The sequence below is a fragment of the Schistocerca gregaria genome, chromosome 9, assembly GCF_023897955.1.
Source record: "Schistocerca gregaria isolate iqSchGreg1 chromosome 9, iqSchGreg1.2, whole genome shotgun sequence".
In the NCBI taxonomy this organism is placed as follows: Eukaryota; Metazoa; Arthropoda; class Insecta; order Orthoptera; family Acrididae; genus Schistocerca; species Schistocerca gregaria.
The window spans coordinates 84670582-85824014 of NC_064928.1; the positions used below are offsets into that span (position 1 = coordinate 84670582).

General features: G+C 44.7%; 2 protein-coding genes and 1 non-coding gene across 3 annotated transcripts; 1 reads left to right on the top strand and 2 right to left on the bottom strand.

The window, feature by feature from the left end:
- Positions 1-34227: 34227 nt before the first annotated feature.
- LOC126291593 (neuroglobin-like) lies at positions 34228-838620 on the bottom strand. The gene is made up of 5 exons (XM_049985129.1): positions 838250-838620; positions 477993-478031; positions 253371-255316; positions 41574-41805; positions 34228-35659 (listed from the first exon to the last, which is right to left on the bottom strand). Exons 3-5 carry the CDS (start codon positions 253592-253594, stop codon positions 35486-35488), a joined length of 630 nt encoding a protein of 209 aa, XP_049841086.1. The 5' UTR covers positions 253595-255316; positions 477993-478031; positions 838250-838620; the 3' UTR covers positions 34228-35485.
- Trnap-ugg (transfer RNA proline (anticodon UGG)) lies at positions 163133-163206 on the bottom strand. The gene has a single exon. It is a non-coding gene; the product is annotated as a tRNA-Pro (tRNA).
- A 281268-nt stretch (positions 838621-1119888) lies between the features above and the next one.
- On the top strand, positions 1119889-1120572 carry LOC126291442 (uncharacterized). The gene has a single exon (XM_049984956.1). The coding sequence runs from the start codon at positions 1119889-1119891 to the stop codon at positions 1120570-1120572; it is 684 nt and encodes a 227-aa protein (XP_049840913.1).
- The last annotated feature ends 32861 nt before the right edge of the window (positions 1120573-1153433 follow it).

The window sequence follows — 1153433 nt, forward strand, 5'->3', positions numbered from 1 at the left end:
GAGAGCCAGTACAATGTGAGATATTAAAATGACTGTGTGCTGCAAGATCAAATAAATTTGTGTACACCTGAATTTTTCTTTGACTTTTCGTTTTATTAGAGAACCAAGGAGACTCAGCTGCAGGGGAGCAACAGAAAGAAATTAAGTTTACACTTTTTTTTACCTGAGTCACACCTATTCAACCAAGATTAATTTTTGTGACAAGATGTGAATAAACAATGTACCTTTTGTTTAAGAAGTGTCAATTATTATACCCCTGCATGTTCATTAACTTTTCATTACATTTTATTGTTGTATTAGCCTGACATAACTAATATCTCTGTAAAATGACCTGTGGATGAATAAACAAATAATTAAATGATACTGTTCCTCTGTAGTAATCATAGCAATACTTGCACCTGGGCTAAAAATGTGATTTTCATCACTGTGAAGTGTAACAAAACTGTTGACACTGACTCTCATAATCCTACCTCTTATGCAGTTGCAGGTAATATCAGATGTTATTACATTTAATAATTCAATATAATATGACAAAGTTTACAAATTTTGTGTTATCATGCAGTATGATTTTATAGTGTTTAAGTTTCATTTGCATAAAGACTGATTCTTATCTGTTGTTCAATTATTTTAGTGTGGGATGTGTGAGTGCCACATCCAACTAAAATTTGTCTGTCACAGGTTGTAAACTGACCACTGGAAAATCCAGGCTGGAATGTAACAATATGAGAGAAGGAATGTTGCTACTTACCATATAGTGGAGATGCTGAGCCATGGTAGGTACAAAATTTTTATTGTGCCTATCACGGCTCAGCATCTCCACTATATGGTGAGTAGAAACTTTCCTTCTCTCATATTGTTATAAACTGACCACTGTTACTCCTGCCATGCAGGACAAAGACTGTATGAAGGTAAATTTCAGGGTGTTGTGTAATGGCTGCTCTTTGTTACCAAACAATACTATCTGTTAATTCTGTTTCTCAAATTACACAATAAATTGCAGGAAACCATCCAAGGAGCAATAGTGCTATTCTTTATTACTTGATGATTAGTTTTGAGCCTAAGTTCATTATCAAATCATCTGCTAAACTATGCAACAAAATCAGTTACTACAGCCACATACCTTTACATTCCAGTTAAACACATCGAGTAAATTAGAGCAGCACTGAACTTCACGATGTTTTGAAAAAACCAGAGGCAACTTCGGCAGTAATATCCCAAGCATTTAACAGAGTAAGTCTTACTAAATTCTTTGGTATTTTAGATGATGTCCAGAAAAGTCACCTACATCCACCTCACAGGGTTTACAATGTAGAGGAAATCAAAGTTTTGACTGTACATGAAATTATTTAAAATTTTGCACTAAAAGATAGATTTGCATGTAGACTCACTAACATCTGCAGAGACGTCTTCCCTCTATGGATGTAATTTGTATGTTAACAGGAGGGTCTTTTATCCCTCCTTTTGTGATCTTCCCCAATCAGCAGATGAAAGTAGAACTTAAAGATGGCTCTCCACTTCGAAAAGTTTTTGCTTGTCACCTGTCAGGGTGGATATGAAATGAGATATTTACACAATGGTTTGACAGTTTTTTGAAGTATGCTAAATCAACAAAAGATGAGCCTGTATTATTAATGTTTGATGGACATGCTATGAACACGGGACACATTGACTTCATTAAAAAGGCCAGGAATAAGCAAACAACTGTATTTTGCATCCCCCCACACTGCAGCTGCTGGATATAACTTTTATGGGATATTTCAACACCTCTTACAGTCTATCTGTCAAGAGTTACTTGCAAAATATGCGCGGTAGGCAAGTAAATCAGTATCAGGTATCTTGCCTGCTTGGGGAGGCACTTTTAAGTGCAGCTACTCCTGTTGTTGCCATAAATCTTTTACAAAGATTTGGCATAGTACCAAACAACAAGGACTTGTTTACTGAAGCGGATTTTGCTACAGCTACAACTACAGAAGTTCCCAACACATATGCCTCTGCAAAATGCCCATCAGTTGTATATAATCAAACTCACAGGTCCTAGGACTAGACGAAACTTGTTCTGCTGAGACTGAATACGGATCTGCAAACCCTCAACCCCAGCAATGCACTTCCTGCACTTTCTGGAGATGGCAGTACAGCATTTACTGTAGGATCTGGAAACCCCAAGAATGAATTTGTTCTCTTCTATTGAGACTGAAGAAGTGCTAGCACCTCGTCTGTAGTTAATCCATCCATAAAGCTCGCTGTATCTAGTGAATGGAACAATTGGTTTTGGAAAACAATCAACTCACTCATTTGTAACTTTATACATATCTGTTGAATTATTCATTCATTCTTTTGAGTGAAATCACTCAACAGGAGAGCAAAAAGGAAACAATTGAATCAGCTGGATTATTACTCATTCGTTTCTTTCATGTGAAACCAGTCTCTGCGAGTAATCGAATGAAAACAATTGACAGAATCTGGTAGTGTTTTGCATACTGACTCAGTTATACATTCTTTCGTTTCAAGTGCAACCAGTCTTTACTTTTTCTGTCAGTTGAAGCATGTATTCATTCATTCATTAAATTGAAACCAATGTTTAGTGGTTTCCAGTCATTCTTCTGAGAAAAATCAGTCTGTAGTGCTTTCATTAGGTAAAGTCATACAGTGATACACAATTCAAACTGGAGTACACATACTTCCAGATAACAGCCCCATTCAGGACTGTGTGAAAACATCTCAGTGGGTATGCAGAAGTTAAAATCAGATGTATGAATTATGTGGAATACATGTACTTGAAATGCAAATTCAAAATGAAAAATACCAATCTTTTTTTTTAAATTTGTAATATTTTTTTTAAAAAAAGCACTTTGCATTTTATTCGAAATATTTGAGATATAGGCATTTTGTATTTGTAAAGTTCAAAATGCTTCTCTTGAATTTTTTGAAATTTATACATTGTAGTTTTCATTCAGTTAATGAACCATTTGCCTGAACAAAAATAGTTCCACAACAGATACAGATGGTGCAGTACGCACGAAAGTCAAGCGAATGTGACAATGGTGCTAAGGAAGGCAGTAAGACTTCTGTGCACATTATACCTTTATGTTTGTTTGTGTAATGTAAAGTGTATAGAAATCAGCTGATAATGCCTACTGATCTCAAAAGGAAGTAAAGGAAGGAGGGAGTGAAGTCAAAATTGCATTTTTGTGAGGTCATGAGTTTCCTCACAGCTATACCTTTGTAAACAATGTTTACACATGTGGAGAACTAGAAAGACTGATTTTTCATTTCATCTGTTAGACCAGGGCCGGCCGAACGCTGCACAGTGTGCAGACGTGCGGAAGTGTTGCACATGTGCGCACGTGTGCGACAGCGACATCTGTTATTACACATGTGTCCTAAATGAACGGCGGCGGCTACACTTCCCTGCGGTACAAACAAGAGCGCAACATACCCAGTCTCGTTTACACCTGGTAACCGTAACCTTAACAGAGAAATACTGAGAAATGGCAGTTACTGTGAAAAAGCAAAGAACGGAGATCTATGTTCTCAGTCGTTTAAAAATGACTGGGAACTGCAATTCTTTTTTTTTTTTGTAGCCGTTGGTGAAAACTCACAGTGTTTACTATGCCGCGTAATAATAGGCGGCCAGGGTAAGTTTTCAATTGAAAGACAGTACAATACATGTCACAAAGACGAGTGTAGTGTACTCAACAGTGAAGAACGGCAACCAAAATTAAATGTCCTTAAGAAAATGGATGAGACACATCAACTCCATTATCATTTCTCATGACCAGTGATAAACGTGTTTGGCTTTATTCCTTTCATAATTAAAAATTATTGTTTAATAACTGTGCATTAATGCCTCATTCTGCTCCATGTTACATTATTATCAGGAAATTTGGTCATTAAACCGATTGTTCCAATGTATACTTGCATTTAGGTTTTTTTTTAATGTGGGAGGGGTCACGCTCAGCTGAAGTCGATAAAACATAACATTCATCTAATTGTCGGTTATTATGCAGATTTCAGACGGAGCTGATGAAAGATGTAGCAATAATGGTATTGAAATAACAGGTGATCATCGAGAGGTCTGCGGTTATCATTCTGTTCAGAGGTCAGTGAGACAGAAATTAGGTGGGTGTAACTGAGGGCACCTAGAATTAGTTATAGGAAACCTTGCATTAGTTTAATGTTATTTGAAATCATGAATAAGGTTCGTTGGAAGTCGCTTAGTGTTCTCTTTCTTAAATACTAGATCAAAAACATTACTCGTATTTACGTGCCGTCAGTCAAGCTGCCTTAATAAAAACCCACTGTTGTTAACTGTATTACTTGTCTTACTGGGTTAAACTGTTAACATAAAAGTAGACGTCTCAATGAGTAGACTGTGACAGTATTTTAAATGTTTAATACGCGAAATACCTTCCCATGGTTGGCTTGCAAGCTGTGGAAGGAGCACTAGAATGCGTCGGTACAGAGTATCCCAGCAAGTGGGTAAAGCGACATCTGTGGGTAGAAACGTGCACTACATGAACGCTGACGGCTGCGGCGTGCACGCTGCGACCCGGAAGTTGCACATGTGCAGGAGCACCGCACGCGTGCAGAATTTCTGGCCGGCCCTGAGTTAGACTAATATCGATAATTTTTGAGTATCATCAACCTGTTAAACATAATAATTTCTAGTAATCTAACCCACTCGCTGTTACCAATCTCTGTTTGGTAACAAGTAAAATAGTATTCAAAACTTTTTAATTTATACTGGCTGGAGTACACGGCATTGCTTGTGAGTCTACATTTTATGAAGTTCATAATGTACCCCAAGTGTTTCTGGTGGTCATCATTGTAGTACTCTCAGGTATTGTATATCTACATGACAGAAAATCGTCTTGCTGCTTGGTTCTTTCATGTCATGTCAGTAGAATTCAGAACATTTCGTACAGGCTGTCTTTTGTTTCCAAGTTCTGTTCCTGCTGAATAACTATGATAATGAGGCCACGTTGGTAGAACATGGAAGATGAAATATTTGAACAATTTGTGGTGTTAAACTCAGTGAAATAAAGGATACATATAATGTTCCCTAGCCAGCGGTTTTTTATTTGAATAAAGAAAGATATTATGAAAATATGTATTTTTCATTTTGAATTTAAGTACTTTTAATGAACTATTTTACACATCCGTGGTTGAAATACACAGTATACATTATTATTCATTTAATTGCTTACTGAAGGAGTAATCCTTCTTTTCTCCATATAAAATTGATAAATAGATTGCTGTGCATTAATCATCCCTGTGCAGTTAACAACCTGTGCATCACGTCAGCGTCCTCCTGCTGCCAGGGGCCAGGGCTGCAGTTGCTGCAAGGAGGTGGCGCGATGGCTAGTCGCCGCTAGTGCGGGTAGCGGCTAGAGATGGGTCATTCACGAATTAACGGGTCCAAAGGAACAGTTCACCTAGATGAACGGAACGAGCGAGGAACGAATTCTAAGGAACTGTCTTTCATAGTACACTTTGGTCACAGCTTACTAACTATAGTTCCCGGGAACGGGAAACGGTCTTCCTCATTCCCGCAACAGTACGTTGGCCGGTCTCGTTCCAGGCTCAGTCCCATTCCGGTCTGTCTCAGTCTCGGTCTCACTCGGCCAGCCTCGTCACTCTTCGTGTGGCCACTCGTCGCAGTTCCACTGTTGACTGCTCATAGTTAGTTCAGTATCAAGTTGTTCATTTCGTTTGCTTCGCACACCCATTCCAGATCTGTTTCAAAGCTGTTTTGAACTGTGAACTTCCGGTTCTTTTCGTATTCTATTCAGTGTCCATGTGTTTTATAATTACGTAAATCACATAAAAATTACCTAGAATGTATTACACACAAAGAATTCATCTTTTCAGGTAACAAAACGGCGTATCAGCTTACTTCTCTATTTCGATAAGCAGCAGAAGAAATACTTGCAAAAGGGCAAGACTTTTTTGTTTTCACACATGCAAAGGACGTCGGCATGGCACACACGAGTTTCCATTTTCCATCTTTTTTTGGTCCAAGATAAAAGAGCATGGTCATTGTTGTGGAAGGCAGACTGACTTTCAACCAAATGAAGCCTGCGTTTCGTAGTCTAGTGTGTGTCAATTTTGTAAAGAGAATATGATAACTGCTACAATATTATTTCAGTGGTACAGGGTGGCGCACGAAAAATCGGCCCTGAGTACTAGACTACTCATTGTCGCCCAGAAATCGTCATCTATTGTTTCACTGCCTAATTATTACATGTTTATCTGTTCTACTCATAGCAGTCAACAAATCGTGTGTAATTGTACTCGGGGCCGGATTTTCGCGCGCCACCTTATATTATTTCACTGCGATCAGCCACATAACGCTACAGTTGGCTAAACGAGATGTTTTGCAGAATGACGAAAATTACAAGTGTGTGAGAATTCTGTTATGAGTAAAAACTCTGTAGTCCAGGGCGGAGGCAAGTGCCCCGTCTTGGTGCTTTCCATCTTCAGTCACCTATGCTACTGATTTTCAATTTTTCATTTTCGCTTGGCCCGATCACTGCGCCACCTAGTCGGGGCGGCTGTTCCCAAGCCCAGGTCCCAGCGGCCCTTAACTCGGAAAGGCCACTCCGCCACCTCCTCTGGGCGACTGTTCCCCTAGCCCAGGTCCCGGGAGCCCTTCGCTCGGACTGGCCACTGCGCCACCTCCTCAGGGCGGCTGTCAAATCAAGAGAGTGAATGAAGAAATTCGTGTAAATGATGACGATACTTGCATCAATCAGTTATCTCACATTAAGTGGAAACCACTCATACATGGAGAGCGACGTCGCCACAGACTAATTTCATTCGATTGTTGAATGAAAACACCAACTTAACGAAAAAACAATCGACTGACCAAGCGGTTGTTGAAAACAGTCGGTTGTTCCAACATTAACGGCACGTCCGCTGCAATCTCTACGTCCAGTATGCCAACCTCGTCCCAATCTTAATAGTAAACATTAACAAACGACAAAATAGTGAAAAAGGGCTCAGTACCAGTTTTTAGTTCAACCCCGTACATGACTGTTCCTGTAACAGGAAAGGAAGAAGTACGAAGATTGAAGAAAATTAAAATACAATTACAAAAGAAAAGGACAAAATTAGGAATTAATAAAGAAGAAAGAAGTTCAAGGAAAAAAGAAATCGAAAACGGCAAAACAAGCTTCGTTGCGAGACACTGATAGTGACGTTGTTGACACGGACTTTTAAGTCCAGAGAAAATGAACGACGGATCACGTGCCCAGACTGTCTAAACAGGACACACAAGGATTGTGCCAGGTTTATGGACGAAGGCAGTGAGTTCATCTGTGATTTGTGCAAATACAGGCAGTTGGCAAGAAAATGTTGCAAAGAAATATTGAAACGCCAGTTTTGATATATTGTTTAATTTTGCTTAGGACACAATTTTAAAATAGTTTTCTAATTTGTTAAAGCTTTGTATAACATGCCAAAGGTCTTATTATTTGAGAAAATTACACACTTCTAAAATGTAGTTAAATGTTATTTTTTATATCGAGTGCATAGTGGCCATTTTACCCTACTCAACAGTAACTCTTTTTTTTTTTTTTTTTTTTGACAGAAGTAACTGAAATACAGTAAAAGCGAAAATTTTCGCATAAACATAGAAGATTAAGCTAACTATTGCCCAATTTTACTTTGTCCCTGTCAGTTTTTACTTATGAAAACAGAAACATTTTTTCTTGGCGTGGCCACTTTCCCCATCCTTCCCCTACTCGGAAAACGTAGATGTTTCTTACAGCAAACCTCCGGAAGCTTCTGGCTAATTGCTTTGAAATTTTGACATAATGTTCTGTTCATCTAAGAGTGTGTTTTTATTCACCTGTTTTTTAAATATATGTAGTACATAAGTTTATATGAACATAATAACAGGGGACCCTGTTGCAAAAATCTCAAAAAGTTACGTATGAGGTATGTGCATTATATATCATATGTTAAAGAAATAGATACCTAAACACACGTCTGTATTAGAATGCAATGTAGTGTCATAATTTCAAAGCAACTGCTCAAGAACTTTCGGAGATATATGATTTTGAACAAACAAAGATTTATATTTTTATTTATATGAGTTTCTTACTGTTTGGGATGTCTCGATTAATGTCAGAAGACACTTTGACTCTTTTGTATTCCTTGCCATACAAGAGATATTAGTCAGATTCAGAGCAGTCTGATTCTGACTAACATGTATATTTGCCAAACACTTCAGAATTCAAACAACATTTAGGAAATTTTTATACCGAGTAAGGTTAATGGTTTGGAGCTTAGAACAGAAGCTCATGACATTGGAAATGTTTTCCAGTGTCATCCCAATGCATCTGCTTATTTGACGCTAAAAACAATTGCTTCCGCATCTCTCCCAGTGCTTAGATATAAAAAGAGATCATTTCTTACATTGAAATCCTTTCAGAGAAACTGGAAAAAAAGTCTAGGAAATCTAACAGCTCTGAAGATACTGGAACTGTGATTAGAAGAAATAAGACACTAGTAGAAGTGAAATATTGTGCGCTATGGCTGTGGTTGAGTTAAAGTAAAATAATGGGAGGGGTTGAGGAATTTGACCAGTTGCGAGGACGATATACTGTAGGGCACCATTCTTCGAAGTGGTGGAAGAGACTGTTTTCCTTCTTCTTTGTACATTTGGCAAATGTCAACTCTTACATAATGTGGAAGCTTGATAAAACCAGCAAAATTTTTGGTGACATCTAGCCAGGCAGTTCATATCTGGCTTCTCAAGTCGTAATCAAGAAGGAATGTCTGTGCATTTCCACACACCAAAAAGACGTTTATCTTTATGTTGACTGAAAAGTAATGCCTCCACCTTTGTAACTCTTCAACAGTTTGTATGCAGCAGGTACTGGCTTGTTCCGTATCCTCTTCTCTACAGCTCCAGTTGGCTTGAAGCCTTAGCATTGAACGGTTCTGTTGTTGCATTGTAAAGTATGGTAACCAGCACAGACGGCCGACCCCAAAGGAGATTCATCAGAGAATGAAAGCAGTTTATGGTGATTGTCCGTCGTTGGGTGACTGAGTTTAAAGACGTTGAGGCAGGACCATCTGACCTGCGTGGCAAACAAAGAGTTGGAAGTCCTTTGACAGCAACCAGAGAGTTTCACAAGCAAAATGTTGACAGATTGATTCAGGATGATCGTCGCATCACTCAAATACAAGCTCAATCAGCACTTCACAAGAACGTGTGGGTCACATTCTTGCTTTTTTCGGTTATCAGAAGAACTGTGCACACTTCACGCGCCACCACAGCATAACGTCAGAGACTGAATCTCATCACCGGACAACATCCTCCATACAGTCCAGATTTAGCACCGCCTGACTTCTATCTGTTCCCGATAATGAAAGACGATCTGCGGGGACATAATTATGCTTCTGATGAAGACGTTGAGAGAACTGTGAGACTGTGGTTGCGGAAACGGAGTGTCGACTTCTGCTCTGACAGTTTCAGATAAGTTTCCACAATGATATTTTCACTCTGCAGCGGAGTGTGCGCTGATATGACACTTCCTGGCAGATTAAAACAGATAACTTGTTCGTTGTTGGCAGAAATGTATCCAATTGGCTGGTGATTATGTGGGAAAGTGAATATTAAGAATTAAAGATCACATTCTAAGGATTATTTCTGCATTTGATTTATTAAAATATTTCGATCCAAATCCAATTAACGGAGGTGGAGGCATTACTTTTCATTCAGCCCTCGTATTTGCAGAATGCTCCATTACTATATTTGCAGTACTGCATGTATCTGTTGTATGTGTGTGTATGCTGTAATATTCATGCAGAGGTAGAGGGTAAAAAACTGTGCTGGCACATAGCCTACCCCTCGCGAATAGCACCAAGGGCGCCGATAAGCTTAACGTCCCCATCTGACAGACGGATTGCCAACAACAGAGTCACAAGCCATCACTTCATGAGACTCAACAGAGAGGTTTGAGTAATCCAAGACACTGGTGACCAGGAACTTCACACCACCACCTCTTCTCCCCTTGCCAGCCAAATGCCGCGAGTGAAAATTGTTTGCACCACTAGGATTTGGACCGGCTTATTCCTGAATCGAGAGCTCCCACACAAGTATGCGTTTGCCACCTCGGCTGAGGAGGTGGGTGCCAGAAAGATGTGAGTCTGCTATTCCACATGCAGTTTGTCTACTGCTAGTTTGAACTTATTTGTCTACAGAAGCTGCAGTGAAAAGATGGTGTCGTGAATGGAACACAAAAAGCCACAGGAAAAATGGTTCAAATGGCTCTGAGCACTATGGGACTCAACTTCTCAGGTCATCAGTCCCCTAGAACGTAGAACTACTTAACCCTAACTAACCTAAGGACATCATACACATCCATGCAAGAGGCAGGATTCAAACCTGCGACCGTAGCGGTCTCGCGGTTCCAGACTGTAGCGCCTAGAACCGCTCGTCCACTCCGGCCGGAGCCACAGGAAAGAGAGCAAACTAAATGTCCATCAGTTGTCCAGTTCGTGTGGGTATGCACTGCTAAATTCCATGGCACTTTAATTTAGGCTACAGTTTTATAAAAGGGAATACTTCCCAACATTGCATCAGACCTTATACTGTCATAAGTAGTGCAGCATCTCGACATGGCAGGGCTCAACAAATCGTTGGAAGTCCTCTGCAGAAATACTGGACCATGATGCGTCTGTAACAGTCCATAATTTAGAAAATGTTTCCGGGGCAGGATCTTATGCCGAAGTGACCACTCGTTTGTTGTTGTTGTTGTGGTCTTCAGTCCTGAGACTGGTTTCATGCAGCTCTCCATGCTACTCTTCTTCATCTCCCAGTACTTACTACAACCTACATCTTTCTGAATCTGCTTAGTGTATTCATCTCTTGGTCTCTCTCTACGATTTTTACCCTCCACGCTGCCCTCAAATACTAAATTGGTGATCCCTTGATGCCTCAGACCATGTCCTACCAACCGATGCCTTCTTCTAGTCAAGTTGTACCACGAACTTCTCTTCTCCCCAGTTCTACTCAACACCTCTTCATTAGTTATGTGATCTACCCATCAAATCTTCTGCATTTTTCTGTATCACCACATTTCGAAAGCTTCTATTCTCTTCTTGTCCAAACTATTTATGGTCCATGTTTCACTTCCACACATGGCTACACTCCATACAAATGCTTTCAGAAACGACTTCCTGACACTTAAGTCTATACTCGATGTTAACAAATTTCTCTTCTTTAGAAACGCTTTCCTTTCCATTGACAGTCTACATTTTATATCCTCCCTACTTCGATCATCATCAGTTATTTTGCTCTCCAAATAGCAAAACTCCTTTACTACTTTAAGCGCCTCATTTCCTAATCTAATTCCCTCAGCATCACCCGACTTAATTCGACTACATTCCATTATCCTCGTTTTGCTTTTGTTGATGTTCGTCTTATGTCCTCCTTTCAAAACAATGTCCACTCCGTTCAACTGCTCTTCCAAGTCTTTTGCTATCTCTGACAGAATTGCAATGTCATCGGCGAACCTCAAAGTTTTTATTTCTTCACCACTCCATTATGTTCCATAAATGTTCGATACGATTCGTGTCGGGTGATATTGGTGGCCAAATAATTCACTAAAATTGTCCAGAATGTTCTTCAAACTGATCGCAAACAATTACGTCCTGGTGACAGGGCGATTCATCCATCGTTGTTTGGGGACATGAAGTCCATGAACGGCTGCCAATGATCTCCAAGTATCCGAACATTACCATTTCTAGTTGTTGTACACAGTCAAGTCCATGTCAATACAAACCACACCAATATGGTGCCACAACCAGCTTGCACAGTGCCTTGTTGACATCTTGTGTCCATAGATTCATGCGGTCTGCGCCATACTCGAACCTTGCCATCTTCTCTTACCAACTGAAATCTCGACTGGTCTGATCAGACCACGCTTTTCTAATCGTCTAGAGTCCAAGCGATGTGGTCGCAAGTCCAGTAGAGGTGGTGCTGGCAAAGGCTTTCGTGTCGGTTGTCTGCTGCCATAGCCCATTAACGCCAAATATTGCCGTGCTGCCCTAGATAATAAGATCATCTTACACCTCACGCTGAGCTCTGCTATTATTTCACGCAGTGTTGCTTGTCTGCTAATACTGACAACCACAGGCCATTGCATTGTCTGTGATGAGAGGCACTGCCTGAAATTTGGTATTCTCAGCACACTCTTGACATTGTGGATCTCGGAATACTGAATTCATTAATGATGCTCAAAGTCTGTTAATTGTCGCCTTGTGGCCGTAATAACAGAGGAAAGCTTTTCACATGAATCTCCATATTACCCGCTTTACTCTTCTTCCAAATATTAATAGTTTTCCTGTTACATCTGCCACAGATGGCCCCTGCCATTCAGACAACACTCAAGACACCTCTGTGTACCATATAACATACACAGGCACTTGCAGGCACAACCAAGAGGAAAACAATTCTTCAAAACAAACAGGATGGGATACTGGAGAATACTCAGGATTGTAGAACACTCAGTAGAATGTCGTTTATTGAAACTGAACTACACTTCCCGAACAATCACTATACACACAAAACAAATAACTTGTAGACGCCCATTCATCAAGAGCGTCGGTGAGGTCTGTCGGAGCTGGTACTAGATTGGCGAGGAACTGGCTGTACTGCTTTTTTCCCCTTTATTGTTATTTTAATACCTATACAAACAGGTAGGCTGTCAGCGGCATGCTATGCGGCTCTTCAGCCATAGTGTTGACAATGACAGAACACAGGTTGGAGAAACAGAATTAACATAGTGACGGGCTAAAAACTAGTGGTCACAGATACACAAAAAAAACACGGAGCCGTTCACACTCGACGATAACGACACTGAAAACACGTTGACACGGCACACAGAACACTGATGAATCCGTGGCACAAGTGAACATAGAAGCGTGACGGCGGACACTAAAAACACAAAACGACGTCACACACACGAGACACAGATGGCGACGGTCTCCGGCGCGCGAAAGTCCACATAGCGTGTGCGAGTCTGGGGGCCAGCCAAGAGGGATAGAAAGGTGAGGGGGGAGAGGGTGGGGAGGAGAGAACAAAGATGCCAATGGCTGAGGAGGTGGGAGGAGGGGGAGAGGGACAGGGGAGGGGAAGCCCGGGGGAAGGGTGGGGAGAAGGGGAGGAGGGAACGAGGGTTCCCAAAGGAACAGACAGAGGAAGAGGGAGGGAGGATCAAAGTTCGTAGGAGGGGTATATGGAGGGGAGGAGAACATCATCAGGGAGGGAGAGCTGGCGGAAGCCACCTTGGGAGAGGGTTAGGAGGGTGGAGAGATGGAGACCGGGTGGGACGTGGGAATACAGGCACAGCAGCGGGCGGGGGTGGGAGAGGATGGACGAGACAAGCGGGTGGGGAGGGTCGAGTTTGCGGGAGGTGTACAGTATCTGTATCCTTTCGAGGAAAAGGAGGAGGTGGGGCAAGGGAATGAGATCGTACAGGATCCGCGTGGGGGAAGGGAGACGGATGCGATAGACGAGGTGGAGAGCATGGCGTTCAAGGATTTGAAGGGATTTATAAAAGGTAGGGGGGGGCGGAGATCCAAGCTGGATGGGCATAACAGAGGATAGGGCGGATAAGGGATTTATAGGCGTGGAGGATGGTAGAGGGGTGCAGACCCTACATACGGCCCGAAAGAAGCTTGAGGAGGCGAAGTCGGGAGTGTGCCTTGGCTTGGATTGTCCGGAGATGGGGGGTCCAGGAGAGGCGACGGTCGAGGGTGACGCCAAGGTACTTGAGGGTGGGACGGCCATAGATGGTGAGATAGAAATCAAGGAGGCAGAAGGAATGGGTGGTTTTGCCTACAACGATCGCCTGGGTATTGGAGGGATTGACCTTGAGCAACCACTGGTTGCACCAAGCAGTGAACCGGTCAAGATGGGATTGGAGAAGGTGTTGGGAGCGCTGCAGGGTGGGGGCAAGGGTAAGGAAGGCGGTGTCATCGGCAAACTGGAGAAGGTGGACAGGGGGTGACGGCGGCGGCATGTCCGCCATATACAAAAGGTACAGAAGGGGGGAGAGGACGGAGCCTTGGGGCACACCGGCGGAGGGAAAAAAGGTGTAGGAATCTGTGTTATGGATGGTGACGTAGGAAGGACGGTGGGAGAGAAAGGAGCCGATCAGAGTGACGTAGTTAATGGGAAGGGCGAAGGTTTGGAGCTTGAACAGGAGACCGGAATGCCATACACGGTCATAAGCTCGTTCGAGGTCCAGGGAGTGGAAGATAGTGGAGCGACGGGAATTAAGCTGGTCGGAAAGGAAATGAGTGAGGTGAAGGAGAAGGTCGTCAGAAGAGAAGGACGGCCGAAAGCCACACTGGGTAACTGGAAGGAGGCGGTGCTGGCAGAGATGCTGGTGGATGCAGCGGGTGAGGATAGATTTCAGGACCTTGATGAAGACCGAGGTAAGGCTGGTGGCATGGTAGGAAGAGACGGCGGACGGCGGATTGCCAGGTTTAAAGAACATCAGGATACGGGAGGTTTTCCACAGGTCGGGGTAGTAACCGGTGGACAGGACTACATTGTAGAGCCTGGCCAAGGTGGAGAGGAAAGAGGCAGGAGCTTCACGAAGGTGACGATAGGTGACACGATCGTGACCAGGAGCGGTGTTGCGTTTTGTGCGGAGGGTAGCAATGAGATCCTGTATAGTGATTGGGGCATTGAGTTCCGCGTATGTAATGTTGTCCAAGTACTGGAAACCAGGTGTGATGGGGAGGGACACAGGTGTCAGTTCGACCGCGGACATCCGGGAAGAGGGAGTAATCGAACTGGGGATCATTGGGGATGGAAAATACATCGGACAGGTAGGAGGCAAAGTGATTGGCCTTACTAAAGGTGTCAGGGAAGGGGTGATCATCATGGAGAAGAGGATAGTAGGGGGAGGGCTTAGTTCCAGTAAGGTGACAGAAGGTGGACCAGAACTTGGACGAGTTGATAGGCAGGATAGCATTTAAACGGGTGCATGTCTGTCGCCAGTTTCTTGGCCGTGCGCAAATGACGAATGTGTCGTTGGAGTTGCTGGTGGCATCGTAGTGTGTCCGGGTCACGCGTGTGAAGGAAGGCACGGTGGAGACGGCGGGATTCCCAGAGGAGGAGGACGGCCTGTGGGGGTAAGGTAGGACGGTGGGTGTGGATGGCGACAGTAGGGATGTGAGCCTCCATGGCCTCAGACAAGGTCTGCTGGAGAAAGGAGGCTGCATGTGTTACATCGTCAGGGTGATGGTAGGTGAAGGGGTGGCTATCGACCTGGGTGGAGAGGGTATCCCAGTAGGCATTCTAGTTGGCACGGGAATAGTCATGGGCGTACTTTGGGGGAGGGTCATGACGAGGGTCGGGGCGGGGGCGACGACCGTCTGAAACGGTGAGGAGGGCAGGGAGATGGTCGCTAGCAATAGGTTCCAGGACATCCACCGTTATGCGGCCAAGGAGGTTGGCGGAGGAAAGGACAACATCAGGAGTGGAGTTGGATTCGGGACGGGTGTGCTGGGGGATGGGGATGAGGTCGCCTTGAAGGGAGTAGAGGAACCGATGCCACCGCCGTAACTGGGCGGCGGAACGACTGTGGATGTTGAGGTCGGCGGCGATCACGAAGAGGAGAAGGTACGGTCAACGGCTGTACTGCTGCTGCGCTGGCCTTATAAAGCCGGCAGAGTACTTTGACTTTCCTTGTATCTGTGAGGCGACCTCTGCAGAAAAAGGTTTGCATTAGTCTCTAGCAAGTTCTGTTTGTTTTGAAGAATTGTTTTCCTCTTGGTTGCGCCTGCAAGTGCTTGTGTATGTTATATGGTACCCAGGGGTGTATTGAGTGTAGTCTGCCTGGTAGAGGCCGTCTGTGGCAGATGTAACATTTTCCTTTTCTCATTTAGCCATGCTCGAGGTTTCTGAACTGTACATGTGTGCTTGGCTTATAACTGTGTTATGCACTGACGGAAAAAATCACAACACCAAAAAATAATTAATGTAGAAGAAGGAAAGTTTGGAAATACATTTGTCTCGGTAATCTATTTAATTGATTAACATTGTAAGATCACAGGCTAATCTAAGAGCGAGATAAGCCAGTGCAGACGTGTAATGCTGGTACATTAATAACTGACATACGCTTCAGAATGTTGAATGCTAGCGTGGAAACGTGCTTGCATTGAGTTATACAGGTGCCAGAGGTTAGTTTGTGGGATGCCTGTTGTACTTCGTCAGTCGAAAATGGGACTGTTAATGCCGTTCGTGGATGACGATGGATGATGATGATTTATAGTGGAGGGCGCTAAACAGCTGGGTCATCAGCTGGAGTTCTCGTCCTACGATATGTCCCATATGTGCTCTATTGGAGACCCGTGCGCTAAATACACTGTTGAGCACTCATAACACCATGTCCATCCATCCATCCATTGGAGACCGACCTGGTGATCCAGCAGGCCAAGTCAACATGTCAACCCTCCGTAGAGCACGTTGGGTTACAAAAGCAGTATGTGGGCGAGCGTTATCCGACTGGAAAACAACCCCTGGTATGTTGTTCACGAATGGCCGTACACCAGGTCTAATCACTAGATTAACATGCAAATTTGCAGTCAGGGTGCGTGGAGAACATCGAGAGTGCGGCTGCTGTCATACGAAAACGTGCCCCAGACCTTAACTTCAGGTGTAGGTCCTGTGTGTCTAGGACACAGAAAGGGTGGTTGCAGGCTCTCAGCTGGACTCGTTCTTAACCAACATAGAGCTGTCGCTGGCACCACGGAAAAATCAGCTTCCATCAAAACACATAACAGACCTCCCACCCTTCCCTGCAGCTCTCGACCGACACCACTGAAGACGGAGACGGCGGTCAGTGGAATGCACTCTACAGGGCGTCTGGCCAACACCTCCTACACTACTGGCCTGCGCGCACACTTGTGACGTCACACACTGATGGCCGGGTCTGTATCGGAACGCTCCTGTTAAGCACTCTGCAGCTATACGAACTTTACGAGTTTTACAGCTGAGACCGCGTAGGGATTCTCGTGCTTTCCTCTTCTACATGGCCTTGTAATGAAAGTATGGAAATATCATTGCGTAAAGTAACTGAACAAAACTGCCCTATGTTATTTCAAGATGTAAAATTATTTTGACGATTTGCCTTAAATACGCGTTTCTAGGCTTGAATACAAAAACTGTAATTTTAAATTCTGTCGTTTACCTCAGGAGCTACGTTTTCTTGCAGTAAAAAATCGGCAATATGCAACAACAAGCAGACGTTTTCGGTTTTAAATAAAGCAGCTGGAGCTCCTACAGAATATAAGAATTTGTTTGCCCGGTTATTTTCGTAAATTTTCCTCTCCACTTCAAAATTTGCTGACCTCACACGAAACTCAGCTCATTCTACGAAATGGAGCACGTCCTGACATAATGTTTAATAAATCAAAAACCCGCAGAAATATTTTATTTCCCTTTTCTCCGGAACTTTAGAACCTTAAACATGAAAAGATTGTTTCTCCTATATCCTTAACTGAAATTCGTGTCACAGAGTGCTGTTAATTTAATCACAATGCGCTTACCTCGAAATCCTGCTTTATATGCTGCTTAATCTCTCGAACACTGAATTCATTAAAACAATTTTCTAAGGTAGTTTACTCAAATTGAAATTATTTCCGAATAGCTATATAAGTAAAACTAAACAAAATCATTCTATAGCTCTTCCAAATAAAAGTACTGGATACTCAATAATCTGGTAGGAATGATAAGGAATACTAAACATTTTCGAGCCACACTAATTAATATAACTATTCTGTATGACAATAGTTGCAAATATGAGAGATACTTCACAGCCAGCTTCGTATTAACCTCGCAGCAATGGTCCAGAATTAAGAAACAAATTATACTGGTACATGATACGTAACTGCTTTTAAAAACAATTGGCAAATGTGGTGCAATGGAAACAAATAACACACTATAAACTTTTTGTCATTTACTTACCCTTGAACGATGCGTAGACACAAATTCCTGTCTGGGAATAGCTGCAATCTAGAGATTTCTCAACTTCACACATCTGGCAAATAGAAACATGTGTACCTTCATGCCTTTTTGGGATTTATAATTTCCCTGGCAAAAGGGAACGCAACACTTGTATCCCATACTTCGAAGAACTGTAGGCGAATACTGTATGAAATCAATATCAGTTTCACGTGGCACATACTTCCAACACAACATACACGTCAACAGGACTGCCGACTAAAGATAAGATGGCCAACAGTTTGTGACGTCAAGTGCCAATATGGTCGCTGTGTGTAGGCCTTGTATCTGGAAGGCTTTGGTCTGGCTCGGAGCTGTCATTGAAGTAACCGATTTGTAACACAGTTGTGTGACTGTGGTGTCAACTGCTGCTCAAATTGCTGCTGCAGGTGCATAAAATAACAGATATTTTGATAGAATATTAACCGAGGACTTTTTTTATTTTTAAATGTTGCACTTATTCGCAGTAACAACCTAACCTAACCGTATTTCTAACAAAGGAAAATAGTGTATTATGAACTCACTTTCGAACCGGATGCATCCTGTGGTGATTCTTTAATAACACAATCACTAAATCCAGAGCTAAAACTGCTCAAAATGTTTAAAATAACAAATTATAGGTATAAATAAACCACCACTATAGATTTCTAATAACGTTCTCTGCTCGTGACTCCTATAATTTATTACATTGATATGCACTAGCCGGCCGTAGTGGCCGAGCGGTTCAAGGCACTACAGTCTGGAACCGCGCGACTGCTATAGTCGCAGGTTCTAATCCTGCCTCGGGCATAGATGTGTGTGATGTCCTTAGGTTAGTAAGGTTTAAGTAGTTCTAAGTTCTAGGGGACTGATGACCTCAGAAGTTAAGTCCCATAGTGCTCAGAGCCATTTGAACCATTTTGTATGCACTCTCAACTACACTATGTTATCAAAAGTATCCGGACACACCCAAAAACATACGTTTTTCATATTTGGTGCCTTGTGCTGCCAGCTACTGCCAAGTACTCCACATCAGCGACCTCAGTCATCAATAGATATCGTGAAGAGAACAGAATGGGGCGCTCTGCGGAACTCGTGGACTTAGAACGTGATCAGGTGATTGGGTGTCACTTGTGTCATACGTCCAATTTCCATACTCCTAAACATCCCTGTTTTGATGTGGTAATGAAGTGGAAACGTGAAGCGACGCGTACAGCACAAAAGCGTACAGGCCGACCTCGTCTGTTGACTGACAGAGACTGCCGACAGTTGAAGAGGTTCATAATGTGTACCAGGCAGACATCTATCCAGACCGTCACACAGGAATTCCAAACTGCCTCAGGATCCACTGCAAGTACTATGATGATGAGAAAATTCGGATTTCATTGTTGAGTGGATGCTCATAAGCCACACATCATACGGATATATGCCAAACGACGCTTCGCTTGGTGTAAGGAGCGAAAACATTCGACGACCGAACAGTGGAAAAACGTGGTGGTGAGTGACGAATCACGGTACACGATGTGGCGATCCGATGGCAGGGTGTGGGTGTGGCGAATGCCCAGTGAACGTCATCTGCCAGCATATGTAGCGCGAGCAGTAGAATTCGGGGGTAGTGGTGTTATGGTGTGGTCGTGTTTACCGTGGCGGAGGCTTGCACCCCTTGTTGGCACTATCACAGCACTGGCCTATACTGATGTTTTAAGACCCTTCTTCCTTCCCACTGTTGAAGAGCAATTCTGGGATGGCGATTGCATCTTGCAACACGATCGAGCTCTTGCTAATAATGCACGGCCTGTGGCACAGAGGTTACACGGCAATAACATCCCTGTAATGGACTAGCCTGCACAGAGTCCTGACATGAATCCTATAGAATAGCTTTGGGATGTTGGGATGTTCTGGAACGCCGACTTCGTGCCAGGCCTCACCGACCGACATCGATACCTTCCCTCAGTGCAGCATCCAGTGAAGAATGTGATGCAGTTCCCCAAGAAACCATCCAAACATCTGACGGGAAATATGCCTGCGAGAGTGGAAGCTGTCATCAAGGCTAAGAGTGGGCCAACCCCATATTGAATTCCATCATTATCTATGGAGGGCGCTATGAACTTGTTAGTCATTTGCAGCCAGGTGTCCTGATACTTTTCATCACATAGTGTATGTGAGTTTAACTTTGGATGTAAATGAGATTGTACCTGTACCTTAGATTATGTATACGGTGCTGCTTTTATGTTTGTTTTAGTTTGATGCTTCGTTGATGGATCTGGAGATGTTCATCAGTGAAGGACGTTTATTGTCTGAGCATTTACAAAACTGAATAAAATAGTTCCAGTAAAATCAGTTTTTTAGTCTATTTATATTTATAGTCATAGATTATTGATACCTTAGGAAATGTAGGGAGAGGATATTCGCTACAAAATTTCAATTAGTGTCATAATTGTGTGCATTAAGGACCAAAGTGCCCTGATTTTTTCCCAGGAAATATAACAGTTATGTATTTTGGCAATTTTTAGATTGTGGTATGTTTTTTGCTAATGTGTACAAGAAGTGGGTTCCCTGTTAACATAAATAGTGGTTTCAACTGCATCACAGGTATGCAGAAAAACCATAAATAAAATACCTATATGTACCAGTAGTGTAGTAGGTTATTATATGGAAACCAACAATTTGGTCAGCTGAGAGTTTGACACAGCTTGCAGGCAGCTTATGGAGCAAGGGAACATTTTTCTTTGTAGTGTTGTAAATCAATATTTTTTTTTGTTATAATGGTGATGCAGAATTCAATTGCACTAAATTTTCTTTTCTGTGCAACAGATCAACAGGTATGGTTATTTCAAACACATTTATTGAGACCAAATGGAAGAATTATAATGTGAAGCAAGGGAGTTATATCATTACTGACCTCATGCTAATGGTTTTCCATTTAAGAATATTTATTTCCTTATAAGAGTTAGTCATTTATTGGTGAAGGTTATAGCCTACTTTTCTCATAAATGTATGTTGAGAAATTTGTTAAATACTAATTAAAATATTTTTTTCCTGTCCTCTGTATATCACATGTGCATTTATATTTTTTCTTGGAACCTATCTGTAGTAGATCTTCAGAAACAGATGAAATGACAGCTAATTAACAAATTCCCACATTATTTAACATATTTTAATATTTTTCTTGAGTGGATAACAAACTGTAGCAATGGCAAAACAAAATAAAATTAAATCCAGCAATAATCATTATTAGAAAATTATTCAACTTACACGAACTTTTTGTTTACACACACTTGGAGCATGGAGTTTGGTCACTACCTCAACAAACTGATTTCATTGGTAGGATAATACGAAAAGACAATCACCCTACAAAGAAGAGTGCTTTCGTAACACTCATGCAGCTCACTCTAGAATGTTGTTCAGATATGTGAGAGCCATACCATTCTGTACTGAAGAAGGCAGATTAGTTATGGATCATTGAGCTACACAGATACGGTGGCATATCTCAATCGCTAAACAAAGAGTATGAACTATGCAGACAGCTTACAATGATGGTGGTTGTGATGTTGATATTCAAGATGAACTTGTAGTAGGATTTGAAATCACTGAACAAGGATCTTTGATCACAATTTTTTAAATACTAGGTAAAATAGTTTCAATTATATTGAATGTCTTCCTTACCTTTACAGTCATAGATTACTGGTGCCCTAAAAATGTGTAAGAATTAAGTTTAAACAACATGAAGGCCCAGAACAGATTCAGCAAGCAAATGTTGAACAACTTTATTTAAATAACAACCAGAAAGTGTAGAAAAGGCTCCTTTAAGCAAAGTAAAATGGAACTTGTCTGAATATAAATATTATTGCATCTTAAGAGGAGAAATTTGCCAGATGTATGTTTGTATCTATTCTTTGAACTGATCTGTAGAAGAGCTTTGAAAAGCGTTGAAGTGGTAGCTAATAAAAAAAAAGTTATGTTGTTCATCCAGTCACATTTCAAAATTTTGATTGTGTGTATAATATAAAAAAGTGAGTGAATTTTTTTATCTTTGCACAGTCTACATGTCAAATTTACAAATAATATATGGTTTCTCGATGGAGCAATAGGTGTCAGGTAAGACTACAACAAATTTTTTGTTCTTAAGTTAAATGTGTCAATTTTGAACAAAACACAGTGTTGATTGGGTTTTCCCTCTCTTCTTTTTTAGAACAATAAAGGGCCATGGATATGACATTGTGTATTATGCTGTCAGTAAGTTACAAACTCTTGAAGAGAAAAATAATTACTTTTTTTGACAATGAACCCGCACTGTGCAGATATAAACATTTTCCAATTTTTTTATATTAAAGAGGAGTTTGTTAATACTTGTACTCATAACATTAAGGAATAATAAGTCATGGAGAAACACTGTGTATGCATGTTTATTAGTATAATTTCAACAGAAATGCCCACACATGTAATGAAATGTTTACACATAAACCACTCCCATTACGTGCAGGGCACACTATCTATCCTATTACATGACAACGATGCTTCGAACATATAGGTGACACAGACATTAATTACACATTTTTACACACATATTAATAATATTTTCCATAATTAGGATTAAACAACAACATACATATGTATATATCACTTCATATTTGCTGCCAACGATTGTGCTATATTGACTATTAACATGTGAACGTTGAGGTCATCGGTACATACAAATAGATAGTTACTAACACAGACGCCTACTGACATTCTTTCCAGCTGTCTGTCGTTTTATCAACAGTTGGCTGTGGAAGCCTTTCAAAGCGTTGCACGTCAAATAATTAACACTTGTAATATTCACAGAATGACGCTACATATCAACATTTTTATCAGTTAACACATTCAGTAGGAGTATGTCTGAATGTTCACAAACAAAACCGGTCGTTTCTGTATAAGACACAGAAAAAAGTTCGTAACTACATTTCAAGCAATAACTTTGCCTCTTCCTGGTAAAAAGCTGAAATAGAGGTCTCCTCGAAAACCTGTGGTAAATTTCCTCTTAAAATATCAAAACGTGTAGTGAAGGCAACTAGATCCACATTTTCTTTATGTCATTTCTCTAAATGGGGTACGTGAAATGGGAAAGTAGATTCAAGTAAAAATATAATATTTAGTTTTGTCTGATATTGAATTACTTATAGAAAAAGTACTATCTTTTTGAGTAACCTGGTGAAAAAGTTTGTTTTGGTGACGTCGTTAAGGGTGGTAAGGTTTTGTGCCCTTATTTTACCATGGAAAGAAAACTAATAGTGTGGACAGTTTTTTATAGGAACAATTATCCTTTTTTCCCCGAGAACTTCCAAGAACGTTGACAAAATACTACTTCTGGGAATGGGTAATGTTACGAAATTTGGGAATTCCACAGAATATCCTTGCGATTCAGTCCCTGAGCTTGTAAAACGTGCACCGTATTTACTTTTAAGTCAAAACTAGTCTGGTGTATCCGATACATATGACTCATCCAATACTCTCACTCCACGATTATGGAATGCGTCTTGATACGTTCTCCTGGGATATTGATACATGTGTGGGATTTCAAAATTGCAGATGGACATCTTTGACCAATTTCCACGGTGTTTCAGCTGATAGTCATCAGTTGGGTATCCCAAAGGAAGGTGTGAACTAGGACAGCTGATTGCCGCATTCAGATCTGCCATTATGCACAAAATTTGTTGTTTCTGTACGGTATACCACCGCCCCGAAACGGGCGTACAGATTTGCTTAGAGGTTTGCATTTCGATCCTACCTCTGTATAGACCTTCAAGGTGAATTTATACATTTACCTGTTATTTTCAAGCCATTTCATTAATTTGTACGTTTTACTCCCTGCGAGGAGCCCCTCTTTTACCTTATAATTTGTAATTCTGAAGTGATGCAGTACTGCTGCATATTGTATATAAAAATATTTTTGGGAGATGATACCAGACGGTTCTGTAGTGGGGATCAATCATGCTGTTTTCCGAAAAAGTCATATCTCTTCTGTCACCTATCATATCAAAGAAGTGAAAGTCGTCAAATTGTGAGATGTAGGGACAGAGCTGACACTATATAGCCAACACAGTTCTGATTTTTGGAATCTCAGTTTTAATAAACTGCTTTCTTTAAGGCGACTAAATATATTGAAAAATAAATTAGAGCTCAGATTTTATATGTGCATGTGTCAACTATATGTATCCTATATAAATTACCTTAATCATGGTTGTTCATGTTTGCAATTTTAAATATGGTGGTGTGCTATACACCCTTGTAATTTTTTGGTGCTGTGTATTTTGTGATGAAATACATTCAGTGTATATTGTCTCTGGATGAGTAAGCCATTACATCACTTGTGGAAGTAATTCACTCTCGAGGTATAGGTGATGTCATGTGTGTGACATGAAATGACAAAATTTTAATGCAGACTGACGCAAGAGAGTTGGAAGCAAGAACTGGTAATGATGCTGAGGACAAGAAACGCAGAAGTGCGTTGCACAAGTGCCAGTGACATTTGTACCCTGGGAATCAGTGGATATCTACCCCACATGAAGTGACAAATTAACTGGTCAATAAATAATCATTTGGAGTTCAACTGTTATAAGGAATTATATCTAACATCTGTAACACAGTTCCTCATACATTATATGCAAGCTACAATAGTAGGCAGTTCAACAGGAAAATGAAACATAATGATACCTTGAAGGGATGAGGTGAAGAATTCTGAACTGGAACAGACGAAAAAGGCCTAAAACTTCAAGACAATGATGATAACAATGATGGTGTCCAGAGATTTAAAGTTGATGGTTAAATTCCATTAATAATGTATATTTTCAGGACGTGCAGTATAGCAACAGTACAAGCCTCATCTACATCTATTAAATATTAATTAAAAGATGCGAGGCATTCCATGCGTTGGGTTCTCTTTGCAGTGGGTGGGGCAGAAGGACGTGTGGAACACTCGCCAGTGGAACTAACGCAGTTGAACTATGGACCTAACTGCAATAACCTCATCCACACAGTAGCTTGGCGAACCAGCCGGCATGTGTATGAAGGACTTATTATAAGCCAAAGACCTCGAATATATTCTTTCCACTGTAGCTCGCCCCCAGGAATCCAGTTTATTGACCCCAGTCAGCATCAAAGACTACCAAGGGCAGTTAGTGTTTCCTCTGGAGGTGGCTAGCAGAGAACGCTGGTCAGATACCGTTGCAGCAAATCGGGAAACGGACTGGAGTCATACACCAACAGTAAGAAAGAAATGCATGCAGCAACTTCGACCAGTAATCAAAATGTCCTGCATTTGATCTCAGCCAGTGCAATATGCTACATGACAATCTATGAAAGGTACATTTGTTAAAAGGAGACAAACTGCAGGAAACACTATATGAGAGCACAAGTAGTCAGTAAGGTCATATGGACACATGGCCAGAAACACGTTCCAAAGCAGGTACACTGACTTGAATGTGCATGTAAAAGATGTTTGACAGTTTTTGTTTCATTGATTAAAAGCACACATGAGAATACACCAAGCAAGTGGGAATATTATGTGTTTACTAGTATTGCAGTGGTATGGTAGCAGCAAACCAACAGTATTTATTCAGCCACAGTAGATGGGTGGGGATTATTGATGACTGTCTCACAGGTAATGTCTCAGAGATGAGGCATGTGTGCACTTTCTGTGTGTCACCCTGGCTGTCGTGGTGGAAGATGTACCTTTGGTGGTACATAGGGTGCTGTGGGTATCCCTCTTTTCAGTCTGCCCAGCACCCCTTCATATCTTCCACATACCTCATGCATCTCCCTTCTTCTCTTCCTGTCGATTTCCTCCTCCCCCCCCCCCCCACTCTACTCACTTCAGCCTGTCCTCAGTTATGCTCATTGGCACATTTAGTCCCTGCATCACAGTCCAATAAAGCATACCGATATTACTCCCACAACATTGCTGTAATGCAGGACAGACTAAAAATCAACGGCTTAAAAATCATTAATTTGCCCAGATGTACGGGCTGCCATACAAAGCATGTCGATGTAGCAGTCCAAACTAATCCAACACAGCGCACCTGTCTTGCAGATCAGCCTACATGTTTTGCCTAGGAAACCACTTCTTATACCTGACATGTAGGCTGGCCTGCAAAGCAAGTTGATTTTGGCAGTTTGATACTGTTCCCTGACACCATGTCTATGTACCTTGGATAAAAGAAAAAAGATTTTTGCCTTTATCTCCGCACCTGTTGAAGCTAGGAGGTTATACACCCCCACAGCACTGATATATGTGAGGTCTGCTGTTACTATGCTAAATTGAGTTGAAACTGATCTAGGAGTTTGGGAGAAGATCCTGAACATGATATATGTGAGGTCTGCTGTTACTGTACTAAATTGAGTTGAAACTGATCTAGGAGTTTGGGAGAAGATCCTGAACAGACATACATGCACTCTGCTTTACATGCCAATAACGTATAGTAATGAAATTTAGTCAGTCTTGTCATTGGTACCTCAGCACATGATTTTGAAAATTTCAGTTAATAGTGTTCAAAATTTTTTTCAAGGAGTGTCAGAAGTGGCTGAGTTGTGAGATGGAGTAAATTGAAGCTCGTAGTGGGACAAAGTTCCTGAATTTGATGTGTAGGAGAGACTGGGAAATCTATGGTGAGTTGTCGACGTTTTATGGAGATTATTTCCTGTCTTATGACACTATTGTGCGGTGGAAAAGGAATAGGAGAACGGCACTGATGGAAAAGCCTAGTGAAAAAGTCAGCTGGGTAGGTCATGCTTTGATTTTTTGAGACTGTCAGGGAGACATCCTAACAGATTACCTTAACAAGGGTGAAACTACCACTGGTAGACACTACAGCAACATTCTGGACAAGTTACGAGAAGCTCTGATTAAAAAAAAAAAGTCACTGTAAGCTCTCCAGAGGCGTTCATCTCATGGCTGACCATGTACTGGTTTGTTTGTTTCAAGTTATGGTTGACGAAACGAAATCATGTGGCTTTGCACTTTTGCAGCATCTTGCTTGTTTTCCTGGTCTCGCTCCAAACGAATTTTCTTATTCCCAGAAATGACGAATTTGTTGTGTAGTCGTCGACTTGTCAACATGTATGAAGTCATCAATGGTTTAAAAGAAAATCTGCAGATGTGTACATCAAGGAATTTTGAAGGTCTTGAAACGCTGGGAAAATGTATAAATTTGGATGGTGACTGAGTAAAGAAGACTTAACAACAACAAATCAACATAAAATCGTTATCATGTTTGTTGAGGGTGATAATTAGAACTGTACAATATGCCTATGTATAACCAAGGTGGATGACATTATCATATGTTTTCTCGACATTATATCAGAAATACCTCATCATTACTTATTTTTAATTTGGTTTTTAAATTCTAAAACTGTAGAACTTTTATGGATGCTGTCCTACCCCTTTATTTACAACTGACATGTCTTACTAAATTAAGGTATATTGAATGCAAGACAAAAGCAGCGTGACTTGGCCTCTATTGCTGCCAGACCCCTGCTGTTTACTGAATATTTCTGCTCACCACTTAACAGATGCCATTCGGTATTACCCTGACACCCACATCGCTGCTGCCTCAAATTTAAGGCTTTCAAGTATTTTTCCACTTTTTTGCTGTGTTATGCGAAAATTTACATCTTATGAACCCCATTTTGTCTTTAACAGGTGCCCATTGACTGGAGACACTAATAGCAGTAGGTAAAACGAGATTATTTACTAGCCTAACTGACTTTCAAAAACTCAGAGAAAAAAAAGCATTTGACATTCCAGATAGAGAGGGCCTGTCGAAAATTATGGAAAAGCGTGGTTGCCCAAATCACTTAAGAAACTGGATTGAGAGTCTGTGTAATGGAACTTGGACTATACAGACTGTAGAGGATGTCTCGAGGAACAAACTGGGGACAGGAGCCCATACTGGTAAACGCCATTCAGCAGTGTTACAATGGATCGAAGTTGTAGGCTCTGGCGCCTGTCATTGGGCTACCCACTCAGCATCAAACGTGACTTTGTACACTGATAGCCTGTAGGCAGAATGTCTCTCAATGGTGTTTGTTATTCAGTGATCGTGCCTGATGGACATGATCGTCAGTATCTGCTGCATAGACAGTCCTTGTCTCCTATGAATGCGATACTCTGTTGCCTTGGTGGACGATGGTTTCAGACATGTGTTTCCATCTGCAGTCTATTTTTTTCCTGTTCATTGAAAAGCATTGGAGGTTTCACAGGGTCTGAGGAGAAAAATAAACTCCATATTTAAACCCGTGTCTGAAACCTTCATCCACCTATGGAACAGATCGTTGCATGCGCAGGAGAAAAGGGCTGTTTAAGCAGCAGCTAGCACCATTTTCTCCACCAGCAATCGTGGCAATCAGTAACAAACAACATTGCTGGACGTTCCGACTACACTCAGTCAGCGCACAAAGTTGCTTTTGTTGCTGAAGGGGTGGATTAGTGGCTATTGTTGGCAACTATGACTTCGACGCTGTGTAGCATCGTTTTATTATGTATCCAGTCACAATGTTCCATCCTCGATTTGTTCATCAAGATACCCTAAACATCACCTCGAAGTTTGTCGCGTTTATGGGACTAACTGTATGGCTTTTAATGAATATAAGGACGTAGATATTAAATTACAGAGATATGAGAGTACATGTGTGCAGTATAAGCAGGGCATGAAAAGATACATAAAGAGACACAAAAATGAAATGGTGCTGGCTTTTGCTATACAGGAGTGAAACCTGTGTTATGAATAGATAAAATTCAATCCGTGTTGAGGTGGCTAATATCAATTTTTTACGAGCAGTCAAAGTTTTACAGGATTTATAAGGAAAACATTAGACAAGAATTGAGTATTTTATTTTTGCAGTAAATGACAAAACAGAAGAACGCAAATAAAACTGGAAGTAACATGTGAAACGAATGGTAGAAACAAGGATTCGTAAGACGTTTTTACAATACAAAGCCAAAGAAAGAGGTACATGGGACGACCAGTTAAAAGAGAGAACTGAAGGTAGAACAGGTCGATGGCCACATGTGTGGAAAGCAGACCGTCTTTATAAACAACTTTAGAGCGAATTGCAAAATAACCATGTAGAAGTTGAAATAGAGATGTGGGTAGAGAGAGAAAGAGAGAGAGAGAGAGAGAGAGAGAGAGAGTGACAGTTGAATCCCATGAGAAGCAGCTAGTTTGAAACAAAATTTTAATTGAAGATTAGATTGTAGCACAAGTTCAACACTTCAATTACTTAGGGCGCCAAACAGGGTGTCCCAGAAATATTGCAATAAGCTTTTAGGGATTGTGGAAGGTGTCTTGAAGAATAAATCGAGGACAGCAACCTGGGAGAGAGAGAGAGAGAGAGACACAGAGAGATAGAGAGAGATAGAGAGAGAGAGAGAGAGAGAGAGAGACAGTGGAGGGGGAGGGGTCGTCACTATTGACAGGCTGTGATGCACTGCTGTAGCGGGCACCGGTGCGTGTGGAGCACTGCGAGATTCACCCTCACTCCGTCCCGGGAAATTTAATGGCTCCGCCAGCCACGCCCCAATCCACAGCCTCCGCCCCCCCCCCCCCCCACCCTCTGACACTCCCGGTAATTCCGTAATGAAGTGGCCCGCCGTCCGCTAATGAGTCCGAAAACAGTCGACAGTCGGCACGCGCCGGCCATCAACGCTAATGGGATGACAGGATTCGGAGCCCAGTAAAGGGCCCGAGCGTGGGAATCTCTGGCGGCCCCTCTTTCGCTACTGCGTCGCGTCTCACGGCTTCGCGAAAAGAATCCATTACCATATTGCCAGCTAGCGTCCTTACGAGTACCCCTTCATGTACTGAGCTGCAATGCGCTACACACTGGTCAACATCGTGTGGACAATATATCATAAGAATTTAAAAGAGTACTTTTTGTCGAAAAATGACAGGCTGAGACAATGTGTAAATAAAATTTTTAATTCCTGTAGAAGGAAGGAAAAACAATAATAAGCCACTGTAAATAATTATACTTATTAACGACAAAAATCGTCGTTAGGGGTGAATAACTTAGTTGAAATATATGGAACACCCAGTTAATCAACTGCAAACAAATTACGCAGTTGTCCAAAGAAGAAAAATAAACACAGCAATCTGCACAGAATTTTGGTGATCGGTTTCGAGTGAACGTCTGGAAGAAAAAGAATGTACCACGAGCCAATTAGCGAAAAGCAATGAAAATTGGTACATTTGATGTACATGTACAGGCAAATAAATGATTAGAATTTCATAAAATTTGGATGTTTTATTCAAGGAATAGAAATTGGGCCAGTCAATAACGCGTTGGTCCACTTCTGGCCCTTATGAAAATAGTTATTTGACTTGGTATCGATTGACGGAGTTCTTGGATGTCCTCCTGAGGGATATCGTTGCCAATTCTGTCCGACTGGTGTGTTAGACTGTCATGAGGAGGTTGGAGTGCCCTGCCCAAAATAATCCAAAAAAAGTTTCGAGAGGGATTCGGTGATCTTACTGGCCAAGGTAGAGTCTGTCCAGCATTAAGATACCCAGAGAAACTCTGTGTGTGCAGGTGGGAATTATATTGCTGAGAAGTAGGCCCAGCGTAGCATGCCACGAAGGGCACCAAAACTGCGAGTGAAATATCGTCGACGTTCGGCTGCACTGTAAAGCTGCTGAGGATGACAACCAATGGGGTACTGCTACGAAATGAAATGGCTCTCCAGGACATCAATCCTGGTTGCAGTATGGTGGCCAACAGGCAGGCTGGTATCCCACCACTGCCTCGGGCGACCCCTGACGTCTTTTCGGGCCATGAGGGTCTGGAATCTCATGGAGTGGAATTGTCTAGTGATGAGTCCAGCTTCGATCTGAGCTCCAGTGGCCAGCGACGACGTCCCTGGAAATAATATGTCACCTTACCGCCCACCATATGGCTCGACAAGCGGAAGTGATGGTCTAGGTGCAGGACCCCTTTGGTTGCCACCTGTGGCGCCCTTACAGTTCAGTTCGTCGACGATATATATCGCCCCGTTTCGTTACACATCGTGATAAGTCACCTTGGGTTCACATTTCAGCAGATTGGATGCCCTTCCGCACACAGCGAGAATTTCTACTGCTGCCTTCGCGCTTGCCAAACCTACCTTGACCAGCAAAATCACTGGATCTCTACCAAATGAAAACATTTGGAGGACCATGGCCGTGGGCTTCCAACTGTCTTGCGATTTTCACGACCTAACGCGCCAGTTGGACGGAATTTGGCGCGATATCCCTCAGGACGACATCCAGCACTCACTGTCAAGCGGAGTAACTGCTTGCATAAGGGCCAAATTTGAACCATTGTGTTATTGACCTACTCAGTTTGTGAAGCTGCTTCTCTTTAATAAATCATTCAATTTTTCTGAAATTGTAATCATTTGCTTGTCTCTACACGTACGTCACATATCGGGTTTTCCATCCCATTCGGATAATTCCTGTGTGACGCGTCTTTTTTTTTTGTCTTAGGATGTAACGCAAGTATACTATCACTGACCTGCCCAGATAGCAGGGCGCGTTAGCAGGATTCGGAGAGAAGCGAGGCCGGAGGATAGAAACCGCTCGGCAAATAAACGACGAAGGCTGGTTTGCCAGCCAGCCTGGATATGATTTTTAAGCGGTTTCCCACATCTGGACTGGTGCCCACGGCCAGCCTCAGTTACACGATTCGCAAACATACTGGAAACGTTCTCACACTTTCACACGGGATAACACTAGATGTGGACAGTTGGAGTTTACAAATTGTGTCCCAGGGGGGAAGGAGTGGGTATGGGAAAGGACATCCAGCCATCGTCTACCACTGACATTGACATATCCAGATTAAGGTGCCGACCTCTTCAAAACAGGGGATAAGACAAGAAAAAGAACAAGAGGGAAAAGAAGAGCTCTAAAAGTGCGACAGATTATGAGACTAAACTGATAAGTGAAATATTATTGTAACTATATAAAATAAAATTATAAGGAAGCTAAAATAAAGTAAAATATGGAGCACAAAAACTTAAAAAAATCACTAATTAAACTGGATTACATGTGAATGAAGAAAAGACAGAGTAGTGGCTCATAAGAAAGAAAATCCAATGTGATGCACTTTTGACTCTAGGTGGAGTCATTATCATTGACTACTCCAGTACGTAGTGTGTTTTTTCAGTAACAGCAGTAGAACAGATGCAGAAATAGAAGCCCATCTAGCAGAAGTGAAAAAAGTCAATTTTCAGTTGTAGCAACATATTAAGGAAAAGATCACTTACTAACAACACAAAAATTCGATTGAGTCAATCAGCTGCTAGACCCATAACATTATAGAGGTGTCAAGCATTCATATTATGAACGAAGATGAAGAAAAACTGTTAATATTCGAGAGAAAAATACTAAGGAAAATTTTGAGACCTGTATGTGATCAAAATAACATGGAGTGAAGGGTAAGAAAGAATCAAGAACTACTAGATCTGTACGAATGCCTTAAGACTGTCGAAGTGCTGAAGAAGAAAAGGTTAAGCTGGGCTGGTCACATAGCATGAACGACGTAGACTGCGTAGAATATCATTCTGCAGTAGAATTGAGGGAACGAGAGGAAGAGAAAAATACCCGCATTAGGTGGAGAGATAAAATCCAAAAGGACACAGTTGTGATGAACATTAGGTTGAAATGGGCAAACAGTGCACACGATAGAAAGAAATGGGAGAGGCTGCTAGAGCAGGTGTACTGTTGGTGAGGTGCCGATAAGTAGCAGAGGTAATTTACAAAGTAGTCTGGCTGGGTTTATTTGCAGTGCCTTTACAGGTGGTAATACGACCCATGCTTAGCTTCAATTGCTGTGGTTTCACTGACCCTATAATTTAAATTTGTATATTTACAGTTATTTAACTTGCAGTTTACTCTCATCTTTGTCTCAGTTGTAATACACTTGTTTAAGACGGTATTATGTTGTTCAGTCATGCCCTTGAAACCTGTCACCCAAGTGTACTGTATTTTTTCTATTTATTATAATTCTATGAACAGTTCGTACAATTATTTATTTAGGTCATTAACTCAGTGTGTCATACATTTTATCTAAAGTAAATTGTTTTACTTCGCATTTTAATCGAAATGATTCTTCTAACTTTATTCTTATGTCTAACGTTAATAATTGTTATTTTTGCCAGCCTCTTGAGGAATTCTTTGGGTGCGCCAAGTTTAAAATCTCTGTTCTCTCAAATTTCACAGCCACAGACGCTAATCTCTGTGTCTGATGATGCCTTAATAGATGAAAAAAGTAAGTTAAATAATAAATATTGTACTGTATGATTTTCATTCATAATAGCCTTTATGTCCTTTAGAGAATTACAGAACCAATATTTCCCACTGATGTATACGATTTAGAACAATCTTTACCATTTAAGGCACTCCAGCGAGGACTATGTGTGGAAGGACATTTCACAATGTCGTCTAAATCCTGCTTTCCAACAGTCAAAATTTTGGGTGGCGTCTGGTATTTCCGCGCAATTAGTCGCGTCGTTGAAAGATGACGACAGATTGCCGCGCACCTCCTTGCAGCCATTGAAAAAGCAATGCCGGTCGCATTCGCTCTAATTCGAATAGGGATCTGTCTAGCCACTCGTAACTATTTACTTGTGAGAGAGAACACATTTGAGCATTCCCTTTTTCATTACTTGCATAGTATTTTCTGACATGTGAAGAATGGCAAATCCGTCGAGGGGACAGAAAACGTTACTGAAATGTCAGAACAGGATAAGTTACTTAGAATCGAGAAAAATTTGCTGCATTATAATAAGTTCGATATGAACCACAGTGGAATTACACTCGCAAAAATTCAGCCAGTTAACGGCCAGGCGAAGAAGCGAACAGCCGTTGAACGCTAGTAGCAAGAATTGTAGGGTTTGCTGCGAAAAGCAGAGGGGGTGAGGGTCGGGAGGTTAACTCCATCCTGGGAAGGTCTGGTGTCGTCCAAATTGCCTTTTTGTAAAAGCGAGTCTCTCCCAGTCACTTCAGTCGGTAGTTCTTTTTAAGATAGAGCTACCAGTACTGATATTTTGTCGCAAGGTGGATCTAGCTCCTGGTATTTTTTTTATAAAGTTTCATTAAAACTGTATACATTTATTAAAGCACCACCAACAACTAAAACCAGCACGGGTAGCTTCGAGGAAAATGTTTCTAACAACAAAGATTGTCCTAGATATTAAGCCACCAACAACTAAAACCAGCACGCGTAGCTTCGAGGAAAATGTTTCTAACAATAAAGATTGTCCTAGATATTAAGCTGTGGTCGCGTGTATTTCCTTGATAAGCCCAACGCTTCGCCCCTACCTGTGGAGAACATCTTCATGAAGATCATGACCTAGATTCACTGAAAAAATTGGTTCATTGCTGCCACTGTGGGTAGTGACTCGAAGCTACGAATATAGTGAGTATATCCTCTGCGTGTGGCAATGAAGTGATACGTTTCTGAAGAAGATCCATTCTGACCACTGCTTAAAAGCCAGAAAACTGTTTAATAATTGTACTCTTCTGGGCGTGTAAGCTTACATTTTACGGTCAAACCGTGTAAGCACGAGGGAAGATTTTACCGGAGGGCATATCTGAACTCTAGCGACTATAGACTTTATCTCTGTTGAGCTGTTTACGATAAACGTTCACACTGGATTTCTGTTACTGGTGGGCAGTATGAAGACCGCATCTGTACCACAGATATGCGATTCTATTTGGCAGAGACTAGGTTCATAAATTAAGTTCTTCATTCACCATGTTAATCCTGAGAATATTCCATGAAAGCTGTATCTCAACCATCGAAACTTTTGGAAAATATGTTCGCTCGAATGTGTGGTTTTCCACTACTACAGTTCCTATTGAATTTCTGTCACTGGTGGGGTCATCTCAAGAACACGCCTGTGCCACCGAAACAGGCCTTTATTTGGTGGAGCTGATGGTAAGGAACTTATTTATAAACCAAGGTCGTCCTCAACACTATTGTCAGCTATATCTAAACCATCGAACCTATACGGGCAACATGTTTGCGCAAATGAGTCTCTCTGTATTGATGTAGCTGCTTATAATTCTGTTAGCCTTTATGCACTTCTCCCAGAGAACATCTTTTGCTGGTGAGTAACCTTAAGGCCATGTAACAGACCCTAAGACCATTTTTCCTCAAAGAGGGGCTCATCATGAGTTCATTTCCTCGAGCTTCATCACGATTAGAACATCCCTATCTGCTAGTACGTCCATCACAGCTACCATGTGAATACTGCACTTGATATATAACGTGCCAGACAAATGTCAGACCCAGAACTGTGGCTGGCACAGGCAGTGGTCCACCATTGTAATGTCTGTGAACGTCCCTGGAAGGCTCCAGTGGGGCCGTCGGAAGTTCCAGCGCCACCGATACGGCTAGTGTTCGAGTTGGGAGCCTGGAGGGGCGCTGAGGACCCCAGGTTCGTCAGCTGGCGACTCCTCACGAGGACTGCTCCTTCTGCTGTGTCTGCGGGTTGTCCGGTGCGCTGTTGTATCCGTTGATGAGAGTTTCGATGATGAGTTTGATGGTCGCCCGGTAGAGCGTGTCCACGTTGTCCGTGTAGCGGTCGCCCAGCGTCGTCTTCACTGCCTCCAGGAAAGGCGTCTCGATTTTCTGAAACATACGAGAGACATTTTATAAATAATGCACTGGCTGGTATGACTGTGGATTGTTTGCTGCAAACAACAATGAAAATTACGTCAGCTATAGTTGGGAGGTTCGCCGATGACATTGTAATTCTGTCACAGACACCAAAGGACTTGGAAGAGCAGTTGAAAGAAATGGACAGCATCTTGAAAGGAGGGTATAGGATGAACATCAACAAAAGCAAAAGGAGGAAAATGGAATGTAGTCGAATTAAGTCGGGTGATGCTGAGGGAATTAGATAAGGAAATGAGCCACTTAAAGTAGTGAAGGGGTTTTGCTATTCGCGGAGCAAAATAACTGATGATGGTCGAAGTAGAGAGGATATAAAATGTAGACTGGCAATGGAAAGGAAAGTGTTTCTAAAGAAGAGAAATTTGTTAACATCGAGTACAGATTTAAGTGTTAGGAAGTCATTTCTGAAAGTATTTGTATGGAGTGTAGCCATGTATGGAAGTGAAACATGGACGACAACTAGTTTGGACATGAAGAGAATAGAAGCTTTCGAAATGTGGTGCTAGAGAAGAATGCTGAAGATTAGATGGGTAGATCACATAACTAATGAGGAGGTATTCAATAAGATTGGGGAGAAGAGAGGTTTGTGGTACAACTTGACTAGAAGTAGGTGTCGGTTGGTAGAACATGTTCTGATGCATCAAGGGATCACCAATTTAGTATTGGATTGCAGCGTGGAGGGTAAAAATCGTAGAAGGAGACCAAGAGATGAATAAACTAAACAGATTCAGAAGGATGTAGGTTGCAGTAGGTACTGGCAGATGAAGAAGCTTGCACAGGATAGAGTAGCATGGAGAGCTGCATCGAACCAGTCTCAGGACTGAAGACCACAACAACAACAACATAGTTGAGAGCTTGAGAAGCACGTGTTTTTTTTTTTTTTGCTGTGTATTCTAACATTGAATTGGTGATAGGTAGCAATGATTGGTTGGTTTAAAAGAGTTTGGAAGGGACCAAACAGCTACGTCATCGGTCCCTTGTTCCGAATAAAACAATGCCACAACGGTAGCAATAAAACAAGCAAGACTGATAACACAAAATGGAGAGAAAGGAAAACCGACAGAAAGGATGGAAGGACAACAGACACTTAAATGGAAAAAAGGGGAGAAGAAAACCTTAGATGCCGGCTGGTGTGACAGAGCGGTTCTAGGCGCTTGAGTCTGGAACCGCGCGACAGCTACGGTCGCAGGTTCGAATCCTGCCTCGGGCATGGATGTGTGTGATGTCCTCAGGTTAGTTAGCTTTAAGTAGTTCTAAGTTATAGGGGACTGATGACCTCAGATGTTAAGTCCCATAGTGCTCAGAGCCATTTAAACGATTTTGAAACCATAGATACGCAAGAAAGAGGTATAAGAGATTAAAACGGCAAAGCAGATTACCATGGCTGGCTCATCATGAGAATAAAAAGGAGAAGTCAGCCACTCTGCAAGCCATTAAAACCTCCACCCTAAAAACACTGTGGTGGAGGACACAGAGGGACAAAGGACATGCGCTAAAACTTCAGTCAAATGATAAAACCCACCCTCTCGAATAAAACGTAAAATTAAATTAACCGATGAGGCGTTGTCAAATAAAATTAGCGGTAACGAGTCCGGTAACCGAAGATTTCGTCGCAAGGCAGTTACAGTGGGACAGTGCACCAGAATGTGGGCCACTGTCAACCTGGCGCCGCATCGGCACTGAGGCGGGTCTTCACGGAGCAGGAGGAAGCCGTGGGTAGTCAAAACATGGTCAATGCAGAGCCAGCAGAGAACCAGAGTCCCTGCGAGAGGCCCACATGGAGGACTGTCACACATTCGCAGCCTCCTTAATGGTACGCAGTTTGTTGTGCGTACTGAGACTATGCCATTCAGTCTCCCAGTGCCGAAAAGCAGATAAATTATTGGAATGCCGATCTCCAGAATCGGTCTCCGTGTAGCCTGCTTGGCCAGCCTGTCAGCAAGTTCGTTGCCTGGGATTCCGACGTGTCCTGAGGTCCTCACAAACACCACTGAACGACCGGACACTTCCAGGTCAGTAGACGGCCACGTAAAGTGTATCCACAGGACATGTGGCCTGTAGTTGAAGAAGTGTCATGATGATATCTCCAATGGCAAAAGATTCCAGAATAGTCCCCCATTCGGATCTCCTGGAGGGGACTGCCAAGGGGGAGGTTACCATGAGAAACAGACTGAATAATCAACGAAAGGATAACGTTCTACGAGTCGGGACGTGGAATGTCAGAAGCTTGAACGTGGTAGGGAAACTAGAAAATCTGAAAAGGGAAATGAAAAGGCTCGATCTAGATATAGTAGAGGTCAGTGAAGTGAAGTGGAAGGAAGACAAGGATTTCTGGTTAGATGAGTATCGGGTAATATCAACAGCAGCAGAAAATGGTATAACAGGTGTAGGATTCGTTATGAATAGGAAGGGAGGGCAGAGGGTGTGTTACTGTGAACAGTTCAGTGACCGGGTTGTTCTAATCAGAATCGACAGCAGACCAACACCGACAAGGATAGTTCAGGTATACATGCCGACGTCGCAAGCTGGAGATGAACAGATAGAGAAAGTGTATGAGGATATTGAAAGGGTAATGCAGTATGTAAAGGGGGACGAAAATCTAATAGTCATGGGCGACTGGAATGCAGTTGTAGGGGAAGGAGTAGACAACCAGGAACGATATTTAGTGGCATTTCATTTCATAGCCGGATGCCTTTGGTTGTCGTGTGCTGCACCTTTACAGCATTACAGAACGGCAGTACGTCGACGATATTCTACGCCTCATTTTGTTGCACTTCATGGGAAGCCACCCTCGGGTTACATTTCACCAAGATAATGCCCTCCTTCACTCGGCAGTCTCTACCCATTATCTCCATTTTTGCCAAACCCCAGCTTCGCCAGTAAGGTCGCCAAACAGAGAAAGTTTGGAGTATTATTGGCACGACTCGCCAACCATGTCGGGATTTTCACAATCTAACGCGCCAGTTGGACAGAAATTGGCGCGGTATCCCTCATGAGTACAAGTCGAATAACTGGCTGCATAAGGGCCAGAGGTGTACGAAGGCGTCATTGGATTGCTCAGTTTGTGAAGCCCTTTCTTTAGAATAAGTGGTCCAATTTTTGGAAATCTGTTATCATTTAGATATAATTAAATTTTGACCAAGACATTTAAGTATCTCTAACATAGTGATGGAAGCTGAAAAAATGAATTAAAAATCTGTGCTATGGCTGGGACTCGAACGCCGGTCTCCTTGCTCGAACAGTCCAACGGTGTACTGCCGGTCCATAGTGTCCAATGGGCACAATATTTCGGCGATCGGACATGTAACCATCGTCAGGTGCGGTGACGAACTGAGCTCCTGAGGGCGGGCGGCCTCGCACGTGGAGGAGATTTAAGATGGCCACCCGTCCTCAGGAGCTCAGTTCGTCACCGCACCTGACGATGGTTACACGTCCGATCGCCGAAATATTGTGCCCATTGGACACTATGGACCGGCAGTACACCCGTGGACAGTTCGAGCATTAAATACGCCAGGAGAAACTGAAAAATCAAGGGTCTCCTTGCTGGTTGTTGTTGTTGTTGTGGTCTTCAGTCCTGAGACTGGTTTGATGCAGCTCTCCATGCTACCCTATCCTGTGCAAGCTTCTTCATCTCCCAGTACTTACTGCAACCTACATCCTTCTGAGTCTGCTTAGTGTATTCATCTTTCGGTCTCCCTCTACGATTTTTACCCTCACGCTGCCCTCCAATGCTAAATTTGTGATCCCTTGATGTGTCAGAACATGTCCTACCAACCGATCCCTTCTTCTTGTAAAGTTGTGCCACAAATTCCTCTTCTCTTCAGTTCTATTCAATATCTTCTCATTAGTAATGTTATCTACCCATCTAATCTTCAACATTCTTCTGTAGCTCCACATTTCGAAAGCTTCTATTCTCTTCTTGTCCAAAATATTTATCGTCCACGTTTCACTTCCATACATGGCTACACTCCATACAAATACTTTCAGAAACGACTTCCTGACACTTAAATCTATACTCGATGTTAACAAATTTCTCTTCTTCAGAAACGCTTTCCTTGCCATTGCTAGTCTACATTTTATATCTTCTCTACTTCGACCATCATCAGTTATTTTGCTCCCCAAATAGTAAAACTCTTTTACTACTTTAAGTGTCCCATTTCCTAATCTAATTCTCTCAGCATCACCCGAATTAATTCGACTACTTTCCATTATCTTCATTTTGCTTTTGTTGATTTTCATCTTACATCCTCTTTGCAAGAAACTATCCATTCCGTTCAACTGCTCTTCCATGTCCATTGCTGTATCTGACAGTATTACAATGTCATCGGCGAGCCTCAAAGTTTTTATTTCTTCTCCTTGGATTTTAATTCCTACTCTGAACTTTTCTTTTGTTTCCTTTACTGCTTGCTCAATATACAGATTGAATAGCATCGGGGAAAGGCTACAACCCTCTCTCATTCCCTTTCCAACCATTTATTTCTAAGCAGAAATGTTGACCATTACACCACCTTTGCGGTGCTATTCCAGTGGCAGAGAGTCCCTGCAATGGCGACAATTTAGGGGGTGGGGGGTGGGGGGGTTGGTGGGTGAGGGAAATAAGTCTAAGATACGAATTGAAGTTTGTATTGGGGAGGGCATAACGTGCTGCGGTGACGTAACGGTCATCATTTCTGCCTACTAAGCAAGGAGACCTTAGTTCGAGTCCCAGCTGTAGGACAAATTTTAATTCATTTCTTCAGCTCTCATCATTACTGTTATCATTTGCTTGACGGCACATGTGTCACATGTATCAATTTCCGTCCCATTTAGGTAATTCCTTCTTGGTACGCCGATTTCTTTTGTCTTACAGTGTATAACTATAATGTCAGCAGAAATAGTTGATAATGTATGTTAGAAGAAGCTTGTCGTGAACTTACGTAATCAACAAGAACAACTGGATAATGTACCGGGTGATCAAAAAGTCAGTATAAATTTGAAACTTGAATAAATCACGGAATAATGTAGATAGAGAGGTACAAATTGACACACATGCTTGGAATGGCATGGGGTTTTATTAGAACAAAAAAAGTTCAAAAAATGTCCTTCAGATGGCGCTTCATCTGATCAGAACAGCAATAATTAACATAACAAAGTAAGACAAAGCAAAGATGACGTTCTTTGCAGGAAATGCTCAATATGTCCACCATCATTTCTGAACAATAACTGTAGTCGAGGAATAATGTTGTGAACAGCACTGTAAGGCAGGTCCGGAGTTATGGTAAGGCATTGGCGTTGGATGTTGTCTTTCAGCATCCCTAGCGATGTCGGTCGATCACGATACACTTGCGTCTTCAGGTAACCCCAAAGCCAATAATCGCACGGACTGAGGTCTGGGGACCTGGGAGGCAAGCATGACAAAAGTGACGGCTGAGCACACAATCGTCACCAAACGACGCGCATTTGTCGCACATTTTGTGTGCTTTGTTCTTTTTGTTCTAATAAAACCCCATGTCATTCCAAGCATGTGTGTCAGTTTTTACCTCTCTAATTACATTATTGCGTGATTTGTTCAGTTTTCAAATTTATACTGTCTTTTTGATCATCCGGTATGTTTGAAGAAGCTTGTCGTGAACTTTCGTAATCAACAAGAACAATTTGGAGCTAGTTTTGTGAAAAGCATAGAGAAGATGTCATATTCTAACCAACTGGGAGAGGGTGGTTCTTTCGCTCCCTCTCAGGGCAGTAACTGTGCAAGAGTAGGAGTGATCTGAATGGAGTCGACACGGATCCATTATACGCGGTACCAGACCAACTATGTAACGTCTGCTGGTTCCAGCAGTTGCGGAGGGCCACTGGCACGGACGGAGAGCTGAGCAGAGCTGCGACTCACCCAGAAGAGCTCCGGCTGGAAGCCCGGGATGCGGCGGTGCGACGCGCCGACCTGCTCCACGAAAGTGAAGAAGGTGTCGGCGTCGTCAAGCGCGCGGATGGCCTCGTCCAGCGAGTTCATCACGGTGGTGGCGTGCTCGGCCAGCTCCATGCTGCTCGCCTGCTCCTCGCGCGTCTTCAGCGACCGGAAGCGCTCGAACAGCTCCAGCAGGTCGGCGTGCTCCTCGAACAGCCTGCAACCAGAGCGAGTGGTCCGTCACTGGGGATCCTCGGAGGTATTGGCGGTCAGCTGAGCCTGCACTACTAGCTGTATATACGAGGGCCGCCGAATAAGTAAGGCTACACGTTTTATTCTCGGCCAGTTTCGCTTGAAAAGATGAAACATTTGTTGCTGGTTAACGTTGAATATTCGCGCTTCAACCGCTGTAGTTTCATGAAGTTCCTATATGGGCGGCGCCGCTACACAAAGCCTTGAAAAATGGCGTATATAACGGTGGTGTGTTCTTTTCGCGGTAAATGAGGCTTTGCAGTTACTCATACGCGCTAGCAGAATGTGGACGGAGACAATGAACAAAAGCACGGTGAGTAGTTGGGCGAGGCATCTGTTTTCGTCGGCTCTTCTTCTCCATGAGGAAGCATGGCCTCACACGACTCCGCGCACGGAGAGGAGCTGACAAAACTTCGTTGGACTTCTTCCTAATCCAGCCTACAGCTCTGATGTGGCACCTTCCGACTTCCGTTCGTTTGGCCCAGTGAAGGATGCACTCCGCTGGAAGCGGTTCTACATCTACATCTACATCCATACTCCGCAAGCCACCTGACGGTGTGTGGCGGAGGGTACCTTGAGTACCTCTATCGGTTCTCCCTTCTATTCCAGTCTCGTATCGTTCCTTGAAAGAAGGAACGTTCATAACGGGTGGCAGGGACAAAGAATCCAGTGAAATATTTTTAAGTGCTTTATCTGAAAACTACCTTGAGCAGTTAAACAGAAAACCGACTCGTGGCGATAACTTATTAGACCTTCTGGTGACAAACAGACCCGAACTATTTGAATCAGTTAATGCAGAACAGGGAATCAGCGATCATAAAGCGGTTACTGCATCGATGATTTCAGCCGTAAATAGAAATATTAAAAAAGGTAGGAAGATTTTTCTGTTTAGCAGAAGTGACAAAAAGCAGATTACGGAGTACCTAACGGCTCAACATAAAAGTTTTGTCTCAAGTGCAGATAGTGTTGAGGATAAGTGGACAAAGTTCAAAACCATGGTAAAATATGCGTTAGATGAGTATGTGCCAAGCAAGATCGTAAGAGATGGGAAAGAGCCACCGTGGTACAACAACCGAGTTAGAAAACTGCTGCGGAAGCAAAGGGAACTTCACAGCAAACATAAACATAGCCAAAGCCTCGCAGACAAACAAAAATTATGCGAAGCGAAATGTAGTGTGAGGAGGGCTATGCGAGAGGCTTTCAATGAATTCGAAAGTAAAGTTCTATGTACTGACTTGGCAGAAAATCCTAAGAAATTTTGGTCCTATGTCAAAGCTGTAGGTGGATCAAAACAAAATGTCCAGACACTCTGTGACCAAAATGGTACTGAAACAGAGGATGACAGACTAAAGGCCGAAATACTAAATGTCTTCTTCCAAAGCTGTTTCACAGAGGAAGACTGCACTGTGCTTCCTTCTCTAGATTGTCGCACAGTTGACAAAATGGTAGATATCGAAGTAGACGACAGAGGGATAGAGAAACAATTAAAATCGCTCAAAAGAGGAAAGGCCGCTGGTCCTGATGGGATACCAGTTCGATTTTACACAGAGTACGCGAAGGAACTTGCCCCCCTTCTTGCAGCGGTGTACCGTAGATCTCTAGAAGAGCGAAGCGTTCCAAAGGATTGGAAAAGGGCACAGGTCATCCCCGTTTTCAAGAAGGGACGTCGAACAGATGTGCAGAACTATAGACCTATATCTCTAACGTCGATCAGTTGTAGAATTTTGGAACACGTATTATGTTCGAGTATAATGTCTTTTCTGGAGACTAGAAATCTACTCTGTAGGAATCAGCATGGGTTTCGAAAAAGACGGTCGTGTGAAACCCAGCTCGCGCTATTCGTCCACGAGTCTCAGAGGGCTTTAGACACGGGTTCACAGGTAGATGCCGTGTTTCTTGACTTCCGCAAGGCGTTTGACACAGTTCCCCACAGTCGTTTAATGAACAAAGTAAGAGCATACGGACTATCAGATCAATTGTGTGATTGGATTGAGGAGTTCCTAGATAACAGAACGCAGCATGTCATTCTCAATGGAGAGAAGTCTTCCGAAGTAAGAGTGAATTCAGGTGTGCCGCAGGGGTGTGTCATAGGACCGTTGCTATTCACAATATACATGAATGTCCTGGTGGATGACATCCGAAGTTCACTGAGGCTTTTTGCAGATGATGCTGTGGTGTATCGAGAGGTTGCAACAATGGAAAATTGTACTGAAATGCAGGAGGATCTGCAGCGAATTGACGCATGGTGCACGGAATGGCAATTGAATCTCAATGTAGACAAGTGTAATGTGATGCGAATACATAGAAAGATAGGTCCCTTATCATTTAGCTATAAAATAGCAGGTCAGCAACTGGAAGCAGTTAATTCCATAAATTATCTGGGAGTACGAATTAGGAGTGATTTAAAATTGGAATGATCATAAAAAGTTGATCGTCGGTAAAGCAGATGCCAGACTGAGATTCATTGGAAGAATCCTAAGGAAATGCAATCCGACAACACAGGAAGTAGGTTACAGTACGCTTATTCGCCCAATGCTTGAATACTGCTCAGCAGTGTGGGATCCGCACCAGGTAGGGTTGATAGAAGAGATAGAGAAGATCCAACGGAGAGCAGCGCGCTTCGTTACAGGAGCATTTAGTAATTGCGAAAGCGTTAGGGAGATCATAGATAAACTCCAGTGGAAGACTCTGCAGGAGAGACGCCAAGACCGTAGGATCCTACGCAGTGCCGTAGGGGACCGCACCGCCACTTCCCAGCAAATTAGGGACACTGTTGCTCCTGGGATATCGACGAGGACCATTCGCAACCGTCTCCATGAAGCTGGGCTACGGTCCCGCACACCGTTAGGCCGTCTTCCACTCATGCCCCAACATCGTGCAGCCCGCCTCCAGTGGTGTCGCGACAGGCGTGAATGGAGGGACGAATGGAGACGTGTCGTCTTCAGCGATGAGAGTCGCTTCTGCCTTGGTGCCAATGATGGTCGTAAGCGTGTTTGGCGCCGTGCAGGTGAGCGCCACAATCAGGACTGCATACGACCGAGGCACACAGGGCCAACACCCGGCATCAAGGTGTGGGGAGCGATCTACTACACTGGCCGTACACCTCTGGTGATCGTCGAGGGGACACTGAATAGTGCACGGTACATCCAAACCGTCATCGAACCCATCGTTCTACCATTCCTAGACCGGCAAGGGAACTTTCTGTTCCAACAGGACAATGCACGTCCGCATGTATCCCGTGCCACCCAACGTGCTCTAGAAAGTGTAAGTCAACTACCCTGGCCATCAAGATCTCCGGATCGGTCCCCCATTGAGCATGTTTGGGACTGGATGAAACGTCGTCTCACGCGGTCTGCACGTCCAGCACGAACGCTGGTCCAACTGAGGCGCCAGGTGGAAATGGGATGGCAAGCCGTTCCACAGGACTACATCCAGCATCTCTACGATCGTCTCCATGGGAGAATAGCAGCCTGCATTGCTGCGAAAGGTGGATATACACTGTACTAGTGCCGACATTGTGCATGCTCTGTTGCCTGTGTCTGTGTGCCTGTGGTTCTGTCAGTGTGATCATGTGATGTATCTGACCCCAGGAATGTGTCAATAAAGTTTCCCCTTCCTGGGACAATGAATTCACGGTGTTCTTATTTCTATTTCCAGGAGTGTACAAACAGGAAAAGAAATGGTGCAGATTACCTTTTATGGGGAAAACATCAAATAGCATAAGTAACATCATGAAGGCAAAGGGTTTCTCTGAGTTGTTTTATGTCCCTTAGACAATAGGTAGTTTCTTGTTCAATTCAAAATACAAACAACGGGCTATCACAGAAAGTGGGGTTCATAAAATCACATGCTGTGAGTGTCAGTCTTGCTACATTGGACAGACGGGGAGGTCAATCTGTACCAGGTTTAAGTAACACCACAGAAGTTGGAGATTGAAGAAGCCTGATTCAGTCTTTGCAGAACATTGCCTGAACAATAATCACACATACACAATAGATGTACAAGTCCTGGAGGAAAACGGGGCCAAATTCAACCAATTACAAATTTTAGAAGATGTGTATACTCCACTCCTATTATTGAACGAGCAAACCCAATTCAATTATTCACCTCTTTTAGATGACATCATAACCCCAGGATAGAAGCAAAACTTTGAACCCCAGTCGATCATAGTTAAAAATATCTTGACCGATGCATAAGTTTAGTTAGGTCATTGTAGTATTGGTGCATGTATAATAATGTACGTATTTTGTAAATTTTGATCGATACCCTAAGAAGTTGAGATGAATATCTTTGCCTTGTAATCATGTTTCTCTGTGCATTACAATCCTTGGGAATCAGTAATGTACTGGAAAATGAACTTACACCCGAAACCTTGGTTAAGCGATAACATTAATAATAAATTGTAAAACAAGGCTAAAACAGTGTTTGTTTAGTTAATTTACAATGTCTCACCAAGAACCCACAGTTGGTACAATTAAAAGTTTTCAAGATACTTAATTTTGAAATCAGGAACTGCTTACTGGACAGCCTGTAAATAAACAAACAAATGTTTTAATCAGGATTCCAGTGTTCCGGCTATAAAACCCTAGCCGGCCGGGGTGGTCTTGCGGTTCTGGCGCTGCAGTCCGGAACCGCGGGACTGCTACGGTCGCAGGTTCGAATCCTGCCTCGGGCATGGACGTGTGTGATGTCCTTAGGTTAGTTAGGTTTAAGTAGTTCTAAGTTCTAGGGGACTGATGACCTAAGATGTTAAGTCCCATAGTGCTCAGAGCCATTTGAACCATATAAAACCCTATTTTCTAGCATAATCTCCGTTGAGTGCGACGGCCATTTGGAGAGGGAAGGGGCTGTATGCCCGTGAGGTACAAGTTTACAAGTCGACGTCAGAGCCAAAGGCTGACTGCATCAATAACCTCCTCATCATCCAGGAGAGATTTCAGGTGTGCCGCAGGGGAGTGTCGTAGGACCGTTGCTGTTCACAATATACATAAATGACCTTGTGGATGACATCGGAAGCTCACTGAGGCTTTTTGCGGATGATGCTGTGGTATACCGAGAAGTTGTAACAATGGAAAATTGTACTGAAATGCAGGAGGATCTGCAGCGAATTGACGCATGGTGCAGGGAATGGCAACTGAATCTCAATGTAGACAAGTGTAATGTGCTGGCCGGCCGCGGTGGTCTCACGGTTCTAGGCGCGCAGTCCGAAACCGTGCGACTGCTACGGTCGCAGGTTCGAATCCTGCCTCGGGCATGGATATGTGTGATGTCCTTAGGTTAGTTAGGTTTAAGTAGTTCTAAGTTCTAGGGGACTAATGAGCACAGCAGTTGAGTCCCATAGTGCTCAGAGCCATTTGAACCATTTTTTGTAATGTGCTGCGAATACATAGAAAGATAGATCCCTTATCATTTAGCTACAATATAGCAGGTCAGCAACTGGAAGCAGTTAATTCCATAAATTATCTGGGAGTAGGCATAGGAGTGATTTAAAATGGAATAGTCATATAAAGTTGATCGTCGGTAAAGCAGATGCCAGACAGATTCATTGGAAGAATCCTAAGGAAATGCAATCCGAAAAAAAAGGAAGTATGTTACAGTACGCTTGTTCGCCCATTGCTTGAATACTGCTCAGCAGTGTGGGATCCGCACCAGATAGGGTTGATAGAAGAGATAGAGAAGATCCAACGGAGAGCAGCGCGCTTCGTTACAGGGTCATTTAGTAAACGCGAAAGCGTTACGGAGATGATAGATAAACTCCAGTGGAAGACTGTGCAGGAGAGACGCTCAGTAGCTCGGTACGGGCTTTTGTTGATGTTTCGAGAACTTACCTTCACCGAGGAGTCAAGCAGAATATTGCTCCCACCTACGTATATCTCGCGAAGAGACCATGAGGATAAAATCTGAGAGATTAGAGCCCACACAGAAGCATACCGACAATCCTTCTTTCCACGTACAATACGAGACTGGAATAGAAGGGAGAAACGATAGAGGTACTCAGGGTACCCTCCGCCACACACCGTCAGGTGGCTTGCGGAGTATGGATGTAGATGTAGATGTAGATTGTCGGTATGCCCCTGTGTGAGCTCTAATCTCTCTGTTTTGGCTTGGCTTGGCTTGCAGGAGAGACTGCTGTTTTTATTGTTTTATGTTCCTAGTGGAAGTCTTCTTGGCACGTAGGTATAGAAAGGAGACGGTGGTTCATGTGATGGAATGCTGCACGTCTGTAGGTTGTAGGCTGTTGGCAAGAAGTTTTGCTTCATCATGGAACTTGAAACGGTGATGTCTTAACAAATGTCCTATGATCCTGTCCTGCCTTCTTGTCAGTGTTTTCCTAACATTCTTTTCCTTGTCTAATCTCCGAAGAACTTAATCGTCCCTTACCTAATCAGTCCTCCTAATTTTGAAAATTCTTCTTTAACACCATACTTTAAATGACCCGATTCTCTTCTTTTCCGGTTTTCACGCAGTCCATATTTCCTACAATTCTGTGCGCAAAACGTACATTCCCAGAAATTTGTTCCTCGCATTAGGCCAATGTTTGATACTACCAGAGCTTCTGATGTCCTCCTTGTTCTATCCATCATGGGTTATTTTGCTGCCTAGGTAGCAGAATTCCTGAACTTCGTGTGCTTCGTGATCACCAATTATGATGCCAAGTATATCGCTGTTATTATTTCTTCTACTTCTCACAACTTTCATCTTCTTTCGATTTACTCTCAGTCCATATCTGTACACGTTGTGATTAGACTGTTCATTCCATTCAGCAGATCCTGTAATGCTTCTTCGTTTTCACTGATGATCTCAATCTCGTTAGCGAATCTTTTGACGACATTCCTTCACCCTGAATTTTGATTCCACTGTTGTGCCTTTCTTTTATTTCCGTGACTGCTTCTTCGATGTCTAGATTAAACAGTAGCGGTGAAAGACTGCATCTCTGTTTTACACCCATTTTACTTCGAGCACTACGTTCTTGGTCTTCCACTCTTATTGCTCCGTCTTGGCTCTTGCAGATATTGTATATTACCTTCATTTCCCTACATCTCACCTCTATTTTCCTCATAACTTCGACTATCTTGAAGCGTTTGACATTGTGGATCGGTTTGCCATGTCGACAAATCCAGCGAACATGTCTTGATTTTTCTTTAGTGTTTCTTTCATTACAGCAAGTGATAAGTCTTGTTTAAATATAGCAGGGTAGAAGTCCAGCAAGCTCCACTTCCGAAAGCCGTATCTGTTCCGACTGAACGTGAATACAGGGTGAAAAGTATTTAAACCGACAAACTCTGGGAGGTTGTAGGGGACATGAAAACAAATATTTTTCCCTAATGTCATTTTTTCCTCTAAGGATTATTTAATCCGGTGGAGGCTGTATTACGCTTTTCAGTTGTTAGAGGAAGTGTTACGCTCTTCAGTTGTAGGCAACCAGTGTAGTAGTGCATTGTCTCTGTTTACTAACGGAGCGTTACACCTGGAGTGAGTACACTGATATGTTTGGTGCGTACTACGTAGCGCACCACAGCGGACGATCTGCACAGCGGGTTTATCAACAACAATATCCTAATCGCCGTATCCCGCATCATATGACCTTTGCTGCTGTGTACCAACGTCTGCGTGAGACCGGGTCATTTAGCAGATTACCTGGACAGGGACGCCGTCGCACGGTAAGAACGCTGCAATTTGAGGAAGCTGTCTTGCAGCATGTGCAGTGAGATCCTTCAATCAGTACTCGCGCAATTGCACGTAACATAGGGACGAATCAGAGGAATGTAAGAACAGTCCTTTGAGAGCAATTGTTAAGTCCATTTCACTTACAGCGTGTCCACAACCTGGAACCAGTTGATTATCCACCCAGAGCACAGTTTTCGCAGTGGTACGTGGAATAATGTGAAATGTATCCTACATTTCTATCCTCTGTGTTGTTTACCGATGAAGCAACGTTCGGGCGTGATGGAGTCTTGAACACGCACAATTCACATGTTTGGAGTGAGGATAACCCACATGCCACAGTTACTAGGGCCCATCAAGTGCGGTTCTTCGTTAATGTGTGGCTCGGGGTTGTTGGGGACTGTTTAATTGGGCCGTATCTCCTACTTAGGCCATCAAATGGCAGGCACTATTACAATTTGTCGCCAGAGCTTTGCCAGAATTGTTGGAAGACATCCCGCTCCCTGCACGACAACGCATGTGGTTCCAACATGACGGGGCGCCGGCGCATTTCAGTCGTCGTGTGCGTCGATTCCTGGACCGACGGTTCCCAGAAACGTGGACTGGCAGAGGTGGTCCTGTATCATGGTCTGCTCGAGCCCCAGATATGTCCTCTCTGGACTTTTGTGTGTGGGGAGAGATGCGCAACCTTGTTTACAGAACTCCTGTTGCATCAGAAGAGGACCTGGTTGCCCGGATAGTAGCAGCAGCAGGAACAGTTCAGGATACTCCTGGGGTTTTTGCCCGTGTCAGACAGAACATGATCCGACGGTGTAACGTTTCTTTACGTGTCAATGGAGGCATTTTTGAAAATCTACTGTAATTGAAATAGGGGTTGTGTTAATGTGATGTCTCTTGGTCATAAACAAATGGAAAAGTGTTTGTTGGTTTAGTTAATTTGACGCCAGAGAAATCTTCTTCTGCCGGTTTAAGTACTCCTCACAGGAAAAAATGTTGTTGTTGTTGTGGTCTTCAGTCCTGAGACTGGTTTGACGCAGCTCTCCATGCTACCCTACGATGTGCAAGTTTCTTCATCTCCCAGTACCTACTGCAACCTACATCCTTCTGAATCTGCTTAGTGTATTCATCTCTTGGTCTCCCTCTACGATTTTTACCCTCCACACTGCCCTCCAATACTAAATTGGTGATCCCTTGATGTCTCAGAACATGTCCTACCAACCGATCCCTTCTTCTGGTCAAATTGTGCCACAAACTCCTCATCTCCACAATTCTATTCAACACCTACTCATTAGTTATGTGATCTACCCATCCAATCTTCAGCATTCTTCTGTAGCATCACATTTCGAAAGCTTCTCTCCTCTTCTTCTCTAAACTATTTATCGTCCACGTTTCACTTCCATACATGACTACACTCTATATAAATACTTTCACAAACGATTTCCTGACACTTAAATCTATACTCTATGTCAACAAATTTCTCTTCTTCAGAAACGCTTTCCTTGCCATTGCCAGTCTACATTTTATATCTCCTCCACTTCGACCATCATCAGTTAGTTTGCTCCCTAAATAGCAAAACTCCTTTACTACTTTAAGTGTCTCATTTCCTAATCTAATTCCCTCAGCACCACACGACTTAATTCGACTACATTCCATTATCCTCGTTTTGCTTTTGTTGATGTTCATCTTATATCCTTCTTTCAAGACACTGGCCATTCCATTCAACTGCTCTTCCAAGTACTTTGCTGTCTCTGACAGAAATACAATGTCATCAGTGAACTTCAAAGTGTTTATTTCTTCTCCATGGATTTTAATACCAACCCCGAATTTTTCTTTTATTTCCTTTACTGCTTGCTCAATATACAGATTGAATAACCTCGGGGAGAGGCTAGAACCCTGTCTCACTCCCTTCCCAACCACTGCTTCCCTTTCATGTCCCTGGACTCTTATAATTGCCATCTGGTTTCTGTACAAATTGTAAATAGCCTTCTGCTCCCTGTATTTTACCCCCGCCACCTTCAGAATTTGAAAGAGAGTATTCCAGTCAACACTGTCAAAAGTTTTCTCCAAGTCTACAAATGCTAGAAACGTAGGTTTGCCTTTCCTTAATCTTTCTTCTAAGATAAGCCGTAAGGTCAGTATTGCCTCACGTGTTCCAACATTTCCACGGAATCCAAACTGATCTTGCCCGAGGTGGGCTTCTGTCCGTTTTTCCATTCCTCTGTATGGAATTCGTGTTAGTATTTTGCAGCTGTGACTTATTAAACTGACAGTTCGGTAATTTTCACATCTGTCAACACCTGGTTTCTTTCGGATTGGAATTATTGTATTTTTATTGAAGTCTGAGGGTATTTCGCCTGTCTCATACATCTTCCTCACCCTACTGTAGAGTTTTGTCATGACTGGTTCTCCCGTCAGTAGTTCTAATGGAATGTTGTCTACTCCCGGGGCCTTGTTTCGACTCAGGTCTTTCAGTGCTCTGTCAAACTCTTCACGCAGTATCGTATCACCCATTTCATCTTCATCTACAAAGATGAAATGGGAAAAATTTACATTAGGGAAAAATATGTTTTTTGATGTCCCCTACAACCCCCCAGAGTTTGTCGGTTTAAATACTTTTCACCCTGTATACAGTATCCAGACATCATCGATGTAGAAAAACTGTGAGATTGGCTCCACACGTGGGTGAAGGAATCGTGGGACACGGCTCATGTGATAGATAGCGACTGGCTACTGGCTCCTGGCTACCCCAGCTGCGCGGCAGCTTCTGCGGTCTCGCAGAGCGTGGCGAGGCGGAACCAATCTACCGCGGAGCCCATCTTGCCGGCTGATAGGCTATTAGGAGCACACTGCCGTGACGTCACTGCGTCGTCCGTGGGGGGACGGCGAACCAACCCCACACCTCTGGCGCCTCACAGGGCGGCCGTGAGGGACAGCCAGGTCTGGCCGACGGAAGGGGGCTGCTCACTCAACGCGAGTCACGTGAGCCGGCCGCGGTGGCCGAGCGGTTCTAGGCGCTGCAGTCCGGAACCGCGCTGCTACTACGAGTCCTGCCTCGGGCATGGATGTGTGTGATGTCCTTAGGTTAGTTAGGTTTAAGTAGTTCTAGGGGACTGATGACCTCAGATGTTAAGTCCCATAGTGCACAGAGCCATTTGAACCATTTTTTTTGAAAACGCGTATGAAGTTATACAGCAGACTCGGTGTGAGATAATCCCGGACAGTTTCTGTACGCTGGTCGCAACTGGTTCGGATGTATGCAACGCGTTTTCCTAGCGCAACGCCTCTTCATAGCTCCATAGATGGTTACTGTTTTCGCCTACAGCCGTTTTCGCTTCGCTATTGAAAGCTGTCAAAAGCGCTGGCCAGTGTAGGCTATTTCCTAAAGTTGACTCAATTGTAGGAGTGTCTTAGTGGTAAAGAATGAATGTATCTGAACTTCATGCATGATGCGGCATTTTTTCTCGTATCTCATTGTTTTATGACATCATATCTCTTTAGCTGCATATGTGGATGGTGTCTGCGAAATTGATTGCGAATAGTTAGTAGCAAAGAAGCAATAAATCAAAAAACCATGCACAATGCGATAGTTTTTCACGCATCTGATTACTTACGACGTCATACTTCCCGAACTATGATACGTAGGTTGTTTTTACCCAAACAGCGATAGTTGCCCGACAGTAAGGCGTGTGTGTATCACGTTTGGTTAAAACGGTCCAATGGTTTAGTAAGAGACATGGTTTATACACACATACACATACACACACATCCATTTGTATAATAATTATGGATTTTGGCAGTAGAATTCTGTTTTTGGGTCCCTGTCTGATACGATATTAAAATTTGATAAAATGCATTTTAACCATCAGCTGCTTATTTGTCCCAACAAGACGTTCTTGTTTTTTTCCGGTAATGTCTGTCTATTTGACATGAGATATGATTACACAAAATATTTGATGAGGATTACAACAAAATCAATCATGTTTTCAGACTATCTGTTCCTCAACGAGCAGAAACAGAGCTGCACGTTACCGAAACTATGGTTCGGTAGTAAATAGGATTCTCGGTAGTATTGGTATCATAGGTAGGAAAAGAAACACAAATGAATATGTGATAGGGAAAGGGGGAACCAGCAATTTCCCTTTTTGTTGTTGTTTGTTTTCTCTTTTGCACATAGTTATAACTGCAAATCGTTCAGTGTTAATTAATAGGTTTTCTATATCCTTACGACGTATAAATTGGATTTTATAAGTAATAAAAATTAGCTGATCGTGAAACTTCTGCGCTTTTATGGAAGCAAAGTAGGTACTGTTCTTGAAACTACGGCTTACATGCACAAACATAGAAAAATGTGTATTGTTATTATTATGTTTTGTACTTAATAGAACTTCCTTCGTCGTGATCAAAGGCAAGAATTTCCTGTTATTACTGATGAGTACTATAGTTGTTAATGAATACCAGAAACATGTTTTATATAAGCTCGACAAAGTGTTGAAGCGGTCTTTGACATATTTTTGTTTAGTGGTATCTTTTGTTCTACCTTTTTGTTGAGGGAATTGGGTTTTCTAGCGCTATATGATAAATCTGTTTTTCTATATTTTAACTACAACATCTCTCTGCTTTACTACAACATCCCTCACGTTAAAAGACAACATTTTTCGAATAAAACCTGAATTAAATATTGACAATTTCAGCTTTGCTGTAAATATTGTTTGTTTTTAAATAACAGACAAGAGAATAACTATATCGAACAGATATGTTCCGCAGGTTACGCAGTCCTGTTTCTAGGCTGTTCACTGCTTCCTGTTTCTAGCAGAATCTAGTAAAACACTGATCGCACACGCAGACAAAGCGACAGAAACGAGATAAAGCTCGATAGGTACGTACTAGTAACGCAATTTCGATCTTGACTGATCAAAGCTACTACCGTAGTCCACGCTTACTCACTCTGGTCTACGGTAGCGTACGGTAGTTTTACAACTTTGCACAGAACCCATAGCTGACAATATGCCTCCAAGAAGCACATGTTTCACACTGGCATCCTTAAATGTCGGACAGAAAAGGAGATACCAATTTTGTAGCAGTCTCTAAATCGCTTCAGGCAAATGCAGGGATGGTCCCTTTGAAAAGGCAGGGCCGACTTTCCTCTCCATCCTTTCTTAATCCGATGGGGCTGGTGAACTCGCTATTTGGGCCCCTTTCCCCAAATCAACCAACCAACGTATTATATAAGGGTAAATAACGTTTATTGAAGGGTGCACTGCGCTTCAACGGGACACAGATCTATAACATAAGTTTATAACATAGTCACCAAGTCTCTGATAACAACAGTCGGAACAATCTGCCAATAATTCAGTTCTTCAACGATACAAAACCGGTCCTTGGTTATGGAGTAGCTGTGTGAATGTTTTCGCCGTTGGAAAATCTCTTCCCATCCCCACCCCCCGCCCACCCTCCGTCCCAGATATTATTTCAGTTCGTTGATTTCAGTAGCCTACGTCGATGGACTTTCTTCCTGGATAGCATCACCCATATCTGTAGGGCTTTGAACAAACTGTTGGCCTCATTTCAGCACACCTGGATGTGGCACTGATCCACTCCATATGTTGTCAGAATTTCACTTTAAATATGTGTGCAATGTAGACGTTTTGCTCAGGAGAATCGTACAGCCCAGCATGATTCCATTCTATAGTACATTTCCAGTTACCACACCATTTAATTCTCATCTTCTAAAGTACCTGTCATCTGTACTGCAGCAGAGCTGTGGTCGAGGGATACCCAGGAAATGTACTTTTGGCAGTGTAGCACTTTTGTTGTCCAATGGTCTTAGAGTGTGAACACCCTATGTATTTGTGCTGGTTCCAAGCAACTTCAGAAACAGGAGATTTTGAATGAGGATTGTATGCAACCGCTGTCAACATCTTAACAAAGAGTGCAAGTGCTGATAAATATGAAATCTATTGGAACTTCAGTCTGCTATCTCACGCCTGTAAACCATCTGGAATAATACACAGGTGAATAGAAACATAGAGGGTGATTCAGCTACCCCTAACGATGGGTTTTATGTAATCCACGCAACCTTCAAATATCACGCTTGACATTTTCATGTTATCGCTCTCGCTATGTACAAACTATTAGTCCTACAGAGCAAATGAGAAGGACGTTATTGTAGGAAATTTAATGTAGTTAAATTTTGTATTGGGATATTTTTTTGCTGGAGGCCACGGTTATTCCAGGAAAACCCGTTGGAAGTTCACTTTTGTACATGTTTTTTTGAATAATTCGAAAACTATGACTTCTAGGGAAAACGTATCTCAGTACAAAATTTAACTACATTAAATATCCTACAAAAGGATCGTGTTTATTTTTCTGCAGGACCAATACTTTGCACGTAGCGAGCAAGACAATATGAAAATATTGTGCGTGGTATCTGAAGCCAGGTAGGAGCAGATGAATTACCCTATGTATTGATCAGATACTGGATGAAGATCAGCTTTCTTTCAAGAAAGGAAGAAGAGCCCATGGACCTGACTGTGGAACTGTGTGTCTACAGAAGGCGCAGTACATATATAAAAAAAAGATTGTCTATATGCATTCGTATGCTTCGCGAAATCGCAGCCAAATCATCGCCTTCAACCAACAAGTAAGATTATGCTGAATGGCAACATTGACCAGGAGTTCGGCTGCCAAGTGCAAGTCTTTATTTTATTCGACGCCACACTGGGCGACTTGCGCGCCGTTGATGAGAATGAAATGATGGTAAGAACAACACAATACTCAGTCTCCGAGCGGAGAAAATCTCCAACCCCGCCAGGACCGCTTGCATGGGAGGCGAGCACGTTACCACCCACCTTTTTCTTTTATAATCTCATTTTGTTTGTTTTAGTTCGTTGCATCTGCTCGGGGTGGACGTCGCAAGACACCCGTTCCAGTTCGTTGTTGATCCACTAACTCAGTTTTTTTTATTACAGAGGGCTGCTAACCCTCCACGCTGAGCTACCGTGCCGGCTGAAGGAGACGGGGGGGGGGGGGGGCGGGGGGGCGGGGAGGGGGAGGGGTGGAAAGGGTGACGCCACTGGTCACAATAAAACAGCAGTACAGCAGTATCGCGATCTTCAACACATCCACCAAGTCCACTAGTCACAGATAGCACTAAACCTCTCCTTCTTCAGGCCACAAGTGAAATTTCATCATTTTTTCACTTACTATTGGCTGCATTTGTTGCTCTTTTCATATGTAAGAGAGATTTTTCGATGGATTTTGCTTTACGTCTATGGTCACGAACTTTACGTCAATAGATTACCGGTTTCGGTCTATAATGATCATCTTCAGATTTGTTTTATAAAACCAATGTGCTAATGTCCTAATGAGTCTGTTTTCAATAGTAGTGCTGTTGACAACATGACTCATGCATCTGCTGTTATTTATATACATTTCAGGATGCTGTTACTGATTTTGCATTTAACATTTGGCGATGCCACAATGGCTGCAGTACATTAGGACATTGTATGTATAAAGCAGATCTGAAGATGGTCATAATAGACCGAAACCGCTAATATGTTGACGAAAAGTTTGTAACCATAGATGTAAAGTAAAGGATAAAAGTATTCTATATACGGGTCATTGTTTTATTAGCGACAATGTCGCAGCTTGTGAAACATACTTAAAGGTGTATGAAACTCTAGAGTTTATTTGATTTATGAAAAAAAATGAATGAGCTGTTACATTTTCAACTTCATGTTTAGAAAAAAACTCAAATTTTATAGTTAATTATCTCAATTTTTACCACAGTTTTTAATAGATATGGAAAATTCTACAGTTTCATACACCTGTTAGTATGGTCGGTATGCTATGCAAAATTCATCGAAGAATCTCTGTTGCTTATGAAGAAAACTGTATCTATAGCAACAAATGCAGGCAATAGTAAGTGAAAAAATGATGAAAAATTATTTTGCTATGTTTTTGAACTTCTACTGCTATTGATGTGAATCCTGAATCCTTCCTGGTCATGTTAACAAAGTTTTATGAATTTATTTGTAAAAGTATAGACAGTGGAAACTAAAATGTACTGTTGTGCCTTCCCTGCTACAAGATGGCCCGTTTGACGTCCTAGCTCAAAATTATTGAACTATAGTAATTTATGAAAACAACTAATTGTGATGAACTATTAATAAAGATACGTAGTTACATAAAAAGTCAATCAAAGTGTGAGGATACGGAATTCACAATGAACTTGACATAAAATATTCTACGGACCTGTTCTACCCTTTCCACATGTATCACTAAGCATCCACTCGTAGGATCAAGCGATACCTCTGGTGAAGTGGTACACTACTGGCCATTAAAATTGCTACACCAAGAAGAAATGCAGATGATGAACGGGTATTCATTGGCCAAATGTAGTCTACTAGAACTGACATATGATTACATTTTCACTCAATTTGGATGCATAGATTCTGAGAAATCAGTACCCAGAATAACTACCTCTGGCCGTAATAACGGCCTTGGTACACCTGGGCATTGAGTCAAACAGAGCTTGGATGAAGTGTATAGGTACAGCTGCTCATGCAACTTCAACACGATACCACACTTCATCAAGAGTAGTGACTGGCGTATTGTGACGAACCAGTTGCTCGGCCATCATTAACCAGACGTTTTCAGTTGGTGAGAGATCTGGAGATTTTGCTGGCAATGGGCAGCAATCGAACATTTTCTGTATCCAGAAAGGCCCATACAGGACCTGCAACATGCGCTCGTGCATTATCCTGCTGAATTGTAGGGTTTCGCAGGGATCGAATGAAGGGTAAAACCACAGGTCGTAGCACATCTGAAATGTAACGTCCACTGTTCAAAGTGCCGTCAATGCGAACAAGAGGTGATCGAGACGTATAACCAATGGCACCCCATAGCATCACGCAGGGTGATACGCCAGTATGGCGATGACGAATACACGCTTCCAATGTGCGTTCACCGCGATGTCGCCAAACATGGATGAGACCATCATGATGCTGTAAACAGAACCTGGATTCATCCGAAAAAATGTTTTGCCATTCGTGCACCCAGGTTCGTCGTTGAGTACACCATCGCAGGCGCTCCTGTCTGTGATGCAGCGTCAGGGGTAACCGCAGCCACGGTCTCCGAGCTGGTAGTCCATGCTGCTGCAAACGTCGTCGAACTGTTCGTGTAGATGGTTGTTGTCTTGCAAACGTCCCCATATGTTGACCCAGGGATCGAGACGTGGCTGCACGATCCGTTACAGCCATGGGGATAAGATGCCTGTCATCTCGACTGCTAGTGATACGAGGCTGTTGGGATCCAGCACGGCGTTCCGTATTACCCTCCTGAACACACTGATTCCATATTCTGCTTACAGTCATTGGATCTCGACCAACGCTAGCAGCAATGTCACGATACGATAAACCGCAATCGCGATAGGCTACAATCCGACCTTTATCAAAGTCGGAAACGTGGTGGTACGCATTTCTCCTCCTTACACGAGGCATCACAGCAACGTTGCACAAGGCAACGCCGGTCAACTGCTGTTTGTGTATGAGAAATCGGTTGGAAACTTTCCTCGTGTTAGCACGTTATAGGTGTCGCCACTAGAGCCAACCTTGTGTGAATGCTCTGAAAAGCTAATCATTTGCATATCACATCATCATCTTCTTCTTGTTGGTTATATTTCGCGTCTGTAGCACGTCATCTTCGTGGTGTAGCAATTTTAATGGCCAGTAGTGTAATTTCGTTTACAGTTTACAGTGTAAAGTTATGATTCAAAATCAAAGAACAAGTTAAACATCTTCATCTATATCTAAACTCCACAAGCCACTTTCCGGTCTGTGACGGAGGGTGCTTTTGTTCCAGTCGCAGGTGGTTCACGAAAAGGATTGATCGTAAGCCTCTGTGTTGGCTCGAATTTCTCTAATTTTTCATGATGGCCTTTTTTCTAGTTATACTTACTAGGAAGCAACACACAGGTTGAGTCTTCTAGGACAGTACGCTCTTAAACTTTAATAACAATAGATCACTCCCTGATGCAGAACAACTCTCTCGCAATGTTTGCCACTGGAGTTTGCTGAGACTCCCCGTGACGCTTTTGCGCTTTCTAAATGTACCTGCCACGGAACATCTGTCCTTCTTCGGAAATTCTCTATTTTCTCTCTCTCTATGTGTTACTGATCCCTTATTGACCATCATTATTCAAGTACTGCTCGAACGAGTGTTTCCTTTGGTCGAGTACTACATTTCCTCAGGATTCTCCCAGTGAATATCAGTCAGGGATCGGCCTTTCCTGACAACAGTTTTATGTAGTCGTAACCAGGTCGCATAGCGTATCCTATCGCCACACAGGGAACGCGAGTGCAATGCTTTTGAGGCCCGTATCTCTAGAGGATAATAATTCCAATCCCAAAGAAAGCAGGTGTTGACAGATGTGAAAATTACCGAACTATCAGTTTAATAAGTCACAGCTGCAAAATACTAATGCATATTCTTTACAGACGAATGGAAAAACAGATCGAAGCCGACCTCGGGGAAGATCAGTTTGGATTCAGTAGAAATGTTGGAACACGTGAGGCAATACTGATCCTACGACTTATCTTAGAGAATAGATTAAGGAAAAGCAAACATATGTTTCTAGCATTTGTAGACTTAGAGAAAACTTTTGACAATGTTGATTGGAATACCCTCTTTCAAATTTTGAACGTTTTAGGGGTAAAATACAGTGAGCGAAAGGCTATTTACAATTTGTACAGAAAGCAGATGGCAGTTATAAGAGTCGAGGGGCATGAAAGGGAAGCAGTGGTTTGGAAGGGAGTGAGACAGGGTTCTAGCCTCTCCCCGATGTTATTCAATTTGTATATTGAGCAAGCAATAAAGGAAACAAAAGAAAAGTTCGGAGTAGGTACTAAAATCCATGGAGAAGAAATAAAAACTTTGAGGTTCGCCGATGACATTGTAATTCTGTCAGAGGCAGCAAAGGACTTGGAAGAGCAGTTGAACGGAATGGACAGTATCTTGAAAGGAGAACAAAAGGTGAACATCAACAAAAGAAAATCAAGGATAATGGAATGTAGTCGAATTAAATCAGGTGATGTTGAGCGAATCAGATTAGGAAACGACACACTTAAAAGTAGCAGCCATGATTTGCTATTTGGGCAGCAGAATAACTAATGGCGGCTAAAGTACACTCCTGGAAATTGAAATAAGAACACCGTGAATTCATTGTCCCAGGAAGGGGAAACTTTATTGACACATTCCTGGGGTCAGATACATCACATGATCACACTGACAGAACCACAGGCACATAGACACAGGCAACAGAGCATGCACAATGTCGGCACTAGTACAGTGTATATCCACCTTTCGCAGCAATGCAGGCTGCTATTCTCCCATGGAGACGATCGTAGAGATGCTGGATGTAGTCCTGTGGAACGGCTTGCCATCCCATTTCCACCTGGCGCCTCAGTTGGACCAGCGTTCGTGCTGGACGTGCAGACCGCGTGAGACGACGCTTCATCCAGTCCCAAACATGCTCAATGGGGGACAGATCCGGAGATCTTGCTGGCCAGGGTAGTTGACTTACACCTTCTAGAGCACGTTGGGTGGCACGGGATACATGCGGACGTGCATTGTCCTGTTGGAACAGCAAGTTCCCTTGCCGGTCTAGGAATGGTAAAACGATGGGTTCGTTGACGGTTTGGATGTACTGTGCACTATTCAGTGTCCCCTCGACGATCACAAGAGGTGTACGGCCAGTGTAGGACATCGCTCCCCACACCATGATGCCGGGTGTTGGCCCTGTGTGCCTCGGTCGTATGCAGTCCTGATTGTGGCGCTCACCTGCACGGCACCAAACACGCATACGACCATCATTGGCACCAAGGCAGAAGCGACTCTCATCGCTGAAGACGACACGTCTCCATTCGTCCCTCCATTCACGCATGTCGCGACACCACTGGAGGCGGGCTGCACGATGTTGGGGCGTGAGCGGAAGACGGCCTAACGGTGTGCGGGACCGTAGCCCAGCTCCATGGAGACGGTTGCGAATGGTCCTCGCCGATACCCCAGGAGCAACAGTGTCCCTAATTTGCTGGGAAGTGGCGGTGCGGTCCTCTACGGCACTGCGTAGGATCCTACGGTCTTGGCGTGCATCCGTGCGTCGCTGCGGTTCGGTCCCAGGTCGACGGGCACGTGCACCTCCCGCCGACCACTGGCGACAACATCGATGTACTGTGGAGACCTCACGCCCCACGTGTTGAGCAATTCGGCGGTACGTCCACCCGGCCTCCCGCATGCCCACTATACGCCCTCGCTCAAAGTCCGTCAACTGCACATACGGTTCACGTCCACGCTGTCGCGGCATGCTACCAGTGTTAAAGACTGCGATGGAGCTCCGTATGCCACGGCAAACTGGCTGACACTGACGGCGGCGGTGCACAAATGCTGCGCAGGTAGCGCCATTCGACGGCCAACACCGCGGTTCCTGGTGTGTCCGCTGTGCCGTGCGTGTGATCATTGCTTGTACAGCCCTCTCGCAGTGTCCGGAGCAAATATGGTGGGTCTGACACACCGGTGTCAATGTGTTCTTTTTTCCATTTCCAGGAGTGTAGATACGAGGTGCATTCAAGTTCTAAGGCCTCTGATTTTTTTTCTCCAGACTTGAAAGAGACAGAAACATGCGCATTGTTTTAAAATGATGCCGCGTTCATTGTCAATACGTCCCAGAGATGGCAGCACCGTACGGCAGATGGAATTTTACCACCAGCGGCGAGAATGAGAACTGTTTTAAATACTTAAAATGGCGACGTTTTCCTTACTTTAACAGTGTGCAATCATTCGTTTTCTGAATTTGCGTGGTGTGAAACCGATTGAAATTGTTCGACAGTTGAAGGAGACATGTGGTGATGGAGTTATGGATGTGTCGAAAGTGCGTTCGTGGGTGCGACAGTTTAATGAAGGCATAACATCGTGTGACAACAAACCGAAACAACCTCGGGCTCGCCAAGCCGGTCTGACGACACGATCGAGAAAGTGGAGAGAATTGTTTTGGAGGATCACCGAATGACTGTTGAACAGATCGCCTCCAGGGTTGGCATTTCTGTGGGTTCTGTGCACACAATCCTGTATGACGACCTGAAAATGCGAAAAGTGTCATCCAGGTGGGTGCCAAAATGCTGACGGACCACCACACGGCTGCCCGTGTAGCATGTTGCCAAGCAATGTTGACGTGCAACGACAGCACGAATGGGACTTTCTTTTCGTCGGTTGTGACAATCGATGAGACGTGGATGCCATTTTTTCAATCCAGAAACAAAGCGCCAGTCAGCTCAATGGAAGCACACAGATTCACCACCACCAACAAAATGTAGGGTAACTGCCAGTGTTGAAAAAATGATGGTGTCCATGTTCTGGGACAGCGAGGGCGTGACCCTTACCCATTGCGTTTCAAAGGGCACTACGGAAACAGGTGCATCCTACGAAAATGTTTTGAAGTACAAATTCCTTCCTGCACTGCAACAAAAACGTCCGGGAAGGGCTGCGCGTGTGCTGTTTCGCCAAGACAACGCACCCGCACATCGAGCTAACGTTACGCAACAGTTTCTTCGTAATAACAACTTTGAAGTGATTCCTCATGCTCCCTACTCACCTGACCTGGCTGCTAGTGACTTTTGACTTTTTCCAACAATGAAAGACACTCTCCGTGGCCGCACATTCACCAGCCGTACTGCTATTGCCTCAGCGATTTTCCAGGGGTCAAAACAGACTCCTAAAGAAGCCTTCGCCCCTGCCATGGAATCATGGCGTCAGCGTTCTGATAAATGTGTACGTCTGCAGGGCGATTACGTCGAGAAGTAACGCCAGTTTCATCGATTTCGGGTGAGTAGTTAAGTAGAAAAAAAAATCGGAGGCCTTAGAACTTGAATGCACCTCGTAAGATATAAAATATATACTGGCTACAGCATAAAAAGCATTTCTGAAGAAGAGAATTTTGTTAACATCGAATATAGACTGAAGTGTTAGGAAGTCTTTTCTGAAAGTATTTGTATAGAGTGTAGCAAGTGGTAGAAGTGAAATATGGACAATAAACAGTTTAGACACGAAGTGAGTACAAACTCTTTAAATGTGGTGCGACAGACAAATGCTGAAGATTAGATGGGTAAATCACGTAACCAATGAGGAGGTACTAAATGCATTTGTAGAAAAAGAAATTTATTTCACAACCTGACTAGGAGAAGGCATCGGTTGATAGGACACGTTCTGAAGGTTCAAGGGAACAAATGAGGTGATAAAAATTGTAGACAGAGACCAAGAGATGAATACAGTAAGCTGATTCAGAAGGATGTAGGTTGCAGTAGGTACTGGGAGATGAAGAAGCTCGCACAGGATAGAGTAGCATGGAGAGCTGCTTCAGACTATTCTATGACCACAATAGCTGCAAAGTATTGCCTAAGTGTGGACAGCGCCTAAAATGTGTGTAGGAGTGTGGTACACGCCGGAGGTTGTTCTGGGACGTTTTGGGAGTGTTTTTCGTACTACGGCTTGAGCTGACAAATTCATGCTATCGCTAACACGAACGAGGATTTTTATTATAACACAATTGGTGACCTAGACTTGCCCTTTGTTCTGAATCCTCGTGGTGAGTACGGTGCCATGATCACAGGGCTGTGCGGGGTAACCACGTGGTCGTGGCGCCTTGCCACGGTTCGCACGGTTGTCCCTGTCGGTGGTTCGAGTCCTCCCTCGGGTATGGGTGTGCGAGTTGTCTTTAGCGTAAGTTAGTTTACGTTAAATTAAGTAGTGTGTAAGCTTAGGGCCCGATACCTCAACAGTTTTGTCCCATAGGAGTTACCACAAATTTCCAATTTTCACAGGGCTGCACGCCTATGTTCCTGGTTCGGTGAACACTCAGGAAAACCAAAGCACTTTGACTGTCCTGTAAAATCATCCAGTCTCAACTGGACAGAAAAGGACTGGGACTAAATGGACTGGCCAGCAAAATCTCATAGCCTGATTCCCAGCCGGCCGGAGTGGCCGTGCGGTTCTAGGCGCTACAGTCTGGAGCCGAGCGACCGCTACGGTCGCAGGTTCCAATCCTGCCTCGGGTATGGATGTGTGAGATGCCCTTAGGTTAGTTAGGCTTAATTAGTTCTAAGTTATAGGGGACTGATGACCACAGCAGTTAAGTCCCATAGTGCTCAGAGCCATTTGAACCATTTCAACCTGATTCCCACACCGAATGTATGGGACTATTTTCGACAGCCCAGCAAAATCACCCTATCTCATTCCCACAGGGGATGTCTGGGACTATTTTTGACTGGCTGGTAAAATCACTGTGTCTGAATCCCACAGAGAATGTCTGGGACTGTTTTCGATTGGTCTGTGAAATCACCTCGTCCGAATGCCATAAAGAATGTCTGGGGCTATTTGAAATATTGGGAGGAACGTAGCCCTATAGGAACTTACACGATTGTCAACATTAGAGATGGTATTAGTATGATTTCTCTCTTTGAACGACCAATGTTTCGTCTGTCGTGCGTAATTTTTCTAAAAGCTTAAGTCTCAGTTTCCATTTTACACTCACTGAAAAAGAGAGAGAGAGAGAGAAATGAAGCGCCCATACCGGGAGGAGGGAACAAAATAAAACTTCGCGGCTTGAGATTTCATTCCAGTAATTAAAAAATAAAGTGAAATTTAGAAGGAACTTGACGGTACTGTAGCTATTTTCAGTAGAAGCTAAAATTTTCTTTATGTTACAAGGCCCTTTATACATCGTCACTCAGTTCCTCGACCGTTCACCGCTTCTGGTTTCTGGGGGAATATATGTAGTAACACACTGACCGAATACGCAAACAACTGATTCAACTGACTCTGAGCACTATGGGACTTAACTTCTGAGGTCATCAGTCCCCTAGAAAGTAGAACTACTTAAACCTAACTAACCTAAGGACATCACACACATCCATGCCCGAGGCAGGATTCGAACCTGCGACCGTAGCGGTCGCTCGGTTCCAGACTGTAGCGCCTAGAACCGCTCGGCCAATTCGCAAACAAAGCGATCTAAATAAAGTAACACCTGATAGTTACGCGACACACTTTACGTATAGGTAACGCAGTTGCGATGGTAATGACCAAGTCTGCTACGAAAGCTACGGTTGTTCAAGCTTGCTTACCATAGCCTACGGTTCAAAAATGTTCGAATGTGTGTGAAATCTTATAGGACTTAACTGCTAAGGTCATCAGTCCATAAGCTACACACTACTTAACCTAAATTATCCTAAGGACCAACACACACACCCATGCCCGAGGGAGAACTCGAACCTCCGCCGGGACCAGACGCACAGTCCATGACTGCAGTAGCCTACGGTAGCCTATGGCACAACTCAAGGTATATGATGTCATACAAAATCAAGTCGACTTTGCGAAGAACTTAATGGTATGAGCGCTGTTATTAATATGACATTTCAGGCCCCCTCTGACCGGGTGCATGCACTGATTCGGCTGGAAAGCTTGTCATAAGGCCTTTGTACCATCTACTGGCCTACAGTTGTTGTAACAGATCCTTGATAACCTGGGTACTGTCTCTGGGACAGTGTTGACATCCCAGCTGGTCCCTCACATATTCATAGGGAACCAATCTGAGGTTCTTGCTAACCACAGGAGTATCTCAGCATCAAACAGGCAGTACGTAGACCCACGTGCCATGTGTGAACGAACATTATCCTGTTGAAAAATGGCACCGTGGTAATGCCACAAGGACCCAGGACTTCCGTGTTGTACCTCTGAGGCGTCACAGTTGTCTCAGTCATTGCAGTCATGACCTGGAGTCATACCTAATGGCTCCTCACACTAGAGATGGCGGCTATAGCTGAAACAACCGGTTTTCGGTTATACCCGTCACCAGATTAACCTCACTGCTGAAACCACTCAAACACATCGGTTTCGGAAATAACCAACTTTCGGTCGTTTATTTGCTATTATTTTCAGTTATTGACGTAGACAATCGAACAAGGACTGAAAAATATTAATCAGGGTGAAAAAGGACGATATCTCGGTCTATATAGGGTTGAAGCTGTGGCAAAATTTGTGTCATTGTCTCCAGCCAAGATGGCAAAGGTGAAGGAATCGGGCGCTGGGACGGCGAGAGCAAAAGGGTCACAAGTTGATGACTTTTGCTGCAGCGTTACTTCTGGATGATAGCAATTTTTTATCTTGAAGCAACCGCAAAATGAAGTATATAAACTTCTGATATTGTAAGCTTGGGGGCGATCTTTAATATTATGAGCACTGAATAAATTCGCAACTGCCAATCAGTATAGATGACAGGCAACAGCAAATTTCTGTTGCCATATTCGGATCTATGTTTGCTTCATTACAGTGATCCGAAGGTGGCAACAGAGGTTTGCCATAAACGGTCATCTACATAAATAAATGGTTTTAGCGACACTGGAAGTTGAGAATTTATTCAGTTAATGTGTGACGTTTATAGGACATTAATAAAATTATAGATGTATCAATCAAATTTAGCTTCTCTCCCAAATAGCATTGGGTATGTTTTCTTCTTGTATGATGTCGCAGGTCTGTTGTGCCTCTTCTCATTTTTAATGTTTAAAGGTTGTGAGGCGTTGTACTTCGCTGCTTCTGTACTTTGTAACTTTCATACTAGGGACGTTACCATTCGGCAGCGTAGCCTTTGTCTGAGGACGACAGTGAGAAACTGCTGTATAGACCAGCACATACTTACCGTCTGATGCACCACACTATGTGCCAACGGGTACACCGTTGTGTCAGCAGTGTCGTGCTGGTTCTTTCGTAGTTTCCAACTGCCCTCAGTCTCATTGAAATTGGACTGATACATTCCACACTGAACTGCCAAAGAAACTGGTATAGGCATGCTTATTGAAATACAGAGATATAAAAACAGGCAGAATACGGCGCTGCGGTCGGCAACGCAACTGTCTGGCTCAACAGTTAGATCGGCTACTGCTGCTACAACGGCAGCTTATCAAGATTTAAGGAAGTTTGAAGGTGGTGTTGTAGTCGGCGCACCAGCTATGGAACACAGCATCTCCAAAGTAGCGACGAAGTGGGGATTTTCCCGTACGACCATTTCACGAGTGTACCGTGAATACCAGGAATCCGACAAAATTTGAAATCTCAGACATTGCTGAGGCCGGAAAATATCCTGCAAGAACGGGACCAAAGACGACTCAAGAGAATCGTTCAAGGTGACAAAAGTGCAACCCTTCCACAAATTGCTGCAGATCTCAGTGCTGCGGTATCAACAAGTGTCAGCGTGTGAACTCGAAGAAACGTCATCCATATGGGCTTTCGAAGCCGAAGGCCCATTCGTATACCCTCGATGACTACGCGACACAAAACCTTACGCCTCTTGACGTGTGTGTGTGTGTGTGTGTGTGTATGAATTCCTAAAGGACCAAACTGCTTATGTCATCGGTCCCTAGACTCACACACTTCCTAAACTAACTTATACTAAGAACAACACATACAGCCGTGCCCGAGGGAGGACTCGAACCTCTGGCAGGAGGGGGGCTCTTGATGGCTGGAAATATATTGCCTGGTAGGACGAGTCTCGTTTCAAATTCTGTCGAGGAGATGGACTTTTATGGGTATGTATGAATCCTTAGACCCTGCATGTATGTAGGGGACTGGTGCAACCTCTGTAATGGTGTGGGCCGTGTGCTGTTGAAGTGATATGGGACCCCTGACACGTCTAGATACGACTCTGACAGGTGATACGTACGTATCCTGTCTGATCACCTGCATCCATACATGTCCATTGTGCAATTCGACGGACTTGGGCAATTCCAGCAGGACAATGCGACACTCCATACGTCCAAAAATGCCACAGAGTGTCTTCAGGAACATTCTTATGAGTTTAAACACTTTCGCTGCCCACCAAACTCTCCAAACGTGAACACTTGAGTATATCTGGGATGCCTTGTAACGTGATGTTCAGGAGATATCTCCATACTCTTACGGATTTATGGACAGCCCTGCAGTATTCATGATGCGAATTCTCTCCAGCGCAACTTCAGACATTAGTTGAGTTCATGCCATGTCGTGTGCTCGTGGGGGCCCTACACGGTATTAGGCTGGTGTACAAATTTCTTTTATCCTTCAGTATAAAACCACACAGTATTTCAAAGCAATGGGATTTTTACGAATATTCATTACTATGTTTTCTAAAGAGCATCATTTAAAACCTAAGAAATCTAGCACTGCTGCTAAGCTAACTTGATATGCTAACTTTTTTACCCTGTGATAAGCAAGACCAAAGAAATACCGAAAACACAGGTTATATGGAACTAAAAGTTTGAACCGGTCCGTTTTTCCCGTCATTACGTCATACCATGACGCCACCGCTGTGCCTCTCCAGAGCTGTGGAAGAAAGGGTGCTCTCCCCTGATTGCTGTCATACTCTGAACAATGATTATCTGGATTAGTGCTGAATCCCATCAATCAGCAGTCTAGCCTTCCCGGTCATAGCAACATTCCAAATGGAACCATTTGTGTTGCGGTGTTAACGGCAGCCAACGCATGAGACGGTAATTGCCTAGTGTGGCTGCTACTGGATACTGACCGTTGGTGCTGGATGACACAAAATGTTGCTGTGACTCCATTTCTCAGACAGTAGGTGTAGATGTGATGATGGGGTGCACAATACGGCAATCCTCATCCGTGATGATCAGACGTTACCATTTAGTCCAACATCCAAATGCCTCAAAATTCTGGATATTACACAGTTCGACCAGTCGGCAAAATGGAGACAACTCTGTCAAATGTTGAAACATTGTCTCACACGAGTATGTCGCATCTCCACAGTGGTCACTCAACATCTGAGCTGTTGACGCCCATTATACACCCTACCAGGCGTTGACTTCCTCAGAAGAGGACTCAGAAGGCCGAACTGTACCGTCCGACAGCCGTCCCATCCTCACCGATAGGCGTCACCCAAAGCGGATATGGGGTGTCATGGGGACAGCACACCACAACCCTGACTCTTGTCAGTTTTCATGACTGGAGCTGCTACACTTCAATCAGGTTGCTTCTCAACTGACCTCACAAGGGTTGAGGGCAACCCGCTTGCCAACAGCACTCGGCAGACCCAGATGGTGAGCCATCCAAGTGCTAGCCAAGCCCGGCAGCCCTTAAGTTTGGTGATCTGAGAGGAACTACACTCATGCTCATAAATTAACGATAATTGCAGAATGTGGTGCCATCAAGAGGAAGGTGGGACCCAGAGCACCCCTGAAAAGCGGACATACTGGTGCAAAATGACTTCCTGATACACCTAACCTGTTACAGTTCCTCTGTCAAAGACATGCAGGGGTGTACGTGCACCAATTCTAATCCCACCCCACACCATCAAACCAAGACCTCCATACAGGTCCCCTTCAAGGACATTAAGGGGTTGGTATGGTTCCTGGTTCACGGCAGATGAAAACCCTGCGAGAATCCAGACTATAACTGGACTCGTCTGTGAACATAACTTGGGACCACTGTTCCAATGACCGTGTACTGAGTTCTTGACACCAGGCTTTACAGGCTCTCCTGTGACCAGGGGTCAGTGGAATGCACCTTTCCGGGCGAATAAACCATGTCTGTTCAGTCATCTGTAGATTGTGTGTCTGGAGACACTGCTCCAGTGGCTGCAATAAGGCCCCGAGCAAGGCTACCTGCAGTACTCCGTGGCCATCTGCAGGCACTGATGGTGAGATACCGGTCTTCTTGTGGTGTTGTACACTGTAGACGTCCTGTACCGTAGCGGATGGACACGTTTCCTGTTTGCTGGAATCGTTGCCATAATCTTGAGATCACACTTTGTGGCACACGGGAGAGCCCGTGCTACGACCTGCTGTGTTTGACCAGCCTCCAGTCACCCCATAATTCTACCCCTCATAACGTCACCAGTATGTATGTGTTCTGTCAGCCTATTTCAACACACAGTCACCATTAGCACGTCTGAAAACGTCTGTACACTTACTCGCTGCACTGTACTCTGACATGCACCAACACACCTCTGCGTATGTGGATTGCTGCCAGCGCCACCGTGCGACGACCGCAGGCCAAATGGTCATACCTCGAAGTGATTGAAACCCGCAAAACGCCCACCAGAGCGTTGTTTCACTATGTATCAGCAGCATCCTTAATTTATAAGCATGAGTGTAGTATTACTTATGTGGCAAGACTGTTTGTTAAGTAGGTTTGGCAATAACACCAAACATGTACAACACTAATGCAGTCTGTAGTCCGTCATGCCTGTCAAAATAACTTCAGTTCTAATCATTTACATACCCGCTGATGGTGTGACGATCTACCTGTAAGCATGTCTTCTAGGTGCTTCGCTTTTTTGTCAGGGAGCGCATTTAAATAAGAGAGACAGCCATAACATTTTGGTGTCGAAATCTTGGGTCCAGAAAGTGCATTTTATCTTCCTAGTCCCAACCTCTAGAGGTGTACAGGTCCATTTGTGGAAGGCTCTGTATACAGGAGAATAGCAAACATCAGTAATGAAGCACCGATAAAGTCTGTTACTGGAGAGACCTAATAGGTATTTGTAAATTTAATGAGATCGTCGGAGATACGCCGGCGCTGGGACAGGGGGCACAAAAGACAGAGACAGAGAGGGAGGGGGGAGGGGGGATGGAGATCGAGAAAAAACAAAAGAGAATCGAAGGCTGGGAAGTGGGCAACGGGAAGATGGAGTAGCATTGGCCGCTGCTCCGATGCAGCTGTTATCGGGAAATATGGGGGCGGAACGGCTTCCGCGTGATTGGCTGCCGGGGTAACGATGTGACGTCATTACGACCGGTCGGCCCGCCTGTTAAGGTTGAGCATCGCGCCCTCCCTCTCATCGCTTTCTGCGAAGAAAGACTTCACCATTCTCTCCTCTTGAGAAAGCGCTCTCGCCTTGAGTGGTAGCGAGAGGTGGAAGGGGCGATTTGCTACAAGCTGGTCCTCTCTCGTTATGTGCACGTTCTCTGGTAGACAATAACAACAATCGTTCCTGTTCGACTCTAATAACAGCTGCACCACACGTCAATTCCATTGTATTACCCTGAAAAGTAAAGTCTTGCCTTATTGCTTGTGACCTTCTTGGTAATTTCTACTACGTTTCTTTCAAACTAATTTCATTCGCGTTGACGTACATGCCATGCATATTTTACTAGCAGCATATACACTGGAGAACCAAAAGAAAAGGACTACGTACTTAGTAACATGTTGGGCCACCGGAAAGGAGTAGAATAACCGTTTCTCCATGACATAAATTCGACTAGTCCATGGCAGGTTTCGGGAAGTATGTCTCATCTAATGTCGATGCACGGGTCACGCAATTCGTATTTGCTTGTTTTTTGGGATTCGTCTTAAATGGTTAATTATGTCGTTTTTCCCTCGTGACTTGCAGTATAGAAATAAGCGGAACTGAAATTCAGATAATCTCAAAATCCATTAAAATGCTCCATTTGGGTCACGTGATGCTCGTGACGTCACCGGCTGGCATGTTGCTCCTACTGTCGTAAAGTTCATTGAACTGATATTTTGTTTTGGAACTTATGTTTCGGAAAATTGGTTACAAATGGTGTGTAGTACTATATTGTACAAGTGCATCTGTAAAAACACCCGAAGAATAGTTTCTCAGCCTTTCAAAGAATAAGATGCACAAAATGTTGTTGCAACTCGCTCGTAGAGATCAAAATCATATAGTGGCCACTAGATTTGTTTATTTATTTCTATGAGGATCATTTTGATGTAAGTAAACACTACACAAGAACACATTGCTTGTAGCATACGATGTAGTGTGCTAGACTCCTAACGCAATTCATGGAGGTATGTTCTGTCTACGCAAGTAAATCAAATGCGGTTTGTTTTTTACCATATGGGTTTCGCTGCTTTTTTTAAAGATCTTCAGTTGCCTGTAACACATATTTATTTTTATAACTATAGTAAATGTATAATGTTGTAGTTACAACGTGTTATTGTGTTTCATTTTGTCATGTTTTCCATTGCTTTCAATTCAGAAAAATTTTTTGTAGCACATATGTCGAGAGATTAAAATATCGATTTGTGTTACTTACGATTTCTAGTGTTGTTAATCCATATATGTGGTCCTGGAGATGTGTTCGTTCGGTTCTCATGCTCCAGTTTGCCGATTTCTAGTGTTTGTTCACCTGCATGTATCACATCTTTTGCGCTTTTCATTTTGTAATCAACATGTGTTTGTTTACAGTGTGTAGTGTTGCCAACTGTGGTTGAGTTTTTTTTCTTTCGTCTGTTGTTGGTGCTGTGCTATGGTCTAATATTCTTCATCTGCTTTGCGTGTGTTTGTGTGTATGTATATTTTGTTATGTGTGAATTCTGCCTCGGGCATGGATGTGTGTGATGTCCTTAGGTTAGTTAGGTTTAAGTAGTTCGAAGTTCTAGGGGACTGGTGACCTCAGCAGTTAAGTCCCATAGAGCTCAGAACCATTTGAACCATTTTTTTATGTGTGAATGTGTCGTTTCTTGAGAGTGTTGTTTGTGTTTGAGTGGTGTGTGTGTGTGTGTGTGTGTGTGTGTGTGTGTGTGTGTGTGTGTGCTTGTTTGAGAGAGAGAGAGAGAGAGAGAGAGAGAGAGAGAGAGACAGACAGACAGACAGAGAGAGGGAGAGAGCAGGGAGATGAGAGGAAGACATGATCAGTCAGTTATTGTTTATATTCATTTGGTCATTAATTACTTTCTTTGTAAGGGCATTTTGTGTGTGAAAGTTTTTTGTATTGTTGTGATTCTTCACTCTAATAACTTTCCTGTGTTGTTCTATGCTGGATGGTTTATGTTCATGTTTTATCAGTTATTTGCCAAAGGTAGAGTGGCTATTTTCATACTTCAGATTCTTATTTGTTCTTAATACGCAGCTTTTGAAATTTCTGCCTGCCATCGCCAGATATACTGATTCACGTTCTTGGCACTATAACTGATATGTTTCTGTTCGTTGGTATTTATCTAGTTTGTCTATTGTTGCTTGTAAATGTGATTGGCGTGTGTTTCTTGTTCTGTTTATTTAATATATTTACTGTCCTTTGTATAGATTTGTGTTTTTACGTTAAATTGTATCATTTCTTTGTGTTAGTCATGTCATGAGTGTTACTGTTTTCTGTTTCTGTCTGTGCTGTAGTGTCTGTGGAGTTTTTAGGTGTTTGTATTCTCCGCTTGTTTTTATTTTTTCTTCAGTTGTGTTTTGACTTTTTGGTTGAGTCTGTCTACTGTATAACTGTTGCAACAGTTTTTTGTGGCCATAAGCTGTATTGTTAAAATTCTTTTTTTGCAGTTTTCTTTGCTTAGTGGGATATTCTTTAATCTGTATAACATGTGTCGTTGGGCCGCTAATTTTTGATTTTGCGTGTGGTTGGATGAAGCATACATTGTTATATCTGTGGCTGTTGGCTTTCTCAAGATGTTAGGTAGTAGTTTTCCTTTTAATTTCTTAGTGGTGTTGTTTTGTGTTTGAAGTTTCTTGCTCTTTCTTTGACACGGTGATTATGTTGTTAATTTCTTTCTTCACTAGTTCTCGTGTTGGCCCCTTATTTACAGTGTTAATTTCTGGTTTCTCTTCCCCTGTCACGATGCGTTCTTTCCTATGTAGTGATCCCATACTGGCGTTCTGTTTGAGTCCTTTCTCTAACAGTTCTGTTCCATTAAGTCGATATCTGTGAGATTTATTAGCTTTGGGTGAAATTGTGGTGGTCTGTGTGTTGTAGTCATGTTTTCCTTTCTGGTTGTTTTTATTAATGGGTGTTCTAATATTTCGTTTGTGTTTGTTCTGTATATACTGAAGTGTTCCCGCTGTGATGCGTTCAGTTTCTTACCATGTTGATCATCACTGTTGAGCAGTTAATAAATCAAAATGTACATCACATAACTTTTATTAAGCATTGAGATCTTGGTATAAAGCGGTTGGATTTCATTTTCTTACCACGTCTTTCCTGCCAATGATGTCGTTCTTTGTGCTACCAACAAGTTGTTTCTGATCTTTACATTAACATCACTTGGAATTACATGATTTATTTCGTAAGCCTGAATGTATATGATGTGATGGATGGTCTTGTGGAGTCTCAGATGGAAATTCTTGAAACTGTTGTACAACTTGACTGGAAAACCGAGAAATGGATAGCCACAACCAATGTTTACAATACCTCTGTAGTACAAAGACTCAACCAAAAAATCAAAACACAGCTAAAGAAAAAATGAAAACAAGCGGAGAACACAAACAGCGAAAAACCCCGTAGATGATATGACGCACAGAAACGCAATACAGTAACAGTAACAGTAATGACCTAGTAGATGGTGTTGGAAGTTCCATGCGGCTTTTCGCGGATAATGCTATAGTATACAGAGAAGTTGCAGCATTAGAAAATTGCAGCGAAATGCAGGAAGATCTGCAGCGGATAGGCACTTGGTGCAGGGAGTGGCAACTGATCCTTAACATACACTAGTGTACTGTATTGCGAATACATAGAAAGAAGGATCATTGTATGATTATATGATAGCGGAACAAACACTGGTAGCAGTTACTTCTGTAAAATATCTGGGAGTATACGTGAGGAACGATTTGAAGTGGAGTGATCATATAAAATTAATTGTTGGTAAGGCGGGTGCCAGGTTGTTATTCATTGGGAGAGTCCTTAGAAAATGTAGTCCATCAACAAAGGAGGTGGCTTACAAAACACTCGTTTGACCTATGCCTGAGTATTGCTCAGTGTGGGATCCGTACCAGATCGGGTAGACGGAGGAGATAGAGAAGATCCAAAGAAGGGCAGCGCGTTTCGTCACAGGGTTATTTGGTAAACGTGATAGCGTTACGGAGATGTTTAGCAAACTCAAGTGACAGACTCTGCAAGAGAGGCGCTCTGCATCGCGGTGTAGCTTGCTGTCCAGGTTTCAAGAGGGCGCGTTTCTGGATGAGGTATCGAATATATTGCTTCCCCCTACTTATACCTCCCGAGGAGATCACGAATGTAAAATTAGAGAGATTAGAGCGCGCACGGATGCTTTCCGGCAGTCGTTGTTCCCGCGAACCATACGCGACTGGAACAGGAAACGGAGGCAATGACAGTGGCACGTAAAGTGCACTCTGCAATACACCGTTGGGTGGCTTGCGGAGTATAAATGTAGATGTAGATGGCACACCTAACACAAAGAAATGGTACACTTTAACAGAGAAACTTTCGTCGACTTACAGGGAGGCAAATACATTAAAGAAATAGGGATTGCACATTGCTTACAGAAAAAGAAACACATTCCAATCACATTTACAAACAACAATAGACTAACCAGATATATACCAAGGAGCAGCTGTATATCAGTTGGAGTGCCAAGAATGTGAGGATGACAGACACGAATTGCAGAACTGGGCATAAAGAATATATAAGAAGCTGGAAGTATCAGAAGAGCCACTCTACCTTTGCCAAACAGCTGATAAAAAATGGATATGAACGTCCAACATGGAACAAGGCATGAAAATTATGAGAGTGAAGAATCACAACATACTACTCCTGACGTTACAAATAAAACCTTCACGCAGAAAGAGACCTTGCAAGGTAAGTAATTAATGACCAAATGAATACAAGCAAAAACTTACTGATCATGTTAGCCACTAAAACAATAACAAACAGAAGTCTGAAAGAAAACCAGAGTAAATAATTAATGAATCGTCTTCACTTCCCCCTTCTCTCTCTCTCTCTCTCTCTCTCTCTCTCTCTGTGTGTGTTTGTCTCACACACACACACACACACACACACACACACACAAAACATTCTGACAAGAAACGACACATGCACACATAACAACAGACACATACAAGCAAACATACACAAAAATATCACACCTTACGCAAAACACAAACAAAAGATGAAAAAATAAACACTTAACAACAGTTGGCAATGCTACGCGCTGTAAACACACACAAGTGGATCACAAAATGAAAAACGCAAGTGATGTAATATATGTGGATGAAAAAATGCTGGAAATTGCTCAACTGAAGCAAGTGGCCAAAAGATACATCTCGAGGACCATAAATATGAACTAAAACCACTACAAATCATAAGTAAAACAAACGATGATTTAAAATCACAAAATCTAGTCTACAAAAGCTGTTACTAATCTTGAAAATAAGAGAAAAACGTTACAAAATGAAACATAGAAACAGATTGTAAGTACTACATAATATATTTGTTATACGTATAAAAATTAACATAAATTACAGGCTACTGAAGATGCTTCATAAATAAAAGATGGCCGGCCGTGGTGGTCTCGCGGTTCTAGGCGCGCAGTCCGGAACCGTGCGACTGCTACGGTCGCAGGTTCGAATCCTGCCTCGGGCATGGATGTGTGTGATGTCTTTAGGTTAGTTAGGTTTAAGTAGTTCTAAGTGCTAGGGGACTGATGACCTTAGCAGTTAAGTCCCATAAGATTTCACACACATTTGAACATTTGAATTTTTGGTCCTGTCGGTGCATGGTTGACTTTTTCCGCTTAATACTGCCGCCTTCTTATCTTTTCGTTATTCGATATCATATTACATTTTAATATCTATTTTCATTTATTGTCTTCATTTTACACCTCGTCAATTTTAAATGAATCACAAGGATGGTGTTTGGAAACTGTGTATGTTGCCTGATGTAACACTTATTCTGAAGAATCTAAGGAACTATTTAACGGTTTACGACCACATTATTCTTTCCCAACAAGTCGGTGAAAGCAATATGTGCCGCTTCCAAGTGTCTGCATTGAGTGTGTTGTAAAGCTGTATCTTTTGACAAAAATAACACTTGAACACTTGCTCGCAAAAGGGTCCCGAGTTCAAGTCTCGGTTTGGCAGACAGTTTTAATCTGACAGGAAGTTCAAAATTTGAACTTTTTTTGGAAACTACGAGGAAATGTAATAATACTAAGGTATCACGATAGAATGAAAGTTGGTCCTGCCTCAGCACTTTTAAATTGTGGTATTAAGTATGCAGTAGAACAACAGATACCATAAAATTTTGCTACGTCAACTGCATATTTTCTAGACATAATTTTTCATTGGTTTAAATTAATGATCTGGAGGAACAGAAAAACTGCAATGTGTAAAGCTGTTGATGGCAAACACGATTGTGCCCTTCTATTCCTCACAAGTATTATTACGCTGTTTAGGAATTTGAAAACTGAGGAAAGATATATCCGGAAAACAGTAGTAGTTTTGGCAACAATCACAGCAATTAATAATGAGAATTATCTTCCGAATCAAGAAATTTCCAATTTGCTTTATTGTACAAGCTTGCACGAGTTCTCTTGGAAAACGTTTACAGCACGATCTGAGCAAATAATCCAGACTCATTTTCCCTCAGTTTTAAGACAATTGTGCGAACTTTTGTTGTGTCACAGTGCTTCCGTAACAGTCGCCATGCAATGCAGTTTTCACGTTTCTTATTTCCGAAACGTAATTATCTGCAATGTTTTTGAAGAAATAAGGGATCATAAACGCACCAACTTTTGAAAGGTTCCAGCCATCAGCCTTAACAGAAATCCTTTCCATTGTTAGTAAAAGTTCTAAACGCATTTTCCAACTTTAAATAATTACACTGTTTGCGGAAAAATACTAGTTACTTCCGGTAACACTGCTGGAACACACGGATATTTCCTAGCTTGTGAGCCGGCCGCGGTGGTCTCGCAGTTCTAGGAACTGCGCGACTGCTACGGTCGCAGGTACGAATCCTGCCTCGGGCATGGATGTGTGTGATGTCCTTAGGTTAGTTAGGTTTAAGTAGTTCTAAGTTCTAGAGGACTGATGACCGCAGCTGTTAAGTCCTATAGTGCTGAGAGCCAACCTAGCTTGTGACGTCACCCGAGCTTCAGCCAATAACAAATTTTCGATCAGTGAGCAAACCTTGAGATTTAATGATTTTTTAAGCATTAGTTACATAAAAATAGATATTTTGGGAGAATTGAGGGAAGTCAATGCGTTATCGTCCTTAAACATGCTTAGTGAGGTAGTACGCTGTTTTCATCTTATTAACTCTTGCTTCGATGGCTGCTTTCTTCGAAATGTTCAATGACTTCTCCTAGATACATATATTTGTTAGCTCCTCCATTTTTTCCATATTTAGTTTTCCCTATCTTGGGATTTTCTATAAATTTGGTTTTTCGCCAAGGAGATTCGTGAGCCTGACTTTTCAGCTTGTTCTTTCAGCATCTCTGTCTGTCTAGTAGCTGTTTCCATCCTAGGCTGCCAATTTTTACCTTGTCCATATTGTAACCTCATCTAACTCCATCAATGATTTGGCTTTCTCTTAATGACGTTGGCCATACACTTCAGACATTTCCTAGAACACATCTAAAACTAGTGCGGAGAGACCTTCTACCTTTCTGACTCCAGTTTTAATCTCAAAACTTCTGCAAACTTCACCTCTACATTTCACATTGAAATGGGCTTTTGTAACTGTTTGCTTAAATGGCTCTGTGGTTTTACTATCTAAGTCAAGTTTGCTGAGAATTTTATTTTATTTTTGACACCACAGGAAGATCCTTGCCATATAGGTTGATCATAAATAATTTTATATTACTGGACGATGATTGGTTCATCGAAACGGGTACTGACTAAAGGACTGTTTCACCAACAGCAATTAGTGTTTGGCAAATACGGCTTTTTTCAGGTACTAGTGAGCTGTGAGGCACCATCAGCACAAAATATACCGACACTGAACAAATTAATAAAATCCAAAAATAAAAGTCAGTCACTTTAAAAATAAAAGGTCTCCACGCTTCATATTGATCTAGTGGTTCCTTTTTGTACCCCGTTATTACTGACGTAAAGCGCATCCAAAATTTGTTGAGAAAGAGAGAGGGAGAGAGAGAGAGAGAGAGAGAGAGAGAGAGAGAGAGAGAGAGACGGAGAGAAGAAGGAGATAGAGAGAGGAAATCAGGCAGCTATTGCGAGGCAGTGTGCCGGAATCCAACGCCCCGGCCAGCTGCGATTTTCCGTGCAAACCGTTGCCTCCGGGCCGCTTGCGTCATCACCCCCACCACCTGCCCGCTGCCTCCCCCACCCCCACCCCCCACCCCCGCGTTATGACAAACCACATGGCCCGACTTTCGCTCCACAGGTCGCCGCCAGGTGTCACACCAGTCGCGTCGCCCGCTCCGCTATCTGTTGCTGACGTCACAGTTTTCCAGATTTATGACGAATCACTGTCTGTCACTAACTGATGACTACTTTAATTCTGCACTCCCAGAGTCGGGTCTCATCCCGCCATCAGGAACGGCGCAATGCCCAAAGCACAGCTTCATCAAAGTCATCATCCGTCATTCGAAAACCGCTACTGGATGAATGTCTCCTCCTCTGGAGTTCCATCACACCAACCACTGGCTCCGAATCTCCACTACTTGGATAGCACATCACAAACAGAATTAAACACATATGTCACAGCACATGACATACAACAAGTACTTCACAAAAAACGGAACACTTCAACTGGTCAAGATGTATTACCTACTGGCACCTCAGAATGCCCCATTATCTATCTTGCCACCCTTGCAATGCTTTTATAACGCTATCCTCTCCACAGGTTATCATCCTGAGCTATGAAAAACCTTAGAAATCCCCCTTGTTTTCGAACCACCTCTTATCATCTCATTAGCACCCCCAGCATTTGAAAAGTTCTTTGAGTCCACCATCTCCCAACAGATCTAGCATCATCTGAACCAACATGACCTCCTCCATGATAGTGAGTACAGCTTCCATCCCAGTTTCTCCTCTGATAGCTGACTCCTTTACCTAGCTTATCTATCATACGAGCTCAGAACCGAAAAACTCGCCCTGGAGATAACAATGTAAGGCTTTCTGGTCTGGTTTTCAATATCCAAACTTATTCATGTCCAATTAATTAAGTCCACCTCATTGCATGGTTCGTATCTAATAGCTCATTCTTTGTCACTATTTACAGTATCATCTCACATACCCTCCATCTCACTGCAGCTGTGGCCCAGGGGTCTGTCCTCTCTCCACTCCTTTATCTCCTTAAGAAAGGCCGCTGAACATGGAAACGGTGTGTGAGGGCATGTTAGTTGCCCTAGACCAGGGGCGGGCAGGAATCCTGCACGTGTGCGGTGCACTTGTACGCGTGCAGACGGAGAACCACTGCGCAAGAGCATCGATATGTAGTCCTAATGGCTAAAAGCAACAGACATCTCACTCCTAGGCAGATCACTACAGACATGAAACTATTACCTACATCTAAATCCATACTCCGCAAGCCACCTGACGGTGTGTGGCGAAGGATACCTTCAGAACCTCTATCGGTTCTCGCTTCTATTCCAGTCTCGTATTGTTCGTGGAAAGAAGGATTGTCGGTATGCCTCTGTGTGGGCTCTAACCTCTCTAATTTTATCCTCATGGTCACTTCGCGAGATATACGTAGGAGGGAGCAATATACTGCTTGACTCCTCGGTGAACGTATGTTCTCGAAACTTCAACAAAAGCCCGTACTGAGCTACTGAGCGCCTCTCCTGCAGAGTCTTCCACTAGAGTTTATCTATCATCTCCGTAACGCTTTCGCGATTACTAAATGGTCCTGTGACGAAGCGCGATGCTCTACGTTGGATCTTCTCTGTCTCTTCTATCAGCCCTATCTGGTACGGATCTCACAGTGCTGAGCAGTATTCAAGCAGTGGGCGAACAAGTGTACTGTAACCTACTTCCTTTGTTTTCGGATTGCATTTCCTTAGGACTCTTCCAATGAATCTCATTCTGGCATCTGCTTTACCGAAAATCAACTTTATATGATCATTCCATTTTAAATCACTCCTAATACGTACTCCCATATAATTTATGGAATTAACTGCTTCCAGTTGCTATCCTGCTATATTGTAGCTAAATGATAAGGTACACATATTTCTCCCAGAACGATTTCATGGCGATTAAATCAGGCTGGCTTGTATGCTTAGAAGCCTGTTAAATGTATTCCACTTCAACCACGTCTTTGTCTAGAAGGAGTTCGTTGGTGTAGGGAGTAGGTTGGCTCGGGTCACCAACAGTGGTCTAGAGTTATGTTCTCCAACAATACTTATTCATTTCATCACTCCTCTGAACCACCTGCACTGGTCCACTTCCTTCCATATGCTGACATCGCTTTCCTCGTTCCAGAAATGCCAACGATCTCTGGAAATCTGTCTCCATCAGTTTACCTCCTGGTACTACCAATGGCATATAAAGGTGAGCCTCTCCAAAGCTCAGCCAATAATTAGAGGATGAACCACATGCAGCTTCCTCCTACAGGATGTCTACCTCACCATCTACAGCTATCCTGTCCAGTTAGCTAACACACTAAAACATCTTCTACCAACACTTGATCACCATCCCCTCGACAAATTTTTAGACAGAAAGCCCAGAATAAACTAAAACTACTAAACGGTCGCAACTTGGGGTTTTCACTTCTCCACTATTCTACACCTCTACAAAACCCTGATCCAGCCCATCCTCTGCTACGCAATAGCTGCATCCATGCAGCTCCACCAAATTTCTGTAAGTCCCTCCAAATCCTTGAACATCTTCCGCTCCATCCCGCTTTCCACATCCATTTACCTTCCCGCTTCTGCCCTCCTCACCCTCATTGGACACCTCCACATATTCTAAAGACCTCTGAACATTCCACGCTATTTGTGAAGTTGATTCCAACAACCCTATTGGTTCCCCTATTGTCACCAATTCTTGAGCACTTCGATTCCGTCTTCCCTTCCACATCCATGAACCTTCCCAACGCGGTTTCTCTGCTATCTCATCAAGTTCCCACGCCTAATCACCCACTCTGGACATCTCCATGTGTACTGCACTTCCTGTAGACTAGATTCCAACAACCCCACTGTACCAGTCATGGTACACAGCCACAGCATTATCAACGCAGCCCATCGTTCCTCCATTTATAGACACTACAGCTACAGAACTTCAGTTGATACACCTCATAGGTACTGAAATATGCCCCTATATCTATCCACCCTACCAACAACAACAATAATAATAATATGGCTTCACCTTCCTTGTTTCCTCTCCATCTCTCCATTCCCTCTCTCCCAAAATCCATGTTCTCCTAAATTCATGTCTTCCAGCATTTAGTGCAGTGCTGGTATTTACTGATTTTGCCATCAATTTCAAAGTATTATAAACAATTATTTGATTATCTTCCCTTTTTGGACTTTTCGATTTTAATCAAAGAACGAAGAAAATCAACAGTCCAGTTTTATGTACATAGCATCGACCAACAGTCATCTTACACATCCAGTCATGTAAATATGTCCACCTCCAACGTTCGACGTCAACAGACTGTAGGTGGCACTTCTAGCGGGGATGATGTATGTCGAGGGCTGCAGAAAACAGTGTAGTCGTTGTCCTAAAGCGGGAACGGAGCGCTTTATCTAACGTCTAAAAGGGCTTTCGGGCCAGTGGTAGAACAACTTCTAAAAGGCTAAGTTTGTAAACTGTTTCCTACTGTGACTAAAGTACACACAACAGAAAAAGTTTTACCTCACCCTAGTTCCCACAACTCCTGAAGATAGACGTTGACTGTGGACATTGTATCACAAAAAAAGGTTCAAATGGCTCTGAGCACTATGGGACTTAGCTTCTGAGGTCGTCAGTCCCCTAGAACTTAGAACTACTTAAACCTAACTAACCTAAGGACATCACACACATCCATGCCCGAGGCAGGATTCGAACCTGCGACCGTAGCGGTCGCGCGGTTCCAGGCTGTAGCGCCTAGAACCGCTCGGCCATCCGGCCGGCTATTGTATCACAGACACAATCCCTTTCATTGTTCAGAGATGTCAGTAAACGCGCCCAAAGATGTAAACAACCATGCATAAGTAGCTCCTATTAGACGGAGGGGATCCGACAGCCGATCAGTTCCAGATATTCCACCAGGAAGGAGGTGCACGGCTTGTGTTGTCTGTAGTCAACCATGCCTAGACGGTCAATACCGCGGTTCGATCGCGTCCGCTTTACTTTGTGCCAGGAAGGACTCTCAACAACAGAAATGCCCAGGCGTCTCGGACTGAACCAAAGCGACGTTGTTCGAACATGGAGGAGATACAGAAAGACAGGAACTGTCGATGACGTGCCTCGCCCAGGCCGCCCAAGGGCTACTACTGTAGTGGATGATCGCTATCTACGGATTATGGCTCGGAGGAACCCTAACAGCCACGCCACCGTGTTGAATAATGCTTTTCGTCCAGACACAGGACGTCGTGTTAGACTCAAACTGTGCGAAATAGGCTGTATGATGCGCAGCTTCACTCTCCAAGTCCATGGCGAGGTCCATCTTTCCAACCACGGCACCATGCAGCGCGGTACAGGTGCGCCCAACAACATGCCGAATGGGCCGCTCAGGATTGGCAGCATCACGTTCTCTTTAGACATGAACCCTATCGAACATTACAGGAATAGACTGAAAAGCGCTGTTTATGGACGACGTGGCCCATCAACAACTCTGAGGGATCTACGTCGAATCGCCGTTGAGGAGTGGGAGACGCTGGACCAACAATGCCTTGATGAACTTGTGGATAAAATGGTATGACGAATACAGGCATGCATCAGTGCAAGAGGACGTGCTACTGGCTATTAGAGGTACCAGTGTGTACAGCAATTTGAACCACCTCGTCTGAAGGTCTTGCTGTATGGTGGTACAACATGCAATGTGTTGTTTTGATGAGCAATAAAAAGGGCATAAATGATGTTGATCTCTATTCCAATTTTCTGTACAGGTTCCAGAATTCTGGGAACCCAGGTGATGAAAAACTTTTTTGATGTGTGTATATATTGTATGCCAAAATGGCGCTATCCAAAACTGCCCATGAAGCAACTGTGATGCACCACAGTGCATAGATTACAGGGTGAACAAAGGCTGTGGAGATGTTTTCGGGCGGAAAGATCTGCAACTGTGGAGCAGCAGACCACGCAGATAAACCAAGGGGCTACAAACAGTGACTGCGGAGGCTTTCCCAGCGTAATAAGTCTAGAAAGTCTCTTCGGGTTTGCTGTCGGATACTAAAATCAGCTGGATCCAATATTTCAGCGATTCAACTGTTCGCCATCTTCAGGAGAACGCTGCTTCTACCGCTGATAACTGATTTTTTTTCCTTTATTGTATTTTAATGCCCCATATGGGGCAGGCTGGCAGCAGCATAGGCGCCGCTCTTCAGACGAGAGACAGACAGTAAGTATAGAACATGGAGGTACCGAAAAAAAAGAGTAACAGAAAGGAAGAAATACCGCGAAACAGATATATAAAAGGGGAAACATAATGGACGACAGTATAAAAAAAAGGGGATGACTGTAAAATATTGATAAAAAGCTAAAAACTGTACACAAAAAACCGCACACTGTGACAATTAAGAGAAACAAAAGGTGAAGCATGGCTGGAGCATAAAAGTAGCGTTGGACGACGTAACACATAACAATCACTGAGAGTAATACAATGTACAAGAGCGGCACACAATGAAAATCACAGCTCGACATCACAGGAGAACAGCACCAAACACAACACTGATGTGGCACACTGATGATGGGGAGCAAACAGAAAGGATCCGTCAGGGGGATGGAGAAAGGGAAAAAGCGAGGGAGGGGGGAGGAGAGGGGGAGAAGGGGCGGGTGGGGGGGGTGCGCCTAAGGGTGCTGGGGAGGGGAGGGAAACGGACTGGGTGCAGAGACTCGCAGGGGGGGGAGGAGGAAAATTCCGCTCTGTGAGAAGGAGGGGAGAGGAAAAGGGAGGCTCTGGGGAGGTGGGAGGGGGGCAGGCTACAGTCCGTAGGAAGGGTAGATGTCATGGCGAAGTTCAACATCCAGGAGGTGGAGGTGCTGGAAATTTCCCTGATGGAGTGTCGAGGCTGCAAATCGACGTCCTGTATAGGTGTACACAGCGTATGCACTGTCCATCACAGTTGCTGCCCTCCAAGACTGAGCAGGTTGCGCCGCCCTCGGCATCTGTTCTCAGTGGAACTCACCAGCAAAAGCAGGGTTCTCCTGAAGATGGCGAAGAGCTGAATCGCCAAAATATTGGATCCAGTTGATTTTAGTATCCAGAAGGAAACCTAGAGAGACTTTTAAGGCTACCAACAGTGTCTCCTCAAAGACCACTCAGCTAACGTTGCTGTGGCAATACCTGGGCTATCTCGTTATTCTGGAAGGCATAGTAGATCAGCACGATTATGCATCTATCCTTGGAGACCATATCAAACTGTACATGTTGTTTATATTTTCTTGCCACAATGGCATCTACCAGAAGGACAATGCAACGTACCAAACAGCTACCAGTGTTAGTGTGCAGTTCGTAGAGCACCAGGATGTGTTTACCTTGTATTGTATTGTATGTTAACCTGGGACATAGAAATGACGGAGACTCCATCCTCACCACAGCAGCCACAGTGGGCCACAACCCGACGATGAGTACCGCAGTCCACTTCACCCCTCCACACTGAACCCAGGGTTATTATGCGGTTCGGCTCCCGGTGGACCCCCCCCCCCCCCCCAGGGAATGTCTCACACCAGGCGAGTGTAACCCCTATGTTTGCGTGGCAGAGTAATGGTGGTGTACGCGTACGTGGAGAACTTATTTGTACAGCAATCGCTGACATAGTGTAACTAAGGTGGAATATGGGGAACTAGCCTGCATTTGCTGAGGCAGATGGAAAACCGCCTAAAAACCATCCACAGACTGGCCAGTTCGCTGGACCTCGACACAAATCTGCCGGGCAGATTCTTGCCGGGGACCAGGCGCTCCTTCCCACCTGTAAAGCCGTCCATTAGACCGCACGGCCAGACAGGCGGGCTCATGAGTTTACCTTACTCTCCTGTCTCTGGATTTAACCCCAATCAAGAATTTGTGGGACCAACTTGATTAGGCTGTTCGTGCTATATATCCTCAACCGAGAAACCTAGCATTGCTGGGCACGTTACTGGAGTCGGCGTGACTCAACATCCATGCCAGTAGCTTAGAGAACCTCACTGACTATCTTCCTACTCCACTCTCCATAAAGTAGACATTCATGTTCTTGACAGGTAATCAAACTAATGATACTGGACAGTGTAGATTTTAAAAACTTCTGCAAATTTGCATCCTTCAATCTTGTTTATGATGTTTTAACTTATACGATCCATCTTTTGTCGAATTTATTATCGATATTTCTCATGCTAATTGTATCTGTGCGACCTCCATCATTTGCTTTACAGCGTGTGTATTCAGAGTAGCCTTCATGAATGCATTCGTTGTCTGACATGTACGGTGACTGTGGATCCGTAACTTTGCAGGCTCCATGCACTGTATTTCTGGGCGCAATATCGAATAGCAGCCGATCTTCCTCAGGATATCTACAAACAGCAGCAGCACTCCGTCATCAGGCCACAAGTGTCCTACCGGTGTCATCCGACCGTCGTGTCATCCTCAGCTGAGGACGCGGATAGGAGGTGCATGTGGTCAGCACACCGCTCTCCCGGTAGTTATGATGGTTTTCTTTGACTGGAGCCGCTACTATTCGGTCAAGTAGCTCCTCAATCGGCATTACAAGGCTGAGTGCAACCCGAATAATGGCAACAGCGCATGGCGGCCCGGACGGTCACCCATCCAAGTGCCGGCCACGCCTGACAGTGCTTAACTTCGGTGATCTGACGGGAACCGGATCTACACACAGGACATAATTAATTTGAGCTGAGCTTAATGTAATTTTGATGGGCGCCTCTCTTTTGAGATTAAATGGAATACGTCCAGCGCCAAGTTTCCCCATAACTACGATGCTTCACAAACAAATTCATGAATATGACTGCACTGTGGATCCAGGCACACTGATGCTAAACGTGAACGAAATGACAAGTCGAAATAAAATGTGTTGATTGCACGTGTTCCCACCATTCCCACCAACATCCAGTACTGAGACAACTTACTGACCGGTACAGTCGATTGACCACTCGATTGTTTTCTCGTTCAGTCGATTCTTTTCAGTCGAATGAAACGACCGAATGAAACTAACCTCTGCGGGCACGTGAGCTATATGGATGTGTTCACTATCCAGGATTCAGTGGTTTCACATAAGCTGAGGCAAGAGACAGAGAAAAGTATCCGTCAGTAACGACAGTGAAATAAATATTTTCTCTAGACCTCCGGGTTCGAGTGTTTTGATTTACATATTTTGTCAGTCATTAACAATGACTAGGTTTCTCAACTTTTACAGAGACAAATAAGGCATCTTATTTAGGAATAAAAAGTACATCCCTAAAAAGAAATTTTGAAAACAGTTCATCTATTTATTTAATTAAATAAGAATTTTTCGTAGTACTGAAATATGGACTTTTAGTTGGTTTCAGAAGCTTCATAACTGGTGCTACAATATACATGCATGTTTAAATAAACGAATACTTAGTTATACTTGTTTTGTAAATAAAACCGCCTTTTCCTACTGCCACTAAATTTATGTTTCCCAGACGCGTTTCGCCTTTTTCTTGTCCTGAAGCATCGTCAGTGGGATATATAACGATGCAGTTTTATTATTTTTAGATTATCAAACAGTTCACGTCGCGATTTTTTTATGTGAAAAAGTAATGAATTACCATTTACCGTGATCTATGTATCCTTTCGTCTGGTCTGGAGAATAGGAAACACAGATCACAGTAAATCGTAGGGAATTACTTTTTTACATAAAAAATCACGACTCTTTGAACTGATTGATAATCTAAAAATGACAAAAGTGTATCGTTATAGATGTCACCCATGATGCCTTAGAACAAGAAAAAGGCGAAGCGCGTGTGGGAAAAATAAATTAAGTGGCATCAGGAAAAGGCGGTTTTATTTACAAAACAAGTATTTCTGTACTTGCTGCGAAAGATGGCCACGCAAACAAACTTGGAACACCTAGTTTTTTACTCATTTTTGTTGAAGCTCTGCTTCATTATTTCCCCTAGTTTTGAACCATCTCTCGTAAATCGTTTACGACATATACTGACGTGACATCAACAGTAAGCAATAAGATACATTTTTTTTTCTTTGATGAATTAATCACTTGGTTTTTAGGCATGTATTGTCACTTGTCGGCAGTTCTTTTCCTCTCTTTTTTTTCTTTTTTCAGGAAATATTTTTCGTCATTCGCCAGTTATCTTTGAGTTTCTTTAACTTAGTTTCACAATGTAAATTATCCTTTCGAACACTGTGTATCGTATTGAATTTGTCTTGAGGATTACTTTTTATGCAGGCATGTGATTTCTCGTATTTACACGTATTACTCTGAGCCAGCCTCATAGCTCCCTATTAAGAGAACGCCAGTTCATCAACATGCATGAAAAACTCAACTAAAAGGTACTTACTAACACTCAATAGAAAACAAACATCGGAACGCCAATATTAGTGACGACAGGCGATTACAGAATCAACATTATTGATTTAACAATGTCAAAACGATTGAAAGTTGCCGCTCAGGTGTGAATGTGCCGTATTGCATCGACTGTTTTCATTCTATTGCTCCCATAGACTGGTTTGACTCGAAGGTATGAATGAAAAAACAAATACGTAGATCTGCAACCTAATCACTCAATTATTTTTCCAATAAGTGCCTGAATCGACCGTTTTAGATCGGCTGTTCCCATCGGTACCACGGACACGCCACTTGATTTTGAACGAGTGCTGTTCCCCGTTCGCCTTGCATTCTCAATGATCGCCAACAAGGCGCAAGGCGAACCACTCCAAGTGTGTGGATTAATCTGGAAAATCCATTCTTTCCACATAATCAGTAATCTGTTGCATGGTGACCTGTGTGACAGGATATTATGTAGGGATGTTGCAGAGGTTGTTAAGAAAAAACATTCGAGCAATTCTGGATGGCCGGACGGGGATCTGAACCGTTGTCCTTCCGTATGCGAGTCCAGTAAGCTAACCACAGCACCACCTCGCTCGGTTAGAGACTCACAAGGGTCACTAGAAGAAAGTGAGAAGGGTAGCATCAGTAAAACTGGGAATACCAAGGAAATCAGTAATGCGGCAAAACAACATCGAGTTTCCAACTCGGTAACCAAACCAACAGCCAGGTCATCTTCATCACACTCCGTAAGGCAGTATGGTGGAGGCTCCGTAACAGAGGCCTCCTCTACCCCTGTTCCATTTGGGAATGCTTCGTGGGAGGAATGTTTGCCGGTATTAGTTTTAATTCCCAAACTTCTCCGCGTGGGGCAGCCGCGTGGTCTATGGCGCATTGTCACGGTCCATGCGGCTCCACACGTCGGAATTCGAGTCCTCCCTCTGGCATCGGTATGTGTGTTGTCCACAGTGTAAGTTAGTGTAAGCTAGATTAAGTAGTGTGTAGGTTTAGGGACCGATGACCTCACCAGTTTGGTCCCATAACACCTTACCACAAATTTCCAAAAATTTCTCAAACTTCCTCGTCGTGGTGACATTTCGTGATGAATATAGGAGGAAGTAACATCGAAAGAGTTGCGTTGAAACTCTTTCATTATTGCTAAGTGTGCCTGTCGCACTAGGAGGCTCGCTGTTTGTGTATTTCTCGATTCGGTACTCTGAAAGTCCGGAGAAGAATGAGCGCCTGTCTCTTTTTATTTATTTCTATTCTGTCTCTATTTATTTACTGCTGTTCAGTCCTGTCTCTATTTATTTATTAGTGTTCTGTCCTTGCTCAGCACTACTTCCTTTCATCCACCTTGTATAACTGTGTCCTTCACTCAAATATGTGGTCCTTACTCTATCCCTTATCACGAAGGGATCACAATAAAATCATGGTGTGAGTTATAATAAGCACAACGTTAGGAAATGACATGTGAAACCTCGTATTTGTGATATACAAACCCTCTACCTCCATAGTCAGAGTGCAGGAACCGTGATATATAGGGTGTATCAAAAAGAACCATCCCATTTAAAAAAATCATAACTACACTCCTGGAAATGGAAAAAAGAACACATTGACACCGGTGTGTCAGACCCACCATACTTGCTCCGGACACTGCGAGAGGGCTGTACAAGCAATGATCACACGCACGGCACAGCGGACACACCAGGAACCGCGGTGTTGGCCGTCGAATGGCGCTAGCTGCGCAGCATTTGTGCACCGCCGCCGTCAGTGTCAGCCAGTTTGCCGTGGCATACGGAGCTCCATCGCAGTCTTTAACACTGGTAGCATGCCGCACCAGCGTGGACGTGAACCGTATGTGCAGTTGCCGGACTTTGGGCGAGGGCGTATAGTGTGCATGCGGGGGGCCGGGTGGACGTACCGCCGAATTGCTCAACACGTGGGGCGTGAGGTCTCCACAGTACATCGATGTTGTCGCCAGTGGTCGGCGGAAGGTGCACGTGCCCGTCGACCTGGGACCGGACCGCAGCGACGCACGGATGCACGCCAAGACCGTAGGATCCTACGCAGTGCCGTAGGGGACCGCACCGCCACTTCCCAGCAAATTAGGGACACTGTTGCTCCTGGGGTATCGGCCAGGACCATTCGCAACCGTCTCCATGAAGCTGGGCTACGGTCCCGCACACCGTTAGGCCGTCTTCCGCTCACGCCCCAACATCGTGCAGCCCGCCTCCAATGGTGTCGCGACAGGCGTGAATGGAGGGACGAATGGAGACGTGTCGTCTTCAGCGATGAGAGTCGCTTCTGCCTTGGTGCCAATGATGGTCGTATACGTGTTTGGCGCCGTGCAGGTGAGCGCCACAATCAGGACTGCATACGACCGAGGCACACAGGGCCAACACCCGGCATCATGGTGTGGGGAGCGATCTCCTACACTGGCCGTACACCTCTGGTGATCGTCGAGGGGACACTAAATAGTGCACGGTACATCCAAACCGTCATCGAACCCATCGTTCTACCATTCCTAGACCGACAAGGGAACTTGCTGTTCCAACAGGACAATGCACGTCCGCATGTATCCCGTGCCACCCAACGTGCTCTAGAAGGTGTAAGTCAACTACTCTGACCAGCAAGATCTCCGGATCTGTCCCCCATTGAGCATGTTTGGGACTGGATGAAGCGTCGTCTCACGCGGTCTGCACGTCCAGCACGAACGCTGGTCCAACTGAGGCGCCAGGTGGAAATGGCATGGCAAGCCGTTCCACAGGACTACATCCAGCATCTCTACGATCGTCTCCATGGGAGAATAGCAGCCTGCATTGCTGCGAAAGGTGGATATACACTGTACTAGTGTCGACATTGTACATGCTCTGTTGCCTGTGTCTATGTGGCTGTGGTTCTGTCAGTGTGATCATGTGATGTATCTGACCCCAGGAATGTGTCAATAAAGTTTCCCCTTCCTGGGACAATGAATTCACGGTGTTCTTATTTCAATTTCCAGGAGTGTATTTTGTTATTCGAGATATGTGCGTGAACAACGTACTGTTCGAAACAGCAAACTCTCAAGTTTTGTATGATTCCCGCTAGGTGGCAGCAGTGTGCGGCCTCTTTAGTTTCTAGTGAAAACAGAAAGCGGTTTGTGTTGTACGTTTTGTGCAGTGCGGGTCCTACAGCACAAATCATTAGACGATGGCATGAACAATTCCGAGAGACAGTTTCTTTGTGTAAAGGTAAATCGCCGGTCCGTCGCTGAGTGTCTTATACAGACGTCGAACGCATCCGCCATAGTTTCACAAGCAGTACGCAGAAATCCGTTCGCAGTACAGCTCAAGATGGAGGATGACAGTTTTCTTCCACGGTCACCAGACCTGACTGTTTGTGATTACTTCTTATGGAGGTTTATAAAAGAGAATGTGTCTTCGTTACTAAGAACAACGAAGTGAGACATAGCATAACAGCAGCTGTGGAAGTAGTTCACCAAAAGGCAAACTTCATTGTAGACGGCCAATTTCTCCATCTGCCCCAATCCACTTATGTTCTTTGAACCTCATGTTGATTGATCGTACAGTTATACGCTGCCCAACACTTCCCGGGAAGCTCTTTCTCGAAATTTCAGTAGCGAACCTCTCCGTGATGCACAACGCCTCTCTTGTAACGTCTACCAATGGTGTTTGTCGAGCACCTCCGTTAACGCTCTCGAGCCGACTAAACCATCTCTTGAGGAAACGCATCGCCCTGTGTTGGATCATCTCCATCTCTTGTATCAGTCCTACCCGGTAAGAATTCCATACTGATGAACAATATTCAAGAGTTCAGAATGAAATTTTCACTCTGCGGCGGAGATGGTAGAGCACTTGCCCGCGAAAGGCAAATGTCCCGAGTCTTAATCTGCCAGGAATTTTCATAACACTGCTCAATCCGCTGCAGAGTGAAAATTTCATTCTGGAAACATCCCCCAGGCTGTAGCTAATCCATCTCCGCAATATCCTTTCTTCCAGGAGTGCTAGTTCTGCAAGTTTCGTATGGGAGCTTCTGTGAAATTTGGAAGGTAGGGCACGAGGTGTTGGCGGAAGTAAAGCTGTGGTATATCGAGAGGCTGTAACAGTGGAAAATTGTACTGAAATGCAGAAGGATATGCAGCGAATTGACTCATGGTGCAGCGAATGGCAATTGAATCTCAATGTAGACAAGTGTAATGTGGTGCGAATACATAGAAAGAAAGATCCCTTATCATTTAGCTACAATATAGCAGGATAGCAACTGGAAGTAGTTAAGTCCATAAATTATCTGGGAGTAGGCATTAGGAGTGATTTAAAATGGAATGATCATATAAAGTTGATTTTCGGTAAAGCAGATGCCAGAATGAGATTCATTGGAAGAGTCCTAAGGAAATGCAATCCGAAAACAAAGGAAGTAGGTCACAGTACGCTTGTTCGCCCACTGCTTGAATACTGCTCAGCAGTGTGGGATCCGTACCAGATAGGGCTGATAGAAGAGACAGAGAAGATCCAACGTGGAGCATCGCGCTTCGTTACAGGACCATTTAGTAATCGCGAAAGCGTTACGGAGATGATAGATAAACTCTAGTGGAAGACTCTGCAGGAGAGACGCTCAGTAGCTCGGTACGGGCTTTTGTTGAAGTTTCGAGAACATACGTTCACCGAGGAGTCAAGCAGTATATTGCTCCCTCCTACGTATATCTCGCGAAGTGACCATGAGGATAAAATCAGAGAGATTTGAGCCCACACAGAGGCATACAGACAATCCTCCTTTCCACGAACAATACGAGACTGCAACAGAAAGGAGAACCGATAGAGTTACTCCAGGTACCCTCCGCCACACACCATGAGGTGTCTTTGCGGAGTATGGCTGTAGATGTAGATGTAGAAGTAAAGCTGTGAGGACGGGTTGTGAGTCATGCTTGGGTAGCTCAGATGACAGTGCACTTGCCCGCGAAAGACGAAGGTCCCGTGTTCGAGTCTCGGTCCGGCACACAGTTTTAATCAGCCAGGAAGTTTCAATACTGAAGAATTGGTCGAACGAGCGCCTTATAAGCCAGTTACGTCCTAGCCAAATTACATTTCCTTGAGCTTCTTCTTTCGAATTTCACCTGTTATTTGTTTTGTGTGACCATTGCAATTAACGTCGTTGTGGATAGTTACTCCTAGTATTTTGGCAGCAGATACTGTTTCAAGCCGTTTGTCATCAATAGCGTAGTCATACAGTAGTGGATTTCGTTTTTCGTTTATGCGCAGCATGTGACATTTTGTTTATGTTCAGGGTCAACTGATAGAGTCTGCACCATTCATTAATTCTCTGCAAGTCATTGCGTAAATCGATCCTGCCTTTTGGTGTTGCTACTTTCTTATAGACAACCTCATCTTCTGCGCATAGTCAAAGATCTTCCGACGCTTTCTACAAGAGCATCTACATGCACTGTAAACAGTAAGGGCCCCATCACACTTCCCTGGGGCACTCAGGAAATTCTCTTTGCATCTATAGATTTTTTTCCGTCAATAGCGACGGTTTAGTTCCATCTGCAACCAAGTCATGAATCCAGTCGCAAATCTGGTCAGGTACTCGTTCTCGTATTTTTTTCACTAAAAGGCAGTGCGGAACGGTGTCAAATGTCTTTCTGAAGTCAAGGAAAGCAGCGTCAGCCTGTGCGCCATTGTCTGCAGCGCTGTGGATCTCACGGAGGAAAAGACTCCCGCAAGATCTCTGTTTGCGGAATCCATGTTGATTTTTATATTGAGGAGATTTCAGTTCTACAACAGTGTAATAGTTCCTGAGCGTAAAGCGTATGCCACAATTCAACAGACTGACGCCTATCCTACGGCCATACTTGAAAACTGGAATGACCAGCGGTTTCTTCTCAGTTGGTAGGTAGCCTCCGTTGCTCCAGCGATCTACGATAAACTGCTGCTAGAAGTGGTACAAGTTTTTTCGCATAATCTTTGCAGAATCTTATAGATATTTCATCTGGTCCTTCCACTACTAAGCGAGTGTCGTTGCTTTTCTATTCCTCGATAGGTTATCTCAATATCTATCATTTCGACGCTCGTAACATGACTAGAAGCAGGCGGCGCGTTGCTATGTTCCGCCGTGGAACAGTTTTGGAAGAGAGAATTCAGCATTTCGGCCTTCTCTCTCTCTGTAAGGCAAAAGTAAAATGCGTTTTAGACAGGTACGTGTGGAGTAAAACTGGGAGGGACGGGAAAAACCCACCGTGGTTCAACAACATCTACATCTACATTTATACTCCGCAAGCCACCCAACGGTGTGTGGCGGAGGGCACTTTACGTGCCACTGTCATTAGCTCCCTTTCGTGTCCAAGTCGCGTATGGTTCGCGGGAAGAACGACTGCCGGAAAGCCTCCGTGGGCGCTCGAATCTCTCTAATTTTACGTTCGTGATCTCCTCGGGAGGTATAAGTAGGGGGAACAAAGTTAGAAAACTACTGCGAAAGCAAAGAGAGCTTCACTCCAAGTTTAAACGCAGCCAAAACCTCTCAGACAAACAGAAGCTAAACGATGTCAAAGTTAGCGTAAAGATGGCTATGCGTGCAGCGTTCAGTGAATTCGATAGTAAAATTCTGTCTACGGACTTGACAGAAAATCCTAGGAAGTTTTGGTCTTACGTTAAATCAGTAAGTGGCTCGAAACAGCATATCCAGACACTCCGGGATGATGATGGCATTGAAACAGAGGATGACAAGCGTATAGCTGAAATACTAAACACCGCCCGCATCTCGTGGTCGTGCGGTAGCGTTTCTCGCTTCCAACGCCCGGGTTCCCGGGTTCGATTCGCGGCGGGGTCAGGGATTTTCTCTGCCTCGTGATGGCTGGGTGTTGTGTGATGTCCTTAGGTTAGTTAGGTTTAAGTAGTTCTAAGTTCTAGGGGACAGCCGGCACGGTAGCTCAGCGTGTTCTGTCAGAGGGTTAGCTGCCCTCTGTAATAAAAAAAAACTGAGTGAATGGAGCAGTAACGAATTTCAATGGGCGTCAGGTGACGTCCGGAACGAACAATTGAAACGAACAATAACGAACAAAATGAGATTACAAAAAAAAAAAAAAAAAAAAAAAAAAGAAAAAAAGGGGACTGATGACCATCGATGTTAAGTCCCATAGTGCTTAGAGCCATTTGAACCAATTTTTTTTACTAAACACCTTTTTCCAAAGTTGTTTCACAGAGGAAGAGTGCACTGCAGTTCCTTCTATAAATGCTCGCACAAACGAAAAAATGGCTGACATCGAAATAAGTGTCCAAGGAATAGAAAAGCAACTGGAATCACTCAACAGAGGAAAGTCCACTGAACCTGACGGGATACCAAGTCGATTCTACACAGAGTACGCGAAAGAACTTGCCCCCCTTCTAACAGCCGTGTACCGCAAGTCTCTAGAGGAACGGAAGGTTCCAAATGAATGGAAAAGAGCACAGGTAGTTCCAGTTTTCAAGAAGGGTCGTCGAGCAGATGCGCAAAACTATAGGCCTATATCTCTGACATCGATCTGTTGTAGAATTTTAGAATATGTTTTTTTGCTCGCGTTTCATGTTATATCTGGAAACCCAGAATCTACTCTGTAGGAATCAACATGGATTCCGGAAACAGCGATCGTGTGAGACCCAACTCGCTTTATTTGTTCATGACACCCACAAAATATTGGATACAGGCTCCCAGGTAGATGCTATTTTCCTTGACTTCCGGAAGGCGTTCAATACAGTTCCGAACTGTCGCTTGATAAACAAAGTGAGAGCCTATGGAATATCAGACCAGCTGTGTGGCTGGATTGAAGAGTTTTTAGCAAACAGAACACAGCATGTTCTTATCAATGGGGAGACGTCTACAGACGTTAAAGTAACTTCTGGTGTGCCACAGGGGAGTGTTATGGGACCATTGCTTTTCACAATATATATAAATGACCTAGTAGATAGTAAGTAGTAGATAGTGTCGGAAGTTGCATGCGGCTTTTCGCGGATGATGCTGTAGTATACAGAGAAGTTGCAGCATTAGAAAATTGTAGCGAAATGCAGGAAGATCTGCAGCGGATAGGCACTTGGTGCAGGGAGTGGCAACTGACCCTTAACATAGACAAATGTAATGTATTGCGAATGCATAGAAAGAAGGATCCTTTATTGTATGATAATATGATAGCGGAACAAACACTGGTAGCAGTTACTTCTTTAAAATATCTGGGAGTATGCGTGAGGAACGATTTGAAGTGGAATGATCATATAAAATTAATTGTTGGTAAGGCGGATACCAGGTTAATATTCATTGGGAGAGTCCTTAGAAAATATAGTCCATTAACAACGGAGGTGGCTTAAAAAACACTCGTTCGACCTATACTTGAGTATTGCTCATCAGTGTGGGATCCGTACCAGATCGGGTTGACGGAGGAGATAGAGAAGATCCAAAGAAGAGCGGCGCGTTTCGTCACAGGTTTATTTGGTAACCGTGATAGCGTTACGGAGACGTTTAGCAAACTCAAGTGGCAGACTCTGCAAGAGAGGCGCTCTGCATCGCGGCGTAGCATGCTTTCCAGGTTTCGAGAGGGTGCGTTTCTGGATGAGGTATCGAATACATTGCTTCCTCGTACTTATACCTCCCGAGGAGATCACGAATGTAAAATTATAGAGATTCGAGTGCGCACGGCGTCTTTCAGACAGTCGTTCTTCCTGCGAACCATACGCGACTGGAACAGGAAAGGGAGGTAATGACAGTGGCATGTAAAGTGCCCTCCGCCACACACCGTTGGGTGGCTTGCGGAGTACAAATGTAGATGTAGATCTTCCGTATCGGTGTGGTGAACAGAGGGAATGAACAGAGGGTTTCGTAGAACCAGTTCAAATGGTTCAAATGGCCCTGAGCACTATGGGACTTAACATCTGACGTCATCAGTCCCTAGAACTTAGAGCTACGTAAACCTAACTAACCTAAGGACATCACACACATGTATGCCCGAGGCAGGATTCGAACCTGCGACCATAGCGGTCACGCGGTTCCAGAGTGAAGCGCCTAGAAACGCTCGGCCACACCGGACGGCGTACCACCAGCAAGCCTGCCTCGTGACCTCCGTATCGTACAGTCGCGGTACGACACATGTTATGGCCCTCTAGGCGCCGCCAAACGGTGCAGTTACTCTGGAGGGTTGCGAGTAGTGGGGGCGGTAAAGTCCTCCATCAAATAGTTATTACGGTTGACTGCCGTTCCAGCCTCAGTAACCGTAAACCTTCTTTATGTGTTCTGTTGTTATTAGGGCAACTGCACTCACAAACCGGCTAAATTGGATATCACCTTTTATTATGAAAATAATCGCAGTGTTTATTATTTACACGTGAAGTTCGGCAGGACCAACCTGAGGAGCAAATCTGCAAGGTCCTGGAACGTGTCGGTACATGACGTTACAACATAACAGATAAAAATATAATGTTTTTGAACCCGAAAAAAGTCAACCATAAGTTTAAGTAAACGCAATCAACAACACAACAAGAATCAGCTTAATTTTTCAAGGAACTCCTCCACAGAACAGAAGGCGTGACCCACGAGGAAACTCTTCAGTTTGGATTTGAAAGTGCGTGGATTACTGCCATGATTTTTTTAATTCTTGTGGTAGCTTCTTGAAAATGGATGCAGCAATACACTGCACACCTTACTGCTCAAGAGCTAAGGAAGTCCGATGCAAATGCACGTTTGATTTCTGCGAGTATTTACTGAGTGAAAGCTGCTTATTCTTGGGAATAAGCTAATATTGTTAACAAGAAATGAGTGTAAGGAATGTATATGTTGAGAGGCCAATGTCAAAATACCCAGTCTCTTCAACAGGGGTGGACAAGAGGTTTTGCGAACTCTCACCACTTATTGCTCGAACCGCACGTTCCTGAGCCAAAAATATTCTTTTAGAATGAGAAGATTTACCCCAAAATATAATACTATACGACACAAGAGAATGAAAATAAACAAAGCAGACTAATTTTCGTGTCGAACGATCACTTACTTCAGATACCGTTTGTATAGTAAAAATGACAGCATTAAGTTTTTCGACAACATCCTGAACGAGGGCTTTTCACAATTTACTATCTAACACCTAAAAATTTTAACTGTTTAGTTTCACTAGCCATATGCCAATTGTGTGAAACTGAAACGCCAGGTTTTGCTGAAGTGTGTGTTAGAAACTGTAAAAACTCGGTCTTACGGTGATTTAGCGTTAGTTTATTGTCTACAAGCCATGAAGTTATGTCATGAACTGCACTATTTGAAACAGAGCAAGTGTTGCACGCGACATCCTTTAGTACCAAACTAGTGTCATCAGCAAACAGAAATACTTTAGAGGGCCTATCATTTATACGGGGGTTGGAAATTTAATAGTGGCAACTATTTATTTACAGCTCGTACAAAATAGATACGTGTTTCAAAGTTTTACTGACCTTCAAATCAGTCACCAGCATTGTGTGTAACCCATTGAAAGCGATGTGGAAGTCGTAGGATACTCTTAGCAGTTCCAGTTGTGTTGACAGTTCGAACGGCGCGGTCTGTTGCCCGACGGATTTGAAGCAGTTCTGAAGCGCTTGGCGTGAAGTGTTTCCTTCAGTTTAGAAATCGCGTTGAACTTACGAGAGATTAAGTCAGGGGAGTGCAGTAGGTGGTATAGCGCTTATCAGCCCCATCAGTCAAACGAATCAGTAACAGCTTGCACTGTGCGTGCTTGAGCATTGCCCTGCAAAATTATTGTCAGCTCCAGCACAAAGTAGCATCACTTTTGTTTCTATGCTGTTCATTTTTGGAACACAACCTACGACTAGCTTAGAGACAGAACTGATGACACTTTGTACAGGACCTGACCATCATTTTGCAGGACAATGCTCAAGGACGTACAGTGGAAGCTGTAACTGGTTTGTTTGACTGATGGGGCTGCTAAGTGCTATACCACCTACACCACTCCCCTGACTTAATCTCCCGTAAGTTCAACTCGATTTCTTAACTGTAGGAACCACTTCACGGCACTCGCTTGAAAACTGCTACAAATTCGCCGGGTAATAGACCGCGCCGCTCGAACTGTCACCACAACTGGCACAGCTAAGAGTATCCTACGACTTCCACATCGCTGGCAATGGGTTACACACAATGCTGGTGACTGCTTTGAAGGTCAGTACAACTTTGAAACACGTATCTATTTTGTACGAGATGTAAATAAATAGTTGGCACTATTGAAGTTCCAACCCTCGTATATACACTCCTGGAAATGGAAAAAAGAACACATTGACACCGGTGTGTCAGACCCACCATACTTGCTCCGGACACTGCGAGAGGGCTGTACAAGCAATGATCACACGCACGGCACAGCGGACACACCAGGAACCGCGGTGTTGGCCGTCGAATGGCGCTAGCTGCGCAGCATTTGTGCACCGCCGCCGTCAGTGTCAGCCAGTTTGCCGTGGTATACGGAGCTCCATCGCAGTCTTTAACACTGGTAGCATGCCGCGACAGCGTGGACGTGAACCGTATGTGCACTTGACGGACTTTGAGCGAGGGCGTATAGTGGGCATGCGGGAGGCCGGGTGGACGTACCGCCGAATTGCTCAACACGTGGGGCGCGAGGTCTCCACAGTACATCGATGTTGTCGCCAGTGGTCGGCGGAAGGTGGACGTGCCCGTCGACCTGGGACCGGACCGCAGCGACGAACGGATGCACGCCAAGACCGTAGGGTCCTACTCTGTGGCGTAGGGGACTGCACCGCCACTTCCCAGCAAATTAGGGACACTGTTGCTCCTGGGGTATCGGCGAGGACCATTCGCAACCGTCTCCATGAAGCTGGGCTACGGTCCCGCACACCGTTAGGCCGTCTTCCGCTCACGCCCCAACATCGTGCAGACCCGCCTCCAGTGGTGTCGCGACAGGCGTGAATGGAGGGACGATTGGAGACGTGTCGTCTTCAGCGATGAGAGTCGCTTCTGCCTTGGTGCCAATGATGGTCGTATGCGTGTTTGGCGCCGTGCAGGTGAGCGCCACAATCAGGACTGTATACGACCGAGGCACACAGGGCCAACATCCGGCATCATGGTGTGGGGAGCGATCTCCTACACTGGCCGTACACCTCTGGTGATCGTCGAGGGGACACTGAATAGTGCACGGTATATCCAAACCGTCATCAAACCCATCGTTCTACCATTCCTAGACCGGCAAGGGAACTTGCTGTTCCAACAGGACAATGCACGTCCGCATGTATCCCGTGCCACCCAACGTGCTCTAGAAGGTGTAAGCCAACTACCCTGGCCAGCAAGATCTCCGGATCTGTCCCCCATTGAGCATGTTTGGGACTGGATGAAGCGTCGTCTCACGCGGTCTGCACGTCCAGCAAGAACGCTGGTCCAACTGAGGCGCCAGGTGGAAATGGCATGGCAAGCCGTTCCACAGGACTACATCCAGCATCTCTACGATCGTCTCCATGGGAGAATAGCAGCCTGCCTTGCTGCGAAAGGTGGATATACACTGTACTAGTGCCGACATTTTGCATGCTCTTTGTCTGTGTCTATGTGCCTGTGGTTCTGTCAGTGTGATCATGTGATGTATCTGACCCCAGGAATGTGTCAATAAAGTTTCCCCTTCATGGGACAATGAATTCACGGTGTTCTTATTTCAATTTCCAGGAGTGTATAAGGAAAAGGAGTGGCCCCAACACTGATCCCTGTGGCACCGCCCTCCTCCTCCTCCTCCCCCCCCCCCCCCTCGTCCCACTAGAATATACCCCACTCAGACCTCACACCACGGCCACTCTCAACATTGATGTCTGTTGCTAAAGTAAGGGGTGAACCATTTGTGAGCTACTCACCGTATTCTGTAATGGTCCAACTTCTGGAGAAATATTTTGTGGTCACCACGATCAAACGCCTTACTTAAATATTAAAAAATGCCTTGTGCAGTCGCGCTATCTGATTGTAAAACACCAAGAAATCTTTTTTACGATAGTCAGTTCTACGAAGTTAGCGTTACAAAATATGTACTAAATTACATGTATTTTCGAGTAAATAGTAAGTTCTAAGACTTTTACGCCAAAAAACTGACGGTAAAAGATATGACACTGGCTCGGAGTGAAACTTCCTGACCGGTTGAAACTCTATGCCGTACTGGGAACCAACCTGGGACCCTGCTTTTTGCGTTAAATGTTCTGTGTGAGTCCTGTCTCTCTCCCTCGGCCACTCCCACTCTCTCTCTCTCTCTCTCTCTCTCTCTCTCACTCACTCACTCACTCTCTCTGACGCTTTCTCTCCATCAACAAAAGTTTTGCATCTCTCCGATAAGCCGTGCAGGTATGTTGATATTGGCAATGCCCCTGTAATGATGAGGTCACTCCCGACGTTATTTGTTAACATACACATAGTAACTGTGAGCGCTACCTGTGGGTAGAACGCTACAGTCGAATGGATTACAACATTTCAGCTGAAGGTATAAAAACGGTAGAGACGTATTATACAGTCGTCTGTGGACCTTTGAAACAGTAGGGTGAACATCCATCACGTCACGAAAGAAAATCGCGACTAGAGAGTGGGTCCGCATCATCGGCTTACGCGCAGATGGCTTGTCAAGCAGGGAAGTTGCTCGAGGTGTGTATTCTTACACTCTTCATGGGAGCTTCTCCATTATTTCCACTCAAATAGGCGCTGTTCTGTTCTGAAACTTTGAGGTTTGTCAATGACTTCGTAATTCAGTCAGACAGCAAAGGACCTGGAAGAGAAGTTGAACAGAATGGACAGTGTCTTGAACGGAGGCTATAGGATGAACATCAACAAAAGCAAAACGAGGGTAAAGGAATGTAGTCGAATTAAATCAGGTGATGCTGAGGGAATTATATTAGGAAATGAGACACTTAAAGTATTAGATGAGTTTTGCTATTTGTGGGGCAAAATAACTGACGCTGGTCGAAGTAGAGAGGATATAAAATGTAGACTGGTTATGGCAAGGAAAGCGTTTCTGAAGAAGAGGTCTTTTCTGAAACTATGGAGTGTAGCCATGTATGGAAGTGAAACATAGACGATACAGTGTAGACAAGAAGAAAATTTCGAAATGGGGTGCTACAGAAGAATGCTGAATATTAGATGGGTAGATCACAAAACTAATGAGGAGGTAATGCATAGAATTGGGGAGAAGAGGAATTTGTGGCACAGCTTGACTAGAAGAAGGGATCGGTTGGTAGAACATGTTCTGAAACACCAAGGATCACCAGTTTGGTATTGGAGGCAGCATTGAGGGTAAAAATTGTGGAGGGTGACCAAGAGATGAATACATTAAGCAGATTCAGAAGTATGTAGCGTGCTGTAGTTATCCGGAAACGAAGAAGCTTGCACAGGATAGAGTAGCATGGAGAGCTGCATCAAACCAGTCTCTGGACTGAAGACCATAACACAACACAACAACATAAAAATAGACGTCACAAGCTGGAACAAAAGTACTTTTTGAAGGTACCACTTTAATTTCGTGTCTGTTACTTTCAATCAAACAGGCGCTGTTTTTTGCATGCTATATTAGATTTTTTTACCTTTCTATAAAAATAGACGTCAGAAGATGGAAGAAGAGTACTTTTGAGTACTTCAGTGTACATGTTGATGATATCTCGTCATCCCGAAATATTTCGCCATAAAATTTAGGCTCTGCTTGCCCTCCCCGAGAGGTAATTATTAATAGAAACTGTTCTTTTCCAGCACATGACTTTAATCGAGGGTATACAGTCCTGTCGCTAGGTTCCCAGATTTCGGAGATAATATTTTAGACAATTAACATTATTTAAAAGTTGTTATAACTGCAAAACATTTAAAAAACAAAATAACAACTTACCTGGATGCAGGATAGAACGCGCGTCGACCGCGTAGCAAGCTAACTGCTACAGGCACAGCCGTTTCGCTGCGCCCCCAGAGCATATAAACTGACCGGTACACAATGAACTGACAGAAGTCATGGAGTAGCGACATGTACATATACAGATGGCGACAGTACCGTGGACACAAGGTATAAAGGACAGTGCATTAGCGAAGCTGTTGTTTGTAATCAGGTGATAAAGTTTAAGACGTGATTACGGCCGCACGGCGGGAATCAACACACTCTGAACGCGGAATGGTTGTTGAAGCAAGACCCATTGGAAATACCATTTCGGAAATCGTTAGGGAATTCAATATTGCGAAATCCACAGTGCCAAGATTGTGCCGAGAAAACCAAATTCCAGGCATTACTTCTCGGAACGTGTAACGCAGTCGACGACGACCTTCACGTAGCAACCGAGAGCAACGGTGTTTGCTTGGAAGTGCTAAGAGACAAGCAACACTCTGCGACGAAATTTGCAGTTAATGAGCTATGGCAGCGGACGACCGAGGCGATTGCGTTTGCTAACAGCACGACACCGCCTGCAGCGCCTCTCCTGGGCTCGTGACCATATTGGCTGAAACCTAGACGAATGGAAAACCGTGGCCTGGTCAGATCAGTCCCGATTTCAGTTGGCAAGAGGTGATGGAAGGGTTCGAGTGTGACGCAGACCCCACGAAACACTTGACCCAAGTTGTCAACAAGACACTGTGCGAGCTGGTAGTGGCTAATAATGGCGGCTGTGTTTACATGGAATGGACTAAACCGATCACTGAATGGAAATGGTTATTTTCGGCTTCATGGGCACCATTTGCACCCATTCACGGACTTCGTTTTCCCAAACAACGTTACAGTTTTCGTCGGGCCACAATCGTTCGCGATTGGTCTGATGAACGTTCTGGACATTTCGAGCGAGTGATATGGCGACCCAGATCGCCCGACGTGAGTCCCATGGAAGATTTATTGGACATAACCTAAAGATGGCGCATAAAATCCTGCACCGGCAACACTTTAGCAATTATGGACGGCTATATAGGCAACACACAGCCTCATGATGCCAATTGAGGAGCTACTCGACCGAATACTAGCGCCTCCGGTCCAAGAAAACCATCGTAACGACCGGGAGAGCGGTGTGTTGCCCACACGACCCTCCTATCCGAATCTTCAGCTGAGGATGACACGGCGGACGGATGGTCCCCATGGGCCACTTGTCGCCTGAGTGCTATAGAGACAACATGGGTGAATATTTTTGCAGGGAAACTTCCAACGAATTTGTTGAGTCCGTGCCACGTTGCTGGACTAGCTTTTTAAAAGGAGGTCCGACACGGTTGTTGCTGTTGTTGTTGTTGTGGTCTTCAGTCCAGAGACTGGTTTGAGGCAGCTCTCCACGCTGCTCTATCCTGTGCAAGCTTCTTCATCTCCCGGTACCTACTGCAGCATACATCCTTCTGAATCTGCTTAGTGTACTCATCTCTTGGTCTCCCTCTACGATTTTTACCCTCCACGGTGCCCTCCAGTACTAAATTGGTGATCCCTTGATGCCTCAGAACATGTCCTACCAACCGATGCCTTCTTCTGGTCAAATTGTGCCACAAAGTCCTCTTCTCTCTAATACTATTCAATATCTCCTCAATAGTTATGTGATCTACGCATTTAATCTTCAGCATTCTTCTGTAGCACCACATTTCGAAAGCTTCTATTCTCTTCTTGTCCAAACTATTACTCGTCCATGTTTCACTTCCATACATGCCTAGTCTCGATACAAATACTTTCAGAAACAACTTCCTGACACTTAAACCTATTCTCGATGATAACAAATTTCTCTTCTTCAGAAATGCTTTCCTTGCCATTGCCACTCTACATTTGGTATCCTCTCTACTTCGACCGTCATCAGTTGTTTTGCTCCCCAAATAGCAAAACTCCTTTACTACTTTAAGTGTATCATATCCTAATCTAGTTCCCTCAGCATCACCCGTCTTAATTCGACTACATTCCATTATCCTCGTTTTCCTTTTGTTGATGCTCATCTTATACCCTCCTTTCAAGACACTGTCCATTCCATTGAACTGCTCTTCCAAGTCCTTTGCTGTCTCTGACAGAATAACAATGTCATCGGCGAACCTCAAAGTTTTTATTTCTTCTCCATGGATTTTAATACCTACTCCGAATTTTTCTTTTGTTTCCTTTACTGCTTGTTCAATATACAGATTGAATAGCATCAGGGAGAGGCTACAACCCTGTCTCACTCCCTTCCCAACCACTGCTTCCCTTTCATGTCCCTCGACTGCCATCTGGTTTCTGAATAAATTGTAAATAGCCTTTCGTTTTCTGTATTTTACCCCTGCCACGTTCAGAATTTGAAAGATAGTATTCCAGACAACATTGTCAAAAGCTTTCTGTAAGTCTACAAATGCTAGAAACGTAGGTTTGCCTTTCCTTAATCTTTCTTCTGAGATAAGTCGTAGGGGCAGTATTGCCTCACATGTTCCAACATTTCTACGGAATCGAAACTGATCTTCCCCGAGGTACCGACACGGTAGTAAGAGGTATTCCTTGCCTTGATTTTCCTCAGTACATGAGCCGGGCGTGAAACTTTAGAGCTCTTCTGATCGGATTTTCATGGCGGGTGCACTTTATGTCTTTTACGGTCGGACCACCAACCTGCGAGGCGTCATCCCGAACTGAATCAGAGTCTCACAACTACGGCCGCGGTAGACCGCCATACACCGGCCAGCGTGACTTGGCTCGGCGCGGCGTAGCGGTTCTTCAATCGATAGAGCCGCCCTCGCCGTCGGGAACCGTGTCTGGCTGCTGCCTGCCCCACTACCTTGCGGGCCGGCTGCGACGTCGGGCCCCCGGGACACGACACGAAGACCCGTCTGCACTGCTCGCGGCTGTGCTCGGGACTCTGCAAACACCAGCAGCCGCAGCTTTGCTCATTGCCGGCGACAGGACCCACAGGTGGTTGCAGCGGGGGTGGCGGGCGTCGCTTCAGTCGCGGTTATCCGCCAAACACCTGTTCGCTTAACTTCGAGCGCAGCACGGAGGCAGCATTTGGTGTTTCCCACGGTAGCGTGCTACTACTTCCAAAGCTATCCCTACTGTGTTGTCCGAATCTGCAGGGTGAAAAGTATTTAAACCGACAAACTCTGGGAGGTTGTAGAGGACATCAAAACAAATATTTTTCCCTAATGTCATTTTTTCGTATGAGGATTATTTAAGCCAGTGGAGGGCGTATTACGCTCTTCAGTTGTTAGAGGGAGTATTACGATCTTCAGTTGTTAGAGGGAGTATTACGCTGTTCAGTTGTAGGCAACTGCTGTCCTCCAGTGTAGTATGGCATTCTGTTTACTAATGGAGCGATACACCTGGAGTGAGTACACTGATATAGTTGGTGCGTGCTACAGGACTGGCCATTAAAATTACTACACCAAGAAGAAATACTGACGATGCGTATCATCTCGACTGCTAGTGACACGAGGCCGTTGGGATCCAGCACGGCGTTCCGTATTACCCTCCTGAACCCACCGATTCCATATTCTGGTAACAGTTATTGGACAAATATATTATACTAGAGCTGACATGTCATTACATTTTCACGCAATTTGGGTGCATAGATCCTGACAAATCAGTATCCAGAACAACCACCTCTGGCCGTGATAACGGCCTTGATACGCCTGGGCATTGAGTCAAACAGAGCTTGGATGACGTGTACAGGTACAGTTGCCCAAGCAGCTTCAACACGATACCACAGTTCATCAAGAGTGGTGGCTGGCGTATTGTGACGAGGCAGTTGCTCGGCCACCATTGACCAGGCATTTTAAATTGGTGAGAGATCTGGAGAATGTGCTGGCCGGGACAGCAGTCGAACATTTTCTGTATCCAGAAAGGCCCGTACAGGACCTGCAATATGCGGTCGAGCATTATCCGGCTGAAATGTAGGGTTTCGCAGCGATCGAATGAACGGTAGAGCCACAGGTCGTAACACATCTGAAATGTAACGTCCACTGTTCAAAGTGCCATCAATGTGAACAAGAGGTGACCGAGACGTGTAACCAATCGCACCCCATACCATCACGCCGGGTGATACGCCAGTATGGCGATGACGAATACACGCTTCCAATCTGCGTTCACCGCGATGTCGCCAAACACGGATGCGACCATCACGATGCTGTAAACAGAACCTGGATTCATCCGAAAAAATGATGTTTTGCCATTCGTGCAACCAGGTTCGTCGTTGAGCACACCATCGCAGGCGCTGCTGTCTGTGATGCAGCGTCAAGGACAACCGCAGCCACGGTCTCCGAGCTGATAGTACATGCTGCTGCAAACGTCGTCGAACTGTTCGTGCAGATGGTTGTTGTCTTGTAAACGTCCCCATCTGTTGACTCAGGGTCGAGACGTCTCTGCACGATCCGTTGCAGTCATGCGAATAAGATGCCTGTCATCTTGACTGCTAGTGACACGAGGCGTTGGGATCAAGCACGGCGTTCCGTAGTACCCTCCTGAACCCACCGATTCCAGATCAGCAATGTCGCGATACGACAAACCGCAATCGCGATAGGCTACAATCCGACCTTTATCAAAGTCGGAAACGTGATGGTACGCATTTCTCCTTGTTACACGAGGCATCACAACAACGTTTCACCAGGCAACGCTAGTCAACTGCTGTTTGTGTATGAGAAATCGGTTGGAAACATTCCTCATGTCAGCACGTTGTAGATGTCGCCAGCGGCGCCAACCTTGTGTGAATGCTCTGTAAAGGTAATCATTTGCATATCACAGCATCGCCTTCCTGTCGGTTAAATTTAGTTTCTGTAGCACGTCATCTTCGTGCTGTTGCAATTTTGAGGCCAGAAGTGAACGTAGCGTACCACCACGGACGAGCTGCACAGCGGGTTTATCAACATCAATATCCTAATCGCCGTATCCCGCATCATACGACCTTTGCTGCTGTGTACCAACGTCTGCGTGAGACCGGGTCATTTAGCACATTATCTGGACAGGGACGCCGTCGCACGGTAAGAACGCTGCAATTTGCGGAAGCTGTCTTGCAGCATGTGGAGCGGGATTCTTCAATCAGCACTCGCGCAATTGCACGTAACATGGGGACGAATCATATTATTGTAAGAACAGTCCTTCGAGAGCATTGTTACTGATTATCAACCCAGAGTACAGTTTTCGCAGTGGTACCTCGAACAGTGTGAAATGCATCCTACATTTCCATCCTCTGTGTTGTTTACCACTGAAGCAACGTTAGGGAGTGATGGAGTCTTCAACATGCACAATTCGCATGTTTGGAGTGAGGATAACCCACCTGCCACAGTTACTAGCGCTCATCAAGTGCGGTTCTTCGTTAATGTATGGTTCGGTGTTGTTGGGGACTGTTTAATTGGGCCGTATCTGCTACCTAGATCATTTAATGGCAGGCACTATTACAATTTTCTCGCCAGAGCATTTCCAGAATAGCTGGAAGACGTCCCGCTCCCTACAAGACAACGCACGTGGTTCCAACATGACGGGACGCCGGCACATTTCAGTCGTCGTGTGCGTCGAACCTGGACCGATGGTTCCCAGAAACGTGGATTGGCAGAGGTGGTCCTGTACCATGGCATGCTCGATCCCCAGACTTGACCACTCTGGACTTTTTAGTGTGGGGAGAGATGCGCAACCTTGTTTACGCAACTCCTGTTGCATCAGAAGAGGATCTGGTTGCCCAGATAGTAGCAGTAGCAGGAAGAATTCAGGATACTCTTAGGGTTTTTGCCTGTGTCAGACAAACCATGATCCGACGGTGTAACCTTTGTTTACGTGTTAATGGAGGCATTTTTGAAAATCTACTGTAATTGAAATCGGTTTGATTTAATGTGTCCTCTTGATCATAAAAAAATGGAAAAGTGTTTGTTGGTTTAATTAATTTGCCGTCCAGATAAAGTTTCCTCTACCGGTTTACATACTACTCATAGGAAAAAATGACATTAGGAAAAAATATTTGTTTTAATGTCCCCTATAACCTCGCAGAGTTTGTCGGTTTAAATACTTTTCACCCTGTATACGTTCAAGTTTATACAGGAGGCAGAGAACCTGGAAATACCATGTCGATTTTAATGTGATGATCTGATGTCCGCCTACTTAGCTGGGTAGTACCGTGCTCGTCTCCCATGCAAGCGTAAATTTTTGGAAATTTGTGGTAAGTTCCTATGGGGCCAAACTGCTAAGGTCATCGGTTCCTAGGCTTACACACTACTTAATCTAACTTACGCTAACAACACATACATACCCATGCCCGAGGGAGGACTCTAACCTCCGACGGGGGTAGCTGCGCGAGCCGTGGCAAGGCGCCATAGACCGCACGGCCTGTGCAAGCGGGCCCGGGTTCAGTTCCTGGCCGGGTTGGCGATTTTCTCTGCTCGGAGACTGGTTGTTGTCCACCTCATGGCTCAAATGGTTCTAATGGCTCTGAGCACTATGGGGCTTAGCATCTGAGGTCATCAGTCCCCTAGAACTTAGTACTTAAACCTAACTAACCTAAGGACATCACACACCTCCATGCCCGTGGCAGGATTCGAACCTGCGATCATAGCAGCAGCGCGGTTCCGGACTGATTCGCCTAGAACCGCTCGGCCAAAGCGGCTGGCTGTTATCATTGCATCCTCATCACCGGCACTCAAGTTGCCCAGTGTGGCGCAGACTCAAATGAAGATTTACAGTTGGCAGCCGAACTTCCCCAGTCGGGGCCTCCCCGCCAACGACGCCATACGTTCATTTCCGTTTTTTTTTTTTTTATCTGATGGTTTCAACGTCGTTCACGAACAGATAGCGTGGCCGCACAGACATCAGAGCGCCGTCTGTGTCTACCCTGAAGGCTCAGTGGGGTGCAAACGAGTGAAGCAAGCAGACGACCATGCCGCGGAGATGCACTTGTGCCAACTGAGCGAGTTTGAAATGGATCAAACTGTGGTAGGGTGCTTTCAGAGATCTGTGCAACGATGTTGGTATCACGTGGACATTCCCACAGTCGTAGAAGAGGTTACGGACGTCCACCCATCCTCCCAAACCGAATTAATACGAGCGTGAGTCAAATGAAAACCTTAAATTTGTAGTAACAAATCGAAATTTCGCGCCGTTGTCCTGTAAGTTGGTAAGCGCGCTACAAACAGCATGCAGAATGGCCTGTAGGTGGCAGCATAGTGCAGATGCACACATACCGTCGCAGTATCAGTATAAAGATGGCCGCCCCACTTGTGACTTGCACCAGAGAAGAACAGCGGTATGTTATTAGGTTTTTGCGTAGTGAAGGTGTGAAACTGTTGTAATTCATCGACGAATGAAGGTTCACTACGGTGACGCACGTTTTTCACGGCAGCAAGTCTACGAATGAAGTAGGAAGTTCGAAAAGGGTGTGGGTTCAGTGGAAAATGCTCCTCGTCGAGGTCAGATACAACGAGTTGTGACTGCACAGAACATTGCAGCAGTTGAGCCATAGTGAAGGAAAACCTCCGAGTGACACTGAATGACACTGCAACATGTTTACAGATTAGTCATCCGTCAGCACACCACATTGTGCATGTGTGCAGGATGAGTGTCACGGCAGCTGACTCCTGAAATGAGAGAACGACATGTTGATGCTTGTGACTAACTTCTTCGGCGCTTTGAACAGGAAGGTGATGGCTTCCTTGCAAGAATCGTTATTGGAGAGAAAACCTGGGTTGACTTCCACCAACCTGAAACGAAGTGAGCGAGCAATGAATGGCGCCATTCCTCATCACTCAAACCACAGAATTTTCAAACAGAACCATCACAGGGAAGGTTATGCTGACTTTCTTTTGGGACGAAAAAGGTGTCATTTTGGAGCATTGCATGCCTAGAAGAACAACTGTCACCAGTGCACCATACACTAACAAATCATCTGCGGCCTACAATCAAATCAAAGCGACGTGGATTGCTGTCAGCAGGTGTCCTTTTGCAACATGACAATGCAAGGCCCCACACTGCTCATACAACAGTTGCAACAATCATAGACCTGCATTTTGAGTGTCTTCCTCATCCACCATACTCACCAGACTTTACCCCAAGTGATTTCCATATGTTTGGATCACTCAAAGATGGGAGGAAAGAAGTTCCGTTCTGATGAAAAGGTACACCATGCGGTGCATGAGTGGTTGCGCGGACTATCAAAAGAATTTTTTCTAATGTAATTTATGCACTTTGTAAGCATTGGAGGACTTGCATTGAGCATGGGGGAGATTATGTTGAAAAGTGACACAGCTCTGTACGACTTCTGCACAGTAAATAATATTTTAAAAAATATTTACGATTTTCATTTGACTCACCCTCGTACATGCATCCAACCACAAGGGGTGAGAAATCGAACTGAAAAGCGGGTTCATACTGCCAAGTTCTTTGTAAATTTTATTCCGTTTTGCAATCACTGAATTAACATCAATTTTCTCAATGAATGAAGTTACGGCTACTATTTCTCTTCTCTGTCTGGCTTCTTCACTTTTTTGCAGGCAGTGTAACACATGTGTTTTTTAATATTTACTGATATAAGAGAGCTATTTGGATAGCATATACTGATCAGTTGTGAAACGGAAACTGTTACGTCTGCCACAGACGGCCCCTGCCAGCCAGACTACAGTCAAGACACCCCTGTGTACCATATAACATACACAAGCCCTTGCAGGCGCAACCAAGAGGAAAACAATTCTTCAAAACAAACAGAACTTGCTAGAGACTAATGCAAACCTTTTTCTGCAGAGGTCGCCTCCCAGATACAGGGAAAGTTGGAGTACTCGGCCGGCTCCCGCCGGCTTTATAAGGCCAGTGCAGCGGCAGTACAGCCAGATCCTCGCCGAGCTCTGACCAGCTCCTACGCACCTCACCAACGCTCTTGATGAATGGTCGTCTACAAGTTATTTGTTTTTGTGTGTATATAGCGATTGTTCGAAAAGTGTAGTTCAGTTTCAATAAACGACATTATACTGAGTGTTCTACAATACTGAGTATTCTGCAGTGGAACTTTCGCTGTATCTGTGAGGCGACCTCTGCAGAAAAAGGTTCGCATTAGTCTCTAGTAAGTTGTGTTTGTTTTGAAGAATTGTTTTCCTCTTAGTTGCGTCTGCAAGTGCTTGTGCATGTTATATGGTACACAGGGGTGTCTTGAGTGTAGTCTGCCTGGCAGGGGCCGTCTGTGCCATACATAACAGAAACCACTGTGAAAATCAAAAATGTTTTATTTGCAACAGTTAGCTACTTCTCTACATAGTCGTCGCTCCCACTTAGACATTTGCGATAGCATTAGCTAACTTTCCAATACTCTCATGGTAGAGGGCAGCCGCCTGTGCTTTCCGCCAATACTCGACACTGGCCTACAACTCCCTGATTGTGCCAAAATATTGGCTTCCAAGCCAGCTGTTGATGTGAGCAGAGATGAAAGTCAAGGGGCATCCAATTACAGGCTGTATCGTGTGCGATCAAACACTTCCCATCGTAAACTCTGCAGGAGCATCTTCATTGCCCCTGCAGAGTGCGGCCGAGAATTGTGAAGAAGGAATCACACGAAAGTTGTGTCATGTGGGCTGCATGACATCAGGCGAACTCTCTCACCAGGCTTCATACTTGTCACGAGACGCTATTCCCTACGCATCTTTACGTGCTCACAGTGCACTCAGAACTCAGAAGCGCAACATGACGCGATCGACATGAGTACTAGAGACACTGCCCAACACATCTGTGCAAAGCTTCATCGAATTTTCACAGTGGTCTCCATTTCCCGACCGATCGGAACTTACTTTCTGGACAACCCTCTTATAATTGCGTAGCAATTTGTCCATTATTGTCTAAATAAGTAAGAGAAAACTTTTTGGAGAGCAAGTTTCGTAAGGTCAAATCAACAACTGGTTCTACTTATGATCTTATGAGATGTTATCACGTATATTAGAATTATGTGTCGTTACGATTATCCAGTGCCAGTGTTGTTCAGAAGTATGATGTCATGTTCCTTAGGACACGCATGCAGGCATCTCTGAAGGTCAACACAAGCACTGGAGTATCGTATTTTTCCGACCTCACCAGGCAAGTGCCTTTCAGTAAAAATGTCTCTCTAGTGTGGGAATATACACAAAAAATGTACGAGAGCAGGATTTAGACACATTATTGACGACATATGGAGGTTTGGGTCTGGTTGTAAGTCATTCTCAGATAACCTGATAGCAAATTGATCATTCGCGATAAGCAGGAAACCAGTTTCGAGTCCCTGTCTGGCACAAATTTTCATTGACTTCACTCCATTATACAGGTCATGGCTGTCCACATTCGCTACTGCGAATACATTTCATATATTAAGTAAGTCTCGTTGTCCTTCATACACCGCGTGTACACCAATATGTCCTAGTTTCAGCGTTGATGGACACGTTTCCAGAAATTCTTCACAATTCCATAACTTTTATTTTTATTTTTTATAAACCACATGTGCTGCTTATGCGGTTTACCGTTTGTAATGTTGTCAACTGTTGCTGTGTGTTTTTCAGTCGTCTTTCGTTTCCGTCGTTGCTGTTTGTGTGTGTGTGTGTGTGTGTGTGTGTGTGTGTGTGTGTGAGTGAGAGAGAGACAGAGAGAGAGAGAGAGAGTGCTGCTGGATATTGATTTGTTTCTTATGTGGGCGCATGTGTTGTTGTTTGTAGTGAGGAACGCTCTGAGCAAATAGGCGAATCTTAATCGAGGGTATCGAATTGCTTTAACGAAAATATCTGTGGTTAGATGTTTTACGCTATTTTTCACCCGATTATGCAATTCATCTCGGTGTGTTATTGTTTTACTGGTCCACGTGATCAGTGATTTGCTATTTTTATTAATCTGTCCATTTGTTGTTCTCGTGTTCATTGAAAGGCGTCTCGCAGTAGTAGAGAAACCCTCTAAATGGGTTTGAAAATATGTGGTCCTTCACTAACAGCCTTCTGATTGTCCGGAAACTTATTGAAAATGTGTGTTACCGATCACTGCACATATCTGTGTCCCTGTTGCGCGTCCACAGCCTATGGATGATTGCCAGTAAAGCATTAGCATCTGCCACAACACAAGTCTATCCTTCTCGGATCAAGCAGACTGCCCTTTCATGTTGCGCTGCTTTAAGATGTCGCATTGCATGTGCTTGGTTGAATACAACGCCCACAAATGACAGCTGCCGTCCGTGTACATCACTAGAGAATGCTACGACAACGGCACTCACTTCCCTCTGAGAGGTCTCCCGACACTGTAGAGCGTAACATAGCCAACGGATGACGAATGACTGCAATTGTTGCCTACAGTGAAAACGAAGATCTCAAGGTATTCAAAAAACCACAGGTACTGCCTGTATGAAAATAGATTTCACATACCAGACTTTGACTGATGTGCCCCTCTAATTCATTTGAGCAATGTATTTGTTCGCAGGAGCAGAAAAAAGGCCTGTGAGATACCGGTGTGCTCCGCAGAAACTTTCGTACTGAAGAGTTGGAATAGGTGGTAAATTTGAAACGGCAAAGGAATAATGGTGTGTCCACACGATACCTTTTTTGTGTTCAATTTTGAGCATGGTTATTCATTTTCAATATCGCAACTACGCAAGCGTATTTGTTCACCAGCAAATTGAGGCCATGCGTAAAGTGTATTAGTACCCGCCTTCGGCGGGAACCTTCGTGCTTTTTAGCCGACAACAGGAGGAGCCTGGGCCGTGTGCGTTTTTTGAGGTCATGCTGTAATGCGATTTATGTTCAATAGTGTCTGTTGACTACAAAGGAAACACGCTTCAGTTTATAGGAGGTTATAGACAAGGAAAAAATGGTGTGGAACGCCACTTCTGAAAATTATTTGAGTAAAAACTCTAGATGTGTTGGCCTGAGCATCACATATTATATATAATGTCTCTGATTACACTTCTGCAGAGAATAAGATAGCTTAAGTTTCGACGTATGAAAACTCAGAATAATAAGCCAAAAGTTTGTGAAAAGTGAACATATATGAAAACTGTGGACGAATATTCATGCTGCGGCGACTTAGAAGCACAATAACTGAGCAGCCTGACGTCAGTGCTGTGGTATGTGTAGCTCCTCAACAAACTACTAAAAACAGAAATGCAGCATTTTGATGATGCAAAACAATACGATACTGAAAAGCACAACTACGTTCTAGTTGATTCTGACGTCTATGAAATTCCCACATTTGTTGAGTCTGAGGATGTTAATATACATATCACATTTCATGATTAAATACACGATAGCTCGCTCGATTAGCCGAGCGGTGTAACGCACGGCTTTCCGGAGTGGAAAGGAGCGCCTGGCCCCCGGCACGAATCCGCCTGCTGGACTTGTGTCGCGGTCCGGTCGATGGTTTTCAGGCGGTTTTCCATCTGCCTCGGAGAATGCTGGCTAGTTCCCCTTATTCTGCCACAGGTACACTATGTCGGCGATTGCTGCGCGAAGAAGTTCTCCACATACGCGTATACCACCATTACTCTACCACGCAAACATAGGAGTTACACTCGTCTTGTGTGATATGTTCCCTGGGCGTCCACCGGGGGCCGAACCTCACAATAACCCTGAAAGAGAGGTTCGGTGTGGGGCGGCGGAGGGGTGAAGTGGACTGCGGTAGTCGTCGTGGAGTTGTGGACCACTGCGGCTGCGGCGGGGACAGAGCCCCTCCGTCGTTTCTACGTCTCCAGTTAAAATACAACATACAAATACATGATACGGATTGAAAGTAAATTAACCTTCACGTAACGGTTGAGAACGTCCCTTAAATATTTTTAATTTTAAGGAATAATCTTTTTTTTATTTATTTATTTGTGTTCTGTTGATCCAGTATGCAAGAGGATTGCGTGGATATGGAACGTTTCGTACTTGTACACACGAGGACAGTACTTATAGATGCTAATATATACAAATTATAGTATTGCGTAGGAACAAAATATGATAATAATTTGAAACTTAGGAATTTCCTTCAGTGAAAAGAGCCATAATAAACTAGAATTATTCTACATTTCAAGCAACAAATTGGATAGAATTGAAATGTTTTGTTTTGGGATGACGAAGAAATAATTCAAACAAGTATATAGTTACCAGGTAACAAAATTTTATTGCCAACTTTGTCCCTGCAGTTTCCCGAGCAGAAAATCTAAAATTTCGTTGTGATCTCTTCCTGGAATTTGCAGACAAAACGTCGTATTCACTTTGTATTTCTCGTACTTCTCTTGTGTATATACTTCTTTACCTACAGTCCATTTTACGTTTTCTTTTCTTTGTCGCGTTTCGTCGCTATGCAGTGGCGCAGTGGTAACACCTGTTAACGTAAGATCATGGAAGTTAAGCGGTGTCGGGCTGGGCTAGCACTTGGATGGGTGACCATCCGGTCTGCCGAGCGCTGTTTTGGCAAGTGGGGTGCACTCAGCCCTTGTGAGACAAACTAAGGAACTACTTGACTCAAAAGTAGCCGCGCCGGTCTCGTAAACTGACATACGGCCGGGAGAGCGGTGTGCTGACCACGTACCCCTCCATATCCGCATCCAGTGACGCCTGCGGTCTTCACTGGCTGTTCGAGTGGAGTTTTTTAATTTAGTTTCCAGCACGATAAACGTAGCCGAAGTGCCCAAGCAAAGAAGGGGCTTCACGGCAGACTGCTTGCGCAATGAGGTAATATGTGGACGCGAGAGTGCTCCATGGTTACATGCGTTTCTTGCACAAATTTTTATGCATGCCATTTTATTCCTGTCGGTCTGCGGTTGCGCACAATGACAGAGGCATCGTGTGGACATACGTTAACAGAGAGCTTGTCGGGTGATAGAATAGTTCGCGCCACTTTTGAGGCGAGGGATGGTATGACGTGTTTGTGGGGATGCGGCACAACTGCGAAGGGAGCAAAATGGAAGGAGGGTTGAGAGAGTGTCTGGAGGGATGAGTGGGAAAGGGGGTGGAGTTAGAAATGGCAGTGACGTGACGACGCGGAAAGTGTCGACACGCAGGACATCTTTTATGGCCGCCAGCGACGCGACCAGCGAATTGAGCGGAATTGTGCGTGGGTGTACCCTCCTCGCAGCCGCGAGGATCAGGAGAGAGAGAGTGAGGCGGGGGCGGGGGGGGGGGGGGGGGGAGATTTGCGGCGTTGTGTGGTGGGACGGTGTGAGGCGGGACAGTTTTACTGGGGTCCAAGCGCAGCGTACCGGAAAACGCCGACGGCAGCCCGGCCAATGCGATGGATTGCTCGCCGAGTTATCTGCGCGGGCTTTCCGCTGCGAACCGCTGACTAATGTCCAGCAAGCACACCGCTAACGACGCGAGATACACGGCGCCCGCCTATGCTGCACTGTGCACTCATTACTGCAGCAGGCTCCGCATGTGCCTGTTGTGACTAAACAGTAAAAAGTGTCACGTTCCCCACATTGGTACTAAAATATTTCCTCTAATTTTCGGTTACGTGACAAATAACACAATTAAAGGTTGTAGATTCAACTAAATACGGCGGCTGAGACTTCCTGGCAGATTAAAACGATGTGCCGGACCGAGACTCGAACTCGGGACCTTTGCCTTCCGCGGGCAAGTGCTCGTCTAGGAGACGAGATACAGGAGGAATTAAAGATGTGAGGACGGGTCGTGAGTCGTGCTTGGGTAGCTCAGTTGGTAGAGGACTTGCCCGCGAAAGGCGAAGGTCCGAGTTTGAGTCTCGGTCCGGCACACCGTTTTAATCTGCCAGGAAGTTTCATATCAGCGCACACTCCGCTGCAGAGTGAAAATTTCATTGTAAATACGAGGGCTATTTGGAAAGTAAGGTCCGATCGGTCGCAAAATGGAAACCACTGTAAAAATGAAAAACGTTTTTAGAGTGAAATTTTCACTCTACAGTGTAGTGTGCGCTGATAACATGAGGAACGTCATATTTGATGTGCATCCTTCTGTTGTGAAAACAAACAATATGTCAAAAGTCTGAGATTAAAAATAGTTGTATTTTGGAAGTTAGTAAAATTCCATAAAAAACGTAATTGTTCAAAAGTCAAGAATTTAAATAAATACAGTGATGTAATAGTTCACCTTTAGTGACTATGTACGATGATCTTATAACACTTTCAGTGTCCATATATAAATTTGGAAAGTTTTTAGTTTCAGAAAACCTCTCTGACTTTTCTATAATAATAATTTCAAGAATTCTAAGTAAATATGTGTATTGTGTGTTAGGGTGTGTCTGAATGAGAATGCGTGCGTGACAGTACGTGGGACGTTCGGCATTATTAAAAATCATCCATGTAATTCTCTACAGGAACTGGCAAGTGTTCCAACTCTGCAACGTGGGAACGAATCCACTAGTGGTTCCCCTGCTAGTGAATGTCGGATGTCCAAGTATGTATGCTTATGTATAAGACAGCCAGAACGTCCGCGACTACATAATAAATTTCCAGATGTAGAGTAAAGCTTGTAGTTCATTTTGTTTTGTTTATTTAATTAGAGAGTTTCGTGTTACTGAATTTGATGAGTGAAGTGGTTGGTGCTTGCTAGATTTTGGCGGGAGCCGCGCTCAAGAAGTGAGTTCTCATTGGTCGTAAGTGCTGACAGCCAATGAGAAGCGAGACGGTTGGCCGCCAAGCGACGAGATATAGTTTTGAGTGTGGGAGAGTGAGAAGAGAGTCGCGAGCTAGCTTTCATTGGAGGCGGTTATACTGGATGTAACTTTTCGCATTATGTGTAACATGAAGTCTTGGGATGACTTCCGCGTTATGGTATCTGGTAGTGACTAGAAACTGTTTATGAAAACTTTAGAGTGTTGAGATAATTCGTTCGGACGAAAATCGGCAGTGAACTTTGAATTACATAGCGTGGCGGTACTGAGTATATTCTTACTGAGTATTTTATAGCGAGCATAAACTTTAACTAAAGACAACCACTGAATACCGTGTGCAGAAGTAACTGACCTGTCATTGACTGTGTTACAATTAATTGGTTTCGGAATTTGGGAAGGTAAAAGTTCTGGCTGTTTTATGTGAGCAGAAACTTTAGTAATTTTCGTAAATGTGGGCTGATGATCTTGCTTAACGGCAATAAAGATCTATTGAAGGTTTAAATTTGAACTTCATGTTTAAAGTACGAGTGACATCCCCTTTCCGAAACATTTCTTTAAAGTACATAGACAATTTTCAGCAAATTTTACTTATAGCGGCCTCCGGCGTGTAGCTATGAGGTTACGGTTTCCTCAACACTGCTTTTATGTGATCTCGTAAGTAGCTGCAGTCAGGAGTTTACGTGCGAAGATCTACAGCTGTAAAGGGGTAGGTGAACAAAAATTATAAAATAAATTGCATTGCAGCAGCAGCAGCAGCAATCCGTCGCACGTAAAAAAACCTGTCACAACTGCCCATCGAAAACGCTGCAGGAGCATCTTCATTGCCCCTGCAGCGTGCGGCCGACAATTGTCGTGTAGAACGAACCACATGACAGTTATGTTATGTGGATTGCATAGCTTCAGGCGAAATCTTTCGCGAGGCCCTCATACTTGGCGGGAGACTTCCTAGCAGTATTTACGTACTGTGAGCTCGTAACTGAAAAGAGCTATGTGATGCGATCGACGGGCATACTAGGTGCAGAGGCCAATGCATCTGTGAAAAGCTTCGTGAGATTTTTGCTGTGTTCTCTATTTCACTCTGGGTCACACCCTACTTTCGAAATAGCCCTCGCACCTAGCCATCACAGTTATGGAAAACGTAATTTGGACAACCACATATAATTTTTTATCTTCATCATAGTTTATGTCCGCCTCCGGTAGCCGAGTCGTCAGTGTGACAGAATGTCACTCCAAAGGGCCCGGGTTCGATTCTCGGCTAGGTCAGAGATTTTATCCGCTCAGGAACTGGGTGTTGTCCTAATCATCATCATTTCATCCCCATCGACGCACAAGCCGCCGAAGTGGCGTCAAATCGAAAGATCTGGCGAACTGTCTACCTATGGGAGGCCCTAGTCACATGACATTTATTTATCATAGTTTCTTATTTATTATTATGTATTAAGAAATAATAAAGGCAGAAAAACGGTTGCGAGTTTGCGCATGATTATAATCGCTAACCCATACAAACATGTTCTGTCTGGTATTTTAAACTTTATTTGAAACTATCAAACAGAAAACGTTGTGTGGGAAATTACTAATCCTATTACTTAAGGAAAATGTAACACTGCTATTTTTCCTTCAAACAACTATGGGTAAATTTGTCAAGTACAAAGGATGTGTTAGATGACGGCCAGTTTGGCGTTAGGAAAGGAAAAGGCACCAGAGAGACAATTCTGACGTACCGGCTGATAATCGAAGCAATTTCTAAAGGAAAGTCAAGACACGTTCATAGAATTTGTCGACTGGAAAAGCATTCGACAATGTAAAATGGTGCAAGGGGTTCAAAATTAGGAGAAAAATTGGTGTAAGCTATAGGAAGAGACAGGTAATATACGACATGTATAAAAGCCAAGAGGGATTATTAAGGGTGGAAGTGTTCAGATTAAAAAGTGTGTAAGACAGGGCTGTAATGTTTGACTCCTACTGTTCAGTCTGTATATAGAAGATGGAATGATGGTAATAAAAGAAAAGTTCAGGAGTGGGATGAAAGGATCTCAGTGATACAATTCGCTGATAACATTGTTATCCTGTGTGAAAGTGAAGAAGATTACATGATGAGCTGAATGGAATGAATATTTTAAAGAGTTCAGAATATCGATTGAGAGTAAATCGTAGAAAGACCAAAGTAATGGGAAGTAGCAGAAATGAGAATAGCGAGAAACTTAACATCAGTATTGATGATCACGAAGTAGATGAAGTTAAGGAATTCTCCTATCTAGGCAGCAAAATAACCAATGACAGACGGAGCACGGAGGACATCAAAAACAGAGTAGCAATGGCAAAAGGCCCCTTTATGACCAACAGAAGTCTACTAGTATCAAAGATAGGCCTTAATTTGAGAAAGAAATTTCTGAGAATGTACGTCTGAGGTACAGCATTGTATAGTAGTGAAACACGGACTGTGGGAAAACCAGACCAGAATAGAATCGTAGCATTTGAGATCAGGTGCTGGAGGCGAATGTTGAAAATAAGGTGGACTGATAAGGTAGGGAATGAGGAGGTTCTGCGCAGAATCGGAGATGAAAGGAATATGTGGGGAACACTGACAAGGAGAAGAGGTAAAATGGTAGGAAATCTGTTAAGACTTCAGGGAATGACTTCCACGGTGCTAGAGGGAGACGCAGAACACAAGAAGTGCAGATTGAGACAGAGACTGCAATACATCCAGCAAAAAGTTGAGGACTTACGTTGCAAGTGCTACACTGAGGTTGTGGCAGGAGAGGAGGAATTCGTGGCAGGCCGCATGAAACCAGTTAGATCACTGATGAATGAAAAAAAAAAAAAACAATCAGGTGTTGATGACTAAAGCATCATCTGGCGTTGTGGTAGTACACTGCCCAGTCACATTAATGCGACTTGCTTGTCCGTCCCCGGTAGCTCAATGGTCAGAGTGACGGACTGTCAATCCTCTGGTCACAGGTTCGAGTCCCAGCTGGTTCGAGGAATTTTCTCTGCCAAGGGACTGGGTGTTGTGCTGTCCTCATCCTATCATCCTCACCGACTGCAGGTCGCCGAATTGGCGTCAAATTGAAAGACCGGCACCCAGCCAGCGGTCTGCCCGATGGAGGACCCTAGCCATACGATTAAATTAAATTAAAATGCGACCAGCTGTCAGAAGCTTGAACAACCGCCTTTTGCAGTGTGGGGAGCTGCGAGACGCCTAGGAAGAGAGTCAACGACGTCCTGGAAGGTACGGACAGAGGTGTGGAGACGAGCCGATTTCAGTGTCGTGGCCAGCTGTGCCAGGTTCCTCAGCTGAGACTCTGTGGCGCGGTCAGCTAATCGAGGTGTCCCCACAGATTCTCGTTTGGGTTTAAATCTGGACAGTCTGTTAGCCGGGGGAGCACGGTAAACTCATTGTGGTGCTCTTGCGATCACAGACGTACACTGGGAGCTGTGTGCCACGTTGCCTGCTGATAAATACCTTTGTGCCTAGGAAAAAACAAATTGCATGAAGTGGTGGTCTGAAGTGTGGGGTTGATCTGTTATTCTGCACAACGGATTAATCTGAGATGTACCCTTTATCCTGTGGCTCCTGCAAGATGCAATTTCCACCCCCACACTACTACAGAAGTCAGACAGACGCTCCTAACGTTCTAAAGAGAAATGCCTGAAAAACTTTCAGCAATAAATATCTTCTGGAGTCGTCTGCTGTAAGGAAATGACACAAAAATTCACAAAATTTCTTACGTAACTAGTGGGATATTGGGTACTGGAGTTAGTGCTAGTTAGTGTAAGAAAATCATGCAACTAACGAAAGTTATTATTTATTTTGCAAAATTTCTGAGAAATGACAATGGCATTTTTAATTATGAATTGAACAAGTTATATCCTGGTTCATTTTGGAGTGTGAATTTACCTCTCAAGGATAGGATTCGCTAATGAGATTTCTATACAAAGTTTAAGATGGTTGTTGCCTTGGCAGAATGGCTGACAGGCGCGCCTACACAACTGGAATAATTATCCTTTAGAATGTTGCTAGGTACGATCGAGGATGTCGCGTGTGAAATGCGGTGAAGTGTACTGTTGTGGAGGAAATATGGGGCTCGCAAGAGCTGTAGCGCACAATACCGTAAGCTGCGATGACTTCTGTCTGCGCTGCTCGCTGCTGACAAATAAGATAACTCTTGTTCTATCTGGATTGACCTTCGCCAATCAAACTCTCCCTATGCCTTGATGAAGTCAAGGATTCCTTTTCGCCCCTAGTCTAACTTTTAGCGTGGTACACTGGTCAGATAACCAGTCCACTGCGATGCCACTCAAAATTCGCTCTCAGGCGTTTAACTATAACTCTGTCCGTTCACACCGCACAATAAGTGTGTCGGCGAACACAGTGAACAACGCTTAATCGCAAGGACTCAATATAGAGTAGCACGCGCTGCATCTCGTGGTCGTGCGGTAGCGTTCTCGCTTCCCACGCCCAGGTTCCCGGGTTCGATTCCCAGCAGGGTCAGGAATTTTCTCTGCCTCGTGATGGCTGGGTGTTGTGTGATGTCCTTAGGTTAGTTAGGTTTAAGTAGTTCTAAGTTCTAGGGGACTGATGACCTAAGATGTTAATTCCCATAGTGCTCAGAGCCATAGAGTAGCACTTCGATTTGCTCTCGACAGAGGTGCTCTCCCAGTGAAGTACTGAGGAGACACTTGTTCCTCGCTCCAAGAGCGACAACAGAACGGCGCCTCTCCACGCCAGACGTGAAGGGGTATATCTTTCGGTCTCTTCCATTATTCCTTCAGATCAAGGCTTCAGAAATATCGTCTGCCAATCAGCATTGCTCTTCTAAAACAGGAGAATGACGTTTCGTTTAAGGCGACCAATCCGGAAACCTGTAGCATTGGCGTTTGGCGTTTGCTGTCTCTCTGTGAAGATCTCTGAAACTGTGTGCTATGTGTAAAGGATGCGTAGGCTGGCCGCTCCCACACCATGTAGCGGGTTGTTGCCTCCTTTCACTCGGGCCCACACTGTCTGCTACACGGGCGGTCACAGGCCGACATAGGTTGGGTCGTCCTCTGAAGGGACCGGCACCCCATTGTGCGGTTTCTCTCCCGAACTAAAAGCTTCTGTGACCGTCGTGTCTGGAATGTACATGTGTACGCCAGCCTTGAGTATTTCAACCAGGGTGTGCTTACTTGTTAACTGCATATCATTTCATGAATTCATACGACATTGACTTTATCTTGGCAAGTTTGGGTTCCAATGAAGCGTCTTGATGTGCGGAATATGATAGTGAGGGCGGAATATGTAAGCAATGAATGTCAGGAGAACACGACGTCTTTCAGCGGATAGATGTATATGTTTGTGTCGATCCGCTGTACCTTCCAGAATGACGCGAACAACCAGAGAATGCCACGAAAATATTCCCCAGATCACAGCGCTCCTTCCTCTGGCCTGGACCCTTCCGATGGTTGTTGCAGAGTATCCGCTTTCAGTCCAATGGAGCACAAAAGTTGATTCATCTGAAAAGGCCACTTCTCGTCATTCGGTGGAAATCCAGTTGTGGTACTGGCGTGCAGAGTCCAGCCTTCGTCTTCGATAAACAGCAGTTAGTGAAACGTCCCCTTTGAAAAATTATACATGACTGATCTTAAACTGACACATATTATTTTTAGCGCAACGCAATCTGACTTTCAAAAATCCCTACAAAAGAATGGCCCTGAATAACATTAACCTATACCTTTCACAAATCACTTACCGCACCAAAAATCTTCGTTACTCGAACTACTGCAATACAGCGAGCGCCACTACTGCCAGCTAAATAAAAGATTCAAACTACGGAAGGCACTAACTACTGATAGGCACAGTTAACAAATGAAAGATTCTAATAGAGAACAAACAATGTATTTACCTTTATAATAATATATATATCAGTTCATGACACCAATTCTTACAAATCTCAAAACTCCGCCATCTCTCTCCCCACGTCCACCACTGCTGGCGGCTCACCTCCAACTGCGCAACGCTACGCGCTGTTCACATCCATCTGCCCAACGCTACAATGGCGAGTATTATAACAATGCCAACCAGCCAGTGACTGCACACAGCACAGCCAGTGATTTTTCATACAGAGCGCTACGTGGCGGCGGCGTTACTAGTAAAAAAAAAAAACCTAAACAGCCTACTTACATTAGTATGGGTGCATGAACCCGGCGTCTCCGGAGTAGGCTGACATACAGCCATGTCCGGTGAATGGTCGTTGAGGAGACTCTGTCGGTGGTCCATTGTTTCATCTGGGCGGTCTGTCGCTCAACCGTTCCATGTCTCCAGAACGAGGTTTTTACTCGGGTCCCGAGTTCGAGTCTCGGTCCGCCACACAGTTTTAATCTGCCACGAAGTTTCATACCAGCGTACACTCCGCTTCAGAGTGAAAATCTCATTCGGGAAACATCCCCCCAGGCTGTGGCTAAGCCATGAGTCCGCAATATCCTTTCTTTCAGGAGTGCTAGTTCTGCAAGGTTCGCAGAAGAGATTCTGCTCAGATGGTAGAGCACTTGCCCGTGAAAGGCAAGGGTCCCGAGTTCGAGTCTCGGCCCGTCACACAGTTTTAATCTGCCACGAAGTTTCATACCAGCGTACACTCCGCTTCAGAGTGAAAATCTCATTCGGGAAACATCCCCCCAGGCTGTGGCTAAGCCATGACTCCGCAATATCCTTTCTTTCAGGAGTGCTAGTTCTGCAAGGTTCGCAGAAGAGGTTCTGCTCAGATGGTAGAGCACTTGCCCGTGAAAGGCAAGGGTCCCGAGTTCGAGTCTCGGCCCGGCACACAGTTTTAATCTGCCAGGGGAGTTTCGTTCCATGTCTGTTCGCGGGCACATATCTCAGCAGCCGGCTTTCACCACAGTTGCGTCGGGGTCGGTTTTAGACAGCTCCGTTTTGTCGCACTCGGTATACTTTAATCACGGTGGCAAGAAAGCAGTTTATATATAAACTTAGCCGTTTCGTGAATGTTTGACGTAAAAGCTAATGATCACGCTCTTTTGGACTCAGATAAGCTCCATTTCTGCATGATGACAGCGAGTGACTGCACTGTTGCTCGGCTTCCCCACCCCTACTCGCTTTACATACCGTCCACAGCCAGTGCTGCAATCTACCGTCTGTGATTGATTATTGCACGTTGCCCTCGAACATAGGCGGTGGTCACATTTCTGGACAACATGGTTGTGGAGATGAAGCAGCAATTAGTATGATTAATCAATTATTCAAAAATAGTCTCAATCTCATTTATTATTGTTATAATACCGGCAACCGGTTTCAAGCCTACGTAGGGGTCATCTTCTGGGCGTTTACCCCATTGGTCGACTAGTGGTGGTGTCACTCCTGTCTACTGTCATAGTTTGCTGCTGTTATGTAGACAGGAGTGACACCACCAGTAGTCGACCAATGGGGTAAACGCCCAGAAGATGACCCCTACGTAGGCTTGAAACCGGTTGCCGGTATTATAACAATAATAAATGAGATTGAGACTATTTTTGAATAATTGGTGGTCACATTAATGTGACTGGGCCGTGTAATATTCTCAGAGGTTGATTGGCGACTCCATGGAGTGTTCTGTGCACCACGACCAGTTAATGGATATGCTTGGAAGGAGAAACAGCATTGGTCGTATTTTTTTGTTTTGTTTTATTATCCGCAAATTCGATTTTCGGTCACTTAGTGACCATCCTCAGAGCTCTAAGTTTGTTGATACCAGTGCCTACCAATTTTAATTGTATATTACAGCACTAAGGATGGTCACTAAGTGACCGAAAATCGAATTTGCGGATAATAAAAAAATAAAAAAAATACGACCAATGCTGCTTCTCCTTCCAGTTCTCAGAGGTGCATCACATGAAGTTAAATCGCAAATTATGGACGCAGACACGCTAGGTAATTTATCTAGGCGCTCTGCCAGCTATGCCACTGGACATTCAGGTGCGAATAAAAGGACAGCATGAAGTACGAATGTTGATATTTCTAAAAAATATAGGATCCCATATATCGAGATTGAAAGGTGTCGCCGTCGGCCAACGGTACACCGAAGAAAGTGTCTATACATTGACGGAAGAAATATCGATGTGCCGGCCTGTAAAAATATCGGATGGTCATTGTAAATATATTGCCGGTTTTAGAAATGTATATTTAAGTACCGATCAGATATTCTGTACGTCAACTAGCTAGCAGCCTGCTTGTACCCCTTAGAGCAGGAACTGAAAGGAAAACCATGTATGTTCAAGCCTCGGCGATAACCACTTTGCCAGTAATGGTAACTGTGGCACAATAAGAGATGTCCGATGGATCCGTCGTTCGGTTTATTCACATAACTAATTTGTTGAGAAAACTTCACGTCGACTCTCCTCTTCTTTTTCATTTCTGCCAAAGCCAGCGGCCTAGCAGCTGTAGTGTCAAAACTGCGTGGCGAAGCTAAACGTTGCAGTTTCTGTTGGTAGCGCCGATTACGTCAACAATTCTCAAGTCTCACCCCACCGCAAAGACCAGTCTTGTCATTTAAAGTTTTGTTCATTATTTTCAGCAACTGTTTTTGGAGAATGCCGAAGTGAATTGACAACACCACCCTCCGCCCCATTGCAGTCGGAATTTTTCTTTGTGTCACCGATACTTGCTTCACTACATGAGGAAGACTGGACGTGAGGAAAGTTTAAAAAGCAGTGCAAGTAAAATTACAAAGAGCGTTCAAAAAGTTTTGCACAGTCGTCTCTCTCTCTCTCTCTCTCTCTCTCTCTCTCTCGCTCCCTCGCTCTCTCTCTCTCTCTCTCTCTCTCTCTCTCTCTCTCTCTCTCTATATATATATATATATATATATATATATATATATATATATATATATATATTGCAGGATGAGGATGAAATTTTTTGTGAACATACCTGGAACATTTAGCTACAAGTTGGTGTATAAAAGTATTTTCTTTCATTTACAGGTGAGCCACAATGGACCGTGAAGTAAATGTCAGGTTGCGACAACGGTCGGTGATTGAGTTCCTCTTCAAGACCTCTCTGCCGCATCGATTCACAGGAAGTTGCTCCCTGTTTATGGGGAGGACACAGTGGATCGCAACAGTATCCAGTGTTGGACGCAGAGGTGTAAAGAAGGTGATTACTCCCCACTGGACAATCCAAGATGCGGTAGGCCATCGACGGCAGTGAGTGATGTGAATAAGGAGACCATTGGCCGAATCATCCACTTGACAGTGTGTGACGACGCGCATCGACGCGACAGCTTGCTGAAATGACTCGTTTGTCATTGGGTAGTGTAGTATCACTGGTACAGTCACTAGGGTACAGAGAAATCTGTGCGCTTTGGGTGCCTAGATTATTGACAAGAGAAATGAAAACGACGAGGAAGAATGTGTGCGAGGGTCTCATGAACACCTTTATTGAAGAGTGGAAACAGTGTTATGACGGCGTCATTGCCAAGGATGAAACATGGTTGTTTTTGTCCTATCCTGAGAGCGAAACCCAATCCATGGAGTGACGTCATCCAGGTTCCCCTCGGAAGGAAAAACCAAGACTTTCACGAAGAGCATTTTTTGGAACCTGGCTCTACAATTAACCGGGATCGTTACTGTTTGTCACTGGGGAAGCTGCGACGTGCCATCAAGGCCCACAGACCACAGAAGGATAACAATGCCAAACGCCATACAGCCCTTATGACGCAGGAGAAAATCAGGAAAATGGGTTGGAAAATTGTTCCTCATCCTCCCTACAGTCCGGACTTGGCTCCGTCTGATTGGGTAGTGTAGTATCACTGGTACAGTCACTAGGGTACAGAGAAATCTGTGCGCTTTGGGTGCCTAGATTCTTGACAAGAGAAATGAAAACGACGAGGAAGAATGTGTGCGAGGGTCTCATGAACACCTTTATTGAAGAGTGGAAACAGTGTTATGACGGCGTCATTGCCAAGGATGAAACATGGTTGTTTTTGTCCTATCCTGAGAGCGAAACCCAATCCATGGAGTGACGTCATCCAGGTTCCCCTCGGAAGGAAAAACCAAGACTTTCACGAAGAGCATTTTTTGGAACCTGGCTCTACAATTAACCGGGATCGTTACTGTTTGTCACTGGGAAGCTGCGACGTGCCATCAAGGCCCACAGACCACAGAAGGATAACAATGCCAAACGCCATACAGCCCTTATGACGCAGGAGAAAATCAGGAAAATGGGTTGGAAAATTGTTCCTCATCCTCCCTACAGTCCGGACTTGGCTCCGTCTGATTGGGTAGTGTAGTATCACTGGTACAGTCACTAGGGTACAGAGAAATCTGTGCGCTTTGGGTGCCTAGATTCTTGACAAGAGAAATGAAAACGACGAGGAAGAATGTGTGCGAGGGTCTCATGAACACCTTTATTGAAGAGTGGAAACAGTGTTATGACGGCGTCATTGCCAAGGATGAAACATGGTTGTTTTTGTCCTATCCTGAGAGCGAAACCCAATCCATGGAGTGACGTCATCCAGGTTCCCCTCGGAAGGAAAAACCAAGACTTTCACGAAGAGCATTTTTTGGAACCTGGCTCTACAATTAACCGGGATCGTTACTGTTTGTCACTGGGGAAGCTGCGACGTGCCATCAAGGCCCACAGACCACAGAAGGATAGCAATGCCAAACGCCATACAGCCCTTATGGCGCAGGAGAAAATCAGGAAAATGGGTTGGAAAATTGTTCCTCATCCTCCCTACAGTCCGGACCTGGCTCCGTCTGATTGGGTAGTGTAGTATCACTGGTACAGTCACTAGGGTACAGAGAAATCTGTGCGCTTTGGGTGCCTAGATTCTTGACAAGAGAAATGAAAACGACGAGGAAGAATGTGTGCGAGGGTCTCATGAACACCTTTATTGAAGAGTGGAAACAGTGTTATGACGGCGTCATTGCCAAGGATGAAACATGGTTGTTTTTGTCCTATCCTGAGAGCGAAACCCAATCCATGGAGTGACGTCATCCAGGTTCCCCTCGGAAGGAAAAACCAAGACTTTCACGAAGAGCATTTTTTGGAACCTGGCTCTACAATTAACCGGGATCGTTACTGTTTGTCACTGGGGAAGCTGCGACGTGCCATCAAGGCCCACAGACCACAGAAGGATAACAATGCCAAACGCCATACAGCCCTTATGACGCAGGAGAAAATCAGGAAAATGGGTTGGAAAATTGTTCCTCATCCTCCCTACAGTCCGGACTTGGCTCCGTCTGATTGGGTAGTGTAGTATCACTGGTACAGTCACTAGGGTACAGAGAAATCTGTGCGCTTTGGGTGCCTATATTCTTGACAAGAGAAATGAAAACGACGAGGAAGAATGTGTGCGAGGGTCTCATGAACACCTTTATTGAAGAGTGGAAACAGTGTTATGACGGCGTCATTGCCAAGGATGAAACATGGTTGTTTTTGTCCTATCCTGAGAGCGAAACCCAATCCATGGAGTGACGTCATCCAGGTTCCCCTCGGAAGGAAAAACCAAGACTTTCACGAAGAGCATTTTTTGGAACCTGGCTCTACAATTAACCGGGATCGTTACTGTTTGTCACTGGGGAAGCTGCGACGTGCCATCAAGGCCCACAGACCACAGAAGGATAGCAATGCCAAACGCCATACAGCCCTTATGGCGCAGGAGAAAATCAGGAAAATGGGTTGGAAAATTGTTCCTCATCCTCCCTACAGTCCGGACCTGGCTCCGTCTGATTGGGTAGTGTAGTATCACTGGTACAGTCACTAGGGTACAGAGAAATCTGTGCGCTTTGGGTGCCTAGATTCTTGACAAGAGAAATGAAAACGACGAGGAAGAATGTGTGCGAGGGTCTCATGAACACCTTTATTGAAGAGTGGAAACAGTGTTATGACGGCGTCATTGCCAAGGATGAAACATGGTTGTTTTTGTCCTATCCTGAGAGCGAAACCCAATCCATGGAGTGACGTCATCCAGGTTCCCCTCGGAAGGAAAAACCAAGACTTTCACGAAGAGCATTTTTTGGAACCTGGCTCTACAATTAACCGGGATCGTTACTGTTTGTCACTGGGGAAGCTGCGACGTGCCATCAAGGCCCACAGACCACAGAAGGATAACAATGCCAAACGCCATACAGCCCTTATGACGCAGGAGAAAATCAGGAAAATGGGTTGGAAAATTGTTCCTCATCCTCCCTACAGTCCGGACTTGGCTCCGTCTGATTGGGTAGTGTAGTATCACTGGTACAGTCACTAGGGTACAGAGAAATCTGTGCGCTTTGGGTGCCTAGATTATTGACAAGAGAAATGAAAACGACGAGGAAGAATGTGTGCGAGGGTCTCATGAACACCTTTATTGAAGAGTGGAAACAGTGTTATGACGGCTTCATTGCCAAGGATGAAACATGGTTGTTTTTGTCCTATCCTGAGAGCGAAACCCAATCCATGGAGTGACGTCATCCAGGTTCCCCTCGGAAGGAAAAACCAAGACTTTCACGAAGAGCATTTTTTGGAACCTGGCTCTACAATTAACCGGGATCGTTACTGTTTGTCACTGGGAAGCTGCGACGTGCCATCAAGGCCCACAGACCACAGAAGGATAACAATGCCAAACGCCATACAGCCCTTATGACGCAGGAGAAAATCAGGAAAATGGGTTGGAAAATTGTTCCTCATCCTCCCTACAGTCCGGACTTGGCTCCGTCTGATTGGGTAGTGTAGTATCACTGGTACAGTCACTAGGGTACAGAGAAATCTGTGCGCTTTGGGTGCCTAGATTCTTGACAAGAGAAATGAAAACGACGAGGAAGAATGTGTGCGAGGGTCTCATGAACACCTTTATTGAAGAGTGGAAACAGTGTTATGACGGCGTCATTGCCAAGGATGAAACATGGTTGTTTTTGTCCTATCCTGAGAGCGAAACCCAATCCATGGAGTGACGTCATCCAGGTTCCCCTCGGAAGGAAAAACCAAGACTTTCACGAAGAGCATTTTTTGGAACCTGGCTCTACAATTAACCGGGATCGTTACTGTTTGTCACTGGGGAAGCTGCGACGTGCCATCAAGGCCCACAGACCACAGAAGGATAGCAATGCCAAACGCCATACAGCCCTTATGGCGCAGGAGAAAATCAGGAAAATGGGTTGGAAAATTGTTCCTCATCCTCCCTACAGTCCGGACCTGGCTCCGTCTGATTGGGTAGTGTAGTATCACTGGTACAGTCACTAGGGTACAGAGAAATCTGTGCGCTTTGGGTGCCTAGATTCTTGACAAGAGAAATGAAAACGACGAGGAAGAATGTGTACGAGGGTCTCATGAACACCTTTATTGAAGAGTGGAAACAGTGTTATGACGGCGTCATTGCCAAGGATGAAACATGGTTGTTTTTGTCCTATCCTGAGAGCGAAACCCAATCCATGGAGTGACGTCATCCAGGTTCCCCTCGGAAGGAAAAACCAAGACTTTCACGAAGAGCATTTTTTGGAACCTGGCTCTACAATTAACCGGGATCGTTACTGTTTGTCACTGGGAAGCTGCGACGTGCCATCAAGGCCCACAGACCACAGAAGGATAACAATGCCAAACGCCATACAGCCCTTATGACGCAGGAGAAAATCAGGAAAATGGGTTGGAAAATTGTTCCTCATCCTCCCTACAGTCCGGACTTGGCTCCGTCTGATTGGGTAGTGTAGTATCACTGGTACAGTCACTAGGGTACAGAGAAATCTGTGCGCTTTGGGTGCCTAGATTCTTGACAAGAGAAATGAAAACGACGAGGAAGAATGTGTGCGAGGGTCTCATGAACACCTTTATTGAAGAGTGGAAACAGTGTTATGACGGCGTCATTGCCAAGGATGAAACATGGTTGTTTTTGTCCTATCCTGAGAGCGAAACCCAATCCATGGAGTGACGTCATCCAGGTTCCCCTCGGAAGGAAAAACCAAGACTTTCACGAAGAGCATTTTTTGGAACCTGGCTCTACAATTAACCGGGATCGTTACTGTTTGTCACTGGGGAAGCTGCGACGTGCCATCAAGGCCCACAGACCACAGAAGGATAGCAATGCCAAACGCCATACAGCCCTTATGGCGCAGGAGAAAATCAGGAAAATGGGTTGGAAAATTGTTCCTCATCCTCCCTACAGTCCGGACCTGGCTCCGTCTGATTGGGTAGTGTAGTATCACTGGTACAGTCACTAGGGTACAGAGAAATCTGTGCGCTTTGGGTGCCTAGATTCTTGACAAGAGAAATGAAAACGACGAGGAAGAATGTGTGCGAGGGTCTCATGAACACCTTTATTGAAGAGTGGAAACAGTGTTATGACGGCGTCATTGCCAAGGATGAAACATGGTTGTTTTTGTCCTATCCTGAGAGCGAAACCCAATCCATGGAGTGACGTCATCCAGGTTCCCCTCGGAAGGAAAAACCAAGACTTTCACGAAGAGCATTTTTTGGAACCTGGCTCTACAATTAACCGGGATCGTTACTGTTTGTCACTGGGGAAGCTGCGACGTGCCATCAAGGCCCACAGACCACAGAAGGATAACAATGCCAAACGCCATACAGCCCTTATGACGCAGGAGAAAATCAGGAAAATGGGTTGGAAAATTGTTCCTCATCCTCCCTACAGTCCGGACTTGGCTCCGTCTGATTGGGTAGTGTAGTATCACTGGTACAGTCACTAGGGTACAGAGAAATCTGTGCGCTTTGGGTGCCTATATTCTTGACAAGAGAAATGAAAACGACGAGGAAGAATGTGTGCGAGGGTCTCATGAACACCTTTATTGAAGAGTGGAAACAGTGTTATGACGGCGTCATTGCCAAGGATGAAACATGGTTGTTTTTGTCCTATCCTGAGAGCGAAACCCAATCCATGGAGTGACGTCATCCAGGTTCCCCTCGGAAGGAAAAACCAAGACTTTCACGAAGAGCATTTTTTGGAACCTGGCTCTACAATTAACCGGGATCGTTACTGTTTGTCACTGGGGAAGCTGCGACGTGCCATCAAGGCCCACAGACCACAGAAGGATAGCAATGCCAAACGCCATACAGCCCTTATGGCGCAGGAGAAAATCAGGAAAATGGGTTGGAAAATTGTTCCTCATCCTCCCTACAGTCCGGACCTGGCTCCGTCTGATTGGGTAGTGTAGTATCACTGGTACAGTCACTAGGGTACAGAGAAATCTGTGCGCTTTGGGTGCCTAGATTCTTGACAAGAGAAATGAAAACGACGAGGAAGAATGTGTGCGAGGGTCTCATGAACACCTTTATTGAAGAGTGGAAACAGTGTTATGACGGCGTCATTGCCAAGGATGAAACATGGTTGTTTTTGTCCTATCCTGAGAGCGAAACCCAATCCATGGAGTGACGTCATCCAGGTTCCCCTCGGAAGGAAAAACCAAGACTTTCACGAAGAGCATTTTTTGGAACCTGGCTCTACAATTAACCGGGATCGTTACTGTTTGTCACTGGGGAAGCTGCGACGTGCCATCAAGGCCCACAGACCACAGAAGGATAACAATGCCAAACGCCATACAGCCCTTATGACGCAGGAGAAAATCAGGAAAATGGGTTGGAAAATTGTTCCTCATCCTCCCTACAGTCCGGACTTGGCTCCGTCTGATTGGGTAGTGTAGTATCACTGGTACAGTCACTAGGGTACAGAGAAATCTGTGCGCTTTGGGTGCCTAGATTATTGACAAGAGAAATGAAAACGACGAGGAAGAATGTGTGCGAGGGTCTCATGAACACCTTTATTGAAGAGTGGAAACAGTGTTATGACGGCGTCATTGCCAAGGATGAAACATGGTTGTTTTTGTCCTATCCTGAGAGCGAAACCCAATCCATGGAGTGACGTCATCCAGGTTCCCCTCGGAAGGAAAAACCAAGACTTTCACGAAGAGCATTTTTTGGAACCTGGCTCTACAATTAACCGGGATCGTTACTGTTTGTCACTGGGGAAGCTGCGACGTGCCATCAAGGCCCACAGACCACAGAAGGATAGCAATGCCAAACGCCATACAGCCCTTATGGCGCAGGAGAAAATCAGGAAAATGGGTTGGAAAATTGTTCCTCATCCTCCCTACAGTCCGGACCTGGCTCCGTCTGATTGGGTAGTGTAGTATCACTGGTACAGTCACTAGGGTACAGAGAAATCTGTGCGCTTTGGGTGCCTAGATTCTTGACAAGAGAAATGAAAACGACGAGGAAGAATGTGTGCGAGGGTCTCATGAACACCTTTATTGAAGAGTGGAAACAGTGTTATGACGGCGTCATTGCCAAGGATGAAACATGGTTGTTTTTGTCCTATCCTGAGAGCGAAACCCAATCCATGGAGTGACGTCATCCAGGTTCCCCTCGGAAGGAAAAACCAAGACTTTCACGAAGAGCATTTTTTGGAACCTGGCTCTACAATTAACCGGGATCGTTACTGTTTGTCACTGGGGAAGCTGCGACGTGCCATCAAGGCCCACAGACCACAGAAGGATAACAATGCCAAACGCCATACAGCCCTTATGACGCAGGAGAAAATCAGGAAAATGGGTTGGAAAATTGTTCCTCATCCTCCCTACAGTCCGGACTTGGCTCCGTCTGATTGGGTAGTGTAGTATCACTGGTACAGTCACTAGGGTACAGAGAAATCTGTGCGCTTTGGGTGCCTAGATTCTTGACAAGAGAAATGAAAACGACGAGGAAGAATGTGTGCGAGGGTCTCATGAACACCTTTATTGAAGAGTGGAAACAGTGTTATGACGGCGTCATTGCCAAGGATGAAACATGGTTGTTTTTGTCCTATCCTGAGAGCGAAACCCAATCCATGGAGTGACGTCATCCAGGCTCCCCTCGGAAGGAAAAACCAAGACTTTCACGAAGAGCATTTTTTGGAACCTGGCTCTACAATTAACCGGGATCGTTACTGTTTGTCACTGGGGAAGCTGCGACGTGCCATCAAGGCTCACAGACCACAGAAGGATAACAATGCCAAACGCCATACAGCCCTTATGACGCAGGAGAAAATCAGGAAAATGGGTTGGAAAATTGTTCCTCATCCTCCCTACAGTCCGGACTTGGCTCCGTCTGATTGGGTAGTGTAGTATCACTGGTACAGTCACTAGGGTACAGAGAAATCTGTGCGCTTTGGGTGCCTAGATTCTTGACAAGAGAAATGAAAACGACGAGGAAGAATGTGTGCGAGGGTCTCATGAACACCTTTATTGAAGAGTGGAAACAGTGTTATGACGGCGTCATTGCCAAGGATGAAACATGGTTGTTTTTGTCCTATCCTGAGAGCGAAACCCAATCCATGGAGTGACGTCATCCAGGTTCCCCTCGGAAGGAAAAACCAAGACTTTCACGAAGAGCATTTTTTGGAACCTGGCTCTACAATTAACCGGGATCGTTACTGTTTGTCACTGGGGAAGCTGCGACGTGCCATCAAGGCCCACAGACCACAGAAGGATAACGATGCCAAACGCCATACAGCCCTTATGGCGCAGGAGAAAATCAGGAAAATGGGTTGGAAAATTGTTCCTCATCCTCCCTACAGTCCGGACCTGGCTCCGTCTGATTGGGTAGTGTAGTATCACTGGTACAGTCACTAGGGTACAGAGAAATCTGTGCGCTTTGGGTGCCTAGATTCTTGACAAGAGAAATGAAAACGACGAGGAAGAATGTGTGCGAGGGTCTCATGAACACCTTTATTGAAGAGTGGAAACAGTGTTATGACGGCGTCATTGCCAAGGATGAAACATGGTTGTTTTTGTCCTATCCTGAGAGCGAAACCCAATCCATGGAGTGACGTCATCCAGGTTCCCCTCGGAAGGAAAAACCAAGACTTTCACGAAGAGCATTTTTTGGAACCTGGCTCTACAATTAACCGGGATCGTTACTGTTTGTCACTGGGGAAGCTGCGACGTGCCATCAAGGCCCACAGACCACAGAAGGATAACAATGCCAAACGCCATACGGCCCTTATGACGCAGGAGAAAATCAGGAAAATGGGTTGGAAAATTGTTCCTCATCCTCCCTACAGTCCGGACTTGGCTCCGTCTGATTGGGTAGTGTAGTATCACTGGTACAGTCACTAGGGTACAGAGAAATCTGTGCGCTTTGGGTGCCTAGATTCTTGACAAGAGAAATGAAAACGACGAGGAAGAATGTGTGCGAGGGTCTCATGAACACCTTTATTGAAGAGTGGAAACAGTGTTATGACGGCGTCATTGCCAAGGATGAAACATGGTTGTTTTTGTCCTATCCTGAGAGCGAAACCCAATCCATGGAGTGACGTCATCCAGGTTCCCCTCGGAAGGAAAAACCAAGACTTTCACGAAGAGCATTTTTTGGAACCTGGCTCTACAATTAACCGGGATCGTTACTGTTTGTCACTGGGGAAGCTGCGACGTGCCATCAAGGCCCACAGACCACAGAAGGATAACGATGCCAAACGCCATACAGCCCTTATGGCGCAGGAGAAAATCAGGAAAATGGGTTGGAAAATTGTTCCTCATCCTCCCTACAGTCCGGACTTGGCTCCGTCTGATTGGGTAGTGTAGTATCACTGGTACAGTCACTAGGGTACAGAGAAATCTGTGCGCTTTGGGTGCCTAGATTCTTGACAAGAGAAATGAAAACGACGAGGAAGAATGTGTGCGACGGTCTCATGAACACCTTTATTGAAGAGTGGAAACAGTGTTATGACGGCGTCATTGCCAAGGATGAAACATGGTTGTTTTTGTCCTATCCTGAGAGCGAAACCCAATCCATGGAGTGACGTCATCCAGGTTCCCCTCGGAAGGAAAAACCAAGACTTTCACGAAGAGCATTTTTTGGAACCTGGCTCTACAATTAACCGGGATCGTTACTGTTTGTCACTGGGGAAGCTGCGACGTGCCATCAAGGCCCACAGACCACAGAAGGATAACAATGCCAAACGCCATACAGCCCTTATGACGCAGGAGAAAATCAGGAAAATGGGTTGGAAAATTGTTCCTCATCCTCCCTACAGTCCGGACTTGGCTCCGTCTGATTGGGTAGTGTAGTATCACTGGTACAGTCACTAGGGTACAGAGAAATCTGTGCGCTTTGGGTGCCTAGATTCTTGACAAGAGAAATGAAAACGACGAGGAAGAATGTGTGCGAGGGTCTCATGAACACCTTTATTGAAGAGTGGAAACAGTGTTATGACGGCGTCATTGCCAAGGATGAAACATGGTTGTTTTTGTCCTATCCTGAGAGCGAAACCCAATCCATGGAGTGACGTCATCCAGGTTCCCCTCGGAAGGAAAAACCAAGACTTTCACGAAGAGCATTTTTTGGAACCTGGCTCTACAATTAACCGGGATCGTTACTGTTTGTCACTGGGGAAGCTGCGACGTGCCATCAAGGCCCACAGACCACAGAAGGATAACAATGCCAAACGCCATACAGCCCTTATGACGCAGGAGAAAATCAGGAAAATGGGTTGGAAAATTGTTCCTCATCCTCCCTACAGTCCGGACCTGGCTCCATCTGATTGGGTAGTGTAGTATCACTGGTACAGTCACTAGGGTACAGAGAAATCTGTGCGCTTTGGGTGCCTAGATTCTTGACAAGAGAAATGAAAACGACGAGGAAGAATGTGTGCGAGGGTCTCATGAACACCTTTATTGAAGAGTGGAAACAGTGTTATGACGGCGTCATTGCCAAGGATGAAACATGGTTGTTTTTGTCCTATCCTGAGAGCGAAACCCAATCCATGGAGTGACGTCATCCAGGTTCCCCTCGGAAGGAAAAACCAAGACTTTCACGAAGAGCATTTTTTGGAACCTGGCTCTACAATTAACCGGGATCGTTACTGTTTGTCACTGGGGAAGCTGCGACGTGCCATCAAGGCCCACAGACCACAGAAGGATAACAATGCCAAACGCCATACAGCCCTTATGACGCAGGAGAAAATCAGGAAAATGGGTTGGAAAATTGTTCCTCATCCTCCCTACAGTCCGGACTTGGCTCCGTCTGATTGGGTAGTGTAGTATCACTGGTACAGTCACTAGGGTACAGAGAAATCTGTGCGCTTTGGGTGCCTAGATTCTTGACAAGAGAAATGAAAACGACGAGGAAGAATGTGTGCGAGGGTCTCATGAACACCTTTATTGAAGAGTGGAAACAGTGTTATGACGGCGTCATTGCCAAGGATGAAACATGGTTGTTTTTGTCCTATCCTGAGAGCGAAACCCAATCCATGGAGTGACGTCATCCAGGTTCCCCTCGGAAGGAAAAACCAAGACTTTCACGAAGAGCATTTTTTGGAACCTGGCTCTACAATTAACCGGGATCGTTACTGTTTGTCACTGGGGAAGCTGCGACGTGCCATCAAGGCCCACAGACCACAGAAGGATAACGATGCCAAACGCCATACAGCCCTTATGGCGCAGGAGAAAATCAGGAAAATGGGTTGGAAAATTGTTCCTCATCCTCCCTACAGTCCGGACCTGGCTCCGTCTGATTTTCACCTCTTTGGTCGTCTGAAGGCCCAGCTGAGTGGTAAAACATTTTATAGTGAGAAAGACCTTATTTGCTGTGTCAAGCGATGGTGTAAAACTCAGTCCCCAGAATTTTACCAAAGTTGATTTACATCGTGGAAAGTATGTTGGGCCAGATGCGTCACAGTTGATGGAGGCTACATTGAGCAGGCCCAATGTATAGAAAAATGCTCCAAGTATGTTACAAAAAATTTCATTCTCCTCCTGCAAAAAATAAGAAAAAATAGAGGCGACTGTGTAAAACATTTTGAACGCAATTTGTATGTTCTACCGCAATTCCAAAAGAATAATTTGAAATATTTACCGAAAATGGCGACAAAACGTAGTATAAAATAAAAAGATCACCACTCGATAACTGCCATTTAGATATCGATATATAGTGAAAAGAAATGCCGACATATATCGCTATTTCTTAAGAACAGTATTGATGTATTCGATGAAACAATATCTTATCAACAGCTCTAGGGGGAATGGAGACACAGTCCTAAAAAAAACAAAGAAAGTATTAAAACATGTTACTGTTGCAATTGTTATTTAAATCCTATGCATCTTGTAAGGGGTCCGTGGGCCGTTACTATAACTTTGCACTCGGCACAGGTCGATAGCGCGGACAATCGATTGTGACGTGTTGCGAGAGCGAGTGCCGAGATGCGCCAGAGTCGTTGGCGGGAATGGTGTGTGTGTGTGGAGGCCATTATTGAAATACACGGTCTTTAACCGACCCCTAAATAATAAATAGATACCGGGAAAGTGATGAAGTATCTTTATAAAGGTGATCAGTGACGTTACCAGTGCCGGTATTTAGTTTCGCGTCTACCGCGCCGGTCCAACCTTCGATTGCAGTGTTTGATGTAGTGATGGCTTAGCGTGTGACGATAATGGCAAGTGAAGAAAGCCTGTGCTGAGATTATCCGTAATTAGATAAGTATGACGAAGGCAGTGGCCGTCTCCTTTTTGTGTTTTGAAAAGAATATAAGTTCGTAATCAGTAAAACTGTGTTGGTGTTCCTTATTATCATACATTCAGTATCATAGTATTGAACAGGAAGAACTGGAAAGTAACAACTTCCGTAGCAGTCAATTCCGATTACCAGCCCCATTAGGTTCACGGTCAGGTTAATAATAAATATTGGGCTGCTATTCGATCAGATCAGGTCGGGATAAAAACGGAGGTGTTACAATCTGTGGGACGTTAAATGTAGGGGCGACAGCAAATTATATTTTGTTTGGGGGGGGGGGGGGGGGGGGAAGGTGGTGGAAGGGGCTGAGAGGAACAATGAAAAACTCCTGGCCGTGCTGTTCTAGGCGCTACAGTCTGGAACCGAGCTACCGCTACGGTCGCAGGTTCGAATCCTGCCTCGGGCATGGATGTGTGTGATGTCCTTAGGTTAGTTAGGTTTAAGTAGTTCTAAGTTCTAGGCGACTGATGACCTCAGAAGTTAAGTCGCATAGTGCTCAGAGCCATTTTTTCGAAAAACTCCGTCGCCACCTCCCCCTTCCCGCCCTTAAAACCGATTCCCGGATCAGGCCCTGAAGAGTGCTGTTCTCTCGTGTGTATTCGATCCGTTTTGTTTCTGCAGAACAGAGTTACAGATACATCGTTGTTCCCGTTTCCGCGCTCTGCTTCGCAATCAGTGCGGACAACTTCGGCAGAGTATTTCGTCTCCAGCTGGGCGCTACAGACCTCCTGTATCCGCGGCGAATTCCAGTAATTGCAGTCGTTAAGTGAGAGGACGGGCCGCTTAGTAGTTTGTGACACGAGACGCCGTTAACTAAACGACTTCAGCGAAACGGGCCGACCCACAGTGGCAGGACACCTAAGGCCGTAGCATTTCAGACCCGCTATCTCTGGTACAGCTGACCGTATTCGCTCGCTTACAAAGTGCAGTCACCTCTGCGACGGATAACCCTACTCCAGCGGCGACTCGCATGTCTCCCTGGCTCGCACTGGCTGCTGCATGGCTGTTCTTCGACTTTTACTGTCCCGTTAACGATCCATTTTCCTCATTCATATAACGATTTTTTTGGCAGAAACTTATGAATTCATCAATCTCAATCATTTGCACATTTCCTATTGATTCTTGGACGACCTTCTGTGATTTTTTTAAAGAAACTCAGTCATTAAGCCCCATCTGAGGAAATATGGCGTGCGGTTTTAGGGGCTGCAGTGTGGAGCCGTGCGACCGCTACGGTCGCAGGTTCGAACCCTGCCTCGGGCATGGATGTGTGTGATGTCCTTAGGTTATTTAGGTTTAAGTAGTTCTAAGTTCTAGGGGACTGATGACCTCAGCTGTTAAGTCCCGTAGTCCTCAGAGCCATTTGAACAATTTTTTAGAACATAAAGTTGCTTTGCCCAAAATGAGATGTATCGGTGACGGCAATTCTCCTGTCTGCAAGAAAGAAAATTAAGTTAATTATATATACAGGCAGTTCATTCATTCATCCAGGAAGGGAATCGAGGTTATCGACGATTTATGCCCGTCATCGACATTGATACTGGGGAGATATCGGTCCCAAGGGTTTCAACACTTCCGAGAATGTTTTAAAAAATGGTTCAAATGGCTCTGAGCACTATAGGACTTAACTTCTGAGGTCATCAGCCCCATAGAACTTAGAACTACTTAAACCAAAATAATCTAAGGACATCACACACATCCATGTCCGAGTCAGGATTCGAACCAGGGCCGTATTGGTCGCGCGGTTCCAGACTGAAGTGCCTAGAACCGCTCGGCCACTCCGGCCGGCCGAGAATGTTTTAACATCAAGTTCGAACTCGTATAACAACTGACAAAAGAAAATTTTTTTCGTGTGATTTTATTACAAATTAATATTTTTCCTGATTCTCTTCCTTTGCTTTTACTGTGAAAAGCTACTTCTTGCCAAATTTTATTTTACGTCAAGGGTAAGTACGCTATAGGTTTTAACGAGTGAGTTTGCGAGTATCAAAGTATATGACTGAAGCGCCAAAGAAACTGGTATAGGCATGGCTGTGCAAATACACAGATATTTAAACAAGCAGAATACGTTGATGCGGTTGGCAACACGTATGTAAGACGTGAGTATCTGGCGCAATTGTTATATTGGTTACTGCTGCTACAGTGGCAAGTTACCAAGATTTAAATGAGTTTCAACGTGGTGTTACAGTCGGTGCACGAGCGATGGGGCATCTCCGAGGTAGCGATGAAGTGGGGACTATCCCGTTCGACCGTTTCACTAGTGTACCAAGAATATCAGGAATCCGATAAAACATCAGAACTCCGACATTGCTTCAGCCGGAAAAAGATCCTACAAGAATAGGACCAACGAAGACTGGAGAGAATCGTTCGACCTGACAGAGAAATTGCTCCAGATTTCAATGCTGGGTCATCAGCAAGCGTCAGCGTGCGAACCATTCACCGAAATATCATCCATAAGGGTTTTCGGAGCCGGAGGCCCATACGTTTACACTTGATGACTGCACGACACAAAGCTTTACCCCTCGTCTGCGCCCGTCAACACCGACATCGGACTGTTGGTGACAGGAAAGACGTTGCCTGGTCGGAAGAATATCGTTTCCAGTTGTGTAGAGCAGATGGACGTGTACGGGTATCGGGACACTCTCATGAATCCATGGACCCTGCATGTCAGCAAGGGACTTTAATGATGTGAGGCGTGCACAGTTGGAGTGATATGGGAATACGACTCTCACGGCTGACACGCACGTGAGCATCGTGTCTGATCACCTGCATCCATTTATGCCCATTGTGCATTCCGACGGACTTGGGCAATTCCAGCAGGACAATGGGACACCCCACATGTCCAGAATTGCTACAGAGTGGCTGCTGGAACAATCTTCTGAGTTTAAACTCTTCCGCTGGCTACCAAACTCTTCAGACATGAAAATTATTGAGCACATCTGCAACGTGCTGTTCAAAAGGGATCTCTATCCCCTCGTACCCTTACGGATTAGGATTAGGATTCATGGTGTCAGTTCCCTCCAGCACTACTTCAGACATTAGTCGTATTCCTGCCACGTCGTGTGGAGCCACTTCCGCGTCTTCTCTGGGTCCCTACATGTTATTAGGCAGGTGTTCCGGTTTCTTTGGCTCTTAAGTGTGTATATCCGTATCTTTTGATTACATTGACCTACAAGCTTCACTATTTTACATCTCCAAGCGACCGTAGACCTCATTATGTGGCATAAATTTCTACTCCATACGCCGTCTTCAAGTTCCTTATATAAAGGATTTTTAATACTCGGACAGTCAGCCAGAAAGACGGACCACAATTTGTTGCTACTACATTTTTTCTTTTATTCCCACGAAACTATAAAAACAATCAATTTTCTTAATCTATAGGATATTTCGCAAGGAGAAATAGTACGATTATTTTAAATTTGAAAATAATAAAACGGTGGACGTTTAAATCAAAGATTTAGTTTCGTCCTGTGTTTTTTGGTCACGTTTTTTCTAATAACTTATGAATAAATTAAAATACAGTTTATTAGCCTATGATTCCTTGGGGACATAACTTAGCCAACATTCAGAAAAATATAGTTATCAGTGTGCCCGCAATCCAATCTATCAGTCTGAAATACACAGATATGAAAATTACCGAACAACCGGTTTAATAAGTCACGGCTGCTAGATACTAACGCGAATTCGCTACAGACGAATGGAAAAACCGGTAGAAGCCAACCTCGGGGAAGAACAGTTTGGATTCCATAAAAATATTGGAACACGTGAGGCAATACTGACCCTACGACTTATCTTAGAAGCTAGATTAAAGAAAGGCAAATCTACGCCAACCTCGGGGAAGAGCAGTTTGGATTCCATAAAAATATTGGAACACGTGAGGCAATACTGACCCTACGACTTATCTTAGAAGCTAGATTAAAGAAAGGCAAATCTACGTTTCTAGTATTTGTAAACTTAGAGGGAGCTTTTGACAAAGTCGGCTTGAATACTCTCTTTGAAATTCTGAAGGTGGCAGGGATAAAATACAGGGAGCGAAAAGCTATTTACAATTTGTACAGAAAGCAGATGGCAGTTATAAGAGTCGAGTGGCATGAAAGGAAAGCAGTGGTTGGGAAGGGAGTTGTACCCTCTCCCCAATGTCACTCAATCTGCAATCTGCAAGCAGTGAAGGAAACAAAAGAAAAGTTTGGAGTAGGTATTAAAATCCATGGAGAAGGAATAAAAACATTGTGGTTCGCCGATGACATTGTAATTCTGTCAGAGACAGCAAAGGACTTGGAAGAGCAGTTGAACGGAATGGATAGTGTTTTGAAAGGAGGATATAAGATGAACATCAACAAAAGCAAAACGATGATAATGGAATGTAGTCGAATTAAGTCGAGTGATGCTGACGGAATTAGATTGGGAAATGGGACAAAGTAGTAAAGGAGTTTTGCTATTTGGGGAGCAAAATAACTGATGATGCTCTAAGTAGAGAGGATATAAAATATAGACTGGCAACGGCAAGGAAAGCGTTTCTAAAGAAGAGAAATTTGTTAACATCGAGTATAGATTTAAGTGTCAGGAAGTCGTTTCTGAAAGTATTTGTATGGAGTGTAGCCATGTATGGAAGTGATATATGGACGGTAAATAGTTTGGACAAGAAGAGAATAGAAGCTTTCGAAATTTGGTGCTACAGAAGAATGCTGAAGATTAGATGGGTAGATCACATAACTAATGAGGAGCTATTGAATAGAATTGGAGAGAAGACAAGTTTGTGGCACAACTTGAATAGGAGAAGGGATCGGTTGGTAGGACATGTTCTGAGGCATCAAGAGATCACCAATTTAGTATTGGAGTGCAGCGTGGAGGGTGAAAATGGTAGAGGGAGACGTAGAGATGAATACACTAAGCTTATTCAGAGGGATGTAGGTTGCAGTAAGTACTGGGAGATGAAGAAGCTTGCACAGGACAGAGTAGCATGGAGAGATGCATCAAACCAGTCTCAGGACTGAAGACCACAACAACAACAGAGGGTACATTCCAGCAAACTGGGATTATGGAAAGAAAGATATTCATACGTACGAGTATTATGGAAATGTACGTGAAAATGTGTAAAGCTTGCACAGGATAAAGTAGCGTGGAGAGCTGTATGAAACCAGTCTCAGGACTGAGTACCACAACAACAGAGGGTACATTTCAGAAAACTCGGATTAACTCGGATTATGGAAAGAAAGATATTCATACATACATTATGGAAATGTACGTGAAAATGTATAAATGTGCGTACAGCAACTCCTGCGAAATCACTGGACCCATCTCAACCATATTTGGTACAGATTTCACGTACTGTGCGGAACTCGCTGGGTTGGCTGTAGCAAGCACAGATGCATCTCCTTCGCAAGGTTGCCAGTTTGCTTCACTTGTTTTCACGACACTGAGCCTTCTATCTGTGAGCATTCGCTATTAAAGGGTAAAAACAGATTGCGCTCTGATAGCTATGCCACTACACTATCTGTTGGCGGACAATACTGAAACCATTATCAGTCCATCCGTTATCCAAAAGGTGCTTATACCATCATCGAATCGAAACTGACATTGCCTTCCCAGGTGCATTTTTTTCGCAAGTGTAATTTGAAATCTTTTCGAAACTAATCTCACGAACACCGCTCCACCTCCGATCACAAAATAAAGAAAGCAAAGAAGTTTATTATGTACCATATCTTCGCTGTTCATGCAGTAAAACTGTGGCACCAGGCATCATGTTTCCATTTCTTGACTAATGGCTCGATTCTCAACACATTTTGAAAACAGTGTACATATATACCGCTGAATGTGCCTGGAACATTACATCATTGTATGACAAATAACTCAGGAGATATGACTCATTAACACTGAGAAGCGAAATGAGACGTTTTGAGCTGACTCTTTAAAGAATCGGCGCTGGAGTGGGAGATTACTGGTTGCAATGGTACTCTTCCACACTTCCTTTCTTCACGTTTTCTTTTTCTTCTTTTTTCGCGGAATTTACGCTTCAGGAATGGCATCAAACGTTGCTTGCATTTTCCAGATCTGCCTCTTCGTTCATAATCTATTCTTCTCATTCTACTTCCAATGCAGAAGTTTTCAAGGACCTGAAACTTCAGTTACATCGTGTATAAAAGTGTCAAAAAGTCGAATTTTAGAAAGCTGAGGGGTTTAATAAACAGTCATTCAAGCTGGCAAATTCATGCAAAAACTTGAGGGAGGAATTAACAATCGTTGTCTCACCCTTCGCCCAGTACATCTTACAAAGGAAAGGCCTTACACACGGACTACTGATTCGGCTCGTATTTGACAGATCATTTCTGTGCAACTATTTTGGCTTCAGACCCCTGCGTTTCTGAGAGACCACCAATACATTCATTGTAACGCTATAGATTCAGAATTCACGAGATTGACAGATAAATGAAAACTGAGCATTTTTCATCATCATACATGGGGACCGAAAAAGCATATTTCCTAGAAATCGAGTAAAGAAACTGTTACCAATGTCCCTTACGTACACATAAGGTACATGCTGGCGAACGATAGTGCTGCTGGCGTAGAAACCGACGCATATGGCTTGGAAGCTAGAAACCCGCGATCGATTATCAAACGAATACTCCATTTTTTTAAAAATTTGACCCTTTTTTTTGTACGTCGAAATTAGTAGTAATAGAAGAGTTAATAAGACAAGTAAATCAATAAGGAATAAAAATAAAATCGACAAATAAATATGTCCAATGACTTTGATAGGTGAATAATTAAAATATTAAGACTCGTTGTTCGCGAATAGTTACGAGTAAGAGTGCTGTGAATTTGTGACGAGGGACCAAGGTCTGACAATGGAGCGATACTTGTTTACAATCATACGCGGGACAGAGTTTTATTCTGAGGCCTCCAAATCGCAATGTTTTTTCTGGAAAGCCAGTGGGAATTGCTCAGCCAGGCGGATGCAATAAAGATTCAAAGCACCATAATTCATGATCAGATGTCAGCATCGGTTTTTCAGGCGATGTTATCATATGGCTGGTGCGCATCAAAATTAATTCCAGAAAAACAAATATATTAAATGTAAACCAAGTTTGTTTTCCGCCGAATTTTCAGAAGGAGCAATATACACTGACATAAAAAAATCGCAACATCCAAAAATAATTAACGTAGAGCAAGGGTTCGAACCAAATTTTTCTCGAGGACCCCCTCATCGGTACCTTGTCATATCACAGTATCAAGTACCTAAAAAGGTCAAATGAAGAGTCTTTTTATACGTTTTCTGTTTTTAGTACTGAGAAAAAACATTGACATATTCATTATTGAAAAAAATATTGAGCTTAAAACTTTTTCAATTCCGCCATCATTGTTATTGTTAAATTTTTGATTATTGCTCAAAATCTTTGTCTTCAAATCTGGGTGTTTAGTGTTCTTTCAAGTGTACTACACATGAGATTGCATTGAGTAGACATGTGTGAAAAATAAGAAAACACTTATTTCATACAAGGTATTATTTATTTGAGAAAATACAGTTACAACAGAGTACTCCATCAGTATACATTTAGTTTTAATTTTCAGTTCTTAATGAGATGAGTACAATCTGACCTTTGAGTCTATTATTTCTGAAATATTAGGTTCCATACTTGAAACTTTCACTCTGAAATCCGACCGCATGTCGAGCCGATTCCTATATTTGTTTTTCATGAAACACATGGAAGGATATGTGGTTGCAAATGGAAGGATCTTTTTCATTGCCTTGTCTCCAAGTTTCTTGTAGTCCTTGCATGCTGATGCCCATAAGTCTGTAATTTTATCACCGATGAAAGTGTCTATCATCGTACCACAGCTGGACAGATCCAAAAGTTGATCTTGCCCTTCTTCAGTGAGGCCTTGGATTTTGTCTATTTCTTCACAGCTGAAGAGATTTCGAATCCATCTGTCGTCAGGTTCAGAGAAATACTCTCTAAAAGTGGTGGGTGGCTAGGTTGCGTAGGTGCTCTTGATCTGGTCAGGCAAACTCTCCTCTGATGACTCCAAGAATTGTTTTAAAGTAGAAAAGTTAGTGACTCGTTTTCTATCCTTGACGCCCAGATCTGACACTTTTTGACCATAGCACTAATCTTATCCTCAACTTTGAACATGTCTATATTCTTTCCTTGTAAACTCAAGTTTAACACATTCAAGTGTTCAAACACATCAGCTAAGTACACAACTGAGCAAAGCCAAGAGAAGTTAGTGAGATAATCCACGTACATTGCGTCAGGAAGGAAGACACCAACCTCGTCTCTAAGTTAAAAATCTTGACAAGATCCTGCCGCGAGGAAGCCATCTTACTTCTGTATGAATAAGAAGTTGCTCACGCTCTCTACCGATCTCTTTACACAACGAATAAAATAATCTGGATTACATATGTAGAGTTTTAATGTAGCTGATGACTTGAACTACATCTTAAGTATCTTTTGCAGAGGCTCAGGCAATCTTTTGGCTACTAAGGCTTCACGATGGATACAACAGTGAGTCCATTTCACCTCAGGGCCTACTGCTTTGATACGAGCTAGAAATCCTTTTTTTTCCCAGCCATTGACTTTGCTTCATCCGTCGACAAGCCTACACATTTTTTCCATGCCACATCGTGTTCATTGAGATAATGATTTAACGCAGTGAAAATATAGTCTGCTGTTGTATGCAGTAGATCGCATGAAAAAAGAAAATCTTCGAACACTTGGGCCTCCCAAAAGAATCATGCGAAAACAAACATTATTGCTTTTTTTGATATGGCTGTGCTTTCATCCAATTGTGGAGCATACATGTCACTCATGCAAAGTCTAGCCAGCAACGTTTCTTCGATGTTAACTGCCATATCAGTAATTCGTCATTGAACAGTATTATTTGAGAGCGGGTCAGTTCCTATTACCTTATCAGCTGCATCACCTAACATTCTCTTGCAAAGTATTATTACTGATTGTGGTATAAGTTCCTCAGGTATTGTGTGGTTTTTCCCACATTTAGCAACAAGCTGAGCCACCTCGTACGACGCAAGGGTTCCATTTTCATTTACATTTGCACCACAGTGTTTGGTTATTGTTTTACGAGATGTATTCAACTCTCCTAATTTATTTTTGAAAAATCTAATGACTTACTTTTGTACTCTGGGTGCTTTGTTTCAAGATGGCGCTGGAGTTTTGCTGGTTTCATACATTCATTCGAAAGGCTTTCATAGCAAAGTACACATTGAAGTTTAGGCTGTTGCTCAGGTCCAGTGAAAGTAAAACCGATGTCCAAGTAATATTTTCTAATTTTTCCACTCAGCTTACCTCTGATCTTGGGAGATGGCAACGATTTAGGTTCAATGGACACTGACAACTTTGTTTCCAGAGTCACTGACTTACTTGCTTGAACATCAAATGCATTATCTTCCTCTTCATCTTAGGCCTTCCTCGTTTTAACGAACCACTTTTTAACCAACGGTCCATTTTTAACTACGCCAACTGTAGCTTCCGCGAAAAACGATGCTTTACAGCCACTACCGTTTTTATACATATTATGTAAGCAACACGGTCTGTGTAGAGTGACTGTCAGTTGTCAGCTGCAAAGAGGCAGCGCGCGCAGTCTAACGGCATACAGCAGAACTATTTGCCTCTATCTACTTCTAGTTTTGCGCTAGGGTGTGCTACTGTCAGTTGGCTCTAGGAAGACGCTAGACGCAGAAGTTAGCGTTCGCTAAAGCTCTGCTAATGCATTAAGCGGTCAAAACAAAAAAATCTGTTATCACACGAAATATATTTAATATGTTTTTTATTCTAATAGCATCTAGCAGACCCCTCTGGCATAACTCGTGGAGGCCTGGGGGTCCGCAGACCATCTGTTTGGAACCACTGACGTAGAGTAATGAATTTGTCTAGGTACATATTTCAGTGATAACATATAAGATCACAGATGAATGTAAGTGCGATATAAGTCATCGCAAATTTGAAATGCTGGGACGTTAATAACCGATGTAACCACCGGAATGTTGGACGCAAGCATGCAAATGGTATGGATTATATTGTACAGGAGCTGTATATGTGGGATGAAATTCCGTGCCTGTTGCACCTGGTCGGTCAATACAGGGACGGTTAATGCTGTTTGTGGGTACCGCTGGAGTTGTCGTCCGGTGATGACCCATACGTGCTCCACTGGAGTCAGATCTGGTGATCGAGCAAGCGAAGTTAACACACCGGCAGTGCATGTTGCGTTACAACTTCCGTGTGTGGGCGAGCGTTATCCTGTTGGAAAACATTCCCTGGAATGTTGTTCATGAATGGCAGCGCAACTGGTCGAATCACCAGAGGTACGGATTTGTATTCTTGGTGCGTGGGGTATCTACGAGATTCCTCCCGCTGTCACACGAAATAGCACCCCAGGCGATAATTCCGTGTGTAGATCCAGTACGTCTAGCATGTAGATAAGGTGGTTGCAGGCCCTCAACTGGCCTCGTACTAACCAACAAACAGCCATCACTGGCATCAAGACAGAACCGGCTTTCATCAGAAAACACAACAGACCTCCATCCTGCCCTGCAATGAGCTCTCGCGTGACACCACTGAAGTCGCAAATGGTGGAGGTTTGGAGTAAATGTAAATGTCGTGTGACTAGGGTCTCCTGTCTGGTAGACCGTTCGCCGGGTGCAAGACATTCGATTTGAGGCCACTTCGGCGACTTGTGCGTCGACGGGGATGAAATGACGGTGATTAGGACAACACAACACTCAATCCCTGAGCGGAGAAAATCTCCGGCCCAGACGGGAAACGAACCCGGGCCCTTGGGATTGACATTCTGTCACGCTGACCACTTTTAAAAAAAATATTTTGTTCGCTTTTGTTCGTTGCATCTGCTAGGAGCGGACGTCGATAGATACCCGTTTAAGTTCGTTGTTGATCGATTAACTCAGCTATTTTATTAAAGAGGACAGCTAACCCTTTGACCAAACACGCAGAGCTACCGTACCGGCACCACTCAGTTACCAGGGGGCGGAGGTTTGGGTTCAATGGAATGCATTGTACAGGGTGTCTCGGTCGGAGCTTCTAACAATACCACCACTTGCAAAGTAGGTTAGAAATCAGATTAATAATGTTGCTCACGCAGTATATGTTCGCTTTATCGGGCAAAAACAAAGTTATTGACGGTGGATGGTATCGTCAGAATGGAAATAATGAAATCACTGTAAAAAAGTCATTAATTTTGGCTCTTATCTTGAATGGATTCCCACGTAGATTTCGTCGAAGCTGTTATGGCTCATCTTGTTGATTCTAGGGCGATTCCACTTTGACTGCTAGAAGATCCAGATCTGTATTTTAGCAATATTTGAAGACCTAACAAATGCGTTTTTCAGGAAATTCTTAATGATCAAACAATCCCAGATCAGAAAAATGGCATGGTAGAAATAATTTTTCACTTGGTGCTCACGATCCACATTTTATTAAACTTCTTGTAAATTCACATATACTTCTTCTTAACTGTCACATCATCAACAAAACAGTTTTATATCAATCTTCATATATTTAATTTCCACTTTAACCAAACACAAGACTTGACTGTTCTTTTACAAAGCGAAATAACAACTTAACTTGTGCAAAGTGAAACAAAGACTGCTCTGTGAGCATTCGCGCCAAAACGGTTACAAGTAAGTCAAAGATTATGACAGTCTCACAGAACTGAATACACACCAGAACCAAATCACTGTCCGCATCTCGTGGTCGTGCGGTAGCGTTCTCGCTTCCCATGCCCGGGTTACCGGGTTCGATTCCCAGCGGGGTCAGGGATTTTCTCTGCCTCGTGATGACTGGGTGTTGTGTGATGTCCTTAGGTTAGTTAGGTTTAAGTAGTTCTAAGTTCTAGGGGACTGATGGCCATAGATGTTAAGTCCCATAGTGCTCAGAGCCATTTGAACCATATCACTGTAATATATCGATACATCGGAGTACCTATACATTAATAAAACCAAATGCGAATACTGTCACAAAAATATGCCTGTTACTTCGTAGAAAATTAGTACGATATTACTGGTAGAGAGAAGTGGGGTTGGAGTGCCGTAATGGTCACGTAAGTAAAGAATCATTACAAGCTGTCCTCGAGGTAAGCAATTTGTAACAGTCCGTTGTATCGCTGTGGAGCCAACTGCTGCTGAATTGGTTGCTGCGGATGCAGTTCGGTGCGCCAGAGATATACGTCCAACACTAACGTCTTCACTCTCTGTCGTGCCACAACGACGTCTAAACTCCTGTCTTCGTAAGACCGTACACCCTCGTGAGCAACGCTGCCAGCAATCATGTAGAGTGGCTACATTCCTACCAAGTCTTTGTTGAATTCGCAGAAAGAACATTCACCTTCTCATAGCCCTATTACACGACCTGGTTCAAACTCTGAGGTCTTGGTAAAGGTATCTTTGTCGCCTTGACGGCATTCTTGACTGATGTCAGCTTTCCACAACTCAAAGGTAACTAACACACACAATCGTTACAACGTGGATTGCGTCCTCTTAGTGAACATTCTTCGAGGTGTAGAACTACACAAACAAGCTTTCGTCTATGTCGCACAGCTTCTTCTTGGTACTGCGATTTCTTTTCCTGTCGGAGTAATTGCGAGAAGATGTATTCAGTAGATGGTTTTGATACCGCAAGTATACTTGCTTTGATTTTTTATAAGCCAAGTACCATCTGCGTAGCTGTTCAGAGAGAAGTGAGTACATGTTGTAACCTCCCAACAGTTTGTTTTAACCCCTAGCAATAAAAATGGTGACTAATCTCTCAACAAAATTGTGGCTAATATATAACCTTTCAATAATTAACTGACTGTGAATCTAAACTGGTAAATCTAGACGTGACCAGTGCTGCGTCATGGCCCTGAAAAGTCACTCTGAATAAACTGAAGATTCTTACTTCAATGCAGTCACTGGATAACGCGTATATACCTGAGCGTATAAGAAATTTGTTATGGCACATCTCAGTGCAATGCTGGTGTTGTGTACATAGTTCCGCGTAGTCAGAGCGTACACAACTTTCCCAATAGAGCGCGCCCCGCTAAGCACAACAGCGCAGGCGCAGCACTCGTCCGTCTCCGCACTACGAGATGGCGCTGCCATAGAGACGGACCACATTCTGCTTCCCCCGATCCACGTATTAATATGTAACGCAGCCAATGAGATTGCTGCTAACGTAGAACCTTTTCTCATCGCGCATCACACTCGTGCAGTGATACATGAACGTGCGAGGTATTATAACGAGTGCACAGACCTCCAATTAGTCTGTCTGCATTTGTCTGCAACAGTCTGTACGAGTTCTACATTTGTCTGTACCAGTATATAGTCAGGTTTCAGTCGGAACCCGATAATATTACCATATTCCTGTATATAGCCATGAAGATATGTGTATAGACACTTTTGTCAAGTATCAGAGATATATGTGAGAATAAGATTGACATACCAATACCAAAGGAACTTCAGATTCTCAATTGTAAATAGCATCCAGAACCAAGTTAAGTAATTTTTATGCTTGTTATTATATTAATAAATGTGTGTGAAAATTAATCAAATTCTGTTTAAAGTTTGTCACTGTCAATCTGCTACTCTAAGCGTGCAAGTGGCATGTCTATCGTCTGACCTAACGGCAGAAGATAAACAAGCCACTATAAGACCACGAGACATATTGCTGACACTCGCCTACTTCCTTAGAGCGACAAATCAAATAATCTGATGGTGTTTGCACTGAAGGTCTTACAGTACGCACACCACAGCTGGCCACTAGATTTTGTAATGTATGAAAAGCAACTGATATTATTTACGACAACTGGCATGACTATGGATAGGAGAAATTAGTAAAAACTTTAAATTCAGATGAATGACTGTCAAAACTTATCTTTATAAGAAAGATTATTATTGAAAAATTATTGAAAAATATTTAGATGTGACTTTGATGTAACAATAGTACAAAATGAGTGTTGCAAATTACATATGCGCTCGGCAATAAATAATAATAATTTTTGCTTTTACCTTATACTACATCGCTCACGCACCGCCATCGTTCTCCACGACCGACCTTGGTAATTCCATACAGGACACCAGTGCCCTCTGTGAGCTATACAACTTGACATGAACCACGCGACTTCTACGGTCGCAGGTTCGAATCCTGCCTCGGGCATGGATGTGTGTGATGTCCTTAGGTTATTTAGGTTTAAGTAGTTCTAAGTTCTAGGGAACTGATGACCACAGATGTCAAGTCCCATAGTGCTCAGAGCCATTTGAACCATTTGAACAACTTGACAACTGCTCTCTAAGAGCGACCTGCCCCAACCGCCCGACTGCGAGCGATCACTGCTACTGCAGTCAACACTGCTCTCTGGTCTGCGATTCTGTTGTAGCATACATATCGCAGGCAGCGCGTAAGCAATCCATCGAAGTTACATCTTCTCGAGTGCACTAGCAATACATTCCTCAATCACGGACCTCTTACAGTGTAGCAGATTAAGTGATGATGTGAGGTCCGAGTGAAGCACGGTTAAATGGGGGAGGGGGGGGGGGCGGGGGGTGCCCCAGGGATCAGTGTTGGGGCCGCTCCTGTTCCTTATTTATACAAATGATATACCCCTAGTATTACTGGTAACTAAAATATTTCTGTTTGCTGATGACACTAGCTTGCTAGTAAAGAATGTCGTGTGTGATGCAGGCACTGTTTTAGATAGAGCAGTTCAAGACATAAGCTCATGATTTGTAGAAAATAAACTCACGCTAAATCACTCTAAAACTCAGTTTTTGCAGTTTCTAACACACAATTCAACAGAACTTAACGTTCTCATTAGCTGAATGGGCATATGATTAGTGAGACTGGACAGTTCAAATTTCCAGGCGTTCAGGTAGCTAGTAAACTGTTGTGGAGAGCCCACGTTCAAGATCTTGTTCAAAGACTTAATGCTGCCATTTTTGCTATTTGAACGGTATCTGAAGTAAGCGATAGTTCGACACGAAAAGTAAGTCTACTTTGTTCATTTTCATTCGCTTATAATGTATGATATTATATTTTGCTGTAATTCTTCCCAACCACGCCTGGAAGAAAACTTGCCTTCCAGCCGGCCCCAAGCCCAGATGAAGTGGGAGGGTTAATCGTTGGGCTAGCCATCCAACATTGTAAAAAAACTGACGGGTTCCTATACACTCACAGCCAGCCTCGTATTGGAATGAATGTAACGGAAAACCACCCAACCTTATGAATAAAGGACTGCGAACAGGTACATGGAAAAAAAAACACTGTACGCTGCAGGACAGACAAAGATACTTAATGAAGAACTAACAGAGTATAATATAGATATGACAGCCCCGCAGGAGGTAATATGGCCTGGACAAAGAATGCACAGAGAGAAAAACTACACGGTCATACACAGCGGAAACAAGCATGTTTGGGACAGGATTTGCAGTTCATAATAAAATACTGGTCAATGTGATGACACTAGAAAATGTCAATGAAAGAAAATGCCACATCATAATTAAAGGCACACATAGAAATATCTCGTTAATAAATGTCCGTGCCCCAACTGAGAACAAAGAGGAAGACAATAAAGGCGAATTTATGACACCTTAGACCAGGTGTACTCGAGGCTACCACAGTGACATCAAAATTGTGCTGGGAGATTTAAATGCCAATATAGGACAAGAACAGCAATGGGAACCATATATAGGCATGTTCAGCATGCACACTGAATCAAATCATAATGGTATAAGGCTCATCAGCTTCGCCACGGCTTATCAACTTCGCCACAGCTTGAAAAATGAAAATAACATCATTCCCCCATAAAGACATACATAAAGCAACATGGACCTCACCGGATGGATTAACTGGGAACCAAATAGACCATGTTTTGAGAAAGAAAAAACATAGAAAGGCAATAACAGATGTTAGGACAATGAGAGGGCCTGAGATAGGACAATTCTGTTGTGCTAATAAAGATGAAACAATCATTATCGAAACCACCAAGTAAGAACAACAGTGGTAAAAGAATCCAAAGAGTAGACGTGAGTAGGCTGAAAGAGGAGGAGGTGAATACACAGTTCAATGGGACGAGGAATTCCGCCTTATGCAATACACCTTGTTTCTGTCCTCTATCTATTTTCGTAGTAAGCACGGACATAACAAGAAGAAATGCGACACCGCAAGATGATTAAAGTGTTTAAGCTTAAAAACAGATTCACTGAATTAGAGAATGACTACAGAAAAGAAGATGAAGATATCAAAACAAAATGGAAGAAGATGACAACAGATATGAGGGAGAGAGGGTATGAACTACTAGGGGATAATAATAATAGCAATATAAAGCGCAAATAACGGTTCAATGAAACATGTAGGAAAGCACTACGGGACAGGAAGAGAGCCAGGCAGACAATGATGAACAATAACTACCATAAAGCCAAACAACATATTGGAAAGCCACGAGAGAAATGAGAAGTATAATAAGGCGAGAGAAAAGAGCATTGATATACAAACAGACCGCGAAGGCTGAGGAGGACTATAACAATAGTAAACAGCTTTACAGGACAATGAATAACTATAGAAAAGAGTGCAGAGCTATGTCTGTGATAATGAAGGACGAGATTGGAAAACTGATCACTACGAATGAAAGAAATTTACAGAATTGGAGGAAATACTTCAAGGAACTGCTGAACAACCGGATAGACACGTACAACGATGACAACAAGGCAGAAAACCATCAGAACGTACAACCATTAGTCGAAGAACCAACTCTGGTGGAGGTGAAAGAGGCAATAAAAAGACTAAAAAACGGGAAGGCCCCTAACAAAGACATGACATCAGCAGAGTTCATCAAAGATGGAGGAGAGAAGATACATGAATGGTTAGCTGAATTGATAAAAGAGGTACGGAGAAAACAAGTAATGACGGAGGAATGGAAAACTGCTGCTGTGTGTCCTATAGACAAGAAAAGTGACAAAATGCTTACACAGAACTACAGACGGATATCCCTCCTACTCACATGTTATAAAGTAATATCAAGAATCATACTGAACAGGCTCAACCCATACACTGAGGAGCCGGCCAAGGTGGCCGAGCGGTTCTAGGCTCTTCAGTCCGGAACCGCGCGCCTGCTACTGTTGCAGGTTCGAATCCTGCCTCGGGCACGGATGTTTGTGATGTCCTTAGGTTAGTTAGGTTTAAGTAGTTCTAAATTCTAGGGGACTGATGACCACAGAAGTTAAGTTCTATAGTATGAGAGCATTTTGAACCATGTTGTTGTTGTTGTGATCTTCAGTCCTGAGACTGGTTTGATGCAGCTCTCCATGCTAATCTATCCTGTGCAAGCTCCTGCATCTCCCAGTACATACTTCTGAATCTGCTTAGTTTATTCATCTCTTAGTCTCCCTCTACGATTTTTACCCCCCCACGCTACCCTCCAATGCAAAATTTGTGATCCCTTGATGCCTCAGGACATGTCCTACCAGCCGATCCCTTCTTCTAGTCACGTTGTGCCACAAACTTCTCTTCTCCCCAATCCTATTCAATACTTCCTCATTAGTTATGTGATCTATCCATCTAATCTTCAGCATTCTTCTGTAGCACCACATTTCGAAAGCTTCTATTCTCTTCTTGTCCAAACTAGTTATCGCCCATGTTTTACTTCCATATATGGCATCACTCCATACAAATACTTTCAGAAACGACTTCCTGACACTTAAATCTATACTCGATGTTAACAAATTTCTCTTCTTCTGAAACGCCTTTCTTGCCATTGCCAGTCTACATTTTATATCCTCTCTACTTCGACCATCATCAGTTATTTTGCTCCCCATATAGAAAAACTCCTTTACTACTTTAAGCGCCTTATTTCCAGCATCACCCGACTTAATTCGACTACATCTCTTTATCCTCGTTTTGCTTTTGTTGATGTTCATCTTATATCCTCCTTTCAAGACACTGTTCATTCCATTCAACTGTTCTTCCAAGTCCTGTGCTGTCTCTGACAGAATTACAATGTCATCGGCGAACCTCAAAGTTTTTATTTTTTCTCCCTTGATATTAATATCTACTCCAAATTTTTCTTTTGTTTCCTTTACTCAATATACAGATTGAATAACATCGGGGAGAGGATACAACCCTGTCTCACTCCCTACCCAACCACTGCTTCCCTTTCATGCCCCTCGACTGTTATAACTGCCATCTGCTTTCTGTATTTTACCCCTGCCACCTTTAGAATTTAAAAGAGAGTATTCTAGTCAACACTGTCAAAAGCTTTCTCTAAGTCTACGAATGTTAGAAACGTAGGTTTGCCTTTCCTTAATATTTCTTCTAAGGTAAGTCTTAAGGTCAGTATTGCCTCACGTGTTCCAACATTTATGCGGAATTCAAATTGATCTTCCTCGAGGTCGGCTTCTATCAGTTTTTCCATTTACATGTAAATAGTTCGTGTTAGTATTTTTCAGCTGTGACTTATTAAACTGATAGTTCGGCAATTTTCACATCTGTCAACACCTGCTTTCTTTGGGATTGGAATTATTATATTCTTCTTCTAGTCTGAGGGAATTTCGCCTGTCTCATACATCTTGCTCACCAGATGGTAGAGTTTTGTCAGGACTGGCTCTCCCAAGGCCGTCAGTAGTTCTAATGGAATGCTGTCTACTCCTGGGGCCTTGTTTCGACTCACGTCTTTCAGTGCTCTGTCAAACTCTTCACGCAGTATCGTATCTCCCATTTCATCTTCATCTACATCCTCTTCCATTTCCATAATATTGTACGCAAGTACTCCTGCCACCTTTCTGCTTTCAATTCTTTATCTTAGAACTGGGTATTCATCTGAGCTCTTGATAATCATATAAGTCGTTCTCTTATCTCCAAAGGTCTCTTTAATTTTCCTGTAGGCTCTATCAATCTTACCCCTAGTGAGATAAACCTTCACATCCTTACATTTGTCCTCTAGCCATGCGTGCTTAGCCATTTTGCACTTCCTGTCGATCTCATTTTTGAGACGTTTGTATTGATTTTTTCTAGCTTCATTTACTGCATTTTTATATTTTCTCCTTTCATCAATTAAATTAAACATTCCTTCTGTTACCCAAGGATTTCTACTAGCTCTTGTCTTTTTACCTACTTTGCAGCAGAGCTGCCTTCACTACTTCATCCCTCATAGTTACCCATTCGTCTTCTACTGTATTTATTTTCCCCATTCCTGCCAATTGTTCCTTTATGCTCTCCCTGAAACTCTGTACAACCTCTGGTTTAATCAGTTTATCCAGGCCCCATCTCCTTAAATTCCCACCTTTTTGCAATTTCTTCAGTTTTAATCTACATTTGAACCATACATTGAGGAAATATTGAACACAGCGCAAGCAGGGTTCAGAAAAGGTAAATCAACAATCGACCAAATATTCACACTAAGACAAATATTAGTCAGGATCTGGGAGCACAATTGTGATACCTTTCACCTGTTTATAGATTTCAACAAAGCATGTGACAGCATAGTAAGAGAGGAAATGTGGAGGATAATGGTAGAGTGTGGGATACCTGAAAAGCTGATAAAGCTAAGTAAAATGTGTGTGTTGGAATTGAATTGTAGAGTGAAAGTACAGAAAGAGTTCTCAGAAGCATTTGAAGTAAAAACAGTAGTGAGACAGGGAGATATTATATTATCAACGCTGTTCACTTTGGCGCTCAACGACACCCTGAGGAGAGTAAGATGTGAAAGTGCAGGAGTCACCATAGGAAAAAAGATTAATGCCCTGACTTTTGCGGATTATATTGTGCTGATCGAAAATAATATAGAAGACCTGGAGAAAATGGGGACTGTGCCAACGGAAGAAGTTAAGAAAGAAGGTCTAAGTATAAATTAAAGTAAAACTAAGTTCATGGTAGCTAGTAGCAGAAATGAAATGAAAGGATCGTGTGGCATTGATGGCCGGGAGGGCACATAATCTAACAACACAGAAAACAGACACATTCACGTACCTCGGTATCAACATCAGCTAACAAAACCTTATAGAACAAGAGATAGTAACAAGACTTCAAGCTGGAGGAAGATGTCTAGGAGCTATGCACAACATCATAAGGTCGATGTTACTATGTAGGGAGGGAAGAATAAGGTTATGTCAGACCATCATCAAGCCAATAGTGTGCTGTGCGAGTGAGACATGGACCCTGGCAAAGAAAACACAGAAAAAACTCATCACTTTCGAAAATAAAGTACTCAGAAAAATATATGGACCAGTGAAAGAAAATGAACAGCGGAGAATAAGGAAAGGCAGAGGACTCTGACAATTATACACACTGCCCGACGTCGTAGCGAGTGTGAAAATTATGATGGTTGGGACATGTGGGGAGGAGAGGGAAGAACACGATAATAAAGGCTGTAATGGATGGAGAAGCTGAAGAAAAGACAGCACTGGGACGGCCGAGAATGAGATGGAAGGATAATACCGTGGGGGACATGCAGTTACTGGGTCTGGGGGATGAAGCTGCAGGTGACAGGAAAGTGTGGATGGCTGGAATGAGTGAGGCCGAGGACCGGATGCGATTTGGATGCCCAGTATAAGTCAGAATGTAAGTAATTCTTAACATTCCCAAAGGGTGTTTTTGGCTCAGAAACGGGTGGTTCGGGCAATAAGTGGTATAAGTTCGCGAACCTCTTGCCGACCCTTGTACATTAGTCTGGGTATTCTCAATATGTACGTTCTTTGCTGTCGTTTCTTCTTAACAATATCAGCTTATTTCCAACAATCAGCAGCTTCCACTCATTGAGTACTAGGAAGAAATCCAATGTGCATTTGAATCCAACTTCCTCGATTTCTGTGCAGAACGGCGTTCAGTACACTCCTGCATTCATTTGCAAGTGCAATTAAAAAGAAGAGAAACAGCAAAATTCGTTCGGAAACCGAACATGGGTTTTCCGCTCCCCAGCCAAATGCCTTGGCTGTTGCGCTAGCGCCGCTTTCGTTCAGCAGCCCCTAACTTATGGGCATGTAAGAGTCAGTCGTAACACTTCCTAATTCGATTTCTAGGAAAATATGGATTTGAGGAACCCCACATAGGTTGATAAAAAACGCTCAATTATTTATCGATCCCGTCAATTCTGAGTCGATCGTGTGTACTGAGGTTTAAGCGTGGTTTTCCTCAAAGACGGGAAGGTCTTTTATTTTAGGTTTCACACGAGCGACATGGCAAATATGAGCCGAATCAGTTGGCTATGTCTGAGGCCTTTCCGTTGTTAGCAGAAAACATTACACAAACAATCTTCGTTATTTGAATACGCCCATTGTTTTGTAGGGCAGATGTGGTCTCACACGAGCATGAGTGATATGTGTCGTAGAAACATGGATAACAATTATTTTCACGACATCGAGCACAGTGTATAAATGCTGCAATTTTATATGTGTCATCTTAACGCTGCTTTGTGAACCACGTAGAACTGACCTGGAGCCTAGTTAAGGGATCTGTCGAAAGAAATAACAAGACATGTAAGCTGCCAAACGTACTGAAACTAATGCACGAAGCGTTGTGGCACGTCACTGACGAACGATGGCGAAATGCAGAACAGCACGTCATAAAAGAGAAGGAAATGTGGACTTTTTGGTGGCTTGGGATTTTACCGCTCATCACCTCGTTATCAACGTAGCAGTACTGAAATGTATTGCTCGGAGTCCGAAATGCAAGGATTTCAAAGATTGCCAGATGATTGACTGTGATACCTCTGGTGGCTTCAGTATTTCACTACATCGGAAATCAGCAGTAAGTTTTTACGCCATACGTAGCTCAATGCAGAAACTTTCCCCTGGTTGAAGTCACAAATTTTCTTCACTCTTGTTTTTAAATACAATACTACTTTGGATAAGATCGAGGGCATCTTTTGTTTTCAGTCAGGTCACCTAAGAAGCCTACCGCCTAGGGTTTGTGATACATAATTTGCTTCTACTTGAAGATTAAATGACATTCAAAACTACATTGTTCTCTGTTCGTCTCTTTTCACGTCTTTACTCCAACTGTTCACACCACTGCAAGTTAGTTGGATCACTCTCTTGGCCAGGGCTGTCCAAGTCAAAAGCGCCAGTAAAGCTGTTGTCTCGTATCATCGCTGAGTTCATGTACGCCTAACGCACAGGATTAAACATATCCTCATTATCGTACTTGACTGTACTCGAGACGCTGCACGTGAAATGAAAGTCAATGACGTTCCAGCAAGCGCGGAAGAATACATACTGTAATGTTTACGTGAGGTTTATTCTTATAGTACACACAGTATATTTGCCCAGATTCCAGACTGTGTATCACTGGAAGAGTCTTCAGGAAATGTAGTTCATCAATGTATAGAAGTAGAATGAAATGAACACCCTTAGCTCCTTACAGGGGTTGACATAAATCAACGGGGACAGATGAAAAAGTGTGCCCCGACCGGGACTCGAACCCGGAATCTCCTGCTTCCATGGCAGACGCTCTATCCACCTGAGCCACCGAGGACACAGAGCATAGCGCGACTGCAGGGATTTATCTCTGGCACGCCTCCCGCGAAACCCACATTCTCAACGTATTGTCCCGTACCACATTCGTAGTGCCCCTGTCCATTATACTCATTACTCGCGGCGCGTTGCCGATTCTCGTAAGAGTTCGGGCACTGTTTGTGCATTCGCACAGAAGAAGAAGGTCAAGTGGCCGGTGAGCCTTAACTACACTCCTGGAAATGGAAAAAAGAACACATTGACACCGGTGTGTCAGACCCACCATACTTGCTCCGGACACTGCGAGAGGGCTGTACAAGCAATGATCACACGCACGGCACAGCGGACACACCAGGAACCGCGGTGTTGGTCGTCGAATGGCGCTAGCTGCGCAGCATTTGTGCACCGCCGCCGTCAGTGTCAGCCAGTTTGCAGTGGCATACGGAGCTCCATCGCAGTCTTTAACACTGGTAGCATGCCGCGACAGCGAGGACGTGAACCGTATGTGCAGTTGACGGACTTTGAGCGAGGGCGTATAGTGGGCATGCGGGAGGCCGGGTGGACGTACCGCCGAATTGCTCAACACGTGGGGCGTGAGGTGTCCACAGTACATCGATGTTGTCGCCAGTGGTCGGCGGAAGGTGCACGTGCCCGTCGACCTGGGACCGGACCGCAGCGACGCACGGATGCACGCCAAGACCGTAGGATCCTTCGCGATGCCGTAGGGGACCGCACCGCCACTTCCCAGCAAATTAGGGACACTGTTGCTCCTGGGGTATCGGCGAGGACCATTCGCAACCGTCTCCATGAAGCTGGGCTACGGTCCCGCACACCGTTTGGCCGTCTTCCGCTCACGCCCCAACATCGTGCAGCCCTCCTCCAGTGGTGTCGCGACAGGCGTGAATGGAGGGACGAATGGACACGTGTAGTCTTCAGCGATGAGAGTCGCTTCTGCCTTGGTCCCAATGATGGTCGTATGCGTGTTTGGTGCCGTGCAGGTGAGCGCCACAGTCAGGACTGCATACGACCGAGGCACACAGGGCCAACACCCGGCATCATGGTGTGGGGAGCGATCTCCTACACTCGCTGTACACCTCTGGTGATCGTCGAGGGGACACTGAATAGTGCACGGTGCATCTAAACAGTCATCGAACCCATCGTTCTACCATTCCTAGACCGGCAAGGGAACTTGCTGTTCCACCAGGACAATGCACGTCCGCATGTATCCCGTGCCACCCAACGTGCTCTAGAAGGTGTAAGTCAACTACCCTGGCCAGCAAGATCTCCGGATCTGTCCCCCATTGAGCATGTTTGGGACTGGATGAAGCGTCATCTCACGCGGTCTGCACGTCCAGCACGAACGCTGGTCCAACTGAGGCGCCAGGTGGAAATGGCATGGCAAGCCGTTCCACAGGACTACATCCAGCATCTCTACGATCGTCTCCATGGGAGAATAGCAGCCTGCATTGCTGCGAAAGGTGGATATACACTGTACTAGTGCCGACATTGTGCATGCTCTGTTGCCTGTGTCTATGTGCCTGTGGTTCTGTCAGTGTGATCATGTGATGTATCTGACCCCAGGAATGTGTCAATAAAGTTTCCCCTTCCTGGGACAATGAATTCACGGTGTTCTTATTTCAATTTCCAGGAGTACGTTAGACTAGTACTTGAATATTGCTTGTTTGTGTCGACACTTACAGAGGACAGCGCGGTTCATTGGTTCATTACAGTCTCATTTAGTCAGCACGAAAGTGCCGCAGAAATGATCGACGCTGCAAGAAGGTATTGTGCTTCATGGTGTGACTTATTCTTAAACTTCGAGAGTGTACGTTCCCAGAAGAGTCAACAAATATGTTGCTACCCAGTACGCGTATCTTGCGAGAAGACCGCGAAGATATATTTAGAGATACTAGAAATCTACCGGCAGTCGTTCTTCCCGCGAACTATTCGCGACTGGAGCAGGAAAGGGAGGAAATGGCAGTGGTACACGAAGTACCCTCCACCATACGCCGCAGACTGACTTAAGGGGTATAGGTGTAGGTGTAGAAAGACCTGCGACAGACATGGGTATCGCAAGTTGTTGACAAGCCCCTGTAGATTGTGTGCAATAGATACACTGAAGAACCAAAGCAACTACTCGTATAGCGACCCCGCGAGCAAGTAGACGTATCGCAAGACGACGTGGCATGGACTCGTCTAATGTCTGAAGTAGTGCTGGAGGGAACTGACACCGTGACTCCTGCAGCATGGCCATAAATCTGTAAGAGTACGAGGGGTGGAGATCTCTTCTTCTGAACAGCACGTTGCAAGGCATCCCAGATATGCTCAATAATGTTCATGTCTTGGGAGTTTGGTGGTCAGAGGAAATGTTCAAATTCAGAAGTAACTTCCTGGAGCCACTCTGTAGCGATTCTGGACGTACGGGTTGTCGTATTTTCCTGCTGGAATTGCCCAATGAATGCACAATGAACATGAATGGATGCAGATTATCAGACGGGATACTTACGTACGTGTCACCTGTCACAGTCGTATCTAGACGTATCTCGGTTCCCATTTCACTCCAAACTGCACTCGCCCCACACCATTATACAGTCTCCACCAGCTTGAACGGTCTATGGTTTCGTGAGATTGTCTCCATACCCGTACACGTCCATCCGCTCGATACAATTTGAAACGAGACCCGTCCGAACACTCAACATGTTTCCAGTCATCAATAATCCAATGTCGGTTTTGAAAGGCTCGGGGGAGCTGTAAAGCTTTGTGTCGTGCAGTCATCAAGGGTACACGAGTGGGCCTTCGGCTCCGAAAGCTCATATCGATGACCTTTCCTTGAATTGTTCGCACGCTGACACTTGTTGATGGCCCAGCACTGAAATCTGCATCAATGTGGGGAACAGTTCCACTTCTAGAGTGAGATTTTCACTCTGCAGCGGAGTGCGCGCTGATATGAAACTTCCTGGCAGATTAAAACTGTGTGCCCGACCGAGACTCGAACTCGGGACCTTTGCCTTTCGCGGGCAGATGCTCTACCATCTGAGCTACCGAAGCACGACTCACGCCCGGTACTCACAGCTTTACTTCTGCCAGTACCTCGTCTCCTACCTTCCAAACTTTACAGAAGCTCTCCTGCGAACCATGCAGAACTAGCACTCCTGAAAGAAAGGATATTGCGGAGACATGGCTTAGCCACAGCCTGGGGGATGTTTCCAGAACGAGATTTTCACTCTGCAGCGGAGTGTGCGCTGATATGAAACTTCCTGGCAGATTAAAACTGTGTGCCCGACCGAGACTACAGCTACAGTTTTAATCTTCCAGGAAGATTCATATCAGCGCACACTCCGCTGCAGAGTGAAAATCTCATTCTGGAAACATCCCCCAGGTTGTGGCTAAGCCATGTCTCCACAATATCCTTTCTTTCAGGAGTGCTAGTTCTGCAAGGTTCGCAGGAGAGCTTCTGTAAAGTTTGGAAGGTAGGAGACGAGGTACTGGCAGAAGTGAAGCTGTGAGTACCGGGCGTGAGTCGTGCTTCGGTAGCTCAGATGGTAGAGCACTTGCCCGCGAAAGGCAAAGGTCCCGAGTTCGAGTCCCGGTCGGGCACACAGTTTTAATCTGCCAGGAAGTTTCAGTTCCACTTCTGTCACGCTGAACGATTTTCTTTAGTCGTCGTTGGTGCAGTTCTTGAAGAGGCTTTTCCCGGCCGCAACGATGTCGAAGATGTGATGTTTTACCGGCCTCCTCACTCGTGAAGTGGTCGTATGGGCAATCCCAACCTCATCGCTACCTCGTAGACGCTGTGTCCCATCGCCCGTGCGTCGGCTATAACAAAATGTCTCTGAGCACTATGGGACTTAACATCTGAGGTCACCAGCCCCATAGACTTAGAACTACTTAAACCTAACTAGCCTAAGGACATCACAGACATCCATGCTCGAGGCAGGATTCGAACCTGCAACCGTAGCAGCAGCTCGTTTCCGGGATGAAGCGCTTAGAACCGCTAGGCTACAGCGGCCGGTGACTATAACACCACGTTCAGACTCACTTAAATCTTGATAACACACCGTTGTAGCAGCAGTAACTAACAACAGCGCCAGACACTTGTTGTCCTACATAGGCGTTTCCGACCGCAGCGCCTTATTCTGCCTGTTTACATATCTTTGTGTTTGAATACGCATGCGTGTACCAGTTTCTTAGGCGATTCAGTGCATAATGCCGATGTTTATTATACCTTTACAACTGGCGTGTATCCGTATTCCTATCCTTGGGCCGTGTACCATTTTAGAACTTCTTGCGCTTCGACCACTAATGAAATCTGACTCCATCGCCGTGTATAACAAGTGATTCAGCGTTTCCTGTGCCACCGCGGCGTAGATATTGGCTCTGACAACGTGATTAGCGCCGTGGGAGCTCAGAAAGCTAAGCAGGGGCTTTACAACTTCCTAACAAGGCTATTAACGGGATTTCAGCGCTGTAAACGATATCGGAGGGGGAGGGATATACGTTCACTGGAGGGTTTGTGAAGGAGACTGGAGGAAGTCGATTGAAATGATGGAGAAGATAAGACGGTGGACGTTGGAAGTCCCGAAAGTAACGCTGGACGGACGTTCTGTGCCTACATCCTCAGAGACCACTAGTATTAGCCACGTGGGTCAAGACCAAAAGTTGCGTCCCACCATTCGTGCAGATCGCCATGAGCCAAAGTGAGTCTTGGAAACCCAAATCAAATTTCTCGCATTTCTTACTGAGCAGTAGCGCATTTCGACTACATATCTGTCATTTTTTGATGCGATTTTCGTGAATTGCCACTCAAATCTCACCAACCGACGTATAATCCCCCCCCCTCCCCCCGTTAAGCTGTTCTTCTGCAATGTCGTTAGATTTACGAATTCACCATCTTTAACAATCTTTTATAAAATATCTATACTTAAGAATTTACACTCCTGGAAATGGAAAAAAGAACACATTGACACCGGTATGTCAGACCCACCATACTTGCTCCGGACACTGCGAGAGGGCTGTACAAGCAATGATCACACGCACGGCACAGTGGACACACCAGGAACCGAGGTGTTGGCCGTCGAATGGCGCTAGCTGCGCAGCATTTGTGCACCGCCGCCGTCAGTGTCAGCCAGTATGCCGTGGCATACGGAGCTCCATCGCAGTCTTTAACACTGGTAGCATGCCGCGACAGCGTGGATGTGAACCATATGTGCAGTTGACGGACTTTGAGCGAGGGCGTATAGTGGGCATGCGGGAGGCCGGGTGGACGTACCGCCGAATTGCTCAACACGTGGGGCGTGAGGTCTCCACAGTACATCGATGTTGTCGCCAGTGGTCGGCGGAAGGTGCACGTGCCCGTCGACCTGGGACCGGACCGCAGCGACGCACGGATGCACGCCAAGACCGTAGGATCCTACGCAGTGCCGTAGGGGACCGCACCACCACTTCCCAGCAAATTAGGGACACTGTTGCTCCTGGGTTATCGGCGAGGACCATTCGCAACCGTCTCCATGAAGCTGGGCTACGGTCCCTCACACCGTTAGGCCGTCTTCCGCTCACGCCCCAACATCGTGCAGCCCGCCTCCAGTGGTGTCGCGACAGGCGTGAATGGAGGGACGAATGGAGACCTGTCGTCTTCAGCGATGAGAGTCGCTTCTGGCTTGGTGCCAATGATGGTCGTATGCGTGTTTGGCGCCGTGCAGGTGAGCGCCACAATCAGGACTGGATACGACCGAGGCACACAGGGCCAACACCCGGCATCATGGTGTGGGGAGCGATCTCCTACACTGGCCGTACACCTCTGGTGATCGTCGAGGGGACACTGAATAGTGCACGGTACATCCAAACCGTCGTCGAACCCATCGTTCTACCATTCCTAGACCGGCAAGGGAACTTGCTGTTCCAACAGGACAATGCACGTCCGCATGTATCCCGTGCCACCCAACGTGCTCTAGAAGGTGTAAGTCAACTACCCTGGCCAGCAAGATCTCCGGATCTGTCCCCCATTGAGCATGTTTGGGACTGGATGAAGCGTCGTCTCACGCGGTCTGCACGTCCAGCACGAACGCTGGTCCAACTGAGGCGCCAGGTGGAAATGGCATGGCAAGCCGTTCCACAGGACTACATCCAGCATCTCTACGATCGTCTCCATGGGAGAATAGCAGCCTGCATTGCTGCGAAAGGTGGATATACACTGTACTAGTGCCGACATTGTGCATGCTCTGTTGCCTGTGTCTATGTGCCTGTGGTTCTGTCAGTGTGATCATGTGATGTATCTGACCCCAGGAATGTGTCAATAAAATTTCCCCTTGCTGGGACAATGAATTCACGGTGTTCTTATTTCAATTTCCAGGAGTGTATATTTATGAAGAGAACCAGAATTTCGCGTGCGGTATGTAAGTAGAAACTAGGAGGCCTGCATTTTTCTTGAAGTATGATTGTTAAATACGAGTTGATTAATATCTACTTGATAAATTACATATTTAAATGATCTAAGTATTCAAACCGAAAGAAATTATAGGGCATAATGAGGTCTACGCTGTCGCCCCATAGCGAACATAGCTACCATTCTACGTCACTACCGATTACGCTACACATGTAGCTTGAATATAAGCTCCTCGAAAAACGCCAGAGCTGATTTTTCTTTGTAAGCTTCTCGACATTAAAGGTGTTCCGCGAGCATGTTTCACGACTAAGCAGGAAGTGGCGTCATCCATTTTCACAGTACGTATGAAGAGAGAGGCAATCAGAGCTCAAGTACACTACGTGATCAAAAGTATCCAGACACCTGTCTGAAGAAGGCTTAAAAGTTCGTGGCACCCTCCACCGGTAATGCAGGAATTCAATATGGCGTTGCCCCCCCACCGTAGCCCTGATGGCAGCTTCCACTCTCGCAGGCATACGTTCAATGGGGTGCTGGAAGGGGTTTCATGGCGAATGGCAGCACGTTCTTCACGGAGTTCTGCACTGAGGAGAGGTACCGATGTCTGTCGGTGATGCCTGCACGATGTCGACGTTCGAAAACATCCCAAAGGTGTTCCCTAGGGGACTCTGCAGGTCAGTCCATTACACGGATGTTATTGTCGTGCAACAACTCTGCCACAGGCCGTGCATTATGAAAGAGGCAATCGCCATCCACGAACTGCTCTTAACGGTGGGAAGCAAGAAGATGCTTAAAATATCAATGTAGGCCTGTGCTGTGGTAGTGCCACGAGAACACGAGAAACAACAAGGGGTGCAAGCTCCCTCCACGAAAAACACGACTACACCGTAACACCACCGCCTCCGTCCGCCCCCGGTAGATTTTCTCCGCTCAGGTGTTGTGTTGTGTTTGATTCCCATCGACGCCCAAGTCGCCGAAGTGGCGTCCAATCGAAACACTTGCACCCGGCGAACGGTCTACTCGACGGGAGGCCCTAATCACACAACATTTACATTTTACAATCGCCTCCGAATTTTACTATTGGCACTACACACGCTGGCAGATGACGTTCACCGGGAATTCACCATACCCACACCTTGCCTTCGGCTCGCCACATTGTGTACCATGATTCGTCACTCTACACAACGTTTTTCTACAGTTCAGTCGTCCAATATTTACGCTCCTTACACCAAGCGAGATGTCGTTTGCTCTTTACCGGCGTGATGTGTGGTTTATGAATGCTCGCTCGACCATGAATACCAAGTTTTCTCACCTCCCGCCTAACTGCCATAGTACTTGCAGTGGATCCTGATGCAGTTTGGAATTCCTGAGTGATGGTCTGGATAGCTGTCTGCCTATTACACATTACGACCCTCTTCAACTATCGGTGGTCTCTGTGTCAACAGGCGAGGTCGGCCTGTACGCTTCTGTGCTGTATATGTCTCTTCACGTTTCCACTTCACTATCCAATTGCAAACAGTGGACCTAGGAATGTGTAGGTGTGTGGAAATCGCACGTACAGACGTATGACACAAATGACACCTAATCACCTGACCACGTTCGAAGTCCGTGAGTTCCGCGGAACGCCCGATTCTGCTCTCTTACGATGTCTAATGACTACTGAGGTCGTTGATATGGAGTACCTGGCAGTAGGTGGCAGCACAATGCACCTTGTATGAAAAACGTATGAATTTGGGGGTGTCCGGATACTTTTGATCACATAGCATACCTTTCACGGAGACGGTGACAGTACACGAGTTTTTGAAAAAAAAAAAACACCATTACGTAGCTAAAGTACTATTAAGAAGAACGTGGATGGCTGTTAATTCATCAGAATCTCTTATTGTTTCATTTACAGTGACATTGTAATATAATACACAGATCTGACCTACTTCCAAGAGGGAAACAACACGAGTCTATGAGAGTTACGGTTGTTGGCCATAGCGATTGTGTTTGTTTACATCAGATTTGTTCTTATGATGAACGGAGTATAATTTTATGTTGTCGTTCCATTTCAAATCGCTCCGTACACATACCCCTACATATTTTACTGCAGCAGTTGTGTAATCATACAAATATGGGTACGTATAAGCAATATGCTATATTTGTTTACGTTGACGGTCAATTGCCATTTCCTGCACGAAGGATCGATCTTCTGCGGGTCTTCCTGTGTTTCTCCAAAAATGTTGTAGCGTCGTGGATTATCTGTATACAACAACATCGTCGGCGGAAAGCTTCGTGGAACTAGCAGCGATATACTTTGTGAAAAGTGTGGCTGTGTAACACCTCGCTGGGGCAGGCCTGAAGTTTTACGTGTTAAGTCCTCTCTCCATTCAGAATGACATGCTCCGGCCGGTGTGAACGAGCGATTCTAGGCGCTTCAGTCCGGAACCGCGCGACTGCTACTATCGCAGGTTCGAATCCTGCCCCGGGCATGGATGTGTGTGATGTCCTTAGGTTAGTTAGGTTTAAGTAGTTCTATGTTCTAGGGGACTGATGACCTCAGATGTTAAGTCCCATAGCGCTCAGAGCCATTTGAACCATCTGAGCTGTGTTCTGTTCGCTAGACTCTCTTCAACCAGTTGATCTAATATTGTGTACCGTCGTATTTTATTCATGAATGATTATAAAGGATCCGCCTCGATTGCAAATAGAAACCGTATGTAGATCTAGGTTTCGGCGCGGATAACCACGCCTTATTCTTCGGAACACACTAAAACTACGAACTGTCTAAAGAGGCGCCCACAAGAGCAAAAGACTCGCATACAATGTAAAATAAACGTTACATGTGTAGCATGTCAATAGCTGTACTTGGCTCAAACGTCAGAAGCGTGCTTCCTCACCCCAGCCAACGGTCGGCGGGTTCTCAGGCAGTTTGTAGTTTTAGTGTGTTCCGAAGAAGGCGTGTTTATCCGTGCCGAAACCTAGATCTACATACGGTTTCTATTTGCAATCGAGGCGGATCCTTTATAATAATTAAGTAATTCACGATTGCTGACGCGCTGCAATGTTAAAAGTTCTTTTATTCATTAGGTAGCAGTGTGGAACTGTAGTAAATACCTTGCGGAAGTCAAGAAACGTGTCATTTACCTGGGCGTCTGTATGTTACTGCTTTCTTGTTCTCGTGGTCGAACAGGACGGGCTGGGTTTCACACTATCGTTGTTTTCGGAGCTCATGTTGGTTCCTATAGATATTTTCTGACACGGAAATTTCAGTGCGAGCGAGTATAAAACAAGTTCCAAAATTCTGCAAGAGACCGACGTCATAGATATAACCCTACAATTTTATGCGTTTGTACAACGACGCTTCTTGAAAATGGAAATGACATGCGCTTTTTCCAATTCTGAGGCACAATAGCTATGCTTCACTGCTGTTAAAAGAGGAGCAAGTTCTTTCACATACTGCACGTGTGACGGCGCATGTATGAATATCATTATCGATCAACCAGAATCGGTTTTCGTTCCATGAGTTGGCAATGCGTGTATTTACTGTGGACAGTCTGTCCAAAGGCTGACGCCTAAGTTACAATGAATTGTGTGTAATGGTATGCCACCTAGCGTCAATTGTACGAAACAAAGTAGAGTGACATCATGTGCCGAGAGGTTTACAATAGAGCGCTGTCAGTTAGCGACAAAAATATGAACATAATGCATTCTTTTCTGTGTTGTATATAAAATTTATTATTCGTTAAAATGTTTAACATTGAGAGTTTCCTATATGTAAAACAAAGAACTCAGTAATACTGCAAAAAGCATTAAGTACTTGAAGAGAGAAAAATGTCTATGACTTATTTGCTGTGACTTGCGTTAGGGGATGTACCATGGGACAAAGGACGCTATGCAACCCCATCTTTTAAAAGTTTTTATTGGTTTCTTTCATTTTTCTTTACAACGTTTAAGGTTAGTTGACCAAACCACTCCCAATCATTCGGTATCTATGTATAGAAGTATAGCAGTTGTTGTTGTTGTTGTTGTGGTCTTCAGTCCTCAGACTGCTTTGAAGCAGCTCTCCATGCTAATCTATCCTGTGCAAGCTCCTTCATCTCCCAGTACCTACTACAACCTACATCTTTCTGAATCTGCTTAGTGTATTCATCTCTTGGTCTCTCTATACGATTTTTACCCTCCACACTGCCCTCCAATGCTAAATTTGTGATCCCTTGATGCCTACGAACATGTCCTACCAACCGATCCCTTCTTCTAGTATAGCAGTAATTGTTGCAATTACTCCATGCATTGCACTATTTTTTAACTTTTAATTTACTATATTCAGAAAACTGATTATTTAAATGCTGACAAACTTTACCACAGTGTTTTAATTATTCCACCGAGTCTATACTCAATAAACACGTTTTTGGCCACAACAAAGTTACTAATATTACTGTGATTACGTAGGCTTTCCCGGCGTAATAAGTCTTGAAAGTCTCTTCGGGTTTGCTGCCGGATCCTAAAATCAACTTAGCCCGATATTTCGGCGATCCAACTGGTCGCCATCTTCAGGAAATGCTGCTTCCTCTGCTGAGTCCCGCTGAGAACTGACGCCAGGCTGCAAATCGACGTCCTATATAGGCCACCGTTCGATACTCGGCGCATGCACCGTCCGTCACGGTTGCTGCCCTCCAAGACAGGGAGGTGGCGCCGCCCTTAGTGGAATTTTAACATTAAGAGTGTGTTCCGTCCTCCTTCTAAGATTAGGGTACTGCTCGGCTCTGTGAAAGATGATTTGGGGCTTAGGAAACCCGGAGTGCACAAAATTCCGTTTCAATATGGGAAATCTTACATTTGCCGTTCGATTCGCACAGTGCATACGAGGCTACAACAACCGGAAAAATCGGCAGTAGCAGAACACTGCTTAACTGAGGGACACAGTATGAAATTTGATGAAACTATGGTAGTTGCCAACATTTCAGGTTTTTGGAACTGTGTCTATAAAGAGGTGATCGAAATTAGGTTGGCTGATAATTTAATCAACAGAGTCAATGGGTTTCCTCTTAGCAAGACGTGGAATCCTGTATTGTCTCGCATCAAAATTGATCGATCTTCGGTGCGGCCCTGAGTGCGATATGTCGTTGCCAGCAGTGTTCCACTAAGGGCGGCGCCACCTCCCTGTCTTGGAGGGCAGCAACCGTGATGGGCGGCGCATGCACTGTTACCGAACGATGGCCTATATAGGACGTCGATTTGCAGCCTGCCGTTCCCGGATGATGAGCTTCGCCCTGACATCTACCCTTGCTACCAACTCTAACCCCATCTTCCTGACTCCTCCTCAGGGCTCCCTGTCCTCCCCTCCCTCCTCCTGAGTGGCTTCCCCCTCCTACTCCCCCTCCCTATCTTGTTTCCCCTTTCAGTGTCTCTGCGCTCCCTCCTGCCCTGTCTTCCCTCTTCATCTCCCGCCCCACGTATCTCCTGCCTCTTCGTGTACCCACGGTTGCCCCTCTTCTCTTCATCCCGCCGCTTCCCCTGCTGCCCCTTGCTCTCCCCTCCTTTTCCATTCTCTCTCACCTTTTCCTCGGCAGGTTCCACCTGGCAGTTTTATTCTTCGTCGTGTGCGCTCCAAGTGGCTTTTAAGTGTGTTGTTCCGGAGTGTTTTTACTACTGTGGCCGACTTTTAACCTGTGCATGTCCATTCAGTGTCTTCTCTGAGTTTTGAAGAATCGCCAACTGCTTTTTTACTATCTGGTGACTTTTTTTAACTGTCCTCCATGAACGTCTCCGTGTTAGTCTATTTTTACCTCCATTTTCTCCCTTTACTCTGTTTTAAGTTCCTCTTTATCGCCTTATGTATGTAACATTTTATTCTTATTTTAAGTTGTCATGTCACTCGGCTGAAGAGCGGCGGATTGTGCCGCTGACAGCCCTCTCCTGCCCATAAGGGGCAGGGGAATGAAATCACAATAAAGAAAAAAAAAAGCCTGGCGTCAGTTCTCAGTGGGACTCATCAGCAGAAGCAGCATTTCCTGAAGATGACGACCAGTTGGTTCGCCGAAATATCGAATCAACTTGATTTTGGGATCTGACAGCAAACCCGAAGAGACTTTCAAGACTAATATTACTGTCACTGTATCCATACACAAATCTGACAAAATCCGTCCAGTGTACAAAGAACCATATTTACGTGCAGTGAGTAGGCATCTTACGAAGAAATCCTTAATTGATACCAAAGTCTCCTCCGGCGCTACTATCACGATCATGGCAGGCTGCGACCGCTCATATCGTGAGCTTCTCTCCAACGATGGCTGCGTCCAACCACTTCCGACTCCCCTCCATAACTGCTCGCTCGCTACTACTCGTGCTAATAATATCTCAGACTCAGAATTTGTATGTGCACACAGCAGAATCATAGATGTCCAACTTTCAATATTTTCTACATAGACGAATGTCCGCCCCTGGTATCTGGGTGGTCAGCGCAACAGAATGTCAATCTTAAGGGCCCAGCTTCGATTCCCAGCTGGGTCGGAGATTTTGTCCTCTAAGCGCAAGTCGGCAAATTGGCGTCAAATCCAAATCGAAAGACTTGCACCTGGTGAACGATCTACCCGACGGGACGCCCTACACACGACGTTTTTTGTTTACATAGACGAATTTGAGAGCTGCAGGTAAAACTTCTGTGCTTTCTGCCATTACATGGTACAACCTGTCCCCCTGCCCCCATCAACCCAATCAATATTACGAATCATCATATTTCCAAAATGTTTCACAAAACACTACTGGCCATTAAAATTGCTACACCAAGAAGAAATGCAGATGATAAACAGGTATTCATTGGACAAATATATTATACTAGAACTGACATGAGAATACATTTTCACGCAACTAGGGTACATAGATCTTGAGAAATCAGTACCCACAACAACCACCTGTGGCCGTAATAACCGCCTTGATACGCCTGGGCGTTGAGTCAAACAGAGCTTTGATGGCGTGTACAGATACAGATGCCCATGCAGTTTCAACACGATAGCACAGTTTCATCAAGAGTAGTCACTGGCGTATTCTGACGAGCCAGTTGCCCGGCCACCATTTACCAGACGTTTTAAATTGGTGAGAGATATAGAGGATGTGCTGGCCAGGGCAGCAGTTGCACATTTTCTGTATCCAGAAAGGCCCGTACAGGACCTGCAACATGCGGTCGTGCATTATCCTGCTGAAATGTAGGGTTTCGCAGAGATGGAATGAACGGTAGTGCCACGGGTCGTAACACATCTGAAATGTAACGTCCACTGTTCAAAGTGCCGTCAATATCAACAAGAGGTGACTGAGACGTGTAACCAATGTCACCCCATACCATCACGCCGGGTGATACGCCAGTATGGCGATGGCGAATACACGCATCCAATGTGCGTTCACCGCGATGTCACCAAACACGGATGCGACCGTCATGATGCTGTAAACAGAACCTGGATTCATTCGAAAAAACGACGTTTTGCCATTCGTGCACCCAGGTACGTCGTCGAGTACACCACCGCGGGCGCTCCTGTCTGTGATGCAGCGTCAAGGGTAACCGCAGCCACGGTCTCCGAGCTGATAGTCCATGCTGCTGCAAACGTCGTCGAACTGTTCGTGCAGATGGCTGTTGTCTTGCAAACGTCCCCATCTGTTGACTCAGGGATCGAGACGTGGCTGCACGATCCGTTACAGCCATGCGCATAAGATGCCTGTCACCTCGACTGCTAGTGATACGAGGCCGTTTGATCCAGCACGGCGTTCCGTATTATCCTGCTGAACCCACCGATTCCATATTCCGCTAACACTCATTGGATTACGACCAACGCGAGCAGCACTGTTGCGATACGATAAACCGCAATCGAGATAGGCTACGTCTGTAGCACGTCATATTCGTGGTGTAGCAATTTTAATGACCAGTAGTGTACTATGACTGATGTGGTGGAAGCGATCTAGTGTGGGACGGGGCTGTAATTGGGGGGGGGGGGGGGGGGGAGGGAGGGGATGGAAGGCCTATAAACTTAACCAGCAGAATTACACAGTCGTAGAAGTATAAAGCCGTAAACTTCGAGCACTCTCTCGCACATAATCGATTCCATGAATAAAACGGCAATAACGTAAGGACTCCCTTTCGCAGGCGCCGTATTTCTCAGCGTCTCAGAGCTCGCGTCTCGGCCTCCTATCGGGAAAAAAGAAGGCCGCCACCGGCATCGTAAAATACCTCTTTTAAATCCAGCTATATTTTTCACTGCTTTTTTCCCATCTGCACGGAAGATTTGCCTTGTTACTTCCAGAAAACCTAAAAAAATTATTTTAATTTGTATAAGTTGTTTTTCTGCAACTCAGACCGCTATTTTTCTCAGTCCCGGACAATAGTAAAAACAACATTGTACGAGAAACGCTGACATGACGATTCTGTAAATGCATCAAAAAATTAAAACTAGCGAAGGCGAACATTCTACTACAATGTTTAAAAAAATGTAGAAACGCTTTGTAAGTACCTCACTATATGTTTCTGTATGAAATTCAGTCGAACCTTACGGCCCACCCTGAAGTATGTACGCGCAAATTGTTATTCAACTTAAACTCGTATGCTAATCTTTGACTAACCAGACCGTAATTTGAAGTGAACTGTAACTGGTCTGAATACAACCTGTCTTTATATTAAATGTGCAACTGAAGTGAAGTAATAATCTGACCGTCATCAAATTTCCACTTACCTCGCGTCTTGACAAAATTGTTGCCAATTGCTCGAAGGCACAACAGTACACAGCAAGCAGGCACCGGCTAAGCTAGATTTCTGTTTTTAAATAAAATATCCGAAATGTTCAAAGTTCCAAATCATAAGGTGCAATGTGGTAATGCCTCATGACAGACCTTCTTTAAACAGTGGAATGATTTTCCAAGACAACGATTTTACGCTCATGCTCATAAATTAAGGATAATTGCAGAATGTGGTGCCACACAACTTAACACTGCACAAAATTGGCGCTAATAGAATAGGCACATAGGGAACACACACGACACAGATCTGTAAGTCCATGGTACTGATGATAAGTTGAGAGAAAATCGTCCCGAAACACATGTGCTACAAAACGCCACTGTTTCCTGCGAATGAATCCCGACACCAATATGGGATATGATCACCAAGCACACGTACACAGACCGCACAACGGATTGGCATACTCTGGATCAGGTGGTCGAGCAGCTGCTCGGGTATAGCCTCCCATTCTTGCACCAGTGTCTGTCGGAGCTCCTGAAGTGTCGTAGGGGTTTGAACATGCAGCGATACGTAGACCGAGAGCATCCCAGACGTGCTTGATGGGGTTTAGGTCTGGAGAACAGGCAGGCCACTCCATTTGCCTGATATTTTCTGTTTCAAGGTACTCCTCCACGATGGCAGCTCGGTGGGGCCGTGCGTTATCATCCATCAGGAGAAAGCTGGGACACACTGCACCCCTGAAAAGGCGGACATACTGGTGCAAAATGGTGTCCCGATACACATGGCCTGTTACAGTTCCTCTGTCAAAGACATTCAGGGGTGTACGTGCACCAATCATAATCCCACCACACACCATCAAACCACGACTCCATACAGGTTCCTTTGAAGGACATTAAGGGGTTGGTATCTGGTTCTTGGTTGACGCCAGATCAAGACCGGCGACAATCACTGTTCAGACTGTACCTGGACTCGTCCGTGAACGTAACCTGGGACCACTGTTCCAATGACCATGTACTGTGTTCTTGACACCAGGCCTTACGGGCTCTCCTGTGACCAGGGGTCAGTGGAATGCACCTTGCTGGTCTCCGGACGAATAAACCATGTCTGTTCAGTCGCCTGTAGACTGTGTGTCTGGTAACAACTGTTCCAGTGGCTGCAATACGGACGCGAGCAAGGCTACCTCCAGTACTCCGTGGCCGTCTGCAGGTACTGATGGTGAGATCTTGTGGTGTTGTACACTGTGGACGTTCCGTACTGTAGCGCCTGGGCACGTTTCCTGTCTGCTGGAATCGTTGTCATAATCTTGAGATCACACTTTGTGGCATACGGAGAGCCCGTGCTACGACCTCCTGTGTTTGACCAGCCTCCAGTCGCCCTAGTATTCTACCCCTCATGACGTCATCAATATGTGTTGAGCCATTTTCAACACACAGTCACCATTAGCACGCCTGAAAACGTCTGCACACTTACTGGCTGCACCGTACTCTGACGTGCACCAACACTCCTCTGCGTATGTGGACTGCTGCCGTCGCCACCGTGCGACGACCGCAGGTCAAATGCACCGCATGGTCATACCCCGAGGTGATTTAAACCCGCAAACCACCTACCAGAGTGTTGTTTCACCATGTATCAGCATTATCCTTCATTTATGAGCATGAGTGTAGAATGAAGTACGTGTTCAAAGAGACAGACTAAGACTTCACTTGATTTTCGCACGTAATACTGGTCTGAACAATACTTTGCCAAAGAAAGTGAACAATGTTTTAAAAAGGGTATAATCAGAAGAGGGAATTTCTATAAAAACCAAACAGCTTAGCCAGTTGATCGCCGGCCGCGGTGGCCGTGCGGTTCTGGCGCTGCAGTCCGGAACCGCGGGGCTGCTACGGTTGCAGGTTCGAATCCTGCCTCGGGCATGGGTTTGTGTGATGTACTTAGGTTAGTTAGATTTAAGTAGTTCTAGGGGACTTATGACCTAAGATGTTGAGTCCCATAGTGCTCAGAGCCATTTTTTTGAACCAGTTGATCTGTTAATATGTGACAGGGAAGTGGGGTGGTCTTTCTCTCAGCTCTGAGCAAGTGAATAAAGTTAACTAGCTAACAATAATCATCCAGAGAAAGTAGCTGCGCAGTGTTGCAGTGTTACCGCAAACTTATTCTTACAGTAAATCTTGCTTCATCTAACAGACGCAATGACTTGTCAACTCAGCACTGTTGAACACGTCCATCACCTACCAATATTTGACAAAGAATGTATCAGACTGGGCAGAGGCAAATACCGTGTGACAGTAGGACCAAAGATTGTTTAACATAACTTGCTCTCTCTCTCTCTCTGATGTACACTGCGATAACTTACACACATCAGAATGATATGCCTACCTTGCAACTTCTAACAGCATCCAATATGTTAAATCTGTTTTGATGCAGGCAGTACCTGTGGTCTTATTGCTTGTCTTGAGATCTTCGCTTTCACTGTAGGCAACATTTAAAATAATTCGCCAGATATTGGGTGTCTTATACATTACAGTGTCAGCTGACCCCTCAGAAGGAAGTGAGTGTCGGTATCCCAGTGCTTTCTAGTGAGGTACGCAGTTGGCAGTTCTCACTTGTGAACGTTTATGCAACGAGGCACTTGCTATGTGACATCTTGAATGCAGCGCCGACTATAACTGTACGTTTAAACTCACTTACACGTTGATAACCTGCCATTGTAGAAGTAGTGACTGATCTGAGAACTATACAGAAGTTGCCAACCGCAGCGCCGTATTCTGCCTGTTTACTTACTTCTGTATTTGAATGCGCATGCTTATATCAGTTTCCTTGGCGTTTCAGTATTTTGTCACAGATGTGCACAAAGAAAACAATCATTTATGTACGTAACCGTTAGGAGTGGTTAAAAGAAATAGATGCCTTCATATTCATAACTCTGATAATGGCTTCTCTATCACGCATTAAAATCTCCAATATGTGAACATCGAAAACCGAAGTGCTACCACGTTCTGCATGTGTACCGATTAGGTTATATCGTAGAAATGGCCCATGTTTCGTGAAATCGCATTCTAGGGACGTCCATATTTACATGGTTCATTTGCAGTAAAACACGAATACGGGACAGTTGCAACGCGACACCTACTAGGTTGATGATGTCAGCAGCGAAAATCAAAATGTCGTAGTAACTAAGTCTGTAACTGAAGTTATTTTGGCATCCTTATTTCTCTTACTTTTCTGAGTGAGTAATTTTGTGGTCATTTGCCGTCGTTACCAGAAGATTTGGAGTAGTTTCCTAATTTTTAATATCTTCATTTTGAATAACTACGACGTTTTACTTCCCTTATTATACGGAAACTATATTTGTTTTAGGCTATGCCTACAAGGAAACGCTAAAGGGCGGAGGTAAGAGACACAGAGCTAGACAGACACAATTTCTGCATAGAGAAAGTAAGAGGAATGTGGCCATTCATAATGATAACGGAACTGTTTTTTTAATGAATGGTATATTTAAATGTGCACTTAAGGTAATTCCACGTAATTTTGACAAGTTACAATTACGGTTTGATGAATTTACAATGATTTAGTAATGCAGCAAATTTCACATATAATGACACTGTTTTGTCCTAAGGAAAAAGTTAATTTGTCGGCGTTAACACAAAATTTATTTCTCAACGTACTTAAAATGATGCAAGAATTCGAGACAAATAAAAATTATTTCCATAAAATTCGTAGGTACAGTCCATCTGCTATGATCAATCCTGACGCTGATATTTCAGAGACAGTTTTACGTGGAGTAAACATATCCCATACTTTTTTTAATTATCGGTCCCGAAAGACTTCTGTGTATAGCGGTTCACCGTGTTACGTGCAGTTATATTTTGTTACATCGATCACAGGCGATACTAGTAGGCATGGTTAGTTTAACACTTTGAGCCAAGCATGCTCACTGCACGTAAGATATCTACGAGGCGGGTTACTTAGCGCTATAAATTTGTCACAAGTTAGTGTGATAACAGAATTCATTCAAACCTCCAATTTGTCGAGCTGCTATTTCGTTGCACAAAGTAAGCTATTGCAATCCTACAGTACGTTCCGCTCCTTTGATACGTTCACGCCGGGGTGAACAACCGGTGGCTCAAGCGCGACCCTAGCAATTATGCTACCAGCAATACACTAGCGTATGATATATTACCTATCGACCAGGGGCAACGAACAGCTCTGAATATGCACTGTCCATTCACATTGTGACACCGGCCTGTACCCTGCCGACGATTGTTGAAAGGCTACAGACCACACGTCGTCTGTCCACCGGAGAATAAATAGGGATTCATCTTAAGAGCCACACGCAGCAACGTTCGCTGAACGTTCGTTGAAGATGCACTGTTGGTAGCCCCTCTGTTTATCTGGCTGTGACACACACACATTGGTTACGGTTACTACAAGCCACACCAAAAGATAAGAAACGGGGCCAAATTTCTAGTAGTTTACTGTCGAGTTGAGATTTTCACAAATGTTTTATTCGTATCTTACAGAAAATAGCAGTAGGGCAATAAACAGTCTTTTAAACACGCCGCTAACGGCAATCAAGTAACTTATAGCAATACAAAAATTTAAAATTAAAAAGAAAAACACAGAAGCTAGCAGGACGGCAATAAACAACCTTTTAAAACACGCCGCCAACAGCAATCAAGTAATTTATAACAATACAACAGTTAAAAGTTTTTTTAAAAAACACAGAAGCTAGGAATACGGCAAATAACTACCTTTTAAAACACGCCACTAACGCCAATCAAAGTAATTTATAGCCATACAACAATTTAAAAAAATTTAAAAAACGTTAGTAAATAGGCTACTAAAGTAAATACAGAACTTTGTTAATAAAGTACGGTGAGGTAGTGAAGCTACCAACACCGCATTAAAAAAATTAAACAGCAGACACACGATTAATGGCAATGAAAGGAATTTAATTTTTTTTAAATCAAAAGTGTCCTGGAATACCATTAGAACATAACAGATATGACGGTCCCGTGTAAGGCGGCCACAAATCACCCACTCAGGGATGCTCGGGCTAGACAGAATACTGACCAATTTAAAAACGCCCCTAAACACAATTGCCACTCTCAGGCTGGTCACTGCACCGACTTATAGCCAGCGAAAACTTGTTATAAGATGGCTTAACTTGCAGACAGAATTAGAGCTAACCTCGTGCAAGGAAACATTACACCACACAGTCCTGAATGAGCGACCACATGATCAACCAACAAGAAGCACGAATTTACTCCTAACCCACGGCAGAATAGCGAAACAATTAAACTGCCAAAACTACACCTCCCATCGGGCAGTAACGAGAGGGGGAGGAAAGATCACTGTCTTTAATTACACCAGTGCCAGGGACATGAAACCCAGTCGCCGGTGGCCACAAGGCAGAAGAGACGCTGGTTACACAAAATTATTACTTAACGATTAAACCTTCCACGCACTTAACTTGCAATTATGCTCGAATAGGCAATACACGACCTCCGACGGCAAGGATCCACACATCCGACCGCGCACGCGTCGCCAGCGTACCCGACACGCCACGGTCACGCGACAACACGCTCTGTCACCGGAGGTCACGTCTTCTCTGCAACGTTGACGGGTAGTGACCGCTCCTTCATGTTAGGTGTCTCCCTTCAAACACCAGTGTTGAAACGGAGGATTTAAAGAATCTTGTTAACGTCCCACCAAGGCGAAATGAACAGCAACTACTTGTGGGGCGATTCTGTGTACAACCAACACGTGGGGAGCTCTTCCGTCAACTCGACCCGCTCGTTACACACGACCGACATACATCGCGTGGCGACTCCGTACAACCGACCACGCTGGAGAGCCACACTGCCCTCCCGTGTCCACCACACTCTCTGCGCGAACGCCCCTACTTACGCCCCACCACACGAGGTTACAACCGGTCAAAGATCTCACTTCCTCCATAGCAGTTTCCCGGAAGCAAAAACGCAGATATCGATAGCAGAGGGAAAAAGACAACCAAGCAGCCAGACTACATATCAAACAGACATGTCAGGGGAAGAAAAGGAAAACCAATGCAATCTAAAGACAAGGTGTAGCACTAGTCGATACACGGCTCGGGGTGGTTAATTGCCCGTACACTTGTCCTGTCATCTATGGCGTGTGGTGCACCAGGGATGAGTCGACGCCAGTTTAGGACAGCGCCATATTGCCATGTACAGTATACTTCAACAACGGCGGCATGCGAAAAGTTAACAAACAAAGCCGTTTTGCAAATTCTTCCAACCCTCCGCCAAAAGCAAATGATCAAGCCCTTTTGGACGTATTACGACAACGACTGCATAGATTTCCGCGTTCACCGGACACGCTTCATATACGCTCCACTGTCAGTTCTTCCACCTGCTGTCTGTGAGTAGCTATTGAACGTTGACGTGGAACGTAGGCGGTGGCGACATTAAAGTGACTGGACCATGTAATTGTGTGCAGATCGGATATCACATATGAAACTTCCTGGCAGATTAAAACTGTGTGCCGGACCGAGACTCGAAATCGGGACTTTCGCCTTTCTCGGGCAAGTGCTCTACCAACTGAGCTACCCAAGCACGACTCATTCCCCGTCCTCAGAGCTTTACTTCCTCCAGTCCTCGCCTCCTACCTTCCCAACTTTACAGAAGCTCTCCTGCGAACCTTGCAGAACTAGTACTCCTGAAAGAAAGGATATTGCGGAGACATGGCTTAGCCACAGCTACAGTTTTAATCCGCCAGGAAATTTCATATCAGCGCAGACTCCGCTGCAGAGTGAAAATCTCATAATGGAAACATCCCCCAGGCTGTGGCTCAGTGTGGTCTTGCGGTTCTAGGCGCTTTAGTCCGGTACCGCGGAACTGCTACGGTCGCAGGTTCGATTCGTGTCTCGGGCATGGATGTGTGTGATGTCTTTAGGTTAGTTAGGTTTAAGTAGTTCGACGGGACTGATGACATAAGGTGTTAAGTCCCATAGTGCTCAGAGCCATTTTGTGGCTAAGCCATGTCTCCGCAATAGTCTTTCTGTGGTGTCACCACCAGACACCACACTAGCTTGGTGGTAGCCTTTAAATCGGCCGCGGTCCGGTAGTATACGTCGGACACGCGTGGCGCCACTATCAGTGATTGCAGACCGAGCGCCGCCACACGGCAGGTCTAGAGAGACTTCCTAGCACTCGCCCCAGTTATACAGCCGACTTCGCTAGCGATGTTTCACTGACTTCTACGCTCTCATTTGCCGAGACGATAGTTAGCATAGCCTTCAGCTACGCTATTTGCTACGACCTAGCAAGGCGCCATTATCTGTTGCTATTGGTACTGTGAATCATGTAATGTCAAGAGCGACGTTCTTCATTAATGGATTAAAGTTAAGTATTCCACCAGCTACGTCCGTTTTTCTAAATTCTAATTCCCTTGTCATGTTCCAGACCTCACGCCAGCCTGCGTGAGTTAAAACGCGTGAATTTCGGCCTCCTCTAGTAAAACGCTGTTGGCTCTCCTGTCAACCACAACGCTTTCTATCTGGAGTGCTGGTTCTGCAAGATTCGCAGGAGATCTTGTGTAAAGTTTGGAATGTAGGAGACGAGGTACTGGCAGAAGTAAAGCTATGAGGACGGGGCGTGAGTCGTGCTTGGGTAGCTCACTTGGTAGAGCACTTGCCCACGAAAGGCAAAGGTACGGCATCAGTTTTAATGTGCCAGGAAGATTCATATCAGCGCACACTCCGCTGCAGAGTCAAAATCTCATTCAGGCGATATCACATAATTTGCGTTATTTGATGTCCTCACCACACGGTAAGGAACAGGAAATGTAGCGCCAGCAGATGATGGAAAGCGTGAATATGCGCCACCCCACAACGAGAAAGAAAGTTTTCAGCGCCGACATGTTAGAAGACTGTAGTCAAATAATTTTATTACACTACTGGCCATTAAAATTGCTACACCACGAAGATGACGTTCTACAGACGCGAAATTTAACCAACACGAAGAAGATGCAATGGTATGCAAATGATTAGCTTTTTAGAGTTTTCACACAAACTTAGCGACGGTGGCGACAACTACAACGTGCTGACATGAGGAAAGCTTCCAATTGATTTCTCATACACAAACAGCAGTTGACCGGCGTTGCCTGGTGAAACGTTGTTGTGATGCCTCGTGTAAGGAGGAGAAATTACCATCACGTTTCCGACTTTGATAAAGGTCGGATTGTAGCCTATCTCGATTGCGGTTTATCGTATCGCGACATTGCTGCTCGCGTTGGTCGAGATCCAATGACTGTTAGCGCAATAAGGAATCGGTGGGTTCAGGAGGGTAATACGGAACGCCGTGCTGGATCCCAACGGCCTCGTATCACTAGCAGTCGAGATGACAGGCGTCTTATCCGCATGGCTGTAACGGATCGTGCAGCCACGTTTCGACTCCTGAGTCAACAGATGGGGACGTTTGGAAGACAACAACCATCTGCACGAACAGTTCGACGACGTTTGCAGCAGCATGGATTATCTGCTCTGAGACCATGGCTGCGGTGACCCTTGACGCTGCATCACAGACAGGAGGGCCTGCGATGGTGTACTCAACGACGAACCTGGATGCACGAATTGCAAAACGTAATTGTTTCGGATGAATCCAGGTTCTGTTTACAGTATCATGATGGTCGCATCCGTGTTTGGCAATTTCACGGTGAACGCACATTGGAATCGTGTATTCGTCATCGCCATACTGGCGTATCACCCGGCGTGATGGTATGGGGTGCCATCGGTTACACGTCTCGGTCAGCTCTTGTTCACAGTGATGGCACTTTGAACAGTGGACGTTACATTTCAGATGTGTTACGACCAGTGGCTCTACCCTCAATTCGATCCCTGCGAAAAAAAAAAAAAAAAATGTTCAATGCTGCCCTGGCCAGGACATTCTCCAGATCTCTCACCAATTGAAAACGTCTGGTCAATGGTGGCCGAGCGACTGGCTCGTCACAATACGCCAGTCACTACTCTTTATGAACTGTGGTATCGTGTTGAAGCTGCATGGGCAGCTGTACCTGTACACGCCATTCGAGCTCTGTTTGACTCAATGCCCAGGCGTATCAAGCCGTTATTACGGCCAGAGGTAGTTGTTCTGGATACTGATTTCTCAGGATATATGCACCCAAATTGCGTGAAAATGTAATCACATGTCAGTTCTAGTATAGTATATTTGTCCAATGAATACCCATTTATCATCTGCATTTCTTCTTGGTGTAGTAGTTTTAATGGGCAGTAGTGTATTTCTTAGATGTCAATGTCACCGAGAAGATGGCATTATGTAGGGCATTTTCCAGGATGCAGAGTGCGTGTAATCCGAATTTAGCCGAAGGACAGGCTGGAGACGGGCTTCATGTCATATCAACCGACATCTTCGGTGCTCACAGAATTATTTTACCCTTTATGTAAACTGGTGTAACACGACATAGCTGTTGGCTGGCGATGGCCTAAGTACTTGAAAACTGTGTAGTTGTTGTTACGCGTACTTCTTTTCCTATTTTTCTGTATGTCAAAAAAGCAATTATGGAAATAAAAGGAACATTCGAGAGTGGAATTAAATTTTTAGGTGAAAGGATATCAGTGATAAGATTCGTTGATGACATTGCAGTCCTGAGTGAAAGTGAAGAAAAATTACAGGCCCTGCTGAATGGAATGGACAGTCTAGTCAGTACAGAATGTGTACTGAGAGTAAATCGAAGAAAGACGAAAGGAATGAGAAGTAGCAGAAATCAGAACAGCATGAAACGTAACACCAGTACCGACGGGAGCAACAAGGACACTAAAAGAAGACTGGCACTGGCGAAAGGGGCATTCCTGGACCTAGAGAAGTCTGCCAATATCAACAGGACTGTGGGAAACCCGGACCAGAAGAGAACTGATGCATCTGAGACGTGGTGCCACAGACATACACTCCTGGAAATTGAAATAAGAACACCGTGAATTCATTGTCCCAGGAAGGGGAAACTTTATTGACGCATTCCTGGGGTCAGATACATCACATGATCACACTGACAGAACCACAGGCACATAGACACAGGCAACAGAGCATGCACAATGTCGCCACTAGTACAGTGTATATCCACCTTTCGCAGCAATGCAGGCTGCTATTCTCCCATGGAGACGATCGTAGAGATGCTGGATGTAGTCCTGTGGAACGGCTTGCCATGCCATTTCCACCTGGCGCCTCAGTTGGACCAGCGTTCGTGCTGGACGTGCAGACCGCGTGATACGGCGCTTCATCCAGTCCCAAACATGCTCAATGGGGGACAGATCCGGAGATCTTGCTGGCCAGGGTAGTTGACTTACACCTCCTAGAGCACGTTGGGTGGCACGGGATACATGCGGACGTGCATTGTCCTGTTGGAACAGCAAGTTCCCTTGCCGGTCTAGGAATGGTAGAACGATGGGTTCGATGACGGTTTGGATGTACCGTGCACTATTCAGTGTCCCCTCAACGATCACCAGAGGTGTACGGCCAGTGTAGGAGATCGCTCCCCACACCATGATGCCGGGTGTTGGCCCTGTGTGCCTAGGTCGTATGCAGTCCTGATTGTGGCGCTCACCTGCACGGCGCCAAACACGCATACGACCATCATTGGCACCAAGGCAGAAGCGACTCTCATCGCTGAAGACGACACGTCTCCATTCGTGCCTCCATTCACGCCTGTAGCGACACCACTCCAGCCGGGCTGCACAATGATCGGAAGACGGCCTAACGGTGTGCGGGACCGTAGCCCAGCTTCATGGAGACGGTTGCGAATGGTCCTCGCCGATACCCCAGGAGCAACAGTGTCCCTAATTTGCTGGGAAGTGGCGGTGCGGTCCCCTACGGCACTGCGTAGGATCCTACGGTCTTGGCGTGCATCCGTGCGTCGCTGCGGTCCGGTCCCAGGTCGACGGGCACGTGCACCTTCCGCCGACCACTGGCGACAACATCGATGTACTGTGGAGACCTCACGCCCCACGTGTTGAGCAATTCGGCGGTACGTCCACCCGGCCTCCCGCATGCCCACTATACGCCCTCGCTCAAAGTCCGTTAACTGCACATACGGTTCACGTCCACGCTGTCGCGGCAAGCTACCAGTGTTAAAGACTGCGATGGAGCTCCGTATGCCACGGCAAACTGGCTGACACTGACGGCGGCGGTGCACAAATGCTGCTCAGCTAGCGCCATTCGACGGCCATCACCGCGGTTCCTGGTGTGTCCGCTGTGCCGTGTGTGTGATCATTGCTTGTACAGCCCTCTCGCAGTGTCCGGAGCAAGTATGGTGGGTCTGACACACCGGTGTCAATGTGTTCTTTTTTCCATTTCCAGGAGTGTATGTTAAAAATTAGGTGGGGTGATAAGGTAAGGAATGAAGATGTCCTGCGCAGAATCGGAAAGGAAAGGAATATGTGGAAAACACTGACAAGAAGAAGGGACAGCAGGATGACTGGACATCTGTTAAGACATTAGGGAATAAGTGTTTTGGTGCTAGAGGGAGCAGTACAGCGTAAAAGCTGTAGAGGAAGGTTGGAAGTGCTATTCTGAGATGAAGAGTTTGGCACAGGAGAGGAGAGGGATTCGTGGAGCGCCTCATCAAACCCGTCAGAAGCCTGAAAAAAAGAGAGAGACTCACCAAAAGGCGTGATCGGAACATTTAGTGATAAATGAGATCTCAAATGTGGTACTATTGGTACAATTTAGGCAACTTTCTCCGATGTCAGTATAAATATAGATATCATAAAAAATATTTTATTCTGACATAGTTACCAGCATTCCATTTATGTCAAGGGTTGCTTTCGGAATACTTTTGCAACAAAAGTTTTTCCTGTGTCATTGTGAAACTTTATAGTAACAGTATACTTAGTGAATACGCACACAGTTCTACGTCCGTGCGTCTGCACTGCGTGCGTGAGTGGAAAAAGTCGGAAATGGTTGGCAGCCGGTGTGCTGCCGGGCGGCGCATTTGGCTGATTGGAAAAGCGGCAAAAACAGGCCGGCGCCAAACAGCGGGGATCCTCTGCACTCCGGACCGCAGGGCGTCTCGCGGAACCGAAAGGGCCACCAGGTTTGCGTCACCAAACGTGTTGAAACATACGAACCGCGTAAAGCCGACTACGTTCTGCATATTGTTCTTCTCATAACAATAAGCTAGAGTTGTAAGACTACCGTAGGCTATCATACAGTGATCAGCCAGTACATTATGATCACCGATCTGTTATCGATATAAACCCGTCCAGGCGATAGCAGCGTCAACTGGCGAGGAATAACTTCTAGCCAGACACACGCACTGTGTGTGTACTAATATCAGTGACGGAGCTGCCCATGTGTAGAACGGGAAGGCGCTCGATGTGAGTTTGACCGAGGGCAGATTGTGATGGCCCGAAGGCACGGCACGGACATTTCGGAAATTTCAAGACTTGTAGGGTGGCCGGCCGTTGTGGCCGAGCGGTTCTAGGTGCGTCAGTCCCGAACCGCGCTGGTGCTGCGGTCGCAGGTTCGAATCCTGCCTCGGACATGGATGTCTGTGATGTCCTTAGGTTAGTTAGGTTTAAGTAGTTCTAAGTTCTAGGGGACTCATGACCTCATGTCCCATAGTGCTCAGAGCCATTTGTTTCATAAAAACAAAGTCCTAATGTACTGCAGCCGTAGTGGCATTACATTTGAGGATGCCACTATGGCTGGAGTACATTAGGACTTTGTTTTTATGAAACAGATCTGATGATCCAGAATGAGATTTTCACTCTGCAGCGGAGTGTGCGCTGATATGAAAACTCCTGGCAGATAAAAACTGTGTGCCCGACCGAGACTCGAACTCGGGACCCTTGCCTTTCGCGGGCAAGTGCTCTACCATCGTGCTTCGGTAGCTCAGATGGTAGAGCACTTGCCCGCGAAAGGCAAAGGTCCCGAGTTCGAGTCTCGGTCGGGCACACAGTTTTAATCTGCCAGGAAGTTTCAGATCTGATGATGGTCATTGAAGACCGAAACCGGTAATCTGTTATGAAACAGTCCGCGAACATAGACCTAAAGTAAAGGTAAGTTAGCTTTAAGTAGTTGTAAGTCTAGGGGACTGATGACATCAGATGTTGTTAAGTCCCGTAGTGCTTAGAGCCATTTGAACCATTTTTGAACTTCTAGGGTGTTCGAGGAGTGTTATGGTGAGTGTCTTCAGCACTTGTCGGAACCAAGGTGGCACCAGGTCGAGACGTGGGCTTGGGCGACCGTCGCTGGTCACAGATTTCGGACATCGTCGGCTGGATAGACTGATAACACCGGACAGGCGACGAACTGTAGGGGAACTGACATCAGAATTTAATGCTGGGCAGACTACAAGTGTATCTGAACGTAGAGTGCGCGGAACGCTCCCAGCCATGCGTGTGCCAATGTTAACCCCTTGAGATCGACGACTACGGCTGAAATCGGCACGTGACCATCGCCGCTGGACGTTGGAACAGTGGCAGAGCCTTGCAAGGTCTGATGAATCCCGATATAACATCTGAGGTAATCAGTGCCCTAGAACTTAGAACTACTTAAACCTAACTAACCTAAGGACATCACACACATCCATGCTCGAGGCAGGATTCGAACCTGCGATAGTAGCAGTCGCGCGGTTCCGGACTGAAGCGCCTAGAACCGCTCGGCCACCACGGACGGCTGTATAACCTCATTTCGCGACCGATCGGACCTTACTTTCCTAACAGCCCTCGTAGTTCAGATGAGCTATCTGCCACAGCAATCAAATAATCCTCAGGTATGGCCGCACAATTGTAGTTCCTTCTGGTCATAGCAACATGCAGTCGCACGAAGCTGCTATGGGATTCAAATAGCAGGTAGAGTTATGTGTTATTGAAAATGTGCGCTTGTCTGTATGAATCCATAGACTTCATTGTCTGCCTTCTAGAGAGCTCTTAAACGTATTTTTAAACGAAGCGCAGGTCATGAGTGTGACGTGGATTTAGTAAACAAAGTGAAAAATCAGATGGTTGGCGCTGAACGTCAAGAACAGACGAGATCTCTCTTTCCAATCATGTGCCGCAAAGGATGGATATTTTTATCTTCTTGATAAATATTCTTTCAGCTCCTTCACTGAGCATCACAAGACCAGTGTAAAAAAAAGGAACCTGCACAGAAACTGCTGTAGTGTGTCACAGCTCGCTGTGTACGGGCGATTATTAGCGAGTGCCACCTTATAGGACTTCAGGCAAAAGCGTGGACTCATTTTCCGACTGAGAGGAGAAACGTTAAAAAGATTTGTTGTGCACTACTCAGGATGAAAAAGAATGAAAGTGCACGGGAGTGAATAAGTGTCTTGCTTAAAAGACAATTTATAGGTCTCCCATACCCATCGTACTAGGTGATATGTAATAAATCTGATTTCGGACCAACTAGCAGTGTATTTAAATACAAATCCTTAAAACAATTCTTCCTAACAACCGAAACCCTTCTTTATGAACAGGCAGACTTCCAGCGCCAGACACCTACGTAACCTCACGCCCGTTAGTTACGTGCTGGAACAAAGCCGGTGCGGCGCGACAAAGGACTCGCCACCTAAAAATGGTGCGTGTCGTATCGGAGGGTCCAGAACGTCACACACTCATCGGCTAGGCGCGCTAACCAAAGAGAACCCAGACACTATTCTTACAATCTTCCCTTATTCCCTTCGCTTCCTTGATGGTCTGATAAGATGGTTCAGATGTCAGAACAAGGGTTTATCATATACAGTAGTACTACTGGTAGTGGTGTCCAAAGCCAGCTTCGGGTTCGGGACGGCGGTAGTGAAGTCAGAGAGGAGAGAAAACGTATTTTCGGAAGCGGAGCTGGAAAGTACACAAATGTAGAAGGCAGCCTCTAGCGGTCGCCAAAACATCTCCACCTGGTTGCGAGCTCTGCTGCGGAAGGCAGGAATAATTTCTCTCGGAGTGACGTGTGTTTGGACTGCGAGCCCCCCGGGCAGTGGAACGCGCAGAAAGCGAGGCAGTGTGGTGTGCACAGTGGGAGATTGAGTCGGAGGCCTGTGGGCGGACAAGTAGGGTGAGAGAGAAAGAGGTATGGAGGGAGGGAGGGGGAGAGAGAGGGGGAGAAGAGAGAGGAGGGACGGGAGGGAGAGAGTAGGGGGTGAGCTGAGCTCTGCGGCCGCACGGGCAATTTTTCCTCGTTGTTTACAACGGCGCTGCCCAGCCGGTGTAAACACGCCATTAACGCTGGGCAGAACGCCCGCTCAAGATGCACAGCTCTTTATTTTTTTTATTTTTTAGTACGCCATACTCTGGCCACACTCTCCCCTGTCCCAGTGACAGAGTGTATCTGTGCCTCTAATATAGGTTACCAGACTGTCTCCAATGTTTACACTGCACCGCTTGAAATTTGTCAGTACCAGGTTCCCTAATTTATAGTTGTGTATGTCCTCATCATCCTAACGGAAGGATGAATATGAGACGCCCTTCGGGGAACAGTGGACTATGCCTTGGGTGGGGTGTAGGGGGTGGAAGGGAGGCTGAGAATAAAGTTAAAATGGCTTTGTGATTATCTTTACTACGAAAATACTTTCGTAATCTAGACCCATGTCTATACTCCGATGTCCTCTGTGAAGCGCTTTGAAGACGGTACGTCCCACTGTACTTGTTATTAGGGCTTTTTAAAATGAAAAAAAATGTTCAAATGTTTGTGAAATCTTATGGGACTTAACTGCTAAGGTCATCAGTCCCTACGCTTACACACTACTTCACACTACTTAACCTAAATTATCCTAAGGACAAACACACACACCCATGCCCGAGGGAGGACTCGAACCTCCGCCGGGACCAGCCGCGCAATCCATGACTGCAGCGCCTGAGACCGCTTCATTAATCCCGCGCGGTAGCTCTTCTTTCCATTCCATACGCGTATGGAGTGTGCGAATAATCAGTGCTTAAATGTCGCTACGCACGCTGTAGTTAGCCTAATCTTGTCTTCGCGATCCCTATGGGAGCGATATATAGGTGGTTGTATATATTCTTAGCTTAAATACTTATTATTGGTTATAGAAATTTTCTAAGAACGTTTCACTAGGACAGTTTCCATCTATCTTCAAGCGTCTGCTAGAGCAGCTCTTTCAGCCTCTTTGTGATGCTCTTCCACAGGTCAAACTAATCTGTGACTATTCGAGATGACATTCTCTGCATATATTCATCGTCTCCTATTAGTCCTATTTGGATCGGGTTCCATACAGTTCAGGAATATTCCAGAATTTTGTAATAAATCCCCTTTTCAGACTGTATTTCCCTAGTATTCTACCAATGAACCAAAACGTACCAAACGACTTTCCTACGAATAAGCCTATGTGTTCGTTTCATTTGAAACCCCAATAAATTGTTACATCTAGGTATTTTTACATATTGATTCACTGCAGCTGTGACTCGATGATATTGTATTGTATTGTAGTGTATGTTAACCGGGGACCTAGAAACGACGGAGAGGCTCCGTCCCCGCCGCAGCCGCAGTGGTCCACAACCCCACGACGACTACCGCAGTCCACTTCACACCTCCGCCCCCCCCACACCGAACCCAGGGTTATTGTGCGATTCGGCCCCCGGTGGACCCCCCAGGGAACGTCTCACACCAGACGAGTGTAACCCCTATGTTTGGGTGGTAGAGTAATGGTGTTGTATGCTACGTGGAGAACGTGTTTGCGCAGCAAGCGCCGACATAGTGTAACTGAGGCGGAATAAGGGGAACCAGCCCGCATTCGCCGAAGCAGATGGAAAACCGCCTAAAAGCCATCCACAGACTGGCCGATTCACCGGACCTCCACACAAATCCGCCCGGAAAGTCGTGCGTTAGACCGCACGGCCAACCGGGCCGGCTGACTCGATGATATACTTGTCATAAAATCGTAGTTTTTTTCGTTTTGTGGTGCAAAACTTATATTCCTGTACAATGGAAGCAAGATGATTTTCACAACTTTGTTTAGACTCTGCTATTACATACGAGGTTTTTAATAAGTAATAGTCATATAGCTATTGCGCTTGATTCCATGGGAATTACTTTCACCTAGGTTACTCAATAGCGAAGTTTTTTTTTTCTAGTACGAGTACATTGTCGAACTGCGTACGTCAGTTGGTCACTGATTATGTTGCTGATTGGAATGTGACAAGCATGTACGTAGGTACGATTTACACTGTTACTACGGTGTTGCAATTTACTCGTTCTGAAAACATTGTATTGCTGTGTGGTAAAGCCGTACTGTTCACAGATTCTTCCTGAACCGTGTGAGATATCGTAATTCTGAACTATGTAAAATCCTCGCTAAATGATGTTGTACTGATTACTTCGCTTTTTGAAATGGACCTGAATATCTGATGCCAGTATCTTACTTCTGAAAGGGACAAATTGAATGTCGTTTCACTCATAAAAATCTTGTAAGTAGCTTCGGAGAAATTACAATAACCAGAACTTGAGGTTTTTTTATTTTTTTATTTTTTTTAATACGAAACCGATTTCAGACATTTTGTGGAAGTCCTATGTGATATCAATAAAATACGCTTTTTCCTCAGATTACTGATGAAGCTGCCGTCAAAAACGATTATTTGTAAGGAGAAACTTTTGATCAAATAAGCCATTGTCCTGATGTCGCAACAGAGTAGCAGCATTGTCCAGTCCCACTGGCTATTCCGCTGGTAAAGCACTATATGATATGGATGAAAGCTACACACGCATGGTGAAATCCTGACGGCAGCGGCATGAGGACACTGAAATAATTCAAAGGCAAAAAGAGAAAATCTGTGCCGGGCTGCGACTCGAACCAAAATTTCCCTGTCTCCACGAGCGGTTGTATTAACCACTCCAGCTATCCAAATTCCCAAAGTGTCACATAGTACTTTCATAGTGACCTCCCCCCCCCCTTCCCCACCCTCATTGCTCGTAGCATTTAACACGATTGCCGCAAGAGGTCGGAATTAGGGTGCATCCACACTGAAGACATTGTGAAATGCCATCAAGGGATATACGTGCTGATTCCGCTGCACCTATCGATACGTTTCGTGCAACCTGCAATACTTTCAAAAAACCATGCATAAGATTTTCATACATTCCTGGAAATGGAAAAAAGAACACATTGACACCGGTGTGTCAGACCCACCATACTTGCTCCGGACACTGCGAGAGGGCTGTACAAGCAATGATCACACGCAAGGCACAGCGGACACACCAGGAATCGCGGTGTTGGCCGTCGAATGGCGCTAGCTGCGCAGCATTTGTGCACCGCCGCCGTCAGTGTCAGCCAGTTTGCCGTGGCATACGGAGCTCCATCGCAGTCTTTAATACTGGTAGCATGCCGCGACAGTGTGGACGTGAACCGTATGTGCAGTTGACGGACTTTGAGCGAGGGCGTATAGTGGGCATGCGGGAAGCCGGGTGGACGTACCGCCGAATTGCTCAACACGTGGGGCGTGAGGTCTCCACAGTACATCGATGTTGTCGCCAGTGGTCGGCGGAAGGTGCACGTGCCCGTCGACCTGGGACCGAACCGCAGCGACGCACGGATGCACGCCAAGACCGTAGGATCCTACGCAGTGCCGTAGGGGACCGCACCGCCACTTCCCAGCAAATTAGGGACACTGTTGCTCCTGGGGTATCGGCGAGGACCATTCGCAACCATCTCCATGAAGCTGGGCTATGGTCCCGCACACCGTTAGGCCGTCTTCCGCTCACGCCCCAACATCGTGCAGCCCGCCTCCAGTGGTGTCGCGACAGGCGTGAATGGAGGGACGAATGGAGACGTGTCGTCTTCAGCGATGAGAGTCGTTCTGCCTTGGTGCCTATGATGGTCGTATGCGTGTTTGGCGCCGTGCAGGTGAGCGCCACAATCAGGACTGCATACGACCGAGGCACACAGGGCCAACACCCGGCATCATGGTGTGGGGAGCGATCTCCTACACTGGCCGTACACCTCTGGTGATCGTCGAGGGGACACTGAATAGTGCACGGTACATCCAAACCGTCATCGAACCCATCGTTCTACCATTCCTAGACCGGCAAGGGAACTTGCTGTTCCAACAGGACAATGCACGTCCGCATGTATCCCGTGCCACCCAACGTGCTCTAGAAGGTGTAAGTCAACTACCCTGGCCAGCAAGATCTCCGGATCTGTCCCCCATTGAGCATGTTTGGGACTGGATGAAGCGTCGTCTCACGCGGTCTGCACGTCCAGCTCGAACGCTGGTCCAACTGAGGCGCCAGGTGGAAATGGCATGGCAAGTCGTTCCACAGGACTACATCCAGCATCTCTACGATCGTCTCCATGGGAGAATAGCAGCGTGCATTGCTGCGAACAGTGGATATACACTGTACTAGTGCCGACATTGTGGGTGCTCTGTTGCCTGTGTCTATGTGCCTGTGGTTCTGTCAGTGTGATCATGTGATGTATCTGACCCCAGGAACGTGTCAATAAAGTTTCCCCTTCCTGGGACAATGAATTCACGGTGTTCTTATTTCAATTTCCAGGAGTGTATTTTCTTTGTCGCCACTAGTTTACTATTAGTCCTATAGAAAAAAATAACTAGATCTTTTCGTAGGAAATTTAACGACGTTAAATTTTGTACTCGGATACGCTTTCGCTGAAGGCCACGGTCTACATCTACATCTACATGGATACTCTGCAAATCACATTTAAGTGCCTGGCAGAGGTTTTATCGCACCACCTTCACAATTCTCTATTATTCCAATCTTATATAGCGCGCGGGAAGAACGAACACCTGGATCTTTCCGTACGAGATCTGGATTCCCTTCTTTATCGTGGTGATCGTTTCTCCCTATGTAGGTCGGTGTCAACAAAATACTTTCCAGTTCGGAGGAGAAAGTTGGTGATTGGAATTTCATGAGAAGATTCTGTCGCAACGAAAAACGCCTTTCTTTTCATGACGTCCAGCCCAAATCTTGTATCATTTCTGTGGCGTTCTCTCCCATATTTCGCGACGATACTAAACGTGCTGCCCTTCTTTGAACTTTTTCGATTTACTCCGTCAGTCCTATCTGGTAAGGATCCACACCGCGCAGCAGTATTCTAGAAGAGGACGGACAAGCGTAGTGTAGGCAGTCTCCTTAGTAGGTCTGTTACATTTTCCAAATGTCCTGCCAATAAAACGCAGTCTTTGATTAGTCTTCCTCACAACATTTTGTATGTGTTCCTTCCAATTTAAGTTGTTCGCAATTGTAATACCTAAGTATTGAGTTGAACTTACGGCTTTTAAAGTAGACTGATTTATCGTGTGACCGAAGGTTAACGAGTTCCTTTTAGCATTCATGCGGATGACCTGACACTTTTCGTTAGTTAGGGTCAACTGCCACTTTTCTCAGCTTTCAGATATCTTTTCTAAATCGTTTTGCAATTTGTTATGGTCTTCTGATGACTTAATTAGTCAATAAACGAGAGCGTCATCTGCAAACAACCTAAGACGGCTGGTCAGAGAGTCTCCCAAATCGTTTATATAGATAAGGAGCAGCAAAAGGCCTATAACTCTACCTTGGGGATCGCCAGAAATCACTTCTGTTGTACTCGACGACTTTCCGTCAATTACTACGAACTGTGACCTCTCTGACAGGGCTTCACAAATCGAGTCACATAACTGAGACGATATTCCATGTCACGCAATTTCACTACAAGCCGCTTGTGTGGTACAGTGTCAAAAACCTTCCGGAAATCCAGAAATACGGAATCGATCTGAAATCCCTTGTCAATAGCACTCAACACTTCACAGGAACGATGTTTCCTAAACCCATGTTGACTGTGTGTCAATAGACCGTTTTCTTCGAGGTAATTTATAATGTTCGAACACAATATATGTTCCAAAATCCTGCTGCATTTCGAAGTTAACGATATGGGCCTGTAATTTAGTGGATTACTCATTCCACCTTTCTTGAATATTTGTGTGACCTGTGCAACTTTCCAGTCTTTGAGTACGGATCTTTCGTCGAGAGAACGGCTGTATGTGATTGTTAAGTATGGAGCTAATGCATCAGCATACTCCGAAAGAAACCTTATTGGTATACATACTGGAGCAGAAGACTTGCTTTTATTGATTTAAGTTGCGTCACTACTACAAAGATTTACTTCTAAGTTACTCATGTTGGCAGGTGTTCTCGATTCGAATTCTGGAATACTTACCTCTTCTTCTTTTGTGAATGCATTTCGGAAGGTTGTGTTTAGTAACTCTGCTTTGGCAGCACTGTCTTCGATAGAATCTCCATAGCATTCGCGCAGAGTTATTCAAGAGAACCGTGTTTGAAGGTCATGTTTGTAGTTTTCCTTGTCTAATTTGAGAACTATGGCCTCTAGTGAAAACGTTTTCGCTTAAGGCCACGGTTTTTGAGTTATTCAAGAGAAACGTGTTTGAAGGTCAATTTCGTACATTGGTCTTGAATAATTCGGGAAGTATGGCCTCTACCGAAACCGTATTCCAGTACAAAATTTAACTTCATTAAATTTAATACAACAGAGTTTTGTTCAAAATTTATGTAGAACTAACAGTTCGTGCATAGGAAGTGAGAGGATCTGAAAATCTTGTGCGTGGTACTTGGAGACGTTGCGGGTTGCATAAAACACATCTGTAGGGACAGCTCTTTTATTACTAGTAGCCGTGTGGTGCTCGTTCTTTCTGAGATGGTCGTAAGAAGAGACTCCCCACATGTAATAGTAATGTATGCATGCTAAATGCGAACAACGCTAAATGGACTTATTACAGAGGCACGCGCAGGCTCTTTGCAGCTAACCCGAAGTTGACAATCATCGCTCGCCGAAAAATTTATTTCGCACGCTCTGCTCGTTGCAGACTTATTGCTTTTCCCTGTGCGTAATAGTCCAGTATCCTCTCAACAACAATTCTTCCCACACTCGGTAGACTGTTTTTGTTGTTGGACACAACCTCTCGCGATACCTATGTTCGCAGAACTCTGCTATTCTCATACTTTAGCAACTACAAGGCACGCTTTGTTCTTCTTAAAATTGCCTCCAAAAGTCGAGTGCTCCTTGTACTCGAAATTACAATAAAAATGTGCAGTGTTTGATTTAAAGTTCCTGACAGCCTTAAAAATACCCACATGTTCGATGCCACGGGAAATGTATCTCTATCTGGCAACATTGGATCCAGAAGCTTGCTAACACTGTCTCCCCCGCCATCATAAAACGAGAACATTTTCTATCGTATGATGATGCATCAATGCAGTCTACAGTGCCAGTGAACTTAACTGAAAGTGATTTGTGGTCTCGCTAAGAGTACAATATTTTGTTAGTAGCTAGTTTCGTAATGGAATAACACGAAAGGTACCCTACTGGCCATAAAATTGCTGCACCAAGAACAAATGCAGATGATAAACGGGTATTCATTGGACAAATATAATATACTAGAATTGACATGTGATTACATTTTCACGCAATTTGGGTGCATATATCCTGAGAAATCAGTACCCAGAACAACCGCCTGTGGCCGCAATAACCGCCTTGATACGCCTGGGCATTGAGTCAAACAGAGCTTGGATGGCGTGTACAGGTACAGCTGCCCATGCAGCTTCAACACGATACCACGGTTCATCACGAGTAGTGACTGGCGTATTGTGACGAGCCAGTTGCTCGGCCACCATTGACCAGACGTATTCAATTGGTGAGAGATCTGGAGAATGTGCTGGCCAAGGCAGCAGTCGAACATTTTCTGTATCCAGAAAGGCCCGTACAGGACCTGCAACACGCGGTCGTGCATTATCCTGCTGAAATGTAGGGTTTCGCAGGGATCGAATGAAGGATATAGCCACAGGTCATAACACATCTGAAATGTAACGTCCACTGTTCATTGCGAACAAGAGGTGACCGGGACGTGTAACCAATGGCACCCCGTACCTACACGCCGGGTGATAGGCCAGTATGGCAATGACGAATACACGCTTCCAATGTGCGTTCACCGCGATGTCGCCAAACACGTATGCGACCATCATGATGCTATAAACAGAAGCTGGATTCATCCGAAAAAATGACGTTTTGCCATTCGTGCACCCAGGTTCGTCGTTGAGTACGCCATCGCAGGCGCTCCTGTCTGTGATGCGGCGTCAAGGGTAACAGCAGCCATGGTGTCCGAGCTGATAGTCTATGCTGCTGCAAACGTCGTCGAACTGTTCGTGCAGATTGTTGTTGTCTTGCAAACGTCCCCATCTGTTGACTCAGGAGTCGAGACGTGGCTGCACGATCCGTTACAGCCATGCGGATAGGATGCCTGTCATCTCGACTGCTAGTGATATGAGTCCGTTGGGATCCAGCACGGCGTTCCGTATTACCCTCCTGAACCCACCGATTCCATATTCTGCTAACAGTCATTGGATCTCGACCGACGCGAGCAGCAATGTCGCGATACGATAAAGCGCAATCGCGATAGGCTACAATCCGACCTTTATCAAAGTCGGAAACGTGATGGTACGCATTTCTCCTCCTTACACGAGGTATCACAACAACGTATCACCAGGCAACGCCGGTCAACTGCTGTTTGTGTATGAGAAATCGGTTGGAAACTTCCCTCATGTCAGCACGTTGTAGGTGTCACCACCGGCACCAACCTTGTGTGAATGCTCTGAAAACTAATCGTTTGCATATCACAGCATCTTCTTCCTGTCGGTTAAATTTCGCGTCTGTAGCACGTCATCTTCGTGGTGTAGCAATTTTTATGTACAGTAGTGTATTATATGATGCGGGCTGTAAATTTAAAGCCATAGCATGCGCACAAGAACATGGACACAGAGCAGCCGAGCGGTATTTTTGGCCCTCCACAATCAGAAAAGATCGTTAGCGAGTTAGGGGCTAGCATAGAAGAACTAAAAAAAATGAGGAAGACTAAATGCGCAAATGGAGGACTGAATGCAAAAGGACCGAAACTAGAAGATGACGTATTGAAACGTATTCGACGACACTAACAAAATGACACTGGAATAAATACAAAAACCATTCAAGCACATGCTCGCAAGTTGGCGCTATAGTGGAGCTTAGCGGACTTCAAGAGTGGCGTTGGTTCGTGCTACAGCTTTGTGAACGGTGGTGGACTTAGCACGTGAGCCAAAAGCAAAATATCTCAGAAAGAGCCACAAGACTATGAAGAGAAAATTTTATTTTTCCATCTCTTTATTACTCAACACCGAAAGAAAACCAGTGTGGAACTAAGCTAAGTAGCGAATATGGGTGGAACTCCTCCTATATTTGATGTGCCGAGTAACGGAACTGTTATTACGAAAGGTGCTAAAACTGTGACTATAGAAACAAGTCGACAAGAAAAAAAAATGCACTAAACTGTTGTTCTTTCATGTTGTGCAGGTGACACTACACTTAATCCAGAGATCATTTTGAGAACAAAACAATGCCAAACTCTTCTGAAATACCACCAAATGGTGGCTGTTCGCATACATGACAAGGGTTAGATGGAAGGGGCTTTTATGAAATTACGGATTAAAAGAGTGTGGAAGAGAAAGAAAGGTGTTTTATTGAAGAAGAGTTCTCTTCTTGTGCTACATCAGTTCAATAGTCGTTTAAAAAATTCAGTGAGAGACAAATCGAGACAGAGAAATAAAGAGCTTACCTTTATTCCGGGAGGTCTTACTTAACAACTGCAACCTCATGACGTCTCGATAAGTAAACTATTTACAGCGTATATGAGAGAGAAATGGAGCAAATGGATGATTGATGAAACACAAAATGAATTCATGCCGAAGGGAGGTCTAAAACGATCGACTATCAAACATGCGTGTCAGTGGGTGAAACAGTCGAGGTCTAGAATGAGATAAGACATTATTGAGTTTATCAAGAACAGCAGCATATGTAGCGCTCTTGACTGTATATAGTAAGGGCATCATATGTATGGCGACGAAGAATAAGAACAAGAAGAAAGTTCAGGCGACGATTTTCAGGAAATTTGAAGGTTAATTTGGTTTTATAAACTACGATATTTCTAGTCTGGCTTTGTAGTCTAATAATAAAAATGGTAAAAATGTTATTTTAACAAAAATGCTTAAAAATTATGGTACATCTCATAGTCCGAAGCGTCTTGTAGTTCTTAAAATACGGTACTTCTGCGTTCACCGTAGACAAGTGCCGTATCTAGTTTATCTTGGTTGGTGAAAGATTTTTTTCCCAACTTAAGCAGCACTCGACACACAAGAATGACGCAGACTTTCGCTCTGCGCCTTTTGTGTCCTGTTATCGCGCCAGTGCATCAATCTACACTCCTGGAAATGGAAAAAAGAACACATTGACACCGGTGTGTCAGACCCACCATACTTGCTCCGGACACTGCGAGAGGGCTGTACAAGCAATGATCACACGCACGGCACAGCGGACACACCAGGAACCGCGGTGTTGGCCGTCGAATGGCGCTAGCTGCACAGCATTTGCGCACCGCCGCCGTCAGTGTCAGCCAGTTTGCCGTGGCATACGGAGCTCCATCGCAGTCTTTAACACTGGTAGCATGCCACGACAGCATGGACGTGAACCGTATGTGCAGTTGACGGACTTTGAGCGAGGGCGTATATTGGGCATGCGGGAGGCCGGGTGGACGTACCGCCGAATTGCTCAACACGTGGGGCGTGAGGTCTCCACAGTACATCGATGTTGTCGCCAGTGGTCGGCGGAAGGTGCACGTGCCCGTCGACCTGGGACCGGACCGCAGCGACGCACGGATGCACGCCAAGACCGTAGGATCCTACACAGTGCCGTAGGCGACCGCACCGCCACTTCCCAGCAAATTAGGGACACTGTTGCTCCTGGGGTATCGGCGAGGACCATTCGCAACCGTCTCCATGAAGCTGGGCTACGGTCCCGCACACCGTTAGGCCGTCTTCCGCTCGCGCCCAAACATCGTGCAGCCCGCCTCCAGTGCTGTCGCGACAGGCGTGAATGGAGGGACGAATGGAGACGTGTCGTCTTCAGCGATGAGAGTCGCTTCTGCCTTGGTGCTAATGATGGTCGTATGCGTGTTTGGCGCCGTGCAGGTGAGTGCCACAATCAGGACTGCATACGACCGAGGCACACAGGGCCAACACCCGGCATCATGGTGTGGGGAGCGATCTCCTACACTGGCCGTATACCTCTGGTGATCGTCGAGGGGACACTGAATAGTGCACGGTACATCCAAACCGTCATCGAACCCATCGTTCTACCATTCCTTGACCGGCAAGGGAACTTGCTGTTCCAACAGGACAATGCACGTCCGCATGTATCCCGTGCCACCCAACGTGCTCTAGGAGGTGTAAGTCAACTACCCTGGCCAGCAAGATCTCCGGATCTGTCCCCCATTGAGCATGTTTGGGACTGGATGAAGCGTCGTCTCACGCGGTCTGCACGTCCAGCACGAACGCTGGTCCAACTGAGGCGCCAGGTGGAAATGGCATGGCAAGCCGTTCCACAGGACTACATCCAGCATCTCTACGATCGTCTGCATGGGAGAATAGCAGCCTGCATTGCTGCGAAAGGTGGATATACACTGTACTAGTGCCGACATTGTGCATGCTCTGTTGCCTGTGTCTATGTGCCTGTGGTTCTGTCAGTGTGATCATGTGATGTATCTGACCCCAGGAATGTGTCAACAAAGTTTCCCCTTCCTGGGACAATGAATTCACGGTGTTCTTATTTCAATTTGCAGAAGTGTATGTTTTCCTCGTTCTCTGACCTGACGTACTTTGTTAATGTTGTTAAAATCTCGAACTTCCACACAAGACAGCAACCGATTTCATATGTAAAACAGACAAATTGTCAGTTACAAATACCGTTATTAGTCAAAAACTAGTAATAGTTCATCTCTTCTATAAGTATCGTACTAGAAACAGAAACTGAAATAGTCCCATGTGCAGAAGCGAAATTTGCAGCGATATATCTGTGATTACTGTAGCTAAGAAAAGTACACTTTACGACAATTTTTTCACAGGTCATTTGGATGAAAACTAAATTCCAGTATCTTAAACGGTTCTGGAAATCTGTCAGGTGCATAGCTTTGCTGAATTAGCGCTTTATTTCCAATGTTCGATGCCCCAGAATTGATGACGGATCTCTGCCGAAACACAACATGCAATGATAAGTAAAATTACTGAAGTTATGGTTGTACCTATTCTTGTATATGGTTCTGGAACACGGACAGTAAGAAAGATATACGAAAGAGGCTGTAATAAAATGGATAAAATACGGAATGAAATGAAAAGATCAGATTAAAAAATTATGTAGTTATTAACAAGACAGAAGACAATAGATTACAATGAATGGATTACGTCGATAGAATGACAGAAAATAGTTTGCCAAAGTGATAATGAATTATCAGCCGACTGGAAAGGAAGAACTAGTACACCTCTGGATAGATGGATGAAAGAGACCGGAACAGATGACTGCAACACCTAACTCTTGGGAGGAGATGATGATGATGATGATGATGACAATTAGGGCTTTGTTTCCTCAACCATGAACGTTTTACATTCTTCACGTTCTTAACGGCAAGTCACTAGAGGAACGGAAGGTTCCAAACGATTGGGAAAGAGCACAGGTAGTTCCAGTCTTCAAGAAGGGTCGTCGAGCAGATGCGCAAAACTATAGACCTATATCTCTGATGTCGATCTGTTGTAGAATTTTAGAACATGTTTCTTGATCGCGTATCATGTCGGTTATGGAAACCCATAATCGACTCAGTAGGAATCAACATTGATTCCGGAAACAGCGACCGTGTGAGACCCAACTCGCTTTATTTGTTCATGAGACCCAGAAAATATTAGATACAGGCTCCCAGGTAGCTGCCATTTCCCTTGACTTCCGGAAGGCATTTGATACAGTTCCGCAATGTCGCTTGATAAACAAAATAAGAGCCTACGGAATATCAGACCAGCTATGTGGCTGGATTGAAGAGTTTTTAGCAAACAGAACACAGCATGTTGTTCTCAATGGAGAGACGTCTACAGACGTTAAAGTACGCTCTGGCGTGCCACAGGGGAGTGTTATAGGTCCACTGCTTTTCACAATATATATGAATGACCTAGTAGATAGTGTCGAAAGTTCCATGCGGCTTTTCATGGATGATGCTGTAGTATACAGAGAAGTTGCAGCATTAGAAAATTGCAGCGAAATGCAGGAAGATCTGCAGCGGATAGGCACTTGGTGCAGGGAGTGGCAACTGACCCTTAACATACACAAGTGTACTGTATTGCGAATACATAGAAAGAAGGATCATTTATTGTATGATTATATGATAGCGGAACAAACACTGGTAGCAGTTATTCTGTAAAATATCTGGGAGTATGCGTGCGGAACGATTTGAAGTGGAATAATCATATAAAATTAATTGTTGGTAAGGCGGGTGCCAGGTTGAGATTCATTGGGAGAGTTCTTATAAAATGTAGCCCATCAACAAAGGAGGTGGCTTACAAAACACTCGTTCGACCTATACTTGAGCATTGCTCATCAGTGTGGGATCCGTATCAGGTCGGGTTGACGGAGGAGATAGAGAAGATCCAAAGAAGAGCTGCGCGTTTCGCCACAGCGTTAAATGGTAACCGTGCTAGCGTGACGGAGATGTTTAGTAAAGTGGCAGACTCTGCAAGAGAGGCGGTCTGCATCGCACTGTAGCTTACTGTCCAGGTTTCGAGAGGGTGAGTTTCTGGATAAGGTATCGAATATATTGCTTCCTCCTGCTTATACCTCCCGAAGATATCACGAATGTAAAATTAGAGAGATTCGAGCGCGCACGGAGACTTTATGGCAGTCGTTCTTCCCGCGAACCATACGCGACTGGAACAGCAAAGGGAGGTATTGACAAAAAATGGTTCAAATGGCTCTGAGCACTATGGGACTTAAACCTAACTAACCTAAGGACAACACACACATCCATGCTCGAGGCAGGATTCGAACCTGCGACCGTAGCGATCGCGCGGTTCCAGACTGTAGCGCCTAGAACCGCACGGCCACCCTGGCCGGCTTACATTCTTCACGTCCAATATTTTACACATTAACTCATTGATGATAAGATGTTTGAAACTGTTTTATTCTTTGAATATCCAAGGGTGCGTCTGGGGGGGGGGGGGGGGGGGGGAGGGGGAAGGGCGTTCGTGGTTAACCCGAATTGGTCAGAAACAGGAGATTGTTTAATTAAAAGCGTCGCAGCCTCGCAGAGTTACGGGCCGTGTGGAAGCATCCAGGCAGCAGCTGCGGTAAAGATCTGTGCTTGCGTCGAGCGTAATCCGATCCTCGCCTGTCGAGATCCCCGCCTCTAATCCGGACTACGGCGACGAGTGCTGGGCACAATTTGAGCCAGAGGCCGCCTGAAATACGACGCCCGACCTCTGTTCGCGCAAAGGTCGCGAGGGGGAGCACTCGTGACGTCATTGGTGTTTCGCGTACGCCACGTAAGAAGCGAATCGTGTAGGGGTTGGGGGAGGATTACTGTCGATAGTCAGTTGACGAACCCATCGCAACAGGAACGAGTTGGTGAGCGTGTTCACTCGCTAGACACTGTCTACAAGTTGTATAGGCGTACAGTAACCGATCTCTAAAACGAAGCCCTAAAGGCTGGAGAATAAGCAAAGATCAACGGCATGAGGGTGCAGAAAGCAATGGAAGACACGTAACGTGTATCCACAGGAGACACGGCCTGTAATTGAAAAAAGTGACATTGGTAAAAGATTGTAGAGCAATTCCCCATTCGGATCTCCCGGTGGAGACTGCAAAGGGGAAGGTGACCATGAGAAGAAGATCGAATAACCAATCAAAGGATAATGTTCTACGAGTCGTGGTGTGCAGTACCAGAAGTTTTAACGTCGCAGGGGAGCTAGAAAATCTTAAAAGGGAAGTGCAAAGGCTGAATCTAGATATAGTGGGGGTCAGTGAAGTGAAATGGAAAGAACGCAAGGATTTCTGGTCAGACGAGTATAGCGTAACATTAACAGCAGCAGAAAATGGTATAACGGAAGTAGGAATCGTTGTGAATGGGGAGGTAGGGCTGAGAGAGACTTTCTATGAACAGTTCAGTGATAGCGTTTATCTTATTAGAATCGACAGCAAACCAACACCGACAACTATAGTTGAGATACACTGCCGACGTTGCTGGACAAAGATGAAGAGATAGAGAAAGTATATGAGGTTATTGAAAGGGTAATGCATTACGTAAAAGGAAATAAAAATCTAACAGTCACAGAAGAGTGGAATGCGGTTATAGGGGAAGGAGTAGACGAAAGGGTTACGGAAGAATATGGATTTGGTACTAAGAATGCGAGAGGAGAAAGACTGTAAGTTCTACAATAAATTTCAACTACTAATAGGAAATAGCCTGTTCAAGAATCGCAAAAGGCGGAGGTATACTTGGAAAAGGCCGGTAGATGCGGGAAGGTTTCAGTTAGATTAGATCATGGACAGCAGAGATCCCGAAATCAAATACTGATTTGTAAAGCATACCCAGGAGTCGACGTAGACTCAGATCATAGTTCAGTAGTGATAAACAGTAGGCTGAAGCTTAAAAGATTAGTCAGGGAGAATTAGTGTCCAAAGAAAAGTGATTCGGAAGTTCTAAGGAGTCATCAGAGATACCTGAAGTTCTCTAAGGCTGTAGATAGAACAACAAAGAATAGCTCAGTAGGCAGTACAGATGAAGAGGAATGGACATTTCTAAAAATGGAAATCAAAGAAGTTACAAAGAAAAACATAACTACAAAAAAGGTAACTGCGAAGAAACCACGGGTAATAGAACAAATACGTCAGTGAATCAGTGAAAGAAGGAAGTACAAAAATGTTGAGGGAAATTCAAGAATACGGAAATACAGTGCTGAAAAATGAAGTAAATAGGAAGCGCAGCGATGCTAAGACGAAATGGCTGCATGAAACGTGTGAAGAAATCGGAAAATAAGTGATTGTCGGCAGAAACGACGTACAATATAGAAAAGTCAAAACAACCTCCAGTGAAATTAAATGCGATGGTGTCAACATTAAGTGTACAGTGGTAATTCCACTGTTAAATGCACAGGAGAGAGTCGACTCTTGGAAAGAGAACAGGGAAAGCTCCACGAGGGGAAGACTTGTCTGATATGATAGAAAAAAACAGAGTCGATATAGAAAAGAGAGGGTACCCAATATTAGGATCACAATTTCAAAGAACTTTGGAAGACTTAAAATCGAATAAGACAGAAGGGTCCGATAACATTCCATCAGAATTTCTAAAATCATTCGGGGAGTGGCAACGGCTATTCATGTTAGTGTGTAGAATGTATGAGTCTGACGGTATTCCACCTGATTTCCGGGAAAATATCTTCCACACAATTCCAAAGATTGCAAGGGCCGACAGTGCAAGAATTATCGCACAATCTGCTAGCATGAGTTTCTTAGAAGTAGATACCTTAGGGGTTGCAAAGCAACTCAAATCGCTTGATACGGGCAAGTCTTCAGGTCTAGATTGTACACCGATTAGGTTCCTTTCAGATTACGCTGATACTATAGCTCCCTACTTAGCACTCATATACAACCGCTCGCTCACCGATAGATCTGTACCTACAGATTGGAAAATTGCGCAGGTTGCACCAGTGTTCAAGAAGGGTAGTAGGAGTAATCCATTTAACTACAGACCTATATCATTGACGTCGGTTTGCAGTAGGGTTTTGGAGCAAATACTGTATTCAAACATTATGAATCACCTCGAAGGGAACGATCTATTGACACGTAATCAGCATGGCTTCAGAAAACATCGCTCTTGTGCAACGCAGCTAGCTCTTTATTCGCACGTAGTAATGGCCGCTATCGACAGGGGATCTCAAGTTGATTCCGTATTTCTAGATTTCCGGAAAGCTTTTGACACCGTTCCTCACAAGCGACTTCTAATCAAGCTGCGGAGCTATGGGGTATCGTCTCAGTTGTGCGACTGGATTCGTGATTTCCTGTCAGGAAGGCCGCAGTTCGTAGTAATAGACGGCAAATCACCGAGTAAAACTGAAGTCATATCAGGTGTTCCCCAGGGTAGCGTCCTGGGACCTCTGCTGTTCCTGATCTATATAAATGACCTGGGTGACAATCTGAGCAGTTCTCTTAGATTGTTCGCAGATGATGCTGTAATTTACCGTCTAGTAAGGTCATCCGAAGACCAGTATCAGTTGCAAAGCGATTTAGAAAAGATTGCTGTATGGTGTGTCAGGTGGCAGTTGACGCTAAATAACTAAAAGTGTGAGATGATCCACATGAGTTCCAAAAGAAATCCGTTGGAATTCGATTATTCGATAAATGGTACAATTCTCAAGGCTGTCACTTCAACTAAGTACCTGGGTGTTAAAATTACGAACAACTTCAGTTGGAAGGACCACATAGATAATATTGTCGGGAAGGACATCGAAAGGGTGCAAAAAAGGGCAGCTCGTTTTGTATTATCACGTTATAGGGGAGAGAGTGTGGCAGATATGATACACGAGTTGGGATGGAAGTCATTAAAGCAAAGACGTTTTTCGTCGGGGCGAGACCTTTTTACGAAATTTCAGTCACCAACTTTCTCTTCTGAATGCGAAAATATTTTGTTGAGCCCAACCTACATAGGTAGGAATGATCATCAAAATAAAATAAGAGAAATCAGAGCTCGAACAGAAAGGTTTAGGTGTTCGTTTTTCCCGCTCGCTGTTCGGGAGTGGAATAGTAGAGAGATAGTATGATTGTGGTTCGATGAACCCTCTGCCAAGCACTTAAATGTGAATTGCAGAGTAGTCATGTAGATGTAGATCCAAGTTGCTCGTCAGAATAACACATAGCAGAATGGAAAAGAAAATTGAGGGTTTTTTAAATGTCTGTCAATTTGGCTTTGGGAAAGGTAAAGACACTATAGAGGATGTTGTTACGGTTGATAATGGAAGCAAGACTAAAGAAAAATCAAGAAACGTTCATAAGATTTATTGACTTGGATATGGTGCGACAATGTCAAATGGTGGGAGATGTTCGAAATTCTGAGGGAAATTGGGATAGGCTGTAGGGAAAGACGGGTAATGTATGACATAAACAAAAGCCAAGAGGGGATAATGATAGTGAGAGATAAAGAACAAAGTGTTCGGATCAAAAAGGGTGTAAGACAGGGATGTAGTCTTTCGCACCTACTGTTCAGTCTACAGATCGAAGCAGCAATGATGGAAATAAAAGAAAGTTTCAAGAGTGGAACTGAAATCAAGGTGAAACAGTATCAGTGATAAGATTCGCTGATGACATTGCTCTCCTCAGTGAAAGTGAAGAAGAAAGATCTGCTGAACGGAATGAAGAATCTACTGAGTACAGAATATGGGCTCATAGTAAATCGACGAAAGACGAAAGTAATGAGAAGTAACAGAAACGATAAGAGCGAGGAATTTGACATTAGCATTGATGGTCAGGAAGTAGATGAAGTTAAGGAATTTTACAAAAATAATATCCGGCGTTCCATAAGGAGGTGTTATGGGCCCTCTATTGTTCCTGATCTATATTAACGACATGGAAGACGATCTGGGTAGCCTTCTTAGAATGTTTGCAGATGATGCTATCATTTGCCGTCGGTAAATTAATCAGATGACCAAAACGAATTGTAAAACGATTTTGATAAGATACCTATATGGTGCGAAAAGTGGCGATTGGCCCTGAATAGTGAAAAGTGTGAAGTTATTCACATGAGTAGTGAAAGAAATCCGCTAAATTTCGATTATGCGTTAAGCCACACAAACGTGAAGGCTGTAAATTCAACTAAATTGGAAGATCACATAGATAACGTTGTGGGTAGAGCAAACCAAAGACTGCGATTCATTGACAGAACACTTAGAAGATGCTGCTTACGCCACGTTTGTCCGCCCTATTCTGGAGTATTGCTGTGCGGTGTGGGATCCGCATCAGGTGGGACTGACGGATGACATCGAAAAAGTACAAAGAAGGGCAGGTCCTTTTGTACCATCGAGAAATAGAGGAGACAGTGATACAGACAAAATACATGAATTGGTGTGGCAATCATTAAAACAAAGGAGTTTTTCGTTGCGACGGGATCTTCTCATGAGATATCAAACACCACCTTCCTCCTCCGATTGCGAAACCATTCTGTTGGCATCCACCTACATAGGGAGAAATGATCATCACGATAAAATAATAGAAATCAGGGCTGGCAAAGAAAAAATTAAGTGCTCGTTTTTTCCTGCGCGCCGTTCGAGAGTGCAACGGTAGAGAGACAACTTGAAAGTGGTTCACAGAGACCTCTGCCAGGCACATAATTGTGAATAGCATAGCAACCACACAGAAGTAGGCATAGACAGTAAAATAAAACATGACGGACGGAGTGAGGAGGACATCAGATTAGAAACGGCAATAACATAGGCCTTAATTTGAGGAACAAGTTTCTGAGAATGCACGTTTGGAACTAAGAAAAAAAAAAAAAAAAGATTCAAATGGCTCTGAGCACTATGGGACCTAACATCTGAGGTAATCATTCCCCTAGAACTAAGAACTACTTAAACCTAACTAACCTAAGGATGACACACATCCAAGCTCGAGGCAGGATTCGAACCTGCGACCGCAGACTGAAGCGCCTAGATCAGCTCGGCCACTCCGGCCGGAACACAGGATTGTATAATAGCGAATATGAACTGTGGGAAACCCGGAACAGAAGAGAATCGAAGCATTTGAGATGTGGTGCTGCATACGAATGTTGAAAATCAAGTGGATTGATAAGGTAAGGAATGAGAAGATTGTGTGCAGAATTGGAGAGGAAAGGAATATATGGCAAACACTGACAAGGAGAAGAGACGGAATAATGGGACGTCTGTTAAGAGATCAGGGAATAACTTACATGGTGCTAGAGGGAGCTGTAGAGGTTAAGAACTGTTGAGGAAGACAGAGATTGGCATACATCCAGGAAATAATTGAGAACGTAAGTTGCAAGTGCTACGCAGATAAACAGAAAATGGGTAGTGGATACAGCCTGAGCCATGGGCATGCCACTGGCTACATGAAGTGACGAGCCAGAAGTAAGGTCATGGAATATAGTCCCTGAAGCCAGAGAAAAATCAGTTGTTACAACTTCTCTCGCCGAGTTGCGTCTGAAGAAGGGGGCAGCACTTGTTCCCGGTCGATACGAAATGCATACTGCAGGCGCTTCAGTCTGGAACCGTGCGACCGCTACGATCGGAGGTTCGAATCCTGCCTCGGGCATGGATGTGCGTGATGTCCTTAGGTTAGTTAGGTTTAACTAGTTCTAAGTTCTAGAGGGACTGATGACCTGCGATGTTAAGTCCCATAGTGCTCAGAGCCATTTCTTTTGACCGCAACTCCGGGCAGGACTCCAGTTGAGAAAATAAATTAGTACCAACAAATATCGTAACGAGCCACACGCACAGCAAAAAGTTCCAACAACACCGTCCCACATCAGAAAAGTTCAGAAACCGCTGCTGGAGCTTCCAGGGGAAAAGCTGAAGAGCCAACCGAGCCCACACCCTAACCTGGCAGACGATTCAAAAATTCAGCAACTAGTTGCCTCCGGGGCCCCACCGGACCTCCACATCGGACAGACATGCAGAACAAGTGCGCCGACTCCAATGAATCACCACCGCATGGCCAGCACAGCGGCGAGTCGCCTCCGCCCCAGATCACTCTGCTCGTATTGTGAGTCCTAAAACCATCCTCACTCAGGTTACCGACGAATTCCCCACAACAATACTTGCAGCTTTGTATCACAGCAGATGTCCTCTTTGGTCTGTCTTGGTGCTGCCTGTGAAGTATGTGGAACAATAGGGAAGAGTTTCTACACGGTTGCCCCTGGGCTGACAACGCGGCCCACATTTGTCGCCGCACGCTGTCCCCCTGCCCCACACACAAGCGCACCGCAGCACCTTTAATATCTGGCCAGCAGCGCGGCGCGCCCCGGCTGTTCTGCCACCGCGGCCTTTCTGGGGACAAACAAGTCGTCTGCAGCGGCCGCCGCCGCTATCTGGGGACGGCACGGCGCCGCCGCCCTTTGTCTCCGCGTCGCCCTCTTTTGTTTCAGCGGGCGGCCATTGTCCACGCACAGCGTCCGGCGCGGCGGCGTCCCCTCTGTTTGTCGCCACGGCCTTCCCCTCCCCCTGCCCCTCCCGCCTCCACTGCACCCAGCGCTCATCCACCCCCGACAGCCTCCCCGACTGTCTCAGCGTCTGTGGCGCGCTGCTGCGACAGCGGCCTGTCCCCTGTCACTGCACGCCCCTGCGGTGCTCTTGTGCTCCGGCTCAAAGGAGCCGAGGAATCTCTCGCACACAACCCAGCAGTCACTAATGCGGCCACTCCGCCATCTCCACCGACTGCGTACGAGCCTCACAATCGCGAAAGGGCACGCCTCTAACTTCATTCGTGACTTCATCACGAACTACGGTCTCAGGGCATGTCCATTATCCTTCCTGGGATTGCAAACAGCTTTGCATCATACTAACAACCTTTTTTTGTTTATCATCAGTCTTCTGACTGCTTCGATGTGCCCCGCTACGAACATCAACTATGCCAACCTCTTCATCTCAGAGTAGGAACCATCTCCTCCTAAAATAAGGAACACTTGTGGTAGGACATATTTGTTGCACAGTATCGAATACACAGGGTGGGCGAGAATTAACTTCGTACTCAAAATGGTTTATAACCTGTTACATAACTTAACTGATTTTCATGAAATAAAAACTTTTCGTTCTCTGCAGTCACAGGATTTATTACATTATAACTCGTTTACGTCGTTGCAACTGTCAGTCGCAGACCATGGCGCTGTGTCTAGCCCTGTGTGAGTGGTCTCAGCCACAGTCGAGGCGACCTGTGGTACAACTACAGGGGGACTGTGAAAGGACCCCGTGCCTCGGTAGCTGCAAAGACCGTAAGGAATTGCCACTCGCAGCTAACGGACAGATTGTGTGATGTTAGGACAAGCGGTCGATCCCCAACATGCAGCATGAGGGAAATATGCAAATGTTTCAGAAAATTTTCCTTGAACTCTTTAGAAATCTTAAAGACATGCATCTTGCGAAAGCGAATCAATGCGACACACAATCCGAACTGTTCTGAAGTGAGAACTGAATTTTCGTCCACGGAAACAACGTTACTGCCAGGGATCATCGGTTGGAATATGGGGAGGTGATGCTTCCTTGGTATGGAGACTGATCCGATATTTTCAGTAATATCCTGTGGTCAGAGGAAGCCGTGTTTCATGTTGGGGAGTTTGCAAACCTGCACGATTGGAATTATTGGACAACAGAGGATCCGTATGTGATTGTTGATCATCGCCGACATAAGGTGGTGTGGCATGACATCCAAGAAAATTATGCGACCATGTCTCGTTCAGGACACAATGAATGTAGAATGGTACCTTGATATGCTTGAAAATTTTGTTCACTGAATTGTATACAAACGGGACAGATATACACTCCTGGAAATTGAAATAAGAACAAAGTGAGTCATTGTTCCAGGAGGTGGAAACTTTATTGACACATTCCTGGGGTCAGATACATCACATGATCACACTGACAGAACCACAGGCACATAGACACAGGCAACAGAGCATGCACAATGTCGGCACTAGTACAGTGTATATCCACCTTTCGCAGCAATGCAGGCTGCTATTCTCCCATGGAGACGATCGTAGAGATGCTGGATGTAGTCCTGTTGAACGGCCTGCCATGCCATTTCCACCTGGCACCTCAGTTGGACCAGCGTTCGTGCTGGACGTGCAGACCGCGTGAGACGACGCTTCATACAGTCCCAAACATGCTCAATGGGGGACCGATCCGGAGATCTTGCTGGCCAGGGTAGTTGACTTACAACTTCTAGAGCACGTTGGGTGGCACGGGATACATGTGGACGTGCATTGTCCTGTTGGAACAGCAAGTTCCCTTGCCGGTCTAGGAATGGTAGAACGATGGGTTCGATGACGGTTTGGATGTACCGTGCACTATTCAGTGTGCCCTAACGATCACCAGAGGTGTATGGCCAGTGTAGGAGATGGCTCCCCACACCATGATGCCGGGTGTTGGCCCTGTGTGCCTCGGTCGTATGCAGTCCTGATTGTGGCGCTCACCAGCACGGCGCCAAACACGCATACGACCATCATTGGCACCAAGGCAGAAGCGACTCTCATCGCTGAAGACGACACGTCTCCATTCGTCCCTCCATTCACGCCTGTCGCGACAGCACTGGAGGCGAGCTGCACGATATTGGGGCGTGAGCGGAAGACGGCCTAATGGTGTGCGGGACCGTAGCCCAGCTTCATGGAGACGGTTGCGAATGGTCCTCGCCGATACCCCAGGAGCAACAGTGTCCCTAATTTGCTGGGAAGTGGCGGTGCGGTCCCCTACGGCACTGCGTACGATCCTACGGTCTTGGCGTGCATCTGTGCGTCGCTGCGGTCCGGTCCCAGGTCGACGGGCACGTGCACCTTCCGCCGACCACTGGCGACAACATCGATGTACTGTGGAGACATCACGCCCCAAATGTTGAGCAATTCCGCGGTACGTCCACCCGGCCTCCCGCATGCCCACTATACGCCCTCGCTCAAAGTCCGTCAACTGCACATACGGTTCACGTCCACGCTGTCGCGGCATGCTACCAGTGTTAAAGACTGCGATGGAGCTCCGTATGCCACGGCAAACTGGCTGACACTGACGGCGGCGGTGCACAAATGCTGCGCAGCTAGCGCCATGCGACGGCCAACAGCGCGGTTCCTGGTGTGTCCGCTGTGCCGTGCGTGTGATCATTGCTGGTACAGCCCTCTCGCAGTGTCCGGAGCAAGTATGGCGGGTCTGACACACCGGTGTCAATGTGTTCTTTCTTCCATTTCCAGGAGTGTAGTATAACATTTATGAGAGATTGGGCCACGAGTTACTTCACATGCCTTACTCACGCTAGGTCCGACACCCATTTTCCAGGACGCTGGTTGAGACGTCGTGTCATGCCCCCCCCCCCCCTCCCCCCGGTTGAATGGTCAGCAAGGACTCCCGACCTAAGGAGAAGTTCATCGCACAAAACCAAAAACTTCATGAATTCTTGGAAACAAACCGCTGTATTATGTGTACAAGTCTGTCGGAAACATCCATATCCGCTTAACAGTTCTATTATGTAAAAAACAAACTGTTTCTTGAAACTTCCTGTCAAATTAAAACTGTGTGCCCGACCGAGACTCGAACTAGGGACCTTCGCCTTTCGCGGGTAAGTGCTCTACCATCTGAGCTACCGAAGCACGACTCACGACCGCTACTCGCAGCTTTACTTCTGCCAGTACCTCGTCTCCTACCTTCCAAACTTTACAGAAGCTCTAATGCGAACCTTGAAAATATCATTCTGGAAACATGCCCCAGGCTGTGGCTAAGTCATCTCTCCGCAGTATCCTTTCTTTGAGGAGTGCTAGTTCTGCAAGGTTCGCAGGAGAGCTTCTGTAAAGTTTGGAAGGTAGGAGACGAGATACTGGCAGAAGTAAAGCTGTGAGTAGCGGGCGTGAGTCGTGCTTCGGCAGCTGCGAAAGGCAAAGGTCCCGAATTCGAGTTTCGGTCGGGACAAAGTTTTAATCTGCCAGGAAGTTTCATATCAGCGCACACTCCGCTGCAGAGTGAAAATATCATTCTGGAAACTGTTTCTTGTCTCATGAAAATTGGTTAAATATATAAAGCGCTATAGGAAATTTTTAATAGAGAGTAAGTTCTCGCCCACCCTGTATATCAAGGGTATAACGGTGGTAAGTGCAGATGTTGCCGTTGGTGACTGAGGACCGTGTACTGAACAACATTTACGTCAATTGCAGAGCTATAATTACAGCTACTACAAGACGTATATTTTTAGGTTGAGTAGTACCTCCGAATACATACGTCAAGAACAAGCTATTAACGCTTGTTTTTCCCTGCGCTGCAGGTCACCTGTTGAAGTGTGGACACGTCAACTCTAAATGATTAGTCTACACTTACAGAGGCAGTCCTTTCAGTGGTACATTACGGCCATGCAGAAAACATTAGGTCGTAAAGTTTGTGTCGTGTTTGTGGGAACACTGTTCAACTTAGAGGAAAAAGAAAAAAAAACTCAACGCAGTGATGTGTGTACAAATTAAGGTACGACATATAAATATATCCGTTACACTGTGTACATATTTATTGTTGCTGCGCTGGGTAACCGCACGGTCTATTGCGTCTAGCCACGGTTCGCGTGGCTCCCACCGTCGCTGGTTCGAGTCCTCCCTCGGGCATAGGTGTGTGTGTTGTCGCAAGCGTAAGATAGTTTAAGCTAGATTAACTAGTGCATAGGCTTAACCTAAATTTCCAAATTTATTGTTGTCGCCCCTATGCAGTCGCATTTAGGGGTTTGCAGTCCCCAGCACAAGCACGTTTGTGCACCCCTGCTGTAAACCGTCTTCTACCCAGACCCATGGAAGTCCTCAAAATTTGTCCCCTCCCAAAACCAAAAGAACGACCTAGCGAGGCCTCCTCCTGGCGACCCACCAGTCTTTTCAATGAATGAAGATTAGTTTAACGTTTCGTTGACAGGGTAACGGCCTTGCTGCACTGGATATATCGGTTACTATCAGCTCACCCAAGTTAAGTGCTGTCGGGCGTGGCCGGCACTTGGATGGGTAACCATCCGTGCCACCGTGCGCTATTGCTGTTTTCAGGGTGCACTCAGCCTCGTAATGCCAATCTGAGAAGCTACTCGACCGAATAGTAACGGATCCAGTCAACGAAATCCATCGTAACGGCTGGGAGAGCAGTCTGCTGACCACACGCCACTCCTATTCGCATTCTCCGCTGAGGACGACAAGGCTGTCGGTTGGTCCCGATGGACCACTTCTGGCCTGAAGACGGAGTGCTGAGTGCTCGACAGCTATGTCATTACAAACAGATCACAATCTCGTATTACAAACGATAAGGAAGGAAATCGGATGTGCTATTTTCAATGAAAAGGTCTCAGCATTTGCCTGGAGTGATTTACGGAAATCTCGGCTAACCTAAGTCAGGATGGCACCGAGATATGAGTCCGATATAGTAACCACTACGCCATCACGCTGCTTTGCACAAGGCCTTTATATCCACCCTTTCTAAATCCAAAGCCGTGGAATGTGGACAAATGATATTACATTGAATTCATGTTTAGGGAAGACCCTAGTTCAAAGCCATGCTGGGCCACAAATAGTTTAAATTTCGGAAAAGACTGACTGTTCTGTACCTGTTTCAGTCTGAGCTTGTGTTCCAAATCTGGCCCTCTCATCAGCAACACTTTATACCCTAATGTTCCTTACTGCCCGCTACAAATAACTGTTTCAACACCTTCGTATGGGTATCATCAAGTGTCCCCAGCCGAATAAATTTTCAAACATAAATGAAATGATCGTATGGTATTGTTGGCCGGGATTTCCCAGTCGTGTGTGATCACCTTGCAGATCTTATTCACTTCCTGTACCAACGAAATTACCACCGCTAAGCCTCCATCTTCCTCTGACCAGAAATTAAAAATTTCTACAGCCCCGTATTGCAAACTGCCTGACAGTTGGAACACCGCAGGTGTCAGCATCCTAAAAATTCATTATTTCTAAATAGCAATCCACGCAACTTACAACACACAACAACTACACCTGCTTCTTTCGCAAAACTGAAGGCATGCCCCACCAATCAATCCTTCAATTACTAATTTACACCCGAAATTCTCCGTCCTGTCTATCTACTGCAGTTCACGGACAATACTGCGCTCCACTCACTCCAAAGATCCCTCAACAATCTGAAAGTGTAACCAGCGCTACGTACCAATTACACTAACACAATTCGAGGCAACGAGTAAAAGAAAGGCCACCAGTGATTTCCCAAGACCTCATCCTAACATTTCATATCTATTAAGTTAACTCAACTGCAAGTCATACTGTCCAGTCACATTAATGCGACCACCTGTCAAAAGCCTGGGTAACGAATGTCTGTTGCGCCGGCCGCTGCGAAACGTTCAGTAAGAAAGTCAGTAAGGTTCTGGAAGGCACCAACGCGGGTGTGGAGATGTGCGGACTCCAGTGCTATGGTCAGCTGCCTTAGTTTCTGGGTTGAGCACACGTAGCACCATAAAACGGATCGACGTGGTCCTACAGTTTCTGGATTGGGTTTAGATGTGGAGACTTTGGTGGCCAGAGCATACTGGTAAACTCATCCTTGTAATCATACATGTACAAATGGATCAAATGGCTCTGAGCACTATGGGACTTACTTAACATTTGCGGTCGTCAGTCCCCTAGACTTACTTTATTTTTTCGTGTCCGGAAACTAACATTTGTTTGCCCAGTATTGGGCAATGTCCAATCCTGCTTCTTTAGCCAGCCATAGATCGTCAAGGGTGCATCTGTGGGGGCAGGCAGAGCTTTGTGGAAGATGTTCCATGTCCTGCCGAGTGCCGCAGTCGCATTTGTCGTCATTTTCGTCCAACAAACCCCATTTGATCAGATTAGATTTCACAGGAGCCACCTCAGTTCTGATGCGGTTAAGCATTCTCCAGGTTTTCCAGTCACCAGAAACGCCGCTTGGTGGGTCCTCTCTTACTGGATAGTAGCTGGGGGGACTCATCTACAACTTAGGAAACGGCGTCTGGATTTGAGTCTGCTGGGGCCACACTCTAGGACAAATATTGAGTGACGGGCATCAAAGGTTTGTTTTAGCTTCTCGGTATGTTCATGGGCTTTCCTACGTGAGTCAGGGTTTGTGAAACCTGCGGCCCTGTGAAGGTTTCCTATGGGGGTTAGCTCCATGCAGCCTGTCACTATCCTGCATGTTTTATTCAAGCTAATATCTACCTTTTTTGCGTGGGCGGATCTGCACCATACCGGGCAGGCATATTCGGTAGTTGAGAAGCACAAAGCTTGGGCTGAAGTACTGACCACGATAGGTTTGGCACCCCGTTTGCTATTGGACAGCTTTCGTATTAGATAATTTCGTGCTTCTACTTTTTTGCGTGTTTTTTCGCAATGCCATTTGTATGTCAAAGTCCCCTAGAACTTAGAACTACTTAAACCTAACTCCTAACTCACCTAAGGGCATCACACGCATCCATGCCCGATGCAGGATTCGAACCTGCGACCGTAGCGGTCGCGCTATTCCAGACTGAAGCGCCTAGAACCGTTCGGCCACAACGGCCGGTCATACATTTACACTGCGTGCTCTGTGTGACACGTTGCATTGTCCTGCTGGTAGATGCCATCATGCCGAGGAAAACAAAAGGTGCGTTTGTGGTGGTCGTGGGGATTTGATGCATACTTGTGTTGAACCATTGTGCCTTCCAGACCCCAGGGAATGTTACGAAAACAGCCCAGACCATGAAACTCTTCAGGCTTTCCCGGCGAGATCGTGACATGTGGAATAATCGGGTCTACTGCCGGATGTTTGTGTCACGCTGGCACAAATTTCGGCCACGTAACTCGTTGCCTTCTTCAGGTGCTACTGTTACGAGTTACGTGGCCGAAATATTGTGCCAGAGCGACACAAACATCCGACAGTAGACCCGATTATTCCACATGTCATCCCAGAGCATAATGCACCCTCCTGTGGCCTAGACGCTTCCGATGATTATTGCAGTGTGTTTTGAATTCAGTCTGATGAGCATAAAACGTGATTCATCTTCACTGGTCACCTGTCGCTAGTCGGTGGATGTCGAATTGTGGTACTGGCGTGTATATTTCAGCGTTTGTAGCCGATAAACAGTACTTAGCATGTGTGCATCAAACAGGCACCTGCTGTAGTGGCCCACATGCAGGAACATTCGTTGAACAGTCGTTGGTAGTCACTTGGTTAATCGCGATGGTCAGTCGTTCAACAGCTGCACATCTATTCACCTACATATACCGGATGACCAAAAAGTCAGTATAAATTTGAAAACTTAATAAACCACGGAATAATGTAGTTAGAGAGGTACAAATTGACACACATGCTTGGATTGACATAGGGGTTTTATTAGAAAAAAAAAGTATTGCTAGACGCGTGAAAGACCTCAGTCCGTGCGATCATTGGCTTTGGGGTTACCTGAAGTCGCAAGTGTATCGTGATCGACCGACATCGCTAGGGATGCTGAAAGACAACATCCGACGCCAATGCCTCACCATAACTCCGGACATGCTGTACAGTGCTGTTCTCAACATTATTCCTCGACTACAGCTATTGTTGACGAATGATGGTGGACATATTGAGCATTTCCCGTAAAGAACATCATATTTGCTTTGTCTTACTTTGTTATGATAATTATTGCTATTCTGATCAGATGAAGCGCCATCTGTCGGACATTTTTTCGACTTTTGTATTTTTTTGGTTCTAATACAACCCCATGTCATTCCAAGCACGTGTTTCAATTTGTACCTCTCTATCTACATTTTTCCGTGATTTATTCAGTTTTCAAATTTATACTGGCTTTTTGATCACGCGGTATTTCCGTAGCCATCTTTCACATCTGTCATCTATGGCTCGCGGTGCACTACAGTTGCCTCGGTGCCGGTTTTCAATAGCGCTATTTCTCCAGGCCTGGTGTACTTTAAGCACAGTGGCACGGGAACAGTTTACAGACGGCCGTTTTGGAACTGCTTCCACCCTTCACCCGAAAGCAAATATGACTTTCTGACATCTGGTAAAGCGTTCTTTTTTCTGTATTACTACAACGACTTCACTGTTATCCGCTTCCCCTGACACGCTTTATTACCCTCCACTTCTGCTGCTGCCATCTGACGTCTATTAGTGGTTAGTGCAAGTTGACGTCCAACATAGACGGTGAAGTAAATGTGAATCTACCTCGTGTAATACCTAGCACTAACACTCGTTCAAAAATCAACCTTGAATCCCAACCTGCTAATCAACGTTAGGAAATCCCACCAGATAATTAAACTGCCCGAATTTGGAGACAACACCTTCTGTCTGTTAACCATACAAAAACGACCTTCATCAATCCCATTATCACATATGCAACATGAACTGTTCGTTGCTGAATTTTGACACTCCATCTGCTGTACTGAGTAAACGTAAAATATTGTAGGATCTCTGAGTTCAGCACATAGAGTAAACCTTGACCGATATCGGATACGATATTTGACGAAATAACTGTATCGAAGTCCTAATCAGACTACGCGACCACGGACTTCTAAGTCCATTTGACAATATCGTACTAGCTAGAAGGGCATCAGCGCCGGAAATGGACCCACTCTTGAGTTACAGTTGACTTCATTCTACTGTCGTTGGCCCATAGAAACCCCTAAATACCGGTACTGCAAGATTAAAGCGCTATGGTCTCAGTCAACCGCTTTCACTGGCGAAGCAAAATGTTGCACTCCGGACCGGAACTATAGTGTCTTCCCGGAACGTACGCCTTAAGTGCAGGCAAACCTTCTGACGCTGCTGGACTGCGTGCAGCGTCTACGATCCGTGTACCCAGCAACTTCGACATAATAAATGAAAAGCACCAGTTTGCTCTTGTTCTACAATATTACTTTCATGTTGTAACCTACTATAAAAGACAAATAATTGTACTGTTGTGGCACATTTTATCATATTAACAGAACCTTCCGTCTTTTCTTGGTAGAAGAACATTATAATAAATGAAAAGCACCAGTTTGCTTTAGTTCTACAATGTGCCACAACAGCACAATTATCCGTGTTTTATAGTACACTCCTGAAAATGGAAAAAAGAACACATTGACACCTGTGTGTCAGACCCGCCATACTTGCTCCGGACACTGCGAGAGGGCTGTACAAGCAATGATCACACGCACGGCACAGCGGACACACCAGGAACCGCGGATTTGGCCGTCGAATGGCGCTAGCTGCGCAGCATTTGTGCACCGCCGCCGTCAGTGTCAGCCACTTTGCCGTGGCATACGGAGCTCCATCGCAGTCTTTAACACTGGTAGCATGCCGCGACAACGTGGACGTGAACCGTATGTGCAGTTGACGGACTTTGAGCGAGGGCGTATAGTGGGCATGCGGGAGGCCGGGTGGACGTACCGCCGAATTGCTCAACACGTGGGACGTGAGGTCTCCACAGTACATCGATGTTTTCGTCAGTGGTCGGCGGAAGGTGCACGTGCCCGTCGACCTGGGACCGGACCGCAGCGACGCACGGATGCACGCCAAGACCGTAGGATTCTACGCAGTGCCGTAGGGGACCGCACCGCCACTTCCCAGCAAATTAGGGACACTGTTGCTCCTGGGGTATCGGCGAGGACCATTCGCAACCGTCTCCATGAAGCTGGGCTACGGTCCCGCACACCGTTAGGCCGTCTTCCGCTCACGCCCAAACATCGTGCAGCCCTCCTCCAGTGGTGTCGCGACAGGCGTGAATGGAGGGACGAATGGAGACGTGTCGTCTTCAGCGATGAGAGTCGCTTCTGCCTTGGTGCCAATGATGGTCGTATGCGTGTTTGGCGCCGTGCAGGTGAGCGCCACAATCAGGACTGCATACGACCGAGGCACACAGGGCCAACACCCGGCATCATGGTGTGGGGAGCGATCTCCTACACTGGCCGTATACCTCTGGTGATCGTCGAGGGGACACTGAATAGTGCACGGTACATCCAAACCGTCATCGAACCCATCGTTCTACCATTCCTTGACTGGCAAGGGAACTTGCTGTTCCAACATGACAATGCACGTCCGCATGTATCCCGTGCCACCCAACGTGCTCTAGAAGGTGTAAGTCAACTACCCTGGCCAGGAAGATCTCCGGATCTGTCCCTCATTGAGCATGTTTGGGACTGGATGAAGCGTCGTCTCACGCGGTCTGCACGTCCAACACGAACGCTGGTCCAACTGAGGCGCCAGGTGGAAATGGCATGGCAAGCCGTTCCACAGGACTACATCCAGCATCTCTACGATCGTCTCTATGGCAGAATAGCAGCCTGCATTGCTGCGAAAGGTGGATATTCACTGTACTAGTGCAGACATTGTGCATGCTCTGTTGCCTGTGTCTATGTGCCTGTGGTTCTGTCAGTGTGATCATGTGATGTATCTGACCCCAGAAATGTGTCAATAAAGTTTTCCCTTCCTGGGACAATGAATTCACGGTGTACTTATTACAATTTCCAGGAGTGTATCATCGATATGGGCTTTCGGAGCCGAAAGCCCGCTCGTGTACTCGTGACACTGCACGACACAAAGCTTTACGACTCGCCTGGGCTCGGAAACACCGACAGGAAACATGTTGCCTGCTCGGACGAGTCTCGTTTCAAGTTGTGTCGAGCGGATGGACGTGTGCGGGTATGGAGGTAACCTCATGAATCCATGGACCCTGCATGCCGGCAGAGGACTGTTCAAGCTCGTGGTGACTCTGTAATGGAGTGAGGCTAGTGCTGCATCCATTCATGTCCATTGTGCATTCCGACGGACTTGGGAACTTCCAGCAGTACAACATCCATCAGGTCCAGAATTGCTACAGAGTGCTCCAAGAACACTCTTCTGATTTTAAACACTTCCGCTGGTCTCCAAAATTCCTAGACATACTGTAATTGAACATATCTGGGATGCCTTGCAACGTGCTGTTCAGAGCAGATCTCCACCGACTCGTACGGATTTACGGACAGCTCTGCAGCATTCGTGGTGTCAGTTCCCTCCAGCGCTACTTCAGACGAGTCCATGCCACGTCGTGTTGCGGCACTTCTGCGTGCTCGCGGCGGCCATACATGATATTAGAAACGTCTATCAGTTTAAATTTTTCTTTAAATTACGTCTATGGTCACAATCTTTTCTGTTTAACAGATTACCGGTTTCGCTCTTTAATGACCATCATCAGATCTGTCTCAAAAAACAAAGTCCTAATGCACTGCAGCCATAGGACTTTGTTTTTTGAGACAGAGCTGATGATGGTCATTAAAGAGCGAGACCGGTAATGCGTTAAACAGAAAAGATTGTGACCACAGACGTAAATTAAAGGCAACTTGTAACATATACGGGTCACTGTGGTTTTTCACGACGATGTCGCAGCTTGTCAGTCTATCAGTTTCCTTGGCTCTTCAGTATGTAGTAGGCTGTTTAGGTCCTTTTATTGGTGACGCCGCCGCCACGTAGCGCTCTGTACGAAAATCACTGGCTGTGCCGTGTGCAGTCTGTGGCTGGTTTGCATTGTTGTCTGCCATTGTAGTGTTGGGCAGCGGCAGCTGGATGCTAACAGCGCGTAGCGTTGTGCAGTTGGAGGTGAGCCGCCAGCAGTGGTGGACGTGGGTAGAGAGATGGCGGAGTTTTGAAATTTGTAAGAATTGGTGTCATGAAGTGATATATATATTATGACTACTAAGGTAAATACATTGTTTGTTCTCTATTAAAATCTTTCATTTGCTAACTATACCTATCAGTAGTTAGTGCCTTCCGTAGTTTGAATCTTTTATTTAGCTGGCAGTAGTGGCGCTCGCTGTATTGCAGTAGCTTGAGTAACGAAGATTTTTGTGAGGTAAGTGATTTGTGAAACGTATAGGTTAATGTTAGTCAGGGCCATTCTTTCGTAGGGACTTTTGGAAGTCAGATTGCGTTGCGCTAAAAATATTGTGTGTCAGTTTAAGCACAGTCTTGTAATAATTTTTCAAAGGGGACGTTTCAGGGTCACTGTGGTTTTTCGCGACAATGTCGCAGCTTGTGAGTCTATCAGTTTCCTTCGCTCTTCAGTGTCTCTAGGAGTAAGTATCCAGAGCAGCCTTCTAAGGAATGGCCACGTAAAATAAACAGTAGTGCTTTACAAAACACTTATTCGATCAGTTCTTGAGCACTGCTGAGCACTCTGAGACCCATACCAGGAAGGACTGATAGAAGAGACAGACAAGATCCCGTGAAGGTCGGCGCGCCTCGTTACCGAATAGATTAGTCGGCGCGAGAGATGCTCAGCAAACCCCAGTGACGGACGCTGCAAAAGAGGCGTTGTGCATCACGGAGAGGTTTATTACGGAAGAGTTGTAGTGCATGTTACATCCCATCCTCCCGCGCACAGCTTTGCGACATTTCGGGAAATTAGGCCTGATAAAGGGTTACCGGCAACCATTCGCCCCACGCGCCATTTCGGAATGGAATAGGGAAGAGCAAGTCAGACAGTGATACCTGAAGGAGCCTCCGACAGAGTGTCGATGTAGACGTGGAATTCGATGAATGGCCCTCCGCATAGCAGCCAGACAGAACCGTGAACCCTTGATACTGAGAAGCAGACTACACGACAATCAGATTGTCTCTTTGTCCATATAACTATTGGGAAAGTCCTGAATAGACGCGGTCTTCAGAGAGTGGGTTGATGCAGCTCTCCATGCTGCCGTATCCTCTGCAAGACGCTTCATCTCGCACTACCTGCTGCAACCCCCATTCTTCTGAACCTGCTTAGTGTATTCACCTCTTAGCCTCCCTGTACGATTTATACCCTCCACGCTGCCCTCCAATGCAAAATTTGTGATCCCTTGATGCCTCACATGTCTCTACCAACCAGTCCCTACTTCTAGTCATGTTGTGCCACAAATTCATCTTCTCCCCAATTCTATTCAATACCTCCTCATTAGTTACGTGATCTACCCATCTAATCTTCAGCATTCTTCTGGAGGACCACATTTCGAAAGCTTCTATTCTCTTCTTGTCTAAACCGATTTATCATCCATATTTCACTTCCATACATTGCTACAGTCCACACAAATACTCTCAGAAACGACTTCCTGACACTTAAATCTATACTCGATGTTAACAAATTTCTCTTCTTCAGAAACGCTTTCCTTGCCATTGCCAGTCTACATTTTATATCCTCACCAATCATCATCAATTATCTTGCTCCCCAAATAGCAAAATTCCTTTACTAGTTTAAGTCTCTCATTCCCGAATGTAATTCCCTCAGCATCACCCGACTTAATTCGACTATATTCCATTATCCTTGTTTTGCTTTTGCTGATTGTTGTGTACATAATTCCGCGTAGTCAGCGCGTGCGCAACTTTCGCACTAGAGCGCCCCCCCGCTAAGCACAACAGCGCAGGCGCAGCGCTCATCTGTCTCCGCACTAAGAGTTGGCACTGCCATAGAGACGGACCAAATTCTGCTTCCGCCGATCCGCGTATTAATATGTAACGAAGCCAATGAGGCTGCTGCTAACGTAGAACCTTTTCTCCTCGTGGCTCACACTCGCGCAGTGATACATGAACACGCGAGGTATTATAACGAGTGTACAGACCTCCGATTAGTCAGTCTGCATTTGTCTGTACCAGTCTGTATGAGTACTACATTTGTCTGTACCAGTCTATAGTCAAGTTTCAGTCTGCACTTAATAAGATTATTGTATTGCTGTAGATAGCCATGAAGATAAATGTATAGACACTTTTGTCAAGTATCACAGATATATGTTAGAATAAGATTAAGATACCAATACCAAAGGAACTTCAAATTGTCAATTGTAAATAGCATCCAGAACCAATTTAAGTAATTTTTATGCTTGTTATTATTTTAATAAATGTGTGTGAAAATTAATCAACTGCTTCTTAAAGCTGGTCACTGTCAATCTGCTACTCTAAGCGTGCAAGTGCATTTCTATCGTCTGACCTAATGGCAGAAGATAGACACGCCACGAGACATATTGCTGACACTCGCCTACTTCGTTAGAGCGACAAGTCAAATAATCTGATGGTGTGTGTACCGAAGGTCTTACAGTGCGCACACCACATTGATGTTCATCTTATATCCTCCTTTCAAGACACTATCTATTCCGTTCCACTGCTCTTCCAAGTCCTTAGCTGTCTCTGACAGAATTGCAATGTCATCGGCAAACATTAATACAAAAAACCCCATTGCCTTGTGAGCTACGGTAGTGAGCGCATAGTAGGAGGAAGTCACTCGTTCAATTATTCATGAGTGTACATTGTTAGGTGCGCGCGGTCTGCATTGCATGTAGCAGGTGGTCCTGATGGTGCAGTAGGACGACAATAACTTTGGTAGTTTGCTGGCGGCGGAAGTGCGCGGTGTGGTGGGATGTGGACCGGGCTGCTGGGACGGAGGCGAGGCGAGGCGAGGCGAGGCGAGGTGTGACTGCATTAACCGCGGCGCATGCGGGGCGCCTAGTGGGGCCGTGCTCCAGCCGCCCCCGCCTTTGTGCGGCGCCTCCCGGCGGCCTCTCGAGCACGCTTGCCGGCGGTGCTCCAGCTGCCCCCACCCCCAGGCTCCGCCTCCCGCGGCCCCACAACCTCGCAGGCCGACCCGCTCCGCCGGTAGGCCGCCTCTGCTTCCGCAACCACCCCCGCAACGCCCCCATCCGGGCTGCCACTCCAGTCAAGACGGATGGGCAGTCTCCGTCACGGCGGTTGACTGACAGCCATTTACCAGGGCGGCGATCCCGGCCGGACCTAACGGGCCAGAAGACGGCAGCCCGACCCACATATCCTGACCCCCGGGCCAGACAGCCAACCAATCTTCGTAGCCGCTCGTGCGACACATTCGTCTTTCACCGATCCTCATCAAGTGTACTGTGAGCCGTTATTGGCCGTGTAGCACTGCGCTCCGTAGATCCGAACGGCAAGCGGCTCATGTGCAGAAGTCACCCTATAGCAGGGCATCCCAACCTTTTCAGCTGGTGGACCCATTCTTCAGTCGAAAATCCATGGCGGATCGCTAGTCAGTCAAGGGCACAGTAACTTCAAATTTCAGAGCGAAACCCATGGGAACTGAAAGCTTCTTAATGTAAGTTCCATGTTCTCAATCACTCCCCGACTCCCCTCCCCCTCCCCCCCCCCCACCAGAAGTAATTATAGTCTTTGGTTTAGAGATGAATGAAAACACTTCCTGGCAGATTAAAACTGTGTGCCCGGCCGAGACTCGAACTCGGGACCTTTGCCTTTCGTGGGAAAGTGCTCTACTATTCTGGTCCAGCGCCAAAAAGTTTCATAACAGCGCACACTCAGCTGCGGAGTGAAAATTTCATTCTGGAAACATCCCCCAGGTTGTGGTTAAGCCATGTCTCCGCAATATCCTTTCTTCCAGGAGCACTAGTTTTGAAAGGTTCGCAGGAGAGCTTCTGTAAAGTTTGGAAGGTAGGGGGACGAGCTACTGGCGAAAGTATAGCTGTGAGTACCGGGCCTGAGTCGTGCTTCGGTAGCTCAGATGGTAGAGCGCTTGCCCGCGAAAGGCAAAGATCCCGAGTTCGAGTCTCGGTCGGGTACACAGTTTTAATCTGCCAGGAAATTTCATAGCAGCGCACACTCCGCTGCAGAGTGAAAATCTCATTCTGGAAACATCCCCCAGGTTGTGGTTAAGCCATGTCTCCGCAATATCCTTTCTTCCAGGAGCACTAGTTTTGAAAGGTTCGCAGGAGAGCTTCTGTAAAGTTTGGAAGGTAGGGGACGAGCTACTGGCGAAAGTATAGCTGTGAGTAACCGGGCCTGAGTCGTGCTTCGGTAGCTCTGCTGGTAGAGCGCTTGCCCGCGAAAGGCAAAGATCCCGAGTTCGAGTCTCGGTCGGGCACACAGTTTTAATCTGCCGGGAAATTTCATAACAGCGCACACTCAGTTGCACAGTGAAAATTTCATTCTGGAAACATCCCCCAGGCTGTGGCTGAGCCATGTCTCCGCAATATCGTTTCTTCCAGGAGCACTAGTTTTGCAAGGTTCGCAGGAGAACTTCTGTGAAGTTTGGAAGGTAGGGGACGAGCTACTGGCGAAAGTATAGCTGTGAGTACCGGGCCTGAGTCGTGCTTCGGTAGCTCAGATGGTAGAGCGCTTGCCCACGAAAGGCAAAGATCCCGAGTTCGAGTCTCGGTCGGGTACACAGTTTTAATCTGCCGGGAAGTTTCATAACAGCACACACTCCGCTGCGGAGTGAAAATCTCGTTATGAATGAAAACAACTTGAAGGTCAAAAATGAAATAGGTAGTGCAGTGACAAAGCAAGTTTAACGTTTAATTATGCCTGGGGCCGCATACCTGCCAGCGAGCGCTGTGATTGGTCGACAAAGCTCGCTCCGCGCATGCGTGAAAGGTTTCAGCGCATCTAGCGCCGTGAGCCGGCGCACAAACGACCCCCGTATTGTTGCTAAACAGTCGATCAGAGAAGCCGCATTCTCCGGCGCTAAACTGTGTGTGCGTTCTCACTGAGGAACCGCAAAGGCTGCTTCGGAATACGACCTGAAGTACGAAAAAAAGATTGTGGTGAATTTGATTTTCACATTTTTATTCAATAATTTTACTCATTGTTTTACACGATTTGGTGAAGGGCGACCGAGGCCCCTACAAAGAGGCGGCGGACCCCTAAGGGGTCCGCTGACCACAGGTTGGGGAGCCCTGCCCTATAGTGTACCTGGTGAGCCGAAACATCACGAACACCTGCTTAAGGGGGGGAGGACGTCAAACGGGCCGACTTGGAGCAGGAGAGGCACCACAGGACATTTCAATTTCCAGTGTCTATACTTTTACAAATAAATTCATAAAACTTTGTCAGCATCACCAGGAAGGATTTACGAATCACACTCATTACAGCGGAAGTTCGAAAATTCATCATTTTTCCACTTACTAATGGCTGCATTTGTTGCTATAGGTACACTTTTCTTCATCAATTAGAGAGATTCGTTGATGGATTTGGCACAGCATACACACCATACTTACAGGTGCATGAAACTCTAGAATTCATTTAATTTATGAAAAAACGAATGAGCTGTTGTATTTTAAACTTCATGTTTAGAAAAAACACAAATTTTGTAGTACCTCAATTTTTACCACAGTTTTTAATAGATTTGGAAAATTCTAGAGTTTCATACACCTTTAAGTATGTTTTGCATGCTGTGCAAAATTCATAAAGAAATGTATACCTATAGCAACAAATGCTGCCATTAGTAAGTGAAAAAAAAAGATGAAACTTCACATCCAAAAAAAAAGTTATTTCGTTATGTTTTACAACTTCCACTGCTAAAAGTGTGAATTCGGAATCCTTCTTGGTCATGCTGACAAAGTTTTTTAAATTTATTTGTAAAAGTATAGACAGTGGACATTGAAATGTCCTGTCATGCCTCTCCTGCTCCAAGTCGGCCCGTTTGACGTCCTACCCCCCTTGACATCTTGTTTGTCCGTCTTACATAACTGCATCAAGGATCCGACAGTTTATTTGGTAGGTTTGTGGAGGTACCCTATGTGATGAGAAGTACCCGGACACCTGCCATAAAATGACATACAAGTTCGTGGCGCCCTAAATCCGTAATTCTGGAATTCAGTATGGTGTTGGCCCACCTTAGTCTTGTCGACAGCTTGCACTCTCCCAGGCGTACGTTCACCTAGATGTTGGAACGTTTCTTGGGGAATTGCAGCCGATTCTTCACGAAGTGCTGCACTGAGGAGAGGAATCGGATGTCGGTCGGTGAGTCCTGGCAGGAACTCGGCGTTCCAAAACATCCCAAAGGTGTTGTATAGCATTCAGGTCGGGACACTGTGGAAGGCAGTCCATTGTAGGGATGTTATTGTCGTATAATCACTCTGCCACAGACCTGTGCATTATCAAGTGCTGCTCGATCGTGGTGGAAGATGCAATTGCCATCCCCGAATTGCTCTTCAACAGTGGGAAGCAAGGAGGCGCCTCGAACATCAATGTAGGTCTGTGATGCGATGGTGCCACGCAAAACGACAAGGGGTGTTAGCCTACTGCACGAAAAACACGACCACACCATAACACCACCGTCTCTGAATTTTACTGATGGTTCTACGCACGGTGGTAGATGATGTTCACAGGGCATTCACCATACGCACACTCAGCCATTGGATCGGCAAATTCTGTACCGTGATTCGTCACTCCATACAATGTTTTTCCACTGTTCATTCGTTCAATGTTTACGCTCCTTACGCCAAGCCAGACGTCGTTTGTCATTACCGGCGTGTGTGGCTTATGAGCAGCCGCTCGACCGTGAAATCCAAGATTTCTCATCTCCCGCCTAACTGTCATAATACTTGCACTGGATCCTGATGCAGTTTGGGATTCCTGTGTGATGGTCTGGATAGATGCCTGCCTCTTCAGCTGTCGGCGGTCTCTGTCAGTGAACAGACGAGGTAGGCCTGTAGGCTTTTGTGCAGTATGTCTCCCATCACGTTTCCACTTCTCTATCACATCGGAAACAGTGGACCTAGGGATGTTTAGGAATGTGGAAATCTCGCGTATAGACATATGGCACTAATGACACCCAGTCACCTGACCAAGTTCGATGATGATGATGTTTGATTTTTGGGGTGCTCAGCTGTGTGTTCATCAGCGCCTGTACAAAGTCCCGATTTCTTACACCAACTACCCACTGTCACGAATGACGATGATGACAATGAAATGATGAGGACAACATAAACACCCAGTCCCCGGGCAGAGAAAAAAATCCGCAGTCCGGCGGGGAATCGAACCCGGGACCTCGTGCTCCAGAGGCAGCAACGCTAGCCACTTTACCACGAGCTGCGGACACCACGTTCGAATTTCGTGAGTTCCACTGAGCACCCAGTTCTGCTTTCTCGCTGATATGAAGTAGATCTAGCCGGCAGTAAGCGGCAGCACAATGCATCTAATATGAGAGAGGTAGGTTTTTCGGGGTGTCCGGGTATTTTTGATCACATGGTAATGTGGCATTAGATGTCTAAGCACAGGTCATGTAATTCGCGACTCAGCTAGGTTCCGCTGGATTTACATCAGCGTTGTCTGGTTGCCGAGCGGCCGGCTTAACAGTTTTCGGTTTGTTGCTATAATTCTAGAAAATACAATTAGTCTATAAAGATAAATCACTCGAGGGACCCATCCTAGAATATTGCTGAAGTGAGTGGGACCGGCACGAAAGAGGACTGACAGGGGATAGTGAACACGTACAGAGAAATGATGACTCTAGGAGTATACTACAAACCCTGTCATAGGGGCTGTGAGGATAAGATCAGATTGATTACAGCATGCAGAGAGACATTCAAACAATAATTTTTTCCGCGTTCCATTCGTGAATGGAACGGGAAGAAGGCCTAACAACCGGTACACTAGGGCACACCCTCTGCTATGCACTTCACAGTGATTCGCAGCGTATAGGTGTAGAGGTAGACATTACTGGCTTTTATTTCTCGTAGGCCTGTTGCGTTGTGTATGTCTTGTAAGGACATTATATATTGAAAAACCAGTTACGTTGCTATAATGTTTTTATTGACCTCTTCTGACCGCTGTGAGCTCATTTAGAACCCCAGGATAATTTTCGAGCTATCTGCAAAAAAGTCAACCTTGACTAAAACGTTTCCCTGCATTTTTATTTTCTACAAATTACGTAACGATTTTGAATTACTTACATCCTTAGCACGTCGTTATTGCCGTTGCTGTCGAAATGTTAATATAGGTGGAGATGTATTACACTTTAGTTTATGCAGGTTTGCACACTATTTATGAGATGGTCTAATTATAATTGTATTCGAAAGCTTCTTTTGACTGCTTTTAACAATTTATTATCGTCACATCTCTGTATTGTTGTTCTATGCGTTTGTGAGATGTTGTTTTCTAGAATTATCATTAGGTGACTGCTTTATTTTGTGGGTTTCCGAGTAGATATATTCTTCGTTCTGTTTATTGGTACTATAGTTGCGTATCAGTTATTAATCTGTGGATTTGTAAGAATATTTTAATCTTTGTTTAGTTTACTGGTGGTGTTATCTGTGCCTAATTTATTTACCCATGATCCATTTAGATGATTTCAATAAAGTTGTCGACTTAGTTTCTGCGTTTTAATTCAGTTTGCTTATTTAAGATAATGTTGGGATATTTGCGCATATCAGTGTAAACTTCTATTTCTTCCGGAAGATTTAGTTTCGGGCCCTTCGGTGTTATGTGCGAGATTTCTATAGCGTGTTACAACTGGTTTAGGTGGTGATTCTCTGTTCTAATGTGATGACACAAATTGCATCGGTTCGTGGCGCTATGTCTTATGTGTTCTTCATATCGTATTTTGAAATTTCTGCCCGTTCGGCCTATACAAAATTTTCACATGAACCGCCTGAGTACAAATGATAGCTCCACCAACGCGCTGCCCTCTTCTACTTTGTGTATGCGGTGCTACCGCCATCTTTAAATCACATCGCTGTTCCATGGCTTTTGTCACCTCGCAGTATGTGAAAATGATATTCCAGCACTGGCGACGAAGAATGCAGTGAAAGTTTTACATTTGGTAACCAATTCTCCTGCTCTAAACATTCGTACTGAAGCAAACCTCTGTGAAATTCTCTACAGTGGCTAGCACATATTTTTTTCCAGTGCCCACGTAATAACACGACGGAAAGAAGTTTAATTTCTTTAATTAAGCAATTGAGGAGCTGTTTATTCATATTTAAATTTGTCAGCTGGGCTTTCCTAATTTCTCACTGGCTTTAAATCCCGATTTCTGATCTAATAACGCAAATAAGAACTGAAAGAAAATTCTACGAATTAAACTAGCACTTTTTATATGACGACCCTACACAGTTAAAACAGATGCAGTTGTCAGGAAGAGTGCCAGGGGCACGATTTATGTAGCTGACCCTGCCAGAATATAATATTTCCTTTATTACAGTCGTTTTACATGTACTGACGAAAGTAATGACGAAGATCGCTTTTTACCGTGCTCGAAACACCAGAGACCCTTCCGTTTGCGCGTTCGGAAGAGCCATTACCGATAATTTATTCCGGGCACAGATAACACTACTTGTCACAGCTGGAACTGTGCCACGCTTATGCAGGCCATAAAGTCTAAATCTTCCGGACGCTGGGCAAACATTGCTCGTCCGTTCTCCTCTTTTTGGAGCGCACTCATTTGTACTGGGCACGGTTCCGTGTCACAGACAGGGACACATTACTGTTTAAACAAACCCATGTTTGCGTTAATTCCGTGCCTTAAAGGGGCACCATCTCTTCGCACTTGCCATTGCCGCCACTAAACCACGACACAGGCTGCGAAACACTGTCTCTGTCACAGTGTGTCGGATGTTTTATTTAAACTGAAGAGCCAAAGAAACTAGTCTTTCTTCTTTATCGTCGCCTTGTCCCACGTCACGAAGGGTCGGCTTTGCTCTTCTGGATCCTTCTCCTCCGTAGTTCTCTATCCGTTGCCTCTTCCTTCTTCCATCCTTTCTCCCTTAGGCCCCCGGATATCTTATCCTTCCACCTCATCTTCGGTCTTCCTCTCCTTCTCACTCCTTCAATCTTTATATCTTCAACTCTGTTTCCGATATACTCTTCCCCTTTTCTCTGTAAGTGTCCGTACCACCTTAGTCTGATCTCTTGTATCTTTTTCCCCATGGGTCCCACTTTCACAGCTCCTCTAACAAATTCATTTCTTCTCCTGTTCTTCCTTGTTACCCCACACATCCACCTCAGCATCCTCATATCCGCCACTTCCATTTTCCTTTCCTGGGCTACTGTGATTGGCCATGTCTCTGCCCCGTATACCATAGCTGGCCTTACCACCGACTTGTACACTTTCCCTTTCAACCCAATGCTCACCTTCTTGTCACACAACACTCCACTCATTTTCCTCCAGTTGTTCCAACTGCAATTTATTCGGTGTTGTATCTCGCTTTCCAGTCTCCATCCCTCTGTATGTACGATCCCAGGTATTTAAATTTGCAGACCGATTTCAGCTCATCATCCTGGATCTTGCAAGATCTCATCTGCACATCCTTCAGTGCTAAATATTCTGACTTTGCTCTGCTAATTTTCATCTCTCTTTCTTCTACTGCCTTCCTCCAATCCTCCAACTTTTCCTCAAGTCTGTCAATTGCTCAGAAAGAACCACATCATCCGCAAACATCATATTCCACGGTGCTTCCTTCTTCACATCTTTCACCAGCACATCCATAATCAGATCAAAGATGTAGGGACTAAGTGCAGACCCTTGATGTAACCCTATTTTTACTGGAAACTCCTTTGTCATGCCCACACAACTTCTCACCTGTGTCATTGCTCCTCTGTACATTTTCTTCGAAACTAGTACAGCCAAAGAAACTAGTACACTTGCCTCCCGCCCTCCCCACCCCCACCCCCCCCAGGAGCACGCAGAAGTACCGCAACTCGGCCTGGCATGGACTCCATTAATGTCTGAAAGAGTGCTGGAGGAAACTGACACCATGAATCCTGTAGAGCTGTCCATAAATCCGTGATAGTAAGAGGGGATAGAGATCTGTTCTGAACAGCACGTTGCAAGACACTCAAATGGTTCAAATGGCTCTGAGCACTTTGGGACTCAACTTCTGTGGTCATTAGTCCCCTAGAACTTAGAATTAGTTAAACCTAACTAACCTAAGGACATCACACACATCCATGCCCGAGGCAGGATTCGAACCTGCGACCGTAGCGGTCTCGCGGATCCAGACTGCAGCGCCAGAACCGCACGGCCACTTCGGCCGGCTTGCAAGACACTCCAGACATGCTCAATAATGGTCATGTCTACAGAGTTTGGTGGCGAGAGGAAGTGTTTGAACTCTGAAGAGTATTCCTGGGGACATTCTGTAGCAAGTCTGAACGTGTGCGGTGTCGCATTGTCCTGCTGGAATTGCTCAAGTCCGTCGGAATGTACAATGGACATGAATGGATGCAGGTGATCAGACAGGATCCTTACGTACGTGTCACCTGTCAGAGCCTATCTAGACGTATCAGGGGTCCCATATCACTCCAACTGCACACGCTCCACAACATTACAGAGTCTCCACCAGCTTGAACAGTCCACTGCTGACATGCACGGCCCATGTTTTCATGAGGCTGTCTCCGTACCCGTACACCTCCATCCACTCGATACAATTTGAAACGAGACTCGTGTGACCAGGTAATATCTTTCCAGTCATCGACAGTCCAATGACGGTGTTGACGGGCCCAGGTGAGGCGTAAAGCTTTGTGCCGTGCAGTCATCAAGAGTACACGAATGGGCCTTCGGCTCCGAAAGACAATATCGATGATTTTGGGCCAGCATTGAAATCTGCAGCAATTTGCGGAAGGGCTGCACTTCTTCAGTTGTCGTCGCAGGAGCTTCTTCCTGCCACAGCGATGTCAGAGATTTGATATTGTACCGGATTCCTCATATTTGAGGGTACGAGCATAATGGGGCGCACCGCGGAACTCACGGACTTGGAAAGTGGATTATTGGGTGTCACTTGTGTCATACGTCTGTACGCGAGATTTCCACACTCCTACACATCCCTAAGGCCTCTGTTTCCGATGTGATAGTGAAGTGGAAATGTGAAGGGAAACGTGCAGCACTAAAGCATTCCTTGACAGAGACCGCCGACAATTGAATAGGATCGTAATGCCTATTCAGACCATCACCCGCGAATTCAAAACTGCATCAGGATCCACTGCAAGTACTATGGCAGTTGGGCGGGATGTAAGAAACTTGGATTTCATGATCGAGCGGCTGCTCATAACCCACACATAACGCGGGTTAACGCCAAGCGACGACTCACCTGGTGTTAGGAGCGTAACCGATGGAACGTATGCATGCGAGAGTGGAAGCTGTCATGAAGGCTAAGGGTGGGCCAACACCATGTTGAATACCAGAATTACCGATGGAGGGCGCCAAGAACTTAATAAGTTATTTGCAACCAGGTGTCCGGATACTTTTGATCACATAGCGTACTGAAGCTGATCGACGGAAGAATGAAGTACAACAATGAAGCCGGCCACTGTGGCCGAGCGGTTCTAGGCGCTTCAGTCTGGAACCGCGCAACCGCTACGTTCGCAGGTTCGAATCCTGCCTCGGGCATGGATGTGTGTGATGTCCTTACGTTAATTAGGTTTAAGTAGTTCCAAGTTCTAGGGGACTGACTACCTCATAAGTTAATGCTCAGAGCCATTTGTGGCACACAAAAATGAAATGTACAAAATAAAGTGCAAAAATTATCAGTGAATCTCATGGATATAGAAATACAAGGCTCTTAGGAATGAAATAAGTAGGAACTGCGGGGAAGTTAAGTCGAAATGGCTGCATGAAAAATGTGAAGATATCGACAAAGGAAGGGTTGACGCAGCATATAGAAATGTCAAAACAACCGTCAGTGTAATTATATGCGAAAGAGGTAAGATTAGGTGTGCAATGGTAATTCTACTGTTAAATGCAGAGGAGAGAGCGGATAGGTCAGAAGAGTACACCGAGGATCTCTATGAGCGGGAGACTTTGTGTGATGACGGGATGAAGGAAGAAACTGAAGTCGATAGAGGAGAGACAGGGGATCCAGTATTAGAATTTAAAAGTGTTTTCGGAGACTCGGAGTTTAAGACAGAAAGGACAGGTAACATTCAATTAGGACTTCTTCAATCATTAGGGGAAGTGTCAAGAAAACGGCTGTTCCATTTGGTACGTATAATTTATGCGTCTGACTTCCAGAAGAACATCTCTCACACAAATGCCGCGATTGTAAGAATAGGCAGGTGCGAGAATTATCATGTAATCATTTAACAGCTCATACGAGTTACTGACGAAACTAGCACGCAGAAGAGTGAAATGAAAACTGAGTATGTATTACATGACTATCGCTTTCGCTATAGGAAACGTGAAGGCACCAGAGAGACAGTACTGAGGTTGCGGTTGATAATGGAAACAAGAGTGAAGAAAAATGAAGACATATTCATACGATTTCTCGACCTGGAAAAGCGTTCGACAATACCAAATGGTGCAAGATCTTCGAAATTCTGAGAAAAATTGAGGTGAGATATAGTGGAAGACGAGTAAGAAGCTTTATGTACGAGAGCCAAGAGTGAACAATAAGAGTGGAAGACCAAGAACGTGCTCTGATTAAAAAGACTGAAAGACAGGGATGTAGTCTTCACCCCTCCTGCTCAATCCATACATCGAAGAAGCAATGGTGGAAGTAAACGTAAGGTTTATGAGTAGAACTGAAATTCAAGGTGAAAGGATATCAATGATAAGATTCGGTGATGACATTGCTATCCAGAATTACAGCGATGAAGAATTACATGATATGCTGAATGGAATGAACAATATAATGAGTACAGAATATGGATTGAGAGTAAATCGAACAAAGACGAAAGTAATGAGAAGTAGCAGAAATGACATAGCGAGAAACGTAACGTCAGGATTGATGGTCACAAAGTTAAGGAATTCTGTTACCTAAGCAGCAAAATAACCAATGAGGGACGGAGCAAGGAGGATATCAAAATCAGGCTAGCCCTGACAAAAAGAGCATTCCCGGCCAAGAGAAGTGTGCTAGCATCAGTCATATTTCTTAATTTAGCCGTCGCCGAGCGGCTCTACGCGCTTCAGTCTGGAAGCGAGCGACAGCAACGGTCGCAGATTCGAATCGTGCCTCGGGCATGGATGTGTGTGATGTCCTTATGTTAGTTATGTTTACGTAGTTCTGAGTTCTAGGGGACTGATTACCTCAGATGTTAAGTCTCATAGTGCTCAGAGCCATTTGTCTGAATTTGAGGAAGAAATTTCTGAGTATGTACTTTCGGAGCACAGTGTTGTATGGTAGATAAACATGAACTATGGGAAATTCGGAAAAGAAGAGAATCGAAGCATTTGAGATGTAGCACTACAGAAAAATGTTGAAAATTAGGTGAACTGACAAGCTAAGGATGTTCAGATGTGTGTGAAATCTTATGGGACTTAACTGCTAAGGTCATCAGTCCCTAAGCTTACACACTACTTAACCTAAATTATCCTAATACCCATGCCCGAGGGAGGACTCGAACCTCCGCCGGGACCAGCCGTACAGTCCATGACTGCAGCGCCCCGGACCGCTCGGCTAATCCCGCCCGGCAGATAACTTAAGGAATGAGGAGGTTCTCCGCTGGAGAATAAATGGAAAACACTACCAAGAAGAAGGGACATGATGATATGACATTTGCTAAAACATCAGGGAATAACTGCCATGATACTAAACGCTGCTATACAAGGTAAAAGTTGGAGTGGCAGTCAGAGGTAATTAATGACGTAGGTTGCAAGCGCTACTGTGAGATGTAGAGGTTGGTGAAAAATACATAAAAATTAAAAAAACACGGCATTGAGATAGACTATCTGTGTTGACATGTAATTAGGAACAGTTACGCGATTTCTTTCCGCAGGCCCGATTGAAAAATACCTCAAGTCGGGTCCCACCCACAGGCTTTCGGTTGCACACCTCATGCGCTGAACTTGTTTCTGACCCACTGACATTTTAAGTAATAAGTAGTACACGTCATTTTACTTCTAGTGTTATAGGCATGGACATCGCTATTGTTCTCAATTTGTGATGGATTGTTCATCACGAATTTCACCAGCGAATACATATATTGTGAGTCAAGAGTTAAAATGTCAAATTCTTTGAAGAGCCATCTACGAGACGAAAATGGGTGAACATCAGAAATGACTTCTTACTGCTCGCTGTCGTGCAATCAAAACCGTTTCCTAAGTAATGGGTTGTCGCAGAAAGTTATTCCATTAGACAATATTAAACGAAAACATGCAAAAAACGTTAGGCGGTTGTTTCTTTTGTTTACACAACTGGCCATTATACGAAAAGCGAAACTAGCTGAACTTTATTGTTTGAGAAGTTCAGTAATAAGTTTCTTATAGTTCAATTTTTCATTGGTATGTACTCTAGATATTACTGTACGCTTGTTCATGTGCTACGTCAGCTGTTGGTATTCCCCTGTTTGTAGTACAGAACTGAATATAATGTGTTCTCTCCAAATTTCGTTCTCAGAGAAACTCAGAATAAATCTTTGAGGAACATCATTAACAATTTCTACTATTGGCTTCTCTCTCATGGGGTTTATTGTAACGCTAGTGCTGTGAACAAAAGCTGCTGATTTTTCTTGATGACTGTCATGTGGCATGTCATTCAGTTCTACAGGGTGGTCCAGCTTCCGCTACTGGTGGGTTATAAGCAGACAGTAGTGCCTTCGAATACCACTGCCAAGATTTTCATCTTCTCTCACTCTCCCCATGCAAACTCTTAGTCTTACGGAAAAAAAATGAACAGGACATCTTTGTAAGAAATTAGTTATATTGTACCCGTACCCGTGGTCTAGCGGTCAGTGCGGCCCTCGCAGCCGAGCTAAGCGGACGTGCGGTGTGTGCTCTCCGCTGGCAGAGAGGGCCCTAGCGCCCCTTGTTTACTTTCTTCGGCCGACACTAACGTGACGCCGTAGCGCTCCAAGACCATGGCAAACCAGTACAGAAGATCAGCCTTGAAATTCACATTTCGGAACGACTTTACCCGACCAAAGGCGCTCGAAGTAGAACGTTTTTTAAAAGAGGAAGCCAAGATCGCGGCTGCCGACATTGTCGGCATTCACTTTTCGATCGTCAGTAGCACGGTCTATGTAAAGCTCATAAACGAAACTACTTGCGACAAGGTGCTTCGAGAGATGAAACAAGAACTCCGCTTCTGCCACGCAGATGGCAATGTTGGCTACGTCGAGGTCGGCCATGCCGCAATGGGACTGCGGACTATACGCATCTTCGAACTTCCATTTGAACTCCCGGCGGCGGAAGTTGTAGCGGTGCTCCGCCCCTACGGCACGGTACACGAACATGTGGCTGAAAAATGGACCCAGTTTAAGACGTATCCAGTACTCAATGGAGTACGCCAAGAGCGCATAGATCTACAACGACACGTGCCATCCTATCTACAGATAGGTGGATGCCGGGCCATAGTTATTTATGACGGCCAACCGAAGACGTGCTCCGGATGCGGTAAGGAAGGTCACCTTCGTTCCGAGTGCCTCCAGCGTCGGATCACACAACTCCCACCGAAGGACGTTGCACCACCAGCGGCGAAGACTATTCTACCCGTTACTTACGCGGCGGCGCTCACGACGTTCTCCACACAACAGACACGGCCGACCGCTTCAGCGGTACAAGAATCACTTTCCACGGACAAAGACCTGGATGATCCGCCGACCTGGCCAGTGGTGGAAAATAGCACTACGACTCTGGAGCTACCGAACGCGACAGACATTGACGCCAGTAAGATGGCAATTGATTCCCTTATTGTACCGACCGAAGCGTTTGTTCCGGCGGAGCGTGAGGCAGTGCCGTCTTCTGACAATGAAGGCCACGTACGGAAACAGCGATCACCGAAACGCCGAAAGCGGCGTCGTCGGACCGTGTCGGAACACAGCGGTTCGCATTCGGCCGGGGAAGAAGCCAGCCGCGAAGCTGAAGCTGTTTCCACTGACTCCAACCTTGCAGAACAGACAGAAAAACGTGCAGCTTTCGACCATCAGTCCATTGACAGAAACAGTGAGCAGCTGGAAGGTACGAGTGCAGGCAGCGAAGTCGCCCGGTCCCTTACTATCAAACATTCCGAGGCTATGGACCATGAACAGACATCCGCGCCCGCTTCGTGGGCCGAGGACGTCGAGACACAAGATCCCGACCCGCGGCCACCTGAGGCGGCGCCGGATCATGCAGCGTAAGCAGCACAAGGAGGACCGCGTTCGGCGGGGGGTGACATCACTTCCGATGTTCGCTTATCTCCACCTTCACCATGGATAACCTCGCCCAAACAACTCGTTGCCAGGCTTACCGCCTGGCGACAATGAATATGAACATGATGAGTTCTCCTGTCAAGATCCAACTTTTGAAAGAAACCATACGAGCCATGGGGGTTGACTTTGCTTTCCTACAAGAAGTGAAAACGACTGTACTCCCGCACTTTTACGGGTACACCACACATGTGACGCCCGGTAGCCCTGCAGATACCGGAGTGGCAATTATTAGTGCGTGAAGGTATTGAAGTTACCGACGTCACGTTTCTTCCCTCCGCTCGAGGAATAGCATTTACGGCACTCAACACCCGATTCATTAATGTTTACGCGCCGTCGGGTACCACAAGACGTCACGACCGCGCCAGATTCTACTCCACAGATGTCGCTCCCCTTTTCCTAGGACGATACGACCACAGCGTCTTCGCCGGCGATTTTAATTGCGTACTTCACCCCAAGGACCCAATCCCACATTACACGCCTTGTCCGGAACTGGGCGCGATGATCCAAGAACTTCACTTGTGCGACACGTGGGAAAAAGTCCACGGTAACCGCTCTGGCCACACTCATCTCACCAGTCATTCGGCCAGCCGACTCGACCGCGTATATGTGTCACAAGATCTCACAGAAGGTGTAGTGGACGCCGAACTATCGCCTCAAGCCTATTCTGATCACAGTGCCTATATCTGCACTATACACCTACGCCCCCAACAAGTCTGGCGCAGCAATGGCTTTTGGAAGCTCAACATAACTCATCTCCAGGACCTGGATTGCCGTCGGCAAGTTGCAGCAACGTGGACTGACTGTGAACGCCGCCACCCTCGATACGCCTCGACCCTGGAGTGGTGGCTCCTCTGTGCCAAACCAGCAATCCGTAGGACACTTATGCGATATGGCAAGGACGTGACTGCGTGGCATCGACAGACCCTCGATTTTTACTATGCGGCACTCAGGGACCTCGACGCCTTACCCCCTTCCCCGGAGAGACAACATGATCAAAGCAGAATCAAGGCTCACATACTATCGTTGACGAAGCGCCGACTAGAAGGTGCAGTCGTCCGCTCGAGACGGCACGACCGAACGTTTGCAGAGGAACCCACTATGCACCACGTTGTGGCGGATAAGCGCCGACAACGCCAACATTTAATGACACAACTCGGGACACGCGACGGTCGCTTATGTACGACCCAAGCAACCATAGTAAAGGCGGTGGAGGATCATTTTCGTCATCTTTACACGGAAAGAACCGTCGATGACGAGGCCACTACTGAAGTGTTACAGCAGGTAACACGTACTATCGACGAGGCTACCGTGAATGCACTAACAGAGGAAATCTCACTCGAAGAAGTCGAATACGCCGTGGACAAAGGTGCGGCCAGTAAGTCTCCTGGACCTGATGGATTGCCCATCGAATTCTACCGGACTTTCCGTGACATCATGATGCCTCGCTGGGTTATAATGTTCCGCGAACGTATGTCTCCAGACTGTGTTGTGCCGCCAGCGTTTGTAGAAGGACTTCTCATACCGGTACACAAGCCAGGTGGAGGGCTATCGATTAACGACTATCGGCCGCTTACAATGCTGAACGCCGATTACAAGATTTTCACCAGGATTATGGCGAGCCGTATTAAGACGACTTTGCCGATGATCCTCGCTCCAGAACAGACGTCGCAGGGGGGAGAAGCCAACATACACATAGCCACCGGTGACTGCAGGTACTTAACAGCGATCGCTTCTGCGTGCCGTCTGAGAGCGGCGATCGTCTCCGTAGATTTCAACCGCGCCTTTGATAGAGTGCACCACAACTTCCTCCTACGAGTGATGGACTGTATGGGATTCCTCCCGGGCCTCATCGACACCCTACGGCGTCTTTGGACCGCAGCCAGCTCACAAGTCCAGGTCAATGGAAGGACGGTAGGACCAGTACCCATTAAGAGGTCTCTTCGACAGGGTTGTCCCCTTTCTACCTGCCTTTATGCCATCGCACGCGAGCCACTCCTAGGGGGCCTTAACCACCGCCTATCTGGCATCACGCTGCGGGACGTCAACTTTCGCTATAGGACATACGCTGACGACCTGCTACTGCTGGTTCGTTCCAATGACGAAGTTCAAAGCGTACTAACCTGGATTGAGCGATACGGACAGGCCGCCGGCAGTCTTCTGAACATCAACAAGTCGGCGGCGTTGGATATTGGGCGAGGTCTCGGACCGGAAGCCCTCGCTCCCCTCCCACCAGTTTCTGATCTGCGATATTTGGGAATCACGTTCAAGAAATATGTACGTAAAACAGCTGCAGCAAACTACCGACGGTTATTACAGATCATACGCGCAATGGTGCGACAGAACCTGCTCCGGGACTTGAACCAGCTACAACGTGTTGAATACCTGAACCTCTACGTGGCATCAAAACTCAATCACGTGGCACAAGTCCTCCCACTACCGCTGCAGATAGGTCGCCGGCTTCAAGCGGCCTTCAGTTACTACGTTTCCGCAGGTCATATCTTTAAAGTACGATACGACACTCGTACCCTCCCAGTGCACAAAGGAGGGCTGGGATTGGTCAACGTCAGGGCGAGAGCAGCTAGCCTTTACATGAGCAACATGAGGAAACGATGGAAAAGTCAGTATACCTCTCTCACGGGTCGTTTACTACAGGTTCTGATGCCAGTCTCTAACGTCCCGCCGGTGTCGGTTGCACACGTCGCACCACAGCTCTCCCATGTGTCGACCTTCTTGACTACAGCTATGTCAGCTCGAACCTCTCCGCCACGCGTCCACCAAAGGCGAAAGATTTTTACACCAACCTTCTGCATGCTGTTCCCCATAACGTGGTGGAAAACAAGTACCCTACGGTTCACTGGCCAAGAGTGTGGAAAACGATACACCACAACTTTCTGTCCTCCACGGTGCGTTCGAAGTGGTATCAGATCGCCAACAAAAAATATGCCACACTACAGCGACTTCACACTATTGGACTGGCAGACTCCCCTTATTGCCCAGATTGTCACATTTTGGATACTGATGAACATCGTTTTACTTGCGCATCATCGTCCGGAGTTTGGCGACTAATACAGAAGATATTGGCTTGTTGCCTCCGGGTCACACCTGATATGATTGACCCTCAGACCCTACTCTGTCCCGATGGAACCTACTTTCCGGCTGCAAAATATCATGCGCTTACATGGTTCAAAGGACTTACCGTCGCCTACATCTTTCGCGACGGAGAGAAAGAGCAGCTTGATTACTGGTGGTTCCTGCAAAATGCTCACAATGCCCTCGAACGCACACCGAAATACCGTACGCTCTTCGCAAATTATTTACGCAGTGTTTTCGTTAACCCCCCACTCAGCTGGGGAGTGCCGAGCTGCGGTTAATGTTCTGTGCCGCATCACACAAACGGCTGAACGTTCTGCCTTGTCATGAGCGAAGGAAGAGACAAGCTGCTGCAAGGATGCTGTTTTCCTTGAGGCACTAGCGAAGCTGAATGCCTCCGTTGCAGATGCCCTTCAAAGGCGCAATTGGAGATATCAGATAACGATGACGAGGCTCCAAGTGGAACCAGTTACATTATTGAAGAACCTTTTCGTTGGAATTACATCAGTGATTTATGTTTTTATTTCTGGATTACTCTTTTATGCCACCTTTGTTGTTGTAACACTTACTTGTAACACTTAGTTACTAGAATTCACATGTAACAAAAACAAAAGTGGCAAAGGATAGCCCTAACCTTGATTTCCCATATTTCCCCAGATATATAGGCAGCTCTCTGGGGTGGACACTCAGGAGCCAACGCCTGAAGAGGATCAGATTTTTTGTTATACGATGAAAAGTGGCGGTGGCACTTAGGGTTTTTTTAGTTCCATTTTCCAAACAAAAGAAAAAAAACAATAAAAAAAGAAAAACAAAACAAAAAAGGGGGTAGCGTCTTTGATTCATAATCAAGACGTCTTCGGTTCCGGGTTCAATCCCCGCCACTGTCTAAATTTTTATAAATAATCAGCATTGGCGGCCGAAGACTTCCGGCATAAGAAGTCAGCCTCATTCTGCCAAAGGCCTTGTCAAAGAGGACGGAGGAGCGGGTAGAGGTTCAGGGCACTCTCTTATCCCAGGGGTGGGAAATTGCCCCTAAAGGCGGAAGAATCAGCAATGATCAACGATGCAGAAGGCAATGGAAACCACTGCATTAAAGACACGTAACGTGTATCCACAGGACATGTGGCCTGTATTTGAAGAAGTGTCATGATGATCTCTCCATTGGCTAAAGATTCCGGAATAGTCCCCCATTCGGATCTCCGGGAGGGGACTGCCAAGGGGGAGGTTACCATGAGAAAAAGATTAAATAATCAACGAAAGGATAATGTTCTACGAGTCGGGACGTGGAATGTCAGAAGCTTGAACGTGGTAGGGAAACTAGAAAATCTGAAAAGGGAAATGCAAAGGCTCAATCTAGATATAGTAGGGGTCAGTGGAGTGAAGTGGAAGGAAGACAAGGATTTCTGGTCAGATGAGTATCGGGTAATATCAACAGCAGCAGAAAATGGTATAACAGGTGTAGGATTCGTTATGAATAGGAAGGTAGGGCAGAGGGTGTGTTACTGTGAACAGTTCAGTGACCGGGTTGTTCTAATCAGAATCGACAACGATAGTTCAGGTATACATGCCGACGTCGCAAGCTGAAGATGAACAGATAGAGAAAGTGTATGAGGATATTGAAAGGATAATGCATTATGTAAAGGGGGACGAAAATCTAATAGTCGGGGCGACTGGAATGCAGTTGTAGTGGAAGGAGTAGAAGAAAAGGTTACAGGACAATATGGGCTTGGGACAAGGAATGAAAGAGGAGAAAGACTAATTGAGTTCTGTAACAAGTTTCAGCTAGTAATAGCGAATACCCTGTTCAAGAATCACAAGAGGAGGAGGTATACTTGGAAAAGGCCGGGAGATACAGGAAGATTTCAATTAGATTACATCATGGTCAGACAGAGATTCCGAAATCAGATACTGGATTGTAAGGCGTACCCAGGAGCAGATATAGACTCAGATCACAATATAGTAGTTATGAAGAGTAGGCTGGAGTTCAAGACGTTAGTCAGGAAAATTCAATACGCAAAGAAGTGGGATACGGAAGTTCTAAGGAGTGACGAGATACGTTTGAAGTTCTCTAACGCTATAGATACAGCAATAAGGAATAGCGCAGTAGGCAGCACAGTTGAAGAGGAATGGACATCTCTAAAAAGGGCCATCACAGAAGTTGGGAAGGAAAACATAGGTACAAAGAAAGTAGCTGCGAAGAAACTATGGGTAACAGAATAAATATTTCAGTTGATTGATGAAAGGAGGAAGTACAAACATGTTCCGGGAAAATCAGGAATACAGAAATACAAGTCGCTGAGGAATGATATAAATAGGAAGTGTAGGGAAGCTAAGATGAAATGGGTGCAGGAAAAATGAGAAGACATCGAAAAAGATATGATTGTCGGAAGGACAGACTCAGCATACAGGAAAGTCAAAACAACCTTTGGTGACATTAAAAGCAATTGTGGTAACATTAAGAGTGCAACGGGAATTCGACTGTTAAATGCAGAGGAGAGAGCAGATAGGTGGAAAGAATACATTGAAATCCTATATGAGGGTGAAGATTTGTCTGATGTGATAGAAGAAGAAACACGAGTCGATTTAGAAGAGATAGGGGATCCAGTATTAGAATCGGAATTTAAAAGAGCTTTGGAGGACTTACGGTCAAATAAGGCAGAAGGGATAGATAACATTCCATCAGAATTTCTAAAATCATTAGGGGAAGTGACAACAAAACGGCTATTCACGTTGGTGTGTAGAATATATGAATCTGGCGACATACCATCTGACTTTCGGAAAAGCATCATCCACACAATTCCGAAAACGGCAAGAGCTGACAAGTGCGAGAATTATCGCACAATCAGCTTAACAGCTCGTGCATCGAAGCAGCTTACAAGAATAATATACAGAGGAATGGAAAAGAAAAGTGAGAATGCGCTAGGTGACGATCAGTTTGGCTTTAGGAAAAGTAAAGGCACGAGAGAGGCAATTCTGACGTCACGGCTAATAATGGAAGCAAGGCTAAAGAAAAATCAAGACACGGTCATAGGATTTGTCGACCTGTAAAAAGCGTTCGACAATATAAAATGTTGCAAGCTGTTCGAGATACTGAAAAAAGTAGGGGTAAGCAACAGGGAGAGACGGGTCTTATACAATATGTACAACAACCAAGAGGGAATAATAAGAGTGGACGATCAAGAACGAAGTGCTCGTATTAAGAAGGGTGTAAGACAAGGCTGTAGCCTCTCGCCCCTACTCTTCAATCTGTACATCGAGGAAGCAATGATGGAAATAAAAGAAAGGTTCAGGAGTGCAATTAAAATACAAGGTGAAAGGATATCAATGATACGATTCGCTGATGACATTGCTATCCTGAGTGAAAGTGAAGAAGAATTAAATGATCTGCTGAACGGAATGGTCTAATGAGTACACAGTATGGTTTGAGAGTAAATCGGAGAAAGACGAAGGTTATGAGAAGTAGTAGAAATGAGAACAGCGAGAAACTTAACATCAGGATTGGTGGTCACGAAGTCAATGAACTTAAGGAATTCTGCTACCTAGGCAGTAAAATAACCAATGACGGACGGAGCAAGGAAGACATCAAAAGCAGACTCGCTATTGCAAAAAAGGCATTTCTGGCCAAGAGAAGTCTACTAATATCAAATACCGGCCTTAATTTGAGGAAGAATTTTCTGAGGATGTACGTCTGGAGTACAGCATTCTATGGTAGTGAAACATGGACTGTGGGAAAACCGGAACAGAAGAGAATCGAAGCATTTGAGATGTGGCGCTATAGACGAATGTTGAAAATTAGGGTGGACTGATAAGGTAAGGAATGAGGAGGTTCTACGCAGAATCGGAGAGGAAAGGAATATGTGGAAACACTGATAAGCAGAAGGGACAGGATGATAGGACATCTGCTAAGACATGAGGGAATGACTTTCATGGTACTAGAGGGAGCTGTAGAGGGCAAAAACTGTAGAGGAAGACAGAGATTGGAATACGTCAAGCAAATAATTGAGGACGTAGGTTACAAGTGCTACTCTGAGATGAAAAGGTTAGCAAAGGAAAGGAATTCGTGGCGGCCGCATCAAACCAGTCAGTAGACTGATGACAAAAAAAAAGTTAAATTATGATTCGGATGAATTTTCGCTAGAGTTTTCGAATTATTCGAGGAAAACTTACAAATGTGACCTTCGAACGCGTGTTTCTTAAGTAATGCGAAAACTGTGGCCTCCTGCGTAAACGTATCCCAGGAAAAAAAATTAACTATATTAAATTTCCTTCGAAAAAGATCCTGTTCAATTTTCTGTGAGACTGAAGGACTAAAAGTTTTGACGTAGTGAGTGTGAGAAACTTAAAATCTTGCACATCGTATCTGAAAGCGTTGTGGGTTGCATAAAACCCAACGGTGTGGGAAGCTGAATCACCATGTACAGGGTGTTACAAAAAGGTACGGCCAAATTTTCAGGAAATATCCCTCAAACACAAATAAAGAAAATATGTTATGTCGACATGTGTCCGGCAACGCTTACTTTCCATGTTAGAGCTCATTTTATAACTTCTCTTCAAATCACATTAATCATGGAATGGAAACACACAGCAACAGCACGTACCAGCGTGACTACAAAAACTTTGTTACAGGAAATGTTCAAAATGTCCTCCGTTAGCGAGGATACATGCATCCACCCTCCGTCGCATGATATTCCTGATGCACTGATGCAGCCCTGGAGAATGGCATATTGTATCACAGTCGTCCACTATACGAGCACGAAGAGTCTGTACATTTCCTACCGGGGTTGCGTAGACAAGAGCTTTCAAATGCCTCCATAAGTGAAAGTCAAGAGGGTTGAGGTCAGGAGAGCGTGGAGGCCACGGAATTGGTCCGCCTCTACCAATCCATCGGTCACCGAATCTGTTGTTGAGGAGTGTACGAACACTTGGACTGAAATGTGCAGGAGCTCCATCGTGCATGAACCACATGTTGTGTCGTACTTGTAAAGGCACATGTTCTAGCAGCACAGGTAGAGTATCCCGTATGAAATCATGAAAACGTGCTCCATTGAGCGTAGGTGGAAGAACATGGGGCCCAATCAAGACATCACCAACAATGCCTGCCCAAACGTTCACAGAAAATCTGTGTTGATGACGTGATTGCGCAATTGCGTGCGGATTGTCGTCAGACTACACATGTTGATTTTGAAAATTTACAATTTGATCACGTTGGAATGAACATTTGCACTGAAATGACGATTGACACATTGTTGGATGAACCATTCGCAGAAGTGTACCCGTGGAGGCCAATCAGCTGCTGATAGTGGCTGCACACGCTGTACATGGTACGGAAACAACTGGTTCTCCCGTAGCACTCTCCATGCAGTGACGTGGTCAACGTTACCTTGTACAGCAGCAACTCCTCTGACGCTGACATTAGGGTTATCGTCAACTGCACGAAGAATTGCCTCGTCCACTGCAAGTGTCCTCGTCGTTCTAGGTCTTCCCCAGTCGCGAGTCATAGGCTGGAATGTTCCGTGCTCCCTAAGACGCCGATCAATTGCTTCCAACGTCTTCCTTTCGGGACACCTTCGTTCTGGAAATCTGTCTCGATACAAACGTACCGCGCCACGGCTATTGCCCTGTGCTAAACCATACATCAAATGGGCATCTGCCAACTCGCATTTGTAAACATTGCACTGACTGCAAAACCACGTTCGTGATGAACACTAACCTGTTGATGCTACGTACTGATGTGCTTGATGCTAGTACTGTAGAGCAATGAGTCGCATGTCAACACAAGCACCGAAGTCAACATTACCTTCCTTTAATTGGGCCAACTGGCGGTGAATCGAGGAAGTACAGTACATACTGACGAAACTAGAATGAGCTCTAACATGGAAATTAAGCGTTTCCGGACACATGTCAACATAACATCTTTTCTTTATTTGTGTGTGAGGAATGTTTCCTGAAAGTTTGGCCGTACCTTTTTGTAACACCCTGTATAAGGAACAATCGTGGGCCCAAAATTGAACCCTGTGGGAAACCTTTGAAATTTCTCCCCAGTAATTAAAATTTTCTCTTCTTCTAGCATATTTGGATTATTAGCGCAACTTGATGAAGTGTGATTCAAACCAGTTGTTTATAATTTAACAATACCGAAAAATTTGAGTTTCTCTAAGAGAGTGACATAATCTTCATAATTAAATGACTTGGACAGATAAGAAACCTACGAGATGGCGATAAATATCTTCAGCTAGTGAGCAGTGGTAGGAAAGTACGCAACTATTAGCAGCTTGGAGGTTGGCAGCACTGACATAAGGAACATGTAGAGAATCAGCATATATAAGGAATAAGCCTGGCCCAAAAATTGAACCTTGTGGGAAACCTCTGTGATTTCTCCCCAGTAATTAAAATGTTCTCTTCTTCCACCATATTTGAATTATTAGCGCAACTTGAAGTGTGATTCAAACCAGTTGTTTGTAAATTTAACAATACCAAAAAATTTGAGTTTTTCTAAGAGAGTGGCGTAATCTTCATAATTGAATGACTTGGACAAATCACAAACCTACCAGATGTCGATAAACATCTTCAGCTAGTGAGTAGCTGTAGGAAACTGCCCAACTATTAGTAGCGAAGTGGTTGGCAGCACTGACCTGAGGAACATGTAGACTCCTGTGGGCTCCATGGCGCGGCTGATGCCCTTCCACGAGGCGAGCATGTTGTACTTCTGGCGCGCCGTCAGCGGGATGCGGGGGTCCGTGGCCGGGGGTGGCGGCCCCCCTTGGGGGCAGGACGCTCCGCCCCCGCCGCCTCCGCCGCCGCCACCGCCTCCGCTGCCCCTCTGAAGCACCAGGAGCTTTCCCAGCTCGCAACCCATGGCCGCAGCTATCCTCCTTATCGACGTTAACAAATCGCTCGACTGTTGCTGCTATTCAATCCCGCCCGCGACTGCTTACTCTTCTATGCAATACTTCTCGCTCTACTCCTCACTGACACCTTCAGCTCTCTCAGTTCCTCGTTTGAGCCCAGTAACAACTCACTACCTTCGCCAAATATCTTGATGCACACACATGCGCTACTTTCTAGTAAACGCACCACAAATTTTTGGCAATAGCGTAGGTGTTATACAAAGAAATTAATGAACACTGACAAAGCATTCAGATGTGACTGCTATCGACGTACTTCAATATGAGAGGTTCCGGTCTCCTATCCACATTCATACACAGAGTTGTGCACAGAAAATACCACAGTAAGTCTCGTTAAATGAGTCAATAACAGCATATACGGCGTTAATACTGACACTAATTTGCTTGTTAGCAAAGAATAACGAATTTCGCCTAGATAATGTTTCTCAATAACTAGTTACGACAAACATATTTCAATAAGACAGCACAAATATTATTTTCCGCTGTCCAGTTCCTACTACATTCTGGTCTCATTGAGCATGTTTTTCTAAAGCCTATTCACACCAGTAATTATCAAAATATATTACGCTGACGTCCGTAGCATTTGAACGGACTGGAAGACTACAGTCTTGAGTAGTTGTTTCCAAAGCGACAAGTGAAACACTCTTAGCTTTTGCTATTTACACTCTGAACCCAGCCTGGTAGTTTTACTGCTAATTTCGAGTGAGCATTGGCAGTGATGGAGGTAAATACAAGGAGATCGCTAGTAATGCGGCATGTAGAAGACACGTCTATTTACCACCTTACAGATATGTGCAACAGTGTAGTTTTCTGTAGGATATTGGGGATACTAAGTTCACACTGAACAGGATGTACAATAGTTCTCCAGTAGGGGATGGACAGCACGTTTTAATTTTTCTTCAGACACCTAACTCTTGTAAGTCTGATACAGTGGTGCATCTGTCGTGGAAGTGGTTGGGATGAACTGAGAAATTCCCGGCACAGAGCGAGCTTCTCATTCCGTCCCCATGAGTTTCAAGCCTCGCGATATCTCGCAGTACTATCGCCACCTTCCGGAGAACGAGCTGTCGTTGCTCGAAAACGACGTAAATGATCCAAGGGAAGAGTTGACGGCGACTACTTCCCAACTGGGCTTCCAGCACTTGGGTGGTCCGGAACGCTGACGTCACTTACACACCCGCGTCAGTTCACAATGGCTACCACTCCACATGTTTCGCCGCGCACTTCGCAATACGCCGTTACAGACACACACTTGGAGCTGCTGCCGTCGAATCACTAGTCCTCGACATAGCTCTACGCTGCAGCCGTCCGCTTGGACAGTTTGAAGGCCTCGCGGCAACTGGAGGGAGATTTGTGCGCTCTGACAGACATCCACCTCTGCTCGCACACAGTCGGCAACCTCCCTTCCAGGAGCTCCACTCCCTAGAAACCTGTTACGAACGAAGGCGCTCCCGAGCTGCTCCTTCACGGATGGCCGCTTCCAGTGGCGGTATCGCTTCTGTGTGGGCCCTTATCGGATACCATATTGTCCTCGCGTCGTCGCTTTTCGCCGAACACCGGACGTCTCGGCGGTCGTTCCAATCAACTCGATGCGGCAAGGCGTTCAGTCAACGTAGCGCCCGCCTGTGACACACACGTTCCATCCTTGTCTTCCTGGCTTTCCCGGGGCGGGTCTGCAACAGAAAGAAAATGAGTCTTGTTAACTACACATTTTCAGTAATGCGAGGTGTATGCCTTCTTTCAACTAACATAAACTAGATATTGTACCTGGGAGGAACAAAATTATTAAAAAAAATACACTACTGGCCATTAAAATGGCTACACCAAGAAGAAATGCAGATGATAAACGGGTATTTATTGGACAAATATATTATACTAGAACAGACATGAGATTACATTTTCACGCAATTTCGGTGCATAGATCCTGAGAAATCAGTACCCAGAACAACCACCTCTGGCCGTAATAACGGCCTTGATACGCCTGGGCATTGACTCAAACAGAGCTTGGATGACGTGTACAGGTACAGCTGCCCATACAGCTTCAACACGATACCACAGTTCATCAGAGTAGTGACTGGCGTATTGTGACGAGCCAGTTGCTCGTCCACCATTGTCCAGACGTTTTCAATTGGTGAGAGATCTGGAGAATGGTCTGTCCAGGGGAGCAGTCGAACATTTTCTGTATCCAGAAAGGCGCGTGCATTATCCTGCTGAAATGTAGGGTTTCGCAGGGATCGAATGAAGGGTAGAGCCGCGGGTCGTGCCACATCTGAAATGTAACGTCCACTGTTCAAAGTGCCGTCAGTGCGAACAAGAGGTGACCGAGACGTGTAACCAATGGCACCCCATACCATTACGCAGGGTGATACGCCAGTACGGCGATGGCGAATACACGTTTCCACACGTAGGTGGGATTCAAAGCAGTCATATAACAGGCATCGTACTTAGCCCCTACGAAAAACGTCTATAATAACTGAATCACTTTAATGTCGACCATAAAGAAACCTTAAATTACTCCAAAAAGATGAAAAAAGTAACACCAGCCGCAACCAATTAAAACTAGAAGATGATTATCATAGATGGGCATCATCCCAATGCAGATCTGGGATAAACCAAATTCTTAAAACAGCAAGCCCCGACTCGATTTTAACAGTATGAATGAGTCGTTGAGGGGGGCAGGGGAATAGTAACATCGAAATGGAATCCGGTTAGAAGATGTAATAGTACTTGAATTAGGTAACCATTACGGCACCTCACCTCAACCTCTCGATACCAGCAACATTCTACTGTGTTTCTGTAAAGTAGTTAACATACACTCCTGGAAATTGAAATAAGAACACCGTGAATTCATTGTCCCAGGAAGGGGAAACTTTATTGACACATTCCTGGGGTCAGATACATTACATGATCACACTGACAGAACCACAGGCACATAGACACAGGCAACAGAGCATGCACAATGTCGGCACTAGTACAGTGTATATCCACCTTTCGAAGCAATGCAGGCTGCTATTCTCCCATGGAGACGATCGTAGAGATGCTGGATGTAGTCCTGTGGAACGGCTTGCCATGCCATTTCCACCTGGCGCCTCAGTTGGACCAGCGTTCGTGCTGGACGTGCAGACCGTGTGAGACGACGCTTCATCCAGTCCCAAACATGCTCAATGGGGGACAGATCCGGAGATCTGGCTGGCCAGGGTAGTTGACTTACACCATCTAGAGCACGTTGGGTAGCACGGGATACATGCGGACGTGCATTGTCCTGTTGGAACAGCAAGTTCCCTTGCCGGTCTAGGAATGGTAGAACGATGGGTTCGATGACGGTTTGGATGTACCGTGCACTATTCAGTGTCCCCTCGACGATCGCCAGAGGTGTACGGCCAGTGTAGGAGATCGCTCCCCACACCATGATGCCGGTTGTTGGCCCTGTGTGCCTCGGTCGTATGCAGTCCTGATTGTGGCGATCACCTGCACGGCGCCAAACACGCATACGACCATCATTGGCACCAAGGCAGAAGCGACTCTCATCGCTGAAGACGACACGTCTCTATTCGTCCCTCCATTCACGCCTGTCGCGACACCACTGGAGGCGGGCTGCACGATGTTGGGGCGTGAGCGGAAGACGGCCTAACGGTGTGCGGGACCGTAGCCCAGCTTCATGGAGACGGTTGCGAATGGTCCTCGCCGATACCCCAGGAGCAACAGTGTCCCTAATTTGCTGGGAAGTGGCGGTGCGGTCCCCTACGGCACTGCGTAGGATCCTACGGTCTTGGCGTGCATCCGTGTGTCGCTGCGGTCCGGTCCCAGGTCGACGGGCACGTGCACCTTCCGCCGACCACTGGCGACAACATCGATGTACTGTGGAGACCTCACGCCCGACGTGTTGAGCAATTCGGGGGTACATCCACCCGGCCTCCCGCATGCCCACTATATGCCCTCGCTCAAAGTGCGTCAACTGCACATACGGTTCACGTCCACGCTGTCGCGGCATGCTACCAGTGTTAAAGACTGCGATGGAGCTCCGTATGCCACGGCAAACTGGCTGACACTGGCGGCGGCGGTGCACAAATTCTGCGCAGCTAGCGCCATTCGACGGCCAACACCGCAGTTCCTGGTGTGTCCGCTGTGCCGTGCGTGTGATCATTGCTTGTACAGCCCTCTCGCAGTGTCCGGAGCAAGTATGGTGGGTCTGACACACCGGTGTCAATGTGTTCTTTTTTCCATTTCCAGGAGTGTATTTCGTTGAATGGTTTGCGCGCTGACACTTGTTGACTTCCCAGCGCTGAAATCTCACAGCCAAGGAGGCGTGTCTCGCCCCACAAGTATCTCAGTGTGCTATCCCCCTGCACGCACTCACCTCGCTGTTGAGCTCACGAGTCATGCGTCGGTGGGAGGATGAGTGGCTCGGAAGTGACTGACAATAAGCTCCGTTTAGTCAAGCCCACAACGCGTGTGTGGTGTTCTCCTCACTCGGCTTCGAATAGGCCACAGCCCTATGACGCATGGCTTCCTGCTCCAGTGTGTGGTACTTGTGGCATCCAGGTCACTGTGCGCCACGTTTTATTGGATTGCGTTTTATTTTCTGTCCAGCGGGCCGCGGCTGACTTGTCAGCGCACCTGCCATCTCTTTTAGGCAACACTCGGACTAATGTGGCTAAAGTTCTGTGCCATGTCAAATGTTTTTACAAAGATTTTAGGGAGAGGATTTTAATTTGCTCACTGTGTGACTAGCTCGCCCATATTTTATGTAAGTGGCCAGCCGATCACAATTTCCTGTGACATTCTTGTTTCTATGTTTCCCTTTCCTTAGGTTTTACATTCTTATGTAGCATTTTCCTTCTTCTCCTGCTTTCTTTGAGTGTGTGCTTTAGTATTATTAGGTCTGTTCACATTCGTTCCTTTTAAAGTGTGTCAGGGCGCTGATGACCTCGATGTTGAGCGCCCATAAGCCTCAACACACACACACACACACACACACACACACACACACACCGTAAGACATTTCCACAAATTTTGCAACCAAGACTGGTTTCAATTCAAATAAAATATATTCTCGAATTTATTGAAACCAGACCGTTGGTATGTGCCCGGTTGCCCTCGTTCTCATGACTCTAGGCAGGCAGCGCAAAATGAATCGGAAAACACGGTTCGCTGTGGCAGGCAGCTTGATGATCGGGAAAGTGATTTGGACGTTCCCAGGGCTGCAGCGATGTGATGTCTGTCTGCCCTCCCCAGAGACTGCACTCCCGCAGGACTACGAGAGCGACTCTGCTGTGCTTCTCTCAGAAATCAATAGGAATCCTGCTACTGCTTCCACGGCTCTGAGTAGTGCAGATTCCAGCTGTAACTTACTCTGTTTTGGAGCACGTGGGGCTATTTTCGCTAAATTCCCCACGCAGCTCTGCTTGTTGCTTACTTTCTTTGCAATCGATTTCGATGCCTTTATTGCCTCCAGATTTAGGCGGTCAACACAGTTTTTGCTGTATCAAAGCAGCCTCACTGGGCCGATACAGCGAGCTATACAATACGCTGTAATAACGGTTTCGCAATGGGTCAATTTTCAGCGTGACCCTCGTGTTCTCACAAGAGTGATCTACATCTACATCTGTATCCATACTCCGCAAGCTACCTGACGGTGTGTGGCGGAGGGTACCTTGAGTACCCCTATCGGTTCTCCCTTCTATTGCAGTCTCGAATTGTTCGTGGAAAGAAGGGTTGTCGGTATGCCTCTGTGTGGGCTCTAATCTCACTGATTTTATCCCCACGGTCATTTCGCGAGATATATGTAGCAGGGAGCAATACACTGCTTGACACCTCGGTGAAGGTATGTTCTCGAAACTTCAACAAAAGCCCGTACCGAGATACTGATCTTCTCTCCTGCAGAGTCTTCCACTGGAGTTTATCTATCATCTCCGTAACCCTTTCCCGATTACTAAATGATCCTGTAACGAAGCGCGCTACTCTCCGTTGGATCTTCTCTCTCTCTTCTATCAACCCTATCTGGTACGGATCCCACACTGCTGAGCAGTATTCAAGCAGTGGGCGAAGAAGCGTACTGTAACCTACTTCCATTGTTTTCGGATTGCATTTCCTTACGATTCTTCCAATGAATCTCAGTCTGGCATCTGCCTTACCGACGATCAACTTTATATGATCATTCCAATTTAAATCACTCCCAATCCGTACTCCCATATAATTTATGGAATTAACTGCTTCCAGTTGCTGACATGCTATATTGTAACTAAATGATAAGGGATCTTTCTTTCTATGTATTCGCAGCACATTACACACATTGCGATAGGACCACTAAAAAAATGGCTCCGAGCACTATGGGACTTAACATCTTAGGTCATCAGTCCCCTAGAACTTAGAACTACTTAAAACTAACCAACCTAAGGATATCACACACATCCATGCCCGAGGCAGGATTCGAACCTGCGACCGTAGCAGTCCCGCGGTTTCGGACTGCAGTGCCTAGAAAGGCACAGACACCGCGGCCGGCGATAGGACCATCACCCCGGTTCCCAGAACTCTTGAAGACAGACGTTGACTGTGGATGTTGTGTTACAGACACAGTCCCTTCGACTGTTCAGAGATATCACTAAACCGGCCCAAAGATCAAAACAACCATGAATGAGCCACGCTTATTAGATGTAGGGGGTCTGACAGCCGATCAATTCCACTCATTCCACCAGGAAGGAGGTACACGGCTCGTGTTGTCTGCAGTTCAACCATGCATAGACGGTCAATACCGCGGTTCGATCGCGTCCGCATTGTTACTCTGTGCCAGGAAGGGCTCTCAAGAAGGTAAGTGCCAAGGCGTTTCTAAGTGAACGAAAGCGATGTTATTCGGACATGGAGGAGATACAGAGAGACAGGAACTGTCGATGACATGCCTCGCTCTGGCCGCGCAAGGGGATGGCCGCTACCTGCGGATAATGGCTCGGAGGTATCCTGACAGCAACGCCACCATGTTGAATAGTGCGTCTCGTGCTGCCACAGAACGTTACGACTGAAATTGTGCGCGCTAGGCCGCATGATGCGCAACTACACTCCCGACGCCCATGGCGAGATCCATCTTTGCAACCACGACACCATGCAACGTGGTAGAGATGGGCCAACAGCATGCCGAATGGACCGCACAGGATTGGCATCACGTTCTCTTCACCGATGAGTGTCGCATATGCCTTCAGACAGACAATGGTCAGAGACGTGTTTGGAGGTAACTCGGTCAGGCTGAACGCCTTAGGCACACGGCCCAACGAGTGTAGCAAGGTGGAGGTTCCCTGCTGTTTTTGGGTGCCATTATGTGGTGCCGACGTGCGCCGCTGGTTGTCATGAAAGGCGCCGTAGCGGCTGTACGATACGTGAATATTCATCCTCCGACGGTAGTGCAACCATATCGGCAGCATATTTGCGAGGCATTCCTATTCATGGACGACAATTCGCGCCCCCATCGTACACACGTCCAGGATAACGACATCGCTCGACTAGAGTGGCCAGCATGTTCTCCAGCCATGAACGCTATCGAACATGCCTGGGATAGATTAAAAAGAAATGTTTACGGATGACAGGACCCTCCAACGATTCTGAAGGATCCACGCCGAATCGCCTTTGAGGACTGGGCAATCGGGACCAACAGTGCCTTGATGAACTTGGGGATGCCACGACGAATACAGGCATGCATCAATGCAAGAGGACATGCTACTGGGTATAGGAGGTACCGGTGTGTACAGCAATCCGGACTACTACCTCTGAAGGTCTCGCTGTATGGTGGTACAGCATGCAATTTGTGATTTTCATGAGCAATAAAAAGGGTCGAAATTATGTTTATGTTGATCTCTATCCCAAATTTCTGTATAGGTTCCGGAACTCTGGGAACCAAAGTGATCTTTCTTTGATGTCTGTATGTCACGTATTTAGTCGAGACTGGAAAGACTTATGGCTTCCTTTCCATCGTTAGAAACAATTCGGATACCAAATTTGATATGCATCATTGTGTTACCTAACGCAAGCTAAACAGTGACTATATTTTTTATTGCAAACCTTACAAAATATGTCGCCTGTTTTACACTCACGTTGAGAAAAAAACAGAACCGTTTGATCGACTAGAGACAAGACGTTCATATTCACAGAAGACGTAAATTATTATATTCTGCAGCAGTGATTAGCATTTGAACCATGTTGGTCCGCGGGTTCAAGATCAACATCGATATCGCGGCGCAACAGCACCTGCTGGTAAAATGTGCCTCAGCTCCTGTCGTCGGTATAAACCGTCTGCAATGGATCAGTGTTACTTGAGCAGATGTGCAGGATGCCTCGCAGACGTATGCGCGAACCGTACTTCCAAATCAGTGAGCTCGAAAGAGGGCGGATTGTTGGCATGAGAGAATGTCACGCATATATCCCTCAAACGGTTGTGAACTGAATTGTGCACGGAAGGCCATAGAACACTGCGAGATGAATCTCTCGTACTTCGGAAGGAAAGTGTACCTACAGAAACAAATGCAGCCAGTAGTAAGTGAAAAAATGATGAAATTTCACATGTACAAAAAGGTATTTTGCTACGTTTTTGAACTTCCACTGCTATGAGTGTGAGTCCTCAATCCTTCCGGGTCATGCTGAATTCATTTGTAAAAGTGTAGACAGTAGTAATTAAAATGTCCTGTGGTGACTCTCCTGCTCCATGTTGGCCCGTTTGACGTCCTACCCCCCATAAAATCTTACAGAGCTCTTTTAATTTCTGATTCTAGCACTGGCTCCCCTGTCTCTTGTATATCGACTCATCTTCGTTCTTCTATCACGTCATCAGACAAGTGTTCTCCCTCATAGAAGTCTTCAATGTACTCTTTCCATCTATCCGCCCTTTCCTCTGCATTTAATCGTGGAATTCCCATTGCTGGCATACTCAGCGACATGATTACAGTCAAAGACATGTGGCCACCACAAGGGAGGGCAGCCGAATTGTGCTCCTATCACATAGTAATCACATCTGATCCTGCCTTCCGAGACCAAGTAATGGACTCCTTGCATCATCCTTCGTCGTCCCCCGCCATCATTAGGTTCCAGATTATGGAATTGCCATTCCACGCGTAGGCTGCCGTTAATAATTCACGAGGCTGCGTATTGAGTGGTACAGTGACCTGGAAACATGGACTGTTCGAGAACGGCGTCGCATTGTTTTCAGTGATGAATAACTGTTCACACCAGGCGATCGTCAGCGTGTACGGCAGCGGTCTGGTTAATGGTCCCTTTCTTCCAATGTTTTGAAGAGTCACAGATGGTTCAAAAGGCCCTAAGCACTACGGGACTTAACATCTGAGGTCATGAGTCCCCTAGACATAGAACTACTTAAACCGAACTAATCAAAGGACATCACACACACCCATGCCCGAGGAAGGATTCGAACCTATGACCGCAGCAGCAGCGCGGTTCCAGACTGAAGCTCCTAGAACCGCTCGGCCACAGCGGCCGGCGAAGGGGTACAGCGGTCTTACTCTTGACGTCATGGTGTGCGGAGTACGTCACGGATATCCTGCTTCCTCATGTGTTACTTCTGCTGAGACAGACTCTTGCTGCCTTTTTCAACAGGACAACGCTTGTGCACACATTGCAATGTCCCGCATGATTATACTGAAAATAAAGCAGTCAGAGTTGCAAAGTTAGTTTTATGTTGAGGTACTTCCAGCAAGATCCTCCCACATTTATCTCCGATAAAACATGTGCGGGGCCAGTTCGGACGCAAGTCCATTATAGAGCAGGCTATTGAGGACCAGCTGGAACAGTTACGAATCGGCTTGGCTCAGCACAGGATACAGCGCCTTTGTGACACGCTGACTAAGCGAATCAGTGCAATGTCTCACTGATAGCTGGGCACATTCTGCCAAGTTATTTTTGTAAATCTGGCTCGACTTTGAAATCACTGTAATAACATCACTGACACTCTGAGCCGGCGAAGTTGTAATTCGTTTTCTCCAACCACTTCTGCTTCGCTTTTACTGCCAGGCACCGTACTTGCTTGAGTGGTGCTTAATATATTAAATCTAATACCTTCGGCGACTTGTTGTCGGCTGCATACCAAATTTCGACCTCCTTCGTATTCATTGTCAAGTAATACTTAACCCCGTCATAACAGAACTGTTTTGATTGCTATCAATATACTTTTATGTATTACATTGTATTAGTTCCCTGGAACCGAATGTAAATAACAGACAAAAAAAAAGAATTCTGACTTACAGCCTGGTGAGCTGCAACTGTATTTCAGCAACCCCCATTACATCATCGGTAAACTTCCGGAGGAAAAAATTTCATCAGTAGTCACGATGTACATTGCCCACACTGCTAACGAAACGCCACGATTACCTGGGGATTCCAGCAACGAACTTTTGACCCGTTAAATATACGTTGACACCAAAGCAACGTTTGCTTTCGATGGAAAGCTGGGGTACTACTTTGTCAATATATATGTCAGCGAGCGGAAAGATACCATTACAGACACAGAGTCGTTCGCAATCCAATTAAAAACTTGAACCCGACATGCAAAGTCCCACCCGATTTCGACATCCGTCTCGTTTTCCTAATTACGCTTTTGATTCGGTCGTTCCCCTCGCATACCACTCACTGTGGCACAGAGCACAAAAAAAAAAAAAAAAGAAAACGAAAAAGTCCCAATGTTTTAATTCGGTGACTTCCGTGCAACTGAAACGAAACAATGAGTGGGTGAGACAAAGACATTTCGTGCATATCCGTAGGGAAACAGAGAGACAGGGAGGGAGAGAGAGACAGAGAGAGAGAGAGAGAGAGAGAGAGAGAGTGAGAGAGAGAGGGAAAGAGTGAGAGAGAGAGAGAGAGAGAGAGAGAGAGAGAGAGAGAGAGAGAATTAGGTGCAAAACGAGGAGACGGTGTTTGTCGAAACGCACGGCGTAGGCTGCCAGTCGAGAGTCGAAAGCTGCGTAATTACGAACACTGTTTGCAAAGCATAGATTTCGCTTCGCTCCGCAACCGTTCCCACTGTTATTCAGACTCGTTCCCGAAACGAAATCGGTGCGCGACAACATTTACCAACAGGGCGCGACTGTTTGATTTTTTTTTCAATTCCTCCTGCTCTGTCCCATCATTTGCCCCAGCATCACCTGTTTCCGTAGCCACTGTGCGTAAACCAATTACGGTAATTTTTCTCGATTAAAGACAGTTCTTTTCTCCGTGAGCCAAAGCTATGCAGCCCGGCTATCACACATTCCGACTGCGCTACAAACGCCCTCCTTGTTTTGTTTCCATCGGAGCTGCCCACACGCAGCACTGGTAATGGAACACAGAGTCGATTTGCAGGCACGTCTTTGAACTTTGTGTAAGTCCTGTGACCCACGCCAGCATGGCGGGACTGTGTTTGACAATGCGGTTCCCTGTAGCTGCGATCCATTGTGTATCAGTGCAGTTACAGCAAACACTGTGTGCAGTAATCATTGGTGTTATAGTTTAAAAACGTTAAGACAGTTATTTTTATATAGACTGGAAATTTTCGTTGCCTAACTTTTGCAGAAACCTCGCCTACCATCAGCCCTACGTAATATTTACAGCGCGGCAGTATAATTTTAATATAATATTGTGTTTATACTGGTTGCTGGTGAGGAGGAAAGGTAGTTGTAAGCATTTTATTAATGATCTCATTCATAAGCAGCCATATCACAGTCGCTCAAGAAAGTTATAATTAACCTTATTTACTTGTTAAATCAGAATCAGACGATGAGTCTCCTTGTCCGCAGTCTCGATGACTCGAAGCAATCTGCAATCCTGGGTAAATAAAATGTCTTGGTTTTCTTGCGTTGCGTACTCAGTCGGGAAACCTCAGATCAAGCGGAAAGTTTGCTTTGATAAGAGTTCAATTATCTGATGAAATAATGGAGCTCTTGGATCTAATTGTTGCAGGTTCGTTTCCAATTCATCGGAAGTTCCCTTCTGATTGCCAACGAAACGACACCTCCGTGCAACTTTCCAATTAGAGAATACATTTATAATGAAATTCCTTACACACCTTTGATGTAAATTGATATATTTTCTTGAGCAACATACAATATATTTTCAATCTCTTTCTTCCAGTAATCCCGATAGCGAAATTACAATTATTCAATGCGGCTATTCGGCACGGAGAACCTAGAAGTCCCCTCAATACACCAGAGGGAATATTACATAGAGTAATTATGCGCTCGTGAAATAGTAATAGTACTGTACTACTTTGCGCATCGATTTTGCGAGTATATAGATGGTCAAGTAGGAAACGTAATTCACTCATAGAATTGTGCAGGGATAATTAGTAGAATATCAAGAGATATTACAGCAGGAAGCTGAACATAACCCAACAGTGATCGAATTTACACTGGTACCGCTGCCTAATATAGTGTAGGGCCCCCGCAAGCACGCAGAGCTGCCGTAACACGACGTGGCATACACTCGACTGAGGCAATTGACACCTCCAGTGCTGTCTATAACTCCGTAAGACTACGAGGAGGTGGATATCTCATCTGAACAGCACGTTGCAAGACATCCCAGATATGGTCAATATTGTTCATGTCTGGAGAGTTTGGTGGCCAGGGGAACTGTTTAAGGTAAGAAGAGAGAGAGTTCCTGGAGGAGGTGGAGGAGGAGGAAGAAATTAGTGTATAACGTCCCATCGACAATGAGGTCATTAGAGACGGAACACAAGCTCGAATTAGGGGAGGATACGGAGGGAAATCGGCCGTGCCCTTTCAAAGGAACCGCCCCGGCATTTCCCTGACGCGATTTAGGGAAATCACGAGTGTTCCTGGAGCCACTCTGTAACAGTTCTGGGCGTGTGGGGTGTCGCATTGTCCTGCTGGAATTGCTGAAGGCCGTCTGAATGCACAATGGACGTGAGCAGGTGATCAGACAGAATCCTTACGCACGTGTCAGTTGTCAGAGTAGTATCTAGACGTATCAGGGGTCAAATACCACTCCAACTGCACACGATCCACACCATTACAGAACCTCCACCACCTTGAACAGCCCCCTCCCGAGATGCAGGATCTATGCCCTCATCAGGCTCTCCGTTCGATACAATGTGAGACGAGACTCATACGATCAGGCAACAAGTTTCCTGCCATTAAAAGTTCAATGACGGTGTTCACGGGTCCAAGTGTGCGAATAGCTTTGTGTCGTGCAGTCATCAAGGGCACACGTCTGGCCCTTCGGCTCCGTATCGATGATGAAAAATGGCTCTGAGCACTATGGAACTTAACTTCTGAGGTCATCAGTCGCCTAGAAGTTAGAACTACTTAAACCTAACTAACCTAAGGACATCACACACATCCATGCCCGAGGATGGATTCGTACCTGCGACCGTAGCGGTCGCGCGGTTCCAGATTGTAGCGCCTAGAACTGCTAGGCCACTCTGGCCGGACCAGATCGATGATGTTTCGTTGAATGTTTCGCACTCTGATATTGATCGCCCAGCACAGAAATCTGCAGCCATTTGCGGAAGGTTTCACTTCTGTCACGTTCTTGGAGGATCTTGTTACGGCCGCAGCAATGTTGGAGATTTGAGATGTTATCGGATCTGATATTCACGGTACACTCGTGGAATGAAGACGTGGCTCTAACGTCATGAAAGTAGTTGGTTCCTTAATAAATATTTTTCAACATGATAGAATTCAACAGCTGTGGATGTCCACAATACAAAATTCATCGCCTTTCTTCAGTCTATCTTCAAATGTAAGTCGTTGGATCAGTATTCCCAATTGTTCCTACCTCCTCCAAAATAGAAACTGATTTTTTCTGAGGATGGCATCTATCAATTTTTCCATACTTCGTGCCACTATTTTGCAACAGCGACTAATTAATCCCATAGTTCGATGATATCCACTTGTGTCAGCAACTGGCTTCTTTTAAAGTGGGGTTGTTTATTATAATTTTATTTAAATTCTAGCGACTGGGAAAAAACGCAGGTGATTCCAGTTTATAAGCGACGTAAAACAACGGACCTGGAAAAATTGCAAAATGGTTCAAATGGCTCTGACCACTATGGTACTTAACATCTGAGGTCATCAGTCCCCTAGAACTTAGAACTACTTAAACCTAACTATCCTACGGACATCCCACACATCCATGCCCGAGGCAGGATTCGAACCTGCTACCGTAGCGGTCGCGCGGTTGCAGACTGTAGTGCCCAGAACCGCTCGGGCACACCGTCCGGCGAAGAAGACCAATATCCTTAACTTCTGTTCGCTCCAGAATCCTTGAACATTTTCTCAGTCAGAACGTAATAAACTTTCTTATGACTGAGAAGCTTACGTCCGCGAATCAGAATGGTTTTAGAAAGCATCGCTTGTGCGAAACATAGCTTGCCCTTTCCTCACATGATACACTGAAAACTAAGGATGAAGAGCAACGGGCAGACTCGTTATTTCTATATTTCCGCGAAGCATTTGACACGGTACCTCGTTGCAGCCTATTTACGAAGGTGTGAGCATATGGAGTAAGTTCACAGATATTTACAAAACACCGTGTCAGTGTGGCATGGCCTATATAGGACAGACAACGCGTACAGTGGAAGAGCGTTGTACAGAACATCAACGTTGCACTCGCCTACTGCAACCCAGTAAGTCTGCAGTTGCGGAACATTGTATTTCTGACGGACATTCAATGGAGTACGACAAAACTTCGATTTTGGCCACTGCAACAACTTTTTGGGGCTCCATTATCAAAGAATCAGTTGCAATACGCATTGCGGGAATTCTAATGAACCGTGACAGTGGTTACCAACTGAATAACGCATGGAATCCCGTCATCACAGAAATTTTCTCGAGACGAAGACGCCAGAAGACATCGATGCCTGCGGCCAGCGACAATACCGACGGCACCTGAGTTTCGCAGTTCCACCAGCGAGAGCGCTGTTGCAGGGCGGTGTGGTTCTTCTGTCTCCGCGACTGCAACGCATGCGCGGCAGAACTATCAGCGCACTATATAAGACGGAACGGAGAACGTCTTCGTCAGTCCTCGTTCGGCTCACCTGAAGATGGCTGGCAGTTGTCCAGCCGAAACATCGTGCAATGAAGTTTACGACGACCGAGTGCAAGCCCGAAATCTTTTTGAACAATTGATTCACCGGGAAATTTTCAAATTTTACAGAGACAAATGTATCGTGAGGAGTGCCCCAATGTTGTTCTCAGTATACGTAAGTGAGGGCAACAGTCTGCGGTTGTTTGTTAAAGAAGGTGCGGTTTACGGTAACGTGTCGAAGTTGAGTGACTGTAGGATGATACAACACGACTTAGACAAAACTGATAGTTTTTGTGATGAATGGCAGCCAGCCCTAAATGTGGAAGAAATGTATGTTGGTGTGGATGAGTAGCAAGATGAAAGCTGTAACGTTCTGGTGCAGTGTTGCTGGTGTCCTGCTTGACGCAGTCACGCCGTTTAAACATCTCAGCGTAACGTTGCAAAGCGATATGAAATGGAACGAGGACGTGAGGATTGTGGAAGGTAAGGCGAATGGTCGACTTCGGTTTATTGGGAGAATTTAAGGAAAGAGAGGTCCACCTGTAAAGGAGAGAGCGTATAGGATGCTGGTGCGATTCGTGAATACTGCTCAAGTGTTTCGGATCCATACCTGGTCTGACTGAAATAAGACATCGAAGCAATTCAGAGGCGGGCTGCTAGATTTGTTACCAGTAAGTTCGGACAACACATAAGTATTACGAATAAGCTGCAGGAAATCGAATGGCAATCCCTGGAGGTAGCGCGAGTTTCTTTTGGAGAAACACTACTGAGAAAATTTAGAGAACCGGCGTTTGAATCTGAGTGCCGAGTGAAACTACTGCCGCCAACATATACTCCTGGAAATGGAAAAAAGAACACATTGACACCGGTGTGTCAGACCCACCATACTTGCTCCGGACACTGCGAGAGGCCTGTACAAGCAATGATCACACGCACGGCACAGCGGACACACCAGGAACCGCGGTGTTGGCCGTCGAATGGCGCTAGCTGCGCAGCATTTGTGCACCGCCGCCGTCAGTGTCAGCCAGTTTGCCGTGGCATACGGAGCTCCATCGCAGTCTTTAACACTGGTAGAATGCCGCGACAGCGTGGACGTGAACCGTATGTGCAGCTGACGGACTTTGAGCGAGGGCGTATAGTGGGCATGCGGGAGGCCGGGTGGACGTACCGCCGAATTGCTCAACACGTGGGGCGTGAGGTCTCCAGAGTACATCGATGTTGTCGCCAGTGGTCGGCGGAAGGTGCACGTGCCCGTCGACCTGGGACCGGACCGCAGCGACGCACGGATGCACGCCAAGACCGTAGGATCCTACGCAGTGCCGTAGGGGACCGCACTGCCACTTCCCAGCAAATTAGGGACACTGTTCTCCTGGGGTATCGGCGAGGACCATTCGCAACCGTCTCCATGAAGCTGGGCTACGGTCCCGCACACCGTTAGGCCGTCTTCCGCTCACGCCCCAACATCGTGCAGCCCGCCTCCAGTGGTGTCGCGACAGGCGTGAATGGAGGGACGAATGGAGACGTGTCGTCTTCAGGGATGAGAGTCGCTTCTGCCTTGCTGCCAATGATGGTCGTATGCGTGTTTGGCGCCGTGCAGGTGAGCGCCACAATCAGGACTGCATACGACCGAGGCACACAGGGCCAACACCCGGCATCATGGTGTGGGGAGCGATCTCCTACACTGGCCGTACACCTCTAGTGATCGTCGAGGGGACACTGAATAGTGCACGCTACATCCAAACCGTCATCGAACCCATCGTTCTACCATTCCTAGACCGGCAAGGGAACTTGCTGTTCCAAGGGACAATGCACGTCCGCATGTATCCCGTGCCACCCAACGTGCTCTAGAAGGTGTAAGTCAACTACCCTGGCCAGCAAGATCTCCGGATCTGTCCCCCATTGAGCATGTTTGGGACTGGATGAAGCGTCGTCTCACGCGGTCTGCACGTCCAGCACGAACGCTGGTCCAACTGAGGCGCCAGGTGGAAATGGCATGGCAAGCCGTTCCACAGGACTACATCGAGCATCTCTACGATCGTCTCCATGGGAGAATAGCAGCCTGCATTGCTGCGAAAGGTGGATATACACTGTACTAGTGCCGACATTGTGCATGCTGTGTTGCCTGTGTCTATGTGCCTGTGGTTCTGTCAGTGTGATCATGTGATGTATCTGACCCCAGGAATGTGCCAATAAAGTTTCCCCTTCCTGGGACAATGAATTCACGGTGTTCTTATTTCAATTTCCAGGAGTGTATATTGCACGTAAGGACTTCGAAGATAAGACACGAGAAATTAGGTCTCATACGGACGCAGATAAACAGTTGTTTTCGAGTCGCACTGTTTGTGAGTGGAGCAGGAATGGAAATGACTAGTGGTGATACAGAGCTTGTGGATTATCTTCGTAAATGTAGACAGATGTAGGATCATTAACGTATAATGTGGGAAAGGGGGTTGCCAACGAACTTGCCACAGTGGTACCGTTTCCCTTCAGATCAACGAAGTTAAGAGCTTTCGGGCTGGGCTAGCACTTGGATGGGTGAATACCCAGTCTGCCGAGCGCTGTTGGCAAGCGGGGTGCACTCAGCCCTTGTGAGACAAACTATGGAAGTACGAGGGCTATTGCCGGCCGGAGTGGCCGAGCGGTTCTAGGCGCTTCATTCTGGAACCGCGCGACCGCTGCGGTCGCACGTTCGAATCCTGCCTCGGGCGTGGATGTGTGTGATGTCCTTAGGTTAGTTAGGTTTAAGTAGTTCTAAGTTCTAGGGGACTGATGACCTTAGTGCTCAGACCCATTTGAACCATTTTGAACGATGGATATTCGGAAAGTATGGAAAGATAGGTCGCGAAGTGGAAACCACAGTGAAAAATCGAAACTGTTTTATTTGCAACAGTTAGCTACAACTTCCAGCTACTTATCACCATAGTCGCCGATCCGACTTCGACCTTTGTCGTAGCGTTGTACCAACTTTTCAATACCATCGTTATAGAAGGCAGCTGCAAGTGCCAAAATGTTGTCTTCATAGCCAGCGGTTCATGTGAGCAGAGAAGAAATTCAGAGACGGGCAATTTCGGGCAGTATTGTGGGTAATCAAACATTTCCAGCTGAAAACGCTGCAGAAGCATCTTCATTGCCCCTGCAGAATGCGGCTGAGAATTGTCTTGAATAAGTAAACGCACGACAGTTATGTCATGTTGGCTGCATAGCTCCAGGCGAAATTTCTCGCCAGGCCCTCCTACTTGGCGGGAGACACTATTGTTCTAGGTACCTTTATGTGCTCCCTGTGTGCTCAGAACTGAAAAGAACGACGTGACGCGATCGACGGGCATACTAGAGACACTTCCCAACACACCTGTGTAAAATTTCATCGGATTTTCACTGTGGGTTTCATTTCGCGAACGATTGCTCCATTCTTTCCGAATAACCCCTGATCGAGAAGTACTGGGTGATCAAAAAGTCGGTATAAATTTGAAAACTGAATAAATCACGGAATAATGTAGATAGAGAGGTACAAATTGACACACATGCTTGAAATGACATGGGGTTTTATTAGATCCGAAAAAAATACAAACATTAAAAAAATGTCCGACAGATGGCGATTTATCTGATCAGAATAGCAATAATTACCATAACAAAGTAAGACAAAGCAAAGATGATGTTCTTTACAGGAAATGCTCAATGTCTCCACCATCATTCCTCAACAATAGTTGTAGTCGAGGAAAAATATTGTGAACAGCACTGTAATGCATGTCCGGAGTTATGATGAGGCATTGGCGTCGGATGTTGTCTTTCAGCATCCCTAAAGATGTCAGTCGATGACGATACACTTGCGACTTGAGGTAACCCGAAAGTCAATAATCGCACGGACTGAGGTCTGGGGACATGGAAGGCCAAGATGACGAAAGTGGTGGCTGAACACACGATCATCACCAAACGACGTGCGCAAGAGATCTTTCACGCGTCTAGCAATATGGAATGGAGCGCCATACTGCATAAACATCGTACGTTCCAGCCAGGCTGGGGATGATGCGATTCTGTAACATATCGGCATACCTCTGACCCGTCACGGTAGCAGTTTTGCTGTCCGGCGCCATCTGTCGAACATTTTGTGAACTTTTTTTTGTTCCCATAAACCCCCATGTCATTCCAAGCACGTGTGTAAATATTTACCTCTCTATCTACATTATTCCGTGGTTTATTAAGTTTTCAAATTTATACTGACTTTATGATCACCCGGTAGCGTTGAAACGTCCCCTTAGAGAAATTAAGGAATTACTGTGCTGATAAACCTCTTACATTATTTGATTTTCTAACAGCTGAGCAGAACTGAACGTACTCAGACATTTCGCTCTTTGCCGGCCGCGGTGGTCTCGCGGTTAAGGTGCTCAGTCCGGAACCGCGTCACTGCTACGGTCGCCGGTTCGAATCCTGCCTCGAGCATGAATGTGTGTGATGTCCTTAGGTTAGTTAGGTTTAAGTAGTTCTAAGTTCTAGGGGACTGATGACCACAGTTAAGTAGTTCTAAGTTCTAGGGGACTGATGACCACAGATGTTAAGTCCCATAGCGCTCAGAACCATTTGAACCATTTTGAACCATTACGCTCTTTCCCTATTCTGATCAACACTAAACTGACACACAATATTTTTAGCGCAACGCAATCTGACTTTTAATAATCCCTACAAAAGAATGGCCCCGACTAACAATAACCTATACCTTTCACAAATCACTTACCTCACAAAAATCTTCGTTACTCAAACTACTGCAGTACAGCTAGCGCCACTACTGCCAGCTAAATAAAAGATTCGAACTACTGAAGGCACTAACTACTGATAGGCATAGTTAGCAAATGAAAGATTTTAATAGAGAACAAACAATGTATTTACCTTAATAGTGTTCAAAAGTCATAATATCTATATCAGTCCATGATATCCAATATTACAAATTTACTGTCTCTGTCCAGATCATCCGCTCTCAAAACTCCGCCATCTCACTCCCCACATCCACCACTGATGGCGGCTCACCTCCAGCTGCGCAACGCTACGCGCTATTAACAGCAAGTGCCCAACACTACAATAGCAAATTCCAACAATGCCACCCAGCCACAGACTGCACACAGCACAGCCAGTGATTTTCATACAGAGCTCTAGGTGGCGGCGGTGTTACCAATATGAGAACCTAAATCGCCTACTTACAGTGTCTCCGGTCTCGTAAACTGGCATACGGCCGGGAGAGTGGTGTGCCACCACTTATCCGCATCTAGCGACGCCTGAGGACTGAGGATGACACGGCGGTCGGTCGGTACCCTTGTGCCTTGTTGACCTGTTCTAGTGGAGTTAGTTAGTGGGAAGGGGGCTGGAGTGGTTGGTGGACAGTAAGTAGATTGCAATGCGTGCTCTACCACACATCACAGTGCGGTTTAAACGGTACACTTGTAGATGGTGGGCTATAACCGGCAATGAAGCGCTGTAAAAGAGCCGCTGAGTTGCTGGCTGCCTTCGCCCCGGCACGCGACGCTGCTTGTTGAGCGATGCCGGCCGCAGCGGCCACTCCTTTAGGACGTCACGCAGGCCCCCGGGTAATAACCGGCCGTGGCGAGTCATTGTGAGCGTGGGCGGCGCCGACGTGTCCCGCATCCCGCCTGCCTGCGCGGAAAGCGACTGGCGACCGTGACAGGATGCGACCGGCGAAACGGGAAGGCTCTTCTCGCGAGCAGAAAGTGCGTCACGCATCGTGCGTCAGGCTGCGAGGGGCACGGGGTGGAGGCCGACATCCGGCGCGCCACGGACGGGGAAGACGACGCCGCGTTTTTTTTTGGTTCCGTTTTGGACTGGCGCCAACGAGGGCGCAAGTGCAAAGTGGCCGTTTGTCAGCTGTAGCCGGCGCGGCTCGAAAAAACGAATAGCCGCTGTCGAAGGCTGTGGAAACGTCTGTGGCCGTGAGTGCTGACAGCTGGCTACAGAAACACTCTCCCGTCCTTCTCTGGTGTTAAGAGAAACTTCTTTTCCGACGCGATGTGGCCCACATGGCAGACCGACACACTCCCCAATCAGATTCGATTTCAGTCAGCACTCAAGCTGCTGCTACATCCTTCGCTAAGAAACGATTCTGCCCTCGGGTGCGGAAAAACAGAGAATTAAGGCGGATAGGACGTCAAATGGGACGACTTGGAGCAGGAGAGGCACCACAGGACATTTTAATTTCCACTGTCTATACTTTTACAAATAAATTCATAAAACTTTGTCAGGATGACCAGACAGGATTCAGGATTTACACTTATAGCGGTGGAAGTTCAAAAACATAAGAAAATAATTTATTTTTTACATTTGTATTTCACTTTATTTTCACTTACCATTGGCTGCATTTGTTGCTATAGGTACACTTTTCTTCAAAAGTAAGGTAGAGTCTTGGATGAATTTTGCACAGCATACAAACCATACTTACAGGTGTATGAAGCTCAAGAATTATCCACATATATTAAAAACTTTGGTAAAAATTGAGATAATTAACTATAAAATTTGAGTTTTTTTCTAAACATGAAGTTAAAAATAACATAACATTCATTTTTTCATAAATTAAATAATTTCGAGTATTTCAGACACCTGTAAGTATGGTTTGTATGCTGTGCAAAATTCATCGAAGAATCTCCCTTACTTAGGAAGAAAAGTGTACCTATAGCAACAAACGCAGCCAATAGAAGTGAAAAAATGATGAACTTTCATACGTAAAATAAAAAAAATTATTTTGTTACGTTTTTGAACTTCCACTGCTATGTTTGTGAAACCTGAATCCTTCCTGGTCATGCTGACAAAGTTTTATTAATTTATTCTTAAAAGTATAGACAGTGTAAATTAAAATGTCCTATGGTGTCTCTCCTGCTCCAAGACGGCACGTTTGACGTCCTACCCCTCTTAAATTATAGTGACGCAATTTCTTTCTCTCCACTTCGCCTATTGGATTATTTCTTGCTTACACCTGTTGGAGAAAGACTTTGTTTTAAACAGTATTTTTAAGCTAGGAATGGGAAAAACCAGCCGATCATAACCGATACCGATTTTAGTTCTGAATGGCCAATATTTTTCGGTATTTGTTTGGTCTTGGTTGTAATACCTGCTTTTTATTTTTTATTTTTTTACTATTAATCGAGTAAGCCTTAGGAGCAGCGCTATTTTTTTTCGTTCCGAAATAATCTTGTAAACTTTGAAAAAATTAGTAGCCTAATTTCTATCGGAAAATCTGCATTGGTTTGAAAAATTGCGTTATTATACAACATGGGAAAAGTGATAAGTGTTATTACAATAATAAAGGCGACAGAAATGAGCAAGAAAACATGGCATAAGCACTGGTACAGCACAGCTGATATAATGTCCCTGTCGCTGTGTGTCATGGCTTAAGTTACGCTTGTATGTGCAGTGTGCAGGACTCGTCGCTACCTGGTCTAGGAGGTAGTTTCCCGCTGTCGTCGGCAGACATCCGTTGATCTGCAGAAAGGCACCAGACCTAGTCTGGAATCATTTTTACGGAGTGACGTAGGAATGAAGTACGTTGCTTCATTTGCTTTAACAGATTAACGATTTGTCTACCATTTATGTTAAATAATGAAAGAGGAAAGAAATATTGGTAACGGTAATGAATTAAAAACTTATCAAAAATCCATTTATAGTATACAATAAAAATAGAAAGTAGGTGATCTGCTGCATGTGTCTGTACTTTAAAGCCATTATCTGCTTCTACCCGTTGAGAACGGACACATTAACACGAGAAACGGAGTTTTACAACCTCAGTTTTCATTCTTTAGCACTGACTATTCGTTATGCCCAAATTATGATCTCCGAGCACAGTTTCAAAAAAATAGAACCGATATTATTCAAGGACTAAGTTCTCTTTTATTTAACCATTTAACTTAATATTTTTATTTCCTGTATCTTGAAACTGAAAGTGTCAAAATTTTTCAATCTTTGGTAGATTTCTACGCTTATTACATGAAAAAATACGAATAACAAACTGAAAACTTCTCGACAACATCAGTGAACGGTGGAAGAACTATTTAAATTAATATTTTGATTCCATGTATCTTGAAACTGAGAGTGTGAAAATTTTGCAATCTTTGGTCGATTTCTACGCTTATTACAGGAAAGAATATGAACAAAAAACCGAAAATCGGTTCTTGCAGAAAGTGCTTATATACAGCGGTTATAACAATCAGATGAAACTGACGTGGAGGAAAACCGATATATAACCGACAACCGGTTGATTCAGCGATAACTGCCACCACTACTATGATGCGTAGAAATTGTTAATCATTCGAATGGTCTTTGGGACTAGACCATCATCAGAATTCGTACACAGGCACTAATCAAGTGCCAGGTGGCATGATTTATATAGTCTAACAAATGTCAACGATACTTTTGTTGGTGGAAAAATTTGAAAATGCATGCTGAGCTTAAAGAGTTTTCACCCAGTTACAAGAACTTATTACTGAGGAAATACGGTAGATACAGCTACGCTGTTTGTTGCAAATTATAGCTTAACTCCTAAAGTGTCTGCATGTGCTGTGCCACTTCATTGACAGATATATCAATCACGGGTACGTTTCTACAAGATGGTCCACCGCCACACTTGGCGTTATTTGTTCGCGAGTTTTCGGATGAAACCTTTCCGAACTGTTAGATGAAACCGTCAAGGCCATCAAGTTCACCAGGGATAACCGCTCTTGCCCTTTTTTCATGGGGTTACGTTAAGGATGAAGAGTCCAGTTCCCGAAGTGCCGTCTCTTATGGCACGAATACGCGATGCTGTAGAGCCGGTGGCGCAAGATATGTTGGTAACGAGGTGGAGAGATATTGAGTATTGCCTGAACGTTCTACGCGTACCCAACGGAGGACATGTGCAAGTACATCCATAAAAAGCCGTATGAGTTAAGCTACCACTTTCAACCAATAGCTTCTTTTCTCGACCACGAGGAAAGGTATTCGTGGCGACGAATTGCTTCGGATGAAGCCGTGCACGCCTGGCTGCCCTTATTGTTCCTTAGGCAACCGCAAACGCCTTTGCTTGCAAGCTTTGGCCTTCTCGCCTCATCTATTAACAGTTACAGCGATTCGTTTTGAAATAATAAACACTTTACTCAGTTCCCTCCCGTCATTTTCGTTTGACACTCACTATGTCAGGCGAATTTAAAATAACTGACTTCAGATAATAAAACCATGAGTTGGTCAGTGTTGTCACATCGTGATACACTGAGGAACCAAAGTAACTGGTATACCTGCCCTATATGGTGTATGGCCCCAGCGGGCACGCAAAAGTGTCGCAACACAAAGTAACATGGACACGACTAAGGTCTGCAGTAGTGCTGGAGGCTATCGATACCATGAATCCTGCAGGGCTGTCCATAAATGAGGAGTACGAGGGACATGGAGATCTCTTCTGAAGGGCACGTTGCAAGGCATCCCAGATATGCACAATAATGTTCGTGTCTGGGGAGTTTAAATTCAGAAGAGTCTTCCTGGAGCCACTCTGTAGGAATTCTACACCTGTGTGGTGTCGTACTGTCCTGCTGGAGTTGCCCAAGTCCGTCGGAATGCACAATGAACATCAGAGGAAGCAGGTGATCAGACAGGACGCTTACGTTCATGTCACCTGTCAGAGTTGTATCTATATCAGGGGCCCCATATCACTCCAACATCATACGCCCCACACATTTACAGAGCCTCCACCAGCTTGAACAGTCCCCTGACGACATGCAGGGTCCATGGGTTCATGAGGTTGTCTCCATACCAGTACACGACCATCCGCTCGATACAATTTGAAACGAGACTCGTCCGATCAGGCAACATGTTTCCAGTCATCAACAGTCCAATGTCGATGGTGACGGGCCTAGGCGAGGAATAAAGCTTTGTGTCGTGCAGTCATCAAGGGTACACGAGTTGGCTTTCGGCTCCGAGGGCCCAAATGGATGATGTTTAGTTAAACAGTTCGCACACTGGCACTTGCTGATGACCCAATATTGAAATGTGCAGCAATCTGGAGAAGGGTTTCACTTCTGTCACGTTAAACAGTTCTCTTCAGTCCTCATTGGTCCCGTTCTTGCAGGATCTTTTTCCAGCCGCTGCAGTGTGGTAGATCTGAGGTTTTACTGGATTCCTGATATACTCGTGAAATGGTCGTACGGGAAAATCCCCACTTTATCGCTATCTCGGAGGTGTTGTGTCACATCACTCGTGCACTGACTATAACACCATGTTCAAACTCACTTAAAACACTTCAATCTTGATAACTTGTCATTGTAGTAGCAGTAACCGATCTAAAAACTGCACCAGACATTTGTTCTCTTATACAGGCGTTGCCGACCGCAGCACCGTATTCCGCTTGTTCACATTGTATTTGAATACTCATGGCTATACCAGTTTTTTTGGCGTTTCAGTATATAAATTAAATATATGAACTGTGCTAAGCAATAGCCATTTCATGTCAATTCAGCGATATGGTGGACACACTCCACACTTTAAATATTAATGAGGTAATTTATATAACGGTGCAACAACGTGACAAATTCAAGTATGCATTACCTGACATGAGTGATTTTGTATTTGCCTAGCGTGAAGCTGTAAATGTTTTTAGAAATTAAATGTTGATCTGCGATCGTAACTGTTTGGTAAATGAAGAATTTAATCAGTAATCACGACTTTTTTGCTTACACTCCCAAGACAATAAAAGAAAAATTTATTATCCGAATGGAACGGAAATCAGCATACATAATGTACATGTACACGTAAACCAATGATTGTTCCTGTTGTTGTGGTCTTCAGTCCTCAGACTGGTTTGATGCAGCTCTGCGTGCTACTCTATAATGTGCAAGCTTCATCATCTCCCATTATCTACTGCAACCTACATACTTCTGAATCTGCTTAGAGTATTCATCTCTACGTCTCCCTCTACGATTTTTACCCTCCACGCTGCCCTCCAATACTAAATTGATGATCCCTTGATGCCTCAGAACATACACTACCAACCGATCCCTTCTTCTAGTCAAGTTGTGCCACAATTTTCTATTCTCCCCAATTCATTTCAATACCTCCTCATTAGTTATGTGATCGACCCATATAATCTGCAGCATTCTTTTGTAGCACCACATTTCGAAAGCTTGTATTCTCTTCTTGTCCAAACTATTTATCGTCAATGTTTCACTTCCATACACTCCATACAAATACTTTCAGAAACGACTTCCTGACACTTAAATCTATACTCGATGTTAACAAATTTCTCTTCTTCAGAAACGCTTTCCTTGCCATTGCCAGTCTACATTTTATATCCTCTCTACTCCGACCATCATCAGTTATTTTGCTCCCCTAATAGCAAAACTCCTTTACTACTCATTTCCTAATCTAATTCGCTCAGCATCCTCCCACTTAATTGAACTATATTGATTTTTTTGTTTTATGTTCATGTTATATCTTCCTTTCAAGACACTGTCCAATCCGTTCAACTGCTCTTCCAAGTCCTTTGCTGTCTCTGACAGAATTAAAATGACATCGGCAAACCTCAAAGTTTTTATTTCTTCTCTGTGGATTTTAATACCTACTCCGAATTTTTCTTTTGTTTCCTTTACTGCTTGCTCAATATACAGATTGAATAACATCGGGGAGAGGCTACAACCCTGTCTCACTCCATTCCCAACCACTGCTTCCCTTTCATGTCCATCGACTCTTATAATTGCCATCTGGTTTCTGTACAAATTGTAAACAGCCTTTCGCTCCCTGTATTTTACCCCCGCCACTTTTAGAATTTGAGAGTATTCCAGTCAACATTGTCAAAAGCTTTCTCTAAGTCTACAAATGCTAGAAACGTAGGTTTGCCTTTCTATAATCTAGCTTCTAAGATAAGTCGTAGGGTCACTATTGCCTCACGTGTTCCCATATTTCTACGGAATCCAAACTGATCTTCCCCGAGGTCGGCGTCTACCAGTTTTTCCATTCGTCTATACAGAATTTGCGTTATTATTTTGCAGCCGTGACTTACTAAACTGATAGTTCGGTAATTTTCACATCTGTCAACACCTGTTTCTTTGGGATTGGAATTATATTCTTCTTGAAGTCTAAGAGTATTTCGCTTGTCTCATACATCTTGCCCACCAGATGGTAGAGTTTTGTGAGGACTGGCTCTCCCGACGCTGTCAGTAGTTCTAACGGAATGTTGTTTACTCCCGAGGCCTTGTTTCGACTTAGGTCTTTCAGAGCTCTATCAGACTCTTCACGCAGTATCATATCTCCCATTTCATCTTCATCTACATCGTCTCCCATTTCTATAACATTGCCCTCAAGTACGTCTCCCTTGTATAGACCCTCTATATGATTACAACCTCGGAAAAACTGGATGATTTATTCACGACATGGAGCTTCAGAAACTGAGCAAGTCAATTAGGCGTTACGGCTAATGCATGCTTTAGGACGGGGTAGCGAAATTTGTCGTTAGTGGGCAGCAGACGTCCGTCCTTACAGCACGACACTGCCTGCAGCGCCTCTCCTGGGCTCGTGGCCGTACTAATTGGACCCTAGACGACAGGAAAACAGTCGTCTCTTCAGATGAGTCCCGATGTCACTTGGTAAAAGCTGATGGTAGGCTCTGAGTGTAGCGCAGACCCCACCAAGTCACGGACCCAAGTGGTCCATCTGGCACTGTGCAATCTGGTGATGGCAAAAAACCGGTGTACGCTATGTTCCCATGGAATGGACTGGCTCCTCTGGTCCAAATGAACTGACCACAGGCTATGAAACTTCCAGGCAGATTAAAACTTTGTGCCGGACCGAGACTCGAACTTGCGACCTTTGCCTTCCACGGCACACAGTTTTAATCTGCCAGGAAGATTCATATCAGCGCACACTCCGCTGCAGAGTGAAAATCTCATTCTGGAAACGTCCCCCAGGCTGTGGCTAAGCCAGGGCTCCGCAGTATCCTTTCTTTCAGGAGTGCTAGTTCTGCAAGGTTCGCAGGACAGCTTCTGTTAAGTTTGGAATGTAGGAGGCGAGGTACTGGCAGAAGTAAAGCTGTGAGGACGGGGCGTGAGCCGTACTTAGGTAGCTCTGTTGGTAGAGCACTTGCCCACGAAAAGCAAAGGTCCCGACTTCGAGCCTCGGTTCGGCACACAGTTTTAATTTGCCAGGAAGTTTCATATCAGCGCACACTCCGCTGCAGAGTGAAAATCTCATTCTATAAATGGCTATGCTCGACAAGTTGGAGACCATCTGCAGCTATTCATAGACTTCATGTTCGAAAACCATGATGTCGTGTCTGGGCCACAGTATTTGTTCGCGATAGGTTTGAAGAACATTCTGGCCAATTGGAGCGAATGATTCGGCCACGCAATTGCCCGATATGAATCCCATCGAACATGTACTGGGCATTGCAGAGATCTCGGCTCGTGCATGAACTCCTACGCAGTGAACACATCAGCAATTGTCGCCGGCTATAGTGGTAGTATGGCTTAATATTTCTTCAGAGGGTTCCCAACGATTTGTTGAGTCCATGAAGCATTGACATGCTGCCCCAATCCGGGCAAAAGGGGTTCCGAATGATATTAGCTGTTATCGCACGACTTTTTTCACTTCAGTGTAAACAATTATTGCACTTTTTGTTTTTCTCTGAAGTAGTAATATCTTAAAAGTTCTATTTATAAATGTTCAAGTGTCTGTGAAATCTTATGGGACTTAAACGGCTAAGGTCATCAGTCCCTAAGCTTACACACTACTTAACCAAAATTACCCTAAGGACAAACACACACACTCATGCCCGAGGGAGGACTCGAACCTCCGCCGGGACCAGCCGCACAGTCCATGACTGCAGCGCCTTTGACCGCTCGGCTAAGCCCGCGCGGCTTCTATTTACAGATGTAGTGGATGTTGGTGTACATGTTGTGTTTTAGTTTCTTAGTTATCACTGTTTTGTTACTTGTAACTGCCATTTGAAATTGTATTTTCACTTCGTTTCGATGTTTTGTTGTCGCTGGAAGAGGCCGAGCGGTTAGAGGCACCATGTCACGGATTGCGCTGTCCTCCCTCGAGCATGGGTCATGTTGTCTATAGCATAAGTTAGTTTAAATAGTGTGTAAGTCTAGGGACCGATGACCTCAGCAGTTTCATCCCTTAGGAATTCACACACATTTGAACATTTGATGTTTTGATTGGCGTAAAAAAATGGAAATGAGTGTTTAGCGTCATTGACTGAGACGTCCATACAGGACAGGTCCGGGCGCCTTGGTGCAGGTCTTATTACATTCGACGGCATATTGGGTGACCTGCGAGCTGGATGGGGATGAAATGATGATGAACACAACACAACACTCAGTCGCTAAGCAGAGAAAATTCGCAACACAGCCGGGAATCGAACCCGGGACCTTAGGACGGCAGTCCGTGATGCTGACCGCATTTTTTTTTCATTTTGTTCGGTTTAGTTACTTGCATCTGCTCCGGGCGGATGTCGTCAGACATCCATTACGTTCGTTGTTGATGTAGTAACTCAGTTTTTTTTTATTACAGAGGGCACATTGAAACGTCCCCTTACAAAAATTGTGCAAGACTGTGCTTAAGCTGACACACAAAATACTTTTTAGCGCAACGCAATCTGACATTCAATAATCCCTACGAAAGAATGGCTCTATACCTTTCACAAATCACTTACCTCACAAAAATCTTCGATACTCCAACTACTGCAATACAGCGAGCGCCACTACTGCCAGCTAAATAAAAGATTCTAACTACCGAAGGCACTAACTACTGACAGGCATAGTTAGCAAATGAAAGATTTTGATAGGGAACTAACAATGTATTTACCTCAACAGTGTTCAAAAGTCATAATGTGTATAGCAGTTCAAGGCATCCCGTCTTACAAATTTCAAAACTCCGCCATCTCTCTCTGCTCATCCACCACTGCTGGCGGCTCACCTCCAACTGCGCAACGCTACGCGCTGTTAACATCCAGCTGCCCAACACTACAATGGCAGACAACAATGCAAACTACCCACAGACTGCGCACAGCACAGCCAGTGATTTCTCATACAGAGCGCTACGTGGCGTCACCAATAAGAAAACCTAAACAGCCTACTTACAACATTACCCTCTGACCAAACACGCTGAGCTACCGTGCCGGCGACCATCCAGCTATCGGGGCGGACTTGGTTCGTGGAGACAACTCTTGATTGCTATTGCCAGCCATCGAATGTTATTGCCGACTATTGAATGTGTTTTTGTGTTATCTGCGATCCTTTTGTGTGTCTCTCTGTCTTTGTGTGTGCGCGCACGCGCGCGCGCGCGCGCGTGTGTGTGTGTGTGATTAGGGGAGCGGGTGACGTTTCTTTTTTTTCATCAACTTAATACAATATTTTACGGAACTAAGGACGACAAGACTACAAAAGTTTGAAAATATTAAAACTTGCTTACCACACTACCTGGTGTTGCCATTGTGTTGACCAGGTGTGTATTACGACTGTCCACTTGTCAACGAGAAGTGGGTAATTAAGCACTAGAAGCCACCACAGTTCTATACAGATGAATTAACGAACAGTGAGATAAGATCAAGGCACGGACGCAGTATATCCGGCGGAGCAGAGTTTTAAAACGTGGACCAGTATTGACGGAAGTTCATCTTCTCCCTCTGGCGCTCCCGTGGAACAAAACATCGACCCCACCACCAGATCCCCCCCCCCCTTCCCCAACACCACCACCACCACACCCGGCATCAAGCTACTGCGCCCGTTCAAGGGATCGTAAATCATTCTGCCCTCGGCTCCCTTGTCTTCATTAGCAAGAAGCGGGGGAACAGCATGCTAACTTGGCCCTCTCCTGCCACGGCTGGGGTTGCGTCGCACTCGTTCACTCACACACACACACACACACACACACACACTCACACACACTAACACAAAGGAAGGGCACCAAAGAGCGGCAGTGCTAAAGAAGCTGCGTCCATTAATGTTTCAACAGCATCCGCTAATGCAAGTGCCGAGGTAAGTGCGACGCACCAAGCACGCTGCCGTATTCTGTGTTGCGTTTCTTTGCAGAGGCCACTTAAAAGGGATGTCTTGTTTCACTTATTATGCATTCAGCACTTCATTTCAGAGTGAGTTCGGCAACACGCTTTATCTTCAGCGATCGCATTTTAGTTCTAGGAGGTAAGCGATTTTAGGTATAATAACAACCAGAAGAGACACTGTATTGAAAGGAGAATATAGAATGAACACCACCAAAAGCAGAACTATAATGGAATGTAGTCGAATTAAATCAGGTGATGCTGAGGGAATTAGATTAGGAAATGAGACACTTAAAGTAGTAAAGGAATTCTGCTGTTTGGGTAGCAAAATAACTAATGATGATCGAAGTAGAGAGGATATAAAATGTAGACTGGCAATGGCAAGAAAAGCGTCTCTGAAGAAGATAAATTTGTTAACATCGAGTATAGATTTAAGTGTCAGGAAGTCGTTTCTGGAAGTATTTGTATGGAATGTAGCGATGTGTCGAAGTGGAACATGGACAATGAACATTTTAGAGAAGAAATGATAAGAAGCTTTTGAGATGTGGTGCTACAGAAGGATGCTGAAGATTAGAGGGGTAGATCGCGTAACTAATGAGGAGGTACTGAACAGAATTGGGGAAAAGGGAAATTTGTGGTACAACCTGACTAGAAGAAGGGATCAGTTGGTAGGGCACAATCTGAGGCACCTGCATAATACTGGAAGGAAGCGTGGAGGGTAAAAATCGTAGGCGAGACCAAGAGGTGAGTATAGTAAGCAGTTCAGAAGGATGTAGGTCGCAGTAGTTACTCGGAGGCGAAGAGGCTTGTACAGGGGAGAGTGGCATGAGAAGCTGCATGAAACCAGTCTTTGGACAGAAGAGGACAATAGTAACAATATTTCTATCTCTGTTCGTTGCTACAGATTTTATTCCCTGTTGCTCCCTCTTGCAGCATGGAAGTTACTACCTGCGGTCTCAACAGATGTCCTGTCATCCTTTCCCTTCTCTTCTTGCCGGTGTTTTCCGTATGTTCCTTCCTTCCTCGGTCTGCCAGATTTTCAGGATCCTTCTGCAACACTAAATTTCAGACGCTTCCATCCTCTTCTTTTTCAGTTTTTCACACGGTCCACGCAGTGCTATGCTCCAAATGTGCATTCTCAGAAATTTCTTCCGCACATTAAGGCCGATGTTCGACACTAGAAGATGTGTTTCGCTAGGAAAGCCATTTTTGCCTGACCTTGTCTCCATCTTACGTCCGCCTTGCTTTTGTCCTTCGTATGTCTATTTCCGTCTACGGCAGGGGAATTCCTAAACTTTACTTCATAGTCCCTAGATTTGATGTTAAGTTTACTTCTAATCTCATCCTCCTACTTGCCATCACATTCGACTTACGATAATGATGGAAACTGAAATTGATACCACGGCCAGGACCTGAACCCTCGGCTCCTTTCTTACTAGGCAGGAATCACGACATGACTACAGCTAACATTTCTGCACTGTTTACCCTAGTCCTATGCCCTCCACAACACAAACTTGATTTCTTCCCTTTCTTAGATCGTCACTGTGAAGTTATTGAATAAAGTTTGTAATTTTTTAACTAAAGTTCAGTCTTGGTCACAACACTTAATGTCTCAATAACATAGGTGACTGGTTTCCGTTATATTTATATAACCATCTTCAGACCCATGGCTTCCTTGGAGGATGGTAGGCGGAGCTCTCCTCAGCTGCTACGAAGTTAACTGACCACTGCCTATGTTCGACTTTAACACGCTATAACATCAGTTGACTTCGTAGCAGCTGAGGAGAGCTCCGCCTACCATCCTCCAAGGAAGCCATGGGTCTGAAGATGGTTATATAAATATAACCGAAACCGGTCACCTATGTTTTTGAGACATAAGTGTTGTGATCAAGACTGAACTTTAGTTAAAATATACTACTCTATTGGTCACTGTTTCCAAAAATGTTTACCAAATCTGAATAAAGTTTGTGTTTGGGAGGGAATTGAATAGCCCGTGCAGCGATGTTAGCCAGAAGGTGCGGTAGTGTAATGGCTGCCATTCTTGCCCAGCAGGCAAGAAGGCCTGGCACAGATTTTAATTCATTTCTTGAGCTTCCATTACTTGATGAGACTAAAATTTCTCGAGGTAAATTTAATTAGAACATGCGACTTAGTTCACTCTATTCTGATTCCATACATAGCATGTGCTCATTAGATAGTTCATCCCGTATACGTGATCATGCAATTCTTCGCCGGCCTTGGTGGCCGAGCGCTTCTAGGCGCTACAGTCTGGAACCGCGCTGCTGCTACGGTCGCAGGTACGAATCCTGCTTCGGGCATGGATGTGTCTGATGTCCTTAGGTTAGTTAGGTTTAAGTAGTTCTAAGTTCTACGGGACTGATGACCACAGCAGTTAAGTTCCATAGTGCTCAGACCAATCTGAACGTTTTTTTTTCTGCAATTCTTCCTTGTTTTGACTTGCACGTATTAAAGCATAAGTCTAGTAAAGTATATGTCACTGCATGCACGTTAGAAAATCACTTAACTGACCAAGGCGTTGTCACATTTTCCTTTGACAGGGTTTACTACAGGTGTAAAACTAAGTCGTTTCACATCCTAGCTATAAGTTTCATTTATGATACACAGAACCGGCAAATAACGAATTAAAATATGTAAGTGTATTGACATATTAACAAACATTTTGTGTGGAAACCAAACCTGTCATTGTTTAGAGAGTCTATGGGCTCCTTTGTATGTACTTACCCGAACACAATATTATTGCAGTTGGCCGCCCGTATCCGTTATCTGAAACGCGAGGATACGTTACGGTAAACATGTGCCGTGGTGACTAAGAAAAACACATCGCACTGTGCTTTCAAGACATTTGTCCATATTCACCGCCGAAAAAAGTGTCACCTTTCAGATGTTTGCTATTAACTCAAGATTTATTGTTGCAACTGTGCATATGGAGTACATGAAACGATTACATCTACAGATCAATAGCACAGGCGCTTCTGACGTACCAGATATCGGCACATACTGCAACAAATGGCTCTGAGCACTATGGGACTTAACATATGAGGTCATCAGTCCCCTACAACTTAGAAATACTTAAACCTAACTAACAAGGACATCACACATATCCATGCCCAAGGGAGAATTCGAACCTGCAACCGTAGCGGTCGCGCGGTTCCAGACTGAAGCGCCTAGAACCGCTCGGCCACAACGGCCGTCCTATCAAGTGGTTCAGAGTGTCCTCGCGAAATACCACTACAAAGACTCATAAGAAGCCGACCGAAGTGCCGTCTCGCAGATGCAGTAATATTGTGCGCGACTAGTGAGCATATAAGAAGTGTCCAAAATGAGATTTTGACTCTGCAACGGAGTGTGCGCTGATATGAAACTTCCTGGCAGATTAAAACTGTGTGCCGGACCGAGACTCGAACTGGGGACCTTTGGCTTTCGCGGCAAGTGCTCTAGCAACTGAGCTACCCAAGCACGACTCACGCCGGGTCCTCACAGCTCTACTTCTGCCAGTATCTCGCCTCCTACCTTCCAAACTTTACAGAAGCTCTCCTGCAGACCTTGCAGAATTAGCACTCCTGAAAGAAAGGATATAGCGGAGACATGGCTTAGGCACAGCCTGGGGGAGTTTCTCAATCTGGAAGTAAAGCTGTGAGGACGGGGCGTGAGTCGTGTTTGGGTAGCTCTGTTGGTAGAGCACTTGCCCGCGAAAGGCAAAGGTCGCGAGTTCGAGTCTCGGTCCGGCACACACTTTTAATCTGTCAGGAAGTTTCATATAAGAAGTGTGTTTGGTTAAATGAGAATACATATATATGTACTTGAAACCGTATTTTTCAGCTTACTGGTACGTGAAGAACTAGTAATTGTTTTCACCATTATCATTTCGTCTACCGTTAAAGGAGAGCCGTGTAAATTCTTACTTGATCGACATGGGAACCAAAATCGAAAGCTAGTTGGTGAGCTTTTTCTGCTTCTTTTTTGAGCTTCACTTTAATGTTGTACCGTACCGATACTAAATGCTATTAAAGTTTGCCATCACTAACGTCTTATCTGAAATTAAAACCTAAACATAAACTCATTTTATTTCACTTTATTATGTAAAGTCATCTGCTTCACTTTACATATAAAAATAACGCTCTCCTGCAAAAGGCTTACCTCCGATGTACCGCTTCCTCCCTCGGTTTTCTAGAAATAAGTTACAAATGACGACGGCTATTCCTCCTAATTATCAAAATATTTGCTTACAATTTCAATTAATTTACATAATTCTGCAGTTCCAGTGTGCTGACTTTATTACTCCTTAATTAAAAAAAGCACCGTAACCGGCCAGTGGGAGAGGGTGGGAGAAGGGGGCGGTGTTGGGACGGAGGGGGGGGGGGGGGGGGGAGACTGTTAATGGAGAAAAATCTCATTCAGAATTAATGCACCCGTTACTGAACTAACTGCCTCATTAAGACGGTTTTCTTGGAAGTTCGCAATTACCTGTCCGAAATTAAAGGGAATTGTCTGGCACCGAGAACGGTCCGATATTCATCTGGCCGTTATTTAGCGTCACAAAGGTACCCGAGACCGGAGCCAAACAGTTTACGGAGGAAGGGAGTTTTGTGGCGCCGGCGTTCGTTGCAGTGTGCGAACCCCGGCGACAGCTCCAGAACAAAGAGAACGATAGGCAAGAAAGGACACGCAGGGAGAGAGGAAAGATACAAACAGGAAAGGAGGAAGACCGAAAAAGGGACAAATTAGCAGAGTCCAAAAATATTAAGACCGACACTATTAAATATTTTATATCTACAACTGGTAACGTATGCTAATGGCTATCACAGATCTCTCAGTCGATTCCGTGTAGTCATTTGCAGAGTGGAATTAGTGTTTCGATACTGTAAATGTAGTATTTGTCCGAAGCTATTTAAAGAATATGTGCAGAACTTGGGGTAGAAATATGAGGTTCCTTTTGTATGGAGAAGGAATACAGGAAGAGGAGGAGGAGGAAAGGAGGACAGGAAGAGGAAGAGGAAGAGTAAGAGAAGAGGAGGAAGAGGAGGAGAGGACAGATGATGCAGAGGAAAAGAGAGAGAGAGTAAGAAAGGAAAAGCTGAAGAAAAATGCGAGTCTCAGGGCAGCATAAGCTGAAGAAAAAAAAGTGTCTAAGGAAGACTGAAGGTAAAGAGAAGTAGAAAGTGGATGAACGGTAAGAAAGTAAATGTATGTTCGTCTGTAGCAGAAGGCTGTAAAGAAATACAGTAATGTGATTTGGGTTTCTGTGCATCATCCTGCTACAGAGGATCGTACATATGAGAAAAAAAAAAATGTGAGCAATCAACGAATGGCATCATGGTTAAATAGAAAGTGATTTTACTATTTCTATTACAAAAAAATTACGTCAATCTTGATCATGTTGAGCCCACGCCTGACATTAATATTAATAGAAACCACCTTAGATGTGTTTGTACACATTTGTTGTGTTAAGACCGGTTTCGTTTCTTTAATATTCTCAGGCTGCCTGAAATCATGACATACCTGGTCTGGTTATCGTATGTAATGTTAAAGACAACATCCAAGAACACAGATCTTAAACATTACATTGTAGAATGTTTAAGACCAGTCCTCTTGGATACTGTCTGTAAGATTACACACGACAATCAGATTATCTATGTCTTGACTTCAGCACCAATTGGCAACCTGAAAATTTTAAAGTAATCAAATCAGTCGTAACACGATAAATGTGAAAATACAGCCTAGGTGATTTTCATTAATCATTAAGTCAGTACGTTATTGTAGATGTCAAGCTATGTGACAATTTAGTGCAGATCCTACAAATATAACGTACCAGACGCTAAGGTAGAAATCGCAATAAATACAAAATATTTTACGTTTAACTTTCATTGTAAAAAATATTACGTAAATCATCTTGTATTTTCCAGAGTTGGGAAAATATGAAATTCACAAATGTACTGAAACAGATTTGGTCAGTAAGAGAATATTGTCTGGTTAAGCAGGTGGAACCTAATTCCTATTATAAGGAATGCAAACACGGCTGCTGTTAGAACATCAAAAACCAAATGAAGAGCGGTAACTTAAAATATTCTACGATCTATTTTTTCGCAAAACATGTTCTGAGTACTGTTGTGTTTTCAGTACTCTGTTGCATGACGTATTCCTGATCCAATTGCCAAATGACGGAGGAAGTCTTTCAAACATGTGTTAGTACAACGGGTTCCAAGATGTAATTACCTCTGGATCTGCAAAATATAATGTATACTTGACGTGGACTTTACTGGGCACAGTACTATTAGTTAAAACCCAAATCCTGTATTCCTGTACTTGTGTAATCTCAAACAAAACGTGCAGCCTCAATATTAATGGTACTTGGACCAAAAACTTTCATTTTGTTATTTTGACGACAGCCGACTTTTTGAGATCGTAGATGCGTTGAGATTACAAGATGATTCTTGCAAAGAAGAAAATAGCAATTAACCACTGTTAACAAATTGTGCCGTCACCGTTCAGAATCGACAGGTTCATCTTCACAGGACTGTTTATGTTTATACTGTACTTCAAAATACTGCTGGTGCCGCCTTTGGCAGGATTGTTTTATGCATCTCCACTGCAGGATGTGATTTTAGGGTATTTTCGCTTCTGTTGAAGGTAAATTTAGATATACCGAAACAGTGGTCAAGGATTTCAATAAATCTTTATCCTGCAACTGTTTGGCTGTTTTCATTTACCGTTAACATACTGTATTTGTTGCTATTTCGCTGAAAAAACAGCCAACAACAAAGTCCTATATGTAAAAGGATATGTCCTGAGTGATTCACTGACTGATCATCATCCAGCCCAAACCGCTAAGGATTCCAACAGACTGAAACAGGCGATGGAAACTGCTTTAAAAATATGTCTCTCTCAACGTAATTACGAAGCTAGAACTATGAAACTTTTTACTCGCTTTCTCGGTCAAAAACAAAAATATATCTGTTTCAGCACGAGCTGAAACAGCGGGTGACAGTTTCATTGAAAATAACACGTTACTAATAAACTATTGACGCATTTTTAAAGCTACATCCTTGAAAATTGATATCTGATTCCTCGCTTAGAAATTAAAAAATTCATGTTTCAATGTTTTTGAAATTCAGCCTTAGGGGGCGTTTGAATTAAGGGATGAAAAGTTTTATGAAGATACTTCATTATGGAAGCAGACTCGCTTTTTGATCAGAAGTACATTACGAAAAGGCCAACCTTCTGTGTCCTTAATTAGTATGAAAAGTTTAGAAGCTGCTGCAATCTGTGAACTAAAGAAATGAAAACTATTTAACAGTGATCACAACAAATCGGCTTTTCCAGAATTGCATACATAAAGAAACGGATCTGTAATGGATATATTTTTTGGTAGAACTAATATATGTTTGTTGAATTGTTTTTCTTGTAATTACTACGGAAAAGAATCATTACTAATGAAATTATATTAGTTTGAGACGGGAGACTTCAGTACTGGGTGTAATTAGTAACTGTCACTAGTAACTTTAGAAACACTTCCCCGGTCTTTCTATTTCGTTTTTCAACTCTCTGTATTAAATTAAACTAAATCTATTGTAACACTTTAATAGTGCTAAGACTGGCAGCCATATAAAAGGTCAGTGCATAAATTTACGCATGATCAGTGGGCGTAACAACATAAAAATTCGATTATGGAAAAAAGAAAAAAAACAACTGATGCTACGCTTCAGCCTACGCTAGCGAAACATTAGGCGTTAAGTTAATCTAACGGTAATATAAACGTGAACAGCTGCCTGAAGATGCATATGTCAGTTCGAAACTAGTAACGGTAACGGCTCTATTTGTGTAAATAAAAACCATTATTAACAACGGCTTGTTGCTGTTTTCTTTCGTGCAAGAGTCAACTTCTAAAAACTGTTTTATTTGCACTTAGACCCAGTCCGTTTCCTGTTACGGCTCATAGAACGATCTTAATTATTTGCTGTCTAATTTGTCTCGTTTTCTGCGGTCAAGTACTGAGCAGCCTCATTTTGTGGTATTAGAAAACCTTCTAAATTTTTGGGATGAAAATGAGTTACATACACTGGTTTTTCGTTGTCGTGATAACTACTAGATTTGCCACTTGGAACGTCTTCTATTTCCTCTCTTCAAACGGTGAAGAATCTATTCTCATTGTTTCAATGCTGAAAGAGTTTCACAACAGATTAAAATATGTCACTATAACAGAGAAATCTAGCAACGACTTAGTAAATTCTCGTCGCACTGCGTAACTCAGTATATGTTCTAAACTATCAGAAACACACTGATTCGAAAGACGTCCAAATTCCAAGAAATTCGTTTGTGGTCGTTTTATGAACACACACACACACACACAAGTTAGGAGCTTCACTTCTGTATTTCCGTGTCTTACGACGTGGCACGCAACTACCATCGATTAAACAGCAACGGATTGCTGCATTGTAATCAATTGTAACGTTGCAACGGAATGCAGCCCGATTAGGATTCAACGCAAAATTTGCCTCTCTTCTTTCACGATTATTCAAATTTAATGTTGAGCAACTGCTTTCTTCTGACCGATGATGTCACATTCTATGCACATCACCTTCGTTTGCATTTTCTCTTTCTACGTGCTGAACGTGTTTGTGATTATTGATACCGTTAAATTTCATTTCTCTCTTCACGTTGTTCTGTTTTTCGATTAGATGGAAAAATCGTTAGGTTTGTGGCATTGCGAGTTCTGCGACCTAAGCTGTATCGCCTTACTGACGCGATTTGCAATGCGATTAAACTGTGTCGGTTCAGTTCATGTGCAATGCGAATAATCACGATTCAGCTGAGCATATACAACTGATTTGCTTTGTTTTTACAGTATAACTGTCTGTCACTTCATAGCTCACAGTGTATCGTAGGTAAATCAATAAATTTATTTGAATTCAACTGAATTTTTGTCAATGAGTAACCGATTGCCTTGATTCGCAATTTGGAAGTCGGCTGACAAACGATATTTGCACCTGCAGAAACAAAACAAATCGGAATTGGAATAGAAATAACGTGACAACATTTGTATGACAGATCACGAAACAACACCAAGTACAAAAATATCCAATTTTATTGTAATTTCGGCTGGAATACGTATTTCCAGATTTATCTCCAGATCTTTCTGATTTTTTAAAAATTAAATACATTCGATTGACTATTTACCCTCCCGGGAGCATAATGATCAAAACAAAGACAACAAAAAGAATCAACAAAATTCTTTGTGCTTATAGTGAGCTATGTTCGAGGTACATACAAAACGTATGATTTTTGCAGTTTACCGGAATTTTAAGAGTTTCCTTTGCAATTGTCCCGAGTTTTTTCTGAAAACTTTTCAAGGGACAAAAAAAAGATTTTTCCAATTTTCCGAACAACGTTTCCAATTTTTATTTTCCTTAAAACCTTATTCGGACTATCATGAATGTTTAAAAGAAATTGGAGAATCGGTACAGCCATTGTCACTTGACGCACCTACTACGAACAGCATTTAATTTGTATTATTATAGTTGTTGTTGTAGTGGTCTTCAGTCCACAGACTGGTTGATGCATCTCTCCATGCAACTCTATCCTGTGTAAGCGTCTTCATCTACGAGTTACTACTGCAAACTACATCTTTCTCAATCAGCTTACTGTATTCATCTCTTGGCCTCCCTACACGATTTTTACCCCCCACGCTTCCCTCCACCAATAAATTGGTGATGCCTTGATCCGTCAGAATGTTTCCTACCAACTGATCCCTTCTTGTAGTCAGGTTGTACCACAATTTCTCTTTTCCCCAATTGTATTCATAACTTAATTAATCTACCCATCTATTCTGCAGCATTCTTTTGTAGCACCACATATGAAAAGTTCTATTCTCTTCTTGTCGAAACTGCTTATCGTCCATATTTCACTTTCATACCTGGCTGCACTCCACACAAATACTTTCAGAAATGACTTTCTCACACGTAAATCTATACTCGATGTTAACAAATCTCTCGTTTTCAGAAATGCGTTTCTTGCCATTGCCAGTCTATATTTGATATTCCTCTTACTTCGACTATCATCAATTATTTTGCTTCCCAAATAGCAAAACTCATCCCATTTCCCAATCTAATTCCCTTAGTATCGTCTGATTTAATTCGACTACATTCCATTATTCTCGTTTTGCTTGTGATGGTGTTGCTCTTATATCCTTCTTTCACGACACTGTCCATTCCATTCAAATGCTCTTCCAAGTCCGTTGCTGTCTCTGACAGAATTAGGTGTCATCTTCAGACCTCATACTTTTTATTTCTTCTACCTGCACTTCTATTCCAAATTCTTCTTTGGTTTCCTTTACTGTTTCTTCAGTATACGGAGTAAATAACATTTGGGATAGGCCACAACCCTGTCTCACTCCCTTCTCAACCACTGCTTCCCTTTCGTGCCCCGCGACTATTTTGACTGTCAACTGTTTCTGTACTAATTGTAAATGGCTTTTCGCTCCCCGTATTTTACCAGTGATACCTTTGGAATTGAAAGAAAGCTTTCTGTCTAAAGCTTTCTCTAAATCTACAAATGCTGTAAACGTAGATCTATCTTTCCATAATCTATCTTCTATGAGATGTCGTAGCGTCAGTATTGCCTCGCGTGTTCCTAAATTTCTCCGGAATCCAACCTGATCTTCCCCGAAGTCGGCTTCCACCAGTTTTTCCATACTTCTCTAAAGGATTCGTGTTAGTTGTTTGCACTCACGACTTATTAAACTGATAGTTCGGTAATTTTCACAGGAGATTGATATAGATTTACAAAAAAAAAATTGTGTAGATTTGTTGACAGCATAGTGCCCCAACAACAGGCCGGACTGAAGTTAAACCGATGTTGTTGTAGGTTTCGCTCTAACTTTGTAAGGTGTCAAGCAAATCCAACACCTTCCATGAAAACCCTGGCATGATAAGCAAATCCGGCAGTATGTCACATAGCTCCGAATAAATCCTGACATTAAATTAACCAAGGTAATACGATCAACGAGTGAGCGAATGGAATACTACAGACTAACACAAGAACGCCTAAATGCATCTCATACCTTCCCACCGTAAAACAGACGCAGTTCTGAGGGAAAAAACGAGAACAGAAGCCGAGAGCAAAACCGTATTAAGCTAGAACGCCCTACGATAAGGGACGGACACCCACATCGCCTGCCGACCACTAGGACCACCCACCCCAGCGCATGTTAAAAGATAGAGCCCTCCAGAAGAACAGTATAGATCTAACGATAATACTAAAAGGGCCACACCAGCTGCAAGTTTTAGCGTGAGACTTTTTCGCGTCTCTGTTACATTGCAAACGTTAAAAACATTGCCCCATCGCGAAATGTATAATGTTTCTCATTGGATGCACAGAATTTTGTAGGCAGAGCTTAAGGTTAACATTGAGACCCTGATTGGTCAGCTGAAAACACAGCCAGACAGCTTTTTTTAAACCAACTTCGGTAAATTGTAGTAAGGAGGAGTTAGAGGAGAGTTGCTTCCGAGACGGTGAGGTGAGCGGAGCTGTGTTGCCCGCCGCCCCCTGACGCTGCCTAACCACCGACAAGGTAATGAACGCACGCAATGCCACATAACAGCTCATAAAGCTTCACTCAGAACTGCAGAAGTTTCATCTGTTACATCCCCTTTTTACGTAATACTAGTGTCGATCGTCAATTAAGCTTCGTGGTATTCACATTTGCTACTTAAAGTTAAAATCTCAAAAGCGATGATTTTTCTATTTTATAATTATTGAGAAGACACATCAGCCACTGTAATTTACGACAAGTTAGATAAGTAATTAAAGATAATTGAGGGTCACTGTAGACCATTTTGATAGTTTCCTCTTTTTATGAAACTTAACTTGAACCTAGATTATAGATGTGATACGGCAAGGTCATCCTTCGATCCACTGTAGAACTTGGAAACCCATTCAGGAAATATTCGTTCACATTTTTGTTGAACGCAGTTGGTTTTTATCATCCTGTATTAAAACATTTCCTTTTATCAATAGTGCAATTTATAAACAATGTTTTGTGAGTAGAATAAAATTTCCAATGGTAAACTTAACTGCTTCTTCGACGTTATTTTACCAGCTAACTAAAAATAGGAAAGCCTTGAACCCCTTCCACTAAATTTATTTAGTATCAAGATTCTTTTACAGCGAGTGTAATGGAGCTGACGCTGAAATCATTAAGTATTCGATTATATCATTACTAGTATCACTGAACTCTTCTGAACTCTACATGTCATGTGTGGTCTGACGTCTCCTTACCAGCGACAGGTCCCAGGCTCCCTGCCACCGTTGGATAAGCAGATGCAACAGCAAGTCGTATACTCCTAGCTCACTCATTTGTTACATATCTCAATTCTTAATTTCTTTGCGTGTTTTTGGTACTTGCATTGTTTAATTCATTAATTTCGGGCGTATCATAGTATTTGAGAGTTGTAGCATCGCGTTTTTAGTACCTGAATAGTGTAAAATCGCGTAGTCTCCTTCCGCCCGCGAGCAGTGTCAGCATTGCGCAAGTAGCAGCATTACTGCATTTACTAGGCAATCTTGTATTTTAATAACCGCTTAAATTTTGTGTTGATTTGTTTGCGCTCTCTGTAGATTAGCTCAGACGTTCTTTGCACAACAGTTTTCAGCATGGATAGGGACTGCAACTTCCGTGTTCGGATGCAGTAGGCTGAGTTGGCATCCCTTCGCTCCCAGCCTCAGGCAGTGTTGGCTTCGGTCACACAGCTTGAGGCTGTTGCCAATGGGCATCACTGTGGGGGTCCGGATGGGGGTTTGTCGGGGACGGCCAGCTCGTCCCACGCATCCCCCGATCGTACTAAGACTGTGGTTGCCCGGGATACAGACCACATTGAGGCTGATCCCTCACCCATGGTAGAGTGGGAGGTCGTCTCCAGGTGTGGCAGGGAGCGAAAGACATTCCGGAGGTCTGAACGGAAGACCTCTTCAGTTTGTCTGACGAACCTGTTTCAGGCTCTGTCTCAGGCTGATACTGATCTTCGGCCAGATATGGCTGCTTGACCTGTTCCAGAGGCTCCCCATCAGTCTGCCAGATCCAGGCGGTCGCAGAGGGTGGGCTTACTGGTAGTTGGGAGCTCCAACGTCAGGCGCGTAATGGGGCCCCTTAGGGATATGGCAGCAAGACAGGGGAAGAAAACCAATGTGCACTCCGTGTGCATACCGGGGGGAGTCTTTCCAGATGTGGAAAGGGTCCTTCCGGATGCCATGAAGGGTACAGGGTGCACCCATCTGCAGGTGGTCGCTCGTGTCGGCACCAATGATGTGTGTCGCCATGGATCGAAGGAAATCCTCTCTGGCTTCCGGTGGCTATCTGATTTGGTGAAGACTGCCAGTCTTGCTAGCGGGATGAAAGCAGAGCTCACCATCTGCAGCATCGTCGACAGGAGTGACTGCAGACCTTTGGTACAGAGCCGAATGGAGGGTCTGAATCAGAGGCTGAGACTGTTCTGCGACCATGTGGGCTGCAGATGCCTCGACTTGCGCCATAGGGTGGTGGGGTTTCGGGTTCCGCTGGATAGGTCAGGAGTCCACTACACGCAACAAGCGGCTACACGGGTAGCAGGGGTTGTGTGTCGTGGGCTTGGCGGTTTTTTATGTTAGATGGCCTCGGACAAGTACAGAAAGGGCAACAGCTTCAAAGGGTGCGGGGCGAAGTCAGGACATGCGGGGACCAAGCAGCAATCGGTATCGTAATTGTAAACTGTCGAAGCTGCGTTGGTAAAGTACCGGAACTTCAAGCGCTGATAGAAAGCACTGAAGCTGAATCGTTATAGGTACAGAAAGCTGGGTCAAGCCAGAGATAAATCCTGCCGAAATTTTTACAAAGGTACAGACGGTGTTTAGAAAGGATAGATTGCATGCAACCGGTGGTGGAGTGTTCGTCGCTGTTAGTAGTAGTTTATCCTGTAGTGAATTAGAAGTGGATAGTTCCTTTGAATTATTATGGGTGGAGGTTACAATCAACAAACGAACTAGGTTAATAATTGGCTCCTTTTACCGACCTCCCGACTCAGCAGCATTAGTGGCAGAACAACTGAAAGAAAATTTGTAATACATTTCACATCAATTTTCTCAGCATGTTATAGTCTTAGGTGGAGATTTCAATTTACCAGATATAGACTGGGACACTCAGATGTTTAGGATGGGTGGTAGGGACTGAGCATCGAGTGACATTACACTGAGTGCACTATCCGAAAACTACCTCGAGCAATTAAACAGAGAACCGACTCGTGGAGATAACATCTTGGACCTACTGATAACAAACAGACCCGAACTTTTAGACTCTGTAAGTGCAGAACAGGGAATCAGTGATCATAAGGCCGTTGCAGCATCCCTGAATATTGAAGTTAATAGGAATATAAAAAAAGGGAGGAATGTTTATCTGTTTAGCAAGAGTAATAGAAGGCAGATTTCAGACTACCTAACAGATCAAAACGAAAATTTCTGTTCCGACGCTGACAATGTTGAGTGTTTATGGAAAAAGTTCAAGGCAATCGTAAAATGCGTTTTAGACAGGTACGTGCCGAGTAAAACTGTGAGGGACGGCAAAAACCCAACGTGGTACAACAACAAATTTAGCAAACTACTGCGAAAGCAAAGAGAGCTTCACTCCAAGTTTAAACGCAGCCAAAACCTCTCAGACAAACAGAAGCTAAACGATGTCAAAGTTAGCGTAAGGATGGCTATGCGTGAAGCGTTCAGTAAATTCGAAAGTAAAATTCTATATACCGACTTGACAGAAAATCCTAGGAAGTTCTGGTCTTACGTTAAATCAGTAAGTGGCTCGAAACAGCATATCCAGACACTCCGGGATGATGATGGCATTGAGGATGACACGCGTAAAGCTGAAATACTAAACTCCTTTTTCCAAAGCTGTTTCACAGAGGAACACCGCACTGCAGTTCCTTCTCTAAATCCTCGCACAAACAAAAAAATGGCTGACATCGAAATAAGTGTCCAAGGAATAGAAAAGCAACTGGAATCACTCAACAGAGGAAAGTCCACTGGACCTGACTGGATACCAATTCGATTCTACACAGAGTACACGAAAGAACTTGCCCCTTCTAACAGCCGTGTACCGCAAGTCTCTAGAGGAACGGAAGGTTGCAAATGATTGGAAAAGAGCACAGGTAGTCCCAGTCTTCAAGAAGGGTCGTCGAGCAGATGCGCAAAACTATAGACCTATATCTCTGACGTCGATCTGTTGTAGAATTTTAGAACATGTTTTTTGCTCGAGTATCATGTCGTTTTTGGAAACCCATAATCTGCTCTGTAGGAATCAACATGGATTATGGAAACAGCGATCGTGTGAGACCCAACTCGCTTTATTTGTTCATGAGACCCAGAAAATATTAGATACAAGCTCCCAGGTAGATGCTATTTTTCTTGACTTCCGTAAGGCGTTCGATACAGTTCCGCACTGTGCCTGATAAACAAAGTAAGAGCCTACGTAATATTAGACCAGCTGTGTGGCTGGATTGAAGAGATTTTAGCAAAGAGAACACAGCATGTTGTTATCAATGGAGAGACTTCTACAGACGTTAAAGTAACCTCTGGTGTGCCACAGGGGAGTGTTATGGGACCATTTCTTTTCACAATATATATAAATGAATTAGTAGATAGTGTCGTAAGTTCCATGCGGCTTTTCGCGGATGATGCTGTAGTATACAGAGAAGTTGCAGCATTAGAAAATTGTAGTGAAATGCAGGAGGATCTGCTGCGGATAGGCACTTGGTGCAGGGAGTGGCAACTGACCCTTAACATAGACAAATGTAATGTATTGCGAATACATAGGAAGAAGGATCCTTTATTGTATGATTACATGATAGCGGAACAAACAATGGTAGCAGTTACTTCTGTAAAATATCTGGGAGTATGCGTGCGGAACGATTTGAAGTGGAATGATCATACAAAATTAATTGTTGGTAAGGCGGGTACCAGGTTGAGATTCATTGGGAGAGTCCTTAGAAAATGTAGTCCACCAACAAAGGAGGTGGCTTACAAAACACTCGTTCGACCTATACTTGAGTATTGCTTATCAGTGTGGGATCCGTACCAGATCGGGTTGACGGAGGAGATAGAGAAGATCCAAAGAAGAGCGGCGCGTTTCGTCACAGAGTTATTTGGTAACCGTGATAGCGTTACGGAGATGTTTAACAAACTCAAGTGGCACACTCTGCAAGAGAGGCGCTCTGCATCGCGGTGTAGCTTGCTCGCCAGGTTTCGAGATGGTGCGTTTCTGGATGAGGTATCGAATATATTGCTTCCCCCTACTTATACCTCCCGAGGAGATCACGAATATAAAATTAGGGAGATCAGAGCGCGCACGGAGGCTTTCAGACAGTCGTTCTTCCCGCAAACCATACGGGACTGGAACAGGAAAGAGAGGTAATTACAGTGGCTCGGAGAGTGCCCTCCGCCACACACCATTGGGTGGCTTGCGCAGTATAAATGTAGATATAAATGTAGGTTCAAACTAGTCAATTCCCTAAAAAACACGCTCAGAGCGTCGTTGCGCGGTAAGTGGTAGGGAGACACGACTTAGAACAAAACAGACACTACCCAGAATGTTAGAACTTTATTTATTGGAAGCCAGAAAACTTCTGTCAGTTTTGTAGATTTAACAGCAGGTACGACGCCGTGTCGCTAAGTAGACTGTTGTCTATTACTTAAGCTGAAACGAATTACACACTGAGTTTAACTGACTAAACCACTGGAAGCAACATTTAAAGGTCACACTTCCCGAGCCGGTGTATGAAAATGTTGAAGTAAACCTTATGAGATAAAAAATGGGCTGCCTTAAGGATAAGAAGTGACTCCCCTTTTTTTTAACTTATACACAAACCCCAGCAACATCTCAAAAGTTTTGCTGTGCAGACGAGAGTGCTCTAGCATCGCAAAGTAAATATTGCGAAGGAGGAGAATAAACCGTCTCAGAGGATCTAGTCACTCAGAACAGCTGCTATAAACAGTTTAGACTCTGTCGCAGTCACAGTAAAACAGAGACGTGTGTATTCCACTCAAGCAAGAAGCTCGACAGCATTACACTTAATACGAAGTGCGCAGTTGAACTAAATCTCACAGCCTAAATATCTAAACGCAATACGCGATCGATCTCTAACTACACGCTAAGACAAAAAAACGACACACCACAGAGGAAACATCCGTATGGGACGGAAATAGGTCGGTGTCGTACATGTACAGACAAAGAAATTATCCCAATTGCAATTTTTTTTTAAAATTGAATCTACAGTGGGTTCTTGGTGAAACATTGTAAATTAACTAAACAAACACTGTTTTTGGCCTTGTTTCACAAGTTTATTGTTAATGTTGTTGCACACCCAGGTCTCGGATTATAAGCCCATTTTCGAGTACAAAGATGATAATGCACAGATAAACATGATTACAAAGCAAAGAAAATAATCTCAACATCTTAAGGTATCGATCCATAGCTTAATGTACGATTACATCAATGACCACGTTTTAACAAATTATATACATTATTACACATTCAGCAACTGTATACTACAATGACTGGATTAAACTTATGCATCGCCAAGAACCTTTTAACTATATATATGAAGACAGTAACTGTACTTGAAAGAACAGACACTGTTGATGACCGTGCAGCTTTTCCCTGGAATAAATGATGACCAACTGAAACTCTCAGCTACCTCGATATGGACAGCTAAAAATATGTGCCCTGACCGGGACTCGTACCCGGGATCTCCTGCTTACATGGCAGCCGCTGTATCCAACTTTTTTTTATTTTTATACAAATGGATAAAAGGAAGGCCGTGCCTCTTCGGCTACATAAACAGAATAATAGGAAGTCGTCCCGTTACGACATAGGATGCTCCATACTATAGCCCGCTCCGAATTTTTCGATGACTGTCTTCTCGTTGCTGTGTTGTTTCCGTTGTTTGTTCAAACTCGTAAAAAAAAAGGAACTGGGAACAGGTGCTATGGTTATCTTCTCATGTCATCGATAATCCATCTGCGAGGCGAATTATGGAATGCGCTCCAAAGGAAATTATAAAAATATCCATCTGAGCCACCGAGGACACAGATGAATAGCGCGACTGCAGGGACTTATCCCTTGCACGCTTCCCGTGAGGCCCACATTCCCAACTCTCCACAATTCTACATCTGTAATGTACCTTTTTAACTCTGATAGACTGGGGCTCAAAGTTTTGCTTCTATCCTGGGTTGTGACCTCATCTCAAAAGAGGTGAATAACTGAATTGGGTTTACTAGTATAATAATAGGTGTGGAGATATACATATCTGTCTTTTAATTTACAATTGGTTAAGTTTGGCCCCCTTTTCCTCTGTGTGTAGGACTTGTACATCTATTGTGTGTTTGTGGTTATTGTTCAGGCAATGTTATGCAAAGGCTGAATCAGGCGTCCTCAATCTCCAGCTTTGTGGTGTTACGTAAGCCTGGTACAGATTGACCTCCCCGTCTGCCCAGTGTAACAAGATTGACACTCGCGGCATGTGATTTTATAAAACCCACTTTTGTGATAGCTGGTTGTTTCTCGTATGCATCGAACAAGAAACTACCTATCGTCTGATGAACATAGAAAACCACAGAGAAACTCTTGTCCTTCAAGGTGTTACTTATGCTATTTGATGCTTTCCCTATAAAAGGTAATCTGAACCATTTATTTTCCAGTTTTTCTGTGTTTTTCATTGGGAACAGCAGAGACCTGGCTTACTTCTTCATCATTTTACCTAAAATTTTAATGGTGTCGACGTCAACTTCATTATTCGTCGCTATTATTTTAGTTGTGTTAAGTTCCTGGTCAAAGTTTTCTTGGGACGTAGGGACAGAAAGGGACGGTGGATCATGTGATGAAATGCTTCATACTTGTAGGTTGACTGCTGGGAGGGAGCTGGGATGAAGGTGTGAGTGAAGGAATCTTTTCCATAAATTTTAAATTTATGGTTACTGTCATTTATCTTTGAGCTAATATCCAGGAAATTTATTCTGATTCAGACCCTCCACTTTGCTCTGTACCAAAGGTCCGCAATCGGTCCTGTCGACGATGCTACAGATGGTGAGCTCTGCTTTCATCTCGCCCGCAAGACTGGCAGTCTTCACCAACTCATATATCCGCCGGAAACCAGAGAGAATCTATTCCGATCCATAGTGAAACACGTCATTAGTGCCGACATGAGCCACCACCTGCAGTTGGCATATAAAGCAATAGACAATATTGCTATTAATACCGACAACTATGTAGATGCACGAATCGTCCTGCATGGCCCGACACTTTTCTGCGGTGGAGTTCTTAACTTTACGCTTAGCAACAATGATTCTTTGCAACAAGGTAACGGCTGGGTAACCGTGGCCCTTGTCCGTGGATCTGAAGTCGACAAAGTTCCAGGGCTAGAAAGTTTTAATAGCCGTGGCGTCATCGCATATCGGACATTTCACATCGCAGAGGTCTACAACAGATATATGGGTAAATCATATTCCCTGTCACCGATGCCGTTTGTTCTCAGGACCAGTGATCATCGTAAAACAAATCAATCTGAATCTGTGTCAGCGTGGGTTAAAGGTGTTGACAACTGTAAGAAAATCAAACTTGTTGGTGATCTCACCCATTATTACAGAAATTACATAAATTCCTTTCTTTCCTTTATGCTTCATGGCATCCGGAAGAACCCTTTCCACATCCTGGATGACTCCCCGCGGTACGCCAACGGAGTGCACATTCGCTTTCTTCCTGTGTATAATAAGTACAGAATACAGATTGAGACTAAATCGAATGAAGACGAAAGTAGTGATAAGTAGCAGAAATGAGAACAGCGAGAAACTTCACATCAGGATTGACAGTCACGAAGTAGATGAAGTTAAGGAATTGTACTACCTAAGCAACAAAATAACTGACAGACGGAGCAATGAGGACATCAAAGGCAGAATATCGCTGTCAAAAATTGCATTCCTACTCCGGAGAAGTCTACTAGTATGAAACATTGGCCTTAATTTGAGGAGTTAATTTCTGGGAATGTACGTTTGGGTCTCATGATTGTATGGTACTGACACATGAACTGTGCGAAGCCCGGAACCAAAGAGTGGTGGTGAATGCGATTGTTGAAAATTAGGTGAAATGATCAGGAATGAAAAGGTTCTGCGCAGAATCGTAGAGGAAAGCAAAATGCGCAAAACACTGACAAAAGGGACGGAATGACAGGACATATGTTAAGACATCTATGGTACTAGAGGGGTCTGTGGAGGGCAAAAACTGCACAGGAAGACAGAGATTGGAATACATCCAGGACATTCGTTACGTGTTCTACTTCTACACTCCTGGAAATGGAAAAAAGAACACATTGACACCGGTGTGTCAGACCCACCATACTTGCTCCGGACACTGCGAGAGGGCTGTACAAGCAATGATCACACGCACGGCACAGCGGACACACCAGGAACCGCGGTGTTGGCCGTCGAATGGCGCTAGCTGCGCAGCATTTGTGCGCCGCCGCCGTCAGTGTCAGCCAGTTTGCCATGGCATACGGAGCTCCATCGCAGTCTTTAACACTGGTAGAATGCCGCGACAGCGTGGACGTGAACCGTATGTGCAGTTGACGGACTTTGAGCGAGGGCGTATAGTGGGCATGCGCGAGGCCGGGTGGACGTACCGCCGACTTGCTCAACACATGGGGCGTGAGGTCTCCACAGTACATCGATGTTGTCGCCAGTGGTCGGCGGAAGGTGCACATGCTCGTCGACCTGGGACCGGACCGCAGCGACGCACGGATGCACGCCAAGATCGTAGGGGACCGCACCGCCACTTCCCAGCAAATCAGGGACACTGTTGCTCCTGGGGTATCGGCGAGGACAATTCGCAACCGTCTCCATGAAGCTGGGATACGGTCCCGCACACCGTTAGGCCGTCTTCCGCTCACGCCCCAACATCGTGCAGCCCGCCTCCAGTGGTGTCGCGACAGGCGTGAATGGAGGGACGAATGGAGACGTGTCGTCTTCAGCGATGAGAGTCGCTTCTGCCTTGGTGCCAATGATGGTCGTATGCGTGTTTGGCGCCGTGCAGGTGAGCGCCACAGTCAGGACTGCATACGACCGAGGCACACAGGGCCAACACCCGGCATCATGGTGTGGGGAGCGATCTCCTACACTGGCCGTACACCTCTGGTGATCGTCGAGGGGACACTGAATAGTGCACGGTACATCCAAACCGTCATCGAACCCATCGTTCTACCATTCCTAGACCGGCAAGGGAACTTGCTTTTCCAACAGGACAATGCACGTCCGCATGTATCCCGTGCCACCCAACGTGCCCTAGAAGGTGTAAGTCAACTACCCTGGCCAGCAAGATCTCCGGATCTGTCCCCCATTGAGCATGTTTGGGACTGGATGAAGCGTCGTCTCACGCGTTCTGCACGTCCAGCACGAACGCTGGTCCAACTGAGGCGCCAGGTGGAAATGGCATGGCAAGCCGTTCCACAGGACTACATCCAGCATCTCTACGATCGTCTCCATGGGAGACTAGCAGCCTGCATTGCTGCGAAAGGTGGATATACACTGTACTAGTGCCGACATTGTGCGTGCTCTGTTGCCTGTGTCTACGTGCCTGTGGTTCTGGCAGTGTGATCATGTGATGTATCTGACCCCAGGAATGTGTCAATAAAGTTTCCCCTTCCTGGGACAATGAATTCACGGTGTTCTTATTTCAATTTCCAGGAGTGTAGTTTGAGATGAAGAGTTGGCACACGGGAGGAATTCGTAACGGGCCGCTTCAAACCAGTTTGACGACTGACGACTCAAAAAAACTGGAGATGGCACTTGAAGAAAAAACTGGAAACAAAACAGAGAAGCACTTGAAACAAGAACCCAAAAGAACTGCAGGAGAAACCCAAAAGGGATAATGGAACACCCAAGGACGGGTAATTAATATAACATCTACATCTACATGATTACTCTGCAATTCACATTTAAGTGCTTGGCAGAGGGTTCATCTCTACCATTCCACTCCCGAACAGCGCGCGGGAAAAACGAACAACTAAACCTTTCTGTTCGAGCTCTGATTTCTCTTATTTTATTTTGATGATCATTCCTACCTATGTGGGTTGGGCTCAACAAAATATTTTCGCATTCGGAAGAGAAAGTTGGTGACTGAAATTTCGTAAAAAGGTCTCGCCCCGACGAAAAACGTCTTTGCTTTAATGACTTCCATCCCAACTCGCGTATCATATCTGCCACACTCTCTCCCCTATTACGTGAGAATACAAAACGAGCTGCCCTTTCTTGCACCCTTTCGATGTCCTCCGTCATTCCCACCTGGTAAGGATCCGACACCGCGCAGCAATATTCTAACATAGGACGAACGAGTGTAGTGTAAGCTGTCTCTTTAGTGGACTTGTTGCATCTTCTAGCGCAACCTTTGGCTCATCTTCCCCACAATATTATCTATGTGGTCTTTCCAAATGAAGTTGTTCGTAATTTTAACACCCAGGTACTTAGTTGAGTTGACAGCTTTGAGAATTGTACTATTTTGTGAGTAATCGAATTCCAACGAATTTTTTTTGGAATTCATGTGGATCACCTCACACTTTTCGTTATTTAGCGTCAACTGCCACCTGCCACGCCATACAGCAATCTTTTCTAAATCGCTTTGCAACTGATACTGGTCTTCGGATGACCTTACTAGACGGTAAATTACAGCAGCATCTGCGAACAACCTAAGAGAACTGCTCAGATTGACACCCAGGTCATTTATATAGATCAGGAACAGCAGAGGTCCCAGTACGCTTCCCTGGGGCACACCTGATATCACTTCAATTTTACTCGATGATTTGCCGTCTATTAGTACGAACTGCGACCTTCCTGACAGGAAATCGCGAATCCAGTCGCACAACTGATACGATACCCCATTGGCACGAAATGGTGTCATTACCCAACAGTCACTCGAAGATAGTAGCACGTCTCGATGAAGTAAATTATTATAAAATCAACAACTGAACATGGTGGAACAGCCGAGAGAAATTTTAGTTAATTGCAAGGGTCGTTTTGGTGTGTTCCTGTTCCGTTGGTGTTGAAAGGCGGAACGGAAAGCAGTTGCGGACTGGGAATAATAAACAGCTATTGTTGCGTTCGTTAGTGGGTGCTCAGCAATGGGCTGCCGGCACTTAGGCTTATCCTTTATGGCGGTCGCCACTTTCCGGCGCCCGGACGCGCCTGCGGCGATCGTTAGGTCTTCCGTGCTGGCCAAGAGTTTGGAGCGGCACTCCAGAGAGCAACGTCCGACTTTCCACACACACACACACACACACATTTTTGTCAGCGTTTACAGCCCTACCGACACAGGCGTCGTTCAGCACGCACATTTCGCGTCGCACTATCAAACCCACGACATACTGCGTGCCAGAGAGCACCTTTTCTCATTACTAGTTTCTCAATTTTCGGAGAGTGCTGTTATCCCTAAACTGTACATTCGGTTGGTGAAGGGCCCCTCCAGCTTCTGATACGTACTTTAGTCCCCGACAGGTTCTGGCCTTCACATCGAGACCATTCTTACGTGCGTCTCGAATTGCCACTGTTAACGCGCAATATGATACACCAGGTGATACACGTGTTCCTACCTATGGGTTTTATGCAACCCGAAACACGTTCAAAAACCCACGCAGAAGATTTTCTTATCTCTCGCTCGCTATGCATGAACTATTAGTCTTCCAGAAAAAATGAACAGTCTTTTTTGTAGGAAATTTAATGTAATTGAATTTTGTACTGAGATACGCTTCCGGTGGAAGCCACAGTTTTAGAATTCGTAAAAAGAAAACGGGTTTGAAGGTCACTTTCGCATGTTTTTTCTTGAATAATTCGAACAATACAGCTTCTAGAGAAAATGTAACCCAGTACAAAATTTAACTACATTAAGTGTCCTACAAGAAGATTCTGTTCGTTTTTTCTGGAGGTCTTATAGTTTGTACATGGTGAGCGAGAGAATATGAAAATCTCTGGTGTACTTTTTGAAGGCACTGTAGGTTGCATAAAACTCATAGGTAGGGGCAACTTAATCGTCCTGTGTGGAAACCTCGGTTCTAAATGGCAAAAGACCAGATGGTTGTTTTGAGAAACTGCACAGTAAAGTTCCAATAATATCTTACAAATAAGGTACTTCAAGTACATCCATTGTGATTTTTTTATTCAGATAAGTCATTGTTTTCAAATTTTTGTAAGGGAATGCCATACTTCAAAAGTAACAAATTCTCTCCGAAATTTTATTCTTAAAAATACGCCAATGAGTACTTGCGAACTGTGGGCACTTAATAAGGATTTCCATTGACTTATCACTGTTTACCTGCTGGGGTAGTAGATGAAACATTAATGTGAAACCTGTCAAACTCCTAAATTCGAAAGGTCCGAATTGTTGCATATTATCATACTAAAATTTGCGTTTGAAATTATTGGAACAATGAAGTGCAAAACCTCGAAATTTGATCTATGATGCAGCACAATATACTAATTATTTTATTTTCGCCTTACAACCGCTCGAAAACTGTGTTAAGAATGGTCCTTAACGTTACTGCCATCATGCTCTCACGCACATTGACGTAAATAATGGTGACGAATACAGCATTGTTCCTTGCCTAAAGAAGTATTCATATTTACCTGAGTAGCAACAAGTTTTGAAGAGCATTTGAGTTCAGGAACATATTCATAATCCTTATCTGACGTGAGCCGTAGTTATCCACAGCTTTCTCAGGTTTGTAAAAATCATACCTGAAACCCACTTTTCTGGTATTAAGGACACACAATACTGCTACTGGCAGCCATGCAGAGCTGCCATTTCTCTGGTTGTCGTGAAACTATCAACTACTGAGAATACAGCTCACCATGTAATACGTTTTACGTGCAATAATTCTGTTTGTCATCGACCATTCCTTACTTCATTTACAGCAGAAGTCTTCATATAACTGAGTGGTCTGTGTTGCTCTGATGTGGTGTATTTATTTCGGTACTCGTTACTTAATATGAAAATATTTCCATAATAGCGGCAGCTGACCATTCAAATTTGACCAACTTCGAAATGTAGAAACGTTTTCTTTATTATGTGTTATTCGTTTCAAAATTTCATCAGTCTGAAGCTATAGAATGTAGTGTACAAGAAATTAATGGCATGAAATGTACATAAGTGTGTATCTAAGTATTCCAAGGTACAGAAATTACAAATAGTATTTACATACATAAAAATCAAAGTTTATTACAAAGCTCATGAAAGACAGCACGTTAATTGACTACAACATAAATCTCATCTCATGTAGGTAAATTCGACAGTGTTGTTGTCTATCGAATAGAAACAGTGCGAAACTGAGTGTGGTGATGAACTATTGAAGAGGTAAAAGAAGACCAGTAGGTGGCGCTAGTATTGACCATAGAAAGCAAGTCAAAGAGTAGTTTTACAAGCTTCTATACAGTGCGATTAAGTACATGTGAGCACCACGTGAACAAATTTGACTAAAGCATTTTTGATACTTTTATGGAAGATACACTCATACTAACAGCATGAAAAGTGCGTCGTTAGGTACATCGCAAAAACGTTACAGAGGTAGTCTTTAGTCAATAATCGAAACAGAAGACTATTGTAACCATTAATTAGTGTGATACAATAGAAAAAGAAATCCAATATGGAAGATAAGTGAAATATAATTGTGGAGAAATAAGCTCATAACCATCACAAATAAATATACACAATTATCACAAAAGGTAGTCACCTTACAATAGACGAACATATAATAAATGACATAACAACTTGAAAAGAAGAAATTATTATACGATAAAAGGGGTATTTTTTAAATACTCTTTAACTTAGTGTTAGATGGTGTAATTGTCCAGCTGTTATCAGTTATCAACACACAGGAATAATTGAGATTAAATGCAATCCGGTAAATATGTTTCACAATGACCTAAAACTGTAACATCTTTTCTCAAACTGATTTCGAGTAGAAAAGTGTTATGATGAACGCACAAACACCAAATCCTAGATCTCAAGTGAAGTTACCTAAGGAACTTCTGCCTATAACGCCATTGTTAATAATAGTGGCAACCCTAACTATAAACTTATCAGATTTTTAAACAAATCATTAAAAGAAGCCTATACTTTTCCAAAAACGTTCAGTGTAAAAAAGTCCTATGAATTAATGGACTAACTCAAAACTCTTCAAGTACCAGATGGTACCCGTTAACATTCACTGGCTATTGCTGATTTATACTCAAATATACCAATTAATGAAACTGTTAATACAACTAGAAAGAATTTATTGACCCACAATGAGTTTTTCCATGCTGTGGTTGTGGAAATAACTGAATTACTGGAACTGTACTTATCTTTCAACGCCTTTACCTTCAGTCTTAAATTCCTCTCACAGCCACATGGCTTAACCATGGATACTTCACTTGCTGGTACCGTGGTAGAGATTTTTGTCAATCACCTAGAATGTACATTTTCTGAATCACATTCAGAATTCGTACAAAAATTAAATCTTATCATCGTTATGTACATCACATTTTACTGTTGTATGAAGGATGTGTTGAGGACATTTCTAATTTATGTGCCCATTCCAGTTCTCTGCACCCTAATGTTAAATTCATCTTCGAAGTGGAAGAGAATGATTCACTAAATTACTTAGATCTCTCTAATGCTAGCAAAGACAATAATCCTGTTTTCAGAGTATACTTGTACTGTTGTACTGATGTTATAATTATTAGAGTCTCAAGACATCCGAAAAACAACAAATTGGGGTATTTTCCCTCCATGATACATAGAATTTTGAGGTTGGATATAAATCAAGAGGCAAGGTATAAGTTACTGCAGACGATATTCAGGTGGTTGTAGCAAATGAGTATAAAGCTAAAAGTATTCGTAAACTGTTTTATTCTATACAGAAGAAAAAATCCAAGGCAGTCGAAAATGAGGATAAATAAGGTCGTTTTGTTAGTCTAACCTAAAATGGCCCCCACTGTGATAGAACTGCAAGAGTTTTGGAAAAGGATTTTAGCTATGTCTCGTTTAAAACTAAATGTAATTTACACATGCGACGAAGTCAGAAATCAAGAAGTATTTCTGGTATTCCAGATGTATATAAGATACGATGTAGAGATTCCCATAATTTCTCCATTGGTAAGACGGTGTAATGCCCCAAAATTGAAAAGTAATGTGAGTGGTATACGTATGTGGCATTAGGTATGTAAATCGCGTCAACTTATTATCAAAGTGTCAATTTCGATATAAAAAAAAGAAAAGAAAAAAGGGTTGTTTATTTTATTTGTATTTGCTTCTGAAAATGTTGTTAAAATCATGTTGTAGAAAGCGGAGCCTGTGGTGGCCAGAGATGTCACACAACCGCGACGATAGCAGCAGCGTGGCGCGCGGCAAAGATATCGACTGATGCGCAGCTGGCCGCTATTGAAGAGGAACGAAAGCATCTAATAATAAAAGTTGTGAAAAAGAGACAATTAACATGACATGTTTGTTTGTTCAAAAATTCGGGTTCTTGGTTTGGTCCCTTGTTTCAAGAGGAGTTACCGTTGAAATCTCGTGTAGTTAACATTTGAGGCATCGGGGAGTTAGTCGCCATTGAGGTCACGAAGTAACGTCAGTCAGTTCGTGACACTCGGGAAGTGTAAGCCTATTTGGAGTTGGCGCTTGAGTGATTTAATGTCGGATTTGGGCGTCTAAAGTTATTAGTTGAACCCGTGATGGGGTTATGACCTACATGGGAAATTATAAGTAGTTACTGCGCGAAGTGTATGGTTCGCAATCGCTAGTGGGATGTGCGATGATATTTGGAGTTTGTTTCAAAAGAGTAACTCGTTATGAGACACGCTAAGAGACTGGTTTTTCTCGCGTTTTCATGTGATTAGTGATAGTGTAAAGTTTGGTCGAGCTAACCTTGGAGTTACTAGCAATCATGTGTTCCGTATCTCGTGCTAAGGGGAGGTTCTTTTCAGTCTTGGTATCGCCTTCACGCGAAGACTCTGTGAGTGGTGGTGGTTGTTAGGATGTTTAAGGGGGACTAAACAGCTAAGGTCATCAGTCCCCCACTCTGTGAGTGACTAGCTTAATAAGGGTAAGCACAACGGTGCAGGCGCCGTTGCCGCTTCTGTAATAAGGAATTGCTAAAGCTTTGGCGTGAGTGTGCGACTGTGTTGGTTGTAATTGTGGGGAAGTCCTAAGGTAATAGAATATCCGGCTGAAAGGGTTCTCAAATTGATGTGCGGCCTGTGATTGTCGTCTAAATATTGTGAGAACGGACGTCCTAGTTTGATTAATGTAAACGGGAGAACCAATCTGTGTCAGACACTTTGTGACACGCGCGGACTGGTGTATTAGTAATTTTCCATCCGACGAAACTGACAGAACCAGGACCTATTAACTGAGTAGAGCACGGTAATTGTCTCTTTGAAATTGTGAGTGCTGCGTGATTTAAATTTGGTGCAGAGGGTCCGCGTATGTCAACGCCTGAAGAGGGAGAGACTTGCTTTGATTTGAGTGAATATTAATAATACTTTAAAGTGGCGTTGACGCTTAGGTTTTTTGTTTCTTTTTTTTTTACTAGTTTCCGCTTAGTGGGGAAGTAGTTTACCACCAGCACTCACGCCTGACGAAACTTTGTGGAAATATTGAAAATTTAGAAAATGGCTAAATAAAATGATGCTCAGGCCCTGTGCATGATAAAGGAAAAATTGGTCTCTCGTGTTATCATTTCTCCCCATATAACAGAAATTGAAAATACGATAACAGAATCTTTGAATCTCAAAAAATAAAAAAGGTTAAAGATTACGCAGTGAATCAAAACGGTAAAGTACAAGCCGGACGAAGAATATTAAAGTGAAAGATAAGTCACGCTGAGAGTTTGTTACGATAATTACGTAAAGTTCAGCTTAAAATATATTAAAGAGGTTTTTGTCTGACTGTTTAAGTGATAAAAGATGGAAAAGTTATGGGGAATTAATAAACTATGAAGGTTGTAGCATAAACCATTATCACTGATAGAGTGCAAATAGCATTATCCATTGGGTGTGTTCGTAAAAAGAAATAAGCAAGTATAGAGCTGCAGTGCAGTGACTGTATAGGATTAATAATCTCTGACTAGCAACGCTCAGTCAACACGTAAAATTATATCGCTGGCGTGCTCTTAGGAAAACGAAACTAACTGAAACTGGTAGCTAAGAAAGTTCAGTCTAGATTGATTGCTTCAGTGGGGTTCTATTAAAAGGAACGCTTAAACTACACGTTGGATATAGCTGGGAAAAAGATAAGATAAATCCAAGGTATCAGCGTTGGAGTGTTGGGTTACGTAAGCGAGGTTTCCGATCACGTTGCTGTGAAGTGTGGCACATCGCAGTGAGTTGGATTTAATTGACTTAAGTAGCGCATCCCAATCAAATTTGTAGTTTCTGATTGATTTCATCGACTAGTAGATTACTTTTGGTGTTAGCTTGCTGGTCGAACCAGTAAAATCTTGTGATAGATGTGTTAACTAAAATTTTCAATCGGGAGCTAACACTAGCCGCCAAAACCAGAACCCGTTTGTACTAGTGGTGGTGCAGTTGCATCTTCCGCGGTAACTATTGTGCGAGTGGTAAGTATTTGGTTAAACTTTCCATCCTCACAACTACATGCAGATAGTTATAGTACGTGGCGTACCGGAACTCTATGGTGTCGCTATGGGTGGTAATACACTTGTCATCCCTGTGTATCAGTGCTATCCCACCCACGTTTGACACACTGATAAATAGTAGTCGCTTTAGCTAGTGTTGTTGGCTAGCGCAGTAAATATAATTCGCCATCGAGTAGCAGTACAACGAGGTGAGATTTTAGTACTCGATAAGAGAGCATTCATACCCTAGCAATTCCAGTGCTTTGGGACATTTAAAAGCGAAGAAACATGACTTGTTGCCGATAGCTGAAGGAATCGAGGTTTTGCACGCCGCCCCTCATTGTCATCTGTTAGAAAATTTTGAAGTATTCGAAATACACTCCTGGAAATTGAAATAAGAACACCGTGAATTCATTGTCCCAGGGAGGGGAAAATTTATTGACACATTCATGGGGTCAGATACATCACATGATCACACTGACAGAACCACAGGCACATAGACACAGGCAACAGAGCATGCACAATGTCGGCACTAGTACAGTGTATATCCACCTTTCGCAGCAATGCAGGCTGCTATTCTCCCATGGAGACGATCGTAGAGATGCTGGATGTAGTCCTGTGGAACGGCTTGTCATGCCATTTCCACCTGGCGCCTCAGTTGGACCAGCGTTCGTGCTGGACGTGCAGACCGCGTTGAGACGACTCTTCACCCAGTCCCAAACATGCTCAATGGGGGACAGATCCGGAGATCTTGCTGGCCAGGATAGAGCACGGTCGGTGGCACGGGATACATGCGGACGTGCATTGTCCTGTTGGAACAGCAAGTTCCCTTGCCGGTCTAGGAATGGTAGAACGATGGGTTCGATGACGGTTTGGATGTACCGTGCACGATTCAGTGTCCCCTCGACGATCACCAGAGGTGTACGGCCAGTGTAGGAGATCGCTCCCCACACCATGATGCCGGGTGTTGGCCCTGTGTGCCTCGGTCGTATGCAGTCCTGATTGTGGCGCTCACCTGCACGGCGCCAAACACGCATACGACCATCATTGGCACCAAGGCAGAAGCGACTCTCATCGCTGAAGACGACACGTCTCCATTCGTCCCTCCATGCACGCCTGTCGCGACACCACTGGAGGCGGGCTGCACGATGTTGGGGCGTGAGCGGAAGACGGCCTAACGGTGTGCAAGACCGTAGCCCAGCTTCATGGAGACGGTTGCGAATGGTCCTCGCCGATACCCCAGGAGCAACAGTGTCCCTAATTTGCTGGGAAGTGGCGGTGCGGTCCCCTACGGCACTGCGTAGGATCCTACGGTCTTGGCGTGCATCCGTGCGTCGCTGCGGTCCGGTCCCAGGTCGACGGGCACGTGCACCTTCCGCCGACCACTGGCGACAACATCGATGCACTGTGGAGACCTCACGCCCCACGTCTTGAGCAATTCGGCGGTACGTCCACCCGGCCTCCCGCATGCCCACTATATGCCCTCGCTCACAGTCCGTCAACTGCACATACGGTTCACGTCCACGCTGTCGCGGCATGCTACCAGTGTTAAAGACTGCGATGGAGCTCCGTATGCCACGGCAAACTGGCTGACACTGACGGCGGCGGTGCACAAATGCTGCGCAGCTAGCACCATTGGACGGCCAACACCGCGGTTCCTGGTGTGTCTGCTGTGCCGTGCGTGTGATCATTGCTTGTACAGTCCTCTCGCAGTGCCCGGAGCAAGTATGGTGGGTCTGACACACCGGTGTCAATGCGTTCTTTTTTCCATTTCCAGGAGTGTATATCAATTGAAGACATGAAGTATGAAAATAATCGCATCTGTCAGTCGTATCGATTACTTAACGAACATAAGTTTTTCAGTGGGAACTAGTTCTTGGATGTATTTGAAAATGTTATGCGAAATGTATCTCGGATTCGAATCAATTTCTGTAAGGTTGCTTATCAGCTCCCTTCCCCCACTCTCTGGCTCTCCTCTGCTCCCTCCCCCCTCTCCCCCGCTCCCTGCTCTATGAACCTCTCCTTCTCCCGCGACACTCTGTCCACATCCTCCAACCTCACATCCTCTCCTTTCCTTCTCTCTGTCTATTTGCTACTCCCCCTCCCTCTGTCCACCTCCCACTCTCTGTGCCCCGTGCAATGACATAATTTTGTAGGTACATTCAGCAGCATACGTAGTTACCGTCTGTGAAATGTGTTGTGAACAGAGTTGCTAATAAAGAAGTGATAAATTAAAACGTCATTTATAATGCAATAGTTTTACTGAATGAACAGCGAAAATCTAGTAAGCAATAAACGTTTTTTCTTTCATCACTTTGTGGGGCTTGTAAGAGAAAACATGTAGTTTGTTTCAACTGTCTTTCTCAAAAGCTGAATACTATCTATACATTATACAACATGTACATAATGGAAAAATAGTGTGGAGGTATGGATTAAACACATTGAATTTTCTAGATTAAGCACATTGAATTTTGTAGAAGCATTGCATTCATTACTTTGAATGTTAGCACGTAGCATATACCAACAAATAAAAGCATTTTCACAGTATGGTGAAGCTGAAAAGCCAAAGACTAAACATTTTTTCAAAGAGTAAGTATTTTTCCCTGTCTCGTAATATTATTAAAATCAGTAAGTATTTTGTGCTATATACTTTCTAATGTCACATATATTCTTCCTCACCATTACAGCGATTTCCTTACTCAATTCGTCGAAATAGGTTCATCGGGCTAGTAATTACAGATTTAAAAATCAAGTATGTTGCGGCAGTTTTTCGCGCATTTTAGTGTTAATGGCATCATATGTCCTCAACTATGGGTCGTACGATGACGTAATTTTCCACGTTCACTCAATGATTTATGTGAACATTCTCTGCAAAATGCATGGCGAATATAGTTAGTAGTAACGACGTAATAACTTAGAACGTCATCTCTGATGCGAGGAAGAACAGCGAAAATGTAGTAAGCGTTAGTTTTTTATCTTTCATCATTATGTGGGGAGATATAGCGAGAAGTTTCAGAAAGATTTTAAATTATTTGTGAAGTTTGTTGCAAGTCTTTAAGTGTTTGTTGCAAGTCACTTAATACTCTCTTTGTCAAACAATAGTTGCATAAAATGGGAGTATTCGTGAGTCGTGGCGTTCTTTTTTACTGCACCCACAAACCTTTGGTAGGTAGGTAGGTAGTTCTTAATTCCACAGCGATTCTTTCCTGTCAGTACGTGAGATGTATACCAAGTTTGACTAAAAAGTCCATTGGTTTCAGAGATGTGGAACTAACGAACATGCATAGTCATGTCTCTTTCTGCCATGGCGGTTTTGATGAATCTACACTTTGCCGCTTGCAATTCTCAAGTTTCAATCGTCAAGTTACCTGCGAGAACCACATAAAAGTTCGCCTAATAGTTTTGGAGATTTATGTTTTCAAAGGCAAACAGACATACACAACACTTTCACAAAAGTTTTTAAACATATGTAGAAGACCTTTATTTGCAAGATAACGAATTGATTTTTTAAAAATTGTTTAAAATTTTCGCTTTTCGCTACTACAATCTGTTCTCTTCTTTTTTCTTGTTATTGTCCAGGGAATTGTTTCCATTGCTCTCTGTATTTTGCGAGTGTCAGTCCGGCTGAGTTCTTTAGTACTTGCTTTTGCTGTTTAATATTTCAATTTAGCGTTTTCTGGAGCCTGATACATTACATTTATACAACTGGATAGAAGGAAATTAAAGAGAAACATTCAGTGCAAATATCGACCTAAGTCACATAAAAGAGTGGAGAAATAAAAGGGATGGTAAAACCTCTTAACTTAATGCCAGATTGGTTAAAGTGATTTTATAAGTTGTGTATGTTTTCTATGCACTTAGAATCACATTGTATTTTAACTATTTACTTTTTATCTTCGTACATCCATATTTAAATTGGATGATGGTGGGACATCAGCTGGTATAATTTTTGTTAAAAAAATGAAACTCCTCCAGCTGTACTTAACATTTCGTATTTATTTGGCTATTAGTTTCGACGTTGCGTCAACGCCATCTTCAGGCCTGTACACTTTGATGATCCTCAGCCATACACAATTGATATCACACATTTGATATCATCAAAGCGTACGGGCCTGAAGATGGCGTTGACGCAACGTCGAAACTAATAGCCAAATAAATACGAAATCTTAAGCACAGCTGGAGGAGTTTCATTTTTAATAAAAATTTACTGTTTATTTCTAAGCACTGGTAAACAAAGGGCAAAACATGTACATTGGGCCATGAAAAAAATGGCTCTGAGCACTATGGGACTTAACATCTGAGGTCATCAGTCCCCTAGAACTTAGAACTACTTAAACCTAACTAACATAAGGACACGACACACATCCATGCCCGAGGCAGGATTCGGACCTGCGACCGTAGCAGCAACGCGGTTCCGGACTGAAGCGCCTAGAACCGCTCGGCCACAACGGTGGAGGAAAGGGAATATTTCAGCATGTAACTGCTTTCAGTGTTAAACAGTACAGATGTAGAGCTACTTATCGACACACCTATTGACTGCGCAAGAGTGAAGATAAAATACGGTGAGAACACGGGTTACGATGGCACCTAAAGGGAAACCTTACATTTGAGAAACTTTAAGGAAGAGAGAAAAAAAACTACTCGCTGTCACTTTTCAGACTTTGGGACACACGTGTCGCCATTGGTGCTTGTGGGGTGTGGGATGGCGTCGGCGGCGGAGACGAGGGCGTGGGGGCTTGTGAGTGTGAGCGGTCACTTCACGTGGCAGCAGTCAGGGCGTCCCTGAAGGCGGCGGTCAGCGGGATGTCTGGGAAGTTGTGGAAGATCTCGCGATATTTGGCGTGAAGTTTTGCCTTCTATGTTCTTCCCACTAGTCCATGACGAACTGCACGCTGTCTGATTGTTTTCTGGCAACGACTGCGTGTGCAGTCGGACCCGTTCCCACATCCTGGCAGTGCGTCTCGGTCTTGGGAACGGTTTCGCTTCGGGAACGGTGAGTGCCGCGACTTGAATGTTGCTGGGGTCGCTCCTTGTTATGTGGGCTATCATTCTTTCGCTTGGTACCCGTATATTGCTGTTTGCCCTGCATATTAATCGGTGTTCTGTGATATCCTTTTCGTTGCAAATTACACAGATGGGCGATTCTTTTATATGGATCAGGGCCAGCCTCTCGTTAGTCGGTACGGTATTGTGCACTGCCTTGTACCACGCAGGTGTGGAGCGCTCCGGTCTGTTCATTCTGAGATGTTTTTTTTTTTTTTCAGACGACTGGCCAATCGTTTGTCTCGAGCCATGTTTTGCACGATTGCGCTCTTACTGCGCCGTAGGCGTGTTTCGCCGTCCGTAGTTGCGAGTTAACGACGGTGGGGAGTGCGTAGCTCTTGTCGAGTGTCAGTTGCCTGATGTGTCGCATCTTGAAGGGGATGTGGCTGGTGTGTACCGGCGCTCCCTCTGACCGCTGCCTGTAAGTATTTATTGGGCAGCCGTGATACTGTCACGGTTCCTGCTCTCCATTTAGATCCCTCTGTGAAGCAACAGCGCTGCACACTTCGTCTTTACGTCTACCAAACCCAGCCCTCCGTCCTCCTTACTCAGTGAGCCCGTCGTCGAATATATCCCACCTCCACAGCAGGTAATTGCTCGTGTACTGTCTGCTGGTGCACATACGGTAGTATCTGTCCCACATGCCAGGCTTTCGACAGGGTCATTGTGTTGATGAGTTCGACTCTTTGTCCTAGTGATTTCCGTTTGCATGTGCCCTGGCGAGCCCTCTTATTGTGTGTAGAGGTGTTCACCAGTTTTGTGCTGCCATCTTTAGCGGACATTTTTGTATTTGTACACCGACTGTTTTATGAGTATTGTTTATTCGATACCACTGCCTGTTGGTCATCAGACTCCCGTCGTCAGTTGACCCTAAATAACGAAAAGTGTGAGGTCATGCACGTGAGTGCTAAAAGGAATCCGTTAAATTTCGGTTACAAGATAAATCAGTCAAATGTAAAGGCAATAAATTCATCTACCTAGGAATTACAGTTACGAACAACTTAAATTGGAAGAAACACAGAAAATGTTGTGGGGGAGGCTAACCAAAGATTGTGATTTATTGGCAGGACACTTAGAAAATGTAACAGATCTACTAAGGAGACTGCCTACACTACGCCTGCCCGTCCTCTTTTAGAATACTGCTGCGCGGTGTGGGATCCTCACGAGATAGAAGTGACGGAGTACATCGAAAAAGTTCAAAGGAGGACAGCACGTTTTGTATTATCGTGAAATATGAAACGATACAGGATTTGGGCTGGAATGGTGGTTTTCGTTGTAACTCAATCTTCTCACGAAATTCCAATCATCACCTTTCTCCTCCGAACGCGAAAATATTTTGTTGACACCGACGTATGTAGGGAGAAACGATCACCACAACAAAATCAGGAAAATCGGAGCTCGTAAGAAAAGATATTGATGTTCATTCTTTCCGCGCGCTGAACGAGGTTGGAATAATAGAGAATTGTGAAGGTGGTTCGGTGAACCCTCTGCCAGGCACTTAATTGTGATTTGCAGGGTATCTATGTAGATGTAGACGTAGAATAGTCGTTTGGTTGCCAGATACCCTAATCGTTTCAGCAAATTTCGATGGAATGTTAATCATCCACCTTGTTTGATCTTAAGTCGTCCAAAGCTCTTTTAAATTCTGATTATAATACTGGATCCCCTATCTCTTCCCTACTGACTCGTGTTTCTTCTTCTATCTACCATCCCGTAGCCACCACCGCCACCTTATGGTGTGTGGTGGAGGGTACTATTTGTATCACTGTCATCTCCCCCTTTTCCTTTTCCAGTCGCGTATGGTTCGCGGGAAGGCCGTTTGCTGGAGAAAACTATGTTGGGCTCGAATATCACTGATTCTGTCTTCTTGATCTTTTCGCGAAAGAAGGAAGTAATACATTGGTTGACGCTTTCGGAAAAGTACGCTCTCGGAACTTTAACAGTAGACCATAACATCATGCAGAACGCCTCTTTTGCAGTGTCTGCCACTGGGCTTGGCTAAGCCGCTTCTGCACTTATTGAGTGAATCTGTAACGAAACATGCTTCTCTTCTTTCAATCTTCTTCGTCTGTCAGCCTTCTCTGACCCAGGAACGACTGCTACCGAAGAGGCGTCATGTGGGTTATAGAGGTTTTCGTAAATTCCCGTTACAAACTTCTAGGACTTGTAGATGGCCGTGAGTACATAATACGGAGTGTTCAAAAAGTCTCTCCGCAGTTCCGTACGATCGTTAGCCACGCATGCCGTATGATTGTTCGCCTGCCTGGGTTACTCCCCTTCAAGTGGACTCTCCCAACATTCCACTGTTTCGTTTATCTCAGCCAGTGTCAGTAGTATCTTTGGTATGTGTCGTTACGTGTTGACGTGAACGTTTAAGTTTAGTTCCTTAGTTCGTTTGTTTCGTCTTTGGTTACTGTTAAAATGCTAACCATTGAAGATCGTTTGTTTTTAGTCGAGCAAGTGTTCAAAGCTGGCGGTAAATACACAGTTTCAGTTCGTCAAACATTTAATTCAGTTTTTCCGGAGACAACACTCCCACATCGCGATACTGAGCGAGATTTGACTAACAAATTTCGAAGTACGGGTTCAGTGACAGATGCACCGAGAAGTGGTCGTCCTGGTGTTTTGTCTGAGGATAAATTACTCGATATTTCCGATAAAATGTCCACGAGTTCGAGTAAGTCAATAAGAAAACTCGCCCAGGAAATCGATGTTAGTGTCGGAACGGCTCACAAAGCTGTAAGGAAACAATTAGAACTTTTTCCATACAAAGTGACAGTCGTGCAACAACTGAAAAATACTGATCATGGCAAGAGACTGCATTATTGTCAATGGTTAAAAAATTTCGTGCAACAAAATGGAAGGGGTATTCTTAATGAAACTGTTTTTACTGACTCATCCATCGATTAATTGAAAACTGCAATATCCACTTTCACTGCTTCTGTTACAGAAGAAATGTTACAGCTTTTGTTTGGAAACATGATTAGACGAATTGAATTGTGTATTCAACAACAGGGGAGACACTTTCAACATTTAATGTCGAAAATTTGTAATCAAAAATGAATATTTCAAGAAATTAATAACTTGTATTTCACTGATCTACATTTCGGTATGTTCACTGCGGCATACGGCAAGCGCGGCTAACAATCACACGGCACTGCGGGGGGACATTTCGAACACCCTGTATTTTGAATTGTCCGGAAACGAACATTTCCGTTCTACAGCGTTTTCAATTCAAATATTTAACTCATCCACTCCTGCTTGAGGAACTGAATTACGCGTGATGCAGTACAGTAACTTGGTAACGACTAATATGGAAACATAACGAAACACTTAAGCACATTTGTTCGCATTAACTCTTAACCATTACGAGTTTACATTGTTCCAATACAAAAAGGACCGCAGCATACTGTACGTACAGGAGAGAACCGATGCGTTACATCAGGTGACCGTCTGGCGTAGTATACGTTATCCTATGAACAGTATTGCATATCAGGACAAAAAGCTCTTGGACTTTCCTTATTCAGACGTGTATGTGTTACACATCTGAACTGAAACAGTTCTAGAGCAGAGACGGTACCTTTCCGAACATGGAATCCTGTTCAGTATATTATGTACTCACTCCCCTCTACACGTCTTCGAAGCTTGTAACGGGAATTTCCGAATACATTGCATATCAGCACTGCGCTCTGTTAATATAGATGTCGCCTAGACAGTTAGCTCATGTTCAACAGTGCAGTTTTTGTTGCCACTTTTGTATAGTATTGTCGTATATCAAAGGCTGCCGTGTGCGTGCTGCTGCAACTACGCTATTTGACCGAAGGTTCCCGGTTTCTACCTGATGAGGACTGAAATGAAACTGTTTGAGCCAGAGTGCTTGAAAGTGATTAGTACAGTGGTAAGTGGGAAAAAGAATGTTGGGGTTACCTTTAGTGAGGGCTCTGTATCTTTTTATGAAAAACATACAACATATTATGTTACTAATCACTATCATCATCATCATTTAAGACTGATTACGCCTTTCAGCGCTCAGTCTGGAGCATAGGCCCGCTTATAAAATTCCTCCACGATCCCCTATTCAGTGCTAAAATTGGTGCCTCTTCTGATATTAAGCCTATTACTTCAAAATCATTCTTAACCGAACCCAGGTACCTTCTCCTTGGTCTGCCCCGACTCCTCCTACCCTCTACTGCTGAACCAATGAGTCTCTTGGGTAACCTTGCTTCTCTCATGCATGGAACATGACCCCACCATCTAAGCCTGTTCATCCTGACTGCTACATCTATAGAGTTCATTCCCAGTTTTTCCTTGATTTCCTCATTGTGGACACCCTCCTGCCATTGTTCCCATCTACTAGTACCTGCAATCATCCTAGTTACTTTCATATCCGTAACCTCAACCTTGTTGATAAGGTAACGTAAATCCACCCAGCTTTAGCTCTCATACAACAAAGTTGGTCGAAAGATTGAACGGTGCACAGATAACTTAGTTTTGGTACTGACTTCCTTCTTGCAGAATAGAGTAGATCGTAGCTGAGCGCTAACTGCATTAGCTTTGCTACACCTCGCTTCCAGCTCCTTCACTATGTTGCCATCCTGTGAGAATATGCATCCTAAGTACTTGAAACCGTCCACCTGTTCTAACTTCGTTCCTCCTATTTGGCACTCAGTCCGTTTTTATCTCTTTCTTACTGACATTACTTTCGTTGGAGATGCTAATCTTCATACCATAGTCCTTACATTTCTGATCTAGCTCTGAAATATTACTTTGCAAACTTTCAATCGAATCTGCCATCACAACTAAGTCATCCGCATATGCGAGACTGCTTAATTTGTGTTCACATATCTTGATCTCACCCAGCCCGTCTATTGTTTTCAATATATGATCCATAAATAATATGAACAACAGTGGAGACAGGTTGCAGCCTTGTCTTAACCCGGAAACTACTCTGAACCATGAACTCAATTTACCGTCAACTCTAACTGCTGCCTGACTATCTATGCAAAGACCTTTAATTGCTTGCAAAAGTTTGCCTCCTATTCCATAATCTCGTAGAACAGACAATAACTTCCTCCTAGGAACCTGGTCATATGTCTTTTCTAGATCTATAAAGCATAGATACAATTCCATGTTCCACTCGTAACACTTCTCTATTATTTGCCCTAAGCTAAAGATCTACTCCTGACAATCTCTAAGAGGCCTAAACCCACACAGATTTTCATCCAATTTGTCCCCAGCTAATACTCACACTTTCCTTTCAACAATACCTGAGAAAATTTTACCCACAACGCTGATTAAAGAGATACCTCTGTAGTTATTACAATCTTTTCTGTTTCCATGTTTGAAGATTGGTGTGATTACTGCTTTTGTCCAGTCTGATGGAACCTGTCCCTACTCCCAGGCCATTTCAATTATCCTGTGTAGCCATTTAAGACCTGACATCCCACTGTATTTGATGAGTTCCAACTTAATTTCATCCACCCCAGCTGCTTTATTGCACTGCAATCTATTGACCATTTTCTCCACTTCCTCAAATGTGATCCTATTTCCATCATCATTCCTAACCCATTGTACATCGACATCTGAAACATTACTGATCGTATTTTCCCCTACATTGAGCAACTCTTCAAAATATTCCCTCCATCTGCCCAAGGCATCCACAGGATTCAGCAACAGTTTTCTTGACCTGTCCAAAAGACTTGTCATTTCCTTCTTACCTCTTCTTCGACGACTGCTAATTACACTCCGGAATGGTTTTCCAGCAGCTTGACCCCAAGTCTCCAACCTGTCTCCAAAGTCCTCCCAAGATTTCTTCTTGGATGCTGCAATTATCTGTTTGGCTTTGTTTCTTTCTTCAACATACCTTTCTCTGTCTACCTGAGTTCTAGTATATAGTTCTAATATGTTACTAAATATGGCACATATATCGACATGGCTGAGCTAGTGGCTTTCAAATTCTAGTAGCAAGAGCTTTTTTCATATTGGTTACACAAGATGCTTAGCCAAACATTAAAATAACTCTGAGGATATCTACGAAAATTCCAGTAACTGAAGCCTCTCGTTAACGCAGTTTCAACGAATTAAATGTCATGAAAACCATTTATAGTCGACTGTATGTGAAGATAACTGCCAAATCCAGTTATCGTTTCAACAGAATACGACATGGCTGCTAAATTGGAGTTCAGCGTCATAACGAAGCGTTAACTTGACTTAAAGAGAAAGTAAGATTACATTAAAAACTCAGTGATTGGGAACCAATGTGGTCGCAACAGTTAATCATAGCCGTTTTGTTTTGTTTCGAATTAATAATTTATGAGGACAAAATAAAATCTGTCCTTTATTATACAGCATACTAAAATACACTGAGGTGGCAAAAGTTATGGGATAGCGATATACACAAAAACAGATGGCGGTAGTGTCGCCTAAACTACGTACAAAAAAATAATTGCTCTGAGCACTATGGGACTTAACATCTGAGGTCATCAGTCCCCTAGAACTTAGAACTACTTGAACCTAACTAACCTAAGGACATCACACACGTCCATGCCCGCGGCAACTGACTAAAGCGCCTAGAACCTCTCGGCCACAGAAAAATTTCAGTCGAAGCATCTGCAACCCACAGCTAAACACGGTGATGGAGGTGTCATGATTTTGGGTTCCATGTCGTCATCTGGGGCAGGTGAATTAGCATTCATTGAAGGTACAATGGACATGCATAATTATCTGAACATCCTAAAAGAGAACTTACCGCAAAGTGGTAAAGTTTCAGGTTTTCCAGGACGTTCAAATGGTGTCAAGACAATGATCCGAAGCATAAAGCTGATATTGTGAGGCTATGGACGCTGTATAATTGCCCTAAGGTTTTGGATACCCCTCCTCAGAGTCCAGACTTGAACCCAATAGAAAATCTTTGGAGTGAATAGAAGCGAAAAGTACAACAAACGCCAGTGACATCAAACAAGCTTTAAAGGAACGAGTGGCGACAAATATGTCCTGATTATACGCAAAAGCTCCTTCACAGCATGCTTAAGAGGGTTAGGACGTCAAACGGGCAGACTCGGAGCAGGAGAGGCACACAGGACATTTTATTTTCTACTGTCCATACTTTTACAAATAAATTCATAAAACTTTGTCAGCATGACAAGGAAGGATTCAGGATTCACGTCCTACCCCCCTTAACGCTTGGAACAAGTGATTAAGCGGAAAGGACTGCATCCAAGGTATTAAAATGTACAAGGTTGTGATTGTTATACTTGCCGCCCGAAAACTTTTGTGGCTGTGGTAGTGGGCATGTTTCAAATGGTTCAAATGGCTCTGAGCACTATGGGACTCAACTGCTGTGGTCATCAGTCCCCTAGAACTTAGAACTACTTAAACCTAACCAACCTAAGGACATCACACACATCCATGCCCGCGGCAGGATTCGAACCTGCGACCGTAGCAGTCGCACGGTTCCGGACTGCGCGCCTAGAACCGCGAGACAACGGCGGCCGGCTGGGCATGTTTATTTATGTATTATTCTTTACGTTGTTTGAGTTAATTTTGCAAATAAGAAACTGCTGTTCTGTTAATTATTACATATTCCTAACCCATTTTGTGCCGAGACTACTCGTGCAATATGTGATGCCTGTATATAATGAAGTAAACATAAAATATAACAGTGGTGGCCCTATACTTTTATGAGTCACTGTACCATACAGATTACAAAATTTCCAAAATAAGTGTACAAAATGTTTGAGAATAAATTTCTTGCACTTTTCTTGGGAGGGGAGCTAGGGCTGTTAAGCCAAAGGCGCATGACAGTTTCGGCACAGCTGTCGACAGAACACTGAGAACTCGTGACCCTCGGTGCTCTGCGTGCCCGTAGCAGCACGAAACACGAGACGTCAGTCGGTCGGACTGCCGCTAACCTCGCTGTCCGCCGCTGCTGCTGCCACCTGTCGGCTGCTGGCAGCTAATATCCGCCCGTCAATCGCCTGTCCTCGCTACCCAATCGCCGCTTCTCTCTCTCTCCCTGACTCTGCATCTTCTCCTACAACTGTTGCACCACGCCTTGGTCTAAACTTACGAGCCTGACGTCACCTGCAACTTTGTTTACTGCTACACTGCTCGCCATTAAAACTGCTACGCTATGAAAGGTAGCTAGTAATTAAATTTTAATTACTGCACCTTCACAGTATAGCAGAATCAACACATGATTACATTTGTAGGTATAAAAAGCGTGAAAGTTAATACACATACGTGCCACCTGTGGTATCAACAGCACCGCTAACGTGACTGGGCACAGAGACAAAGTGGATTTGGTTCACGGATCTGGTCACATCATTCGACGCTGTTTAAACTCTATGCTGGTTGAAGAATGGTGGCTTACCAGTCCCTCAGCAATCCATGAACAGATGTTTTCATAGGGCGAGAGATCTGAAGCAGATCCTGAGTAGGGCAACTGTCTGACACACTCTGTTTCAAGGCAGGTCAGGACTACATGGGCAGTGATTGGTTTTGTTTTATTTTGTTGAAATGTAATGCAACAGACTCTCGTTTCCAAAGAAACATCAAGCCCGCCAGATTTTATACGGCAAAACATTGCCTGTTGTTTGTTGTTGTGGTCTTCAGTCCTGAGATTGGTTTGATGCAGCTCTCCATGCTACTCTATCCTGTGCAAGCTTCTTCATCTCCCAGTACCTACTGCAGCCTACGTCCTTCTGAATCTGCTTAGTGTATTAATCTCTTGGTGTCCCTCTACGATTTTTACTCTCCACGCTGCCCTCCAATTCTAAATTTGTGATCCCTTGATGCCTCACAACATGTCCTGCCAACTGGTCCCTTCTTCTAGTCAAGTTGTGCCACAAACTCCTTTTCGCCAATTCTGTTCAATACCTCCTCATTAGTTATGTGATCTACCCATCTAATATTCAGCATTCTTCTGTAGCACCACATTTCGAAAGCTTCTATTCTCTCCTTGTCCAAACTATTTATCGTCCATGTTTCACTTCCATACATGGTACACTCCATACAAATACTTTCAGAAACGACTTCCTGACACTTGAATCAATATTCGATGTTAACAAATTTCTCTTCTTCAGAAACACTTTCCTTGCCATTGCCAGTCTACATTTTATATCCTCTCTACTTCTGCATCTACATCTACATACATACTTCGCAATCCATCTTACGGTGCGTGGCGGAGGGTACTTCGACCATCATCAGTTATTTTGCTCCCCAAATAACAAAACTCCTTTACTACTTTCAGTATCTCGTTTCCAGAATCTAATTCCCTCAGCATCACCCGAGTTAACTCGACTACATTCCATTATCCTCGTTTTACTTTTGTTCATGTTTCAAGACACTGTCAATTCCGTTCAACTGCTCTTCCAAGTCCTTTGCTGTCTCTGATAGAATTACAAAAGCATTGCCTATAAATTATTAAAGGATTTAAATAAGCCACGAAGAGACAAGATACACATAGGCGTTGAGAACACATGGACTGAACATTATATGAAGTATTGGGTTAACCCTGTGGCAGATATTTCAACTAATACTGAAATACCGGAGATTTAACAAAGAATATTGACTTATTTATTTTAGGGGAGTTAGAGAAAGCAAAAAGAACACAAAGAATCGCCGGGAACAGAGGTAAACAAATATCGATCTCACAAAGAATAGACGGCTTGGACTCAGGTCCCGCCTTCTTCCTCTATTAAACAGTCGTTCGATTTTAAGGAGGATCCCCGATGTGTGGCTAACGGCAACTGTTTCTTTCGTATTTAAGAAAGACGGAAGAGACAGACATCATTTAGTTCCAGTGTGAAGCAAGTAGAGGAATTATGGGCGATGTTTAAACGGAATGTAAATCACCCTGCGGAGAACCTCTTAAGTAATTCGACCCAGTACTCATAAAATATTTAAAAACTTGCAAAATTTACTATATAAAGTCTCAATTCCATTTAACTTTCAAAATTCTTTTTAAAAAGTGGCGACCAGTTTCAGTCGCTGAACTACCGTCTTCAGATCACATGTTGTATTATAAATGCCCTAGCAGTGTGTAAGAGCGTTGCATTGTCCTTAACATCCTTATTCCGAATCGCCAGATGAAACGTTCTACGAACAGTCTCGTTACCTCAACGTCAAATGAAACAGAAAGTCTGTACGGCGTCGCTTAAATTTTAGTATACATTGAAGCGTCCATGTAATTGTTTCAGGCAGTATCTACAAGCAGAGATTTGTCATGTAAGCTGTACTTGAAGTCAATAATAAAACATGAAGCAAGTACTTTATCTTGAAGTATCGTCTGGAGTGCCCCAAGGAAGTGTGACAGGACCACTACTATTGAGATATAAATAATGTATCTGGCGGAGAAGGTGAGGTGTACGGTAAGATGTCGAAGTTGGGTGACCGTAGGATGACACAAGAGACTTAGAAAAAATTTCTAGTAGATGTGATGAATTGTCGCGTAACCACTCCGCCACAGGTCGTAAATTACGAACAGGTGCTCGGTCGTGCTGAAAAATGCAATCGGCATCCCCGAATTGCTCTTCAATAGTGGGAAGCAAGAAGGTACTTAAAACATCAATGTAGGCCTTTGCTCTGACTGTGCCAGGCAAAACATCAAGGGTTGCAAGCTTCTGCCATGAAAAACACGACCACACCGTAACATCACCGCCTCCGAATGTCCGTTCACCGGGCATTAGCCATATCCACACCCTGCCATCGGATCGCCACATTGTGTACCGTGATTCGTCACTCCACACAACGTTTCCCCAGTGTTCAATCGTCCAATGTTTACACTCCTTACACAAGCAAAGCGTCGTTTGGCATTTACCGGCGTGATGTGTTGCTTATGAGCAGCCGCTCGACCATGAAAACCAAGTTGTCCCACCTCCCGCCTAACTGTCATAGTACTTGCAGTGTATCCTGATGTCGTTTGGAATTGCTGTGTGATGGTCTGGATACGTATACGCGTGTTACACTGTAAGTAGGCGGTTTAGGTTCTTATATTGGTAACGCCGCCGCCACGTAGCGCTCTGTATGAAAATCACTGGCTGTGCTGTGTGCAGTCTGTGGCTGGTTGGCATTGTTGAGATACTCTCAATTTTAGTGGGCAGTTGGCTGTTAACAGCGCGTAGCGTTGCGCAGTTGGAGGTGAGCCGCCAGCAGTGGTAGATGTGGGGAGAAAAATGGCGGAGTTTTGAAATTTGTAAGACTGGATGTCATGAACTGCTATATATACTCCTGGAAATTGAATTAAGAACACCGTGAATTCATTGTCCCAGGAAGGGGAAACTTTATTGACACATTCCTGGGGTCAGATACATCACATGATCACATTGACAGAACCACAGGCACATAGACACAGGCAACACAGCATGCACAATGTCGGCACTAGTACAGTGTATATCCACTGTTCGCAGCAATGCAGGCTGCTATTCTCCATGGAGACGATCGTAGAGATGCTGGATGTAGTCCTGTGGAACGGCTTGTCATGGCATTTCCACCTGGCGCCTCAGTTGGACCAGCGTTCGTTCTGGACGTGCAGACCGCGTGAGACGACGCTTCATCCAGTCCCAAACATGCTCAATGGGGGACAGATCCGGAGATCTTGCTGGCCAGGGTAGTTGACTTACACCTTCTAGAGCACGTTGGGTGGAACGGGATACATGCGGACGTGCATTGTCCTGTTGGAACAGCAAGTTCCCTTGCCGGTCTAGGAATGGTAGAACGATGGGTTGGATGACGGTTTGGATGTACCGTGCACTATTCAGTGTCCCCTCGACGATCACCAGAGGTGTACGGCCAGTGCAGGAGATCGCTCCCCACACCATGATGCCGGGTGTTGGCCCTGTGTGCCTCGGTCGTATGCAGTCCTGATTGTGGCGCTCACCTGCACGGCGCCAAACACGCATACGACCATCATTGGCACCAAGGCAGAAGCGACTCTCATCGCTGAAGACGACACGTCTCCATTCGTCCCTCCATTCACGCCCGTCGCGACACCACTGGAGGCGGGCTGCACGATGTTGGGGCGTCAGCGGAAGACGGCCTAACGGTGTGCGGGACCGTAGCCCAGCTTCATGGAGACGGTTTCGAATGGAGCAGCAGTGTCGCTAATTTGCTGGGAAGTGGCGGTGCGGTCCCCTACGGCACTGCGTAGGATCCTACGGTCTTGGCGTGCATCCGTGCGTCGCTGCGGTCCGGTCCCAGATCGACGGGCACGTGCACCTTCCGCCGACCACTGGCGACAACATCGATGTACTGTGGAGACCTCACGCCCCACGTGTTGAGCAATTCGGCGGTACGTCCACCCGGCCACTCGCATGCCCACTATACGCCCTCGCTCAAAGTCCGTCAACTGCACATACGGTTCACGTCCACGCTGTCGCGGCATGCTACCAGTGTTGAAGACTGCGATGGAGCTCCGTATGCCACGGCAAACTGGCTGACACTAACGGCGGCGGTGCACAAATGCTGCGCAGCTAGCGCCATTCGACGGCCAACACCGCGGTTCCTGGTGTGTCCGCTGTGCCGTGCGTGTGATCATTGCTTGTACAGCCCTCTCGCAGTGTCCGGAGCAAGTATGGTGGGTCTGACACACCGGTGTCAATGTGTTCTTTTTTCCATTTCCAGGAGTGTATATTATGACTTTTGAACAGTATTAAGGTAAATACATTGTTTGTTCTCTATCAAAATATTTCTTTTGCTTACCTTGCCTATCAGTAGTTAGTGCCTTCAGTAGTTTGAATCTTTTATTTAGCTGGCAGTAGTGGCGCTCGCTGTATTGCAGTAGTTCGAGTAACCAAGATTTTTGTGAGGTAAGTGATTTGTGAAATGCATAGGTTAATGTTAGTCAGGGGCATTGTAGGGATTTTTGAAAGTCTGATTGCGTTGCGCTAAAAATATCGTGTGTCAGTTTAACCACAGTCATGTATAATTTTTCTAAGGGGACGTTTCAACACATTACGACCCTCTTCAACTGTCGGCGGTGTCTGTCAGTCAACAAACGAGGTCGGCCTCTTCGACTTTGTGCTGTATGTGCCCTTCACGCTTCCATTTCACTATCACATCGGAAACAGTAGACCTAGGGATATTTAGGAGCGTGGAAATCTCGCGTACAGCCACCTGATCACGTTCCAAGTCCGTGAGTTCCGCGGAGCGTCCCATTCTGCTCTTTCACGATGTCTGATGACTACTGAGCTAGTTGATATGGAGTGCCTGGCAGTAGGTGACAGCACAATGCACCTACTATAGAAAAGTATGTTTTGCGGGTTTCCGGATACTTTTATCACACAGTGCATGAAACTTCCTGTGAAATTAAAACTGTTTGCTATTTCGGTACACGAATGAAACAACTTTGCTTTTCGCGGGCAAGTGTTCTATCAACTATGCTATCCGAGCTCTGCTACTAACACCCCTCGTGGCTTTACTTGCGCCAGTATCTTATGTCCTGCGTTTCAAACTTCGCGGAAGTTCAGCTGTACAACTTTCGGTACTAGCACTCCGGGAAAAAAAAATGAATATTGTGGAGACATGACATAACAGTTAGGGGTAATGTTTCCAGAGTGAATTTTGGCTCTGCAACGGAGTGTGCGCTAATACGAAACTTTCTGGTAGATTAAAACTGTGCGACAGACCGTGACTCGAACGCATAACTTTTGACTTTCGCGGGCATGCGGTCTACTCAGTGTCTGAGAAAAGGAAAGGGGCTGGGTTCGTGGAGGACGAGGAGGAGAGAGGAGGAGATTAATGTGTAAACGTCGCGTCGACAACGAGATCATCAGAGGCGGAGCACAAGCTGGGATTAGGGAAGGGTGGGGAAGGAAGATGGCTGTAACTTTTCAAAGGAACCGTCCCCGGCACTTGCCTGAAGCGATTTAGAAATTTTTCGGGAAACTTAATTCAGGGCGTGCGGACGCGGGTTTGAACCGTGCGAGTCCAGTGTGTGATGCGTTCGATTCGCGGTCCACCAAACGGTTTTAATCTGCCAGGCAGTGTTAAACACTGGCACGTTAAATAAAGGGAAAAAAACCAACAACAGAGTCACTCTTGGAAGAAGAACAGACGGGGCTTCGAGAAGGGAGAGGTTGTATTGACAATGTATTTACTGTGATGCAGTTAACAGAGAAAAGAAGGGAATACAATTCGTCCACCTATAGGTGTTAGTAGATTTAGAGAACGCCTTCAATAACGTAGACAGACAGGGAACTGTGAAATATAGTGCCTAAACGGGGCTACCCTCATCGCACAATAATCCGTATGAAAAATTTATACAGGGTTTACAAAATGGTACGGTCAAAATTTCAGGAAACATTCCCCACATACAAAGAAAGAAAATATGTTATGTGGACATGTGTCCCGAAAGGCTTACTTTCCATGTTAGAGCTCATTTTATTACTTCTCTTCAAATGACATTAATCATGGAATGGGAACACACAGCAACAGAACGTACCAGCGTCACTTCAAACACATTGTTACAGGAAATGTTCAAAATGTCCTCCGTTAGCGAGGATACATACATCCGCCCTCCGTCGCATGGAATCCCTGATGCGCTGATGCAGTCCTGAAGAATGGCGTATTGTATCATAGCCGTCCACAATACGAGCACGAAGAGTCTCTACATTTGGTACCGGGGTTGCGTAGACAAGAGCTTTCAAATGCCCCCATAAATGAAAGTCAAGAGGGTTGAGATCAGGAGAGCGTGGAGACCATGGAATTGGTCCGCCTCTACCACTCCATCGGTCACCGAACGTGTTGTTGACAAGCGTACGAACACTTCGACTGAAATGTGCAGGAGGTCCATCGTGCATCAACCACATGTTGCGTCGTACTTGTAAAGGCACATGTTCTAGCATGTCCCGTATGAAATCATGATAACGTGCTCCATTGAGCGTAGGTGGACGACGAAACTAAAATGAGGTCTAACATCGAAATTAAGCGTTTCCGGACAGATGTCCACATACCATCTTTTCTTTATTTGTGTGTGAGGAATGTTTCCTGTATGTTTGGCCGAACTTTTTTGTAACACCCTGCGACAAGGGAGTAAGAGAAGGGTGTGTACTATCACCCACACTTTTAACATTTATATGGGCGAAATCCTACGCAGTTCGTAAGACCAGGCAAGGAAGAACTAATTTAAATCTACTAGCATATTCTGATGACATAGTGACTCTGCAAAATTCTCTTCATAGTGATATTTATTTATTTCATAATATTTGTATAGAATATACACTCCTGGAAATGGAAAAAAAGAACACATTGACACCGGCGTGTCAGACCCACCATACTTGCTCCGGACACTGCGAGAGGGCTGTACAAGCAATGATCACACGCACGGCACAGCGGACACACCAGGAACCGCGGTGTTGGCCGTCGAATGGCGCTAGCTGCGCAGCATTTGTGCACCGCCGCCGTCAGTGTCAGCCAGTTTGCCGTGGCATACTGAGCTCCATCGCAGTCTTTAACACTGGTAGCATGCCGCGACAGCGTGGACGTGAACCGTATGTGCAGTTGACGGACTTTGAGCGAGGGCGTATAGTGGGCATGCGGGAGGCCGGGTGGACGTACCGCCGAATTGCTCAACACGTTGTGCGTGAGGTCTCCACAGTACATCGATGTTGTCGCCAGTGGTCGGCGGAAGGTGCACGTGCCCGTCGACCTGGGACCGGACCGCAGCGACGCACGGATGCACGCCAAGACCGTAGGATCCTACGCAGTGCCGCAGGGGACCGCACCGCCACTTCCCAGCAAATTAGGGACACTGTTGCTCCTGGGGTATCGGCGAGGACCATTCGCAACCGTCTCCATGAAGCTGGGCTACGGTCCCGCACACCGTTAGGCCGTCTTCCGCTCACGCCCCAACATCGTGCAGCCCGCCTTCAGTGGTGTCGCGACGGGCGTGAATGGAGGGACGAATGGAGACGTGTCGTCTTCAGCGATGAGAGTCGCTTCTGTCTTGGTGCCAATGATGGTCGTATGCGTGTTTGGCGCCGTGCAGGTGAGCGCCACAATCAGGACTGCATACGACCGAGGCACACAGGGCCAACACCCGGCATCATGGTGTGGGGAGCGATCTCCTAGACTGGCCGTACACCTCTGGTGATCGAAGAGGGGACACTGAATAGTGCACGGTACATCCAAACCGTCATCGAACCCATCGTTCTACCATTCCTAGACCGGCAAGGGAACTTGCTGTTCCAACAGGACAATGCACGTCCGCATGTATCCCGTGCCACCCAACGTGCTCTAGAAGGTGTAAGTCAACTACCCTGGCCAGCAAGCTCTCCGGATCTGTCCCCCATTGAGCATGTTTGGGACTGGATGAAGCGTCGTCTCACGCGGTCTGCACGTCCAGCACGAACGCTGGTCCAACTGAGGCGCCAGGTGGAAATGGCATGGCAAGCCGTTCCACAGGACTACATCCAGCATCTCTACGATCGTCTCCATGGGAGAATAGCTGCCTGCATTGCTGCGAAAGATGGATATACACTGTACTAGTGCCGACATTGTGCATGCTCTGTTGCCTGTGTCTATGTGCCTGTGGTTCTGTCAGTGTGATCATGTGATGTATCTGACCCCAGGAATGTGTCAATAAAGTTTCCCGTTCCTGGGACAATGAATTCACGGTGTTCTTATTTCAATTTCCAGGAGTGTAGCTATAAAATTTCTACCTCAAAATTTATAAAAATGGCATACCTGGACAAATTTTCAGTTCCACTTAAACACTGACCGAGAAAGATAGAAACACCAAGGATGAGTTAAGCGCCATAAACAAAAGTTGGTAGGAGAGATTCTATACCTGAAAGATGATGTCTGTTCAGATTTCAGCCAGTCACGTAAGAGCGGAGCTAGTAGGTTTGCTTGAAATACGCGCTGTAACAGTCGAGAGCGTGTTACTTTGAGATTGATGTGCGATTTTAGGCAAGAATACCTTTAACGTGACAAAGAAGCCATTATCAACACCCCAATGAGTTTGAATGAGATCGTGTAATGAGCTACCAGAAACTAGATGTTCATATTGAAAACGCGCGGTCGCAAGAACATCATGCTCCGGACGGCCACATAGCACTACCGTGAGGGAAGAGCATCGAGCTCGGGCCGGCCGCAGTGGCCGAGCGGTTCTAGGCGCTACAGTCTGGAGCCGCGCGACCGCGACGGTCGCATGTTCGAATCCTGCCTCGGGGATGGATGTGTGTGATGTCCTTAGGTTAGTTAGGTTTAAGTAGTTCTAAGTTCTAGGGGGACTGATGACCTCAGAAGTTAAGTCCCATAGTGCTCAGAGCCAACCATCGAGATCGGCAAATGGCTCTGGCGCATCGTACTCCATCTGAAGCAGCAATCTGAGCAGCATTTGGCATCACAGTGACGCAACGAACTGTTGCAGCCCCAAACATGATGCCCTGTGATGTGCATTACACCGACCCCAAACCACCACCATTCGCGACTTCATTGGTGCCAAGCAAGTGCTCGTTGGATGCCAGGATGGAGGTCTGTCGTGTTTTCTGATGAAAGCTTGTTCTACCTTAGTGACAGTGATGACTGTGTGTTGGTTAGGCGGAGGCCATTTGAGGGCTTCCAGCAAACCTTTGTGCGTGCTAGACGCACTGGACCATCACCCTGGAGCTATGATCTAGTGTGCGAGCAGGAACACTCTCCTGGTTATCCCAGGTACCCTGACTCCAAAACTGTACGTCAGTCGTGTGATTCATCCTGTAGTGCTGCCATTCATGAGCAGAATTCCAGGTGTGTTTTCCAACAGGATAATGGCCTCCTACATACCGTTGTTGTAACCCAATATGCTCTACAGAGTGTCGACATGTCGCCTTTCCTGGCTGAATCACCAGATCTGTCTCCAATTGAAGATTTACGCGGCATCATCAGACGACAACTCCATCGCCATCCGCAACCATTATTAACTGTCCCTGCATTGACAGTCCAATAGCAACAGGCATGGAACTCTACTCTACAAATTGATATCCGGCATCTGCGCAATGGATACTCATATCCATGCTTGCTTTCAACATTCTGGCGGTTACGCCAGTTATTAGTGTACCACCATTTCACATTTGAAATAGCTTATCTTGCGCTTACATTAACCTGTGATCTTGGAATTTCACCACTCCACTTATCTTTTGGTGGTTCAATTTTTTTCCATATGTGTATATTGCTGTGCACGGGTTGTACCAGCAACCGTTCTCACAACAACCTCAAGGGGTTACGTATGCAGACGGTAGAGCTTCAATCATATACCCTGCCTAATTCAGCAGGTGTCAGAGCGACCGCCGCCAGAGATCTTTGGCCTTATGGACCAGTTCTTCTCCAGTGACCGCATATAGTTCCTCCAGTATTTCTGTCCGACCTGGGTATTTACGACAATCCGCTTCAAGATACTGTCCATCGACTTGTGGGCCAAGAGCCGACTGGACCCTCAGTTCTTTAGTCAGAGTCTCCATTAGACGCCAGCACAGTGAACTATCTGGACTACATTCTGGTCACTGGTAAAAATGCCCAGAAGTTCGTGGCTAGCCTTGATGTCCTTTTTGCTGTTTTGCAACAAGCGAGTAAAGTGTAATGAAGACAAATACCGATTTTTTTAACCTTGACGTGGAATACCTTGCTCATGTTCCCAGTGCTTCAGGAATATGCTCAACAGCGCAATATATTGAACGTGTCGAGAAACACGCAGTCCCCTGGAATACTAACCAACTGCAATCTGTGCTCTGCCAACTTTCAACTGCGCACACACAAAGGTACAATGTAACTAAACCCAAGTACAAAAGGAGGCACCGGATATCGTGTTTTCACTCAAGAAATTCCACAGTTAGTTGTATGGCTGACGTTTCGCATTAGTGTCAGATGGTAAGCCTTTTTTACTGCTATTCAAGGCAGACACTAATATTCCATTCATATCTGCTTGTCGCCTCCACAGGTGGGCATTGTTTTCAACTAGCTACTCATAGAACATTAGCTATGAGACCTCAACTTTTCTACATTGACATTTTCACCAGGTTACCACTGGCATAGGACATGTGTTTTGATTCAGAACGAGAGGCTGTTGCCAATTGGACACAGTAGCAGAAGAAGCTGTAGGCACTCCTCCCTTAGCGGCAAACGTCATCCATCACTCATCATTTCTTTAAGGACCTTTTTATCTGGGAAATGCTTATTCTTGTTTACTGAGACTCGCTGATGAATCAAAAACACAAGTCTAGGCAGTCTAGCACAGGTGCCAAGAGTTCTCGACCCACAACAGAGTCCTCTTGTGGCAACCAGAAAATGGTCACACTCGTGTTGTGATCGCACTTAGGTATCACGTGCTGTTCCTCCAACATCGGGGTCAAAGCTGCGACGCCGTCACAATTTAGATACAGCCCTCACTATGTTTTTGTCATCTTATGGCTCCACCCTCTCAGGATGGCGTCACCCCAGCCACAAAACTCAGTGCAGATCTAAACTTTTCATCATCGTAGGAGAACTCCGTCTCTCTATACGCAGTTTGGACTTGGTTTTCTCCATCAATCCTTGGCAACGGGCCCTCTTATTGGGACAGACTATGGTTGCAGTATGTCTGCAGAACAGCTCCAGTGGTCGCAAGCATGTCAACCAGGTGCACACACAAAAAACAGTGAAATTTCCTAGCAGTGGATTCTGAAGAACGTTTCTTCCAGAATGAGACAGCCTCCATCCCAGAACCTTGGACAACACAGCACTACCTCAGCAGCCTCAAGGTCCACATCCTCTGGAGAGGTCAGCCTGTCCCTGGTCCAGATAGCAACTTCAATGCACATTGAATACAGTCAACTGGTGTCATCGTTTCCATGGGCGGCCAATGGAGAGGCACCAGCTCCTGGCTGTACGCTCTACAGACCGGTAAACATTCTCGCATTACTGGTGTACCAGTGGGCTTACCTCGAAGGGGCTCAGTCAGCAGAGACATATCTCCAGTTATGCACACTGCCTAGGCCAGCAGGAAGCAGAAGGAGCACCGCCAGAGGTTGCTGGCCCCATGGGACTGTATGCCTCTGTGTGCCGCATACCTCCTTTGGTATCTCTTTGAGGCTTGGATGTTTAAGGTGGCGCCAGGCCACTCCGAGACAACTTAGGGCCAGACTCTGGCTACACGTGCAGTTCTTCTGTCAGAGCCGTTCGCTACAGACGAGGCCGTGACACAAGTCAGTGCGGACCAAGAGAACTACCAGTGCCTTCCTTCACCATCAGCAGGATGGCCTCTGCGTGTTATTTTCGCCCCCTGTAATCTTGCTGACTGCAGTATGACTGTCTTCAGTAATGGGTCCCACTTCGAACTGAGCCTCTATGACCAGTGGAGACAGACCTGGAGACGCCTCAGACAGTGGTGGGATACCAACCTGACTGTCGCCCGCCATACGGCTCGACAACTGGGATTGAGGGTCTGGGATGACATTTCTGTCCATAGACTCATTTCGTTGTCATCCACAACACTCTTTCAGCACAGCGGTATGTCAGCGATATTCTATGTTCCGTTTTCCGTCAGTTCATGAAAAGCCACCCTGAGCTTATACACTCCTGGAAATGGAAAAAAGAACACATTGACACCGGTGTGTCAGACCCACCATACTTGCTCCGGACACTGCGAGAGGGCTGTACAAGCAATGATCACACGCACGGCACAGCGGACACACCAGGAACCGCGGTGTTGGCCGTCGAATGGCGCTAGCTGCGCAGCATTTGTGCACCGCCGCCGTTAGTGTCAGCCAGTTTGCCGTGGCATACGGAGCTCCATCGCAGTCTTTAACACTGGTAGCATGCCGCGACAGCGTGGACGTGAACCGTATGTGCAGTTGACGGACTTTGAGCGAGGGCGTATAGTGGGCATGCGGGAGGCCGTACCGCCGAATTGCTCAACACGTGGGGCGTGAGGTCTCCACAATACATCGATATCGTCGCCAGTGGTCGGCGGAAGGTGCACGTGCCCGTCGACTTGGGACCGGACCGCAGCGACGCACGGATGCACGCCAAGACCGTAGGATCATACGCAGTGCCGTAGGGGACCGCACCGCCACTTCCCAGCAAATTAGGGACACTGTTGCTCCTGGGGTATCGGCGAGGACCATTCGCAACCGTCTCCATGAAGCTGGGCTACGGTCCCGCACACCGTTAGGCCGTCTTCCGCTCACGCCCCAACATCGTGCAGCCCGCCTCCAGTGGTGTCGCGACAGGCGTGAATGGAGGAATGAATGGAGACGTGTCGTCTTCAGCGATGAGAGTCGCTTCTGCCATGGTGCCAATGATGGTCGTATGCCTGTTTGGCGCCGTGCAGGTGAGCGCCACAATCAGGACTGCATACGACCGAGGCACACAGGGCCAACACCCGGCATCATGGTGTGGGGAGCGATCTCCTACACTGGCCGTACACCTCTGGTGATCGTCGAGGGGACACTGAATAGTGCACGGTACATCCAAACCGTTATCGAACCCATCGTTCTACCATTCCTAGACCGGCAAGGGAACTTGCTGTTCCAACAGGACAATGCACGTCCGCATGTATCCCGTGCCACCCAACGTGCTCTAGACGGTGTAAGTCAACTACCCTGGCCAGCAAGATCTCCGGATCTGTCCCCCATTGAGCATGTTTGGGACTGGATGAAGCGTCGTCTCACGCGGTCTGCACGTCCAGCACGAACGCTGGTCCAACTGAGGCGCCAGGTGGAAATGGCATGGCAAGCCGTTCCACAGGACTACATCCAGCATCTCTACGATCGTCTCCATGGGAGAATAGCAGCCTGCATTGCTGCGAAAGGTGGATATACACTGTACTAGTGCCGACATTGTGCATGCTCTGTTGCCTGTGTCTACGTGCCTCTGGTTCTGTCAGTGTGATCATGTGATGTATCTGACCCCAGGAATGTGTCAATAAAGTTTCCCCTTCTTGGGACAATGAATTCACGGTGTTCTTATTTCAATTTCCAGGAGTGTATTTCAGCAAGAAAATACCCACCCACACACGGCGAGAGTTCGTACCGCTTATCTTCATGCTTGCCAAACCTGCGGATCCCTCCGAAAATGAAAACATTTCGAGCTTTATCGACAGTGCCCACCAACCAGCTATGGATTTTCAAATATCTTGAGCCAGATAACACTTCCAGCGACCGCCGATATTTTGGCAGGAGAACACCCCGCCATTTTCAAGGCAAACTGCGACTGACAGGCGACGTATATGCAAATTTAAAACCTTGGTTCTCCGACTGATGCAGGAAAGATAACACACACACACTGCACACTAGCGCCGCCAAAGATGACCAAAGTCAGAGATATCAATAGTGATTATTTACTATTAAAAACAGTCTTGATCAGGATTTTTTTTTCAAGATGACCCGTTTCGACCACTGCTGTGGTCATCTTCAGACTACTGAGTAGGTACCTCTTTCTGTTGGAGATTCTCCAACAGAACGAGGTTCCTACTCAATGGTCACAGCAGTGGTCGAAACCGGTCACCTTGGTAAATAAATCGTGATCAAGACTGTTTTTAACAGTAAATACTTGTAACACATTGATCACTGCCACTCCCATAATGTATTCAAAAGTAATGTCAGAAGTGAGACTATGAACTCGCAGGTGAGGTAGCATTGACTCAGTCTCTCTGTTTTTTGACTAGGGAGAGAGCAGCATCCCAAACAGAGTTCAAACAAAAAGCTGTCCGTTGCAGTTTGCCTTGAAAATGGTGGGGTGTTCTCCCACCGAAATATCGGCGGTCGCTGGAAGTGTTACCTGGCTGAATTCCCGGAAGTTATTTGAAAGTCGTATACGTCAGGAGAAACTCAGGTCTCACAGCTAGGGATTTTGACGATGTAACGCATCAATTCGACAGAATTTGGCATGCTATCCCTCAGTAGGACTTCTAAAACCTCTGTCGGTCAGTGCCAAGTCGAACAAATGTTTGGATAGGGGCCAGATGTGGATCAACACGTTATTGGCTTGCTCAATTTGTGAAGCTCTTTCTTTTTAATAAATCATCCAATGTAACTGAAACTGTAATCGTTTGTCTGTGCGTGTACAGCACATCTACCGACTTCCATCCCATTCCGATATTTGCTTCGTGGTGTGCTTTTTTTTCTTAGAGTGTATTTTGGTTTATGTACATTTCTATAAAACTGTTCTAGATTTTATACGTGGGTCATTTCCTCATTACGTCTCAACCGGCGGAAGACTTAGCAACTGGCGGGGAGAAATTTTTCTGTGTGACTCATACGCCTCGAAGACCTCGATGGTGAACTTTGGTTCAGTCGTGTCTGACACTTCGGATGTTACTACACCGATGTTCCTGCTACTACAGAACGTACAATAGACCAAGCACGCAATGGTTTAAGCGTAAAAAATTTAAACTTCTAAGTCATTGCAATAAAAAAAATATGGCCATTTCTTGATATACGCAAACTAACTCATAAAAACCCACAGATACTTCCCGTTGATCTTGAAACATGAAATTTGACAAGAATGAAGATTTCTCAGGGCAAGTAAAAGAAAAATACGGAATTATTAATTTGTAATGATATTATATTTTTGCGATTACAAAATTACATTGCATTCTTAATCTCTTAAGGATCTGCGAAATTAGTGTAGGATATCTGATGTGGTTTTCAGTAAGAGCCAGAGTGATTCACGAGGAAGACTTACGTATACAATTTACAAATATTTCGCAGTAAATGGCTGAGCTACGATGAGATCGCCTGCTGCTGTCAAAACGGTGCCCTTACGCTCTAGCGATCACAGGCGTAAAGCTGCCCAGCTTTCGCCCTATGGCGGCTCGTTGTGCTTACTTATGCAGACATTCTCTGACAGTCCATGTCAAGTCCGTACAACGCCGCAGCGGAGAAACGAGGCAGCTGCTCCCTAACTGTAGGCCGTCATTTGCAGGGATGAATGTGAGCACTGGCCTGTGATTTAATGGGTGTGACAGATAACGAAAGGGAATACAAGAACAAAATAATATGATTTACCAAAGAAATTTGTCAAACAGCCTTGTAAACTGAGATGTAATTTTATTTTATTTTTACTATTACTTTCGGCAATTCAAAATGCCATCCTCAGGCCCCATATGCACGTCTAAAAAAAATGTCGATATTGGTATTACTGGGCCACCTGTTTCACGTTGTCGTGAATTCTCAAGTGCTTCCTTCGAAAACTTGACTGCAACTCAGTCCTGTCCTTACATACCTTTCATCTCCAAAGGGCGCTTTCCGATGACCTTCCTTCGTGTGTGCATTCTGCAAAGTGGCCGAGATGTTCGTTTCCCAACTTACATGTTGTTCACTGTTGAGGCCACATTCACTAGGGATGGCGTATATGAGCATTTGTGAGCACCAGATAACCCCACGGTGTGCGGTACACGCGGCGTAACCCCTCTTCTAGGTTAATGAGTTGGCGAATCTGATCGGCGACTGCTTAGTCGGATCGTACCTTTCACCATCCCGCTTCAGCACCTCGTGTTATCAGACTTTTCTGGAACAGGTTCTTCCTGCTCGCTCGAAGGTGTTCCAGCAAAAGGGAGACGCAGCTATTGGTTCCAATACGATGGGGCGCCTCCTGATTTTGGACTGGCTTTTCGTAGCCATTTCAACAGGTCATTCCCACATCTATGGATTGGGTATGCTGGACCAGTGTCACGGCCGCCGCACTCGCCAGATTTATCGAGCCTTGACTCCTTCATGTGGGGAGCCATTAATTCTCTCACGTATCGCTATCCTCTTCATTTCAGAGTAGCGCTTGCAACCTACGTCCTCAATTATTTCATGGATGTATTCCTATCTCTGTCTTGCTCTACAGTTTTTGCTCCCTACAGCTGCCATGGAAGTCATTCCCTGGTGTCTTACCTTGTGATTATAATTTCACTGAGTGCAGACGGAATCGGTAAACCCATACAAATACCTGGCACACTCCTGAAGATAGACGTAAACTATCCCAAAGAAGCCTGCTTAAAAAGTTTCAGGAACCGATATTGAATGATGGATGACTTTAGAAACGCTTTGCAACCCCCAGTACAGGGTGATCCCGAAATATTGCGACATACTTGTAGGGAAGGTGGATCTCGTCGTAAGAACCGCCTGCTCAGCTGCTACAACCAGGGAAACTCACTTTGCCTTCGAGCTCCATCGATGTCAGGCATACCTGGCGTCTGCTGGTGCCAACTTCGAGTATCTGTTGTAACATTAGAGCTGTATACATGCCGTGAACCATGTGACCACTGAATTTTTAAAATGGCTCACTCTCTTGTTTCTTTTCCGACCTCCGACCGCTACTACCATTTACACCTGACGATGCGTTGCTACTTAATTATCAATTCTTACGATGTGCCCCACCTTCCCTACAAGTATGTCGCAATATTTCGGGATCACCCTGTACTGGGGGTTGCAAAGCGTTTCTAAAGTCATCCATCATTCAATGCCGGTTCCTGAAACCTTTTAAGCAGGCTTCTTTGGGATAGTTTACGTCTATCTTCAGGAGTGTGCCAGTTCAGATCTTTCAACATCTATGTGACACACTTCCGCAGGTCCAACAACCCTGTGACCATTCGTGATGCCGTTCTCAATGTCCTCTGTCAGTCCTGTATGGTACAGGTCCCACACACTTGGGCAATATCCTAGGATAGGTTGCGGGAGTGATTTGGTAGCTACCTGATGTGTAGACGGAATTTATCTAGTGCTGTACCAAAATAAATAGAAGTCTGCTACCTGCTTTACCCACGACTGAACCTACATGATCTATTTCCTGTCCCTTAAAGTGCTATACCCTGGTATTTGTATGGGTTTACCGATTCCGTCTGCACTCAGTGATATTATAATCACAAGGTAAGACACCAGGGAATGACTTCCATGGCAGCTGTAGGGAGCAAAAACTGTAGAGCAAGACAGAGATAGGAATACATCCATGAAATAATTGAGGACGTAGGTTGCAAGCGCTACTCTGAAATGAAGAGGTTAGCACAGGAGAGGAATTCGTGGCTGGCCGCCTCAAACCAGTCACTAGACGATTTTTTCTTAAAAAAAAAAAAGTTGTACGCTTTTCGTTTTGTGAAGTGTACAGTTTCACTTTCCAGAACGTTAGCAAGTTGCCAATCTCTGTACCAGATTGCTATCTTATCAAGATGTGACATTTGTGCAGTTTCTTTCAGACTACTACTAACATTAAAATGAGATATTACTATTAATATTGTCCGCAAGTGTCCCAACACACTTCACACCGGACGTTTTCTCTACATCTGTCCCTGTCTCTCCTCAATCCAGTCACATAGCAGAAGTCGTTTGCTCAATTTTCGCTTTGCTTCCTGTAGCGCCGTGCTGTGATACTGTGCCGAGGAGATTTCACTGTGTAAGTAGCTGCAGATATATACCTGCAAGCAGGAAACTTAACAATGTAACTTGATATTTCTTCGAGGGGATAATTAAAACCTTCTAAGGTCGTCATATCATTTTATTATTGTGTGCCATCGATGTGCACATCAGAGAGAGAGAAAGTTACGTTACTATTAAACAATCTTTGGTCTTCTCGTGCCACAGTCTTCGCCTCTGCGATGTCTAATACATTCTTAGTGCGGTACGTGATGGATGTATTCAGTAGTGAAATTGTACCTCTTAGAAAAGAATATTGCAAAGGGCAGCGAGGATTAATAAGATGGATATACTAGAAAGCGAAGAGAGTATGGATTTTGAATAATGTTATGTTTTGAAGAGAAGAAGTCTGAGGTAAGACTGCAGCCCTGCGCAGCTAGGAATGATTACTGTCAGCTGCTTTGCTTGCTCAGAGCTGAAAGGAAGACCACGCCATTTTCCTGTCGTACATCAACATATCAACTGATTAAGCTGTTTGATGTTAATAGAAATTCTCTGTTGACATAGTACCCTATTTAAATCATTGTTCACTTTATGAGGTGCATTCAAGTTCTAAAGCCTCCGATTTTTTTTTTCTAATTACTCACCCGCAATCGATGAAACTGGCGTTACTTCTCGACGTAATCGCCCTGCAGACGTACACATTTTTCACAACGCTGACGCTATGATTCCATGGCAGCGGCGAAGGCTTCTTTGGGAGTCTGTTTTGACCACTGGAAAATCGCTGAGGCAATAGCAGCACGGCTGGTGAATGTGCGGCCACGAAGAGTGTCTTTCATTGTTGCAAAAAGCCAAAAGTCACTAGGAGCCAGGTCAGGTGAGTAGGGAGCATGAGGAATCACTTCAAAGTTGTTATCACGAAGAAACTGTTGCGTAACGTTAGCTCGATGTGCGGGTGCGTTGTCCTGGTGAAACAGCACACGCGCAGCCCTTCCCGGACGTTTTTGTTGCAGTGCAGGAATGAATTTGTTCTTCAAAACATTTTCGTAGGATTCGCCTGTTACCATAGTGCCCTTCAGAACGCAATGGGTAAGGATTACGCCCTCGCTGTCCCAGAACATGGACGCCATCATTTTTTCAGCACTGGCGGTTACCCGAAATTTTTTTGGTGGTGATGAATCTGTGTGCTTCCATTGAGCTGACTGGCGCTTTGTTTCTGGATTGAAAAATGGCATCCGCGCCTCATACATTGTCACAACCGACGAAACGAAAGTCCCATTCGTGCTGTCGTTGCGCGTCAACATTGCTTGGCAACATGCCACACGGGCAGTCATGCGGTCGTCTGTCAGCATTCGTGGCACCCACCTGGATGACACTTTTCGCATTTTCAGGTCGTTATGGAGGATTGTGTGCACAGAACCCACAGAAATGCCAACTCTGGAGGCGATCTGTTCAACACTCATTCGGCGATCCCCCCAAAAAATTCTCTCCACTTTCTCGATCATGTCGTCAGACCGGCTTGTGCGAGCCCGAGGTTGTTTCGGTTTGTTGTCACACGATGTTCTGCCTTCATTAAACTGTCGCACCCACGAACGCACTTTCGACATATCCATAACATCCATTTCAATCGGTTTCACACCACGCAAATTCAGAAAACGAATGATTGCACGCTGTTCAAGTAAGGAAAACGTCGCCATTTTAAGTATTTAAAACAGTTCTAATTCTCGCCGCTGGCAGTAAAATTCCATCTGCCGTACGGTGCTGCCATCTCTGGGACGTATTGACAATGAACGCGGCCTCATTTTAAAACAATGCTCGTGTTTCTATCTCTTTCCAGCCCGGAAAAAAAAATCGGAGGTCTTAGAACTTGAATGCACCTCGTATTAACCACAGTATTGTTCAGTCCAATGTTATGTTTGAAGATCACGCGTAGTTTTACTCTGTCTATTTTGAATACGTACTTCATTCTAAGATCACATAGGAATAGTTACTGTCCCCAGCCTCCTGTTCATCGTTACGCATTACCATATGCGACAGTTTGAATGTGTATTTAGGAACAGGAATGTAGTAAACTCGCTGTTAGTTTGGTGTTTGCTGTTGTGCTTTTGAGAAATCTCCAATAATGTAGACAAGTCGCGAGGTACGTGGAAATTTAGATTAGAGCCAGATAAATGTTTTCCTTCCGTTTGCCATTTCGTATAAACACCACTTTCATACTGATCAGTTACTATTCAGTTCAAATTAGCTCCTCTTTGGTGAAAGGTTATGTTGGGTAACAGTTTCTGGAGACATAGCTTTGGTAATGCGTAGATTTCTTATACAGGGTGGTCCATTGATAGTGACCGGGCCAAATATCTCACGAAATAAGCATCAAACGAAAAAACTACAAAGAACGAAACTCGTCTAGCTTGAAGGGGGAAACCAGATGGCGCTATGGTATGCCCGCTAGATGGCGCTCGCATAGGTAAAAAGGATGTCAACTGCGTTTTTAGCCGGCCGGAGTGCCCGTGAGGTTGTAGGCGCTGCAGTCTGGAACCGAGCGACCACTACGGTCGCAGGTTCGAGTCCTGCTTCGGGCATGGATGTGTGTGATGTCCTTAGGTTACTTAGGTTTAGTTAGTTCTAAGTTCTAGGCGGTTGATGAGCTCAGAAGTTAAGTAGCATAAAGCTCAGAGCCATTTGAACCATTTTATTTGGCCCGATCACGATCAATGGACCACCCTGTAGAGTGAGAGGTAAAGCTGGAAAGTTGGGTTAAATTCCATATAGAAATAAAATATAGTGGCGAGTCCAGAATGAGATTTTCACTCTGCAGCGGAGTGTGCGCTGATATGAAAATTCCTGGCAGATTGAATCTGTGTGCCGGACCGAGACTCGAACTCGGGACCTTTGCCTATCGCGGGCAAGTGCTCTACCAACTGTTACCCAATCACGACCCACGCGCCGTCCTCACAGCTTTACTTCTGCCAGTACCTCGTCTGCTACATTCCAAACTTAACAGCTCTCCTGCGAACCTTGCAGAACTAGCACTCCTGAAAGAAAGGATATTGCGCAGACATGGCTTATCCACAGCCTGTGGGACGTTTCCAGAATGAGATTTTCACTCTGCAGCGGAGTGTGCGCTGATAAGAAACTTCCTGGCAGATTAAAACTGTGTGCCGCGGAAGGCAAAGGTCCCGAGTTCGAATCTCGGTCCGGCACACAGTTTTAATCTGCCAGGAAATTTTATAGTGGCGACGTTAGGACCTCTTGACTATCTATACTATCTATGCGCTGGGTTCGTGTGGAACAGGCCCCTACAGGCGACTTGGAAGTCATGACAGGGAGAATCGCTTTAATCGAAGTTGGTCAGAGTTTAAATCCACGCTGGTGTGCAATCTCAGGAACGCCGGAAGTTAGTTCGTTACCTGAGACTGCTGCTACTGCTGCTGCCGCCGTGTTTTCGGGCAGACGGCGTGTGGTCCGCCCGCTGTGGAGGACACAAGTTTCTGACTGCTCAGAGCAGAGCGAGGCTCCTCTCGTTGCGCGGGCCGCCTGCCGGCTTTATCGTCGTTTCCACGGCACCGACTCCAGGGCGCTCGGCTCCGCGTGACCCCTTTCCCGTCCAGCACGGCTCCAGTGGACCCCCTGCATCGATCCACAGTGGCTGCCAGATACCGCGGGCAGCGGGGACGCCACTAAAAACCCGCCCACGCCACCCAACACCACCGCGGTCGACAACGCGATGAATCACAAACGCCCACGTCCCTAGACCCTTTCCGCAAATTTGTCAAATGGCGTCGCTCGCCCGTATCGCAGAACTTGGCAAAACTTAGCTGGAATGCAGAAGGCAACACACAACGCCACCTAGACAATTACTTTTTGATTGATTGTAAGGATAGTTATAGGTCAGACGAATCTTTCTGGGTCGACGTGAATATACGAGGCGCCTTCACTAACAACGGAACCTCCCCATCGCACCACCCCCTCAGATTTAGTTATAAGTTGGCACAATGGATACGCCTTAAAAAACTGAACACAGATCAATCGAGAAAAAAGAAGAAATTCTGTGGAACTATGAAAAAAAAAGCAAAAATATACAAAATGAGTAGTCCATGCGCAAGATAGGCAACATCAATGATAGTGTGAGCTCAGTAGCGCCGTGATCCCGTGCTTAGCATGAGCAGCTGCGGAAGGAGAAATCCTTGGTTCAAGCCTACGCCGACACGGCAGCTCAGCGTGTTCGGTCAGAGGGTTAGTTGCTCTCTGTAATAAAACACTGAGCGAACGGATCAACGATGAATCTGAACAGGGGTTATGGGACGTCCGCCCCGAACTAATGCAAGAAACAAGAACGAACAAAATGAGATCAACAAAAATAAGTCTTCCCTCGAGTGAAGAGTTTATTTTTTTTTATTTTTAGACAATTATCATCTGTCCGTCCGTTTCGTTTTCATCACTTTCTTGCTAGTGATTATCACATCCACAAAACTCTTACGTTTTGATCACTTTTTTGAGAGTGATTATCGCATCCAAAAGAAAATCTAAATCGTGCAAGGTAGAACAATCTTTTTACCCATTCTCCAAGTGTGCAAGTTAGGTGGGTCGACAATATATTCCTGTCATGTAACGCACACGCCGTCACTAGTGTCGTATAGAGTATATCAGAAGTGTTTTCCTGTGGAGGAATCGGTTGACCTATGACCTTGCGATCAAATGTTTTCGGTTCCCATCGGAGAGGCACGTCCATTCGTCTACTAATCGCACGGTTTTGCGGCGCGGTCGCAAAACATAGACACTAAACTTATTACAGTGAACAAAGGCGTCAATGAACGAACGGACAGATGATAACTTTGCGAAAATAAAGAAAGTATACTTTTCACTCGAGGGAAGACTTGAACCAAGGACCTCTCGTTCCGCAGCTGCTCACGCTAACCACGGGACCACGGCGCTCCTGAGCTCAAACTATCCTTGATGTTGCTTATCTTGCGATTGGACTACTCAACTTGTATATTTTGTTTATTTTTTCATAGTTCCACACAACTTCTTCCTGTTTTCTCGACAACTTGTATATTTTGCTTATTTTTTCATAGTTCCACACAACTTCTTCCTGTTTTCTCGACTGATGTGTGTTCCGTTTTTCAAGCCTATCCACTGAGGCAACTTATAACTAAATCTGAGGGGGGTGCGATGGGGAGGTTACCTTTTAAGTAATGCAACAAATTTCTAATTATGAAAGCTTCTTGCTTCTATTCAGGATTACAATACACACAACAAAAAAACTTTGCCTCATTCGGGTTCCCAGAACTGTAAATAATCGTTGACTGCGGATATTGTATCTCAGACAGAGTCGCTTTGACTGTTCAGAGATGTCACTAAACCCGCCGAAAGAACCACGCATGAGCAACTCCTATTAGACAGAGGGTGTCCGACAGCTCATCAGCTCCAGTCATTCCACCAGGAAGGAGGTACACGGCTCGTGTTGTCTGTAGTTCAGCCGTGCCTGGACGGTCAATACCGCGGTTCGATCGCGTCCGCGTTGTTACTTCGTGCCAGGCTCTGAACAAGGGAAGTGTCCAGGCGTCTCGGAGTGAACCAAAGCGATGTTTTTCGAGACATGGAGGAGATGCAGAGAGACAGGAACTGTCGATCACACGCCTCGCTCAGGCCGTCCAAGATCTGCTACTTGCAGTGGATGACCGCTACCTACGGATTATGGCTCGGAGGAACCCTGACACCCACGCCACCTTGTTGAATAATGTTTTTCGTGCAGCCACAGGACATCGTGTCACAACTCAAACTGTGCGCAATAGGCTGCATGATGCGGAACATCACTCCCAACGTCCATGGCGAGGTCCATCTTTACAACCACGACACCATGCGGCGCTGTACAGATGGGCCCAGCAACATACAGAATCGACCGCTCATCTTCACTGATGAGTGTCGCACATGCCTTCAACCAGACAATCGTCGGAGACGTGTTTGGAGGCAACCCGGTCAGGCTGAACGCCTCAGACACACTGTCCAGCGAGTGCAGCAAGGTAGAGGTTCCCTGCTGTTTTGGGGTGGCATTATGTGGGACTGACGTACACCGCTGGTGGTCACGGAAGGTGCCGTAACGGCGTACGGTACGTGAATGCCATCCTCCGACCGATAGTGCAACCATATCGGCAGCATATTGCCGAGCCTTCGTCTTCATGGACGACAATTCGCGCCCCCACCGTGCACATCTTGTGAATGACTTCCTTCAGGATAACGACGTCGCTCTCCTGGAGGGGCCAGCATGTTCTACATACAAGAATCCCATCGAACATACCTGGAATAGATTGAAAAGGGTTGTTTATAGACGACGTGACCCACCAACCAGTCTGATGGATCTACGCCGTATCGCCGTTGAGAAATGGAACAATCTGGACAAACAGTACCTTGATGAACTTGTGGACAGTACGCCACGACGAATACAGGCATGCATCAATGCAAGAGGACGTGCTACTGGGTATTACAGGTACCGCTGTGTACATCAATCTGGACCACTCCCTCTGCAGGTCTTGCTGTATGGTACTACAACGTGGTGGTGGTGGTTAGTGTTTATCGTCCCGTCGACAACGAGGTCATTAGAGACGGAGCTCAAGCTCGGGTTAGGGAAGGATTGGGAAGGAAATCGGCCGTGCCCTTTCAAAGGAACCATCCCGGCATTTGCCTGAAACGATTTAGGGAAATCACGGAAAACCTAAATCAGGATGCAACATGTGGTTTTGATGAGCAGTAAAAAGTGCGGATATGATTTTTTTTTATGTATGTTCCAATTTTCTGTGCAGGTTCCGGAACTCTCGAAACCGAGGCGATGCAAAACATTTTTTGATGTGTATATTATTCCCTAGTCTTTTGGTTACAAAACCCTATTCCTCAACATAATCACCGTTCAATGGGACGGCCTTACGCCACCCTACTGGGTACGTCTGCATGCCCCAGTGGTGCCATTCTACAGGTCGGTGCCAACGTCTTGCTGCATCATCCACACATTGCATGCCGCTGAATGGATCATTCACTGGAGCAAACGGATGGAAGCTGGAAAGTCTGATATCTGGGCTGTAAGGTGGATGAGGAGATGAGGAAGTCCAACGAAGTTTCGTGAGCTCCCCTCGGGTGTGCAGACTTCTGCTTCGTCATGGAGCAGAAAAGCTCGTCTACATTTTTGTGGTGACGGACACGCCGAAGCCGGTTCTTCAATTTTCTGAGGATGGAACAAAACACTTCTGAGTTCATCGTTGCGCACTCAGGGAGGACATCAGAGAGAATAGCCCCTTCGGAGCTGCAGATGACTGTCAGCATGGCATTACCGGTCAAGGGGGCTGCTTCGAACTATTTCTTCGGAGAAGAGGTAGTGTGGCGCCATTCCATGTTTCATCGTCTGATGTTCGACAAAAAAATTGTCCCGACCAACCTCGTAACGCGCAAGGAACGTAGAAGAGATGGTCCTTCGTTGCTCTTTATGGTCTTCTGTTAGGCAGCGAGGTACCCAGAGGGCACATTTTGAGTATCCCAGAGTGTGTCGTCACTACCAACAGAGAAGTCCAGGTGAGCAGCGAGGTGTTTGATTGTGATCCGTCCATCACCTCGAATGAGAGTGTCCACACGTCCCAACACTACAGCAGTCACAGCTGTGTGATGCCAGCCGGCAGGCCGAGATCGGACGGTTTGCGCGGCCTTGCCACAATGATGTCCGACGCCTCGCCCAACGACTCACCGAGCTTTTGTTCGCTGTCAGGTCTCTGCAAGCGCCTGTGAGTATCTGCGATGCTCTTGATTTTCCGCAGGAAGAAGTTCAGCGGAAGCTCTCTGCGTGGTACGCACGGCCGTTCAAATCACCATTTTGAAGGCTACATATAAGGCCGCCGCCTATCGGAACTTAGTGAAACTATAGGGAATGACGCAGGAATATTCGAGGTGTTCCACAACAGATTCCGCAATTTTTCAACCGAAAGCGCCAAAGGAAAAAAATATGTTCCAATAATTATTGAATGCCCCTCGTATAGACAGCAGTATTTGTGGGTGGAGAGCAGCATTCTTTTAGAACACTTTATCGAGTAGATTGCAAGTTTTGTCACTTATTACCATGTAGATTATGTACTGCATTTAATTGTATGAGGGTTGTCCAGAAATTAAGTTCCGGTCGGTCGCGCAATGGAAACCACTGTGAAAACCAGAAACGTTTCATTTGCAACAGTTAGGTACACCTTCTACCTACTTCTCTACATAGTCGCCGCTCCAGCTTCGTAGTGTTGTATCAACTTTCCACTATCCTCGTCATAGAAAGCAGCCATTTGTGCTTTCGGCCAGTTATCTGCACCGGTCTGCAGCTCGTTGTCTGCGGAAACATTTTGTCTTCATAGCCAGCGGTTCTTGTGAGCAGAGATGAGACTCAGGGGGAGCCAACTGCGGATTGTATTGTGGGTGATCAAACACTTGTCATCGGAAACACTGCAGGAGCGTCTTCATTGCCCCTGCAGTGTGCGGCACTGCAGTTGTGTTATGTGTGCTGCATGACACAGGCGAAATCTCTAACCAGGCCCTCTTACTTGGCGGGTGATGCTATTCCCTACGCATCTTTAGTTGCTCACTGTTCACTCAAAACTCAGAAGAGCGACGCGACACTATAGACGGGCATACTAGAGACACTGCCCAACACATCTTTGCAAAGCTTTACCGGATTTTCCCAGTGGTGTTAGAACACTGCAACAGCATTTACGTAGCTTGTACAATCAAATACCAGGTTTGGCTTATTATGTACTATGCCCCAACAGAAGAAAGTAGTCCTGTCACGGAAAAGCCACGTATATGACTTCTGTCCGTTACTGACTCACCAACCTTAAAGTTGGAGGCAGGTAGTGAAATAAAACTATCTTGTTAAGGCAGTTATGGTTTAAGCAACAGAGCAGTGTTACCCTCTAAGAGGCATTTTGTTTTGTTGACCGTGTTGTGCCTAACGGAGATGGCTTATAGGAAGTGAAAGTCAGAATTACGAAAATATTTCAACAGTAACAAACAATATTTCACGTATCTACACTGTTCAAAGGATAAAGAAAACGGTCGCCAGCCTAATTAGGCTAGAGAATGTTTGACATTCTTGTTCAAGAAAATAAGTATGAGTAACTTTAACGGACAAACACAACCTATACTTTGCCACAAGCAAGTTCAATGCACTCTGGCACCTGAATACAGTATGTTCAGGTAAGTTTAGAGCTAACAGATCAGAACAAACTATTTGCATAAATAGAAAAGATAAAAAAACACACTATCACTTTCAGGGCTTATTCAAACTGAATGGTCTTTATAATATTACTATTAATATTCACTGTAGTATCATAAATTGGACATAGGTTCAGTATTACTTTTAAAACATTTTCCTAGCTGACATAAAATTGTAAATGTAGTTCACTACAAAATTATGAACTGGTCGCAGGTTAAGTCTCTTTCAGCTAAATACCGTTTAGAATGGAAGTTAAAAGGAATTCACTAACAGGTACTTCTCACTGTTTTTTTAAATAAAAGAAGTTACTGTTTTCATATATAGTGGTCTTTCTATTAATTGTTATTTACCAAGAGCATAAAGGATAACCTATGGATCCTATTACACTGTTAATATGCACTTTCAATACACAAGAGAAAGAAATGCTTAGGAAGCATGAGTATATAACTTTCCACAATTGCACTTTTCAACTTTTACCACAGTGAGACAAAAAATTGACTTATTTGTAAGATACTGACTCACCTTTTGCCATTTACAACAGGCAGCAATGTGATCATTTACTAAGCAAAACTTTATAAGCCTCAGTTTTAAGAACTTTTAATTTTGAAGTTGGCAACAACATATTAATAACCAGTTTTAATAGAAAAATTATTTTCAGCAAGCATCATTTACTTTAGTTCACTCTCTTGCCACATTAACTTTCTTTTTGCTATGTTCAAGAGGCATTAATTAGTAAAACACTGGGCTTTAATATTCTCTCAATAAGGACACTCGGTAACCACTTTAGCATGGGAAGGACCCTAAGTGAAAATGTGACAGAGGAATAAAAAAATCAAGGTAGGTATAAGAGATCAAATATAAGTTACCTTATATTTGTGCACACTAAAACATCCAATGAGCTGATCCTTCATTTTACATTTTTACAATTCTTGGTTCCGTTCTAGTGATTGCGCAATGTGGTGGGCATTGCATGTTGGTAGGTGGATTTGCACGTAGAATTGCTGGACTCTGTCGTTTCATGGTGGCGATGATAAATACCAATTTCAGAATAGTTCCAGCTCTTTATCCATCCATCCGAGGCATTGGAAAGCTTCAGGAAAAGCCTCTGTCAGGACCAACACAATACACAACTTTTACATGAACAGTTGACAGTTTGGTGGTTCGTGCCCAACTGACTCTTGGTTCCACCTTTTCTACCTAGGCCAACCACAATTTGCGCGCGCTACACAGTTCCGTTCCCGAGGGGAACCGCAACAACTTTTACATACGAAATTACTAAGAACTCTAAGTGAAGGTCAGCAGTTTACATAACAGCAAACAAACATTGTGAAGAAAGCAGAACATTTGCATATATTGGTCGTTCTACACAAAATTATTTAAATAAAATTATTTAATTTTGAAGATAACCAAAGAGGTTATATGGGGAAGACAAAAGATCATTACAGAGATTATACTTCATTACAGTATCGAATTGATCGTACACTAATTACAGAAGTTCAACGATGGGATGTTGAACAAAATTGAAAGCTGAATGAAGCAACAAAAGGTATGTAGTGTCTAAGGTATGGTGTTACAGTGTCCATTTTGCGACCGATCGAATCTTACTTCCTGGATAACACTCGTATTACAACATTTTTGGTTTCGGTAAGATGTATTTATCTGTATTTTGTTGCAAACGTTTACAGATCTAAAGGTGGCCATTGAACTGTAACAAAACCTGCAATATAGAGGAAGTGTCCTAAACGAATACCAGTCTCTCGAAGATAGAAGGCTGCCTTCTCCTTCCACTGACGGTATTAGATAATCATAGTTTGTGGCTGAACTTGACGGTTCGTCTAAAACCACCCACCTCCATTCACTGCTTTTTTGTGCCGAACTGCGGTGGCTGTGGAGTGTTTGAAGTGGTAGCCATCAAATCACGATGGTCAACAGGAAATCTGTCTCCCTCGCACCCCGGAAAATTGGTGAATTGGGCAACGTATTAAATAACTCACCAAAATAGAGAGAAAACAAAAATTTGTGTACGAGCGATCAGTATTATCTGTAAAAAAATATGATTCAAATGGCTCCGAGCATTATGGGACTTAACATATGAGGTCACCAGTCCCCTAGAACTTAGAACTCCTTAAACCTAGATAACCTAAGGACATCACACACATGCATGCCCGAGACAGGAATCGAACCTGCCACTGTAGCGGTCGCGCGGTTCCAGACTGAAGCGCCTAGAACCGTTCGGCCACACCAGCCGGCTATATTATCTGTAACAAGTTACTTAGCTCAACAAACAAATTAGCGAATACAGATTATGATACCAAGGTAAAAGGAAAATTTAAATCCATTGAAACAAGGATCAACCAACACCAAATCGCAAACTTTGATATTCGGTCGGTGTTAACGGTATTCTATCGCAAACAAAGCTTCTAAAGACTGTCATAGAATTGGAAACATTAACCGAAAAATACAAACTCAAGTCAGTATCCAATATCTTGAGTTAAACCCTTTTCAACTAGCTTACCATTCAGCTTAAAAAGGCTACAACTTCCGGTGAGATTAGCGTCTAGTATAACTACCGATAAAGCACAAGGGCAAACATTCCAGTGTTGCTGATAAATCTAAACGAATCGTGTTTCTTGCAAGTCGCGTGTTCGCATGCTGGAAAATCACAGAACTTATCTGACTTTTGCGTCTGAATGCAAATAAGCAAGTGCAGTTTGTATGAGTATAAAGACGTTAGATGCCATAGAAACGAGATGACTGATAGCATACTTTTTCCAAATTCGGAGAACAAATGGAAATAGAAAAAATACTATTTCAATATCTAATTTATAGTGTATAGCTAAAAATAGTCCAGTTACGATTTGAATTACTAAACCAAGTGAAGCTGTTCCCTTTTCGGTTAGTAAATGCACAGATTGCCCTTGTTGTCACGGCCGACTACAAATTACCGTTGCATGTCGGGTGGTCGTATCATGAAGCTATCTTCAGCGCTACTGTGGGTTTCCCCGCCAACGTCTGGACACATCGCTTTCAACTGGGGAGCTAGGGAACACTACTGCGACGAATACAGCGGAGCGTACTGTCTTTCTTACTACAATCGTCGAAGGTTTACTGGCGACTCTCTAGAATACATTCTTCAGATACGGTGGGGCGCTGAAAGGCAGCGTCTTAATAGCTGGGACACATACAATGTAATCGAGTTTACAACATCGCAGGAGGTCATGACGCTAACAAAAGAGCCTACGAGCCTGGAGATTAGAAATATAGCTGTCTAACTGAGACACAAGAAGCACTGTAATGCGAGTATACAGCATTGGGAACACGCTCAGTACCAGAGACGTCGTCCACACTCGAGGTATGGTGCACCTCTTGAAGAAATTGCACAATAAATTTGACAAGACTCGCCAATACGGCAGTTAGCGAGACATGAAACCGCCAGACGGAAAAGAGGAATTTTGAATTTGATAGGGGAAGCAAGTAAGATTTTGTTTGGCACTTTCCATGAGGAGGACACGTCATTTTGAAGGCTAAGATACATGTTGTGGAGGAAAAGCAACGGAAATTACTAAGGCTGTCCGAGGACCGAGTGACAATAGTGAAGGCCTCCCTAGTGAATTTTAATCAGACGGTCGATGTGGTCACGAAGATTGAGAAAATAATCGCCGAAGGAAATCAAAACATAAGCAAACATGTGGTAAGTTACAAAAACAGTACGTTTAGAAAGTTACAGAAAGCCTTAATTCTGATAACGGTGCCTGAACAGTTTGTACAATTAACAGCGATGTTTAATGAATTGGAAAGCGAATATGATTTGCTAATTACGGCCATAGTGATTGCACAGAGCCTCACTTAATAAGCCCGATACAGATAGTGCTATAATTAGAGCTAATTAAACATGACATGAAAGACAAGAGGTTCCTCATCGCACTAACTGAGGACCAGGGTTACCAACAGCTACGTATTATTGATTTAGATGTATTTTTAGCTGGCAGTACTTTAAGCTGTGTTCGAAATGTACCACTAGTGGACAGCAATGAGTGTACTATATATAGGATATGCTCATTACCTGCTAAAGCTGATACAACTAAGAGATTGTTGACATATGAAGGGCTTAGTTCAATAGTGGTACAAGTTCATTTTTGTTCATTGTGAGATACAGAGTCCTACAGTTAAATGAGCACCAAAAAATCTGCAGTTGAGATACCAGAAATATTTAAGTATATTAACTATATGGAGTTTTGCTATTTGGAGAGCAAAATAACTTTTGATGGCAAAGAAAACGTTTCTGAAGAAGAGAAATTTGTTAACATCGAGTATAGATTTAAGTGTCAGGAAGTCGTTTCTGAAAGTATTTGTATGGAGTGTAGGTATGTATGGAAGTGAAACATTGACGATAAATAGTTTGGACAAGAACAGAATAGAAGCTTTCGAAATGTCGTGCTACAAAAGAATGTTGAAGATTAGATGGGTAGATCACATAACTAATGGGAAGGTACTGAACAGAATTGGGGAGGAGTTTGTGGCACAACGTGACGAGGAGAAGGGATCAGTTGGTACGACATGTTCTGAGGCATCAAGGGATCACAAATTTAGCATTGGAGGGCAACGTGGAGGGTAAAAATCGTAGAGGGAGACCGAGAAATGAATACACTAAGCAGGTTCAGAAGGATGTAGGTTGCATTAAGCACTGGGCGATGAAGAAGCTTCGCAGGATAGAGTAGCATGGAGAGCTGCATCAAACCAGTCTCAGGACTGAAGACAACAACAACAACATATGGCTTCTTGCTAGAGATGAACCTTTCTTTCTATTTTTTGGATCATTAATTGCAGAAGCATTATATGGAGAAAAGTGGAGGTAATGGACTGTAGCACATTGAAATAAGCCCTTCATATATCATTCCCACATCAGAATTCTTAATAATCGATGAAGCCAAAAGGCAGCATGAGCAACTGTCTCTTGAACAATAACCCTGGGTACGGTAGGGCCACGGTGGGGTGAGTGGACTCCTATGGTGCTGTGAACCATTGGGGGCTACGGCGAGAACGAAGCCTCTCCGTCGTTTCCAAGTCTCATTTTTCATTCAGTACAATAGAATACAATGTATGTATTAAACTGGGGACCTAGAAACGACGTCAAGGCTTTCTCCCGCCGTGGCCCTCAGTGGTTCACAATGCTATGGAGGGCACAGCAGGCCACCCACTCCAAAGACGCCCCACACCGAATCTAGGGTTATTGTGCCGTTCGCATTCCAGGGGACCCCCCAACCCTCCCCCATGAACGTCTTATACCAGACGAGTGTAACTCCAATGTTTGCGTGGTAGTGCAGTTATGGTGTACGCGTACATGGAAACGACGTATCTGAACCAGCAACGTGGGCGTAAAGGAGCTGAACCGATGGCCGTTGCTTCAAAGGCTTCCATGAATATATCGGCTGCGAGCGTAGATAGGGGAGACCCCTTTGCTACGCCGTCTGTCTGATCGTAGTATTTTCCTTGCCATTTGAAGTACGTTGAAGTCAGGCACAACTCAACCAGGTCGCATATGTCTGGCGCGACATGTGGATAGTTTCATCTACTGGCACGTTCGTAAATAGTGATTTCACGTCAAAGCTGACCATGATGTCCGTAGGTAAAATTGTTTCTCCCTTTACGCGTTCTATAAAGCGTGTCGAGTTCTTCACATAAGAGTCCGTCTTGCAAACTAGACGTCTTAGTTTGCAGGCAAGGTACTTTGCCAAATGAACAGGGAGGATAGACACAGGCTGGCCCCATCTTGGCTGCCAGCAATCAGAGCCCCACAGACGGCACTGTCAACTCGAGGCACGGTCACCACCGCCGAGTAACGGCCGACGTCCAGCAGTTGGTAAACAGCAGCCAACCTCTCATTCGGCGGTGGCCACCAATCATGGTACATAACGGAAGAGCCAATACACAACAGAGGTCACGTTCTCCCTCCACCGCAATAACCTATTAAAAATAAAGTTCCCTCTCCTTCTTCCTCAAGTGACCAATGAAACTAACTACCTTCTTAAAATTATGACGTAATGGCATGCGCAGTGAACACTAACAACAAAATATAAAGGACACTGGATAGCTACAGGGTGTTTCAAAAATGACCGGTATATTTGAAACGGCGATACAAACTAAACGAGCAGCGATAGAAATACACCGTTTGTTGCAATATGCTTGGGACAACAGTACATTTTCAGGCGGACAAACTTTCGAAATTACAGTAGTTACAATTGTCAACAACAGATGGCGCTGCGGTCTGGGAAACTCTATAGTACGACATTTTCCACATATCCACCATGCGTTTCAACAATATGGCGTAGTCTCTGAATGAAATTACCCGAAACCTTTGACAACGTGTCTGGCGGAATGGCTCCACATGCAGATGAGATGTACTGCTTCAGCTGTTCAATTGTTTCTGGATTCTGGCGGTACACCTGGTCTTTCAAGTGCCCCCACAGAAAGAAGTCACAGCGGTTCATGTCTGGCGAATAGGGAGGCCAATCCACGCCGCTTCCTGTATGTTTCGGATAGCCCAAAGCAATCACACGATCATCGAAATATTCATTCAGGAAATTAAAGACGTCGGCCGTGCGATGTGGCCGGGCACCATCTTGCATAAACCACGAGGTGTTCGCAGTGTCGTCTAAGGGAGTTTGTACCGCCACAGATTCACGAAGAATGTCCAGATAGCGTGATGCAGTGATCGTTTCAGATCTGAAAAATGGGCCAATGATTCCTTTGGAGGAAAAGGCGGCCCAGGCCAGTACTTTTTGAGGATGCAGGGACGATGGGGCTGCAACATGGGGCTTTTCGGTTCCCCATATGCGTCAGTTCTCTTTATTGACGAAGCCGTCCAGGTAAAAATAAGCTTCGTCAGTAAACCAAATGCTGCCCACATACATATCGCCGTCATCAATCCTGTGCACTATATCGTTAGCGAATGTCTCTCGTGCAGCAATAGTAGCGGCGATGAGGGGATGCCGCTTTTGAATTTTGTATGGATAGATGTGTAAACTCTGGCGCATGAGACAATACGTGGACGTTGGCGTCATTTGGACCGCAGCTGCAACACGGCGAATGGAAACCCGAGGCCGATGTTGGATCACCTGCTGCACTAGCTGCGCGTTGCCCTATGTGGTTGCCGTACGCGGTCGCCCTACCTTTCCAGCACGTTCATCCGTCACGTTCCCAGTCCATTGAAATTTTTCAAACAGATCCTTTATTGAATCGGTTTTCGGTCCTTTGGTTACATTAAACCTCCGTTGAAAACTTCTTCTTGTTGCAACAACACTGTGTTCTAGGCGGTGGAATTCCTACACCAGAAAAATCATCTGTTCTAAGGAATAAACCATGTTGTCCACAGCACACTTGCAAGTTGTGAACAGCACACGCTTACAGCAGAAAGACAACGTACAGAATGGCGCACCCACAGACTGCGTTGTCTTCTATATCTTTCACATCACTTGCAGCGCCATCTGTTGTTGAAAATTGTAACTACTGTAATTTCGAAAGTTTGTCCGCCTGAAAATGTACTGTTGCCCCAAGCATATTGCAGCAAACGGTGTATTTCTATCGCTGCTCCTTTAGTTTTTATTGCCGTTTCAAATATACCGGTCATTTTTGAAACACCCTGTAGAACGCACCATTAGACCCAGAAGAAGGCCGCTGCAATCGTGGCTGAAACGTTGGTTGTTGTCGAGCACCAGTAGTTTTTTACATTATGACGCGGTTCCAAACCCAGGAACCTTTTATGTCGACCATACGTTTTCTGATTGGATGCGGCCCACCACGAAGTCTTGCCTTATGCCTCTTGTTCCTCTCAGGACAGCACTTGCGTACTACGTCCTCAGTTATTCTCCTGTAAGTACCACGCAAGTTATTCCCTTATCTCTTTACACATTTCCTCTCTTTTGCTCAGTGTTTTCCATACACCTCTACGTCTACATTAATACTCCGCAAGTCACCCAACGGTGTGTGGCGGAGGGCACTTTACGTGCCACTGTCATTACCTTCCTTTTCTGTTCCAGACGCGTATGGCTCGCGGGAAGAACGACTGCCCGAAAGCCTCCGTGCGAGCTCGAATCTCTCTAATTTTACATTCGTCATCTCCTCGGGAAGTATAAGTAGGGGGAAGCAATATATTCGATACCTCATCCAGACACGCACCCTCTCTAAACCTGGCGAGCAAGCTACACCGCGATGCAGAGCGCCTCTCTTGCAGAGTCTGCCACTTGAGTTTGCTAAACATCTCCGTAACGGTATCACGGTTGCCAAATAACCCTGTGACGAAACGCACCGCCCTTCTTTGGATATTCTCTATCTCCTCCGTCAACCCGATCTGGTACGGATCCCACACTGATGAGCAGTACTCAAGTATAGGTCGAACGAGTGTTTTGTAAGCCACCTCCTTTGTTGATGGATTACAGTTTCTAAGGATCTCCCAATGAATCTCAACCTCCTACCCGCCTTACCAACAATTGATTTTATATGTTCATTCCACTTCAAATCGTTCCGCACGCATAATCCCAGATATTTTACAGAAGTAACTGCTACCAGTGTACTTCGGCTCTGTTCCTTTTCGGTTTTCCCTCCGTGATTCGCGTTACCTGTCACCTCAGCGTTTACGAGACACTCTCGTGCCGCTAGACGTCCAGTCCAGTGTGACACCGTATCCCAGAACACGCGGTCCGCTGGCTGGTCACGATCTCCCGGGCCCACGGCAGGCTCCAGGTACGCCACAGAGTTCTGGCGGCGGCGCTGCATCGATCGAAGCTTCCTCCCCCACCACACCCCCAGGCCCGCCCCCTCCCCCATCCCCGGCGATGTCCCACCCACGCCTCTCCGCCTTGTGCTCGCTCAGCCAGCAGCTCTGTTTAATAATAGACCGCACAGAGATGCGGCTGCCGCGACAGCTAACGCCGACAGCGAAAAACGATTCTCCGGATTCCTCACTCCCTAGCCAGACAATCCTTTCCACCCCCTCTCACCCATCCCCCCCCCCCCTCCAGGGAGAGCTGTGCTCTGCCTTCCCCAGTCGGCGCAGCCCTTCAGCTCGGCTCGCCCCACCCCACTACTGGCCGATTTGTGCCGACAACTGACAGTTTAAACACGGCTACGAGCGACTGCTACCGCCAACACTGCTCTGGAATGCCTTCGCTGAATGGAGGTTTGTGTACACACACCTGCACTACTTCGCACAGTACGGTGCCCCACTGCAGACTCCTAACTAAGGTACGAGCATATGGGATTGGTTCCCAAGTATGTGAGTGGCTCGAATACTTCTTAAGGAATAGAACACAGTACGTTGTCCTCGATGGTTAGTGTTCATCGGAGGTGAGGGTATCAGCTGGAGTGGTCCAGGGAACTGTGGTAGGTCCGCTGTTGTTTTATATCTACATAAATGATCTTTTGGATAGGGTGGATAGCAATGTGCGGCTGTTTGCTGATGATGCTGTGTTGTACGCGAAGGGGTCATCGTTGAGTGACTAGGAGGATACAAGATGACTTGGACAGGATTTGTGATTGGTGTAAAGAATATCAGCTAACTCTAAATATAGATAAATGGAAATTAAAGCAGATGAATAGGAAAAATAGTCCTGTAGTGTTTGAATACTCCATTAGTAGCGTAGCGCTTGACACAGTCGCGACGATTAAATATTTGGGCGTAACACTGCAGAGCGATACGAAGTGGGACAAGCGTGTAACGGCAGTTCTGGGGAAGGCGGATAGTTGTCTTCGGTTCATTGGTAGAATTTTGGGAAGATGCGGTTCATCTGTAAAGGATGACCGCTTATAAAACACTAATGCGACGTATTCTTGAGTACTGCTCGAGCGTTTGGGATCCCTATCAGGTCGGATTGAGGGTGGATATAGACGCAATTCAGAGGCGGACTGCTAGATTTGTTACTGGTAGGTTTGATCATCACGCGAGTGTTACGGAAATGCTTCAGTAACTCGGGTTGGAATCTCTAGAGGAAAGGAGGCGTTCTTTTCGTGAATCGCTACTGTGGAAATTGAGAGAACCAGCATTTGAGTCTGAATGCAGTACAATTTTACTGCCGCCAACTTACATTTCGCGGAAAGAGCACAAAGATAGGAGAGATTAGGGCTCGTACAGAGGCATATGTGCAGTAATTTTTCCCTCGTTCTGTTTGGGAGTGGAACAGGGAGAGAAGATGCTAGTTGTGGTACGAGGTACCCTCCGCCACGCACCGTATGGTGGATTGCGGAGTATGTATGTAGATGTAGATGTAAACAGTCAGCCTACGAACGCCAATACAATTCTCAGGACGAAATTTTTGTGCTCCTCAGAGTCTGACCATGTTGTACGCAGCTCATACTGAGAAGAGTAAGCAACAATTTGTATCTTATTATTAATTTTTTAGAGAAACGAAGTGCGTTTACGAGATGTATTTGGAATGAAAGGAGCGATTGGGCAGGAAATGCAAACCAATGTGTAAATCCGATGCAACTTTGCACAGATGTGTGAGCAGTGTCTTTATTGTGCCTGTCGATCGCTTCACGCCGATCTTTTTAGTTCAGAGCGCCAAGGGGTCACGTAGAAATGCCTAAAACAACGTTGCCTCCCGCCAAGTACGTGTATCTGGTGAGAGATTTCGCCTGAAGCTATGCAGCCCACATAACATAAATGTCATGCTTTTTTTTCTTCAAGACAACATCCGCATTCTGCAGGGGCAATGAAAACACTGCTGCAGCTTTTTCGATGGAAGTGATCACCCACAATACAGCCTTTACTTGGCTCCCTCCGATGTTCGTCTCTACGCATGTGAACCACTGTCACAAACAACGAAAGGCAGACCAGCGTGGAGAACTGGTAGAGAGCACAGACGGCTGCTTTCTGTGATGAGAGTACTCCAAAGTTTGTACAACGCCACGACAAATGTCTAAGTCGGAGTGACGACTGTTTAGAGAGATAGCTGGAAGGTGTGGCTAATTTGAGAATACAAAATTTTTGATTTTCACTGTGGTTTCCATTTCGCGTTTTATCGGACCTTACTTCCCGAACAGCCTGTACATCTACATGATCACTCTGTGATTCACAAGTAAGTGCCTGGCAGAGGGTTCATCGAACCACTTTTAAGTAAGCAGCTTTTCTACTCTTCCACTCTGGAGCAGCGTGTTGGAAAAAACTAACTCTTAAATCTTTCCAAGCGATCTCTGATTCTTCTTATTTTATTATAACAATAATTTCTCTCTCTGTAGGTAGGCGCTAACAAAATATTTTCATACTTTTAGGAGGAAGTTCGAAAGTTCATGGGAAGGTACTACTGCAGCGAAAAAACGCTTTTACTTTAATGTCTGCCACCCAATTTCGTGTGTCGTATCCATGGCACTTTCTCCCCTATTTCACGAAATTGACCTTGAAATTTCCTGGCAGATTTAAACTGTGTGCCAGACCGAGACCCTAACTAGGAACCTTTGTCTTTCGCGTGCAACTGCTCAGTTTTTAGAGCACTGGCACGTGAAAGACAAAAGGTCTCTAGTTCGAGTCTCGGTCTGGCACACAGTTTTAATCTGCCAGGAAGTTTTATATCAGCGCACATTCCGCTGCAGAGTGAAAATTTCATTCTGGAAAAACTGACCTTTCTTAATCTCTTCCGTCAATCCTGCCTGATACGGATTCCACGCTGCACGGTATTACTCCAGAAAAGAGCGGACAAGCGTAATGTAAGCAGTCTCTTCGGTAGACCTGTTGAATTTTCTTTCTGCCTATAAATCGCACTCTTTGTTCTGCTTTTCCCACAACAGTGTGTATGTGATCTTTCCAATTTAAGTTATTCACTGCTGTAATCCTCAAGTACTTAGTTCACAGCCTCTAGATTTGTGTGATTTACCGTGCAACCGAATTTATTCCGTAATCCTTTTATTACTTATGTGGATGACTTCCCAAATTTTTATTATCTATAGTAAATTGCCACTTTTTGCAGCATACAGATATCTTGTCTGGGTCATTTCGCAATTGGTTTTGATCATCTGATAACTTTACAAGACAGTAAATGACATCAACATCTACAAATAATCTAAGAGGGCTGCTCATATTGTCTCCTAAATCTTTTATGTAGATCAGGAACAGCAGAAGGCGTATAGAACTTCGTTGTGGACGGTCGGACACTACTTTTGTTTTACTCTATGGCTTTCTGTCAGTTATTACGAACTGCGACCTATATGACAGGAAAACATGAATGCAGTCACACAAGTGAGATGAAGCATCATCGTAATCTACAGACTTATCTCTCACTTTTCAACATAGTCGCCGTTTCAAAATCTTAAACATAGCTCCGAAACAGCACTGTGTAAATCTGAAGAGGTTAAAAAATCAGCTAACCAGCTGCAAACAAAGGTTTTACAATGGAGGCTTTCACGACCTGATGACATAGCTGCTGGTAAACCTTTTTGGATGTGAGGTCGTGGTCCAAGAAACTCTTCTGTTCGTGACGTTTCGTCCAGAACTACGCTAGACATCCTCAGAGGCGCTCCCCCGCTGAGTCTTGCCGACTGACAGGGCGGGCGTCGCGACATTTATAGTGTAGGAAAGGGGGCGTGGTCGAAATAACATGAGCAGAGATAATCCTTGTCAAAGATAAAACAGTATAGCGATTCTGCACAGCTATTTTCTATATTCACTAAGTTTCATTGCCTCTCCTCTTCTATTAAAATTATCCAGATGCTTATGCATTTCAATGGCTTCTCTACATAGTCGTGGATAATAATTTGACGTTGTAGATAAAATGTCTGTTTGAGAACACTTCGTGGTTTCCTGACTGAAGAGCATGCTCTGCTACAGCTCATTTCTCTATTTTTCCTAGTAGGCAAAGACTTTTGTGCTCTTTTAGCCGTGTATTTAAGCTCCTCTTGGTAGCTCCAATAAAATCTTTATCACAGGTACACGGAATTTTGTATACACCACATGTCGACAGAGGATGGCATTTATCAAATGGCTCTAAGCACTATGGGACTTAACATCTGAGTTCATCAGTCCCCTAGACTTAGAACTACTTAAACCTAACTGACCTAAGGATATCACACACATCCATGCCCGAGGCAGGATTCGAACCTGCGACCGTAGCAGCAGCGCGGTTCCGAACTGAAGCTCCTAGAACCGCTCGGCCACAGCGGCCGGATTAGCGTTTATCCTTCACAGATCGGAGTACTTGACTTATTTTCTTTGTTGGTCTAACGACCGGTTCGATGTCATGTTTTTGTAAAATCTTACCGATTTGATCCGTTACTTTAAGTCGTTGTGGTTCATCCTTGTCCTTCGGTCTTCTCTTCCTTAGTCGCAAAATTCTCTTTACGTCTTTCTCGGAGTAGCCATCATTCTCGAAGGCCTATTTCAGATGTTTTATTTCAGTGTCCAGGTGTTACGATGTGTATATCCGTTCGGCTCTATACACAAGACTTTTAATGACACTTCTCTTTTGTGATCGGCATTTTTATGCAAATACCTTTCCGTATGTGTTACTTTCCGAAAACTTTCTGATCCAAACTTTCATCGGACCGTATCATATCTGAAACTTCCAAGAAAGATATTATGTTATAATTTTCCATTTCCTTGGTGAATTGGATTTTTGGTTTATATTATTTAGATGACCAAAGAATTCGTCCGAAGCCTTTGTACCATGGGAACGAACCATAAATGTGTCATCTATAAACCGATACCAGTGAGATGGTTTCGTGTTTGCATTGTCCAGAGCTTAACACATACGGAAAGGTACATTTGCATAAAAATTCCAATCACCATCCACAACAAGAGAGAGGTGTCATTAAAAGTCTTGTCTATAGAGCCTAACGGATACGCACATCGTAACACATGGACGCTGAAATAAAACGTCTGAAACTGGCCTTCGAGAAAAAATGGCTACTCAGAGAAAGGGAAAGAGAATTTTGCGACCAAGGAACAGAAGCCCGAAGGACAAGGATGAACCACAACGACGGAAAAATTCAGTTTCTCTCCCTTTTCTTCAAAAAAGTAACAGATCATATAGTTAAGATTTTACAGAAACACGACATCAGACCGGTCTTTAGACCAACAAAGAAAATAAATCAAGTACTCCGATCTGTGAAGGATAAACGCCCTCGACATGTGGTGTATACAAAATCCCGTGTACATGTGGTAATTTTTTGTAAACGCCCTCCTCTGTCGACATGTGGTGTATACAAAATCCCGTGTACATGTGGTAATTTTTTTATTGGAACTACCAAGAGGAGCGAAATTACACGGCTAAAAGAGCACAAAATTCTTTCCAGACTAGGAAAAACAGAGAAATCAGCTGTAGCAAAACATGATCTTCAGTCAGGAAACCACGAAGTTTTCTGAAACAGAAATTGTATCTACAGCGTCAAATTATTATCCATAACTATGTAGAGATTTATGTAGAAATTTATGTAGATTATGTAGAAATTTATAAGCATCGGCATGATTTCGATATAAAAGAGGAGGCAACGAAACATAGTGACATATGGGCAGTATCTGTGCAGAAACTCTAGATAGTATTATGTGCCCGCATCTCGTGGTTGTGCGGTAGCGTTCTCGCTTCCCACGCCCGTGTTCCCGGGTTCGATTCCCGGCGGGGTCAGGGATTTTCTCTGCCTCGTGATGGCTGGGTGTTGTGTGATGTCCTTAGGTTAGTTAGGTTTAAGTAGTTCTAAGTTCCAGGGGACTGATGACCATAGATGTTAAGTCCCATAGTGCTCAGAGCCATTTTTTAATATTATCTTTGACCAGATGACAATGGAGTTTTATCTTTGACAAGGATAATCTCTGTGTTATTTCGACCACGACCCCTTTCCTACAGTATACATGTCGCTCTCGGACGTCCGAGCAGTCAGTCGGCGCGACTCAAGAGGAGGAGCGCCTCTGAGGATGTCCAGCGCAGTCCTGGACGAAACGTCAGGAACAGAAAAGTTTCCTGGACCACGACCTCACATGCCGGTAGGTTTAGCAGCATCTAAACAAAGGTTTACTAGCCCTCCACCTAGGTTTTTATATTTGTAAAAACCTTCATCTGAAGAAGATATTTTTGCAGATACCGAAAATTAAGTCAAGGTCTAATGAACCTTTGTTTCGAACTGGATGGCTTATTTTTCAACCTCTTCATAGTCGCCAATCCTTTGTGCACATTTTCCCCATCGTGCTGCAAGTTTGAAAATAGCCTTACGACGGAACTCCGTTCTGGCTGCAGGAAGAAACAGACCCACTGCTTCCTGAGCATTCTTTGTAGTGTCGTTGTGTAGGCCTTGCATCTGTTCCTCTGCATATCCAAAAAAAGATGTTAGTCGGAGTGTGCCAAGTGAAATTTATAAGCATCGGGATGATTTCGATATAAAAGAGGAGGCAACGAAACATAGCGACATATGGGCAGTATCTGTGCAGAATCTCTAGATAATATTATCTTTGACCAGATGACAATGGAGTTTTCTCTTTGACAAGGATAATCTCTGCTCCTCACGTGTTATTTCGACCATGACCCCTTTCCTACAGTATACATGTCGCTCTCGGACGTCCGAGCAGTCAGTCGGCGCGACTCAAAGGAGGAGCGCCTCTGAGGATGTCCAGCGCAGTCCTGGACGAAACGTCAGGAACGGAAGAGTTTCCTGGACCACGACCGCACATCCCGATAGGTTTAGTAGCATCTAAACAAAGGTTTACTAGCCCTCGACCTAGGTTTCGATATTTGTAAAAACCTTCATCTGAAGAAGATATTTTTACAGATACCGAAAATTAAGTCAAGGTCTAATGAACCTTTGTTTCGAACTGGATGGCTGATTTTTCAACCTCTTCATAGTCGCCAATCCTTTGTGCACATTTTTCCCATCGTGCTGCAAGTTTGAAAATAGCCTTACGACAGAACTCCGTTCTGGCTGCAGGAAGAAACAGACCCACTGTTTCCTGAGCATTCTTTGTAGTGTCGTTGTGTTGGCCTTGCATTTGTTCCTCTGCATAACCAAAAAAAGATGTTAGTCGGAGGGTGCCAAGTGGTAACTGTAGGGAGGATGAGCAAGAACTTCCCAACCGCATGTTTTGATCTTCCCAATTGTGAGACGCGAAGTGCGAGGACATGCACTACCAAGACCTTTCCAAGTCTCAAGCTTCTGTGATGTATATACAGGGTCTCCCAATACTGACAAACTGTAGGAAAAAAGTCAATAAACATGGAATCTGAAGACCTATGAGCGCTTGTTCAGTGGGAAAGATACATTTCGTACTTGTCAAGATGACCAAGTGCTCATAACTTTTAAAGTATGCTTTTTAGATCCAGTACCTACGAGGCATTTTTTTTCTTGTTTTGGTAAACACTTCAACTCCAAAAATACTGAAAGCAAAGACCTTGCAGTAGAAGAAATCTGTTTCTTGGTGTTGATGATGAACAAGTGCTCATACCTCTTAAATTATGCATTTTAGGGCCCATGTTTACTAGACGTTTTTACTTATTTCTGCATAAAGAACCTGTCCCTAAGGCCTGTCACCGTTTTTTTTGGGAAACCCTGCATATTTACAGGCGCCGACGCCTATAACTTTGACGCACTGTGCCGTCGTTGGAGGACATGGGTTCCTGTTTTTATTTATTTATTTATTTATTTATTTATTGTTCCGTGGGACCAAACTAAGGAGAAGTCTCCATGGTCATGGAACAAGTCAATACATGAAATTATAACACGATAGTAGAAACAGATAAAATGAAATATAAGAAACATATTCAGGCGACAGTTCGTTGGTTTAAATAAAGAAAATCAACAATGACACACTGGAATTTGTTTAATTTTTTAGATCTTCCAGGAGCTCCTCGACAGAATAGAAGGAGTGAGCCATGAGGAAACTCTTCAGTTTAGACTTAAAAGAGTTTGGGCTACTGCTAAGATTTTTGAGTTCTTGTAGTAGCTTATTGAAAATGGATGCAGCAGAATACTGCACCCCTTTCTGCACAAGAGTAAAGGAAGTGCATTCCACATGCAGATTTGATTTCTGCCTAGTATTAACTGAGTTAACGCTGCAAACTCCTGGGAATAGGCTAATATTTCAAACAACAAACGACATTAAGGAAAATATATACTGTGAGGGCAATGTCAGAAATCCCAGACTATTGAATAGGGGTCGACAAGAGGTTCTCGATCTTACGCCAACATTAGCTCGAACAGCCCGTTTTTGAGCCAAAAATACCCTTTTTGAATCAGAAGAATAACCCCAGAATAATACCATACGACATAAGCGTATGAAAATATGCAAAGTACACTACTTTTCGTGTTGAAGTGTCACTTATTTCAGATACTGTTCTAATGGTAAATATAGCAGCATTTAGTTTCTGAAGAAGATCCTGGACATGGGCTTTCCACAACAGCTTATTATCTATCCGAACGCCTAGGAACTTGAACTGTTCCGTCTCGCTTATAATATGTCCATTCTGTCTGATCAAAATATCGGTTCTTGTTGAATTGTGAGTTAGAAACTGTAAAAACTGAGTCTTATTGTGATTTAACATCAAATTATTTTCCACAAGCCATGAACTTACTTCATGAACTACATTATTTGATACTGTTTCAACATTACACACAAGATCCTTCACTACCAATCTGGTGTCATCAGCAAACAGAAATATTTTTGAATCACCTGTAATACTAGAAGGCATATCATTTACATAAATAAGAAACAGCAGTGGCCCCAGCACCGACCCTTCGGGAACCCCACACTTAACAGTGCCCCATTGGGACTGAACATCACTACCACTGACAATATTGCGGAGAATTACCTTCTGCTTTCTGTTCTTAAAGTAAGAGGCGAACAAATTGTAAGCTACTCCCCTTACTCCATAATGACCCAACTTCTGCAGTAATATTTTGTGGTCAACACAGTCTTCGTTAAATCAAAGAAAACTCCTAGCGTTCGCAACCTTTTATTAAATCCGTCCAAAACCTCACAGAGAAAAGAGAATATAGCATTTTCAGTTGTTAAGCCATTTCTAAAACCAAACTGAACATTTGACAGCAAATTGTGTGAATTTAAATGCTCCAGTAATCTTGTATATACAACCTTCTCGATAACTTTAGCAAACACCAATGGCATAGAAATAGGTCTACAATTGTCAATATTATCTCTGTCTCCCTTTTTATAAAGTGGCTTCACTACCGAGTACTTTAATCGGACGGGAAACCGACCACTCCTAAAGGAAAAGTTACAGATGTGGCTAAGTACTGGGCTAACATACATAGACCAATACTTCAGTATTCTGCTAGATACCCCGTCATATCCATTAGGGTTCTTGGTCTTTAGTGATTAACTCAATCTCCCTCTTATCAGTATCATGGAAGAGCATTTCAGGTAACAGTCTCGGAACACTTTTTTCTAAGAGCGCTATATGATTCCCTATTGGGACTAGGTTTCTATTTAGTTCACCTGCTATATTCAGAAAGTGATTATTAAATATTGTACATATATGCGACTTATCAGTAACACGGACATTCCCACTATGCACTGATTCTATATCCTCGACCTGTCTCTGCAGACCAGCCACTTCCTTTACGACTGACCATATGGTTTTATTTTATCCTGATACTTAGTTATTCTATCTGCATACCACATACTTTTTGCCTTCCTAATAACATTTTTAAGCACCTTACAATACCGTTTGTAATGGGCTGCTGCATTTAGATTTTGACTGTTTCTAACATACTGATATAATTGCCACTTTGTTCTACAAGATATTCTTATCCCTCTAGTCGGCCACCCAGGCTTCCCGTTTGTGCTAGTATCCTGTTTTGAACGTTCTAACGGAAAGCAACTTTCAAAGAGCACGAGAAAAGTCTCGAGAAAAGCATTATATTTATCGTCTACTGTATCAGCGCTATAAACATCTTGCCACTCTTGTTGCTTGACAAGGTTTACAAAGGTCACTACAGCAAATGGATCAGCTTTCCTAAACAGCTGATGACTATATTTAACACCTGTTGCAGCACAAAAATCTTTTAGAGTTAAAATTTGTGCATCATGATCTGAAAAGCCATTCACCTTTTTGCTAACAGAATGCCCTTCTAGTAATGAGGAATGAACAAAAATGTTGTCTATGGTTGTTCTACTGTTCCCTTGCACTCTCGTTGGAAAGAATATGGTTTGCATAAGATTATATGAATTAAGGACGTCTACCAGCATCCTTTTGCTTGAACAATCACTTATACAATTAATATTGATGTCACCACATATAACGAACTTTTTGTATTTCCTATAAAGTGAACCAAGAACCTCCACTAGCTTTAGGAAAAATGTTGTGAAATCAGAGTCTGGGGGTCTATAAATAGCAACTGTTAGAAGTTTAGCTCCATTAAATTTAAGCACACCTGCACAACATTCAAACACCTTTTCAGTGCAGTACTTTGAAACATCAATTGACTCAAATGGGATTCCGTTTTTCAGATACATGGCTACTCCCCCACACCGCAAAGAGCTCCTAGAAAAGCTGCCAGCCAACCTGTATCCTGGTAGAGGAAGCCTCTGAATTATCTCTTTATTTAAGAAGTGTTCAGATACACAAATAATTTCAGAGTCAACATCTATAAGCAATTCACTAACTTTATCTCTAATACCTTGTATATTTTGATGAAATATACTAATTCCCTCATTACTCGGATACCTAAGCTTTGTCAAAAGTGGTTGCTTTGTTAGAGACACTTCCCTTAAGCAGGAATACCTATCAGCTGACTTCAATCTAAAAAAAGGTGTAGCTCTAACACCCACGACTGCAGGAATTTTCCCATGAGTGATCCCACCAACCCCACCTATGCTGTCACCTATAAGCTCTGCTAACCTTCCCTTCCCATACCTGTTGAGGTGCAGGCCATGTCTAATGAAACCCGTCCTGCTGATAGACTCCACCGGCACCACTGAAATGTGACCCATGCTTTCTGTTATCAGCGCACTCTCAAGTCTATGTTATTACGCCTGACGGCTGTATTAAGATGAGGCCGATCGTGACGCTGAAACAGTTCCACGAAATGCACATTCGTGTTGCCAGTGTGAGTGGCTATCTTTTCCAGGTCACCATCTATGTCATACTCCCCATCCCTATCAATACTATTACCAGCCCCACCCACAATCACTACCTCATCCTCTTTAGTAAAATCCCTACATAACCCCCCTATGTTAAGTCACCTGAGCCAATCCTGCATTAGGCTTCACAATGCTGGTGACCTGGTACCCACTCCCCAAAACTTCCTGCAACTGCTGGCCTACACCTCTACCATGAGAACTACCTAACAGCAGAACCTTCTTCTTCCTCTTCGACTTTGCAAACTGTTCTAGCCACCGTAACTACTGAGGTTTGTTGCATACTTCCTACATCCACAGCTACTAGAGATTCTTCTCCACTAGACTCTGACAGTTGGTCGTATCTATTGCAAACACCAGTAGTAAAGCTATCTGAAAATCTCCTTCTCCTAGCAGATCCCATACCAACAGCCAGCTCCCATTCCCCAACCGCCGGCCGCGGTGGTCTAGTGGTTCTAGGCGTGCAGTCCGGAACCGCGGGACTGCTACGGTCGCAGGTTCGAATCCTGCCTCGGGCATGGATGTGTGTGCTGTCCTTAGGTTAGTTAGGTTTAAGTAGTTCTAAGTTCTAGGGGACTGATAACCACAGCAGTTAAGTCCCATAGTGCTCAGAGCCATTTTTGAACCATTCCCCAACCCCCTTCTCCCTCCTCATCCTATCTAGCTCCTCCTTTGCGTTTTTCAGCTGCACCTGAAGGGCACAGAACTTACGCTCCTCCTCCTCTATCAACTTACTCTTGCTACATAACCTGCAGTTCCAGGAGAGGATCTCACCAGAATGCCCACTGGCTTCCCCACTGGATTCCCCCCAGTGAAAATACTTCGAACAAGTCTCACACCGCAATCCACGACTCACGAACCTACGGCAAAGCCCACACTTCTCACTCATGGTAAAATTTTACTTTAGCTGTGTAAAACATGATCTACGAAGTCTCCTCTACATTTACCATCCTCAGATCATTTTTATACCATGTCCTAAAGTGATAAGGCCATAATGGCAGCGTCAAAACATATCAAACATGTTTTGGCGATGCCATTATGGCCTTATCACAATCTGCAGCAATTTTCGGAAGGGTTGCACTTCCGTCACGTTGAGCGATTCTGTTCAGTCGACGTTGGTCCTGTTCTTGCAAGATCTTGTTCCGACCAGAGCGATGTCGGAGATTTAATGTTCTTACGGATTCCTGATATTAACGGTACCCTCGCGAAATGGTGTACGGGTAAATTCCCATTCCATCGCTAGCTCGGAGATGATGTGTCCCATCGCTCGCGCGGCGACTGTAATACCACATTCCAACGCACTTAAATTTTGAGAAGCTGCCATTGTAGCAGTACTAATCGATCTAACAACTGCGCCAGACACATGTGTTATATACTGGCTGTCTACATACCTCTGTACTTGAATACGCATGCCTATTCCAGTTTCTTTGAAGCTTTAGTGTGTGCTAGCTTCTACACTCAATACATCGCGAAATTAGCATCTTCTTTAGTTCATATGTGCCGAGAATGGCTTTCGTAGCAAATGTGTAGCATTACTTCATAAAGGCCGGTCGTATATCGCCGAAAATATACGGATGAAATGTACCGTATACCAGAGAGGATCAGTGGCGCGCTGAGGTTTAGTAAGACTGACAGTGTGCGACTTGGGACTGGCGAGTATGGAGCGAATGTCAGTTAAAACCCAGGAGACGAGATCAGCGAGCCCACAGTGGAGTGTTGGCAAAGTGGCGCCAGCAAAGTAGGTTACGTCCGCAGCTGCGGACGGGGTGGGTGCGCTCCAGGGCGGTCGGCTTATCGCCGTAATCCTGCCTTCCCCACCTCCCCTCTCTCATCCCCTCTTCCCTCCCCTCCCATCCACTCCACTGCCGCCGCAGCTACTTTGCGGCGTCGGACTAGACGCCGGGTGCGGGCTCGGCTAATTGCACAGTCCGCGTGTTCCGTTCCCACAGCGCGCAAAGCTTTTTAATCCCTGCTCGACGGTCCAGTGCTTTTTCCAGCAGAGCGCGACCGCAACGTTCTCGCGCCACCCTTTCGCACCGCGCGCTGAACGAGCTACTTCAATAACGGCAGGGTAGAGACGCCTGACGCAGACCTCTGTCGTGTGTTTATGGCTTAGCCCAAGTGTGGCGTCATTATACTGAAAGCAACATCTCAGCAGACTAGAGGCAGTACAAGACTTTTCAAGTGACTTCTGGAATACTCTTCGATTCACACTACTGCTACACCAAGAAGAAATGCAGATGATAAACGGGTATTCATTGGAGAAATATATTGTACTAGAACTGACTTGTGATTACATTATCACGCAATTTGGGTGCATAGATCTTGAGAAATCAGTACCCAGAACAACCACCTCTGGCCGTAATAACGGCTTGATACGCCTGGGCATTGAGTCAAACAGAGCTCGAATGGCGTGTACAGGTACAGTTGCCCATGCAGCTTCAACACGATACCACAGTCCATCAAGAGTAGTGACTGGTGTATTGCTCGGCCACCATTGACCAGACGTTTTCAATTGGTGAGAGATCTGGAGAATGTGCTGGCCAGTGCAACAGTCGAACATTTTCCGTATCCAGAAAGGCCCGTACAGCACCTGCAACATGCGGTCGTGCATTATCCTGCTGAAATGTAGGGTTTCGCAGGGATCGAATGAAGGGTAGAGACACAAGTCGTAACAAATCTGAAATGTAATGTCCACTGTTCAAAGTGCCGTCAATGCGAACAAGAGGTGACAGAGACATGTAACCAATGGCACCCCATACCATCACGCCGGGTGATACGCCAGTATGGCAATGAGGAATACACGCTTCCAATGTGCGTTCACCGCGATGTCGCCAAACACGTATGTGACCATCATGATTCTGTAAACAGAACCTGGATTCATCGGAAAAAATTAGATTTAGCCATTCGTGCACTCAGGTTCGTTGTTGAGTACACCATCGCAGGTGCTCCTGTCTGTGATGCAGCGTCAAGGGTCACCGCAGCTACGATCTCCGAGCTGATAGTCCCTGCTACTGCAAACGTCGTCGAACTGTTCGTGCAGATGGTTGTTGTCTTGCAAACGGCCGCATCTGTTGACTCAGGGCTCGAGACGTGGCTGCACGATCCGTTACAGCCATGCGGATAAGATGCCTGTCATCTCGCCTGCTAGTGATACGAGGCCGTTGGGACCCAGCACGGCGTTCCGTATTACCCTCCTGAACCCACCGATTCCATATTCTGCTAACAGTCATTGGTTCTCGACCAACGCGAGCAGCAATGTCGCAATACGATAAACCGCAATAGCGGTACGCTACAATCGGACCTTCATCAAAGTCGGATACGTGATGGTACGCATTTCTCCTCCTTCCACGAGTCATCACAGCAACGTTTCACCAGGCAACGCCGGGTAACTGCTGATTGTGTATGAGAAATCGGTTGGAAACTTTCCTCTTGTCTGCACGTTGTAGGTGTCGCCACCGGCGTCAACCTTGTGTGAGTGCTCTGATAAGCTAATCATTTGAATATCACAGCATCTTCTTCCTGACGGTTAAATTTCGCGTCTGTAGCACGTCATCTTCGTGGTGTAGTAGTTTTAATGGCCAGTGGTGTACAAGTGTTGCCCATAAAGTAATGCACCGCATTTCTTTTTTCCTTATCCGAAAACAATGCTCCGAATGCGATACGGTACGTGAGTATTGTTTGAAGTCTCCTATGTGAGCGCGCCAAGTTTACATCCCTTCCGACAGATAGCGTAGGTGCCGGGCAGTTTCAAAATGGCGTCTGTAAGGTGATGTACGTTACAAGCAATGTGCCGTCATTGAAAGAAACTGTGGGGAGTATTCACAAACGCTTGTCAAAAGTGTATGGAGCATATGCTGTCAACACTAGTATAATTAGTTGGTGGTCACGGAATGTCAGGTCATCGGAAGGTGTTTCGGCGAAGCTCCACGATTTGCACCTGTCGGACAAATCTGGAAGCGAGCTGATGTCAGTCGCGAGGAGAGACGCCTTACGACTCGGCAGTTGGCGCCTTATCTGTCAATCGGTAAAGGATTCACGAAGTGAAGCGCTGGCTCCGCCACCTGGACAAGGATTGCTACCGACAAAACATTCACGCCCTTCTTTCACGCTGGAGGAAGGCCACAGAACAGGGAAAATATGGTGTGTAGATGAAACACCGTCCGCAGCAGGTGGTCTCACGGTAGCGTTCTCACTTCCCGAACACGGGGTCCCGGGTTCGATTTCCGCCGGGGTCAGGGATTTCCACCTTCCCCGAGATGACTCATAATGGATCATCATCATTCACACCCATTGCGTTCGGAGGAAGGCATCGGCAAACCACCTCCATTGCCTAGTACAGCGGCGCGGGTCTCCCTCCTCCTTCCCTACGCTCTGTCAAAAGGCATGGGACTTCATTTCCAGATGAAACACGATTCGTTCCTCTGTGTAATTCTCATTGTGTTCAATAAAGAACTGCTGAAGGAAAAGGGCATATGACATCCGGTCTGTGAGGAAGGTTAAGGACATCTAAGAGACAGTAGGCGCCTTGAAATGGCAGCGGGCTGGCCAAGTCGCGAGTAGAAAAGACGGCAGATGGACGAAGCTAGTACTGGAGTCCGAGAGAGAATCGGAGGCCTAGAGGAAGACCACCAGACAGACATAACAAAGATGTCAAGAAGATCGCTGGTAACACCTGACAGAGAACTGCCCAAGAGCGTTCCACCTGGAAACGTTTGCTCAAAGCCTACCTGAATCCACGACTCGAAGAGGCCACATCATTTAATCATTGAACTTTTAACATTCTGCGTGGTGTCTGTTTGTTCTAAGTCGTGTCTCCCTATCACTTTCGCGCAACGACGCTCTGGGCGTGTTTTTTTAGGGAATTGATTAGTTTGAACCTGGGACCTGTTGCTGGTAAGGAGACGCCAGACCACGCATGACATGAAGAGTTCAGAAGAGTTCAGTGAGACTAGCGATGATGTAATCAAACACTTAATGATTTCAGCGTCAGCTGCACTGCACTCCCTGTAAAAGAATCTTAATACGAACTAAATTTAGTGGAAGGGATTCAAGGCTTTCTTATTTTTAGTTAGCTGGTAAAATAACGTCGAAAAAGCAGTTACGTTTACCACTGGAAATTTTATTCTACTCGCAAAACATAGTTTATAAATTGCACTATTGATAAAAGGAAGTGTTTCAATACAGGATGATAAAAACCGACTGCGTTCAACAAAATTGTGAACGAATATTCCCTGAATAGGTTTCCAAGTTCTACAACGGATCGAAGGATGACCTATGCCATATCACATCGATAATCTAGGTTTAAATTAAGTTTCACAAAAGAGAAAACTATCAAAATGGTCTACAGTGACCCTCAATTACCTTTAATTACTTATCTAACTTGTCGTAAATTACAGTGGCTGATGTGGCTTCTCAATAATTATAAAACAGAGAAGTCATCGCGTTTCTGATTTCTACTTCCAAGTAGCAAACGTGAACACCATGAGCTTTAATTGACGATCGACACTAGTATTACGTAAAAAGGGGGTGTAACAGATGAGACTTCTGCAGTTCTGAGTGAAGCTTTATGAGCTGTTATGCGGCATCGCGTGCGTTCATTACCTTGTCGTTGGTTAGGCAGCTTCAGGGGGGCAGCGGCCGGCGCAGCAGCCATCCAGCTCGCCGTCTCGGAACTAACTAACCTCTCCTAACTTCTACTTACTACCATTTACCGAAGTTGGTTTAAAAAAAAAAACTATCTGGCTGTGTTTTCATCTAACCAATCAGGGACTCAATGTTAACCGTAAGCTCCGCCTACAAAAATTCTGTCTATCCAATGAGAAACATTATACTTTTCGTGGTGGATCAATGTTTTTAACGTTTGCAACGTAACAGAGACGCGAAAAAATCTCACGCTAAAACTTGCAGCTGGTGTGGCCCTTTTAGTGTTATCGTAAGATCTATACTGTTCTTCTGGAGGGCTATATCTTTTAACATGGGCTGGGGAGTGGTCCTGGCGGTTGGCCGGCAACGTGGATGTCCGTCCCTTATCGTAGGGCCTTCTAGCTTAACACGGTTTTTCTTCTCGGCTTCTGTTCTCGTTTCTCCCCTCGGAACTGCGTCTGTTTCACGGTGGGATGGTACGACATGCATTTAGGCATTCTTGTGTTAGTCTGTGGTATTCCATTTGCTCACTCGTTGCTCGTATTACTTTCGTAAATTTAATGTCACGATTTATTCGGAGCTATGTGACATACTGCTGGATTTGCTTATCATGTCAGGGTTGTCATGGAAGGTGTTGGATTTGCCTGACACCTTACTAACTGACTGATGATGATGACGATGATGCTGATGAACTGTAGCGCTTTCAGTAAAGCTTTCCTTGCTACAGTGGTGGGAAGTGTTATTTCCTTCCACAGGTGAAACTGTTTGTGAACTATGTGCTATTTGAATACCAAACTGAAAGCATGATACACGGTCAGATGAGATTAATGTGCTCACTGTCTGTGCTCGAACTCAAGGTTAAGTAACCAGTCAGTTGTGGTAGCTGGCAGCACTAGCCTCAGAGGGTTCATAAAGCGGGACGGGGAGACTCACAAAACATTGAAGGCATTTTCCTAATGAGGAAATGGTACGATATACACTCCTGGAAATTGAAATAAGAACACCGTGAATTCATTGTCCCAGGAAGGGGAAACTTTATTGACACATTCCTGGGGTTAGATAAATCACATGATCACAATGACAGAACCACAGGCACATAGACACAGGCAACAGAGCATACACAATGTCGGCACTAGTACAGTGTATATCCACCTTTCGCAGCAATGCAGGCTGCTATTATCCCATGGAGACGATCGTAGAGATGCTGGATGAAGTCCTGTGGAACGGCTTGCCATGCCATTTCCACCTGGCGTCTCAGTTGGACCAGCGTTCGTGCTGGACGTGCAGACCGCGTGAGACGACGCTTCATCCAGTCCCATACATGCTCAATGGGGGACAGATCCGGAGATCTTGCTGGCCAGGGTAGTTGACTTACACCTTCTAGAGCACGTTGGGTGGCACGGGATACATGCGGACGTGCATTGTCCTGGTGGAACAGCAAGTTCCCTTGCCGGTCTAGGAATGGTAGAACGATGGGTTCGATGACGGTTTGGATGTACCGTGCACTATTCAGTGTCCCCTCGACGATCACCAGAGGTGTACGGCCAGTGTAGGAGATCGCTCCCCACACCATGATGCCGGGTGTTGGCCCTGTGTGACTCGGTCGTATGCAGTCCTGATTGTGGCGCTCACCTGCACGGCGCCAAACACGCATACGACCATCATTGGCACCAAGGCAGAAGCGACTCTCATCGCTGAAGACGACACGTCTCCATTCGTCCCTCCATTCACGCCTGTCGCGACACCACTGGAGGCGGGCTGCACGATGTTGGGGCGTGAGCGTAAGACGGCCTAACGGTGTGCGGGACCGTAGCCCAGCTTCATGGAGACGGTTGCGAATGGTCCTCGCCGATATCCCGTGCGTCGCTGCAGTCCGGTCCCAGGTCGACGGGCACGTGCACCTTCCGCCGACCACTGGCGACAACATCGATGTACTGTGGAGACCTCACGCCCCACGTGTTGAGCAATTCGGCGGTACGTCCACCCGGCCTCCCGCATGCCCACTATACGCCCTCGCTCAAAGTCCGTCAACTGCACATACGGTTCACGTCCACGCTGTCGCGGCATGCTACCAGTTTTAAAGACTGCGATGGAGCTCCGTATGCCACGGCAAACTGGCTGACACTGACGGCGGCGGTGCACAAATGCTGCGCAGCTAGCGCCATTCGACGGCCAACACCGTGGTTCCTGGTGTGTCCGCTGTGCCGCGCGTGTGATCATTGCTTGTACAGCCCTCTCGCAGTATCCGGAGCAAGTATGGTGGGTCTGACACACCGGTGTCAATGTGTTCTTTTTTCCATTTCCAGGAGTGTATTTGTCGTCGAAAAGGGCATGAATATTAGCTCTCGGCCAAGGGTGGAACGGCAAGGTTTTGTGAACTGTTAGCGTGCCACTGTGTTAATATAAACGGCGCATGGCAAAATGGCGCTACCCAAAACCAGCTGAGAGGCAACTGTGCTACGTCACGGGTCATAGATGACAGGAGTGACCGACGGCTGCAGAGATTTCCAGGGAATGGACTACCTCTGAATGGAATGGAGTTTTCGACTCTTTTTCAACCGGAGTTGGGGTGTGCTTCAGACTCTCTGGCGCAAATCACCCTCCGTTCGAATGCTACACATTGTTTTTACCGCATCAGGCCAATTCCGGTGAACTTGTGGGTTGCTGTCAAGTACCAATTCGATCGCCTACAGGCAGCTGAGGTTGTCAAATCTAGTGCATGGTCGACGCCCCTAGCCATCATCCAGACCCCAAAAGGATCTCTGCGCTTGTGTAGGAATTCCCGACGACCATCAACGCTCAGTTTCAGTCAGATTTCTATCCTATTGCTTGGCAAGAAAATATCCTCAGTGAACTGGCTGGGGGAGGAGGGGGGGCATAATTTCCCCAGACCGACTTCGCTGATGCGTACCTCTAGCTGCCATTAGATTAAGCATTTCACAACGTAACCTTACCATTGCATCCCCGTCAGATTTAGTTGTAAGTTGGCACAGTGGATAGGACTTGAAAAACTGAACACAGATCAATCGAGAAAACAGGAAGTAGTTGTGTGGAACTATGAGAAAAATAAGCAAAATATACAAACTGAGTAGTCCGTGTGCAAGATAGGCAACATCAAGGAGAGTTTGAACTGGGGAGCGCCGTGGTCCCGTGTTTAGCGTGAGCAGTTGCGCAACGAGAGATCCTAGGGTCAAATCATCCGTTGAGTGAAAAGTTTAATTTTTTATATAATCAACTTCGCTCTCCAAAATTCCAGGACATGATCAGATTTGCTTGGACATACGCTGGATCTGATAGTCTACAGACGGAAAAATTTGAAAACGTAAAAAACATATGTTTTGACAGAGCACAGGGGAAACTGTGCGACTGTGAAACTGTTGCATTCATTTGTTGCAGTTTATGTGACAAACTCTTGTGTTTTCATCACTTTTTTGGGAGTGATTATCACATCCACAAGAAAACCTACATCGGGCAAGGTAGAAGAATCTTTTTACCCATTCGCCAAGTGTACAAGTTTATGGGTCGACAACATATTCCTCTTATGTGGCGCACATACCGTCACCAGTGTCGTATAGAATATATCAGACGTGTTTTCCTGTGGAGGAATCGGTTGACCTACGGCCTTGCGATCGAATGTTTTCGGTTCCCATTGGAAAGGCACGTCCTTTCGTCTACTAATAGCACGGTTTTGCGGCGCGGTCGCAAAACACAGACACTAAACTTATTACAGTGAACAGAGACGTCAATGAACGAACGGACACACCATAAATTTGCAAAATTGAAGAAAGTAAACTTCTTACTCGAGGGAAGATTTGAACCAAGGACCTCTCGTTCCGCAGCTGCTCACGCTAACCACGGGACCACGGCGTGCCTGAGCTGATACTCTCCTTGATGTTGCTTATCTTGCGATTGGACTACTCAGTTTGCAGATTTTGCTTATTTTTTTCATAGTTCCACACAGCTTCTTCGTGTTTTCTCGATTGATCCGTGTTCAGTTTTTCACGGCCTGTCCACTGTGCCAACTTATAACTAAATCTGAGGGGGGTGCGATGGGGAGGTTCAATTGTCAAAACATCTCCTTCGATTGCTGCCACAACTCTTTAACGTCAAATTTCGTAGCACTGTCCTTACGGATAAATTCGTCGAATGTCTCATATTGAATACTGCGGTTATTTCAACCAGTTTACCTGTCTTTTAAAATTGACAACTCAGAGCAAACGCCGCTGCTTTCGGTCTTTAAGTGAAGCCTTTTGGCCACTGCCTTGTCCGAAAATGGTTGAAATACACTCCTGGAAATGGAAAAAAGAACACATTGACACCGGTGTGTCAGACCCACCATACTTGTTCCGGACACTGCGAGAGGGCTGTACAAGCAGTGATCACACGCACGGCACAGCGGACACACCAGGAACCGCGGTGTTAGCCGTCGAATGGCGCTAGCTACGCAGAATTTGTGCACCGCCGCCGTCAGTGTCAGCCAGTTTGACCTGGCATACGGAGCTCCATCGCAGTCTTTAACACTGGTAGCATACCGCGACAGCGTGGACGTGAACCGTATGTGCAGTTGACGGACTTTGAGCGAGGGCGTATAGTGGGCATGCGGGAGGCCGGGTGGACGTACCGCCGAATTGCTCAACACGTGGGGCGTGAGGTCTCCACAGTACATCGATGTTGTCGCCAGTGGTCGGCGGAAGGTGCACGTGCCCGTCGACCTGGGACCGGACCGCAGCGACGCACGGATGCACGCCAAGACCGTAGGATCCTACGCAGTGCCGTAGGGGACCGCACCGCCACTTCCCAGCAAATTAGGGACACTGTTGCTCCTGGGGTATCGGCGAGGACCATTCTCAACCGTCTCCATGGAGCTGGGCTACGGTCCCGCACACCGTTAGGCCGTCTTCCGCTCACGCCCCAACATCGTGCAGCCCGCCTCCAGTGGTGTCGAGACAGGCGTGAATGGAGGGACGAATGGAGACGTGTCATCTTCAGCGATGAGAGTCGCTTCTGCCTTGGTGCCAATTATGGTCGTATGCGTGTTTGGCGCCGTGCAGGTAAGCGCCACAATCAGGACTGCATCGACCGAGGCACACAGGACCAACACCCGGCATCATGGTGTGGGGAGCGGTCTCCTACACTGGCCGTACACTTCTGGTGATCGTCGAGGGGACACTGAATAGTGCTTGGTACATCCAAACCGTCATCGAACCCATCGTTCTACCATTCCTAGACCGGCAAGGGAATTTGCTGTTCCAACAGGACAATGCACGTCCGCATGTATCCCGTGCCACCCAACGTGCTCTAGAAGGTGTAAGTCAACTACCCTGGTCAGCAATATCTCCGGATCTGTCCCCCATTGAGCATGTTTGGGACTGGATGAAGCGTCGTCTCACGCGGTCTGCACGTCCAGCACGAACGCTGGTCCAACTGAGGCGCCAGGTGGAAATGGCATGGCAAGCCGTTCCACAGGACTATATCCAGCATCTCTACGATCGTCTCCATGGGATAATAGCAGCCTGCATTGCTGCGAAAGGTGGATATACACTGTACTAGTGCCGACATTGTGCATGCTCTGTTGCCTGTGTCTATGTGCCTGTGGTTCTGTCAATGTGATCATGTGATGTATCTGACCCCAGGAATGTGTCAATAAAGTTTCCCCTTCCTGGGACAATGAATTCACGGTGTTCTTATTTCAATTTCCAGGAGTGTAGTTCTAAGCACTACGGGACTGAACATCTTAGGTCATCAGTCCCCTAGACATAGAACTACGTAAACCTAACCAACCTGATATTACAAACACCCAAGCCCGAGACAGGATTCGAACCTGCTACCGCAGCATCTATTTGGTTCCGGACTAGTGCGCCTAGAACCGCTCGGCCACAGGGGCCGGTGCCTTGTCAGTGCTGAAAGGTAATGCGTGAAGTTTGGTATTCTTGAAATACTCTTGAAACTGTAGATGCTGAAATATTGAACTTCCTAATTATGTCCAAAACGTAATGTGCTATGCGTGTAGCTCCAACTACCATTCCTTGTTCAAAGGCTGTTAGTTCCGTTGCGTCCATAACCCTGACGTCCATAATCATGTCAGAAACCTGAGTACAAATAGCAGCTCCACCAGTGAAATGTTTTTTATACTTTGTGTATGTACTGGAGCGCCAACGAAACTGGTATCGACACCTATTTTCAAATACAGAGATATGTAAACACGCAGAGGACGACACTGCGGTCGGCAACGCCTATATAAGACAACAAGTGGCTGGCGCAGTTGTTACATCGGTTACTGCTGCTACAGTGGCAGGTTGTCAAGATTTAAGTGACTTTAAACGTGGTGTTATATTCGATGCACGAGCGATGCGACACAGTATCTCCGAGATAGCGATGAAGTGGAGGTTTTTCCGTACGACTATTTCACGAGTGTACTGCGAATATCAGGAATCCGGTAAAACATCAAATATCTGAGATCTCTGCTGCCGGAAAAAGGTCCTGCAAGAACGGGACCAACGACGACGGAAGAGAATCATTCAACGTGACACAGCCCTCATATCGTGGTCGTGCGGTAGCGTTCTCGCTTCCCACGCCCGGGTTCGATTCCCGGCGGGGTGAGGGATTTTCTCTGCCTCGTGATGGATGGGTGTTGTGTGATGTCCTTAGGTTAGTTAGATTTAAGTAGTTAGGTTTAAGTAGTGAAGGCTTTTGGCCACTGCCTTGTCAGAAAATGGTTGAAATAGTTCTAAGCACTACGGGACTGAACATCTGAGGTCATCAGTCAGTTCTAGGGGACTGATGACCATAGACGTTAAGTCTACATTGATTACTGCTGCTACAATGGCAGGTTGTCAAGATTTAAGTGACTTTAAACGTGGTGTTACTTTCGACGCACAAGCGATGCGACACAGTATCTCCGAGATAGCGATGAAGTGGAGGTTTTCCCGTACCGACCATTTCACGTGTGTACTGCTAATATCAGGAATCCGGTAAAACATCAAATATCCGAGATCTCTGCTGCCGGAAAAAGGTCCTGCAAGAACGGGACCAACGACGACGGAAGAGAATCATTCAACGTGACACAGCCCGCATATCGTGGTCGTGCGGTAGCGTTCTCGCTTCCCAAGCCCGGATTCGATTCCCGGCGGGGTGAGGGATTTTCTCTGCCTCGTGATGGATGGGTGTTGTGTGATGTCCTTAGGTTAGTTAGGTTTAAGTAGTTAGGTTTAAGTAGTGAAGGCTGTTGGCCACTGCCTTGTCAGAAAATGGTTGAAATAGTTCTAAGCACTACGGGACTGAACATCTGAGGTCATCAGTCAGTTCTAGGGGACTGATGACCATAGACGTTAAATCCCATAGTGCTCAGAGCCATTTGAACCATCAACGTGACAGAAGTGCAACCCTTCACCAAAATTGCTGCAGATTTCAATGCTGGGTCATCAACACGTGTCAGTGTGGGAACCATTCAACGAAACATCATCGATATGGGCTTTCGAGGCCGAACGCCCACTCGCGTACCCTTGATGAGTGCACGACACAAAGCTGCTTCAACTAAAGAGTTATTAATAATTTTGATACTAAAGGAGGTAGTTTGATTCTATGTTATGTACCGATATTGGACTGTTGATCAATGGAAACATGTTGGCTCGTCGGACGAGTCTTGTTTCAAATTGTATCGTGCGGATGGACGTGTACGGGTATGGAGACAGCCTCATAAATCCATGGACCCTGCATGTCAGCAGGGGACTGTTAAAACTGATAGTAGGTCTGTAACGGTGTGAGGCGTGTGCGGTTGGAGCGATACGGGACCCGTGATACGACTCTGACAGCTGAAACGTACGCAAGCATCCTGTTTGATCACCTCTAACCATTGACGTCCATTGTGCATTCCGACGGACTTGGACAATTCCAGCAGGACAATGCGACACCCGACATATCCAGAGTGGCTCCATGAACGCTGTTCTGAGTTTATACACCTCCGCTGGCCTCCAAACTCGAAAGACATGAGCATTACTGTGCAGATCTGTTGAGAATAGATCACCACCTCTTCGTACTTTTACAGATTTTATAGACAGCCCTGCAGCATTGATGGTGTAAATTCCCTCCAACTTTATACATTAGTCGAGTCCACGCCACGCCGTGTTGCGGCCCTGCATGCTCGAGGGTGCCCTACACGATATTAGACAGATATACCAGTTTCTTTGGCTCTGTAATGTATGATACTAGCGCCATTCCATAACTTCCGTAGTCTCGCTGTACTTCCAAACCGGTCGTTTGTACGTGTACGAAGTTACACTGACAGGTCTTCTTGGTTGTTATTTTTTTCTTTTCAGGTAGTGTATTACGCCAGTTTTAGTTACACAGTGCAGTACACACATTTCGCACGAGCGAATCCATTTCTACTGTACTCGTCGAATAGCAGTGTTCACAGGTGTTGGCTACTAGTGTTGAAACAATGACAACATGGGAAGGCGATCGGGAGGTGTCGTACTGTACCACCGCGGCCGGAAGTTGCCGCTAAAGCGACGCGCAATGGGTGGTTGGCCGGTCCGTCTGAAACTGGACACCGCTTTTCATCCGCTCGGAGGTCGCCGCGGGTTTACGTCCGCGATGGAAATAGATCAAAGGCCGCCGCCACAGCCCGGTCACGCACCACCGGCTCGCTTCCACGCACCGCCTGTCCCGCAATCTGCACGCACAGTGCGTGGGGTCGCGACTCAATGCCCTGACGACCCATTCACGCCAGCGCTACGCACACAAACCGGGCAGGTGGCATTCGCGCCGACCACGGAATGAGGTCACGCACACGTTTTGGCAGTGTGTCTCCGACGGACAGCCCCGTACTCTGCCTTCGCATGCTCTGTAGCACTCTGCACCGTCGGATATAGGTCAGCGTCGCATCGGGCTGTTTGCTCTTGGTTTGACGTGAAATGGATATTCACACCGAGGCAGTAGAGTGGGTAGTACACTAGACTCTTGTACTACTCATGCAACTGAGAAGTACACTATTGGCAATTAAAATTCTTACACCAAGAAGAAATGCAAATGACAAACGGGTATTCATTGGACAAATATATTATGCTAGAACTGACATGTGATTACATTTTCACGCAATTTGGGTGTATAGATCGTGAGAAATCAGTACCCAGAGCAACCACCTGTGGCCGTAATAACGGCCTTGATTCGCCTGGGCATTGAGTCAAAGAGAGCTCGGATGGCGTGTTCAGGTACAGCTGCCCATGCAGCTTCAACACGATATCACAGTTCATCAAGAGTAGTGACTGGCGTGTTGTGACGAGCCAGTTGCTCGGCCACCATTGACCAGACGTTTTCAATTGGTGAGAGATCCGGATAATGTGCTGGCCATGGCAGCAGTTGAACATTTTATGTATCCAGAAAGGCCCGTACAGGACCTACAACATGCGGTCGTGCATTATCCTGCTTTAATGTACGGTTTCGCAGGGATCAAATGAAGGGTAGAGCCACGGGTCGTAACACATCTGAAATGTAACGTCCACTGTTCAAAGCGCCATCACTGTGAACAAGAGGTGACCGAGACGTGTAACCAATGGCACCCCACACCATCACGCCGGGTGATACGCCAGTATGGCGATGACGAATACACGCTTGCAATGTGCGTTCACCGCGATGTCGCCAAACATGGATGCCACCATCATGGTGCTGTAAACAGAACCTAGATTCATCCGAAAATTTACGTTTTGTCGTTCGTGCACCCAGATTCGTCGTTGAGTACACCATCGCAGGCACTCCTGTCTGTGATGCAGCGTCAAGGGTAACCGCAGCCATGGTCTCCGAGCTGATAGTCCATGCTGCTGGAAACATCGAACTGTTTGTGCAGATGGTTTTTGTCTTGCAAACCTCCCCATCTGTTGACTCAGGGATCGATCCGTTACAGCCATGCGTATAAGGTGCCTGTCATCTCGACTGCTAGTGATACGAGGCCGTTGGGATCCAGCACGGCGTTCCGTATTACCCTCCTGAACCCACCGATTCAGTATTCTGCTATCAGTCATTCGATCTCGACCAGCGCGAGGAGCAATGTCGCGATACGATAAACGGCAATCGCGATAGGCTACAATCCGACCTCTATCAAAGTCGGAAAAGTGATGGTACGCATTTCTCCTCCTTCCACGAGTCATCACAACAACGTTTCACCAGGCAACGCCGGTCAACTGCTGTTTGTGTATGAGAAATCAGTTGGAAACTTTCCTTCATGTCAGCACGTTGTAGGTGTCGCCACCGGCGCTAGCTTTGTGTGAATGCTCTGAAAAGCTGATCATTTGCATATCACAGCATTTTCTTCCTGTCGGTCAAACTTCGCGTCTGTAGCACGTCGTCTTCTCGGTGTAGTAATTTTAATGGCCAGTAGTGTAATTACATGTGGCGTCCCACAATTTATCATCTTAGGGCCGGGGAAATTTAGGCCACCACTGTTTCAGGTTGTTTGCACAGGGTTTGACAGACGTTGTTTAATGCCTCGTATCGACGTAGTTAAGAGTTAGCGTTATGAACTTCCATACTAGTCCTTATCCAGCTGAGAAATATTTATATATGGACTCCCAAACAAAATCATGTTAGGGCCGTCGAAATATAGGTCAGTGGCGCATCAGTTTATTTTCTGGACAGTCACTACAAGTGAGACAGCAATGATTTGCACAACTAATTCGCATATCAATCATCATGCAACTGAAAAATAATTACATGTGGTATGCCACAATGTTCTATCTTAGGGCTGTTACTTTTTATTGTTTGTAGTCACGATCATTGATCGTAGCATTACGAGGTACTAATGATGTTTTGGTTGCAGAGAACACAAACAATATCAACAAAAAAGGAATATAGTTCTATAAATACAAATATGCTCTGCAGGCCACTATATTTGCCTCAGGACATTGAATTTCATATTTCTATCTTATTATCTCCACTTCTGGGTTTGGGTGACGTCTACATATTATGGTACCAAATCTACAGGTGCTTCATAAAATGACATGTAATTTATTTAGGAAATAATGCTGCAGAATATACACAGCAGGGCTATGAACCCTAAGAAATTTTTATAGAGCAATCGAATTGTAAATTTTTTTATGTATGTCAAGGAAGTAATTATTCTTCCTGTTTGGTTGTATTCTAATGAAGTATTGCACTCCCATACTGATACGATACCCCCTGCTGCATCTGTGTTATTATCACTGACATAAGGTTTACATCTAATAGCACAGAGTGTATCAAAATTAGTGGCGAAAACTGATACATGAAGGTTTCGATAAAACAGGCAGAAACTTACAAGTAGACATGGATTCGCAAACGAGCAGCTCACAAGGAAACTATGATTATCTGGTTACCAGCCGTGACTGCATTATACACTCCAGGAAATGGAAAAAAGAACACATTGACACCGGTGTGTCAGACCCACCATACTTGCTCCGGACACTGCGAGAGGGCTGTACAAGCGATGATCACACGCACGGCACAGCGGACACACCAGGAACCGCGGTGTTGGCCGTCGAATGGCGCTAGCTGCGCAGCATTTGCGCACCGCCGCCGTCAGTGTCAGCCAGTTTGCCGTGGCATACGGAGCTCCATCGCAGTCTTTAACACTGGTAGCATGCCGCGACAGCGTGGACGTGAACCGTATGTGCAGTTGACGGACTTTGAGCGAGGGCGTATAGTGGGCATGCGGGAGGCCGGGTGGACGTACCGCCGAATTGCTCAACACGTGGGGCGTGAGGTCTCCACAGTACATCGATGTTGTCGCCAGTGGTCGGCGGAAGGTGCACGTGCCCGTCGACCTGGGACCGGACCGCAGCGACGCACGGATGCACGCCAAGACCGTAGGATCCTACGCAGTGCCGTAGGGGACCGCACCGCCACTTCCCAGCAAATTAGGGACACTGTTGCTCCTGGGGTATCGGCGAGGACCATTCGCAACCGTCTCCATGAAGCTGGGCTACGGTCCCGCACACCGTTAGGCCGTCTTCCGCTCACGCCCCAACATCGTGCAGCCCGCCTCCAGTGGTGTCGCGACAGGCGTGAATGGAGGGACGAATGGAGACACGTCGTCTTCAGCGATGAGAGTCGCTTCTGCCTTGGTGCCAATGATGGTCGTATGCGTGTTTGGCGCCGTGCAGGTGAGCGCCACAATCAGGACTGCATACGACCGAGGCACACAGGGCCAACACCCGGCATCGTGGTGTGGGGAGCGATCTCCTACACTGTCCGTACACCTCTGGTGATCGTCGAGGGGACACTGAATAGTGCACGGTACATCCAAACCGTCATCGAACCCATCGTTCTACCATTCCTAGACCGGCAAGGGAACTTGCTGTTCCAACAGGATAATGCACGTCCGCATGTATCCCGTGCCACCCAACGTGCTCTAGAAGGTGTAAGTCAACTACCCTGGCCAGCAAGATCTCCGGATCTGTCCCCCATTGAGCATGTTTGGGACTGGATGAAGCGTCGTCTCACGCGGTCTGCACGTCCAGCACGAACGCTGGTCCAACTGAGGCGCCAGGTGGAAATGGCATGGCAAGCCGTTCCACAGGACTACATCCAGCATCTCTAGGATCGTCTTCATGGGAGAATAGCAGCCCTCATTGCTGCGAAAGGTGGATATACACTGTACTAGTGCCGACATTGTGCATGCTCTGTTGCCTGTGTCCATGTGCCTGTGGTTCTGTCAGTGTGATCATGTGATGTATCTGACCCCAGGAATGTGTCAATAAAGTTTCCCCTTCCTAGGACAATGAATTCACGGTGTTCTTATTTCAATTTCCAGGAGTGTATTTCGTAGTAACGTATTTGAAGAGTGACTAGGCTCAACTTTCAAGCATCGCCCATGATTTGGCAACATGCAACATGCGTGGTGGGGTACTGGTGCTGTTTAACGCTGTTGCAAGACGGCGTAACAGTATGGCCAGGCGAGAAAAAGAGATGATCGTCGAGATGGCAGAATCAGCAAAGAGAAAACTCAAAGCAACGTTCAGTGAAATTAAAAGCAAGGATGACAAACATCAACAGTGCAATGGGAATTCCACTTTTAAAGGAGGGGAGACAGCACGTGTGTGGAAAGAGTACATTGAAGGCCTTTTGAAAGGAAAAACTTGTCTGATGACTTGATACAAGAAGAAGGTGGAGTCAATAAGGATAACATATTAGTCATAGAGGCAGAATGATTTTTAAAAAAGCCGGCCGCAGTGGCCGAGCGGTTCTAGGCGCTTCAAAAAATGGTTCAAATGGCTCTGAGCACTATGGGACTTAACAGCTGAGGTCATCAGTCCCCTAGAACTTAGAACTACTTAACCTAAGGACATCACCCAGTCATCACCCAGTCATCACGAGGCAGAGAAAATCCCTGACCCCGCCGGGAATCGAACCCGGGAACCCGGGCGCAGTAGGCGCTTCAGTCTGGAACCGCGCGACATCTACGGTCGCAGGTTCGAATCCTGCCTCGGGCATGGATGTGTGTGATGTCCTTAGGTTAGTTAGACCGGAATGACTTAAGTTTTGATTTTAGATCGCTCATACCCACTTTTGCTCCAACGACCTACGCTAAAATGTCACCAAAACGAGACCGGGCTCTTCCACACTGTATCTGTAGTATGTCACAGGTATCTCTCTCGGTCAAGATGACTTTCCTGTTCGAGTGACTTTAGTCGCTTTTCTATTGTGTGATCACTTACCTCAATACTTGTCATCATAGCGTTCATGCAATCACCATTCAAAGATAAAATAAATTAGAGCTCGCACTGAGGCGTTCAGACAGTCGTTTTTCCCTTGGGCGGTCCGCGAGTGGTGGAACGGGGGGGGGGGGGGGGGATATGACTTTGGCGATTATTCTGCCCTCCGCCCTCCGCCACACACCGCTTGGTATATATGTAGATGTAGAATAGAATCGTACACTATGACACATCTTCGGAAAAGTGGTTTCAGTATTTAGGCCTTCTCACGTCAGCTCCTGTCTCATTGTCAGAATAATTACACACTGCGATCAGCTTGCTGACTTCATTTATTGATCCGAGTCATCAGTCTTCTAACCGGTTTGGTGCGGCCCGCCAAGAAATCCTCTCCTGTGCCAACCTGATATAGAGATATCAGAGTAGTAATTGTGATCTACATCCTCAGTTATTTGCTAGCTGTAATCCAATCTTTGTCTTCCTTTACAGTTTTTGCCCTCTACAGCTCCGTCTAGTACCATGAAAGACATTCCCTTTTGTCTTAACAGATGTCCCATAATCCTGCCCTTCTCCCTGTCCGTCTTTGCCTCATATTCCTTTGCTCTTCGATTCTGCTTAGAACCTCCTCGTTCCTTACCTCATCAGTCCACCGAATTCTCAACATTCGCCTGTAGCACCACATCTCAAATGTTTCGATGCTCTTCTGGTTTTCTGACACTCTATGTTTCACTAACATACAATACTGTGCTCAAGACGTATATTCTCAGAAATTTCTTCCGTCAAATTCAAGCCTGTCTTTAATGCTGGTAGACTTCCATCGGCCAGGAATGTCCTTTTTACAAGTGCTAGCCTGCTTCTGATGTCCTCCTCCTTGCTCCTTGCTCCGTCCATCATTGGTTATTTTTCTGCCTAGGTAGCAGAATTCCTTAACTTCATCTACTGCTGATCGACCATGAAGTTACGTTTCTCGCTCGTATCATATCTGCTACTTCTTACTGTAATGCTATTGTAAATATAATACTGCCATTAATCTGTATATTTTAATTTTTTTTGTTCCGTAAGACGTTTGAAAAATTAAGCAAATACTATAACGAGAGTAAGCTTTTGTTAAGTGTAGTTTATCTGTTTAAAATAACCTTTTTGATGTAATTGGAATAAATGTATTAAAACATATTTTGTAAATAATTATGTCAATTTTGTATGTATATGCTATCATGCAATTGTAGATGGTTCATACTTAGAGTTTTTGTAAGCAGAAGTGTAAGTTGAAAAGGTGTAGGAATCACAGGTAGAACGGAATTCCGTTCTGTGGTGGAATGTAAAAGGTGGTGAGCGCGCGAGTGAGAATTGGCGCGCAAGTGGCTCAGACAGTCGGTAGCTGCCTTGCAAGAGGTGAACACGCATTGCGCTGGTCAAGCACTACAGGCCCCGAGTTTACCTGCAAGACTGGGTTTTGGCCTCGGACGTGTTCTACATGATTGGCGCAGTACGGCAATAAATTAACAGCACAGAAAGTTGCAATTTTATCGTCGCCACCAAGAGGAAGACAGAGCTATGTACCTCAAGAGCCGTACCTGTGCAACGTTACTACGCAACACCGCCTCACGCCACCTTCGACATCATTAACAGGCAAAGTACTTTATTTAGAAGTGTATCACCGTATGAACCATCCGTCTTCAATCAGCGGAATATAAGTGTTAAATGTACTTTTGTGTTTAACTGTAATTTTCCTATTTCATTTACGTCAGTAGGGTCCTTACCTAAACGAATTTATTTCGAGTATCCTGATGTTTATTGAAGCTTGAATAATAGTAAATTACTGGCAATAGTACTGTTTTTGTAGTAAATTTTGAAAATCATTATTAAATACTAAAGTCTGCACGTATCAGCTTAAGGGCCACCGCTTTGCGTGACCATGAGTATCAGTTTTCAATAGCATTTCTGACAGTAAAGTAACATAATTGTTTAACTGCAACAATCTTAACAGTAATTGTTCGTGTTGCTTAAGCTAGACAAATATTGGTGTTAGTAAAACATTAACAAATAACAGTCCTAAAGAAATGAAATTTAGTCGTGTTAAATAATAGTTTTGGTCATATGAATGATAGCTATAAGTTTAATATTATTTTGTATCCTTGGTGAAACATATGTGTGTCTTCTTTAAATAATTACTGAAGTACAGTGATAAATTCCCTAAGTAACAGAAAGTAACAGAAAGTGGGAGTAATAGTACTTACTGCCAAGCGACCGTAGTAAATGGAAATTAAGTGGTTGTGTCTAAATTACGTAGTAAGTGAGAGTAGTTATTTATTCAGTGTCGAAAATTGACTTCATCTTTTTGTGTAGACACTCTGCCCGATTTGTGCTGGCGCCCGTTTTATTAAGCGAAACAGTTTATTGTTATAACAGGCTTTGTCTGATAAAAGGTTTCCAAAAGTAATTATTCTCACTGCTTTTCCCACAAACTGTATGATTCGGAGAAAAATAGTTCGATACTTTACCATTAGGTTGAACACGGTTAAAATCTTTCTCCGAGAGTCGATAGTTTGGGGCGTTAGTGCTTTCTCCGATTTACTCTCAATCTGTATTCTGTACTCATTAGAGTCTTCATTCCATTCAGCAGATCATGTCATCAGCGAGTCGCGATATCCTTTCACGTTGAATTTTAGTTCCACTCTTGAACTTTTCTCTTATTTTCATTACTGCTTCTACGATCTACAGATTAAACAGTGTCCTTTTCAATTCAAGCACTTGGTCGTCCACTCTTACTGTTTCTCTGTACATATTATTGAAACGTCCCCTTAGAACAATTTATACACGACTGTGCTTAATCTGACACACAATATTTTTAGCGCAACGAAATCTGACTTTCAATAATCCCTACAAAAGAATGGCCCTGACTAACATTAACCTATACCTTTCACAAATCACTTACCTCACAAAAAATCTTGTTACTCGAACTACTGCAATACAGCGAGCGCCACTACTGCCAGCTAAATAAAAGATTCAAACTACTGAAGGCACTAACTACTGATAGGTATAGTTAGCAAATGAAAGATTTTAATACGGAACAGACAATGTATTTACCTTAATAGTCATAATATATATATCAGTTCATGACACCAATTCTTACAAATTTTAAAACTCCGCCATCTCTCTCCCCACGTCCACCTCTGCTGGCGGCTCACCTCCAACTGCGCAACGCTACGGGCTGTTAGCATCCAGCTGCCGCTGCCCAACACTACAATGGCAGACAACAATGCAAACCAGCCACAGACTGCACACGGCACAGCTAGTGATTTTTCATACAGAGCGCTACGTGGCGTTACCAATAAGAAAACGTAAACAGCCTACTTACATTATATAATACTCATCTCTCCCTATAACTTACCCAATTTTTGTCAGAGTTTCGAAAATCTTGAGCCATTTTACATTGTCGAACGCTTTTCCCAGGTTGACAAATCCTATCAACATATCTTGATATTTCTTAGGCTTGCTTCCATTATCAATGACAACGTCAGAATTGCCTCTTTGGTGCCTTTACCTTTCCTAAAGCCAAACTGATCGTCATGTAACACATCTTCAATTTTCTTTGCTATTCTCCTGACTTTACATAAGACCAAAAGTTCTTAAAATTTTTTATCATATCGGTTGAGTAAATTTCGCTTTGAATTTAGTGCTTCTCGCATTACTCTCCTTACGATAATTTCAGCTTCGGCCTGAATTTGTTCAATTTCTGATTAAGTTTTGTCTTCTTTCGCAACAAAGTTCTAAGATGGCTATTGTACCACTTTACAGTCTCTCCCAACTTTGCTGAGTACAGTCTTGCCTACCTACTCTTCAGTTCTTGAAAGTTAGCCATTTGTGATCCACATTTTCGTCCCCGGAGCTGGTATTCTGCCATTGGCTGCTCAGATACTCTCTTATCGACATGGTCCATTTCTGTGCAAGTGCGCAATATTTTGTCGAATTATTCTTTTCCAGTGGCCGACGTTTTCACAATTTTTGGAAAGCACTGAGTAAATCCTTGTCGAACGAGTTTTAATGAATTTCTGTCATTTTACATCGTCCGCTCTCGCACTGCGAAGCCGTCCTATTCCCGTGCTCTTCTATTCCGCTGTTTCACTGAATACGCATCCCTCAACGAAAATATGGGGCCCCCTCCCCTCTCAACACACTTCCGCTTCCCCGAGCGGGGAATAAAAGACGAATAGGTTCCTCCCACGCCCCTCCCTCTCTCTCTCTAGATCCCCTGGGAGCTCTTTCCTTTCGCTTTTTATTGACCAGATGAAACAGACGAGTAAACACTATATCTTCCATGTATCACGAAGAGCTTTCCTGTGAGAGCAAAGTGCCGAGAGGAGAGGGCGATATTTTTCGGGTTTTGCAAATCGTTCCCGCCTAGCCATGTCAAAAACACGACGCAACTGTTTCACTTTTCCCTTCTCGAAAACGGCGTGATGTGGTTTCTGCATGTGAAATACGACTCGCGCGAGGGTGTGTATTTTGCAAGGGGGAAAGAGAAATTTGTTTGAAATGCTCTGTGTTTTTTAATCCTGTTGACGACACATATAAATGCAAAGAGGATAACGTCAACATTAATCGTTTTACCGTGTCAAAGATCGTTACTGTTCGACGACGCTTTTCACAGATTTACCTCCGATTTTTAAAGCCCTTTATTTCTCTAAAAAAAGGATCATAACCGGTTTTTACCGCATTTTAGGGTAAGGTAATCGGAATACTGGTTGAACCTACACGACTATAGGTCAATATCCGTGAATTTATATTCGTAGTACACTTTCTTTTAGAGAGGTTTCATATTCTGTTACTACAGGAAATCATTAACCGTGGTTCAAAATGGTTCAAATGGCTCTGAGCACTATGGGACTTAACTGCTAAGGTCATCAGTCCCCTAGAACTTAAGCACTACTTAACCCTAACTAACCTAAGGACATCACACATATCCATGCCCGAGGCAGGATTCGAACCTGCGACCGTAGCGGTCTTGCTGTTCCAGACTGTAGCGCCTAGAACCGCTGGGCCACACGGGCCGTCCATTAATCATGGCTTGCACATAAATTTGGGGTTGAGCGTTTTCTTCATTTTCATTCCATTTGTTTTACTGCGTATTTTAAGACCCGTTAGCTAGTACCTTGAAACAGGTCACACATTTTCAAGTTTTAATCACGTAATAAACATAATTTTTTCCACATTATAATCGAACAGTGTTTCCAGTAGAGAAAAGTTAGGGTAGTGAGTTACAAAAAAATTAAACTTAACAGAAACTGGAATTTAAATATTTATTTGACACATCATTAGCGAAGCCATAGTCACAGTATATAAAAAAAATGTTTAAAAAAGGGGTTACATTACCGGTTTCAACGAGCTACGTCGTCATTTTCAAATGTAAAACATCATATTCCCAGTACATATTCTCCAACTGATGTTTTACATCTGAAAATAACAACGTAGTTCGTTAAAGCCTTTTTTTTTAAAGAAAAAATTTATGTGTTGTTAGTATGGCATCACTATTGTAGTGTCAAATAAACATTTAACTTATATTATAGTTACCCTCCTTTACCCCCCAAGACAGCCGAGAGCACTAACGCGCTGCTTCGTGGACTTGGGTAGGCGCGCCGGGTCTGGATCGAAACTGCAATTTAGTTGAGGAAACAGAGCATGTTCAGTAAGTAAAAATATTAGTAATTTGGAGAAAAGTAAAAGAAAGATAGAAAAGCACAGGTAAAACTGTTGCTTGCCACCATCAATCATCAGATGGAAAAGTCTCAGAACTGCATTGCGCCTTTTCCTTTCCAGTTAAGTTTACAAGTTTTATACTTAATTGGACTGCATAAAACGGTTATTTCCCTAAATTAGTTATATTTTTAAGTAACTCTTAGACAACAATTATCCGTCTCTACTCACAGATTACTGCAGATTACGTTTCAAAGACTATTATAGTAGCTAATTTTTCAGTGTTATGGTTGTACAACAATATCATAACCAAGCTAGGTGGCGCCATTTGGGAGAGAGTAGACTCTTTTTTCAGGAGGTAATCGGTTCAAATTCCCGTCCGGTCACCCAGATTGAGGTTTTACGCAGTTTCATTTAACGCGTATGTGGGGATGCTTCGATGGAAAATAACGCACCCGATTTCCTTCCCCCATTCCAGTTTGTGCTCCGTCTCTACAGACGTTCTTTCGACAGAATGTTAAACTTTGATCTTACTTTCGAGATCTACATCTGTTGTTGCTGTAGTCTTCAGTCCCGAGACTGGTTTGATGCAGCTACCCATGCTACTCTATCGTGTGCGAGCATCTGAATCTCCAAATAACTACTGCAACCTGTATACCTTTGAATCTTCTTACTGATTTCATCTCTTTGTCTCCCTCAAAAAATTTAACCCCTCCCCCCCCCCCCCCATTCTCCACAAACACATGCACACTTCCCTCCAATACTAAACTGGTGATCCCTTGATGTCTCCGAATGTGTCGTACCGAGCGATCCCTTCATTTAGTAAAGTTATGTTACAACTTTCTTGTTTTCACAATCCTACTCAGTACTCCCTCATTAATTACGTGATCTTTCCAAGCAACATTCAGCATTCTTCTTTAGCACCACATTTCGAACGTCTCTATTCTCTTCTCGACTAAACTGTTTGTCGACCATGCTTCACTTCCAAACGTGTTTACACTCCAGACAAATACCTTCAGGTAAGACTTCCTAACACTGAAATCTACATTCGATGTTAACGTATTTCTCTTCTTAAGAAAAGCCTTTCTTGCCATTCTTGTCAATCTTCATTTTACATCCTCCCTACTTCAACCATCATCAGTTATTTTTCTGCAAAAATTTAGTACTTTCAGTGACTCGTTTCCTATCCTATTTCCTCAGCATGATCTTATTTAATTCGACTACTACATTTTGCGGCAAAAATTTAGTACTTTTTGTGACCCGTTTCCAATAATATTCCCTCAGCATCACTTTATGTAATTCGACTACATTCCATTCTCCTTGTCTTGCTTTTGTTGATGTCCATCTTACATCCACCTTTCAGTTCACTGTCAGTTCCCTTCGATTGCTCTTCTAAGTCATTTGGTGTCTCTGGTTCGTCTTCCCTTTAGAATTTTCTATACGTTCTTGCAAAGACTGAGATTTCTTGGTAGAACACTTAGAGGATGTAACACATCTAAAGAGACTGCCTACACTATGCTTGTCCGTCCTCTTTTGGAGTACTGCTGCACGGTGTGCGATCCTTACCAATTGGGATTAACGGAGTACATCGGAAAAATTCAAAGAAGAGCAGCACGTTAGGTATTATTGAGAAATAAGGGAGAGAGTATCACACACATGATGCAGGATTTGGGGTGGACATCATTAAAACACAGGCGTTTCTCGTTGCGACAGGATGTTCTCAGTAAATTTCAACTACACTCCTGGAAATGGAAAAAAGAACACATTGACACCGGTGTGTCAGACCCACCATACTTGCTCCGGACACTGCGAGAGGGCTGTACAAGCGATGATCACACGCACGGGACAGCGGACACACCAGGAACCGCGGTGTTGGCCGTCGAATGGCGCTAGCTGCGCAGCATTTGTGCGCCGCCGCCGTCAGTGTCAGCCAGTTTGCCGTGGCATACGGAGCTCCATCGCAGTCTTCAACACTGGTAGCATGCCGCGACAGCGTGGACGTGAACCGTATGTGCAGCTGACGGACTTTGAGCGAGGGCGTATAGTGGGCATGCGGGAGGCCGGGTGGACGTACCGCCGAATTGCTCAACACGTGGGGCGTGAGGTCTCCACAGTACATCGATGTTGTCGCCAGTGGTCGGCGGAAGGTGCACGTGCCCGTCGACCTGGGACCGGACCGCAGCGACGCACGGATTCACGCCAAGACCGTAGGATCCTATGCAGTGCCGTAGGGGTCCGCACCGCCACTTCCCAGCAAATTAGGGACACTGTTGCCCCTGGGGTATCGGCGAGGACCATTCGCAACCGTCTCCATGAAGCTGGGCTATGGTCCCGCACACTGTTAGGCCGTCTTCCGCTCACGCCCCAGCATCGTGCAGCCCGCCTCCAGTGGTGTGGCGACAGGCGTGAATGGAGGGACGAATGGAGACGTGTCGTCTTCAGCGATGAGAGTCGCTTGTGCCTTGGTGCCAATGATGGTCGTATGCGTGTTTGGCGCCGTGCAGGTGAGCGTCACAATCAGGACTGCATACGACCGAGGCACACAGGGCCAACACCCGGCATCATGGTGTGGGGAGCGATCTCCTACACTGGCCGTACACCTCTGGTGATAGTCGAGGGGACACTGAATAGTGCTTGGTACATCTAAACCGTCATCGAACCCATCATTCTACCATTCCTAGACCGGCAAGGGAACTTGCTGTTCCAACAGGACAATGCACGTCCGCATGTATCCCGTGCCACCCAACGTGCTCTAGAAGGTGTAAGTCAACTACCCTGGCCAGCAAGATCTCCGAATCTGTCCCCCATTGAGCATGTTTGGGACTGGATGAAGCGTCGTCTCACGCGGTCTGCACGTCCAGCACGAACGCTGGTCCAACTGAGGCGCCAGGTGGAAACTGCATGGCAAGCCGTTCCACAGGACTACATCCAGCATCTCTAGGATCGTCTTCATGGGAGAATAGCAGCCTGCATTGGTGCGAAAGGTGGATATACACTGTACTAGCGCCGACATTGTGCATGCTCTGTTGCCTGTGTCTATGTGCCTGTGGTTCTGTCAGTGTGATCAAGTGATGTATCTGGCCCCAGGAATGTGTCAATAAAGTTTCCCCTTCCTGGGACAATGAATTCACGATGTTCTTATTTCAATTTCCAGGAGTGTACTTTCTCCTCCGACTGCGAAAACATTTTTTGAGGCCGACCTACGTAGAGAGCAACAATCATCATAATAAAATAAGGGAAATCAGAGCTCGCATGGAAAGATATAGATGTTCGTTTTTTCCGCGCGCTGTTCAAGAGTGGAATAACAGAGAATTATTGTGAAGGGCATTTAAGTGTGATTTGCAGAGTGTCCACGTAGACGTTGATGGTCCTCGTCTCTCAGCACATGAGGTTGGGCTGGTCTTGTGTAACAACGACTCTGTTCTATTGTACATATTAGTAATTCTGTTCATCTGATTTTACGATAAACCTGTGTCATTGATGTTCTGATTTCATTTCTTTTTGTTTCATGCCATTATGTTAAGAAAACTGTACATAAGTCTCAATGTGAATACTAATGTTTATGTCAAATGTCAAGTAATATTGTGATAGAATTGAAATGTAACAAATCTTGTAAGATGTTTAAAATTGTAACTGTGCGTCTGGTCCGTACGTTGGCAATGTGTTAGGATATGTAGAATGAAAAGCCTCAGGTGAATACCCAGTCTGTCGGGGAGCGGTAAAAGGTGGATGGCAGGCGAGCGCGGGAAAATGCGCGCAGCGACTGCACTGCACCACTGGATCCGCAGCAGCAGTAGATGGAGTTTGGCACTGGTTTGAGCAACACCTTCTGGAGCGAGGAGGCTCTCCTGGAAGACGTAGCTCGGGTGTGCCGTTCCAACGCCCACACAGCATGGCAAAATTCTATAGGCAGTAAATGGAAAAGTATTGCGGCGCTAAGAAGAATTACAGTGCCGATACGTCAAGAGGCATAGCTGTGGTTGTATGTGTGCTCTGTGCCTCGCCATCTTGCCGCCCGCCAACCGCCGCGTCGATACGAGCAGGTTGAAACTTTTAGTACTGTATTCGTATGGACCATAGAGTGAACTGTTTAATAATAACCTAAATTTTACCAGAACTTTCCCATCATTTAATTACCCTCACAACTAACCTAGACAGGGTCCTTTCCAAATGTTGTGCAATCCGAGTGTCCCGAAATGAAAAATGAAATTTTGTGTTAATAATAATTACTTGCAGAACTATCTATATTAGAATGGTGAAACTTCCTGGCAGATTGAAACTGTGTGCCGGACCGAGACTCGAACTCGGGACCTTTGCCTTTCACGGGCAATTGCTCGACCACTGAGCTACCCAAATACGACTCACGCCCCGTCCTCACAGCTTCACATCTGCCAGTACCTCGCCTCCTACCTTCCAAACTTGACAGAAGCTTTCCTGCGAGAGGAGGAGAGCTTCTGTTAAGTTTGGAAGGTAGGAGACGAGGTACTGGCAGATGTGAAGCTGTGAGGACGGGGCGTGAGTCGTGCTTCGGTAGCTCAGTGGTCGAGCAAAGATCCCGAGTTCGAGTCTCGGTCCGGCACACAGTTTCAATCTGCCAGGAAGTTTCATATCAGCGCACACTCCGCTGCAGAGTGAAAATCTCATTCTGGATATATTAGAATGGTATTTAAAGAAATGTTTTGTTAATGAACCCGCAAATCAATAGCGAACGTCTAACGAAGTCGAAAGATAACTTTAGTATTGATATAGTAATGAAGTTTATTATTTCGAGACAGATTTAAAGACATTTAAATGAGCAGTAAATAAGATGAAAAGAGTAGTAACTCAGATACTGGAAATCTTGAACGAATAATAAATTCAGTAATAATTTTTTTTAAATACAGCGATCATAAAACTATCAGGGTCCCCCCCTCCAAATTCACTTGAAGTTTGAAGTGTTCTTAATTGGTTTGATCAGCAAAAGTTAAAGTCAATATAAGAGTCAAAATTTATCAGTGTTTATCCTTATCAAAATTGACATTTTGTGAGTGGCATGAAAGTACAATTTCTAGGGTCATCTATGTCAGATTTTATTCAGTTTGATAGACAGTATAAAGTTTTGTACTAAACATTATAGTGTAGTATTATGTATTCATGGTTTTCCATATCAGTACAGATCGTGAAACTATCAGTTCAAAAGATTTTCTGGTTCTAAAATTCTACAATATTAAACAGTGTTACAACTTGTTTTGCATGTATATCTACCAACTTGTACAGGGAAGAAACTCAGTTAATGCCTGATTAGGCTGGCGACCGTATTATTGTCAAATTGGTAGCATTTTCTGGTTTGCTTTTGATCCGTCCTGACGTGTGATTGCATTTCGAACTTACTTGACGTATTATTGTTATTACAGAGTGGATGTAAGTCTGATTTGCCAGCATTCAGGTACACGCGGTCGATATCTGTGCGAAAATCCTTTCTCATAAGGTGAATCCCGCTCACTTACCATAGCACAGGCTTTAACGAGTGCTGTGTCACGGAGGTTACGCTTGGTTTAACTGTGGATGTTTCTTCGCAGTTCCGCTTCACACCCACATCACCAACAGTCGATCTGGGAACTTTAGAAGTGCTGAAATGTACCTGAAGGATTTGTTACTCAGGTGGCGTACAGTGATCAGAGCGTGTTAGACGTTACTGAACTCTCCTAACACCCCCCCCCCCCCCCTCATTCTAATCTCCAATTTCGTAATCTCCAATTTTACCGAAGTAGACGTTGCAAAAAATATGGCACAGTTCACATAAATTCCAGTCTCTCGCTGATAGGTACCATCTGCATCGCTTTAAACACAGTAATCAGTAGCTAAAAATTTAGCTAACAAACAAACAAACAAAAAATGATGCCGATACCCCCATCGACTTAGCCGCAACCTCTACTGGATAATGACGCGGCCCCGTCGAACTCTTTAACGGACCTGGGCGCGTCGAAACGTTTCGGTCACCTCGTTTGCCGTCATCGTCAGACCGCACGCAGCGCCGTCGATGGCGTGACGAGTTGTGGACGACGCGCTAATCTGTTTATCCGGCCGTGGTGATCCGCTGCAATTGAAAGACTAGCCGTTCCATCACTCGGCTAAATGGGGCGTCACTAATGGATTGGACCCCGGTGCAGCAAACGCCGACATAGGGGTGCCGGAAACCCACGCAGCTCCCACACAAAGCCCGGTAGCACTGACAGCGTACACAAGTAACGGGCAGAACGCGGGCAGTCGGCAAGATACGGCGGGCCAAAGAAGAAATAGGCTCCTGGGCATTAGAATCGCGACGTCTGAAGACTGCATATGCTACTGGTGTAAAGTGTGCTACAAGATTGAGTACACTCATTAGAGATGCGAAAAACCGACTGGTTAAAACCGATGCTGGTAATTAAGTTCCGAATAAGCATAATTTTTCGATTTTTGTTGTAACAGGTGTTTCATTACTGACTAAAACAAAAACCAAAAAAAACAGCATATCGATCTGCCACAGCAGCAGTGTTAAAATGTTTGGTTTTCATATAAAACAAGTTTTAAAAAGAATAATGTTTCCAGAATGAGATTTTCACTCTGCAGCGGAGTGTGCGCTGATATGAAACTTCCTGGCAGATTAAAACTGTGTGCCCGACCGAGACTTGAACTCGGGACCTTTGCCTTTCGCGGGCAAGTGCTCTACCAACTGAGGTACCGAAGCACGACTCACGTCCGGTACTCACAGCTTTACTTCTGCCAGTATCCGTCTCCTACCTTCCAAACTTTACAGCAGCTCTTCTGCGAACCTTGCAGAACTAGCACTCCTGAAAGAAAGGATACTGTGGAGACATGGCTTAGCCACAGCCTGGGGGATGTTTCCAGAATGAGATTTTCACTCTGCAGAGGAGTGTGCGCTGATATTGGTAGAGCACTTGCCCGCGAAAGGCAAAGGTCCCGAGTTCGAGTCTCGGTCGGGCACACAGTTTTAATCTGCCAGGAAGTTTCAGAATAATGTTTATCCGTGAGATTACTTTTGCATCGAAATATTAGGTTACTATTCAAATTGGCTAAAGCCATTAGCACCATTTGAATAACAAAACAGACAGGAACTAGCAACAAGGAAAAAACACGAGAATCGCTACTGTGTTGCAGATACAATAATGCACATGTTGTCATGTGGCGTGGTCTTTTACGGTGTACCTGTGTGCGTGCAATGCCCAAGACTTGCCCCAACTGGTTCAAAATGGTTCAAATGGCTTTGAGCACTATGGCCATCAGCCCCCTAGAACTTAGAACTACTTAAATCTAACTAACCTCAGGACATCGCACACATCCATGCCCGAGGCAGGATTCGAACCTGCGACCGTAGCGGTCGCGCATTTCCAGACGGAAGCACGTAGAACCGCTCGGCCATACAGGCCGGCGCCCCAGCTGGTCTATATGGTAATTTCTTGCTGTGTCCTTGGACTTAAGTTTTACTGCAGAATCGTGCCATATGGAGTTTGAAAGTATTTCATGAAGTGCTGCAGCAATAATCTACAACGTCCCATTTGCGTTGAAAGATTAAAAACAGGAGAAGGCACAACAAGCTTGTCACTACATACAAGGAGAAAACATCCACAATATTCCTCGGAAGAGAAGGTTGCACCTATAATTTTACTGAAATTAAACTTGCGATTTTGACTGGACCCTCAATTTAGTGATTGTTCCACGGTCAAAAATTGATGCCATCCAAAAGTGACGGCGTCGTTAACTCTTAAGTTTTCACTATCGCTGTTGCCGAGTCCCTCTCCTTCACCTTCGCCATCTCTACGGAAGACAAAGACACCTATTTCTGCTACACCTTTAATCCCATATCGATCGTGATCTCCTGCCCCTTCACTTTGGTCAGAATTTTTCAAACTCCGTTCAAAGTACACGTTTATTACTGGAAGTAATACTAATAAAATGTAATTTTTCAGAAATCGATTTTTTTGGGCGGTTTTAACAGTCAGGTTAAACTGGACGCGAAAAGAACCAGTGTTACCGAAATATGATTGCTTCAGCGTCCTTAGAATGCAGGAGGACAGCATTTTAGCGCAGCAGCACAAAGTAGCTACTGAGGTAACCAAGTAAAAATATCGTCGCCGAAAGTCCTCTTGTCCATCGGGAGGGTGTGTGGATTCTGAGAAATCAAAACAATAGGTAAACACAGTTTCTTTTTTTATATATAGTTTTTGTCATCAGTCTTCTGACTGCGACCCCCCAAAAAATTCCTCTCCTGTGCCAATCTTTTCATCTCAGACTAGCACGTCCTCAATTATTTGCTGGATGTATCCCAATCTCTGCCTTCCTCTACAGATTTTGCCCTCTGCAGCTCTCTCAAGTACCGTGGAAGTCAATCCCTAACATCTTAAAAGATGCCCTATCATCCTGTCCTTTCTCCTTGTCAGTGTTTTCCACATATTTCTTTGCTCTCCGGTTCTGATCAGAACCTCCTCATTCCCTACCTTATCAGTCGACCTAATTTTCAACATTCGTCTGTAGAACTGCTTCTCAGATGCCTCCATTCTTTTCCGTTCCCGTTTTCCCACTGTCCAAGTTTCACTACCTCATAATGCTGTGTTCCAAACGCAAATTCTCAAAAATTATTCCTCAGATTAAGGCCAATGATATTAGTAGATATCTCCTGGCCAGGAAAACAGTTTTCCTGCTTTTGATTTCCTCCTTACTCACTCCGTCACTGGTTATTTTGCTTCCTAGTTAGCAGAATTCCTTAACTTCACTGACTTTGTGACCATCAGTCCTGATGTTGAGTTTCTCCCTGCTCCCATTTTTACTACTTCTCATTATTTTCGTCTTTCTTCGATTTACTCTCAATCCATATTCTGTACTCTTTAGACTGTCCATTCCATTCAGCAAATCATCTAATTCTTGTTCAGTTTCACTCAGGATAGCAATATCATCAACGAATCTTATCATTGATACCATTTCACCTAGAATTTCAGTTCCACTCCTGAACCTTTCTTTTATTTTCATCATCGCTTCTTCGATCTACAGATTGAACAGTAGGGGCGGAAGACTACATACCTGTGTTACACCCTTTTCAATCCGAGCATTTTGTTCTTGGTCGTCTATTCTTGTCATTCCCTCTAGGTTCTTGTACATATTGTATGTAACCCGTCTCTCTCTATAACTTATTCCTATTTCTCTCAAAATTTCGAACACCTTGCACTACTTTAGAATGTCGAGCGCTTTTTCCAGCTCGAAAAATTCTATGAAAGTGTCTTGATTTTTCTTTAGTCTTGCTTCCATTATCAACAGAAATGTCAGTATTGCCTATCTGGTGCCTTTACTTTTCCTATGTCAAACTGATCGCCATCTAACACATCTTCAATTTTCTTTTCCATACTTTTGTATATTATTCTTGTCACTAACTTAGCTGTACGAGCTGTTAAGTTGATGCTGTGACAATTCTCGCACTTGTAAGCTCCTGCCGCCTCTGGAATTATGTGGATGATATTTTTCCGAGAGTCTGATGGTATGTCATCAGACTCATACATTCTACACACCAACATGACTAACCTTTGTCATGTGTCATCGGTCCCCCTTGACGCATGTGAACCTGTCAACCCCTGTAAGCAGCTAACGGTGTTCATTTCATTGTAATTTCATTCTAACGAGCTACATGGTCACCGATGGTATCTGGAATTAAAATCCATGGAGATGAAATAAAATCTTTGAGGTTCGCCGATGACATTGTATTTCTGTCAGACACACCAAAGGACCTGGAAGAGCAGTTGAACGAAATTGACGGTGTCTTGAAAGGATATAAGACGAACCTGTCAGACACACCAAAGGACCTGGAAGAGGACTTGAACGAAATGGACGGTGTCTTGAAAGGATATAAGACCAACATCAACAAAAGCAAAACGAGTATAATGGAATGAAGTCGAATTAAGTTGGGTGATGCTGAGAGAATTATATTAGGAAATGAGACACTTAAAGAAGTAGATGAGTTTTGCTATTTGGCAAGGAAGTAAGTGATGCCGGTCGAAGTACAGAGGATATAAAATCCAGACTGGTAATGGCAAGGAAAGCGATTCTGAAGAAGAGTGTTAACATCGAGTATAGATGTGTCAGGAAGTCGTTTCTGAAAGTATTTGTACGGAGTGTAGCCATGTATAGAAGTGAAACAGGGACGATAAATAGTTTGGACAAGAAGAGAATAGAAGCTTTCGAAATGTGGTGCTACAGAAGAATGCTGAAGATTATATGGGTAGATCACATAACTAATGAGGAGGTATTGAACTGAATTGGGGAGAACAGAAAATTGTGGCACAACTTGACCAAAGGAATCGGTTGGTAGGGCATATTCTGAGGCATCAAAGGATCACCAATTTAGTATTGGAGGGCAGCTTGGAGGGTAAAAATTGTAGAGGGAGACCAATAAATGAATACACTAAGCAGATTCAGAAGGATGTAGGTTGCAGTAAGTAATGGGAGATGATGAAGCTTGCAAAGGATAGAGCAGCATGGAAAGCTGTATCAAACCAGTATGTGGACTGAAGACCAAAACAACATACGAAGTCTACCTAAAACGCTCATCTGAATTTTCTGAAAAAGTATTTTTAGTTTTTTTCATCAAAAAATAAATATTATTCAAATTCCTGTTAAAAAGTAAATAAATATATTTTACTACAAAACGTGCTTTTCATCAGAAGTAATTAAAAGATAAGAGTGCTACGAATTTTACACAAAACCTTATTATTTGTTTGACACTACTATTAAATAGTAAAAGAGAAGGAAAATTAAGGTAACAGTAATGATTTTTGGAGGAACTTGTGGCACTGCCTAGTGGAGAAACAAGACACTATTTCAGAATATGGTTCAGGATTATTTTTTGACAAAAATTAAACTGATATCTAATGGTTCCACACGCCAATTTGTTTCAGTTAATAACAGCAATACAATGTGCATTCAAGTTCTAAGGCCTCCGATTGTTTTCTCTGGACTGGAAAGAGATAGAAACATGTGCATTGTTTTGAAATGAGGCCACGTTCATTGTCAATACGTCTCAGAGATGGCAGCACCGTACGGCAGGTGGAATTTTACCGCCAGCGGCGAGAATGAGAACTGTTTTAAATACTTAAAATGGCGACGTTTTCCTTACTTGAACAGCGTGCAATCATTCGTTTTCTGAATTTGCGTGGTGTGAAACCTATTGAAATTCATCGACAGTTGAAGGAGACATGTGGTGATGGAATTATGGATGTGTCCAAAGTGCGTTCGTGGGTGCGGCAGTTTAATGAAGGCAGAACATCGTGTGACAACAAACCGAAACAACCTCGGGCTCGCACAAGCCGGTCTGACGACATGATCGAGAAAGTGGAGAGAATTGTTTTGGGGGATCGCCGAATGAGTGTTGAACAGATCGCCCCCCAGTGTTGGCATTTCTGTGGGTTCTGTGCACACAATCCTGCACGACGACCTGAAAATGCGAGAAGTGTCATCCAGGTGGGTGCCACGAATGCTGACGGACGACCACATGGCTGCCCGTGTGGCATGTTGCCAAGCAATGTTGACGCGCAACGACAGCATGAATGGGACTTTCGTTTCGTCGGTTGTGACAATGTATGAGACGTGGATGCCATTTTTCAATCCAGAAACAAAGCGCCAGTTAGCTCAATGGAAGCCACAGATTCACCGCCACCAAAAAAATTTCGGGTAACCGCCAGTGCTGAAAAAATGATGGCGTCCATGTTCTGGGACAGCGAGGGCGTAATCCTTACCCACTGCGTTCCACAGGGCACTACGGTAACAGGTGCATGCTACGAAAATGTTTTGAAGAACAAATTTCTTCCTGCACTGCAACAAAAACGTCCGGGAAGAGCTGTGCGTGTGCTGTTTCAGCAAGACAACGCACCCGCACATCGAGCTAACGTTACGCAACAGTTTCTTCGTGATAACAACTTTTAAGTGATTCCTCATGCTCCCTATTCACCTGACCTGGCTCCTAGTGACTTTTAGCTTTTTCCAATAATGAAAGACACTCTCCGTGGCCGCACATTCACCAGCCGTGCTGCTATTGCCTCAGCGATTTTCCAGAAGCCTTCGCCGCTGTTATGGAATCATGGCGTCAGCGTTGTGAAAAATGTGTACGTCTGCAGGACGATTACGTCGAGAAGTAACGCCAGTTTCATCGATTTCGGGTGATTAGTTAATTAGAAAAAAAAATCGGAGGCCTTAGAACTTGAATGCACATCGTAAATTAGTAACTTAACAGTTGAGTCATTATACACTAGAAAGTAGCTGCTGCGCTGTCTGTACCTACATAGTACCGGTATGCCATTATTTGTTTGCAGCCCTTGTAAACTGACAAGTTAACACGAAAAATAAGGTTACCGAGATTCAGTTTCCACTATTAGCACAGAGTACTAATAACGCCCAAATAATGGTTTGAACTTCGATTACAACGTGATTTTGAGCAGGGTTTCGAAAAATTATAATCAATAGTGTTCGAGAAAAGCAACGAATAGTGCATGAACCAAATATTCTTTTTTTTACCTATTTTATTCCATATTTTGCTTCGAGGTATTTTGAAGTAATAATGCACAAGTGTGAGGGCGTCTTCCAATTCTCTGCTCGATGACTAGTTCTATTGAAGGAAAGGACAACAATAAAAAATTAAAATCGCTTATTTCTGAAACTGCATATTTTGAGCGGTTTTAACAGCCACGTTACACAGGAGACAAAAAACTGGTATTTTCGAAAACCGGTTGTTTCAGGCATAACTGCCATTCATAAATGAAACGCCACATAAATGAAACGCCAAAACAAGGAGGAAGTGATTTTAAACTGGGACGGTGTTTCTCGTAGCTAGGATGTAGTCCCCTAATATCGCTTAATAAAACTGTAAGTAGAAAGGATATGAATACATTTTCAGCAATGCGTACTGCTTGCAGTAGAGGAAGCGGTCGGAAACGATTCTTGTTGTAACTGTACGACAATGCAGTCATAAATCAGCGTCTGTAAGAGAATGGTAGGTGGTCTAGCCGTGGTAAAACATTGCTTTATAAACAGCGCGCCGCAGCGCGTTGTGTGAAGCAGTCGCCATACGTTCGTGGCGGTGGCGCCGCTGTGGCAATCGCAGCTTTGGTGGGAAAGCGCAAAGGTTGGCTGTTCACGTGCATTTAAGGGGCGCTATCAGCTCTCCTGGGGGCACTCGGAGTGAGGCTAGGTCAGTCTCGCGTCACCAGTTGCTGGTCTGTCTCTCGTTCGCCTTTGTGCGGCAGTTAGTGTCTGTCTGTCGTTTGGATTAAACTTTAAAGCCGGCAAATGATAATCTTGCCACTCCGCCAGTAAGAGAACTCAGCGAGTGGTCGCCCGGTCGGGGCTGAGTTCCTGCATCTGAGTCTGCGCGTTAGGTCGCCAGTCTGCTCGAGCTGCTCGGGCAACGGTCATTGGCGGCTGGGTCGATCGGTTGGTCAGTCGCGCACTGTGACACGAGATGACTTGTCCGTCTGGAGCGTCGGCGCATGTGAGGTCGCCACGTGAGTCCAGTGGGCCGCGGCGTATAGCGAGGGGTAGTGGCTTCGCGGCCGACACGAGAGCAACAGGAGCCAACCCACGACATCGGTCTGGCCGGGGCGAGCTGCGACGCCGTGAGACGGGAGATCGGCGCGCCTTCCTGCGTCCGTTGAAGCGGCTGGCAGCGGACGGTTCGGGAGAGCGATTTGGGGGTGCTGCGCCAGGTCTTCGCCAGACATCGCAGTTTATTAGAAGTGATTGGAGATATGTTCTTTCATTTACTTGTTCAATTCTAATTGTTTTCTTGGTGAGGTCACAAGCCGCTTTGTTTTGGGGTCGTCCCACCATTCTTCTTCGTTTGCCCACCCGCGGGAAGGTGGTTATTTATGAATTGGGTGATCGGTTTTTCCCTTGTGGAGTAGGGGTGGGTTAGAGCAACCTGCCGTTCTGGTTGCTCAGTTATCTCCCTGTCAAGCTGTCATACGTTAATAGCTGCCTCTGACATGTTTGTCGGATCGTTGTTAACGAATATATTGCTTGAAGTCTAAGGGCCGAATTCGTGAAATACGTTTTTATATTGCCTATCATCTTGAGAGGCGGTATATGTGCAATGTAGAGCATGTTTGTATATTTAATGTAAGGCTGCATTTCATGGGTTTTTATTTAAATTTAGTATATAAAGTATTAGTATATAAAGATGCCACCCTTCCACAGTGAGAGTTTTTTTTTTTTTTTTTAATCAAGTTGCACCTTCGGTGGCAAGTTAATTTTTTTAATGTTTTGTACCATTTCCATCACCCCTACGGGTTGCATAGTTTATGTGCTTGTGTGAGTTGTTGAAGTATTTAGTTTAAAATAATCTGGTGTGCTGCAGATTTGCACCAGTGTAGTCTTTCACAAGTCGTTGTGAGCGGTCGTGGCTACTGCCGTGTCAAAAGGGAGCGGCAAGGTTCTCAGCCTGAAATCTCATACTGTCAATATTTATTCTTCCTTCCTGTGAATAAATTGTAACTTGATATTTAAAGGGTGCTTTCCGATTATAATTTTAGTTCTGTTTCAAAATAAAAAAAAGGCTTTTAGGAATAAAATTTCCATTTGTTGAAAGAAATTTAATTTGTTTTCATCCGTTACTCATTGGCAACTGCTTACAAGCTCACATAGTGTGATTAAATGTGTTAATGTTCTTGATGAATCGCTAGCAAATAAAGTAAATTCTTAAGAAAAGGTTCTGAAGGTAAATTCACGGTTCATGGTCAGTAATGTTCCTCGAATTTGAACTCCTTAGGTGTGAGTTAATCGACATCAAGCCAGACCCCAGCATCCATCACTGCATCCTCTGGTTTCGGCTCTTGAGCAAGAATAGGCCGCCGTTCCGCCAGAGACATTCAGACATCGGAATGAAAGTGTCCTCAATACAGCTCAAGACGTCATAAAGGCGAACTATGGATCCGCACTACATTAATATCCACTAATAGATATCTGGATAAAGAGCGTGATTAGCAACACATGTATTGCAAAATCACCTACAAATTTAATCATGTAATCTCCGTACTATACATGCAAAAATTTTATCGTTGGCTGTCCTACAAGGTGTTACAAATTTAGCGGCCTCCATCGTATTACCTTTAGCAGCTTAAGTAACAGGGTGTAATGTGCCCCCGCTTGGTGAATACAGCTAATCTCGGCGGTAAGCAATAGCAGGGGTTCGGTAGCCGCCGGCCTGTTTTCCGGTGCCGCTGCCGCTTCAGCCGTGGGCGGTTCTGCGCCTGCTGCTCGCAGTCTGAAGCTAAGGGCCGCTGCGGGACGCAACACAAAGCGCGCCGGCGCGCGGCGGGTAGCGGGTAGCGAGTCGTTAGGCGCGACTCGTTTGCATAACAGCCCCGCTGGGGGGCGCCGTGGACCGGCCGTCTGCAGCGGCGAAGGAGCTGTGACGTAACACCTGCAGCAGGAGTGTGGGCCGCGTGACGTCACCGCTGCAAATGTCAGCGAAATGCCAGCGAGGATCACGCCAATGTGGAAGCTGGCGCAGCTGCATGCGTGGGATGCGTGTGGGAGGCTACGAAACTAGTCCAGACAGTATTTGATGCCCCTGAAGATAAACTTGCATCACCCGCCCCAGTTGTGGGCGACGTAAGTTGAGTTACCTGAAATGTTTGCCGGCTCTGGTTCATTTTATCCACCCTGAAGACAGTTACATGTTCTATGAATCATTTGACGATACTTTTATCGAAATGATGAGCGCGAGTCAGTTTACGGGATATGTACAGAGGGAAAAGTATTTAAACCGACAAACTTTGGGAGGTTGTAGGGGACATCAAAACAAATATTTTTCCCTAAAGTCATTTTTTCCTATTAGGATTATTTAAACCGGTGGAGGCCGTATTACGCTCTTCATTTGTTAGAGGCCGTGTTAAGATCTTCAGTTCTTAGAGGGCGTATTACGCTCTTCAGTTGTAGGAACTACTGTCCACCAGTGTAGTAGTGCACTGTCTCTGTTTACTAATGGAGCGATACATCTGGAGTTACACTGATATGGTTGGTGCGTACTACGTAGCGCACCACAACGGACGAGCTGCACAGCGGGTTTATCAACAACAACATCCTAATCGCCGTATCCCGCATCATACGACCTTTACTGCTGTGTACCAATGTCTGCGTGAGACCGGATCATTTAGCAGATTGCCTGGACAGGGACGCCGTCGCACCGTAAGAACGCTGCAATTTGAGGAAGCTGTCTTGCAGCATGTGGTGCGGGATCCTTCAATCAGCACTCGTGCAATTGCACTTAAAATGGGGAACAATCAGACGAGTGTAAGAACAGTCCTTCGAGAGCAATTGATACATCCATTTCACTTACAGCTTATCCACAACCTGCAACCAGTTGATTATCCATCCAGAGCACAGTTTTCGCAGCAACGTTCGGGCGTGATGGAGTCTTCAACATGCACAATTCGCATGTTTGGAGTGAGGATAACCCGCATGCCGCAGTTACTAGCGCCCATCAAGTGCGGTTCTTCGTTAATGTGTGGGTCGGTGTTGTTGGGGACTGTTTAATTGGGCTGTATCTGCTACCTAGGCCATTAAATGTCAGGCACTCTTAATATTTTCTCGCTAGAGCATTGCCAGAATCGCTGGAAGACGTCTCGCTCCCTGCAAGACAACGCACGTGGTTCCAACATGACGGGGCGCCGGCACATTTCAGTCGTCGTGTGCGTCGATTCCTGGACCGACGGTTCCCAGAAACGTGGATTGGCAGAGGTGGTCCTGTACCGTGGCCTGCTCGATCCCCACTTTTTTGTGTGGGGAACAATTCAGGACATTCCTGATGTTTTTGCCCGGGGCAGACAGAACATGATTCGACAGTGTAACCTTTGTTTACTTGTGAATGGAGACATTTTTGAAAATCTACTGTAACTGAAATTGGGTTGTGTTAATTTGTTGTCTCTTGGTCATAAAAAATGGAAAAGTGTTTGTTGGTTTAATTAATTTGCCCCCTGAAAAATCTTCCTCTACCGGTTTAAATACTCCTCATAAGAAAAAATGACATTAGGGAAAAATATTTGTTGATGCCTCCTACAACCTTCCAGAGTTTGTCGGTTTAAATACTTTTCACGCTCTATACATTATCAGTGTTCACATTCATGAACAACTTATCTTTTAGTCCTACTCGTACAACTGTACTTAAAAACAGCGCCCTTGTATACACTGAGGTGATAAAATTAATGGTACAGCGATGTGCACACATACAGATGGCGGTAGTATCGAGTACACAAAGAATAAAAGGGCAGTGCTGGGGTGGAGCTGTCATTTGTAACCAGCAGATTTATGTGAAAAGGTTTCCACACGACGGAAATTAACAGATATCGAATGTGGAATGGTAGTCAGAGCTAGATTCATGGGGCATTCCATTTCAGAAACAGGGAGTTCAATATTCCAAGATCCGCAGTGCGAAGAGCGTGTCGAGAATACCAAATTTCAGGTTTTACCTCTGACCATGGACAACGCTGTGGCCTACGGCCTTTCCTTAACGACCGAGAGCAGCGGCATTTGCATAGAGTTGTCAGTGCTAACAGAAAAGCAACACTGCGTTAAGTGACTGCAGACATCAATGTGTGAAGGTATGGGCTAGGCGGTGAAATTTGGCGTCAGTGGAGCAGACGAACTGAGTGAGTGCCTTTGATAACGTGGTGCTTCTCCTGGACTCGTGATCATATCGGTTGGAAAACCATTGTCTGGTGAGGTAAGTCCTGATTTTAGTTGACAGTGATGGTAGGGTAAGAGGGTGGCGCTGACCTCAAAAAACCATGGACCCAAGTTGTCAAGAAAGCCGTAGCTTCATATTGGTGTGGACTGTGATTACATGAAATGAACTGCGCCCTCTGGTCAAATTGAACCAGTCATTGACTGGAAATACTTATTTTTGGCAGGGGACTGCCAACGCCTTGTTGAGTTCCTACCACATGGAGTCTTTGCACTACACCAGCTAAAAAGGAGCCCGACACGACATTTGAAGGTACTTGTATCCAGTGATCTTTACCGTCTCATTGTATTTGAAAAATATCATTTTACCGAAATCAGTGCCGCTCGTATGATCATCATGGGGTGGATAAAACTGGAGTGAACAGATGTGCAGTCGTCTCTGTCTCGTATGAATCTGTTCACAGTATTTACGCCGATTACGTTTTTATCACGAATGAATACACTTCATTGCACAGTTTTTATAAATGAAGGACGTAATTTATATTGCGATATGATAGTAGTGTACAATTCATGACTACATAACCAGATTAATGATTTTATATTTCACCCAACGTGATGCTGTGAATGCACTTATGAACCTGATGACAGTCGACAGCTAAAAGTAGTTGTGTAAATACAGTATTTTGCCAGTAGCTCAATGCGGTAATATTATGGTTTTCGTTTAGAACCGACTATTTATTTATTAACAGGCTACCAGTATTTTAATAGAAATTCGTCCAAGCACTAGAAGGAGTTGTCCTCGAGAAATTATTTTAGGTTAGATTCCAAAGTCGCTTTGTTACCTGCCAGAAACTTTGTAGCATTAGGAAAATGATCAGACACCTTTACTGTTGCATACTGAACTTCTTTTTCAGCTTTAATTATTACTATGAAGGTCATTTTTCTCCTCTATAGTTGTAGGTATGGACCTCACTTCTCTTCTCAAATTATGATGGTTTCTTTAGGATGAATTTCATTAGCAACTATGTGTGTTATGAGTCTGGCTCATTGCAGAGATACCTACACGACGTCGACAGGTGAACACGTATTACTCTTTCTGCTCGCTTTCGTGAAATAAAAATTTTCTTTCTCAGTGGCGTGTTACCCCAGAAAAATGTTCGGCAAGAGATTATTGAATGGAAATATGTAAAATATGTGAACAGCTTGACTCGTTTGTTTCCAAGGTTAGCAGTTATAGTAAGCACAAAAGCAGCTGAACTTAACTACTTGAGGAGCTCCTCTAGTTCAAGCCCTCATTTGTTCAATGCAACATGGAAGTCCACTCACACATATAATAAATAGAAATGGACCCTAAATTGAGCCCTGTGGGAGTCCCATTGTGATTTATCGCCAGTCACTAAAATTTCCCAAGCTTCCAACACTGTTTGAATTATTCAGAACACCTTTCTGCATTCTGTTAAGTATGCTTGAAACCAACTGTGTGTAAAGTCCATAAAATTTGAATTTTTGTAAGAGATTAATTATAATACACTAACTTGCCGCAAGTCATGTGAAGGCACTGGATCGGATTTTAAGAGGGAATAGTTAACGGCGAGCTCCCGAAACTGAAGTAACATGAGATGGCAAGGATTCTACGACCTGTTGGAATCTCTGTGGAGAAATATTGATCTCTACAACTTGCAGTGCTCACCACAATTTATCTTACGTGGTATACGTGAATATCAATCGCAGCCATAAATTCTCGATTACAATAAGATAGCTCGACATGCCAGCCAGCCTTGGTAGTAAATGTAGTGGACTGTTCATCTTGCCACCTGGGTGTAACCAAAGAGCAGTGACATGTCGCAGAGTCCTATTGAAGAAAGGCATCTAATGACTGCTAAACAGCGCAGATCATTCCCCTTCTCAAGAAGCCTGATCGAACAGACGCACAACATATGCCTGTAGGATGATGGTCTGTCGTGAAAATGTTCCATATTTCTGGTTGAGTACTTCATTTCTGGAGACCGAAAATCTCCTCTGCTCCGAAAACAACGATCGTGTGAAATTTCACTCTATTCGTACACGAGACGTTGCAGGCAGTAGATACCGGAGCCCAGGTTGACGCCATGTTACTTGAATTCCGGAAGGCGATCGAGACGATTCCTTACTGCCGCCTAATGAACAAAGTAAGAGCTTAGGGAATATCGGACCAACTGAGTTGCTGGATTGAAGAGTTTCTAGCGAACAGAACGTAGCAAATAACTCTCAGTGCAGAGAAATCTTGAAACGTAAAACTAACTTTGGATCGCATCTAAGGGAGTGTTGTAGGAGGATTACTTTTCCACGCTCAGGGTGGTTGAGATACGTTGGGTTGCCTAATTTAAACAGTAACAGTTATTTTGTGGGTCAGGTTTACAAAGAGCGATCGAAAAGTTTGAGGGCGTTGCTATAGCTTATATGCAACCTACAGACACTCCGATGTCGTATGTAAGCACCGAAAAGAAGGCAGGGATTAGTGGGGCAGTCTGGTCTTTTTTTAGGTATGTGTGATAAACTGCGAGAGCGTGAATTATGGCGATGTTATAGTCAAATGCGTCCAAATAGGAGCAACGTGCTGTTATTATTTTCTGGGCTGCAGAAGAATGATACAGGTAGAAAGAAGAACGTGCGTCGGGCAGCCTGTCTGTTGAAAACCAGAATTGTGGAATGGTGCGTCAAATTTAGTGCTCCTGCTTCATGATAAGGCAAATGTCGTAACGCAGAAGTTGCGGCAACACAGGTCGGCGATACTCGATCACACACCCTACGTTCCTGATCACCCCACTCTTCGGGCTCCTTAAAAAAGGACTTGTAGGGTCCACGATCCATGTCGGACGAGGATGCGTAGAAGGTAATCGTTGTTACAGACTTTTTCGCAAGGCAGGCGCCAGTGTTTTGCTGAACGGTTAAATTTAACCTGGTGCGACAGTGTGATGATTGCACCATTGTTCACGGCGATTTTGCCGGGTTGATGTGCCGATTATGGACTGCGTGGTCTTCGAATGGAGGCGATTCGATCGACATTTATATTTTCGCAACCCTGTGGAAGGTATGCATTCTCAAGTTCTATCACAAAATCCCTATCGTACCAGATGTGTCAGGAATGTTGTGTTCGAGTGTGCATGAGTAATAAGAAACCAGGCTGAATATGACTTACAAGTTCGCGGCGCCCTCCATCGGTAATCCTGGAATTCAATAAGGTGTTGGGCCAACCTTAGCCATGGTGACAGCTACCACTCTCGCAGGCATACGTTCTATTAGGTGAAGGTTTCTTGGGGAATGGCAGCCCATTATTCACGGAGTGCTGCACTGAGGAGAGGTATCGGTGTCGGTTGGTGAGGCCTGGCACGGCGTTCCAAAACATCCCAAAGGTGTTCTATATTATTCAGGTCAGGACTTTGTGGAGGCCAATCCATTACAGGGATGTTATGTCGTGTAACCACTCCGCCACAGTTCGTGCAATATAAACAGGTGCTCGATCGTGTAGAAAGAAGCAGTCGCCATCCCAAATTTGCTCTTCAACAGTGGGAAGGTAGAAGGTGCTTAAAACATTAATATAAGCCTGTGCTGTGATAGTGCAACGCAAAACAACAAGGGGTGCAAGTCGCCTCCATGAAAAACACGACTATACCATAACACCACCACCTCCGAATTTTACTGTTGGCACTACACACGCTGGCAGATGACGTTCACCGGGCATTCGCCATACCAACACCCTGCCGATCGCCATATTGCGTACCGTGATTCGTCACTCCACACAACGTTTTTCCACTGTTCAATCGTCCAATTTTTACATTCCTTACACCAAGTGGGGCATTGTTTCGCATTTATCGGCGTGATGTGTGGCTTATGAGTAGCCGCTCGATCTTGAAATCCAAGTTTTCTCACCTCCCGCCTAACTGTCATAGTACTTGCAGTGGATGCTGATGAAGTCTGGAATTCCTACGCGATGCTGTGGATAGATGCCTGCCTATTACACATTACAACCCTCTTCAACTTCCGGCAGTCTCAGTAAGTCAACAGACGAGGTTGGCCTGTACGCTTTTGTGCTGTACGTGTCCCTTCACGTTTGCACTTCACTATCAAGTCGGAAACAGTGGACCTAGGGATGTTTTGAAGTGTGGAAATCTCGCATACAGACGTATGACACAAGTGACACCCAATCAGCTGACAACGTTGGAAGTCCGTGATTTCCGCGGAGAGACCCATTCTGTTCTCTCACGATGTCTAGTGACTTCTGAGGTCAATGATATGGAGTACATGGAAGTAGGTGGCAGTACCATGCACCCAATATGATAAATGTATACTTTCGGGGGTGTCCGGATACTTTTGATGACATACTGTATATTTTGAAACAGCAAAACTCACTGCACACAAATTACCCAGACTATACTGAGGCGGTATTTGAGATTGAGAGAGTACTTGCTGACTTCCAACGAAATCAACAAATAATTTCAAATCTTTTCGTATCTTTTCCCGCTGACAAATTCCAGAAAATAATTAAAGAATGTAAATTGACCGCTTCTACATTTTCGCTCTTCACGCATCCCGTAAGGACTTTTAATTTATTGCTTCTTTACTACTAAACTCTATTCGCAACGCGTTAAGCTGACAGTACACACATACACTTTTACATTTATCTGCGAAACTATAACATTGTACGAAACATAGTTCAGGAGTTAGGGCGGGAGGAACAATGACATGCTTCACGTCAAGTATTGGACACATTAGGCCATATGTAAAGTAATAATTGTAGCTACTTTTATTACTACTCAAAATGCCCTGGTAACTGGTTACAGCCCAGGCACCGCTTGAGTTAAGAGACCGAAGAGTTCATCGTAAAAGTCGCGTTCATTCTGCCAATGGCCTTGTCAAAGAAGGCGGAGAAGCGGACAGAGGTTCAGGGCTCTCTCTTGCCCATCAGGTGGGAAACTGTTCCTAAAAGGTGGAAGAATCGGGACGGACATGAGGATGCGGAAGTTAACGGAACCCACTGCATTAAACACACATGACGTGTATCCGAAAGACAAGTGGTCTGTAAATTGAAAAAGCTTAATGATGACCACTCCGATGGGAAAAGACTCCGGATTAGCGCCCACTCGGATCTCCGCAAGGGCGGACGTCCATGAGAAAAAGACTAAGCGACGAACAGGAGGAACACACTCTGTGAATCAGAGCATGGAATGCCAGAAATTTGAATGCAGCAGGAAAACTAGAAAATCTGAAATGGGAAATAAATACAAGGGCTCAGCATAGATGTAGTGGGGTCGTTGAAGTGGAATGGAAAAGAGACAAAGATTTCTCTACGGACGAATATAGGATAACGTCAACAGCAGCAGGAAATGGTATAACTGGAGTAGGTACGTTATGAACAGGTAATTAGGACAGAGGGCAAGCGACGGATGCAAAGACAGAGAAAGTATATGAAGCTGTTGAACGGATAATTCAGTACGGAAAGAGAGTTGAAAATCTGATAATTATGGGGGAGTGGAATGCGGTTGCAGGGGAAGAGCAGAACAAATCACGTAGTAGATTGGAATATGTACTGAGGTGCAAATATAGATTCAGATGACAATTTAGTTGTGATGAAGATTATACTGAAGTTTTAGCGAATCGTTTAGAAGCACCATTTTGTAAGGAAGTCGGATACTAAAGTACTGAGGACTGATGAGGTATGTCTGAAGTTCGTTATGAATGAGGATTTGCGATAAGAAACAGAGTAGTCACTTCAATTGGAGAAGACTGGACATCTGTAAAAACGGCAATCACAAATGTTGGACGGACAAACATAGTTACAAAGAAGGTAACTCCGAAAAAACCACGCGTAACAGAAGAAATAATTCAGTTGATCGGCGAAGGGAAAAAGTTCAAAAATGTCCATGGGCCGGCAGAAATATAAAACCCTAAGGTTGCAAGATCCCCTTAGACAAACTTATGAATTACTGTCCTGATAAACCTCTTACATTATTTGATTTTCAAACAGCTGAGCAAAGCTGAACGTACACAGACATTTCGCTGTTTACTTATTCTGATCAATACTAAAGTGACACACAATATTTTTAGCGCAACGCAATCTGACTTTCAAAAGTCTCTACAAAAAAATGGCTCTGACTAACAATAACGTATACCTTTCATAAATCATTTACCTCACAAAAATCTTCGTTACTCGAACTACTGCAATACAGCGTGCGCCAATACTGCCAGCTAAATAAAAGATTCAAACTACTGAAGCACTAACTACTGATAGGCATAGTTAGCAAAAGAAAGAGTTTGATGGAGTACAAACAATGTATTTACCTTAATAGTGTCAAAAAGTCATAGTATATCTATATCAGTTCATGACATCCAGCCTTACAAATGTACTGTCTCTGATGGACGCACGTCCAGATCATCCGCTCTCAAAACTCCGCCATCTCACTCCCCACCTCCACCACTGTTCAACTGCGCAACGCTACGCGCTGTTCACATCTAACTGCCCAACACTACAATGGCGAATATAACAACAATGCCAACCACCCACAGACTGCACACAGCACAGTCACTGATTCTCATACAGAGCGCTACGTGGCGTTATCAACATAAAAACCTAAACAGCCTACTTACAAGGCATCAAAAAAATAAGAAGTGAAGACGAAATGGATGCATAAGAAGTGAGAAGAAATAGACAAAGAAATAATCGTAAGGAGGACTGACTCTGTATTTAGAAAAGTCAAAACAACATGCGATGAAATTAAAAACAAGGGTGGTAAGATAAGGAGTGCAATGGTAATTACACTGTTTAGTGCAGAAGAGAGAGGGGATAAGTGGAAAGAGAACAGTGAAGGCCTGTATGAGCTGAACGAATGGTCTGAAGTAATAGAAGAAACTGGAGTAAAAATGGACGACGTAGGGGATCCAGTATTACAGTCAGGATATAAAATAGCTCTGGAAGACGTTTGACTGGAATACTCTCTTCAAATTCTAAAGATGGCAGGGGGGAAATACATGGAGCGAAAGGCTATTTACAATCTGTACAGAAACCAGATGGCAGTTATAAGAGTGGAGGGACATGAAAGGCAAGCAGCAGCTGGGAAGGGAGTGAGACAGGGTTGTAGCCTCTCTCCGATGCTATTCAATCTGTATATTGAGCAAGCAGTAAAGGAAACAAAAGAAAAAATCGGAGTAAGTATTAAAACCCATGGAGAAGAAATAAAAACTTTGAGGTTCGCCGATGACATTGTACTTCTGTCAGAGACAGCAAAGGACTTGGTAGAGCAGTTGAACGGAATGGACAGTGTCTTGAAAGGAGGATATAAGATGAACATCAACAAAAGCAAAACGAGGATAATGGAATGTAGTCGAATTAAGTCGAGTGATGCTGAGGGAATTAGATTAGGAAATGAGACACTTATAGTAGTAAAGGAGTTTTGCTATTTGGGGAACAAAATAACAGATGATGGTCAAAGTAGAGAGTATATAAAATGTAGACTGGCAATGGCAAGGAAAGCGTTTCTGAAGAAGAGAAATTTGCTAACATTGTGTATAGATTTAAGTGTCAGGACGACATTTCTGAAAGTATTTGTATGGAGTGTAGCCATGTATGGAAGTGAAACATGGACGATAAGTAGTTTGAACATAAAGAGAATAGAAGCTTTTGAAATGTGGTGCTACAGGAGAATGCTGAAGAGTAGATGGGTAGATCACATAACTAATGAGGAGGTACTGAATAGAATTGGGGAGAAGAGGAGTTTGTGGCACAACTTGACAAGAAGAAGGGATCGGTTGGTAGGACATGTTCTGAGACATGAAGGGATCACAAATTTAGCATTGGAGGGCAGCGTGGAGGGTAAAAATCGTAGAGGGAGACCAAGAGATGAATACACTAAGCTGATCCAGAAGGATGTAGGTAGCAGTAAGTACTGGGAGATGAAAAAGCTTGCACAGATTAGAGTAGCATGCAGAGCTGGATCAAACCAGTCTCAGTACTCAAGACAACAACAACAACATTTGGAAGACTTGAGATCAAATAAGGGAAAAGGAACAGATAACGTTCCATCGGAATTCCTAAAAATCGGTCTGGGGCTGGACCATCAGACTTTCAGAAAAATACCAACCATAAATTACGAATATAGTATGGTATGAAAAGTGAAAAAAACTGTCGCACAGTGGGCATAACAGCTCAGGTATCCAAGTTCCTGGCAACAATAATACACAGAGGAAACGGAAAAGAGAATAGAGGGTACATTAGATGATCAGCTTGGCTTAAGAAAAGATAAAGGCTCCAGAGCGGCTGTTGTCACCTTATTCGTGATAATGAAAGCAAGACTAAAGAAAAATCAAGACACGTTCATAGGATTAGTTAACCTAGGAAAAGCATTCCACAATGTAAATAGTGCAAGATGTTCGAAATTCTGAGCCCAAGAGAGGAGTAAGCTATAGTGAAAGGCTGGCCGGGTGGCCGAGCGGTTCTAGGCGCTACAGTCTGGAACTGCGCGACCGCTACGGTCGTAGGTTCGAATCCTGCCTCAGGCATATGTGTGTGTGATGTCCTTAGGTTAGTTAGGTTTAAGTAGTTCTAAGTTCTAAGGGACTGATGACCTCAGAAGTTGTCCCATAGTGCTCAGAGCCATTTGCACCTTATAGTGAAAGATGGGTAATATACATTATGCACAGGAACCAACAGGGAACAATAAAATTGGAAGACAAAGAATGAAGTGCTCGGATTAAAAAGGGTGTAAGACAGGGATGTGTCTTTTGCCCCTTTCTACATCGAAGAAGCAATTATGGAAATAAAAGAAGGGTTCAAGAGTAGAATTAAAATGATGAGTGAAAGGATGTCTACGACAACATTCCCTGATGACATTGCTATCATCAGAGAAGAAGAATTACATGATGTGCTCGTTGGAACGAACTGTTTAATGGGTACAGAATAAAGTTTGAGAATAAATCAAAAAAGATAAAAGTAATGAGAAGTAGCAAAAATGTGAACAGCGAGAAGCGGCTTTCCTAGTAGCATTAAACATTGGTCTTAATTTGAGGAAGAAGTTTCTGAGACTGTACATTTGGAGCACAGTATTGTATGGTAGTGAAACATGGACTGTGGGAAAACCGGAACAGAAGAGAATCGAAGCATTTGAGATGTGGTGCTCTAGACGAATGTTGAAAATTAGGTGGACTGATAAGGTAAGGAATGAGGAGGTTCTACGCAGAATCGGAGAGGAAAGGAATATGTGGAAAACACTGATAAGGAGAAGGGACAGGATGATAGGACGTCTGCTAAGACATGAGGGAATGACTTCCATGGTACTAGAGGGAGCTGCAGAAGGCAAAAACTGTAGAGGAAAACAGAGATTGGAATACATCCAGCAAATAATTGAGGACGTAGGTTGCAAGTGCTGCTCTGAGATGAAGAGGTTAGCACAGGAAAGGAATTCATGGCGGGCCGCATCAAACCAGTCAGTAGACTGATGACAAAAAAAAAAAAAAGAAGAGCTGTAGATGGTAAAAACTGTAGAGGAAAACAGAGATAGGAACACATCTAGCAAATAATTGGGGTTGTAGGACTGAAGTGATACTGCAAAATGGAAAGGTTACAGGAGGAGGATAATTCGTGGCGGGCCCCAAGAAAACGTTAGATGAATGATGATTTTCAAATAAAAAAAGAATGAATTATCCATTTGAAGCTGTTTAATATATGAGAGCTCTATTCTTTGATGACTTAGCATAGTGGTTCACGGCTCTATTTAAAATTAAACGACTCTTGGTTATAACAAAATGTAAGTAGGCTGTTTAGGTTTTTATGTTGGTAACGCCACGTAGCGCTCTGTATGAAAATTACTGGCTGTGCTGTGTGCAGTCTGTGGATGGTTGGTATTGCTTGAATATTCGCTATTGTAGTGTTGGGCAGCTGGATGTTAACAGCGCGTAGCGTTGCGCAGTTGGAGGTGAGCCGTCAGCAGTGGTGGATGTGGGGAGAGAGATGGCGGAGTTTTGAGAGCGGACGATCTGGACGTGTGTCCATCAGAGACAGTAAATTTGTACGACTGGATGTCATGAACTGAGATATATATTACGACTTTTGAACACTACTAAGGTAAATACATTGTTTGTTCTCTATCAAAATCTTTCATTTACTAACTATGCCTATCAGTAGTTAGTGCTTCAGTAGTTTGAATCTTTTATTTAGCTGGCAGTATTGGCGCTCACTGTATTGCAGTAGTTTGAGTAACGAAGATTTTTGTGAGGTAAGTGATTTATGACAGCTATAGGTTATTCTTAGTCAGAGCCATTTTTTTTTTTGGGGGGGGGGGGGGGATTCTTGAAAGTCAAACTGCGTTGCGCTAAAAATATTGTGTGTCAGTTTAGTATTGATCAGAATAAGTAAAGTACGAAATGTCTGTGTACGTTCAGCTTTGCTCAGCTGTTTGAAAATCAAATAATGTAAGAAGTTTATCAGCATAGTCAATCATAATTTTTTCTAAGGGGACGTTTCAAAATGACTTCGGACTTCGTTTCGTCGTTACTTTTTGAAAAGTCATCGGAGTCTGCCCGCATAATGTACTAAGCTAATAGTACACCTCAGGATAACTCGTACCTTGCAGTGCTTACGCAGACATGTTCTAGACTATAGCTGCAGTAAGAAAATAATAATTTTAAGAAAGATTTTATTGCCTGTAAACAAGGGATTAATAGATATATTACAACGCTAACATTTTAATTAAGTTATGTGCTGTATTATTTACTCAAAGGAGACTCATCGGTCCAAATAAAGAATCTCCAACGAAGCTGTAATTCGAAGAGGGGAAAAAAATACTTCTATCCCCTCGCTCATCACAACAAAACTGGCAGGACGGTTCTCGCCTCTTCCTAAACTTCACTACCGCTTACAGCTCCCATTCATCTTGCAAAATCCATTAGCTAGACGTTTCGTGCCCATCGCATTATTCAGACATGGAGAACGACAGCGGGGAGAGGCTATTGTTTTTGCGTGGCTGTCGGCTGACACGTGGAAATATGCCGTGCGAAACTAACGGCTGCTCTTTCCCGCCGCCCGCGTGACGTCAAACGCAAGGAGGTGGGCGATTCTCTCCCCCAACTCCTTCCCCTTCCCGTTACACCGAGCGAAAGTCGGAAATGGAACTGAAGGCGCCAAATAGTTCTCGAGCCGAAACTTCAGCGCGGCTGCCGCCGGAGTAAACAAGGAAGTTCTCCGGCACAGGAGACGGCGGAGCTTGAGGGAGGGGGGAGCGGGATGGTGGAGGAGGGGGAGGAGTTAGAAAGTCATGGAAAGGGCAAGACAGAGGTCGCCAGCTCAAGTGTCGGCGCCGGGGAAGGGTGAAGAACCGTACTACGTCACGCTTGTTGCTCCTGTGTGCCACACTAACTGTCTTCATGTGGTAGTTTGACAGGGTACGGCCCTTCAATAAACACGCAGAAACTTAAAGAAAAAATTGGGCTGGTGCGAATAGGACTTCTGCACTGAGGTTTCCATACCAACTTGAATATGTAAATAGACGAGAATCAAGAATCTTGAGTTTTACCTGTTTAGATTTTGATACTGGCAAGATATTGGTCGCAAGGATTCCAAGACTGTCTAGATTGTTTCAATTTCAAGTCTGGACAACGACAAATGACAAAGGAAATATAATTTTTGGGGCAATATACACTACTGGCTATTAAAACTGCTACATCAGGAAGAAATTCAGATCATAAACGGGTATTCGTTGGACAAATGTACTAGAACTGACATATGATTACATTAACGCAAATTTGGGTGCATAGATCCTGAGAAGTCAGTACCCAGAACAACCACCTCTGGCCGTAATAACGGCCTTGATACGCCTGGGCATTGAGTCAAACAGAGCTTGGATGGTGTGTACGGGTACAGCTGCCCATGCAGCTTCGACACGATACCACAGTTCATCAGGAGTAGTGACTGGCGTATTGTGACGAGCCAGTTGCTCGGCCACCACTGACCACACGTTTTCAATTCGTTAGAGATCTGGAGAATGTGCTGGCCAGGGCAGCAGTCGAACATTTTCGGTATCCAGAAAGGCCCGTACAGGACCTTCAACGTGCGGTCGTGCATTATCCTGCTGAAATGTAGGGTTCCACAGGGATCCGATGAAGGGTAGAGCCACGGGTCGTAACACATCTGAAATGTAACGTCTACTGTTCAAAGTGCCGTCAATGCGAACAAGAGGTGACCGAGACGTGAAACCAATGGCACCCATACCATCACGCCGGGTGTTACGTCAGCATCACGAATACAAGCTTCCAATGTGCGGTCACCGCGATGTCGCCAAACACGGATGCGACCATCATGCTTCTGTAAACAGAATCTGTATTCATCTGAAAAAATGACGTTTTGCCATTCGTGCACCCAGGTTCGTCGTTGAGTACACCGTCGCAGGCGCTCCTGTCTGTGATGCAGCGTCAAGGGTATCCGCAGCCACGGTCTCCGAACTGATAGTCCATGCTGCTGCAAACGTCGTCGAACTGTTCGTGCAGATGGTTGTTGTCTTGCAAACGTCCCCATCTGTTGACTCAGGGATCGCGACGTGGATGCACGATGCGTTAGCGCCATGCGGATAAGATGCCTGTCATCTCGACTGTTAGTGATACGAGGCACAGCGTTCCGTATTACTCCCCTGAACCCATCGATTCCATATTCTGCTAACAGTCATTGGATCTCGACCTCCGCGAGCAGCAATGTCGCGCTACGATAAACCGTAATCGCGATAGGATAGAATGCAACCTTCATCAAAGTCGGAAACGTGATGGTACACATTTCTCCCCCTCACACGAGGCATCACAACACCGTTTCACCAGGCAAAGCCGGTCAACTGCTCTTTGTGTATGAGAAATCGGTTGGAAACTTTCCTCATGTCAGCACGTCGTAGGTGTCGCCACAGGCCCCTACCTTGTGTGAATGCACTGAAACGCTAATCATTTGCTTATCACAGCATCTTCTTCCTGTCGGTTAAATTTCGCCTCTGTGGCACGTCATCTTGGTGGTGTAGCAATTTTAATGGCCAGCAGTGTCGTTACAGCTGAGCAATTTTGTTTTTATTTCCTTTACTTGATCTGCGAAACCTTGGCTTATCAAATTTCATGACTGTACGTCAATGGGAAGTGCTGTATACGGTTTAATGGTGATAACAATGGAAGTTGGCCGCTCGGGGTAGCCGCGTTGTCCAGGGTGCATTGCTACGGTTCGCGTGCCTCCTCCGTCAGAGGGTCGCGTCCTCCCTCTGCCATGGGTGTGTATATCGTCGCTAGCGTAAGTTAGTTTAATTGAGATGAAGTATTGTGTAAGCCGAGGAACCGATGACCTCAGCAATTTGGTCCCACAGGGACTTACCACTACTGCCACGTATTGGAAGCTGAAGAAACGAAATAAAATTTGTGCCACAGCCGGGACTTGGACACCAGTCTCCTTGCTCAAGCCGCAGGAATGCTAGCTATTGCACCACCGCACCGCTATAGCTAACACTGCTGTATGGGCTACTAAAATCCAATACGCTCCCCGAAGCCAACTTCAATTCACTTGGGAACGGCATTGGACATGGCTAGTCCATTCAGCCGTGTTAGCAATAACGCTGCTGTGGTGTAACAGCTAGCATACCTGGGGCGTGAGCCAAGAGGCTGGTCCCGGCTGTGGCACAAACTTTACTTCATTGCTTCAGCTTCCATCATCACCGTAGGTAAAGACGATACTCAAATGCCTCGAGGAAAATTTAATTATAAGATTAATCAGTGAGTTTGCGAGTATCATAATATGTGGTGTATCGGTACTGATCTAGAAGCTGAACATTTCCACACCACCCGAGGACCACAGTATGTGGCATGAATTTCAGCTTGCCACGTCTCTCTGTTCCTGAAAAAAAGAGATCTTGACAGACGGAAGGAGAGACAGGCTGATGGATAGCAAATGTAAAAAAAAAAATTTTTTTTCGGTTATATAATTACAAAGTAACCATTTCCGAGTTTTGCCTTTACTTGTACTGTGAAACCTTTCTTCGTACCAAATTTCATGATTCTAGACCAACGTGAAGTATTCTATAGGTTTCGATAAGTGAGTTTGGGAGTATCTAAACGTGTTATATAAACTGGCGTATCTTTTGATTGCAGTGACTTAGAAGCTCATATTTATTATACCGCCAAGGAACCATAGGTCTTAGTATGTGACATAAATTTCAACTTGATACATGCACGCGTCCCTGAGAAAAAATTGTTTTAAGCAGTCAGACAGACAGTGAGACTGACTGACTGACTGACGGGCAACAAAGTGGGCCCGTTAGAGTTTCCGTTTTTACCGACTCAGATGTGGAGCACTAAAAATTGAAGACGCACCGGATGAAGACCTATTGATTTCAGGAACAGAAAATGTGGCAGAGGGCACTCCTACATCTACATACACACTCCGCAAGCCCCCACACCGTGCATGGCAGAGATTACCTCTCATCACTAGTAGGCGTTCCATTTCCAGTTCCAGTGGCAGATGGAGCGACGGAAGAAGAACTGTCCATATGTTTTCGTACCAGCCCTAATTTCTCATATCAGCTCTTCTCGATAACATACGTCGACGTCTGTAGGATTGTTTTGCAGTCACCTGCAAATACTGGTTGTCTTAATTTTCTCAGTAGTGTTTCGCTACCATAGCTACGCCTTCCCTTCAGTGATTCCTAGTTGAGCTCACGAAGAATCTTTGTAATACAAGCATGCTGGTCGAATCAAATCGCTAACAAATCTAACACCCCACCTATGAATCGCTTCAATGTCTACCTTTAATCCGACCTGGTGGCAATCCGAAACGTGGTCTCCTTTACGGGAAATCTAAATTTTCTTAAAATTCTCCAGATAGACAGGAGCCGAGCATTCGCCTCCCCTACTACAATCCCAAGATGCTCGTTCCATTTCGTTTCTCTTTGCAACATTACACCTAGATATTTAATCTACACGACTGTGAACGGCTAATGCAATATCGATTGCGGGGTAGTCTTTCCTACTCATCTGCATGAAACTGTTCTACATTAAGAGCAGGTTTTCATTCACCACATCAAATGGAAATCGTGTCTGAGACGGGAACGGTCGAATCCCACGTGTCGAAAGGTGCCCTGAAACTTTTTATACCTGAAGAATATAATGAAAGAAAGGCGCAGTCGAAATTTTAGATGCTAAGACATGTTGCAATTATTTGAAAAAAAAGAGTTGAACTTTTGCAAATTCGGCTGGACAAATGTACAATCTAGGCGTAGTTGTATCAGCACAACGTGGCTGGCACATATCCTTGGTTCACGGCACATCAGTAAACAAATAACACGGTTCAACGCGACAGTAATTTTTAAGCGAATTTCAGTTTCCGTCCATAGTTTCTCTGACACAGCTGCTCAGAGTAACCATTAGTCTGAATCTGCAGTTCATTTAAGGGGGAGCGACAGGATGACTGTCGAAAAAACTCGAAGTTTTTTTTATTACTGAACTCGAATAATATACATTGAAGAATTGTTTTCCAAAATATTATACACGAACTACTTGAAGGAACGATTCTGTGAGCGCTTGAAGCCGAGCGTGACGTTAGATAATAGGTTCCGCACTCACGCCCACTTCGTTGCGCTCGTGAGATGTTTAGGGCTGGTTCTAATGGTGCAAACGCTTATCAGTTTCTTTAACACATAGTAAACTTTGACTTTGTGCAATTTTGTCATATGATGACATGATGGAGGCCCTGGCTGTTGTTTGAAGACAAATGTTGATGGTGCTAAGACAGCAACCAGCCACAAATATACTTTCAGTTCCTTTATTCAAAGGGTACCGTTACCGGTTTCGAATCGTTGAGATACATCCTCAGACGGTTTACATGCTTTCTTTATTACATGTGGTGTGTTTTTTACAGATTAATTGTCCTTAAATATAAATAATACATAATTATAAACACTCCACACACAGATGGTTGCGTTACAGATTTTCGTTGCATGTGACTTACGTGAAACGTCGGTTTCGAGTGTTCGTTTTCATAAAATTCGTCGAACAGATGTAAATGCATTCCAACTGCATTCTTGTTGTTGCACACGTAAATTGTGCTCACTGAACACTTAAGAGTTGTCACTGAGCCGATTTCTACCACGCACCACATGTTTTGATACATACAAAGAGCTTACAAACATATGTGTGTCACAGATGCTTGTGACACAGCAAAACTAGACATATGTGAGAAAAATGCAGTTGCATACAAGACAAATAAACTGATAATGAAACAACTTCAAACAGATAATACCCGCAAAAACACTGAACTTAAAGATTTGAAAAATATTAACAGCAAACTGTCTGAAAGTAAAGCACTCATAGTAAAAGATGACAAAAGAAATTCTTTAATCGTACTGTAATAAAGAAAGCATGTAAACCGTCTGAGGATGTATCACAACGATTCGAAACCGGTAACGGTACCCTTTGAATAAAGGAACTGAAAGTAAATTTGTGGCTGGTTGCTGTCCTAACACCATCAATAAACTTTCACTTTTCTCATGTTGGCCCCTGGTAGACGCTCAGTGAGGTATTTCATGGCTGAGTTAGCGTCAGTAAGCGACGAGTGTTTTTATTGTTCAGCACGACCGGGTTCGCGGCTGTAAGCTACGTCATCAGGTGAACCTACGTGGTAAAAAGCAAAGTACAGTATCACCACATTTTGCGGATATTAAGAGTAGTAAAAAACGAAGTCAGAAGTTACTACTCAGGGAATATCCTCAATATTATGGGGAGTGGAACGTAAAGAATTAGTGCCCCATTCCTTAAAGTTTGCCTGCATCTAAAAAGGGAACAGAAAATATTTTATAGTGAGCGGACGACTAATTTTTTTTAAAATGAAGATAAAGAATTGTCAGTGCTAACATGACTAGTCGTGGCACATGCAAATTATAATGTGGAAAAAAATCAGGTGTCAGTGTCTTACCAGTATGACGGCAGGGAAGGCAAGAGCGGCCAACACGAACGACAAAGACGTACTAGCTGGCTGACGGTGTGCAGTGTGACATAATATGACTAGGAGCGCTGGGCCGCTACCTTTTCAAGCGAGAATAGTAAATAATTTTATTCCCTTCCAGCACCTAATCATACGAGCAATCAAAATTAGCCGGAATGATATGGTGCTTTAATTCCAACTGATTATTTAACGTGCATTTTCTTTTTTATGTCTAAAAATCTGCACTTCCTCTAATATGTTCAACATATGGCTGCCCTCATGGATAGCTATTTCGATGATTCCAGAACACTACCACAACCCCAGGTATATACTGCTGACATACGAAGTTCACATGGTTCCAGATGACATGATGTTCACTGAGTAAAAAGACGGTAACAGAAAAAAGAGCACAGAATATATGTGACAAACAGCGCCAATAATACACTCCTGGAAATGGAAAAATGAACACATTGGCACCGGTGTGTCAGACCCACCATACTTGCTCCGGACACTGCGAGAGGGCTGTACAAGCAATGATCACACGCACGGCACAGCGGACACACCAGGAACCGCGGTGTTGGCCGTCGAATGGCGCTAGCTGCGCAGCATTTGTGCATCGCCGCCGTCAGTGTCAGCCAGTTTGCCGTGGCATACGGAGCTCCATCGCAGTCTTTAACACTGGTAGCATGCCGCGACAGCGTGGACGTGAACCGTATGTGCAGTTGACGGACTTTGAGCGAGGGCGTATAGTGGGCATGCGGGAGGCCGGGTGGACGTACCGCCGACTTGCTCAACACGTGGGGCGTGAGGTCTCCACAGTACATCGATGTTGTCGCCAGTGGTCGGCGGAAGGTGCACGTGCCCGTCGACCTGGGACCGGACCGCAGCGACGCACGGATGCACGCCAAGACCGTAGGATCCTACGCAGTGCCGTAGGGGACCGCACCGCCACTTCCCAGCAAATCAGGGACACTCTTGCTCCTGGGGTATCGGCGAGGACCATTCGCAACCGTCTCCATGAAGCTGGGCTACGGTCCCGCACACCGTTAGGCCGTCTTCCGCTCACGCCCCAACATCGTGCAGCCCGCCTCCAGTGGTGTCGCGACAGGCGTGAATGGAGGGACGAATGGAGACGTGTCGTCTTCAGCGATGCGAGTCGCTTCTGCCTTGGCGCCAATGATGGTCGTATGCGTGTTTGGCGCCGTGCAGGTGAGCGCCACAATCAGGACTGCATACGACCGAGGCACACAGGGCCAACACCCGGCATCATGGTGTGGGGAAATGGCATGGCAAGCCGTTCCACAGGACTACATCCAGCATCTCTACGATCGTCTCCATGGGAGAACAGCAGCCTGCATTGCTGCGAAAGGTGGATATACACTGTACTAGTGCCGACATTGTGCATGCTCTTTTGCCTGTGTCTATGTGCCTGTGGTTCTGTCAGTGTGATCATGTGATGTATCTGACCCCAGGAATGTGTCAATAAAGTTTCCCCTTCCTGGGACAATGAATTTACGGTGTTCTTATTTCAATTTCCAGGAGTGTACTTTAAAACATGCTGTAGCATACAGTATATAAGGTAGTATGACAGTATCAATATAAAACTATATTTCACAATACGATTTGTACAAATTTAATAATGTTTTACTGTGTGTGTGTACAACCATACCGTTTTCTGTATGTTTTATATTGAAAAACCCCACTTATGATGGTGATATTTGTCGGCGAAACTAGTTTGGGATAATAAAGCAATAAACAAATAACGCGTCCCAATGATTTCTGCGGTTATTTCACGCAGAGTTGCTTGTCTGTTAGCACTGACACTACTTGTCTGTTAGCACTGACAAATCTACGCAAACGTCGCGGTTCTCGGTCGTTACGTGAAGGCCGTCGGCCACTGTGTTGTCCTTGGTGAGAGGTAATGGCTGAAAAGTGGTATTCTCGGCACGTGAATCTCAGAATACTGAATTCCCTCACAGTTTCAGAAATTGAGTGTCAGGTACATATAACTCAATATACCATTCCACGTTCAAAGTTTGTTAATTCCCGTGGTGTTGGCATAATAACGTCGAAAATATTTCCACATGAATCACCTGAGTACAAACAACAGCTCCACCAATACGTTGCACTTTTACAACTCGTGTACATGGTACTACCGCTAGCTGTATAAGCGAACATTGCTGTAATATGACTCCTGTCATCTCCGTGTATACAGGGTGTCCCATTTATCTTGACCACCCTAAATAACTGTTGGTCCAGATGCAATTTACAAAATGTTTCAAGCAAATTTTCTTTAGCAGTTAGGGGGACATCAATCAGTATGATTGCCTTCGTTATAGCTTTGTTTTTTACAAAGATATGAACAGTGGTATGACTTTTTTTAAATAGCACCCTGTCTTATTTACTCATTAATTCATTTCCTCTCCTAAAGACCCATTCAAAAATATATCACAGTGTACCATTCACTAAAACACAACGTTATTGATTACATAACACAACATCGACTTTGAGCCCGCGATCACAAACTCGGCCACTTGCTGGAGTTGTCAGAAAACAAATGAAAACCAAGCAAAGGCATACCACAAGGTTGACTTTGACTCTCCTGTACCATTGCCCAGGAGTAGAACATACAAAGGTACTCAAAGTGGTGACCCTGGACACCGATATACTGGTGCACTAGTTGAATGAAAGACTTATTTACTGCTTCCTATTTACTGCTTCCAGTGTTGCCTGCTGAAGAGAACTACAAGCAAGCACGACACGTTCCTGCATGTCCTCTGGAGTTGTTTTGATATCGCGATAGACAACGTCTTTAAAGCATCCCCATAGAAAAAAGTCCAGAGTATTTAAATCAGGAGACTAGGAGGCCAAGTAAATGTTCATCCTCGACCAATCCATCTGGCAGGATACCTTCGGTTCAGAACACGACGTGCATGCAAGGCATTGTGTGCTGGACATCCATCATGTTGATATCACATAAGCATTCTGGTTGTTAGCGGCACTTCATCCTGAAGAGGAGGAAGAATTCGACTGAGGAAGTTTACACTACCATTGATGAAAACAGGGCCAATAATTGTAGTACCAAGCATCCCAAACCAGACGTTAGCTCTACATTGACGCTGATGTTCTGTCTAAGCCCTCGTGGGTTGTCGCTGGACAAATAATACATGTGAAACGTCCCCTTTGAACAATTATACATGACTGTGCTTAAACTGACACACAATATTTTTTAGCGCAACGCAATCTTACTTTCAAAAATCCCTACAAAAGAATGGCCCTGACTAAGATTAACCTATACCTTTCACAAATCACTTACCTCACAAAAATCTTCGTTACTCAAGATACTGCAATACAGGGAGCGCCACTACTGCCAGCTAAATAAAAGATCAAACTACTGAAGGCACTAACTGCTGATAGGCATAGTTAGAAAATGAAAGATTTGGATAGAGAACAAACAATTTATTTACCTCAATGGTGTTCAAAAGTCATAATGTATATAGCAGTTCATGACATCTAGTCTTACAAATTTCAAAACTCCGCCATCTCTCTCCCCACATTCACCACTGCTGGCGGCTCACCTCAAACTGCGCAACGCTAAGCGCTGTTCACATCCATCTACCCAACACTACAATGGCAGACAACAATGCAAACTACCCACAGACTGTGCACAGCACAGCCAGTGATTTTTCATACAGAGCGCTAGTGGCGTTACCAATAAGAAAACCTAAACAGCCTACTTACACATGTTTCTTGTATTTGCCTGTCCTTTGTTTGAGAGGGAACATTCATCGGTAAATAGAACATTGGAGAAGAAGTTCAGGTTGGCGAAGATTTGCTGCTGTGCCCACTGACAGAACTGTACACGATTCTGGAAATCATTCCAATGCAATTCTTGATGTAGTAGGTGTACATGGTAAGGATGGAACCAGTGACATGTAAGAATACGATGAACACTGCTTTTAGCAATGCCAATCTCGTGTTCAAGCTGCCGTGTGCTCCCATGTGGGTTCATAGCAATGGAAGCGAGAACAGAAACTTCGGCAGCTACGTCTGTGCGAGTGCTACGACGATTGCGTTGGGGGGTTGAAACTTACCGTTTCCTGAAGTACCGCAACAAGACGAGGAAAGATCCGTCGGGAAGGTGTGTACGTCTGGAACCGAGCGACCGCTGCGGTCGCAGGTTCGAGTCCTGCCTCGGGCATGGATGTGTGTGATGTCCTTAGGTTAGTTAGGTTTAAGTAGTTCTACGTTCTATGCGACTGATGACCTCAGAAGTTAAGTCGCATAGCACTCAGAGCCATCGGGAAGGTGGGTTCTTGTCAGGATATGATTCTGTGTACAGTTCATCTACCTCCGTACCATTTCGCTCACCTTCAACAACAACAAAAGAAACGTTATTTCGATGCAGTTTGTAGGAAGGACGGCCTTTTTTTGTACGCCTACTCTACACAAGTTGTATACATGGAAGAACCCTGAAGATACTAAAAGGTATCAGAGAGATTATATAATGGTAAGACAGGGATTTAGGAACCAGGTTTTCAATTGTAAGACATTTCCAGGGGCAGATGTGGACTCTGACCACAACCTGTCGGTTATGACCTGTAGATTAAAACTGAAGAAACTGCAAAAAGATGGATATTTAAGGAGATGGGACCTGATAAACTGAAAGAACCAGAGGTTGTACAGAGTTTCAGGGAGAGCATAAGGGAAAAATTGACAGGAATGGGGGAGAGAAATACAGTAGAAGAAGAATGGGTATCTCTGAGGGATGAAGTAGTGAAGGCAGCAGAGGATCAAATAGGTAAAAGGCGAAGGCTAGTAGAAATCCTTGGGTAACAGAAGAAATATTGAATTCAACTGATGAAAGAAGAAAATATAAAAATGCAGTAAATGAAGCAGGCAAAAAGGAATACAAACGTCTCAAAAATGAGATCGACAGGAAATGCAAAATGGCTAAGCAGGGATGGCTAGAGGACAAATGTAAGGATGTAGAGGCTTATCTCACTAGTGGTAGGATAGATACTGCCTACAGGAAAATTAAAGAGACCTTTGGAGAAAAGAGAACCACTTGTATGAACATCAAGAGCTCAGATGGAAACCCAGTTCTAAGCAAAGAAGGGAAGGAAGAAAGGTCGAAGGAGTATATAGGGGGTCTATACAAGGGCGATGTACTTGAGGACAATATTATGGAAATGGAAGAGGATGTAGATGAAGATGAAATGGGAGATACGATACTGCGTGAAGATTTTGACAGAGCACTGAAAGACCTGAGTCAAAACAAGGCCCCCAGAGTAGACAACATTCCCTTGGAACTACTGACAGCCTTGGGAGAGCCAGTGCTGACAAAACTTTACCATCTGGTGAGCAAGATGTATGAAACAGGCGAAATAGCCGGAGACTTCAAGAAGAATATAATAATTCCAATCCCAAAGAAAGCAGGTGTTGACAGATGTGAAAATTGCCGAACAATCAGTTTAATAAACCACTGCTGCAAAATACTAACACGAATTCTCTACAGACAAATGGAAAAACTAGTAGAAGCAGACCTCGGGGAAGATCAGTTTGGATTCCGTAGAAATACTGGAACACGTGAGGCAATACTGACCTTACGACTTATCTTAGAAGAAAGATTAAGGAAAGGCAAACCTACGTTTCTAACATTTGTAGACTTGGAGAAAGCTTTTGACAATGTTGACTGGAATACTCTCTTTCAAATTCTAAAGGTGGCAGGGGTAAAATACAGGGAGCGAAAGGCTATTTACAATTTGTACAGAAACCAGATGGCAGTTATAAGAGTCGAGGGGCATGAAAGGGAGGCAGTGGTTGGTAAGGAAGTGAGACAGGATTATAGCCTATCCCCGATGTTATTCAATCTGTATATTGAGCAAGCAGTAAAGGAAACAAAAGAAAAATTCGGAGTAGGTATTAAAGTCCATGGAGAAGAAATAAAAACTTTGAGGTTCGCCGATGACATTGTAATTCTGTCAGAGACAGCATAGGACTTGGAAGAGCAGTTGAATGGAATGGACAGTGTCTTGAAGGGAGGATACAAGATGGACATCAACAAAAGCAAAACGAGGATAATGGAATGTAGTCGAATTAAGTCGGGTGATGCTTCGGAAATTAGATTAGGAAATGAGACACCTAAAGTAGTAAAGGAGTTTTGCTATTTGAGGAGCAAAATATCTGATGATGGTCGAAGTAGAGAGGATATAAAATGTAGACTGGCAATGGCAAGGAAAGTGTTTCTGAAGAAGAGAAATTTGTTAACATTGAGTATAGATTTAAGTGTCAGGAAGTCATTTCTGAAAGTATTTGTATGGAGTGTAGCCATGATTGGCAGTGAAACATGGACGATAAATAGTTTGGACAAGAAGAGAATAGAAACTCTCGAAATGTGGTGCTACAGAAGAATGCTGAAATTAGACGAGTAGATCACATAACTAATGAGAAAGAATTGTATAAGATTGGGGAGAAGAGAAGTTTGTGGCACAACTTGACAAGGAGAAGGGATCGGTTGGTAGGACATGTTCTGAGGCATCAAGGGATCACCAATTTAGTATTGGAGGGCAGCGTGGAGGGTAAAAATCGTAGAGGGAGACCAAGAGATGAATACACTAAGCAGATTCAGAAGGATGTAGGTTGCAGTAGGTACTGGGAGATGAAGAAGCTTGCACAGGATAGAGTAGCATGGAGAGCTGCATCAAACCAGTCTCAGGACTGAAGACCACAACACAACACTCTACACAACAGTATTTAAAACGACTAAACTATTCTACTAAATGTACCCTTACATAAGAAAACATTATTGCAATTACTGTTCTGCTAACTTACATTCCCCATTGATGAGTAGCATTTCTACATTCTTTTGGTTGGTGTACATTATACTCCCACAACTCTTCAACTGACGATGTTTGACGGAATGACGGGAGTGCGTTCTATTTATGTTTACTACGTTTTATGAAACGTCCCCTTGGAAAAATTTATACATGACTGTGCTTAAACTGACACAGATTTTTTTTTTTTTTGCGCAACGCAATCTGACTTTCAGAACTCCCTACAAAAGGATGGCCCTGACTAACAATAACCTATACGTTTCACATATCACTTACCTCACAAAAATCTTCGTTACTCGAACTACTGCAATACAGCGAGCGCCACTACTGCCAGCTAAATAAAATATTCAAACTACTGAAGGCACTAACTACTGATAGGCATAGTTAGCAAATGAAAGATTTTAATAGAGAACAAACAATGTATTTACCTTAATAGTCATAATATATATATATCAGTTCATGACACCAGTTCTTACAAATTTCAAAACTCCGCCATCTCTCTCCCCACGTCCACCACTGCTGGCGGCTCACCTCCAACTGCGCAACGCTATACGCTGTTAACATCCAGCTGCCGCTGCCCGACACTACAATGGCAGACAACAATGCAAACTAGCCACAGTCTGCGCACAGCACAGCCAGTGATTTTTCATACAGAGCGCTACGTGGCGCTACCAATAAAAAAACTTAAACAGCCTACTTACAGTTTGTCCTCTGTCAACGTCAGCACGTGGATGTGTTCCACTACCCCGGGTACCTGCTCTAAGCTATGGGAGCGTCAACGTCAGTGTTGTGTTATGTAATTAATAACGTTGTGTCTCAGTGAATGGTACACTGTGACACATGTTTGAATCGATCTTTAGGAGAGGAAATGAGTTACCAAATAAAAATACTGGGTGCCATTTAAAAAAGTCATAGAGCTGTTAATATATTTGTAAAAAAACAAAGCTACAATGAAGCAGTCGTGCTGACTGATGTTCCCCAGATGGCTAAAGCACATTTACTTGAAACGCTTTGTAATTTGCAACTGGACAAACAGTTATTTAGGGTAGTCAAGATAAATGGGACAGCTTGTATATATGTTCACTCTGTTCTGTCACACATTCCCGGTAGCAATCGCTTGAAATACGTGTGGGACTATTTGAATCAGCAGGTGGAGTGCAGCAGCAACTATCGTAACTGTAAAGTATTTAATCTTGAGTGAGCATCTTCAGCTATATATGAAGCACATGAGTCTAACATCGAAATTAGCGCCGTTCTCAAACCGTGCGAGTGCAATGTCGCCTTGGCGGGACAAATTTTTGTGCGGTGCCGTCATATTTGTGTCGTCGTTAAAGCAACCCGGTAAGATATTTGTTACTGTGGGAGAACTGATACTCCAGTGTTAGTCTGGCGCCACCACAAGGCTTGCGGGAAGCAAGGATCCTATATTCGTACACTTTCAGTGGAACCACCTTTTCGTTTTCCTTTGATCCCACTTCGGTGCATGTGCCAGCTCCTCTATAATGTGAGAGACAGCCTTCCTCGAAATAGGGGCGAGCTCAAAAGCGTAAGCCTTTTTTTATGCCTCTATAATAAAAGCATGAAAGCAAATTTGACCCTTCGGTATCTAACACGATTCTTCGTCATTTATCTAAATTTCCTTAAAAAGCAGTCGCGCCTCCTTCACAGAGGTAGCTGATGAACACTAGTAGAATGTCACTCGTCTCAGGAGTAGCCATCTCGAAAACTGGTACTGGTAGAAATTTTTACTACCGGTAGTTGATCCGTAAGGGAAGAAGAGTTTGTGGCGTTGAGTTCAGTTACTGATTACCAGTCTTTCCCTTAATGTTCTGCATTAAATTGGAAATATCTTCGAAGTGTCTCGCTGAGTAATGGCATGTGACACTTAATACTGATCGGTCTGTTGGCTGGGGACGTTATGCTGGTGGCCCCCGTGGTTCCATTATAAAGGATTTTCTCGCTAAAAATAATCTTGATAATTAGGCAAACACTACGTTGTATGCAACGGGCTCGCCAAATGCGTGACTAGGAGGCAAAAAAACCTGCACGGGATGTTTGTGTGGCTTTATGATTGCGTGGCAACAGTTGGTGCATGATCCCATCTTGGGTTGCTCAGTCCTCTTGTGGAACCCCTTTCACACAACTAAGAAAAAGGTATCACTTTCTCGAAACCCCGTAAGTGTCTCCCACTGCTAAGCATAACTTTCAAATTTGGCTTAAAGGTGTCTTCAATCTTCCTTTGCAATTAGCAATTATTTTACACTGAAGAGCCAAAGAAACTGGTACACCTGACTAATATCGTGTACGACCCCGCGAGCACGCAGAAGTGCCGCAAGATGACATGAAATGGACTCGACTAATGTCTGAATTAGTGCTGGAGGGAATTTACGATATGAATCCTGTACGGCTGTCCATAATTCCATAAGTGTACGAGGGGGAGGAGACCTCTTCTGAACACCACGTTGCAAGGCATACCCAGATACGCTCAATAATGTTCATGTCTAGGGACTCTGGTGGCCAGTGGAAATCTTTAAACTCAGAAGTGTGTTCCAGGAGCCGCTCTGTGACATTTATGGACGTATAGCGTGTCGCATTGTCCTGCTGGAATCGACCAAGTCCGCACGAATGCACAATGGACATTAATGGATGCAGGTGATCTGACTTACGTACGCGCCTCTGATCTAGACGTATCACTCCAACTGCACACGCTCCTCGCCATTGCAGAGCCTCTAGCAGCTTGAGCAGCCCGCTGCTGGTACGCAGCGGCCATGGAATCATGAGGTTGTCTCCATACCTGTACACATCCATCCGCTCGTTGCAATTTGAAGTGAGACTCGTCCGACCAGGCAACATGTTTCCAGTCATCAACAATCCAATGTCGGAGTTGAAGGGCCCTGGCGAGGCGTAAAGCTTTGTGCCGTGCAGTCATTAAGGGTACACGAGTCGGCCTTCGGCTCCGAAAGCCCATATCGATGATATTTCGTTGAATGGTTCGCACCCTGGCTCTTGCCGATGGGCCAGCACTGAAATATGCAGTAATCTGCGAAGGGGTTGAACTTCTGTCATCGTCGAACGATTCTCTTCAGTCATTGTTGATCCTGTTTTTACAGAATATTTTTCCGACCGCAGCGATGTCGGAAATTTGATGTTTTACCGGATTCCTGATATTCACGGTACACTCGTAAAATGGCTGTAAGGGGAAATCCACACTTCATCGCCACGTCGGAGATGCTGTGTCCCATCGCTCGTGCGCCGACTATAACACGACGTTCAAACTCACTTAAGTCTTGATAGCCTGCTACTGTTTCAGCAGTAACCGATCTAACAACTGCGCCAGACACTTGTTGTCTAATGGAGGCGTTGCCGACCTCAGCGCCGTATTCTTCCCGTTTACGTATCTCTGTATTTGAATACGTATGCCTGCACAAGTTTCTTGGGCGTTCCAGTAGATATTGCAAACAACCTACAGCTGTTGAAAGGTATGTGTTAGAAATAAATCCTCTCACAGCTGGTAGAATAGTTGTTTATTAAAACACGACCGGGTTCGTGGCTGTAAGCTTCGTCATCAGGTGAACCTACGTGGTAAAAAGCAAAGTACAGTGTCACCACATTTTACGGATATTAAGAGTAGTAAAAAACGTAGTCAGAAGTTACTACTCAGGGAATATCGTCAGAAGTACGGGAAGCGGAAGGTAAAGAATTAGTGCCCCATTCCTTAAAGTTTGCCTGCATCTAAAAAGGGAACAAAATATTTTCTAGTGAGTGGACGACTAATTTTCTTAAAATGAAGATAAAGAATTGTCAGTGCTAACATGACTAGTCGTGGCACATGCAAATTATAATGTGAAAAAATCAGGTGGCAGTGTCTTACCCGTACGACGGCAGGGAAAGGCAAGACCGGCCAGCACGAACGACAAATACGGACTAGCTGGCTGACGGAAGGAACGAAACCTATCTACACTCCTGGAAATGGAAAAAAGAACACATTGACACCGGTGTGTCAGACCCACCATACTTGCTCCGGACACTGCGAGAGGGCTGTACAAGCAATGATCACACGCACGGCACAGCGGACACACCAGGAACCGCGGTGTTGGCCGTCGAATGGCGCTAGCTGCGCAGCATTTGTGCACCGCCGCCGTCAGTGTCAGCCAGTTTGCCGTGGCATACGGAGCTCCATTGCAGTCTTTAACACTGGTAGCTTGCCGCGACAGCGTGGACGTGAACCGTATGTGCAGTTGACGGACTGTGAGCGAGGGCGTATAGTGGGCATGCGGGAGGCCGGGTGGACGTACCGCCGAATTGCTCAACACGTGGGGCGTGAGATCTCCACAGAACATCGATGTTGTCGCCAGTGGTCGGCGGAAGGTGCACGTGCCCGTCGACCTGGGACCGGACCGCAGCGACGCACGGATGCACGCCAAGACCGTAGGATCCTACGCAGTGCCGTAGGGGACCGCACCGCCACTTCCCAGCAAATTAGGGACACTGTTGCTCCTGGGGTATAGGCGAGGACCATTCGCAACCGTCTCCATGAAGCTGGGCTACGGTCCCGCACACCGTTAGGCCGTCTTCCGCTCACGCCCCAACATCGTACAGCCCGCCTCCAGTGGTGTCGCGACAGGCGTGAATGGAGGGACGAATGGAGACGTGTTGTCTTCAGCGATGAGAGTCGCTTCTGCCTTGGTGCCAATGATGGTCGTATGCGTGTTTGGCGCCGTGCAAGTGAGCGCCACAATCAGGACTGCATACGACCGAGGCACACAGGACCAACACCCGGCATCATGGTGTGGGGAGCGATCTCCTACACTGGCCGTACACCTCTGGTGATCGTCGAGGGGACACTGAATAGTGCATGGTACATCCAAACCGTCATCGAACCCATCGTTCTACCACTCCTAGACCGGCAAGGGAACTTGCTGTTCCAACAGGACAATGCACGTCCGCATGTATCCCGTGCCACCCAACGTGCTCTAGAAAGTGAAAGTCAACTGCCCTGGCCAGCAAGATCTCCGGATCTGTCCCCCATTGAGCATGTCTGGGACTGGATGAAGCGTCGTCTCACACGGTCTGCACGTCCAGCACGAACGCTGGTCCAACTGAGGCGCCAGGTGGAAATGGCATGGCAAGCCGTTCCACAGGACTACATCCAGCATCTCTACGATCGTCTCCATGGGAGAATAGCAGCCTGCATTGCTGCGAAAGGTGGATATACACTGTACTAGTGCCGACATTGTGCATGCTCTGTTGCCTGTGTCTATGTGCCTGTGGTTCTGTCAGTGTGATCATGTGATGTACCTGACCCCAGGAATGTGTCAATAAAGTTTCCCCTTCCTGGGACAATGAATTCACGGTGTTCTTATTTCAATTTCCAGGAGTGTATGTGGGCAGTGAGCACTGAGTCGCTACCTTTTCAAGCGAGAATATTAAATAATTTTATTCCCTTCCAGCACCTAATCATACGAGCAATCACAATTAGCCAGAACGATATGGTGCTTTAATTCCAACTGATAATTTAACGTGAACAGCGCATTTTCCTTTTTATGTCTAAAAATCTCCACTTCCTCTAATATGTTCAACATATGGCTGCCCTCATGGATAGCTTTCGTCCCGCCAGCCAGCTAGTCTCTCTTTGTCGTTCGTGCGGGCCGCTCTTGCATTGCCCTGCACTGAGCTGCCCTGGAATCATATTGGTAAAACACTCCCACCTGATTCTTTAAATTACTTTTGAATACATTTAGGGGTAAACTGTGATCAATGTTGTTACAGATATTTACTATCAGAAACATTCTTGATCACAATTTGTTTATTACGGTGACTAATTAGTAGTGATTTACCCCTAGAAAGAGGTTCTTACTCATTGGTCTGAAGATGACCACAGTAGTGGTCGAAACTGTTCACCGTAATAAATAAATTGTGATCAAGACTGCTTTTGATAGTAAAAAAATGATTCTTTTAACATTGTATTTTGCGTGTGGTGCGACTTTTCACATTAGCAGCGACAATACTTTTTACGTCAATCCGACCTCGTTTTTTTTTCTAATTTATCGTCCGCTCAGTAGAAAAAATTTTCTTTTCTCATTTTAGTTGCAAGCAAACTGTAAGGAATGGGGCTCTTCTTCTTTACCTTCCGCTCACTATAACATTGACGAAATTTTCTGAATAGTTACTCTTGACTTGGAGCGATGGGTGTGCCTATGATCTTTTAACACTGTGAGTATATTTTAGACATTGATTTAGTAATTTTAATGTCCGTAAAAGGCGGTAACTATGTGCTTTGCTTTTTACCATGTAGGTTCACCTGATGATGCGACTTACAGCCACGAAATCGGTCGTGTTTTAATAAACAACAGTTTTACCAGTTGTGAGCGGAGCTCTTCCAAACATCATTCCTCTGCAATGGTTGTACATACGCGCGAAGCCCTGTGACGTCACCATTGGGCTCGGCGACACTTCAAACAGCACAAGCGAAAAAAAAAATTCAAAAGCTCTGAAGTTAATGTGTGGTGTAAGGTGGGTTAACGATGTCACATTGACACCACATCCAACAGCGCGACGTGTCACACGTTGGCAAGTTCGTCACAACCCCTCTTACATTTGACCACTTATTTGACGTTTCTGCGATGAATATCAGAACCAATACACCCAGAGCGAAAATCACGCGGTTTTCTTCGAGCGGTCGAGGAAAATGTTTGAGACAGACCACCTCACAGAAACAACACGAAAAGCCCTTATGTCTCCAATTAAAATTTCATCAATATGGCCATATAAAAATATTCATTTTTTTACTCGTTATTTCCTTGTCGTTTATTACATTCATTATTAGTGTACTAGCCCTGGACGTTCAGCACCCTAAATGAGTCTTTTTGAAATTTAAAGGGAGAAATGCACTCAACGCCACTTTTAAGAAATTTATTTTCTTTTCATTCTGTTTGTGTATGTATTTGTGGTTCGATGAAAATACAGATGACACGAGACTAAAGAACTAAATAAAAATGAGCCTTGTGGAGCCCCGCAAGTGATTTCTCCGGCGCCAGAAGAATCTGCCCTGCTTACACTGAAATGTTAAGTTTACGTTTCCACATTGTTTCGGTCCCACATGACATCGATTGGATGGGTATACCATCAAGTCCATCTTACCACGGTTTATGTAGCAGGATAACGTGATTCACACAATAAAAGAGTCTACTGCACAAACTGTCTGCGATGCTCAATCACGTACGGAGTATTTCTCGACGCGCGTCGCAGCAGCTCTTGCGGGCCGTAAACTGCCGACAATATCGATGTGGATTCCGGGCATCGTCCGGGTGGTTTCCTTAAAGGGAGAGATGAGTATTCTGGCGGCTGAAGCAATACCCTCTGCGCGCCGTAAATCCGACTTCCCTGAAAACGTACTTAACACAAATGTGCCAGGAACTGTCGAGAAAATATATTCGCCTCCATACCACATCGTACGCTTCTCCACGCGGGAGCCAAATGGCCAACATTTATCGTTTCTGTGGCAGACGAGCAAGATTCAGTCAGCACACGAGGAGCAGTTTGCCCTACTTCCCTGAGTGCATCCAGGCGGAAATGCAGTAGCAGGGGGATAGAGAAGTACCAACGTCTCAAGATGCTATTTAAACAGTTGGATATTCTAACTGTACAGTGGAAGTACATCTAACCGATGTGTCGTGCACATCAAGAAGAACATCAACAAATCTCTCAAAAACAGGACATTTCATGCGATTCTTGAGTATCTCCCGGCGTATTTGGTAATCAAAATATCCACGGGTGTACTGCCGGTCTATAGTGTCCAACGGGCACAATATTTCGGCGATCAAACATGTCGCCATCATCAGGTGAACTGACGGACTGAGCTCGTGTGAACGCGCCGGCACGGAGATCCGTACGCTATGGCTGCTCAGGGGGAACTGGGTTCGGTCGCGGCGGCGGCAGATTTAAATACCCTCCGCCCGCGGCGCGCTCCCTCCGCCGTCCGCGCCCCGCGCCACGGTAGCGCCGTGGAACAAATTGCGACGGCGTCTGAGATGACGTCGGTGTGTTTTGTCCTCCAAATAAAACTCGTGCACTGGTGGGGAGCGCCAAAGATGACCTCGGTTTGAGGAAGTCCGGCGTGTACCAGATTCCGTGTCAATGTGGCAAGTCGTATATTGGTCAGACGATGCGTACCGTCGAGGATCGATGCCGTGAACACCAGAGGCACACTCGACTGATGTATCCGAGCAAGTCGGCGGTCGCTGAACATTGTTTGTCGGAAAATCACGCTATGGAGTATGACCGCACGAGGATTCTGGTACAGACGTCGAGATACTGGGACAGCGTTGTTAGAGAGGCCATCGAAATTCGCACCAATGACGACCTCACAAACCGTGACTGTGGCTATAATCTTAGCAAGGCTTGGGAACCAGCGATTGGGTTAATCGAGAGTAAATCGAGCAAACGCACAGTTGTGACGACCACGGCGGACAGAGCTATCACACCGACGTCATCTCAGACGCCGTCGCAATCTGTTCCACCGCGCTACCGTGGCGCGGGGCGCGGACGGCGGAGGGAGCGCACCGCGGGTGGAGGGTATTTAAATCGGCCGCCGCCGCGACCGAACCCAGTTCCCCCTGAGCCGCCATAGCGTACGGATCTCCGTGCCGGCGCGTTCTCAGGAGCTCAGTCCGTCAGTTCACCTGATGATGGTGACATGTTTGATCGCCGAAATATTGTGCCCGTTGGACACTATAGACCGGCAGTACACCCGTGGATATTTTGAGGACATTTCATGATCAGACAACAAGAGCCAGACTGAACTTACTTTTCTCGAGAGCAAAGAAAAAAAAACCGTAAACAGTATTTTCAGGAAGGGAATAAAATACTACAGTAAATTACGCATGGAGATTAAAGTGGAAATTTAAACCCAAAGATTTCAAAATGAATAGTGCAAAAATTATTTTACAAATTGAATATGTACGGGGTGTGCTGGCCGGAGTGGCCGAGCGGTTCTAGGAGCTACAGTCTCGAACTGCGCTGTCGCTACGGTCGCAGGTTCGATTCCTGCCTCGGGCATAGATGGGGTTGATGTGCTTAGGTTAGTTAGGGCTAAGTTGTTCTAAGTTCTAGGGGACTGATGACCTCAGAAGTTAAGTCCCATAGTGCTCAGAGACATTTTGTACGGGGTCTTCAAAAGTCTCTCCGCAGTGCCGTATGATTGTTCGCCTGCCTGAGTCACTTCCCTTGCAGTGGACTCTCCCAACATTCCACTGTTTCGTTTATCTCAGCCAGCGTCTGTAGTATCGTTGGTGTGTGTCGTTACGTGTAGAAGTAAACGTTTAAGTTTAGTTCCTTTGTTTCGTTTTTATCCTGTTAAAATGCTAACCATAGAAGATCGTGTGTTTTTAGTCGAGCAAGTGTTCAAAGCTGGCGGTAAATACACAGTTTCAGTTCGTCAAACATTTCATGAGTTTTCCTGGAGGCAACACCTCCACATCGTGATAGTATGCGAGATTTGATTAACAAATTTCGAAGTACGGGTTCGGTGACAGATGCACCGAGAAGTGCTCGTCCTAGCATTTTGTCTGAGGATAAACTACTCTATATTTCCGATAAAATGTCCTTGAGTCCTAACAAGTCAGTAAGACAACTCGCCCAGGAAATCTATGTTAGTGTCGGAACGGCCCACACAACTGTAAGGAAACAAATTAGAACTTTTCCCATACAAAGTGGCAGTCGTGCAAGAACTGAAAAATATTGATCATGGCAAGAGACTTCATTATTGTCAATGGTTCGAAAATTACGTTACACAAAATGGAAGAGATATTCTTAACGAAACGTTTTTCACTGCTGAGGCGCGGTTTCATTTATCCGGCTACATGAACTAGCAAAATCTCGTATGTGCAGTACTGTCTGTTCATGAGGAACCACTTCATTCTGTAAAAATAGGAGTTTGGATTGGAATTTCTAGACGTCGGAGTGTGAGTCCCATATTTTTCAACAAAACAATAAACGCACAACGATATTACAGTGGTATTCTGTACTCATTCACAGGGGAACTTGTGTTAAGCGGAACACAACGGTTATTTTCAACAAGATGGTGCAACCGCGCATACAGCTCGCGTTTCATTGTCACTTCTTGCTGATGTTTTTGGCCTCCTCGATCGCCTGGCCTAGCACCCTAGAGGAAGACAGTGCACTGAATCTTTGTCCGCTAGTCCGTCCTGTCCAGTCTTTGGCTGAATGAGAAAATTAAGAGAATCGGCGTTTGAAGATGAACGACTCTACTGCCTCCAACGTTCATTTCGCGTAAGGACGTGAAGGTGACAGAAATTATGGATCATACGGAGGCGTATAGAGAATCGTGGACCAGGAAAGGTAATTACTGGTAGTGGTACAGGGTACCTTGCACCAGACACCGTACAGTAGCTTGCGGAGTATCTATGTAGATGGATACTGTTCGTAATTCTTATCCCTACGTTTTTAGTTCAGTCGACAGGCTTCACATTTGGGTAATTTTTCATGTAACCGAAATTTAACGGATTCTATTTAGTAATCATATAGATGACCTCACAGTTTCCATTACTTGGGGTCAATTGCTCCTTTTCTGCACAATACATATATCTTCTCCATATCATTTTGCAGTTAATTTTGATCTTACGATGACTTTACTAGATGGCAAACGAGAGCATCATCTGCAAACAATTCAAGATGACTGTTGACATTATTTTCGAAATCATTTATATAACAGGAACAGCAGAGGGCCAGATATCACTTCTGTTTTACTCCGTCAGTTACTACGACCTTTGACCTTTCTGAGAGGAAATCACGAATCGAGTAGCGTAGCTGCAACGATACTCCATACACAAACAACTTGATTATAAACCGTTTGTGACTAACAGTGTTAAAAGCTTTTGGGAAATCTACGAACATAGAATCAAATTGAGATCACCTGTCGATAACCCTCATTACTTATAAGGAACAGAGAGCTAGTTGCGTTTCACAAGAACGGTAGTTTCTAAATCCATGCGGACTGTGTGTCACCAGATTCTCTTCTTTGACGTAATTCACAACGGATAAACCAGTGGGTGTTTATGAACGTAAATGACATGTCAGTGATGAAATATTGTTTTGGAACCAGAAAAACTCTACACTTTTAAGTGTTTTGAACATAAAAATATTAATAATAAATACATTTCCGTGTATCAAATACTAACAATAACAAAGACTATGAACTATCAGGGTACGGAAATTCTACATTATTCTGGGATAAAGATTTGGATGAATAACATGATCAGTCTCGTGTCAGCTCTCCAACCTACTAGACGCTTTTCTTAGGATGTTGCTTCTGAACGCACGACTTTATTTGTACGTAAGGTTCTTCACAATACATGACCAAAAATCAATCGTCCTATTGATCTCGTTTCAGTGTCTCCCTCGATGTGAATACAATTAAGTAGAAACAATTAATTGTCCTATAATTCGAGATTTATCATTGGCCACCTGCCACTGTTTTGTGGTAACGTCGCATTGGTAACCGTTACGTAAAAAAATTAATTACATGATTTTCGGGCTTCACCCACAAGCCGATAGTAAAAAAAAAAACTTTACATATTTTTGCTATCAGGGAATTAAAATATATTCGCAGAAGAGTTTTCATTAAATATACACGACATACTCAAAAATAGAAAATTATAATATTAGGCTCAGGATTGCTTATGAGTAAATTGCTGACTAGTAAAAATCTTCTTGTAATGCCATCATTAGTGTTCTGCCCAAAGGCAGGTTTTCACGTGGTAATTCTTTATGCTCTCTTGTCTTCAGGTCCACATAATTTCCTCTTTCCTTTGTATCGTCTACCGTCTTGTATCTCCTGCTTCCTTTCAGTCTCCTGTCACAAATTAGTCCTTCCAAGCAGCCCGTTAGAAAGCACTCCTGTGTGAACGAGTGTCCCATCCAGTTCTTCTTTGTCTTACAAGTGACAGCAGTTTGTTGAAGAGTATGAAAACTGCATTTGCATACACTACCTGAAACTATACAACCAAGCAAAAAGAAATCGACAATGGGGCCATTACCTTAGATGTAAAAGGTGGGCTCACGACGATTGTATCACAGGAAGCACATAGTTCTTTTTTATGCCTAAATTGGAACTTATACTATGATGATAAACAGGCCTTTAATTAACTTTCAAACCTCTACGAAGGTCACATAATGCTAACAGCTGGAAGTTCGACTAAAAATTTGTATGTTGTTGTTGGTGTGGTCTTCAGTCCTGAGACTGGTTTGATGCAGCTCTCCATGATACTCTATCCTGTGCAAGCCTCTTCATCTCCCAGTACCTACAGCAGCCTACATCCTTCTCAAACTGCTTAGTGTATTCATCTCTTGGTCTCCCTCTACGATTTTTACCCTCCACACTGCCCTCCAAGGCTAAATTGGTGATCCCTACCAGCCGATCCCTTATTCTAGTCAAGTTTTACCACAAACTTCTCCACAATCGTCATTAGTTATGTGATCTACCCATCTAATCTTCAGCATTCTTCTGTAGCACCACATTTCGAAAGCTTTAATTCTCTTCTTGTCCAAACTATTTATCGTCCATGTTTCAATTCCATATATGGCTACACTCCATACAAATACTTTCAGAAACGACTTCCTGACACTTAAATCAATACTCGATGTTAACAAATTTCTCTTCAACAGAGACGCTTTCCTTGCCATTGTCAGTCTGCACTTTATATCCTCTCTACTTGGACCATCATCTGTTATTTTGCTCCCCAAATAGCAAAACTCCTTTACTACTTTCAGTGTCTCATTTCCTAATCTAATTCCCTCAGCATCACCCGACTGAATTCGGCTACATTCCATTATCCTCGTTCTGCTTTTGTTGATTTTCATCTTATACCCTCCTTTTAAGACACTGTCCATTCCGTTCAACTGCTTCCCCAAGTCCTTCACTGTCTCTGACAGAATTACAGTGTCATCGGCGAACCTCAAAGGTTTTATTTCTTCTCCATTGATTTTAATACAACCTCCGAACTTTTCTTTCGTTTCCTTTACTGCTTGTTCAATAACATCGGGGAAAGGCTACAACCCTGTATCACTCCCTTCCCAACCACTGCTTCCCTTTCATGCCCCTCGACTCTTACAACTGCCATCTGGTTTCTGTACAAATTGTAAATAGCCTTTCGCTCCCTGTATTTTACCCCTGCCACCTTCAGAATTTGAAAGAGAGTATTCCAGTCAACATTGTCAAATGCTTCCTCTAACTCTACAAATTCTAGAAACGTAGGTTTGTTTTTCCTTAATCTTTTGGAACACGTGAGGCAATACTGACCCTACAACTTATCTTAGAAGAAAGGTCGAGGAAAAATTTGTATACTGACAGTAAAATACTTGTTAATTGTATTTTACCACGTTAATTGGTATGAGAAAGACTATAATTTTCTTTTCTGCCAACAGAATACATTTTGAAAAGTTTAATGGTGTGCTTAGTTTACTCATATTGTGTTCTATGACATGCGTAAACGTGTCCCCATAGTTGCGTAAACATAAAGCACATCCAAGGCACGTTTACGCATTCGGCTTGACACTATATAAAATAATTATACCTTCTTAAGCGTCCATATTGAGGTAGTAGCATATTTATCAAGATATACTTTAATTCCATGTTATTTTACTAAACAATTTTAAACACGACAAATCTAACCAAAAATTTAAAAAATTCCGAAAATAAATCCGTGTCAGTGGGCTCCGGCCTCTCCTACCAGCAGCGGATGGACCTGATAAGTGGGGAGGTAATAGTCGTACACGAAGCACCCTCCCCCACTTACTGTAAGGTGGCTGACAGAGTACAGATAGGAAAGAAGATATCGAAAATAAAACTGATTGTCAGAAATATCGCCTAAGGCAGCACGTTCTTCCGTGCGATTCAACAACGAAGCAGGGAAATTCCTCGAAATTTTCGTTTATTCGGAGGGCGTTAGTCGGTATCAGTGTGCGCAAATTACGCAGAACAGGCCGCTGTAATTGATGAGCACGACAACGGCTTTAACAGCAGGGGAGAACGTCTAATAATAAACGTAGCGTGTGTCAGCTGCTATTACGTCAAACCCATGTTCCGTGATGTAAACACAGGCCAAGCGCGACTCAGGGTAACGTTCTCTAGCACGTCGATATAATCTGCCATCACAGGAGCAGCGTAAGACCGGTAATGCAAGCTCGTCTCTCTTTCATAATACTGGTAATACAAGATACTAGAATAAGCGAAATTTCCGGCCATATGACGGACACATCAGGCTTTGCAACACTGCTGTACATTACCTTACCGGCGGAAAAATACTCTAGTCGGAGCACAAAAAACGCCGAATACGTTCCTCTTTAACACTCGAACACCCAGTGGGGGCAAAAACAACCTTTTTGGTTTTTAAGTGCTAGTTATGTTTGGAAGAATGAATCAAGCGAAATTTACTTACGTGACATTTATTTATTTGGCATGTACTTTCCTTATATTAAAAAACAGTCCTGATAGATTATCACTTTTTCCAGTTTTACCATTAACGCCCAGGGGAGGCATATTGACCCATTTAGAAAAAAGGTACAATTTTGTTTAGAGTTACGCCATACTTTTATCTCATGGATTCTCAAGGCTCAGCTACTTTACTCTATAGTGCAATAATTTACTTTCGTTCATATTACTGTCGTATGAAATGACAACAACGGACTCGGTTCACCATTGTTCGTCATTCCCTTGTACGAATCAAAGGTGATTGTGCGCTAATGACTGAAACGAATAGGAAAGAGTACTTACGAGATGAAGAGATTGTTGCAGAATTACAGAGTTACAAACAGTTATGGAGAGTGATTTTTCTGACGGTTCAAAAGAAGAGTTTTACTGCAAACATGGAGAGGAGATGATAATAATGATCCTGATTCTTCAGATACAGATAATGGAAGTTTACAGTCTAGTAAGTAAATTATTATTATTGACGCTAATTTATAATCATCATATTCTTATCTACATATAGTTTAATAGAAGAAATATAAGAAAGCCACTACAAAATCTATTATTTGTACTCTGTAGATCGAGAAGAATCATGTAACAGAGGAGATAATCCTGTTCTTTGGAGTGAAAAACTAGTGATTCTGATGAAAGACATAAAGGAGTTGCTCCTGGTGGATCAGTCTGGATAGAAGCAGTGCCTTGCGTCTTTCTAATCACAATATTTTGAGAGATCTTGTGGACCTACACCACATGCAAAAAGAAATGTAAGTGATGAGTGCTTGGCACTTGTTCAGAGATAAATACATAATCAAACGCACCATGAAAAGTACTGTATATGTTACTTCTGATGCAATAGCAGGTTATCAATTTTAGAAGAAAGATTAAGGAAACGCAAACTTATGTTTCTAGCATTTGTAGACTTAGAGAAAGCTTTTGATAATGTTGACTGGAATACTCTCAAATTCTGAAGGTGGCAGGGATAAAATACAGGGAGCGAAAGGCTATTTACAATCTGTACAGAAAGTAGATGGCAGTTATAAGAGTCGAAGGACACCAAAGGGAAGCAGTGGTTGGGAAGGGAGTGAGACACGGTTGTAGCCTCTCGCCGAGCTATTCAATCTGTATATTGAGCAAACAGTAAAGGAAACAAAAGAAAAGTTCGGAGTAGGTATTAAAATGCACGGAGAAGAAATAAAAACTTCGAGGTTCGCCGATGACATTGTAATTCTGTCAGGGACAGCAAAAGGACTTGGAACAGCAGGTGAACGGAATAGACAGTGTCTTGAAAGGAGGGCATGAGATGAACATCAACAAAAGCAAAACGAGGATAATGGCATGTAGTCGAATTAAGTCGGACGATGCTGAGGGAATTAGATTACGAAATGAGACACTTAAAGTAGTAAATGAGTTTTGCTATTTGGGGAGCAAAATAACTCATGATGGTCGAGGTAGAGAGGATACAAAAATGTAAACTGGCAATGGCAAGGAAAGCGTTTCTTAAGAAGAGAAATTTGTTAACATCGTGTATTGATTTAAGTGTCAGGAAGTCGTTTCTGAAAATATTTGTATGGAGCGTAGCCATGTATGGAAGTGAAACGTGGACGATAAATAGTTTGGACAAGAAGAGAATAGAAGCTTTCGAAATGTGGTGCTACAGACGAATGCTGAAGATTAGATGGGTAGATCACATAACTAATGAGGCGGTATTGAATAGAAATGGGGAGAAGAGGAGTTTGTGGCACAACTTCACTAGAAGAAGGGACCGGTTGGCAGGACATGTTCTGAGGCATCAAGGGATCACCAATTTAGTACTGGAGGGCAGCGTGGAGGGTAAAAATCGTTGAGGGAAACCAAGAGATGAATACACTAAGCAGATTCAGAAAGATGTAGGTTGCAGTAGGTACTGGGAGATGAAGAAGCTTGCACAGGATAGAGTAGCATGGAGAGCTGCATCAAACCAGTCTCAGGACTGAAGACCACAACAACAACAACAACAAGTGAGTCTAAACGTGGTGCCACAGTCGGTCACGAGCGATGGGACACAGCATCTCTGAGGTAAAGATGAAGTGGGGATTTTCCATTACGAACATTTCACGAGTGCACAGTGAATACCAGGAATCCGGTAAAAACATCAAATCTACACATCGCTATGGCCGGAAAAAAATCCGATAAGAACGGGATAAACGATGCCTGAATTGTTCAACGTACCAGAAGTGCAACCCTTCAGAAAATTGCTGCAGACTTCAATGCTGGACCATCAACAAGTATCAGAGCCCGAACCATTCAACGATTCATCATCGATATGGGCTTTCGAAGCCGAAAGCCAAGCCCTGTGCCCTTGATGACTGCACGAGAACAAAGCTTTACGCCTAGCCTAGGCCCGTCGACATTGGACTGTTGATTGGAAACATGCTGTCTGGTCGGACGAGCCTCGTTCCAAATTGTATCGAGCGGATGGACATGTACAGGTATAGAGAGAAAGTCATGAATCCATGGACTCTGCATGTCAGTAGGGGACTGTTCAAGCTGGTATGCAGTTGGATTGATATGGGACCCCTGATACCTCTAGATTTGACTCTGACATGTGACATATACGTAAGCATACTGTCTGATCACCTGTACCCATTCATGTCCATTGTGCATTCCGACGGACTTGGGCAATTCCAGCAGGACAGTGCAATACGCCACAGGTCCAAAAATTGCTACAGAGTAGCTCCAGAAACACTCTTCTGAGTATAAACAGTTCCGCTGGACACCAAACTCCCTAGACACAAAGACTATTGAGCATATGTGGAATGCCATACAACTTGCTCTTCAGAAGAGATCTCCATCCCTCGTACTCTTACGGATTTATGGACAGCACTGCTGAATTCATGGCGTTAATTCCCTCCAGCACTACTTCAGACATTACTCGAGCCCATGTCAGGTCATGTTGCGGCTCTTATTGTCTGTTCGCGGAGGCCCTACACGATAATGGGCAGGTGCTCCAGTTGCTTTGGCTCTTCAGTGTGTAAGAGATGTGTATTTCTGTTGTCTATTGTCAATCCACAATTTATGAAAGATGTTTATATTTTATTAATGGGGTTAAGTAGGAATAATTAATGTTTGTCATGTTGGAAATAATTGTGGTAGCAGGGAATGTCTGCACCAAAGTATTGTTGGCAAGAGAGATCGCAAATTGATATAATTTTAAACAGGGCGGGAGAGACCGCGCATTGATACATTTTGTAATGGTGGCATGGATAGTCTGCACCAGAAATTTTTGTTGGCAGGAGCGACCGCACTTTAGCGTTCGTAGGAAGTCAGCAGTAAGGGAGAAGTGAAGCAAGCTGGTAGCAGGTCTGAAGCGAGAGGAGCGGTGTGCCTGCCAGCTACCAGCTATGATTTACAAGAGATTATAAACGGATGTACAGAGACATCAACTATTATCATAAGAGGAACTAATATTATTGAATTATTTTCTTTGCGAAACTCAAAACTACTGAAGGTATGTTTGGCAATGCTAGTTCTAAGATTATTGTAAAAAGTAAGTCCCATTTGAACGTTTGTAAAATCATTTCATTACCAACAGTAAATATTTGAAGCGTTTTCAGAATATAATTAATTTTTACCAGCAATGTTGCATTACTGATTATAATCCATCCCAAAAACCATCAATGCAAAAATTGTATTGTTGTCAAGAAACAGTATATGAATTACGTAACTTCAGTCAAATTAATTAAAGAATAACGTCAGCTCTGCTATTAAAGAATAGCGTCAGCTTTGGTAATAAATACAGCCACTTATTACGACAGCCCACCAGCAGCTAATAGAGTATAGTAAAACAGAGTAAGTACATTCATGTCGCCGTTCGATGTAGCAGTCAGATGGCGATCCAGTAACAGTAAAAAAAGGTAAGGAACAGTTTTGGGTTATTGCAGATAACGGCTGAGGGCCACGACGACGACACACTCTATGTTTCGTCGAAATTATCAGAAAATCACTTTTAATAAGCAGCAATTAAATATGTATGCGAAGATTGAGAAAGAGAGAATAAATTTCAAAGGGAAGATTTCATTTGTTATTATTAAGCAAGAGATAGGAATCCTAAGAAAAGGTTTCATAGATTATTGTAGAAGGGAAAGTTGGCGTACCACAAAAGAGATATAGAGGAGACGGGAAGGTTTCAAGTTTACACGTGTCTTTTATCCATAAACAACTTTTGCAATTATCAATAATACCAGGAAACTCCTGCCTTTTCTACTGAACACACAGCAACAATAATTAAATATATTTCTTTTACGTTTGTACGTGTAAACTGTACTTGTATCAAAAACAACTCCTCTGTTGGCATGAATGGGCGGAAATTGCACAGTACACTACTTTTACTACCTTAAAATGCAACTTATATTTTGTAAGGATACAAAATACACAATGGACCGACACTGAACGGTATGCAGTTCTAATCATATGCAAAACGAGCAAACAAATATAGAATGAGAAGTCGTCGGCGCCTACATTCTCTCTCACACATTCGTTTTTGTTTCTTTCCCTGCCAATGCTACCGATAGTACCGGTAAATCCCACCATTTATAGAGTCACTTATGAAATGTGCCAATGGTTGTAAACTGTAAGGTTGGTACAGCGCAACTCCAGTGCGGGGACATCTGGTGCCATATATCCCTGGAAACGTGCCAATGGCTTGTCTAGTATTTGCCGTACTGCGGTCCAAACGTGTACCAACAGACCACTACGCACAGGCAGTCATAATGTTTTGGCTCGTCAGTGTATTTCCTTCACTATACTGACAGAGGCTGCACCAGTACTTTTTTTCTTAAGTGGTGTGAGAGCAGCTTTAACAAAAAATCAGCCAAAAGCTTTCGCACAGTATATAAATCAGAGACTGAGTGGTGCTACACAATGTTCCATTCTATAATCACACGACTTACAGATAGTTCATTGTGTTTTATCTACTCATGAAGCCCGCCCTTTTTTTCTTGGACTGAGCTCTGTTCCTAAATGGCTAAAAGACGTGGTCACAGTTGGAGGTTGTCTATTTAATGAAATTGTTTTGGCCATCCGACGATTCCTATTGTGATAAAGAGAAAGTGGTCCAGCTACAGTCAACGACTAGGAGTAAGGAACTGAAATACACTAAATGGGCAAAAAATGCAAAACAGAAAAATAAAAAAAGTTTCGCAGAATACAGGGCTATTCGTATTAATATTTAAAAATACCAGAAAGCGAATAAGGTTACACTGAGCTAAATAGTTAAATATAAGGCGCATGTGGGTGCAAATGTCGGGAAATACCCTTTAAGTGAATGACAAATGTTGAACATGTGACCTCATGTGATGACGTACCTCGCCGCACTTCCAGTCGCCGGGTCTGTCTACCCTGCGCTCGCTACACACTGCTCCGCTAGGCTGCCCTGTTTTCGAAAATGTAAACTGGTTCATCGTAGTCTCGAATTACCACTACAGCAAGCACTATCGTGCCATATCGGATAATGCAAGAAGGAAACATAGCGGGGCGATGTGTGGCTCTGCCCGCTACCGGCGACGTTAGGATCGACGTCGTCCACAGTGCTTTCGGCGTTTTTAAGCGTTAATAAGAACACCCGTGTACTTATAAAATAAACGCTGCAAAGAAGTTGTCGGCAGCAGAGGAAGTACTGCAGTTCCACATTTTTCAGAAGGGCAGAAGAGTTAACACTTCACGGATATAACTGCCGAGCAAAAGTTTCTGGAAAACCAGGAGAGAACAACCGGTGGCGCGAGTTGAAACGCCGCCAGAGTTACACTTCTTCGTCGTTTTAATTAAAGTTGTGAGCTACTCCCGCTGTAACTCTTTGCAGAATAGTCTGAAATTAATTTCGCAGAATACAACATCTCTAAAATTATTATTTGTAGGTTTCACAGCCCCTCTTGAGAAGAACAGGGCGTGAATGTCCGCAGAATGGCCTTGCAGAATTATTTTCAACGGAATATAAAACTGAAGAGCCAAAGAAAATGGTATACATGTATAACATCGTGTAGAGCCCGAGCGAACACGCAATAGTGGTTCAATAGACCTGGCATGGACTCGACTAATGTCTCAAGCAGTTCTGGAAGGAATTGACACCATGAATCCTGCTAGGATGGCCACAAATCCATAAGAGAACGAGGGGATGGAAATCTCCTCTCAACAGCACGTTGCAAGACGTCCCATATATGTGCTATTTATTGTTCGTATCTGGGGAGTTTTCCTGGAGCCACTGCGTCGCAATTCTGAACGTGCAGGTTGTCGCATTGTCCTGCTGGAATTGCCCAAGTCCGTAGGAATGTACAATGGACACGGATGGATGCGGGTGATCAGACAGGATGCTTACCTACGTGTCACGTGTCAGAATCGTATCTAGACCTATCAGGGACTCGTATCACTGCAACTGCAACGTCCCATGTCATTACAGAGCCTCCACCAGCTTGAGCAGTCCCCTGCTGTCATGCAGCGTCCATGGATTAATGACCGTCTTCATACCCTTACACGTCCGTCCGGTCTATACAATTTGAAAAAACTCATCCGACCAGGCAACGTGTTTCCAGTCATCAACAGTCCAATGACGGTCTTGACGGGCCCAGGCCAGGCGTACAGCTTTGTGTCGTGCAGTCATCAAGGATTCAAGAGTAGGCCTTCAGCTCCGAAAGCCCATATCGATGATGATTCGGTGAATGTTTCGCACGCTCACACTTATTAATGGCCCAGCACTGAAATCTCGGAGAACTGTGTCTCATCCCTTGTATTACTAAGTTCAAACTCACTTAAATCTTGATAACATAAGATTGTTGCAGCACTAACCGATTTAACATCTGTTCCAGACATTGGTTGTCCTATATAGGCATTGCCGACCGCAGTGCCCTACTCTGTCTGCTTACACACTACTGGCCATTAAAATTGCTACAACAAGAAGAAATGCAGATGATAAACGGGTATTCATTGGACAAACATATTATACTAGAACTGACATGTGATTACATTTTCACGCAATTTGGGTGCATATATCCTGAGAAATCAATACCCGGAACAACCACCTCTGACCGTAATAACGACCTTGATACGCCTGGGCATTGAGTCAAACAGAGCCTGGATGGCGTGTACAGGTACTGCTCCCCATGCAGCTTCAACACGATACCGCAGTTCACCAACAGCAGTGACTGGCGTATTGTGACGAGCCAGTTGCTCGGCCACCATTGACCAGACGTTTCCAATTGGTTAGAGATCTGGAGAATGTGCTGGCCAAGGCGGCACTCGAAATTTTTCTGTAAGCAGGAACGCCCGTACAGGACCTGCAAGATGCGGTCGTACATTATCCTGCTGAAATGTAGGGTTTCGCAGGGATCGAATGAAGGGTAGAGCCACGGGACGTAACACATCTGAAATGTAACGTCCACTGGTCAAAGTGCCGTCAATGTGAACAAGAGGTGACCGAGACGTGTTACCAATGGCACCCCGTGCCATCACGCCGGGTGATACGCCAGTATGGCGATGACGGATACACGCTTCCAATGTGCGTTCACTGCGATCTCGCTAAACACGGATCTGACCATCATGATGCTGTAAACAGAACCTGGATACATCTGAAAAAATGACGTTTTGCCATTCGTGCACCCAGGTTCGTCGTTGAGTACACCATCGCAGGCGCTCCTATCTGTGATGCAGCGTCAAGGGTAACCGCAGCCACGGTCTGCGAGCTGATAGTCCATGCTGTTGCAAACGTCGTCGAACTGTTCGTGCAGATGGTTGTTGTCTTGCAGACATCCGCATCTGTTGACTCAGAGATCAAGACGTGGATGCACGACCCGTTAGGGCCATGCGGATAAGATGCCTGTCATCTCGACTGCTAGTGATACGAGGCCGTTGGGATCCAGCACGGCGTTGTGTATTACCGTCGTGAACCCATCGATTCCATATTCATAGTCATTGGATATCGACCAACGCGAGCAGCAATGACGCGATACGATAAACCGCAATCGCGTTAGGCTACAATCCGACCTTTGTCAAAGTCGGAAACGTGATGGTACGCATTTCTCCTCCTTACACGAGGCTTGACAACAACGTTTCACCAGGCAACGCCGGTCACTTGCTGTTAGTGTATGAGAAATCGGTTGGAAACTTTCCTCATGTCAGCACGTTGTAGGTGTCACCACCGGCGCCGACCTTGTGGGAATGCTCTTAAAAGCTAATCATTTGCACATCACAGAATCTTCTTCCTGCTGGGTAAATTTCGCTTCTGTGGCACGTCATCTTCGTGGTGTAGCAATTTTAATTGTCAGTAGTGAATATCTCTGTATGCGACTAAGCATGTCTACACCAATTTCTTCAGTGTATTTTCAACGGAACAGGAAATGCCAAAAGATCTGTGTCCGGCGGAAGATGTGGGGCACAGTCTACGTGAAAAAGTGCCTCGATGACTACACCTCAGGCGCAACCTGGGTACGGTCAGACACAAGAAAGTGTGTGCACACGCCGACGGCTGTTTTCACATCCGACGTATGTAACACTAATACGCGGTCCAGTCACATAAATGTGACTGCCACCTATGTTTGACGACAACGTGCGGTAATCACTCACAGATATGAGGTGGTAGCAGTAGCAGTGGAGGGTATATCGTGTCGGAAGGTCGCGCAAAACAGTGCGGTCGTTATCGCAATGTAGAAAAGGAGCGATCTGTCTGACTTCCAAAAAGGCGTCGTCATTGGGTTTCGAACCACGGGTGGTAGCATTTCTGAAACGACTTTGTTTGTAAACTGTTCACGTGTCACCGTGGTTAAAGTATACTTTGCATGGCAAAATTACGCTCTCTGAAACTGGCGCCGAGGGAACTGTGGAACACCATGCGCCAAAGATGACAGAGGTGAATGACGGCTGCCGAGATGTGGACGGGCGACTACTCGTACAACTGTTGAGCAACTGACCACCCAGATGAACCAAGAGGCTATCAACAGCGTTTCCTCAAAGACTGTTCAGCGAACGCTGCTGCGTATGGGTCCCTGCAACAGGCACCTGGCTCGTACGTCACACTGACTTCCGTTCATTGGCGATTAAGGCTGGATTTTGCACTCCAGCATCGTAACGGGACGTCCAATGACTGGTGAGAGATCGCCTCCTCAGATGAACAGCGTTTTGTGCTCCGTCGGACAGACGGGCGTTGGCGCATACGACGCCAAACGTCCCAAAGCGAACACCCTGCATATGTTGTGGTCTGGTCAATGTTGTCGTCTCATTTCCATTTCTGGAAAGCACAATGGATCAGCACAAGTATGCATTTATCCTTGGGCACCACGTCCACACTTACACGCAGTTTATCTCGTTACCATGACATCTTCCAGCAGGACAATGCAACGTGTCACAACAGTGAGTCTGTGGGTGGTATCCTGTCATTCTGTGCGTCGGATTAATCTGAGATGTACCCTTTACCCTGTGGCTCCTGCAAGATGCAATTTCCACCCCCACACTACTACAGAAGTCAGACAGACGCTCCTAACGTTCTAAAGAGAAATGGCTGAAAAACTTTCAGCAATAAATATCTTCTGGAGTCGTCCACTGTAAGGAAATGACTCAAAAAGTCACAAAATTTCTTACGTGGCTAGTGGGATACTTGGGTACTGGAAAAGTGCTAGTTACTGTAAGAAAAACATGAAACTAACGAAAATTATTATTTATTTGGCAAAAATTCTGAGCAATCACATTGGCACTTTTACTAATGAACTGAACCAGTTATTTCTGGGCTCTTTTCGGGACGTGAAGTTACCTCTTAAGGACAGGATTCGGCAATAAAATTTCTATACAAAGTTTAACACTGTTATTGACTTGGCAGAATGCCTGGGAGCCGCGCCTACTCAACTTGATCCTTTAGAATGTTGCTAGGTACGGTCGAGACGGTCGCGTGTGAAATGCAGTGAAGTGTACTGTTGTGGAGGAAACATGGGGCTCGCAAGAGCTGTATCGCACAATACCGTAAGCTGCAATGACTGCTCTCTGCGCCCCTCGCTGCTGACAAATAAGATAACTCTCGTTCTATCTGGATTGACCTTCGCCAATCAAACTCTCCCTACGCCTTGATGAAGTCAAGGAATCCTATTCGGCCCTAGTCTATTGGTGTGGTACACCGGTCAGATAACAAGTCCACCGCGATGCAACTCAAAAATTAGCTAGCAGGCGTTTAACTGTAACTCTGTCCGTTCACACCGCACAATTAGTGCGTCGGCCACCACAGTGAACAACACTTAATCGAAGGACTCAATATAGAGTCTCACTTCGATTCGCTCTCGACAGAGGTGCTCTCCCAGTGAAGTACTGAGGAGAGACTTGTTCCTCGCTCCAAGAGCGACAACGGAGCGGCGCCTCTCCACACCAGACGTGAAGGGGTATATCTTTCGGTCTCTTCCATTACTCCTTCAGCTCAAAGCGTCAGAAATATCGTCTGCCAATCAGAATTGCTCTTCTAAAATGGGAGAATGACGTTACGTTTAAGGCGACCAATCCGAAAATCTGTAGTATCAGCGTTTGGAGTTTGCTGTCTCCCTGTGAGAATCTCTGAAACTGCATGCTATGTTTGTAAAGAATGCGTAAGATGGGCGGGGCGCTCCCACACAATGCAGCGGAATTTGCTTTTAAGCCGAACACGGGGTCGTTCTGCCTTTCACTCGGGCAGACGCTGTCTGCTCTACGGGCGGTCGGGATTGACTCGTCCTCTGAAGGGACCGGCGTGCAGGCGTGCCTGTCCCGAACTAAAAGCTTATGTGACCATTGTGTCTGGAATGTGTGTGTGTACGGCAGCCTCGAGTATTTCAATCTCGGTACGCTTTTGCGATTTACTAGTTATTTGTATATCGTTTATGTGAATTCATACAACATTGACTTTATCTTATCGAGTTTGGGTTCGAATGAAGCGTCTTGATCTGCGGAATATGATTGCGAGGGCGGAATACGTAAGCAATGAAGGTCAGGTGACCACGACGTCTTACGCAACGTACTGGAGACTGTGATGCCACCTTAATCTACACACAGTGTATCCTGGTCTGAGAAACCTAGCGCGGTTGGCTACTGCACTGGAGTTCGCATAAAACCTCCGTCGGTACCTTCCAGAGCCTTACTGACTCTCTCCCTGCGCTTCTTACAGCAGTCAACCCTGCAAAACGTGATTGTTCAGGTTTTGTGGCTGGACAGATATGGGACACAGCCTACATGGAAGGATGCCTACAAATCATGTGCAACACAGAGAGGGCGCACGTGACAAGGAATATGTGGCACATTTGCCTTAAGTGACAGGTGGCAATACCAGGATTTAGGACTACAACGCGGTTCTGACAGATGAGTGCAAGTAAACACTGATTTACATTCCAACTCAAAATCTTCGTATTTCATTTAAGTGTCATGATACCTCTACCAGTATATTATGTTAATATGTTGCCACCTAAGAGAATTGAAATTTAAATAGTCTCAACAATGATGTGGAGACACTATGCAATGGAATCTACTATTGTCGCTGATAGTACACGTTGTTGACACGCCTACCTTACCTCCGAGCAAATGGACTCGCCCGTCCCACGTCACTGGCGTACGCACAGTCGAGGGAAACAGTCACTTGTGACCGAGCAGTCTAACACATGGGTGTCACTATGTTTTCGAAACAGTAACAACGGAGTTGAGTGCCAGAGGTCGTACAGCACGACAGTTTAATCAAGGTCTTCAAGAGGCGTTCGGGGGATCGGCATTGCCGTACAGAACAGTGGCATGCTGGGAAAAAGCCTTCAACGAAGGTCGGCAAACTGTGGCAGACGTGCATCAGGCAGGTCGTCCTAGCGTCTCTGGAGAAGAAGTGGACGCTGTTGCCGCGTTAGTGGACAGTGATCGACGCCATACGATTCGTGAGCTCGCCCACGAAACCGGATTAGCACATACGACTGAGCTTTGCATCCTCAAGGAGCGCGAAAAATTGCATCACGATGGGTTCCGCAAGACCTGACGGAAATGCAGAAATGGATGCGTTACGACGCTGCTCAGACGCACTTGGAGCGCTATGAGCGCAAAGAGAGGCTTTCTTACGCCGTATCGTAACACTGGATGAGACACGGGCCACATCGTACGGGTCAAAACTGAAATGCCAATCCAACGAATGGCGTCATTATGGGTCGCCGCGAGAGTCAAAAGTGCGTCAGAGCCCCAGTATGGTGAAGGTTATGGTGATTCTCACGTTCGACTGTGATAGTGTTATCCTAACGCAACACGTTCCTCCACGGCAGACCGCCAATGCACGGTATTACTTTTCCTTTTTGGAGCATCACCTGCGACCAGCTGTGCGAAAGACGGGGTGACACTTTCTGCGCAAATCGCCCATCATTTTGCACGACAATGTGCGGGCGCATACAGTGCGAGCTCTGTTCGGTCGGTGGGACTGGGAAGTACTGTACCATGCACCATACTACCAGGACGTAAGTCCTTGTGACTTTTATTTGATTCCGAACTACTTCGTGGCATACGCTTCAGAACTGTTCCAGAGATTCGACAGGCAGTAGACAGCTCCATTCGGACCGTCAACAGAACAGGCTCTGCTAACGGTATACTATGCCTTCTACATCGCTGGCAGCGTGTTCTACACAACGCTAGTGACTACTCAGAAGGGCAGTAACAGGTGCCAACATGTAACTCTTTTATATCGATTTTGAATAAATAGTTGCCACTATTTCAGTTCCAACCCTCGCACTTTAACGATAGTTGTTGCCTATCCCTTACGGCCCTTACGGCCCTTACAGCTGCTGCATACGGGTGAGAAGTGTCCTGATGGGAGATAAAGTCAAGTTCATTTCGTTAATACGATAAGAAGGACTAACGCAAGATTAGAGTTTAAAGTTACGTCGAGGACGAGGTCATTAGAGACATAGCACAAGTTCAGATTAGACAAGGATGGGAAAGAAAACCAGCTGTGCAATTTGACCGGAAGCATCCCGGCATCCTCTTATGGGGTTTAGGGAACTCACTGAGCCCGCAGCTCGTGGTCGTGCGGTAGCGTTCTCGCTTCCCGCGCCCGGGTTCCCGGGTTCGATTCCCGGCGGGGTCAGGGACTTTTCTCTGCCTCGTGATGACTGGGTGAAGTGTGATGTCCTTAGGTTAGTTAGGTTTAAGTAGTTCTAAGTTCTAGGGGACTGATGACCATAGATGTTGTCCCATAGTGCTCAGAGCCATTTAAATCATTTGGACTCAGTGAAAACGTAATTACAGATGGCAGCTGGGGATCTGAATCTCAAGTGTTTGGACTGTAGCCACATGACCCCTCGCTGCCTTAGCCTCCTAGCTAATGGTGGGACAGGCAGTTACTTTTTACGATACATAAACATTTTACAAACGCATAATAAAATGGAACACGTACATGCGTCCTTACAATGTCATTTATTATGTCGGTACCAGTTTCGGTGCTTCAGCTCATCATCTTCGGGCCTTAACTGACGCTGAGGGTGTTCATTCCATCTGTATACACATCACCGTCAGGCCTGAAGATGAAGCACCAAACCAACGAAACTGGTAACCATATAATAAATAACACCTTATTGACGGCTGCAGGTGTTCGGTTTTATTGCACAAGTGAACGGCCAAAATCCTTCAAACGTCCAATCACAAGGATGGAGCAGTCAAAAGCATTGTATATAACACGTTGCCAGGAAATGTGGAAGTCGTAGGATAAGCAGTACCAGTTGTGTTGACAATTCGAGCGGCGCGGTCTATTGCCCGACGAACGTGTAGCAGTTGTGAAGCGAATGCCGTGAAGTGTTTCCTTCAGTTTAGAAATCTAGTTGGCTTAAGTCAGGTGAGTGCAGTAGGTGGTATAGCACTTAGCAGCCCAATCAGTGAAACAAATCAGTAGCAGCTTGCACTGTACGTGCTTGAACATTGTCCTGCAAAATGATGGTCAGGTCGTGCAATAGTGTCATCACTTCTATCTCTACGCTGTTCAACACAACCTACCACCAGCTTAGACACAGAAATGATGACACTTTCCGCATGACCTGACCATCATTTTCCAGGACAGTGTTCAAGAACGTGCAGTGCAAGCTGTTACTGATTTGTTTGACTGATGGGGCTGCTAAGTGCTACACCACCTACTGCACTCCCCTGACTTAAGCCCTCTTGAGTTCAACTCGATTTCCAAACTGAAGGAAACACTTCACGGCATTCGCTCCAGAACTGCTACAAATTCTTCGGGCCATAGACTGCGCCCCTCGAACTGTCAACACAACTGGCAGTGCTAAGAGTATCCTACGACTTCCACATCGCTGGCAACGGGTTATACACAATGCTGGTGACTACTTTGAAGGTCAGAAAAACTTTGAAACACGTAGTATCTATTTTTTATCAGCTGTACGTAAGTAGTTGCCACTATTAAAGTTACAACCCTCGTATTTCTCTTACAACCTCCTTGCTTTACACGCCATCAACGCCAAGTACTTAATATGTCAATTTCATGTATATGTCCTTAGACATGCCTTTGGGCGTTCCATTAACCCAAATTTCACTTCAGTGCTTGCTAGTCTTAGCCGAGAATTCTGCTTTTGGAAGCACTCTAGGTCACTTACTTTCAGTGTGGGTCAGTACTGAAGCAGAGCACGGAAACACAATCAGACGACCATCGGCACTCTTGCCTCGTACCACTCTAGCTGATGAGCTGGAAGCCTCTCGCGACCCCAATCAGCAATTCCGCCTTTTTTCTGCCCGAGTTTAATTCAATTTAGCTCTACGTACCCCTGTCTTGTTCTACCTCCACTGTCAGCTTCATTATACTTCCAGCGTAATATAAATAAGTAAGTATAGAAAAGGTAAAATAAACATCAATCTTTTAAACGTTTTGCGTTGTCCTTTTCATTCAGAGGGCTGGTTTGATGCATCTCTCAGCACTTGTGTTTTCTGTGCAAGGTTCTTCACCTCTGCCTAACTACCGCAACATACACTGCCACAGGATATAAGCGGAAGTATTTTATTTGTGGTACGTTAATAAGTGAAACGCCCTGCTTACATCAGCAGGACAAAACAGTTAGTTGGAATTGTGGAAAGGAGCCAAAAGGAGCTGTCAGTTACACTCAAGCACATATAACTTTATTTAATTGTCTAAACAATACAGGAAAATTTTTGAACTTGGTTACCAGCTGAATAGACCACACTATAGCATGCCTTAAGGGCACAAGCACTTAAATATAAAACAGCTGAAAGCCATTAACTTAGACTCAAAACAGAATATTTAGTAGGCAGTACGCCTCACGTAAGTAAGTTCTATAAGTTGGCTGAAGGCCCAAGAAATCAAACCCTTGAAAAGCAAACAATTTAAAGACGGGTGCAGGCCCATGATTTAAGACCGGAAGTAAATAAAAAAAAACCACAAGGCAGAAGGCCTTATCTTCAATTAGGCAGAAGGCCCCACACAGTCTGATACCTGAAAGACAATACCTTTAATTTAAAAACGGCTGAACTCCGATTACTTACAACAGCTAAAATAATTTTTAGTAGGCAGAAGGCCCAAAACTATCTTTAAACAACATGTTACACAGGCTGAAGACCCAAACAATCTAAGATATAGCAAGTGCGGAATTTAAATTTTAAAACGGCTGAAAGCCCATTATTAAACAACGCAACTACAAGAAATTTTCAAAAGGCAGAAGGCCCAAAGCTTTGTTGAAAAAATATTTTAAATGAAGCTGATGAACCAAACAATGTAAGACTTGACCAGTAAGGAACTTTCAATTTTAAAGCGGCTGAAAGCCCATTATTTAAAACCCAACTAAAAGCATACAGATTCAAACCATAGCCTATAAGCCATTAAAATACACAATCAAACACCAATAAGAAAGAACAGTACAACCAGCGGCGCTCAGAATTTCCGGGGGGTCGGTCTGCACTTGAAATGTTAACGTTCGCTTAGGGGAGACAGGTAGTCGGCCCAACTATATCCGATCCGCCGGCAACCCAACCAAGAGACAGTCTATGGACCCACCGACAAGACGACTTGCTTTCCACCTGAGTAGTGCACAAGGAACTCCAAAGCCAAAACGTAAAAGGCGGAGCCGCCCACAACCAAGTATGCATAATCTATCACTGCTACACGCACTTTTGGCCAGCGACACCACGGTGAGGAAAGGACACTGCCTGAATTTCATGTCAACTGCCAGGGCAAGTAACCATAACGCTAACGGCCACAAGGCAGAAAATTCCGCTGGTGCACTTGGACTTCAAATAACGAAAACACAGTTAAACTCCACCAGAAGATGGACAAACCTTTACCAACTCGAACACTTGCTGTTGCTCACGGCGATGCCCCCAAAAGCCAACCATGTAATCCAACGGCACAATGTGAACAGTCTGGCTTCGATAATTAAATCACAACTTTGATGTCCTGGGTCGGTGAGCCACGAACCTCGCAGAAATCGAAACAACTCCCACACACGCTGCAACACCGCGTAGAGACCGCCAGCAGGCCCGGCCCAGTGCACCATGCGGAGATTTCCTGTCTGATCCACAACAACCGACAGACTGCCACGCATCAGCACGGAGACAGCACTAAAATAGCTGAGCAGTAGACATCACGAGCTACACACAGTTTCACGAACACATGCATGAAGGACTAGAAAACTAACGGCAGCGACTGTGCAATAACGAGGACGAATCACGAGTCGGCACACGCAGGCAGTCCATAAGCGATCGCCGGCCAACATACACGTCGTCCGACAAGACGACCGACCGACGACCAACGAATGTGACCGTCGGGCGAGTCATGGCTGTCCGGACCTGACTGCAGCCGCGCCCCGGCTGAACTTCTGCCGCGTCCTAAGTCAAACACTACCAGGTCCGAACTGCTCCTCCCAACTCACTGGCAGATCCGAACTCCAAACACACGGCAACCGAGAAGTAATAGCAGTCTGCAAAGATAATACTCCAGGGCTTATATCGACAAGCGCCGCTGCTTCTGCTCACGGGCAGGCAAGGCCGCAACTCGGTGACACCAGTAACTGAAATTAACATATCGAGGTGGTAGAACAGTAAAAACAGGATGTTAAATGATTTATGGCACGAACACGACCCACGCACGGCTCAAGATGTACGCGCATCAGTGTGTCGGTCGAATAAGCTTCCCACAAACACCTCACAAACTGACGTGTTCTATAAGGTCTTGATTCCACCACCGAGAGTACTGCACCTACAGGGTGTTTCAAAAATGACCGGTATATTTGAAACGGCAATAAAAACTAAACGAGCAGCGATTGAAATACACCGTATGTTGCAATATGCTTGGGACAACAGTACATTTTCAGGCGGACAAACTTTCGAAATTACAGTAGTTACAATTTTCAACAACAGATGGCGCTGCAAGTGATGTGAAAGATATAGAAGACAACGCAGTCTGTGGGTGCGCCATTAAGTACGTCGTCTTTCTGCTGTAAGCGTGTGCTGTTCACAACGTGCAAGTGTGCTGTGGACAACATGGTTTATTCCTTAGAACAGAGGATTTTTGTGGTGTTGGAATTCCACCGCCTAGAACACAGTGTTGTTGCAACAAGACGAAGTTTTCAACGGAGGTTTAATGTAACCAAAGGACCGAAAAGCGATACAATAAAGGATCTGTTTGAAAAATTTCAACAGACTGGGAACGTGACGGATGAACGTGCTGGAAAGGTAGGGCGACCGCGTACAGGAACCACAGAGGGCAACGCGCAGCTAGTGCAGCAGGTGATCCAACAGTGGCCTCGGGTTTCGGTTCGCCGTGTTGCAGCTGCGGTCCAAATGACGCCAATGTCCACATATCGTCTCATGCGCCAGAGTTTACACCTCTATCCATACAAAATACAAACGCGGCAACCCCTCAGCGCCGCTACCATTGCTGCACGAGAGACATTCGCTAACGATATAGTGCACAGGATTGATGACGGCGATATGCATGTGGGCAGCATTTGGTTTACTGACGAAGCTTATTTTTACCTGCACGGCTTCATCAATAAACAGAACTGCCCCATGTTGCAGTCCCATCATCCCTGCATCCTCAAAAAGTACTGGTCTGAGCCGCCATTTCTTCCAAAGGAATCATTGGCCCATTTTTCAGATCCGAAACGATTACTGCATCACGCTATCTGGACATTCTTCGTGAATTTGTGGCGGTACAAACTGCCTTAGACGGCACTGCGAACACCTCGTTGTTTATGCAAGATAGTGCCCGGCCACATCGCACGGCCGACGTCTTTAATTTCCTGAATGAATATTTCTATGATCGTGTGATTGCTTTGGGCTATCCGAAACATACAGGAGGCGGCGTGGATTGGCCTCCCTATTCGCCAGACATGAACCCCTGTGACTTCTTTCTGTGGGGACACTTGAAAGACCAGGTGTACCGCCAGAATCCAGAAACAATTGAACAGCTGAAGCAGTACATCTCATCTGCATGTGAAGCCATTCCGCCAGACACGTTGTCAAAGGTTTCTGGTAATCTCATTCAGAGACTACGCCATATTGTTGAAACGCGTGGTGGATATGTGGAAAATATCGTACTGTAGAGTTTCCCAGACCGCAGCGCCATCTGTTTTTGACAATTGTAACTACTGTAATTTCGAAAGTTTGTCTGCCTGAAAATGTACTGTTGTCCCAAGCATATTGCAACAAACGATGTATTTCTATCGCTGCTCGTTTAGTTTGTGTTGCCGTTTCAAATATACCGGTCATTTTTGAAACACCCTGTATCTGTATAGATTAAGCGTTTTGAGTCCATCCATCCACACGTCAATGTCTGATCTGCTGCCCGGGGTAAAATAAACAATAGCCACACATACTTGGAGGTACAAACTATCCTAAAACCATAAGACTTGTAACAGTCTGCAAATGACATCAGTACTCACATAATGTCGTTCCGTATTCCGTCCTCAGAAATAGAAGTATCTGCACAGATAGTACTCCCCTTGTATTCACTGGAACCATCTTACTTATTGAAGCCTTTGTGCCCACCAACGATTTTAAGCCTTATCCTATATTTCTCTACTGACAGGTTTCAGATAGATTATGTAATGGTAAGACAGGGATTTAGGAACCAGGTTTTCAATTGTAAGACATATCCAGGGGCAGATGTGGACTCTGACCACAATCTATTGGTTATGACCTGTAGATTAAAACTGAAGAAACTGCAAAAAGGTGGGAATTTAAGGAGATGGGACTTGGATAAACTGACTAAACCAGGGGTTGTACAGAGTTTCACGGAGAGCATAAGGGAACAACTGTCAAGAATGGGGGAAAGACAGTAGATAAGGAATGGGTAGCTTTGAGGGATGAAGTAGTGAAGGCAGCAGAGGATCAAGTAGGTAAAAGGCGAGGGCTAGTAGAAATCCTTGGGTAACAGAAGAAATATTGAATTTAATTGATGAAAGGAGAAAATATAAAAATGCAGTAAATGAAGCAGGCAAAAAGGAATACAAACGTCTCAAAAAAAAATGAAGATCGACAGGAAGTGCAAAATGGCTAAGCAGGGATGGCTAGAGAACAAATGTAAGGATGTAGAGGCTTATCTCACTAGGGGTAAGATATATACCGCCTACAGGAAAATTAAGGAGACCTTTGAAGAAAAGAGAACCACTTGCATGGATATCAAGAGCTCAGATGGAAACCCAGTTCTAAACAAGAAGAGAAAGCAGAAAGGTGGAAGGAGTATATAGAGGGTCTATACAAGGGCGATGTACTTGAGGGTAAAATTGTGGAAATGGATGAGGATGTAGATGAAAATCAAATGGGAGATAAGATACTGCGTGAAGAGTTTGACAGAGCACTGAAAAACCTGAGTCGAAACAAGGCCCCGGGAGTTAATGTTAATGCTCAGAGCCATTTGAACATTTGAACCATTTGATTGTACTCGCGGAACCGTGAGACTGCCACGCTTGCAGGTTCGAATCCTGCCTCGGGCATGGATGTGTGTGATGTCCTTAGGTTAGTTAGGTTTATGTAGTTCTAAGTTCTAGGGGACTAATGACCACAGCAGTTGAGTCCCATAGTGTTCAGAGCCATTTGAACCATTTTTTTGTACTACGAGTTTCTTATCAACCTATCAAATTTCAAATGGCTCTAAGCACTACGGGAATTAACATCTGAATCCATCAGTCCCATAGAATTACTTAAACCTAACTAAGCTAAGGACATCACACACGTCCATTCCCCAGGCAGGATTCGAACCTGCGACCATAGTAGCCGCGTGGTTCCAGACTGAAGCGCCTAGAACCGCTCGGCCACAGCTGCCGGCTATCGACCTATGCCTTTTTCTAATTCAGTTATGTCACATTGAACTTTTCGCCCCACTTTGGTTCAGTACTTCATCATCTATTATCCTCATCTTCCGTATTCTTTCAGTATTCTTGTACATGACCTTATTTGAACTGTACATCAAATTGTTTCACTTCGATATTATGTACCCCAAACAAATACTTAAAAACAGAGTGTCTAGCATATACATTTATATTCGATGTAAACAGTCTTTAGAAGGGCTCTCTTTTTATTCCCAGTCAGCGTGTTAGTTTTATATTATCTTCGTTTACGCAGTCCTCAGTTACTTTACTGTCCAAATAGCAAAACTAGTCACTACTTTTAGCACATCATTTTCTAACATAATTCCCCTGGAAACAATGAATTAGTCCATCTGCACTCCATTACGGTTCATTTACTTTTCTTGATGTTCCTCTTACAACCTCATTTCCAGACAGTAAACATACAGATTAACTTCTCTTCCTAGTCCTTAGTCATATCTCACAGATTTACTGTCTCTCTAGCAAACTTTGAAGTTATTTTTCATCTTCTGGAACATGAATTCATTTTCACTTTCTCGTTAGTTTCCTTTGCTGAGTAGCATTTTAATAGTACTGTAACCCACTTACTAATAAACTTACTCAACTATATGACAGATATGCTTCCATAAAGACTGGGAAAGTAAGAAGGAGTCCTGCGCCATGACTGACTGAAGAAATAAAACATCTCATGAATCTCAGAGACGCACCACAACAGGATTATGAACTGCGCCCCACCTGAAAAACATATTTTTTACAAGCGGCAGCGTAACAGAATCAAGCTGTAAGAACTGCAAAACCGAGGCATGCCTGTACAGTACCTGAGAGACAGAAGTGATGACAGTTTCTGCAGGACATGACCATCATTTTGCAGGACAATGCTCAAGCACGTACAGTGCAAGCTGTTACTGATTTGTTTGACTGATGGCGCTGCTAAGTGCTATACCACCTACTGCACTCCCCTGACTTAAGTCACTTAAGTCCTAGTAAGTCCACCTCGATTTCTAAACTGAAGGAAACACTTCCCGGCATTTTCTTCAGAACTGCTACAAATTCGCCGGGCAATATTTATAGATCGAAACTGTAATATACAGGGTAGTTAGAATGCCCGAAAAGCTTGCAAGGGTGTTACGGAATGAGTTGACGCGAGAGATATTTGTTAATAAAATAATCCGATTCGTTTCATCTTTTCCGTGTTAATTAGCATTCGAGTTAGCCAGTCGGGCCGTTGCACACTGAAATTCAAGGAACACAGAAGATACAATTGTTGTCACTTGTTCTCATTGCATAAGTTATAGCGTGAAAGTATTCCGCCTTTGGTTTGGTTTCGATTCTTACTACTGCCACGTGCAATGTTTGTATTGCTCTCTAGTTCGGCTTTATGAAACCAGACAAATAATAACTTTGGCGACACCGTCTATGGCAGGCCGCTTGAATTTCCGTCCACGATTGCCTGACTAGTTAACATCCGTTACTGATCAACTAGGAAAAGGCGCAACGTATAAATTTTTATTCTTAACAATTATTTCTCAGTAAAACTCTCCCCGCAACACCCTTACAAGCTTTTCAGACTGTTTGTGACTGCCCGGTACATCCGGTTACATCATCTCTACGTAACCCCGAATGAAATGCAAATTCTACACTCCGTTTATGGGTTAACTTCGCGGAAGGTAAGTTACACTACTGCTATCTATTGATTTCGTCTCTTACCGTGTCGATATTGTTGACGCAGGTATCAGTCTTCACGATCTGAAACAAAAAGATAACAGAATATTACCACAGTTAACATAACCCTGTAGTTTTTCAGATGTCCTTCACTTATACCAGCTATTTAATAACTTAAGATAGGCTCGTTTCTGCAGGTTAAATGAAGTATAGAAAAGCTGACAATATTCATAAGCTTAGTAGTCAAGACTTGATAGGAGTTGGTCAAAGCGCAGAGTAACTGCCATATCGTTAATAAAACCTGGAATCGCAATGAATGTTAAAAAGCCGGCTCAACCACCTTTTTACACTAAAATTGACGCACTGCGAAGGTCAAGCCTTCATCATCGGAATTATTACACAAAAGTCTCTAAAAGCGATCAAGATAATAAAATCCCAAAATTTCGTGGTTCACTTCACAATCGTGTCTCCTCGGGATATCATTCGGTCACCTGATGAACTAAAATCAAATGGCCCACGCCGACCTGAATGCCAAATAATAAAAATAAAACGGAATTACTGGTCTAGTGAAGTTATTCGAAATGCAGGGGTAGTGTGTTTCACGCGGCACAAGTCACACTGTGGATTGTGGAGGCGCTGAGCAACGATACCAAAGAGCCCCGTACTTCGTTTCTTGCCTGATCGCAGGTCAATGAGTGTCACTAACATGCAAAAGAGCTTTCCGACAGAGAAAAGTACAAAGTGAACTGTCCCGTGACTTACTCAGTAGAAACTGGTTCTCCTTTATTCACTTATGATTTACTCGGACATCCCATTGTCGCGCAAAACGAAGTAACCAGCCGCATTATAAGTCGGTAGATAAGATACTATATTAGGTATACCTTAAGTGCCTGTAGTATATAGATATACATCGCAGACACCTTTTCAATAAAGGTGACATCGTCAGATCACACATGCCACTCCTGATGATAAGAACAACGAAGAAAGAACTTTTAAGTAGATTGTTTAGGTTTTTATGTTGGTAACGTCCCCTAGCGCTCTGTATGAAAATCACTGGCTGTGCTGTGTGTGTGTCCGCAGCTCGTGGTCGTGCGATAGCGTTCTCGTTTCCCGCGCCCGGGTTCCCGGGTTCGATTCCCGGCGGGGTCAGGGATTTTCTCTGCCTCGTGATGACTGGGTGTTGTGTGTTGTCCTTAGGTTAGTTAGGTTTAAGTAGTTCTAAGTTCTAGGGGACTGATGACGATAGATGTTAAGTGCCATAGTGCTCGGAGCTGTGAGCAGTCTGTGGCTGGGTGGCATTGTTGGAATAGTCGCTATTGTAGTGTTGGGCAGTTGGATGTGAACAGCGCGTAGCGTTGGGCAGTTGGAGGTGAGCCGCCAGCAGTGGTGGAGAGAGAGATGGCGGAGTTTTGAGAGCGGATGATCCATCAGAGACAGTACATTTGTAAGACTGGATGTCATGAACTGATATATATATATATATATATATATATATATATATATATATATATATATATATATATATATATATAATGACTTTTGAACACTATTAAGGTAAATACATTGTTGTTCTTTATCAAAAGCTTTCATTTGCTATGCCTATCAGTAGTTAGTGCCTTCAGTAGTTTGAATCTTTTATTTAGCTGGCAGTAGTGGCGCTCGCTGTATTGCAGTAGTTCGAGTTTAACGTTAGTCAGGGCTATTGAAAGTCAGATTGCGTTGCGCTAAAAATATTGTGTGTCAGTTTAGTGGTGATCAGAATAGGTAAAGAGCGAAATGTCTGAGTACGTTCAGGTCTGCTCAGCTGTTTGAAATTCAAATAATGTAAAAGGTTTATAAGCACAGTAATTCATTAATTTTTCAAAGGGGACGTTTCAAACTAAGTAACCACAAATGTGTAAAAAAATATGGGAACAACGAAGACCACACAATTCCATGCCTACTGCAGAGTAGGAGAACCGTTGGCATCCAGAACAGCTTCCAGTCGTCTCCGGGAGGATAAGTGCATGTCCTGTAGGGTATAAGGCTCTTCCACGAAAATATTGGCAACTGCAGTAAACGATGACGGAAGTGAATACCTGTCACGCTACGAACTAGACCACAAAGATCAATAATATTGAGATCTACTGACTGTTCTGGCCAGGGGAAATGTGGTGATTCATCCTCGTGCTTACGAAACCAGTCCTGAACAATGCGAGCCTTGTGAACATGTGGCCTTGTACCCTCGCAAAACATCGTCAGTGTTAGGGAACAAGCATTGCGCCATGGGATGGACTTGATCAGCTGAAACGGTCACATAATCTGGCAGTTTCCTTTAAAAATTATTTTTGTTTGCTTTTATTTTTGAACTCGTACCAAGCTGCTTGTAACTTTGCTGTTGTTAACTATGACTGACTTCGAGCAATTACTGCTGCGAGACAAACCATATATATATATATATATATATATATATATATATATATATATATATATATATATATATATATGTGTGCCTGCGAGAATACAACACGAAATTGGCCCTGTTTTATTATCTATCTAAAAAAAACTGATTAAATATTGAACTTTCGTACTAATCCGTTTAATTAAGAAAGGTCCCTGTACATTATTGATCGGCGTCATAAAGCTGTTCATGAAATGGTCCCTGCGTGTTGGTAATTTTCGTTGGAAACATGGTGCTCCCTACTCTCTGTGTGCCAGCTGCAGATTTCTAACTACAGCTGCTGAGAGCTTACTGCAATGCTCCAGACAACAAGTAAATTATTTTACACACATCATTGAGTGAGACACTTCTTTAAATAAAAGCGACTTGCTTCGAGGATGTGGACAGTACTCTGAGGTGAAATATTCCCTTAATAAACTTATTTATTTATCTGATATATTATTAATTGTTTGAAATTCTTGTTACAGCACTCATAAACGTTGACAAAGGGCGGCATTGATACCAAACTCGTATTCTCTCAGATGGTAGACAAATCATTAACAAACATTAAAACTATCTTACAGTGAAAATTACTAATTCTTTGCAGCGCGGGATTATCAGAGCGGTCTGGGGCGCTGCAGTCATGGACTCCGCGGCTGATCCCAGCGGAGGTTCGAGTCCTCCCTCGGGCATGGGTGTGTGTGTTTGTCCTTAGGGTAATTTAGGTTAAGTAGTGTGTAAGCTTAGGAACTGATGACCTTAGCAGTTAAGTCCCATAAGATTTCAGACACATTTGAACTAATTCTTTAACGAAAAATCTATAGCTCCTTGATGTGGATGTCTCATTCAAGAATGAATCCCAAGTACTCGCGACTGCGGTGTATAATATAATAAAAAATATATAATAAAAAATATTTGAATATATGGAATCTATGAGATTAATATTTCGGCTCTCGGACAAGCACAATAAGCTGGTCTCATCTGTAAATGGATTCATATTAGTTCATATTAATTTTGCATGGACGAAATATTCTTTTTCTTGCTGTAGATTTGAGCTTACCAATTAATAATACTACGTCCGATCGCCGTGTCCACCTACAAAATCTTGACCGTAACCATGTTGTGTTAATCGGATCTTCGTGAATACTCCGAAGTACACTGGTGAACTTCAGTTTTTCTTATTACAGTATTACTTTGAATAATGACTCAAACTATGTTTCAGTTAGTACAATAATAATATATTCTTTTCTTCGACACACATAAAAAATACAGACATTTCACTAATTCACTCAACCCAAAATGTCTACCTCTGATTAGCAGATAGCGAGTCCTTCCTCTTACCGAGGAACAGGAAAGACATCTTAAGTTTTTTAACATTTGAAAATCAAAAATATATGACAGTAGGCGCAGGCTGTACGCTGGGCTACCGCTTCACCGTTTCTCTTTTGCTTTAAAGGAAACGAAAACAAAAGCAAGAAACGCAAAAGGTACATCACAGGTGTCAGTAACTAAAAATATTACGGTACCTTCATTCTTCTTCATACTGTTTTTATTCTAAATCACTAATGATTTCCTTCTACTCTTTTCCACAATATTCAAATACAAATCATTTCACTTCAACACAGACGCACTTAACTTTACGTGTACATTATCACGAGTCCTCTGCTCGACGTCTCTGTCACTGGTGCTCTAACGATACAACTCCCGAGCTCATCCCTCCCAAACAAGGATGTCAAAACAAACACATCAGCAGAGCTACTCTGGCCAAAGATTGCGCCGAATAATGAGTGATTCAAAATTGTCGCTCAGCGTATGAGATATCCGAAGTATGTACGAATTCCAGAAACGCAAATAACAATCTCCAAAGCCCCTCCACGCAAACTCGGCCAGAAGTTGGAAACAGCATGAAACAAGGCATCCGGCCAGACGATTTTTTCCCAATTCTCCATAGTTCAGGCTTGATGGCTACTGCACCACGTTTTCTTTTTAGGGCTAATTTCACCACCGATGAGTGGCTTTGGAATTCCTACTGCGATTCTCTGCTTATGGTCGTGGTGGTGGTGGTTAGTGTTTAACGTCCCGTCGACAACTAGGTCATTAGAGACGGAGCGCAAGCTCGGGTTAGGGAAGGATTGGGAAGGAAATCGGCCGTGCGCTTTCAAAGGAACCATCCTGGCATTTGCCTGGAGCGATTTAAGGAAATCACGGAAAACCTAAATCAGGATGGCCTGAGACGGGATTGAACCGTCGTCCTCCCGAATGCGAGTCCAGTGTGCTAGCCCTGCTTATGGAGCTCCCTTCGCATTGTTCTGGCGCTGACCGCGTCCGCGAATACGACATTCAGTCCTGCAGTGGCTTTTTGCCGCCGCCGTCCCATAATTTTTGAGTTAATTCTCTTCGCTGACCGTCTATCGCGATCGCTCGACACACACTCTCTTGTGCGTTGCGACTTAGCCGATGATGTTTTTCCGTTTTCCCCGTATGCGGTATTAATCTTTGATACGGTGCGCCTCGAAGCACCAACAATTTCCCAGTTAGATCCGACATAAGTACACAGAACACTGCTATGGTCACGACCGAGACCTGAAGCGTATGGAGGACATTACCGATGTGCCGTTCGTGGGCATTTACAACGGAGTAGTCTGCACGCTTTCCTGTCAATTGGCTCTGAGCCGTACGGGACTTAACACCTGAGGTCAGCAGTCCCCTAGAACTTACAACTGCTTAAACCTAACTAACCTAAGGACATCACACACATCCATGCCCGAGGCAGGATTCGAACCTGGTACCGCAGCAGCAGCGGACTTTCCTATCATCTGCATTTATGTTCACCATGCATTTCATGCAGTGCTTCCATATTTTTATTCCACCCCCGTTGATAACTGTATCGCCTACGAATTGTCTTAGGTTTAATACTAACACTTCTTCCTCTTTCTGAGCTCAACATCTCACTCGTTATAGAGGGATGCTGACTCAGTTTTTCAGGATAGCAAATGGGAAGTTGCGGTACAGAAAATGGCCCAGAGATCACCAGTGTGTGTGTGGTGAGTGAAGTGTTATGAAACAATGTGTGTTGTAATGACACATTACGACGCAAAGAGATACAATACTTTAAATTCTGTGCCAAAGATTAAATTGAAATGAATGATTTGTTTGTCTGTACATATACATCACATCCACCGATTACTTTGTTCCATTCGGATAATTCCTATATGATGTGTCGCTTTACAGTCATTCACTATCAGATTTTGAACCCACCTACAACGTCCAGCACAGTTTCCAACAGTGTTAAGTTGGGTTGCCGATGTTAAGCTACAAGAAACATTTTCCACGCCTGTTTCATTTCACCCTCCCTGTATTTTCTGCGTTGTCCTTAACACTTCTTGCAGCTCTCTCGCAATGACGATGATGGTAAACTTATGTTCAATCGTATTCAGAGAGGTACCAACCATTTTTTTTTTTTTCCGAATGCAATCAGCGGATGGAAGAGTGGTGCGGGGTACTGTATATACAGTCGAACACGCTCCGCACTGGAAGGCTAAAGCAGAAGCAGACTTTATACAGGGTGTTACAAAAAGGTACGGTCAAACTTTCAGGAAACATTCCTCACACACAAAGAAAGAAAATATGTTATGTGGACATGTGTCCGGAAACGCATGTTAGAGCTCATTTTATTACTTCTCTTCAAATCACATTAATCATGGAATGGAAGCACACAGCAACAGAACGTACCAGCGTGACTTCAAACACTTTGTTACAGGAAATGTTAGCGAGGATACATGCATCCGCCCTCTGTCGCATGGAAACCCTGATGCGCTGATGCAGCCCTGGAGAATGGCGTATTGTGTCACAGCCGTCCACAATACGAGCACGAAGAGTCTCTACATTTGGTACCTGGGTTGAGTAGACAAGAGCTTTCAAATGCCCCCATAAATGAAAGTCAAGAGGGTTGAGGTCAGGAGAGCGTGGAGACCATGGAATTGGTCCGCCTCTACCAATCCGTCGGTCACCGAATCTGTTGTTGAGAAGCGTACGAAGACTTTGACTGAAATGTGCAGGAGCTCCATCGTGCATGAACCACATGTTGTGTCGTACTTGTAAAGGCACATGTTCTAGAAGCACAGGTAGAGTATCACGCATGAAATCATGATAACGTGCTCCATTGAGCGTAGGTGGAAGAACATGGGGCCCAATCGAGACATCACCAACAATGCCTGCCCAAACGTTCAGAGAAAATTTCTGTTGATGACGTTATTGCACAATTGCGTGCAGATTCTCGTCAGCCCACACATCTTGATTGTGAAAATTTACAATTTGATCACGTTGGAATGAAGCCTCGTCCGTAAAGAGAACATTTGCTCTGAAATGAGGATTGACACATTGTTGGACGAACCATTAGCAGAAGTGTACCCGTGGAGGCCAATCAGCTGCTGATAGTGCCTGCACGCGCTGTACGTGGTATGAAAACAACTGGTTCTCCCGTAGCACTCTCCATACAGTGACGTGGTCAACGTTACCTTGTCCAGCAGCAACTTCTCTGACGCTGACATTAGGGTTATCGTCAACTGCACGAAGAATTGCCTCGCCCATTGCAGGTGTCCTCGTCGTTCTAGGTCTTCCCCAGTCGCGAGTTATAGGCTCGAATGTTCCGTGCTCCGTAAGACGCCGATCAATTGCTTCGAACGTCTTCCTATCGGGACACCTTCGTTCTGGAAATCTGTCTCGATACAAACGTACCGCGCCACGGCTATTGCCCCGTGCTAACCCATACATCAAATGGGCATCTGCCAACTCCGCATTTGTAAACATTGCACTGACTGCAATACCACGTTCGCGATGAACACTAACCTGTTGATGCTACGTACCGATGTGCTTGATGCTAGTACTGTAGAGCAATGAGTCGCATGTCAACACAAGCACCGTAGTCAACTGGCCGTGAATCGAGGAAGTACAGTACATACTGGCGAAACTAAAATGAGCTCTTACGTGGAAACTAAGCGTTTCCGGACACATGTCCACATAACATCTTTCCTTTACTTGTGTGGGAAATGTTTACTGAAAGTTTGGCCGTACCTTTTAGTAACACCCTGTATTACTTTGGAGTAACCTACGCGGCGGCAGAAACTGCCTCTGAGATGGGTACTCTTACACAGGGAGCCGAGTTGTTGCCAGCCTTGTACTGCCTCACCCAGAAAGTTATTTCCACGCAGACGTCGCACTGGCAGAAGTTTACGAGTCTGAAACGCTTTGAGGAAGACTCCACTGCCCCACCCTCCCTTCACACCATCCCCACCACCACTCGACGTCTCTGCGGAATACAACCTGTGCCTGTAATTTAATCCTCAAGTCGCAACTTCCACACTAAGCGTGATGTTACCCGACGAAGTAACTAATTGAATTTCATGGAGCCGTAAAAAGAAAGGAACTTGTGACGAGCATAACCATTACAGGAAAGAAGAGTCGTTATTTAAAACCTCTTTCCACCCTGTCCACCGTACACGGGAGACGGTTAAAAGCGCCGTCACTGTATGATTATATTAACCAGCAACCAACTTTTACGAGAAAGCTTACAATGTGGCTATGCATAGTTCATTAGCGATTACAAGGTGCGTTAGAAGTAGAAGATACTTAAATGTCCGCTACGCTGAAGTCCCGTGCTGATGCTGTTCTAGACACGTCGGATGGTTTCTTTTAACATTTATTGGCTTTCAGTACTTCACACATACAGTCATCACCATACAATTTCAATCTTTCTTACTTAATTCTTCCAGTTTCTTAAAATGTCTCAACTGGTTAGTGGGCCGGATGCAACATTTTTGTTTTAGTAGTCAGAAACGATGGTCTCGGATTGAGCAGTATATGGTTTTGCGTTGTGTCAGTTGAAACAAAACAGAGAATGAAAGAGGGAGAAAACTGTCATGGAAAGTACACGTCACAAAACTAGATACCTTGCAACAAATGCTCAAAAGTAACGTGCTCCTAAAATAGCGTGAACACCTCGAACTAATTTATGAGCATAACATGATGTCATAGAAGCAACGACGTATATGACATAATCTGTTACCAAAAAGATCAACCGTAAAATACTTGAAAATTGCGTAAGGCCGTAATTGAACAATCGTACAGGATATAAAGAAAATGGTAGCTGAAGGCTTCAAGAAATAAAAATTCATCGTAGCTGCGGACCCTATCGCATTGAAATTATAGATACTAATAGATTTGCAGTATTGCCAAATACTTGCTACATAGGTCCTTGAAATGGGAGTGACACAGTATTATGGCCTAGCCCTGATGGTATTCTAACAATACCTTGAACAGCAACCAAAGGAAACTTTGGAGACGGAATTAAAGTTCAGATAGAAGGACTCAAAACTTCTAGACTGTCTTGAAAGGATGATATGAGATGCAAATCTACAAAAGGAAAACAAGCATACTGGAATGTAGTCGAATTAAATCATGTGATGCTAAAGGAATTAGATTAGGAAACGAGACATTTAAAGTAGCAGATGGGTCTTGTTATTTGGGGGACAAAATAACTGCTGATGGTGCAAGTAAAGAGCATATAAAATGTAGACTGGCAATGGCCAGTACAGTGGTTCTGTAGTAAAGAAATTTGTTAACATCGGTATAGGTTTAACTGTACGGAAGTTTTTTCTGAAGGCTCTAGTGTAGTCTTCTACGGAAGTGAAACGTGGACGATAAACAGTTAGGACAAAAACATAAGCTTTTGAAGTGTGGTGTTACGGATGAATGCTGAATATTAGGTGGGTAGATCGTGTAACTAATGAGGAGGTACTGAATAGGATTCGGGAAGAAAGAAAATTGTAGCGTAACTTGACAGAATGAAAAGTTGCTTGATGGAACACACTCCGAGACAGCAAGGGATCACCAGTTTGGCACTGGAAGGAAGTGTGGGGGTAAAGATTGTAGAGAGAGACCAAGAGATGAATGTAGTAAGCAGTCTGAAATAGTGCACTAGTTATTCGAGGATGAAGAGACTTGCACAGGAGAGAGTAGCATGGAGGACTGCATCAGTTCAGTTCACGGACTGAAGACCACAACACAGGTCCTAGAAGCTTCATTCATAGTTAATCGTACTAACTCGTGTAAACTGACAAGCGAATAATTCAAATTTACAGGTTTTTCCTATCTCATTCGTTCATCTGATTGCATGTACGAAGGTGTGCTGAAAAATAATGCCCCCGAATTTTGTACGTGCAAATTGAGAAAGCAATAAAACAAACGTTATTAATATTCTTAATCTTTATTATTCATGTCTATCTATTCGCAGCCCTCTGGCGATAGAGGGCTCCGAATTGAAGTGTGTAACATGGCGCTGTGTAAAGAAACTAGGGTATGCCGGTGTGTGACAAACAGCTTACTGTAATCGAGTTTCGAATTCGAAAAGTTCGTCCATACGACACACACGATAATGCCAAACCACACACGAGCGCAGCGGTATCTGCAACAATCCGATGCCTTCGTCTCCCTGTCATCGATCATCCTCCACAGAGTCCTGACTTGACCCCATCCGATATTTATTTGGAAATTTGTGATAAGCGCTTATGGGACCAAACTGCTGAGGTCATCGGTCCCTAAGCTTACACACTACTTAATGTAACTTAAAATAAGTTACGCTAAAGACGACACACACACCCATGTACGGGAGAGGACTCGAACCTCCTACAGGGGAAGCCGCGCGGACCGTGACAAGGTGCCCTGACCGCTCGGCTACCCCGAGCCTCGATTTTCCAGAACTTAAAGACTGCTTTCGAGAGCTTTACCTTCTTAGTGATAAAGCAGTGCAACCAGAGGTAAGGTTGAGCTCTGTCAACTAAGTCAAATATTGTGAGACCTTTTCCCGGCGAACTGAATGTTAAAATAATTTACGGGCTTACTGCGGGGTGACGTCGTAGACCACCGCCGATATTTCGGCAGGAGCACACCCTGCCATTCTCAAGGCACAGCTGCTAGGAGGAAGCAATGTGCAAGGGAATTTAATACGTTGGTTCACAGAGGAGAAACAAGTAAGATACCACACACAGAACAAGTAACCGCAAAGTCAGCTCACAACCAAAGATAACCAACATCAGAAATATCGGTACTGATTATTAATCAACAGGTGAGGTAGCCCTAATTCTGCCCACCGGTTTTTTGATGAGAGACAGAGCCGGATTCCAAGCAGCATTTAGACTAAATCCACCACAATATAAACAGAGATGGTGGATTTTGTCTAACTGCTTTTTCTGTCTGTGGTATCTCCCTTGTTTCTCCTCTGTGAACCGAAGTATTAAATTCCCTTGCACATTGCTTCCTCCTTACAATTGTGCCTTGAGAATGGCAGGGTGTGCTCCTGCCGAAATATCGGCAGCGAACCCGTAAATTATTTGAGCAAGTCAAATATCCTAAAGTGTCCCGATCAACAAAGTGGTCTTTCCGTGGAAGAAACGAATTCGTTGATAGCTTGACTATGTTAAGCAATAAAGACGTAGACATGAAGAATAAAAATGTAGAATGTTTGTTTTATTTAAAAAGGTTTCACAGTTTTCATACAAAAAATTCGGAGACATTACTTTTCAGCACATCCTCATGTCACTTTTTCTGCATGCGGGAGGAGAAAAGTTCCTTGTATACCCTCTAGTCTCTAGTCACCAGGAAGGTCACCAGAGTAGTTGCAAGAGGACATTTCAACGCCACCAAACGCCGCATCAGTGTTGTGGGTTGCAGTTTCGATTGGGCATCCAACAAGCAGGCGGTTCACACCCTCCCTGATTCGACATTCACAGAGCGGCGACTCAATAGTATGAATGCGGGGAAGATGCTGTCGTAAGCTTGCATGACTGAAGCTCAATCACGCTATAGCTACTGTACTTTTCAACTGTAGCATGTGTTGCACCTAAACTGTGCAGGTCAACATGCATGCATTCAGGTGCTATCGTCTCCAATTTCATTTCTCAGCCTGCAACACTACAATACATTATGGGTCAGTGTAACATAGTATTATGATTGAAATAAGGAATTTTATTCTCTTTCACTATTGTGAGATATTTTTATTTACTTGTTTATTGTATACTAGTGGCCCATTTCGGCTTTGCACTGGTAGAACTAAGTATGTGTGACCGGACGATTTATCTGGCATTGTGGTAATTTTGTTTACAGCACACTGTGTAGAGTTGTGCAAAAAATTTGGAGAATATCACCCCTTTTACATAAGTTGAACTATCTGAGCAATGCAGGCCAGAAGGCATAACTTTTATTTGCACCATATTTAATTTGCGTTTGGTGTGCCATCTCATGGCAGCTGTGGGAATACATCGTGAAGTAATTAATGTGTTTACTATGTAAAGTGGCAAGATTTTTCAGGCAAAGAGTTAATACTCTTTCAGATTAATATTTATATTGGATCATAATTACGATGGACAATCGGATTATTATTTCACTGGTTGTTACTGGTTAACACCACATGCTAGCAACTTGTGTAATACTGCATGTCATGAAATTAACTAGGGCTGACACTGACACAGAAAAGGCAAAGTCGACTCGTGTTCGTCAGATACTCTCTGTGTCGGTCTAACACAGAGTCAAAGATATCTCTTGCCAATCATGAAATTACATGTTGGGTAGAATGTGATATTGTGTATTTCATGCTTCTACAATTTTTTTTTGCATTCCATATATTTTGTATCCTGTTGCGATTCATTCTGTTGTCATCCCAATAAGAATAATGGGTTTGGCATGCTCAACTGAAGTAAAACTACAACGAGATACTTCGTTTAATGGAAGTCCCTGCGTGTATGTTGTCATTGTCAGGTTCATTTTCATCATTTGTAGGCGTGATACTTCTACTGTGGAGACAACATAAGCAGCCACACATATACTCATGCCATATTTTATATACACCACAGGGGTTCACAGATGCTAATGAAAATATTCTTTGAAAGTCATAGATGTTAATTAATGTGATTGGATATATATTTTAATTTGTAACGTAATGTGTACTACAGGCTAGCTGACTCGATGATGTCAAAATGATGCTAAGAAAATAAAAAAAATTAAATAAATCCCTACCATGCAAAGAATTGTTTTCGCATCCATGTTTCAATCGAGAGAAACAGCAAGTTGAAAGTTGACTCCTGTGATGCTGAATACTTTGCCTAAACAAAGCAAAGATGCAGCACATGGTGAAATAAATTTTAGGAAAGCAGCTTAGTTTCTCCATTAAAAAATTAGAAACCACAGATTTACGATTCACATTTCCTCTGAAATGACTGCAATCAGTTTGACGTAACTCAGGCGATTTTCGTATCCCTAACAAGTAACCCAGACAGGAACGTCACCATTTGGACCACGAGCCCTGACACAGAAGTTCCCTTAAGTCACTGCCACTCTCTTGAGCTGTGGCAGCTGTAACACTAGGTGGGAATGCGTTCGTTTTCACGGCAGTGGCACTCTTCAGTTCATCATAAAACTTACAGTTTCCTCGAAATATTTATGAACTAGCCACTTCTCCAGGATTTTTCCTGTGCATGCTTTTGACACATATATTGAACATATCTTCTCTCTCTCCCTCTCTATGTCCACCCTCTTCCTTCCTCTGCCTGTCACCTCATCCTCCCGCCTACGTCTACCTCCTTCTCCCCCACTCTTTCTGTCTCTTCATCCACTACTCCCCTGTCGTTGTCCATTTCTCCATCCCCTCTCTCTGAGCGTCTTCCCCCCCCCCCCAGCCCTGCCCCTGTTATCTCTCTCTCTTTCTACCTACCTAATATCATTCTGCACCTTCCATCTGCCCCATGCATCCCCCCTCATCCCCACTGTCGAATTCCTCCACTATACATCTCAAGCTGTCCTCCACAACCATACCACATACCACATGCAACTCTTTCTCATAAGGCATGTTCAACATACCCTCCATGGGCACTGATACATACATCAACCCATCACCATAGTGAATCTCAGGTGCACTAATGTATACCTATACCTGGAGTACGGTTTTGCAACCTTCCATAATATGGGCACAGAGATTCTAAACATCTTGTGCTGGGGTTCCACAACAAGAGTTTTCAAGTGCACCCACAAATAAAAGTCCAGTGGGTTTAGGTCTGGAGAGCATGGAGGCCAGACAATTAGTCCATCTATACCTATACATCTATCAGCAACTATGTTATTTTGAAACTGACAGACATCAATTCTAAATTGCAGACGTGCTGCATCCTGTATGAAGTACGTGTTTGGTTGTATAGCTAAAGCCACATCAGGTAGAACACGCTCTACGACATTGTCGTTTGTTGAGCCTAGGTGGAAGAAAGGGAGGGCCGGCCACACAGTCACCAACAATGCCAGCCAAACACTGACAGAAATTCTTTGTTGATGACTTGCTTCAACAGTTGCGTGAAGACTGTCTGCCCATACATGTCGATTGCAAAAATTTACAATTTGATCTTGCTGAAACGACGCCTCATCTGTGAACAACTGTCTTTGCACTGAAATTAGGGTCGACACTTTGTTGGAAAATTTGGAAATTAGTGGTAAGTTTCTGTGGGACCAAACTGCTAGAGTCATCGGTCCCTGGGCTTACACACTACTTAATCTAACTTAGACTAACTTTCGGTAAGGACAACACAGACACGCATGCCCGAGGGAGAACTCGAACCTACGTCGGGGGCAGCCGCCTGTCCATTTCCTCGACAACATTTCCACAACGTAAAACTAATTTTCTTGAGTTCGAAAGGTAATAATATCGCTAATTAATTAATAATTTTCAATAAAAATCTGAGTAACAATAACGAATAACGTTTTGAGTTAACGATTAAAAGAACTGAAAAGAGAATCTGGCAAATTATCGTAAACTTTACTTCTTATTTCACTGTATTCATTAATTTTATCTCATTGTGGGTAATTCTCTGACTGATGCTTTACCTATCACATTACACCGTTGTCACGGTATTTTACAGTTGCTTTGAGGGGTTTAATGTGTAAATGAAGTAATATTGTGAGTAAAGTTAAGTAATTGGAAAAATGTGTCTATTAAAATTCCTAACGGTATAAGATTACAGGTAGGTTATACTACCTCATCATTATTGTGTCACTATATCACGGTATAAGTGTATATTTTTATTTTCATGTTGGGGTGTCTCGAAATATTGTGGGCAAGCATGAGACTTTTAATTAACTTATACCGCAATAACACTCGTACGGACATTGGCTGCCCCGAAGTACGTACGATATAATATTTTTTAAACACAGCGACTCACCGCCTTCTAATAAATAATTTGCGTGAGCTCTACTATTTAGAAAAAAAAATATGCGTATTCGTATGCAAACTGCAATTATTGATACGGGTCTCAAGGGCTACTGGTTATTTATGTATCAAATTACATAAAGATTAACTGAGATATTGCGGAATGTAATGATTTTCATTATTTGCAAGCCAAAACTGGAGAGAATATCGTCTGCCGTTAGGCGGACAAAATGAAGCATATTGAACTCATTGAGTACTGTGAATTTTAGTAACTGAAATTAAAATTAACTTCGAAATTAATGAAATATCAAAATTGAGAAGTCTCTCGCATTTACATTTAATAACATGAGTCGTCAGCGTAATGGCTGACTAAATCCTGCTAGGGGAGATGAGCTCCCTGCACTACGAAGTCCTGTAACAACTTTGTTAATTATAATTAATGGTTGCGATCATGAGAGGTGCAAACTAAGTCAATCATACAAACTTTCTAATAACAATTTCTATTATATGTTTCAAAAATACAGATAAAAGTTACGTTAATTATCAGACAGCACTACAATGGCGGCCTACCGCTAGACGAAACAAAAACAGGAGACACAGTTCAATCAAAGCATTGTCTCTGATCTTCATCGCCTATTATACCAAAAACTTGTTTTTGTTAATTACAAGGTGAAACGTCCCCTTAGAAAAATTTATAAACGACTGTGCTTAAACTGACACACAATATTTTTAGCGCAACGCAATCTGACTTCCAAAACCCCCTACGAAACAATGGCCGTGACTAACATTAACCTTTACGTTTCACAAATCACTTACCTCACAAAAATCTTCGTTACTCAAGCTACTGCAATACAGCGAGCGCCACTACTGCCAGCTAAATAAAAGATTCAAACTACGGAAGTCACTAACTACTGATAGGCACAGTTAGCAAATGAAAGATTTTAATAGAGAACAAACAATGTATTTACCATAATATATATATATATCAGTTCGTGACACCAATTCTTACAAATTTCAAAACTCCGCCATCTCTCTCCCCACGTCCACCACTGCTGGCGGCTCACCTCCAACTGCCCAACGCTACAATGGCGAGTATTACAACAATGCCAACCAGCCACTGACAGCACACGGCACAGCCAGTGATTTTCATACAGAGCGCTACGTGGCGGCGGCGTTACCAATAAAAAATCCTAAACAGCCTACTTACAAAGGGTATTTGTGTTCAAAATGGTTCAAATGGCTCTGAGCACTATGGGACGTAACTACTGCGGTCATCAGTCCCCTAGAACTTAGAACTACTTAAACCTAACTAACCTAAGGACATCATACACATCCGTGCCCGAGGCAGGATTCGAACCTGCGGCCGTAGCTGTTCCTCGGTTCCGGACTGCGCGCCTAGAACCGCTAGACCACCGCGGCCGGCTAGGATATTTGTGTATTGATAATAATAATTTACGTTCTTTAATATTTGTTATACATCGCGCACACGTACACAGTTTTGAAATAATTTATAATTCACACGACTCATAACAAATACTTCTCCCACGTCCGAGTTCCCGGGTTCGATTCACGGCGGGATCTGGGATTTTCTCTGCCTCGTGATGACTGGGTGTTGTGTGCTGTCCTTAGGTTAGTTAGGTTTAAGTAGTTCTAAGTTCTAGGGGGACTGATGACCATAGATGTTCTAGGGGACTGATGACCTCAGAAGTTGAGGCGCATAGTGCTCAGAGCCACCATTTGAACAAAAACTTCCTTCTCTTTCTCCAAGTGTCCATTTATGTGACGTACCGTCACAGCTATTGCAATCTTTCATGTTTCATTTTCTTTACGATTACTACAAACTGTTCTACAATTCTGTACCATCACACTGTGGATCTCGGATTATTGAATTTTCTTACGGTTTTCGAAATGGAATGTCCTGAACTAGCAGTCCACGTCCAGAGTCTGTTAATTCCTATAATTCGGTCACGTCGGTAATCTTTCCACTGAGCTGAAAAATCTAATTGGATAGCGATATGCACATATATTTGTAAGTACTAATTTGAGACTGTCTATACATGCATTTCCGGCCTTATAATCAAGTAGGGCCTGTAACGTACCCTCTCTGTTTAATGGTTTTGTTTTTTGTTACTGTCGTTGTAGAGATATGAAATTATTGTAGCGGTTTGCTTAGTCAGCCGTACTTCAGAATTTTTTGACATTAAATGGAGCCTGAAACTTGCGTAATAGATACTTCGCGTGAAGTGCGATTTGCGGCATAAACAAAAATTAATTGCGGAGTTGCAATCCACAGAATATTAACAGAAAAGCTTTAGAACAATGCACACGACAGACTAGACACATTCAGAGGGTCCGTACAGTCGCGTGCGAGTGGTTGCGACCTGATGAGAAAGATCTATCTTAAATGGCTTCAAATGGCTCTGAGCACTATGGGACTTAATATCTATGGCCATCAGTCCCCTAGAACTTAGAACTACTTAAACCTAACTAACCTAAGGACATCACACAACACCCAGCCATCACGAGGCAGAGAAAATTCCTGACGCCGCCGGGAATCGAACCCGGGAACCCTGGCGTGGGAAGCGAGAACGCTACCGCACGACCACGATATGCGGGCTGTATCTTAAATTTTTTGTGTAAAATAGTTACGTCGTAACACACTCGGAGGTTGCGAACGTACAATCAGGGTAGAAGCACGTACGTTCTATCACTCCCCGTGGCCTGGGTAAAAGAATTGCAATTATTTAAAGTTAAGAATATTTCTTTTGCAATCGGACTCCTATTTTTTACGGAAAGGAAGATTGCAGGTTCTGAATGTCTCGGCAAAAACACATCGAAATTAATCTCAGCGGCCAGCAAAGGAAAGCTGTGAGCACAATCACGTACGTACCTCTATTGTTGAGCAGCGCAGTCGTGAAGATTGCCGCCTCCATCTAACATTCCACTTCTCGAATTAACAGAATAATTTGTACTCCATTCATCTTGACAGAAACTATGAAACACATTTTTCATCATTTAACACCTTCATTTAACACACACATAGACATGAAACTACACAGTACGTCTTTACGCCAGCACATCAGAACAAAAAAGGTAGTTAATACTAGAAATAATAAAAGAATCTCGAAATTAGTCCTATGACCCTCAATGATAAAAAAAGTTTTTTAGAGTAGTCCTCTGGTATGACGGTAAAATAAATTTTCTTCTTGTATCTTTGAGATTAAATTACAACATTTTTACTTCCTTTTTAGGTCCTTGACGTACAATTAGTAAAGGTTTGTGGCTGCCTGAAGTAAGAACAGTGTCTTGGCATTCCGTGTGCACGGACAGAATAGTCGCTGCAGTTTTGAATGGGGTTGGTGCGGAGCGTGGAGTAAGGGAGGAAACGAGGTGGGGGAGGGTGGGGGGAGAGGCAGAGACTCGCCATTGGCGGAGCGCGGCAACAGGGAGGCCGCCAGCCCGAGCACGGCAAACTGCGAGCGAGCAAACAGTGGGCCCAGGATGAACCCGTGCGGGGCGCATTGTCAACACGCTCCGGCTAAGGCTTCCTCCCTCTCTCCCTCCCTCCCTCCATCCCTCTCTGCTGTGTGTGTGTGTGTGTGTGTGTGTGTGTGTGTGTGTGCGTGGAGACGCAGATTGTGCGGTTCGCTCCGGCTTGTGCTACATGCGCTGCGGCCTGGCGCCTCATCTCAGGACGCGGCTGGTCTAGCACGCAACTCACATCGCGCGGCATTCCACGGCTGCTGTCGCACATACAAACTAGCGAAGAGTTCCATTTCGCGGTGTCACTGCCGTGTCGATAAAAGATGAAATAGTGACTCCACCGCGGCTGTATAATGATCGCCAAAAAGTTGTGACACTGGGCCCGCATTCCGGAGGGGCCGGCAGTTCAAACCCGCTTTCGGCCATCCTGATTTAGGTTTTCTGTGATTTACTGTTTGAGGCTTTCCCGGCGCTGCATCTGCTTGATAGGTTCCCGAAAATTACGCCGGATAATATTGTAAAAACCGCAGTTTTTACTCACCGTATAGCAGAGATGCTGAGGCACAACAAAAAGGTAAGGTGTGTTCAGCATACCCTCTATGACCATTGGTACGTGCACCACCATAATGAATCTTAGATGCACTTATGTATACCTATCCCTTGAGTACTGAGTATGGTTTTGCAGCCTTCCGTAATATGGGCACGGAGATTCTAAACATCTTGCACTAGGGTTCCACAACAATGGTTTTCAAATGCCCCCACAAATAAAAGTCCATTGGGTTTAGGTCTGGAGAACATGGAGGCCGGCAGTTGGTTCATCTCTAGCTACCAATCTGTCAGCAACTCTTAGAAATTGACGGACATCAATTCTGAAACGAAGAGGCGCTCCATCCTCTATGAGTGCGTTATTGTAAAAACCGCTTTTTTTACAATATTATCCTGCGTAATTCCCGGGAACCTATCAAGCTTTCTGTGATTTTCTTACATGGCAAATGCCTGGGTGGTTGCTTTGAAAGGGCACGGCCGGCTTCCTTCCCGATCCTTCCTTACTCCGATGGCGTCTTTGTTTGGTCCCCTCCCCCCAAATAAACCAACCAACCAAACCGTCGTGGCAACTCCTTTTCTTACATGTGGTGACTAAAATTTTTAAAAATTAGATCCCGTGCGCTAAAGTTCATAAATCATTTGGTTCTGACAGTTTGTCATTGATGAACAACCGCATTGAAATAAGAATGCTCTTGAAATTATCAAACTGAAGAGCCACAGAAAATGGTACATGTGCCTAATGTTGTGTAGGTTCCCCGCGAGCACGCAGGAGTGCAGCAACAAGACGTGGCGTGGACACTGTTAATGACTGAAGTAGTGCTGGAGGGATCGGACACCATGAATGCTCCATAAATCCGTAAGAGTACGAGGAGGGAGAGATCTCTTTTGAACAGCACGTGGCAGGACATCGTAGATATGATCAATAATGTTCATGTGTGGGGAGTTCGGTGACCAGCGGAAGTGTTGACACTTGGAAGAGTGTTCCTGGAGCCACTCTGTAGCATTTATGGACGTGTAGAGTGTCGCATTGTCCTGCTGGAATTGCACAAGTCCGTCGGATTGCACAATGCGCATGAATGGATGCAGGTGATCAGGCAGAAAGCTTACGTACGTGTCACAAGAGTATCTAGATGTATCAGGGGGTGTTCCATATTACTGCAACTGTACATCATTACAAAGCTTCCACCAGCTCGAACAGTCTCCTGCTGACATGCATGGACTCATGATGTTTTCTATCCGATCGGTACAAATTGAAACGAGACTCCTCCGACCAGGCAAGAAGTTGCCAGTCATCAGCAGTCCAATGTCGGTGTTGACTGGCCCAGACGAGGCGTAGAGCTTTGTGGCGTGTAGTCATCAAGGGAACACGAGTGCCGAAAGCCCATATCGATGACGTTCAGTTGAATGGTTCGCACCCTGACACTTGTTGATGGCCCAGCATTGAAAGTTGCAGGAATTTGCGGATCCGTTGCACACCCTGCCACGCTAACGATTCTCTTCAGCTGTCATTGGCCCCGTTCGTGCAGGATCTATTTTCGGCCGCAGCGATGTCGTTCATTTGATGTTTTACCGCATTCCTGATATTGGCGGTACACTTGTGAAATGGTTGTACGGGGAAATCTGCACTTCTCGCTGCCTCGGAGATGCAGTCTCGCACCGCTCATGCGCCGACTAAAACACCACGTTCAAATCCGTTTACATCTTGATACCTGTCATTGTAGCAGCAGTAACCGATCTAACAACTGCGCTACACAATTGTCTTATGTAGGCGTTTCTGACCATAGTGCCCTATACTACCTGTTTACATATCTCTGAATACGCATGCCTGTACCAGTTTCTATGGCGCTTCAGTGTTATTACCAGTGTAAAAGTCATAGCTGGAGACCCTGTGTTTAGCATCTAACTGCTTTAAAAAGTTTTGCACCGATACTGATACCGCTAACACCACCAAATGACACCAAACTTAAAAAGAGAGTAAATATTTTTCTCAGTTTCATGCAGTAATTTAAAAACTATACAAAACTATCAAAAATAAAAACACTGTCATTTCACTTCACTCTCTAAATTAAACCAGTCGTCTCTTAATTATAGATATTTAAAATGACAAGAGAGATCGCGACGATACCGTCATAGCAGCAACATAGATACCATTATTTTCTCAATTGAGTATCGCTGTAGTTAGCGGGAGACACTGCTGCGGCATAGCGGATGGCGCCAGAAGTGGTGTGCAGAGATATTCAGTCATACAACCAAAAAATAAGGTTAACAGATTCAACTATCGGTAAAACTGAAAAAAAACTGATGTTTAAAAAAAGTGATAACTCTATGTTTTCATATAAATGGCTAAAAGTTAACTGAGTTTCTTCAAGATACAGGAGTGTAAGGAAAAATAGTATAATGATGAAACAGCTACGCAATATGTTTGTTCTGGAAATTAAAAAGGGACGAACATCTTGAAAAAGTGAAAAGTCTGTTATTACCAATATAAGCAACGTTTCCGTGGGTTAAACATAATAATCGTACGATTGTGATTAGGAAATAGGAGGTACATGTTCAAAATAACGAAATGTAACAGTTTCAATCAAATTTATGTATCTTTGACGTACACACGCGTCGGAGATAACGTAACTGTGCTAACGGAAAACTGGATAGTGGCAGTAGGACCAGGCTGTTTTTCTCTTTGGCCCCCTTTTCTATTGCTCACGACACATCGCATCGAATTGTGCTCACGATTTTTGTCAGCAATTCCAGGGGTACCACGTCTGCTGTCTCGCCGGACTTCTCCTTCAAGTATGAAATCAGGAGACCGAGGAGTAAAATCTCTAAGCAACAGGTTGCCGTTCTCGTTACTGCCGTCGATTTTCCGTTTGCCTGTCATCAGAATCCTTGCGTTCACAATCGGCACTCTTATATACTGGAAAAAACTCTTACTGACCACCTATTCGTTCTTTCAGACACGGTCTAGGTATGACAAAGTTTGTCGAAATTTCGGCCCTTCCTCATTCGTCGCTTTATAATGGCTAACAATATTACGCTTTCCCTCTGTCAATTCTAATTATTGTAATGAAGATGATCTGTTGTACAAAAAATGTGGACGTGATGAGACATAGTGTACTCACTTTATTTTGCACTCTGATGCCAAAATATACTTGAGTTAAAATGCACTTAAATTTCACATGGCCGACCTTACTTGATACTTTGGGGTGCAGGCAACCCCAGTCGACCTTGCCCGGCTGCCGTAAAAGGATTGGCGCTTCCAGTCATTAGGTTTAAGGGTAGCGGTAGTTTCGCACTCATAACAGATAGCGCCACACAGCCGATTTTCTCAGACCTACACACGTAAAATTAACGGAAAATTGGTCTAGGTGTGCACTACACCCGAGATTCTCAGACAAGGGTTAATGTACGCTACGATTAAAAAGTACTCTCTGGCCCCACTTCACTGTGAAGCTGTAGATGTACACATGTATTCACCTTTATTCGAACCAACTACTCCACACTCCGTCTCCACCACAGGAGAGTGTTAGCGAATTCGGCTAGTGACGTGGGTTTCGTAGAATAAATTAAGTGAAACTTGGAAGAAACAGTGAGAAACTTCAAGCTGACTCTGTACGTTATGCTGACGATTCAGCCCTGGATCTACAATATTTCCGTATCGGGATAAAAACGTAATAGTGGCGCTCCCCTCCCCCCCTCCCCCCTCACCCCACGGCTCGAGCAATGAAAAGGGTATTCAAAAATTAAAAAAAAAAGACTTTTCAAAAATATATTTCTTCTGTAGCGTACATCTTTCTGAAGTCTGATATATATATAAAACATATGTTCGATGATATGTGAAACATATTATTTGGTCTTACAATTAGTGTGCCAAAGTGCAGTTTCACGACTTTTCACACAGCATTCTTCTGTCGCACGTCACTGTATTTCGTTCTGTGGAACCCAGACGCGTATATTTTGTAATGGAAGCAATCAAACTTACATTCGGGACAGAGGAAATTAAAACGTCCTGTCCCCGCCTGATATCTTACTCAGCTTTTTTAAAAAAAAAACTCACAATTGATACTGGGTTTCTCTGCCTCGTGATGACTGGGTGTTGTGTGATGTCCTTAGGTTAGTTAGGTTTAAGTAGTTCTAAGTTCTAGGGGAATGATGACCACAGATGTTAAGTCCCATAGTGCTCAGAGCCATTTGAACCCAGCCATTTAGTATTAGGTGGGATTATTTGTGATCTGGGGAATAAGAACTCTTCAGAAAATTTGCAAAAAAAAAATAAAAAAAATGGTTCAAATGGCTCTGAGCACTATGGGACTCAACTGCTGTGGTCATCAGTCCCCTAGAACTTAGAACTACTTAAACCGAACTAACCTAAGGACATGACACACATCCATGCCCGAGGCAGGATTCGAACCTGCGACCGCAGCAGTCGCACGGTTCCGGACTGCGCGCCTAGAACCGCGAGGCCACCGCGGCAGGCAGAAAATTTGCCCTCTCTACTTCCTATTAGCTAATAACTTTCTCTTTTGTGTAACATAAAATTAAATTTACGAAAGATAAAACCAATAAAGACAAGGGACAAGCAAGACAGCACATATTTCTTCATTCCTTAAGTCCAAGCATTTTTCTCTCCTAATTTTGCTACAGCTTCAGACGACGTGCTTTCCTTTCTGTGGAAGAATCTATTCTAATGGTTCAAAAGGGCCACGCGGGATTAGTCGAGCGGTCTAGCGGCGCTACAGTCATGGACTGTGCGGCTGGTCCCGGCGGAGGTTCGAGTCCTCCCTCGGGCATGGGTGTATGTATTTGTCCTTAGGATAATTTAGGATAAATAGTGTGTAAGCTTAGGGAGTTACATAAGATTTCACACACTTTTTTTTTGGTTCAAATGGCTCTGAGCACTATGGGACTTAACATCTGACGTCATCAGTCCCTTAGAACTTCGAACAACTTAAACCTAACTAAGGATATCACACATATCCATGCCCAAGGCATGATTCGAACCTGCGACCGTAGCGGTCGCACGGTTCCAAACGGAAGCGCCTTAAACCGAGCGGCGACACCGGCTTGCAAAAGGATTTATTACCTCATCATAGCTCGTCAGACGCATTGATACATGAAAAATCGAAATGTCGTTGTCTAATACTGAAAAAGCTGTAAGTACGAATAGTACCCAAGACTGTTGTGGTATCTCTATTTTGTCACTCTCTCCTAGATAAAAAGAAATACGCGTTTCTAATATAGCAGCAGTTGTAACGCACTTAAAATAAGCGAGACTGTTTTAGCACAAATACGTCATTTTTATCTACCTCATTTACACAAATAACACGACAGAATATAATTCGCGAAATACCAATATCAAATGCCTATTACGCTAGTACAAGCAAAAAGTTTTTTTTTTATTGAGAAATGGTTTCACATTTCATTCATATGCTCCAGTTCCTCAAGCATGGGATCGAAAAGTAGTAAGACACACATCAAAAATGTTTTGCATCACCCCGATTCCCAGAACTGCTGAAAACAGACGTTTACTGTACATATTGTGTCACAGACACTGCACTCTGACTGTTAAGAGATGTCACTGAACCTGCCCAAAGATGTAAACAACCATGCATGAGCAGCGCCTATTAGACGGAGGGGGTCCGACAGCCGATCAGTTCCAGTCATTCCACCAGGAAGGAGGTGCACGGCTCGTGTTGTCCGTAGTTCAACCATGCCTAGACGGTCAGTACCGCGGTTCGATCGCTTCCGCATTGTTACTTTGTGCCAGGAAGGGCTCTCAACAAGTGAAGTGGTCTCGGATTGAACCAAAACGATGTTGCTCGGATGTGAAGGCCATACAGAGAGACACAAATTGTCGATGACATGCCTCGCTCAGGGTGTCCAAGGGTTACTACTGCAGTGGATGAGAGCTACCTACGGATTGTGGCTCGGAGGAACCCTGAAAGCAACGCCTCCATGTTGAATAATACTTTCTTTGCAGCCACAGGACGTCGTTTTACGACTCAAACTGTGCGCAAATGGCTGCATGATGCGCAACTTCACTCCCGACGTCCATGGCGAGGTCCATCATTGCAACCGCGACACCATGCAGCACTTTAAGTGGTATGGACGACGTGACCCACCAACCACTCTGAGGGATATTCGTCGAATTGCCGTTGAGGAGTGGGACATGTGGACCAACACTGCCTTGATGAACTTGTGGATAGTATGCCACGACGAATACAGGCACGCATCAATGCAAGAGGACGTGCTACTGGGTATTGGAGGTACCGTTATGTACAGCAACCAAGACCACCACCTCTGAAGGTCTCGCTTTCTAGCGGTACAACATGCAATGTGTGGTATTCATGAGCAATAAAAAGGGACGAAATTATGTTTGTGTTGACCTCTATTCCAATTTTCTGTATAGGTACTGGAACTCTCGAAACCGAGATGGTGCAAAACATTTTTTATGTGTGTAGTACGAGGGCTTGACATGCATTTGGAATCGCCATATTCTTCTATATAAACTGTACGATGTTCCCGTTTCTTCTCCTTCCTCCTTCTAACAATCAATCTTCTCATCCCTGATTCTGCAACTGTTCCTTCCAATTTCAAAACTTATTCTCGCTAACTCTGCCAGAATCACCGGTTCAGTTATGCCACGTTTATTCTCTTGTTAGGCGTTGTTGCGTGTTCGTATAAAGCGTTTTCTGCGTAGCTGCGAGAACAGATCTTAAGCGGCTGGTAACCAGGGAGTGTAAAACTGGTCCTTCATAGTGTAGGGATCTGGCTAAAATCTTCTGCCAAAATTTCATTTTCTTGGATACGCCGACAAGATAATATGTATTCTTTATTACCTGTTATTCCTGTTAGTCGTTTATTTACACTATGGTAGTCTGAATCTATGGATTTCGCTAATAATTATAACAACGCTTTTCATTCGCACACCGAATTAACCACATAAACAAACAGCGTTTGGCACTCATCCATTCGGGTTTATTTGGCTGAGCTCATATAGCCCCGTCCCCTTTTGTCTGCGGGAAGTTTTTTTTTAAATTTATAGATGCGACGGGGACTCCCCTGGCAGAGACGTCACACTATGCACGCATACAAAAATCAGCTTGTGATTCGTTCAGAAATCAACTTAGAATGTGTGCAAAAGTGTCCAAAAACCAACGAGGATGTTTTTCAAAATCGTATGAGTAATCGATAGACCAACGTGCACTGGTGTTAGGCGCTTTGTGAAACAAGTTTTTTTTCTTCAAGAATATAATTTTGGCGCCCCCTGAAATTGTCTTCCCTGGCAGATAACCCGGTCTCCGCCCCTCTCCCCTCCCCCCTTTCCACTAGATCTGGGCCTGTGATGATTTAGGAATGTAAGCAGAGGACCTACAGGATACAACGAAATAGATAAAGATTATTCAAATGGTTGCAGGTAAAAGCTGTAGTATAAATTAGAAAGGAATCATACACGTGAACTACCTTGAAGCAGCGCCAAAATATCTGGCCCCAAAATAAAGGACAATAAAGAAAATAACACCATTTAGAAACTTGGAAGAAATAATACAGCAAAATGCTCTGGGCAGAGCAGGGTACATGAATAGAACCAGAAGCATGGAAATGGCTTTCAGTTTCACAGAGAGCATGTGCAATAAATAATCCCCATTTGATAATACAAAACTGAGGCATTGCAATGTCGTGATTAAAGCTAAATGTCCTTATGCCTCAGAATACCTCACCACAAACACGACGAAACTGTCGAATAATTTGGTGAAGAAAGAAACCAAAGTGATACGAAAAATTATGGATGCAAAGTATGAAATTGAGATTTGTAAAGCGAGAAGCAACAGAGAGATGTATGAAAAACTGAGAATATACACAATGAGAAAGCAGTGTATTTTACGGCCACTTAGAAAGAATAATAACAAGAAGCTGACAGAAAGAAAGAATTATTCAACTACTTTGACATAAATCCAGAAACCCAAGCTGGCCGGAGTGGCCGAGCGGTTCTAGGCGCTATAGTCTGGAACCGCGCAACCGCTACGGTCGCAGGTTTGAATCAAGCCTCGGGCATGGATGTGTGTGGTGTCCCTAGGTTAGTTAGGTTTAAGTACTAAATCTAGCGGACTGATGACCTCAGTAGTTAAGTCCCATAGTGCTAAGAGCCATTTGAACCAGAAACCCAAATTTCATGAGTTAAGGGGTCAGGAGTTGGCAATTTCAACACAGACGTAGAAAGACGTGAACTGTGGGAAAATGTACAAACAGTCAACGGTTTCCAGATGGAGAAAGCGAAGAACGCATGAGATACATGAACAGAAGAAAGAAATGAACTACAGGGGGCAAATATAAATAAGTATTGGAAAGCCTAGCCAAAAAATGGAAAATACTGTGATTTCAAAAATAAGCTGTTTCACGCGGTCCAGGGTTGGTCATATTCAAATAATAATAATATATGTACGTGAATTTTTGACGACGTTACGCCTGGGAAGCCTGAAGGACTGTCCCCGAAATGTTTGCCACATTAAAGGTTTCCCTGTTCAGTCATTATCCCCGTATCGTAGATTCGGTAATACCTCTCGCGTTAGTTCACGAGGAAATTTGAACGCATCAGTACTTTTTGCGGAAACGTCAGATGCGCAATATTCCCACGCAATTCCGGCAGAGTCATTTCCTCTCTGGCTGCCCCGCCATTGCAATCCCCTCAAACCCTTCTCTCATCTCTCCCACCACCCCTCCCCCCTAGCTCCCCCTTTTGCCCCAGTTTTTCAACCCCCTTCCGAACAGAACGCTAATTATCCGCACGTATCGACTCTTCTGTCCCCCTGCCACTGTATGGTCGATTATCGACTGTCGACTCTGCGAGCCATCGGGGGACGGGCTAGATACAGGGATGGTGAGGAGGGGGTAGGTTGGTGGCCGTTTGTAGCGTTCTGCGCCCGGCCTGGGGTGTTGAGTGGGGAGGGGAGGGTGTGTAGGAGGAGGAGGGGTGGCGTGGGGTGAGTGGGGAAGTTAGAGGGAGGCTTTAGGGGAGGGATTTCCAGCAGACACGCGGCACACGGTTTTGCAATTTGCAGCCCCCACCTAGCCACAGTCTCATGTGATGTGATCGCTTTCTGCCCGCACCGCCATGCGTGTACGAGTCTGTTTATATGAGCGTGTGTGTGTGTGTGTGTGTGTGTGTGTGTGTGTGTGTGTGTTGAGAGAGAGAGAGCGAGACTGCTGATGCAATAGCGCTTCTGCGATTGTGCGGTGTGAATGCGGGGGTGACGAACCACGTAATGGATTGGACTTGGATTGTCCGTTTCCCCTTGTTACTCTGCTTGATGATTAGTTTATGCTCTGACAGTTGCCAATGGGTCATTCAGCCATTAGCACACGCGGGACGAGCTACGTTCCCAGCCAGTAAGCGTCTAGCCACTTTGTAGCAAAAGCATCTAACAATTTTGTAGCAAAAACACTTTCTATCAGGGACGCTCGTAAGGGGATGGTGAGGGTAGTGTGTCTCTTTCCCTCTCCTACCTTTCCTCTGCAACTGCCAGTTTTCTAATGATGCTACCAGTCTGTCGGCCCGTAAATGATCAAGCGATTTGTCAAACTTTTCTAGTATGCCAAATTATTCAGTGATGTTCGCTTTTAACCGCGATCATAGATTCCACAATTGTGAAAAATCACTACAAGCTGAGATAAATTGTAGTAAAAACTGTAAGTAGGCTGTGTAGGTTTTTATATTGGTAACGCCACGTAGCACTGTGTATGAAAATCACTGGCTGTGCTGTGTGTAGTCTGTGGTTGGTTTGCATTGTTGTTGGCTTTTGTAGTGTTGGACAGTTGGCCGTTAACAGCGCGTAGCGTTGCGCAGTTGGAGGTGAGCCGCCAGCAGTGGTGGATGTGGGGAAGTCAGATGGAGGATTTTTGAGAGAGGATGATCTGGACGTGTGTCCATCAGAAACAGTACTTTTGTAAGAATGGATATCATGAAGTGCTATATATATTATGACTTTCGAACACTATTAAGGTAAATACATTGTTTGTTCTCTATCAAAATCTTTCCTTTGCTAACTATCAGTAGTTAGTGCCTTCAGTAGTTTGAATCTTTTATTTAGCTGGCAGTAGTGGCGCTCGCTGTATTGCAGTAGTTCGAGTAACGAAGACTTTTGTGAGGTAAGTGATTCATGAAAAGTATAGGTTATTGTTAGTCAGGGCCATTCTTTTGTAGAGATTATTAAAAGTCAGATTGCGTTGCGCTAAAAATAATGTGTGTCAGTTTAGTGTTGATCAGAATAGGTAAAGAGCGAAATGTCTGAGTACGTTCAGTTTTGCTCAGCTGTTTGAAAATCAAATAATGTAAGAGATTTGTTAGCACAGTAATTCAATAATTTTTCTAAGGGAACGTTTCAAAACGCTTACTCTCTAAACATGCACGGAGAAACGCCAACGCAATGTCTGCCATCTCATCAATGCTGCCAGTTAAACCTGCCTGGTAAGAAGGAGACCCAGCTTCGATTCCCTGCCTTGGCACAGTTTTTCACTCTCCACTGACCCGAGGCGTGGTTGCTGGTGTCGCCTTTAGAATTCCTTGCGCCACTAGTTCGATCTGTCGTGTGACATCCCTCTGGTTTGAGGCAACTAAGATCTTTGCTCAAGATTGTTGATGGGGACGGGGGCGTGTTGTGGCGTGGCGAGTTGGCGAGTGGTAACGGAGCGAACGGGACGATGAGAGAGGTCTGCCCGGCGAGTAAGGCGAGCACGTGCTCAAGCGTCTTTGGTCACCCGGCGAGCGGTTGCTGGGCACATTTGTGGGACGATTTGAATCCGTCGCAGATTTCGAGCGCCGTCTTCGCGCGTAGCCTGACCAGCCGGCTCTACGTTGCACGCCGATGAAAGAACTGAAGCCAGTTTCGCTGGTCTGAATTTTGGGCCCCTTTTGGAACCGGCAAACTTCAACTTCGATTCGTGAACTGCAGGTAAATTTTGGATTTTGTGACCTTAGCTGTTATTAGTGAAGGCGTGCATGTTTTCTGTTTGGTTTTCACTTGACTGAAGCTGTTATTAAAGAATGCCTGTTTTCTATTCAGTATTTTTACTTAACTCGATCTTCTGTTATTGAAGGCCTGCCTGTTTTCTATTCATTATTTTTACTTAACTCGATCTTCTGTTATTGAAGGCCTGCCTGTTTTACATTTGGTAATTTTGTTTAATTGAAGCTGTCGTTATTCAAGGCTTGCCTGTTCCCTTTTAACTAAATTATAGCTAATTTACAATTTTGGTTAGCTGATACTCTTATTAATCAAGGCCTTCCTGCTTTATTGCCCTATAATTGAGAACTGATATCTTACTCAATCTGCTTTGTAATTAACTGAAATGGTGGTTGCCAAAGGCATACCTGTTTCGGAGGTACGAGGGGCGTTTGAAAAGTCCGTGCAAAAATAAAAACTTCTTACGTGTTTGGGGTAAACCTTTTTATTTTTCGACATAGTCTCCTTTTAGACTTACACACTTCGTCCAACGCTGTTATAATTTGTTGATCCCTTCCGGATAATAGGGATTATCCAACTCTGCAAAATAGCTATTACTTGGTGCAATCACCTCTTCGTTTGAATAAAATGTTTGGCCCGCCAGCCATTTATTTAACTTGGGCAACAAATAGTAGTCCGAGGGAGCCAAGTCTGGAGAGTAGGAGGGATTTGAAACGAGATGGAATCCTATTTCCATTAATTTTGTCACCACAGCTGCTGAGGTGTGTGCTGGTGCACTCTCGTGATTGAAAAGGACTTTTTTGCGGTCCAATCGCAGGCGTTTTTCTTGCAGATCGGTTTTCAAACGGTCCAAAAACGATGGATAATATGCACCTGTAATAGTTTTACTCTTTTCCAGATAGTCGACGAGGATTATCCCTTGCGTATCCCAAAAGACAATCGCCCTAACCTTTCCGGCTGAAGGACTGGTCTTCACCTTTTTTGGTGCAGATTCTGCCTTGGTAACCCATTGTTTAGATTGTTGTTTGGTCTCAGGAGTATAGTAAAGTATTCACGTTTCATCCAGAGTCACGAAACGTTGCTGAAAGTCTTGCGGATTCTTCCTGAACAGCTGCAAACCATCGTTGCAACACTTCACACGATTCCGTTTTTGGTCAAGCGAGGGCAATCGCGCAACCCATCTTGCGGATAGCTTTCTCATGTCCAAATGTTTATGCAAAATATTATGTACCCATGTGCAGAATCACCGTAATGTTTATCAAGCATCTCTTTAGTCTCCTGAGGTTTTTTGCGTTTCATACAGTAATGTTTAATCACCACACGAAATTCTTTTTCATCCATTCTTTTGACAATCACACGAATGCCAAACACAAAGAAATAGAGCAATATGGCTGAGACTTGGTGTGCTTTCTTTCCAAAGATGCTACTAACTAAACATGACCTCGATACGCGCCGGTGGTGCCATCTCTCGGATTTTGCATGGACTGGTATTTATGTCAATATAATAAGGCAGTAACAGGAAATCACACATGTTACTTGGGCCCTTACATTTCGTCTTACATCCTTTCATCCATAATTGAAGGTTTCATCGGCTTCAATCTGTAGACATAAAATACACTACTGCCCATTAAAATTGCTACACCACAAAGATGACGTGCTGTAGATGCGACATTTAAGCGACGGGAAGAAGATGCTGTGATATGCAAATGATTATCTTTTTAGAGCATTCACACATGGTTGGCGTCGGTGGCGATACCTACAACGTGCTGGCATTAGGAAACTTTCCAACCGATTTCTCATACACAAACAGCGATTCACGGGCGCTGCGTGGTGAAACGTTGTTGCGAGACCTTCTGTAAGAAGGAGAACTGCGTACCATCACGTTTCCGACTTTGATAAAGGTCGGATTGTAGCCTATCGCGATTGCGGTTTATCGTATCGCGACATTGCTGCTCGCGTTGGTCAAGATCCAGTGACTGTTAGCAGAATATGGAATCAGTGGGTTCAGAGGGTAATACGGAACGCCGTGCTGGATCCCAACGGCCTCGTATCACTAGCAGTCGAGATGACAGGCATCTTATCCGCATGGCTGTAACGGATCGTACAGCCACGTCTTGGTCCCACAAATGGGGACGTTTGCAAGACAAGAACCATCTGCACGAACAGTTCGACGACGTTTGCAGCGGCACGGACTATCAGCTCGGAGACCATGGCTGCGGTTACCCTTGACGCGGCATCACAGACAGGAGCGCCTGCGATGGTGTACTCAACGGCGAACCTGACTGCACTAATGGCAAAGCGTAATTTTTTCGGATGTATCCAGGTTCTGTGTACTGCACCATGATGGTCGCATCCGTGTTTGGCGACATCACGGTGTACGCACATTGGAAGCGTGTATTCGTCATCGCCACACTGGCGTGTCAGCCGGCGTGATGGTATGGGGTGCCATTGGTTACACGTCTCTGTCACCTCTTTTTCGCATTGACGACTCTTTGAACAATGGACGTTACATTTCAGATGTGTTACGACCCGCGGCTTTACCCTTCATTCGATCCCTGCAAAAGCCTACATTTCAGCAGGATAATGCACGACCGCATGTTGTAGGTCCTGTACAGGCCTTTCTGGATACAGAAAATGTTCGACTGCTGCCCTGGCCAGCACATTCTCCAGATCTCTCACCAATTGAAAACGTCTGGTCAATGGTGGCCGAGCAACTGGCTCGTCACAATACGCCAGTCACTACTCTTGATGAACTGCGGTATCGTGTTGACGCTGCATTGGCAACTGTACCTGTACACGCCATCCAACCTCTGTTTGACTCAATGCCCAATCGTATCAAGACCGTTATTACTGCCGGAGGTGGTTGTTCTAGCTACTGAGTTCTCAGGATCTATGCACCCAAATTACGTGAAAATGTAATCACATGTCAGTTCTAGTATAATATATCTGTCCAATGAATACCTGTTTATCATCTGCATTTCTTCTTCGTGTAGCAATTTTTATGGCCAGTACTGTATTACCCACAACGTTCATAGAGACACTTGCCATATGTAGACGAGCATTGTCTTGTTGCAAAATGTCACCACGATACCGTCAGATGAGGCGCAGGTTTCCGTACGTAGCGCTGTGGCCTCAGAGTTTGCTTAGTCAGTACCAGCTGTGACCACAGTGACCCAGTGACTCCTCAGACCGTGAAGCCAAGAGTAGAACTGCTCAGCCTTTCCAAAACACTGTAAGGATGAAGACTTTGGACCTCTCCTCAAGCTGGCATCACGTTGGGTGACTATGGTCATCCAGGGTAGTTCAGAGCCGCGATTCACCGCTGGTGTCACTGTGATGCCATTTATCGTGAGTCCATTTGTTCCGGTCGCGGCACACAAGCAACGCAGATGTTTCCGTTGAGTTGTTAATGGGAGGCTAAGCATGGAGTTGGAGGTCCCACATCCGGCTGCTGCTCGGCTCTCATCAGCGATAAGGCGTGATACGGAAGGAAGTCCTCTACTGGTTCTGGGTTGGCAGGCGCAGATGTCAACGGTGTAGAGTGTGTGCTTGGTCCTCCCTTTTAGTGGTCAGACGTGCTCTACTGGAAACTCAGCGATTAGTATGCCTACCCTCGTTATCACATCTAGTCCAGCATCGGAGAAGAAATAAAAACTTTGAGGTTCTCCGATGAAATTGTAATTCTGTCAAAGACAGCAAAGGACTTGGAAGAGCAGTTGAATGGAGTGGACAGTGTCTTGAAAGGAGGATATAAGATGAACGTCAAAAAAAGCAAAACGACGACAATGGAATGTAGTCGAATTAAGTCGGGTGATGCTGACGGAATTAGATTAGGAAATGAGACACTTAAAGTAGTAAAGGAGTTTTGCTATTTGGGGAGCAAAATAACTGATGATGGTCGAAGTAGACAGGATATAAAATGTAGACTGGCAATGGCAAGGAAAGCGTTTCTGAAGAAGAGAAATTTGTTAACATCAAGTATAGATATGTCAGGAAGTCGTTTCTGAAAGTATTTGTTTGGAGTGTAGCCATGTATGGAAGTGAGATATGGACGATGAATAGTTTGGACAAGAAGAGAATAGAAGCTTTCGAAATGTGGTGCTACAGAAGATTGCTGAAGATTAGATGGGTAGATCACATAACTAATGAGGAGGTATTGAGTAGAATTGGGGAGGAATTTGTGGCACAACTTGACAAGAAGAATGGACCGGTTGGTAGAACATGTTCTGAGGCATCCAGAGATCATAAATTTAGCATTGGAGGGCAGCGTGGAGGGTAAAAATCGTAGAGGGACAGCAAGAGATGGAATACACTAAGCAGATTCAGAAGGATTTTGGTTGCAGTAGGTACTGGGAGATGAAGAAGCTTGCACAGGATAGAGTAGCATGGAGAGCTGCATCAAACCAGTCTCAGGACTGAAGACCACAACAACAACAACAGCTTCAGGCTGCTGTCACATATGAATTCCCTACAAATGTGGATATTGCACGATGCAACCAGCAGGCCAAAGAGACCCACATGTGCTAATAAGACTGTGTAACGCGGCTACAGTTCGATTAAAATTACTTGACAGTTGATACTTCACGAGTTTGAGCTGGTTTACTCCAACCAGAGCGCTTAACGCCATCCTGCGGAGTCCTGGCTTAGCCACAGCCTGGGGGTGGTTTCTAGAATGAAATGTCCTTTCTTCCAGGAGTGCTAGTTCTGCAAGCTTCGCTGGAGAGGTTCTGTGAAGTATGGAAGATAGGAGACGCGGTACTGGCGGAATTAAAACTGTGAGGACTGGGCTTGATTCGTGCTTGGATAGCTCAGTTCGTAGAGCACTTGGCGGTGAAAGGCAAAGGTCCCGAGTTCGAGTCTCGGTCCGTCATAAAGTTTTAATCTGCCAGCAAGTTTCATATCAGCGCACACTCCGCAGTAGAGTGAAAATTTCATTCTACAAACAACGATGGTAATGAAACACACACGATTCGTAGAAAGTAACCAAACATTACTGGGTACTTCAATTCAAGACACGGTTCAGTGTCACATATGCAGTTATCACAATCACAGAGATCGGCTTATATCAGACATGCTTACATGCTTCGCACGACACTGAATGAAGGCGAATTTCGTAAGGCTGCAATTCATCTTTGCGACTGGGGCACCACAGTCAAAAATGACTACGTGCGGTCATGTGATGTAGTGAAATGGTAGTCTATTAGCCAGCCGTGTAGAAGGTCGTAAGTCCGAATCGAATGAAACTTTGCGATTCTTTTTATTTCTAAATTTAATTGAGATCCCCTGCTATACCCGTAGGACAGGACAAAATAAGTGGCTGTCAGTTGCACTCGAACATACTACTTTATTCGTTTGACAAACATTACAAGAGTAAATAAAACATTAAAAACAGAACAATACAAACATTAATTTCAGAACTTAGTTCCCGGCTAAATGCGCCATTCAATGTCACGCCTCAAGTTCAAAACAATTTTAATTTAAAACCGGCTGAAGGCCAATAACTTAAGACTCAAACCAAGAATTTGAATTTTAAAAGGCAGAAGGCCTTATCCTAAAATTTCTTTATATTAGGCTGAAGACCCAAACAATCTCACGCCTCAAGGGCAAAACAACTTTAATTTAAAATCGGCTAGAAGCCATACTTAAGCAAACAACAAGGACAAATAAGAAAAGGCAGCACATCAAACTGCGCTCAGAAGCCTCGAATTCAAACAGTCGCCCCAACAGTTCTCAATCCGACGGCAACCCAACCCACAGACATCAACGGACCAAGCGACAGGTTAACTTCCGCTCCACCGGACCAGCACACAACAGGGAGTTCAATGGAACAACGCAGAAGGTATCAGCGCCCACATCGAATTAGACATTCAGCTGTCCATCTAAACGGTGTGCTGGACAGCCACAACACGACGAGGAAAATACACTGCTTGAATGTACGTCAACGGCCAGGGCAGATAACCGGAACATTAACGGCCAAAAGCCAGAAGATTCCGCTAGTGCACTTCAATTAAAAAATAATCAAGTTAAGGTAAACTCCACAAAAGGGCGGCTAGGATTTCGCCAACTTGAAAACACTTGTCGTTGCTCACTGTAATGTTCCAACATCCCACAACGAAATTCAAATGACACAATGTAAACACACAGAGCAAGGTGGCGCAGTGGTTAGCACACTAGACTCGTATTCGGGAGGACGACGATTCAATCCCGTCTCCAGCCATCCTGATTTAGGTTTTCCGTAATTTCCCTAAATTGTTTCAGGCAAATGCCGGGATGGTTCCTTTGAAAGGGCACGGCCGATTTGCTTCCCAATCCTTCCCTAATCCGAGCTTGCGCTCCGTCTCTAATGACCTCGTTGTCGACGGCACCACCACACTGTGAACAGTTGAGGCTGGCTGGTAGGTTAAGTAAACACTTAACTTTCGTTTCCGGGATCGGTGAGCAACGGACCTCGTAGCAATGGGAGCAGCCTCTCACACTCCGACCGCACTTCGACACTACCAGCAGGCTAGGCCAGACACGCGCCACGGAGAATTCCGCGCTGCACCACGCCAACCAACCAACTGCCCACACACGGCACAGCCAGAAGGTATAAACGCAAGGCCAAAGATAGCACAAGGGTCTGAATATCGGTACACACTGCTGCTGCGACATCTCCATCAGATAATCACCAAAAGGTCTCAAAATAACAGTTTTTCATCAATATATGCCATGAAAAGAAAAACAGATAGAATTAGTTACAAACATTCTTTACAATATTGTTGTATAATCATTTGCTTAGGTACAATAAAGTTGGTCTTTTAGTTACCCTTTATACTTCCGGATCTTTGGTTATTCTCTGTTGGGAAAAAATACAAATTAAAGTTTCAAATTTGCTCAAAAACGACACATCCGAAGGCTGCAGGTTCGAATCCTGTCACGGTCGCCAGTTGTAGTGGTTACTAAAAAAGAAAAAGAGAAGAAAAGAAAAATAAGGTTGAAAATGTGGGAAGAAACGGTGAATAAAAATGGAGTTTTAAAATCGTTAATGACCGTGAAAAAGGGAAAGAATGAAATGCAAAACTGACTTCGTATTACAGAAAAGCTATCAGACTTCGTGATTCGTAAAATCTATTGTTGGGGTGGTCCTTGGGGCGTTTCTGAGCGGACGTCAAACCAATCTCTACTACAAAAATTATTTGAAAGAGAACAGAGAATAACAAAATGTGATTAACAGGGAGAAATGTCGTACATAAGAGTTCATTCATTACCAAGTTAATATGTCTTCTCTGGTGCGGCGTCCAGGTCTTGTTCTCCAACAATACTGCTTCATTTCTGCATGAAAAAGTCGTAGCTGCTCCAAAATCTTGCAGTAAATTTCATCGTCCAGGAATTACTAATGTCTACGAATTAAAACCATCTTGATATTGAATGAAATGTATTTTACGGCTGCTTCCATCCTCCAAATTTCATACAAGCTTCCACAATACAATATGTCTGCACATCAATAAGTTTTTACGTCTTAATTAGACCAAGACTAACGAATAAGTTTTTACGCGTGAATCCTACCAAGACTAGCGAATAAGTCAAGTTAAGCTTCCGCTCTCAAGAGACAAGAGCGAGTAGAAAACAAAAAGAGTTACAATTTTTGTACCTTCATTTTCTTATAAATATTTTCTTTGCCGTCGAGCGCTCATCCAAGTGCGATGGTATAATTTATATCTGGGGTAACGAGCGTAGCGCGGAGAAATTCAAAGTCCCACTACAGGAAGCTATAAGCGCAAGGCCAAAGAAAGTACAAGAGTGTGAATATCGATACACGCTGCTACTGCGGAGACAGAGGATAACAGCATAATCGTGATAACCATAGAAGCCTAGGTTTTATGCAAAGCATACCACGTGTCAGCCACGGCTCACTAATCAAAAGAGTGAGATTATTATTTTTATTCAGTTGATTGGTTAAACGCATTTTTTTTACTGCCTTTATTCTTCCTCCAATCATTCTTTTTTGGTTTGTAATCTTTCTCTGTCGCCTTTACTTTGCAACCAAGTGCCAACTAGGACTTATAATAGGTTTTTAATGTGGCAGCTCGTTAGCCAGTGGGATGACAGTTTCAGGTAACCAATGATGCTGAGAAATTATACAGGGTGTCCAAAAACACTTTCCCTGATTACATAAATTGATAACGCAGGCTGGAAGTAAGATACAAATATGAAACTTGTGTCGAATTGTTTACGACTATCAATTTTTTTTTCTGTTTTAGGTTCGCAGTACGTAAGTAGTGGATGTGTTGCAGCGCCCAAGAAGCCATGTTAACCAATCAGGAGTGTCCTGTGGTACCATGAGACACGATCACCAACCACAGTGCAGACACACTTCCAAACAACATTTGGAAGGAATCCACGTGATGTCAAGAGCATTAAAGCCTGGTATGAGAAGTTCAAGAACACAGGATCGGTTGTTGACCTTCCGAGGTCTCGTCGACCAAGAACCTCAGCAGACAGGGTGGAAGCCGTAAGGAAGTCTTTTCTGCGAAGTCCGAAGAAATCGGTGCGCAGGGCCTCACCTGAATTACAGATACCAAAAAGCTCTCTGCATGACATTTTACACAAACGTATATTGTTTCATGCATACAAAGTGCAATTCGTTTAGGCCTCGTTGCCCAATGACAGTACACGTCGATATGACTTTGCGGTCGAAATGCTATCACGTATTGAAGACGATGATGGTTATCTCAGACGAATTGCCTTTTCTGACGAAACGACCTTTTTTGTCAGTGGAGTAGTGAATCGCCATAATGTGCGCATTTGGGGTTCACAACCCCCTGGCGAGGTCACGGAGTGCATCAGAGGCAGTCCAAAGGTGAATTGGTGCGCGCTATTGCACGATCGAATTATCGAGCCATTCTTCTTCGCTGAGACTACCATCACATCTGCAGTGTACCTAGACATGTCGCAACTGTATGCTGTTCCTCAGCTGCTTCAGTATCACCCCGATGTCTTGTTTCAGCAAGACGGTGCACCACCTCATTGGGGTTCGGACGTCCGTGCCTATCTCGAAATGACCTTTCCTGGGCGATGGATTGGTCGTGATGGGCCAACGGTTTGGCCTCCACGCTCTCCTGACATAACCCAATCAGACTTCTTTTTATGGGGTTATGTCAAGAACGAGGTCCACCGAACACGTGTACCAGATCTTGAAACCCTGCGGCAAAGGATTACCACAGTCGTTGAATCGATCCCTCCAGTGATGTTGGCTAATGTGTGGATGGAAACTGAATATCGCCTAGATGTGCTACGTGCTACCAAGGGTGCTCATGTGGAAGTTTACTGATGTGTGAAAAAAACTTTGATAGTTTGCAAACAATTAGACACCAGTTTCATACTTGCATCTTACTTCTAGCCTGAGTTATCACTTTATGTAATCAGGCAAAAACTTTTCGGACACCCTGAAGTTTGCTTTCAGCACTGAAACTGAATTTTTTCGTCTCGAGTTTGCTCTTAAAGGTTAGTTTTCATCATCTGGAACAAAGCGATCATTATTTCAGCTCTGCCGCAAATTGTTAACCACTGTTTTTTCGGATACATTCCACAACACAAGGTTGTAGTTACCTTTGGACATGCGTCTAAATTCAGGGCTACAAAACGCGCCATCTGCTGTAGTTCAGTCACTGGTCACTTAAAATCAGCTGTCGACAGAACACCTCGCATTTACGACATACCTCGCAGTGGCCGCTTCCAGCTCTCGTCTGCGTTACACATCAACAGCTTATTGTGAAGTGACCCGGAGTGTTTGCGTGTCACCTGTAACCGATCGGTAGTCTGCAGCCGATGTGGCAACACTGTAGCGGCAAGTGACAAATGTCAACTATCAAGTTATTTTCATCGCCCTATACACAGTGTGTGTTCTGCAGCGGTCAGTCAACATCTTCATTTACATCTACAACTACACATTGTAAATCACACTTAAGCACCTTGTAGAGGATTCATCGAACCACCTTCACAATAATTATAACACTCTCGAACAGCATGCGGAAAACAATGGACACCTATATCTTTTCGTGCGAGCTCTGATTTCCCTTATTTTAAAATGACGATCGTTTCTCCCTATGTAGCTCGGCGTCAACAAAGTATTTTCGCGTTCGGAATAAAAAGTTAGTGTCTGAAATTTGGTGAGAAGATTCCGCCGTACGAAAAACGCCTACATCATGTCCGTGACATTCTCTCCCCTATTTCTCGATAATACAAAACGTGCTACCCTTCTTTGAACTTGCTCGATGCACTCCGTCAATCCTGTCTGGTAAGGAACCCACATGGCACAGCGGTACTCCAAACGACAAGCGTAATGTAGGCAGTTTCTTTAGTAGATCTGTTGCGTCTTACAAGCGTTCTGCCAATTATAAATCGTCGTCTTTGGTTCGCCTTCTCCACTATATTTTCCGAGTGTTCTTTGTAATTTAAGTTGTTTGTATTTCCCAGTTATTTAGTTTAATTTACTTTCTTTAGATTGGTCTGATTTATCGTGTGACCGAAGTTTAACGGATTCCGTTTAGCACTCACGTGGATGACCTCACGCTTTTCATTACCGAGAGTGAGCTGACAATTTTCGCAAGATACGATATCTTTTCTAAATCTTAAATCTCCACATTACTTTACTGGACGATAAACGACAGCATCATCTGTAAGCAAGACGTCTTCTCCGATTGTCTCCTAAATCGTTTATACGGATAAGGAATAGCAGAGAGGCTATAACAGTACCCCGGGAATCTCAGACATCACATCTGTTTTACTCGATGACTTACCGTCAGTTATTACGAGCTGAGACCTCTTAGACAAGAAATCACGAATCCAGTCGCATAACGATACTCCACAAGTACGAAATTTGATTACAAGCCGCTTGTGTGGTACAGTGTCAGAAGCCTTCTGGAAATCTGTAAAGACGGAATCAATTTGAAATTCCGTGTCAATACCACTCAACACTTCGTGTTAGTAAGAGCTAGTTGTGTTCCACAAGAAAGATGTTTTCTAAGTCCGTGTTCACTTTGCGTCAATAGACCATTCTCTTCGAGGTAATTCATAATGTTCGAACACAATATATGTTCCAAAATCCTGCTTCATATTGACGTTAATAACATGGGCCTGTAATTTAGCGGATTACTCCTGTTGCCCTTGCCGGCCGGGGTGGCCGAGCGGTTCTAGGCGCTACAGTCTGGAACCGCGCGACTGCTACGGTCGCACGTACGAATCCTGCCTCGGGCATGGATGTGTGTGATGTCCTTAGGTTACTTAGGTTTAAGTAGTTCTTAGTTCTAGGGGACTGATGACCTTAGTAGTGGAGTCCCATATTTCTCCGAGCCATTTGAACCTATTGGCCTTCTGGAATGTTGGTATGACCTGTGCAGCTTTCCAGTCTTTTGGTACGGATCTTTCTTAGAGCGTGTAGTTGTCATCAGTATAAAGGAACTGGTATACAGTCTTGAGAGGAAGACTTACTTTTATTAAGTGATTTAAGTGCACTATTCCTAAGAATCTACATCGAACTTGCTCGTGTTGGCAGCTGTTCTTGATTCGAATTCTGCAATATTTGGGTCACCATCGTTGGTGGAGGAATTTCGGAAGTCGGTGTACAGTAAGTTCTTTAACAGCACTGTCACCGATGGTGCTTTCATTGCTGTAGTGCAAAGGAGGCACTGATTGTGTCTTGCCACAACCGTACTTCACTTGATGAGTTCATGCTCCTTTTATGCCCTCCCAGGCCAGCTAACAACACTGAACAAGAACAACACATACGCTATGTGGCAGCTGTTCTACCTGACACAGAGAATTGTAACTCTTATTTTATATATATATATATATATATATATATATATATATATATATATATATATATCCCTGATGGAGCCTAAGTGTACGAAGTTACAGTGAAGTGACAAAGAATCTGGTATACGCATGTGTGTGTTCAAATACAGAGATATGGAAACAGACATAATAGGGAGTTTTTGGCGGCAACGCCTATATAAGCCATCAAGTGTCTGGTGCAGTTGTTAAATCGGTTACAGCTGCTACAATGGCAGCTTATCAAGATTTACAGGAGTTTGAACGAGGTGTGGTGGGACACGGCATCTCCGAGATAGGGATGAAGTGGTCATTTTTCCGAACGACCATTTCACGAGCGTACCGCGAATATCAGGAATCCGGTAAAACATTAAATCACCGACATCGCTGCGGCCGGGGAAAGTTCCTGCAACAACGGGACTAACGACGACAGAAGAGAGTCGTTCAACGCGACAGAAGTGCAACCCTTCAACAAATTGCTGCAGATTTCGATGCAGGGCCATCTACAAGTGTCAGCGTGCGAACCATTCAACGAAACATCATCGATATGGGCTTTCAGAGCCGAAGCAACACCGACAATGTACATGTACATGTTGCCTGGTCGGACGAGTCTCGCTTCAAATTGTATCGAGCGGATGGACGTGTATGGGTATCGAGAGAACCTCATGGATCCATGGAAACTGCATGTGAACCAGGGACTGTCAAAGATGGTGGAGGCTCTGTGATGGTGTTGGACGTGAGCAGTTGGAGTGGCTTGGGATCCTTGATACGTCTGGATATGACTCTGACACGTATATAAGCATCCTGTCTGATCACCTGCATCCATCCATGTCCATTGTTTATTCCGACTGACTTGGGCAATTCCAGGAGGACAATGCGACGCCGCACACGTCCAGAATTGCTACAGACTGGCTCCAGGAACACTCGTCTGAGTTTAAACCCTTCAACTGGCCACCAAACTCCCCAGACATAAACGTTATTGAGTATATCTGAGGTGCCTTGCAACGTGCTGTTGAGAAGAGATTTCCAGTCCCCTCTTACTCTTACAGATTTGTGGATAGCCCTGCAGGAACTATGGTGTCAGTTCCCTCCAGCTCTACTTAAGAGATTAGTCGAGTCCATGCCACGTCGTGTTACGGCACTTCTGCGTGGCAGGTGTACCAGTTTCTTTGGCTCTCCAGTGTATACTGACATTGTACCATGTCTTCTATGTGCTTCTCGGGTTTCGTTGGGGATGTACTTTAAGTTTGTAGATTCCATTTTTCCACCTTCAACTATGTAATGTAACTAGGGTGACCATATTTTCTTCAGACAGAAGTGGGACTTTCATACATTTTCTTGGCCAAAAAGTGGGACAATTTTTATTTCCCGATAAATATCACTTTTAATGCTAACATTTCTTCTTCCTCTGCAAATAAAGCCTTCACTGGTATTTGTGTGTGTGTGGGAGGGGGGGGGGGTACAAAACCAAACAAAGAATGGAAAGAAGTACATTTCAAGTTTTCAGAAATTTACTTATTAAGAAATGTAACATTTATAACACAGAATGTAGAAAGACATACAGTAACAATCACAACAACAAAAAGTTCTTAGTGAACACAAGGAATTTATGATTTTGTGGATTCCACACTGCAGTCATATTTCTTCGAAGATGAAATTTCATTCAGCAACTAAGGTTTACGTAATAGGTATGAATAGAAGTCAGTGCAACTGTATTTACTGAAGTTTAAACAGGTCAGTAAAATACACTTAACGCTCCTCACCGTAAATCTATTCGTCTCATCTGTCCACTGTGACGATAGTAAGCTGAAAACTCTTTCAACATTTGTATTGTGGGCAGGGAGTGAAAAGAAATACTGCGCTGCATTACGCGATTCTCTGAACTGTTCATTACACTGGCAAGATCTGAAAAACCTACACCATTTTTCAGGTGCCATCAACTCATTCCATTGTTCACTGTCTATCTCCACTTGTTGTTTTACAAATGACTGTATATGAATTATTTCATCAAATAAGAGGCTATCGTTTACTAGAATGCCCTTTTTATTTATACACATTAAATTATTTTCAACTACTAACCATTCTGGTGGTTCTGTGAGCATCATCCATGACAATACAGAAAACTCAGCTGTTCCCTCTAACCACGAGGATAAATAGTCTACTGAAGCATCATAAAACGTTGATACTGCTATGTCAAATTTCTTAACAGACTGGTCATCACAATCATTCAGCAGCTTTTTACACTTAGTGGTACAAAATATTCATGTTTCCTTGAATTTAGGCTTGTCAAAGCTTTATTTAACACTGCTAATACTTCACATATGGAATTATTCTATTTCTCAATGCGCAGAATGGATTGTTGGAAAACACTCATTTGTGAATGTACAAAAAGTAAATAACATTCATTTACAGGATCACTGAAAAAACTCTTTAAGATTGCAAGGTACTTTGAGTTAGACTGTGACAAAAAGTAAGATTTCAAAGGTTCATACTTTTTCAAGATCCTTCCTATGGCTGGCAACAATGAAGCCACCTTGTTTTGGAAAAGGAAAGTAAATTTTTGTAAGTGACACCAACAAATTCACAGAATTCAGCGAGTTCTGCAACACGAATAGAAAAGATATGAAAATGGTTGTACAACTTCATGACAATGCAGTCAATGTCAGCAGGTAAAACATCACAAGCACTTCGAACTTGTGAAGAACATATGCTGGACAACCTCTGCGAACAATGTTAGAGTTTTTTAATTTTTCTTTCAGATGTGTGAAAACATTATTACCCTCTTTCTTCATTAATCCCCCAAAATCACAGTTAGTAGTGTCTGCACCAAATGCAACACACTTTGAGATGATACTGAATGACTGTATAACGTGAGAAAGATAATTGGAAATTGTTTCGGACTTTTCTTTCTGCAATTCATCAAGATCAAACAATTTCGTCTGCAGTCCACCCTCACTTACAGAAAAATACTGAACTATCACAGGAAAAATTTTCTGATGCCTATGGTTGCTAGCATCAGTAGATATTGAAAAGTATTTTGCAGTGTTTACAGCAGCTATTAGCTGTTTCTGGGAATGCTGAGCTATAACATTGTTGATAATTGCTTCACACATTTTTCTTCCACACGAAACATTTTCTGCAAGCTTAGAATCAGGAAATTTTTTTTGTTTAATTGAACACTGCAGTCATAAGAACGATAGCTTTTGTGGTGTTTAACAACATGGAATGATAGGGTTCCATCTGCTGCACCTGCGTTTTTCTGTTCCTGTGTGTTTGAAGTTTCAAAACATCTCGTCATTTTTGGCGAGGAACCTGCCGATCGAAGATTCTTCCTGTGTTTCTCTGACTCCATATGATGCTTGAGATCTGCAGCACCACCATGAGACACGGATACAGCACAGTTGCATACGTTACATTCCAGTGTATTTGAAGTTACAAAACATGTCGTCATTTGTTGCGAGGAACCTGCCGATCGAAGATTCTTCCTGTGTTTCTCTGACTCCATATGATGCTTGAGATCTGCAGCGCCACAATGAGACACGGATACAGCACAGTTACATACGTTACATTTTGCTGAACAGTCATCGTCTGCAGTAGTGAAGGAAGGAAATTTCCTCTGAAGCTCTTCCGAAAACTTCGATTTTCGTTTCGGCGTCGCCACGACGTGCCAGCACTTCACGAAACTGATACTGAGTGTTGTCAACAATGGCAAGCAAAAGCAAAGAAAATAAAGAGTACGCAACAATTATAGTGCATAAGGTGTACATTATCAGGGGGTACCAATGTACGGAATGTCAGTTTCAATTGATAGTTTATAAAATCGACACTCAGGACATATTTTAACCACTTTGTAAATGTCTGAAAATAGTCCTTGAAAATCGGGACAAATTGCTAATTTTTTTAAAAAAAAGTCGGGTCAAATTTTTGAGTCTCAAAAAACGGGAGAATCCCGATTAATCGGGACGCATGGTCACCCTAATGTAACACTAATGGTTCTTACCAGCCTTTTATTTACCTTGACTATCAACTGTGAGTCTTAACAATTCGACAGGCAAAGCTCGCTTTGCAGTGAGTGTCAGATGCTAAATCTGTCACAGGGGCAACGCGGACTGCATCAACCCAAAATTATAAATTGTATGTGTTAGCTGTATCAGCCGATGTTCTTAAGCGCAGATTGTGCCAGCAATAGTCAGTGCCTCTGTGTTGCCCGCCGTCAACAGTGACGTAATTTGAAGTCCGGGGTGGGGGTGGGGCAGATTTGACTGGGCGGCTGTGTGAATCAGACGCCCCTGGAGCGAGTAATTGCCTCGGGGGTCGTCACCCGCCTTGTAACTCGTCGATATCCTAATTACAGCATTGTGCCCCGACGGTGGTCTATACCCCGGTATCGGACGCTGCAGACAGTAACTCCACGCTGGAAGGAATTCGGGTCACGCGAAAACGTCGGAGCGGAACTGGAAGCCTAGCCTGCTGCGTTTGTATTACCGCTCTGCGCTGGCGTATTAAAAGCACGGGAGATCGCTGCAATGGCGCCCCGGAGCGACATTTCCGCAATAATAACATCCGATATTAAACTACACAGCAATCGTATCCATACTGAGGCTTCCATCATCCCCTTCAGAAATGTATTCTGTTATAATATTGTTAGCTTTTCTGCTTTTAGTCCAGCATCCATCTTATTTGTTACGCACAATTTCTGTCTCCGGGATTCATCAACTACGTATTGAAATGTAACTGCAGGGCAGGTAAATTTTTATTACTTGGTAGTCGATACGAATGTTTATAAAAGCACTCGTTACCAACTGATATTTAAATTATGCGATATATGTGATCCCATATCAGTATATGATTCATTCAGAATGTACCAGGTGATCAAAAAGTCAGTATAAATTTGAAAACTTAATAAACCACGGAATAATGTAGATAGAGAGGTAAAAATTGACACACATGCTTGGAATGAATGTGGTTTTATTAGAACCAAAAAAAACAAAGTTCACAAAATGTCCGACAGAAGGCGCTGGACAGCAAAACGTGAAGGGTGAGAGGTACGCCGATATGTTACAGAATCGCATCATCCCCAGCCTGGCTGATAAACACCTGCTGGAACGTACGATGTTTATGCACGATGGCGCTCCACTCCATATTGCTAGACGCGTAAAAGATCTCTTGTTCGCGTCGTTTGGTGATGATCGTGTGCTCAGCCGCCACGTTCGTCATGCTTGGCCTCTCAGGTTTCCAGACCTCAGTCCGTACGGTTATTGGCTTTGGGGTTACCTGAAGTCGCAAGTGTATCGTGATCAACCGACATCTCTAGGGATGCTGAAAGACAACATCCGATGCCAATGCCTCACCATAACTCCAGACATGCTTTTCAGTGCTGCTCACAACATTATTCTTCGACTACAGCTATTGTTCAATATGATGGTGGACATATTGAGCATTTCCTGTAAAGAACATCATCTTTCCTTTGTTTTACTTGGTTATGCTAATTATTGCTATTCTGACCAGATGAAGCGGCATCTTTCGGACATTTTTTGAATTTTTGTATTTTTTTGGTTCTAGTAAAACCACATGTCATTCCAAGCATGTGTGTCAATTTGTACCTCTCTGTCTACACTATTCGGTGATTTATTCAGTTTTCAAATTTATACTGACTTCCATCCGGTATTTAACAGAAGTATTCCGTTTCAGCAGTAGTGAAGCACAACATTTATGTCTAAAGCTTAAAATTTCTTTATCTGACGATTTATTTTTAAAACAAAAGAAGTAATTAAAACAAAAGGTAGTATTAATTTTTTGGATATCACTTTACGTCTCTCCTATACTGTCTGTTGAATTCGTAATGAGTAATAAGTAGTTACAATAACTGCCGAAATTTTTGTGAAAATGTTTCACATTAAACTTTGTTATTCAGTGTTTAGTTATGAGTTAACTTACATGCGCGGCGGTGCAGCGTGATTCGCAATTTGGTGGTGAATTTCTTCTTACACACGCACGCCTCCTTGAAGATACTGGCATGCATTCCTCAGCCGGAAAAAGCTCTAGAAAGAACAGATGTACAAACCGTAATTTCAAATCGCACTAGAAGGCGGTGGAAGGAAATAGTTACCAGTAGTTGATGGATGAAACCGGAATTCCGGTATAGATGGTGCTAGCCGTCAGGGCAGGGCCCGTGAGACTGCGTCTGCAGCGCCACCTGCTTCCTGTAACGGCTGCCAACACACAGTAACCGAAGCCTACGAACCACGATTTGCGGACAATTCTGGTTTTCTGTTATCATTTTAAGAAAACTGCTGCAGAATAGCATCGAATGCTTGTCGAAGCTTTCGGTGAACATGCTCGTGGGAAAACACAGTGTTTCGAGTGGTTCAAAACATTCAAAAGTAGTGATTTTGACGTGAGAAACTACAAACCACCGAAAAACTTGGAAGACAACTAATTGCAGGCCTTATTCGATGAAGATGATACTCAAACTCAACAGGAACTCGCGGAAGAATTGAATGCAATGCAGAAACCCGTTTCTCTTCGGTTGAAAGCTACGGGAAATGGGCAGAAAGTGGGAAAATGGGTTCTGCATGAAATGAATTAGAGGCAGCAAGCAAATCGAAAGACCACTTGTGAAATGCTGCTAACCAGATGCAAAAGTAAGTCTTTTATCCATCGAATTGCAACAGGTGATGAAAAATGGACATATTTTGAGAATCCTAAGGGTCGTATATCATGGGTGAATCCAGGCAAAACATCGACATCCACTGCATGAACATATCGCTTTAGACGGGAGACAATGGCCTGTGTTCGGTGGGAAGGGCGTCATCTATTACGAGCTTCTAAAACCTGGTGAAACCGTTACCACTGATAACTACTTAGGTTAGGTTAGGCTAGGTTAGGTCAGGTTAGGCTAGGCTAGGCTAGGTTAGGTTTACCAACAGCAAGTGATCCATTTAAATCGAGTATTACGAGAAAAACCACAGGAATATGGGAAAAGGCACGACAAAGTCATATTGCTCCATGATCACACACTGCAAAACGTGTCAGGAAACGATCGAGGCGTTCAGTTGGGAAATACTAGGGCATGCGGCTTGCCCTCCAGATTTGGCTCCGTCCATTATCATGTATTTGCCTCACTGGGACACGCTCTCGCTGAACAACGCTTCAATTCGTCTGGAAATGTGTTTCGCTTCAAAAGAAGAACTGTTTCTTTTTTTGGAGTGGCTTTCGTAGCCTGCCGGATAGGTGGAAGAAATTTATCTGAAGATGGTATCTGTTCTTTCGGACATGTCCATACCATCTTCATATATATATACAGGGTGGCCCATTGTGCGTGACCGGGCCAAACATCTCACGAAATAACGTCAACCGAGAAAACTACAAACAACGAAACTTGTCTAGCTTGAAGGGGGAAACCAGGTGGCGTTATGGTTGGCCCGCTAGATGGCACTGCCATAGGTAAAACGGGTATCAACTGCTTTTTAAAAAAATAGGAATCCCCATTTCCTATTACATATTCGTGTAATACGTAAATAAATATGAATGTTTTGGTAGGACCACTTTTTTCGTTTTCTGATAGATGGCGCTGTAATAGTCACAAACACATGGCTGACAATTTTAGACGAACAGTTGGTAATAGGTAGCTTTTTAAATTAAAAAACAGAAAGTAGATACGTTTGAACGTTTTATTTCGGTTGTTCCAATGTGATATATATTCCTTTGTGAACTTATCATTTTTGAGAACGCGTGCTGTTACAGCGTGATTACCTGTAAATAACACATTAATGCAATAAATGCTCAAAATGATGTCCGTCAACCTCAATGCATTTGGCAAAGGGTGTAACGAAATTTTTTTTGGCCTCCTACCTCAGCTATAGCCCTATCTTTTCCTCTCCAAAAATGCCGTCATCCTCTAGTTTCGACGCAGCACGTAAAGCAGAGTGCTGTTAGTAGCAAGACTTATTGCCATAAACCTAAAAGAAAAGCGATGGCATACTCTGCTATGCCTCAGGGGGCGACGACACACTACTCAGAAACACACCTCCCTCTGCAGGTGTGAAGCAAGTGATGACTTTAGAAACTACAAAGAAAGAAAGAAATAAAGACGGAAATGAAGGCAAAATAAAAAACAGGGACGGCAGCACACTCAAATGAAAACGAAACTGGTGAGAATTGCATCGCCCATACAATTAACTAACTAATAATCCTCTAAGATAGATTACGTGTTTTCCAATTTTCCAACAATTTTTCATACAAGGTTCACACAATATCTATGTTACCAATTTCCATATTGTCAGTATCATAGAATAGTCGACTCTAGTGATGCCCAGAAGGCCAATGTCAAATCTGGGGTATAGGAAAATATAGGGTAGTGTGAAAGAGCGAGTGACAGAGATCCAGGGGTACACTCAGGCAATTCTTGTACGAGGTGCCTTAGGCAGCCAGAAACACCTTTCGATAACCAGGAACCATTGTCGCCTTAAGAAATCTTGCAAAAGTAATGGTATATTTCCGGTCAGATTCCGCCAGGCGATGCTGTCTCCAAAGGTAGCCCATGAAAGAGACAGCATCAGTGAGGCACAGATCGTGAAAATGGTGTGGCCCAAAAGCCACACCATTGCGTTACGTCGTGTTCGGGGGTTGGTCTGAATGTCCGGGGTAAGGAACCAGTCGACTTGACACATTGGCCGGTGTCGTCCCACCGATCAGCGCTAATAGCACACGTGCAAGGTCCCACACATCTGTGACGTGGGGGCATAAGAGACGATGCTCTTTGGTGTCTACGTCGCCACATCGGCCGCAAGCAGCTGAGGGCCGTAGGCGGATGGCCGCCAGGCTATGATTAGTGGGTATTAAATTGTTTACGATGCGATACCATAGCGCTGAAACTTCCGTGGGAAGGGCTGGGTGGTTGATATTGGCCCAAGCTTGGTGCCAGATCAATTTATGTGGTGTGGGCTGGCCTCGAAGTGCCTTGTCAGTGGCCACTGTAAGGACGTAATTTTGATTGAGGTAATAGTCCTTGGCTGTCGTCATCCGGACCGGAACATGTGTCAAACTGGTGCACGCGCCGATTGCGGGCGATAACGGTCGAAAAGCACCGCCGTTGTCCCACCTGGGTCAATATCACGCAAAGTGGCGATACGGTGAATCAGGAGGGCCGAACATTTACGGGGAAAATCAACGAGCCCAAGGCCACCATCGACCTTTGGCAGTGTACAAGTCTGCGCATCAAGTTTGAATAGTGCATGCCGCCACAATCGCCAATATACTGTTTGTGAGATGGATCTGCCGGTTTGTTTCGGTAGCGTGAGGAGTTGTGCGATATACCATGCCCGTGATACAGGGTGTTTCAAAAATGACCGGTATATTTGAAACGACAATACAAACTAAACGACCAGCGATAGAAATACACCGTTTGTTGCAATATGCTTGGGACAACAGTACATTTTCAGGCAGACAAACTTTCGAAATTACAGTAGTTACAATTGTCAACAACAGATGGCGCTCCAGTCTGGGAAACTCTATAGTACGATATTTTCCACATATCCACCATGCGTAGCAATAATATGGCGTAGTCTCTGAATGAAATTACCCGAAGCCTTTGACAACGTGTCATTCGGAATTGCTTCACATGCAGATGAGATGTACTGCTTAAGCTGTTCAATTGTTTCTGGATTCTGGCGGTACACCTGGTCTTTCAAGTGTCCCCACAGAAAGAAGTCACAGGGGTTCATGTCTGGCGAATAAGGAGGCCAATCCACGCCGTCTCCTGTATGTTTCGGATAGCCCAAAGCAATCACACAATCATCGAAATATTCATTCAGGAAATTAAAGACGTCGGCCGTGCGATGTGGCCGGGCACCATCTTGCATAAACCACGAGGTGTTCGCAGTGTCGTTTAAGGCAGTTTGTACCGCGACAAATTCACGAAGAATGTCCAGATAGCGTGATGCAGTAATCGTTTCGGATCTGAAAAATGGGCCAATGATTCCTTTGGAAGAAATGGCGGCCCAGACCAGTACTGTTTGAGGATGCAGGGACGATGGGACTGCAACATGGGGCTTTTCGGTTCCCCATATGCGCCAGTTCTGTTTATTGACGAAGCCGTGCAGGTAAAAATAGGCTTTGTCAGTAAACCAAATGCTGCCCACATGCATATCGCCGTCATCAATCCTGTGCACTATATCGTTAGCGAATGTCTCTCGTGCAGCAATGGTAGCGGCGCTGAGGGGTTGCCACGTTTGAATTTTGTATGGATAGACGTGTAAACTCTGGCGCTTGAGACGATACGTGGACGTTGGCGTAATTTGGACCGAAAAGAGATACAATGAAGAATCTGTTTGAAAAATTTCAACGGACTGGGAACGTGACCGATGAAGGTGCTGGAAAGGTAGGGCGACCGTGTACGGCAACCACAGAGGGCAACGCGCAGCTAGTGCAGCAGGTGATCCAACAGCAGCGTCGGGTTTCCGTTCGTCGTGTTGCAGCTGCGGTTTACGTTACCGCTATTCGTGAATGACGCTTCGTCGCTAAATAGAACGCGTGCAAAAAATCTGTCATCGTCCCGTAATTTCTCTTGTGCCCAGTGGCAGAACTGTGCACGACGTTCAAAGTCGTCGCCATGAAATTGTTGGTGCATAGAAATATGATACAGGTGCAATCGATGTTGATGTAGCATTCTCAACACCGACGTTTTTGAGATTCCCAATTCTCGCCCAATTTGTCTGCTGCTGATGTGTGGATTAGCTGCGACAGCAATATCATTTGTTGCAGGTCGTAGTTGACGTTTCACATGTGGCTGAACACTTCCTGTTTCCTTAAATAACGTAACTATTCGGTGAATGGTCCGGACACTTGGATGACGTCGTCCAGGGTACCGAGCAGCATACATAGCACACGTCCGTTGGGCATTTTAATCACAATAGCCATACATCAACAAGATATCGACCTTTCCCGCAATTGGTAAACGGTCAATTTTAACACACGTAATGTATCACGAAGCAAATATCGTCCACACTGGCGGAATGTTACGTGATACCACATACTTATACGTTTGTGACTATCACAAAGCGAAAAAAGTGGTCCAACTAAAACATTCACATTTCTTTACGTACTACACGAATATGTAATAAAAAATGGTGGTACCTATTTAAAAAACGCAGTTGATATCCGTTTGACCTATGGCAGCGCCATCTAGCGGGTCAACCATAGCGCCATCTGATTTCCGCCTTCAAGCTAGACGAATTTCGTTCTTTGTAGTTTTTTCGTTTGATCCTTATTTCGTGAGATATTTGGCCCGGTCACTATCAATGGACCACTCCGTGTAGCTAAGGCCCTCCCGCCATTTGACTATCTTCTTCTGTGCGGATGCACAAACAGTGCCCGAGTTCTTACGGGAATCGGCAGTAAAGCCGCGAGTAATGAGTATAATCGCCAGTGGCAGTATGAATGTAGTGCGGAACAATAAGTTGCGAATGTGGATCTCACTGGATGTGTGCCAGAAATAAGTCCCTGCAGTCGCACCCTCTTCTGTGTCCTCGGTAGCTCAGATGGATGCCGCCACGGTAACTCAGCGTGTTCGGTCAGAGGGTTAGCTGCCCTCTGTAATAAAAAAACGGAGTTAATGGATCAACGACGAATGAAACGGGTGTCTGGCGACGTCCGTCCCGAGCAGATACAACGATCAAAAACGAACAAAATGAGATAAAAAAAAGAGATGGACAGAGCGTCTGCCATGTAAGCAGGAGACCCGGGTTCGAGTCCCGGTCGGGGCACACACATTTTCAACTGTCCCCGTTGCTTTATATCAACGCCTGCATGCAGCTAGGTGTATTCGTTTCATTGTAATGGAAGAAAAGTATAAATAGCAATGGAGATTATTTTGAATAAATATTGTTTACCAGTTTCAAACAACAGACGTGTAATTGTCGCAACCAAATTCCACTCTATAACGACAAGCTTGCATACACCAGTCACTACCAAGCCTTACTGTAAACTGGATATAGTCAGAAATGTCCACGCGCACACCTCATTTATAACCGTAGTCAGTTTATAGTAACCCTTTACTGAAAGCTTACGAACGAATTCTTTCTTTTAGAATTGCTCTCTCCAGTGTTGGTAATATCAGTCTCACGGAACAAAATGTTCAAGTTCGCGAGTAAGCAACACGACACACGAAAATTATTTATTGTAAAGGACACTAAAAGTTCATAATTTCACCATTTATCTTCCACTCTTTACAGCACTTCTCAAACATTTTAGTACCGAAATATAATAATATTAACAATTTTAAACGGATATATGTCTATCACTATCAGATCCAAGTCACGACTCTGCTCATCTGTTTTCACGAAGGCGCTTTTAGTTCCCCAAAATTCGAGCGAATATGCTAATTTCTGGTTGGCAGCGAAACATCGCAGCGTATATGTCATCGTCGTCTTCTGAAGCAAGATTGAGGTCGACCTAACACCGTGTGGGGCACATACTATGGCTGTCGCTTCGCCTGCAGATTGCTAGACTGCAGCCCGCAAGACACCGGTTGAGTTGTCGATGCAATGGCGTCCAGTGAACAGGTGCTCTAGGAATCGCACAGTGTCACGGTTACGAGACGTCAGCTCAAGATGAAAAGAAGAAAGAAGATAAAGAACTGTAAATCTGAACGAATAAACGTTAGCTGGCTAATCATGTTTTACTAGCTTAACGACCGCTGCTCCCCTCGCTAGACTGTTTAGCTTTTTTTTCTTATTTAGTCGAGTTTTTATGATGTTCGCGAATTGCAACATTTCTGAGCTTTTCATGCTAATTAAAGCCACACAAGCATGGTCTCTTCCAAATGTACTTCTAATCAAAAAGTGATTTGATTGCCGGAGTCCAAAATTTTTGTTAATCACGCCTTTTGCGTTCTTGTGGGGTTTTCATAGCAGTTTTCATCTCCTAACAAATAACAAATATTTCTTTATATCTAACAGAGAAGTGAAACACCAATTTTCATAAATATAACATTAAAATATTTTTATGTAATGAAATTTTTTCTTAAAAATATTCATCTCCCTACTGGACACCCATACGGGCTGAATTTCCAGACACACTGAAACACGTGTTTCTTTTTTTTCCGACCGAGAAGTCAAATATCATTTGTCATAGGTGTAGCCTTAAAATCCTTTAGTATTCCTGCATTAATTATTAATAATTTATTTTCAAAAAACTTTCACCTACTATTTTACCTCCTTAGTGGTTGAAATTTCACCCACTATTTTACCTCCTTAGTGGTTGAACTTCCGTAAGTGCTGATAAAAGTATTTCTATTTTCTGACTGAGAAAGCAGATACCGGTTTTCCTAGTTCTAACTTCAAAATTCCCTTAATAGCGACTTACTTTCAAAAAGCCTTTCATTCCCTATTTCAACTCATTAGAAGTGGAATTTCGGGCAGTCCCTTCTAAAACGATGCTAGCAGTATAAGATACACAACCTATCCAAATTTCAAGTTTCTGTCCTCCGAGGTTTGGACTGGGCGATAATGAGACATTGAATCAATCCGACCCCGTTTCACTCTCTTAGGAACTGAACTTCCAAAAACAGTGAAACACGTATTTTTCGAACTCTAACCAGGAAAACAAATACCAATTTTCAAACACGTAGCTTTAAAAATGTTTCCGCAAACAAATATTTTCATAAAACATTTCCCCCATATTTCACCCCCTTAGGGATTGAATTTCCAAAAACAGTAATAAGTGTATGTTTTATTTCTAACAGAGAAGTCAAGTACAAATTTTCGTACATTTAGCTTCAAAAATCCCTTATTAAACAACACTTAAAGTATAAGATCCACACCTTCTCCATATTTCAAGTTTCTATCCTTAACGGTTTGGTCTGGGCGATGTGAGTCATTCAGGACATTACCTCTTACATATAGAAACAGTGGCGATAGACGCTTAACTGATTCCACCACACTAACAACATTGAGGTTTTTCCGAAGCCACCCCTACCGTATTTTGGTTATTTTCATTCCTTCTCATTTTCGTATCTACTTTGAGCCACGACACTTCAAAGACACTTTTCCTTATTCTTATGCTTGGGCTATAACCTGAACCCAGCATTCCTGCAATCCTTTCCACTATCGTTCGTTAACCGCTTCTATCCATGTATCTTTTTTTTTTTTTTGCCGTCAGTTTACTGACTGGTTTGATGCGGCCCGCCACGAATTCCTTTCCTGTGCTAACGTCTTCATCTCAGAGTAGCACTTGCAACCTACGTCCTCAATAGTTTGCTTGACGTATTCCAGTCTCTGTCTTCCTCTACAGTTTTTGCCCTCTACAGCTCCCTCTAGTGCCGTGGAAGTCATTCCCTCATGTCTCAGCAGATGTCCTATCATCCTGTCCCTTATCCTTATCAGTGTTTTCCACATATTCCTTTCCTCTCCGATTCTGCGTAGAACCTCCTCATTCCTTACCTTATCAGTCCACCTAATTTTCAACATTCGTCTATAGCACCACATCTCAAATGCATCAATTCTCTTCTGTTCCGGTTTTCCCACAGTCCATGTTTCACTACCACACAATGCTGTACTCCAGACTTACATCCTCAGAAATTTATTCCTCAAATTAAGGCCGGTATTTGATATTAGTAGACTTCTCTTGGCCAGAAATGCCTTTTTTGCCATAGCGAGTCTGCTTTTGATGTCCTCCTTGCTCCGTCCGTCATTGGTTACTTTACTGCCTAGGTAGCAGAATTCCTTAACTTCATTGACTTCGTGACCAATCCTGATGTTAAGTTTCTCGCTGTTCTCATTTCTACTACTTCTCATTACCTTCGTCTTTCTCCGATTTACTCTCAAACCATACTGTGTACTCATTAGACTGTTCATTCCGTTCGGCAATCATTTAATTCTTCTTCACTTTCACTCAGGATAGCAATGTCATCAGCGAATCGTATCACTGATAACCTTTCACCTTGTATTTTAATTCCACTCCTGAACCTTTCTTTTATTTCCATCATTGATTCCTCGATGTACAGATTGAAGAGTAGGGGCGAAAGGCTACAGCCTTGTCTTACTCCCTTCTTAATACGAGCACTTCGTTCTTGATCGTCCATTCTTATTATTCCCTCTTGGTTGTTGTACATATTGTATATGACCCGTCTCTCCCTATAGCTTACCCCTACTTTTTTCAGAATCTTGAACAGCTTGCACCATTTTATATTGTCGAACGCCTTTTCCAGGTCGACAAATCCTATGAACGTATCTTGTTTTTTCTTTAGCCTTGCTTCCATTATTAGCCGTAACGTCAGAATTGCCTCTCTCGTGCCTTTACTTTTCCTAAAGCCAAACTGATCGTCACCTAGCGCATTCTCAATTTTCTTTTGCATTCTTCTGTATATTATTCTTGTAAGCAGCTTCGATGCATGAGCTGTTAAGCTGATTGTGCGATAATTCTCGCACTTGTCAGCTCTTGCCGTCTTCGGAATTGTGTGAATGGTGCTTTTCCGAGTCAGATGATATGTCGCCAGACTCATATATTCTACACACCAACGTGAATAGTCGTTTTGTTGCCACTTCCCCTAATGATTTTAGAAATTCTGATGGAATGTTATCGATCCATTCTGCCTTATTTGAGCGTAAGTCCTCCAAAGCTCTTTTAAATTGCGATTCTAATACTGGATCCCCTATCTCTTCTAAATCGACTCCTGTTTCTTCTTCTATCACATCAGACAAATCTTCACCCTTACAGAGGCTTTCTATGTATTCTTTCCACCTATCTACTCTCTCCTCTGCATTTAACAGTGGAATTCCCGTTGCACTCTTAATGTTACCACAGTTGCTTTTAATGTCACCAAAGGTTGTTCTGACTTTCCTGTATGCTGAGTCTGCCCTTCCGACAGTCATATCTTTTTCGATGTCTTCACATTTTTCCTGCAGCCATTTCGTCTTAGCTTCCCTGCACTTCCTATTTATTTCATTCCTCAGCGACTTGTATTTCTGTATTCCTGATTTTCTCGGAACATGTTTGTACTTACTCCTTTCATCAATCAACTGAAATATTTCTTCTGTTACCCATAGTTTCTTCGCAGCTACCTTCTTTGTACCTATGCCTTCCCAACTTCTGTGATGGCCCTTTTTAGAGATGTCCATTCCTCTTCAACTGTGCTGTCTACTGCGCTATTCCTTATTGCTGTATCTATAACGTTAGAGAACTTCAAACGTATCTCGTCATTCCTTCGAATTTCCGTATCCCAATTCTTTGCGTATTGATTCTTCCTGACTAATGTCTTGAACTTCAGCCTACTCTTCATCACTACTATATTGTGATCTGAGTCTATATCTGGTCGCTTTTCCAAGTATACCTCCTTCTCTTGTGATTCTTGGACAAGGTATTCGCTATTACTAGCTGAAACTTGTTACAGAACTCAATTAGTCTTTCTCCTCTTTCATTCCTTGTCCTAAGCCCATATTCTCCTGTAACCTTTTCTTCTACTCCTTCCCCTACAACTGCATTCCAGTCGCCCATGACTATTAGATTTTCGTCCTCGTTTACGTAATGCATTACCCTTTCAATATCCTCATACACTTTCTCTATCTGTTCATCTTCAGCTTGCGACGTCGGCATGTATACCTGAACTATCGATGTCGGTTTTGGTCAGCTGTCGATTCTGATTAGAACAACCCGGTCACTGAACCGTTCACAGTAACACACCCTCTGCCCTACCTTCCTATTCATAACGAATCCTACATCTGTTATACCATTTTCTGCTGTTATTGATATTCCCCGATACTCATCTGACCAGAAATCCTTGTCTTCCTTCCACTTCACTACACTGACCCCTACTATATCTAGATTGAGCCTTTGCATTTCCCTTTTCAGATTTTCTAGTTTCCCTACCACGTTCAAGCTTCTAACATTCCACGCCCCGACTCGTAGAACATTATCCTTTCGTTGATTATTCAATCTTTTTCTCGTGGTAACCTCCCCCTTGGCAGTCCCCTCCCGGAGATCCGAATGGGGGACTATTCCGGAATCTTTTGCCAATGGAGATATCATCATGACACTTCTTCAACTACAGGCCACATGTCCTGTGGATACACGTTACGTGTCTTTAATGTCGTTGATCACTGCTGATTCTTCCTCATTTAGGGGCGATTTCCCACCCCTAGGACAAGAGAGAGCCCTGAACCTCTATCCGATCCTCCGCCCTCTTTGACAAGGCCGTTGGCAGAATGAGGCAGACTTCTTATGCCGGAAGTCTGCGGCCGCCAATGCTGATTATTTATCAAAATTTAGGCAGTGGCGGGGATCGAACCCGGGACAGAAGACGTTTTGATTATGAATCAAAGACGCTACCCCCTTTTTTTTTTTTTTTTTTTTTTTTTTTTTTATTAGCCAACTGTGTTTCCACACTTACTACACTACAGAATTTTGTAACAGCACTGCATACATGTTTTTTTTTTTTTTTTTTTTTAAGATTTCACACACATTTGAACATTTTTTTGAGACGAAACGAAATTTCTTTCTGCTTCAGAGCGGTGCACATCTCACGGGATAGCCTTAAACTTCTGTCACCTCGAAAACTAAAATTACGCAATTAATATTTTGTTTATTCATTCGTCCCTTTTTTTTTTTTTTTTTACATCTTGCTCTCCTTACGTCAGTATACATCATATCAGTCTGTGACGCTGGCTGTGCAACATCGTGCGTGCCTTTAGGTTCGCCGCGACCAACACTTACAATGCACTGACCACAAAAAATTGAGGCGCCGCGGCTTGAACCCTGCACCTTTCACATGCGAAGCGAACGCTCTACCAACTTTTTTTTTTTTTTTTTTTTTTTTTTTTTTTTTTTTTTTTTTTTTTTTTTTTTATAAGCAGCATGAGGCAGGCGGAGGCAAAGCGGGCAGGGGTCAAAATCTCGAGGCCTGGCCGCGATGTCTCCACCCAGTCCTGTTGCTGAGGCGTGTCTTTATCATAGTTTTCAATAAGAAATTTTACATCTTGTGTATACGTAGATATATGCTGTTTTGCCTTCGAAATCCTGAACCAAAAGATGCTTCACTTGAAACAAAAAATTTAAGTCATGCCGAGGCAATAGAGATTGAAGGTTATAGCTTTAGTGCTTTTTTTTTTTTTTTTTTTTTTTTTTTTTTTTTTTTTTTTTTTTTTTTTTTCTCATCCACTGCTTCTCGGCAACCTAACATACTTCTTTGTAATATATAATAAAGTTGTAGGAAGTAGTGGACCCTGAACCTGTATATTATTTTTTTAATTTCTGTTTAGTTTTTTTATTGTTATTATTATTATTTTTGTTTGTTTGTTATTTTTTTTTATTGTAAAAGAGAAATCTTCATGGAATGTGAAGAAGGAATTTTATGTTAAGGCACTAATTCCATAGCCTCCTTTCCTTCTTGAGATTAATAATAATAATAAAAAAGTATGTTCCCTTCCATGGAAACAAATGAGACTTCCTTCTCAGTCTTAAAATGAATGTATAAGAAAACAATTTATCTTTAACCCTGCGATACTGGCTTTCGGCTTCGGCTTCTTCTGTGCAATAAACAAAATAGCCTTCTTTGCCAGCAGAGGATAAGTGATTGTAATATGAAACTGTAAAATTGTACTTCTCCCCAATTGTTTTTGTTTAAGCGTCGTTTCGCTTAAATAAACGATTTTTGTTTATCTCGTTGGCTTGTCAACCAATGCCCAGTCGCTCGAATACAATTTTAAGCATATTGCCGTAGTTTTTCTTGTGGTCTTTATATTTCAGGGCGTTATAAAAAGCACACTTCAAGTACATGTAAAAATCAGTGGAATTGTCATTTCCCAGGTGATTAATTACGTAATTCACATAGTGTCCCATTAACCAATGGACCGAGTTGTTTTTTGCTGCTGGAAAATAGCAAGTCTGAGGCCTGAGGAATGTAACAGGGGGAAAATTTTCCACCGAAGATCTCGTAAGAAAAGCCAGTTGTTCCCTAATCCAATTACAGAGTTGTAGATTGCCACCGCACGTGAATCTGTGCACTAACGTGTCGATCAATTTACATTTGAGACATAGGTTCGTGTCGCTAACGCCGATTGCATGTAACCTTTCATTGGTGCTTACGGTCTCATTCACTGTTTTATACCACGCTGACTTGACGTCCGATGGTAGACCACGCATATTAATATTTTTCCATATGGCGTCCCAATCAGTGTGTGGGTATTTACTTTCCAATTTGTTTCTCCCCTCCATTTTCTTTCGATGGCACAGAATATCGCGGGCCGTGATCCGTCGTGAGTTGATGATGACACCGCCGAGATAGCTGAATTCCACAAAATATACACGAACGTACTGGAGCCGGTTATTTATTTTTTGCACATTCACCGGCGCCTGTAAACTGGCAGGCCTGACAACTTCAAATAATTTAGTTGTAATGCTATCAGCGTGGTCGCTAAGGATAGTGGCGGTCCTTTTTATAAAAAGCGCAGACGCCTTATTTCTGATGTCAACTAACCCCAAACCTCCATTCCTGGGATCTAAGGTCGCAGTTTTTGCGTCGACTCTGAATATATCCCCTCTCCAAAGATAGCTGGCAATGGTAGACATTATCTTTTTTCCAATCATTTTCGGTAGTGGGAAGATCTGTGCTATAAAGTAACTCCTGGAGAGAATGCAGTGGTTAATGAAAATCACCCTCTGAACTTGGTTCATGTTACGGTGGAGGTTTTCCCTTGTTGTTCCAAGAAGTTGTCCCGACGTATTTCTCCAATTGATAGCTGCCATTTTTAACGGACAAGGTGTCAGTGTTATTCCTAGTGCTTTGCATTGGGTGACCATTGTGGCCCAGGCTAAGGTGGTATGTTGAAAACCCCGCAGGTTTAGGAGTTTGCTTTTGTTTGCGTTGACACCTGCTCCGGAGACTCTACAGTACTTTTTAATTAGCGTGTCCAATTTCAAAATGTCGTCGGGATTTCGCAGGACGACTCCGACATCATCGGCATAGGCGTTTATGACTGTTCGGTGACCAGATAATGTGATGCCAGTTAGAGTGGCATGAACACTGCGGAGGAAAGGTTCTAATGAAAGCACGAATAGGAACATGGAGAGGGGGCTTCCTTGAGGAACGCCGCGCCTGATCTGAATCTGCTTTGTCCTCTGGCAGTTAACTGATATACAAGCGCTGATGCCTGTTGCAACATTTCTGATCACACTTACGACTCGCTCATTAAAACCTATTTTGTTCAGTGTGGCACTAAGGAATCTATGATCCACACGATCAAATGCTTTCTGGAAGTCAATAAACATGATAGCACATTTTATGGTGGTCACAGCAGTGATTGCAATTATATCTCTATATTCAGCTATGCTTTTGAAAATGCTCTTGGTAGGCACACAGGACTGGTATGGACTTACTATCTTTTTGGCCAACTGTGAGAGTCTGTTGTTTAAAATTCTGCCGATGATTTTATAATCGGAGTTTAACAGGGAGATAGGACGAAAGTTGTTGAGGTTTCTTTTTGCAGCATTTTTTGGGATTAGTACTATTGTGCTCTCTTTAAAAACAGCAGGTAAATGCTTTCCCTGAAGCACCTCGTTCGTCATTCGGGTAAACATGTCACCAATCAGTGGCCAGTATCGTTTATAAAATTCAACAGGCAAACCATCCGGTCCCGGCGATTTCCTCAGAGGAGATTTGCAGATGATTCTGTGGATATCTTCGTTAGTACACTCAACGAGAAGGTCTTCGTTTTCCTCGTCCGAGACCTGTGGAGCTATGTAACTAAGGAACTCATCGAAGGACTCTTCACATACCGGGTTGGCAGTGTATAGGTCTTCGTAATATTTGTGCACTGCATTGACGATGTCTCTCTGAGTCGTGAGTGTCTCGCCAGTTTCAGACTGAAGTCCATCAATGAAGGTGCGTCTCCTGTTTCTTTCGTGCTTCAGTAGATGGTACAAGGAAGCATGTTCATCCTCCACGACTGTCTTAGCCTTGGATTTTAATTTCAGACCCTCCATCTGCTGTCTTTTAAGACTGAGCAATTTGGCCTTAGTTTGCTTGATATCTGCCAGACGGACGTTGGAAGTGTTTGCCTGCTCATATAAATTTCGCAGCATGGTATAATAAAATTCTATGGAATTTTTCAAGTCTTTCGATCGTTGTACACTATACTGGATGAGAACTTTTCTCAGTTTAGGCTTTGCCCTGTTGCACCACCAGTCTAGTACTGAGACGTGTCTATCTGCAGAGCGGAGGCACAATGCCCACGCTTCTGTCAAACTTTCTTCTAATCCGTCGTCCTGCATCAGTGACGTATTAAGGTGCCATGAACTTCTAAAACGGCGAGTGGGTTGCGCAGTAAGGTTGATGGAAGCTAGCACGGAGCTATGATCAGAAAAGTAAACTGGAATCGTCTCTGCTTTAATGAAGGAGCTAACTAGACTTTGCGATATGTAGAGTCTGTCGATCCTGCTACGTGAGTGAGGACCTAGGAATGTAAATGCCACAAATGTGGGATACATTATTTCCCAAGCATCTTTAAGCTGTAAAACAGTGACGAAACGCTTCAGTTCATTGCAGGTATTAAAATTCGGAACCTGGTCTTTCTTATTTATCACACAATTAAAATCACCGCCTATTATAAGATCTTTTGGGTTTTTCCGTAATAAATAAATGATTTCTTCTTTATAGAACCGTGCTCTTTCCATTCTATTGGATGTGCCAGAAGGGGCGTACAGATTGATAAGGGTAGAACCAAAGACTTTTATACCTATCGCTCTGCCGGAGTCCAACCTCTCGATATCCGAGACAGGAATCCCCTCCCTGACTAAAATTGCTGTACCGACGTTGGTGTCAAGTGAGACATTTAAAATCGCCAAATATCCAGGCACTGTAAGATTAGTCAGCACTACTTCCTGTAGGAAAGCAATGTCCGTCCCTGACTCATATAAATAATCCTTGAGCGCTGTAACTTTAGTCACGGATGTAATCCTGTTAATATTGATAGTCGTAATTGTATATGCCTGGGACATTTAGTTTGCATAAAAAGTAAATAAGTGATTAAAAAGATAACAAAATATTAATAAAAAAAAAGAGATGTGCAGCTCCTAGAAGGGAGAAACGACTCTGCTTAAACAAACATCTAAAAGAATAGTCAGTATTTGAAGCTCGGTAAACACTTCATCTGGTTCCTCTGAAATATGACTAAGACAGTAGTACAATTAGAAATGAAACTGGTTCAAGAAAATCCTTTTTTTTTTTTTCATCTTACAGCCTCATTTTGGTGCAGGATTCCGAACATCTCGGGTTTTAGTTGTACCGAGGGGCTTTGCATCACTAATTTCACTTGAAGGTACCTCCTTAGGTCTTTCCGTGATGATTTCATACAAGACGTTCTTGGCCGTCGCTTCCTCTTGTGCTGGTTGTTGTTTGCTTTGGTTACGGGAAGCTTTGAGATTAGGTTGCGGTTTGAGTCGGCGTCTTCGGACATCTTGGTTCAACGCGCCGTCATTCGGATTGTCTATCTTTACCACCGTTGTGACCGAAGCTGCCTCAACAGCGTCCTTTTTACGAGTGCCATTTCCTTGTTCTTCCGTCACTAGCTCCAGAGCACTGACTGAGTCGGCGGTTTGTGGGTCTGTAAATTCTTGAGTTGGGTTCCGCTCCGTCACCTCTTGTGCTTCGGAGTGCGCCTCTTCCGTCTCCGCGACAATCGTTACTGCGTCCCCTCCGTGGACCGTTTGTACCTGTTCAGCCGCCGACAGCGGCCGGGTTGCCTCAGCGGCTGTCGTCACGTCAATACATGTACTGTTTGTTTCCTCGAGCACATCCGCATTACACTGCTTCTGCTTGCGGGTGGAAGGCGAATTACGGGCGGACTCGCCGTCCGAGCCGTCATCGGTCGTTTCCAACGGTCGCTTCTTATTCTGGAGATCGCAATCGGGAACAGAAGGGTGTGATGTAATGACGCTCAGGGGAGGGAACTCCGTAGTAGTTATGGCGGGCACTGCAGAAGTACATGCACCACTGTCGTTAACCGAAAGAAGGGAAGTGCTATTTGGTAAGACATCGCTGAGGGTCAGTTTTTGACGCTGTGTTAGATTGTTCCGAAGAACAAAAACACGGCGCGGACAATCTTGTCGGAAATGACCTGTCTCATTGCAAATATTGCACGTGCGCTCCTGACCAGAATACACAACATGTGCTTTATGGCCTGCAACGGATATATGGGACGGAATGTTGGCTTTCACCTCCATTTCAACGGATCTAATGCCATTAAAACACTGTATCTTGTATAGCTTCGACCATCTTTCGTTATAGATAGATTTAACTTCGCCATATTTAGATAGAGCGTCCTTGATCAACTGATTATCAATTTCAATTGGAACATTCAAAATCCTGACATTGGTGTACATGATATCAGCTTTTCGTACAGAGACATTACTTTTTGAACCGTCTCGATGAACAAATTCGACGGAATTACCCCATTTTGCAAGCAACTTATCGACTGTCACTGAGTTCAGAAATTTAACAAAAACACAGTATTTTTCAGCATCTAATTGCGTGGTATGAACAGAGTCAGAATTTATACCGATTACCTCAGTCAGCCAATCGTGGATTTCCAGCGCAGTGGGTTGGACCGGCCGTGTTTCTTTCTCGAACGAGAAGACTAAAGTATTCTTCCTGACGGTGTCAGACATGGTCGTCGGTTCCGACGAAATTCCGGCAACAACCGAAATTGCGGCGAAGCACGAGACGTGGAACGGACGAAAGCACTATAAAAACACTTATCAGAGACACCACTCAAAAAATAACAGCGAAAATGTACAGCTAACTTCACGTAAACACCAAACACCGGCGATAGCGCTAACGTACGCGGAGTAAAAAACGCCCCTAGAGCACGGGTCTAGGGCACGTGTTACCCGCTTCTAATCTTGCCGCTTCTTGCGTACCAAGGTGCTCTGAGAGAGTCTTCTTGAAAGGAATGCGTTCCCCCCACTTCTTGCAGGATGTTTTCTATACCTCAATGAACCTCGCCTGCCTGGTTTTATTCTCGAGAAGACCATTTTGAGAAACCTTTTGGAAGTCATAGAGCAATATCTCAGTAGCAAAGAGTGCTCACTCTAAGAATGGTATCTGTGATCTTTTTTTACATATGTATAGAGTTAATGGCTTTGTTGTCTGCTTAACTCATCATCTTCTTTGACTACACATAGGATTTTTTGCAGTCTTTTTCTTGTTTCTAATTTCTCAATCAGAGACTTTATATTAATCGCAAAGCACTCTACTGCATATCATTATGCATTACTCTATCTCGGTACTGAAACTTTCTGGCATACTTTGAGCCGGATCGAGACTCAAAATCATACCTTTGCTTTCTGTGGGAAGTGCTCTTCCTACTAAGCCACCCATGCTCAGCTTCACTTCCGCCAGTACGTCATCTCAGTAGAAGGAAAAACTCCAGGCTGTTGCTACACCACGTCTCCGCAATATCTCTTCCAGGTGTGCTCGTCCAGCTTGTATCGTATTAAGGGTAGTACGAGATGAGGTACTGGCCGAAGCTAATTCGTGATGACGTGTCGTGGGTCGTTCTTGGGTAGCTCAGTTGGTAGAGTAATTGCCCGCGAAAGGCGTAGGTCCCGAGTTCGAGTTACAGTTTTCATCTTCGAGGAAGATTTGTTTGAGTGCACACATCGCTCCAGAGTCAAAATTTAATCCTGTCTTGGCATCAACTGATACTGATTTCTTCTTATAAACTCTTTTGGCTATATGCTATTTCGATCTTTTTCTGATCGGTGATGCAAATGCTTCGTTCTCACAGGTCTTTAAATCTAACAGCTCTCCTCGATCTTGAAAAGTCTTGGTGTGATTTCCCCTTCTTCTGCCTCTACTATCTGGATCGTGATTTGATGTTTGTAATAAATTCAGTTTTCAAAAGGAGATCTTGCGTAGTGAGTTGACTGATTTGTTCTGGAACCCTGTCTAGCTAATCAGTAACAACTACGAGGTCGTCTATAAAGTCCAGTGCACCATTGTCAAATTCACGATCCTGTAGCCAAGCCAAAATTCATTGTCAACAGCTCATTCATTCCTCTCTCTTTCTCACGGACCACTTTGTCGCGTTCACAGTGGAAAAGTAGGGGGAGACATTCTATCTCTTTCACTCCTGACCGGTGTAAAAAAAAAAAAAAAAAAAAAAAAAAAAGGGGAAATCTGTGCCGTAAACTTCACTTTGAAGGTAATATCAGTAGGGCCTGTGGGGTAATAACCTTCGTTTCGTTATTCTAGACAATTTAATTTTTTAAGATTTCGAGAGGATTTATTCAGTCAATTGAACCATGAGCTCTTTTATAATATGCCATGGTCACTACGAATGTCTTACCTCTGGGTTTAACGTAAGAGAAAACACATTTAAGATTAGTGTTCTGGTTTGCATATGAACGTCGTTTGCTGAAACTGTATGTTGATACCGTTTTTATTTTGCAGTCAAGTTGTATTTCACAAGACTAATTGTTTCGTTGCCTGTTCCTGCCTCCATCCCCCCCCCCCCCCCCCCCAGCTGACCTCCGATGTAGACACACTCTTACTTCAAACTATGTGGATGGTGCAAAATGTTTCGGAGCAATTTCCCTAAGCGTTGCGTGAAGTTATATTCGCCTCGATTGCTTAAGAATGATTCTAGCATACACTTTGCCTTCTATGTCTCCACGAGTTGACGTAAACTGAGTTCCACTGCAGCAGCAGGCAATCAACAGTGAGTTTGTTTGCGGTTCGTATCCGCGCTGTTGTATTTCTACTTCACCAATGACCGTTCTCCTAATTGACCACGGACGTCCGCAGTTTCGGCGACGAAACCACAGCCGGGGCAGACCAGCTAATGGCTAATGAACGGTGGGATCCCGGCGCTAAATTTCGTCCCACTCAACCAGAATGGCGGACGACCGCAACCGGGTCACATTTGCGCTCGGGTATCGTTGTAGCTGCCATTAGCGGATCCGTTGCACGCTTAAGGGGCGCTCATAATGGAAGCTGAAATGCTCACCGGGTATACGCAGCTCTGCGCCCGTTAAACGAGTCGCTTATCACCCAAACGCCCGGCCCTATCGTTAACTTTAGTACGAAACGTTGGAACAGGTGAAAATTTCGGCTAACTGATCGTCGCAGTAGGGGCTTTCTGACAGAGCTCTAAACGGGAACAGTTTTAAGCTGCAGCGTGGGTTGAATGCGTATGTCGTTCGATTTATCAGTACTAGAAAAAAGAAAGCAACACCAGCAAGGGCAAGATCATTCTATTGGTAAATAGTGTGATAGGTAGTTGATCTTTGTAGGAGTACATCATAACAAATTCAAACCAAATGAAACACATATGTCAGAGTAAATGTTGGCCAAACAGTTGCATCGATACACAACGTACCCCCGTCATACTGACGCATACTGTCACATGAAAACGATCAAAGACGTGCGGAATGGCATCCTGCAATGGATTGTCCCACACGTCTTGAACTTTTTATTGCAATTCGACAATGGTTCTTGCAGGCTCTGTAGAACGAGTAAGTTCTCACTTTACCATATCGCATAAGAATCTAATTTTTAGACAGATCTCGTGATCTTAAGGAAAGATGATGGCCACGATATGAAGACATGTGCATTGTCCAGCTGGAAAAGTGTATCACCTTCCTGTAGAAGGACACGCATTGTCCTACTGAAAAAGCGCATCACCTTTCTGTCGAAGAAATGGCAGTAGCATGGAAGATCACATTGTGTCACAGCAACAGTAGCAGGACACGCGCTGTCCTACTGAGAAAGCGCATCACCTTTCTGTCGAAAAAATGGCTGTGCACAACTGGCCGTTAAAATTGCTACACCAAGAAGAGACGCAGATAAACGGGTATTCATTGGACAAATATATTATACTAGAACTGACATTTAATACATTTTCACGCAATTTGGGTGCATAGATTCTGAGAAATCAGTACCCATAACAACCAACTCTGGCCGTAATAACGGCCTTTATAGCCCAGGGCATTGAAACGAACAGAGCTTGGATGGCGTGTACAGGTACAGCCGCCCTTGCATCTTCAACACGATACCACAGTTCATCAAGAGTAGTGACTGGCGTATTATGACGAGCCAGTTGCTCGGCCACCATTGACGAGACGTTTTCAATTGGTGAGAGATCTGGAGAATGTGCTGGCCAGGGCAGCAGTCCAACGTTTTCTGTATCCAGAAAGGCCCGTACAGGACCTGCAACATGTGGTAGTGCATTATCCTGCTGAAATGTAGCGCTTCGCAGGGATCGAATGAAGGGTAGAGCCACGGGTCGTGACACATCTGAAATGTAGCGTCCACTATTCAAAGAGCCGTCAATGCGAACAACAGGTGACCGAGACGTGTAACTAATAGCCACCCATACCATAACGCCGGGTGATACGCCAGTATGGCGAAGACGAATACACGCTTCCATTGTGCGTTCACCACGATGTCGCGAAACACGGATGCGACCATCATGATGCTGTAGACAGAACCTGGATTCATCCGAAAAAATGACGTTTTGCCATTCGTGCATCCGTGTTCGTCGTTGAGCACACCATCGCAGGCACCTCTGTCTGTGATGCAGCGTCAAGCGTAACCGCAGCCGTGGTCCCCGAGCTGATATTCCATGCTGCTGCAAACGTCGTCGAACTGTTCGTGCAGATGGTTGTTGTCTTGCAAACGTTCCCATCTGTTGACTCAGGGATCGAGACGTGGCTGCACGATCCGTTACAGCCATGCGGATAAGATGGTGGTGGTGGTGGTTAGTCTTTAACGTCCCGTCGACAACGAGGTCATTGGAGACGGAGCGCAAGCTCGGGTTAGGGAAGGATTGGGAAGGAAATCGGCCGTGTCCTTTCAAAGGAACCATCCCGGCATTTGCCTGAAACGATTTAGGGAAATCACGGAAAACCTAAATCAGGATGGCCGGAGACGGGATTGAACCGTCGTCCTCCCGAATGCGAGTCCAGTGTTCTAACCACTGCGCCACCTCGCTCTGTGCGGATAAGATGCTTCTCATCTCGACTGCTAGTGATACGAGGCCGTTGGGATCCAGCACGGCGTTCCGCATTACCCTCCTGAACCCACCTACTCCATATTCTGCTAACAGTCATTGGATCCCGACCAAAGCGAGCACCAATGTCGCGATACGATAAACCGCAATCGCGATAGGCTACAATCCGACCTTTATCAAAGTCGGAAACGTGATGGTACGCATTTCTCCTCCTCACACGAGGCATTACAACAACGTTTCATCAGGCAACGCCGGTCAACTCCTGTTTGTGTATGAGAGATCGGTTGGAAACTTTCCTCGTGTCAGCACGTTGTAGGTGTCGCCACAGGCGCCAACCTTATGTGAATGCTCTGAAAAGCTAATCATTTGCACATCGCAGCATCTTCTTCCTGTCGGTTAAATTTCGCGTCTGTAGCACGTCGTCTTCGTGGTGTAGCAATTTTAATGGCCAGTAGTGTAGCATGGGGCTAAACACCTATTTAGTACAGTGGTCACTGTTTCTTGTATTATTCAAAAACACCAAATGTGACCGCAAGGTGAATCTCGTGGTCCCCCCCCCCCCTCCCCCCCGGCTCCAGACCAAGAAGCCGGTTTGGGAACTGTTTGTCAAGGGCGAACTCTTGAATAGGCACCTCATCAGAACCACTGCCCACCACGTGTACATCGATTACTCCCATACAGACAGAACCTACTCTCGTCAGTGAAGATAACAGAGCGCCAGTCCACTCTCCAATCATCTTTTTGCATGGCACCTGTCGCTGTGCTTGGTGGTGTCATGGTGTCAGTGGTAGCCTGGCCAGAGAGAGAAGTGATTTTCGACCTGCTGTAAGCAGTCTCTTCCCAATAGTCGTTTGTGACAGAGCAGGTGCGCTATATCGCTGATTTTCTTCACGGGATGGAACGGTCGGCCACCACTGCTTTTACACTGCTTCGACCTTGACGTGCATGTCCATAACCTGATCTAAGGTTGTGAAAAGTTCCACAGACCATCAATGAAAATAGCGACGTACCATCGATGCACTGACCCCATGATGTGTAGCAATCATGCACTTCCCACAGGGCCGGCCCGGGTGGCCGAACGGTTCTAGACGCTACAGTCTGGAACCACACTGCATTTACATTTCGTTCTATTATTGAGCAGCTGACCGCCCATATGATCCAAGGAGATACCAACAGTGTCAGCGGACTTTACTACCTATGTTCCTCTGAACCAGGGTTCGTGAACCCATGCCGACTACTGCACAACGGTGAGGAAGGATGGAATTTGTACGCCAACACAGCAACTGGAAATCCAATGACTGCCAACAGGTGGCCTTTTCAGATGACAAATGACTGTTGGCGTGTACGGCGTGATATGTCTGAAAGCAAACACCCTGCAATAATCGTCGGACGGATTCAGGGAGGAGAGGGGGCAGTTATGGTGTTGGGAATGTTTTTGGCATTCCCTGAGCGATCTCGTCATTCTGAAAGGCTTGCTGGATCAACACAAATACGCATATATTCCTGGGAACCACGTCCACCCCTATGTGTACTTTGTTCCTCTTCGTCACGATGGCATCTAGCAGCACGCCAGTGCAACGTCTCACACAGCTTACAGGGTATGTGCGTCGTTCTAAGAGCACCATGATGATCGTGCTACCATGGTCACGAGACTCCCCAGATTAAAACCCAGTTGAGAATCTCTGGGACCATCTCGATGGGGCTGTCCCCACCATCGATTCTCAACCGAGAAACCTAGTACATCAGGCAACAGCACTATAGCCGACGTGGCTCCACATCCCTGTCGGTACACTCCAAGACATCAGTGACCCCCCATTGCAAAAAGTGGTTAATCAGGCTCTTAGCAGGTGGTCACATTATGTGATTGGACTTTGTATTATGGGGCTGTCTCCACCATCGATCCTCAACCGAGAAACCTAATACATCAGACCACAGCACTGTAGCCGGAATGGCTCTAAAAAATCGGTGCATTCCTAGACATCATAACTCTCAGTGCAAAAGGTGGTTATTCAGGCTGTTGACAGATGGTCACATTATGTGACTGGACGGTATATTTCCTTTTTCTTTGTGTGAGGAGTTTTTCCTGAGAGTTTGGCCAGGCCTTTCTGTTATAACCTGTACTGTTCGCTCTGACTTGCAGGAATCAACAACCACGTCACGCGGGTGTGTTTGCAGCAAGACATGTGTCCACATGGGCTGTACGACGATACCTGAAGCAGCACAGACATCACTGCGGCCATAGCTGGGAATTCCTCTGAAGTGACAGCCGCGCTGACTCTTCACGCTGCTGCAGGACAACACTGGGCACTGTGTCTTTTCAGACGAGTTTCTGAGTTCATCATCACGATGGACGTATCCGTGTGTGGAGGCTCCAAGGGAGACGTGAAATAGTATTTGTCATCATCGTATGGGAATACCTTCAAGTATGTGGGTACGGGTACCATTGGGTAAATAACGCAATCACTTCTGGAACGTGTAACTGGATTTCAGGAGTGATATTCGTGACTCTTTAAGGTCGATGGTTGGACACAATTTTCTAGGTCTTCCAACAAGATAACAGGGGGTCGCTTGTTGGTAGTGCTGCCCTGACACGGCTTTCGACTTTTGCCCTGAGCAACACGTTCTCCAGGTCTCTGACCCATTGGAAACATCTGGTCATTGTTCGCGGAGACTCTGCTACGTCACCACTCGCCAGCGACAATGACTGATGAATGACACAGAGCTGGCAGCACTACGTAATAAATTTAACACCGTGCGTGTGCCCAAATCACTTAAAATTTTAATCACGTACGATTGCTGTTATACTAAACAAGCACAATAAATGAAGTATCGTTATTTGCTCTCCTTCTCGGTGTCGCACCATTAAGCTAACAGTTATTAATTACTAAGCAAACAGTTGTTTGTGCGTCACATTCATGCCTGCGCTGCTGCTGTGAGATGAGTGAGCCGGTAACCCGTTCCATTTGTTAGGGAAACTGCGTGATGGCTCTTGACGTAAAGCCATTAGCGTTGATTATCGCGCCGCTGCAATATGGGCCGATCGATAGGTCGGGTCCAGGAGTGCGCTGCCAGAGGCCGAAAGCTGGGCTGCCGGTGCTGTGCGCACACGCAGCGATCTGGAAAACAAGCTCGACTTCCAGTCCGCCAGATGATTTCCCAGAAGTAGTACCTCACTGGCGTAAATTTCTTGTATAATTATACACTGTTCAGTGTGAAGGCTGTGAATAGCCTGAACAACTCTTTCAGTGCACAGGTGTAGGAGGTAGTCAGTGTGGTGCTGCAACCGACATGATTGGGCGACTCCAGTGCCGTGCAAGTTTTCTCGACCGAGCATCTATGGAGCAAAGAGCTCGAGCCAGGTGGTGCCAGGTATCCGGTTACGGTTACTACAAGCTACACCACAAGTTGGGAAACGGTGTCAGATTTCTAGTGGTTTACTGTCGAGTTCATATTTTCACACACAAATGTTTTATTCGTATCTTACAGAAACTAGCAGTGTGGCAATAAACAGCCCTTTAATCACGCCGCTAACGGGAATCAAGTAATTTATAGCAATACAACAATAATTCTTTTTTAAAAAAACACGGAAGCTAGCAGTACGGCAATAAACTGCCTTTTAAAACACGCCGCTAACGCCAATCAAAGTAATTTATAGCAATACAACAATTTAAAAAAAATTTCTAGAACATTAGTAAACAATACTACTTTGTTAATAAAGTATGGTGAGGTAGTGAAGCTACCAACACCACCATTAAAAAAAAAAATTAAACAGGTCTCAGCAAACACACGATTAATGGCAATAAAGGGAATTTACAAACTTGGAGGAATTTAAAAAGATTTTAAACAAAAGTGTCAAATGGTTCAAATGGCTCTGATCACTATGGGACAAAACTGCTGAGGCCATCAGTCCCCTAGATTTTAGAACTACTTAAACCTAACTAACTTAAGAACATCACACACATCCATGTCCGAGGCAGGATTCGAACCTGCGACCGGAGCGGGCGCCCGGTTCCAAACTGTACCGCCTAGAACCGCTCGGCAACTCCGGCCGGCAACAAAAGCGTCCTGGAATATCATTAGAACATAACAGATATGACAGACCCGTGGAAGGCGGCCACAAATCACCCAGTCAGGGATGCTCGGGCTAGACAGAATACTGACCAATTTAAATATGCCCGTAAACAAAATTGCCACTCTACTAACTAACCTAAGAACATCACACACATCCATGCCCGAGGCAGGATTCGAACCTGCGACCGGAGCGGGCGCGCGGTTCCAGACTGTAGCGCCTAGAACCGCTCGGCCAGTCCCGCCGGCAACAAAAGCTACCTGGAGTATCATTAGAACATAACAGATATGACGGACCCGTGTAAAGCGGCCACAAATCACCCAGTCAGGGATGCTCGGGCTAGACAGAATACTGACCAATTTAAATACGCCCGTAAACAAAATTGCCATTCTACTAACTAACATAAGAACATCACACACATCCATGCCCGAGGCAGGATTAGAACCTGCGACCGGAGCGGGCGCGCGGTTCCAGACTGTACCGCCTAGAACCGCTCGGCCACTACGGCCGGCAACAAAAGTGTCCTGGAATATCATTATAACATAACAGATATGACGGACCCGTGTAAGGCTGCCACAAATCACCCAGTCAGGGATGCTCGGGCTAGACAGAATACTGACCAATTTAAAAACGCCCGTAAACACAATTGACACTCTCAGGCTGGTCACTGCACCGACATTTAGCCAGCAAGAACTTGTTATAAGATGGCATAACTTGCTGACAGAATTAGAGCTACTCTCGTGCAAGGAAACATTACACCACACAGTCCCGAATGAGCGACCACATGACCAACCAACAAGAAGCACGAATTTACTCATAACCCACGACAGAATAGCGAAACAATTAAACTGCCAAAACTAGACCTCCCAAAGGACAGTAACGAGAGGAGAAGGAAAGATCGCCGTCTTCAATTACACCAGTGGCAGGGACAGGAAACCCGATCGCCGGAGGCCACAAGGCAGAAGAGACGCTGGTCAAACAAAATTATTACTTAATGGTTAGACCCTCCACGAACTTGTAATTATGCTCGAACAGGCAGCACACGACCTCCGATGGCAAGGATCCACACATCCGACCGCGCACGCGTCGCCAGTGTACCCAACACGCCACAGTCACGCGACAACACGCTCTGTTACCGGAGCTCACGTCTTCTCTGCAACGTTGACGGGTAGTGACTGCTCCTTCATGTCAGGTGTCTCCTTTTAAACTCCAGTGTTGAAACGGAGGATTAAGGAAGCTTTGTTAACGTCCCACCAAGGCGAAATGAACAGCAACTACTCGTGGGGCGATTCTGTATACAACCAACACGCGGGGAGCTCTTCCGTCAACTCGACCCGCTCGTTACACACAACCGCCATACATCGCGTGGCGACTCGGTACCACCGACCACGCCTGCTTCTCGCTGGAGAGCCACACTGCCCTCCCGTGTCCACCACACTCTCTGCGCGCAACGCCCCTACTTCCGCGGCACCACACGAGGTTACAATTGGTCAAAGATCTCACTTCCTCCATAGCAGTTTCCTGGAAGCAAAACGTAAATATCGATAGCAGAGAGGAAAGACAACCAAGCAGCCACTTAATGACAGACAACATATCAAACAAACATGTCAGGGGAAGAAAAGGAAAACCAATGCAATCTAAACACAAGGTGTAACACGAGTCGATACACGGCTCAATATCGTGACCAAATCCCGGAAATTTGGTGGCCAGGGGAGCACGGTAAACTTGTCCTGATGCTCTTCGAACCATCCACGTACATTGTGGAATTTTTGCCACGTTGCATTGTCCTGCTGGAAGATATCATCGCGCCGAGGAAAGACAGACTGAATGTAGTGGGGCACGTGACCCTCAAGGATAGACCCATACTTGTATTACCAATTGCGCCTTTCAGAACGACACCATCACCCAGGGAATGCCCTCCGTGCCGGGTCGTTCCGACGATTGTTGCGTTCAGTCTTATCGATTCGAACACGCAAACGACCATCTGTCCAATGGAGCATAAATAGTGATTAATCGGGAAAGACCACCTGCTGCCATCCATTGGACATCCAGTTTCGGCATTGGCACTCAACTTCTAGCCTTCGTCCCCGCTGAACCGCAGTCAGCGCAGGTGGATGATGATCCAGGTGGTTACTGCTGCTGAATAGTCGGTGAGAAGGCACTGTTGGTAGCCCCTTGATTCATCAGTTGCTTCGGTTGGATGTCTATTTGCCTGTACGCTTATCCACAGCCATCGTTCAGACTTGTCATCTGTGGCACATTGTTGTAAAATGGTCCAAATGGCTCTAAGCACAATGGGATTTAATATCTGAAGTCATCAGTCCCCTAGACATAGAAGTGCTTAAAGCTAACTAATCTAAGGACGTCACACACATTCATGCCCGAGGCAGGCTTCGAACTTGCGACCGTAGCAGCAGCGCGGTTCCGGACTGAAGCGCCTAGAAACGCTCTGCCACAGTGGCCGGCGCAACGTTATCCGCTTAAAAATGTCACCTACACCAATTTATTCCAGAAATTTCGTAACTCTACGTTACTTTTTCCCCACATTATAACCAGTTCATACAGGGATTCTCCCTTTCTTCATATCGCCTCAACTTCATAAATAATTTTAACAAAATTAAGGTACCTTCTGCCTACTTTTTACCTAGCATTAATACCAACTCAGTAGTACTTCGAGCAATTCCATACTCGGGAACAAATAACAGAAATCCTTCCAGAACCGAGTGCAGTATTCCTCGTTAAACAAGGACACAAACATTTGTAACTTTGCTCAGCTAATATATAAAATTCGTAGGACCACGCAGTAAAATATGCAGCATCCTAGTTTACGCTGAAATTCCAGTGCGAGTAGCTCTTTTTCCAGAATTAAATTTCACATTTGCGAGTAATTTGGGGCAAAGTGCTTTCGAAATTACAAATCGTTTCCATGATCAGACAACGCAACATACAAAAACATATACCGATATGACGTGACAATGCGCAGACTGAATTTTCGGTACGTTTTATGTGCTTTTTTACTACCAACGATTACATCTGTATTCGCCCTCTCAAAAGCATTGTGAAGTGCATGGTGGAGGGTACTTGACATTAACCTGTTTTTAGGACTTCATCTCGTAAATCAGTGACTGCATCTACATCTATATCCGTACTCTGCAAACCACTGCGAAGTGCATCACAGAGGGTACTCCCAGCTAAAGAGTTACTGCGGCTTCATCCCCTTCCATTCTAGTGATATGGGCCCTATGCTGTTCCCAAACTCAGAGCAGCCTTCTCAGATTTCTTGCAGATAATTTTGCATGATGAAAATCAGTTGCAAAATAATTTAGATAATATATCTGTATAGCGTACATAGTGGCGGCCAGTTACTGCATGCTACAGTGCTATAGCACACTGTAAATATCGCACCAAAAATTATGCCATCTCTCTTACAATTAGCGCTGGTACGCAAATATAATGGATAAAACCATTTTTTGTAGCGTTGTTTCCCCTAAAGCAAGAATCAAGTATTGAATGCTGAAATGATGAATGATGAATGCTGAAGCACCTAGAGCCGCTCGGCCACAGCGGCCGGCCGTCCATTGTGCACTACAGTTGCCTCAGCGCCGGTTTTGGATAGAGAACTTTTCGCTATGCACGGTATACTTCACTCATGGCGGCATGCAAACAGTTTACAGACTTAGCCGCTTCGGAAATGCTTCCATCCTCGGCGCGAAAGCCAAAAATCAGGGCCTTTTGGATGTCAGACAAGTCTCTCCGTTACCGCACTGCGGCAACAACTGCATCGTTTTCTTCGTTCTGCTGACACGCTTTGTGTAACCGCCCCTGCTGCTACTGCCACATTGCCATCGGTGAGTGGTTCTTGCACGTTGACACCGAACAGAGGCAGCGGCCACGTTAATGTGACTGGACTGTGTAGAACACATATGCCTTACATCCTGACTACCTTAACCCTTCAATCATCGCAGGAGCGCCAGAATTGCAGGCACTGACATAGGAAATGATACTTGGAAATTATCTGACTTTCTTTAACGTCCTAAAAATTTTACCTACCTTGAAAATACAAGTTTGTGTAAGTTTCTAGTATCGTCTGTTGCAAAATGTATTTAACTAGGAACTGATTTTTGATGACACTTCTTAATTTCTTTTCATTTACTAATTCGTAATGTGTAATAGATAGACTATTGAAGACAATATTGCCAAAGCTTCTAAATATTAATCGTATCAGTATGGGATTGTGGATCCAGCTGGATGAGAACGCTTCAGTTTCATTTTTCCCCAAACTAATTTCAACAAAAATTGCGCCATTGTCAGTGGGTTTCCTTACTCAAAAACATGCAACATTAGCGTCGCAACAAAACATTACAAGGACGATATTACATGTGTACTGTTTGATTCCAGATAGTGTATTGAGTGAATCGTTTCAAAATACCTGTTCGCATCTGAGTGAGAGAACTCTACCGTCCGTCCTATGAAGTCTACAGGGTGTTACAAAAAGGTACGGCCAAACTTTCAGGAAACTTTCCTCACACACAAAGAAAGAAAATATGTTATGTGGACATGTTAGAGCTTATTAGAGCTCATTTTATTACTTCTCTTCGAATCAAATTAATCATGGAATGGAAAAACACAGCAACAGAACGTAACAGCGTCACTTCAAACGCTTTATTACAGGAAATGTTCAAAATGTCTTCCGTTAGCGAGGATACATGCATCCACCCTCCGTCGCATAGAATCCCTGATGCGCTGATGCAGCCCTGGACAATTGCGTATTGTATTACAGCCGTCCACAATACGAGCACGGAGAGTCTCTATATTTGGTACCGGGGTTGCGTAGACAAGAGCTTTCAAATGCCCCCATAAATGAAAGTCAAGAGGGTTGATGTCAGGAGAGCGTGGAGGCCACGGAATTGGTCCGCCTCTACCAATCCATCTGTCACCAAATCTGTTGTTGAGAACCGTACGAACGCTTCGACTGAAATGTGCTTGATGCTAGTACTGTAGAGCAATGTGTCGCATGTCATCACAAGCACCGAAGTCAACATTACCTTCCTTCAATTGGGCCAACTGGCGGTGAATCGAGGAAGTACAGTACATACTGACGAAACTAAAATGAGCTCTAACATGGAAATTAAGCGTTTCCGAACACATGTCCACATCTTTTCTTTATTTGTGTGTGAGGAATGTTTCCTGAAAGTTTGGCCGTACCTTTTTGTAACACCCTGTATAAGTCTATTTACTGTTGTTGAGCCGCACATAGTGCCTCTTTGATCGTCACTGCCGTATTGGAGGGGGGGGGGGGGTAGAAGGGGGAGCAGTTTTTGTACATAGGATATCCTCTGTATTATCACATTTACGATTCGGATTGTATGGAAATGGACACATGTGTCTAGTCACCGCCAAGAAATAAAAAGTGATACTTCTCATTGCAATTTATGATGGAGCTGCAACCATTTATTGCTATTGTAAACGAACCTATTTTTTCACCTGCAACATGTTGCAAGTTCGTAAGAATGTAACAAACCGCAACGAGACCTAAAGAAGATCGATCGCAAGTGCAGGGTCTACCAGGCAACCCTGGCCGCATATATATGAGGCGTATTGGGCGTGAACAGGCGAAGAAACTCATTAATTTCGATTACTCTATTGGCAACAAATCAGTGGCAACAGTCACTATCGTAACAGTAACTAAGTATCTACGACAAACGATCTGGAGCTACCTATAGACATAAGACGCATTGCAGGGAAAGAAAATACGAGTCTGAGATCCACTGGAATAAAATGAAAGAAACAACTGTTCAACAGTCTGTGACCCTAACCAACTAGGATTAACAGGAGAGAGAGTGAAGGGTGGTACGTTTCATCACTGAATAGTTTACTACACATCACAGCATTAAGCAGTCGTTACATGCAACGTGCAGGTTTCATCTCAATCGTGTTCCTAAACGCTCAGAGATGATCCGGCTTGTGCCTACACCCCCACCTCCCACCATCCCACAACCATCCTTTCCTGCAACAGGGATGTTCTTGTGGTGGCCAACGGCAACTCTGCCTCTGGTTAGGTGGATAATTGTAGGGAGATATCCAAATGGTATCATATGGTGGGAGAAACATTTCGTTAAGGATAAAGATATGGATATTGTGTTGGAATTGGGTATGCATGAGAGTATGTTTGTTGGTGGGTAGGGAGCAAATGTTGTTGTATAAAATGTGTTGTCTGGTGAAAGCTGGCTATACCACGGTGCCATTGATGCATGTCTGTTGGTTAGAAGGAGGCCAGTTCAGGACGTGCAAACAACCTGTCTGCGTGCTAGACACACTGGACCAACACCTGGAGCTATGATGCGGTGTGAGATGTCTAGTGGTCATCTCATCGCGAATCTGGTGACTCGACCTGTTGAGATGCCTTTCGTGAACAGCATTCCAGGGGGTGTTTTCCAACAGGATAACACTCACCCAAATTCCGCTGTTGTAACTCAACACACACTACGGAGTGCCAACATGTTGCCTTGGGCTGCACGATCACCAAATCTGTCTCCGATCGAACACATATGGAAAACCATCGGACGGTAACTCCACCGTCATCCACAACTAGAATTAACCTTTGTTGACCCACAAAGTGCAACATGTATGGAACGCCATCCCTCAAACAACAATATGCATACACGTCTGCATTCTTGCATTCAAAATTCTGGTGGTTACACCGGTTCTTAATGTACCAGCATCTCACATTTACAATGGTATATCACGCGCCTACGCTTACTCGTAATATTGCAATGTTATCAATTTAAATATGTTACCTAGACAACTACATCCCCGCAATTTCGTCACTCTACATAATTATTAGTGGGTACTGATATTTTTTCCTGTCGACGTATTTATTAGGTTTGTCATTAACAGAATTTCGCAAACAATTTTATACAAGTACAGAAACTAAACTGCAATTTCACTTTCGTAAAAGCACATGTAATGGTCTCACCATATTATCCTGAATAAAGGATAAGCGGTTTTTCTGAGACAACGTTACAGTGTAGTCTCTTTTACTATTTTTTTTCTCTCAATGGGGCGCATAAAGGAATTAGAGTAACCTATACCTTCCTGTTGTCTGTTATTATTATTTTATTTATTTTATCTTTTAAAAAGTTTTACTTGATTGATTTCCCTCACCTAATCTTGCGAAGGTTTGAGTCCATGCCCTAGCTTCAGATTTCTTTTATTTTTCCATTTTATTGTAACTTTTTTAATTCTTCTTCTTTCAATTGTCTGTTTACATAATTTTGTAGGAAGGTTTGAATTTATGAAGGGTTCTGGAATGTTTATTCTTTTTTGCTGTCATTTTACAGCTATGTCTTTTGTCTATATAACTGTACAATAATTTATTATAAAATTAGGAAAAATAAATTCACTCAAAAGTAAAAGCTCACATGGAATTGATGGCATTTCCAACAGAATACTAACAGCTTGTTTGGAACAAATAAGTAGGATTCTCAGCCACATATGTAGTAGCTCATTGAAACAGGACATTTTTCCAGATAGACTTAAATACACTACTGTTTAACCATTGTATGAAAAAGGGGATAGATCTGATGGTAACAACTACCATCCAATGCACTTCTAACAGTTTTATCCCAAATTCTTGAAAAAGTAATGTATTCAAGAGTAGCATCACATATTTGTAAAAAATGAAATACTAACAAAATGTCAATTAGGTTTTCAGAGAGGCTTTCCCTGATCAAATGCTTTCCATGATCAAATATTAAATGCATTGAATAACTGAACATCACCCATTGGGCTATTTTGTGATCTCCCAAAGGCTTTTGATTGTGTGAATCATGAAATTCTTCTAGATAAGCTTAAGTATTGTGGTGTGAGTGGGACAGTGCACAAATGGTTTGATTCATACTTAACTGGAAGAATGCAGAAGGTTGAAATTGACAGTATAGATAGTCTGTAAACACCAGCAGAGTCCTCTAACTAGGGAAGTATCAAGAATGGTGTCCCACAGGGTTCAGTCTTGCATCCCTTATTCTTCTTAATATATATTAACGACTCGCCACTCTATATTCATAACGATGTAAACTAGTGATTTTTGCTGATGATACAAGTATACTAATCACACCCAAGAAGCAAGAATCAGCTGAGGAAATTGCAAATAATGTGTTGCAGAAAATTATTAAGTGATTCTCTGGAAATGGACTTTCACCAAATTTTGAGAAAACACAGTTTATACAATTCTGTACAGTAAATGACATAACACCATTGATAAATATCGACTATGAACGGAAATCTGTTGCTTAGACAGAATATTCAAAATTTCTGAGTATGTGCATTGATGAGACATTGAATTGGAAGAAACACATCGATGATCTGCTGAAACGATTAGGTTCAGCTACTTATGCTATTAGGGTTATTGCAAAGTCTGGTGATAAACATATCAGTAAATTAGCTTACTATGCTTATTTTCATTCACTGCTTTCATATGGCATCATATTTTGGGGCGATTCGTCAATAAGAAAGAAAGTGTTCATTGCACAAAAGCGCGTATTCAGAATGATAGCTGAACCCACGCAAGATCACCTTGCAGACATTTATTTAAGGAACTCGGAATATTCACAGTAACTTCGCAATACATATATTCCCTTATGAAATTTGTCATTAATAACCCATCCCAATTCAAAAATAACAGCGAAGAGCGTAGCTAAAACACTAGAAGCAAGGATGATAATCACTACTCCGGATTGATTCTCGCTTTGGTACATAAAGAGGTGAATTATGCTGGCACAAAAATCTTTGGTCATTTGCCAAATAGTATTAAAAAGTCTGACAGATAGTCGACCAACATTTAAAAGCAAATTAAAAGAATTTCTGAATGACAACTCCTTCTTCTCAACAGATGAATTCTTAGACATGAAGTAGTAACTGTAAAAAGAAAAAAATGTGAATTAATTACCTATCTTGTGTAAAGAAACCTTATGTTAAAGTGACACGTTCCACATCATTATGAAATGTCGTACTCATGATCTATGGAACAAGGATTAATGTATGTATGTAAGATCTATTCTCCTTTCATTTTATTCATCTACATCTACATTTATACTCCGCAAGCCACCCAACGGTGTGTGGCGGAGGGCACTTTACGTGCCACCGTCATTACCTCTCTTTCCTGTTCCAGTCTCGTATGGTTCGCTGGAAGAACGACTGTCTGAAAGCCTCCGTGCGCGCTCTAATCTTTCTAATTTTACATTCGTGATCTCCTCGGGAGGTATAAGTAGGTGGAAGCAATATATTCGATACCTCATCCAGAAACGCACCCTCTCGAAACCTGGCGAGCAAGCTACACCGCGATGCAGAGCGCCTCTCTTGCAGAGTTTGCCACTTGAGTTTGTTAAACATCTCCGTAACGCTATCACGGTTACCAAATAACCCTGTGACGAAACGCGCCGCTCTTCTTTGGATCTTCTCTATCTCCTCCTTCAACCCGATGTAGTACGGATCCCACACTGATGAGCAATACTCAAGAATAGGTCGAACGAGTGTTTTGTAAGCCACCTCCTTTGTTGATGGACTACATTTTCTAAGGACTCTCGCAATGAATCCGCTGGTACCCGCTTTACCAACAATTAATTTTATATGATCATTCCACTTCAAATCGTTCCGCACGCATACTCCCAGATATTTTACAGAAGTAAGTGCTACCGGTGTTTGTTCCGCTATCATATAATCATACAATAAAGGATCCTTGTTTCTATGTATTCGCAATACGTTACATTTGCCTACGTTAAGGGTCAGTTGCCACTCCCTGCACCAAGTGCCTATCCGCTGCATATCTTCCTGCATTTCGCTACAATTTTCTAATGCTGCAACTTCTCTGTACACTACAGCATCATCCGCGAAAAGCCGCATGGAACTTCCGACACTATCTACTAGGTCATTATTAATCACACTTTAAAAACTGTTGAAAAAGTTTAATTTTGTAAACTACATTTCCTTTATAAAAAGGAAAAAATTTCCTGTTGTCGCTAGATGGCATTACTGTGGTGTTCGTCACCGCCTTCTGCTGACTTAAATTGTCTTCCTGGTTATTGTGTTGTAACTGGTCAGTCTACCACGACAACTTTGTTTATTACATGCTGTCTATACATAAGATAACCAAAGTGTTCATCGTATGCATTTTAGGTGCATAATTGTGACTATACTTTGTAGTTCCACAAGCTTGTAAATTCTTCGTATAGTTACATTTGCCGTTATTTGCAACGTGTTTTTGGTAGGAAGACGATCTGAACATGGGTTCTACGCGAAACGCGTCAAGTGAAATCATTGGTTTATCAGCTGGTGACCAATGCAGCAATTGCGCAGTATTCCTATTGATCTGCAAAGTGGTCGCATTTTTTCTGCGTGACTCTGTCACGATTGCAGGAAAAAGAGAGAATGACCGCTGATGACGTAGATAACGCTCATTAAAATGCACTGTCAGGATATCTGGCGTGTTTGATATTGCTCGGCTGCTCGGAAAGCCTCCGCGGCGTACTTTTTCCACTCTCTGAGGTCATAAATTTGGCAAAAACAGCGTTGGCATTCGAGGGCATAGTCGATGTGACGATGGCTTCACAGAGACGCTGAACTAACTGCAGCGCCAGTCGGCACGAAAGAAGCATTATGTATAACGGGGAAAATTACTAATCTATTTACGAGAGCATGGGGAAAGTATTGCTTCCTTCCGTAGATGTCTCACGAAATGACCACAAAGAATGAATCGGAGAAGTTAGAGCTAATGTGGAGGTTTAGCGACCTTCTCTTCATTCGCCATTCACGAATGAAACAAGATGTGGGGGATCAGATGTTACCGGAGGTACCCTCCACCATACACCGTCAACGTGGCTTGCGGAGTATTGATGTAGCTGATCGTGTAGAGGACCGACATTGATTTAAATTTCATCCTGATGTTTTCAAAATCTTCGGTACAGAAAAAAAGTCACTACCAGTAACGAAGAAGTGTGTGAATGAATTGTGGTTTAAGGCACGGCATCGTGGAAACACTCAGGTAATATCTATTTATGTCCAGATGATAGCTCGAGTCAAGCTGGCATCTTCAAGTCATTGATTAACATTGCTTGACGGTAAATACATAATTGTTGATACTTGCAGAGTTTTTTTGAGTTTTCAGTCTTTTGACTAGTTTGATGGGGCCCGCCACGAATTCCTCTCCTGTGCCAAGCGCTTCATCTCAGAGTAGGTTCAAATGGCTCTGAGCACTATGGGACTTAACTTCAAAGGTCATCAGTCCCCTAGAACTTAGAACTACTTAAACCTAGCTAACCTAAGGACATCACACACATCCATGCCCGAGGCAGGATTCGAATCTGCGACCGTAGCGGTCGTGTGATTCCAGACTGTAGCGCCCAGAACCGCTCGGCCACCCTGGACGGCCTCTCAGAGTAGCACTTGCATTCTACGTCCTCAATTATTTACTGGATGTATTACAATCGCTGTCTTCTTCTACAGCTTCTTCCTTGTACAACTCCCTCCACTATTATGAAAGTCATTCTCTGATGTCTTAACAGCTGTTAACCTCTTCATTGCTTATCTTATCAGTCCACATAACTTTCAACTTTCTTCTACAGCACCACATCTCAAACGCTTCGATTTTCTTCTTCCCCGGTTCGCCCACAGTCCATGATTCACAACCACACAACGCTCTGCTCCAAATGATCATTCTCACAAATTTCTTCCTCAAATTAAGGCCTATTTTTCGCACTAGCAGATTTCTCTTGGCCGTAAATGCCCTTTTTACCGATGATAATCTGCTTTTTATGCGCAACTAACACCATATGTCTTTGTTTATATTGCTTCCAAGATACCAGAATTCCTTAAGTTATTTTACTTTGTGATCAGCAAATTCTGATTTCAAGTTTCTCACTGTTCTCATTTCTGCGATTTCTCATAACTATCCTCTTTCTTCGAGTTACTCTCAATCCATATTCTGTACTCATCAGACTTTTCATTCCATTCAACTCGTCTTGTAATGCTTCATCACATACACCGAGGATAGCAATGTCATTAGCAAATCGAATCATTGATATCCTTTCACCCTAAACTTTAATTCCAGCCTAGAACATTCTTTCACCCATAAATGCTTCTTCGATGTACAGACTGAGCAGTGGAGGACACAGAATACATCGCTGTCTTACACATTTTTCAATCCGAGCACTTGGTCTTACACTCTCAATGTTCCCTCTTTGGTCTTGTACACATGTGTGTTATCTTTGTTTCCTTATACCTAACCCCTATTTTTAAGTATTTGGAACAGCTTCCACCATTTGACATTGCCGAACCCTTTTTCCAGGTCTACAAACCATATGAACGTGTCTTGATTTTTCTTTAGTTCTTGCTTGCATTAACAATCGCAACGTCAGATTGGCCTCTCTGTTGACTCTGCCTTTCCTAAACCAAACTGATCGTCGTTTAGCGCATCCTCAGTTTTCTTTTTCTTTCTTTTCTTCTGTATATTTTGTCATGAACTTGGATACACCTGCGATAATTCTCACATGTATCGGCTCTTGCAGTCTTCGGAATTGTGTGGATGACGTTTTTCCCAAAGTGACATTGTATTACGCCAACTGAACAGACTATTTCTTGCCACTTCCCCAAAGGATTTCAGAATTCTAACGAGCTGTTATCTATCCTTTCTGTCTTATCTGATCTTTTCCACAGCTCTGATTCTATTGCTGGATCATCTATCTCTTCTATATCGACTCGTATTTCTTCTTTTATCACGTCACAAGGACAAATGTTCCCTCTCATAGAGGCCTTCAGTATACTTTTGAATATGCCGAGTCAGTCATTCCGACAGTGGTTTCTTTTTCGATTCCTTCACAACTATTATGCGGCCATTTCGCCTCAGCTTCCCTGCACTTCCTGTTTATTTCATTCGATGTGACGTCAGTTTATGTATTCTTGAATTTCGCTAACTTTTTTATCCTTGCTCCTTTCATCGATCAACCAAAGTATTTCTTCTGTTACCAATTGTTTCTTCGCAATTAGCTTCTTTGTACTTCGTTTTTCTTTCCAACTTCAGTAACTGCCCTTTTTATATCTGTCCGTTTCTCTACTGGCCTACTGTCTACTGATCCGTTAACTATCGCAATATATGTAGCCTCAGAGAACCTCAAGCGTATCTCTTCATTCCTTAATACTTCCGTATAACCACTTCTTTGCGCATTGATTCTTCCTGGCTAGTCTCTTAAACTTTAGCCTACTCTTCATCACTGCTATAAGTGTGATTTGTATCTATATCTGCTCCTGGGTACATCTTCTAAGCCAGTTGCTGATTTCGGAATCTCTGCCTGATCACGATATAACCTAACTGAAATCTTCCTGTATCTCCCAGCCTTTTCCAAGTATACTTGTTTCTCTTGTGATTCTTGAACAGATTAATCGTTACTACTAGCTGAAATTTACATCAGAACTCAGTCTTTCTCCTCTCTCACTCCTAGCCCGTATTCTCCCGTAATCCTTTCTTCTACTCCTTCCCCTACAATCGCATTCCAATCGCCGATGACTATTAGATTTTAATCTACCTTTACTTACTGAATTACCCGTCCAATATCCTCATATGCTTTCTCTATTTCTTCATCTTCAGCTTGCAACGTCGGCATGTATACCTGAACTATCGTCGATGTTGGTTTGCTGTCGATTATGGTTAGAATAAACCTATTACTGCTCACAGTAACTCACTCTCTGCCCTATCTTCCTATTGATAACGAATCCTCCTCCCGTTATATCATTTTCAGCTGCTGTTGATATTACCCTATACTTCCATGGCCAGAAATTCTTGTCTACTTTCCAGGTCACTTCACCGAGCCCCACTATATCCAGACTGAAACTTAGCATTTCCGTTTTCAGATTTTCTAGCTTCCCTACCACGTTCAAACTTCTGACATTCCCCGACACAACTCGTAGAACGTTATCTTTTGGTTGGTTATTTAGTCTTTTTCTCATGGTCACTCACACTTAGCAGACCACGTCCAAAGATCCGAATGCGGGACTGTTCGGCAATCTTTTTCCACTTGAGGTATCATCATGACACTTTTTCAGTTAGAGGCCACATGTCCTGTGGATACACATTATGTGCCTTTAATGCAGTAGTTTCCATCTCCTTCTTCATCTTCATGTCGTAGATCATAGCTGATCGTTCCACCTTTAGGAGCAGTTCCCCACCCCAAGAACAAGCGAGTGGTCTGATCCATATCCGCTCGTTTGTCTCTTTGACAAGACCATTGGATGAATGAGGGGTGACTTCTTACATCAGAAGACGTCCGCCACCGTTGATGACGATTTTATTTAAAATTTGAAGGCTGGGTTCGAACCCGGGACCGAGGACGTCCTGATTACTGGAAGTAACAAGCCTTGGGGACCACTGTTACAGGTTACCAGTTAACATGAATCAGACGTTTGCTTCAGCACTATCGATTACCGAGCATAGCTCTTTTCATTGCATCATCACGATATGGAAGATGGCAGGAGACTTGGGCCCATTGGCTGACAGAATGTAGCCCGTCTTGTGTCTGTGGAGAAACCATAATCAAACATGAGCAGTTCTTGCTTTTCGCGATGTAAGATCTGTAGATGATTTGGGAGAGAGGGGAAGGCAGATCAGCCATGGATATATAGGGTGTTACAAAAAGGTACGGCCAAACTTTCAGGAAACATTCCTCACAGAAAAAGAAAGAAAATATGTTATGTGGACATGTGTCCGGAAACGCTTACTTTCCGTGTTACAGCTCATTTCATTACTTATCTTCAAATCACATTAATCATGGAATGGAAACACACAGCAACAGAACTTATCACCGTGACTTCAAACACTTTGTTACAGGAAATGTTCAAAATGTCCTCCGTTAGCAAGGCTACATGCATCCACCCTCCGTCGCATGGAATTTCTGGTGCCCCGATGCAGCCCTGGAGAAGGCGTATTGTATCACATCCGTCCACAATACGAGCACAAAGAGTCTCTACATTTGGTACCGGGGTTGCGTAGACAAGAGCTTTCAAATGCCCCCATAAATGAAAGTCAAGAGGGTAGAGGTCAGGAGAGCGTGGAGGCCATGGAATTGGTCCTCACCTACCAATCCATCGGTCACCGAATCTGTTGTTGAGAAGCGTACGAACACTTCGACTGAAATGTGCAGGAACTCCATCGTGCATGAACCACATGTTGTATCGTACTTTTAAAGGTTCTAGCAACACAGGTAGAGTATCCCGTATGAAATCATGATAACGTGCTCCATTGAGCGTAGGTAGAAGAACATGGGGCCCAATCAAGACATCACCAACAATGCCTGCCCAAACGTTCAGAGAAAATCGGTGTTGATGACGTGATTGCACAATTGCGTGCGGATTCTCGTCAACCCACAGATGTTGATTGTGAAAATTTACAATTTGATCACGTTGGAATAAAGCCTCGTCCGTAAAGAGAGCATTTGCACTGAAATGAGGATTGTTGGATGAACCATTCGCAGAACTATCCCCGTGGAGGCCAATTAGCTGCTGATAGTGCCTGCACACGCTGTACATGGTACGGAAACAACTGGTTCTCCCGTAGCACTCTCCATACAGTGACGTGGTCAACGTTACTTTGTACAGCAGCAACTTCTCTGACGCTGACATTAGGGTTATCGTCAACTGCACGAAGAATTGCCTCGTCCATTGCAGGTGTCCTCGTCTTTGTAGGTCTTCCCCAGTCGTAGGCTGGAATGTTCCGTGCTCCCTAAGACGTCGATCAATTGCTTCGAACGTCTTCCTGTCGGGACACCTTCGTTCTGGAAATCTGTCTCGATAGAAACGTACCGCGCCACGGCTATTTACCCGTGCTAATCCATAGATAAAATGGGCATCTTCCAACTCCGCATTTGTAAACATTGCACTGATATAGTGATGAACACTAACCTGTTGATGCTACGTACTGATGTGCTTGATGCTAGTACTGTAGAGCAATGAGTCGCATGTCAACACAAGCACCGAAGTCAACATTACCTTCCTTCAATTGGGCCAACTGGCGGTGAATCGAGGAAGTACAGTACATACTGACGAAACTAAAATGAGCTCTAACGTGGAAATTAAGCGTTTCCGGACACATGTCCACATAACATATTTTCTTTATTTGTGTGTGAGGAATGTTACCTGACAGTTTGGCCGTACCTTTTTGTAACACCCCATACACACAGTCCTCTAACCGATTGTTCAAGTGGATTCCATAATTAATTATTCCATTCAGCTAGTCGTATGACCAAAAGTACTCCTCTCTGCTCGAAGCGACTTCAGTATGGCCAGTGATGGATCCCAAGCTTCTTCCTCATACGTAGCTCGACGAACCTTGTAAACAGAGACACGGGCTTTCAGCTCAGTACAGCTTGGGATCCAGCACTGGCCATATTGAAGTCGATTCGCCAGCAACATAAATACACTCCTGGAAATTGAAATAAGAACACCGTGAATTCATTGTCCCAGGAAGGGGAAACTTTATTGACACATTCCTGGGGTCAGATACATCACATGATCACACTGACAGAACCACAGGCACATAGACACAGGCAACAGAGCGTGCACAATGTCGGCACTAGTACAGTGTATATCCACTTTTCGCAGCAATGCAGGCTGCTATTCTCCCATGGAGACGATCGTAGAGATGCTGGATGTAGTCCTGTGGAACGGCTTGCCATGCCATTTCCACCTGGCGCCTCAGTTGGACCAGCGTTCGTGCTGGACGTGCAGACCGCGTGAGACGACGCTTCATCCAGTCCCAAACATACTCAATGGGGGACAGATCCGGAGATCTTGCTGGCCAGGGTAGTTGACTTACACTTTCTAGAGCACGTTGGGTGGCACGGGATACATGCGGACGTGCATTGTCCTGTTGGAAGACCTAGTTCCCTTGCCGGTCTAGGAATGGTAGAACGATGGGTTCGATGACGGTCTGGATGTACCAAGCACTATTCAGTGTCCCCTCGACGATCACCAGAGGTGTACGGCCAGTGTAGGAGATCGCTCCCCACACCATGATGCCGGGTGTTGGCCCTGGGTGCCTCGGTCGTATGCAGTCCTGATTGTGGCGCTCACCTGCACAGCGCCAAACACGCATACGACCATCATTGACACCAAAGCAGAAGCGACTCTCATCGCTGAAGACGACACGTCTCCATTCGTCCCTCCATTCACGCCTGTCGCGACACCACTGGAGGCGGGCTGCACGATGTTGGGGCATGAGCGGAAGACGGCCTAACGGTGTGCGGGACCGTAGCCCAGCTTCATGGAGACGGTTGCGAATGGTCCTCGCAGATACCCCAGGAGCAACAGTGTCCCTAATTTGCTGGGAAGTGGCGGTGCGGTCCCCTACGGCACTGCGTAGGATCCTACGGTCTTGGCGTGCATCCGTGCGTCGCTGCGGTCCGGTCCCAGGTCGACGGGCACGTGCACCTTCCGCCGACCACTGGCGACAACATCGATGTACTGTGGAGACCTCACGCCCCACGTGTTGAGCAATTCGGCGGTACGTCCACCCGGCCTACCGCATGCCCACTATACGCCCTCGCTCAAAGTCCGTCAACTGCACATACGGTTCACGTCCACGCTGTAGCGGCATGCTGGTGTTAAAGACTGCGATGGAGCTCCGTATACTACGGCAAACTGGCTGACACTGACGACGGCGGTGCACAAATGCTGCGCAGCTAGCGCCATTCGACGGCCAACACCGCGGTTCCTGGTGTGTCCGCTGTGCCGTGCGTGTGATCATTGCTTGTACAGCCCTCTCGCAGTGTCCGGAGCAAGTATGGTGGGTCTGACACACCGGTGTCAATGTGTCCTTTTTTCCATTTGCAGGAGTGTATTCTGTTGACAACGGGAGGATAATCAAGGCGCCTACACAGACGCGCATTTTTACTTGCGGCTTCCGACAGAGATCGCTGGGGCGGCCGATGGCAGCGCAGAGCAGCGGCGGCAGCCTCCGCGCGTGCGCCCAAGCCTCTGGTTCTTCATCCTGCAGGTGGCGTTGCTGTCCTTCCAGCTATCGGTTGATATCGTCGCTATGGGCCACCGAATTTGGCGGGTCAACGCATGCGCACTTCCTGCCTAAGACTGGCATAAATAGGGGCCTCTCGTCCTGCCTTAGCAGTGTGTTCGTGGCACCTGAAGATGTCGGCCAGTTGCACTGATGAAACATTGTGGAGTTTACATTATGACATCCGACGTCTCGCCCGAGAGAACCGTATATACAACATGTCCGTCGGGAAAGCATCAAGCAACAATTGAGGAGATACTTGGCTGAAGAGTAGCGGTCTGGAGAGGGGTGCGCTGACCACATGACCCTCCACGTCTGCATGCAGTCACGCATACATGACGAGGATGACACGGCGGTCGGTCGGCACCTTTGAGCCTTCCGCGACCTGTTCGGATGTGTGGTTTATTTATTATTAAAAACAGTCTTGGTCACGATTTATTTATCAAGGTAACCGGTTTCGACTACTACTGTGGTCATCTTCAGACCTACAAGTTATATACAAATCTTTAATTAGAGGGCTACATACATTAAAGAAAATACATAAAGTTATAAAGCTATAAAACAATGAATTACCATTGAGTAGAAATCTCTTTTGTTGGAGAATCACTACTGGAAAAACCAGTGTACGTCTTACTACATATAATGGAGGCTCCGACCACTTCTGACGACATGATGTCATTACTAACCAATGAGTTATAAGTCGAATTACAATTTAAAATTTCTTAGTTACAAGAACATTGTCAAAAATTAAAAATAAATACACACTAAACTTAGCTTATTAAACAGCTATTGTCAATTAAGAAGCGTTAAAAATATTTAAATATGTAGGATAAATGAACTTCGATTTGCCAGTACATGGGTTACCCTCTCAAGGCCTGTTAGTGAACCATTTCGAACCACTGGTTGCGATGGTGAAGTTGGACGCAATTCCAAAGATAAGGCAACAGGCTTCTTTCCACTGAAGTTGTTGTGAAGTCGATAGGCGAACTACTGGTTGCCATGATGAGGACAAACTCCAGCCTAAAGATGTGGCAGCAGGCTTCTTTCCAACGAAGTTGTTGCGAAAGTGGAATGGCGAAGACTGTCAAGTCACACGATGTATTACTGAGCACAAACATGTCTTTATTGAAACGATTTTCAATGAGTAGGCTGCAATAATCTTTAGCTGACATGTATACTACATGCTGCACAAATACGATACGAAGTAGTTGTCCATATATATAAAATATTGTCTATGAAGTTGGTATGTAAATTACATGTGACAATTTTTAAAGGGCACTGCTATTCCTTAAGTTATATGCCAGTCTTATAAAGAAATAAAAATAATGAAAATGGAAGGAATTTAAGGTTATAATATTATGAGCCATAGTGTCAAAAATAAAAGGATGTGAATTAGCAATATGCAGTCTAAAAGCATATAAGCAAAAATTCTAAAACAGATAGTCAGTCATAAGGTATGTTTGGTGAAATAAAATTACAATGTAAAGATAAAATATTTCCTAAAAGTCTTAATAATTTTAAATTAAAAAAAAACAAAGGACATAAGAGTAAACATTCTAAAGCAGATTATCGAAAAGCTCAAAGAAATTTTTGTCTTTGAAATTGTTCGTATAAAACAGATAATGGATTACTTTTGTGAAGTGAAGGGATTTCAACTTCTTCTAAAGTATTTAGCAGTGGTCCTTTTGGCACAGTGTGTAGTATTTTCAAATTGTTAGAAATGCAACCCTCAGAATGATTGTATCCATCAAGATGTTGATCAAGTATTGATTTGGTACGCGCAGTACCAGTAGTATGTTCTTTCAAACGTCTGAGTAAGTTACGGCCAGTTTGGCCAATATACTGTTTCTCACAGTCATTACATATTATTTTGTAAACGCCTGACTTTTGGTATATATTTGACTCCCCAATTGTGTGTTTCAGTTTCATCTGCAGGGGGTTATTGGTTTAAAGTGCTATTGTCACGCTTGTGTACTTTAATAATTTATTTATTTTATCTGAAATAGGTCCCATGTATGTCATTTTCGTAAATCTCTTCTTGGAATTTATAACAGCATCATTTGTTTCTTGTAATTTTTAATATAACAGATCAACCTGATGGGAATTATAATTGTTAGAAACTGCTGTTTTAATGTATCAGTTTCCTTCTGGATTGCATCAGTTGTGTAGTTTATGTATGCCCATCCACCTGATTGAAGTTTTGAGGGACTTTACCCGTTCACTTATATAATAAATTGGAATACCTACAATGGTCCTTTCGGCGTTTTTTATTTCATAGCTGCCAGATTCAGGGAATCATTACACCATCTTCAGGCCTTAAATGACGCTGAGGGGTCTAACTCCGATCGCCCACGACTTCATCAGTGGCCAACATCTGTGAATTGCAGAATGAGATTTTCACCCTGCAGCGGAGTGTGCGCTGATATGAAACTTCCTGGCCGATTAAAACTGTGCGCCCGACCGAGACTCGAACTCGGGACATTTGCCTTTCGCGGGCAAGTGCTCTACCATCTGAGCTACCGAAGCACGACTCACGCCCGGTACTCACAGCTTTACTTCTGCCAGTATCCGTCTCCTACGTTCCAAACTTTACAGAAGCTCTCCTGCGAACCTTGCAGAACTAGCACTCCTGAAAGAAAGGATATTGCGGAGACATGGCTTAGCCACAGCCTGGGGGATGTTTCCAGAATGAGATTTTCACTCTGCAGCGGAGTGTGCGCTGATATGAAACTTCGTGGCCGATTAAAACTGTGTGCCCGACCGAGACTCGAACTCGGGACCTTTGCCTTTCGCGGGCAAGTGCTCTACCATCTGAGCTACCGAAGCACGACTCACGCCCGGTACTCACAGCTTTACTTCTGCCAGTATCCGTCTCCTACGTTCCAAACTTTACAGAAGCTCTCCTGCGAACCTTGCAGAACTAGCACTCCTGAAAGAAAGGATATTGCGGAGACATGGCTTAGCCACAGCCTGGGGGATGTTTCCAGAATGAGATTTTCACTCTGCAGCGGAGTGTGCGCTGATATGAAACTTCCTGGCAGATTAAAACTGTGTGCCCGACCGAGACTCGAACTCGGGACCTTGGTATCCGTAGAATGTAACAACGACATTCTGTCTCCAGTTATCAACTACCAACTTGGACCTGGGAGAGAGTGCACCGTTGGCGTCTCCACCACGACCTCTCTACTGCGGAAAGTCGCGGCGTGCCGGTGGAGTCGATCTCTGGACCAGCACAGGAGGGCAAGGCAGGCACTAGGCGCGGTGTTGGCTGCCTGTGCTGGGCTGGCAGGCACAGGTGGTGGCACAGTTACGGCGACCGCGCCGACGGACCCAGAATGGGTGTCACTTACTGTCCGTCTGGCCTAACCATGAAGAGCTCTTTCAGCTTTCAGCTACTGTTTTCATGGCAACAGTGGGGTTACTGGTTCGCGTCGAGGCGTCTTGAGAGTGTCGATGTCTGGAAGGTGTGACGTAACCGGCAGTAGGCCAGCCAGTTGCGTCAGTTGCGTAATGCTGGGCTGTGCTCGTCCTCTGACACAGGAGCTGAGCGCACTGTTCACTGACCACTGGCTGCGTGCAGATCTGGTCTCTCCTCCTACACTCTTATCCGTTACAACATGCCGTGGGCGTTCCAGCCTTCCAAGAACACACCAGCAGTATTCACATATCTAAGCTTATACCTTCCCGGTGTGGTGTCACAAGGTTTAGGCCTGGTCCCAACCCTCTTTAAATACCAGGACTTACACGATTAATTGTAAGAACAGTTATTATTATTATGTTGAAACGTCCCCTTTGAATAATTTATACACGACTGTGCTTAAACTGACACACAATAGTTCTTAGCGCAACGCAATCTGACTTGCAAAAATCCCTACAAAAGAATGGCCCTGACTAACATTAACCTATACATTCCAAGAATCACTTACCTCACAAAAATCTTCGTTACTCAAGCTACTGCAATACAGCGAGCGCCACTACTGCCAGCTAAATAAAAGATTCAAACTACGGAAGGCACTAACTACTGATAGGCACAGTTAGCAAATGAAAGATTTTAATAGAGAACAAACCATGTATTTACCTTTATAGTCATAATATATATATCAGTTCATGACATCCATTCTTACAAATTACAAAACTCCGCCATCTCTCTCCCCACGTCCACCACTGCTGGCGGCTCACCTCCAACTGCGCAACGCTACGCGCTGTAAGCATCCAGCTGCCTCTGCTCAACACTACAATGGCAGACAACAATGCAAACTAAACACAGACTGCGCACAGCACAGCCAGTGATTTTTCATACCGAGCGCTACGCGGCGTTACCAATAAGAAAACCTAAACAGCCTACTTACAATGTTCTTTATGTAACGTCCATTGTTCAAAGTGCCGTCAATGCGAACACCAGGTGACCGACACGTGTAACCAATGGCACCCCACACTATCACGCCAGGTGACACGCCAGTATGTCGATGACGAATACACGCGTCCAATGTGCGTTCACCGCGATGTCGCCAAACACGGATGCGACCACCATGATGCTGTAAACAGAACCTGGATTCATCCGAAAAAATGACGTTTTGCCATTCGTGCACCCAGGTTCGTCGTTGAGTACACCATCGCAGGCGCTCCTGTCTGTTAAGCAGCGTCAAGGGTAAGCGCAGCCACGGTCTCCGACTCATAGTCCATGCTGCTGCAAACGTCGTCGAACTGTTCGTGCAGATGGTTGTTGTCTTGCAAACGTCCCCATTTGTTGACTCAGGGATCAAGACATTACAGCCATGCGGATAAGATGCCTGTCACCTCGACTGCTAGTGATACGAGGCCGCTGGGATCCAGCACGTCGTTCCGTATTACCCTCCTGAACCCACAGATTCCATATTCTGCTAACAGTCATTGGATCTCGACCAATAACGATGCCGCGATACGATAAACCGCAATAACGATGGGCTACAATCCGACATTTATCAAAGTCGGAAACGTGTTGGTACGCATTTCTCCTCCTTACACGAGGCATCACAACAACGTTTCACCAGGCAACGCCGGTCAACTGCTGTTTGTGTACGAGAAATCGACTGGAAACTTTACTCATGTCAGCAGGTTAGCACATTGTAGGTGTCGCCACCGGCCCCAACGTTGTGCGAATGCTCTAAAAAGCTAATCATTTGCATATCACAGCATCTTCTTCCTGTTGGTTAAATTTCGCGTCTGTAGCACGTCATCTTCGTGGTGTAGCAATTTTAATGGCCAGTAGTGTAGGTTGTCCTCGTAGGCGAGTGTTCATCAGAGATAAGGGTATAGTCAGGAGTGTCCCAGCGAAGTTGTTCTCTATAAACATATATGATGAGGCGGAAGGGTGGACAGCAATCTGCAGTTGTTTGCTGATGGTGCCGTGATGTAAGGTAAAGTGGCCAAGTTGAGTGACTGTAGGAAGAAACAAGACGACTTAGACAAAATTTCTAGTTGGTGTGATGAATGGCAGCTAGCAGTAAATGTGGATAAAACGTAAGTTATCGCGGACGAGTAGGAAAGACAAACCTGTAATGTTCGTATACTGCGTTACTGGTGTCCTGCGTGACACCGCCAAGTCGTTTAATTACACTCCTGGAAATGGAAAAAAGAACACATTGACACCGGTGTATCAGACCCACCATACTTGCTCCGGACACTGCGAGAGGGCTGTACAAGCAATGATCACACGCCCGGCACAGCGGACACACCAGGAACCGCGGTGTTGGCCGTCGAATGGCGCTAGCTGCGCAGCATTTGTGCACCGCCGCCGTCAGTATCAGCCAGTTTGCCGTGGCATACGGAGCTCCATCGCAGTCTTTAACACTGGTAGCATGTCGCGACAGCGTGGACGTGAACCGTATGTGTAGTTGACGGACTTTGAGCGAGGGCGTATAGTGGGCATGCGGGAGGCCGGGTGGACGTACCGCCGAATTGCTCAACACGTGGGGCGTGAGGTCTCCACAGTACATCGATGTTGTCGCCAGTGGTCGGCGGAAGGTGCACGTGCCCGTCGACCTGGGACCGGACCGCAGCAACGCACGGATGCACGCCAAGACCGTAGGATCCTACGCAGTGCCGTAGGGGACCGCACCGCCACTTACCAGCAAATTGGGGACACTGTTGCTGCTGGGGTATCGGCGAGGACCATTCGCAACCGTTTCCATGAAGCTGGGCTACGGTCCCGCACACCGTTAGGCCGTCTTCCGCTCACGCCCCAACATCGTGCAGCCCGCCTCCAGTGGTGTCGCGACAGGCGTGAATGGAGGGGCGAATTGAGACGTGTCGTCTTCAGCGATGAGAGTCGCTTCTGCCTTGGTGCCAATGATGGTCGTATGCGTGTTTGGCGCCGTGCAGGTGAGCGCCACAATCAGAACTGCATACGACCGAGGCACACAGGGCCAACACCCGGCATCATGGTGTGGGGAGCGATCTTCTACACTGGCCGTACACCTCTGGTGATCGTCGAGGGGACACTGAATAGTGCACGGTACATCCAAACCGTCACGAACCCATCGTTATACCATTCCTAGACCGGCTAGGGAACTTGCTGTTCCAACAGGACAATGCACGTCCGCATGAATCCCGTGCCACGCAATGTGCTCTAGAAGGTGTAAGTCAACTACCCTGGCCAGCAAGATCTCCGGATCTGTCCCCCATTGAGCACGTTTGAGACTGAATGAAGCGTCGTCTCACGCGGTCTTCACGTCCAGCACGAACGCTGGTCCAACTGAGGCGCCAGGTGGAAATGGCATGGCAAGCCGTTCCACAGGACTACATCCAGCAACTCTACGATCGTCTCCATGGGAGAATAGCAGCCTGCATTGCTGCGAAAGGTGGATATACACTGTACTAGTGCCGACAACGTGCATGCTCTGTTGCCTGTGTCTATGTGCCTGTGGTTCTGTCAGTGTGATCATGTGATGTATCTGACCTCAGGAATGTGTCAATAAAGTTTCCCCTTCCTGGGACAATGAATTCACGGTGTTCTTATTTCAATTTCCAGGAGTGTATCTGGGCGTAACGTAGCAGAGCGACATGAGGTGCAACGAGTGCGTGAGGACTGTGGTAGGAAGGGCGAATGGTTGTCTTCGGTTCATTGCGAGGATTTCAGGAAAGTTTAGTTCACCTGTAAAGGAGACTGCATATAGGAAGCAGCAGGTGCGACCTGTTTTTCAGTACTGCTCGACTGTTTGGGATCCGTACCAGGTCTGAAGGAAGACATCGAAGCAATTCAGAGGTGCGCTACTAGATTTGTCACCGGAAGGTTCGAATAACACGTAAGTGTTATGGAGATGCCTCGGGAGCTCAGACTGAAACACCTGGAGGGCAAGCGAGGTTCTTTTCGAGAAACTGTATTCAGAAAATTTACAGAACCACAGTTGAAACTAATTGCCGAACGATTCTAATGCCGCGAACATACATTACGCGCACGAAGAAAAGATACGACAAATTAGGGCTCATACTGAAGCGTAGAGACAGTTGTTTTTCCTCGCACTGCTTGCGAGTGGAACAGGAAATGACAAGTTGTGGTACGGGGTACCCTGCGCTAAGCACCGTGCAATGTCTTGCGGAGTATCTATGTAGATGTAGAACTAGAAGGTTGTAGATTCGCTATCCATCGAGACGAATCAATTATATGAGCGAATGGTATTCGTTCTTTCGAAAGAACAGACACCAGGCTCTGACTAACAATAACCCATACCTTTGATAAATCACTTACCTCACAAAGATCTTCGTCACTCGAACTACTGCAATACGGCGAGCGCCAATACTGCCGGCTAAATAAAAGATTCAAACTACTGAAGGCACTAACTACTGATAGGCATAGTTATCAAATGAAAGATTTTGATAGAGGACAAACAATGTACTTAGTTTAATAATGTTTAAAAATCATAATGTGTATCTATCAATTCATGAAAACCGTCTTTTCAAATTTCCTTTCTCTGATTGACACATGTTCAGATCGTTCGCTTACAACAACCTCTCAAAACTCTGGCATCTCTCTCCACATCCTCCACTGTTGGCCGCTTACCTCCAACTGTCCAACTAGTGGTGGGCAGGAAATCGCGTGTCTGTTAGAAATCACAGTGATTGAGAAGTCACAAATATCACAGTAACAAAATCTAACTGCAATTTCAGTCACGGTTAGCAGTCGCAAGTAGCATTTCACAATAAACGCCGTGAGCCATCTGTTGGCCGAATTCCATGCTGCTTTCTGCGATTTCAGTGACAAATCGCAACTAAGAGTCGCAAGTAGCAACTAAAAAGCTCCGTTAACAGTGTCATCTGTTGGCCAAAGTTTGTACTACGCTCATCTCTGCGACACGCCATCGAGTCTAACTGCGATTTCCGTGACAAGTCGCAACTAAGAGTCACAAGTAGCAACTAAAAAGCGCAGTTAACATTCTTTTCCTAGTGCCATCCGTTGAACGACGTACGTAATTCGTTATAAGAGCCTTGTGCCTCACGAGATCGGTGTGCTGTGTGTACGTATGAAGGACTTATTTCATTAGTGGTACAAGTCCATTTTTGTTCATTTTGAGATACGGAGTCGTGAAGTTAAATGAGCGCTGAAAAATCTACAGTTGAGATACCAGAAATATTCAAGCATATGGCTTCTTGCTAGAAATGAACCTTTATTAATGTTTGTTTGGATCATTAATTTCAGAAGCATTATAGACAGAAAAGTGGAGGTAATGGACTTGTACCACTATTGAAATAAGCCCTTCACATTATAAGACGACATGCACATTCAGCATCAGTTATGGTTGGTCAAACACAGCTGTGACTCTGAATGTATTATATTAATAAGTAGCAACATTGCCTTTTTCTCCTGAAAATATCAAGTAACGTAACAAATGTGATTCTGCTTCCAATATGACAATTTTGGTTAATACTTCACATGTCTACAGGACTTTGCAATGTTAACACAGCAGAACTCAGACATCTGTATAAGTGTAGTGAAATGAAAACAGCATTATTGAGTCATATGAATGCCTCACTTTTGTTCCGGCACAGTTCAAGACTCGGGATAAAAGTTTTGCCCCTGGTATTCTACATGGCAACTTCACACGCACGAACTTTTTGCCGACACTACAACCACATACAGAAGTAAGCTTTTCCTGTGTTACTTTCAAGTACTGCACATAAGCTATTCCTGATCTAACTGGAAGATCTGTACTTCCCAATTTCATATCAACAGCCTTAAAATGCATGTTGTAGACTTTGGGCTATGTTACAGGTCAGTGCCACACCAAGATTGTGGAGAGGGGGGGGGGGGGGGCATGTCACTCTCCAACTAGTGTTTACCAGCAAATAAGTGGCGGAAAATTACGGGTATAGGACGGCTTAAACATGTGGAAAATGAGATTTTCATTATCCACTCACTGTATTTAACATTTATTATTCCTTTAAAATCGCCTAACAACTTCAATAAAACACAGTTTAATCACTCATCTGAACACTTATTTCACAATTATGTCACTTTTAAACTGCAAATCCTCTAAGAGCTGTCTTGAATCTTCACGAGTCTCTCTCAACAGCCTCGATGTGGATAAATTCGTACAGCAACCAGTAATCAAGAGTCAGAACTGTCTCTGCAAAATCACAAGGATTATTAAACAATTTTTGCTGTCACTAATTACAAGCAATATAATTGACAGAGTAGATTGCTAATATTTGCTGTAATGAAGGCCACTCAATGGGGTACAGTAAATTTACAAGAACGAACTCACTGAAGTAATTAAGTCCATCGAAACACTTAGAAACTAACCTCTCGTCTGACGAAAACGGTCTAAAAACACAGTGGTAATTTCTCTAGATCTGTTGAGTTATGAATTTACTGAGTGACTGAAATGTAGTTCGGGTACCTGTGAACATAACAATATGTTAGAATTCAATTTCTAAACACGAACTATTACGCTACTGTATGGCTACTTACATATTAATCACACTATTAATATTTTCACAGTTGTTTCTTTAATACATAAATAAAGCCAACGGAAGAACAAACGTAAAACTTACTTACCAATGGCAGATTTGTTGAGATGCAATTTTCTGTGTGGGCAGATGTAACTTTTTCATACGGTGGTAAGTCGCAGAAGTAGAAGAAGTCACAGAAATCGCAGAAGTAGCAGAAATCGCAGAAGTAGCAGAAGTCACAGAAATCGCGGAAGTAGCAGAAATCGCAGAAATAGCAGTGGCGGAGGGATACGCGACCTACTTTCCTTAACTGCGACTCTTAACTGCGACAAATCACAGTTGCGAATAGCAGATACTGAAAAGTAGCATTCACAGAAATCACTGATATCGGAAAATCGCAGTTTAGCCCATCACTACGTCCAACGCTACGCGCTGTTCACATCCAACTGCACAACACTACAATAGCGAATATTCCAACAATGCCAACCAGCCACAGACTGCAGTGATGTTCATACAGAGCGCTACGTGGCGTCACCAACCTAAAAACCTGAACAGCCTGCTTACGGCGTATTAGTCCCGTTCCATTTCTTGCTCGGACACGGCCGAAAGAACAGACACCACGCGTTGTTACACGTATTTTAACGTAAGATTAAATCTCTAAACGAGTAGACTACGACAGAACTTATTTTTTTAAATTCGGTAAATAATTAAGCGAAATACTGAAAATAAAATTTTTGTTCCCCCCTGGAAGCCCTTACATAGGGAACCTAAACTCATATGGAGTTTCGGGTTCCGGGAATGTAGTTTCGTAATAAAAATTAGTGTGGTGTTTCCAAAGGGTGCTTAAATGTCATGATAAGTACTCGGAGCACCGCTTCAGGTGACAATCGTATATAAAAGACTACAAAGTGTCGCCGCGTTTCGTGAGCCAACGGCTCTAATGGAACGCTATCATCACGAAACACGGCGCAAATCAATACAGCAAGCAATTAGCAGCTAATGACGCATTCCAGTGAAAGCTATTAATCGTGAGCATTAGGCACAGGCGAACGTCCGAGGAGTGGGCATAAATACTGAAGGATGCAATTTCGCGCGAGTGGCATGGCACGCAATGTAAAGTACGCACTGCAGCGATTCGAAACGCTCATTACGCGTTTATAACGTACGTCTAATGGCAGAGTAATGTCACTGATAGAACAATGCGTTTTATCAGTGACAACTTTTTGTTTGTTTGTCATTGGTCTTACGTCACAGTACCATGACTTGAAATGATCTTACAAACAAATTGTTGGGTCAAGTTCCGATGGATCACCTGATAATTTTCCTATTTTGGGTTTCGCCACCACCCTTGGATGGATATTGCTGTTGTTGCAATCTTTTGTCTGATTCAGAGGTTGAAGGCCGTTCCAGAGGTTTGGTGCTGTGAGTCCACAACGAGAATCTGAACTCAACTACTACAACAACAACTACAACTACCACAACTACTACGACTCCTTGGCGCTACAGCCCTTCCAGGGCGTTGGCCTGCCGGAGAACCTCCACCCACTCTTCTCTGCTGGCTGTCCCTTCCGTCTCACTCCCATCCTTCTCCTCTTCCACGTTGCCGAGCCATCTGGTCCTTGGTCTGCCCCTTATATGACGTCCACCGGATTTTCCTTTCAAAACTTTATTCAATGTGCTATTCTCCACCGTTCTTTCTACAACTACTGGCCATTAAAATTGTTACACCGTGCAGATGACGTGCTACAGAAGTGAAATTTAACCGACATGCAAATGATTAGCTTTTTAGAGCATTCACACAAGGTAGGCGCTGGTGGCGACACCTACAACGTGCAGACATGAGGAAATATTCCAACCGATTTCTCATACGCAAACAGCAGTTGATCGGCGTTGCCCGGTGAAACGTTATTGTGATGCCTCGTGTAAGGAGGAGAAATGCGTAACATCACGATTCCGACTTTGATAATGGTCGGGTTGTAGCCGATCGCGATTTCGGTTCATCGTATAGCGACATTGCTGCTCTCGTTGGTAGACATCCAATGACTGTTAGCAGAATATGGAGTCGTTGGGTTCCGGAGGGTAATAAGGAACGCCGTGCTGGATCCCAACCATATGACAGGCACCTTATCCGCTGTAACGGATCGTGCAGCCACGTCTCGATACCTGGGTCAACATATGGGGACGTTTGCAACACAACAAGCATCTGCACGAACAGTTCGACGACGTTTGTATCAACATGGACTATCAGCTCTGAGACCATGGCTGCGGTTACCCTTGACGCCGCATCAAAGACAGGAGCGCCAGCGATGGTGTACTCAAAGACGAATCTGTGTGCACGAATGGCAAAACGTCATTTTTTCGGATGAATCCACGTTCTGTTTACAACATCATGATGGTCGCATCCGTGTCTGGCGACACCGCGATCAACGCACATTGGAAGCGTGTATTCGTCATCGCCATACTGACGTACCAGCCGGCGTGATGGTGTTGGGTGCCATTGATTACACGTCTCGGTCACCTCTGGTTCGCATTGACGACACTTTGAACAGTGGACGTTACATTTCAGATGTGTTACGACCTGTGGCTCTACCCTTTATTCGATCCATGCGAAACCCTACATTTGAGCAGGATAATGCACGACCGCATGTTGCAGGTCCTGTACGGGCCTTTCTGGATACAGAAAATGTTCGACTGCTGCCCTGGCCAGCACATTCTCCAGATCACTCACCAATTGAAAACGTCTGGCCAATGGTGGCCGAGCAACCGGCTCGTCATAATATGCCAGTCACTACTCTTGATGAACTGTGTTATCTTGTTGAAGCTGCGTGGGCAGCTGTACCTGTACACGCTATCCAAGCTCTGTTTGACTCAATGCCCAGGTGTATCAAGGCCGTTATTACGGCCAGAGGAGGTTGATTTGGGTGCTTATTTCTCAGGATCTATGCAGCGAAATTGCGTAAAAATGTAATCACATGTCAGTTCTAGTGTAATATATTTGTCCAATGAATACCCGTTTATCATCTGCATTTCTTCTTGGTGTAGCAGATTTAATGGCCAGTACACCCACAGACTCCGATGATATAGTTGCGGAACAGTTCAGAGAAAATTTGAGTCTCGTAACAAATAAATACCGCATTCATACGGTTATAGTTGGTGGGGACTTCAACTTTCCCTCGACATGTTGGCAAAAATACTTGTTCAAAACCGGTGGTAGGCAGAAAACATCTTCCGAGATTGTCCTAAATGCTTTCTCCGAAAATTATTTCGAGCAGTTAGTCCTCCAACACACGCGAATAGTAAATGGTTGCGAAAACACACTTGACCTCTTAGCCACAAACAATCCAGAGCTGATAGAGAGCATCATGACTGATACAGGGATTAGTGATCACAAGGTCGTTGTAGCTAGGCTCAATACCGTTTCTTCCAAATCCATCAGAAACAAACGCAAAATAATTTCATTTAAAAAAGCGGATAAAGTGTCACTAGAAGCCTTCCTAAGAGACAATCTCCATTCCTTCCGAAATGACTATGCAAATGTAGACGAGTTGTGGCTCAAATTCAAAGATATAGTAGCAACAGCCAATGAGAGATTTATACCTCATAAATTGGTAAGAGATGGAACGGATTCCCCGTGGTACACAAAACAGGTCCGAAAGCTGTTGCAGAGGCAACGGAAAAAGCATGCGAAGTTCAGAAGAACGCGAAATCCCGAAGATTGGCTAAAATCTTGAAACATTGTCTCGAAATTTGGTAGAAAATTCGAAGAAATTCGGGCCGTATGTAAAGTACACAAGCGGCAAGACGCAGTCAATACCTTGGCTGCGCAGTGCCGATGGTACTGTTATCGACGACTGTGCCGCTAAAGCGGAGTTATTGAACGCAGTTTTCCGAAATTCCTTCACCAGGGAAGACGAATGGAATATTCCAGAATTTGAAACACGAACAGCTGCTAGCATGAGTTTCTTAGAAGTAGATGCCTTAGGGGCTGCGAAGCAACTCAAATCACTTGATACGGGTAAGTCTTCAGGTCCAGATTGTACACCGATTAGGTTCCTTTCAGATTACGCTGAAACAATAGCTCCCCACTTAGCAATCATATACAACCGCTCACTCACCGATAGATCTGTACCTACAGATTGGAAAGTTGCGCAGGTCGCACCAGCGTTTAAGAAGGGTAGTAGGAGTAAACAATCGAACTACAGGCCTATACCATTGGCGTCGGTTTGCAGTAGGGTTTTGGAGCATATACTGTATTCAAACATTACGAATCACCTAGAAAGGAACGATCTATTTATACGTAATCAGCATGGTTTCAGAAAACATCGCTCTTGTACAACGCAGCTAGCTCTTTATTCGCACGAAGTAATGGCCGCTATCGACAGGGGATCTCAAGTTGATTCCGTATTTCTAGATTTCCGGAAAGCTTTTGACACCGTTCCTCATAAGCGACTTCTAATCAAGCTGCGGAACTATGGGGTATCGTCTCAGTTGTGCGACTGGATTCGTGATTTCCTGTCAGGAAGGTCGCAGTTCGTAGTAATAGACGGCAAATCATCGAGTAAAACTGAAGTGATATCAGGTGTTCCCCAGGGAAGCGTCCTGGGACCTCTGCTGTTCCTGATCTATATAAATGACCTGGGTGACAATCTGAGCAGTTCTCTTAGGTTGTTCGGCAAGGTCATCCGGAGACCAGTACCAGTTGCAAAACGATTTATAAAAGATTGCTGTATGGTGTGTCAGGTGGCAGTTGACGCTAAATAACGAAACATGTGAGGTGATCCACATGAGTTCCAAAAGAAATCCGTTGGAATTCGATTACTCGATAAATAGTACAATTCTCAAGGCTGTCAACTTGACTAAGTACCTGGGTGTTAAAATTAAGAAAAAACTTCAGTTGGAAAGACCACATAGATAATATTGTGGGGAAGGCGAGCCAAAGGTTGCGTTTCATTGGCAGGACACTTAGAAGATGCAACAAGTCCATTAAAGAGACAGCTTACACTACACTCGTTCGTCCTCTGTTAGAATATTGCTGCGCGGTGTGGGATCCTTACCAGGTGGGATTGATGCAGGACATCGAAAGGGTGCAAAAAAGGGCAGCTCGTTTTGTATTATCACGTAATAGGGGAGAGAGTGTGGCAGATATGATACGCGAGTTGGGATGGAAGTCATTAAAGCAAAGACGTTTTTCGTCGCGGCGAGATCCATTTACGAAAGTTCAGTCACCAACGTTCTCTTCCGAATGCGAAAATATATTGTTGAGCCCAACCTACATAGGTAGGAATGATCATCGAAATAAAATAAGAGAAATCAGAGCTCCAACAGAAAGGTTTGGTGTTCGTTTTCCCCGTGCGCTGTTCGGTAGTGAAATAGTAGAGAGATAGTATGATTGTGGTTCGATGAACCCTCTGCCGAGCACTTAAATGTGAATTGCAGAGTAGTCATGTAGATGTAGTGTACATGTCCCAACCAACGTAGTCTATTACTCTTATTTCAGTCACTATATCTTTACTATTGCTGATTCTCCAAAAATTCCTATAATTCACTGGCCCGTCGATTTTCCGAAGTATCTTCCTTTCCCATCTCAGCAACAAGTCCTTTCCAAGTCTTCGAACCATACACCACCACAGGTCTAACTGCTGCACGATATACCGTCACGTTCAGATTGCTCCTAAGGCCCCTTGCCTTAAACACTGTAACTTGTGCAAAGTAGCTTCTGTCACCGCTGCAATCCTTGCACGTATTTCTTCCCTCATATCATTATTCTCAGTTACCAATGAGCCAAGATATTTAAAGGTCTCACGGCGTTCATATTCTTTTCCATTCAAAACCACGCTTCTTTTTCCTTCACTAACCTGAACTCAGCCAACAAAATTTTGGACGTTGATCACTGGTGTCTGCTGAGTATTTTGGTACAAGGCAGCAGTAGTTTCCAGTCGCTTGTTACTAAGTTATGATGTAATTATGGCTTATTGCGTTTGTTACATCAAATACAAGAACAGTAAAAAGTCTCTCATATGTATGAACCAAAACGGACATCGAGTGGCAAAGGGAGCAATGTTGTACCAGTGGGCTACAATTTGGTTGTGTGTAGCCTTGTGACTTAAAAGAATAGTGAGCAGAACTAAATTTACTACATTAGTTTTAAGGATGTAAACTGAACTGTTTGAATATATTTACGTTGTAGATATATTGTAGATCGCATAATTGTTTCCCTGAGACCTTAAGTCTCTTTTTATCATCTGTGATAATAATGGAAACACACGAAATGAATTAAAATTTGTACGGCGGCCGGGACTCGGGTTCGAGTCTCCTTGCCTACTAAGTAGAAATGCGAACCATTACACTACCACAGTTCAAGCAGCAACATCGACCATCGTACTGTTGTAGTGTAAAGGTTAGAATTTCTGCCTACTAAGCAAGAAGACACGAATTCGAGTCCCGCCCTCTTCACAAATTTTAATTCATTTCGTCTATTTCGATCATTATCATATTTACATTGTCTAATTAATACTTTAACATTGTGATGAATAAAATAATATGAAAAAAAAATAAATGACGGTTTTAGCAGGAAGCGAACGCGAGCTAAAGAATTGCTAGTCTGCGTTCTTGACCAGTTTTTTTTTTTTTTTTTCACTCGGGCCACAGCTTCATTTTGGCTACTGTTCCTCGAAAGTCACAATAGGCTACACACGCTTTCGAAGAAAAATATTCACCCAGTGCGGTGAGCAACGTAGCACGCAATACAGTGCCAAGTGGTATGACGTCATTTGAGAGCAAGCACAGTTGGTTATACCGCGGCAGACCATCATTTCAGCTTTCAATACTGGTTTCTTGCTTTCGCGGAAGCAACGCTACAAAAAAAGTTTTTGCCCATTACATTTGTGAAACAGCACGCATTGTAAGAGAGATGGCACAATTTCTGGTGCGATATTTACAGTGTGCTACAGCACATTAGCACATAATAACTGGCCGCCACTGTGTACCCTATACAGATATGTTATCTAAATCAGGGCTTCCCAGCGTGTGGTCCGTGGACTCCTTAGGGGTCCGCCGTCCCTTTCTAGAGGGTCCGCGGCCACCCTTCACCAAATAGTGTAAAATAATGACTAAAATTATTGAATAAAAACGTGAAAATCAAATGCATCACTATTTTTTTTTTTCGTGTGAAAAACATGTGTACTTTTGCGTCAGGTCGTATCCCCAAACAGCCTTTGCGGTTCCTAAGTGAGAACGCACACACAGTTTAGTGCCGGAGAACGCGGCTTCTCTGAGCGACTGTTTAGCAACAATACGGGAGTCGTTTGTGCGCCGGCTCACGGCGCTAGATGCTCTGAAATGTTTTACGCATGCGCGGAGCGAGCTTTGTCGACCAATCACAGCGCTCGCTGGCACGTATGCGGCCCCCGGCATCGTTAAATGTTAAACTTGCTTTGTCAGTGCACTACTTGTTTCATAAGTCGATTTTTGACCAGTTTATTACTTCTAACATGGACCGGTAGCTGAAGTCAATATCATTGATGAAGGGTGCAGTTTCTCCATCGCCTTCACAACAAGGGAAGTCTCCAGTTGAAATGAATGAGGAGGGAGGAAGACTTTACATACATTTGAACATTTTTCTTCGGATTTCACGAAAAACCACACACACACACACACACACGACTGTTACGAAATATGCATGCTACTTACACAACAGTAGCCAAATACTGGATGTGAACAGACCATAACCGGCAGCTTGTCAACAGCAAACAGTTTAGACTTGACGTTGATTGCTTTTGGAGGAAGACAGCTCCATCGTGTGAATTTTCAATTACCAAGTAAATTTTTATGAGGCTATAGTGTGTTGAACAAGGGGAGTAAATCCACTAGTAAGTGTCTGGCTACAGTGTGAATTTAAATTGGATCGTTAATTCCAAGTTTGTTTCATTCATGTCTGAACCAAAGACTACTGATACTTCGGGGGGGGGGGGGGGGGGGGGGGGTTCGTCATTGGGACCATGGCACTTGCTTTAAGAAGCTTTCAGTTCCCATGGGTTTCGCTCTGAAATTTAAAGTTACTGTGCTCTTGACTGACTAGGGGTCCGCCATGGATTTTCGACTGAAGAAGGCGTCCGCCAGATGTAAAGGTTGGGAAGCCCTGATCTAAATCATTTTGCAACTGATTTTCATCATGCAACATTATCTGCAAGAAATCTGAGAAGGCTGCTCTGATTGTCTCCCAAACAGTTTGTATAGATTGGGAACAGCACAGGGCCCATATCACTAGAATGGAAGGGGATGAAGCCGCAGTAACTCTTTAGCTGGGAGTACCCTCTGTCATGCACTTCACTGTGGTTTGCAGAGTACGGATATAGATGTAGATGCAGTCACTGATTTACGGGATGAAGTTCTAAAAACAGGTTAATGTCAAGTACCCTCCACCATGCACTTCACAATGCTTTTGAGAGGGCGAATAAAAATGTAATCGTTGGTAGTAAAAAAGCACATAAAACGTACCGAAAATTCAGTCTGCGCATTGTCACGTCATATCGGTATATGTTTTTGTATGTTGCGTTGTCTGATCATGGAAACGATTTGTAATTTCGAAAGCACTTTGCCAGAAATTACTCGCAAATGTGAAATTTAATTCTGGAAAAAGAGTTAGTCGCACTGGAATTTCAGCGTAAACTAGGACGCTGCATATTTTACTGCGTGGTTCTATGAGTTTTATCGCGCTGCCATATATTAGCGCAGCAACGTTATAAATATTTGTGTCGTTGTTTAACCAGGAATACTGCACTCGGTTCTGGCAGGATTTCTGTTATTTGTTCCAGAGTATGGAAGTGTTCGAAGTACTACTCAATTGGTATTAAGTCTAGATAAAAAGTAGAAAGAAGGTACCTTAATTTTGTTAACATTATTTGTGAAGTTCAGGCGATAGGAAGAAAGGGAGAATCCGTGTATGCACTAGTTACAATGTGCTGAAAAAATCGCAATATCTAGAAACAAGTAATACAGAGTAACGAAATTTCTGGAATAAGTTGGTGTAGGTGACATACACTCCTGGAAATTGAAATAAGAACACCGTGAATTCATTGTCCCAGGAAGGGGAAACTTTATTGACACATTCCTGGGGTCAGATACATCACATGATCACACTGACAGAACCACAGGCACATAGACACAGGCAACAGAGCACGCACAATGTCGGCACTAGTACAGTGTATATCCACCTTTCGCAGCAATGCAGGCTGCTATTCTCCCATGGAGACGATCGTAGAGATGCTGGATGTAGTCCTGTGGAACGGCTTGCCATGCCATTTCCACCTGGCGCCTCAGTTGGACCAGCGTTCGTGCTGGACGTGCAGACCGCGTGAGACGACGCTTCATCCAGTCGCAAACATGCTCAATGGGGGACAGATCCGGAGATCTTGCTGGCCAGGGTAGTTGAATTACACCTTCTAGAGCACGTTGGGTGGCACGGGATACATGCGGACGTGCATTGTCCTGTTGGAACAGCAAGTTCCCTTGCCGGTCTAGGAATGGTAGAACGATGGGTTCGATGACGGTTTGGATGTACCGTGCACTATTCAGTCTCCCCTCGACGATCACCAGAGGTGTACGGCCAGTGTAGGAGATCGCTCCCCACACCATGATGCCGGGTGTTGGCCCTGTGTGCCTCGGTCGTATGCAGTCCTGATTGTGGCGCTCACCTGCACGGCGCCAAACACGCATACGACCATCATTGGCACCAAGGCAGAAGCGACTCTCATCGCTGAAGACGACACGTCTCCATTCGCCCCTCCATTCACGCCTGTCGCGATACCGCTGGAGGCGGGCTGCACAATGTTGGGGCGTGAGCGGAAGACGGCCTAACGGTGTGCGGGACCGTAGCCCAGCTTCATGGAGACGGTTGCGAATGGTCCTCGCCGATACCCCAGGAGCAACAGTGTCCCTAATTTGCTGGGAAGTGGCGGTGCGGTCCCCTACGGCACTGCGTAGGATCCTACGGTCTTGGCGTGGATCCGTGCGTCGCTGCGGTCCGGTCCCAGGTCGACAGGCACGTGCACCTTCCGCCGACCACTGGCGACAACATCGATGTACTGTGGAGACCTCACGCCCCACGTGTTGAGCAATTCGGCGGTACGTCCACCCGGCCTCCCGCATGCCCACTATACGCCCTCGCTCAAAGTCCGTCACCTGCACATACGGTTCACGACAACGCTGTCGCGGCATTCTACCAGTGTTAAAGACTGCGATGGAGCTCCGTATGCCACGGCAAACTGGCTGACACTGACGGCGGCGGTGCACAAATGCTGCGCAGCTAGCGCCATTCGACGGCCAACACCGCGGTTCCTGGTGTGTCCGCTGTGCCGTGCGTGTGATCATTGCTTGTACAGCCCTCTCGCAGTGTCCGGAGCAAGTATGGTGGGTCTGACACACCGGTGTCAATGTGTTCTTTTTTCCATTTCCAGGAGTGTATTTAAGAGGATAACGTTGTAAGGTCACATGTTAATGTGAGCTCGAGTTACGTCAGTGCAAATGTGAAACGCTGGTGCATTAATAACAGATGTAACTGTCAAAACGTTGAATGCAAGCTCCCAAACGGGGATGTGTTGGTTGTACAGGCGCCGGATGCCAGTTTCTGGGACGGAGTTCCGTGCCTGTCGCATGTGGTCCGTCAGTACCGGTGCGGTTAATGCTGGCTGTCGATGATACTGGACTTGTTGTCGGCTGATGTCCCGTACGCACTCAACTGGAGACAGATGCGGTGGTCGAGCTGGCCAGGGCAACGTGTCGACACTGTTTTGGGTTACAACAGCTGTATATGGACAATTGTTGTCCTGTTGGAAACAACTCTTGGAATGTCATTCATGAATGGCAGCACTGCAGGTCGAATCACCAGACTGACGTGCAAATTTTCAGTCATCGTGCGCGTGGCATAACCAAGGGAGTGCAGGCATACGAAACCGCACCCCAGATCCCAACCACAGAGTAGGTTGGTTGTAGGTGCTCATCTGATCGCACTTTTGCTGGCTTTCTCCGAAATACTTGAAAAGGTTGTGTTCAAGCGTCTCCTTAAGCATCTGACTGCAAATGATATATTTTCCAAGTCACAGTTTGGATTTCTGAAGGGTTCTGGTATAGGGAAAGCTATTTACGCTTCTACATCTACATCTACATTTATACTCCTCAAGCCACCGAACGGTGTGTGGCGGAGGGCACTTTACGTGCCACCGTCATTACCTCTCTTTCCTGTTCCAGTCTCGTATGGTTCGCTGGAAGAACGACTGTCTGAAAGCCTCCGTGCGCGCTCGAATCTCTCTAATTTTACATTCGTGATCTCCTCGGGAGGTATAAGTAGGGGGAAGCAATATATTTGATACCTCATCCAGAAACGCATCCTCTCGAAACCTGGACAGCAAGCTACACCGCGATGCAGAGGCCTCTCTTGCAGAGTCTGCCACTTGAGTTTGCTAAACGTCTCCGTAACGCTATCACGCTTACCAAATAACCCTGTGACGAAACGCGCCGGTCTGCTTTGGATCTTCTCTACCTCCTCTGTCAACCCGATCTGGTAAGGATCCCACACTGATGAGCAACACTCAAGTATAGGTCGAACGAATGTTTTGTAAGCCACCTCCTTTGTTGATGGACTACATTTTCTAAGGACTCTCCCAATGAATCTCAACCTGGTACCCGCCTCACCAACAATTAATTTTATATGATCATTCCACTTCAAATCGTTTCGCACGCATGCTCCCAGATATTTTACGGAAGTAGCATACTCCCAGATATTTTACGGAAGTAACTGTTACCAGTGTTTTTTCTGCTATCATATAATCATACAGTAAAGGATCCTTCTTTCTATGTATTTGCAATACATTACATTTGTCTATGTTAAGGGTCAGTTGCCACTCCCTGCACCAAGTGCCTGTCCTCTGCAGATCTTCCTGCATTTCACTGCAATTTTCTAATGCTGCAACTTGCCGGCCGCGGTGGTCTCGCGGTTCTAGGCGCGCAGTCCGGAACCGTGCGACTGCTACGGTCGCAGGTTCGAATCCTGCTTCGGTCATGGATGTGTGTGATGTCCTTAGGTTAGCTAGGTTTAAGTAGTTCTAAGTTCTAGGGGACTAATGACCCCAGCAGTTGAGTCCCATAATGCTCAGAGCCTTTTTTTTTCTGCTGCAACTTCTCTGTATACTGCACCATCATCCGCGAAAAGCCGCATGGAACTTCCGACACTATCTTCTACGTCAGTTATATATATTGTGAAAAGCAATGGTCCCATAACACTCCCCTGTCGCACGCCAGAGGTTACTTTAACGTCTGTTGACGTCTCTCCATTGATAACAACATGCTCTGATCTGTTTGCTAAAAACTCTTCAATCCAGCCACACAGCTGGTCTGATATTCCGTAGACTCTTACTTTGTTTATCAGGCGACAGTGCGGAACTGTATCGAACGCCTTCCGGAAGTCTACGAAAATGGCATCTACCTGGGGCCTGTATCTAATATTTTCTGGGGCTCATGAACAAATAAAGCGAGTTGGGTCTCACACGATAGCTGTTTTCGGAATCCATGTTGATTCCTACAGAGTAGATTCTGGGTTTCCAAAAACGATACTCGAGCAAAAAACATGTTCTAAAATTCTACAACAGATCGACGTCAGAGATATAGGTCTATAGTTTTGCGCATCTGCTCGACGACCCTTCTTGAAGACTGGGACTACCTGTGCTCTTTTGCAATCATTTGGAACCTTCCGTTCCTCTAGAGACTTGCGGTACGCGGCTGTTAGAAGGGGGCAAGTTCTTTCGCGTACTCTGTGTAGAATCGAATTGGTATCCCGTCAGGTCCAGTGGACTTTCCTCTGTTGAGTGATTCCAGTTGCTTACAATGAGAATGTACTTAATTCATTAGCTTATACAGCTAATTGCAGGATACTGGCATTTTCTGTGACCTACCAAAAGCCTTTGAATGTGTAAACCACAGCATTCTCCTAAGAAAATTAGAGTGTTATGGTGTCACCGGCAATGCTGCGAAATGGTTTGTGTCTTATCTATCTAACAGAAAACAAAGGGTGTCGTGGCGAAATACCTGTCCAGTAAGTAGTCAGCCTTCATCTGACTGGGAATTAATTACATGTAGTGTTTCTAAAGATTTCATTTTGGGTCCATTGCTTTTTCCTGTGCATATTAATGACTTCTCATCTGTTACATAGTCAGATGCTAAGTTTGTTTTGTTTGCAGATGATACTAAGATTGCAATAAGTAGCAAGTGCAGTACAGATTTAGAAATAGCTGCTAATCAAATTGTCACTGACATTAATAAGTGGTTTAAAGCTAATCCTTTGTCATTAAACTTTGAGAAGACCAACTATGTGCAGTTCAGAACCTCTAAGAAATTTCCTTCCAGCATGAGTATAACGTATGAAGAAATGCAGATCGAAGAGGTGAAATTTCTGGGATTACAACTTGATAAAAAATTCAATTGGGAAGGGCATAGCACAGAATTCCTTAAGCGCCTAAGGAAGTCTGTATTTTCTTTGAGAATGATATCTGATGCAGGATATATAAATATAAAAAAACTTGCATACTTTGCTTACTGTCATTCTATTATGTCGTATTCTGGGGCAACTCATCAAACCGAACAAAAGTTTTAAGTGTGCAAGAGTGTGTGATACAAATCATTTGTGGTGTAAATTCAAGAACATCTTGTATAAACCTGTTTAAGGAACATTGTATGCTAACCACTGCTTCTCAGTGTATTTATTACTTAATGAAATTTGTTGCAAGTAATACATCTCTGTTTCGAACCAATAGCTCAGTACACAGTATCAATACTAGGAATACGAAGAATCTACATAAAGGCCTAAAATCACTTATCTTGGTCCAAAAAGGGGGCCAATATTCAGGAACACACATTTTTAATAAATTGCTAGCAACCATTAAAAACTTCGTTTCAGATAAAGCACGCTTTAAACAGTGTTTGAAAGACTTTTTGATAGGCAACTCCTTCTACTCCATAGATGAATATATTTACAGGGATTGTTAAGTCAACTTAAGCAAAAATATCTGTTATTCAGTTTTGACAACAATTCGTCACGACAGTCAAGATTAGGTATTTTGCGTTTGCTAAATTTATTAAGAGTGGGTAACGGTGTTTCATTCTGACAGTGTGTTAATTTTGTAAATATTAGTTGTCCAATTTTACTGCATTGTGTTAGCTTCTTTTCGAATATCTCCTGACAAATGATCAGGGTAGTAAGTACCTATTGTATTCAAATGTTTTATGTTTTTGTTTTATGTTTTTATGTCATATTTCTGACATGTTCGACACCGACGAGAATCATCTAACTTTTGGGTCTATGGAAAGAAAACTGAATGTAATCTAATCTAATGTCGTCCTAACCGACACACCAGCATCAATGACAATGGGGGAGAAGCGGCTTTCATCAGAAATACGAAACAAAAACCATAATTCTACCCTCCAATTACACTACTGGCCATTAAAATTGCTACACCACGAAGATGACGTGCTACAGACGCGAGATTTAACGGACAGGAAGAAGATGCTATGATACGCAAATGATTAGCTTTTCAGAGCAGCCACACAAGGTTGGCGCCGGTGGCGACACCTACAATGATTCTCATACAAAAACAGCAGTTGACCGGCGTTGCCTGGTGAAACGTTGTTTTTATGCCTCGTGTAAGGAGGAGAAATGCGTACCATTACGTTTTCGACTTTGATAATGGTCCAATTGTAGCGTATTGCGATTGCGGTTTATCGTATCGCGAGATTGCTGTTCGCGTTGGTCTAGCAGAATATGGAATCGGTGGCTTCAGGAAAGTAATACGGAGCACCGTGCTGGATCCCAACGGCCTCGTATCACTAGCAGTCGAGATGACAGGCATCTTATCCTCATGGCTGTAACGGATCGTGCAAACACGTCTCAATCCCTGGGTCAATAGATGGGGACGTTTGCAAGACAACAACCATCTGCACGAAGAGTACGACGAATTTTGCAGCAGCATGGACTATCAGATCGGAGACCACGTCTGCGGTTACCCTTCACGCTGCATCACAGACAGGAGCGCCTGAGGTGGTGTACTCGACGACGAACCTAGGTGCACGAATGGCAAAACGTCATTTTTTTAGGATGAATCCAGGTTCTGTTTACAGCATCATGATGGTCGCATCCGTGTTTGCCGACATCGCGGTGAACGCACATTGGAAGCATGTATTCGTCATCGCCATACTGGCGTATCACCTGGCGTGATGGTATGGGATGTCATTGGTTACACGTCTCGGTCACCTGTTGTTCACATTGACGGCACTTTGAACAACGGACGTTACATTTCAGATGTGCTACGACACAGAGGCATACCGATAATCCTTCTTTCCACGAATAATACGAGACTGGAATGGTAGGGAGAACCGATAGAAGTACTCAAGGTAACCCTCCGCCACACACCGTCAGGTGGCTTGCGGAGTATCGATGTAGAATAAGGTAGAGAGTGCCACGGATATGATACGCGAATTGGAGTGCAAATCATTAAGACGAAGTCTTCTTTTGTTGGGGCACAATCTTATCAGGAAATATCTAACAACAACTTTCTCCTCCGAATGCGAAAATGTTTTGTTGGAGCCCTCCTACGTAGGGAGAAATGAACACTATGATAAAATAAGACAAATCAGAGCTCCCACGGAAAAATTTAAAGTGTTCCTTTTTTCCGCTCTCCTTTCGAGAGAGAAACGGTTGAGAAATACTGTGAAGGTAGTTCGATGAACCTTCTGCCAGCGACTTAATTGTGAATTGCAGAGCAGTGATGTAAGTGTAGATTTTGCTGTAGAGCTTGTAAGTAGGTTGTTTAGGTTTTTATGTTGGTAACGTTACCTAGCGCTCTGTATGAAAATCACTGGCTGTGCTGTGTGCAGTCTGTGGCTGGTGGTGATCTCTACAAGGACTGCAGTGGGTCTGCACCTTTGATGGCCCACCAATACCACATAAACTCTACCAGGACTACAGTGGGTCTACTCTGTGACTACCTACCTAGCAATATTCTTCAAAACTTCGACTGACTCTGCTGTGGGTTTGCTCTGTTGTGGCCCATTACCTGTCTGCATGTCAAGAGTCAGCACTGCCTTTCCGTTGGAAGGACAGCATGGAAATCCACTACTTCTGTGTGCATTTTCTTTTACTGATCAGACTTTGTGCAATGACATTATACTGTGATGAATGATCAGGACTGTCTTTATGAGAACAATTTTTGCTTTTGACGAACAGTTTATCAATAAGTGTGTGCATTTGATTTCTTTGTTATGGTAATTATAAAAAAATTGTCAAATATGTATTGGTCACTGCCCAAAAGAATTTTTAAATTTTTTTTGTGGAGATCATGGGGGCTATTTAACTAGGCTGTTTAGGTTTTTATGTTGGTAACATCACCTAGCGCTCTGTACGAAAATAAGTGGCTGTGCTGTGTGCTGTCTGTGGCTGGCATTGTTGAAATAGTCGCTATTGTAGTGTTGGGCAGTTGGCTGTTATCAGCGCGTAGCGTTGGGCAGTTGGAGGTGAGCTGCGAGCAGTCGTGGATGTCGGGAGAGAGATGGAGGAGTTTTGAGAGCGGATGATCTGGACGTGTGTCCATCAGAGAGAGTAAATTTGTAAGACTGATGTGTTGAACTGGTATATATATATTATGACTTTTGAACACTATTAAGGTAAACACATTGTTTGTTTTCTATCAACTTCTTTCATTTGCTAACTGTGCCTATCAGTAGTTAGTGCCTTCAGTAGTTAGAATCTTTTATTTAGCTGGCAGTATTGGCGCTCGCTGTATTGCAGTAGTTCGAGTAACGAAGATTTTTGTGAGGTAAGTGATGGATGAAAGGTATAGGTTAATGTTAGTCAGGGCCATTCTTTTGTAAGGATTTTTGGAAGTCAGCTTGAGTTGCGCTAAAAATAATGTGTGTGAGGTTAGCGACGATCAGAATAAGTACAGAGAGAAGTGTCTGAGTACGTTCAGTATTGCTCAGCTGTTTGAAAATCAAGTAACGTAAGGGGTTTACCAGCACAGTAATTCACTGATTTTTCTAAGGGGACGTTTCATAATCTTATGAGAAGCAATCAGTAGACTAACTTTTTTCCAGATGGTAAATATAACTTTATAACTACCCGCCGTAATGTCAGAGTATGGTAATGCGGGAGTACTCGCTGAGGAATTTGGGTAAATATTGTTAATTTCAGACGCAGAGACCGTTCCAAAAATAGGGCACTCTTGTGTGTCGCATCTCGACGTAGCGGCCGCCAGCGCGAGTCCAGGCCGGCGATGATTTATCCCTTCAGTCAGCAGCAGGTTTTCAGCTGCGAAGGCTCGAGTATACAAGAGGGCCCGCCCGAGTGTGTAGCCTAAACACCGCCAATTCCGTCTCGCGGCAAAATTGCCGCCCGTTTTTCATCGCGAACTTTGGCGAGCTCGTGCCCCTAAACAAGTGTCTCAGTGATGTATTTCGTTATTCGTCTTCCTCCCTCAACCAGAAAAGCTTCAGCGCGCTGCTCATATTAAGGGCAAATAGACCGCCGAGTCAAATTACACTCCGCTTCAATTAACGGCGAATGTTCAATTTCTCTCTGCGTAAGGTTCCTGGAATCCTAATCTCAAGGTATTTGTGGCAGTTGGCCTTGCTTCAGAAATTTTGCTTCAGATTACTCCTAACACACCGCACAGTTAAAAATGTACACTGATGGGAAAGAATCGTAATTCCAAGTAGGATTTACAGTACCTCTCAGAAGTTCTGGGACAATCATTGTGCACAGTATGACTGGTGTAAGTAGGCTCTTTAGGGTTTTGTGTTGATAACGCCACGTAGCGCTCTATATGAAAATCACCGGCTGTGCTGATAAACCTCTTACGTTATTTGATTTTCAAACAGCTGAGCAGAACTGAACGTACTCAGACATTTCTCACTCCGCCATCTCTCTCCCCACATCCACGACTGCTGGCGGCTCACCTCCAACTGCAAAACACTAAGCGCTGTTAACAGACGACTTCCCAACACTACAATAGCGACTATTTCAACAATGCCCACCAGCCACAGAAAGCACACAGCACAGCCACTTATTTTCGTACAGAGCGCTATGTGACGTTACCAACATAAAAACCTAAACAGCCTACTTACATAACCCCCATGATCTCCACAAAAAATTTTACAAATTCTTTTGGGCATTGACCAATACATATTTGACAACTTTTTTTATAATTACAATAACAAAGAAATCAAATGCACACACTTATTGATACACTGTTCGTCAAAAGCAAAAATTGTTCACATAAAGACAGTCCTGATCATTCATCACAGTATAATGTCATTGCACAAAGTCTGATCAGTAAAAGAAAATGCACACGTAAGTAGTGGATTTCCATGCTGTCCTTCCAACGGAAAGGCAGTGCTGACTCTTGACATGCAGACAGGTGATGGGCCACAACAGAGCAAACCCACAGCAGAGTCAGTCGAAGTTTTGAAGAATATTGCTAGGTAGGTAGTCACAGAGTAGACCCACTGTAGTCCTGGTAGAGTTTCTGTGGTATTGGTGGGCCATCAAAGGTGCAGACCCACTGCAGTCCTTGTAGAGATCACCACCAGCCACAGACTGCACACAGCACAGCCAGTGATTTTCATACAGAGCGCTAGGTAACGTTACCCACATAAAAACCTAAACAACCTACTTACAAGCTCTACAGCAAAATCTACACTTACATCACTGCTCTGCAATTCACAATTAAGTCGCTGGCAGAAGGTTCATCGAACTACCTTCACGGTATTTCTCAACCGTTTCTCTCTCGAAAGGAGAGCGGAAAAAAGGAACACTTTAAATTTTTCCGTGGGAGCTCTGATTTGTCTTATTTTATCATAATGTTCATTTTTCCCTACGTAGGAGGGCTCCAACAAAACATTTTCGCATTCGGAGGAGAAAGTTGATGTTTGATATTTCCTGATAAGATTGTGCCCCAACAAAGGAAGACTTCGTCTTAATGATTTGCACTCCAATTCGCGTATCACATCCGTGGCACTCTCTCCCTTATTCTACATCGATACTCCGCAAGCCACCTGACGGTGTGTGGCGGAGGGTGCCTTGAGTACTTCTATCGGTTCTCCGTACCATTCCAGTCTCGTATCGTTCGTGGAAAGAAGGATTATCGGTATGCCTCTGTGTCGTAACACATCTGAAATGTAACGTCCGTTGTTCAAAGTGCCGTCAATGTGAACAACAGGTGACCGAGACGTGTCCCCAATGACACCCCATACCATCTCGCCAGGTGAAACGCCAGTATGGCGATGACGAATACACGCTTCCAATGTGCGTTCACCGCGATGTCGGCAAACACGGATGCGACCATCATGATGCTGTAAACAGAACCTGGATTCATCCTAAAAATGAAGTTTTGCCATTCGTGCACCCAGGTTCGTCGTCGAGTACACCATCTCAGGCGCTCCTGTCTGTGATGCAGCGTGAAGGGTAACCGCAGACGTGGTCTCCGATCTGATAGTCCATGCTGCTGCAAACGTCGTCGAACTCTTCGTGCAGATGGTTGTTGTCTTGCAAACGTCCCCATCTGTTGACCCAGGGATTGAGACGCCTGTCATCTCGACTGCTAGTAATACGAGGCCGTTGGGATCCAGCACGGTGCTCCGTATTACTTTCCCGATTCCATATTCTGCTAGACCAACGCGAACAGCAATCTCGCGATACGATAAACCGCAATCGCAATACGCTACAACTGGACCTTTATCAAAGTCGAAAACGTAATGGTACGCATTTCTCCTCCTTACACGAGGCATAAAAACAACGTTTCACCAGGCAACGCCGGTCAACTGCTGTTTCCGTATGAGAAATCGGTTGGAAACTTTCCTCATGTCAGTACGTTGTAGGTGTCGCCACCGGCGCCAACCGTGTGTGGCTGCTCTGAAAAGCTAATCATTTGCGTATCATAGCATCTTCTTCCTGTCCGTTAAATTTCGCGTCTGTAGCACGTCATATACGTGGTGTAGCAATCTTAATGGCCAGTAGTGTATTGTTTCTTTTCATTGGTGGAAAACCGTCGATTCTATCTGATGCGGGTCCACATAAATACTCCAGAAGAGGACGAACAAACATCGTGTAAACAGTCTCTTCAGTAGACCTATTTCTTTATGTAAGTGTTCCGCCAATAAATCGTAGTCATTGGTTCGCTTTCCCCACATTATCCGTGTTGCCATTCCAGTTTAAGTTACTCGTAATTTTATTCCCAAGTATGTACCTGAACTCCTAGGCTTTAATTTATGAGATTTATCGTGTAACCGAAATTTAGTGGATTCTTTCTACTACCCATGTACTGCACACTCTTAATTATTTACACTCAATTTCCACTTTTAGAAACGTACAGATATCTTGTACAAGTAATTTTTAAAATTGTTTTGATTATCTGATAACTTTACAAGAAGATAAATAACAGCATAAAGTGTAAGAGGGCTGCTCAGATTGTCTCGTAAATCATTTATGTAGTTCAAGAACAACCGAGGTCATATAACATTTTCTCATGGAAAGCCAGATATTATTTGTTTCTTGTTTGATAACTTTCCGTCAATTACCACAAAACATGACATTTATGGACGAAATCATGACTCCAGTCACACAACTGAGACGGTACTCCATAGGCACGCAATTTGAATAAACATCGCTAGCGATGATTGGTGTCGAAAGTCTTGTGGATATACAAAAATATGAAATAAATTTGATATCCCCTGTTGATAGCACTCATTCCTGCGTGTGAATACAAAACTAGATGTGCTTCACAAGAACGAAATCCCCGTTGGCTATTTGTTAGTAAATCGTTTTCTTCCAGGTAACATAATAATGGAATTCGACGATAAAGATATGGGCCTGTAATTCAGTGAGTATTGCTGTGGCCTGTACAGCTTTCCAGTTTTTAAGCAGTGGTCTTTCGACGAGCAAAGCGATTGTACACTGTTGTTGTTGTTGTTGTGGTCTTCACTCCTGAGACTGGTTTGATGCAGCTCTCCATGCCACTCTATCCTGTGCAAGCTTCTTCACCTCCCAATACATACTGCAACCGCCATCCTTCTGAATCTGCTTAGTGTATTCATCTCTGGGTCTCCCTCTACGAATTTTACCCTCCACGCTGCCCTCCAATACAAAATTGGTGATCCCTTGATGCCTGAGAACATGTTCTACCAACCGATCCCTTCTTATGGTCAAGTTGTGCCACAAATTTCTCTTCTCCCCAATCCTATTCAATTCTTCCTCATTAGTTATGTGATCTACCCATCTAATCTTCAGCATTTTTTCTGTAGCACCACATTCCGAAAGCTTCTATTCTCTTCTTGTCCAAACTATTTATCATCCACGTTTCACTTCCAGTCATGGCTACACTCCATACAAATACTTTCAGAGATGACTTCCTGACACTTAAATCTATTCTCGATGCTAGCAAATTTCTCTTCTTCAGAAACGCTTTCCTTGCCATTGCCAGTCTACATTTTATATCCTCTCTACTTCGACCATCATCAGTTATTTTGCTCCGCAAATAGCAAAACTGCTTTACTACTTTAAGTGTCTCATTTCCTAATCTAATTCCCTCAGCATCACGCGACTTAATTCGACTACATTCCATTATCCTCGTTTTACTTTTGTTAATGTTCATCTTATATCCTCCTTTCAAGACACTGTCCATTCCGTTCAACTGCTCTTCCAAGTCCTTTGCTGTCTCTGACAGAAGTACAATGTCATCGGCGAACCTCAAAGTTTTTATTTCTTCTCCATGGGTTTTAATACTTACTCCGAATTTTTCTTTTGTTTCCTTTACTGCTTGCTCAATATACAGATTGAATAGCATCGGAGAGAGGCTACAACCCTGTCTCACTCCCTTCCCAACTGCTGCTTGCCTTTCATGTCCCTCCACTCTTATAACTGCCATCTGCTTTCTGTACAAATTGTAAATAGACTTGCGCTCCCTGTATTTTACCCGTGCCACCTACAGATTTTGAAAGAGAGTATTACAGTCAACTTTGTCAAAAGCTTTCTCTAAGTCTACAAATGCTAGAAATGTAGGTTTGCGATTACTTTATCTAGCTTCTAAAATAAGTCGTAGGGTCAGTATTGCCTCAGGTGTTCCCATATTTCTACGGAATCCAAACTGATCTTCCCCGAGGTCCGCTTCTACTAGTTTTTCCATTCGTCTGTAAAGAATTCGCGTTAGTGTTTTGCAGCTGTGACTTATTAAACTGATATTTCGGTAATTTTCACATCTGTCAACACCTGCTTTCTTTGGGATTGGATGTATTATATTCTTCTTGATGTCTGACGTAATTTCGCGTGTCTCATACATCTTGCTCACCAGATGGTAGAGTTTTGTCAGGAATGGTCCTCCCAAGGCCGTCAGTAGCTCTAATGGAATGTTGTCTACTCCGGGGGCCTTGTTTCGACTCAGGTCTTTCAGCGCTCTGTCAAACTCTTCACGCAGTATCGTATCTCCCAATTCGTCGTCATCTAAATCGTCTTCCATTTCCATAATATTGTCCTCAAGTACATCGCCCTTGTATAGAACCTCTACTCCTTCCACCTTCCTGCTTTGCCTTCTTTGCTTAGAACTGGGTTTCCATCTGAGCTCTAGATATACATACAAGTGGTTCTCTTTCCTCAAAAGGTCTCTTTAATTTTCCTGTAGGCAGTATCTACCCATTCTTCTTCTACTGTATTTCTTTCCCCCATTCCTGTCAAATGTTCCCTTATGCTCTCCCTGAAACTCTGTACACCTTCTGGTTTAGTCAGTTTATCCAGGTCCCATCTCATTAAATTCCCACCTTTTTGCAGTTTCTTCAGTTTTAATCTACAGTTCATAACCAATAGATTGTGGTCAGAGTCCACATCTGCCCCTGGAAATGTCTTACAATTTAAAACCTGGTTCCTAAATCTCTGTCTTACCATTATATAATCTATCTGATACCTCTTAGTATCTCCAGGCTTCTTCCATGTATACAGCCTTCTTTTATGATTCTTGAACCAAGTGTTACCTATGATTAAGTTGTGCTCTGTGCAAAATTCTACGAGGCGGCTTCCTCTTTCATTTCTTAGCCCCCAGGGCACTGAAATGAACAGAGCTTGGATAGCGTGTACAGGTACAGCTGCCCATTCAGCTTCAACACAATACCACAGTTCATCAACACTAGTGACTGGCGTATTGGGACGAGCCAGTTGCTTGGCCACCATTGACCAGACGTTTTCAATTGGTGAGAGATCTGGAGAATGTGCTGGCCAGGGCAGCAGTCGAACATTTTTTGTATCCAGAAAGGCCCATACAGGAACTGCAACATGCGGCCGTGCATTATCGTGCTGAAATGTGGGGTTTCGCAGGGATCGAATGAAGGGTAGAGCCGCGGGTCGTAACACATCTGAAATATAACGTCCACTGCTCGACTTGCCGTCAATGCGAACAAGAAGTGGCCCAGACGTATAACCAATGGCACCACATACCGTCACACCAGGCGATACTGAATACACGCTTCCAATATACGTACACCGCGATGTCGCCAAACACGGATGCGACCATCATGATGCTGTAAACAAGACCTGGATTCGTCCGAAAAAATGAGGTTTTGCCATTCGTACACCCAGGTTCGTCGACACCGGTGTGTCAGACCCACCATACTTGCTCCGGACACTGCGAGTGGCTGTACAAGCAATGATCACACGCACGGCACAGCGGACACACCAGGAACCGCGGTGTTGGCCGTCGAATGGCGCTAGCTGCGCAGCATTTGTGCATCGCCGCCGTCAGTGTCAGCCAGTTTGCCGTGGCATACGGAGCTCCATCGCAGTCTTTAACACTGGTAGCATGACGCGACAGCGTGGACGTGAACCGTATGTGCAGTTGACGGACTTTGAGCGAGGGCGTATAGTGGGCATGCGGGAGGCCGGGTGGACGTACCGCCGAATTGCTCAACACGTGGGGCGTGAGGTCTCCACAGTACATCGATGTTGTCGCCAGTGGTCGGCGGAAGGTGCACGTGCTCGTCGACCTGGGACCGGACCGCAGCGTCGCACGGATGCACGCCAAGACCGTAGGATCCTACGCAGTGCCGTAGGGGACCGCACCGCCACTTATCAAGCAAATTAGGGACACTGTTGCTCCTGGGGTATCGGCGAGGACCATTCGCAACCGTCTCTATGAAGCTGGGCTACGGTCCCGCACACCGTTAGGCCGTCTTCCGCTCACGCCCCAACATCGTGCAGCCCGCCTCCAGTGGTGTCGCGACAGGCGTGAATGGAGGGACGAATGGAGACGTGTCGTCTTCAGCGATGAGAGTCGCTTCTGCCTTGGTGCCAATGATGGTCGTATGCGTGTTTGGCGCCGTGCAGGTGAGCGCCACAATCAGGACTGCATACGACAAGGCACACAGGGCCAACACCCGGCATCATGGTGTGGGGAGCGATCTCCTACACTGGCCGTACACCTCTGGTGATCGTCGAGGGGACACTGAATAGTGCACGGTACATCCAAACCGTCATCGAACTCATCGTTCTACCATTCCTAGACCGGCAAGGGAACTTGCTGTTCCAACAGGACAATGCACGTCCGCATGTATCCCGTGCCACCCAACGTGCTCTAGAAGGTGTAAGTCAACTACCCTGGCCAGCAAGATCTCCGGATCTGTCCCCCATTGAGCATATTTGGGACTGGATGAAGCGTCGTCTCACGCGGTCTGCACGTCCAGCACGAACGCTGGTCCACCTGAGGCGCCAGGTGGAAATGGCATGGCAAGCCGTTCCACAGGACTACATCCAGCATCTCTACGATCGTCTCCATGGGAGAATAGCAGCCTGCATTGCTGCGAAAGGTGGATATACACTGTACTAGTGCCGACATTGTGCATGCTCTGTTGCCTGTGTCTATGTGCCTGTGGTTCTGTCAGTGTGATCATGTGATGTATCTGACCCCCGGAATGTGTCAATAAAGTTTCCCCTTCCTGGGACAATGAATTCACGGTGTCCTTATTTCAATTTCCAGGAGTGTATCTGTGATCCTGCTGCAGTCAGCGAAACTGCTCTGATAACCGCCGAATACTGGGCCCGTCAAAAAATATAATCACCTTGTTGCTTGTTTATCTGCTGCTTGTTTGTATATGTTATTGAATCTGGGTCATAAACACTACTGTACATATTTAATTTTGCAAATGTGTTATGGGAATCAATACTTATTAGTTTTTGTAATTATTTTACGTCCTGGACTCGAAAAATAAATACATCAATCAAGATGTAAGTGAGTTTGAACGTGGTGTTATAGTTGGCCCATGAACGATGGGACACAAGGAACGATGGGATCTCCGAGGTAGAGATCATTTCACGAGTGTACCCTGATATCAGGAATCCGGTAAAACATCAAATTTCCGATATCGCTGGGGCCGGAAAAAGATCCTACAAGAACGGGAGTAACGACGGCGGAAGAGAATCGATCAACGTCACAGAAGTGTAACCCATCCGCAAAAAGGCTCTGAGCACTATGGGACTTAACTGCTAAGATCATCAGTCCCCTAGAACTACTTAAACCTAACTAACCTACGAACATCACACACATCGATGCCCGAGGCAGGATTAGAACCTGCGACCGTAGTGGTCGCATGGTTCAAGACTCTAGCGCCTAGAACCGCTCGGCCACCCCGGCCGGCCCCAGCTGCAAATTGATGCAGATTTCAATGCTGGGCCAGAGAGCGAACCATTCAACGAAACAACACCTATATGAAGCTTTCGGAGCGAAGGCCCACTCGTATTACCTTAATGACTGCACGACTCAAATTTTTACGCCTCGCCAAGGGCCGTCAGCACCGACATTGGACAGTTCATGAAACACGTTGCCTGGTCGGATCAGTGTAGTTTCAAATTGTATTGAGCGGATGGACGTGTACGGGTATGGAGACAACCTCATGAATCCATGGACCCTGCATATCAGCAGGGAACTATTCAAGCTGGTGGAGGCTTTTTAATGGTGTGGAGCGCGTGTATTTCGAGTGATATGGGGCCCGCGATACGTCTAGATACGACTGTGACAGGTGACACGTACGTAAGCATCCTGTCTGATCACCTGCATCCATTCATGTCCATTGTGCATTCCGACGGGCGTGGACAATTCTAGCAAGACAAAGCGACACTGTACACGTCCAGAATTGCTACATGGTGGCTGCAGGAACACTCTTCTGAGTTTAAACACTTCCGCTGGTCACAAAACTCCCCAGACGTGAACATTATCGAGCATATCTAAAATGTCTTGCAACGCGCTGTTCAGAAGAGACCTCCATCCCCTCCTACTCTTACGGACAGCCCTGCAGGATTCATGGTGCCAGCTTCCTCCAGCACTATTTCAGACTTAAGTCCAGCCCATGTCACGTCGTGCTGCTGTACTTCTGCGTGTTTGCGGGCGCCCTACACGGTATAACGCACGTGGACCCGATCCTTTGGCTCCTCAGTGTATAACCACACACACTGAACTTAGCGTTACCGGAGACCACCAGTGACTACAAAATTCAAAGTCATCTGGCCTGCAACTAATGCTGCTCTCCCTCAACGCCAGGAGTCCCTCTCTCGCCTGTTTCACTACCCTTCACGCACATGCGTTCAGCAGAATCCCCATCTATTTTAATCAATTCTCCAGAATAAGAGGTTAATGTGGGATTTTATTAGTTGCACTACTGGCCATTAAAATTGCTACACCACGAAGATGACGTGCTACAGACGCGAAATTTAGAAAGACGAAGAAGATGCTGTTATACGCAAATTATTAGCTTTTCAGAGCATTCACACAAGGCTGGCGCCGGTGGCGACACCTACAACGTGCTGACATGAGGAAAGTTTCCAGCCGATTTCTCATACACAAACAGCAGTTCACCGGCGTTGCCTGGTGAAACGTTGTTGTGATGCCTCGTCTAAGGAGTAAAAATGCGTACCATCACGTTTCCGACTTTGATAAAGGTCGGATTGTAGCCTATCGCGATTACGGTTTATCGTATCGCGACATTACTGCTCGCGTTGGTCGAGATCCAATGACTGTTAGCAGAATATGGAATCGCTGGGTTCAGGAAGGTAATACGGAACGCCGTGCTGGATCTCAACGGCCTCGTATCACTAGCAGTCGTGATGACAGGCATCTTACCCGCGTGGCTGTAACGGATCGTGCAGCCACGTCTCGATGCCTGAGTCAACAAATGGGGACGTTACCGGGTCAACAACCATCTGCACGAACAGTTCGACGACGTTTGCAGCAGCATGGACTATCACCTCGGAGACCATGGCTGCTGTTACCCTTCACGCTGCATCAAAGACAGGAGCGCCTGTGATGCTGTACTCAACGACGAACCTGAATGCACGAATAGCAAAACGTCATTTTTTCGGATGAATACAGGTTCTGTTTGCAGCATCATGGTGTTCGCATCCGTGTTTGGCGACATCGCGGTGAACGCACATTGGAAGCGTGCATTCGCCATCGCCGTACTGGCGTATCGCGTGACCTGATGGTATGGGGTGCCATTCGTTACACGTCTCGGTCACCTCTTCTTCGCATTGACGACACTTTGAACAGTGGATGTTACATTTCAGATGTGTTACGACCCCTGGCTCAACCCCTCATTCGATCCCTGCGAAACCCTACATTTCAGCAGGATAATGCACGGACGCATATTGCAGGTCCTGTACGGGCCTTTCTGGATACAGAAAATGTTCGACTGCTGCCCTGGCCAGCACATTCTCCAGATCTCTCACCAACTGAAAACGTCTGTTCAATGGTGGCCGAGCAACTGGCTCGTCACAATAAGTCAGTCACTACTCTTGATGAATTGTGGTATCGTGTTGAAGCTGCCCGGGCAGCTGTACGTGTACACGCAATCCAAGCTCTCTTTGACTCAATGCCCAAGCGTATCAAGGCCTTATTTTTCAGGATCTATGCACCCAAATTACGTGAAAATGTAATCACAGGTCAGTTCTAGTGTAATCTATTTCTCCAATGAACACCAGTTTATCATCTGCATTTCCTCTTGGTGTAGCAATTGTAATGGCCAACAGTGTATATATGGCAGTCACTGACATTAAGCACACCCATACCTCACTTAAGTCTGGTATTTAATTTAGATTGGATGCGTTTATGAAGTTAATGGAAATCTGATTATGATACTTGGCAGTTTTAACAAAAACGGTCGCGGAAGACAGTATCATCTCCCCGTATCGTAGAAGCTGCACTTTAGGCTATCCGGTCGGGTGACAACAACATAGTCATATTGCGCAGTATAGTAAAATGACAGCATTATTTACAGGACAAGCAGAGTATGCGGTGCCACATTGCGACACGATTTATGAGACAGGGGTGCAGTGGCCGAAATGGGGCTTAACACCTCGGCAGCGCGCTGGCGACATCTGGCGATTTAATTACACCGTGGCGGCTTGTTGCCGGCCATGAATCTCTCCGCGGAATTTATCTCCCACTGCCCAACGGTGCATTAGCCAGGGCGCTTACAGAACAGTATTTAGTGCCGGACTGTTCGATAAAGGCAGCTAATCACTGGCTGTTGTCATTCCGTAACAGAGTACCTACCAAGCCGTTTAAAATACCTCTCTTAATCCTGTCAATTCGTCAGAAGCTGTAAGAAAGAGTATAATAAGAGTATAATTGACTTCTTAAGTAATAGAACCAATACGTTGCCCTCGATAGTGAATGTTCATCGGAGGTGAGGGTATCATCTGGAGTGCCCCAGGGAAGTGTGGTAGGTCCGCTGTTGTTTTCTATCTACATAAATGATCTTTTAGATAGGGTGGATAGCAATGTGCGGATGTTTGCTGTGGTGTACGGGAAGGTGTCGTCGTTGAGTGACTGTAGGAGGATACAAGATAACTTGAACAGGATTTGTGATTGGTGTAAAGAATGGCAGCTAACTCTAAATATAGATAAATTTAAATTAATGCAGATGAATAGGAAAAAGAATCCTGTAATGTCTGAATACTCCATTAGTAGTGTAGCGCTTGATTGCTTGACACAATCACGTCGATTAAATATTTGGACGTAACATTGCAGAGCGATATGAAGTGGGACAAGCATGTAATGGCAGTTGTGGGGAAGGCGGATGGTCGTCTTCGGTTCATTGGTAGAATTTTGGGAAGATGTGGTTCATCTGTAAAGGAGACCGCTTATAAAACACTAATACGACATGTTCTTGAGTACTGCTAGAGCTTTTGGGATCCCTATCAGGTCGGATTGAGGGAGGACATAGAAGCAATTCAGAGGCGGGCTGCTAGATTTGTTACTGGTAGGTTTGATCATCACGCGAGAGTTACGGAAATGCTTCAGGAACTCGGGTGGGAGTCTCTAGAGGAAAGGAGGCGTTCTTTTCGCGAATCGCTACTGAGGAAATTTAGAGAACCAGCATTTGAGGCTGACTACAGTACAATTTTACTGCCGCCTACTTACGCTTCGCGGTAAGACCACAAACATAAGATAAGAGAGATAAGGGCTCGAATAGAGGCATATAGGCAGTCATTTTTCCCTCGTTCTGTTTGCGAGTGGAACAGGGAGAGGAGATACTAGTTGTGGTACGAGGTACCCTCCGCCAGCGCTTATGGATTGCGGAGTATGTATGTAGATATGTAGATGTAGATGTTGAATATCGCAAATATGTACACCAGCGGCGGCATCGGAGCACAGAGAAAGGCTAATAAGCTCCTGTTTTAAAATACTCTGACTGAAAAGTGGAATACCAACTGCCTCATGATGGAATGCCAGCCGCCTCATTCTACGTTCCTAAGCGCGTTTAAACAATGTCCCAAAAATTTTGGCGTGCCAACATATTCACGCTCTTTTACACATCCAGTTCATATCTCCCTCCTACATTCTCCTCTACCTGTAACTCGCTTACATCCACTCGTCCATTGCTTCATACACATCCATTCCCATTTGTCTTTTCTCATTAACTCATTCAGCCCAACTGATAGTCATTATCTCTTTGTGTTTATCTGCCGGCCGGAGTGGCCGAGCGGTTCTAGGCGCTACAGTCTGGAACCGCGCGACCGCTACGGTCGCAGGTTCAAATCCTGCCTTGGGAGTGTGTGGGTGGCAACCACACGGGCCCTTAGCTAAGCCTGGCATTACTTCCAATTACTTATGTCAGGCTTCTCCTGTTTTCTTTCCTATCCGGCCCCCCTCGGCCAACTCTTGGGGTCTTCGACCCCAACGGCATTAGGTTTCCGAGGCCCAAGGGTGTCTTTCACTTTCCTCTCTAGTATCTATTATCCACCCATCGACCCAACGGCGAAGCGAACGGAAGAAGAATCTTATATCCCAGGTTCTCAACGATCGTGGAGGTGGAAGAGGTCATGCCAGACGAACTGGCTGTAAAGGCGCCGCTCAGCCATCATTGAGCTCGCGGCAGTTCGTTGCAGTTCTGGTACCTGAAGTCACATGTCACATACGTATGTGCCGTGGTGAATTGTTGCAGAATCATAGTGTGTGGGTCACTTCCTCGCAAGCTGTATTCCACCTTAAACAAATTCACGCAAATGGCAATTTCTCCTGCCATTTTCTATAAAGTCCAATGGCGATGGGATAAGGACGATGGTGGCAGGCTGCGAGTGAGGCTGGAAGCTACTAGTCTGGAGCTGCACATTGGCGGCAGGTGTGTGACGGCCGCCTTCCTGAGAACACGTGTGACTACTCGGGAATCCGGTCCTGCATCTGCGACTGGGCAGGCGTATTTCGGATGAGCGCTGCCCACCCTGGATGTGGAAGGCCCTAGAAAATGTGGGCTAAACACCGGAAGTCACACTTGAACCGGGCTGGGAATCCGCACCCAGTGAGTCACTCCTTAATACTCCCGACGTAAACAAAGAAGAATGAAATGATTATGACAATAGGGACATGGAATGTCAGGACCCTCCTGGACACAACCAACAGAAGCTAAGACATATCATGAACCTGAAATGGGATGACTTCATATACAACACGGCTGTTCTTGAGAAAGCAAAAATGTATAGCACGGAAGCTCTTATCATTGGGCATCAACTCAGATGGGTCGTACATGTCCAGCAGATGAAAAATGACAGACTTCCACACCAAATGCTGTACAGCGAAGTGAGCACAGGTAAAAGGCCACGAGGTGCCCCTCCCAAAGGTTATAAGGATCAGTACAAGAAAAATCTGAAAAGTTTGAACATCGATCCGAGTTACTGGTCCACAATAGCAGAAGACCGAAGTCGCTGGCGCTCAGTTACCTCAAATGCTCTTCAAAACTTTGAGCTGGAACGTCGAAGGATGGAGGATAACAAACGCTGGAGACGTAAACTCTTCCAGGCTAAGCCACGTCTTCCACCTTCCATCAGCTGTAATGTCTGTGGCCGCCTGTTCCACTCAAGGATTGTATTGCTAAGCCATCAACGACACTTCCACGCCTGAACTGTGACAAAGGAAATCTCAGGAGCGAAATGAAAACTCGGATACGAGTATCAGCCGACGACCACGACAAGTTAGGTTTAAGTAGTTCTAAGTTCTACAGGACTGATGATCTCAGCAGTTAAGACCCATAGTGCTCAGAGCCATTTGAACCATTTTTTCTTTTGTTTATCTAACTGTCACTTTCTTCTGTCCTACAGCTATAATCCCCTTCGTTCTGCCCTAGCACTTCTCTCTCCTCTCATTGTCACTGTCTCCCTCTTGCTCCTCTTATTGCTACTGTTTCATTTCATTCCTTCCCACTGCTGTCACTATCTCTCTCTTCATTGTAATAGACACTCTCTTATTATCTCTTACCATAACTGCATATCCACTTTCACTTTCTCCTTCCTTATTCATCTTCCTCTGCCACTGTCTCCCTCACTCTTTTCCTAGTACCATTCTGTTCCTGTCAAATATGTCCCATTGTCACTGTATCCATCTCTTCCTCTCACACTACCATTGTCTCCTTTACTCTTTCTATAACACAACAACTCTCTACTATCTTCTGTGTATCACTGAGCTCACAGTTCGTAGTAATTGACGGAAAAGTCATCGAGCAAATAAGAAGTGATTTCTGGCATTCCCAAAGGTAGTGTTATAGGCCCTTCGCTGTTTCTTATCTATATAGACGATTTGGGAAACAATCTGAGCAGCCGTCTTAGGTTGTCTGCAGATGACGCTGTCTTTTATCGACTAGTGAAGACATTAGAAGATCAAAACAAATTCCAAAACGATTTAGAAATGATATCTGTATGGTGTGAAAATTAAAGTTGATCCTAAATAACGAAAAGTGTGACGCCATCGACGTGTGTACTAAAAGGAATCCGTTAAACTTCGGTTATACGATAAATCAGTCAGCTCTAAAGGCCGTAAATTCAACTAAATACCTAGTAATTATAATTACGAACAACTGATATTGGAAGGAACACATAGGAAACGTTGTGGGGGAGGCTAACCAAAGACTGTCTTTTATTGGCGGGACACTTAGGAAATGTAACAGATCTACGAAGGAGACTGCCTTCTCTACGATTGTCCGTCCTCTTTTAGAATACCGCTGCGCGGTGTGCTTTACTTGCCAGAGAAGACTGACGGAGTACATCGAAAAAGTTCGAAGAAGGGCAGTACGTTTTATATTATTGCGAAATAGGAGAGACAGTGTCACAGAAATGAACAGGACTTGGAATGGACATCATTATAAGAAAGGCGTTTTCCGTTGCGACGGAGGAATCTTCTCACGAGATTCCAATGACCAACTTTCTCCTCCGAATGCGAAAATATTTTGAGGATACCGACCTACAAAGGGAGAAAGGATCACCATAATAAAACAAGATAAATAAGAAACATGTGTTCGTTCTTCCCGTGCGCTATAGGAAATTGGAATAATAGAGAACTGTGAAGGTAGTTCGATGAACTCTCTGGCAGGCACTTAAATGTGATTTGCAGAATATCCATGAAGATGTAGATTTAAAAGTTCTGAGTAAAGAAGAATGAGGTGGCTGGTACCCCGATTTTCAGATTCTTTTAAAACAGAAGTGTATCAGCTTGTTTCCTCTGATACGTTTATTTTCCCAGTTACAGCGGGGCATGTGACTCATGTGGAATGAACTTTATGGGTCAGTAACATTTGGAAAGTTTCCTTGGGTGAAAATGAAATACAATAAAAATTGATTTTACACCTCAGAAAGTATTTTGCGTGCACAAATGTTTTACATATGCTTCAGCGTGGTTCGTCAGAATAGTTCTGATTATAACCAAGACATTTTAAGGCATATTTCTCCGTGCTGCATCAGTTTAGAAACTACATTTTTGCCTCACATCGGATATTACGTGCGTATTTAACGTGTACAAGTAAGGTAACTCCGAACCTTGTAATGGGACATTCTCCTCTAGCATTACCTTTCTTCAACAGTAGCTGTCGACACCGGTATTATTTTTCTAGTTTTGGACAGGTAAATATTATCTCAATTGCTTTCCTGAAAACTTTCATGTAATTTCATACACAGGATGTTACATTTCATGTTAAAACGTATGAAAATGAATTACTTTATAAAATTTAGTCTCGATGTTATAATCAATAAGTGCTAGTTCTGAATGTACAATTAAAATTTTTTTGGTAACATTTTAAATTGTGAACTATTGGCACACTTAAAATTTCTGTTATTAACTACGCAATACTGTACTGGTCACTATGTTTAGTTCTGGTTTCATTTGTGAAATAACAATCGAAAGTAATAACATAAGAGAAACTAGCAGAAACTCATTTGTTAAGGAAAATCGTAAACCCTTTGGAATATTGTTATTTCCGCAGAGTGTGAGAGTCGTAAGCAAGGCTCTGATGAGATTCGACGTACGTATTTTTGTAGTCTGTGCCCATAATGTAGTTTTGGATTCGTTAATGTGAAAAATCAAAAGACTGCATGATATACTAAAATGTGAGAAAATATATTTCCGTAAAAACTACAACAATAATCTTCAGTTTTATTTAGATCAATCCATCCGTGAGGACCTAAAATGTGATCTTTTCAGCTTCAAGCACCATACCCCTATACTAGAAGAACTGGAGCCAACTCTTCCTGAAAAGCTAAGTAAACTAGAAAGTTTACTGTAGTCTTCGCTCCCCTCGAATCTTCATAATGACTAGTGAGGACCATAGATGGAATTAGGAAGGAGGGGAGAGATTGCAACCTCTGCATCTCGGAAAGGAATACATATAGAAAGAAAACTTACAGGCTTGTTGAAGATCAGGATTTTTGTAATATATCGTAAAAATTACAGCCCTTTGTTGTCCATAGCCGTCTAGGAATCAGCGGCTCGGGTTTGGTACACAAAAACATGTTCAGGTTTTTTCAGAAACCGCCCTTGACTAAATGGTGCTTCCGTAAGTTCCTTGAGGAGCACAATACATAACGTACAGTGCAAAAAGGGACCAACCGATTTGCTTCACCTGCAAACAAGAAGGAAATGTATATTATTGCAACTTTGACCCTGGACCGTAGGATAGATGCAGAACACCCTGCTTTTCTGTCACACACATATAACCAGAGGTGAGTTTCCGAAAAATCCCGTTTCTTATACGCGGCGATTTGGGACGTGTTAGATAGTTTATGTTGTCACATACATACAGATTCAGTTTCTTGAACAAAATCAATTTTTTACAAACTCAAGCATTTTTAAATAGAGGGTAACCTTACAATCTGGCCTGGATTACAAATATCTTGTTTCTACGGAACTATGCTACATACAGCTATGCCGTTTTTTTGCAAATGAAAAGTCAACTCAGACTTTTTTACAGATAAGCTTCCACATGTCTATGCAGTTTCTGCAATTACTTCTAAATGTGGCGATTCTGACTATTGCTTCACAGTATATTTATTCCTCGTGAATTCTGTTGTAAATAATCCACTGTAGTTCAAAAGGAACCGTGAAATAAAAATGACATTTGTTAGTTCACGTTAAGGCTGACTTTAGCACGAAAATGCTTTAGCACAATGCTGCAAACAAAATTTTTGTAACTTATCCAGTGACATAAAAGTTCTGACAGATGGCAAAATATAATTTGAAACTAAATTGGAAACGCTGGGTAGAAATTGCTCCACATCTGTGTACGTAAAAATTTTGAAAATATATACAAAAATTTAAAAAAATCTTATAAACGTTCATAAGTAGACAAATTAATTTTCAATGTGAATGTAACATCAGTCGTTTCACATCTTAAGATTTATCGTGGAAGTAATCTACGGAACATGAAAGCTGCTTACTAACTTACGCTCCGTTGTGGATTTCGCTGGAAGCGAAACACGTTTTTGCTAGACAGGACAGACTCGAGAACACTTCTTACTAGTCTTAACGACGGCCGCTAAGGTGACGTATCTTCCGTCTTCCCTAATGAAAAGCCGGACCTCACCCGCAGGGAGTCGTAATTATCAGAAACCACGCAATATCGGAAGTTTCTCTTGCGGCTTCTCGACTTGCCTCCCGATATTTAATTACAGAGAGCGCAAGGCTAAGCATCCCGTAAGTAATTTCGAGTCACCGTTCCAGGTTTCTAAAGTTCTCCACGCGCCGGAAATCTGCGTTTCTTTCTACTCGCGTGCTGCTCGCCTTACGCATGTACGGTACAGAAGAAAACACAACAGATCACGATAGCAGTAGAGGGCAATGAAGATAAATACAGCTCATGGCAAATACTCTTAACAAAACATAGTAAACGGGCATTTTGTGGGGCTGTCATGCGTCTTACGCCTGAGTTTGCTCACCAGCTAGAGTTTTTTCTGTCTTTTTATATTGTTATCTCATTAAAACTACACGCCATGTCGACGACCTCACGTGTCGTGTAGTTTAAACTCTGTTGGTACTATGAATTTGCACTTTTACCTTTTATTCATTTGACAACCCATCTGGAAGCATTCTGTTCTATAAATGACAATCTATGTAGAGTTTTTTTAGTGTATTTACACTTTGTTCTCAAGACGTCGACGACACATGTATGTGAACATATATGCGAAGTGTAATGCCAATCTGAAGTTGACGGCACGATTCTGTCGGAACTAGTAACTGAAATAAAGGTCCTAAAATCAAGTGATGTTGGCTTCCACAGTAGAAAACCCCTGGAACACAGTGTACTTGCAGATCGCGACACTGATGTGAGCGGTCACATCATCTACCTGAATTGCATGAGTTATTCACAATCACTGTAGTTATTTTATTACCTGCAAACGTGGTAATTACTTAGGTTGTCTTTCGCAGCGTGTATTTCTGTAGAAATGACGCAGTGGAAGCCCACCTTGTACTTTACTTTACTTCTGCATGTTTTTATAATTTTAGTAATTTTACAATTATGTTTATAGAATTTAAAAATTACAAAATATTGTTATACAGGAATTTATTGTGTAACTGTTTGTGGAAATGTACCAAGCTGCAACGCAGCTTCTTCATAGTCCAAAAAAAAAAAAAAAAAATGGTTCAAATAGCTCTGAGCACTTGCGACTTAACTTCTGAGGTCATCAGTCGCCTAGAACTTAGAACTACTTAAACCTAACTAAACTAAGGACATCACACACATCCATGCCCGAGGCAGGATTCGAACCTGCGACCGTAGCGGTCGCTCGGTTGCAGACTGTAGCGCCTAGAACCGCTCGGCCACTCCGGCCGGCCATAGTCGCACTTGGACATTGAAAATAATAATAACGTTAAACTTCTTTTCTAATAACTATTTTACAATAAATTAAAAAACAGCAATTTAGGAATGTTTTACCGACGTATAACAGAAATCATGCTTTAGTTAAAATACGTAAATAATTTCTGTAAGATGTACATGAATACGCTGACGGCATCTGTCGGTGCTAATTGTCAATTTTCCGGGCAGTGCAGGACAGCTGTAATCTGGCTGCAGTGATGTACACAGCAGTGTCTGGTATCGGAGAGGGGCATTTTGCAAATTACTCTGTGTATTGTTGTTGTGTTTTTCACCTTGACTTGCCGGTGCGTCGTTCAACTCGTCCCTGACATTACTGGAAACGCTTTAGAAAGAGTATTTGTGCAGCTGGTACAGGAGACATGTAGTAACCATTTACCGAGGTATGTTGCAGCACGGTTTTGCTATTACAATACACCTGTTTTGTATTCTTAATTTTATCTCTGCATAATTTCACACTATGCACACATAAAAAAAAAAGGTTTGCATCACCCCTGTTCCCAGAACTCCTGAAGATAGACGTTGACTGTGGATATTGTATCACAGATATAGTCCCTTTGACTGTTCAGAGTTGTGACTGAACCCGCGCAAAGATGTAAACAACAATGCATGAGCAGCGCCTATTAGATGGAGAGGATCCGGCAGCCGATCAGTTCCAGTCATTCTACAGGATGGAGGTACACGGCTCGTGTTGTCTGTAGTTTAACAATGCCTAGACCGTCAATATCGCGGTTCGATCGCGTCCGCTCTGTTACTTTGTGCCAGGAAGGGCTGTCAACAAGGGAATGTCCAGGGGTCTCGGAGTGAACCTAAGTGATGTTATTCGGACATGGAGGAGAATAGAGAGACAGGAACTGTCGATGACATGCCTCGCTCAGCCCGCCCAAAGACTACTACTACTGCAGTGGATGACCGCTACCTGCGGATTATGGCTCGGTGGAACCCTGACAGCAACGCCACCATGATCAATGATAATTTTCGTGCAACCACAGGACGTTGAGTTACAAGTCAAACAGTGCACATTAGGCTGCATGATGAGTGAAGTCCATGGCGAGGTCCATCTTTGCGACCACGACACCATGCAGCGCAGTGCAAACGGGCCCAACAACATGCCGAATGGACCGCTCAGGATTGGCATCACGTTCTCTTCACCGATGAGTGTCGCATATGCCTTCAACCAGACAATAGTCGGAGACGTGTTTGGAGGCAACTCTATCTGGCTGAACGCCTTAGACACACTGTCCAGCGAGTGCAGCAAGGTAGAGGTTTCCTGCTGTTTTTGGGTGGCATTATGTGGGGCCGACGTACGCCGCTGGTGGTCATGGAAGACGCCGTAGCGGCTGTACGATATGTGAAAGCCATCCTCCGATCGATAGTGCAACCATATCGTCAGCATATTGGCGAGGCATTCGTCTTCGTGGACGACAATCCGCGCACCCATCCCGCACATCTTGTAAATGACTTCCTACAGGATAACCACATCGCCGGACTAGAGCGGCCAGCGTGTCCTCCAGACATGAACTCTATCGAATATCACTGGGATAGAGTGAAAAGGGCTGTTTATGGACGACGTGACCCACCAGCCACTCTGAGGAATCGACGCCGAATCGCCGTTGAGTTGTGGAACTATCTGGACCAACAATGCCTTGATGAACTTGTGGATAGTATACCACGATCAATACAGGCATGCATCTACTGGGTATTAGAGGTACCGGTGTGTAGGGCAATCTGGACCTCCACCTCTGAAGATCTAGCTGTATGGTGGTACAACATGCAATGTGTGGTTTCCACGAGCAGTAAAAAGGGCGGAAAAGATGGATTACAAATATATTCAGAATGAGATTTTCACTCTGCAGTGGAGTGTGCGCTGATATGAAACTTCCTGGCAGATTAAAACTGTGTGCCCGACCGAGACTCGAACTCGGGACCTTTGCCTTTCGGATACTGGCAGAAGTAAAGCTGTGAGTACCGGTCGTGAGTCGTGCTTCGGTAGCTCAGATGGTAGAGCACTTGCCCGCGAAAGGCAAAGGTCCCGAGTTCGAGTCTCGGTTGGGCACACAGTTTTAATCTGCCAGGAAGTTTCATATCAGCGCACACTCCGCTGCAGAGTGAAAATCTCATTCTGGAAACATTCCCCAGGCTGTGGCTAAGCCATGTCTCCGCAGTATCCTTTCTTTCAGGAGTGCTAGTTCTGCAAGGTTCGCAAAAGAGCTTCTGTAAAGTTTGGAAGGTAGGAGACGGATACTGGCAGAAGTAAAGCTGTGAATACCGGGCGTGAGTCGTGCTACGGTAGCTCAGTTGGTAGAGCACTTGCCGGCGAAAGGCAAAGGTCCCGAGTTCGAGTCTCGGTCGGGCACACAGTTTAATCTGCCAGGAAGTTCTTTACAAATATATTGTTTCTGAGGAACTATGCTACATACTGCTATGTCGTTTTTGGAAATGAAAGCTCAACTCCGACTTTTTTACAGATACGCTTCTGTGTAGTTTTTGCAATTACTTCTAAATGTGGCGATTCTAACTATTGGTTCAAATCGTTCTGAGCACTATGGGACTTAACATCTGAGGTCATCAGTCCCCTCGAACTTAAAACTTCTTGAACCTAACTAACCTAAGGACATCACACACATTCATGCCCGAGGCAGGATACGAACCTGCGACCGTAGCGTTCGCGCGGTTCCAGACTGTAGCGCCTAGAACCGCTTGGCCACACCAGCCGGCGTTTATGTTGTTCTCTATTCCAATTTTCTGTCCAGGTTCCGGAACTCTCGTAACCGAGATGATGCAAAAATTTCTTTGATGTGTGTATGAAAGCAGTTATGGATCTGAAAATGGTAACCTTTCTGACATAAACCAGTAATTAACAAAAAAATACTTGTTTACAAGTGTTTTTAGCTAAGAATTTCACTTTCTCTCAACGCGCATGTCAGTGACAAGTAGAACGGCCAACACTGTGAGTTAGTGGTGTTTGTGTTTATTGTTACCGGGCGAGGTATTGTGTACAAGAGACGTCATCACTTCGAAAGACACGGCGATGCCGTATGCAGCACCTGACAGACTTTGGAAGGGGTCTCAGTTGTGAGTCTTCATTTGGCCAGATGGCCGAATTGAAGGCTGTATATAATTCCCAAAGAAAGCAGGTGTTGACAAATGAGTAAATTACGGAACAGTCAGTTTAATAAGTCACGGCTGAAAATACTAACGCGAATTATTTACAGACGAGTGGAAAAACTAGTAGAAGCCGACCTCAGGGAAGATCAGTTCGGAATCCGTAGAAATGTTGGAACACGTGAGGCAATACTGACCCTACGACTTATCTTGGAAGCTAGATTAAGGAAAGGCGAACCTACGTTTCTAGCATTTGTAGACTTAGAGAAAGCTTTTGACAATGTTGACTGGAATACGCTCTTTCAAATTCTGAAGGTGGCAGGGGTAAAATACGGGGAGCGAAAGGCTATTTGCAATTTGTACAGAAACCAGATGGCAGTTATAAGAGTCAAGGGACACGAAAGGGAAGCAGTGATTGGGAAGGGAGTGAGACAGGGCTTTAGTCTATCCCCAATGTTATTCAATCTGTATATTGAGCAAGCAGTGAAGGAAACAAAAGAAAAATTCGGAGCAGGTTTTTAAATCCATGGAGAAGAAATAAAAACTTTGAGGTTCGCCGATGACATTGTAATTGTGTCAGAGACTGCGAAGGACTTGGAAGAGCAGTTGAACGGAATGGACAGTGTCTTGAAAGGAGGGTATAAGATGAACATCAACAAAAGCAAAACGAGGATAATGGAATGTAGTCGAATTAAGTCGGGTGATGCTTCGGAAATTAGATTAGGAAATGAGACACTTAAAGTAGTAAAGGAATTTTGCTATTTGGGGAGCCATATAATTGATGTTGGTCAAAGTAGAGAGGATCTAAAATGTAGACTGGCAATGGCAAGGAAAGCGTTTCTGAATAAATTTGCTAACATCGAGTATAGATTTAAGTGTCAGGAAGTCATTTCTGAAAGTATTTGTATGGAGTGTAGCCATGATTGGCAGTGAAACATGGACGATAAATAGTTTGGACAAGAAGAGAATAGAAGCTTTCGAAATGTGGTGCTACAGAAGAATGCTGAAGATTAGATGGGTAGATCACATAACCAATGAGGAAGTGTTGAACAGGATTATGGAGAAGAGAAGTTTGTGGCACAACTTGATCAGAAGAACGATGGTCGACGTAGATGGGATATAAAATGTAGACTGGCGATGGCAAGGAAAGCGTTTCTGAAGAAGAAAAATTTGTTAACATATAGATTTACGTGTCGGGAAGTCATTTCTGAAAGTATTTGTATGGAGTGTAGCCATGTATGGAAGTGAAACATGGACTATAAATAGTTTGGACAAGAAGAGAATAGAAGCTTTGGAAATGTGGTGCTACAGAAGAATGCTGAAGATTAGATGTATAGATCACATAAACAATGAGGAGGTGTTGAATAAGATTCGGGAGAAGTTTGTGGCACAACTTGATCAGAAGAAGGGATCGGTTGGTAGGACATGTTCTGAGACATCGAGGGATCACCAATTTGGTATTGGAGGGCAGCGTGGAGGGTAAAAATCGTAGAGGGAGACCAAGAGATGAATACACTAAGCAAATTCAGAAGGTTGTTGCTTGCAGTAGGTACTGGGAGATGAAGAAGTTTGCACAGCATAGAGTAGCATGGAGAGCTGCACCAAACCAGCCTCAGGACTGAAGACCTCAACAACAACATATAATTCAAAAATGGCTCTGAGCACTATGGGACTTAACTGCTGAGGTCATAAGTCCCCTAGAACTTAGAACTACTTAAACCTAACTAACCTAACCACATCGCACACATCCAAGCCCGAGGCAGGATTCGAACCTGCGACCGCAACGGTCGCGCGGTTCCAGACGGTAGCGCCTAGAACCGCTCGGCCACTCCGGCCGACCAACATATAATTGTCTGTCTTGTGGCACTGGAGAGATGTTGGACTGTAGCGGAAAATCAACCTTAGTTCCGGGTCTATCAATTCTGTGCACCACGAGGGAGGATCGCTGTATTATGCACCAAGCACATCATAACCACTTCACGGCTGCGCCTGCCACGCGAGAACAAAGACTGGACTCCCTGTAACATTTGTGTCGGCCCTCAGCGTTGCTCGCAGACTAACGAGAGCCGGACTACTGTACTACGGTTCCATGCGCAGAACATCTTTAACACTACGACACAATTGGATCCGTTTGGAGTTGTCCTATCACTGAGGTGCGTGGAGCACTGATGAATTGTGATCAGTGATGAACGACGGTTTGGCGCTACCCTGGATGATCATCGTCGGTGAGATTGGCCCTGGCCGAGAGAGGTCCCGTTCCTTCAAGGTTCTGGACAGGTGTGACTGGCGGCATCATGGTCTGGTGAACCTTCACCTAAGAATTAAAGTCGCTGCTGGTAGCAAAAGGGCAACGGCCTTGCCGCACTGGATACACCGGTTCCCGTGTGATCACAGAAGTTAAAATCTGTCGGGCGTGGCCGGCACTTGGATGGGTGACCATCCAGGCCGCCATGCGCTGTTGCCATTTTTCGGGGTGCACTCAGCCTCGTGATGCCAATTGAGGAGCTACTCGACCGAATAGTGGCGGCTACAGTCAAGAATACCATCAAACCGAGCGGGAGAGCCGTGTGCTGACCCCACATTCCTCATATCCGCATCCTCCACTGAGGGTGACACGGCGGTCGGATGGTCCCGGTAGGCCACTCGTGGCCTGAAGACGGACTGCTGAGTGCTGGTAGTAAAAGGAGAAACTCTGACGGTAGAATGGTACGTCACGGACATCCCGTGTCGTGTGTTACATCTCATGCAACAGTACGAGGTCTGTTCAAAAAATTCCGGGACATTCGTATTTCATGCCTATGGTGTGTTGGAGCGGAATGCGGTTGGCACCCTTGCACACGCCTGTGTGTAATGTGTAACTGCTGGCAGTGTCATTGTTGCATGTCTGCTAGTTATTGTTCTGTGCTGTACTGAATAGAACGTTGTGTCGCGCAGTTTGCGAATTTCGACATGGCAGAGTTAGAGCAGAAACGCGTCGGCGTTAAATTTTTTGTGAGTGAAACTCAAGAAAATCTTTAAAGAGACACGTGAAATGATACAGGAAGCCTCCGGTGATGCGTGCTTACGCAGTACTCAGTGTTACGAATGGTCCATATGGTTTAGAAGTAACCGGACGGAAGTTAAAGATGGCTCTCGTTCAGGAAACCCTTCAACGTCTACCAACGACGCTCATGTCAGAAACGTCAACGACACTGAGCGTCTCAATCGAAGACTGACTGTCCAAAAGATTGCAGAAAAATGTAACATTTTAGCTGCATCATGTTATGAAATCCTGAGTCAGCATCTCGGAATGCGTCTTGTCACCGCCAAGTTCATCCCACAGCTCCTGAGTGAAGACCAGGAAGACCTTCGCCTTGCAATCTGTGAAGATTGGACCGCGCAAATGACAACGAGATGTATCTTGGGAGAATCATAACTGGTGATGAGTGGTGGGTCCACAGTTACGATGTTGAGCCCAAATTTCAATCCACATTGCGGCGGCCCGGTTCCTTCCGTCCCTTTACGACGAACCTCCACCTACCTGTGAACATTGTCTCAGCAGATCATCAGTAGGAAAGCCAAGCGAAACCTACTGTACTTCGACGTGAACCAGGCTGCAATTAAAGTCACTAATCCACGTTTCGGGAGAAAGTTTTGTCACTAAATGAAAGGTTGGAAATTTTGTCCTCAGTTAATATATCCTGAAACTTAGGTGAACAAGTATCACTGCCAAGCCCGTGCTAGTCTTAACACAGTCACTCACAACACCTTTAACTCACGTTAGCAAGTTTATGGTGTGGCACTTCCCGAAAACGTAATAGCTACAAAAATACTTATTGTTTTTGATTGATAGTGCTCGCCAAATATTAAGTCTGTCGGTAGCAAATGCACTCACAGTTTTTAGCCACCGACCTGCTCAATACGCCACACGGAATATATGACTTTTCTCGTCACAAAGTTCACTTAATACACTCATGGAAATGGAAAAAAGAACACATTGACACCGGTGTATCAGACCCACCATACTTGCTCCGGACACTGCGAGAGGGCTGTACAAGCAATGATCACACGCACGGCACAGCGGACACACCAGGAACCGCGGTGTTGGCCGTCGAATGGCGCTAGCTGCGCAGCATTTGTGCACCGCCGCCGTGGGTGTCAGCCAGTTTGCCGTGGCATACGGAGCTCCATCGCAGTCTTTAACACTGGTAGCATGCCGCGACAGCGCGGACGTGAACCGTATGTGCAGTTGACGGACTTTGAGCGAGGGCGTATAGTGGGCATGCGGGAGGCCGGGTGGACGTACCGCCGAATTGCTCAACACATGGGGCGTGAGGTCTCCACAGTACATCGATGTTGCCGCCAGTGGTCGGCGGAAGGTGCACGTACCCGTCGACCTGGGACCGGACAGCAGCGACGCATGGATGCACGCCAAGACCGTAGGATCCTACGCAGTGCCGTAGGGGACCGCACCGCCACTTTCCAGCAAATTAGGGACACTGTTGCTCCTGGGGTAACGGCGAGGACCATTCGCAACCATCTCCATGAAGCTGGGCTACGGTCTCGCACACCGTTAGGCCGTCTTCCGCTCACGCCCCAACATCGTGCAGCCCGCCTCCAGTGGTGTCGCGACAGGCGTGAATGGAGGGACGAATGGAGACGTGTCGTCTTCAGCGATGAGAGTCGCTTCTGCCTTGGTGCCAATGATGGTCGTATGCGTGTTTGGCACCGTGCAAGTGAGCGCCACAATGAGGACTGCATACGACCGAGGCACACAGGGCCAACACCCGGCATCATGGTGTGGGGAGCGATCTCCTACACTGGCCGTACACCTCTGGTGATCGTCGAGGGGACACTGAATAGTGCACGGTACATCCAAACCGTCATCGAACCCATCGTTCTACCATTCCTAGACCGCAAGGGAACTTGCTGTTCCAACAGGACAATGCACGTCCGCATGTATCCCGTGCCACCCAACGTGCTCTAGAAGGTGTAAGTCAACTACCCTGGCCAGCAAGATCTCCGGATCTGTCCCCCATTGAGCATGTTTGGGACTGGATGAAGCGTCGTCTCACGCGGTCTGCACGTCCAGCACGAACGCTGGTCCAACTGAGGCGCCAGGTGAAATGGCATGGCAAGCCGTTCCACAGGACTACATCCAGCATCTCTACGATCGTCCCCATGAGAGAATAGCAGCCTGCATTGCTGCGAAAGGTGGATATACACTGTACTAGTGCCGACATTGTGCATGATCTGTTGTCTGTGTCTATGTGCCTGTGGTTCTGTCAGTGTGATCATGTGATGTATCTGACCCCAGGAATGTGTCAATAAAGTTTCCCCTTCCTGGGACAATGAATTCACGGTGTTCTTATTTCAATTTCCAGGAGTGTAATTCCGAAATTTCTACACGGCCATCGGAATAATTATGCCCTCACTTTCCAACACTTTTGATGTATGAAACACTGCTAGATCCGGCAACTTATCGTTTCCATCGGAACTACTACTATTCACGTCCGAACTCTTTCATGGCGAGGCTCCGACTCTTCTTTAGAATACTCTAAGTCTTCTCTACCAGCAGAGAAAGGCGTGCGAAGAATATTGCTTTACCATTGGTCAGTTTACTCAACAGCCTACAGCAAAACAACATTCTCCCGCGTCAGTACCCGCTTTTCATCAATAACCAAACACAAAAAAAGTAAACCTAACGACTGCACTTTTTACCGACGAAATTATCTAATATGCTGAAGTTTTGCTTACGCATAAAGTTATTTACTATTGTTATTTATACCTGAATTAACTTTCCCTTTACCACAAACTTACTTTACAAATCTATTCTACAAAAATCCCCTTCGTCCATATCCATACTTCTTCGAAATGTTCCCACACTAAATCCTATTACATAACTCGTTAAATAATTATCTTCATATTAACGTTAAACCACACTCACGCATCATTCACACTGCTAAAACACATTTATAACATGATACATACAAAAAATACATAATAATACTTAATGAAAATACTAGAACAGTTTATGAAAAACATTCTATTACTTTAGTGCACTCTAGTGGGCAGAATCGCAACTAAAATCACAGTCCCCCTATCCAGTATTGCCCTCTATCGGCTGATACATAAACTACGTGCGCGTCCAGTCTCGCGTCATCATCTGTCACGATCCAGCTCTGAGACACATCTCCCACTTAACCGCCTCCAAGGCGGGATCGTTATACGGCGCTACGCCTCAACATATACATAATGGATCGGAAAGTTCTCAAAGAAGAAAAAGACTCGTTAGCTCAAGTCAAATGTCAAAGCCACGCTGATAGTTTTCTTTGACTTCGAAGGATTAGTTCATTATGAATTCGGGCCTCAGGGACAAACTGGTACTATTGCGATGTGTTGCGATGCATGCGAGAAAATGTGAGAAGGATGTGACCTGCAAAGTGGCGAGACATTTCATGGCTCCTACGTCACTATAACGCATCCGTACATTTATCACTGTTGGAGCGTGACTGTTGCACAAGAAACGAAATCACAGTGCTGTTTCGTCCTCATCTGGCCTCTGCGTACTTTTTTTTCCCAAAGCTCAGAACCCGGTAGAAAGGACGAATATTCACAACGATAGACGAGATAAAAGAAAAATTGCTTACGGCGCTACACACAATGTAGAAAGAAGCGTACCAAGACTGCTTCAGGAAATTGTAAGGTTTTCATCAAACCACCTTTACACCATTTCCCTACCGTTCCATTCTCTAACAGCGCGATGGGTGCGTTTGTGGATGAGGTATCGAATATATTGTTTCCCCCTACTTATACCTGCAGAGGAGATCACGAATGTAAAATGAGAGAGATTGGAGCGCGCACGGAGGCTTTCCGGCTGTCGTTCTTCCCGCGAACCATACGCGACTGGAACAGGAAAGGGAGGTAATGACAATGGCACGTAAAGTGCCCTCCGGCACTTGGCTTGCGGAGTATAAATGTTGATGTAGATGTAAATGTAGATGGGAAAAGGAACACTTCCGTGCGAGCTCCGATTTCTCTTATTTTATCACAATAACCATTTCTCCTTGTGTAGGTGGGTTTCAACAAAACATTTACGGGTTCGGATGAAAACGTTTGAAATCGAAATTTCGTGACAAGATCGCAACGTAAAACCCCTTTGTTTTGGTGATTGCCATCCCGCCTTGCATATCACATAAGCGGTACTCTCTCCCCTATTTGGCGATAACACAAAACGAGCTGCGTGTAGTCTAAGCAGTCTCTTTAGTAGAACTGTTGCATGTTCTAAGTATTCTGCCAATGAAACTCAGTCTTTGGTTTTCTTTCACCGCAACATAATCTATGTGTTGTTCCAATTTACGTTGTTTGTAATCGTATATCCTAGGCATTTACTTGAACTGACAGCCATTAGATTTGTATGATGTTTCGTGTAACCGAAATTTAACAAACTCCTTTTAGTATTCATGTGGAGGGCCTCATATTTTTCATTGCTTGTTTAGAGTTAACTGCCACTGTTCGCACAATACAGATGCTTTGTGTAAAGCATTTTGTAATTGGTTTTGATCATCTGATGACGTGACTATTCGGCAGATGCCAGCATCGTCTGGAAACAATCAAGTTTGCTCAGACAGCCTCCTATATGGTTTATATACAAAGATCAGGAACAGCAGAAGGCCTAGAACATTTCCCTGGGAAGCGCAAGCCATCGTTTGTGTTTTACCCACTGACTTTCCACCAGTTACTACGAACTGTGACCTTTCTGACAGGATATCACAAATCCAGACCTACAACTGATACGATACTCCATGAGTACTCTATATCATCAGAAGTCGCTTGTGAGCAACCGTGTCAAACGGCGTCTGGAAACCTAAAAATATGGAATCAATTTTAGATCTCCTATCGATAGCACTAGTTAATTCGTCAGAATAAAGAGGTAACTGTGTTTCAGAACAATTGTATTTTATGAATCCAGGCTGACTGTGTGACAACAGACCGTTTTCGTCGAGGTAGTTCACAATCTCCGGAAACAAATTCCAAAATCCTACTACAAATCGACGTCAATGATACTGGTTTGTAATTCATCGGATTACTAATACTATCTTTAATGAGAATCGGTGTGACATGCGCAACTTTCAGTTTTTGGGTACATACCTTTCATTTAGCTATCGATTGTATACGATTGTTAAGTATGGGAGATACTTTTAGAGGAATCTAACTGGCATACTGTCTGGACCGGAGGACTTGACTTTATTAAATGAGTTTAAGCTGCTTCGCTGGACAGGCTATGTTTGCTTCCAAGTTACTCATGTTGGCAGCAGTTTTTGACTCGAATTCTGCAGTAGTTACTTCTTCTTATTCGATGAAGGAATTTTGGTAAAACCGTGATCCGTAGCATTACCATCGCTGTCCCGCAGGACTGAGTCTTGGCTCTGGTGGACCCCATATACGACCAGGGTCTCCCTCGATTTTCTGCCAGGTTTCGAGACCGACTTTCGTTGTGGAAGCTATTAAAAGCAACTCCAATTGACTTTCGTGCTAAATTTCGAGCTCTAAAACTTGACCAATCGTGGAGAATTCGAGTTTTTCTAAATTTGGCGTGCATTTGTCATTGATTCTGCAACGTACTCGGACCTTATTCTTGTACATTTCGGGGTGTGGCGGAAACTCATGAATCCAGTAAGAAGTTGGTCTGATTCTCGTACGCTCGAAAGAGGTCTGTCAAAAAAAAAAAAATTCACGAACTTTGTCCACAAAATTTCTCTACGCTTACCATTTATTTATTGTGCATGCCGTCCGCATCTCGTGGTCGTGCGCTAGCGTTCTCGCTTCCCACGCCCAGGTTTCCGGGTTCGACTCCCGGCGGGGTCAGGGATTTGTCTGCCTCGTGATGACTGGGTGTTGTGTGATCTCCTTAGGTTAGTTAGGTTTAAGTAGGTCTAAGTTCTAAGGGACTGATGACCACAGATGTTAAGTCCCATAGTGCTGAGAGCCATTTTTTTTTTTATTGTGCATGGCCTCGTTCGAAATAATCCACTCCACAATTGATACGCCTCTCCCCATGCCATTTCGTCTTCCGGAAGCAGTCTCGGTACGCCTCTAACTGGACAGCGCGATGCGCCGTCAGCGATTTTCCTTTAATGTCGTCTATAGTTGCAAATATCCCCTCTATGGGATTTTGAGCTTTGGAAATGAAAAAAGGCCACAGGGGACAGATCTGGAGAGTACGGAGGGTGAGACAGTACTTCGCTTTTTGTGCAACAGTCATGCACAACGGGGATGAAAGTGCGGATGGGTAAGAGCTACGAATTGTCACGCCACATATCAGGCCGTTTCCTTCTCACATTATCTCGCAGGCGTCACAACACATGTCCAGTTAGTAAGAAAAATTAACAGCTTATACCTGTGGCTCCAATTGGTGATGAAATAATCCTTCATCGCGCGCGGTAGCCTCGTGTTCTAGGACGCCTTGTCATCGTCCATGCCGCTCTCCGCGATTGTGTGCGTGTGCGCGTGTGTGTGTGTGTGTTGTCCTTAGTGTTAGTTCAAGCTAGATTAAGTTACGCGTAAGCTTAGGGACCGATGACCTGAGCAGTTTGTTCCCATAACACCTTAGCACAAGTTTCCAAATTTCGCCAAGCTAAGGTTGTCTACCCCCCATGAAGCATGGACCTTGCCGTTGGTGGGGAGGCTTGCGTGCCTCAGCGATACAGATGGCCGTACCGTAGTGCAACCACAACGGAGGGGTATCTGTTGAGAGGCCAGACAAACGTGTGCTTCCTGAAGAGGGGCAGCAGCCTTTTCAGTAGTTGCAGGGGCAACAGTCTGGATGATTGACTGATCTGGCCTTGTAACAATAACCAAAACGGCCTTGCTGTGCTGGTACTGCGAACGGCTGAAAGCAAGGGGAAACTACAGCCGTAATTTTTCCCGAGGACATGCACCTTAACTGTATGATTAAATGATGATGGCGTCCTCTTGGGTAAAATATTCCGGAGGTACAATAGTCCCCCATTCGGATCTCCGGGCGGGGACTACTCAGGAGGACGTCGTTATCAGGAGAAAGAAAACTGGCGTTCTACGGATCGGAGCGTGGAATGTCAGATCCCTTAATCGGGCAGGTAGGTTAGAAAATTTAAAAAGGGAAATGGATAGGTTAAAGTTAGATATAGTGGCAATTAGTGAAGTTCGGTGGCAGGAGGAGCAAGACTTTTGGTCAGGTGACTACAGGGTTATAAACACAAAATCAAATAGGGGTAATGCAGGCGTAGGTTTAATAATGAATAAAAATAGAGGAGTGCAGGTAAGCTGCTACAAACAGCATAGTGAACGCATTATTGTGGCCAAGATAGACACAAAGCCCATGCCTGCTACAGTAGTACAAGTTTATATGCCAACTAGCTCTGCAGATGATGAAGAAATTGAAGAAATGTATGATCAGATAAAACAAATTTTTCAGGTAATGAAGGGAGACGAAAATTTAATAGTCATGGGTGACTGGAATTCATCAGTAGGAAAAGGGAGAGAAGGAAACATAGTAGGTGATTATGGATTGGGGCTAAGAAATTTTTGTGCAGAGCATAACTTAATCATAGCTAACACTTGGTTCAAGAATCATAAAACAAGGTTGTATACATGGAAGAATCCTGGAGATACTAAAAGGTATCAGATAGATTATATAAAGCTAAAATTTAGGAATCCGGTTTTAAATTGTAGGACATTTCCAGTGGCAGATGTGGACTCTGACCACAATCTATTGGTTATGACCTGTAAATTAAAACTGAAGAAACTGCAAAAAGGTGGGAATTTAAGGACATGGGATCTGGATAAGCTGAAAGAACCAGAGGTTGTACAGAGTTTAAAGGAGAGGGAACAATTGACAGAAATGGGGCAAAGAAACACAGTAGAAGAAGAATGGGTAGCTCTGAGGGATGAAGTAGTGAAGGCAGCAGATGATAAAGTAGGGAAAAAGACGAGGGCTGCTAGAAATCCTTGGGTAACAGAAGAAATATTCAATTTAATTGATGAAAGGAGAAAATATAAAAATGCAGTAAATGAAGCAGGCAAAAAGGAATTCAAACGTCTTAAAAATGAGATCGACAGGAAGTGCAAAATGGCTAAGCAGGGATGGCTAGAGGACAAATGTAAGGATGTAGAAGCTTGTCTCACCAGGGGTAAGATAGCAACTGCCTACACGAAAATTGAAGAGACCTTTGGAGAGAAGAGAACCACGTGTATGAATATCAAGAGCTCAGATGGCAAGCCAGTTCTAAGCAAAGAAGGGAAGGCAGAAAGGTGGAAGGAGTATATAGAAGGTTTATACAAGGGCGATGTACTTGAGGACAATATTATGGAAATGGAAGAGGATGTAAATGAAGACGAAATGGGAGATAAGATACTGCGTGAAGAGTTTGACAGAGCACTGAAAGACCTGATTCGAAACAAGGGCCCCGGAGTAGACAACATACCATTAGAACTACTGACGGCCTTGGGACAGCCAGTCCTGACAAAACTCTACCATCTGGCGAGCAAGATGTATGAGACAGGCGAAATACCCTCAGACTTCAAGAAGAATATAATAATTCCAATCCCAAAGAAGGCAGGTGCTCACAGATGTGAAAATTACCGAAGTATCAGTTTAATAAGTCACAGCTGCAAAATACTAACGCGAATTCTTTACAGACGAATGGAAAAACTGGTAGATGTGGACCTCGGGGAGGATCAGTTTGGATTCCGTAGAAATGTTGGAACACGTGAGGCAATACTGACCTAAAGACTTATTTTAGAAGAAAGACTAAGGAAAGGCAAACCTACGTTTCTAGCATTTGTAGACTTAGCGAAAGCTTTTGACAATGTTGAGTGGAATATTCTCTTTCAAATTCTGAAGGTGGCAGGGGTAAAATACAGGGAGCGAAAGGCTATTTACAACTTGTACAGAAATCAGATGGCAGTCATAAGAGTCGAGGGTCATGAAAGGGAAGCAGTGGTTGGGAAATGAGTGAGACAGGGTTGTAGTCTCTCCCCGATGTTATTCAATCTGTATATTGAGCAAGCAGTAAAGGAAACAAAAGAAAATTCGGAGAAGAAGTAAAAACTTTGAGGTTCGCCGATGACATTGTAATTCAGTCAGAGACGGCAAAGGACTTGGAAGAGCAGTTGAACGGAATGGACAGTGTCTTGAAAGGATGATATAAGATGAACATCAACAAAAGCAAAAAGAGGATAATGGAATGTAGTCAAATTAAATCGGGTGATGCTGAGGGAATCAGATTGGGAAATGAGACACTTGAAGTAGTAAAGGAGTTTTGCTATTTAGGAAGTAAAATAACTGATGATGGTCGAAGTAGAGATGATATAAAACGTAGACTGGCAATGTCAAGGAAAGCGTTTCTGAAGAAGAGAAATTTGTTAACATCGAATATAGATTTATGTATCAGGAAGTCGTTTCTGAAAGTATTTGTTTGGAGTGTAGCCATGTATGGAAGCGAAACATGGACAATAACTAGTTTGGCCAATAAGAGTATAGAAGCTTTCGAAATGTGGTGCTACAGAAGAATGCTGAAGATAAGGTGGATAGGTCACATAACTAATGAGGAGGTATTGAATAGGATTGGGGAGAAGAGAAGTTTGTGGCACAACTTGACTAGAAGATGGGTTCGGTTGGTAGGACATATTTTGAGGCATCAAGGGATCACAAATTTAGCATTGGAGGGCAGCGTGAAGGGTAAAAATCGTAGAGGGAGACCAAGAGATGAATACACTAAGCATATTCAGAAGGATGTAGGTTGCAGTAGGTACTGGGAGATGAAGAAGCTTGCACAGGATAGAGTAGCATGGAGAGCTGCATCAAACCAGTCTCTGGACTGAAGACCAGAACAACAATAACAAGGTTGTCTAATGTCTGGTCTCAGCAAGTCGTTGACCAGCCACAGTCGCGTACTTCCGTTTATACAACACAAAAAATGGTTCAAATGGCTCTGAACAGTATGAGCCTTAACATCTGAGGCGATCAGTCCCCTAGAACTTAGAACTACTTGAACCTAACTAACCTAAGGACATCACACACATCCATGCCCGAGGCAGGATTTGAACCTGCGACCGTAGCAGCAGGTTAGTTAGGTTTAAGTAAAACTTTGAGCATAGCTACTAAGGTTCAGTGACCGTGTCAGAATTATATTGTAACAAATAAGCCCTCGGTCAGAAATATTAAGTCAAAATTGACGTGGTTTCGACGCTACTATGAACGTCGTCTTAGGAATTAGACTAACTGTACTAAAACATTAGGTATATAGTACGTTAATAAAATTAAAGTTTATACTGACTCGAAAAGATGCAGTACTTACAAGTCACATATTAAAAAAGATCTAAGCCGGAAAGCCGACGTCATGAACACTTGTGACTTGGCGAGCCGCAAAGGGCTGCTCGTACTGTGAACAAGGGTTGCAACAAGACTCCATCTTTTCAAGTCAGTACAAACTTTAATTTTATTAATGTACTATATACCTAATGTTTTAGTACAGTTAGTCTAATTCTGAAGACGACTCTCATAGTAGCGTCGACACCAGGTCAGTTTTGACTTAATATTTCTGACCGAGGGCTTACTTGTTACAATATAATTAGGTTTAAGTAGTAAGTTCTAGAGAACTGATGACCTCAGACGTTAAGTCCCATAGTGCTCAGAGCCATTTGAACAATTTTTTTTTTTTTAAACTTCCTAGCAGATTAAAACTGTGTGCCGGAACCTTTGCCTTTCGCGGCCAACTGCAGTAACAGTTATTTGTCAGATGTGTCATAAATACTCACCAAGAGGAACAACCAGTGAAAAAGAAATTACATGTCATATATTTCCACATGTGTAAATTTGTGATATAAGTTATATGAGAGCCTTCACTCAATCCGGTGATTCCCAGAGTTTCTTCTGGGAGAAAAAAATTCCTTGCCGATGACGTTGCCTTCATCGGCAGTTTATATCAATGAATTTAGTAAACCTATGTAGAAAATGTGTATTACAGTATTTGTGGTGATTTTTTAAATTTATTTTGCTATCGGACTTTATTTCGAATATCTACTAACCAGCACAGAGGACGCGCGTTGTATGGGCGGGGTGCACCGCCGAGTTGTCATTAGGCCGGGCTCCGCCGTTTTTTTTTTTTAATATTTAGATTTAGCGAGGTGTGAACAATCATCAGATCATGTATTTGGTCTTGATTCATCAACGATACTCAAATGGAAAAAAGAACACATTGACACCGGTGTGTCAGACCCACCATAGTTGCTCCGGACACTGCGAGAGGGCTGTACAAGCAATGATCACACGCACGGCACAGCGGACACACCAGGAACCGCGGTGTTGGCCGTCGAATGGCGCTAGCTGCGCAGCATTTGCGCACCGCCGCCGTCAGTGTCAGCCAGTTTGCCGTGGCATACGGAGCTCCATCGCAGTCTTTAACACTGGTAGCATGCCGCGACAGCGTGGACGTGAACCGTATGTGCAGTTGACGGACTTTGAGCGAGGGCGTATAGTGGGCATGCGGGAGGCCGGGTGGACGTACCGCCGAATTGCTCAACACGTGGGGCTTGAGGTCTCCACAGTACATCGATGTTGTCGCCAGTGGTCGGCGGAAGATGCACGTGCCCGTCGACCTGGGACCGGACCGCAGCGACGCACGGATGCACGCCAAGACCGTAGGATCCTACGCAGTGCCGTAGGGGACCGCACCGCCACTTCCCAGCAAATTAGAGACACTGTTGCTCCTGGGGTATCGGCGAGGACCATTCGCAACCGTCTCCATGAAGCTGGGCTACGGTCCCGCACACCGTTAGGCCGTCTTCCGCTCACGCCCCAACATCGTGCAGCCCGCCTCCAGTGGTGTCGCGACAGGCGTGAATGGAGGGACGATTGGAGACGTGTCGTCTTTAGCGATGAGAGTCGCTTCTGCCTTGGTGCCAATGATGGTCGTATGCGTGTTTGGCGCCGTGCAGGTGAGCGCCACAAACAGGACTGCATACGACCGAGGCACACACGGCCAACACCTGGCATCATGGTGTGGGGAGCGATCTCCTACACTGGCCGTACACCTCTGGTGATCGTCGAGGGGACACTGAATAGTGCACGGTACATCCAAACCGTCATCGAAACCATCGTTCTACCATGCCTAGACCGGCAAGGGAACTTGCTGTTCCAACAGGAGAATGCACGTCCGCATGTATCCCGTGCCACCCAACGTGCTCTAGAAGGTGTAAGTCAACTACCCTGGCCAGCAAGATCTCCGGATCTGTCCCCCATTGAGCATGTTTGGGACTGGATGAAGCGTCGTCTCACGCGGTCTGCACGTCCAGCACGAACGCTGGTCCAACTGAGGCGCCAGGTGGAAATGGCATGGCAAGCCGTTCCACAGGACTACATCCAGCATCTCTACGATCGTCTCCATGGGAGAATAGCAGGCTGCATTGCTGCGAAAGGTGGATATACACTGTACTAGTGCCGACATTGTGCATGCTCTGTTGCCTGTGTCTATGTGCCTGTGGTTCTGTCAGTGTGATCATGTGATGTATCTGACCCCCGGAATGTGTCAATAAAGTTTCCCCTTCCTGGGACAATGAATTCACGGTGTTCTTATTTCAATTTCCAGGTGTGTATATATATATAGATATATATAATATATAATCTCATATTGTTCGTTGTATCTGCTCGGGGCGGACGTCGCAAGACATACGATGCAGGTCGTTTTTGATCAATTAACTCAGTTTTTACAGAGGGCAACTAACCGTCTGACCGAACACGCTGAGCTACAGTGCCGACTGTTCGACCAGTGTAAAATAAGTTACATGTCGTATATTTTCACATGTGTGAATTTTCGATATTAATTATAACAGAGCCTTCTCTCCACCTGGTGATCCCAGAGTCTCTTCTGGGAGAAAAAGTTTCCTTTTTGATGACGTTGCTTTCATCGGCAGTTTTTATCCACGAATTAGGTAAACCTATGTAGGAGCGTGTATCATTGTATTTGTGGTTATTTTTTAAATTTATTTCGCTATCGGACTTTATTTCGAATATCTACTAGCCAGCACAGAGGACGTGCTTTGTACGAGCGGAGTGCCCCAGCGTATTGCCATTAGGGCGGGCTGTGACAGGTGCTCGGACGTCAGAGCCGTCCTAAAGGACGGGACTGCCGCTGCGGCCGGTATTACAACGCAGAGGGAATAATACAGAAGGGGGGTGGAGTGAGGCATAAATATTCAGAAATGGCCGGCCGGCCGCGCGAGTGTAATTGGAGGGAGGCTCGCCGCTTTGATTGGCAGGCGGCGCTAATTGGGTCAGAGGGAGTGCTGTGCGCCGACCGTTTCCGTGTTTTGCAGAACGCGCCGGGGTCACGCGGCAGGTCGATAGCAACGGGGGCGCCGGGACCCGAGGCGCGGCAACAGCCAAGGCGGGCGTGCGAGGCCCCGCCGTCGTCACAGACGTACAGGTCGCTTCTAGTCTCAAAGTGGTTCAAGTGGCTCTGAGAACTACGGGACTTTCAGAGGTGGCAGAAGACCCCTCTCATATTTCTATCTGAGTAATTGGATTTTCCTCTAATTGCATGCGGTGAAAAGTCTCTGTTCCTTCCCACGCAGCGTCTCTCGTCACCCGGGTGGCCCCGATGACAGGCGAGTTCCGCTGAGCTGGACGAGTGTGAGGGAGTCGCGTGAATGCTTTCCAGACGCCGACACCGTCATAACAGCGGGAGCGACACGCCCACAGGGGTCTGATGGAGCGACTGGGCTAGAGATTCCGTTACTTCGCAGAAACTTATGCCGGCTTCACACAGGCAACAAAAGTACCGCCGCTGCTAATGGCGAACTGCAGTTGCTTCGTAGTTGCATGTGTGAACTCCTTGTTTTCGGTGGCGCCATTTAAGAAGCGCAACTTTTGTGGCACCACAAAAAGTTGAACTTGGTTCTACATTGTTGCCTTCTCCACAATCGAATAACGTCATTCGATTGCTACCTTGCGGCTGGATTCAAACCTTTCTAGTGTGTATTCGTTCGCAGATAGTGCTTTTGTTTCTGCGTTTGCTATTAATATGTCGAAAAAGTGGTCAACAGCGACAATTATGAGATTCTTGGGGCTGTATCGAGAATGCCTTTGGAACCACAAAAGCGAATCATACAAAGACAGATATTTGAGAGATGCTGCATTAATTGAAATAGTAAACAGTATGCGTGAATATGTACCTGGAATTGATGTAGCTACAACAAAATTAAAAATTCGAAGCATTCGAAATGCTTACATGAATGAACATAAAAAAGTACTGAAATCACGTAAGAGGGGTACGTCTACAGACGGTGTTTATAAACCCAGCCTTGTTTGGTTTGAAGCTGCAGACCGGTTCTTAAAACATGTAGTCGAGACAAGAGAGACGAGAAATACTTTGGTAAGTAATATGTACAGCCGTTTACCAGCTGAGACAGGTGACGCCATTTTGCAAACTGCGCAATTACGAAGAATTTGTGGCGTCCTGTGTGAACGGTAGCTCACAGCGCCACTCCAGAATGACTTGGCTTGTGGCGATACTTTCGTTGCGTGTGTGAACCCGGCTTGAGTGAAAACCGTTGCTGGAGGGCTAACAGTGAGGCGTGGGAATGACTTGTGTTCCCAGGCAGTCTTGGCGGGCAAATTCCCGCGTTTTCTGCAAAATCGTAACTGTGATTGCCTTGCTCAGGGCATAGCTCCGTGACGTAGCAAAATCGGCGCAGAAATTGGCGCCAAGAATCTCCATTGGTGGAATGGTAGTGTTTCGGCAATAGAGTGCAATTTTACGCCGGTTTTCGAGTTGCTGATTGGAACGTTCAACCACGGCCACTGTCGTGGGGGCGGGAATGTTCTGTGTTCGGTTTGTACGGGTGCTCTTGTGGTGATCGGCTCTCGCCTTTTCGGTCTGAGTAGGTTACAAGACTGAGCTCTCGCTGCTCTGGACAGCCTGCCTTCCGTTGGCTGTCTGATATACTTTTATTTAATTGTAACTGTTTGACGAAGTTGCTGAAGTTTCGACTTCAACGTAGCTTTCCGAGTACAGGTGGCAATTGAGCGTTCTGCGTACAAGCGGCCTATGTTGTCTGTCTTGAGCAGTTTTGGCTAAAGTTGACTGTATCGGAGTTACTGTTAAATCAATCACTGTACCGTCAGTGATTGTGTCGCGAGCCTTCTTCGTCTCCCTCAGAGGCGCATTTGTATTGTTAGGAAGTCTTTAGTCTGGAACAAACAGACCAGGATAATTTGTTCCGGGCTATACTCGCGACATTATCATCAGCAGGACGGGACGTCGAAGCAACCAGCCATCGCCTCCGGTACGCCAGATCGTGTCCTTGCAGTTAAGAAGACAGCTTGGTAATGTACGTCCGCAGCACCGTCAAAGCAGGCAATTTTGCTACGTGATAATCAGAGCTCAGCAGAGCGCGCCTGTTCGTCTTTTCTAACATTGTCCTGTCTTGGGTGTTCATTGTCTGAGTTCTCACTACTGTAGCAGCAATTAATGTTGGGTTGGCTGTGTGTTTCTCTTAAGATTTGAGTTGCTAGGAATTGGCTCCACATAGCACTTCGTCATAAATGTCACAATCTAGATTATGGACAACTTCACATCCACAGCATTTATTTGAGTATCCAATTTGATCCAATTTGATTCATTGTAAATGTTTCATGTGTTTTGTTTATGATTTTGAGTTTAGTCATAAAAATCAAATTGTTATTTTGGACAGAACTTTCATTCTGTTAATTGGTAGAGCAACCCTTTCATTTCTCACTACGTTACTGAAACTTTCCTTTATTTAATTAATGTCTATCAAATTAAATTACCGCAGTCAGTTTCTTCTTCATCCATGTGCAACAACAAAAGTAGGAGTTAGAAAAGGGGGAGGGGCTTAGAGCATCATCTCCATATGAAGATTCGAGAAGAATTTAGTGCTAAATACACAGCTAGCCCCGGCACCTCGATACTTAACTTCAGAGGTCATCAGTCCTGGCTGTGCAGAGAAGCTGGGGAAGGACGAGATGGATACTGAGAGTGGTGACAAGGAGGTGGGCAGAGACAGGGGTTGAGTGGATATGCAGAGAGAGGTGAGGAGATTGACAGACAAAGGGGGAAGGAGGAGACGGATAGGAAGAGAGAGAGAAGGAGATGGGCAGAGGGAGGGCGGAGAGGAGATGCTCAGAAAGTGGGAGGAGGAGGAGACAAACAGGGAGAGAGAAGGGATGCGGAGATCAACAGAGGAAGAAGCAGGAAGAGACAGACTACTTAAACCTAACTAACCTAAGGACATCACATACATCCATGATCGAGGCAGAATTCGAACCTGCGACCGTAGCGGTTGCGCAGTTCCAGACTATACCACCTAGTACCGCTCGGCCACCCCGGCGGGATACTTCTATGCTCTGAGGCTGCCGTCGGTACGTTTCCGCGGTTCCTCCCGAAAGGGGTGTTGACATTTGTTCACCAGCAGCTTTCCTTTTAATCTGTCTGAGTCACACACCTACATGCACATGCGGTGAAGAAGGTTCCCCAGAACACACTGTCTTTTTCTGCGGGCAATACGCTAACAGCAGACATACACTACACTTAGATTACACAGATACAGACACAGATATATACTCAGCAATAAGAGACGAAGAACAATGGGCACAATTAAACGCACTGACAAACAGTATTTCAAAAACAACACATGAAGAGTGTATGCGGACACGACATCACAGACATGCCTATGTGCAGCGTAACAACAATCTCCAGAGGATGGACAGCGATACCCACAGTGACAACGAAAATAGTGACAACCAAAATAGTGACAACGAAAATAGTGACAATGAGGAGGAACAGGAGGAGGAAGCTGAGATGTGACAGTAAATGAGCTAAAGTGCTGGCGATTTAGCCAAGAAAACACCAAATACTGTTAATGGATGGGCTCCTACAGTAGTTAATACATAGGATTAGTAACAAATACGATAAGCAACATTATTTCTCTACTAATAACCATTTGTGTGTGTGTGTGTGTGTGTGTGTGTGTGTGTGTGTGTGTGTCTGTGAGTGAGTGACTGGCGGTCAACGGGTCGAAGAATCCATTCCGAGGTATTCACCGTCAGTCACATACGGTGATGGTACTTACAAATCTCTCCTCTGTCCTATCTTCTTTTTATATTCTTCTTAAGAAACAACAAAATTTTGTTTATATTTCAACCTTAAATTATTGTTATTTTGAAAAGTGTCATCCTTTGTAAACGTTGTAGATAAAACAAAAGAAAAGAAAACTGTAAAAAGATGAAAAACGAAAATTGTAATATGTACGACGTGTTTTAAACATCAGGTAACAGGTCTATAATTTGGCAATAAATAAATAAATTTCCTTTTAACCTGGATACAACGACGGCAGTCGCGCTTGCTTCGTTTTCTCAGACAGCGGGAAATGTCAACTGTGACACTGCGCGTCTGCAATAACATCTCAGCGTCGGCAGGTCATTGCGATTGCTTGGTCACTAGAGATGGATCAATTCGGGCTACCAACCCGAGTTAACTCGGTTAGAGGGGATTTGGGATAAACTCGAGTTAGAGTGTCACTAACTCGAGAATGAGTTCCCGCGGTGCGCGGGGTCTGTCGCTATGGATAGCAGTCTCCCGGAAGGTTCGAGTTTTCCGCCGTCGCGCTGTCCGAATCGAGTTGAGACTGTGCCTACAGAGAAGGACGTCACTCACTGTGATCTATAAACCTGCAGCAACTTATCATTATTTATTTCGTTTGATCGAAATTTGTGATGCGTTTGATAAGTGCTTTTTACAAGTGGCTCTACAGAGAAACATTAGCGTCATGGCACCTAGGATACCGGGTGATCAAAAAGTCAGTATCAATTTGCAAAACTGAATAAATCACTGAATAATGTAGATAGAGAGGTACAAATTGACACACATGCTTGGAATGACATGGGGTTTTATTACAACCAAAAAAATACAAATGTTCAAAAACAGTCCGACAGATGGCGCTTCATCTGACCAGAATAGCAATAATTAGCATAACAAAGTAAGACAAAGCAAAAATGATGTTCTTTACAGGAAATGCTCAATATGTTTACCATCATTCCTCAACAATAGCTGCAGTCGAGGAATAATGTTGTGAACAACACTGTAAAGCATGACCGGAGTTATGGTGAGGCATTGGCGTCGGATGTTCTCTTTCAGCATCCCTAGAGATGTCGGTCGATCACGACACACTTGCGACTTCAGATAACCCCAAAGCCAGTAATCGCACGGACTGAGGTCTGGGTACCTGGGAGGCCAAGCATGACGAAAGTGGTGGCTGAGCACACGATCATCACCAAACGACGCGCGCAAGAGATCTTTCACGCGTCTAGCAATATGGGGTATTGTATTTTTTTTGTTCTAATGAAACCCCATGTTATTCCAAGCATGTTTGTCAATTTTTACCTCTCTATCTACATTACTCCGTGGTTTATTAACTTTTGAAATTTATACTGACTCTTTGATCACCCGGTATATGCAGAGCCAAAGAAACTAGTACATCTGAACACCTGAATAATATCCTGTAGAACCCCTGCGAGCATGCAGAAGTGCCGCACCACGGCGACGCAATGACACGCCTAATGTCTGAAGTAGTGCTGTAGGGAACTGACACCATGAATCCTGCAGAGCTGTCCATCAATCAGTAGAAGTATAAGGGGGTGATGATCTCTCCTCAACAGAACGTTGCAAGACATCCCAGATATGCTCAACAATGTCCATGTCTGGGGAGTTGGTGGACAGCGGAAGTCTTTCAGCTCGGAAGAGTGCTCCTCGAGCCACTCTGTAGCCGTTCTGGTCGTATGGGATGTCGCATTGTCCTGCTGGAATTTGCCCAAGTCCGTCAGAATGCACAATGGATATGAATGGATGCAGATGATCAGACAAGATCCTTACGCACCTGCCACCTGTCAGAGTCGCATCTAGACGTATCATGGGTCACATATCACTCCAACCACACACGCCGCACACCATTACAACGTGAAGAGTACCCTACTGACATGTAGGGTCCATGGATTTTTGAGGTTGTCTCAATACCCGTACACGTCCATCCGCTCAATACAATTTGAAACGAGATTCGTCCGACCAGCAACATGTTTCAAATCATCAACAGTCCACTGTATGTGTTGACAGGCCCAGGCGAGGCGTAAAGCTTTGTGTCGTGCAGTCATCAAGGGCGCACGAATGGGTGTGCCGCACCGAAAGTTCATATCAATGATGTTTCCTCAAATGTTTCACGCTGACACCTATTGATGGCCCAGCATTGAAATATGAAGCAATTTCTGTCACGCTGAACGATTCTCTTCAGTCGTCGTTGGTCCCGTACGAGCAGGATATTTTTCCGGCCGCAGCGATGTTGGACCGGATTCCTGACATTGACGGTACACTCATGAAATAGTCTTAGGCGAAAAGCTGCACTTCATCGGTACCTCGGAGATGCTGTGTCCCATCGCTCGCGCGCTGACTATAACATCACGTTCAAACTGACTTAAATCCTGATAACCTGCCATTGTAGCAGCAGTAACCGATCTAACAACTACGCCAGACAGTTGTCTTATATAGGCGTTGCCGACCGCAGAGTCGTGTTCTGCCTGTTAACATATGTCGCGATAGGCACAACAAAAGGATTCACGCAATCATAGCTTTCGGCCATAAAGGCCTTTGTTAGCAATAGAAACACATTCACACACACACACACACACAGTCAAGCAAACGCAACTTGCACACACTAGGTTGCGTGTGTGAATGTGTTTCTATTGCTGACAAAGACCTTACTGGCCGAAAGCTATAACTCTGTGAATCTTTTTGTTGTGCCTACCGCGACTCAGCATCTCCGCTATGTGGTGAGTGGCAACGTTTCTTCTTTAATATTGTTACACTCCATCATGGATTTTCCATTGTTTGTTTACTAGTCTATATATGAATACGCATGTCTATACGAGTTTCTTTGGAGCTTCAGTGTATATACATAAATTGCGAGTACAAATTTACTCAGGTAAACGATGATGAAGTGATAACTTTACACCATCCTTTCTCGAGCCATGGTGTTTCATTACCGTAAGATAGTCCGCTCATCGTCAGCAATCCTTACAGTAAATTCCTAGTCAACACGAGTGTATTTTCGAAATGCGTCCTATAGCACGGCAACCATTCAAGCACATAACGTGGCATTTGGCTAGTCTAAGATCATCCGACCGCCGTCCAAATCTTACAGCAAATGCAGTTTGTCCCATGAGTGTGTTTTGAAATTTCAGCTGGTAGTGTGGCACCCATTAATGCTCGTGACGAGACATTTGGCTAGCTAAAGATAGTCATATCGCTAACAAACCATTACAGCAAATTCCAGTTTTCAAAACTTCATGGCACATTACTCTAATTGGCGTCCTGCAGCGCAGCAGCCGCTCATACTTGTGTCGATGGAACATTTCTTTGAGATCCGATATTTGAATGTCAGACCGAAAAAAAATGTGTTAAGTTTGATCACCGATTTGCTACAAGAAACAAAATTTACAATCGAACCGGCTCACAGAGCGCACAAACGCTAATGAGAGAAATTACCGCTATTAGAATTTTCCTAGCAACTCAATTTGGCTTCTGCGCCTTAAGAGAAGTTACAACCCGAGTAGAAGCGGACGTGGCAAACTACACCGAACGTTAATGTACCCTTTCCCGCCAACTCATTCTGAACAGGCTTAGGGTAAACTCGACTTATGAAACGGGCTGTCTTGTGCTGAGGTTATTACTAAGTCGAGTTGAACGTGTTACGCGGCGGGCGTTGCTGAGGTAAGGAGTGCATAACGAGTCTCTCCTAATAAAAAAAAATGCAGTAAAAAAATTGTTCAAATGGCTCTGAGCACTATGGGACTTACATCTAAGGTCATTAGTACCCTAGAACTTAGAACCACTTACACCTAACCTAAGGACATTACACACATCGATGCCCGAGGCGGGATTCGAACCTGTGACCGTAGCAGTCACGCGGTTCCAGACTGCAGCGCTTAGAACCGCTCGGCCACACCGGCCGGCCATTGCAGTCCACTGCATTAGTTTCATTTATGCTCGTGACGCTCCAATTGGCTATCTGAATATCGTTCGATGACTTAAAATGTATAGAGGAAATTTCGGATGTCTGACAAGTTTATTTTGAAAATTTCGTCCTTCTAGTGTGGTATGCAGTCATGCTCGTGTACCCCCATTTGACTACCTTACGATCGACCAATCGCTGTCACAATTTATATTAAAAATTTTCGGTGTGTCACAAGCCTGTTTTCAAACAGTAAGACGCGATATTGCGGCCTGTAGTCTTAATCGTAAACAGTCATTTGGCTACGTTACGAAGGTCCAATAGCCCTCAAAATGTATACAGAACGTTTCAGGTTCTTCACAAGTCTGTCCTCAAAATTTGTAGCTGAAAGGCCAAAAATTGCGCCCTATCCATAACGCCCGTGACTATATAATTATGTAATCATTGATTGGAGAGCCACGAATCTCGGACTGGTTAATTCGATTGAATCGTAATCTGCGCTGGTGCGAACGAAGGAACAGCACTGAAGGCCATTTCAGCTTTTCATCACAAATCGGTTTAACTCGCGTCCTATGTAGCGTCCATAACGGTCTTGTTTATTTAATTATGCAATCATTGATTGGAGAGCCACGAATCTCGGACAGTTTAACTTAACTGAATCGTAATCTGTGCTGACGCGACGGAGGAAACAGCGCTGAAGTTCATTTCAGCTTTTCGTCACAAATCGCTTTAACTCGATTAAGGGACAGTCTCATGTTTTTGTAAAGGAAATTGATATTATAATATGGTTTTTGATATCTTCATTGTGAGAGAGAATAACTTCCTCATTGTATTTAATCGCTCGTGAGCTGCTCCCCGAACACCACTACCACAATTTACAACCCAACAAAGAGCTCTCCCCCTCAGTTTCATTACGTAATTTTAGCAACAATTCAGGAAAGATTAACTCAATTATGCAACATTTTGTATTCTACGATGAACACACATATTTTGTAATAATTCTTTGAACATGATGCTGTTGATCAAACAACTTTTATGTATTTTCAAAGTTCGTCATTCGTTTGCTATTCTTGATTTTAATTAAGAATACTTTTGTAAACTGACTTTCCTAAATTTGTCAGTACACCTTTCAAGAGAATCAATTCACCACGTCACCATCCGTTCCCCTGATAGATAGTCCCACATTTAAAATTTAAACTTCAGACACACTACACATTGCTTGGACCCATTGCACACGAGATTCACCCATAATTAAATTGACACCCAGTTAATGAGACGCGCCTTTTTGGTAGCTTTCAACAACAGCAGCAGGAACGGTTTGCAGAGAGTAGTTGCTCTAGCGTTATTCATTGCCACAGGCAAGCCTAAAGAGAAAAGGAAAGAAAATATTACATTTCAGATTTCAAGGGACTTCCTTTCATACAACTACAAATCAGTTCAGTTTTCATCAAATTTCATGTCAGCGAAGTATAAAAGTTTGAAACATGGTGTTATGATTTTTGAAGGGAACTCGGTAGAATCTGATTTTCTTTATTAGGTGACTTAGTACATTTTCTTGGAAATCACACAGTGTGATTGATTTCTACTTCGAAGCATTATTTGCAACAAACGCACTTTCTCAAACGACCTTCCAGACAGTCCAAACGAAGCAGTTGCCAATCTAAAGTCAATAAATAGAAACTATCACTAAAAATAACAATAATTTTGAAAAGAAACTTGCACTCTGACAGAAGGAAGCGGCTGGCCACTGAAACGCCTGCAGTAGACATCGAACTGGCAAGAAGTGTATTCGGGGCCAGCTTAAGGTCTCCAGCGACCCAAGAGGCTGCTCGGAGCGTCAAGCTGACAAGGGAATCGCGCGTCATTCTTTCAGTTGCTACCCTATTCGGATGTTCACAATTACGACGGCTATTCTTCTCCCGTTGCTAGCAACACGGAATAGTTCTGTTAAAGACATACTGGACCAGCATCTAATGTTGTCAAGCCAAGATATTCGTTTCCTCCCCGGGCCTCTTTTGCTGCTGACTTTCCCATGAAGAACTTTTCTGTAGCAAATCACATCTATTTGTACTGCGCATGATATGTCCTAAATATTAAAACTTCCAGCATTTCACTATCTTGATTAATTAAGTTGTTGTTTTTAGCCGGCCGCGGTGGTCTCGCGGTTCTAGGCGCGCAGTCCGGAACCGTGCGACTGCTACGGTCGCAGGTTCGAATCCTGCCTCGGGCATGGATGTGTGTGATGTCCTTAGGTTACTTAGGTTTAAGTAGTTCTAAGTTCTAAGGGACTGATGACCACAGCAGGTGAGTCCCATAGTGCTCAGAGCCATTTGAACCATTTTTGTTGTTTTTATTCTTCTCAAAACGTTTCTCACTCTGTGGTTCCAAGTTATTCTCAGCACCCGCCTATAAAGCCACAATTCAAAGGCCTCCATCTCTTTCTCAGGAAGATATAAAATGAACATCAACTAAAGCAAAACGAGGATAATGGAATGTAGTCGAATTAAGTCGGGTGATGCTGAAGGAATTAGATTAGGAAATGAGACACTTAAAGTAGTAAAGGAGTTTTGCTATTTGGGGAGCAAAATAACTGATGATGGTCGAAGTAGAGAGGCTATCAAACGTAGACTGGCAATGGCAAGGAAAGCGTTTCTCAAAAAGATAAATTTGTAACATTTCTGAAAGTATTTGTATGGAGTGCAGCCATGTATGAAAGTGAAACATGGACGATAAATAGTTTGGACAAGAAGAGAATTGAAGCTTTCGAAATGTGGTGCTACAGAAGAATGTTGAAGATTAAATGGGTAGATCACATAACTAATGAGGAAGTACTGAATAGGATTGGAGAGAAGAGAAGTTTGTGGCACAACTTGACCAGAAGAAGGGATCGGTTGGTAGGACATGTTCTGAGGCATCAAGGGATCACCAATTTAGTATTGGAGGGCACCGTGGAGGGTAAAAATCGTAGAGGGAGACCAAGAGATGAACACAGTAAGCAGATTCAGAAGGATGTAGGCTGTAGTAGGTACTGGGAGATGAAGAAGCTTGCACAGGATAGAGTAGCATGGAGAGCTGCATCAAACCAGTCTCAGGACTGAAAACCACAACAACAACAACATCTCTTTCTCGGGGTTTTTATTTAAGAAGAATGTCTGTAGCCGCATATAGGACAGAACATGCATAGCAGTACAAAAGTCTGATTTTTTTCTTAGACGTAGGTGGCTTTTGAAAACAGCATTCATTTTCTGAAAAACCCTTCTTGTTTTCCCAATGCGAATCTTGATTTCTTGCGAGTATCTGATATAATCACGGCGTGGTCAGAAATAATCCGTAATCATAAATGTATGTCAAGCGAGAAAATATGTTAGCTCTTGATGTTTGAACCAATGCTTCGTAGGAGAACACTTAAGTGCACCCGTAAATGGGTTAGCTTGCCTAGTTAGTAAGTCATGTCAGATCGTGATGTTTGTATGTGAATGGCTGCGTAATTGTAGGGACCCTGTACGAAAAAGGGTGTTCATACAACGTACAAAATTGTTCAGAATTATGTAAAATGTTTGAGTTTCCGGATTTCAGTATTCGTCTTCTGTTATTTTCGACAACAGCACTCGCATGGATGCATACACACTCTGAATGCAGGACAAGCCGATTTCAAGGTGGCCGCGTGTGACGAAATGTAATGATTCTGTACCATGAAACGTTGTTTTAGAGGTACTATGTAAATGTTTTTACAACGTTTATTGGCTAAACAAACGACGTGTATTGGCAAGTGAACTATTTATGTATGTATACTTTTGGAAGACCACCATCTGTACGTATGACACAGTTTGTAATGGAGCAAAAAATACGGTTTTATTTGTTTCTTTGCTCTTCATATTAAATGTGACTGGTTAATAAAGGCGTTGCGATGCGTCCATTGGCCCTGGAAGCACACTTGAACATGAAATGCATGTCGTATGCTCAAATATGTAACGGCTTCATGCGATAATAATATTTGTATTTGTTGTTGTCTTTCACTGTATGGAGGTCAGGTTTAATAAAGGCTCTTAGACAATGAAAGGTGGCTACACTGAGTCACAGTGCCAGAGATTGCGCCAAAGAGTATTATTCAGCCGCCTCCACTGGCAGTTGCCGCTGAGAAGTTGCTGAGGGCAGTGGTAGTTCTGAGGTAGGCGTGATCTGTGCTTGTTGAGACGTCGGTAGAGTACTAGTTGTTCTGTTGGGCAGGACACCATATGTTATTCGATTGCGGATGTTGTAATGATCACAGTGTATTTTTCGTCAATATATATGAAGGTAAAGAAAATTTTTTATTTTAGACGTCCTAAATAACAATGGCTCTTGGTCACAGGTTCAGTCAACAAAGCATCTGGCTTGTGTTCTTGTATTTGACTGTAATTCTGGTTTCTATGTGCAATCATAGTATTTCTTGTTTTCATTTAATTACTTCATTGTAAATGGCGTTTAAAGCATCTTGTCTTATTGATGTAGAACCGTGCCAGATGTGTACGTTCAATCACACTTCCACACACAGAACAGTTACACTTGTGCTTTGTTGTTTCGTAGCTTTTGTAGTTGCTGGAGACTTAATTAATTAATTGTGTTAACGCAAATTTCCTTTCATTCTTTGTTGTAATTCTATGCAGTCAGACTGCGTACTAATATCATTCAGGGCCAACCGGTTACAAGACTGCGTAACCGCACAAACAGCGACTAAAATTATAACTATTTGCATTATATTTAATTAAGCCCCCATGCACCACAACCACGTGTAAAACGCGACACGCCCATTGGTTGCGGACGTACGAGCGCCATCGAAAGTTTCCTGGTGTCGTTGGCTATGTTGCACTCCTGTTTGACTTGGCAAGAGGCACGTATGGAGTGTGGCATTCATTCTGCAAACATTTATAAAACATGTGTAGCCCCTTTTATGTTTATGATCAGGTACAGGTACCTTTGTATTCAAATAATTAGATTCTGTTAAACCTGAACTGTTTATTGTAATACCAGTTTTGTATTCACTGTCCACTGACAACTATTTACTGTTTCTTGTAGCCTCAGCTGGGCAAGATTGAAAATGAACCGTTAAGGTTTGAAACTAGTGTAAACTAAAAACTAAACTCCTTCCTAACAGGCGATGAAGGCATAACAGTACCGACCGGCCGCCGTTTCATCCTCAGCCCACAGGCATCACTGGACGCTCATACGGAAGAGCATGTACTCAGCACACCGCTCTGTAGACCGTATGTCAGTTTCCGAGACCGGAGCCGCTACTTCTCAATCAAGTAGCTCCTCAGTCTCCCTCACAAGGACTGACTGCACCCCACTTGCCAACAGCGCTCGCCAGACCGGATGGTCACCCATCCAAGTGCTAGCCCAGCCCGACAGCGCTTAATTTCTGTGATCTGACGGAACCGATTTAGAAAAGATATGTGAATGGTGCGAAAAGTGGCAGTTGACTCTAAATAACGAAAAGTGTGAGGTCATCCACATGAGTGCTACAAGGAATTCGTTAAACTTCAGTTACACGCTAATTGAGTCTAATCTAAAGGCCGTAAATACCTAGGTATTCTAATTACTAACAACGTAAATTGCAAGGAACACATAGAAAATGTTGTGGGAAGGCTAGCCAAAGACTGCGTTTTATAGGCAGGACACTTAGAAAATGTAACAGATCTACTAAGGAGACTGCCTACACTACGCTTGTCCGTCCTCTTTTAGATTACTGCTGCGCGGTGTAGGATCCTTACCAGATAGGACTAACGAGTACCTCGAAAAAGTTCAAAGAAAGACAGCAAGTTTTGTATTATCGCGAAATATGGGATAGAGTGTCACACAAATGATAGAGGATTTGGGCTGGACATCGTTCAAAGACAGCCGTTTTTCGTTGCGACGGAATCTTTTCACGAAATTCTAATCACAAACTTTCTACTCCGAATGCGAAAGTATTTTGTTGGCACCGACCTACGGTCACCAAGATAAAATAAGGGAAATCAGAGCTCGTACGGAAAGATATAGGTGTTCATTCTTTCCGAGCGCTATACGAGATTGGAATAATAGAGAATTCTGAACGTGGTTCGATGAACACTCTGCCAGGCATATAAATGTGATTTGCAGAGTATCCATGTAGATGTAGATGTAAATGTACCACTGAGGCAAGGCGCCGGCCGATGTGCCCGAGCGATTCTAGGCGCTTCAGTCCGGAACCGCGCTGCTGCTACGGTCGCAGGTTCGAATCCTGCCTCGGGAATAGATGTGTGTGATGTCCTTAGGTTAGTTAGGTTTAAGTAGTTCTAAGTCCAGGGGACTGATGATCTCAGACGTTAAGTCCGATAGTGCTTAGAGCCATTTGAACATTTGAGATGAGGCCGTTTGAATCCAGTCACCCAATATACACTCCTGGAGATGGAAAAAAGGACACATTGACACCGGTGTGTCAGACCCACCATACTTGCTCCGGACACTGCGAGAGGGCTGTACAAGCAATGAACACACGCACGGCACAGCGGACACACCAGGAACCGCGGTGTTGGCCGTCGAATGGCGCTAGCTGCGCAGCATTTGTGCACCCCCGCCGTCAGTGTCAGCCAGTTTGCCGTGTCATACGGAGCTCCATCGCAGTCTTTAACACTGGTAGCATGCCGCGACAGCGTGGACGTGAACCGTATGTGCAGTTGACGGACTTTGAGCGAGGGCGTATAGTGGGTATGCGGGAGGCCGGGTGGACGTACCGCCGAATTGCTCAACACGTGGGGCGTGAGGTCTCCACAGTACATCGATGTTGTCGCCAGTGGTCGGCGGAAGGTGCAAGTGCCCGTCGACCTGGGACCGGACCGCAGCGACGCACGGATGCACGCCAAGACCGTAGGATCCTACGCAGTGCCGTAGGGGACCGCACCGCCACTTCCCAGCAAATTAGGGACACTGTTGCTCCTGGGGTATCGGCGAGGACCATTCGCAACCGTCTCCATGAAGCTGGGCTACGGTCCCGCACACCGTTAGGCCGTCTTCCGCTCACGCCCCAACATCGTGCAGCCCGCCTCCAGTGGTGTCGCGACAGACGTGAATGGAGGGACGAATGGAGACGTGTCGTCTTCAGCGATGAGAGTCGCTTCTGCCTTGGTGCCAATGATGGTCGTATGCGTGTTTGGCGCCGTGCAGGTGAGCGCCACAATCAGGACTGCATACGACCGAGGCACACAGGGCCAACACCCGGCATCATGGTGTGGGGAGCGATCTCCTACACTGGCCGTACACCTCTGGTGATCGTCAAGGGGACACTGAATAGTGCACGGTACATCCAAACCGTCATCGAAACCATCGTTCTACCATTCCTAGACCGGCAAGGGAACTTGCTGTTCCAACAGGACAATGCACGTCCGCATGTATCCCGTGCCACCCAACGTGCTCTAGAAGGTGTAAGTCAACTACCCTGGACAGCAAGATCTCCGGATCTGTCCCCCATTGAGCATGTTCGGGACTGGATGAAGCGTCGTCTCACGCGGTCTGCACGTCCAGCACGAACGCTGGTCCAACTGAGGCGCCAGGTGGAAATGGCATGGCAAGCCGTTCCACAGGACAACATCCAGCATCTCTACGATCGTCTCCTTGGGAGAATAGCAGCCTGCATTGCTGCGAAAGGTGGATATACACTGTACTAGTGCCGACATTTTGCATGGTCTGTTGCCTGTGTGTATGTGCCTGTGGTTCTGTCAGTGTGATCATGTGATGTATCTGACCCCAGGAATGTGTCAATAAAGTTTCCCCTTCCTGGGACAATGAATTCACGGTCTTCTTATTTCAGTTTCCAGGAGTGTAATAATAACTGTTGACAGAACCATTAACAAAACACTTTAAGAAATTTAACAACGTTGCTGGTTCCCTGTCAATGAAACGTTGAAACTTAAAAAAAGCTGAAATGACAGACGTGTGAGCTTCAGATGGCCAAGGGTTTACAAAAAAGAAAAAATCATTTCTGGCTCAGGTCGGAAGCCTCTAAACATCTGCGTATTTTCCACGCAGCGGCTGGCGCAGTGGAAAAGAACATAGAAAGGTACTTCGACGATCGTGGATTAGAGTCGTTATTAAACCGAATTTCACACATCACCTATTTATAATGGTAACTATGTAAACATTTAATATCGCTGACCCACTGTCGTCCAACCTGTCAGAAAATCCGAAATACAACTCCAGTGTAAACCTGGGAGAAAGTAATAACTCTGAAACAGACAGGACACGACTGCAACGATGTTACATGTAACATAAAACTACTAATGATATATTATAGCTTTTCAAATCATAGTTAGAAGACCGTTATGTTAAGACCATCTTACTTATGTATTTGCAGAGCACCTGACGATGGCAATTTGGCGAAATGTGCTCATCGTGAATTATATAAAGTATAAACAATTAACATAGCTGTGTAGCTGGATTTATTCATAATAACCGCGTCATTGAAAGACATATTTTGCACTGCGGGCTCCAAAGAACAAAGGTTATGTTCATAAATGAAGTAGGTAGGTTTATAAATAGGGTAGCCAAAAGACTGGGGAGCAATATGGTGTAATGCAATACTGAATAAAACCAACCTGCTTGCAGAAAAACAATGTGTAGCATTACCTATTGAACGCCCCTCGTAAGAAAAATAAGACATCGCGTGGAAAGATTTAGGCGCTCTTTTTTCCCCTGTGTTATTCGAGTGTGGAGCGACAATGGTTCAACGCACCCTGCATCACACACTTCGCAATCATTCCTCCGGAAAGTCTGCGTTTTATTCCTGGCGTATAAGTGACATCAGCGCGGTTACTATGGTGGCAGCTTGAGCTGACAACTATACACAACAAACGTGCATTCGACCTGACAGTTGTGGGCAGACATTCTTAAGTAGTGAATGTACGGCCACAGGATTCAACGTTGTTGTGTCAAAACAGCAGTGGGGAAAATCTCTAAATCAAGTGCGCAGGACATTCTCCCGCAATACTTTGAAGGAGAAGGTATGTGCATCGTCTGCTCCGCACACCTTGACTCCCGTTCAAAATCAACGACTCCTTCTGTGATCTGATTAGAATGAGATACGTCAACAATTCTTTTCTGGAAAGATATTATTACAGGTCAGGAGACTTTGTGTTATCAAAATATCAAGCTACCAAAATACAACAAACTGCAGAAATTCACATGAAGGGTCAACGTTTTGATGACTTAATCGGCGTTCAGTCCAATGTGAAGCGCGATTTGAGTAACGGTCTATGCATTGTACTCACGTTGCGGTTGGCCAACGCAGAACATCTGAAGCATAAAAACAGCAACTTTACTTTTCTCTATTTTTTTAATTCTCCGGTCTCCAAATTGTTTGGACTGATAGGTGAAGTACTGAATGACGATGCAGATGGACTGAAGCTCGTCGACTGCTAAATTGACGAAGCTAAGCTAAAACTGTATTCCGCATTCAGGCAGCAGTCTACACGATCATTCAGCAGACCCTACTTGTGGATTTTATGCAACCCGCAACGCCTTCAAATAAGATTTTCATATTTTCTCGCTCACTTCACGCAGACGCTTAGTTCTACAGAAAGAATGAACAGGATATTTTTGTAGCAAATTTAATATAGTTAAATTTTGTACCGGGATACATTTTCGCTAGAGGCTGAAGTTTTCGAATTATTCAAGAAAAAACGTACAAAATTGACCTTCAAACGCGTTTTCATTGAATGACTCGTAAACTGTGGCCTCCAGCGATATTGCATCCCAGTACAACTTAAATTTCCTACAAAAGGATTTGATTCACTTTTTTTTCTGTGGAACTGACAGTCAGCGGGTAGCAGGCGAGAGAATATGAAGGCATTTCAGGTGCATAAATCCCATAGGTAGGAGCAGCAGAATCAGCCGGTATAATACTAATCGCCTAGCTTCGAATAATACTGATCAGAAATGACAAAAGATTTTCTAATAACAGCGACGCTAACCGTGGTTTTGCGCTAAAGAGAAATTATAGCGATGTGAAAGGTTTGTGGTACATGTTCCAGTGTTTAGTGCTCTGCCTGCTATTGTAAAATTACCTGTCATGTGGAAGCGATATGCAACGGAATGGCTGGAAAGCAATAACGTAATATAAATTCATACATGTACCCGCAGAGCAAAGCAGTGGCTAATTGCAATTTACTGGAGCGTACCTCACTTGATTTTCCAGCCCGTGCTGCCGAATGCATGCCCAATGTGTAAACAGAAACTGTAGTTTCAGCCTGGTGATGATCAACTCATTGCTGATAATTGCTTTACAAGCCTTTTAATTCTTAGTCAATTACTATGCAATAACCTCTTATTCTTTATAGTGGCAGATTTTATGACGCGATATGTCTCCAACTACTCGTATCAGTGATGGAAAGAAAATGAACAGAACTGGTGCCAATATAAAAAGGGGCGGAGAATATTGTGTAGGAGTAACAGCACAATGGGTCGTTCAGAAGGAGACTGTGACTTCTAATGTGGAGAAGTCATTCGATGTCACCTGAGCGACAAATCCATGGCTCGAAAACATGTTCACGGTTGAATAAATCGCAAAAAAGCGACTGGTTGCATATTTAGTAGCAGATAAACGCCAGTTTAAATCATAGTTTCAGTTCTTCATCGACAATGGATATACTGAAATTAGCGATCTCTTACAGAAGGTATAAGTTTCGCGTGGACTTCAGTGATGTTTATAATAGTTTCCACAACGAAACTTTGTCTCGAAACTTGGCGCAAAATCCAAAAAGATTCTAAGTATGCTAGCGGAAAGACACGACCTATGCCTTCTCTGCGCGATAGCAATGGAAATGCTATTGAAAGCAGTGCTGCCAAAGCAGAGTTACTGAACAGAGCCTTCCGAAATTCTTTCATCAAAGAACAAAGAAGACGAGATTAATATTCCGGAATTCGAATCAAGAACAGCTGCCAACATGAGTAACGCACAAGTAGATATCCTCGGAGTAGTGAAGCAACTTAAATTACTTAATGAAAGCAAGTCTTCCGGTTCAGACTGTATACCAGTTAGGTTTCTTTCAGAGTAGGCTGATGCAATAGTTTCATACTTATCATATACAACCGTTCGCTCGATGACATATGCGTACCCAAAGACTGGAAAGTTGTACAGGTCACACCAATATTCAAGGAAGGCAGTATGAGTAATCCACTAGATTACAGGCCCACGTCATTAGCGCCGATATGCAGCAGGATTCTGGAACATATATTGTGTTCGAAAATTATGAATTACCTCGAAGAAAACGGTCTATTGACACACAGTCAACAGGTTTAGAAAACACCGTTCTTGTGAAACACAATTAGCTCTTTACTCACACGAAGTGTTGAGTACTCTTGATAAGGTATCTCAAACTGATTCCTTATTTCTAGATTTCCGGAAGACTTTTGACACTGTACCGTACAAGCAGCTTGTAGTGAAATTGCGCGCTTATTGAATATTGTCTCAGTTTTGTGATTGGATTCGTGATTTCATGTCAGAGAGGTCACAGTTCGTAGTAATTGGCGGAAAGTCATCGAGTAAAACAGGAGTGATTTCTGGCATTCCTCTAGGTACTGTTAAAGGCCCTTTGCTGTTCCTTATCTATACAAAAGATCTAGGAGACAATCTGTGGGGCCGTCTTAGGTTGTTTGCAGATTACGCTGTCGTTCATCGACCAGTAAAGTCATCAGAAGATCAAAACAAATTGCAAAACGATTTAAAAAAGATATCTGTATGGTTTAAAAATTGGCAATCGACCCTAAATAACAAAAAGTGTGAGGCCATTCACATGAGTGCTAAAAGGAATCCGTTAAACTTCGGTTACACAATAAACCAATGACATCTCTGGCCGTAAATTCAACTAAATACCTAGCAACTACTGTTACAAACGATTTAAATTGGAACAAAAACATAGAAAATGAGAAGAAGGTTAACCAAAGACACTTATAAAATGTAACAGATCTACCAAAGAGACTTCCTACAGTATGCTTGTCCCTTCTCTTTTAGAATACTGATGCGCGGTGTGGGATCCATATCAGATAGGCTTGAGGGATTACATCTAGAAAGTTCACAGAAGGGCAGAACGTTTTGGAATATTGCGAAACAGGGGAGAGTGTGTCACTGAGATGGTAAAGGATTTGGGGTTAACATCATTGAAACAAAGGCGGTTCTCGTTGCAGCGGAATCTTCTCACGAAATTTCATACTTTCTCCTCCGAATGTGAAAATATTTTGTTGAGGCCGACCTACATAGGGAAAACGATCACCACAATAAAGTAATAGAAATCAGAGCTCGCACGAAAAGATGTGTGTTCGTTCTTTCCGCGCGAGGCGGCAATAATAGAAAATTATTGTTCGGTGAACCCTCTGCCAGGCACTTAAATGTGATTTGCAGAGTATCCTTGTAGCTGTAGATGTAACTGTAGATGCAGATGAGCTCCGACGTCACGTTCAATCACATCCTAGATTGGTTTCAGATTTGGCGAGTTGTGGGGCCAGCACATCAATTGGAGTTCGCGACTGTGTTCCTAGAATCACTGCACCACATTCCTGGTCTTGTGACATGGTGCATTATCGTGTTGAAAAATGCCACTGCCGTCGCGAAACATGACCGTCATGAAGGGGTGTACGTAGTCTGCAACAAGTTTACGATACTGCTTGGATTCATGGTGCCTTGCACGAGCTCCAATGGACCCATGGATGCGCATGTGAATGTTCCAGAGCATAGTGGAGCCACTTCCAGCTTGTCTACATTCTGGAGATCAGGTGTCAAACGAGCTATTCCCCTAGAAGACAACGGAGTCGCACCCTCTCACGAAGGGTTTTGTATCGATAGCAGGCCGGTGGTCAAAATGCTCTGCCTGAACATTCTATACCTGACTGCAGGTCACAAAGCCAGCCCCGTCTCATTAAAAAAAATTCATACAGGTATATGTGCTGTACGTTTTATAAGTTTCGTATTGTATATTAGCCGTCTCTCCCTATACGTTACCGCTATTTTTTTCGCTATTTCGAACATCTTGCACAGTGTTACAATGATGAACGCTTTTTCCAGGTCGAGAAATCTTATGAACGTGTCTTGATTTTTCTTTAGTATTGTTTCCATGATCAACCTCAACGTCAGAATTGCCTCGCTCGTGCCTTTACCTTTTTTAAAGCCAAACTGATCGTCACCTAGCGCATTCTCAATTTTCTTTTCCTTTCTTCTGTATATTATCCTTGTCAGCAACTTGGATGCACGAGCTGTTAAGCTGATCGTCCGATAATACTCGCACTTGTCAGCTCTTGGAGTCTTCGGAATTGTGTGGATGATATTTTTCCAAAAGTCAGATGGTATTTCGCCACATTCATACATTCTACATACCAACGTGAACTGTTGTTTTGTCTCCACTTCCCCCAATGATTTTAGAAATTCTCATCCAGTGTTATCTATCCCTTGTGCCTTATTTGACCTTCACTCCTCCAAAGACCTCCTAAATTCTGGTTCTAGAACTGGATCCCTATCTTTCCTAAATCGCCTCCTGTTTCTTCTCCTATCACATCAGACAAATCTTCTCCCTGATACACGCTTTCAATGTATTCTTTCCACCTCTTTGCGTTTAACAGTGCAATTCCCGTTGCACTCTTTATGTTACCACCACTGTTTTTAATTTCAAAGAAGGTTGTTTTAACTTTCCAGTATGCTCAATCTCTCCATGCGACAGTCACTTCTTTTTCGATTTCTTCACATTTCTCATGCAGCCATTTTGTCTTAGCGTCCCTGTAATTCCTATTTATTTTATTCCTCAGCGACTTGTATTTCCGTATTCCTCATTTTCCCGAAACATGTTTGTACTTCCTCCTTTCATCAATCAACTGAAGTACTTCCTCTGTTACCTATGGTTTCTTCGCAGCTACCTTCTTTGTACCTATGTTTTCCTTCCCAACTTCTGTGATGGTCCTTTTTAGAGATGTCCAGTCCTCTTCACCTGCACTGCCAACTATTCCTTATTGCTGTATCTATAGCCCCAGAGAACTTCAAACGTATCTCGTCATTCGTTAGAACTTCCGTATCCCACTTCTTCGCGTATTGATTCTTCCTGACTAATGTTTGAAGCTTCAGCCTGCTCTTCATCACTACTATATTGTGATCTGAGTCTATGTCTGCTGCTGGGTATGCCTTACAATCTAATATCTCATTTCGGAATCTCTGGTCATGATGTAATCTAACAGAAATCTTCCCATATCACCCGGCCTTTTCCAAGTATACCTCCTCTTCTTGTGATTCTTGAACGGAATATTCGCTATTACTAGCTGAAACTTGTTACAGAACTCAATTAGTCTTTCTCTACTCTCATTCCTTGCCCCAGGCCCACATTCTCCTGTAACCTTTTCTTCTACTCCTTCCCCTACAATTGCATTCCAGTCGCCCATCACTATTAGATTTTCATCACCCCACCCTACTGTACATACTGTATTACCCTTTCAATATCCTCATACACTTTCTTTATCTCTCCAGCCGGCCGCTGTGACCGAGCGGTTCTAGGCGCTTCAGTCTGCCTCGGGCATGGATGTGTGTGATGTCCTTAGGTTAGTAAGGTTTTAGTAGTTATAAGTCTAGCGGACGAATGACCTTAACATCCCATAGTGCTTAGATTGCGACGTCGGCATGTATACCTGAACTATCGTGGTCGGTGTTGGTTTGCTCTCGATTATGATAAGAACAACCCTGTCACTGAACTGTTCTCAACAGAACTCTCTCTGCTCTACATTCCTGTTCATAATGAATCCTACTCCCGTTATACCACTTTCTGCTGCTATTGATCTTACCCTATACTCATCTGACCAGAATTCCTTTCCATTTCACTTCACTGACCCCTACTACATCTAGATTGAGCATTTGCATTTCCCTTTTCACATTTTCTAGTTTCCCTACCACGTTCAAGCTTCTGATATTCGACGCTCAGGCGCGTAGAGCGTTATCCTTTCATTAATTATTCAATGTTTTACTCGTGTTTACCTCGCTCTTGGCAGATCCCTTCTGGAGATACGAATGGGGGACTATTCCGGAATGCCGGCCGGGGTGGCCCAGCGGTTCTGGGCGCCACAGTCTGGAGCCATGCGACCGCTACGGTCGCAGGTTCGAATCCTGCCTCGGGCATAGATGTGTGTAATGTCCTTAGGTTAGGTTTAACTAGTTCTAAATTCTAGGGGACTGATGACCTCCGCAGTTAAGGCCCATAGTGCTCAGAGCCATTGGAATTGGAACTATTCCGGAACCTTTTCTCAGTGGAGACATTTTCATGACACTTTTTCAGTTACAGGCTACATGTCCAGTGGGTGCCAGATATGTCTTTAATGTAGTGGTTTCCATTGCCTTCTGCATCCTCATGCGGTTGATTCTTCCAACTTTAGGGGCAGTTTCGCATCCCTACAACAAGAGAACCTATGTCCGCTCCTGTGCCCTCTTTGACAATTCCGTTGGCAGAATGAAGGTCTCCTCTTATGCTGGGCGCCAATGCTGATTACTAATCAACATTTAAGTAGTGGCGGGATTCGAACCTGTGACCGAGGACGTTTTGATTACTAATCAAAGACGCTATCCCTAGACCACGGGTGCTGTTAAGTAGCAGATGCGGTCACGAAAACTGACAACAGCCGACAGAGCGTGTATTGTGTCGGGCTTGACTAGAACTTGGATTGGCTTGCCGAAGGCTGTTGGAAAGGGGGAATGGTTCAAATCGCTCTAAGCACTACGGGATTTAACATCTGAGGTCATCAGCCCTCTAGACTTTAGAACTACGTAAACCAAACTAACCTAAGGACATCACACACAAACTGCGACTGTAGCAGCCGCGTGGTTCCGGACTGAAGTGCCTAAAACCGCTCGGCCACAGCCGCCGGCAAGGGGGATGACTGCCCTAATGTGGCCAGTTGAGCCGGCCTAAGTGGCCGAGCGGTTCCAGGCGCTACCACTACGGTCGCAGGTTCGAATCCTGCTTCGCGAATGGATGCGTGTGATGTCCTTAGGTTAGTTAGGGACTGATGGCCTCAGGTTCTAGGGGACTGATGACCTCAGATCTTAAGTTCCATAGTGCTCAGAGCCATTTGAACCATTTTGAGGCCAGGTGAGGAGCTACTTGATTGAAGAGTAGCGTCTCCGGTCTCGAAAACTGACTTACGGCCGAGATAGTGGCGTGCATGCCCTCCGTATCTGCATCGAGTGACGCTTATCGCCTGAGGATGACACGGTGGTCGGTCGGTGCCGCTGGACATATCGAAGCCTATTCGGACAGAGTTGGTTAGTTATTATTACGTATTGCATCTACTCAGCCTCTAGCTGTCCTGGTGTTTAGTCAACTACATTATTAGTCAATTCCTTTACAAATTACAGCATTATTTAATACATCAGTCAAGTTTCGGTGTGTGTGCTTTCTTTTTCAGGAACATATTATCACTACAATACTAATACAAATTCTTTACAGACGAATGCAAAAACTGGTAGAAGCCGACCTTGGGGAAGATCAGTTTGGATTCCGTAGAAATGTTGGAACACGTGAGGCAATACTGACCCTACGACTTATCTTAGAAAATAGAATAAGCAAAGGCAAACCTACGTTTCTAGCATTTGTATACTTAGAGAAAGCTTTTGACAATGTTGACTGGAATACTCTCTTTCTGAAGGTGGCAGGGGTAAAATACAGGGAGCGAAAGGCTATTTACAATTTGTACAGAAACCAGATGGCAGTTATAAGAGTCGAGGGTCATGAAAGGGAAGCAGTGGTTGGGAAGGGAGTGAGACAGCGTTGTAGCCTGTCCCCGATATTATTCAATCTGTATATTGAGCAAGCAGTAAAGCGAAACGAAAGAAAAATTCGGAGTAGGTATTAAAATCCATGGAGAAGAAATAAAAACTTTGTGGTTCGCCGATGGCATTGTAATTCTGTCAGAGACAGCAAAGGACTTGGAAGAGCAGTTGAACAGAATGGACAGTGTCTTGAAAGAAGGATATAAAATGAACATCAACAAAAGCAAAACGAGGATAATGGAATGTAGTCGAATTAAGTTGGGTGATGGTGAGGGAATTAGATTAGGGAATGAGACACTTAAAGTAGTAAAGGAGTTTTTCTATTTGGGGAGCAGAATAACTGATGATGGTCGAAGTAGAGAGGATATAAAATGTAGCCTGGCAATGGCAAGGAAAAGAAGAAGAGAAATTTGCTAACATCGAGTATAGATTTCTAATGAAGTCGTTTTTGGAAGTGTTTGTATGGAGTCTAGGCATGTATGGAAGTGAAACGTGGAAGATGAATAATTTAGACAAGAAGAGACTAGAAGCTTTCGAAATGTGGTGCTACAGAAGAACGCTGAAGATTAGTTGGGTAGGTCACATAACTTATGATGAAGTATTGAATAGGATTGGGGAGAAGAGAAGTTTGTGGCACAACTTGACCAGAAGAAGGGATCGGTTGGTAGGACATGTTCTGAGGCATCAAGGGATAGCCGATTTAGTACTAGAGGGCAGCGTGGAGGGTAAAAATCGCAGAGCGAGAGCAAGAGATGAATACACTAAACAGATTGAGAAGTATGTACACAGATGGGAGATGAAGAACCTTGCACAGGAAAGAGTAGCATGGAGAGTTGCATCAAACCAGTCTCTGGACTGAAGATCACAACAACAACATTATCACTACAAGTAACACAACATCTAAAGTTTCCAATTAGACGACTACATTTCTGGAGAGCAAAATTTACAGTGCCTCAGTCCGACAACCTGCCTCCCTTCGACCCCCTTTTGCACCCACATAATGCTGCAGAGCCAGTGACGACAGGGCTAGAGGCAAGTTCTTTGTTGCCGCGCAGAAATCACCGCGCTATTCAGACTTCCGTCCGCCTACGTACGCAAAGCCCCCTCCACTCTACTTTCTACCCCTCCTAACCACCTCATTCCACGGCGCGCGTTCTCATTCTCTTTTAATTTTGGGGGAAACTTGCCTACTCCACCTCCTGGTTACCGCGAACCGCGCTCAAAGGGTCGCCGCCTTCGTGTTCGCAGGTAGCTGGGACTTCCATTTACCCAAAGGCCCGTCTCGCTGCGTACCGTAATCACGCAAGTACTTTCGTGGTGGAGGGAAAATGTCTACTGCAGGCTCGTTTCAATAATTCCCCGAAGGCGTCGCCGTAGTCAACACGTTCTGCAACAGGAACGAATGAACACAATTGTAAATCGTATTAATCCCTGATCTTGGACGCACACAGAAATAAAATTATAAGTTTTATGTTATGGAACTTTTCCTCCTATCTATGTAGTTCTCAATTCGTTCGAGCAATCAATCATTAATGATAGGAAACACAATCATGGCTCAGTCACTCAAAATGATTCAGAAATGTTACTTGTTAGAATGAAATCGGGCGATGGTTTTTTTTCTCTGCAAGCTCGTGCTTTGCGGCAGTCTGTTAATCTGTACAAATAAAATGCCTCGTAATTTTTGGGAGCGTTGTATAATCAGTCGGGAAACCTCAGATCAGGCGGATATTTGGCTTTGATGACGTTTAACCTTCCGAAGAAGTAATGGAGCTCTTGGATTATTAAATGCAGGTTCGTATCCAGTCTTTCGGAAGTTCCCTTCTGATTAATAACTACGCAATATATCGATGAATATCATTAATTCTCAAATGACAAATACACACCTTTTGTATGAAGGAGCAATATATATATATATATATATATATATATATATATATATATATATATATATATATATATATATATATATCCCTTTTAATCGTACAGTTCGTATCAGTTATCTTCTGTCATAAATCTCAATAATCAGATTACAATTCTTCAAAACAAAGCTCACGCTAATCGGCACGATGACAATCTCGGAAGCTTTTTTCTAACAACCACCCGAGAGAGTACTGCAAAGAATAATTATGCGTTCATGGCATAGCTATTGTATGAAACTATTTTGCGCATGGATTCTGCCAGTATGGAGAGAGAAAATTTGTAAACCTCATTCAAGGGTAGAAGTGTATCAGAATAATTCATCGAATATAAAGGGATATTACAGTTAAGTCATTCAGTTAGTTTGAAATCGCGTCGTGCCCCCCAAGACCTACACAAAACATATTGTATCAAAAGCGACTTATATCTAATTAGTATTTATAATTACTCTGATACAGAAAAACCTCATTTAACCAGTGTATACCAAATACATCATTTTGAAGTTATTAGTATGAATATAGATGTCACCTTTCTGAAACAAAGTCCCAGTATAATTACAGCCACGCTATCCATCGAGTGACAAATTACACATAAAAACTTTATTCATATTATCACCACGTTAATCTGAAGCATGAATAGAAAAACAAGCGAGACAGAAGGAGAAAAGCATGTTGGATATCATCAGATATCCGTACATATTATGAAAATCGATGTACGTACGTAGGTATTCGGCATCTTCTCCTAAAACACCGGACCGATTTCGACAAAATTTGGTACAGATGTTACTCGCTCTCTGGAAGTCATCGCTGTGTGCTTAAGAACCACCTACCTGTCACAGGGGTGGGTGTGAGTGTGAAAAGGCAGTGTAGTCATCCACTATTTGAGAATACCGTTTATACAGTATTCATTACTTCCCTACTACTAACCGAATTTGCGACACATTTTGCAGACAATTATCACGTATATACCATTGAATTTACCTACACATTTATATCATTGCATGATGCACGGTTCAGAAGATATTACCTCATAAACACTGACATGCGCAATAAACTGCCACATCATGCTACACGTTAAATTTATTAATTCGCTACTACTAACTCCATTCGCGCATTTTTCGTAGGCAGCGTCCACATAGGCAGCTGAATGTACCTACAAAAATATCGTACGATACAAAGTTCAGAAGATTAGATGGCATAAATATTCAACAGCATGAAAATGAAACTGCAGGGCTAAATTCGCTAGAAATTAAATATGATAGATTAAATGTGTGTACAGACACGTGGGAACTGTGTTAGATACATCTGAAATGTATTCGAAATGTGCAAACACAGGGAAAGCCGTGGGTAAAAATCTCATCCCTAACCTCTGGAACGATTTCAAACAAATATGTTTCTAATATCTTCAACATATCGCGGCCTTGCCGGCAACTATATAAATATTAATTTTAATTTTAATAATTAACAGCCTCAGTTGCACCGTTTACCTAGAAATACAACTGAGATTGCTCATTATTAAAATTAAAATTAAAATGTGTTTCAAATATCAGTTACAGTCTGGAATGAAATATTGTGGGCCTAAAAACCACCAGCATCGTTTCAATAACATTTTTCTGGGTTTTTGACCACATTGTAAACACATAAAAAACTACCGACTTTTCGGTTCCTGTTGTAAGCGACCTTCTTCAGGTGTTTTTGTTTACTGCTGAGATAAATTTGTTTCTTATATACATGCAGACATGGCTGTTGTCTAATTCTGATAGGCTGTTTAGGATGAAGGGGAGGGGATGTTAGAAGTCTCTATTGTTGTTTTTACACTACTGGCCACTGAAATTGCTACACCAAGAGGAAATGCAGATGGTAAACGGGTATTCATTGGACAAATATATTATATTAGAACTGACATGTGATTACATTCTAACGCAATTTGAGTGCATACATCCTGAGAAATCAGTACCCGGAACAACCACCTCTGGCCGTAATAACGGCCTTGATAAGCCTGGGCATTGAGTCAAAGTGAGCTTGGATGCCGTGTACAGGTACAGCTGCCCATGCAGCTTCAACACGATACCACAGTTCATCAAGAGTAGTGACTGGCGTATTGTGACGAGCCAGTTGCTCGGCCACCATTGACCAGGTGTTTACAGTTGGTGAGAGATCTGTATCCAGTAAGGCACGTACAGGACCTGCAACATGCGGTCGTGCATTACCCTGCTGAAATGTAGGGTTTCGCAGGGATCGAATGAAGAGTAGAGCGACGGGTCGTAACACATCTGAAATGTAACGTCCACTGTTCAAAGTGCCGTCAATGTGAACGAGAGGTGACGGAGACGTCTAACCAATGGCACCCCATACCATGATAACGGGTGATACGGCAGTATGGCGATGACGAATAAACGCTTCCAATGGGCGTTCATCGTGATGTCGCCAAACACGTATGCGACCATCATGATGCTGTAAACAGAACCTGGTTTCATCCGAACAAATGATGTTTTGCCGTTCGTGCACCATGGTTCGTCGTCCAGTACGTCGTCGCAGGCGCTCCTGTCTGTGATGCAGCGTCAAGGGCAACTGCAGTCACGGTCTCCGAGCTGACAGTCCATGCTGCTGCACACGTTGTGGAACTGTTCGTGTAGATGGTTGTTGTCTTGCAAACGTCCCCATCTGCTGACTCAGGGATCGAGACGTGGCTGCACGAACCGTTACAGCCATGCGGATAAGATGCCTGTCATCTCGACTGCTAGTGATATGAGGCCGTTAGGATCCACCCTCCTGAACCCACCGATTCCATATTCTGCTAACAGTCATTGGATCTCGACCAACGCGAGCAGCAATGTCGCGATACCATAAACCGCAATCGCGATAGGCTACAATCCGACCGTTATCAAAGTCGGAAACATGATGGTACGCGTTTCTCCTCCATACACGACGCATCAGAACAACGTTTCACCAGGCAACGCCGGTCAACTGCTGTTTGTGTATGAGAAATCGGTTGGAAACTTTCGTCGTGGCAGCACGTTGTACGTGTCGCCACCGGCGCCAAACTCGTGTGAGTGCTCTGAAAAGCTAATCATTTGCATATCACAGCATCTTCTCCCTGTCGGTTAAATTTCGCGTCTGTAGCACGTGATATACGTGGTGTAGCAATCTTAATGGCCAGTAGTGTATTGTTTCTTTTCATTGGTGGAAAACCGAAGTTTTGACTGGTGTTTGTAATACTGTTTGTGACTGGGAGAAATCGGCGAATGGAAAACCAGGTGGCAGTTGTGACGTGGCGTTGTTTTTCTGCTCTTTAGCGCTGGCCGAGGCGCGCCAGTACTCTACGAAACTGCGGCCGTTGCGGTCTAAAAATGGTTCAAATGGCTCTGAGCACTATGGGACTTACCTTCTAAGGTCATCAGTCCCCTATAACTTAGAACTACTTAAACCTAACTAACCTAAGGACATCACACACATCCATGCTCGAGGCAGGATTCGAACCTGCGACCGTAGCGGTCGCGCGGTTCCAGTCTGTAGCGCCTAGAACCGCTCGGCCACTCCGGCCGGCCCGTTGCTGTCTCCCGCGTGCATGTGAGTCTTTCGTCGATTGAGCTGTCGTCCCGTAGCGCTGTTTTGCTGGCAACCAAGAAGTCGGAAGTCTTCTCTGTTCATGTTGGCCGGTCACTTGGCTATTTCTGTTGCCTCTCTATCTTCTTCCTGAAAGTAAGAGGCTGCTTCTCCAGTACGCGTGCATCGCCAAAATCAGTCTGTTTGCCCCCACCCATGCTGGTGTTCTGCCACCGCTATCTGAGACAGCCCACGAAGTGGGTCGTACAGTACAACTGGCCTGTCTGCCCCTGAGGTCCGGCAACCCACATTACACCACAGAGGAGGAGGTTGTCTCTGACCAAGGCGTACCAGAATCGCAATGGTAAATACCAGCTATTTGCATACAAGATTATGGAAACACACTTTACGAGCACTACTTCCTGCAGGGGGAGCTCGAGCCACGACCTGCAGGAAGTATCACTACGCCAAAACCTGATTGGCTGGAGACAGCTATTCAGTTCACGCCGGATGCCGACTTCGTGTACTCCGACCATTGAAGATTACGCCTTTGTCTCTGAATTGGACTGTTACTAGGGTGTGTGTATGTGCTACCACGAACCTTTGTGGAAAATAAGAAGTAAACTTTTGTTTGCCCCAATTATCGAACTTTTACTGCCATCGTTACTGTTGCCTTTCGTTTGTTTGCTCAGTCATCAAACTTGTGAACTTACATCAACAAAAGTTGTGTCTGTGAAAAATTACGAATTGTCAGGCGCAACACTAAGGAATAACGAGATACGTTTGAAGTTATCTAAGGCTATAGTTACAGCAATAAGGAATAACTCCGTAGCCTGTACATTTTATGAGGAAAGGACATCTCTAAAAAGGGCCATCACAGAAACTGGAATGAAAAACATAGGCACAAAGAAGGTAACTGCGAAGAAACTTTGGGTAACAGAAGAAATACTTCAGTTGGCCGATGAAAGGAGGAAGTACATGAATGTTTAGGGAAACTCAGGCATAAAAAATACAAGCCGCAGAGGAATGAAAAAAGAAAAAAAAAACAGGAAGTGCATGGGAATTAATACGAAATGGCTGCATGAAAAATGTGAAGAAATCGAAAAAGAAATGATTGTCGTACGGACAGACTCAGCATACAAGAAAGACAAAACAACTTTGGGTGACATTAAAAGCAAGGGTGATAACATTAAGAGTGCAACCGGAATTCCACTGTTAAATGAAGAGGAGAGAGCAGATAGTGGGAAAGAACACTTTGAAAGCTTCTATGAGCGTAAGATTTGTCTGATACAATAGAAGATGAAACAGGAGTCTATTTAGAAATAGGCGGTCCAGTATTAGAATCAGAATTTAACAGAGCATTAGATAACTTCAGATCAAATAAGGCAGAAGGCATAGCTAACATTCCATCAGAATTTCTAAAATCATTAGGGGAAGTGGTGGTAACAAAACGAATATTCACTTTGGTGTGCAGAACGTATGAGTCTGGCGAGATAGCGTCTGACTTCCGAAAAGCATCATCCACACAATTCCGAAGACGAAAAGAGCTGACAAGTGCGAGAATTATCTTACAATCAGCTTAACAGCTCATGCATCCAAGGTTCTGACAAGAATAACATACAGAAGAATGGAAAAGAAAATTGAGGTTGTGCAAGATGACGAGCAGTTTGGCTTTAGAAAAGGTAAAGGCACGAGCGAGGCAATTCCGACGTTGCGGTTGATCACAGAAGCAAGACTAAAGAAAAATCAAGACATGTTCATAGGATTTGTCGACCTGGAAAAAGTGTTCGACAATGTAAAATGGTGCAAGATGTTCGAAATTCAGAAAAAAGTATGGGTAAGCTATAGGGAGAGACGGGTAATATAGAATAAGCACAAGTCAAGAGGGAATAATAAGAGTGGGCGACCAAGAATGAAGTGCTTGGAGTAAAAAGGGTGTAAGACAGGGATGTAGTCTTTCGCCGCTACCGTTCAACCTGTACATAGAAGAAGCAATGATGAAAAAAATAAAAGGAAGCTTTAGGAGTGGAATTAAAATTCAAGGTAGAATGATATCAGCGATAAGAATCGCTGACTAAACTGATATCCTGAGTGAAAGTGAAGAAGAATTACATGATCTGCTGAATGGAATGCACAATCTGATGAGTACAGAATATGGATTGAGAGTGAGTCGAAGAAAGTAATGAAAAGTGATAAGCATGAGAAGAGCAAGAAACTTAACGTAAGGGTTGAGTCACGAAATAGATAAAGTTAAGGAATTCTGCTACCTAGGCAGTAAAATGACCCATGACAGATGGGGTAAGGAGGACATCAAAAGTAGACTGGAAATGGCAAAAAGAGCATTCCTGGCCAAGAGAAGTCTACTAGTATCTAACATAGGCCTTAATTTGAGGAAGCAATTTCTGAGAATATACCTTTGGAGTAGAGCATTGTATGATAGTGAAACATGGACTGTGAGAAAACCGGAACAGAAGAGAATCGAAGCGTTTGGATATGGCGCTCCAGACGAAGGTTTGAAATTAGGTGGATCGATACTGAAAGGAGTAGGGACAGGATGATAGGACATCTGTTAAGACATGAGGGAATGACTTCCATGGTACTAGAAGGAGCTGTAGAGGCAAAAACTGTAGAGGAAGACAGAGATTGGAATACATCCAGCAAATAATTGAGGACGTAGGCTGCAAGTGCTACTCTGAGATGAAGATGTTGGCACAGGAGAGGAATTCGTGGCGCACCGCATCACACCAGTGAGAAGACTGCTGATTAAAAAAAAAAAAAAGAAAAAAAAGCCATCTTCAGATCTGCAAGTGTTATAAGTATGTGTCAAAGTTTCTAATTATCGTACGTAATTCCCAGAAGACTTATTTGTACCTATTGCTATCACTGTATTCTAGCTCGTCTTTTGAAATAAAACGAAAATGTAAATTATTTTCACTAAACATTTTTAAATCACTAGGATCAAAAAATACGGCGTGCTTTATAAAGTTGCAGTAATTTTTTAAGCTTGTCGTTTATGTAAACAAATTGTTTTACTCAGTATACTGCTTACGTTATCCGTACATTACACGTTATTATACGTGAGACCTCTGCTACTTGATAGTATGCTTGACAACTTTCCGGCAGTACGGAGTCAGTCAATAACATACACACACCTGAGAAATGGTTCAAATGGCTCCGAGCACTATGGGACTTAACATCTGAGGCCATCAGTCCCCTAGAACTTAGAACTACTTAAAGCTAACCAACCTAAGGACAATACAACCATCCATGCCCGCGGCAGGATTCGAACCTGCGAAGGTAGCGGTCGCGCAGTTCCAGAATGAAGCGCCTAGAACCTTTCGGCCACAACGGCAGGCACACGCCTGACAGCAGTGGATGTGCTCTGTCCGATGCATTTCCAATCACTGTGCCTTGCTAACAAAATTATGGCTTTTATTTATGTGTCGTTAGTGTTGAACTGCGGTGCAATTTCTATGAGGTAAACATTATTTTACTTTATGAAAATGGAGTCGCCATAAACATTTTAGGACTCTCTTTTAAGTAATATTTTTAATTTCCCAGTTTATGTTTTCAGTGGCCAGGTGGCAATCTACCACGTATTCGATGGTATGTGAATCTGGGTTAAAGTTTTTTTCGAAATTGGGTACGATAATTTTTGGCGTATTTGTATCACAGATCTGGAGATGACATTATAACTTTGCTGAAACTAGTAATCAGGATATATCAGAAATGCTATCTGGACAACAAAACTCCTATTCTGGAAGCTTTTTTACGTTGAAACAGAGATTACTCTTCTTCTGACAGTGTCAGGTGTTTACTCCATAATTTGTCGAGCAAACAGCTCATATGTAATTTCTTTAGCAGAAACACTGCATTTTCTCAAAACCCCTTTAAAAAATTTAGCTCACAAGTCTTCCATTCATCTTTGTTAATGACGATTTTACGAGTTCGTCCCCTTTTGTATCGCTTATATATTACACCTTAATACAGAAGTGATGTGAGACGCCGCAGTTATTCGCTACTATAGTTCAATTCTTTTATCTTGGCGGTTCGCGCATGCCCACCCAGACGCGGGAGATTGCTGCGTTTCCAGTTGCACGTGCCAAGAAGAGCAGCGCCACAGTATAATATAGTTCGCAAACTTACGTTTAGAGGGGTGCGCGCAGTTTATGAAGTAAAGCCACCACGGCCGCATTAACCCTTTCGCTGCTACACAGACGTGCTCCCCGCATTCCTCGATGTGCGAGATTTTGTCATCACTGCACTGCTCGTCTGTGCAGACACGTCGTGTTTCGACTGCTTTGACACACTTTATCATTCGATTTCACAAAAACTATTTGGCCCAAAAAATTTGATTTTTACACATCTTCTTGACTGATACCTTCCCCCCATAAATGACTCAATTTTGTTTCGATGTTCAACGCAGTTATTGTGCATTATAAAATGTAGTAAACCATTGCACGAAATTTTGAAGAGTATGCAGAGGTAAAAGTCCACAGCGTATACTTTCCGATTTTAGTTGCCACTAGAAATTCCGAAAAATTACATTCAAACGAATAAAATTAATGAAGTAAGACACTTCGATATTGTTTTTTTAAAAAAGAAAATAATAAACACCGAACAAGGTTTGAACTCAGAACTTTTCGCTTAGCAGCCATACACTTTTTTTTTAACCATTACGCTAACATAACTCGTTATTCAAGAGCTCTCCTGGGGGAGGACTTTAAAATTTCACGCATAATACCGACAAACGCTGTTGGTATGACTATGAATTACTCACGTTTCGTCGAAGTACAACAGGAAATAAACAATTACCGCTGTTCTTTATTGCGTAAAAGCGGTTCGTGAGAATGATACAAACACCTTTCCTTGCTATCGCCTGAATTAGGAGGCTTATTGCTTGTTTCGTTAAATTAGTTAATAGAATATGAAGCGATTGGTATAAAGAATGCTTTTTCCAAACTTCCTATAAAAGAAAGTCTGCTATCAAGACATTGCTTTTATTAAATTACTTTATTTCTGACAGAACGTTTCTAAAACTGAAGACACTCGTCCGTGCTCTGCACTGCAGCCGAGCTGTGGCAACATCGTTCTCTGTTCATTGGCTGACTGTGTACTGTGACGTCAGATGCGCAGAACGAACCTAAACTCGGCCGACGTCGTAAATGACGCGCACTTTAGTCTTCTCACCGCATTTTATCGAGTTCGCATGTTATGGAGTTCCTTCTCTTTGTTGCAGGCATAAGCTTGCACGTGCCCACATTTAAAATGAAGTGGTATTCACTGCATCAAAAGCTGAAATACTCTCCACGTTTTCCTGCACTTGCTCATGATATCTAATGGCGGCGCTGTCCTCTAGACATCTTCAGTGAACAATCTGATATATACGTACCTGTTAACCCAGTCGGCTGACACTCATTGCTTGTACAAGATGATTTCCAAACGGCCTTCGACACCGTTACAAACTGCTGGCTAATGAACAAAATACGGGCGTACAGGAAATCAGAACCTGTGTCCTGAGAACGTGTTATTCTCCATGGAGAGATGCCGTCAGACGTAAACCCCAAGAGAATTTTATACGAGCATTAGTTTCACAATATATACACTCCTGGAAATTGAAATAAGAACACCGTGAATTCATTGTCCCAGGAAGGGGAAACTTTATTGACACATTCCTGGGGTCAGATACATCACATGATCACACTGACAGAACCACAGGCACATAGACACAGGCAACAGAGCATGCACAATGTCGGCACTAGTACAGTGTATATCCACCTTTCGCAGCAATGCAGGCTGCTATTCTCCCATGGAGACGATCGTAGAGATGCTGGATGTAGTCCTGTGGAACGGCTTGCCACGGCGCCAAACACGCATACGACCATCATTGGCACCAAGGCAGAAGCGACTCTCATCGCTGAAGACGACACGTCTCCATTCGCCCCTCCATTCACGCCGGTCGCGATACCACTGGAGGCGGGCTGCACGATGTTGGGGCGTGAGCGGAAGACGGCCTAACGGTGTGCGGGACCGTAGCCCAGCTCCATGGAGACGGTTGCGAATGGTCCTCGCCGATACCCCAGGAGCAACAGTGCCCCTAATTTGCTGGGAAGTGGCGGTGCCGTCCCCTACGGCACTGCGTAGGATCCTACGGTCTTGGCGTGCATCCGTGCGTCGCTGCGGTCCGGTCCCAGGTCGACGGGTACGTGCACCTTCCGCCGACCACTGGCGACAACATCGATGTACTGTGGAGACCTCACGCCCCACGTGTTGAGCAATTCGGCGGTACGTCCACCCGGCCTCCAGCATGCCCACTATACGCCCTCGCTCAAAGTCCCTCAACTGCACATACGGTTCACGTCCACGCTGTCGCGGCATGCTACCAGTGTTAAAGACTGCGATGGAGCTCCGTATGCCACGGCAAACTGGCTGACACTGACGGCGGCGGTGCACAAATGCTGCGCAGCTATCGCCATTCGACGGCCAACACCGCGGTTCCTGGTGTGTCCGCTGTGCCGTGCTTGTGATCATTGCTTGTACAACCCTCTCGCAGTGTCCGGAGCAAGTATGGTGGGTCTGACACACCGGTGTCAATGTGTTCTTTTTTCCATTTCCAGGAGTGTAGAAACGACCTAGTTGATCAATTTGGAAATTTCATGAGGCTTTTCGTGAATTATGCTGTTGTATGCAGGAAAGTCACACAGCCAAAAAGTTGTCGCAAGACGTCGCATCGTAACTTGGCGCAGGGATTGTAACTTGACCCTCGATGTAAATATATGTGGCATATTGCGCATTAAAAGCAGAAAGATTCATTACTGTACTATTCAAGACCCCTCACTAGAAGCTATCCATTAATTTTCTCAGAGGATACATACAGACTGATTTGAAGTGGAACGACCAAATAAAACTTGTCGCAGGTAAGGCAGATGCAAGACAGAGTCAGCGGAGGAATTCTGAGAAAGGGTAGTCCATCCACAAAAGAAGTACATCACAAAAACCTCGTTCGATCAGTACCTGCACACTGCTCGTCAATATGAATTCCGTGCCAGATAAGCTTCATTGGACAAATAGAGAAGTTCCAAAGACAAGCAGCGCAATTCGATACAGATCAATTTTTTAACATACAGATGAACAATTACATTGATACAAAGAATTACCTCTATTACGTTTCAGAGAAGTAAAATATTTATCTAGGTGCTTTATACACATCCTTTTGTTCTCGCAGTTTTCGTTTTGCTATTATTATTTCTTTATAAGTCTGTCAAACCGAGTTCGTTTACACTACTTTATTGGATGTAGAGCATTTACTTAATTTTTTTTGAAAAGTCAGAATTTTATTTTTGGAATTATAGGTGCCTCAAGTTATTCATTCCTTATAACTCATAATTAGACTGAATAGATTGAAACATCCCCTTAGAAAAATTTATCAATTACTATGCCGGTAAACCTCTTACGTTATTTGATTTTCAAATAGATGAGCAAAACTGAACGTACCCAAGCATTTCTCTCTTTACTTATTCAGATCAACACTAAACTGATACACAATATTTTTTTTAGCGCAACGCAGTCTGACTTTTAATAATCCCTACAAAAGAATGGCCCTGACTAACAATAACCTATACCTTTCATGAATCACGTACCTCACAAAAATCTTTGTTACACGAACTACTGCAATACAACGAGCGCCACTACTGCCAGCTAAATAAAAGATTCAAAGTACTGAAGGCACTAACTACTGATAGGCATAGTTAGCAAATGAAAGATTTTAATAGAGAACAAACAATGTATTTACCTTAATAGTGTTCAAAAGTCATAATATATATATATATATATATCAGTTCATGACATCCAGTCTTAAAAATTTCGTTTTTCTGGCGGACGTAAGTCCAGATCATCCGCTCTTAAAATTCTGCCATCTCTCTCTCCACATCCACCATTGCTGGCGGCTCACTTCCAATTTCGCAACTCTACGCGCTGTTTACATCCAACTGCCGAACACTACAATAGCGAATATTCCAACAATGCAAACTGGCCACAGACTGCACAGTCAGTGACTTTCATAGAGAGCGATACGTGGCAATATCAAGATGAAAACCTAAACAGCCCACTTACAAGATGAACTTTTTGTGGTGCATATATTTATAGGGTGATTCAGGTGCCGCTCAATCACGTTTATGCAACCTGCAACACCGTCAAATACCACGCCCAAGATTTTTGTATTCCCTCGGGTGCTACACGCATACTATTACTCCTGCAGAAAATATGAACAGAACCTGTTTGTAGGAAATTTAATGTTAAATCCTGCACATTTTGTACCTGGGATGTGTTTCAGGTAGAGGAATTAGTTTCCGAGTTATTCAAGAAAAATTTACGAAAGTGACCTTAAAACGCTTTTTTCTTGAGTAACTCAAAAAACGTGATCTACAGCGAAAATCTATCCAAGTGCAAAAGTTAACTACATTAAATTTCGTACAAAAAGGTCCCGATTATTTTGACTGGAGGAGTAAAAATTTGCGCGCGGCGACGAAACATTGCGGTTTTTTTTTTCTTTTTGGACAGGGTAGGCACAAATTAATGTGCACTTTGACACTATATGATGGTAACAGTTTTGAGGAATTGCAATGGTATACAATTTTGCATATTTCACTTTACATGTATACAAAAAAGCAACATGTTACATTTAAACAAACAAAAAAATCACATTTAATTTCTACATAAGAAAAACTTTTAAATTTATTAAAGATAGGGGGAGGGAGAGAGAGAGAGAGAGAGAGAGAGAGAGAGAGAAAGATAGAAGGAGAGGGGCGTGGGGGGAGGTACGGAGAGGGAGAGAGTAATAGTGGAAAGAGAGCTCTTTTGTACTTGTAGACACTAATTGATTACAGTGCTAAGCTGGCGATGTTTTATTTGTTCTGCAACTCGTTTAGTTTAGCATGTTCTTATTGACGTTCCAGTAACTACTGAGGAAAGTACGCTGAGCTACTTGTGCAGTGACCTCGGGCTGTCTTGGTGGCCTTTCAGTTCTCGCTCGACGCCGGCTGTTCGCGGCACGTATGTAGCCCCGAGCGCACAGTGGCTGGAGCTGCATGTAAGCGCAGGGGCTGGCTGAGTGCTACAGGATCACGATGTCCCGGGGCGATTGTCTGCTGTCACAACTGGACAGAACGGAACAGAGCACCGGGCTATCCGTCGCGACAGCTAATGGACGCTGACGCGCCTTGGGCGGTCCCTGGTAAATTAAAGGGGCTTACCGGTTGCACGCCGTATTGGACAACGCTGCTCGCCCCGCCACTATAAGGAACAAACCCCTCACTCAAAAATTTATTTACGTGTGTGCATAATACCATACCAATGTCTAACCCCCACACAGATTGCCACATTAAAGATACTGATGCTAGTACACCCAAAACTCTTAAGACTACTAAAACCTTACAAGGCAAGAGGTTTAGGCGGAAGCCCAGCTACATTTCACATTGAATACGTTACTGAATTAGCCCTTTTCCATCTCCTATTTCCAGTAATTTCTAGCGATGGGTAGAAACGACACACAAAATTTTAATTTTCTCCCGCTCTCTACACGCAAACAATTAGTCCTTCTGAAAAGTGAACAGGACATTTTTGTAGGATATTTAATATAGTTAAATTCTGTACTAAGAGACGTTTCTGGTAGAAGCTACTGTTTTAGAGCGTTTGCAAGTTACATTTGTGTATCTTTCTTCAATAACTCGAAAACTACAACCTCCAGTTGAAACGTATACCAGTACAAATTACGTTTGCTACAAAAGATCTGCAGGGCTAACAGTTTACATGCAGCGAACGAGGGAATATATAAATCTTCCGTGTGGTATTTGAAGGCATTGTGGGTTGCAGAAAACCCACCTGTAGGGGCAGCTTAATTACGCTGCATCTGTATTACAGGGATATCCACGAACTGACCCGCTGTATTTTGTTTACACACCCATATATACACACTTCTTTAATTTACATTTTGTATACACACATACACCTGGTTACACATTTATAATATATTGTTAAGGTATGTATCTTAGAGCCCATGTTTACTACAGAATGTTCTTCATTTGGTACATACTACCTCCTCCCATGATATGAAAAGCACAGAGCTTACAATATAAGAGATTTGTTTCACAGTATCGAATATGAAGAAGTGTTCAGGCGCTAAAGATATGCATTTTAGGCTCGTTTTCACTGGACTGTCACATTCTTGACTACTAATAACTTGGTGAGTAAGGTATAAATCCAGTTGAACGGATAAATAAGTTAAACAGCTGCCTGGAGAAGATTTGTTGATCTGCTGCTGGTTGACAACTACTTTCGTCATTATAAGGTCACATCCTAAGGTGCCAAACACTTGACCTAAAGGATATGCAAAACACCTTTTGTTAACCTACATAAGATAAACGATATAACATTTTAATTACTTTATGAATAACAAAATAAACACCTCGCACTTACTGGATGTGCAAATTATAACAGCGTTCCTCTGCTTGTGTAAGCACTATTTATGTTTGGGGGAGTGGGACCGGAAGTTCTTAGAAATGGTTTTCGATAGCCTGTGGGTATCATTATTTATAACAGCGATTATTTCATAATTTTACTGGGTTCTAGTATGCCTGTTTGTTACAGTTACATTCCACATGTAGTCCACTGTTAAGCTTTATCACTGTCGCGCTTTTACGCCATGCTATGCTTGAGGAAAAGGGCATCAGTGTTTTATTAAGGAACTGCTTCCTGTTCTGAAAAGTTCCATGATCTTACTTTTATTATTTACGACCTAATTACAAATTTTGTCATATAGTTAACAAAAGGTTTCTTGCACCTTCTTTAGGTCAATTTTTGTCACCTTAGGATGTGATTCTATAGTCATGAAAGAAGCTGTGAAACAATAGGAGATTAACAAACTTTATCACGGCAGATGATGCAGTTATTTATCCCTGAATACTGATCGTTCCTCCTCGGACATCCTGCATTCATCCAGCATTTGAGGAAAACGACAGTTAGCAACTTTCAACAAACTTTGCACGCAGTTTCGAACTTTATAGGAAAATCTTCTTGCTGACACATACCCCACAAGATAACGGGAAAAAAGTTTTTTGCTAACTACACTTTTGCTCTTCATTAGTTCTATATTTGCAACACATTTTGCAGACACTGTCCACTTATACCACTGAGTGCACCTGCATATTGTATCTTGTACGACACACAGAAAATCATCACACAGTTTTCCTGGTAGTTCTTCTTCGACTGTGTCTGCAAGAATTCTCAGCTGTTGACAAAAGATTTTGGCTTACAATATGTAGTACACATACACCCGATTTTTGAACCTTTCCCCTGCAAATGGCGTACGATAGTGGAATGATCACAGTTCATCACATGTGCAACTTCTCGAGTTCACTCACGTGGACCATTATAGATTAATGAATTTAAACGATCTTCATATAACCCCGAAGATGAACAGTCACTAATGTCAAAACGATCCTCCTCAAAACGAGAAAACCATTTTTTGCCCTGCTCTACCAGTGACGTTGTCCCTAAGTTGTTGTGGTCTTCAGTCCTGAGACTGGTTTGATGCAGCTCTCCATGCTACTCTATACTGTGCAAGTTTCATCTCCCAGTACCTACTGCAGCCTACATCCTTCTGAATCTGCTTAGTGTATTCATTTCTTGGTCTCCCTCTACGTTTTTTACCCTCCACACTGTCCTCCAATGCTAAATTTGTGATCCTCTGATGCCTCACCACATGTCCTACCAACCGATCCCTTCTTCTTGTCTAGATGTGCCACAAACGCCTGTTCTCCCCAACTCTATTCAATACCTCCTCATTAGTTATGTGATCTACCCATCTAACCTTCAGCATTCTTCTGTAGCACCACATTTCGAAAGCTTCTGTTCTGTTACTGTCCAAACTATTTATCGTCCATGTTTCACTTCCATACATGGCTACACTCCATACAAATACTTTCAGAAATGTTACAAATTTATCTTTTTCAGAAACGCTTTCCTTGCCATTGCCAGTCTACATTTTATATCCTCTCTACTTTGACCAACATCAATTATTTGCCTCCCCAAATAGCAAAATTCCTTTACTACTTTAAGTGTCTCATTTCCCAATCTAATTCCCTTAGCATCACCCGACTTAATTCGACTACATTCGATTCTCCTCGTTTTGCTTTTGTTGATGTTCATATTATATCCTCCTTTCAAGACACTGTCCATTCCGATCAACTACTCTTCTAAGTTCTTTGTTGTCTCTGACAGAATTACAATGTCATCGGCAAACCTCAGATTTTATTTCTGCTCCATGGATTTTAATACCTACACCATATTTTCTTTTGTTTCATTTACTACTTGCTCAATATACAGATTGAATAACATCGGGGAGGGGCTGCAAACGTGTCTCACTCTCACTCCCTTCCCAACCACTGCTTCCCTTTCATGTCCCTTGACTCTTTTAACTTCCATCTGGTTTCTGTACAAACTGTAAATAGCCTTTCGCTCCCTGTATTTTACACCTGCCACCTTCAGAATTTGAAAGAGAGTATTCCAGTCAACATTGTCAAAAGCTTTCTCTAAGTCTAGAAATGCTAGAAACGTAGGTTTGCCTTTCCTTAGTCTTTCTTCTAAGATAAGTCGTAAGGTCACTATTGCCTCACGTGTTCCAACATTTCTACGGAATCCAAACTGATCTTCCCCGAGGTCGGCTTCTAACAGTTTTTCCATTCGTCTGTAAAGAATTCGCGTTAGTACATTGCAGCTATGACTTATTAAACTGATAGTTCGGTAATTTTCACATGTGTCAACACCTGCTTTCTTTGGCATTGGAATTATTGCATTCGTGTTGAAGTCTGAGTTATCCCTACACACAGCGCAAATTTTTTTGGCTGCCTCCGGTGCTGTCACTCCTCTATTGAACTCAAACAGAAGAATCTGTCGGAAATGTTCCGATTTCTCCTATGGCACTCTGTTTTCTTGGGTCCACAGCTCCACTCAGTATCTCCGAATGTCCAAAAGGCGATATGTTAGCTCAGATAGCAACAGTGAACTACAAATGAAAAATGGCGTACGATAAATAAAACCATAGCAACCAGAATACCACCATGCAGAACAGAAACTCTGCGAAGTTACGCACCAACCTACGAACTTGTGCACCAACCTACCAGTTCTGAAAATGGTGGCCTGAGCAATCGAAACCTGCTATCACTTTCCAAAGGTGCGATCAACACAAATTTCGTATAACCTGTAAGAGACATTATGATTGCGGTGGCTGAAAAGGTGGGGCAGAAATCAATGTTGGCCTACTATCAGCATTCCAGGACGAGGCAAATACCCCCCCTGCTGTCCCCAGTTGCGGACGGCTCGTTACGTCCAACGACTTGTGTTGTGGTAGTGTCTAGGTTCATTAATATTCAAACGCCTGTTGTACACAGATGCAGAGCTTCACAGAGAATTGTCCGTAATGGCTAGTTGAACAGACACTTCTCCGTATTACAAAAGCACTCTTATTCGTTTTTACTTCCATTGTGTCGGCGTGCGTCGTACTCGGCAGCACGTTAAAATGGCGTGAAGTCTAGTAGTCAGGAGAAACACAGCAAAGGACAAGCATGGAACAGTTTTCAGTTGTTCAAATGATAAACACACCACTGAACGAAATTTAAATGAAATGTTGTGCAAACCTTTGCTTCTTTTGTGTGTTTTTTATTGTATTATTAATTGATTATATTAAAAGTGTCGTGTTGGAAAAAATCTTCTACAACAATTCCGCAAGAGAATTGTGGTACTGTAATAGACAGTTTTCGTTCCTCACTTAAAGTGGCAACGGAAATGAGTGCACAATACATCACTTATGTATTGGCGAGTGTTTCGAATATTTAAGTGAAAACCTCGCATCCATATAAATGGAAGGAATTAGGGGCGGAAGAAAGAGAAAGGCTCTGATCAAAATTACAAATTGAGCACCGGTCTAAACTCTCATAATCATCAAAACTAAGTCTTTAATGAAACTTCCTGGCAGATTAAAACTGTGTGCCCGACCGAGACTCGAACTCGGGACATCTGCCTTTCGCGGGCAAGTGCTCTACCATCTGAGCTACCGAAGCAGGACTCACCGCCTGTCCTCACAGCTATACTTCTGCCAGTATCTCGTCTCCTACCTTCCAAACTTTACAGAAGCTCTCCTCGTAGCTTCAAACTTATGGGAGATGTTTTAAATACAAATGAGCTATGGTTTAAATATTATACTTCAAGATGTAAGTGAGAAACAGTTTAGGAATGTTTCCAAATTATATTTAAGGTTTGTTGGATGTCACAAACTGCTCTTATTAAAAAAAACACTGAATGAGTAGATTCTGGGTATTTTGGGTTCCATTTTAAGCAAAAGTCAATTTTTCATACATCTCAGATTTTAAGACGTCATATTTCCTGAGTTTTGCGTCGGACAGTTACATATTTTTCATATACACTCCTGGAAATTGAAATAAGAACACCGTGAATTCATTGTCCCAGGAAGGGGAAACTTTATTGACACATTCCTGGGGTCAGATACATCACATGATCACACTGACAGAACCACAGGCACATAGACACAGGCAACAGAGCATGCACAATGTCGGCACTAGTACAGTGTACATCCACCTTTCGCAGCAATGCAAGCTGCTATTCTCCCATGGAGACGATCGTAGAGATGCTGGATGTAGTCCTGTGGAACGGCTTGCCATGCCATTTCCACCTGGCGCCTCAGTTGGACCAGCGTTCGTGCTGGACGTGCAGACCGCGTGAGACGACGCTTCATCCAGTCCCAAACATGCTCAATGGGGGACAGATCCGGAGATCTTGCTGGCCAGGGTAGTTGACTTACACCTTCTAGAGCACGTTAGGTGGCACGGTATTCATGCGGAAGTGCATTGTCCTGTTGGAAGAGCAAGTTCCCTTGCCGGTCTAGGAATGATAGAACGATGGGTTCGATGACGGTTTGGATGTACCGTGCACTATTCAGTGTCCCCTCGACGATCACCAGAGGTGTACGGCCAGTGTAGGACATCGCTCCCCACATCATGATGCCGGGTGTTGGCCCTGTGTGCCTCGGTCGTATGCAGTCCTAATTGCGGCGCTTACCTGCACGGCGCCAAACACGCATACGACCATCATTGGCACCAAGGCACAAGCGACTCTCATCGCTGAAGACGACACGTCTCCATTCGTCCCTCCATTCACGCCTGTCGCGACACCACTGGAGGCGGGCTGCACGATGTTGGGGCGTGAGCGGAAGACGGCCTAACGGTGTGCGGGACCGTAGCCCAGCTTCATGTAGACGGTTGCGATTGGTCGCCGATACCCCAGGAGCATCAGTGTCCCTAATTTGCTGGGAAGTGGCGGTGCGGTCCCCTACGGCACTGCGTAGGATCCTACGGTCTTGGCGTGCATCCGTGCGTCGCTGCGGTCCGGTCCCAGATCGACGTGCACGTGCACTTTCCGCCGACCACTGGCGGCAACATCGATGTACTGTGGAGACATCACGCCCCACGTGTTGAGCAATTCGGCGGTACGTCCACCCGGCCTCCCGCATGCCCACTATACGCCATCGCTCGAAGTCCGTCAACTGCACACACGGTTCACGTCTACGCTGTCGCGGCATGCTACCAGTGTTAAAGACTGCGATGGAGCTCCGTGTGCCACGGCAAACTGGCTGACACTGACGGCGGCGGTGCACAAATGCTGCGCAGCTAGCGCCATTCGACGGCCAACACCGCGGTTCCTGGTGTGTCCGCTGTGCCGTGCGTGTGATCATTGCTTGTACAGCCCTCTCGCAGTGTCCGGAGCAAGTATGGTGGGTCTGACACACCGGTGTCAATGTGTTCTTTTTTCCATTTCCAGGAGTGTACATTCAATAATGTATGTAGGTGCTGCCTGCAAAGTGTGCTGTGTGTTGCGAATAGAGATAATGAAGAAGGAATAACAAATTATTACGTCATTTTCGATGTTGAACTGTTATTGTGCTTCATTTGAAGTAAAACCTGTCTCTTTCATGCATCAACAGGGTAAAGGTTCATACTGTACCTCGTGGACTATGCGTCGCACAATTATATAGTTTTGCTTTTACGTGCAGTGGCATATGTGGATACTGTATGAAAACTGTGTCACAAGTTTGACTACGTGAGCAACGAGGCTGCGATAACCTTTTCGTTTTCATCATTTTCTTGAGACCGTCAGCGAGAAAAAGTTTCTTATACGTTTGAAATTATCTTTAAACTTTCTTGGAAGTCATTAGTGCTATAGTTCTCAAGTACTGGGTAAATGAAGTCTTGGTATTAGCCCGCTGCCAGTTATGCTGCCTCCAGGCGCAGTTTCTAATTGTTGTGCTTCTGTTACTGTGTTAAAGTTTGAACAGAAGACTAGAACATGAGTACATGACAGCTGCCAATCTTTAAAATTTTATCCACGACTATGAAAAGTACTGAAAATCAAATTTTCGTTGCCCCTGGAAGTCAGTAGATGTATAGCCTGCAACTGATGCTGATTTGGGGGTAGCGATTTAGTAATGTAAATGTCGAGAATAAATGAGGAATTTGCAAAATGTGTTTCTGAGTAAATTAAAAAATAAAGCATCTCAATAATTTTTTGAATACTGGGCCTGGATTAGTTGGTCTCCCAAACTTCCAACATCTGCGGTCGCGAAGTTACTGCTCAAACCCGGCAAACGATAGGCTAGGGCAGTCTCTGAATGGAGCGTTGCGGTATTCAGTAGAAAAGAAGCAGATTCCGAAAAGAAGCTCAACACTAGCGGGTTATATACGGAGCACTACCGATTAATCAGCTCGGCTGCTGGGTGTGGCAAAACTCTGAGCCCGAACATCCGCATAGCGGTCTCTGCCGGCGTGGTTTGTTATCTCTGGAAACTTCGGTTTATATCTCTGGCGGCCGACAGTCTGTTATACCGCGCCGGCGCAGAGTCAACAATCGAACGCGACCGAAACGGACGCCTGACTGTTGTTCAGGGCCCAAGGATAACAGTTTGCGTACAAAATATGGACGCGACGTCGTGGCTTTGTAGTTTTTTGCTCTTTCGGTGTTGGCGTCTCTGGCTGGACTTTTTTACGATCGCAGACGTTGTTATTGCCGTGAATCGCAGTGCCCTCGCGTGGGCGTTCTGCATAGGCTGCGGAATTGAACTGGCAAATGGGGACGCCACGGTTCCTTCGCTGTGATCGGGCGGCGTCGGTCGTAAAGTTTACGTATCTGGAGACGAGCTTGGCTCTAAATGGAAATCCGAAGTGTCGTCGCACCACAGACTACATAGTGCCGTTTCGAATATATGTTAGAACTCATTGTAACTTCGAAACAGCAAAATGTTGTTTTGAAGTAACTTCAGTGGATGGTAGAGCATAAATACAAAAATCGTTTCCCAATACTCCTCTAGACAGGAAAATCCTAGATTACTGACGCACTTTAATTCTTACACACTTGGAGACAAGAATAGTTCTTTCTTATATTTATTTATTTATTGTGATTTGGCTTCTGCCAGGAATGACTTCCATACAAATTACAAATACATTACTGGCCATTAAAATTGCTACACCAAGAAGAAATGCAGGTGATAAACGGGTATTCATTGAGCAAATATACTACAACTCACATGTGATTAAATTTTCACGCAATTTGGGTGCATAAATCCTGAGAAATCAGCACCCAGAACAACCACCTCTGGCCGTAATAACGGCCTTGATACGCCTGGGCATTGAGTCAAACACAGTTTGGATGGCGTGTACAGGTACAGCTGCCCATGCAGCTTCAACACGATACCACAGTTCATCATGAGTAGCGATTGGCGTATTGTGACGAGCCAGTTTCTCAGCCACCATTGACCAGACGTTTTCAATTGGTGAGAGATCTGGAGAATGTGCTGGCCAGGGCAGCAGTCGAACATTTTCTGTATCCAGAAAGGTCCGTTCAGGACCTGCAACATGCAGTAGTGCATTATCCTGCTGAAATGTAGGGTTTCGCAGGGATCGAATGAAGGGTAGCCACGGGTCGTAACACAATTGAAATGTAACGTCCACTGTTCAAAGTACCGTCAATGCGAACAAGAGCCTTCGAGCTGATAGTCCATGCTGCTGCAAACGTCGTCGAACTGTTCGTGCAGATCGTTGTTGTCTTGCAAACGTCCCCATCTGCTGACTTAGGGATCGGGATGTTCCTGCCCGATTCGTTAGAGCCATGCGGATAAGATGCCTGTCATCTCGACTGCTAGTGATACGAGGCCGTTGGTATCCAGCACGGCGTTCCTGAACCCATCGATTCCATATTATACTAACAGTCAGTGGATCTCGACCAACGCTAGCAGCAATGTCGCAATACTTTAAACCGCAATGGCGATAGGCTACAGTCCTACATTTGTCAAAGTCGGAAACGTGATGGTACGCATTTCTCCTCCATACACTAGGCATCACAACAACGTTTCACCAGGCAACGCCGGTCAACTGCTGTTTGTGTATGAGAAATCGGTTGGAAACTTTCCTCATGTCAGAACGTTGTAGGTGTCGCCACCGGCCCCAACCTTGTGTGAATGCTCTGAAAAGTTAATCAATTGCATATCGCAGCATCTTCTTCCTGTCGGTTAAATTCCGCGTCTGTAGCATGTCATCTTCGTGGTGTAGCAATTTTAATGGTCAGTAGTGTATAATACTTTCCAAGTAGTTGTTACAAATGTTATCTTAAATATTCATTTGCCGAAAACTGAATGTCTAAGTATAATCGTTAGGAACAGTATAGCGTAGTTTTAAAGCATGGAATCAATTTTAATAACGTCTTATGTATACGTGTGGAGATGATACAAGGAATACCGGGTAAACCACAGGGTAAATGAAGACAGTTTCTCTCAAATAGCCGGCCGGGGTGGCCGCGCGGTTCTAGGCGCGACAGTTTGGAACCGCGCGACCGCTACGGTCGCAGGTTCGAATCCTGCCTCGGGCGTGGGTGTGTGTGAAATATTCTGACGTCAAATTTAATGAGCTTCTCCGAACAGAATTATCTCCTCCGTTCTAACCTGCATGGATTCCGAAAATATCGGCTACGTGAAACCCAAATCGCTTTTTTCTCACATGACATGCTGAGAGCTAAGGATCAATGTAGTCGCGTGTATGTGTTATTTGTTACTTTCCGGAAAGATTTTGAGTAAGTACCGTTTAGTATCGGTAGTACGATTATATGGGTTTCTTCTGAAATTTGTGACTGGATTTGTAATTTTTTGAAGGGAGTTCACAGCAGGTTATCTCTGAAGGAGAGCTTCAAGCGAGCTAAGCGAAATGTATTGGACCCTTTCAGTCTTACTGTGTATTAATGATCTAGTGAACAACTATAATAGTAACCTAAATATTTTTCCAGATGTTACAGTTAACTGTTATGAAGTACTGTCTGAAAAAACCTACAGAAATGTCAAGTCAATTCGTGAAAATATGTCAGAATGGTGCATAGTATTGCAGGTTGCTTTAAATCTTCAGATATGTAAAATTGTACACGTCACGAAACTAAAAAAAACGTACTGTCGCATGCCTATCATATCAGTAAATCACAACTGGAATTGGTCAACTCATACGTATAAAAAAATGGCTCTGAGCACTATGGGACTCAACTGCTGTGGTCATTAGTCCCCTAGAACTTAGAACTTGGAACTACTTAAACCTAACTAACCTAAGGACATCACACACATCCATGCCCGAGGCAGGATGCGAACCTGCGACCGTTGCAGTCGCACGGTTCCGGACTGCGCGTCTAGAACCGCGAGACCACCGCGGCCGGCAACTCATACGTATATCTGGATGTTTTAGTTTGTAGGTATATGAAATGGAACTATCACAAAGATTTAGTTGGTATAAAGCAGGAGCATACTTCGGATCATTGGCACAATATTAGGAAAATTAATCAATCTACCGTCAAGATTTCTTACAAACCACGTGTGCGATCCATCCTTGAAAATTGTTGAGGTGTGTGGAACATGAATCAATTAGCCCAAGGAGGTAACGATTTAAATAATCGAGAGTTTATCGTTGAGGTCTTTTTTCTATTTTTTTGTAATCTACAAATACTCGTATTTCCAGCTTCACATGTTTGTCGTGAACAGAATAACTATAAGTCATTACTTCAGACATTCGAATCAGTATTTTGCAAAAAATAGTATAAAGTAAAATACAAAGTATAACACATAATTTATATAGTGAGTAGGGTAGGTTATAAGTTATAAGTGACAGCTTCCTGTAAATAATGTAATCCATCCAAAAATTCTTTCCAAAGCCATACTGTCGTTACATCTTTCTATCATACTTTTATTTCACATAAACAGATTACGTGAGTGATTGTTTGCATGAGCGTGAATTTCTCCACTGCGAAGCAGACACAGTGTATGCAAGGGGTCAGTCGAAAAATAGGTGCGAATAGGACACTTGCACCGAGAGTTCCGCACAAAATTACGTATAAATTCAGTTTGTCCATACGGAGAATCGAGAATTTCGCTGATTGTCTTTTTTGGCTGTTACCAACATCGATACTGCCACGATATAAAAAACACCTTTTGATGTCATTGACGTAGAATCTCAAAATTTACATACCCTCAAGGGGTCGTGGAATTTAGTGTGTGACATAAATTTCAACTTGATTCGTTTAGCCGTTTCTTTGAAAAAGGGATCTTAACATGCGGCCCTACGGCTGCTGAATGTCCAACGTTGAAAAAATAGTTTTCTCATCGTATAATCACAAATTAACATTTTTCTGATATTTTTTTTCTTTACTTGTACTGTGGAACCTTCTTTCTGCCATATTCCTTGGTTTTAGATCAGCAGGAAGTACCCAATATGTTTTGATAAATGTTTTTGCGTCTATGCAAATGTGTAACATAAATGACCGAATCTCTTGATTGTACTGCTATAGAAGCTTCAACATTTACATCGCCAAGGGCCCATTTACCTTAGTATGTGACACATATTTCTACTTGATGGGTATAGCCAATGCCTGAGGGTAATAGTTCTTAACAGTCGGACAAACGGACAACAAAGTGATTAGGAATGAAATCCTAAAAATACTATTTTCCAACATTAGCGCGTAGAAAATCATACGTTTCCCATTTTCCAATTTTCCGCTTGCACTCAAACCACATAAAGGCGACCTTTGTGCAAGAGACTCGGAACGACACACAGCACACATCACATGAAGTACCGATGTAAATATTTGCACTTGATAATGAGAATAAATTCTCGAAACGCATCGTGTTATGCATAATAAACAAGTATCTACTGCGGCGTTTGCTCGTGGTCGTGCGGTAGCGTTCTCGCTTCCCGCGCCCGGGTTCTCGGGTTCAATTCCCGGCGGGGTCAGGGATTTTCTCTGCCTCGTGATGACTGGGTGTTGTGTAATGTCCTTAGGTTAGTTAGGTTTAAGTAGTTCTAAGTTCTCGAGGACTGATGACCATAGATGTTAAGTCCCATAGTGCTCAGAGCCATTTGAACCATTTTTACTGCGGCGTTTTAGTATTCAAATCATGAATTTTATTGTTCAGTTCGTGAATAACATAGTTGCAGACTTCCAGAACGCATCTATTATGATGACTTAAACTAAGGTAAGAGGTAATATTCAGCTTACACAAACAAAGGCAGTACGAATGATGTTCGGTTTCTTTGACCCACGTACGAGTGTCACGGAGACGCTGAAATGATTAAACTGGCAGATGCATGAAGATAGACAACTGTCCCACAAAAGCGTATTTATGAAGTTTCTGTGTTCACTGTTTGCAAAACATAAAAGCTTTACAAAATCGATGTGGTTCATATAGCACTGAAACTTTCCGATTCCCTAAGTCACTCCAGGCAAATGCCGGCATGGTTCCTCTGAAAGGGCACGGCCGACTTCCTTCGCCATCCTTCCCTAATCCGAAGAGACCGATGACCTCGCTGTCTGGTCTCCTTCCCCAAAAAACAACAACAACAAAAAACTTTGCGAATTTCATTTAAGAGCAAACTGTAACATGGCAGAGATACACGTCCGATAGTACACTGAGCCATGGCGATGAAGCTCTGCATTGAAACGCATGTTGGCGCGGAAAATACACAATTAAAACACAGTAGATGCACTTAATTGTTTAAGTATAGATATAGAGAGCAGAGAAAAACAAAATGAGAGTCCATTTTCTGATGGGTATGGTTCAAATGGCTCTGGCCACTATGGGACAACTTCTGAGGTCATCAGTCCCCTAGAACTTAGAACTACTTAAACCTAACTAACCTAAGGACCACACACAGCCATGCCCGAGGCTGGATTCGAGACTGCGACCGCAGCGGTCGCGCGGCTCCAGACTGTAGCACCTAGAACTGCTCGGCCATCCCGGCCGGCTCTAATGTTTACCCGGGCAGCATTCGTTATGTTTGTGTGCAATAATGATAATGTCTTCAGTTAAATGTATTAGTTTGCATTTATACTCGTCCAGTCGGTGATACAATCCACCGTCTCCACGCCCCCATATACAGCAGACGTATCATTTCGCTTCCTATACAAAAGATTTCATAATATGTATACTGACTTTCTTAAACGATAAAACCTTAACTACATTACTTTGAACTAATTTCCTTAAATGCGCACTCGCGATGTTTGTGCATGTGTGTATGGGTGTATGCGTGAGTGTGTGTGAGAGAGAAAGAGAAGAGAGAGAGAGAGAGAGAGAGAGAGAGAGAGAGAGAGAGAGAGAGACTAGTATACTATTAAAACCGTAAAGACGCAACTATAGTAGACAGTGTCTCCACCATGATTGGGAAACGAAAATAATATGGACACAAACAAAGGCTGAGGATGTCTATGTAGAACCATAGTGTTCTGTAGGCCATGAGGCTCTTTCTTTATCCTCACTCACTTTCTAGTGGTTCACCTCTTCCGGTTTCTAGGGGAATCTAGTAACACACTGATCGCGTATGCGAACAAAGCGATCGAAATGAGGTCACGCCCTATAGTTATGCAACACACTTAACGTACAGGTAATACGGGTGCTATCTTAACTGGCCAAGGATACCACGAAAACTGCCGTAGTATATACACTTACTAATTTTTGCAACTCATATCATACGTAATTTCTGTCAAATGCAACCAGTCATGGGTACGAATTTAAAGCTTACCTAGCTTTGACTGTTCAACTGAAACCATTCACTTTAGCTAATTTAATTAGGTAGTGCGCCTTTTGGCCTAAGAGTCATCAGCTGGGACCAGTTAGTTTAAACGCACACACTTGTACCATAGCTACAATACGCTTTATTTCTATCTTATCGTTATCCGGAAACTTTTGCGCTTTTCGACGTCCACCGCCCTGCTCTCAGAATGGTTTTCTCCACCCATTATTTCGAATGTGGTATTTCGCGCCCTCCGCAAGGTCCCTGTCGATGTAGGAGCAGAAGTCTGCTCCTCTAGCAAGTAACCGTTAAGCAGCCAGAGAATCTGAAAAGTAGAGGGAGAAATAGCTGCGTGAGCGGCGGAGTGCGGGATAGAGGCGTTTCCGCTGTTCTCCCTTGCCGCGCCTCGCCTCGCCTTCTCGTCGTGTCGCAGGGAGATGAGCTTCGCGTGGAATGCGGGCCGCTTTCGTCTCAAAGGGCCCTGAGTGTACTCAGCCCAAACACTCAGGAAATGGACCTTTTGGAAGCTTTTAAGGAGACGTGAGACGTCTTGCAAGGCTTGCCGTTTAAAGGGAACCCGAAAAGCCAAAAGTAACACCCCGTCCCTAATATCAGTTATCGGGACATTGTGGCAGTATAACCTCTAGAGACAGAATACCTTTGCCCTAGTATAGCTTTCGGTACTGGTATTTTCGTTGCATAGACATGTGCTTTAAATCTATTATCATTTACTTCCTCTCAGAGTGTAGTGGTAACCCAGCACCTCCGATTCTTTAAAGATACTCCCACATACAGAACAGCTTGAAATGTCTGATTACTGTACAAATTAGTTAATGTGTTACATACATCGCATTCACCATGTAAAACCATTATGATTGCAGAAGTTCCCTTTCTTTAAAAAACAAAAAAGGCTACTATTTCACTCGTCGCAATGCTTATGATATCACTGCCCCTGAATTATGAATCGTACTTTGATATCATATTTCATATATATCCAGTGGTATATGAGGGTATTGTCTGCAAACTGTTGTGGATAGAGTCAATAGTGCAGAAGCAATGGATTATAACGTCATGCCTGATGGCGCAGTTTCACTACACGAACAGCGAAACTGTAGTAAACGATAAAGTTTTCTGCTTTCATTGTTTTGTGTGGGCTGTCAGAGAGAAATACTTTCGTAAATTATGTGTAAAGTTTGTTAGCAGACGCCAAGTGCTCTCATTAACAAACACTGGGTAAATGAAGTCTGCGTCAGCCGAGTGCAGTCAGTTACACTGCCTCAAGAGACACAGTTTGTAGAACTAGACTTACTCTGGTAAACATCTGGAGTAAAACTACTGCATAAACAGCAAAATGTGGTGAGCGATAACCTTTTTCCACCATTCTTTGTGGTATGTCAGCGTGAAAAAGTCTTGCAAAGAGTTGAGATTATGGATAAAATTGGTTGCAGGTCACTAAGAGCTTACATTCTGGCCGGCCGATGTCGCCGAGCGGTTCTAGGCGCTTCAGTCCGGCACCGCGCGACCGCTACGAAGCAGGTTCGGATCCTGCCTCGGCCATGGATGTGTGTGGTGTCCGAAGGTTTATTAGGTTTAAGTAGTTCTAAGTTCTAGAGGACTGATGACCTCAGATGTTAACTCCCATAGTGCTCAGAGCCATTTTCTTTCCAGCTTGCATTCTCAAATACTGGATGAATATAGTCTCCCTAAAAGCACAATGCCAGCTGAGCTTTCTTTTATTACTGCCCCCCCCCCCCATTTCAGATGTAGTTGGTTCTTATCCGCACAGCAGTTCTTTCCAGACAGTACGTCTACCAATTTTTGTTGAAACTGATCCAGTGGTTTAAGAGAAGATGTTGAACATAAACGCATACCCTACACACACACACACACACACACACACACACACACACACACACACACACACACACTATGAGATCAAAACTATCCGGACACCTGGCTGAAAATGACTTACAAGTTCGAGGCGCCCTCCATCGGCAATTCTGGAATTTAATATGGTGTTGGCCACCCTTAGCCTTGATGACAGCTTCCATTCTAGCAGGCATACGTTCAGTCTGTTGCTAGAAGCTTTCTTGGGGAATGGCAGCCCATTCTTGACGGAGTGTTGCACTGAGCAGAGGTATAGATGTCAGTCGGTGGGGTCTGGCACGATGTCGGAGTTCCAAAACATCCCAAAGGTGTTCCGTAGGATTCACGTCAGGACTCTGTGCAGGCCAGTCCATTACAGGGATGTTTTTGTCGTGTAACCACTCCGTCACAGGCCGTGCATTTTGAACAGGTGCTTGATCGTGTTGGAAGATGCAACAGACATCCCCGAATTGCTCTTCGACAGTGGGAAGCAAGAAGGTGCTTAAGACATCAACGTAGGCCTGTGCTGTGATAGTACCACGCAAAACAACAAGGGGTGCAAGCTCCCTCCACCAAAAACACGATCACACCATAACACCACCGCCTCCGAATTTTACTGTTGGCACTGCACACGATGGCAGATGACGTTCGCCATACGCACACCCTGCAATCGGATCGTCACAGTGTGTGCCGTGATTCGTCACTCCACACAAAGTTTTTCCACTATTCAGTTGTTCAATGCTTACGTTTCTGACGCCAAGCGAGGCGTCGTGTGGCATTTAGCGGTGTGATGCGTGACTCGACGATGACATCGAAGTTTTCTCACCTCCAGCCTGTCATAGCACTTGCAGTGGATCCTGTGTGATGGGCTGTTTTGCGCAGTTGGAGGTGAGCCGCCAGCAGTGGTGGATGTTGGGAGAGAGATGGTGGAGTTTTGAAATTTGTAAGACTGGATGTCATGAACTGCTATATACATTATGACTTTTGGACACTATTGAGGTAAATAAATTGTTTGTTCTCTATCAAAATCTTTCATTTGCTAACTATGCCTATCAGTAGTTAGTGCCTTCAGTAGTTTGAATCTTTTATTTAGCTGGCTGTAGTGGTGCTTGCTGTATTGCAGTAGCTAGAGTAACGAAGATTTTTGCGAGGTAAGCGATTTGTGAAAGGTATAGGTTAACGTTAGCTAGGGATTTTTGATAGTCAGATTGCGTTGCGCTAAAAATATTGTGTGTCGATTTAAGCACAGTCATGTATATTTTTTCTAAGTGGACGTTTCATATGGCGACCCTGCCAGGATACCTCACTGGAATCTTCTGATTTTTTCTTGTAGTTTGTGTAATTAGCGTAGCTATTGTTTATTGCTACTGCATAATTGAAGAGATAATCTCCTTTGTAGTTGCAGTCTTTCATTGTTGTACCGTAAAACAGTTGTGGCATGCAGTTAAATTTGCATCAAGTATTTTGCAGCTGCACTAGCAATTAACGAGATATTATTTTAAGTGCTATGTTAATGTGTTCTTTTATTTTTGCTCTTCAATTTGTGCTTTTCTGTGTAATCGTGTGAAATATTGTGACAATAATGGCGTGTGAAAAACGTAACACTAGGCTCCAAAGTAAACTGAGAAATAACAGTGACGACGAGCGTAGCTTATCAGCACCACTGTGTAGTGAATTAACTAATGTTCAAGGTAGTAATTTGGTAATTGTGCATAGGAAAATGGAGTGGGCTGCAAATAATGGTGTAGACAATGAAACAAGTAGTGAACAGGGAAGCATTATCGATCGATCGGTCAACAACAGCTCGCCTCAGGAATCCGAAATGACAGAACACAATATTGCAAATACTGTAGACTTAGGTTTTGGGTCCTCACCGTTTTCTCAAATGAGTAAAAACATATTTTCTGCTTGTCAAAATGTCAATGTTGCCGGTGAATATGCACTGCCAAAAAGAATAGAGAAACAGATTACAGACACTAATACATTATTATTGCAATTAATGCAACAAATGGAACAAAATTTGAAACAAACACAGCAAAAGCTTCCAAAGTTAGACACAATGGAACAAAATCAGAGACAAACACAGAAAAAGGTTCAAAAGTTAGACACAATGGAACAAAATCTTCGGAAGTTAGACACCACGCTTGAACAAACACGTGAAGATTTAACTAATGAGTTACATAACATTGAATCGAAATGTCGTAAAAACACAAATTTGTGAGTATTTTCAACCTATTTTTCGCGACATGAAAATGCATTACAGAATCACGAATCACCCATGAAAGAACTGCAGACTATTGTTCATAAAAATCATGAGACCTTGCAAGCTAAAATTGACTCAGTTGCATCTACCGATTCGGTTACGCAACTTGAAAAGACTCAGAAAAACTTAAAGGACACAGTAGGCACTCTGAAAATTGGTTCAGAAACACACACGGAGGAAATTAGTTCATCAGAGAAAGTAGTTGAACTTTCGTATCAGCTAAATAATTTATCTACGAAGGTAGATGATAATCTTAATGACACAAAACCGGTAGTCTTTAATGACACAGAACAGTGCGAACAAATTACGAAATTCAAACAAAATCAGAATCAAATTAATACGCAACACCAAAGAGAAATCCGGGAAGTACAAGATCAGTTGGCACAAGTAATACAAGAATTACATATTTCAGAGGATACTCGCCCTCCAGTACGGGAAGAGGGACATAGAAATACGGAACAACCAGAAAATAATAACACAGGACACTTCGGAAATTATGAAAGAAATTGGCAAGGTGCACCGAATTTTGAGAGGGAACCGCCGAAACGACGTAACAATGACCGACACGCGTCTCGCCGACATGGTGATTTTGACTATAAGCTGTTCATTACTACACGTAAATTCAAAACATTTAAGAATTCTGGCAACGACGTTCATCCACGAGCATGGCTTCATCAATTCTCCCATTGTTTTCCTCCCAATTGGTCATTGCAGCACAGATTAGAATTTGTTTGTGGCTACTTAGAGAATGAACCAGCTGAAAGAATGCGATCGGTCATTCACGATTGTCACAGTGAAGTAGAATTTTATCATGCCTTCCTCTCAGCATGTTGGTCTCAAGCTACACAAGATCGAGTAAAACATAGCATCATTATGATGAAACATTTCGAACAATCTGAATTTTCCAGTCTTGTGAAATATTTTGAAGGCATGTTGCACAAGAATCAGTACCTGTCAAACCCATACAGCCCCTCAGAACTCATCCGCATTTGCTTAATCAAACTACCTGAACATTCACGACATATTATTTTGGCAGGACGTTGCAAAGATGACATTGAAGCTTTTCAGGGACTCTTACAAGAATTAGAAATTGACGCTGACAATCGCGGAACGCGAAAACAGGAACACAGCAATTACAGGTCACATCCGTCGCAATTCCGCGATGAAAGAAATAATAACTGGACACGACAAGGCTATTCTCACAACATAAATCGTGACCAAAACAGACACCGCCCGTATGATAACCGTTGGCAGAGTAAAAATTATTACAGGGAAAGATCACCTCTCCGCGGCAGTGACTATCACAGAGACAATCAGAGAAACAGACAATATGAGTACCAAAAAATTATTATCAAGGGAGACAGAATAACTTTAGACGCAACGGTCCAGCGCGCAGTTACGTTTCAGGGCGAAATTCACCACCACGTGACCGACAAGAAAGAAACTATGGAATCTACCGACATGATAACAGATGATATGATCGTAACGACAGACCTAAATTGCATCAGAACTGGCGGGATTCAAACAGGGCGGGGCCCTCTCGACAAGGTGAATTTGTAGAAGTTAGGTCTCTTGATCCTAATAACGGCCCACGTCAACAAAGAGGCAGGCAATGACTCGCACCGCAGGCAGCAACGTGCAGCGGCTGGGCTTGAGAAAAATAACATAAGCTAAGCTTGAGAAAAATTCCAGTGTTCCTTACCGATGTAACCACATGATAATTGCGTTGAAACTGAAACTCTGCGTACTAGGAAGAGTAAAAGATTGCACCACATTTAACATGTAAAACCGTTTATTGAGAGATAATTTGCTTTATAACTTAGTCTTTGCCATATAACTTTTCACTTTACATTACTAGTACAATTTGTCTCTCTGAGAAACTGTTAACATGCATCAATGCTTTGAAGTTAACTATCCAGTCTAGAACCTAGGGAACATATTTAGACAGTATTTACGAGTGCATTGTTATACTGAACAGACGACACAATGTTATTGTGTGTGTACATTATTGCTTGTTAGTTGCACGATTACGTAACGACTATAAGGCTTACATACTTAGAACTTATACAGGTACTGCTAATCAGATTTTAATGCAACATTTTGGTTTACTTGAAAATCCACTCTTTATTTGAAGTACATTCGGTGAGATTAAAGATGACTTTGGTTTCTTTGATAGCTACACGATTATATCACGACGCTACTAATATGTGACACAATTTAAATTGTTGCTTTTGCGGTGTATCTGTTTTATATCTGCACAGTTTTTATGTATTATTCTGGAAAGTAAAACATGTTTTAGTAGTAACTTTTGTGGAATAGCTACAATGAGACAGCCTTTTCCCTAGCACAACAATATGTTGCATTATAGTACTTTCTTAATCACGGTAAGGTACGTAATAACTACGATATCTACACGCATAGCAATTCACTTCGTTTATTACGAGGTAAGTACATTGACTTCAGCAGAACTTTGCTTACAGAGGACAATAACTACGACACTTCCACAGAATTATCTTACAACAAGACCTACATTTAGCGCTACAGGGCACGCTTTTGAGTGATTAATTTTGTACTTGAACCATTTATTTTTCAAGATTTTTGAATTACAAAGAAAGTTTTCTGTAATACATTTCATTCCATTGCTGTAATCTGTAACACCTTAGGGTATAATTACATTAATCCTCAGGGAGGTACACGCTTACATTGTGTACCATGTGTTTGGCAAGCACAAGGAGCCCTAGCTAATATGGTATTTGCTTATACAACTTTACATATTGGTAATGTATTGCTCCAACACAGAATTACACAGCTATTTGATTATTTTAACAGAGAAGCAAACATATTTTTACTACATCAGTGACAGAGGTTTACGTCATTACAGAGTTGGATAACTTCACACTTATGAAATTGTATTTTGTATGTAATTTGTGAACTGTTCATATTTTTTCGGAACCATTGTGATATTATGAGAGCTTTGAATGATATATTTGGTATGGGATCACGATTTTTAAAGTACATTTGAGGTAGATGACACTACTGAAATGAGTAGAGAATTTTCTTTAGGTTTTGAAATTATTGCAGAAAGCTACGACGTTTTGTGATTATACTGAGATGTTATGATGTTATTATTACGACGACGATGTGTATTAATGCTTTTGAGGTATGTTCATGATCAATGAGATGATGCTATATGAGGGATTTGATTGTGCTATGTATTTATTACGATGAAATATTGAAGAAGTGTCGACGAATATGTATATGTGTGATAAGGTAAGGAGTAATGAGTAGTGGTTAGGGACTCTGATTTGTGGAAAAGGATGTTGGAAACCAAGAATCGTACTTTAAAGAGTTATGAAATGTGTGTAAATGCGTGAATGTATGACTGTGCCGACGAATATGTTTTGGTCATTGTTATATTTATAGGATTTTGTTTCTACACATTTCTACTGCAATTTCTCGACTTGTGGAATTTCATTTGTATCAAACTGTCACTGTAGCGTAAACTTCTGTTGTAAATTTCGGCAAGAAAGCTAAGTGACCTTGAAGTAATGCGTCGTTGACGCCCAGCTGTGCGTCGCCTGGAAAAAAAGCCATTAGTGTGTGCCTTTCAGAGGCACAGGTGGAGAAAAAAGGAGACCATTAACCTCGCTATTGACATTCCTTTGTAGAAAGCATCGCAAATACGACAAGCTCATTACTTGGAAACATATCGTTATTTCTGATATTACTGAAATGCCTAATGAAATGACGAGAAATTGTTTATGCTACACACCTGATTATGACTACTGTCTTTCTAGATGAGAGATTTTTTTACTACTTATGAAATACCACATGGCTATTGAATGCTTTGCTTTGTACATACTTGCTTATTTCATTTGATATCTGGTTTCCAGCTGTGTTGCAGCATTGGTTTCATGAAATAAAATTAAATAAATTTGCTAGTGTGAACACTTTCTGTCAACAGATCTATTAAATAATATTATAATCCACATCTTTCGAAAAAGGAGCACTTCGAAAGGAAAGAACAATAAGAAGGGACTAATAACAGTAACTGTATACATAATTTTGTTTTCAAGTACTTGGTAATTTCTTTTGTAGAATGAATTGTGATGCATCACTCCAGTGTTAAGATGTGATATAGGTATTAAACATGGCCATTTTTACTGTAATATATTTTTTCTGCTTGAGCTTTGTCATGTTTAGATATAAGTTATTGCATTTGCTGCTGCTGTTTGCCAGGCATAATGTTACTGGATTTGACTTTTTATTATTCTGTTAAGCCAGTTTTACTAATGATTTATTTCTATTGTTTGCTGTGCATTGCCTTAAATTAGTTGTAATATTGCTTTTGCTTTGCTAATTTATGCTGCTTGCTTTGCCAATTTGCATTTTTTTGTCATTGCTGTTTGTGTTAATTGTTTTGTGCTGGTGTATTGCCTCATCCCTTAGTTTAGCATCTGAGCTCAGTAGATTTAAGTTAGCTTAAGATGGGGTAGGCAATATAACAGATTGAGTTGTGATGAGTTGCAAGAAATGCATTGAGAAGCTATAGAAAAATGGTTTGGCCAAAAAAAGAATTTTGAAAGAGGATATGAACAAAAAAAGTACGGTTTAGGGACAACAGGTTTAGGTGGGATTTTCTTGGAAATAAATGATGAGGTAAGATAATGGAAAATAAATAATGAGGTAAGAAATATGTAAACATATAAATACAGAAAGCAAGCTTGTATGGGATTTTTTTGGTGGAAACAAATGTTGAAATAAGGCGACAGATCTATGGAATGAAGTTTTAGGTTGGACTGCAGTACCAAATGTTACACTGAAAACAAACCCTTCCCTTTCGTCTTGTGTTATTCTGCTATGTGTTTGTGTACTCTTATATATTTGTGTTTTACCTGTCTTTATGTGTTTAGCTGATATGAGTTATGTTGTGGAATTTTTCTAATAATAATAAGTAATTGCTACCAGTGTTTGTTCTGCTATCATATAATCATAAAATAAAGGATCTTTCTATGTATTCGCATACACTTGTGTATGTTAAGGGTCAGTTGCCACTCCCTGCACCAAGTGTCTATCCGCTGCAGATCTTCCTGCATTTCGCTGCAAATTTTCTAATGCTGCAACGTCTCTGTATACTACAGCATCATCCGCGAAAAGCGCATGGAACTTCCGACACTATCTACTAGGTTATTTAAATATATTGTGAAATTACGACGCTGATCGTGACTGTTTTTTGTCGAACAGTCCCAGGCGATGAAACATGGGTCCATAGGTTCGGACCGGAAACAAAACAGCAATGCACGGACAGCCGCCACGCCACCTCTCCCCCCTCACACGGTAAAGTCATGGCTATGCTCTTCTGGAACTCTGAAGTCGTTATTCTCTTTGATGTCCTCCGTCGTGGTGCTACAATGAACTCTGAAGTGCACAGTGCTACCTTCAGGAAGTTGAAGAAACAACTGCAGTGTGTTCGTAGTCACAAAAATGGAAACGAACTCATCCTGTCCATGACAACGGAAGGCCACACGCTATTCTGCACACCAGGGAGGAAGTCACAAAACTTCGCTGGACTGTTCTTCCTCATCCACTCTACAGCCCGCATCTTGCACCTTCTGACTTCCGTCTGTTTGCCCCAATGAAGGATGCTCTCCGCAGGAAGCGGTACGTGGATGATCGGGAAGTCGTTGGTGCAGCAAGACGTTGCCTTCGACCTCAATCAGCAGAATGATACCAAGCTGGCATACGGGCCATCCCATTAAGGTGCCGTAAGAGAGTCACATTGAACGGAGATTACGTCGAGAAACAGGGTAATATAGCCAAAAAGATGGGGAATGAATAAAACGAATTTGCTTTCAGAAATAAAAATGCGTTGCATTATTCACTGAACGCCCCCGTAGGAAACCTACTCGAGGAACATCCACACACTGTATAATTGGTTTTAAGATTACGCAGAATTTTACTTACCATAATTTTTTAAAGTGAATGATAAAGGAATCTTCCCAATAGCTCCAATATGTTACGTAACACTTAAGCGTGCAGAGCTAAAATACACTACTGGCCATTAAAATTGCTACACCAACAAGCAATGCAGTTGATAAACGGGTATTCATTGGACAAATATAATATATTAGAACTGACACCTGATTACATTTTCGCACAATTTGGTTGGGTACATAGATCCTGAGAAATCAGTACCCATAACAACCATCTCTGGCCGTAATAACAGCCTTGATATGCCTCGGCTTCAACACGATACCACAATTCATCATGAGTAGCGATTGGCGTATTGTGACGAGCCAGTTGCTCGGCCACCATTGACCAGACGTTTTCACTTGGTGAGAGATCTGGAGAATGTGCTGGCCAGGCCAGCAGTCGAACACTTTCTGTGTCCAGAAAGGTCCGTTCAGGACCTGCAACATGCAGTAGTGCATTATCCTGCTGAAATGTAGCGTTTCGCAGGGACCGAATGAAGGGTAGAGCCACGGGTCGTAACACATCTGAAATGTAACGTCCACTGTTCAAAGTACCGTCACTGCCGACAAGAGGTGAACGAGACGTGTATGTCGCTTTGCCATTCGTGCACCCAGGTTTGCCGTTGAGTACACCATCGCAGGCGCAACTGTCTGTGATGCAGCGTCAAGGGTAGCCGTGACCATGATCTCCGAGCTGATAGTCCATGCTGCTGCAAACGTCGTCCAACTGTTCGTGCAGATGGTTGTTCTCTTGCAAACGTCCCTATCTGTTGACTCAGGAGCCGAGACGTGGCTGCACGATCCGTTACAGCCATGCGGATAAGATGCCTGTCACCTCGACTGCTAGTGATACGAGGCCGTTGGGATCCGGCAAACCCACTGGATCCACATTCTGCTAACAGTCATTGGATCTCGACCAACGCGAGCAGCCATGTCGCGATACCACAAACCGCAATCGCGATAGGCTGCAATCCGACCTTTATCAAAGTCGAAAACGTGATGGTACGCATTTCCCCTCCTTACACGAGGCATCACAACAACGTTTTACCGGGCAACGCTAGTCAACTGCTGTTTGTGTATGAGAAATCAGTTGGAAACTTTCCTCATGTCACCACGTTGTAGGTGTCACCACCGGCGCCAACCTTGTGTGAATCCTCTGAAAAGCTAATCATTTGCATATCACAGCATCTTCTTGCTGTCGGTTAAATTTTGCGTCTGTAACACGTCATCTTCGTCGTGTAGCAATTTCAATTGCCAGTAGTGTACTTACAAATGCGGTATAAAACGTAACGTCATGGCTTAGAACAACATCCATGCCCGAGGCAGGATTCGAACCTGCGATCGTAGCGGTCGCGCGGTTCCAGACTGTAGTGGCTAGAACCGCTCGGCCGGCGGGGGTTGGAAGGGGTTAGGGGAGGGGCAGGGGGAGGGATACAGTGTGATTGCAGCATTAGAATTTTGTGAATATGTTCCGTCAACAACAGTGATAATTATACAATGTAACATGCTGTATAACTGTTATCAACGCTAAATTAATAGTTTCCCGTTATGTGTTCATCAATTTACTATATGAGCAGGAGAATGTACTTCAAACTTACAGGGTGGCGCATGAAATGTGTTACTATTTTGTTTTTGAATATAAACTTTATTGTCAATACAATCTGAAAGGAACATGTACTACAATAAAGAGCAGTCCATGGAGATAAGTTCCAGCTCAGCACATGCTCAATATGTCCACCATTTCTTTTTCTAACTTCCTTCAAACGAACACTGAAGTTACTGATTGCCCTACGACACATGTCTTCTGTAATTTCAGTGCAAGCTTGAAGAATAAGTCTTCTGAGCTCCATTAAATCACGAGGACGTTTCGGGAAAACTTTTTCCTTTAGGTACCCCCAAATAAAAGAGTCACATGGATTGAAGTCTGGACTATTGGGAGGGGGGTAAATTTTGTCCATCATTGAAGCGATCTGGACACCTGAGTGAAATGATCCGCATGTCGAAATGCTCGTGTAAAAACTCCAACACAGTGTTTGCAGTATGTGGGCTTCCTCCATCTTGCATGAACCTGTTGAAGGGTAAAGCAGCAGCAAGAAGCTATGGAATGAAGCTATTGCGAAGCATGCTCAAATAACGCTCGCTGTTCACAGTTTCTTCAAAGAAATGGGTCCAGTAAGTCCGTGACTGAAAATTGCTGCCCACGCTGTAATCCTCGGAGCATAATGTTGTCGTTCATGAAGCACGTGTGGGTTTTCAGTGGCCCAAAACCGTACATTTTGTTTGTTAAGCACACCGTCTAAATGAAAATGCGCCTCGTCTGAAAACCAAACGTTGTTGAGAGTTTCTACCTTATCCTCCGCCCACTGAGCAAATAGTAGTCTCTGCTGCTTGTGTTCTTCAGTGAGCTTCTGTGCACAGGTCATCTTGTATGGGGACATATGGAGGTCACTTTTAAGAATGCGTTGAAGAGAGCGTCTGGATATTCCCAGTTGCATTGCTGCCTTTCTACAGGATTTCCCGGGACTTCTCTGTACAGCAACTCGTACCGCTTTAATATTCTCCGGCGAACAAACAGGCTTAGGCCGTGGTCGCTTCGCTTCCAATACTGTTCCCCCCTGTACAAATTTATCGTACAACCTGTTGATGGTCTTCTTACAAGGGATCCATCGTGTGTTATACTGTTGACGGAAACGCCTCTGACTCACAACAAGGCTTCTCGTTTCATGAAAAAGTAACACAATTGCCGATCGTTGCTGTGTCATCAGTCTTCCAATGTCAGCCATTGCTGCTTACTAGTCTCCTAGCGGCAGTATCGTGAATTACACGTCATTTTGTAACTCATTTGTTTTTCCAAGCTCTGCTGGTACCACTGTAGATATCCCAGCGGGATATCTAATGTGCGTCGTAAATTGTGAAAGAAGCGATTGGTAACACATTTCGTGCGCCACCCTGTATTCAACTGTGTGTGCGTTCTTCAGAACAGCCAGCTTTTTCCGGTAAAACAAGTGAACACAAAAACTAAATGACGTTCTTGCAAATGCAAAAGTTCAAGACATGTGACTTCCGATACGCATTTTGTGAAGCCTGATGATGAGGTACTCCGCTCGGAACGTGTCACTTGGAATGCAGCGTTTCCTCCTGATGTATCTGCTGGTGGTATCACACATTTCTTACATTTGGGTTTTACGTACTGAACTGAGGAATAACAAATTTCCGAATATTTCGCCACACTATTGATGCATATTTCAACAGTCTACTGTAATCAACACAAGGTGAACATATCGATAATAGGCGACGAAAATCAACGAAATCTTATTCCAACTTACGTGTATTGGATAGCATTCAGAGTCGCGACGTAGGCTGCTTACCTGTAACAGAAGAGAAAATTGTCTGTTCTAGACTTCAGTAAGTCATACTTAAGCAAATAAGATTGTTTTCAAAGAAATAATTTTGTGTTTTAGGCAGTGTCATTGTAAAACAGTAAAGCAACTAAACTGCCAAAGTTTCGACCGACTTAATGCGGTTCTCTTCGGGGGACGTTTAACTATAAAATGGTGCAATATGTTCGAAATTGTGATAACACTATTTCTTAGCTATAGGGAAAGACGGTTACTATACAATATGTACAAGAATCAATAGGGAACAGGACGACTGACATACCAAGAAGAGAGGAGCAATGACAGAAAAAAAAGTTCAAGTCTGGATTAAAATTCATGGTGAAAGGATATTAATTATAAGATTCACTGATGACATTGCTACCCCCAGTGAACGTGAAGAAGAATTACTGGACCTTTTGAACGAAACGAACAGCAGTTAATCGCCCCGAAAAGGACCACCAGCAAGTCTGCCGAAACCTCGCCAGTTTAGTTGCTTTAGTGCTGTATAATGACGTAGCCTAACAAGCAAAATTATTATCAATGACACTTGCCGTGAAGGCCTACGAACGTATATTAAATAAGACTGCTTCTACATCTGCATCTATATGCAAAATGCACACGTCACCTTACGAAGTGTAGCGGGGGCTAATTACTGCAGTAGGCCTACTATTACTGATCCATTTGCAAAATGATGCGGATGGGCTAAAGTGTCGTGTAAAAGAGAATCAGTATCGACATGGAAAAATCGATACGAACAATCATCGACGTTTTTTCATGTCTCTAGACACAGACTGGTCTCTTACACCAAAATATTCAGAAAATACCCCTGAACAGCCTCAGAAACATTGCCGGTGTCGACGTTTATTCTGTATGCTTGTGGCATAAGCAGACATCATAGTTCAATAATAGAAACGTTGTACTAAATGGAATACATTCGACTTGTTGTCGACATAATTTTAATTGTTATGTAATGACGAGTTTCGTGCGAATCCCTGTATGAGACCTATTAAAATCAACACAAATTATCTTTTCGCTTTATACTCCACAGCTTTAGGGAATAATTTTAATAAGAGTGATGCCCCGAGGTTGGCACGAAACGTGTTATGAGATGATTAATAAAATTATTTTGACGATCTAGTATAGTACCATTCAGTGGCAAGGAGAAAACCACATGGTCCTTAAAAGAATCGAATTCTCACGTATAAAACAGCTTCAAATGTCTGATTACTTTACAAATGCATTAATGTGTTAAATGTATGACGTGAAGCATGTAAGCGAGAAAATGTTTAGAAAAGAAACTTCCTGGCAGATTTAATCTGTGTGCCGGATCATGACTCGAATTCGGGACCTTAACTTTCGCCTATGCCTGTTTCTCTGGCGCTTCAGTGTATTTTCTCAATTAAACATACCCTACACATACTTTTGTACATATTCCGTGAAGATATTTTTATTTTTTCTTAGAGGTCATGAAATAAAGCATCTCACGCGTTGGTACCCATAACAAGAGAAAAAATTAACGCGACAGGTAATTTAAAAAAAATCGTTAATTCGTAGTTAAACCGGATTGGCTAGTTTTCAGTCCCTTGAAATTTGATAAAATGAGTGTCTATTATAGTACACAACTATGATATTGCCAAAGTACAGTTTTTAAATGTAGAGTAGAATGCACCGGTTGCTTGTCACTCGCTCCTCCCCCATTCTTTCTCTTCTTTCCCTCTCCCCCCCCCCCCTCCCACTGTCGCTACATAATGCCAGAGCCGTGGTTGCTGCACAGTGGAGTGCGTAAGAGATTTGTAAAATACTGCTGTGACGTTACTAAAATGCTGTGTTCATGTTTCAGTGTACGCGGTTTCAAACCCGTAGCTTATGTCAGATATTTAACATTGATCATTTTTATTTTGTGGTTCAGAAATACAGTGTAAACGAGTAAAACTAACGATTGCGTCATTAAAGAAGTAGCGGGTTAAAGTGAGGTACATACGGAGGATATAAAAAATTACAAGAAACAAATGATGCTGTTATAAATTCCAAGAAGAGATTTACAAAAATGACGCACATGGGACCTATTTCATATAAAATAAATAAATTATTTAAGAATACAAGCGTAACAATAGCATTTAAAACCAGTAACCCCCTACAGATGAAACTGAAACACACAACTGGGGACTCAAATATATACCAAAAGTCAGGCGTTTACAAAATAATATGTAATGACTGTGCATATCTAACAATTAGAAAATATTACACACTGTGCCGAAAGGACTACTGCTGAATACTTTAGAAGAAATTGAAATCTTTTCACTTCACAAAAGTAATCCATTATCTGTTTTAAACGGACAACTTCAATTCAAAGAGAAACATTTCTTTGAGCTTTTCGATGATCTGCTTTAGAATGTTCACTCTTCTGTTCTTTGTTTTTTAGAATTATTAAGACTATTAGGAAATATTTTATCTTTACATTGTAATTTTATTTTACCAAACATTATTTTATGACTGACTATCGGTTTTAGAATTTTTGCATATATGCTTTTAGAATGCGTATTGCTAATCCACATCCTATTATTTTTGATACTATGGCTCATAGTACTACAATTTTAAATTCGTTCCATTTTCATTATTTTTATTTGTTTATAAGACTGGCATACAACTTAAGGAATAGCAATGCCTTTTACAAATTGTCACATGCAATTTACATACGAACTTCATAGACAATATTTCATATATATGGACTACTACTTCGTATCGTATTTGTGCAGCATGTAGTGTACATGTCAGCTAAAGATTATTGCAGTCTACTCATTGAAAATCGTTTCAATAGAGACATGTTCCTGCTCAATAATACATCGTCTGACGTGACAGTCTTTGCCATTCCACTTTCGCAACAACTTCGTTAGAAAGAAGCCTGCTGCCACACCTTTGCACTGGCGTTTATCCTCACCTTGTCAACCACTAGTTTTCCTATCGACTTTACAACTTCAGTGGAAAGAAGCCTGCTGCCTCATCTTTGGAACGGCGTCCAACTTCACCATGGCAACCAGTGGTTCACTAACAGGCCTTGAGAGGGCAACCCATGTACTGCCAAACTGAAGTTCATTTATCCTACATATTTAAATATTTTTAACGCTTCTTCATTGGGAATAGCCTTTTAATAAGCTAAGTTTAGTGTGTATTTAATTTTAATTCTTGACAATGTTCTTCTAACAAAGAAATTTTACATTGTTATTCGACTTATAACTCAATGGTTAGTAATGACATCATGCCTTCAGAAGTGGGCGGAGCCTCCATTGTATATAGTAAGACGTGCACTGGTTTCTCCAGTAGTGATTCTCCAACAGAAGGAGGTTCCTACTCAATTGTAAATCATCGTTTTATAGCTTCACAACTTTATGTATTTTCTTTAATGTATGTAGCCCTCTAATTAAAGCTTTGTATACAGCTTGTACGTCTCAAGATGGTTACAGTAGTGGTCGAAACCGGTCACCTTGATAAATAAATCGTGATCAAGACTGTATTTAATAGTAAACATACGGAGGAGATGTGCTATTCTTCAATGGGACTGACATAATTGGACTGTAAATCGAAAGTGATTAACTTTATTTCATACGAATTTTCCAGTGCGCGAGTATTGTTAAGTAGTACTGAACGTATTATGTTCGCGATGTTGTATGCGTACTATGCCCACTTAATTATTTTTTCGCGTACTGTAATACATTTTCTCCAGAACCATTTGAAAATACTTTTGGCAGATGTGTCCACCTGCCCCTACCTCTTCCCTCGCCATAAATATCCAGCGAATAGCAGGGCTCTGGCTATAACTTCACTGTACAGAATTTCACACTCGTCGATTTAGACGTTTCACTGGGGCGGAGTGATTCGCAAACGACCGATGCGCGAGAAATTGAATAAAAAAAAACTTTGCGTTCGGAAAGTTATAATTGCTTACTGTCAGAATCAGGGCCGAAATGTTCGGGTATGGTCGATTGCGGGGGGCTGATACCTTGCATGTGTACGTATTTTCTCCTCCTCAAGACGTGAAACTGAGGTGGTGTCATTTCCTGGTAAGACAACACTGTCTGGCCGCGTGTCAGACTCGGAACACGCGTGAAGAACGGGGAAACGTAGTCCTCTTGCACTGTACATAAATCAGTCATTACGTGCCTTCGGGGCCAAACACTGAAACACATCGCGTAGCGAGGGCGCCATATTTCACGTCGCGCCCACCAGATAACCATCTCCACTCCCGTCCGTGACGCACCTGATACGCATCTTGACGATTTATTGCCGCTCGCTCCAGATTCGGAGCTGTCGGGTCCGATCCACTGCTTTCATGGCAGGCTGCGGCGGGACTGCAGTCGACCGTAACGGGAATCATAGACCGATACGTCTCCACACACTGCGGCACAGTCAGCATTAATATCAAGAGGGAAATTCTGTCCTGAAACCAGCCACGAAGTCGTTTCGCGGAGGTTTTTTCGTATCAGAACACGACATTTCTCCCGTTCTGCAGAAAACCAACACGTAAAATATGATGAATCTTATGCGGATATGGGTCGCCTGGGAATATCAAAGAGATGTTGGGCCTTGTTAAAGATGTTCGTGTCCTCAGAGCCCCAGGCCTTTATAATGCTCTATCCGAATATCTGTGAAACGACAGAATTAATTAACTAAATTTTAACAAACGTCGAAATTAGAATTTTCGTCGAAAATTTCAAAACCTTTTGAAATAAAATTAGATTTTAATAACGAAGAAGGCTCCTGATCTACGTTAGGAAAGGGAGTGAGAAAATAGAAAATAAAAGAAATCCATCAAACCTGAGGAAGAAATCCAAATAAAATCGCCATAGATTGTCTCGTTTTGCAGACGACGTAGTGTTACTTAATGAGACAAAAAAATGGTTCAAATGGCTCTGAGCACTATGGGACTTAACATCTGAGGTCATCAGTCCCCCAGAACCTAGAACTACTTAAACCTAGCTAACCTAAGGACATCACACAACACCCAGTCATTACGAGGCAGAGAAAATCGCTGACCCCGACGGGAGTCGAACCCGGGAATCAGACACAAGCTAGTACTCAAAGAATAAATCACAGAACGACATAAACAAGCAGAAAATTAGTACTAGAAATATCACTTCGATAGAGCACAATTCATGACAAATATCTGTTATGGCTTAAAAATCTTAAAACTCATAACAACCCGACATGGACTGAGAGTAAAGAAATACGAAATTAAAGAGTAGTATCTGAAATAAGATTAGTTACAAACACGAAAACTGGTGATTACAAAGTAGACGAAGTTATGGAATTCTGCTATCTTGGAAGTTGCATGACATATGAAGCAAGGAGAACGTAAAAACTAGACTGCCAAAGGCAGCCTATTAGTATCACACAGAGGCCTTAATTTTAGGAAGAAATTTCTGATAATGTACGTTTGGAACACTCATTATATGATAATGAATCGTGGACTGTGAGAAAACCGGAACCGAAGAGAATCGAAATGTTTGGTACGTAGTTCTACAGAAAAACGTTGAAAAGTCGATGGACTGATAACGTAAGGAATGAGGGGATCCGCCGCAAAATCGGCTACGAAAGGAACGTACGGAAAACATTCGCAAGAAGAATGGACAGCATGATAGGACATGTGTTAAGAACTGTGGTAGTACTTCCATAGTACCAGAGAAATGAAGAGGTTGGCATAAGAGATTGATTCGTGGCTGTACGCATGAAACCAGTGAGAAGAATGATGGCCCCAATAAAAGATAATAGATAAATAAAGGCTCTATGTATGTTAAAACACTAAGGCGCAGTGTAATAATAGTTAACATCGCAGAGAAATCTATGTTAGTGTATGGTCATAAATTTGTGAGCTGTGCTAGATAAATTCGGTAGCACACGTGTGTGTGTTTGCCAGTCAGTCTGTTAAATGTATTTATATTTCGAGTAACGTTCACACAGAAAAGCATGACAATCTAAGTTATTTTCTCCACATTGTAGAGTATTAGAAACAGTTGCGTTTACATTAAACTAGAGAGAATACGAAGTTATACTACAAGAATTGTATAATCGTTGTGAGCGATTTCTGTTTCAGTTTCAGTAAGGCTGTTGTAAGATTAAAAATGTTGTACCAGAGGGTAGTAACGCAAGAATTTTGTCCCTACAAATATTTGAAAGTGTGAAATACTGCTAATTTGTTGCATGTCGCTTCTAAATATCTGTTGAGAGACTTTCTTTCTGATGTACCGTGAAGCCATTTCAGCATGCCACTGAAGCATAACTTATTAAAACATAGTCTCGGAAATATGCGAGCAAGTTCAGTAAAAAATGCGAAGTGGCTATCTGTTATTTTCTCATAACAAAAAATTACCGGTGTCTGAGGTATGACGCCATCCGAAAACAAGCCATATATCCTTCCCTTTATCTCTTCATAGCTTTAAGATGATTCCACATGTCGAATGCATATTATTTGGATGCTTGTGCAACACGGCACTTTAGTACGGGGTCTTTGTGTACTTATGTTGAAATGACATTCAAAATCTGCTGTTTCCACATGTCGAATGCATATTATTTGGATGCTTGTGCAACACGGCACTTTAGTACGGGGTCTTTGTGTACTTATGTTGAAATGACATTCAAAATCTGCTGTTTGCTTACGGAAACGCCTTCCTCCGCTGTTAGAGGGAATTGAAGCATAAACTATCGTGGTTCCACATACACTTTTCGGAATTTGTCACCTTTTATGAAAATTCTTTTTCTTAATCTGAATTTTACAAATCGAAAAACGCACAAATGCAACGCAAAGAAATCGGCTCAAAGAAGATGAAAAATTGCGAAAATTGTAATGTAGTAATGCTATTTTCATATACCGGCTGATCAAAAAGTCAGTATAAATTTGAAAACTTAATAAACCACGGAATAATGTAGATAGAGAGGTAAAAATTGACTCACATTTTTGCAAAAACAGACATAATGTCTTATGGGATAACAGCAATCAGTGATTTTATAATGTTACTTAAAAACCGTCTTGATTGCAAATTTTTTATTCATATGACCGCTTTCGGTTCATTCAGAACCATCTTCAGATCTGATATTTCAGTTACAGGAGTAACCCGTCCAACTCCTGTAACTGAAATATCAGATCTGAAGAAGGTTCTGAATGAACCGAAAGCGGTCATATGAATAAAAAAAATGCAATCAAGACGGTTTTTAAGTAACATTATTGACTCACATGCTTGGAATGATATGGGGTTTTATTAGAACCAAAAAAAAAAAAGTACACATTATGTCCGAGAGATGGCGCTGGACAGCCAAACGTCAGTGACTGCGCATGACAATTGTGTATAAAAGGAGCTGTAATGAGAGAGAGAATGAGATGCGCCAGAAGTCGCAGCATGTTGACGTTACCTCAAAAGGTGCTTTTAGTGAAGCTGTATTATCAGAATAGGGAATGTGCTAGTTCAGCGTTACGATCCTATCGCCATAGGAAGGGGATTTGAACGGGTAAAGGTCCGTTGACAAATACAGCTGTGGCGAGAATGATTCCGAAGTTCGAAGCCACAGGTTGTTTGGACGATAGACCCCGTAGTGGCCGACCGAACACAAGGCGTAATGCTGCTCAGACAGTTCAGGAAGAAATGGAGACTGTAGCGGGTTCGTCTATGCACGGGGAGGTCAGCGCTCGTGCAGTCGCACGTCGCACCGGCATTCCGTACACTACTGTCTGGTTGCCTCTTAGGCGTACCCTCCGATTCTATCCGTACAAAATCCATCGGCATCATGAACTGTTACCTGGCGATTTAGTGAAGAGGAGGGCATTTGCGGAATGGACGTTTCAAAAGATGGCGAAAGATGACGATTGGTTGAGTAACGTGTTGTGGACCGGCGAAGCTCATTTCACGCTCCGAGGGTCTGTCAACACCCACAACTGCAGAATATGGGCTTCCGAAAATCCTAGAACTGTCGTGGATACTCCATTGCACGACGAGAAAGTCACGGTATGGGTTGGATTTACCATAACTACCGTTATCGGGTCTTTTTTCTTCGAGGAAATGCTTGATTCTGGTTTTGTAACTGCTACCGTTACGGGTGAGAGGTATGCCGATATGTTAGAGAATCGCATCATCCCCAGCCTGGCTGGAACGTACGATGTTTATGCAGGATGGCGCTCCACCCCATATTGCTAGACGCATGAAAGATCTCTTGCGCGCGTCGTTTGGTGATGATCGTGTGCTCAGCCACCACTTTCGTCATGCTTGGCCTCCCAGGTCCCCAGACTCAAACCGTGGGATTATTGGCTTTGGGGTTACCCGAAGTCGCAAGTGTATCGTGATCGACCGACATCTCTAGGGATGCTGAAAGACAACATCCGACGCCAATGCCTCACCATAACTCCGGACATGCTTTACACCGCTGTTCACAACATTATTCCTCGACTACAGCTATTGTTGAGGAATGATGGTGGACATATTGAGCATTTCCTGTAAAGAACATCATCTTTGCTTTGTCTTATTTTGTTATGCTAATTATTGCTATTCTGATCAGATGAAGCGCCATCTGTCGGACATTTTTTGAAATTTTGTATTTTTTTTGGTTGTAATAAGACCGCATGTCATTCCAAGAATGTGTGTCAATTTGTACCTCTCTATCCACATTATTCCATGATTTATTCAGTTTTCAAAATTATACTGACTTTTTTATCACCCAGTACTTGAAACATAACTAGCGACAAATGACTCGCACATGTACACCATCATTACCACGCCAATATTTGTCGTTACATTCGCCTTGTGTGCGACGCTCCCAGGGGGTCCACTGGGGTCCAACCGCACAATAACCCTGGGTTCGGTGTGGGGCGGCGGTGGGGTGGGTGGACTGCTGTGGCCTGTTGTGGGGTTGTGAACCACTGAGGGCTACGGAGGGACGAAGCCTCCTCGTCTTTTCTAGGTCCCCGGTTTGATACACAATACACAACAGCGAAGGGAAAAGCAGTGAGCTTCGGAAAAACAAAATACCAAAACGTTGAACCTGAATTGCAGGCCAATTTTATAAATGAATACGGTTTTAATTTTGTCTTTGTCTGCTTACACCTTCGTCCCGCAGTTTCCGCAGGGTCGGCGTGGTTACAATCGGATCTGGCAAGGTTAATTTGATGGGTTAGCCTGATCCCCTTCCTGCCACCACCCCGTACCCCACTGGGACCGAATCAGTGTACCTCAGCTGTCTGCATCTAGTGTAACTCATGAAACAGTGCGAACATATTCCAAATGCCTGCGAGTCCTGGAATTGAGGTGAAACGTGGGGACCAGCCCAGTATTCACCTAGCGGGATGTGGAAAACCACCTAAAAACCACATCCAGGCTGACCAGCACACTGGCTCTCGTTGTTAATCCACCGGACAGATTCGATCTGGGGCTAGCGCTCCCACTAGAGTCCAGGAAGCAGCACATTAGTGCTCTCAGCTAACCTGGTGGGTCGAATAGGTTTTTAATTTATAAGTACCAGAATGTAGAGACTTGTGTATATCACACACAGTCCACTCACATTTATGAGACCACCTGCCTGGGACAACGGCCTTGCTGCAGTGGTAACACCGGTTCCGGTCAAATCACCGAAGTTGCTGTCGGGCTTAGCTAGCTAGCACTTTGTTGAGTCATCGTCCGGCTCTGCCGAGTGCTGTCAGCAAAAGGGATGCACTCAGCCGTTGTGATGAGGCCAATTGAGAAGCTACATGACTGAGAAATACCGCCACTGTTCACTAAAACTGATAACATCCGGGAGAGTGGTGTCCTAACCACATGCCTCTTCGTATCCACGCCCAGTGGCACCAAAAGGGCTGAGGATGACATGGCGTCCGATCAGTACCGTTCAAGCCCTGTTTGGTGTTTCATTTATCTTTCTTTTCTCCTCTTTCTGCAGGGCGGACTGCCGCGAGATGTGCAGGAGGAGAGTCAGTGAGCTTCTGGAAGGTACCGATAGGGACGTCGAGCCATGCTGACTCAGATGTCGTGGCCAGCTGTGCCAGGTTTCTCGATTGCTCGTCCAGGGTGCGATCAGCCCAACCGAAATGGTGGCACGGAATCTCGAATGGGTTAAAATCCGAGGGATGGTAAGGGGAGTACTGTAAATTCACCCTGGTCCTCGTCGAACAACGCATGTACACCGCAAGCTGTGTACAACGTTGCACTATCATGTGAGTAGATACCACCGTGCTGAGCAAAATCAAACTCTTTATAGGAGTGGACGTGGTTCCCAGGGATAGACGGATACTAGTGTTGGTGCATTGCGCCTTCCAGAACAAGATCACCCAGGAAATACCACGAAAACAGTCCCCAAAACATAACACTCCCTCCTTGGACTTCCAAACGTTTCACATCGAACACACCATCTGTCCGAGAGAGCATGAAATGTGATTCATCTGGAAGGGCCACCTGTTGCGGCATTTTCGTTCTAATGAGCAGCAGTCAGCATCGTGCATTAACAAGACGCCTGCTGCATAGGTCCATACTCAGCAACGATCGCTTAAGAGTCGTTGAGGAGACACTGCTGGTAGACTCTCGGTCGACTCTTGGCAGACTCTTGGGCGTTCAGCAGCTCAATAGCTGCCCGTCTGCTCGCCCGTACACATCTCCGCAGCCGTCGTTCATCCCTGTCATAAAATCAGGCACGCTCGCTCCCTTCTATGCAGCGATCTGACGCCCACGACTCTACGGAAGAATCTTCGTAGCTTGGGGGTCGTAAAATCGGAAACTACTTTTCATGTGTCAGCTGACGAATTAAATGAATTCTTGTCTGCACTTCTGAATACTCACACGGCTGATAATTACCGACCACAAGAATCCCCATACAGGATAACTAACATCGATACCTTCCATCTAAAACATGTAACAATAAATACGGCAGGAAAAGCAATAATCAGGATCTCTTCTAATGCGATAGGCAATGGCAGTATCGGTATAACCATGATTAAGAATGTTGGCGATATCTTAGTACCTGTCTTAACTGACATATTTAATTTTTCCCTCGTGAACGGAATATACCCCACTGCATGGAAAAGAAGCATAATTCGACCCATCCCTAAGGTCGAAAACCCGCAACTGCCTAGTGATTACCGACCAATTAGCGTACTGCCTGCTGTTTCCAAAGCACTTGAATATATTGTTCATAATCAAATCACTGAACACCTGCATGAACTCAGCCTATATGACAAATTTCAATCCGGTTTCCGTAAACATCACAGAACAAACACTGGTCTAATTAAAGTAACTGATGACCTTAAATACGCCATCGACAACCGAAAGGCAACAATATTGACGCTACTGGACTTCAGCAAAGCTTTTGATACTGTTAACTTTGATATATTGCTCAGAAAAATGCAACAGCTTAATTTCTCAGATAGTGCAGTGAGATGGTTTGAAAGCTACTTAAAAGACAGACAGCAATGTGTTGTCTGCGTAAATGAAAAATCTTCCTGGAAACATGTTTCCTCGGGAGTGCCACAAGGATCAGTCTTAGAACCACTTTTGTTTTCTTTATATGTCAACGATATTTCGTCGGTTCTGTCCTCCCGTAAACATCATTTCTATACCGACGACCTCCAGCTCTACCTAAGCGTCAGACCTGAAGATGTAAACATTGCAATCGCTCAGATGAATGATGATCTGTCTTCGTAGTGACATGGGCGAAAAACCTGGGGCTTAAACTAAATGCAAAAAAGACGCAGGTAATCTTAATAGCTCATCAGAAATTAATAAGTTCAGATTTCCTCGAACGGCTACCTCCTATTCTGCTCGACGGTACTCCAATACCATATCAGAAAACAGTGAAGAACTTGGGTGTAACTTTGGACGAGCATCTCAACTGGGCGGAGAATACAGTCGCAGTGTGCCGAAAGACGTCTGCTTGTCTCTATGCTCTCAAAAAGTTTCAGAACATATTTCCACAGGACTTGATACGCCAGCTCAAGCAAGCACTCGTTCTACCGAACCTCCACTATTGTAATTCAACAAGGCATGAGTAGTGGAAACAAAAGACGGCTAGAGATAACCATGAACGCCTGTGTGCGTTACACCTGCAACATTCGTCGATATGATCGTGTTAGTGCTTCATACTCCCAGATAGGGTGGCTGCGGCCGGACGAATTGCGTCACTACCACACTCTATGCCTACTTCACCGACTCCTCGTCGCGGAAGCACTCCAGTACCTTGCTTCAGAGATTAAAAACCTGTCATGCCATCATAATCGAAACACGAGGTCACTCTTATCTGGTATCCTAACTGTGCCTACTCACAAAACAAAAACTTTTGCAAACTCCTTCTCAGTTGCCGCTGTCCGCCTCTGGAACAAACTGCCCCTTACCTTTCGCAAAATTCAATCCCCTGCTGCTTTTAAGAAGAAGTTGAAGCATTTCCTACTATCATCCTCATAAAGTTCTCCACAAAATTAATGTGCAACGCCAGTTCTCTCATCTTTCAAATAGCAAAGCTAGCGTCTGCTATATTGCTCCTGAGATGCTTTCCTCTTCGTCTATCTCCATTAGCCACGCAATCTTCTTTTCCTTTATATTTCCTTAGTTATGTTTCATCATGTCTCTCTATTCTCCTCCTCCCTTCACCATTAGTCTCCCTCATACTCCCTGCTGCTAGCACTCCTATCTAAAATCTGTCTCTTCAATAATGTCAAATTATATATGATCTATGAATATAAACTCTATATGTATGTATTTTTCCAGGTGTGCCTATGTAATTGTTTATTTCACTTTTTGTACTAGATGTAGTTTAACATGCCTACTTAAATATATGAATGTAAAATAAGTACAATGCCTGGTTAGATGTAAGAGAGGACCTGATGGCCCTAATCTTGCCAGGTTAAATAAATCAACAAATAAATAAATAGCCCGAGAGACACCACAGTTGCCTCGATGCTGTATTTTCACATTTGATTTATTGCTCATTTACAGACCTGTTGCCATACATTTTATAACAGGTCGTTCATTTTACAGCCTTCCATATAGATTACAAAACATGTTCCACATTACAAACAACAATTTCTGTTTTCACCCATTACAATGGAAATAATAATAAATTGGAAATACATTAGAAAAAAAATGGTTCAAATGGCTCTGAGCACTATGGGACTTGGCATCTGAGGTCATCAGTCCCCTAGAACTTAGAACTACTTAAACCTAACTAACCTAAGGACAACACACACATCCGTGCCCGAGGCAGGATTCGAACCTGCGACCGTATCGGTAGCACGGTTCCAGACTGAAGCGCCTGGAACCGCTCGGCTACACCGGCCGGCAATATATTAGAAACTGAAAAAGCAGTAAAAATATTCAAACTTTAACCAGATATGATGACTGATGTTTCAAGAGACTTGAACAGTAACAGAGACAGAGAGAGAAATGTTATTCTATCTGCGCGAGCCTGGTCTGAAAGCCTTGGAACTACTTCGAGCCTTGCAGTCCCGGTTCGCTACAGTTTAATTTACAGATTAATATTTCTAAACACTATTTACAAAAACACAGTAACTATTACGTAGGTTGTGGGAAGCGCAGTGGTGTGTGAGCATGAAGTATGTTATTTCTTGGGATTATTAATTAACCTTCAGTTCCTATATTATATGTTTTGAGTTTTATCTGTTATGCAGCTCGTGTACTAAGTGTTCAGCTACAAATGTTACATCCCAATAAGAGGTGTAATGACAACAGGATGGATATGCCTGCTGTCTACACTTAAGCCAGAACAGGTTTACAGGGTTAATTGCATTACACCGTTTATTCCGATACAGTTTAATTATTTTAGATGCTGTGTAAGGTTATCCGTGGTACGCGTTTGTGAAAGTTTTTACTCTTTGAGGTGGTAGTGGTGGTGGTGGTGGTTAGTGTTTAACGTCCCGTCGACAACGAGGTCATTAAAGACGGAGCGCAAGCTCGGGTTAGGGAAGGATTGGGAAGGAGATCGGCCGTGCCCTTTCAAAGGAACCATCCCGGCATTTGCGTGAAACGATTTAGGGAAATCACGGAAAACCTAAATCAGGATGGCCGAAGACGGGATTGAACCGTCGTCTTCCCGAATGCGAGTCTAGTGTGCTAACCACTGCGCCACCTCGCTCGGTTACTCTTTGAGTGTGTATGTTTCGGTACTGCTGTCTGACCTGGTGCACGAAATTGGAAATGCTGTCTTATGCGCTTCGTGTGTTTTCCAGTGCTGTGTTATACGGCCGTTTCTGTCTGTATCCGTCGTGTAATGTTCTTGAGATATCATCAGCGATTTTATTTACTATTTCCCAGTCTTATTTGTCTCTTATTGCCCGTATCATGTTACTGTTGTTCTGCGTTGGTGTTTGGTGTGCTGTTTTGGGCAGCTCCATCTCGCCATGTACAGTAAATTTTAACCACGGCAGCAGTTCACAAACTTAGCCGTTTCGAAAATGCTTGCACTCTTTGCCCTTTAGCTAATGATCATGCCCTTCCGAACGTCAGATAAATCGTCCCGTTTCCGCCTAACGACAACGACAGTACTGTTTTCTGCGTCTTTCCAGGACGCTTTATAGACCCTAGTGCTGCCACATGGAGCCCGTGAGTGGTTATTGCACGTTGACTCTGAACGTACGTGGTGGCCACATTAATGTGCCCGACAGTATATCTCCAGAATGACGATACAGTATGCTTTGTACATAAAAGCGAAACGCGTCTCATGAAAAGTGCGCTCCAACTGCAGTAAGCTGCTGCTTCTTTTTCCTGGCTTTCATTTCGCTTCTTCACAGGGACGCCATGTTGATTCTCTGGTGTGAAAAGATCGTTTCCGAAATTATTGCGAAAATTGAAGCAGGACGTGGTAGCAGCCCGATATTCACCTAATCGGATGTGGGAAACCGCCTTAAAACCAAATCCAGCATGGCCGGCAAACCGGCTCTCGTCATTAATTCGCCAGGTAGGTTTGATCAGCGGATCGTACGACTCCCATAATCCCGGGATAGGCGTAATAACGTGCACTGCTGTGCAGTTGGGTTTGCAGTAGGCTTAACACGGAAAAACCAATATCAATTGATTTTTTCTTACTATTTTAACTTTTATCGCTTGGTATGTTCCTTTAATTTTACAAATGGTGTCCATGACTTTGGGATCACAGATTTACTTCGAACTTCGTACACATTTAGTAGGCTAATAAAACGACATTACGTGTAAGTTGTAACGTAACTGATGTATCTGTGAGTAGGGACCGCGTATTGGAATTCATGACGTTGGCTATGGATATTGTATCACACACACAGTCCCTTTCGCTGTTCGGAGATGTCACTATACTCGCCCAATGATGTAAGCAATCATACATGAGCAGTTCCTATTAGACAGAGGGGGTCCGACAGCCGATCGGTTCCAGTCATTACCAGGAAGGAGCTACACGGCTCTTGTTGTCTGTAGTTCAACTATGTCTAGGCGCTCAATACCGCGGTTTCAATCCGTCCACATTGATACTTTGTGCCAGGAACGGTTCTCAGCATCGGAAGTGTCCTGGAGTCTCGGAGTGAACGAAAGCGATGCTGTTCTGGCATGGAGGAGATGCAGAGAATCGATGACATGCCTCGCTCAGGCCGCCCCAAGGTCTACTACTGCAGTGAATGACCGCTACCTACGGATTATGGCTCGGAGGAACCCTGACAGCAACGCCACCATGCTGAATAATTCTTTTCCTGCAGCCACAGACGTCGTGTTGCGGCTCAAACTGTGCGAAATAGGCTGCATGATGCGCAACTTCACTCCCGACGTCCATCTTTGGAATCTTTGGAACCACGATACCACTCAGCGCGGTACAGATGGGCCCAACAACATGGCGAAATGACCGCTCAGAATTGGCATCAAGTTCTCTTCACCGCTGATTGTCTCATAAGGCTTCAACCAGACAATCGTCGTGTTTGAGGCAACCCGGTCAGACTGAACGCCTTACACTAACTGTCCAGTGAGTGCAGCAAGGTGGAGGTTCCCTGATGTTTTGGGGTGGCATTATGTGGGGCCGACGTACGCCGCTGGTGGTCATGAAAGGCGTCGTAACGGCTGTACGATACGTGAACGCCATCCTCCGACCGATAGTACAACCATACCGGCAGCATACTGGCGAGGCATTCGTCTTCATGGACGAAAATTCGCGTCCTCATCGTGGGACAATCTGGACCAAGAATGCCTTGATGAATTTGTGGATAGTATTCCACGACGAATAAGGCATGAATTAATCCAAAAGAGCATGCGACTGGGTATTAAAGGTAGCGGTGTGTGCAGCATTCTGGACCACCGCCTGTGAAGGTCCCGCTGTATGGTGGTACAACATGCAATGTGTGGTTTTCATGAGCAATAAAAATGGCGGAAATGATGTTTATGTTCATCTCTATTGCAATTTTCTGTACAGGTTCCGGACCTCTCAGGACCGAGGTGATGCAAAACTTTTTTTGGTGTATGTATTTATACCTATCGACAAAAAAGTGAAGAAACGCATAGAGTTTTCCTGAAAATGTATCCTGTTGTGGTTTGCTAAATCCCTTACACTGTGCAGTCTGACAAGTGCAAACACAGAAGCAGGAGACATTTAGCACTTAACCTGCGTAACGCTGAGACGTTGCTAATGTAGCAAGAACGAATAGTGGAGGGCAAATTATTTCAATACCACAGAATTTACACTTGTACTACAAAACTAAAGATTTGTGTGGCAGTAGAACCGTCGCTTCATATACATTCATCTTACGAAACTCGAATGTTAACCACTTGATCAGCATCTACTGGAACACACAGTACCAATCAAAATTACATCAGTTACGTAATACACGTGTAACAATTCTACTGCCAGCGCATTTGACTTTTCTACTTGCACGTTATGTTGTTTTAATAGCTTCTATAGGTGTATAAAGTTGAAGTAATCTGTGATCCCAACATCGTGGTCTCCCGTTGTTAATTATACTGAAACGTACGTCCCCTTAGAAAAATTTATGAATTACTGTGCTGATAAACCTCTTACATTACTTCATCTTCAAACAGCTGAGCAGAACTGCACGTACTCAGACATTTCTCTCTTTGCTTATTCTGATCAACACTAAACTGACACACAATATTTTTAGCGCAACGCAGTCTGACTTTCAATAATCTCTACAAAAGAATGGTCCTGACGAACAATAACCTATACTTTTCATGAATCTCTTACCTTACAGAAATCTTCGTTACTCGAACTACTGCAATACAGCGAGCGCCACTACTGCCAGCTAAATAAAAGACTCTAACTACTGATAGGCATAGTTAGCAAATGAAAGATTTTGTTAGACAACAAACAATGTATTTACCTTAATAGTGTTCAAAAGTCATTATATATATATATATATATATATATATATATATATATATATATATATATATATCAGTTCAGGACATCAAGTCTTACAAATTTACTGTCTCTGATGGACACACGTCCAGATCATCCGCTCTCAAAACTCCGCCATCTCTCTCCCCACATCCACCACTGCTGGCAACTCACCTCCAACTGCGCAACGCTACGCGCTGTTAACAGCCAACCGCCCAATACTGCAATAGCAAATTCCAAGAATGCAAACCAGCCAGACTTCACACAGCACCGCCAGTGATTTTCATACAGAGCGCTACGTGGCGTTACCAACACAAAAACGTAAACACCCTCCTTAGAATATCACTAGAAATAAAGAAGTGTGTCAAACAATTTCCATAGCCGTTTTCACCATATTGCCGATTTTTTTCAGCCAACATTTGCTCGTGCACTGTGTCTGAGTTCAGAACGCCCGTTGCCGGCTGGAAGCTATGCGTGTTTCCCGCACAGACGTCGGTTCCCGCCTTGCTGTGTACAGAGCCCGCACAGCTGACTGCCAGAGAGGTGGGGGGGGGGGGGGGGGGGGAGGGGAGGAGGGGTTTAGCGCTCGCTTTCATTTCCTTTCCAGAGCTGCGCCCGGCAGCTGTCGGAACCGCCTGCACAATAAGGCCGCTTCTTGCCTCGGCAGGTGAGCTGTCCTCTGCAAGAAGAAAAGGGGGGGGGGGGGGAGGAGGAGGAGGGAGGCACCGCCACTGGAGCCCAGGCAGCTGGACAGCTGGAGTCTGCAGCTGCCTCTTCCTGTCCGGAAGCGCGTGGCGAGGCTGCCCGCCGCCTTAAGACGTTCAACCTCCGTAACCTGCAGCAGTAGGGACCTAAATATGAGGCCAGGCTAAAGCCGTCCTCACAAAGGACTCGAAAGCCAATGCGGACATCCGCTTAACGGGCCAGCCAGAAACTGTTTACACGCCGTGTTGTAACATTACCATCCTCACTTTGTTTCAATTGTTCTGCTGATTGGTATGATGCGGCCTGCCACAAATTCGTCATCTCATTCATAGCACTTGGACCCTACATGCTCAAGTATTACTTGGATGTACTTAAATCTCTGTCTTCCTATATACATTTCAAACTCTACACTTCCCTCACGTATCATTAAGTTTATTCCTTAATACAGGTCCCATCATCCTTTTCCTTCTTCTTGTCAATGTATCCCACATGTTCCTTCTTCATCACTTCTGCAGAGTACAATGCTGCAGTGCCTGTCCGCTGTCCGCTGCAGAGTGAAAATCTCATCCTGGAAACCTCCCCCAGGCTGTGGCTAAGCCATGTCTCCGCAGTATCCTTTCTTTCAGTAGTGCTTCTTCTGCAAGGTTCGCAGGAGAGCTTCTGTAAAGTTTGGAAGGTAGGAGACGAGGTACTGGCAGACGCAAAGCTGTGAGGACGGGGCGTGAGTCGTGCTTGGGTAGCTCAGTTGATAGAGCAGTTGCCCGCGAAATGCAAATGTCCCGAGTTCGAGTCTCGGTCTGGAACACAGTTTTAATCTGCCAGGAAGTTTCGAAACTCGTCTAGCTTGAAGGGGGAAACCAGATGGCGCTATGGTTGGCCCGCTAGATGGCGCTGTCATAGGTCAAACGGATATCAACTACGTTTTATTAAATACAAACCCCCATTTTCTTATTACATATTCGTGTAGTACGTAAAGAAATGTGAATGTTTTAGTTGGACCACTTTTTTCGCTTTGTGATAGATGGTGCTGAAATAGTTACAAACACATGTCTCACAATTTTAGATTAACAGTTGGTGACAGGTAGGTTTTATAAATTAAAATGCAGAACGTAGGTACGTTTGAACATTTTGTTTCGATTGTTGCAATGTGATACATGTACCTTTGTGAACTTATCATTTCTGAGAACGCGTGCTGTCACAGCGTGATTACCTGTAAATACCACATTAATGCAATAAATGCTCCAAATGATGTCCGACAATACGTGTAACGACATTCCTCTCAACAGCGAGTAGTTCGCCTTCCGTAATGTTCGCGCATGCATTGACAATGCGCTGACGCTTGCTGTCAGGCGTTGTCGGTGGGGACATCAGTTACGTAATACACGTGTAACAATTCTACTGCCAGCGCATTTGACTTTTCTACTTGCACGTTATGTTGTTTTAATAGGTCCGGTGAACGTGCGGGCCATGGTATGGTGCTTCGACGACCGACCCACCTGTCATGAAATATGCTATTAAATACTGCTTGAACCACACGCGAGCTATGTGCCGGACATCCATCATGTTGGAAGTACGTCGCCATTCTGTCATGCAGTGAAGCATCTTGTAGTAACATCGGTAGAACATTACGTAGGAAATCAGCATACTATTTAGACTGCCATAGATAAAATAGGGGCCAATTATCCTTCCTCCCATAATGCCGCACCATACATTAACCCGCCAGGGTCGCTGATGTTCGACTTGTCGCAGCATCGTGGATTTTCCGTTGCCCAATAGTGCATATCATGCCGGTTTACGTTACAGCTGTTGGGGAATGGCGCTTCACGCTAAACAGAACGCGTGCAAAAAAAATCCGTCATCGTCCCGTAATTTCTCTTCTGCCCAGGGGCAGAACTATACACGACGTTCAAAGTCGTCGCCATGCAATTCCTGGTGCACAGAAGTATGGTACTGGTGCAATCGTGTTGATGTAGGATTCTCAACACCGACATTTTTGAGATTCCCGATTCTCGCGCAATTTGTCTGCTACTGATGTCCGGATTAGCCGCGACAGCAGCTATAACACCTACTTGGGCATCACCATTTCTTGCAGGTCGTGGTTGACGTTTTACATGTAGCTGGACACTTCATGTTTTTCTTAAATAACGTAACCATCCGGCGAACGGTCCGGACATTTGGATGATGTCGTCCAGGACACCGAGCAGCACACATAGCACACGCCCGTTGGGCATTTTGATCATAACAGCCATACATCAACACCATATCGACCTTTTCCGCAATTGATAAACGGTCCATTTTAACACGGGTAATGTACCACGAAGCAAATACCGTCCGCACTGGCGGAATGTTACGTGATACCACGTACTTATACGTTTGTGACTATTACAGCGCCATCTATCACAAAGCGAAAAAAGTGGTCCAACTAAAACATTCATATTTCTTTACGTACTACAAGAGTAAATAATAAAAAAAATGGGGGTTCGTATTTTAAAAAACGCAGTTGATATCCGTTTGAGCTATGGCAGCGCCATCTAGCGGGCCAACCATAGCGCCATCTGGTTTCCCCCTTCAAGCTAGACAAATTTCGATCTTTGTAGTTTTTTCGTCTGATGCTTATTTCGTGAGATATTTGGCCCGGTCACGATCAATGGACCACCCTGTACACATAAAAAATGTACGAGTGCAGGTTGTTGACACATGGTTGACGACATACAGATGTTTGAGTCTACCCCTGCGTGCTCAGATAACCTAATGTTGAGGCGACCTCTCGCAACAAACAGGAAGTCCGGCTTCGAGACCCAGTCAGGCACAATTTTTCATTGTCCCATATTCGCAACTGCTAATACATTTCATGCAGTTCTGCGGAGAACCTCTTCCTTCCCCTTGCAGCCGACGTCATTTCAACCTAACGATGTTAGAGCACCAAATCTCAAACACTTCCCAAGGTATTTGATTCGTTGATGCTGTGCTTCAAACTTTTTCCTGAAACTGACGCCCGTGTTTCGTACCATCACATATTCTTCAGGTTTGTTTTCATCAGTACAGCGTGCTCCATGGCCGTGTTAATAAGATCAAAGACAAAAGGAAGGGAAGCATGAGTCGCAAATTTTTAACATCTTTATTGCCGATCGATTTCAGTTACTATGTAGCTATCGTCAATAAATAAAATCGCAAATAGTAAAACACTCCCATTGCCGATAAACAGTTAAGCATTTTTTTTATTTCTAATGGTAATGTGGTACCATGTGGGATTTTATTTACAAAGAGTCATCGTGACTTGGATATAATTGCACTGAAGATAGCTAGGTAGTAGATGATATCGATCAGCAGTAAACAGATTCAAAATTTACGACTCATGCTGCCCTTTCTCTGTCTTTGCTGTCAGACATTTATCCCGCGGTGTGCCATATCTGTTTTTGCTTGTCTACTTTTATTTCCTCCTTGCACCGTCGTCCGCTGCTCGGGGTCTCGTGGTAGCGTTCTCGCTTCCCGAGCACGGGGTCCCGGGTTCGATTCCTGGCGGGATCAGGTAGTTTCCCTGCCTCGAGATGACTGGGTGTTGTTGTGTCGTCTCCATCATCATCATTCATCCCCATTACAGTGGGAGGAAGGCAACGGCAAACCACCTCCATTAGGACCTTGCCTAGTACGGCGGTGTGGGTCTCCGGCATCGTTCCACTCCGCTCTGTCAGGGAGTTTGGGACATCATCATCATCATCATCATCTTTCACTATACGTCATAGTTTATTCTGCATCCAAGGCGACAGGCTGTCTTCCCTACGTCAGCTTCGGCATCCTGGCCGTAGCCTAAGTTAGTTTATGGTAGATTAAGTAGTGTGTATGCCTAGGAACCACTGACCTCAACAGTTTGGTCCCATAGGAACTTACCACAAACCTCCAAAATTTCCAAGTTCATCGCTAATCTCAGTTCTTCCTCTCATCATCACTTAAGTCATCATTTGTTTCCTCTCAATCGATAATCTGTGCTGATTAGACTCTCATTCCATTTAGCAAGTCAAGTAATTCTTTCTCACTTTCAATGATGATACCACAAAAAATGATTCAGATGGCTCTGAGCACTATGGGACTAAACTTCTGAGGTCATCAGTCCCCTAGAACTTAGAACTAATAAAACCAAACTAACCTAGGGACATCACACACATCCAGACTGTAGCGCCTAGAACCGCTCCGCCACTCCGGCCGGCAATGATAACACTCGCCTAAGTAGCTTTTACCATTTATATCTTTGCACTATGGATTTTAAGATCTTTCTTTACTGTTCCTCATTGCTTGTTCGACGAACGGTTTGTACAGTAGGGATGAAAGGCTAGATCTGTGTCTTATACCCTTTCTAATTCGAGTACTTCGGCTGTGTAGACCTTTTCAAGTGACTGCGTAGTACAAAGACTAGCCAGGTGTTTTGTCTCGAATGTGACATTCAGTGGAGATGAAGTAAGAGAGGAGGAAAGGAGGTTGCAAGAAGATGAGATTTGGGCGTGGAAGACGGTGGAAAGTCTTAGTTGGGTACAGAGAGTGGATCGTGAACAGGTCCTGCAAAGAGCAGAGGAGAGAATAAGGCTATTGGCACTTATGTGCAATAAAAATAATAAACTCACACGTTGCGATGGGACTGTTTGATGGTGAATGGATTGGAAAGGTTGGTATACGGGATAAGAATGAAAGAAAGATGAATACACAAGATGGTGGATGACGTTGAAGGAAGTGGAAATAAAGAAAGTATCAGAAGACAGCTGGGTATGGAGAGCAACCATGTGAATTAAAGTTGGGAACTGCTGGCATTGATGATGGCGATATTGATGATGATGACGATAATGCTATCAAATACATCAATGCGAGTATGACGAGAGATATGAAGACAGTGATGATGATAATTGGATATGTGGTGTAATTATAAAGATGGTGAACATGATACGAAGACAACGCTGATTATGTCCATGATTATGAATAAGAAGATGGTCATGCCACTAAAACGATGGTGACACAAAATATGATGGTGAAGCTACAAATAATTATGCAATGTAAAACTTTGAATGTGCTGAAAATAATGTTGACCTTAAAACGATGGATGCTAAACTTTACGGTCGTACTAAAAGTGAAATTAAACGATCGTATGGCTCTGAGCACTATGGGACTTAACATCTGTGGTCATCAGTCCCCTAGAACTTAGAACTACTTAAACCTAACTAAGGATATCATACACATCCATGCCCGAGGCAGGATTCGAACCTGCGACCGTAGCAGTCGCGCGGTTCCGGATGAGCGCCTAGAACCGCGAGACCACCGCGGCCGGCAAAACTATCGTATGGCACTGATGAGTGGGAGTCCCCAGTTGGGGAAGTTGGGCCGCCGAATTTTCAGTTGGTGCTACACTGGGCGACTTGCGTATTGGTCATGATGAAATGATGATGGGGAGAACACAACACCCATTCGCCGAGCAGAGAAGAACTCCGATCCGGCTCGGTGTTGAACCCGGACTGCTCCATGGCAGTTAGATGCACTGAGCACTAGCGGATGTTGATACTATAATGGTGGTGATGCAAAATGAAGGTCGCACTGCAAAAAGTCAGAAGGGTTGAAAATGATGATGGTAAAAATAATGAATTTGCTGAAAATGATGATAATGCTAAAATGATGATGATTCTACACTACTGGCCAATAAAATTGCTACACCACGAAGATGACGTGCTACAGACGCGAAATTTAACCGACAGGAAGAAACATTTACACAAGGCTGGCGCCGGAGGCGACACCTACAACGTGCTGACATGACGAAAGTTTCCAACCGATTTCTCATACACAAACAGCACTTGACCAGCGTTGCCTGGTGAAACGTTGTTGTGATGCCTCGTGTAAGGAGGAGAAAAGCGTACCATCACGTTCCCGACTTTGATAAATGTCGGATTGTAGCTTAACGCGATTGCCGTTTATCGTATCGCTGCTCGCTTTGCTCGAGATCCAATGACTGTTAGCAGAATTTGGGATTGGTGGGTTCAGGAGGGTAATACGGTACATCGTGCTGGATCCCAACTGCCTCGTATCACTAGCAGTCGAGATGACAGGCATCTTATCCGCACGGCTGTAACGGATCGTGCAGCCACGTGCGGATCCCTGAGTCAACAGATGGGGACGTTTGCAAGACAACAACCATCTGCACCAACAGTTCGACGACGTTTGCAGCAGCATGGACTATCAGCTCGGAGACCGTGGCTGCGGTTACCCTTGACGCAGCATCACAGACAGGAGCGCCTGCGATGGTGTACTCAACAACGAACCTGGGTTCACCAATGCAATTCGGATGAACCCACCTTTTGTTTACAGAATCATGATGGTTGCATCCATGTTTGGCGACATCGCGGTGAACGGACTTTGGAAGCGTTTATTCGCCATCACCATACTGGCGTATCACCCGGCGTGGTGACATGGGGTGCCATCGGTTACACGTCTCGGACACCTCTTGCTCGCATTGACGGCACTTTGAACAGTGGACGTTACATTTCAGATGTGTTACGACCCGTGGCTCTACACTTCATTCGACCCTGCGAAACCCTACATTTCAGCAGGATAATGCACGACCACGCGTTGCAGGTCCTGTACGGGCCTTTCTGGATACAGAAAATGTTCGACTGCTGCCCTGACCAGCACATTCTCCTGATCTCTCAGCAATTGAAAACGTCTGGTCAATGGTGGCCGAGCAACTGGCTCGTCACAATACGCCAGTCACTGCTCTTGATGAACTGTGGTATCGTGATGAAGCTGCATGGGCAGCTGTACCTGTACACGCCATCCAAGCTCTGTTTGACTCAATGCGCAGGAGTATCAAGGCCGTTATTACGGCCAGAGGTGGTTTTTCTGCATAGTGATTTCTCAGGATCTATGCACCCAAATTGCGTGAAAATGTAATCACATGTCAGTTCTAGTATAATATATTCGTCCAATGAATACCCGTTTATCATCTGCATTTCTTCTTGGTGTAGCAAATTTTAATGTCCAGTAGTGTAAAAATGGTGATGACAGTAAAATTCTGGTGATGTAGAAATGATGGTGCCACTAGAAATGAGGATGAAGCTGAAAATGCAGTCAACGTTAAAAATTTCCGCCGGCCGGTGTGGTTGAGCGGTTCTAGGCACTTCAGTCTGGAACCGCGCGACCGCTACGGTCGCAGGTTCGAATGCTGCGTCGGGCATGGATGTGTGTGATGTCCTTAGGTTAGTTAGGTTTAAGCAGTTCTGATTTCTCGGGGACTGATGACCTCAGATGTTGAGTCCCATAGTGCTCAGAGCCATAAAAATGTCCTGAAAATTATGATGACATTGATGATGACGTTAAAAATGATGATGATACAAAAATGGAGATGGCACTAAAATGTTGCTGATGCACAAATGATGATGACGTTAAAGTGACGGTGACGCTAAAATGATGATGACGCTAAAATGATGATGACGCTACAATTATGATTATGATGCTAAATGATGATGCTGCAAAAATAATGATGATTATGTTAAAAGTGTTGCTGTTGATTAGAGGGACAGTACTGATGATCATGGCTATAACACAGAGACAACTATGGTGATGATCAGCAAGATAAGCATAATCACTATGCTGATGCTATGACGACGATCACAGTGATAATGGCCTCCCGAAATACGAATTCGGGGATTTATACGAAGCGTGACTTTGTTCTGCACGACAGTAGACTAGGAACGCGACAAATGCAGAACTCACATGTCCATTCCAGCAGTGGAGAACAGGATCGCAATCTGCATGCGGCGCGCTGGAGCAGGAAGTCCTGCAACTTTGGAGCTCGGCCCTCCAGCACTGGCCCCGCGATTGCCGGGGGAGATAAGGGGCGCTTCATTCACGGGGGTTATTATCGCCTTCCGCACCCCTCCGTCTCCAGGAGCTCGGTGGAGCACACACACGCTGCTCTCTCCAGAACTCCCAGTCGGACTTGATTGCGTCACGCTACGCCCGCAACAGTCACTGAAACGTCATTGCTGACTCAGTAGTATTCATTGTTATAATTCGCTACAGCGTAATTTGGTGTCTCTTACCTTCTGATGGACGTAAAGGCAACAATGGAAATAGTTTTATCATCAAATTATCTAAACAGACTTTGCTAAACTTGAGTATCAGCGAGAGCGAGGAAAAAATCAGCAAGGGCTCTGACGGCACCTCTTCCGCTTGAGGTACGAACTGGTATCCAAACTTCGCAGATGTTGCTTCTAAGCCGGAAAATATACGACCTAGACGGTACTTGTCGGTATAAATGGTTCAAATGGCTCTGAGCACTGTGGGACATAACTTCTGAGTCATCAGTCCCCTACTACTTAAACCTAACATCACACACACCCATGCCTGAGGCAGGATTCGAACCTACGACCCTGGTGGTGGCGTGGTTCCAGACCGTAGCTCCTAGAACCGCTCGGCCACTCCGGCCGGCCTTGTCGGTATATTATTTAGCAAAAAAAGATGTAGTAACTTTAAATTACGGGCAAATGTTACCAAGTAGATTTATGGCGATTTACGGGGTGGTGTTTTAGGCTGGAACTCGGTAGCGCAGCTAAATTTTAACTCCACATTCTGCTCTTCATCACGCCACACACCATTATATTTTATTATGCCGCCGAATATCTTCACCTACATCGTACTCCGAAAGTCATCTGATAGTGTGTGGCGGAGGAAACTTTCGGTACCAGTATCTGATCCCTCTACTCGCGAATAATGTATGGGGAGAATGAATGTTGGTAAGCCCCTGTATTGGATCTAATTTCTCGAATTTTCTACTGGTGGTGAATACGTGAGATGTACGTGGGGGGAAGTAATATGTTGTCCGATTCCTGATGTAAAGTGCTGTCCCGAAATTTCAATACTAAGTCTCTGCGTGATGCACAATGTCTCTCTTGTAACGTCTGCCAGCGGAGTTTGCTTAGCATCTCCGTAACGCTCTCTCGCCAGCTAAACGATTCCGTGACGAAACGTGCCGCTCTTGGTTGCATCCTCTATCCCCTCTATCAGCCCTAAAAAATGGTTCAAATTGCTCTGAGCACTATGGGACTTAACTTCTGAGGTCATCAGTCCCCTAGAACTTAGAACTACTTAAACCTAACTAACCTAAGGACATCACACACATATCCATGCCCCAGGCAGGCTTCGAACCTGCGACCGTAGCGGTCGTGCGGTTCCAGTCTGTAGCGCCTAGAACCGCTCGGTCACTCCGGGCGACCTATCAGCCCTTACTGATATGCATCCGAGGTAGATGAACAATACTCAAGAATCTGGCGAACAAGTGCCTTACAAGCCGCTTCTTTCGTGGATGAGTTACATTTCCTTAAGATTCTTCCGATGAATCTGAGCCTGTTGTCTACTTTTCTCACTATCTGTTTTATATGGTCATTCCACTTAAGATCGCTCTGGATAGTTACGCCTAGATATTTTACGACAGACGCTGTCTTCAGCTGTTTGTCTTCAATAGTGTAGCTGTACAGTAGTGGATTTCTTTTCGTATGTATGCGCAATGTTTTACACGTATTTACGTTCAGCGTCAACTGCCGGAGTCTGCACCATTCATCAATTCTCTGCAGGTCCTTCTGCAAATTCTTAGTATCGTGTGGCATTCCTACTTTGGTTTGAAAGACTGTATCATCTCCGAATAGTGTTAAAGAGCATCCGACGCTTTCTACTACATCATTTATATACACTCCTGGAAATGGAAAAAAGAACACATTGACACCGGTGTGTCAGACCCACCATACTTGCTCCGGACACTGCGAGAGGGCTGTACAAGCAATGATCACACGCACGGCACAGCGGACACACCAGGAACCGCGGTGTTGGCCGTCGAATGGCGCTAGCTGCGCAGCATTTGTCCACCGCCGCCGTCAGTGTCAGCCAGTTTGCCGTGGCATACGGAGCTCCATCGCAGTCTTTAACACTGGTAGCATGCCGCGACAGCGTGGACGTGAACCGTATGTGCAGTTGACGGACTTTGACCGAGGGCGTATAGTGGGCATGCGGGAGGCCGGGTGGACGTACCGCCGAATTGCTCAACACGTGGGGCGTGAGGTCTCCACAGTACATCGATGTTGTCGCCAGTGGTCGGCGGAAGGTGCACGTGCCCGTCGACCTGGGACCGGACCGCAGCGACGCACGGATGCACGACAAGACCGTAGGATCCTACGCAGTGCCGTAGGGGACCGCACCACCACTTCCCAGCAAATTAGGGACACTGTTGCTCCTGGGGTATCGGCGACCAATCGCAACCGTCTACATGAAGCTGGGCTACGGTCCCGCACACCGTTAGGCCGTCTTCCGCTCACGCCCCAACATCGTGCAGCCCGCCTCCAGTGGTGTCGCGACAGGCGTGAATGGAGGGATGAATGGAGACGTGTCGTCTTCAGCGATGAGAGTCGCTTCTGCCTTGGTGCCAGTGATGGTCGTATACGTGTTTGGCGCCGTGCAGGTGAGCGCCACAATCAGGACTGCATACGACTGAGGCACACAGGGCCAACACCCGGCATCATGGTGTGGGGAGCGATCTCCTACACTGGCCGTTCACCTCTGGTGATCGTCGAGGGGACACTGAATAGTGCACGGTACATCCAAACCGTCATCGAACCCATCGTTCTACCATTCCTAGACCGGCAAGGGAACTTGCTGTTCCAACAGGACAATGCACGTCCGCATGTATCCCGTGCCACCCAACGTGCTCTAGAAGGTGTAAGTCAACTACCCTGGCCAGCAAGATCTCCGGATCTGTCCCCTATTGAGCATGTTTGGGACTGGATGAAGCGTCGTCTCACGCGGTCTGCACGTCCAGCACGAACGCTGGTCCAACTGAGGCGCCAGGTGGAAATGGCATGGCAAGCCGTTCCACAGCCTGCATTGCTGCGAAAGGTGGATATACACTGTACTAGTGCCGACATTGTGCATGCTCTGTTGCCTGTGTCTATGTGCCTGTGGTTCTGTCAGTGTGATCATGTAATGTATCTGACCCCAGGAATGTGTCAGTAAAGTTTCCCCTTCCTGGGACAATGAATTCACGGTGTTCTTATTTCAATTTCCAGGAGTGTATATTGTAAAAAGCAAATGTCTTATCACACTCCCCTGTGGTACTCGGGATATTACCTTTACATCTGTCGATTTAGTTCCTTTAAGGGCGACGTGTTGAGTTCTGTCTGCAAGAAAGTCATGGATACAAACGCAGAGCTGCTCCGATACTCCGTAAGCTCGCATTTTTTTTCGTTAAAGAGCAGTGAAGTACAGTGTTAAATGCCTTACTGAAATCAAGGAACACGCCATCAACCTGAGCGCCGTTGCCCACTGCGCTGTAGATTTCATGGAGGAACAGAGCGAGCTGAGCTTCGCAGGATCTCTGTTTGCGGAGTCCTTGTTGATTTTTATAGAGGAGATGTTCATTTTCCAAAGACGTCATAATTCTTGAGCATAAAACATGTTCCATACTTCTACAACAGACTGACTTTAACGGTATAGATCTATAATTGTGTGGATCTGTCTTACGGCCTTTCTTAAAAACGCGAATGACCAGCGCTTTTTTCCAGTTTCTAGAAACGTTTCGTTGCGCAAGCGGTCTACGGTAAATTACTGCCAGAAGGGGAGCAAGTTCTTTCGCAGAATCTTTATAGAATCTGGTCCTGAAGCCTTTCCACTATAAGCGATTGTAGCTGCTTTTCAGTTCCGCGATGGGTTATCTCGATATCGGCCATTTCCATGATCATACGACGATTGAAAGGAAGGACAGTGTCACGATCTTCCTCGGTGAAACAACTTCGGGCGACCGAATTCAGTATTTCGGCCTTCTCTCTGTTATCTTCTGTTTCGGTGCCGGTATGGTCACCGAGAGAATGAAGAAATGATTTTGACCCACTAACTGATTTTACATACGACCACAATCTCTTAGGATTTTTAATTCAGTTGTTGGTTGACATCTCACCGTGGCTTGATTCCCTGCATTACTACAGAATTAAATAGTTTTCATAAATGTTTCCCTTTATGGCAGATCTTAGGTGCGCCATATTTAACAGTGCTACGTCTCCTTGGCCACAAAAGGCTTCTACTGGGTTTCCCTATGATGTAGGTTCTCGTCTTTGTCACTCGCACTCTATAGCGCTTAGGCCTCAACAGAAGCCTGTGAGTTTCCCAACCTTGTGGTGAATCTGCTCCCTTTGTGGCATCCGGTCCTGGACGACAAGGTTTGTTTCACAATTCCTGAAGGCTGACTCTTTCGGCTATACACTTAAATGAGAGCGCAATGCTCGTTAACTCACAATATCTACATGGTAGCATGCGAATGGTTATAAAATATTGTTCTGCGCACTTAAGTCAGCACCCTTCTCTCCCTCTGAGAACAAGCTATCAAAACAGTGTTTGCAGGCTCGAGTGTTACCGGCCATCATCAAGAGCGTGCGACACGGAGACAGGAAGTGTTTTAGAGGCGAGAGAGAAATTGTTACTGGCCGGACTTCATCGCTTCATTAAGGGGTTCTCAAAGGCGGCCAGCCCCTTCCTGTCCACCGCAGTGGATGGAAATAAACCGCAGCGAGACAGCCAAAACAAGCAGAGAATGATCGGCGAGCTTGGGGACGTCTCCAGCTATCATGGCCCTCCTTGAGGCCATACCTGATGAACGCGAGGACACCTTCTGCCAACAAACTATTCAAGAGCTCTCAAGAACACGCCATATCTTCTCTGCCACAGTAGTGTTTGAGACTGCTAACAATAGCGCGCACGCACACACACACGCACACACACACACACACACACACACACACACACACACACACCTGTGAGTGAAGATACTATAACCTCCTCCACAACAGCGTGATGCATCAACTACGTACACAGTACAACACCGGTCCTCAATGACACACGGGGAACTAGGAGCGGAACGGGATACTTAATGTTTAACAATTTCTATAAAATAAGGCAACACAAGGAAACACTTCTCAAAGAGATCAGAAAAACACCTTGTAGTGTAACCTAATGTACCTTATTTTAAAATCACTTAAAACAATACATTTTGCATTTTTTACAATTTTTCAAAGAAAGTCTTGCATATTTCCCGTTCCGCCCAACCTACGGGGCAGAATGGGATAAGGGTATTTTTTGTAAAATTATTTCATAAACGTTGAATTTGAATTACGAATATTAAACTATGACAAAATTTTGTATAACAGGCAGAATGACTAAGGAATGTGTAATTTAAAGAAAAAGTCATTCTTCAAAATAAGAAAATATTTTAATATCATTCTGAAAAATGTACACTGCTTAAATAACCACCAAGTGCGTTCAAGTTCTAAGGCCTCCGATTTTTTTTCTCCAGACTGGAAAGAGATAGAAACATGCGCATTGTTTTAAAATGAGGCCGCGTTCATTGTCAATACGCCCCAGAGATGGCAGCACCGTACGGCAGATGGAATTTTACCGCCAGCGGCGAGAATGAGAACTGATTTAAATACTTAAAATGGCGACGTTTTCCTTACTTGAACAGCGTGCAATCATTCGTTTTCTGAAATTGCGTGGTGTGAAACCGATTGAAATTCATCGACAGTTGAAGGAGACATGTGGTGATGGAGTTGTGGATGTGTCGAAAGTGCGTTCGTTGGTGCGACAGTTTAATGAAGGCAGAACATCATGTGACAACAACCCGAAACAACCTCGGGCTCGCACAAGCCGGTCTGACGATATGATCGAGAAAGTGGAGAGAATTGTTTTGGGGGATCGCCGAATGACTGTTGAACAGATCGCCTCCAGAGTTGGCATTTCTGTGGGTTCTGTGCACACAATCCTGCACGACGACCTGAAAATGCGAAAAGTGTCATCCAGGTGGGTGCCACGAATGCTGACGGACGACCACATATGGCTGCCCGTGTGGCATGTTGCCGAGCAATGTTGACGCGCAACGACTGCACGAATGGGACTTTCTTTTCGTCGGTTGTGACAATGTATGAGACGAGAATGCCATTTTTCAATCCAGAACCAAAGCGCCAGTCAGCTCAATGGAAGCACACAGATTCACCGCCACCAAAAAAATTTCGGGTAACCGCCAGTGCTGAAAAAATGATGGTGTCCATGTTCTGGGACAGCGAGGGCGTAATCCTTAACCATAGCGTTCCAAAGGGCACTACGGTAACAGGTGCATCCTACGAAAATGTTATGAAGAACAAATTCCTTCCTGCACTGCAACAAAAACGTCCTGGAAGGGCTGCGCGTGTGCTGTTTCACCGAGACAACGCACCCGCACATCGAGCTAACGTTACGCAACAGTTTCTTCGTGATAACAACTTTGAAGTGATTCTTCATGCTCCCTACTCACCTGACCTGGCTCCTAGCGACTTTTCGCTTTTTCCAACAATGAAAGACACTCTCTGTGGCCGCACATTCACCAGCCGTGCTGCTATTGCCTAAGCAATTTTCCAGTGGTCAAAACAGGCTCCTAAAGAAGCCATGGAATCATGGCGTCAGCTTTGTGAAAAATGTGTACGTTTGCAGGGCGATTATGTCGAGAAGTAACGCCTGTTTCATCGATTTCGGGTGAGTAGTTAGTTAGAAAAAAAATCGGAGGCCTTAGAACTTCGTACTGGTCCTTTCGACAATAGTCAGAACTCAGTACTTCCTCTTCATCTTCACTGTCTGTGCCAGCACATGAATTGTCTGCCCACTTGAAACACCTCTGGCATGCCCCCCAGCCCTCATTAGAAACGAAGCAGAGGTGCCCACAATAGCATTATCTTCTTCCTCTTATTTTTCTTAAGGTCTTTGATCTCCTCTGTTTAGGTTTTTTTGGGTGTACAGTTTCATATGTTTGCCTTAAGTTGCATTGCACCTGACGTCTCTGTCCTGACATTGTTTATATTTGTGCACCCTCCTCCTTCCTGTAGGCCTACTTTACGAGCGACAGCATTCTGCAGTTCCTTCTTATAAGGAGAATCTGTTAATACGACGGTTTTTCCTTTTCGTCTTGTAGTCCGCCGAGTACTTTGACAGATTAGTGGGATTTGAACGACAGCCTTGGGCGATATCTGGCAAGCTGAGCTGTTCGGCAAACATAGCTGGTTGGGAAAGTCTGGCAGCCATGAACATGCAGACTGGGTTTGCTTTCTACCTGTATCAAAATATGACGGGGCAGAACGGGACACTATCCCATTCTGTCCCGTTCCGTTCCGCCCCAGGAGCGGACAACTTTTATGGAGTGTAATAACTGACGTATTTAAGCGCATTAAATAACTCAAGTATAACAAATGCCATACACTTTAAGAGAATGTGTCATTTTAGGGTATACAATTAACGATGAACAGCTTACCTAGCGTTGAATTTCGCCAAACGTTAGAACAACGCAAGCGGTAACATGACGGACAACAATTCACTTACAAGGAAACATCCCCATCGCACCCTACTCACATTTAGTTATGAGTTGGTACAGTGGATAGGCCTTGAAAAACTGAACACGAATCAGTAGAGAAAACAGGAAGAAGTTGTGTGGAAGTATGAAAAAATAAGCAAAATATACAAAGTGAGCAGTCCATGTGCAAGATAGGCAACATCAAGGATAATCTGAGCTCAGGAGCGCCGTGGTCCCGTGGTTAGCGTGAGCAGCAGCGGAACAACAGGCCCTAGGTCCAAATCTTCCCTCGAGTAAAAAGTTTCTTTATTTTCGCAAAGTTATGATCTGTCCGTTCGTCCATTGAGGTCTCTGTTCACTGTAATAAGTTTAGTGTCCGTGTTTTGCGACCGCACTGCAAAACCGTGCGATTAGTAGACGAAAGGACGTGCCTCTCCAATGGGAACCGAAAACATTTGATCGCAAGGTCATAGGTCAACCGATTCCTCCACAGGAAAACACGTCTCGTATATTCTATACGACACTGGTGACGGCATGTGCCTCACATGACAGGAATATGTTGTCGTCCCACCTAACTTGTAGACTTGGCGAATGGGCAAAAAGATTCTTCTACCTTGCTCGATTTAGGTTTTCTTGTGGATGTGATAATCACTCCCAAAAAAGTGATGAAAACATAAGAGTTTGTCACATAAAATGAAAATAAAAAAATGAAGCTTTTCACTCGAAGGAAGACTTGAACCAAGGACCTCTCGTTCCGCAGCTGCTCACGCTAACCACGGGACCACGGCGCTCCTGAGCCCATATATGTCCTTGATGTTGACTATGTTGCACATGGACAACTCAGTTTGTATATTTTGCTTATTTTTTTCATAGTTCCACACAACTTCTTCCTGTTTTCTCGATTGATCTGTGTTCAGTTTTTCAAGGCCTATCCACTTTTCCAACTTATAACTAAATCTGAGAGGGGTGCGATGGGGAGGTTCCCTTGTTAGATCCCACTCTTCAAATTAAATCAGAATGGCTGCCCTCACTTCCCTTCGATTCGGAGAAATAGTTACACGCCCATACAACAGGTTGCAGCACTGTCCACTCTAGAAAAGGGCAATTTCCCATTGTGCCCCGATATCCCGTTCTGCCCGAGTTCCCCTACATATAACAAGTCCCTGGTGGCATCAGGCATCTACGAGGGGCGAACAACAACGAATGCAACACAGCTTTTTCCAGAAAGTAGGTTGGTTTTGTTCAGGATTTCAATTCACCACTCTGTTTCCCACACTTTTGGCTACAAAACCCTATTTTTCAACACATTCTCCATTCAGGGCGACGGCCTCACACCACCTCGCTGGGATGGCCTGTATACTCGCATTGTTCCAGTCTACTGGTCAACATCGGAACCAACATCTTGCTGCCTCACTAACGTCCACATCATTCACGTACTGCTTTCGCAAAGAGCATGTAAGAGGTCCATGACTAAGGGATTTATTGCTAGCGCACTCGAGCAGATGTAACTTCGATGGATTGCTCACGCTCTGCCTGCGATATGTAAGCTATAAGAAAATGTCAGACCAAAGAGCAGTGTTGGCTGCTGTAAGAGCAGTGTCAGTAGAAGTAAGTACTAGCTAGGGGTCTGGTGTATGGAGTTGGCTGGGCCGGTCGTGGTGGAGCGATGACGGTGCCTGAGCGTTGTAGTATAAGGTAAAAGCAGCCTCGCGCATATGTACTATTGTTATATCAGGTCCCATGTAAATGTTTTTAAAAAGAACTCTTAATAATAATCTTTCTTATAAAAATTAACTTTTGACAATCTCAAAGAATTTACAAATTTCTCCAATCCATGGTCATCCCGATTATTGTAAAGAAAAATCAGTTGTTTCTTTTTGTACATGATAAATCTATCGGCCAGCATTGCACTGGGCTGTGCCAGAAAAATTTCTTATACGAGCAGATATATACGCGTTATCCGACGACTTCATTGAGGTAAGAATTTTCAATTTATTCAGAATGATCTTTCAGGGCGATGGCGCAGCACTGCTGACGTCCAAATTTGCCAGTTTAGATTCACAGTCAGTTAATTATTGAAAGGTTATATATGAGTCACATTTTTTTATTAGAAGGTTAGTCACATTGTGTTATTGGTAGATTACAGAATTTATTTATTGGAAGGTTACATTGAATGTGAATTACACAATTATATTTTTTACTGTTGTGAGGTTATAATTAAATTTTTGTCTGTTGGGAGGTTACACTAAATGTATATTTTTTTTCCTGTGTGGAGGTTACAAGCATCCTTCATTGAGCGAAACAGATGGAAGTTGGAAGGCGCGGCATCGAAGCTGTAGGGTGAACGTTTCTCTCGGATGGGCAGATTTGTTCATGGCGACGAGCACGCTGCAGTCATTTCTTCACTTTCCTGGGTGTAGCACAGTCCACTTCAGAAATGATCGCCGCACCAAGAAATAACCCATTCAGGAAGACCGACGCCACGAATTAACCAGCTTAGGATGCGCGTTCGAACTTTTCCTTCGAAGGAGACGTGGTGTGGCGCCATTGCGTGGATTTCCGTTTTGTTTCCGGTTCGAAGTGATGACATCATGTTTCATCGCCTGTGATGATGTTCGAAAAAATTGTCACGTTCAGACTAGTAACGCGCAAGCAATTCCGCACACGTGGCCCTTCCTAGTTCTTTATGGTCTTCTATTAGATGGCGTGGAACCAAGCAGGCGCAAACCTTAGAGTATTCCAACAACTTGCCCTACGGCTCGTCGTGCTCTCGTTCTGTTCCGGCGTAGCCACAAGCTTTGCAAAAACAGACATAATGTCTTATGGGATAACAGCAATCAGTGATTTTATAATGTTACTTAAGAACCGTCTTGATTGCAAATTTTTTTTATTCATATGACCGGTTTCGGTTCATTCAGAACCATCTTCAGATCGGTAAAAATAATGAAACTAATTTACTATTTCACGGAAGCGAATCTTTTTCATCCTATATAATCAACATCAAATGTACCAGAGCGTACCTGATATTTCAGTTACAGGAGTAACCCGTCCAAATCCAGCAATTTTCACATGCTACGTCACATAAAATTGGTTGGCAGAGTGCACGTCATTTATATTAATTATAACACTATTACCGACAGGTGGCGTCTGGTACATTTGTTACAATCCATTTGCACATACTGTATTCAGTAGATCTTTTTTTATTAATTAAAAATATACACCCACAAAAATAAAGATCCGGATTTAATCCTCAACGAGCAAAGCGAATTCAATCATAACGCCTATTTTAGCGTTTATGACGGCCTACTAAGATGACAACTGTTGCGTGTGGAGATCCAGGCCGAGGGATGAGAGATGGTGCGCGGTGGAGAAGCCGGAGGACGCGTGCGGTGCCTGGCGTCGTTGACGGGGCCCTCCTGTGCGGCCCTCTTGCCCGCGGCCATGGACGTCGGACGACTGAGCGGACCGAAATGGCGGGAACCACGGAAGCAGACCGTAGAGGAAAACAGGTTCACACCATCACCATAGATATATAAACCGCCGTATGTTTTTTAGACCGTATAAAATGATAATTTTACTGTTCTTTTTTATTAATGCTGACAAGTACAGATTTTTACCTTGACATCTACATATTTTAATTAAATATTTTTAATTAATAAAAAAAGATCTACTGAATACAATATGTGCAAATGGAATGTAACAAATGTACCAGACGCCACCTGTCGGTAATAGTGTTATAATTAATATAAATGACGTGCACTCTGCCAACCAATTTTATGTGACGTAGCATGTGAAAATTGCTGGATTTGGACGGGTTACTCCTGTAACTGAAATATCAGGTACGCTCTGGTACATTTTATGTTGATTATATAGGATGAAAAAGATTCGCTTCCGTGAAATAGTAAATTAGTTTCATTATTTTTACAGATCTGAAGATGGTTCTGAATGAACCGAAACCGGTCATATGAATAAAAAAAAATTTGCAATCAAGACGGTTCTTAAGTAACATTATAGTAGCCACAAGCACCGGCACGAAGGCGAAGGACGCAAGAGCAGAGAAGGCTGCAAGAGGAGGTCAGCCAATAGGACCGAACCACGGCAGGAGCGGCCTCTAGTGCAAGGGAATACAAGCGCCGCTGCTGCCAACATCGGCCGCACAGGAGTAGACCAGGACAGCAGAAGACGCACACGAGTAGAGACGTCATCCTAACTGATATACTGCGAAAAGTGCTTTATATTAATTACTTGTATGGACATTGTCTATAGCTCAGGACACTGATTATGTCGCCCATCGCTTGCGACAACTCATTGTAAACCAAAGTTTTGTCAATCTTTGTTATTGTAATAAAAACCATTAATGTGATTTGCTTGAATTGTTGTATAGCTATCCGAGGAAGCAGCATCCTTTAGGCACCCTGTAAGCGACGAATGGGCAGGATCCCACACGTTCACTGGCAGGTCTCAGTATACAGGGTGTCCAGAAAAAAGACTTTCCCTGATTACATAAATTGATAACTCAGGCTAAAAGTAAGATACAAATATGAAAATTGTTTACAACTATCAAAGTTTTTTTTTCTGTTTTAGGTTCCCAGTACGTAAGTAGTGGATGAGGTGCATTGCCCGAGAAGCCATGTTAACCAATCAGGAGAAGGCACAGTGTGTCCTGTGGTACCATGAGACACGATCACCAACCACAGTGCAGGCACACTTCCAGACAACATTTGGAAGGAATCCACGTGATGTCAAGAGCATTAAAGCCTGGTATGAGAAGTTCAAGAACACAGGATCGGTTGCTGACCTTCCGAGGTCTCGTCGACCAAGAACCTCAGCAGACAGGGTGGCAGCTGTAAGGCAGTGTTTTCTGCGAAGTCCGAAGAAATCGGTGCGCAGGGTCTCACGAGAATTACAGATGACAAAAAGATCTCTCCACGACATTTTACACAAACGTTTATTGTTACGTGCATACAAAGTGCAAATCAATCAGGCCTCGTTGCCCAATGACAGTACACGTCGATATGAGTTTGCGGTCGAAATGCTATCACGTATTGAAGACGATGATGGTTATCTCAGACGAATTCCCTTTTCCGACGAAGCAACCTTTTTTGTCAGTGGAGTAGTGAATCGCCATAATGTGCGCATTTGGGGTTCACAACCTCCTGGTGAGGTCATGGAGTGCACCAGAGGCAGTCCAAAGGTGATGTTTGGTGCGCCCTATTGCACGATCGAATTATCGCGCCATTCTTCTTCGCTGAGGCTACCATCACATCTGCAGTGTATCTGGACATGTTGCAACTGTATGCTGTTCCTCAGCTGCTTCAGTATCACCCCGAAGTATTGTTTCAGCAAGACGGTGCACCGCCTCATTGGGGTTTGGACGTCCGTGCCTATCTCGAAATGACCTTTCCTGGGCGATGGATTGGTCGTGATGGGCCAACGGTTTGGCCTCCACGCTCTCGTGACATGACCCCATTAGACTTCTTTTTGTGGGGCTATGTCAAGGACGAGGTCTACCGAACACGTGCACCAGATCTTGAAACCCTGCGGCAATGGATAACCGCAGTCTTTGAATCGATCCCTCCAGTGATGTTGGCTAATGTGTGGACGCAAATTTGTATCTTACTTCTGGACTGAGTTATCATTTTATATGTTGTTGTTGTTGTTGTTGTTGTCATCAGTCCTGAGACTGGTTTGATGCAGCTCTCCATGCTACTCTATCCTGTGCAAGCTGCTTCATCTCCCAGTACCTACTGCAACCTACATCCTTCTGAATCTGCTTAGTGTACTCATCTCTCGGTCTCCCTCTACGATTTTTACCCTCCACGCTGCCCTCCAATGCTAAATTTGTGATTCCTTGATGCCTCAAAACATGTCCTACCAACCGATCCCTTCTTCTAGTCAAGTTGTGCCACAAACTTCTCTTCTCCCCAATCCTATTCAATACCTCCTCATTAGTTACGTGATCTATCCACCTTATCTTCAGTATTCTTCTGTTGCACCACATTTCGAAAGCTTCTATTCTCTTCTTGTCCAAACTAGTTATCGTCCATGTTTCACTTCCATACATGGCTACACTCCAAACAAATACTTTCAGAAACGACTTCCTGATACATAAATCTATATTCGATGTTAACAAATTTCTCTTCTTCAGAAACGCTTTCCTTGCCATTGCCAGTCTACATTTTATATCCTCTCTACTTCGACCATCATCAGTTATTTTACTTCCTAAATAGCAAAACTCCTTTACTACTTTAAGTGTCTCATTTCCTAATCTAATTCCCTCAGCATCACCCGATTTAATTTGACTACATTCCATTATCCTCGTTTTGCTTTTGTTAATGTTCATCTTATATCCTCCTTTCAAGACACTGTCCATTCCGTTCAACTGCTCTTCAAAGTCCTTTGCCGTCTCTGACAGAATTACAATGTCATCGGCGAACCTCAAAGTTTTTACTTCGTCTCCATGAATTTTAATACCTGCTCCAAATTTTTCTTTTGTTTCCTTTACTGCTTGCTCAATATACAGATTGAATAACATCGGGGAGAGGCTACAACCCTGTCTCACTCCTTTCCCAACCACTGCTTCCCTTTCATGCCCCTCGACTCTTATTACTGCCATCTGGTTTCTGTACAAATTATAAATAGCCTTTCGCTCCCTGTATTTTACCCCTGCCACCTTTAGAATTTGAAAAAGAGTATTCCAGTCAACATTGTCAAAAGCTTTCTCTAAGTCTACAAATGCTAGAAACGTAGGTTTGCCTTTTCTTAATCTTTCTTCTAAGATAAGTCGTAAGGTCAGTATTGCCTCACGTGTTCCAACATTTCGACGGAATCCAAACTGATCCTCCCCGAGGTCTGCATCTACCAGTTTTTCCATTCGTCTATAAAGAATTCGCGTTAGTATTTTGCAGCCGTGGCTTATTAAACTGATAGTTCGGTAATTTTCACATCTGTCAGCACCTGCTTTCTTTGGGATTGGAATTATTATATTCTTCTTGAAGTCTGAGGGTATTTCGCCTGTCTCATACATCTTGCTCACCAGCTGGTAGAGTTTTGTCATGACTGGCTCTCCCAAGGCCGTCAGTAGTTCTAATGGAATGTTGTCTACTCCGGGGGCCTTGTTTCGACTCAGGTCTTTCAGTGCTCTGTCAAACTCTTCACGCAGTATCGTATCTCCCATTTCGTCTTCATCTACATCCTCTTCTATTTCCATAATATTGTCCTCAAGTACATCGCCCTTGTATAAACCTTCTATATACTCCTTCCACCTTTCTGCCTTCCCTTCTTTGCTTAGAACTGGGCTGCCATCTGAGCTCTTGATATTCATACACGTGGTTCTCTTCTCTCCAAAGGTCTCTTTAATTTTCCTGTAGGCAGTATCTATCTTACCCCTAGTGAGATAAGCTTCTACATCCTTACATTTGTCCTCTAGCCATCCCTGTTTAGCCACTTTGCACTTCCTGTCGATCGCATTTTTGAGACGTTTGTATTCCTTTTTGCCTGCTTCATTTACTGCATTTTTATATTTTCTCCTTTCATCAATTAAATTCAATATTTCTTCTGTTACCCAAGGATTTCTAGCAGCCCTCGTCTTTGTACCTACTTTATCCTCTGCTGCCTTCACTACTACATCCCTCAGAGCTACCCATTCTTCTTCTACTGTACTTCTTTCCCCTATTCCAGTCAATTGTTCCCTTATGCTCTCTCTGAAACTCTGTACAACCTCTGGTTCTTTCAGTTTATCCAGGTCCCATCTCCTTAATTTCCCACATTTTTGCAGTTTCTTCAGTTTTAATCTACAGGTCATAACCAATAGATTGTGGTCAGAGTCCACATCTGCCCCTGGAAATGTCTTACAACTTAAAACCTGGTTCCTAAATCTCTGTCTTACCATTATATAATCTATCTGATACCTTTTAGTATCTCCAGGGTTCTTCCACGTATACAACCTTCTTTCATGATTCTTAAACCAAGTGTTAGCTATGATTAAGTTGTGCTCCGTGCAAAATTCTACTAGGCGGCTTCCTCTTTCATTTCTTAGCCCCAATCCATATTGACCTACTATGTTTCCTTCTCTCCCTTTTCCTACACTCGAATTCCAGTCACCCATTACTATTAAATTTTCGTCTCCCTTCACTATCTGAATAATTTCTTTTATTTCATCGTACATTTCTTCAATTTCTTCATCATCTACAGAGCTAGTTGGCATATAAACTTGTACTACTGTAGTAGGTGTGGGCTTCGTATCTATCTTGGCCACAATAATGCGTTCACTATGCTGTTTGTAGTAGCTTACCCGCATTCCTATTTTCCTATTCATTATTAAACCTACTCCTGCATTACCCCTATTTAATTTTGTGTTTATAACCCTGTAGTCACCTGACCAGAAGTCTTGTTCCTCCTGCCACCGAACTTCACTAATTCCCACTATATCTAACTTTAACCTATTCATTTCCCTTTTTAAATTTTCTAACCTACCTGCCCGATTAAGGGATCTGACATTCCACGCTCCGATCCGTAGAACGCCAGTTTTCTTTCTCATCATCTTTCTCATCATTTTATATAATCAGGCTCAAATGGCTCTGAGCACTACGGGACTTAACATCTATGGTCATCAGTCCCCTAGAACTTAGAACTACTTAAACCTAACTGACCTAAGGACAACACACAACACCCAGCCATCAAGAGGCAGAGAAAATCCCTGACCCCGCCGGGGATCGAACCCGGGAACCCGGGCGCGGGAAGCGAGAACACTACCGCAGGACCACGAGATGCGGGCTGTAATCAGGGAAAGACTTATCCGTCACCCTGTACATTCCGAAAGCGTCAATGAATATTTGCGATCCTCTACTTTTCCGCCAAAAGAAACTCAATGACAGCCCTCTGTTTGGACTGCACCTCGGCTACAGATGCGTTTAGCGCCAGCACCTATCGCAGTCTCATGAAACTGTAGGGAAAGTATTCCACGAGGTCCCACAACAAATTCGGCATTTTTCAACCAAAAATGTCAGAGAAAAAAAAGTGTTTAGTTACTTATTGAACACGCCTCGTATATCTAGGGCATACAATTACCCTAAACTGCTGACTAGATAAGTTCCATCGGATACAGATCAGCCGAAGTTGGCGGAGAAGTCCTGAAAGTGAGTTAACTATCATACTCTTCAAAGCACTCAAACAAGATTCTGGCCTTGTGACACGGATAGTTATCCTGCTAGAAATATCCATACCTGCCTGCCATAATGTCCACTTGCCTTCAGCTGTCACGTTCCCTGCGGTTACTATAGAATTCCCTGAAAGCGCCACTGAACGTCCCCCATAACAAGATAGTGCCCATACACTCGAATCTATGGTACAGGGCATGCTTCTAGCAGCCGTTTGCCTAGATGATGGCATATTCAGACACGACCATCAGTAAGGTGGGTAAATCAATGTGATTCATACGACTAGGCGAGATGGGTCCATTACGTCACGACCTAATCTCGTTGTGACCACATGAAAGTACTTTCGTCTGGCAATAACTGTGGGCTCTTTGACTGCTGTGGTAGAAAGGTTCTCAAACCAGAAGACATGAAATATTGTTGTTGTTGTTGTTGTGGTCTTCAGTCCTGAGACTGGTTTGAGCAGCTCTCCATGCTACTCTATCCTGTGCAAGCTTCTTCATCTCCCAGTACCTACTGCAACCAACATCCTTCTGAATCTGCTTAGTGTATTCTTCTCTTGGTCTCCCTCTCCGATTTTTACCCTCCACGCTGCCCTCCAATGCTAAATTGGTGATCCCTTGATGCCTCAGAACATGTCCTACCAACCGATCATTTCTTCTGGTCAAATTGTGCCACAAACTTCTCTTCTCCCCAGTCCTATTCAATACTTCCTCATTAGGTATGTGATCCACCCATCTAATCTTCAGCATTCTTCTGTAGCACCAAATTTCGAAAGCTTCTATTCTCTTCTTGTCCAAACTATTTATCGTCCATGTTTCACTTCCATACATGGCTAAAAATACTTTCAGAAACGACTCCCTGACACTTAAATCTATGCTCGATGTTAACAAATTTTTCTTCTTCAGAAACGCTTTCCTTGCCATTGCTAGTCTGCATTTTATATCCTCTCTACTTCGACCATCATCAGTTATTTTGCTCCCCAAATAGCAAAACTCCTTTACTACTTTAAGTGTCTCATTTCCTAATCTAATTCCCTCAGCATCACCCGACTTAATTCGACTACATTCCATTATCCTCGTTTTGCTTTTGTTGATGTTGATCTTATACCCTCCTTTCAAGACACCATCCAATCCGTACAACTGCTCTTCCAAGTCCTTTGCTGTCTCTGACAGGATTACCATGTCATCGGCAAATCTCAAAGTTTTTATTTCTTCTCCATGGATTTTAATACCTACTCCGAATTTTTCTTTTGTTTACTTCTCTGCTTGCTCAATATACAGATTGAATAACATCGGGGAGACACTACAACCCCGTCTCACTCCCTTCCCAACCACTGCTTCCCTTTCATGCCCCTCGTCTCTTATAACTGCCATCTGGTTTCTGTACAAATTGTAAATAGCCTTTCGCTCCCTGAATTTTACCCCTGCCACCTTTAGACTTTGAAAGAGAGTATTCCAGTCAACGTTGTCAAAAGCTTTCTCTTAGTCTACAAATGCTAGAAACGTAGGTTTGCCTTTTCTTAATCTTTCTTCTAAGATAAGTCGTAAGGTCAGTATTGCCTCACGTGTTCCAACATTTCTACGGAATCCAAACTGATTTTCCCCGAGGTCGGCTTCTACTAGTTTTTCCATTCGTCTGTAAAGAATTCGCGTTAGTATTTTGAAGCTGTGACTTATTAAACTGATAGTTCGGTAATTTTCACATCTGTCAACACCTGCTTTCTTTGGGATTTGAATTATTATATTCTTCTTGAAGTCTGAGGGTATTTCGCCTGTCTCATACATCTTGCCGACCAGATGGTAGAGTTTTGTCAGGACAGGCTCTCCCAAGACTGTCAGTAGTTTCAATGGAATGTTGTCTACTCCGGGGGCCTTGTTTCGACTCAGGTCTTTCAGTAGTACCTGAATAATAATGACAAAACCAGCGGCTGTATTTGAATCTAAAGTCGTTTATTGTTATTAAAACATGCTACCAGTATCTTCCGTGGACATAAAAAGTCCAGCATGGTTAGACGACGAAGTCTAAATGTGCTGGGCTTGTTATTGGTACGGAAGGTACAGAATCCAATTAATTTTGGCCCGCTGCATATGATCCTGTTCGTTGCTCATAAAAATGGTTGTGGATGGCAAGTTACATTCGGGGCCTGAAGATGACACTATGTGTTGTCGAAACAGGTAGCATGCTTCAAAAAGGACGAACGGCGTTAGATTCAAATACTGGTATTGTCATCATTGTTAGAATACTAAATGTCCTGCCGCAGTCTCACTTGATGGTTTACCAGAGATTCTGCATGAATTATTAGTTCAATTTATGACATAAATTAATAAAACAGCTGCTTAATTTTAACACAATGCTTCACCACAGGACTGCTTGATAATTTACAACTGTCACTGACTATGAAAGCACCAGTTCATGCACTAATTAATAAACTGTTCTCTTGCAGTATAAAATGTAATGCATACAAATTACATTTCATCAGAAACTTTAACTGTCACTGTTGCACACTGTCAAAATTCGATGTTGACTACTGTAGCTGAGTTCTCGACCTGGAGAGAGCTCTTCTATGCTCGGCTCTATACTGATCCCAGTGTGAGGGTGCAGCGGTGCTGGTCACGGGTGTTGGTGGGGGCGGGGATGTCGTGGTCTTCAGGAGCGCCTCCCCTACGTCGTTGCAGATTGCATCGAGCCCTTGCTAACGTCTGTGGTATTTATATGCGTTGCCTACTTTGGTGTGGCACCGCGCTCTCTGGATGTATCCAGATCAACGTGAGAACATGTAGGGCACGTCTACGGCGGTCCCTATTTTAACAATGTCCCCGGAATGGTGTGCTCAGAGACTCGTGTGCCTACATCAGCATTCTACTCTGGTGACAGATCTGCCGCACATTGCCCTCTCCTCTACTTTGCAGAGTGAACGATGCTTCGATCTTGACGTCCTGTGATGTGGCGCGAACATCCAACACCTGGACGCCTCCTCGAGTGTTTCTCCACCCTTCGATCGCTTTCCGTGGATGCTCACGACAGTTGCCGTTTTCGAGGTAATCGTTTCCATGCACCGGCCCTAGTAATCTGGCCTTTATTAACGTCGATTATATCAGTGAATTACTCCATTTGCGCCCCTATCGTCGCCAGCATGATGAGTAGCCACTGTCCGCTGGCGCGCTTTTATAGTGTTCTTACAGTAGTCAATTCGATAAAGGGTATAAATGATATCGACTCTGACGACAAAACCAGGGCTAAAATATCCATTTTTTTCTCTATATCTGTTTTTTTATGTACTCTGAGACGCCAAAACTCATGGGATAGACCCTAACATATGCCCAGTGTAGTGCAGCAACTCGACGTGGAAAGGACTCACCAGTCGTTGGAACTCATCCGCAGACGTATTGAGCCCTGTTGCGTGTATGCCCGTCCTCAATTTCAAAAGTATTGCCTTGGAGGATTTTGTGGACTAACTGGCCTCTCAGCTATGTTCCATAAATGTTCGATGGGATTCATGTCGGGTGATCTGGGTGGCCACATCATTCGCTCGAGTTGTCCAGAATGTTCTTCAAACCAATCGCGAATACACAATAAACAAAATATTCAGTAAACAAAAGCACTCTGAAGAAGGTACCTGCAAGAGGGACCGAAACGTCGGTAGATATATAATTGACAATGCGGTCACAAATCCAGAAAATTTTTATTGCATGTGACAATGGCCGCGGAAGCCAACGTTTGTATTCAATCGCGAATAATTGTGGCCCAGTGACACAGCGCTTTGTTATCCATAAAAATTTCATCTCTGTTTGGGAACATGAAAGTCCATGAATGGTTGCAAATGGTATCCAAGTAGCCCAATATTTCCAGTCAATGATTGGTTCAGTTGGACCAGAGGACCCAGTCCATTCCATGTAAACGCACCCCGCACCAGCTTGCACAGTCCCTTGTTGACAACTTGGGTCCATGGCTTCTGGGGTCTGCGCCACACTCCTGCCCTACCATCAGCTTTTACCCACAGAAATCCAGCCCCATCTGACCAGACCACGATTTTTCACTTGTCTAGGATCCAACTGCTATGGTCACGTGCCCAAAAGAGGCAACTGCAGGAGAACTCGTGGTGTTGGCGAAGGTCATCTGCTGGGATAGCTCATTAACGCCCAATTTTGCCCGATTGTCACAAAAGATATGTTCCTACATTGATTTCTCCCTTGCTCTCGGTCATTAAATGAAAGTCGTGGTGAGAGGTAATGCCAGAAATTTGGTATTACCAGCACACCCTTGACACTGTGGATCTCCGAATTTTCTCTGCCTCGTGATGACTGGGTGTTGTGTGCTGTCCTTAGGTTAGTTATGTTTAAGTAGTTCTAAGTTCTAGGTGGTGAAAAGTAGGCTGAAGTTCAAGATATTAGTTAGGAAGAATCAATACGCAAAGAAGTGGGATACGGAAGTTCCAAGGAACGACGAGATACGTTTGCAGTTTTCTAACTCTATAGATACAGCAATAAGGAATAGCGCAGTAGGCAGTACAGTTGAAGAGGAATGGACGTCTCTAAAAAGGACCATCACAAAAGTTGGGAAAGAAAACATTGGTACAAAGAAGCTAGCTGTGAAGAAACCATGGGTAACAGAAGAAATACTTCAGTTGATTGATGAAAGGAGGAAGTACAAACATGTTCCGGGAAAATCAGGAATACAGAAATACAAGTCGCTGAGGAATGAAATAAATAGGAAGTGCAGGGAAGCTAAGACGAAATGGCTGCAGGAAAAATGTGAAGACATCGAAAAAGATATGATTGTCGGAAGGACAGACTCAGCATACAGGAAAGTCAAAACAACAACCTTTGGTGACATTAAAAGCAACGGTGGTAGCATTAAGAGTGCAACGCGAATTCCGCTGTTAAATGCAGAGGAGAGAGCAGATGGGTGGAAAGAATACATTGAAAGCCTCTATGAGGGTGAAGATTTGTCTGATGTGATAGAAGAGGAAACAGGAGTCGATTTACAAGAGATAGGGGATCCAGTATTAGAATCGGAATTTAAAAGAGCTTTGGAGGACTTACGATCAAATAAGGCAGAAGCGATAGATAACATTCCATCAGAATTTCTAAAATCATTAGGGGAAGTGGCAACAAAACGACTATTCACGTTGGTGTGTAGAATATATGAGTCTGGCGACATACCATCTGACTTTCGGAAATCATCATCCACACAATTCCGAAGACGGCAAGAGCTGACAAGTGCGAGAATTATCGCACAATCAGCTTAACAGCTCATGCATCGAAGCTGCTTACAAGAATAATATACAGAAGAATGGAAAAGAAAATTGATAATGCGCTAGGTGACGATCAGTTTGGCTTTAGGAGAAGTAAAGGCACGAGAGAGGCAATTCTGACGTTACGGCTAATAATGGAAGCAAGGCTAAAGAAAAATCAAGGCACGTTTATAGGATTTGTCGACCTGGAAATAACGTCCGACAATATAAAATGGTGGAAGCTGTTCAAGATTCTGAAAAAAGTAGGAGTAAGCTATAGGGAGAGACGGGTCATATAAAATATGTACAACAACCAAGAGGGAATAATAAGAGTGGACGATCAACAACGAAGTGTTCGTATTAAGAAGGGTGTAAGACAAGGCTGTAGCCTTTCGCCCCTACTCTTCAATCTGTACATCGAGGAAGCAATGGTGGAAATAATAGAAAGTTTCAGGAGTGGAATTAAAATACAAGGTGAAAGGATATCAATGATGCGATTCGCTGATGACATTGCTATCCCGAGTGAAAGTGAAGAAGAATTAAATGATCTGCTGAACGGAATGAACAGTCTAATGAGTACACAGTATGGTTTGAGAAAAATCGGAGAAAGACGAAGGTAATGAGAAATAGTAGAAATGAGAACAGCGAGAAACTTAACATCAGGATTGATGGTCACAAAGTCAATGAAGGTAAGGAATTCTGCTACCTAGGCAGTAAATCAATGACGGACGGAGCAAGGAGGACATCAAAAGCAGACTCACTATGGCAAAAAAGGCATTTCTGGCCAAGAGAAGTCTACTAATATCAAATACCGGCCTTAATTTGAGGAAGAAATTTCTGAGGATGTACGTCTGGAGTACAGCATTGTATGGTAGTGAAACATGGACTGTGGGAAAACCGGAACAGAAGAGAATCGAAGCATTTGAGATGTGGTGCTATAGACGAATGTTGAAAATTAGGTGAACTGATAAGGTAAGGACCGAGCGAGGTGGCGCAGTGGTTAGCACACTGGACTCGCATTCGGGAGGACGACGGTTCAATCCCGTCTCCGGCCATCCTGATTTAGGTTTTCCGTGATTTTCCTAAATCGTTTCAGGCAAATGTCGGGATGGTTCCTTTGAAAAGGGCACGGCCGATTTCCTTCCCAATCCTTCCCTAACCCGAGCTTGCGCTCCGTCTCTAATGACCTCGTTGTCGACGGGACGTTAAACAGTAACCACCACCACCACCGATAAGGTAAGGAATGAGGAGGTTCTACGCAGAATCGGAGAGGAAAGGAATATGTGGAAAACACTGATAAGGAGAAGGGACAGGATGATAGGAAATCTGCTAAGACATGAGGGAATGACTTCCATGGTACTAGAGGGAGCTGTAGAGGGCAAAAACTGTAGAGGAAGACAGAGACTGGAATACGTCAAGCAAATAATTGAGGGCGTAGGTTGCAAGTGCTACTCATGTCCAAGGCAAAGACGTTAGCACAGGAAAGGAAAGGAATTCGTGGCGGGCCACATTAAACCAGTCAGAAAAAAAAGAGTTCTAGGTGACTGATGACTATAGATGTTAAGTCCCATAGTGCTCAGAGCCATTTGAACCATTTGATCTCCGAAAATTGAATTCCCTGCCTACTTCGGAAATGGAATGCCCCATGCGTCTGGCTGCAACTATCATTTCGTGTTTGAAGTCTGTCAGTACACGTTGTGCAGCCATAACCACGTCGGAAACCTTTGCACGTGAACCACCTGAGCTCAAATGACAGCTCCACCGATGCACTTTGCTTTCATACCTTGGGTGTACACGCTGCTGCCGCCATCTGTATAAGGGCATATCCGTATCACCTCAGTGTAGTTAAAAGAAGATGTCTTACTTGACAAAAAAATTTTAGGTCTGAATCGGAAACTATTATTATTTAAATTTGTTGAATCAGAGAATCACAAGTTTAGTAAAGTTATCTGAAATTTATTTAAAAAAATGTGTTAATATACTCACCGATTTTAAAATTACGCACATACTGAGCTTAGTATTAATGGTGCATAAGGATATCAAAGGCAACAGTTTCTCAAAAATCAAAATAATATATTTATACCAGTCACATTAGTAGTGTAGAAAGTTGTGTCCTTGCTGAAGGGAATAATACTCAAAACAGGTGTCTAGTTTAGAACTTACACAATAATTCTATTCACTCTTGACACCTTTTGATATGCGTCAAAACTAAATTTTCTGCCTGCAAATGGCCCTCTTTTCTTTAATGCATAAGCTAGGGCGACAGGATGGTGAACAAAAGAAGTATTCGAAGTTTCGACATTTGAAGTTACCCACATGACTTATCTTATCAGCTCACATTGCCATACACTCTTTGTGGATCTGCAGCATACCTTATGCACTATTTGCAGCTTTGCAACATAAGTTATTAGATTGCTCTTGATTTCTCCTATATGACCAGCTGTTACGTTTCAAGTAGGCCTGTTCTCAGAAACTACCAATTTTTTTTTTCTCAAACTTACATTCATCATAAGTTCGACAATTTTTCTGCATTACATATTACATCACACATGCCATACTAACTTTACAACTTACACTCAACATCGTAAAAAAAATCATGGTGTATTTCTTTCATTACAGGCAACAAAAATCATATATGAATGCGTGGAAACGTATGATAAACAGAAGACTTACGACTCGAGGGTTTCATACCAGTAGGGACTTCACCAAAATGGTATTTTCAGATATACTGGAAAGCACACCAAATTGTGAATCACATAGTGTGAAAGAAGGGAATACGTGATACATGTTGCACAGGGCGATTCAACTGGCCCTACCGATATCGTTTTATGCAACCCCACATGAAAGCGCAACGTTGTTGGCCAGTTCGCTCTGGAGAAGCGCGAATCCATTGTTAAATTGTCGCAAAATAACTGGTAAAGTATACGAAGCCAGAGCTATGGCACAAATTTCGTTTACGAAACTACTTTAGCATATTAGCTCGTCGAGGCATATATTAAACTTTCACTGCGTTGCATACTGGAAAGCTGTTACTTTCACGCTTCCCATTTCGATATCTGCTGCTGATTTTCGACGATGAAACACTCTTTATAAGGCAACGTTTCTGGACCATTTACGAAAAGTTATGTATTATAAACGGAATAACTTACAGAGATATCCAAAAGCTGTATTACATCGCTAATTACACAAATAAAGATTGAAGTGTTTGGATTAGTATGGCATCATAGTGCGAAAATAGTGTGTAACTGATGGCCAATCGTCATTCGTATTTTTCACAATATGTTAATACCTAAAGCTCAGAGTGGGAACTTCTGTCGATTACGTGGCTGTCGCCTGTCTGGCTACCGTTCCTGATACGGATCGGTAGCGGCAGCTGAATCACTTTGTACACTAGCTGTCGATGCGGATTTCGTTTCTTCACTAAAACTGCTACCGAGCGAGGTGGCGCAATGGTTAGCACACTGGACTCACATTCGGGAGGACGACGGTTCAATCCCGCGTCCAGCCCTCCTGATTTAGGTTTTCCGTGATTTCCCTAAATCGCTCCAGGCAAATGCCGGGATGGTTTCTTTGAAAGGGCACGGCTGACTCCCTTCCCCGTCCTTCCCTAATCCAATGAGACCCATGACCTAGCTGTTTGGTCTCTTCCCCCAAACGAAACAACCCAACTAAAACTGCTTTACACAGTTATTTTTGTAAAAAAAAATTATTACCGTGGTGGGCTCACAAAAGCAAATTATTCTTGTTCACATTATGCTATAACTTTCCTGCCGTTTATGACAGCTTATGCTTGATAATGGTCATTTCGCCGAACCTAGTAACGAAGTGAAAAGTGCGAAATAAAAGAAAAAACAGTTGAAGTTTCACCATGAATTTTAACAATTACTTGGCGGCTGAATAACCCCACTTGCAAACTTACGTACGAGTATACCTTCTTTGGCCATCCGCCATCGTTCATCTGTTCTGTTGGGTTGGTGGGCAAGTTCGTAGCGTTCTCCCATAAGTTTAGTAAACACAACAGATACGCTTAACAGAGACTGTAGTCATCAATAACATATTCTCCTCTACTATTTACAACAGCTTACCAACACCGGGGCAAGATTCTGCGACTGCGGAAGAGACGAAAAAACGGTCGAATCGTGTTCGGAGCGCATTTTTATCCGGAAAGGAAGTTCCTTTATAGCTGTTCAATTGAGATTGGCACAGGTGAAAATCTGAGGGCGCAACATCTGGTGAATAAGTTGCGTAACGAATTACTTCTCAGCCCAACTCTTGTATAGCTTTCTATCTAGGAAATAGCGGGTGGATGTTATCATGGAGTAGCATCACTTCTCGCTGCCTTCCTGGTAGTTGTTCTTGGGCTGCTTCTGCAAGGTGTCTCAGCTGTTAATAATAAACCTCAGCAGTGATGGTTACACCTACGGGAAGCAACTCGTAGTACGCCACAGCGTCGCTGTTCCACAACACACATATTTGTGAATTCGCGCAGGTCTTAGCACAGTGTTTCTGCTTTGTTTGCGCTCAGCCATTCCTTTCTTTTCCTTATGGTGGCGTAAAGATACCATTTCTCGTCCCTAGTAACGATACAGGATAGGAACGGTCGGTGTTGTTCACGAGCCAACTATGAAGAGCATGCAGACATGCACAGCTGGTCTCCCGCTGATTTTTGTACTTTTGACTTAGAGCATGCATCCGATTTTTGAACCATCCCCATTGCATCTAAACGTTGCATGATGATGGACAGTTCGTCACACTTGCCATTCGTCGAGTACACTGACGTCGATGATTGTGGATTAATCTGTTCAGACGATCTTCAAAAAACTCTGTAAGTATTCCTGCTGTGCTATGTCCAATGGCATTATCCCCACACAAGCCACAAATGTTTATTGTTGCCTCCGATGTTGTCACCACCCTACTGAACTCAAACAGCAGAATATTTCGGAAATTTCTCCACTTGCCACCCCATTTTCTAACACCCACAGCTCCATTCACTATCTCCAAATGACAGGATGACGATGTGTAAACTCACATACAAACATTGAACTACAAATAAAAAATGACAGTCGAAATATAAACCCATAGCAACTGGAATTGTGTTTGTTTTGTGTGTGTGAAATCTTAAGGGACTTAACTGCTAAGGCCATCAGCCCCTAAGCTTGCACACTACTTAACCTAAATTATCCTAAGGACAGACACACACATCCATCCCCGAGGGAGGACTCGAACCTCCGCCGGGACCAGCCGTACAGTCCATTACTGCAGCGCCTTAGACCGCTCGGCAGCAACCGGAATACCAACGTGCAAAAGAAAAGCTCTACGAAATTATGCACCAACCTAATGGACGTCCACACCATGTAGACACCTGTGTTATTGATTTCTTGACACAGATAGCCCCTCTTTAGGTACTTAGTACATGATAGACTCTGAAGATGTCACAACTTAGCCTCCAAAAGTCCATCTCTATTACATGCGACTTGTTTTTCAGATGCTTGTTTGCTAGCCTGTGTTTGCTCCGTACACAGCGATATTTTCAATAACTAAACGACATATCACCTCCCCGGTCGTTTTTGTTATCTTGTTATTCCGAAGGGCCGAGTTCATTGTCGTTGAGGCTGTCACAGTCCCTAAATAGAGTCATCATGATCCTCCTGGTGGAAGCATTCGTTTTGAATCTTCGACTGCATCTTTCGTGCTCAAAATGGTGAGCCCACGTTTCACCACCTGTCACAATCTAAGACAAGAAGGCCTCTCCCGTCAGTATCGATACACTCCAACAACTCAGCACAATTTTTTGTCTTCCTACGCAAGACAGCGTGGAACCCGTCTTCTGAACATTTTTGAGTATTCAAGAGCGAATATAACAGGATCCATACTTACTCTGCTGCGGCAGTGCCAACTGCCGAGTAAGAACGCATCGGTCCTCACGAAAAAGAACGTCAGCTAGCTGTAGAATGTCGCGGAGCTTCGCCGTACGGACTTCTGATGCCCTCATCCCCTGTGCCCAACAACCAGTTGTGCTACTGTAGACTAGAGATGCTCCGTGCCCTTCACAAAAACGTTTGTGAATATACAACCCGGTTCCTTTCTAAGCAGTGACAAATTCAATAGTGGCACGCCAGTTGTAACGTACATTACTTACAGATGTCATCGAACTGCAACGGCGAGATGATCTATATGGACAGTAAAGTTATTTTTATAGAATTTCAGTAAACTCAAGCTTCACTCTGAGGACTTGTTTTCAGATTCAAATGACCAAATTGCTTCGAGCTCTGGTCACAGATGCAGTCGCCATTGCTGCAGCTACGCTAATCTTCGGGAGGAAACGGAAATTTTGCGTGCGCACTCCGATCCCTTAAAATAATTCGTGACACTGTTGTCAGTCATGGTGGATTACTTTGTAGGTGACCTTCGCAGTATCACTAAAGTGTAAATGGTTGAGAAGAATGTGCAAATATGGGTAGCGTCTTTTGTTTTGAATTGAAGGTACTTTTGTTCTCTGAGCCCCGCAGTGAAAAATATGTACTGTAATGACATATTAATTATGAATATCAGCCAGATCTTTAAATTATTATTTTTTTTACGTCACTGACCATGAGCCCATTTCGGCATATTTTCATCATCAGGTTTCACCTTCTTAGGGGTACTTTGGAGACGCGTATCTAACTTTAGTCGGTTTTTATGTATGTTATTTCCGTCTCGGCAGCATGGATGTCAGTAGATGACCGATGTTACATGTCTAGATAGTTATCACTGTAAGTAAACGATATGTGGAAATATCTTTTTTTCACTATTTTTATAGGTTCGGTTCCAGTTACGTTTTTGCCTGGTGTTTATTTTAGTTTTGTTTACTTAAGATTTTTAAGTTATTTGTTATTTTTTGTAATAAATTTATTTCTGTCTATGATTTGTGATGTTTTCTTGGTGTTATGTCGCCGCGCGGGGTAGTCGTGCGGTCTCGGGCGCCTTGCCATGGTTCGCGCAGCTCTCCCCGTCGGAGGTTCGAGTCCTCCTTCGGGCATTGGTGTACGTGTGTGTGTGTGTGTGTGTGTGTGTGTGTGTGTGTGTGTGTGTTGTCCTTAGCATAAGTTAGATTAAGTAATACTAGGAACCGATGAGCTCAGCAAATTGGTCCCCTAGAACTTACCACAAATTTACAAATTTTGGTGTTATGTCATTGTTGTTATCGCTGTTGCAGGCCACAAAATTCTGCATAGGATAAACCGCTAGAAAGTTCAACATTAGATAAAGGAGCACACAAGAGAAAGTGAAAACAACTCACCCACACTTTTTCAGCATCTGCAAACAGAAAAATACGACGTACAACCCGTAAACGAAGCCCTGTAAATCCTCCATATTACGCGAAAGGGAGCAATTATGAACATCCTTGAAGAAATAGATATATATTGCATAAAACCCCACAAATTTACTGAATGTGCAAACCGAAGTAAAGCACAAATAGTACACAGAAAACTTTATTCACATTGTAAAGCAAGAAAATGGCTAAAGTAATATATCAGATACACTACATCATGCATATCCACAGAAACAGAGATTTAAAAAAAAAAAGACCCAACACTGCAGCAGTGATATTACATGTAAGGTAAAAACACCAAATGTATTTTAAGTTTTGTGATCATAGTTACAGACTATTATTTTAAGATCATCACTTACTTATGTGTTTACAGAGCACCTGATGATAGTATGCCGAAATGGGCTCATCGTGAGTGATTTATAAAATAAACACCATTTAAAGAACAGTGTAGCAGGCTGATATACATAGAATTTTTTTTAAGACATCATGTTTACGGTAGTGACTCAAACTTTTTATCTTTACTATTGCAATTTCAGCCTTAGGCCATTTTCAAGGGCAGGTGTTTTGGCTTTAACCCATGTCAGCTTTAAACACGCTGACACATTTATATGTCGTTGTCATTTGCTGTTATATACGTTCGTAACGCTGCTGACTAGTGCGAGCGCACATGGCCATATACCGTAAAACAGCACAGTCTGTATATATACATGTTCGTTGCACCATCACTAGTAACTTTTGCACTAGACTAGTAGTTCGTTGCAGCTGACATGGGTTAAAGCCAAACTTGATAATGGCTTATGGCGAAATTGCAATAGTGGAAATAAAAAGTTTAAGAGCCACTGGCGTAAACGTGATGACTGTGAATCCCAGTTATGAAAAGTTTATTCACAGAAAAAGTCACTTTCTTTTGCGAGAATTCTTGACTTTCCACCTTCACTAAAACTAATAAGTTTGTTAAATGATAGGTTGCAACAAATCTATTAATATCATGGCGTGCATTTTTCCATGCCAAAATGATCGACAAAAAGCTTCTAACGTAGCTCTAAAAATTTGGGTCAAATATGGCCCCTACCGGATAAGGTCACAAAAATGTTTTAATAAGGCTGGATAAAACATTACATAACAACGGACTTGTCTACAAACTTGAGCTTGCTTTATATAAGTTTTCTATCATACGGCGTAAAAAAATTTAAAAAAGGCTATATTGGAGAAACCCCCACGGTTGCTTTATGGTGCAGTACGACAGTCAAAAAACTTTTGTGTCAGCTGACGCTGGCCGCGGAAGCCTAAGAAATTACATTATTCACTTGTTTACTTAAGGATTTCAAATTAACATAAAAATTATGTATATAATTTACAAACTTAAATGGCTCCTTCAGCCTGGTGCAGCTGATAAGCGACCGATTTTTTTTTTTTTTTTAACTCGCTCGTATCTAATACATAATCGGAATATAAAGTCCCTTTAGATTGTAATGATTAACCAACAACGAGAGGTGAAATGCTTATTAGCACTAGGGATTGTTGGTAGTTAATTATCCTAATTCACACTTTTATTCGGTTTTGCATGGCGTGTGTAAGTATGAAGCCAACGGCCTTGCCACAATGGTAACGCCGTTTCCAGACAGATTACCGAAGTTAAGCGCTGTCAGTCTTGGCTACCACTTGGATGGGTCACCGTACGGGTCTGCCTAGTGCTGTTAGCAAAAGGGATGCACTCAGCCCGTGAGGCCAATTGAGAAAGCTACTTGACTGAACAGTAGCGGCACCGATCACGAAAACTAACAGCGTCCAGGAGATGGGTGTGCTGCTCACATGTCCCTCTCTGCCCGCATCCGATGATGTCTAAGACTGAGGATGACACGGCGGCCGGTCGGTGCCATTTTGCCTTTACCGCCTATTCGGACGGTGTTTGTTTTTATGTTTTTTTGCGTAAGTATGAAGGCAGCCCTTCGCAAGCAGGAAGGCTCCGTAGCCAGGTGGAGGGACCACCTTTTGGGTGACTTCTCAGTAGCGCCACAGAACGGGCTACATCCACATACATACTCCGCAATCCACCATACGGTGCGTGGCAGAGGGCACCTCGTACCACAACTAGAATCTTCTCTCCATGTTCCACTCTCAATCACAACGAGGGAAAAATGACTGCCTATTTGCCTCTGTACGAGCCCTAAATCTCTCTTATCTTTGTGGTCTTTCCGAGAAATGTAAGTTGGCGGCAGTAAAACTGTACTGCAGTCAGCCTCAAATGCTGGTTCTCTAAATTTCCTCAGCAGCGATTCACGAAAAGAACGCCTCCATTCCTCCAGAGACTCCCACCCGAGTTCCTGAAGCATTTCCGTAACACTCGGATGATGATCAAACCTACTAGTAACAAATCTAGCAGCCCGCCTCTGAATTGCTTCCATGTTCTCCCTCAATCCGACCTGACAGGGATCCCAAAAGCTCTAGCAGTACTCAAGAACATGTCATATTAGTGCTTTATAAGCGGTCTCCTTTACAGATGAACCACATCTTCCCAAAATTCTACCAATGAACCTAAGACGACCATCCGCCTTCCCCACAACTGCCATTACATGCTTGTCCCACTTCATATCGCTCTGCAATGTTACGCCCAAATATTTAATCGACGTGACTGTGTCAAGCGCTACATTACTAATGGAGTATTCAGACATTACAGGATTCTTTTTCCTATTCATCTGCATTACTTTACAATTATCTATATTTAGAGGTAGCTGCCATTCTTTGCACCAATCACAAATCCTGTCCAAGTCATCTTGTATCCTCCTACAGTCACTCAACGACGACACCTTTCCGTACACCACAGCATCATCAGCAAACAGCCGCACATTGCTATCCACCCTATCCAAAAGATCATTTATGTAGATAGAAAACAACAGTGGACCTACCACACTTCCCTGGGGCACTCCAGATGATACCCTCACCTCCGATGAACACTCAAACCATCGAGGAGAACGTACTGGGTTCTATTACTTAAGAAGTCTTCGAGTCACTCACATACTTGAGAACCAGCCCCATATGCTCGTACCTTAGTTAGGAGTCTGCAGAGGGGCACCGACTCAAACGCTTTCCGGAAGTCAAGGAATATTGCATCCGTGTGATAGACTTGATCCATGGTTCGCAAGATGTCGTGTGAAAAAAAGGGCAAGTTGCGTTTCGGGAGTGCGATGGTTTCTAAAGCCGTGCTGATGCATGGACAGCAACTTCTCTGTCTCAAGGAAATTCATTATATTCGAACTGAGAATATGTTCGAGAATCCTGCAACAAACCGATGTTAAGGATATTGGTCACTGCTACTCACTTTCTCGGAATTTCCTTTTTAGTTGTGGCGACTGGACCCTAAGCATTGCACAGGAGATCAAGATACGGTCTCCCGTGGCGTAAGGTCCCCAGCAGCGTAGGTGCCTCGAATGTGGAAGGAGGCGAAATGCTGTTTTTAGCAACGTCCAGGAAACGCACTACTGTAAACATAACGTAGAAAGCTGTATTTATTTGAGACGCACCAAACCTCACAGACATCTAGCAAATGGCATGAGAGCCTGGTGTTTGTCCTCTCTTTGTAAGCGTGGGGCTCCGCTGGAACTCAGGTCCACAAAAGCGAAATGTTTATGCAATATAAGAACGGCAAGGATTCGCTAATGTAAATAAGCTGAAAGTTAGAGAGGAAACCTCGATTGTGTTGCCGAGACCACTGCTTACAGAAATAGAGTAAGATGCCTCTTGTCAGCGCTAGGCCTAAAGCAAAACTGAGGGAAGGGGACCAGCATCTTGTTGATTCCGTATTTCTAGATTTCCGGGAAGCTTTTGACACCCTTCCTCACAAGCGACTTCTAATCAAGCTGCGGGCCTATGGGGTATCGTCTCAGTTGTGCGACTGGATTCGTGATTTCCTGTCAGGAAGGTCGCAGTTCGTAGTAATAGACGGCAAATCGTCGAGCGTCCTGGGACCTCTGCTGTTCCTGATCTATACAAATGACCTGGGTGACAATCTGAGCAGTTCTCTTAGGTTGTTCGCAGATGATGCTGTAATTTACCGTCTAGTAAGGTCATCCGAAGACCAGTATCAGTTGCGAAGCGATTCAGAAAAGATTGCTGTATGGTGTGTCAGGTGGCAGTTGACGCTAAATAACGAAAAGTGTGAGGTGATCCACATGAGTCCCAAAAGAAATCCGTTGGAATTCGATTATTCGATAAATAGTACAATTCTCAAGGCTGTCAATTCAACTAAGTACCTGGGTGTTAAAATTACGAACAACTTCAGTTGGAAGGACCACATAGATAATATTGTGGGGAAGGTGAGTGAAAGGTTAAATTTCATTGACAGGAGACTTAGAAAATGCAACAAGTCCACTAAAGAGACAGCTTACACTACGCTCGTTCGTCCTCTGTTAGAATATTGCTGCGCGGTGTGGGATCCTTACCAGGTGGGATTGACGGAGGACTTCGAAAGGGTGCAAAAAAGGGCAGCTCGTTTTTTATTATCACGTAATAGGGGAGAGAGTGTGGCAGCTATGATACGCCAGTTGGGATGGAAGTCATTAAAAAAAATACGTTTTTCGTCGCGGCGAAATCTATTTACGAAATGTCAGTCATCAACTTTCTCTTCCGAATGAGAAAATATTTTGTTGAGCCGAACCTACATAGGTAGGAATGATCATCAAAATAAAATAACAGAAATCAGAGCTCGAACAGAAAGGTTTAGGTGTTCGTTATCCCCGTCCGCTGTTCGGGAGTGGAATGGTAGAGAGGTAGTATGACTGTGGTTCGATGAACTATCTGCCAAGCACTTAAATGTGAATTGCAGAGTAGTCATGTAGATGTAGATGTAGATCTTCTAAGGAATCATTTTACTAGCCGGCGCTCCGAATATCCGTAGACGAACCTATCCTAATAGGGTGCAGAACTCAAAACGTAGAAATACGAGATGTCCGTTCAAGAATCAGTCAGTACAAATTAATTAGATTTTCGGCATTCGATTCTACTTCATCCCCAGGAGCCTTCATCGTCAGACCCCTCCTCCACTAAACTGCGACGTTGAAAGTGTCCAAGCAGACGAGGTGAAGGACTGCGAACGATTTCTGGTTGACTCCAAGTCAGCAACAGGAGAGAGTCGTTGGTGCTCTGCCAATGACTGAATGTTGCACACGTTTCAGCCTCCACTCCACCCACGATCCGATGTGGTGAGATCGATCTCCGACAGTGAGATGATCCGTCTGGACCATAAAGTTGTATCTGTAGAATTTCAGTAACGTCAAGCTTCACTCTGAAGCCGGCCACGGTGGCCAAGCGGTTCTAGGCGCTTCAGTCCCGAACCGCGCGACTGCTACGGTCGCAGTTTCGCATCCTGCCTTGGGCATGGATGTGTGTGATGTCCTTAGGTTAGTTTAAGTAGTTCTGAGTTCTAGGTGGCTGATGACCTCCGATGTTAAGTCCGATAGTGCTCAGAGCCATTTCACTCTGAAGACTTCCTTATTCGAATGACCAGCTTGCTCTGTGCTCCGGTCACTTGCAACGCATTCCCTTCTCCAGCACCATCTGTTTTTTTATACAAACATTACAAGTCACAATGCAACTTCGCGACCGAAGCTATTTCATGTTTATATGGGAACATTAGAATTTTACCCCCAATCCCTTGCCCGCATCTCGTGGTCGTGCGGTAGCGTTCTCGCTTCCCACGCCCGGATTCCCGGGTTCGATTCCCGGCGGGGTCAGAGCTTTTCTCTGCCTCGCGATGACTGCGTGTTGTGTGATGTCCTTAGGTTAATTAGGTTTAAGTAGTTCTAGGGGACTGATGACCATAGATGTTAAGTCCTATAGTGCTCAGAGACATTTGAACCCGGTTCCTTTGTCAGATATGACAAGTTTTTACTTTGAATTTTGTTGATTGTCGGATGATTCATGAGTCACTATAATGTAATAAAGCAAACTAATTGTGATTCTTATTTCATTTAGTATTCCTCAAATTCATAATTCATTATTTTGCAGGGTGTCTAATTCATGTCAGATAACAGGGCCGGTTAATATGGATTCAGACTAGACAAGCTGATGTCCACTTACAGATTCTAATGTGTGCACATCTGGCACACGACACTTTTAGACCACACTTCTCCATAAGGTGCCGATTGGATGGCTCAGGTCTGGTGAATCAGATGGTTCAAATGGCTCTGAGCACTATGCGACTTAACTTCTGAGGTCATCGTCGCCTAGAACAGAACTACTTAAACCTAACTAACCTAAGGACATCACATACTTCCAGGCCCGAGGCAGGATTCGAACTTGCGATCGTAGCGGTCGCTCGGTTCCAGACTGTAGAGCCTAGAACCGCATGGCTACTCAGGCCGGCTCTGGTGAATCCCCAGCTTTGGCATCCGCATCATTATTGCTGTCCACAAGGAAAGGGTCACAGGAATTTCGTGAACAATTGGATCGTTTCGCTGGTGGAATTTTCATTTTCTGAACGCTACTGGTCTTTCAATCCCTCCCCACTAACTAGTCTTCAGCTACCCTGAACGATTTCCTCTCGACAGTACTTTTGTCAAGCGATTCGGTCGACTGATTTCCTGTATGGCATCCAGTGATGAGCCTGTGGTGGTTCTCTCCTTAATGTTGATTACAGGAGATACGTCGAACAGAGATACCACGTTTGAAGTTCTCGCGGAACATTGCGGTGTTTAAATGAAGGTCAACATTTACATCAATACGACATAAGCAAGATGGTCTCTAAAGGCGTAAGTGACTAATGACGTGTTTGTAAATGAATTTCTCCCGGTCCTAATGATGTCGGATGTGAACAAAATCAATACCAAGAAATGGGAGGACCGTAAGTTTGAATTCTCATGCAGCAAACTTTCGACTAAGGATGGTGTATAGAAGACTTCACTGAAAAAAAGTGTTGGAGAGAAACAGTGTGGATTTACACTCAAACGCCAAAGAAACTAGTACAGGGTATTTCTTGGATTCCTACCAAAATGAAATGTAATACAATCATTAACAGAAAACAACATAACAACGCGTATTCAAATGCAGATATATGTAAACAGTTACAATATGGCGCTGCGGTCGGCAAAGCCTATATAAGAAAGCAAGTGTTATAACATCCCAGCTCCTCCACCAAATTATATCATTTCAGGTCCTCAACACCAAATTAAAACGTTCCACTTCAATTTGTTTGCACTTATAGCGATCCCAGCTTCCTCAACCAAATTAAAACGTTGCATTAGGAGGTGTCTGCTTCGTGCAGAAGGTCTTGAGTTCATATTGACGACAACAAGTAATTCTGCATTAAAGACGTTTATTTACAAACAGAACTGACAGACTTCACAGACTCAACAACTGACTCTCAGAGCTAACCGCACTGCATATCCGAACTGGCCACTGACAACTCCTAGGTGTATTAATATCTTTCCAAACAATGAGAGTCTTTGACAATGTTTTGTTTACAATACGATAGCAATTCACGACTTAAAACTAAATTAGACATTACAGAATTTTAGTACAGATTAAAGTAAGTAAAAGGATCAGTACATATAAATTCTTACAAGCATAATTTCCAAATAGATTTTATAACATGTTTCTACCAGCTTCTGGATAACCTTCACCAGATTTGTACCGATGTTTCCAGAAATATCTTGACATTTGATTCTGGATATTTCTTGAGTGATTTAGAACAACTATTTATATGTAAAATGATTTAAATCGTGTTTCAAAACGGAAATAAATCTTTTTAGCAATATTTCTTGATACAAATCGTCTTTCGAAATTAGGTTATGAAACAATTTTCACAAGTTTTCGTATTTTTGCGATCATAATATAGAATTTCTCCATAGAAAGTTCCAGAAGTGTGCATTAAACGTTCATTTACAGACTTTCTCTTTAGCTGGTGAGTTTTTAAAAGTATCTTGACCATATTATACGAAATAATTTAGCTCAAAACTGATAATTTATACAATTAATCAGAGCTACAGCAAACAGTGAGTCTTTCTTTTACAAAATGAAATATAATTACAAAATTGAATGAAATTAGGTTACTAACACTAATATATATTTACATTAATTCTATTTTTGTTCTTTCTGTGCAAAATGTCCTAATATTGACACAGTACAATATTTAAACATCACCAAAGTTTCCCTTTACATTTTGCATATCTGTATCGACATCCCCTAAAAGTCTACAGTATCGAATACTTCAATATGTCCCAATATGTCCTGTAATGTTACAGTGTCTACTCCTATTCTTACTGCTGCTACAACGGTAGGTTACCAAGATTTAAGTGAGATTGAACATGGTCGGCTCACGAGCGAAGGGTCACAGCATCTGCGTCTCCGAGGTAGCGATGACGTGGGAATTTTTCCGTACGTCCATTTCACGACTGTACTGTGAATATCAGGAATCCTGTAACACATCAAATCTTCGACATCGCTGCAGCTGCGAAAAGATCCATCAAGACAAACAGAATCGTTTAAAGTGACAGAAGTGCAACGCTTCCGCAAACTGCTGCAGATTTCAACTCTGGGAGCATCAGCAAGTGTCAGCGAGCAAACCATTAACGAAACATCGTCGATACGGGATTTCGGAGCCAAAGGCCCACTCGTGTACCCTTGATGAGTGTACGACACAAAGCTTTACGCTTCTCCTGTGCCCGTCAACACCGACATTCGACTGTTAATGACTGGTAACATCTTGTCTGGTGGCACGAGTCTCGTTTCAAACTGTATCGAGCCCATTGACGTGTACAGGTATGGAGACAACCTCATGAATCCATGGACCCTGCATTCAGCAGGGGACTGTTCAAGCTGGTGAAGACTCTGTAGCCGGCCAGGATAGCCTAGCGGTTCTAGGCGCTACAGTCTGGAACCGCGCGACCGCTACGGTCGCAGGTTCGAATCCTGCCTCAAGCTCGGATGTGTGTGATGTCCTTAGCTTAGTTAGGTTTCAGTAGTAATAAGTTCCAGTGGACTGATGACCTCAGAAGTTAAGTTCCATAGTGCTCAGAGCCATTTGAACCATTTTTTGAGACTCTGTAATGGTGTGGTGCTTGTGCAGTTGGAGTGATATGGGATCCGTAATACGTCAAGATACGACTCTGTCAGATGACACGTACGTAAGCATCCTGTCTGATCACCTGCATCCGTTCATGTCTGTTGTGCCATCCGACTGACTTGAGCAATTCGAGTAGAACAATGAGACACCGCACACGTCCAGAATTGGTACAGAGTGGCTCCAGAAACACTTATGACATTAAACATTTCCGCTGGCCACCAAATTCCCCAGACATAAGCATAATTGAGCATATCTGGGATGCCTTGTAACGTGATGTTCAGAAGAGATCTCCTACCTCTCGTACTAATACGGATTTATGGACAGTCGAGCAGGATTCATGTTGTCGGATCCCTCCAGCCCTGCTTCAGACATTAGTCGACTCCCTGACACGTCGTGTTTCGGCACTTCTGCGTGCTCGCGGGGGTTCCTTAGACGATATTAGGCAAGTGTTTCAGTTTATTTGGCTCTTCAGTGTAGGAGAGGGATGCATATAAGAGATGTAACTACTATGTTGAGAATTATCGGTCAGAGATACAGTGAAAGCGGAAAACAAGTCTATACTCCAGAATGAGATTTTCACTCTGCAGCGGAGTGTGCGCTGATGTGAAACTTCCTCGCAGATTAAAACTGTGTGCCGAACCGAGACTCGAACTCGGGACCTTTGCCTTTTGCAGGCAAGTGCTCTACCAACTGAGCTACCCAAGCACGACTCGCGCCCCGTCCTCACAGCTTCACTTCTGCCAGTACCTCGTCTCCTACCTTCCAAGCTTTACAGAAGCTCTCCTGCGAACCTTGCAGAACTAGCACTCCTGAAAGAAAGGATATTGCGGAGACATGGCTTAGCCACAGCCTGGGGGCTGTGAGGACGGGGCGTGAGTCGTGCTTGGGTGGCTCAGTAGGTAGTGCACTTGCCCGCAAAATGCAAATGTCCCGAGTTCGAGTCTCGGTCTGGCACACAGTTTTAATCTGCCAGGAAGTTTCAAGTCTATTATTTGACTTGGAGAAAACCTTTGATAGAGTACGCTGAACTAAACTAATGGACATTCTAAAGAAAAATGGTGTCACCTGAAGAGGTAGGAAACGAATTGAAAATGTATACCTGCAAAAGAATATACGTTTGGGGATGATACGACAGAGGATTGGTTCAAATGGTTTAAATGGCTCTGAGCACTATGGGACTTAACTTCTTTGGTCATCAGTCCCCTAGAACTTAGAACTACTTAAACCTAACTAACCTAAAGACATCACACACATCCATGCCCGAGGCAGGATTCGAACCTGCGACCGTAGCAGTCGCACTACGGCAGAGGAAATTACAATTGGAAGAGGGGTGAGACGCGGCTGTTTTCTCTCCCCAACACTGTTTAACGCACTGAGAAATGTTTGAAACGAAAAACAGGAGAGGCGGTTGGCTGTAGGAGGATAGAAGATATTCGATTTGCAGGTGATATGGTGGTGTTAAACGAAAGAACTATGGTTTGAATGTTACAAGAATTAAATAAGACATGTGCGCAATTCGGAATGGAAATTCATTAGAAAAAGACAAAATGTATGGTGATTAGCGGAAGAATAGTAAGAACAACTGCAAAGATAGGACAGGAAGATAGAGAACCACTTATTGCTTTCAGATATCTGGGAAGCATAATTACGGTGGATATGAGATGCAAAAATCTGGTTAAAACTCGTATAGCAATTGCCAAAGAGGCGTTTAACAAGAAGAGGAGGCTTCTATGTGCGTGCATGGACAGGAACCTGAGGAATAGAGAATGGAAGTGAGAAACGAGTAGGTGTTGACAAGAGTGATGAAGGAGAGAAAAATTTTAAAGGTGATTGGGAAGGGCTTGCACAGTTGGCTTGGACATTGGATGAGAAGAGACTGTATACTGGTGGACAGTATGGAGGGAACAGTGAGTGGTAGAAGAAAGGGACACAAAAGATACCAGATGGTGAATAGTATAATGACAGAAAACACTTATGAAAAAACGAAGAGGGTAGCAATTGACAGGACTACATATAGAGCTACATATGAAGATGTGCCCTAGGGCAGAACACTTATGGTGCTGCTGCTGCTGATGATGAGCATGACGATGGTGATGTAAAAACAGCTTAGGAATCTGCCTTGTGCGTATCACTGTGAAATTAAGCTATCCACCAGGACATGAAAAGATAATGTTTTCACATACCTGTTAAGGGTTTGCAGTCTAGAAAAATCACCAATTCGCATAATAAAAGACATGCATCACAGTACTTTCCAGTCTGTAGCACTTCCAATGTCCCTTTGAGGAGGAATGACCGTATTTACACCTTTGCCCGTTTTCACTCCATCTCTTCTACAGACAGCGATAACCATTCCCCGCTTTAACAGCCCACGGCAGCCTGTTTGCGGCGACGTTGTTTCATGCAACACCCACCAGCAGTATTTTTTTTATTTTTTCTTATTTTCTTTGCCAAAGTGAATAATAGCGCCAGTATTTCCCCCCTGGGAGTTCTGTCTCGTACGTAGCGGCCGCTGCATAATGCATTGTCCTTGCCGCAGCCAGCCAGTTGCAAGCAAACACGGCAAACAAAGTGCTTCCCCACCGTGCTTCGAGCGCCGGAACTTTCTCAGTGCATGAATGCACGCCCTTGCGCGATATGCGTGTGTGGGTGGATGCGGGTGGGCGTTTTATCCGAGACACCGAGGGATTGAGCCGCGCAACGTTTTTACCCCACTGGCGCGTTTCCACTCCATTTATGTAAGCCCGCGCGCTATATTCATGAGCTCTCCACCGCTTGGTCGCTGCGCCTCGTAATGCACAGAACGAATTCCGAGACAATGGTGGTTGCGGGGTAGGAACATTGCGCAGCGATGTTTAATGATGAGGGAGGCAAGCTGGAGACTGGGCGAGACAGAACTACCTCGTACATCTGCGGTACACAGCAAGAAACAGCAAAAGTAAGATATCTTTCTCAAATTTACAGGAGACATTGCCATAAAGTTATACTTTTCACCTAAAAAAATTAAGCTACGATCATGAATATTTTGGTTTTTGTGGTCTTCTACATATTGTAAGACGGCAAGAACTATTCCCCTTACATAATCTCATTAAAGATCACCTAAGTCACGTCGAGCGAACAATAGGGCTGAACCAAAAAGACTGACAAGGCAAAATGCATCTTGTAGAGGGTATAGTATGGATGTATTGGAATAATTAATGTCGGGTGATGGTTTTAAAGTAATTCACACGACACGAAAACTTTGTGGAAACGCATCGATTTACTGGAGGCTAGTTTATTCCAGGTAAGAATTCAGAGTTGACCGGGGCCGGCTGGGGAGCGGCAAAGGGAAGCGACATTATGCACCTTAGGGCGGCTCAAGCTCTAAGAAAACGGTAACGAGGCGCGGCCTCCAGCTGCCTTAAGATGAGTGACAGTGAGTGGGTGATTGACCCCGACCCCATGCTGTTGTATCAGGAAGCAGACGGAGAACTTCTATGCTTGCTGATAAATGTCCGTTGTCCCATTTTCAGTGAAACATGCGATAAAGCCGCGCAAAGCTATGGTGGAGAAGTCAACAGAGGCCAAAATATGCGTGCTCTTGACTATAGCAACTTCACGCTGAATTCACTGTCCACAGAGCCTGAAGGAAATCAGGTGAAGAGCGACAGAATGAAATACGCCGACCTCTAATGGGAACGCAGGACCAAGGAATTTGAAGTACTCTTCTGGGAGTCAGAATTCCGGAAAAATTTGTGTTTTGTGCAGACGCTAACCTTGATGGGTGGCCTGGGAGGAGCTAAATAGCTGAAGTTGAGGAAGGGAAATTTTGTGGGAATTGGTTCACTTCCCAGAACAGGCATTGGTCAGCACTGGGAAGCGATGCAACATTAACGTGTCCTGCGCTGCAATTTGCGTAACTGATTATGCTGGAGGGAAAACCGAGGCGATGAGCGGACTGGCTGAAGTCTCTGCAGAGGTCTTCCATTTCCAACTTGCCTAGAGTGTAGATGTGGCGCTCTTTACTCAGCTTGCCTGAGAGAGCGTGAGCATCTCTGCAGATTAGGACTTAGCAAATGGAACGATTGAGCTTGGAGATAGAAAGTTTTGGTTCAGATATGTACTGCGCAAGATAGGAGTGAATAGACAAGCGCAGCCTTGCAGCACCACGAGGTCGGCCGACGTCCACACGACGGCGCCGCCCCGCCACCGCTGAATTCGGCGATATTGCGCCCACTTCAGCTCGAATTAGGCCACTGATTAATTTGTTGGATCACGTCGTCAAAGTTTCCACGAGGGTTTCATGAGCCATGTATTGGGGAATTCTTCTCGCCCTTTGCATTATGCCCCTGTCAGTCGATAGGAATTAATTTTGATTTATCGCGCTTTACTCCACGTAAACGCAATTTATTACCACTGCCTGTTAGGAGAGTCATTTAATGTGACGATTGAAGATCGGGAGTTAAAATAAATTTGTGCTAATTGACTGCATCAGTTTTCAATCAAGTAGTTGAAATCCCAAGTCACTTTCTTAATTAATTTTATGTTCAACATTTGCATCTGGTGTTCAATAGCTGCATATAACATCATTGTGCACCCCTTTTTAATTAAAAGTGGTCAATTAATGTCAACTCTGCCACCGCAGTTCAATGAGGAGTCACAGGCCTTATTACTTTCTTTGCGTTATCCGATATTGGGGCAGTTTTGCACTGTCTGTTGATCTGTTAGTCAATTAGCTGAGGTGAAAACACGTCAAAAATAGATAAGTGATGGGTGGGGTGTTATAATATTTAGCCGTTAGTGATAGATGATTTGTTGGAGACCTTGGTTGTAGAAACATAGCCTACAGGTATGCTCCATTTGTGGACCACAGTGTTACTGTGCCTGGAAATGCGGGCGCTTCGATCGGCTTATTGTGAGTTTTCAGCGTGATATTTCACTAGGCCATCTTCTACAGGGAGCGAAAGGCTATTTACAATTTGTAGAGAAACCAGATGGCAGTTATAAGAGTCGAGGGACATGAAAGGGAAGCAGTTGTTGGGAAGGGAGTAAGATAGGATTGTAGCCTCTCCCCGATGTTATTCAATCGGTATATTGAGCAAGCAGTAAAGGAAATAAAAGAAAAATTTGCAGCAGGAATTAAATTACATGCAGAAGAAATAAAAACTTTGAGGTTCGCCGATGATATTGTATTTTCTGCCAGAGACAGCAAAGTACCTGGAAGAGCGGAATGGATAGTGTCTTGATAGGACATAAGATAAAAATCAACAAAAGCCAAACGAGGATATTGGGATGTAGTCGAAATAAATCAGGTGATGCTGAGGGAATTAGATTACGAAATGAGACACTTAAAGTAGTAAAGGAGTTTTGCTATTTGGGGAGCAAACTAACTGATATGGTCGAAGAAGAGAGGACATAAAATGTAGACTGGCAATGGGAAGGAAAGCGTTTCTGAAGAAGAGAAATTTGTTAACATAGAGTATAGACTTAAATGTAAGGAAGTACTTGTATGGAGTGTAGCCATGTATGGAAGTGACACATGGGCGAGAAATAGTTTAGACAAGAAGAGAATAGAAGCTTTCCAAATGTGGTGCTGCAGAGGAATGCTGAAAATTAGATGCATAGATCTCATAACTAATGAGGAGGTATCGAATAAAACTGGGGAGAAGAGAAATTTGTGGCACAACCTGACTAGAAGAAGGGATCGGTTGGTAGGAGATGTTCTGAGGCATCAAGGAATCGCCAATTTAATATTGCAGGGCAGCGTGGAGGTACACTAAGCAGATTCAGAAGGATGTAGGTTGCAGTAGGTACTGGGACATGAAGAAACTTACACAGGATAGAGTAGCATGGAGAGCTGCATCAAACCAGTCGCTGGACTGAAGACCACAACAACAACGATCAACCAGAACATTATGACCACCTACCTAATTGACAGCAAGTCCACCTCTGCCACGGATAACATCGGCGAGGCATCGTGACATGGAATCAGTGAGGCCTTGGTAGGTGTCTGGAGGGTGTTGGAAGCACACAAGTCACCCAATTCCTACCAATTTCGAGGAGGGGGCGATGAGTTCTGACGCCACGTTCAATCACATCCCAGATGTGCTTTGTCGGGTTCCGATACTGAGAGCTGGGGGCCAGCACATGAATTGGAACTCGCCACTGTGTTCCTCGAACATACCTGGTCTTGTGACATGGCGCATTGTCTTGTTGGAAAGCGCCACTTCCGTCGGGAAATATGATCGTTATGAAGGTATGAGCCAGATCGCTGGTCGATCATCAGCGATCGGCTTGTTATCTTTGGCGCGACCCCGAGCACGAGCATCTTTGCGTTTCCGGCTGGGGCGCGCGAGACGGCGAGAGGCAGTCGGTGTGGGGCGGCCGGTTAGACTGGCTTAGTTGTGGCTCGGGCGTAAGCACACGTGTGACGTCTGCTACGCTGGGGCTGTTGGCGAATCGTGAAACATCTGCGGCCGTTACTGGTCGCCTGGAAGGCATGTCGTATAAACTGTGCCAAGCCTCGCAGTGAGAGGGGAGTCCGGAGTCGGTGTCGGCCTAGATGTTTGTACAAACTGAGGTGCCCGTGTGAGAAGCACGGCGTGGGCCTGTCAGTTGCTTCGTCCTTCTGGCAGCCACCGCAAGCGGATGTTCGGCCGGAATGTCTAGAGTTTGTGGTGAGCGTAGTGTGAACAAGTTCTCGGAGGATGTGCTCCCAGCCTGTCTCTTAGCCCGTGTTATTTGTGGGTGCCGACCCCTTGTCTGTTACTGCTTCAGGGTGTCCTGTAAGATTTCACAGCAAAACTGTGTTTTTCCGGCATTCTGTGTTTCTGGCTCAGCCTCCGCCTACAAAGGGGAAAGATTTGTGGCTCAACTGAAATGGGGGGGGGGTCGATTGGACTTCTTTTGGAATTCCTTAATGCTGTACTTTAAACACATAAAAAATTGTTCTTTCAGAATAAGCGCCTGTTTCTTTGGGACACTGCAGTTCAAACAGGAGTGGTGTAATGTTAATGAGTATTCGTTATTCGTCAACTGAAGTGTATTTAATGTCTTTCAGTTTTCTGGGGCATGTAGCTGTGTTATTGAACTCATTTTAAAGTCGTGAATGACTGCTCCCCACTTCACTGTATTGTAAGCTCTTTTGGATATTTGTCAGTGGGGTGTATTGATTCAATTTTGTTTTTCTGTTTCTTTTGAATTACAGAGAATTGTCTAGTTTACCTGATTTCTGGCTTAACTCGCGCTTCACGCACTAAAGCAGCTATATAGAATTTTTTTATTATTATTCCTGTTTAATGTCAGACAGATTCAAATGTAACTTCATTTATGTTATTTGAAATAAATGTGTTGGATTGACCGTAATGAATTGTGTGCAATAGAAGTAAGGGACCCAGTCCTTCATTAGTGCTTAACAGTGGCGTGTTGTTCGGGTTGTGAGCTCCGTGTTTTTGTGGCATTCTGCAACGAGTATTCGGTACGCCTTGACCTTCATGGTGCATGGCATGAGCTCCACTGAACCAATGGATGTTCCCCAGAGCATACTGGAGCCGCCGCCAGCTTGTCTCCATCCCACAGCACAGGTGTCAAAGAGCTGTTCCCCTGGACGACGACGGATTAGTGCCCTCTCATCGGCATGGTTGAGAAGGTGTGCTGGTTCCTCGGACTGTGCAACGCTCTGCCGCTGCGCCAACGTCCAATACCGATGGTCACGTGCCCATTCCAGTAGTAGCTTGCCGGCGTCGTGGTGTCAACATTAGTGCATGCGTCGGACGTCGGCTATGTTCGGTGCACTGTGTGTTCAGATACACTCCTACTGTGCCCACTAGCAAAGCCAGACGTCAGTTCTACAGCAGTTCGCCTCTTGCTGTGTTTTACCAGTCTGCGCAGCCTACGACGTCCAACATTTGTAATGATGCGTGGCCGCCCAATCCCATGACGTCTGGACTTGGTTTACCCTAAATTTCGCCACGTGTTGAAGACACTCACCACAGCTCTCTTCGAACACCCCGCAAGTCGTGCAGTTACAAAATGCTCGTGCTGAGACTCCGGGCCTTCGCAGTCTGCCTCAGTCAGAGAGATCGCGCGTGTTCTCCATCGTACAGACGGACAGCACGTTCACTGATGCTATGGGCTTATCGGGCCAGTCCCATAGCCAGCCTCTGTGCTGAGGCGGGACGAGGACTGTAAAATGGATGGCGAATAGTCGACAGTGATTTATTGGGAGAGTTTTAGAAAAGTGTAGTTCATCTAGGAAGTAGGCTATAAAATATTAATGCGACCCTCTTTTGAGCGTTTGGGATCCCCACCAGAATGGAATAAGGAAATCACTGAAGCAGTCCAGACGGGGGTGAAAGGTATGCTGGCCGTAGGTTCGATTTTTTTTTTTTTTTTGCTCTACTGACTGGTTTGATGCGGCCCGCCACGAATTCCTTTCCTGTGCTAACTTCTTCATCTAACAGTAGCACTTGCAACCTACGTCCCCAATTATTTGCTTTGCTTCACGTATTCCAATTTCTGTCTTCCTCTACAGTTTTTGCCTTCTACAGCTCCCTCTAGTACCATGGAAGTCATTCCCTCATGTCTTAGCAGATTTCCTATCATTCTGTCCCTTCTCCTTATCAGTGTTTTCCTCATATTCCTTTCCTCTCCGATTCTGCGTAGGATCTCCTCATTCCTTACCTTATCAGTCCACCTAATTTTCAACATTCGTCTATAGCACCACATCTCAAATGCTTCGATTCTCTTCTGTTCCGGTTTTCACACAGTCCATGTTTCACTACCATACAATGCTGTACTCCAGACGTACATCCTCAGAAATTTCTTCCTCAAATTGAGGACGGTATTTGATATTAGTAGACTTCTCTTGGCCAGAAATGCCTTTTTGCCATAGCGAGTCTGCTTTAGATGCCCTCCTTGCTCCGTCTGTCACTGGTTATTTTACTGCCTAGGTAGCAGAATTCCTCAACTTCATTGACTTCGTGACCATCAATCCTGATGTTAAGTTTCTCGTTGTTCTCATTTCTACTACTTCTCATTATCTTCGTCTTTCTCCGATTTACTCTCAAACCATACTGTGTACTCATTAGACTGTTCATTCCGTTCAGCAGAACATTTAATTCTTCTACACTTTCACTCCGGATAGCAATGTCATCACCGAATCGTATCATTGATATCCTTTCACCTTGTATTTTAATTCCACCCCTGAACCTTTCTTTTATTTCCATCATTGCTTCCTCGGTGTACAGATTGAAGAGTGGGGGCCAAAGGCTACAGCCTTGTCTTACACCCTTCTTAATACGAGCACTTCGTTCTTGATCGTTCACTCTTATTATTCCCTCTTGGTTGTTGTACATATTGTATATGACCCGTCTCTCCCTATAGCTTACCCCTACTTTTTTCAGTATTTCGAACAGCTTGCACCATTTTATATTGTCGAACGCTTTTTCCAGGTCGACAAATCCTATGAACGTGTCTTGATTTTTCTTTAGCCTTGCTTCCATTATTAGCCGTAACGTCAGAATTGCCTCTCTCGTGCCTTTACTTTTCCTAAAGCCAAACTGATCGTCACCTAGCGCATTATCAATTTTCTTTTCCATTCTTCTGTATATTATTCTTGTAAGCAGCTTCGATGCATGAGCTGTTAAGCTGATTGTGCGATAATTGTCGCACTTGTAAGCTCTTGCCGTCTTCGGAATTGTGTGAATGATGCTTTTCCGAAAGTCAGATGGTATGTCGCCAGACTCATATATTCTACACACCAACGTGAATAGTCGTTTTGTTGCCACTTCCCCTAATCATTCTAGAAATTCTGATGGAATGTTATCTATCCCTTCTGCCTTATTTGGCCGTAAGTCCTCCAAAGCTCTTTCAAATTCCGATTCTAATACTGGATCCCCTATCTCTTCTAAATCGACTCCTGTTTCTTCTTCTATCATATCAGACAAATCTTCACCCTCATAGAGGCTTTCAATGTATTCTTTCCACCTATCTGCTCTCTCCTCTGCATTTAACAGTGGAATTCCCGTTACAATCTTAATGTTACCACCGTTGCTTTTAATGTCACCAAAGGTTGTTTTGACTTTCCTGTATGCTGAGTCTGTCCTTCCGACAATCATATCTTTTTCGATGTCTTCACATTTTTCCTGCAGTCGTTTCGTCTTAGCTTCCCTGCACTTCCTATTTATTTCATTCCTCAGCGACTTGTATTTCTGTATTCCTGATTTTCCCGGAACATGTTTGTACTTTCCCCTTTCATCAATCAACTGAAGTATTTCTTCTGTTACCCATGGTTTCTTCGCAGCTACCTTCTTTGTACCTATGTTTTCCTTCCCAACTTCTGTGATGGCCCTTTTTAGAGATGTCCATTCCTCTTCAACTGTACTGCCTACAGCCCTATTCTTTGTTTCTGTATCTATAGAGTTAGAGAACTTCAAACGTATCTCGTCATTCCTTAGAACTTCCGTATCCCACTTCTTAGCGTATTAATTCTTCCTGACTAATGTCTTGAACTTCAGCCTACTCTTCATAACTACTATATTGTGATCTGAGTCTATATCTGCTCCTGGGTACGCCTTACAATCCAATATCTGATTTCGGAATCTATGTCTGACCATGATGTAATCTAATTGAAATCTTCCCGTATCTCCCGGCCTTTTCCAAGTATATATACCTCCTCCTCTTGTGATTCTTGAACAGGGTATTCGCTATTACTAGCTGAAACTTGTTACAGAACTCAATTAGTCTTTCTTCTCTTTCATTCCTTGTTCCAAGTTTTTTTTGAAAGGGGAATCTCCAAACAGAAAAGACGTTTTTTTCGCGAAACACTGTTGTGAAAATTTAGAGAAAGGGCATCTGAAGCTGACTGCAGAACGATTGTGATGGGAGCAACGTACATTTCGCGTAACTGTCAAGAAGGTAATAGAAATTAGGGCTCGTATGCAGGCATATAGATAGTCATTTTTCCTACCTTGCATTTGCAAGTGGGAAGGGAAATAAAATCACTTAAAGTGGTACAAGTACCCACCGCCACGCACTGTACGGATGGCTTGCAGAGTGCGTATGTAGATGTAGAGGCAAATATACGAGGGGCGTTCAAAACGTAATGCAGCACTTTTTTTTTTGTAGTGCACTTTCGGGTGAAAAAAGATTCGGACTTTATTGTGGGACATGGAATATTCCCGCTTCATGAGTCAGTAACAGAGGTGCGTTCCAAGCAGAAAGCTGTCATTGATTTTGTTTTGTCGGATGACCAGAGAATCGCTGATTCTCATAGTCGCTTGCAGAATGTAATTGGAGACCTAGCAGTGGACAAAAGCACGATGAGTCGTTAGGCGAGACGTCTGACATTGCTAGGAGGTCGCGGAATCCTAACCAACCTCCCGAGTGCCAGCCGGCGGCACACACCTGTGTCTCTTGCAATGTCGGAACGTGCGGACACTCTCATTCGAAGTATCCATGGATTGCAATCAAACACGTCCCTGCACAACTGGACGTCTCTGTTGTTAGTGCTGACACACCCGTCGCCAGATGGCTAACTAAAGGTCTGTGCCTACTCGTTGCCTCGCCGTATAACAGAAGCAACTCCCAATGAACGATGCATTCCGCAGTAAGCAGTATGTGGATGATAGGGAGGTCATTGATGCAGAAACATGCTGGCTCTAACGTCGATCAGTAGAGAGGTACCATGCGGTCATACAGGCTTTCCTGGTAAAATGGCGTAAGGCCTTCGCATTGGACGTAGACTGCGTTAAAAAGTTGGGGTTTGTAGCCAAGAGAGTGGAGAATAATATGATGCATTGGAATTGTGAGTAAAAGCAACCTGATTTCAGAAAAAAATGTGTTCCATTACTTATTGAACGGCCCTCGTTGGCTCATAAAACTCGAGAGCGCAGCAGATTATGTGACTGCTCACACACTCAAAAGCCAACCAAAGAGACAGCAGCAGAAAAGTTGGAGCTGTATCGGAACACTCTACATGAAGGCTTTACCCACGTAACGACCATGGACGAATGGTTGTGGTGTACTATAACTGCGAGACTGAGGAGCAAAGCAAAAAGTAGAAACATCTGTACTCACCACCGCCGAAAAAGAGAAATACCTCACCATTATTGGAGACGCTAATACATAGTATTTTTTGGGACTGTCATGTTGTGACGCTTACGGATTATGTATCTAAATGGCAAACCGTCACAGGAGCATACTGGCGAGATATCGTGAAGCGGTTGTAAAGACAAAGCGTAGCGGAAAGCTGTCCGGTGTTTTTGCTCCGAGATGTTGCCTCATCACATTCTGCACAGGAAACAAACACGTGTTGCATATTTGGCCTTTGAGATCTTGCATCATCCCACTTATTTTCCCGCCTTCCAATGACAGCTGTATGAGTTACAATGTGTCTTTATTAATCTGAATATGTAGATGATCAAGACAGTTTTGTGATGGGTATCTTCCGAAACACGTCAAGTAGTGTTGAATTTGAATAATATCAGTACTGTAGAACACTCAGTACAATATCATTTATTGAAATTGAACTACACTTCTCGAACAATCACTATATACACACGAAGAAAACAAATAACATGTAGACGACTATTCATTAAGAGCATCACTATATACACACAAAGAAAACAAATAACATGTAGTCTGCGTGACAGGGGCCGTCTGTGAAGACGTAACAGAATTCTTCCTGCGTGACTTTGTCACAAATACAACTATATCCTACGACTTCTCCCTCTTAAGAAAGCGTCGCATGGTGGACTTTTCCAGAATGACAACGAGGTCATATTTGAAATGGAACGGTTCCTGTACAGACAAAATGTAGTCTTCTTCTATAGCCTGCTAGTATACTTTAACTACATTTTGACAATATTGTAGGCCAGAGCAGACTGTCGTAACTAAAGAGAAGAACGCGGCGAGTGCCATAGCCAGATTTATCAGAAACTTCGCTCAGTTGAAGTGGAAATAAGTGGACGCCTGACTCGGCTTATCCGTAGAGATTCGACCAGTTCTGAGAAAAAGGACGATCAAAGATTTCGAGGCACTTTATGTGCCTTTTAGCAAGTGAATAGCTTAACCGAAGCTGCGGTACAGTGTGTAGTATCGTATCTTCACAGTTTTGCGCCCACTATTCAAAACCTGATTATTATCTTTATTTTCACTTATCTACCCATGTCCGTAGAGGAACACTACAGGAATGTTGTGCAATTTATACTGAAATAACGTTATCGTTATTCATGTATTCATTGTATGTATGCTGAATAAATTAAAAAAATAAATGAATGAGAAAATTGTTTGGAATTGTTTTCGGCGAAATTGCTGTTGCGTATCGTGATTCATAATCAACTGCAAGCGCCGGTTTTCGGTAAACTGATCCGTTACGCGTGGTTTTCCGCAAAATTATTGCCAACGCGTGAAGCCTTCAGCAGTGTTTAACGACGGTCCTTCCAACGCTAAGACCTAGATATTTAATCTGCGTGACGTACCCAAGCACATGACTGTATTTGAACACTACAGGATTGTTTTTCCAACTCACCTGTATTGACTTCCATTTTTTCTACATTTGAGCAAGCTGTTGTTCATCACACCAACTAGAAATTCAGTCTATCCTCTATCCTACAGTTACTCTATTACAACACTTTTCCCTAAAATACAGTGTCATTAGCAAAGAGCTGTAGATTGCTGCTCGCCTTGCCCATCGCAACATGTATGTATAGAAGATAACAGAGGTTCTATAACACGTCTCTGGGATACTCCTGTTATCCTTGTCGCTGACGAAAACTCGTCGTCGAGGACAAAGTACTGACTACTACTACTTAAGAAGTCTTCGAGCCACCCACATACCTGGGAACCTAACCCACATGCTCAGACCATGGACAGCAAACCGGAATCCTGGGAACATGGAATCTACCTGTAGGCCTTCATCCACGGTTCGCAAGAAAACGTGCGAGAAAACGGAAATCAGAGTTTCGCATGAGCAATGGATTCTAAAAACAACGACCTGTGGACAGAAGCCTTTCTGGCACAAGCAAATTGATTATTTTAGAATTTTCAGTGTCCAGAATCAGATCTTCACTCTGCAGCGGATTGTGCGCCGATAAAAAACTTCCTGGCAGATTAAAACTGTGTGCCAGACCGAGACTGGAACTCGGGATCTTTGCATTTCGAGGGCAAGTGGTTTGCTATCTGAGCTACCCAAGCACGAGTAACACCCCTCCCCCACAGCTTTACATCTACCAGGACCTCGTCTCCTACCTTCCAAACTTAACAGAAGCTCTCCTGCGAACCTGGTCTCGGTCTGGCACACAGTTTTAATCTGCCACGAAGTTTCAATTTACAGTACGTTTCAAAATTCTGAAGTAAACTGATGTTAACCATATTGGTCTGGAATTTTTCATGTCTGCTGTCTTACCAGTTTTATATACAAATTCAACTTGAACTGTACCTTCGGTCCAACAAATACTGTGCAGTTTCATTGCCCGTGTTTATAAGCCCACAGGGCTTTAATGTTAGCCGCGCGGTTTAGGGCGCCTTGTCACGGACCGTGTGGCTCCCCCGTCCGAGGTTCGAGTCCTGCCTCGGGCATGGGTGTGTGTGTGTTGTACGTAGCGTAAGTTAGTTTAAGTTAGGTTAAGGCTTAAGGACCAATGACATCAGCAGTTTGGTCCCACAAGACATTACCACAAATTTCCAAATTTCTTTACATCTACATCTACATCCATACTCCGCAAGCCACCTGACGGTGTGTGACGGAGGGTACCTTGAGTAGCGCTATCGGTTCTCCCTTCTATTCCAGTCTCGTATTGCTCGTGGAAACAAGGATTGTCAGTATGCCTCTGTGTGGGCTCTAATCTCTCTGATTTTATCCTCATGGTCTCTTCGCGAGAGGGAGGGAGCAATATACTGCTTGACTCCTCGGTGAAAGTACACTCCTGGAAATGGAAAAAAGAACACATTGACACCGGTGTGTCAGACCCACCATACTTGCTCCGGACACTGCGAGAGGGCTGTACAAGCAATGATCACACGCACGGCACAGCGGACACACCAGGAACCGCGGTGTTGGCCGTCGAATGGCGCTAGCTGCGCAGCATTTGTGCACCGCCGCCGTCAGTGTCAGCTAGTTTGCCGTGGCATACGGAGCTCCATCGCAGTCTTTAACACTGGTAGCATGCCGCGACAGCGTGGACGTGAACCGTATGTGCAGTTGACGGACTTTGACCGAGGGCGTATAGTGGGCATGCGGGAGGCCGGGTGGACGTACCGCCGAATTGCTCAACTCGTGGGGCGTGAGGTCTCCACAGTACATCGATGTTGTCGCCAGTGGTCGGCGGAAGGTGCACGTGCCCGTCGACCTGGGACCGGACCGCAGCGACGCACGGATGCACGCCAAGACCGTAGGATCCTACGCAGTGCCGTAGGGGACCGCACCGCCACTTCCCAGCAAATTAGGGACACTGTTGCTCCTGGGGTATCGGCGAGGACCATTCGCAACCGTCTCCATGAAGCTGGGCTACGGTCCCGCACACCGTTAGGCCGTCTTCCGCTCACGCCCCAACATCGTGCAGCCCGCCTCCAGTGGTGTCGCGACAGCCGTGAATGGATGGACGAATGGAGACGTGTCGTCTTCAGCGATGAGAGTCGCTTCTGCCTTGGTGCCAATGATGGTCGTATGCGTGTTTGGCGCCGTGCAGGTGAGCGCCACAATCAGGACTGCATACGACCGAGGCACACAGGGCCAACACCCGGCATCATGGTATGGGGAGCGATCTCCTACACTGGCCGTACACCTCTGGTGATCGTCGAGGCGACACTGAATAGTGCACGGCACATCCAAACCGTCATCGAACCCATCGTTCTACCATTCCTAGACCGGCAAGGGAACTTGCTGTTCCAACAGGACAATGCACGTCCGCATGTATCCCGTGCCACCCAACGTGCTCTAGAAGGTGTAAGTCAACTACCCTGGCCAGCAAGATCTCCGGATGTGTCCCCCATTGAGCATGTTTGGCACTGGATGAAGCGTCGTCTCACGCGGTCTGCACGTCCAGCACGAACGCTGGTCCAACTGAGGCGCCAGGTGGAAATAGCATGGTAAGCCGTTCCACAGGACGACATCCAGCATCTCTACGATCGTCTCCATGGGAGAATAGCAGCCTGCATTGCTGCGAAAGGTGGATATACACTGTACTAGTGCCGACATTGTGCATGCTCTGTTGCCTGTGTCTATGTGCCTGTGGTTCTGTCAGTGTGATCATGTGATGTATCTGACCCCAGGAATGTGTCAATAAAGTTTCCCCTTTCTGGGACAATGAATTCACGGTGTTCTTATTTCAATTTCCAGGAGTGTATGTTCTCGAAACTTCAACAAAAGCCCTTACCGAGCTACTGAGCATCTATCCTGCAGAATCTTCCACTGGAGTTTATCTATGATCTTTGTAACGCTTTCGCAATTACTAAACGATCCTGTAACGAAGCGCGCTGCTCTCCGTTGGCTCTTCTCTATCAGCCCTATCTGGTACGGATCCCACGCGGTTGAGCAGTATTCAAGCAGTGGGCGAACAAGCGTACTGTAACCTACTTCCTTTGTTTTCGGATTGCATTTCCTTAGAATTCTTCCAATGATGATAGTCCGGTAACATGTTTGCAACAATAGCAAAGATTTCTGTGTCCACGATCATTGCTGACCCTCATTTTGTTATTAGCAAAGAAGTTCTGCCATGAAATGAAATGGCATCTCAGACCGTCATTCAAGGCTGTCGGGCGGAAGGGAGGTGAATTTGGTGGTAAGTTCCTAAGGGACCAAACTGCTGAGGTCATCGGTCCCTAGGCTTACACACTACTTAACCTAACTTAAACTAACTTACGCCAAGAACAAAACACACACACACACACACACACACACACACACACACACGGCCCGAAGGAGGACTCGAACCTCCGACAGGGGGAGCCGTGCGAACCGTGTCAATGCGCCCGAGACCGTGCGGCAATCCCGCGGTGCATGGAAGGTGACTGGTTGGTATCTCGCCGTTTTCCGGGGCGTCGTCACAGATGTCTTTACTGCTCATCGGGAGTCAATTCGAAGCGGGTCTGAAAGTTCTATTCCAGTCGGTGAGACCTGGGAAGAGGCTGGGGATACCAACCTGACTGATAACTCCCATAATGACTGACAACCAGGAGTGCCGCCGTTTCCATTAATAGCAAAACCCTTCTGGTTGGCATCTGTGGCGCCCTTACAGCACAGCGGTTAGTTAAAAATGGTTCAAATTTCTCTGAGCACTATGTGACTTAACATCAGAGGTCATGAGTCCCCTAAAACTTAGAACTACTTAAACCTAACTAACCTAAGGAAATCACACACATCGATGCCTGAGGCAGGATTCGAACCTGCGACCGAAGCGGTCACGCGGTTCCGGACTGAAGCGCCTAGAACCGCACGGCCACAGCGGCCGGCACAGCGGTTAGTCTACGATACTTTACGCCCCGTTTTGCTGTGACAGATATGTGTTTGAAATATGGTAAGTATCGCTGGACAGAGCGGACCAGCTTGTGGAAAAGGGCCAAGATCATTTACTGTCAGTTACACAAGAACACACAACTTTATTCCACGGAAGCCAATACATAGTTTTCTCTTTAAAACAACAAGGATCAATTCACGGATGAGGGCCCAAGTAACTTCTAAATAATAATAAATAAAAACACAAGGATTTAGAGAAACGGCTGAAGGCCTTATTTAAGTAAAATTAAAATACCTTCTCGGCCAAAGGCAAAGGAAATTCTTTAAAAGGCAAGCATTTACAAATCTCAGCTAAAATCAATATGAAGGAAAATTTAAATTAATTCCTCGGCTGAAAGTCCAATAATATTTCAACATAATAAAAGGCAATGAAATGTACACCCTTATATGCCTACAGGCGTTGACATACGTTAACGGGGACAGACGAAAATGTGTGCCCCGACTAGGACTCGAACGCGGGATTTCCTGCTTACATGGCAGACGCTCTATCCACCTGAGCCACCCAGGACACAGAGGATAGCGCGACTGCAGGGACTTATCCCTTGCATGCTCCCCGTGAGAGCAACATTCTCAACTTAATGTCCACACACCACATTCGTACTGCCCCCGTCCATTATACTCATTATGTCCGAAAGAATAGACACCATCTTAGTACATATAATAACAAAAGGCAATCTTTAAATGCAAGCATTTACACAGTACAACAGAAAACCATCTTAAGAAAACTTGAATATCTTGACGGCTGAAGGCCCAAACAATTATTCAAAATAATTAAAGACAAACCTTAAGAATGCCGGCCGCGGTGGTCTCGCGGTTCTAGGCGCGCAGTCCGGAACAGTGCGACTGCCTCTGGCATGGATGTGTGTGATGTCCTTAGGTTAGTTAGGTTTAAGTAGTTCTAAGTTTTTGGGGGACTCATGACCTTAGATGTTAAGTCACATAATGCTCAAAGTCATTTGAACCAAACCTTAAGATAATCATTTACACAGTGCGGCTGAAGGCCATTTTAAGAACTCAAGATCATTAGAGAGAAACCTTACAAACAGGAATTTACACAATACGGCTGAAAACCACAGATTTTAGAACAAACGCTGCTGAAGGCCTAAATACAGCGCAAACAAGAATTTTAAATAAAGCACGGCTGAAGACCTAATCTTAAAATACTTCACATAAGGTTCGGCTGAACGGCATATACAAGATGTAACAAAAAGGAAACATTCCTCACACACAAAGAAAGAAAATATATTATGTGGACATGTGTCCGGAAACGCTTACTCTCCATGTTAGAGCTCATTTTATTACTTCTCTTCAAATCACATTAATCATGGAATGGAAACACACACAGCAACAGAACGTACCAGCGTGACTTCAAACACTTTGTTACAGGAAATGTTCAAAATGTCCTCTGTCGCATGGAATCCCTGATGCGCTGATGCAGCCCTGGAGTATGGCGTATTGTATGACAGCCATCCACAATACGAGCACGAAGAGTCTCTACATTTGGTACCGGGGTTGGGTAGACAAGAGCTTCCAAATGCCCCCTTAAATGAAAGTCAAGAGGGTCGAGGTCAGGAGAGCGTGGAGCCCATGGAATTGGTCCGTCTCTACCAATCCATCGGTCACCGAATCTGTTGTTGAGAAGCGTACGATCACTTCGACTGAAATGTGTAAAGGCACATGTTCTAGTAGCACAGGTAGAGTATGAAATCATAATAATGTGCTGCATTGAGACTAGGTGGAATAACATACTGACGAAACTAAAATGAGCTCTAAGATGGAAATTAAGCGTTTCCGGACACATGTCCACAAAACATCTTTTCTTTATTTGTGTGTGAGGAATGTTTCCTGAAAGTTTGGCCGCACCTTTTTGTAACACCCTGTATACTAAACATAAAACAGACAAAATTAATACACGGCTGAAGGCTTGGCACAGTACTTCTGGCAAAAGAAAATAACAATCACATACAGCAGAACACTGGTGCTCGGAAGTGTTCCAAGGGCGTAGGTGAGACAGGCAGCTAAGAGTAATACTAAATAATAGGGTGGCTGCACGACCCAGGGACGGCTGAAGAACCAACCAACAACCCAATCAATTCCCCTCCACCCGACCAACGGGACGACAACCAAAAATATCAGCGAGGACGAGGATCGCAGCAGGACTATGCCTTAATAATCGGCGATTAGGTTCGTTTCAGATTACGCTGATACTATAGCTCCCTACTTAGCACTCATATACAACCGCTCGCTCACCGATAGGTCTGTACCTACAGATTGGAAAATTGCGCAGGTCGCACCAGTGTTCAAGAAGGGTAGTCGGAGTAATCCATTTAACTACAGACCTATATCATTGACGTCGGTTTGCAGTAGGGTTTTGGAGCATATACTGTATTCAAACATTATGAATCACCTCGAAGGGAACGATCTATTGACACGCAATCAACATGGCTTCAGAAAACATCGATCTTGTGCAACGCAGCTAGCTCTTTATTCGCACGAAGTAATGGCCGCTATCGACAGGGAATCTCAAGTTGATTCCGTATTTCTAGATTTCCGGAAAGCTTTTGACACCGTTCCTCACAAGCGACTTCTAATCAAGCTGCGGAGCTATGGGGTATCGTCTCAGTTGTGCGACTGGATTCGTGATTTCCTGTCAGGAAGGTCGCAGTTCGTAGTAATAGACGGCAAATCATCGAGTAAAACTGAAGTGATATCAGGTGTTCCCCAGGGTAGCGTCCTGGGACCTCTACTGTTCCTGATCTATATAAATGACCTGGGTGACAATCTGAGCAGTTCTCTTAGACTGTTCGCAGATGATGCTGTAATTTACCGTCTAGTAAGGTCATCCGAAGACCAGTGTCAGTTGCAAAGCGATTTAGAAAAGATTGCTGTATGGTGTGGCAGGTGGCAGTTGACGCTAAATAACGAAAAGTGTGAGATGATCCACATGAGTTCCAAAAGAAATCCGTTGGAATTCGATTACTCGATAAATAGTACAATTCTCAAGGCTGTGAATTCAAATAAGTACCTGGGTGTTAAAATTACGAACAACCTCAGTTGGAAGGACCACATAGATAATATTGTCGGGAAGGCGAGCCAAAGGTTGCGTTTCATTGGCAGGACACTTAGAAGATGCAACAAGTCCACTAAAGAGACAGCTTACACTACACTCGTTCGTCCTCTGTTAGAATATTGCTGCGCGGTGTGGGATCCTTACCAGGTGGGATTGACGGAGGACATCGAAAGGGTGCAAAAAGGGCAGCTCGTTTTGTATTATCACGTTATAGGGGAGAGAGTGTGGGAGATATGATACACGAGTTGGGATGGAAGTCATTACAGCATAGACGTTTTTCGTCGCGGCGAGACCTTTTTACGAAATTTCAGTCACCAACTTTCTCTTCCGAATGCGAAAATATTTTGTTGAGCCCAACCTACATAGGTAGGAATGATCATCAAAATAAAATAAGAGAAATCAGAGCTAGAACAGAAAGGTTTAGGTGTTCGTTTTTCCCGCTCGCTGTTCGGGAGTGGAATAGTAGAGAGATAGTATGATTGTGGTTCGATGAAGCCTCTGCCAAGCACTTAAATGTGAATTGCAGAGTAGTCATGTAGACGTAGATGTCTAAACACAGTCAAGCCAAAATAACCATTCAAAAATGAAAACCGCCAAAGCTGTCGAACGACACGCCGCAGAGATTTCCTCGTTGCTCTGTCGCAACCGATTGACTACCTACTCCAGTATGCAGACAGCATTTTTCTGCTCAGAGGAAATGACAGAAGCTACACACAGTCCCACGTAAACACTTGCGCCAACAACTCTGACAATCCTAAAAAAACAGGGAGAAATGCCAAGTCACACACACACACACACACACACACACACACACACACACACACGAGCTTCCATAAGCGGTCGGCGACCAAATACACGTCGTCCGATGAGACGACCGACCGACCGACCAACCACGGTGGACCCCACTCGAATCGTGTGTGTCGGCAACGGTCGGGCGAGTGTTGGCTGTCCGGAGGTCACTGCAGCTCCATCCCAACTCAACGTGATGTCCGTTCTGAACTCGGAGACACGGCGACCCGGGCACACATCTCAGCATCGGATCTAAGTAACGGAAGATGACCAATTCAAAACCCATTGCTAGATCAACAACGAAAGAAAGCGAGGTACTGCTCGGAGCCAACCGGGCAGAGGAAACACATGCCTATAGGCAAGCAAACCGGCAACCTAGTGACGTCAGTAAATCGAATTAAAAGTAAAACGAGGCGACAGCCACAAAAACGAAATGACGAGCAATAAATGGCATGACTGCGAGCCGCGCACGGCTCAGTGTTGATCAGGAGACACGTCTGAATGAATTTCATGTTTAAATGACAGGTATTAGAACTGGACGGAAAAAAAACGCGAACATAACTACTGAAACGAGAGACCCAGCAGTGATACAGTGACTATGAGCCCCGAGGGCACACGTATTTTCCCCATTTCTGTGTACTTTACGATTCATGGAAACGCTCGTATAATATACAACTTTGTGCGAAAAACAAAGCGTCGGATGCTCTTTAAGGCTATTCGCAGATGATGCAGTTGTTTATACCAAAGTAACAACGGCAGAAGATAGTAAGAACTTGCAGAACAACCTGCAGAGAAGTGGTAAATGGTGCAGACTCTGGCAGCTGACCCTGAACGTAAATAAATGTAAAATATTGCGCATACATAGGAAAAGAAATACAATGCTGTACAGCTACACTATTGATGACAAACAGCTGGAGACAGCGTCTGCCGTAAAATATCTAGGCGTAACTATCCAGAATGGCATTAACTGGCATGACCATATAAAACAGATAGTGGGAAGACCAGACACCAGATCCAGATTCATCGGAAGGTTCTTAAGGAAATGTAACTCATCCACCTAAGAAGTAGCTTATAACGCGCTCGTTAGTCCGATTCTTGAGTATTGTTCATCTGTCTGGGATCCCTATCAGGTAGCATTTTGTCACGGGATCGTTTAGCTGGCTAGAGAGATGCTGAACAAACTCCACTGGCAGACGTTACAAGAGAGGCATTCTGCATCACTGAGAGATTTACTATTCAAATTTGAGAACAGCACTTTTCAGGATTCAAACAACATATTACTTTCCCCCCACAAACATCTCGCATATTGACAACGAGGAGAAAATTCGAGCCGGCTGCTGTGGCTGAGCGGTTCTAAGCGCTTCAGTCCGGAACTACGCGGCTGCTACGGTCGCAGGTTCGAATCCTGCGTCGGGCATGGATGTGAGTGATGTTCTTAGGTTAGTTCGGTTTGCGTAGTTCTAAGTCTAGGGGACTGATGACCTCAGATGTTAAGTCCCATAGTGCTTAGAGCCATTTCAAGCATTTTTTTGAGAAAATTCGAGAAATTATAACCATTACAGAGACTTACCGACAATAATTCTTCCCACGCGAGTGGAACAGGGTTGGAGGGATCAGATAGTGGTACCGAAAGTACCCTCCGCCATAGACCATTAGGTGGCTTGCCGAGTATGACGTAAATGTACGAGGGTTGGAACTTAAATGGTGTCAACTATTTATTCACAACCGATACAAAAGAGTTACATGTTTGCAACTGTTACTGACCTTCAAAGTAGTCAACAGTGTTGTGTAGAAACCGTTGCCAGCGATGTGGAGGGCGTACTATACCGTTCTGCTGATAGTGCGAATGGAGCGGTCTATAGTAATGGTGATTCTCCTGTACAACTGTGATGGTGTTATCCTATCGCATTACTTTCCTCCACTGCAGACCGTCAATGCACAGTATTACTGATTGTTTTTGGAGCATCACCTGCGACCAGCTTTGCCAAAGAAGCGGCGGCACTTTCTCCGCAACCCATCCTTCAGCCGGCCGCTGTGGCCGAGTGGTTCTAGGTGCTTCAGTCTGCAATTACGCTGCTGCTACGGTCGCAGGTTCGAACCCTGCCTCGGGCATGGACGTGCGTGATGTCCTTAGGCTAGTTAGGTTTAAGTAGTTCTATGTCTAGGGGATGGATGACCTGAGACGTTAAGTTGCATAGTGCTCAGAGCCATTTGAACCATTTGAACCCACGCATCATCTTGCACGACAATGCGCGGGCGCATACAGCGCAGGCTGTGGCTGCTCTGTTCGGTCGATGGGACTGGGAAGTACTGTACCATCCACCACACTCCCCGGACGTAAGCCCCTGTGACTTTGATTTGATTCCGAAGATGAAGGAACCATTTCGTGGCATTCACTTCAGACCTGTTCCAGAGATTCGCAGGCAGCAGACCGCTCTATTCGGACCATCAACAGTCAGGCTCTGCTAGCGGTATACTGCGCCTTCCACGTCGCTGGCAACGGGTTCTACACAATGCTGCTGACTACTTTGGAGGACAGTAAGAGGTGCGAACATGAACTATTTTGTATCGATTGTGAATAACGCACTATTCGCGAGTGGAACAGGTTTGATGGGATGAGATACTGGTACCGAAAGTACCCTCCGCCACACACCATTAGCTGGCCTGCCTAGAATGATGTAGATGTAGATGGATAACCATAAAGAGAAATCGAACCTAGACCGCCCGGATGGGAAGCAAGCATTCGCTGTCGGAAATGCGACCTTAACTTTAGTGTACTGAAGACGCTCGGAAGACCTTACAAGTTGATTTTCTCGAGGCTTTTGAGAGTTGCTTCGGTCAGCTTTGTCGGATGTGTATTTGAATTATGAACTGCATATACTATAAATATAAAAGTTTAAAAAATTTTCAGAGTTTAGGAGAGTCGATACACTGTCGATTTAGAAGTATTTTTGCTCGGGGAGATGGCAGCTATGCATACAAAATTTCGCAACCTGTATACTTCGAAATCACCCGCAACTTTAATCCTGTATTCCTCACACTCCTGTATACTCACAATAAGTAAAATTTCGTTATTTACGATCATAATGTCACAATTTTACGGGCAACCAGTGTATATAGTGAAAAACAACAGTCCTGTAGCACACCCGTGACGTATTCACGCGAAGTTACAGTTATTTATACTACTGCCCATTAAAATTGCTACACCAAGAAGAAATGCAGATGATAAAAGGGTATATTATACTAGAAATGACATTTGATTACATTTTCACGCAATTTGGGTGCATAGATCCTGAGAAATCAGTACCCTGAACAACGATCTCTGGCCGTAATAGCGGCCTTGATACGCCTGGGCATTGAGCTTGGATAGCGTGTACAGGTACAGCTGCCCATGCAGCTTCAACATGATACCATAGTTCATCAACAGCAGTGACTGGCGTAATGTGACGAGCCAGTTGCTCGCCCACCATTGACCAGACGTTTTCAGTTGGTGAGAGATCTGGAGAATGTGCTGGCCAGAGCAGCAGTCGGACATTTTCTGTATCCAGAAAGGCCCGTACAGGACCTGCAACATGCGGTCGTGCATTATCCTGCTGAAATGTAGGGTTTCGCAGTGATCGAATGAAGGGTAGAGCCACGGATCGTAACATATCTGAAATGTAACGTCCACTGTTCAAAGTGCTGTCAATGCGAACAAGAAGTGACGGAGACATGTAGCCAATGGCACCCCATACCATCACGTTGGGTGACACGCAAGTATGGGGATGACCAAATCATGCTTCCAATGTGCGTTCACCGCGACGTTATGATGCTGTAAACAGAACCTGTATTCATCCGAAATAATGACGTTTTGCTATTCGCGCACCCAGGTTCATCGTTGAGTACACCATCGCAGGCGATCCTGTCTGTGATGCAGCGTCAAGGGAAACCGCAGCCACGGTCTCCGAGCTGATAGTCCATGCTGCTGCAAACGTCGTCGAACTGTTCGTGCAGATGGTTGTTGTCTTGCAAACGTCCCCATCTGTTGACTCAGGGATCGACACGTGGCTGGACGATCCGTTACACCCATGCAGATACGATGCCTGTCTTCTCGACTGCTAGTGATACGAGGCCGTTGGGATACAGCACGGCGTTCCGTATTACCCACCTGAACCCACCGATTCCACATTCTGCTAACAGTCATTCGATCGCGACCAACGCGAGCAGCAATGTCGCGATACGATAAACCGCAATCGAGATAGGCTACAATCAGACCTTTATCAAAGTCGGAAACGTGATGGTACGCATTTCTCCTCCTTACACGAGGCGTCACAACAACGTTTCACCATGCAACGCCGGTCAACTGCTATTTGTGTACGGGAAATCGGTTGGAAACTTTTCTCATGTCAGTACGTTGCAGGTGTCGCCACCGTTGCCTACCTTGTGTGAATGCTCTGGAAAGCTAATCATTTTCATACCACAGCATCTTCTTCCTGTGGGTTAAATTTCGCGTCTGTAGCTCTTAATTATAGCTAACACTTGGTTCAAGAATCATAAAAGAAGGTTGTATACATGGAAGAATCCCGGAGATACTAAAAGGTATCAGATTATATAGTGGTAAGACAGAGATTTAGGAACCAGGTTTTAAATTGTAAGACGTTTCAGGGGCAGATGTGGACTCTGACCACAATCTATTGGTTATGAACTGCAGAATAAAACTGGAGAAACTGCAAAAAGGTGGGAATTTAAGGAGATGGGACCGGGATAAACTGATACAACCAGAGGTTGTACAGAGTTTCAGGGAGAGCATAAGGGAACAATTGACAGGAATGGGGGAAAGAAATACAGTAGAAGAAGAATGGGTAGTTTTGAGGGATGAAGTAGTGAAGGCAGCAAAGGATCAAGTAGGTAAAAAGACCAGGGCTAGTAGAAATCCTTGGGTAACAGAAGAAATATTGAATTTAATTGATGAAAGGAGGAAACATAAAAACGCAGTAAATGAAGCAGGCAAAAAGGTATACAAACATCTCAAAAACGAGATTGACAGGAAGTGCAAAATGGCTAAGCAGGCATGGCTAGAGGATGTAGAAGATAATCTCACTAGGGGTAAGATAGATACTGCCTACAGGAAAATTAAAGAGACCTGTGGAGATAAGAGAACCACTTGTATTAATATCAAGAGCTCAGATGGAAACCCAGTCCTAACCAAAGAAGGGAAAGCAGAAATGTGGAAGGAGTATATAGAGGGTCTATACAAGGGCGATGTACTTCAGGACAATATTATGGAAATGGAAGACGACGTAGATGATGACGAAATGGGAGATACGATACTGCGTGAAGAGTTTGACAGAGCACTGAAAGACCTGAGTCGAAACAAGGCCCCCGGAGTAGACAACATTCCATTGGAACTACTGACGGCCTTGGGAGGGCCATTCCTGACAAAACTCTACCATCTGGTGAGCAAGATGTATGAGGCAGGCAAAATACCCTCAGAAGAAGAATATAATAATTCCAACCCCCAGAAAGCACTTGTTGACAGATGTGAAAATTACCGAACTATCAGTTTAATAAGTCACAGCTGCAAAATACTAACGCGAATTCTTTACAGACGAATGGAAAAACTGGTAGAAGCCGACCTCGGGGAAGATCAGTTTGGATTCCGTAGAAATGTTGGAACACGTGAGGCAATACTGACCTTACGACTTATCTTAGAAGAAAGATTAAGGAAAGACAAACCTACGTTTGTAGATTTAGATAAAGGTTTTGACAATGTTCACTGGAATACTCTCTTTCAAATTATGTAAGTGGCAGCGGTAAAATACAGGGAGCGAAAGGCTATTTACAATTTGTACAGAAAACAGATGGCAGTTATAAGAGTCGAGGGGCATGAAAGGGAAGCAGTGGTTGGGAAGGGAGTGAGACAGGGCTGCAGCCTCTCCCCAGTATTATTCAATCTGTATATTGAGCAAGCAGTAAAGGAAACAAAAGAAACATTCGGAGTAGGTATTAAAATCCACGGAGAAGAAATAAAAACTTTGATGTTCGCCGATGACATTGTAATTCTGTCAGAGACAGCAAAGGACTTGGAAAAGCAGTTGAACGGAATGGATAGTGTCTTGAAAGGAGGATATAAGAAGAATATCAACAAAAGCAAAACGAGGATAATGGAATGTAGTCGAATTAGGAAATGAGACACTTGAAGTAGTAAAGGAGTTTTGCTATTTGGGGAGCAAAATAACTGATGATGGTCGAAGTAGAGACCATATCAAATGTAGACTGGCAATGGCAAGGAAAGCGTTTTTGAAGAAGAGAAATTTGTTAACATCGGGTATAGATTTAAGTGGCAGGAAGTTCTTTCTGAAAGTATTTGTATGGAGTGTACCCAGGTATAGAAGTGAAACATGGACGATAAATAGTTTGGAGAGGAAGAGAATAGAAGCTTTCGAAATGTGGTGCTACAGAAGAATGCTGAAGATTCGATGGGTAGATCACATAACTAATGAGGAGGTATTGAATAGAATTAGGGAGAAGAGGATTTTGTGGCACAACTTGACGAGAAGAAGAGACCGGTTGGTAGGACACGTTCTGAGGCATCAAGGGATCACAAATGTAGCATTGGATGGCAGAGTGGAGGGTAAAAATCGTAGAGGGAGACCAAGAGATGAATACACTAACTAGATTCAGAAGGATGTAGGTTGCAGTAGGTACTGCACAGGATAGGGGAGAAAGGAGAGCTGCATCAAACCAGTCTCAGGACTGAAGATCACAACAACAACAGGACGTCATCTTCGTGGTGTAGCAATTTTAATGGCCAGTAGTCTAGAACTGGTAATTCCGTAGCGAGAAGAGCTACGTGTTGAGTTGTTTGTGGTAAGAAGCTGTGAATGCAGACGGGGTGGCTGGTTCGATACTCGGCGAGCTCGCGTTCTGTTCACTGAGCGACGCTTTCGCCACCACTAAAGCGCCGCTGCAGTCTGAACGGGGCGCAGCGCGGGCGGCAAACAGAGCGACAAGAACTGCCAATGGCGCCCTCCGACGGAGCAACAAGTGTCTCCGGCTTGAGTGAAATGAAAGCCTCCTCTTCGCTTGCAGCCGCGGGCGCTTTTGATCTACAAGGGACCTGGAAGACACCTTCTGTCTGTCTACGTCGCTTTCCGGGAATGAGTTCACAGGCAAGACCCCCAGACGGTACGGGCAGTTAATTACGAATTTGCAGACGGACTACTCACCGTCCGACTCCCTACGATTCTATACTTTACAACGTTAGCATCATTTACATTTGCCGGCCGTGGTGGTGGAGCTGTTCTAGGCGCTTCAGTCCGTAATCTCGATGCTGCTACGGTCGCAAACGGCGCGACCACTACCGTCGCAGGTTCGAATCCTGGCTCGGGCACGGATGTGTGTGATGTCCTTAGATTGGTTAGGTTTAAGGAGCTCTAAGGTATAGGGGACTGATGACCTCAGATGTTAAGTCCCATAGTACTTAGAGCCATTTGAGCCATCATCTACATTCACGTATCCGAAACTCATAATATGACTTTTTGGACTCATGCTATTACCTCGCGTTGTCGATAGTGAAATATTTTATAAAAAAAAACCTCCACGGACAAAATATTAGACATTCCTTAAAACAGTGGTTCCCAACTAGGGGGTAATTATTCCCTGAGGGGTAAAATATGCTTTCGTGAGGGATAAAAACAAAGGAGTTCAATAGCGCCTCGGTCACGAAACCATATTTTTTAAAAAGATCGTCACTATTATAAGTATTTCGTGAGACTGTTATATTGATTAGATGAGTTAACTACTCTTTAAGCTCCGTCCGCAGTTGGAAGTCTCAGCTGTACCGACCGACCACCGTGTTATCTTCACTGTATGTTGATATGGAGTGGTATGTTGTCCACACCACTCTACCGGCCGTTGTCAGCTTTCGTGAGCAGAGCCGCTACTTCTCAGTGAACTACGAGGTTTGGAACTTTACAGGTCGTAAAAAATAGATACGAGTTTCAAAGTCGTCACCTGCAATGTGTGTAACCCGTTGCCAGCGATGTGGAAGTCGTAGGATACTCTTATCAGTGCCAGTTGTGTTGACAGTTGAGCATTGCGGTCTATTGCCCGACGAATTTGTAGCAGTTCTGAAGCGAATGCGGTGAAGTGTTTCCTTCAGTTTATAAAATGGTTCAAATAGCTCTGAGCACTATGGGACTTAACATCTCAGGTCATCAGTCCCCTAGAACTTAGAACTACTTAAAACTAACTAACCTAATAACATCACACACATCCAAGCCCGAGGCATGACTCGACCCTGCGACCGTAGCGATCGCGCGGTTCCAGACTGAAGCGCCTAGAACCGCTCGGCCACCAACGGCCGGCTTCAGTTTAGAAATCGAGTTGAACTTACAATGGCTAAAGTCAGGGAAGTGCAGTAGGTGGTATAGCACTTAGCAGCCCCATCAGTCAAACGAATCAGTAACAGCTTCCTCTGTACGTGCTTGAGCATTGTCCTGCAAAATGACGGTCAGGTCCTGCAGAAAGTGTCATCACTTCTGTCTCTATGCTGTACATTTTTGGAACACAACCTGTAACACCATAGCTCTAATGCTCTACTGATTTGCCTTTTGTTTTATTTAATGTTACGTCGTTGAGCTTCTGTTAATGTGTTTGAATCGATAACACAAAATTGTATACTCCTTTCTTTGTAAAAACTTTGATGTCATGGTTTGATTCTGTGCAATGTAGTGTATCTATCATTTAAATTCTTTGTCCCAATTGGAGGGAGACAAAAACTTACTGTATATATCTGGAATTTGTTTAAACATTTTTTAAGAAATGTCAGTATGTTTTATTTAAAATGTTTGTTTTCTGTTATGTAAACTGCTGACCTTCACTCAGGATTCTTAGTTATTTGGTCTGTAATAGGTAGTGTGGTTCCCCTCGGGAACGGTACTTAGTAGCGCTCGCGAGTTGTGGTTGGCCTAGGTAGAAAAGAGTCAGTCGGGGACGAGCTACCAAACTGTGCACTGCCATGTAAAAGTGGTATATTGTGCTGGTTCCCAGCTTTTTGCCGCTTACCAATGCCTAGGATGGATGGATAAATAGCTGGAACGATTCTGGATTTGGCATCTATCATCGCCACCAAGAAGGGACAGAGTCCAGGAATTCTGCCTGCAAATCCACCTACCTATATGCAGCTGCCACCACACTGCGCAATCAGTATAATGGAGCACTACAGTAATGTACGGTGAACGATCAGCTCATTGGATGTTTTAGTGTGCACAAATATAAGGTACCTACCTTGATTTTTTCCCTGTCATAACACCTCTCAGGTTCCTCTCCATTTGAACTCTGATTAGCGAGTGTCCTGGTTTGTGGAAAAAATGAAAGCGTCAAAGCCAAATATTTAATCAAATAATGTTGTTTGATCTTGGGTAAGAAGAGAGTATTCAGATTTACTGTGGATTTAGTGAAATTGTGGGAGGTAGTAAATGTAGTCTTGTGGAAGCCTGCCAGTGACGGAAACAGTCCAATTTAAAGTTTTGTGGAGTTTCAAAGTCATCTATTTAATCATTTACTTGAAAGTAGAAGACTGTGGTAATAAAGACAATTTGCTGTTTCTTTTAAAAATTAAAAGTTCTTAAAACTGAGACTTATAAAGTTTTGCTTAGTTAATGATGGTAGTGCTGCCTGTAGTAAATTTTAAAAAAGGAGAGTCAGTTTCTTGTAAATTTGTCAACATTCTGTCTCACTGCAGCAAAAGTCGTGAATTGCATTTATGGAAAGTTATATACTCGTTTGCTAAGTGCTTGTCTCTCTTGTGTATTGGAAGCGCATATTAATAGTATAACAGGATCCACAGTTTGTCTATTGTATTAATGCTAGGTAACAAGCAACGTAAATACCACTATCTATGAAAACATTAATTTCTTTATTCAAAAGACAGTGAGAAGTAACCTGTTAATGAATTCCATTTAACCTTCATTCATAATAGAAAAGTATTTAGTTGAGAGAGACTTACCCTGTGATCAGTTCATAACTTTGCAGTGAACTACATTTATAATTTTATGTCGGCTAGGAAAATGTTTGAACAATAATACTGAACCTATGTCCAATTAATGATTCTGCAGTGAAAATTAATAGTAACGTTATAAAGACCATTCACTTTGAATAAGCCCTGAAAGTAATAGTGTGTTTCGTTATCTGTTATATTTTTGCAAATAGTTTGTGCTGCTCTAGCCGTTAGTTCCAATCTTAACGTTAGCATATGCAGGTGCCAGAGTTCATTGCACTCGCGCGTGGTAAAATATAGGTTGTGTTTATCCGTTAAAGTTACTCATACCTACTTTCTTAAACAAGAACGTTAATCGCCTAATTAGGCTGGCGACCGTTTTCCTTATTCTTTAAACAGTGTAGCTAGGTAAAACACTATTTGTTACTGTTTGAATAATTACGCAATTCTGACTTTCACTTCCGGTAAGCCATCTCTAGGGGTAGCATCTTTGGTTCATAATCAAAACGTCTTCGGTCCCAGGTTCCATCCCCGCCACTGCCTAAATTTGGATAAGTAATCAGCATTGGCGGCCGAAGACTTCCGGCATAAGAAGTCAGCCTCATTCTGCCAACGGCCTTGTCAAAGAGGGCGGAGGAGCGCATAGAGGTTCAGGGCACTCTTTTGTCCTAGGGGTGGGAAATTGCCCCTAAAGGCGGAAGAATCAGCAATGATCAACGACATGAGGATGCAGAAGGCAATGGAAACCACTGCATTAAAGACACGTAACGTGTATCCACAGGACATGTGGCCTGTAGTTGAAGAAGTGTCATGATGATCTCTCCATTGGCAAAGGATTACGGAATAGTCCCCCATTCGGATCTCCGGAAGGGGACTGCCTAGGGGGAGGTTACCATGAGAAAAAGATTGAATAATCAACGAAAGGATAATGTTCTACGAGTCGGGGAGTGGAGTGTCAGAAGCTTGAACGTGGTAGGGAAACTAGAAAATCTGAAAAGGGAAATGCAAAGGCTCAGTCTAGATATAGTAGAGGTCAGTGAAGTGAAGTGTAAGGAAGACAAGGATTTCTGGTCAGATGAGTATCGGGTAATATCAACAGCAGCAGAAAATGGTATAACAGATGTAGGATTCGTTATGAATAGGAAGGTAGGGCAGAGATTGTGTTACTGTGAACAGTTCAGTGACCGGGTTGTTCTAATCAGAATCGACAGCAGACCAACACCGACAACGATAGTTCAGGTATACATGCCGACGTCGCAAGCTGAAGATGAACAGATAGAGAAAGTGTATGAGGATATTGAAAGGGTAATGCAGTATGTAAAGAGGGACGAAAATCTAATAGTCATGGGCGACTGGAACGCAGTTGTAGGGGAAGGAGTAGAAGAAAAGGTTACAGGAGAATATGGGCTTGGGACAAGGAATGAAAGAGGAGAAAGACTAATTGAGTTCTGTAACAAGTTTCAGCTAGTAATAGCGAATACCCTGTTCAAGAATCACAAGAGGAGGAGGTATACTTGGAAAAGGTCGGGAGATAAGGGAAGTTTTCAATTAGATTACATCATGGTCAGACAGAGATTCCGAAATCAGATACTGGATTGTAAGGCGTACCCAGGAGCAGACATAGACTCGGATCACAATATAGTAGTGATGAAGAGTAGGCTGAAGTTCAAGTCATTAGTCAGGAAGAATCAATACGCTAAGAAGTGGGATACGGAAGTTCTAAGGAATGACGAGATACGTTTGAAGTTCTCTAACGCTATAGATACAGCAATAAGGAATAGCACAGTAGAGGAATGGACGTCTCTAAAAAGGGCCATCACAGAAGTTGGGAAGGAAAACATAGATACAAAGAAGGTAGCCGCGAAGAAACCATGGGTAACAGAAGAAATACTTCAGTTGATTGATGAAAGGAGGAAGTACAAACATGTTCCGAGAAAATCAGGAATACAGAAATACAAGTCGCTGAGGAATGAAATAAATAAGAAGTGCAGGGAAGCTAAGATGAAATGCCTGCAGGAAAAATGTGAAGACATCGAAAAAGACATGATTGTCGGATGGACAGACTCAGCATACAGGAAAGTCAAAACAACCTTTGGTGACATTAAAAGCAACGGTGGTAACATTAAGAGTGCAACGGGAATTCCACTGTTAAATGCAGAGGAGAGAGCAGATAGGTGGAAAGAATACATTGAAAGCCTTATGAGGGTGAAGATTTGTCTGATGTGATAGAAGAAGAAACAGGAGTCGATTTAGAAGAGATAGGGGATCCAGTATTGGAATCGGAATTTAAAAGAGCTTTGGAGAACTTACGGTCAAATAAGGCAGAAGGGATAGATAACATTCTATCAGAATATCTAAAATAGACTATTGACGTTGGTGTGTAGAATATATGAGTCTGGCGACATACCATCTGAATTTCGGAAAAGCATCATCCACACAATTCCGAAGACGGCAAGAGCTGACAAGTGCGAGAATTATCGCACAATCAGCTTAACAGCTCATGCATCGAAGCTGCTTACAAGAATAATATACAGAAGAATGGAAAAGAAAATTGAGAATGCGCTAGGTGACAATCAGTTTGGCTTTAGGAAAAGTAAAGGCACGAGAGAGGCAATTCTGACGTTACGGCTAATAATGGAAGCAAGGCTAAAGAAAAATCAAGAGACGTTCATAGGATTTGTCGACCGGTCATATACAATATGTACAACAACCAAGAGGGAATAATAAGAGTGGACGATCAAGAACGAAGTGAGTGAAAGTGAAGAAGAATTAAATGATCTGCTGAACGGAATGAACAGTCTAATGAGTACACAGTATGGTTTGAGAGAAAATCGGAGAAAGACGAAGGTAATGAGAAGTAGTAGAAATGAGAACAGCGAGAAACTTAACATCAGGATTGATGGTCACGAAGTCAATGAAGTTAAGGAATTCTGCTACGTAGGCAGTAAAATAACCAATGACGGAGGGAGCAAGGAAGACATCAAAAGCAGACTCGCTATGGCAAAAAAGGAATTTCTGGCCAAGAGAAGTCTACTAATATCAAATACCGTCCTTAATTTGAGGAAGAAATTTCTGAGGATGTACGTCTGGAGCACGGCATTGTATGGCAGTGAAACATGGACTGTGGGAAAACCGGAACAGAAGACAATTGAAGCATTTCAGATGTGGTGCTGTAGACGAATGTTGAAAATTAGGTGGACTGATAAGGTAAGGAATGAGGAGGTCCTACGCAGGATCGGAGAGGAAAGGAATATGTGGAAAACACTGATAAGGAGACGGGACAGGAGATAGGACATGTGCTGAGACATGAGGGATTGACTTCCATGGTACTAGAGGGAGCTGTAGAGGGCAAAAACTGTAGAGGAAGACAGAGATTGGAATACGTCAAGCAAATAATTGAGGACGTAGGTTGCAAGTGCTACTCTGTGATGAAGAGGTTAGCACAGGAAAGGAATTCGTGGCGGGCCGCATCAAACAAGTCAGTAGACTGATGAAAAAAAAAAAAAAATGCCATCTCCGTTAGGTACAACACGGTCAACCACGGTCAACGTAACAAAATTCCTCTCAGAGAGTAACACTGCTCTGCTTCTTCATATTATAAGAATAATTTCTTTAATTTCTTTATACGAACTGCCTTAGGCTTCGAGGTTATGGTATAGTAAACCTACGACCAATTCTTTGGACAATACTGTTCACGAAACACAACCGCTGTTCCATGGTCCAGGGGCCTTTGGCCTGATGGGTATGAATTTTGTATCGTTAGAGATGCAGGTCTTTGAGAACTTGTTACGTTGTCTCCCGGTTGATTCCCACCTGTTGTGCAGCTCGCTTGATCGATTTTCTGGAGCTTGTTTGAAACTCAGCGCGTGTCTTCTCGGTGTTTTCACCCTTTTTGGACGACCGACATTCCCATCACTGCCATCACAAACACTACCCGTTCTCTCAGACTTGAGAATCAAATCCTTGACTGTTAGCACACTTGGCACGGTTGTCTCCAGCTTAAACTCGATCGCAAACTTCCTTTGAGCCGGAGGTGGGCTGTTGCTGTTCGCCTTCAGAAGCGCCATGCGCCTGTACCGCGACATTTCCACGACATTTCCACGTACAAATGGCCGACAAGAGGACGCTCCGTGCGCATACTGATTCCCATCATGCCTCGGCGTACCGGGGACCTGCAGCTGAGCAGCTTGAACGCCCTAATGCAAACCGTTCAGAAGGTATGACGATTTCATTTCATGTTGTTGTTGTTGTGGTCTTCAGTCCTGAGACTGGTTTGATGCAGCTCCCCATGCTACCCTATCCTGTGCAAGCTTCTTCATCCCCCAGTAGCTACTGCAAGGTAAGTGTATTCATCTCTTGGTCTCCCTCTACGATTTTTACCCTCCACGCTGCCCTCCAGCACTAAATTGGTGATCCCTTGATGCCTCACAACATGTCCTACCAACCGACCCCTTCTTCTAGTCAAGTTGTGCCACAAACTCCACTTCTCCCCAATTCTATTCAGTACCTCCTCATCAGTTATGTGATCTACCCATCTAATCTTCAGCATTCCTCGTGGCACCACATTTCGAAAGCTTTTATTCTCTTCTCGTCTAAACTATTTACCGTCCACGTTTCACTTCCATACATGGCTACACTCAATACAAATACTTTCAGAAACCAATTCCTGACACTTAAATCAATACTCGATGTTAACAAATTTCTCTTCTTCAGAAACGCTTTTCTTGCCATTGCCAGTCTACATTTTATATCCTCCTTGCTTCGACCATCATCTGTTATTTTGCTCCCCAAATAGCAAAACTCCTTTACTACTTTAGGTGTCTCATTTCCTAATCGAATTCCCTCAGCCTCACCCGACTTAATTCGACTACATTCCATTCTCCTCGTTTTGCTTTTGTTGATGTTCATCTTATATCCTCCTTTCAAGACACTAGCCATTCCGTTCAACTGCTCTTCCAAGTCCTTTGCTGTCTCTGACAGAATTACGATGTCATCGGCGAACATCAAAATTTTTATTTCTTCTCCATGGTTCTAATACCTACTCCAAATTTTTCTTTTGTTTCCTTCACTGCTTTGCTCAATATACAGATTGAATAATATCGGGGAGAGACTACAACCCTGTCTCACTCCCTTCCCAACCACTGCTTCCCTTTCATGTCCCTCGACTCTACAACTGCCATCTGTTTTCTGTCCAAATTGTAAATAGCCTTTCGCTCCCTGTATTTTACCCCTGCCACCTTCAGAATTTGAAAGAGAGTATTCCAGTCAACATTGTCAAAACTTTCTCTTAGTCTACAAATGCTAGAAACGTACGTTTGCCCTTCCTTAATCTAGCTTCTGAGATAAGTCGTAGGGTCAGTATTGCCTCACGTGTTCCAACATTTCTACGGAATCCAAACTGATCTTCCCCGAGGTCCGCATCTACCAGTTTTTCCATTCGTCTGTAAAGAATTCGCGTTATTATTTTGGAGCTATGACTTATTAAACTGATGGTTCGGTAATTTTCACATCTGTCAACACCTGCTTTCGTTGGGATTGGAATTATTGTATACTTCTTGAAGTTTGAGGGTATTTCGCCTGTCTCATACATCTTGCTCACCAGATGGTAGAGTTTTGTCAGGACTGACTCTTCCAAAGCCGTCAGTAAGTTCCAAGGGAATGTTGTCTACTCCGGGGGCCTTGTTTCGACTCAGGTCTTTCAGTGCTCTGTCAAACTCTACACGCAGTATCATATCTCCCATTTCATCTTCATCTACCTCCTCTTCCATTTCCATAATATTGTCCTCAAGTACATCGCCCTTGTATAGACGCTCTATATACTCCTTCCACCTTTCTGCTTTCCCTTCTTTGGTTAGGACTGGGTTTCCATCTGAGCTCTTGATATTCATACAAGTGGTTCCCTTTTCTCCAAAGGTCTCTTTAACTTTCCTGTAGGCAGTATCTATCTTACCCCTAGTGAGATAAGCCTCTACATCCTTACATTTGTCCTCTAGCCATCTCTGCTTAGCCATTTTTCACTTCCTGTCGATCTCATTTTTGAGACTTTTGTATTCCTTTTTGCCTGCTTCACTTGTTGCATTTTGATATTTTCTCCTTTCATCAATTAAATTCAGTATCTCTTCTGTTACCCAAGGATTTCTACAAGCCCTCGTCTTTTTACCTACTTTATCCTCTGCTGCCTTCACTACTTCATCCCTCAAAGCCACGTATTTTTCTTCTACTGTATTTCTTTCCCCCATTCCTGTCAGTTGTTCCCTTATGCTCTCGCTGAAACTCTGTACAACCTCTGGTTCTTTCAGTTTATCCAGGTTCCATCTCCTTAAATTCCCACCTTTTTGCAGTTTCTTCAGTTTTAATCTACAGGTCATAACCAATAGATTGTGGTCAGAGTCCACATCTGCCCCTGGAAATGTCTTACAATTTAAAACCTGGTTCCTAAATCTCTGTCTTACCATTATATAATCTATCTGATACCTTTTAGTATCTCCAGGGTTCTTCCATGTATACAACCTTCTTCATTTCATATACTTCAATAATTGTAACCCTGTAGACGTAAAAACAGGGTACATCGCAAAATGCAAAAATCAAAGAAGATTTTTCGAAAGTCACGAGAAAATGAAGTGAATGTGTCCTGCGCGAGTGGCAACAGATCTGTAAAAATAAATGTGAAGAAATCGAAAAAAATGATCGTCGCAAAAATGTACTCAATCAGCTGCGGTATCTAACTGGGGGTTATGGACTTTGGTAGTCGTCTACCCATCTTCGATTGCAGGGCTGTGAAACGAGTGTGTCGGCCTGTGGAAGAGAACGTGGAGAATTTGCTCGAGGCACTATAGGCTGTCGAGCGGAATCAGAAAAAAGTTTTCCTGTCGGCGTCCGGTTTGTCAACGCAAGAGGGCAAAAAGGTTCTCAATATCGCGGCCTGACGGAACATTTTACTCGTCGTCGAGGAGCGTGGGGTTGGTATCGGGTTGTCAGAGGGGTGCTCACCACGACACACGGGTGCTTTTCTGCTGTGTTCGACTCCTGGCTGTTCGATTTCCGGCCGGGTCCGGGATTTTCTCTTCGCCCGGGGACTGCGTGGTTGTGTTGTCCTCATCATTTCATCGTCATTCATGGAATGGGAAGGCTGGACGGTGAAAAGATTGGGAATTTGCACGGGAACTGATAACCATGTCCTTGACCGCCGTACAAACCGCATCATCATTATAATTGTTCTCGTCTCCAAGGTGGGAGAACGCAGTGACTTCCTTGTGTTTAAGAGAGCGAGATGGCATTAAGATCTGTAAAATTTTGTTTCTGTGAGACTTTCAAGTTGCGCACTGGAACTTTTACTCTTATCTGCCGTGTATATGAATTTTTATTATTTTATTGGAATATTTTATTGGCCTGTAACGATTTACATAAACGATCTCGTTCATGGTATTGACAGCGGAATTGTACTGTTTGCCCATGATGCTGTAGTCTACAGGATAGTAGTATCACACGACAGTTGCGAACAAATCACTGAGGATTTGCAGAAAATAAATGCGTGGTGTAATGACTGGCGGTTATCTCTCAATATTAGTAAGTGTAACCTAGTGCGTATAACAAGGCGAAAATCCCCAGTAATGTACGAGTACAAAATAGATGCTCAGTATTTGGAAGCGGTAACATCCGTCAAGTGTCTGGGTGTGACTGTTCGAAATGATCGGTAATGAAATGATCAGATTACACAAGTAACTGGCAAGGCGAACTCTAGATTGCGGTTTATTTGTAGAATCCTGAAGCCTTGTAGTACGTAGTGACGGGTAGTCTGATGACAAAAAAATTGTGGCCATGGACGTAAAGTAAAGAAATTTATTCTATATTCGCGTCAGTGTTGAATTCGCGACCATGTCGCGGCTTGTGGTACGGTAAATTCATCGTGGTGCCCCTCTAACGACGCACGTACACTGAGGGCTGTGTGATACGTTGTCTTGTCCTGTTGTAGATGCCGGCCGCAGTGGAAGAGCGATTCTAGACGTTCCAGTCTGGAACGCCACGACCGCTACGCTCGCAGGTTCCCATCCTGCCTCGAGCATGGATGTGTGTGATGTCCTTGGCTTAGTTAGGTTTAAGTAGTTCTAAATCAAAGGGCACTGATGACCTCAGCTGTTATGTCCCATACTGCTCAAAGCCATTTCAACCTGAAAGGGTACAGTAACGCCCGACATTGAAAATAGGTACAACATTCTTCGTTATTCTTGTCAGAACATCATATTTTTTGTAGTAATAACTCAATTTCACTTAATACACAGAAGCCGGATACCAGTGTAGGAAAGACTGACTATTTATTTAATTGATCACATGTGCACTCCCACAAAATAAATCCCTACATCGAATTTGGTGAGATCTGTCAAATGAATGAATGTATGGTCGTCTGCTAACCGCAGATAGTGAATGTGCAATATATGATCATCTTTGAGACGGTCGTTTGGTCACCTTTCGTGGAACCAAAGAGATGAAATTAATATGAGCTTTGAGCGCCTGAAATGTGGCTGACCAATACTGTAACATGGTGCGCCCCCACCTCGACGGAGGTGCGAGCTGACCTGAAGGACGGCCATGTTTCATGACTCTGCCGCTGGATCTTGTGTTGGTAAGACCTGTCTTAGGTGGACTCCGTAGTCAAAAGAGTGGAGAGAATGGTATGCATGTGGAATACTTAAGAGTAGTTTGGAATAATTATTTCTCTATTTCAGGAACTTTTGGGGGGAGAATTAAACGACAGGCAGGTAATATTAAGGGGATCGTAGTAATCTTCGGAAGTGACCAACGGTCGCAATGGAACCACGTGTAGCAATAAGTTGAAATTCTTGCGAGTGCTAAAGTTAAGCTGAATAACTGGCGTGTGTACTATAAGTTGGAAGTATTTAAGAAATGGCGCGTGCAGGACTTGAAATTAGAGACGAGTACTTCCACGTGGTCAGTACTGTGTCAGTCTCAATCTGTGTATGAGACAAAGGATAAAGAGAAGTACTCGTCCAAGGTACCATTTGAGGACTGGCGTGTGTGACGAATATGATCTTAATATTACTTTGCGTGCTATGTTTCCGTGTGACACTAGATTCAGACTCTAATACTCTGGGAGAGAAGCAAGGTGAGTCAACCGTATATCCAGCAACGCCACTTGGCTTGCACTGCACAGGAAGACGTGCATACATCCTCCAGTGTTCGTAGTAGGAAAGAAAAGTTACGAAGTGGGGCAGTGTCGTGTGAAACTGGGATGAATACTAACTGAAGTGGGAAAGCTGGAAGTGATGTGATTCTAACGTTGTGACTATTCTTTGTGTTGTATTCTGTGTTGCCAGTGTGATGTATTACACGTAATTTAAGTATGTGTAGTTTGCATGGGAGAGTAGCAAGATAGGTTCAGAGGCAGTGGGTTATGCATGTTTCTTTTTGTACCGCTCGGTCTGGGGGAAATTTTTGTGATGATGGGTGTGAGACTCAAAGTGTGAGGTATAGCAAAAGATCCACCATCCTATCCAGAAAGTGCACTGTAGCGTTAGATAATTACGAGACCATAAGATAATCGCCAATGTAAAGCCATGCCTACAGGGCGGAGTTTCTCATGTGTAATTGTAGTATAAAATGCAATGGTGTGTTTAGGTTACCTGTGAATCATGATAGAATTTATCGGAATAAAAAGGATAGTGAAAAGAAAAAGATTGGTGGCCTTGTTCTTTGAATAGTGTGTAGTCATGATACTCAGAATTTATAATGTGTGCGCCATTCACATTCAGTGCGATGGCCACGTGTTGATCAAAGCCGTTGACTAAGAAAGAAAATGTGGTATTGCCAGAGCGTAGTGAACAGAGTTCTGTAAATTACTAATACTGTGATGTGCGTTATCCGTTTCCGTTGCGTGATATTCAAACAGGAGAATAATTTGTAGCTTAATTGTGGGTACTAGAGCTCATAATCAGTCATTGATGTTGCTCGATAAATAAGAATAAATCCACTCGGTTGGCAGACCACTCATTTTGCACGCCTGACTGCTTGATGCCACAGTATGAGCAAGGCATGTGGGTGCCTCTCTAAACATTATTTTTTGTCGGTAGATACCATGGCGCCGAAGATAAACAAACTGGATGTAGGCGTGATGTGCTGCACAAGGAGAGATCTATTATGCCGTCTAGAATCGCGAGATGACCGAGGGACTGCGAAGACGCCATTCCCCAGGCCATAACGCTCACTCCTCCTGCGTGAATCATTCCGACAATTGTTGCAGGGTGTTTGATTTCACATGTTTCCACGCATCAAGCGTGATCCACCTGGAAAGGCCACCTCTCAGTGGACGCCGGGTTACGATGTTGGAGTGAAAATTCCAGTCTTCGTCATCAATGAACACCAGGCAACACGGGTGCATATAAACGAGGCGTCTGCTGCGGAAGCCCGTACACTGCAATGTTCTCTGAACCGTCGTTGAGGAGACGCTGTCGCCAGCCCCTTGGTTCATCTGGGCGACCTTTTGTTAAATGGTTGCACGTGTATTGGGCCGTACACATCTCCGCGGCCGTCGTTCTATGGTCCGCAACGCACCAGTTTCAAAATGGTTCAAATGGCTCTGAGCACTATGGGACTCAACTTCTGAGGTCATCAGTCCCTAGAACTTTAGACTACTTAAACCTAACTAACCTAAGGACATCACACACATCCATGCCCGAGGCAGGATTCGAACCTGCGACCGTAGCGGTCTCACCACAGTTTCCTCGGCGTCGGTTTTAGGTAGGAGCCATTTTGAGATGCTCGGTGTACTGCAACCACGCCGACACGCGTACAGTTTAAAGACTTAGCCATCATGAAATGCTTTTATTCTTCACCCAAAAGCCAATAACCATCACCTTTTGGACGGCAGGTAAATCGCTCCTTCTCCGCATTACGACAAGGAACTGCACAGGAATAAAATTTTCACTCTGCAGCGGAGTGTGCGCTGATTTGAATCTTCCTGGCAGATTAAAATTGCGTGCCAAACCGAGACTCGAACTCAGGACCTTTGCCTTTCGTGGGCAAGTGCTCTACCACCTGAGCTACCCAAGCACCACTCACGACCCGTCCTCACAATTTTACTTTCGCCAGTTCCTCGTCTCCTACCTTCCAAACTTTACAGAAGCTCTCCTGCGAACCTTGCAGGACTAGCACTCCTGAAAGAAAGCATATTGCGGAGATATTGTTTAGCCACAGCCTGGGGAATGTTTCCAGAATGATTTTTATTTTTTTTATTTTTTAACTCTGCAGCGGAGTGTGCGCTGATTGGTAGAGCACTTGCCCGCGGAAAGCAAAGGTCCCGAATACGAGTCTCGGTCCGCCACAAAGTTTTAATCTGCCAGGAAGTTTCAAATCGGCGCACACTCCGCTGCAGCGTGAAAATTTCATTCTGGAAACATCCCCCAGGCTGTGGTTAAGCCATGTCTCGGCAATATCCTTTCTTCCAGTAGTGCTGGTCCTGCAAGGTTCGCAGGAGAGCTTCTGTTAAGTTTGGAAAGTAGGAGACGAGGTACTGGCGGAAGTAAAGCTGTGAGGACGGGGCGTGAGTGGTGCTTGGGTAGGTCAGATGGTAGAGCACTCGCCCGCGGCAGGCAAAGGTCCCGAGTTCGAGTCTCGGCTTGGCACGCAGTTTTAATCTGCCAGGAAGTTTCAATAACTGAACTGTTTCCGGGTCCCCTGGACGCGCTTTATATGCCCTGCACTGCCAGTGTTGTCACCCGCCGGCTTGGAGTGATTTTGAACGTTGGCATCGAAGATGCTGGTCCGCACAAAATGTATAGTGGCAATACCAAGCAAAGTGTTCCTGAAAAGAGAAATTCATTCAAACTGAATAAAATGCATGTTTGAACCATCAGTTGTTTATATTTTAAACCCAGACATCTACCGGTTTCGGTTCTGTACTATCTTCAGGATGAAGAATTACAATGGTTTAAGCCACCATATTGTCTTAGTCAATCCTGATCTTCTCTTCAGTACTGCCCTGTATACATACAATATCCGTATGTTTGCTTTAAAAGTCTTGTGCCATATACGAGGACTATTCAGAAAGTAAGCAACGTTTTGGCATTAAAAAAACTAAGTACAAGAAATACATTTTATTATATATATCTGAAAGAGCGACTGATATACTACTTTTCCACATAGTCACTAAACACATTGGGGCACTTATTATAGCGGTGGACAAGCTTTGAAAGAGCTTCGTTGTAAAAATTCTGCCGCCTGAGACTTCAGGCAGTGAGTCACGCCCGCCTGGCGTTCCGCGTCGTCATCAAAGCGCTGCCCTGCAAGCCAGTTCTTCATCTTGGGAAACAACCGAAGTCGCTTGGTGTACGTCTGTGGGGCGGATGAGGGTAAATTTCCCATTTGAATAAATTAAGGAGTTCTTTAGTGCGGTTTGTCGCCTGAGGTCGGGCATTGTCGTACAAAAACAAAATTTTGGATGTCAGCTTTCTTCGGCGTTTGTTTTGAACTGCTCTTCTAAGGCTGTGCAAAGTTTGATAGTACAGAGTAGAATTTATGGTTGCTCCAAGTTCGAGAAAATCAAAAGAAGCACAGACCTTGCCTAACCGAAAACACTGTCGACATCAACTCCCTTGCTGACAAGATTTGAAAACATTTTCTTTGTTTTTGAGCGGACCTTGTGTGTCCCCACTCCATAGACTGTAATTTTGTCTCGCAACTGACGTGTTTCACCCTAGTCTCGTCAGCGGTTAATCACCATGTTTGTCGTAGGCCTCCAGAAATGTCAACGTTGCCCCTTTCGCTGTTCTTAATGGTAAGCATTTTGCGCACCCGTCGTGCACAAAATTTGTGGTAGCCTAGCTTTTGAGTGACATTTTCAAACAACAAAGTCCGTGAAACTTGTGGAAAAGAAAGCGGAAGCTCCGTTATTGTGAAGCGACGGTTTTCACGAATCGTTTCATCAAGTTGAGCGACAACATCGTCAGTCACAATGCTCGGGGGTCCACTCTTCTCTTCATCATGAACGTTGGTTCTGCCATTTCGAAACCGAATGCACCATTTTCGGGCGTAACATTCACTCGTTACGTTGTTTCCGTATACTTCGTACAGTTCACGATTTTAGGTTTTTTGCCAACAAAACTCGTATCGCATACCGCACCTCGCAAATGGCGGGATTTTCGATTGCAGCACACATTTCAAATTGGAATATCGAAAAAACCAGACGCGCAGAGACGTTCCTGCTGTCACGGATGGATCCCGACTGAGCTGTCGAGCACGCACATAACAAATTATACGACATCGGTGCGAGCCTAGCGGCGTCAGACGGAAACGTTCCCAACTTTCTGAACAGCCCTCGTATTTACATCCATGACATGCACTACAAAGTTTAAGTAATGATTAATGCAACATGATGGCTTAAGCTACTTTAACCCTTCGTCCGTGAAGATGGTCAAAGACCGAACCCGGTAGATGGCTGGGTTCAAAATAAAAACAGCCGGTGGTTCAAATATGCGTTTTATACATTACTTATCGGCTGTTGACAGTAATCTTCCAAAAAAGTTTAAAATAAATTTAAATGTTATCGCGTCTTTATGAAAATTTGGAGTGTAGTCTCGCATGGCTGAGACACTTGGAGGATAAACAGTTCAGCCAAGAAGAGAATCGAAGCTCCTGAAATGTGGTGCTACAGAAGTATACCGAAGATCAGTAAATCGAACAACTAATGACGTGGTACTGAAGCGAAAAGTGGGAAATATTTTTTGGGACAAGATTCTCAAATGAAGGGGATGATCGACAGGGCACATACTGACACATCAAGTAACCGACAATTTGGTAATTCTGAGCAGTGTCAGGGGTAAGAATAAAACTTGTGGAGCTATAGCATGGCTTGACTTGGTAAGCTGCTTCAAATGGACGTAGGCTCCGATAGTCATGAAGAGACGAAGAGGCTAGCTACATCAAAAGAATATTCAGACTGAACAACAAAAACAACTCCAACAACAATTTAAAAATCTGGTATTACAATGTATGGCGGGAGACTTTCCTTCCAAAATGAGAGATACCGAAGCAAGCATTTCGAATAATTTTAAAATGTTAGGTTCAATTTTCGGGGTGCACTCAGCCTCGTGATGCCAATTGAGGAGCTTCTCGACCGAATAGTAGCGGCTTCGGTCAAGAATACCATCATAACGACCGGAAGAGCGGTGTGCTGACCCCATGCCTCTCCTATCCGCATCATCCCCTGAGGATGACACGGCGGTCGGACGGTCCCGGTAGGCCACTCGTGGCCTGACGACGGAGTGCTTTTCTTATTTTGTTTGTTGAGGTGTCGTGGTATAAACTCATCGACTGTTGTACATAGTGATTCAAAAATAGCTCTGAGCACTATTCGACTTAACTTCAGAGGTCATCAGTCCGCTAGAACTTAGAACTAATTAAACCTAACTAACCGAAGGACATGACACACATCCATGCCCGAAGGAGGATTCGAACCTGCGACCGTAGCGGTCGCTCAGCTCCACACTGTAGCGCCTAGAACTGCACATAGTAATTATTACGTATTATTCTACGACGGTCATTCGTTTATTAAGTACCGATCGGTCGTGAAATGGAAACCACTTTGAAAGTCCCATGAAGTTTTGCACATACGTGTTCGTCAGTGTCTCCTGTGTACCCGTCAATCGCGTCAAGTTTTCCTTTCCAGTTGTGACACACGTGGAGCATGTAAAGATAGCTAGGGCACAGTGTCGCCATCCAAATACGAGTGCCTGCTGAGAGATTTCACCTGATATCCTGCACCCCACACAATTACGGTTTCCATTCCGCAACCGATCACACTATAACAAACGAATAGCCCTTGTACATTCATACAACACTTTCCTTCTATCTACTGTATTTTGCGGGTTGAGGTTCTTCTGTTACTATTTCGTGGTACAAACTGTGGCTTTCTCTGAGTATATTCGTATCCGTTTTGAGAGCACAAAAAAAATGACAATCTCAGATTTTAGCTACATGACTGAAGATGAATATGTGGAACAGATAATGGATGGTGGATTGGTTAAGTACGTAAAGATTAAAAGTTTGGGACAAAGTAGGGCAGGGGATGACTAAAAAACGAAACGGGAAAATTTGAAAGTTGAAGCGTCTACTCACTGCGTGTTTGCAACCCGCATTACTCGTGTCAGGGTTAATGGCAGGGACGGACGTTCCGCAGTAGCAAGTTTGTTTGTCGAGCAAGCTCTTCGATTTTCCGTCCTATCGCCGGGAAGTACTCTGAGATCGAAGGTTGGACCTATCTCTTTCCATCGTACTCCGAAGAAACTTCCGCCGAATTAAGTTCCGAAGATTCCCAGTCGCAAACAAGATGTTTACTTCGGTTCGAGATTTACTGGTCTCTGAGGTCATCCGCGATTCTTTTTTCATCATTTTCTTTTACCTGGCGCCAAGCAATCGATCAATACCAGTAAACCAGCGATTCTTTAAAGAATCGATCCCCGGTGTATAAAACATCTTACTTAACAAATGAGTTTCCGTGTTAATATTCGACGTTAATCTTATAAGCGAGAAGAAGTTTATAAAAAAAGGGTGATATGTTTAATGTTTGTTGGATGTCGCTAAATGCTCTCAGTACAAAACTCTGCCTGAATATATACTGGGAAATTTGCGTTCCGTTTTAAGCAAAAGTAACTTTTTCATGCATGTTTACACTTATGACGTCATAGCCACTGAACTGTGTGTCGCCTATAATTTTGCGGTTGCGTTCAGTGATACATGTAGGTACTGCCTGAAAAGTATGTTGCGAATAGAATTAGTAGTAAAGAAGTAATATATACAAATATCATGCCTGATGTTGAAGTTTTACTGTGCACTATTTAAGCAGAAGCTAATTTTTCGCGCATGTAAATAGCTATGACTTCATATCTACTTAACTACGTGTCTTAAAATCGTATAATTTTTCAGGTACATTCAGTTATATGTGTACCTACTGTGAGCAAACTTTGTTGAGAGTAGAGGTAGTAGTAAAAAATTATACATTAACAAGTTGTGTTGGGGTTGGGTTGTTTGGGGGAGGAGACCAGACAATGAGGTCATTGGTCGCATCGGATTAGGGAAGGTTAGGGAAGAAAGTCGGCCGTGCCCTTTCAAAGGACCCATCCCAGCATTTGCCTGGAGCGATTTAGGGAAATCACGGAAAACCTAAATCAGGATGGACGAACGCGGGATTGAACCGTCGTCCTCACGAATGCGAGTCCAGGGTGCTAACCACTGCGCCACCTCACTTGGTAAATTAACAATTCATGCGATTTAAAATGATATAATTTTTCAGGTACATTCAGTTATATATGTAGGTACTGTCTGCAAACTGTGTTGCGAATAGAGACAGTAGAAAAAAGTAATAAGTTAACAAGTCATTTCTGACGCAGAAGTCTTACTGCATGAACAGCGAAAACACAGTAAGCGATCAAAATTTTTCCTTTCATCATTCTGTGGAGTGGGTTTCAGCAGTACAAGGTTTCAAAAATGGCTCTGAGCACTATGCGACTTTAACATCTGTGGTCATCAGTCGCCTAGAACTTAGAACTAATTAAACCTAACTAACCTAAGGACACCACACACATCCATGCCCGAGGCAGGATTCGAACCTGCGACCGTAGCAGTCGCGCGGTTCCGGACTGAGCGCCTAGAACCGCGAGACCACCGCGGCCGGCTACAAGGTTTCGTATATGTTTGAAATTATATGTAAAGTTTGTTGTAAGTTGCTAACTGCTGTCATTCTCGAATACTAGATGAGTAACGTCTGGGTACTTTTGCGTGGTCAGGAACGGGACTCAAGACAAATACACAGTATCTAACCGTAATACGTACACTACGTGATCAAAAGTATCCGGACACCCCCAAAAACATACGTTTTTCATATTAGGTGCATTGGGGTGCAATCTACTGCCAGGTACTCCATATCAGCGACCTCAGTAGTCATTATACATCGTGATAGAGCAGAATGGGGCGCTCCGTGAAACTCATGGAACTCCAACGTGATCAGATGATTGGGTGTCACTTGTTTCATACGTCTGTACCCGAGATTTCCACACTCCTAAACATCCCCAGGTCCACTGTTTCCGATGTGATAGTGAAGTGGAAACGTGAAGGGTCAAATGGCTTCCAGCACAATGGAACTGCTGAGGTCATCTGTCCCCGAGAACTTAGAACTACTTAAACCTAACTAACCTAAGGACATCACACACATACATGCCCGTGGCAGGATTCGAGCCTGCGTCCGTAGCGGTCACACGGTTCCACACTGTAGCGCCTAGAACCGCTCGGCCACCCCGGCCGGCGAAACGTGAAGGGACACGTACAGCACAAAAGCGTAGACACCGACCTCGTCTGTTGACTGACAGAGACCGACGACAGTTGAAGCGGGTCGTAATGTGTAATAGGCAGACATATATCCAGACCATCACACAGGAATTCCAGACTGCATCAGGGTCCACTGCAAGTATTATGACAGCTAGGCGGGAGGTGAGAAAAATTTTATTTCATGGTCGAGTGGCTCCTCATAAGCCACACATCACGCCGGTAAATTCCAAACGACGCCTCGCTTGGTGTAAGGAACATTGGACGACTGAACAGTGGAAAACGGTGAGTGGACTGACGAATCATGATACACAACGTGGCGATCCCATGGCAGGGTGTGGGTATGGCGATTGCCCGGTGAACGTCATCTGCCAGCTTGTGTAGTGCCAACAGTAACATTCGGAGGCGGTGGTGTTGTGGTGTGGTCGTGTTTTTCATGGCGGGGACTTGTAACCCTTCTTCTTTTGAGTGGTACTGTGACAGCGCAGGCCTACATTGAAGTTGTAAGTACCTTCTTGCTCCCCACTGTTGAAGAGCATTTCGGAGATGGTGATTGCATCTTCCAACACGATCGAGCACCTGTACGTAATGCACGGCCTGTGGCGGAGTGGTTACACGACAGTAACATCCCTAATGGATTGGACTGCACAGAGTTCTGTCCTGAATCCTATTGGACACATTTAGGATGTTTCGGAACGCCGCCTTCGTGTGAAGCCTCACCGACCGACGTCGATACCTCTCCTCAGTGCAGCACTCCTTGAAGAAGAAGCTCCCATCCCCCAAGAAACCTTCCAGCGCCTGATTGAAAGTATGCCCCCGAGAGTGGAAGCTGTCATCAAGGCTGAGGGTGGGCCAACACCGTACTGAATTCCAGCATTATCGATGGAGAGCGCCAGGAACATATAAGTCATTTTCAGCCAGGTGTCCAGATACTTTTGATCAGATAGTGTCTCTTATTGTGTTAAATTTTTAACATAAGACTATACCTCTTAAAGAGTAAATTGAGAAACTAGTTCAAAGATATAAATTCGATTAATAATCACGTGAAATATTACATTGTCAAATTTGCGCTGCTCCTGGAAGCTATTAGATAGGCAACCTGCAACTCTTTACTGGTTCCGGGTAAGTCCCTTAAGCACGTCTCACATGGAGTAAGGTTCTGCGCAAGTTTGCTAGATGGCGCGCATGGCTGCCGACAAGCAGGTGGGGGTGGCAGCCGCCTAGCGCGCTAAACCTCTTACACAGTGTATGATTAGGTGCGGAAACTAGGCTTGGCACCGTAAACGACAGGTCGCGTGAGCCGGCTGAACTGCAGTACTTCTCAAACCACTGTAAAAATACTGTTCGGTAAAAAAAATTACTCTCGCGCATCGTTTAGCTTCATGATGAACTGCCTATCATTATGTTGAATGTGAATGTCGTGTGACTAGGGCCTCCCGTCGAGTAGACCGTTCGCCTGGTGCAAGACATTCGATTTGACGCCACTTCGGCGACTTGCGCGTCGATGGGGATGAAATGATGATGATTAGGACGACAGAACATCCAGCCTCTGAGTGGAGAAAATCTCCGACCCAGCCGGGTATCGAACCCGGGCTCTTAGGATTGACATTCTCTCGCACTGACTACTCAGCTACCGGGGACGGACTATCATTCCGTTAATGGACGTATTTACTGCAATATTTTATCGAGAGAATTTGGGAAAGTTTGCAGTGAATAGTAGAGGTTGCTAGAAATCTGGGTTTGGTGCATGTTACTTCATAGGTTGCATACCAAATGTAGCTAACATTTTCCGTCCTGTGTAGGCTGTGACGTCAGTCATCAAATAGGACTCCTGATTGGTCAGCGCAGGTATCGTGCGGGGAATCCGAATAGGTCTCACAAGAAAATAACGCAGACCTGTCACGGGAAACACACACAGCTTCCTGGAGGGTCGCCTGTAGCAGACAACAGGGCCCTCAAGGGAGTCGTTGCATGAGCCAGCAAGCATTACTGCTGAAGTTAAAATCTTCTGGGCTATTTAGGCCACAACACGTTTCTTCTAAAATGTGCGACGTTTTGCCGGCCATAGAGGCCGAGCGGTTCTAAGCGCTACAGTTTGGAATCGCTCGACCGCTACGGTCGCAGATTCGAATCCTGCCTTGGGCATGGATGAATGTGATGTCCTTAGTTAGGTTTAAGTAGTTCTAAGTTGTAGGGGACTGATGACCTCAGCAGTTAAGTCCTATAGTGCTCACACCCATTCGAACCATTTTTTGTACGACGTTTCGACCCCTCTGCTGGGATCTTCCTCAAGATCTTTTGGCGTCCAGTACTGCCTGAGCACTGTCAGAGAAGAGTGTCGCGTCCACTTATAAAGGGGGGAATTTTCTGGCGTTCGTGCTGGAGTAGCGATAGTGTTGGTTAAAATTCATATGGCTACCATAGATGGGCCATAATCATAGGCTAATGCAGAAGACAGGGCGTTGGTAGGTCATCTCCTATGGATACCATTGGCGGTCATCGTCATTGGATAGAAAGGCACTATTCCACACTGGAGAAGGGTTATTGGTTGGAATGCCTGCTACCGCTATTGGTCGCTCGTCAGCAGTGGCTAGACTCGAAACGGACAGAGCAAGAGAGGGGGAATCTTTACCCAAAATATTATTGTCCGCCGAGGTGACTTGCAGCGCGTTGTTTACACCGCGGCCGCGTATTTACTTCCTTGATGGCGGGGAGCCACGATTTCGGAAGCCTATAGCCGTCCTCTCTATTGAAATCAGATGCATTCTTAGAAATTTCAACCGCTTCTCAGACCTTTCTTCTATAAATGTCTGTTTATTTAGTCTGTACACGTCCCACGGAAAGAACTGTTAAAGAACGCATTAAGGAACACGAACGGCACATGCGGCTAAATCAAAGTGCAAAATCGGCAGTAGCGGAACATCACGAGAGGTGTGGCTCTGACATTGATTTTAATAAGAACTGCCATCTGGTTTCTGTACAAATTGAAAATTGCCTTTCGCTCACTGTATTTTACCCTGCCACCTTCAGAATTTGAAAGTATTACCTAGTAACGTTCTCTTCTGTTCTCTGGTATTGTAAATATCTCACCTTTATTGTATGGGGACAAAGATGGCTGGCACATGGCAGGAGTAGTGAATAAGATTCTTCATTTAGTTTTGTTGTATCTATGGTAACGTTGTTGTCAGTCAGTCGTGAAGCACTGGGACATTCTTGTTTGAGGCGTAGTAGCCAGCAGTTGAGTTTATCGGGGAATCAGATCTGATTTCTGTGAAACTGGAAGAAACTATCTGGAACATTTTACTGTGGAGAAGAAAACTCTTTTATAATATTTTATTTTCCTTTAACTTAATGGAAAAGATTTTAGTAACCGATAAACGTCATTTTTTTATCTTTTTTGGGAGGTGTCAGCCATAAAAAGCTTTGTAGAAGTTTGAAATTATGTGTAAATTTAGTTGCAAGTTACTATGTTTACTCGTTCTCAAATATTGTATAGTGCACATAGTACACTCCTGGAAATTGAAATAAGAACACCTTGAATTCATTGTCCCAGGAAGGGGAAACTTTATTGACACATTCCTGGGATCAGATACATCACATGATCACACTGACAGAACCACAGGCACATAGACACTGGCAACAGAGCATGCACAATGTCGGCACTAGTACAGTGTGTATCCACCTTTCGCAGCAATGCAGGCTGCTATTCTCCCATGGAGACGATCGTAGAGATGCTGGATGTAGTCCTGTGGAACGGCTTGCCATGCCATTTCCACCTGGCGCCTCAGATGGACCAGCGTTCGTGATGGACGTGCAGACCGCGTGAGACGACGCTTCATCCAGTCCCAAACATGCTCAATGGGGGACAGATCCGGAGATCTTGCTGGCCAGGGTAGTTGACTTACACCTTCTAGAGCACGTTGGGTGGCACGGGATACATGCGGACGTGCATTGTCCTGTTGGAACAGCAAGTTCCCTTGCCGGTCTAGGAATGGTAGAACGATGGGTTCGATGACGGTTTGGTTGTACCGTGCACTATTCAGTGTCCCCTCGACGATCACCAGAGGTGTACGGCCAGTGTAGGAGATCGCTCCCCACGCCATGATGCCGGGTGTTGGCCGTGTGTGCCTCGGTCGTATGCAGTCCTGATTGTGGCGCTCACCTGCACGGCGCCAAACACGCATACGACCATCATTGGCACTAAGGCAGAAGCGACTCTCATCGCTGAAGACGACACGTCTCCATTCGTCCCTCCATTCACGCCTGTCGCGACACCACTGGAGGCGGGCTGCACGATGTTGGGGCGTGAGCGGAAGACGGTCTAACGGTGTGCGGGACCGTAGCCCAGCTTCATAGAGACGGTTGCGAATGGTCCTCGCCGATACCCCAGGAGCAACAGTGTTCCTAATTTGCTGGAAGTGGCGGTGCGGTCCCCTACGGCACTGCGTACGATCCTACGGTCTTGGCGTGCATCCGTGCGTCGCTGCGGTCCGGTCCCAGGTCGACGGGCACGTGCACCTTCCGCCGACCACTGGCGACAACATCGATGTACTGTGGAGACCTCACGCCCCACGTGTTGAGTAATTCGGCGGTACGTCCACCCGGCCTCCCGCATGCCCACTATACGCCCTCGCTCAAAGTCCGTCAACTGCACATACGGTTCACGTCCATGCTGTCGCGGCATGCTACCAGTGTTAAAGACTGCGATGGAACTCCGTATGCCACGGCAAACTGGCTGACACTGACGGCGGCGGTGCACAAATGCAGCGCAGCTAGCTCTTTCGACGGCCAACACCGCGGTTCCTGGTGTGTCCGCAGTGCCGTGTGTGTGATCATTGCTTGTATAGCCATCTCGAAGTGTCCGGAGCAAGTATGGTGGGTCTGACACACCGGTGTCAATGTGTTCTTTTTTCCATTTCCAGGAGTGTAGCTATACATTATGGATCTACATCTACAAGGTTTGGAACATAAATAGTGGCATCTATTTATTCACAACCGATACATGTTTGCACCTGTTACTGTCCTTCAAAGTAGTCACGAGCGTTGTGTAGAACCACTTGCCAGCGATGTGCAAGGCGTAGTGTACCGTTAGCTTAGCCTGTTCTGTTAATGGTGCGAATGGAGCGTTCTACCGCCTGTCGAATCTCTGGTACAATTCTGTAGCGAATACCACGAAATGATTCCCTCACCTTCGAAATCAAATCAAAGTCACAAGGACTTAAATCCGGGAAGTATGATTGATGGTACAGTACTTTACTGACCCAGCGACTGAAAAGAGCAGCCACAGCTTGCGCCGTATGCACCCGCGCATTAAGGTGCAAAATGATGCGTGGTTTCAAATGGTTCATATGGTTTAAATGGCTCTAAGCACTATGGGACTTAACGTCTCAGGTCATCCGTCCCCTAGACTTAGAGCTACTTAAACCTAACTAACCTAAGGACATCACACACATCCATGCCCGAGGCAGGATTCGAACCTGCGACTGTAGCAGTAGCGCGATTGCATACTGAAGCGCCTAGAACCACTAGGCCACAACGGCCGGCTGATGGGTGGGTTGCAGAGAAAGTGTCGCCGTACCCGGCGCTTCCGCCAACTATATACCATAACGGTATCTCATGACTTTTGTCTCATCAGGTTGTAACGGGACATCCTCATCTAGCATTTCTTTTCCTCAATAGCAGTTGTCGATACCAGTATTACTTTTCGAATTTTGGAAAGGCAATATTATCTCTGAAAACTTACATATAATTTATACACAATATGTTATCGACAGGAAAACTCGCTTCAAAATTGTAGCTGAATACAAAGTAGACAACAATACACGGATAGGGCAAACCTTGACCAGCATGACCTCCAAAGTAAAGTTCTGTGGGGAACTATCAGATCCTTTTGAAATTCACACAGGTGTCCGACAAGGCAATGGCCTCTCACCTCACCTTTCCAATCTAGTGTCAGATACGGTAATAAAAGAATGGGAAATATCACAATAGGGGATAACCTGGCGATTGTCACGAAAGGTATACACGAAACAAAAGAAGCTATTGAAAAACTACACGAAATCGCTTGCAAAACTGGACTTCAGATCACTTACGAAAAGGAACAGTTTATCAGCACAAAGAAACTGTCATCCCTGAGCTCAAAGTACGGCACGATTTACAAAACGGCAAACTTCAAATAACTCGGTGAAACACTACAAATTACAAATGAGCGGACATAACAGAGACTCAAACGAAGAAATAACAACTAAACAGGACATGGTATACAAAGTAGTGTGTAATCATTACAACAAGAAGTCTATCTCGTAAAAAGCCTAATTACGCCACTACGACACGGTGGTGCTCCCCGAAGCACTGTATGCAGCAGGGACCACACTAATGCTATGGCATACAAATATCAGACAACTAGAGAAAGTAGAACGGAACATACTTAGGAAAAAATATTTGGCGCAAATAACAACAATGGAATAGGGATCAAGAAATCTACAGGGGGAACTATACAGACATACTGAGACAATCACAGAAAAGATTAGAAAACGCAGGCTACAATTCTATGGACACCTATACAGAATGTCATCACACAGACTGACCAAACAGATCTTTAGCGGGGTAAGCCCTAGAAACAACAAATGAGTGGCAGAGGTAAAAAACGACCCCAACCAACTCAACATAACACCAGACACAACAAACGACAGAATAAAATTCAGAAACATCATCAAGAAAAGCACTGTGACAACGGGTTCGATTCCCGGCGGGGTCAGGGATTTTCTCTGTCTCGTGATGACTGGGTGTTGTGTACTGTCCTTAGGTTAGTTAGGTTTAAGTAGTTCTAAGTTCTAGGGGACTGATGACCATAGATGATAAGTCCCATAGTGCTCAGAGCCATTTGAACCATTTGAACTGTGACAAACGAACAGGCGTAATATGGGCCTAACTAGGTAAACAAGACCACAGACGGAAGAGGAAAGTAATATAGGCAACTCCAAAAGGCAACCAAGATGAAGCTGAAGACACGAAGCCGACAAGAAGCATGGACAGAGACCAGAAACACAAACACAGCGAGCGAAAGAGTGAAGTTTGGGCAGATAGGAAGAGTGCAGTCCGGAACCGTGCGACTGCTACGGTCGCAGGTTCGAATCCTGCCTCGGGCATGGGTGTGTGTGATTTCCTTAGCTTAGTTAGGTTTAAGTAGTTCTAAGTTCTGGGGGACTTATGACCTAAGATGTTGAGTCCCATAGTGCTCAGAGCCATTTGAACCATCTTTAAGGGCAAAACACCAACAAAAATGATAATAATAATATGTTATATTTAAAGCTAAAATTTATGAAAAGGAATTACTTTATTTTCGATGTTACAGTCGGTAAGTACCAGCTTTGAATGTACAGTTGAATTTATTTTTTTAGAAACATTTCAAATTACAAATTATTAGGAATATTTAAAATTTTTGTTATTAAATATGCGATCAAGTACTGTTGTCTCCGTTTGTTTCTGGATTTATTTATGAAACAGTAATCGAAATTAATAGAAATTCTTAAGAAAAATTGCAAACCCTTTGGAATATGGTTATTACCGCAGAGTGAAGTAGTAGTAAGCATCCCTTTGATGTGATGATTCAAATGGCTCTGAGCACTATGGCACTTAACTGCTGAGGTCATCATTCCCCTAGAACTTAGAACTACTTAAACCTAACTAACCTAAGGACATCACACACATCCATACCCGAGGCAGGATTCGAACCTTTGACCGTAGCGGTCGTGCGGTTCCAGACTGTAGCGCCTAGAACGCCACGCACTCCGGCCGCCCGCTGATGTGATGGGACGTATTTTTGTATTTCGGGTGAACAGTGTAATTTCGGCTTTGTTAATGTGAAAATTCAAAAGGCTGTATCATACAGTAAAATGTGACAAAATATATTAACGTAACAACAAAAATTCTGCAACAACAATCTTCAGATTTATTTGGATCAGTTCAACCGTGAAGACCTAAAATGAGAGAATTACAGCTTAAAGAATGAGACCCGTAGACAAGAAGAACTGCATGGAGCCAACTCTACACGAAAAGCTAAGTAAACTAGAAAGTTGAAATTAGGAAGGAGGGGGGGGGGGGGGGGTATAAAGTTATACATCACGCACAACGCCGCAGTTCCTACGCATCTCACTGTTTATGACGTCATATACCTCGAACTATATGTTGTACATAGAATTAATTTTGCATGTAGAGGCAGGGGCGTATGTCAAGAGTGGCTCCAAAGCGTGTCGCGAATCTACATCTACATCCATACTCTGCAAGCCACCTGACGGTGTGTGGCGGAGGGTACCCTGAGTACCTCTATCAGTTCTCCCTTCTGTTCCAGTCTCCTATTGTTCGTCGAAAGAAAGATAGTCGGTATACCTCTGTGTGGGCTCTAATCTCTCTGATTTTAGCCTCATGGTGTCTTCGCGAGATATACGTAGGAGGGAGCAGAATATTGCTTAACTTCTCGAAGGTATGTTTTTGAAACTTCAACAAAAGCCCGTGCCGAGCTACTGAGCGTCTCTCCTGCAGAGTCTTCCACTGGAGTTTATCCATCATCTCCGTAACGCTTTCGCGATTACTACTAAATGATCCTGTAACGAAGCGCTCTGCTCTCCGTTGGATCTACTCTATCTCTTCTATCAACCGTATCTGGTACGGATCCCACACTAGTGAGCAATACTCAAGCAGTGGGCGAACAAGTGTACTGTAACCTACTTCCTTTGTTTTCGCATTGCATCTCCGTAGGATTCTTCCAGTGAATCTCAATGTGGCATCTGCTTTACCGACGACCAACTTTATATGTTCATTTCATTTTAAATCACTCCTAATACCTACTCCCGGACAATTTATGGAATTGACTGCTTCCAGTTGCTGACCTGCTATATTGCAGCTAAATGACAAAGGATCTTTCTTTCTATGTATTCGCAGCACATTACACTTGTCTACATTGAGATTCAGTTGCCATTCCCTGCACCATGCGCTAATTCGCTGCAGATCCTCCTGCATTTCAGTACAATTTTTCATTGTTGCAACCTCTCGATACACCACAGCATCATCTGCAAAAAGCCTCAGAGAACTTCCGATGTTATCCACAGGGTCATTTATGTATACTGTGAATAGCAACGGTCCTACGACACTCACCTGCGGCACACCTGAAATCACTCTTACTTTCGAAGACTTCTGTCCATTGAGAATGACATGCTGCGTTCTGTTATCTAGGGACAGAAATAAGTAGTAAACTGTAACGTCGTGCCTGACATGGCAGTTTTAGTACATGAAAAGCGAATATGTGTTAAGGCGTAAAGTATTTTCCTTTTATCATTTTAAAAGGGGTGGAGGACCTTCAGCGAGAAAAAGTTTACTGAAGGTTTGGAATTATGTGCAAAATTTGATGCAAGTCTCTAAGTGATCTCATTCTCAAATACTAGATGAATGAATTATGAGTACTCATTAGTCGTGGGCTACACTGTTTTTTCACCCCTTCGCACACGCCTCTGGAGGTGGGTGGTTCGTCTCTCCATACAGTAACTGATATGTATCCAGTATCTCAGCGGTAGGAGAGCTCTACAGGCAAATTGAAGGGCCGGCCGCAGTAGCCGTGCGGTTCTAGGCGCTACAGTCTGGAACCGAGCGACCGCTATGGTCGCAGGTTCGAATCCTGCCTCGGGCTTGGATGTATGTGATGTCGTTAGGTTTAATTAGTTCTACGTTCTAGGCGACTGATGACCACAGAAGTTAAGTCGCATAGTGCTCAGAACCATTTAAACTAAACTGAAGGCCTAAATCGAGAAACGCGCTCAGATGGCTCAGCTGGCGAAAGCACTTACGCCAGATGACCGGAACTCAACTCCCGTAGTGGCATTCAGTTTTAAACGGCTCGTAAGTTGCCCCACAGCATATATTTCGCTTCAGCGGCTTGTTTGTTTGCTTTTTTTCAGCTCGTTATAAGAAATGCTAACTAGCTCATTGTCGAGAGGTGAAAAATACACAATGACCAGGTACGCTGTATACGCGTAACGAACTTGTGTTGCAGCGTTAACGAATGACAGCACAAAGCAGTACTGAATGCGCGTGTGAGCCACGCAGAGCCGCTCACAGGCGATGCGTTCGTATTGATTCAGAGCACGCTGTGAAATACTGTTTACAAATCACTTCAGCGGTCACCTTGCAATATTTACATCTATACTCCGCAAGCCACCTTGCTGCGTGTGGTGGAGAGTACCGCAATGTCTTCCCTCATTTCTTGTTCCACTCGGCAGTATAACGATTACTGGTAAACGCAGCCCGCCCGGCTAGCCTCGTGGTGTAACGCGCTGCTTCACCGAACGAGAAGGCGTACCGATCCCCGGCACGAATCAAATGGTTCAAATGGCTCTGAGCACTATGGGAGTTAACATCTTAGGTGATCAGTCCCCTAGAACTTAGAACTACTTAAACCTAACTAACCTAAGGACGTCACACAACACCCAGCCATCACGAGGCAGAGAAAATTCCTGACCCCGCCGGGAATCGAACCCGGGAACCCGGGCGCGGGAAGCGAGAACGCTACCGCACGACCACGAGATGCGGGCTAGGGAGTTGAAGAGAATGCGGTACAGTGGTCGAGCAGCTCTTCATAGGCTAACGCCGAGGGACTCTGGAGAGGGTCCGAAGAGCAATGCCAGTGGGCATTGGTTGACTGCAAACGAATGATTTAGGGTGGCATTGTTGGCCGAGAGGACCCATTCGTGTTCGGCCGCCAAGTGCAAACCTTATTTGTCGGCGCCACATTGGGCGACGTGCGGTCAAAGATGAGGATGAAATGATGATGGGGACAACATGACATCCAGTCCCCGAGTGGAGAAAATCTCCAGACGGGCCGGAAATCGAACCTGGGCCCAGTGCATGGGAACCAAGCACACTGCCACCCAACCAAGCAGGCAGACTTTTAGAGTGATGAGTCACGCTATGGGCTGTGGCCAGAGGCTTTGCAAACCCCTCGAGATCATTCTTGCCATCACGTGTGGTGTCAACACTGATGTATAGAGAAGATGGTGTTAGGGTAGAGTATAAATGGACATAATTCGAGGTGAATAATGGTGTGCGGCCGGGAGAGCGTTGTCACCGACCTGCATCTAGGAGGAATCGTGCGGATTTGGCGCACAAATATCTTAGGTTGCAGAAGTGACGGTAGAGGACAGCAGCATACGCGAGGTGATCAAAAGTATGCGAACACCTGCCTGAATGTGACTTACAAGTTCGTGGCGCCCGCCATCGGTAGTGCTGGAATTCAACGTCGTGTTGGCCTACCCTTATCCTTGATGACAGCTTCCACTCTCGCAGGAATACGTTCAATCAGGTGCTGGAAGGTTTCTTGGGGAATGCCAGCGAATTATTCACCGAGTGCTGCACTGAGCAGAGGTATAGACGTCGGCCGGTGGGACCAGGCACGAAGTCGGCGTTCCAAAACATCCCAAACGTATTCTTTAGGTTTCACGACTCTGCGCAGGCCATTCCATTACAGGGATGTTACTGTCGTGTAACCACTACGCCACAAGGTCTGCATTATGAACAGGTTCCCGATCGTGTTGAAAGACGCAGGCGCCAACCCCGAATTGCTCTTCAACAGTGGGAAGCAAGAAGGTGCTTAAAACATCAATGTACTCCTGTGTTGCGATAGTGCCACACAAAACAACAAAGGGTGCAAGCCCCCACCATGGAAAACGACCACACCATAACACGACCGCCTCCGAATTTTACTGTTGGCATTACACACGCTGGCAGATGACGTTAGCCGGGCATTCGCCATACCCACAGCCTGCCATCGGATCGCCACATTGTGTACCGTCATTTCTCACTCCACACAACGTTTTTCCTCTGTTGAATCGTCCAATGTTTACGCTCCACACACCAAGCGAGGCGTCGTTTGCTCTTTACCGGCGTGATGTGTGGTTTATGAATGGTCGCTCGACCATGAATACCAAGTTTTCTCACCTCCCGCCTAACTACCATAGTACTTGCAGTGGACCCTGATACAGTTTGTAATTCCTGTGTGACGGTCTGGATAGATGTCTGCCTATTACACAATATGACCCTCTTCAACTGTCGGCGGTCTGTCAGTCAACAGACGAGGTCGGCCTGTGCGCTTTTGTGCTGTTCGTGTCCCTTCACATTTCCACTTCATCATCATATCGGAAACAGTGGAACTATGAATATTTAGGAATGTGGAAATCTGGCGTACAGGTGTATGACACAAGTGATACCAAATCACCTGACACGTTCTAAGTCTGTGAGCTCCGGGGAGCACCCCCTTCTGCTCTCTCACGAATGACTACTGAGGCTGCTGACATGGAGTACCTGGCAGTAGGTGGCACCACAATGCACCTGATATGAAAAATATATGTTTTGGGGGGTGTTGGGATACTTTTGATTGCTTAGTGTAGGGGCCATATTGAGGGATCAGACACTATCATTGGAAGTAAAAGAGTCATGTAAACACGGACTCCAAACTACATACCTTAAGAATGCCAGAGTGAGATATTCACTCTGCAGCGGAGTGTGAGCTAATATAAAACTTCCTGGAAGATTAAAACCGTGTGCCGGACCGAGACTCGAACTCGGGACCTTTGCCTTTCGCGGGCAAGTGCTCTACCATCTGAGCCACCCAAGCACGACTCACGCCCCGTCCTCACAGCTTCACTTCTGCCAGTTTTTTACATACCTTAAGAGTTGCGGGCACGACTTCATCATCGATATCGCCAAACAAATCTCTTCTACTACAAGTTCTTTGCTTCCCGTATTTCGAGGGGAGGTAGTATGGACCAATAAAAGAGAAAATTATACAGTAAACATGGGCTCTAAAATGTATATCTTAAGAGCCATGAGAACTTGTTCGGTGGAAAATACGTGTTTCACAGTAGCGAAGGCGAGAAAACGCTCGTCGATCTTAAGGTTGACATTTTAGATCCCATGTGTACTACAGTTTTTTGCTTCGAATAATCCTCGTCAAATCGGAAAATGTTGACAGTTCGTCCCGGGACTGCCTGTATAGGAGATTTTTTCAATGAACTTACTATTACTCTATTCAACAGTATAATAATTGAGGTACTATTACGCTATTCAACAGTAATTGAGGTACTATTACGCTATTCAACAGTATAACAATTGAAGTAGTTCACCCAAGTGACAAGTCGTACTAATATTTCACGTTTCATTTATCATATTTTACTGTCATTACCTTCCGTGTACCCTGTTTAACAAAATCCCTGAAGTGCTTCGTATATGTCACTGCAGACATCCAGAAACTATCTGACATACAGTAGCTACTGACATGCGGAACTGTCACTCTCCGGTTGCTAATAAAAAGAGTGTAAAAGCTAGCCTTTCTTCAGGTTGTGTTGGCCGTCGGTTGTTAGTATTCTGCTCTTAAATTCCTTCCTCGATTATGATGAGAAGCCAGCGAAAATCGTCGAACGACGTAAGTGTAAAGTTTTGATCTAATGCTAAGGGCAGCTGACGCTGTAGTTCAGTGTTATGTGCACTTCCTCCACGCATTTTGCTTTTACAGAGAAACTGGGTCACCTAAACTGTGTCTTTCTTACGCCTTTTTCTTACTCCGTCAAAACCAGTGCGTTTGCCTCGCAAAATATCACAGCTTTAGCGTCGAGGGTCTAACTATGTGGTTTTGTATCACAGTCTATGTCTAACAGTCGCGAAATACCCGCAATTTTTGCAATCGCTACTGCAGCACTGCCAAGCGGCTGGCGTATACAACACACTGCGTAACGATTATGTATTGCATACACTGCAATGGTGTAAAAATACGTCTGCAGCTCGTGGTCGTGCGGTAGCGTTCTCACTTCCCACGCCTGCGTTGCCGGGTTCGATTCCCGGCGGGGTCACGGATTTTCTCTGCCTCGTGATGGCTGGGTGTTGTGTGATGTCCTTAGGTTAGTTTAAGTAGTTCTAAGTTCTAGGGGACTGATGACCAAAGATGTTAATTAAGTCCCATAGTGCCCAGAGCCATTTGAACTTTTTTTTTTTTTTTTTTTTTTTTGTAAAAATGCTTTCAGAACGCAAGTGAGGTCGTATTTCGGAGTTAACTGAGCCATTATAAATCGTAGCAACAATAAAAATATGTCAAAAATCGTAAACAGTATGCTTGGTTTGAATGTATTAAAATGAGTTTGAAATCCGCAAAGAAACTTGTGAAATGAAGTACAACCGACGCAAAACATCAGGACGCGGATATATTCGCACTCGATGCCTTTTAAATTTAAACACATGAGGTGACAAATCATTTCCCGTCTTAAATGATTTTCGGTGATCCTATTACGACTGAGTTACTGTGGACTGTGTATACAAAATTGCACTGATACTTCATTATTTGTCCGCAGCTCGTGGTCTCGCGGTAGCGTTCTCGCTTCCCGAGCACGGGGTCCCGGGTTCGATTCCCGGCGGGGTCAGGGATTTTTCACCTGCCTCGTGATGACTGGGTGTTTGTGTCGTCTTCATCATCATCATCAATCATCCCCATTACGGTCGGAGGAAGGCAATGGCAAACCACCTCCACTAGGACCTTGCCTAGTATGGCGGCGCGGGTCTCCCGCGTCGCTCCCCTACGCTCGGTAAACGGAGTATGGGACTCATCATCATCATCACTTCATTATTATATATTGACATTAACCGGAGACTCGATATTACTTTATTTTCCTTTTAGTATACAGAATGACTAAAAAAAAGTAGCAAATTCTCCGTTTGTACCATTCCATTCTCATTTGACCAGCCAGGGTAGCCAAGAGTGCTAACGCGCTGCTTCCTGGACTCGGTAGGCGTGCCGACCCCGGATCGAATGCCCCAGCGGGTTGACGACGAGGGCCGGTGTGCCGGCCAGCCTTGATATGGTTTTTAGGCGGTTTTCCACATCCCGCTAGGTGAAAACCGGGCTGGTACCCACGTTCCGCTTCAGTTACACGGCTCGCAGACATTTGAAAAACGTTAGCACTATTCCATGGCTTAAACAGGACGCAGACAGCTGGGGTACACTAATTCCGTCCCAGGGGATTCGGGGTGGCTGCAAGGAAGGTCATCCGGCCACCCTCCGCGACTAACACTGCCAAATCAATAGTAACACGGCCAACCCCGCGTGACGCGGTACAAAGGCCCCCAGAAAGAAAGAAAGAAACAAAGACCATTTCATTCTTCTTCTATACACCAGTCGCTTGGAGCGCTAGCATTGTTCCAGCTGTCAAAATTTTTGACAGATGAGGCGAGGCTGATGCGTCAAGCAGCTGGAATGTGGTTAGTAACTCAAAAGTTTGCATTTTTTGTCCGTACAGAATTTCGTGACTGTTTTCCATAGTCAAGGACTGTGCGGCTGGTCCCAGCAGAGGTTCGAGTCCTCCCTCGGGCATGCGTGTGTGTCTTTGTCCCTAGGATAATTTAGGTTAAGTAGTGTGTAATCTCAGGGACTGATGACCTTAGCAGTTAAGTCCCATAAGATTTCACACACATTTGCACTTTTTTTTGCCATAGACTGTGGTTGCGTCCTGTGTGCTGATTATTAGAGCCAAAAAGCAGTAAAGCGGCGTTCATGGTCCAAGTTCGTTTACTGTATACGATTGTTCACACATATAAACCAACGACAGCGAACAGATTTCTTGCTAAGAAATGTCAGATTGAACTTTCAAAGTTGCACAGCACTCTAATGGAAGTATATTTGAAACTAGAAGTAGTACAAGATGAAAGTACAGTAATTTGGTAGGAGCTCAGGAACACGGCCAAATATAAGTTACAGTGTAAACCATTTGAGTGGATTTCAAAACTGTCACTTCACGTATTACTTGCGAGTGCTAAAATATTTATGTCAAACAAAAGTTCGAAGTTAACATATGAAAGGGCTGACAATTTTGATTTCTTAGATTCCGGCAGGTGATTCTGTAGATCGTATGTGCAGATCAGGCCATCTAATTAGATTATTTGGAAATGAGATATTTTGGAATTATAAGAAACAAGAAATGTTACAAAATCTTCTACTTTTGATATGTACACTACAGGCCATTAAATTTGCTACAATACGAAGATGACGTGCTATAGACTTCGAAATTTAACCGACAGGAAGAAGATGCTGTGATATGCAGATTATTAGCTTTTCAGAGCATTCACGCGAGGCTGGCACCTACAACGTGCTGACATGAAGAAAGTTTCCAACCGATTTCTCACACACAAACAGCAGATGACCGGCGTTGCCTGGTGAAACGTTGTTGTGATGCCTCGTGTACGATCACGTTTCCGCAGCCACGTCTCGATCCCTGAGTCAGCAGATAGGGACGTTTGCAAGACAACAACCATTTGTACGAACAGTTCGACGACGTTTGCAGCAGCATGGACTATCAGCTCGGAGACAATGGCTGCGGTTACCCTTGACGCGTGCGATCGTGTGCTCAACGACGAACCAGGGTGCACGAATGGAAAAGCGTCATTTTTTCAGCTGAATCCAGGTTCTGTTTACAGCATCATGCTGGTCACATCCGTGTTTCGAGATATCGCGGTGAACGCACATTGGAAGCGTGTATTCGTCATCGACATAGTGCCGTATCACCCGGCGTGATGGTATGGGGTGCTATTGGTTACACGTCTCGGTCACCCCGCTTTGACGGCACTTTGAACAGTGGACATTTCAGATGTGTTACGACCCGTGGCTCTACCCTTCATTCGATCCCTGCGAAACCCTACATTTCAGCAGGATAATGCACGACCCCATGTTGCAAGTCTTGTACGGGCCTTTCTGGATACAGAAAATGTTCGACTGCTGCCCTAGCCAGCCCATTCTCCAGATCTCTCACGAATTGAAAACGTCTGGTCAATGGTGGCCGAGCAACTGGCTTGTCACAATACGCCAGTCACTGCTCTTGGTCAACTGCGGTATCGTGTTGAAGCTGCATGGGCAGCTGTGCCTGGACACGCCATCCAAGCTCTGTTTGACTTAATGCCCAGGCGTATCAAGGCTGTTATGACGGCCAGAGGTGGTTGTTCTGGGTACTGATTTCCGAGGATCTATGCACCTAAATTGTGTGAAAATGTAATCAAATGTCAGTTCTAGTATAATATATTTGTCTTCTTGGTGTGGCAATTTTAATGGCCAGTAGTATAGTGTACTTCACGGATTTCTTGCTGTGTGAAATTTGCTTGTTAACTCAAGCTTTCGACGACTTACACTGCCTCTTTAGGAGAGAACTGTCGTACTAATAAGCCGTTTGCTACCTTCCTATTTAGTTGTCGAATTACCTAAAGGAGAGGTTACGAAGTCGCGGAACTTTCGTATAGCAGAGATTATGTCGTTTTCTCTGAGCGGAGAACATTGGTTACGTTGCTGATTCCGTTAAAGCCACTTTACACCCGAACGATTCGTAGCGAACGCGAACGAATTCACATTCGAAGACAAGCTTACTCACATCCTCCGTCGGGGTTGAAGTACCATTCAAGGTGCCCTGAATAGTGGAATGTCATTGTCACGTGTCCATTAGTGGTATTACTATGCAGTTGCTAATATTGAAAAATGATCATCTACGATAAATGTCAATTTGATCGTAATGGATAGCAAAAAGTAGAAGACAGTCTGTACTGCTATATAAGAACAAGTCATTGTTACCAAACATCTTGAAAAATACTTGTCTGATTTACTTTAAAATTTCCAATAAATGTTCAAAAGACATTTTGGTAAAATCTACTTTACAAATGTCTATAATTTTATTCACATAACATTCATCCACAAAATGGTAATGTACTTCAATATACTTAGAATTTTTAGTAAGGTTACCATATCTAATAAAATTAGATGTCCCGACTTGTCTTTATATACTTTAATAGGCTTGTCACACTTTGCATAAAAATATTAAAAATATCTAGAATTAATCTCAGTGACTGATTCTGACAATACTACACTACTGGGCATTGAAATTGCTACACCAAGAAGAAATGCAGATGATAAACGGGTATTCATTGGACAAATATATTATACTAGAACTGACATGTGATTACATTTTCACGCAATTTGGGTGCATAGATCCTGAGAATTCGGTACCCAGAACAACCACCTCTCCGAGCCGCATCACAACAACGTTTCACCAGGCAACGCCGGTCAACTGCTGTTTGTGTATGAGAAATCTGTTGGAAACTTTCCTCGTGTCAGCACGTTGTAGGTGTCGCCACCGGCGCCAGCCTTGTGTGAATGCACTGAAAAGCTTATCATTTGCATATCACAGCATCTTCTTCCTGTCGGTTAAATTTCGCGTCTGTAGTATGTCATCTTCGCGGTGTAGCAATTTTAATGGCCAGTAGTGTATTTCTCAGACAGCTGACCGAGTTGCCTACTTGAGCAGAACGCTACTACACTAGTGTCCTCTACGTGTCTGTTAACCAGTTTTCACAATCTGTCCAACGTACGGCACACTTCATTCTCAAGGTATGTGGTTCACACAGCCGGTTTTTATTGCTCTAGTTCAAATTCCACACGACACGGTACATCTTTCGGTGTAGTTGGATGGATCTACACACAATGGAAACTATATTTTCGAAGCATTCTGCCGATCTCCCCGAAAACGTGTCAGGTATGTGATTACGGGACTCCTGTCTCCGTTGCTACCTGCAGCATCGATTTGCGTTGCAGGCAACGTTCAGTCCGTTTTTCTGACTAGTCGACAACATATGACAACTCCGCTGTAATTCTCACCCCCCCTTCTTCCCTCACTTCTCCCCCCCCCCCCCAAAAAAAAGTAATTACGACTACATGGATGATCGGCGGCTGGAGTGGCCGAGCGATTCTAGGTGCTACAGTCTGAAACCGCGGGACCGCTGCGGTCGCAGGTTCGAATCCTGCCTCGGGCATGGGTGTGTGTGATGTCCTTAGGTTGATTAGGTTTAAATAGTTCTAAGTTCTAGGGGACTGATGACTTCAGAAGTTAAGTCTCATAGTACTCAGAGCCATTTGAAACATTTTTACAAGGATGACCACACAACGGTTTTTGTCCTATTGTCCTACATGCAAAATGTTTTACATTTTTTCAAAGCTGATGACTGTCAAAACCAGCTAGGATAACCGAAAGCGTTAACGCACCGCTTCTGCGATACTGGAATGTAAGGCTGGTGGTTATCGTTGAAACAGCCGATTTTCGGTTGTAACGGATTCTTTCTGAACTCTGGTTTAACCTGAGTGAGTTCCTGAAATAACCGGTTTTCGGTTTTTTATTCCTACTATTTCCTGTACTAAACGTAGGAATCGAACCAAGACTGAAAAAATTTGACCTCTTCAGCTTCGAGATACGAGGGTTGTAACTTTAATAGTGGCAACTATTTATTTACAGCTCGTACAAAACAGATACGTGCGCCAAAGTTTTACCGATCTTCAAAGTAGTCACCAGCATCGTGTATAACCCAATGCCAGCAATGTGGAAGTCGTAGGATACTCTTAGCAGTGCCAGTTGTGTTGACAATTCAGGCGGCGCGGTCTTTTGCCCGACGAATTTGTAGCAGTTCTGAAGCAACTGCCGGGAAGTGTTTCCTTCAGTTTACAAATCGAGGTGAACTCGCGAGGGCTTAAGTCAGGGGAGTGCAGTAGGTGGTATAGCACTTAGCAGCCCCATCACTCAAACAAATCAGTAACAGCCTGCACTGTACCTGCTTGAGCATTGTCCTGAAAAATGATGGTCAGGTCCTGCAGAAACTTCTGTCTCTAAGCTCGCCGTAGGTTGTATTCCAAAAATGAACAGCATAGAGAGAGAGAGAGAGAGAGAGAGAGAGAGAGAGAGAGAGAGAGAGAGAGGTGATGGCGCTATCAGCAGGACCTGATCATCATTTTACAGGACAACGCTCCAGCACGTACAGTGCAAGCTGTTACTGATTTGTTTGAGTGATGGGGCTGCTAAGTGCTATACCACATACTGCACTCCCCTGACTTAAGCCCTCGCGAGTTCACCTCGATTTGTAAACTGAAGGAAACACTTCCCGGCATTTTCTTCAGAACTGCTACAAATTCGTCGGGCAATAGACCGCGCCAATCGAACTGTCTACACAAGTGGCACTGCTAGGAGTATCCCACGACTTCCACATTGCTAGCATTGGGTTATACACGATGCTGGTGATTACTTTGAAGATCGGTAAAGCTTTGGCGCACGTATCTATTTTGCACGAGCCGTAAATAAATAGTTGACACTATTAAAGTTGCAACCCTCGTATATAGAATCAAAATATTAAATCAAATAGGCAAATGAAAGAAAACTTAATCTTTCCACCATTTGCTGCTCTTCTCGAAAAGGAATACGTGGTTGGGTACTAAAAAAAAACACCGGTATTCCTCTATGGACTGATGATTTGAAGCTCTACTCAAAACGTCATGTTACTGGTTCAAATGGCTCTGAGCACTATGGGACTTAACATCAGAGGTCATCAGTCCCCCTAGAATTTGAACAACTTAAACCTAACTAACCTAAGCACATTACGCACATCCATGCCCGAGGCAGGAATCGAACCTGCGACCGTAGCGGTCGCGCGGTTCCAGAGTGTAGCGCCTAGAACCGCTCGGCCACGTCGGACGGCCGTTTTCTAGAGCTCAAGCAGATAGAGGCATATTACGTAGACACAGTCAACGAGTCAGCTGCTTTCTATTTTTATTGTAAACTATGAATGAATTGTTAAATATCCAGTTCTATCCTTATTTGATGTTGCAAGATTTTTGTGGGTCCTCCTGGTTATTAATATTTTGAAGCAAATGTGGCTCAGTGATAGCGCACTTTGCAAAATATTTACAGACGAAGAATGGTGGCATTCTGTGTATAGTAGGTGTAGAACAGTACCTGGGGTACATTACAGGGCGGTTGCACAAGCATGTCGCTTTCCCGAGACCTAAACATTGATTCGCTCCTTTGCAATACCTACCTTGACCGCTGCCAGGCAAGTGGAATTATCAACGGAGTAGCAACCGCATTGATTCAAGCAATTCTTTCGCCCACAAAGGACGGCACTATGAGGAATGCAACTAATGATTAAGCATTAATAAAACAGTCTTCTGCGTCAGACACTTGTGTATTGTACCGCGACGCATTTCGACGGTTCAATCCATGATATTCAAGTGGAGTATTACGTACTTACACAGTTGGTACTAGAGCGTTTGCCACATCTTTGTAATGCGCCATGAAGACAAGACTACGCTAGATCAAATAGCGGCACGCAGAGAGGAATTTAAGCAGACATTCTTCGCATGTTCCCCGCTAGGTACGTTATTGTTCCATGCACAATTGTTCATAGAGTACGTACGTAGATGTATCAAGCCACACTGTAACACACGATGTACAGTTTAGAGCACATACAACATTACCACTATCCAGCATATTTTTGATTGTACTTTACTTCAACAGACTGAGCATGAAATGTTTCGAAAAGTACTGTGCGTTCATGACAAGAATGTTGCTACATAATTATCCACCTGAAGATTATGGAGTGAACTGCCGAAACGCCTAGTGGTTACATAAACAAGTGTGCGAAAATGGAATGCAAACAGTTGCGCTGCATAACTCACACAATGTTGAAAATTATAGTGACTTTGGAGAAATCACAAAGGGTGTCCAGCAGGATTCGATTTTGGGCCCATTCCTGTTCAGATAAATGTGAATGACCTTCCATTTAACGTTCAACACTCAGAATTGTGCAAAGACGATACAAATGTTGTAACAAATTCCATCAGAGAGAAATCAACAAAAAAGAGATTGTTAATGTTGTCCTTCAAAGAATTACTAAGTGGTCTTCTGAAAAATGAATTATTCTAAAATTTTGAGAAACAACTTTATGACTATATTCAGTTCTGTACAATAAATAGAGTCAGACCAACAATTGATGTAGCACGTATAGGATAGAATGCTCCAAATTTTGATGAAAACTTGATCTCGAAGCAGAACATTAGTGAGTTTCTCAAACAAGTTCAGCTACTTTTGTTCTTCATATAATGAATAGTCTTGGAAACAAACGAATCAACCTGCTGACATATTTTGTATATTTCTACTGAACAATGTCTTGTAGTACAATTTTCTGCGGTAACTCATCACGTAGAAAGTACTGTTTCCATAGGAGTGAGCACTGAGATTAATATGTGGTCACTCACAGACGCTTTGTAAGTATCTCTTCAAGGAATCGAGTATTTTAACTGCACCATCACAATACATAAATTCGCTAACGAAATTCGTCTTAAGCAATCCATCGGAGATTGAGAAGAACACTGATATCTGTAACTACTGATATAACACTAGAGGTGTAAATGACCATTACTACTCATTGTCAGTGTCTCGAGAACGAGCTCAATACGCAGCAATAAAACTTCTTTATCGTTTGCCCAGTACCATAAAATGTATAAAATGTGAGACAAGTACCAAAGCAATTTCATTCAACCTAAGAACCACGTCCCCTGGACAACTCCACTCCTTCTTTCCAAGATCGAATCTTCGAATACATCAGAAAGTGGAGAGATGTTTTCAAGTTTGGTGACATTGAGTAGCACCAAAAATGAATATTTTCATTGCTGTTACCACTACATCATTTCGGTACAACTATCATTCAGATGATCTCTGGAACACGTAACTAACAAACAGAAAGCTTAACGATGCTCAGCTGCATTGAAGGCCTACCTTTGCCACTCACCAGACAAGTGACGACACGTATGTACCAACAATTACCACTGTTGTCCGTGGTTCCTTGCTGGGGAAGTTTACGAGAATCGCAAACTTGCTAGTCGTCGAGGATGATCATCAGGGACCGACACACTAATAATAATTAAAAAAAAAAGAATCCATACTTGTGCTCCAGCAGGATGTGATAACACTGGACCCTGTAGCTTAGCGACTTCCCTGTTGGCATTCCGAACGTCTCTACAGCGTCTTGCGAAATACGTACCATACAGAAATGGGACCTTCAGAACGCTGCAACCTCTTCGTGGAATATCTTCAGAACCGAACCACAAGTTATCAGTTTTCGAATACGATGACTGTCGAAAAGGGATGCAAGTCCGAAACGAGACCAGTACAGAGAGAATGAAAAAGTTATATAGAGCAGGTAAAGTAGGCGATATTGTGTCTTCTTCTACTGTCGTTAGTGGCCACGCGTGTGCCTTACGAAATAATGTAGAGCACTGTAGGAAAATGCAAAGTTGGTTTTGCAGGTCGCCTTCCTGGAAGACAAACATTGATTCGCTTTGTTGCGGAGCCTACCTTGACCGTCGCTTTCAGGGATCGCAACAACTGTCCACAGCACCTCGCCAGCGTAGCACACCTGCAAAGGTAAGTTTACCCAGGTCCGACACACTGAGGAGAAAAAAAGAAATCAGTCCTCTTCGAACTCGGTGGTACAACACTGGTACCCCGTAACGTACCAATTGCCACAGTGAACACGTCCCGAACCTATCTACGGCGAGTCAACGCGGTACGAACCGAGCGGAGGTCGCCCTCGCAGAATGCAACGGCCTGCTCGTGCAGTCCGGCTACAGTAGAGCCGCGGTTCTCATCACATCAGTCCCGACTGCAGACCCCGCACGACCTCTCGCGAGTCCTCGACTTCCCGCGGAGGCGTCCCAGCGCCGACTGAGCAGCGATGGCTCAGCGAGCCCCGGCGCGCAGCTGCACCCTCCCCCCTCCCCTAGTCCAACACCCCCCACCCCCCCCTCCCGCCCAGTCGCAACGACGCTAGATTAGCCGGAGCTACTGCGCAGGCGCCAAACACCTAGCGCGCCTGGCCCAGCAGAGCACGTCGGTACGTCACACGCTGCCCCTCCTTAGCAAACCCTGCCTGTCTCACAGCCCGTGGGGCTATTAGCACGTCTGCCCATTAAATAACCACACGCAGGTGCTGGCTCGCCCCTATTACACGAGGAAGCCCGTATCAAGTTGAGCGTCCCAGGTGTCGCCTATCCTGTCTACATCTACATGACTACTTAGCAACTCACACTTAAATAATTTTTTTTAAAGAGCCAGGGGCACCCAAAATCAGTTGCCCGTTACCTGCCAAGCGGTGTAGTTCGGCGTGCATTGACATATGTCGTTTCTGTTCGTGGGACCTGTGTGCGGACATTTGCCACGCCGGACATTTGCCACGATTTTACCTGCTTCGAGCGGTTGGGTCCCTTGTCTCTCCCCTCCCCCCCCCTCCTCCTCCTCCTCCTCCTCCTCCTCCTCATCGCTTACGCCGGTATTACACTATCAAATTTCTTTGTCAAAGATATTTTATGGTGTAATATGGAACTTTGTCAAATGTCGTCCAATATTTGATCAAATCTAGGGTCTCGCTGTAGATTTGATCAAAGAAGTCGCTTGTCTTCTGTTCCCTGCAATGTGACATGTTACCGCATGGAGCGCTAGCATCGCTGCAGCATTCTGTTGTCTGTAGTGTTTTTATAAACATTGCCGGTGAATACTGTTGGTGTGTGCCGACAGCTACACAATTAATAGAGATGTATGAAGCTGATGAGGCGCTTTACAACATGAGGCGCCCTGAATATCAAAATAGATTAAGAAGATTGGAGACCTGACACGACCTGACCTAACCTAACATTACATAACCCTCTCCTGTACCAAGGAATCAGAGTGTTACAGTGAGCCTGTCTTCTGCAGATGTAGCAGTTCTTAAGTGAATATTGTGCTTTATGATATGAGGATACACTTGACTGAGCACATACAGAAATGTATGCTCATCCATTCTTAAATAATTGATGTACGACATCCGCCACTATAAACTCACGTAACAACTTTTGTTGAATGCTTTTATCGTGTCGCGTAAAACCCACAGCTTCACTCAGATTAGTTTTTCATTCCATAGATCCGTGTTGAGGAGATCCTCGTGGATGTGGAACATGTCAATTTTTTAAAACTGAAATAACAATACTAATTGTATGAATATATACAATACATCATTTGTTTCTATTAAAAACTTCGTCAATGGAGTAGAAGGAGTTGGCCACTAGTAAGTCTTTCAGTCTCCTTTTAAACTGATCTTTATTTGTAAATAAATTTTTTATGTTTCCTGGCAAATTATTGAAGATGAGCGTTCCTGAGTAGTGGACCCCTTTTTGAACTAAAGTAAGTGCTTTTAAGTCCCTGTGCAGATCATTTTTGTTCCTGGTATTGTATGTATGAACTGAGCTGTTCATTGGAAAAAAGACATATATTCTTTAGAACAAATTCCATTAAGGAATAAATATACTGAGCGGCAGTAGTTAGTATTCCCAGTTCTTTAAAGAGGTTTCTACAGGACGTCCGTGAATTTACTCCACAAATAATATGTATTACACGCTTTTGGACTCTGAAAACTTTTGTTTGACTTGAAGAGTTACCCCAAAATATTATACCATAAGATATCTACATCTACATCCGTGCTCCGCAAGCCACCTGACGGTGTGTGGCGGAGGAAAGAAAGTAGCAAAGTAGCAAAGTATGCGAGATGTTTTAATTTTTATGTTGCCTATGTCTGCTAACACTCGAATTGCAAATACAGATTTGTTAAGGCGTTTCTGCAGTTCTGTTGTGTGCTCCTCCCAACTGAGTTTATTATCAAGTTGTAATCCCAGCAATTTAAAACTGTCAACCTCGTATGTATGGTTCCTTTTTTTTCCCGCTTCTCTTCCGCATGTGCACACAACGCAATTGTGGCACATGCAACTGCTGCGGTTAATAACAAGTAGTTGTTGTCAGCCATCTTGAACTTTGACGAAAAATATGATGACAGTGTAATACCCCTTCTAGTGCTACGTCAAAGATCTTTTTCAAATATATTTGACGAAATATTTGATCACATCTTTGACCAAATCTTTGACAAAGAAATTTGATAGTGTAATACCGGCCTTACTGAGTGAGCCTTTCCGCTGGTGTACCTAACATAGAACCAGAATCTCTTTGGTTTTTCCGCCACATTTCTAGAGAGAGTTTCGTTGTGGAAACTATTAAATACATCTCGCATTGAAATGCGCACCAAATTTCGAGCGTCAGTAAAACTTCGCCAATCTTCGAGATTTTGCGTTCGTCTAACATACTTCCCTTTTTCGGTGCTCCTGCAGCAGTTTTCTGTCGTGTTTTGTGTACCATGGAGGATCCGTTCCGTCTCTTATTAATTTATTTGGTATGAATCTCTCGAGTGCTGTTGATACTATTCCTTTGAACTTAAGCCACATATGGTGTTCACTTACATAGTTTGGAAGGTGTAAGTAGTAAAGGAATTTTGCTATTTGGGGAGAAAAATAACTGATGACGGTCGACGTAGAGAGGATATAAAATGTAGACTGGCAATGGCAAGGAAAGCGTTTCTGAAGAAGAGAAATTTGTAACATCGAGTATTGATTTCAGTGTTAGGAAGTCGTTTCTGAAAGTATTTGTATGGAGTGTAGCCATGTATGGAAGTGAAACATGGACGATAAATATCTTAGACAAGAAGAGAATAGAAGGTTTCGAAATGTGATGCTACAGAAGAATGCTGAAGATTAGATGGGTTGATCACATAACTAATGAGGAGGTATAGAGTAGAATTGGGGAAAAGAGGAGTTTGTGGCACAACTTGACTTGAAGAAGGGATCGGTTCCTAGGACATGTTCTGAGACATCGAGGGGTCACCAATTTAGTATTGGAGGGCATCGTGGAGGGTAAAAATCGTAGAGGGAGACCAAGAGATGAATACACTAAACAGATTCAGAAGGATGTAGGTTGCAGTAGGTACTGGGAGATGAAGAAGCTTGCACAGGATGAGTAGCATGGAGAGCTGAATCAAACCAGTCTCAGGACTGAAGACCACAACAACAACGTGTCAGGCAAATCCAACACCTTCCATGAAAACCCTGACATGATAAGCAAATCCAGTAGTATGTCACATAGCTCCGAATAAATCGTGACATTAAATTAACCAAAGTAATAGGAGTAACGAGTGAGCAAATGGAATACCACAGACTAACACAAGAATGCCTAAATGCATGTCATACCTTCCCACCGTGAGATAGACGCAGTTCCGAGGGGAGAAACGAGAACAGAAGCTGAGAGCAGAACTGTGTTAAGCTAGAAGGCCCTACGATAAGGGACGGACTGGACACCCACGTAGCAAGCTAATCACTAGGACAACTCCAGCTGCAAGTTTTAGCGTGAGACTTTTTCGCGTCTCTGTTATGTTGCGAACTTTAAAAACATTGCCCCACCACGAAAAGTATAACGTTTCTCATTTTATAGACAGAATTTTTGTAGGCGGAGCTTAAGGTTAACATTGAGACCCTGATTGGTCAGATGAAAAAACAGCCAGATAGTTTTTTTTAAAACCAACTTCGGTAAATTGTAGTAAGGAGAAGTTAGGAGAGAGGTTGCTTCCGAGATGGCGAGGTGAGCGGAGCAGTGCTGCCTGCTGCCGCCCTGACGCTGCCTGAACACCGACAAGGTAATGAACGCACGCGATGCCGCAATTTTTGAGTGCATAAAGCTTCACTCAGAACTGCAGAAGTCTCATCTGTTACACCCCCTTTTGCGTAATACTAGTGTCGATCATGAATTAAAGCTCATAGTATTCACATTTGCCACTTGAAGAAAAAATTTGAAACGCGATGATTTTTCTGTTATATAGTTATTGAGAAGCCACATGAGCCACTGTAATTTACGACAAGTTAGATAAGTAATTAAAGATAACTGAGGGTCACTGTAGACCATTTTGATAGTTTTCTGTTTTGTGAAACTTAATTTAAACCTAGATAATAGATGTGATATGGCATAGGTCATCCTTCGATCCATTGTAGAACTTGGAGACCCATTCAGGGAATATTCGTTCACATTTTTGTTGAACGCAGTTGGTTTTTACCATCCTGTATTAAAACACTTCCTTTTATCAATAGTGCAATTTATAAACAATGTTTTGTGAGTAGAATAAAATTTCCAATGGTAAACTTAACTGCTTTTTCGACGTTATTTTATCAGCTAACTAAAAATAGGAAAGCCTTGAACCCCTTCCACTAAATTTAGTTAGTACTAAGATTCTTTTACAGGGAGTGCAGTGGAGCTGACACTCAAATCGTTAAGTACTTGGTTATATCATCGCTAGTCTCACTGAACTCTTCTGAATTCTACATGTCATGTGTGGTCTGGCGTCTCCTTACCAGCAACAGGTCCCAGGTTCAAACTAGTCAATTCCCTAAAAAAAACACGCTCAGAGCGTCGTTGCGTGAAAGTGGTGGGGAGACACGATATAGAACAAACAGACACTACACAGAATGTTAGAAAGGATTAGAGACTGTCTCTTAGAATGGCGTCAACCGAATTTTTAGTTGCTTTTATAAATAGATATATTTCGCATTCAGTTTTGGTGAATTTCTTGTTACGGAATTGAGCCTCGCTACGATTGTGTGTTCACTAATCCCTGTACCCGTCTTGATTCTCAAGATTGTTTGTGGCTAAGAGGTCAAGTGTGTTTTCGTAACCATTAATAATTTGAATGGCTTCGTGAACTAATTGTTCAAAATAGTGTGATCATAGCAATTATTGCTTTTCCCTCCAAAACCTAGGATGCTTTCTCTGTGACCCTGTAAATACCAGAGCTAAACAATGTAGAACAACAACGTACGTTACAAGCATAGCATTCCGTATTACTTCATTTCCGTATTTCTAACATTTTAAAATTGTACGTCGACTTCAGGTGACATGTCAATCATAGATGTTCTTATCTCTATTTAGTGAACGAATTTTTAGTCATTTTTTGAGCATTGTCCCGCTACACTTTATTAACTAATGTTTCACCGCAAGGGATATCGCATTTTAGAGAGTAAAATGGAGTATGTAGTTCTTCTTTTCAAACATTCACATACCCATTTCTTCTTTCCGTATTGTCTTTTGGGCATGCAGTTGTAGTAATTAAAGTAGGCTCAAATGCAGTGATCAAAAAGAAATGATTATCGTATATTGGCATTCTCTTTACATAGTTCATTTCTTGTTGCTCCCATGGGGATGCACTGTTTCTATCGGAATCAGTAAGCGTGAAAGGAAGCTACCGTACAGACAGAGGGATCTATATTTATACTTGGCAGAACTAATTACATACTGACATAATCGTCGGTATTGCTTTCGTTTCCCAAAAGTTATAAATATTTCGATTTCGGAAAAGAAGCTCTGTATTTGACAAATATGTCGAAGAAGAAGGTCCCTTACGTACTCGTTGTGTCGAATAAGATGTGGAGACGGCGGTTTGAAACCAGACAGAAGTAGTACGATGAAGGGCGTCCCTTACCTGAGGGATAGCTACCTGGCGAAGGGGCAAGTGTGGCAAATGTCCGGGATTCGTGGGATCTTAGCTGCCAATCTCGTTCGTTCGATCATCTCTGACGTAATTACAGCGTGTGTTAAGGAGGCGAGACAAAGAGAACAGTTGGCTAATATTACCAACCCCAATCGTTTATGCAAACGTCAGCCTCACCACAATAGGACGCATAAGGAAGGAACGCGAAAACAAGCCGCAAGGTTTACTGGAATAGTTCAAATGGCTCTGAGGACTATGGGACTTAACAGCTGAGGTCATCAGTGCCCTAGAACTTGGAACTACTTAAACGTAACTAACCTAAGGACATCACACACATCCATGCCCGAGGCAGGATTCGAACCTGCGACTGTAGCGGTCTCGCGGTTCCAGACTGAAGTGCCTAGAACCGCTCGGCCACCCCGGAAGGCGTTTACTGGAATCGTCACGAAGGAAAACTAATAATGTAGGGAGGAAACCCATCGTTATAGACAGTTTCACAAAATCGGTCAGTCGACAAACGATGGAGGACTTTTACATAAACCAAAAAATAGCGCCCACATTGCGGAAATTACTTACTGGCAGGCAACAAAAAATACATTTCCTTGCACGAAGATGTTTTGCACAAGACATTGCGTGAAATGGGATTTACCTGGAAATACTTTTCAGACCTGTTTACGAAGACAGTGACAAAAAATGCAGTGCGAATCGAACTAATACAACACACGAAATTTTCAATGCACCCATTCAAAGTAGAAACACAAAATAAGGACAAGCTTTAAATTCTACAGACTGATTGCGCTCTATCTGGTTCGTCTTACGAATAGAGGAACATACATTCATATTAATAGGCATTTGGTTCTATGTTTGTAGTAGAATCCTGACTTCCGTTCTTATGTTAATATTATTTACTCTACAATGTGTTGTTTCGAAGAAGCTATCGCCTTTTGTTTTCCTTATACTCTTAACCCATTTGTGTAAAAATAAACGCAGAGAGGACGTATCTGTACACGGTTAAAGCGCGGGCCGCGGCAGGGACTGTACTGCGTTGTGGAACAGCCTGTAGGAGTGCCCTGTGACGTAGCAGGGCAGGCACAGTGGCGACTCGCGCGCTCGCTCTTCAGTTTACCGACAAACTATAGTAACAGATAAAATTCAGGCGACAAGTCGTAAGCTGAAATAAAGAAAATCAACAATGTAACACTGGAATTTGCTTAATTTTTCAGCTCTTCCAGGAGCTCCTCAACAGAACAGGAGGAGTGAGCCATGAGGAAACTCTTCAGTTTAGACTTAAAAGTGCTTCGGCTACTTCTAAGATTTTTGAGTTGTTGTGGTAGCTTATTAAAAATGTATGCAGCAGAATACTGCACACCTTTCAGCACAAGGGCCAAGGCAGTGCTTTCCCACAAAAAAAAAAAAAAAAAAAAAAAAGTGTGTGAAATCTTGTGGAACTTAACTGCTAAGGTCATCAGTCCCTAAGCTTATACACTTCTTAACCTAAATTATCCTAAGGACAAACACACACACCCATGCCCGAGGGAGGACTCGAACCTCCGCGAGGACCAGCCGCACAGTCCATGACTGCAGCACATTAGACCGCTCTTTTTTTTAATCTCATTTTGTTCGTTTTCGTTCATTGCATCTGCTCGTGGTAGACGTTGCAAGATAACCGTTTCAGCTGGTCGTTGATCATTTAATTCTTTTTTTTTTAATTATTACAGAGAGCAAGTAGCTCTCTGACCGAACACGCTGAGCTACCGTGCCGGCGACCGCTAGGCTAATACTAGACTGTCATTGTAGTGCAACTTGGTGTAAATATTTCGGCAAGAACGTTAAGTGGCCACCTTCACGTAATGCGTCATGGGCACCCAGCTGCGCGACAGTCGCCTGGAAAAAAGCCATTAGTGTGTGACTTTCAGAGGCACAGGTGGAGAAAAAAAGGAGGCCATTAACCTCGCTATTGACATTTCTTTGTAGAAAGCATCGCAAAACGACACACTCAAACTTAAAAACATATGGTTATACTGTAGAGCTCTTAAGTTATGATATTTACTAAAATGCCAAGTGCAACGATGAGAAACATTTCATGGCTGTTGTCTTGCTAGTTGAGAGAAATGCCATATGGCTTGCTTTATGTATTTATTTACTCATTTTGTTTAATATCTAGTTTCTGCAGCATTGGTTAAAATAAAATTTAATAGATGTACTAATACAGTTATTTTATGCCTACAGATCCAGTACAAAAAAAAATAATTTTATGATCTAATTCCAAGAAAATGGGGGAACATAAATAGACATTTCCCTTCACAGGAACTGCATGAATAATTTTTTTACAATTTGGTAACTTGTCTGCTAGAGTACGTTCTCGTGATGCATCACCCTAGTGTTAAGATGCGACATAGGTATTAGACATGGCCATTTTTACTGTAATATTTTTTCTGTTTGAGCTTTGTCATGTTTAGATGTAAGTTATTGCATTTGCTGCTGCTTGCTTTGACAATTTCCATTTTTTTTCATTGCTGTTTGTATTAATTGTTTTGTGGTGCTGCATTGCCTTGTCCCTTAGTTTAGCATCTGAGCTCAGTAGATTTAAGTTAGCTTAAGAGGGGGTAGAGTGTATAAGAAACTAACTATGATGAATTGGAAGAAATGTGTTGAGAAGCTATAAGAAAATGGTTTGGCCAAAAAAGTATTTTGAAAGGGGATATGAACAAAAAAGTAGGGTTTAGAGACAACAAGTTTAGGTAGGATTTTCTTGGAAATAAATGATGAGGTAAGATAATGGAAAATAAATAATGAGGTACGAAATGTGTGAACATATAAATACAGAAAGCATGCTTGGATAGGATTTTTTTGGTGGAAACAAATGTTGAGATAAAACGAAAGATCTATGCAATGAAGTTTTGGGTTGGACAGCAGTCCAAATGTTACACTGAAAACAAACCCTTTCCTGTACTTTCGTGTTATTACGCTATGTGAATTTGTGTTTTTCCTGTCTGTATGTGTTTAGCTAATAAGATTCATGCTGTAGAATTTTTCTGGTAATATGTTATTTACCTTGTAAAGATGCTTAGACAATATTTATTCTGTTTTATTTTAATGCTCATGTGTGAAGTTGATGTTTCAAGTTATTTTGATCTTTTATGTATTTACTTATAATTCCTGTAACACTGGTGTATATGTTTATTTCTACTCTTTTGTAAAGCCTGTGTTACTACAAATGTTATCTGTATTGTAATGTTCTTTAATGATGAATTTTGTACCTTTGTTATTGTATTCTTATGTTATAAAATTGTAATTGACACCAGTTCATCAAATTAAGTAACTTGTAAGTTACATTTCACTACACACATTTCTGTTGGTCATAGTATATGGACAGTATGTGAGAAGTAGGGACTCATAGTGTTTGCACGTGTGTTAATAATTCAGCAAGGGACTGGATAACAGCATTGCCAGTTCTAAGGATAATTTAAAAAAAACTTTGTGAGTGCACAAGTGGTGGGTTTATGGACTTGCTATATTGTCCGCAAGACTCTTCGATGGTGATTTTGCACCTGCACAGTCTCAACAGATGGTTGCTGGCCGTCTCTACAAGGACTACAGTGGGTCTGCATCTTTGAGGACCCACCAATACCATTATTTCTACAATGATTGCAGGGGGTCTGCACATCTGGTAGCCCACCAATACCATAATCTCTACCAGGACTACAGTGGTCTGTTCTGTGATGACTTACCTACCAATACTCTTCAAAACTTCGACTGACTCTACTTTGGGTTTGCTCTGTTGTGGACCAATACCTGTCTGTATGTCAAGAGTCAGCACTGTCTTTCTGTTGGAAGGACAACACTACTTCTTCAAGACTACATGGAAATCCACTACTTGTGTGAGCATTGTCTTTTACTGCTCAGATTATGAGAAAGAAAAACACTGCAGTTTTACTGTAATGAACGATCAGGACTGTCTTTATGGACTGTGAGAACATTTTAGCTTTTGACCAACATTGTATCAATAAGTGTGTGCATTTGATTTCTTTGTTATTGTATTTGTGAAAAAAAAATTTAACAAATATGTATTGGCCAGTGCCCAAAAAAATTTGTAAAATTTTTTGTGGGGAGCGTGGGGGTTATGTAAGTAGGCTGTATAGTTTTTTTTTTATTAGTAACGCCACGTAGCGCTCTGTATGAAAATCACAGGGTGTGGTGTGTGCAGTCTGTAGCTGGTTGGCATTGTTGGAATTTTCGCTAATAGGGGCAGTTGACTATTAACAGCGCGTAGCGTTGCGCAGTTGGAGGTGAGCCGCCAGCGGAGGTGGATGTGGGGAGAGAGATGGCGGAATTTTGAAATTTGTAAGACTGGATGTCATAAACTGCTATATACATTATGACTTTTGAACACTATTGAGGTAAATACATTGTATGTTCTCTATCAAAATGTTTCATTCGCTAACTATGCCTATCAGTAGTTAGTGCCTTCAGTAGTTTGAATCTTTTATTTAGCTGGCAGTATTGGCGCTCGTTGTATTGCAGTAGTTCGAGTAACCAAGATTTTTGTGAGGTAAGAGATTTGTGAAACGTATAGGTTAACGTTAGTCAGGGCCATTCTTTGTAGCGATTACTGAAAGTCAGATTGCGTTGCGCTAAAAATATTGTGTGTCAGTTTAAGCACAGTCTTGTATAATTGTTCAAAGGGGACGTTTCAAATCTGACTGCACTCTAGTACTTCAACGTACGTTTAAAGTACACTAGTAAACGTTTACATTGACAGCGCCAAAGATGAAACTGACTGCGCAACAGTATTTCTATCATCCATGGTACAGCCTAAACAAAGATAATTTACAACTATAGAAAACGAAAGTTACATTTTAATCCCCTCTTTTATGGGCTCGTGTATAAACATCTTATATCTGTTGCGGCGGCGCGGTTCCTTCCGTCCTTTTACGACGGACCTGCACCTACCTGTGAACATTGTCTCAGTATATGATCACTAGGGAAGACGAGCGAAACCTACTGCACTTCGTAGTGAACCAGGCTCCAATGAAAGTCACTAATCTACGTTTCGGGAGATCGTTTCCACACGAAATGAAAGGTTGGAAATTTTGTCTTCCATTAACATAGTCTGACTTAGGTGAACAAGTATCACTGCCAAGCCCGTGCTAGTCTTAACACAGTCACTCACAATCCCTTTCACTCACGTTAGCAAGTTTGTGGTGTTGCATTTCCCGAATAAGTAATACCTACAAAAATACTGATTGCTTTTGATTGAGAATGCTCGCCAAATATTAAGTCTGTCGGTACCAAATGCAGTCACAGGTTTTAGCCACCGAACCGCTCAATACGCCACGCGGAATGTATGTCTTTCCTCGTCACAAAATTCACTTATAAATTCCGAAATTCCTTCACACCCATCGGAATAATTATGCCGTCCCTTTACAACACTTTTGATGTATGAAACACTACTAGATCTGGCAATTTTATCATTTCCATCGGAACTACTACTACACGCGTCTGAACTGTTTTCTCGCTAGGCTCCCACTCTTCTACATCTACATCTACATGACTACTCTGCAATTCACATTTAAGTGCTTGGCAGAGGATTCATCCAACCACAATCATACTATCTCTCTACCATTCCACTCCCGAACAGCGCGCGGGAAAAACGAACACCTAAACCTTTCTGTTCGAGCTCTGATTTCTCGTATTTTATTTTGATGATTATTCCTACCTATGTAGATTGGGCTCAACAAAATATTTTCGCATTCGGAAGAGAAAGTTGGTGACTGAAATTTCGTAAAAAGAACTCGCCGCGACGAAAAACGTCTTTACTTTAATGACTTCCATCCCAATTCGCGTATCATATCTGCCACGCTCTCTCCCCTATTACGTGAGAATACAAAACGAGCTGCCCTTTCTTGCACCCTTTCGATGTCCTCCGTCAATCCCACCTGGTAAGGATCCCACACCGCGCAGTAATATTCTAACAGAGGACGAACGAGTGTAGAGTAAGCTGTCTCTTTAGTGGACTTGTTGCATCTTCTAAGTGTCCTGCCAATGAAACGCAACCTTTGGCTCGCCTTCTCCACAATATTATCTATGTGGTCTTTCCAACTGAAGTTGTTCGTAATTTTAACACCCAGGTACTTAGTTGAATTGACAGCCTTGAGAATTGTACTATTTATCGAGTAATCGAATTCCAACGGATTTCTCTTGGAACTCATGTGGATCACCTCACACTTTTCGTTATTTAGCGTCAACTGCCACCTGCCACACCATACAGCAATCTTTTCTAAATTTCTTTGCAACTGATACTGGTCTTCGGATGACCTTACTAGACAGTAAATTACAGCATGATCTGCGAACAACGTAAGAGAACTGTTCAGATTGTCACCCAGGTCATTTATATAGATCAGGAACAGCAGAGGTCCCAGGACGCTTCCCTGGAGAACACCTGATATCACTTCAGTTTTACTCGATGATTTGCCGTCTATTACTACAAATGCGACCTTCCCGACAGGAAATCACGAATCCAGTCGCACAACTGAGACGATACCCCATAGGCCCTCAGCTTGATTAGAAGTCGCTTGTGAGGAACGGCGTCAAAAGCTTTCCGGAAATCTAGAAATACGGAATCAACTTGAGATCCCCTGTCGATAGCGGCCATTACTTCTCTAGAATACTCTGTCTTCTCTACTACCTGAGAAAGGCGCGCGAAGAATATTGCTTTACCATTGGTCAGTTAACTCAACAGACAATAGCAAAACAACATTCTCCCGCGTCAAACCTCGCTTGTCATCAATAACCAATCGCAAAATAGTAAACCTAACGACTGCACTTTTTACCGACGTAATTATCTAATATGCTGAAGTTTTGCTTATGCATAAAGTTATTTACTATTGTTATTTATACCTGAATTAACTTTCCCTTTACCACAAACTTACTTTACAAATCTATTCTACAAAAATCCCCTTCGTCCATATCCATACTTCTTCGAAATGTTCCCACACTAAATCCTATTACATAACTCGTTAAATAATTATCTTCATATTAACCTTAAACCACACTCACACATCATTCATACTGCTAAAACACATTTATAACATTTTACATACACAATACTAGAACAGTTTATGAAAAACATTCTATTACTTTAGTGCACTCTAGTGGGCACAATCGAAACTAAAATCACAGTCCCCCTATCCAGTATTGACCTCTATCGGCTGATACACAAACTACGTGCGCGTCCAGTCTCTCGTCACCACCTGTCACTGTCCAGCTCTGAGACACATCTCAACCGCCTCGATGACAGGATCGGTATACGGCGCAACACCTCACTGTACATATCTGCTTACCTTTCAGAAATACGAGTATATGTGTAAAATTAAAATATCTTTCAAAATATGTTATAAAATAGATATTCAAAAATGTCCATGCAAAAATGTATTCACGGATGAAGCTGCAAGTATTGAATTATACAGTGAAGAGCCAAAGAAACTTGTACAGGCATGCGTATTCAAATACAGAGTTGTGTAAACAGGCAGAATACGGCGCTGCGGTGGGCAACGCCTATATAAGACAACAAGTGTCTGGCGAGGTTGCCCATGAACGTTTCTGGCAGTGTATATTTTACCTCCATTTTCTCCCCTTACTCTGTCTTATGTTCCCCTTTTTTATCTCAATGCGTATGTATCATTTTATTCTTGTTTTAGTTGTAGTGGGGCAGGGGAATGAAATCACAATAAAGAAAAAAATGGCGAAGCTGTTAGGTCGGTAACTGCTGCTACACCGGCGTGTCACAAAGATTTATGTGAGTTTGAACGTGGTGTTATAGTCAGCACACAAGCGATGGGACACACATCTCTGAGGTAGCGATGAAGTGGGGATCTTCCCGTATGACCCTTTCACAAGTGTACAGTGAATATCAGGAATCCGGTAAATCATTAAATCTCCGACATCACTGCGGCCGGATAAAGATGTTGCAAGAACGGGGCGGTCGACGACGGAAGAGAATCGTTCAACGTGACAGAAGTGCGAATCTTCCACAAACTGCAGCAGATTTCAAGCTGGGCCATCAGCAAGTGTCGGCGAGTGAACCATTCAACGAAACATCATCGATATTTTCGGAGCCGAAGGCCCACACCTGTAAGCTTCACGCCTCGGCTGGGCCCGTCAACACCGACATTCGACTGTTGATGACTCGCAACATATTGCCTGATCGTTTTGGACTTGTATCGAGCGGATGGACGCGTACTTGTATAGAGACGACCTCATGAATCCACGACCCTGTATGTCAGCAGGGGGCTGTTCAAGCTGGAGGATGCTCTGTAATGGCGTGGGACGTGTGCAGTTGGACTGATATGGAACCTCTGATACGTCTAGGTACGACCCTAACCGCCGACTCGTACGTAAGCATCCCGTCTGGTTACTTGCAACCAGTCACGTCCATTGTGCATTCCGACGGACTCGGGCAGTTCCAGCAGTACAATGCGACACCCCACAAGTCCGGAATTGCTACAGAGCTGCTCCAAGATCACTCTTCTGACAAGGTGAGGCCGCGACGTTTGGAACGCCGATTTACGGTAAACTTGGTACACTCGTACTAATCCATGAGGACAACAAAATGTGTGAGCAGTAGCTCGTACTTCTCAAGCGTTACTGAGAAAATCGCGAGATAACTTCGGTCGTCAAACATATATCTGTCGGTGGCCATTTTAACCATGAAGCGGCTGCAGCCAAGTGGTGTTGGCACGGTAGCCCAGCTTTGTATGTCAGAGCGTTGGCTTCCCTTTATAATAAAAGAACTGAGCGAACGGCTATGATCGGACGTCCGCCCTGAACAAATTCAACGAAGAATATAGAACAGAATTTTTTAAAAAGTGGTTGGCGTTGAAGCCGCTAGATCGCTGGATCGAGACCCGTTCGTCAGTTCAACACAGTCATTTTCTTTACTATTTATATTACAATTGATGTAATGGGAAAAATACGTGCAATCGGATGGACTGTTATTAAATTTACAATGTTATTTGGCAGTCTACTAATTTTTATTATCAGAATTAATATTAATATTCATGACGATCTACTAGTAAACGACCAAACGCATTAAGTGATACTGAAAATGTATGCTTGTCCGTGTCTTCAAAACTGTTCGTATTTAATAGAAATAGAACGAGAAATTGCTTCTCGGAAGACGCTATTAAAATACACTCGATACTGCATAACCAATTGGCTCTGAGCACTATGGGACTTAACATCTATGGTCATCAGTCCCCTAGAACTTAGAACTACTTAAACCTAACTAACCTAAGGACAACACACAACACCCAGCCATCACGAGGCAGAGAAAATCCCTGACCCCGCCGGGAATCGAACCCGGGCGCGGAAAGCGAGAACGCTACCGCACGACCACGAGATGCGGGCTACATAACCAATTATCAGCGCAGATTCTTAAGGAAATACTGCTTTATGCATGGTTTGCTTCCAAACTATCGTCTGAAAGAGAGGTTTTTGAAAATGTTAACGAGGTTTGTTTTTCCACCGAAAACGTCAAAAGACCTTGCGTATGAGGAAACGTAGCATTTATTCAATGCAGCTGGTGCCGTTTAACTTTAGGTTTTCCATGTTTTTACGAAAAATACCATCCTCCAACTTGTACCCGTAAGGTCGAAAGCGACGATTAATAGTACGTCTTTCGAAAGCTGTCTGTGCCGGTCAAAACTTGGAGGTAACAAGTCGTTTCGGGCTCCTTCCAGGTATAAGGGATTTCTCAAATCACGGACAAGCATACATTTTCAGTATCACTTTATACGTTTGGTCGTTTACTAGTCGATGGTTATGAATATTACATTATTTGTTACAAAAAAAAAAATTAGTAGACTGCCAAATAACATTGTAAATTTAATAAAAATCCATCCGATTGCACGTATTTTTCCCATTATATCAATTGCAATATAAGTAGTAAAGAAAATGACAGTGTTGAAAATTAAAAACCTGACGAACGGAACTCGATCCAGCGTTCCAGTGGCTTGAAAGCCAAACACTTTTTTTTTAAATCTGTTTTATGTTCTTCGTTGAAATTGTTCAGGTTGGACGTCCGATGATACCCGTTCAGTTTGTTCGATGGTCCGTTCGCTCAGTTTTTTTTTTATTATTATTACAAAGGGAAGCCACCGCTCTGACCGAACACGCTGAGCTACCGTGCCGGCACCACTCCACTGCAGCCACTCCATGGTTAAAGTGGCCACCCACAGATATATGTTTGACGACCGAAGTTATCTCGCGATTTTCTCAGTAACGCTTGAGAAGTACGAGCTACTGCTTACACATTTTGTTGTCCTCGTGGAGTACTACGAGTGTACGAAGTCTGCAGTAAATCCGCGTTCCGAACGTCGTGGCCTCCCCTTGTGAGTTTAAACACTTCCGCTGGACACCAAACTCCCCAGACATGAACGTTATTGAACATGTATGCGATGCCTTGCAACGTGCTGTTCAGAAGAGGTCTCCACACCCTCGTACTCCCTTCGGATCTGTAGAGGATACTGCAGGATTCATGGTGTCAGTTCCCAACAGCAGTACGTTAGAATTAGTCGAGTGCATGCTACGTCGTGATGCGGCACTTCTGCGTGCTCGGTGGCCCTACACGACATTAGGCGTCTCTACCAGTTCCAACACGACAATGTATCTCTGCATGCCTCTGCTAGAACCAAAAAGTGATTTAAAAAAAAAAAAAAAGATATTGATGTCTTGCTCTGGCCTGCACGTGGTCCAGATATGAACTCCATAGAAGGAATGCAAGAGGCATGTTTACCGCAACGACAGGCACTTTGAGGCCATATGGGAGATAAAATGTGCGATCAATAATTCAAGAACAGTCTTAATCGCATTCATTATTGTTATAATACCGCCAACAGGTTTCAAGCCTACGTAGGGGTCATCTTCTGGGCCTTTACTCCATTCGTCGACTGCTGTTGGTGTCACTCCTGTCTACATAACGGCAGCAAACTATCAACGTATGTATGTAGACAAGAGTGACACCACCAGCAGTCGAAGAATGGGGTAAACGCCCAGAAGATGACCCCTACGTAGGCTTGAAACCGGTTGGCGGTATTATAACAATAATGAATGCGATTAAGACTGTTCTTGAATTATTTATTAATCACACTAATCGCTCTCTCCATAACCATGTTGTCCAAAACTCAATAAAATGTGCGATGCTAGAAAAGTGGGTGACAACTTCGCTGAGAAATGTACAAACCATAACAAGGGATATTTTACAGTACAGGGTGCAGTGAATACAGAGAACTGCCCAATTTAGGGCACTGTTGAAATGTGTGCTGTGTACGAAGAGATATTACACTCGCCGTATGTGGCTGTGTGGTGTGGAATGACAAGCATCTTTATTCTCGGTCTGTTCTTCTTTGAAGAGAATACACCCAGAGGGGCCACCAGGTGACGGCGTCGGTTGCACGTTATCAAGACCTCCTTGTGCAGCACTTAATTACTGCTTTGGAACAGTGCAGCTGTGTGGAAACCACTGTTTCCATGCAAGACGTAGCAGTAAGCGACGTAGCTCGCCAACTGAAAGATCTGTTTGGTGCAACCTACCAGGTGAGTGGACCACAAGGTTACTTGATCTGGATCGATGTGATCTGTGGCTCTAGGGAGAACTGAAAGAACGCACTTACCAATGACACGTTCAGTCACTACGTAGTCTGGAGGCTAGTACACTACTGGCCATTAAAATAGCTACACCGCGAAGATGACGTACTACAGACGCGACATTTAACCGACAGCAAGAAGATGATGTGATATGCAAATGATTAGCTTTGCAGAGCATCGACACAAGGTTGGCACCGGTGGCGACACCTACAACGTGTTGACATGAGGAAAGTTTCCAGCCGATTTCTCACACACAAACAGCAGTTGACCGGCGTTGGCAGGTGAAACGTTGTTGTGATGCCTCGTGTAGGGAGGAGAAATGCGTACCAACACGTTTCCGAATTTGCTAAAGGTCCGATTGTAGCCTATCGCAATTGCGGTGTATAGTATCGCGACATTGCTGCTCGCGTTGGTTCAGATCCAATGACTGTTAGCAGAATATGGAATCGGTGGGTTAAGGAGGGTAATACGGAACGCCGTGCTGGATCCCAACGGCCTCGTATCACTAGCAGTCGAGATGACAGGCATCTTATCCGCATTGCTGTAACGGATCGTGCAGCCACTTCTCGATCCCTGAGTCAACAGATGGGGATGTTTGTAAGACAAAAACCATCTGCACGAACAGTTCGACGACGTTTGCAGCAGCATGGAATATCAGCTCGGAGACCATGGCCGCGGTTATGACGCTGCATCACACACAGTGTAAGTAGGCTGTTTAGGTTTTCTTATTGGTAACGCCACTAGCGCTCTGTATGAAAATCACTGGCTGTGCTGTGCACAGTCTGTGGGTAGTTTGCATTGCTGTCTGCCATTGTAGTGTTGGGCAGATGGATGTGAACAGCGCGTAGCGTTGTGCAGTTGGAGGTGAGCCGTCAGCAGTGGTGGATGTGGGGAGAGAGATGGCGGAGTTTTGAAATTTGTAAAACTGGATGCCATGAACTGCTATATACATTATGAGGAGGAGCAGATTACTGTTTAACGTCCCGTCGACAACGAGGTCATTAGAGACGGAGCACAAGCTCGGATCAGGGAAGGATGGGGAAGGAAATCGGCCGTGCCCTTTCTAAGGAACCATCCAGGCATTTGCCTGAAGCGATTTAGGGAAATCACGGAAAACCTAAATCAGGATGGGCGGACGCGGGATTGAACCGTCGTCCAGTGTCCAGTGTGCTAACCACTGCGCCACCTTGCTCGATACATTATGACTTTTGAACACTATTGAGGTAAATACATTGTTTGTTCTCTATCAATATCTTTCATTTGCTAACTATGCCTATCAGTAGTTAGTGCCTTCCGTAGTTAGAATCTTTTATTTAGCTGGCAGCAATGGCGCTCGCTGTATTGCAGTAGTTCGAGTAACGAAGATTTTTGAGAGGTAAGTGATTTGTGAAACGTATAGGTTAATTTAGTCAGGGCCATTCTGCTGTAGGGATTACTGAAAATCAGATTGCGTTTCGCTAAAAAAAAAAAAAAAAAAAAAAATAAAAAAAAAAAATTAATAAGTAAAAAATAAAAAAAGTGTCACTTGCACAGTCATGTACAATTTTCCTAAGGAGACGTTTCAACAGGAGCGTCTGCGATGGTGTATTCAACGACGAACGAGGGTGCACGAATTGCAAAACGTCATTTTTTCGAATGAAACCAGGTTCTGTCTACAGCATCGTGATGGTCGCATCCGTGTTTGGTGACATCGCGCTGAACGCACATTGGAAACGTGTATTCGTCATCGCCGTACTGGAGTATCACCCGGATTGATGGTATGGGGTGCCATTGGTTACACGTCTCGGTCACCTCTTGTTCGCACTGACGGCACCTTGAACAGTGGGCGTTACATTTCAGATGTATGACGACCCGTGGCTCTACCCTTTATTCGATCCCTGCGAAACCCTACATTCCAGCAGGATAATGAACGACCGCATGTTGCAGGTCCTGTACAGGCTTTTCTGGATACAGAAAATGTCCGACTGCTGCCGTCGCCAGCACATTCCAGATCTGCCACCAATTGAAAACTTCTGGTCAATGGTGGTCCAGCAACTGGCTCGTCACAATTCGCCAGTCACTACTCTTGATGAACTGTGGTATCGTGTTGAGGGTGCATGGGCAGCTGTACCTGTACACGCCATCCAAACTCTGTTTGACTCAATGCCCAGGCGTATCAAGGCCGTTATTACGGCCAGAGGTGGTTGTTCTGGGTACTGATTTCTCAGGATGTATGCACCCACATTGTGTGAAAATGTAATCACATGTCAGTTCTAGTATAATATCTTTGTCCAATGAATACCCGTTTATCATCTGCATTTCTTCTTGGTGTAGCAATTTTAATGGCCAGTAGTGTATATTCGAACTGAGAATACGTTGAAGGTTTCTGCAGCAAGGTTTCTGGCTTTTGATTTTGCAGCTCCATTCTTTTACCCGTCTTATATACTGTAATCACCTGAACTTTCTTCCGGTAGCTTGGGACTTTATGCTGGGCGAGAGATTCGCGAGAATGCCTTCAACACGTTTCAGATGTCAGTCATGCTCAGAACACTTTATGTGTAGCTATAACTGCGTTGCTAAGCGAATTTGAACGAGGGCAAACTGTAGGTGCTCTCGTGGTCGGTGCTTCTTATTTCATGAGGCAGGTATCGAAAATTTATCCCATATACAGGAAGGTTGGGAAAACATCGTCCGCTAAGTTACAACGTGGGTGTAAGTTTGTGCTGAGAGATCATGACACTCTGTCTGAAGAAGACTGTGCCAAGAGCTGCAAAAGTCACTGCAGCGCCAGCGGTCTCCATAAGCTGAGAACTGCAAGGCGATTTGGAATTCCAAAACCGTTCATCAGCGATGAAAATATCCGTAACAGGATTACGTTTTGACGAAGCCACAGAACCTGGAGTATGGACCAACGGAAAAATGTCATTTGCGAGGTTGAGTTTTGTTTCACAAACGTCTGGTCGAGTTTAAGGCCCAAGAGTAAAATAAGTCTGTGTTGGGTGATGATTTGGGCAGCCGTATCATAGTATTCCGTTGGCGGCATGGTTACTCTGCAATGTCGCATTACTGACGGGCAGTATGTAACCATTTCGCCAGATCAGGTCCGTCCCATGGTACAGTGTTTGTCCCCCAGTGGTGGTGGTATATTCCAGGACGACACGGAGTCTTTTCGCACAACTTGCAGAGTGCGGAACTGGTTTTGTGAGCACGGTGATGAATTGTAGCGTTTAGCCTGTCCACCGTATTTCAATATTATTGGGTCTTTGAGATCTGCTTTTGTCAGAAGGTGGCATGGTCTCTATCCATCTCCATCATTGTTACCTGTTCTTGTGCCACTATTTTGCAGGAAGAACTGTATAATATTCTCTTTAAAACCGTACAGGACATGTATTTATCCATTCCCAGCCACTGGGAGCTGTTTTGACTGCCAACACTTTCCCTACACCCTACTGGGGGTGATAATGTGTTGTGTTCTGATGTTTCAAATTTTTTTGTTCATCTACTGTAGTTTGTCTTTGGCAGTCTGTAAGATATTTAGGACGAATGCGCTGGGTTCTGGTTGAACAGGCCAATGAGTTCCCAGTGCGCTTCATGACGAATGATGGGTAGCTTGTATGAAGAGACAATAATTTTGGCGGTGTCTAGCGTGGTGTCTTGTCTTGGCGGTCTAGTAGCGCGGTGTGGTGTTGGAGCAAGACGTGCAGTTTGTCTGTGAGCAGGATGAGCACATTTGCAGTGCGAGATGGTGCACATTATACCGATTTATTTTCTTGGTTTGAAATGAGTAGTTCTAAATACAGAGTTTCACTGAAGCACTCACGACTGCCGGCCGTGGTGGCCGTGCGGTTCTAGGCGCTTCGGTCCGGAACCGCGCTGCTGCTACCGGGCATGGGTGTATGTGATGTCCTTAGGTTTAAGTAGTTCTAATTCTAGGGGACTGACGACCTCAGATGTTAAGTCCCATAATGCTCAGAGCCATTTGCACCACTTGAACCATTCACGACTTTAAAGTTTGCCTTCCAAGTCGAGGTACTTTTTGAATTTCTGGAAGCAGTAGGTTTCGATGCACTGTTCACAGTCAGTTTCCTTTTATTCCATCCCACAGACAGAACGTTTAAACTCGTCACTCTCCCTGTCAATGAGTTTTATTCAACTTGCCACTTGTATAGATATCCCTTTGTTTCATTTTCTCATCTCCTTACACTTTGTGTACCACATGTTTATGGGCACTAATGTTGTATGAGACGCTAAATAATGAAAAATGTGAGTTGATCCACATGAGTTCCAAAAGAAATCCGTTGGAATTCGATTACTCGATAAATAGTACAATTCTCAAGGCTGTCAATTCAACTAAGTACCTGGGTGTTAAAATTACGAACAACTTCAGTTGGAAGGACCACATAGATAATATTGTCGGGAAGGCGAGTCACAGGTTACGTTTCATTGGCAGGACACTTAGAAGATGCAACAAGTCCACTAAAGAGACAGCTTACACTACACTCGTTTGTCCTCTGTTAGAATATTGCTGCGCGGTGTGGGATCCTTACCAGGTGGGATTGACGGAGGACATCGAAAGGGTCCAAAAAAGGGCAGCTCGTTTTGTATTATCACGTTATAGGGGAGAGAGTGTGGCAGATATGATACACGAGTTGGGATGGAAGTCATTACAACATAGACGTTTTTCGTCGCGGCGACACCTTTTTACGAAATTTCAGTCACCAACTTTCTCTTCCGAATGCGAAAATATTTTGTTGAGCCCAACCTACATAGGTAGGAATGATCATCAAAATAAAATAAGAGAAATCAGAGCTCGAACAGAAAGGTTTAGGTGTTCGTTTTTCCCGCTCGCTGTTCGGGAGTGGAATAGTAGAGAGATAGTATGATTGTGGTTCGATGAACCCTCTGCCAAGCACTTAAATGTGAATTGCAGAGTAGTCATGTAGATGTAGATGTAGATGTGGCTTGTAGAAGAAGTTTTAGTAATAACCGTATACTTTTCTATTCAGTTATTTTCTAAATCAATTTATTTTTCTTGTCATCACTTTCCTGTTCACACGAGCTAACGCCGGGTTGCACTTAGCTGTTAACACAATCACTCGACGCAGGGCATTCATCTTTACCATCATCATCAGTAACATGTTACTAAAAACAATTCTATGATTACTCTAAAATCCTGAGCCGATCACTGATAACATAATACACTACTATTTGTGCAAGATATTCAACGCAAAAGGTTGATGTCAGAGTTTGACATAGGTGGCACAAAGTTCATCCACACTACTATATAAATACATGTTGCAATTTAACATTGTTAGCGAAAATCTCCAGAAGTTCTTCACTGACTTACTTCAGAGTATTACACGATACTCTAATAAACATTCGGACGGACATTGGCTACACTTTTTAAACATGTATGCTGTATACGTACATTAATGGTGAATCACCTAAAACTGTCATATATCCGGAAATGGAAAGTGATAATGATGCGCGATTTTCACACAATGGGTTGGTAGTCAGTGGCTCGTTTTGTTAGAAAATCAATAGATTATAATAATACTTAGAAAATGTATTTTTTGTGCAAACATGCACTTCTTCAAATATAACAATGCTTATTAACATTAAAAGTAGGGTTAATTACGATGTTAGTCGTGTTTGTTGCAGGATTCTAGCACTAGTCGTTTGTGAGATATCGTATTTTGAAAAGGACCCACACCGACACTTGTACAGTGCCTGTGGTAAGGTACCCTAGAGGGCAACGCAATTGCATACACTGGTTATGTAGATTCAGACCGGTAATGAGACAGCTGACCATCACAATCTGTGTTTAAAATGACCGTCGATAGCGACGATACACGCTTTCAGTCTGGACTGGAACGATTGCTGCACAGGTAATAGCATGTCAGCTGAGATGTCCAAGCAGGCTGCAGTAACACTATAGCACTACTGTCCGCTACTGCTATACCATAACCTCAAAGCTGGAGGCAGTTCTTATAATGAAATTATTTTTATTCCAGTAATTATAATATGAAGAAGCAGAGCAGTGTTACCCTCTGATAGGATTTTAGTTGCGTTGACCGTGATGTACCTAACGGAGGTGGCTTATCGGAAGTGAAAGTCAGAAGTAAGTAAATATTTAAACAGTAATAAACAATATTTAACCTATCCGCATTGTTCAAAGAATAAGGAAAACGGTCGCCAGCCTAATTAGGCAAGAGAATGATTGACATTATTGTACAAGAAAATAGTTATTAGTAACTTTAACGGACAAACACAACCTATACTGTGCCACACGCGAGTGCAATGAACTCTGGCACCGGAATACAGTATGTTCAGGTTAAGGTTGGAGTTACTAGATCAGAATAAACTATTTGTATAAGTATAACAGACAACAAAACACACTACTACCTTGAGGACTTAGTCAAACTGAATGGTCTCAATAACGTTACTAATAATATTCACTGCAGGATCGTAAATTGGGCATAAGTTCAATATTACTTTTCCTATCTGACAAAAAATTGTAAATGTATTTCACTCCATAATTATAAACTGGCCATAGGTTAAGTCTCTCTGAGCTAAATGCCTTTTTATTTAGAATAAAAATTAAATGGAATTCACTAACAGATTACTTCTCACTGTCTTTTGAATATAGAAATTATTGTTTTCATTGATAGTGGTCTTCCTATTAATTGTTATTTATGAAGAGCACAAAGGATAAGCTATGGATCCTATTACATTGTTAATATGCACTTTCAATACACAAGAGAAACAAGTGCTTAGCAACTTTTACTACAGTGAGACACAAAATAGACATATTTGTAAAATACTGACTCACCTTTTGCGATTTACAACAGGCAGAAATGTGATCATTTACTAAGCAAAATACTTTACAAGACTCAGTTTTCAGAATTTTAATTCTGAAGTTGGCAACAACATATTAATAAGCAGTTTTAACAGAAAAGTTATTTTCAGGAAGTATTATTTACTTTAGTTCACTCTCTTGCCACATTAACTTTGACTTTCTCTTTACTATGTTGAAGAGGCATTAATTAGTAAAACACTGGGATTTAATGTTCTTTCAGTAAGGACACTTAGTAATCACTTTAGTTCAAACAGAGAGGAACCTGAAAGGTGTTATGATAAGGGAAAAAAAGAGGTAGGTACATAAATTCAGTTATAAATTACCTTATATTTGAGCACGCTAACACATCCAATAAGCTGATCCTTCACTGTACATTACTACAGTGTTCCATTACAGTGATTGCGCAATGTGGTGGGCATTGCATGTTGGTAGGTGGATTTGCAGGTAGAATTGGTGGACTCCGTCATTTGGGGTGGCGATGATAGATACCAATTTTAGAAAAATTCCAGCTCTTCACCCATCCATCCATCCGAGGCATTGGAAAGCGTCAGGAAAAGCCTCTCTCAGAACCAGCACAATACACCACGTTTACATGAGCAGTTGATAGTTTGGTAGCTCGTCCCCGACTGACTCTCAATTCCACCTTTTCTACCTAGGCCAACCACAATTTGCGCGCGCTACACAGTTCCGTTCCCGAGCGGAACCACAACACCTTTTACATACAAAATAACTAAGAACACTAAGTGAAGGTCAGCAGTTTACATAACAGTAACCAAACATATTAAATAAAACAGAACATTTGCACATATTGGTATTTCTACAAAAAAATATTTATACAAAACTAAAATTATATACATTAAGTTTTGTTCCCTCCACATGAGACAGAGAATTTAAACGACAGATATACACTCCTGGAAATGGAAAAAAGAACACATTGACACCGGTGTGTCAGACCCACCATACTTGCTCCGGACACTGCGAGAGTGCTGTACAAGCAATGATCACACGCATGGCACAGCGGACACACCAGGAACCGCGGTGTTGGCCGTCGAATGGCGCTAGCTGCGCAGCATTTGTGCACCGCCGCCGTCAGTGTCAGCCAGTTTGCCGTGGCATACGGAGCTCCATCGCAGTCTTTAACACTGGTAGCATGCCGCGACAGCGTGGACGTGAACCGTATGTGCAGTTGACGGACTTTGAGCGAGGGCGTTTAGTGGGCATGCGGGAGGCCTGGTGGACGTACCGCCGAATTGCTCAAGACGTGGGGCGTGAGGTCTCCACAGTACATCGATGTTGTCGCCAGTGGTCGGCGGAAGATGCACGTGCTTGTCGACCTGGGACCGGACCGCAACGACGCACGGATGCACGCCAAGACCGTAGGATCCTACGCAGTGCCGTAGGGGACCGCACCGCCACTTCCCAGCAAATTAGGGACACTGTTGCTCCTGGGGTATCGGCGAGGACCATTCGCAACCGTCTCCATGAAGCTGGGCTACGGTCCAGCACACCGTTAGGCCGTCTTCTGCTCACGCCCCAACATCGTGCAGCCCGCCTCCAGTGGTGTCGCGACAGGCCTGAATGGAGGGACGAATGGAGATGTGTCGTCTTCAGCGATGAGAGTCGCTTCTGCCTTGGTGCCAATGATGGTCGTATGCGTGTTTGGCACCGTGCAGGTGAGCGCCACAATCAGGACTGCATACGACCGAGGCACACAGGGCCAACACCCGGCATCATGGTGTGGGGAGCGATCTCCTACACTGGCCGTAAACCTCTGGTGATCGTCGAGGGGACACTGAATAGTGCACGGTACATCCAAACCGTCATCGAACCCATCGTTCTACCATTCCTAGACCGGCAAGGGAACTTGCTGTTCCAACAGGACAATGCACGTCCGCATGTATCCCGTGCCACCCAACGTGCTCTAGAAGGTGTAAGTCAACTACCCTGGCCAGCAAGATCTCCGGATCTGTCCCCCATTGAGCATGTTTGGGACTGGATGAAGCGTCGTCTCACGCGGTCTGCACGTCCAGCACGAACGCTGGTCCAACTGAGGCGCCAGGTGGAAATGGCTTGGCAAGCCGTTCCAGAGGACTACATCCAGCATCTCTACGATCGTCTCCATGGGAGAATAGCAGCCTGCATTGCTGCGAAATGTGGATATACACTGTACTAGTGCCGACATTGTGCATGCTCTGTTGCCTGTGTCTATGTGCCTGTGGTTCTGTCAGTGTGATCATGTGATGTATCTGACCCCAGGAATGTGTCAATAAAGTTTCCCCTTCCTGGGACAATGAATTCACGGTGTTCTTATTTCAATGTCCAGGAGTGTAGATAACATTGCATAGAATCAAACCATAGCATCCAAGTTTTTACAAACAAAGGAGTATACAATTTTGTGGTATCGATTCAATCAAACAACATTCACAGAAACTCAACGATGTAAGATTAAATAGAACCAAAAAAATCAGTAGTGCATTAGATCTATAGTTTTACAACACGTCGCTGCATATCTTCGGGTGATCGGATAATGTTGATATGTCCTTGCAGACAGCGTCTCTCAGCTTTTCCCACAGAAAAAGTCTACTGGCCTCAAATGCTGGAAGCGGGCCGGCCGAGGTACATGTCCTTTGTGCCCAATTCAACGATATGGAAACAGCTCGTGAAGACATAGCGCAGTACTTTTTGCACTACGGGCTGGACAGCCATCGTATCGGTATCACAGGTTCCTCGCAGTCTGCAGAGGAAAATCTTCTAGAATCAGTGGATGACGGTCTGTTAGGAGACTGCGATACTTGTGCGCGTTCAGTGTTCAGTCTAGGAAAAAAGGGGCTATGAACTGATGGTTCACTATCCCATACCATACCTTTACATTCTGTGGACAGTGACGTTCCACCTGACGAAGGTAATGGGCTTTGGCAACAGACCAATAGTACATATTTCGGTGGTATACTTGGCCGTTATTGGTAAACGTGGCTTCATCACTAAACAAGATACAGGATACAACACGAGTAGCCTGTCTTAATGCTCATGTGCAGAAGTTAACACGTTTCTCGTAATCGTATCGAACCAGAAAGTGATGGAGAAGGCGTATGACAGGAATGGTGCCTGTCTCGATGGAGAAGGCCTAGGACACACTTTCCTGACTTACGCCACTTCCTCGTGACACTGTGTGGGACCTAATGTGCACATCTACAGCAACAAGAAGATTAATTTCCCGATCTTGTGTCGTCACTTGTTCCATTCTGTTAGGTTGTAACACAACCACTCTTATGTAACTGGTCGAAGAGGTTGATAAATAATTACCAAGAGACAAAGGCAAAGGTCCCGAGTTCGAGTCTCGGTCGGGCACACAGTTTTAATCTGCCAGGAAGTTTCATATCAGCGCACACTCCGCTGCAGAGTGAAAATCTCATTCTGAATTACCAAGAGGGTTGACGTCTGGATATATTGATGCATTAAGCGCACAAGAACGGAGTGAATTCTTCCTACACTGTCCACTCACCATGACCATGTCGGCTGTGCCATTTCTCTGGCTCGTTGCGCATCCGGCACTATCGATAGCGACTTGTATTTCTGTTTCTGTCTGGTTCGGCCTGCGCAGGCGCTGAGGCGGCTGCTGCCCTCTGGAGCGCTTTCCGCTGGGGGCCCCGCGCGCTCGGCTCGGCAGCTGGATCCGCACAGAGCTGGCGGTATTTGGCCTTCCGCCCCGGCACGGAGGTATGGCCTCGTTGTTGGCGGGCCTCGTTGATTTTGCCGTTGGGCGGTGTGGTGACGAGCTGTAGTGCACAACTGATGGAGCCCCGCACGCGATCGCTCGAGGTTCTCTGAAAAGGGTGCCACGATATCGCTCGGGTTTCCGCAGCCAGGAGTTGTAAGGACTGCAGGGCAGGCTTTCTGTGTGTTTGCTCTGTCCGGTCTGAGTGGCGGGGTCCGTTTCACCTTACTTCAGCTGTTGTTTATATTTTCTGCGTATTCCGTTTTGGCCAGAGTCTAGGGGTCCAGTTTTCTGCTGGTGTGTATACGGTCGCATCCCCCGTTTTCCCGCCCGGGGGGCAGCCGTATCTGTTGGTGGGGATTATTTGGCAGTGTGTGTCTTGCGTGGAGACGGTGTGCTCACGCGCCCTGATTCTGAGTTGAAATTACTGTGGCCACGCTGGCTCGGTTGCTGGAGTGTGTGTTGTTGGTTTTCTGCCTTGCTGGGGACTGCGCGCGCGCCTCTTCCGTTTGGTGATGTGGCAGCAGTCTGATATTTTTATGTGTGCTTGTTAAGTTGCTAGCAATTGCTTTTAGCCTTCTGCTTACTTATTTTTATTTAAATTGCTGGGCATTGTTATTTGTCTGTTTTCTTTTTTACCTTTATTTATTTCTAGTGTCAATTAAGCCTAAGACGATGTCCAACGTGCTAGCTATTGATTTTAGCCTCGTGTGTACTTAATCCTATTTAAATTCTTGGGCATTCACATTTGCTTGTCCTTTTACTCTTATTTATTTGGTGTGCCAGTTAGCCCTAAGATGATGTCAGACCTTGGTATCTGTCAACCTTACTTTGGCTACTAGCGCTCAGGTGCAATATTACCGGGCCTATCCCGAATTTGTCATTAATTGAGAGCCTCTTATACTGTATTTTTAGTAATAGGTTTGGCAAGTGCACTTGCGTATGGTATTTATTGTGTCCCCCCCCCCTTCTTCCTCCGTCGTCTAAACTGATTATGGCAAGATTGCTAGGTGGCCTGTGATATTACCTATCTAAGTTTGCCCGATGCTGTAGTCGTAACATGTTTTGACCGGCAAGCGGCCCATGTTGGCGAGAGTTTGAATGTGTTTTGCGCTGTTGCTGTTGGGCTTTGCCGTACATATATTTAGTCACGTACGTGTTGTTGTGTTAAGGATTTTAGGGCATTTTTAACTGAGACACCTGTTGGAAATTTTATCACTCTTTCAAAGAAGGTACAAGAAGGAGTAACTTCAACTCAAAATTTAATTGTAAATTATACATTTGTGCTTCACATTTAAAAATTTAACTGTATTAGGTGAACGTATCTAGTTTAATGCAGAATGATTATTTGTTAATGTATCAAATTGTAGGCAGTTTTGAAGTTTCTATTGTAGGCAGCTTGATTTGTTTGTGTCACTGTAATTTGTAAGCCACAGTGTAATTTACTACTATTAATTAATTGTTTTGGGGAAATAAACCTTGAATTGTATGTCCCCTTTTCATTAACCGAATCCCATCCAAATCGTCCGCTCATCGGCTTTTTATGCATTGGTTAATCCTATCGTCCACTGACGACATACCGTTTGAACTGTCAGAGAGTAACTGGCTAGCAGGTCTCACTTAAAGCAAACGTAGCAACATCGATCCTAACAATTCGGTGGATTGAACGGCACAAAAGAGTGTTGGTGTGGAAACTTTTCAAGATACGATAACTGGCAAATGACTCGCACTACACTCCTGCAACAAACACCACTGACATCCTAGTTTACCTTACTCTCACTTTGTTAATGTCAATAGGCATTGTTCGATTTTGCCTAAAAACACTTTCTAAGTGTTATTACAGTCTGGTTACTGGTTAACAGTACGAGCATCTGACTATCAACCCTTTCTAAACAACCATACCAATAGCACTTTTCATTTGTGGTGCGAGGTTGACGTAATTCATTCTGTATACAATACACAAATGGGAAAGATTACTAACAAATATCTAGAAAATTTCTCGACGAAATTACTTATAATTTTTACACGTTACTATTACAAAAGTCGAAGATGGACGTATGCCACTTTTTAGAAACATATATGTTATATAAACATATATACCATATAAAGGAGAAATACTGTTAGCAAAATTCTCTAAAGGTTCCTGACTGTTTTACATCAAATTTCCACACGGTGTTCTACTAAAAGGTCAAACAGACATAGGCTATATACTTTTAATATATTTGGTCCATTAATACATACTACACAAAGGGGAAACGAAGACAGTAAAAAACTCGAAATGTTGCTGAGCAATATAACTTAAAATTTTCACATGATACTACACACATCAAAAAAAGTTTTGCATCGCCTCGGTTCCGAGAGTTCCGGAACCTGTATAGAAAACTAGAATAGAGAGCAACATAAATATCATTTCCACCCTTTGTATCGCTCATGAAAACCACACATTGCACGTTGTACCACCATGAGGCGAGACCTTCAGAGTTGGTGGTCCAGATTGCTGTAGACACTGGCACCTCTGATACCTAGTAGCACGTCCTCTTGCATTGATGCATGCCTGTATTCGTCGTGGCACACAAGTTCATCAAGGCACTGTTGGTCCAGATTGTCCCACTCCTCACTGCCGATATGGCATACATCCGTCAGAGTGATTGGTGGGTCACGTCGTCCATAAACAGCCCTTTTCAATCTATCCCCGTCATGTTCGATAGGGTTCATGTCTGGACAACATGCTGTCTCCAGTCGAGCGATGTCGTTATCCTGAAGCAAGTCATTCACAAGATGTGCACGATGGGGGCGCGAATTGTCGTCCATGAAGACGAATGCCTCGCCAACATACTGCCGATTTGGTTGCACTATCGGTCGGAGGATGGCACTCGGGTATAGTACAGCTGTTACGGTGCCTTCTATGACCACCAGCGGAGTACGTCGGGCACACAAAATGCCACCCCAAAACAGCAGAGAACCTCCATCTTGCTGCAATCGCTGGACAGTGTATCTAAGGCGTTCAGGCTGACACGGTTGCCTCCAAACATGTCTCCAACGATTGTCTGGTTGAAGGCATAAGCGACACTCATCGGTGAAGAGAACGTGATGCCAATCCTGAGCGGTCCATTCGGCATGTTGTTGGGACCATCTGTACCGCGCTGCATGGTGTCGTGGTTGCAAAGATGAACCTCGCCGTGGACGTCGGGAGTGAAGTTACGCATCATGCAGCCTATTGCGCACAATTTGAATCGTAGCACGACGTGCTGTTGAAAACTGAAAGCATTATTCAACATGGTGGCGTTGCTGTCACTGTTCCTCCGAGCCATAATGCGTTAGTAGCGGTCATCCACTGCAGTAGTAGCCCTTGGGCGCCCTGAGAGAGGCGTCTCACAGACAGTTCCTGTGTCTCTGCATCTCCTCCATGCCTAAACAACATCACTTTTGTTCACTCCGACACTCCTGGCACAAAGCAACATGCAGGACGCGGTCGAAACGCGGCATTGACCGTCTAGGCATGGTTGAACTACAGACAGCACGACCCGTGTACCTCCTTCCTGGTGGAATGACTGGAACTGATCGCCTGTCGGACCCCCTCCGTCTAATAAGCGCTGCACATGCATGATTATTTACGTCTTTGGGAGGGTTTAGTGACATCTCTGAACAGTCAAAGGACTGAGTCTGTAATACAATACCCACAGTCAACGTCTATCTTAAGGAGTTCTGGGAATCGGGGTGAGAAAACTTTTTTTGATGTGTGTGGAATAAATTTTTGGACAGACATAGACCCCTGTTTTTTATATATGGCATGCAAAAGCCTCTATGTAAACTAGTATACAAAAATTAGCCGTTCATTAACCATGTGACCAAAAATCTCGAATAGTGCTCGAGCGTTTGACTTCAAACTAATAGATGATGTAATATTAAACGTTCAGACAAATAGGTGACAAACACACACACACTCTCTCTCTCTCTCTCTCTCTCTCTCTCTCTCTCTCTCTCTCACACACACACACACACACATATATATATATATATATATATATATATATATATATATAGTTAGAAAAAATCTCGAAACGGTCATGACCAATTTATCTCAAATTTTTACATTATGCTCCAATAAAAATTCGGACAGACACAGGCTGCATGTAATATATATATATATATATATATATATATATATATATATATATATATATATATATATTCCTGGAAATTGAAATAAGAACACCGTGAATTCATTGTCCCAGGAAGGGGAAACTTTATTGACACATTCCTGGGGTCAGATACATCACATGATCACACTGACAGAACCACAGGCACATAGACACAGGCAACAGAGCATGCACAATGTCAGCATTAGTACAGTGTATATCCACCTTTCACAGCAATGCAGGCTGCTATTCTCCCATGGAGACGATCGTAGAGATGCTGGATGTAGTCCTGTGGAACGGCTTGCCATGCCATTTCCACCTGGCGCCTCAGTTGGACCAGCCTTCATGCTGGACGTGCAGACCGCGTGAGACGACGCTTCATCCAGTCCCAAACATGCTCAATGGGGGACAGATCCGGAGATCTTGCTGGCCATGGTAGTTGACTTACACCTTCTAGAGCACGTTGGGTGGCACGGGATACACGCGGACATGCATTGTCCTGTTGGAACAGCAAGTTCCCTTGCCGGTCTAGGAATGGTAGAACGATGGGTTCGATAACGGTTTGGATGTACCGTGCACTATTCAGTGTCCCCTCTACGATCACCAGCGGTGTACGGCCAGTGTAGGAGATCGCTCCCCACACCATGATGCCGGGTGTTGGCCCTGTATGCCTCGGTCGTATGCAGTCCTGATTGTGGGGCTCACCTGCACGGCGCCAAACACGCATACCTCCATCATTGGCACCAAGGAGAAGCGACTCTCATCGCTGAAGGCGACACGTCTCCATTTGTATCTCCATTCACGCCTGTCGCGACACCACTGGAGGCGGGCTGCATGATGTTGGGGCGTGAGCGGAAGACGGCCTAACGGTGTGCGGGACCGTAGCCCAGTTTCATGTAGACGGTTGCGAATGGTCCTCGCCGTTATCCCAGGAGCAACAGTGTCCCTAATTTGCTGGGAAGTGGCGGTGCGGTCCCCTACGGCACTGCGTAGGATCCTACGGTCCTGGCGTGCATCCGTGCGTCGCTGCGGTCCGGTCCCAGGTCGACGGGCACGTGCACCTTCCGCCGACGACTGGCGACAACATCGATGTACTGTGGAGACCTCACGCCCCACGTGTTGAGCAATTCGGCGGTACGACCACCCGGCCTCCCGCATGCCCACTATACGCCCTCGCTCAAAGTCCGTCAACTGCACATACGGTTCACGTCCACGCTGTCGCGGCATGCTACCAGTGTTAAAGACTGCGATGGAGCTCCGTATGCCACGGCAAACTGGCTGACACTGACGGCGGCGGTGCACAAATGCTGCGCAGTTAGCGCCATTCGACAGCCAACACCGCGGTTCCTGGTGTGTTCGCTGTGCCGTGCGTGTGATCATTGCTTGTACAGCCCTCTCGCAGTGTCCGGAGCAAGTATGGTGGGTCTCACACAGCGGTGTCAATGTGTTCTTTTTTCCATTTCCAGGAGTGTATATAAGAGGAAACAAGGGTTAACAAAAATCTCGATAGGTCCTTGACCGACTTAACACAAATGCTTTCAAGATATTCTTATATACATTCGAATAGACATAGGCTACATATTTCTTTCATATATGTGGTTTATTAGTACATGAAGGAAAAACGTTGTTAGGAAAAACATCAGAAGGTTCTTGAACGACTTAGTACACATTTTTCCTCGATACTCTATTAACATTCAGATGAACATGGACACTACATTTTTTAAAATAATAACGTACAGTTTTTCTGTCAAAACTGACGGCTGTGCTGTAGAAATGTGCGGTGTTGTTTTCTTTCTCACGGTCAGTTTTAAGTTACATATCAGGGCGTTTAAACCCTTGCACAAACTGTTTCTTCCACATATATTCTTTCTCAATACATATAATCTGCCCTGATAGCTGAGTGATCAGCTTGACGGTTGCCCACCCAAGGGGCGGGTTCGATTTCCGTTTGGGTAGGGGATTTTCTCCACTCAGGGACTGGGTGTTGTGTTGCCTTCATCATCATTTCATCCCCATCCGGCTCCAGGTCGCCCAATGTGACGTCGAGTCCAAAAAGACCTGCGTCAAGGCGGCCGCACCTGCCCTGTAAGGGACCTCCCAGCCAATGACGCCAAACGCTCATTTCCATTTTTGCTTATATACAATTTGAAACAAAAATTGTATATACAACACGGTCCTATGTTGGTTTCTTTGTCGCAGTCAGGAAAGAGGAATGTTGTATTCATGGATTATCGACTTATGAGCGGAATACCACAAAGGAAACTGAGTCACCCAGACCTTTGCAATCCTACCAGTTCAGAGATTAAAACTATGAGAAATACTCACAGATCCGGCAGCTGGGGACATATGTCCTGGGCCCTTTACATTTATGGTACCAACCGATATACCGATTCATTTTAGGTACCTTCATTTCCAAATCGAGGTTTCCTCCACTATAACGATAAACAAACCTCTAACTCAGCGTAAGATGGGAAGAGGAGATGGGCAGAGAGGGGAAGAAAATGGATAGAAAGAGAGACGGGAAGGGAAGGGAGGAGACGGCAAGAGAGGAGAAGATAGATTGAAGAAGGAGGGGATGAACAATGAGCGGAAGGGGGAGGGGAGGAGGAGAAGATGTGCAAAGAGAGGAGGGGATTGACAGAGATAGGGGGGAGAAGAAGATTAGAACATATATCCTATTCCCATACATACACTATGTGATCAAAAGTATCCGGTCACTCGCAGATAGTGTGCTGCCACCTACGGCCAGGTACTCCATAATAGCGACCTGAGTAGTCATCAGACATCGTGAGAGAGCAGAATAGGGCGCTCCGCGCAACGCCCGGATTTCCAATGTGGTCAGCTGATTAGACGTCACTTGTGTCATACGTCTGTGCGCGAGATTTCCACACTCCTAAACATCCCTAGGTCCACTGTTTCCGATGCGATAGTGAATTGGAAACGTGAAGTGACACGTACATCACAAAAGCGTACAGGCCGTCCTCGTCTGTTGGCTGACAGAACCATCGACAGTTGAAGAGGGTCGTAATGTGTAATAGTCAGACATCTATCCAGATCATCACAAAGGAATTCCAAACTGCATCACGATCCACTGCAAGTACTATGACAGATAGGCAGAAGGTGAGGAAACTTGGATTTCATGGTCGAGCTGATAAAGAACAAATGATGCCTCACTTGGGGTAAGGAACGTAAACATTGGATGACTGAACATTGGAAAAACGTTGTGTGGAGTGACGAATCACGGTACACGATGGCAGGGTGACGGTATGGCGAGTACCCGCTGAACGTCGCCTGCCAGCATTTGTAGTGCCAACAGCAAAATTCGGAGGCGGTGGTGTTATGGTGTGGTCGTGTTTTTCATGGACGGGGCTTGCACACATTGTTTTACATGGCACTATTACAGCACAGGCCTACATTGGTGTTTTAAGCACCTTCTTGCTTCCCACTGCTGAAGAGCAATTCGGGGATGGCGATTGCATCTTTCAACACGATCGAGCACCTGTTCATAATGCACGGCCTGTGGCGGAGTCGTTACACGACAATAACATCTCTGTAATGGACTGGCCTGCACAGACTCCTGACCTGAATCATATAGAACACCTTTGGGATGTTTTGGAACGCCGACCTTGTGTCATGCCTCACAGAACGACATCGATACCCGTCCTGAGTGCAGCACTCTCTGAAGAATGGGCTGCCATTCCTCAAGAAACCTTCCAGCACCTGATTGAACGTCTGCCTGCGAGAGTGGAAGCTGTCATCAAGGCTAAGGGTGGGCCAACACCATATCGAATTCCAGCTTACCGATGGAGGATGCCACGAACTTGTCATTTCCAGCGAGCTGTGCGTGTACTTCTGATCACGTAGTGTACACATTACCACTGGACGCAACGGAGCTATGCGCGCTATTGCTCACACATTGCCTTTTTCATGCAAATCTGGTTCACGTAAATCTTTCTCTGTACCCATTACAAATCGTTGTGTAAAGTAAGAGCTCCCTACCTAGGTCGTATTCCATAAATTTCACTACTCAGATCGTGCTACTCGTTAAATTGGTGGGTCTTAACGATGTACACAAATGGGCCAAAACCTTATGACCACTGCCCGCTATGATTTTAGATGCTGCCTGGTAGCGCCGAGCCAACGTGACGCAGTAGAGAATTATATGAGCGGAGCAGACAAATGGTAAATCATTCTAGAGACCATTGTTGTTGTTGTGGTCTTCAGTCCTGAGACTGGTTTGATGCAGCTCTCCATGCTACTCTATCCTGTGCAAGCTTCTTCATCTCCCAGTACCCACTGCAACTCACATCCTTCTGAATCTGCTTAGTGTATTCATCTCTTGGTCTCCCTCTACGATTTTTACCATCTACGCTGCCCTCCAATACTAAATTGGTGATCCCTTGATGCCTCAGAACATGTCCTACGAACCGATTCCTTCTTCTGGTCAAATTGTGCCACAAACTTCTCTTCTCCCCAATCCTATTCAATACTTCCTCATTAGTTATGTGATATACCCACCTAATCTTCAGCATTCTTCTGTAGCACCACATTTCGAAAGCTTATATTCTCTTCTTGTCCAAACTATTTATCATCCATGTTTCACTTCCACACATGGCTACACTCCATATAAATACTTTCAGAAATGACTTCCTGACACTTAAATCTATACTCGATGTTAACAAATTTCTCTTCTTCAGAAACGCTTTCCTTGCCATTGCCAGTCTACGTTTTACATCCTCTCTACTTCGACCATCATCAGTTATTTTGCTCCCCAAATAGCAAAACTCCCTTTCTCCTTTAAGTGTCTCATTTCCTAATCAAATACTCTCAACATCACCCAACTTAATTCGACTACATTCCATTATCGTCGTTTTGCTTTTGTTGATGTTCATCTTACATCCTCCTTTCAAGACACTATCCATTCCGTTCAACTGCTCTTCCAAGTCCTTCGCTGTCTCTGACAGAATTACGATGTCATCGGCGAACCTCAAAGTTTTTATTTCTTCTCCATGGATTTTAATACCTACTCCAAATTTTTCTTTTGTTTCCTTTACTGCTTGCTCAATATACAGATTGAATAACATCGGGGAGAGACTACAACACAGTCTCACTCCCTTCCCAACCACTGCCTCCCTTTCATGTCCCTCGACTCTTACATCTGCCATCTGTTTTCTGTACAAACTGTAAATAGCATTTCGCTCCCTGTATTTTACCCCTGCCACCTTCAGAAGTTGAAAAAGAGTATTCCAGTCAACATTGTCAAAAGCTTTCTCTAAGTCTACAAATGCTAGAAACTTAGGTTTACCCTTCCTTAATCTAGCTTCTAAGATAAGTCGTAGGGTCAGTATTGCCTCACGTGTTCCAACATTTCTACGGAATCCAAACTGATCTTCCCCGAGGTCGGCTTCTACTAGTTTTTCCATTTGTCTGTAAAAAATTCGCGTTAGTATTTTGCAGCTGTGACTTATTAAACTGATAGTTCGGTAATTTTCACATCGGTCAACACTTGATTTCTTTGGGATTGGTATTATTATATTCTTCTTGAAGTCTGAGGGTATTTCGCCTGTCTCATACATCTTGCTCACCAGATGGTAGAGTTTTGTCAGGACTGGCTCTCCCAAGGCCGTCAGTAGTTCCAATGGAATGTTGTCTACTCTGGGGGCCTTGTTTGGACTCAGGTCTTTCAGTGCTCAGTCAAACGCTACACGCAGTATCGTAACTCCCATTTCATCTTCATCTACCTCCTCTTCTATTTCCATAATACTGTCCTCTAGTACATCGCCCTTATATAGACCCTCTATATACTCCTTCTACCTTTCTGCTTTCCCTTCTTTGCTTAGAACTGGGTTTCCATCTGAGCTCTTGATGTTCATACAAGTGGTTCTCTTTTCTCCAAAGGTCTCTTTAATTATCCTGTAGGCAGTATCTATCTTACCCCTAGTGAGATAAGCCTCTACATCCTTACATTTGTCCTCTAGCCATCCTTGCTTAGCCATTTTGCACTTCCTGTCGATCTCATTTTTGAGACGTCTGTATTCCTTTTTGCCTGCTTCATTTACTGCATTTTTATTTTTTCTCCTTTCATCAATTAAATTCAATATTTCTTCTGTTTCCCAAGGATTTCTACTAGCCCTCGTCTTTTTACCTACTTGATCTTCTGCTACCTTCACTACTTCATCCCTCAAAGCTACCCATTCTTCTTCTACTGTATTTCTTTCCCCCATTCCTGTCAATTTTTCCCTTATGCTCTCCCTGAAACTCTGTACAACCTCTGTTTCTTTTAGTCTATCCATCTCCCATCTCCTTAAATTCCCACCTTCTTGCAGTTTCTTCAGTTTTAATCTATGGATCATAACCAATAGATTGTGGTCAGAGTCCACATCTGCCCCTGGAAATGTCTTACTATTTTAAAACCTGGTTCGTAAATCTCTTTCCTACAATTATATAATCTATCTGAAACCTTTTAGTATCTCCAGGGTTCTTCCACGTATACACCTTTCTTTCATGATTCTTGAACCAAGTGTTTCCTATGATTAAGTTGTGCTCTGTGGAATATTCTACCAGGCGGCTTCCTCTTTCATTTCTTTGCACCAGTCCATATTCACCTACTACGTTTCCTTCTCAACCTCTTCCTATTACCGAATTCCAGTTACCCATGACTATTAAATTTTCATCTCCCTTCACTATCTGAATAATTTCTTTTATTTGATCATACATTTCTTCAATTTCTTCGTCATCTGAGGAGCTAGTTGGCATATAATCTTGTACTACTGTAGTAGGTGTGGGCTTCGTATCTATCTTGTCCACAATAATGCGTTCACTATGCTGTTTGTATTAGCTTACCCACATTCCTATTTTCCTATTCATTATTAAACCTACTCCTGCATTACCCCTATTTGATTTTGTGTTTATAACCCTGTATTCACCTGACCAGAAGTCTTGTTCATCCTGCCACCGAACCTCACTAATTCCCTCTATATCTAACTATCCATTTCCCTTTTTAAGTTTTCTAACCTACCTGCCCGATTGAGTGATCTGACATTCCACGCTGCGATCCGTAGAACGCCAGTTTTCTTTCTCCTGATAACGAGATCCTCTTGAGTAGTCCCCGCCCGGAGATCCGAATGGGGGACTTTTTTACCTCCGCAATATTTTACCCAAGAGGACGCCATTATCATTTAATCATACAGTAAAGCTGCATGCCCTCCGGATAAATTACGGCCGTATTTTCCCCTTGCTTTCAGCCGTTCGCAGTACCAGCACAGCAAGGCCGTTTTGGTTATTATTACAAGGCCAGGTCAGTCAATCATCCAGACTGTTGCCCTTGCAACTACTGAAAAGGTTGCTGCCCCTCTGCTGGCCTCTCAACAGATACCCCTCCGTTGTGGTTGCACCTACAGTACTGCTGTCTGTATCGCTGAGGCACGCAAGCCTCGCCACCAACGGCAAGGTCCATGGTTCATGGGGATGCTAGCAACCAAAAGTAGCCTAAATGCGGAAATCCACCGACTTGAGCGAGTTTGTCAAAAGTTAGATTGTTGTGGTCCAGTGCCTGGGAGGTGCCTGGGGGGCAGCATCTCGGAAACGGAGAAGGTGGTCGACTGTCCGCCTGCTACTCATGTGAATGCCTATGGAAACATTAAAGAATGCTGAGACCACGATTAGGTGCCTCATGACAGAACACAAGGATTCGAGGCTTGCCCGCTATATAAAGCAGGACACGGGGGCAGTCCGTGGCAGATCTGAAGACAGACTACAGCGCCGGCGCAGGCGCAATTGTTTTGGAGGTCACCGTCCAGCGCACAGTGTTGAACATGACGTTCCGCAGCAGAGGACCCCTACGTGCTCCCATGTTGATCCAACAAAATCGTTAATTACGATTACAGTATGCACAGGAGCCCCGCGATTGGACCGCGGATCAATGGAATCGTGACCACCTGTAACCCCATATGCTTGCATCTTTGACAACAGTAATGGCAGATTCCAGCAGGATAACTGTCCATGTCACAAAGCCAGAATCGTACTGCAATGATTTTGAGGAGCATGATAGCGAACTCACGTTGATGTCTTGGCCATCAAATTCGGCTTATGTGAATCCAATGAAACCCAAATGGCACGCTATCTGGCGCCAGCTCCAAATGGTTCAAATGGCTCTGAGCACTATGGGCGTTAGCATCTGACGTCATCAGTCTCCCAGAACTTAGAACTACTTAAACCTAACTAACCCAACCACAGCTCTAAACATCCATGGTGGTGTCTGATTGTTCTATATCGTGTCTCCCTACCACTTTCGCGCAACGACGCTCTGAGCGTGTTTTTTAGGGAATTGACAAGTTTGAACCTGGGACCTGTTGCTGGTAAGGAGACGCCAGACCACACATGACATGTAGAAATCAGAACAGTTCAGTGAGACTAGCGATGATATAACCAAATACGAAATGATCTCAGTGTCAGCTCCACTGCACTCCCTGTAAAAGAATCTTAATACTAACTAAATTTAGTGGAAAGGCTTCAAGGCTTTCCTATTTTTAGCTAGCTGATAAAATAACGTCGAAAAAGCAGTTAAGTTTACCATTGGAAATTTTATTCTGCTCACAAAACATTGTTTATAAATTGCACTATTGATAAAAGGAGATGTTTTAATACAGGATGGTAAAAACCAACTGCGTTCAACAAAAATGTGAACGAATATTCCCTGAATGGGTTTCCAAGTTCTACAATCGATCGAAGGATGACCTATGCCATATCACATCTATAATCTAGGTTTAGTTTAAGTTTCACAAAAGAGAAAACTATCAAAATGGTCTACAGCGACCCTCAATTATCTTTAATTACTTATCTAACCTGTCGTAAATTACAGTGGCTGATGTGGCTTCTCAATAACTATATAAAAGAAAAATCATCGCGTTTCAGATCTTTTCTTCAAGTGGCAAATGTGAACACCATGAGTTTTAATTAACGATCGACACTAGTATTACGCAAAAAGGGGTGTAACAGATGAGACTTCTGCAGTTCTGAGTGAAGCCTTATGTGCTCAAAAATGCGGCATCGCGTGCGTTCATTACCTTGTCGGTGTTTCGGCAGCGTCAGGGCGACAGCGGCCGGCGCACCAGCCGTCCAGCCCGCCGTCTCGGAACCAACTCTCTTAACTTCTCCTTACTACAATTACCGAAGTTGGTTTTAAAAAACTATCTGGCTATGTTTTCATCTGACCAATCAGTGTCTCAATGTTAACCTTAAGCTCCGCCTAAAAAATTCTGTCTATCCAATGAGAAACGTTATACTTTTCGTGGTGGGGCAATGTTTTTAAAGTTTGCAACGTAACAGAGACGCTAAAACGTCTCACGCTAAAACCTGCAGGTAGTGTGGTCCTTTTAGCGTTATCGTAAGATCTATACTGTTTTTCTGGAGGACTCTAGCTTTTAACAGGGGCTGGGAGGGTGGTCCTTGACGTAACAGGGACGCGAAAAAGTCTCACGCTAAAACGTGCGGGTGGTAGACTTAGAGGTAGGCTAGCGACGTGGGTGTCCAGTCCGTCCCTTATCGTAGGGCCTTCTAGCTTAACACGGTTCTGCTCTCGGCTTCTGTCCTCGTTTCTCCCCTCGGAACTGCGTCTGCCTCACGGTGGGAGGGTACGACAGGCATTTAGGCATTCTTGTGTTAGTCTGTGGTATTCCATTTGCTCACTCGTTACTCGTATTACTTTGGTTAATTTAATGTCACGATTTATTCGGAGCTATGTGACATACTAGTAGATTTGCTTATTATGTCAGGGTTTTCATGGAAGGTGTTGGATTTGCCTGATACCTTACACAGCGCCTAGAACCGTTCGGCCACATCGGCCGGCGCGCCAGCTCAGCACCTCTAAACCGACCGACCGCAAATTTCTCGAAGTGTGTGATCTGTGGGTAGGCATCCGGTGCCACAGACCGCTGCAAACCTATCAAGTAATAGTTGAATCCATTGCACGCACAATCAATGCTAAATGGCATTCCAAAAGTGGACCAACATGCTTTTAAGCAGGTGGTAACAATGTTTTGGCTCATCAGTGTATGTCAGAGGATATTTTCAATTCAAATGTTATTTAGGGCTTACGTTTATGCGCAACTCAGTGTCAAAACCCTAGTAGATAATGAAGGAGCATGCGAGCTAACTGAATCTAGGAGACCCCAAGCAGAGACTACGTGAACCAGATAAGCTCAAATTTTGTCGCATGTTTCTAACATCATTTATGTAGAAGGTATGGTTTTGTGAAATCTAATCAGTCGCCTTGAAACACCCGTGCGTTATGACATGCCGACCTTCGATCGTAAATAAATGACGTCACAGTAAATGCTACCGCAACCTCCAAGTTACTAACCGTCTTAATGCCTTTTCAGTCTTGCCTCACACATTTTCGTCTCTTACATAGCAATTCAAAGAACAGGCAACGGGTGGATTATTGTAGAACATTTAGCGAAAATTTTGCTTCCCTTCGGAAAAAGGCAAAACGTTTCGCGGAATGCTTTCCACGATTCTCATCCCGAGAAACGTGAATAGCGCTCTGATAGCGACTGCTAAAAACCGAGAAACAAAAGGCGGTGAGGCTCTGTTTTGTACATCCCCATCTCCCACCCGCACCCTACCTGGACGTGCAAGGGGAAACACCCAGCAGAACAGCAGTAAAGACCGATATTACCAGAACATCGTGCACAGTCGTTTTCGTACGCTTTATACACTCTTCTGCAAACCTTCAAGGACGAGATAGGTAAAGTAACATATCATTAACTACTTTGCAGAAATGAATGAAAGTGGAGAGCATGTTTTCAGAGGTCTGCCAGTCGTGAACGGAAAGCTGGATTTTACATTCTGAGGTCAGCGGAACTTCAGTTTTTTTATTTCCTTTATTGCATTTCGATTCCCCCCCTCCCCCCTCCCCTCCTGCCCCCCCCCCCCCCACCCTGACCTGACAGCAGGATAATAGGCCACTCTACAGCCTACAGAAAAGTTAAAAACCTTAATGAGAATATTAACAAACAATAAAAACAGGTGATAAAACAGCTGACATTGTAAAAAACTTTAAAATGGCGGAAAGTTGTATAACTTAAAATATTAAAACACGGCGTTTCCACAGTAAGTAGACAGGCGTAATTAAAAAAACACAGTGACACTATGGTTTCTCTTTGCACGAGATAAAAACACAACTAGCGACAGTATGGTGGCTGTTCGCAACAATGAAATGGGGTGCATAACACTGAATATTCACTTCAATCAGGATTATAGAGGCGACATGACGGCAGATGCGGGTGGGGGGAACGACCCCGATCTATGAGTGGAGAAAAAGGGTGGGAGGTGAGGATTAGAAAAAAAGGGGGAAGCCAATGGAGGGAGAGGGCACAGAAAAAAGGGGGCAGGTCGGGTGTAAGTAGCAGTGGGGAAGACAGTGGAGGGGAAAGCAAAAGGACTTGGGGCAGAGGAGGAAGTCAGAGAGATGGTAGGTGGGGAAGAAACAGGATGGAAAGGGGGGGAGGGAGACAGGCTAAAGGACAGAGGGAAGGAGGGGGAGGTGAGAATCAGCTTATAGGAGGGATAAATGAAGGGAGATAGAGCATCATCCAGGAGGGGGAGTTGATGTAAGCCACCTTGGTAAAGGAGATGAAGATTGTAGAGGTGGAGGGTATGGAGGACACAATGGTGAAGGCGCAGCAGAGAGCGGCCTTTGGAGGAACGACCAGGGGATGAGGGGGATCAAGTCGGTCAGAGGTGTAGAGGTGCATATGTTTCAGGAAAAAGAGCAGATGTGGGGAAAACTTATAGAGGATCCGAGGGGTGGACGGCAGGTGTATACGGAAGATGTGATGGATTGCGTAACTTTAGCGCCAAAGGGAACTGATCTAGAAATACAAGGCAGTTGAAGGAACGAAAAAAAAAACAATGTGTATCAATCAGTGAACAATTGCGCTCTTCCTTGGAAGTGTGGTTCGTTACAGTGTGGCTGAAGATAACATTTGGATGACTTCACACGTAAAAGAATCATCAGGAAACTACACGATCCACATTAATGCGACCAACACCTATGTTCGGTGTCAACATACAGTAACCACTCACAGACGGCAGGTGGCAGCAGTAGCAGTGGAGGGTATATACAGCGTGAAGGGGGGGGGGGGGAGGCAGAAAACACTGCAGTCTTTGTCAGAACGCAGAGATGAAATGATTTATCTGATGTCCAAAAGGGCATGGTCATGGCTTTCGGGCCAAGGGTGGAACCATTTCCGAAATGGATAAGTTTGCAAACTGTCCGCATGCCACAGTCGTAGACATATACTCTGGATGGCAAAATGAGGCTATCCAAAACCGGTGACGAGGCAACTGTGGTACACCATGGGCCATAGATGAAAGGAGTAAGTGCTGGATTTGTTACTGGTAGGTTTGACGATCAAGCGAGTGTTACGGAAATGCTTCAGGAAATCGGGTGGGCGTCTGTAGAGGAAAGGAGGCGTTCTTTTCGTGAATCGCTATTGAGGAAATTTAGAGAACCAGCATTTGAGGCTGACTGCAGTACAATTTTACTGCCGGCAACTTACATTTCGCGGAAAGACAACAAACATAAGAGAGATTATGGCTCGTACAGAGGCATATAGGCAGTCATTTTTCCCTCGTTCTGTTTGGGAATGGGACAGGGAGAGAAGATGCTATTTGTGGTACGAGGTTCCCTCCGCCACGCACCGTATGGTGGATTGCGATGTATCTAGATGTAGGTGTAGATGAGTGAAGGATGGCCACAGACACGTGTATGGCCGAGTAAAGTTGGAACTCTTCAGCAGCTGACTGCCCAAACTTACAAAGGATCTACCAACAGCGTCTCCTCAATGACCGTTCAAAGAAAGTTGCCACTTATGGGGTTCCACAGCAGACGCCTCGGACCCTTACTGACTGCTGACTGGAAGCTGGAAATCTGCACACCAGTACTGCAACTGGACGTTTACTGCTTGGCGACAGATGGCCTTTTCGAGTGAATCCTCTTTTTGCTCCATCGGGCAGATTGAACAAGCATCCTGAAACCAGGAGGGAGCAATAAGGTCTACGGAATGTTTTCGTAACAATTCGTGGGTGATCTAGTGATTCTGGAAGTCACACAGGATCAACACGTATCCTCGGGGACCATGTCCATCCATATATGATGTAGTAACCAAAACCAACTTCGGGAACGCCTTGAGCTGCGGATCGGAGCCGCCAGGTGGGGAAGCCGCCGGCGGTGGAGTGCGCACCACCGGGTATACACAGGACGAGTCGGACGACAGACCAACGACAACTGGCAACAATCGACCACGACCGTCTATGACCGACACAACAAGGAAGAGATAAACAACAGAGGCCTGTAGAAACCGCAACACCAAACACCAACAGTAAATACACTCGGAACCAGAGCCAGGCAAATGTCAACAACGAGCAACGACCAGAACGCAGTACCGCCGAGATAGAGACGCAATCCAGAGCGAGTACCAGACTGACTGGACTAGGGTTCTTTTTCTTTTCTTTCCTTTATTGTTATTTTCAAACCTGTTTACAGGCAGGCCTGCAGCAGCGTACTACACCGCTCTTCGGCCGCAGAGAAACATACAAGATACAAATGATGACAATGTGAGATAAAAATATGGTGGACATATAAACGAAGGCAAACAATTTTTAAAATACATGGAGCCGTTCACGGGAGTAGAGTCCAAGATAAAAGTTGTTCAGACACTTGGACACAGACATAGACGAAAACAGTCACATGTGAACATAGGTGCACAAAACGAATAACACTGAACCACTTAAGCACAAACGACGGCACACACAGAAACACGAGGCGTCAATCTCCGGCGCGAATGTTCACTAACCGTGTACGAGTCTGGGGATCTGCCAAGAGAGGAGGAGGAGGAGGAGGAAGGGGAATGGAGATGGGAGGGCAGGTATGGGAAGGGCAGATAGGTGGAGGGGAGGAAGGGGGGAACCCAGGGGAAGAGGGGTGGAGGAAGGGGATGGGGAAAAGGAAGGAAAAGGGAGGGAGGGTGCCAAAATGAAATGACACAGGAAGTGGGGGCAGGGAGGATCACAGTTGATAGGAGGGGTAGATGGAGGAGAGGAGGACATCATCAGGGAAGGGGAGCTGGCGGAAGCCACCTTGGGAGAGGGTAAGGAGGGTGGAGAGATGGAGACCGGGTGGGACATTCGAATACAGGCACGACAGCGGGTGGGGGTGGAAGAGGATGAGCGAGACAAGCGGGTGAGGAGGGTCGAGTTTCCAAGACATGTACAGGATCCATATCCTTTCAAGGAAAAGGAGGAGGTGGGGGAAAGGAATGAGATTGTACAGGATCCGCGTGCAGGAGGGGAGACTAATGCGATAGGCGAGGCAGAGAGCATGGCGTTCTCAAGGATTTGAAGGGATTTATAAAAGGTAGGAGGGGCAGAGATCTGGGCCAGATAGGCGTAACAAAGGGTAGGGCGGATGAGGGGTTTATAGGTGTGGAGGATGGTGGAGGGGTCCAACCCCACATATGGCCCGAAAGGAGCTTGAGGAGACAGAGTCGGGAGTGTGCCTTGGCTTCGATTGTCCGGAGATGGGGGTCCAGGAGAGGCGACGGTCGAGAGTGACGCCAAGGTACTTGACGGTGGGGGTGAGGGCGATAGGACTGCCACAGACGGTGAGATAGAAATCAAGGAGGCGGAAGGAAGAGTTGGTTTTGCCTACAATGATCGTCTGGGTTCTGGATGGATTGACCAAGCGGTGAACCGGTCAAAATGGAATTGAAGAAGGTGTTAGGAGCGCTGCAGGGTGGGGGCAAGGGCAAGGAAGGCGGTGTTATCGGCAAACTGGAGAAGGTGGACAGGGGGTGATGGCGGCGGCATGTCCGCTGTATACAAAAGGTACAGAAGGGGGGAGAGGACGGAGCCTTGCGGCACACCGGAGGAGGGAAAAAAGCGTAGGAATCCGTGTTGTGGATAGTGACGTAGGAAGGACGGTGGGAGAGAAAGGAGCTGATCAGATGGACGTTGTTAATGGGAAGGGTGAAGGTCGGAATGCCATACACGGTCATAAGCTCGTTTGAGGTCCAGGGAGAGGAAGATTACGGAGCAACGCGAATTAAGCTGGTCAGAGAGGAGATGAGTGAGGTAAAGGAGAAGGTCGCCAGAAAAGAAAAACGGCCTAAAGCCACACTGCGTAATGGGAAGGAGGCGGTGCTGGCGGAGATGATGGTGGATGCATTGGGTGAGGATAGATTCCAGGACCTTGCTGAGGACCGAGGTAAGGCTGATGGGACGGTAGGAAGAGACGGCAGATGGCGGTTTGCCAGGTTTCAGGAACATCAGGATATGGGAGGTTTCCCACAGGTCGGGCTAGTAACTGGTGAACAGGACTACAGTGTAGAGCCTGGCCAAGGTGGAGAGGAAAGAGACAGGAGCTTCACAAAGGTGGCGGTAGGTGACACGATCGTTACCAGGAGCGGTGTTGCGTTTTGTGCGTAGTGTAGCAATGATATCCTGTTTAGTGATAGGGGCATTGAGTTCTGTGTTTGCAATGTTGTCCAAGTACTGGAAACCAGGTGCGAGGGGAGGGACAGAGGTGTCAGTTCAATCGTGGACATCTGGGAAGAGGGAGTAATCGAACTGGGGATCATCGGGGATGGAAAATACATCGGTGAGGTTGGAGGCAAAGTGATTGGCCTTACTAAGGGTGCCAGGGAAGGGGTGATCATCATGGAGAAGAGAATAGTAGGGGGAGGGTTTAGTTCTGGTAAGGAGACAGAAGGCTGATCAGAACTTGGCCGAGTTTATAGGCAGGGTAACATTTAAACGGGTGCATGTCTGTCGCCAGTTCCGGCGTTTCTTGGCCGCTGGAGTTGCCGGTAGCATCGTAGTGTGTCCGGGTCACGCATGCGGAGGAAGGCACGGTAGAGATGTCGGGATTCACGGAGGGGGAGGATGACCTGTGGGGTAAGGTAGGATGGTGGGCGTGGATGGCGACAGTAGGGACGTGGGCCTCCACGGGCTCAGACAAGGTCTGCTGGAGAAAGGAGGCGGCATGAGTTACATCATCAGGGTGGCGGTAGGTGAAGGGATGGCTATCGACCCAGGTGGAGAGGGTATTCCGGTAGGCATTCCAGTTGTCACAGGAATAGTCATGGATGTACTTAGGGGGAGGGTCATGACGAGGGTCAGGGCGGGGGCGACGACCGTCTGAAACGGTGAGGAGGACAAGCAGATGGTCGCTACCAATAGGCTCCAGGATACCCACCGTTATGTGGCCAAGGAGGTTAGGGGAGAAAAGGATAACATTGGGAGTGGTGTTGGATTCGGGACAGGTGTGCTGGCGGATGGGGAGGAGAGGAACCGATGCCACCGCCGTAACTGGGCAGCGGAACGACTGTGGATGTTGAGGTCGGCAGCGATCACGTAGGAGGAGAAGGTACGGTCAACGTGGGAGAGGAAGTCGAAGGGAATAGGATCGTTTTTTTTTAGTCATCAGTCTACTGACTGGTTTGATGCAGCCCACCACGAATTCCTTTCCTGTGCTGACCTCTTCATCTCAGAGTAACACTTGCAACCTATGTCCTCAATTATTTGCTTGATGTATTCCAATCTCTACAGTTTTTGCCCTCTACAGCTCCCTCTAGTACCATGGAAGTCATTCCCTCATGTCTTAGCAGATGTTCTATCATCCTGTCCCTTCTCCTTATCAGTGTTTTCCACATATTCCTTTCCGATTCTGCGTAGAACCTCTTCATTACTTACCTTATCAGTCCACCTAATTTTCAACATTTGTCTATAGCACTACATCTCAAATGCTTCGATTCTCTTCTGTTCCGATTTTCCAACAGTCCATGTTTCACTACCATACAATGCTGTACTCCAGACGTACATCCTCAGAAATTTCTTCCTCAAATTAAGGCCGGTATTTGATATTAGTAGATTTCTCTTGGCCAGAAATGCTTTTTTTTTGCCATAGCGAGTCTGCTTTTGATGTCCTCCTTGCTCCATCCGTCATTGGTTATTTTACTGTCTAGGTAGAAGAATTACTTAACTTCATTTACTTCGTGACCATAAATGCTGATGTTAAGTTTCTCACTGTTCTCATTTCTACTACTTCTCATTACCTTCGTCTTTCTCCGATTTACTCTCAAACCATACTGTGTACTCATTAGACTGTTCATTCCGTTCAGCAGATCATTTAATTCTTCTTCACTTTCACTCAGGATAGCAATGTCATCAGCGAATCGTACCATTGATATCCTTTCACCTTGTATTTTAATTCCACTCCTGAACCTTTCTTTTATTTCCATCAACTTTCCTCGATGTACAGATTGAAGAGTGGGGGCGAAAGGCTACAGCCTTGTCTTATACCCTTCTTAATACGAGAACTTCGTTCTTGATCGTCCACTCTTATTATTCCCTCTTGGTTGTTGTACATATTGTATATGACCTGTCTCTCCTTATAGCTTACCCCTACTTTTTTCAGAATCTCGAACAGCTTGCACCATTTTATATTGTCGAACGCTTTTTCCAAGTCGACAAATCCTATGAAAGTGTCTTGATTTTTCTTTAGCCTTGCTTCCATTATTAGCCATAACTTCAGAATTGCCTCTCTCGTGCCTTTACTTTTCCTAAAGCCAAACTGATCGGCACCCAGCGCATTCTCAATTTTCTTTTCCATTCTTCTGTATATTACTCTTGGAAGCACCTTCGATGTGTGAGCTGTTCAGCTGATTGTGCGATGATTCTCGCACTTGCCAGCTCTTGCCGTCTTCGGAATTGTGTGGATGATGCTTTTCCGAAAGTCAGATGGTATGTCGCCAGACTCATATACTCTACACACCAACGTGAATAGTCGTTTTGTTGCTACTTCCCCTAATGATTTTAGAAATTCTGATGGAAAGTTATCTATCCCTTCTGCCTTATTTGACCGTAAGTCCTCCAAAGCTCTTTTAAATTCCGGTTCTAATACTGGATCCCCTATCTCTTCTAAATCGACTCCTGTTTCTTCTTCTATCACATCAGACAAATCCTCACCCCCATAGAGGCTTTCGTTATATTCTTTCCAGCTATCTGCTCTCTCTCCTCTGCATTTAACAGTGGAATTCCCATTGCACTCATAATGTTACCACCGTTGCTTTTAATGTCACCAAAGGTTGTTTCGACTTTCCTGTATGCTGAGTCTGTCCTTCCTACAATCATATCTTTTTCGATGTCTTCACATTTTTCCTGCAGCCATTTCGTCTTAGCTTCCCTGCACTTCCTATTTATTTCATTCCTCAGCGATTTGTATTTCTTTATTCCTGATTTTCCCGGAACATGTTTGTACTTCCTCCTTTCATCAATCAACTGAAGTATTTCTTCTGTTACCCATGGTTTCTTCACAGCTACCTTCTTTGTACCTATGTTTTCTTTCCCAACTTCTGTGATGGCTCTTTTTAGAGACGTCCATTCCTCTTCAACTGTGTTGCCTACTGCGCTATTCCTTAATGCTGTATATATAGCGTTAGAGAACTTCAAACGTATCTCGTCATTCCTTAGAACTTCGGTATCCCACTTCTTAGCGTATTGATTCTTCCTGACTAATGTCTTGAACTTCAGCCTCCTCTTCATCACTACTATATTGTGATCGGAGTCTATATCTGCTCCTGGGTACGCCTTACAATCCAGTATCTGATTTCGGAATCTCTGTTTGACCATGATGTAATCTAATTGAAATCTTCCCGTATCTCCCGGCCTTTTTCAAGTATATCTCCTCCTTTCATCAATCAACTGAAGTATTTCTTCTGTTACCCATGGTTTCTTCACAGCTACCTTCTTTGTACCTATGTTTTCTTTCCCAACTTCTGTGATGGCTCTTTTTAGAGACGTCCATTCCTCTTCAACTGTGTTGCCTACTGCGCTATTCCTTAATGCTGTATCTATAGCGTTAGAGAACTTCAAACGTATCTCGTCATTCCTTAGAACTTCCGTATCCCACTTCTTAGCGTATTGATTCTTCCTGACTAATGTCTTGAACTTCAGCCTACTCTTCATCACTACTATATTGTGATCTGAGTCTATATCTGCTCCTGGGTACGCCTTACAATCCAGTATCTGATTTCGGAATCTCTGTTTGACCATGATGTAATCTAATTGAAATCTTCCCGTATCTCCCGGCCTTTTCCAAGTATACCTCCTCCTCTTGTGATTCTTGAACAGGGTATTCGCTATTACTAGCTGAAACTTGTTACAGAACTCAGTCAGTCTTTCTCCTCTTTCATTCCTTGACCCAAGCCCATATTCTCCTGTAACCTTTTCTTCTGCTCCTTCCCCTACAACTGCATTCCAGTCGCCCATGACTATTAGATTTTCGTCCCCCTTTACATACAGCATTACCCTTTCAGTATCGTCATACACTTTCTCTATCTGTTCGTCTTCAGTTTGCGACGTCGGCATGTATACCTGAACTATCGTTGTCGGTGTTGGTCTGCTGTCGATTCTGATTAGAACAACCCGGTCACTGAACTGTTCACAGTAACGGACCCTCTGCCCTACCTTCCTATTCATAACGAATCCTACACCTGTTATACCATTTTCTGCTGCTGTTGATATTACCCGTTACTCATCTGACCAGAAATCCTTGTCTTCCTTCCACTTCACTTCACTGACCCCTAATATATCTAGATTGAGCCTTCGCATTTCCCTTTTCAGATTTTCTAGTTTCCCTACCACGTTCAAGCTTCTGACATTCCACGCCCCGACTCGTAGAACATTATCCTTTCGTTGATTATTCAATCTTTTTCTCATGGTAACCTCCGAATGGGGGACTATTCCGGAATCTTTTGCCAATGGAGAGATCATCATAACACTTCTTCAACTACATGCCACATGTCCTGTGGATACACGTTATGTGTCTTTAATGCAGTGGTTTCGATTGCCTTCTGCATCCTCATGTCGTTGATCATTGCTGATTCTTCCGCCTTTAGGGGCAATTTCCCACCTCTAGGACAAGAGAGTGCCCTGAACCTCTATCCGCTCCTCCGCCCTCTTTGACAAGGCCGTTGGCAGAATGAGGCTGACTTCTTATGCCAGAAGTCTTCGGCCGCCTGTGCTGATTATTTATCAAAATTTAGGCAGTGGCGGGGATCGAACCCAGGACCGAAGACGTTTTTGATTATGAATCAAAGACGCTACCACTAGACCAGGGGCGTTAGGGCGGACATAGATGGTGGCGCAGGTAATGGTAAGGCCAGGGTAGGAGAGACTAAGGATCAGGTGTTCGGTGGGGTCGGGGAGGAGAGGTTGGAGCCGAACAGGGATCTGGCAGTGGTGGCCAATGGCAACTCTGCCACGGGCAATTGGGAGGGGATTATCGTAACGGTGAAGGAGGTAGGGCGAAGTGTGGACGATGTGGTGGGGTTGGAGGAAGGTTTCATTTAGAAGGAAGGCATCCATGCCGTGGGTGGCAATGGTGTGCAGGAAGAGGTTCTAGTTGGCGGGAAGGGAGCAGATGTTGTTGAAAAGGATACGGTACTGTCGTGCCATGACCAGGAATTAAACAAGGGTGTCAGGACAGGAGAAGGTGAAATGGGCCTGGTTGTTAGAGTAGGTGGCGTACATTTTTAGGTGGAAAACGGAACGGGCGGCGAGGGATATCTGTTGTTGGGGGTGGGGGCGCTAAAAAGGATGAACATTCTTAAGGACGATGGTGAGGAATCTGATGATGTCCTCAGCAGTAGAAGGTGGACAAAGGGAATTGCTGGGAGGGGTGGGGGCGTCCAGAGGGCGACAGGAATGGTGAGCTCAGGAGTGGTAGGAGGGGGTCGGGTCTTACATTTCTGGGAGTAAGTAGGATGAGGGAAGTTACAAATATTACAGGAGAGGGGGGGGGGGGGACTGGAAACTGGGGCACTGCCTTAGAAAGTGGGCTTGCCTACAGTGCGGGCAGGTGGGGGCCTCGCGGCACTCAGATGCCGGGTGTGCATTATACTGCAAGCACCTTTGGCAGCGGAGGGATTGAGGAAGGGAATGGGAAGGATCAACTTGGTAGCAGTGGTGAAAGAGAAGGGCACCCTCCTTCAGGAGATGGTCAATGGATAGGGCGTGTTTGGAAAAGACCCTCATAAGGCGGGTGGGGCCGGCAGAGTTATGGATGCGGCGAACCGCATGCACCTCCAGATGGGGATGTACCTTGAGCTTCGGCAACATCTCCTCCGTAATTGCCGGACTAAGCCGAGTGATCACGGCGGTGAGGGTCGGCAGGCGACGCGGGGGTTGGGGTTGGCGTTAGGGAGATGGGGAAGGAGCAGCGGTGAGGGAGGCATTAGGGCTGAAGCGGGTGACAGGGATGCAGGAAAGGAGGTCCGTGTGCAGGGTAGGGCTAGGGGAGGAGATGACCACCGAATCACGGCGAGGAGTGAGGAGGGAGATGGGGGCGCCAGGAAAATTCTGGCAAAGGTAGAGGGTGAGGTTCCGGGCTTCAAGAAAGGAGGGATCAGGACGGGAGAGTAGGTAGCGGTAGGAGGAGGGGCTGGTGGAGGAGGAGGAGGAGGAAGGGGGAGGCAGGGAGTCATCCATGGCATCATGGTTTGGGGAGGGGGGTTGAGGCGGAGCCTTTTTGGGAGTTGAGAAAGCAGGGGTGCCACTGGGGCGCTTGACGGCGGTGGAGGAGGTGTGGGGGATGGGAGCGACTGGAATGTGGCGAGGAGTGACAGGTCCCGGTGCTGAAGTCGGCTCCGGAGATAGTGAGGGCGATGGCGAAGGCGATGGTGAAGATGTCGACGATGAAGGTGAAGGGGAGAGTTGAGCGTAAGCCGTACCTCTCGGGGCAACCACCCTAGCAGGGGCCGCAGAAACAGAAGGAGCATATGGAGGGAGGGGAGGGAAGGAATCAGAGGAGGCATGAGAGGGAGGAGCTGGGGATGGGGCGACAAATAGGGAGGGAGATGGGAGAGTGAGGAGTTGGGTGTTGGACTGTGGGGGGAGTGATGTGGCACACCATGTGATAGTGGTGGCAGTGGCTGAGGGGGAGGTGTAGATGATGGCAGTGTTGGTGGCTGTAGAAGAGGTGGTGGGGTGTGACATTAGGATAAGAGGAAAAACACAGGACAAGACAAGGAGGCTAACGAGAGCCACAGAATAGAAGGGGATGGAGAATGACGAAGGTCGAAGGAGACTGGGGCCGAAGCCCCACTCTGCTGTCACTGGCAATGGGACGACCCAGCTGGCTGGACAGTGGGGACGCCTCCGCTGCTGCTGCTGCTGCTGCTGCTACTGTAGGCAGCTACAACCACTGCTGGCTGCTGGCTGCTGGCTGCTGGCTGCGACCGGGGATGGCGGGGACCGGCGCTGGCGGGGACCGGTGCTGGCTGCAGGCTGTGGGCGAGGACCACTGCTGGCTGCAGGCGAGGACCACTGCTGGCTGCTGGCTGATGGCTGGACGGCGGCACATCGACAGGCTGGCTGGCTGGAACCTGCAAAACCTATCGCTTCGATTGGTACCATGACAGCACAATCGAAGGGCGGTATTCAAACGAATTACCGCCAGAGATCCTGGACTAGGGCACAAACCGGAGGGAGCGGATATTGGCCACTGTCTGCACATGCCTTAGCGGTGGCGCCCTCGCTGCGCGATAGCCGCTGCACAGAAGAGCCGCCGTAGATGCGGAGCCCTCTATGGGTTGGCCACGTCCATTTGTTCTGGTGCGTGTTCAACTTCCGCATCAGGAGGTACTAAATATGAAGTTTCTTTTTCCTCAACATGGTGGCATTTACAAGCAGAACAACACAATGTGTGACATAGCTCCCATTGTATGTGCATGTTAAAATAAAAAAAGACTGGGTTTACCATTCTCCTGTGGACACCAAACTCACTAGATTTAAACCCAATGGAGAGTCTGTGCAAATGTCCCAGTCAGGCTGTTTGTACCATGGAAACTCAACCGAGAGCACTAGCCCAACTGCCCACGACAGGGCAGGTGTGACTCCATATCCCTCTCGATATCTTCCAGCACATCATTTACCCGCCTCTTGCACGTCTCGCGCTGCAAAATGTGGTGATTCAGGCTTTTGACACGTGGTTACATTGTAGAAAAAAGATGGAAAAAAATGGCTTTGAGCACTATGGGACTTAACATCTGTGGTCATCAGTCCCCTAGAACTTAGAACTACTTAAACCTAAGGACATCACACACATCCATGCCCGAGGCAGGATTCGAACCTGTGACCGTAGCAGTAGCGCGATTACGGACTGAGCGCCTGAACTGCTAGACCACCACGGCCAGCAAGAAGGATGAAGTTTGATGCATGTAGCCCAGGAGCTTGGTATTGCACACAACATTGTTTCAGGAGCATGGGAAGCATTCCGTGCCAGTTATCCTACTGCATGAAGAGGAGGAGGTGGTTTACCACGGTCAATTCCAGCAGTGGATGACCACTAAAAATGGTTCACATGGCTGTAAGCACTATGGCACTTAACATCTGAGGTCATCAGTCCCCTAGACTTAGAAGTACTTAAACCTAACTGACCTAAGGAGATCACACACAGCCATCCCCGAGGCAGGATTCGAACCTGCGACTGTACCAGCAGCGCGGTTCCGGACTGAAGCGCCTAGAAACACTCAGCCAGAAATGACCACTACATCGTGCAACAGGCAAGAAGGAACTGACGCGAAACAGCGACTTTCAGTAGCAAACACGTTTAAGAGGACTGGAAGGCACACAACCTCACGACGATACCCTGGATGCCGGTGTTCTCTCTACACGATGGCCAGTGTTTTTTTTGTTCTTTTTTTTCATAAATGCCTGAGAGAAAGGTTAAAACCAAAGAGGGTAGGGGTCATCTTCCGATGCCTGGCCTCAATGTCCCGTTTCTGCCCTCCCAGAGCCAAGGAAGAAAATGGGTTCGATAGAATCAAGATAACTTCATTGGATCAAATTCATTTCCTATGTACGAGGGCATTTCGAAAAGTAAAGATATAATGGCACCCAGTCCTTAAATAGAACATTTATTTAGAAAACTTCAGATACGTCTTATTAACTGGATTATTTGTTAATTTGTTATTTTTCGACATAATCACCCCCGTTACCCAAATATTTGTTAAGTCAGTGCACAAGCTTTTGTATCCCACTGTCACAGAAGGTTGCCGCCTGTTGTCAGAACCACATTTCAACTTCATCTTTGATCTCTTCATTGTCATGGAATGATTTTTCACCAAGATGTGACTTCAGGTAACGGAAGACATGGAAGTCGGTGGGCGCATGGTCCACGCTGTATGGCGGATGGTCCAATACGTCCCATTTGAATTATTTGACTAGTGCTTTGGTTACGAGCGCTGTGTCAGGCCGAGCGTAGTCATGAAGCTAGCGGACTCCCCTACGTTTGTTTTGAATTGCCATTCAAAGACGTTTCAAAGTCTGGCAATACGCAGCAGCAGTTCCAGGAGGCATAAATTCCAACAGAAGAATGCCTTGTCTGTCCCAAAAAACAGAAGCCATGAGTTTCTTCGCTGAAATCGACGTTTTGCATTTCTTGGCTTTTGGTGAATTCGAATGGCGCCATTTGCATTGATTGTTGCTATTGTTGCTATGGTGATAAGCCCACGTCTCGTCACCTGTCACAATGTGATCAAGGAACTCATCACCTGCTTCAGCATAGCGTGTCAGGAAGTCGAGTGCAAAGCCCATCGTTTTCTTTTTGTGTTCTTTCGTTAACAGTTTTGGAACCCAGCGCGCACACAATTTCCTGTGCCCTAACTTGACAGCCACAACGTCATAAAGAGTTGTTATTGACATGTCCGGTATGATCTGAAGCAATTCTTTCAATGTCAGACGTCTATTCGCACGAATTGCTTCCTCCACTCTCCAAAGAGGGGCATCAGAGATCACAGATGGCCGACCTGCTCTTTGTTCGTCATGAACATCAGTCCTACATTCAGAGAAATGACGACACCATTTCGTTACATTTTGTAGATTCATAATGTTCAGATAAATAGAAACAATTTCTTTGTGAATATCCGCTGCTCGCTGACCTTTTGCATGAAGAAAACGTATGACGGAGCGCACTTTGCGATTGGCGGGATTCTGAATCGGCGCAGCTATTTTAAACACGACCTACTCCAACCAGGAGCAACGTTCAACTGCCGAACGACCGCGAGGAGAAAGCTAACGGTTCAAGGTTAACACCAGTGTTGCCAACTTGCTGGCCAAAACTCTTCTGTTCCTCTGGCGCACGGTGTATCTTTACTTTCCGAAATACCCTCGTATTTATTTAGGTCTTTTTTTTATAACGGGATCCTGTAACCGCCACCAGAAGTTTCCGAATCGTCTTCGCTTAATGAATGTAAGGGGGATTCCCTCTAAACCGTTCTCTCTGAGGATCAATCATGTGCCGTGAATCGTTTTCCAAGTGTGCCTTCTAGTACTCGGAAGGCCCCAATGGGCAGGAGGATCCTCGAACAATGCGCCTAAGTAATTCGATACTCATGTTCGGTACAATGTGTGGTCACGGAAAGCCTGCACTGAACGGTCGATCCTGTTGCAGCAACTCAGCAACGATGGCTGCAGCAGGGCAAAGAAAGGCAATCTGCAAACCAGCAGGCTTCACAACAGCCTAACCATGTACCCAATATCGACGATTCGCCTCAGATCAAATTATAACTTCCTTTCCCAGTTACTTGAAAAATCCATAAAGAAAAACGTTAATCTGTAGCAGATTCAACCTAGAAGATAAGGATAGACGCAGCAAAATTCACCAGTCCCCGTTGTAGAAAAATTTTATTGTAAAAAAAAAATTGTTTGACAGTTCAACAAAGTCACAGAGTTTCTATATGTTCGTTGTGCGGTCTGACACTCCTTGATATCTTTCCCAGAATAAATTGAAATTCTCCTAATTTTTCCTTAAATAATTAATTAATGTCACTAAAGAATCAATCTTGTTTTCATTTAACGAAATAATCCACTTTAAAACCGATTTTCTTGACCACAATCGCCGATAAAGTTTTAAAACAGAATTTTAATACACTTCACAGTATCGATTATTTCCAAAATGTCAACAGGTGTCGACTTCTCATTAATAAAGCTTTGAACTAGTTAATTATTGAAGATCGTCCACACTCCTGATACAATTGTGCCAAAATCTCTTCAAGAAGTCTGAATTTTAATAAAAGTTGCAAATTTCACACATAAGTAATATTTACGCTGTATGTCGTAACAACAGAGTCAACTGACTGTTTTAACTTCCAACTCGAAGTTTATTTAACAGTTGATAACCAACTGGCATGCAATTACAAACTTTACCATTCCACATTCAACATTGAACTCCTTTTCATTTTATAAAAAAAAAACATAAAACATATATTAATAATGGTCAGCATGATGTTTCAACGGTTCTTCCAGCCGCGGGCCGTCGACCACGATGCAACAGTGGTCAGCTCTCGTCGTGTGCCGCGTCTGGAGTCCCCACTGGATCATCTTGCTGCCACACTCGACGTGAAAGAAAAGAAACAAAATCTTTTTAAATAACAAGTCTCGACTTAACATATTACAAATAAACAAAGATATATATTAACATTTCTTACCTGGCGTCGCTCAAGCGGTAAAAAAACGCTGATGTTTCCTGATTAGACTTTAGAAACACCACACCCCTCATGAGTCGTCATCAGGTGGACCCACAAGTCTAGAGCGCTATCGGGTGCGGCTTGCAAAATGCAATACAGCGCCATGCCCTTCACCCAGTCCAAGGCGTTCGTTCTGGTAGTGGGAGAGTAAACAGTATCTGGATGTAGGACTTCGTCTGGCATGGCAGACTCTGGCTGTCTTCGCAACTGGAGTACCAGCGTACGTTGGACAAGATCCCAGCATCTGCCTGTCACAGCCATGTCAGGCGGTTGGCGTCCGAATCGACGACTGCAGTGAGGACACAAAGGGTAGTCAGTGAGTTGGCTGGAATGGAGGCGCTGGCGTGTGACAAATTTGCCGTTCATCAGAACATACCACAAGGAACAAGTTTACGTGGGTGTGTTGTGCTCCACTGACACTCGCACATGGGCAGCACTGTTTGTAATGGTGGCAAGAGCATAGGGATTGGAACATTTAGCAGTAGGGTCGCTTGCTCTTCTCGGGTAGCAGACGCAGCCTGTGTAGTGATTCTGGAAGTACTCTCATATGGCGAGAGATGTAGGTTACTGGAGCATTTAAATTCACATAATTTGCTGTCAAATGTACAGTTTGGTTTTAAAAATGGTTTAACAACTGAAAATGCTATATTCTCTTTGCAGAACGACATTTTCACTCTGAAGCGGAGTGTGCGCTGATGTGAAACTTTCTGTCAGATTGAAACTGTGTGCCCGACCGAGACTCGAACTCCGGACCTTTGCTTTGCCATCTGAGTTATCGAAGCACGACTAACGCCGGGTACTCACAGCTTTACTTCTACCAGTATCTCATCTCCTACCTTCCAAACTTTACAGAAGCTCTCCTGCGAACCTTGCAGAACTAGCACTTCTGAAAGGAAGGATACTGCGGAGACATGGCTTGGCAGAGCACTTGCCCGCGAAAAGCAAAGGTCCCGAGCTCGAGTCTCTGTCGGGCACACAGTTTTAATCTGACAGAAAGTTTTATATTCTCTTTTCTCTGTGAGGTTTTGGACGGATTAAATAAAAGGCTGCGAACGCTAGGTGTTTTCTTTGATTTAACGAAAGCTTTTGACTGTGTTGACCACAAAATATTACTGCAGAAGTTGGACCATTATGGAGTAAGGGGAGTAGCTTACAATTGGTTCGCCTCTTACTTTAAGAACAGAAAGCAGAAGGTAATTCTCCGCAATATTGAGAGTGGTAGTGATGTTCAGTCCCAATGGGGCACTGTTAAGTGGGGCGTTCCCCAAGGGTCGGTGCTGGGGCCACTGCGTTTATATAAATGATATGCCTTCTAGTATTTCAGGTGATCCAAAAATATTTTTGTTTGCTGCTGGCACCAGCTCGATAGTGAAGGATCTTGCGTGTAATATTGAAACAGTATCAAATAAGTTCGTGGCTTACGGAAAATAATTTGATGCTAAATCACAGTAAGACTCAGTGTTTACAGTTTCTAACTCATAATTCAACAAGAAACGATATTTTGATCAGACAGAAAGGGCACATTATAAGCGAGACGGAAAAGTTCAAGTTCCTAGGCGTAGATAGTAAGCTGTTGTGGAAAGGCCATGTTCAGGATCTTGTTCAGAAATCAAATACTGCTTTACTTACCATTAGAACATTATCTGAAAAAAGTGACAGTTCAACACGAAAAGTAGTCTACTTCGCATATGTCATACAGTATTATTTTTTGGGGTAATTCTTCTGATTCAAAAAAGGGTATTTTTGGCTCAAAAACGGGCTGTTTGAGCTATGTGTGGTGTAAGTTCGAGAACCTCTTGTCGACCCCTATTCAATAGTTCGGGAATTCTGACATTGCCCTCACAGTATATATTTCCTTTAACGTCGTTTGTTGGTAGCAATATTAGCTTATTCCCAAGAGTTAGCAACTCTGTGGAATGCACATCCTTGGCTCTTGTGCAGAAAGGACTGCGGTATTCTGCTGCATCCATTTTCAATAATCTACCACAGGAACTCAAAAATTTTAGCAGTATCCCAAACACTTTTAAGTCTAAACTGAAGAGTTTTCTCATGGCTCACTCCTTCTATTCTGTCGAGGAGCTCCTGGAAGAACTGAAAAATTAAGCAAATTCCAGTGTTACATTGTTGATTTTCTTTATTTAGACTTACGACTTGTCGCCTGAATGTGTTTCTTATTTTTCATTTTATCTGTTTCTACTATAGTGTTATAACTTCATGTATTGACTCGTTCCATGACCATGGAGACTTCTCCTTAATTTGTTCCCACGAAACAATAAGTAAATAAATGAATAAACGCATGACGCACCCAAGACCGTTTTGAAAGATGACCTTTTATGTGATATGGGTGTTATGATGTGGGGAGGCATAATGTTGTACAGGTGTAGACTCACCCCTGTTATTGTGATACTATACTCCTTCTCCATGTGCACCTTTTCAGAGATGCATTTGGCCTTGACTCCATTTTCGTAGATGACAATGCGCGACCGCTCCCAAGAGTGTAGGTGGAGCAGCTATTGGAAGGGGAGGATATTCGCCGAATGGACTGACCTGCCCGTACCCCCGACGTAAGATCCATGGAGCACTTGTGGAATACAATAGGTACACGTTTTGCAGGACATCCACCTGCACCAGCAACCATCCAGGGGTTGTCAAGAGCGCCGGTCGAGGAACAGAACGCCCGACCGCCAGAACCTCTTACCAGTCGTGTTTCCAGCATAGCAACACGTTTCAGAGGATGCGTTGCCGTGGATGATGATCACACACACTATTAAGAGCCTTATTTCGCCTTTTTAGTGTCCAGAGAACCCTTGAAAATCACTTTGGATTCAGTGTAATTACTCTGTTTCAATAAAAGTGTCATTACTGTTCATCTCATTGAGAATTCCTTTCAGTTACCGTCTGTACAACACTGTAGTAGTATTTTCTATGTATAGTGCAACGGTCATCGAGATATGTTACTTGACAGTGACAAATGTCCAGGGTGGTACAAATGGTTCAAATGGCTCTAAGCGCTACGGAACTTAACATCTGAGAACATCAGTCTCTTAGACTTAGAGCTACTTAAACCTAACTAACCTGAGAACATCACACACATACTAGCCCGAGGTAGGATTCGAACGTGAGACAGTAGGAGTACCGCGGTTCCGGACTGAAGCGCCTAGAACCGCTCGGCCACCGAGGCCAGGACACCGTCATATTGTCTGCAGGCGATGCTGTCGTTTATCGTCTAGTACAGTCACCAAAAGATCAAAACAAATTGCAAAACGATACAGGAAAGATATCTGTATGGTGCCAAAATTAGCAATTAACTCTAAATAAAGAAAAGATTGAGGTAATCCTCATCTGTTAAACTTCGGTTACACGATAAATCAGTCAAATCTAAAAGCCGTAAATTCAACTACATACCTAACGAGGGAACGTCCCCATCGCACCCCCCTCCCCCTCAGTTTTAGTTATAAGTTAGCATAGTGGATAGGCCTTGAAAAACTGAACACGGATCAATCGAGGAAACAGGAAGAAGTTGTGTGGAGCTATGAAAAAAATAAGCAAAATATACAAACTGAGTAGTCCATGCGCAAGATACGCAACATCAAGGACAATGTGAGCTGAGGAGCACCGTGATCCCGTGGTTAGCGTGAGCAGCTGCGGAAGGAGAAGTCCTTGGTTCAAATCTTCCGTCGAGTGAAAAGTTTACTTTCTTTATTTTCGCAAAGTTATGATCTGTCCTTTCGTTCATTGACGTCTCTGTTCACTGTAATATGTTTAGTGTCTGTGTTTTGTGACCGCACCGCAATACCGTTCGATTAGTAGACGAAAGGACGTGCCTCTCCAATGGGAACTGAAAACATTTGATCGCAAGGTCATACATAGGTCAACCGATTCCTCCACAGGAAAACACGTCTGATATATTCTACACGACACTGGTGACGGGGTAAAAAGATTCTTCTACCTTGCCCGATTTAGGTTTTCTTGTGGATGTGATAATTATAAGTTAAATACAATAAATTAAACTTTTCACTCGACGGAAGGCTTGAACCGAGCACCTCTCATTCTGCAGCTTTTCACGCTAACCACGGGACCACGGCACGCCTCCGCTTGCGCTATCCTTGATGTTGCCTATCTTGCCCATGGCCTACTCTCTTTGTATACTTTGCTTATTTTTTTCATAGTTCCACAACTTCTTCTTGTTTTCTCGATTGATCTGTGTTCAATTTTTCAAAGGCCTATTCACTGTACCAACTTATAACTAAATCTGCGTGGGGTGCGACGGGGAGGTTCCCTTGTAAGAATTCCAATTACGAACAACTTAAATTGAAAGGAACACACAGAAAATGTTGCGTGGAAGGCAAACCAAAGACTGCATTTTGTTGGTGTGACACTTAGAAAATGTAACATATCTTCTAAAGAGACTGCCTACACTACGCTTGTCCACTTTTAGAATACTGCTGTGCGGTGGGGGATACTTACCAGATAGACGGGGTACATCGAGAGAGTTTTAAGAACAGTAGCAAGTTTTGTATCATCCGGAAATAGGGGGGAGAGTGTCACCGATATGATGCAGGATTTGGGATGGACATCATTAAACAAAGGCGTTTTACATTGCGGTGGAATCTTCTCACCAAAATTCAATCACAAATTTTCTCCTCCGAATGCCAAACTGTTTTGTTGCCGCCGGCCTATGTCGAGAGAACCGACCACCAAAATAAAAGAAGGGAAATCGGAGCTCGCACGGAAAGATAGGTGTCCGTTTTTTCCGCGCGCTGTTCGAGATTGCAATAATAGAGAATTATTGTGAAGGTTGTACGATGAACCCTCTGCCAGGCAGGTGAGTGTGATTTGCAGAGTATCGATGTACATTTAAATGTATGTAGATGCAGAAACCACGTGGCTTCAGTGTAATTATTGTGTTTGAATGATGTGTTCATCTTATGGCGTACTTTTTTCTGTTACCTTCTGCTATACTCTGTAATGTACTGTCTGTACTACAGTACTTCTTTCCATGTATCGTGGAATTGCCATTGAGATAAGTTACTTGGCACTGATAAAATGTGCGAAAATTACTTTCGTTGATAAGTTCTGCACGCCACTGTAATACATCTGCACACATAGGCTGTTAAAAAATGTGTTCCATATTTCACTGTCGGTGTATGGACCAGAACAAGGAAGAACTGTCCAATAAACATTGGCTCTACAATGCGTACCTTAAGATCTATGAGCATTCGTTTAACTTCGCTGCTGCGAAACACATCTCTTCTGCTGGAAGTTCTTTGCTGTTACCAATGACCTACAGAATGCAGCAGACAAATAAAACAGCAAATGAGAACGCGTATTATGTCACTGTGATACACCAGAGCTTTTCATGCAACTTACTTGCTATTACACACGACCTGCACTTGTGAAACATCACTTCAGGAGGTGCCCAACATGTAATCCATTCATTGTGAGACACGCTTCTATATGACATTTTATGGAATCATGCACTCTCTGAAAAATGCCCGATTTTCCACCCCTTCCCGTACTCAGAATGAAATTTACACTCTGCAGTGGAGTATGCACTGACAATAAACTTACTGGCACATTAAAACTGTGTGCCGCACTGAGACTCGAACTCGAGACCTGTGCCTTTGCGGGCAACTGCATTTGTCCGCGAAAGACTCGATCCGGGACACAGTTTTAATCTGCCAGGATGTTTCACATCAGCGCACACTCAGCAGCGAAGCGAAAATATCATTCTGAAAACTCCCTCGGGCTATGGCTGAAGCCATATCTCCGCAATATCCATTCTTCCAGGAGTTGTAGTCTTGTTAGGTTCGCAGGAGAACTTCTGTGGAGACGAGGAAGTAAGCTGCGAGGACGGGTCGTGAGTGGTGCTTTGGCAGGTCAGTTTGGTAGAGCCCCTGATCATGAAAGCCAAAGGTCCCAAATTCGAGTCTCGGCACGGCACATAGTTTTGACCAGGAAATTTCATTCCTGTACTGTTTGTAGATTCTTAAATGGGCTGTTAAACGAAGCATCCAAGCGATTACAAGGACGGGACGGCCAACTTACTGGGCGTCCTCAACCAATCCATTGCCCATTAAATGTCTGTGTGAGGTGTTTCGGACGTTTCGGAAAATGTGGGCTGGTGCTACATCGTGCAAGGACAAGCCATTGCTGGAACAGTACTTGTTCTAGCAGTAGATACAAGTCATTTAATAGGAACTGATGATACCTTGCTCCAGACAACGTGTTCGGTGGTATAAAACGCCCTATTAGTCTACGGCGAATATGTCCTGCCCATACAGTAACTGAAAATCGGCGCTGATGCGTTGATTCGTGAACAGTGTGTCGATTCGTATCAGCCACACGCGGCGGTTATGAAAATTGACTGTCCCATTTCACGTGAAACGAGCCTCGTCTGTGTTCAGTATCTTCGTTTTGAAAATTAGGTCTTCATACGCCTCTGCCACACCCACTGGCATAATTGCTTTATGACACGCTGATCTTGTGGCTAGAGCGTTTGGACACGCTATACGTGATATGGGGATAGAAATGTTCATGCAAGATCGCCCGGAGTCGAGGATGGCTAACCACGATAGCTGCTGAAATTCTACGTACGCTAAGCGAAGGATAATCTTCCACTCGTTGCAACAGACACTTCCCCACAACAGGCGAACGAATGGTGCGGGGTCTGCCATCACTCGCCGTCGTTGGAGATAGGCAGCCAGAAAGTACTGGTCGCTGGAAGAAAGCTGCTGAATAACTGCGCAGGTGGTTTCCCGCGTTCTGCGCATATTTCAGCATACAGGACACTGGCTCCACGATTCATTTCATTTGGCAGACCACGGAAGATCTTGTGTGCTGTTTCCCGTGTGGAAGAATAGGGTTCTACTACTCTGATAAATGTGAAGGTGCAAGGGTTGCCCAGAAAGTAATGATCCATTTTTTTCTGCAACAATTGTTTATTGCACAGAATGATAATTACACACACGAAAGAATGGTGTTTGATCTACACACCCTATGAGCATCCCGTCCTATGGCCATCCTTCATCGTTAAACAAGGGCGTGCATGCCCTGTCGGTAGGAATCCTTGTCCAGGTTGCGGAGCCCGTGCTTCACTGTGTGGGGTTGGGGTTGTTTGTAGGAAGAGACCGAACTGCGAGGTCATCGGTCTCGTCAGATCAGGGAAGGACAGGGAGGGAAGTCACCCGTGCCCTTTCAGAGGAACCATCCCGGCATTTGCCTGGAGCGATTTAGGGAAATCACGGAAAACCTCAATCAGGATGGCCGGTCGCGGGATTGTACCGTCGTCCTCCCGAATGCGAGTCCAGTGTGCTAACCACTGCGCCACCTCGCTCGGTTCGCTGTGTGAATCACCTCCTTAACGGCCTCAAAATGTCTTCCACGAATGGAATCCTTTAATTGCCCAAACAACTGAAGTCCGAGGGGCATACGTCAGGGCTGTTAGATGTGACAGCGGTGGATGGTCTCCTCGAGCGCTGCAAATAGTGGAGCTCCGCCGAACCGCCTTCTGATGACGTCACCCTCGAAGTCCACTGCCTAACTGTACTTCTCGATAGACTTTGCACAAACATTTGTGAATATTCCCCACAGTTTCTTCCTCTGCAGTGAGAAATTCAATGACGGCACATCGCCTGCAACGTACACCACCTACAGAAGCCATTTTGAAACTGTCCTGCAGCTGCGCTATCTGTGGGAAGAGACGGAAGCTTGGCGCGCTCACACAGGACGCTGCAAATAATACACACGTAACGTTCCGTATTCGTAGAATTGTTTTCGGCTGAAGGAAAAAAAAAGTGATGTATTACTGTCTGGGCAACCCTCGTAAAGCTACAGTGGAAAAGCACAAACTCATCACAACGTAAACTGATTCCATTAGAAGTAATACACTCATGTTCAGACAAAACAGTACACGTTGAACGACTGGATATAGGACGTTCATATCACAGAACATGTACGTTAGTATGTTCTGCAGAAATGATCACCATTTGAAACAAGAAGGTCCGCGGGTTGTAGATCAACATCGATATCGCTGCGCAACACCACCTACGGGTAAAATGTGGCTACAAACCAAAGTTAATGGATCAAATGGTTCAAATGGCTCTGAGTTCTATGATCATCAGTGCAATAACCTAAGGACATCACACAACACCCAGTCATCACGAGGCAGAGAATTAATGGATCGGTGTGACTTGAACAGACGTGCAGGATGCCTCACAGACGCATACTCGAACCGTACTGTCAAATAAGTGCGTTTGAAAGACGACGCATTACTGGCATGGGAGAATGTTTTGCATTCACGCGAGAAATTGCTGCTCGTGTGGGACGAACTGTTCCGGCAGTGCAGCGGGTGTGTGCACGGAAGGACGTAGAACGCGACGAGATGGGTCAGGGCGCGCCAACCAGACCACCCACCGGCGAAGATCGACAACTCATCGGAATGGCATTGCTCTGGCGCGACAGCGGAGCAGTGCAACACACGGTACACTACCAGGGGTCGCAGTCCGTCTCCGCTTGTTACGGCGTGGCTTACGTGTGCGTCGTCCACTGCTCCTCCTACCTTTAACGAATATCCAGAAACATGCTAGACGGCAGTGGTGTACGGAACGACGCCACTGGGGCAGGTATGACATCGGACGGCGTTTTCGGATGATTCCTGGTTCCATTTGTTTCAAAATGGTGGCCGCATTTTGGTTCGCAGCACACAGGGGGAGCGCCATCACAGTGACTGCACTCGCACAAGAGATACAGCGCCAACACAAGGCTTTATGGTGGGGGGTGCAACTGGGTTCAACCACAGATCATAGTTGGTGCGTGTCCAGGGCACTGAATGACATTCAGCGAGAAGTAGCCATACCCCTTCTGCACAACACCTCAGTAAGACAATCGACGACTACCTGTTGCTGCACGAACACGAGCCTTCTAGGCGTCACAGGATGTTATCCTATTTTCCTGTCCCGCCAGATGACCAGCAGCCTTGTCGCCAATCGAAAACGTGCCGAATTTGGCGAGACGACAGGTGCAGCGCTGTCACCCAGTGCCAACCACCACACATGAACTTTGGAACCAGTTGCAGCAACACTGACTGAACCGCTCGGTCACACCTGCCGGCCATAATATCACTCCTGAAAGTTTGTCGGTGCAGTACTGGTTCGCCTTGTATACAGCTAAGCTTTTTAAATCAAGTATTTTTGAACTGTTTAAATCTACCTGTAACTCAGTCCCGTGAGCGTCTTACAGAACCGCCATCCGCCTGCAGGTAAAATACAACTTCCCGTCTACATGGTGGTAGAAGGGGGGAGAGGGGGCGCGGGTGTGCGGTGAGGGTGGGGGGTGGGGGGTGGGGGGAGGGGGGAAGGTGGTAGGCCCATCTACTGCCGCACATTGGCACTCCTCATACAGAATGCTACTTACAAGGCCTAGGAAACACAATAAGAGATCGAAACAAAAGGAACTTCCTGAACAGACTAGCCGATGATGTATCTGAAACCCTTCATGAAGTTCAAAAGCAAAATAGACTACACTTAAGAACACCACAAAACGCAACGCGTACACGACAACGAAACACGTGGCCAGAAACTGACACAGGCACTGACACTGAATCAGATGAAACAACAGATTGTTGTTGTTGTTGTGGTCTTCAGTCCTGATACTGGTTTGATGCAGCTCTCCATGCTACTCTATCCTGTGCAAGCTTCATCATCTCCCAGTACCTACTGCAACCTACATCCTTCTGAATCTGCTTAGTGTATTCATCTCTTGGTCTCCCTCTTCGATTCTTACTCTCCACGCTGCCCTCCAATGCTTAATTTGTGATCCCTTCATACCTCAGAACATGTCCTACCAACCGATCCCTCCTTCTTTTCAAGTTCTGCCACAAACTCCTCGTCTAAGTAATTCTATTCAATACCTGCTCATTAGTTACGTGATCTACTCATCTAATCTTCAGCATTCTTCTGTAGCACCACATTTCGAAAGCTTCTTTTAGGCCAAACTATTTATCGTCCATGGTTCACTTCCATACATGGCTACACTCCATACAAACACTTTCAGAAACGACTTCCTGACACTTAAATCTATACTCGATGTTAACAAATTCCTCTTCTTGTCTACTCCCGGGGCCTTGTTTCGATTAGGATTTTCAGTCCTCCGTCGAACTCCCTACGCAGTATCGTATCTCCCATTTCATCTTCATCTACCTCCTCTTCCATTTCCATAATATTGTCCTCAAGAACATGGCCCTTGTATGGACCCTCTATATACTCCTTCCACCTTTCTGCTTTCCCTTCTTTGCTTAGAACTGGGTTTCCATCTGAGCTCTTTATATTCATGCAAGTAGTTCTCTTTTCTCCAAAGGTCTCTTTCATTTTCCTGTAGGCAGTATCTATCTTACCCCTAGTGAGATAAGCCTCTACATCCTTACATTTGTCCTCTAGCCATGCCTGCTTAGCTATTTTGCACCTCCTGTCGATCTCATTTCTGAGGTATTTGTATTCCTATTGGACTGCTTCATTTACTGTATTTTTATATTTTATCCTTTCATCAATTAAATTCAATATTTCTTCTGTTACCCAAGGATTTTTACTAGCCCTCGTCTTTTTACCTACTGGATCCTCTGCTGCCTTCACTACTTCATCTGTCAAAGCTACCCATTCTTCTTCTACTGTATTTCTTTTCCCCATCCCTCTCAATTGTGCCCTTATGCTCTCCCTGAAACTCTGAACAACCTCTGGCTTAGTCAGTTTATCCAGGTCCCATCTCCTTAAATTCCCACCTTTTCGCAGTTTCTTCAGTTTTAATCTACAGGTCATAACCAATAGATTGTGGTCAGAGTCCACATCTGCCCCTGGAAATGTCTTGCAATTTAAAATATAGTTCCTAAATCTCTGTCTTACCGTTATATAATCTATCTGAAACCTGTCAGTATCTCCAGGCTTCTTCCATGTATACAGCCTTCTTTTATGATTCTTGAACCAAGTGTTAGCTATGATTAAGTTGTGCTCTGTGCAAAATTCTACCAGGCGGCTTCCTCTTTCATTTCTTAGCCCCAGTCCATATTCACCCACTATGTTTCCTTCTCTCTCTTTTCCTACTGACGAATTCCAGTCACCCATGACTATTAAATTTTCGTCTCCCTTCACTACCTGAATAATCTCATCATACATTTCATCAATTTCTTCATCATCTGCAGAGCTAGGTTGCATATAAACTTGTACTACTGTAGTAGGCATGGGCTTCGTGTCTGTCTCGGCCCTCGGCCACAATAATGCGTTCAGTATCCTGTTTGTAGTAGCTTACCCGCACTCCCTTTTTTTTATTCATTATTAAACCTACTCCAGCGTTACCTCTATTTGCTGCCCCTCTTCAGGAACCACACGTTTGTCTGGCCTCTCAACAGATACCCCTCCGTTGTGGTTGCACCTACGGTACGGCTATCTGTATCGTTGAGGCATGCAAGCCTCCCCACCAACGGCAAGGTCCATGGTTCATGGGGGGATATAGAAAGTGAACGTGACGTTCAAATCTTAACGTAATTATTCATTCAAGGCGAAAAGAGAATGCAAATATAATGGATCCAAGCAATAGAACAAATAAAATAATATAAAAACCGTGTAGCTAACATCAGATTACGATTAATTGGTAACACAATACATGAAGCAGAAGTATTATATAATGCAAAAGATAGCAGCTGTAAAACCAAACACTTGCGAAGCTGTTTCAGTGATGACAGGCTCAATGTTTTCTCTAGTTCTCGACAGTGTAGCAGTCGCGAATTCAGGGACAAATTTTCTCTCTCTCAATAACTTCCGTCGCATCTTTCTTTACTATTTGTATTCGGTTTAATTGTTATTTATTTATATGTTTTCCGGACTTTGTATTTTATCTTATAACCTGTATTTATACTAACAAACAGCTGAAAATAAATTGTAATCGTTAACACAAGGTCATAGTAGAGACCGTATTAGTAATATGACTGCCCACATACTGTTATATAGATGATGGGCTTGTGGTGGTAAATAGAAATATAAAAAATTACATTAATTTCCACAGGGCCCTTTTACCCCGGACAATTATCGCCGGTGCCCATTTTGAAAACAATTTGAGTATAGTTGGCACTGATCTGGATAGACTGGAACGAGGAGAAATATTCGCCCTTACTAGGAACTGAACCTGGGCACTGTAGGATGTCTTCAGAGTTCACTTAGTGTCCTACCCGGTAGAGTACGAAGCCCACTTGAAACGTTCATGGGAGCGTTATTCTGTTTTCACATTCATGAACTGTGAGGAAATCTTCAATGAATGACATGTAGTCTGTTACCATAGATATATGAATTGCAGAGATATCATATCAATATCGCTTTTTTTTAAAAATGGAACTATAGTAAGTGCCGCTGGTAGTTTTTTTACTTATAAGAGAAATTATTTCGAGGGCGATTCAGGTTCAGAATGCGATTATAAGTTCTGGAGAAATTACAGCGCTAAGAACTTCGGATTTATCTGCATTGAAAACTATACTTGTGATTTCATACCAAAATAAGGAAATACGTCACGTCGGGCGAGGAATTAGTGTTCTGCACCGCGGCGTTGTCGGCACAGAAGGGGCACAGCGGAAATGTTGCTTTTATTCTGTCTGTGTTGTCCACGTGTGCCGACTGGTGATTAGCTTGAAAAATTAATGTCTTTCACAAATGAAGACAAAGTAGGTATTTTACTTCTTTATGGAGAATGCGGAAGTAACGCAACGAGTACGGTTGAGTTGTATACAGAAAGGTACCCGGACAAACGGTTTCCAATAAGAATGACAGCTCAGCGACTGTGCAAGAAATTGTTATTTAAAGGGCGCTGGAATACTGCGCAGAGGGTGATAAGCTTTGCCGCAACTAGCGCAGTGTGTGTTCAGTAACATGAATTCTGTTTTCTAAACATGTGTACTGTTTTTATGTCGCTAGAGGGAGAGGTAGCACTGGATTGAGCTGTGAATGGTTGTTGCTCCTTGCTAAAATAATTTTTATTTTATCTAAACAACTTTTTCATTTAAAAAAAGCACAATTTATAAATACACTCCTGGAAATTGAAATAACAACACCGTGAATTCATTGTCCCAGGAAGGGGAAACTTTATTGACACATTCCTGGGGTCAGATACATCACATGACCACACTGACAGAACCACAGGCACATAGACACAGGCAACAGAGCATGCACAATGTCGGCACTAGTACAGTGTATATCCACCTTTCGCAGCAATGCAGGCTGCTATTCTCCCATGGAGACGATCGTAGAGATGCTGGATGTAGTCCTGTGGAACGGCTTGCCATGCCATTTCCACCTGGCGCCTCAGTTGGACCAGCGTTCGTGCTGGACGTGCAGACCGCGTGAGACGACGCTTCATCCAGTCCCAAACATGCTCAATGGGGGACAGATCCGGAGATCAGGGTAGTTGACTTACACCTTCTCGAGTACGTTGGGTGGCACGGGATACATCCGGACGTGCATTGTCCTTTTGGAACAGCAAGTTCCCTTGCCGGTCTAGGAATGGTAGAACGATGGGTTCGATGACGGTTTGGATGTACCGTGCACTATTCAGTGTTCCCTCGACGATCACCAGAGGTGTACGGCCAGTGTAGGAGATCGCTCCCCACACCATGATACCGGGTGTTGGCACTGTGTGCCTCGGTCGTATGCAGTCCTGATTGTGGCGCTCACCTGCACGGCGCCAAACACGCATACGACCATCATTGGCACCAAGGGAAAAGCGACTCTCATCGCTGAAGACGACACGTCTCCATTCGTCCCTCCATTCACGCCTGTCGCGACACCACTGGAGGCGGGCTGCACGATGTTGGGGCGTGACCGGAAGACGGCCTAACGGTGTGCGGGACCGTAGCCCAGCTTCATGGAGACGGTTGCGAGTGGTCCTCGCCGATACCCCAGGAGCAACAGTGTCCCTAATTTGCTGGGAAGTGGCGGTGCGGTCCCCTACGGCACTGCGTAGGATCCTACGGTCTTGGCGTGCATCCGTGCGTCGCTGCGGTCCGGTCCCAGGTCGACGGGCACGTGCACCTTCCGCCGACCACTGGCGACAACATCGATGTACTGTGGAGACGTCACGCCCCACGTGTTGAGCAATTCGGCGGTACGTCCACCCGGCCTCCCGCATGCCCACTATACGCCCTCGCTCAAAGTCCGTCAGCTGCACATACGGTTCACGTCCACGCTGTCGCGGCAAGCTACCAGTGTTAAAAACTGCGATGGAGCTCCGTATGCCACGGCAAACTGGCTGACACTGACGGCGGCGGTGCACAAATGCTGCGCAGCTAGCGCCATTCGACGGCCAACACCGCGGTTCCTGGTGTGTCCGCTGTGCCGTGCGTGTGATCATTGCTTGTACAGCCCTCTCGCAGTGTCCGGAGCAAGTATGGTGGGTCTGACATACCGGTGTCAATGTGTTCTTTTTTCCATTTCCAGGAGTGTATGAATCTGGTAAAACACCAGCTTTCCGACGTCGCTGCAGCCAGAAAAAGATCCTGCAAGAACGGGACCAACTACGGCTGAAGAGAATCGTTGAAGTCGGCCGGAGTGGCCGTGCGGTTCTAGGCGCTACAGTCTGGAGCCCAGCGACCGCGACGGTCACAGGTTCGAATCCTGCCTCGGGCAGGGATGTGTGTGATGTCCTTAGGTTAGTTAGCTTTAATTAGTTCTAAGGTCTAGGCGACTAATGACCTGAGAAGTTGTCGCATAGTGCTCAGAGCCATTTGAATCGTTGAACGTGAGAGAAGTGCAAATATTCGGCACATTTCTGCAGATTTCAATACTGGGAAATCGGCGAGTGTCACTCTGCGAACTATTCATCGAAACATCATCGATATGGGCTTTCGGACTCGAAGGCGCAATTGTGTACCCTTCACGACTGCACGACACGAAGCTGCATGCGTCGCCTGGTCCCGTCAACACCGACATTGGACTGTTCACGACTGGAAACATGTTGTCTGGTCGGGCGGCTCTCGTGTCAAATTGTATCGAGCGGATGGACGTGTACGGCTTTGGAGACAACCTCATGAACCCATGGACCCTGCGCGTCAGCAGGGGACTGTTCAAACTGGTGGATTCTCCGTAGTAGTGCAGAGCGTGTGCAATTGGAGTAATGTGGAACCCATGATACCGACTCGTGCAGATAACATCTTGGACCTACTGATAAGAAACAGACCCGAACTTTTCGACTCTGTAAGTGCAGAACAGGGAATCAGTGATCATAAGGCCGTTGCATCATCCCTGAATATGGAAGTTAATAGGAATATAAAAAAGGGAGGAAGGTTTGTCTGTTTAGCAAGAGTAATAGAAGGCAGATTTCAGACTACCTAACAGATCAAAACGAAAATTTCTGTTCCGACACTGACAATGTTGAGTGTTTATGGAAAAAGATCAAGGCAATCGTAAAATGCATTTAAGACAGGTACGTGCCGAGTAAAACTGTGAGGGACAGGAAAAACCCAACGTGGTACAACAACAAAGTTAGGAAACTACTGCGAAAGAAAAGAGAGCTTCACTCCAAGTTTAAAAGCAGCCAAAACCTCTCAGACAAATATAAGCTAAACGATGTCAAAGTTAGCGTAAGGATGGCTATGCGTGAAGCGTTCAGTGAATTCGAAAGTAAAATTCTATATACCGACTTGACAGAAAATCCTAGGAAGTTCTGGTCTTACGTTAAATCAGCAAGTGGCTCGAAACAGCATATCCAGACACTCCGGGATGATGATGGCATTGAGGATGACACGCGTAAAGCTGAAATACTAAACTCCTTTTTCCAAAGCTGTTTCACAGAGGAACACCGCACTGCAGTTCCTTCTCTAAATCCTCGCACGAACGAAAAAATGTCTGACATCGAAATAAGTGTCCAAGGAATAGAAAAGCATGTGACTACGAAGGCTTCCGCGAAGATAGGAAGGATTCTGAAAAGATATCACATCAGAAATATTTTTCGCCCGCCAGCTAAGATTAGAGCGCTCCTTGGCTCTGTAAAGGATGACTTGGGTTTGAGGAAGCCCGGTGTGTACAAGGCTGCTTCAACCTGAGAAGTCTGCAGTGGCGGAACACTGTCTCACCGACGGACACAGAATACTATATGACGAGACACAAATGGTTGCCCCTGCATCTCGCTATTGGGACTGTATTTTAAAAGAATCCATGGAGATTCGGTTATCTGACAATCTTATTAATAGAGACAAAGGTTTTCTTTTAAGTAAGACTTGGGACCCAGTGTTGTCTGACATTAAAAAAACAGCGGTCTGTGGTTCTATCGTCGGAATAACATTTTAATTTATTTTTATTATTTTTTATTTTTTATTTCTGACAGCGATATCTCGATTTCGCCTCTTACCATCACTGGCGGCGGGGTATGTCTACTGCGCTAGAGGGCGGTTACGGCACCTTCTCGCGCACGCGTTGTGGGTCTTCTGCGGCCTATATAGGGACCGCCGCTTGCGCTGGGAAGTCAGTTCCGGCGAGATCGTGCACCAGCACTCTCACCTGAAGATGGCGACCAGTTGGACCGCGGAAATATTGTGTCTTGAAGACGTTACGATCCGGCTGCATACCCGAGAAGAATATTATCAATAGAAAAGCAACTGGAATCACTCAACAGAGGAAAGTCCACTGGACCTGACGGGATACTACAGAGTACGCGAAAGAACTTGCCCCCCCATCTAACAGCCGTGTACAGCAAGTCTCTAGAGGAACGGAAGGTTCCAAATGATTCGAAAAGAGCACGGGTAACCCCGTTCTTCAAGAAGGGTCGTCGAGCAGATGCGCAAAACATAGACCTATATCTCTGACGTCGATCTGCTGTAGAATTTTAGAACACGTTTTTTGCTCGAGTATCATGTCGTTTTTGGAAACCCAGAATCTACTCTGTAGGAATCAACATGGATTCCGGAAACAGCGATCGTGTGAGACCCAACTTTGTTTGTTCATGAGACCCATAAAATATTAGATACAGGCTCCCAGGTAGATGCTATTTTCCTTGACTTCCGGAAGGCGTTCGATACAGTTCCGCACTGTCGCCTGATAAACAAAGTAAGAGCCTACGGAATATCAGACCAGCTGTGTGGCTGGATTGAAGAGTTTTTAGCAAACAGAACACAGCATGTTGTTATCAATGGAGAGACGTCTAGAGACGTTAAAGTGGCGTGCCACAGGGGAGTGTTATGGGACCATTGCTTTTCACAATATATATAAATGACGTAGTAGATAGTGTCGGAGTTCCATGCGGCTTTTCGCGGATGATGCTGTAGTACACAGAGAAGTTGCAGCATTCGAAAATTGTAGCGAAATGCAGGAAGATCTGCAGCGGATAGGCACTTGGTGCAGGGAGTGACAACTGCCCCTTAACATAGACAAATGTAATGTATTGCGAATACATAGAAAGAAGGATCCTTTATTGTATGATTATATGATAGCGGAACAAACACTGGTAGCAGTTACTTCTGTAAAATATCTGAGAGTATGCGTGCGTAACGATTTGAAGTGGAATGATCATATAAAATTAAATGTTGGTGAGGCGGGTACCAGGTTGAGATTCATTGGGAGAGTCCTTAGAAAATGTAGTCCATCATCAAAGGAGGTGGCTTACAAAACACTCGTTCGACCTATACTTGAGTATTGCTCATCGGTGTGGGATCCGTAGCAGATCGGGTTGACGGAGGAGCTAGAGAAGATCCAAAGAAGAGCGGCGCGTTTCGTCACAGGGTTATATGGTAAGCGTGATAGCGTTACGGAGATGTTTAGCAAACTCAGGTGGCAGACTGTGCAAGAGATGCGCTCTGCATCGCGGTGTAGCTTCCTCACCAGGTTTCGAGAGGGTGCGTTTCTGGACGAGGTATCGAATATATTCCTTCCCCCTACTTATACCTCCCGAGGTGATCATAAATGTAAAATTAGGGAGATTCAAGCGCGCACGGAGGCTTTCAGACAGTCGTTCTTCCCGCGAACCATACGCGACTGGAACAGAAAAGGGAGGTAATGACAGTGGCACGTAAAGTGCCCTCCGCCACACACCGCTGGGTGGCTTGCGGAGTATAGGAGTATAAATGTAGATGTAGATGCAGATGATAAAAAAGTCAGTATAAATTTGGAAACTGAATAAATCACGGAATAATGTAGATAGAGAGGCACAAATTGACACACATGCTTGGAGTGAAATGAGGTTTTGTTAGAAACAAAAAAATAGAAAAGTTCAAAAAATGCCCGGCAGATGGCGCTTCACCTGATCAGTATAGCAATAATTAGCATAACAAAGTAATACAAAGCAAAGATGATGTTCTTTACAGGAAATGCTCAATATGTCCACAATCGTTCCTCAGCAATAGCTGTAGTCGAAGAATAATGTTGTGAACAAAACTGTAAAGCATGTCCGGAGTTATGGTGAGGCATTGGCGTCGGATGTTGTCTTTCAGCATCCCTGGAGATGTCAGTCGATCACGATGCACTTGCGACTTCAGATAACGCCAAAGCCGATAATCGCACGGACTGAGGTCTGGGGACCTGGGGGGCCAAGCATGACGGAAGTGGCGGCTGAGCACACGATCATCACCAAACGACGCGCGCAAGAGATCTTTCACGCATCTAGCAATATGGGGTGGAACGCCATCCTGCATAAACATCGTAAGTTTCAGCAGGTGTTTATCAGCCAGACTGGGGATGATGCGATTCTGTAACATATCGGCGTACCTGTCACTCGTCACGGCAGCAGTTTTGCTGTACAGCGCCATCTGTCAGACATTTTTTTGACTTTTTTTTGTTCTCATAAAACCCCATGTCATTCCAAGCATTTGTGTCAATTTTTACCTCTCTATCTACATTATTCTTTGGTTTATTAAGTTTTCAAATTTGTACTGCCTTTTTATCACCCAGTATATCTAGACTCTGACAGGTGACGCGTTCGTAAGCATCCTGTCTGATCACCTGCACCCATTCATGCCCATTGTGCATTACGACGGACATGGGCATTTCCAGTAGGACAATGCAGCGCTCCACACGTCAAGAATTGGTGCAGACTGTCTCCATGAACAGTATTCTGAGTTTAAAGACCTCCGCTGTCCCCTAAACTCCCGGGACAGGGACACTATTCAACATATTTAGGAGGCCTTGCAACGTGCTGTTCAGAATAGCTCTCCACCTCCCTCGTAGTCTTACGGATTTATGGACAGTCTTGCAGCATTCATTGTGTCATTTCCCTCTAGCAGAACTTCAGACATTAATCAAGTCCATGCCAATGCCTCGTCGTGTTGTGGAACTTCTGAGTAAGCAAATCGACTGTCTGATGATGCCTAGAACAGGTGAAATGTGTCACATGTGAAGATTAAGTAAACCCATATTGTGCAACCAAGACTGTTTTTCTGCACGTGAAAATATATATTTATAGTAATCAAGCATTCGACGAAATTTGCCTTAAATTTATCATGTCAGCATAAGAGAGACTGGGTCACCTTAAAACAGGGGCGGGCAGGAATCCTGCACGTGTGCGGTGCACTTGCACCCGTGCAGTTAACAGGTGTTCTGCGTGCACACAGGGGCAAGCTGGCCACCCGCTTATCTCCCCTCCCCACCAACCTTCTGTCCGCTCCTTCCTCTGTAATGCGTTTTGTTTTCCTAGCTTGCTTTATTGAATGATGGAATAAGGTTAGCAGGAGTGCTTGAAATAAATCATGGTTTTAGAGAGTACCTATTAACTACGATACGTTTTATTTAAGTATCACAGGTGGAGTTTACAATACGTTTAATACCTGGAACAAAATTTCTACGTACCGACAAACGCAAACAGTTACGTAAATTTTCATCACTTATGTTTGCTCTTAACCGAGGCTTATTAATTCAGCAAATGGTTTTCCAGCTCTCAGTATATTAAGCGCAATTTTATAGCTTGCACGTACCGCTGGGCTATTATTGTTGTCGTCCTGGAAAATTGAAAACAGTGCTCCATAAAATGTTAAATCCGTTGGATGAGAGACATGACGAAAGAAAGTCGCAGATCTCTCGCGACAACGGCAACTAGGACAGATGCATCTAATATCGTGAGGTCGCTCTTCTTAAGCTCAGTCAGTTTCCCCATCCGCTCAAAATCCGACAATAAATTGTACTCGTCCCTGTGAAATTTATTATAATGGCCTTCAATACTAAACTACCGCTGACCAGCGAGAATACTGCCACATATTAAACATTTCGAATTTTTACGTTTTTGCACAAAGAAAAAAATATTCTCCCATTACTTTTTAAAAGATAGCAAATCTCCACATCTCTGTTTCCTTGATTCACTCCGCATCTTCCGGTTCTTGAAATACAACGTTCACTACGTAGTGGTCGCTTCGCTTAAACGTCCGCGGCTGTTAGGCTAGGCGCAAATTGAAACGCGTATAGCGCGACGCAGCGCAGCGCGTGTTTTTGTAACATCACAGGTTCGAATGGGACCACCGCGCAAATTGCGACGCGACGCGACTGGGGCGCTACACGCGCCTGCGCCAGGTCGCGCGGCGTTGTGGTTGAGGCAGTTTCTCGTGCCTCGCAAATTTGAGGCGGGGAGCGGAAAAGTAGCCCGGCCACATGCTCACATCCGAACGGGGCATATGAGCAGTGGTAGCATTGCCCATACGATAAATTTTGCCTTACTGTATACTAAATTTTATTGCCTTTGGGTAGTGTTTCGTTTTTCGCCATTTAAGCGCTCCAGCATTCTTCGTTAGTACATTATACTTTTCTGTTATTTATATCTGTATAGTTTGGTTTTGTTTTTCTTCTGCATACTTCAGTAATTGATGAGCCATTGGCCGCTGGAATTGTATCATATGCCTCCGCCATGTTTACAGATCGCAAGAAGGGACAGAGGGTAGCGAACAAGGAACTAAGGAATATTATAAAATCATGTGATTAAGAATCAAGGTAGGAAAGTAAAACAAGGTTATCTTCTCGCTGCCTAGTATTCTGGCGTATCTGTACGACTCTGTTACAAAAATTTAGAAAGCGATAATCACCACAGGTGTGATCCCTTTGTGCTCCTGGTAAAAACCGTCCAAGATCTGTAGAAGTTTCACTGTGATTACTCTGATATGGATGCAATAATGTAATACGACACACTGTACTACATGCATGTGAACAACATATTTCCACTGCAAGCTAGAAACAGTCGAAAAGCAGTCACAAATTACCATGTTTTAACTGGTTCTCCGTGATGAGAAAAAGCATTTTAATTGTTGCATGCATATTATCAGCATTGACAAACTAATTATACAACAGGCTACACAAATGAAGAAAATGGTCGGTATTATTACGAAAGTAGGAATATCCTAAAAGAGTGTTATGATTAGATACATTTAATTCGTTGAAATGTACTGCTGACAAAGGCAGACAAGGCACACGTGGCTAGCTTGTGCATTCCTGTCGCGCGCTTTAACCTCCGCTGCTGACAATACACTGACCATTGTGAAGGAATAAAATCCTTTGTTAAGTTTCCATTCCAGACGCTCATTGTTAAAAATACGGTGGGTGACGGGGAGTCCACCAAAATTCCAAAAGAATTAGCAATCTATTTTTGCGTGAGTTGCTAACCTTTCTCATTCGAAGAAGCATCGCAGTTTGTGAGTAACGGCCACATTTCTCTTGGTGACTGGTTTAATTGTACTTGCTTTGTTACAGTGTAATTAGCCAAACTCATCTCACAGCAGCTGTTGTGACAGGATTCCGAAATGCAGTGCCTCATTAAACAAGTAACAGAGCTCAACAGCTTACGAAAAACCACATAGTGTCGTTTTGCAGTAACATAACATAAGAAATTTCATGTTTATTTTCATACTAGGAAGCTCTTGATTCGGTAGCTGTCGATAACTCTTAAAAAATTACATTCACTGGAGTAAAATAAATAAAAAGGGAAGTATAAATACTGCTATATCGCCATAGATAATAAAGTTCCGTATGTTTAAGAATTGGCAAAACACTCTCCTCCTTGTGTGTTATCATTCGCCAAACTTTCGTTTCGATGTCCCGAGCGGTTTAGGATATACGAGAGATGTTGCGAGTATTTCATTCTCGCGGGCGTGAGACCGGAAATGAGCGAGCTACATGGGATCCATTTTCTCGAGATCGGAGGCAGATAGAGATCTCCTCCCAAGTCTTAACAAAAATTCAACATGTTAGCTAAATTTCGTACGCAGCAACATATGGTATAATAAGCCCCAAACGCAAAAACATAGCGACCCCTAATTTTCGTTGCAAACTTTTTGAGTTTGGCGCAGTGCCTTACTAAAATATGTACATCACAATAAGCTTGGTCATTAGCGAGATGATGGGCACTTGACCACGAAGCTGACACATAACGCTACAAGTAAGGCAAAAATCAAATATTTTCAGTGAATAGTTTCTGTAAAATCGTTTGAGAAAGATAAGAGGTTCCGTGCGCTTCGGTTCTGTCAGCACAGAACGTCTCCAGTCGGCGCGTACGAAGTACTGTGTACGCATCGCAATATGCGCTGCACCCGCGCTAGCCGTGCGGCAATTGCGTGTCGCGCTGTAGTGTCGTGTGACGTCACACGTGCTATACGCTTCTCAATTTGCGCCTAAGGCACGTTGTCCAAGATGCGACGCACACAAGCGACTGCGACGGGTGACGTCAGAAGTTGCCTGCTGGCGCATGCGCAGCTCGAGTTTGGGATGCGACAAGCGACTGTTGCGGCAGCTGCCGCAACACTGCACCGGAAGTCGGACGACACAAAGACGTACGGCTGGCAGAAAGATATCGAGCCAGTAAAGGAAAACTGAAATGAGCCACTCACAGGATGTGATGCTCTGTGAGCTGGTCTCGCAGCATCCTTGCCTTTACGATTTGAAGAATCCTAGATATAGGGACACTTTGTTCAGAGACAGAATTTGACTCTACTTCTCTCCATCATGTCAATGACAGACTGCAGCTTGGGAAACGCGCGCCGCTACTGACAAGTGAAGGTCAAATACAGCTGAGCGACAGATGGCATTCCCGTGCGTACTTATCGCATGATACACTGTGAAGCGACAATGCGAAACTCACAGGAAGTAATACTCAAACCCAGTGTCGCTATGATTTACCTACCACATCATATAGAAAATATAGTTGATGGCAAGGCGATATTAAACTAATTTGAACGTTTTTTCGCTCTGTTGAAAAAAGCAAATTTTTGACTTTTGTTGGTTTTGTTAGGACGTCTTACTTCTACTTAGGTATCCTCGCCCAGGTTCAGAAGAAAATACTAGAGGTGAATAATTTATCCTCTTCCCAAGAATGAGAAGAAAATATATTGAAGGCAGCATGTCTTTACTTTTAAGAAACCTACATTTCGTGGCATTTTAAATGAATTTGTCAAGAGCATATGGAGAAATATTAGTAACTCATGCCGGAGAAATATATGACGTAAAATAGTTTCATCAGGTCCGAATGTGTCAGCGAAACAAAACAAATGCATTCTCTATCGTGTGATGACCACACGATTCACGTTGCGCGTCGACAGAACTGGCGGCTAGTCCCGACGTTCTCGGAGATATACGAGCCCAAATCTCGGAAACGGAGATCGATATCATTCTAATCTCAACTTTAAAAAATAATTTCGATACGTTAGCTGCTTTTCATCGGCGACGATGTATGACCTAACGTGAACCATACGCAAAGTAGCCACCGACCACATTTTTCACTGTACACAATTCAAATTTTATGCACTAGGTTACTTGTAAATTAAGAATCGGAATAACTGTGACGAATATTGGGAAAATAGACGCCTCATTATCAAGCTGTGGTGTGAAACTGTAAGATACGCAAACATCAATTTTTTGTGCCCTTTACTTTCCTCACAGTCGATAGAGAAGTAATGTACAGCGAAAAAACACGCAAAACCGGAAGAGGTACTTTTCAATTTTTTAAAGAAAAACTAACTCTGGGTGTCGATGTAACTTTGTTCCATTAACACAGCAAGAAAATCGGAATTCTTTATTTTTCTTACGTGTTTGAATCCGCCGCCGCCGACCAGAGTTTGGGAAACAGCGACGACTCCTGTAGTGTTGCGGCCGTGTCGCCGTCTGCCAGGGTGAGGAGAGGAGGGGAGGGGAGGGGGGGAGCGTCGCAGTCGCAGCCAACTGTCGCGTCTTGCACAACGTAGCTTTAGCCTTGCACTACACTGCCGCCTGTAGCCACAGGTGTGCGGAGAAGGGCCAGCTGACAGCAGTCAATGCTGGGAGCGGAATAGAGTGGCCATTTGCAGCAGGCAGTTGCGTGCTCTAGAGATGGGGGATCCGCTCCTGAACTGATTCATAGAGTTGAATCTTTCAAAGGAGTGAACAATCAGTGATTCAGAAAAAAAGAACGGTATCTCCAAACGTTTCCCACAGCCGAGAGAGAGAGAGAGAGAGAGAGAGAGAGAGAGACGGAGCATATCAGCGAGGCCTCTGCTGGTCAGAGCTCCAAACGTTTCCCACTGCAGAGAGAGAGAGAGAGAGAGAGAGAGAGAGAGAGAGAGAGGGAGGGAGGGAGACGGAGCATATCAGCGCGGCCTCTGCTGGTCAGAGCACACTGCACGCCACACAACACAGCCAGCGCCGGCCTCTGCCCTGCTTCTGCCTTGGCTGCCTGCATTGTGCAGTGTCCCATTGGATTTTGTGTTTCACGTAGGCCGTGCCGTCTCTGTGCTTCCTCTGCCGCGTGCAGTGTCTGGCGCAGCTTAACTTGGCATCGCACTCCGACGGCGATCGTTTCAGTCGCACGTCCTGCTCTCTGGGCAGTTGATGCGAGCAACAGGCCAGAGAGCCTCCTAGCGGAGAACATAAGAACTACTTGCAACAACCTGCTCGCAAGAGAACGGACGATTTGTCTCGGAGCGGGTGACTCAGCGCCTCTACATCGGAGTTCGTCTCTACTGGACATTGTTCTTCGTAGTAATACCGCTATGTATATTACATTATTATGTTACGTATACATCATTTGTTTTTATTTTATTTTTATTTGTTTAAACTGATCAGATTAGGTTCCTAACGACTCCTCTTACTATAGGATTTTTATTATGGACACTCGAATTTACGCTTTAATGACGACCGAACCTATAAACGTATCGCAAAATGTGATACACCAATATTTTCCTTGTTTTATTCTGCGTAAGGCTATATGCAGCACTTTAGTCTTACAGTCAAATTTATATATTTTTTTCTTATTCTGGTAACGGATTTTGCGATTTTAGGCGTCTTCGCAAGGAAACGTTCACTTTAACAATATATGGCTTGCGATGTATTTGTACGTTAATGAAATTTTAATACATTATAGTCAAATATATTGTTAATGTAAATCTCAAGTTACAACATTTTCCGATCACCCAAGAAAGCACGATAGTGCAAAATAAATCAATAATCTCAAACTTTCTCATATCGTGAAAATTTCAATAAACAATACAAAATTCTTACTCATTATCTGTGCTACTTCAAAATAGGATCAAATAAGATCAAAATACAGGTATAGTACTGGAATAAACCAAGTTTAAAGGGCAATGTGCCTTCCATTTATTTTCTATTGTGAATGAGTGGTGAGTCATGAAAAAGAGCTAGTTCATTTCAGGGAGTGAACAGTTCTGATCCGATCTCTGAAAAGAACAGATTCGCCCATCTCTAGCGTGCTCCGTTCCGTGTAACTACAAAGTGACTTCCACGACGTGCCCACTAGACATTGAGAAAATAGATATGGAGATTCTGATAATGGAAGTGGAAAAAAGGCCTTGTATTTGGGATGTAAGGATCACCTTGGACAATTACAATATTGGATAGAATGATAAAACACTAAAAATAGAACATTAAACAAACCAGGTTCAGTAAGCACTGCTCTCAAACGAGTTTCTGGATATGTATGAAAGAGTGAATAATAGCTGATTAGTTAGTTTTATTAAGTCTCAGGTGTATTTACAGGTGTAATTACCAATAATAACAAGCTAGAACAATAAAATTAACAAAACTGTAAATATAAAGGAAAATGCATAAAAAAGTTCATTTTCTGCTCTATATAACACCTCAGATTTTGCTGTCCTGCTAAGGCACTTTACCAGCCTCACTTACAAAATAATTTGTCATTACATCTGTTTCTTATTGCTGACACACTTCATCTTTCATCCAAGTTTGTTGCAGTCTCAAATCCATTCACAATAAATGTGTCTTCAGTTTGGTGCCCATCTCTCTCGCGCACATAATTCTGCAGAACACAACATGCTTTTGTTATGTCAACAGCGAAATCCAATTTCACATTCATGGCTCGCTGGAACACGCGCCATTTGTTCGACAATATGCCGAAGGAACATTCAACGTACCTACGAGCCCGCGACAAACGGTAGTTGAAAATTCTCTTCTCGCGTGTCAACATTTTACCACCATATGGTTCCCGGGTTCGAGTCCAGGCGGGGTCAGGGATTTTCTCTGCCTCGTGATGGCTGGGTGTTGCGTGATGTCCTTAGGTTAGTTAGGTTTAAGTAGTTCTGAGTTCTAGGGGACTGATGACCATATGTTCTGAGAGTCCAAATGCTTCGTCACCAACTTACACATACGGTGTAACTATCCCAGTGGCATTTGGTAAGCCAGAGGGCTCTGGTATATACAATGTATTTCCGTTCAGACGTTTCCACGGGGTAGATTTTTTAAAAATTGTGCCGTCTGAATCTTTTCCAAACGAGCCAATGTCAACAAAAACGAATCTATAATCTGAGTCTGCCGGTGCTAAAAGAACAATGGAAAAGAGGTCCTTATAATTATAAAACAGTGAACCACTCGTCTTAGGTTTGACCAACCGAATGTGTTTGCCATCGATTGCCCCAACGCAATTTGGGAAATTTGCACGGATTTGGAATCCATTGGCAATATTCGTCCACTCCTCCTCTGTCCAAGCGTGTGATGTAACTCATCGAAGCTTGAGAAAGACATCCGGAAATAGTTGAAAAATTTCATTTCATCCTCTCGTATCTCGTTAAATATTACGTAAAACTCTCCTTGCAACAACCGACGACTCAGTACTGGATGCACCCAGTACTTTCGGCGTATTTTTGTCTTCCTCAGTATTTTTAACCCTACGTATGCCACTACTGCACAGTGTCGACCATCCATCGCGACTACCAGCTTTTTAAAAAAAAGCGGAGAACAATTCAGTCTATTTGCTTGGCCTCCTCGCGGCTAAGAAGCGAACTATCTTCAATCTAAGAACATTTCGCGCTGTACTAGAATGAAAAGACTTTTTTATCTTCTCGTCTCTATTGTCATTTAATCGCAAGGTAAACAGTTACCAGGTCGACTTTACTTACTTTCTTAAAAATTGTGTTGATAATATTTATTTAATGTTTCGTCAATGAAACAGTGTAAACAAGAAAAAATGACACATACAGCAAATAGCTAACTCCGCACCTGAATCTGCAAATGTCTTTCTCTACTTTTAGAATGATGAACCTCTTAAAGATGCAACGTTAACGTAAAGTGTGACTGTAAATGCCTTCGTAGACGACATGCGGAAAATAAACACGGCACAACTCTGCATTCTGAGCGAGAATAGCCTCGAGTGTGGCGCGCCGTAGGCAGCTGCGGCCAAGCGCCGATATACACTCCTGGAAATGGAAAAAAGAACACATTGACACCGGTGTGTCAGACCCACCATACTTGCTCCGGACACTGCGAGAGGGCTGTACAAGCAATGATGACACGCACGGCACAGCGGGCACACCAGAAACCGCGGTGTTGGCCGTCGAATGGCGCTAGCTGCGCAGCATTTGTGCACCGCCGCCGTCAGTGTCAGCCAGTTTGCCGTGGCATACGGAGCTCCATCGCAGTCTTTAACACTGGTAGCATGCCGCGACAGCGTGGACGTGAACCGTATGTGCAGTTGACGGACTTTGAGCGAGGGCGTATAGTGGGCATGCGGGAGGCCGGGTGGACGTACCGCCGAATTGCTCAACACGTGGGGCGTGAGGTCTCCACAGTACATCGATGTTGTCGCCAGTGGTCGGCGGAAGGTGCACGTGCCCGTCGACCTGGGACCGGACCGCAGCGACGCACGGATGCACGCCAAGACCGTAGGATCCTACGCAGTGCCGTAGGGGACCGCACCGCCACTTCCCAGCAAATTAGGGACATTGTTGCTCCTGGGGTATCGGCGAGGACCATTCGCAACCGTCTCCATGAAGCTGGGCTACGGTCCCGCACATCGTTAGGCCGTCTTCCGCTCACGCCCCAACATCGTGCAGCCCGCCTCCAGTGGTGTCGCGACAGGCGTGAATGGAGGGGCGAATGGAGACGTGTCGTCTTCAGCGATGAGAGTCGCTTCTGCCTTGGTGCCAATGATGGTCGTATGCGTGTTTGGCGCCGTGCAGGTGAGCGCCACAATCAGGACTGCATACGACCGAGGCACACAGGGCCAACACCCGGCATCATGGTGTGGGGAGCGATCTCCTACACTGGCCGTACACCTCTGGTGATCGTCGAGGGGACACTGAATAGTGCACGGTACATCCAACCCGTCATCGAACCCATCGTTCTACCATTCCTAGACCGGCAAGGGAACTTGCTGTTCCAACAGGACAATGCACGTCCGCATGTATCCCGTGCCACCCAACGTGCTCTAGAAGGTGTAAGTCAACTACCCTGGCCAGCAAGATCTCCGGATCTGTCCCCCATTGAGCATGTTTGGGACTGGATGAAGCGTCGTCTCACGCGGTCTGCACGTCCAGCACGAACGCTGGTCCAACTGAGGCGCCAGGTGGAAATGGCATGGCAAGCCGTTCCACAGGACTACATCCAGCATCTCTACGATCGTCTCCATGGGAGAATAGCAGCCTGCATTGCTGCGAAAGGTGGATATACACTGTACTAGTGCCGACATTGTGCATGCTCTGTTGCCTGTGTCTATGTGCCTGTGGTTCTGTCAGTGTGATGATGTAATGTATCTGACCCCAGGAATGTGTCAATAAAGTTTCCCCTTCCTGGGACAATGAATTCACGGTGTTCTTATTTCAATTTCCAGGAGTGTATGTCACTCGATTACTCGAGACTGGAAAGAGATATGGCTCTCCTTCCAGTGTTAAAAACAATTTCGATATCTTAGCTACAATTCGTACGCAGCGTTATACGACCTCAAATGCACCAAACGCAAAGTAGCCAGCGACGACATTTTTTACTGCAAACTTTTCAAACTATGCGCTGTATTTTACTTAATTATGAAAAATCACGATAACCATGGGCAACAGCGACAAGGAAACCAGTTCATTACCAAGCTGTGGTATCAGGCTATAACATGCGTAAAAATAATTTTTTTTCGTCGAATAGTTTCCTCACAATCGAATGAGAGAGATTGCGTAGCGCAGAACACAGACGAATTCCAAAAGAGTAGTTTTTAGTATTTTACACGAAAAGCATAAGTTGTAATGAGAAACTAACTACATCGACGGATGTAGCTTTCCTTCGCTTACATGAAACAATTTTTTTCGAGACAAAATAGGTGAGTGGATATTTGGCTCTCCGCACGAACATACCGCAGCTAGCCGCCTGGCTACAGGACCCTGCGCGCAGCCGCAGGCCGTCGTCCGTTGCGGATACAATCCGCTCGTATGGCCCTGGCCTTAGAGATGCGGTAACAGGCCTGTTTCGGCCCTGCGCTACCACAGCAGGTGAGTCTCTACCCTGGGTACCGTGGTACTACAGCCCACCCCCTTCCACAGTGGTCAGCTGTGCACGTGCAGGGCGCAGCCACGTGTCTTCCCCTCTCGCCCCCCCCTCCACCCCCACCCCCCACCCCCCCGCCCTTCCGGGCCACACTGCTCACACATCACGTCCAGGCGCCCTACACCCACACAGCTGTCCAGCGCACACGGCGTGTAATCTGCAAAGCTCGATAGCTTTAGCTACCTCCCACACGCGCGCGGAGCCCATACCGTATCTGCGCGCTCACCACATAGCGTGGGGCCGAGGTGCTGGCAGCACGAATCACGCCATTCTTTATCTCGAAAAAAAAAAACAAAAAGAAGAAGGAGAAAATGTGCGACGTTTGCACGTAATAGCGGACGCTACGCCCGTCGTCTTATCTTTAAGAGCTAGTGGAAGAAATTTTCTGTCCACGTCAAGGACTCATGGAAATACGGAGGATCCCGACCGTTACCACGTTCGTTATTTGTTTCAATATTTTGAACACGGCTGCACTTCAGCAACGATTACAGAGTAGCAGGTGCACAAGAAGAATTAGAGCTCTATGAACATCAAGAGCTCAGAGATGCAACTCACCTGTAGATCGCAACAAAAATCTTCATACGACTGCCGCTTGCCTTTGCGAGTGATTGGTTCTGAGCACTATGGCACTTCTAAGGTCCTCAGTCCACTAGAACTTAAGAACTACTTAAACCTAACTAACCTAAGGACATCACGCACATCCATGCCCGAGGCAGGATTCGAACCTGCGACCGTAGCGGTCGCGCGGTTCCAGACTGTAGCGCCTAGAACCGTTCGGCGACTCCGGCCGGCTTGCGAGTGATTATTTCCTCAAAATTCTATAACACAATTTTTGTGCACACAGTTCCGTTCGTCAGTTTACCTATTTCCTAAGATATTTATCACTATACAGGCACCTACGAATTTTCCTTCATTACTGTCATTATGTTTAAATGTGTCCTTATGCACTCGCAGTATTACTTTTCGTTCGACGATGTACTGGAGATCATATTAATGTGTTCATTGTCATTATGGTTGCAATAATCTACTGATGCACAAACATTATCATTTTCGTACGATAATGTATTGATGGTCCTATAAGTGTCTTAATGCATGCTAGTATATTTTATTTTGTGTTTGTTTTTTCCAACATTTTATTCTGTTCAAAAAATGGTTCAAATGGCTCCGAGCACTATGCGACTTAACATCTGTGGTCATCAGTCCCCTAGAACTTAGAACTACTTAAACCTAACTAACCTAAGGACGTCACACACATCCATGCCCGAGGCAGGATTCGAACTTGCGACCGTAGCAGTCGCGCGGTTCCGGACTGAGCGCCTAGAACCGCTAGACCACAGCGGCCGGCTTTTATTCTGTACTCTTTTATTGGCATGGTGTGTTTTTGTAAATCTGTTAGTAATTTCGCCGACCGGAGTAGCTGAGCGGTTCTAGGCGATGCAGCCTGGAACCGCGCGCCCGCTACGGTCGCAGGTTCGAATCCTGCCTCGGACATGGATGTGTGTGTTGTCCTTCGGTTAGTTTGGTTTAAGTAGTTCTAAGTTCTAGGGGACTGATGACCTCAGAAGTCCCATAGTGCTCAGAGCCATTTGAACCATTTGTTAGTAATTTCAGTGTGTCTACGCTTATTGGCTGTTTATGCCGCCAAGTGTACTTGTTCATCGGCGCATGTTCCTCAGGGTTAGTTTTCCTGCTATCCAAGCTATCCACTCTCCCTCAGTCGGCATGTAGCTACTAACATGGTCTGGCATTTTATCTGATTGTCCGCTCCGGTAGCTGAGTGGTTGCGGGCACGGTAGCTCAGCGTGTTCGGTCAGAGGGTTAGCGGCCTTCTGTAATAAAAAACTGAGTTAAGCGATCAACAACGAACTTAAACGGATGTCTTACGACGTCCGCCCCGAGCAGATTCAACGAATAAAAGCGAACAAAATGAGATTAAAAAAAAAAAAAACGTGGTCAACACGAGAGACTGTCAATCCAAAGGGCCCGGGTTCGATTCCCGGCTGGGTCGGAGATTTTCTCCGCTCAGAGACTGGGTGTTGTGTTGTCCTAATCGTCATCATGTTATCCCCATTGACGCGCAAGTCGCCGAAGTGGCGTCAAATCGAAAGACTTGCACCCGGCGAAAGGTCTACTCGACGGGAGGCCCTAGTCGCACGACATTCCATTTTATGTGCTTGATTGATGTAACATGTGACAAGCCGTTGATTTTATCGGCCTTAACATTTAAAAATGGATCTACAGATCGTTGCCGACATATTTCATGTGGAGATGTTACATCGCTTTGATAATGTGAAGTTTGTAAGTTCTACTTCTCCTATGTTGGTATACATCATGGGCCGGCCGGAGTGCCCGTGCGGTTCTGGGCGCTACAGTCTGGAACCGAGCGACCGCTACGGTCGCAGGTTCGAATCCTGCCTCGGTCATGGATGTGTGTGATGTCCTTAGGTTAGTTAGGTTCAGCTAGTTCTAAGTTCTAGGCGACTGATGACCTCAGAAGTTAAGTCCCATAGTGCTCAGAGCCATTTGAACCATTTTATACATCATGTTGCTTGTGACGAGTCTACACTTGTTGCGGATAGTAATTTCTGTATGAGACTTAATTCTGGTTCAAATCGTTCAAATGGCTCTGAGCACTATGGCACTTAACTTCTGAGGTCTGAGGTCATCAGTCCCCTAGAACTTAGAACTACTTAAACCTAAGTAACCTAAGGCCATCACACACATCCATGCCCGAGGCTGGATTCGAACCTGCGACCGTAGCGGTCGCGCGGTGCCAGACTGTAGCGCCAAGAACCTCTCGGCCACCAAGGCCGGCCGTAATACTGGTCCTTCATGTTTTGATTTTAATTTATGTTGCCGCACTACATGCATGTTTCTTGGTCATCTGAAGAAGACGGGTTTAAATCCGTTGAAACAGTTAAGATTAACAGAAAACCAACATTTATTGTAGTTGGTTAGCTGTCTTATTCACTTGCCTTACTTATTTATATATTCCATGTCAGGTACACATGCCAGTACTGTATTTATAATGCCGTCAAGTTTACAATGAAGATGAAATAGTATTATACCAGCGGAAAAATGCTCCTATCGGAACACAAAAAAGGCTAATTCTCCTTTTTAAAAGACTCTGAAACGTAGGGTAACTGCCTTATTCTACCTACACAGCACCTTTACAAATTTTCCTAAAATTTTGTCATGCAAATATACATTCCTTTTATAATGCAAATCGCCTCTCCCTCCCACAAGTTATCCAACTGCAGCTCTCTCACCCACTACTCCATCGTTGTAATTCGCTCATACCCATACACTCGTACTTGCCCATTCTCACTCATTGACTCTGCCCAGCTCTTTGTCATTACCTTTGTGTCTCTATGTCACTATCTCCTGTCTCACAGCCACAGTCCCTTTCCTTCCGTCCTGTTACTACTGTCTCTTCTCGCTGTCGCTGTCTCTCTCTTGACCTCTCTTAAAATTACTACATCTGTCATTCGTTCCTACAGCTACTCTCTCCTCTCACTCTCACCATCTCTCTCTTTCTCGTTGTCGTAGACTCTTTCACCCACTTACACTTTCTCCATCTATTTACTTATATTCCTCTGGCTTCGTCTTCTTCATTCTTTTCCATGCACTGTTCTGTCACTTTCAACTACGTTCCACTGCTATTGTTTCCCTCTCTTTCTCCCAAACTACCACTGTTTCCTACGCTCTTTCTGTACCACAAAGCATTGCCGATTATCTTCCAGTCTCTTTTCCAACGACCTTGTCTCCTTTCATCTCAGCATAAACTAAACTAAACTCACACCGCCTTTCGGCCACAAGTGGTCATTCGGTACCATCCGGCCGCCGTGTCATCCTCAACTGAGGGGGCACGCCGCTCTCCCGGCCGTTATGATGATGTTCGTTGACCGCAGCCGCTACTCTTCGATCGAGTAGCTCCTCAATTGGCATCACGAGGCTGAGTGCACCCCGAAAAATGACAACAGCGTATGACGGACCGGATGGTCATCCAGCCAAGTAACGGCCACGCCCGACAGTGCTTAGCTTCGGTGATCTGACGGGAACCGGCGTATCCACTGCGGCAACCCCGTTACCCTGTCAGCATAAGAAACCGCGAATATTTTCGGACACCAACATTTTTGGGAAAATTTGTGAAGGTGCTCAAGCAAATAGGATGAGGCAGCTGGTACCCCGCTTTTCAGAGTCGTTTAACCAGAAGCATATTCGCCTTCTTTGTTCTGCGACAGAAGCATTTTTCAGCTGCTTCCCTTTTCTTCCATGCCACAGCAGAGCATGTCACTCCACTCATATGAAAAGAACTATACAGATCGGTAAAATTTTGACAGTTTACTTACATGAAATTGAAAAAACCCTAAACTAATTTTATACCTCAGACGGAATTCATGTGCAACTAAATTCTGCACGTGATTCAGTTCCACAGCACGTGATTCGCAGAACCCTTCTGATGACAACGCACTTTTTAGCATGTTTCTCCTTGCTTCGGCATTTTCTAAACTACGTTTTCGCCTTGAACCGGTTTTTATGTATGTATTTTACGTGTGCGTCTATGTGAAATTTGAACATCTGTATCTCGGGAACGGATGAAGATGTCGAAAAAATTTTCAAGGCTATTCGAGATCGGGATCTTAGGAATGTATCGTGAAAATATCAGCCAATTGCTGTGCGTAATCATCTTGAAATCCGCGGACCGGTTTTGGAAAGAGAAAATGGTAAATACCGGGTAATGAAAAAGTCAGCATAAATCTGAAAACTTAATAAACCACGAAATTATGTAGATACAGAGGTAAAAATTGACGCACATGCTTGGAATGACATGGTTTTTTTTTTAGAACTAAATAAACAAATATTGATAGACGCGTGAAAGATCTCTTGCGCGCTTCGTTTGATGACGATCGCTTGTTCAGCCGCCACTTTCGTCATGCTTGTCCTCCCAGGTCCCCAGACCTCAGTCCGTGCGATTATTGGCTTTGGGGTTACCTGGAGTCGCAAGTGTATCGTGATCGACCGACATCTCTAGGGATGCTGAAAGACAACATCCGACGCCAATGCCTCACCATAGCTCCAGACATGCTTTACAGTTCTGTTCACATTACTCCTCGACTACAGCTGTTGTTGAGGAATGATGGTGGACATATTGAGCATTTCCTGTAAAGAACATCATCTTTGCTTTGTCTTACTTTGTTATGCTAATTATTGCTCTTCTGATCAGATGAAGCGCCACCTGTTGGACATTTTTTGAACTTTTGTATTTTTTTGGTTCTAATAAAACCCCATGTCATTCCAAGCATGTGTGTCAATTTGTACCTGTCTGTCTACATTATTCCGTGATTTACTCAGTTTTCAAATTTATACTGACTTTTGATCACCCGGTAGAACATTTGGGTGTGTTTCTAAGGAACTTTCCAAGTACTAAAGGGATCTCCAAAAACCCTGTAAGGCTCACCGTAGGCCACATCATATGCAAAAAGAAACAACGGATTTGCTTCATTTGCCCAAGAAAGAGGCAGTGTGTAACATTAACACTTTGACCCTCCACTGTAGGTTAGTGACACTAAGAAGACGATCCCTCTGCTGGGTGTACAAATGGCCTCTGACAAATGGGGTACCGAAAACACTTGATCCTATAGTTATATTACCAATAGAACCCGAGGTATAAGCCCCTAAAAGAATCCCGTTTTTTATGCGTTGCGTTTTGAGATTTATTAGGTGCCGCATGGTGTTCCATACATACCAGTGAGCATGGACACAAAGTAAAAAGTTGGGAACAATACCTCGAAAAATTATTTTCAGGAAATAATGTAGATCTGGCACTGGAGGACGCTGAGGAAGTCAGTCTGGAAGAGGAGGGAGAGTTGCCGTGTGTGACGAGTTCGGCCTTGAACTTAGGTAGCTAGAACCTGGGAAAGCCACAGGAGTTGATTTATATACCGGTAGAATTCATCAAGGCTCCTGGAGAACTTCTATATGAAGAGCTGTTCCGTCTCATACAAGTTATACACGAAACTTTAGAGACTTTGAAAAAGGCGTATTTGTGGCATCACCTGTACAATTGCACCTTTATTCTCTGTCATAAATGTAGAAAATTTATTTTTGATCGGTTGATGCACACTGTTTTTCCCCTGTAAAGGTGATTGTAATAATAGAGACCGTTACGGAATAAACAAACAGTTGTACAGCTGATGGCACAAATACGTTTTTTTTTTTCAAAAAGTAACTTTTATTAGGATGGGTTAATAAAATGGAGGCATCATTGGGAGAAGTGTATAGAACTACAAGGATATTATGTTGTAAAAATAAATTTGAAGAAAAAAGTCATGAGAACTTACAGCATTGCAGCGCGTCAGCAGTCGTAAGTATCGAAATAATTATAAAAAATCTGCCTCGACTGCACAAAATACCTGGTGTTTACCTAGGTTTCAGCGTGGGTAACCACGCCTTCTTCAGAACGATTTTATAAAACAGCCCATTTAGGCAAGCTGTTTTATAAAATTGTTCTGAAGAAGGCGTAGTTACCCACGTTGAAAACTAGCTAAGCACCAGGTACTTTGTGCAATCGCGGCGGATTTTTTATAATTAGACTCCTGGAAATTGAAATAAGAACACTGTGAATTCATTGCCCCAGGAAGGGGAAACTTTATTGACACATTCCTGGGGTCAGATACATCACATCATCACACTGACAGAACCACAGGCACATAGACACAGGCAACAGAGCATGCACAATGTCGGCAGTAGTACAGTGTATATCCACCTTTCGCAGCAATGCAGGCTGCTAATCTCCAATGGAGACGATCGTAGAGAAGCTGGATGTAGTCCTGTGGAACGGCTTGCCATGCCATTTCCACCTGTCGCCTCAGTTGGACCAGCGTTCGTGCTGGACGTGCAGAGCGCATGAGACGACGCTTCATCCAGTCCCAAACATGCTCCATGGGGGACAGATCCGGATATCTTGCTGGCCAGGGTAGTTGACTTACACCTTCTAGAGCACGTTGGGTGGTACGGGATACATGCGGACGTGCATTGTCCTGTTGGAACAGCAAGTTCCCTTGCCGGTCTAGGAATGGTAGAACGATGGGTTCGATGACGGTTTGGATGTACCGTGCACTATTCAGTGTCCCCTCGACGATCACCAGAGGTGTACGGCCAGTGTAGGAGATCGCTCCCCACACCATGATGCCGGGTGTTGGCCCTGTGTGCCTCGGTCGTATGCAGTCCTGATTGTGGCGCTCACCTGCACGGCGCCAAACACGCATAAGATCATCATTGGCGCCAAGGCAGAAGCGACTCTCATCGCTGAAGACGACACGTCTCCATTCGTCCCTCCATTCACGCCTGTCGCGACACCACTGGAGGCGGGCTGCACGATGTTGGGGCGTGAGCGGAAGACGGCTTAACGGTGTGCGGGACCGTAGCCCAGCTTCATGGAGATGGTTGCGAATGGTCCTCGCCGATACCCTAGGAGCAACAGTGTCCCTAATTTGCTGGGAAGTGGCGGTGCGGTCCCCCCCTACGGCACTGCGTAGGATCCTACGGTCTTGGCGTGCATCCGTGCGTCGCTGCGGTCCGGTCCCAGGTCGACTCGCACGTGCACCTTCCGCCGACCACTGGCGACAACATCGATGTACTGTGGAGACCTCACGCCCCACGTGTTGAGCAATTCGGCGGTACGTCCACCCGGCCTCCCGCATGCCCACTATACGCCCTCGCTCAAAGTCCGTCAACTGGACATACGGTTCACGTCCACGCTGTCGCGGCATGCTACCAGTGTTAAAGACTGCGATGGATCTCCGTATGCCACGGCAAACTGGCTGACACTGACGACGGCGGTGCACAAATGCTGCGCAGCTAGCGCCATTCGACCGCCAACACCGCGGTTCCTGGTGTGTCCGCTGTGCCGTGCGTGTGATCATTGCTTGTACAGCCCTCTCGCAGTGTCCGGAGCAAGTATGGTGGGTCTGACACACCGGTGTCAATGTGTTCTTTCTTCCATTTCCAGGAGTGTATTTAAAAAAGTCTTCTTTCTTTGCTGCTTCAGAAACTTTCAGACAACCCTGATTGCAGGAAAGAGAAACCACTATCTCGATAAGCCGCTATCGAATTCTGAGAAGGTCGTGACAGACGTTCCTCATTAGTACAGGAGGCATTACAAGTTTTTCCTACATACAGATGTACATGCGATTTCTGAATGGGAAACCCGATGCGTAACCTTTCCTTGTATACATAACTAGCTTAGCGTCCGCTGCCTTGCTCACGCAGACTGTATAGCGTGCAGAGATTTTTTTTGTATTTGTTTTTAATCGAATTTTTATGTTATCCACAAATTGCGACACCTTCTAAGCTTTTAGAGCTAAATAAGGCCATATAATCATGGCCTTTTCCAAATGTACTTGCGAGTAGAAAGCAATTCTGGTAACTGGAGTCCAAATTTTTTGTTACTTATGCCTTTTGCGTTCTTGTGGAGATATTTCCACTGTAATTTTCATGCCCTACGAAGTATTTCTTAATATCTAACCGAGAAGTGAAATACCAGTTTTCATAACAGTAGTTTTAAAAATACTTTAGTAGTTCTTAAACAACGGTATATTTTCAAAAAAATATTTCACCCACCATTTCATCACCATAGGTTTAAATATCCAAAAATGCTGACCGGGAAACCAAATACCAATTTTCGTGGGCTAGCTACAAACTCGCCCTAACAGCGACATTTTTTTTTTTCAAAAAAAGGAAAAAAAAAGAAAAAATACTTTCATCTCCTATTTCACCCCCTTACGGTTGGAATATCGAAAAATCCCTTCTTAAACGACGCCTACAGTGTAAGATCCAACCCTTCTCCAAATTTCAAGTTTCTGTCATTAGCAGTTTGGGACATATATCGGGTGATCAAAAAGTCTGTATAAATTTGAAAACTTAATAAACCACGGAATAATGTAGACAGAGATGTAAAAATTGACAGTCATGCTAGGAATGGCATGGGGTTTTATTAGAACCACCCCATATTGCTAAACGCGTGAAAGACTTCTTGCGAGCGTCGTTTGGTGATGATCGCTTGTTCAGCCGCTACTTTCGTCACGCTTGGCCCCCCAGGTCCACAGACCTCAGTCCGTGCGATTATTGGCTTTGGGGTTACCTGGAGTCGCAAGTGTATCGTGATCGACCGACATCTCTAGGGATGCTGAAAGACAACATCCGACGCCAATGCCTCACCATAGCTCCAGACATGCTTTACAGTTCTGTTCACATTACTCCTCGACTACAGCTATTGTTGAGGAATGATGGTGGACATATTGAGCATTTCCTGTAAAGAACATCATCTTTGCTTTGTCTTACTTTGTTATGCTAATTATTGCTATTCTAATCTGTCGGACATTTCTTGAACATTTGTATTTTTTTTTTTGTTCTTATCAAACCCCATGTCATTCCAAGCATGTGTGTCAATTTGTACCTCTCTATCTACATTATTCCGTGATTTATTTAGTTTTCAAATTTATATTGACTTTTTGGTCACCCGGTATGTATAGAGACGTATACAGCACCGTCGCGGTTACAATGAAATGCTATCTGCACGTAGGACATCCATGCCATTTTGACATTTGTTGCATACCTACTTTATTCTGTTGGAATATTAAAAGCCAGCATTGTAAACTGAAGAGCCAAAGAAACTGGTACACCTGCCTAATATCGTGTACGGCCCCGCGAGCACGCAGAAGGTCCGCAACACAACGTGGTATGGACTCGAGTAATGTCTGAAGTAGTGCTGGAGGGAACTGACACCATGAGTCCTGCAGAGCCGCCCATAACTCTGTAGTAGTACGAGGGGGTAGAGGTCTCATGTGAACAGCACGTTGCAAGGCATCTGAGATGTGTTCAGTAATGTTCATGTCTGGGGAGATTGGTGGCCAGCGGAAGGGTTTAAACTCAGGAGAGTGGTTCCTGGAGCCACTCTGTACCAATTCTGGACGTGTACAGTGTCGCATTGTCCCGCTGCAACTGCCCAGATCCGTCGGAATGCACAATCGACATGAACGAATGCAGGTGATCAGACAGGATGCTTACGTAGGTGTCACCTGTCAGAGTCGTATCTAGACGTATCAGGGGTCCCATATCACTCCAACTGCACCCCCCCCCCCCCCCATGCCATTACAGAGTCTCCACCAGCTTGAACAGTCCCCCGCCGACATGCAGGGTCCATGCATTCGTGAGGTTGTCTCCATACCCACATACGTCCATCCGCTCGATACAATGTGAAACGAGACTCGTCCGACCAGACAACACGTTTCCAGTCATCAACAGTCCAGTGACAGTGTTGACGGGCCCAGGTGAAGCGTAAAGCTTTGTGTTGTACACGAGTGGGCCTTGGGCTCCGATAACTCATATAGATGATATTACGTTGAATGGTTCGCACGCTGACACTTGTTGATGGTCCAGCACTAAAATCTGCAGCAGTTTGCCTAACGGTTGCACTTCTGTCACGTTCAACGATTCTCTTCAGTCGTCGTTTGTCCCGTTCTTGCACAATCTTTTACTGGCCGCAGCGATGTAGGAGATTTGATGTTTTACCGGATTCCTGATATTCACGGTACACTCGTGAAACGGTCGCCCGGGAAAATCCGAACTTCACCGCTACTTCGGAAATGCTGTGTCCTATCTCTTGTGCGCCGAGTATAACACCACGTGCAAACTCACTTAAATGCTGATAACCTGTCATTGTAGCAGCTGCAACAGATATAACAACTGCACTAGACACTTCTTGTCTTGTAGAGGAAAGCTGCCTATTATGCGGCAGTTCCCTAATATGAAACACCCCAACTGTGCTCATGTTGGGGGTTGCACTCTGGTGGAGAGTTTCTTAAACACGTCTATTGTGTGCTAGACGATGACACAGCGAGTAGGAAGCCATAGTTGAGCCGGACACAGTATGTAGAGGTTGATACAAAGTTTCTTGTGTTTGGAGTTTTTGCGACGTCGGTGTTGAGACCATATTTCAGCTTAGAGGTGAGTGGATATTACTGCACTCTGTTATTGTTGTTATTTGTAACGGTATTACATATAGTTATTCACAATTAGATTCATTTTCCAACGAACGTTGTGAGCAAGTACGTGATGCTTTGTGTAAGATGGCGAAATTCCTAATATGCGATAGTATGTGGATCCAAATACGCGACAGTTTCGCATATTACGATACCTATCGCTTATTGCGGGAACTCGTTCTCTCACGATTTTTTATACGTAATTTACGCAATACTATCATGAGATAACAATATTTCATAATTTATTGTAGTAAAATTTTGGCAACTGCGTTTACTTTAATTCGATTAAATTATGATAAACAGGGATTACTTTGACTAGTCTTATGATCAGAAATTGGAATGTTTTCTGGAACTAGATGGATGGTGCAGCTGCAGAATCAATATCAGCCTGTCATTCAAGTGGCTGGATACAAACTCACATTTACACTCAGTAGTTTGATCATTTTGTGAGTCATGTAAAGCCACCTTCAAATGATCCTGTCATTTTGATTCTTGATGGGCATTATTCCCACACAAATAATCTCGATGTGTTAGATAAAGCACGTGAAAACAATGTCCATGTTGTATGTTTCCCACCCCACTCAGCTCATAAAATGCAGCCACTTGACGTCGGATTTATGGGGCCTTTGAAAACCTACTATGCCCAAGAGATAGAAACGTGGTTGGCAATCTTTAGGGAACATGAATTTTCAATTCATCGCCGGCGTTTGAAAACCTACTATGCCCAAGAGATAGAAACGTGGTTGGCAATCTTTAGGGAAAATGAATTTTCAATTCATCGTCATGCTAACGCTCTTCAAGAAAGAGATGCGAAAAACGAAAATGAAAGTACTGATCGTCATGGTCAAGCTGTCAGCCCGGCAGACATCAGACCTCTCCCACACATCGCAAAACCGCCTGGAGTTAGTCAAATACGTCAAACATGGCGTTCGTGCTCTGCTGCGTTACTAACTTCAACTCCTTATGTGAAGCATTTGCAGGAATCTAAACAGAAGAAATCAGAGGCTGAAGCTAAGAAAGCAGCGAGAAACTTATTTGGGGAGAAGAGCGGAAAATCTTCCAATTGTAGACCTAAAACAGAAGAATCGTCTAGTGACTCGGCATCCGATGTCCATCTTGATGACGGTGGGGATTCAGACAGCAGTGATGACGATGACGCAGACTGTCTGTTCTGTAGTGGGCGCTTTTCTGAAGGCAAACACGGGGAGAAATGGGCACAGTGCAGGACATGTTATCGCTGGGCCCACGAAGATTGCGGTGTCACAGAAGACAATTTTTTTGTTTGCCCGGATGCCGTAAATATAAACCTAAGTAGTGTGAAATGAGTGGAGGATATCAGAAATGAATGAACACGGAATAATTTTATTTTCATATGTCATTATTATGTAATACAATAATTATAGCAAAATATTATTACTGTCTGATATTAGGAAACCTTGATCTCATTTCTACGAAATGCCTTGTTTGTGAAGATTTAATAACTACATCTACATCTACATCCATAATCCGCAAGCCACGTGACGATGTGTGGCGGAGGATACCCTGAGTACCTCTGTGGGTTCTCCCTTCTATTCCAGTCTCGTATTGTACGTGGAAAGAAGGACTGTCGGTATGCTTCTGTGTGGGCTCTAATCTCTCTGATTTTATCCTCATGGTCTCTTCGCGAGATTTACATAGGAGGGAGCAATATACTGCTTGACTCTTCGGTGAAGGTATGTTCTCGAAACTTCAACAAAAGCCCGGACTGAGCTACTGAGCGTCTCTCCTGCAGAGTCTTCCACTGGAGTTTATCTATCATCTCCGTAACGCTTTCGCGATTACTAAACGATCCTGTACCGAAGCGCGCTGCTCTCCGTTGGATCTTCTCGATCTCTTCTATCAACCCTGTCTGGTACGGATCCCACACTGGTGAGCAGTATTCAAGCAGTGGGCGAACAAGTGTACTGTAACCTACTTCCTTTGTTTTCGGATTGCATTTCCTTAGGATTCTTCCAATGAATCTCAGTCTGGCATCTGCTTTACCGACGATCAGCTTTATATGATCATTCCATTTTAAATCACTCCTAATTCGAACTCCCAGATAATTAATGGAATTAACTGCTTCCACTTGTTGACCTGCTATATTGTAGCTAAATGATATGGGATCTTTCTTTCTATGTATTCGCAGCACATTACACTTGTCTACATTGAGATTCAATTGCACATTCCCTGCACCATGCGTCAATTCGGTGCAGATCCTCCTGCATTTCAGTACAATTTTCCATTGTTACAACCTCTCGATATACCACAGCATCATCTCCAAAAAGCCTCAGTGAATTTCTGATGCCATCCAGAAGGTCTTTTATGTATATTGTGAATAGCAACGGTCCTATGACACTCCCCTGCTGCACACCTGAAATCACTCTTACTTCGGAAGACTTCTCTCCATTGAGAATGACATGCTGCGTTCTGTTATCTAGGAACTCTTCAATCCAATCACACCGTTGGTCTGATAGTCCATATGCTCTTACTTTGTTCATTACACGACTGTTGGGGACTGTATCGAACGCCTTGCGGAAGTCAAGAAAGACGGCATCTACCTGGGAACCCGTGTCTATGGCCCCCTGAGTCTCGTGAACGAATAGCGCGAGCTGGGTTTCACACGACCGTCTTTTTCGAAACCCATGCTGATTCCTACAGAGTAGATTTCTAGTCTCCAGAAAAGTCATTATACTCGAACATAATACGTATTCCAAAATGCTACAACTACTCTGAAAGATTGTTTATTATTGCAAATACGATAATTGGATGATAAAATTAAATACTGCAAGATCTTATTACCATCATAAAAAATACAATTGCATATTCTTTTAGGTCTTTCAAATGGATTTACAAAAGTGTGTCTCATACTGGGCACCTTTCCTCTACAGGGGTTGACGACCGCAGCTCCGTATTCTGTCTGTTTACATGTCCCTGCCAATACCAGATTCTTTGGTGCTTCATTGTTCTTCCCTGCAGGGATGGCCGCCCGAGCACTCTGTAGGTAAGGGCGACTTTCCTGCCGCTTATCGTAAAGTGCTGTGGCTGAGTGGTCCCGTCTCCCCCACCTTCTGTCCTACCGGCCCTTAAAACTTCCGGCAATCACGATTCCCAGGTTACCAGCTGCGCCCACTATATTCTGCATCTCAGGATTAAATTCTGCAGCTTCATCTGACAGAGAAATGTGTGGAAATTATTGATAATTGGATAGAAGTAAAGGAAAGTGGAAGAGCTTTCTTCGACGAGGTCGTTATGCAGGGTGAGTCACCTAACGTTGGAGCTGGATATATTTCGTAAACCACATCAAATACTGGAATCGATTCCACAGACCGAACGTGAGGAGAGGGGCTAGTGTAATTGGTTAATACAAACTATAAAAAAATGCACGGAAGTATGTTTTTTAATACAAACCGACGTTTTTTTAAAAATGGAGCCCCGTTAGTTTTGTTAGCACATCTGAACATATAAACAAATAAGTAATCAGTGCCGTTTGTTACATTGTAAAATGTTAATTACATCCGGAGATATTGTAAACTAAAGCAGTAGGAAATGATGGAGTGAGCATTGGCATGATTAAAAACGTCGTAGCCACTATTATTCCAATTATCACAGACATCTTCAACCTGTCTCTTGTCAGTAGTATATATCCTACTGAGTGGAAGCAAAGTTTAATCCAGCCTATACCCAAGACTGACAACCCTAAGTCGCCAGGTGACTACAGGCCGATCAGCATACTACCTGCAACATCTAAAGCCCTAGAATACATCGTCCATGAACAGCTGACGGATTACCTCAAAACTCATAACATCCATGACGAATATCAGTCAGGCTTTCGAAAGCACCACAGTACAGCAACTGCATTAATCAAAGTAACTGATGACATTAAACATGCTATGGACAGACGTGAAGCTACTATCCTAACACTGCTTGACTTTAGCAAGGCTTTTGACACAGTTGACTTCGATATATTACTAATTAAAATGAAACAGCTGAATTTCTCAAACAGCGCAATACACTGGTTCGACAGCTACCTCAAAAACAGAAGTCAACAAGTCATTTGTGGGTCGGAAAAGTCATCATGGAAAAGCGTGCGCTCTGGAGTTCCCCAAGGCTCCGTCCTTGGTCCACTACTCTTCTCATTGTATATTAATGATATTTCTTCAGTGATTCACTCCTGCAGCTACCATCTATATGCTGACGACATCCAACTGTACATAAGTGCAAGCCCCAAAAACATTGCTGGCGCAGTAGCGAGTATGAACGCAGATCTTTGCTCTGTTTCTCGATGGGCACAGAACCTAGGTCTGAAACTAAACCCCAAGAAATCCCAGGTCACACTTATATCTCATCCAAAGTTAATCAGCCGGTACTTTCGCGAAACGGTCCCTAAAATACTCCTCAATGGTACCCAACTACCATACCAAAAAACAGTAAAAGACCTTGGAATAATCTTGGATGAACACCTAAACTGGGAAGAACAAACAGTCACAGCTTGCCGGAAATCGCTCTCCTCCCTACATGCAATTCAAAAATTTAGAAAAATATTTCCAACCCATGTTAAACAAAAATTAGTCCAAACACTAGTCTTGCCTAATCTTTACTACTGCGATGTAGTTCAACACGGCACTAATAGTGAAAATTCTAGATGCCTCGAGCTAGTGATGAATGCTTGCGTCAGATACGTGTGCAATATTCGGTTGTATGATCATATCAGTCCTTCATACTCCCAGCTAGGTTGGATACGCCCACATAAGGCACGCGATCTCCACACGATGTGCTTACTTCATCGATTTCTTAGGCACTGGTGCCCTCAATACTTATCTTCTCACATTAAACATCTATCATCATTCCACAATCGCAAAACCAGATCGGATACGTCTATCATCTTGGCTGTACCTTTACATAACACAAAATCTTTCTCCGTGTCATTCTCCATCTCAGCCATACGACTATGGAACGCACTCCCCTGTGATCTGCGTCTTATCCAGAACTACTCAACATTCAAGAGGGAACTCAAAACTTACATATTAGGGACGGTATAGCCACCATTGTTGTGCCCCTAACATCTCTTTCTTTCTTCTCTCCATCACAGCTTCGAATTTTACCATTCTTTTTCTCTTCCTCAAACCTACCTACCTCTTATATATCTCTTTCACCCCATTCTATCGTCTTATGTCTCTGCTCGATGAGAATAACTCACAAGCTGCAAGAATATAACGAGAAAATTCCCAACTAACTGACATTCACAAAAGAAATGTATGTTTACTTTCATATACTTAGTCACTATTATTATTATTATTATTACTATTATCATTATTTTTATCATTATTATCGTTGATTGTTATAATTATTTTTATTGTTATAACTATCATTGTACTACTGTTATAATCTCAAATTTTTTTCGTTTGACATCAATACTGCATAATACGTTAAATGTTCTTAATGTTATTTAGTAACTGTAACTCGTTCAATCTGAGTATGCCTGGTTAGGTGTAAGAGAGGGCCTGAAGGCCCTAATCTTGCCAGGTAAAATAAATGCATAAATAAATAAATAAATAAAGTTGACGCTCGAGTACCACTCCTCCGCTGTTCGATCGTGTGTATCGGAGAGCACCGAATTACGTAGGGATCCAAAGGGAACGGTGATGGACCTCAGGTACAGAAGAGACTGGAACAGCACATTACGTCCACATGCTAACACCTTTTTATTGGTATTTTTCACTGACGCACATGTACATTACCATGGGGGGTGAGGTACATTTCGACGGGCGTGGACGCATAAATTGGCCAGCCCGTTCTCCTGATCTTACACCTATGGACTTCTTTCTGAGGGGTACGTTAAAGGAGAATGTGTACTGTGATGAGCCTACAACCACAGAGGATATGAAACAACGTATTGTGGCAGCCTGCGGGGACATTATACCAGATCTACTGCGGCGTGTACGACATTCATTACGCCACAGATTGCAATTGTGTGCAGCAAATGATGGCCACCACATTGAACATCTATTGGCCTGACAGGTCGGGACACACTCTATTCCACTGCGTAATTGAAAACGGAAACCACGTGTGTACATATACCTCACCCCTCATGGTTATGTACATCTGCGTCAGTGAAAAAGACCAATAAAAAGGTGTTAGCATGTGGACGTAATGTGCTGTTCCAGTCTCTTCTGTACCTAAGATCCATCACCGTTCCCTTTGGATCCCTACGTAATTCGCTGCTCTCCGATACAGCGGAGGAGTGGTACTCAAGCGTCAACTTTAGGTTACAATATCTCCGGATGTAATTAACATTTTACAATGAAACAAACGGTACTGATTACGTATTTGTTTATATGTTCAGATGTGCTAACAAAACTAACTGGGTTCCATTTAAGAAGAACGTAGGTTTGTATTAAAAAAACATACTTCCGTGCATTTTTTTATGGTTTGTATTAACCAATTACACTAGCCCCTCTCCTCACGTTCGGTCTGTGGAATCGATTCGTCAGTATTTGATGTGGTTTACGAAATATATCCAGCGGTAACGTTAGGTGACTCGCCCTGTATATCGTCTCCTAGTAGGCCTCGTACCTCTGCCGCGTGATTCGAAAATTGTCTATAACAAACAGAAGCATAGTGAACGTTTCACTGGATAGAGGAAGATGCAAAGTTTTGACACAGCTCCACCGTTATTTCTTTGAAGTAGCATGGCTATTGCCCCACAAACCATTTTGTGTGTTGAAATTTGCGCCAAGCTAATCCACTGTTCAAGTGTACCGTACAGTCCACTGTCGGCTGAGCGAGAAGCCGCCTCTGTACATGTAGATTTACGAGTGGCAAGCAAATTTATTGGCAGTCGGTTTCATAAGCTAAGAGAAGAGAACTGTCGGCCACGGACGTCTGATGAAAATGTCGAGCGTATCCGAGACGCGTTTACACGGAGCCCTACGAGACCCACAAGATGGGCGGGCCAGGAATTTCAAATTCCTCCAGAAACAGTGTGGCGTGTTCTGAAGCCATGCCTGCATATGATGCCTTACAAGCTGCAGATACATCCTGGCGATAACAGAAGATACGTGTTTTGTGTTTCAATTTATCAGAAATGTTTTTTTTTTTTTTAAATCTTATGGGACAACTGCTAAGGTCATCAGTCCCTAACCTTACACACTACTTATCCTAAATTATCCTAAGGACAAACACACACACCCATGCCCGAGGGAGGACTCGAACCTCCGCCGGGACCAGGCGCACAGTCCGTGATTACAGCGCCCCAAGACCGCTCGGCTAATCCCGCGCGGCTTTATCAGAACACGGCAGAGGACACCTTTCCGAATGACTCTTCTTTTCGGACGAATCGACGTTTCATCTAGCGGTTGTCAAACCGCCATAATGAAAGAATTTGGGGGTCGTAAACTCCTCACGTCGTCTTCGAAACTGAATGTGTTGTGTGCCGTTTCTGTTTACAAAGGTTATGGACATTTCTTCTTCGTTGAGGAAACTGTGACACGCTGCAAAAGAGCTCGTTTCCTCAACTTCACTAAGATTGCAGAGACTTAACTTTTATGCATGACGGAGCCCCGTCTCACGTTCCCCTTCAGGTGCGGCGTTACCTTAACACCATCCCGCAACTTTGGACTGGAGGAGGTGGACAACAAGAAAAAATTATTCCATTCCGTTTTGGGAATAGTGTTACAGCACCCTTCTATTGCTACAATTTAAAAAAAAGCCTAAATTGCATATTGTTCTTTACTAACTCAATAACGACGCGTTTCGCCCGGACAGGCCATCATCAGGTTATGTCATGGAGGCGACGACAAGCATTGCAGAATAGGACCTCGCGTGCAGATTGTAAACACAGTACAATGGCGCCAGAGGCCCGTCCGTATTTTCTAAATATTGGACAACAAGGTCTTGTTCGTTGCTTTTGGCCTCGCAAGTTTCCACATCTCAAGCCATGCAATTTTTTTCTATGGTGGTACATAAAAGACGGAGTCTTTGTTCTATCTAGTCTTCAACAGCTGAAAAATCTAACTGCTGAAGCTGTCTATTCAATGTGTATGGTTGCGGGGGTTAGTTATTGCTAGCTTATTCTTGAACTGAGAACAACTGTGTGAGGTGAAATGACAAGTTTCATGTCGCACTATTTCTCACCAAGTTACAGCTTTTCACACAGTTTTCATCTTACCAACATAAAAACAGCGCAATGGATAACTCATATTGACAACATCAAAAAGTGAAATAAGTTTACACACAACAATGTTAAATATTAACTCTCTGAAAGAACATTAATCTTAAGCACAATATTATGAAAGTTTAATTGGACGTTTCTTTACAAAATTGCTGCTCCACATACGTTATGATGGATGACAATCAAGTCTGCGGTGGATGGTTAGTCAAGTGACAACTTTGAGCGCAAGATTACCCAAGGCCGCTAGAGTTTACAGTGGACACAAGCTGGTGAACCAACAAAGTTTACGCCTCTGCACGCGGTATTTACCTTAAGCTGCGATGTGCTGCTGTCTGCAAGGCCGCTCTCTCGCACTGAAATTCCTACAATACTAATCTGGCCTTTCCTGAACTTTCCAGCAGAAACTTCCCCATATTTCTCGTTATGCGAGAAAACATGTACTCAGCCCTAGTCTTATTATGTGGCGATATACACGCGCATGGTTGGAGCAGCCTGCATATTATAGTGCCCTCTAAGTTCTTGCAAGAACAAATTAACTATTTTGGCTGGTTCGTTTCTCCACAGTTGGAGCTAAACGTTGCTACAGCTGCTTTTAGCTGGAGTGCAGCCGCTGTGAACGCAGTGTCCGCACCAGTTTCTTCCCTGCATCGTACGGAGCGTTAAGCGCTTCGTTCTGCACTTGATGCCAGTTCAGAAAATAGTCCCCTACAAAATCTCTCCGGTCCTACTCATGGCAGAACTGACTCCATCCACTTGGGTTCCTTTTTCACGTCACGGCTTTTGTCGACCAATAGGAGCGCTCCTCTTGTTTTGTAGAAACACCCTCTACCAATATCAACATCTATCATATTGCTTAGAAACCTCAGTAGTTTTCTCCTCCCTAGTGAGTTTCCGCCAGTCGGACGTTCTAGACGCCTGAGGTACATTGACCTTTATGTGTGTCACACTCACTCCACGGAAATACGTCACTTGCATCAGTCGTCTCCTCTTGGAATTTCGAAACGCAGTTTTCTAAAGCTTCTTCTCTGCCCTTGTACCGATGCCTTGGCTACAGGCGGCCCTCCAGCTTGAATCACCTGGCCTGGGGTCGCTGTTCTCTTTCCTGCCACCCTGTTAAGTGGTTGCCGGCGTAACTCACACAGTGTGGCTTCACTACACTGTTGTGGAGCTGGCTTTTCAAAACTAAAAGCGACTCGACTCGTTCCGCAAAAAGACATGCACTTTATAGGATCGGTCTGTTAATTACCATCGATTGACTGTCATCCCTTTATGCGTTACATATTGACAGGTAAACGTTCTCATAATTGTCGATTTATGTTAGTTGTCATGTTCACCTTCTCAGTGAGTTTTGTAAAGTTATCATGTAAGTTGCGAATTTGACCATTTATCGTGCCACCTCACAAATAAATATGAATTTCTTTATTCATGTGCACCATTTTCTTGTATGCAGCTTTCTTGTGTACATCTGGGTGCCATGATGTGCTAGGAATTGTGTTGCTAGAAGCTGTTTTTTTTTCTATATATCTTGAAATCGTGGTTTTTGTGATTTTCGATGCTCAAATGTAGAAAAGCAATGCTATTATTATTTTTCGATATTTAGCTGCGACATTCATTTCCTTGGAAACATGGAACAAATTTATGATGTTATTGCTGTCACTAGCGTCATCATTGACTAAAATTAAGGTATCGGCTAGTGAACACTTCAGGAAGAGGTCGAATAGATACTACAGCATACACAAAAATTATTAGTAATTTACTAAAACTTGAACACGGTAAATAACTAGAATTGTAAATGATTATTGTCCACACATATTTTAGATTACATTACATTAATACTTGTACCATAGATCATTAATACGACATTTCGTAGTGATGTGAAACGTTTCAGTGTAACGTAAGTTTTCATTACCAATATAATCTTTCTTTCAGTTACTATTTCATGTCTCAAGATTCATCTGTTGAATAGAAGCAATTGCCATTCAGAAATTCATTCAATTTGTTTTAAAATGTTTATTGGCTATCTGTCATACGTTTAATGCTATTTGGCAAACGATTAAAGATTTTAGTCACAGCGTAATTCACCCATTTCTGTGCCGAAATGAGATTTAACCCAAAATAGTTAAGATGATCCTTTCTTCTAGTGTTGTAGCTATGCACTTCGCTATTATTTTTAAACTGGTGTGGGTTATTAATAACAAATATCATAAGTGAATATATGTATTGCAAAGATATTGTGAATATCTCTAGTGCCTTAAGTAAATGTCTGCGAGGTGATCTTGGGTGCGCTCCAGCTATTACTCTGATTACATGCTTTTGTGCAATCAATTCTCTTAATGATGAATTACCAAAATATGATACCATATGAAAACAGTGAACGAAAATTGGCATAGTAGACTAATTAACTCGTATGTTTATCACCAAAGTTTGCAATAACCGTAATAGCATAAGTAGCTGAACCTAACTGTTTCAGCAGATCATCAGTGCGTTTCTTCCAGTTCAGTTTATCATCAGTGCGCACACCCAGAACTTTTGAATATTCTACCCTAGCAACAGACGACTGTTCAAAGTCTCTATTTACCTATGGTGTTAGGTTATTTATTGTACAAAATTGTACATACTACGTTTTCTCATAATTTAGAGAGAGTCCATTTTTAGAGGACCGCATAACAATTTTATGAAAGACATTATTTTCAATTTCATCAGCATTTTTTTGTTTTTTTGGGCGTGATTACTATACCTGCATCACCAGCAAAAAAACTAGCTTTGTATCTTCATGAATACAGAGCGGCAAGGCATTAACATATATTAAGAACAGTAAGGGACCCACGACTGAGCCCTGTGGGACACTGTTCTTGATACGTCCCCAGTTAGAGGAATCTGCTGATTTCTGTAGACTATGTTTACTGTTAATTTCAACCCTCAGCATTGTTCCAGTTAAATATGAAGTAAACCATTTCTGCACTGATACCACAATATGTAAGCTTATCTACAAGAATTTCATGATTCACTCGGTCAGATACCTTTGAGAAATCACTTTCTCTCTGCCTCTACCATATATAACATTAGCGTTTCGTTCATTGCAGAATGACTGTTTCACATCAAATTACAATTCTTTAACTGGATGTAAATTCAGAAAAACTGTCCATTAGCAGTAGCCTTATCTCAACTACAGGGATACTGTCGTCGTTAGAGATGATTACAAACGGTCGCTGATTACATGAGGACTGGGTGATTACATAGACACTGGGCCGAGCAGCACTGTGCTCAGACGTGAATAACTTTCGGACTGTGGGGCCCTAAGGAAACGCATGGGGGCGACTCTACCCTGACGTCTCTGATTCGATTCGTTGCGTCTGGCAGTAACAGTCTTTACTTGTGGTGTCGCCGTGGGGTACCTACTTTTGCACAAGACCTCGTTCTGCAGACGACACCACACCATCTACATATCTTTTGTAGCACACTGTCTAAGCAAAGTTTCTAGCTGCTAAGTATTTTCTATTGCACTTGGTTCTTGAAAATATCTGTTGCACCAGATAACTGACTGGATTTTAGAAAAGATGAATAGGCGAAAACAAGCAGGAACTAGTTGTTTTCTGACGCGTTTAATTCCAAATGACATGTTTCGAGATCTGGCTGTCATTTGAGTTTCTGGTGTAAACAATATAACAAATAATAAGTTACACATTTAAAAAAAAAAGAAAAACACCAGATAGTAACAAGAAAGCGCGAAATCAAACTACGTGTTAGAACCAATACATACCATTTATTGAAAGATAACTTTGACAGCATGTTCTTACTCATACATTCACGAATCAAGGTATATAATTTATACTTGGAAAATGGGAATGTTGGTCGTAAGAAGGACTACGAAAATCTGCTACTCCAGTGCTCTCGCACTTGCGGTGCAAGAGGGCACCACCTTATGGCATTGGTGCTGGTATGTTCTCTAAAAATTGAAACAATAACCAGTAATAACTAATGATACATGTTGTGTGCCAGCACAAAGGCACATTAAAACATATATCGCAGTAGCACAAAGTACAAGAAAGGACATTAGAAAATTGTAGAAAAAATATTTTTCCTTGGGAAGACACGACTGGTGGAAGATTACAAACTAAAATGTTTATTGCCTGTTAAAACAGTAAAATATAACAAAAAATGCGTGAGTGTGTCTACATGTGAACACAGTAAAAGATGCATCACTGTAGTACATGGGCATGAGATTGTACCTTTCAACATATTAAAAATATTTATTTATCTTGACATGATGACGTATCAAAATTACACAGAAATTTGTAGTACATAGGGAAGGGGCTGTACATTTCAACGTTTAATTTTTTATCAAAAAGATAGTATGTGAGAATTACAAAAGGACTTGATTTGATTTACTAGTTCACTTCCTGACTAAACGTCAAACGTGGAAGCCGAGGACATTTTCCTCCCGAACCACTGATGAACCTAAGGCACAAAAAATGGTAAAGGGAAAAGTGGTTGTCTATACATTCAACTTCAGAAAAGTGGTTACGCAAGTTATCATACTTTTACGTGCCTCTCGCAACAAAGTGTCAAGAAGACTAAACACGATTTCCTGCCACTACTGATTTGCTCGTTGATCAGCAATTCTGGAACCACTTCACTGAATGCTGTTAATTCCAATTCCTCCAAAATGTCCAAACTGTTTCCCTTCTTAACCTAATGCGCTACTGTTGCTCACATACCCAGGTTCCTTACTCCTCGTTTTCACTCTCCCCCTGTTTGTCCCGCGCAAAAATGCTCATATAATCAGCACTATATTTTATATTTCCCGTCTTATAGAACTTATTTTTCACGGGTTCCTGGCTGTGCCTCAACACCTTCCCCACACTGTTAACGGTTTGGAATCGTACCTGCATCTTTTATTGTGATTGTGTGCAGGCACACTGTATGTTTTTTGGTTGTTGTATTTATTTTAACGGGCAGTAAATATTTTGACATATGGATAGCCGCAATAATAAACCACAGGGTAGGGCAAATGTCTTTTTATGCTTGATGAATAGTCAAGAAGTTTAATTGCAAGTCCTAACAAATCCTTTTGTAATCTTCGACAAGTCATGCCTTCCCAATAAAAAAATATTTTTCTACAATTTTGTAATGTTCTTTATTGTACTTTAAACTGCCGTAATCTGTGTTTAAACGTGCCTCTGTGTTGGCACACAACATGTCTTTTTAGTTGTTATGGGCTATCGCTTTAATTTTTAGTAAACATACCAGCATTTGCACAGCCGCAATGCCTTAAGGTGGTTTATACAACAAGTGCGAGAGCACTGGAGTAGCAGATTTTCGAAGTCCTTCTCACGACCAACAGTCTCATATTCCAAGTTTAAATGATATATAATTCCACCTGGTTCGTGAATGTATGAGCAAGGATCAAGCTGTCAAAGTTATCTTTGCTAGGCAATGGTTTTATTGCTTCTTACAGTTAGATCGATTCTGCGCTTTACTGTTAATGTTAGGCGTTTTAAAAAATGTGCAAGTAATTGTTTGTTATATTGTTTACACCAGGAAATCTGATGATGGGCAGAATCCGAAACATGTCATTTGGAACAAATGCACCAAAACAATTGGTACCTGTTTGCTTACGACTACTCGGCTTTTCTAAAATTCAGTCAATTCATATGGAGGCATACCACTACCGGCAGTTTCAAACCGACATATGTGAGATATGGAAGACGCAACTGCGAGCCCATCTGGTAGCTGATAAGCATTACCGCTGAATATAAAGTAATTGTAGTTGAGGATGACTTCTCCTAACTTTATACATTCACTTATTTCTGCTTGTGAAAACCTTTCGTGTTTAGTAAATTGTTCTTTGTTGATGCAATGGCTCTCTTACCAGGCATATTGAAAAATAGTTTTGTGACATCTAGTGACGATAAAAGGGCCACAATGCGGAATGCTTATTTCTTTCATTTCAGTGACTGGTATGGTGCTGTTTTTTACAGTGTATGTTGTTACACATGTGAAACACTTGTTTAGGAACATTGAGTTTGCTAGATTGTATGCACAGTTGTTCATGCTGTTAATTGCAGGTCTCAAGGGGTATCCTTCCTTTTGTAATATGGGTTGGGATCTAAATGTGGGGGCCTCAGGGTTCATACAAGTCGTGTATTTCTTTTCATACTATGTCAGTAGCAAATGTGTTTTCTTTAACTGTCCTTCGTGTTTGTTGTGGAATTATTATGTCGGATGTTTCTTCAGCTGTACTGTGTTGTTTTCTGTGAAAAATTAAAAGAGTTATTTCAACGTATTCACTTTCTTTCATAACAACAATTGTGTGGTTTTGACTGTTTTGTAGATGTTTCCTGATGTTCTCTAAATTTTTTATTTTTACTGTTTTTGAACAATTTTGTATTTCTCTGTCACATCTCCCTTCTCCCTCCTTTAAGATTTTGTTTATTTAGTGGCCTATGGCTAATATTTTTTTCATTGGTGTTTAGTTTTACAATATCTGTTGCTTTCCTTGATGACACTTTGAGCTCTTTTCGTGTGTTGTCTGATATATTTTATTTTGAATTGTATTTCAGACATTTGTTTACCAGGTTCACTCTCTTTCATTCAATACTATGCCTGTGTTGTTCACTACTCTGCTGTAGAACGTGTGTGTGTTAAACGACGCTCCCTTGTTTATTGCTCTGATATTGTTTGGATTTCAGATTGTACAGTATCTTAGTATGTGTGTTCGATATCTGAAAGTACTCCTTAGAAGCTATGTCATGAACTTTCTTCCGTACAGGGTTCCACATAGTATGTTCCATGCTTCTGGCTACTTACAAATGTGCGTTCTTGTATGACAGGTTTATACTGCATTTAACCATACCTCTTCTGTTTTTCGATTCACAATTTTCATACAGTGACTGCTGGGTCCTAGTTTAACATTAATGTAATTTGTAATCAGACCTGACACCCGACGTTCTTTGCTGAACTTTATGTGGGCAGTTGTTTTGAAAACTTTCTATTGTATACGATATTGCAGGCCTTGAAGGAACAGGCATTGTGTCGACTGCAGCTGTGATGAAATACGTGAAATGCATTCGCAGTTTCGAACACGGACTACCATCAGTAGTATGATGGAATGACAAGAGTGAAAATTTTTGCCGAAACGGGACGAACCCGTATTTTGCGCTTAGCCCGAGCGGTCACCTATCATTTGGCTATACGACCCAAACTTCCCTATGTCGTCAACCATGTGTCAGCAACACCCTGTGCTCGTACATCCAATATGTATATACCCGTACAGGGGAGGCATTCTGTTTGATAGTCACTTGTGCGGCTAAACACGATATTGCAGTGTCTGTGTCACTCCGACCTGCGACGTAAAGGTCCTTCGAACACGCATGAAGGCGCGGACAGACGTTAAAGGCGCTCACTTGCCCTCGCAGTGGAAAACTGCCGTTGAAATGGCGACGAATCACCACATGAGGTAGTAGTACACAAGGAAACGACAGCATTAAAGACACGTGGGTTTCACAGGAAAAGATGTAGAAGACGGAGCACAGAAAAAAAATTCAAAAATAAAAATAATGAAGTTACAAGAAAAATATTCCGAAGGCTGAAATACTGAACTGCGTATGAAAAACAGCGGCCTAGGAAAAAAGGGTGAAAGAAGAGTGCGACTCCATTGAAGAACTACTGCGGAAGGAAAGATACGATTTACTGTACAACAGAGTGGTGTCAGAATAGACCAGGAAGTGCTACTACGGAAATGCTGAATAAAGACGAAAATATAGTGTACAAGTATCTTGAGGATATCCTACAGACATGGGAAGACTAAACGATTTGTATGTCAGAGATTAAAAACCAACCGCTCTTAAACTTGAATCCGTTAACGATGTAGGCAATGACGAGAAAGCACCAACAGTCTTAATAGAATAAGTAAAACGTGATGTAGCTGATGAGAAGAATGGGAAGGCAGTAGGTACAGATACTGAAATGATCGTACGAAGAACGAGTATAGGAAATATTGTGGTTGTTGTTGTTGTGGTCTTCAGTCCTGAGACTGGTTTGATGCAGCTCTCCATGCTACTCTATCCTGTGCAAGCTTCTTCATCTCCCAGTACCTACTGCAACCTGCATCCTTCTGAGTCTGCTTAGTGTGTTCTTCTCTTGGTCTCCCTCTACGGCTTTTAACCTCCACGCTGCCCTCTAATACGAAATTGGACATCCCTTGGTGCCTCAGAATATGTTCTACCAGCCGATCCCTTCTTCTAGTCAAATTGTGCCATACATTCCTCTTCTCCCCAATTCTGTTCAGTACCTCCTCATTAGTTATCTGATCTACCTATCTAACTTTCAGCATTCTTCAGAAGCACCATATTTCAAAAACTTCTCTTCGTGTCTGAACTATTTATCGTCCATGTTTCGCTTCCATACATGGCTACGCTCCATACAAATACTTTCAGAAAAGATTTCCTGAGACTTAAATCTATATTCGATGTTAACAAATTTCTGTTCTGCAGAAACTCTTTCCTTCCTATTGCCACTCTACATTTTATACCGTCTCTACTTCGACCATCAGTTATTTTGCTTCCGAAATAGCAGAACACATTTACTACTTTAAGTGCCTCATTTCCTTATCTAATTTTGTTAGCATAACCAGAATTAATTTGATTACATTCCATTATCCTCGTTTTGCTTTTTTTGAAGTTCAGCCTATAGCCTCCTTTCAAGACACTGTCCATTCCGTTCACCTGTTCTTCCAAGTCATTTGCTGTCAGCGACAGAATTACAATGTCATCGGCAAACCACAAAGGTTTTATTTCTTCCCCATGGAATTTAATTCCTACTCCGAATTTTTCTTTTGTTTCCTTTACTGTTCGCTTAAAATACAGATTGAATAACATCGGGGATTGGCTGCAACCTAACCACTGCTACCCTTTCATGCCCCTCGACTTTTATAACTGCCATCTGGTTTCTGTACAAATAGTAAATAACCTTTCGCTCCTTGAATTTGACCCCTGCCATCTTCAGAATTTGAAAGAGAGTCAACATTATCAAAAGCTTTCTCTAAGTCTACAAATGCTGGAAATTTAGGTTTCCCTTTCCTTAATCTATCTTCCAAGAGAAGTCGTAGGGTCAGTATTGCCTCATGTGTTCGAACATTTCTACGGAATCCAAACTGATCTTCCCCGAGCTCGGTTTCTACCAGTTTTTCCATTGGTCTGTAAGGAATTGGTGTTAGTATTTTGCATCGGTGACGTATTAAACTGATAGTTCGGTAATTTTCACACCTGTAAACAACTGCTATTTTGGGATTGGAAATTTTATATTCTTGTCGAAGTCTTAGGGTATATCACCTGTCTGATACATCTCACTCACAAGATGGTAGAGTGTTGTCAGGCCTGGCTCTCCCAAGGCTATCAGTAGTTCTAATGGAATGTTGCCTACTCCCAGGACCTTGTTTCGAATTTCAGTGCTCTGTCAAATTCTTCACGTAGTACCATTCCTCCCGTTTCATCTACGGCCTCTTCCATTTTTTATAATATTGACCTCAAGTACATCGCCCTTGTATAGACCCTCTATATACTCCTTCCACCTTTCTGCTTTTCCTTCTGTGCGTGTAACTGGTTTGCCATCTGAGCTCTTGATATTCATACAAGTGCTTCTCCAAAAGTCTCTTTAATTTTCCTGTAGCCAGTATCTATCTTACCCCTAGTGATATATGCCTCTATATTCTTATACTTGTGCTCTAGCCATCTCTGCTTAGCCATTTTGCACTTCTCGTCGATCTCTTTTTTGAGACGTCTGCACCTCCTTGCTTCCTTCATTTACTGCGTTTTTATATTTTCTTCTTTCATTAATTAAATTCAATATCTCTTCTGTTACCAAAGGATTTCTACTAGCCCTCATCTTTTTACCTACTTGATCCTCTGCTGCCTTCAGTATTTCATCTCTCAAAGCTGCCCATTATTTTTCCACTGTATTTCTTTTCTCTGTTCTTGTCAATCGTTCCCTAATGTTCTATCTGAAACTGTCTACAACCACTGGTTCTTTCAGTTTATCCATGTCTCGTCTTCTTAAATTCTCACCTTTTTGCAGTTTCTTATTTTGTTATCTACAGCTCATGACGAATAGACTGTGGTCAGAATCCGTATCTGCCCCTGGAAATGTCTTACATTTTAAAACCTGATTCCAAAATTTCTGTCTTGCCATTAGATAATCTATCTGAAGCCTTCCAGTGCTTCCAGGCCGCTTTCACGTGTACAGCCTACTTTCATGATTCTTCAACAAAGTGTTAGCTGTGATTAAGTTATTTTCTGTGCAAAATTCTACCAGGTGACTTTCTCTTTCATTCCTTACCCCCATTCCTGGATCGCCAATCTCTTTTCGCTTTGTTATAGATGGCGCTGTAATAGTCACAAACATATGGCTTACAATTTTAGACGAACAGTTGGTAACAGGTAGGTTCTTTAAATTAAAGCACAGAACGTAGGTACGTCTGAACATTTTATTTCGTTTGTTCCAATGTGAAACATGTATCTTTGTGAACTTATAATATCGGAGACAGCATGCTGTTACAGCGTGATTACCTGTAATTACGACATTAACGCAATAAATGCTCAAAATTATGTCCGTCAACCTCAATGTGTTTGGCAGTACGTGAACCGACATTCCTCTTAACAGCGAGTAGTTCGCCTTCCGTAATGTTCGCACATGCATTGACAATGCGCTGACGCATGTTGTCAGGCGTTGTCGGTGGATCACGATAGCGAACAACCTTCAAATTTCCCCACAGAAAGAAATCCGGGGAAGTCAGATCAGGTGAACGTACGGGCCATGGTATGGTGCTTCGACGACCAATCCACCTGTCATGAAATATGCTATTCAATACCGCTTCAAATGAACGCGAGCTATGTGCCTTACATCCATCATATTGGGAGTACATCGCCATTCTCTAATGCAGTGAAACATCTTGTAGTAACATCGGTAGGACATTACGTAGGAAGTCAGCATACATTGCACCATTTAAATTGCCATCGATAAAGTGGGGGCCAATTATCCTTCCTTCCATAAGGTCGCTGATGTTCCACTTGTCGCAGCGATCGTGGAATTTCCGTTGCCCAATAGTGCATATTATACCGGTTTACATTACCGCTGTTGGTGAATGACGCTTCGTCGCTGAATAGAAAGGGTGAAAAAAATCTGTCATCCTCTCGTAATTTCTCTTCTTCCCAGTGGCAGAACTGTACACGACGTTCAAAGTCGTCGCCATGCAATTCCTGGTGCATAGAAATATGGTTCGGCTGCAATCGTAGTTGATGTAGCGTTCTCAGCACCGACGTTCTTGAGATTCCCGATTCTCGCGCAATTTGTCTGCTACTGATGTGCGGATTAGCCGTGACAGCAGATAAAACACCTACTTGGGCATCATTATTTGTTGCAGGTCGTGGCTGACGTTTCACATGTGGCTGAACACTTCCTGTTCCGTTAAATAATGTAACTATCCGGCGAACGGTCCGGACACTCGGATGATGTCGTCCAGGATACCGAGTAGCATACATAGCACGCGCCCGTTGTGCATTTTTATCACAATAGCCATACATCAACATGATATCGATCTTTTCCGCATTGGTAAATGGTCCATTTTAACACGGGTAATGTATCACGAAGCAAATACCGTCCGCATTGGCGGTATGTTACCTGATACCACGTACTTATACGTTTGTAACTATTACAGCGCCATCTGTCACAAAGCGAAACAAATGGTCCAACTAAAACATTCGTGTTTCTTTGCGTACTACACGAATATGTAATGAAAATTTGGGTTCTCATTTTTAAAAAACACAATTGATAGCCGTTTAGTATTTAACGACCCATCGACAACGAGGTCTTGGAGCAAAAACTCGGATTAAGGAAAGATGGGGAACGAAATCGGCTGTGCCCTTTCGAAGGAACCATCCTGCCATTTGCCTTATATGATAAAGGGAAATCACGGAAAACCTAAAGCAGGGGGGGGGCGGATGCGGGTTTGAACCGTCGTCCTTCCGAATGCGAGTGCAGTGTGCTAACCGCCGCGCCACCTCGCCTGCTAAAACCCCTCTGATACCTCTGACAGTGGAATACATGTGCTGGTACTGTTGTTGCTAAGACTGTAGGGTATGCAAGTTTCAGAGGTGGTAGTGTGGACCTAAACAAGAAAAAATGTCTAGTAATGGGCTATAAAATGCAAATCTTAGGAGCTACGATCACTTGTTTAATAGAGGAGACGCGTTTCACAGTAGCGAAAATGAACAAGTGCTCATAGTTCCTCAGCTAGGCATTTTAGAGGCCATGTTTACCAAACATTTTCTGTTGTTTTGGTCCATACCACCACCTCTGTAAGCTGCCTACCCTACAATCTTAGCAACAACAGTATCAGCACATGTACTCCACTGCCAGAGGTATCAGAACGGTTTCCCCTGATAACTTTCGACTCGTTCGTTTCCGTCACAGGGATCCTTAGCTCAGACTGATACATCCTAGAAAGTTTATAACGTCATCACCCAGTAGGATTCACTATGAATAGGAAGATAGTGGATAATAAGAGCTACTGAAACTATTACAGGTTGTTATCATCATATTCAAAAGAAAACCATCACTGACAACGATACTTCGGGTATACGTCCTACATCACAAGTATAAGATGAAATAATTGATAAAGTATATGAGGATACTTAACGGGTATTTCAGTATGTCAATAGATGTTGTTTTTGTTGTTGTGGTCTTCAGTCCTGAGACTGATTTGATGCAGCTCTCCTTGCTACTCTATCCTGTGCAAGCTTCTTCATCTCCCAGTACCTTCTGCAACCTACATCCTTTTGAATCTCTTTAGTGTATTCATCTGTTGGTCTACCCTCTACGATTTTTACCTTCCACGCTGCCCTCCAATACTGACAATAGATATGAAAATCTAATTACCACGCGCTATTGGAATGTGATTTTAGGGGAGATAAGAGTATGGCCTTGGTGGTAAGAATGAGGAGAAAGACGAAGTTATGCAGTAATTTTCATTTTGTTATACAAACACATTGCTCAAAAACAGCAAGAGGAAGAGATATACAAGGAAAACGCACAGTGATTCCGAACGATCATGGTCATACGAAGGTTCTAAACTCTGATACTGGATTGTAAGGCTTACGCCGGAGTAAATATAGTCGCAAATCACAATTTAGTGTTCATGAAGAGCAGACTGAAGAATCAGTGTTGAAGGAAATTCGATACTGAAGTTCTGATAGATTATGAGACGCGTTTGAAATTCTTTGAGAATTTAGATATTGCTATAAGGAATACCAAAGTAGGCAGTTCAGTTGAAGAGTAGTGGGAATCTTTATCGAAAAGAGTAATTGCAAAAGTCTGTAAGGGAGACATAGGCACTAGGAAGGTAACTACCAAGATGGCTTGGGCAACAGACGAAGTATATCAACTGATCGACGAACGAAGAAAACACAAAAATTTTCAGAGAAAGACAGGATTACAGCAATGTAAAACAATAGGGAATTAAATAAAAAATAATTGCAGGGAATTCATGGCGGCTGCAGGAAAAATGTGAAGAAGCTGGAAAAGAAATGGGCGTCTGAAGGACTGAGTTAGTCTGTAGAAAAGTCTAAACAACCTTCGGTGAAATTAAAACAAGGGCGGCAACATTAAGGGAGCAATGTACATCCCACTGACAAACGCCGAGGGGAGAGTGAATAGCTGGAAAGAGTACCACGAAGGCTCTCTCAAGAGGAGCAATTCTCTGATGACGTCAGTGGAGATGGAGAGGGAATCCAGTATTAGAGTCAGAGTTTAAAAGTTCTATGCAGGGCTTGAGATTAAATCAGGCAGACGACGTAGACAACACTCCATCAGAAGTTCTATAAGGTTTGAAAGATATGGCAACCAAAAGTGAATTTAAGTTGTTGTGAAGAGATGAACAGAAAACTGAGGATCTGTTAGATGGCGATCATCTTGGCATTAGGAACGGTTAAGGCGCACAGAGTTAGTTCTGACGTTGCACGAGATAGTGGAAGCAAGACTGAAGGAGAAGGAAAACGCATTCATAGAACTGTCTGCATGGAAAAAGCGTTCAACAACGCAGAATGGTGCAAGACATTCGAAATTCTCAGAAAAATGGAAGTAATATTTTGGGAAGGACGAGTAATATATAATATGTACTAGAACCAAGAGGGAACAAACAATAGGGTTGAAAGAACCAGATCGAACTGACGATGCTTTCCGCTCCTCATTTCAATCCGCACATCAAAAAAGCAATGACAGAAGTAAAAGAAAGGGTCAAGGCTGGGATTAAAATTCAAAATGTAAGGATATCAGTGATAAGATTCACTGATGACATTCAGGGTGAAGAAGAGTTACAAGATTTGTTGATTGGAATGACCAGTGTAACGACTACAGAATATGGATTGAGAATAAACGGAAGAAAGCTGAAAGTAATGAGAAGTGGAAGAAATTAGCACAGCGATAAACCTAAGATCGAAATTGGTGATTAATAAAGCAGATGAAGTTAATTCTGCTACCTCTGAATCAGAATAACCCATGACAGACGAAGCAGGAACGACATGGAAAGCAGCTTAGCGCAGGCAAAGAGGATTATTCGTAGCCAAAAGAAGTATACTAGTATCACAGATACGCCTGAATTTCAGGAAGAAATTCCTGAGAATGTACTGTAGCGAATCATTGACCATAGGAAAACTTGTGCAGAAGAGAATCAGAGCTTTTGAAATTTGGTGCTGCACAATAATGTTGAAAGGCAACTGCCTTGCCGCAGTGGATACACCGTTTCCCGTCAGGTCACCGAAGTTAAGCGCTGTTGGGCGTGGCCTGCACTTGGATGGGTGACCATCCGGGCCTCCATGCGGTGTTGCCATTTTTCGGTGTGTTCTCAGCCTCGTGATGCCAATTGAGGAGCTACTCGACCGAATAGTAGCGGCTTCGGTCAAGAGTAACATCTTACGACCGAGAAAGCAGTGTGCTGACTACACGGCCCTCCTATCCGCATCCTCCACCGAGGATGGCACGGCGGTCGGATGGTCCCGGTAGGCCACTCGTGGCCTGAAGACGGAGTACAATAAGGGTAAAAATTACGTGGACTGGTTAGGTAAGGAATGAGGAGGTTCTCGTTAGAATCGGCGAAGAAAGAAACACAAGAAAAACACTGACAAGAAGGTCGGAGGATATACGAGGTGTGCTGGGAAAGTTATAAGAATGGGCTTGTAATTTTACAATAGTGGTACTTACATGCTACTGTTATGCATCTCCTTCAAAATAGTTCACTTCTGACTGAACACACTGACTCCAATGGGGTTTACACTTTTTGAAACATTCCTGCAATTTTTTTCCTGGAGTGTGTTAAGGATGCCCTCCGTATTTGCCTGCAAGTCTTGAGTCAACTAACTCCATTTCAGTGAAACTTTCAGTTTAGAAAGCAGGGGCCAAATCAGGGGAATATGGTGGTTGTGGAAGCACAGGAATTTTGAATTTGGTCAAACAGTCAACGATGGAGAAGGCACGATGAGACGGAGCGTTGTCATGGTGTAGCACACAACTCCTGTCTTTCCACAATGCAGGCTTTTTCTTCCATACCTTTTCGCAGAAACGCTCAAGGACGCATTTTTAGTATTCCTGGTTAATTGTCTGTCCTACATGGGTAAATTCATAATACACAATACCTGCAGAATAAAAAAAAAAATCGCCAACATTGTCTTCACTTTCGACCGACTTTGCCGTGCTCTTTTCGGTCGTGGTGAACCTGGAGTCTTCCACTGCAAAGAGTGTGCTTTGGTTTCGTGATCATATCCGTATACCCACGATTTGTCACCCGCAATTACCCTATTTAACAAATCTGGGTCGTTTTTAGTCCGATTAATCAGTTCTTGGCACACTTCAAGTCGGTATTGTTCAAAAATGGTTCAAATGGCTCTGAGCATTATGGAACTTAACTTCTGAGGTCATCAGTCCCCTAGAACGTAGAACTACTTAAACATAACTAACCTAAGAACATCACACACATCCATGCCAGAGGCAGGATTCGAACCTGCGACCGTAGCGGTCACGCGGTTCCAGACGGAAGCGCCTAGAACCGCTCGGCCACACAGGCCGGCATGTCGGTATTGTCTCTGGTCACTTGACAACACTGGGAATCAATTTTGCGGACACTGGATGCGTGTTCAGATCTTCAGTTAAAATTGACTGAACTGCATAGAAACTTAAATTAAGTTCATCAGCCATCTTCCTAATTGTAAATCTACGATCAGAGCGCACTAAGTCGCGAACTTTCTTTACATTTTCATTCGCATTTGAGGTGGAAGGACGGTCGGACTGTGGTTCATCTTCAAATGATTCGCGGCCATTTTTAAATCTGTTGAACCAGGCGAAACATTTGATTGGTTCATACAATTATCTCCAAAAGCTGTTTCTAATAGTTCGAATGTCTCAGAAGCTGATTTCCCGGTTTTATAACAAAATTTTACACAAACTCATTGCTCCGTTTTTTCGTCCACTTCCACGCAGACAGAATCCAGCGACAAGCTCTAACAGACCTGCACTCAAGCTGCTGCCACAATCAAGTGAATAAAGGAAATGCAGTTTCCTGTCAGCGGGCGTTCAAGGACAAGGTAATGACTCACTAACCACCCTCCGTTTACCTGCCTTCCAAACCAGTAAGCAGTAGCACATTCATGCTTATAACTTTCCAGTCACACCTCATACGACACCTGTTAGGACATAAGGGAACTGTGATGGTACTCGAGGGAGGTTCAGAGGGTAAAACCTGTAGTGGGTAGACAGATACGGGTATTTTAACATATACAGCAAATCATCGAGGACGTATTTTGCAAACGCTGCTCTGAAATGAAAAGGCCGACACAGGAGAGGAATTCGTAACGGGCCGGATCACACCAATCAGAAGACTGATGAATCAAAAAGAAAAAAAAAGTTTCCATCTCAATGTTCTCTATAGTTTCTACCGCTTATAGCTTCATCAAATGCTATGGAAGTTATCCCATGGTGGGGGACATTTAGTACTCTTGTTGACAATGTTTGGACATGATCCTGCCCTTGCTGATTCTGCGGAGAACTTCTTCATTCCTTACTCTATCAGTCCACCTAATTTTCAACATTCTTACCGCGCGGGATTAGCCGAGCGGTCTGAGGCGCTGCAGTCATCGACTGTTCGGCTGGTCCCGGCGGAGATTCGAGTCCTCCCTCGGGCATGGGTGTGTGTGTGTTTGTCCTTAGGATAATTTAGGTTAAGTAGTGTGTAAACTTAGGAACTGATATAACCTTAGCAGTTAAGTCCCATAAGATTTCTCACACATTTGAACATTTTTTTCAACATTCTTCTACTGCTCCACATCTCAAACACTTGGATTCTCTTCTCTTCCGGTTTTCCTACATTCCATACAAACGCACATTCTCAGAAATTTTCTCTTGCATTTAAAGCGTATGTTTTATACTAGTACACTTCTTCTTTCTTATTTTGCTTCCATGGTGCCACAATTCCTTAAATTCGTTTACTCCGTGATCCTCAATTTACGTCTCAAATTTATCGTTAGCCTCGGTTCCTATACTCCTAGTACTTTCCTCTCTCCCCAGTTTGCGCTCAATCTACATTCTGTGTTCATTAGACTGTCTATAACAGTCAACACGTTCTTCAATTCTTCCCCACTTCCACTGTCATTAGCGAATCTTATCACTGATAGCCACGTCTCACTGAATTTTTAGTACACTTTAATTCTCGTTTTCTTCGTATTAGAGCTGTTTCATCATCAAAATTATCTGTGGATGAGCCAAGTACTACCGCCACTACGAACGATCCTGCGTATTGTTTACGATGTAGTATTCCTGAGGCACATTTCTCGCGCCGTATTTTCCCCACTGTGTTACGGCCGTAACTCTAACGACGTGAGCATGGAAGTAAGCTTATATCTTGTTCTGCTCCCCTCAGCCTGCTTTCACTGCCTCATACATATGTAGATGGGAAAGGGCGTGAAGACCGGCCTCGCAGCGGACGAAATATTGTAAAAAGAAAGTCAGCGAAAAATAACTGGCAGCCGCGGCTGGGGAAACATGCTAATTTTGCGAGTCTGCTGTGTAAATGTTTGTGTCTGCTGCCAGATCTGCGCCTAATGCAGGGAACACAGATAAGAGCGAGGCGGTGTGCTGTTGGTGATGGGTCGTATAGCCACGCCGGCTCATCACTTCAAAGGAAAAAAAAAAAAATGTTTCCGTAGTAGCGGTCACTGTTACACGTGGCTGTCGTAGCGACCATTTCACAGAACTACGCGTAAACGTGTCTGCTGTTGTCAGTGAAGAAGAAGACACATCTGCTTCAAAAATAGCATCCGTTTCAATATATCTAATCATAAACTTACATGTACTTTCAGATGGACGTATTCAGTGGGTAAATAATTGTTAAAATTCGTGGAGAAACCTTCACTTGTCATTTATTTTGCACAATTCGCTTCTAGTTTTCTGATGATGCTGTGGTGTACGATACGGTGTCGTCGTTGAGTGAATGTAGGAGGGTACAAGATGACTTAGACAAGATTTGTGATGGGTGTAAAGAATGGCAGCCAACTCTGAATATAGATAAATGTAAATTAATGCAGATGAATAGAAAAAAGAATCTCGTAATGTTTGAATACTCCATTAGTAGTGTAGCGCTTGACACAGGTCGATTAAATATTTGAACGTAACACTGCAGAGCGATATGAAGTGGGACAAGCATGTAATGACAGTTGTGGGGAAGGCGGACAGTTGTTTTCGGTTCATTGGTTGAATTTTGGGAAGATGTGGTTCATCCGTAAGGAGACCGCTTATAAAACACTAATACGACCTATTCTTGATTACTGCTCGAGCGTTTGGGATCCCTATGACGTCGGATTGGGGGAGGACATGGAAGCAATTCAGAGGCGGGCTGCTAGATTTATCACTGGTAGGTTTGATCATCACGCGAGTGTTACGGAAATGCTTCAGGAACTCAGGTGGGAGTCTCTGGAGGAAAGGAGGCGTTCTTTTCGTGAATCGCTACTGAGGAAATTTAGAGAAACAGCATTTGAGGCTGACTGCAGTACAATTTTACTGCCACCAACTTATATTTTTCGGAAAGAACACGAAGATAAGAGAGATTAGGGCTCGTACAGAGGCATATAGGTAGTCTTTTTCCCTTTTTTCGTTCTGTTTGGGACTGGAACAGGGAGAGAAGATGCTAGTTGTGGTATGAGGTACCCTCCGCCACGCACCACTATGTACGCAGATGTAGATGTAGTTCCTGTTGTGACTGACAATACTCAAGTTTTCACAAACATAACTTTTATTGGTGTAAGTTCACAAGGTCGATGACTGAACACACAAACGAAAGGTAACGATAACCAAAAACGTCTCCTAATTGAGGCAAACAAAAGTTCACTTCTAATTTTCCACAAAGGCTCGTGGTAACACACTCACACACTAGTAACAGTCCAATTCCGAGACGTAATCTTCAAAGTTCGCAGTACACGAGGTCGGCATCTGGTGTGCACTGAACTTCGAGGCTGGTTCTAGCCCCTAAGTAGCTGTCTCCAGCCAGTCAGGTTTTGGCGTAGTGATACTTCCTGCAGGCCTCAGGAAGCAGTGCTCAGAATGTCTGTTGCCATTATCTTGTTTGTATATAGCCGGTGTTTATCATGATGCTTTTGCGTACGCCTTGGGCATAGACAACCTCGTCCTCTGTGGTGTTACATGGGTAGCCGGCCCTCAGGGGCTACCTTGGCTCTGGTATAACAGTTCCGCTCAATGACCATTACCAAGCTTAGCCTAAAACGAATAAATCAAACCACTAGAGACTACGTTGTTTACAGGGAAATATGAGGTATTAATAGTATGATAAAGTTATAATCTCTATGTTCACATTCTTTATAAAAAAAATTCTACTGTTTAGAGAAGTCCTCCTCCGTCACAACCGCCCCCTGCCCTCTCCCAGCATCCTCTATTGCCTGTGTAGAATTAAGTCTAATAAAGTTTTGATCTATATTAAAGGGGAATGCATGTTACTGATATAATATGTTTTGATTTAGCATACAGTGTGAGATTGGATTTTTTTTTTTAAGGTGAATCGTTTTGTGAGCTGATGTTTACTTGCTAGTATATGTTGTTTTGGTTCTTATATGTAAACACCAACATCCAAACCCAGTAATATGTCGTAGCTGAGTTACTTTTCGTCAATTACGGTGTTCTCTAATATACAAAAATTTTCGCCAGTTTGGCTTTCTCTGCTGTATCTCATTAAATGGTTTTTTATGATTTAACTTGATTTATTTTCGGCAGCTACTATGTATTTTAGATTAAAAAGGTCACCAGTGTGGCATTTCTTGATGTATTATGTGAATATGGAATTTCACGATCTAGCTCACTAATGTAGAGTGTTTTCTTGGAACCAAAGATTATAATGTACTTCTTAGTAAATTGATACTGCAATTGTTGAAATATACTATCATTTTATCTCTGACATGTCATTGTCTTTGACTGTACCCGTGATTGTTTCGTCTAGTTACATGTGCCAGGATGTTGCTAGCTGTCGATGTGGACTTCCATCTTGACGAAAATTATCATACACAGTTATTATTGTATGAAACTTTTTACGTACTATGATGGGCTTAAAAGAGGAAATTACTTTTGTTCCAATTATGGTATGTCTTTACTGCCGTCTATGCCAGTAAGTAAAATACTATTTAAGTTCACATTTCACTGTAAACTGTGTAATCTCTAGTGTTCTGATTCATTCGTTTCAGGCTAAGGTTGATAACGATCACTGACCGCAACTGTTAGTGAATTGTACAAAACAAATGACAGCTGGTGGTTTCTCCATGAATTTAAACAAATCATAGCCTGATTCGTGTGTTGCTTCCGTCTGATTACATAATGAACATGTAACATATCGTTTTTCAACTCATCTTATTTTTTCGCGATTTCTTATCTTTGACTGTCGATCGAGTTATATCGCAGAAAACAGTTGCGCGGGTATTCCACACATCGCCTTGAGGGCGCTGTCGCGGGGTTAGCACTCACAGGACGCATTCTGGAGGACGCCGGTTCAAACCCACGTCCGGCCATCCACATTTAGGTTTTCCGTGATTTCCCTAAATCGCATTTGGCAAATGCCGGGATGATTCCTTTGAAAGCGCACGGCCGATTCCTTCCCCCGTCCTTGACAGCATACGAGCTTGTGCTCTGTTTGTAGTGACCTCGACGTCGATGGAACGTTAAGGCTAATCTTCCTCCTTTTTCCTTCTTCAGACATAGCCTTAGTCATTTTTGTTGTGCCGAATGAAATATCACTCGTTGGCACAGTGTTAGGTCCTTAGAATTACTTCTGAAAGTAGTCGAGTGGATACTACACCACGCACAAAATATTAGACCACTTCATTATAAGGTGAATAAGATGAAATACTTAACTTTAAAAATATCCATGTGCAAATGACTGTCATGTGCATTTATTACTGTCACGGAATATTAACGGATTGCTTGGTACAGTACAAGGTGATCATCTCTTCTCTCAGAGTACATTTGACAACATACGTATTCGTCGTTGTGTGTGGCAGCAACTGGGCTTACTTCTGCTTCCATGGCAAAGTACCAAAATTGCCTTGCGACCTCGTTCTTCGGATAATATCATAATTTTTGTTCTACCAAAAAGATGCAACGGCCATTTTATTAACTCCACTTCTGCGATAGCTCACTTCTGTGATAGACCTTGCTTTGGCTTCACTGGCGACATAGCACCTAAATATCATGCACACAATTCCGAAGACTGTAAGAGCTGACAAGTGCGCGAATTATACCACAATCAGCCTAACAGCTCATGCATCCAACTTGCTGACAAGAGTAATTACAGAAGAATGGAAAAGGAAATTTTAGGCCGTAGTAGATGACGGCCAGTTTGGCTTTAGGAAAGGGAAGGCCAGAAAGGCAATTCTGGACGTTGCGGTTGATAAAGGAAGCAAGACTAAAGAATATCAATAACGCATCATAGAATGTGTCAACCTGGAAAAAGCCTTCGATAGTGTAAAATGGTGCAAGATGTACGAAATTCTGAGAAAAACAGAAGTAAGTTACAGGGAGAGACGGGTAATATACACCACGTACAAGACCTAAGTGAAAGTGAAGAAGAATTACAAGGTCTGCTGCCTGGAATGAACAATCTAATGAGTACAGAATATGGAATGAGAGTAAACTGAAGAGATACGAAAGTAATGAGAAGTATTAGAAGTGAGAACAGCGAGAAACTTAATATCAGGTTTGAAGGTCATGAAGCAGACGAAGTTAAAGAATTCTACTGCCCAGGCAGCAAAGTAACTAATGACGGACGGAGGAAGGAGGGCATCAAAAGCAGACTAACTCCGGCAAAAAGGGCATTCCTGGCCAACAGAAGTCTACTAGTATCAAATAAAGGCCTTAATTTGAGGAAGAAATTCCTGAGACTGTACGTTTGGAGCACAGCATTGGCTGTTAGTGAAACACGGAATATGGAGAAATGTGGAATAATCGCAACAGTAGAGAATCGAAGCATTTGAGATGTGGTGCTTCAGATGCATGTTACAAATTAGGCGGATTGATAAGCTGAGGAATGTGGAGGTTCTGCGCAGAATTCGGGAGGAAAGGAATATTTTTTGAAAACACTGACAAGCAGAAGGGACAGGATCACAGGGCATCTGTTAAGACATCAGGGAATGACTTCTATAATACTAGAGAGAGCTGTGGTGGGCAAAAACTGTAGAGGAAGCCAGAAACTGGAATACATCCAGGGGCCGAGCGGTTCTAGGCGCTGCAGTCTCGAGCCGCGCGACCGCTACGGTCGCAGGTTCGAATCCTGCCTCGGGCATGGATGTGTGTGGTGCCCTTAGGTTAGTTAGGTTTAAGTAGTTCTAAGTGCTAGGGGACTGCTGACCTCAGAAGTTAAGTCCCATAGTGCTCAGAGCCATGCGAACCATTTGAATAGGCTCTTCACTGCAGTGTTAAGTCTGTGACAGGTATTGTTGCGTCCTTCATATTGCTTGTTGCTTAACGTAAGAGGCGCTTACGAGTATATCTCTGTCTCATCCCGACAGCGTACGTGTTGCTAATGTGTAACTTGTGCCTGGCGGTGCGTGGCGATATAGCAACCCGCGCTCGTTCACACGAACGGCTTACGGCGTTGATTGTTTATTTCCGCTGCAGAGCTATGTTACCACATCTGTCTGCTATCGCCTGTGACTGTGCTAACGTGAACTTACCAAAAAGGTTAATATATTTTGGATAAATGGCAGCGCTGGTCGTAGAGATTGAAATCCCTTGTTTTACAGATCGATTTCGGTTACTGTATGACCATCTTCAGTGCAAATTATTCGAAACTTGTAGACCCATATCATAATAACACATATGGGCTTACAAGGTTCGAGTAATTTGCACCGATGATATTTAGAATATAGCAGTTCAGTCTTTATGACCGATGCTGCCATTTATCGACAATATATCGACAATAATACGATCGTGGTGCACATGGTCCCTAATGAAATCATACATGAAAAAATATTTTAATATCTTCCCCTTTTCTGTTACGTATGTAACAGTACTTCGGAAAGATACTGGAAACGTATATCAGCTGGCGTCATTTTGAGAGGAGTTCATAATTTACATAAATGTTGATAATCGCTAAACTCTACTCAAGTTTTAAATCACTGTTCTTCTTCCTCTTAGAGTCATAGAGATACGGTAAGAAACACCTTCCCGAGACGGCGAGAATAGGAAACCCCTGTCGGCAAAAAAAGACGTGGTCAACACTTACTTCTCAGAGGGTTGGCTCTGGTCATGCCCTCCCATGTAATTAGCAACGGATCCATTTTTTGTAGTCGGTAGCGGACAAGAGTTTGTCGCCAGCCAGTCATGAAATTATCTTTGCCGAGTGGTATGCCAAGATGGTGACATGCCCACGCTTGGAGTACCGTTGTATCTTTCGACCAGTGCACGACAAAGACTGGTGCCAGTTAGTTCACCACACGCGCGAAGGTGCGATTCTTCAGTCGGTCATCTCTCAGGCTCTGTTGGTCACAGACACGAAGGGTTTAGTATTTTTGATAGCCCTTGTCCTACCGTCCATTTCTGTGCGTATCGGAAGAACGGGCATGACTTAGCTACCCTACAGCACAGGGTCAAAATTTAAACATTTCACTCTCTCCAGCCACAGAGGAAGACTGCGCTGTAGTTCCTTTTCTAGACTGTCGCACAGATGACAAAATGTTAGATATCGAAATAGACGACAGAGGGATATAGAAACAATTAAAATCGCTCAAAAGAGGAAAGGCCGCTGGACCTGATGGGATACCAGTTCGATTTTACACAGAGTACGCGGAGGAACTTGCTCCCCTTCTTGCAGCGGTGTACCGTAGGCCTCTAGAAGGGCGTAGCGTTCCAAAGGATTGGAAAAGGGCACAGGTCATCCCCGTTTTCAACAAGGGACGTCGAACAGATGTGCAGAACTATAGACCTCTATCTCTAACGTCGATCAGTTGTAGAATTTTGGAGCACGTATTATGTTCGAGTATAATGACTTTTCTGGAGACTAGAAATCTAGTCTGTAGGAATCAGCACGGGTTTCGAAAACGACGGTCGTGTGAAACCCAGCTCGCGCTATTCGTCCACGAGACTCAGAGGGCCATAGACACGGGTTCATAGGTAGATGTCGCGTTTCTTGACTTTCGCAAGGCGTTTAATGAGCAAAGTAAGAGCACATGGACTATCAGACCAATTTTGTGATTGGATTGAAGACTTCCTAGATAACAGAACGCAGCATGTCATTCTCAATGGAGAGAAGTCTTCCGAAGTAAGAGTGATTTCAGGTGTGCCGCAGGGGAGTGTCATAGGACCGTTGCTATTCACAATATACATAAATAACCTGGTGAATGACATCGGAAGCTCGCTGAGGCTTTTTGCATATGATGCTGTGATGTATCGAGAGGTTGCAACAATGAAAAATTGTACTGAAATGCAGGAGGATCTGCAGCGAATTGACACATGGTGCAGGGAATGGCAATTGAATCTCAATGTAGCAAGTGTAATGTGCTGCGAATACATAGAAAGATAGATCCCTTATTATTTAGCTACAGAATAGCAGGTCAGCAACTGGAAGCAGTTAATTCCATAAATTATCTGGGAGTACGCATTAGGAGTGATTTAAAATGGAATGATCATATAAAGTTGATCGTCGGTAAAGCAGATGCCAGACTGAGATTCATTGGAAGAATCCTAAGGAAATGCAATCCGACAACAAAGGAAGTAGGTTACAGTACGCTTGTTCGATCACTGCTGGAATACTGCTCAGCAGCGTGGGATCCGTACCAGATAGGGTTGATAGAAGAGATAGAGAAGGTCCAACGGAGAGCAGCGCGCTTCGTTACAGGATCATTTAGTAATCGCGAAAGCGTTACGGAGATGATAGATAAACTCCAGTGGAAGAATCTGCAGGAGAGACGCTCAGTAGCTCGGTGTGGTCTTTTGTTGAAGTTTCGAGAACATACCTTCACCGAAGAGTCAAGCAGTATATTGCTCCCTCCTACGTATATCTCGCGAAGAGACCATGAGGATAAAATCAGAGTGATTAGAGCCCACACAGAAGCATGCCGACAATCCTTCTTTCCACGAACAGTACGAGACTGGAATAGAAGGGAGAGCCGATAGAGGTACTCAGGGTACCCTCCGCCAAACACCGTCAGGTGGCTTGCGGAGTATGGATGTAGATGTAGTAGATGTAGGATCTGAAAAAATCGGTCGCTTCTTTTGCATTAGGTGTGATCTAATGTGGTCGATAGGCGTCTTAAGGAAGCACCATTTGTTCATAGTCCATTCCTGAGAAAATCTGTAAAAAGATACCAAAGGTTGGGTTCCAAAAGTAACAATTATTGGGATGACCACTTCTATAATTTCTATTAATACCAAATCGTCGCAGTTCTTAAGATGTTCTCGGGAAACCTTGAAACATTTTTCGATTTCATTATCCCCTCAGATCCAGAGGTTTAAAGTTACCATTTTTATGCATATAAAATATGCATACAGTATGCGGTCCGAGACGTTTAAACTGGCGTAATGAACACATAGCAGGGTCATGGTAAGCATTCTGAGGTCACCAAACTACGTTTTTAGTGAGCATTTTGTCACCAATAAAACATTATGACGTGATGTCTGTGTCTAATGAGCACCCACATCTGTACAAATATGTCCAAAGTGGTACAGCAGGGTCACAAGATGAGCTAATAAGAGTCTTAACGGGCCTGAAAACAACTTACAACGTCAAAAACTATGTGAAACTGGAAAGACTGCAAGTTCAGTAAGACACTTCTAATGACATTTTCTCTCTTCTAAGGTACAGATCGCAAGCCGGGCGTGTTAATCGAATATTATGTGCACTTATTTGTTGTTAATACACATCTAAGTTTGTAAATCTGTCGAAGTATATAAATAAACTGTCAAAACTTTACTCATCCATAGGATTAGTTTTATGTAAGCAGAACACACTGCTGCAGCTAGGAAACGGCCGAAGGAAGTCAGCGGAAAAATTCTCCTGTCGGAACACAAAGAAGGCGAATATGTCCCTGCTTAGAAGACTCTGACAGAAAATTGGGAAACCAGCTGCCGCAGTCGCCATTCCACGTTCCTCACCAAAAATTTTGGCATGCGAGCCCATTCGCACTATTTTAACACAGCACATGTTAAACCATTTTGCCTGGTCTCTTTTTTGCGGTGAAGTCTTCGTATTCAGCACCTGCTCCTCACTGAAACTCTCTGCATATATCACTGTCTCCTTTTCTCCCGTTTATGTACAGTATACCCCTTTGCCACTCTCTCTTCTCTCACTCACGTTGTTCTCTTTTTAGCCTGCCTCTGTGGCCGAGCGGTTCTAGGCACTTCAGTCTGGAACCGCGCGGCCGCTACTGTCGCAGGTTCGAGTCCTGCCTCAGGCATGGATGTCTGTGATGTCCTTAGGTTAGGTTTAAGTAGTTCTAGGAGACTGGTGACGTCAGATGTAAAGTCCCGCAGTGCTCAGAGCCATTTTGTTGTCTTTTTCTTTCTTTCCCGCTGCCACTGTCTGTACTCTTGGAGTAACACTGTTTGTGTCTTGAACATGAACTAAACGAGGACGATGGTCCACACATAAATACAACAGACATGTCCTCCTGTAACAATGCGCAGCGGTGTCCATTATGAAAAAGTCCACGATCGAAGATGGAAAAGACCCACCATGGTTTAATAACGAAATTCGAAGGGTACGGAGGAAGCAGAAGGCTGTTGCACTCTTGGTTCGAAAGGGCACACAGAAATGACGACAAGCAAAGGTCAATAAAGACTTGGGCGTCTGTGAAAATATTTATGCCTGAAGCATACAACAAGCACCGTTGTCACACATCAGCGAATGATCTGCCAGAGAAGCCGAGGACATTCCGGTCTTAGGTAAAATTGCTAAGCAGGTCTAAGGCATTCATTCAGTCCCGAGTTGATCAGACCGGTGTGGCATTTGAAGACAGGAAAACGAAAGCCAAAGTTCTTAATTTCACTTTCAAGAAATTGTTCATACAGGAGAATCGTACAGAGATACCATCATTTGACCACCGGACAGACTCTCGTATGGAGGAGGTAGTAGTAAACATCCCCGGCCGGGGGAGCAAATAAATCACCAGGTTCGGGTGGAATCCCAATTCGCTTTTACAAACAGTAATCTACGCCATTGGCCCCTTACCTACCCTGCATTCCTCGCCCGGCACAAAGTGCCAAGCAACTGGAAAAGCGCTCAGTTGTCTCCAGTAAAGAGGAGGGTAAAAGATCTGAGCCGCCTAATTACGGATCAGTATCCCTAACTTCTGTATGCTGCAGGATAGTTGAACATATTCTCAGTTCGAATACGTGACTGAGAAGCTTATGTCTACGAGTCAGCATGGGTTTAAAAATCATCGCTCGTTCGAAACTCAGCTTGCCCTTTTCTCACATGATATACTGTTAATTCTAGGTAAAGGGCAACAGGCAGATTCCATTTTTCTAGATTTCGTGAAAGCATTTGATACGGTGTCCCACTGCAGGTTGTTAAGGAGGGAGTAAGTGCACAGGCATGTAAGGGGTTCGAAGACTTCTTAAGTAGTAGAACACAGTATGTTGTCCTCGACGGCGAGTGTTCATGCCCGCATCTCGTGGCCGTGCGGTAGCGTTCTCGCTTCCCACGCCCGGGTTCCCGGGTTCGATTCCCGGCGGGGTCAGGGATTTTCTCTGCTCCGTGATGGCTGGGTGTTGTGTAACGTCCTTAGGTTAGTTAGGTTTAAGTAGTTCCAAGTTCTAGGGGACTGATGACCATAGATGTTAAGTTCCATAGCGCTCAGAGCCATTTGAACCATTTTTGAGTGTTCATCAGAGACAAGGGCATCGTCAGGAGCGTCCCAAGGAAGTGCGAAAAACTACAAAGAACGAAACTTGTCTAGCTTGAAGGGGGAAACCAGATGGTGCTGTGGTTGGCCCGCTAGATGCCGCTAGAATAGGTCAAACGGATATCAACTGCAGTTTTTTAAATAGGAACCCGCCTTTTTCTTACACATTCGTGTAGTACGTAAAGAAATATGAATGTTTTAGTTGGACCACTTTTTTCGCTTTGTGATAAATGGCGCTGAAATAGTCACAAACGTATGGCTCACAATTTTAGACGAACAGTTGGTTACAGGTAGGTTTTTTTAAATTAAAATACAGAACGTAGGTACGTTCGAATAGTTTATTTCAGTGATACATGTACCTTTGTAAACTTATCATTTCTGAGAACGCGTGCTGTTACAGCGTCATTACCTGTAAATACCACGTTAATGTAATAAATGCTCAGAATGATGTCCGTCAACCTCAATGCATTTGGCAATACGTGTAACGAGATTCCTCTCAACAGCGAGTAGATCGCCTTCCGTAATGTTCGCCAATGCATTGACAAGGCGCTGACGCATGTTGTCAGGCGTTGTCGGTGGATCACGATAGCGAACATCCTTCAAATTTCCCCACAGAAAGAAATCCAGGGACGTCAAACCCGCTGAACGTGCAGGCCACGGTATGGTGCTTCGACGACCAATCCACCTGTCATGAAACATGCTATTCAATACCGCTTCAACCGCACGCTAGCTATGTGCCGGACATCCATCTTGTTGGAAGTACATCGTCATTCTGTCATGCAGTGAAACATCCTGTAGTAAGATCGGTAGAACATTACGTAGGAAATCAGCACCATTTAGATTTCCGTCGATATAACGGTGGCCAATTGCCCTTCCTCCCATAATGCCGCACCATACATTAATCCGCCAAAGTCGCTGATGTTCCACTTGCCGTAGCCATCGTGGATTTCCCGTTGCCTAGTAGCGCATATTACGCCGGTTTACGGTACCGCTGTTGGCGAATGACGCTTCGTCGCTAAATAGAACGCCTGCAAAAAATCTGTCATCGTCCCGTAATTTCTCTTGTGCCCAGCGGCAGAACTGTACACGACGATGAAAGTCGTCTCCATACAATTCCTGGTGCATGGAAATATGACACGGGTGCAATCGATGTTGATGTTTATGAAATTCCCTATTCTCGCGCAATTTGTCTGCTACTGATGTGCGGATTAGCCGCGACAGCAGCTAAAACAGCTACTTGGCCATCATCATTTGTTGCAGTTCGTGGTTGACGTTTCAATATGTGGCTGATCACTTGCTGTTTTCTTAAATAACAGAACTAACCGGAGAACGGTCCGGACATTTGGAAGATGTCATCCAGGATACCGAGCAACATACATAGCACATGCCCGTTGGGCATTTTGATCACAATAGCCATATCTCAACACGATATCGACCTTTTCCACAATTAGTAAATAGTTCATTTTATCACAGGTAATGTATCACGAAGCAAATACCGTCCGCACTGGAGGAATGTTACGTGATACCACGTAGTTATACTTTGTGACTGTTACAGCGCCATCTATCACAAAGCGAAAAAAGTGGCCCAACTAAAACATTCATATTTCTTTACGTACTACAGGAATGTGTAATAAAAAAATGGGGGTTCTATTTAGAAAAACGCAGTTGATATCCGTTTGAACCATGGTAGCGCCATCTAGTGGGCCAACGATAGCGCCACCTGGTTTCCCCCTTCAAGCTAGACTAGTTTTGTTCTTTGTAGTTATTTCGTTTGATTGTTATTTCGTGAGATATTTGGCCCGGCCATGATCGATGAACCACGCTGTATAGGTCAGGCAGCAATCTGCGGTTGTTTGCTGATGATGCCGTGGTGTATCCATGCCAGGTCTGGTTGAAGTACAACATCGAAGCAATTCAGAGGTGGGCTGCTAGATTTGTTAGAGGTAGGTTCGTGTTACGGAGATCCTTCGGGAACTCAAATTGGAACCCCTGGAGGGGAAGGTGACGTTCTTTTCGAGAAACACTACTGAGAGAATTTAGAGAACCGGCATTTGAAACTGTATGGCGAACGATTCTACTGCCGCCACAATAGATTGTGTGTAAGGACAACGAACATAATGTAGTGGATGTGTGTCAGGAGGTGCCATATTAAACCTCATCCGAGCTTTTCAGATGATTTATTCGTTTCCACTACAGTGCTTCGTTGATTTCCCTAAATCGCTTCAGGCAAATGTCGGGATGGTTCGCTTGAAAAGCTCACTGACGACTTCCTTCTCCGTCCTTCCCTCATGTTGGGACCGATGACCTCGCTGTTTGGTCCCCTCTCGCAAATTAATTAACTAGCTAATGCCATCTTTCGTGCGGTCACCTGGTTGACGGTTTGTTCGATTACATCGTGAATTAGACACAGGATGGGGAAACAGAGGTTAGTTGCTTTAATTTTGGAAAGCAGTGTGTTAATTATTCGGTTACTCCCTTAAAACTGATTTCAGTGAAAATTTGTACGTCTATCATGTTATCAGACAGTCCCTCTCCCCCTGCCTTCCCCCACCCCCCACCCCCCACCCCCCTCCGTACGCTAATAGGACATGCGTGGCCAGTATAACGCCTGCTGATGCCTTGCTGGTGGTACGAAAGGTAGCGTGGATGGAGAGGGACTGTGGTCAGCTGTACAAAAACCGGCGAACCGTGTCGCAGGTAATGTCCGGAGCACGCTATTGGCTGCCAGCGACGACCGACTGCGAAGCAGGAGAAGGCGGCCCAGTCTGACTTTGCGAGCGAATTGTAGTGGACGGGTGACAGGAGGTGCCGTATTAAAACTCGTCCGAGCTTTCCAGACGCTTTATTCGTTTCCACTACAGTGCTTCGTTGACCTCAGTCTGTGTCACAGGCCCCGCAACGCTGAGGCCACTGTCCCAGTGACCTGTGCAACGCAGCGCTGTGCCGTGCCGGCCTTGTTCGCCAGCTGTAGAGTTCCGATTACGTCAGGATGGCTGCGCCAGCAGACGACTCAGCGGCCACCGACCCCGTTGACTCCGCGCTGCTCCGCCGGGAGCCATAGGCTAGCCCTGCTGCTGCTGCTTTTTCCTCGGCATGCGTAGCTCGGAACGCGGCGGCAAAGACCACCCGCGATCCGGCTTCGGAATCTGCGGCCCCTAGCGACAAAAGTCTCCGGTGTGAGTCAGGAGCCGAGACGACTGCCCGCAGTACCGAGGCGGAGAGTGGCCCGCCCTGGCTCGCTGTGGACCACGCTTCGGCCTCAGAGGGTCGAACCAGCGACCGACCGTGGACTGGGACGCTGTCGCCCCATCGGTTGCTGCGTGTAGCCCGGCGGAGTGACACGGCCCGCCATCCAAGAGAGCTGCCACACTTGAATGAATCTCGTTAGAAAACAACACCTATTTATACTCGGCTCCACGCCTGTGTTTCGATAACGCATCGCTCCGAGTCGCATACGCCCCACATCCCGGTTGCTCCAGTTGGCCCCTTGTGCCTATAGCTTGCTCAAAAATGGTTCAAATGGCTCTGAGCACTATGGGACTGCTGAGGTCATCAGTCCCCTAGAACTTAGAACTACTTAAACCTAACTGACCTAAGGACAACACACACATCCATGCCCGAGGCAGGACTCGAACCTGCGATCGTAGCGGTCACGCGGTTCCGGACTGTAGCGCCTAGAACCGCACGGCCACTCTGGCCGGCTATGGCTTGCTCCATGCGAACTGCTGCGTTTACTCTTTTCAACGGTTCGACGGCCCTGTGGCCTCCATTCCATTGGTCAGCGTAACTTACTGCAGTCTGGCCCGCACCTGGCTGTACCTTGTGCGCTCCCAAATATTGTGCCCTATCTTAAACTGTGGTGCCGCTACAATAATATTGGAGAAACCGCGGTTTATATGGGGGCATATAGACAGTCTTTTTGCATCGCTCAATTTGCGAGTGGACCAGCAAAGGAAATGGCTAAGTGTGCTACAGGTTACCCTCCTGAGTAAGTAGATGCAGTGTAAGTAGATGGACACAGTCGCAGTGGCGAAATACTGAGAAGGCAGGCCTTCCAGAAAGGGTGTCGGACGGCAGCAACTGCGATGGTGGTGAAGGCGAGAGACAGAGCCGCTGGATGGGTAACAGCAGCGCCGGGCGTCGCGGTCGGCAGCGTAGCCCAAGGAAGCGGTCTGCAGCCGGGAGCTCAAGTGGTCGTCGAGTTGCGGAGCGGCGAGCCAATTACTCACCGGAGGAACACAGCCGCCGTCTGGGGCGGTCTACACCACTGTTAACCGCGGCCTGCACGCCATTCATGGGCGCACCGAACTTCGTGCCGGCTGCGGAAGGGTTGGCGGTAAACAGCTCAGCGAAACTACCGTTGACATACGACCTCCCGAGGTAAGTCAGGGGCGCTGGCAAGGTCCGCCAACTACCAGGTGATCAAGAATTCACTATAAATTTCAAAACCTAATAAACCACGCAATAATGTAGATAGGGTGGTAAAAATAGACACACATGCTTCGAATGACATGGCGTTTTATTAGAACCAAAAAAAAAAACGAAAGTTCAAAAAATGTCCGACAGATATCCCTGGACAGCAAAACGTCAGTGACTGCGCATGACAATCGTGTATAAAAGGAGCTGTAATGACAGAGAGAATCAGATGCGCCAGCAGTCGCAGCATGTTGACGTTACCTGAAAAGGCGCTTTTAGTGAAGCTGCATTATCAGAATGGGGAATGTGCTAGTTCAGCGTTACGATCCTATCGCCATAAGAAGGGGATTCGAACGGGTAAAGGTCCGTTGACAAACGCAGCTGTGGCGAGAATGATTTCGACGTTCGAAGCCACGGGTTGTTTAGACGATACACCCCGTAGTGGCCGACGGAGCACAAGGCGTAATGCTGCTGAGACAGTTCAGGAAGAAATGGAGACTGTAGCGGGTTCGTCTATGCACGGGGAGGTCAGCGCTCGTGCAGTCGCACGTCTCACCGGCATTCCATACACTACAGCTTGGTTGGCACTGAGGCATACCCTCCGATGCTATCCGTACAAAATCCATCGGCATCATCAACTGCTACCTGGCGATGTAGTGAAGCGGAGGGCGTTTGCGGTGTGGGCGTTTCAAAAGATGGTGGAATATGACGATTGGTTGGGTAACGTGTTGTGGACCGACGAAGCTCATTTCACGCTCCGAGGGTCTGTCAACGCCCACAACTGCAGAATTTGGGCTACCGAAAATACTAGAACTTTCGTGGAAACTCCATTGCACGACCAAAAAGTCACGGTATGGGTTGGATTTACCACATCTACCGTTATCGGGCCTTTTTTCTTCGGGGAAATGCGTGATTCTGGTTTTGTAACTCTTACCGTGTCGGGTGAGATGTTCGCCGATATGTTACAGAATCGCATCATCCCCAGCCTGGTTCATAAACACCTCCTGGAACGTACGATGTTTATGCACGATGGCGCTCCACCCCGTATTGCTAGATACGTGAAAGATCTCTTGCTCGCGTCGTTTGGTGATGATCGTCTACTCAGCCTCCACTTTCGTCATGCTTAGCCTCCCAGGTCCCCGGACCTTAGTCCGTGCGATTATTGGCTTTGTTGTTACCTGTAGTCGCAAGTGTATCGTGATCGACCGATATCTCTAGGGATGCTGAAAGACAACATCCGACGCCAATGCCTCACCATAACTCCGGACATGCTTTACAGTGCTGTTCACAACATTATTGCTCGACTACATCTGTTGTTGAGGAATGATGGTGGAGATATTGAGCATTTCCTGTAAAGAACATCATCTTTGCTTTGTCTTACTTTGTTATGCTAATTAGTGCTATGGTGATCAGATGAAGCGCCATCTGTCAGACATTTTTTGAACTTTTGTGTTTTGTTTTTTTTTTGGTTCTAATAAAATCCCATGCCATTACGAGCATGTGTGTCAATTTGTACCTCTCTATCTACATTATTCCGTGATTTATTCAGTTTTCAAATTTATACTGACTTTTTAATCACCCGGTACAACCGCGTACATGGTGGCCGAACATGCAAGGGGCCCAGCTTTGCATATGCGACAGTTAGTCAATTATTATCAGAAATTTAGTTATACTTTTGTGATGAAACTTCCTGGCAGATTAAAACTATGTGTCGGACCGAGACTCGAAGCCAGGGCCTTTGTCTTTCGCGGTAAAGTGTTCTACCATCTGCGCTACGTAAGCCGGCCGGAGTGGCCGAGCTGTTCTAGGCGCTACAGTCTGGAACTGCGCGACTGCTACGGTCGCAGGTTCGAATCCTACCTCGGGCATGGATGTGTGTGATGTCCTTAGGTTACTTAGTTTTAAGCAGTTCTAAGTTCTAAGTTCCATAGTGCTCAGAGCCATTTGAACCATTTTTGAGCTACGCAAGCACGACCCACGGCCAGTCCTCACATCTTCAATTCTGTCACTAACTCGTCTATTTTTGTTTATTTCGGTAGTACTGTCGTTTTACGTTGATGACGCAAGCTTTGTTTACTTATTGTTATATCTTTGCAATTTTCAAGCTGTTAGCTTTGTTTCGTTATCGCTGCCGTGCTGTTAATCATGGGTGCTCCGCTGTCTATTTGCACCAAAGAAGAGCAAGGTTCAGTGATCCTTTTTTGTTGTCGGTAGACGCATCAGGGGCCAAAATTCATCCAAGGCTTTCGGTACAGTACGGAAACAGTGTTTTTCCACAACGGAGTCTCTACGAATGTATTGAAAAATTCCAAAATGGTCGCACAAGTGTTACGCACGTTGAAGGAGCCGGACAACCGTTTATCGCCACGAATGAAGAAACCATTGAGCGTTAACGTGAAGTGATTCTCTTGGACAGACGATTAACTATTGACGAAGTGGCACATAGTCTGCAAATTAGTCACGGTTCAGGGCAGAAACATGGAAACTGAGACGAGAGGATGAAAACAGGTTAGAAGCATTTGAGATGTGGATGTGGAGGACAATGGAGAGAATAAGCTGGATGGAAAGAGTGAGTAATGAAAGGGTATTGGAAATGGTTGGTGAGAGAAGATGTCTGTTGAAGGTTGTAAGAGAAAGGAAAAAGAACTGGTTGGGACATTCTTTGAGAAGGGAGTGCTTGCTAGTAAATGCTTTGGAAGGATTGGTGTGTGGTAGAAGATTGAGAGGAAGAAGGAGATGATAGGCGACGTAAAGGGAAGAGAAAATTATGCAGACCTGAAGAGGATGGCAGAAGACCGGACAGCCTGGAGAACTACCATGTGAAAACCTGCCTTTAGGCATAACACTGATATTGATGATGTCTACGAAATCATTCAACAGACTTGGATTTCATTAAGTTCGTGTAAGATGGGTCCCAAAACAACACACACAGTTGCATAAACAAACGCACTTGGATATCTGCAAAAAAACATTTGCATCGCTATGGTAACGAAAGGGACAACTTATTGGACAGGAACATTAATGGTGACGAAACATGGATCCACCATACGAGCCGGAGAGTAAATGGCAGAGTATGGAAAGGAAATATCCAAATTCGCCGTGCAAGAAAAAGTTCAAGGCCCAACCGTCCACAGGAAAACTGATGCTTACGGTTTTTTGGGACTCACAAGTTCCAGTACTGGAACATTGTGGGGAAATGGACACAACAGTAAACAGTGTACGTTACAGTGAGATGCTTACTCCCAGGGTAAGACCTGCAATTCGAAGCAAACGCCGAGGACTGCTGTCAGAAGGTGTTGTGTTGTTACTCGACAATGCCCGTGCGCATACTGCTGCCCACACTGCTGATACGCTCCAGAAACTCAAATTTGAGTACTGGATCATCCTCCATATAGTCCCTACCTTGCCGCTTATGACTCTCACTTGATTGGTCCGCTCAAACAGCCATTAACGGTCCGTCGATTTGCGGCGGACCAAGACGTCAAAGTGAAACTTCCCCTTTGAAAATGAAGAATGACAGTGCTGGAAAGCTCTTACGTTATTTGATTTTCAAATAGCTGAGCAAAACTAAACGTACTGAGACTGTTTTTCCTTTACGTATTCTGATCATTTCTGTACTCACACACAATATTTTAGCGCAACGCAGTCTGACTTTTAACAATCCCTACAAACGAATAACCCTGACTAACAATAACCTATCCTTCATGAATCACTTACCTCACCAAAATCTTCGTTTGTCGAACTACTGCAATACAGCGAGCGCCAATACTGCCAGGTAAATAAAAGATTACTTATAGGCTTACAAGTTAGAAGATGAAAGATTTTGATAGAGAACAAAAAATGTATATACCTTAATAGTGTTCAAAACTCTGTCATCTCTCTCTACCCACATCCACCTCTGCTGGCGGCTCATCTCCAACTGCACAACGCTACGCGCTGTTCACGTCCAACTGCCCAGCACAACACTAGCGAATAATCCAACAATGAGTCCAACAAGCCACAGAGTGCACAAAGCGCAGTCAGAGATTTTCATACAGAACACTACGTGGCGTTACCAACATAAAAACCTAAACAACCTACTTACAAAAGAAGAGGTGCATTCCTGGCTCGCAGCTCACCCGACAACCTTCTTTTATGAGGGCATCAGGAAGCTTGTACAACGATAGACCAAGCGCGCTGAAACGCAAGGAGACAATGTGGAAAAATTATGTTCTTGTAAGTTTCCTATTTGATTATATTAAAAGTTTACAACTATTTGCCCTCGTATCTAGTGGTTATAATTAAAGTGCATCTACTCACGGAGGTCCGGTGCCGTCTATAAATATAGTATGGCAGAGAAGCTGTGTAATTTGGTGGGTATACTAGCCCGTTGATGTCGAATGGATTTATGGCGGAAACAAATTAGTACCAACCGTCAGCGGGCCGCGCGGGGAGGAGGGAGCGAGGGGAGGGGGGGGGGGTTTGTCGTGCGGTCTGAGGCGTCTTGCCACTGTTTGCGCGGCTCCCCCGGTCGGAGGTCCCTCGGGCATGAGTGTGTGTGTTGTCCTTAGCGTAAGTTATTTTAAGTTAGATTAAGTAGTGAGTAAGCCTAAAGACCGATGACCTCAGCAGTTTGGTCCCACAAATTTTGAAATTACAAGCTGCCGGCACCAGTATGACGGTATGGTGTCGACGTTGTCATTTGACGAGCCATAACGTGAGTGAACACTACGGCTATCGAGAAAAAATACTTTGCGCTTCCAGTAATTTTCGGGTTTGCACCCATATCCCACCGACATTCTGTCACAGTGTTTCGCCGGCCGCGGTGGTCTCGCGGTTCTAGGCGCGCAGTCCGGAACCGTGCGACTGCTACGGTCGCAGGTTCGAATCCTGACTCGGGCCTGGGTGTGTGTGATGTCCTTAGGTTAGTTAGGTTTAAGTAGTTCTAAGTTCTAGGGGACTTATGACCTCAGCAGTTGAGTCCCATAGTGCTCAGAGCCATTTGAACCATCACAGTGTTTCGGTCCAGAGACGTCCGGCCATCCTCAGATGAGTAGACGAAGCACTGAAGAGACCTTGTGAACGCATGGTATTTATAGCGAATCCCGCGCATGCGAACAGTACTGGCCGGTTACGACACGTGCGTTAGGAGGTGACATGCCAAGTAGTGTGTGCTGCCGTCAGTGGTGAAGTAAGAACAGTCTAATCGCTGAATATCGACTCAGCACGTCGATTCCGCATTACATACCTTGCGCTGTTAGTGAAATTGTTTGATGAGAACGACAGCAATTACAGAGCTGCATTGAGAGAGTATCGCCGACTGAAAGGTGTGAGTAAACGCGTGAAGTCGTTAAATGGTTTATAGAAGACTATAATGAAATCTGTAAACACGAATGAGCTTCGTGTGGCACCTTGGAGGTGAAGGTGTCCTATCCCCGTGGAAGTTCCTGACGAGGTTGCTGTTGCTGTATCTGACCATGCAGCGAGTGCCCTGGAGAGCGCTAGTGCTCCTGCAGCGTCACGAGAATTCTCCATCCCACTGTCAACAATAGGGGAAACAACGCTCTCTGTCTTCACTGATACCCGTACAAGATCCAGACCGTGTAGCAACTGAAACCTCATGATCTGCAGCAACATTCTGAAATTGCTCTTCCGTTTCTGGCACGGACTGAAGTTAATGACACGAGATCGAGGAATTAATCTAAAGTTCCGTCTTGATCACAACACTTATGTCTCAATAACATAGGTGACTGGTTTCGATTGGAGACCATCGGTATAATAAGCTTTACTTTATCTTCTTAAAATTTTGTCGTCATTAGACACTTTTCATTTTATTTTAAGATTGGTTTCTAGTATCTTCTAAAATTAATTCACAGGTCTGAAGATGATAAATATAACCGAACCAGGTCACCTATGTTATTGAGACATAAGTGTTGTGATCAAGACTGAACTTTAGCTACAATATAGTAATCTATTCATCACTGTATTCCAAAAATGTATACTAAAATTGTAGATCGGGGAATATTCTGTGGAATAACGCGGTACATTTTGCACTACTGGATGCAGTGAATACACAAAACTACCGAATTTGAGGTACTGTCAAACCACTCCTGTGCACGAAGAGCCGTTACACACGCCATATATGACTGCGTAGTGTGTATAAACCAGCAGCTTTGTTATCGGTCCCTTCCCGTTCGAAGTGAATACTTCCAGAGCGCCTGTCAGATGTTCCGTGACGTGTGCACATTTTCGAGACGTCCTTGTACGCCATGTGATTACACCTTTGGAGGAGCACAGCTGTCTGAATAACATTGTTTCCAGGCAAGATGAGGCAACAAGTCATGGAGCTCACCCAGTGAAAGATCTGCTTAACGCAAGCATCCACGAACGAGTGATCTCCAGAGATTTTCCAGATGCATGGCCAGCAAGATCACCTGACCTGAATCCATGTTGTTTTCGGCTCTGAGGATACGTAAAAATCTGAAGGTCAGTATACATGAACACGTTGCTCAGATTTCATAGGACCTCCTCTGAACAACTCCTGATCACGTCGTTTCGAGGATGCAGCGTTTTAAGGATGCAGCGTCGCCGGTGCTCATCCTGAATAAATTTTGTATAAGGCAGTTAATAATAAAATAAAAATTATCTCTCATTTCTTTGACCTATTCTCTTCACCTGCCGTTCCTAATCCATTACAGAAGAAGACATTTCTATATATATCTTTCTTGTATTCACAGTGCCAGATTTGGACCTGGTGGCCAAAATTGGAACTACTTTTTTCCGGCTTAAGTAGCTTCCGCATTAAAGATTCAGCATATCTACCAAGTTTCGATGCCATGCGATAATTACAGCCCACACTGGATCTCCACGAGAAGATGTACTTTAATTGTAATCAGCCGGTACGATGAAAGCCGTAAAACGTCTGGCTCACAACACGTCCTGCCCCACTCGGTGTAAGCTTCGAGTCAGACCTGTAGTGGCAGCTTCGTAACACTAAAAGCGAAGTATATGTTGTGTCTGTTCCTTCGTTTAGTGGCTAGTCGACAAAGCTCACATCATCACACCTTCGCTGAAAATATGTTCAGATTTTAATACTCCATTGCAAACTGCAAAATTATTACGCCTTTAGCCATGGAATGACCACGCAGCTTAGCTGTTCATCATCTTGAGTAGTACACAGCGATCTTCCTCACGTGTGTCCGCTATTTCGTTCATCCTCGCACCACTACCACAGAGTAGCCGCGTCGGCAATATGCTAAGATTCACGATCGCAGTTCTGTGTATCTTGCTATGGTTTCATTCATGTGCCCTGCTTGTTTATTATAATGTAATGTCAGTGAAGGCTACCATCACTTCTAAATACACTCCTGGAAATTGAAATAAGAACACCGTCAATTCATTGTCCCAGGAAGGGGAAACTTTATTGACACATTCCTGAGGTCAGATACATCACATGATCACACTGACAGAACCACAGGCACATAGACACAGGCAACAGAGCATGCACAATGTCGGCACTAGTACAGTGTATATCCACCTTTCGCAGCAATGCAAGTTGCTATTCTCCCATGGAGACGATCGTAGAGATTCTGGATGTAGTCCTGTGGAACGGCTTGCCCTGCCATTTCCACCTGGGGCCTCAGTTGGACCAGCGTTCGTGCTGGACGTGCAGACCGCGTGAGACGACGCTTCATCCAGTCCCAAACATGCTCAATGGGGGACAGATCCGGAGATCTTGCTGGCCAGGGTAGTTGACTTACACTTTCTAGAGCACGTTGGGTGGCACGGGATACATGCGGACGTGCATTGTCCAGTTGGAACAGCAAGTTCCCTTGCCGGTCTAGGAATGGTAGAACGATGGGTTCGATGACGGTTTGGATGTACCGTGCACTATTCAGTGTCCCCTCGACGATCACCAGAGGTGTACGGCCAGTGTAGGAGGCCGCTCCCCACACCATGATGCCGGGTGTTGGCCCTGTGTGCCTCTGTCGTATGCAGTCCTGACTGTGGCGCTCACCTGCACGGCGCCAAACACGCATATGACCATCATTGGCACCAAGGCAGAAGCGACTCTTATCGCTGAAGACGACACGTCTCCATTCGTCCCTCCATTCACGCCTGTCGCGACACCACTGGAGGCGGGCTGCACGATGTTGGGGCGTGAGCGGAAGACGGCCTAACGGTGTGCGGGACCGTAGCCCAGCTTCATGGTGACGGTTGCGAATGGTCCTCGCCGATACCCTAGGAGCAACAGTGTCCCTAATTTGCTGGGAAGTGGCGGTGCGGTCCCCTACGGCACTGCGTAGGATCCTACGGTCTTGGCGTGCATCCGTGCGTCGCTGCGGTCGGGTCCCAGGTCGACGGGCACGTGCACCTTCCGCCGACCACTGGCGACAACATCGATGTACTGTGGAGACCTCACGCCCCACGTGTTGAGCAATTCGGCGGTACGTCCACCCGGCCTCCCGCATGCCCACTATACGCCCTCGCTCAAAGTCCGTCAACTGCACATGCGGTTCACGTCCACGCTGTCGCGGCATGCTACCAGTGTTAAAGACTGCGATGGAGCTCCGTATGCCACGGCAAACTGGCTGACACTGACGGCGGCGGTGCACAAATGCTGCGCAGCTAGCGCCATTCGGCGGCCAACACCGCGGTTCCTGGTGTGTCCGCTGTGCCGTGCGTGTGATCATTGCTTGTACAGCCCTTTCACAGTGTCCGGAGCAAGTATGGTTGGTCTGACACACCGGTGTCAATGTGTTCTTTTTTCCATTTCCAGGAGTGTAGATACTTCAAAGACATTCCTGTGTAACAGAAATGAATTGTTGAACCTTATTGCAGTGCTAAATGTTAAGAAAAAGTTCATTTCCATTTAAGGTGATCCTGAGAGCCTCAAAACATTTCAGAGGAACCAAAAATGAAGAAAAATATGGAAACTTCACAAACACAACATTAGCATGCCTAATACACTGTAGGAAAATAGTTTCCTATCGTTTCGGAGTGGATATGTCCTATGTGGTTTTCAAGGGAATCTTATATCATTCCTCCCGCAAAACATTGGCAAGCTCAGCTAACGATGATGAAGGTGATAAGCGAATCACGCATCCTTCTTTCGAAGGTAGACAACAATGGCTGAATAATACTGAGATGTGGAGACTGTGGTGGCCAGGAAAGATACGACAATTTATCAATGAAACCAATCTTGGACGATGTGACCTGAGCGGACAGGAACTTCTGTCGCCTTGTTACACTGATCCCCACTGCGGTACGAACATTGTGCCATGATATGGACCTGATCAGCCAAAATAGTCACATAATCCTGTGCAGCAATTCGACCATGCACAGTAGCCATAGAGCCCTTGGAATACCACGATATGGCTACCCGAAACATCACCGGACCCCTGCTATTGCGATGTAAACTCGGTCAGAAGTTGGAAACAGCATGAAACGAAACTCATCCTACCAAATGACATTCTTCCATTGCTCCATAGACCGAGTTTTATGTTTTCAGAGCCACTTTTTTCCGTTAGGGTCATTTTCATCAGTGATGTGTTATTTTGCAAATTTCAGCTTGCCCTGCAATTCTGGAGCCGCCAACTTGTTGCTCTGGTGCTGACACGGTTCACGAGTGCGACATTCAGTTGTGCTGTGACCTTTGGAGCTGTCGCCCTCTCATTCCTCGTCACAATCCTCTTCAATGGCCAACGGCTACTGGTGTTGACACAGGTTCCCGTCACATCACTGAAGTTCAGCGCTGTAGAGCTGGGCTAGCACTTGGATGGGTGACCATCCCGTCTGCCAAGCGCTGTTAGCAAGCGGGGTGCAGTAACCCCTTGTGAGGCAAACTGAGGAGCTACTTGATCGAGAAGTAGCGGCTCGAGTCTCTTAAAGCGACATATGGCCGGGAGAGCGGTGTGCTGGCCACTTGCCCCTCCATATCCGCATCCAGTGACGCCTGTGGGCTGAGGATGACACGGCGGCCGGTAGGTAACGTTGTGCCTTCACATCCTGTTCAGGCGCAGTTTAGTTTAACATGCCCTCCAATGATCGTCCGTCGCGCACACACACTTTTCTCAAAGTTGTGACGAGCTGATGACGTGTAACCACTTTCCCTGTAAGCAATATCTTCGGTACAGTGCCTCTTGAAACGATACTCTTCGACTCCCTAGGTTACAGAAACACCCGCCACACCCCCACTAACATCTCCTCCAATTCGAGTTCGCTTAGCACCGACATAATGCGCACGCAACCACACACAACATTGTTCCGACTGCGACAGACAACGTAATGAGGGCACCGCACAGGGGTCGTTCGCGGTCAGATACAGCTGCACAGATTAGCATCTGCATTTATGTGCAATCGTGCATCTCTCTCGGTGTTTGCATATTTTAGTCTAACACCTGAAGGTACCGTTCTAGCTTTAATAACAGTGTGCCGTGCACTGCACGGAATAAAAAAAACTCCCGAACAGGACTTGGATGGTCCAACGGTACCGATCGGCCGCCGTGTCGTCCTTAGGTCGTCACTGGGTGCGTATATGGAGGGGCATGTGGCCAGCACACCACTCTCCCGGCCGTATGTCGCTTTAAGAGACCGGAGCCGCCACATGTCAGTCAAGAAACTCCTCAGTTTGCCTCACAAGGGCTGAGTGCACCCCGCTTGCTAACAGCGCTAGGCAGACTGGATAGTCACCCATCCAAGTGCTAGCCCAGCCCGACAGGGCTTAACTTCGGTTATCTGACACGAACCGATGTTACCATAGAAGCAAGGCCGTTGGCGAACTACACGGAATGGAAAATATGAAAATAAGTAATTGCTGTCATTTTTAGTTTAATAATGGAAATTTTTAATTCTGTAATTATTGTTTAATTATTTGTTTAACCAGATATGAATAGATCCAACATGCCTTCTCTTATATCGGACAAAGATTTCACGCATATAGTACTTCTTTACATCGTAAGTACCTACGGAATAGTAACTTTAATATGACAGAGAGTATTAAAATGGTTTGAATGTCTATTGTGACAATGTGAGTACCTAATAGTAACAATAAACTGATGAAGTTAATTCTGGAAGTACCTTTACTACTGCTGCTGCTGCTACTGGAAGTGATAATAAAAACAATAATGACAATAATTATGGCAATAATAAGAATGGTGATACTGGCAAATAGAAGGTGTTTCCGTGAGACCGAGAAAAATTTAACAGGGCATAGGGGATGCTCCACTGAACAATTTGAGGTAGGGAATCTGCGGTCAGGGGAGGCAGCTAAATCAGATAATAGGAATAAAATTACATTACTGTCTACTTTTTTATTAAACTTATTAACAGTTATTTATTAACAGTTAACTGTAAATACCATCACTAGCACTCTGAACGTACCATTTGTACTGTATCTTGAAAAATGTGCTGAAACTGACGGCCATCAAACTCAATGCAAGCATTCTGACGCACCCTTACAGATATCCCTGGTGTGGTCCTCATGTTCCCAGGCCCCTCGTTTCTTTATTCTAATGAACCAGTCTCCCGCATTCGTCGAGCGCGAGAAATAAACCATCGTTGTGGCAGATGATGCCTGTTAGGAAGTCGTTCCCTGTACAGCCTTTCAGCAGCGACAGCGTTGCAACGTACTTCCCCATACACAAGGTGCGTGTCGGTGAGTTCTGCGAAACTGTACCAGTCCTGCTCCATCGTATTGTACTGTACGCCTCTGAATGGCACTGAGTAATGCACGGGTCTGTCGTTGATTCATTGCACGTTCTGTCATGGGACAATACGATACAACACAGCCACCTTGTGGGCAAGTAAAGAAAACCTGCATCATGACTCCCTAGTAATTAGGCTCCACCTCCTTCTTTCATTCTCCGAAACACGGAATGGACATGTAAATAAACAGCACAGTACGTGTAAAGCTGTACGCAAGTGAGCTTTCAATAAGCTGGAAAATAGTAATGCTAGACAAAGCAGCAGATATGTTTACTTCCGTATCTCCTTAAGCTGGCTTCTCTGACCCCAGGTCCTTATCTCAAATTGTTCAGTGGACCATTCTCTATGTCCTGTTACATACTTCTACGCTCTTATGGAAACACTCCGTATAAAGAGAGTTTATATGTGTACAAAATAGTTTTCTGGTATAGAAATTTGTGCGGAAAGTAAATTTAAGGAGGTTGCACCAGCTGAGAATACTGGGACATGAAAATCTGGTTGATTCATCTACATCACACTCCGCAAGACACCTAATGGTGTGTGGCGGTGGGTACTTTCAGTACCACTATCTGATCCCTCCAACCCTGTTCGCGGGCCGCGGTGGTCTAGCGGTTCTAGGCGCGCAGTCCGGAACCGTGCGACTGCTACGGTCGCAGGTTCGAATCCTGCCTCGGGCATGGATGTGTGTGATGTCCTTAGGTTAGTTAGGTTTAAGTAGGTCTAAGTTCTAGGGGACTGATGACCACAGCAGTTGAGTCCCATAGTGCTCAGAGCCATCTGAACCATTTGAACCAACCCTGTTCCGCTCGCGAATAGCGCGTGGGGAGAATGGTTGTCGCTAAGCCTCTGTATTGCCTCTAATTTCTTGAATTTTCTCCTCGTGATCAATACGCGAGACGTATGTGGCGGAGAAGTAATATGTTGTCTGGCTCCTCCTGAAAAGTGCTGTCCCGACATTTCAATACCAGTTCTCTCCGTGATGCACAATGCCTCTCTTGTAACGTCTGCCAGTGGAGTTTGCTTAGCATCTCCGTAACGCTCTCTCGCCAGCTAAACGATCCCGTGACGAAACGCGCTGCTCTTCGTTGGTAGTTCTCCATCTCTTCTATCAGTCCTACCTGGTAGGGATCCCAGATAGATGAACAATACTCAAGAATCGCGTGAACAAGCGCCTTATAAGCCACTTCTTTCGTGGATGATTTACATTTTCTTAAGATTCTTCCGATGAATCTGAGCCTGGTGTCTACTTTTCCCACTATCTGTTTAATTGGCATTCCACCTACGGTCGATCTCGATAGTTACGCCTAGCTGTTTTATGGCACACGCTGTCTCCAGCTGTTTATCGTCATGGTGTAGCTGTACTACAGTGGATTTCTTTTCCTATGTATGCGCAATGTGTTATATTTATTTATGTTCAGGGTGAGCTGCCAGGGTCTGCACCATTCATCAATTCTCTGCAGATCGTTCTGAAAATTCTTACTATCTTCTGGCGTAGCTACTTTGGTATAAACAACTGCATCATCTGCGAATAGCCTTAAAGATCATCCGACGCTTTCTGCTAGATCATTTATACGTATTGTGGACAGCAACGATCCTATCACACTTTCCTGTAGTACACGAATATGACCTTTACATCTGTCGATTTAGTTCCGTTAAGAGCGACGTGTTGAGTTATATCTGCAAGATAGTCTTGAATCCAATCGCAGGTCTGCTATGATATTCCGTAGCTCGCATTTTTTTCCATTAAACGTCAATGCGGGACGGTACAAATGCCTTACTGAACTCAAGGAACACGGGATCAACCTGAGCGCCGTTGTCCACTGCGCTGTGGATCTCATGGAGGAACAGAGCGAACTGAATTTCGGAAGTTCTCTGTTTGTGATACACATGTTGCTTTTTATAAGGCCGATGTTCATTTTTCCAAAATTCTTGAACATAAAACATGTTCCATAATTCTACAACAGATTGACGTCAACGATATAGGTCTATAATTGTGTGGATCTGTCTTACGGCCTTTCAAAAACTTGAATGACCTCGGCTTTTTTCCAGTCTTTAGGTACCTTTCGTTGCTCAAGCGATCTACGATAAATTACTGCTAGAAGGGGAGCAAGTTCTTCCGCCTAATCTTTATGAATCCTATAGGTATCTCATCTCGTTCTCAAGCTTTTCCATTACTAAGCGATTGTAGTTGCTTTTCAGTTCTGCGATCAGTCATCTCAATATCTGCCATTTCGACGTTCAAACGATGATTCAAAGGAGGGACAGTGTTCGGCGATGAAACAACTTCGGAAGAGCGAATTCAGTATTTCGGCCTCCTCTCTGTTATCTTCCGTTTCAGTGCCGGTGTGTTCGCTGAGAGAATCAATAGATAATTTTGACCCATTTACTGATTTTACATACGACCAAAACGTCTTAGGATTTTTAACTCACTTTCCGTCGAAAAAAGGGGACAGATATACAAATTAATCCCCTGTTTTTATTTTGACATGATAAGCATAACACGTTGTTACATGTGAAGAAAACTCTCCAGTATTTAGTCAAATTGAGGAAAATTACGGTCAAACACAAGTGAAAACGAAGACAGCAATTTTTATGTGATACGAAAAAGAAAAATTCTACTAATAAATTCATGTAACAAGTGCCGCAGTGAACCGAACGATTTGATAAACATGGAAATACCGCTTTGCGTTAGGAATCAGAAAACGGGTGTGTTGCCATCTGGAGCCGGCGATTGTGGCCGAGTGGTTCTAGGTGCTACAGTCTGGAACCGCGCTGCTGCTACGGCCGCAGGTTCGAATCCTGCCTCGGACATGGATGTGTGTGATGTCCTTAAGTTAGTTAGGTTTAAGTACTTCTACGTTCTAGGGGACTGACGACCTCAGAAGTTAAGTCCCATAGTGCTCAGAGCCATTTGAACCAAAGAAACCTGCTGCTGAAGTCGCATATAAGCACGCGCCATAACTTGAGATAACGGATCGCAGGGCACGGCTAATGTTGCACAAGAAACTGAGCTGCTAATAAAATACCGATACATCCACACTTTTTCCAAGGAATATCGACTTATGTTGTAGATACTTTTCCCCCAATATGTCGATATAATATCAAAATGACCATATCGGGTCTCGATATTTTAAATTTATATTACACTTTTTTCCCAATATTTGAAGTTGTTATTTTGAAATTGTAGAAGAGCATAATTTTCATCACGTCCAATCTGTTTCTTTGACTATGTGAAGCAAGTATATCTGGCACAAAAGAAGAAGTTCGATTGCACTGGTTATAGGGGGGGAGCGGGGGTGGAAGGGGGCGTGGAAGTGTGAATGGAATAACAAGACTTCCGATGTGAAGAAATAGCACACCAGTTGCGTTAAAAAACAGTTTGGTCTATATGGTCGGCGGAGACGTGTGAGGGGAAGTTCTGGCCTAATCGGTGCTCGGCGCTGCCAACAGGAACTTCAACATTTAGCAATTTTGACACTACAACTGCCAGGGAGCTGGCGTTGGCAGAAATGACAAAAACTGGGAAGTCGACATGAAATGTTCTGGAAAAATCTGGTACGTCACAAAACCGAACAACGGACCCACCGAATCAGTTTAATTTGTGGAAGGTCTTATGGGACCAAACTGCTGAGGTCATCCTTTCCTAAGTCTACAAAAATGGTTCAAATGGCTCTAAGCACTATGGGACTTAACTTCTAAGGTCATCAGTCCCCTAGAACTTAGAACTACTTAAACCTAACTAACCTAAGGACATCACACACATCCATGCCCGAGACAGGATTCGAACCTGCGACCGTAGCGGTCGCGCGGTTCCAGACTGTAGCGCCTAGAACCGCTCGACCACTAAGGCCAGCCCTAAGCCTACACACTGCTTTAATCTAAGATAAACTAACTTCTAACTTGCGCTGTGGACAACACACACACTCATGCCAGAGGGAGGACTCGAGCCTCCGACAGGGGGGTGGGGGGAGAGAAGAGTCATCGGACCTTGACAAGGCGCCTCACGGTTACCATTGTTAGCAAAATGGTTATCGCAAAGCGTGAACGTGCATCGTTCTCCTTTCAGTTCTTGCTCTAAGGGACATAGACAGGCTGCTGGCTTGTTGATGTATAGAGTATGCAATAATAAGTCAATATACAACCCTAAAACCGGAAGCACATTTACAACGTACAGCCGATATTTTTTACGCAAGTACGTTAGTATATTTCCGGCGATATATCGATACTTTCTCTATATATATCGAAATCTAATAATGATACTTTTTAAAATTGGTATCTGCATCTACATCTACATACATACTCTGCAATCCACCATACGAAGCGTGGCGGAGAGTACCTCGTATCACAACTAGCATCTTCTCTTCCTGTTCCAGTCCCAAACAGAACAAGGGAAAAATGACTGCCTACATGCCTCTGTACGAGCCCTAATCTCTCTTATCTTTGTGGTCTTTCCGCGAAATGTAAGTTGGCGGCAGTAAAATTGTACTGCAGTCAGCCTCAAATGCTGTTTCTCTAAATTTCCTCAGTAGCGATTCACGAAAAGAACGCCTCCTTTCCTCTAGAGACTCCCACCCGAGTTCCTGGAGCATTTCCGTAACACTTCCTTGATGATCAAACCTACCAGTATCAAATCTAGCAGCCCGCCTCTGAATTGCTTGTATGTCCTTCCTCAATCCGACCTGATAGGGATCCAAAAAAGTCTAGCAGTACTCAAGAATAGGTCTTATTAGTGTTTTATAAGCGGTCTCCTTTACAGATAAACCACATCTTCCCAAAAATTGTACCAATGAACCAAAGACGACTATCCGCCTTCCCCACAACTGCCATTACATGCTTGTCCCGCTTCATATCACTCTGCAATGTTACACCCAACTACTTAATCGACGTGACTGTGTCAAGTGCTACACTACTAATGGAGTATTCAAACATTACGGGATTCTTTTTCCTATTCATCTGCATTAATTTACATTTATATATATTTAGAGTTAGCTGCCATTCTTTACACCAATCACAAATCCTGTCCACGTCATCTTGTATCCTCCTACACTCACTCAAAGGCGACACCTTCCCGTACACCACAGCATTATCAGCAAACAGCCGCACATTGCTATCCACCCTATCCAAAAGACCATTTACGTTGATAGAAAACAACAGCGGACCTACCACACTTCCCTGGGGCACTCCAGGTGATACCCTCACCTCCGATGAACACTCACCATCGAGGACAACGTACTGGGTTCTATTACCTAAGAAGTCTTCGAACCACTCATGTACTTGGGACCCAATCCCATATGCCCGTACCTTAGAGGGGCACCGAGTCAAACGCTTTCCGGAAGTCAAGGAATATGGCATCCGTCTGATACCCTTCATCCACGGTTCGCAAGATGTCATGTGAAAAAAGGGGAGTTGCGTTTCGCAGGAGCGATGCTTTCTAAAGCCGTGCTGATGCATGGACAGCAACTTCCCAATATTTTTAAAAAATCAACAGTCCTACTAGTAACTGCAATACCAATCGCACAGAATTCAGACAGCAGAAAAGGGAATGCGGGTGACATCTCAGATACTAAACTTTTGCCGGGAATTGTTGGAAGTTGTGAACGGCGACCCAGGGCTGTGAAACAGTCTGGTCATGAGCGGCGAGGCTGATTTTAGTGTGTCAGGCTTTGTTACCGAGCAAAACTGTGGATATTTGTCACTAGAAAACGTTATATTCACATGTTCAACCATTTCCTAGAGCGACAGCTCTCTGATCTTCCTGTAAGTGCAAACACATTCTTCCAACAAGACGGGACCACATGCTGTAACTCGCGGCATACCGTTAGAACGTTACAGATCTTTCCTGACCAGCCCATCTCGAAAAACGAGAACACTTATTGGCCTCCAAGATCTCCTTACCTTTTTTAAGTGTGACCCACCACACACTATCGTGGAACTGAAGGTTGACATTTTGGAAGAAGCTAATCGAATCCCAGCGCCAGTCCTGCTAGAGAAGATTATCTTCCGTAAAATTCTTGAAATGTATGTGATGGAAAATAGCACCCACCCAAGTGATGTCATTTTCAAATATTAAATAGTAAGAATTGTTAACTCATGTTGTATCTCTCTTATATCGGCGTGAATACAACCACACTTGCAATATCTACAGTTCTTCGGTATATTTACAGACTCTTTCTTCACTTGTTGAAGAACATTACCTTGAAATTTTTCTGGCCTCTAACTTAGTAAGATCTTTCTAAACGTATCGACTTCAAGGTACCGTTTTCAGTAGCATCATATTTTGGGTTTATTGAGTATTAAGAGAAAAAAGTATTTATTGCATAAAAGCGTTTAATCAGAACAATAGCTGGAGCCCACCCAAGGTCACCTTGCAGACATTTATTTAAGGAACTCGGAACACAGAACCTTCGCAATACATATATTCACTTATGAAAATTTTTATTCATAACCCGTCCCAATTTAAAACTAATAGCGAATTGCACAGTTACAACACGAGAAGAAAGGATGATGTTCACTATTCTGGGTTAAATCGATTGCGGAACAGAAAGGGCTGAATTATGCTGCACAAAGAGCTTTGGGTTTTTGGCAAATAGCTTTAAAAGTCTGACACGTAGCCAACCATCATTTAAAAACGAATTAGAAGAATTTCTGAACGACAATTCCTACTCAATACATGAATTTTTAGATATGAAATAGTATCTATCTGTGTGTGTGTGTGTGTGTGTGTGTGTGTGTGTGTGAGAGAGAGAGAGAGAGAGAGAGAGAGAGAGAGAGAGAGAGAGTTTAATATAAGTCTTCATTACTGTATACATATATTGTGTAATGAAAACTCACGTTAAACCGACACGTTCTACATCATTTGGAAATGCATCCATGGCCTACGGAACAAGTATTAATTTAACTTAATGTTATGTCGCTGAAGTTGGCAGTCCGCACAACCGTTCTTGAGAAAGTGAGGAGTATCTTACGTCTTTATCATCTCGAGTTTTGAAAAACTAATTCCACCAAATGTAACGTGCTGAAGTTGAGCCAGAATTACGCAGTTGTAAATTCAAAGACATGTGTTACGAAAAATTGAGTTTGTTGCCGCCGGGAATGTTTGTTTTACGTAACGGACGAGCTTGTGGAACACACGTAACACGTGATATCCAAATAGTTTTCCCAACCTTTTGATCCCAGCGTTGAGTTAGATATGTGGGAACAAACATGCGTTTTTCCCAGGCGGAACCTGTGTTGGGTCCAGAATGTTACTTCAAGTCGCTACGTTTCTCATAATGTAAGGAAGGCTTTAGGATAGCATTTACGGAAACAAGGGTGCCTCACGGATCAAGAATTTCATTCACAGTCGTCAGTTTCAGAATACCTGGTAGCATGACTAAAGGCTAACGCTCTGGTCGAACTTCCGATGTTAAGGGAAAACATCAGCGCATTCTTGCTACGTTCACCAAGAAAACTCTGTCAGTAAATTCGAATGACTTACAGGAGCGTTCGCAGAGCCACCAAGAAAATGAAACTTCGTCCTTAACGCTTTCTCGTTGTGCATGAGGAGCAAGAATCTAACAGAGGAGAAAGATTACATTACTGCCAATGGCTGTTACGTTTTATTCGAAATAATGTTCCTGTGTTGTATTGTTTTTTCTACACCGATGAAATACGGTTTCATGTAAGTGGTTATGTAAACAGTGAGGGATACTACAGTTTAAAAAACCCTCGCGTTTTTCCATGGGCTCCAATATATTCACGGAAGATTAGAGTTTGGCGTGGAATTTTGCGCCAGAGAATTGTGCGCCAATCGTTTCTCTGAAACGGTAACAGCTGAACGTTACCAGAACATTAATTTATTTGCAACTTCTGCTACCAGTCACTTTTTAATGTTTTGTCTTTTGTTTAATCTAAAAAAATACAACGCGTTTCGAACATGTTCCGTTCATCTTCAGACATTTATACATACATAGATACAGACTGAGAGAGAGAGAAATATTACTTAAAAACAAATTGTCTTAACCTACATTAACATAGACCTATTTGTCCATTGTTTGTTACTTTAGTGGCTGGTGTGGCATTTGGGGAGAGGGGGGTGGGTTGGGGAGAGGGGCAATGCCACACCAGCCACTACGGTAACAAACAAAGGACAAACAGTTCTAGGTTAATGTAGGTTAAGACAATTTGTTTTTAAGTAATATTTCTCTCTCTGTCTGTCCGTATCTATGTATGTATAAGCACCTGAAGATGAACAGAACGTGTTCGAAACGCGTTGTATTGTGTTAGATTAAACACAAGACAAAAAATTAAAAAGTGACATGTAGCAGAAATTGCAAATAAATGACTATCCCATACAGTCGCGGTTCACAAACGTAGCCATTATGGCAGAAAATAATTACCAGGACATGGTCATGCAACTGGCTACATTGTTAGAGGCTGACGAATGATACTGCTGGCTGCAGAAAGATGGTGTAACAGACAACAGGGTGAGTTCACCTGACACGTGGCCAACTTAGTTTCCCAGGTTTATCTCATCCCGGCTCTTTCCTTTGGGGTCATCTGAAGCGTGCCTTGGCCTCCTACGAAGCACTTGCTTTCGTAGATTTTTCTCTGCTAAACGATATGCTTTGCGGCATGCTGGTTGGCGAGCGCCACATTTGTGGTGTCACCGCCAGACACCACACTTGCTAGGCGGTAGCCTTTAAATTGGCCGCAGTCCGGTAGTATACGTCGGACCTGCGTGTCGCCACTATCAGTGATTGCAGACCGAGCGCCGCCACACGGCAGGTCTAGAGAGACTTCCTAGCACTCGCCCCAGTTGTACAGCCGACTTTGCTAGCGATGGTTCAATGACTTGTACGCTCTCATTTGCCGAGACGATAGTTAGAATAGCCTTCAACTACGTTATTTCCTACGACCTAGCAAGGCGCCATTATCTGTTGCTATTGGTACTGTGAACCATGTAATGTCAAGAGCGACGTTCGTCATTAATTGATTAAAGTTAAGTATTCCACCAGCTACGTCCGTTTTTCTCAATTCTAATTCCCTTGTCATGTTCCAGACCTCACGCCAGCCTGCGTGAGCTAAAACGCGTGCATTTCGGCCTCCTCTAGTAACACGGTGTTGGCTCTCCTGCCAACCACAACATTGGCGACGAGCGTAAAAGTGTTCTTATCTAAATTGCCCTGATTTACTTATGAAATGGCTTCGCCACAATCTCAAGGTTTACTGTCCGAATTTTATCGCTTACAGAATCAGCAGACGCACGCATTACTGGATGCCCTGAAACAGCTCGTCCAGGGTCAACGTGCGATGCAAACTGATGCGGCAGCAGCTGCTCCACCGCTAACGCAGCCACAAAACGCAGTTGCACCGACTTTTCGACCTTTTGATGCTGCACTGGAAGGCTGGACGGAGTGGTCACGCCAATTTGGATTCCATCTCGCCGCCTACAGAATTCAAGGTAACGAGCGGCAGCCTTTTTTGTTATCGTCGGTCGGCGTGACTACGTACCGTGTGATGGTCAAATTATTTCCCCTACGCGACGTAGCAACTCTGTCCTACGAAGAAATTTTGTCTGCATTGGATGCATATTTCAAAGACTCAGTCAATGTAGTTGCCAAACGGTATACCTTCTTTCGTACAAAACGTACGGCAGGTCAGACTAATCGGGAGTGGGTTGCAACGTTGCAAGGCCTTACTCGGGATTGTGCTTTTGAGTGTCAATGTGGACTCCCTTATTCAGATACTATGGTACGTGATGCAATTGCACAGAACGTTTCTGATGTTCGTATAAGGGAACAGATTTTGAAACTAGTCAAGCCCGCCCTTCAACAAGTGATGGACATATTGGATCGGCAGGATACACTTGACTTTGCTCAGGAATCATTTGAAACTTCGCCAGCAGTGTGTCAGGTTGACCGGCCCGCCGGGCGAGCTGCACGGAGCAGTAAACAGCCCTCGCGCCCGGCCGCGCCGCTGCCGCCAGGCTCTCAGCCACGTGTGCCGCGCCGGCAAGCAAATGCAGTGATCAAATCATGCCCGCGGTGTGTTACTAAACATTCGCGTGAGAATTGCCCGTCACGCCAAGCTGTTTGCTTTTATTGTAATAAAAAAAGACAAGTTCAGAGTGTTTGCCAGAAAAACCTCAGATCGGAAGCTCAAAACCGTTACAGGCCATTTGCTTCGCGCCGGAATCGGAATCGAACCAAGGATACCCAGGCTCGCGAAACTTCGCCCATGGAAATTCATGTAGTTCATTCCACTCCGCCCAGTGCCACTATCTCTAACAGTGACTGTGTTCGTCCCAAAAATAGTGTGAGTCGACATCGCCGGAACTCCCGTCAAGTCGCAAGTGATTATGTACCAGTGTCAGTTCACGCTGCACGAGGCAGTCGCTCTTGTCGTCAGAAGGACAATAAACTTTTTGTAGACTTGGACATTAACGGCAAAGTGATACCATTCCAGCTCGATACAGGAGCTGCAGTTTCACTGATCAATCAAGACACTTACAAACTGCTGGGCACACCTCCGTTGCGTGCCGCAAATGTTACGCTAAATAGCTGTTCAGGACAAGAGATCCCTGTGTTAGGACAGTGCAGCCTTCTTGCAACATACAAAGGACAAGCAAAACTTGTGTCATTTTACGTCCTTCGTTCTTCTTCTGGGGTGAACTTGTTTGGTTTAGATTTATTTCAGTTGTTTAACTTGTCTATAGTAAATAAGGTCCTATCAGTGAACCAGACGGTGCCTTCAGACAGTGTTTCTCGTCTATGTGAAGAATTTGTCGACATTTTTGCACCGGGCTTCGGTTGCGCTAAGAACTATAAAGCACATTTGGAACTGAAAGTAAACGCGCAACCGAAATTTTTCAGAGCGCGCCATGTTCCCCACGCATTGCGTGATGAGGTCGCAAATACATTACACGATTTGGAATCACAAGGTGTAATTGAACGTGTGCAGGCTTCTCTCTGGGCATCACCCTTAGTAATTTTGCCAAAACCTTCCGGAAAGTTGAGACTTTGTGTGGACTTCAAGGCAACAGTGAATCCACAACTAGTGATTGCAACTTTTCCTTTACCCCGCCCGGAAGATCTTTTTGACAAACTGTGCCCGGGTAAATATTTTTCGAAGTTGGACCTGGTAGATGCGTACTTGCAAATACCGGTGGACGAAGAATCCCAGCGCGTTTTGGTAGTTAACACGCATCTTGGGTTGTATCGATTCAAACGACTGCCATTCGGGTGTGCATCCGCCCCTGCATTGTTTCAGCAATATCTACAACAATATGTTGGCGGCAGTAGGATCGTTCTGCAGTCAGCTTCAGATGCTGATTCTCAAACTTTCTCAGTAGCCTTCTTCGAAAAGAACGTCGCCTTCACTCCAGAGATTCCCACTTGAGCTCCCGAAACATATCCATAACACTTGCATGTTGATCGAACCTACTGGTAACAAATCTAACAGTCCACTACCCAATTGCTTCGATGTCTTTCTCGAATCCGACCTGGTGCGAATCCCAAACACTTGAGCTGTACTCACGAATAGGCCGCACTAACGTCCTGTATGCGGTCTCCCTTAGAGATGAACCACACTTTCCTAAAATTCTCCCAATAAACGCAACTCGACAATTCGCCTTCTGCGCCACAATCCTCACATTCTCGTTCCATTTCATATCGCTTCGCAATGCTACGCCCATATCTTCAAACCAGTTGACTGTCCCAAGCAGAACACTGTTAATGCTGTAATACGGGTTTGTTCTTCCTACTCATCCTTAGTACTTAATCGAAAAGTTTACATTTAAAATGCGTTTGAACTAAGTAGGGCAATATTTCGTATTGAATGCAGTAGCTGTTCCTAGACAAACATTCGCATCTATTTATGGATGTCCATCTTATTGCGTGGATGAGGGACTGCGGCTGATTATACAGGGTGTTACAAAAAGGTACGGCCAAACCTTCAGGGAACATTCCTCACACACAAAGAAAGAAAATATGACATGTGTCCGGAAACGCTTACTTTACATGTTAGAGCTCTTTTTACTACTTCTCTTCAAATCACATTAATCATGGAATGGAAACACACAGCAACAGAACGTACCAGCGTGACTTCAAACACTTTGTTACAGGAAATGTTCAAAATGTCCTCCGTTAGCGAGGATACATGCATCCACCCTCCGTCGCATGGAATACCTGACGCGCTGATGCAGTCCTGGAAAATTGAGTATTGTATCACAGCCGTCCACAATACGACCACGAAGAGTCTCTACATTTGGTAGCGGGGTTGCGTAGACAAGAGCTTTCAAATGCCCCCATAAATGAAAGTCAAGAGGGTTGATGTCAGGAGAGCGTGGAGGCCATGGAATTGGTCCGCCTCTACCAATCCATCGGTCAGCGAATCTGTTGTTGAGAAGCGTACGAACACTTCGACTGAAATGTGCAGGAGCTCCATCGTGCATGAACCACATGTTGTGTCGTACTTGTAAAGGCACATGTTCTAGCAGCACATGTAGAGTATCCCGTATGGAATCATGATAACGTGCTCCACTGAGCGTAGCGTTCCCGACACATGTCCACATAACATCTTTTCTTTATTTGTGTGTGAGGAATGTTTCCTGAAAGTTTGGCCGTACCTTTTTGCAAGACCCTGTATACTGGGTGTCCCATTTATCTTGGCCACCGTAAATGACTGTTTGTCCAGGTGCAAATTACAAAATGTTATAAGCAAATGTTATTTAGCCATCAGGGGAACATCAATTAATACGATTGCCTTCGTTGTAGCTTTGTTTTTTAGAACGGTATAAATAGCGGTATGACTTTTTTACATGGCACCCTGTGTTTTTTTATTCGGTAATTCTTTTACTCTCCTGAAGACCTATTCAAAAATGTACCGCAGTGTACCGTTCACTGAAACACAACGTTATTAATTACATAACACAACACTGACATGGAAGCTTCCATCGCTTAGTGCAGGTACTCGAAGTAATGGAATACATCTACGTGCTGACGTTGACAGAGAACAAATTTAAGCATAGGTAGAAAGCACACCTGTCATTCCGTCAACCATCTTCAGTTGAAGAGTTGTTCGAGTAGAATGTAGAGCAACGAAGAGAAGGTAGAAATGGAGAATGTAAGTTAGCAGAAATGTAATTGCAATACTGTTTTCTTATGTGCGGTCACATTTAGTACAGTAGTTTAGTCCTTTTAAATACTGTTGTGTAGAGCAGGCATACAGTAAAGGCTGCCCTTCCTACAAACTGCATCGACATAACGTTTCTTCGCCGGCCGGAGTGGCCGAGCGGTTCTACGCGCTACAGTCTGGAACCGCGTGACCACTACGGTCGCAGGTTCGAATCCTGGCTCGGACATGGATGTGTGTGATGTCATTAGGTTAGTTATGTTTAAGTAATTCTGTTCTAGGGGACTGATGACCTCAACAGTTAAATCCCATAGTGCTCAGAGCCATTTTAACCATAACGTTTCTTCTAGTGTTGTTGTTGAAGGTAGGCGAAATGCTACGCAGGCAACGGAACTGTACAGAGAGCGATCTCCTGACAAGAACCCACCTACCCGACGGGTATTCTCTTATCTTGTTGCGACGGCTCAAGAAACTGGAAGTTTCAACCCATGACAATTCAATCGTCGTAGCAATCGCACAGACGAAGCTGACGAAGTTACTGTTCTATGAACACACATGTGAGCACACGACAGCTTGAGCACGAGATTGGCATTCCTAAAACCAGCGTACATCGTGTTCTTACACGTCACCGGTTCCATCCTTACCATGCACACCTACATCAAGAATTGCATGGAAATCATCTCCAGAATCGTGTACAGTTCTGTCAGTGGGCACAGCAGCAAATTCTCGACAACCCGAACTTCTTCTCCAATGTTCTATTTACTAATGAATGAATCCATCTCAAACACAGGACAGGTAAATACAAGGAACATGATTATTGGTCCAGCGACAACCCACGATGTCTTAGACAGGTGGAACATCAGCGTCAATGGAGAGTTAACGTCTGGTGTGGGATGCTTGGTACCACAATTATTGGCCCTTATTTCATCAATGGCAGTCTAAACGGCGCAGCGTATTGCAACTTCCTCAGACGAATTCTTCTTCCTCTTCTGGGTGAAATGCCGGTTAGAACCAGAATGCTAATGTGATATCAACAGGATGGATGTCCAGCACATAATGACTTGCGGTCATGCCGTGTTCTGAACCGAAGGTTTCAGCTGGATGGATTCGTCGAGGGGGAACAGTTACTTGGCCTCCTAGGTCTCCTGATTTAAATCATCTGGACTTTTTCTGTGGGGATCCATTAAAGACGTTGTCTATCGCGATATTCCAACAACTCCAGAGGACGCGCAGGAATGTATCGTTTTTGCTTCTAATGCTCTCCAGCAGGCAGCGCTGGAAGCAGTAAATAATTCTTTCATTCAACGAGTGCACCAGTGTATCGGCGTCCAGGGTCACCACTTTGAGCACCTTTGAATGTTTTACTCCTGGTCAATGGTACAGGGGAGTCAAAGTCAATTTTGTGTTATGTTTTTACCTGGTTTTCATTTGTTTTCTGACAACTCAAGCAAGTGGACGAGTTTGTGATCCCGGGCACAAAGTCAATGTTGTGTTATGTAATTACTAAAGATGTGTTTCAGTGAATGGTGATAAATTTTTCAATAGGTCTTTATGAGAGGAAATGAGTTACCCAATAAAAAATACAGGGTGCTATTTAAAAAAGTCATACCGATGTTCATATATATGTAAAAAACAAAGCTACAACAAAGGCGGTTATGCTTATTGACCCCTGACGGCTACAGAACATTTGCCTGAAACATGATGTACTTCGTCTCATCTGGACGAAGAGTTATTTAGAGTGGTCAAGATAAATGGCACACTCTGTATATGAGAAAATTATCACCACAGCTGTATCTTGAGAATGTCTTTATCACACGACCGTGTTTGTCATTGGAGACATCACGGTGTCCAGTAGACACTCCTGATGCTAGCTAGCCCTCGTGTGGTAGTAACAAGGATCCTATAGTAAATGCGCCAAGGATATCAAATACTTTCTTGGCAGTGGTGGGGCGTGAGGATGGCGATTATGTGCTGTCGAAACTAGTCGTGTGATAGAATAGTCTCAAGATAAGGCTGTGGTGGTGCTTCTTCTTATACTCACATTTATCTCTCAAACGGCTCGTTTTCGGACCCACGTACACTGGAACTCTTGCTTCTGCTATCGTACAATTTCACAACTACACTGAAGTGCCAAAGAAATTGAAGTAGGCATGCGTATTCAAATACAGAGATGTGTAAACAGGCAGAATACGGCGCTGCGGTCGGCAACGCCTATACGAGGTGTGATTGGAAAGTTTTAAGAATGGGCTTGTAATTGTACAATGGTGGTCCTTACATGCTACTGTGATGCATCTCCTTCAAAATAGTCCCCTTCTGACTGAACACACCAACGGTTCTTCCACTTTTGGAAACACTCCTGGAAATTTTTTCCTGAAGTGTGTTAAGGACGCTCTCCGTGTTTGGCTGGATTTCTTTAATCGAGTCAAACCCCTTCCATTCCAGTGAAAATTTCAGTTTAGGAAACAGGTAGAAGACCGCAGGGCCAAATCAGGCGAATATGGCGGTTGTGGAAGCACTATAATGTTGAATTTCGTCAAACGTTCAACGATGGAGAAGGCACGATGAGCCGGAACATTGTCATGGTGTAGCACACAACTCCTTTCTTTGCACAATGCAGGCCTTTTCTTCCTCACCTTTTCGCAGAAACACTCAAGGACACATTTGTAGTATTCCTGGTTAGTTGTCTGTTCTCTAGGGGTAAATTCATGACGCACAACACCGGTAGAATCGGAAAACATCACAAACATTGTCTTCAGCTTCGAGCGACTTTGCCGTGTTTTTCTTTTTTCGGTCGTGGTGAACCTGGTGTCTTCCACGGCCAAGACTGCACTTTCGTTTCAGGATCATATCCATACACCCACGATTCTTCACCTGTAATTACCCTATTTAACAAATCCGGGTCGTTTTTAGTCGGATTAATCAGTTCTAAGCACACTTCAAGTCGGTATTGTCTCTGGTCACGTGATAACACTTTTGGGATGAATTTTGCAGACACTCGACGCATGCCCAGATCTGCAGTTAAAATTGACAGAACTGAATAAAAACGTAAATTAAATTCATCAGAAATCAGAAATCTCCCTAATTGTAAGTCCACGATTAGTGTGAACTAAGTCGCGAACTTTCACAACATTTTCATTCGTTTTTGGGGTTTGTCCTCCAATGATTTGGAGCCATTTTTAAAACTGATGAACCACATATGACTGGTTCATACAATTATCTCCAAAAGCGGTTTTTAATAGTTCGAAAGTCTCAGAAGCTGATTTCCCGGTTTTAATACAAAATTTCACACAAGCTCATTGCTTCGTTTTTACGTCCATTTTCACACAGACAGAATCCGGCAACGAGCCCTAACAGACCCGCACTCTACCAGCTGCCAGAATGAACTGAATAAAGGAAACGCAGTTTCCTGTCAGAGAGCGTTCAAGGACAAGGCAGAACTGAATAAAACACCCCACCCTCCGTGTACCTGCCCGCCGAACCAATAAGCAGTAGCGCATCCATTCTTAAAATTTGCAGTCACAGCTTGTATAAGACAACAAGTGCCTGGCGCAGTGGTTAGATCGGTTACTGCTGCTACAATGGGAAGTTACCAAGACTTAAGTGAGTTTCAGCGTGGTGCTACAGTCGGGACACGAGCGATGCGAGACAGCATCTCCGAGGTAGCGACGAAGTGGTGACTTTGCCATACGACCATTTCATAGGAATCCGGTAAAACATCAGAGCTCCGTCATCACTGCGAGCGTAAGAAGATTTTGCAAGAACGGGACCAACTACGAGTGAAGAGAATCATTCAACTTGACAGAAGTGCAATCCTTCCGCAAACTGCTGCAACAAGTCTCAGTGAGCAAACCATTCAAGGAAATAATTTTTTTTCATAATGCGGTGCCAATGTGATATTTCTTTAAAGCCAGTACCGTCATTAGACTGTTGTTTATTTGCCGTTTTACATTTACACTTACACGATCATGATTTCGGCTTGAAAAATTCAAATGGCTCTGAGCACTATGGGACTCAACTGCTGTGGTCATTAGTCCCCTAGAACTTAGAACTACTTAAACCTAACTAACCTAAGGACATCACACACATCCATGCCCGAGGCAGGATTCGAACCTGCGACCGTAGCAGTCGCACGGTTCCGGACTGCGCGCCTAGAACCGCGAGACCACCGCGGCCGGCGATTTCGGCTTGAAAGTGCCATTATCAAGTGTTTTACGTGTTATACAGTGCCTAAGATGGCATAGTCTCGTATTTAAATTACACTATTAGACACATTGTCTGAGGGTCGATATTTCTGGTAAAGCCTACTTCTCTGTTTCATCACTGAGTATACCATCTTGGCAAGAGCAGTAGGCTTTACCAGAAATATTGACCCTTAGACAATGTGTCCAATAGTGTATATTAAATACGAGACTTTGCCATCTTAGGCATTGCATAACACCTAAACCACTTGATAATGGCACTTTGAAACTGAAATCATGATCGTGTAAGTGCAAATGTAAAACTGCAAATAAACAACAGTCTAATGACGGTACTGGCTTTAAAGAAACATTCAAGGAAACATCATTGACATGGGCTTCAGAGTCGAACGCCCACTCACAAGGGAACCTAACCTCCCCTTCGCACCCCCCCCCCCCCCCCCCCCCCAGAATCGAGAAAACAGGAAGAAGTTGTGTGGAACTATGGAAAAGTAAGCAAAATATACAAACTGAGTAGTCCATGCGGAAGACAGGCAACATCAAGGAGGGTGTGGGCTCAGGAGCGCCGTGGTCCCGTGGTTAGCCTGAGCAGCTGCGGAACGTGAGGTGCTGGGTTCAAGTCTTTCCTCGAGTGAAAATTTTATTTTTGCAAAGTTATGATCTGTCCGTTCGTTCATTGACGTCTCTGTTCACTGTAATAAGTTTAGTGTCTGTGTTTCGCGAAAGGAACCGCAAAGCCGTGCGATTAGTGGACGAAAGGACGTGCCTCTCCAATGGGAACCGAAAACATTTGATCGCTAGGTCATAGGTCAACCGGTTCCTCCACAGGAAGACACGTCTGATATATTCTATACGACACTGGTGACGGCATGTGCGCCACATGACAGGAATATGTTGTCGACCCACCTAACTTGTGCACTTGGTGAATAGGTAAAAAAAATTTTCTACCTTGCCCGATTTAGGTTTTCTTGTGGATGTGATAATCACTCCCAAAAAAGTGATGAAAGCATAAGACTTTGCCACATAAACTGCAACAAATGAATGCAACAGTTTCACAGTCGCACAGCTTTCCCTGTGCTCTGTCAAAACATATGTTTGTAACGTTTTCAAATTTTTCCGTGTGTAGACCGTCAAATTCTGCATATGTCCAAGTAAATCTGAACATGTCCTGGAATTTTTAAGAGCGAAGTTGATTTTGTGTGAGTGCTCGAACTTTGATGATTGTTTGAAAATAAAAAATTAAAATTTTCACTGCGGGTAAGACTTGAACCAGGAACCCCTCGTTCCGCAGCTGCTCACGCTAACCACAGGACCACAACGCTTCCGCGCTAAAGGCATCCTTAATGTTGCCTGCCTTCCGCATGGACTACTCAGTCTGTACATTTGGCTTATTTTTTTCATAGTTCCACACAACTTCTTCCTGTTTTCTCGATTGATCTGTGTTTAGTTTTTCAAGGCCTATCCACTGTACCAACTTATAACTAAATCTGATGGGGGTGCGATGAGGAGGTTCCCTTGTCAGGTATCCTTGATGACTGCACGACACAAACCTTTACGCCTTGCCTGGGCCCGTCAACACCGACATTGGACTGTTGATGGCTGGAAACACGTTGCCTGGTTGGACGAATCTCGTTTCAAATTGTATCGAGAGGATGGACGGGTACGGAAACCTCATGAATCCATAGACCCTGCATGTCAACAGAGGACTATTCAGGCTTATGGAGGTTTTGTAATGGTGTGGCACGGGTGCAGTTGGAGTGATACGGGACTCCTCATACGTCTAGATGCGACTCTGAAAGTGATACATACGTTAGCATCCTGTGTGATTACCTGCATCCGTTCATGTCCATTGTGCATTCCGACGAACTTGGGAAATTCCAGCAGGACAATGCGGCACCCCACTCGCCCAGAATTGGTACAGAGTGGCTCCAGGAACACTCTTCTCAGTTTAATCACTTCCGCTGGCCACCAAACTCCGCAGACATGAATATTGTTGAGCATATGTGGGATGCCTTGCAACGTGCTGTTCAGAAGAGATATCCAAACGTCGCACTGTTGCAGCTTTATGGACAGCCCTGCAGGATTCATGGTGTCCATTGGCTTCAGCGCGTTAGTCGAGTCCATGCCACGTCGTGTTGCGTCACTTATGCGTGCTCGCGGTTGCCCTACACGATATTAGACCGGTGTAGCAGTTTCTTTGACTCTTCTTACATCCAGTGTAGCAATTTTGGGCTAGGGCGCCTCGGGCGCCACTACCAGCTTGGCGCCCCTAGCGTCTGTCTGTGTCGCTCGGGCCTTAACTTGCCGCTATGCGTATCAGGGTGACCTACACGAGATGCGAACCCGGTCACGCCTCGCTGCGAATGGAGAGCTGCCGTCTCCGGCCGCCGGCTAAAATTGTCTGCGCCGGTGTCCCGCTTCTAATTTCCGCACGCCCTCCGACCTTTCAGCTCTCCGTCAGGCTGAGTTTACACGCTGCCAGAGTGTAGAAACACGTACCGCAGGTCCGGCCTGGCCCGTCATACAGCAGCCACAGCGCCTTCTCCGCTCTCTCCCCGTCTGGACTGTAAACACGCCGCCTTGTTTACCGTCTGCAGACAGTAGGAGTAACAGCTCTCTGGGAACCGGCCTATCGCGTCGTCCAAAGACCGATAAAAGGCTGTGGCGGTTCTATTACGTTGGTGCCTAAGGTCATACCGTTTTTGTTTTGCATGTCGGTATTCCGGTTGCTATGGGTTTATTAATTGATTACTATTTTTAACTGTAGTTCACTGTTGCTATACGACTTTGTCATTTTGAGCCGGCCGGTGTGGCCGAGCGGTTCTAGGCCGCAGGTTCGAATCCTGCCTCGCGCATGGGTGTGTGTGATGTCCTTAGGTTAGTTAGGTTTAAGTAGTTCTAAGTTGTAGGGGGCTGATGACCTCAGGTGTTAAGTCCCATAGCGGTCAGATCCATTTTCTCATTTTGAGATAGTGGGTGGAGCCTTGGACGCTAGAAAATGGGGTGCCAAGTGGAGGAATCGGTACATTTACGACGTATTCTCTTCTATGAGTTCAACAGTGGCGTGACAGCAGCAGAAGCAGTTAGAAATTTTTGCACCGACTGTCCGGATAATCTCATCGGACTGAGCACAGCACGAAAATGGCTTGCTCTGTAATGTGTGTCCTTATAGGCCAACTAGCCAAGGATTTCCACCCAATAATATCCAAACAGCAGACTCTGTACACAATTTATTAAATTGCCAATACTAAACTCTTTTAATTGGAAGGAAAATAAGCATTGGCCGTATTTTGTTGTATTTTGTCAGCAAAATAGATTTTCGGTCACTTAGTGATCGTCCGCAGTGCTGTAATATACAATAAACTCATTGATAGCTCTAAGCCTGTGGTTATAGCTTGATACCAGAGCCTACCAATTTTGATTGTATATTACAGCACTGAGAATGGTCACTAAGTGACCGAAAATCGATTTTGCTGACAAAAAAAAAGAGAAAATGCAATGCTGATTTTCCTTACACTTCTATCCACTATTTGGTCGTCGTGTACACAAAACGTCATGGAGTCGCCAATCAATAAACTCTTTTAAGTAACAACAAATGCATATAACTTACAGAACTGAACAAATGGTTAAAAGAATGAGCTTTAACAACAATAACGGCGGCTTGGGACGGTAAAATCAAAGAACCTTTCACAGTAGTGCTATTGTCGGAAAATGGAGTATGACCGGACGAGGATTCTGGTACAGACGTCGAGATACTGGGACAGCGTTGTTAGAGAGGCCATCGAAATTCGCACCAATGGCGACCTCATAAACCGTGACTGAGGCTATAATCTTAGCAAGGCTTGGGAACCAGCGATTGGGTTAATCAAGAGTAAATGGAGCAAACGCATAGTTGTGAAGACCACGGCGGACAGAGCCATCACACCGACGTCATCTCAGACGCCGTCGCAATCTGTTCCACCGCGAGACCGTGGCGCGGGGCGCGGACGGCGGTAGGAGCGCGCCGCGGGCGGAGGGTATTTAAATCGGCCGCCGCCGTGACCGAACCCAGTTCCCCCTGAGCAGCCATAGAGTACGGATCTCCGTGCCGGCGCGTTCACAGGAGCTCAGTCCGTCAGTTCACCTGATGATGGCGACATGTTTGATCGCCGAAATATTGTGCCCGTTGGACACTATAGACCGGCAGTACACCCGTGGATATTATGATTAGTGTTATTAGAGTTTACCCAAGAGACAAAATCCAGTAATAAGTTAACTTGGCAACACGACTTAAGATCATTTATATAAAAACCTTTAAGAATGATAATCACACTTGGCACCATAAAATCGGAAAACATTAAGAGTAGCAATAAACTAAAAAAATAATAATAATAATAGTGGCAACTTGGCACCATAAAATAAGAGAAATTTCTTCTGCAAGAACAAATTACAATGGTGCTTTAAAAGATTTCACTCCACAGACCAAGAACCAATAATAAGTAACTTGGGATTACAATTTAAAATCATTTATATAAAAAAACCTTGAGAAAGATGATTTTTATGTTAGCCGAAGAGCCAACACCGTGTTACGAGTGAAGGCTGAAATGCATGCGTTTTAGCTCACGCAGGCTGGCGTGAGGAGGGAAGGACTATACCGACGTGAGGTCTGGAACATGACAAGGCATTAGAATTCAGAAAGCGGACGAAATTAGTTTGATACTTAACTTTAATCCATTAATGATGAACGTCGCTCTTCATGGTACATGAGTCAAATATTATATGTAATTATAGTAACTGAATAAGGCGCCTTGCTAGGTCGTAGCAAATGACATAGCTGAAGGCTATGCTAAACTTACATCTCTGCTAATGAGAGCGTATGTAGACAGTGAACCATCGCTAGCAAAGTCGGCTGTACAACTGGGGCGAGTGCTAGGAAGTCTCTCTAGACCTGCCGTGTGGCGGCGCTCGGTCTGCAATCACTGATAGTGGCGACACGCGGGTCCGACGTATACTAACGGACCGCGGCCGATTTAAAGGCTACCACCTAGGAAGTGTGGGGTCTGGCGGTGACACCACAATAATAGCACTTGGCGCCATAAAATCAAAGAAGCGCAACAGACAACCAATAAATATAATAACAAAATAATAATTTGATACAACCAAAGGGCGAGGGCATCTCCCAACGCAATCACAGACGAGCGAGCTCTTAACACTTCGGAGCCTTCCCACTAGAAACGGTCCCCGAGATAAACCGCTGAGAGCTCCCCGACACGCCTCCCACAACTGACCATCACTTACGCACCTTGGTTATGTTCTGTAACACACGAGAGATAATATCAACACAGGATAAAATTCACAAATCAAATAACAATTATAACATCCTGACAGCACATGATAACCACGACGCCGTTTACTCGGGCGCTCTTAACAAGTGCCGGAAGCCAACACGCACAAATCTTAATAAACAATTCTTGCTTCTTAAAACAAAACAGTAAAATCCAAGTGCACATGAATAGTCAAACCACAGTCTTAGCAGTGGCTTAACGACATCAAATGCGACTATTCCACCAAGTTAATAATAACACAGTAAGATAAAAATACAGAACATACCACTAAATGCTGTTACACAAACCAAATTGAAGAGATCATGTTGTTCAAGTCCCAGAAGACCACATATGCCAAGCTGCAGTAATTCACTATGCTCATACTGTCCAAAAACGCCTTTCTTAGGCAGACCTTACCTAACACATAAAATGCCAAATTTTCCATATATGAACGCAACTCCGGGCAGGTGACAGGAATCACCTATGTGAATTCCTTCAAAAAAGGAACAAACAGGCACCACCAAAGGTAACGCTGAGCAGACCGGGTGGGCAAGGACCCACTCAGCGGGATAACCAAAAGACCAGTTGAGCAAATAAATTAGTACCACAAATGTCGTAACGTGCCACACACACGCAGCAAAAACTTCCAACAACGCCTTCTCACATCACAATGAAAGTTCAGAAACCGCTGCTGGAGCTTCCAGCGCAAAATCTGACGAGCCAACCGAGCTCACACTCTAACCTGGCAGACGACTCCAAAATTCAGCAACTAGTTGCCTCCGGGACCCCACCGGACCTCCACATCGGACAGACATGCAGAACAAGTGCGCCGACTCCAATGAATCACCACCGCATGGCCAGCACAGCGGAGAGTCGCCTCCGCCCCAGACCACTCTGCTCATACCGCGAGGCACAACAACCTTAGCGCTAGCCACCAGCAGGTCAGGCAGAGCGAACTTCACGTTCCGTGCAGTACACGGAAAACCGACTACCCTCTCGCTTTGCGCCGGCCACCGCAAACACACGCCAGCGACGTAATACCAAATCACCACCGGAGCGTCGCCGCATCAGAACAGAGAACTATAATCGATTAGAGTACGCGCTCTGAACAAGAACACAGGACGGCGGAGCGCGCTGTGGCATGCTCGTTTTGAGGAGGGTTGTTTTGACACTAGTGCGTCTCCACGTTGAGGAAGACCCCCGGTGTTTGTTGAAGATCGTTTAAACACATTAATCCACACTCATTCACTTATTCGTAGTCGAGAACTGGCAAATGTGACGAACCGTGATAATTTCGACATCGCCTTCCTGGTGAAAATCTGCACCATATTGACTTTATTCGCCAATGTAAGGATATGTTTGTAGTAGGGATGTCAGATAACATAGAAATGAAGTTAGTAAAAAGGATTCCAGAAGGTGAAGCCCTATCCTGGGCAAACGAGAATAATGATGCTTGGAATACTTTTGAAGAGTTTGAAGCTAAATTTATTTGTAAATTTTGGTCACAATCCATCAAGCCAGATTAAAGTCAGAGGGGGAAATTAAGAGGAATGCAAAAAAATTGCAGAGATCAATTGAAAAAACTTGCTCACTTGAATAACTCTTTTGATATTATGACACAAATTGATGTTTTAAAGAGGTTACCAGAGAGACTGCAGTGGGAATTGGTCCATGGACCAGACAATTCAGTGGAAGAGTTCCTGAAATTTGTAGATAGATTAGGGAGCTCCTTGGAAAGAGAATATAACCAAAGTTTTGGTTCTGGCAACAACCAGTATGGGGGGTGGAACAGGAATGTAAATAAAGATTATTATGGGAGGAGAGACTTTGAAAATTCTAGAAATAATGCTCCAAATAGGGGAGATAGGAGATACGAAAATGATTTCAGAAACAATACACTTGAGGGAGGATGGAGGAGAGATAACAGGAATGATAGAAATAGGTATTGGGGAAGAGAACAAGGTAGAAGGTGGTTTGTTGAAACTAGTGAACAAAACGACAACTACAGACAGACCGAGGGAACGGTGGACAGCCCCACTAGATGTCCGTAGTTTTAGGGCTAGACATTATTACGACAGGACAACACATAACTGAAACTGGAAAAGGAGAGGATACAATGTAAAGAGTAAGTACCATGAAAATAGTGATGCTGTTTGAATGAATAAATTAGAATTTAATAAAAGGTTTTGGGATACTATGAGTAAAAGTGATACAGTTAATAAAAACAGTGTTCAAGTACAGGTAGTTAGTGAAAGTGCAGAAGTTCAATGTATTGCATAGTTGGGCTGAAAAAGATACTGGTGTTAATAACAAGTCAGACACACCACAAATATAATTTATTTTGGGGGGGGGGGGGTTATCTGAAAAGAAGGGGGATGATGAAGTGCTTAATGGAGCCAAAGACTCAATTGCTGAGGTTCAGATACATAGGGGGAAACTGAAAATGGGGTTGTTGTGGAGGAGGAGGAAGAAGTAATAGAGGGACATTTAAATAATGATCCAAAGTCAAGTGATGTTATTGATGAGAGTGTGGAGGAAGAAATAAAAGTATTTGTAGAATAGAAAAGTGATGATGACGTAAAGGTAAGTGTTGTGACAAATATGGATAATAATGGGGTTAATTTAAGTGAAATGCAGCCTACGGAATGTATATCTGATTACAAGCTATTGCCTATTGGGAACTATGAAACACTAATGTATCAGAATGGTAACAATAATAATATTAAAGAAAATATAAAGGGATGGAATGTAAATGTGTGTTTTCAAGAAAAAGGTGAAAAGTTTTTAGAAGTTTTGTGGAACAACTATGGAAACTGTATAGACAAAGATGCCTTTTGGAAAGAATTAGCAAAGGTAAATGCAACCTTGTATCCTACATGGTGAATAAGAATCTGTAGTGGACTTCATAAAAAATGGGGTGAAAACAGTAGTTTGTTAAGTGCAACACAGTGTTAAGAGGAACAGATGAAGACAAAGGTTTATATTTAAATGTCAGTGCTTTGCAAACTGAGAGCGATGTGTCTAAGTGTAGGAAAGAGACATTAGACTTAGGAACTAAAGAAATTGAAAATGATCTATTGTTTGAAAATACTGAAATAGACAAAGATGTTGAGCTAGGTTAAAGAAAACATTGACAACTGGCAAGGAAGAGTGTTAGTAGACACAGGAAGTCCTGTTTCTGCCATCACTTCTAGACTTCGAGATCAGCTCAGAAATTCTCAACATTTTCCTGAGATGCCAGTTGTTAGACTAAAAGTGAAAGGAGCTACAGGCAGAGCCAGTAAGGTAGTTAAGAAACAAGTGTTACTTACTTTTAAAATTGATAACCTAAATCTTGAACACGGATGCTTAGTAGTAGATGTTCTGAATGAAAATTTCATTTAGGTATGGATTGGATATTAAAAGTGAATGCTCTGTTTAATTTTGCAGAAAAACAAATGTGTATTATAGAACCTGTTACGCAACAAAGCTGTGTAGTGAATTTGTTAATTTTAAACTGTGGTGACAGATGTAACCACATTCAATCAGTGTATCATGAAAATGAGGGTGTTTATTACCCAGATGAGAACTTAGAGCGAGATGGAGAGGGTCAAGAGTTTGATAAGTTAGTAGAGAAAAAACTGGGGGAAGTGGCCAACTTATGTATTTTGGATCTCCTTAAATAAAAATCACCCAGTGAAGCCTATTTGTTCACTAGGACCGTTTTCACTCACTACACAGAAGGAAAAATTGAAAGAGTTATTATGGGAATTCCAATATGTGTTTGATGACAGACCTGGTAGAGTGAAATATCATCAATGGAAATTACAGTTAAAACCTCATGAACCTTCTTTCATAAAACTATATGGAAGACTATTTCCAAAAAGAGATGCTGTGGAAAAAGAAATACAAAAAAATGTAAAATTGAGAAGTTATAGAAAGAAGTTGTAGTGTCTATAACAACCCGTTGGTCATTGTAAAAAAAAGGAGACAATAGCGTTACGACTGTATTAGACTCCAGACATCTGAACAAGTATATCATCGGAGAAAACGACCACCCAGAAAGTATAGATGAGCTGTTAGGTAAATTTGACTGTGTCAAACATATGACAAGCCTAGATCTCACGGCTGGTTTTCATCAAGTTGAACTTAGTCCTGACTGGATAAAATATACTGCCTTTCTATATAATGGTAAATGTTATCAGTATACAGTGGTGCCATTTGGTCTCAATGTATCAGTTGCAGAATTCATCAGAGCATTAGATTTTGTACTTGGTCATGACACTAGTTCAAAATTAACCGTTTATGTAGATGACCCAGTGAAGCCTATTTGTTCACTAGGACCGTTTTCACTCACTACACAGAAGGAAAAATTGAAAGAGTTATTATGGGAATTCCAGTATGTGTTTGATGACAGACCTGGTAGAGTGAAATATCATCAATGGAAATTACAGTTAAAACCTCATGAACCTTCTTTCATAAAACTATATGGAAGACTATTTCCAAAAAGAGATGCTGTGGAAAAAGAAATACAAAAAAATGTAAAATTGAGAAGTTATAGAAAGAAGTTGTAGTGTCTATAACAACCCGTTGGTCATTGTAAAAAAAAGGAGACAATAGCGTTACGACTGTATTAGACTCCAGACATCTGAACAAGTATATCATCGGAGAAAACGACCACCCAGAAAGTATAGATGAGCTGTTAGGTAAATTTGACTGTGTCAAACATATGACAAGCCTAGATCTCACGGCTGGTTTTCATCAAGTTGAACTTAGTCCTGACTGGATAAAATATACTGCCTTTCTATATAATGGTAAATGTTATCAGTATACAGTGGTGCCATTTGGTCTCAATGTATCAGTTGCAGAATTCATCAGAGCATTAGATTTTGTACTTGGTCATGACACTAGTTCAAAATTAACCGTTTATGTAGATGACATTTTAATCACTGGGAAAACTTGACGAGAACGCCTTGAATTATTAAGGGAGGTATTTATGAAACTCAGAAAGGGAGGAATGACATTAAAATTAGAAAAATGTAAATTTGGGCTAGAGGAGTTAAAATTTTGGAGACACATCATTACAGAACAAGGGATTTTGCCAAACAAAGACAAAATAAAAGCCATAGAAAATTTCCCAACACCTAGAAACAAAAAACAACTCAAATCATTTTTAGGCTTCACTGTATTTTACAGAAAATTCTTCAGTAATCAAGCATTAAATGCAGTTTGTTTGTATAGCTTGCTTAAGAAAAATGTAGTGTGGGATTGGACACCAGAATGTGAAGATGTTATTAACAAAATCAAAACTCAACTATGTAACAGCCAACTTCTACATAGACCAGACATGTCAAGTCCTTTCTGGCTAGCTACTGACAGCAGCGATTCAGGGTTAGGAGTACATTTATTTCAAGAAAAGGAAGTAAATGGAAAAATGGAACACCGAACAATCGCATTTGCCAGCAGATTTCTGCAAAAACATTAAAAACACTACACAGTGACAGAAAAGGAATTACTAGCTATACATTGTGGTTTTACAAAATTTAGAAATTACCTCTTGGGACATAAAGTAATAGTACAGACAGACCACAAAGCATTAAGCTATCTCCAAGAGTGCAGGTTATACCATAACAGACTCACCAGATGGGCCATGTTTCTCCAGCAGTTTGATTACGAAGTTAGGCCATACAGGGAAAACAAAATGTGGTAGCAGACGCTTTATCAAGGCTACCTTTGGGAAGTGATTTGGAAGGAAGTAGTGGGGAGGAGGAGAGAATTTTCAAAATTGTGTATCTAAAGGGCATTAAAGAGGAAAAGGAAATACAAAAAATCTGTAACGACATTAGGAGTTTTCAGAACCACGATGAAAATCGGAGACAAGTCAAAAGTTACATAGGAAAAACTGGGGGAGGAAAGGTATACTATAAAATACACAAGGGGATACCATTCAGAAGACCTAAATCGGATTTAGACTATTGGAAACTGAACAACAAATAGATATGCTCATTACATGAAAGCTTTGGCCACTGTGGCACCACTAAGTGTATTCAGAACATACAGGAGAACATTTATTTTTACAACATTAGCAGAAGAGTAAAGAAAACGTTATCCACATGTGACAGATGTCAGAGGGTAAAAGTGACTAACCAAACAACCAGGGGAATAATGCAGAACATATTACCCACAAATAAACTCGATCTCGTTGTAACCGACATCTATGGACCATTACCCAAGACAAGGGGGGGTTAAAGTTATATTTATGTCATGGTAGACATCTTCTCCAAATTTATAACGATTTATCCACTAAGGAAAGCTACCAGCAAAAACAGATAGTTTCCAAAATTACAAGTAATTATTTCAACAGTGTGGGAAAACCAAAGACAATACTTTCGGACAATGGGTCTCAGTTCACCTCTAAATACTGGAAAACCTTTATTGAAGACACGGGAATTAAACACATTTTAATATCTGCTTACCACCTGTCAAGCAACCCAGCTGAGAGACACATGAGAGACTGGAAGACTTTGCAGAACCTACTGTAGCCAGAACCACACTAATTGGTTAGAGTACATGAATAGTTTTGAAGAAATAATGAACAGCTTCAGCATTCTTCCACTGGATTTTCCCCACATGAAATAACGTACAACCAATGCCCCACTAGTTTCTTCACTGAAAACATAGAGTACCCACCTTGCAAAATTATGTCACCCCAAGGAAGAGAAGAGGGTGTATGGGAAACCATGAAAAAACAAGGGGAATCAAAAAGAAGACATGTAGCTAAAGGAAAAGCTACACAGTTCAAACTGGGGTACCTTGTACTCGTCAAGACACAAGAGAAATTAAAATTATTGTCAGCCGAACTTATGAAGTTTTTTGATATTTACATTGGTCCATTTGAAATAAAAGAAACCCACATCCTAATGCGTATACACTTATCTTTCCCAGATCAAGAAGGTTATTTGGATTAAGAAACATCACTCAGTTTAAACCATATAAACATAATTAAGCACATTTCCCTTTTTGAATACAGTTACTTACCTATTTTCCAGAAAGCATTTTACCAGCAAAGATTTTTACTGCGTGTGTCAAATAGCAACTACCACTCACCCTATAGACCCTGGAAAAGTTCCAGATCTCTGAGAGACTGTTTTCATATTTTTATTGTCACTATTGAATATTAAATTTTGAGACTTTTTTTTACTTGCAATGGGCAAGTTTAAGCATGCACTCAAAGAGGTTACTAACATTTATTACGTTTTTTTGTATTGTTGAATATGGGACATACTTGCACCAAATATAAAAGACAATGTAAAAATTGTTGCGCAAGACCCATCATTTTGTTACTATTATTTTCTTAGGCATAAGATTTGTGTACAATTTTCTAAAGCTAATCAGGTGTTCACTAAGTTTGATGTTTGTGTTATGTTGTGACCAGTTTAAGTCTGCATTTTTGGTATTAATATGTTCTTGTACTATCTTGACTGTGTGTCTCAATGGCATACAATATTTTAAAAACTTTTTTTTTTCAAATGCATATTATATTTATACATGTGACTTGTCTAGTGTTTGTGTGTATATACGAGGGTTGTTTTTTAAGTAAGAGCCGTTCGCGCGTATAGTCCCGTAGTTCGCGCGGACGCCGCAACAAGCCACCGCGCCACTTGCCGGCATCCTTCCCGTCCACACTGATGCAAGTTGCAGCTCTGCAGCTGACGGGTACGCATCGCTGTGCTACTTTATACTGTTTACGGTTATTGAGTCGCCCGCCGCGTGTGAGATACGGTCAGTGATACGTTTTTTGACCGCGAGAAACCTATCAGCTGCAGAAATTCATCGTCAGTTAACAGAAGTTTATGGCTTGAACGCAATGAGTGAAGGTAAAGTGCGTCAATGGGTTAGAGAGTTTAAAAATGGCCGTCAAAACGTCCATGACGAAGAACGCTCAGGCCGGCCCTCTGTGATCACTGATGATTTGGTGGCTGCAGTCGAAACAAAGATTCGTGAGGACAGAAGATTCATAATTTCCACCCTCCCTTTGGAATTTCCACAAGTTTCAAGATCGGTTTTGTACAAAATTGTGTCTGAAAACCTAAACTTTAAGAAACTGTGTTCTCGGTGGGTACCCAGACTCCTCACAGAGGACCACAAAGGGAAGAGATTTTCCACTTCATTGGACTTCTTGATTCGTTACGAGGAAGAAGGGGATGACATGATGAGTCAAATTGTCACTGGAGATGAAACATGGGTATCCCATATGACTCCAAAAAGCAAGCGACAATCGATGGAATGGCGACACACAACCTCACCCGTCAAGGTCAAAGCCAAACGGACACTGTCAAAGCGCAAGATATGGCAACTGTGTTCTGGGACCGGCGCGGTGTTTTGCTAGTGGACTTCATGCCACGAGGAACGACAATCAACTCAGATGCCTACTATGCAACTCTAAAGAAGCTCGTATCATGTCCATACTTATAATTATGTGCTTTGTTTTCATTTACATTCTGTGGTTTAAAAAGAGCAGACAGTTGCAATATTTTCTTATGGACATATGACCTGTCCATCTATGTAGTATATTTATGTTCCTTCTATTATCTTGACTATTCTGTGACTCAATGAGAGCTGACTTTGAAATAATTTACATATATTTTTTATATGTCTTAACATCGCATGTGATATATTTGTGTCTGTTTTTGATCATTTTCCATGTGGCTCACTGGGAGCAAAGATTATACAATTTTTTTTACTTTCATATATTATTAAATATTTTTATTATGCTGTCATACTGAGAGTCATAACACAAAGTACATTTGAAACAACACAACTAAAATATCTGCAGGAAAAAGTCATTTTGAAACGGTGTAATGTTCTTTGTATACATACACATTAAGCCTAGTAAAACAAAAAAATTATTACAGTAGAACGTTTGCAAATTTTAGCCATTTGACACATTTGTCCTAGTCAGCTAATATCATTAACATTCTGTAAATGACATTACCTGAGGGGGAACCTACTAAAGGCTTTACTTTACCGAAGTGTGCGATACCCTCCAAATTCAACCAGTTTAACGAGTATTTATGATTATAGAAAAGTTATTGTGTGTGTTAACAACGATTGCATAACATGTCTCCATAAACAGTCAACCCATTACATTATACTGAATAAATGACCGACACAAAAGTTAATATCACTTGATCAGTGATAGAGCAAATGTCATCATGTATCTTAAATAATTAATATGAAGTAGAAAAAATAGTGGCCTACTTTAGTATTTTGGATCTCCTTAAATAAAAATCACCCAGTGAAGCCTATTTGTTCACTAGGACCGTTTTCACTCAGTATTCACGTAAACATTCCTATTTTAGACGAAAACCAATGTAATTCTTAGTAATTCATGTTATTTACTTATTTATACAAAGTAGAGAAGTCAATTGACAAACTTCTAAAAAACGGTCTTTTTGTAACAAAGAATTATTCTGTCAAGTCAACAAATCTGTCTTTATAATGTCACTCGATATAAATTAATAACTTTTCTGCACAAATTACGATAGCAGATTTACATGTGACTTATAAACTAATCTCTTTTTAGTAGTTCTTTGACAAGGTTATAGATACAAGCAGCAAGAAGGGTCGGGAGCGGAGTCTGAACGTCACTTTGGTAAAGTGTATGTGTGTTATTGTTTGAGGTGGATAAAAATTGCAAAGCACATGTAAAAGAAGAGCTACTTTGTGTTGTGCCATTGTCTTTGGTGAACAGTGAAATTAAGTTGGCCACCAGAGTAATAAATATTTGAAGTTTAAATATTTGTGGGTTTCGCTCATTATTTATCATCAAAAGCACATCAAAAACACAGGACCTCATCTTTTTACCCCTAGGCAACCAGATTTAGAGCCAGCATTAACATCGAGACACAGCAGCGATCCAGCAAGCAGCAGCGATTACCACAATGCATTTTAATGGCGCCAACCTTACATCAAGTGCTAACAAGCTCCGTAAATGAGAGTGAAATAGTGTGATTATAGCAATATCTACGACTAGGCGACCATTATAATACCACATGCTCTAAGAAAACATCGCAAAAATCGGGAGGTGTGAATACGTCGACCACTGTTTGCTCGTCATCAATTGACTCATGAACAACAAGGACAGTCCCTATCCTGTGCCGTCACTGGTGACGAGAAATGGTGTCTTCGTCCTAACATCAGGAAAATACAGGAATGAGTGAGCCCAAACAAAACACAACAACCCCCTACCAAAACCTACGCACATCCATGTAAGATGGTGTGTTAGAACGGAGACGGTGTGGTGTACTACGAATTTCTTCCCCAAGATGTGCCCGTCACTGCTGATATTCACTGTCGGCAACTGAGCTGTCTTGCAGACGGAGTCCAAGAGCAATGACCAGGAAAACTGCGTGAAGTAATACTACTCCAAGACAACGCCCACCCACGTTCTGCTAGACTGACAAAAATCACTGAACAAGATTTTGGTTGGGAACTCATTCCGCACCCACCTCATACACCTGACCTTGCACACTCTGATTTTCACATTTTCGCTCTCTATCGGTCCTTCCTTTCCGGACGAAATAGCTCTTCGACTGTCGCTTCGCAAGCGCTTTGCCTCAAAACCACGAATTTTGTACAGCCGCGGAATCGAAAAGCTACCCTAGTGTTGACAGACTGTTGTAAATCTTTGTTGTTGTTGTTGTTGTGGTCTTCAGTCCTGAGACTGGTTTGATGCAGCTCTCCATTATACTCTATCCTGTGCAAGCTTCTTCATCTCCCAGTACCTACTGCAGCCTAAATCCTTCTGAATCTGCTTAGTGTATTCATCTCTTGGTCTCCCTCTACGATTTTTTCTCTCCACACTGCCCTCCAATACTAAATTGGTGATTCCTCGATGTCTCAGAACATGTCCTACCAACCGATCCCTTCTTCTAGTCAAGTTGTGCCACAGGCTCCTCTACTCCCCAATTCTATTCAATACCTCCTCATTAGTTATGTGATCTACCCATGTAATCTCCAGCATTCTTCTGTAACACCAAATTTCGAAAGCTTCTATTCTCTTCTTGTCCAAACTATTTATCGTCCATGTTTCACTTCCATACATGGCTACACTCCATACAAATACTTTCAGAAACGACTTCCTGACACTTAAATCTATACTCGATGTTAACAAATTTCTCTGCTGCAGAAACGCTTTCTTTGCCATTGCCAGTCTACATTCTATATCCTCTCTACTTCGACCATCATCATTTTGCTCCCCAAATAGCAAAGCTCCTTTACTTCCTTAAGTGTCTCATTTCCTAATCTAATTCCCTCAGCATCACCCGGCTTCATTCAACTACATTCCATTATCCTTGTTTTGTAAAGCTGCATGCCCTCAGGAAAAATTACGGCTGTAGTTTCCCCTTGCTTTCAGCCGTTCGCAGTACCAGGGCAGCAAGGCTGTTTTGGTTAGTGTTACAAGACCAGATCAGTCAATCATCCAGACTGTTGCGCCTGCAACTATTGAAAAGGCTGCTGCCCCTCTTCAGGAACCACATATCTGGCCTCTCAACAGATACCCCTCCGTTGTGGTTGCACCTACGATACGGTTATCTGTATCGTTGAGGCATGCAAGCCTCCCCACCAACGGCAAGGTCCATGGTTCAAAATCGTTAAGGATAATATATTACTGACTAACTATGTGTAACTGCTGTGTTTACTAAACTTACGTAAACTTGTACCAGAAGTAAGATTTTTTTGTATCCCGCCTGGAAAGCGAAGCGTGGGTCTGCTCCTGTAATTTGGAGGGTAGGCCGAATGTAGGAAGCTAGGAGGAGCAGGTGAGGTAGAAATACGTCGGTATTTAAAGATGTTTATTCTAGGTAAGACAAGTAATAAAATATGGTTACATAACTTTGGCTATGATGAGCACGTAGGTGCGAAGCACGATGCATCAACCCTAACATAAGTTACACAGGCAAAATCTGTAGTGGCTCGCCCACTATGAAAATGAGACAATGTTGATTGGTCGTCTGCTCGTGATCAAATGGACTGAATCTGGAGCGGCGCTCGTAGAGCTGCACAGCGCCGCTAGAGGGCGCTGTAGTCAGTGTGGATCATCCGCTCTCGTAGTGCCAACCTAATAACTTGTAACTACGCAGTGGCTATCGATACAAGTTTCATTACACGAAGTTTAGCCTTCAGTTCCCGAGCGTATCGTAAATATTTTAAGAGTTCTTTTTTTTGTTCTTGGGTGAAACGGTCTATTACGGCCCAAACACAAACCTAAACTTCGTCCTAACGGATTTTGTAAGGCCCAACGGTATCGACCGACCGCCGTGTCGTCCTCACCTCCAGGTGTCACTGGTTGCGAATATGGAGGGACATGTGGTCAGCACACCGCTCTCCCGGCTGTATCTCAGTTTCCGAGACCGGAGCCGCTACTTCTCAGTCCAGCAGCTCCTCAGTTGGCGTCAGAAGGGGTGAGGGCATCCCGCTTGCCAACAAGGCTGGGCAGACCGGACAATGACCCACTCAAGTGGGTCCGCCAGAGAACTAAGAATAAATATTCATTTTGAGGATAGTTTCGTGCTCGATAACAAATAAATTTATTTTGGAATAGTTTCAGTCTTTAGGAAGCACACTTTTCTAATATTTTTTTTTGTGTATTTAAACATTCAAACATGTATCGCTTAAGTTACAGCATCCTCATTGGATTTCTTTATTTCCCTGTTCAGTTTTTAAGAAAAATAGTAAAAATTTAGGAAACGACAAAATATTGTATATGAACTTTGCTAGTACCAGGCCATTATCATTAAAGTGGAGTGGGCTATAACTATCGTATGGCACCGAAACTTGGGACACAGGCTAATGCTTTAATGCGAAACTCATCTTTGCTTGGAAAAAATTAGTTCCAATTTTGGCCGCTAGGTGCAACTCTAGCTCTATGAATGCAAGAAAGACGTTGTTTTTGTTTTTGTTGTTGTTGTGGTCTTCAGTCCTGAGACTGGTTTGATGCAGCTCTCCATGCTCCTTTATCCTGTGCAAGCTTCTTCATCTCCCAGTACCTGCTGCAATCTACATCCTTCTGAATCTGCTTCGTGTATTCATCTCTTGGTCTCCCTCAATGATTTTTACCCTCCACGCTGCCCTCCAATACTAAATTGGTGATCCCTTGATGCCTCAGAACATGTCCTACCAACCGACCCCTTCTTCTAGTTAAGTTGTGCCACAAACTTCTCTTCTCTCCAATCCTATTCAATACTTCCTCATTAGTTATGTGATCTACCCATCTAATCTTCAGCATTTTCTGTAGCACCACATTTTTAAAGCTTCTATTCTCTTCTTGCCGAAACTATTAACCGTGTTTTTGGCTATACCCCATTCAAATACTTTCAGAAACGACTTTCTGACACTTAAATCTATACACGATGTTAACAAATTTCTCTTCTTCAGAAACGCTTTCCTTGCCATTGCCAGTCTACAATTTATGTCCTCTCTACTTCGACTATCATCAGTTATTTCTCTCCCGAAACAGCAAAACTCATTTACTACTTTAAAAGTCTCATTTCCTAATTTGATTTCGTCAGCATCACCCGATTTAATTCGACTACATTCCATTATCCTCGCTTTGCTTTTGTTGATGCTCATCTTATATTCTCCCTTCAAGACACTGTCCATTCCGTTCAACTGCTCTTCCAGGTCCTTAGACGTATAGAAATGTTTACTTATGTAATGAATTAGGAACGGGAAGTGGGCAAAAAAGGTCAAACAAGTGAGGAGGGCGTAACATTAATTTTTTTATTATCTGCGGATTATATATTTTGTTGTTCGATATGAGCACCGAAGACGACCACGATATGCAGTATCCGAAAAACGACGCGATCAGCAATTGCTCACAGGACTTCCGGTGGAATCTGAACAACGTGTTCCTGCATATTGCCCCGCAGATCAGCTGGAGACAGAATGTATCCGTCATTAACGCATTCTTTCACATATCCGCAGAGCCGAATGTCGGATTCATATCAGATGATCTTTCTGGCAATGCATCCGGAAAACCTCTGGAGATAACACGTTCGTGGAAAGTTGGACTGAGCAGATCATTCACTGGGCGAGCGATATGAGGCGTTAGTTAATCTTGTACGGACACAGTGGTTTCGTCACAGTTGCATTCCTCAAAAGCAGCAAACACACGCTGTACAACGGAGTATATACCAGGTGATCAAAAGTCAGTATGAATTTGAAATCTGAATAAATCACGGAATAATGTAGATAGAGAGGTACAAATTGACACACATGCTTGGAATGCCATGGGGTTTTACTAGAATCAAAAAAATACAAAAGTTCTTGTCAGGATATCGGTCTCTGTACAGTTCTGTTGCCTGCGTAGCATTTCGCCTACCTTCAACTACAACACTAGAAGAAACGTTATGGTTCAAATGGCTCTGAGCACTATTGGACTTAATATCTGAGGTCATCAGTCCCCTAGAACTTAGAACTACTTAAACCTAACTACCCTAAGGACATCACACACAGGCAGGATTCGAACCTGCGACCGTAGCGGTCACACTGTTTAATTACATCTGGCAACTGCTCCAACCTTTCATTCGGCGATACTCTCCCAATGCAGCACTGTAACTGCTACCGTTCACATATAATATTTTCACAGTGCACGGTCTCTCTTCTCGATATCCATACACTTCACTCACGTGATGGCTTGTAAAACGACAGCGAGGATATCATACCGTAGTACAAACTGTGCACAGCGCCAGAATTTCACCTGGTGGAACTAATTTTTTCCTGTGTAAATCGGGTCCGCTTTAATGCATTAGCCATTTCGCTGCCATACGACAATTGCAGACCACACTGGATCTACGTCAAGAGCTGCACTTTAATTGCAACCAGTATTTTTGAGAACATTTTCTGTAGATAAACAGCATTCTGGCTAACAGCACTTTACAAACGAATTAAAAACAGTCTCGATCGCAATAAAGTATTTATTTATAATGGTAACCAGTTTAGGTCTGAATGTCACTATCTGTATAGAAATGTGAACCCAAAATAGACATAGATGCCCTTGCCCGCACCCTGCAGCACTCCCAACACCTTCTCCAATCCCATCTGGACCGGTTCACCGCTTGGGGCAACCAGTGGTTGCTCAAGGTCAATCCCTCCAAAACCCAGCGATCATTGTAGGCAAAACCTCCCCTTCCTTCCGCCTCCTTGATATCTATCTCACAATCTATGGCCGTCCTATCGCCCTCACTTCCACCCTCAACTACCTTGGTGTCACCCTCGACCGTCGCCTCTCCTGGACCCCCCCCCCCCCCTCTCCGGACAATCCGAGCCATGACACACTCCCGACTCTGTTTCCTCGAGCTCCTTTCAGGCTGTACGTGGGGCCTGGACCCCTCTACCATCCTCCACACCTATAAATCTCTTATCCGCCCTATCCTTTGCTATGCCCATCCGGCCTGGATTCCCGCCCACACCTACCTTTTATAAGTCCCTTCATATCCTTGAACGCCATGTTCTCCGCCTCACCTATCGCATCCGACTCCCGTCCTCCACACGGATCTTGTACGATCTCATTCCTTTCCCCCACCTCCTCCTTTCCTTGAAAGGATACGGATCCTGTACACCTCCCACAAACTCGACCCTCCCCAGCCGCTTGTCTCGCCCATCCTCTCCCACCCCCGCCCACTGCCGCACCTGTATTCCCATGTCCCACCCGGTCTCCATCTCTCCACCCTCCTTACCCTCTCCCAAGGTGGCTTCCGCCAATTCCCCCTCCCTGAAGATGTCCTCCTCCCCTCCATCTACCCCTCCTATCAACTTTGATCCTCCCCACACCCACTTCCTGTGTCCTCTCCTCTTAGCTCCCTCCTTCCATTCTCTTTCCTTTTCCCCCGTCCCCCTCCTCAGCCCCTCTCCCCCCAGCTACGCCTCCTATCAACTTTGATCCTCCCCACCCCCACTTACTGTGTCCTCTCCTCTTAGCTCCCTCCTTCCATTCTCTTTCCTTTTCCCCCGTCACCCTCCTCAGCCCCTCTCCCCCCAGCTACCCCTCCTATCAACTTTGATCCTCACCACCCCCACTTCCTGTGTCCTCTCCTCTTGGCTCCCTCCTTCCATTCTCTTTCCTTTTCCCCCGTCCCCCTCCTCAGCCCCTCTCCCCCCAGCTACCCCTCCTATCAACTTTGATCCACCCAACCCCCTCTTCCTGTGTCCTCTCCTCTTGGCACCCTCCTTCCCTTCTCTTTCCTTTCCCCCCGTCCCCCTCCTCAGACCCTCTCCCCCCAGCTACCCCTCCTATCAACTTTGATCCTCCCCACCCCCACTTCCTGTGTCCTCTCCTCTTGGCTCTCTCCTTCCATTCTCTTTCCTTTTCCCCCGTCCCCCTCCTCAGCCCCTCTCCCCCCAGCTACCCCTCCTATCAACTTTGATCCACCCAACCCCCTCTTCCTGTGTCCTCTCCTCTTGGCACCCTCCTTCCCTTCTCTTTCCTTTCCCCCCGTCCCCCTCCTCAGCCCCTCTCCCCCCAGCTACCCCTCCTATCAACTTTGATCCTCCCCACCCCCACTTCCTGTGTCCTCTCCTCTTGGCTCTCTCCTTCCATTCTCTTTCCTTTTCCCCCGTCCCCCTCCTCAGCCCCTCTCCCCCCAGCTACCCCTCCTATCAACTTTGATCCTCAACACCCCCACTTCCTGTGTCCTCTCTTCTTGGCACCCTCCTTCCCTTCTCTTTCCTTTTCCCCCGTCCCCCTCCTCAGCCCCTCTCCCCCAGCTACCCCTCCTATCAACTTCGATCCTCCCCACCCCCACTTCCTGTGTCCTCTCCTCTTGGCACCCTCCTTCCCTTTTCTTTCCTTTCCCCCCGTCCCCCTCCTCAGCCCCTCTCCCCCCAGCTACCCCTCCTATCAACTTTGATCCTCCCCACCCCCACTTTCTGTGTCCTCTCCTCTTGGCTATCTCCTTCCATTCTCTTTCCTTTTCCCCCGTCCCCCTCCTCAGCCCCTCTCCCCCCAGCTACAACTCCTATCAACTTTGATCCACCCAACCCCCTTTTCCTGTGTCCTCTCCTCTTGGCACCCTCCTTCCCTTCTCTTTCCTTTCCCCCCGTCCCCCTCCTCAGCCCCTCTCCCCCCAGCTACCCCTCCTATCAACTTTGATCCTCCCCACCCCCACTTCCTGTGTCCTCTCCTCTTGGCTCTCTCCTTCCATTCTCTTTCCTTTTCCCCCGTCCCCCTCCTCAGCCCCTCTCCCCCCAGCTACCCCTCCTATCAACTTTGATCCTCCCCACCCCCACTTCCTGTGTCCTCTCTTCTTGGCACCCTCCTTCCCTTCTCTTTCCTTTTCCCCCATCCCCCTCCTCAGCCCCTCTCCCCCCAGCTACCCCTCCTATCAACTTCGATCCTCCCCACCCCCACTTCCTGTGTCCTCTCCTCTTGGCACCCTCCTTCCCTTCTCTTTCCTTTTCCCCCGTCCGCCTCCTCAGCCCCTCTCCCCCCAGCTACCCCTCCTATCAACTTTGATCCTCCCCACCCCCACTTCCTGTGTCCTCTCCTCTTGGCTCCCTCCTTCCATTCTCTCTCCTTTTCCCCCGTCCCCCTCCTCAGCCCCTCTCCGCCCAGCTACCCCTCCTATCAACTTTGATCCTCACCACCCCCACTTCCCGTGTCCTCTCCTCTTGGCTCCCTCCTTCCATTCTCTTTCCTTTTCCCCCGCCCCCTCCTCAGCCCCTCTCCCCCCAGCTACCCTTCCTATCAACTTTGATCCTCCCCATCCCCACTTCCTGTGTCCTCTCCTCTTGGCTCTCTCCTTCCATTCTCTTTCCTTTTCCCCCGTCCCCCTCCTCAGCCCCTCTCCCCCCAGCTACCCCTCCTATCAACTTCGATCCTCCCCACCCCCACTTCCTGTGTCCTCTCCTCTTGGCACCCTCCTTCCCTTCTCTTTCCTTTTCCCCCGTCCCCCTCCTCAGCCCCTCTGCCCCCAGCTACCCCTCCTATCAACTTTGATCCTCCCCACCCCCACTTCCTGTGTCCTTGGCACCCTCCTTCCCTTCTCTTTCCTTTTCCCCCGTCCCCCTCCTCAGCCCCTCTCCCCCCAGCTACCCCTCCTGTCAACTTTGATCCTCCCCACCCCCACTTCCTGTGTCCTCTCCTCTTGGCTCTCTCCTTCCATTCTCTTTCCTTTTCCCCCGTCCCCCTCCTCAGCCCCTCTGCCCCCAGCTACCCCTCCTATCAACTTTGATCCTCCCAACCCCCACTTCCTGTGTCCTCTCTTCTTGGCACCCTCCTTCCCTTCTCTTTCCTTTTCCCCCGTCCCCTTCCTCAGCCCCTCTGCCCCCAGCTACCCCTCCTATCAACTTTGATCCTCCCCACGCCCACTTCCTGTGTCCTCTCTTCTTGGCACCCTCCTTCCCTTCTCTTTCCTTTTCCCCCGTCCCCCTCCTCAGCCCCTCTCCCCCCAGCTACCCCTCCTATCAACTTTGATCCTCCCCACCCCCACTTCCTGTGTCCTCTCCTCTTGGCTCTCTCTCCTTCCATTCTCTTTCCTTTTCCCCCGTCACCCTCCTCAGCCCCTCTGCCCCCGGCAACCCCTCCTATCAACTTTGATCCTCCCCACCCCCACTTCCTATGTCCTCTCCTCTTGGCTCTCTCCTTCCATTCTCTTTCCTTTTCCCCCGTCCCCCTCCTCAGCCCCTCTCCCCCCAGCTGCCCCTCCTATCAACTTTGATCCCCCCACCCCCACTTCCTGTGTCCTCTCTTCTTGGCACCCTCCTTCCCTTCTCTTTCCTTTTCCCCCGTCCCCCTCCTCAGCCCCTCTGCCCCCAGCTACCCCTCCTATCAACTTTGATCCTCACCACCCCCACTTCCCGTGTCCTCTCCTCTTGGCTCCCTCCTTCCATTCTCCTTTTCCCCCGTCCCCCTCCTCAGCCCCTCTCCCCCCAGCTACCCCTCCTATCAACTTTGATCCTCCCCACCCCCACTTCCTGTGTCCTCTCCCCTTGGCTCTCTCCTTCCATTCTCTTTCCTTTTCCCCCGTCCCCCTCCTCAGCCCCTCTGCCCCCAGCTACACCTCCTATCAACTTTGATCCTCACCACCCCCACTTCCTGTGTCCTCGCCTCTTGGCTCCCTCCTTCCATTCTCTTTCCTTTTCCCCCGTCCCCCTCCTCAGCCCCTCTCCCCCCAGCTACCCCTCCTATCAACTTTGATCCTCCCCACCCCCACTTCCTGTGTCCTCTCCTCTTGGCACCCTCCTTCCCTTCTCTTTCCTTTTCCCCCGTCCCCCTCCTCAGCCCCTCTCCCCCCAGCTACCCCTCCTATCAACTTTGATCCTCCCCACCCCCACTTCCTGTGTCCTCTCCTCTTGGCTCTCTCCTTCCATTCTCTTTCCTTTTCCCCCGTCCACCTCCTCAGCCCCTCTCCCCCCAGCTACCCCTCCTATCAACTTTGATCCTCCCCACCCTCACTTCCTGTGTCCTCTCTTCTTGGCACCCTTCTTCCCTTCTCTTTCCTTTTCCCCCGTCCCCCTCCTCAGCCCCTCTGCCCCCAGCTACCCCTCCTATCAAATTTGATCCTAACCACCCCCACTTCCTGTGTCCTCTCCTCTTGGCACCCTCCTTCCCTTCTCTTTCCTTTTCCCCCGTCCCCCTCCTCAGCCCCTCTGCCCCCAGCTACCCCTCCTATCAACTTTGATCCTCACCACCCCCACTTCCCGTGTCCTCTTTTCTTGGCTCCCTCCTTCCATTCTCTTTCCTTTTCCCCCGTCCCCCTCCTCAGCCCCTCTCCCCCCAGCTACCCCTCCTATCAACTTTGATCCTCCCCACCCCCACTTCCTGTGTCCTCTCCTCTTGGCACCCTCCTTCCCTTCTCTTTCCTTTTCCCCCGTCCCCCTCCTCAGCCCCTCTCCCCCCAGCTACCCCTCCTATCAACTTTGATCCTCCCCACCCCCACTTCCTGTGTCCTCTGTTCTTGGCACCCTCCTTCCCTTCTCTTTCCTTTTCCCCCGTCCCCCTCCTCAGCCCCTCTCCCCCCAGCTACCCCTCCTATCAACTTTGATCCTCCCCACCCCCACTTCCTGTGTCCTCTCCTCTTGGCTCTCTCCTTCCATTCTCTTTCCTTTTCCCCCGTAACCCTCCTCAGCCCCTCTCCAACCAGCTACCCCTCCTATCAACTTTGATCCTCCCCACCCCCACTTCCTGTGTCCTCTCTTCTTGGCACCCTCCTTCCCTTCTCTTTCCTTTTCCCCCGTCCCCCTCCTCAGCCCCTCTGCCCCCAGCTACCCCTCCTATCAACTTTGATCCTAACCACCCCCACTTCCTGTGTCCTCTCCTCTTGGCACCCTCCTTCCCTTCTCTTTCCTTTTCCCCCGTCCCCCTCCTCAGCCCCTCTGCCCCCAGCTACCCCTCCTATCAACTTTGATCCTAACCACCCCCACTTCCCGTGTCCTCTCTTCTTGGCTCCCTCCTTCCATTCTCTTTCCTTTTCCCCCGTCCCCCTCCTCAGCCCCTCTCCCCCCAGCTACCCCTCCTATCAACTTTGATCCTCCCCACCCCCACTTCCTGTGTCCTCTCCTCTTGGCACCCTCCTTTCCTTCTCTTTCCTTTTCCCCCGTCCCCCTCCTCAGCCCCTCTCCCCCCAGCTACCCCTCCTATCAACTTTGATCCTCCCCACCCCCACTTCCTGTGTCCTCTCTTCTTGGCACCCTCCTTCCATTCTCTTTCCTTTTCCCCCGTCCCCCTCCTCAGCCCCTCTGCCCCCAGCTACCCCTCCTATCAACTTTGATCCTCCCCACCCCCACTTCCTGTGTCCTCTCTTCTTGTCACCCTCCTTCCCTTCTCTTTCCTTTTCCCCCGTCCCCCTCCTCAGCCCCTCTGCCCCCAGCTACCCCTCCTATCAACGTTGATCCTCCCCACCCCCACTTCCTGTGTCCTCTCTTCTTGGTACCCTCCTTCCCTTCTCTTTCCTTTTCCCCCGTCCCCCTCCTCAGCCCCTCTGCCCCCAGCTACCCCTCCTATCAACTTTGATCCTCCCCACCCCCACTTCCTGTGTCCTCTCTTCTTGGCACCCTCCTTCCCTTCTCTTTCCTTTTCCCCCGTCCCCCTCCTCAGCCCCTCTCCCCCCAGCTACCCCTCCTATCAACTTTGATCCTCCCCACCCCCACTTCCTGTGTCCTCTCCTCTTGGCTCTCTCCTTCCATTCTCTGTCCTTTTCCCCCGTAACCCTTCTCAGCTCCTCTCCAACCAGCTACCCCTCCTATCAACTTTGATCCTCCCCACCCCCACTTCCTGTGTCCTCTCTTCTTGGCAACCTCCTTCCCTTCTCTTTCCTTTTCCCCCGTCCCCCTCCTCATCCCCTCTGCCCCCAGCTACCCCTCCTATCAACTTTGATCCTCCCCACCCCCACTTCCTGTGTCCTCTTTTCTTGGCACCCTCCTTCCATTCTCTTTCCTTTTCCCCCGTCCCCCTCCTCAGCCCCTCTCCCCCCAGCTACCCCTCCTATCATCTTTGATCCTCCCCACCCCCACTTCCTGTGTCCTCTCCTCTTGGCTCTCTCCTTCCATTCTCTTTCCTTTTCCCTCGTCCCCCTCCTCAGCCCCTCTGCCCCCAGCTACCCCTCCTATCAACTTTGATCCTCCCCACCCCCACTTCCTGTGTCCTCTCTTTTTGGCACCCTCCTTCTCTTTCCTTTTCCCCCGTCCCCCTCCTCAGCCCCTCTCCCCCCAGCTACCCCTCCTATCAAATTTGATCCTCCCCATCCCCACTTCCTGTGTCCTCTCCTCTTGGCTCTCTCCTTCCATTCTCTTTCCTTTTCCCCCGTCCCCCTCCTCAGATCCTCTCCCCCCAGCTACCCCTCCTATCAACTTTGATCCTCCCCACCCCCACTTCCTGTGTCCTCTCTTCTTGGCACCCTCCTTCCCTTCTCTTTCCTTTTCCACCGTCCCCCTCCTCAGCCCCTCTCTGCCCAGCTACCCCTCCTATCAACTTTGATCCTCCCCACCCCCACTTTCTGTCCTCTCCTCTTGGCTCTCTCCTTCCATTCTCTTTCCTTTCCCCCGTAACCCTCCTCAGCCCCTTTCCAACCAGCTACCCCTCCTATCAACTTTGATCCTCCCCACCCCCAGTTCCTGTGTCCTCTCTTCTTGGCACCCTCCTTCCCTTCTCTTTCCTTTTCCCCTGTCCCCCTCCTCAGCCCCTTTTCCCCCAGCTACCCCTCCTATCAACTTTGATCCTAACCACCCCCACTTCCTGTGTCCTCTCCTCTTGGCACCCTCCTTCCCTTCTCTTTCCTTTTCCCCCGTCCCCCTCCTCAGCCCCTCTGCCCCCAGCTCCCCCTCCTATCAACTTTGATCCTCCCCACCCCCACTTCCTGTGTCCTCTCCTCTTGGCTCCCTCCTTCCATTCGCTTTCCTTTTCCCCCGTCCCCCTCCTCAGCCCCTCTCCCCCCAGCTACCCCTCCTATCAACTTTGATCCTCCCCACCCCCACTTCCTGTGTCCTCTCTTCTTGGCACCCTCCTTCCCTTCTCTTTCCTTTTCCCCCATCCCCTTCCTCAGCCCCTCTGCCCCCCGCTACCCCTTCCTATCAACTTTGATCCTCCCCACCCCCACTTCCTGTGTCCTCTCTTCTTGGCACCCTCCTTCCCTTCTCTTTCCTTTTCCCCCGTCCCCCTCCTCAGCCCCTCTCCCCCCAGCTACCCCTCCTATCAACTTTGATCCTCCCCACCCCCACTTCCTGTGTCCTCTCCTCTTGGCTCTCTCTCCTTCCATTCTCTTTCCTTTTCCCCCGTCCCCCTCCTCAGCCCCTCTGCCCCCGGCTACCCCTCCTATCAACTTTGATACTCCCCACCCCCACTTCCTGTGTCCTCCCTTCTTGGCACCCTCCTTACATTCTCTTTCCTTTTCCCCCGTCCCCCTCCTCAGCCCCTCTCCCCCCAGCTACCCCTCCTATCAACTTTGATCCTCCCCACCCCCACTTCCCGTGTCCTCTCCTCTTGGCACCCTCCTTCCCTTCTCTTTCCTTTTCCCCCGTCCCCCTCCTCAGCCCCTCTCCCTCCAGCTACCCCTCCTATCAACTTTGATCCTCCCCACCCCCACTTCCTGTGTCCTCTCTTCTTGGCACCCTCCTTCCCTTCTCTTTCCTTTTCCCCCGTCCCCCTCCTCGGCCCCTCTGCCCCCAGCTACCCCTCCTATCAACTTTGATCCTCCCCACCCCCACTTCCTGTGTCCTCTCTTCTTGGCACCCTCCTTCCCTTCTCTTTTCTTTTCCCCCATCCCCCTCCTCAGCCCCTCTGCCCCCAGCTACACCTCCTATCAACTTTGATCCTCCCCACCCCCACTTCCTGTGTCCTCGCCTCTTGGCTCCCTCCTTCCATTCTCTTTCCTTTTCCCCCGTCCCCCTCCTCAGCCCCTCTCCCCCCAGCTACCCCTCCTATCAACTTTGATTCTCACCACCCCCACTTCCCGTGTCCTCTCCTCTTGGCTCCCTCCTTCCATTCTCTTTCCTTTTCCCCCGTCCCCCTCCTCAGCCCCTCTCCCCCCAGCTACCACTCCTATCAACTTTGATCCTCCCCACCCCCACTTCCTGTGTCCTATCCTCTTGGCTCTCTCCTTCCATTCTCTTTCCTTTTCCCCCGTCCCCCTCCTCAGCCCCTCTGCCCCCAGCTACGCCTCCTATCAACTTTGATCCTCACCACCCCCACTTCCTGTGTCCTCGCCTCTTGGCTCCCTCCTTCCATTCTCTTTCCTTTTCCCCCGTCCCCCTCCTCAGCCCCTCTCCCCCCAGCTACCCCTCCTATCAACTTTGATCCTCCCCACCCCCACTTCCTGTGTCCTCTCCTCTTGGCACCCTCCTTCCCTTCTCTTTCCTTTTCCCCCATCCCCCTCCTCAGCCCCTCTGCCCCCAGCTACTCCTCCTATCAACTTTGATCCTCACCACCCCCACTTCCTGTGTCCTCGCCTCTTGGCTCCCTCCTTCCATTCTCTTTCCTTTTCCCCCGTCCCCCTCCTCAGCCCCTTTCCCCCCAGCTACCCCTCCTATCAACTTTGATCCTCCCCACCCCCACTTCCTGTGTCCTCTCCTCTTGGCACCCTCCTTCCCTTCTCTTTCCTTTTCCCCCGTCCCCCTCCTCAGCCCCTCTCCCCCCAGCTACCCCTCCTATCAACTTTGATCCTCCCCACCCCCACTTCCTGTGTCCTCTCTTCTTGGCACCCTCCTTCCATTCTCTTTCCTTTTCCCCCGTCCCCCTCCTCAGCCCCTCTGCCCCCAGCTACCCCTCCTATCAACTTTGATCCTCCCCACCCCCACTTCCTGTGTCCTCTCCTCTTGGCACCCTCCTTCCCTTCTCTTTCCTTTTCCCCCGTCCCCCTCCTCAGCCCCTCTGCCCCCAGCTACCCCTCCTATCAACTTTGATCCTCCCCACCCCCACTTCCTGTGTCCTCTCTTCTTGGCACCCTCCTTCCATTCTCTTTCCTTTTCCCCCGTCCCCTCTCCCCCCAGCTACCCCTCCAATCAACTTTGATCCTCCCCACCCCCACTTCCTGTGTCCTCTCCTCTCGGCTCTCTCCTTCCATTCTCTTTACTTTTCCCCCGTAACCCTCCTCAGCCCCTCTCCAACCAGCTACCCCTCCTATCAACTTTGATCCTCCCCACCCCCACTTCCTGTGTCCTCTCTTCTTGGCTCCCTCCTTCCAGTCTCTTTCCTTTTCCCCCATCCCCCTCCTCAGCCCCTCTCCCCCCAGCTACCCCTCCTATCAACTATGATCCTCCCCACCCCCACTTCCTGTGTCCTCTCCTCTTGGCTCTCTCCATCCATTCTCTTTCCTTTTCCCCCGTCCCCCTCCTCAGCCCCTCTGCCCCCAGCTACGCCTCCTATCAACTTTGATCCCCACCACCCCCACTTCCCCGTGTCCTCGCCTCTTGGCTCCCTCCTTCCATTCTCTTTCCTTTTCCCCCGTCCCCCTCCTCAGCCCCTCTCCCCCCAGCTACCCCTCCTATCAACTTTGATCCTCCCCACCCCCACTTCCTGTGTCCTCTCCTCTTGGCACCCTCCTTCCCTTCTCTTTCCTTTTCCCCCGTCCCCCTCCTCAGCCCCTCTCCCTCCAGCTACCCCTCCTATCAACTTTGATCCTCCCCACCCCCACTTCCTGTGTCCTCTCTTCTTGGCACCCTCCTTCCCTTCTCTTTCCTTTTCCCCCGTCCCCCTCCTCGGCCCCTCTGCCCCCAGCTACCCCTCCTATCAACTTTGATCCTCCCCACCCCCACTTCCTGTGTCCTCTCTTCTTGGCACCCTCCTTCCCTTCTCTTTCCTTTTCCCCCGTCCCCCTCCTCAGCCCCTCTGCCCCCAGCTACCCCTCCTATCAACTTTGATCCTCCCCACCCCCACTTCCAGTGTCCTCGCCTCTTGGCTCCCTCCTTCCATTCTCTTTCCTTTTCTCCCGTCCCCCTCCTCAGCCCCTCTCCCCCCAGCTACCCCTCCTATCAACTTTGATTCTCACCACCCCCCACTTCCCGTGTCCTCTCCTCTTGGCTCCCTCCTTCCATTCTCTTTCCTTTTCCCCCGTCCCCCTCCTCAGCCCCTCTTCCCCCAGCTACCACTCCTATCAACTTTGATCCTCCCCACCCCCACTTCCTGTGTCCTCTCCTCTTGGCTCTCTCCTTCCATTCTCTTTCCTTTTCCCCCGTCCCCCTCCTCAGCCCCTCTGCCCCCAGCTACGCCTCCTATCAACTTTGATCCTCACCACCCCCACTTCCTGTGTCCTCGCCTCTTGGCTCCCTCCTTCCATTCTCTTTCCTTTTCCCCCGTCCCCCTCCTCAGCCCCTCTCCCCCCAGCTACCCCTCCTATCAACTTTGATCCTCTCCACCCCCACTTCCTGTCTCCTCTCCTCTTGGCACCCTCCTTCCCTTCTCTTTCCTTTTCCCCCATCCCCCTCCTCAGCCCCTCTGCCCCCAGCTACTCCTCCTATCAACTTTGATCCTCACCACCCCCCACTTCCTGTGTCCTCGCCTCTTGGCTCCCTCCTTCCATTCTCTTTCCTTTTCCCCCGTCCCCCTCCTCAGCCCTTTTCCCCCCAGCTACCCCTCCTAACAACTTTGATCCTCCCCACCCCCACTTCCTGTGTCCTCTCCTCTTGGCACCCTCCTTCCCTTCTCTTTCCTTTTCCCCCGTCCCCCTCCTCAGCCCCTCTCCCCCCAGCTACCCCTCCTATCAACTTTGATCCTCCCCACCCCCACTTCCTGTGTCCTCTCTTCTTGGCACCCTCCTTCCATTCTCTTTCCTTTTCCCCCGTCCCCCTCCTCAGCCCCTCTGCCCCCAGCTACCCCTCCTATCAACTTTGATCCTCCCCACCCCCACTTCCTGTGTCCTCTCCTCTTGGCACCCTCCTTCCCTTCTCTTTCTTTTTCCCCCGTCCCCCTCCTCAGCCCCTCTCCCCCCAGCTACCCCTCCTATCAACTTTGATCCTCCCCACCCCCACTTCCTGTGTCCTCTCTTCTTGGCACCCTCCTTCCATTCTCTTTCCTTTTCCCCCGTCCCCTCTCCCCCCAGCTACCCCTCCTATCAACTTTGATCCTCCCCACCCCCACTTCCTGTGTCCTCTCCTCTTGGCTCTCTCCTTCCATTCTCTTTCCTTTTCCCCCGTAACCCTCCTCAGCCCCTCTCCAACCAGCTACCCCTCCTATCAACTTTGATCCTCCCCACCCCCACTTCCTGTGTCCTCTCTTCTTGGCTCCCTCCTTCCATTCTCTTTCCTTTTCCCCCATCCCCCTCCTCAGCCCCTCTCCCCTCAGCTACCCCTCCTATCAACTATGATCCTCCCCACCCCCACTTCCTGTGTCCTCTCCTCTTGGCTCTCTCCATCCATTCTCTTTCCTTTTCCCCCGTCCCCCTCCTCAGCCCCTCTGCCCCCAGCTACGCCTCCTATCAACTTTGATCCCCACCACCCCCACTTCCCCGTGTCCTCGCCTCTTGGCTCCCTCCTTCCATTCTCTTTCCTTTTCCCCCGTCCCCCTCCTCAGCCCCTCTCCCCCCAGCTACCCCTCCTATCAACTTTGATCCTCCCCACCCCCACTTCCTGTGTCCTCTCCTCTTGGCACCCTCCTTCCCTTCTCTTTCCTTTTCCCCCGTCCCCCTCCTCAGCCCCTCTCCCTCCAGCTACCCCTCCTATCAACTTTGATCCTCCCCACCCCCACTTCCTGTGTCCTCTCTTCTTGGCACCCTCCTTCCCTTCTCTTTCCTTTTCCCCCGTCCCCCTCCTCGGCCCCTCTGCCCCCAGCTACCCCTCCTATCAACTTTGATCCTCCCCACCCCCACTTCCTGTGTCCTCTCTTCTTGGCACCCTCCTTCCCTTCTCTTTCCTTTTCCCCCGTCCCACTCCTCAGCCCCTCTGCCCCCAGCTACCCCTCCTATCAACTTTGATCCTCCCCACCCCCACTTCCAGTGTCCTCGCCTCTTGGCTCCCTCCTTCCATTCTCTTTCCTTTTCCCCCGTCCCCCTCCTCAGCCCCTCTCCCCCCAGCTACCCCTCCTATCAACTTTGATTCTCACCGCCCCCACTTCCCGTGTCCTCTCCTCTTGGCTCCCTCCTTCCATTATCTTTCCTTTTCCCCCGTCCCCCTCCTCAGCCCCTCTCCCCCCAGCTACCACTCCTATCAACTTTGGTCCTCCCCACCCCCACTTCCTGTGTCCTCTCCTCTTGGCTCTCTCCTTCCATTCTCTTTCCTTTTCCCCCGTCCCCCTCCTCAGCCCCTCTGCCCCCAGCTACGCCTCCTATCAACTTTGATCCTCACCACCCCCCACTTCCTGTGTCCTCGCCTCTTGGCTCCCTCCTTCCATTCTCTTTCCTTTTCCCCTGTCCCCCTCCTCAGCCCCTCTCCCCCAGCTACCCCTCCTATCAACTTTGATCCTCCCCACCCCCACTTCCTGTGTCCTCTCCTCTTGGCACCCTCCTTCCCTTCTCTTTCCTTTTCCCCCGTCCCCCTCCTCAGCCCCTCTGCCCCCAGCTACTCCTCCTATCAACTTTGATCCTCACCACCCCCACTTCCTGTGTCCTCGCCTCTTGGCTCCCTCCTTCCATTCTCTTTCCTTTTCCCTCGTCCCCCTCCTCAGCCCCTTTCCCCCCAGCTACCCCTCCTATCAACTTTGATCCTAACCACCCCCACTTCCTGTGTCCTCTCCTCTTGGCACCTTTCTTCCCTTCTCTTTCCTTTTCCCCCGTCCCCCTCCTCAGCCCCTCTGCCACCAGCTACCCCTCCTATCAAGTTTGATCCTCACCACCCCCACTTCCCGTGTCCTCTCCTCTTGGCTCCCTCCTTCCATTCTCTTTCCTTTTCCCCCGTCCCCCTCCTCAGCCCCTCTCCCCCCAGCTACCCCTCCTATCAACTTTGATCCTCCCCACCCCCACTTCCTGTGTCCTCTCCTCTTGGCTCTCTCCTTCCATTCTCTTTTCTTTTCCCCCGTCCCCCTCCTCAGCCCCTCTGCCCCCAGCTACGCCTCCTATCAACTTTGATCCTCACCACCCCCACTTCCCCGTGTCCTCGCCTCTTGGCTCCCTCCTTCCATTCTCCTTCCTTTTTCCCCGTCCCCCTCCTCAGCCCCTCTCCCCCCAGCTACCCCTCCTATCAACTTTGATCCTCCCCACCCCCACTTCCCGTGTCCTCTCCTCTTGGCTCCCTCCTTCCATTCTCTTTCCTTTTCCCCCGTCCCCCTCCTCAGCCCCTTTCCCCCCAGCTACCCCTCCTATCAACTTTGATCCTAACCACCCCCACTTCCTGTGTCCTCTCCTCTTGGCACCCTCCTTCCATTCACTTTCCTTTTCCCCTGTCCCCCTCCTCAGCCCCTCTCCCCCCAGCTACCCCTCCTATCAACTTTGATCCTCACCACCCCCACTTCCTGTGTCCTCGCCTCTTGGCTCCCTCCTTCCATTCTCTTTCCTTTTCCCCCGTCCCCCTCCTCAGCCCCTCTCCCCCCAGCTACCCCTCCTATCAACTTTGATCCTCCCCACCCCCACTTCCTGCGTCCTCTCCTCTTGGCTCTCTCCTTCCATTCTCTTTCCTTTTCCCCCGTCCCCCTCCTCAGCCCCTCTGCCCCCAGCTACGCCTCCTATCAACTTTGATCCTCACCACCCCCACTTCCTTTGTCCTCTCCTCTTGGCTCTCTCCTTCCATTCTCTTTCCTTTTCCCCCGTCCCCCTCCTCAGCCCCTCTCCCCCCAGCTACCCCTCCTATCAACTTTGATCCTCCCCACCCCCACTTCCTGTGTCCTCTCTTCTTGGCACCCTCCTTCCATTCTCTTTCCTTTTCCCCTGTCCCCCTCCTCAGCCCCTCTCCCCCCAGCTACCCCTCCTATCAACTTTGATCCTCACCACCCCCACTTCCTGTGTCCTCTCACCTTGGCACCCTCCTTCCCTTCTCTTTCCTTTTCCCCCGTGCCCCTCCTCAGCCCCTCTCCCCCCAGCTACCCCTCCTATCAACTTTGATCCTCCCCACCCCCACTTCCTGTGTCCTCGCCTCTTGGCTCCCTCCTTCCATTCTCTTTCCTTTTCCCCTGTCCCCCTCCTCAGCCCCTCTCCCCCCAGCTACCCCTCCTATCAACTTTGATCCTCCCCACCCCCACTTCCTGTGTCCTCTCCTCTTGGCACCCTCCTTCCCTTCTCTTTCCTTTTCCCCCGTCCCCCTCCTCAGCCCCTCTGCCCCCTGCTACTCCTCCTATCAACTTTGATCCTCACCACCCCCACTTCCTGTGTCCTCGCCTCTTGGCTCCCTCCTTCCATTCTCTTTCCTTTTCCCCCGTCCCCCTCCTCAGCCCCTTTCCCCCCAGCTACCCCTCCTATCAACTTTGATCCTAACCACCCCCACTTCCTGTGTCCTCTCCTCTTGGCACCCTCCTTCCCTTCTCTTTCCTTTTCCCCCGTCCCCCTCCTCAGCCCCTCTGCCACCAGCTACCCCTCCTATCAACTTTGATCCTCACCACCCCCACTTCCCGTGTCCACTCCTCTTGGCTCCCTCCTTCCATTCTCTTTCCTTTTCCCCCGTCCCCCTCCTCAGCCCCTCTCCCCGCAGCTACCCCTCCTATCAACTTTGATCCTCCCCACCCCCACTTCCTGTGTCCTCTCCTCTTGGCTCTCTCCTTCCATTCTCTTTCCTTTTCCCCCGTCCCCCTCCTCAGCCCCTCTGCCCCCAGCTACGCCTCCTATCAACTTTGATCCTCACCACCCCCACTTCCCCGTGTCCTCGCCTCTTGGCTCCCTCCTTCCATTCTCCTTCCTTTTCCCCCGTCCCCCTCCTCAGCCCCTCTCCCCCCAGCTACCCCTCCTATCAACTTTGATCCTCCCCACCCCCACTTCCCGTGTCCTCTCCTCTTGGCTCCCTCCTTCCATTCTCTTTCCTTTTCCCCCGTCCCCCTCCTCAGCCCCTTTCCCCCCAGCTACCCCTCCTATCAACTTTGATCCTAACCACCCCCACTTCCTGTGTCCTCTCCTCTTGGCACCCTCCTTCCATTCTCTTTCCTTTTCCCCTGTCCCCCTCCTCAGCCCCTCTCCCCCCAGCTACCCCTCCTATCAACTTTGATCCTCACCACCCCCACTTCCTGTGTCCTCGCCTCTTGGCTCCCTCCTTCCATTCTCTTTCCTTTTCCCCCGTCCCCCTCCTCAGCCCCTCTCCCCCCAGCTACCCCTCCTATCAACTTTGATCCTCCCCACCCCCACTTCCTGTGTCCTCTCCTCTTGGCTCTCTCCTTCCATTCACTTTCCTTTTCCCCCGTCCCCCTCCTCAGCCCCTCTGCCCCCAGCTACGCCTCCTATCAACTTTGATTTTCACCACCCCCACTTCCTTTGTCCTCTCCTCTTGGCTCTCTCCTTCCATTCTCTTTCCTTTTCCCCCGTCCCCCTCCTCAGCCCCTCTCCCCCCAGCTACCCCTCCTATCAACTTTGATCCTCCCCACCCCCACTTCCTGTGTCCTCTCTTCTTGGCACCCTCCTCCCATTCTCTTTCCTTTTCCGCTGTCCCCCTCCTCAGCCCCTCTCCCCCCAGCTACCCCTCCTATCAACTTTGATCCTCACCACCCCCACTTCCTGTGTCCTCTCCTCTTGGCACCCTCCTTCCCTTCTCTTTCCTTTTCCCCCGTGCCCCTCCTCAGCCCCTCTCCCCCCAGCTACCCCTCCTATCAACTTTGATCCTCCCCACCCCCACTTCCTGTGTCCTCTCCTCTTGGCTCCCTCCTTCCATTCTCTTTCCTTTTCCCCCGTCCCCCTCCTCAGCCCCTTTCCCCCCAGCTACCCCTCCTATCAACTTTGATCCTAACCACCCCCACTTCCTGTGTCCTCTCCTCTTGGCACCCTCCTTCCATTCTCTTTCCTTTTCCCCTGTCCCCCTCCTCAGCCCCTCTCCCCCCAGCTACCCCTACTATCAACTTTGATCCTCCCCACCCCCACTTCCTGTGTCCTCTCTTCTTGGCTCCCTCCTTCCATTCTCTTTCCTTTTCCCCCGTCCCCCTCCTCAGCCCCTCTCCCCCCAGCTACCCCTCCTATCAACTTTGATCCTCCCCACCCCCACTTCCTGTGTCCTCTCCTCTTGGCACCCTCCTTCCATTCTCTTTCCTTTTCCCCCGTCCCCCTCCTCAGCCCCTCTGCCCCCAGCTACTCCTCCTATCAACTTTGATCCTCACCACCCCCACTTCCTGTGTCCTCGCCTCTTGGCTCCCTCCTTCCATTCTCTTTCCTTTTCCCCCGTCCCCCTCCTCAGCCCCTCTGCCCCCAGCTACCCCTCCTATCAACTTTGATCCTCCCCACCCCCACTTCCAGTGTCCTCGCCTCTTGGCTCCCTCCTTCCATTCTCTTTCCTTTTCCCCCGTCCCCCTCCTCAGCCCCTCTCCCCCCAGCTACCCCTCCTATCAACTTTGATTCTCACCACCCCCACTTCCCGTGTCCTCTCCTCTTGGCTCCCTCCTTCCATTCTCTTTCCTTTTCCCCCGTCCCCCTCCTCAGCCCCTCTTCCCCCAGCTACCACTCCTATCAACTTTGATCCTCCCCACCCCCACTTCCTGTGTCCTCTCCTCTTGGCTCTCTCCTTCCATTCTCTTTCCTTTTCCCCCGTCCCCCTCCTCAGCCCCTCTGCCCCCAGCTACGCCTCCTATCAACTTTGATCCTCACCACCCCCACTTCCTGTGTCCTCGCCTCTTGGCTCCCTAATTCCATTCTCTTTCCTTTTCCCCCGTCCCCCTCCTCAGCCCCTCTCCCCCCAGCTACCCCTCCTATCAACTTTGATCCTCTCCACCCCCACTTCCTGTGTCCTCTCCTCTTGGCACCCTCCTTCCCTTCTCTTTCCTTTTCCCCCATCCCCCTCCTCAGCCCCTCTGCCCCCAGCTACTCCTCCTATCAACTTTGATCCTCACCACCCCCACTTCCTGTGTCCTCGCCTCTTGGCTCCCTCCTTCCATTCTCTTTCCTTTTCCCCCGTCCCCCTCCTCAGCCCCTTTCCCCCCAGCTACCCCTCCTATCAACTTTGATCCTCCCCACCCCCACTTCCTGTGTCCTCTCCTCTTGGCACCCTCCTTCCCTTCTCTTTCCTTTTCCCCCGTCCCCCTCCTCAGCCCCTCTCCCCCCAGCTACTCCTCCTATCAACTTTGATCCTCCCCACCCCCACTTCCTGTGTCCTCTCTTCTTGGCACCCTCCTTCCGTTCTCTTTCCTTTTCCCCCGTCCCCCTCCTCAGCCCCTCTGCCCCCAGCTACCCCTCCTATCAACTTTGATCCTCCCCACCCCCACTTCCTGTGTCCTCTCCTCTTGGCACCCTCCTTCCCTTCTCTTTCTTTTTCCCCCGTCCCCCTCCTCAGCCCCTCTGCCCCCAGCTACCCCTCCTATCAACTTTGATCCTCCCCACCCCCACTTCCTGTGTCCTCTCTTCTTGGCACCCTCCTTCCATTCTCTTTCCTTTTCCCCCGTCCCCTCTCCCCCCAGCTACCCCTCCTATCAACTTTGATCCTCCCCACCCCCACTTCCTGTGTCCTCTCCTCTTGGCTCTCTCCTTCCATTCTCTTTCCTTTTCCCCCGTAACCCTCCTCAGCCCCTCTCCAACCAGCTACCCCTCCTATCAACTTTGATCCTCCCCACCCCCACTTCCTGTGTCCTCTCTTCTTGGCTCCCTCCTTCCATTCTCTTTCCTTTTCCCCCATCCCCCTCCTCAGCCCCTCTCCCCCCAGCTACCCCTCCTATCAACTATGATCCTCCCCACCCCCACTTCCTGTGTCCTCTCCTCTTGGCTCTCTCCATCCATTCTCTTTCCTTTTCCCCCGTCCCCCTCCTCAGCCCCTCTGCCCCCAGCTACACCTCCTATCAACTTTGATCCCCACCACCCCCACTTCCCCGTGTCCTCGCCTCTTGGCTCCCTCCTTCCATTCTCTTTCCTTTTCCCCCGTCCCCCTCCTCAGCCCCTCTCCCCCCAGCTACCCCTCCTATCAACTTTGATCCTCCCCACCCCCACTTCCTGTGTCCTCTCCTCTTGGCACCCTCCTTCCCTTCTCTTTCCTTTTCCCCCGTCCCCCTCCTCAGCCCCTCTCCCTCCAGCTACCCCTCCTATCAACTTTGATCCTCCCCACCCCCACTTCCTGTGTCCTCTCTTCTTGGCACCCTCCTTCCCTTCTCTTTCCTTTTCCCCCGTCCCCCTCCTCGGCCCCTCTGCCCCCAGCTACCCCTCCTATCAACTTTGATCCTCCCCACCCCCACTTCCTGTGTCCTCTCTTCTTGGCACCCTCCTTCCCTTCTCTTTCCTTTTCCCCCGTCCCACTCCTCAGCCCCTCTGCCCCCAGCTACCCCTCCTATCAACTTTGATCCTCCCCACCCCCACTTCCAGTGTCCTCGCCTCTTGGCTCCCTCCTTCCATTCTCTTTCCTTTTCCCCCGTCCCCCTCCTCAGCCCCTCTCCCCCCAGCTACCCCTCCTATCAACTTTGATTCTCACCGCCCCCACTTCCCGTGTCCTCTCCTCTTGGCTCCCTCCTTCCATTATCTTTCCTTTTCCCCTGTCCCCCTCCTCAGCCCCTCTCCCCCCAGCTACCACTCCTATCAACTTTGGTCCTCCCCACCCCCACTTCCTGTGTCCTCTCCTCTTGGCTCTCTCCTTCCATTCTCTTTCCTTTTCCCCCGTCCCCCTCCTCAGCCCCTCTGCCCCCAGCTACGCCTCCTATCAACTTTGATCCTCACCACCCCCACTTCCTGTGTCCTCGCCTCTTGGCTCCCTCCTTCCATTCTCTTTCCTTTTCCCCTGTCCCCCTCCTCAGCCCCTCTCCCCCCAGCTACCCCTCCTATCAACTTTGATCCTCCCCACCCCCACTTCCTGTGTCCTCTCCTCTTGGCACCCTCCTTCCCTTCTCTTTCCTTTTCCCCCGTCCCCCTCCTCAGCCCCTCTGCCCCCAGCTACTCCTCCTATCAACTTTGATCCTCACCACCCCCACTTCCTGTGTCCTCGCCTCTTGGCTCCCTCCTTCCATTCTCTTTCCTTTTCCCCCGTCCCCCTCCTCAGCCCCTTTCCCCCCAGCTACCCCTCCTATCAACTTTGATCCTAACCACCCCCACTTCCTGTGTCCTCTCCTCTTGGCACCTTTCTTCCCTTCTCTTTCCTTTTCCCCCGTCCCCCTCCTCAGCCCCTCTGCCACCAGCTACCCCTCCTATCAAGTTTGATCCTCACCACCCCCACTTCCCGTGTCCTCTCCTCTTGGCTCCCTCCTTCCATTCTCTTTCCTTTTCCCCCGTCCCCCTCCTCAGCCCCTCTCCCCCCAGCTACCCCTCCTATCAACTTTGATCCTCCCCACCCCCACTTCCTGTGTCCTCTCCTCTTGGCTCTCTCCTTCCATTCTCTTTTCTTTTCCCCCGTCCCCCTCCTCAGCCCCTCTGCCCCCAGCTACGCCTCCTATCAACTTTGATCCTCACCACCCCCACTTCCCCGTGTCCTCGCCTCTTGGCTCCCTCCTTCCATTCTCCTTCCTTTTTCCCCGTCCCCCTCCTCAGCCCCTCTCCCCCCAGCTACCCCTCCTATCAACTTTGATCCTCCCCACCCCCACTTCCCGTGTCCTCTCCTCTTGGCTCCCTCCTTCCATTCTCTTTCCTTTTCCCCCGTCCCCCTCCTCAGCCCCTTTCCCCCCAGCTACCCCTCCTATCAACTTTGATCCTAACCACCCCCACTTCCTGTGTCCTCTCCTCTTGGCACCCTCCTTCCATTCTCTTTCCTTTTCCCCTGTCCCCCTCCTCAGCCCCTCTCCCCCCAGCTACCCCTCCTATCAACTTTGATCCTCACCACCCCCACTTCCTGTGTCCTCGCCTCTTGGCTCCCTCCTTCCATTCTCTTTCCTTTTCCCCCGTCCCCCTCCTCAGCCCCTCTCCCCCCAGCTACCCCTCCTATCAACTTTGATCCTCCCCACCCCCACTTCCTGTGTCCTCTCCTCTTGGCTCTCTCCTTCCATTCTCTTTCCTTTTCCCCCGTCCCCCTCCTCAGCCCCTCTGCCCCCAGCTACGCCTCCTATCAACATTGATCCTCACCACCCCCACTTCCTTTGTCCTCTCCTCTTGGCTCTCTCCTTCCATTCTCTTTCCTTTTCCCCCGTCCCCCTCCTCAGCCCCTCTCCCCCCAGCTACCCCTCCTATCAACTTTGATCCTCCCCACCCCCACTTCCTGTGTCCTCTCTTCTTGGCACCCTCCTTCCATTCTCTTTCCTTTTCCCCTGTCCCCCTCCTCAGCCCCTCTCCCCCCAGCTACCCCTCCTATCAACTTTGATCCTCACCACCCCCACTTCCTGTGTCCTCTCACCTTGGCACCCTCCTTCCCTTCTCTTTCCTTTTCCCCCTGCCCCTCCTCAGCCCCTCTCCCCCCAGCTACCCCTCCTATCAACTTTGATCCTCCCCACCCCCACTTCCTGTGTCCTCGCCTCTTGGCTCCCTCCTTCCATTCTCTTTCCTTTTCCCCTGTCCCCCTCCTCAGCCCCTCTCCCCCCAGCTACCCCTCCTATCAACTTTGATCCTCCCCACCCCCACTTCCTGTGTCCTCTCCTCTTGGCACCCTCCTTCCCTTCTCTTTCCTCTTCCCCCGTCCCCCTCCTCAGCCCCTCTGCCCCCTGCTACTCCTCCTATCAACTTTGATCCTCACCACCCCCACTTCCTGTGTCCTCGCCTCTTGGCTCCCTCCTTCCATTCTCTTTCCTTTTCCCCCGTCCCCCTCCTCAGCCCCTTTCCCCCCAGCTACCCCTCCTATCAACTTTGATCCTAACCACCCCCACTTCCTGTGTCCTCTCCTCTTGGCACCCTCCTTCCCTTCTCTTTCCTTTTCCCCTGTCCCCCTCCTCAGCCCCTCTGCCACCAGCTACCCCTCCTATCAACTTTGATCCTCACCACCCCCACTTCCCGTGTCCACTCCTCTTGGCTCCCTCCTTCCATTGTCTTTCCTTTTCCCCCGTCCCCCTCCTCAGCCCCTCTCCCCGCAGCTACCCCTCCTATCAACTTTGATCCTCCCCACCCCCACTTCCTGTGTCCTCTCCTCTTGGCTCTCTCCTTCCATTCTCTTTCCTTTTCCCCCGTCCCCCTCCTCAGCCCCTCTGCCCCCAGCTACGCCTCCTATCAACTTTGATCCTCACCACCCCCACTTCCCCGTGTCCTCGCCTCTTGGCTCCCTCCTTCCATTCTCCTTCCTTTTCCCCCGTCCCCCTCCTCAGCCCCTCTCCCCCCAGCTACCCCTCCTATCAACTTTGATCCTCCCCACCCCCACTTCCCGTGTCCTCTCCTCTTGGCTCCCTCCTTCCATTCTCTTTCCTTTTCCCCCGTCCCCCTCCTCAGCCCCTTTCAGCCCAGCTACCCCTCCTATCAACTTTGATCCTAACCACCCCCACTTCCTGTGTCCTCTCCTCTTGGCACCCTCCTTCCATTCTCTTTCCTTTTCCCCTGTCCCCCTCCTCAGCCCCTCTCCCCCCAGCTACCCCTCCTATCAACTTTGATCCTCACCACCCCCACTTCCTGTGTCCTCGCCTCTTGGCTCCCTCCTTCCATTCTCTTTCCTTTTCCCCCGTCCCCCTCCTCAGCCCCTCTCCCCCCAGCTACCCCTCCTATCAACTTTGATCCTCCCCACCCCCACTTCCTGTGTCCTCTCCTCTTGGCTCTCTCCTTCCATTCTCTTTCCTTTTCCCCCGTCCCCCTCCTCAGCCCCTCTGCCCCCAGCTACGCCTCCTATCAACTTTGATCCTCACCACCCCCACTTCCTTTGTCCTCTCCTCTTGGCTCTCTCCTTCCATTCTCTTTCCTTTTCCCCCGTCCCCCTCCTCAGCCCCTCTCCCCCCAGCTACCCCTCCTATCAACTTTGATCCTCCCCACCCCCACTTCCTGTGTCCTCTCTTCTTGGCACCCTCCTCCCATTCTCTTTCCTTTTCCGCTGTCCCCCTCCTCAGCCCCTCTCCCCCCAGCTACCCCTCCTATCAACTTTGATCCTCACCACCCCCACTTCCTGTGTCCTCTCCTCTTGGCACCCTCCTTCCCTTCTCTTTCCTTTTCCCCCGTGCCCCTCCTCAGCCCCTCTCCCCCCAGCTACCCCTCCTATCAACTTTGATCCTCCCCATCCCCACTTCCTGTGTCCTCTCCTCTTGGCTCCCTCCTTCCATTCTCTTTCCTTTTCCCCCATCCCCCTCCTCAGCCCCTTTCCCCCCAGCTACCCCTCCTATCAACTTTGATCCTAACCACCCCCACTTCCTGTGTCCTCTCCTCTTGGCACCCTCCTTCCATTCTCTTTCCTTTTCCCCTGTCCCCCTCCTCAGCCCCTCTCCCCCCAGCTACCCCTACTATCAACTTTGATCCTCCCCACCCCCACTTCCTGTGTCCTCTCTTCTTGGCTCCCTCCTTCCATTCTCTTTCCTTTTCCCCCGTCCCCCTCCTCAGCCCCTCTCCCCCCAGCTACCCCTCCTATCAACTTTGATCCTCCCCACCCCCACTTCCTGTGTCCTCTCCTCTTGGCACCCTCCTTCCATTCTCTTTCCTTTTCCCCCGTCCCCCTCCTCAGCCCCTCTGCCCCCAGCTACTCCTCCTATCAACTTTGATCCTCACCACCCCCACTTCCTGTGTCCTCGCCTCTTGGCTCCCTCCTTCCATTCTCTTTCCTTTTCCCCCGTCCCCCTCCTCAGCCCCTTTCCCCCCAGCTACCCCTCCTATCAACTTTGATCCTAACCACCCCCACTTCCTGTGTCCTCTCCTCTTGGCACCCTCCTTCCCTTCTCTTTCCTTTTCCCCCGTCCCCCTCCTCAGCCCCTCTGCCACCAGCTACCCCTCCTATCAACTTTGATCCTCACCACCCCCACTTCCCGTGTCCTCTCCTCTTGGCTCCCTCCTTCCATTCTCTTTCCTTTTCCCCCGTCCCCCTCCTCAGCCCCTCTCCCCCCAGCTACCCTTCCTATCAACTTTGATCCTCCCCGCCCCCACTTCCTGTGTCCTCTCCTCTTGGCTCTCTCCTTCCATTCTCTTTCCTTTTCCCCCGTCCCCCTCCTCAGCCCCTCTGCCCCCAGCTACGCCTCCTATCAACTTTGATCCTCACCACCCCCACTTCCCCGTGTCCTCGCCTCTTGGCTCCCTCCTTCCATTCTGCTTCCTTTTCCCCCGTCCCCCTCCTCAGCCCCTCTCCCCCCAGCTACCCCTCCTATCAACTTTGATCCTCCCCACCCCCACTTCCCGTGTCCTCTCCTCTTGGCTCCCTCCTTCCATTCTCTTTCCTTTTCCCCCGTCCCCCTCCTCAGCCCCTTTCCCCCCAGCTACCCCTCCTATCAACTTTGATCCTAACCACCCCCACTTCCTGTGTCCTCTCCTCTTGGCACCCTCCTTCCATTCTCTTTCCTTTTCCCCTGTCCCCCTCCTCAGCCCCTCTCCCCCCAGCTACCCCTCCTATCAACTTTGATCCTCACCAACCCCACTTCCTGTGTCCTCGCCTCTTGGCTCCCTCCTTCCATTCTCTTTCCTTTTCCCCCGTCCCCCTATTCAGCCCCTCTCCCCCCAGCTACCCCTCCTATCAACTTTGATCCTCCACACCCCCACTTCCTGTGTCCTCTCCTCTTGGCTCTCTCCTTCCATTCTCTTTCCTTTTCCCCCGTCCCTCTCCTCAGCCCCTCTGCCCCCAGCTACGCCTCCTATCAACTTTGATCCTCACCACCCCCACTTCCAGTGTCCTCGCCTCTTGGCTCCCTCCTTCCATTCTCTTTCCTTTTCCCCCGTCCCCCTCCTCAGCCCCTCTCCCCCCAGCTACCCCTCCTATCAACTTTGATCCTCCCCACCCCCACTTCCTGTGTCCTCTCCTCTTGGCTCTCTCCTTCCATTCTCTTTCCTTTTCCCCCGTCCCCCTCCTCAGCCCCTCTGCCCCCAGCTACGCCTCCTATCAACTTTGATCCTCACCACCCCCACTTCCTTTGTCCTCTCCTCTTGGCTCTCTCCTTCCATTCTCTTTCCTTTTCCCCCGTCCCCCTCCTCAGCCCCTCTCCCCCCAGCTACCCCTCCTATCAACTTTGATCCTCCCCACCCCCACTTCCTGTGTCCTCTCTTCTTGGCACCCTCCTTCCATTCTCTTTCCTTTTCCCCTGTCCCCCTCCTCAGCCCCTCTCCCCCCAGCTACCCCTCCTATCAACTTTGATCCTCACCACCCCCACTTCCTGTGTCCTCTCCTCTTGGCACCCTCCTTCCCTTCTCTTTCCTTTTCCCCCGTGCCCCTCCTCAGCCCCTCTCACCCCAGCTACCCCTCCTATCAACTTTGATCCTCCCCACCCCCACTTCCTGTGTCCTCTCCTCTTGGCTCTCTCCTTCCATTCTCTTTCCTTTTCCCCTGTCCCCCTCCTCAGCCCCTCTCCCCCCAGCTACCCCTCCTATCAACTTTGATCCTCACCACCCCCACTTCCTGTGTCCTCTCCTCTTGGCACCCTCCTTCCCTTCTCTTTCCTTTTCCCCCGTCCCCCTCCTCAGCCCCTCTGCCCCCAGCTACGCCTCCTATCAACTTTGATCCTCACCACCCCCACTTCCTTTGTCCTCTCCTCTTGGCTCTCTCCTTCCATTCTCTTTCCTTTTCCCCCGTCCCCCTCCTCAGCCCCTCTCCCCCCAGCTACCCCTCCTATCAACTTTGATCCTCCCCACCCCCACTTCCTGTGTCCTCTCTTCTTGGCTCCCTCCTTCCATTCTCTTTCCTTTTCCCCCATCCCCCTCCTCAGCCCCTCTCCCCCCAGCTACCCCTCCTATCAACTTTGATCCTCCCCACCCCCACTTCCTGTGTCCTCTCCTCTTGGCTCTCTCCTTCCATTCTCTTTCCTTTTCCCCCGTCCCCCTCCTCAGCCCCTCTGCCCCCAGCTACGCCTCCTATCAACTTTGATCCCCACCACCCCCACTTCCCCGTGTCCTCGCCTCTTGGCTCCCTCCTTCCATTCTCTTTCCTTTTCCCCCGTCCCCCTCCTCAGCCCCTCTCCCCCCAGCTACCCCTCCTATCAACTTTGATCCTCCCCACCCCCACTTCCTGTGTCCTCTCCTCTTGGCACCCTCCTTCCCTTCTCTTTCCTTTTCCCCCGTCCCCCTCCTCAGCCCCTCTCCCTCCAGCTACCCCTCCTATCAACTTTGATCCTCCCCACCCCCACTTCCTGTGTCCTCTCTTCTTGGCACCCTCCTTCCCTTCTCTTTCCTTTTCCCCCGTCCCCCTCCTCGGCCCCTCTGCCCCCAGCTACCCCTCCTATCAACTTTGATCCTCCCCACCCCCACTTCCTGTGTCCTCTCTTCTTGGCACCCTCCTTCCCTTCTCTTTCCTTTTCCCCCGTCCCCCTCCTCAGCCCCTCTGCCCCCAGCTACCCCTCCTATCAACTTTGATCCTCCCCACCCCCACTTCCAGTGTTCTCGCCTCTTGGCTCCCTCCTTCCATTCTCTTTCCTTTTCCCCCGTCCCCCTCCTCAGCCCCTCTCCCCCCAGCTAGACCTCCTATCAACTTTGATTCTCACCGCCCCCACTTCCCGTGTCCTCTCCTCTTGGCTCCCTCCTTCCATTCTCTTTCCTTTTCCCCCGTCCCCCTCCTCAGCCCCTCTCCCCCAAGCTACCACTCCTATCAACTTTGATCCTCCCCACCCCCACTTCCTGTGTCCTCTCCTCTTGGCTCTCTCCTTCCATTCTCTTTCCTTTTCCCCCGTCCCCCTCCTCAGCCCCTCTGCCCCCAGCTACGCCTCCTATCAACTTTGATCCTCACCACCCCCACTTCCTGTGTCCTCGCCTCTTGGCTCCCTCCTTCCATTCTCTTTCCTTTTCCCCTGTCCCCCTCCTCAGCCCCTCTCCCCCCAGCTACCCCTCCTATCAACTTTGATCCTCCCCACCCCCACTTCCTGTGTCCTCTCCTCTTGGCACCCTCTTTCCCTTCTCTTTCCTTTTCCCCCGTCCCCCTCCTCAGCCCCTCTGCCCCCAGCTACTCCTCCTATCAACTTTGATCCTCACCACCCCCACTTCCTGTGTCCTCGCCTCTTGGCTCCCTCCTTCCATTCTCTTTCCTTTTCCCCCGTCCCCCTCCTCAGCCCCTTTCCCCCCAGCTACCCCTCCTATCAACTTTGATCCTAACCACCCCCACATCCTGTGTCCTCTCCTCTTGGCACCCTCCTTCCCTTCTCTTTCCATTTCCCCCGTCCCCCTCCTCAGCCCCTCTGCCACCAGCTACCCCTCCTATCAACTTTGATCCTCACCACCCCCACTTCCCGTGTCCTCTCCTCTTGGCTCCCTCCTTCCATTCTCTTTCCTTTTCCCCCGTCCCCCTCCTCAGCCCCTCTCCCCCCAGCTACCCCTCCTATCAACTTTGATCCTCCCCACCCCCACTTCCTGTGTCCTCTCCTCTTGGCTCTCTCCTTCCATTCTCTTTCCTTTTCCCCCGTCCCCCTCCTCAGCCCCTTTCCCCCCAGCTACCCCTCCTATCAACTTTGATCCTAACCACCCCCACTTCCTGTGTCCTCTCCTCTTGGCACCCTCCTTCCCTTCTCTTTCCTTTTCTCCCGTGCCCCTCCTCAGCCCCTCTCCCCCCAGCTACCCCTCCTATCAACTTTGATCCTCACCACCCCCACTTCCCCGTGTCCTCGCCTCTTGGCTCCCTCCTTCCATTCTCCTTCCTTTTCCCCCGTCCCCCTCCTCAGCCCCTCTCCCCCCAGCTACCCCTCCTATCAACTTTGATCCTCCCCACCCCCACTTCCCGTGTCCTCTCCTCTTGGCTCCCTCCTTCCATTCTCTTTCCTTTTCCCCCGTCCCCCTCCTCAGCCCCTTTCCCCCCAGCTACCCCTCCTATCAACTTTGATCCTAACCACCCCCACTTCCTGTGTCCTCTCCTCTTGGCACCCTCCTTCCATTCTCTTTCCTTTTCCCCTGTCCCCCTCCTCAGCCCCTCTCCCCCCAGCTACCCCTCCTATCAACTTTGATCCTCACCACCCCCACTTCCTGTGTCCTCGCCTCTTGGCTCCCTCCTTCCATTCTCTTTCCTTTTCCCCCGTCCCCCTCCTCAGCCCCTCTCCCCCCAGCTACCCCTCCTATCAACTTTGATCCTCCCCACCCCCACTTCCTGTGTCCTCTCCTCTTGGCTCTCTCCTTCCATTCTCTTTCCTTTTCCCCCGTCCCCCTCCTCAGCCCCTCTGCCCCCAGCTACGCCTCCTATCAACTTTGATCCTCACCACCCCCACTTCCTTTGTCCTCTCCTCTTGGCTCTCTCCTTCCATTCTCTTTCCTTTTCCCCCGTCCCCCTCCTCAGCCCCTCTCCCCCCAGCTACCCCTCCTATCAACTTTGATCCTCCCCACCCCCACTTCCTGTGTCCTCTCTTCTTGGCACCCTCCTTCCATTCTCTTTCCTTTTCCCCTGTCCCCCTCCTCAGCCCCTCTCCCCCCAGCTACCCCTCCTATCAACTTTGATCCTCACCACCCCCACTTCCTGTGTCCTCTCCTCTTGGCACCCTCCTTCCCTTCTCTTTCCTTTTCCCCCGTCCCCCTCCTCAGCCCCTCTGCCACCAGCTACCCCTCCTATCAACTTTGATCCTCACCACCCCCACTTCCTGTGTCCTCTCCTCTTGGCACCCTCCTTCCCTTCTCTTTCCTTTTCCCCCGTGCCCCTCCTCAGCCCCTCTCCCCCCAGCTACCCCTCCTATCAACTTTGATCCTCCCCACCCCCACTTCCCGTGTCCTCTCCTCTTGGCTCCCTCCTTCCATTCTCTTTCCTTTTCCCCCGTCCCCCTTCTCAGCCCCTTTCCCCCCAGCTACCCCTCCTATCAACTTTGATCCTAACCACCCCCACTTCTGTGTCCTCTCCTCTTGGCACCCTCCTTCCATTCTCTTTCCTTTTCCCCTGTCCCCCTCCTCAGCCCCTCTCCCCCCAGCTACCCCTCCTATCAACTTTGATCCTCACCACCCCCACTTCCTGTGTCCTCGCCTCTTGGCTCCCTCCTTCCATTCTCTTTCCTTTTCCCCCGTCCCCCTCCTCAGCCCCTCTCCCCCCAGCTACCCCTCCTATCAACTTTGATCCTCCCCACCCCCACTTCCTGTGTCCTCTCCTCTTGGCTCTCTCCTTCCATTCTCTTTCCTTTTCCCCCGTCCCCCTCCTCAGCCCCTCTGCCCCCAGCTACGCCTCCTATCAACTTTGATCCTCACCACCCCCACTTCCTTTGTCCTCTCCTCTTGGCTCTCTCCTTCCATTCTCTTTCCTTTTCCCCCGTCCCCCTCCTCAGCCCCTCTCCCCCCAGCTACCCCTCCTATCAACTTTGATCCTCCCCACCCCCACTTCCTGTGTCCTCTCTTCTTGGCACCCTCCTTCCATTCTCTTTCCTTTTCCCCTGTCCCCCTCCTCAGCCCCTCTCCCCCCAGCTACCCCTCCTATCAACTTTGATCCTCACTACCCCCACTTCCTGTGTCCTCGCCTCTTGGCTCCCTCCTTCCATTCTCTTTCCTTTTCCCCCGTCCCCCTCCTCAGCCCCTCTCCCCCCAGCTACCCCTCCTATCAACTTTGATCCTCCCCACCCCCACTTCCTGTGTCCTCTCCTCTTGGCTCTCTCCTTCCATTCTCTTTCCTTTTCCCCCGTCCCCCTCCTCAGCCCCTCTGCCCCCAGCTACGCCTCCTATCAACTTTGATCCTCACCACCCCACTTCCTTTGTCCTCTCCTCTTGGCTCTCTCCTTCCATTCTCTTTCCTTTTCCCCCGTCCCCCTCCTCAGCCCCTCTCCCCCCAGCTACCCCTCCTATCAACTTTGATCCTCCCCACCCCCACTTCCTGTGTCCTCTCTTCTTGGCACCCTCCTTCCATTCTCTTTCCTTTTCCCCTGTCCCCCTCCTCAGCCCCTCTCCCCCCAGCTACCCCTCCTATCAACTTTGATCCTCACCACCCCCACTTCCTGTGTCCTCTCCTCTTGGCACCCTCCTTCCCTTCTCTTTCCTTTTCCCCCGTGCCCCTCCTCAGCCCCTCTCCTCCTGGGCTGCCCCCCCTGTTCTCCCTTCCCCCTCTCTCCCCTGCCTATGGTATCGTTTCTCCCATCCCCTTCTCCCTCTCCCTCTTCCAGCCCTCCCCCCCCCTCCTCCTCTCTTGGCAGGTCCCCGGTCTTGTACACGGTTAGTGAACATTCGCGCGCCGGAGATCGACGCCTTGTGTTTCTGTGTGTGCCGTCGTTTTGTGCTTCAGTGGTTCAGTGTAATTCGTTCTGTGCACCTACATTCACGTGTGACAATTTTCGTCTATGTCTGTGTCCAAGTAACTGAACAACTTTTATCTTGGACTCTACGCCCGTGAACGGCTCCATGTATTTTAAAAAGTGTTTGTCTCCGTTTACATGTCCACCGTATTTTTTTCTCTCACATTTTCTTCATTTGTATGTTTCTCTGCTGCCGAAGAGCGGCGTAGTACGCTGCTGCTGGCCTGCCTGTAAACAGGTTTGAAAATAACAATAAAGAAAAAAATAGACTTAGAGAGGTGTCTGATAACAATAGTAACATATAAAATACATGGGACACAACAAAAACTAAAAGAACAAATTATACGCAAAATGATAGGCGGTGGCGATGAACGGAGCAGGAGTTATGACTCCACGAACGTCAACTGCTAAAGACAGGTACCAAATTACGTCAGAGATAGTCAATCAGGCATACAGACGTATAACAGTTGTTGCAGTAAGGTATATGCAGAAATGTCACACAAAAGCTAATAACAGATGAAACTATATAAAATAACAGCTATAAACAGCATTTTCTCTGCATGTGAAGAAAAAACAGATGATATAATCAATAATCATCAGTTGTGGGAACATTGACAGCCACCTGAGTGGATGGGTCGAAAGCTCGTAGACCGAGTGCCATGTTGTATCGACATGCTCCATACAGGGGAAAATTATTTCAGAGCTGCGTCAGCGACGGGCTGTTGAATACGTACTGCCATTCTTCTAATAATTTCCGGGTATGCAGCCGGATCCCGTCGACGTTCTGCCACGATATTTCGGCCCAGAGACGTGGCAGGATGTCGACGGGATCCGGCTGCATACCCGGAAATTATTAGAAGAAGAAATACGCCGGGAAATTTTCAGAAGTCACATCAAATACCTTCACGGGGAGGAGACGGTTCAGGATATCCACGTACTGGATAAATTACGTGAGAAAAGAGCCAAGTTGCTGTGTTCACTAAATTTTTTACTGAAATGTAGAGACAATAACTTGATTCCAACTTTCGCCAAAGTTGTTCATTTTATTAATAGTGTGGCCGCCAACAATATAAAACGCAAGGCGAGTCTGGCTTTAGTAAGAGAACGAATCCGTTTTACGCGTCGTGAGTTAGACGCTGTTGCCAGGAATTTATATTATTTACATCTGAAGATTGCAGCAAAACGTTCTTCCCTTAGTTGGGACTGGATTGACGGTGTATCCTGGGCTCACAGGGACAGTACGAACAGGCAAATTGCGAAGTTTAGCCAACTCGTAACACGAAAGCCGCAAGAAGCTATCTCTGGACGATCCGTGGTGAACCTCACGGAGAAATCGTTTGACGATGCGACGATGTCAGTGCTTGCGAAAGGTTTAAACTTCGCCCCTACTCCTGCTTCACTGCCTTTAACGGATTTCATCAGTTCCATTGAGGAAGCCATTAGACGTCTCCCTGCGGATAATGCAGACGAACTTCGACGTGAATCTTGCCGAACGTTGTTGAAATGTGCGCCACAACGGAGTAACATCTCGCCAGCTGAAAGAGCTGCTCTCCGCAGCCGCAGAGAAGATACTAGCACAGTCGTACTGCCTGCGGATAAGGGTAACGCCACAGTTCTTCTGACAAGGGAAGCCTACAACGAGAAGATAAATGGTCAGCTAAATGATTCTACGTTCCGTAGAATTGAAAAGGACCCAACAAGCCGAATATCAAGGAAAACTGCTACCCTTTTGAACGACTGTTCTCTACCTGAACAAGTTATCAAGAGATTGAGACCTCACAATGCAGTAGCACCAAGACTCTACGGTCTTCCCAAGATACACAAGGATCGTGGCCCACTACGATTAATAGTGAGTAATATTGGTGCTGCGACCTATTCTACAGCAAAATATCTGGCCACATCACTAAAGCCGTATGTGGGTAAGTGTTGCCACCATATACGCAATTCCGAGGATTTTGTCAGTCGCTTGAATGAAGTTAAGCTTAGCAGCTCGGATGTATTAGTCAGCTTTGATGTGGTCTCACTATTTACCAAAGTGCCTTTAATGGAATCGTTACATCTTATTGGTAACTTATTCAGTGCAGAAATGACGGCCTTGTTTGAACATATACTCTCCTCAACGTACTTCTTATTCAATGAAGAATTCTTTGAACAAACAGACGGCGTCGCCATGGGGAGCCCTTTGTCCCCTGTGGTAGCTAATCTCTTTATGGAGGACTTTGAGGAGAAAGCACTTGAATCTGCTGTCTTAAAGCCTACGGTCTTCTGGCGGTAGGTAGATGATACTTTTGTTTATGGCCTGATGGCAGACAGGAACGAGAAATTCCTTCATCATTTAAACTCATTACATGAGAACATCAAATTCACGATGGAGACTGAAAAAGATGGCACTTTACCATTTCTAGACGTGCTAGTACGCCGTAAAAATGATGGGTCATTAGGAAATTCTGTGTACATGAAACCGACTCACACACATCTGTATCTCCAGGCGTCAAGCTGCCACCACCCAGCACAAACAGCGGGTGTTCTCAGTACCTTAATACATCGAGCGCATGTAATATCGGGCAATGAAAACCTCCATGCAGAATTAGAACACTTGGAGAAGGTTTTTAAAGAGAATGGCTACACTTCACGCCAAATAAGAAAGGCCACGCGCAACTGTCATAACAAGAAGCAGCGCACTGAGGACGCTGATGGCGACTTTAAATCAACTGCGTTTCTTCCATACGCCGGGAATGTGTCGTCGAAAATAGACCGATTACTGAAGAAGAGCAAAATCAAGGTTATCTTCCGTCCACCAGTAAAGAACCGTGCCCTGCTTGGATCCGCTAAAGACGATTTACAACTGAAGAAAGCAGGCGCCTACAAAATTCCCTGTGAATGTGGCTCTGCATATATTGGCCAGACGACAAGAACTGTCCATGAACGATGTACAGAACATGAAAGATACACCCGTCTGCGGCAACCGTCAAAATCGGCAGAAGCAGAGCACCGTATTTCATTGGGACATTCAATGGAATACAATGGAACAAAAATTTTAGCTCCGGTTTCCGGTTTTTGGGATTCCGTAATCAAGGAATCAGTGGAAATACGTCTTGCTGATAATCTTATAAATCGTGACAACGGCTTTCAGCTGGATAAAATTTGGAATCCTGTTATTAAAATTATACAATCACAGCGGAATCGACAGTGTCATTCGATACTCAATGACTAGATGATCTTTTATTTTCACCACCGAGGGCAGCACGTACAACTCGGCTATGCCGCGCATGTCAACACGTGACGCATGCGCCGTAGGATGCCAGTACATTTCGCATGCGCGAGGTTCGACATAAATACCGCGACTGCACCTGGGCTCTTCAGTAGTTGTGTACTCACCTGATGATGGCCGGACGTCTCTGGGCCGAAATATCGTGGCAGAATGTCGACGGGATCCGGCTGCATACACAGAAATTATTAGAAGAAGAAATACGCGGGGAAAATTTCAGAAGTCACACGTACTGCCATGCATGAGAGGTATTGCAGGTTGCTCCTAGCTCGCAGTGCCAGTGGATAATACTGCTTGAGTGACGCTATTAATTGCCATGGAAGTGGCAAAGAGGAGTCGATGCGCAAGTTCCAAGAGAAGTTGCGACAACTACTAGCGGATACAGAGTGTTGACATGCAAGTAAGACGACGGTCGTAACATTTTTCAGATTCCCCAGATGACATGGAGCAAGTAACCAGCGAGATAACAAGTAAACTAGGGTAAGTAATATCAAACTCAAGAAAAGATAGCAAGCAATTATTATTTGTTGTTAACAGTCAAGAGATCTGTCACGCGTCTAGCAATATGAGGTGTTTTTTTGGTTCTAATAAAACCCCATGTCATTCCAAGCGTGTGTGTCAACTTTTACCTCTCTATCTACATTATTCCGTGGTTTATTAAGTTTTCAAATTTATACTGACTTTTTGATCACCCGGTATGTCCCTTGGCTACATAGTGTCTTTAACTCTGTGGTTGCCATTGCCTTCCGCATCCTCATGCTGTTGATCACTGCTAATTCGTCCGCCTCTTACGTGTAGTCTCCTATCCCCAAGGGCAACAGAGTGCCCTCAACCTTCGTCATCTCCTTCGCCGTCTTTGACAACGCCGTTGGCAGCGGGGGCGGTCAGTTCTTATGCACGACGCGTATTGTCCTGCCGATATCGCCGACGTGAATCCAATATAACATCTTTGGGATGATTTAGGATGTCCATTTCGCTCCATACCCCAGCGACGAGGATCACTACGTCCTCTGGTTTCGGCGCTAGAGAAAGAATGGGCTGCCATTCCTCCAGAGATATTCTGACGCCTTATTGCAAGTATTCCAAGAGGAGTTCATGCCGTCACTAAAGCGAAGTGATGGACATCTACAGCTACATGATTACTCTGCAATTCACATTTAAGTGCTTTGTTGAGGTTTCATCGAACCAGAATCATACACTCTCTCTACCATTCCACTCCCGAACAGCGCGCGGGAAAAACGAACACCTAATCCTTTCTTTTCGAGCTCTGATTTCTCTTATTTCATTTTATTTTGATACTCATTCCGACCTATGTAGGTTGGGCTCAACAAAATATTTTCGCATTCGGAAGAGAAAGTTGGTGACTGAAATTTCGTAAATAGATCTCGCCGAGACGAAAAACGTCTTTGCTTTAATGACTTCCATCCCAACTCGCGTATCATATCTCCCACACTCTGTCCTCTATTACGTGAAAATACAAAACGAGCTGCCCTTTTTTTGCACCCTTTCGATGTCCTCCGTCAATCCCACCCGGTAAGGATTCCACACCGCGCAGTAATATTCTAACAGAGGACGAACGAATGTAGTGTAAGCAGTCTCTTTAGTGGGCTTGTTGCATCTCCTGAGTGTCCAGCCAATGAAACGCAAACTTTGGCTCGCCTTCCCCACAATATTATCTATGTGGTCCTTCCAACTGAAGTTGTTCGTAATTTTAACACCCAGGTAGTTACTTGAATTGACAGCCTTGAGAACTGTACTATTTATCGAGTAATCGAATTCCAACGGATTTCTTTTGGAACTCATGTGGATCACCTCACACTTTTCGTTATTTAGCGTCAACTGCCACCTACCACACCACACAGCAATCTTTTCTAAATCGCTTTGCAACTGATACTGGTCTTCGGATGACCTTGCTAGACGGTAAATCATCTGCGAAAAACTTAAGAGAATTGCTCAGATTGTCACCCAGGTCATTTTATAGATCAGGATCAGCAAAGGTCCCAGGACGCTTCCCTGGGGAACACGTGATATCACTTCACTTTTACTCGATGATTTGCCGTCTGTTACTACGAACTGCGACCTTCCTGACAGGAAATCACGAATTCAGTCGCACAACTGAGACGATACCCCATAGGCCCGCAGCTTGATTAGAAGTCACTTGTGAGGAACGGTGTCAAAAGCTTTCCAGAAATCTAGAAATACGGAATCAACTTGAGGTCCCCTGTCGATAGCGGCCATTACTTCGTGCGAATAAAGAGCTAGCTGCGTTGCACAATAACGATGTTTTCTGAAACCATGCTGATTACGTATCAATAGATCGTTCCCTTCAAGGTGATTCGTAATGTTTGAATAGAGTATCTGCTCCTAAACTCTATTGCAAACCGACGTCAATGATATAAGTCTGTAGTTCGATGGATTACTGCTACTACTCCATATTCATGTGCCCGAATAGGAGTCCGGAAACTTGCCATCATATAGTGTTTTGCCATCAGTGGAGGTGACCAACCCATTAAAAATTGTTCGTATAAAATAATTAACTGTATAACTTCGTGTTCAGGTCTATGGAAGATACATGCCTGAAATTGCTTATGGGTCGAATAAAGAAGTAAACCGTAATGTAATATTGTTTACTGGCTTGTAAAGTTCTCCGAATGGAGTTAGCATACAATATTGTGCCGACACCTCCGTCTGAGCGAACTCTGCGAGACCATCGCTGGATACGAATCTCGGCGCTAACAGGTTTAGAGGTTGGCGGTGTCCCGGAAATCGGTGGAATTGTGGCGAAAATGGCCATTAGAACAAATGCGGCACACACGGCCCTGTTTCGGCCCACAGCGGCACCGCACATTGCGAAATGCAAACACGCCGCTGTGCGCGCTCGGCCGGGCACGCACGTCACACACGGCCGGTGGGAGATAAAACTGTTTGCAGTCGGCTTCCAGCACGACTGTGTGCGTGCGTGAGTGTTGTGTGCGCGCGCGTGTGTGTGTGTGTGTGTGTTGTATGTGTGCCCAGAGGGCCGAATAACGCGCGCCGCTTATAACACAGTTTGCGGGCCAACCACGCAGTTCGCAGACAGGCTGCGTTCCCCGCACTTACTGCTCCTACTTTTGCCTACTTCTTCGCTTCTCTCTGTTCTTTCATTTAACACCAGTCGTTCGTGTGATCTGCCTGGCCTTGTGCAACGCTTCCCGTGTCGTTGTCAATTACACTACTGGTCATTGAAATTGCTACACCACGAAGATGACGTGCTACAGACGCAAAATTTAACCGACAGGAAGAAGATGCTGTGACATGCAAATGATTAGATTTCCAGAGCATTCACCAAGGTTGAAAGATTTCCAACCGATTTCTCATACACAAACAGCAGTTGACCGGCGTTGCCTGGTGAAACGTTGTTGTGATGCCTCGTGTAAGGAGGAGAGATGCGTGCCATCTTTTTCCGACTTTGATAAAGGTCGGATTGTAGCCTATCACGATTGTGGTTTATCGTATCGCGACATTGCTGCTCGCGTTGCTCGAGATTCAGTGACTGTTGGCAGAATATGGAATCGGTGGGTTCAGAAGGATAATACGGAACACCGTGCTGGATCCCAACGGCCTCGTATCACTAGCACTCGAGATGACAGGCATTTTATCCGCACGGCTGTAACGGATCGTGCAGCCACGTTTCGATCCCTGAGTCAACAGATGGGGACGTTTGAAAGACAACAACCATCTGCACGAACAGTTCGACGACGTTTGCAGCAGCATGGACTATCAGCTCGGAGACCTCAGCTGCGGTTACCCTTGACGCTGTATCACAGACAGTAACGCCTGCGATGGTGTGCTCAACGACGAACCTGGGTGCACGAATGGCAAAACGTCATTTTTTCGGATGAATCCAGGTTCTGTTTACAGCATCATGATGGTCGCATCCAGACACCGCGCTGAAGGCTGGAAGCGTATCACCAGGCGTGATGGTACGGGGTGTCATTGGTTACACGTCTCGGTCACCTGCTGTTCGCATTGACGGCACTTTGAACAGTGGAAGCTCCGTTTCAGATGTGTTACGACCCGTGGCTCTACCCTTCATTCGATCCCTGCGAAACCCTACATTTCAGGAGGATAATGCACGACCACATGTTGCAAGTCCTGTAGGAGCATTTCTGGATACAGAATATGTTCGACTGTTGTCCTGGCCAGCTCATTCTCCAGATCTCTCACCAACTGAAAACGTCTGGTCAATGGTGGCCGAGCAACTGGTTCGTCACAATACGCCAGTCACTACTCTTGATGAAGTGTTGCATCGTGTTGAAGCTGTATGTGGCAGCTGTACCTGTACTCGCCATCCAAGCTCTGGGTGACCCCGTGCCCAGGCGTTTCAAGGCCGCTATTATGGCCAGAGGTGGTTGTTCTGGGTGCTGATTTCTGACGATCTATACACCTAAATTGCGTCAAAATGTAATCACATGTTAGTTTTAGTATAATATATTCTTCCAATGAATACCCGTTTATCATCTGCATTCCTTTTTGGTGTAGAAATTTTAATGGCCAGTAGTGTAGTTAGTTAACGCTATGTGGTGTGATATTTTTTCCAGTAAACTAATTTCAGTGAAAAAAATATTTGAGGTGTAACGTTCTTTTGATTTTATTATTTGTGTTTGTTATTGGATATTCATGTCTTACGGAAATTTATTGCGTAACATGTTGTTGAGGAAATGGTGTACTTTATCAGTTTGACTGTAATCCAAAAACATGTAAGCAACTTAATCTGGAAAACCAGTATATAATGCGTATAATGAAATCAATCCCTCTTAAATTTACTGAGTCTCTTGAGCACCGAGTTCTATGGCCCTATGCAATAAACTGATGAAATTCCCTATGCAAACAAACAATGAAATACATTTTCCTTAGCTCTTGAGTTGCAACGACTGTAATCTTGGTATTCTGTTCTCTCCACGGCATACAAATATTCAGTCTTGGCACAGTGAAGTGCAGTGCCGGCCATAAAATAGCTTCATACAAATAATGTCAGTAGAATAGTTGATAAATGAATAAACTTGCAAATGTTAAGTGAAAATACTGGATATTGGCTCAGCGCTGTGCAGTGCTGCCCGCATATAGCTGATACAAAAAATTAATACTTTTCTGATTGTGACACAATATATTTTTTCTGGCTCTGATTGAAAAATCATTTCTTTTAAAAAATATTCAGTGGATTTAAATGAATACGATGTTGAAGAGGATGAGGTACTTACAAGGGGATGTGCTAAGACCGAATGGTTCAGTTAGAAACTTGTATTCAAAATAAAGTTTCTCCTTCACAAAATCTGATACGAAACATTTTAAGTTAACTTCAAAATCAGTGAACTTCTCAACTATTCTGCAATTCTCACTTGGCGACGTTGTTAGCAATACTTAGAATGTAGCCTGGCAAAAGGTCTGACATCGTTTGACAAAATAGATCCCAAAATTTAACTTGTCTCTATCAGGATTACAAAACACACAAAATATTGAAAATCGGGTATACCTGATCAATCTAAATATTAAGTCTGATGGCAAATACTTGGTTCCTACATTCAAGGGTCAGTACTGTAAAATTTTGCAAGATGCACATGCGGTTCTGCATACTTGAAACTAAATATAAAAAATTTCATTACTTGACAAAACTGTAATACGCTGCGTCCACAGGCTAAATTCTCACAGCTAGCCACTAGCTTAAAGTCTGCAACGGCAACTGCTACTGCGCTCCCGGCGCCCCTACTTACAATCGATTCTGGTACTCAGGCAACATATTTGTTTCACTGGTGTCAAATATACAATCTCTTCTACGTGAGATAACCATTTCGTGTCATTTTTCGCGAAATATATTACAAAATCGGGCTCCACGTACAAGTGGAGCGTTCACAGGGAATACGGTGTGACACAGCGTGTGTGTGTATTTAATATGATCTTGTTCATATAGGCATTTGTAGATTGAGGTATTGGATTTGGTGAGCTGTTAGGAATTCTTGGATGCTTGCACTCTGAGTTATTCGGGGGGAGTATTGTGAATTCCGTTTGTCCGCGCTGGAGGTGGATCGCATTCGTGCCTTCGTGACTTTCTCACTGTTTGGTGGTAGAGGATAAAGATGATAGAGTGTTGAGTATCTGTTGTACTTGTACCTAGTTTGAGGCGTACAACATTGCGCGCATTTTCGGCGAATGGTCAAAACAAGGTCCTGTTGTAGTAACTGAGATCGTTCTGTTTATAGACAGGTTGCAGAAGGTAATAGATATGTCGTTCTCTGACTTAAATTGCAGAGATCAGATGGGTGAAGATAAATGCATACTCATCTATGCTTAGAAAGGGAGAATGATATTTTTATTATTCAGTGAGTTTTGGCAGGAGTGAATATGGTTTTATATATGGGAGTGGAAATTATCAGCGAAGGGTGAATGACGTCGGGTTCGCTGGCTGGTGGAGACACTGTTTACATGTTCTGTTGCAGATGCAAGGGGGAGATAGAGATCTGCGCTATTCAGGAATCCATTTGTGCACTGTATGTCGTTAGACAATAGCTGGAGAGCAGGTATAGGGAGAGCCCACTTCAGCATTCTGGTCCTGGGGCTGAGTGGACGTCTGTTTAGATGGACAGCTATGTGGCTTTGACCTGCCTCCGGCGGCGCTAGGACACCCGCTTTGTAAGACGCTATGGGATTAGTTTGAGCATTTAGTACTTCTTTCGGTGGTTATTGATTTAAAAACTGTAATATTGAAGGTCATGCCCTCAGCAAGTCCGCAGTGTAATTGAGTAAGTGTGTTTATGTATTTGAAGATACGTTTCGCGAATGGTGATGTTAAGTTGATGGTGCAGTTCAGCTACCACTTAAAAAAAAATAGCGATCTGCTGCTGAAAGAAGGAAAGAAGGAAAGAAAGGGGTGACCATGCCCACAGACCTGATGGATGAGTTATTAGACAAGAGCAAGTGATAGTTGAATGATGCTACGTGTTCGGAGATAGGAGTCTCTAAACGGGGGGCGAGCTTTTTTTTTATGTGGAAATTTATGCAATCTATAGATAGTGATATTCGGCCGCTAGTGACAACAGTTAAGAGCGGAAAAATAGGTACAAATCGAGCGCTGGTAGAATGTTGCGGCAATGGTAATAATATTTAATTGAAGGTGGAGGTGGTAAATATGGACCAGGCTTTGAATATTGGTGTGAGTGTCGTATGTGCTTGATGCTCTGTATAAAAGTTTGAGTCTTTAATTGCGTTTCGTATTTCTGGGTGTGTGTAAAATTAATTTTATTGTCGAACGTGCGAGAAAGATGAGTTGATTGGTGTTTAGATAGAGGCTACGTTTGTAATTCGAAAACAGGGGATGAGAATGGTAATTTGATTAATGGGCATGGTATTTGGGGTGATATATGAGTGTCAAGATAGGTTTGAGGACGTTGCGTATGTTGATGGTGGTACGGGTGTGAGGTTGGGTGCGGCTTAAATTATATATTTTCTTTTAAAAATGTTGTAACGTAAGAATAATATTGAGAAGGTTTTTAGATGGCTGGTCACGCGACTCGGCGAGAGCAGGGATGTGCAGTTATGTTTAATTAAAGAGCCGTGTAATATCGTCTGAGGAGCAATGCGCAGTGTGCTACAGTGTCATAGGAGGTAAAGACATGTGCTGCTATGATGTGTCTGGCGTATGGAGGCTGCGCTTTCGAATTATGCTACGTTGACATAAAGTTGACTTTCAGCCGCGTTCGGTGGTCGCGGCTCGGGATCGCGGTCCTGGACGGACGTCTGTGTGTGCTTTGACCGCCGACGAGCGCGTTGACCGCGCGGAAGCCGAGCAGGGCTGTGCGAGGTCTGAAATGAGACGGATGGGTGACTTCACGATCCTGTGGGCAGGGTGCAGAGTGGATGTACCTGCGCACGTCTGCTGAGCTATTTTGCGAGCGGACCTTCAGGCTCTGCTATGCATTATTAGTTTACTACTGAGCGTATCTACACATCTGTGTGATGTATTATTTAGTAGCAGTTTGCTATAGTGTGCACTGAAATTATGATTGCGTGCGTGTCTGTGGGCTGTGCAACATGGCCCAGGGCACATATTTGGGATAGGTGTTTTGTGATCGCATGATGGATACACTGTATGGTCAAATAAGGTGCAGCGTAGATCACAGTGATTGGTTTTCCGTCACCATCGCGGTTGCATGCGAGTAGTAAATGTTTTCCCGGCCGCGTTAATCGAGTGTGTCAACGAACTGTGAGCTATTCTGAGAATAGATGTGAAGGCAGGTCCAGACCTGAGACGCCGGGGTATACATGAGAAGAACAATGCAGCATTCACATGTGTCGGCAGTCACGAGCGCTCGGAAGCTGAACTTGGCTCGAGACTCTGGAATCCCTTTCCCCGCCGACCGCACGCGGGCGCGGCCTACCTTGGAGTGTAATATAAGGCGCATAGGCGATATCAATTTCACCGGTGATAGGTGCGAATGCGACTGTGTTGAGGTCATGATTGGGGGAGGCCGAGCAGAGACTTCTGGTCGGTTTGGCAGCTGTTGGTGTTTGGGCGCGTCTGTTGCACTATTTTGCGAGCATGTATGTGCACTGTGCGGTGCTTTATTTGGAGAGTTTAAGAGTACAGAGTTCGTCTGCCGATATTGGGTACTGCATTATTTAAGAGCTGTTTGCTATTGTGGGGTGAAATTAGGAGTTGTTTACGTGGTTGTTGCCTGTGTCAGATGACCACAGTCGGATCAGTGCAGGTGTTTTGTGACAAGTATACTCCACGACTAAATAAAAGGGCTCCAGATGAATAGATTGCAGCCCTTCCTTACTTCCCCGAGCAGCACAGCACGGTCTGAGCTGTTTTTGCGCAATAACGGCAATCTGGTCAGAATGTGAGTGACAAATAACTGGACAAATTTATCTGTAGAGGAGCTACAGGTCTGGATTGAAAGAAATATCTTGATAGGTGTGGTTGTGTTGCGAAGTGTAGTGCACTACTGGAGTGCAGAAACTACCTCATGTCAGCCTTACATATCGAAACCTATGAGAAGTAAAAGTTCCAAAAATATATGTCGCAAATAAATATCTTACACTCGTTCCTCCTTCCATCAGCCTGTCCACTGAAATTATTTCCGAAAATTAGCAGTTGTTTGGCTATTTGGAGGTAAATGTTTTGCATTATTTACGAGCGGTTCGCATGTCTGTAGGCTGTGCTATGAGTTATTTTTAACTGTTCACAATTAGCAAGGGTGTGTCTAGAACATTATAAATGAGTTATGTAGGAGTGTTTTGCAGGTCTGTATGATGTGGGACATGTCGGTGTTCAACATATACTCCATTCCTAAGTAAAGTAAATTCGTTCCTCCATCCACGGACCTAGTGCAGGGTGAGTCCCTTTACCAGAAACGTGTAGGAAGAGGTCGTGTGCTTAGTTTGAAACAATTTTCTTAGGTTGGTGGCGGAAACGCAAGTGAGCTTTGTTTACTGGCAGATTTCAAACTTGGCGCTGGTTGCTAGGAGGAGGAGGTGGCGGTCTGGTCCTAGAAATGTAGTTGAAATTAGGGAGTTGAACAAGTTTGCATACGTATATGAAATTGTAAATTCAATTATTTAATATAGCGGGGTGGTGAGAGTGAATTAGCGAGCGTTCTCGCAACGAGCAAATGCGCTGTAATACGGTCATGGTGGATTCCACTGTCGGTCAAACTCTGACGCCAAATGTATGCCCTGTCGGGCATGCGGTTCCATTGCGTCCGGCGTTAAGTGCTCGCTGTAGTGGAAAGACGTTTACATAGTCGAACTCTGAGGCTAGCACCGCTGACCATTTGTGCGCTCTGGAGTTTCGCTGTGTGAGCATGGAGAAGTCAGTCGGAACACACCTGCATGACCGTAATGTTTGAAATAAAGAGTCATTTTCCAGGTATTTACAGAAGGCTATGTCCATCACGTTTATTGAGGGTGTGTGATGTAAGCGGAGCAACGATTGTACAGTTATCAAGCGCTCGCGAGAGCGAGTCAATTAGGGGCGTTCTAGTGTGGTCCAAACGTGCTGTTATATATTCATGGCGGATTCCACTGTCAAGCAAAGTCTGCCGCCAAAAGCGTAGCACTGTGTTCTCGCTCTCACAGGGACAGGTTTGAACATGGCGCCAAAAGTGTGGCAGCGAACGGTCGACCGTTGTGTGATTCAGCTCCGACGCAGAAAACTTTGGCGGGAAACGTGCGGGGGCGACGCATACATGTGGTGAGCGGACAAGGGGCCGCTGTGACGTCAAACTCGACAAGTTCCAGCGTGTCCAGCGAAAACATGTATACCATGTGGGAGCGATCACTTGACTCGCCTCCCGCGCTAGTGGCTGGCTGCCTCACGTAACAGGTGTCTGCAGTGTCTCCGTGCGCTGCCCAGGGGGTGGCGAGGATTTGAACTAATTCAGTTGGAGCGCGGACGTCGTGGTGACTGCACTGCAATATGAAAGGTGTGTATGCTGCCTGTGTTGGAGAACAAGTGATGACCGTACTGCTTGAAATAAAGTCTTCAGTCCCTTCGCCCCCTGCAAAATCAAAGGACGTGACTTACGTTACTATAAGAGCAGTTTATCATTTGATGCTATTATGAAAGGCTACCAATGAAAAAAAGATAAGTGAGGGGTAAAGTTCGTACGTGTGATCAATTATGGTGTTGGGATTTGAACTTGTGTTAGATTTTTGTTATGGATGTAGGGAAAATGGCTTTCTCACCGAGAAAATCGGACATCTTAAATAAATAATAAATGTAATAATAAATAGAAGTACAGTATTCGAGATATTATCGTGTTGGAATTTGAATTTGGCGCAATTTTCTAGTTTAGGTAGGCCTATAATAATAAATGATAATGAATGATAATGAATGTTAATAAAAAATAATGAATAATAATAAACAAAAGTAAGGTTTGGAGCCATTATCATGTTGGAATTTGAATTTGGGGGGAATTTTATAGTGGAGGCAATAGTAATAAATATTAATAAATGATAATAAATAATAATAAATGATAATAAATATAATAAATGATAATAAATAATAATGAATGTTAATGAATGATAATCAGTAATAATAAAAAGACAAGTACAATCTTTGCATGCATTATCCTGTTGCTATTCAAACTTCTTGCCATTTTTTCCTCTGGAGGCTTAGGTTAGTGGACGTAGCACAACTGGACTATTTTCCCGCCAAAATAAAAAATTCCTTCCCTTTTTTTCTTGAGGTTAGGTTAGTGGACATAGAAGAATTGGACTGTTTTCCCGCCAAAATCCGCCATCTTGGATGACGTCATGCTATGGTGGCAAGTCTACATGCCGCCCTCTTGGATGACGTCATCGCCTCCATCTTGAATAAATTTAGCAACAACGCAGCGTGATCTGGCACCACCCTTGTCCCTCTACTCATGCCATGTCGTGTTTGCCACTTCTGTGTGCTTGCGGCAACGCTACACAATATCACATAGGTGTGCCAGTTTCTTTGGCTCTCGAGTGTAGTTCACTAGTGCAGATAGGCAGCCGAATGAACAGACATCCAAAGTGGTCTGCTGTCGCTCCTCACAGCGGAGTTCAGAAAGCGACTTCGTTGTCGTCTTGAAGTTTACCACGTCACCAATGTTGGCTACACTGAGCACCTGTGATCTGAGTTAAAAACTTCGCTAAATGCTCTGTCCACCACTACGTGTCTACGCCATGTTTTTATAGACATAAACGAAAAGAAGACAAAGAAAGAGGCAAATAATCGTATTGAAGACTGGTCGCGAAACCAAAGGTTGCACCGATACAACGTGTGTGCATGTGCAGTCATGCCAATGTTACAAACAGTGTTAATGTCTAACGCTACGTTTATTTCGAAACATTACATGTGGGGCCTAAATTACAAAGTGATAACAGTCCTCGTTTTATTTTATCATGATTTCAGCTTCCTAGTTACTAGTAAACAGCGTTTCAACGACAAGTGTATCAGTTGTGGATCACCAGTACTTCGACTCCCAGATCCCTCGAATTAAACTTGTTGGAGTTTGTATGTGGTGATATTTAAAAGTTTCGATGTATTCCAATCCTGTTGATAGTATCGATGAACTCCATGAATGTCAACACATTCATAACACATCTGGATTTTTTGAACGTGTACACGCACTGATGAGGAGAAGTGCTGAAGTCTACCTTCACCTACACGGTGGCCAAATAGAACACTGGTTGCAAGGTGTTTCCATAACTACAGTCTAGATCCTCAGGGACTCTGTCTTTTTTTCCTCTATTGGGTTTCGATTCCCCCTGAAGGGGGCGGGCTGGCAGCAGCTTATTGCGCCGCTCTTCAGCCTACAGAATTTGTTTTAAAAAGATGAAGATAATAAAAAATAACAGTTGGCGATAAAATCGGTGACTTAAAGGTAAAATGGCACAGAATTCTGGAACTTAAAACATAAAGCACAGGGTTGATTGTGCGAATAAAATACACAGGAAGCAGAAAAATAATAGACAGACAGTTAAAAAAACACAGCGACAGTCTGGTTTCTGTTCGCAAGAGATATAAAATGCACACCCAGCGACGGCATGATTTCTGTTCACAACACTGTGGAAAGACGCACAACACTGAACACTCACTTAAACACTGCACTAAAAAGTTGGCACAAATATGACATACCACAGCCGAGAGCAGGTGTGGGGAAACTGGACAGATGACGGGAACAAAAGAGGGGAAGGTGAGGAAAAGGGGGAGAGGGGAAAGGAGCCAATGGAAACTGAGGATCCATCAGAGGTGTGGGGGGCGCAGAGCAGACGTGCCAGGGATTGGGGAAGGCAGAGGAGGGGCATACAAAAGGACTCGGTGGGGTGAGAAGGGAAATAGGGAGAGGTTAGGTGGGGAGAAAACACAGGGTGGAAGGGGGGAGAAGAGGGAGCCCAGGGAAAGGACGGAGGAAAGGAGGGGGTTGAAGATCAGAGTTTATAGGAGGGATACATGGAGGCAGAGGCTTATAGAGGAGACTTATAGATTTTGGGGAGGGCAGATATCCAGGCAGGACTGGCATAGCAGAGGATGGGACAGATTAAGGATTTGTAGGTGTGGAGGATGGTAGAGGGGTGCAATCCCTATGTCCGGCCAGGGAGGAGTTTGAGGAGTCGGAGGTGGTTGTGGGCTTTGGATTGGATGAGGTGGAGATGAGGGATCCAGGTGAGGTGACGGTCAATGGTGAGGCCGAGGTAGGGGAGGGTGGGGGTGAGGCAGACAGGACAGGCGCAGACAGTAAGGGAGAAATCCAGAAGCTGGAAGGTGCGAGTGGTACGAGCTACGATGGTTGCCTGAGTCTCGGAGGGATTGATTTTCAGGAGCCACCGGTTACACCATGCAGCAAAAAGGTCAAGGTGATTCTGGAGAAGGCGTTGGGACCGTTGGAGGGTAGGAGCGAGGGCGAGGAATGCGGTGTAATCAGCATATTGCAAGAGGTGTACTGGGGGGGGGGGGGGGGGTTGGGGCATATCTGGACTCTGTCATAAGCTGCATATCTAAAGTCTGGATGCTGGCGGTGTTTGTCAAGGTTGTCTGTCCATTCGGCAGTAATACGCCATACAAGAGCAACTATTAGTTTCCTTACTTCTGTTTATTAGGATTTCCTTGGTTTATTGTTCTCCTTCCACCGATTTTGTTTGTACCTTGTTGTGTACTAAGCAAGAGATACACACCAAATACTGCAAGGGCTCGCCACCATACGGGCACAACCAATCATTTGCCTGGCGCCACTCTGGTCCGAGCAGTAGCCTCCAGATGGCGCTCACATACCACTTTCTGCTCCTCTGCCACTTCCTCCAGCAGACTGCATACCTCCTCCGATAGTCTTGACAACAGCTAATAGGAAACAATGTCGATTGCGTACCACATTGCTACTAACTTGTACTGGTAGACAGGGAGACTTTACCGCAGGCAGGCACCACAACACAGTGCACTGCAGCCACTCGCACAGTTACAATTCAGCCTCTTGACAGCGCAGTTCATCGCCTGTAATCAGTTCACTGAGGTACCCTCAAGACTGCACTGCGAGTTAGCAGTTCCTTTGATGAAATCTTCTCTGGTTATCAGCCGAGTGGTGGCGTCGTCTTGTCGCAACGTTTCGATGAGTTTCGTACCCATCTTCTTCTGGCGAAGTGTCGGGATGCTGTGTTCCACCTATCTATATAGTTGCTAGACCGTTGTCCGTCTCTGTAGGCCGGCCAATCACGCTTCTCCGGAAGGGAGTGCCGCGTCAGTGGTGGGGGAACCCGTCGCGGCCGGTGGTGGGGGGCCGCGGTGCGGCCCTGGCGTCGAGGCCCGGTGGCTATCCATTCTGTCTGCGGGCGCTGCTGCCTTCCGATCGGAGCGTTCCTGACGTATCATGTCAAGTGTGGGGTTCCACGCTGCGCTAAGCTGAAATCCGCTGTCTCTGTTTACTAAATTGTTGTGCAGACGAATCTCCACTGCCTCTTTGAAGATGGAGTCCCAGAAACCGTTGGCGCTACACAGCTTCTTCGTGTTTTCGAATTCGAAGGTGTGTCCCTCGGTAATGCTGTGTTCTGCTACCGCGGACTTGTTAGTCTGTCCCAGTCGTACGTTTCTGATGTGTTCAGCACAGCGCTGGGAGATACATCGTTGTGTCTGCCCGATGTATTCCATCCCACATTCGCACCCAATACTGTAGATTCCTGGCGTCTGTAAGCCCAGGTGGTCCTTGGTTGCGCCAAGAATATCTTTAACTTTCCGCGGTGCGTGAAAGATGGTCGTTATTTCGTGCTTCTTTAATATTCTCGCGATCTTGGCTGTCGCCGGTCCGGCAAACGGCAGGAAAGCTACACGTTTTTCTTCGTCTTCTACTGGTGTCTCCTCCCGCCTCTTGTCCGCACGCAAGGCCCGTCCTATTTGTGTCTCGGTGTAGCCGTTCTTACGGAAAGTTTCCCGTAGATGTGCTAGCTCACGCGGCAAACTCTCACTGTCACAGATGGACCTGGCTCTTTGTACTAAGGTGGATAGTACCGAGTTACGTTGTGCCGGATGGTGGCAGCTCCGAGCATTCAGATATAAATCCGTGTGCGTCTTCTTCCTGTAAACCAAGTGTCCCAACGTACCGTCCGGATTTTTCTTGATCAAAATATCCAAGAAGGGGAGGCAACCATTCTCTTCTACCTCCATGGTGAATTTTATGCTGTCATGTATGCTATTGAGATGGCGTAGGAACCCTTGTAGATGTTCCTTGCCGTGAGGCCACACCACAAAAGTGTCATCAACGTATCTGTAGAACACCTTCGGTTTGTGGCAGGCGGTGTTCAGTGCCACCTCTTCAAAGTGTTCCATGTATAAGTTGGCAATACCTGGGGCCAGGGGAGAACCCATGGCAACACCATCTGTTTGCTCATAGAATCTCCCGCCACATTTGAAGTACGTTGTCGTTAACACGTGACGAAAGAGTCTGAGTGTGTCTTCATCAAAGTGATCTTCGAGTAAAGCCAAGGAATCCTCTAGTGGCACCCGGGTGAAGAGAGAAGTGACATCAGAGCTGACTAGATCATTCTCTTCCAGGCGTAACTCTTGGAGTACCTTAACAAATTCGGTCGAGTTCTTGACATGATGAGGGCAGTGACCCACGAGTGGTTTTAACCGCTGTGCTAGGTGCTTGGCTACCCCATACGTCGGAGAATTTATGGTGTTCAGTATGGGACGTAGAGGGACATTCTCCTTATGAATCTTCGGGAGGCCATACAGTCGCGGTGGAGCCGGTGCCCGAGGGTAAAGCTTCCTGGTGGTGTTTCTGTCGAGTCCTGAGCTGTTGAGAAGATCAATGGTCTTGCGTGTAACAGAAGCAGTCGCATCTTTCCCCACTTCTTTGTATGCTGGATCTTGTAGTAGCGTGTCGATCTTCTGCCAGTAATCTTCTGACTTCAGAAGGACCGTCGCATTACCTTTGTCTGCTGCTAAGACCACTGTATCTTTGTCATCGCGAAGGTTCAACAGCGCCCTGCGCTCTTCTGCCGTAATGTTGTTCTTTGGCATTCTTGCTTTCTCGAGTACCCTACTGGCCTCCCTCCTCACTTCCTCGGCTGCTCTCAGAGGGAGTCCACGTATAGCTTGCTCGACGTTGCTGATGATGTCACGTTTTGGTAACGTCCTAGGAACCCCTGGCCCCAGGTATTGCCAACTTATACACGGAACACTTTGAAGAGGTGCCACTGAACACCTCCTGCCACAAACCGAAGGTGTTCTACAGATACGTTGATGACACTTTTTTGGTGTGGCCTCACGGCAAGGAACATCTACAAGGGTTCCTACGCCATCTCAATGGCATACATGACAGCATCAAATTCACCATGGAGGTAGAAGAGAATGGTTGCCTCCCCTTCTTGGATATTTTGATCAAGAAAAATCCGGACAGTACGTTGGGACACTCGGTTTACAGGAAGAAGACGCACACGCATTTATATCTGAATGCTCGGAGCTGCCACCATCCGGCACAACGTAACTCGGTACTAACCACCTTAGTACAAAGAGCCAGGTCCATCTGTGACAGTGAGAGTTTGCCGCGTGAGCTAGCACATCTACGGGAAACTTTCCGTAAGAACGGCTACACCGAGACACAAATAGGACGGGCCTTGCGTGCGGACAAGAGGCGGGAGGAGACACCAGTAGAAGACGAAGAAAAACGTGTAGCTTTCCTGCCGTTTGCCGGACCGGCGACAGCCAAGATCGCGAGAATATTAAAGAAGCACGAAATAACGACCATCTTTCACGCACCGCGGAAAGTTAAAAGATATTCTTGGCTCAACCAAGGACCACCTGGGCTTACAGACGCCAGGAATCTACAGTATTGGGTGCGAATGTGGGATGGAATACATCGGGCAGACACAACGATGTATCTCCCAGCGCTGTGCTGAACACATCAGAAACGTACGACTGGGACAGACTAACAAGTCCGCGGTAGCAGAACACAGCATTACCGAGGGACACACCTTCGAATTCGAAAACACGAAGAAGCTGTGTAGCGCCAACGGTTTCTGGGACTCCATCTTCAAAGAGGCAGTGGAGATTCGTCTGCACAACAATTTAGTAAACAGAGACAGCGGATTTCAGCTTAGCGCAGCGTGGAACCCCACACTTGACATGATACGTCAGGAACGCTCCGATCGGAAGGCAGCAGCGCCCGCAGACAGAATGGATAGCCACCGGGCCTCGACGCCAGGGCCGCACCGCGGCCCCCCACCACCGGCCGCGACGGGTTCCCCCACCACTGACGCGGCACTCCCTTCCGGAGAAGCGTGATTGGCCGGCCTACAGAGACGGACAACGGTCCAGCAACTATATAGATAGGTGGAACACAGCATCCCGACACTTCGCCAGAAGATGATGGGTACGAAACTCATCGAAACGTTGCGACAAGACGACGCCACCACTCGGCTGATAACCCGAGAAGATTTCATCAATGGAATACGCCGAGAAAGACTGCAATCGCATTTAGCAGTTCCTGTTTGCGGACACCTAGGATCATTTCCAGAGTATCTGCAATAGTATTAGGTAGATGTATGTGTACATAGAGTTTTTGTTTTGTATGTTGGGGTTCCGGCTGTAATGGGATTATCGACTTGTAACACGCCCAGGGGTACAAACGTGGGCGGTACCTTTAACTGGTTCTCGCTTCGCTTTTCTTGACCGTGCGCCCTGTCCACGCCACGTCCCTGATAACCCCACGGCGGTCGTATTGTTGTGCTTTCAAAATGGTTCAAATGGCTCTGAGCACTATGGGACTTAACAGCCGTGGTCATCAGTGCTCTAGAACTTTGAACTAATTAAACCTAACTAACCTAAAGACACCACGCACATCCATGCCCGAAGCAGGATTCGAACGTGCGACCGTAGCGGTCTCGCGGTTCCAAACAGAAGCACCTAGAACCGCTCGGCCACTCCGGCTGGCTATTGTTGTGCTGCACACTGCTGACCGACCTGCCTGAAATTCCGTATCTAAATAGGCGAACAGGTTAGGGGAGCCACTCAACGTCAAACTCAACACTGTCCGACGTCTGGCACGAACATCTACATTCTGAGACGATATTAAAATCACAGGTTGCACTGTTTACATTCTAAGTGTTAATGTCAACTTCTAGATGATTATCTGTCCACAGTATCACATGGACAAGCGTACGCGTAATCGGACACAGCGCGGATGATTGTTAATGATGCGGAAGCCGAATGATCGAACGAAAGTTCTTACGCTCGCCACGCATACACAGAGTTCTTTGGAACCAGTCCTCCTTGACACTAGTAATGATATAACACTGCTCATAAAGTTAAATTACAGTTCCCAGTTCACAACTGTACGAGCGTGAGGGTAACCGTCGCTGCGCAGCTGATTGTTGACGACGCGGAAAGGCGGTGACCGAACGTACGTTCTCACGCTCCCTACAAGACACTGACACTTGATTGCACTCTTTTATGGTAACCAATTTTTAGTGATACACGTTAGTTCATTCTGAGAGACCGAACACGGCACGGATGGGTGATGCTGTGCGACACGCAAGAAGAGGATACACAAATACGTTATCGGCGCCATTGCTCACTTTTAACTAGATCATTACGCACGTTCCGCTGAATCACTTCCATATTTCATCACCTTACTGCAATACTACTTGCAGTAACGCTTGAACTTCCATAATAACAATGCCTCTCACATGCAGAGCTACCCACAACACAACATTTTGTGAGCGTGTGGGTGCTAATCTGTCAGTCTGCGCAACTGATTAATTTGAGATGTACCCTTTACCCTGCGACTCCTCCAAGATGCAATTTCCACCCCCACACTACTACAGAAGTCAGGCAGACGCTCCTAACGTTCTAAACAGAAATGCCTGAATAACTTTCAGTCTTATGGAGTAGGCAAATGACACAAAAATTCACAAAATTTCTTACGTAACTAGTGGGATACTTGGGTACTGGAGTAGTGATAGTTAGTGTAACAAAAACATGAAACTAACGAAAATAATTATTTATTTTGCAAAAATTCTCAGGAATCACAATGGCACTTTTAGTTATGAACTGAACAAGTTATTTCCGGTTTTTCTCGGAATGAGAAGTTACCTCTTAAGGATAGGATTCGCTAATGAAATTTCTATACAAAGTTTAACATTGTTATTGACTTGGCAGAATGGCTGAGAGCCACGCCTACTCAACTTGATTAATTATGCGTTAGAATGTTCTTGGGTATGGTTGAGGCTATACTGTGTGAAATGCAATGAAGTGTACTGTTGTGGAGGAAATATGGGGCTCCCAATAGCTGTAGTGCACAATACCGTAAACTGCTATGACTGCTGTCTGCGCCGCTCGCTGCTGACAAATAAGATAACTCTCGTTCCATCTGGATTGACCTTCGCCAATCAAACTCTCCCTATGCCTTGATAAAGTCAAGGACTCCTATTCGCCCCTAGTCTAACTATTGCCGTGGTGCACCGGTCAGGTAACCAGTCCACTGCGATGCCACTCAAAAACTCGCTCGCAGGCGTTTAACTATAACTCTGTCCGTTCACACCGCACAATAAGTGTGGCGGCCAACACAGTGAACAACGCTTAATCGCAAGGACTCAATATAGAGTAGCACTCCGTTTCGCTCTTGACAGAGGTGCTCTCCCAGTGAAGTACTGAGTAGAGACTTGTTGTTGCCCGCTTTTTGAGTACATGTACGAGCGCACACGCTCTCGTTAAGTGTTCTCGCTCCAAGAGCGACAACGGAACGGCCCCTCTCCATGCCAGACATGAAGGGGTATATCTTTTGGTCTCTTCCATTACTCCTACAGCTCAAGGCGCCAGAAATATCGTCTGCCAATCAGCATTGCTCTTCTAAAACGGGAGACTGACGTTTCGTTTAAGGCGATCAAACCGAAAAATCTGTAGCATCGGCGTTTGGCGTTTGCTGTCTCCCTGTGAAAACCTCTGAAACTGGGTGCTATGTTTGTAAAGAATGCGTAGGCTTGGTGCTTCCACACAATGTAGCGGAATTGGCTTTTAAGCTGAACATGGGGTCATTCTTTCTATCACTCAGGCAAACGCTGGCTGCTCTACAGGCAGTCACCACGGCATTTGACGTTGACTCGTCCTCTAAAGGAACTGGCCTCCCGGCGTGCGGTTGCCTCTCCCGAACTAAAAGCTCCTGTGACCATCGAGTCTCTAATGTAATGTGTGTGCGCCAGCCTCGAGTATTTTAACGACGGTGCGCTTACTTGTTATTTGCATATCGTTTACATGAATTCATACAACACTGACTTTATCTTATCGAGTTTGGGTTCGAATGAAGCGTCTTGATGTGCGGAATATGATTGTGAGGGCGGAATATGTAAGCAATGAATGTCAGGAGACGACGACGATTTAAATGGTTAGGAAATCTCTGTACTAGTCCTCACACAGTCAGGATAACTTACATATGATGAAATATGATCAAAGAGTCGAACATCGCAGATATAACGAAAAGAGACATTCATAACCAGTTCAAGGGGCCATTAGATTTCCTGAGAAAGACCTCGCAGTATAACGTCGCTGCAGTCAATAATTGGAAGTGTAAGGGGGAAGTCAAGAGGGAAGGTCTTTTTATATTTTCGTACAGCATGGAGAGATGGATATCTATTCTTGCACTCTGTAGTGACGTGCTCAGTCCAATACAGATTTACATCTGTTATTACTCCAAGACTCTTTGCTGAGGGAGAGAAATTGATATTTCTCCCACTTAGGGTTAACGGCGTTAGGGATTCCCTGTATTTTGGGTAATGAGCCTAGAATGACAGCCAATACTGCACTGGTTTTGGATGGGCCCTACATCCTGCGCCCATTTCGATAGTGCAGAAAGATCGATATTGAGATTCCCCATAGCTGTCTTCAGGGTTATTGGTTTTGCACCCAGATACAACAGGAGGTCGTCAGCGTAGATGTAGTATTTGCAGTTGTACAAAATTGATACATCATTGACCTACGATGAAACGCGTGTATGACCTGATATTGAACACTGGGGAGCGGCTGATACTACCTGCCACCATTATAGCTGTCAGGTCCCGGACGTGATGCTTTGCTGGCAGGACGTCAGGTATGAGCGAAACCATTGCACTTCACTTAGCGAGAAACTTAGGCTGCTATGTCTGGCAGGTAAAATGGCGCAGTCGACATTGTCAAAAACTGTGCTGAAGTCTAAGAAGCGTATGATAATTTTCTGCATCCCTGGCAAGCTTCCGGTCATCTTCCACATTTATTTAGGCAGGTGTGTTGCGATGTTTATGGAAATCTGATTACTATTCGTCTAGTAGGTTGAGAAACTTGATTACTATTCGTCTATTAGGTTGTTTGTAATTAGGTAATTTGGTGACTGGTCGTGGGCTATAGATTTTAAGGCCTTGGACAGTGCAGGAAGATGTATTGATCGGTAATCAGACGGAGCAGTGGCAACGTCCATTTTGGGTACTGGGCTAACTAGTCGGTGTCTCCAGGCCTCAGGAAAATTATTTGCGACTAAGGCCCTGTGGCAGGGGTAAAATACAGGGAGCGAAAGGCTATTTACAATTTGTGCTGAAACCAGATGGCTGTTATAAGAGTCGAGGGACATGAAAGGGAAGCAGTGGTTGGTAAGGGAGTGACACAGGGTTGTAGCCTATACCTGATGTTATTCAATCTGTATATTGAGCAAGCAGTAAAGGAAACAAAAGAAATATTCGGAGTAGGAATTAAAAATCGACGGAGAAGAAATAATAACTTTGAGGCTCGCCGATGATATTGTAATTCTATCAGAGACGGCAAAGGACTTGGGAGAGCAACTGAACGGAATGGTCAGTGTCTTGAAAGGAGGATATAAGATGAACATCAACAAATGCAAAACGAGTATAATGGAATGTAGTCGAATTAAATAGGGTGGTGCTGAGGGAATTAGATTAGGAAATGAGACACCTAAAGTAGCAAATGAGTTTTGCTACTAGGGGAGCAAAATAAGTGATGGCCAAAGCAGAGAGGATATAAAATGTAGACTGGCATTGGCAAGGAAAGCGTCTCTGAAGAAGATAAGTTTGTTAACATCGAGTATAGACTTAAGTATCGGGAAGTCGTTTCTGAAAGTATTTGTATGGAGTGTAGCCATGTATGGAAATGAAACGTGGACGATAAATAGTTTGGACAAGAAGAGAATAGAAGCCTTTGAAATGTGGTGCTACAGAAGAATGCTGAAGATTAGATCACATAGCTAATGAGGCAGTATTGAATAGGATTGGGGAGAAGAGAAGTTTGTTGCACAACTTGACTAGAAGAAGGGATCGGTTGGTAGGACGTGTTGTCGGGCAGCAATGGATAACCAATTTAGTGCTGGACGGCAGCGTGGAGGGTAAAAATCGTACATGAAGACCAGGAGATGAATACACTAAGCACATTCAGAAGGATGTAGGTTGCAGTAGGTACTGGGAGATGAAGAAGATTGCACAGGATAGAGCAGCATGGAGTGCTGCATCAAAGTAGTCTCTGGACTGAAGGCCACAACAACAGCAACAGAGCCCTGTTGAAGATATCTGTTACAGTGGACAGTAGTGGGTCAACAATAAGCTTCATCATTTGGACATCAATGTTATCGTGTCCAGTAGATGCTGATCTGATAGTCTTAATGGTTTTTTTTTTTACGGTATTGGAAGTAACATGCTTCCGAGATGTGATTCGACGGCGCAGTGATGAGTTACGTTACTGTAGTGCTTTGGACGTTTCGTATGATTCCCCTGACGAGGTCGTAGTTTTGTGAGCGGCCGGCCGATGGACGATGGTTACTGCGAACAGAATGCACATTAATAAAACGAATTGCCCGGCCAGATTCCGCGTCATTACACAGGCTGGCCTGCAGCGATGCGATGTTATGACGCGGAACATAATGTCACGGGGTTGTTTGGAACAAAAGCAGCGGCGGGACAGCCGCGTACATGCATAATGCAACAGCGCCCCGCTGACATTTGTTTGCGCAAAGCTGTAGGCGGCAGAAGCCGCCGGTCGCTGCTGTCTGTCTCGTTCGCGGCTGTGTCTGGCTGGCTGACTTCTGGTGCAAAATCGGACGGCCGCCGGAAAGCTATGCCGTGTATGCTTGCTTCCTGTAATGATTCTTTATTTACGTGACCATTACCGCACTCCAACCCCGGTTCTCGATACCAGTAATATCGTACTACTTTTCTGCGAAGTAACAGACATATTTTTGTGACAATATTCACATTTGGTTTTATTAATGTATAGGTACTCCGATGTATCGATATATTACAGTCATGTGGTTCTGGTGTGTATTCATTTCTGTGAGACTGTCATAATCTTTGACTTACTTGTAACCGTTTTGGCGCGAATGCGCACAGAGCAGTCTTTGTTTCACTTTGCACAAGTTAAGTTGTTATTTCGCATTGTAAAAGAACAGTCAAGTCATGTGTTTGGTTAAAGTGGAAATTAAATATATGAACACTGATACAGAACTGTTTTCTTGATGATGTGACAATTAAGAAGAAGTATATGTGAATTTACAAGAAGTTTAACAAAAATGTGGATCGTGAACACCAAGTCAAAAATTATTTCTACCATACCATTATTCTGATCTGGGATTGTTGGATCATTAAGAATTTCCAGAAAAACTCATTTTTTAGGTCTTCAAATATTGCTAAAATACAGATCTGTACCTTCTAGCACTCAAAGTGGGATCATCCTAGAATCAACAAGATGAGCCATAACAACTTCGACGAAATCTACGTGGGAATCCATAAGTGCCAAAATTAATGACTTTTTTTACAGTGGATTCACTATTTCCATTCTGACGATACCATCCACAGTCAATAACTTTGTTGTTGCCAGATAAAGCGAACATATGCTGCGTGTGCAACATATTAATCTGATTTCTAACCTACTTTGCAAGTAGTGGTATTGTTAGATTCCTTACCGACTATTAGCGATCCTTATTACTGAAAACAGACACTGTCTCTGCCAGCGGGTGGAGTCCACAACTGATGTGCATTAGCAATCTGTGTTATTGATCGGCCGCTCGGGATTAGGCGAGCGGTCTCAGGCACTGCAGCCATAGACTGTCCGGCTGATCCAAGCGAAGGTTCGAGTCCTCCCTCGAGCATGGGTGTGTGTGTTTGTCCTTAGGATGATTTAGTTTAAGGAGTATGTAAGCTTAGGGACTGCTCAGCTTAGTAGTTAAGTCCCTTAAGATTTTGTAAGTAGGCTGTTTAGGTTTTTATGTTGGTAACGCCACGTAGCGCTCTGTATGAAAATCACTGGCTGTGCTGTGTGAAGGCGGTGGTTGGTTTGCATTGTTGGAGTAATATTCGCCATTGTAGTGTTGGACAGTTGGCTTTTAACAGCGCGTAGCGTTGCACAGTTGGAGGTGAAGCGCCAGCATTGGTGGATGTGGGGAGATGGCGGAGTTTTGAGAGCGGATGATCTGGACGTGTGTCTATCAGAGACAGTAAATTTGTAAGACTGGATGTCATGAACTGCTATATATGTTATGACTTGTGAACACTATTAAGTTAAATACATTGTTGTTTCTCTATCAAAATCTTTCATTTGCTAACTATGTCTATCAGTAGTTAGTGCCTTCAGTAGTTAGAATCTTTTATTTAGCTGGCAGTATTGGCGCTCACTGTATTGCAGTAGTTCGTGTAATGAAGATTTTTGTGAGGTAAGTGATTTGTGAAAGGTATAGGTTAATGTAAGTCAGGGCCATTTTTTTTGTAGGGATTATTGAAGGTCAGATTGAGTTGCGCTGAAAATATTGTGTGTCAGTTTAGTGTTGATGAGAATAGGCAAAGAGCGAAATGACTGAGTGCGTTCAGTTCTGCTCAGTTGTTTGAAAACCAAATAAAGTAAGAGGTTTACCAGCACAGTAATTCATTAAGTTTTTTAAGGGGACGTTCCAATTTCGCACACACATTTTTCTTATCGGTCAAAGTCCTAAAATGAATCAGTATAGTGTCACTAACAATTTGTTCACACACCAATCCTCATTTGGAGGACTCTAACAGGGACGTGCTCCTCTCATACAATGAAGCAAAACACATTTACGTACGACGGTAAGTCAATTATTATCCCCGAAAATTTTATTGTAACAAATAGGACACTTAGAAGAACATCATTTTTCGACATTGTCTCCTTGTGTTTCAACGCACACGGTCCATCATTGTACAAGCTTCCTGATGCCCTCATAAAAGAGGAGCTGCAGGCCAGGAATGCGCCGCTTCTTTCACTGCTTCCTCTGAGGCAATCCGACGGCCCCTTAATGCCTGTTTGTGTGGACCAAACAAGTGATAGTCGGAAGGAGCAAGATCGGGACTATATGGAGGATGATCCAGTACTTCAGATTTGAGTTTCTGGATCGTATCAGCAGTGTGGGCAGCAGTATGCGGACGGGCAATGTCGTGCAACAACACAACACCTTCTGACACCAATCCTCGGCGTTTGCTTCCAATTGCAGGCTTTACCTGGCAGTAAGCATCTCACTGTAACGTACGCTGTTTACTGTTGTGCCCCTTTCCCCACAATGTTCCAGTACTGGACCTTGTGCGTCCCAAAAACCGTAATGATGGATGCGTGTTTCGTCACCAGTAATGATCCTGTCTAACAAGTTGTCCACTTCGTTACCACAGCGATTCAAATGTTTTTTGCAGACGTCCAAGCGCGTTTGTTTGTGCAACTGTGTGAGTTGTTTTGGGACCCATCTTGCACAAACTTTATGAAACCCGAGTCTGTTGTGGAAGACTTCGTAGGCAGAACCGTGACTAATTGGCAGACTATGTGCCACTTCGTCAACAGTTAATCGTGAACGCTCAGTGGTTTCTTCATTTGTGGAGGTAAACTGTCGTGCGTAACACTTGTGCGACCATTTCGGAATTTTTCAATTCATTCGTAGGCACTCCATTGTGCGCTACGGTCGCAGGTTCGAATCCTGCCTCCGGCATGGATGTGTGTGATGTCCTTAGGTTAGTTAGGTTTAAGTAGTTCTAAGTTCTAGGGGACTGATGATCTCAGAAGTTAAGTTCCATAGTGCTCAGAGCCATTTGAACCATTTGAAACAAAGCTTGCGTGATCAACGTAAAACGGCAGTACTACCAAAATCAACAAAAATATCACTAAATTTCGGATAATAATTGACTTACCCTCGTACATAAAGAGTGCATATTTACAAATATCCGCCATTTCTCTTGTACTAAGTTGGTAGCACTGAGCATTGGACAATTTTTTTTTTTTTTTTTTTTTTTTTTTTTTTTTTTTTTTTTTTTAAACGGACCACTTCACGACGAAGCCACAGGCGAACGTAACAGTCGTGTCAGTTATCCCCAGCGATAGCAGCGCCCCAAGTGGCCAGCAAGTGGTACTTCACAAATACAACATCAGATGCGTGCGAAGATAATACCCACATTATTTAACATATCAAATAAGTCACCCCAACTGCAGCTTAATGGAAAACCACACAGACGTGGTAATAAATCCTCAAAATCAATAAAACTCTTTCGCAACACAGGAGAAACTAGTCTCAAAATTGTTGCAAAATATGAGGCACAAAGGGCAAGAACCTGCAACACATTCTCTTTTAAAGCAAAAGTAAATACATTTAAAAAATTATTCTTGTAATAGAAATTCGAGTGAAGTGTAAGAAAGGGCGAATCGTTGGACTCTGTAGAATATTTTTAAGTGTCAAGGAAAGTGCCTCTGTTAATAAAAACAGACAATAACACAGGTAGATACTTCTCTGGCATGAGGCTTTGCCTTGTAATGCATAAGTATTGGTATACACTTGCCTTTGTGGGCATTTTGTCTTATCTTCAGAATGATATGGACTGTTATCCATGACGATGAATTTTTCATTAAGTTTTGAAGCACAGTTCTTGCAACGATTTCGCAGTAGTATTTTGGTTTGTCTCTTCATGGTAGTCAGAGGTCTTGTAGGAAGTGAATAACACTTGACAATTAGAAATGAAACAGTTTGAATTCTCACCATGTGCTACACTTCTTCTTTTTCCTCTGCCAATTGGAGTTGGTATCATCTCTTCAGCTTTTTGAAACTATGTCCCATGTTTACCCATGTTCCAAAAAGCCAAAAGGTACAGTCTAAATTTGTCCCTACTAATTCTATAAGAAAACAGCATTGCCAGGCTGCAATAATTTGGTGTTCATTAATAGCACGCGGTTTCAAATTGAATTATAGTGGAATACTAACCTGATCGCAACTCTTAATAAGGATGATAAATTATCCCAAAGCAGATCCACTGCTGCAACGGTAGCATGTGGCTTTTTGTGTCGGGTACTCCTTCCTCGAATAATACGGATATATCTGATGACGCATCACACTTCCTGAAAAAGAGCTGAGATTTGTGACCCGTTTTTCGAGGTGCCTCTTCTTCCAGGTTTTTCCATTTTGGATGACCCACCTGATCCATCTATAAATTTGTCCTTGCAGATCCTTATTACTGATTATTTGCTGATTTGTAGAGTGGCTGCAGTTCACTCCACCACTTTAACCATAGGAAGTGTTCCTCTTGATTTCAGCGGAATAATCTGGAAATATAGACATTTTCTAAAGTATTTTTTCATGAAGGACTTGTAGCTTATGCCACTGAATAAGTGTGATTCAGCTGTTTTTACCTGCGTTTCACGATAAGTCTTGTATCTTGGTAACTAACGCATGGAACGCAATTTCTGAGGAGAGTGTGTTGAAGGTTGAGCAAAGCATGCGTGAAGGTCGGCGGATCACCCTGGATCATTTCTACACGTTGGTTCATGAGATTTCCCGAAGCACCGCTCAAAGAATTTTAACGGAAACACTGAACTACCGGAAGCTGTGCGCAAGATGGCTGCCACGCATGCTGACTGAGGACCACATGCGGCAATGAGTTGACGCTTCCCGCGCATTTCTTCACCGCCTTGCAGTCGAACAGGGCAACTTCCTGGACTCAATTGACACGAGAGACGAAACTTGGGCGTACCACTTTACACCTGAGACCAACCAACAATCACGCCAGTGGCATCCTTCTTCGCCAAAGCCGCGGAAATTCAAACAAACGCAGTGTGACGGTAGAGTCATGACAACCGTTTTGTGGGATCGGATTGTTGGTCGACTTTATGCCCACTGGGACCACAATTAACTCTGACAGGTACTGCGAGACTGAAAAAACTCAAACGGCCAATTCAGAACTGGAGAAGAGGAATATTGAGCAAGGGCGAACACATTCTCCATGAAAACGCTCGCCCACACATCGTTCGGCAAACCGTTGCTCTCCTGCAACAGTTTCAGTGGAACATAATCACCCACTCACCCTATAGTCATGACTTGGTGCCCAGTGACTATCACCTGTTCCCTAGGTTAAAAGAATATTTGGCCGGTAAGAGATTCAGCTCCGACGATGAGCTAAAATAAAAGGTTCATAACTTTCTGCACAGCATGGCGGCGAGCTCACATGACATGGGCAAACAAAAACTGCCACAGCGTCTACTAAAATGCATCGACAGAAATGGTGGTTATGTCGAAAAATAGCTAAATGTTCAACCTGTAAACTGATGTAAACCACTGTAGAAATAAACAGGTCTATGTAGTTATAAAAAAATAAAAACCAGGAGATCTTACGTTTGGGATTACCCTCGTACAACCTTGCTGTCCGCCGCCCTTTGCCGTTTGCTCTCCTTAAGTAAATACCATCTCGGCAAGCTCTCGATCGAATACGGAGCCATTGTGTACGACGCTGTACCACATCCACTACAAGGTGAGTCAGCAAGAAAAGTGAATCGGACACAACATGAGCGATTACTATGGCAGAAGACGGCGCTAGGGCATGGCATATGAGGAACAGTACCACCCTCTAAGAGGAAACCACGCAGACTGTAAGTTTGGCTGTATGATACATAGCGTAATGAAGTATGACTGCATAAATAGTCTATAGCATGGAAATCATACATTTCCGGATATAAGTTCATTTGACCTTTCTTGTTCCGTATCATCGATCAATCCCTAGGGTCTGTGCACGATCGAAAAGAAATAATGCCACGCGACTTAAATTTCAAGACACATGTCAGACCCAGCTGGGAATCAACACAAGAATATGATAATAATACACAAAACATAAGTTAACAGGAAATTAATAAACAAACTTCTACACAGAAATTTGTTACAGTTAAAGGCAAATGCGACATCAATGTGATCCACCTTAGAAGCCGCGCTCGCGGTACTGCAGGCCATGACATTCAAATTTGGAGACAGTGCGTGGGTGGCAGCCACGGAGTCGGGAAGCTGAGCCGAAGCGCGAATCGGGAGGCAAGGCACCCTGAAAAGTTACGTTATAGAGTAATGACCGAAACAAAGGCTTTTATAGCATCAGGAGGGACATCATACACACCAAACACTGAGACACCGTCACCACTCAGAAATGACCCTTCCTCGGTTGATGTTAGTCCTGAAAAGTGTCAGTGATCCCAAACGTGTTCATCGAGAAGATCTCGTGAGGTGTCAAAAAACATACATGCAAACACCGTCTGAGCAGGCCGTGAAGTTGCAACAGCACCGACCGGCCGCCTTGTCGTCCTCAGAACTTAGGCGTCAACGGATTCAGGTACGGACTGGCATGTGATCAGCACACCACTCTCCTTGCGGTTGTCAGTTTTCGTGACCGGTGCCGCTACTTCTCAATCAAGTAGCTCCTCAATTGGCCACACAAGGGGCTGAGTGCGACACACTTGCCCTCGGCAGACCGGACGGTGACCCATCCAAATGTTAGCCAAGCTCGACAGCGCTTAACTTCGGTGATCTGACAGGAACCGGTGTTACCACAGTGGAACTACCGTTGGCCTTTTGAGGTGTTAGCTGAAGAATAACTCCCGGTGCTGTCCGAAGCTCCCCTCGGAGTGTGCCTTTGTCGATCCTTTGACTCACTATCCCCATGTCTTCCTCGCAAACACGCCCAGCGTGTTCAGTACACAAACTGGCAACGGACCAGGGAATCTACAACACGGAGCCCCAAGAGCAGCACGCACGCATTCAAACTGGCGCAAAATCCCGCGCGCCACAGCTCGAAACCTATAATCGCGACCGCTCAAGTCTCCCACCCGATACCAAATCCCAGCCTCGCCGCTTCTCCAACTGAACAGCCTGCACTCCAAAGAATCCTATACAGGGCCGGACGCGGCCTATCTGTTTGCTCAATTTCTCAGTTCCGTTCCGAACATCAACTGCAACCCCGCTGGTACGGTTGCAAGAGTTCCGGTTTGTTCAAAAAATGTTCATATGTGTGTGAAATCTCATGGCACTTAACTGCTAAGGTCATCAGTACCTAAGCTTATACACTTCTTAACCTAAATTATCCTAAGGACAAACACACACACCCATGCCCGAGGGTGGACTCGAACCTCCGCCGGGACCAGCCGCACAGTCCATGACTGCACTGCCCCCGGCCGCTCGGTTAATCCCGCGCGGCTTTCCAGTTTCTACTTGGTTCAAATGGCTCTGAGCACTATGGGACTTAACTGCGGCGGTCATCAGTACCCAAGAACGCAGAACTACTTAAACCTAACTAAGCTAAGCACATCACACACATCCATGCCCGAGGCGGGACTTGAACCTCCGATAGTAGCGGTCGCGCGGTTCCAGACTGTAGCGCATACAACCGCTCGGCCACTTCGGCCGGCACTTTGTACTTCTGCGATAAGTTGCTGAAAAGATGAATTGAAAAGAAAATTGAGGATGTGTTACATGCCGATCAGCTTGGCTTTAGGAAAGGTAAAGGCACTAGAGAGGCACTTCTGACGTTGCCATGGATAATGGAAGCAAGACTACAGAAAAATGAAGACACGATCGTAGTATTTGGCGTCCTGGAAAAAGCCATCGATAAAATAAAATCGTGTAAGATGTTCGAAATTCTGACAAAAACAGGAGTACGCTACAGAGAGAGATGAGTAACATACAATATGTACAAGAGACAAGAGGGGATAATAAGAATGGACGAGGAAGAACGAAGTGCTCGGATTAAAAAGGGTGTAAGACACGGATGTAGTCCTTCGCTCCTGCTGTTCGAACCGTACATCGAAGAAGCAATAATGGAAATAAAGTGAAGCACCAGGGACACAATTCCGATGTTGCAGTTGTAAGGTGTCAGCAAATCCAACACCTTACATGAAAACCCTGACATGATAAGCAAATCTACTAGCATGTCACATAGCTCCGAATATATCGTGACATTAAATTAACCAAAGTAATACGAGTAACGAGTGAGCAAATGGAATACCACAGACTAACACAAGAATGCCTAAATGCATGTCGTACCTTCCCACCGTGAGGCAGACGCAGTTCCGAGGGGAGAAACGAGGACAGAAGCCGAGAGCAGAACCGTGTTAAGCTAGATAAGGGAGGGGCTGGGCACCCACGCCGCGAGCCTACCTGTACGACTATACAACCCGCACGTTTTAGCGTGAGGCTTTTTCGCGTCTCAGGTATGTCAAGGACCACCCCCAGCCCATGTTAAAAGCTAGAGCCCTCCAGAAAAGCAGTATAGATCTTACGATAACACAAAAAGGGCCACTACCAACCGCAAGTTTTAGCGTGAGACTTTTTCGCGTGTCTGTTACATTAGGACAATCCTCCAGCCAATGTTAAAAGATAGAGCCCTCCAGAAGAACAGTATAGATCTCACGATAACGCTAAAAGGACCACACCAGCTGCAGGTTTTAGCGTGAGACTTTTTAGCGTCTCTGTTACGTTGCAAACTTTAAAAACATTGCCCCACCACGAAAAGTATAACGTTTCTCATTGGATAGACAGAATTTTTGTAGGCGGAGCTTAAGGTTAACATTGAGACCTTGATTGGTCAGATGAAAACATAGCCAGACAGTTTTTTTAAACTAACTTCGGTAAATTGTAGTAAGGAGAAGTTAGAGGAGAGTTCGTTCCGAGACGGCGAGCTGGATGGCTGCTGCGCCGGTCGCTGCCGCCCTGACGCTGCTTAAACACCGACAAGGTAATGAACGCACGCGATGCCGCATTTTTGAGCGCATAAGGCTTCACTCAGAACTGCAGAAGTCTCATGTGTTACACCCCCTTTTTGCGTAATACTAGTGTCGATCGTTAATTAAAACTCATGGTGTTCACATTTGCCACTTGAAGTGAAAATCTGAAACGCGATAATTTTTCTATTTTATATAGTTATTGAGAAGCCACATCAGCCACTGTAATTTACGACAAGTTAGATAAGTTATTAAAGATAATTGAGGGTCACTGTAGACCATTTTGAGAGTTTTCTCTTTTGTGAAACTTAATTTAAACCTAGATTATAGATGTGATATGGCATAGGTCATCCTTCGATCGATTGTAGAACTTGGAAACCCATTTAGGGAATATTCGTTCACATTTTTGTTGAACGCAGTTGGTTTTTACCATCCTGTATTAAAACATTTCCTTTTATCAATGGTGCAATTTATAAACGATGTTTTGTGATTAGAATAAATTTCCAATGGTAAACTTAACTGCTTCTTCGACGTTATTTTACCAGCTAACTAAAAATAGGAAAGCCTTGCACCCTTTCCACTATATTTAGTTAGAATTAAGATTCTTTTACAGGGAGTGCAGTGGAGCTGACGCTGAGATCATTTAGTATTTGGTTATATCATCGCTAGTCTCACTGAACTCTTCTGAATTCTACATGTCATGTGTGGTCTGGCGTCTCCTTACCAGGTTCAAACTAGTTAATTCCCTAAAAAAACACGGTCAGAGCGTCGTTGCGCGAAAGTGGTAGGGAGACACGATATAGTGCAAACAGACATCACCATGAATGTTTAGACAGTTGATAACTGAAGCAAGACTAGAGAGAAATCAAGACACGCTACACTGAAGAGCCAAAGAAAATGGTGCACCTGCGTAATATTGTGTAGAGACCCCACGACCACGCAGAAATACCGCAAGACGATGTGGCATGTCTGACGTAGTGCTGGAGAGAACAGACACCATGAACCCTGCAGGTCTGTCCATAAATCCGTAAGAGTACGAGCGGTGGAGATCTCTTCTGAACATCACGTTGCAAGGCATCCCACATATGCTCAACAATGTTGATGTCTAGTGAGTTTGGTGGCCAGCGGAAGTTTTTACAGCAGAAGTGTGTTCCTGGAGTTACTCTGTAGCAATTCTGGACGTGTGGGGTGTCGAATTGTCCTGCTGGAATTGCCCAAGTCCGTCCGAATGAACATGAATGGATGTAGGTGATGAGACAGGATGCTTATGTATGTGTCACCTGTCAGAGTCGTGTCTAAACGTATCAAGGGTCCCGTATCACTCCAACTGCACACGCCCCTCACCATTGCAAAGCCTCCACCAGCTTGAACAGTCCGCTGCTGACGTCCAGGTTTCATGGATCCATGAGGTTCTCTCCATACCCGTAAAAGTCCATCCTCTCGATATTATTTGAAACGAGTCTCGGGCGACCAGGCAACGTGTTTCCAGTCATCGACAGTCCAGTGTCGGTGTTGACTGACCCAGGTGAGGCGTAAAGTTTTGTGTCGTGCAGTCATCATGGTTACACGAGTGGGCCTTCGGCTCCGAAAGCCCGTATCAATGATGTTTCGTTGAAAGGTTCGCACGTTGACACTTGTTGATGACCCAGCATTGAAATCGGCAGCAATTTGCCGAAGGGTTTCACGTCTGCCACGTTAAACGATTCCCTTCAGTCGGGTTTGGTCCCGTACTTCCAGCACTTCTTGTCGGCCGCAGAAGTGTCGGAGATTTGATATATCACCGTATTCCTGATATTCACGGTAGACTTGTGAAATGGTCGTATCGGCAAGTTCCCATTTCATCGTTATCTCGGAGATGCTGTGTTCCATCGCTCTAGCGCCAATTATAACACCACGTGCAAACTCATTCGATAACCTGCCATTGTAGCAGCAGTAACCGATCTAACGATTGCGTCAGACACTTGTTGTCTTATACAGGCTTTACTGATCGGAGCACCGTATTCCGCCAATTTACATATCTCTGCATTTGAATAATCATGCCTATACAAGTTTATTTGGCGCTTCAGTGTGTACTGGAATTACGGCAAGTGCTACGGCGTCGTCTAAGCGATGGGACAGTGGCCCGGAGGTTGCTGTTGTGCCGGCGGATGGTGGGAAGCACATCACATCGGAATTAGTGTTTCGCTCTCCTACTGATTTTGTTCGGCGTCGGCATTCAGCCTGGAACTTGAACTGGATCGTACGCATTGACTGGAACAGTAATTCGCCCCTCCCGTCGGAGGTTCGAGTCCTCCCTCGGGCATGAGTGTGTAGGTGTTGTTCTTATCATAAGTTAGTTTAAGTTGTGTGTAAGGCTAGGGAACGATGATTCAGTTACCTTTGGTCGCATAGGAATTGACACACATTTAGTAATTCGTCCGTCTGTGGGCGGCTTCGGTCGCGCGCAGGGTCATTCTGTAAACTGAACTGTTTTCCGTTAGCAAGTTTCGAGAGCATTTTTCCTATTTCTTCGCATTGGATGTATGAGGGGCACTCCAAGAGAAATGCACACTACTCTTTTTAAATCCATCTTTTACTGTACATGTTTGAAAATTTTACAGTGTGTATATACATCCTTTAGGAACAATATTTTCATTTCTCCACATAATTTCCATCCCTCTCAACTGTCTTACGCCATCTTGGAACCATCGCCTGTATACCCGCACGGTAAAATTCTGGACCAACCTCTTGGAGCCACTGTTTGGTAGTGTGCACAAGGGAGTCATCATCTTCAAACCTTGTTGCACGAAGAGAGTCTTTCAGTTTCCTAAAGAGATGGTAGTCACATGGAGCGAGGTCAGGACTGTAAGGCGGATGTTTCAGTGTTGTCCATCCGAGTTTTGTGATCGCTTCCATGGTTTGTTGACTGACATGTGGCCGCCCAATGTCGTGCAACAGCAAAACGTCCTGCTTTTGCCGATGTCGTCGAACACGACTCAGTCGAGCTTGAAGTTTCTTCAGTGTCGTCACATATGTATCAGCATTTGTGGTGGTTCCACTTGGCATGATGTCCACAAGTAAGAATCCTTCGGAATCGAAAAACACCGTAGCCATAACTTTTCCAGCAGAAGGTGTGGTTTTGAATTTTTTTTTTCTTGAGTGAATTTGCATGATGCCACATCATTGATTGTCTCTTTGTCTCTGGTGAAAAATGATGGAGCCATGTTTCATCACCTGTCACAATTCTTCCAATAAATTCATCTCCACCATTCTCGTACTGTTCCAAAAGTTCGCTGCATACCGTCTTACTTGTTTCTTTGTGAGCCACTGTCAGCATCCTGGGAACCCACCTGGCATAAACCTTTTTTTTAACACTAACACTTTCAGTATTCTGCAAAGACTTCCTTCCCCTATCTCAATGTAGCGTGACAATTCGTTCACTGTGGTGCGTCTGTCAGCAAAGTTCGTTAACTCTCTGCACATTGTCTGGAGTGTGTGCAAGTACGAGGCCTGCCGCTGCGAGGACAATCCTCAATATTGCCGTGCCCGCTTTCATCACGTAACCTGCTTGCCCACCGACTAACTGTACTGCGATCGTCAGCCGCATCTCCATACACCATTTTCAACCTCTTGCGGATGTTTCGCACTGTCTTGTTTTCACAGCACAGGAATTTTATGACAGCACGTTGCTTCTGACGAACGTCTAGTGTAGCAGCCATCTTGAAGACATGCTGTGACGGCGTCACTCACGGGAACAGGTTTAACTAAGTTTGAAAACAAGCGGGAAGGATGTATCTACACACTGTAAAACTTTCCACACATGCAGAGTGACACCTGTATTTTTACAAAAATAGTGTGCATTTCTTTTGGAGTGGCCCTCGTAGCGTCGAAGAGGGGGCCGGGCTTACCATTGACTAATATCACGACACTGTACCTTGGCAGTGTTTTGCTAGTTTCCATGTTATATGCGGCTAATCGGATGCCTTTCTGTTGTAGACTTTCCCGGATGTGCAAATCATGTTGAAGTATGCGCATGGTATTGTAGAGACGTGATGTCAGACGTTGCTACGCTGGCTGAAATTTGCATCTAAGGGTGTTAATTAATTAATGTGATCACAAATGTACGTTTAACTGAATTGTTCCAGCGCGAGGCGTCACGTTCAAGGGGGAGGATGATCGTTTATATCTACGTCTACAGCCGGCCGTGGTGGCCGAGCGGTTCTAGGAGCTTCAGTCCAGAACCGTGCGACTGCTACGGTCACAGGTTCAAATCCTGCCTCGGAAATGGATGTGTGTGATGTCCTTAGGTTAGTTAGGTTTAAGTAGTTCTATGTTCTAGAGGACTGATGACCTCAGATATTAAGTCCCATAGTGCTCAGAAACATTTGAACCATCTACATCTACATATTCATGGATACTCTGCAAATCACATTTAAGTGCCTATCAGAAGGTTCATCTAAGCAACTTCACAATAATTCTCTGTTATTCCAATCTCGAACAGCGCGTGGAAAAAAACGAATACCTATATCTTTCCGTGCTAACTCTGATTTTCCTAATTTTATTATGGTGATCGTTTTTCCCTATGTAAGTCACCTCGAATAAAATATTTCCGCATACAGAGGAGAAAGTTGGTGATTGAAGTTTCGTGAGAGGAATCTGCCGCAATCTGGATATACATGGATACTCTGCAAATCACATTTAAGTGCCTATGAGAAGGTTCATCTAACCACCTTCATAATTATTCTCTGTTATTCTAACCTGGAACAGCGCGTGGAAAAAAACGGATACCTATATCTTTCCGTGTGAACTCTGATTTCCCTTATTTTATTATGATGGTCGTTTCTCCCTATGTAAGTCACAGCGAATAAAGTATTTCCGCATTCGGAGGAGAAAGTTGGTGACTGAAGTTTCGTGAGAGGATTCCGCCGCAACCAAACATGTCTTTGTTTTAGTAGTGTCCATCCCAAATCCTGTATCATGTCCATGACACTCTCACCCCTGTTTCGCGATAATACATAACGTGCTGTTCTTCTTTGGAGTTCCTAGGTGTATCCCGCCAATCCTATTTGCTAAGGATCCCACATCGCGCAGTGCTGTAGATCTGTTACATTTTCTAAGTGTTCTGCTAATAAAACGAAGTATTTGGTATACCATTCCCACAACATTTTCTAAGTGTTCTTTCCAATTTAAATTATTCGTATTTGCAATTCCTAGATATTTCGTTCAATTTACGACCTACAGATTAGACTGATTTTTCGTGTAACCGTAGTTTAAATGATTCGTTTTAGAACTGATGTGGATGAACTCACACTTTTCATTATTTATGTTGAATTGGCAACTTCCGAACCTTCATATATTCTTTCTAAATCGTTTTGCAAATTGGTTTGCTCTTCTGATGAGTTCGCCAGACGATACACGACATGAAGTTGGTTGAGAGTGCTAATGATAATTTGTCGTTTGCAACGTTTGTTCGTAGCTTGTGACTGCAGTAATGTGAGTCAGGTACCGAGGTATCTGATACTGATGATAGGTTGATTTGTGTGCGGCTGCATTAGCGCATCTTACGCTCCTGTAAATCGTAATTAAATTGTGTGATAGGTTTTCCTGCAGTTGTCCTAACTATCCACCTAGCCTAACGTTTTCTGATTTGTTCAACTGGCGTTAAGTTATTCAAGTGTCAGTATTCCTATGTGCAGTTATGGTGCACCAACGTGAAACTGATTCTGAACTAAAGCTTAATTGTTTTAAAAAGAATATCTTGGATGATTTTCATTTTTTAAAGTTATTGGTTCTTGCATTTAAGGAAAAGGAAATTTTGGGTAATTTAGAATTTCAGTCATTATCTTTAACTATTTTGAATCATTTAAGTTTTTTTCAAAGGTTATTGGTTCTAGTCTTTAAAAAAAGGAAATATGCCAAGTTTAGAACTTCAATTAACATACTAAAAAGTGGCATTAGTTTAATGTTATAAGAATTATTTTTTTGAAAGTTTAAGAAAAAGAAAGTACATATTTTCTGTGTGCCTACGAGGGGCGTTTGAAAAGTCCGAGAGATGGCACCACCGGTGCATATCGAGGTGATGTATAGTTAGTGGCATCTGGAAAGAACGCACGCCAAGTTTCAGCCATATTGGTCTATTTCTTTGTGTTTGGCATTCGTGTGAATCAAGGAAGGAGGGCTTGTCAAACAATTGACGAAAAAGAATTTCGTGTGGTGATTAAACATTATGACAAGCAAAACGCCTCAGGAGACTAAAGAGAAGCTTGATAAACATTACGATGACTCTGTACCTTCGATTAGAACAGTTTATAAGGGGTTTCGAAATTTTCGGTGTGGCCATATGGGCACAAGTCATGCTGAACGTTCTGGACGCCCTGTGGAGGATACCACTCCAGAAATCATTGATAAAATCCATGATATGGTGATGGATGACAGAAGAGTTAAGGTGCGTGAGATTGATAGTGCTGAGGGCATCTCGAATCAACGGGTTCATAATATTTTGCATAAACATTTGACATGAGAAAGCTATCCGGAAGATGGCTTCCGCGATTGCTCATGCTTGACCAAAACGGAATCGTGTGAATTGTTACGAGGATGGTTTGCAGCTGTTCAGGAAGAATCCGCAGAACTTGCAACGTCGTTTCGCCACTATGGAATACATTACTATACTCCTGAGACCAAACAACAATCTAAACAATGGGTTACCAAGGGAGAATCTGCACCATGAAGACGAAGACCATTCCTTCGGCCGGAAAGGTTATGGCGAGTGTCTTTTGGGATTCGCGAGGGATAATCCTCATCGACTATCTGGAAAATGGTAATACTATTACAGGTGCATATTATTCATCGTTATTAGACCGTCTGAAAACGGAGTTGCAAGAAAAACGCCGGCGATTTGACTGCAAAACAGTCCTTTTCCATCATGACGATGCACCAATACACAGTCTTGGTCGCAAAATTATTGGAAATAGTATTCCAACTCGTTTCACATTCCCCCTGTTCTCCAGACTTGGCTCCTTCGGACTACTATTTGTTCCCCAATTTGAAGAAATGGTTGGTAACCCATTGTTTAGACGAGGAGGTGATTGCAGCAGCTAATAGATATTTGGCAGACTTGGACAATTCCTATTATTCGGAAGGGATCAACAAATTAGGACAGCGTTGAACGAAGTGTGTAAGTCTAAAAGGAGACTATGTCGAAAAATAGAAAAGGTTTACCCCAAACACGTAAGTAGTTTTTGTTTTTGCGCGGACTTTTCAAACGCACCTCGTACGTATGCCTGCGTAAACCAAGAAAACCAATAAATGTTCAGTTACTGTGCCCAGTATCTTACCTCACCAGAACCGTTCTGTTCTAGCTCGGCCAGCTCCAAAGGTTACCTTAAGAAAAAGTCCCACCACCTTGCCAGCTGCGCCACGCATCTTCCGTGTACCTCATCGCCGTCTCCTTTCGAACGTAAAGCACTAGCTAGCCCTGCGCTCCGGCCGCTTTGCGCATCATCCGTGTGTTCGTATTTATTGACAGCAACGTCGGATCCGACTCCGTCTGTCGAGGTGCCCCACTAAAGCTTCAGTTAACCGAGTCAAAGCTAAACCACCGCCTCTGTGGCAACCCAGTTCTGTCATTCACGTAGCTCGAGAGCCAATCTGTGCTCGACAGCTGAAGAAACCAAGTAAAGCTGCGCTGCGTCTGTGCTAAATCATGATGTGGCTATCGAGCTGCAAGTTATTTTGCTCTTACCACCGACCACTGACGACGGATACACGACTCTTAAGGGCAGATGTAGGGGAAAATTGCGAAAAAATCGATTTTTTAAAATTGCATAATTTATTAGATTGATTCCTAAAGAATAACATCGCGATGTTTCGTAAATAGAATTCTGGCTAGAAAAATGTTTTAAAAATGTTCGTTTGGGCATCTGCCCCTGCCAATCTGTCTCTTTCTATCCTCTGATCCACATCTTCTCTACGCAAGAAACTTTTTGTGGCTTAATTTTTCGTTCAAGCTATCGAAACGAACGGTAGATGAGTCTAGAAGGCTATGAGAAAGATTACGTTTGCTTGTTCCCTTGTTTACAACGTGTTCTTTTAATAGTACGTACTAAAAACTTATTTCATTTTTAGTTTTCCATATATCAACCTGTTTTCCTCGAAATGGATCGTAACAGTGGACACATATTCAAAAAAATGAGAAAACGTCAAATTTTACGTGTTGAAGGTACAGTTTTACAGATTGACTGGCGACCCCATGGAGTGTTGTGTGCACAACAACCCTACATGTTAAATTACAAGGAAGGTCAACTTTGGCAGTAATATTGATGTTTTATTGATAGCAGAATCGATTTTCGATCATATAGTGATCATCTTCGGTGCTGTACAAATTAAACTCAGACACTGGTATCAAGTTATCAATTACCAAAACTGAGAAGCGCTTCTGCTATCAATAAAACATCAATATTACTGCCAAAGTTGACCTTCCTTTTTAGGTTTTACAGATCCTGCTCCTAGGACTGAAAAACAATCTTCGACAAAGTCAGTGAGTTCATCAAAGAAGAAAATTAGTGAAGCAATTGATAGCTATGTACAGCGCCAAAGTATTTAGTTTAACTGACTTAGAAATGCTTGCCTATATGGTTAATGTCTAGAGGACAAATGTAAGGACGTAGAGGCTTATCTCACGAGGGGTAAGAAAGATGCAGCCTACAGGAAAATTAAAGACACCTTTGGAGAAAAGAGAACCACTTGCATGAATATCAAGAGCTCAGATGGAAACCCAGTTCTAAGCAAAGAAGGGAAAGCGGAAAGGTGGAAGGAGTATATAGAGGTTCTATACAAGGGCGATGTTCCTGAGGACAATATTGTGAAAATGGAAGAGAATGTAGATGAAGATGAAATGAGAGATATGCTACTGCGTGAAGAGTTTGACAGAGCACTGAAAGACACAAGTCGAAACAAGGCTCCGGGAAGACAACATTCTATTAGAACCACTGACAGCCTTGAGAGAGCCGGTCCTGACAAAACTCTACCATCTGGTCAGCAAGATGTATGAGACACGCGAAATTACCTCAGACATCAAGAAGAATATAATACATCCAATCCCAAAGAAAGCAGGTGTTGACAGATGTGAAAATTACCGAACTATCAGTTTAATAAGTCACAGCTGACCTCGACGAAGATCAGTTTGGATTCCGCAGAAATGTTGGAACACGTGAAGCAATACTGACCCCACGACTTATCTTAGAAAATAGATTAAGGAAAGGAAAACGTACATTCCTAGCATTTGTAGACTTAGAGAAAGCTTTTGACAATGTTGAGTGGAATACTCTCTTTCAAATTCTAAAGGTGGCAGGGGTAAAATACAGGGAGCGAAAGGCTATTTACAATTTGTACAGAAACCAGATGGCAGTTATAAGAGTCGAGGGACATGAAAGGGAAGCAGCGGTTGGGAAGGGAGTGAGACAGGGTTTGTAGCCTCTTCCCGATGCTATTCAATCTGTATGTTGAGGAAGCAGTAAAGGAAATAAAAGAAAAGTTCGGAGTAGGTATTAAAATCCATGGAGAAGAAATAAAAACTTTGAGGTTCGCCGATGACATTGTAATTCTGTCAGAGACAGCAAAGGACTTCGAAGAGCAGTTGAACGGAATGGACAGTGTCTTGAAAGGAGGGTATAAGTTGAACATCAACAAAAGCAAAACGAGGATAATGGAATGTAGCCGAATTCAGTAGGGTAGTGCTCAGGGAATTAGATTAGGAAATGAGACACCTGAAGTAGTAAAGGAGTTCTGCTATTTGGGAAGCAAAATAACTGATGAAGGGGGAAGTAGAGAGGATATAAAATGTAGAGTGGCAATGGCAAGGATAGCGTTTCTGAAGAAAAGATATTTATTAACATCGAGTATATATTTAACTGTCAGGAAGTCGTTTCTGAAAGTATTTGTATGGAGCGTAGCCATGTATGGAAGTGAAACATGGACGATAAATAGTTTGGACAAGAAGAGAATAGAAGCTTTCGAAGTGTGGTGCTACGGAAGAATGCTGAAGATTAGATGGGTAGATCACATAAGTAATGAGGAGGTATTCAATAGAATTGAGGAGAAGAGAAATTTGTGGCAGAACTTGACTAGAAGAAGGGATCGGTTTTAGGACATGTTCTGAGGCATCAAGGGATCAATGGATAACCAATTTAGTACTGCAGTGCAGCGTGGAGGGTAAAAATCGTAGAGGGAGACCAAGAGATGAATACACTAAGCAGATGCAGGAGGATGTAGGTTGCAGTAGGTTCTGAGAGATGAAGAAGCTTGCACAGGATAGAGTAGCATGGAGAGCTGCATCAAACCAGTCTCAGGACTGAAGACCATAACAACATGGTAATGTTTTATGTGCATGTGGTAATTGTTGGTCAAAGGGCCTTAGACTGTATAGCGATTGTGTCCTCGATTGTTACGAAGATAGCTCCATGTAATGCCTGTCTAGTGTTCAGTAGCGGAGATATAAGTAGGGTGAAGTGCCTGCAGAGACTAGGTTTCCATCCAGGTGCATCCACACTGGAGATAGAAACATCGATGAAACGAAGCTCCGGCAGCAGAAGAAAAAAATTCTAAAGTTGACTAGGCAAAGGACGCAGAGGAAGAGATTACTATAGGAAGAGGAGGAATAAATATTATGGATATGGACAGCATTAGTCACTAGTGGTATAGCAATATTGTCAATAGTTGAAATAAAAACTTTTAATGTAAACTGACATAAACCGAATTTTTGGAGCTATCACGTACCTTGTCTCAGGAACTATAACAGCTAAAATCCTAAAATCTGTCATAGTTCCTAAGAATGACTTACTGAATAATCCTGTGCAGCACTTTTCCGTTATATTTTCTGCGAGAAAAGATCTCCTTTAAAATTTGAGGAAAGTAGACCAGTCCCAATTAACACAACACTGAAAAATTAAATTCAAAGCCACTGTGATATTAAACAAACATCTGTTCCACATGATTTATTAGCCTTTTATGCAAATGTAAACTGTGAAATTACAGTTTTATTGCTTGATTAGTTTACGAGAAAAGGTACATTACAGAAAAATATGATTAAAAAATCAGATTCTTACTGAGCCGTGAAGGGACTAGGGCCAATAGTATCTCTGACATGGGTACGATCGATTTCCTAGTACAGAGGTTTGCCTTTGGACTTGGGCCGGGTCGAGATATAAGCGAGTGCATTCTCCGGAAGCCTCGTGAGCTGTGGATGTGTCCGCTTCCTTGGAGGGACACGCAGTTAAGGGCTCGCGAAGTGATGGTCTGATCTCTCCGCAAAATCGCCCCAACATCAAGACACCCTGTTAAGTACTCTAATTACTATGAGGGCTTAGTTAACTGTGGCTGTGATCGCTCTTGGTATAGTAAGACGTTGCCTGACGGTGGATGTTATGTGTGTCCGATTTCATTTGATGCCTCTTGCTAAGCGTGTGCTCTGCTTCCGCATAATATCGATGTATTTGCAGAATGTTAGTTCATTATTTGTTATTAGCCAGTTTTTAGTTTGCTTACGATATCGGTTAATCCATGTGAATATGTCCTCTGCGGGCAATCTGAGTTTTTATTTCTAAAGGTTTCCGTGTTCAGCTTGCAGGCCCACTTAAGGTGACCAATACGTAAGTCATTATGTCCTAGTGAGTGTCGGTTCTCGTGAGACAATTTATTTCCCACTCCTAGCGTTTGTTTATCAGGTACTGTTTCACTTAAAGAGAGGGCTTGCAAGTGAAATTAGTTGTTGTTCAGCCTTGATTTTATAGTGTTAGTTCACTGGTCAATCTTGAATGTGTAAGTTAAGAAAACTTTTTTTGGCCTCCCGTTGTCGGGTGTGGTCTGTGTTTCAGTGAGCTGAGGCAGCGGGCAACCGAAGTGCAGAGCTTCCCTTTGGATTAAAAGTTTGGCTTACGGGCGGTGGACTTAGCCTGAGCTCGTATGTTCCTCTTCGGCAGCGTCTGCTGGATTCACATTTGGTGACCTACTTGGCTGCAAACAGAGCCACGTCTTGGTTCGAAGTTGAGTATTACTTCCCTCAGTCGGCTCCACCGTTCGTGGTTAAGCTTCGGTTTTACAAGCTTAGGTCTTACTTCTGTTGTTACACATTTATGATTGTACAAATTTGCAACTTTCTATGCCCTAAAAGATCATCTTACAAGCCAATGGGTATTTGAATAATTTCGTTGTTCGCTCTTCAAGGTTCTCTAGTCTAGTGATTTGTAAGATTGGTCAAGTTACGTTTTAATAAATATTTTCGAAGTATTCGTGTTAAAATTGAGGGTGTGCATCCACTGTTATTTTACATAATGTTAAAGTATTGCAATTGAAAGGCTCTTAAATAACGTGTTTTAACTAGAGTTGTTTTGTTAAGGTTATCGTCAGATTTAGCCTTGGTGGCTTCTGTCAATTTTTATATGAGATCATTGCAAATGGTTTATTAGTTTATTAATGATTTTATGCAGTGAGAGAGTTTCTTAAATATTTTGCTTAAGTGGCGTTTCTCAATGTTTATGGGAGATCGTTCCCTAATGTTTTATTAACTTTCTTATGTAATGAATGTATTGGAAATAATCTTGCCTGAGTGGCGTCTGTCAATTTTTATTCGAGATTGTTTTTGGTAGTTAATGAACAAATTGTAATTGAAATGTTCACTTTATTGGGTTAACCCTTCCACTGCCTTTGGATTTAAAGGTTAGACAAAGCAGGTGTTAAGTAAAAACGTTCCACTTACAAAACGTGTGTTGCTGCGCATTTTCAAGCAAAAATTGCACAGCACAGAATATCCAGCATTTATGCCGTATACAATAATCTCAAGTTTTACTACACTGAAGCGCCGAAGAAACTGGAACACGCATGTGTATTCAAATTCAGAGATATGTCTATAGGTAGAATATGGCGCTGCTGTCAGTAACGCCTATATAAGACAACAAGTATCTGGCGCGGTTGTTAGATCGATTACCGCGGCTAGAATGGCAGATTTAAGTGAGTTTCAACGTGGTGTTATAGTCGGCGCACGACCGATGAGAGACACCATCTGCGAGGTAGCCATAAAGTGGGGATTTTGCGTACGACCATCCCACGAGTGTACCGTCTCAGGAATCCGGTAAAACATCAAATTCTCCGACATCGCTGCGGCCGGTAAAAGATGCTGAAGAGAATTGTTCAACATGACAGAAGTGCAACCCTTCCGCAAATTGAAGCATATTTCGATGCTGGGTTATCAACAGGTGTCAATGTGCAAACCATTCAGCGAAAAATCATCGATATAGGCTTTCGGAGCCGAAGGCCCACTCGTGTATGCTTGATGACTGCACGCCACAAAGCTTTACGACTCGCCTAGGGCGTCGACACCGACGATGGACCGTTGATGACTGGAAACATGTTGCCTGGTCGGACGAGTCTCGTTCCAAATTGTATCGAGCGGATAGATGTGTAGGGTACGGAGACAACGTCACGAATCGATGGACCCAGCAGGGGACTGTTCAAGCTGGTGGATGTTCTGTAACGGTGTGGGGCGTGTGCAGATGTACTGATATGGGACCTCTGATACGTCTAGATACGATTCTCAGAGGTGACACGTACTTAAGCTTCCAGTCTGATCACCTGGATCCATTAAAGCCCATTGAGCATTCCATGGGCATGGGCAAATCTGGAATTGCGGACAGTGCGATTCTCGACAATGCGATAACCCACACGTCCGGAATTGCTACTGTGTGGCTCCAGGAATATTCCTCTGAATTTAAACATTTCCTCTGGCCACCAAACTCTGCAGACATGAACACTATTGAGTGTGCCTTGGATTCCTTGCAATGTGGTGTTTAGAAGAGGTGTCCACCTCCTCGTACTCTGCAGGATTCGGGGTGTCATTTCCCTCCAGCACTACTTCAGACATTAGTCGAGTCTATGCCACGTTGTGTTGAGGCAGTTCTGCGTGCTCGCGGGGGCCCTATACGATATTAAGCAGGTGTACCAGTTTCTTTGGCTCTTCAGTGTACTTTACCTGTAATGCTTATAGGGATATACAGGGTATTCCATTTATCTTGACCACCCTAAATAACTGTTGGTCCAGATGAAAATTACAAAATGTTTCAAGAAAATGTTCTTTAGCAGTCAGAAAGATATCAATTAGCAAGATTGCGTTCGTTGTAGCTTTGTCTTTTACAAAGATATGAATGGCAGTATAACTTTTTTAAATGACACCCTGTATTTTTTATTCGATAATTCATTTCCTCTCCTAAAGGCTGTGAGCATGTGGGTGCTATTCTGTCATTCTGCGCAACGGATTAATCTGAGATGTACTCTTTGGCTCCTGCAAGATACAATTTCCACCCCCACACTACTACAGAAGTCTCAAGGATAGGATCCGCTAATGAAATTTCTATTCAAAGTTTGAGGCTGTCGCGTGTGAAATGCAGTGAAGTGTACTGTTGTGAAAGAAATATGGAGCGCACAATACCATAAGCTGCAATGACTGCTGTCTGCGCCGCTCGCTGCTGACAAATAAGATAACTCTCGTTCTATCTGGATTGACCTTCGCCAATAAAACTCTCCCTATGCCTTGATGAAGTCTAAGACTCCTATTCGCCCCGTCTAACTATTGGCGACGTACACCGGGCAGATAACCAGTCCACCGCAATGCCACTCAAAAATTCACTCGCAGGCGTTTAACTATAACTCTGTCTGCTCATGCCGCACAATAAGTGTGGCGGCCAACACAGTGAACAATGCTTAATCGCAAGGACGCAATATAGAGTCGCACTCGGATTCGCTCTCGACAGAGGTGCTCTCACAGTGAAGTACTGAGGAGAGACTAGTTACTCGCTCATGGAGTACACGTACGAGCGCACACGCTCTAGTTACGTGTTCTCGCTCCAAGAGCGACAACGGAACAGCCCCTCTCCACGCCAGACGTGAAGGGGTATATCTTTCGGTCTCTTCCATTACTCCTTCAGCTCAAGGGGACGGGAATATCGTCTGCCAATCAGCATTGCTCTTCTAAAACGGGAGACGTTTCGTTTAAGGCGACCAATCCCGAAATCTGTAGCACCGGCGTTTGGCGTTTGCTGTCTCCCTATTAAAATCTCTGAAACTACGTGCTATATATGTAAATAATGCATAGGCTGGGCGCTCCGACACAATGTAGCGGAATTTGCTTTTAAGCCGAACACAGGGTCGTTCTTCCTTTCACTCGGGCAAACGCTGTCTGCTCCACGGGCGGTCACCTCATCCTCTGAAGGGACCGGCCTCCCGGCGTGTGGTCTGCGTCTCTCGAACTAAAAGCTGCTGTGTCCGTCGTGTCTGGGATGTATGTGCGTACACCAGCCTCGAGTATTTCAACCCCAGTGCGCGCTTGTTATATGCATATCGTTTACATGAATTCATACGACATTGACTTTATCTTATCGAGTTTGGGTTCGAATGAAGCGTTTTGGTCTGCGGAATATGATTGTGAGGGTGGAATATGTAAGCAATGAAGGTCAGGAGACCACAACGTCTTACAAGGCCTATTCGGAAATATATCACAGTGTACCATTCACTGAAACACAACGTTATTAATTACGTAATGCAACACCTACTTTGAGCCCAGGATCACAAACACGTCCTCTTGCTGGAGTTGTCAGAAAACAAATGAAAACCATGTAAAAACATAAAACAATATTCAATATTCACTTGGACTCTCCTGTACCATTGCCCATCAGTAGAACATACAAAGGTGCTCAAAGTGGTGATGGCTGGACACTGATATACTGGTGCACTCGTTGAATGAAAGATTTATTTACTGCTTCCAGTGTTGCCTGCTGAAGAGAATAAGGCATTATGTGTTGGACATCCGTCGTGTTAAAACCAAATAAACTTTCTGTTTCTTAGTGGCACTTCATCGAGAAGAGGAGGAAGAATTCATCTCAGGAAGTTGGCATACACTGTGCCGTTTAGACCTCCAATGATGAAATAAGGGCCAATAATTGTAGTACCAAGCATCCCACACTCTCCATTGACACTGATGTTCCACCTATTTAAGCCATCGTGGGTTGTCACTCTTCCAATAATGCATGTTCCTTGTATTTATCTGTCCTTTGAATGACATCACCTTTAAGCCAGGGACTGTTGTAAGTTTTTATTACACTACTGAAATTTTGGCCTTAGGCCATTATCAAGTGCTGCTGCCTAAGGCCGAAGTTTCAGTAGTGTAATAAAAATTTGTAACAGTCACTGGCCTAAAGATGATATCCTGCAAAGAAAATTTTATGACTGTGATTCCCAGTAACAATAAGTGTACCTGTCCTTTGTTTGAGAAGGAACATTCATCGGTAAATTAGAACATTCGAGAAGAAGTTCGGGTTGGCGAGGATATGCTGCTGGGCCCACTGACAGAACTGTACGCGATTCTGGAAATCATACGCATGCAATTCTTGATGCTGGTGTACATGGTAAGGATGAAACTCGAGACGTGTAAGAATACGATGTACACTGGTGTTCAAGCTGTCGCAGTGCTCACATGTGGATTCATAGCAACGGAAGCAAGAACAGTAACTTCGGCAGAATCGTCTGTGCGAGTGCTACGACGATTGCGTTCTCGTGGGTTGAAACTTCCTGTTTCCTGAAGCGTCGCAACAAGACGAGAAAACATCCCTCTCTGTATAGTTCCGCTGCCTGCATAGCATTTCGCCCACCTTCAATAACAACAACAACAATAAAAGAAACGTTATATCGATGCAGTTTTTAGGAAGGACAGCCTTTACTGTATGCCTACTCTACACAAAAAAATGGTTGAAATGGCTCTGAGCACTATGGCACTTAATTTCTGAGGTCATCAGTCCCCTATAACTTAGAACTACTTAAACCTAACTAACCTAAGGACATCACATACATCCATGCCCGAGGCAGGATTCGAACCTGCGACCGTAGCAGCCACGCGGTTCCTGACTGAACTACCTAGAACCGCTCGGCCAGAGTGTAGATCTTACGATAACACTAAAAGGGCCACACCAGCTGCAACTTTTAGCGTGAGACTTTTTCACGTCTCTGTGACGTTGCAAACATTAAAAACATTACCCACCACGAAAAGTGTAACGTTTCTCATTGGATAGACTGAATTTTTGTAGGCGGAGCTTATGGTTAACATTGAGACCCTGGTTGGTCAGATGAAAACACAGCCAGATAGTTTTTTTAAACCAACTTCGGTAAATTGTAAGGAGAAGTTAGGAGACAGTTGCTTCCGAGACGGCAAGGTGAGCGGAGCTGTGCTGCCTGCCGCCCCCTGACGAACACCGACAAGGTAATGAACGCACGTGATGCTGCATAGCGGTGCATAAAACTTCACTCAGAACTGCAGAAGTCTCATGTGTTACACCCCCTTTTTTTGCGTGATACTAGTGTCGATCGTCAATTAAAGCTCATTGTGTTCACATTTGCCACTTGAAGTAAAAATCTGAAACGCGATGATTTTTCTGTTATATAGTTATTGAGAAGCCACATCAGTCACTGTAATTTACGACAAATTAGATAAGTAATTAAATATAATTGAGGGTCATTGTAGACCATTTTGACAGTTTGCTCTTTTGTGAAACTTAATTTAAACCTAGATTATAGATGTATTATGGCATAGGTCATCCTTTGATCCATTGTAGAACTTGGAAACCCATTCAGGGAATATTCGTTCACATTTTTGTTGAACGCAGTTGGTTTTTACCATCCTGTATTAAAACACTTTCTTTTATCAATAATGCAATTTATAAACAATGTTTTGTGAGTAGAATAAAATTTCCAATGGTAAACTTAACTGCTTTTTCGACGTTATTTTACCAGCTAACTAAAAATAGGAAAGCCTTGAACTCCTTCCACTAAATTTAGTTAGTATTAAGATTCTTTTACAGGGAGTGCAGTGGAGCTGACGCTGAAATCATTAAGTATTTGGTTATATCATCGCTAGTCTCACTGAACTCTTCTGAATTCTACATGTCATGTGTGGTCTGGCGTCTCCTTACCAGCAACAGGTCCCAGGTTCAAACTAGTCAATTCCCTAAAAAACACGCCCAGAGCGTCGTTGAGCGAAAGTGGTAGGGAGACATGATATAGAACAAACAAACACCATGAATGTTAGAGGCTGTTTAGGTTTTAATGTTGGTAACACCACGTAGCGCTCTGTATGAAAATCACCGACTGCGCTGTGTGCAGTCTGTGGCTGGTTGGCATTATTGGAAATTTTGCTATTGTAGTGTTGGGCAGTTGGATGTGAACCGCGCTAGCGTTGCGCAGTTGGAGGTCAACCACCTGCAGTGGTGGATGTGGGGAGAGAGATGCCAGAATTTTGAGAACGGACGATCTGGACGTGTGTCCATCAGAAAGAGTACATTTGTAATACTGGATATCATGAACTGATATATATGTGACGACTTTTGAACATTATTAACGTAAGTACATTGTTTGTTCTCTATCAAAATCTTTCAATTCCTGACTATGCCTGTCAGTAGTTAGTGCCTTCTGTAGTTTGAATCGTTTGTTTAGCTGGCAGTAGTTGCGTTTGCTGTATTGCAGTAGTTCGAGTAACGAAGATTTTTGTGAGGTAAGTGATTTGTGAAAGGTATAGGTTATTGTTAGTCAGGGCCATTCTTTTGTAGGGATTGTTGAAAGTCAGATTGCGTTGCGCTAAAAATATCGTGTGTCAGTTTAGTGATGATCAGAATATGTAAAGACAGAAATGTCTGAGTACGTTCAGTTTTGCTTAGCTGTTTGAAAATCAAATAACGTAAGGGGGTTTACCAGCACAGTAATTCATTAATTTTTCTAAGGTGACGTTTCAAAGTTAGAGCCAATACAGAGGCTACCGACAATCATTCTTCCCACGCACTATTCGCGAGTGGAACAGGGTTGGAGGGGTCAGATAGTGGTACCGAAAGTACCCTTCGCTACACACCATTAGGTGGCTTGCGAAGTATGGCGTAGATGTAGGTGGATGGGGAAAGCTGAAAGTATGTGCCGGCCCGGTATTCGCATCAGAGCCTCGCGCTCTCTAGGCAGATGCTCTGACCATTCCGCCATTCGTGAGCTTTGGCAGCTTGTTGTGCTGTTTCGATCTCGGCATACTGCAGCCCCCTGTGCAAGGACAGTACTTTAGCTAGTATGACGAGGGAAGTACCAGTGGCGTAACCAAGCAGGAAGGAGGCCCTTCGCCTGCACCAACCTGTCTCTGTATTTGTATAAACTGCGAAGGATATGCAGTGGACCTGTGGGGCAGTGTTTGGCATGCGGTGCCGACAAATCTCGGGAGTGGGTTACTGAAAACCCACCGAGCTGTCAGAGGTGTGTTTACCAGAATTTCTGGATGCCCCGGTTCTATTTATGAGTACTTATGTCCGCGCCACCATTGAATTTGCAGGCTGAACTGTACGTGCAAGAATTTGTGTCTTAAAAAGGTGTGTTAAGTCGGGCGATGCTGAGGCAATTAGATTAGGAAATGAGACACTTAAAGTAGTAAAGAAGTTTTGCTATTTGGGGAGAAAAATAACAGATGATGGTCGAAGTAGAGAGGATATAAAATGTAGACTGGTAATGGCAAGGAAAGCGTTTCTGAAGAAGAGAAATTTGTTAACATCGAGTATAGATTTAAGTGTCAGGAAGTCATTTCTGAAAGTATTTGTATGGAGCGTAGCCATATATGGAAGTGAAACATGGACGATAAATAGTTCCGACAAGAAGAGAATAGAAGCTTTCGAAATGTGGTGCTACAGAAGAATGTTGAAGATTAGATGGGTAGAGCACATAACTAATGAGGAGGTATTGAATAGAATTGGAGAGAAGAGAAATTTGTGGCACAACTTGACAAGAAAAAGGGATGGGTTGGTAGGACATGTTCTGAGGCATCAAGGGATCACCAGTTTAGTATTGGAGGGCAGCGTGGAGGGTAAGAATCGTAGAGGGAAACCAAGAGATGAATACACTAAGCAGATTCAGAAGGATGTAGGTTGCAGTCGTTACTGGGCGATGAAGTTTGCACATGATAGAGTAGCATGGAGAACTGCATCAAACCAGTCTTAGGACTGAAGATCGCAACAATAACAACAAAAATTTTGAGTAGATCTTTGCATATTGCATCATACTGGAAGTTTCATCTGTGAATTTCAGCTGTGTGTGGCGTCTTCAATTTCGGTTAATGTGAGTGTCCGCCTCGACAAGGAAGCTTGTTTTATAGTTCGGCAGTGTAGTACCAGGTGATCAAAAAGTCAGTATAAATTTGAAAACTTAATAAACCACGGAATAATGTAAGTAGACAGATAAAAATTGACAGACATGCTTGGAATGGCATGTGTTTTAGTAGAACCACCTCATGTTGCTAGACGCGTATAAGATCTCTTGCGCCCGTCGTTTGGTGATGATCGTGTGCTCAGCCGCCACTTTCGTCACGGTTGGCCTCCCAGGTCCCCAGACCTCAGTCCGTGCGATTATTGGCTTTGGGGTTACCTGAAGTCGCTAGTGTATCGTGATCGACCGAAATCTCTAGGGATGCTGAAAGACAACATCCGACGCAATGCCTCACCATAACTCCGGATATGCTCTACAGTGCTGCTCACAACATTATTCCTCGGCCAAAGCTATTGTTGAGGAATGATGGTGGACATATTGAGCATCATTGCTTTATCTTACTTTGTTATGCTAATTATTGCTGTTCTGTGCTGTTCTGGTCAGATGAACCGCAACCTGTCGGACATTGTTTGAACTTTTGTATTTTTTTGATTCTAATAAAACCCCATTTCATTCCAAACATGTGTGTCAATTTGTACCTCTCTATCTGCATAATTCCGTGATTTATTCAGAGGGGAAAGCAGAAAGGTAGAAGGAGTATATAGATGGTCTATACAAGGGCGATGTAATTGAGGACAATGTTATGGAAATGGAAGAGTCCGTAGATGAAACGGGAGAAATGGTACTGCGTGAAGAATTTGACAGAGCACTGAAAGTCGAAACAAGGTCCTGGGAGTAGACAACATTCCATTAGAACTACTGATAGCTTTGGGAGAGCCATCCCTGACAACACTCCACCATCTCGTGAGTGAGATATATCAGACAGGTGAGATACCCTAAGACTTCAACAAGAATATAAAATTTCCAGTCCCAAAATTGTAGTTGTTTACAGGTGTGAAAATTACTGAACTATAAAATATAAAAATGCAGTAAATGAAGCAGACAAAAAGGAATAAAAAGTCTCAAAAATGAAACCGACAGGAAGTGCAAAATGGCTAAGCAGGGATGGCTAGATGACAAATGTAAGGATGTAGAGGCTTATCTCACTAGGGGTAAGATAGGTACTGCCTACAGGAAAATTAAAGAGACCTTTGGAGAAAAGAGAACTTGTATGAATATCAAGAGCTCAGATGGAAACCCAGTTCTAAGGAAAGAAGGGAAGGCAGAAAAGTGGAAGGAGTATATGGAGGGTCTATACAAGGGCGATGTACTTGAGGAAATTATTATGAAAATGGAAGATGATGTACATGAAGGTGAAATGGGAAATACGATACTATGTGAAGAGTTTGACAGAACACTGAAAGACCTGAGTCCAAACAAGTTCCATTAGAACTACTGACGGCCTTGGGAGAGCCAGTCCTGACAAAAATCTATCATCTGTTGAGCAAGATGTACGAGACAGGCGAAATCCCCTCAGATTTCAATACGAATACAATAATTCCAATCCCAAAGAAAGTAGGTGTTGACAGATGTGAAAGTTACCGAACTATCAGTTTAATAAGTCACAGCTGCAAAATACTAACACGAATTATTTACAGACGAATGGAAAAACTGGTAGAAGCCGACCTCGGGGAAGATCAGTTTGGATTCCGTAGAAATGTTGGAACACGTGAGGCAATACTGACTTATCTTAGAAGAAAGGTTAAGTAAAGCCCAACCTACGTTTCTAGCATTTGTAGACTTAGAGAAAGCTTTTGACTATGTTGACTGGAATACTCTCTTTCCAATGCTAAAGCTGTCAGGGGTAAAATACAGGAAGAGAAGGCTATGTACAATTTTGGCAGTTATAAGAGTCGAGGAGGATGAAGGGGAAGCAGTGGTTGGGAAGGGAGTGAGACAGGGTTGTAGCCCCTCCCCGATGTTATTCAATCTGTATATTGAGCAAGCAGTGAAGGAAACAAAAGAAAAATTCGGAGTAGATATTAAAATCCATGGAGAAGAAATAAAAACTTTGAGGTTCGCCAATGACATTGTAATTCTGTCAGAGACAGCAAAGGACTTGGAAGAGCAGTTGAATGGAATGGACAGTGTCTTGAAAGGAGGATATAAGATGAACATTAACAAAAGCAAAACGAGCATAATGGAATGTAGTCGAATTAAGTCGGGTGATGCTGAGGAAATTAGATTAGGAAATGAGACACTTAAAATAGTAAAGGAGTTTTGCTATTTGGGGAGCAAACTAACTGATGATGCTCGAAGTGGAGGAGATATAAAATGTAGAGTGGCAATGGCAAGGAACGCGTTTCTGAAGAAGAGAAATTTGTTAACATCGAATATAGATTTAAGTGTCAGGAAATCGTTTCTGAAAGTATTTATATGGAGTGTAGCCATGTATGGAAGTGAAAAATGGACGATAAATAGTTTGGACAAGAAGAGAATAGAAGCTTTCGTAATGTGGTGCTACAGAAGAATGTTAAAGATTAGGTGGGTAGATCACGTAACTAATGAGTAGGTATTGAATAGGATTGGGGAGAAGAGACGTTTGTGGCTCAACTTGACTAGAAGGAGGGATCGGTTGGTAGGACATGTCCTGAGGCATCAAGGGATCACAAATTTAGCATTGGAAGGCAGTGTGGAGGGTAAAAATCGTAGAGGGAGACCAAGAGATTAATACAGATTCAAAAGGATGTAGGTTGCAGTAGGTACTGGGAGATGAAGGAGTTTGCACAGGATAGAATAGTATGGAGAGCTGCATCTAACCAGTCTCAGGACTGAAGACCACAACAACAACAACATCCAGTTGACTTTTGGATCACCCGGTATTTATGTGTGTTTCAGTGCTTCTACCTGCCTGTTATCAATTCTCGCCCTCCTTCATGTAAATAATTATCAGATGATATTAGTTCTGGCGCACGGTGTTGGTCGATGTTTAATATTATCACAGGTTGCTTATCCCTGGTGTGAAAGAGGACTTTCGCGTTGCGCGAATGTTATCAGGGTCAGTATTAAGAAACGTGTAACACATGTTTAATTTGAGCATTTTGGATAGATGTTGTGCTCAATTTGTTGTCGTTTGACGAAACATTAACGGTCCTTCGGTACTTGGCTCCATTGTGTCTTATTCATTGAGACTTATGTACTGCTTATTCTGTTTCAGGTGATGTATATCGTGTGTTTTTTTTATTGAAGTGGTTTATATGGAAATTTTAATTTGTTTTAGGACAGATTGTCCGTTCTTAGCTTCGCCTGTACTGTGTTCGTGCATAGGAGGCGTAAAATTTGAGACAGTTGGCTTGGTATTGCCTTAATCATTTGGTCCAGTTGGATCTGGTGTAATTATTTAATTATGAAATTTCCTTGAGCAACTGTAAGTCTTACCTTAAATTTTTGCTACCTTCTTAAAAGTTTGTTAAGTTTCGAGTATCTCTCCGGAATAAATTGCATTAACTGCTGGGAGCGTAATCATTATTTATTATAATCTTGCCTGTGACTTAAGCATGAACTAATTGAAATTTATTCTTGCTGCAGGAAATTTTAAGACTGCTTGTGCTCTGGCGTCGGAGCTGTTTACCTATTCTTATGAGGCCCACTCATTCTGGGCCCATCGGCTTACGGAGCTTCCTGTTTATGTGATTCTGTGCAAAAGACTTGGGCAACGAAACATCGCGCTCTTCATCTTCTGCAGGCGGCCGCTGTGGCCGAGCGGTTCTAGGCGCTTCAGTCTGGAACCGCGCGACCGCTACGGTCGCAGTTTCGAATCCTGCCTCGTGCATGGATGTGTGTGATGTCCTTAGGTAAGTTAGATTTTAGTAGTTCTAAGTCAAGAGGTCTGATGACCTCAGATGTTAAGTCCCATAGTGCTTAGAGCCATTTTAACCATTTTTCATCTCCTACAGTGGTATTTCTTCCAAGTGCAGCCGTGGCCTTTAATGCTGCTGAAAATTTTGATCAATTTTGAGTCATTCTATTTGTTAATTAAGAGGCTCCCTTTTATTAACATTATCGCTTCTTTCATTTATTTAAATGTTTAAGTGGTAGTTGAGATCTCAACAGTCATTCTTATTTCATGTAAATTCTAATTAGTTGGATATTATTATGGAAGTCGGTCGGTCTTGCTACAATGTCTGTCTTATAAGGTTTAAAATCCTTTGTTCTCCTTGTTTGGTCGCTTTGTATTTTGCACAAAAACTTTTTGGCAGTGGGCTATTATGTGGCCGGTTCAGTTTTTTTAAATTTTTCTTCGTGTCTTTTGCTCATGTAGTTATGTTAATTATCGTGGCTATTTAAGTTTGGCTAGAAGTTTGTATTGTTTGGTTTCATTTTATGGCCTGGCAAACAGTGATTGCATGCGAGCTATAATTGACATTTCCTGCCATCATTGATTATTGTTCACTATTCAAATTAATTGTTGCTTAATTCACTGGATTTAATTCAGTATGTACAAAATAAATTTGTATGTCGTACCAGTGAATGAACTGTGCGAAATCCCCATTGGTCTAGCCAATCCTCGTTTTCCCTCCTGGCCATATTAAGAGGCTGCATTTTTACATTTGTCCGCAGTTCGTAGTCTCGCGGTCGCGTTCCCGCTTCCCGAGCTCGGGGTCCCGGAATAGATTACCCGCGGGGTCATGGATTTTCACCTGCCTCGAGATGACTGGGTGTTTGTGTTGTCCTCATCATTTCGTCATCATCCAAGAAACTGGCGAGTTTGGACTGAGCAAAGGTTGGGAATTCGTACGGGAGCTGATAACCGCACAGTTTAGCGCCCCACAAACCAAACGTCATCATCATCATCATTTACATTTCGATCCTGACACAGTGGTCATAGCACCTGCATGGACCGCCCTAGCACACGTCCCGCCAGGCCCAAATTCTCAACTGCTAGGTTAGCCCGTGCAATTGTCCAGATGGCTTAGTGGTCAGACGACCTGCGTTGAGCAGGAGACTGAGGTTCGAAGCCCGTTCGGGCACAAATTTTCACGTTCCTTATTGATTTAAATCTATGCCCGCTCGCTGCTAGTGTTTGTCTGTAATTCCTTTGTGTCTCAGTTCATAGTGGCTACTGGATCAAAATTATGTTATTCTTTGGGGACAAGCCTGAAAGAACAGACGCCACATAAATATGAAACGTCCATTGGCCCGTGCTGGCGAAAAGAGAGGAATTTGGGATAGGCTTCCTATTCGGGAACTTGCAGGACTTCATTATTAATTTTTATTTCATCCCATTTTGTATGTATCAACTATTTGTGAAGGAACGCCATAAACAATGCACCTGTGCTCCTACTTCAAATTTACGCATTTACGTGGGTATTCGAATCCTAATACCTCATGTCTAATCGCTAGACTAATTTCGTTCGTCTGATATTTTTGTACTTCGGATGTTTTGTGAGTATTGTCTTGACGTTAGCTCGCTCTCGTAAGGAACGGACGCCACTCTGCTGTGCTCATTGTAAAGATTATTACGTAAATGATAATTAGATTTCTGAATAATATGAAGTAAAAGTCATTCTGCCTTTTATTTCGAACAAAAAAGTCACATTTATATGATTTTTAATTTTTATGGTGTGTTTTCAGAGGATCGCGGCTGGAACAGAGGCGTCGACGGCACATTGATGATGGACGTTAATGACCGAACACTTTGCTTGTTCAGTCATTACTTTTCATTGCGTCTTAGGCTATAGGTCCCTGAGATACAATGGCTGGTCGTTTTATTTGTGTCTTGTGAGATTTTCACGCCAGCTACGCTAAGAATGATTCGGTCATTCGTCTACTGACAATGACGTCGTTGTGCGGCGTGCACTAGTCGGACACAAGCCCCAAAAACATTTGAAAGTTTTTGATGGTGGTTAATTTCCTTTCGATGCTGCATTCTAATCTTCACGCCGAACTCTGCACGAAGCATTGACTGTACTTTCACACTGAGCCGTATGTAATGCAGACAGCAGTACGCACAACCACTATATGGTGATATACATACTCAATTTTTTTAATTACACTGAAATTACTGTTTGTGAACCTACTTAAGGGTACTAGCATGTCAGGCTGAGCGCGTGGGACGGGCAGGCAGGCGATGTGTGGCCGCGCCACCAACTGGGGTGTAGGGTTGGAACACTTGCACAGAGTGACACTTGCACAGAGTGACACTTGCACAGAGCGACATATGCACAGAGCGACCCTTCCACAGAGCGACACTTGCAAAGAGCGACACATGCACAGAGCGACACATGCACAGAGCGACACATGCACAGAGCGACATTTGCAAAGAGCGACACATGCACAGAGCGGCACTTGCACAGAGTGACACTTGCACAGAGCGACACATGCACAGAGCGACAAATGCACAGAGCGACCCTTCCACAGAGCGACACTTGCACAGAGCGACACATGCACAGAGCGACACATGCACAGAGCGACACATGCACAGAGCGACACATGCACAGAGCGACACATGCACAGACTGACACATACACAGAGCGACACATGCACAGAGCGACACAAGCAAAGAGCGACACATGCACAGAGCGACACATGCACAGAGCGACACATGCACAAAGCAACACAAGCACAGAGCGGCACATGAACAGAGTTCAAATGCACAGAGCGACCCTTGCACAGAGCGACACTTGCACAGAGCAACACATGTACAGAGCGACACATGCACAGAGCGGCACTTGCACAGAGGGACACATGCACAGAGCGACACATGCAAAGAGCGACACATGCACGGAGCGACAAATGCACAGAGCGACACATGCACAGAGAGACAAATGCACAGAGCGACAAATGCACAGAGTGACCATTGCACAGAGCAACACTTGCAAAGAGCGACACACGCACAGAGCGACACATGCACAGATCGACACTTGCACAGAGCAACACTTGCACAGAGCAACACTTGCACAGAGCGACACTTGCACAGAGTGACACTTGCACAGAGGGACACTTGCACAGAGGGACACTTGCACAGAGGGACACTTGCACAGAGGGACACTTGCACAGAGGGACACTTGCACAGAGGGACACTTGCACAGAGGGACACTTGCACAGAGGGACACTTGCACAGAGGGACACTTGCACAGAGGGACACTTGCACAGAGGGACACTTGCACAGAGGGACACTTGCACAGAGGGACACTTGCATGGAGGCACACCTGCAGAGAGGGACACTTGCACAGCGTGATATTTGCAAGGAGTGACATTTCCACAGAGTGACACTTGTTTGGAGCCCAGTTCTCTTGCTGAGCTAACCAGCTTTTCGCAGGTACTGACACACTAAGAAGTCTAACATGTCAGCAGAGATACTCGTGAGAGCTGGCTTGTGCCCACCCTTGTCTGAATAGGACAGTGGGTTGTCGCATACCCCATGTTCTACAGACTCGCAAGAGTGTGGCTTCTCTATAGAAACAGGGAATGAACAATCCAGAGAGACCCTCTAACCGGCCTGCCTCTTGTTGCTGACCCGAAACTTGGCATTGCTCGCTCTTCTCACCTGAGCTGATTAGATTATTATGGCTGCAGGCTACGCAATGCTGCTGCAAGTCGAGACCTAACTTTTTTTTCTTCTTGTAGTGTATACAGATAGACTGCTGCTCTAGTATGCCTCCGCAAGCCGAAGACATTGATGGTCGAAGTCCACTGCATTCCCAGTGCAGGATGGAAGACTTCTATCTCGAATTGAGGCAGGCTGGTGCTTCCCAAATAATTCCGTAACTCTCGCAATACGTGGGAAAGGTCGGGGGGGGGGGGGCGGGGGAGGGGGGCTGTTACTTCATGCTCACCTTTTGTAGTCAATTTTATTACATCTTAAAAGTTGGAAATAAATACTTATACAAATGAAATGACACAATTTCAGGGCACTAAGGCCTCTTGTACAGAGGTTCACACAACTGCATTGATTACACTGGCATGCCTCCCTCCTCGATCCAAATTCTCACTGCCGCCACAGTCTACTTGAAAACTCCCCGTTACACACGAACAGAAGTACCGCCATCCAGGTTTCAGCCTCGATTCCTCATTTGTGTTCGATGCTGAACCAGGAGAGTCTCGGTAGCTCTGTCCGTGTCTGTAAGGGGGAATTTAGAGTAGACTGTGGCGGCAGTGAGAATTTGGAACAAGCAGGGAGGCATGCCAGGGCAACCCGTGCAGTTGTGTGAACAGCTGTGCAAGGGGGCTTAGTGCCTAACGCACCTGGTTAGTAAGCAGGAGACCTGGGTTCGGTTCCCGGCCTTAATACAAATTTTCAATCGTTGCCTTAATATATGCACATAAATAACTTCCATAAAAGTTGCTTCCCTACAAAATATCTTCCGCCGCCGGTAACTGAGTGGTCAGCGTGACAGAATCTCAATCCTAAAGGCCCAGGTTCGATTCCCAGCTGGGTGGGAGATTTTCTCCGCTCAAGGACTGGGTGTTGTCCTACTCATCATCATTTCATCCCCATCGACGCACAAGTCGCCGAAGTGGCGTCAAATCGAAAGACTTGCACCAGGCGAACGGTCTACCTGACGGGTGGCCCTAGTCACACGACATTTTATTTTACAAAATATGTTCCGAATAAAAATGAACAACAAGTAACGAAATTTGTATTTTAAAATGGTGTTTTTTTGTTTTGGTTATAGTACAGCCTGTAGAACACGTTACTGAAAGAGCGCTGATATTGGCGAGAGTGTACTAAACCAAGTTTGCAGGTCCTGTACCACACTTACAAGTAAGACCTTTTGACTCCACCATACTTTACATAGTGTGTTGTTAATAAAAGTTGACAACTATTATCAAATTTTACTTTTTTAGGTTTTTCTTTGGGATGTGCATAAAGTAACCTCCCCCCCTCTCCTTGGTAATAAGCGTTATGGAAAATGCGTTCGTATTGCTAGAGATAATTCCGAATAGATTAAAGTAAAATGCGTTTTTGTGGACTGCAGAGCTTAGGCACGTACTTAATGATGTTTTGTACTTTTCTTCTTGTGTTGTTTGAGCCAAGTACTCATTCATCTTAATAATTAAAGTCAAGCGAATGCATCTTACTGAGTCATGAGAGAGATAATTGTATTTGCTTCATTAAACGTAACCATAATATATGAGAATGCAGGCTCTCTCGGCGCATTTCGACGATAAAATCTCCTCGGGTTGACAACCGAGTCAATGTGTTGTTCTCCGGCAACGTTTCAGCAAGTTACTTATCTTCAAGTTAAGATGGCAGCAAGAAAATTGCTGAAACGTTGTCGGAGAACGATGCATTGATTCGGCTGTCAACCCGAGAAGATTGTATCACAATAATCATCACAGTCTTTCCTCCACGGATTTCAGATAAATGTTAGACTACGTGTTGTTTATTATTAATGTTCTGTCATTTCTTTCTAAATCTACATTTTCATACACATTCCGCAAGCTACTGTATGGTGCATGGCTGATGATACTCTGTCATTTCCTTTCCTGTTTCATTCCCAAGCACAGCGAGAGAAACACGAAAGCATGCCTCCGTATGAGCCTTTACATGCGCTTTTTTTCCAGTTGCTTGTTATTTTGCACTAGGCGAGAGATTCACAATAAATGCAAGCTGAGTAAGGGGCCAGTTCCATAGAGTACTCTTTGTAAAACCGATTCGGGGCTCCACTCGGACCTGCCGACTTATTTGCTCATTTCTTTCGTTGGGGAGTTCAACATAGTTGTCCTATTCAAGTATGTATTGCCAGCTGTAGCGACACTGTTGATTTCTTGTGTTTCTGCACACAAATTAGCATTGCAGCACTAGGTCCAGATTGTCAGGGAACAGTACGAACTTTGCTTCGTCATCCCAGGGAGGTATTTGCATTACACACCACATATTGGTATTAATTTACCTTATTTAATCTGTAGCCTAAGTCAGCTGTGAAATTCATCAGCAACATCCGAACATGTAAAAAATACCTAACACTATAGAAGAAGATCAGCTAAGTTGGAAGGAACACAATTGTCAAAGTAACTTAAGCAACACAGTCTACACATTACTAGATAACACGATGGTGTGCTGTAATGTAATGTCTCCGATTTTTTCTGTGAAAACTTTAAATGTTTTTTAAATAACACAAAGGTTATTCATATTCTACACCTTTATTCTTTGAGTAAATCGTATACAACAATTTACTCTTTGAAAGTTCCGTGCCTAAAGACTGACAGCTTCCACAAATCGTACCAATACCAAGACAGGAAATAGTACTAATCCGCTGATTTACATAACCGTATCGGTAGCATTGATTTGTACTAGGATTTTGGAACATATACTGTGTTCAAACATTATGAATTACCTCATAGAAGATGATTTATTGACAAGCAGTCATCGCGGATTCAGAAAATATTGCTCTTGTGAGGCATCTTTAATCTCACGAATTAATGAGTGCTGTCGACAGGAGATATCAAATTGATTCCATTTTTAGACTTCCAGAAGGCTTTCAACACCGTTCCTCATAAGCATCTTGTAAGCAAATTGTGTACCCGTTGAGTATCACCTCTGCTGTGCAACTGGGTTTCTGAATTCCTGTCCGAAAAGTAGTGATTGATGAAATGTCGCCGAGGGGAACAGAAGTAATACCTCGTATTCGCCAAGGAAATGTTACAGGTCCTCTGTTCTTACTGACCTATATAAAGAATCTGAGCACCCTTCTCACATTATTTCAGATGTTACTGTCATTTAGCATCTTGTAAAGTCATCAGATGATCAAAACTAATTGCGAAACAATTTAGACATGCTGTCGGTATTGTCCGATACGTGGTAATTGACTCTAAATAATGAAAAGGGTTAAGTCACCCACGTGAGAATCTGTACTATGTACGTCAGGGTAACAGTTACGAGTAACTTAAATTGGACTGCTTACACCAGGCTTGTCTGCCTCTTACTGCAGTACTGATGCACGGTGTGAGATCCGCTTCAAATGGGACTGACAGAGGACAGCGAAAAATTTCAAAGACGAGCACCTCGTTTTGTACTATCGCCAAATAGGGGAGAGAGTCCCACAGACATAATACGTGAATTGGGTAGCACTCATTAAAACAAAGGTGATTTTCGTTGGAGCAGGATCTTCTCATGCAAATTCAATCACCAACTTTCTCCATCTTTTGTGAAAATATTCTGTTGGCGTCCATCTTCATAGGGAGAAATGACATCATGCAAAAATAAGAGATATAAGAGCTCACTCGGAAAGATTTAAGTGCTAGTTTTTCCCGCGCGCCATTTGAGAGTGTATAACATTAACACAAAGTAGTGTTACTCTCTAGGAGGATTTTTATATTTTGACCGTGCGTGTGTCTAATGGATAAAAGTATAGGACAGTAATTTCGATATATAATGCAATTAATAGAAAAACTAAATGAGGTTTTACTTCGGGGATAATGAAAGTAGAAAAGTTCATGTTAATGAAACAATAAACGGTCGCCAGTCTAATTAGGCATATTAATTTGAAACCTTATATTTAAGGAAATTGAATGTTAGTTGTCGTAATGACTTTCATTAAAACTCCCTTTGAACAGCGCACTGGATCCACACGAATACAGGACGACCTAAGTTGTGGGTTGCACAAACCAGTAATTATAGAAAGCCAAATAGTACTCCACTCATAAAATTAACAATTACGATTGTAATCATCACTTGATTCAGTACTGAGATGTTACTGCAGGAATCACTGAACTAAAGTTGGGCATGAAAAGATTTCTGCCTTAACTAACATATAAACACCACAAGTATAATTGGTCCAAATGGTTCAAATGGCTCTGAGCACTATAGGAATTAACTTCTAAGGTCATCAGTCCCCTAGAACTTCGAACTACTTAAACTTAAGTAACCTAAGGACATCACACACATCCATGCCCGAGGCAGGATTCGAACCTGCGACCGTAGCGGTCGCGCGGTTCCTGACTGTAGCCACTCCGGCCGGCCAAGTAAAATTAAATAATGCTACAATTACACTGTTCATATTCTCATTTATGGAAATGCATCAGATTTCTTCAGTTGTCATAATATTTCAGATATCTTTCTAATATGACAGGAATATGGTGGGTACCTATAAACTGATACTGTCTCAGTAGCCAAACTCTATAATTCTTTCAGAAGCAATGTTCAATTCAACCTAAATTAATGCTTAGCACCACTTGGAATAATTTATGTTTTCATCCTTTAAAGGAAATTACTCAACACTGAGCTCTAAGAACCTCAAAATTTAGTCGTTCATGATAGGAATCAGGGCTAAATTAATTTTCAGATAAGTTTAATTTATGTGCCTTTTTTATCACCTGTGATGCAGGTATTTTAGACAGTAAAATATGTACACTCTGGTACAGAATTTTTGCACATTTAATGCACAGAAACCAATCACTGTTTTGTTAGAAACAGGATACTCGGTTTTCTGCACACTTAGGAGGGGATCTTGCATCGGTTGCCGGCCGATCGGTTCTAGGCGCTTCAGTCCGGAACCGCGCTGCTGCTACGGTCGCAGATTCGAATCCTGCATCGGGCATGGATGTCCTTAGGTTAGTTAGGTTTAAGTAGTTCTAAGTCTAGGGGACTGATGACCTCAGATGTTAAGTCCCATTGCGCTTAGAGACATTTGAACCTGCATTGGTTCATGATTGGGATTGTGTTAGGGTTCAAAACACAGGTTTATAGCACTTGGATTATTACTGGAAACGCTCACACAAATTATCTGGTGCGTGCTCTGATACATGTCTGTTTGAAGTTGGTGGAGCAGTGGAAAAATAGTGGTGGCAGGCGACGTGTCGGCCAACTGCACTCAAGCCTCTTGATGTTGAATGCTCTTTATAATTTCTTCTTGGCGACGGATTTAAATCGTATTACGGCCATTACTTATTGCCAAGAGCACCATGCAACAGCCAAATCCACATCTGAGGCAAATTTAAATGCAAAGCGGCTCCCAAATGCCTCCCTTGGCACCCTCGATGTGTACCGTGCAGACGGCTAGCCACTGACTGCGTACCGTTCTCGCCAAGGAACCGCCCTGTTCGACGACCAAAACCATCTTTCACATCGCGCCACGCCACGTCCGTTGCGGAGGGCCTTCCCCACAGTTCTTTAAGCATGAACCATCTTCCAATATGCAAATTTTTCGTTAAGAGCATTGTTGTTGTTGTTGTTGTGGTCTTCAGTCCTGAGACTGGTTTGATGCAGCTCTCCATGCCATACAGTAAAGCTGCATGCCCTCGGGAAAAATTACGGCCGTAGTGTCCCCTTGCTTTCAACCGTTCGCAGTACCAGCACAGCAAGGCCGTTTTGGTTAGTGTTACAAGGCCAGATCAGTCAATCATCCAGACTGTTGCCCTTGCAACTACTGAAAAGGCTGCGGCCCCTCTTCAGGAACCACACGTTTATGAACATACAAATATTATAAAATTTCATTATTTTTAAACATCATTTAGCTTTTACGGTATATACAGGATGAAAATTATTTAAACCGACAAACTCTGGGAAGTTGTAGGGGACACCAAAACAAATATTTTTCCCTAATGTCATTTTTTCCTATAAGGAATATTTAAACCGGTGGAGGCCGTATTACGCTCGTCAGTTGTTAGAGGCCGTATTACGATCTTCAGTTGTTAGAGGCCGTATTACGATCTTCAGTTGTTAGAGGGCGTACTACGCTCTTCAGTTGTAGGCAACTGCTGTCCACCAGTGTAGCAGTGCATTGTCTCTGTTTACTAATGGAGCGATACAAATGGTTCAAATGGCTCTGAGCGCTATGGGACTTAACATCTATGGTCATCAGTCCCGTAGAACTTAGAACTACTTAAACCTAACTAACCTAAGGACATCACACAACACCCAGTGAGCACGAGGCAGAGAAAATCCCTGACCCCGCCGGGAATCGAACCCGGAAACCCGGGCGCAGGAAGCAAAAACGCTACCGCACGGCCACAAGCTGCGGACGGAGCGATGCACCTGGAATGAGAACACTGATATGGTTGGTGCGTAGTAAGTAGCGCACCACAACGGACGAGCTGCACAGCGGGTTTCTCAACAACAATATCCTAATCGCCGTATCCCTCATCATACTACCTTTGCTGCTGTGTACCAACGTCTGCGTGAGACCGGGTCATTTAGCAGATTACCTGGGCAGGGACGCCGTCGCACTGTAAGAACGCTGCAATTTCAGGAAGCATGTGGAGCGGTATCCTTCAATCAGTTCGGTTCTTCGTTGATACGTGGGTCAGTGTTGTTGGGGACTGTTTCATTGCGCCGTATCTGCTACCTAGGCCATTAAATGGCAGGCACTATTACAATTTTCTCGCCAGGGCATTGCCAGAACTGCTGGAAGACGTCCCGCTCCCTACAAGACAACGCATGTGGTTCCAACGTGACGGGGCGCCGGCACATTTCAGTCGTCGTGTGCGTCGATTCCTGGACCGACGGCTCCCAGATGCGTGGATTGGCAGAGGTGGTCCTGTACCATGGCATGCTCGATCCCCAGATATGTCCCCTCTGGACTTTCTTGTGCGGGGCTAGATGTGCAATCCTGTTTACGCAACTCCTGTTGCATCAGAAGAGGATCTGGTTGCCCGGATAGTAGCAATAACAAGAACAATTCAGGATACTCCTGGGGTTTTTGCCTGTGTCAGAACATGATCCGACGGTGTAAGCTTTGTGTACGTGGAGGCATTTTTGAAACCCTAATGTAATTGTAATTAGGTTGTGTTAACGTGTTGTCTCTTGGTCATAAAAAATGGAAAAGAGTTTGTTGGTTTAATTAATTTGCGACCAGGGAAATCTTCCTCTACTGGTTTAAATACTCCTCATAGGAAAAAATGACATTAGGGAAAAATATTTGTTTTGATGTCCCCTACAACCTCCCAGAGTGTGTAGATTTATATACTTTTCACCCTGTATATATTGCAAACTTAAAATTTCCTGTCACAAATCAATGACCTTAAGTAACAAAGAAGACAGCGCGGCTACCCTCCATACCGTCTCCGCTTGGCCCTATGCGATTTTCATCTAAAACTTAAGACACCTTCGAGGACTTCACTTTGATAGCGATGAAGCGGAGCAAGTAGTGGAGAGGCCGTGGCTCCGCCAACAAAGTCAAACATTCTACAGTGACGGTGTAAACAAATTGGTCTCTCAGTCGGAGAAATCTGTTCGTCGCCTGGGTGACTACGTTGAAAAATAAATATGAGGAACATCGATGTAGAATGTTAAAAATGTTTGTCGTATTTAAAGAGCTTCAAGGATTTTCACATAAAAAATTCCAAAGTATAACTTTTTTAGCACGCCAGCACGCCAGCAGAATCATAGAACAATGATTCAACTCCTTGTTTATTTTGAGTTATTAAAATTTTGAAAATGAGAAAAACTTGTTTTATTCAGTGATTACTTCAACTGTAAAAAGTAACTGAAAACACAAAAATCGTAACATCAACAACCTAATATCGAGCCTAACTGATGTCGACACAATCATCAAAATACACAGCTTTCCTTCCTCTGTGAATTTCAATAGGGGCCACGTTTTCTACTGTTAGAAACTCGATTCTGTTTCTCACATATCAAGATAGTTAAGTTACCCACCACCATGTTACACGCTACAATTCGAAGCGCTCTAGCAGTAGAGGCTCTAAGAACTATGGAACTTAACATCTGAAGTCATCAGTCCCCTAGACGTAGAACTACTTAAACCTAACTAACCTAAGGACTTCACACACATCCATGCGCGAGGCAAGATTCGAACCTGCGACCGTAGCAGCAGCGCGGTGCCAGACTGAAGGGCCTAGAACCGCTCGGCCACAACGGCCGGCTAGCAGCAGAGCGATGCAATTTGCGTCAGCGAAGCTAGAAAGTCGACCGAGTAGTATGCATGAGACAGATATGTCAGTCGATGTTGTGAATAGAATAAAACATTCGAAGGCACTAGTTAGCAGCACGCTCTCGTGTGTAGATGTTCGTTTAATTCCAGCCCAATATGCAAATGGGGCAGTACGGAAAATCGTTGATATTAGTACGATATACATCCGCCACGATTTGTGCAGTAGATTTAGAAAGTTACTAGAAATATTTACAGAAACCGCAGCTTCAGCTGTTCAGTAGGGCAAAACGCCAAAAAGTAGGTTAGACAATATATTGGATACTCGGCGCATATTTTCGTTTAGACAGTTTTACATTCACGTTAATAACTACACTTATACACGACTGTAATGTATTTTCAGGAAGAGGGATAATGACACTGCACGCGAATCTTACGATCTTCTATTGTAGTCAAGAGGTAGGAAATTACAGTTATGCAGCGAATAAAATGAAAAATGGTTTACTGGGTGCAAACATAAAGATGACAATAAAATCTGAAATTTCATCTGACCCGGGAGAATTTCGCGCTGCCTGTCGTAACGCTTGCAGGACGACACTGCGACGCTATAAACTTAGAAAAATTTATGACACTACTTTCCGCAGCAACCGGGCACAAATTTCCGGCATTACATCTACTAGTGTATGCCGCCGCAATAAACATTCAGATGGCGCCCTGACATCGTCGCAATGAATCTTTCGACGTGGGAGCAAATGGGAAGTCTCCATCTACGACCCGAGATCACACCGACTGTCGCACAGTACATGCGGCATCTAAAGTTGCACCGAAGTCCCAACTCTGCTAAATATCCAATCTCATTAACGTCTGTTAAGGTGACGTGCCCCCTACGCTGTCCTATTCTTTTCGCCTGTACGTAGGTTCTAATCCTACATCCCCTATAACAGAGAGATGTTGAATAAAACGTATACGGCTTTCAAGAGAGCAATGCGTGAAACTTTGAACGACTATCATAGCAGAATCTTGTTTAAAGATCGTTCACAAAACCCAAAGAAATTGTGGTCGTATTTAAACGCTATTAATGGTACTACAGGGTGGTCCAAAAGTCCGGAAACACACTCATAAAATTCAAATGGAGTAGCAAACAACAGAGTCCCTACACATCAGGAACGGGAAGGGGAAACTTTATACGCCATACCACTAACATGGCGGCCATCTTGAAAGCCGCCATCTTGGATTCAACTCCAAAACTTCAAATAAGAGTGTGGTCATGTGACGTATCAAACAGATAGAGAATTTCACCAGAAAAACAATGCCGTTGTTATTTTAAACATAGCTTTATTCATTCTTGGGCTATAGCCAGTTACATGTGGCAGCAGTGGGACGCTCGGCAGCATGTGTGTCATGTGCCGAAGAGACATTACGCCGATGTTCCACAGTCCCGAAAGACCACCAACAGTCACAGGAATGGCTCGATATGTTGTCCATTGTGTTGGATTGTTAATGCTATCCTCCGAACCCAGTCCTGATGAACTTTGACCAACACATCTGGCTGAATTTAACCACACGCATCAACAATGCGCTGCTTTAGATGATACAAATCCCGTATTTTCACAGAATAAACCAGTGCTTTGACATGACACCAAACACAAAAATCCAAAGGAACGTGGTGGCCACTCCATAGCACCCCTACGGCCAACCCACTTTTGAGGGTACAGCACATCCAGGTATGCTCGCACATTGTGCCCATAATGTGGTGGGGCTCCATCATGCTCCGTTAACAACGAGGGAAACACTTCTTCATCCAATAACCTCAGATAACAGATGGCTGTTAACGTACCATCAATAAAAAGAGGTCCAACGACTTTGGTACCCCACACACCACAAAAGACCATCACTTTTTGTGAATCAACCGTATTCGAAGCATCAATCCAGTGCGGATTTGTGTCGGACCAGTATCTGTGTTTCTGCTTGTTCACTTCGCCGTTGATAAAGAAATTGGCTTCATGACTGAACAGCACCTGATACAGGAAACGTGGGTTTATCTGCAGCTGCTGTGTCACCCATTCTGCGAATTGTACCCGACGGTCTGGGTCATCCTCGTTCAGGTGTTGGAGCAGCTGAATTCTGTACGGGTGCCATTTACGCTGCGATAAAATTCGCAGTAAGGAGGTACGGCTAACCCCACATTCTTGTGACAGGCCACGAGTACTCCGTTGCGGACTCTTCCTAGATGATGTCAACACGCTCACTGTTGTTGCTTCATCGGTGGCGGATTTTGGTCTTCCATTCCAGCCTTAGGTTTATCTGCGACAGAACCTGTTGCTCGGAATTTGGCCAAAAGCTTTGGCAACTGCGCTGTGAGTGATGGGCTGTCTGATTGAAATCCTCAGCAATGACCCGTGTGCTCCTTTCTCCTGATATGAAGATAATTTCATGTGTTAAGGACATTTTGTAACCTGTAAATAAGGAAACAATGAAACTGCCTGGCAGATTAAAACTGTGTGCCCGACCGAGACTCGAACTCGGGACTTTTGCCTTTCGCGGGCAAGTACTCTACCATCTCAGCTACCGAAGCACGACTGACGCCCGGTACTCACAGCTTTACTTCTGCCGGTATATCGTCTCCTACCTTCCAAACTTTACAGAAGCTCTTCTGCGAACCTTGCAGAATTAGCACACCTGAAAGAAAGGATATTGTGGAGACATGGCTTAGCCACAACCTGGGGGATGTTTTCAGAATGAGATTTTCACTCTGCAGCGGAGTGTGCGCTGATATGAAACTTCCTGGCAGATTAAAACTGTGTGCCCGACCGAGACTCGGACTCGGGACCTTTGCCTTTCGCGGACAAGTGCTCTACCATCTGAGCTGCCGAAACACGACTCACGCCCGGTACTCACAGCTCCACAATATCCTTTCTTTCAGGAGTGCTAGTTGTGCAAGGTTCGCAGATGAGCTTCTGTAAAGTTTGGAAGGTAGGAGACGAGATACTGGCAGAAGTAAAGCTGTGAGTACCGGTCGTGAGTCGTGCTTCGGTGGCTCAGATGGTAGAGCACTTGCCCGCGAAAGGCAAAGGTCCCGAGTTCGAGTCTCGGTCGGGCACACAGTTTGGATCTGCCAGGAAGTTTCATATCAGCGCACACTCCGCTGCAGAGTGATAATCTCATTAAGGAAACAATGGTTAAAAAGTTAGCATGAGTAAATGATACCTAACAGTTAAACACATGTAATATATCAGGTATTGGATAGTCACTTTGCACCGTTTCTGACTCCATTTTATGACTTCTCAATACGTAATACTCACGCTGCCGAGCGTCCTACTGCTGCCGCAAGTAATTGGCTATAACCCGGGAATGAGTAAAGCTATGTTTAAAATAACAACGGCATTGTTTTTCTGGTGAAATTCTCTATCTGTTTGATATGTCACATGACCATATTCCCATTTGAAATTTTGGAGTTGGATCCAAGATGGCGGCATTAAAGATGGCCGCCGTGTTGTTGGCATAGCCTATAAAGTTTCCTCCTTCACGTTTCTCGTATGTAGGGACTCTGTTTCCTTGTTTGCTACTCCATTTTGATTTTATCGGGGTGTTTCCGGACTTTTGGACCACCCTGTACATAGGGGCAGAGAGGACGACGCCTCTGCACGATGTCAGGAATGGTCTGGAAGCGTTCGTGGCGCTAAGAAAACATTATTACTCAGAGAACAGTCTATTGTGACAACTTTACCAAGGGTGGAGCACTCTTGGCCGTAGCTGCCCCCTGCCCTGGTCGAGGACAGACTTTCGGTATCTGACGCTGCCCCAGTCCATGCGCCTGCGTCCTAGCGAGACGTCGTTCCTTTTGCTTCGATACGGATGCTTAGCCCAGCCTGGTACAGCATCGATGCTTGCTACCGGCTGTGGGAGTGCACTCGATCGGACTCCGTGCCTCTTCTTCCCTGGACTACCCCACCCGCTGTGTGGTGTAGGAGGCAGGCGTCGAACCCAGTACTGCAGGCTTGGTCGTCGTCTTCCGTCCCACAGCACCTGGTTCTGCACTGTTGCTGGTAGTTCGTCAGCTCTCCCATCAGTAGTGGTTGGTGTGACAAGGCGTGAAGTTCGTCAGTGGAGTTTAGCTCTGCGGCACTCCACGGCTGTCTGGTGCTGCGCTGGTTCATCTGAGACAAAACTTACTAAAGCAAGATGGTCACGGAACGGAATGTCGTCGACATTCCATCGTTCCCTTTGACTTGAACCGTTCTCTCCGACTTGGAGCTGGGGCTCCGGTATTTTAAGAGTACTCCGGAGTTCTGTGACGTGCGGTTTGCTAGCGATGACTGCGTGTGGCCTCGTTATACTGCTACCCTTGCTTTAACTCTCCCTTAGCAGCTAGCTAAATTAATCTAAGAGTTTTTTTCCCTAGCCGTGTCTATAGCTTATTGCGCCATCCCGCCGCTTAGTCATCAGATGACCAACACGAATTTGCAAAATGACTTAGGTAAGATATCTGTGGCTTATTAAACTGTGGCTTATTAAACTGCTAATAAGCCAAAGCTGCAAAATACTAACGCGAATTCTTTACAGACGAATGAAAAAAATAGTAGAAGCCGACCTCGGGGAAGATCAGTTTGGATTCCGTAGAAATATTGGAACACGTGAGAGAATACTGACCCTACGACTTATCTTAGAACAAAGATTAAGGAAAGGCAAACCTACGTTTCTAGCATTTGTAGACTTAGAGAAAGCTTTTGACAATCTCGACTAGAATAGACCCTTTAAAATTCTGAAGATGGCAGGGGTAAAATACAGGGAGCGAAAGGCTATGTACAAATTGCACAGAAACCAGATGGCTGTTAAAAGAGTCGAGGGTCATGAAAGGGGAGCAGTGGTTGGGAAGGGAGTGAGACAGGGTTGTAGCCTCTCCCCGATGTTATTCAATCTGTATATTGAGCCAGCAGTGAAGGTAACAAAAGAAAAATTCGGAGTAGGTATTAAAATAAATGGAGAACAAATAAAAACTTTGAGGTTTGCCGATGACATTGTAATTCTGTCAGAGACAGCAAAGGACTTGGAAGAGCAGTTGAACGGAATCGATAGAGTCTTGAAGGGAGGACATAAGATGAACATCAACAAAAGCAAAACGAGGATAATGGAATGTAGAGGAATTAAGTCGGTTGATGCTGAGGGAATTAGATTAGGAAATGAGACACTTAAAATAGTAAAGGAGTTTTGCTATTTGGGGGAGCAAATGATGGTCGAACTAGAGAGGATATAAAATGTAGACCGGAAATGGCAAGGAAAGCGTTTCTGAAGAAGAGAAATTTGTTAACATCGAGTATTGATTTAAGAGTCAGGAAGTCGTTTCTGAAAATATTTGTATGGAGTGTAGCCATGTATGGAAGTAAAAAACATGGACGATAAATAGCTCAGACAAGAAGAGAATAGAAGCTTTCGAAATGTGGTGCTACAGAAGAATGCTGAAGATTAGATGGGTAGATCACATAACTAATGAGGAGGTATTGAACAAGATTGGGGAGAAGAGAAGTTTGTGGCACAGCGTGATTAGAAGAAGGCATCGGTTGGTAGGACATGTTCTGAGGCATCAAGGGATCACCAATTTAGTATTGGTGGGCAGCGTGGAGGGTAAAAATCGTAGAGGGAGACAAAGAAACGAATACACCTAGGAGATTCAGAAAGAGTCAGGTTGCAGTAGCACCCGTGGTCTAGGGGTAGCGTTTAAGTCGTGTTCCGGCACTCGGCCAGTGCACATCGCGCGGTGACGGGCGGTAGCGCGGGCCAGTGTTTACGTCGCGAGCAGTGCTGAGGTGGAGAGCTGAGCAGCGTGTGCGAGCGCTATTATCGTTTGTTTCTGTATAACTGTTGTAAGTAAGATGTCGACAATTAACAGAGCGAACAGCGTTCAGTGTGTTTTCGATCGCGCTGCCTTGCGACCGACGGCATTTGAAATTCATTAGTGGATCTTTGAGGATTTGAAATTGCCTGAAGATATAGTCGACACATTCCAGTTGGACTTTGTGCAGTACTCGTTATTTATCAAATTTATTTCGAGTGACACTTACGAGAAATTCGCTGAGGAGCATGTTGGTGTGAGACCATTCCGTCATAATGATGGCAGTATTAGTAATGTCCAAATCGTGCCTTCGGGATACGGAGTAAGAACCGTCAGGGTATTTAATGTGCCACCTGAGTGCCCTAATGATCTGATTGCACGTTCTCTGTCACTGTACGGCATTGTTTTGTCAGTTACAAATGAAAAATGGTCGAGTGCCTATCGCTACCAAGTTAACAGCGGGGTGCGCAGTGTACGTGTAGACTTGAAAAAGCATATACCTTCGTATGTTGCCATTGGCGGCTGTCGTGCACAGGTAACTTACATTGGCCAACCCCCTACCTGTTCGATCTGCCATTCAACTGAACATCTGCGGATGAACTGTACACGTAGACGTCCATTTCAACTTCCACGGGAACGTCCTGCAGACGGTAGTGAAAAGCTAGTACCACTATTGAGTGAGGTGGTCGTGGGGACTGTACCACCACCCCGGCAGCCGGAACATGTCAGCGAGGCGGAGGTGCCAGTTCAGGTGGAATGCAGTGCCAAAGACATTCGCGGAAGGACGGACGTCAATTCGGCACCGCCATCCTCACCGGGGCAGTTACCGCTGGATACCAACGATGCGCCAGCCACCTCTGAAACTAAGCCGTGTGAGATACAGGAGCGAGTGCAGATCAGTTTGCCTGAACCACCACTGTAGCAGACACGAAGAAAGGCCGCCGAAGGAGAAGCAAAGGGAATAGTAGCAAAGAGGAAAAGTCGAATGATTTAGGACCCGTACACATGTCAGAAAGTGGCAGCGAGACTGAACCTCAATCTTCTTGCTCCGTGCGCTGCGAGGACACCGCGAGGCAAGAACGCATTCGTGAACAAACCAAACACCTGAAGGCACTACTGAGCGCTGAAAGGGATGAGAGCACCGTAACGGCCAAGAGGAAGAGCGAGCAGAGCAGCGAGCAGCTGCAGCAGCGATCTCGCAGGAACTCGCTGACGTCAGTCGCAGCCCCGCGTCGTGGCCAGGCGGATGCGACCACGTTGACAGACTCAGCCGGCGGTGGCGGGCAGGGCGGCGCGCGCACAGCAGTGAGCCGTGGTGGCAGCAGAACGAGGAGATGCACCAGTAGCTGCTCTCGCGCATGACCATCGCGCTGCGACCTTCCCCTCCCTGGCCCGTTATTGGTTTTGACATTTCGTTTCGTACTCCAAACGTTACCAACGAGTTTGGTTCAAAGCCGGAGAGAAGGACGATTCGAAACTCAGAGCTTATTGTCCTCTGAACCATCATGGGTGACAGCCAAACCTACAACATTACCACACTTAACGTCCTACAGGAGGTAGTCACAGCCTTAGAAGTGCCCGGTTACGTTCTTATTGATAACATCAATCTTCAGGATGCTGTAGGCACTGCCATCCTTCTGCGCGACGGTGTACCCTTTACGGATGTGAAGCGGCTGCCCAGTGGTCGTGGCATTTCTCTTCGAGTGAATGGTGTGCAGATTGTTAACGTGTACGCCCCCTCAGGTAGCACTCATAAGAGAGATCGTTCAAAACTTTATAAAACCGAGGTTCCCATTCTTCTTAGCGGTTATCGTGAACATCTCATCCTTGGTGGTGACTTCAGTTGTGTGCTCAACGACAGAGACCAAACTCCTAACACGAACAGATGTATCGAACTTGAACATTTAATTCATGGCATGCGTCTTCACGATACATGGGAACAACTGCACGGTGAACGGGTAGCGCACACCTTGGTAACCAGTCATTCTGCCAGTCGGCTGGATAGGATCTATGTGTCCGATGCCCTCCAGCGACACACTGTGAACTGTAACATAGCTCCTGTCAACATCTCCGACCATTGTGCATATCAGTGTTACCTCAACATACACCGCCAGCCAATTTACCGCGGGACGGGCTACTGGAAATTGAATGTCAGCCGTCTGCAGGATGCCCAACTTGAGGAGGTGAACTTAACGTGGCAACAGCTCCAGTGGCACCGACGTCGTTACGCTAGCGTTCTACAGTGGTGGATTCAGTGTGCTAAGCCTAAATTACGCCTGACCGTCATGAGCTACGCCCGACAAAAAAGCTTTTGGCAGAAACAGACTATTGAATTTTATTATCGCTGTTCGAGAGAACTGTACAGTCGCACTAACAATCCTTCTCGAGACATCGACGTAAAGATCAAACGATATAAAGCGAAAATCACGGCGATACAACGCCAACGAATGCATGGCATCATCGTGCGAGCCCACCCTAAGGACGTTGCCGCCGAAGAACGGGCCTCTCTGTACTACATCCTGAGAACGACGAAACGGTGTAAAGCCTTGTTGATAGAAGCTGTCGTTGATGACGCTGAGAATGCCATCACGAAGCAACGTGACATCATCTCGCACGTCTACGACTATTATAGTCAACTTTACAAGAAGCAACTCGTTGATGAACACTCGTGCGAGGATTTTCTTAGGACCTTGAGCTGTCGCTTGTCACAACAGGATAATGCAAAGTTGGAATCTGTTTTCACACAGGACGAAATCCGACTGGCGGTTCACAGTGCAAAGAAAGGGAAATCACCAGGACCTGATGGTCTCAGCGCTGAGTTTTACCAGCGATACTGGAACGTCCTCGGTCCGACACTCCTCGAGATAGCGAATGAACTCTGGCACCTGGAAGTCATACCCAAGGCATTTACGGAAGGTATCATCCTGCCCTTACCGAAAAAAGGGAACAGCAGGAAGGTCGAAAACATGCGACCCATCACACTCCTGAATGCCGACTTCAAAATCATCACCAGATCGATTAAGCTAAGGATGCAAACCGTTATGTACAAGGTTTTAGGCAGTTACCAGTACAGTGCAGTGCAAGGTCGAAGTGCAATCTCAGCTGCCTGCGATTTGAGGGACATCATCTGTTCATATGCTGAAACTAAAGGACAGGGCGCTCTGATCTTTCTAGATTTTGAGAAGGCTTATGACCGTGTACGTCATGATTTCCTCTTTCAAAGCATGAAGAAACTAGGATTTGGACCACATCTCATAGAATTAATTCGCAAACTTACTACAAACGCCTCTTCACGGATTCTCATTAATGGCCATTTTACAAAAGAAGTTTCCATCGAGCAGTCCATCCGCCAAGGATGTCCTCTCTCAATGATTTTGTACGCCATTGCAATAGAGCCGCTCCTGAACAACTTAGTGCATAGCGGGATCGGGCTTAGCGTCGAGTCTGTCACTATCCCATGCATTGCGTATGCTGACGATATATGCGTAACTGTGTCATCATCGCAACAACTTCTGTCAGCAGCAACTCTTCTACAAACATTCACGTTTCTTTCAGGAGCAATACTCAATAGAACTAAAACCACAGTTTTGCAAATCGGTGGCGGTATCGGAGACATATCCCATGTTACCTGGTGCAAGGTAACGGATTCTCACACAACCCTCGGTGTTACTTTTGAAGCCAAACCAGACAAATTCCTGACAAAGAACTGGTCACACATGCTTCATAAATTACGTGCTGCTTTGATGCTTCACTCCGACCGTGACTTGAACATACTACAGAAAGTTAAGACCATCGATATCGCCATTACGAGCAAGATGAATTATTTGGCGCAAATTCTTCCAATCTCCGACCACCTAGCCAAGAGTATACAACAAGCGTTATGTTGGTTTATTTTTAGGGGGCATATTTTCAAAGTTCAGTTCGATACCTTAACCTTACCTTCTTCCAAAGGTGGCCTTAATCTCATTAAAGTACACAAAAAATGTGTCACACTGCTCCTAAATCGCATCAGGAAGTAGTTTCGTACCCGGAGGACCAGTCTCATCAGAAACCTCATTCAGCGGTGGAAACCTCATAGCTTGGACCCACCCGTTAATATCGCCGGCATTCCACTTTCTTACCGACATGTGCGACTATACTACATGGAAATGAGCTACATTCGACACAACATCGTGAATACCGGAAGCCTGACGAACAGGAAGCTTTATGACCTTCTCATGACAACAAACCACAGGAATCGTCTCGAAGAAAAATATCCACATACACATTGGAGTATAATATGGCGGAATGTGCACAACGACATGTTACCATCACGCGTCATAGCAGACTGGTATCTCACAGTCAACGATAAAGTAGCAACGAATGAAAAGCTACATAAAATAGGCCTTCAACCAACGCCCAACTGTGACGCATGCGGAAGAGTCGATACGCTCCTTCATAGGTTCACTTGCGGACATGCAGAAGAAATTACAACATTTCTTCGTCAACGATTGTCAGTGATAGACCGTACGACGCCCAGTGGTGTAGAACTTTTAGAGATCACTCAGCCACAAAAACTGAGGTATCCACGAGCAAAAAACAACGCTACAACGTGGATCATGGGCCACACAGCATCGTTTATTATGCAGAATAGGCATGCTACTTTTCTAGACTATTATTCTTACATAGAAATTGAACACTTTAAAATAAGCCAACATTGTGACTACAGGAGGATATTTGGAAATATGCTGAAAATCATAATTAACGGTTAAATGCTTCAAATACAATATTTGGATAGTAGAGGTTGCCAGTTGCCTGTATGTCTGAATCCTATTTGCTTCCTGGGACTTTATTTCTTGCCGTAATTTTAAGATACTATTCAGATGCTCACCAATGCAGAAGGCATTTTTTTTCCTTCCCATTTTCCTCTCAACATTTTCCTTCTCTCGCAGAGCAGCGGAGCAACTTTCCTTTCGACAATGATGTGATAGTCTTTTGTGCACCTCAAGAAGACATTTCCTATCTTTTCTTATATTGCGCAACGGCAGCCTAGAACTCATAAATACTATGTTCATTCTATTTTCATTACAAAACGGAGCACATGTTTACTTTTCCCTTCCTAAAAAAAAATAAAAATAAAAATAAAAAAGTTGGTAGAGCACTTGCCCGCGAAAGGCAAAGGTCAAAAAAAAAAAGTTGCGTCTTTGACTCATAGTCAAAACGTCTTCGGTCAAAAAAAAAAAATGGATAAGGCATCGGTCTCCTAAACCGGGGATTGTGGGTTCGAGTCCCACCAAAAAAAAAAAAAAAAAAAAAAAAAAAAGTGGTCTAGGGGTAGCGTCTTTGATTCATAATCAAAACGTCTTCGGTCCCGCGTTCGATCCCCGCCGTTGCCTGAATTTTGATAAATAATCTGCATTGGCCGCCGAAGACTTCCGGCATAAGAAGTCAGCCTCATTCCGCCAACGGCCTTGTCAAAGGGGGCGGAGGAGCGGATAGAGGTTCAGGGCACTCTCTTGTCATAGGGGTGGGAAAGTGCCCCTAAAGGCGGAAGAATCAGCAATGATCAACGACATGAGGATGCAGAAGGCAATGGAAACCACTGCATTAAAGACACGTAACGTGTATCCACAGGACATGTGGCCTGTAATTGAAGAAGGGTCATGATGATCTCTCCATTGGCAAAAGATTCCGGAATAATCCACCATTCGGATCTCCGGGAGGGGACTGCCAAGGGGGAGGTTACCATGAGAAAAAGATTGAATAATCAACGAAAGGATATCGTTCTACGAGTCGGGGCGTGGAATGTCAGAACCTTGAACGTGGTAGGGAAACTATAAAATCTGAAAATGGAAATGCAAAGGCTCAATCTAGATATAGTAGGGGTCTGTGAAGTGAAGTGGAAGGAAGACAAGAATTTCTGGTCAGATGACTATCGGGTAATATCATCAGCAGCAGAAAATGGTATAACAGGTGTAGGATTCGTTATGAATAGGAAGGTAGGGCAGAGGGTCTGTTACTGTGAACAGTTCAGTGACCGGGTTGTTCTAATCAGAATCGACAGCAGACCAACACCGACAACGATAGTTCCGGTATACATGCCGACGTCGCAAGCTGAAGATGAACAGATAGAGAAAGTGTATGAGGATATTGAAAGGGTAATGCAGTATGTAAAGGGGGACGAAAATCTAATAGTCATGGGCGACTGGAATGCAGTTGTAGGGGAAGGAGTAGAAGAAAAGGTTACAGGAGAATATGGGCTTGGGACAAGGAATGAAAGAGGAGAAAGACTAATTGTAACAAGTTTCAGCTAGTAATAGCGAATACCCTGTTCAAGAATCATAAGAGGAGGAGGTATACTTGGAAAAGGCCGGGAGATACGGAAAGATTTCAATTACATTACATCATGGTCAGACAGAGATTCCGAAATCAGATAATGGATTGTAAGGCGTACCCAGGAGCAGATATAGACTCAGATCACAATATAGTAGTGATGAAGAGTAGGCTGAAGTTCAAGACATTAGTCAGGAAGAATCAATACGCAAAGAAGTGGTATACGGAAGTTCTAAGGAATGACGAGATACGTTTGAAGTTATCTAACTCTATAGATACAGCAATAAGGAGTAGCGCAGTAGGCAGTACAGTTGAAGAGGAATGGACATCTCTAAAAAGGGCCATCACAGAAGTTGGGAAGGAAAACATAGGTACAAAGAAGGTAGCTGCGAAGAAACCATGGATAACAGAAGAAATACTTCAGTTGATTAATGAAAGGAGGAAGTACAAACATGTTCCGAGAAAATGAGGAATACTGAAATACAAGTCGCTGAGGAATGAAATAAATAGGAAGTGAAGGGAAGCTAAGACGAAATGGCTGCAGGAAAAATGTGAAGACATCGAAAAAGATATGATTGTCGGAAGGACAGATTCAGCATACAGGAAAGTCGAAACAACCTTTGGTGACATTAAAAGCAATGGTGGTAACATTAAGAGTGCAACGGGAATTCCACTGTTAAATGCAGAGGTGAAAGCAGATAGGTGGAAAGAATACATTGAAAGCCTCTATGAGGGTGAAGATTTGTCTGATGTGATAGAAGAGGAAACAAGAGTTGATTTAGAAGAGATAGGGGATCCAATATTAGAATCGGAATTTAAAAGAGCTTTGGAGGACTTACGGTCAAATAAGGCAGAAGGGATAGATAACATTCCATCAGAATTTCTAAAATAATTAGGGGAAGTGGCAACAAAACGACTATTCACGTTGGTGTGTAGAATATATGAGTCTGGCGACATACCATCTGACTTTCGGAAAAGCATCATCCACACAATTCCGAAGACGGCAAGAGCTGACAAGTGCGAGAATTATCGCACAATCAGCTTAACAGCTCATCCATCGAAGCTGCTTACGAGAATAATATACAGAAGAATGGAAAAGAAAATTGAGAATGCGCTAGGTGACGATCAGTTTGACTTTAGGAAAAGTAAAGGCACGGGAGAGGCAATTCTGACGTTACGGCTAATAATGGAAGCAAGGCTAAAGAAAAATCAAGACACGTTCATAGGATTTGTCGACCTGGAAAAAGCGTTCGACAAAATAAAATGGTGCAAGCTGTTCGAGATACTGAAAAAAGTAGGGGTAAGCTATAGGGAGAGAAGGGTCATATACAATTTGTACAACAACCAAGAGGGAATAATAAGAGTGGACGATCAAGAACGAAGTGCTCGTATTAAGAAGGGTGTAAGACAAGGCTGTAGCCTTTCGCCCCTACTCTTCAATCTGTACATCGAGGAAGCAATGATGGAAATAAAATAAAAGTTTAGGAGTGGAATTAAAATACAAGGTGAAAGGATATCAATGATACGATTCGCTCATGACATTGCTATCCTGAGTGAAAGTGAAGAAGAATTAAATGATCTGTTGAACCGAATGAACAGCCTAATGAGTACACAGTATGGTTTGAGAGTAAATCGGAGAAAGACGAAGGCAATGAGAAGTAGTAGAAATGAGAACAGCGAGAAACTTAACATCAGGATTGATGGTCACGAAGTCAATGAAGTTAAGGAATTTTGCTACCTAGGCAGTAAAATAACCAATGACGGACGGAGCAAGGAGGACATCAAAAGCAGACTCGCTATGGCAAAAAAAGGCATTTGTGGCGAAGAGAAGTCTACTAATATCAAATACCGGCCTTAATTTGAGGAAGAAATCTCTGAGGATGTACGTCTGGAGTACAGCATTGTATGGTAGTGAAACATAGCCTGTGGGAAAACCGGAACAGAAGAGAATCGAAGCGTTTGAGATGTGATGCTATAGACGAATGTTGAAAATTAGGTGGACTGATAAGGTACGGAATGAGGAGGTTCTACGCAGGATCGGAGAGGAAAGGAATATGTGGAAAACACTGATAAGGAGAAGGGACATTTTGATAGGACATCTGCTAAGACATGAGGGAATGACTTCCATGGTACTAGAGGGAGCTGTAGAGGGCAAAAACTGTAGAGGAAGACAGAGATTGGAATATGTCAAGCAAATAATTGAGGACGTAGGTTGCAAGTGCTACTCTGAGATGAAGAGGTTAGCACAGGAAAGGAATTCGTGGCGGGCCGCATCAAACCAGTCAGTAGACTGATGACAAAAAAAAAAGGTTGCAGTAGGTACTGGGAGATGAAGCATCTTGCACAGGATAGAGTAGCATGGAGAGCTGCATCAAACCAGTCTCAGGACTGAAGACAACAACCACAATACAGTCCCATATCACTGACGTCGACTTGCAGTAGGATTTTGAAACATGTACTGTGCCGATGTAAAGAAGGGAACGATGAAGGGTGGAAGGAGCATATAGAGGGCCTATACAATCGAGATGAATCTGAAGGCAGTGTCATAGAAATGGAAGAAGATGTAAATGAATATGAGATGGGAGATACAATACTGCGAGAAGAAATTGACAGAGCATTGAAAGCCCTAAGTCGAAACAAGGCTCCGGGAATAAATTACATCTCGTCAAAGCTACTGACAGCCTTGGGAGCGCCAGCCATGACAAAACTCTTCCACCCGGTGTGCAAGATGTGCTACACCCTCAGGCTTCAAGAAGAACGTAATAATTCCAATTCCAAAGAAAACAGGTGTCGACAATTCAGGAAGGCTGGTTGCAAAATACTAACACGAATTCTGTACAGAAGAATGGAAAAACTGGCACAAGCCTGCCTCTCGGAAAATCAGTTTGGATTCCGAAGAAATGCAGGAACGCGTGAGGCAGTACTGCCCCAACGTCCTGTCTTAGAAGTTACGTTAAGGAAAGGCTAACCTAAGTCCATAGAATTTGCTGACTTTGAGAATGCTTATGACAGTGTTTACAGGAATACTCTCTGTGAAATTCTAAAGGTATCAGTGGTAAAATAGGCGGAACGAAAAGCTATTTACAACCTGTACAGTCATCAGATAGCTGTTATAAGAGTTGAGAGACATGAAAGGGAAGCAGTGGCTGAGAAAAGAGTGAGGCAAGGTTGTAGCCTATCGTAAGTGTTATTCAATCTGTACCTTGAGGAACCCTAAAGGAAAACAAAAAATATTGGCAGTAGGAATTAAAGCACAGCGAGAAGAAATAAATAAGCTTTGCGGACGACGTTGTAATTCTCTCAGGGGCAGCAAAGGAGTTGGAACGACAGTTGAAGGGACAATGTCTTGAAAGGAGGACATAATATGAAGATCAACAAAAGCAAATCAACGATAATGGGATTCTTCACACAGAAGTCAAAGGGAGTAGGTTGAATCCTTGGGAAGAATTAGGCATCTGTAAACATCCAGAGCGCAAAAATGGGAATTTACTAAACGACCAGCAGCAGCTAGCCTGTAGACGATTTTTTCATGGCTTCAGATCCTTAATGTTTGCAAAAAAATATCTTCTTACGACTAACGGTAGCCTTCGTGAATGGTTCATTTAGTGAAAATTCTATTACACAATTTTTGTGCATAGAGTTTCGTTTGTCAGTTAGTGTTGTAGTACGGATTGGTGGTAGCACACTTGGTCTAGGGGTACCTTCTTTGTTTAGTAACATAAATGCCTTCGGTTCGAAAACCTCCACCGCTTACATTTTGATTAACGATTATCGAGACCTCCGAAATAAAAAGTTACCCTCATTCCGCCGTCGGCCTTGTCAAAGAGGGTGCAGGGGCGGACAGAGGTTGAGGGCACTCTCTGGTCCTTGGGATGGGAAACTGCTCCTACAGACGGAAGAATCAGCGATGGTGAACGGCATGACGATGCAGAATGCAATGGTAAGCACTGCATTAAAAAAAAAGAAACACATAATGTGTATCGAAAATGGTTCAAATGCCTCTGAGCACTACGGGACTCAACATCTATGGTCATCAGTCCCCTAGAACTTAGAACTACTTAAAGCTAACTAACCTAAGGACATCACACAACACCCAGTCATCACGAGGCAGAGAAAATCCCTGACCCCGCCGGGAATCGAACCCGGGAACCCGGGCGTGGGAAGCGAGAACGCTACCGCACGACCATGAGCTCATAACGTGTATCCACAGGGCATGTGGCCTGTAACTGAAAAAGTGTCATTATGATATCTCTATTGGTAAAACGTTCCGGAATAGTCCCCCTTTTGGATCTCCGGGAGGAGGCTGCCAAGGGAGAGGTGACCGTGAGAAAAAGAGTGAATAACCAACGAAATGAAAATGTTCTACTAGTCGGGGTGTGGCATGTCAGAAGCTTGAACGTGGTAGAGAAGCTAGAAAATCTCGAAAGAGAAATGCTAAGACTCAATCTAGATATAGTAGGGGTCAGCGAAATGAAATGGAAAGAAGACAAGGATTTCTGGTCAGATGAGTTTAGGGTAATATCAACAGCAGCAGGAAAAGGTATAACGGGACGAGGATTCGTTATGAATAGGAAGGATGGACAGAGAGTGTGTAACTGTGAACAGTTCAGTGATAGGGTTGTTCTTATCAGAATCGGCAGCAAACCAACATCAACAACGACAATTCAGGTGCACATACTGACGTCGCAAGCTGAAGAGCTAGAAGTAGTAAATCATGATGTTGAAAGAGTAATTCAGTACATGAAGAGAGATGAAAATCTAATACTTATGCTGCTGTAGGGGAAGGAGTGGAAGAAAGGAATACGAGGGAATATTGGAATGAGAGAGAAGAAAAACTGAGTACTGCAATAAATTTCAGTAAATCGAAGAAAGACGAAAGTAATGAGAAGTAGCAGAAATGAGAACAGCGAGAAACTTGACGTCAGCACTTGTGGTCACGAAGTACATAAAGTTAAGGAATTCTGCTACCAAGGCATTAAAACAACCGATGACAGACGGAGCAGGGAGGCCATCAGAAGCAAGCTAAATTTCAACTGTTCAAGAATCACAAGAGGAGGACGCATGCGTGGAAAAGGCCGGGTGATAGTGGAAGATTTCAGTTAAATTACATCATGGTCAGACAGAGCTCTAAATCAGATACTGGACTGTAAGCCGTACCAAGAAGCACATATAGACGCAGATCACAATGTAGTCGTGATGAAGAGTATGCTGAAGTTTATGACATTAATTAGGAAGAACCAATACGTAAAAATGTGGGATACGGCAGTACTAAGGAATGGCGTTATACGCCTGAAGTTCTCTAAGGTTATAGACATAACATTAAGGAATACCTCAGTAGGCAGTACAGTTGAAGAGGTATTGACATCTCTAAAGATGACCATCACAGAAGTTGGAAGGAATAATACAGGTACAAATGACGTAACTGTGAAGAGACAGTGGGTAACAGAACAAATACGTCAGTTGATCCATGAAAGACGGAAGTACAAAAATGATCAGGGAAATTCAGGGATTCAGGAATAAAAGTCGCTGAAGAATGAAATAAATAGGAAGCGCAGGGAAGCTAAGACGAAATGGCTGCATGAGAATGTTGAAGAAATCAAAAAAGAAGTGATTGTCGTAAGGCCTAACTCAACATATAGGAAAGTCAAAATATTCTTCGGTGAAATTAACAGCAAGAGTGGAAACATTAAGAATACGAAGGGAATTCCACTGTTAATTGCAGAGGAGAGAAGGAATAGCTAGAAGGTATACATCGAAGGCCTCTATCCGGGGAAAGATTTATCTGGTGTGGTAGAACTAGCAACAGTAGTCGATTTAGAAGAGATTGGCGATCCAGGAATGGGGGTAAGGAATGAAAGAGAAAGTCACCTGGTAGAATTTTGCACAGAAAATAACTTAATACAGCTAACACTTTGTTGAAGAATCATGAAAGCAGGCTGTACATGTGGAAGCGGCCTGGAACCACTGGAAGGCTTCAGATAGATTATCTAATGGCAAGACAGAAATTTTGGAATCAGGTTTGGTTTTAAAATGTAAGACATTTCCAGGGGCAGATATGGATTCTGACCACAGTCTATTCGTCATGAACTGTAGATTAAAAAAGAAGAAACTGCAAAAAGGTGGGAATTTAAGGAGAACGGACATGGATAAACTGAAAGAACCAGTGGTTGTAGACAGTTTCAGACAGAACATTAGGGAACGATTGACAAGAACAGAGAAAAGAAATACAGTGGAAAAATAATGGGTTGCTTTGAGAGATGAAATAGTGAAGGCAGCAGAGGATCAAGTAGGTAAAAAGATGAGGGCTAGCAGAAATCCTTTGGTAACAGAAGAGATATTGAATTTAATTAATGAAAGAAGAAAATATAAAAATGCAGTAAATGAAGGAGGCAAAGAGGTGCAGACGTCCCAAAAAGGAGATCGACAAGTTGTGCAAAATGGCTAAGCAGAGATGGCTAGAGCTCAAGTATAAGAATATAGAGGCATATAACACTAGGGGTAAGATAGATAAGCCGGCCGCGGTGGTCTCGCGGTTCTAGGCGCGCAGTCCGGAACCGCGTGACTGCTACGGTCGCAGGTTCGAATCCTGCCTCGGGCATGGGTGTGTGTGTTGTCCTTAGGTTAGTTAGGTTTAAGTACTTCTAAGTTCTAGGGGACTAATGACCACAGCAGTTGTGTCCCTTAGTGCTCAGAGCCATTTGAACCATTTAAGATAGATACTGGCTACAGGAAAATTAAAGAGACTTTTGGAGAACCACTTGCATGAATATCAAGAGCTCAGTTGGCAAACCAGTTACACGCACAGAAGGGAAAGCAAAAAAGGTGGAAGGAGTATATAGAGGGTCTATACAAGGGCGATGTACTTGAGGTCAATATTATGGAAATGGAAGAGGCCGTAGATGAAACGGGAGGAATGGTACTGCGTGAAGAATTTGACAGAGCACTGAAAGTCGAAACAAGGTTACATTAGAACTACTGATAGCCTTGGGAGAGCCAGCCCTGACAACACTCTACCATCTCGTGAGTGAGATGTATCAGACAGGTGATATACCCTAAGACTTCAACAAGAATATAAAATTTCCAATCCTAAAACAGCAGTTGTTTACAGGTGTCAAAATTACCGAACTATAAGTTTAATACGTCACCGATGCAAAATACTAACACCAATTCTTTACAGGCCAATGGAAAAACTGGTAGAAACCGATCTCGGGGAAGATCAGTTTGGATTCCGTAGAAATGTTCTGAACACATGAGGCAATACTGACCCTACGACTTCTCTTCGAAGATAGATGAAGTAAAGGGAAACCTAAATTTCCAGCATTTGTAGACTTAGAGAAAGCTTTTGATAATGTTGACTGGTATACTCTCTTTCAAATTCTGAAGATGTCAGGGGTCAAATTCAAGGAGCGAACGGTTATTTACAGTTTGTACAGAGACCAGATGGCAGTTATAAAAGACAAGGGGCATTAAAGGGTAGCAGTGGTTGGGTTGCAGCCAATCCCCGATGTTATTCAATCTGTATTTTAAGCAAACAGTAAAGGAAACAAAAGAAAAATTCGGAATAGGAATTAAATTCCATGGGGAAGAAATAAAACCTTTGAGGTTTGCCGATGACATTGCAATTCTGTCACTGACAGCAAATGACTTGGAAGAGCAGCTGAACGGAATGGAAAGTGTTTTGAAAGGAGGCTATAGGCTGAACTTCAACAAAAGCAAAACGAGGATAATGGAATGTAATCAAATTAAATCTGGTTATGCTGACAAAATTAGATAAGGAAATGCACTTAAAGTAGTAAATGTGTTCTGCTATTTCGGAAGCAAAATAACTGATGGTCGAAGTAGAGACGGTATAAAATGTAGAGTGGCAATAGGAAGGAAAGAGTTTCTGAAGAACAGAAATTTGTTAACATCGAGTATAGATTTAAGTCTCAGGAAATCTCTTCTGAAAGTATTTGTATGGAGCGTAGCGATGTATGGAAGTGAAACATGGACGATAAATAGTTTAGACAAGAGGAGAAGTTTTTGAAATGTGGTGCTTCAGAAGAATGCTGAAAGTTTGATGGGTAGATCAGGTAACTAATGAGGAGGTACTGAACAGAATTGGGGAGAAGAGGAATGTATGGCACAATTTGACTAGAAGAAGGGATCGGCTGGTAGGACATATTCTGAGGCATCAAGGGATGTCCAATTTAGCATTAGAGGGCAGCGTGGAGGTTAAAAGCCGTAGAGTGAGACCAAGAGAAGAACACACTAAGCAGACTCAGAAGGATGTAGGCTGCAGTATTTACTTGGAGATGAAGAAGGTTGCACAGGATAGAGTAGCATGGAGAGCTGCATCAAAGCAGTCTCAAGATTGAAGACCACAGCAACAATAACGAGCGATCCAGTATTGGAATCAGAATTTAAGAGGTCTCTGGAGGACTTAAGGTGAAATAAGGCAGAAGGGTTAGATAACACTTCATCAAAACTTCTGAAATCATTGGGGGACGTGGCAACAAATGACTATTCACATTGGTGTGTAGAAAGTATGAGTCTTGCGACATACCATCTGATGTTCGGAAAAAATATCATTCACATAATTCCGAAGACTGGAAGAGCTGACAAATGCGGTAATTATCGCACAGTCAGCTTAACAGGTTATGCATCCAAGTTGCTGACAGGAGTAATATACAGAAGAATGGAAAAGAAAATTGAGGATGTGCTAGACGACAATCAGTTTGGCTTTAGACAAGGTAAAGGCCACAGAGAGGGAATTCTGACGTTGCGGTTGGTAATGAAAGCAGGACTAAAGAAAAATCAAGACACGCTCATAGTATTTGGAGACCTGGAATAAGCTTTATACAATATAAAATCGTGTGATGTGTTCACACTTCTGAGAAAAATAGGAGTAAACTATAGGGAGAGAGGGGTGATTCACAATATGTACAAGATCCAATAGCGAATAATAAGAGTGGTCAATCAAGAACGAATCGCTCGGATTAAAATGGGTGTAAGATAGAGATGTGGTTTTTCTCCCCTACTGTTCAATCTGTACTTCGAAGAAGGAATGATGGAAACGAAAGAAGGGTTCAGGAGTGGAATTGAAATTCAAGGTAAAAGATCATCAATGATACGATTCGCTGATGACGTTGGTATCTTGAGTGGAAACGAAGAAGAATTACAGGATGTGCTGAATGGAATGCAAAATCTAATGAGTACTGAACACGGATTGAGAGTAAATCGAAGAAAGACGAAAGTATTGAGAAGTAGCGGAAATGATACTAGTGAGAAACGTAACAGCAGGAATGGAGTCACGAAGTAGATGAAGTTAGGGAATTCTGCTACCTTGTCAGCGAAATAGCTAATGACAGACGGAACAAGGAGGACATCAAAAGCGGACTATCACTGGGAAAAAGGGCGTTTCTGGCCGAGAGAAGTCTACTAGTATCAAATTTCTGAGATTGTAAGTCTGGAGTACAACTTTGTATGAGTGTGAAACATGGAGTGTGGGCTGATCAGGAAAGGAATAAGAACGTTGGAGAGGAGAGGAATATGTGGAAAACACTGACCAGGAGAAAGGACAGGATGATTGGGCATTTGTTAAGACATCAGGGAATGACTTCCATGGTGCTAAAGGGAGCTTTAGAGAGAAAAACTGTGCAGGAAGAAAGAGATTCGAGTAATCGAGCGAATAACTGAGGACGTAGGTTGCGAGTGCTTCTCCGAGATGGAAAGTTTGGCACAGGAGAGGAATTCGTGGCAGGCCACATCAGACCAGTCGGCTGACTGATGACTCAAAAGAAATATTGATGCCACCCACTCTTGTGCCGTTTTTTTTACTATAGTCCGCCTGCTTAGCTGGATGGTAACGTGCTTGCCAGCTATGCACCGGGCCCGGGTTCGATTCCCGGCTGTGCTGGAGACTTTCTCCACTCGGGGACTGGGTGTTGCGTTGAAACTTCCTGGCAGATTAAAACTGTGTGCCGGACCGAGACTCGAACTCGGGACCTTTGCCCTTCGCGGGCAAGAGCGAAAGGCAAAGGTCCCGAGTTCGAGTCTCGGTCCAGCACACAGTTTTAATCTACCAGGAAGTTTCATATCAGCGCACACTCCGCTGCAGAGTGAAAATCTCATTCTGGAAACATCCCCCAGGTTGTGGCTAAGCCATGTCTCCGCAACATCCTTTCTTTCAGGAGTGCTATTTCTGCCTGGTTCGCAGGCGAGCTTCTTTAAAGTTTGGAAGGTAGGAGACGAGATACTGGCAGAAGTAAAGCTGTGAGGAGGGGGCGTGAGTCGTGCTTCGGTAGCTCAGATGGTAGAGCACTTTCCCGCAGAAGACAGAGTGGATAGAGTCTTGAAAGGAGCATATAAGCTGAACATCAATAAAAGCAAAATGAAGATAATGGAATGTAGTCGAATTAAATCAGACAATGTTGAGGGAATTAGATTAAGAAATGGGACACTTAAAGTAGTATATGAGTTTTGTTATTTGGGCAGCAAAATAAGCGATGACGGTCGAAGTAGAGAAGATATAAAATGTAGACTGGCGATGGAAAAAATCTTTTCTGAAGATATGAAATTTGCTAACACCAAATGTAGATTTCAGTTTTAGGAATTCTTTGCTGAAAGTATTTGTATGCAGCGTAGCCATATATGAAAGTGAAAAATGGAGGATAAACAGCGAACCAAGAAGAGAATAGAAGCTTCTGAGATGTAGTGCTACAGAAGACTGCTGAAGATTTTTTGGGTAGTTCACATAACTAATAAGGAGGTACTAAACAGAACTTGGGAGAAAAGAAATTTGCCGAACAATTTGACTAGAAGAAGGGATCGGTTGATAGGACACATTTAAGACCTCAAGCGATCACCAATTTAGTACTGGAGGAAAGTGTTGGGGCTAAAAATTGCAGAAGGAAACCAGGAGGTGAATGCAGCAAGCAGATTCAGAGGGATGTAAGATGCGGTACTTAATCGGAGATGAAGAGGCCTGCACCTGATAGGGTAACATAGAGAGCTGCATCAAAACAGTCGTCGGACTGAAGCCATAACACAACAAAAATGTGTTTAAATATATTGAATAACCTCAAAGAAAACAATTTACTGACAAACAGCCAACACGAATTCAGAAAATGTCGTTCTTGTGACACACAAGTAGCTCTTTATTCACACGGAGTAACGAGTGCTTCCAGAAGGCTTTTGACCCGTTCCTCGCAAGCGAATTCTAATTAAATTACGTATATACGATATATCGCTTTACCTGTGCGACCCGATTCGTGGTTTCCTGTCAGAAAGATCGCAGTTCCTACGTAGTAATTGATGAAAAAATCATCGAGTGAAGAAAAAAGTGACATCTGGTGTTCCCCAAGGAAGGGCTGTTCCTTATCTACAGGGTATTACAAAAAAAGTACGGCCAAACTTTCAGGAAACATTCCCCACACACAAATAAAGAAAAGATGTTATGTGGACATGTGTCCGGAAATGCATAATATTCATGTTAGAGCTCATTTTAGTTTCGTCAGTATGTACTGTACTTCCTCGATTCTGATGATCAAATTGTAAATTCTCACAATCAACATGTGTGGGCTGACGAGAATCCGCACGCAATTGTGCTATCACGTCATCGACACAGATTTTCTGTGAACGTTTGGGCAGGCATTTTTGGTGATGTCTTGATTGGGCCCTATGTTCTTCCACCTACGTCAATGGAGCACGTTATCATGATTTCATACGGGATACTCTACCTGTGTTGCTAGAACATGTGCATTTACAACTATGACACAACATGTGGTTCATGCACGATGGAGCTCCTCCACACTTCAGTCGAAGTGATCGTACGCTTCTCAACAACAGATTCGGTGACCGATGGATTGGTAGAGGCGGACCAATTCCATGGCCTCCACGCTCTCCTGACCTCAACCCTCTTGACTTTCATTTATGGGGGCATTTGACAGCTCTTGTCTACGCAACCCCGCTACCAAATGTAGAGACTCTTCGTGCTCGTGTTGTGGACGGCTGTGATACAATACTACATTCTCCAGGGCTGCACCAGCACATCAGGGATTCCATGTGACGGAGGGTGGATGCATGTATCCTCGCTAACGGAGGATATTTTGAACATTTCCTGTAACAAAGTGTTTGAAGTCACATTTCTACGTTCTGT

Bases quoted from the DNA above. Each gene is read 5' to 3' on its own strand.
- LOC126291593 (XM_049985129.1), bottom strand. From the start codon at position 253,594: ATGGGTTGCGAGCTGGGAAAGCTCCTGGTGCTTCAGAGGGGCAGCGGA. The intron at 41,806-253,370 runs GTCAGTGCTGCC...CTCTGGTTGCAG, and splicing joins GGAGTCTACATGTTCCTCAG to GCTGTTCGAGGAGCACGCCG. The intron at 35,660-41,573 runs GTGAGTCGCAGC...CGTATGTTTCAG, and splicing joins TCCAGCCGGAGCTCTTCTGG to AAAATCGAGACGCCTTTCCT.
- LOC126291442 (XM_049984956.1), top strand. From the start codon at position 1,119,889: ATGCACAGAGCGACACATGCACAGAGCGACACATGCACAAAGCAACAC.